The sequence below is a fragment of the Cygnus olor genome, chromosome 7 (genome assembly GCF_009769625.2).
Source record: "Cygnus olor isolate bCygOlo1 chromosome 7, bCygOlo1.pri.v2, whole genome shotgun sequence".
NCBI lineage: Eukaryota > Metazoa > Chordata > Aves > Anseriformes > Anatidae > Cygnus > Cygnus olor.
In genome coordinates this window covers 7,589,527-8,404,262 of record NC_049175.1, presented here as the reverse complement: position 1 = coordinate 8,404,262, position 814,736 = coordinate 7,589,527, and the positions used below count along the sequence as shown (strand labels likewise).

Below are 814,736 nucleotides of genomic sequence, written 5' to 3'. Positions count from 1 at the left end.
TTAAAACAACCAGTCAATTTTAACCTCTAAAATGAATTGATTTTTAAGTGTTCTCTTTTAATGATCAATTCCTACAAAATAATTTATAATTGTCAGTGGTCCACACTAAAGAAAATCAAACTCAATTGAAGACTGAGACTGTGATGAGCCTTTCTCTTAGAGCTTTCTGCTCTTTAGAGCTATGATTTTGGTAGGATCACAGAATAAATTATAACAGGGCCACTCTCTAAATTGGGTCGATGGCTGGCATGAACTAAATCGCAAGCCTGAAAACCAATCCTCTTCTTACCACTGCACGAAGACTTCTAACCATAGTGGCAAGAGCTATTCTTTCCCTGTTTATTACAATCTAGCAAATGTGGGGGGCTTTCCAACATAGTCCACAGCCTTTAGAAAAGTTTCTGTTTTTCCACTATTTCTCTGCAGCTGGCACTGAGTGTAACCCCCATGGTGGCAAGCTCCCCTGCTCCTTTCAGGTGTTTTGTTGGTGGGATCATCCATGTTGCAGGAGACTCCCTGAGCCCCAGCAAGGTCAATGGCTCCAGAGAGACCACTGTTTTCTCTTCTCTTTGCAAAGGTTAAGTTGATCCATAGGCAGCAGATAGGACAAAGGAGACACATTGGCTTTCTTTTAATTGTCTTTCTATATATTCTCTTTAACAAAACATGTTCTGTTGCGTAATCTGACAGTTCAGCTAGCTGGCAGCACATACTTTGTATATTTTCATGCTATTTCACATGCCACTTGGCTTTAACACTAACTGTAAGAGAAATTCATGTCTGTGTCGACAAAGTCACAATTAACAGCTGATGTAAAACTCTAGCATAAAACTTCCACATCACTCCTTTAGCATATGATAATAATGCCTATTACTCATATTGATTTAAGCCTTCACATTGAAAAAGCGAGTTTTTATTTAAAAAAAAAAAAAAGTGATGTCTGCAAAAGTTGTAAACTTGGGGGATAACCTGGCTGCTAATTTCAGAATGTCTTATTCTACATTTATTTTTACACAAATATGATTAGTATATTTAAAATATTACTTTACTGCAAAATAGCGTTAAACTAAATACACATTTAACAATTAAACGTCTGTGTGTGCCATGATGCCAAGAAGCCACCTCTTTCTTTCTCTACCATTATCAAACTAGGCTATACAAAGAATGTTTCATAGCTCATCAAAAAAGACAGGTTATCCTATAGACCTGCCAAAAGGAGAAGTTTGTGATCAACAGATGAATTTAGCAACTAAATAACACAAAGTAGGGGTAGAGAATTGTATGCAGTGAAACTGTTTCTCAGACAAGATTACTAAGTAGAATAAAAAGGATGATAGCCAAACTCCTAAATAAAATCAGCAATAGATATTTTAGTTTAATTAAAAAGAAAAAAAAAGATTATTTTTTTAAGAATATCTCTAAAATGATAATTCCTGTTGCTCATTCCAAACTGGAAGAAGAACTACAGCTTCAGATACTCTTGCTTTGTTCAAGGAGTGACACCTCTCAAGCAGGTGTCCTCTAAAAGTTCTTGGTTGACTTAACATGTGCACTGTGTCTTTTAATGCGTATATTATTATTGATAAATAAAATAAAGAGGTGAAATGAAAGCAAGCAAACCAATGGCAATAAAAATGAGAAAAAAAAAAAGGAAACAAAATGAAGGCAGGGAGATACACTTGGCATATTTATTTTGCTATCATTTCCACTTTTACATGCTTACCTTGTGGTTTTATTAAGGCTTGGCCCTCTGGTTCTGGGTGACCCTTTTTGATTTTCCTAGTAGCATTTGAGTTGCACCATTGACTGGCGTTTACTGGCACAGTCAGTATTCTGGATGTGTTAGATTTTAACAGTACGTGGACTTGAACTACTAATTATTTTCCCTGTAAGCATGGGAAAAGTCTTCAAACAGTGTTTTTTTTCTCTGCATTTCCAGCAATAAGTAGAACAAACAGAACCTGTGTTACAGGCATGGTCAACTGCACTTGAGAGGCTTCAAAGAGATTACGGGCAAGTACATTCCCCAGCTTTGTTCGACTGCTCATTGAGGCTGGGACGTCTTCTGGGTCTTCATTCTCATCTGGTTTCTCAGCTAGGAAAAAAGCTGGGGATTTCTGGGAAATGTTTCTCCTGTCATTCAGATTTCCATCACTTTTTCTGAACTATTTTATTATAATCATAGCGTATTTGAGATTATGTATATTGCCATCAGTAATCTGTATGTCTGCACTATTAGAAATTGGTATTGCATAGTACCTGAATTTAGCTACATCTGTTTCCATAATTCCAACATACACAGGCATAGGCTAGAACATGATTAAGTTCCTGGAAATGGTTTGTATTTTACACTGACCAGTTTAATTTAGTCTCAAGCTTGAGCGTAATATGCACAGGCCCCATGAGTAAGTGCTTAGAAAAATGTTGAAAGCACAAGTAAACCCTGGTTGTTGGTGGGGTTATTCTTACAACTTTAAAGTAATTTATCTAAAGCTCTGGTTTTGATGCTAGCAAAACCTAATCAGGGTGTGCTTACCTGGAAAGATTCCTTCAATTGCAAGTGAAACCAGGAGAACACCTACTGCATGAGAGAGCACAGCATCAACATCACTAAATACAGCAACAAAAAAATCAATAATTATAAATAAAGAAAGTAATAGCCTTTAGTGTCAGTTCCCTGTCCACTTCCATAAACTTAAGGTTGATAATTTTAGCTGCCACTTCCTTCTTTCCCATCTCCTACACTGTACATAAGGTTATATATCGTTTTTTATTAGTAGACCCCAAAAGTCCGCTAATACAATGGCCTAAATACAGAAGGGTAGTTAGAAAAGCTTTTCCTCCCCACTTAATGAAAGAGTTATTCTGAGGCTCTACTATCTAACCCAGTGATATCTATTTCTGCTTCTTACATGTAAAGTAGGAAATTCTCTGTGGAGTTGATTTGTACCAGCTCTTTGTTGCCTTGAGGTTTCATAATAATTCAGTTAATAGCTGAATTTCTCCAAGAAGTTGCTTCTTGGGAAAAATCTTTTTTTTTTTTTTTTTTTTTTTTGGAAGGAAGCAAATAAATGGCAAACAGGAAAAAAGGGTTTTACTGTTTTAGGGTTTCGTCTTTTCAAGATTTCCACTCTTTTTGTTTTAATATTTTTGTTTCAATATTAATTTCCATTTGATTAAGAATTTCTGTACAGCTCTGGAAACAGGTCAGAGCATCATTTGAAAGACCGCTGAGTAGAAATCTTTTGTCAATTTTTTTTGTCTATATATATATTTTTTTCTGTTTCCTAGTAGACCTTAGCAGAGCACTCCTCCCCCTTTTTATGAAATCTCTCCTTTTTTCCTGGTCATCAAAAATGATAATGGTGAACTATTACAAAACTTCCCTTGCTGTCTGATCTTGTGGAATCTTAAAATTCGATTGGTGTAAACTGAAATTGCTTTCAAAAGCTCTTAATTGGTTTGTCCTGGCTTAGCATATGACTTGTAGTATTTTTGGAGGCTTTGTTTGGTTGTTGCTTAATCCTTCCCTAACTGTCTTGCTAATCTAGGACACTTTAGATCAAGTGTTGCAAATATGACACCATGACACTCGCTGCTTCTGTGTTTGAGCAAAAAACCATCTGTGTGGCGTCTCCAGGGGATCACAACTCAGCCACTTCAAAGGAAGGGTCTTTTAGTGATTTAACCTCTTGATTCTACTCAGGGTCTATAGATAGATGTGCATCCTCTGTAGCTCGTGATAAATGAAGCACAGTACTTCAAGGCGAAATATCTATGATTTGCTCAGCTGCCGCCCCCCCTCCCCCCCGCCCTTTTTACTTGACTGTTACAGTATGCAAGCAGAATACAAATAAAAAAGTTATTAAAGTTATTAGATGTAATTAATGTTGCCCACAAGGCAACTACTTCTAGAACATTGTACTTATGGGAATTATTGGTCCATAATTATTTACAAATTTGTATGATTTCATTATGAACTTTTCTCACTTTTTTCTTTCATTGTTTGTTTGAGGTTTACCCCAATTTATATAATTGATTTTTTCCCCTGTGTTACAATGATGATTGAACTTCTTCAGTGCCTGCATGATGTTTTTTGTTTGTTTGTTTGTTTTTGTTGTTGTTTTGTCTTATGTCCACTGGAGTTTTGAGGACTTAACCTGTTAAAAAGAAAGTTTTGAGTTACCAAACAACAAACTCTTCATTCAGCTTCCTGTGCATGGGGATGACTATTGCTGTTGGTTTCTAAACAAAGATACATCTTGCCTCTCGTGCATAAGTTGCTTGGAAACCTCACCTTCTTAAAAACCAGTAGTTTCAGTGATACTCTTGAAGTGTTCTTTGCTAAGCTCATTATTGCAGGAAATTCATTACTCCAGCTATACAGCTGGGGAAAATGGGAATACCATGTGGAAAGAAATGATTAATCCTTGGGACACCATCCTGCAAGCTGCCAAGTCTGGGAGCAGAGGTTATGCCTGACATTGGTCTTGATTCATTTTGCATTTCTCCGAGGAACAGAGCTGATCTTATTCATACGGGCCACTGAGAACATAGGGGAGCACTGTAACTCCACGGACAATGCCCCTACTAAGAAGAATTTATCAGTTTCTGTGTTAATGCAGTTCTAGCTCAATGTGCTTAAAATTTTTCTTGTGATAGACACCTTACCAACCAATCTCAAAATATAGTAAACGAGAAAATAGATTTCAAATCTATTTCTATGTTCTTGCACAATAGCAAGCACTTCTTTTAGGAAAACAGTTTTAGAAATATTTCCCTCATTCCCTGGGGAAGTTGCAAGGTCTGCTGGGAATCTCTGAGAAGTGACATGTTGGGGGATTCCTTTTCTTCATGCTGGAGAATCTGAATTTTGTGGATAATTTTGTAAGTGCTTTAGAACTAATTTTCCAACTATGTGCAAAGGTTAAGGACATTTGCCATTATCCTTTAGGGAGAATTTGTTAGAGCTAAGGTTGTAGTTCCTTCTGTGGTTTCTCTCTATATCAGGGTTAATGTTAAGGTTGTATTCCTAACAGAAGCTGAAAAACTGAAAAGCTTAATTTCTCCATCTACTGTAGAAAATTGCTCATAATTTTTTGATAGCAATTTAGACTTGCCAAGGTCACATCGTCCAGCTAAGCTAGGTTTAAACATGTTTGGTCACCTGTATTTAAGGTTGATAGCAAACAGTATTTTAAATTTAACAAGAATTTCTCGTTCAGGATCCACATCAGAGTTGAAGCGAGGGCTGTGGTTGGTTTCTGGGAGATGGGAGCCGACCTGTGTTGATGGCTGTCTCTCGCAGGACCAGTGCCCTTGGCGAGGGATCCGAGGAGATGGGGCTGTTGGATAGGTGCCGCTTACAGAGGCAACTATTCACTATTAGTTAGATGTGGACTGCAGAGTTTGGTGAGCTATGTTTAAAATCAAGGCCGCCAGGCTGTTTAGGGATCACACATTCAATGGCACATGGCTTCTACTTACTCTTGTGGCTGGTGGGAGCTGCTTGAATAAGATTTGTCTCAGTGATGACCCGTCGTTATTTAAGTGGGGTTTTGAGATCCCAGGAAAAAACAGGATTGAAAACAGAAATACCAACTGACAAATACAAGTTCCAGTCAGTTATAGGTATTGCTGTATTATATTTGCCATCCTTGGAGAAAAAAGTACAGTATGTTACAGCATTATTTTATTGAAAGGCTTAATAGACTTTACTTTTCAAAACCTTCATAGTAGTCTACCAGGCTGCAATTCATCAAGAAATACATTTGATGTTAGTCCAAACTGCACTTTTATAACTTGTTCCTTCTCTGGGAACATAGTTGAACGTAAAGTAAAATACTCAGTTGCTAATAGGTTGATAGACTAACGGGGTTTTGTGATGGGAAGAGAACAGAAATGATCCTGAAGGAGACTTTGCCAAGTGTCTGGGGACAGTGCTGCTGCTTGGGGTGCAGTGTTAATGAGCTGTCAATAGTGGCAGGGAAATATGCAGTCTCCTTCACTTTCCCATCAACTTGCAGTCTACATCTGACCAGCAGCAAGAAATCAGATTGTACTGGAAGGAAAAGGGAGCACAAGGGCATAGCAAGGAGTTGTGATACCATGAGATGCACTGAGTCGGCAAGTTTCCCCAGCAGCCTCTACTTGACGTTAAAACTGCCACACCTTGATAGGCATCTGAGAGGGAAGTAAGTCCCAAAGAGGCTGCCTGTAAACCCAGGCAGCATTATATGAGATGAGGAATATATAAAGAGTGGAGATGCTGGAGGTCTATTTCCCTAATCAAACAGATGCAAATGAGGTAAGCAGGAATGAGACTGTCAAAAACACTGTTGTGACGATTGAGAATTAATATATTTACTATGTGTAATTAAGTTTATGGATGTGTGTCATCTTCAATGTTAATATTTTATTAAAAGTGCAGTATCCCTTTTTATGTGTTACACCGTTCAGCTGAGGAGGTTGGACTGTGCTGTGACAGCCAACGAGGGTACCTTCTGCCTTACTGAAATTTGCTGCCTCTGCAGAATGGCTGAAGGGGCCTCCTGCTTGCTCCTTACCCACCTTATGGGTGTGAAATTTCCTACCGACACGCCACCCCGTACGACAATTAGGCGGCCAATCTGCAGGACGTGTTGGGAATGGCAAACACTGCAGTGGGTGAAGGTGCCCCCGAGGCAGCGACCTCCTAAGGTGCTGCGCAGCCCTAGCATAGCAGGGTCCCTCACTGCCACCCTCATGTAGCCAGTGACATGGTACAGGGGATTGCCCACCCTGGGGTCTTCCCAGTGGTGTGTAGAAAAGTCAGCAGGACATGGCGGTAGTGGCAGGTGGGCGACCGCAGAGCATTGTGCCTGAAAAGGCTGGCGATACGAACAGACTGACATGGCACCACACAGCAGACTGCCTTGCTGCTGGCATTGTAGGGCTCTTCTTAATGTGCTTCATTAGCTTTTAGCTTCACCTGTCATTAATTACTGGCAGGAGCCTTGCAGTCCACAGTTGTTTCATGCTGCCATTTGATCTAAAAGTTAATATTTCAAATGAATGCACAAACGATTGCCTTCTTACCTGCAAGGAGCTAACATTTCAGCTCCCCATCAATGTCCAAGTCTCGTGTCAGTGACAGAAAATGCTGCATAGCCAGTCAAGTGTTTTACTACACTGTTAAGAGAATGTGTTCCTAAACATTACTTACCTATGGCCTCTGACCAAGTAGTTAGGCATGCTGAAATACTTAACATCAATCTATCAATACTTAAAATCAATCTATGTTTACATAATGCTTTTAAGCTGAAAAACTGAAAACCTATGTTGAGGCTAGGCACACTCAGACAAACTGGCAACCCTGAGCTCCTCGTCCTGTTGTTCTAGACACTTTTACACCGTTTACCATGTGAAGCCGTCAGCAGAGCAGCCAGCCTCACTCTTGGCACTGTGGCATGAGCAATGCAGGCAGCAGTGATGAGGGCTTTTATGCTCACTTCAGCAGCAGGTGCCCAAGGCCACACTGCCCTTGCCTTCACACAGATATTGTGACCTGTCATGATAGGTGTTACCTGCACTTCTCAAGCCAGCTGAGGCATTTCAGGGACAGGACAAGGGGTGGTCCTCCACAAGCAGCTGGCACAGCAACAGCTGTACTCTGCTTTTTCTTTTTTTTTTTTTTTTTTTTAACCTCTTGAACTCTGGCCAAGGCAAAGGCTACAGCACAGCACTTTGGTGCTGGTGTGCACGGCTACGGGGAGAAGTGATGGGAGCACTTGCACCATTTACCTGTGCCTCAGAGCAGCCAAGGCAAGGGATCGGGACAGGCCGATGCACCAAGGACACATCGACTTGCTCACCTCCCGCGCTTTTGGAATTAGTTTTGCAGTAAATGTACACACTGATGTCAAATAAAATGAAACCGTTATGATGTTGTGAGTTGCCCGAGTGTTCTTTTGAATTTAATTATTTAAATGACCTACTATTGTTTCTAAATTAAATATTTAAGCTTGCTAAATGGCTGCCATCCTGGCTTAGTAGTTAATGTGTCATGATTCGTGCTGACAGCTGCAGTTGGTGCTAGTGTTGGGGGATCTCACCTCCTTGCTGTTTTCTCAGCACTGTACACACCCCTGGTACTGCATGGCCAAGGCACACCGGGGAGACTTGTTCGCACCGCCATGGCTGGGCAGCTGAGGGCTGGAGCCAGCACAGGCCTCCGAGAGCCCAGGCTGCCCTCCCACACACACCCACGAGCACACGCACAAAATGGGTTAATAACCCCCCCCCCCTTTAAGGGCCACAGCTCTTCCTACCCAACATCTAAGTCCAGGATGAATGGCCTACCTGCAGGTGCCAAGGGCACACGGAGAAAAGCTCTGTGTGATTTTTTATGGAGCTACTGGCGACTCACCAGAGATATCTTCTGTGCCTGCTGCAGGCTTTCTGCAGGAGGTGAGGCATCAGGCCTGCTCGTGGGACCGTCTCCCTTCCTGGTGAACAGAGGAGTCAGACTTCAGTCAGGGAGAAAAAAATAACGTCATTTGCATCACAAAAATTAATAATTTGTCCAGGTTACCTGAAGTTTCTCAGTTGGTGAGATTGTTTAATAAGATAGTGAAGGAAAGGCACTGAGGAAGGAGAGAATTAGTATTGCATTTTTTCTTTGATTTTTTGTAGAGCCGGCTGTGGATTTTACACATCTATCCATTACTGTATTTGTAGGTTTCCTCCCATACGCCACTTCAAAGTCCTAATACAGTAAGCCTACACTGTACTCAAGAACAAGCTTAATTCAAAATGAAGGCATAATAAAATAAAATACCAATATAAAAATACCAATATATTTCCATCTGTCTGCTGAACAGAAAGGCCTGAAAATGTCAGCTTTATCTTTGTTACAGGTCCTTTTGTTTAGGTGTTAATTAGCACACGACTCATGCTTTTTTTTTTTTTTTTTTTTAAGATAGATGTTCAAATTTGAGCTATGTATTTTCATCCTTTGGTTTTGCATGGACTTTGAAACTTTTGAGGGCATGTGGAGGAAGCATAAAGATTTAAAAAAAGATATATTTTTAAATATTAAGAATAGGAGATGTCAGATTTTTCTTTAATCTAACAGCAGAGATTATAATGGTCATTTAAATAATTCATAAAGCCTAAATAATTAGTCACTCTAGTTAATTTGCAAGCAGACAGACAAGGGATACATACTACATATGTAAGGTCAGAATTCGGTTTTAGGTGTTAAATAGCATGAATGCATTTATAAAATGTATCTATCTTTTAAGAGATCCACCTTGTGCTTTCAAGAGCACAGGCATCACACATTTATTCTCAGCTCTTACGTCAGCAAGCACTGAGTCTATCCAGGCAGAAGTTAATACTCAGTTTTAGCAACCTTAATATTTGTAAGCCCTTTAATTTGCTGGGTTTGTCACGGCTAGGGATCATGAGCCTGCACTCCTGCAGTAGCACAACATACCATGTACTGTGTCTCCAGCAGACAGCTGGGCATGAACTTAGGAACAGGGCAAATGTGCACTGATATGTCCCCCTGGGGGACCACCCACCCGGCAGGAATTTATATGGTGGCTAATTTCGAAGCCACAGGGGCAGGTAATTTCTTCAGCCTTGCTGGATTTTTTTTCCCTCAGTGTCTTTATCTGGTATGCTTGTGATTTTCTGCAGCCATTTAACCTTCACAACACCTTAAAGCAAAGCTTTTTCTCAGCATACAGTCACACTGACAGAATAAACACTTCATTTGGTTTGTTTTGGAACTAGCAGCCATCTGCTAATTTCCTTTGATCATATCTAATGATTGCATTAGACGATAACTATGACTGTTCCTGACACAAGCCCTCTCCTGTTGCCCAGCTCAACCTCGCCAGAATCTTACTTTGCCATATTACACCTCGGAGTACTTAGTCCTTCCAGGAGACATTGGCTGCTATCCTCCCCCTTGGGATCACCTTCAGTTCTGCTACACCATTACCTGAGATGGAGCGAGGGAGGCAGCAGTGCACAAAGTAATCACAACGGAGGCAAAACACATTTTTAATATAGTGCCCAATGATGGCCCCTGCGCTCAGTACCTGGCCTATGAACCCTAAAGCATATTTCCTTCTTTTTCCTGTTCTTTTTTTTTTTTTTTTTTTTTTAATCTTTTTGGAATAATTTTCTTTTAGTCATTTAAGAGTCACTGAGTCTCAGAGGGTCTTTCTTCAGTTCGTATCATGTGCCCCCCCTCTCCTTTAATAAGCACATATGCTGGCATGAGCAAATGTCATCACCTCCCTGCTAAGCCAATTTTCCAGCTCATTTATGATAAAGTATGCCTGCACTGGTCCCTGAAACCTTCCCAGTGGCCCTCCATCTACCGTAAAAACTGACACACGTCATACCTAACCCTAGGTTTCAGGCGCTTACCTGGATATTGCAAGACCTCAGACTGACAAGAAGCCTGTCACTTTGTGGGTTCTGTTTCCAGTCCAGTGTTCAGTGTGCCTTGCACACAGCAGTCAGACGCACAGCCATCCTGGCCTGGGGTTCCCACCACGGGCAGGAGCAGGGCTTGGCGCAGGGGCCTCCTGGGGTCCCTTCTAACTACGCTGTCCTACAGGGCTGTGCCTGCCACCTGGTCCTGGCAATTAGAGCTCAAGTCATCTGTGTGTCCCATAACCACTTCCAGCATGAACACTTCAAGCATGGCATCTGGTGTGTTTTTTTGTTTTGTTTTGTTGTTTTTTTTTACACACCCTACACCAAAACCTCAAGCCTCAAATGAGTGGTTCCAGTGCAGGACTCTCGGTAACCTTGTGTGGTGTCACCAGAGTAATACTGTTGTTGTTGTTGTGGAAAGACACATCTGAACCAAAAATAGAAAGAAGTACTGCTTGCAAGTAGTCTAAATTGATGCCTGTACAAAAAGGCATGGCAGTATCCTGTTGCGCACTTTCATATGACTCGTGACACAGACACCTTTTTGATGTCCCCCTGTGCAATATGCTTGGTAATGGAAGAAGGGCTAGAGCACAAGTGCATTTTCCCACTTAAAGAGCATAAGGGACTTTTCTCTAGGGTGAAAACTCATTTAGGCATTTAAAAGCAGAGCAGGCTGTCAGCCATGCAGAGCCAACACTCAAAACTGGCCAGTTTTGAAAGAATGAGGAACTTGCTTATCTACATGAAACTAAACTGTGTTTAGTTCAGCTCTAAGAAATACAGGCACATACACATACATGTCATATATGTGTCTTCTTTTTAGTTTTGGATTGGTGAAATTGGTAGCATCTTCCGTTGTTTGTATCAACACCTTAAATCAGCAGGAGTTAATCAAAACAGATTTTCTCACAGAACTTTATGATTATGACAAAATAACGCTCTTTTTTTTTTTTTTTTCCAATGGACCTAATGCCTATTGACATTGTTAGCACTGGGCATTTGATTTATATCAACGTATTTTAAATGTCACATACTATTAGTATTGAAGGGATGATTCTTAGTAAGCCACTAGGATCGAGCCACTCCTCTAATTACAATAATTGTATTTAGAAAGGGTAAAGTTCCTTTCATAGGGAGGAATTTAATCTGTTCTGTTGTTAGTGATGTCTCTCTCTCTTTTTTTTTCTTTTTTTTTTTTTTTTTTTTCACCTAGTGAGTAGGTTAAAAAGTAAGAAGACAGCATTCTCCCCAGGAGACAGATTCTCCCCAGGCAGAATATATATTTTAAAATGACTGCCGTCAATGTGATGTGGTAATAGACCTTCATCCCTAATGCAAGTGCTGGCAGCAACTGAGGCATCATTTACTAGAATATATCTGAGGATGACTTTTTGTAGCTTTTTGTAGCAATCTGAGTTCAATTCAAACCATAATCAGCTAATCACTGGCAATTTTCAGATACGAGTCAAGCTAATTTCAAGACAATCAGCCTTAGATAGTTTCATTGAACAGCCCTGGAGATGATGTTTATGTTGATGTCCATTAGTATTCCAACTGACAGTAATGTGTGCTCTGCAAAAAGAAAACCAAAAAATAACAACAAAAACCCCCTCTAGCATGAACAACAACTAAAGGTCTGAAAGCCTGAAGTATAGAAAATGGAGGTTTATTTTTACCCGCTGGTGTTACCTAGCAGGTGGTCGAACTCCAGGGCTGCATTTGTGTAAGGCGGCAGTGTGCTGTTTAGGATACTCACCCTAATTTGAAAGTGTATATTAGCTGCTGTTCAACAGTGACTTTCAAAACATTTGCTCCATGCAAAAGTTGAGGAAACTAAAAAGACTGTCAGAATCTAAGCCATACTGTGTGTTTGTTACTGTTTTCAAGAATTTTGATTCAAACCACTTGCACCTTTGCTGGCACACATCACTACAGTTTGGAAATGAGCCTATAATGGCCCTGCCCCCCCCCCCCCTTTTTTTTTTCCCATTACTTGTTAGTTTGTTTTCACGAACTCTAGAGTTAAACATATGTAACACCCCATTTGCAGAGAAATCTCCCAAAGGAAAGATGCTTCTTCCAAGCACACGGCCAAAGTGAGGCTTTGTGAGATTAAAAAAGGCAACCTACCCATTTGATCTGCCTTCCTTTATGAAAGCACTCTGTCAGTCAGTCAGCTTGGAATTGGATGGGTACAGTTTGATCCTGGTACTGCTGAATGTGAAGCGGTGCTTTCTGGCATCCATTTCAGAGGTAGGAAACCCTGAGGCCTGGTTCTTGAAGCACTGTGTGATGAAGTTATTGCAGTATTAACTTCACTGAGAAGTATTTGTTTCATTTTGGTGTTCTGGTTAGCAAATATAGCTTTGGAGCTCTTGCCATTACATCCTTGACCTTTTATATGTCATTAACATGAAACTGAAGTTTTGTTGTCTCTCCTGACCTCTCCCAGGAGCTGAGGAGAGAGGAGGCACGCAGACCACTCAGTGCCTGAGGAGCACTGCCTCAGGCCCACCTGTGCCAGAGGCCTCAGCGGTCGCACTGCGTTGTCGTGGTGGTGCTGAATCATGGAAGAGCATTTTTTACACATAGACCCTGATGGTGACACACACAGGATCCTTTTACTAAAGCTACTGTTAATTAAACAAGTTAAAAAATAGCAAACCCCACAACATTTGCTAAATATGCAGATTAAAAATTATTTACTGCAAATCAGTCCCCACTTCCTGAGGACTGAGATGAATGCTAAGAGCTGTAACTTGTCCCCAGAGTACCTGGCAGTCTGACATCAAATGCATCATACCGAGCTATGCCAGTCAGCAGACACTTTAGCAGCTGTCTCCCATGTGGAGTCTGCATTAGGAGGGCAGGGGCCTGCAGTCACAGACACGCCTTTGCTCTGCTTTTGTACTCTTTGTACAAGAGTAGTGGAACGGCAGCCAGAACGTTAACACAGCTAAAATGGAATATGGTTTAATAGAAAAGGAGCAGACTGCCACTTTATTAATCAGTACACCTTTACTTGACTGTTGTGTTCTGCTTACTGCATCTCAAAAAGTCCGGATGGCAGAAACATTCTTCAGAGAATGGAGATAAATTGATTAGGATCATAGAAAAACTTCTATAAGGCAAGAAATTGAAATGGTGGTACCTGTTTACTATAGATGTGATAAATCAGACTGAACAAGTTGCTTATAGACAAAGTAATTAATGGCATACTTGTGCTCAGAGAGTTGTTCTATAAAGAAAGACCAAAAGATGATTTGTTAGGAAACAGCAACTGTAAAGCTTACGCTGATTACATATATTATATATTACGCTATTATTATATACTACATAGTATAAACTACATAATATGGCATATTATATACTACACAAAATATACTTTATTAACTGTATAGAGCATACTATACTGTACTATGTTATATAGTAAGCATGCAGTATATAATATAATAAATATGTTTATATATTATATACAATATATACTATATATCAGATACTAAAAATATGCATTACAAAGTATATTATACATAATGTATATCATCTATATCATATAGTATATAATATGTAATGTAATTAAAAATTGCATAATATATAATGTATGTGTTAAACCATAATATATACTATATTGTGCATAGTATTTAATATTATATAATTTACAATCTACAGTGTATAAGATGTATTATATATTATATATTTGCTTATATCTATATATAATATAGATTTATAATGTAAATGTATAATATATAATTATATATACTACATAGCGCATATTATATATAGTGTGTGAATATAAATATTTCATACTATATAAACAATTATATATTGTATAATATATATTAAATGCATATAGAATATAACCTTTATTATAGAATAATATATAATATAGATACATATATATTTAATATAATGTATAATATATGGTACTATCTGCTATTGTATAATATATATAACTGCACATATAGACTACGATATATATAACAACATATATATTATGTATCTGTAATATATATAATCTATATAATTTTAATATAGTACATGTAGTATTATATTTAATAGATATTATTTTCATATATATATTCTCTATATAAATATATAGTCAATATGCTAACCAAAGCATTTTTTTGGCCACATACAGTCAGAAGTAACATAAATATAGGAGGAAATAAAAGAAAGGAAGTATAGGTGAATAAGAAGGAAATCTCTAGGTACATTAGATATAATGATGTAATCACTGTGCAATTTTAAATTATATAGTTAGATGCATTTTAACAGACTACAGATGTTGACACATTAATAAAATACATGTACTCAAACATATACATATAAACACAAATAAAGCATGCTATTTATAATTCATGGGTATACATAAGCTATGTATACATATATATAAACACAACTCTTAACAAGATCTGTTGAGAAAAAGAGAGTTGTCATCATTGTCTGTCGGTATGCAGATTAATAATTATCTTGGATACAAAGCAATTTCTTGCACAAACAGGTCAGTCTATAATTGTCCCCTAGGGAGAAATATTGCCAGAATGATGGAGAATGACAAATTCCTCTGCACAGATTTAGCTCTGCGTCAGTCTGATATATAATTTAGATGGGCTTACAGTGCAAATGTAAAAAAGCAAAAAGAGTGCTACCAATAAGAGCCTTATTTCAGTACTTTCCAACACACCCTGCTCACATACAATTGCTGCACTGTTTATTCGTGCTGCGGGGGGACAAAACCGTAGCAGGGAGAGCATACAGGGAGGTGCATGCACTCCACAAGGCAGGGAAACCACAGGAGTGACAAAGTATAAGTCATCACAGTGGGGTCAGGAAAAGTGGCTGTAGACCTGGCTTAGCTGCAGCTCATCTTTGACATTTCCTCCATATTTATGAGTTCTTCTCATTAGGTGATCCGTTGGTACATGTTTTTCCTTAAGTGAGGACCCATCACTTTCAGAATCTAAAAGCTCTAAAAGCCATCAAAAAGTAATGAGTAGAAATGAGAAACATTCCCCTCACCCAGTGCTCACCTAAAAGTTCAGGTGCAGCAGCTGATCCCAAAAGGCACTCCTCTCTGATGGGGACTGAGCCAACGTGAGCGTGCCAGACAGAGGATTTAAAACACCTTTCCATGCAGATTTTGCACAGCGAAAGCCAGCAGCTTAAATATTCATGGAAAGCAAATACAAAAGGTATTTTTGTAAAATGAATACATTTTAAAAGGGTTGTAAAATATTCATAGGAAGTGTTTCTAGCAGGAACCTAGAATAGGGGCCCAAGTCTAGAAGTTACAGCACATTTCTCCAGCGTTAAGCACCCAGATGCAGTGAGAGCACAGATCCCCCAGGCCGAGGCAGGCCTCGAGGACTTCAAGGGACTGGAGTAGTGCCAATACGGGACTAATGCCAAGGACCTGGGCCATCAGGACTGAGCTGAGACATGGAAGTGGGCTTTCCACTTACAGTGAAGTAGTTATTTCAATGTCTGTGTAGCTCACTTGTTGACACAAGGACCCTCTGCTTTGCAGGGTTGCTCAGCACCAGCACTGGAGGCACTCCAGTCCCACTGCCCTCTGAAATGCCATTGCAACCACAGCTAAATGGTAGCTCAGCTCCTCTCAGCTTTATCTTTTAGCAGGATTAAGTTTTACTGGGCCTTGTTTAAGATGAGCAATGGCTTTGTCTCCAGAGCTGGTTATTGAGCAGAAGGTGCTCAATCCAAAGGTGAGGTATTGGATATCAATTTATCGCCTTTTTACCCTCAGATTTCCTTGAAAAAGATGAAATTGTGGGTGTATGTTTGTATGCATAATACAAACGAATGCTTCCAAATGTATCAATGCCATTATCAAATGATGCTTTGAAGTCATGGCAACAGCAGAGGTCACAGAGATCTTCTCCTTTCTCAGGCTGATGTGTGAGTACCTCAGCTAAATGTGCATGCAATACATGGGCAACAGACGTGGAAGGCTGTGAGGAAAAATGAAACAAACAAACAAACAAAAGGCTGAGGACTTAGCACAATCCCAAACTAAGGTGCAGGGCACAGCTGATAATTAAGAGACATAGGACTGGGAGATGAAATGGAAATGAAAGCGAAGACCCATGCCGGCAGTGCAGCCAGATGCTGGAGTTGTGCAGGGAGGGATGGAACAGGTGCCCCAGCCTCCTCCTTGCTTTCGGCTTGCTTTCCAGCGGGCAGCCCCAGACACGAGCCCAATCCCACCACTACATGTTGGCTGTGTGGCTTATGCACAGATGAGGACCTGAGTGCACAGTCAGACGTCTCTCTATTAGTTAATGGTATCACAAAGCATCCTAGTGATGCATCCTGATGAAAGACACAGGCCTAGAACAGTCTTCTTGTTCATTAAATTATTCATGTGCCAGATGGCCACCCAAACACCTGGGCTGGTACCAGGAAAAGTCTACAGCAAACTTCAGTCATCCCCAGGCAAAAGCCTCCACTCAGAGTCCTTCCGGGGTGGCTGGGAAAGGGGCACCCAGAGACACACTTGTCTCAGACGTGCTCTTGTTAGCACCCACTCATCTACTGCCATATGGCGCCTTATGTCGAAATAAGCTGTAAACAGAATTGCATGAGTCTAAATAACATTTAAGAAAAAAAAAAAATGATCAGCCCAGCTGTTTATCACTACAACTTACAGTTGTAATTATTCCTACCTTTTCTCATCATTACAATTCTAGCTTTCAAGTTTTCAAGCTTCTTTGTGTCTTATGTCTACAAACACATTGCTAAACAGCTGCAACACTTAATAGTTCAGAACAGAAGATGGAGAGATAAGATGGTGAAAGTAGTTGTGGTTACGAGCATTATTCAAATCACAGTTCAAAGAAAACCCTTTCTTTTGGAGAAGACTTGTCCTGTGCAGCAGGGCACATAGGTACCACTTCTAGACAAAAACTAATCACCTTCAACATTGGTTTAACAATTGGCTGGCAAATTATCAACTGTTTCATGCATCATCATAATTTCTACTGTTTCCTATCACATATGCACTAAGAACACCATTTTCTTTTCTGTTTTCAGTAATTCTTTCCATTTGTAGAATTAGCTGAACACAATAAGGGACAAAAATGTAATCACTGCAACCATGTATTAAACCTGCATTTGTAAAACATTAAAAAAACAATCACAACAAAAAAACTGGAGCCAAAACACTGAAGTTAGTTGGCAGTGATTTTCTCTCTCTGTCTCGCTCTCTCTTTCTCTCAACCATAAGCCACTGCTGGAAGCATGCTCTTTACTTTTTCGTGCAAGTCACATACATCTTGTCTCTTGTTTGCAATGACTGTATAGTATAGTGTCAATCAGCTAAGATGAGATTCATTTAGTTGCATGTAATGATGTTTGGCCAAGTGAAATTGTACAGTTAATTATGACCAGATGTGTTTCAATATAGCCTTTTAACCTTTGAATTGCCCAGTATGCTCTCTCTCACATTTTGACTTTATCTCATTAATTGTCTCACTAACTAATCACAGGCAACTACCTCTAATGTAACCATAATGAGGGAGATACTAACTAAGCACTGAATGCTAAACTGTGACTTTGCGTAGCAATTTCAGAAGCCTGAGAGACCAGATTTCAAAAGGGCTGGCTTGCAGTCCTGAGTTCCTCTAGTGACTGCAATGTCACCGCTGCCTTCCAGCCAGCACGGCAGTCACAGCTGCATTGAAATGAGCAGGCATTTTCTCCTACAGGCAGCAGGATGGAGACAGGCTATGAAGCTGAATGATCCTCGATTTACTGTGTTTATGAGGAAGCTGGTAACCAGAAATGAAAGCTGGGTGAAAACAAGGCAGAGGAAGAGCTTTGGTCACAGGGTGTGTGTTCGTTTTTCTTAATTTTTGTTTGTTTGTTTTTCTTACTTTATTTTCTTTTTCTTTTTTTGGTAGAGCACCTAGGACATATGGAGTGGGAAGACCCTTTGAGGAACAGAGGAGCTGGGCTACTGAGAGCTTTTGTCTGTCAATGAAATTAAGTTCTTGCCTTTTTCTTTATACGATTCCCAAATACCTGTTTTCTAAACTTACGTTTCCTCAAGTAATAAAACATTCCACTGGAGAAGAAAAAGGTAAAACTTCTGCTGTTTATCCTGGATTCCTCACTGAGTAGATTAAAGGTATGAAAAAATATCTTATCCAAGAGCTTATTGCGTTGATTTATTTAATATAGCTATATAAAAATTGATATTCCAACACCAAATTTTATGCACTAGAGATGATTTATAAACACTATGCTTTGTGTATTAAGAATAATGAAATAAATGCTATAAATCTTTGTAATTCCTTCAAAGTATACTAATGGCCAATTCCCAGTCCACCACTGGTGCAGTGTCATCCCTTCATTCTGTGTGCCAAAGAGGTTATCACTGGATGGGATTACTAAAGTAAAAATATATTGGACATATTTTTCATCTCCATATCAACAGGGATGTAAGAATGAGAAGGAGTCATGAAGATCCCCTTTCTCAGAGAAGACTTTAAGTGATGAAGTTATAACACATTTTTGAAGTGTGTTGAACCAAAAGGCCTGGGACAACGAGGTTTAAACTGAAGAGGTGGAAGAAGAGTGGGAGCAGGGGTGCAGAATGATGGTGTCAATTAAACCTTGTGTTAGGGATGAAAAATGACATCACCTGCACATTGCTGACACCCACACTCCGCTCAGGGCTGAGAAGTACAGCAAATTTGAACTTGGTGAAGTGAGAAAGTTGAGAGTAGATTTAAAGGGATGGATGGCTTTGTCAAATATTCTATTTTAGATAGGGGAAAATAAAGATAAAAATACAACATTTTGGCTGTGTTATATGTTTGATGCTCATCCAAAATGATTTTGCCTGGATCCTGAAATAGTAAGCTGCTTTCCTTAGAGGTGATCATTCTTCCCACCCTTTTCTTCGTTCTTTCTTTCTTTCCCTCCCACAATATCAAGCTCTTAAAGAAAAACAACAATAACAAAAGGCTTTGAATGAGTATCTCCTCTTCAAAAAGCTCTTATAAATGGGAGAATTAGAGGTGCTCAGAGAAATGAGGGACTTGGCAAGTCTCAGGAAGACAGATTGGCATTTGTTTTATTTTGTATATACTTTGTCATGTAACGCATCAAATGATCTCAGATTTGTGTTGTGGCCGTATCTTCAGTAAAAGACAATGATATTTCTTGAGAGGGTAAGAATAAATCTCCCTTGAAAGCACACAGTTATCTTCTACATGAAGCTAACACATGGATTTTAGAAAGCAATTAGTAGGCCAACAAGCTGGGTGTCCATGGCTTGCCTTTCTATTTTCCGGACACCAAAGCCACATTCAAAAGAGAATGGGCAATTATTATTATTTTTTTTCCTGAAAAATCTAATATCCTATCAAAATACCTATGATGTTGTAGTTCATATGAAGTTCTTGGACACTTCTGTCTAGGGAAGAGAGCTAACACTATGCCTTACAGCATGCAGACACTGCTCTCTTCACTTTTATTAGTTGTCTCTGTTACCATGTGCCCAAAAGGTGGCGGTAGATGCTGCTCTAGGTTTTATATTGTGACCATTTACAGAAAAAACTGTCGGTATACATGTACACAGACATTAGCTAGGTGTCACCACTGTGCTCTCAGCCATTGCCTGACAGGATATTTTACTTTAAGCCCTAAAGAACAAACAGCAGCATTTAGGGTCCTGGGTGAGTAAATGTGCCTAGGCCCTTAATATGGGGCTTAGCAACATTTGGGAATCACTGGCTGAGCACAGACAGGAGAGGGGCACCGATTATCAGCAGTGTGATATAACTTTACAAGTAAGGCACATCTAACCTTAGAAAGAGATGAACTGTGCAGGTGATGAGGCCCAGCATCCTGCCCCATGGACGCCAGGTCTTTTCCAGCTGTACGCTCACTGCCAGGTGGGAGCAGGGAGAGCCTGATGCAGCCATGTGAATGTTTGGAAAGTCCAGCCTCAATTTTAACGAGAGAAGAAAAGAAGATAATAATAATAGTTACAGAGAGTACCTAGTTTGTTCCAGCAGTGGAACTTCCAGTTGTGCCTTTTTATTTATTATTTATTTATTTATTTATTTCTGCAAATGTCCAATGTCATAAAATGACCAATGTCATAAATCTTTGTATGGATTAATTTTATACGGATAATTTGGACAAAAAGAACCCATTTAGTTGTCTTTTTTTTTTTTTTTTTTTTTTTTTTTTTTTTTTTTTTTAACCTCAGGGCATTTACTTTGCTGAACTGGAAGGCTGCACATTTGGTCTGGCCACAATTAACCCAGACACAATTAGCAAGCAGCATTCTCAGACCCTGCCTACCTACCACTAGCTTCAAGGATGGTTCATGGGCAATTCTCTTTGAGAGAAAGGCTATTCTTTATTTCTGGGTGTAACTGTGAAGAGATTTGACTAACTATCTCCCTGCCTCAAACTGCTAAACCCAACCCACACAAATGTATTTCGCTGTCAGTGCCCCCACTTTCCTCACTCTCTCCCACTTTTCTCTTGCTTTCCCATTATCTACCTCCCCAGCAATAATAGGCAGTAAGTTTGTTTGCTTTTTTCCTGTCATAGTGAATGTCTACTTTTAAATGACACCTTGTTTAAAGATAAGAAAAATGAAAAGAAAAATAGCCACAGAACAAACTAATCTCCCTTTCCAAATATAAAATAAAAACTATCTTATTTTTAGGCTTTGCAGCAGCTCATGTGTCATTTTCATGATTTCTTTCGATGACTGAAAGGCAGTGAGAGGAGGCGAGAAAAAAACTTTTTTTGTTCCCCTTAGAAATACATATTCAGAGCTTTCCCTAACCTGATTTCTCCTACATTAAATCGTCCATAGACCGAGCTACAATGAAGCCCCAATTATCTGATGTTTTTGTCAACTTTCAGTAAACTGCATCGTGGTGATTAGCCTAATATAATGGCACCAGCAACATGATGCATGTAGGCTGTAATTTTTTTTTTTTGCATTATAAATCTACCTCCAGCACCCAGCAGCAAACTAAGAGAAGCTGGGCTTCAAGGTATGGTGAGAGCAGGCTGCAGAGTAGGGCTTTTGGGTTAGAAACCAACTGTGCCATTACCCCGAGGGCAAAGGGGACGAACGAGACCAGGAATCCATTTTGTACAGCCGTGGTCCCATCTGGTGTCCTGGGTAGGTCATGCAGGGCCTGACACCGGCTCCTTGGGATCAACAGGAAACATACCAGTCACCTGAAGGACAGGAGAGGAGGCCATTGACTCTCAATTTCTTGGACCCTCTATGAATAAAATGATTTATTATTTTTTTTTAACTTCTTTTTTCAATACCCTCTAGCAGGCAGATACCAACACAAGATAAGCTTTCAGCCTTCAGCTCTCAAGACTTAATTCCCCAAGATGACTAATAATCCCTTTATAGCATCACAGCATTTATGGCAGCTATCACCTTAGTGAACACAGGCAGCAATTCATTCTGATTTCAGTACATTTCTTCATATGAGGTTTTGTTAGCCAATATATTACAACAGTGGAAATATCTAATTGGGTTACACGATTATGACAAAAATATTATGTGTATTAAATATTTGCCTTTCTTTTTTAACTGTCTGGAAAAAAAAAAAAAAGGTTAGTTCATACTACTACAACTGCTTTGTATCAGAAAGCTCTTTCAGTGTGTAAATATAATCATCTGCTGACTTTCTCTAAACATATCACTACCCCAGGAGAAAACCATGTGAATACATCCAATAAATGTTCTTGAAATCCTTTCTTCTTTCCTCTCAACCATTGCAAAGAGAGCATATTATTCAGAAACGCTTCTATATGGTGTATGCGATACTGCTCTTATTTGTCCCTTGGGACCTTTGGTTGCGGATGAGCAGCTCCAAGCACAAGGACTGGGAGCAGATGCAAACAGCAAGGCTGTGCCATGCCAGGGGTTGGTTACTGCACCCCTGCGCACCCGCTCGAGACCTGGCACCATGTGCCATAGCAGAGATGTTGCTTTGCCCTCATTGCTGTGTCTAAGTCTTCCCTGTTAGCCTGAGCATTAGGCCTCTGTGCTTCCCTGGGCCATTAACTTTACTATTCAGTGTCTAAACCGTAATGCCATCTTCTGCTTCTGCCTTAGCCTCCGTCCCCAAGAGTCCATCCTGATCCATCCCCAGCTTCTTGCTTGAACGGTTGTCCCAGCTTACTGTCCCTGCACAGCACCAGTCCCTCCGTGCTAGACGTACAGTACACCACCTTCCTTCACCATCCCGTCCTTAAAAATAAAACTTCCTATTTCTGCCAAAGAGTGCTAATCTGTCTAGTCGAGGAGCTGCAATAAATCCTTCCCCTTTCAGCATGCAGCTATCAATTAGTGCTGGTGCCTAATCTGAATGTTTGAAAGTCTGATAGATCTATTAATAGCAAAACATCAGGCATCTAATTTCCAGATATTCTAAAATTTAATTCCAATTCTGTTTGACTATCCTGGATTTCTTTTTTAAGTTATCATGCATATTGTTCTGCTAAACTGTGTTTCTTTATCCTGATGTTATCGTGCTCAGTGCAGATATGTTCAATAAGCAGTCTGGATAAAAGGGAGAATGTGGCCATACTTCCCATTTGGCTGCAGACAGTGCTCACGAGTAATGCAAGATCCAAACAGATTGAGGAAAATGTCACTCTACTAAAATAAATAAATAAATAAATAAATAAGTAAAAATAAATCTCCTGAGGAAAAAACTCTCCTGAGTCTTCTGTGGGACTCCTGCACGTGCACGGCACTTAGATGGCACACTCACTTCAAAGAGCCCTAACTCAAGCAGTCTGCACAAAGATGTAAGGGGTTATTATTTATCTCTTGCACAGGTATGTAGTGTGAAACTGAAGTTAGTCCCTAATGAAAGCACATGCAGGGAGCAGTGAATGCCATCCTCACATTCATCTGACTGTATTATTTCTTTTATTCAAGAAGACGTATCTGAGAATAGCTGCCCATACTATGCAAAATACGGAGCCTTTTCTCTCTTTTCCAATTACACATTCGTGATTCCCTACCAGTCTTTTCTTCACATTGTGAAGAAGGTACTTTTCTTTCTTTTGAGAAAAAGAAAATAGGCCACTGGACAAACGGTGAGAGGCAAATAGCATACCCAATAATAAAGTAACTGCCCCCTTTAGAAGACTTCAGGTGCAACATAAAAGTGTCTCTCAGTTGTTTTTTGTTTGTTTGTTTGTTTCTTTTAATATTCATTATTCACCTATAGTTTTATGAAAGTCTCATAGTTAGAATTTCCAGGATGCGCTCATTACCACTTAAAGCACTGTATAATGTTAATGGGAACAGTGCAAACACACAAACATCTTGTTTGCACAATTGTAACACATTCTGTATGTGGTCTTTTTTATCTCGTTATAGTAAATATTTCAATATTCAATATGGCCTGCATTAAAAACAAATAATAAAACAGCACTGTGCTGGTATGGTACAGATATTGTACGTTGTAACACAAAATAAAAAAGCTTACATTCACCTTATTAGTAAAAACACTGTGTTTCTAAGGCTAAAATAAAGATTAAAAAGGATATCTGAAAAAAATATTACATTAAAACTGAGAAGTGCTGAGAGTGAACATATCATTCTGTAAATTCCTACATTTATTCATCCCTGCATGATCGGATTTATTCCCTCATCACATGCTGGATGTGTTCCTCAGTGGTGCACTGTTCTGGCTATAATGCCATAGAAGCTGATAAAGATAAATAGCGATAAAGAAGAAGCAAAGATGGAAAAGCTATGAAGGATGAGGTATTATTTCCAAAGTGGAGACCTGACTTTTAAAGATAACTATACTCAATACAGATCGATAAAAAAAAAAATTAGATTTGATTCAGGTCCTGAAATGGATCTATGGGCCTCTGGTGTTACTTATCCAGCTCCCGTGTTTTGCAGAGGAAGCTGGTTCGGGTTGTTTGCCTGAGAGAGAAGCTCTGAGCCAAACAGAGGGCAGCGGCTCTCTATTGCCAAGAAGTAGCACACGGGAAACATGCTCACCAGACCCTCTGGGAAAGCAGAAACCCAGAAGTGTAGTGTGTGTGGGACCAAGCTTCTATGCAAACCGCAGTGTGGAGCCAGCTCCTCCAGGACAAGGTCTTTGTGAGCCGAGAACCAGGTCTGTGCCAAGACTAAACCCAGCTGCTCATGAAAAGACAACAAAAGAGTCCTGTGCTGTAACGCTGAAAATCCGAAGTGCTCTGTTTTATTGTATAAACTCGATTTTTCTCACAGACTATATGCAGAAATTACAAACCTATGAAATAGGTGGGTATGTTTTATTAATCCTGAAGCTTCTCCATACTTAGCTCTCAGGTAGACGTAATAGCTTGTTTCTCTGATCAAATACAGTAACACAGAATTTAAGGAACAAAATCCACACTTATTGGATAACAAATCACACCTTGATAAACCCCCTAAGCACCCCAAGAATTCATCCAGATTTATAACTGGCTAAACAAACAGACTAAATGGATTTATTCTTACTGAACTCAGTTTAACATTCTGGTATTTAGCCATTTTTCAAGTAAAGTACCTCTGTCTACAATAATTAAAGAACAATAATTTCAGACTCAGATGTATATAAGAAACAGCGCAAAGGTCAGTCTCCATAATAATTTTGCCTTAAGATATATATGGAAAATACTGTACATTTATTTTATGGAGCCCGAAAGAATAGCATCTATATTTAGGCCTCACATATATTAAAATGTGAAAAGAGAGAAGACTGGTATTATTTATTTAAAGAGTCAAAGATAGAATTCTAAAATTGTTCGAAGATAGATTTTCAGGCTTAGATGATTTTAGGGCTGTTAATGCCACACACTGTGCTGTTATTGTTTTAAAGAGAAAAGTCTGTGATATAATTATTAGCAAAGGGAGACTCTTAAATGCTTTGTCTGCATCAAAATTCTGACAAGACAGCAGAGTGGCACAAAAGGCAATATTCTCCAGAAAAGTAATCTTTATAAATTTTATCTGTTCCTCCACCCTGGACTTGCATTTCTGTCATGCAGTTGAGATTCTCTTGATATAGAAGGATGAAAAGTCAAAACAGCAGCTCTTAAAAATAGAACTCTTTTACAGTTTCAAACAAAGTCAACATTTAGTTTGGAGTAACATTAGAACTTTCAATGAGAAGCTTCACAAGCAAACTTTTGTCACAAAATAAGCCAGAGAACTGGTGTATTATTAGTACCTACAGAAGCATCTTCAGGGCAGGAGTACTTAATTCCTGCTTTCTTGGTTTCATGACACCTTGACTAGGAGAGTAATTTTTAGTCATCGGGAAGTTTTTAATAAGAAACACAAAAAGCAGCATTACTGTGAGAAAAATAAATAGTTGGAAAAACACATTGCTATTATACTACTGCTGCAGGGATACCACATTTAAAACTAAGACTTTATATAGGCTCTGTTCTTCCAATTCATTGGACATTTGTATTCACAAGTCCTAAAGAATCTTATTTACTCCTCCCATATAATTGGAGCTGAAAATTGCAAAGAAAAACTTCTAATCAAAAGGATAGAACAAAAAAAAATAGTAACAAACAGGAAAGAAAGAAAAAATTACAGAGAAAAGAAAATATTTCAGCAGAATTATCAGTGAAACTTTTTTTTTTTTTCCCTCAAAGTTTTATGTAAAGAAGCTGTACTGAATTATCTCTCCAAAGGACAGTGGTAGACATTTGATCCTGGTATTGATTATATCCAAATTTCCCAGATTCTCTAAAAAATATCAGTTGTATAATTTGACTTCAAATAACTTAATTGCACCCTTAGAAACATCCATTTTGATCGATTTCTGTTGGATTTTACCATCTCAATTTTTATTCTTCTCAACTGGCAATAGTAGATAACAGAATCCAGAAAGACTAAGGTCTCTCTTTGAAAGCTTAACAACCAATTCTTCATCTATAAGAGGAAAATACGCTCACAGTACGCGTAACTCCTTGCTTGTTTTCCAGCATGGAGAAGGTAAGATGTAAGAAAATATAGATGCCTTTGACAGCAAATAGAAACTGAAATTGGACACTACTTGCAGCGCTTTGGTTCCTTTGACCCTTATTCTTCAGTACGGGCTCCTCTAGTATACTTTGGTACACTGTAGTATAAAATATAGTACAGCGTACTTTACATGGTCTGCTGGTAGGCACTTCCAACTAGACTATGATCTGCTTGCTCCTCAGTGACTCAAGCATGCAATTAATTGATTTACATGGATTTAATTGTATAGCTGATTGTCAACACAATGTTTTGTTTGTGGCATTCTATTCATGCAATTTCCTTCACAGTTCAGGTTTTGTTTTTGTGCTTTATCTTTTGCGCCACTCTGTAGCCTGGTTGCAAATTAATTCAAGCTTGGCAGCATAATGTATGGTTGCCACGGTGTATTAGAAAGTGCCACCAGAAAGTGAATGACCATGGAGACTACAGGAATCACCTTGAAGATGCCATCAAAAATCAGGAAATTCATTTTGGGCATGCCAGGAGACCAGCAGTTTAGTCAGATAACCTCACTGGAGCTGGAGGCACGGAGGTGCCTGGAAAGATGGCTTTTTTCCACAAGTTGAAAAGCGAGCAAAGTTTTACTAGAGTTAAAGATAAGCTAGCAATTCAGGTAAGGATTATCAACAAGCAACTTTTTTTGTCTTTTATAATGATACTGCCTTTCTTCAGGCTAACAGAAGCCACATCCTGTGAGCTATTTAGACATTTGACAGAAGTTTTGAGGGCAAATTATACATCTAGTCTCATGGTTTTCCATGAGGGTGAGAAAATCCATCCTTTACACTGATGGTGTTTATTTAGCTTGACAAAAATATTTATATCTATTTTTAGAATGGCCTTATAACATGTCTAGCATATCTCGGTTGCTCTGTTTCACATATTGAAGAGCAACAGCATAATCACCCCACTGCTGCACAGTGTGTCTGATGACAGGGGAGTCAAACTGACACTTTCTGGGAGCATTAAATACACCCACATGCACATATGTAGACATACATACAGGTTATTAATATAAATAAGAACAAAGGTAACAGCTGATATGACCTGCAGTCACATTATGTGTGAGTTAACCTCGCTGCATATCCAATAGCTCATTTGTACTCTTTAGCAAAATAATTTCTTGACAGAGGAGCACTGATAAAACATTGGATGAGATGTAACAGAAAAATCTCTAGCTTTGCAAGCAATTACAATTTAGCTATTGTATAAAGATAGGATTTTTAAAAAATAGCCTAGAAGAAAAAAACAAATCATTATGATCTTGATACATGTCATTTAAAATTCACCTGATTCCCTACCTCCCCCCCGAACCCCGCTTTCCCTCATAAATCAAAAGTGAATACACAGATCACAGGGATGAGGAGCAGGTGGTAAAACAGACTAAAAATTTCTTTTCTATACTTCAGGGGAGAACTAATTTCCTGTTGAAAAGAATGGGTCATTTTTACTACTAGTTTAGCCACATGGCTCCCAGGTACCAATTTTGTAAAGTATTATACATTTTCACTGTGGGTCATTTGTTTCCTCTGCAGGTTTCCTTGAGACTTACTGAACTGATACACATAGATTTTTCCATCTGTGCTTCTGAGCATATAATGATGATTGGACAGGTTATCTTTCCTTTAATCTGTACAATAAGTGACAGAGAATGCAGAAATTTTGTCTATATGTCATATAGAGCAACTTTCTCATGACAGTGCCTGAACAAGACACTGGTGTTGATACCCTATAAATTGCCCATTTTCCATGCTCCTTTAGGCCAGCTGTAACTGCTAAAACCAATACCACCAGGCATGGATATTGTCTTAGAAAGAGATGTACATAGCTGGAGATTTTCTGCAGAGAAGCTGGTGCTTGAATTTGTTTGAGAAATAGGAGCTTTGTGCTTGAACAGAAAACACATTTTCCCTTGTTAGCCTGAATACTGGCTTCTACCCTAATTACATAAAACCACTAGTTCTAGGAGATCTGTTCCGGGTATCTAGGGCACAGGTGTCCCAGATTTCTAACCCTATGAACTTCATGTCCGAAACTTATATGCTACCAGGTACAAGAAGTCATGTATTCCTGAGCACCAAGAGGCAAGACATGGATGCCACCACGTCACGGGTGCCACTGAGACCCCAGAAAAAGCAGTGACAAGAGAGCCCTTGTGCTATAGCCACAGAGGTCCCTGGGGTCAGCCCAAACTAGAAATCTCAGATAGGTTAAAAGCTATCAATTTTTGTACCTTTTTATGTATACATATATATGAGTAGGCATGCGTATACATAGATAGAGCTGGGTGGGAGGTGGCTGCTACAAAGGATGAGACAATTGCTGAGCTTTTGCCAAGTCAGGGCTGTGCAATCCTGGTACTGAGGATGGGGCTAAAGAAGTACAAAATACTCCTTGGTCACAAGAAGGGAGACAGCAAGTGCTTAATCGTCAGACGTGGGAAGGGAAAACAAAATGAGAGACAGCAAAGGAAAGCAGTGCAAGGCTGTGTGACTATTCTGTTTCCATGATCAGAGCGTTCAATCACACAGCATGTGGAAAATTAAATAATATTCAATACACTGAGTGAACTGAATAGGAATTCATACTGAGGAATTCAAAGGTATCAGGCATGGTATGTCACCATGTAAGGAAATGTATTTGAGCTACGTGAAGGGTGATGCCTTATGTTTTTTAATAAAGGTGAGGATAGATTACAAACCCTTGATTTCAGCCCAAGGTCGCATTGGATGGAAGGTATTTCATTTAAAGTACTGAGTAATTTGCCTTTTTGGAAGTTACAATAGAATAATATGAAAAGCATTGAATACCAAACAATATGAAATGGTAAGATGTTAAACTGTCACATCTGAAAGACAAGGACATTGAATGTATAAGAAATAGGTCACTAGAGCTAAGTGGACCAAGGCAAGTAAAGCCAAAATGCCCAAGTGGTACCAGTTGCACCTGAAGAGTATACTGGATATTTGTTTATTTAATTATGGTTGCTTGGAAGGTTTAAATACTTCCACCAGGAGTCCTTGATTCCTAGGAAAGCTTTTCAGAAGGAAAAAAAAAAGAAAAAGAAAAAAAAGGTGGACTACCATCCTTTGTTTTGGTGGTGTAAAAGTATTTGTGATGCATACAGTGCTCCCTCTCAACCATAGGGACAGCAATCACGCCAGGGGTAACTGTGCCTACGTCTGTGGGTTAAAGCAAACCCTTGCAGGGTTGCCGACTCAAGACCTGACTCATTTACAGCTGCTTGCTTCTGGCAGAGCTCCTCAGCCATCAGGTGAGGCCTCAGCCACCTTCCCCATACCCCAGCCCTGGAGGCCAGCTGGCCTGGGCACACGATGGGTGATGAGGCTCCCTCCTTATCTCAGTGCAAGCTGCAAGGAGGGATGCTGCACAGGTCCAGCTGCAGGGGATGGGCAGGAAGCTGGAAGGAGCCCACCGCGGAGCACCCTCCATCTAAACAGTGGACATGTCAGACAAGCGAGGATCTGCATCAGGAATTCAGGTACCAGCCCGTGGAAGTTAACGGAAATTTCTTTTAATAGGCTCCAGGAAGCTCAGATCCTCGCGCTAGCACCGGAGTAAAGGCAAGGAGGATGTAGGTTACAGGAACAGTGTGACATGATTACTCACTGAAGTGCACTGGTCCCTCGAGGCTCAAAGTGTTTTGGGACATTCGGTATGAGCTGTCTGAGACACACAGAGCTTACAGGCCCAGCTCCCTCTTTAGACAACTGTTGTTGTGGTGTGGTTTGGTTGTTAGTGTTGTTTTGTTTTAATATTGCATATGCTTCAATTTCTACAGCCGGTGTTGATTGTATAACTTCTTAAGAGAGCTTTCGAATACTGCAAAGAAATACTTCCCAGGAGCAGCTTTCAGAAAGCAGTTTAAAAGTCTTTATCTATCTCCCTGGCCCTGGCATCCTCCCATCACGGAGCTTTCCAAACACAGATCTATGCGTTTTTATGGTGCCTCAGAAGAGGCATGTCAGCCTCAGGGGTGGGTTCCTCACGGTGCTGAGGAGGCTGTACAGCAGATGCAGGGAACTAAATCAAGCTGGTTGATCCCTGTACAGTGTCATAACTGTAAAATCCTCCACAAGGAGCAGTGTGGAAAGTGGTTGTATTTGTGCATTCATCATGCATGCTATGACAAATGACAGTTTTATGGTTAAATGCACTTGAATGGAAGGTTAAGGTTCATCTCCCTTCTCTGCCCTAGACTTCATATATCACCTCAGGTAAAACTGAGAGCCAGATAATACCTTAAACAACAGATTTACTTTCCTTCACCTTGTATTTCTAACGCAGGTGTTAACAGCACTTCTTCCCAACCCTGCCTCTTTACTTTACACACGTGTGCCTGGAGGTTTGCTTGGGGCTTGGAGCAACGGGAAGCCTGCAGTCAGGCAGGGAGCCTGAAAACGATAGCAAAAGCAAAACCAACAGCACTTAAGGCAGGTAATAAATAAGCCTGGTCCTGGCTCCAGTGAGAGATAGTGCCGCGCTGCCCCTTTCTGCTTCTGTGCACTTCTCCCGAGCCAGATCCTGCTGCCAGCTACCACAAGGGGCCAGGCCCCAGCACTTTCCCCAGCTGTACCAGGAGCATGGCACATCCATTGGGCCACTGGCAGCTCCTGTGGCACCTGTGCTAGGCAGAAAGCGGACAGATTCTGTCCTCATTTCTCTATGTGAACTTCAAAATGCATGTAAATCTGTGAGGAATAAAGTGCACATATTCTTTGTGTAAAACCAGGAATTTGTAGTAGCCAACAAGTAGATTAAGGATGAATTAACTGATGCCAAAGTGGAAATGTATTCCCCCCCAGACCAGATTTCAAAAAGATGGCACTGCCTCTGGAGAAAAAGCAGCAAGAAAACTAGAAACTGAGCGGAAGGCCACCATGCAGACTGAGTGAAATCAGCGGTCTGGAAATCAGGCCAAGAGGAAGATAAACTCCGTGGAAGAAAGACGTGGGACTGCACTGCTGGATGGGCAGGCAGACCCCCTACACAGCCAGCTGCCAGGACTCACGCAGGCAACGGACAATCTTGCAGGAGACTGCTCCGAGTCCTGCAGCCCCTGGCCAGCCTGTGAGAGCGCTCTGCAGCCGGACATGGCAGCCAGCAGGCAAGGGCGCCGGCTCCACCGCCGTGATACCGCGTCTTGAAAATGCATCAGCGGTGGGCAGAGATGAAAGGTGACCTTGTCGAGTATGTGCAGCCTACCCTGAGTGCCAGGGTTTTCCCAGCTGCACCAATGAAGCACATTTAGATTTATTTTTGACTCATATCTGCCATAAGGAAAACAAATAATTTATACCCCCCAGAAAAGGCAGACCAGTGTAGGTGAAACGCAAGAGGAATGGCGGGGAATGGTGACATTTCTAGTAGCTACTCATTTCTCTATGGATAAAATCATTTCTGAATTTAAGTGTGCGGGTGTTTTCCAGCACAGTGAAAGATAAGACAGATAGTGGATAATGATTACACTGAGCCTAGGCTCCAGTAACATGATTGTGGGCACGATGGAAGCTATATAATACAGAGATATTGCACATGATTTATAGGCTGTGAAAAGAGAAGGGTTTCAGTGTGTGTTGTTGTTGTGGTTTTGTTTCAGTTTTATTTTTTTTTTCTTTCAGAATTTTAGCTCTGTGCACTAAAAGAGAGGATGTATTTAACCGCCAGGTTGGTATACTTTAAATGGATAACATTGTGCCTTGAAAGGACTGTGCCGTCCTTGTCTACTTAAATGCACTGAAACTATGCTTTATTCCTTGTAGGTCCCACCCTAGAGTGGTGTTGTAGAGGTTGTAGAGGCGTTGTACGTCCATTCTGCATGCACAACTCCCAGATAGCTTTTTCTGCTTTACTGTTAATAGTTAACTTAGTGCCTTATTTCTCCACATTAGTAATAGTAGTTACACTTTGGCATATTTAATAGGAATCAGAAGGGGACAAAACCCACATTCATAAGGAAAACATATCAGCATCTTCAGCTAAACAGTACACAACACAAGGATAATTATAGAAGACGTGAGATGTGGATATAATACAGACGAAAGAAAAACATATTCTTGCTAGGAGAGACTATAAGAAACAATCTTGGCATTGATAACCCATGACATAAGCAGCTTTAGGGAAGGACAGAGACCTGAGTCAGTATCTCCAATATTTTTTTCTCTGTTGAAGTACCTTAGTGGAATAAAAATCACCCCAGCATGTGATGATGTTTCTCCTTTTGCCTGCTTATTCCCTTTTCTCTTTTTCTTTATTTTCTATGTCTGTTTTTATACCTCTCATGGATTTGATGATCTTATGGGTCTTTTCCAACCTAAATGATTCTATGATTCATCTATCTCCTCCTTGTATATTTATTTTCATGCTGGCAATTCTTTTTTTTCCCTTCCCAAATGCATTTATTTTGCCAGGTATTTTCCCCCCTCCTATGCTTCTTCAGTAATGCTGGAGATGTAGATAGTCCTGGTAAGACTCAGGGCTGAGCTCCTTGTTGCTAGGAACAGAATGGGGAGAAAAAAAAAAAAAAAAAAAAGCTGAAGACATCAAAAAAGCTGAAGACATCAGGAATAGCTGGCTGAAATCTCCGCCTTTCACCCTCTCCATATTGGAGAGGTTGCTTCTGCAGGAGTGCCCGGGGCAAGAAGAAGAGTGCACACAGTGAGAGGGGGGAAGGATGCAAGGAATCCACGCTAAGGTTGAGACCTCAATCTGAGAGCTTTTCACAGACATATATTGTGAACTATCTGGGAGTGGGCTCGTGGTAAAAAGAGTCTCTAGCTGGCCAGGTTGGGAATTTGGAGCATTTGGAACATTTTTCAGACATACCACTCTTCAGGCTAATTACTCCACATTTGTCATCCAGAGATGAAGGTCACTTGATGCACTGAGCTATCACCCAGGGATTTGGGGGCTTGAAGTGACAATTGCTCTGTTATGAATATTAGCTGCAATTCTTCCCAATTATCCTAAGAAATGTTAAGCCCCAAGAGAGCCTTAAAGAAATAAAACTCTCCAAATTTGTGGGGGACTCAATCATTCAGAAGTTCTGACAGGCATCACTGGGAACCAGCCATTGTCCTGTGTAGCTCCCGTGATCCAGGATTAATCAGGCAGAGCTCACCCAGAGAATGAAGCAAGCCCCTAGAAAAGCACTACAACACAGAAATTGACAACAAACAAATTCTCCTTCAGTTTTTCAGCTCATCAATGCTTCTGAGGCTTTAAGGTGTATCCCAGTTTAATAAAAATGCAAAGCTATTAATAGAAATATCCATAAGAAAATTGTTTGTACCGATTCAGTTTCCTAATCCAACAGCTTTAGTAGAGTCTTGAGCAGGACAGGTATAGTTTGATCAATTTAAGTCATGTATTTTTCAGAACAGAAATGATGCAAGGTGTAGAAATACATTTGTCCATTAAGGCAGATAAAACAGCAAAAAAAAAAAAAAAAAGAATTCATATCTCATTTATCCTTGAGGTCTTTGGAGAAGCCATTCCTATGTCCAGAGCCAAGCCAGGATGCTTCACAGTGAGACTGTGGCTCTGCATCTATGCAGATAGCTGCTGGTATTTAAAAAAAAAAAAAAAAAAAAAAAAAAAAAAAAAAAAAAAACGTTGTCCTCAAGATGGACCTCAGACCAGAACATACCTGTATCATCATCCACTGACTGTTGTCGGCTCTGCTGCTACAGCAGTGGATTAAGAAGAGAATTAAATACTTGATTTACTCTGCAGTGAAATGGTTAATTTTTTTGTGAATTTTACTGCAAATTCATCTTGAAGCAATTTGACTGGAAATTAATAGGATTATTTTTGGCTGAGGCTAATGGCTTTTTTTTTTTTTTGATTTTATAAAATCACCATAATTTAGTAATACTTATCTAAGTTACCATAAAAACATAGATATTGATAGCAAAATTACAGACAGCTGGGTACAGGATGAAACAAATTGACATAACCCATGCTCTTAGGAAAACACAAATGCCAAATTGAGTATGTTAGGCTAACCATTTAAATGATCTACTAATAGAGGTACTTTAGACCAAAGTCCTGGTTAATTTTACACTGTATGAGCATGCAAAGGAAAACATCTGCTGAAAGGTGGACAGCCTGAGCCCAGCAGAGACATCCAGGGAATAAGCAGCTTGGACACGCATATCTTCCATACTCATTTCACATATTCCTCATGGTTTTCAATGAAAACTTTACTAGAGTACATTACTTAGGCATGACTGATTTTTCTCCTGGTGAATTAGTAAGGGAAAACCACAGATAAGCATCTAGAGCAAGATGGACAAAGGCTCTGAGGCTTTGTTGGACAAAAGCCCCTCATGTGCAGCCCCCTCTGCTCTGGGCACCCTGAGCCCAGCCTCCCCAAGGCAAGCATCAGGTCTGCCTTTACACTCCTCATCGCCTGCTTGGCCATGGAGAAAACAGGGCAACTACAGAAAATCAATACAGTTTTAAAGAAAATCTTATTAATAAGAAGGCGGTGTTAGATTTTTCGTGGCTATGACTGTCTTGATCGCCACTGTCTCATGATTAGTTTTAATATTTCGAATTGGTTTCTGTAATACTCAGAGAGCGAGAAGCAGTTTTAACCTGAAGGTTTGTATCACTACCTCATGTTTGCATCTGTGTATGAAAAGAGATGATTCAGAAAATGTTCTTTGCGTCAAAGTTATTATTTAGAAGTAGATTCCACCTGAAAGTGTTTGCTTTTGTTTGCTCCTTCATTTTCTTTGAATATTGGCTACTCCATTAAACGTAATACCTACAGGTTTTAAATAGCGATTCCTCTTTGTGAATTTTATTTAATGGCTGTTCAATGCATATAAATCTTCCCTTCCCACAATCAGAATCAAAAGTAAAGGAAGAAAATCCTTTTTCAAGGTTTGAGAGCTTTGTTTCAAAAATGTACAGTATGTGGCCAGAAAACTAGTGTCAAAGAAATATGAACAAAATTGTTATATGACATGCATCAAAAGATTTCAACAGTTGTTCTGAAAAGCAAAATAACTGAACATGACTGTCACACAGAAAGAATTACGACCCTGTAACTTCCACACAAGATGCAATTTCCAAGGATCCTTGGAAATGTGTAAATTTTTTTTTCCTTCTTGCCATGTGTAAATGTTTTATACCTTTTCCCCTATTTTCATGTAGCTATTACAATCTCCATCTGTTGCTGTTTACATCTAATACGCAAAAAATGAATAGATGTTATGGGATGTTTGAGATTTTATGCATGCAAAAGATCAATTTGGATCTTGGCTAGGAGAATGCCCTCATGGGAGGGTTAACTCTGGTGGGCAAACACCAGCAGAGGCAGCATTTCATCATGCATTTGTTTCAAAGAAAGAGAAGGAAAAAAGACTAGATTTATAGCCTTGGGAAGCTTTACGTATTCCTTTACGGGAGGAAAGAAAGAAAGAATAAGAAAAGGCAAAGAAGAAAGGAAAGTTAATAGATAAAAGTGCTTCACACAGACACCTACATCAATTACCAATGTATGAAACCATTCTAATATTCTCCTCCATACATACAAATAATTCCACAGACCTCAGGAGAGTGAGTCACTCAAATTATTTTTATGAAGAAGCTCATACTACAAGCACCTTAGACTAGGAGCCTTATGAGTCTAGGTCTCCAGAGGACTTTTGACAGATTTACAACAGAGAGAAGGTTGTGCTTATTGACTTGTAGCATAAAAATATACATATTTATGTTGCTGCATAAACATTAATAAACATATGATCAACTGCAGCTCTAGATCTATGCCATGTGGAGGATTCCTAGGGTGCAGTATTACAAGAAAAACAGTAGCAATATCTAAATTTAGGGATGTTTGATATTTTCTATCATATTATTGTATATTCAGGGCTCATAGTATGACTGAACTCCTTGAGTTCAAGATGAAATTTTCCTCTTATAGACTAAATTAAAGAAAAAAATCTGATAAATTTAAGGTTAAAGAAAGAATATTATTCCTCACAATTACTTTTTGTTTGTTTGTTTGTTTAAATAACCACTGTAATCACGAAACGTGAAATGCTTCATGATTTTGTAGAGGAATAGAAGTAGAGTCTTGTGTCTAGGCTTCCACGTGGGAAGAGAGCATCTCTTTGCTGTCAAACTAACACATGTGACAAACGCTCAGTTGACACATGTCAAGAAGCTCTGGGCACTGTTAAGAATTAAATGTATTCTGTTGCAAGCGAAGCATTCACAGCGTTTGATCTATGGGGCTTTCCTGGCACTGAGTGAAGGAAGTGCCCAGGAGGAAGAGAATCTCCTCTTCCTGTGTGGAGATGGATAGAAAGGTAAGCCAGGGGAGTTTATGTCAGGAAAGGCATCAAACTAACAATGCAGAGGCTTGATCCTACTCCAGCCAGTGGAAAATAATAAAATATAGTAGAGGCACTAGACCGAAAGGAAAGACCTGGTGACCTGGCAGAAAGGCATAGAGGGGGCTGGACAGTAAGGCTGAAACTAGAGAGAACTCACTGACATTATAGCTTGAAACCGTACATATGCTTTATATCACAATAAGCATATTACCAAACATTTGCTTTGAGGTCAAAGCAAAATAACATCTATCTCCAAAAACTCTTGCCCTATAACGGGATTTGTTTAAAGTGTTCATAAAATAATGCTGAAAACACTTGAAGTTTCTCTGCTACCAAATTGAAGCTTAGGGAGTTAGAGTCACAGCCTATTAAAATTCTGTTTAGCATGCACATTTTAACAAAGATGCTTCAATAAAAGGGGGTTCCATATAATTATCTAATGACTTGCTATGTCAGTCATGATAGGTCCCAGGTCTGTGACTCTCTCACGAGAGTTAAAAAGAAGATAAATATACAAGTTCTTGCCTGCTGCCCTTCCAATTTGAGCTGAAAGCAGTAAATAGTCTTATGGATGTCTCTGATGTGATTTGCATTGCTGAGAAAACAAATCCTGTAGAGAGAAAAAAGTAGGCAAAAAGACGTGCTATTTTCTTTTAATTGAATGAAAAACGTTCTTCCACGATGTATGAGAATGTAATTTGCTATATTTTCAATTTAATTGCATTCCTCAGTTTTTCCACTCCCAAGTATTTTCATCCTTAGGGCTAAAAAGGTTTACAAGTCTACAGATGTTGGAATTTCATGCCTAAATATTATTTGATCGAGCAGCAGTAGGAAAATGGGATACTTTTCCCATACCATATCTTCTACCTATCCCAGATCCCTCCCTGCGGGGCTGCTCTCCAGCGTCTCATCGCCCAGTCTGTACGTATAGCCAGGGTTGCCCCGTCCCAGGTGCAGGACCCGGCACTTGCTCTTGTTAAACTTCATGTGATTGCCCAGCTCTCCGATCTGTCCAGATCTCTCTGTAAGGCCTTTCCTCCCTCAAGGCCTTTCTGCCCTCAAGGCCTTGCAGAGAGATCTGGACAGATCGGAAAGCTGTGCAATCACCAACCACATGAAGTTTAACAAGAGCAAGTGCCGGGTCCTGCACCTGGGAAGGGGCAGCCCTGGCTATAAATACGAGACGCTGGAGAGCAGCCCCGCAGAGAGGGATCTGGGGGCTGTGGTTGACAGCAAGCTGAACATGAGCCAGCAGTGTGCCCTGGCAGCCAGGAGGGCCAACCGTATCCTGGGGTGCATCAAGCACGGCATCGCTAGTCGGTCGAGGGAAGTGATTGTCCCCCTCTGCTCTGCGCTGGTGCAGCCTCACCACTGTGTGCAGTTCTGGGCACCACAGTACAAAAAGGACATGAAACAGTTGGAGAGTGTCTAGAGGAGGGCTACGAAGATGGTGAGGGGCCTAGAGGGGAAGGTGTATGAGTAGCGGCTGAGGTCACTGGGCCTGTTCAGCCTGGAGAAGAGGAGGCTGAAGGGGGACCTCATCGCAGTCTACAGCTTCCTCACGAGGGGCAGGCACCAATCTATTCTCTTTAGTCACCACTGATAGGACCCATGGGAATGGTGTCAAGCTGTGACAGGGGAGGTTCAGGCTGGACATCAGGAAGAGGTTCTTCACTGAGAGGGTTGTCGCACACTGGAACAGGCTCCCCGGGGAAGTAGTCATGGCACCAAGCCAGCCTGTTGGAGTTTGTTTGGACTGTGCACTTAGTCACATGGTCTGAATTTTTGGGTAGACCTGTGTGGTGCCAGGAGTTGGACTCGATGATCCTTATGGGTCCCTTCCAACTCAGGATATTTTATGATTCTATGATATCTTGTTATGAACGAATGCTCCCAGGAAGACCAAAAAGCTTACAAGCATTTGAACATCTTTTAAGGAGAACAAAAGTCAGTCACACAGCACCCAACCAGAGAAACGCAGGAAGAGGAGCTTCAGCACCAGGCAGTCCAGGAGGACAACAGTGCTTGAGACAATTAGCTCAACCAGGAAGCAAGCAAAAAGTTTTAGGAAGCTGCACGGAGATAGAGTGAGCCTGAAGAGTAGATTCTTCTGCCTTCAGCACCGAGTAATATTTGCCAGACGCTGTAGCACTGCCGTGGTTGTTACTTTCACTGGCAGTGCCAGGAGAACCCCAGCTCACAGCACGCCCTCCTGCAAAAGGGCAGAGCTCAGGCTGCCAGGCCCCAGCGGACTGCATCCCAAACCCGTGGAGCTGCACAGCTAGCTGGTTAACCCAAGGGCAGTGCAGGGTGATCTGGCATACTTGAGGGCTGCAAGGAGCAACACCCGCATGGTTTACTGCTGTATGACGGATCCATCCGTCACATCCCGTTAGTCTGTCACTGCCTAGAGGTGCCAATTGCAACCAAGGCAGTGAAAGAGGAGGCTGTGTTAGCTAGGCCTCTGCATAACTGCTGGTAGCAGCACAGAGGCTCTTTCCTCACAGTGGGAAAATAATATTTCCATATGTGATCAAGGTATTTTCCGGGAAAAAAAATAATGAAAAACCCAAGAGTTCTGCTGGCAAGAGCTACCAGATATTACGAGCACTGGTCCCAAGACCAACACTTACAGACTTCCCTATAAGCAGATTAATAGCAAGGACTGGAGAACAACTTAGTTATCCAGATTTCTTTTCACATCTTTTTTCATGCTAGACATCAAGGACCCATTTCAAAATAATTCCCTCTCTCCCCTTTTCACACATAAATGAGGTTCAGATGTTCTGCACCTCCCAGTCCTTGCTACAGCTGCTCAAGAGGCCTTGTGTGCTGATCATTTGAATGCTTACAGCAAGCTCAGGAATAAGAACCACTGAACGTAGTCACAGTGAGGCTCTCCTCCTCCGAAGGAGTACATGGAGGTAGAAGCTCAATGCAGGACATCCAAAGATGTCTCTGCTGAAATCTAAACACAGCCTTAATTACTATTACATTGCAATATCACAACAATTGAAAACAAGTAACAGATAAAGTATTATAATAAGTACAAAGAAGAATAAGTGGAAACAATAAAAATAGAAAGGTAGAACATATGGGACTCTTCAACCAAAAATTGTATGAAAACTGCGCCCATAAAGCCTTTGAAAAATTTGCAATACGGAACAGAAAAAAATAATATTTGCTTTGTTTACCAAGCACTTTGGAGTTATCCAGGTACTGGGATTTTTTTCCCCTTTCATAAAAAGCACATTAAAAGGGAAGCTCATTGTCATCGTGCTGTTGCAACATTTGCACTAATAGGGCTGTCTATCTTTTCAAAGAACTGCTTCTTTGAAGGAAGCTACAGTAAATTGTTGAGGGAATTTACCATTGAGTGGTTCCCTCAAGAGCTGCATCTCTCTTTCGCTGATTAATAATGAAGCATTAATGAAAATGTTTCCATGTCTCCATGCTCCCACCAATTAAATGTGGTACAGAAAAAAAATCCAGCCTTTGGAAATTGTTATTTGTCTTACTTGCAAGACAAGCAGTAGTGGAGAGTAATTCTTTACTGGGAATATTGGTAAAACAAGGCCTGCATTTAGGGGATTCAGACTGGTAAAGATGGATTCTTAAGCTGACATTTAAGAATCACTGACTCTCAAATACCACATTAGCAATCAAGAAATCAACAGTGTTTAGAAGAAATGTAATTAGCTCCGCTTGAAACCAGCACTGTAGTTATCAGCTGCAACAAATGCCAAAATGGAGAATTTGTTTTCCATTGAAATGCATTACATTTTACTTTATTAAAGGCATGAGAGCTTGAGACATTATTTCTGAGAAACTGCTGGAGCTAGCTTAGATCAGGGTGGATTTTTCTCCATTAGCTGAGCAAATTCTGGGAAAGCAATCTGTCTTTCTTTCGCTTGGTCTGTGCTAAATGTATTGCCATGACATCGTGCAAGACAACTGGGGAGAATATGTGGTAGGTTATTAATATGTTTTCATTTTGTTTGTGTACAGAAGTTACTGAGATCATGTTTTATATGTAATTATATTATGCACTATCTGAATTGACCTTCTTATTCTGGAATTAAGTGCAGAGGATGTCAAGTCAACAGCCCCCGAAAGCCAGTGCTTCTGGACACAGATGGTAGAGCTTATGTGTAGAGAGAGGAGTAATTCTACGCATGGCAGTAAATATTTACTCAAATCCAGTCAACATTGGTAGTGCTTTAATTTGACAGCTGCTTTGAAACTTATTTGAGTATATGGTGGTCTCAGATCACTGCAGAGTTGAAAGCCGCCACCCTTCCTGGCTTCCTCGGTAAAGAAGATACAGATTAAATCCTAAATGTGTTTGGGAAATGAACTGTACTATATACTCAGAGCTGACTGCTCCAATATATAATGGAGGATGACAATTAGCTTCTGCTGTACATCTTTCTCCAAGCAAAAAGAGGCCTTAAGTTCTCAGCTGTCTATCACTTTAGCACTTTTCACAAGTATCTTCAGGGCACTCCAATTTTTGGACCGAGCTGGAGCATGAAATCACACTTCCTTGATTTGCTCAGTGCCAGCACTACGCTTTTCTCGGTGTGGAATAGAAGGAAGCGACGCCCTTCATGCCCTCAGCGCTCCCCACTGCGAAGGCTCTGTCCCTGCGAAAGCCAGGCGCGGTGACCCAGGGGAAGCAGGGCACCAATCGGTTCTTGACAAAGCCCCCTTCAGCCAACGGGCTCTTAGCCCCCCCGACAGTGTGAGAGGTCTTTTGAGAAGAAATTCGTAAGGCCACAGACTGACAAAGAGACTTCTGGTATAGGCAAGAAAAAAGGTGAATAGGAAAAGTACTGGGTGGGAGAAGAGTGACGGAGAGGGGAAATGTGCATTTTAAGAGGAAGACTGCAGGGACAGAAGTTACAGGGTCACCATGCTCTTAGACTATGATCCAGTGCTCCTAGGTGCCATGGTCAGATAAATACTAATGCAATAGTTTTAAAACACTGCTCTGAAATGTCACCTTCATCTCCATTGATCTCCATTACCAAACAGGTCTTTCACTGTCACTTGTGACAAAAGGCATTAGTCAAGGAAAAGCTCTAAATAAACTCGAGGAAGACAAGCAAGCTCTACTCTCTTAGACACACACAATAACTTTACGAGAAAAGCCTAAGAAAGTAGGGCATAGAAAAAAAAAAAAGCATCTAGTACTGAAACTGAAAATCGAAATGTTCTATTCTAAAACTGTCAGGCTTATCAAAAATATTTAGCTTTTTTTCTTTTTTTTCTTTCTCCTCTAGGAAGGATGTTTTTGTCTGGATCAGGAAACAGCCCAGTGAAACATTTTTAAGATTTTCTTTAATCTCCACATTACACCAGGGTAACCGGTACCCAGGTACATACTGTATGGCTGAAATTTATCTAAGATGTCCCAAGGCCGGAGTTACGCTTTAACCCCTGAACCATGCTAAGAAATAATTGGTGGTTGGAAGCCAGCTGCTACACAGGTGCCTCCAACTGCCTGTTTGGAGGACACATCCCCTGTCACGACTTATGGAAACACTCAAGCACTGTGTGCCCTAGCACCTCTCCTGCTGCATGATCAGACCTTCACCTGGTGTGCAACCAGAATGACATATTCTGCGTCCTGGTGGACACACTCTGGATAACATTTTAGTCAGACCACGCCACAATTTCAGAACATATAAAGCAAAAACTTGGTTTTATCAGAATGGTTGCCTACGAAGCAATAAAACAGAGTGGTTTAGCTAACAATGTGGAAAGCTGGATGCAGAGATTCCTATGATCAGTTTGGACAGGCAGAGCCACACAGGGAAAAAACAGTTTTGGAGACGCTCTTGTCATCGCTTAATGTACGTGTGATGAGTGGAGAGCTGTGGCACTGCTTAAACCACTAACACATTCACGAACTGCTGCCGCATCCGCTTGTCAGAGCTCAGATATTTCAGAAGCTGTCACCAAAGAGGAGCCTCTAGGGGAACAATGTTTCTCTCTTCTTCTCTTAAATCGTAAACTGAAGGCAGACAAAGGTGGCAGTAAATCCCCTGGACGGCTGCCCAGTCGGAGGGATACCTCAGCAGCAGTGCATGCTAAGGCAGAGCTTGATGCAATCTTTTCCATACCACAGCCCCCAAACAACTTTTCTCTGCTGACACATCCCTTGCAGCAGAAGAAATCAAGGCAGAAAGGAGACATGATAAGGGAGGGCATGCATGTACTGGTTCCACATCACCCAGTGTGATACAAAGGGGAAGCTCCAAGATCCCTACAAGTCACCCCGTGCCTGTGCCCTGCAGGTTTTTCTAGTTATTTCCTATGCCCTTATACTCTCCAGCATAAATGTTAAACTAAAGCTCCTGGTCCTTGTTTTCCATAAATATTGCAGTGGAGAATTAGCTGAATTTAATTACAGTTATCATGAAATAGCAAGCATTAATCAGATGCCAGTAGCAGCTGTATTTTGCTCTTTTGAACGCAAGAAACTATTTAAAAACTATTTCATTAAAAGCAGAAAACTATTTTAAAAACAAAGCAAAAAGCATTCCATTTATAGAGTGGCATTATCTCAGTGCACACAAACACCCTCAAAATAATAACACAAAGCCCCTCTTACTAGCATGCCGTTGCAGTAAGAGCCTCTTATGGAGACAAAATCTAGAGAGACATTCGTCTGAACTGTACTCTGGATCTAAAAGAGAGAGAGAGGAATTGAGAGCAATATAAACAAAACGTGTCAGTTTTCTCATCTATTTCAGCTGCTGACATGCACTTTCAGTGGAGATGCCCATCTAATTACAGAATCATAAAGTTCTTTACATGAGCATAAATTGCTCTAATTCACACATCAGTTCCTCTTTTGCACTGCAAGGAACATGTCAGTGCAAAGAGGATCAAGCCCTTCATAGATAAAAAACAGTTTGCTTTTGACATTCTCTGCCCATTTGCTTCCAAATTTCCCTCCTCCCCATGCAAGGAGGGATCCACCTGGGATCAGAGGTGGGAGTGCAGGAGGTTCCCACCTGCAGGCCCTCGATGAGGGTGGGCAGGACAGGGAGGATGCCTCAGGGTGCACGGGGACAGGATGCAGGTGATTGCACCCAGGGCATTTTGCTGCCTGGTTCCTGCCAGAGCTTCGGGGTCTGCACTGGTAGGATTTGCCCCTAAGGCTCTGGTGTACACGAAACTACAAATGTATCCAACCACTGAAGGAATTCAGATTTAGGCACTAAAAATTTAGGTGCCACAAAGTACACAGCATGTGGACAATCTGTTCTTCATCATTGCTCCCATGGATTTTTGTTTAGAACTGGTTTTTACTTTCCAGAAGCTGATGGTATCATCTTTTGCAAGCACCTCCTCTAAGCTAAGATTAAACAACTGCTACTTGTGATTAGACAATTCAATACGACAGTTCAGTGGGAAGGGAAATAAAAAGGTCACCGAGTCCAAATGCCTGACCACTCTGGGGCTCACTGGAAGTTACTGAGGGCAGTGTCCAAATGCCCCTTGAGCACTGGCAGACGTGAGGCACCAACCACCTTGCTGGGCAGCCTGCTCCAGCCTTTGGCCACCCTCACGGGAAAGCAACGCCCCCTCCTGTCCAGCCTGAGCTCCCCCGGTGCAGCTCGGGGAGTTGCAGCGAGCAGCAAGTGGGGAACACACATTTACCAAGCAGTCGTGCGTCTCTCTAAGTGTGAACTGCAAGGGCTCCTCAGTGAGAGTGCAAACAGCAGCCAGCACATAAGCCAAGAAGACTTCTTGTCTTACACACATCTGAGATAGTCTCGTAGGTCAGCTGGTCCGCAAGCTGCTGGGACTGACCACAGGACTTGCAGAAGTATTTTAACAACTACTTTATTTCCCTCAAAGTTGAAAAGTGCTATAAAATGTGTCAAGGCAGGATTGAAATGCTTTACAGACGTGCAGTTTGGGGCAGGAGGCCAAGGTAAGATATGGCTTTGCATAACTCTTCAGCTGTAAAACAGTTTACACAGACTGCTTTTTTAACACTGGTGATTCTAACTCTACTCCTGCCTCTGAAACCACTTCTGCTGCTTTCTAGGGCTTCTCATGAGAAGCACCCAAGTTATAACATATTTCATAAGTGCAGAGATATTAAAACTTGAAGCATAAAGTCTCTCCCTACCCCAGATTAAGAAGTTCCCTGTGATTTTTCACTACAGTGACACAGAAAGAAGAATTCTCATCAAAGTCAGGCAAATAACTCAGATGGAGCAATATAAGCAATATATACTCAGTATATATACTTTTTTTTTTTACTTTTTTTTTTTTTTCAGATTTAAAATCGTCCATTAGGAGATCATCCAATATATTTGTTCCTCCAGGCCACATACTTGCATTAATAGTTTCCACTCTCCAGCTCCTGACACACTGCAGTGAGCACTTTTCACTAGGTATTGCCTCCCTGTTTTGACAAATGAGCCCACCTCTTAAAGATAAGCCTGAGACACAGACCTGTCCTTCCAAAAGGCACTTATTAGCTTCCACTCAGATTTTCTAAAGAGTCCTGAGCACCACTGACACTTCCCCAGGACGTATGTGGGTTTGATGAGCAGCCGAAAGGACATGCAAACACAAACACAGATTTATCATTTTCTTCCAGCCCAACAATCACGCAGAGCTTGCTGTAAAAATGTTGTCAGACATGAACTCCACTATGTAACTTTACAGCCATTAGCTCTTCTGATACTGTGCTGTTTTAGCAGCAGCACTCCCTAAGCTGCAGACGGAGGGGAGCAGCTGACCACCAGCACCTCACCGGGGGCTGGGAGCAGTTCCCAGCTTCCTGCTGGTGGATGCTGGCACTCCACGGAGCCTGGTAGTGTGCTGGCGATGGGTCACTGCTACACAAGGAGAGCGAAACATCCCGAAAGTCTCTGACTTCAAAAGGAAGAAGGAAAATGTATATTTACACATTGACTGCTGCCTCCACACTGTATCCACTTCCTCTGCGCCACCAGCAGCCCCATGGTTGCCTGCATCCCCATCACGGCACAGTCTTCAACCGGAGCCCAGGTCCAAAGTCTTCAGAGCCTGAAAAGTTGATGCAAGTGTAATGGTGAGGGGGAGAACGTTAAATGCGGACTACCCAAAAATACACCTGCCTTCTGATGCAAGTCCCACTGCCTCCTGTTCTTCTTGGATGATTCCCCATGAAAATTCTCACAAGTAAAGGCTTAGTTAGGAAAAGACAAACCACAATTGTCATTGCAGAAAAGCTAATTGCCTGATTATCTTTAAAGTAACCCCTCTATTTTTCTAAAAATAGTGCCTACATCTTAGAGAATCTCATTTTAAAATATCCCATGTTAGGTAAATAGATAGAAGAGGTTGTTGAATGGGTGAGTGCTGACAGGTTAAAACATTAAAATAAAAATCAAGCTTCGGTTTTGGAGCCTGCTGTGCATTGGAAACATTAACCTACTTTGAGTAAAGTTTGCTAACTGAGCAGAAGAGAAAACAATCAGGGCGTGCTGAAGAGAGCTGTGTGCAGCTCCTCTGTCTCATGCCTTTAGAGCTACTGGGACTAAACACAAGGAGAAAAACTCAACCAAAAATCTTGCTGCCATCCAGAAGCTTAGAGCATTTGAAAGAGCCCCATGGTGAAAATGACGCTACTTAACATTTTGATTTTTTCCCATCTGTTTGGGAAAACGGAAAAGTCTGGTTTTAATTGTAATTAGTGGTCAGAAATTGAGAAAGTTTTTTTGTTGTTGTTGTTTTCCCAAGTGAATTTTGGCATTGGTGACTGTAAAAACCTGCCTCAGGTTGTTCGCAGGGGTTCAGATATCAGCTTGTGTCTGTGACGAGATACCAAAAATTTTTCCTTTTAGAAACATGCGATTCCTGCTAAGAGCAGCACTGCCAACATTTCCATCTTTTCTGCAGATTAATGACATTTCCTGAGTAGAAGAAGGGATAAAAAAGTATGGACCCCTGAAACATGCTGAACGTTTTTGTCGTGACAAAAGACAAACAAAGCACTGTAAATTGGAAAATAGCTTTTAAGACATAATTTTCCTGGTAAAATTGCTTTCCTTTATGAATTATTTTTTTAAAACTCTGCAATAAATGCTTCAAAAAAGGACTTTCCTACTGACCATAAAGAAAACATATATCCCTCTTTAACACAAATACACTGACTTTTCACTTTTATGCTCATTATCATATGCCCTCTGTTATAGGAAAAGATCCTAGCAGAGGATGTAATTAAAGATGTAACAGATACTTAACCCCAGGTTTCCTTTTTTAATCCCAGATTTTTTTAATTTTCTGGCATTTGATTTTTAAGAAAGTTTTTAAGTGGGAACATGTGGCATTGTTTTTCAGTAGTGCAGAAGGCTCTATGATATCCCAAACAGCAGCTGATGAATTTTAAAACGTTCCTTCTGGACAAGCATCTAACACTCCGGGTGGTCACCGTCTCACCCAGCCTCCTTTTCTCCAGAAAGCAGAGGGCTATGTGTGATGGATGCAGATCGTATCACAAGCTGACCAGTAGTTGTATCTCTAGCTGCTGATATTAGACAGGTCAGAATTCATGTAAAGAAAGACACGCTTGTCAGAGAGCTCTCTTTCAGAAAATAGAGATATTCACAGAACCAAAGCAAACCTCTCAGCTTTCACCAAACAACTCCGAAGCTCCTGAAAGCCTTGCTTCTTGTTGGGAGCAGCAGTCAGCCATACACGCTGATTAGTTTTTAGTAACCCACTCAAGCTAAAGCGAGCCTAAGTATGGCACTAAAGTTCTGACTCTGCTCAGAGCCAAATAGGAGATGACATTTCTCTTTAGTGCACATACAATATAAAGAAGTGCAGCAATAAAAAGAAACAAAATGAAACTCAGAACTGCAGTGCTCTTCATCAAAGCTCTGTCCTCTGATGGAATCAGCATTTTAGACTAAGCTTAATGAAGGCATAAATTAAGAGATAAGGGGAAATGTTAGACCAGAGCATGTGCACGTGTTCAGTGCTACCACACCAAGTCCTCAGCAAGATTTTACCATCAGCGGGATGGGAGGAGGTCTTTTTCTTTTTCTTCCACTGCCAGTTTTCCCACAGACTGCCATGAGCCTCAATGCAATCCAAGGTTTCTTCTGGGTGGATACTTGACTCTATTTTCCTGTCTTATGAAGTGAATGAGATATCAGAAGTGTTTTCAGACCATTGGCTAAAAAGGTACATTTTTGGACAGGAGCTTGCATGCTGCTTTGCACAGGAATCAGTAAAAACAAATCACATGCTGAGATGACCAGATGCTACATAGTGAGAGAGGGATAGGGTTTTTTTTTGGGGGGGGAAATCCTGATGAATGTTGAATGATCAATACTGTGGTGAATTTAGCAAAAAAACTTACAACCAAAGTAAATAACAATCCAGAATAACAGGTTTTGGGAAATTACTTGTCCAATAATATGGGGAATTCATCAAAGAAGGCAGTCAGACTTCCCCCAGGAAAAAAATGTAATTCCACTTAAAGTTTCCATCATTAATTGCTACCTCAGGGGTAAATGTTGCCCAAACTCTTGGGAGAGCACTGCGGGCACCAAAAGCAGATCTGAACAGAAATTTCAAACACTGGATGGTTTACTCTTCCCTGTCTTCAAAAGGGACCTGTCTTCCAAATCTGGAGGTCTTCCTGAGGCAAAAAAAAATATCATCTTGTGGGATCTCTTTTTTAAAATAATGTTTTGTACAAAAAATTATTAAAAATGAGGGAAGGAGATGGAGACATTTTTGAAATGTTTAAGGGAAAACCATTTCAAACATCACTGAATAAAAAGAGAACAAGCAGGGAAGTGGGAAGAGATAAGGACAAAAGCTCTGCTTTTGTTCTTTTTTTTTTTTTTCTCTCTAGGATGTAATTATTCTGCTGTACGTGGGAAGAACAACAGGACAGAGAAACAACACAGATAAATCCTGCACCTTTCCTCCGTGCACAGAGAGGATGCTGCAGCAAGCCTCAGCTGGCAGCATGATAACGCCCGGCTGGGCTGCTGTGGGAAGGCCTTTATGGGATCGGTGCTGGGGCGGGCTTACGGGTGAAGGATGTGGGCACAGAGAGATGGTGTGGGCCCGTGGTGCTTGCGAGCAGAAGCGTCGCTGGAGCAGCGGTGGGACGGGATCAGCCTCTCTGGTAATTAACCTTTGTGCAGCTGATGAGGCTTTTTTCCCTACAGAGGATTTTTGTGAAACTGGCCAGGCTTACTTGAGGAGTTGGAAAGGCTCCATTCAGGGAAACGTGCACAGAGGCAGCTCTGCTGCCAAACATCTGTTAATTAGCTACCATAAAAAAATAAATACTAAAAATCAATCATTAGAAGCTAAGTTCAAAAAATGTTTCTACCAGCAAAAACAAAATAATCCTTTCCCTGCACAGCTTGATATTTTAGATATTTTTCCCCTAGTCCAGTGTGAATTACATGGCCTTAGGGTAAGTTTGAACTGTAAAGGTGCAGAACCACCCAAATTCCTCAGTTCATAAAGATAATAGGATGGGAAGAAAGGGAGGTGATCGTGCCTCTGAGCTCTTCTGTAGCACTCCCTGGGCTGGTTTCAGATCTTACACAAGTTCATCACCTGAGGGACAAACCAGAGCTGTCTCCAGCCAGAACCTCCTAAAGAAGGGGGCTCGGGGCTGAGATCAGGAGGGTGTTCGCTGCTGCCCAGACACACCCCTCCTCATTCAGGAGCCAAAGGCGGAGGTGGGCTCCAAGACACATCTTTCCCCTGGGAGCTTCTCTGTGATCTCTAACTGAGATTTTAAAAGAATATCACTTCTAGCTGAGCCAAGAAAGAACTCAAATTCAAAACATGCAGGGTCAGGTTCACCCATCAAGGGCATACAGATCAGTTATTTTTCCCTCCTTGGCCCTGAAAATTAGGCTGACTCCCCTCAGCCTCCTGAAAGCATCTTGCTTCTACCAGGCTAGGTGCTGAGGCTTCATGCAAGATCAGGATTAGAGCCAGCAGTTTTTCTCTAAGTAGCGCTCTACCAGGGTTTGCAAATCACTTCAAGATGATGTTTTCCTGGCTGGCTCCCAGGGCCCAGAGCACCAGCTACAGGGCAGAAGTTGCCGCGTTGTTTGCTGAGGACACACCAAGCAGGGTACCACAACCAGGCCTCTCGCTGCTGCTAGCTATGTGTCGTGTCCTCTCCGGGCATCCCCATCCCTCCTGCGGAGCTACAGGGGGAAGGTTGGGACACAGACCTATGGAGATGCCAGACATGGGCTTCCTCCCAAGGGCTTGGGGAAAGAGGGAGCTGGAAGTGCTGTCTTGATCCTTCTCATTGCACGCACGAGCTGGGGAAGCCAGAGGACACTGTTAATGAGGGAATCCGGGGAATTACTTCTATTCTTTATGATCTTTATTTAATGATTTAACTTCAGAGCAAAGGAAGATGAGGTAGTTTGGGAAGGTAAATCGTGACTCAGGAAGAAATAATTAGATCAATGAGGATAGTGCAAGCCAGTCTGGGCTCACTGAAACAAAAGGGGGTGGGGGAAAGCTATTTCAATATTTTCCTCATCAAAGTTTCCTTGAAGTCCCACGTTCTCACTCTTTGAAACTTGAGACCCCCAAAAAGAAAAGCTTTTTTGATGACAGAAAATAGTTTAATTAAAATAGGTTTAAAATGACCACCTCAGGCAGCACCTAACAGTTTGGAAGTGATGCAAATTCTGGCTCAGGCATTGTTTCCAAAAGCAGCTCTGAACTGGAAAAGCAATCAGCTTTCTTGCCAGGCTAACCTTTCCTGCTAGGGTTCATCTAGAAATAGATTTTGTAGTCTTTCCAGTTAAATGAAAACCTCTATGGAAGAGATTTTAGAGGTGAGAAAGAATGGGTTAGTGTGAAAATTTCTTGAGTGAAGACCATGACAGATGATGCAGTTCTCCCATGTGCTTTATCTGTTGTGTTCAGGCTCTGAACCTACACTCAAACAAACAAACCAACCAAAAGAAGTCAGTGCAGCTTTTAAAGATTTCTGAATAAATGCGCCTTCTCTCCTTTCCTAAACATCATACTGGATTACTTTGCACCATTTACCTTTCTGTCACCTCCTTTCAGTACCTAAAGGGAGCCTACAAGAAAGCAGGAGAGGGACTCTTTGTCAGGGAGTGCAGTGATAGGACAATGAATAATGCTTTTAAACTAAAAGAGAGAAGATTTAGATTAGGTATAAGGAAGAAAATATTTACTCAGATGGTGGTAAGGCACTGGCACAGGCTGCCCAGAGAAGCTGTGGATGCCCTAGCCCTGGAGGTGTTCAAGGCCAGGCTGGATGGGGCTTTGGGCAACCTGGGCTGGTGGGAGGTGTCCCTGCCCATGGCAGGGGGCTGGAACTGGATGGGCTTTAAGGTCCTTCCAACCCAAACCATTCTGTAGATCTATGAATCTATTAAAAATGGAAACAATGTCAGATATTTATATGTGCATACTAACTTTTTCGGAAGTTGTTCTGATTTCTGATAAAGTGATTAGAGTTTATTCTCCAATATTGTTGTTCTAATTCATAATATCGTTGTACTATTCCATACTCTTGTTTTGGCAAATAAACTACTTTCCGAAACTGTTCAAAACCACACTATTTTTCTAAAAGGCTCAACATTGTTTTAACAGCAGGAATAAATCGAAACAACCTTTGAAGTGGAAAGTTGTGTCAATCTTAGTCCAACCAATGGGCCAGTGCTTAAGGAAAGGAACCTAGTATAACCCAGTTCTTCTAGCAGAATTAGATCGAAGTTCAATAATTTAGCAGCTGACTAGGTGTATAGAAACTGCAGACTCACAGGCTCAACCCTTTGTATGCAGAGGGTGTGATAAGACTATCATTTTGTCTATCAAAATGAGTAACAAAAATGCTAATGAACAAACGGAACCTTATAAATTCATACCCTGAAACTGGAAGCAGATATGGTTAAAAAGCAGTGTGCTGTTTGGGCATGTGTCAGAGTTTTCCTCTGAATTGACTTATGGTTTTAGAAGAGAGATTTCATTTTTTATTTTTTCCCCTCCAAAAAATTCCCTCAACAGCAGGTAGGCAGAAAATGACCAGCTACGCTGTCAAGCCCCTGTTGGAACACATTTATTGATCATTCTGCTGAACACACATTTTGTTTTGATTTTACCCATGCTGGGCTGTACAGTGGTATTCACATCCTGTACAAGTTTCTGAAGCGGCTACAGGGCCACATGGGCCAGATCTGCAACCACCAGGCAGAGGCATCGATATTTCTCCATTTCAATATCTCCCAGCCCCTCTGAGATGAAGGGGTCTCCCCGTCCAACACTGCTCACCTCCAACGCCCCTGACAGCGCTCTCACTGCATTTCCCATCCCCGTGCAGCTCACAGCCACAGCAGCAAGAGCAGAGCTGGACTTTCCACTGTTGCACGTTGTTTATTTCCTTTTTTTTTTTTTTTTTTTAGCAGCAAATCCTATGCTGCTCCAGGCATGATAATTAATGTAAGAACAGATATGGTAGCATTTGATTTTGTCATTAACCACGCTGTTTATACGTTGACGTAGGCAAATACATAATGCACAGGCAACACCAAATCATATGTTATTGATACATAATGTTTAATTCACTCTTTTCAAAGAATGTTTGTTTCAAATGTGCACCTTTGTGCATTGATGACTGTTTATGCTTAAGGATACGAAGGACGAATTATGGCAGAACGAGTGCTAGAAATCCACGGGGATAATATCAAATGATAATTTATGTGGTTGTGAGGGATTAGTTGAACTTTTCACCTACTTGGGGGCACAGGAGATTCTATTTCTGCACCACTGAAGTATAGCTCAATTACATTCAGCTGAGTACAACTAAAAGTTTTCCTGCACAGGGTTTCCCACTCATTTCTTTCCAGGACATGCAGTCCCCTCTGACTATATCTTTCTACCTGAATAATTTTCACAGCAGTGAAAAGGTTGTGCTACGCACGAGTGTACAACCCTACTACTCGAGAAATCCAGATCATTTTTCTGAACTGAAAGGTAGTTTTACTTCATGAATTAGATGGAAGAACACATTTCTACAACGTCTCACTTGAAGCTCTGCCTGGCTGTCGTTTCTGTAGTTTCTCAAGAGTCGAACAGACAACAGACTTGGCCCTCATCTTGAAAATATTGAAATACTCAAGTCCTTCCAAAATCTGAAATGGCACTGACAATTTTTAAGCATTTTCAGCTCCATTTTTGATTGGATTTCAAGTCATCTATGAGTCAGCTACTGATGACAGAGGTACAGACAGATACTGCTGCATCAGTGCAGCAGTGGCTGCTGTGTCCTGATAGCAGGGAAATCCTGCAATTGGAATAGCAAAGAAAGCATAATCAGAAGACATTAAATACACACACTATGCTAAATAAACTTAGTGTGACTGGGTTTCTTACAGTATATAGAAAATTAATTAATAACAGATGCCCGAAGCGCAGCAAGTGTTACTTCAGCTAGGCAAGTCTTACATTAGAGGTAGCACATAATGAAAAAGCCATGTAATGGTAGAAAGAGCATAGTTATAGGTTACAGTCACGGCTGGTCTCCGATAATAATAAGATTAAATGTCAGAATCTTACAACTACGTTGTTGTTGTTTCCCCAACAAAAAGAAGCTTAGGAAAATGTGGTTTCTCAGCATTTTTCAAGGTAGGTCCAACGCACCAACAAGAAACCGAGCTTCCACGTCAGGGGGAAGGGCTGGCACTTGGTGCGTGGCAATAGCAGCGGCGGGTGGCAGCAACAGTGCTCACACAGTGCCCTGCTCCTGCAGTAATGAACGTGGTATGCCAGTTTTGGGGACCGCACAGCTGCCAGCCCTGCCTGCAGCCCTGGCTGCCCTGCACAGCACAGCACAGTGAAGGTCACAGTCAGCGACATCCCGATTCCAGGTCGCTGTGGTGCAAAAAGCCTCCCTCCAGCAGTATATGCATTTCACACCTAGCTGCTCCTTTTGTCAAGCTGTCATATTTAATTAAAAATGCTGACAGCCTTTAAGGATCTCTACAATGTGCAAAAAATACATAAGATCAACACTTCACACTTCTACCAGCTATTACTCTCTTCCTACAGTAATTTAATTCACTTCCTCTAGTTCTTCAGGAGCTGGGGGCTGAGTTTTTTAAATTGTATTTTCCACTTGCTGTTCTCCAAGAGAGGCAGAACAAATACATTCTAATCAGCACCCTGAACTCCTCCATACAGACCTGTCCTCGGGACTTTGTCCACCCAGAGAGGTTCTCCTGCTCTGCGGGCTGGCTGCTTTCTGCAAAGCATTTGTTGGGCTGGGAGGAGAGCTCATGCTATGCACTCTTACTCCCTCATCAGAGACAACATTTTTTTTTCTTTAAATCTGCAAGTGCTTGGAGTTAAATCCATACGGTGTTAAGGCATCTAACCACCTATGAGATCTTCAAGTGCCGTATCCTGCTCCTGTAGCGTTAAATCAAACACTCTGCTTCCTGCAGTTGTTCTGGATGTGCCATGGGGTGACGATCTCATCTCTGTGTGCACTCATAGACAAACACCTTCCCATCCTTTTCCTTCACGCACAGGAAAATCTCATTCTCTGGGAATTTTTCTCTCCCTCTCTCTCTTTTAAAGGCAGCATCAAGATGCTAACATCACTGCAAATAACGTACAAGAGAGAATTCCTCTCTGCTTTCAAGGAGTGCCATGAGACACTCATCTTTATCAACACAGTGCTATTACAACTGTATTTTTATGTCTCTCTCATTTTGGTACTTCATTTTTGCCATCTTGTGTGTAACTACAGCGTCTAATGACACCCTGAGATACTGGGTCCCAGCTGCAGCAGATGCTCGATCTATATAATTCCTCCTGCTGTGTACCACTGAGAGCCTAGACAGACAGACAGGACGGGCTGTGAGACAGAAAGCAATAATCCCCATTTGCAGATAAAAACTAAAGGTTCAGAAAGGTACCAGCCTGCATTTAAAGCCAACAGAGATGAGCAGACACTAGAGGGAGAAAGGGCAGCTGCGGCCCCTGCTTTTGCTCTGCCAGTCTTTTCAAACTCCACTGAAGACTCTGCAGGTCTGCAGTCTTCCCTCCTTTTCTGCTCAGATCCTTTTCCCCTCCAGCAGAGCTGGGGCCGGGACATCTCCATGGGAGATGAAGTGCCAAGCTCAGGGGTCAGCCCTGCAACAAACCCTCTCCCGAGGAGCTCCAGCACCGCTCAGCTACCGGTGGCTCCGACAAGCTGCCAGCTTCTGCTGAGTGACATGCCCAGCGTTACACAAGGAACCAGGGATAGCATCCAAAAGAGGCCTGAGCCTCATGAGCTGTGGTGAGTTTGAGACCACCCACCACTGACTCCTGTATCTTCTCACCCATGTGCAAGCTTGTTCAAGATTCACGTGCTGAGGCTGTGAGCTTGGCTATTTACCAAGGTAAATTTATGGGGGAAAATGCATCTCAAGGGCATATGACAACGGGACTCTAAATGGAAGGAAGGTCGGACAGAAAACACTGATGCAATGGGAATATTCACTCCTGGTGTTCCTCCATGAGAAAATTGGCAGGAAACCACACATTAACCTGAGTCTCTGGTTACAGAAGCACAAACATTTGCTGCAAAAATATGCTGCCCCCACCGCCACACTTCACACCGAGGGGCGGCTGGTGAGCCGCCCACAAAGCTGCACAGCCCACGGACAGGACCAGGGCGAGCCCAGGGACCCCCAGCACCTCCAGTGTGGATGCCGTGGTCTCTGCACCCACTGCCCTGCTGCTCCTTCCCAGCACTGCCTCCGATTCTTCGATTCTCATACTTCGTATGGCTTGACTAGACTGGAATAACCTAGGGGTAAATGGACACTAAATCGACACCAACCACAGGCACAGAGATAATGCTACTTGAGTCCAGATCAGTAATTTTTAAACCAAATAACTTCAGAAAAAGCTAGGTTAAAGAGGACTTTGGGACGCTCTGTACGAGTGAAGGGGCTGGGGCAGGCCAGGCTGGTTCCCTCCTCCAACTTCATCACCTTCCACTTCAGCAACTCAGACCAGTAACACCCATGGGAGCCCTATTCTGAGTCCTGGCTGCTTTGCCATGCTTCAAATCAGGTGCAAGTAATTTCTAAAGCTGCTCAAGGGAGACACTTAAAAATGACCAATATGTGCAAAAATATTGCTTTTCAGCAATTCATCTTTATAAAAAACGCTCATGAGAAGTGAATTTGTAGAAAATGGATTTTGCTTTGCAAATGTAATGATTCATATCATGATTAGCTGTGAGTTCATCTAGTCACAGCAGAAGAACAATGTCATATTACACATCCGACCAAACACAACTAATCGGTATAGATTGATTAAAAATTGAGATAGCCACAGAGGGGTTTTTTTTTTTTTCAAACCAATCTGTATAGTTGCATAAAAGAATAATGCAAGATGCTAGAGTGATAAAGAACATTGTGGTTTTATAATGAACACTCTAATGTAGAAAACCTCATAAATTCCTCATTCTGATTTAAATATTCAGTTGTAAGAACTACTTATTCTATAAACATATCTAGTGTATATATAAAATCAGAGACAGTATAATAGAACTGGATAGAAGGTCTAAAACTTAGGACACTTCAGAAATTATTTATATACATATATATTTAGGATAAAAAATATTGAGAAAATTTTAAAATGGACTGAAATTATTTAGTATAAATGAAGATTGTGTAAAGCTGCCAGACACTGGTGCTGATTTTAAAGGTCAGGTTTTTACAAAGATGAACGTTCAAAATCTTGCATGAAGATATTCGTGTTCATGAAAGAGAAGCTAACAGGAGGTCATTAATAAGGTCTTGCTTGAGACCCGAATGAACACACTTTAAAGATGTGGATAAAGGAAAAAAAAAAACATAAAGCAATAAGCTTCAGATCAGTCTGCCTGGGAATAACTTTTTATCTGAAATTTATCAGATGGTTTGTGCAAACTGATGACTGCTGCAAGGGCTTCTGAGTATCCCCAAGACCCACCTGCACTCAGAGCGGCAAATACCTTACCCAGCAGCAGAACTACCTAAAGCTGATTGAAGAACCACATCCAAAGGCAGATTAGTCCCTTGTAACCCCTGCTCAATAGAAGCAGAATTTGTTTCATTCCTAAAACACAATATATAGTCCCTTTGGCTCTATAAAGGCCCAGATCCAGCTCTTGCTAATGGCTTAAATTAATTGTGTCATAGCTGAAGTCATGCATATGTCAGAAATTAAGAAAAATGAAGCTGCCGAGGCCTCTGGTGACTTGTCAAGCTCCAGGACACTTGGTGCATGGGCACTGAAATGGGCATTTTTTTCCAAATGCCATCTGGGCACCTCTTTTGCAGATACTCAGTTCATTCATAAAGGCTTATCCAGGTTTGGGACTTTCAAATTCAGGTGCCCATAGGTCCTAACATTTATGCAGGAGGGTCAACGAAGTGCTTCATGCTTTGTAAAAAGGACATTATTTTCCAGGCTGCCTCCTTTAGACAGCTACAGACCTGGTGCCCGCTCTCTGCTGACTGAAGTCAGGAAGCTTGGCTGCTGTCACAGGCAGCTGCAGAGCCCAGGACGCAGGAGCTCGGTGTGGTTTGCTGTGCTTGTCACATCTGCTCCCTTATTTACCCAGGAGGAGCCAGGTAATGAAAAGCAGGTTGCTCTCAGTCATCCCAAATTTCTGGCTGCCATCGCAGGACTCCACTGCCTGCCAAGGTGCCAACGTTGCTGTGAGAGGCGGCTGGCAAGTGGCACCGAGCTGCGGTGGCCAACATTGTCCCAGCTCCCAGGGATGGCAGTGTCTCCCTTACTGCGCCAGCCAGGCTGCTGTGCCCTGAAGGGAAGGTCCCCAGCCCTGGCTTGTTGCAAGCAGAAACCTTGGGCACCTACAGCTCCGTAGGTAGTGTTGTATTTCCTCGGGCTGGACTGCTGACAGGAATATTGTTCCAGCAAATGTCTAAGAGCCCTGTGGGCATCACGTTGGCCAGCAGCCAGTGGTTGGGTGCCGCTGGCCAACAGGATTTATAAACAAAAACTGGGAGGGGGAAATGGAACAGGGGACCTCACTCATTTTATACACTGCCACGAGACAGACTTCTGAATGAGACACTTTTCCTGCTTTTTTGGATTACTAAAGAAAAAAGTGTCTTAAAGTACTCAGGTAGCTCACGATACACAGGACTATGTTTGGCAAGACATAAGCAAATGTTCTCAACTGTGGTCACTTAAAAAGACACATCGAAAAGATGTCCTTTCACACAAACTTTGTTCTTTTTCTTCTCCTCCTTTCTCTTCAGCAGACGGATGTGGATTGTTCCCAGAATGATTCAAGAAGTTAGGGATCATAAATGACACGACAGAAGAAATTGAAAGGTTTTCTACCTAGCCAGTGTTAGCTCACTGCCAGATGCTTTTCAGATGTGCACGCACACGTGCATTACTCCCATTGCTTTACCCAGCTTCGTTCTTTATCAGCACATCTCAGCATCATTGTCTCTTCCCTCTCCCACATCACAGTTCCTTCATAAAGCTCTCACAACACAGTGAAATGTCACTATTTATCCAGACCCAATAATGCAGGAATACATCTCACAGCCTGCAGAACGGGCTCTTAACTCTTCTTTTGTTTATTAATCTGCTTGAGATGCATAGTGAGAACACGTCGATACTGCTAAGGTTAACGACTGATTGATTCATAGCAAGACAGCGCCAGCATTTCCAGCCAAATGATCCTCAGTAATTGTTGTAATGAAGGTTGCAGCGTGCTCTCAGGGTGCACAGTTTGGTACAGCACATCTCCTCAGCACACCTCTGTAGGAGGGCCATCATTTGGGTTTCTTGCAGAGGAAGGGCAGGTGCTGGAGGGAGCAGAGATGTCTCAGCACATGGCTAATTGCCACCAGCCCAAACGGTCAGGGCCCTGAAAGCCGGCTGCTGTCCCGGACAGCCCTGGGATGCAGAGACTGGCACTCATGCCTGCCACACACGGAGGGGACGAGCACACACTTCATTTTCTCTGTGGCTTATAATAGAGATATACGCCGAGGCTAAGAAGAGCTGGCTCCACAGAAACAAAACCATTCTTCATAGCAGACTGGTGCCATTAAGAAGCATGTGGGAATTACTGGCTCTTGTTCTCACCGTTCAGATAATAGGCTTTCTACAGCAGTACCCTTTCACCAGATTGTTATTGCAGATGCTAAAACGATCACAGCAGGTCGCACAGGGGTAAGAGAAGCAAGAAAGCAGTAGCTGACCAGCAGCAGGTGGCTTCGTGCCCCTCAGAAGCCCTAGGCCCGTCCTCATCACCTGGGCAGCTGAAGGGAAGCTCCCAGCAGCTAGGGCAAACACCTGCTGACGCCCATTTTCACCCACTGCCCAGGCCCACCGGTGGACACCCTGCCACAATGTCCCATTCATGCACCACAGCCCCGAGGGACACATCCTCCCTCACTGTTTCACCTTGCCTCACACCAGGCACCCTGACCCACAGTAGGTGCTGTGGGCAACATCCCTCCAGTTCCCATATACACTGCTCTAAAATCCTTAGGGACAAATATTCTTGATCCTGCCTTTTAAGCTTTGGTTCTTCCAGCCGGCCTGTTTTAATATCCATTTCCCCATCGTCCCCTCTCAGAGGGGGCTCCAGATTTCACTGCCTGGGTGCCACCCCACCAAATGCAAAGGAACCAAGTCATCTCAAAATCCAGCTAAAAACACTGAATAAAAAAATTCCAAATAGTACATTTCTGGCTTCTCAGCACAGATTGAACCATAATAAAGAATAAAGATTTCCCAAATTGACAGAAAACTGTTTGAATCCCATACGCTTTGGGTCAGATTATTTTTCATTTCAGTTCTCTGTGCTAGAGATTTTTTTTATTTATTTTTTTTTACCTCTAAATAGGGGAAGTTACAAGATTTTAGACAGCAGCATGGTATTTTGTTTTAAAAATACTCTGTCCCTTCAGTAAATGAATATTTTAGCTATGTTGCTTGTCTCAAAAAGATGAGGTCTGCTAGAAAGATTTTTAACCTAAACCTTAAAAATGCAGCCACAGACAAGATTATCACAGTTCCCACCAGTGAATGACTGGCATCAAGCGAGTTGTGTGAGGACTTGCCAGATACAGGTGAAAGAAGCAGTAGCAGCTTCGCAGTTGATGGTTTAAAGTCAACAGGAGGCTACATTCACCACGGGGACTTGATTTCAAAAATGACAGCACCTAAAAATAGGGCTTTGGTGGTCTCTGCTTTCCTCCACATGAACACAAGCTGAAGAAAATGTCCCAAACTCTCCCTGTCTCTAAGATCATTCATGTCTTTTAGCTGAAATCACACCTCTAAGCCAGAGAGGGATGAGATTCAAAACATATTTGCAGACTGCAGGAGCCATTTAAGTGCTGGGATATTTAATGAAAGGAGAGGAGCTTGTGGCTCTTCTGCAAGAAGAAAGCATGTTTTGTTGGGCCCTGCCCTGGAAATTTCCACCTTCACTGCTGGGAGAACTCTGCCATTACACACAAGTACGTAGGTCAATGTCACAGCAATTATGCATGTGATGAAATGCAGAAATTGAGGCACTTGCTGTCCTGCTGGCTAACTTTTGTAGGTGCCTTCAGAGCTGATGCATTCCTGAGGTTGTACAAGGCAGAGCGCACACTGCCAACAAGCACGCTCTAGCCTCATTAAAGTTGGCTCACTACAAAGCCAAATTACAATAGCTTTGTGACAGGGTAGGAAAAAAAACAACAACAACAACAACAACCACAACAACCCCAAACCAAAAAAACAACACACTTTGACTTATCTTTGTCCCCTGACAGCACTGCAGTTTGCTGGTGGGTGTTTTCAGATTTCTCTGTCCACCTCCAGATGCAGCTCACCGAGGCAGAGGAGATGCACAGCTCAGCACACCCCCTGGGCTGATCAAAACTTTGTGTCTGGTTTAGGCAATGTAACCACGGAATAGATCAAATCTCATGTAGTTTGCCTTACCGGATTGACAAAAGGTATCCTGGGATCACTTTGTATAATTAATTTCTGTTACGTTCTGCAAATTACACTTTTCAATAACAGTGCACCTGTTTATACACAGACTGGATAAAACAGCATCATATTGCACAGTGTATGTGGAGTATTATCGTGACCTTCACTTACACGAAGCCAGATGCAATGTTCTTCTTCACACACAGAATCTCCCTCAATATATTTGTTTGGGAGAGATATCACTCTCACCTCATACTACTTAAAGCCCCAGAAGCAATAGTGAATCTGTGACAAAAGAGATGCCCTAATCCCATTTTAGGCTTTAAATACAGACGTCCTCTCTGCCTCTGGAAACGTGACAAGCATCCACCCCTTGCATTCCTGTACCTGCATGCAAGGAGGGAACATGATCTGCTGTTTACTTCAAGGACAGAAGAGGGAATGAAATTTGGACTTCATTTAACCTGCATCCACACACTGTGCTAAAAGAAGACTTGAGCTGTGGCTGAAAGGGGATAATTAGCAATAATTAATTTCTGCTGCAGATCATTAGCAATTTGCAACCCCTACGAGCAAATGAAAAGAAAACTATGGATCATCACACTCCTAAAATTAGCCCTAACCAAATCTCTTACACTTATGATGGCGATTCTTTCTAGAGGGCAGGAAAGCAGCAGAAAGTCTGGTTTCTATTTGGCTTTAGAGAGTTGGGAGATTTTTCTCAGACCACGTGAATGTGACCACTGATTAGTCCCATCTCTTTCCCTCCAAATCCTAATTTTTCTCATGTTAACGGAGACTTCAATAATAATTTCTTTCATATGTTACCTTGCAAAGAAAAAAGTTAAATAGCATATATGAATGAAATAGGTTGCATACTCTGAAATTAAATGTCACCAGTATGCCAGAAACCTCAACAAAGGGCTTTACTGCATTTCTCATTTTTCATATTGTCAAGATTCTCTTAAAATAGAGAATTTATTAAGCAAAACCTGGAGCAGGTTTTTATCAGCCTCATCTTCCCATCAAAATAAACAGTCCACATTAGAAATTGCTTCAAGGATAAAATGTAAACCATAAGTCTACTTGCCTCATTCCCCAGGAACACAAACTTCCACCCGAGTCATGCCTGACATATGTTACTCATGCTGTATTCAGTGAAACTATTACTGAGGATCTATTAAAATGGATGGGTAAAGTTTAATTAGCTCAACTATAAACAAAACACTAATTTGTGGTATAAGAAACTGCGATCCCAAGTTTCCATAGTATGGGATGTCCCCACTCTTCTTTACAAATATTGTTTTCATTAAATTGGAACCTAGGGGGTTTACGTTTTCCTGTGGCTACTGAGCGCAGGTACACAGAGGCAGGAAAAATACCATCTTTATCTCCAATAAGCGGGGCTTCCCAGACCTGTCCTGGGCTGCCTTCTGGAGTTGGTCATAACCGAAGCAGACCAGGGAGGCAAAGGGACTCCACACCCTACTGGGATCCCTCTCACCCTCCACACAGGGCAACGCGCTCCAGACACAGACTTCCCAGCTCCCCTTCCACAGGGCTGCAGTCATCAAGTCCCTCATCAAGCTAACAGGCTACCCCAGAGCCACAACAAAAACATGTATCATCTATAACAAATCTAATAATATAAAATGATAACAGCATCTGAAAACGGTGTTGTTTTTTTTTTTTTGTTTTGTTTTTTTAACAACACAAGCTGATATTTTTGCAAAGGCTTTCAGTTAAGTACACACACATCAAGAGTTTAAGAGACTGCTAAATTTAGAAATACAATCTATTTCTGCAAGGCTCAGATTTTAGCCTCAGGTAGCACATATTCATTAACACCGGATCTCCACCCAGGAAATGTAACTTGAACTAATAACTGCAGAACAGCAGACAGCACATTTTAGATTTGAGAATTCCCGATTCAAACATTGTAGGCTTTTTATTGCAGAATGAATTAGCTCCTGCAGTGCTTTGTTATTATTTATATATACGTTCAATATTGATATTTATGTGGACTGTTGGTGTAACTGATTATTTATGGATGTGGTCTGAAATCCAAGACCTTTTTGGCTGAATTCCCAGTCTCCTGTATGAAATTCTCCAAGACCCATGGAAAAAAAAAAAAAAAAAGTCCATTTAATCTATTTCGGGTTTTCTATTTGAAACAAGGATGAGAAAATAATGGAGATGATAAAGCTTCTTCAGACTTTCTTTGCCTTATAGATTTACATACAATAACAGTAACCTCTTTGAGAAGGAAGCATTTTTTACAGCATAAATTTGTGCAGAACTAGCAGCCTTGGGGGGCCCAAGGATAATATTGTAATATAAATGATAATTAATTTATGTTTAACTGGAAAATGTGTACTATAAATATACCCTGAGCAGTAATCAATGGGAGATCATGCTACAAATCCCCAAACCAGACACGGACTGGCTAACACAAGCAGATGTGTTGCCTGCACTTCTGTTCAGGCAGCCCAATGTGTCTGGGGAGGAAAGCTTTCTGCACAGATCCTTCTCACAGGGCAGGCAGGGAGAGGTTGCGGCAGCCTGATTCACTTGGGGCGTTCCCTAGCCACATCCCTGGTTGCCCCTCTCTGCTGGAAAAGCATCTGAAACCTCCCTCTGCCCGCATTCACACTTAGGCATAGCTGTATTTCTTAAAGACTGTTTAAGAACTTAAGCTTTGCTAAAATTCACCTTTAAAATCCAGTCTCCTAACAAGAGACGTACCAATCTACCAGTTGCTCCAGCTTTTTTTTCATTGTTTTTAAACCTTCTCCTTTTCTTCCCCATTTCCTCACCCTGAGCTAGCAGAAACAAGTACAAGAAACAAAGAAACAAGAAACAAGCAGCAAGTACAGGAAGAAGAACATAGGAACCACAACTAGAAGATATACACATCTACCAGTGATTTTTACTCTTGATGAGATTTTTATGACATGGTATCAACACACACTATGTAAGATCAAGCACAGTACTGTTCTTCTTTCAGCATTTTCTATTGAGGATTTTTTTCTTTTTCTATCTCCATTTGTATGATTAATTATTTCTATTATATTTGTTACTACACTTGGCTTCAGAGGCCAAGGCAGAGTCTGTAGAAACCTATTATATGTGACACAAATTCACAAATTAGACCACAGTGGGAAAAAAAAAAAAATATATATATATATATATATATACACACGTATGTGTGTGGTAAACTTACAGTCAAAAAATTAAAACATCATCATATCTTAGGAAGTTTTACTTATTGTTCTTTTACTTCACGTAATTTAAAATATTATTAAAGAGAATTTCTGATAAAATTCCTATATAAACCATAAGTCAATACTTCCTTTAAAGGTTTTGACTCTCTCAGAACTTTTTCAAAAAATGATGAAGTCAATACAGACTAGCAAGGCACCTTACAGTTGGCAAGTTTTGCATATTTTGCTGGAAAAAAGTTTCATGAAAGAAGTTTCACTCAGCCCTCTGCCTACAAGAATTTTCCACTTACTCTCTGTAGGAGGGTAATACGTAGAATATACATTTAACAGAATGTATCTGTTAACGGGTCACGGCTATGGCTGAGACTGACAAAATTAGAGCAGTCTGAAATTGGATATTTCATTCTTTTTGCTTACCAGCATCTCAGTCTTCTGTGAGCGCTTCTCTGCAGCGCCCAAAAATTCTTTTGAGTTCCTTTGGCTGATTTTTGTCCATTTAACTCTCTGTAAGCAGTGATGCTTTTCTCAAATATTACCTCTGCTAACGTGGCCTAAAGGTATCATTTGAACAGCGCTGAGGCCGTGCAGAAGTTGAGAATCATGAGCAGCTACTCCTAGAGGGCTCAGAGGCCTCATATTAATTGCTTTATGAAAACACACGAACCCAAATCAATTTTATAGCTTTGAAGTCAGATTATTTGTACTAATTATTTTACGAACAATATGAAGTAACATTGATTTTATAGCTTTGCAGCCTGATTTATTTGGCCACGTGCAAGTCATCATCCAGGGTCTATGTCCTACAGACAATTGGCACTTTGAAAGTCCTTCCTAAGCCTTCTTGCATCCCTTTGAATATGATTACTTGTGTCCCCTTGAATATGATTACAAGTGCTATGTATAAGTCAATTCATTTAAGTATGATTAAAGATTAAAAAAATTCACACACACAAAAAACCTCCTGAAATAACTAAATCCACATAGGAAGGAGAGAGTACAACATATAAAAGTTAAAGTAGCAGTAACAAATACACTCTGGAAAAAGATCACACATTACAGATCATTCTGCAATGAACAGGAGCGATAAAGGATTTCATTTCCAAATCTGGCAAAGCAGAAGTTTTCCTGAGTTTTCCAGTAACGCACCAGGTACATCCCTTTTCCAAAGCTTGCTTTCCAGAGGACTCAGCCTCCAATACCCACTGCAGTCACAGCTTTTCTTCCCATGGCCTAAGCAGACTTCGGCTTCAGGCTTTGGGAACCAGGCATCGAAACTTTCAGTGATTGGCAAGGCCAGTGAAAAACAGAAAGTAAGGTCTATAGGAGTTCAATATTTTGTTTAGCATGGTTTAGATAGAGAGCATCGAACAACTTCTCCGTATTCTGCACCTCAGAGCCCAGCTATACAAACTGACAGAGGACCAAACATCTCTGTTTCAGCGTGCAGTAATAACGCTTCTATCCAACCCAATTACATTTGGGAAAGGATCTCCTTGCTGCGTCCAAATGTTAAAAAAACATTAAAATGCCTCATTTCTCATCTCTTGTATCTCATTCTGGTGTAAATTAAGTGACTTTTATTGAGTTCTGTCAGACTTGCAGCACTGCAATTATTAGTAATAGAGTTGTTACCATAAAATTTTCGTATGTCCTAAATACCCTCCTTGTTTTCTGCATATACTAATTTTAAAATTCCAACTAATTTAAATATATAAATAACACCAGAAAGCAATCAAGATTTCTTCACTATATGCCTCTCACAGGATAATTTTCTCATCCATATGTATTATTACCAAAAGATGTGTTCTGCATACTGACAGTAGCTCTTGTTCTCTCAATGTTCTTGTTCGCTATGATAGGTCAACATCTTTTAATACTGAGTTTTCAACTGAGCACTTTCTTTTTAAATGATAAGAGGTTGCTTTCTTTGCTAAAGTTCACTTTCTTACCAAAATAACAAATAGCAAAATATCTCAATCCAAAAAAAAAAAAATCAATTCTTTACAGAAAATAAATGTGTCTTTTCTTCCTTTCTCCTCTTTATCTGCCATTAAATTACATTCATACATCTAGCACCACACTCCACTAAGCCCCATCGCAAGAGAAAAATCATGATGCATCACTGAAGAGAGAATCTGAGAATAGCAGAGACAAATGCAGGACACCTAAATCATTTCCCCTGAGGAAACAGAGTGGTAATCCAGAATTAAAATATTTTTTCACCTGCAGCTGGAATGTGTCACTTTCTGATTTGCAGCTGAAAACAAAAATTATTTTCAGTTGAAATTTATATAGAAGGTTTTGCATTTTCCAGTTGTCACTTTTATCAATGATTTACATGCCAGCCGAGAAGCATTTGTAACAGCTGAGAGTATGCATAAACTTGCAGTATTTTTGGAAAAGAAACTTAAATTCCATAATGAGTTGTTCACAATAAACTTTATTTCTAACACATACATGACGCATGGTGTGCAGACTAGAGCCAAACATATCCACATGTATAAAAGGGGATATTGTTCTCTGCACTGATTTAATTGGCACCATATTAATACGTGTTATATCAAACATCAAAAACCTAGTCTCTTTACACCACAGAAGTATACTTAGAAACCTTCTGAGAGAGTGACAATATAAACTAGTTATTTTCTTCTGGTATCCTAATATGTTTTAGCGCATCTTTTTCACGATGACGTGTTTTAAAATATCAAGTACTCCTTGTAGTGATTTAGGTCTTGCTATTTTCAGAAAGTACTAAACAATCCTCAGAAAATGTGACTATTTTGGAAAAACAATTCCAAAACACCTAATTTCGGCCTGAGCATTTAGTACTTGTGGACACTGAAATGTTCTACTCTGCACATCCACCACTAGAGGAGCTACCAATCAGATGCCCTGACAAAGGTACTAGCATACATATATACACTCTATGGTCACATGCACACTTTTATACACCCAACCCAAATGAGATCCACTACCGTCACACCGAATAAAACAGCTTCAATGGATAAAATTGGGAAGGCTTTGGTACAGATTTTGAATAGAACTTAGTGGTAGGAGAATTTAAGTGTGGGCAGGGCAGCAGCAGCCCAGACTGGCTCCGATAGGAGGGCTCTCTGTGGAGGCCTCTCCTATCTTGTGCAAAACACTGCACAGAAGTGCTTCATTTCATAAAGGACCTTATCTTATTAACACGGCTTGGGATTTCTGAGAACAGAATCTAAAGGTGAAATAAGTAGCCTTGTGGAGTGTGTAGACTTTGATGGTTTTTTAGGCTCTTGATGCTTTGGGGGGGGAAGTTTGTGTATGATTCAGGACACCATCAGGGGGTTCTATGAAAACTCAATTCCCTCATCTCTTATTCCCATAGAGTAAAAAAATAAAAGATTAACCCAATAAAAAGAATAATAAAGGATTAATCCAGTTTTAATTCCCTTTAATATTTACAGAAAAGAAAATATTCACACAAGTGAAGCAAAACAAAAAAAAAAAACACACATGCAACAAAATGAACAGGACAGCTACTTTGCTGGTTGTAAGCCGTACCCTCATTACTGACCTTTAGAAGAGGTATGGAAGAAAGGCAAGGAGGTGAAAATTAATAACCCTTCAAGCAGACAGCAGAGAGCCATCATAAGTTGTGTGATCTAGACATTTTTATCCACTGCCCCCATCCTCCAGAAAGACATAATTAATTTACAGTCATTTTAACCTGCAAATGACACTTGTACAGTTGGAGGACTGACAATCAGTTTCGCATGCTAGCAGCAGGTTGTAAAATCTGAGTGCTGTGGCATTCGTGCAGATACACTGAAAAATATAATTGATGGGACCTCCTACCTTGTTAAGTGCAGTGGCACTAGCTGTAACTACATGCAGGCAGGAGGAATACATGCTACTCTTCAGCAGACAGAATAAAAAAGTAAATAATAAATTAAACAGTCCCTTAAAGTCCTATCTTGAAGAATGGTTAACATTAATAGCTTTGTTTCTTTTTAACTCACAGAATACGGCAGTGTGAGTCAATAAGCAAAATGTCTGGTACACAACTTTATTTTGTGGTTTAGATTGCAATAAATTCAGAACACAATGCACAGTCTCTGCTAGAACCACTGTAAATGACAAAAGTTAATGATAGATCTGTGAAGAGGAAGGAATAGGAACAGTAAATGTGTGCGCGTATTTGTATAATAATTCAACAAATCATAGATGACAAGGTCTCCTTCACTGAAAAATTGTTCAAATAAAAAAGAGCCCAACTTAAAAGGATTGTAAATATCAGGCAGCATTTTCAATATCTAGAATATCCATAAAAAAGACTGAGCTTACAAACTACCCCAACTATCACATGTGCATTTGGGGCTCAGTGGACAACACCGTGCAATAAGTTGGAGCCACCAGCCTGAAGGCTGGGAGAGCCTTACAAAGCCCTAGGCATCCACTTTATCAAGCCATGCATTTTCGATAGCTATCCTTGGTTACTAAGACAGTGTTCAAGTATTTGAACAAATTGGCAAAAATAAAAAAAAAAACCTTAACATGTTTGTTAACTGAGGGTATATTCACAGGCCACCCGTGCCTGCCTTCAGTCAAGGACTGCAGTCCTGTTAGGCTCCGTGACCCTAAAGCTACCTTCATCATATTTACCAGAAAACTTGTGGACCAGTCTCAATTACTGCATTCTCACTGTTACACATCTTTGCCCTCCTCTTTTTATTCCCTCTACAGCCAGGTCTAAATCCCAGCACATCCAGGACAGTGAGTACCCCACTCACACTGAGGCAATGCCTTCAGGTCAGGATTTGCAGCATCACTCACAGCTCCTAATGCAAAAACTGTCCCCCTCCTTTACCCATGCTGCCAGTTTTCCTTCATTTAAGCTAGGAGGAAGACCTGCCCACCATGCAGAAGTGCCTCTGTAACCAGCTGTCTTTATGCCATTTCCACTAAAGAAAGCCCGTGCCCACCACACATTTTACCAACCTTACTTATGGACAGGTGCAGGCAGGGGAGACATCCGCCCTGCTCCTTTATGCACTGTATATGCTTTTTTAAAAATACATTAGGAAGTATTTTAGATGCACAGATCTTCATGTGCTGCAAGAAGGGGCTGTATATAGCCTGAATAATCTGACAGAAAAACAGGCTCACAGATGATAAGTTTCATGCCACTGATTTAAAGTGGTATTGAAATGAAATGAATGGTAATCAGTACGTTATCTCCAAGCTCAGGCACCCAAACTCTCTTGGTTATGAAATGTCATATTAGTCAGGAGTTCATTATATTTCTTGTGCAGCATAACAAATGTGAGCCTGCCTTCCAGAGGTGGGAGTCCTCCTCTTTTGTGGGAGCAGCGGATACCCTTGGGGCACTTAGTCATATGATACTGTACCACAGAGCTAAAAATAGGGTATCGTGTCAAACTAGATTTATAAGAGATTGCTTTCTATGTGCGTGCAGACAGCCTGATTTTAGATTTACATCTGATCTATGCTCAACTGCATGGAAGCATTCCCTCCTGAACACCTCCAGAGGTCATAAAAAGAGTCCAGAGTAGTACAACTTCAGTTATACATAACTAATTGTCCCACTGCTACTCAAGTAGATAGATTAAAAAATTAAAAAGCCAGAAGGGAGACCTACAAGAATAAGCAGCAATTATCACAAGCACCAGTTTCAGATGCACTTTTAATCTTAGACACTTTAAAATTTGGTATCAATTTTATCAGGTCAAAGCCAGAACATGTTTGTTTTGGTCTTTGTGGTTTTATCAGCTTCTCTTCACCTAATCACCTTTCCTTCATCACAGCTGAACTTATATTCTATTTTAATTCTTCACTTAAAGGATCTACAACATTCTGCTTGTATGCTTCTACTTATCTAGCCACCACAAGCATAGAAGACATGACAGTATGGTATGAGATAAAAATTTTGTATGAGATAAAAGCTTTATTGGCCTGTATTTTGGATGACCAAATTACTCGTGAGCGGTGAACTCATGAATAAGTTATGAAAGTCATTACAACAAGTGCCAATAAAGCCTTTTTATACGACACTGTCACATATTCTACGTATGCGACTTATTTTACAGAAAGGAAAAAACTATACATGAGACTCTTTTTAGAGAGTCTTAATTTTTTTTTTATTGGGACCATTTCTTCTATCCTTCCAACTGCAAACCAGACTTTAATTAAAATAAGCCATGCTCCACTGTGCTGAGAGGTACAGAAAATTTAAAATCTCTCTGAAACTTACTGCTGTAGCTTTTACTTCGTCAGAACTCACAACACACCACAACTTGAAGAGTTGCCCCACTGGAAAATTATAGACTTCCCTTTCCCAAAGGTGGGAAACATCTAGGTACTATCGTGGGTGGACACACAGCTAGGAACCCTACATTTATCAAATATTGTCTATTCTGAACATTCAATCACTATGGTTTTCTAAAGGACAGAAACTTTAATTAGTAACTAGGAAATTAAGGATATATTATTGTTAAGCTGGCTATATCAGAGAATAACAACTTTCTGAAGATACTTAGAAATGAAGTCCCAGGAAGCTAAATGAGGAGAGTGTCAATGAGGAAGGTATCAGTCCTCATTCAGCTTTAATTTACCCCACAACTATAGGATAACAAGAGAGGAAGAAGTGAAAAGAGGATGAATGTGTACACATTTGTGTGTGTGTGTATAAAGAATTACTAAACACCCTCTTTCAGTTAGCCAAATTGTAATAGTGAGGATGGTTCCTGACATATTAGTTTGTCCGGCATTCTTCTTGGAGTTGAACTCTTGCAGGTGTTTTTCCTCCCTTAAAACGTCAAGCAAAGGTTGAAATCCCTAGGAGCTGGTAATTGGCATTGTTTTCAGGGGAGCTGCGGGCACAAAGGTTGTAATTTTGTCTAAATATAGGTTCCTCCAACTGAATGGGTTGTCTGTGTACTTTTATTCCTCCCTGAGGGAGGGGAAGGTAACCTAATCAGCACCCAAAATAGAACAGTTTGAAGTGAACGATTTGAGCTCTGGAGGTGTTTCCTTTCCCACTGGCAAGACGCTTCCCTGAGGCTTTCCGCTCGCCCTGTAGGCATTGCAGGCAGGATGAACCCAACCCACAGACTGTAATGCTGCCTGCCAGCTTCTTCCCTGGTTTGCTCCATACACAGCCACTTACACAAGTAAAATTAGTCAAACACCTTTTTAACTTGGTAATGTTTTTCAGTTCATACTCTGCTAGGTCAGTAACTCTACCCAGTGCATGTCAGCAGTTAATTTGCCCATAATGTTATTTCTAGTGAGAGCAGCACTTCAATCAATGATGCGGTTTCTCCTTATGCTGGGTCTGCAATTTGGACTGCATTTTGACACACTTGCCAGATAAGTAAAGATATTACCTGGTGATTTGTTTTCATTTATCAGTTGCAATACTTAAATAGCCTTTGCTCGCCTATGTTGATTTCTGGAAAGATGTGCTGCTGTTTTCACAACACCAATGAATCAAGGAGAGAGGCTGTAGCATCGGCATTCCTTGCTGATTGTCAATTCTGCATCCCCAATGCAATTCTTCCTCGAGATGTTTACAGGCACAATTGGCTCAAGCTATCAGTACTCGTGTTTTGCCTTACTACCTTTCAAATCACCGACGTGCTTAACTGGGCTCTCATGCTCTTGCCCAGCAATTTCAAGATATAACGTATGCAGCCGGTGGGGGAAGAGAAAGAAGTGCCAAGCAGATGCCACGCTCCCACCGCTCTCCTGACTGCTGCATGGAGCAAGACCTCCATCTTCCTGCCAGGCAGCCGCGTCCTGCTGCGGGACAGGCTCCTTGTAAAGCACAAAAGGGCAGGATGTGACAGGTAATAAAAGAAGAGCACGATATATCAAACAGCTAAATAAATAAGAGACCGGGTAGAGCATTCCCTCTGCCCATGCTGACAGCTGGACAGCCTGCTCAGGCAGCCAAGGCAATTAAGCCCTAGAAAAACTGCTGCTGGCCAAAGAGCCCGCAGATAACAGCCTCCCCCTAGCCAGACCAGGAAACATTCAGGTCAAGGCGGGAGACAGCAGGTACACATGAGGACAGGAAGTTTTACAGTAGGATCTTTAGAGCATACTAGATCCTATCAGGCTGTAATCTGCTGTATGTTTGCATGGATTAAACTCGACTGGTCAATGACTTATACGCTTTGAAGCACCTTGGCGGACCATCACTTAAATCCAGTGCATGCCCTTTACTTCAGCAATAGAAGGCAATTCAGGATTAACGTTCCAGGGCAACACAGCTTCCAAACCATGAGCACATGGAATAATTTCCATTATTTTCATAATAGTTATTCCCCTGGACACTTATGAAAATGGGATCTCTAATCATGGACCTTGCCTTATCTTATCCCGTGCTTTGCCTCTTGATCTCTATCACCTGTCACTTGAGATGTCCACACTTGACTGTGAGTGTTGGGGGATTTAATTTTATTTCTATATGTTGAGGATTTCCCCCGCTCCCCCAATATTTCCAGCTGAAGTAAAATAACAATGAATTACACAACAGAGGATTAACCAGAGTACAGATTGAGCTGGACAACACCTGGGAAGAGGGTGTTCAAGCGCCTGTCACACCAAACTTCCATGTTCTACCATTTGGACAATTGCATCTAAACTCCTCCTGAAACAGCAGGAAGGAAACTTCAACATGAAACACGTCTGAATTAAAGGGTTTTAGCAGAAGTTGGAACAGGATGTACAAAGTCACCTGTGACTGTACCAGGCAGGATTCAGGTGAGATTTGTGGCTGCTCAAATGCACGCAGAAGGTCATGCTGGCCTCCATCTGCCCCTGGGGCTAGGAAATTTGCAAAGGTGGTTTAAAAAGACTGAAGCCAGACTCAACAGGGCTTGCTCTGTCTAGTTTTAATAGTGACAATACAATGCAGCTCACCCAGTAACTCAGCATCTTACTGTAAGCTGAGCAATGAAGTCCACGAGGAAGCTTGGAGCACTGACTTGAACATCGCACCTTTAGTTCCTCAAAAGGTGCAGTAATTGGCTTGGCCATACAACACATTCAAGTTCCCGAGGCTGAGCCTGTGTTATTTAAATGGCAAAGCACGGAGGTAAGAAAGTGAAAGGACAAGTAATTTTCTTCTTTTGTGTGCTGATTTTGTACCGCAGTCCAATCCATTTCCTGCTGCTATTGAAGTTCCTGTTTGGATACAGAAGGGTAGCAAAGGGAGCAGGGGTACCTGCAGTGCAGTCTGGAGATGCTCAGCCTCATTTAATAGACCTACCTCTCACCTGGGCAATTATCAAGACAAAGAAGCACGAAGCTCATCATCATCTAATTTACACTGGGCTCAAGGTTCAAAGCTAAACTGCGTTGCATTCTGCACCTAAGACATTTCCATTGCTTTTCTCAGCCGTAAAACATTCTTGTCTGTTTTTTTCCCCCTTACAGCCTTGCTCTCCCTTATCTGAAGTGTAGCCCTGAAGATGGAAAATGAGTTGGAGGACACAGAAAGGAGGTTAACATTTTAGGTATGCCATTGTTATCTATATCACAGCGACTCAAAATAACTTCTGCACATATATGTGACCATAAGCACTGACTGTCTTTATGCCATTATTCTCCACAAACCTCTTATTTCAAAACACTTCTTCGTAGCTTTAGCACTTCCCTGACCTCCAAGAAGTCCTGTCCAGCCCCTGCATTTATTTTCACTACAAGCGACTGAGCTACCAGAGCTTCGGTAAGAAAAGCAGGAGATGGGACAAGGAAGGAGAACACCTCCTTAGCACAAAGGAAACGTGCTGATAAAAGCTCAGGCAAGTTAACCTGACCCAACTTAGGGTCTAGGGGCTCTCAGGCATAGTCTGTGGTCACTTTAAGCAGTGGAAGTGTTTTAGGAAAGTCGGTACTTCCACAGACAATCCTTGTCACAGCATGCACAACTTCAGGAAGTGCAAATCATCCTTACAGAACACTGAAAAAGAGGCAAGTGCAAGGACTGAAACACACACAGTACATTCCCCATCTCCAGCAGCATTTTCATACCACAGGAAGGGTTTTGCAGCACTCAGGGCAACAGAAGCTGGCTGAGGCAGGCTCGATAGGCAGCAGTTGTGCCTGCCTTTGCTTGAGACAAGCACCTAGCCTCTGCAAGCTACTGCCCTCAGCCCGTGGCAGTTTGTTTATGCCTCCAAATCAAATACAAATCTCAAGCTAGAAATGTAGACCTAGCAACACTCCGGCCATGCTACTACAAGGCAGTTGTTTCATGACGGAGCAGATTTGCACACAAGTGGTGGAAAGAGATCACAGTTAAATCAAGAGTTTGCCTCAAGTCTCGAAGAGCCATTGAGTTAGTCCCAGTGAGACAAGTTACCTCTGATAGCTTGCAGAAACCAGATATAGGACTGCTGTATCTAAAGCTGCATCCATTGATCTTTCTCTCCTGGCCCCAAACCACCAGCCCTGTACTTAGGGCTCAGCTGTAGGCATTGCTTGTGAGCTCCGCACTACACTCAAACCACCCAACCCCTGCTACAAATCTTAACCAATATGTGCTCAGGCAGCACCCTGAGCACAGCTGTCCGTAAGGTGCTTTGAGAAACGGGTTTGAGCACCAGAAGGAAAATAAAAATTCCCAAGGACTTCTTCCTCAGGGAAGAGGCAAGTTATTGTTGGCTTTCCCAGGAACCAAAGATAGGCAAACTCTTCTGTTCGCTCACAAAAACTGTTACAAACTTCTTAAAAAGCAGACATACAGTTTTAAGGAGCAACCTGAGCAGTGAACAGAGTTTGCAGCAAAACACATTCAAAAGGCAAGAAAGAAAATATATACACTTTTTGCTGCCCTGAATATGATTTCAATTCAGAATCATTTTAAGGCCAAGCATAAGGTGTGACATAATGCTTGAAAGATGTGCCTGAAACATTATCCTGAAGAATATTTTCACTGACTTCCTTAGCAGAAATATGTTATCAAACATTGTATCAACAAAACTAGACATTTTTTAAAGCTTAAATTTAAAGCAGAACCATTGATTCTTAACAGCCTTCTGAGAAGACAAAAAGATAAAACATGACAAAAGGGTGAAAGACGCTTTGGATTGAAGTACTGTACTTTTTACAGGGTTATGTTTCCATATGTCTAAGCAAAATATAAAGTTAAATCATTGTTTAACATAGAAAGAGGTTAACCTAGGACAAGCTGGGAATCCACACTTAAAAATTTTGGTGAACATAGAGAGCATGATCCTCCTCCTCCTAAAAAAACTCCAAAGGGGGAGAACCCCTGCACAGAAAGGAACGCATCCAATGCACTAACTTTGGGAAACTGAGGCTAAGTGACAAACACCACCCAAGTGTACTTTACGTTTGTAGTGGGTATTTGAGCTGATTCTTAAAATAGCTGAAGTACAGCAACAAGCACGGCTGCAAGAGGTGCTCCTGGGTAGGAACGGGCAGCAATACTGGCTAAAAGCACTGGCTAATGGGTCAGCTACAGGTGGGGCAGGTGCTGTAATGAAGCATCTGGGGGGCCGCAGCAAGGCTGCTGAAAGAGAGGGCCAAGGCAAGAACTCACATGCAAGCCTGCAGCCAGATCCAGTTATTTCATCTGTAGGAAATTCAGCCGGGATAGCAGAGACAGAAGCTCCAGCAGCAGAGCACAAGAGCAGCATGCACAGCAGTTGGTCTATCCCCCAGCTCACGGCCTCAGGAGTAAAGCCTGGTTAGCAAGGTCCTTGCACACCCACAGCTGTGGGAAGAGTCCCAGGAGGATAGTCCTGGGCTGATGTAGCTCAGGTGGGCAAAATCTTTGCACCTAAAATGGAGGCATATTTCCTAGATTTTAGTGTATTTCCTTTCTCCGCTACTCTGGGGTTCTTTAATTCTTCTAACACTTCTGAGTAAATCAGCAAACACCAGATAGGGAAGTTCTTGGCTCTGGTACCACTGGATATCATCATTTTATATTTCTGGGTGATGCTAACTCTGGTTGCATTGAAGATCTTTAACAGAAACCCCTGAAAATGGACTCTTATTGGTCTAACAGTCAGTCAGTTCCTAGCAAGATGACAAAATATTTATTCATCTCAAATAAAATATGCAGTTAGCCAGCTAACGCATATGATTTACTAAATGCAGCAGTCAATACATCAAGTATTCATTGAGTACTCCTGACATCTGTGGAGATATTGGCTTGATAAATAGTAAAGCTATGAGTGTCCCTGCCATATGTACTTTGCTTTAATTTTAAGCAACAGACTGGGGTGCTTTGTTCGTAATCAAGGTTGGGATACCTCTCCTACAGCTCAGAGACCACAAAGAGCCAAGGAGTCAGGCTGGTTAGCTTCCAGCAAGCTCCTTGAAAGCTCTTGTAATTTTGCTTTTTGCCTTCAAGGAGAACATTAATTGGGAAGAAGATTAACTTTTCTGCCCAGCTTTAACTGTTGGCTCTGCTACTGACCCTGCTGCAAGACCTTTTGCGAGGCTTTGTCCCTCCATGTCCTTTCTCACTCTATCAGTTCTCTCATTGAGAGTTAGATTCTTCAGGAAGCTGTTTCTTAGCAAGTTTTTGGACTCTTTTTTTTTGGCAAGTTCTTTGCACAATTCATCTTTTATTTCTAGATTGATGCCATAGCAACACAACCACGACACTGCAGCACCAAGAGCAGAAAGTGCAGACCCGGGCACGGGGACCTGCTCCAGGAGCTCCCTCCAACAGCACTTCCCCTCCCAGGTCAGGGCCAGCTCTTAGCACAGCCACCTTCATGTGTGTAAGGAGCCCACTCTTTTTGGAAATGCCCCAAACACCCTCCGGGGCGGTGTTAGCATTTAACTAAACTGCAGAGGAGGGGAAAAGGCAGCTAGCCAAAGTCCTCCAAGCCTGCAAAGAACCTCACAGACACCTCCCAAGAGACAAGTCCTGCCCTACAGTTTCGTTCTGCAATTGCCCTCCTTAACTATTTACTTTATTTATAATAATTATAAAAATGATTTATTACTTTGGGAGACACACCAGTAACCTGTGCATATTCTGCAATTACATGAATGTGGTTGGTTTGTTCTCATAGCAGCTTTCCAGAAATGTGGTGCTGCTACAGATTTCCCAAAAAATGGTGTTGCTATGGTTTACATCCAGAATGGATGCAGAAAAGCACAGTGAAAAGCACAACCTAATTTGGCTTCATGGCAGATCAGATTGCCTTCGTTTTGGCAGAAATTAGCCCAACACCAGGACTGAAGCCTACCACAGTGCATGAACAACCTTGGGGAGTAGGCAAAAGAATAAAGTTGCCTTTCTGTACTTGAATGAACAAAGCAGATTCTGTGTTTTTTGAATTTAATTCAAAAGCTGCAAAAAGACATCTTCCTATTTAAAGGAGAATTAATGGCATCTTTACTTCTGCCACCAGGTGTTTTATAACAGAGCACAGACACATGCAGTATCTCTGCTTGTAGCCAGGGTCTCTCAAAGTCCATTACAAGAGAAGTCTGCAAGGTAGGCAAAGAACTGACCCCAAGTGCAAGGGGCTTTCTTCTCTCCCTTCTCGTGCTCAGACACAGTCCTTTCCCCACATTCCTGTTTGAAATAAAAGCAGCAATATTTTATGTAAATAAGGCTAACAACTTTGTTGTTGTTGTTGTTAAATGGACTCTTAGAAGAACCACTTGCTCATACAGACTATCCATGTAACTGCAGTAACTGCTGGGGACATCAGCTGATTTCTTTAGCCATCCCTACGTCCGCCAAGAATCTCGGTGCAAGACTGTTACTCTGTCAAACAGCCCTTCCTGGAGCAGAGGAAAAATTAACTTCCCTTACAACAGCACCTAATTATTAACTTAACTCCAAGAACAGCCTGAAGAGTTTGCACAATGCAGAGAAAGCAGACGCTTAGAAATACCTTTCACGTGCAAAGGGTAGCTGAGGCAGGCCACTGGGAAACTTGCTAAGAGGAAATCTAAGAGGAAGCAGTTTCTGCTGTAAAAACGGCATACTGCTCATTAGAGTCTCTGCAGATGGTTCCTTTTTCCATGTACTTGGGAATCAGGAAAGGCCAAAGGCAGTGTGGCAAGGACTAAATGCTTTCTGTAACTTAGACCTTTAGCATCATTCCAATATCCTGTCATCTTTGTTCTCTACCACAGCAAACTTTAAGACTTTGCACCTGGACATACTTTTTCTCATGCTTTACTCAGCAAGCCTCTTCAGGAGCTTCAGGAGTTGAAGTAAAGAAAGGTGTGACCACACACATTTCAAACTTTTTGAACTCACCTGTCTGTCTCACACAGAAATGCAAAGGAGAAAGAAACCACAGAAGTTTAATATTTGCTCTTGCTGCACTCCTCTTGGGCAATTCTTCCTCTGACCTCAGGTTGCATTCATACATCTATCATCAAATATTTTCTCTGCATGACCAACAAGCAATAAATGAGGTGACTTACTCTGCTTGCTTACCCTTTTGCCACTTTCCAAGAAGCTCAGAGATTTGCAAAGGTGATTGAAATGCTAAATGCCCATATTCCTTTCAACTTTCCGTAACGTAAGGGATCTAAACCAGACCTCATGGAAAAGCATATTAATGTCTTAGAAGCACATTTCCTGACAGACTGGCTTGTAAAAATCACCGTATTTGCCATCTTCTGACGGCAACTTGTCTACTTATATCTGTAACTACCCATAACACTGAAGCTGTCAGCGATTTCTAACAAGACTACAGTATAATTCGTCTAAAGTGAATACTTGTGCCCAGCGCTCTCTTAGAAGTCTTAACTATATTTAATATTCTAATTTATGACTGAAATCCTGGAGGAAAGGTATAGAATTTAGTAAAATTTAGTAATGTTCTGTTTTAGGCTGTTGTATAATCCATTATCCACCCTTGAAATTCACTGGGAACACAACACACGAGTCCTGTGGTGGCAAATATTCTCTATCACTACAGAATCACAGAATCGCCTAGGTTGGAAGAGACCTCCAAGATCACCTACTCCAACCTCTGACCTAACACTAACAAGTCCTCCACTAAACCATATCACTAAGCTCTACATCTAAACGTCTCTTAAAGACCTCCAGGGATGGTGACTCAACCACTTCCCTGGGCAGCCCATTCCAATGCCTAACAACCCTTTCAGTAAAGAAGTTCTTCCTAATATCCAACCTAAACCTCCCCTGGCGCAACTTTAGCCCATTCCCCCTCGTCCTGTCACCAGGCACGTGGGAGAACAGACCAACCCCCACCTCGCTACAGCCTCCTTTAAGGTACCTGTAGAGAGCGATAAGATCGCCCCTGAATCTCCTCTTCTCCAGACTGAACAATCCCAGCTCCCTCAGCCGCTCTTCATTAGACTTGCTAAAATGTTTTGTTCTTTGGTCAAGTTATCATTAAAAAAACAAAAACAACAAAAAAAAAAAACCACTCTGACTTCATTGGGAACTGAGTTGGTGAGCTTTTTCCCTATCATTGTGGATTTCCCCATGACTTCTTTTAAATGCTTTCCTCACTGCAACAATTATTATTTCTGTGCTTTTCACAGTAACTAGGAAATTTCTGCCCTATAAGGGAGCTGCATGAGTTGGAAATATTGATTTTTCTGTATATTGTTCTGCTTGATGCTACTGCTTGGCATGTTTCTTTTTTTCATTTCTCATTTCCAACTTACCATACGTTTCTAGCACCGCTGAGCATTTGTCATAGCTACATATAATATTGCAGTATGTTCCAAATAAACTTTTGGGGTATCTGAAAAGAATGACTGCTTTTAGTAAAGTATGTATCTACCATGGCCCTGAGTTGGCTGAAGGTTTGAAATGGATTTGATTATAAACATCTTCCCGCAAGCTTTTTAAAAAAATAAAAAATAAAAAATAAATTTCTGAAATGCCTACCCTCAAAGCAAGGTATACTGAGAAAGGGAAACTTGACTAGCTGTTCCCCCCACCTGCCTTGTGTTTTCTGGCATATACACTACTTACAGACTTAGGTTTATTCCTTCACTAACTTCCCACATCACTGGGCCTTCCTCTGCCTCCTCCCACCCCTGACCGTTCTGCCCCTCTCTGCAGGCAGCCCCTGGGGTGCCCAGGAGCAGCTCCCAACTCACCAGTCCTCCCCGCAAAGCAGAGATCAAGCGCTGCCGCAGCCTTAGTGACCAATGTGCATATCACAGGGAAGAACATAGCTTGGGGCTCCTTGTCAAGAAAGAAATACAGCCCACGATGAGTTTCAAAACCTTGTAAAAATTAAATACAATCAGAAAATGCCAGCCTGTCCGAACGAAAAATCTTCCCTTACACCTCTTCACAGGACGCACTCTCTATACCTTGACATCTGTGCAATAACAATGATTTTATTTTTTTCCCTTCTGCTGCAGGTTCCCCCCAGCTTTACAATGTCTGAGCAACGTTCATCTGTTAGCCAAGATATGTGTAACATTCTCAACAAGATGTAGCCTAAGAGGCTGAGATGCTTCATTGTCAGTACTACCTGCCAACGCAGCGCCTCACCTTCCTACTTCATCACCTTCCGGCTGTGCACAGGGGAACATCGGAGCTCCTCCAGCACAAAGCCTGGAGCCATCCACCCCGTTAACTCTGGAGCAGGGTCAGGAAGGGAGGTGTTTCCAGCCCACGAGGTAAGGATGTATTTACTTGCCTAGGTCCTGAGTGGTCAGGAACTCTGACAAGCCTCACCCAGGCTGATGCCCAAGTACGAGCTCCCAGCTGACACAGGGAGCTCCTAGCTCAATTGGTCACTTCTCACCAGCAAACCTTTACCTACCCTGGGATGAAGCTAACTGCCATTCTCCCAAAGTGTTGCTGTTTGTCTTTCACAGCATTTTTTAACCACACATCGCAGTTCTCGAACCACACCTGTAGGAAGACCCTGTCTGTGCAAATGGACACTGCTTTGCTCCAGCCCCAGCACTGCTACCAGCTCCGTGGGGGTCCACACCACATCCCAGCCCACCAGGAGCCTGGCCCCGGTACTGTGCCCAGCGCTGACACCCTTTGTCAAGCTTCACAAACACCATCTTCCTAAGCTGGCCTTGTACTTTCCCATAAATTTATTTTTTCCCCTTATTTTAGGGGTTTAAGTTGAGCTGTGGCTTCCCTAGAACCCCATTGCTTCAGTTATTACTGCAGCCAGTCCTTTAGTGTTTATTTTGTAGGGTACGTCTAGGCTTACTGAGCATCCCTTTATGAACGTTTCTTTTGAGCATACAGTGCTCATCTTGACTTATAAAGGGCTGAGCCTTTTAGACGAGGAATTCTTGTATTCTAGCTTTAGCTTTGACCCTTGAATTTCTCTTTTCTCTACATTTTTTTTAGAATAGTTGAAGGAACTTATTACTGTTTCTATACATTTATATAGATTTGGGATATTTTATACAGACTTGTTAGCTGCTATCATTTTTAATTCCATTGTTCCTCAAGCCCCGATACCCCTGCACCACCATCCCACAGACATACAGACATTTACATCCAACTTCATCTATATTTCACCAGTAGCTTTCACTTACAGTTCAAAGTGCTGCTGAAACCTTTCCCTCATCTCCTCAGCCATTTCCAAGATTTTAAGGCTGCAGAAGGATTTACAAGTTGAAACTCCCATAGGGTCCACAGCAGCATTAAAAAAATAAAATAAAATAAGAAATAAAAAGCTCTCCCTGTTGACCTGAACATGAGGTTCACATGAACAATGCCATCTGCTGCCTCTCCCCAGCCTCTGAAGTTCTTTGCTTCTGCACATCCACAACTAGGGATGGCAGAGATGTCTTCTGCTACATTTTTTTTTTTTTATCTTTAATAGTCAGGAATAACCACAAATCCATTCATTTCCTCTGTAGCCAGTGGAGGTGAGTAGACAACTCAGGGCACCACAGTTAAATGTCAGTGATATAAATTCACATTTTTTGATCTCATCACAAGCTGTCACATCAGTGTCTTTCCTCTAAAAAGCCCTCAAGAAAATGTTCTTCACTTACTGACAACACGTTGCTTCAAAGCAGACATAGAACGTGGCTCTTGTTTCTTATGCAATTGTCCCTACCATGGATAAACTCAGAAACATCAGGGAAATAAAATACTATCCTTTACTAAAGCAAACAAGTTCCCAGATATTATATCTGATGCTACCATTTATTAAACTACTTGTTTCAAAACTCTCCCATATCATTCCACACTCAGCTGATTCCTCCTTCGCGATACCATTACGAGATATAACCCTGTCAACCACAGTTCAGAGGTGGGAGGAAGGGGAAGAGGAAGAAACGATTTGCTGGCACATGGCACAGCATAGGACCTTGCAAGCTTCCTTCTGCTTGGCACTATCTCACCTGTTCGTTTTATACCCATAGCCATGGAAAAGGCCTATTTGAATTCTGTGCTGGTCATAAGCTCTGATTTGACAACTCTCAAAGCTGAAATAATTTATTTATCTAGAGAACAGACCCTGCTGCCCTATTGAAGACATTCAGTTCCTATCTGGTCTCATCCTGCAATAGGGAAGAAAGGACAAATCATCTTCCAGGCTCATTCATTATTCATAGCTGTCTGATGAGACTCCAGCCAAAAAAGCCAATCCGTATCAGGTGAGACAATGGCTATTGTTATGAGAAGACCTACGCAAGCCCAGAGGGTCATTTCACACGGGGCTCACCTGGTGATTGCAGCAGTGGCCGGGGCTGAATTCACAGCAAGGATCCTGGAAGTTAATTCAACTCTGGGGCCTCTTAAATAAGAAAGGTGAAAAAGCAGAAACCAGAAGAGCCTGAAATTAATTTTCTAAATATATCCGGGAGCTGTGCAGACAGCCTGGGAGTTGCAGCATTTCGCTCTATTTCAGTTTGGAAGCATTGGGAACAGCCATTGGTCCATTTTGTCTTCCTTGAGAGCTTTTAGATTTTTGTCTCCTTCTCAGCCCACTGATGGAGCAAAGGGACTCAGACAACTGACTGGGAAGCCGTGGAGCTGATGCCTCCAAAGAGTTGTCTCCTCATTAGCTTGGGATCTTACACAGCAAAGCAAGCCAGCAAGAGGCCGGAGAGGACTCTGTCGGCCTCTCATCAATCAAAACAATTTCCCTGGGGCGTTTATGCCCCAGTGAATCTGGGCACACTCCTATACCCCTGTTGCACTAGGGGATTTTGGATTAGGTCTATTGACACTCAGGCATCAAAAGCAGTGGCCCACTGTCCATGACCTCTATGTGAGCTGTTACCTCAGGAGAGCTTCAGGAAAATTAAATTAAAAAAAAAAAATCAAGGCAATGTTTCTGGTCCCTGCATAGACATTCAGAAACTTTCCTTCAAGTCCTGAGGCTTCTGTCTGTTTTAGGTTTCTATTCACTAAAAGCAATCCCTTTGGACAGGGAAACAAAAGCTTGAACATGGAAGGCAGATGCTGAATCCTTTATCACTAATTATCTTACAAGGTCAGAGCTGGAGCACCTCAAACTGGACTCTTGTCTCTGTGATGGAGAAAAGACTGCTTTGAAACCCTGCATTCCTGTTAGCCATCCCATTTTATTTGACAATTGCCAACCATCAGTGCCACAAGCACCTTTGAAACTGTAAGTTGTTCTTGACAAAACCTCTGACAGCACTGTCAAATCCAAAGCATAAAAGCTTTCCAGTAAACGAAGCCGTTTGTCACCGCTTTCCTTGCAACCAGCTCATCAGCCAAAACAGCAAGCATTTTGCTTTTGTTCTTCCCCTTCAAAGGGAAGTTGCAAGTACAAGTAAAAGTGAAAGGCTTAACCAGGTTAATCAGGTCAGGAAAAGCCAGAATAACAGAAGCAGACAGCTGAAATACATACATATTTACCTTGGCCAAAGACAAGTGCTAGGGCCAGTGACATACTAAGGCAGGAGAGGGGACAGGGAAGGGTGACATCGAGCTCAGACCCTGCTCTCAGGTACAGGTGAGGCACGTGTGGTGAGCTTGGTCCAAATTGCCACAAAGCCCAGGGTAAAAACACAACAGAATTGGTGATAGCTTGTGGTTGACACGTGGCTCCTGCACACCCAAAGGGAGTGAACTGGTTAGTGCCCACCTGCATTAATTCACCATGTGCTGTATTTCCAGGAACCCTTTTTAAGAAGGGTCAGGCGAAGACAGGTCAAACAGGGCTCCGAGCCCCTTCGCTGGATTTACAATGAAACCTTTCCCTCCCATGAAAGCCACTGTACAGTTGCACTTCAATATCACTTCTGATCCTTTTCCTTCAGAAATTAGCATGCAACGAGTGATAAATCCTATTAGAGAAAATTGACCCTGAAGTCATTTAGCTCAGGATTTGCCAAAGCTCAGAGGTATTTATTATTCTTACAAGCAACGAGGCATATGGTTGACTTTTCCAAAAGCCATTTTTGAAGCCAAGTGACCATTTCTTGAAACAGAAAGATATTTAAGAACCTTTAGTCCAACAGAGGGTGCTGCTCTCCACCCACTTTGCACACATGCAGAAATTGTCAGTGCCAAATGGACAAGTGTGCATCAAGGGGCTTTCATAGCCGTGCTCCAAAACTTACACAGAGATGCTCTAGCAAAACTTGGAGAGTTCTTTATTTAAGAGGAGGCTAACGTCTAACATGGAGAAGTTTCAGTCTGAGAAGTAGCCTGGAGAAGTTTCAGTCTGAGTAAAGTTTGCAACTCTGATTTGAACCTGCATCTGGTTGGGTTAGACAGCAGGTTCTGGATTTTCCCTGTTTCAGTTTACCCAGTTCAAATACTGTCTCTGAAGTGCTAAAATGGAGCTACAGCAACGGCACAAAGCTGTCATCACAAAACAAAATAATTCTCTTTGATGGAAAGTTAACTGGTTGTAACCAAACAGCAAAATAGTTGGAGAAGAAAAAGACAGACAAACGATGTCTTATCCCAGGCCTTAAGCCAGAGCACAGTCTGTGTTTGAAGACTTACAAGTCTTCGGTAACGAATTTCAAAGAGTTTCTGTGCACAAGGATAAGTTTTCTTTTTTTTTTTTTTCCCCCAACACTATTTTGATTGTTTATCTCTGCTTTGGCCCGGAAAGGCCAAGCTAACCTTAAAGAGAGTGTAACAAGCCTAAAGAGTGTAATGCAACTTCTGTCTTTGAAAATGAGTCATATTAAATATATTTAACACACAAACTCATTTAACAACTCGACGAGTATGGGCATCATTGAACTTTACTGCCTCTATTTGGGAAAGAGAAAAGGAAAGCAAATAAAAGGATATTTTTTTTTTAGTAGAAAAGTTACTTTTATATGAAGTAGTAGTTTCAAAAAGTTTAACACTAGTTTTTTTTGTTTTTTTTTTTTTAAGGGCATAAAACAAAAGATGTTCTTCATATATAATATATTCTGTTGGCTGGCTAAGTTCGGATTTGGTGCTGTCAAATAGAAGGGCTACTTTCCCAGAATTAAAATAGCCCTGATTGAAAAAAGAAAGATCAGCCAGAATATTTGGGCTACAGAGGTATACGAAAGAACTCCAAGAAATCCGATGGAAATCTGGAGAACTCACCTCACTACCTTAAGTTGTTTGGAGTACCGAAATACCTGCATCTCACAGGGATGCTGAAGGCATATTTATCATATTTCTTCCAGATACAAAAACTTTCATAAAAAGAGTTGCAAATTGCTTGTCCAGCCAGTAAGCCTTTGGTTTGGAGCCCAGCTGGTGATGCCTTTTCTAGCAAATATACTGTGCTGCTGCTCTGTTTCCAGCTCTGCATCCAACCGATGCCCCCTGCCAGGTAAGCTTTACTTTGCATATCACAGAATCACCTAGGTTGGAAGAGACCTCCAAGATCACCTACTCCAACCTCTGACCTAACACTAACAAGTCCTCCACTAAACCATATCACTAAGTTCAACATCTAAATGTCTCTTAAAGACCTCCAGGGATGGTGACTCAACCACTTCCCTGGGCAGCCCATTCCAATGCCTAACAACCCTTTCGGTAAAGAAGTTCTTCCTAATATCCAACCTAAACCTCCCCGGTGCAACTTTAGCACATTCCCTCCCCCCCCACCCCAAAAAAAAAAAAAAAAAAAGCACTCACACAACCCCTGAGAATCAGCAAGAGCTGTTTATTGCCAGGACATCTTGCAGGCAAGCCCGCGGGATGTCCGTGGTGTTTGGTGGCTCCAAGCTAATGCTTACGATGGAGCCTGAGAAATGAGTAGGGGGCTCCACAGTGTTGGGCAGAAGGCTAAGCCAGTCCTTGCCCGGGACTGCCCAAACGGGATGCCTTCCGTCCGGAATGTTCTCAGGCCAGGGTGCCGAACCAGGGGGTTGTCCAGTCCCACGCCTCGGTCCCATGCCACTGTCGCCTTGGTTTTCATGCATGGGTCCGACGCTGCCCTCTGGCTTACGGCCATTGCTGGGTCCCGTACTGTCTCCGGGACTATTGGCACACCTCTGCTCCCTGCGGCTGTCTGCCTGATGCTCCCGCCTTCGCCCCATGTCACCATTGCTCCTATGGTAAGGCCCAGGCCCCCTTTCGCTGGGTGCTTGAGGGGCCGGCCTGTTCCCTGCATCGTTGCGGTGCCAATGGTACCGCCTGTATGTGTCTGTGGGCTGGGCGCCAGAGGTCCCTTGGGCACTGGTGTCTCTTGTGCCACCGGCGCTATCCCTCCGCCCACGACACATCTCCTTCTGCTCAGGTGCATTCCTTCTTGGTGCTTCACTGGACTGCATCCCTGTCCTCGCACACCAAGGAGGCCTGCTGCTCGCCTTGCTCTTCTAGTCGTCTTCCTGCCGCACGAGCTGGCAGTCAGAGGGCCTAGATGCTCAGCGAATGCTGGGCCAGCTGCAGGGGGCCTGTTTTATAGGGCCCGCAGCAAAGGCGGGGCAGTGGTGGCCACTGTGACCTCAGCAAGCCTCTGTGATGGAGTGGCCCACGCGTGGCCAAAGGCGGCTGTGTTGGGAGTGGCCTGGAAGATGCCCTCACGTGGACAAGGAGGAGGGTTGGGGCAGCTGAGGGACCCTTTTCTGGGGCTGGCTCCCCCAGGCCACTTGGCTTGCCAGAGAGAAAGGCTGCCCCTCGGCCACAGGGACTGCCCTGCACCTCCCATCCTGTGCCCTGGGTTTATTTTTAACACTTTATTTTAGGTAATTTCATTCTATTCTTTACGGAAAAGAACAGAAGCAAGGTGCATCTTCAGCCCTAATTCCCATGTGCGCTTTGTGCTCCGAGTGAAGAATTTCTTCCTCACGTCACATCTAATCTAAATCTCCCCTCCATTTGTTCAAAGCCATTATTCCTGGTTCCATGGCTGCACTGCCTGATAGAGTCCCTCTCCAGCTTTTTTCTAGGCCACCTTTATGGGTAAGGTTAGGTGGCAAAAATGGCCTGCCTTGGAAGACAGAGACACAAAAACCACAAAACCTTCTGAATTTCAAGTTACACAGAGCTATCTTTTGGCATTCACTCAAGAAATGAGCAGTGCCAAAGCATGGTGACAAGCCTACAACAACAACAACAAAAAAAAACAAACAGAAGTTACAAGTATACACCACAGAAACTTTCACATGCCACTGGATGCTCCAGGCATGACTGGTTCTGCATACATTTTGCTTTGCTGAAGACATTACAAATGATCTGGGAAGCCAAACCACAACATATCAATTCCTATGGAGCATCATTTGTTATGAAAATTGCGTAGGAATAGCAAAGAGACATTTCTCCACCACAAAAAAAAAAATAAAATGTTAAGATAAGCTACTCATGGAAAGAGTCATTTACAAAAAGTTCTCTTTTTAAAAATACCCAAATTAAAAGAGTGGGATATTACATCATTGCTAAACACAGTTCCTTTTGATGAAGTAGAACGTCCTTTTTGTTTTGGAAGATATGCTAATTTAGAATTAAAGAAACTAGAAATGAAAAGCTTCAAATGAACCTGATCTACTTGAGTAATGGGCATTTTAGACTCAGGAAAATGTTCAAGCCAGGCCGCTTGTGCTAATCTGACACCAAGACAAAAATCTCACTTCAAAAATTCTTTTTCATTATGGGATTCTTTCCATCAATAGGACCAGTTCTGTTCAAAACCTTTTGGAACAAGGCCAGCCTACAAAACCCAAGGAGCAATTCTGACCAACACATTTCCAGTGGAAGAACTGCTTTTACATTAGTTATTTTAAGGAGTCACTTGCCCTTCTCCATGTCCACTGTGTACAAGTCAGTTGTGAATAATTTAGGATTAGCTCCCTTTGCCTCAAGAAACTTGTTAGCTGCTGGCATTACAGTTTTCTTTGAGTTGCTAATCTGGTGTTGCTAATTAAGATTAGCAAAGACTGTCGCAACATTCTAATTACAGTAAGAACACGTCCCTCAAATCCACTTACTGTAGAACATAAGTTGTTTTTACTATCCATGTTTCTTTGTACCATATTCACAGCAGTACACTGTTGCATCCCCATCTTGGGATTGTCTTTACAATGTTTGAAATTTTTAATAAAGGAGGAAGATAATGAGATAACTAGAGAGGGCAGCAGAGAGGAACAGAAGAACAGCAGCAGACAGCGGATGCTAGGGTTATTTGATCTATTCCTGCACCTGGAGAAGACATTCCTGCATCCCCCTGCCCCAACAACACCCTGAGGACGCCTCCCTGCACAGCCACATCCCTGCTGTGCTCTGGGAAATGCCTGCAAGAGCTCATTCTGGGCATCTTGCTAACTTCTGCAATATCATCATCAGAGGGCACAGCACAAAGGAGGGAGCAGGCAGCATCACACCCTTGGTTTTCCTCACACACCTTTGTAGATCTTTACACTTACATACACTTACATTATTTCCTCGTGGTGGTAAAGCAAACTTTCCTCTCACCCTCTAGCACTAGCTTCTCTTTGCAGAAATGTGACATTTCACATGGCATGTGACTTTGGCTTATTATTCCTTGCTGGAATAATGGAGAATTCCTGTCTGGTTATTTTTCCTGGCAGGAATAAAGGGGTCCAAACCTTTGCAGGTTTGGCTTTCCAGCAGTTCGGACTCACGTTTTGCATCTCCATCACGTGAGTTTGCAGTGCACAGCCAATGCTCTGCCCAGACAGTTGGGTGCAACTACATTTCCTACGACAGATGGCTTCAAAGAGCAGAGTTCTTTCACTTCTTACTGAGATTTTATTAAACATTTCATTTCGTAATTCCTAGTCAGACTTAATGCTCCCAATCTAACATATTCCAAAGCTTCTGCTTTCCTGGCACATACTGCTGAAGAGGGCATATTCTCAATTAAAGGTATGCAATTTGGTTTTGGCTCATGAACTTTTAACCATTGTCTTCATATCTTTTGCAGTCCTTTATAACCTGGTAGGATTCAGATGGCTTCATGTTAGCTTAATCTTTTTTTTTTTTTTTTTTTGCAAAATATTGTGCTTTCTTCTCAGTGTAGTGAATAACAAGAAAGCGACAGGATGCAGATGGGACAGTCAACTTTATTCCCTTATTTCTGTTGCTAGTTTCGCATAACCCGTTTCAGCTAGCAGGTGTCAGAACATTTCTACAGCTCTCCCCACTCCAAACTAGGTTAAAAAAGAAATGTCTCAAAGGAACAAACTGAAAATCTGAAGAAAAAAATATCAGTGCATTCAAAACACTTTGTTTTCATTTCAGCTTCCCAATCATAAATTTGCTTATGTTTCAAAGTGGAAAGCTCTCGAGGTCCAAATGCTCCCTTTCCATATGTGTTAGAACTAAAATAAAATCCACTAGTGTGAAAACCAAAATGAAATGCAGTGCAAAGTGTATGGTTGTGACACACTGAAGGGCTGGAAACCGGAGTCTGAAAGGATTGTGAGCTGGTGTATGCTTATTGTAACTTCTCTGAGAAGATGAAAGGTAAGAGTTTGTGGGACACCAAAACTCGTGTACTACCAAATAAAATCACTTTCTGGCACATAGCTGCAAGCAGAGGATCATCAAGGAGGTGAAGCTTCAGGAGTGTGTCTTTAACAGAGCGATGGACTCTAGCTAACTCATGGCAGGACAGAAGGTAAAAGAAATTGTTTCTAATGCTCAGATCCAGAGCTGTCAGAGGAAAAAAAAAGTCTAAACATAAAATTCACCATCAATAACGTAAACCCCTACACTCCTTAGCACAGAACAAGGTGCTCACAGAGAGCACTCTTCCTAAATATCAAAGCCATTAAAATACTACATACAACTAACTATAAAGAAAGCCAGGTTAGTCAGGCAGCCACTCTACATAACTAATGACACTTGTCTTTTAATGCTTTTCATTTCTCATTTGCAGTGTTTTCAACCACATTGTTTTGAGAAAGAAGAAAAAAGAAAGGGAAAACCCGTGAAAAACAAGAAAGCCCTCACAGCTATTTCTATCACACAACGAATATTGATTCCTTTCCGATTTTCATAGAAATTTGTCAGAGTCCTGTCAGTACAAGATTGATTTCCCTGCTTCTGGAAATAGTAGGTTATCAATATAATTGCTACCATCAGTGCATTTTCACAATCCTTCCTGACATTTCTGCTCCAGTGGCAAATTAGTGCGATGCTGACTATTTCCTCACCTGAGCCAGCTACCGATGCAGGAGGATTTCATTTTTTCCTCTGGTAGAAAAGAAACATGCCTACCCCAGCACCAAAGCACCCTCTTTTTATTGTTACTGAACAGTACAGAAGAGTTAAGTGAAAGCACTATAAAATAATAAACATATATCTTTCTGATGCTTTTATTTCAGCATTTTTCCCCAGAAGGCATTCAGTGTGCACGTACATGGTAGCTTCAGTGTACCTCCCATGAGGAAATGGGGAAGTCAGGGAGCCTTAAAGCTTCTGTTGCATTACCACCTCTGCAAATAAATAGAGCCGAGTCAGCCAAGAGGTGCTGATCGTGCAGAAAAACCAAGCATGTGTTGGAAGCAAACCCAGCAGGTGCTGAGCTGCACCAGCCCCGCAGGAGTCTTTGGATGCTCATCACCTGTCTGCATCAACCTACTGAAGCACACTTAATCCCTTACAAACCAACACTGCTCTACAACTGCTGGCTACACTGCTACCCACCCATCCAGGCAGGACAATCACCTCTGGTAAGGTTGTTTTAGCCAATGTGTTTTTTCACATTTAAGAGTTTCTTTATGAGTGTCATTGAAATTCTCCCCCGCAGCATTGCAAATAATGAAAAGATCTGCAGCTTATTGAGAGGATCACACATGGGGCTCAATTTCCACACCTGTCCACAAGAGCCCCTCCTATCTTGCCTTTACATAAAGGTGGCAACTTGATTTTGGTCATCCTATGTACATCAGGAGAGGCAGAGGCATGCTGGAAGAGCAAAAGCCCTCAACTGTGCATGAACAAAGACCAGAGCAGCTCCCTGAGGCTGAACAAAGTTTATTTCTGACCCTCTTGCCAGCTCCCCACCAGAAGAAAAGGACGACATACAGGATAATTGGGGACCCACTGAAGTCACCAGGCTTTGGAGCAAGCCTTTAATTCCAGCCATCACAGCATACCTGCAGCTTCCCTATGTACAGCGAGATGCCTTGGAAACACCATGTCCCTCAGTAGCAGAAGCCTCAGACTCTCACTTGAATTGAGCTTTGATATGGCTCTCTAGCACAAAAGGATTTAGGATCTCTGTTGCGAAGTAATAGCAGGACCTTTACTTCTGTGACATCCAAGCTATCACAGTAGCACATCCTCTAAAATACAGCAGGTCAGAAACCTTCTGAAAAAAAATAGTTGCTGTTCTTTTCTTTTTCAAAATGAGGATGTATTGAAGCAGAAGCTTCCTATGAGAAAACAGAAGTTGGAGGGGAAAAAAAGTGTTTCTCAGGACAGTATTTCTAATTGAAGACCACTGCTTACTCCCCAAGAAAAGTAGTCAGGGGTGCAGCTGAGTGGAAACAGGGCTTAAACCCGTGACCTTCTGGGTAAAAAGGCACCCACTGATACTGCAGCATCCCTATCCCAGGGATGCTGTAAATCCCGGTGCAATTTCTAGAGACCTCCTTCAGGCCTCTAAGTATCCAACTGCCTGGTTCTTATCCCCGTGATGTCAAACAAACAAGTGTGGAAAACCCTGTGTATTTCTTTTGGTTCAGCGGAATTCTGTTCCCAAGCCAAGCCCCGCTCTAAACTTCTGCCATTTATCTGCCTCCTGCAAAGGCTCTCAGATGCAGGCAGCCAGCTCTGGCAATTTGCAGCTGCAGGCGTGCGCTGCAGTTAGTAATTCATCTGACGGTAATGGGACTAGCAGCAAGCAGACCCGCATTGTGGCTGACAGGAACTTACACAGTCCCTGATAAAACCCTGCACCGTTCTGTGAAGCACGGGGTTGCTGTAAATCTCTCTAATAGGTATAAAGGTGGCCTGAGCCAAAGCAGATAATGCAGCATTTGCTGCCAACCTGGGATAAAGGCACAGCCAAAGCTGTATGTAACACCGGGCCCAAGGTGCACAGCATCGCTGAAGCTTTACTGCTAACAAACGAGCACAAATTACCCCTCCCGCATTCAGTAAGGAACAGCTTTTGCACAGAGGAAGCTTATTTAAACATCAGCAGGGCTGCACACGTGGCACTCCCAGCAGTACGTAAGGCTGCACAGACCTCTGCTCCTGAGAGCTAATTTGGCAGCCATTGCTGCATTACAAGGTTAAAGGCAAATGCACTTTTGTTGAACTCCCGGCCTATCAAACATACATTTACAACAGATAAATATGTATAGCATAAACAAACCACAGGATTACCAGGATTAGCTGCGGCCTTCCCCACTGCTGCCAATGTTACAGACAACCTCTCTCATCGGCTGAGAGCAGCGCATCACAAATTCATGATACGTACAAGTCATGCTTCCTGGATGAACAAATGCACTCACTGTGAAATGCCAATGAAGATAGATATATCTCTGTAAAAGGCTTTGATATCTGCTCCTTCCCCTGCCTCCTCACCAAAAGGAAAATATTGGTAACAGCAGAGACCTACAGATAGCACAACAAGGTCAGCCACCGCCAGGTCAGCTCAGTACTGCAGTCAACAAACTGGTTTCAGCATGCAAATTTCCTTCAAGGAAGGCCTTGAACATGTAAGTTATGCCCGTTTGTCCTCCAACATCAGAGACCTGCAGGATCCTTTAGAGCATAGTTTGTGCTATCTAGAAGTTGCTGCTGTAGGAGACCTCCGTGCCCATGCCACTGCTGTGTAATTGACTGCTTTGCATCCCAAACCATGGGAGCATCCCTCCCCAGGACAGAGGGAACACCAGAACACCACAAAAAAGATTTGGAGTTATTTTTGTTTGTTTTTGTTTTTAAAGTTGTTTGCATATTTCCCCACATTATTTCTCCCTTATCTCTTAACACATGACCAGTTAAACATTTAATACAAAATTTAAGGGGACTTTGCGTATCTCTGTAGAAAATGCTTGTAGTCAATTCAAAAGAGCCCTCCATTCTGAAGTCTGTGTGCCCAATTGCCAATGACCAGGAAAGATATGCTAGGAAAGAAAAAAATCCTCCTCTAGTGCAAGCACTCTTCCATAACGCACAGGTATGGACCCCCCACCCCCCTTCATTTAACAAATAATGCCTCATTTATTAATATTCTACAGTAGCGAGGTCTGTCTAGCGAAGCATTAATATAACATTTCTCAAATGAAGTTCTTGTTCTGCTTGATCTAACTTGTAAACGCTTGGTAATCTATCTTGATACGCTCCTGTCTGTCAGGGGCTGCTGCCTGCTTCATGCTTCTGCTACGAGAGGCAGGCAGTGGCGCCGAGGTACGCTCCCAGGATGCTCTATCCTTCCCTTCTTAATTACACGTAAGACCAGGTTCATTGTTTTGAAGCTGATGCAAGACATGAGTAATTGGAAGTAGGGTGCGGTATTTACAGTCAGTGTTTAGCAGTATGTAAAGAAATAATGATGCTTAATATTGACTCAAACGGCCTCCGACCTCCCTTTCCTGCACTAAGGACAAGTAAAAGGCATTTCACCAAAGGTTTAGCTCTACAAAAATCCAGGAAAATTTGCATGGAAAGAGAGGGCTTTGAGACTAATTTCTGCTGTATGTATATTTTTGGGTGTTGAGGCTTTTTTTTCCTCTCCCCCTAACGCTTTTGGATTTTTTATAGCCTAGTTTAATTTCTTTTAGCCACTTACTAAAAAGACAAGGTGGCACGTTGACAGCTACAGTATCACTTGCCATGGATATTTCCAGAGAAATACTTCACTGAATTCCCTCTATGAGGCTTGCTACAGATTTTCCAAGATGCTTCCCAAGATACTTTCAAGAAACAAGATATAGATTTTGTTTCATCAGATTTTTTTTTTTTGGAAAACCGTCAAATTCCTCTAAATCACCAGACCTGTAGCGTGCTTCATACTGCAGGAGTCCAGCCAAGTAACAAGGAACAACCATGTGGTCAGACAATGCTCCTGCCATGGTGCCACATTCAAAACTGGTGGTTGATATCATATACACAACACAAGCTTTTCAGAAGCTTCTGGAGGCAGCTGATACCCAGCAGAGAGCTGTGCAGTCATCCCACAGTATCCCAGTGGGGAACAGTCCCACCACCCAACACTCATTGTTAAAAGGAACTCCCTTCACATGTAAGGAAAGGAGTTTTTTTCCACAATAAAAATAACAGTGTTCACATTTTAAATATAGTGTGTGTATGTCATCACATATACATGCAAAGACAGAATAAAGACATATCCTGTTACTTTCGAGGGAGAGACTCATGGTGAGCTCCATAAATACAGTCCCAAGTTTTCTGTCAAGGCAGACACCCATTAATGTGTTTTCTGACACCAAGGAGAGTTACGAGCACGTTAAAAGAATTCAAAAGGAAAATACAGTTGAAGCAGGTGCTGGGGAGACAGAGCAAAAGAGATGAATGGTCATTAAGACACTGGGAAAGGCTGAAGGATTTGGCTCTTTTTCAGTGAAGTGAGATAAGCGTTTGAGAAGGAGTCCTGCGTGCATCAAGGTGCCCAGGCCTGATACAGGAGTGGTCACTTCTCATTTTTGTTTGACCTTGGGAACGTAATTGCTCAGGCAGCATCACTGTGTTTCAGTTGTAATTGGCAGTCGCTGAGCTGAAGATTAAGCTAGCATGAAGACTGAATTACCACTCAGGCCTTAGAATAAATTGAAAAGAAAAAAAAAGAAAACTACCTGTAGCCCGTATTACTACTTAAGAACTAAAGGTTAAAAATTGCAACTTTTACTCCTTGGGTTTGTAAGCTACCTGACACACTGAAAACGAAATCAGTACCGACTTTTGGAATGGTACAACCTATAGCGAGGACCAGCAAAGACCTTCCCCAAATCTCTGTGATAATACATTGATGTTTTAAATACATAGTGCATAACGAAAGGATGCTTGATTATTTTGCATTGACTTCCTTGCTAATTGTGCTATACTGGTTCTTGCTAATTCTAGTTTCCTAAGAAATATTACACACCAGTGGAAGCTAAGTTGTTACAGTTATATTGATATATAACCCGAGAAGCAGAAGAATCGGACTGAGGCAGAGTATTTTTGTAGGATCAGAGTACATCTCAAGCCTTGCTTTCACCTCCTCCCTTGGATGTAAGCCAGCTGCAATTGCACTAAAACCAAGGAAGCTGCTGGGATAAGGCTTAAAGGAGAACCAATGAACTTTGTCTGTTGTCTACTCAAACGCATTTGTAGTTGCAAGCTATAATCTACCACAAATAGCCACATTTAAAGAATGCAATTACACGGAACAAAGCTGATGACTTTGTCAATGCACAGAGATCATTAGAAAATGGTAACCAGTTGCAACCAATTATCAATCTTTGCACCAGAGAAATGACTATGTTAGGCTGATTTTCTGTCACACCTAAGTGGAGATATACTTGTAAAATCCACTCAAGCCTGTCGGCTCCTCTAGAGCAGACATACAAATGGGGAAATAAGGTGTTTGGGAGATGCTGGGGATGCCTTAAGAACTGCATTTGCTATTTCAGACACTAATCTCCATTATAGGTGAACACAAGTTACTCAAGCCAGAGTCTGAGAGGTTCAGCTAAGCAATATTTACTATAAAGGAAAGTAAAAAAATAATTGATTCATAGTATTCCTAGTATTCTTTTTTAATGTATATTTTATTATTAAGGAAACTCAGGTGCATGCTTCTAAGACAGAATCATGCTGATTGAAAGCATCTTCGTGGAGTCACATCTGCAACCCACCTTCTATGTGATGCCTTTGCAATGCTAATGTTGTAGTTAAGAAAAGATCACAAGATGGGTGGAAACACCAGCGAAAGGACAATGGTAAAATGCAAGAGTGCTGTAAAGTCTGCATCATCTGTGCTTTATACTCTGTAACAAAGAATGGTGAAACATTTTCTTTTCCACAACAAAAAGCAGGATGGAAGCCATTTTAAAGTGGTTATTGAAAATCTTTGAAGAAAAAACCAAAAACAAATGAGTCTAGTTCTCTCAACACATGCGGTACCTCTGTTATAATGGACAATCTAACACAAAGATGTCTTCAGTTAAGTGGAATTAACTTGAAGTATTTTCCTCCAATACAAGAACTGGCCTTTCCTAGTTGGTGCTGCTGACAGGCTTCCAAAAAGCACAGAGTCTCCTCTCTGTTCCTACCTCAAGGAGGCTGAAAATAGGTCTTCTAGAGGCCTGTCCTTTTTTCAAGTGATTTGAAAGAAAACCTTCAAGACCAGTATATCTACCATAACCAGATTTTCAAAAGGGAGAACAGAAGTCGTGCTTCCAAGGACAGAACATTCAAGTTTTTTGTTTTTTTTTTCCTGGTGCCATTACTAACATCTCTTGGAATAAGTTTCCCAGTACTTTGCATTCAAAGTAAATTCTGAACAGCCATTGGTGTGGGTGCATGCACGTGTGTAAGAAAAAGGGTCTTGGTGAAGTCTCCCAGAACTGATCAAGCTCACTCAGCTTGTCCCCAGACAAGCTTCATGCAGGCACCATTCATTTTAAAGATTCCTCACTTCACTTACAAAACATGAACTAAGAAATATTTACTGTGAATTGAAAAATATTCAAATAGTTCACATATAGTAAGAGCGCTCCCAGAATCTTGCATTAAAACAAACGACAGACAGAAATTCTACTTGCAGACGTCAAAATTATCCCTTTAAACTCAAATAAAGCCTGGGCTACTCCACGCAGTCCCAAGATCAGCTCTCAGCCAGCTGTCATGGTGATCCAAAGAACCCCCAGAAGCCCCCGACATTCCCCACACCCATGTCAGCCTTCTGGCTGCAGGAGCAGCAGCTCTCAGGGGCTGCATCAGGCACCGCTCCTGCCTGCAACACGGGCATGCTTATCTCTGGTGCAAGGCTCTGACCAGAGCAATGACCTTGGAAAGCAATTTTGTTGATCAACATCTGTTTGGACTAAGATTAAGCAAGAATGGGTACCGCAGAGCAAGTGTCGGACTGGTTTTGTTGTTTATTTTCTCTTTTTCTCTTTAATATTGACTGTTACAGCTATGCAACCAACTTTGTTTTTTTTATTTCTGATTTTCTGCTACTTTTACATCTCACAGCAGCAATGCATAGCCATGGTCTACGCATCAATCTTTAGACCTAGCTACAACAATGAAAATGTAACGGGGTTTGTTGCACCAAGCTTGGTTTTGTATCCCAGCCAATATACACTTAAGAAACCAGAGAACCAATAATGCTTCTAACTTGCACAGGGAGGGCTAAACTACAGACTTAAGAGAAATAGAAAGACAGAGCAGTTGCAAGAGTCATAACTGGGCATTCCAGTAACACCAAGGAAACCTTCTTCTTCCCCATACCCCTCCTCACACACTGAATTTTTGTTCAGACAGAAGTCTGTACCCTGGGGACCTAGGCATAATGCTCCTCAAAGATCAGTTATCTTCCATTTAACCAGCCTGCCTACTGGCAGTAAAAGGTTGAAGCAGTCTCTCCTGGAGACTTGTAAAGAGCAGACACTCTTGGAAACGCTAAGTTTTCCCTTCGGATTCACGGAATCAGATTTATTTCAACAAAACAGAAGTCATTTCAGTCCTTTTAGACAAAGGTTTTAAAACCAGAGGAAATTTTGCAGTCACTGTAGACTAGAATTAAGGCCTTAATTAAAAAAAAAAAAGTTATTTTCCTAGTGTTTTACTTGAAATCATCAAAGAATTCAAACCAAAACAAATAAAACACCAATAGAGAGTTGTACTTTCCATATATCATGGTGATGATACAGTCACAGTTTCGTTTCAGTTACAAAAAGCTTCACACTTTTTTTTTTTAAACCAGTTCTATCTACCTCTTGCTTCACATGCATACAGCAGCCTTAAACATAAAATAAAATGGCTTCTCTTCAGGAAGTGTAATTAAATAAAATGGGAATATAACTAAGGAAATGAGCCCTTTAAGATTCATTTAAGAAACAGCACGGTGGTGCTGGGAATCTACAGAGGACTGTAAATCCTGGCTGGAGAAGAGGCATAGGGACTTCCAGAGTTAGATGCAAGATTGTCAGGAGTCTGTTTTGTTTTCTTCCAGAGGAAATAAATGATTGATAAAGGTAGAGAGTTGGTAATTTTTTCTCCAGGAAAAATCATAAACCAACACCTTGTCTTTCACCCTTACATTTCTAAAATATGCCTGGGGCCTGGCTCATTACTGAGTATATCTATTCTTCTGCATTATCCTGGTACTTTAAAAAAAAAATTGCTTGTGCAGTGTTATAAGAACACCAGCATCCAGGAATATAAGCAGGTATTAATCACCTCTTACTACAGAAAAGTTCCTTGAAAAAAGACAGTTCCCTCCAGAAACACCAAGATGAATTAGAGATGGTGCTGTAGAGTCTTTGCCTACTCTTAGAGTGCCTTAAGCTTCAAATTGACCACGCTAAGCTCCTGACAAAAGTTACAGCTTCATGGAAACCCTCACGGAACACAGTTGTTTTCACAGCCTCCAGGAAGGAAGCCCGCTTTTTCTCCATCACTCTATCTCGCATCAGCACAGCGCCCATTCTCTCACATCACTGCTAGTTTTCACTTACCCACTTCACTCCAATCCGGTAGAAATGTTCCTTTTGAAACATTCCTGGCCACCTGCAGAGCAGCAGGTGACCGGTAAACAGAGAGCCAGTTGTCACCTGCAAGTGAATGAACAGCAACTCTTAAATAAATAATAATAATAAAAAAAAAGTAGAAAAACCAACTTGCAAAGGTACAGTTGGCTTGTTACCCCTTAGAAATGGATCAATGCAGCTTGGCTTTTTGGCGCAGCATAATTTGAGACCTTCAGCCAGGAGAACCAGACCTGCAGCTTGGGACTGATTCCCCCTAATGGGACTGGTTGGGTCCTCACCTAGGCAACACATGTGCCCAGAGTAGTTTCAGGCTTCCTGTACAATCATGGACTGTGTATGTATATATATTTCTACACATATGTAAAAATAAAGACAAAAGCCATACAAGGTATTTCAGCAAAGTCTAATTGAAGAGCTTTGCCATAAGAGGTCCAGCAGAGACCTCTCTCAATTACATGGGATCCAGCAACTATTCAAGAACGTGTGGGCAAAGTACTGTAGACCATGGCAGTTACGGAGCAGCACACCAAGAAGATGAGGTGGATACCACTTCACAGCAGATGTGCATCACATTGGCAGAGCACAGACCCCTAAAAATCCTGCACCATCCAGAGGAGCTTCAGTTGTCCAACACTGAGACATTTGCTTTGCTGCCAGCTGGATGGTGACACCTCCCAGCAAGCCAACAGCGTGTTTACCACTTCACAAGGATTTGAATTTTACAGTATTACAGATAGAGCAAGGCTTTGGTAGTTCTTCAGTCCTATACAAAAGCTTTCAAAGTCCAACGGCTTGGCTTGATGCATTGTTTTTTATTTGTTTTAAAACTCAGTGATAAAACCCATTGTCTCCTCAAAGAAGTTAACTAAAAAATATTTATCTCTTGGGTAAAGCCTGTAAACACATATTAACAGCAATCACTCACAAAATCAGAGCATAAGCTACAGGTAACACGGCACTACTACAGACAAAAGAGTAAGCCGAGCCATGCTATATGTGAACAAAACCCACCTCAGGTACATTTTCATTCTTTCACCTTCTGAGGTAAGAGCTGAAATCTCCATTTGTACAATCCTCCAGGATATTTCTGTTCCTTCTACAGAGAAATTGGCCTTTTAATGCTTAAGAGACACGATAACTCATGATACAATGCTGGCTATCAGTACGCAGTGGATGGCTGTTTTCCTTACAGTTTCCATCCTGTGGAAGTACCCTGACTGTGGCTATGAGTCCCATATAAGCCCAGATTTCACAGCCAACATGGAAATATGCTCAGCAAGATGACTCTGACAATAAAAAATAAAAAAATCCATCAACCATCTCTTCCATAGTGACTTAGTAGCAACCAGTAGGGTCACCTTTGCCACCTCTACAGCACTCTTCATTTTCTTGCAACATCATTCTAGCTGGCTGATTAATCTTCTCCACTTATTTTACTACATTTTTCCAACAGGAAAAAAGACAATCTATCTACCTCTGCATTGACAATGAGTTACATACACATTGGACAAAATGGAAAGAAGCAATTTTTAGACCAAATTGGAAAAATAAGCTTTGCCAAATTCTTGCAAGTACAGATCAGAGTTGACGTCTCTAATTACAGAGAGATTTTGATTAAATACTTGGCTAATTATATATAGTGAATTATTTAGAAACTGTTTTATTTATTCTTGCAAAGAGGAGGCTTTAGTTTATACTCTAAAAGAAAAAAAACCCGCGAAAGTATCCCTCCTATTGTCTGTAAGAACTTCCTACATGCTTCAGCTCCACAACATGATAAACTCCATTTCAAAAGATGATCTTTGCAGAAGACTGACATTTGGATACACTGAAACTAATTTAATCCTACCAAGGTCCTTCGTAAAAAAAAGTTCTTCCCCTCATTTTAACCATCCTATTTATAGCCTGCATTTATCTTCAGATTTCACATTTCATAAGTGTAATGCTTGTTCAGATAGGCCAGGGTGCAAGTGTATTTTAGCCCCAGAACTTGTGCATAAATCAGTTCAGAGCCATGAGGGGTTACAGCGACCTAGCAAGTAAGGGTTTGGAGAGGCTAAGGTGCCGTGACAGGGCAGAGTTGTGGCTAGGTGGTGGTTGGCACATTTCAGGCCTCCAAAAGTCATCCTACCGTGCTAAGAAATTCTGTAATTGTTTAGTAACTGATTACATGAAACAAATGGAAACTAGGCATGTCATTAAAGTGACAAAAATCACAACAGCAATGCCAAATGTAGCACCTGTCATTCAGTACCCCCCTTGCTCAATGGAAATAAGCAGTGTTAAATTACACAGATGCAACTGTTCCCACTAGCTCTGGTAGGGCCTCTGGCCTCCAACCAGTGATCTGATTCATGGCTCCAGGAAGGCTCCTGTGGCAGCGCACTACAAGCCAAATGAGAATGCAAAGTCAGTGGTAGAAAGGTTACGGGGAGAGAAAGCTGCATGCATGTAAGTAATGGTGGAAAGATGTCCCTATCTTGGTTGTTGCACACAACATTTATTGTTATCTTAACAACCACAGCCAACAAGGCCACCATATATTATCCTGAACAAGGAAAGGGCTTCTTTTTTTGAGACACGACCAGGAAGTTTGTACTCACAGCTGCTCAGTGCCTAGACAGATGGCTTTGGCTTCAAGAGGGCTGCACAGGGATAAGGAGAAGGCAGCAGCTGTGAACTGCTTCCAGCTGAATTAAAATCTGCATCAGACCAAGATGCAGATAAGGCTTTGAATCCTTACCCTGGCCAGGACAGGGAGGTACAGAAGTTAAGTTACAGAAATGGCACTTTTGTTTTTCATTTGGAGCAGGAAATTGTCCTGATCTCCATTGACCTTTACAGCAAGGTTAGACACAGCTAAAATTTTTAAACTAGAAGAATGTGCTGGCTTTAGTATGCAAGAAAGACAATACTGCTGTAGTGGGTTTATGTGGCAAGGTTTTGGTAGCAGGGGGCCATAGGGGTGGCTTCTGTGAGAAGGATCTAAAAGCTGCCCCATGTTTGTTACGGGCCCCACTGCTGACCAGAGCTGAGCCAATAAGTGATGTTGTTTTGCACTTCTGTGAGAGCATATTTAAGACAGGGGAAAAAAAAAACGCTGCGCCACACAGCAGCTGGGAGAGCGAGAGGAGTGAGGAACAGCCTTGCAGGTGCCAAGGTCAGTGAAGAAGGAGGGGGAGAGGTGCTCCAGGTGCCGGAGCAGAAGTCCCCTGCGGCCTGTGGTGAGGACCATGGTGAAGCAGGCTGTCCCCCTGCAGCCCATGGAGTACCACAGTGGAGCAGGGTTCCACCCTGCAGCCCGCGGAGGAGACCACGGTGGAGCCGGTGGACCTGCACTGACGGAGACTGGGGCCTGTGGAAGACCTCTGCCGGAGCAGATTCCGGGCCGGACCTGTAGCCCGTGGAGAGGAGACCACGCAGGAGCAGGTGACCTGGCAGGAGCTGCTGCCTGTGGGGGATCCAGGTTGGAGCAGTTCGCTCCTGAGGGATGGACCCCGTGGTACAGACCCATATCTGGAGCAGTTCTTGAAGAGCTGCTGCCTGTGGGCAGTCCACACCGGATCAGTTCAGCAAGGACTGCATCCCGTGGGAGGGACCCTACAGCACAGGGGACGAGCGTGACCGAGAAGGAGCGGCAGAGAAGAAGCGCTATAGACTGACCATAACACCCATTCCCCTGCGCCGCTCGGGGGGAGGAGGTGGAAGAGGGTGGATGGGGGGGGAAGGTGCTTTTGGTTTCTTTCCTTTGTTTCTCACTTCTCTAGCTTGTCAGTAATAGGCAATAAATCTTACTTCCTCCCTATGCTGAGTCTGTTTTGCCCGTCATGATAATTACTGCGCAATCTCGTCGTCCTTATCTCAACCTTTGAGCCCTTTTCATCATATTTTCTCCCCGTTCCTCTTTGAGGAGGGGGAGTGAGAGAGCAGCTGTGGTGGAGCTCGGCCAGCCACCCGAGTAAAACCACCACAACTGCATAGGATAATTTCTGATATTCTGGAATGAACTGGGCATTACATTTAACTAGAAATGTTTTTTCTTCAGTCAAGAACACTGCTTTTTGGGCAGAGTCAGAGAGCTTTGAAGAATAGGCATCGCTGGAGAAAAGAGACTTCATTCCTCTCATGAAAAAACTCCACAAATAAAAACATTTTCCTTATGAATTGTAATAAAGGTTTTACCTTAAAACCATTAAAAAAAAAAAGAAGATTAACGAAGAACATATTGGAAGAATCTAGACACTTCATCAATGTGAATAGCTGAAGAGTTTTCAAGATACAGAAGGCAGAAAGGGGAGATCCCACCTGGAAAATCACAGGGACATGAAAGGGTCATTGCCTCGCCTGCTCCTTAGGGGCACCACCATCAAGCACTAAAACATGTCTTTTTTTTTTCCCCAGACATAAAACAGAGTCACTGAAGCCATAAGATGCATTTTCTCCACAGCTAGACTGATCTTTACATCAAAAAAGGTGTGCAACCCAAGCTTTCAGACTTGGGCTCAGGATTTAAACACCACTCTGTGGACAGCCTACAAAACTGCTCTTCCTTTGGGCTCCAGCCCTTCCTGTGTATTCATCTGGTCTCTCTGGGACAGGAGCCATCAAAGCCTGCTGCAGGAGCTGTGTAACCAGGCTGACACATTTATACAGTTGCTTGCCAAAAACAATACCAACACCTCCCAGGCACACAACAACCCACCCACCACCATTTTGTACACAGGCAGCTCAGGACAGCCAATATTAGTGTACCAAACTGGTTGTGTACACAAAACCATCTGATTCTGCCTGGTCAAGTAACAGTTAGTAGAAAGCAACACCTGTGTGAAGCAGATTTATGTTTATGACAAGCTTACTGAAAAAATTCAGCGTGTCACTTGAGAGAAGACGTGGCAAAGTTGTCATTGCTCTCTCAAACAGAGCAGCTCTGAGTGACAGACCACAATTACATCCTTGCAGATGAGAGCACAGAGGAAAATAAAAAAAGAGACACCTCACAAAACAACTAGCTGAGGTGTGAGCTGGTGATACCTTTGGCCCAAAAGCAGATACTGTCCTTTGAACCAACCAAGGCAGGGGCTATATAGGGTGGGAGCTGCCTACGGCCCCTGCAGGACCAGGCCCCACTAGGCCCAGCCCTCCTCTTGCCCTCAGCCTGCCCCACAGGCACCAGGCAGGGCCTCATGGGCAGCGTCCCCTCGTCCCTCAACCCCCAGCCTCTGGGGCTGCAATAGCTGAGCAGAACAACAGGTCCCTGCCCCTCTCTAGTCCCCTCCTCCCAAATTATCACTTACAGCTAGGTTTATACAAGAACAAGTGTATGGGTGGGGCTGGGCAGTGGGGACACAAAAACCCTGCTCTAACCACTGTGGCTTGTTAGAAGAGAAAAAGAGACAGCTTCTCCAACCTATTTGCCTTTAGGAAGTCAGAAAGGTTGATCCAGTTGACATAACAAAGGCACACGTTCAAAAATACTTTGAAGCTGTTCCTCAAAAGCGGTTCTTAGTGCAACTCTGTTCTTAAGAGATAAGAAATCTTCAGATTAAGAATGAATTTATCTTTTAACAATTTCTCCTTATACTCTATTAAAAGACAAACTGAAGAAGTGGAAACAATTGGTCAGTTTTCAGAGGACATGCATTCCAAGAAGAAAATGTTTGTGAGAAAGCTAAGAAAAAGCTCTTGGTTCAATTTTCTACATAAAGAAGATACCCATTCTGAAGGTTCAGAGAAAAACAGTTGCTTCCTTCATACATAAAGGACTCAAAGATGCATCTCAAATGAGCAAGAGATTTTTTTTTTTTTTGACAGAGGGAAATTTATATCAAATATACCATCAAGCCATTTGGTTTTGATCATTTTGTGTGAAAAGAAGAAAGAGTTATGCTGCCATATAGGAGTAAACATTTCAATTAAACTCCACCAGGATGTGTCAGAACACTTTCAAATACATATATATTTTGATAATGGATCAGTGATATATCAATTATTATGTACCAATAATCCAATTAAAAATAATCTCTGGATAAACAATCTGGCCCAACTCCAAACCTGCATACTATTTAAACAAGCTAATGGAAACATTAGGTGCCAGGCTGCATATTTTGTTTTCTAATGAAGGTAATATTTAGCTGACACAGAACCAATTTAAATGTAAAAGCCAAACAATTAAAAAGGTCAAAACTAAAACTCAAGTGTTTCACACATGCCAATTGAGCTACCCAGTATTCAACAAATTGATTCATGCAAACAAGATGGAGTTTTACCACACATGTACTTGCTAACAGAGGCCTGTACCAGATTTGTGCCTTCATTCACATTTCGTAACTGCATACAATGAGTTCTTAAAATAAAATAATCAAAATTAGAGCAGTTAGGTTATGAATGGTAGATGAAGATTCACCTCATCCTTCTCTCCTCAAAAGAAGGCAGAGGCACCACATCCATGAATGCTTCAGTACTCAGCCTGTTGCAGAGAATGGGCAATTTCATGTACCCCAGCACAATTGTCTCCCGTATCTACAGGGACAAAGAGAGGTTCACAGTGCCTAAACCAGAGAGGTTGCTTAGCATCAGGCTGTGAAAAACATGAGCTGTAGAGATGGGAGATAGGAGTTAGACCACTAATACACCTCCAATGGGTGCAGGCCCAAGCTGAAACCAAGGAGGCCCAGGCCTCCGTTCAGGCACTCCCGAGGTTCCAGCCCCATGCTCAGTTTGCCAGTGGTGTTTTAAAATAAAGGGTACCACATGGTGGCTGAGAAGATGACTTCAAGACAGCAGCTGCTGCTTCATTTTCTTCTCCCTATCCCTATGGAGCCTGACAACTTAATTTACCACTTCATCCAGCCCCATCACCACACAGTACATGAGGGCAAGCACATACCTCACTGCTGGAGTGGGCTGTGGTGAGAGACATGAGAGGAAAATACAGAAGAGTGGCCAGTGCAGCAACTAAGACCAGCAGTCACAAGGATAAAATAAGCTGAGCTGAGAAACAGAGCCATCATCTTCTTGCTGGCAATTATTTTATTGTGAAACTTAATACATTGCATCCAAGAGAGAAAGTTCCAAATTCTTATTAAATTCCCAGACACGGTAATACGGAATTTTAAAAAGTTTTTACTTTTCGTTGTCAGATGACTTTTTTCCTCAATTTCTCTCAACTTTGGCTGGATGAGTGTATATCAGCTAGCAAGCAAATAGCCTGAGTTAGCCCATAACATACAGACGAGTCCAGTGGAGGAAATATCATTTAATGTGAGCCACATCAAATACAGAGAGACACACTCCTTTAAGAAAGGAAAAGCTTTCAAGCCCACAATCCCAAAAGGAGAAGCAAGGAGTAATTAAAAAGTAGTGTTAAAACTCATATCTGCAAGTGGGACTGTTTAAATATATGAGAAGGACAAGAGGAAAAAAATCTCAAGAGGAAAAAAATAGTTAAAAATCTCATCTTTCTGGGGCAGTAATTTGCAGCTCCAGAAAAGTCTTACACACAACAATGTCATTATCACCTGCAACCTCCGTAAGGCTTCCTAAAAGTCAGAAGCAAACACGGAACATCACCACATTAGGATGAGTGAAATGCTTCTTCACTACTGCTTTTCTTTTTCTTTTTTTTTTTTTTTTAAAAAAGTTCTGTTTCAGAAACCTGAGAAAATTACTACCTGTGACACACATCAAAGATGGGTTGAGCCTTAGGATGACATAACTAGCTACCATGTGATATCATATTTTGTAGAGGTTATCCTTATTTATGCCAGCCACAGAAATAGGACAGTTTTTAGTTCTCTGAGAAGCGCGTGAATAAATCATAGTCTGTTCCAATTCACAGATGACACTGGGAAATATAAGATTCTGCTATACAGCAAGTAACTCCTGGATATTAAGGCTAAGACCTCGGGACCACCTTTTTTGGGACATTGTTATTATTCGTCTTACCAAAAACACATCCCCACCAAGAAAATAAAAGACGACCACAAGCAAAAGAAAAAAACAAAACACATGAACATACACACCCCAAAACCCCACACACAGCACGTACCACTGCAGCCTTAAAGATAAAGATGAAAAGACAAGGGAGAAACATTACACATTTTATCTCTTTCTTTCTAAGAAAAGAGATGTTTTGAAAACATTACAGCAAAAATAAAAACCCAGCTGGAGAGAACCAAAAATTTTATTTTCAAGGTTTCCAGACAGGAAGAAGGACCATGTTTTGTGCTCGATTCCTCAAAAGTGCTTTCAGTTTCTCAGATTGATTCACCTAGCCATGATAATTGTGTTTTTAAAATCATTGCACTTCGAATATCTGATAGTTGCAATATAGCAAACAAGATGAATATTCCTTCCTACTCCCATTGCAAGAGTTAACATTGCCTTTGTGTTTACACGCTAAGAAATATAATCTCATTTAAAATGCATATTTATTCAGATAGTGAATACTGTATGAATTATTGAACCAAATTAACCAAAGAAAAAAATACTGATATCATCAGCGTTAATAGAATATAAGCAGTATTTGCTTGCAGTTTATTTAATGGTATCTGCATTGATAGCCCTTGAAATGTTCTTTCTCTATATATATACACACAACATTAACAGTGAAGTAATATCTTATTTACAGTGCTGAAAGACTACCTTTTAGTTTAGTTTTTTTTTTTTTTTTTGAACACTTGAACTTTTCACAGGACTTAGAGTTTGAGCCCTATGAGAACAGGTGTCTAATAAAAGGCCAGCATAAGTAAACATTAAGAATTTGGAGATTTTTTTTCTTATGGGATCAAGTTAAACTTCATTACACACATCAAGACCTTGACCAGGTTACCAAGTATATGATGGCCTTGCTGTAGCAACCAGTTACTTAAGATATATTTTGATGGTATGCATTAGATGCTTTAACGAACATGGAAAGCCAAACATTTCACCCTTATGTGCCTTTGTAAACAGCACTTTCATTCCTTATGTAAGACAATAACAGCCTAAGACAGAGAGAAAGTGGAAAGCCAAAACACCCGTTTGCAAACTGATCAAAGTTTAAAAAAAAAAAGTCTTCCACAAATATTAGGGTATGGACTTGAATTAATCATCCAAAAATACAGAAACAGCTTCGAAATCTCAATCCATATATCTGAAGCAACATGTGCAAAATAATGGTGAGCTGACTTGACTTTGATCAGGGACTATCAAAGGGTTTCAGTGGAGTTAAGCCTATAAGACCCATTGAAACTGAAGAGTTGGTAGAATTCAAATGTTTCAGGCCCAATCATAGCATCAGTTTTTACTTCCCTACTCTCCCACCCCTCCTTCTAGTCTGTCAGAATACTTGAACTATTTCTTTCCAGTCCTTGAAAAAACAGAGTGACATCTAAACATAATCAACATGTGCCATTGCTCACTCAATAATGACTTAATAAGCCCATCAAAAGTAAAGCCAGGTGAGTAATGGTAATTATTTCCAATTAATTACTTCAAATCAAAAGCAAAATTAAATTTTAATGTTTGTTTCTAAGTGTGAATACCTTCAATTTGCCACTCACTGAATAGTCATTTCAACTTCTTCTACTAGTATAATACTGACCACCCATGTTAAACACAATCTTATGCATTTCCTAACAGATGGAACTATGTATCCTCATTTCTAATGCAAGTTTTGATGAAAAATCAACTAAAAAAAAAAATAAATCTGATCGCTATATTCCTGTGGGGAGGGAGGGAAGGAAGAAGCCTCCAGAAACATCAGAAACATTAGAGGAAGATTTTTTTCCTCAATACATTGTTCTGTTATCTGCTCATCAAGTGCTACATATACAGAAGCTTTGTCTTTGAGAAAATGAACACTTTCTATGAGAAAAAAGCTAGTTTTTCCCCTTAGGCTTTACAGAAATCTAAAAGAGTTGTTCCTTTTGTCTCACTTCTACTCTTAACACCTGTTACAACAGCTTAAGGTCATCAGAAAGCCCAAGCTGCCCCAGTGGGTGCCAGGGCACAGCCTGCTGCTGTAACACTGCATCTTACCACAAACCTTCAGGTAAAACAAAAACCTGAGATCTTAGCTCAAAACTCAGCTGTGCAATTTTTGGCCAGGGGAACCACGCCTTTTATCTTGCTCTACACACACTGGATTTGCGAGCCAGGGTCAGTGCACAGCAGACAAGGTTTGTATCCTCCATCAGGGCCATCTCCTTCCCCTCGCTGTTCACGCACTTGTCCTGCTGATGCTCAAGTCTGCCTCTTGCAAACAGAAGCTGCCTCCACCCAGGCCTGGTGGTTTTTTGCTGCTCTCCCTGCCTTCAGGAGGAGAGCATTCTGCTTCCGCAGTCCTCCCGAAATGGGGAGGAGGGTTTCCTCTGAAGAGCCACACAAGTAGAGGGATTAAGAGATAAAGAATAATTCAATTGATAGCTTAATTTAACACTTTACATTTCACATGCTTTCACTGTCTCCTGTTTGAGTCCTTAATATAAGGTTTAATATACTTTTTGCGGCACTTAATACTGTGGAACTAAGCAGGCTTTATAACCAAGGGCCTGGGACTTGCTGAGCTGTTTAACATCCAGGTTAGTGCTGGAGGATGTGTCTTTTTACAGCCTCATAGTTATGTACCTGCACCGCTCCAGAGTACCATCTCTCCCTGTTTGAGATCTGTCCTGTCTTAGCACACCACCACCATTTTCTGGCTGTGGTATCTCAGCCATCAGAAGTACCCCTCGTCCCCAGCACCCAGCATTTGCTGCATGCTAGAGGTAGACTTCTACTTTCAAAAAACATAGGGCTTGCCTCACAACAGAGCTCTGCAGTGCCCAGAGCACAGTTTTTTTTTTCCCTGTCACTGAATGTAAGGCAAGCTGCAGTCTGGAGTGAAATCTAGTTTACCATATTTACCAAGTCACTGTGTTGATATTGTTTCCTGTTCCTCTGTGGCAGATATTACAAGCATGTGGACAAGACAACCCTTCCTGATCCAAATGGTTTGCTCCATTTGAAAGCATATTTCTCTGCTTGACATTTTGACATGGGTGACAAGACAATGCCAAGAATGCAAACGTGCAACAGGAAACTGTTCACATCCTGTAAAAGTGGTGGCTAAATGCTGCACAGCCAGTCACTGCCCAGAAGAGATGGGCAGTCCCACCTCAACACAGGACAGGAAATCAAGCAGCAGGGACTCAGCAGCCCACGGCCCAACCTGCTTAATGTGCCAGGATCAGCCTGACCCAAACATCCCCCCTAGTATCATGTGGATTTTAAGACACTTTTATGAGAATAAGGTTAACTGCATGAAGCAGCCTCCACATAAAAACAGGTCCATACCATGCCATGGTCTCAATTCAGCTCCTTCCCCACTTTATTTCCAGGCTCCCCCATCCTTGCTGAGGGGCACCTCCCAGCCAGGGCCAAGCTCACTCCTCTGGGATCCTTGTTAAGAGTGCCAGGACAACAAATGGGTCTGTAGGTGAGAACTGCCTGCAGCTGAAGAAACTCCCAAACCAAATCTTGCCCCCATTTCCCCACATGGTCACTGCTGTTCATGGGACACAACAGCAGGCAGGATGAGCTAGGGCACAGGACTGCAGCACCGGGTGTACCAGTTACATCCTTTGTATCCTCAACCTCATTAATTTTTTATGGGATTGGTCCAATATAAGTCATTAAGAGTACATTAAACAGAATTGTTTTCCTGCTGAAATACAGGAAGCATGCATAAGCCTGTGATCTCTCTTCCTCGCAGATTCACCTGCATGTTTGTATGCTCTTTTGTTCTTATAGTTGCATATGAAATTTTCCTGCGCTCTAACGAGCCACTTGGAAAATAATTCCATCAGAAAACAAATGCCTTTTTTGAGAAAAAAAAAAAAAAGACAAAGTTGAAATACAGAAACTCTCAAAGTTATTTCCTTTTATGAAGGAGCAGCACTGTAGACTTCAGAAGCAGACTGATAATCAGCTAAAACTGTTTTAAAACCTCTGGTTCCATCTCTCTCCACATACAGCTTCATCTACAGCACTATAACAAAACAAAAAGAAAAGGCATATTCTTCATCTTGAAAACAACTGGGGACCATGTTGTGCAAGGAGCTGTGGCTTCGCACCTGGAAACTATTCAGATGATTTCTACAACAGAGCCACTTATAGCGTATTATTAATCAGAAACTACCTTCTATCCCAGCCAGGCATCCAAGCAGTTGAACCTTTGGTAGAACATACAAATATTTTTTAGCCCTTTTTTGTTTGAGTTTCTTCCTTGCCCTACAACTTCCCATATCTGTGCCTATCTATGATTGTGAGAACTTATTTCCCCCAACACACAGAGTTACACAGAGACAAGAACAATTAGAAATCTTGATAAGCTCTTAGAACTATAGAGCGTTGTAACTGGAGCAACAACAAAACTGAACAGCTACCGAAATACTACAGATCTTCCAATAAGACTTACAAGAGAAACAAAAAGAGACAAGACACCTTTTTTATGGTAGCACCCCTTTGCAACATCAGATGAAGTTATTACCATTAATTGAGCCCCAAACAAGCCAAGTAATAACCTTTTAAAGAGGAGAGGAGGCATTTAACTTTGTAACTGTACATTTTAAAAAAGGAATTAAAAATCCATCCTTGAATCTTGACATTCAACTTGGAAAAGTAAAAAAAAAAAACAAAAACAGAAAGAAGAGAACGAAGCCCCACACATTACTTGCATCTGCACTAGTTACCTCATGAGCTTGGAGAGGTCACGTTGCTGCACTCACTACTCCCCTCCAATGCAAGTCTTTGCAAAGCAGCCCCCTTCTCCCAAGGAGCACATACACCTGGCACACAACCCACACCCCAAAACCGGGGAGCTGGAGCCCTGTGGGTAGCTTGGTGGGGCTGATTTCCTCCAGCTGCAGCCAAAGCCGGGGCCAGCCAGCAAACAGCCCGCACCTGGCCCAGGTGCGCATTGCTCATCAAAGCTGATCTTCCCCACCTGAGTGAGAGCCAAGCCGAAAAACCTGGCACCACCAAACAAATAATTCCAGCTCTTAAATAATATAACAACTGTTTCTGGTAGAACAAATGCTGCTTTTATTCATTTCCTAAAAGTTAAAGAAATAATAGTTAACTGAGGCAACTGCTTGTATGATGGAATCTCTGCTTCTGATACAGCAATATAGCTTTGCTAGACATTTAAGACACATGAGTTGTAACCACCCTTTCCTCCCTCCCCCTTCACCACATGGTCGTTGTTACCTTATATTTCGCTTCTCTTCATAGTTTTCTTCTACCTTTCTCCTTGCATTTCCCAGGGTTGCAAAAGGACGTAGATTCTTTGGGAAATTTCCAACAGGGTCCCCCAAACGTGTTGCATTTAGATCTATGTCATTATCTAGCTGTTCACAACATAAGTTCCAGTCAGCAAAGCAAAATAAAAAAATACAAAGGTCTGAGCACTGCGGTTGTTGTAACCATCTTGGTAACTTGATTTCCTTTGAAAGGGAGGCTCTGTTTGCCACCAAGCCAACAGTTTTTAACCTTTCTTAGAGCAGATGTATACCTAAACTTGAATAGGTTTTAAGAAGAAATTTGTTCTATAAGCTATTTTGGCTTACAGTTCAAATTCAAAACCATGTTAAGTGCTCAAAATAATAATATTAATATAGGTTCCTCTTTTGGTTTCATTTTTGAGACTCAAAACATTTTCCTTCCCAGAGCTGGCACCAAATACAAGATTATGGGAAGTAGTGCTTGCAAACCCAATATTAAGAACCAAATCCTTGTATATTGAGATCCAGCCTGGTTGGTCCTTTCACTGGAGGGTTGCTGACTTACACATGAAAGAACCCAGGTTTACATGCTTTATTCTATCAGCAGACTAAGAGAAAGTGAGTTGTTTTGCTGAGCCCTCATCTACAGCACAGCAGTGGCAGGTTACCAAAGCACAGCAGGTGTTGGGAATTTCACTTCGCAAGTATTGCACACGTGTAGTTGTAACTCAGCATTAAAATGTTCTATCAAGCTTCAACTCTGAAATTAAAAGCACAGTTACTATTTTTCCATTGCAATGGAATAAACGTGGTGTACTACTAAGAAATAAAGCAATGCATCCTTCAGATTGCAAGCAGATTGATAACCAAGCAAATAGAAGAAACTGAGTCACATTTTTGTATGAAAATAAAATCATTTCTAAACTAATGGATAAATAGAACAAGACGCACTACAAGTGCTCTGCCACAGATGTCACTTTCACAGAAGTTCATCAGCAATAAAAGGAAGGTATAGGCACTCAATTTTCATTTCATATACAGCCACCTTTGCAATGTAAACATCCTTGAGGATCTGGGATATTTGGGATTAGGCATTATTCCTCTGTTTAAGCATGCACCCTCAGAGGGGAGTTCTGCTTGAAACTAAGGGCACAGCTTGGACTTCAAAGTTTTCAGGAATTTCTGCAGTTATTCTGCTTGCCAGCTATTAACAGTGAAGGGTCAGAACTGCAGGTGGTGTAAGCACGCACAGCTCTGTGAGGGCTTTGAGCTTATGCTCATTTACATCACATGGAAATTATATTTCTCACTTCATCTGTGAATAACTGCGCATGTATATATATATGCAAGAGTGTGTGGTGAATACATATTATATAGAAAGTGAATGCTTTGATCTGTCAAAATAAAGATATAAATATAAAACAGGAGACAGAATATGGAAATCATACATTCTGCATTTACTTTGAAAACTGAAAAATTATGGGAAAGAAACACTGTTTATGTTCAAGGAGAGCCTGGTGATTTACTTAAATAATCTAAAACCAAACCACCATCACATGAAAGATTTAAAAGCTTTCTGCCATGGTTGACAGGCCCAAGCTATGACTTGCTAACTTTTATATAAACAAATAATTACTAGGCAGTGTCAGAGCCATCACGGATTGTGACTTTTACAGTATAGACCCTGGTGCAGCAAAGCACTTTAAACAGTTAACTTTAAGCAACTGAATAGTCCCAGGGAGACTGGTGAGCTCACTCACCTGCTTAAAATTAGCCATATATTTAGTATGAGACCTGCATTTAACTCCATCAGTAATCAGCAAAGCACTACAGCCCTTGCATAAAGCAGCTATGTTCTGTAGGCTGGCTTACACACATGCTTAAATACTTTTCTGAGTGAGAACCATGTGGTTTGGTGCTGCAAGATTCTGATCGTCTTAGATGTAATCCTGCAGAGCATTTAAACAGGGGATTCACAGTCTGTGCATAAAAAACAGTAGGATCCAGCATCATTTTAAAAGTTAAACCACGCTTCCAAACTTTACAGCACATGGTAAGACTGAGCTAGGAGGAGAACACTGAATATGGAGAATGTCAAAGTTAATCCCCCAAATATACTGTATTCACAATTTATTCCACAAATGCAGTTCAGTTTAAATTATTCAGCACTGTGGTTTAGACTATAACATGAAAAGGACCTAATGTATTTTGTGGAAGCGATGACTCCTCAGCAAAGCAGTTTCAGCCCCCTGCTCTGTGCTTTGCATGCTTTGTGGGGAAAGCATAAGGGATCAGCTTGGGCAGACGTGGACGAGCTTGTTTCCTACAACATGGGCACAGAGCCAGCATCAGTGGCCACACTGCTGTGCACCAGCAGCTCACCATGGATCCTCGCTGTCCAGAAGGGAAGATGTGTCTGGGTGGTCACTTTGGTGGCCGAGCAAGCTGCTCACCCCTCCGCACCCGGAGGAAGCTCGGGACGAGGGGCGATGGCCTTCTTGCGCTGGTGCTGCTGGGGAGGGAGCACCTGCTCCAGCTGAGCCCCAACTTGCACGCTTGCAGCTCCTTGCATCTCTTCTGAAATCTTAAACTGGGAATAGAAAAGAGAATTTTTTCCCAGCACAAATAGTTGCATGCTTTCTCCTTTGTGTCTTTGCAGGTACCTAGGAGTGCATAGCCTTCTTGTGCAGGTCGTTCTGCCGTAACTAGTTGGTGTACACGCGTGGAAGGCAGGACGAAGTCGGGGGGAAAAATGTCATTTTTTTCCTGTGGCCAGAGGGTTATAAGGATAATAAGAGGAAAAAGTATGACAAAAGAGGAAGGAAAAAAATCCCAAGCTTATGCAGGCCAAGTGTCTAAATAAGATAAACCTAGTCAGCTGACTAGAGCATTACTCATTTTTAATTAGTTTGAAGCAATTAGTGCAATTTGTGCCAGGCTGCAAAACCGTGCTGTCTTCATGAGGAACCGACTTGACAAATTAATCCCTGCAAGAGCCCTCTTTCTGGAAGCTCACCATCAATAGTCCTTATTTAAACAGTATGCTGAGTATGCTCTTCCATTAGGCTGCTTTTATATCCCACTTTGATTTTTCCTCCCTACCGCTTGAACTATAAATGTAAAAATTTGGGGACTTTTATCATCTCATAAATATACCTGTTGAGTAATTATGCAAATCAAATTAGGAGCAATCAATGGAATGTTTATGTATCCAAAAGTCTGACCTAGATTGCCTGCTGACTTTCCGGGGATGTAAATGCATTTTTACCTCTGTTCAAACACAATCTTTCACCTTCATGTAGGCAGTGATTTTGCTGCACCAAGATCTACAGCCTTTTCCAAATAGCAGTGATCTAATAAAGTGGAGAAATCCAGCTACAGAGGGAAATTGCAACATAGCTATAGGGATATTTTTGAGAAGATACTGAATTATCCCAATTCTGAATGAAAAGCAACTGATGGTCCATTAGCAACAGTGGGTGAGGAGGGGGCACATTAGAACTACTATTTGGGAAGGAAACAATGTGTTTTGGTTTTGATTTTTTTTTTTGTCATATGAAATTGCACTAGTAATATTTGCAGAATGAGACATTAAATTAGCTATATATGTTGCTTTATCTTTGTCCTTTGATTTGACAAAAAAAAAAAAAAAAAACAAAAAACATTTTAGAGCCATTTCTACCGAGATTATAGACATGGCCATTAGAATGTTTCTCTTTATAAAATCAACAGAAAAAAAAAAGCAGAGCTGTGCTTGTAGTCATGAGGATAGCCTTATCATTCAGGGATATGACTTCAACAGTGAGCATCACATCCATTTTGCAGCAAATTCCTTAAAAATCTCAAAGAAAGGAATGGCAGCAGAGGGCACAGTCGCTGCAGTGCCATTATCTCCTGCCTGTTCAAGCTCCCCCTTCTCTCAGTCCTGTCAGCCACTGGTTACTCCCCTTTTTCATTCGTGTATGTAAGACACACACACAAAAAAAAAAAAGATCAGCTTTTTCATAACAGCTTTACCCATAACCTGAAACCTGCTATTTATCAAAACATTTATATATATAATATACATATGCTATATGACATATATATTATATATATATAAAACACAGAAGATTAAATAAAAACAGCCCCACAGCACAGTAAACATATAAATACACAACTCAATAATCTGTGCTTAAACTTAGAAACCATGTGGAAGTTTAAATCCTTTTTAGAAGGCAAAAGTTCATTTTCATCTTTTGTTGGGTTTTAGTTATAATTCAGGTTTAAAATATTTGTTGCTGTTATGCTAGTACCAGCTGTTAAACTCTCCGAATGGATTGCCATTGAGAGGGTTTTGGGGAAAAGAGAGGTCTGAGCACGGTGAACTTTTCTGGCAGGAAATGGATATTTTTTTTTCCCTGAAAACAAAAAGAACAGGAATGGAATATATGCTGAAATCCTCAGGAAAAAAAAATAAAAAAAATTATGGCCCTCAGTCCCAGTAACTGGTCTTCTTTGGCACTTGAGAACGATCACAAGTAGTTTGCCTTTTTATTCATATAGAACAAAATTTACAAAGTCATTCATACATTTTTGTTTGTTTTTTTTTTTTCGTTTGTTTTTTACTGACTTCGAAAATTGGGAATATTCAAAATACACTTTTACCCCACTTCATTCTTTCATTATTTACATGTATATACAAGAAAAATGTAAGAGTTTCTTTTTTGTTTGTTTTAAATTTTGTATTAAAAAGCTCTGCTGGTTGTGTTACTGTTTGTTTTCATCAAATGGATGTTCCATGAGAGGGCTCCATTGCTTCTGGAATGACTCCCCCTGGCACAGACTGAAATGACATTGGGATCGGGGTTTTCACGGGACTCTGACGAAATAGTCCTCCATTTGGCGACCTGTGTTTACACTGTATGGAGGGCATGGTGGCTGAGCTGCTCAGGGGCAGCGGCAGGTTGCTGCCAGAGGCAGCTGTGAGTGTCCTGCTGGCACCATGAGTTGTCTGTTCTGGTAAAAAGGTGGTGACAGAAAGTTGTGTGTTCTGGTATTCGCGTACCGGCTCCAGGGTCTGAGCTGGCTGCATGCCACCAATCTCCAGGGCTGAGATTTCGATGGATGCCGGAGAGATCTGCTTGTGGGCTATGTCTTCATCGATTAAACTGTTCATGCGTCTATGGACCTGCTCCAGGTTCACTTCTTTATCCTAGTGAGGAAGAGACCAGAACAATCAGTTCAGACACAAGTACCTTTCACGTCCGCCCCCCTATCCACCCTGTGTGTGATGGGAGCTGCTGGTTACTCATTAGATCGCTTCGATTTCATCTGTGCCTGTGCAAAACCTCAAAGTCTGTCCAACGTCTCCAGCTGAGAAACACATGCTGAAGAAAACACCAGCTCAATCTCAACCTGCAAAACCCACTGATGTTCTTTCTCAATGCCATCCTCCTTGGAGGTAAAATGATATCTCTGGTTCAGCCAACAGGAGCTGGCAGCAGGGACCAGCACACCCCACAAGCCCTTAGCTCACTTTGCACAAGCCCAGGATAAAAGCCTCTGGGAGGCGAACAAGCGAGCCAGAGAGCAGCCTGCTGCCTTGTAACCCCAGGGCAGCTCAACACTCCTCTAGCTGCAGTGCACTTTGTAAGGATTACATCAGTGTGACACCGTGCACAGCCTAGCTGGTTCCCGGGTATTTGCTTCTTGTGCCAAAATCTACTGGCCAGGGGTTGTGGTGGTGAAGAAGTCTTCCCTTCCCAGCAGGGAGGCCTGTGTCACCTACCTGGCAAGGACAGTGGACCTCCTGGAAGGGCACTGAGATGGAGACCTACTCTGGGAGCCCTGAGGAGGGGAGCACTCAACTGTGTTTTGGACAGCTGTGTGACTGACAACAAGCTGTCATTCTGACACCTCATCTGGTACAAGTTTAGGTCTGTGGTCAGTGTTTGGGAAAGCAATGCTGGTCTTTAGAAAATGCATTGCTAGCCTGAGAGAATGAGTCACCTAACGCTCCCAGAGAGGTCTCCTCACGGGACTTTCGGCACCACTTGCCAAACATTTTAGCTTCCAGGAGGAAACATGGCCAAAGAAGCTGTCTTTAAAACTTGAAGCAGCAAAGACCTACACCTGCTGTTTATCTCTTCAGTGTGGTATGCAGGAAGCCCAAAATGGAAAGCAACAAAACTGGCAGGGTAAAGTCACCCACCCGGGATGCTGTTATGACTGAATTTTAATAGCTAGCAGTGCATTGCAAATAAAAAGGTATTATCTCATTTCTCTATATTTCATAAAGCACAGCTGTGATCTGCGGTTTTAGTTATTTGATGCAACATATGACAGAGTAGCAGCAAAGCATCCATAAAAGCCCATCAGGCCTGGAACCGGAGGCATCCCTTGCTCTGACAAACTGCAGTGGGCAGCCAGCAAAATCCCAGGCTAGGAAATGGGACTACCCGAAACTTTTCTGTTCCAGTAATCCCTAATTGCCAACAGGTCTACATAGTCCTTGCTGCTTAAACCCAACACCAGTAGCCTTAAAGACACTCCTATTCGTGCCAAAAGTTAGGCTCTGGGAACAGAGCAGTCTGCAGTGTCAGTGCCAGCCACTCCTCGTGATCTTTTACTGCTACCTTTCAGGTGGGGCACAGCAAATTACAGTATTATTCCAGTGTCATCCACTGCTTTGCAACTTTGCCTTCACCCTTAAATTGACACACGAATTAGCTCCAAAGCCCTTGATTCCAGCCAATAACAAATACAGATTTGATTCTCGCCTTGTGGTTTAAAACCACTTCTACGTTACTCAGGAACCATTGGATTTGTTGATCTCTGCATGGATTTAGAAAAGAATTAGCATTACATGATGATGAACCCAAACCTCTGTCCTCAGCTTTGGCTAAATCCCCATTGATTTCAAGTGGAGTACAATTGTTCAACAATTACAAGGCTGAGCAGCAGTTTTCACTTCCCTTCTTAATCAGTGGAATGAGGGTTCCTGTTTCATTTCCTTAAAAAAATCACTAAACTCCCTGTGTGGCTCCCCAGAATGTTGGCAATATTATCTGCCTCACCAGAGGAACACATACAGACCGTATTTTTTTAATGCTGCTTTTTCAGCAAAATCCTCTAATCAAATAATTTTGAATTAGGGAAAATCAATGGCAAATAAATAAATAAAAACTTTTGTGGCAGAAAGGGCCTAGACAATACTTGACTAGAGAGATGGTACGGCTGTGTTAAGTCCTTTTACCAACCTGGCATGTCAGGCTCCTTATTCTATAAGTTAGACTTATAGATGCACTAAGCTGGCAGTAATGCAGAAGCTCCTTCATGAACTCCATAGCTAGGTAAATTAAGGATTTGTGATATACTGGCCAGAGTATTACATGGATTTCATTATAGATTTTATGCATCTCTACTTCTTGAAGTAAAACTGTGGACTGGGGGCAAGAGTAGGAAGTGTTCTTACATTATCCCCAGCTGGGACTAAGGGCTCAACCTCCGTGGGCAGGTTCATTTTGTGCAGCATCTCACCAGGTATTTTTGTGTTTTCTTTATCTGTCTACTGACAAAAGCCTGCAGCAAAGTCCTGCTTATCTGCAAAGTTTGGCTATCGCAGTGTCTGATGACATCTATGTCTAATGAAGCTAACTCCCAGAAGCCCATCATATGGTGCTTCTTCAGGTCCTCTGTTCTACATTTCCTTTTCTCAGAAATGCTGCTCACTTTGATTTAGACTCCTAGGTTTGCACTCCAGTTATCTGGGACCCATTTTCTTGCCAATCTGCTACTACAAGAAAAGAAAAAGTAGAGAATTCAGGTTGGAACTGCACAAATAATAGAGGAACAAATTTTCCTAAATAAGACTTTGGAGAAATGTTCATGACTCATTTGCATTTTTATGAGCTTTTACCAAATACTAATGCTTTCTTCAGATCATTTCGAGTGAAAATATACATCAACATTTTATTGGTATTTGTATTTTTTGATGGCAAGGATATCCTCAGTGCATTCCATCCTGCTTTGCTATGGGAACAGAAGTAATGCGACTGGGATAACTAGCCAAGCCAGGGGGAATGGTGCAGCTCCAGTATTTGCAACACGCAGTTATCAACTGTTTGCCAAGGAAAAACACGTTAGTGAATGAAGTGCACTCCTCTTTTGGAGCATCTGTGCACAATATGTCATAAAATTCAAAGAATTAATCCTTGTTATATATTTAGCTTAGCTTTTTTGAGGTATAAACATAAAAAGCCACAGATGAGATGCTCTTTATAGACATCTCCTGCTTCAGACCAGAGGGGTTATTAATTTTCACACCATTTGGAAGTGTCCCTCTGTTAGCCTAACAGAGTTACCCTCCCTTCCTCTCTACACAGTCCAGCCCAGAAATGGAATTGCTCAGAAATGGTGCGTTTGCAGTTGCATAACATTTCACAATATAAACATAAGTTTATACAAGTGAAACACAGACATCACTTTTGATCTACTACAGAACACTTCGTAAATTAAGCAGAGAAGTAAATGCTGGGGATTATTTTTTAGGAGGTAGGTAGGGGTAGAGATTTCATTTGCCTACCTCTAACTCTATTCAGCCCTAAGGACAACTTTCTGGCCTTATTAAGATCAGGGAAAAAAAAAATAAAGGCTTCCAAGAGCCCAGAAGTTCACATTATTTCTTCTTTCTGTTACTAAAATAAAATGTTTGTAAAGGTTAAGGAAAACAACTCTGTCTCTGAGGAATAATAAAAACACGTTTTAAAGGTTCTTCCATTTTTCTTTGTCTTATTAGATGAAGAGCAGCTAAATAACAAAATGTCAAGCTTGGTATGAAACTGTCTTAATGTTGAGAGAATGATTTTTCAAAAAGTAAAGATTAGAAACACCTGAAAAGATTAGTTTCTCCTTGCATAATTGAAGACTGTCTTGAATCCTAGGATTTCCAGAATGGAAGGTGTTGTGATAGCTTAATTTGACAAGTGAAGCTTGCAGAATTTGTAAATTCTGTAAACCTCATCTTTTTCCTTTATTGGTCTCCTGGAAAATTCAATAATAAAACATATGCTACAGAAAAGTAACAAGATAAACGAAAAGGGTTAAGAGGTAATAAAGCCAAACAAACAAATCTAAAAAGTTATGACATTCTGCTCCCTTGTCAATTCAGTATTCCCCCTTACTTTTAGTTCTATAATTCTTATTAAAAATGAGCCATTTGTTATAACCTTAAAACCCTTAGTTAGCTGGCTTTTTTTTTTTCCTGAAGCTTTGTTATCTTAATTGTGAAATGGTAATGTAGCATTGCAAAAGATTCCAAACTTTCTGATGCTGCAACTGTTCTCATCAACTGTTGCATCTCTGTGGCAAAATTAAGGAATTGAAATTATTAAATCAGTATAAATGAGCACATTGAGGCTTGGAGCTAGGGAATGGCAGAGGTACCAGATCTGGCAGCTGGAAGGGAAAAGCTGGAGCCAACGAGGAGTTTTGTGTGCTGGTTTTTCAGTGCAGAGCCTTCCCTGGCCAGAGGCAGCTCCCTGCAGGAAGCATTGCTGCTTCTCTTTACAAACGTTTCTGGCTCCAGCTCCAGCTCATTCTCTTTCAGAGATGAATGACTGAGCTCCAAACCTAATACTTCAGTGTCTGGGGCAGGCACATTACTGAAGGTTTCTTTTCTCTCTCTATTTTTTTTTTTTTTTTTTACTTAATATGCAAAACTTAGTTAATATTATAAATATGTCACCTCTCTGATGTTTCATGCCAATTCAACGTCACTTTTCATATATAGTTATTGGATAAATGTATATGGTTCTGTTGCCAAAAGGAGATCAAATAGTTTTCCTTTGCTGCCTTCATAATTCTATTTTCAATATTAATGTTATGCTACAAATAGATCAGTTGAAGAAGTTAATCAGTAAAAGGAAGAAAAAAATATCACGTGTAAGGAAAATGAATTATAAACACAGGCTTATCCTTCTCCAGCTTAAGGAAAACAGCTACCCAAACATTGCTTCTGGTCAGGAAATTATCTTATTCATAAATACCAATTTAAATGTCCTTCTTCCCCAATGAGTTTGAGTTCCGTAAGGGCAAATGAAGGGCATGTTTCTGATACATCCTAAGCACTTGATCCTGAGCGACAGGTTCAATGGTCTACGACTGACAGCAGGAGCACGCTGTGGCAAGTGTCTGCATGGATTTGAAGGATGCGTACCTGAATTATATAAAAACAACTAGCTCTGCACAACAGTGACTGCAAGAAACTGTGACTCCCTATCAGAGCTAACTAAGTTTGGCTTTATCGTTCAGAGAGAAATTATGGCGAGATAAAAAAGCTGATAGGATGACTTAAAGTGTAATCACTGTATTTCTGTGACTTCTGACAGTGGGCTCTGAGAAAAGCGTGTGGGCAGTCAGATTAAAAGAACGTGAAACTACTTGGGAGATTTGGAGTCAGTTAACCTCAAATTCTAGAGACTACAAGTTGATGAAGTAGTTTCAGTAGGGCCAAATGCACAGAGTGGATATCTGGAGAAATTTAATGCTAGAACTATTCCAAAACTGTGATGAACCACATCTGCACCCCACACATGCAAATTAAACCACAACAGACTAGAGGATAAGTATAAGACTGATGATCCTGACCCTAAATATCAAGCACACACACACACACACACAAAAAAAACAAAAACGTAGCCAATAGGGGCAGGCAGGCACATACATGGAGGGACTACCATGAATGTGCTGATACCTCCCGGTCAGATGCAGATAACTGTGCCAAGTATTAAAAAAAGCCTGTTAATGCAGTTCTTAATAAGGCTCAGGAGATATGCTGAAAATAATGCTTGAGATCTTTTAGAGCAATATAGTCTTAATCACCAATTACAGAACATTTCTGTTTTGTTTGGTTGTTTCTGTCCTGGGTGACAATATGAAGGATAATCTTTCAGTGAGTGGATGAAACCAAACCAAGAGTTAAATGTTAACAATGCATTTTCATACTGTGAAAGAACTATTTTAGAAAATTAGGCAATTTTGTAAATAGGACTGGGGTTCAAAAGTTGAGTCAAGCCCCAGCCTCAGACAGACATCCCTTCTTGTGACCTTGGCCAGGTCAGAGGCCAGTCCCTTTCCCATCCATGTAGCAACACCTCTTAACCCATATGCATACGTGGAAGATACAAGCATCAGTGGTCATGAGAGACAGAATGATGGAAGGCACACATGTACCCAGCTACGCAGGAAGGAAGTTTCTGGGACACTTCCATGAACAGACAGGCAAACTGCATAACTGAAAAACAAAACAGAGAAATAAAAGCAAAACAGGGAGGTTTCCCCACTCAGGTGCCCACTGGCTATTCTCTCATCTCAGTATGGAAATTGACAGCTCCACCCAGCTCCCAGCCTCTGTCTGGTGTGGTTCAGACATCATTGACTCAAACATTTAGCTTGTTAAAGAGAAATGAAGAGGCAGCAGCTCCCCATTTGTTTAAGAAAAGACTTATTTTAAAATGCTGTATTCATTATCATCGCTTTCAGCTGCAACTACTGCATATGTAGAACTGTAATTTTATTTTTTTCCGTGAGGTTGCAACAAAGTGGCAAAACCAGACATAACTGGCTTGCTCAGGAAGAAAAAGCAGTGAAGATATAAGTAACAGATGTGCTGCAAAACAATGACAACACAGTATGGTGTTATATAATACAAATAGCCCCTTTTTAACACAAATCTCTTTGCCATAGTCATTATTTTTAGAGATCCTGCAGTCGACAATGCAGTGAAATGCAGACAGATGTGTAAACAGATGCAGCAATGATGTATGTTTGCTGTCATTAATTTAACACAGGCAACTGACCTAGTCAAACAGCACTTAATGTTACATAAAATTTGCAGAGTGGTTTCTGAGTGTACTCTGCTAGATGCTGGTTTGACCGTAACAATATCTTATGAGAAATAAGTACAGATGCACCTCAAGAGTCTACTTGAAAGCGTACTTTTATAAATAGGCCCAATTCTGTAATCAGGCTTCTGGTGGAAACAATACCATGGATTTTAAATAAGCAATTAAGTAAGTTATCATCCATAAAACAGCCGTTAGAAGAATGTATTGAGACTGACATTGGTTGAGGTCCAGTAGACTGTTATCCAATTGAAAGAATAAAATAAATCAGAGAGTTTTGCAAAATATTAATTTCAATTGATGTGTAATCATCTTCAATGAAATAAAACTTCATAAAAAATATGTAGAAGAGGCTACCTTATTCACTAAGAGGTGCTCTCCTTCAACAGAGAGCAGAAATTCTATTATGAAGGGACAGCAACATTCTTTCCCTGTGTGTAAACCTGAAAAAAATAAATTAAGGAATACTACAAAGTCGATGTAAATGTGATAGAAAAATCCTTCAGATACATTGCCAAATTTCATTCCCACCTTCCCACAGCCAGAAAATACCTATAATTAGTAAAATTAAGAAACTATTAACAAAAAGCCAAAAACCAATGAAGTGACAGTGACTTGCTACAGAACTGCTGTTGCAGCAAGGAGTTTCATGAAGTAGCCCACATCTTCCCACACTCACCTTGTCCCCCTTGCTCAGGGTGGCTTCATTTAACCTACAACCACATCTAGCCAGGGAACTAATTCTGAAGATGGTTACGACTGTCCCATACTCTGGGCCTGTAAACTTTGGCCAGGAGGGGAGTAAGTTCCCCACCAGGCCACCGGAGCACATGATGCACACCAATTTAAACTAGCTGAACATCTTATTTTTTTTTCTTCCTCTTCAACTGCAACCTCATTATACAGCACAGTGTGAATAAATATAGAGGAAAGAGTACCAATGGCACATCTGTTACAAATTAGGTAATGGCAGGTAGACCCCTAGTCTCTTTCAATGACCTACTCCCACATTCAGTGTGATCCATGAGCTAAGTGCAATTACACAGAAATAGTGGCTAGTCCTCACAACCAGCAGCAGACAAACCCAGAAGGTAAGAGGCTGCGATAGCATCCTCATTCGTTAATACAGAAGGGGACATTTAACATCATGCTGAAGTATTCAAGCTTTAAAATCCTTACCAAACTTGGTTCACAAGCATTAGAAGCTGGTAACTACAAAGAAAATGAATGACTGGTTCACATTATATGGATGTTTCCACAGTTTTCATGAGGTTAAAAATAAATGGATATAAGAGAATGCACAGAACAATTTTCCAACACAAGCAGCAAAATGCAGTAGTGAATGAATGCTGTAAGCATGCCAATGTCTCTGCAAAGGAACTCTTTTTAGGAGAAAGGACATGGGGAAACCTTTACTGTGTACACTCTGCATATATTATAGTTACAGGCATTTACAACAACACAAAGATCAGGTTCAAGGGGACTTCCAGGGAGAGGTAATGATGACGAGAAAACTAGCAAGGATTCATCTGTGCAGGCATTTTCAACAACAAACCAATTATCTGTATGTTTATTATAAATTCTCACCATACTTCTGAGGCCCAGCCTCACATCATTGGCCATCTCCAGACAGAAAGGGAAAGGAAGATGTGGGGAGAAAAAGAAGGATCAAAACAGTGAGGCTAACAGTATATTTAATATTTCACTCTTTTTAGCAAACATATACTTATTATTTGTTATACTTCTGGTTTGAAATAGCAAATTCTAGGCACTGCAACCAAACAGGATTGTCCTTGAAGATGGTGGTGGTTTCAGAATTCAACTATGACATCAGAAAATCACCCCACGAGATGACAGATTATTCTTTTACAAAGTAAAGATTAAGTTCACCAACATTCTGTTCCAAAACTCACTAAAAAATAAGGTGATTCTTTACATTCTTTTACACAACTTTTAAATGCTAAATTATTATCTAGTTCATAAAGGAAATAATTTTTCACTCCATTGAGCCGAAAACAAAGCAGTGCTACCCTTTACCAGTCTGATTTATGCTACTGGAACATCAGACATAACAGATTGGTCACCATCCTTCTTCACCATTCTAGCCTAGTCAAATCCAAATCTCAAAAATTCCCACTTTTCCTATCATGCCACAGTACCAGAGAGATGTGGCACAGGAGACACAAGGAGTTGCTTCTGCAACCCTCTTGGTGCCCAGCAACAGTTGCCTTGCAAAGCCTCTCCTCCTCCACTTCGGCTACATGAAAGCCTTAGAAAACTATTACTCCTGACTATTAGTCATGTGTATTTTACTTAAAAACTATTTTTTAAAGGTTTCTGCATCCCCATTGAGGGCATATTTTGGAAACAGCCCAAGCTCCTATTTCAATATGAGAAAAGAAATGGACAAATCATTAGATAGCTCAGCGTATTGAAAATCTGTCCAATGGTGTTCCAACAGAGAACTCTCAGATAATGAATACTTCTGAAAAAATACCACTTGTTATGTTGAGCAAAAAGATCTATTCTCCACAATAGTAGCACTTGGGTTTCTTTAATATTTTTCTAATATTGATAATAGGAAACAGGTTATTTCAGGTATTATAAGAATGATTAATTTCAATGGACAAATAGATTTATAAGTTGCCTGTTATTACTGTATGGTAAGTTACTAGTACTAATATTTTTCTTTTTCAAGAAGAAGCCAACAGCTTTTAAAAGAGTCTGACCAAGTTTAAAATATGCTACCTATCTGTCCTAAACAGATTTTGCTGCACAAAAACTGTAGACATCTCCAGAAAATCACTTCAGTATACACGTAAATTCCAGTTTATGATTTAGACATGCTGGTTCCAAAGCAACTTAAGTTTAATCTTATGTCTAAGGTGAATGGAAGTTTGAGCTGGGTGAGATCTCATTTAATTTATGTACACATTTAAAACAATTAGTTGGATCAACATCCAGGTCCCTTTACAAACAAACAAACAACCAAATCTTGAGGAAGCAGTCACATTTTATGTTTATTATTATTATAATTTTAATCTTTAACTGACTTTATTATTACTGAACATTCAAACCTCCTCAAGAAGCCAACTCTCCAATACCACCCACCGTAGGCTGAGATAAAATAGCAAACATTAGCTCTGTAAACATTGTGTGAAGAATCTAAAAGAATCTGACACATTAAGGCTCCAATTCAGTAAAACACATAAGCTCATGCCAAGCACATGAGTAGCCACAGAAGTTCTCTGGGATAGGTCATGTAATGCAACTTAAGCAAGTACTTAAATTCATTACCAAACTGGAACTCTAAGCAGGTTGTTTCTTTCTGAGTTCTCCGTACAGCAACATGCATTTTTTAAACTTATTTCTCTTCAGCTTTTCCTTCTATTTTTTTCCTTAGAGTTTATGCTAAGTAAGTCTAGATCATATCCTTAAGAATCCCATTTTTCTTATATGACTGACAGAAAAATTAAACAAAATACAAAAATTGCTTCCTTGCACCTGGGGACATATGCTGGCACCAAATGGATGCTTGAATACTGTGGGTATCAGGAGCCTGGGCCAAATGTCCTTAGTCATGGGGTAGACACGTCACTTTTAATCCACTACAACCTGGACATAGATCTATGGTGATCAATAGCAAGACTTTATCGATTGCATTGGATTCTGGATGAACAAACTGCTTGTGATCAGATATTACAGAATATCTGCATCACCATTAGGGACCTCTAAGGAGAAAATCTTGTTTCTTCATTCATGTAAAAAGACAACACTGAGTTGGTTAAGGTACACTTCAGTTCTTGTACAAAGCAATTTAAATATCCTCTTTTTTGGACTCTAACTGATACTTCGAGCTTGTACTTTGTCATGAAATAACATTAAATTTTGGGTTCTGGAATGACTGATTCCTAACACTACTTTGCTGATTTTAAAATGCCAGCTGAAGTTTTTCATTTTATTATATTCAAAGTTAGTTTGAAACTGAATTTCTAGATGGCATTAAAATGCATTATTTTGCCAGTGTTTGCATTATTTATTTTCCCCAAAAACACTTTATTTTATCTTAGAAAAGTAGAATACAATACAGTGGTACAAACAAATGATCACTTATATGCAACTGAGCAAAAAATGTACAAAGATTTCAGACGTCATAAAAATACAGAAAAAATAATTTAAAAAAAAAGAAAAGATAAAATATAGAAGACATGCAATGAATGGAAAATAAAACATCAGCTTGATGATCTCATGTTTCCTTTCACTCGCAAAAGGAACCATCCCAGGGGAAATCAAATTGTCAGATAAAAAGATAACAAAGGAGACAGTGTAAATGAAGTGACAAAGAGAAAGACAAGGATAGTGAAAACAGTGGTGAAGGCATAAGACTTTAATAATCAAAACCAACATTGCTGACACCATGCTGAAGGTATGGAAGCCTCAATTGCCATGGAGTAATAGTAGGAGAATATGGTGCAGATCACAATTCTTAGCTGTGACAAATTTTGATCCATTGGACTCATATCTGTTAGCTCATATTTCCATTTCTGAGGTACACTGGGTTTCATATTCTTCTAATGCCAGAGGAAAGTCCTAGTGAATAACATTGATGACTGCTAAAGCTGGAAGTACGGATTTTTGAGGTAGGCTGGAATTTGCATATCATCAAACATGGGGGCAGGGGAATTTAAGGCAGATCATGTAAGGCTGCCATGGAAAGAGATAAAGTCTTTCTTTCATTCATCCTGAACGCTGGCAATATACTTGTGGTAATCTTCAGAGGAATTTTGCTACACCTCCCACTATACTACAGAGCTAGAAAATATTGTAGAGTCTAAGCTTTTTGAGATTCAAAAATATTTAAAATAAATAGTCTTGGGAGTAGCCAATGTAATAATAATAAGTAATAGTAATGATAAGATGCTGTTACTAGTACACAAGTCTGTTCCCACTCCAGACAGTACTTGAATTGCTGCTCCCTTTTAATAATTTGAAAATAAAAAGTGAGAACAAAAGTGAAAAGATTATGTCAAACAAAATGATTTTGCAGAAGCAACAGCAAGTTAAGAAACTAAGCTGCAAAGATCACGATTGTTAATGAATTATAAACTGGACACAAGTTATGAGGCAGTGGCTAGTAGCAAATGAGTACATGGAAAATGATGTTATTCCTTATTCACTAAAAAAAATAATAATCTTCATGCACTACAAAATCACAAACACATTGGGTACAGCTGATGAAACACTCACATTGCTAGGAGTAGCACAGTCTGGAGAAAATACATTTCTGATTATAATATATATTATCAGAGCTAAGAAAGAATCAATGTCATCCTTTATGAAAGATGCAACAAGTATCAATTCCCAGCAAAGATATTATCTTGTATAATATCCTAAAGTGACTAATTTTCTTTGATACGAGGTTCTCTGTTAATTTGTTTTTAGTGAACACATCTTGTGAAAAGTGAAAAATTCAACTTTTATTTCCATGAATAATATGATATATAATCTTTTCTTCTAAGTTTTTATTGTTTTGGAGTACAGTATGTGGATGAACAAGGAGTGATTTCTTAATAGTTCTGAAGAGATCTCAGAGGTAATAAACTTCAAGGGGAACAGTACATTGCAATAAGACATAGCTGATAAAGCACAAAGGATGCTGCTGAGTCCATTGCAGTAAGCAGCTATACTGGATCAAAACAACAATGAACATTTGAAAACTGGCCGTCAAATGAAATAAAAGATAGGAACAAAGTAATGATGTGGTGAAGTTTTTGGCAGTTAAATGATGCAAATTATATCAGAGTTTACTGAGATCATAAAATAAATGCATGGGACTAAAAGATATAGAAATACAGAGATAATTAAAGCTTGACATTTCTATGCTACTGGGTTTCAATAACTGTGTGATTGTTCAGCTATCCAGAAGGGGCATAGAGCAGAGTGACTGAACAGATATTCCAATGTTAATTTTCAATTTTCATTTTACAATTCTCCAGATCTCTCAAGTCTATCAGAATCTAAAGATTAGGTATTGGTATTGCAGACTGTGAAAACTTGAGATTTTAACAATAAACATATGAGCTGACTAAATTTCACAGTGAGTATAGGATGGCTGAGCATTAACAGTAATTATGAAAAGCTGATTATAATTTCTATAAAATCTAATTTGAAAAAGATAACCAAATGTAAATGTTCCTGAAGTAGAAAGTAATAAGGGCACTTAAACACTACCAAATATCTTTCCAAATTTAATAGATGACAAACTTGAACCCTAAAAGATTAACTTGGCATGGTCTTGCAGCTATACAATTTTCCTGATATTGTTGGAGCTAATCTTTCTGTTGTTAATCTGATTTGATAAGGAAGCATTAGAAAGGATCACATTATGATTTTCACATAAGAAATCATTAGAAGCGTTTTTGCAAATCTACTTCAAATAGAATCAAAATATCCTGTATATACATCCTGAAAGGAAAAACAAAAACAAACAAACAAAAATACCAACCCAGTCTTCACTCTTGAAGCAAGAAATTTCACTATTGATTGCATGACAGAATAGTGAACCAAAGGCAATTGAGTGTTTTGGGAAAATAAAGTCCATCTTTTCTGGAGGTTCATCTTAATGAACAAACTTAATGGGTTGAAATTATACTTAACTTGTTTAATTTTGAGGAGAGCTAAAAAAAAAAAAGATAACACCAATACAATCTATATTTGTAAAGTCCAAGATATGCTGTCAGGATTCAAAAAAAACATCCCCCAGTTACATAGTTGACACTGCATTTTTTACACTCACTGTAATTAAGAGTTGTGATTTATACCACACAGACCTCTGAGTCCTTGAACATCTCAGTGTATTGGCTCAAGATCATCTCTACAAAAGCCATAGGAATACAAAAAGGAAGAGGAAAACCCTAGGCACTGGCACATATCATCACCTTAATCTCAGCTGAAAACATTTCTCCAATGATAATGAAAGTTTTGCACATTCTTTTGGCTACAGGCTTCACGCTGACCCTCAACGGACAAAACTATAGTCTCTAAAATGCTCTCTTTCACTCCAGCAAGCTGCATAGCTGCCCAACCCCGCCATGAATCTGTCAGAGTAGTTGAATATTAATCTTCCCAATATCTCTGTTTTTTTTTGAGTTGGCCCCAGTTGGCATGATAGAACCAACGTGTGGGTCAAGCCAAAGACAGGAACTTATAAAATAGCTCTGCAAGTTATGATGACCCCTCATTCAAACCTGAATCCAATTTTCTACAGTTGATTTACAAAGCTCCTAACAGCATAAGGGTCACAGTAGTCACTGACTGCCTCCTTTCTTTATGATGGCTATTGCAGAGAATGCTATTCTTTTTCTGCATGAGGTGACTACCAAAGCCAAAGTACAATTTTGGTCTGCAAAAGTATTGGCCCATTCTGTGACCTTCTGAGGCTCTGCACTTCACAGAAGAAAATGGTCAGGAGAAATTCTAATTTCCACAATTTTTAGGTGATACAACAATACTCATTTTTTTCCACAGCCTTACCAAAAGAAGCAGAAGAAAAATGAAGTCAGCAGCATGGCTTAAGTTGGCAGCTGTTACTGAACTAACGACTTGGATGGGGTATCAGATGCTGCAGAGAGGCAGATTTTAATGATATGTATGTGCTATGCACGTTGTAGCTCTGTTATAATGGCCACTGCTGTAGAAGTGTTGGATAATATGTAGTTACAGAAAAGAGATATCCCTAAATACATTACTCCTTGAAATAAAATCCTCTTTTTTCTTTTAGTCCCCACAGCTCAGTTACTGTTCCTGACTTGTAGCTTGAGCAGAGGGGCTCCTGGACCCATCCCTTCCAAAGTTTTGAAACTTAGTTTCCTTAAATAAATTGAAAATCTTCATCCAATCTGCATATCATCATCTCTTCTAAAACTTGGTTCCTATCTTGATTACAGTAGCTATCAGGAATCCCACTTCAGTCCCTCCTCACGAGTACCTAAACATCTCTGCTAACTAATCTACTAAGAAATGTTTGCTACATCCTTTCACTAATTTATTAAACTGTATTTTATGGTCACCGTTCTCTCCAGCTACTCTGATCTATTCCAGAAATGCTTTTAGCCTCCTGCATTTCTCTGCACCAGCCTGTCCTCTTTCAGGACCACTCATGATGTACAACCCTGTCTGCCCCTTATGCCATCCTTATGCTTTCTCCTCCATCTGCTTGCACTTGTGAACTCTCATCCCTGGTGCCCTTTTGTCTGGAACGCTCACTTTCTCTTTCAGCTTTAACACCTACTTGTCCCAGTCCAAACTGGGACAACAAACAACAAAGTCCACCGACTTTGTTCCCTCTCTCTCAGCAGCACCCACAAGACCAGCCTTTTCTGAGCCTGTTCACATGTGTTGTGCCTGACTTGAACTTGTCCTGCTTAACCCTAGACCAGCTATGCTCTATGGGCAGATTCACTCCCATACGGATGTGATCTTCCTGAGTACAGCTTTACCATATGGGTAACTGTAGTACACTTTACAAGATGGAAACTTGAAAATATTTTACCGTTCGTCATGAAAACTGCAAAAGAGGATGTGAGGAGCAGCCTCCAGCACACTGTAGGGAAGGGGAAAGTGGAGGGGAGTGGGGAGGGGAGAAAACACAGTATTTTAGGTGATAAGAGGGGTGAAGAAGGCATACAGGGATCTGTAATAATCCCTGTAACAGATAAAAAAAGAGAGAGAGAGAAAAAGAAAAAGAGAAATGAAGGAAATGGGTATAAAGAAAGCATTTAAAGTCAGGAAGACAGATTCTTCCTTAGAGATGGAAATTAAGTATTTAAAACTCCTTGCAATAAAAGTGGCTGATTTTTTTTTTTCACCCTACCTGTATGAAATCCTGCCTCTGGGGCATATCCTCATCTCACTCTACAAAGATGTGTAAAGGTGAGTCCCTGAGTGCTGAAAGGAGAACGCACTCCAGACTGTGGCAAGACAAATGCTTGTGTACATGTAACCTTAGGACACTTTAGACAAGGTCCCTGCCCCTTTCCCTGCTGGGCTTTCACAGTGGTAACTAAACAGTCTACTGCTAAGGTTTAGGCCTTAGTGATGCTAATGTGGAGTGAATTCTACAAAGCAGCAGGGCAAAACTCTACCTTATTTAACCAAAGAACAATTAAATGTGCATTTATGTTCATTTGAAAGCTTGTTTACAAGCAAGACTACCTACTTGTGCTCTCTCTGTGGCTGCTTTTGGAGTGCTGCATTGTGCAACGTGGAGACATGCTTCCTTTTAATCAAAATTTCTCTTTTGCTATTATATGCTGCGGAGCCACAGGCGAGTGACTTTGCAGCTTTGTCCCACAAACACAATATAGATGTTTATCACTGACACTTGATGGATGAATTCAAATGGGAGAAGCAGGAACTCGGAGGAATGGAATCTTACTGATAAATATTTCACAACATTACAGACTGCAACATATATCTTCAGATCCCATTTGGCAGAATTGCTTACAGGTGATAGGTACGTCAATTATTGTAATACTCCTGGCAATCTGAGAAACATAGATTGGAATTGATGGGCTATGTACTATTTTCCAGCTGTAGTGCAGCTCGCTGCTATTATTTAGTTGTAACAAACATCTGTTCCAAGATAAAAGCACCTACAAATGCCTCTGTTTCAGAAATTACAAGAGGTTAGTTTGTTAAACATTTAATCTATGTAAACAAGTACAGGCTTCATGCAAAACAGATCTGAGTATGGACTGATTATTCTATCATAGCATTACTAACTATTACTTGCTACCATGGCAAAACATTTCAAAAACAAGAAATTCTCAGATGTATATTCCTACGTAAAATGTCATATGAAAATCAGTTTACTCAGAGGCCCCTAGGTTTAGAAATAAAATTGATTTCAAAAGAAAGGAAGCATTTAAACGGTGTCATGGCAATATGGCTTATTCAGCAATAACTAGATGGTTTATTTTTAATTGCTTATGTACTTCTTCAAACTTAGCCTAGGTCAGCCATGAAGGAAAATGAATACCAACTGCTGGCAGCTGTATAGCCTGTGCAAGATGGACACAGTTCTCACAGCCAGTGGATGGGGTCTTAGATCAGAGAAAACATCACCACAGTTGGCACGACTGGGTGCCCATGACTGGCCTCCCTGTCACTCACAGCAGAGAGGCCGAGGGCATGTTTCTGAACTACTCTCTTACCCCTAAAGGTGGTCTCTCCAGGTCAGGGTTGAGGCACATTGGTGAGGCAATGTGGGGAAGTTTGCACTGCTGCTGCCCATGCTGTATCTGCTCTATAAATAAATAGAGGACTTTAGTCTCCAGGGCTGTCAGTTTGGCACCTTCCATGTGCACAAAAGACATGTCGTGGTTTCTTGTTTGTTTAGAAACAACCACCCGAAAAGTTATATGCAAAGTTTAGTATGGCGAATCAAAATAAATCAAATTTATTGTATGAGAGCACCTAAAATCCCATGCCTTCCACTTGCTCTCTCTTTTGTGTTTTCTACTTTTAATTGTGATAAGAATAAAAGTTATGGACCTCTTTCGGAGTTTCTTGATGACAACGGTTGCTGTTCCACCACAACTCCAGTGCTGCCACCAAGCAGGCAAGAAGAAGGCCTATTGCTAAAATGCAGAAAACGCCTGCAAAACTGTGCAGCTTGAGTGCCTTCCCATCTGTCTGTGCGTTGGTGTGGCTATTCAGGTCACAACGCCCCATACGTGGCCACCATTTCTGTTTAAGAACATCCAGATCTCCGCTTTCTTGCAACTCCAAGATCCTGCAGAAATTTGAAAACACAAGCATTAAATTCAATGACAATTTTTCTACATCTTTCCATTATTTTCCTCTTATATGTACTACCCCACAGTTCAAAACTTTCTTGCCATCCACCACCCCCATGTAGAATTCATCTGAAACTCTGCTATATAGGGTATCTTTCTAGTCACAGCAGCAGGTAAACTTTACTAGGTAACTAGAAAAGGGATGACTGTCAGAAATTCCATTGCAGTGCAAGAAGCATTCCCAAGGGAAATCACCATATTCCAGTTAGTCATGGCTGATCTGTCTATATTCAGCTGCAACAGATGGTCCCACTAGTGAAATACACAGCCCACTCCACTGCTGCTCTCCCACAATAATTTCAAAAGAATATGAGACTAAACATGCTACTATTTGTGCACAATTTAATACAAATCTGTTTAAGCAGCGACCAACTGATTTACTTCAGCAAATGTGGCTTATTCAAAAGGATTTTACTCCAGTGCTGTTACTTCATGCTTGAATTAGTGTTAACAGTTGCTAATTAATCATTGTTTTGCCTCTTGTGAAGTGTCCCTTCTCTCCATGAATGATTCATTTTGGATTTGGTTTGATAACTGTTTTTACTGTTTACTAACAACGATTTCTCTTGAGGCAGCTTTCTTTTTGGTTATGCATCTGGAGCTTTACTCCTCCTTCTAAAGAATGAGCAAGATGGGGAAATCTTGTGCCAGTTTCCCACCTGGAGAAGTGCTCACCTTCTGCTAAGGCCACATGTGACTGCACAACTGCATGTCTTCCTTTCAGTGTACATGCTGACATGAAAAAGACGCTCACATCTGATAGCTCAGAGATCACTGAAATGCCACAGATATCATAAGTCCTGCCAGTCCCATGCAATACTCAACAATTCTTGTTTTCCTGTACTATTGTGAGGCTGCAACCTGCCTCTCCACCCTGAAGGATAAACTGAGACATTATTACTTGCTTGCTGCATGAAAGACATTGCTTCATAGCCTGAAAGCATAGTAGGAATCCAAAATCTCTCTTTTATCTTTCCCCTAGCTCATACAGAGCTCTGGGGACACCGGTCCTTTCTCTGCCAGGGCCAGTGCTGCCTGGAGGTGTGAGGCCACACACCATCTCCAGTCCTTTCCTCTCTAAGCAGATGCACACAGAGTAGAAGTAGCAGCTTTACTGAAGCCTGAATTCATAACCTTTCTGCTGTCACAGAAGGAAGAGAATTAAGTTTATTCAATAAACGGTCAATGCCAAAATTGAAGTGAACCACCAATGGGATTGCCACGCTGGCAGTAGAAAAGAACCCTATAAAACAAGCTTTGTTTTGGTTTACCTCTGGGAGAAAAGATCTCTGTAGGGGCTTCCATGCTGGAGTGCAATTCCGTATCCTTTGCTGCTGATGCTGTTTCCAATGACTGTCACAGAGCATTCATCATCTGTCAGTGCAGCATATTCCACCACTGTCACATCCCACAGGAAAGCATAGTTTCCTTTCTTTGCCTGTAAATACATCATGAACACAACAAGATATAAACTAAACTACATTTCTAGGTACGAGAAAAAAAAAAAAGGCAAATACATAAACCCTTAGCTTTTCATTACTCCATGCTTTATTTCATTAAGATCACAGCTTATCTGTAGACCTCCAACACCTTAATATGTTTCCAACACTCTTCCCAGCCTTACCTCACCTATGCTTTTCCCAGCAGTACCTCCTCTACTTCAAAACTCCCTAATACATCTTCCATTTTTAATAGAGAGAGTGCATGGGATGACGTAGTCAACTGTAAGTTTAGGAAAGGCTTACATAACAGATAATTAATTATAAATCAAAGCCATTGCTTTAACTGATGAGATCTGATGTATGTTTTGTAGGAAACATGGATTAGCAAGAGTGGGACCAGTTCCATACATTTATATAACTAGACAGGTACAGGATGAGCATGAAGTGGTGTTTCCTAATCATCTCAGTCACCAGAACAAGAATTTTACAGCTTCTCTCAAGTAAACGTGTAAGTAAAAGAAGTGCCCTCCAAGAGCTATGTCAGCCCTGTAACAAAAAAGCATGCTCTGAGCTTAAAAATAAAGTTCCCTCTTTTCTTCACAAGAAGAATCACCAGCATCTCCTATTAGCTCACTTCTGGGACAAATCTTGTTCTATTTTAGCACACACCCATGCAGATGTCCTTAAAGTTAGCCTTAATTGGGATTCAAGCCAATGCCTGCATGTAGTGCATATAATGAATGTAAATCACCTTGCTTAACATAAGATGTAAGAAAAGTCTCTAGATAGGGGATTCAGTAAGAGAAAAAAATCATCATTTTGTTTGGTTAAAGTAATTATTGGTTTCCTAATAAATTTAACTAGTATGTTTTTAAGTCTCTAGTGAACCTACAGAGCACAATGGAGCAGATGGGCTGGAGTGTCTAATGCAAATACATGAATAATCACGAGTGCAGACTTCCAAGACATTAAAAAAAGCACTAACACACACACACACACACACAAAAAAAAAACACCTCTGGGTAATTTCATATCTTTCTTTCTTTAGGTCAAAACAAAGCAAGATGGGAACCTGAAAACCTTCCTATATTTCTTCATGGAAACTGAATCACCAAGCTTCCCTAGCCAATGGCTGCAGTGCTGACATTCTTCCATGTATTTTCCATTTTGTGTAAGCTCAGTTTTGAATCGTACCTATAAGCCCATAAGACTCCCTTAGATCTTTTATTATGCCGAATTCCTCAGTTGAGCAATTAAGCTAATTTTATTTCACCATCCTTTTATATAAACCATAGCTTTCTAAAGTCCTTGACAGTTGTTTAAACATGACAATAAATCAGATGGGTGAATTATCCTCTAATAGATAGAATCCAGGGAAATAAAACTGAAAATTATGGTTTTGCCTGGATTTTCTGTAAGCTACTTGCCACAATCCACCTTCTTTCCCCCGTTACATTTTGTCTGCATCCAGGCACTCAAAGATCCCCAAGTTCTTTGGTTCTGAGTTAAGCCAGAGTAAAAACATATTATAGCTTTCCTTTTTGGTATGATTTAAATGATCCTGTACTGACCACTTTGAAAATACATTTTTTTAAGTGTATGTCACCAGTGTGGTTTGCTTTCTCCTCTGCTACCTACCTGGTCAGTTCAGAGTAACAGTAATTAATGTATGTAGCTTGAGACAACAATTGCTACACTACCTCAAAACATCATTAAAGTGTAAAACACAGCATGGGGATTACACAATACAAAAAAAGAGCTACAGGAGCTTACTGTTAAATTCATACATTTATTTAACTGACACAACTTACTAAACAAGCATGCTCATAAAAATCTCTCTCACTTAAATGGTACTGTATGAAACCAGACCAGAGCAAGACTTCTACACCTGCAATAGTATCCCTGGCTGTCTACCTGAACTAATAATGGTGGTGGAAATGAGGAAAGAACAAATAAATCTCTGTTTACTGTATGTGACAGCCAGAAAAGGTTTCATAACCTATCAACACAAGGATGCATAAAAAATAAAGGATGGTGAGGGAGGGATTCCTCAAGGCATTTAGCCTATATTCAGCTGGTAATGTATACTCTTGAAAGCCTAAAATGTGTTTTTCAAAGGTATTTTCTGAATGATCATGTACCCATAACTAACTGGGTTGTTAGCAGCAAACCTCTGCATCTTGCCCTCTGCTCTTCCTGTGATGGGCTTTAACATTTCTCATTTCATGCTTTCACATCTGTGATGGTGCTGATAGGCCTCCTACTTGGTCAGGGACAACAGACAATGGGTGTTAATCCCAGAGGCATTCCTGGCAGGGAAGAACCATCACAAGCCCTGTTTGTGCACATCTCAGGTTGTGTTCTATGGTAACGAGTACACAGGCTATGATAGAAAACAGTGTGCAAGCTCTACTGCATTAAAAGGGACATAGTCATGGGACCAAAGACAATAGCATTTGTTACTCTGCACAGAATTTATTCAAAATCTGTGTTTTTTTAGAGAACAAAAACTTGCCTGATATATGTACAGAAAGAGGAAAAAAAAGTTTTTGTCTAAGTCACTGTGCTAAAATGTTTTGATTTTTTTTTAAATAGCTGCGTCTTTTAGTTGTTTCAGAATTGTTCCATAAATCATATTTTCAAATTAACAGTTTACAAAAAAAGAACATTGACAACATGTCCTATATTCCTCATCTTTTTCTTACTAATACTTGGGGAACACAGTCTTCCTCACATATTCGATTTCAATTATAAGGCAGTGTCTAGAGAAAAATCACATTATTGATTCTACCATTCAAGCCCCAGTTTTCTGCACTTTGTTTTATGTAGAAGAGCTTTGTACACTGACTTTCAAGGTTAGACAGATCTTTTAACAAGGTCTACTTCTCTTGCATTTGCAATATTGCTATCCTACGCCCTACGAATGTAAGTAGCAATAAACAGTCTACCAGGTCTCTCTTGTATCAATTTTATATTTTTATGACAAATAATTCTACACAGTGTCATCACAAATGTAGAGAACTATTTCTCTGACATCTTGACCATTTAAAAATAAATAGGAATCTGAGCTTTAAACTCTTAATTAGGTATACTTCTTAACTTCCAGAAATACTGAATGTGAGACTGCTTGCCCTCTGATTATCAAAAAATGACTCTCCAAAGATTCCTCTTCCCTCAGGGAAGATTTTTCTCTTCCAAAACTTCTTCCACTTGTGGCATTTTCTCCTCTGAAGAGTAGAGATCTCATACTATTAAGAGTGCTCATTGCATAGAAAGCTTCCTTATGACCAAACATTTAGTTGCTGTCTAAATTCAGCATGCTTCCCATTCCCCTAATAGCTGTTGTGACAGCTAGGAGGAGGTAGATTGACTAAGAATTATAGGCAATACCAGGCGCTGACCCATGGGATGTATGGGCAGGAAACATAGCTATGCTATTTTCATATGACACTGTACTGAGGTGTACCTATCCATGGAACCGCATCATGACCACAGTGCAGCAAAGCTCCATATCCTCGTGCTCTTGCATTCACAGCTTAGCCATCTAAAGCCTGAATTATATGTTTTAGGGCCCAAAATAGAATCAAAATGTTCTAGTGATCAGACATCATTGCAAAGAAAATATAGAGAAAGAGAGGGTAAAAGGGAATGTGGCAAATACCAGCTGAGAATAAGTAAGATAGCCTGAATAAAGAATGACTGAAATGAAACAGAATAATAAGATACAATTTATACTTTAGACTTCAAATTGGCTTTGATATTCTCCTCCTTTTCTATGGCCTTTTTGTGACTCTCAGCATGCAGGCATATTGCAGAACAAAACAGAAATAACTCAGAGTTAAACTTTCAAAAACATCTTTAACAGAAATTCAGCCAAAGAAGCACTCATTTCTTCCACCCAGTTGGAACTACTGTAGTGGTTAACACCAAAGACACCAGATTTATCTTTGATTCAAGAGGTTTAAGAAAACAGATTTCAGAGAAAAAGAAACTTGCATTAAAATTTTTCTTCACAATCATGAAAAATGAAAAGGCCAAGAAAGATTGCCTCCTAGATAGAAGGACCAGAAGGAGAACAGTAATACTTCTGAAAAGCAGTAGCCAATCTCATAATGTTATTCTTCAACATGGAGGGAGATGGAAGAATATTTTTCAAAGGACCCTGGTTTACTGACTGTAAAATTATGTTTTTTTTCAAGAAAACTTGGTAAGAAATAATAAAACTTGAAATGAGATGAACTTCAAGTTCATCACTGATATGTCTGTGATTCATCTGAAACTTTGGAGGAAGCTACCACACTGAAGAAAAAAGTGGAATAATGCTACATTCATCATTAATCTACAGCCAAAAATGAAGTGTCATGATAGCTGATCCCATTATGTGGCTGGTACCACAGAAATATCAAAAAGTGACCTTTGCATTGTTACTAGAGCAACGGTTCAAAAACAGGCTCAGATAACATTTATTTTCTGTTTAAAAATGATATAAGAGAAGCAACAGAGTTTTACAAAAGAGAAAACATGTCATTTAATTTTGTTGAAATTCTTTAAAAAATTAATATAATTAGGAGCCACTACAGGATGTAATATAGTTGGGCTGCAAGATGTAATATATTTGGGCATTTGCTTTTACTCCAAAGGCTGGTAGGTCAAGAAATGAAGAAATTTATGAGGACCCATGAAAACACACTGATGAGCCACAACAATTCACAATGCAAAATTCAGCGTGGACCATATAGGAAAAAAGACTTCAGAAAATCCTATTCATTGAACTTTTAAATTACTTGTACTTTTAAATTACTTGTACTCTAAAAATGGAGAGGTGCTTGTTCAACAAGAAAAGATCTCAATATTTATTGTTCATTAAAGAAGAGAAACTTTTTGAAGGAAGCAAAAAGGGAAGGAATAAACTCTTACTGTGTTATTGCATAAATCAATGATACATTCACATTTTGTACTGTACTTGGATTTGATCACTTCATCAAAAGCAATACACAGGAGGAAAAGAACGGATTCAGAGCAATTTTGGCACCAAATTGATTGGACAGGGGAACAAACTGTCTCCATCAAAGGAAAGCTTTTGAAAAACACAACAATAACAATTTAATTCTCTCATGTATATATATAAAAAGATGTATGTGGGAGTATATAGGGACCATATCATTTCATTCTTTCAAAGCAAAAATGGCTGCTCGCAATGAAAAAAGCTACAAGTCATTTGGAAAGTCATGATAACAAATAATTATCCTAAAGAACCGACTGCCACGGGGTATTTTGCAAACAATTTATTCAGATTTGCAATTGGATTAGGAACATATGCTGTTCCCAAACCAACACTGATAAGGCTGCAAGAGCTACCCACAGCACACTTCTGAGAGTTCCTGGCTATAGCTTGACCCAGAAAGAAACTTTCCATACAACAGCATTAGTCAATCTCCTTCTGTAGTACCAGAAAACTCAAGTGGCAAAATAGCATTTTGTGTGGACTTGTGATTTGTCTGGCAACCACCTCTTAGTCTATGCAGAGACATTTATGAAGAGGAGGACATTTTACATCTACAATGACCACTTTCAATTGCCTTGGGAGTACAACAAAGCAACTTGTACCCTCAGCTCTGAAATGTATTTCTGTCGCTTACATGACTTTGCAGCACATTAATGCCCTCTCCGTGGCTGTATTTGTGTTGAAAAAGCTGTGCCTTGACAATGGGAGATGGTCACTGTGGCTACAGGGACTGTGCTGTCTGAAAAAGCAACCTCTTCCATGGCAACTAAATGCCACAAAAGCTTTCAGGACTTTCTTCCACTATTGTCCTTTTGTTTTTAGCCAGTCAAAGGGAGTAGGAACATCTCCTGGAAATGAAGAGAAGTAAATCGAACTGAGACAAACAACTGAAATACCTGCCTGTACCATAAATAAGCAATACTCTCCCATTTTGCATCAAAGCAGCATTCTTTTTGTAACTGCAGCTGCACTGTGTTGCTGTATGAAGAAAATGGAAAGGGGGAGGAGAGGAGAAAGAGTAATATGGTTGTGGTTTTTTTTCATTGTGTCAGGCAAATCCTCATTCAGAGAAATGACTAAGGTATCTTTATATGCTAGAGGGATTTAGACTTTCCTTTTCCGATACAATACATTTTTTAAGGTACATTTACATCCCTTTCATGCAGCAGTATGTGTTTACGGATGGCAAGTCCAATTTCCCTTGCTGACATCATTTCTTCTTTAGAAAGACAGAATTTCTAACCATAATATTTTATATGGATAACTTGTCTCTATTCAAAAAGCTCAATGAGCTAGCAGGAGTGACATTTAAACTATAAACACAAGTGTTCAGCTGACAATGTTATTAAATATTAAACCCAATTTATGTGTCTAATCAAATAGCAGCTTTGGTCAGCTTTGGGGACTGAAGTAAATTTGGTTGTCGTTGACATTAATTGAATGAGCTGATCAAGTTACATAAAAATCACCCTACAATATTAAAATCAAACTTAATATAAAAAAGTTATTATCACTTACATGAGGCAGAGAAGCCAGCTCCCTAAAGACAATGCAGTTGGTAGTCTAAACAGCTTGCCAGTCTACAGCCATATTTAAGGCTTAGCCAAATCTATCTATAATAAATGGCAGCATACAACTGGCTTACAGAATAAGAGTATTTATAGTCTCACTGCTAGAGACTGTCCGCTGACATAAGAACGGTAACAAAATAAAAAAACAAAACATAAAAAGAAGTAAAATAATGTGCCTTTTCCTAAGGTAATTTGTTTTATTATTGTATTTAATGCCACGTTACATAGATAAGTACTTAACAGCACTATTTGCACTATTTCTACTTCCTTTTAAATGTTTAGAAAGTCTCGAAATGGAAGTTTCATTTTCACAAAATGATGAGCAGATTAAAAACAAACAAACAAACAAACAAAAAAAAACACCACAGACTTGGCTATAGCCAGGTTTCTGCCTTGTACAGAGGAAGAAAGGGTTTTTAAGCAAAGTGCATAGAGCTTTAGGAAGCTCAGCTAGGAACTGAGAGAAAAAGGAGGGTGAACCGAAACTGTTGACTAAATATTCCTTTACTGGGAGAGGCAAAAGTCTTTCTCCCATAAAATAAGGATTTTATCCAGAAACCACACAAACAATTGGGAATTTTATGTTAAAGGACTTTGATTTGGGAAATGAAATGGCCTTTGTCACTGTGTTCAGCCCTGTAATGGCATTGTAAAACCCAGTAAATTGTGGATGCTTTCCCTATGACTATTGAGAAAAAATTCTAAAGAATAAAAGAACCGAAGCCCCAAAACATTCTTATTTCTCACTTACAAAGCATGAGGAACTAATTATATATTTGTTCCAAATCAGTGTTTCATTGACGACAGAGTAAATCTGATCAAATAATCAAGACTTTAATAACAGCTGTTGTTTCATGAAAAAAAAAATCAATTGACAAATAAAGGAGACACTTTTCTCTAAAGGAGAAGCACATTAAACTTTCACTGACTACTTTTGTGTACCTTCTGCCATAAAGTACTCCCAGACACATGTGGTTTGATGTTATTTACTACCTGTATTTGCTGAGCTACAAGATGGAAAGCAGACAGGAAGAGTGGCAAACTAAGGGTGCCAGAAAAAGTGTGGACACTTGTATTTTCCTAATCTCACCCGGGGCTGTTCATCACAGGACTAAGCACAAGCATATAGAATCCCAAGCTACTATATATATATCAGACCTTGATTCCAACATCAATGCTCAGTTTCACCAAAAAAAATTGCCACGGTCATATATGAGAGAAATTAAAGCTAGGTGAAAGCATGCTGACAGGTAAAAGAGTATATGCATATATATATTTTTAAAATTTTAATTTTATTTTTTTAAGCCTGGAATAAACAACATTTTGCATGAAATTCCTGTTCTAAGAAAAATTAGTACATTTTCAGTGAATCTCTTAATTTTTGCTCATGTTTCTAATACCTAGTTTAATCCTCAGGTAAAAACAAAACAAAACAAAACAAAATGAACAAACACACACATAAGCGAGCAAAGGACAAGTGTCATTACCTGGATAATACAAAGAATGATATTGAAGATGAGTATTTCCAGAGCACCCAAGAAAGCTAGAAGCCTTATGGCCAGAGCCAAAGAAGGACCTTAATACGGGAGATTTAGGCAGAGCTAAAGTACTTAAATTCAAAACCATGACTCCAGAATATGCTTCTTATTTGCCATTGAGTTACTAAAAGAAACTTTAGATAAGGATATTTTTGTTTGAAGTTACAGTGTAATTGCATTAATGGGACTTAACATTATTAACTTCATGCAAACAGCATTGATGCAGCACAAAAATTAAATAAAGAACCCTGTAATCCAGTCTTACCTTTCTGATGCCTTCAGAAGGGTTCGATACACAATTATCTGCCCCATTATTCTTACTGATTGTCCTCCACAGTTCAGCAAATGTGTTATCCTGCTCCAGAGGGTTTGTCCCTTTTGCTTTAAAGTATTCATACACTGCTGAATCCCTGACTGTACCGTAAGATATATCCATTTGTTTGGACAAATCCTGAAATGTTCTGAAATTCAAGCAATATTGAGATATTAGTGTTACGTAACACATGACTGAAATTTAATTCATTAAGTGGTTTATATGTCTGTCTTTAGTCAAAACGAACTTAACCATACCAAGTAGAATTTGCACATCTCTTGCCTTCATCATAAAGGAAAACCAAAGAGTAATTTAATTGAATTGAGATCATATGACATTAATTATACCTGACCTCTTTTTTACCTCAGTAAAGATTTTTTTTTGTTAGATAATATCCACGTTAAACATTATTGTGCCAGGTTTGCACAAGAAGGGAGTGTAATACAGACCTCCTCAAGCACAGGATAAAACTAAGAATGCAAATATAAACACCTAGCATCACTAGCAATATGTCACAGAACTCAGTGGGATTGGTTTGTAGTTACACCAATACTCCATCTGACTCCAAATCAATATCACTGTTTTAAACAAACAAATAAAAGTCTGGGTTCCAATTTCCAGTAAGTCTTAGTCACCATCTCTTTCTCTGTCTTTTCACAGCCACTGGTAAAACAGACATTTTTCATTCACACACAGGTCTAGCTTTCATTTACTCATCATCATACTGCTCTGGAAGTGTAAATGGGCCTCAACCTGAGTGACTGTGAATGCATCATTTATTTTAAAATTGTACAGAATGTAATTCACTCCTGTTTTACAGCCTTTTCTGCACAGAAGGGTGTAAATCACTGCCTCTGTCACTGAAAACCAAGCCAAGCCGTTTCAAAACATTTAAAGGGGCATCACTGCCATCAAAAGAAGCATTCGATCAGTTTTCTACGAGGCACTGATTTCCATTCGTGTGCCCCCTTCCTTTGTCCCCAAGTCTCACTTTCTGCAATGGTACAGTATTTTCCATCTGTGCATACACACACAAATGCACATTCAACCATTGACCATCACATGAGGCAGCAGGGAGTAAGCTAAATCTCATAAATAAGAATTTGTTTTAGAAATATATAACTTCACATAATAACGATTACTTCTGATGCTTCTCATATGAGCTACCAACTAAGTCTGGGTGAGATTAAACTAAAACAACCCCTCTTGCCTCTCTCACCCAATTCCTTTTTCCCAAAACAACCTTTCATTTAAAAAAAAAAAATCCTCTTCAAAACATCTGAAAGGCCCACTCATGCCACCTCCCACCCGATGCCAACTCTTGGAACCGTAAAAGAAAAACATTTTGTCTGGCAGCTCCTGCAGAAGATCTCTTCAAAATGCTCCCAGGCAGTCTTCCTTTGGCCCATGATCTGAAGCTGTTTTCCACAGCTGAAGACTTGCCACAGACAGTATTTTTCTGCCACCCTCTTCCCTTTTTCACTGGGGCCATCCCACTAGTTACACCTTACACCACTGCAACGTTCCACACAACGCTATTTAAAGCACAGCAATCAAGGCACATAGACATAAAACCACATAAAACCCACGTACAAATATTTAGAGATCTCTTCCATCTTCTCTGTCATGTCACCTGCAGGCCTCCCAGGTTTGGTCCCGAAGGGCCACTTTACCTGCAGGCACTGTGAGAGTCTGCCAGTTCCGTCGCCAAAGAAAAACCCTTCCAACTCACAAGCTGTTTCTAACATTTTAAGTGGTTTAAATTCTTAAATTGTGTTAAGGACTTTTTATCATTTTAAGCTGTTAAGCAGCTTTAAGTAAGACTGTGAGCAGGTCTTCTCTCTATATGCCGCACGCTTGCAGATTTGGGCTAACTCTGGGAGTTGCATCAAAACCCAGACCTGTTGTTTCTTTCACTGTATATACCCCTTTGGTAAAATACAAATGAAAGCCCTGGAGGTTGCTGGATATTAAAAATTCTAATGAAAATGAGAGAATTCGTGCCAATCCTTTCTCTTTCTTTGTTTAACAGTACTGAAACATATTCTGATCTCCTAAATGTTTCCGGTACATTTCACTGAACAGGACCATTTTTCCTCCAGTCTTGATCTAAATGATGACATGCTACATTTAGTTCCTTTTTATTTTTTAAAATAAATTTCATCATATCACAGGGAATTGCTTATATCCTGGGAATGGACGATCTGACTGTTAAAAGACACATTTTATGTACAAATGACTAAGAAAGGTACTCGATACACACAGGAGGGTTTCTGTGGCAACCCTTTTCAGAGTTTGATGTACAGATTTCAGTACCTGTAGAAGCACATATACAGAAGCATACTAGCAGAAGCATTTTTAATTAATGTTCTTTAACACAACTTTCAGCTGCTAACAACTTTACAAATGTCTACTATTCATGCTGCCATTCTGTTTGAAAATTTGCACATGAGAGTTTGAACATTAAAAAAACAACTCTAGTTTTCATAATGTGTCATAATGTGAATATCTAGACCACTTCTATTGCCTTTATTACAGTGGAAGCTTTTTGACAGAAATGTGCCTTTTGTTTTAGCTAAATCATACTTTATTGACAACCACTACTTTTGTTTTAGCTATATTACATTTTATTGACAATCAGTGCTGTACAAAAGCACAGTACATCTTGCTTTTTGAACAGCACATTTTCTTCAATTCTCTAAACATTGCAGTGCACATTGAGCAAATTCTGGGTGTAAATCAAGTGCTTTGCTGGCCCAGTAAGCAGGTAATCAGCGCAGGTGGCAGGGAGGGAAGCACAGACTTTGCTTGGGTGCTGTGAAGAAGACAACTACCATCCCTTTAGCTGGCAGAGTTTTCCTAGAAGAGATAATTTGGAATGCTGCATGTCCTAAGGATTGCATGCACCTTCCTTGCAGTGCCCCATTTGATGTATTATAAGAACAGCTCCTGACAGAGGAAATTCTCTGTACTATGGCCAACATTGGAAATGTCTTCTGAGAGACACAAGATCACTAAAGGACACGGCTAGGGTTGCAGCAGGTAACCAAGCTTGCGAGTTGTTCCTGTAGCATAAATTCAGAAGGACGATGACTGGGTGAGAAAATAACCTTATATCTTTACCAAGCGGACCACTTGGCCAAAATTATCTCAGAAATTGTCCTGACAGGGAATGCTCTAGACAATGGATCTTATTCTGCATAAAAGATTTCTTTGTCTCTATGTAAATTTTATTTCTGCACTAAAGTGGAAACAATGCTCAGCATCTCCAAAGCTGGAGAAGTGATCAAAAGATCTGGGTATGGTGGGTAAGGTCACATAAATAAAAGACATGGAATGGATATTAGTATCTCCTATCTTTTAGGGGATTAATTAAGATAATCACAAGCATAGGTTCTAAACATTGTTATTTTAACTTCCCCAGATCTTCCATCACTAGACAAAATCATTCACTGCCAGCTTTCAGAGAGTGGTTATATCTTAGCATCGCAGGCTGCTCTCTTTGTTCTTTGACTTCTTTCATTTTTGTGACCAGCCATCAGCTGAAACCACCTTTGTTAGCAACTCCAATTCTTGGCTCACTTTCCTATGGCAAAGATTTCACGTATTTAATATATAAAATTATTTGCAACAAAAATGTGTAGCATAACAAAATGCCCCATTAACCTTGCCACCTCAATTATTGGATCTCACAACCCATTAAGGGCTCTCTGTAAGTGTGATTAAAGATAAAACTAGTAAAGCAGAAAAAGCCAATGTTCCACACTTACAGTTATAGGAGCTGACCTTCAATTTGTAGATAAATACATCCACTGTGCGATTACTATAATTGGCAAGTACATGTAAACCAATTGATTTAAGTAAATGTACCTGTGGTCTATCTAAACAAAAATGTTGTCCTTCAGAACTGTATTACCAGCTGAAATGTTTAACCAGTGCAATAATGCCTGCAAGATAAATGCTACAATAGATAAATAATTTCCAGTGGAGTTGAAATTGCTTCATGTAGAGTCAACTGAAAACCATTTGTTTTATTTTTTAGAAACATATTGACATAAACCATATGCTGTGGAACAAACATTCAGGCTATAGTTGTACTAACATTTATAATTAGACCACTAGAAATAATTGCCACGATAAAAATACTGGCTAAGTTACACTTTTTGGAGATGCTTTCTGACCATTAAAAGAGTAGTGTAGCTGTAGATATATAGCCTAAAAAGGTTTTGCCAGTATAGCTTTATTTTACTCTAGAACTGCTATAAATAAAATAATTTCTGGATGAATAATATGAACAAATCCTGTCTAAGTGACAGACTAAACCTGTCACCGGGTACTGTTAAGTAACTGCTGATCAATTAACTCAATTTATAAAACTGCAGCCTCAGTTGTAAGGCTGCAGGGCTGTTTCACCCAAAACTGTTACTCAGAATCATCAGATATGATCAAGGTATTAAAAATAAAAACACAAACAAACAAAACTGCAAAGAAACAAAACAAAACCAAAACAAAGAACAACAAAACAACACAGAAAGACAACCGGTGTCTTTCATTTCAAAACCTTTTTTTTTAAATATTTAATATATATATTTTTTCATAGTAACGATGACTGTTATTTATTTATTTACTTACTTTAAGTCAAGAAATACCTATTGAATTTTCCCCCAACCTTACCATTCTCTTCTTTTTTTAAAAAAAAAAAGTTTGGAGAATGTTGCACATCTGTAACCCTATGTGTAAAATCCATTACTTTAAACAAGTTAATTACCTGGCAGAGCTATGTCATGATTTAATCCTCTTCTATACTACAGTAATAAATGTAACATTTTATCTTGACTTCAGCCTTAAAGAAACCATAATGGGCATAGTGGCAGCTCCTTGATTCTGAGGTAGTTTCTCATTAGCATTCACCACCACCAATGTTCTGACACTGTAAAACTGGGGATTTTTCCAGTCTGCTATTACTTAAGGAAAGTTAGTATTTCAGCAGTTTCTGAACCCACAGTATTATTTTAAAATGATGCAATATTTTTCATGCTTAGCCTCTGTTTGTTCATCTACACATACACCAGTAGAAATAATATAGCTTGAGGTTAGACATAAAAGTAGTAATCAGCACTCTGTCCTTGCTTTTCCAGGTTGGGAGCACACTTTAGAATAACCTCTCCCGTCATATCACTACATACATTTTGAAAACAATGCAATATAAATAATTCCTCTCCACTAAAATAATTGATCTTCTTCATCAATATTAATGCCTAAATCATACAGAAATATTAAAACACAGTGCTTTACCATATTTGGCAGGGAAAGCTATGTTCTTATTTTACCTAGGGAAGCCACTTCTCTAAGATTATTGCTCAATGTAGCATAATATTTTAGGTGACGGCTGCCATTAAGATAAAGCAACCTGCAGAAGATGAGTTTTAAGCTGCTTTACGTAAATGAAGCCTTAGAAATAGATATGAAAAATGTACGCCACAAGTCCTAAATTTCTGCTTTTTAAATACCTTGAAATTATTTTCTTTCAAAATTTTTTCAAAACCTGGAAATTAATGACATCTACAGAATTAAATACTCCTGCAGTTCCTAACTATGAGTTTTGTCAACAGCATGTATTGGAGGGAAATTTGTATTTTACACATTGGGGAAAAACGTAAATCCACTACACTTCTAAGTATAAATGACAGTAGCTGAATTGATTTGACCACCTTATACTGACAGTGTAAACCCAAGAACTACCTATGAGCTGAAACCTAGCAAATAAAATCCTATCTGAAAATAGATTTTTTTGATAAATTATCAATAGTGGAAAGCAAAGGCTTGAAAGAGAATGCTCTGTGAACTGCAGAAGTGTTCACATTTTGAGATACAAAATTGCTCAGCACTAGACCATCCATGGATATGTTTGCCAAGAGAGTAAGAACAAATGAGAAAATGGCGTTTGTTGCTGATGACCACACAGCCTAACCACCAAGAGACAGAGAGACTTTGAAGCCAGGCAAGCTTTGCAGTATCAGCTGCTCCTTTGTACATGTCTCCAGTGAGAAAACAGCTGGCATTTGAGGCAAGCAAGAGCAAAACTGGAAAATCTTTGGAAGTGAAGCTGAATCAAGGTTGTGGGCTGTAGTGCGCTGGCATGGCTAATTTATGGTTTTAAACACATATGAACAGAAGATCCCTCAGTTCAGAACCTGAGTCCTCTTTACTTTTAATATCCATTTATGGAGCACCAAGGCAAAGGACTTGGGCCCTAGTCCATTATGCACAGATACCAAACTTTGGTCTTTGGATCTCTAGTTTTAAGGAAGATTTATGGGTGGATTGAAAATGTCTTAAGACATCTGAACCTGAGTTCAAACTTCCATGTAAAAACATTCTCTAGAGCTGGTCTACCCAAGTTGAAGTTTAGCTGGTTGAAGACAAAAAAAAAATAAAAATCTGTTATAGATAGAATTTGCCACTAGTTGATGATAGTCTCAATTAATCAGAGGCTTGTGTGAAAAATTTCATTGTCTTACTAAATCCAAGTTATAAAAGCACAAGCCCACTTAAAAAATAATAAAAAAATAACAGGTAGTCCTCCTAAACACCAGTGCAGCCAGTAATCAGTAAGCCTTCAATTATATTGTAAAAAAGCAATATATTAGCTAATAGTGAGATAACATTAGAATAGACCTACCTTAAGCAGTTGTGAGCCTAAAAAGTAAATATCCATAGCCAACCCCCCCCTCCCCCCCCCAAAAAAAGGAAACATTTCTATGAATTTCAAGCATTTGTTGCCAGTACATATAGGACTGTTACTAGCATCTGTTAAACTGGATGTAAAATACATAAATGAAAATACAGGCCACTTTAAAGATTACCTCTAAGAGTGAGGCCAATAAGACTGTTCAAAGTATTGCTGGAATGGCAGTAGCCTCAGGACAGGGAATATTTAAAGGAAAGCAGGTTTAGTTCCACGTCTAATATCTTCAGACTTCAGAAGAATTTGGTCCATGGTTATAATTTGTGCATCTCTTTGACTTTCTTCAAAATTATGAAAAATCAAACTGAGCTCTTAAATCAATCACTGAATTGCCAGCTTCTCTACAGTGACATGACCAAATTCTGCACTGTTCCATTTCACTGCAAAGCAAGTCACTTTAACCACCCTTAATTGTGCCTCAGCGTGGCAATGTGCACAGCAATGGCTTTCTTCAGAAAATGCACTAAGCAAAATCTTAACTTCACTGCGAGAGGCAGTCCAGTAGAAATCAGCAGTAGTACTTGCATGCTTAATAGACACTTTGCAGGATCAAGTCCTTCACCAGCAAATATATCATTCCAGATTTCACATAAAGCTCATTTCATCAGCTGTCCATGAAAAATACCATCCACTTTATTTTAAACAACAAAAGCTTTAGCAGAAAAAGTCTCGTGGGAGTTTCTGCGAGGGAAGCCATAAGCACTGGTAGATTAAACTACACTGAATCAATGGAGTTGCAGCCCTTCACACCAGGGCTAAACATTTCCTGATCACTAAAGGAGACAAACAATGCAGGCATTTATGGCTATATATGCGCTTGTAATCATCAGTGGAGCAGAACAGCTGCTACATATGATTTCAAAGACACAGGGACTTTCCTCCAGTGGAAAAACCAATCAATTGGCATGTGTCACAAATCACGTTGCCATGTCAACTACATACTTTTACTACAGTGAAAACAAATAGTGATTGAACCCCTCAGCAGGTAATGGCACTGCAGCAGCTGCTTATTACAGCAGCTGTTTTCATGATGATAATGGTCATAGCTGCCAATGTGGTGGCATCCATGAGCCCCTGTCTGGACTGGGACTCACTGCCCAGTACTATACACAACCAAAAGCAAAGCATAATATTCAGTTGTGGATTTAGTGGGGGACGGAAACTAAAGCCAGCTTTATTTCTGCCACAGGGGAAGGGGTTGATGCGTGTCCCTGTGCCACTTGTAATGGCAACAGTTCTGTCACCCTTCCATCACGGGGCTGAGACTGTTTCTCTCTCGCTGCCCTAAAGAAGTTTATTAGGGTACCTAGCATAACTAACAGGGACCAGTACTGCTGAGATCACAGAATCACAGAATCGTCTGGGTTGGAAGAGACCTCCAAGATCACCTACTCCAACCTCTGACCTAACACTAACAAGTCCTCCACTAAACCATATCACTAAGCTCTACATCTAAACGTCTCTTAAAGACCTCCAGGGATGGTGACTCAACCACTTCCCTGGGCAGCCCATTCCAATGCCTAACAACCCTTTCAGTAAAGAAGTTATTCCTAATATCCAACCTAAACCTCCCCTGGCACAACTTTAGCCCATTCCCCCTCGTCCTGTCACCAGGCACGTGGGAGAATAGACCAACCCCCACCTCGCTACAGCCTCCTTTAAGGTACCTGTAGAGAGCGATAAGGTCGCCCATGAGCCTCTTCTTCTCCAGGCTGAACAATCCCAGCTCCCTCAGCCGCTCCTCGTAAGACTTGTTCTCCAGACCCCTCACCAGCCTTGTCGCCCTTCTCTGGACTCTCTCGAGCACCTCCATGTCCTTCTTGTAGCAAGGGGCCCAAAACTGAACACAGTACTCGAGGTGTGGCCTCACCAGAGCCGAGTACAGGGGGACAATCACTTCCCTAGCCCTGCTGGCCACGCTGCTTCTTATACAAGCCAGGATGCTGTTGGCCTTCTTGGCCACCTGAGCACACTGCTGGCTCATACTCAGCCGACTATCAACCAGTACTCCCAGGTCCTTCTCTGCCAGGCAGCTTTCCAACCACTCATCTCCCAGCCTGTAGCGCTGCTTGGGGTTGTTATGCCCCAGGTGCAGGACCCGGCACTTGGCCTTGTTGAACTTCATTCATAGATTGGGGAAAACATTCATGCACACCAAAGCACATACTCAAGGGCTAGCAGAAAAAGAGAATAAAAATAAAAAAGAGAAAGGCAAAGCAAAATTGCCAAATAATATGTACACAATGTACTAAAGCACAGAACTTGTCCAGTCTCTCCAATTATTTAATTTCTTTGAAACAACTTCCATCAGCCTTAGTTCCTAAGTGCAAAGGGAAAGACAAGAAAACTAAACTAAGCTGTCTTCTAAAATCCCAACACAGCAAACAAAATCATTTCAATGCAGACTGAGTGTTTTCACTGGGACTGTGTTCCTGCACAGCTACTGCATGATTAATTCCTAAAAGAATGGAACAAACAGCATGTATAGCCACTGATGAAGCGCAAAGCCACAGTTAAAGCTATTAATAAATGATACACTGCCACATTTATGATTTTATTTGTAATTAATCATTACCTACAAACATTGTATCAGCAAAACATTTGTAGGCTTTGATTACTTTTTAAGAGTCTGAGATGCAACAGAAATGTTCTATACCATCATATGAAACCTCACTTTTTCTTTACTGATCTCAGAATAATTTGCATTTTTGGTGAAGTCAAAGAAATATGGGAAATGTAGGAAAAAAATCCATACAACTAGTCTGTGTCCCATTGCTCATAGAACTTGTTAATACCTTCCAGCAGTTTATTTAGGAAGAGTGCCCATTTAAAATTAAATAATAATAAGAAAAGACTTTATAATTTTTCTGGCTATGAGACTCAACCTTGGATCCAAAAATCAAACTAGATTATCATCATCATCAGTAAAAGTTTCTCCTCTAAACAAAATTAGACCTTTGTTTTTTCCTACCCATTGCTATTTCTAAATGATTTCTTTGGGACCACCTTAGCAACTCCAGTCATCTGCAACGATCTGTGTAAGTGTGACTTGACTTGTTACTGGATCGTAGAAGTTATTTTGCTCAGAGCTGACATTCCGGCTCTGCTTGAGCAACACACATAAAGAAATCTGTTAAGGAGTTCAAAATAAGCTAAACATCTCTCAATTGCAATACCAACATATCTAACTATACTTATAACTTGCCTCTTATCCAAAACTTCTCCAGGCACTAAGAGCAAAAGTCACTTAGATTGCCGATTATTCCATTAACTATGTTTTGTTTTTTAGTTATGAATTTATACGTTCCCTATAGCAGAAGTTATGTTTACTTTGCTTGAAAATGTTTTTAAAAACTATCAAACAACAGAATCACAGGTAGCTTCCTTAAACAGCAGTACCCATGAAATCTAATTTCTGAGGATTTGCATCTGAATCCACTGGCGCCCTATAGTTTGTGATCTCTGAAGGAAGTTTCTGTCACGATCCCATATAAGCTTATCTACTGTCTGATTGAGGGAGTGAATACAAGGGGAAGTCTTTCCTTTAAATTTACAGGGGACATTTACGGGATTTCTCTTCACCACCCTATTTTGCCATATTTCTAACAGATTAATACATTTGAGATATCACCCATCCAAGTCTGGCCTACATATTTGCAAGTTAACAATGGTAAGAAGTAGTCAGACAAAGAGATGTTAGGAATAATCACATTAGAATCTTTTGAAGATGCAAGCCCAGGCTTTCAAAAGCTTGGAGCTTTAGTTTGCATGCTTAGATCCACATTTAAACTACTAAATCACTGGGCAGATTTTCAAAACCGATAAAGGAAAATTTGCACAACAGCACATCTATAAGACACTCACAGATCCATTTCAAAGACTGGAAGGGGACTCAGAGAAGCTATGAGCTGCTCATTCTGCAAATCTAGAATAATCGATCCTGCTAAAAAAGATGGGTTAGCTTGTATCCTTTAACTACACCCCATAATTCATTTAACAGTGAGGAGGAAATAAAAATGCATACAACGCAGGAAAAGGAAAGGTTGAAAACATCTCGAGAGCTTGTAGCATGTTTTGGAGGAAGAAATATCTTTTAGACTACCTTTGAATATTTTCTTGTTTTCCTTTTAAACCACTTTGTCATTGTGACCTTTCTGAGTACCATAAAGGGTTAACATTAATTAAAGCAAGGTATTCTACTCCTCACAATATTAATTAAAATAAAAGCTGCAGCTGGTGTTTAACAGCAATTCAGTCCCAACAGCAGGTTTTAGTCACTTCACCTAAATCAAACATATCATAAAGTTGGCATGAAAATCATATTGTCTGAATCAAACACATCTGGCGACTGACACACGCTTTTACCTATAATGAAAACAACAAACTACCTCTATTATTTATGCAGATGCACTTTAAATTGTTCGCTATGCTGATGTCTTCTATTACTCACTTTCGGAAGCTAAAAATCCTAATGAAGATTAATGATTAAGATTGAGAGGGAAGAAATTACTTTCTTCCTCCACAACTGATGTTATAAGTACCGATACCGCTGCCAGTCTGTTTTGCACTCAGACGACAAAGAGTAGCTTTTTAATTAAATAGAGTGGGGAACAGGTAAGCTTGGCAGGTTGGTGCTGGCTTGCAAAGCCCTTACTCAGGGTGAGTAGTACTTTATACCATGACTGTTAGTATATCATTATACTGTAAGTAGTTCCATTAAAGACCATGAAATCCCAGTGTAGGGTAAGGTCCTGCTCAGCTCTTTATTAATTTTTGATTTATCAGGAGTTGTCTCATGGTTTGGGATGAGGATCGCTGTACAGAAAGCTCTGGGCTGCTGCCTGCAGTCTCACAGCTGGGATGGAGGGGCTGGATAGATTCAAGCTGCTCAGATCTCTCAGAGGTACATAGTGATGCTGGAAAACAGCTTCACACCCTTCCCTTACCACAGGGAATAAAGCAGAAGCTATCAATGTTGACAGAAAGAAGAGAAGAAAACAGAAAGGCTCTGAAGAGGCATCTTGATTGCTAGAACATGTGCTGGGTACTCTTGGGAAATCAAAACATAGGGCTCTTCATTAATACTGAAAGCACATATAGCATTCAGCAATTATTATTGATGTCTAAAGTGCATGCATTACATATGCATATTTAAAGTCTGGAGGCCCACTTGCCTGTTTCTCAGAGGACCCAAAAGGCAAGTGCTCGGTATGTGGCATACTTCCCACCTCATCCTGACGTACACTGAAGTGAAGAGAGAGACCTTGCTGTTCTGCCTGCTCCTCCTCACCCCACACACAAGTCTCACCTGAATACCAAACCTCACACTAGAAACACTGACAGCACCGCATCAAAACCAACTAGCTGTTCCTTATATTGAGATTAATTAGTTTATTGGGCAGCCTAATTTCACACCTTGAAATACTACCTTGGAAATTGCATTACTGCCGTATAAAAGAAGCACAGTAGCTAACATCCACCCCATTCTGACTGATGGTTTTCTGTTCTTCTTTAGATAGATATGACTGTTCATAAATCAATTGAATTAAATCAGTAGCTTATTCTCCTGGGCTGGTTTTAATGGTTTAGAAGGCAAACAACTTTAGTGCACGATTACATTTCTTTTAATGGAACCTTAGCAGCTGCATCAAAATAGTTTTTCCAAGGCAACACCATTCTCTTCCTCATCACCAGATGAGTTTGGAAACACGCTGTATTACATTATATGGGGGCACGTGTGCAGCAGAATAGAACATTGCTCAGTAAGGCAATAAGCCCAGGAAGTGGAAAGTACATATGCAATCATTCTCTTCGCAACAGAGTATTATTTTCAGAAAACTTTTCTTTCCTTCTAGAAAAACTTCTGCAACACAATAATTAGCAGGAAAGAACTCATGCAAATGAACAGCACCATCTCAGTTTCCAGGGAGAATAAGAACCCCCAACTCCTTTCCCCCCAAAAGACATAACTTGCATCTATTAAAAGTGTTTTGTTGTTGCAGGGTTTTTTATTTGTTTTGCTTGTTTTTAGGTATCATTGGGAATTGTTTCTAAATCTCCTTATGAGCATATTCATTTTTAAAGCCTTTTCTTTACATGGGAAGATTGGTTTTCCACCTCATGTTAAGACAGAGCATTTTTATCTAAGTTTAACTAAAAAGGAGTAGTACAACCATTTGACTCAGTTGAATGCAACAGTTGTTTAAACACAGAGAAGAAAAATCAGAAAGTCAAAACTAAATCTCCTTTACAACACTAATGAATCTAGCTTACATGATTTAAGATGTTACTACACAAAGTTGTTTGCTTCATCCCGTGTCTGAAGTTCCTGTGTCCACAACAGAACAGGCAAAAGGACACATGCCTGTACCCCTGTCATCCCAAACAAAATTTTATCTCTTAGCTTGTGGCTGACTTCCTCAGCAAAACACGCAATAAGAGATTGCATTGAGCTCACCAAAAACAAAGCTGTAATCCTGCAACCTTCAGCATAGGCAGAAAGCTTCCAGATAGGGTGACGTGTGAACAATGCTACTCAATTCTTAATGCTGAAAGGTAGCTGCGAGGAAGATATTTTGTGCAAGAGAAGGGGTGCAACAGGATCACGGTACTGCTGTGCAGGTTTCTGTAGGGTGGATCTTCTCTAGAAGGCCTTTTTGCCCCCACTGAGTTTCCAGTGACATGCTCAATTTTTAATCGCTGAAGGAAAAGCTGCAGAGCCTTGCTCCAATAGATCAGCTTTTGCAGTGACTGTACAAACTAAGCTTTTAGACTATAGGAGGTATGATTGTTACTTAACTTTTATTGCCGTCTATTCATTCAAACCTCACAACATGAAAGACAGATCATCTAATGGAGCACAGGACTTGCCATAGCACGGTGACACTGGTTGGTGCTACCAACCAACCCCTACTCTGGGAAGACAGCGGGACAAGCGGTCTGCCTGTGCTCCTGCTGGAGACTCCTCCCTCCTCCTCCTTCCATCCAAAATAATCTAAAAAAGAAATGATTCGGTGCAGGTCTTTACACTCACAGTTATCCTGCTGACACAGAATATATGGTAGCAAATAGAAGGAGGGAAAATTACTTTTGCTGTCAGGCAGGCCAGGAATTCTGGTGCTGAATGCGTGTGCTATGAAAATGGCAGCACTACTGTTCATGTGGAAATGTCGCTGAAGAACTGTGCAAGAAGAGAAGACTTTTTCTGGCATGAGCAAATGAAGCGTTTTTCGAAATACAGAGCAGATTATCAGAGCTGGAAGCTCATGTATGTCCTGTCTGAGCCGAGAGCAAGTAAGAAACTAGGTACAACTTTCCCTTCTTACAAGTTAGGTAGAACTACTTTTTAACTTTATGTGGTTGTTTCACAGGGAGCAGGGTACAGGAAGTAACTTTACTGTGATATAGAGCTTACTAGTTATTGGTCATTTTGCAAATGCAATTAACTTGTTTGTTCTGTCTGCAGAGATGCTTTCAGAGACATCACCTGACTCCAGAGGACTTTGAAGCCTATGCAAAAATATGCACTATTTATCTTACCACATAATAGAACAACCTGCGTGACTTTTATAATAGGACTCACTGTTACAATAATGACTCCGAGCAGCACAGATAAAAGGTATAAAATACAAGTCATTTTACAGGTTTCTTGTTTGTTTGCTTGCTTTCTTTCTGGGCAGCTTTTTCACCAGCAAGTGTCATGAAGGTACCTTTTTTTTTTTCCGGATCTACTTGGCTTTCCACTTTGAGGGCCTTTGTTTAAACATCCTTCTGACAAAGACATATACTGTGGGGCCGGGCCATGTAACAATGTTTTTCTGTCCAAAATAAAAGCAAATATGGCCAACAGGCAAACATCGAATTGTATATTCACATGAAAAAAAGCAGCAAAGTAATTTTACTTTTTAAGAAAATGTAAAAAAAAAGAAAATTAAATTACTTTTGCAATTTTAACAGTTGTTCCTCACCAAGACTGCATTTCCAAACCAGAATTCACTATGAAATATTTCTTATTATTCCTGTTTTTATCCTTAAAAATAATGGACTGAGGTAGTTTTACAACTAGGAGATATTTAGAGCTTTAAGGCTATCTCTGTCTGAATTGCTGTAGTAATCATTTTTTTCTTCCTTCTTAATATCCTGTTATATTAGATTTTATTATCAGTTCATAAAAGACATTATATCAACTTCTTTAGAGAAAAACAATAGAAATATAAATATCCTATTGGGCAAAATTCTTCTGTTACTGTATTTTGTATTGTTTATCCCTTAGGAGTCAAATAGGGGGAAAAAAAGCACACACAACAAAATAAGCCAAAGGTATTATCGTTGTAATAAAAAGAAGCCACACACTATAACAAAGGCTGAAGTCAGGGGCCAATTTAATGTATGCAGTCAGCATACAGTCACTCTACTCTATGGACAGCCAGTGAATAATCAATATGAACATGAGAAAATCTGACATCAAAATCAATGCAATCTGAGCTGAGAAGAAGAGATTGCATATCAAATCTTGGATTTGAACCAATCCATGTAAGTGTTGATGGGCTTTCGTGAAGGTTACTGCTCTTGCTAGATTTTCACCCTTCCAAAGCAAAAAAAAAAAAAAAAAAAAAAAAAAATAATAATAATAAAATAAAATAAAAAGCAGTTTTAAAAAATCATGTTATTACCTGCGCAGATGCTAGATTTTGGTAACGTCATATCCAAATAATTTATTTCCCTGAACTGTATGTGCATCAAAAGTTAATGCCTCAATCCACTTAAGACACAGAACTTCCCAGTAACAAGAATAAATGAAGAGATGCTCTAATACAGGTGTTGTAAAGGCAGAGATGAAGAGGGTGTGGAATCTCAAGGCTCTTGGCTTTCCATTGATCTCCAATATATGCCATCTTTTTATAATGGCAACTGGAGGGGTGGAATGCAAGCTTGATTTTCAGCTGTTTATTCTTCCCAGAAAAAAATATCCCTGGGAAATATTTACACTTCCATGCTTGCCTGCTTGCTCAGTTACAGGAATTATTAGGATCCATTTTAAACCACAGTTGAACAGCATATGCCAACATGCAGAAAGACTTTTAAGAGGCTCCAGACTTTGTGAAGCCCTGGACTTCCCAAAAGCATCCAATGGGCCACACCACCAGCAGAAGGGAAATGAAAAGATAAATGATGGAGATCCAGCACTGCCCACAACACAGTGTCTTGTTCTGAACTGTGCCTGGAGGAATGCTGCTGACTGCTGCTGCCCTGCTGCACAGGTTGCAGAGCATTTCCCATGGCATTTCTTCTACGTGCTCTAAAAAGTGAATATTCTGGAAATTAAGAAATATTTTGAATTTTTGTCCTCGCTCACTCACTTGCATCTTTTATTATATTTTACCCTTCATTTTTACGGATGAACTTACTTAATCTAGTTATTTAATGATTGAAGCTTTTGCTCACAGGCCTTAAATAATAATCACGATAATTATTTTTTATCGTGCCCATTCATACGTGCCTCCTGTCAACGTGCCCGAGGTGCTGCACAGACACTAAAAAACACAGTACAAATTCAACATAAGAAAATTAAGGATAAAAGAAAATTCAATGAAATATGTAGAAAGCCACATGTGGTATTAAGAACAGAAAGGCTGCTTTCAAACAAGGAATTTCAAGGCAAAATCACTGCAAATACAGGGAGATTTCTGTGACTTTCTTGCTACTAGTCCTATACCAAGTCCATTTAAATACAGTAGATGAAACCTTTGTTCATTTCCTTCTAGCTGGCATCTTCAAAATACTTTCCTCATTTTCTTTTAAAATATTTTGAGATTTTTTTTTTAATGCAACCCAGAACATTTATATCTTTTTTGATACCTGCAGAGCTATAATAATATGGTCATTTCTGGCCAAGATTTTTAAAGCAGCTAAACTGACAACATGCCATATAAGATATGAAAAAATGTTACTCTGTTATACAGAAAGGGATCCGAGATAGAGAGGAGGCTAAGCTTGCCAAGATCAAACAAAGCCTGTGGTAGAAAAAGAAATTGCACCCAAGTCTTCCAAGTGCCAGACTTATCACCCTTACTAGGCTGCAGTAAATTTTCCACTGTCACCAAAACACATGGAAATTTGGGAATTAAAATGCAAATAAGGAAATGCTAGATCATGAAACAACTGTGACTATAAAAACATATATAACACTTTTCTATGCAAACTATGAAAGCATATATGCAGATGCCTTTAAGAACCTTCATAGCAGCCCCAAATATTAAGTATCAATTTGATAAAATCTTAAATTTAAACTCTTCAGTTTGCAAATAGCTTACTTTTCATGTCCTATTTTTTTCCTGCATGATTCATACCTCTTATCAGACAAGCTCTCCTAAACCTGAGTTTAAGAATAGCTCTGCACTACTGAACTGTATGTAGTCTGTTTGTTAACAAGAAATGAAGCTGGAAGTTCAGTCACTGCTAATTAAATCCATAATTACAAATGGAAGGTCAGACAGCAGATCCAAGGGCTGTTGAAAATGTAATATGACAAAAGAAAGAACAAACTAATGTAGTAGTTTAGCCCTTATTTGTAAGACTGAGCCATTAGAAGGGTTCTCAGCTGCACACAGGTCTGATTGCAAATATTAGAACAAATATAAATCATTTCAGTTTAAGCAAGTTTATCAAGGATTAGCACAGACTACAAACACTACCTAGATTTCTACTTGAAAACAAAAATTAAGAATTGCTCGTTAACAGGTCAGAAAGTGGATCACAGCCCTGCAGTCCGAGCTCCAAAGTGGTTGCCACCATCAATTTCTTTCACAGAAATGCCATCTCCTTTGGAGCAGGGTAGTATCTCGCTCCTCTGCCCATACATAATCAGGAAATCTGCTTAAGCATACACTGCCCTGTCTGTGAATCTCCATGAATACGGAAACCCTACTAGCAACTTGAGAATGGAGGGCAGTCTGGGAAGGTCCATGCTGTTTTCTCCTATCCCTGGTCTCCTAAAGGGCCTAAGGTTTTAAGGTGGATCTCAAACTCTGCATTCTGACTGTCCTTACTGTCCTGTCACAGTGCGGCAAGCGAGGGGCACCCGGGACATGCAAGGAGCAGGGCAGCACCTGCCGACATGCCAGGAGGAGGGCCAGCACCTCTCCTCGTTATCACACTATGAAGTCCCTGAGGTTTTTGGAAAAACCAAGGAGGAGGTCTTTGTTCTATCCAAGATAAGTACATTTCTGACATGCGATCTGGGCACCCGGACAGCACAACACTTGGGAACCCCTTGGGGATGTAGGAAGTCTCTTTCAGGAAAAACAGAAATACAGGTAGCACATCAGAGCTGCTTTCCCCCATGCCTCCTTATCCAGGTATTTCACCTTTCTGTGAACCACAGGCAGATTCTAAAACTCATGGTAGGGTTGAAAAGCCTTGTGAGATTTTTTTTTTTTTTTTTTAATTTAAAAGCCTTCTTTATCTGCAGGCTTTCATAACATGCTAATTCAAAAAATCTGCCTTCCAACAGTTCAACACTGCTTCAGTGAATGTCTCGCCAAGCCCTTTCTAATAAATACCATTTATGATTTCTATGACACACTTGTTTTGCAGTGAAATTGTGGAAGTAAGTATCACTGGGTTGATTGACACCTAGTTATTCAATAAAATGTACTTCTATTCTGCTAGTCACAGACCGCACATGCCAAAATTGATGCTGAAACACTTATTAGCTATTTTGGAGGGGGCTTGGGAACAAAATCAGTCTTGTAATGAAAATCTTAACTATGTTGCAGCTTCTGCAGCACTGTAAAACTCTTTTCTCCCCTGCTGGCAATTTAGCGCAGCAATTCTGAACACCAGAGGACTTTCCTATGGGGGGACAGATAATAGCACACACTGAGCAGACAGGGGTTGGTTTCTTAACCATGGGAATAATCTCAGATGGATTTGGTACTTCTCAGCTGGTGAGCAAATTTTCAACTATACTTCATTGCACCTCTTTGGGTGGGAGCAAATGGATTTCAAGTAACTACCCCTTTCTGGGTCCACGAAAGATAAAATACAGGCAAGCGCAAAGGCAAATTTATAAAGGTAAAAACACTCATTCCACATCATACCACACTGAAGCTATGTGCTACTGGATCTGAAACACCGGGCCATGATGCATTCATGTAAGGCAATAATTTACTTTCTCAGGAAACATATTTGTTTTAAACCTGACACTACAAAAATGAGTAAGATGTTTCTCCTAATGACTGATGACGTGAAAATATTTTCATCATGGCTTAGAAACAGGTAGAGTTTCAATATCCAGAGAACCTACTTCTTTAACACATCTCCTGTCTCCTGGGGCACTAGCAGTTTTTGATGGGAGAGTTTAGACCAAACCTCTTAGAGTAGCAAGATCTCAGGGAGATTCTGCCAACTTTGTAAAAAAGCCATAAACACACTAAGACAAGCAAATCCTTTAACTGGCTTGGTTATGCCAACTAATCATCAACCCAGAGTATTCTGACAGCTACCATTTCAGATTACCTGGGGAAGGATTTGGGTGCCTAAACCGAAGCATCTGGGACCACTTTAAATACCCCAGACAGTATGAATAATCCACATTATGGCTGAAAAAAATAATAATAGAGACCCCTGCCTTTAGAGCCAAGCAGCTGGAGCACAGGTGGTGGGCCTTACAGTAATTTAAATAACAAAAACCATTTCTGGTTTGGCGCATGAATTTATCTGCTGGTGTTTGCAGACCACAGTAGTGTTTCCTACTTTCTGTATCCTCTCCTTGTAAAGTGGATGCGATACTGGGAACTTGGAAAGTGGCAGCCACCACTGGGTATAGAAAGGCATATAATCATAATTCTTCAGCTGTAATCTCTAATAGTAGAGGGCAGAATGGACTCTGAAGTCCTGTGACAACGTCAAGCAGCCCCATTACCCAAATAACTTCTCCTTATTAAAAATTTTAATAAGAAGAGGAATCAAAACCACCTGGAGATATTGTAATAGGTCAGCCACTAAGGTCTGATATACTCATCAAGCAGCTTAGTTCCTAAATCCAATTATTTTTTTTTTCATCACACTTTTGTCCTCTGAAATTTGCTAAGTTCTGGGAGGTGCTCAGTAAACCTAACAATTTCTTCCACCATGAAGGAACAAGAAAATCAGAAATCATTCAGAAGGTCATTATTCAAACCTTCCAGACAACTATTTCTGTCCTGGGTTTCAAGAACAATTTATTCATTGAGCTTAACCTTGGTCCTACATTGTAGGATGAGGTCTTACAGCCAGGTTTCAGAGATGCTGTGCACTAGTTTTATTCTCTTTAGTTTCTCATGTCATTTCCAGAAATTACTTGCAGTTCTTATTTCTATTACAGTTAAAATTTACTTATTCCAACCCAACTAATAGAAAATTCATTTAAAAACAGAACTTTTTATTATTTTGGGCTCTTTTTGTAATAATTTTAGCAGTATATATATACAAAGCATTGTATTACCTGCATGTATGCAATGGCAATTATTTCTGTCCTTCTGTGCAGATAACATAGAGAAGGCAAAAGCATTTTTGTTGTTGTTGTTTTCCTCTAAGAGACAGTCTCATGTAAGTGCCAACAGCCCTGTTTTAGGTGCTGCGCACAGATTCCAGTCCCAGTTTTCCAGTGAAACCCCAAATGAGATTGACGGAGTAACTGTGTCACTCAGCAGCACCTAAAATCTTTGCCTCAGCATTTTCTAGGAGAGCCTGTGTTGCACTGCCTGTCCTCTAGCCATCTCTCCACTCAATTGCTGTCAGATCAAACATGAGATACCAGACTCTAATCCTGTCAGCAGTGAATAAGGACAATAAACAGTCCTCTCAGTACTCCATGCCAGGGTGAAGCTGGAAATTTTGCCCATGTTTTGAGAGAAAAAGGGGAAATTTTGTTTAACTGTTACATTTTCTAAAGAAAAACAAACAAACATTAAACATGCCTACAAACAACCAGCAGCCCTCAGGAGCTGCTCAGAGGCCTGGCTTATTGAAAATATTCTTGTACGATATGGATTAGTAGGCAGGCAGCGGGGGAAAAAGTCAAAGGTGCAAGATAAATTGAGTTTGTTACAGAAGCTGTAATTTATCATCACAATATTGCCAACACAAATGTAGCAAATTATATATAAATTTAATCAAATGACTGCTGTATTACAACTATTATCCTGGAGTCAGATTTGGTTATCTTTTCCTCTGTGAGAAGAAGTCTTTTCTGCAAATAATGCCACGGAATCAAGCCATCTATATTTTAAAAAGTCCACTTGTATCATCTTACATGCATATAATAGCATAAACAGCAATGCATATCAAAATATTGAGAACATGAAATAACACATTAAAGGTGAGAAGTGAAACAATATATAGTTCCCTAGAGTAATAGTTCCTCTCTGATGTTCAACAAAGAAATACAGATAGCTGAAGCACTTAGATCTCTAGTTAAGCAAAATAAAAATAAACGTGAAAGACAACTCTTCTTCAAAAATACACAGTTAAAATGCCATTGTCCCTTCCATTCATTTGAGAGTTGTAGGAGTGAAGGAGAAGGGGAGGGGAGGGGAAAAGAGAAAGCAGTAACTGAAAATAAGAGTATTTTATTAGAGTTATCTCCTTCTTGCAAGAATGAGTGCTCAAATGCGTAATACATTTCTGTGAAATCCAGGTTTCCAGCTTCATGTTAAGAAAAGGCTCTTACCTTATAGGATTATCCATCCTTGATACTGTGAGAAATGCTGCTAAGTTTGCTGTGTAGGATGAGCAAACGATAAGGGTGAAGAGCCACCAACTTCCCATTACAATGCGCATAGCCACAGAATTGACAGTAGATTCACCCCCTACAAGTAAACAGGGAAAATGAGGATGTTTCAGGAACTTCTCCTCTGCGTGCTCTGATATGTTGAACTTTGTTGAAGTAACCCTCTGTATTTGTGCATCCCTTTTGCTGTGAGCTAAGCATTACTTCCATTACAACAGGTAGTCAACTTCTTGCCCTGGGTACTGCTCTAGAAAATAATCTTTCAAAATGTTTCCCTCAGGCATTATTCAGGATCAGACATACAGAACATGAATAATATTCTAAATAAGGAAAGTTTAATGGTGAAGTACCACTAATATCCTGGAATTAAATCATTACACAGTGTTCAGAACATTTTCCTATTCGTTTCAAAGAACAGAAAGATAAACTCTATCATATTAGTTCAAAAACTTTTTTTTTAAAAAAAAATCACATTTAAAGGATTAGAAAAGGCGCTAGTTTCTGAGTTGGAGAAGTATTGTAATGTTGAGCCAAGCAGCTCTCACGTTTATTTACCAAGTGATCATTTTCACAGTGGAAGTCTGTCAGGAATGGTTTCACTAGACTTTCTGAGGAACAGAAAAGCATAATGTAATCCCCCAAATCCCTCCCTTCCCACTGTTCATTACCTGGGATAAAAAAACACATTACCTCCTTGTACAAACCTTCTCTTTCATCTTTAGAAATACTCTGGCCAAGACTAACATGTCCTGAAATGCTCTAAACAAGATAGAACACTTCTGAACATCCATCAGTGGTGTCTGGAACAGACTATGTACCTTGCTGAACAAAGGCGCCGTACACAACCCAGATGGCACTGTGCAGGGTGGAGGAAGCAGAAGGGCTCGGCTGGGAAGCGTTCTGTGCCCTGACTGCCTGGATCCGGTTCAAGACAAATATTAAGACACCAACTATAGGGATGGCTGCAGCAATACAAGCCCACACCGCAAAGTCAAAAGGAGCAAAGAGAGAGAAGATGTTGATTTTCTCTTCGGGCTTCTTGATCAGGATCCCCACCGAATAGTCCATGTACCGCTTGCTGAAATCCACAACACTCTCTCTTTCAGGTGTTATAGTGATGGCTGAGATTGCTAGGTCTGCTCTCTGCGAGACAAAGGCAACAGGTCAGATCTCCTTCTTTCACCATGAATTCTGCTAGCGTGAGCCTTCAAGAGAAGCTTTTTAAAAAGCAAGTGGCTCTGTGCATATCTTTTTAAAATCTAACATATTTAGACAAAGTAAAATAAATTGTCTAAAAAGTAAAATCAGAATCAGTTTTATCAAACATTAATTAATTGCACTGGTTTAAAGCATAACAGTGAAATGTAACCTGTCAAAGTATTACTGAACAAAAAGAGTCACCCTGACTCGTCTGGAATGAAACGCAGTTTATTTAATCTTTATGCCTCACTTCTTTTCCAAATGATGCCTAAAACTCTAAACCATATTAACCCAATACATTGCAAGCAGTAAGGAAGAAGCACCATCCATGCACATCTCACAGCTCTATCAATGCTTCTTTTACTCTACTGTCATCACAAGATTACTGAGAAAAAAATCCTTACTCCTTCCCCATGCAAAATTTATTTAGCTTGTGTTTTTGGTATTTGTGTATTGTGACGAGCTAGTGTTTGCTGTTCTACCTGCCAAATTCCCATATTAATGAATGGATTTCATATGACAACTGGGGGGAAGATTTTTGTTTTTACAAAGAATAAAGTGCCTGCAAAAACTAATAACTGTAAGAACGCCCCAAAGGAAACTAAGCTCCTGGAACTGCTTTGACCTCAACATTTAAAGTGAACAGGTTTTACATATACTAGGTCCTTTAAGAGTATGCAAACTCAATGAAAGGTAAAAGTATTTAATAAATAAGATTCCCAAAGCTTTTAAGAGCTGCAATTAGTTTTTGATTATTTTCCCATCTTAATCAAAACAGGTTGCTACAAAAAATAAAATGTACTTTTTGTTTCTTATCTCTGTGTTTTGTTGGGAAAGTAGGCCAAATATTAGGTTCGGGAGATCTGCTTTGAAATTCTTTGGAGGCAGTGGAAAAGTTAGTAGCAGAAATACTATTATAAATACTTTGTTACTTCAAAGAATGCAATTTCCAAAGAAATTTCACAGGATTTCTTACCAGATTTTTAAGTCAATGAAATTCAAATAGCTTATGTCAATGCAAAATAAGTAAAAAATCCTTTATATTTCCTAGCACCAACCAAGTATATCCCATTATCATACACGTTTGCTATTGCTTTAATTGCATCTATTTCTTCCTAAACATCTACTTACCAGACACTGAGACACCTACTTACTAGATAATGAGAAAGCTTTCACTTTCAGTAATAACTCCACTGTAGAAGAGTAACCTTTTCTACAAAGGGCATAGACATGGAATATTAATTCCTTTGATTCTCTGTCTTGATTAGCATTTGTCCCATGTCAGATAGCAAGACCATGAACAAAATACATTTTAATCTCATTCTCCTGGAGATTCTAAACTACAGACTTTCCCCATTTACTTCAACAGAGTTCAATTAACTTACTCCTGATTTGCAAGACTTTAATTAACAAAGAAATTTGGTCCTCTTTGTATTAAATGAATGAGTAATCCTGAGCTCAGTTTAAAATTCTGGTCCTTCAAAACACTTCTTTATGGTGTATATTATTACTGATACTTTTCCTATTTTGGAATCATCAGTTGATCTTTATGAAACATATTGCCACACAGTGATCCAAAGAAAGTCATACCTACAAGTCATGTATCAAATATATAATGACAAAAAAAAAGTAATTAATCGGTTAAGAATACATACCTTCTGTACTCACTCACACACACACCCTCTCTTTTTATACTCTTTTTTGACATCTATATAAACTGATTTACATTGATATAATGTATGTTGATAACAGGTGGGAGTAAATAGACCAACACACTCTATAGTTCCTACCCTACATAGAAGGTCTTAAATAGCATGGTTTAGACTACATTCAAGCCACCCATAGCTCAGAAGAGTTCTGTACTGGCTCTTTGATCCTAATTCAATCTCCTGTAATTTCCAATGGAGGAAAGGGAGAATTTCAAAAACTTCCTTAACTAAGCTTAAACATCCTACTCTGAAGAATCTTTATTAGTTGTTTGTTTTTCAAACGTAGCTTCTTTTCTGTGTACCTTGTTAATAAGTTCTCCAATCATGCCATTCCAGGAGCTGTTTTGGAGCTGATGTCCATATTTACCATCAGGAGCTTGATATATCTCATATTTGAAACCCAGATTCTTGGCAAGTGCATCCAGGACATCAATGGAAAATCCTTTATAACGTTTTGGTTGCCCAAGTATGTTCTCTGCCACCATCACAAAAGGTTCTTCCTGAGAACAAAACAATATCTTAGCTGATACTTGAAACAAGGTGTTGTTGTTTTTAAGCAAAATGGATGTTTCCTGAGTTAATTCTGGACAACTCAGCACAGATTTCAAGACCCTCATAACCCCCTCAGCAAAAAGCTCAGGTCAGGTGGAACACTCCAAGGCATCCCCACCAGGCACCAGTGCTTCAGCAGCTGAGTTACATCCATGGTCCTGGGTTTTACACGGTTCATGAGGGGAAGCAGAAACTCCACAGAACAATTCAGCCCCCTCTGTCAGCTTCCTGGTATTTGCAGGATGAATACTCTCTGGAATACCTGCCTCTTCTCGCTGAATATAAAGAGGGCAATGACACCTACATTAGTGTCTTAACTAACTGTCTAGAATATAGATATTAAGTTAAGCAGATGAGCCTTAGATAGGAGCACTACTGCTTTCCAGCTCAGAGCATATCAGGTTTAGAAAGCCATCTTTTACTGACAATGATTAATCTTTCAAAACAACTGCTAAAAGTGTTGAATTTTTTGAATTTTTGAAATTTTGAAAATTCCAACAATAACTTTCATGGGTATTAGTTTCTAGAGTATTTTATAGTAAAGTATATATTGAGATAAAGGAATACAGCATTTTTTGGTATGTTTTCAGTCAGACATAGGCATCCTTCTCTGCTGGGTGTGTCAGCTGCACAGCCTCTGCGGTTGTCTGCATTTGTGCTGTGGTGCTGACATCCTTCTGGAAGGAATTTGGTCACCTCCCACGTAAACTATACCATAACCTCACCTGTTACCTGATCCTGACAGAGGAAAGAACGCTGGGGAGACTGCTTTAATCATCTGGTGCATTACTTCCTATTTGTACCATGATTCAGAAAAAGAACAATAAAAAACACAAAGACATCACATTCTTCAATCTAGGAACTGCAGTACCTTAGGCAGGAATGCATTCAAACCTTAATTTGCCCTTAATTTAGCACTTAGCTAACAGGAGCTCTGCTACCACTCAGAATAGTAACAAACTGCAGTCCTAAAAACACATAGTCTATATCTTTCTAAAAGACGTAGTTTATCTCAACAGGAAGTTACGAACTCAATGGAAGAAACACTCGATTACATTTTACAGCCTGCAGTGTACAAGAGTCAAGATTAGATTATCATAATTGGCCCATCTGATCTTAAAATCCATTAAGTACTAGAAACTGCATGTCTGAGTTAGAGTACCGTATCTGAAATGTAGTCCTGTGCACTCAGACCTTGTGCTGGTTCCATGCCCAGTATGAAAGAAAAAAAAGCAGAAAAAAAAGCAGAAAAAAAAGCACAAGCAAACAATGCTATACATCTCTGACATTGCACAGATATACATAAAATAATATAAGGCCATCATCTATCTTCCTTGCTTATGTAACTGATCATCCAAAAATACAGAATTGAAAATGATAGGGAAAAATTCTGAAGGAAGCACCCAAAATAGTCAGATCCTTTCTATTTTGAGCATTTTGTTTCCTGAACTCAAATAGCATCATACCAAGACAGTCACCACTTTGAGTGTCAATCCTTGTAAGTCACTGCCCAGACGTCGTTCTTGCAGGCTACCATTCAGTCCTTTCTCAGAGTCCCACGTGGCCAACTAGAACAGAAAGTACAGTAAGTCTGAAGGACTGGTAGGCAGAAACCCTTCAATACTTTCATGAACATTTTGCAGCAGCTTGACTGAATCTAGAGTTGATATAGAGAGGATTTTTTTTTTTTTTTTAACACACAATCAGAATCAGTGAGATTCAGAGCACAGACAAACTAGTCTTTTGTGTGAATGCATTTTCATCAATGCCTGTAATGTAACTGCTCTATTATCTGTAGTATTTGCCATCTTACTTCACCCAGATCACTATACGACTTTTCTCTCTAATAAGTTTATATTGCTTGACAGTCCTTGGGATTATCTGTAGTCTTACCATCCCATGTTTTCCTCTCTGATCAAATTCCCCCCTACTTTTCAAGTCATTCTCTACTGCTTATCAAAGACCAACCATTTTTCCTGATGCACAATGCTCTTGCTTGCTGATGGTTATAAATTCTTGCAAGATTCTATGGCGTAAAACTGCCTCCTCTTCTGTCTTGGGCTTCCTTCAGATCCTATATTAAGTCCTATTTTCTCTCTTCTTGCCCTACTTCTACCTCATCAGTAAAATAATGACGTCCTCTCAGCTTCCCAGGCTTCCATGATCAAATATCTCATAAACTCTAAGAGCACTGTAGGCATCTGCTAGATGCTAGATACATATTTTCATGATAACTCCACAGAATATTACATCTAAATATTTTATTTTTTAATTAAATTTAGCACTTCAAAATCAATTTTATTGCTTTTTCTGAAAAGAGGTTCAATACAAAAGTCAATCTTAAGTGACCTTTGGATTATTCAAACTGAATATGTTCTGCAGCAGCAGCAGTCAGACACTCCTTTTACTTTCAAACAGAACTCATGGTGTCATTTTGTTTGGAAGAGTCATAAATAGTATTGAGTAGAAACTGTTTATTTTTGTTTGTTTGTTTTTAGCTGTATTCTTAAACACCAATACTACACTCACATATATGGAGGCAGTGTTGTTAGCTGAAGGCATGCCCTGTAGCAATTAAACTCAGTCCAAGATATGTTAAATGTGGCTTCCTCCTGCCAGAAGCTAAGCTTCATGTAGCAAGTCAAAATCTTCTTGGAAATAACTTATTTTACTGAAAATGCCTATGGCTAGATGTCCTACATTATTTATTTCTATTACTTCAGTTATATCCTAAAGCCTCAAAAGTCAAACCAACAAATATATTGCGTGAGGGAGATCTGTATAGTTTTATTTTTGTTTTCTTGCAGAAGAAAAACAGGGAACTAAAAAGATCGGGACATTTAGTGACTACTCGGCCATCATATCCATCACACAGGTACAACTGATGAAAATTATTCTATAATCACTAAATCTTCAACCTGAGAGACAGGTAAGAAAAGAATTAAGCTATACCTCCTTTAACCCAACTGACCTGAAGGATGAAAAAGGAGAATGACTGAGTAGTAGTATTAAGCTTTCTGATGACACTCCTGAAAGCTGAAGTATCTCAGATTGAAAATTCTCCACCTGTAATGTCAGTTTGGAGTGACAAACTATGTTTTTTACATAAAAGCATCTTTAGCAATATGGGTAGATACCTATAGCTATGATATCTCTTAAATTCAAATTCAGATGCTTGTTCTGAAATATGTCCAGATGTTAGCTTTTGCTATTGCTAAGCAAAATTAACCAATTTGTCAGCTGACATAAATCAGTATGGTTCAACAGATTTCAAAGATGGGTATTGGTACGTGGGGTATATATATTCTCTTAAATTTGTAAAGAATGTTGCTCTGACTAAGCTTTCTTCAGCTGTCCTATGCAGTAAGTTTATGGTAAAGAAACAGGGAAGTTTTGTGCCAGAATGGCTTACACAATATACAGATGATAATCACTATTTATTTGAAAACAAGTAATGAAACACTCATTTGCTTCTCTACCACTGATGGGCTGACATTTCAATTGCTTCTCTTGCTCCTTTTCCCTTCAAAAACCCTATCTGATTTCACCTACAGAGGTCAAACTTTTTGAATACCCTCTATTTTGCATTCTGTATTAACAATAGGAATTCCTAAAATAGCTGGAAACATGCCAGTGCAAAACCAAAGCCTATTCCTTTTGTTCAAAAGGAGAGACAAAGATTTCTCTTTTATGCAGTAGGGGTAAATGCAAGGAGGAGAAGCATATTTCACATCTGCACAGAACTCCATGGCATTCTGTATGGAGAGACAAATTTTCCAGTCTCTAAAAGGCAAATGATGCAGATAAAGTTCATAAATGGAACATGAGAAAAACCTTTTCCAGAAGGGATTTTTCCTTTACATCTCTGTGCTTCAGAAAATTTCTCTTGTTCAGAAGTGTGCCAATTTTGGCTTCCACTTCTTGCAGACAGAATTTTGTTTATAGGACTGATACATTTACAAATACGTACACCAATTTGTGACAGTTGACCTGTCAAGATCAGTGCCTGAGAAACTAATTTCCAGCACTGTTAAACACAATGAGTACTGCTGTTATTTGATAAGACCGTTAGAGTTTCATTCTTTGTAGAAATATGTACCATGTTCCTACCAGAACTCTTGAGTCAAAGATTACAGAACAACCATCAGCTAATGGAGATCTGGGGCTTTTAGATCCGATTATGACAAACAACTACTTGCAGAATCAGCACTTATTGGATGTATTTCAAAAATCAGGGGTCTCTGGAAAATATATTTAATGACAATGTGTTTGTTATTGTTTGGTTTGTTTGTTTTTGATTCTTGAGTTTCTGGGTTATGGGAGTTAAGGTTTTGAAAACAGCTACTTTAATAAAGCTTTTCAGTTTAAACCTTCTACCTAGTTTCTCTTTCTTAAACAGCCATATTGCTGGCTATTATCTTATAGTTCCAGACATACATCAGAAGCTCAATGACCCACTAAAGGCAAACCAGAGGAAACAAATGCAAAATTCAGACAAAAAGGTAACTTCTTGCAAAATTCTGACTCAATAAACATTTCTGATCTTTATCAATATTTACTGCATTTTCAATCAGAACTGCAAGGAAAAGCTCGGAGAGAGAAATTCAAAATTTTAACATGGTTTTCAACCCCCACGAACAATATATAGCTCCAAACACACATACTCAATACACAATTGAAACAATTACACAACTAGACAGCCTGGGAATGTCAAATGAAATGGGAATGTATGTTATCCACAGTATGCCTCGTGAACATGCTGGGATTTTTTCCTGAAAAGTACTGATACCCATCATGACCTCCAAAGAATATCTGACAACAATGTAACTCTCAGATTCCTGAGTTTCCATCAATAAATTAGAAGCCATACTCTAACAAAGGAGTTTCATGACTTTGTCAATTATGCAGCTCATGGCTGCGCAAGGCTTACTTGAGCTTAGTTCCTCAGGGGATATCGTACTGAAATGTCATGGTAACCGGACAATATCAGAAACAGCTCCACAGAAGTGTGAAGACCCTCATCAGCATAATGAGGCAGACGACCCATTTGCTCAAATAAATCAAGGTTGCATGCACTTAACATAGATTTGCAAGATTTACAGCCTCCTTTGAACTTGATCAGTGAGATTGAGAGCCTGTGTGCCCCCTCATTTAGGAGCTGAAACTGATTATCAACTCAGTTGTTTGTTACACAGCTGTTTGTCTTCAAGTCTGTATTTTCATGCTGCTGTACTACACAATAATTACATACTCCTTGAATAAGGAACTTGAAATTAGTTTTCCTAACTCTGCTGTGAATGCTCAAACCACTGGACTATGGCAAATGTCTGTTTTGGGCCCAAACAAATGGAGATGAAAATTATCCCAAACTACTAGTAAATAACTGGCATTAGCATAAAAAGTGAGTATCTAATGTTTTTCTCACAATAGTGAATAAGACCATCTACATTATGTAAGTATTTGATGCAGTAGTTACTGTCAAAATAGTGCATGCCACTGCTATCCAACTCTATTTTAAGTATGAAAACACTCTAAATATTATCCTTAATTTTCACTGAAATGTGATTCCCTTAAGAAATATAAACCCATATTTTTTCAACATGCATAGTAGTGTTTGAAAGGGCTACAATTAAGACAGAGCATGCTATTCTACCTTACCAAAAATTGAAAACTTTTGTCTGGTAACAAATTTGGAGCCAAGGTTACACTATCCAAACCAATTAAATTTGGGAACCCCTGCCTTGAAACTTGTAGACTTCTAACAAAGAGCAAATAGGAGAGAGAGAGGAAGTCAGTTCTCATGCCCTGAGATAGTGACACCTGTATCAACCCACTTACTGAAACATTTAATGTTATAAAAGCAGGCTTTAAACAAACACAGTAATTAAAATAATATTAATAATAATTAAAAAAAAGAAACAAGAAAAATAAAGTTTACAGGAGGCAAATGTAAAATACAGTAGTGGTACATTAAGTAAATGGAGCAAATTGGACACTTATGTTGCAATTCTAAGCAATAAAAAGGAATCAATTTAAATAGTAAGCAAAGCAAATATTTACATTGAATCCCAGGATTGTTTTTAAATGCAATGTATCAGTAATCTAGAGATTTGTTGTTCAATATCATTCACAGCATGGTATTAATAGGATTCACACATTGGACTTTGAGTCCTTCTTAAGGAACCAACAGGACTCCCTGAAACATCTGTTCCTTTTCTTAAGACTGGAATTGTTTTGTGGGTACCAAAAACTTTTCATGTAAAATATGGGATCATAATTAAAAAAAAAAATCCTTTTGAACTGTGCATTCATATAATCTGTAATTACATAAAATAGGATTAAGAAAATATAAAGGTATCAATTTTCATATGTACAAGCAAATCTGATACAATTCTTTTCTGTAACAGCTACAAAATTATTAGAAAAGTTCTAACATCTCTACCCTGAAGCACAAGCATTTTTAACAATAAGAACCTGGACAAGATGATCAACTAAACTAATTTAAGGTAGTGCTCTGTGTTCCAGCATAACCCTACTTTGATTGCAGTGAAACAACTGCAAGTCATCTAGGTCTGACGTTTATTCTAATCTATTCTGATATTCTGCATTTTATTTGTATTAAAGACATAGCCTGCTTCCAAACATTGACAGGGAAACTGGAATTCTTATTAGAACGCTGGTGTATTTGGATAGGAAAATCAGTCTGTGGCAAACTCCATAAGTCTGCTGTGAAGGCTGCAAGAGGTAAATTCCTGAGTTAGCTTTTGTGATCTTTTGGCAGCAAGGTATCACTACACATTAGGAATCCTAAGGACCCCAACTCAGAAATGAGAAAGTTAAGCAACTCTTGGACATTTTATGTTTCCCTATGAGATTTAATAAAGTACTTATATTTATTAAAATGCATATATACATATCTACTTCAAAACATTAACGCACGTTAGGGCTCCTGAACAGTTACTTCAGTCACTGGCACTTTCAAAGACCCAGTAGACATATCTGTACCTTTAGAAACCTAAAAGCTAAGCCAAACGTATGAGTTTAATTCCAAGATAATAACCGTCATCAAGTCGTATCAAAGCTGTGCAACTTGGTACGATGAGAATACCTACACACCCATAGCCGTAGAGCCACAGAGAACTCCAAAACATACCAAAACTATGAAGCAGAGGATTGTGAGCCCAGTCTTAAGAGGTACATAAACTTAGTCTTTTGGATGAAAATTTTATCACATCCTGTTTAACACTCAAAACACTGTTTGTCATTATGAGGCCACACAAGGATTGCAGCTGCATGGTAAAAGTTCAGAGCAGGACAGGGAGATGATGGAAAGCTGCTTTCTCCCATTCCCAATACTTCAGAAAACAGCACCATCCATCTCATGAGACAGTAAACCCTTTGAAGGCAATGCCTAGCCAATATAAAGTATGAAAAAATGCTGGATTAGGAAAAGACCAAATCCTCTGGGGCTACCATCTCACTGCTGTTCATCCAACAGGACCCTATGTGAGACAGTGAAGCACATTGATGTAACTTGCTGCTTTAATGGGCTTTTAAGAATGTGATGTCTTTAGGGAGAAGTATGCAGCTTATTCTAGTTTCAGTGTTTTGTAAATGTTTGGTGCTATATAAATTGTAATAATACATCTATAGAGAATAATAGGAAGATAAGCATTAGGCAGCAAGATGTTACGATGAACAAGCCATTCTGGGCAAAATTGATTGTTGTTTGTTTTTGTTTTTTTTTGATAGCAAAATTAATAGGTAACAGAAATGAAGGTGATATAACTGAATTTCAATTTTGTTTCATACAGGTTATTGTGAAAACACATCTAGGACAATTTGAATTCATTTCCTGAATAAGGACAATATCACATAATTTATGAACTCCTTCTAAGCAACAACAAAGAATGATATATGAAGATGAAGAGAGAAGTTTTGAGGTAATTTATGACAAGTCATTATTACTATCTTATTTACTTAATAGCTTTATTAATGATTTGGAACAGGAAATAGCAAATTACTAAAAACAAAATATCTAAAATGCAAAGATATCTCAAAACTGGAAAGCACTGTAAATATGTCAGACTAGAACAGAGAGAAAAATAAATGGGAGTAGGGAGTAGTAAAAAAACAGACAAGAAATAGTAACATGCATCTGGCATAACTAGAAATAAACATTAATGAAAAGGAAAGAAGTGAGAAGTATATATACATCAGTTGAAGAAAAAAATGGAAATTGATGTTAAAAAATTGTGCAGGGTGAGAGTGCGCTGCAAATGGATCACAAACTTTTAATACAGTATGGCTGCAGAAGTGACAGTGTGATTTTGGACTCCACACATCTCATGGCACAGGCTGCACTGAAAGCAGTCACAACACAGCTGAGAAGAACATACAGTCTTAATAATGTGTTCAACATCTGTCTGAACGAGATTTAGGCAAGCTGGAAGAAAATCATTGGGAGAACAGGACAATACCACTGGGGTAGAGGAGTCAGCACAAGAACAGTAAAAGAAGCAACTGTGAATATCTAATCTAATGACGACTAAGAAATTGGAAAATTAGACACAACACTGGATATAAGACAACAGAACTACTGCTGCTGAGTTCAAATAATCTACAGAGACCCTTTCACATGAAATCCAAACCATTACTGGAAACATTCTTTCATACTCAATGCATACTGTGAAAAGAGAAACATAAATATATATATATATATCCAGACAAGCTCTGCCCTTTTAACAAAACATTTTTTCATGGGAAGGGTTTAGCACATCCTAGATATGAGTAAGCGCATACATGAAAGAAATCAAATAACAGCCTGACAGCTTGGTGGTTGCTGAATTCACCAGAGATATCGGAACTGAACCCATGTTTCACAGAATTCTGAGCCTCTCAGATCCAAGCCAATAGTGATTAGGATACTTAAATGTGGAACAACTTGATTTGAGTCCCATATTGCAAAGTTTAGCCTTGCATATCAGTTTACCAGATCTCAAATGACTGGATTGTTCATCATCTTAAAGGCTAATATGGACATATAATTATTGACAAAGGTATTGGTTTAGTCTATTTGTGGAGCGGCATAATTCCTAAACATTTGAAAATCTCAACTTTCATCTCCAGTAAAAATCCATTCACCATGGCTGAAATGAAGTCATTCCTACAACTCAGAGAGGGAGCAACTATCAAAAAGTGCACAGGAGCAATTTAAGGTTCCATCCGACAATCACTCAGAGATGTGCTTTAGCTTGGCTAATGTACATAATACCATTGAAGCCTGAGAGCTACACTTACATAAAGTTAATTGAGCATAGACCTAGAATAGAAAATAAAGAAACTTCAAGAACACTGAAGGAGGGATTTGAGTAGGAAAGAACAATTGACCTGAACTGACATGTGTCAGGAAAAGGACATACACCACTGCTCTTCTGAGAAGCACTGCGAGATAAATGGCAAATGTCTAGGATTAAGATGCCACATGAAGACTGCCCTTGCAGTAGCATAATGCCCTTCAAACCATGTAAGGGAACAGGTTCACATTTAAGAGGGAAGAGTAGCATTAACTGAATCACTGTCACATGGACTGTCCCCATGGCAATCTTATTCAAGATTTAAGAGAAGACAAACCTCCAATTGTGCAAACAAAAAGTACTTCAGCAAGAAGCTGCATAATGACAAGGTGAAAATTTGCAGAAGTTGAAATGAAAATTTCAAAGCAATTCAAAGGGCTTAAACCCAATGCAAATTGAGAAGATTACATTAAAAACACATTAAAATCAGAAACTTCTTTGTTTACATGCAAGAACAAATATAGTATTAAACCAATATTACCCAGATATTAGTCAGAATCTTTAATACAGAGTCCATGTCATTTACAATAATTGATGCATAACAGATATGGAAAACCTAGAGGGAAAGACCACAACACTTAACCCAGAACTGTGAGGAGGACATTAGGAGGACAGTAGACTACAAATTGAGTCTTTGGTAGAGGTATTTCAGCATTAATACTCTACATTCTCTAGAAGCCTATGTGAAAGTATTGATTCAGCTCTTACTCTACAAATTCAGCTATCCATTGCAATCAACAATTTTGACTTCACCTAGCATAACTCAGAAGTACCTTGCTCAACTATTTTTTACAGTTCTTCATTGCAGAGAACGTAAAGTGTTTTGAAGTGAGAGGAAGAGGTTCTCTTAATGTTTTTATTAGCCAAAGCTCAGTTCAATTAAATGCAATGGCCATATTATTAAAAGCCCACTATTTTACATATAACAGCTCTATGACATAAATGAAGATTAGACACATTATGCATTATACTAATAATATTAAAGAAACCAAGATATTCTTGTTCATGCATTTATGTATATTGTAGCTATTTGCAGTACTGTGACTGAGGAGTTTTATGCAGAATTGAAATAAGAGTTTTCTGTAACTCTACAGCTTTTATCGACCCAGTATAAGACTTCTCATAATCCTTGGGAATGGGTCAGATTCACATACTTTATATTTTATATTGCCTATACATCAAATTTAATGTTATGGTGAAAGACAAATTATTATCTTTTTGCAAAAATAGGATCTTGCTCCATTAATAGGGAGAGCGAGACATTTTTGTGCCAGGAAGTCAATGAAAGAGCAACGTCACCAATTCAGGATTGCTCCTCTTTCCATAGCCATGTACTCCTGTGCCAAGCCTGAACAAAAATGTATGGGATAGAAGATCTGCATGAAGTGGAGAAAAAGGAGCTGACAGAACATGACAAGATAAATGTAACCTGTTAGTATTCATTATATAAAAGTACAACTAGGCCATCTTCATCTCTGGTAGAATAAATTGCTTCAATTAATACTAGTCTTTGAAAGAACAGTGACAGCAACATGCTGATTGTAAACAGAAAAAATTAGTGAAGGGACACTGTAGCAACACAGGTACTGGAAAAGATGTAGTAACATATGAAGTGATCACAAGAGTGATAAAAACAATATGAAAAATAATATTATCCTCTGATAGCGTCTCTATAAAGTGCTGACAAGTATTACTCTGTCCCCAGATTTTTGCATTTCATTTCCTGAACACGAAATCAAAATGCAGGGAAAGTGGTACTGAAAATAAATTGAAACTGTGTTCTTCTAGGATCTTGCAGGCTTTTGTTTTGTAAAGAAGGCAGATAACTTCCACCTCTGTCCACCTGCACTCTGCCCACTCCTCGAAACTTTGAGATATAACACCACCATAACATAGCAATACTGTTGAATGAGAGAGAAGCATTGCTATAGCACAAGATATATGTGTAGCATCACAATTCTTCTAAGGGTTGAATAAGCTAATTGTGAGTGCCTGAGATACTGCTGAATCAGGCACTTCCCACGGGCGCTGTAAATTACCAGTTGATATGAACAACCATGCCTCTAAGCATAAAATTAAAACTGGTAAGTAATCATAAAAGTTAGACTAATCCAAATAAAAAGTCTGCAACAGATGTCATAAGTGACTGTCTGAAAAACTACAGCAGGAGCTTCTTGCTACTGGTTAGCTATTTGGAAGACAAACAACCGCACCTCATCTTCCTTCTCCAGTTTAAAAAAAAAAAAATGCTGCCCAGTGAGAGCTGGTGGGTGCTGGAGTCCACAGATATGCCAAATGCTGTCATTAAATGTTAAATATGGAAAGAAAAGGCAGGGTGTTGAAGAGCAGTGAGTTGCGGACAAAACTGAACCAATTCCATCTGCCATTACTAATTACACGTGGGTAAAAAGGAAACAAATTCACACAGACAGCAGATTCTTTTCAAAGCTTCCAAATGCTTTTTGGTGGGAGATTACTAGCTTCTGAGAGCAGAACTACCCTTGTTATATATGCAATAGTGAGCTCAGCAGACAAAAAGATCGTTGAAAAGTTGAATCTAACAACAAATAAAAATTCCTTTTGATTTTATACATGCTCTTCTCCTGCTCTCTGCAGCGTAATATCCAGCTGTAGCGATGTGCTGAAAATTTTACTGGGGAGTGAGAACAAGAGATGATGGAGTAGTTGGAAAACTGTCAGAGCGTGGTATCTTTTCCAGTCTTTCTACACGTATGCGATTAATTGACACACTACTATTGGCTACACCAAAACATCTGCTGGGTTTTTGTTGTTGTTGTTCGTTTTGGGGGGCAAGTTCACTCTTGGATTTCTCAAATATTACCTGAGCTGAGTGCTTTTGAATTTGACTACACATTCAAGAAGTCCTATGTATCTGCAGTTCTGCAGTTCAAACAACTGAACTTTTCACAGTGTGCCTCTTTCTTTTGTGATATGACTAAGAGACCATGATGTGATTCCACCAGCTGCAGACCTTCTGAAGTTCAGCCATCATGAATTCATTTTCTGATTCTGGTTGATGGTACTGAGACACCTAAGAATGAAAGCAAAGTTCAGCACTTTCTTTGATATCACCTGTCGAGCTAGCTTGTCAATTCTGTATTGAAAAATGCTCTTCTCTCGAACTCTATGTGCTTTTGAAAAGCTCCACAACTTCAAGAATATTTTTGTTGAAAAATATTTCAAAATAAAATTTTTACTAAAATTTCAAGAGTTCGAGATTTGTTGTCTTTTTATGTTTTCCATTAATTTTATACATATTTGTTATTTTATTTCATTTTTCTATCTTTGTTATCAACTAATTACTTAATGATATTTTGGTAACAGCTTTGAAATAATAAGGACAGCATTTGAGAGGAAAGTATTTCTTATTCACATTTTAATTAAAAGTTGTGGATTCATAAATTTAATCTATAAAATAAATTTAAAACCTTGCCACACAGAGATCAAAATCTTAGATGGATTTTCTTTTTTTTTTTTTTGTGTGTGTGTGTGTGTGTGTTTGTTTTGTAAATTAAAATTTTAAAAAGCAATATTTTATGAGACCTGTTGGCCAAGAGAAACTAGTCTTCTCTTGTGACTTAGGTAACCACCATAAATGCCAAGGTTTACCTGGCAAAGAGTTTAAGTGAATTTTGACCAGATCCTGTTATAGGTACTGGAAGAAGGACAGCTTGTACTATCTGTAATGCTAAAAGACTTGCCTTTCAGATTAGCTACCATAACTTTACAAACAAACACCCATCTCCAAGAAGCTTTATAGGGAGAGCCCTACACTGTGCTTGGAAGGACTCAGTGATTTTGTAAGTTTATGAAAGTATTCCAAAGCTCATTTAATATTACACCTGATGCTTTGAGTTATGATGTTCCCAAAGAGCCAAGAAAGCTCTTCAACAGGTGAAAAATGATCAAAACAAGAAATGATTTACGCTTTGTCCTAACTTCTCAGTGGGAGCAGACAAATTCTGCAGCCTCGTGGACCACAGGTGAGTAGTGGCAGCCCCAGCTCTGACTGCCAAGCTGGGCTCTGCCCTGACCTTGCAGGACAAGGCAGCACGGCTCTGGGAGCTCCCCACAGGTCAGATTTCATTTGCAAACTACCACCTGAATGTGTGAGAAGATTTTTTCCTACAGTGTAAATGGCTCCTTGTCACTATGAGGCAAGCATTTTTTCAGCAACAAACAGCAGAGTATTTGTACACAGCACTGGGGCTACAATGGGCAATGCCCTCTAAGAAATATGGATGCAGAAATATGGCAAAGAACTGCTGCAAACAGATTGAGGGGGGGAAAACTACATGCATTACATTCGTTAAATCCCTTCCTTACTGAGTTAACCTGATATTCTTTTCGTTGCCATGGTGATTGTTATCCATCCATTTATACATTTAAGGAAAAAATCAGTATTCTCTCTCATGAAATTCTAAGTGTGAGATATCTTTCCTTAATGCAATATAAAGACTATTACCTCAGTAGACCTATCAGGCATTCATTTTCCTAAGGTCTTCTGAGTCCATTTAAACTTCTCTCTTCCACACATTCTGTGGCAATGAATTCCAAAATATAAGCATACAGTCTGTGAAAATGTACTTTCATTTATTAGTTGTAAGCTAGCTGCCTGTTCATTTTAATACGTATCCTCTAGGTTTCTATTATGAGAAAAAATGAATAATTGTTCGCATTTCGTCTTTTCATCTCTTTGTTTCATAAACACCTAGCCACAGTCCCATTTTTTTGTCTGTTTCCTGAGTTAAAGTTACAGTCTCAATAGTCTGCTCACATAGAGGTAATCTGGCAACTCTGACCGCTTTTTCCTCCTTTACATCTCTCCTAGTTCTTCCAAATACATTTTAGTTGTGGATGTGAGTAGAAGACACACACACACACAAACCCCTAAGCAAACAATAAAGAGTGGCCAAAGTCAGCCCATAAAAAATTGGAAAACTGGTGTTAGAAATCCAACATTCTGATACAGTAAATCTTTACTTTAATAAGCTGAGAAGAGTTGACTCAAAAATCTGCTTTTTCTTCAACCACCATTTCAGCATTAAAATGCAGACACAGCTGAACAAGGCAAGTGGAAAGCAAATGTCACTTGCCAATATAAATTGAATACATTTAGATAAGATATACTTAGGAATTGGAAAATAAATGCTTACCCACTGTATGCACAGGAAAATGCAGAATTGCTTAATGCTTCTTGGAAGAAGAAACTTTAGTTCAGTAGAAAAAAAGTGATAAATTCCTCCATTATATTAGCTGGGACTCTTCCTAAAGCCCTTCCCTTGCATAAGCAAAAGGTGGTGTACATGAAGTAGAAAGCTATGAGCTAACAATCTCCTTCCTTTCACTAGGCTCAGAGTAAAATAAATTGTTTGTTGGTGTTTGGCTTCTGGCATCTCTTCATAAAACTATGGGGAATTTGCAGCAGTTGCTGAACTTTCAGCATTTCTGTAGACTGTTTTTCTGTCTGCATAAAGCTCATCCAGCATCTACAAATGTTCCAGCCAATATGGATTTTTTTTTTTGTAATTCACAGAATTGCCTTGCAGAATTTCTGAAGGCTACAGGTCTTGCTCATAAATCAAATAAAAGAAAACAAAATTAACAGCACGTTAATAATTACGGGTTGTTGTCCACATCTCCATGGTACAATATTCCCAGCTGCTTTGGAACTAGTATCTCGTGATAGTTGAGTGAAAATTTGCCTGTTACTGATCTAGAAGGGCCTGCATTAAACAGGTGAGAAACTATCTCCCCGACAGATTTCAAACTGTAGCAACTATCAGCGGGAGATGAATGAATGTTGTGTGACAAATACCAACATCACATCCACCCAAATGGTGCTAATACAAAGCTGCTAAATAGTGCTCCCATAGCCACAGTTAGTCAACAGCCTGTGCTCAGATGGACATACAAAATGGACAGTCAAGGATGGAGAAGAAACTCCAACAGCCAAGGTCCTTCCAGAACTGACAGCTCAGACCATGAGAGCTACGTCTGTTCACTGCCCAGAGGCAGAAGGAGGGCTCCCATGCTGCTGGCTGTCAGTCTGGTAGCAGCACAGGCACTCTCTCACTCTTGGAGTGCAGGAAGGGCAAAAGATTTGAGTGTTTTTCTTCCAAAACATAGTGAAAAACCTGGCTGCCCATCTGAACTGAGTATGCAGGTCACAGGCCCTGCATCTCAAAAGTGACAGGATGCAATTCTTCAGGTGGTCCTCCAAAAGGCAAATCCTGATTAGAGACAGCTCCTCCAGCAGAGGACTTTGTCTTCACCCTGCACAGTAACATGATCATCCATGATCATAACTGAATGACCTAAAATGTTCTCCTTCAAAAAATATATCCCTCCCTATGTTCACCTAGGGTTGTCATGTATAACAACTTCTGTCCATCTCTCCTTTAGGGAACAGGCAACTGGCATTATGGCATTACGTATATACACATAATACATGTAGGCATATATATGTATGTATATATGCATAACTGCCTGTGCAGTTTACACTAGCAAGAACGTGGCTAAGTTTAAATTGCTTTCCAGCACCAAATGTCACAGTCACTGTGGATGGAGAGCTACCATTAAATAAATAAAAAAGTAAATAAATAAAAAATCTGCATATTCTTAATTAGTGTTCATAGATTTTTAAACTAGTTAACTCTTTCTCCCTTGGAAAAATTCACTCTGTTTTTACTTATACCAAATTCTCCAGGGCTTGAAGTTGTATTATGTCATCTAGGGGAAATAATATTGGACCTCTCAACAAACAGGAGTTTGCTGTTAGTATGAATAAATCTGATGTAAATGACTTCCATCAGGACTTCAGTCTGCATTAGACTAGCAACATTACAGAAGCTGCATGTATACACAGAAATTCTCAAAGAGAACTTGGCTTATTTGTATAATGGACTGCATATGAATATGTCACAAACTTTTGTTTAAAGAGATTCACAAAGCTAAAAGACCAGCTATCACATCAGATAATGCCAGTTACCAGCACATCATTCCTATCCTCACAAGCAGACCACCACATCAACACAGATTTCTTCACAGACCTAAAAACTGCTGACCTTACAATTCATGCCAGATTCCACATTCAATATTCTTCAATAAAACAAACTGATACTCTTCCCATCTATGACAGGTATGGCTTAGAATCTGAAAACATATCAATGATGATGCATGCAACTTACTGCAGAAAGCTGTCTATTAACATGCTTCAGGTGAATATATCACACTGTGAAGCAAAATAAACAAATAACACAGAGTTTTTGATATTTTTTAAACACCCTTTTTCTATACTTTCCATGAAAATACCATACTTCTGCAAAGATGACCTGGAAAACAAAATGTTCTACACTGGAGGAAAACAGAGAAGACAGCTGTTTCTTGTTTGTTGTTTCAATAGTTTCACTAGTTCTACTGAACAACTATTTTCAACTGTGGTATTTTGGGACAGTGAAGAAAGGGAGAGCGAAAATGCAATGTATGTGCAGGCACCATCCCCTGCATACACTAGAATTTATGCAATGTAACTCAGGGTGTTAGTAGCCTCAGTGCTAGATATGTAGAAAGATTAACCAGACTTATATTTTGACCAGATTTTCCATGTAACAGAGTGGATGCATACACAAAAATACAAAATAAATAAGGTAAAAGAAGGAAAAAAAGAAGGCATATTAGGTTAGACCTGCTTTCCTGGTCTTCACAGATATCTATTTTTAACTTTTCCCATTGAGATGTAAAGCCAAATTGAGCCCTGCTATGAGTGCAAACCTGGTAACCTCAGCACAACTGCATTCATTTCACTAGTTCTGACCTATGATCCTAAACATCTTTATTGCTTTATAGTAAATACCCTGTGTTGCAATACAAACCAAAGGTGTGTATACGTCTCACTGCCACCATTCCTACTTCATTACTCCTGACATCCATACTTTAGATCTTGTTAGCTTTCTCCCAAGATATTTGCCCTGGCATAACATAAGCACAAATGTGCCATAAACTTCAGCTCAGGCTCACTGCACTGTGTCATTCCAGCTATGGAACAATTTCCCCAACTTACATCTCATTTTCATTATTGTATTCATTTTGCTTATATATGTCTCACACAGGTTTTGTTTCACCCAGGAAAAGGTTCTGGCCAAGCATCTTAATGTCAGCCTAAATTCAGACAGGCTCTGTTAAGGCTCTGATCCTGTTGGCTCCCTCAGTTCAGCGAGGGATGGAACTGTAAACAGGATCAGCACTTGATTTTCTAATTAATAGTATTTCCATAATTAGTCCAAATCCAACATGAAGTTGGATGTAAAACTGAAGAGAGAATCCCAAAATGGTGAAGTAGAATCCTTAGTTTTGCATGGAGAAAAATACTGCAAGGGTGGATGATACGGAAAGCTATGTGCAGATGATAGTGCAGTCCCTGCAACTGAAGTACCCGAAAGAGGGACGGTAATTTTTCCATCCTTGTCAAAACTTGGGCACTCCTGGTTTTACCACCACAAAGATAACCCAATTGATATAAACACATTAATGCTACTGGAAGTCTTAAAGGTTTTTGGCAGAAGCTATAAAATGGGGAAGGAAAAGTTTGTTTGTTCCATTATGCTGATGATATTGAAAAGCCAAGTGTGCCAGCCAGAATCCACACCACACAACCCCAAACCTTTAATTAACAAAGCCTGATATTAAGTTGTACTCAATTACAACATGCGTAATTTGCCACTGCGCTCCCAGAGCTAGTCCATATGCTTGTGAGGCACCTTTTCAAACTCTCTTTTGGACATGCTATGACTATCACACAATGTGCTTGTATTATAATTAAATTTGGCATAATTACTTTACAGAGTGATCAGTGACAGTCTATTGTTCAGGAAGAATTAATCCTCTGAGCCTTCCAACATCATTTTAGTTCTTGGTTCTAAATGAAATTTCAAAGAATCTAATTTATAATAACCAAAATCCCAAATGCACACTTTAATACTACTTTCCTTTGTTATAGTCGCTCACTAGTAAAGTGCTCCTGAACTAGAACATTCCTGGCATAACAAGTTACCTGTGCTATATAGGACCACTTGAATGGGAACAGAAACCCAGCAGGAATGCTTAACCACATCCACTTTTGATGCCTTCTCCTTCTGCACCCCTCTACAAATATGGATGCTGCAGAAACCTCCTAGAAATGATTCTACTATGTAAGTACCGTCCTTCCTTTAAGAAAATGTTTCTCTCTCAAGGAGCAGCCCAAGAATTCCTCTCACATGAAATATCACACTAATTCAGGTATGTATTTCAATTCATTATGATCAGGGTTGAACAAAACACAGAACTACTATTGCAGGAGAAACCACGCATTTTAATTTCCCCCTGAAATGGGATGTGGAGCTGAGATTTTCCACAGAGGAAAACCTAGAAATCTAAGCTGGGTGACATCAAAACACTTTGTTTAGACAGTTTCAATTCAAACAAAATGTCCTGACAGTGTAAACCTTGGAAAAACCCTTTGCAGATCTCATTCATTACAGTACTAAACCACATTTTCCTATTGTTTTCTATTCATTTCAATTCTAGTCCTCAATTTCCTTCTACAGACCAGGAGCTAAACCATAGTATATAACCCACCAAATAAATTCCTACAACGTACTGCACTCCCTCAGGATCACCATATACAGGAAACGTGTGAGAAAACCTAACCCATGATGCAAGACAAAAGATATTAGAACAGTATAATAATGTATGTTTTTTTTTTTTTTTTTGATGACGATGATGATGATTATCTTGTCAAAGTTAAGCCCTTCAGGTCAGTTAAATAATAATAAATTTAACTTTAATATTTTTTATTGAAATAAATGCTTTCCTATGCAAGTTTCTCCACCAGAAAACCATTCCAATGAAAAACTGCCAACCAGCTAGCACTACAGCTGATTTTATGTTGGTATGATTTTCCCAAACACTATGTGAAAAGCTTTAATTCAGTATACATGATTAATTTGGTTCTCTGGGCTATCAAATCTCAGTCCTTTTCAACATCAGCAAGGTTCATCTATGCAACTGAAAATGCTGGACACAGAGCTTCTGCAGGGGAGATTCCAAGGAAACTTCACTGTTAGGATGATCAGCACTTAATGTATAATATTGAATCTGAATCAAAAGTCATGGCAGAACACATTTCGGGCAGTCTGAGCTAATCTGCATAACACGTGCTTGCCATCTATTAGGTAAAGCCTGAATTTGTTCAGAAAGCATGTCTTTTTTCTTTTTTAATTGGTCGAACTAATGTAGCAATATAAAGTGGAAGACGATAGATTTGGTGCCAAGCACTGGCTGTCATTCCGCTCATGTATCATGTATAAGGTTAGCTGGTTTATGAATTAGGTTGCAAACATTAACTTCAATGTTGCCAGCAAGTCTGATTAAAAGCTTTGAAGTCTCCAGATGCTGGAGTCATATAAGACCATTACATCTCTAATTTTAAAGAGGAAATCTCTAGCCTCTATGGCTAAAGAAAAAAAAGAAAAAAGTCTGACAGTGCTAAGTACTCACACCTGCACAGACTAAAACACCCTTATAATTTTGCTTAATGCAAACATGCAGGTCAAAAATTATCTTCCTGTCTGTCTCTCTCTGGACAGAGCTTTTAAAGAGAAATATTTGCTGGAGAACATAAGTACGACATTTTTTGCTGGAAGAAAAAGAATGTTTTAAGTAACAGCATGCAAAACAAGGTTTTTGTGCAGAGTTCAGCTTACCTTTTTTTCTAAGCGGAGGTATATGATAATGAAGAGAACAAAAAGATCTTTCTACCACTGCCCTTGTTTTTGAAACCCACAAAAACTGCAAGCCCAGTGATTGCAGATGCCTCAGGTCATTTTTCAGCTACTTTTATTTTCACTTTAACCAATGATTTAAGGTTAGGAACAATATATACCCAGACATTCAGATCAATAAGGCTGGAGCTGGTCACCTATCTATTATTACAGCACAGAACTTACTGTTTCTAACATATACAGCATAAGTCTTCTACAGAATGCATTGAATGTAAAGTCTATAAAGAGGCAATTTGATATCCTTACTATTTCTCACCTCACCATTTGATGAATAGGGAACCATTTGGAAAGGGTTCTTCCTATTTTATTTTGAGAAGGAGGAAGACAGCTAGAGTTCCTTTCTGGCCTGCAGGATCACCTGTAGAGGATGCACACCATAAAGACCCTCACTTTCTTTTCAGACTTGATTCCTATCTCTATCACGTTAATGTCAAAGGACAGGTTGCAAAGAAGAGAAAACCTTCTGTAGGAGGAAGGAGTGCCTGAAAGTAGCTAACAGCCTCCTAAGAGCTAGAATTAACATCCCCTTATAAATTTGATAGAAAGAACTGGGGACAGAATGGAAAAAACAAAACAAAACAAAACAAAAAGTGTATGGAATGAACAAAGTGGTAGAGGAAGAAAGAGGAAGAATGAGGAAGAAACTGTATGTTGATAAGAACAAAAGCTTCTGAACAGAAGAACAAGTAGTTGTGAGAAGGGAGTACTGAGGTGGGATATGTCAGCTGCAAAATCTGTGGTGTCTTACCTGAATTCTCACTGAACTTAAACAATAATACTATCTGGTTGTCCAAAACCTTTTTTTTCAACTTTCCTCTCAATGAAGATCTGGTCACAACAATATATGCTTCAGAAAATGGTCTAATACACAAGACTACATGCTGAGAATGACAAGATACGAAAACTTCAGGTGGTACAAAAGCAATCTAGTCTTTAGGTTAAATCTCAATTGCACACTATATACCTTCCTCCAGCAGGGCCCTGCCAATATTCCATGATAATTTGAAAGCCAGAGTCCTCATATTCTAATCAATCACTATGCAAAATTTTAACTGTATTTTGATATATAAACCAAGACAATTGAGGCATACTTCTGAGAAGTACAGTCACAAAACTTGGGCCACTTCTCAGGTGAAGAGTAAAATTAAAAATTTGTATTTTGAAAGTAAGAAAAAACAATTTCTTTGAAAAGGACACTAGCAATCCTAATACCACTTTACTAGAGAAACAACAATGGAAAATAACAATAATGGAAAAGAAAAGTGATTAGGTCTTCAGGAACTGTGTATGATAATACATAGGTGATGGACATAACAGAGAATATGCATGTTTGCATGGACATAGTTTAAATCTCAAAAAGCAATGGGACACAGAGTTGAGAGAAGGAGAACAGAATGCTGAGACAAAACACAAAAGGGAAGGACAGAAGGTGGGAGGCAAAGAGGGAGAGAAAAGGAAGGACACTAAGGACTGAGGAGAAGGAACGCCACGGATCAGAAGAGATGGCAGAAAGCAGGGACATGCAGCTTTTCATCTTGATTGCATTCACCAGAAACATCACTTAACGCTAATGCACCTGACAGAATGATCAGTGTGTTAGCCAAATAGCATACTTTAAAGAGATGAACGTTTGTTTGTTTCTCCCAGAACACCCTCAAATGTCATGCCAAAATATTATTGGATGTGTCTCTGATGAGCTATCTAATAAAGACCCCTTCAAGTCTTCTTCCTTCCACCATTCTGCAGATATTATAATCTAACCAATTACCTTATAGAAATGCTGTATTTTAATATAATCACTTCTCTATAGCATAGTAAGCAGAATTCTAAATGCTGATACCAAACACTAACATCTGCAAGTATGCTTATAATTGATATTATGCAATCTCAGTTTATTACTGCAGAATAAATATATAAAAGAAAATGGCAGATACAGTAGAGTTGTGCTAGTTCTGCTCATTTTCTGTCTTTCATAATTTCTTAGAATTTGGAGGTTTTAGTTTCAAATACATCTGTCATATTAACTATAACATTAGTAGTGATGTTATAATTTAATCATGGTACAATAAACAAGTGCAGTAGATTCTTTCCTGTTCATACCCAAACAGCATTATCTTTTCATTTTAAGAGATGCCAATACATGATAAAGGGAGCTTGCAGGATAATTACAACGTTGTACGGTGACACAGTCATCACATTCAATCCAGATTTTTTCCATGGAATTTACGCATCACCAGCCAACCTGCCCTTGGATGCAAGTATGAAGCTCGCACTGCAGTCAGAAAGGACTGTGTATATTAGCAATGGGCAAAGTTTCAGCCTCAATTCAGAAAATAATTTAAACATGCCAACAGTCACTCTGAATTTTGGAATACACTCAGGTTAAAGGCCTTTGTATCAGGAACCCTTCCTTGAAATTTAAAGCATTATAACAAATAAATATGATTATTAGCTTCTCTCTTGAGCTGTCCAGATAATTCCTCTATGGCTTAGAGAAATCTGTCAGGAACAAACAGCACAAAACAAAACTCCAGCAGGAGCATACTCTGAATGTGGTACTCCACTGCTTTCTAATCGTGATCTGTAAAATATGAACATGAGAGGCCTAAAACAATGCCAGATCAGAATTCTCTAGTCTTCCAAGCCCCTGCAGCCTTGAATTTACCATAAGAGATGAGGCAGATCCCACCACTCCATGCTATTGTACCAGCTACATAGCTATGCAGATGCAGCTGCCCTGCAGCTGCCCTCACCTCCAGCAGCACTTCCCATCCACTCAAGATTCACTTTATTGTATGCAAATGGTGAGATAAAGCGAAACGAAACAGACACATTTCAAAAACATCCCTTTCAAGATAGTCTGTAAAATCATCCATTATTCAACAAACCATTAATCATCTTTTACACCTGGACACGTGAGAGAAAGATTCTGATCCTGAAATCCATATTAAAGAACCCCAGAGGAACTAATTCAACAGAGCCAGCCACTCATTTTAAGTAAAGGCTAGCAGACAAGTTTTCAGACTTGGTTGGGTTCTCATATGTTATAGAATTAAGTCCTTTTTGAGAAAACGAGCGGGACAGCAAACCAGTCTTTTTTACACCAAAGTAATTCCAATTTATTCTTTATTTCAGATGAGAATAACCTATCCAGAAGACACATACTGCGTCCAGGTGCTCTGTTCTAACACATCAAAAGAGAATTGTAGGATAACAGCAGTGTTCCACCTTCTGACCTTCAAACCCTTAAAGACAGTGTGGATCCAGATATGAGAAATCCCTTGTTAAGAAACTATGACAAGTTTTTCAGAGGGAGCAAAACGTAAGGTAAGGCAATGAATGCTATGCTAGTAGAACACTGATATTGCCCTGCTCTTTCCCCTTTTTATTAGCATAATACCAGAAGTAATATGTAATGTAATGAATATTAAGAGTTAATACAGCAGTCCTGTTTACAGTAAGAAAATTAGAAATTATATTCCAAGCAAGATCCTTAACTGGCAAAATCTGGTCAAGATCTCTTGCCTTTTCTGCATTTATACCACTGTATGCCAACTGAGGTTCCAGCTGACTCTACTAGTGATGTCTTTGTAAGTGCTCCTAGCAATTTGCTGTCTGCATTTCAGGAACATACACTCCAGAACACTTTGCCTTAAATTATTGTTTTCTGTACTACACTGTTGTGAACACACACATCATAAACTATCTATATCAATGAACTATCATAGAGAAATCTCTAATGAAGTGATATCTTGGAGATAAATTATCTTATTTACAGCTTTTTATTTTTTTCCAACTTTTTACTGGCTTCGTTTGGTCATTCTTAACTTATGATTGAAACAAGTGAATGGCAAATCAGTTTTTTCACATCTCCTAAAGTACAGCAGAAGCCTTAAACTGTTTTAATGTAATTAAGTGGTCCACATGCCATTCTGTTTACATGAAAACTACACTTTGAAACTGTAGTGCAAAATAAAACTGTTTAACTTTACAGAACCAGAGTTTTTCCAATGATTTATAAATAAAAGTACGTAAATGTGAGAAGAATTTTTTTTTTTACAAATATGGTTTTACGTACAATATTCACTTAGCTCTGTATATTGCTCAAGACATGCAGTAGGGTCACAAGAAAATAAGAACAGTTAGTGGTCTTCTTTCCCTTCCATTCTATACTGATAGCCTTTCTCAGTTAATTCAAACATGTTGAATTCAGAAAGAGCTTCAAAACCATCTGACAGCATTATCCGCTATACCAGCAGAAATATGACAAGGTTAATCACCTGGTTTAAAAGGAGTATAACTTCCCCTTGCAGGTGATTGCTGCTATCAGTTTCCTGTGGAAGGACAGTCAATAATGTCTTCTAATCTCTTATAGCAGACATGGGACAAATATTCTATTACAAACTAAATAAACAAGATTAACTTTAATTTTAAACCTATCAGAAAAATATTTCAGTAATTACAGCTGTGGCTGGCATCTTTTTTTCTCTAGTTTTCTTTACTTTTTTTTTTTTTTTTGCCATTGCTTCACTAAACTACCATAATGGTTACAAACAATAGCTTAATTTTGATATAAAAATACAATTATTTGCCACTTATCCATTCTTGTCTAGCTTTTAGTATTCCCAATTCTGTTTGCCCCATCTCAGTCTCCTTTGTATCCTCCTCCACACTGTTCTCATTATTCCCCAAGTTAATTTAGCAGGCTATTTACTTCATATTTAATACAACTTCTTTTGTGCCCCTGGAGTCAATTAAGTTGACTTTTTCAAGTTACATATAAACTGCATATCACCGTGCACATTATGACCCACCCTCTGTATCTATCCTCAGAAAACAAATTAGTCAGAAGAGATACAGCCCATAGAAAAATGACTGTGGCTCAAAACTGTGAAAAAAAACGTGAAATTCTGAAGGAGGATATAAAACACCGAAGTTATTCACCAGCTTTTCACTTCTTTGAGAACAGCGTATGAACACCAGCAGCTTACAACAAGTGGGATACTCAAAAACTTGTGTTTTTTTTTTATTCATCATAATGCTGCATAGAAGCTGGCACAGTTAGATGTCACCAGCAGGACACAGTTCAGCAAAAGAGCCAACAGGAGACACTGGTGATTAGGACCAAGGTGCTTTGAAGGCTTATAGTGCTTCTGCACTCTAAATCAGGCTTTTTATCAATCCTCTTTAAAAAAGTTAGTCATCTTCCCTTGTTTCAAGGAGCTGCCACAACAGCTGAGAATGTGTAAGGTACATCCAAGATTTCACTGGAATGGGAGGGAAGAGAGAACAGGATATTATTTCTCAGTATAGGTCTCTAAAACCTAGAATAGTTGCCTAGCTACCAGATAATGGATACGTAATTTTATGTAGAAATTGGATTTTCAAATTACATATACATTCTAAAATGTATAATTAGAAAGACATATCAAGACTGATGGTTAAGAATTTCTCACAAACTCGTATTTTGTTTTCATTATTTATGTACTGATATTAGGCACTATCACTGTTTTGGTCTAGATTGCTCTGCCACAATGAAAAGAAAAATTGAAATGCATATGAATTCAAAGTTCTGAATTAAAAGCAAAAACAAACAAAATTTCCACTAAGCTGTAATTGTATTTTTAAGTAGCCTTCTTCAGAAATCCATCCATTGTGGGTTTTCAGTCTCACGTTAGTACAAAGAATACCTATTTTCGAAACAAGGATATTTTTTTTTTTAGTAAAGTGAAAGATATCAGATCAATAAATGCACTCTTCTTTGCATTTGGATACTAATGGACATTTCCTTGTATGAAAAAATTTGAACCTGACTCTTAGAGGAAAAATAAGAATCCCAATCAGAGGTAATCAAAATCTAAGGCATTGATTTTTCCCCATGATGGAGACAAACTGTGAAAGCCAGTTCCATTATCAGATTTTGGAGCAATTAGACAGTCTTGATTTTAAACCCAGAAGAAACCACTACAAGCACCCCAGTTTGGATTCCTGTACTAACAGGACCAAAGATAAACACTTAGACCTGTATTCAAATGAATACGTGTATATTAGACATCTAACTTTGACATGAAAAATGAACCAGAGGATATTCCATATGTCTATAAATAAGTTATTCAACTGCTAGTTATCCTCATAATGAAAAGCATACAAGGAGACTCACTGACTTTGTTCTTCTCTGAAAGTGGAAGAAAAACAAACAACAACTTAAAAAAAAATAGACAAAAGCCAGAAGAGGTTTCAGGCTTTAGTCAGAAACAAAAACAAAACAAAACAAAACAAAACAAAGCAAAACAAAGCAAAACAAAGCAAAAGAGACTCTTCAGATACCAAACAGGATACTAACCAGATTAATCACTAACAGAACTATCACTTTTTTAATTGGTCTACAGAGTAAGTGAGATGTGAGTGTTCTGCAGGGTTTTCAAAACTTGCCGGAAAACATGACAAACACGTCGATTTCAGTATGTTTTGTCCCAGGTTTCATATCTGAAAGGGATCTCCAAAGTACAGAAATAATAAAATAAAAGAAAGACATGAAGGTCATCTATCAAAGCTAGTCAAAAGATTGATAGTGTGGATTCCACCCTCAGCTACCTCGACTCTCTGTCAGGTCACAGGGAAGACTAAAAATGCACTGACACACAAACCCATAGAAGTCACATACAGTAGTAACTAACCACATAACTCATATGATCTTATCTTTCCAGATTTGGAAGTGCCACTGTTCTGGGCTCACACATAAATTCTAGAACATAGAATAAATTGCATGACTGATGATAATATTCATCAAATTATCTTACATTAACAAAAATATATGCATTTACTGGTTATTAAACTGACCCCATGACATACTTTCACTGTCATTAAAGTAACAGGTGACGAGAACAATGATGAGAAAACATAGATCCTTTAATTTTAACCATAAAATTTCCAACAGCATGAACGAGTTATTCTTGTGCAGTGAAAGAAAAACTCTTATTAATAATTTCAATCTTTTCATCTTCAACCTACTAATTTACAATGCATTTCCTAAGAACATATTTCTCCTTTATTACAGTTCTTGTTTAAACTCAAAGTTAGTGTCTTGTTTCAAAGATGTTGGACCATTCTACTTCATACTGGCAAAAAGCTTTTAAACAATCATCAATTCACTGTAACATCTACTGTGCTATTACCACAGAAAAGCACTCCTATTTGAGAATATTTCATTTGGATCATAATTATAATAAGAATAGGTTCCTGAGGGCATAACATAACCAAGTCCTGAAGTTGAAAGATTGTTTAAAACGTTAGAAAGGTAGACGTCTGTTGTTTTATTTAAAAAAAAAAAAAAAAAAGTCTGAAGTTTTTAACATGTCTGAATGCTTTAATGGTTCTTATTTTTCGTTGTTTAGAAGAAAAAAGAACCACATGCAGTTTAGAATTTCACCAGTCAAGATAATCATTGTGGTATAGCGATTTTCATCCTAAAGGGCCCTTCATATTTTTTTTCAGATATATTCAGTCATTTCTGGGGTGAAATTTAGCAGCTGTTTCACAAAGTCAACAGTTTAAAACATGCTAGGTAAATAATTTCAAAGTACACGACAGTAAGATTCAGAGAAGGGGAGAAGTCAAGGGAGTTTTCAGGGGGGTGGATTCCAGCAGCTTATATTCATCTCAATAGAAGTCAATTTACTTCATGCTTTAACTAACACAGCTAAGAATGCATCAAATACAGAGAAACAGCACAGTTAAAAATGAACTTCAGGGAAAAACTAGCTAGGCACAAGTGGGCTAATTTGCACTGTAATACGAGCAATAAGTTAAGCAAAAGATTACAGCCAACGGTTTTATACATGTAAAGGAAACGAAGGATATATGATAGGAAAGGGACAGTGCAGAAAGAACAATGCCATGCCTCAGAGTATATGCACACAGCACAGCAGTGAGCCCTAGCCTTGGAACAAGTCCAATACCTTAACAACTCAGCAACCTGGCACAGTCTGCAGGTGCCAACCACCAGGCTGGGCACATGAGAACCTCTCCCAGTCAGATTGTGATCAGATACAAATTCACCTGGACTTCATTTGTTTGACTTTGGTCACCTCAGAGGCATCTGATTTTCACAAGAAGTCAGGCAGATGCTCTTCTTCAACGTCCTTCCTACTCCTCCTTCCCCATCTGCAGATATATCCCTTAAAACAATTATACAAAACCAATATGCACTGCTGACACTGGTTGGGAGCATTTTGATAAATAAGGCAGTTTCTGTGCACTTGTATCCTGCTCCCCCAAACTGAATTAATAATTTAGTTAAAGAAAATATATAAGACACTTTTCTGAAGGCACATATTAAGAGAAAGAAAAACTATCTACCTGGGAGCTTTTCAGGCAGACCACAATCTTCTGTAACTACAAATAACTGGATTCTTCTTAGCAAATTCATACAAAACAGTGAAAGATTTTTTTTTTTTTAGAAGAGCTAATTTGATACAGAGTGCAGTTATGCCAAACACAGATTGTCATTTTGAGATATTTGAAGTTTTTTGTGTTGAAGCACACCTGAAATCAGTGTGTCTATGCACCTTGTTCTCTAGCTTGGTCTTCAGACAGGATATTTATATTCACTCTGTATACAAGGCTAATTCAGAAAATGAATCTTTGTATTGTTAATGAATTTTGTTTGAACAATTTGACATAACTGTTTATTGCTTCTCTGCAGCCACCAGTCAATCACTGATGTCCTCCCCAGGTAAGTTAGCTAATAGTTAGTCACAGCTGTGTCACAGCCTGAGTATTTGTGTCTGTATCTTGAAGAACATCCTACCTCACTAACTTTAATGTCACTGCTTGTGCCGCATCACAGTACTGCACACAGACAATAACTCTGTAAGTAAGACTACTCTCCCACAGTTCAGGATGTCTGTGATAAGAACCTTAAACATGTATCTTTTCAAAGTTGTGAATGGCTGTAAATAATATTGTAGAGTCCTATCGCATGCTGCAACTAACAGAACCTGTTGAAAAACCTTGTACAAACCTCTTACCTTTATATATTCTTCTTGTCATTGCAAATCAACTGATTTTCTTTGATCATAAGAGAATTAAAAAATCCAATCAAACTCATTTCAAAGACAGTCTAATTTCCTCCAGAGAAAAAATAAAGAACTGCAGATATACAAAGGTCTTCACATGAACATAAAGTTAGGGAGACAGTATTCCTATAGTCAGACAGCCAAAGCTGAAGCAAGAAAAACAACAAAATACACCTAGCTAGCAATCAGTAGAGTTTGAGCATTCTGTTTCAGTTAATTTAAAGAAATCTCAAGTGAAAGTAAATAACAATAAAGTCAGTTTTATCAATTTAGACTCAGATACACATTCATGAAAAGAAAATACATGCCTTCAATAACCTCTCAACTGCGGCATATATATGCCTCATAATGACATATAGCCAAATGAAAGGTGTTTAAAATAATTACAAAAAGAGGCAGCAGGAAAAGAAAAACAAGAAGAGGACTATGATATGTTTTGCATGTTTAGCTAGATTACATGTGGCCTTTTCTATGTACAAAACTCTTGCTTGCCCTGGTTGTACTCACTGCCTGCCAGTATCAGTGGAAGCAATAATTACTTATTATATCTGATACCAGTGTAACGTTTAGTTAGGTTTTCAAGACTGAATTCCTCATCTTTTACATGAAAACAGCTAAGGTATATGTGTAAGTGCGTGCATATATATTTAAATCTCTGCATGGAATTAACTGAAAATCAAAACATTTAAACCAATTAACAAAATTTTTCCTTAGCATTCTGAAAAATGGGAAGAAAAGGTTGCATAGACTACAAATGAACTCTCAGTCTATCAAAAACTAATATTATTTTGAAAAAAATACATCGGATTTAAATAAATACTTCTTCATGCAGTAACCTAGCTTGTATTTTCCCTATATTGAAATTTTCCCTCTGTCCACTTCTTTCTGAACTCCAGAATGCCTATTACCAATTTTTTGGCATTGCCTGAAAGTATCTATCACGTGTTCCTCAGTGGCTAAGTGATTTAGTAACTTCTAATTCTAGATACTAGAGGAAACTGAAGTATCACAGGTGTCACTATCTTTATAGTACTTGGTGGCATGTTTGTGGCATGCGAGCATCTCCGAACAGATGTGAGGCTGTTTTCCCTGTGTGGTGACCAGAACAAATTCACCCAGCTCTGCTACCTCAACCTTTGGGTGTTGAAGCCCAGTTCCTCTGCTGAGACGAAGAGTGAGAGCTGAGCAATGCCTGTGCTCCAACCAGGCTATGGGGGTAGTCCAGAGCACTAGAAAGGAGGTCACAGGGCTGTCTTCAAAATATTATGTAGAGCAAATAAGGAAAGACTCTTCCTCACAATAATATTAATGCATGACCTGATGTACAGTCTGGAAAGTATACCCATATTTCCAGTTTGTAATCAGCTAAATGAAAAGCTGATATTGGCTGTCAGGTTTATTGAGGATTATTACCCATAAATTCTTTCTATTTTTCTTACATCCCTGCACTTATTCTGGGCACATTGTTTCTCGAAGTCTGTATTTTACACAGCATTAGCCAGCATAGCAAAGTAAAAGAACAAATCTTAATACTATGTTTTTTCCATCTTCATGTGTGTCCATACAGAGCTCTCAGAACAACTGTTTTTTGTTGACTTTTATTAAATATATATTTTTAAGTGGCTGACAGGAAAAGAATATTCTAATATGCCAGAAAGGAAATTAAGATACAGAGAAATCTATATATGCATGCATGCATATATATGAGTTTGCATATTTTATAATCATTCCCACAATTTAAAGATTTTGATGTAAATGGTTTACAGCAACAAACAAAAGGAGAACATCTAAATTGCAATTCAGCATACGGAGACATAAGAAGTCTGAGGTACCCAAGACAAGGCACACTTTAAATATACTTCTGGGAGACAATAGAACCGGTCCTGATTTGGATTTCAGCAGAGTGGCTGTCAGTCAAACCAGTATTTAATTAAACAGACTTTGTCAGCTTGCTTAAGTTACAGATCAGCTGGAAGTCTCTTCCTCATTAATGATTGCATTCACTGGTCTCTGGAATCACTGAAATTAGCTGCCTGGGCTCCTAGTTCACTCCCCCCAAGAGGACTTTCTGTTGCCTAGGTTTATGCCCCACTTATTTTGTCATGACTTATTTTGTCATCAGGCATCTTGAGATGCCTACAAGAACTAAAGAAACTCTGGAACTAAGACAGGTTAAACTAACAGACATCCTGATTTCTATCCCAGAATCTGTTGTTGTTGTTAAGGCTAATTTTGGTGATAGGGAGGAAGCATGGTGAACCCTGTAGGATCTGAAGCAGTGGCTATGTCCAGGATCATGTCTTTACACAGACACATAGCTTCAGGTTTAAGCTGTGTTAATTTTTGAAGGATAAAGGAAAACAATCACCTCTTTTGCTCATTGATCTGGATCAGTATTAACCTGTATAGTGCCTTTCTGGACTGGACCATGAAATACTGACTGAAGCAGGGCAGAACAAGAGAAGTGAAATGGCCTAGACATTTCAAAATCAGAATTATAACACCTTTCTTCAGCAGGAAAGTCTGCCTCTACAGAGCCTTGCTACTGTTCTGATTCTGAATACCCAAATATTGGAAATACTCGTGGTTATTATGAATTCAGAACAGACAGGATTTCTGAAATAATTAAAACCAAAGAAGCAGTAGGTGCATCACTGTAACTCATTTTATACCACCTACATCTAAGAAAGTTAATTCAAATACAGGAGAGGATATTTAATCATTGCTACAGCCTGATCAACTACCATGGAACAATTGAGCATTATTAATGTGGGCAGGATATGTTGGGACAGACGGGAGGGAAGAGGGCTGAGAAGATCCTTGCTGCTCCAATTCCTCCTGACCTTCCAGGAGTTCCAGCTGACTTTTTTACTTCCCTTCATCAAGTCCCTCCATTGGTGAGAAAATAGGTGACTTATCTTCAAAATCCACTATCAGTACTCAAAACACCTACCATAAATACTGTACAGAGACACCAGCAAAACTAGTATAGGCCATTATATTGTATTTTGCTCAGTATCTGTGAGAACAGAAAATACAGACTGGCAGGCAATAGGAGCAGCAAGACCTTCTTTCAAGTGTTGTAAATGGTCAATAAATAGGCTGTACTGTTCTCCTCAACTGAAGCCAGAGGATAATGTATAAGGGCAAATGATGTATTTTAAGTAAGGAAATTTGTTTCACGGTTTTATTAGGATAAAATAAGGGCAGCTATAGCTTAGCCTATAAATGAGGTGGACTTCCTATGATATTTAAGTGGTAATATAAAGAATATATAGAAGAAACAAAATTTGCAGACAACACATTGGCTCTTGAACAAAATAAAAAAGCAATTAAACAACAACACAACAACATTAATGCAAATAAGAATGCTGCTTTATGCTAGGCAGTGCCAGCAGACTCCAATTTAATGTGCTTTACAAATGTCAGAGAGAGAGTATAATGTCCACCCTTATTCCCTCTACCAGCAGATACCTTTTCCTACTAGAAAGATTCCCTTAAGATGATGGTTATTAATTTTCCAAAGTGGAGTCTCCCTGTGGCAGAGACAAAGGTTTTAATGGCGGCAGCTCTGACTCTTCACAGATGAATCAGCTGTCAGATAATAATTATTCTCATATCCTCATCAGACTGCCCAATTTGAACTATGTTACACTTGACAAATCTACCTCAATGATCACAACCAGTCAGCAATGGGGAAACCACGTGATTTGCTGGGACGTTGAGCATCCCTGCCATCTTGGCTGGTTCAGTAATGTACCACCTTGTATCACAAAGGACATTGCTACAGAGATATTTTGCATGCAGCATGCTTGCTAAAACACCAAATAGCACTAGGGTAAGCTCCCTCTTGTGAAACTGAAAAATCATAGTAAATTACACAGAAAAAATAATCTAATCACAGTAATTATTCTAAAGCCGATTCTATTTAATGCCTTACATTTTTAGTTAATTCTGAAAAATGCCTCTTCAGTCTAATCTGAACTCTTCTCCTTAAGAAATCTGACTCTCACCAAAAGCTCAATATATTAACAAAAGGCAATACAAGCCATACTTTCCATTTATCTTTCTTTACTGGCTATGATAAATGACTGCTTTGCACTGCGTCTTGGGAATGGAAGAAATAGAGAAAGATCATGGTATATGGATGATTAAAAAGACTCAAACAGGAGTCATCTTGGATAAAGTGTTATGAAGGTGGTAAGTCATGGCTGACATAGTAGAACTGATAATGCACAGAAGTCTTGCAATAACACCCACAGGCAAAATCTACAGAAATACATCACATAAATAATGAAAACATATATGAAAACTTCTCACTTTATTCCTCTCAGATTTACCACTAGGCATTGCTTTACATTTTTCCTCACTTTTTCTTAAATCAAACTATAGTTAAAATAACACAGTTATAGATCTTGGAACAATTTATCAGTCTTTGCCCAAACCCTCTATCAAGATTCAAAATAGAAACAGAGAAGAAACCAATATTGATTTGAATTCTGCTCTGTCGTATCGATTTGTGGAATAGATGCAGCATCTATTTGATCTCTCAGTCCACTGTATGACTATATGTTATGTTCTATTAAAAGGTTGTGGTTAGGCAGTGCAGAGAAAGGCACCGATTTTTCAGAGCCAGATTGCACATGGGGTCACAACAAATTGCTTGGTGAAATACGGGAGATTTTGGCTTCCCTGGGGACATCTGAACATCAACAGAGAGGTGCTTCTAAGGTGCAGGAGGCAATACACAATTAAGGACCTTGTAGCAGGGAATTAAACATGCATGGGTGATGCATGATAGGAAGAGAATCAAACCCAGAGAGACAAGACCCTGAGATAAGAGATTTGTCTTGGGATGCAGAGAAGATTGGACATACTCTTTTAACTAAGAAAGACAGTGAAATGTCCTGTAATGAGTAGCAGGCTCTGGGCAGTACCCAAGCTTCAGATTCATACTTTCATTTTAAGCTAACTTACACAGCAAATCTGTGTTTTCTCCTTCATTGGTTACTGTGTTCCCTGTGTTCAAATAAAAGAAGCTCTAGAATATCCTTTCAGTAACTCTATAGAAGTTCTCCTCCAAATCTAATCAGTTAATAAAAAATAGTAACAAAAGCTCAGTGCACTTCCTGCATGCTCATGAAGTAAACATTTTGTGCTCTCATTTGCCCTTACTTAGCCTAATAAAAACACGAAGTAGCAACACTTATTTCTCTCTAAAATTTCTAGTGAAATTACCTTGTGATATCACTGAACAAGTTCAGAAAACTTACCAAGAAATGCCTCTCTCCCAATTATTTTAAAACGTAGGAAAGAAGAGAGGGAAAAAAAAAAAAAGGCAAACAGAACTTCAGATTCAGCTCCAGAAGTGAGCTGGTCCCTTCTCATTCTTCAAATTATTTTAATCACAAATTTGAACAATGAACAGCAGTGCTTGTTATACTTAGCCTGGAAAAATTTGAAGCCCAAAAAACATATGTTGCACCTGACCCACAAAGCTATTCATCCCTATCTTAACAAACACCCTGTAGGAGTTCCAATACTGAATGTTCTCAAAATCTACTTTTTGATTGCATTTTTCTGCCAGTACGGCAAAACTACAATAGCATTTTTCTGAATACATAACTACATGGTTTATGTATTACATAATAATAATATAGTTAACTATCTGTGCAGTTCTTTGTATAACAAAACCAGAGCCCCCAGGTGCTGCTGAAATGTAAATAGCTCCACTGCCCTTGTAGATTGGTATTGAATGGGATCTTGAATGAGAGTACAGAGGGTGACAGAGAGTGCAGCTTAGATTCAATACAGCTCAGACACCAATCTTGCAAAGCATCTACTAACTTATGTCTTACTGTATTATTAATCTTACAGCAGAATAAATTGAACATAAAGCTTTAAGAAAATTATAGATGGTGCTAGAACTACTTGAACTGAAATGTTCTCCTAGTATTAAATATCACCCATGCTGCTAGTTGCTGGGTATTGGATTACTTTTTCTCTTCCATGTAAGCAATTGCCAATTCTTGTACTTGTTTAGGACTAGTTTCTGGTAAGGCTCCAGGGACTGAGTGCTGCAGTCCCTTCAGTCACTTATGTGCCCAAGCACTGTATTTGGAAAGTTTTAGCCTGCTTTGTAAAAGAATATCTATTTTTGTACTCTATAAACTTCCTGTATTCCTTAAATGGTTATTACATTATTACTTATTACAGCCCTTACTTAAAAAAAACACAAAACAAACAAAAAAAAAAAAAACAGGAACTGGTATCAGCCTTATACCATTCCTAGATGCTGTAATCTCAACTATCTACTTTATCAATTAACATAATCTTAAGAATTTGAGAATTTAAGAAAAACAACATGGGGAGAAATACTGGGTTGACCTGCTGACACCAAAGATTCACCTGACAGGTCAGTAAAATCACCAGACTGTTAGTTAACTACATAACGCAAAAGCTGTCATTGCCAGACACATTACCCCAGAAAAAAGTACACATGGGATACAGGATGTGCCTCACCAATTGTTTTCTCAAAGTTTTCTGACAGTGGAAGACTAGACAAAAGAGCACTGAAACCAGACAGAGCTGGAACAAGTGTAAGCACCTGTCCTGAAGCAAAGCACTATGAAGGGACTGTTTGGTGGTATTCTGACTGAGCAGATATTTACTGATATAACTAAGCAAGCTCTTTCTTCTCATTAGTTATGATATTCAGTGAAACTGAGCTTGGCAACTCAATTTTAAGCAAATAACTTAAGTCAGATGTAACTGATTCTATACAGTTTCTTTTCCTAAAAGAAAGCCTCTATCTGGCTACCTGCTTGACTCAATAATGATCAGCAGCATATTTCTCTTTGACTCCTTTGCTATAACAGAGACTCCCTGGATTTTTCTTCCCCATTACATCTGATTTCCAACAAAGCCCAACACCTGAGTTCTTCAAACCTCATCAATAAACTCCACGGGACTTCGCAACTTATTTTTTCATAGAAAAGATATTGTTGCAAGTGAAGTAGATATTGGCAGGCTAGCGCTGTCCTACTACATTAAAGAAGTACTGTTTCAAACAGATTTCCTTCATTCATTTGAAGAAGAATTATATCATGATAGACAGCATCCTTCATCCATTGATTTCAAAGCACGATACAAAAGTTCTTCAGGGAATCCTAAATTCATAGACAGAATACTCTCCCAGTATCCTCCATGCTTCATGCTCAGTACAATTCTATTTATAAAAACAAGCAAACAAATCAAAAAACAACAACAAAACACAACCCATGGGCTTAAGGCACGCAATCAGATATTTTTGCAACTTCCAACTTGACTTCAGGACAGGTGCATAATTGTTCATGAGAGAATTTTGACTGCAAAGTGATTTGGCCTTTGCAGATACCAGGCTTCAGCTCTTCTACATGACATTTCTGTCTGGTCCACGCTGTTCTAACAGGATGCTTTCTGATCATGTGCCCTGCCTTCATGAAATAACTCTTGTGTGCATGTGATCACTGTAAATGAAATACCCCCCTTCTTTGTGATACTCTAGTCACCATTTCAGATCCAGGTGTCATTTCAGGTTCTTAATGATCTTTTAAGCTCAGACTGAACTGGAATCCAGCCACCTAAGAAAATCACCTTTATCCCATTTTCCATCCAGGCTAGTGGCAATTATATTTTTCACTTAAAATAGCTAGGGCATGGCTTCCTTCCTAGGGCAAACTGCAGATTCATCTGGCAGATTCAACCTCTCATAATTGTTCCCAATAATCTCCACTAACAGTGGATTTTGGTGAGCTTTGTTATTCAAGGGGTTTGTTGTTCATTTTTGTTTGGTTTTGACCCTTGGAAGGGGTCTAATTATAAGTGGAATTCAAATGTGTTGTTCTATTTAATAGCTATTCCAGTCTGCAGCAAAATATGGAGAATTGACTTCTCAAATACTGTCAATATTTTTAATTATTATTGTCTTCTGCCTATGTACCTACTTCATCTGGAAAACACCAAAAATATACACACGCATTACATAAATATATTTTGGTGCCAACATATAACTTCAAAATGTTTCCTGTTAGCGGTTATATGGTTGGAGAGCTCTATTTATATTTTTGTCCATTGCAGTCATTAACATATTAAAAATACAGACATCCAATAATCTGATAGCATGCCACATAGATATCATGCTCAGAAAGAATCTTCCATTGTAAGAGTTATTACCTACGTCTGATACTGTCTCCATTCCAGTAAAAGGACATTGTCCCAAAATGGAAAATAAGTTTTGTTTTGTATATATTTTACCCAAATACACCATTTCCTTCACTCACACAGCAAAAGATACAGTACTGCAGCAGGTGTATTCAAGAATTCTTTCCTTGACACCGGTTTGCACTGATTATAGACTGTACTTTTTTTAAATACCCATTTAATTGTTTCCCATGTGGTCTAAAAACAAAGTCCTGAATTTAAAAGCATTTCTGCCAGGAACTGGAACACCGACGGGCAATTTCTGCCAAGTATTGTTATTTCAGTGAATTAGCGAGCTTGGACAAAGAGGTTTAATCAGAACTCTGATGCCCTTTTGCATGTATCTTTCCAAAAGAGTAAGCTGAGGAATTAAGGTTATCTTTTTTTTTTTTTTTTTTTTAATGTATAATGAAGTTAAGGAACTAAGCCAAACCAAGTCAGATAGCTTGTGGCACTGCGACCTACAAGTTCTTCATGTCCCACATTTGAGCTGACCACTAAGAAATCTTGCCATTAAATTTGTCTTTTGATAATACGAACAGCAAGTATTTATTGGTATGTAGTAATATACTCTGGCATGAAATAGCAGAAGCAAAAGCAAAACCAGAATTACTTAAAATTCTATTTCTATTTCCGTTGTTTATTTTAATAAGACTAAACAAAAGCCATGCCACTTTTTCTTAAATCTACTATTTTGTAGCATGACCAAATAGCTTAACTACCTACATTTAAATGTCCACCTTTTGACACACTGAATATATGCAGAGCAAAATACAGATGAAGGCATCATGGTTATCCTGGATTTAAAAATTATTGCTCAAATAATAAATTCCTTCTGTACACCTACATGTATACCTACATGTATTTGAAGTTCACCAAATGATATAAAGCAACAGTAATGATTAGAGGAATTAAATGCATTTCAAACACTGCTGAAAGGAAACTGCAGTTTCCATTATGTACAGCCCTTGCAACTGTCCCTGACACTTAAATCAGATTAGAACTGAAGAGATACTAGATATCCTTTGTTCATATATTTATGAAAGCCAAGATGACACCTATTTGATTTATTAGTCAAAATAATTGAGCATGTATTTTGGCATTAATATTAGTATCTTTCAATGGGATTTTGCTAAGCAGATATGATGCTGAAATGCAAGTCTGACACCTTGCAATAAATTCTTCCCATTTTGGTGTGATTTTCAAACATCACAATTGAAAGATATTCCTTAGGGTGGAAACGACAGTCAGACTGACACTTTTTCTCTGGATTAGTGGGCTTACTGCCTTTGCTCCATATTGACATTGTGCAAGAAGGAATAGCAAATTATCTCAATCTTTAGATTTCCAAAATGCTAAGAAAAATTTCAGAAGGTGTTCTTTTGTTGTTGTTGTTGTTTTTGTTTGTTTGTTTTCAAGTACCTCTCACTTGGTCTTAAGCTCAGAAAATCTCGACCTGCTTCAGTATAGAAATAACTTTTCTTCATAACATGCACATGAGCAAAGAATTCTACATTCACCACTAAATTATAGGAGCTTTGATGAAAACTCCATAAATAAAGAACCACTGGCAATATTTTCCCCAAACATTAAACAAAACAAAGAAGTTAAAGAAAAATGTATCACATACTTGCAACAACAACAAAAAAAAGCATTTCTAAACTTGCTTAGTTTTCAGTTATTGAGTAAAATAATTCAGCTATAGTTTTACAATGAAAGCAATGAAAGCATACAGAACAAAATATTTCAATTCCCAAAGCAAAGAACTAATTTGCAGAACTTGGGCAAACAGGGTCCCCACTTCATTTCAGAAAAAAACAGCACTCAGGTTTGGTTCTTCATATTTCTTCTATCGTACTCCTCTATGGTTTAAAAATTGATCATAGCCATTTTCCTATACGTTCAGCTATATTTTTCACCATTAATAATGCAACTTGTAGAATTTGCAAGAAATGCATTTATTTTTACTCCCGATATCCATCTTGGACTGAAAATTACAACTAAAAATGAAATAGATTTGTATTTTGAGGAAAATACCCTAGATTTTTCTTCAGTTTGATGCAATGTATTTATAGGATGAATCACAATACTCTTTTTCCAAATTATTCTACCATGACACTCAATCCAGTCAAGCAGTAAGAGAAAGTTAAAGCAAATGTAAATATGCAAAAATTGCATTCTACCCAGAATCAGATAACTATTACCCCTTCCCTTTGGCAGGTAACAAAGGATCTTTAGTGATCATCAGTCTTACATTTCAGCTGAAAGATATCTTGGCAACACAGATTAAACTGAGTTACCATACCCAAGTGCATGTTTATGAAGTGTTCTGACAGGAGGCAGGCATCTGTTTTATGTCTAAACCAAGACAATTTAGTTAGGTATTTTCCATACGAGTAAAACTGATTCAATTACAGTAGTACCCACCTAAGATCATTCTCTTCAGTACGTAACTTTTACTGGTATATCATGCAACTTGGCAATATTCTTACAGGTGAAAGCAGTAAACACTGCAGACCCCTAAAATGCAGTTTCTTTTTGCAATGAACAAGAAGCATATGATTTCTCATCATGATAATGATGAGATTTCATCTAAAAGTAACAATCACAATTCAAGCACTTTATCAGACTTCAAAAAAGGGGTTTCAACAACTTTGAAACATATCACAAAACTACTTACACTGACTTCTACAATCTGCCTCAGAAGTACTGGAAGAAACAAGTATGACTCTTTAGGAAGCAGATGATCATTCAAGAAAATCTAATTTAAAAAGAATGAAAACATACCAACTGACATAAATGAATAACCAATGGTAAATGTTATCATTTTGAACAGAATGTTTCTTGTGAAATACAGCATGAGTGTAAACCATTAATTCTGCCTTCATTCCAGCTAGTTTGGAAAAGAATTGCAGATTGCTCTAAAAAATATGATCCCTGTCATAACATATGCTAAATAACAATATCATTCCACATTTACATAAGATCTTCCTGCCAGGGATGAAGATGAAGATAATCTCAAAGCTCTTTATAAGTATTATCTAAACTAAGCCTAATCACAGCCCTACAAGGGCAGTTGTAGGGTTATTGTATTCACTGTATTCGTGAACAAGCAAGAACAAGCAGGTTTATATCCCAAGAGATCAATGTGAGTTAGTGAGTTGTCAGGAATACCACTCCAGAGCCCTAACTCTTATTTTTGCTCTCACAGCTGGATAATTAAACTATTATATTGTGGTGAATTCATCCAATTGCAGAAATACAAGAATTATGAACCAGCACAGATGTTCAGAAAGTTACAGAAAGGCTTTCATTAATAACAATTAATAATGTAGATGATGACTAGAGAGGAAATTAATGTAGACCTGACCTCCTTTCCCACCTCATGTCCCTTCTACTGTGATAAACATAGTTTGCCACCGACAATTACAAACTAGCTCTGAAGGGATGGTCTCTCCAACGCTTAGGAATATACAATTTTTAATACTATGATTCATTTAATTTCTTGATGTTAACAGCTAAGTACCTTTGTTACAATCCTTTTCTATCAGAGTTCAAAACATTATACAAAGCTCAATTTCATGCTACACTTGGGGACAATGAGCCATTGAAGCAAAATGACTTATCACTCCCAGCCACTGCTGGGAATGAACCAAAGGAAACTTAAGACGAAAACAAAAATGTGAACAAACTTTACTCATCCATGTCCCTTGTGGCACAAATGGTCTTCTCTAACCAAGATAATTCTATGATTCTCTGTGGGTAAAAAAATAAAAATGAATAAAGGAAAAATAAAATTTAAATGAGAAAAGGAAGAGCCATGTTGGTAAACTCTGCATTCAGAGGAAGAGCATTCAGGGGTAATCCAGCAATTAACAGCAACCAGGGATGGTGTTGGACTTGATGCACACACCTTTAGGACAGGGAGTGGGCATGAGAGGTGAAATGAGAAGAAAGGGTCTTATGTCAGCTACTAATGACAATCTAAAAGAGCTTTGAATATAATAGGCTATTAGCCTCATTCCAGCTTTTCACAGGCTTTACCTGCACGTTATACTACTTTTTGTAGATAGTTCCACAACCCTCCACCCTTCTCCATGTTATGTTTGTGTTTCATTCATTCATTCTTTCAAATTTCATTCAATTTAAAACAATAGCATGGCATCAGGTATTAAAGTTCCTTAGTTTTTGTCTTTTCAGTTGATTCTGTTGTTCTATTTTATACTTTTTACAGTTCCTTTATGTCTGTATCTACAAGGCTGTGGGTATTTTTTTCCTTTTGTATTTATTTTTTTAAATATACAGATGCTCAGGTTGCTATTTTAGAAGGTGTTTATATGCACTAGGAACATAAATCATACAGCAATCATCAAGTACTAGGTATTTAAGCTTCTTCAGTTTCTCAGACAATCTTATCCCTTCAACCTTCAAACACCCTGATTGGTCATCACACCAGTCTCTTTTTTTTAAGCATGAATACATCGTATTTTAACTTCCACATGCACACAGTGAATAGAAGGCAATCACCTCAGCCTTTTGTAAAGCAAGTTGGTAGACCTTAAGTGACTTTCTCTGTTCTTTTATGTTTAAACCAAATTAGAGCATTTTCTGAAGTTTCCCTTTCATTAAAGTCTGTCCAAACAAAGGAAAAGAAAGCACATACAAAAAAACAAACAAACAAAAAAAAAACAAACAAACATGAAAGCCACTATAAGGTTTTGCCACAAAAATATGATGTTGCAGTTGTGGAAGAAAGGAGAACGTGTACCAAGACAGGAAATACATATATTTACTTGCATGCATAACTCAGTCACACCCAGGGGAAATTAAAAACAATTGCGGCTGCAGAAAGACCAGATCTCAGGGCAACTGTGAAGAGTCAAGATGCCTCTGCAAAAAGGCCCTACAAAAGACTTTCTAATGAATGTTGAGTCTTAAGGTACATTACACCTTTTGACTGGATTCTCTTTAAGCCTCAACACTCATTGTTACATTCCTTTGCACTACCCTGTCACAGATCGTAAGTGCAAAGGCTTTTTGTAGGGTCAGGGCAGGAATGAACAGATACAGATGTTCTTCATATAGAGGAAATGAAAACCATGCAGAAAAGTACCTCTGTTTTGCACCAAAAATGTGTCCCTCCACAGCTAAATCTGAGGAAAGGCTGATATGGAAACAACTGACAATAAATCAGAATTGATCTCTCACTCAAGTAATATAAAGAAGACAAGCATGACTTTTAGAGCTTTTAAAAGTACTTCTGAGCTGTAACATATTTTTGCTGCAATAATAAAAAGTCAGGCTGTCAAAATAATTGAATACCAGTAGTTCCATGGTAGTTTTCTCTGAGAAATATTGTCTCTTCTAAATTCTTCCATAGACTGCTGGGCATATGCTCTTGCATATTGCTGACTTTTTGCTCTCCCTCTATTAGGCTAAGAGGATCATTTTCAGAACTTCATTTTAACTCAGAGTAGTATTACACAGCCAGTAGCTTTTTATCCATTTAGAATTATGCTACTTTTCATTTTTGGAACTGTGTAATGTTCTGCATTTAACATCCAAAGAAAGAGTTAAGCCTTCCTACATTAACCACCTAATCCCAAATTAGCAAATTAGGGAACAAAAGTGATCTGTACTATACCAATTTAGTCATTTTAGTCATCTTCCAATTTAGTCGTTTTTCCCATTTCTTTGCCTTGTGGTCTCTTTTGCATGATATGGTAGCTATCTCCACACATGTGGATTGCACCCCAATTTGGTCAGTGTGCTGCACATATTGAATTGAAAGCTTTTGCATATATATGAAATGTACATTATGTATATATATATATATATAAAAAAGTAGTAGTGTATACTAACACATCATAATTTCCATGTAAGGTCTCAAACATGTTCTGAGTGATAATTATGCCAATTTTACTGAAAGGAGAATCAAGGCACAAAGTGATTACATGATTTATTCAAAGTCACTTGGGAAATGTGTATCAAAATGGAACTGAACTTGAGTTGCCCGATGTCACCCAAGGTATCTGCTGGCAATAACACAGCACTGACAGGAGACTCATGCTTTTCTGTAGTGGCAGCTGGAAACACAACAGGGTACTCCTAAGCATCTAACATGGCACTGGATACTTCCGTTTTGCATACTTGTACATAAACTTAAGTATGTACTTCTATTCATAATCCCAAATTGCTTTCTAGGCCTCCCATACCAACTCTGATTTATTAAATAGGAAACACTATTTCCAATATGATCTTAATTTTTCATCACTCAGCTAGTATTCAGAACTTAGAGTTCCTCGCTTGCAGTAGAAAACTTCCAGAAATCAAGTAAAGTGGACTGAGAAACAACCTTTTCTGGTCATGTCAATATAGGAGGGTGCCTAACAAATCTGAAGTCTTCAGAGACATTTTCTGGCAACAGAGGTTTTTCAATTATATCTCCTGCAGTTCTATGCATTGCAAATGCCTCTCTTCCTTCTTTTGAATTTCTAACAGATAGCACAAGCTTTTGGCTCCATGTCCAGAGTAGTCATGCCAAATTACACTCTGAGAGAATCTCACGTTAAGCTATTCAAGATGATAATGTAAACACACGATCTTAACTCGTTTTTCCATTTAGGCTGGTATAATTCAGGTAAATCAAAATGAAACACATGAAACAGTGGCCAAAGAACAGAAAATAGCATAACAGTTAATTTTGCATGGAATTTGGCTTACTCAGCTCTGCTTAATATTGGAACCATTGACTATATAGTATTAGTATCAGTATTTCAACCAGATGACCAGTATAGGGACATATTTTAGATTGGGTTCCAATCAAAACCTCACTGTTCAAGTCAGAGTTTCACCTGTTTTTGAAACATCCCTTCTACAGGAACATGTTCTCGGTAGCCTTCTCAGCCCATGACAGTTTATGTTAGTGACCCCATGGAACCACCCTACTCCCAGTCCGTCCTTGCTCCACCAGTCACAACTGACAGGTAATACTTTACCTTGTACAATATAGCATCAGCCATTTCTCAAATTATCTTCTCTAGAGCTTTCTAATTTATTTATTTCAGATTCTTACAGCAGTTACACCTTACACCTTTTTCTGTTTGGGTAACTTATAATCTCAGTTAGCTTCCTTAGTAAGACAAATGTCAGATCATTTTAGAAATAAAATACATGAGTAGAATTGTGCAGCCTTCACTATCTTGTTCATAAGCACTGTCATGTCACTATATCATTAGTGTACATTGGAAAACATGTTGAAGGACTCCTCCCTACCAGTATAAAATTAGCTTTCAACATTTAAGCGTATGAGAAATTAGAAAATATTTCTTCTATAGTAAATATCTTCTGTAGCGTAGCTCCTACTTATTCTTAGAAAATAACATTTTCTCCTGTGAAACAGAATGTATATTATTTAGAGGAAAACAAAAGAGAGAAATAAGCAGCATATCCTTACCCTCCGGACATCTTTGCCAAATGTTTCACTGTAGCTAGTGCCCAGTATTTCAAACTGAACATAGGGGTTGGCGCCATCTTCTCTAAACTCCATAACACCAGTAAGCCCAGTTATATGGCCCTAAGGAAACAATTTGCAAAAACTTTAGAATTGAAGAAATTTGCCTTTAGAAACGCTCCTTTCTATTAAAGATACGCCAAATCTTCTTTGAAAAATTTTACAGTGAACTCTAAATGTAGCAATTACATGTTCTTCCATAGTTCTAACAGTGCCAGACAAACTCATACATATTTTTTGAGGAAATATCTCTTCACTAACATATCCACTGTACATATTGTCAAAAAGTCTTCAGGCCCTTATCTCTAATAGTGACAGACACCAAAGAAAAGGAGGACCTTGGTGGAACACGAGACAATGGCCTTTCAGTGTAACTGATGGCAGTGGGTTGAGTCTGGTGTTGAATTCAAAGGCATGAAATCCAAGTCCAGAAGAAAGAGTAATGCCTGCTGTGCTTCCAAAAGAGGCATGAGGAAAAGATCAAATTTTAAGTACTATTTTGAGTACTCTCTGTAAAACTATCACTAAGGGCTTTTTGGGGTTTGTAGCAGTGAGGTTTGAAATGACACTAAACTTTGAGTTAATTTATCAACAAAAGATGGTGCCATTAAGACTGGTCAGAGCATAACACAACACTTCAATGAAATTGCATCATTTTACTAAAGCAAAAATATTTCATCGATATATATGAGTAAACACGTTGTTTCTTTTTACAAATAATTGCTAAAGTTATCATAGGATAAAATTAGTACTTTTTTCCACTAGTATTTGTGATTAAATATCTTCCGTATAAGAGGTTACCATGCATATACAAAGTCATAGTACTGTCCGTATCTGAGTAATTCAACATGCTGCAAGACAGTGTAATTGTTAGTGACAACTTAGCTAAATCACATTGCATTTGCTCTGGGCTACAGTACATAAATAGATAGTTACCAATGCTCAGCTAACTTATGAAGCTAGTTGAGCTGCAGTAAATTGAACCTAAATCTTAAACCTTATCACTGGCTGGCCCCTCAAGCTCCTTAAGTTCTCTTGAGGAAATTATTACGACAAATGCACACATCCATCTGTATGACTGCTTCTAATCACATTACCTCCACAGAAGGTAGCTATGATAGCAACAGAAGTAGAACATATCACTGGAACAACACTGCAGTGTGTGTAATTTGTTTGTAATAAATCATTGGCTTGTTTAATAACAGCAGATCATTTCTAGTAGTTGTAAATCACTTGCTTCTAATAAATCAAAGAGAAGTTAAACAGAGGTCAAAAACCTCTTAAGCAGCTAATCTCTAGAAGAACTGGAACAATTCTTTCAATTGCTCAAACAATTGTGGTTTGTCTATTCTCACCTTCTTAATTGTCTCTAGCATGGATCGTCCTCCATTCCAAGGTTTGGTGGATTTCCTCATGCAATTCAAACTTGCCATGCTGTGCCATTTCCTGTCCTCCAGTTTTCTGTGGAAAGCATTGGCTAGCATGAGCACACTGTCATACAGGTACAGGTTGGAAACCTGCAAACAATAATAAGAAGGAGCCTCTCTGTTTATTTAAGCATTGTTTAAAAGAAACTGTAAAAGCAAGCAAACAAAAAAAAATAAAAGCAAAAAGACAAAAATTATTATCTAGGCATGTTTGAGATATTCAACAGTTAAGGCAATTCAGACAAACACCAGTGCTCACTCCCACCTTCTCTTTTCAGCTTGGCACCTGGGCTCTTCTGGCCAAGGGACTCTGGTGCACTTGCTTTACCTGTGCATTACCTACCCTACTGCAATGCAAAGATGCAAAAATGTAAAAGATTGCAGCTCAAACATAAACTCAAGCTCTAGAAGAAGTACAGCTATCTATCAACAAAAGACAAAGATTACTACTTTGTCAGTCATTTCAGCAAGAAGAAAACGATGGAACTGAATTAAGCTCTTAGTCTTTCTCTTTTTTGATCAATCTTTGTAATTTCTGGCATAGCAAAATATAACACTAATGCATCTGTTTTGCACGGAGGGAGGAGGAAGAGCAGTATTATTTTGGTATCATCATCTCTCCACCAAATCTAAAGGAGACTGGTCACTGTTCTACTTTCTCAGGAAGGATTTATTTCAGCCTCCTTATTCTCCTTATGAGAGATAACAGCAGCAATAATTGACTACAAAGGTCCTAGTAAGAACAACATACTAGTAACATTCAAGCATTCCTTTTCCAAAATTTTCCAAACCAAGACACAGCCATGGATACAAAATCAGATCTTTGACACGTGGCAGTATCCACTGTAGGTGGTAAAATTTTAGCAGCGGAAGTTGTCGAGGAGAAGGCGTTTGAAAAATATAAAAATAAATAGGTGCTCTCCACATGTTTGCAGCATTTACAGGTACTCTTCAAACCAATGCACAGATTCAGGGGTCTTGATTTACTCTTTACTAAACTCAAACTACCAGTTAGCATTAGGTGCCAGACATGGCATTTTTTATTTTTGTTTTTGTTTTGTTTATATTAAAAAGATATTCATCTAGCTTTAGCCCTGGTGATCTGTGAATTTGCCACTAAACATTTGTATTTCTCTAATTCACCACAGAAGATGGTGGCTGTTGAACTTAATGCAGCTACATACTTCCTATAAAACATCACCCAGCTGTAAAGCTTAAACATATAATACTGTTGCATCAATGTCTAAAAGTAAACTTCTGATACTGTGTTAAGATCCTAATGTTAAGAAATAAAATGTTCCATGTAATCTGGAGATCAACATAAATTGAGAACCTAGTCACTTTGGAAAGTTTTCTGGCATAAACTAATCACAGAATCGTCTAGGTTGGAAGAGACCTCCAAGATCACCTACTCCAACCTCTGACCTAACACTAACAAGTCCTCCACTAAACCATATCACTAAGTTCAACATCTAAACGTCTCTTAAAGACCTCCAGGGATGGTGACTCAACCGCTTCCCTGGGCAGCCCATTCCAATGCCTAACAACCCTTTCAGTAAAGTTCTTCCTAATATCCAACCTAAACCTCCCCTGGCACAACTTTAGCCCATTCCCCCACGTCCTGTCACCAGGCACGTAGGAGAATAGACCAACCCCCACCTCGCTACAGCCTCCTTTAAGGTACCTGTAGAGAGCGATAAGATCGCCCCTGAGCCTCCCCTTCTCCAGGATGAACAATCCCAGCTCCCTCAGCCGCTCCTCGTAAGACTTGTTCTCCAGACCCCTCACCAGCTTCGTTGCCCTTCTCTGGACTCGCTTGAGCACCTCCATGTCCTTCTTGTAGCGAGGGGCCCAAAACTGAACACAGTACTCGAGGTGTGGCCTCACCAGAGCCGAGTACAGGGGGACAATCACTTCCCTAGCCCTGCTGGCCATACTGTCTCTTATGCAAGCCAGGATGCTGTTGGCCTTCTTGGCCACCTGAGCACACTGCTGGCTCATATTCAGCCGACTATCAAACAATACTCCCAGGTCCTTCTCTGCCAGGCAGCTTTCCAACCACTCATCTCCCAGCCTGTAGCGCTGCCTGGGGTTGTTGTGCCCCAGGTTCAGGACCCGGCACTTGGCCTTGTTGAACTTCATACAGTTGGCCTCAACCCATTGGTCCAGCCTATCCATATCCTCCTGCAGAGCCTTCCTACCCTCAAGCAGATCGACACACGCACCTAACTTGGTGTCGTCTGCAAACTTACTGAGGGTGCACTCAATCCCCTCATCCAGGTCATCGATAAAGATATTAAAGAGAACTGGCCCCAGCACTGAGCCCTGGGGGACTCCACTAGTGACCAGCCTCCAACTGGATTTGACTCCATTCACCACAACTCTTTGGGCCCGGCTATCCAGCCAGTTTCTAACCCAACGAAGCGTACGCCAGTCCAAGCCAAGAGCAGCCAGTTTCTCAAGGAGAATGTTGTGGGAAACGGTGTCAAAAGCCTTACTGAAGTCAAGGTAGACCACATCCACAGCCTTTCCCTCATCCGCTAAGCGTGTCACTTTGTCATAGAAGGAGATCAGGTTCGTCAAGCAGGACCTGCCCTTCATAAACCCATGCTGACTGGGCCTGATCGCCTGGTTGCCCTGCAAGTGCCGCGTGATGACACTCAAGATAATCTGCTCCATGAGCTTCCCTGGCACTGAGGTCAAACTAACAGGCCTATAGTTCCCCGGGTCTACCCTCCAGCCCTTCCTGACCAAAATATCTTAACAAATATGTAAATAAAAACTCATTTTGGAAGAATTAAAATAGGAAGAAAATACACACAAAAATGTTGAGGATACCCACCTATTTAAGTGACTAAATACAAACAGGGATCTTAATGCAAAATCCACGAAATACTATCACTGAGAATCTCACCCACTTGGTATAGCTAGTTTTAATGTCATCATCTTTCCTTCCTTTTCTTTCTAGCCTTCCTGAAAACAAAAACAAAAACAAAAAAACGCATTCCTTATATTCACCACTTGATCTTGTTAGTCCTCCTTTTCAGAGTTTCCAAAGCAGCTAATTTCCAGATCTCCTCTTTTTAAGAAAAGTATGTACTTAAAGAGTTAATATGAGCTCCAGCAAGTAAGCTTCTAGATTTGTTAAGTCTCTTCCGCTCTACTGCATTTGTCTCCCTACTCTACAGATATTTTCCAAACAACTTTCAAATAAAGCAACCAAGCAAATCCTTATTATTAAATAGGACACTTTTCCTCTTCTAGTCTCCACCAAACAAACAAAAACAACAACAATAACAAAAAAACTTGCTTAGAAGTACATTTTACATGTAAGGAAAAATGAAATTTTTTACATGCCACGAGAGACAGGATCCTCTTTGCTCCCACTGAATTTGATTAAACCCACACTTTTAACTGACAACTTATTGTCAATTTTCCTTGGAACAGCCACAAAGCAGAAATGCTTTGTATTTTCACAGGTTGACACTGTTCTTTTCCAGGTCTTTGAAAATGCAGCCTCATTCCCAAAAACAGTTTGCTAGTAGAGAGTTCTAAGTTAAAATACAAGATGTACTTGGGTGCAGTGCTTTCCCTTTCTTATGTACTTTTTATGACATGATTATCCATGTATAATGTACTAAAAGCCTGAGAGATATTTTTGACTATCTTAGCCTGTGACCTTGCATACAACTGAAACACTTCATGCTGTACAGCAAAACAAAACAATCACTTGTTTACCAACCTAACCCGTATATTTTAGTTAGTCCCATAATGGATTTTGTTTCACAATTGTTTTCTTTTTTTCATTTGAAAGAATGATATAAAATAAATGACAGCACAGAAGGGTCTGCACAAGCAGAGTTTCACACTCTCTCTTTCCTTCTGTCATGAATCTAGAGATGCATAGCAAGGCAGAAGTAAATTTTGCAGGGGACGCAACAAGTTACTATTTTTTGTCATGGAAAGACTACTCTGCACATCATGCTGTGCACACTGATCCACTGGAATTTTGCCACTCCAGTTCCACCCCAAAAATTAGTATATGGTACTCTTTAATCAGCAATGTACTTTTTCTCATAGAATCATACTCTAAGTATTCAGCAATACTGACCTGCATGCACTTGTAAGTTTTAACTTTTATTTTACCCATTACTCACTGATGGGTCAACATCCAATGGAAAAGTAAGTTGAATTTTATTCACATAATTAACAATTCTTTTTAGAATACAAAATATGCAAACAGAATTATGGTTCCAGTTCTAATCTGATGCCTGAGTAGTTTTGTAAGAGCACAGCTGAACAGTAGCATCCTTCAAGCCTACAGGTGTTTTTTGTTGTTGTTTGTTTTGTTTTTGTTATTTTACCTGGCCATTTCCAGTCTACTAAAAATAGAGGGAAAAGAAAGGAAAAAAAAATAGTAAGGGTTCTATACAAGGAATTAACAATATTTCCAGAAAGGAGATAAGGTATACCATCATCTTACTGTGATGTATATTTCATATTCTTTTTTCCTAATTTCTTTCTGAGCTATAAAAATAAGAATACTTAAACCCTTCAAAATAATCACCTTCTGCCTGAATTCATTACTATGTATATATTTTTGTGTAGAAAAACGTTACTGAATACAAGACACATATTCTGGCCTGATCTCACATTAAATCCACTGCTACAATAATTTCCTTTATTTTCTATGATATTCCATTTAATACATCAACAATTCCATAGGCCTTCACTGCTTCTTCAAAGCAAGGTAGTCATAATAGCCTTGCTCACAACATGCTCCTACAAAGCTGAATACCTAAATCTCTTTCAATAGCACCATCAGTCACCGTGTTTTAGAACAGACTAGACTAGAATAGTTCAGTTGGAAGGGACCATCAAAGATTACCAAGTCCAACTGCCTGACCACTTTGAGGCTCACCAAAAGTTACAGCATGTTACTGAGGGCATTGTCCAAATGCCTCTTAACATTTACAGGAGCGGGGCACCATCCATCTCGCTGGGAAGCCTGTACCAGTGTTTAACGACCTTCGTGGTAAAGAAATTTTTTCCTAATGTTCAGTCTGAGCCTCCCCTGCTGCAGCTTTGCCATCAGTGACCAGGGAGCAGAGACCAGCACCTCCTTCTGTGCTTTCCTTCCTCAGGGAGTTGCAGAGAGCAATGAGGTTGCCTCTCAGCCTTCTCTTCTCCAGACTAGAAGACTATTTTAGAAGAAAAACGTCTTCCACAAAACCTCTCCATAAAATCACAAGTTTACTACAACCTCCAGAATAGTGATGTTGCAAAATGAAAAAGGGGTGATTGGACAAAGCCTGTATACACTTGTTACTGCAAGTGCACACATATTTCAATTTTTAGTTATCAAACCCCACCTGCATACAAAAATGACCCATGAAGGAATTTGTGAGACAACCAAGGGATCAGCTATACCTGGTTTCCACCAGTGTTGTCTGAGACATAACAGAACAGTATATTTGAAAATCAGTTTTCAAATAGCTATTCAGAATTGATAGCAAACCAAAGGAGAAATAAAAATAAGTCCATGGACTTGACTCCTTTGGGTTTTCCAAGCTCTGTAGCGTTTCTTATTTCCCTTACTTATATATTCTCAGGGGGAACAGAGGAGGAACAGACATGTATCTGCCTGCAGGGATGCCCCTTGATAAAACAAAAATTCCTAGAGTAGAACAAAGTGTTTCATTTCTGTCCTGTTTGGAGAAAGAAACCGTAATTTTCAGTTCCTCCTTCACTTGACTGATGAGAGTTGTAAGAGCTAGATGTAGTATTACTAAATGCTTTCTGACCTATCCGCTATAAGAATGATGTTGACTGTTTTACAAATATATTAAAGAGTTTGCACTGTACGTGAGTAACTTTTGGTATGTTCTGCTATATATTCTAAAAATTATTTCAGGAACATTTTGGATCCTCTTGGGAACCTTTATTTCACAATGAAGAAAAAGGTGCCATGAACTAGTTGAACAGAGCAGAAATTTTCAATATGAGAATGGAAATCTTTTCCTATTTACATTACTAAATGTGATTTTAAAGAGGTTTCCATGTGAATTCTGTGAGATTTTCCAGAGCGAATTTAAAGTTAAATATGAAGATTGCTTTTAGCTCCCTTAAGAAGAACTAATCATAGACAAGTACTCTTCTGGGAAGAACAGCAAGCCACAAAGAGTGACCCCAACTTCTGAGTTGCTAGCAGAGACAGAATTCCAGCCAGATGAGACCACTGAAGAAATCAGCTGGGAAGACAAGCAGGCACCCAGATGCCACTGCTTCAAAAACTTATTCCCAAACTCTGCATCTGTACCCTGCTGCTGCCAAAATCACCCTGTGAGTGGCCACAGCAGTCAGTTCCAAGGATGAAGCAGATGGAAGATGAGCTCAGACTGAGCACAGCTTGCCAGCAGCAGAAATGCTCGCTGCCTGGGGAGTGATATCATTGTGCTTGCGTATGCACACACCAGCACGCACTAAAACTGTGTTTCAGCTTTCAGAGTTCAAGTACTGACAAACACAGTTAGGCACTCGTGTCACTAATGACAGGATGCATCTTTCTAGGAGTAGTGAAGATCAACAGTTTGTTTACTTATAACAGCACGCTTACAAGGATATTATTAGGACAGAGACACTAACAACTCGACCCATTTTGTTTTCTTAAATTAGTTTGCAGAGCCCATTGTAGACTTTGTGTGAATGTCTATGTTTTAAATACATGCTTTGCTGCTCATGGGGAACAAAATCACAGCCAGCAGTCCGGCATTCATGAGAAAAACAGTGTCAAAAAGCAAACTTTCATTAAAGACTCAAATGTCAGCTTTAAACTTCCAAAGGGCTATTTATTATCACTGAGGCAAACAAAAACCTGAATAAAATTTTCATGAAACAACAGAAAAACAGACCATAGAAGTATATTTAGTCAAGCCCTACAATGTTAAGGAAATTAACTGGTATATTATTTAGTGACTTGTCCAGTTTTGTTTAGTTTTAAGTGTGTCAAACAATGGGGTTTCTGAAGATTTCTTTGGAAGCCTACACTATCAGAAATTTTCCCTTAAAAAATAAAAAAAATAAAATAAATAATAAACATTCTTTACTTCTTTTTCAATTTTCCCCTCTTTTTACTGAGTTACCTATCTCACACCACTCTTCTCCTTACATACAGTTTCTATTTTCTAAATGTTCACTGTCCTTCAGCTAGCTCTTATGAGTATTTCTCTTAATCGTGTGTTTTCATACTCAATATGTTTTCTAACAACATGTTAGCAATAAGGCCTGGATTACAGTGTAAAGCTCAAACTTGTCAGCTGAAGGACATTGGCTTTGTTCACCAGACATCTCAAGAATTTGGCACAGCCAACACTCACTGTCCAGGGAGACACTTGATAAAGCATACCGAGAATAACAGAGTCAGACAGCAGGACAGGAGGTAATACTGGAATTGGAAAAATAGAGTGTAAGATGATAATTTTACCCTCTATCATATATAAATAATTAGGGGTTCCCTTGTGTCGCTCAGGGGGAGGAGATAGAAGAGAGTGGATGACGGGAAGGCGTTCCTAGTTTGCTTTTAATTTCTTACTGTTCTAGTCTGCCAGCGATAGTCAATAAATTATACTAATCACCCTACACTGAGTTTGTTCTGCCCATGACGGTAATTGGTGAGTGATCTCCCTGTTCTTATCTCTACCCTTGAGCTTGGAAAATATAGTAATTTCTTCTTCCTTTGAGGACGGAGAGTGAGGGAGTGGCTATGTGGAGTTAGCTGCCCAGCAGGGTAAAACCACCACAGGTTCAAACCTCCAGGCTGCCACAAAATTGCACTTGGTCAGAGGGCATCAGGTTTTTTTTTATTATTATTATTTTTTTAAGCCCATACTTCTGCTAACACACCTAAAGACATGCTATAGGGTTTGAGAGAAAGATATCCCATGCAATGGGTGCTGAAGTCAGTTCAAGACTAATTTTCATTCATGTAGTGCTAAGAAAACAGCTTCCACTGTGATTGAACATCTGGCCAATAGTCCGAAATTGCTTTGCTAAAGAGGCATGCAAATATATGTTTATAATGAAAAGAAAAATGGGGCTTATTAATCCTTTATGACAGAAAGTATATTTTTTTTAATATGCCTCAATCAATATTTATTGCTCCCAGTAGCACTTAACAGTTGTGTGATAACAGCAGTATAAATAGGTCAAATGACAGTCAGGCTGTTTAGTTGGATAAAATTGCAGGATCAGGCCCTTAAGTTTATGAAGCCAAATGCTTCCGGGAAAAAAACAAAAAAAACACCTCCATGCATAGTGGTTACATTGCAGCAATTCCTGAAAGAAAGACAGTTCATAAACAAAAATGTAGCTCTAAAGAAACAGCTGCTAAGAGATGCCTACAAAGTTGTCTGATGGTCAAATCTTCAGCGGATGAAGTTTTCACATGGAAAGAAGAGTAGATGTTTCAAGGAATACCCTCTCACACTTCTTAACATCTTCTCTTTGAATATGTCAAAGCAATGCCTGGAATAGTTCTTCAATAGAGAAGTGGAACTCTGAATCCTTTGAGGAATAACTATTATTTTTGTGACACAGTTTGATGGAGTTTTCTTCTTTTTGCTTTTCTAATCTTACTATATATTCAGACCATGCTAAATAACTCCAGATATCCTGCGTCCCTGTAATATGTTTTAATATAGACAGGCTCTCACATAGATTGAATTTATCAACTGTCTAAATAGTAAATAAGGGAAGAAGGAAACTGTAAAGGAAATCACATTTCTAAAGAGAAATATTTCTTTAAAAACCTAACCAGAAAAACATTTTTATTTTATAACTGAACACATCTTGAATGATCTGAAGAAAGAAAAAATATCTTCGTCAAAAATTAAGTCTGTAGACAAGCTTCAAAGCTAATATTTAAAAAGGAAGAGTTTGAAAAGAAGAAATAGATTATGCATTAAAATTCTTAAAATTGAATGTGTAAAACTATGTCTGAAATCATCTAAACAGTTTAATAGTGGTAATCTTGCTAAACACCATTCAAATGCCACATAGGAATACATACATACAAGGCATATAGGATTAACTGGATTTGACTTTAAATCCCAACATGCCTCAGTATTCTTTCTGCAGATAAGGCGATACTGACAATGCTGATGGCCCAAACCACAGGATACACATCATCAGTGGAAGACAACAAGTGCTACGCTTAATAAAAAGTAGAAGAGATGGACACAGAAAACATATATGAAGAATAAGACAGAGATTAATATAGTCTTGTGAATTCAAATAAAATGACCAAGACAGAAAACCTTATAAATACTTTTCTCCAGTTGAAGCAGCAACTCAGCTGGGCATATTATATGTGCAAGAAATAAGGGTATGAGCAAAATTTTGACAAGTGGGTTGATGGAGTAAGATTGGATTTCCACAGAACATTCAGAACAGATGAGTTTTTGGATGAGCTTGCAGAACAGCCTGATCTTTAAAAGCCTTGTCAGAATGCCAAACTGGGATGATCACCCACTGAAAAACAACTTTCCAGGATATGGTAGTAAAGACACTGAGAACAAAACCATGCCAGAAAGATTTTCATTAATTTAGCCAGAACAAAGTTAATAATCCATGATGTAAATGTTTCTTTCTTTACTAGCTTGTTAAAAAATGCCAAATTCTCCCCTATAAAATCTTACAGCTAGAGGCTGACAGAGATTAGCTTATTCTTCTTCAAAGTCATTAAATAAATAATTAACCAACAATAGCTGGTAAGTAACCTTGACAACAAAGAATTATTAATATGAAATTGCCCAAGGGAGCATGAGCCAGGGATTTCCAAACTGTGGTGTTAATCAAACTACTTCAAAGCAATGCAAGGACTCAGTGCCAGCAGGCGGTCAATGCCTCTGGTGGATTCATGCAGCCTGACACAGAGCTAGGAGCTACTGCAGCCTCTGGTAACAGGTAATTTAGTGATGTACTTCTTTACGGCAAAAGGTCAGAACTATTTTTTAAGCGAGAAAAGGGAAACAGAAGATTGGAAGTACCTGAATTGCAGGACCATTAATAATATGCCAGTCATACTTAGAAATGAATATGAGCTCTATGCCCACAAGGTGTTACATAAGATGTTTTGGCAAAGCCTATGAAAAAATGCAGATATGCTTCAGATATAACAGCATATGACAAAAACATCCTATATTCAACTTGTAGAAACTTAAAAATAACACAAGATTACTGAGTGTGGTTAATCTGAGAGACTGGTAACAGTGAACAGTGCCCTTCATTTTTCTTAGTATTCCTTTTCAGTGTAGCTGGACATGAAAGTTATGGAATCAAGTTCCACAACACTAACTATACACCTGTGCACCTCTGTGCACCTCTTTCTTGTTTCTAAGTTCCTTGAGAAGGAACTAATGGGTAAAGAATAACATTACTGTTCCATTCTCTTAATAACTGTTTCTAAAGTAGTATAATATTTCTGAAGGACAGAAAATCTGAATGCTGAAGATGTTTTGCTTCTCAAAACCCACACTTGTGAAGCAGTAGGAAGGGTATTTAGATTCCTAAAGAGTCCTTTGTCAGTGAACTTCAGTAACAGGGTGTGAGGCTATTCATGCTAGCAAACCAATTACTGGTTTAGCAAATAACTTCTCAGAGAGGTGTCTGCCAGCCCTTCATATGAGTCTCTGAATTACATTATGCATAAACCAGCATAGACAGAAATACTCAGAATCCTGTCATAATGCAAGATTGTTCCCCAATGAGTGATTTGTTGGTGCAGGATAGATAATTTTTTCAACATGCTGGAAATTGCTTTGATCCTCTGAAACGAGTGGCCTTTGTTCTCATTACAGTATACTTCAAAGTTGCTAACAAAGATCAAAAATGTCTTTCTAATACCAAGATAAGCACAGACTTTCCCTACACAGAAAGAGCAGACCAGTGCTCAGAGAGACAGTGCAAGTTATGGGCATTTCCCAAAGTCTGCCCCCCAAACCCACTCTGATCTGAGTCAGGCAGAGGTTCTCTTTAAGGAGGAAATACCCATACCCCTTCCTTGAAGGTTTCAGTTCCTACAGCTAAAACCTTTTTTAGTAGGGCCCGAACAAATACGACACACATCTGCATCCATGTTCCTTAGAAAAACTTCTCCCTACGCATCTCTCTTCCTGGGAATCTCCCTTCTTCTCCTGGTTTCCTGTAAGCCTCACACCTCGCTCTGCAGAAGCTCTTCCAAGCCAGAGAGTGAGTTAACCCCTGGGAAGAGCCCTTTTCCTGACCATGCTGCAGAAGCCCAGACTGCAGACAGCCCCTTCCCCACAGCCTAACCAAGCCCTAAATAGACTCACCCTCACACACAGTACCCATTCTTCCCAACTCACAGATTTGACCTTTGTATACTCACACCATCTTGGGTTGAGATCAAATTTACAACAAAAAGGCTGTCACCAAGCTTGTACACTCAATCTTACTAAAGTTTTCGGTTTTATCCAGCAGCTTCAAAAGTACTACAGATGAAATTCTTAGCCATAACTAAAGTAAACTAGAAACACAGAGAGTCCTATCAAAAGCCTAAGACCTGATTCAAAATTCTTGCACTATCATTGGAAATAGCTACTAAAACTATGTTTAAGCTGAAATTAATGCGAGAAAAATTTTGATATCTGGGATAAATTACCAAGAAATCTTGACATATTGCCTGCACCAGAGTCAAATCTATTACCAAAATCTGGAACTCAAACTAGCAGTGCCTATTTCACGTGCTCAAACAACCATCAGCTGTGAGAGAATTCTGAGACTATTGAAACGGGACAGATTGAACACATCAGCTGGATTCAGTCCATTTAACTAAATATGAAATGCTCCACAGTCTAATATCGATCAAAGTTGTTATCCTCCCAGATTAACTCTTTCACATCAGATGTCTAATAGGCATAAATATGATAAATAGTGATACCACAATACTATAACGGCACAACTTTTTCTTTGTTTCTTTCTTTCTTTTCTTTTTTATATCCAAAACGACCTCTGAGTTAGTGCAACTGCTTTCTAGTACTTAATGGACATAAGATCGTATCTAAGGCACTCGTTTCTGGGAAATAAAGAATTAAGTCAGGAGAAGCTGATCAAAAGTTATATGCACAGATTTGTCCGCATTAATTTTATTCTCCCTCTAAGGTAATTCAGTCACAGAAAACTATCTCATGTCAAATTCCTAAAATGGACTTCTCTGCTGGGCACAGCTACTGACCTGCAGCATTTGAAGATAGCCTTCTTGTGGATCGCACAGCAGTGATGATATTCGGTGATTGTTCCTCATGCACCTCTGATTGTTGTCTCTTGAGAGCGGGAAAATTTGCCGGATAACTGTCATCCTCCCCAGAGCACTATGTACCAACTCTAATATTTCATTATCGGTGATTTCCTGTGAATGGAGACACAGACTTTTAAAAATATATACCTGCCTAGACATTTTATATTTATCTTTCATTATTTGATAAATGTTTTTAAATGGACAGTGGAAGAAAACAAGTTACAGATGCATGTGTTTTCTAGGACAAATGTTCATATTTTGTGTTTAATAACAGCACTTTTTAAATTAATCATCTGAAACAAAAGAAAACAGCTTAACACAGTACCATCTACTTTGGCAATACTAACATATTGTGGAGGTAGTTCCTCACAGAGAAGCACCAAGATGGTCTCAATAGGTTTCTAAGTAAAAAACAAGAAAAGCCTTCAAACAAAATGTATACAGAAAAAATGTTAGTTTAACAGAATAGAACCTCACTACATACTCAGACCAAAACAACAAATAGAAAACATTACCATCTTTAGAAATCAGGGCCCCTACATCTGAGAATGTTACAAGAAAGTACTTTTCCCATAAAAAGAGTAAATTATGCAGACTAATCCTTATAATAATGACTCAGGGAAGACTTTTGAGGTTATCTACATTATGAAATCAAAAATATGTGAAACTTTATAGTAGGGATTGACACATATATGAATGTGAATTTCTGCATACAGAATAATGTGGGATAAATAGAATCATAGAATATCCTGAGTTGGAAAGGACTCACAAGGACCATCAAGTCCAACTCCTGGTTCACACAGGACCACCCAGAATCAGACCATACATGTGAGAGCCTTGCCCAAACACTTCTTGAACTCTGACAGGCTTGGTGCAGTGATGGCTTCCCCGGGGAGCCTGTCCCAGTGCCCAATCACCCTCTCAGTGAAGAACCTTTTCCTGATATCCAGCCTGACCTTCCCCTGTCCCAGCTCCATGCCATTCCCTTAGATCCTGTCACCGTCCCCAGAGGGCAGAGCTCAGCGCCCGTCCCTCTGCTCCCCTCGTGAAGGAGCTGCAGGCCGCCATGAGGCCTCCCCTCGGCCTGCTCTGCTCTGTGCTGAACAAACCAAGGGACCTCAGCTGCTCCTCATACGTCTTGCTCTCTAGACCTTTCACCATCTTTGCAGCCCTCATTTTGTATGATCTGTAGTAATTTTTTGTCCACAGAATCACAGAAAGATATGAGGAAACCTCAAGGTCATGGACAGATCCTGCATCTACTGACTGCCCTTACGTTGCAATTGAAGCCAACTCAACCATATGCATTTATGTATTTTGTATCTAAACAAACCCTCTATTTTTACCTTAGGAACAAATAGTTTGAAAATCATGGTCTTAGCTGATCCTGAAATCATAACAGTGGTACAGCTTGTGATGGCTATTTCCTACCAGGAGCTCACCATGGGAAATGACAGGCGGTTGCACCAGACTGCATTCATTCCCTCAGGCGCACCCTTCTCAGGGAACGGCTTGACATCCGAGCTCCATACCATTGCCACCAGCAGCTTTGCAAGTCACATCAGCCCATCTCAAGCACAGGTTGTCTGCAATCTGCAGATCTGGGCCACCCCGCTGCCAAGGTCACACACGGCCTCTTTCAGAGGGCTGCCAACAATTTGTATTGCTGTACTTGTCCGTTTTGTCACCACAGCCCACACCTTGCAATGTGCTATCAGCAGAAGTGAACTTGACTCTGTACTTTTAACATTCAAGAAAAAATATTTTCTTTTCTTGCCATTTTCTCTGTCAAGCTGTGAGTGAAATGACCATGGGGTTGTTATAATTACTTGTTACGGTCGACTAGTATTGTAACTTTGGCTCAATTTAGTTTTTCTTTGCTGATTTCCCATCATTTTTCAGGAACATGAATTTTTAACTTTGTAGAGGGTGAAATTCATTGTATTAATGACAGATCAACTGGTGCTGAGTTAAAACAGAAATAAATATATTCTAAAAGAAGCCAAAGATTTTGAGTATTAATAGAAAATTCAGGGCTGCACCTGTTGCCTCGCAGGGGGTCACCACAGGAGACCCTTGAGCTCTAGTAGAGTCCTTCAGAGAGCGGCCTTCGATTCTTCTTCTCTGGGGCTGAGGGTGTTAATGCCACAAAAGATGTCTAAGTTTCTGCCACTGTGGTCTGAGGGGGAAACAGGTTTGTGGGATACCCTTAACTCATAACCCTCTAGGTTGCATCCCTTGACTGGCAAACTCAGACTGACTGGAATCAGAAGATATCTTTTGAGAAAAAGACCATGAATCATCCAAAACTTCAGTTCAACTCATGCCACATGTATGGGAGAGCCTAGTCACTGTACGGTCAAAGAAGAAAACAGGTAGGCCTTTCTAGGCCTACCACAGGCTGACTCCAGCCAGGGTGGTGGTACAGCCACGTGGCTGTAGGGGCACCTACAAAACAAAGTGGGGCACCTGGGGTGGCTCCACAAGCAGGACAGTGAGGCTGAGTGCCTGAAATGCGGAGGGGGACAGGTGACCACCGTCCTTCACCAGAGCAGCCCGGCTGTGCTTCCCTGGCCTAGTGGCGTGGCTGCAGCCCTTTGCCTTGCATGGCGTAGGTAGGCCCCAAGGGCTCATTTCTAGGAAAACCACAGTTCTGGCTTAGAAGCACGTGAAATTTTGAATGTCACATGTAGAAAGGTCACCTGTGTTCTGACTGTGATAAATACAGAGAAAAAAAAAAAAGCCTACAATCCAAGAAAGAAGAAATAAATATATGTGAAGTTGGCTTGTATATTTATATCCATCAGGGTAACAGCATATATTCAATAAATAGTTCTAAGTCACAGAGGAAAAAACGTTTCATGCTGATCTTATAATTAAACTCTACTCCTCTAGTTATTTGTTTACAAGTTACACATTTTCTTTCCTGTGCATCATAGGAAAATTCTCTTCACAACGTGAAACTGATAACTAAGCAATTCATTTAATACCATCCTAGAGCTTTTTTTCCAAACAAATGTACCCCAATTTTCCAATCGTGGTCATGGATCGTTACACATCACAAGACAGCACACTAATTACTTTCTGTACTAGGTGTGAACGCTGCATTCTAAATAGTACTTATGAATTAGTTTGGCCATGCAAGCTCTCCTCACCAAATTCCATATTAAATGCCCACTTTCAGACTTTAGTGAACCCATGATGTTACTACTTCAACAGGGGTAAATCCTTACTTAATACAGATGGTGTCATTTGCTTGGCTCTGGGATGTTTTAAGGAAGGAAAATTGCCCTGCACCTCAAATAGCAATTTGCAGTCAGGCCTGTAAATATTGTATTTCTTGAATGAGGATGGAGAGAGAGCACTTTTCCCAGGAATAAAGGATGTTCTCATATATGTGTCCTTATGCTGTATTTTCCCTTCATTAAGGGAAAGAATTTGGATAGTCCAAATAATTTAGGGAACACTTAAATTGTTTGGTAGGCATACATAAGTGTAAATCTGTAAAATTAGTAGTTCTCACCACCCAACTCAACATTGAAAAGGTATTCCTTTAAACACTATTTTCTGTTAATGTGACATATTAATGGCAAAGTTCACTCTTCAAGAATTTGTAGCATTAATTTATCTATTTGCTAACATACATTGGTCATTTGGGGGAATTCATTTATCTATTTATTTATCTGCACAAAAAGAACTTCAGTTAGTTCTTAATACCTATCCATATTGCTCAGGGGAATATTTAAATCTGCCCTAGTTGTGCCCAACTATCATAACAGAAATTGCAAAATGAGACAATTATGTTTCACATTACAATCTCTATTTTCTTAGAGGTAATGACAGAATAATATAAATTTTAATGACATTAATAATTTAAAGAACAAAAAGAGAATTCCAGAAAGAATATCCCTGAGAAAGCTGGAGGATTAAACTGAATGGCAATGAGGACAAGGATGCTCATGGAGACAAAGCTGCAGATATACACAGAATTTTTGCATTAGGATCAACGCTATTTGTTAGATTATTCTTGCTCCTCTCAATGCATTACATACATCTATAAATGGACGCTTGTTCACTAGTTGAAAATTCAGAAAACATCCTCCACAATAAGCAGTTTTTAAGACATTTGTGACAGCTCACTCTGTAGATAGATTTATTCAACCTTAATATTACTCTGGCTTCCCTGTATCCCACATGAACAGACACATACACACACACATATATATACAGGTTAATACTTTAAGTCATGGACATTTTTCATATCACAGAAAACATTCTAATACAAGTCTGCATGACCACCTGTCCAACTTCTGTCCTCATTGTCCTCCCACACATTTGACATTAGCTCACTTCTTCTCCTTTAACCCAATGCCCCTAAAAATCCCCACAGGATTATAATTTCATTGAATTAGCTTTATTTCTAGTTATAAGGAGTCTTCAGTGGGTGCCCAGAAGTCTGTCTCAGATCATTGTGAGTGCCTATACAGTAAAAGATCCTCTGATTTAAGAAAACATTATTCCATAATAAAAAGTAATTATCTCAGAAAAAAAAAAAGCATGCAAAATGACAGCTATTAAAGCTAGACAAAACATAAATTGCCATTGATTTTAATGTGTATTTCACTGACAAAAGAACTCATAACAACACACTCATCTAACCTTGCTCCTAACTGACTAAGACTGTTTCAATGTAATTCAACAGCAAGAGAATTAGGTCAATTCTGAATCCTACAAATTACTTTGAGCAGGATGCAGGTGCATATGCAGTCAAGTTTGACACACACACACATCTATATTTCAGGCATATAAGAAAATTATAAATTTTGGGGGAAAAAAATCTGTAGTACCATAGATAGCATTCAAAAGATTTCTGTGGGCAAGTAGTAAATATACATTACTGGAATAAAATTGGAATAAATTTAGACATGTAAATTATTAAGTTTTGCATTGAAATGTGTAATTTGCTAGATCTTAAAAAAAAATCCAGTTTTCTAGTATTCTAATTCTTTTTTTTTTTTAAACTGTGCATTTTTGTATCATTTTAAAAGATTATGCATATCTTAGAATGCTTGCCCTACTTTCATTTTGAAGTATTGTTAAAAATTCTGCCTTATTCAAACAAAATAAGGCACAGGGAAGCATAAAATATTTATCTTCTTATTATCAGAATAAATACCAGCATCATCACTTGCAGTGACTCTCTAAAAGAAAATTTGGAACTAACTTCCGTATAGACAGAAAGATTGAGTAGAATTCTAGACAGTCCTGGTTCTACCTAAGTAAAAATGAAGCCATAACTATTTGCAGACCCCTGTGGGTCTGACTGTTGGTCACTCAGAGGGCATGACATAGGCGTTTCTAGCCAAAATGAAAAAGATTTTCCAAATAAAAGTGAAGAACACTGCATTCATAAGGGATTTTTCTTCTGAAGTCAAAAGTTTCCCCAAGATTACTCTACAAGCCCTGCATTAGGAAGACACTGTTCATCACGCATAACCTAACATCTTCCTACATGCTACCCTTGGGGAAAAAAAGAGAGATAAAGTAGCTTGCTGAGACACACTTTATTTGATAATTGCCATGCTATTCTCTGCTCATTTTTCTCAATCTTTGAAAAATATTTTATAGAGATCTCTATATCATTATTTTCCTCTAGAAGAAGTGCCCAGATGATGACTGAGAAGCCATTTTATTCTGAAAGAAAAGGGATGAATAACTGCAGAAATACTAGGCATGTCCTATGTGGTAAAAGGAGAGAGAACTATTGGCAGAAGCAATGGAGCTGCAGGGTAGAAATGGAAAGCAAGAAATACGTCACACCAGGACAGAGACAATGGAACACTTTCTCATCTCTCATATAACAAACTGCCTCTTACAGACAGGGTGGTGAAAATAGACCTATAAAACAGCAGACATGAGAAAATTGAGCAAAAGTCCAGTGAAGCATTAGCAGAAGCACATTTTGAGCGAATGCTCTGGAAGTGGAGGGGGAAAAGCATCAATAAAACAGAAACTTTATCTGTACTTGGTTCTGTCTTATCACCTGGGTTGAGTTTGGGAAAGCTTTATTTAATTGATGGAGCTCTACAATACATGTGCTAGCAGAATAACCAGAATCATTCAGAATGCGTCAACAGCCCAGAAAGGAAGAATAAGGTCAACTGTTGTCTGAACTTTGACTCATATTCAAGTGAATATGGTTACCCAAACTTTTTGGGTAACATTATCTCAACACAGCTCAGAGTTCCCCAAGTCCTTTTAACACTCTAGGTTCCTATGATTTCTTGCCACTGATGAAACCTGTGCTCTTGTTATGTTTTCAAATCATTTTATTACTACTCCTGCAGAAATTACAAGGCATTTTCTTCCTATTTCATTTCTCCCTTCTCATCCTCAACTGCGAGGACTTCTGACAGTAGGAGTGCAGCTCTTCAGCACAGTTGTGACAAATTTTTCCAAATACTTTACAGTTGCAATTGCTATAGTAGTTTGCCAGTGCTCACTGCCTCCAACTTTTCCATTCCAATGTTTTTCATGGATTGAAAATAGAAAATATACAGAAGCATCTTTTTTTTTCTGGATGTTATTTAGACTTTAGTTTTATTTTGGAGTTGAAGCTTACATGAATTTCATTAATCTTCTAACTACTGAATACTTTGCTTTCCTATGGATTTAGAATCTGTAGACTACTTTATTCCTTTAGCCTTATGCTATATATTTCAGATTTTCATCAACAACAAACTGGTCACTGATGCTTAAATACTTGTATTTATGGTTAGCACTGTACATAAGCAGCAAAATAAAGATATAGGGCTTTTGAAAAGCCCTAGTTATTAAGCTCAGGTTAGCACAATAAGATGGGCTGGCTTAGAATATGCTAACAATAAAAAAGCATCTTTGATTTTGCAAGAGCAATTACAAATACAACTTACCTCTCTGCTATCCATCTTAAAGTGCTGTAGCATAAGTTGTTTGATTTATTTTTGTTTGTTTTTAAATATGAAAAACAACAGAACATGTTTTTCTTAGTGATAAAGAAGTAAGCCGTACTATGCCTTAGAGTCAAGCTACCCTGCACAGCATTAAACTATATCTTGAATTGTATTGAATCATCCACCTTGTAGTCCCCAGGAACACAGACAAATGTTGGGAACTGTGCTAGTGCATCTACCAGCGCAATCAAAACTGTGATTCCTTTCTCCTTTACAAAGCTTAATTCTGGCAACTTTACAGTGGTTGACAGAAAAATGCAATGGAAGAATGCACGATACAGTTTTTGCAAAGTAACAAAGCTTTGCTCTATTAGAAAGAACTCCTCCTTTCTCTAAGTGTCTTGCCATGACAACTACACACATGGGTAGTTAATTGATTATTAGGAGTATTTTTTTTTCCCCACAGTATATACCTTTTATATCGAGTTCCACGTAATTAGTTGATAATTTACACAGTAAGGAACTAATGTCATGAAATTTCCACCAGTTCTTCCCACAATCCCTACAGTTCCAGATGAGAATTTAGAAGTGAATATTGTTTGAATTTCAGCATTTGCTATTCCACGTGGTAGAGGATGTGGTAATTCTAACACTAAAAAATCAGCATAATAATAGGTTATTTTGTGTTAGTAACAAAGGCCCCTTTGCATCTGACCTGATGAGGGCTAATCTGGACCAACAACAATCAGTTCAATGGAAAAGCAACAAATGAAAACTGTAGTCAAGTACAAGCTCTAACCTTTGGCTTTCTGACTTATTTTTTATACCTTACAATTAAATTTATTTTTATAGCACTGACAGTGTCAGCAATTCATTACTATGTATATTTCTATCAAAAGTATGTGAAATCACAATATACATTTCGAATAACTGATATCTAGAAATACAATGGTAGATTCATCCCTGGCTAAGTCAAATCTCTGGAGCTACCCCAAAGGTGGATTTGGCTAACAAAAAGTAACCAAACAATCGCTCTGGCTTGCTCAATAGCAGACTTGAGATAGAGTTTCTTGCTGATTGAAAAACGAACATGAGACACAATTCCCATAAATTTCATGTCTGTCAGCAAAGTTATCAAATAAATTATTTGATCAGAAGCATATACAGTGACTATTTGTATAAACTGTCGTTGTCATACACATATTGAAAAAAGGTATGTAAAACAACCTAGAACAGAAGGTGCAGATCTGAAAAGTAATACCCAGTGGTGTTCACACACTTGTCTTTGTCTTTCCAAACTGAGATCTGAAAATATTTAGCACACTAAGATAACGTGAGTAGGATGCTGAAAACTGAAGAAGAACAACAACAAAAATAGAACAAGGTATGAAGATAGAGATGATGACACGGAAGAAGGTAATGGAGGAAGTTTCTCCTATTCATTACGACGTTTAGATTATAAATCATTTCCCAATACCCTATCTAATTTTTACTGGTGAAGATTAAATTGCATTTCCCTTATCTTTGCAGAATGAACATGTGATCACATTCTTCTTTTAATTATCTGTTCTGCTGCTATACATTTGTTTCATCTCCTGAGTTTCACAGGAAAAAAAATAATTCTTTAAGCCTTTCCTCATGGGTCATATTTTACCAAGCTCTCATCATGCTAGGTGTTCTCTCTGGATTTTCAAAATTGTTCTGCATCCTCTTGTTTTGTTTTAAAGTGTCTTGCCCAGAACTTGCAATATGGTTCCAACAAGTCCACACTGATGTCAAGCAGAGCAAAATAATTGCCTCCCTTATCTTACAAAGGATTTTTCCAGTAATATATCTACGAACTAGATTTGATTGTTTTGCAAGACCACAACAGTATTGATTCATATTCTGTTTATTAACTATGATGATTCCACGTTGCTCCTGCAGCAGACGTTTACTAGCTATTTTGTAGCCACAGCCAACGTACTCAGGACAATATTGGATTTCATCTGGTGGACTGCCTCAGATTTATCTAAATAAATTGGTACTACTAAAACATGTGTTGTTGTTTTTTGTTTGTTTGTTTGTTTTTTAGCAGACTGGTTACAAGTAATACTTTCTATAAAGCCAGAATCAAGTATGTCAATAAAAACATTAGTCTCACTTGCTTTTTTCCCTAGTAATCACATTACACTTTACCTTCTACTACATACAACCTTTTCTTGTTGCTTTTTTTGACCCCTGGTATTTTTTTTGCTCCTCAATCTGATTTTGCTGCTCAATCTGATTTTGTAATCATTTTGTTTATTATGCCTTTACATTCCTCCTCAGTTATCCACCTTTCTCCCCACTCTTTTTTGTAGAATACCTCTTTGATTTCAAGATCTGTAAAAATATCCTTACTGAACCAAAATATCTTATTATGTCTTCTCTTCACAGAACTCCACAGTTCTTCTGACATCCCATACTCATCATATTATCTTTCTAAAAGCCCTAGTACTTCCCTAAATTTGTCAAGTGGAAGAACCTCTTAGCTGAAGTCCATTATCCCTATTCTCGGTAGCCTTAATGAAATCTGAACTGACTGTTGTCCTTAACTTTTTAAATATGAAGGGATAACACTGTCAATCACAAGAAACTGTGAAGTCTTGTCTGTGCTCCAGCATTACTTTTTCAGCTACCTGGGAAATTAAAATCCACCATTATTACTATTTCTAATCCCTTGGACATTTCTGTCAGAGATGCACAGAAGTCATCTCCAGTATCTGTTTGTATTTCCACACAGGTATTCAACAAGCCTGACTCCCACTGCTCCTTTGCTTCAGAGCAAGTATGTGTGGTTAGGACACGCAACACTACACATCCTCTCTTCACATCTACCTGTCCTTCAGGAAAAGTTCTCTCCAATCTCAACTAGTAATGTTGTGCTCTGTCCTGTCATGTCTAATACGTTTCAAGGAAAATTTTGAATAGTGACGAAAAAGATGAAAGAAAGGATCTGATAATGACAAAACAACTCATTTGAGTGAACAGTTACACTCAGTAGCCACTTCATTTCCATGAAGAATGGTTGATTTTTTTGTGTATTTAACTGGTTTATACATAGAAATAATGAACTCATATATATATATGAATGAATAAACCTGGAATTAGAAATAGATGTATTGATATAAAGAAATAAAATGCTGTGTTTAATTTATATATATATATATATGTATTTGTCCAAAGTTCAGTTTTGCAGAACAATTTCCTTTATCTTCTCTCTCCCCCTTGGAACAGAGAAAAATTCTAAACCATGAAATGTATGACAGAATGGGAAACATGGTTTCTAGTGGTATTTATACCCCCAGACCTACTACCGCTGCTAACAAAAAAAACAGATGCAGACTCCTAGAGAATTGTTTCTTGTACAACCACATACAAATTCAGTTTAAAGTACTGCTGCTGTGCTTCTCCCACAGACATATGCCCTGGGCAGTGCACAGCATCTTCTCTAAACATGCAAAAAAAAAGAGAAGGGGAGAACAAAAAATGTCAGAAGTAACCAGAAGAGATGCTTGATATCAGGCACCAAAGAGAAAGAAATATAACAGAAAAAAATAAAATAGAAAATGAAAACAAGAAAAAAGACAGGGAAAAAAAAAAAGTAGTGGGGGAAGGTAGCGTTGTGGAGCACTTAGAAATGTCTGCATCATGCCACAAGAAGAAACAACACACATCTATCAAAGCCAGTAGGTCACTTCACCAACACATCAAGGTATAAACAGCACAGAGGTAAGCAGAACACTAGATATGTTCAAAAAGATTTTCCTTAGAGTCAAAATTGCTGGCTATTGGCAACTCCCAATAAGCATGGACTCTCAAGAGTTGCCTTTCTGAGAATGTTTTAAAAATCACATATATTTTGGCTTCTGAAAAGCTACTTGGCATGATTAACCCAGAATTCACATACGGCCACTACGTAATGAACGCAAGGAATCATTCAGTATTTCTAGTTAAATAAAAGTGAAGAGGAAGAAAAAAAAATCTAAAATATGGAGGGTGATTAGAAATACATTTCTTTTTTCCCCTTGTATCTTCACTACTTTCAATAGATCTGCAAGTTTGAAATATAAAATGTCTGAAATGAGAAAAGTAGACATGCTTTACAAAAGTTTATTTTTAAAACAATACGGTTGTTATGACATATTGGAAGACGAGGAGAAAGGCAAATAATGACTTCAAAGAGGACATAGGAGAGCATGATGTTCCCTGAAAAGACCTGTCTCTATGTATTCTCCTATCCAGAAAAATTTGCCAAGTAATGTTTCAGCCTTCCAATCCTTTTTCCAAAGATGACTGAGTTGTTTTGCACCACCAGTAGCATCCAAACTGAATGGATACCTCAGCAGAGACTCAGGTTATTAGATACTAACAAACGCAGGCTCCTGACAGCAGAGCACTGCAATCTGAATACAACTCTAATAGTCCACATTTGTTCATTTGCAGTGTAATAAGCTTACAAGACATACAGTTTTAAGTTAGCTTGGTAATGTTGCTTATATAAAAAAATTAAAGTGATAAAATAAGTTGAAACTCTGAAATTTAACTCCTGTTCTGGCATATGGGACAGAGATTTGGTTATCAGTGCGGAGACACTAAAGTACGATTAACTCAAGTAAGATTTAATAATACAATTCTTGTAGAAATAACACTGTACTAAAAAGCTGTTCTTACTATAGCCAAATAAGTCTGAATTTCAGGTTTTCATGGTCTTGATGAGAGGTGGGAGACAGAGCAGATAGTGAGAGGGTGTTCAAGATCAGTATTCATCACATGTATTTGGCATTATTTTACAGAATGCACTACACCTGGCAGGCTAGGTATGGAACTGCATCAAAAGAGCTGATTTGGCTGTTGGGAATTGAAGTCAATTCCATTCTGCAAATCACAGTGCCTAACCACACCCAGTCAAGGAATAGCATATTTTCCATCAAGTAACCATGCAGTCCTCATTGATACTAGCTGGAAACGTTTGTGGACAACATACTCAGTTTGACTTCTTGTTAGCGTAGGGAAATGCACGCTATTAAATAAAAAGCAAGCCCTAAGGAATCCAACCTTTTACAGATACACCCCTGTGGATCTGTAAAGTGTTTTATTTTCACAATAGCTCTAAGCATACAAAGACCTAAAACAAGCAAACAAACAAAAAACAACAGGGGGAAGGGTAATCTAAATTTCCTTCTCTTTTAGTGGAGATTTATTTTCTCTGGGTTCAGGAAGCTGAAAAAGTTTATGCACTTACTTGAACTTAATTGCATGTTGACATATTTATAAGTATGCGTATTAATATTTGTCAATACATTTCATTTATATTGCATGTTGTGCCTGTAATAGTAAGTTCCCTTTACTTTGTTGGGTTGCATGGAAATTGAGCTCTTTTTCTTGTGAAAAATTAATTTGTACTTTAGATTTGAATTTTGCCTCCCCATCCAGTCTGTAGCCATAACAGAGAAAAATTAAAGTTCTCAAAATAAGAGCAGACACCTTTTGTGTCTGTGTGCATATGTATGTATGCACATGTTTGTGCATGAGTGCTGTAGGTTTTTATTTGTGATGTTACACATTCAGGCTTCATGAAGTGAGTTTTAACATCAAAACAATAACAGCAGCAATAACAAATTCACAAACACTCCCCTCCCAATAAATGTTTAAGGAAATATGCACTATGTTATCTTTATGCGGATATAAACATTGACTATCTGGGCACCTTGCTGATATTTTGTAATGGGCCATTACTGCAGCTGACAAATCAGGAGGTACATAAATGTAACAAGGCCTAGAAAAAATTTGTAAAGCCTTTACAAACAGAGATTTCAGTCTCTCCCCACCCCACCCCCTTAATTACGGAGCTTTTCTAATGCCACACAGTACAATTTACAGTTACTATTAAAAGTAATCTATCCTAAATTATTAGCTAGGTGCAACGAAAGGAATGAGAAATTAACAAAGGAATTGGTTATTAAATTGGAGATTATCCATTTAAATTATAAAACTAAAGCAGTGAATACAGCTCTTTTAAAATTAGATATTATGCTATCCTTTAATGAATCAATATTAAAAACAAAAGTATATAAAATTGTGCCATTTATCTCGAACAATCAGTGATTTATAAATGATTATACACGGCACAACATTTCAAGCTTTCCACAGCTTTTTAAATATGTGTTTGCATTGATTCCCATTAGGGCATCATGGTACTAAGGTAAAATAAATCACCATAGTAGCAGGACAGGATACCGTTTGCTGCAAAGAGGAAATCTCACATTTTAAATCCATGCTATCCTGGATGTTAGCCAAAACACCAACACAATTCTGCACTAGAGAAAACCTGCGTATTATGTAAATGCGTATTCTTAACAAGCTAAACTTGCAACTCTTTCGTCTCATGGTATGTGAGTACAGGCTTTCATAGCAGTGAAGAGTGAGATTCTGGCAGATACTTATGTATTTATTTAAGATTTATTTTGAGATATTCTCTGCTTAGAAAATAGACATCAGGGTGAGGTCAACATGAAGTTAAAATAGTCTCCCAGATGCTACAATGTATATTGGAAGCTTTATTTTTACCTTTGGTATTCAACCTACACCAACTCAGTTGAGACAGCCAAGCTACAGCACCTAAGTTTACCTTTTGTACCATTCAAAAAGCAAAAATGGTAAAAGAGTATACTCAGTTTGGTGTATCAAAACACATGAAACAGAAGATGGTGACGAATGAATGCAACAAGCTATGTTGTCTCTTTTGACTTTCTTACCTCATTTACATAGACCCAGTGACTATCCTTTGATGCAAGGTTGGTTTCCACAGCCTACGAAAATAAAAGAAATATAATAAAATAAATAAAACATGTGAAACATATTCCAGAGAGAATTTACATTAAAGGTACTGTAACAGCTCATTTTGATTGCTTTCATTGCCATTGGCATTGTTTCAGTACAGTTTTTTCTATCTCTTTCACTGCTACTTGATCAAAAGGTACCTTATTGGTGGCAGTCACATTTCTCTGACTTCTGTATCTAAACCAAAGTACTGTGTATCACGAAGATATTCTGTAGATGTACCAGGAAGGCCTATTGCAGCAGTGTGGTACATCGATATGATAAGAGGTCCTGTGATGAACAACTGTGGTACATATGTGATACATGAGTTTTAGCTTCCTTATAACATTTATAATGGATCCTGGTAGACTGGCTTTCTTTTCAACAGGCCTCCCAAAATATATTGCCTCTGCCTTATTACAACTCTGACAGATTAACTGTTAGTTAACCTAGTTAGTTAAAAACACTACTCTGAGACACTCAAGAGAAGCTCATATGAGTCAGCCTCTCTTCAGATTTACATAAGACTCAAGAGAAAGTTATAATTTGCATGGATACTTTTTCTGGTTTCCTGGTATGGACTTGGATAATCGTTACATATAAATTAAAACAGCCCACCTCATCAGACAACATACTTACCAGTACACAGATAACCCTCATGGTTCACCAGGAAGGTAAAACTGGAAAAGACCCCTAGCACAATAAGCACTACTGGTAATGAGGACCTCAGTGGAAGGATTGGGCGATATACATGGAAGTTTCTAATTTGTTTCTAATGTCTAACAGAGAAAATCTCACTTTGAGTTATTCTGCAGTCTAATAAAGCTATACCAAGCATCAAGAGGTGTACACTACAGTGATAATGATACTGCTAATGTCCTGCTTAACACATAGTTAAACAACTATTGCGGATTCATCTCACCTAATAAAACCAGACAGTCCCAGTGTACACATGTATTTCAGGAGGCAGTTCATTACACAAAGCCAGTTTTTCACGTCACTGCCTTTCTTCTTCTGTGACAATAGGACCCCATTTATCGGGCAAATATTCTTACAGCCATGTTATAAATGGCCCTATGAATCACTGAAATGAACCTAGTTAAAAACAAACACAAATGACCAAAATCCTTCCAGTTACCGTTTTTTAACCTGGATAATTTCCCTGTTCACTGTGTGTGGCCTCAAAAACAACTTCACTGATATAGAGAGGCTCCGCAGACTGCGGCACTGGGCTGGGAAGGAACATCATCAACCACCGTCCTCTCCAGAACACATTTGCATAATAAGACTCTTGGATACTTAGCATCAGATGGGATGAATCACCTTCTCTCATGACACTGACTACAGATGACTGGCTCAGAATAAACGCCCACAACTTACAAGGCTTAAGTGCAATGACAAGATATTCATCCTTAATATGGGCAAAGGGAGTACTGTTACCTGATCCTAGCAAGAAAACAAAACAAAAACTGGCTGCGTAGCCAACAACAGTTTTAACGTCACTCTTCATTTATACTCCGTTAAGAAATACCTGTATATTACTTGCCTAAGTGATGTTTTGTTGTTGTTGTTGTTTTTAATTTTACTCACTTGTTCAGACTACACTAACCAGAGTGAAAATTGTGGGCGATACACATACCTCAATCTATTTCTCATCTCCACAAGGTGATATACTCTTTTAGAGAGACAAAAATCCCAAAAGAGAAACCAAAAAGAAGTCAAGGAGAAAAATCATCACAGACAGAATGCAGTATTTCTCATCATCATCATAAACAGCATTATGGCAAATGCAACTCTCCCTGGTGTCAAAGTAGATGTGAACCACTAAAGATGACACCTCTGACAAGATTATCCTCCTCTCAGTATGCAGTGAAAAATTGTCTCCCTTGGTTAAATGTCTACCTTGTGTTTCTTTTAAACTGTCTGGAAAATTAAACTGACCACCTAATTGAGAGACTGCAGCTACTAGGAAAGTGAATAGTAATGAAAACTTGCAGATTTTTTTCCTATTCCCTGTCTAACACACTCTTCAGACAAAGCCAAAATAGCCAGGTGCTGTAACATATAGAGGAAAAGCAAAGCACTGCCAACATTAGCAAAGCAGAACTAAATAATGCTCAGGTGCAGAGTTATTGCGTTGGCTACATTTTGTGATTTATCTGCAACAGCGAGCAATTTGTACGAATAAACGTTATGTCTGGGGTGCTGAAATAGCCCAGGAATTTCAAATGAATTATTCTAACTCATTCTTCTGGGTTCACATATCTGGGTCAAGGTCTTTAAAACAAGGTGCCTAAATTTAGGATGCTGAAAGTTTATCTCTAGTCATCAGAATGCTAGACCATTCAGCACCTCCTACAGAAGTCAATGCCTCTGCACTCAAGAAGCCTGAAATGTATTTAGAAACATAACGATAGGTAGGCAAGTTTAAATGTCTATGAATATCTTTTGTTTAGAACTGCACCACATAGCATAAAGCATTATTCTAAACCCAGGCATTCTGAGAGGAGGAAGAAACTTGTGTTTCCATTTTTTGCTTCAGGCTTCAACCATACTTACTGACTTGTTACCCTAAAGAACCCTAAAATATCCTAAAAGGAACTGCTGAAAGAGATTTCTTGGAGATTTCAACCTTTCGATAACACCAGTGCATCAGAGGTGTATTGCCAGAGGCCCAAGGAAATTAAACAGTGTGAAGAGCAAGGTCCTGGAGACCTGGGATATTGTAAACAAATTCCTTCAGAATTCTCAGAAAATAAATAAATAAATGTTTGCAATTATATAGCTTCTTGTTCATTAAAGAATAAAAAGTAATCAGCACTTGGGAGATCATGGTCACCCATTTTTTATTATTTTTTTTAATTATTCAAGCTGTTCAAGATCTTAATGTTTAAGCTTGTAACTCCAGCCATTCAAAAAAAAAAAAAAGTCTACAAAACATCCTGAAAGATCTTTTACAGCCTGTTTCATAAATGCATCCTTTATTAAAGAAAGCAGGCTAGAAATCTCTGTGATCACCGCAGCCAAGGAAAACTCTGCAATACACTGGAGCAGAATTCACACACTAAAATGAATTTTTGGTGAAAAAAATATGTACAAAATATCCTATTTTTTTTTTAATATACTCTGTATGCATAGAGAGTCTATCTGACACTTTGAGAGTAATGCCTCACAACATTTCTATCAAATAGAAAATCTGCTATTGAGATGAACAGCACACTGGAAATTAAAGAGTATCCATCTTTCCTTTCTTTTACCTTAGCATAGCAAATAGTTTCCACAAATTGCAAAAAAAGAGGTGCTGTGAGACCGCATCCCCTTCTTCCTCTCCAATTACATTTCAACAACTGGACATTAAAATACAAAACCCCAAACCAAAGAATTAAAACTCAGTCAATGGATCACTATTCATGACAACCTATAAATGATATTAGCAGAACCAGGCCAGACTGGGACAAAGAGAAGGAGAGCAGTGAATGTTGAAGACTGTGTTTATAATTTCTCAGTAGAGAGCACTTGCAATAGAAATGAAATAGGGAGACACTGAAAATCAAAATATGAGCATTAAGATTTCAGATCCTATATCAACAATGATAAAAGAAAAGAATGAAATATTTCATGAAAAACGATCAGATATTTTCATGTAGACGGTTTGTTTACTTTTAAATGTATAACAGAATAATTTACTGCCAATAATCCATGACAATATTATTTTATTGGAATCCTGTGGAGAACAAACATTTATGTTGTCTGTTCTGAGTAACTAACTCTGCTCATTATTTTACCTAATGGCAGCTGCAGATTTAAAGGGAGAAGTTAGGAAGGTAAGCAACAAACACCACTATGTTCACAAACAAAGCAATTCTGCAGAAAACAAACAAGCCAACCAGAAGCAGTCCCTTCCTGCCCTTTTCCAAAAATCTGAAACTAAAAACATTTCCAAGCATATAATGACTGGTAGTAGAGGGAAGGCTATTTTCTACAGTACCTGGATGCTTTGCAAGGGACAGCACCTCAGCATTAACAGTAAAAAACTGGCTGCATAGAAGGGCATGTAGGGATGAGCAGCCAGACACAACTTAGAGGGCGAGATGCTGATGAGCGTCCCAACAGAGACGGGCAAACGGTGTTCCAGGGACAGCAGCGTGTGCTGAGGAGTTTAGGTTCCCATGGATCTGTGATATAGTTAACCCTACTGTCTCCTTACTGCGTGCCGAGGGGGAATAGGTAGTAGGAATATCTGGAAGCCCTGTAACCAGCCCCAGGATCCAAGAAGGAAGTGTCTTACAGATGGAAAACACAGATGGTCCTGTTGTGTCTACAGTTTTGGAAACAAGGGCTGCCACCCTGAAATACGTTATACAAAAGAAGACCAGCGTGTTTTGCTAGGAGGGATATCAAAATAGTAAAGGATATTACTTGTACATTTTTTCCACTTTAATGGTGGGAAAATAAAGAGCATCACAGCTTTCCAGAAAAATAAAATAAAATAAATAAAAAAAAAAGAATTAGAAGGTGAACTGGTGAGTTCACAGTTACAAAATCACTTGGAAAGTGTCCTAGAGATACTGAAAGAAAAAAAGCGGAGTTGTTGCCAACCACTGAGTAATGGCAGCTGACAGCAGAGAGCAGATACACCTGCAACACTGCAAGTACTCCTGTGGGCACCGACAGCTACACCCGGCCACCTCGAGAAGGCAGCCCGGGACCAGACCCTGCCACACAGCTCCTCCTGTGCAGCTGTCTTCCAGCTTCCAACCCCACTGAGAACCAGCTTCATCGCTGGCAAATATCACAAATATCACAAAGTACTGGTTCATCTCAGGGCCTTGTCAACTTTTCCTTCCTCATATTTCTAATGCAGCCAGCATTAGACAGAAACTTTTTTTTTTTAATAACATATTTATTACTCACAATGAAAGGATAAGTAAAGAAGGGCTTGTGGAAGTAATCACATCTAATTCTCAGCTCTTTGCAAATGTGTTAAAAGATATTCTCAACCCTTACAATTCATTACTTGCTCATTTTACATTTGCCACTGAACAGGTTTCCAGAAAAAAAAAAAAACGGTTTTCTAGCTCCTATTGTCCAAAACAAGGTTAAACCAGTGACCTGCTTCCAAAGCAACTTTTTTTTTCCCTTCATATCCTTTGAGAAAGGATTTAACTAGTCTTTTTTTATTCTTTGTCTCATATTCCAAAAACAAAATCAATATTATCTTTATGCAATTTTCCAAGTCTGAGCCAAACGTAGCTCCAGCTGCAGACTTTCATTAGCAGGAGATGGATTTGTATTTTAAAAATGTCTCTGTTTTTGGTTTGGATGTCCAGGAAAAAAAAATAAAATACTAGGAATCAAGGAACTGGTTATATTCCAAAGACAACATGTAGACCAAGTTTGTAATGCAACACATCTGACAGTAATTAATTGCATACTATCAAAGAGCAACCTGTATGTCTAAGAAGCTGTGTATATGTCCTGGATACAAATAAGTTAAGACAGAAGATATGGGAAAGTCCATTCTGATAGAGCAGGTGGGGTCAGTCTATATCACTTAGATACTTGATTTATATTTAGCAACTCCTTCAGATAAAACAGTGTGGTTCGTGTTCATGGCTGACTTGCATAGGTAATAAAACTTCACTGAAAAACAATTTCTCTGAGAATTACTGAGATTCTCATAATTCTTTAGAACTTTTCTTTCTTTTACATTTTAAATAAATAACTCTTCACTTGGTATTTCCAGTGAATCATAACTCTTATAATGTTTAATAGATTAAAAATAAATAAATAAAATAAGCATTACTAGCTGTAATAAAGTATTTCTAAAAATTCAAAGAGAAATGTCAGTCAGGTCTAACCTCCTTATAACATTTATAATGTTGTGAAGAATACTCCAAACTGATATTGTTTCTAAAGCTGAATTGGTAATGCTACCATTAGTATAGGGACTAAAATAAAGCTTCCCAGGTCACAGTACCACATCCAAACTCTAAAGGAAATCTTGAAGAGAAAGAACTCAGTTCTAGGAAGCTGAATCAGGAGTGTATGTTTACTTTTCCCCTTTAATACAGCAAAATTAAAATTTCTAAATGTCATTTCAAACAAATACGAATTCTCCCTTCTCTAAATGTTAAAATGGTAATTTAAAATGGTTCTATGATATACTTTTTCAAATAAGAAAATCCACTGAACCTGACCCTTTCTTACGGAAATTCTTTATTAAGAACTTGTACTTTCAGTAAAACAAAGTTTTGCCAGAAATCCAATACTCTCCCCTTCCTGAACATCTTCCTAGAAATGTGCATGCCCACGCTGACAAAAAACACTTAGCAGGCTGAGTACATATCTTCCAGTGATCACCACCTCGTGTCAATGGTGCAGTTATTTTCCCGACATTTACAACAGAAGCTGTCAGCTCACAACCTCAGTACATATTAGCTTCGTAGAAGTGATTAAAGAACCTACAAGCACAATGTGCTTTCAACATCCACATTTCTTGATCATTCACAGTGCATATTACTTCACTCTTGGTCTACACTCCAACAAACTGAAGCAGTACATTCTCAGTTGCTAATAGACATTTTATGAAAATAGGAGTAAATATGACCAAACCTTCCTCACCTCTTTGCACAAGCTCCTACAGTTTTTGAATGCTAATTATTATCTTTGTACAATAGGACTTGATAATGACACAATGGAAGGTAATAATAACATAATTTAAAATTGTACTGCATTAGTTTCCTGTTACTTATGCCATAAGTGATCAGCAAAAAATAAATATACAGAAGACAGCAACCTAGAAGTTTAATCTTACTCAAGAAACCACTGAAGATGAAGAATATTATAAGAAAAAGAGGAAGAGGAACATACACTGCAACAGCAGCCTGGCTTGAACATTTCCAGAGCCTAAAATGCCCATTAGTCAAGTAGATCAGGTTCATTTGAAGCTTTTCATTTCTAGTTTCTTTAATTCTAAATTAGCATATCTTCCAAACAAAAGGACATTCTACTTCATCAAAAGGAACTGTGTTTAGCAATGACGTATATCCCACTCTTTTAATTCGAGTATTTTAAAAAGAGAACTTTTTGCCAATGACTCTTTCCATGAGTAGCTTATCTTAACATTTTATTTTTTTTTTTGTGGTGGAGAAATGTCTCTTTGCTATTCCTACACAATTTTCATAACAAATGATGCTCCATAGGAATTGATACATTGTGGTTTGGCTTCCCAGATCATTTGTAATGCTTCCTGCAAAGCAAAATGTATGCAGAACCAGTCATGCCTGGAGCATCCAGTGGCATGTGAAGGTTTCTGTGGTGTATACTCTTAACTTCTGTTTTTTTTTGTTCTTGTTGTTGTATGCATTTCACGATGCTTTGGCACTGTCATTTCATGAGGAATGCCAAAAGATAGCTCTGTGTAACTTGAAATTCAGAAGGTTTTGGGTTGTTTTTGTCTGTCTGTCTTCCAAGGCAGGCCAGCTTTGCCACCTAACCTTACCCATAAAGGTGGCCTAGAAGAAAGCTGGAGAGGGACTCTATCAGGCAGTGCAGCCATGGAACCCAGGAATAATGGCTTTGAACAAATGGAGGGGAGATTTAGATTAGATGTGATGTGAGGAAGAAATTCTTCACTCGGAGCACAAAGCGCACATGGGAATTAGGGCTGAAGATGCACCTTGCTTCTGTTCTTTTCCGTAAAGAATAGAATGAAATTACCTAAAATAAAGTGTTAAAAATAAACCCAGGGCACAGGATGGGAGGTGCAGGGCAGTCCCTGTGGCCGAGGGGCAGCCTTTCTCTCTGGCAAGCCAAGTGGCCTGGGGGAGCCAGCCCCAGAAAAGGGTCCCTCAGCTGCCCCAACCCTCCTCCTTGTCCACGTGAGGGCATCTTCCAGGCCACTCCCAACACAGCCGCCTTTGGCCACGCGTGGGCCACTCCATCACAGAGGCTTGCTGAGGTCACAGTGGCCACCACTGCCCGCCTTTGCTGCGGGCCCTATAAAACAGGGCCCCCTGCAGCTGGCCCAGCACTCGCTGAGCATCTAGGCCCTCTGACTGCCAGCTCGTGGGTGGCAGGAAGACGACTAGAAGAGCAAGGCGAGCAGCAGGCCTCCTGGTGTGCGAGGACAGCGATGCAGTCCAGTTAAGCACAAGAGGAATGCACCTGAGCAGAAGGAGATGTGTCGTGGGCGGAGGGATAGCGCCGGCGGCACGAGAGACACCAGTGCCAAGGGACCTCTGGCGCCCAGCCCACAGACACATACAGGCGGTTACCATTGGCACCGCAACGATGCAGGGAACAGGCCGGCCCCTCAAAGCACCAGCGAAAGGGGGCCTGGGCCTTACCATAGGAAGCGAAGGTGACATGGGGCGAAGGCGGGAGCATCAGGCAGACAGCCGCAGGGAGCAGAGGTGGCCAATAGTCCCGGAGACAGTACGGGACCCAGCAATGGCCGTAAGCCAGAGGGCAGCGTCGGACCCATGCATGAAAACCAAGGCGACAGTGGCATGGGACCGAGGCGTGGGACTGGACAAACCCCATGGTTCAGCACCCTGGCCTGAGAACATTCCGGACGGAAGGCATCCCGTTTGGGCAGTCCTGGGCAAGGACTGGCTTAGCCTTCTGCCCAGCACCGTGGAGCCCATGGAGCTGGATCCACCAGATGTGGAGGAACGGATGGAAGTGGATCCACCTCGGCCAGAACAGGCCTGGGACTACTGCGGCATGTCTTTGTGCTCTGCCATCCAAGGGCCACCAACAGCATCGCAGGAGTGCCCGGCAAGCCCGCTACTCGTTGCTCAGGCTCCACGCAAGCATTAGCTTGGAGCCACCAAACACCACGGACATCCCACGGGCTTGCCTGCAAGGTGTCCCAGCAATAAACAGCTCTTGCCGATTCTCAGGGGTTGTGTGAGTGCTTTTTTTTCGGGGGTGAATGGGCTAAAGTTGCGCCAGGGGAGGTTTAGGTTGGATATAGGAAGAACTTTACTGAAAGGGTTGTTAGGCATTGGGATGGCTGCCCAGGGAAGTGGTTGAGTCACCATCCCTGGAGGTATTGAAAAGACGTTAGATGTAGAGCTCAGTGATATGGTTTAGTGAGGACTTGTTAGTGTTAGGTCAGAGGTTGGACTGGGTGATCTTGGAGGTCTCTTCCACCTAGGTGATTCTGTGATCCTTACATGGCTGTAAACACCGCTGATTATAGGATTATAGTGATTATAGTGAACACAGTGATATATATGACATTGGCTTATTATTTTTACCTTAATCATTTAAATCTATTACTGGGGGTTCTGTTCAATCTTATTCTCTCTTTTATAGGTAAGCTTATATATTTGATCTCTGTTGCCATTCCATTTACAGTACATAGAAGCACAGGTACTGTACTGAACAGTACATACAAGCAAAGTACTGTATATGGAGTTCCTCCAAAAACATTCACTAAGAATTTACTTTTCAAAGCTCAAGTGTCACATACTATTTAAAACATCCTAACTGTTGACCATTTAACTACATGGTACAGTGGTGACACCAGATAATTGCACAGCTGTCAGGAAGCAACATTTCTGTAAAGATATAAACCTAATATTAACTAAAGAACACAACCTCTCAGAAATCTTGTACTTCAAATTTCACCAAAGTCACACACTGAGCTGACTTTGAAGACCCAATGGAGTCTTTGAAAAGACTGGCTAAATTTTGCTCACTTAGATACTGAATTCCTTTTTGAAGATAACAGGTTTGGTACATTAATATTCTATAAAAAAGCCTCACCTTTTTAAAGACAATTTTGAATGCTTTGTTAAGAAATGTACTCCCGAAAGAGCCAGACTAAAGAGAACAAACTAAAATTTGTTGGGACTAGGCAGCATTTGGCAGCTGTGGGGTTTTGTTTGTTTGTTTGCTTTGGTTCTCCCCTTCCCACATAAGCAGAAAAAAAAATCACCTAAAACACTTGAGCAGTTTAAGTTTTGTGCTTGTCCGGAATGCCTGCATGGGGTTGACTAGACATAGGTATGAAGGTTGAAAACAGCTTGTCAGGCCGTTTACCCTTTGTAACTCAACCTACTTTCAGCACAGATGATTGCTCACTACTCTGAAAACAAGCAGCCATTCCGTAGCCAGGGGTAACGCATTTCAGTGCATACCACCAGTCTCATACACTGCGCCTCCTCAGCTCTGTTCAGAAATAATAGCTAAGCTCCAACTTGAGCTTGCATGGGAAGTTCAGTATAGTTTTAGAAAGTTTGTGCAGACTTTTAGAGAGTATGATTATTTGTAGGTTCAAACAGCAGATGATAACCATATCATTAAAGAGAGATGCAAACTTTCTCGCACAAACACAACACAACACAGTGAAGAAAAAAAAAAAGTACATTCCTAATTTCCTCTTTTAAAAGAAGTGTACTTCATCTTGACAGCAAGGTAGCTGAAGCCCAGACTCATGTATCACAGCACAAGCTCTGAACCTGAAGGACCAACTACAGTGTCAAGAGACCTGTGATTTTCATGAATTTGCAGTTTTAATAATGATTCGCAGTCTCTTGCACAAAGTTGACGATCATAATGCAAGGCTGTTATTTTACATAGGTAACATTTATTTATTTTTTTAAACTCCAGAAAACTGGAAAGATACATCCACATCAAAGGTTACCTACCCATTATACACCTTTTTATCTGTTCATATACATGCTATCCCTTCTCTGCAAATTCCTTAAGAATGCTGCCTGGTTTTAAAGGTAGAAGATGACACTAGTTTTGCCTCAGCCTCAAACATAATCACTTTCAAACCAGTCCTTTTTTGCCTGCAGCACTCCCATTTTAAATCACAAAATAAATACATAAATAAAGTAAAACCCTCACAGATCTGAGGGCCTTCTTGTCAGTCACAGTACATTTTACATGCATAAACTGTGTCACAGGCTGTGCGAGCACTAAAAACCAGAAAGATCACCTTAACCATCTCAAACCAGAAGACTCTTCCTGAGCAGGTCTGCCGGGAAGAAAGAATATTTGCGTTTCTTTATGCTGCATGAGACTTCCATGTACTGGTCAAGTGACAGCTCTTTCAGGCTGCCCTAGGAGGAAAGAAACCCTTGGGGAGCAGCAATGGAAGGGATAACTCTCCCTTTACACAACCTTAATGACTTTTTGCAACGCTTTGCAAACAGGTAGGCAAAGACAGCAGTCTGCTAGCACTGTGTACATGTACAGCACATACCAATGAGAAGCAGGCACAGATAAGCTCATATTTTGTTCACAGATTTTCTTCCTAGTAGGTGTACAAATATTCACTATTGAGTCAACACCTTGATATTTTGCATCCACACTTTCTCAAAGCTTGCAGAGATGCATTGGAGCCCACATGATGGTTGCTACCTCATTGCCGCCAGTCTTCATCAGCTGGCAAATCTCTGGTGGCAAGAATTACCACACATATATATATATATATATATATATATATATGTATCACAGTAATGTGGCTTGAGAAGATTTGACTGGAAAACATACTTTTCTTGAATGCTTGCATGCAGTTATTCAGGAGAGTATACCAAAGTCATTAATTTAAGCATACATATCTCCACTCTTAGAAGCAATTTCCATTTCATCTAACTAACACAAGGTTGCCTACTGTTCGCCAAGTTATAGACAATTTTTTCTTTGAGAATGAACTTTTCTACATTGTCTGGAGCAACAGGTTATCTTCCAACTCCAGGGGAAACAGCATTCATAACAGATTATTCCTTGATTCTGTTACTGAAAATGAATAACTTTTAGCGTGTTAACTTTCCTCCCATTGTTTCTGAGGTAAAGTTTAGAAAAAACACAGATTTGTGTTCAAATTTCCATGTTCCTCAGCTTCTGTATAAATGCAGAGGAAGAAAAATGTGAAACTAATAGTTTTCTCATTTTAAAATCTCAGCACATTTTACTTGTGATATAGCATCTTTAGCACTGATTTCTATACCCATCCATACACATATGAAAGACTCACAAGGGAAACTTCCCTTATGGCTAATGAAAGCAGCCTACACCTCACTTACAAACCAGTAAAGTACATTATACAGTACAGTGTTCTCAAAGCCAGAGGAAAAAACATTCATAATCATTGATCATGTTGGGTAGCATGATCATGATTTAAACAAGGCTAAGCACAGCCCAAGACTGATAGCTTCATACTGGAGAACCTTAAAGTAATTCCAAATTTCCTCAGCCATCCTCAGATCTTGAGCTTTATAGTTAGCCTATATCTCAGCAGTTACTCCTTTTCAACCCAAGAGCTTTAGTTGCTTATTTAACATTATCAGTAATGATTCTGGAAAATACTGGTATAGGAAACTTTCCTAGCTTCCTAGGAAAACTGGGAAGTATGATAAATAGAGAGGTATCTAGAGAATATTTAAAACATGATGAATTCTGAAACAGATAACATAGTTACAGTGAAATTCAGTAGTATGAAAATAAAGTCATGCACTCAGAGAAAAGAAAAAAAAAAAACACTTTGCTATTATTTGAGACTTCTCAGTTTGAAAACATCAGGGGCTTATAGAGGTATACTGTCTGTGATCTACCCTTTTGTGCTCCCAAAGTTAGCCTGTAAGATTGTATCAGATGAAACGTCAATTGAGTAAGGAAGTATTAGCAACACCAGACAGACTCCTGTAGTAACTAGTGGGATTAGAGTAGAATTTAAGATTGTATAGTTTATTTAGCAGCAAACTGTAAAAAAAATATACTTCCTGTATTTCAAGTACTATTTAAGTACCTCAGGAGGATAAACACCAAAGAATCCTCATTGCTAAACTTCACATGACAATGCTGGCACAAAGACAAACGGGTACAATAGGATTATAGATACATTTTGGCTGAGAATACAAAGGTTTCTGAGTATTATGATGAGCTTCTGAATTCACTTCAAGAACAGCAGTGGCAGGACAAAATACAGTCAGCTCAATTTCAATAGTGCTATGATCATATATAAAGCACTTATGGAATATGTATTTATGTATTATGGCAGCCTCTGTCTCAAGGGCTATGAGCAAGTAAGCCAGGAGCTCACTTCTCATTTTACAGCTCTAAGGCAGTACAGAATGAACCAGTAGCATTCTGAGTTTTTATGACAAAGACAAAAAATATACACTTTATCCATTACATGCTACACACAGAGCTAGAAGAGTTAATTTTGAGCTCATGTTCCTATTAGGAACTCAGACATTTGAGATTTAATATCTCACATGTTCCAAACCTGCGTCTCCTGGCACTTGGCAAGCAGCTTGTCGGCTTCAATGCAATTTGTTTTTCCAAACCCAAATTGTTTTTAAAAGATTAAGGTGTTCTAAATTTTTAAAGCAGTAAGTACAAAAGCAGTAATCCTTTACCGTTCTGATAAGGATTGTCTGCCATAATCTTTATTATTTACTAAAGCTTGACTGTCAGAGAAAAGGAAGTATTTTTTTCAGTCTATTTAGGTAGCTGAGTTGGTATTTTCCGAATTTAGGGCTGAGAAAGACAACTGATTACTTCAGCTCTGAAGAACTTGGGGGGGCGGGGGGGGGGGGGGGGGGGGGAAGCTTTTTCATGCAAACCATATGGTCCAGGAATTAATAATGTAACATGGGATCAATACTAGCTCCAGTCAAGTCAAGGGGGACAAGATTTCATTCTCAAGAGTCTTCTGTTCCTGAAATACTTCTTCAAATCCTCCAAACTGATAGATTAGAAGCTTATATTAAGAGCTAGTTAGTGCATATGACTGAGGTAAAGTAACTCAGTTACCAGTCATCACAAAATATACATATTACAAATATACACCAAATATAAGCAAAGAAATCTTAGCCTCTACTTCCTTGATGAAAATAGTATGACAACCAGAATTCTGTGGAGGGAAAAAAAAAATACATATTCTACTGTGTGGTTTTCGAAAGAGGCTAGTACCAGTTCCAAACTGGTGAACTCCAAGATGATATACAATGAGTTGCAATAGAACAGCCAAATAAATAAATAAATAAAAAAAAAAGATGATAACAGTGTAGTACTACTATATCCTTTTTCAAGTCAGAAATGACAGCAGAAAAATCAAGTGCAAAAGTGTCTCACTCAGCACATGACAGAGCAAGGGGGCTCAAGTCACTCATCCTTGGTCATGGTCTTCTGTAGTAATCCTGGTTTTAAAAATCTTGATTCTTTCTTGCCTTCAGTAGCATCAAAGGGTTCATCACAGCAAAGGATGTGCTGAACCTGCTCTTTTCTGCTCCCGAAGAAGAAAACAGTGCACATTTGGAGATACCCTGTTAATAATCCTCAGGCCTTCACCACAAGATGATTCTTAAAATCGCCCTATTTGATATCACCATCTGAAGAGTACATTGAAGATATGTACTCTTGGCCATGTACATAAATCCATTCCTTTTATGGCTTCTCTATTACAGCATTCATACTGAAAACAAAACCTTAACTTACAAGTGTATCACTGTAAGTTTGCACTTGCAAATTATATCCTATTGTATCATGCCTGCAGCTACTAGTAAGCCTGGGGTTTGATTGTTTTCAACTGAATGCTAGAAGGCAGCAGAAGTATTTTTCCTTTGTGAATCTGAAGCTCACGGGCAAAACTGTCTGGCCAGAATCCAGAAACTACCCTGTCCCTCCCTTGTTAAGCAGACACATGCATATATGCACTCATTTTAGTGATGTCCCCTGCCTTTATGTATAGGCACACCGCTGGCTGGGGAGGGGAGGAGCACACATACAGGAAAAGGAAGCTGCAGGGTAAGAAAGAGGCGGCCATATTCTGACAGAGAAGGCAAGGAGTGACAGACTGCAAATGTCCAGCTCTGAGCATAGAGTGTATTTTAAACAGAACTGTGTTGTTACCATACTGGGCAGAGACTTTGAAAAACAGACTTCTGGATTTGTCATAAACTTATTGGAAAACTGCTGGCAAATTTTCTCAGATTTGACATGCAGTAACAACCACCTCTATATTTATGGGTGTGCTTATATATGTACATAGAGAGATACAAACAGGTATATACATGCATAAGATTATGTAGATTTGAAATAGAGAAACAGTACATACAAAGCAAATGTGAGGTGGAACATACTAATACAGGCAAAACGTTCAAGTGTTTATAGACATAATATGATGTGAGTACATGTGGAGGCAGATGTGTGGCTCCCCCTAGACCCCTCAGGGCTTTAACCCTGGCAGCTGCTGGTCATTCCCTGTAAGGAGACCTCTCCCAGGTTACAAATGACAATGGCACCACAGCTGTGGCACTGGGGTCGATGGAGGATCTGGGCCTGGCCGTGCTCCCTCAGCAGCCCTGTGGGGCTGTGGCTTGGCTACCTCAGGGCACTCTGTGCCATAAAACCAGTAATTTGGCCTCATATGTTGTTAGAAATACCTGCGAGGAGTGGTCTCATTTGGGCTGTTGGAAATACCTGTGGGGAGGGCATGGCAGGAGGGCTGGGGCAGGCCCGGGGAGTGGTGGCCTCGGCCTGTGTGCTGCGTGCAGTGGTGGCCTGCAGGGCTGGGGCCTAGCCGTGCGCTGGCAACCACTGACACCAAGGGTGACTGGGCCTGAGGACCTTCCTTTTGAAGGAATTCTTCACAGGAAACAAACCAAAACGAATTTAAAAAAAGAAAAAAGAAAGAAAAAAACTGTCCCTTGAAAAATCTGTGGACAACTCCCTGCTTAAGCCCCATTTCTCACAGGAGACAGGGTCATACAACCACCGATGCAGAGTACACACGAAATAAGGGAGTGAAGGGAAAAGGAGGACCTTCCCCAGTCAGTGTTTGTGCGCTGACCCAAGAAGCTGATGGCTGGCCTGGCCACGCTGAGTGCCATGTCACACAGACAGCCTGCTGCGCCCTGGCCCAGCAGAGGTGACGGAGCGCCACGGGCTGCAGACACAGGGTGCTGCCATGCAGCGCCCACCTGCACCACTCCTTCAGCACCTACCAAGAAGCAGCAGGTGTCTAACAAGAGCAGCTTACTTCATGCTGCTTTGTGACACTGCCAGTTTTCCCTCCAGCTCTCACCCAAACACGTGCACAGTAGTTAAAATCCTTCAGCATGTCCATCTGCTGAAGCAGTCACTAAATGGAAACAGGCACCAACAAGAGCGATGCTCAGTCAGCTACCTCTGACTTAGCTGATGGAAGCTTGCATCAGGGAAGCTTTGAAATGCCTTTGGCTCTTCTGCTGAGCAGATGACACGACAAAAGACTCTAAAAGTTTACTAAGACATTGTTCAGAAGCAAAATACCAAGCTGAAAAGCACTTTACACGATGAGTTGACACTGAGCACAAAAGCAGCAGTCAGAATTAGACGCATTCAGCTAATTGTATCTATCCTGTTTCTAAGCAAACAGCAAACTGACATTATTCTCCTGTAGGCCCACTCTTCCTTACACAGCAGAAAGAATAGTCTGTGGGAATCACAGCCCAATGTGGGATCTCAAACAAGATTTTGCCTGAGGAAAACAAGACTGGCACAGATAGGCAGGCCACTGTTGTAACTATTCAAGGACGTGTGTGATCTAGAACACCAGATCTGTGCTAAAAGCTATGCTAACAAGAAAAACGTTTGCACTTAGTTTGGATGGTGATTTTTAAGAGGGACTCTAAGTAGTTTTGTGTGTGTTTGTGTGTGTTTTTTTTTTTTTTTTTTGGGGGGGGGAGGGGTCAAAATAGGCATGTACTTGGTAAATAATAAAAATCATTGGACCACACAGTTTGATTTTCTTCTGCCTCTATATAATGTAATCACTCCCTTCTGTGGCTTTAAGAATAAGAGGGCAGTCCTTTGAAGAGGTTTGAATATGTACATTACTGTAATTCTGTCTGCTTCTGGGAAAACAATAACTTTCCCACCGAGGGCAACACTTCTGGGACAAGTGGCAAAAAGCCATTTCTCCCGCTAGATTTACTCTTGCCTTTGAAAGCACATTTCACCACTTCAGTTAACTGTGTCAAATGAGATACCACATGACTGAGCTCTGTGCAAATTGCCTCTCACAGCAGTCTACGTACCATGCTCAAACATCACCTTCCCTAACCTCTAGTTGTTCTCTGTTTCTTTTCATTAAGTCTATACAGCTCTTCTCTCTAAAATCTGTCTTGGCTGACTATCAGCTGACTTCTTCCTGCCCCTCAACAAGCGTAAGACATTACTTAGCTACCTATGCTGCACAACTGAAACAGAAAAACTATCAGTCAAACGAAAAGACCTGTGCTGTAGTTTTGCTTTCCCTTAGCTACTCCAAGCTCTGTATTTCAGAGGAATATATATTTCCCAAATTAATTACAACTACGCGACCAGTCTTTATTCTCAAGTCCTCACCAGCTTCTTCCTTCATTCTAAAACTGGAGACAGATGGAACCATTTGCCCCTAGCTGTAGATAGACTCGACAAACAGAAAACTTTTCCTCTCTCCATACACCATATAACACTTTTTCCTTCCTGACTCCCCAAACACATTGAAGAGTCTAAAGCAGCTGCACAAACCTTCACCATTGATTCTCCTTCTCTTTTTACAATGAAAGATAGAGCTGGTATTTTGAGCCACACGTGTTTCTGTTGTTTTCTGTGTTGGCTTACTAAGGTATATGGAAAAAGGCTAATTTCCAACCCAAGCTTTTTTCCTCAGTTTCAGTTACTCCAAACTCATTTTTATCTTTATAGACAAGCCTTCTTGCTCAGAGAGCTCTGCCTCTATGCTGGGGATGGAGGCACAGGACTCACCAGCTCTCACCATCTATATTGTCAAGGGTTGTGACCTTATGCCACCTGAAATTGTGTTGTGAGAAATGAACATGCAAAATAAGTCTTCACCAGCTTTCGAAAGCCAAGACAATCGGCCCTGCAAAAATGATTTTCTACCCCATCTGTCCATCTAGTTATAATATGGAGAGGACACTTTTTCTTGGCATCAGTAAACAGGAGTGAATAGCCTTTGCAATCCTCGATTTTCATTTAGCATAACTGCTGATACATAGTCTTATTTAAGTAAAAGTTATGCATATGTGCATACATACCCTCCAAATAACCTCTAACACAAGGTACAGCTACCGTATAAGCCAAGTGCTATAAAGTCATTAGAAAAATTATTCTTGCTTTAAAAAAGAAAAAAAAAAAAAAGGCAACCAAAACTATCTGGCATTCTTACACTGTTCTCATTTGAAATTCCAGTACTACAACCCATGATGGATTAAAAGCAGCTAAAAAAGCATAACCCCAGATTGGATTTTAAATAGTTTTATTCATGCAACTAAAAAACAACTAGGATGTCATACAGCTTTGTCAGGCTTCACAAAGGCCTGAATCTCTCTCCATGACTAGTAAGCATAATTTATACAACTTGAACTTTCATTTAATAACTGATGATTAATTGCTCAATATACTGACTGATTCTCAAGTCCTGCTCTGAGTTACATGCCAGTGTAGCTTGGGAAACTGCTATAAAACTCCTAGGCTTTGTTATTCCATCCTATTGCCATGAAAGTCTCAAAACCTGTCTCAAATGAATAATTGTGGTAATAACTGAAATAAACTGAGATGTCTTCTATTTATCATTGTTTGAACTATTACCACAGAAAATGAAGGGCTTGGGGGAAAAAAAAAGTTAGAAACAGCCTTCTGATACAAAAATCAAAGTTCCTTCAATGTTTTAAGTGACAAAGACAGGGTTCAAATTTTCAGTACCATACTTTTTATATAAGTAGGATTTAAAATGTTTGAGTAATCGCTCTCAAAAATCACTCTTTAGAATTTACATATGTGTTTGTATAATTACCTAGGTAAAGAATTCTGTCAGCCTAAGTTACATGACATGTATCATATATAGTAGGGATAAGTTTGAAAGAATGATAAATTACCGATTAATCTTCACAACAGAATTTTCACCTTGAGTAATCTCATGACAAGCATGGTTACAAGGAGAAATTAGGAACAACAAATCAACACGCCTTCCGTGTCAGGGTATCAAAGGCTGATACCATGTTAGTGAAAGCAAGCCCTGTCAGCTTTTCCCCTGCCTTCACCCTCTAACAGAACTGACGGTGTGTTGCCAGCACCAAAGGGCTTCCAGAAGCCCCCACTGTAGGCATACACCTTCCTTTTCTCTTCCAGCCAGGTCTGTGACTCTGAAACTCTGTGGGCCACATACACGTCCAAGCAGAGGAAGCAGAATCAATACCAATTTTGCCCTGTTTGAGGGGGGGGGGAGGGGGGGGGGTGGAAATCACCAATAATTGAAATTTACTCTCTGCGCTAAACAAAAGAGGCCCTCTGCAGTGTTTCAGAGCAAACACTGGAGAAGTATCCACCACAATTCACAAAGCTCTGGGGGCTGGCTAATTTCTTTGCAGCTGCAGCACTTTCTGTGCAGCTTCTCTCACCATGTAGTTTCCAATTTGCTCCTCAAAGGGTAGTTTTACAGCCCTCTGCAACACCTGAATTAAGGATGCTTTTGAGTGCCTTTTATGCTACTTCATTCTTTCTACTCAGTATATGGAGAGGTGGATCTCGGCTAAATGACTCCCTTCAGCTGCCTTCAGGGTTTACTGCTTTAGTCAGAAATCCACTGAAATTAGAAGAACTCTTTTCTGTTGTTTTCAATAAGCACTAGGCCAGGCCTAGAAGAAAGAATATGAAATAAACACAAGTTATCAGTTCTCATTAAAATGTTTCAATTAGGTCTTATGATTTCCTCTGGGAGAAACGTACTACAACAGCTTTAATGAATATATTGGCAGAAGAAATAATAATTTACATAGAGGACAAATTAATATTTAAATAATCAACTCTCCATTCTTTAGAGTCTTCTCTTCATAATTGCGCTCTATATGTGTAATGTACCGCTGCTGATTGGATGACTTGGAATAATCACAAGTGACCTGCAGCAACAGCAAAGTAACACAGAAAGCTGAATCTTTACTATCATGTCACAGTCTCCCATAGGGTCTAGAATCCATTGTTCCACACTGTAAAATATTGTTCGTGTTGATAATAATTTTATCTTGTCTAACTTAGAAGTTCACATTTGTAGGGTTTTTTTGATTAATGAAATGGCTCTGACAGCCAGTAGCTTCTTTCCAATATTAGAGAGCAAGTGGGTGGGTGCCAATTTACCATTATTCAAACCAGTAATCTCCTGTGTCTCTGACTGCTATTATTCCTTTGCCTGTGACCCAACCACTTAATGAAGTGAAATTAATTTACAGTAATAGGAAATTCTCGGAACTACATGAAAGCACAAGCTTTAATATGGGAAGAACAAATGGCCTTTTCACGCAAGGCTGACCACAAGCATTGTAAAGAAATTCGAAAGGACTTTATACCTTTTAAAGTAGGTATGGTATTAGCTGAAACAATATAATGCAGTAAATATATAAAATCATCAAACACCTCTTTGAAGCAGAAAACACCAACACAATTTTCTCCTTTTATCAGACAGCAGAATTTTCTCATTTGCATATAAATGTATGACACACATGTATTTTCTAAAGATAAAACCAAGATCTCATCATCCTTCAAATCCCTTCTACCACTTCTATCACAATACCCATGACAAACTGCCAACAGAAAACCAGGAACAGGGAGGTTCTGACATTTATTTTGCCTATTCATCCTTTGTAAATGAATGCATCAGCACGCATTAGAATTGAAACGAATATTGTTATCTTAAATGGCAAAATATAGCTAACATTTTTTCTCTAAATAGATTATCTAAAAATTCTGTAAAAGGTTGAAATTTTAACTCAAATAAATACACCATATTCTAATATTTGTTTTCATGTAGAAAAAATATCACTTCCCAAATCTTGCTTTAGCATCTCTTCCCCACCTCTGCCTTACAATGCAAACAGCAAGGAAGGAGAGAGGGAGAGGAAGGAAAGAGTCACAGTAGACATGGAATGATCTTTTTCAAAATAATTTGCTTTATTTGAAGCATTAAACAAGTGTAATTCTTTCTTTCTAACTAGTGCTAACATTTCCTTTATTGTCCCTCATACACTGTATTTTCACCCTCATTTTTCAAACCTTCTTAGATCTCTTGGGGGAGAGAATGGTTATCAACGTTGCACGTAATACAATGATAATTCAGTGAGTCTGGGTGCTGTACAAAGACAAAAGCTATCTCACAGGCATCCGTGTATTCACATACTCTCATTGCACATATATGGTGGTGATACTCAAGCAACAAATTGAGAATATTCTTTGACATTTCTCATCACCATCTACCCAAAACAACATTTAAGATAATCTGAAGATTTGAGGTGCATTGGCACAAGCTCTAGCTTTTCCTCTTCCTGTATTGCTTTCCCCCTCCTCCCAGACACTGGTTGGGAGAAAAGATAAATCTTTTCACCTTCAGAGAACCTCAGCTGGCAACAGGAATCTGGGGCAACTCTTCAAGTAGATCCTTTCCTGTCTCACCCAGAGTTTCAGGTTCTCTCCAGCTAAGCTCAACCCATCACTACAAAAGTCTTGCCTTTGCAAATAGTGATTAGTTAGAAACTAATTTGTTCTCTTTGTTAGCAAAAACCTGGACCTACAGCTACACTGGATAGATATTTTTTCCCCAAGAGATTGTTAACAGTTCACTGAATTATCTCATACAAACCAGGTTTGCTTCCTAGCAGCCTTACAGATCCTTATGCAAGGTCTGGGCTACCACCCAAGGCATTAACAAACTGTAACAGCTTTGAGCATTACACATGGTTTCCTCTGTACTTGCACACCTTTGCTAAGGAATGTATACAATCTGAATCAATAGAACAATCTTTAGCCTTTGTCACATAAGATGTCTATTCAATACACATGCAAATTACATAGGACAACTGGTCTGGCAGCAAGGCAATCATGTACTCCTTTGGAAACACAATGCAAACTCACCCCTCTTTCAGGTCCTTAAGCAAATGGACTGATTGACAAAGAGAAAGAGGGAGATACAGGAAGAAAAGTCTTTAGAAGATACCAAACGATGCCTAGAGAAAGATAATTCACAGAACTCTGTCACCCCCTGTATTCACTTGCTTGCTCAAATACACTGAAAATCTCTTCAGTCTACTTGATATTACAAATTCATTCTTCCAAAAACTTTTCAGGACTACTGTTTTGTTTCTTTTCTGGAAGTACATGCAAATCTTTAGTAACTCAAGTACAGTATAGACATATTACCTGAGAAAAGCTAAACAGTATGCCTTGGTTTGGCACTTTGTTCAAAGTAATTTTTCATCAGGAATCCTACTCTACTAGGTAAAAACGAGGAATCTTAATCTACCAGACAACATCAGCTCAGAAAATATATATTTTCTCTGAAAAATACTTCAGTATAATGAGTAAATAACAAAAGCCAACGGAATCCTAAAGGACTTAACTGACAGGTAGTTTAAACCAGCAAATTTAATTATTAACAAATCTCAAAAAGCCCAGGAAAATACGAAGTATTAATTATTATATAATATAACGAAAATAAAGGGGTGATGTACAGAATTACATACCTTGGATCCATATGCTCATCTCAGGTAATAAAATAAAACAATTAATCCATAACTGGTCAACCAATAATTAAGAATACAAGGAATGCTAGCTTTGATTCAGTCGCAGAATATAGGATTAGTTTTGGTTTGTATTTCTTTAACAAGGTTACTGTTAAGATTCATCAAGGGAAATTACTGATACAAATTCTTCAAGTAGATCTACTTAATGAGTAATTCCACTTAGAACTATACAATGTTTGATTTTTTTATAGAGATTTTATATGTACTTGGGAGAAAAAAAACAGTGAATAGATTCGTGAAAGGTTAACTCCCCTTGCCTTACCCTTATGCTAAATGTGATAAGAAATGTGAAATAAGTTAAATGGCACATGATAACCAAAAAGGCGAGATTATCTAGTGGTACCTTTTAGTAACATGTGTTGTGAAATTATAAAGTATTGAGGCAAGCTCAAAGATAAGTCAAGGATACTTTATCCCACACAGCCCTTAGCATTGGCCTGCCCAACATAAGGGTCTTACTGGATTCACACCAGGTGCAAAAATCTCTTAAAGCAGCAAAGCAGCATTTGTTAAGATACTTCTCATCATTTTGCACATTAAAAAAAAAAAAAAAAAGTTTTTTGCTCACCAGAGCAATGCATGTCTGTGACACCCTGTAAGGCATGTGAAGGCTACAGTTTACAAGGATGAAACATAAATCTGCACATTCAGAAATATGCTTAGAAATACCACTTCCAAACTGAAGCTCCTTGTCAAAGCATGTTACAGAAAATAAATAAATAAAAATAATAATAATTAAAAAAAAAACAACAACAACACAACAGTAGCTTGAAGTATTTTTACTGGGTACATGTGTATTTAAGCAAAATGTACGCTGAAATTAATACATACAATTTTAAACTCCTTGACCTTTCCAGATTTAATTTTTAACCTTAAGCAAGTGATTCAATATCCAAATATTTGATTGCCCAAAATAAAAGACATTATTAATGCTTCCTTAGATCATAAAGCTGCTGCGTGTGTAAAATTTATTAACGTTTCCAAGGCTCAGAAACTACCAAGGCAAAACCCAGAAAAGTACACAAGATACAGGTACATTTTTAGGGGTACAAAATTCTCATTTAAAATCTAAAGCTAGAAACCTTAAAAAAGACCTAACACACATAAACACAAAAAGAAAAAAAAAAAAATAAAAATAAAAGAATAAAAAAAGCTTTGTCTTTGGCAACTGAAACAGTCTGGAAATTTTTATGTATAAACGTTAAGAGTGTATGACTCATGTTATGATTTGCCCAATAAATTCTCCATGAAATTGTACCTTGGTATAACGTGGGAACTAACTAACACTAACAGAGACTGATCACCTGGTAGCATCTGAAGGTTGTTCAGAAGGGTCATGATACACAATGGAAAGCCATAGCAGAACAAGGTCATTTCTGAGCAGCACTCTTGCTACAAGAAAAAGCAAGACCAGACAGAGAAAGGAGGAAAACAGCTACATGAAGCTCAACTGCTTGTGGACAGAAATCATCTGCAGGGAGTTGAAACTCACTGCAGATGATTTCTAATGGGTAAAGGATAACACATTTAGAATACCTGAATACCAGTGAGTCTGGACCTTGATAAAATTCAGAGGCTATGACTTAGTTATACAGGGAAGCTGATGCTAACTTCAGATCCTGCACAGTGAAAGTGAGTGTCAGAGTATGAACAAGAGGCAGGTATAGATAAGGTCTGCCTCTGAAGGTTACAAGTGTGGGGGTGAAAATGTTGTGTTTAAATGTTGCCTAAACCAAACAAAAACCTCTAGAGACAAATTAAGAATGAAAATTTGATGTCTGGATTGGTGCAAAATAACTCCTACTGACAAACAAATATATACCTCAGGATTTGTTTCATGTTGAAAATGAGAAACCAGTCAAAACCAGTATGTTTCTTACAATATCTCACTTTTAACAAAGCAACCAACTCAACCCATCATCTTTCCAACAGCTAGTAACAACAGGTGAAAGCAACTGCTAAGGACTAGAAGTATTTTTTCTTTGTCCCCTTCTTCCTGCTTCCACACATCTCCTCAGCATTTACCCAACTGCTATACTTCATTCTGAAAGGACACATTATGGAGCAGACTTTCAGAATGAACACTTGTGAGCTTCCTCAGCTATGAAGGTTGTATTCAGAAATGGGTTTGCAGTCTTTTTTCAGTGGTATTTGTGATTCTGGATGTTCTATTAACAGCCATTCATTTAAAGCTATATGTGTGCAAAGAGATTTTCAGAAGGATGAAAGCTGAAAAATGTAATAAAGGATCTCTCGAAAATCCAGCATATTCAAAATGTACATACTCCAACACTGTGCTAAAATATTCGCATGAAAAGGTTGCTCATAAGGATTACCAAAAAAGAAAGTGTTCACAGAAAACTTAAGAACACTTGAAAAATCTTCTAGAGATGAACTGATATATATTGAACTAGAATCGGAACAAGTTGTTCTCTGACAATCGGAATGCACAAATACCCTTAGAATTTATTCATGGCAGGAAATGAAAACAGATCTTTTGTACTCCCCTGCAAACTTGGCAGCATGTACCCATAACCAGTTCACACTTGACTGACTCCAGAGCTGATCCAAAGCTCAGATTCCTTCCGGCAATTGCTAATGTGCTTTAAAGAAAAATTTAATATCCCACAATTAAGCTCGTACACAGACGTAATGTCTGAGATCTAAAAGAGTCAGGATAGACAGAAATTTTTGATATGTTATATAATGGCAGCTCATTAGGATTGCTTACATCTTAATTTTGCAAAAAAAAAAAATCTGCAAACCACCTGGTTTGCATTAAAAGCATGTAGAGAACATACAGAATCCTAGATTCAGGATGCCTCAGCATTCCAGCATCAAGCAAAAAAATAAGTAGGGCTGACAATCCCTAAAACTTATGCTTGGATGCATCATCATGAAGTGGAGAAAAATTGTGTGACTCTTCAAAAAAAGAACTCAAACTCAGCGTGGTGGTCTGTGGCTGAGCACCTTTTGAATAAGGCCTATGAGTATTTATACTTTATGAGAGTTTTAATATTTGCCACCCTTGTGATTGCTACTCTGAAACAGATGCATTATTGCAATTGCAAGACCAGGGAAAACTTAGATTGCTCAGATGTATAAATGAATATGGGTATTATCTGTTTATTTGTGCATATATATCAATGTATTTGTGCACATACATATACGCTTGTGTTGTAAAAGCTTTGGTGGGGAGCAACACAGAACTAATTACAGTGAATATTTTGCTTTCAAGAGAGAAACTATGCCCCAAATTACATTCTAGTATTAAGTTATTTATTTATTTATTTTTCATTATTCTCTGAATTCTTTAGTTCTTTATTTGAATATCTCTAATTTTGGCTTTTACTCCATTACAGCATTGTAACAAATTTGCAAGTAAATGCAAACACTCTAGGGTAATATTTGGAAGTCTCTATTAACGACAGGCATGAACAGCAACACTGATGTCTCTGTATAACAGTGTTCTATATAAAGAGCTCTGTTCAACATTTTAGAGCTCTATTACTTTCTGTTAATTGGTGTGGCAGGAGAAGACCTTCCTCTTTGTTCGCTTTAAGTAGGGAAAGATAAAAATCAAAACTCAAACTGAAAAGCTGTTCCTTCAACATGGACTTGTTCCAGACCATAGAGGAAGATAAAAAAGGTGCTAGCTACAGAGGGATCTAACCACATCTCACTCAGATTATCAGACGAAAGGGGAAAAATATTACCTTGATTTTGACGTGCAAAACTGAAAATTATCAGTATTATCCCCATAAACAATAAAAGGTGGCTTTTTTTTTTTTTTACTAGAGTAGAAAGTGTTTCTCTAGTATAACATTTATAATTTTATACAAAAATCTTCCTCTAAGTTTCAGCTCTTGCTCTTCTTCAAATCTACAACTTGTTTGTGTTTATCATTAACAAAAGGAATCATCCAGCTGGATTTTTTGGCAGAAAATCTTTCCAAGAAATTAATGCATCTCACAGAATACAAATTTTCTTTGAATTAAAAAAAAAAAAAAAAAAAAAGGAAGAACAGATAAATTACATGGATATACATTATGCCTTTAATATTTTGACAAAATGTAACTTCATTTCACTCATGAAAATAGGCTTAGGGAAATAGCGTGATAAAATTCATGTAACATATGGACCTTCTCACATCTGACACTAGATCAAATTCAATCTAGGTTCATACTGATCATTTATTACACATCCAGTATGATGGGATTTTCATTGTCTGAAATTACACAAAGTCAGATCCTGAGGATAAATGTCCACAGTTTAACATATTCGTAAGTTATATACAAGGAAAAGCTGAATAGAGTCTGGGTATGAAGGCTCACTGCAAGACGAGATAGGAACTGAGAGTTATATTTTACAGGGGAAAAAAAAAAAAGAAATCCAGTCTATAATAATCTTCATACAGCATTTTCTGTGAACCTCCAGCAGTGTATCTCAGTGCTGCGGTACTTGGGACCATTTCAGCTGACAAATACAGCTGGACCAAACTCACTGATTTCAATGGGCGCAATGTATGTTTTAATGGATTTAAGCAATACCTCTACCATTTACTCCTTTCTGTACAGTCAATGCCAAAGAAGTAAAAGGCAATGCCAAAACTGAATATGAATATCCTTCTAGTTCCACTGCCATACGGTAGCCAGAGGTCCTCGCTCATTAACATCATCCCACCAGGATAACCAAACTCTGTTGGTGGCTGTGGAGCATTTTTTAAAATCGAATTATTTGAGATGGAACAGAATTTTATGCTATTGGGTGACACAGTTTCCAAACGCTTGTGCTGTCTCATTATGAAGCAAGATTGCCAGTTTTCTGATGGACATAGAGAGTTTTGTGGGCATCCTGGAATGGCTCTGCATTTCTATGGACTTAGGAAATTCAGAAGAGTAACAATAGAGCCAGGCAAAAATGTGAAGAGGAAAGAGATGGAGTATGTTTCCAAGTTCAAACGCAGCCAGTGTGGGACACATGAAGAATAGTAATATTTTCTAATTGAGAGTGTTGGTGGTTTTGTTTGTTTGTTTGTTAAGTTTTGTTTATTTTCACCACATCCTTCCTGAGGCCTTGAAAATAGTTACTCCAAAGTGTCAATTTCTGACCCATACAACATTTGCTTTAAAAAAGAAATAACATTCAGTTGGAATGGCGGTGCAAATGCCTTTTGGTCTTAACTGCCCAGTTCTTTATTGAGCAGAAAAGAATGTCCTTTCACTTAAACAGCAAGGGGGAACTTTTCAAAAGACTATTCAGGAAAATATCACTAATGACTCATCATATTAAACCTCTTGCAAAACCGAGGAGATTTTTGTGAAGTGCAATTAGCTTTTTGATGCATTTCATGCAGTCCTAAGATACGACGATTCCAATACTTTCTTTTTTATAAGTAATTTTCATGAAATGGTCATTACTGTCAACCTGAACATCCTGTGTCATCAGGTGACTAAGGCACAGTCCCTTACAGCTATCTGTACTGCACACAACACCACTTAATGACTTTTTGTTTAGGTAATAAGGCTAAATGTGGTAATGAGCAACAATTTATTTCCAACAACATTTTTTCCACCATTAGACACATTGAAGTCTTTCTTTCTCATGCACTTCTGAGAGATTTATCTCAGCTAACTTTAGGTGTATAAAATTACTTGCCTAATCCAAGCAGCTCACTAGAATACCAAATCAATAGAAATAGATATGCAGCTCCACAGTAATACATCCTATTCAAGATAGGTTTAGTGAATCACACTTCAAAGGTGTTTTTTGATTACAGAAGAAACCTAGATGATGAGCTTAGAGAAGTCCACCCTATTATAGATTGTTCCTTGTTTGTCCAGGCCTGTAGCTCTGAGATGCTCCAACCAAGAGTGGCAGGTCGGCATGCCATGATGCTGTGACTAGCCCAAGAATGAAGGGATGCAGTTGTGCTGGGAGTTCAGAGCCTCAGCCATGTCCGTCAGCACTGGTGATGAAAACATTAGGTTAGCCACAGCAGCAAAGCAGTAGTGATGCCAAAGTCTGCTTTCTCTGTGCCAAATCCACCTTTCACAGTGTGTGTAGTCACAGAGGGGCGACAGAAGGGCATGGAGGGAATATGCTGCTCTCAGAAACAGCATCTGACATCCTCCTGTTTTGCTTTCTGATAGCAATAGAAGCAATAAGCATAGTTCTCCAAAACTCATTACATTTTGGCTCTTTTCCCTTTTTCCACTTTTAATTGCAGGACCGCCTGGCTCTGTGTCCCAGCCCCTAGGTCACAGAATCAGTAAAAAACAAGGGAGCAGTGTTAACAGAAGGCAAGAAGCCCAACACCAGGGACTTTCTAGAAGGGCTTGCAATGTAGAGACCAAATAGTCTCTTAAAATAGCAACAAAATGTGAAGACCATTTAGAAGAGATATGTGTGTACTTCCATAACACACAGTAGAAAAATCTGTGACTCATCTTCAAATACTGAGAATTAGTTATTGTTGAAGTGAAGATAAGATTAAATAATAATAAAAAAAAAACTGCCCATTTTGTGATTTCACAAAGTGGACAGATTTTCATTACACAATGTTTTCCTGGGTGTGAATCACACTATCAAGAAACAACTGCGGTATGAGTCATACAATGGAGATCTCAGTGTAACTCATTTTTTGTGACTGTCTGCACTATAAAACATACCATAAGAAATACAGTCCCGCCTGCCTGAACCATGCAGAAGTGCCAGCCATGCCCTTGACCCAGCAAAGCTCTTAAGCACATGATTAATTCTGAGTTAGTTGTCTCTCACTCCTGTTTCTGAAAACATCTCTCCTCTCTCCATTTTCAGCTAAGCACATGCTCAAGTATTTTCCTGAACAAGAATCCACATTTTGATTGAAAATCCTGATTTTACATAATTATGTGTTAATATAGCACAAAATAAATATATATAATCTGAAAAGATGAATTTTAAATCTTTTAAACCGTAAATGCTTATTAAATACTGACTTAAATTTAACAGTACCATATTGTATAATTCAAAGACTCTATACTTACTGACATAAAATACATCCACTTATGAATATAAAATTAAACAGCTATAAAAAGGAAACAGCCTAGGGGAAAATAAATAATATTGTTGTAAATAAAGCAAAACATATTAATCAAAACTAGGGAACAAGGAATCTTAGAGTTATTAAAAAAAAAAGTTCCAACATTAAAATGACACTAAATGCAACAATGCAATCAGTAGTTGAAAGGGTACTGTGAATGTTTATTACTTCTTGTCCCTCAGGATCAACATATCCTCACCTTTCACATTACAGTGTTTCCTCAGTTTCCCTTATTTCCTCAACTCTCTCTGCACATTCAGAAGGATCTCAAAATAGATGCTTCTGAAGTTTTATTTGGATGAGGTGTTATTTATTTTTTGTTTTGTTTTTTCACTATGACACAAAAAATAAAAGTGAATCATATATATAGGTAACGTTGGTATTAACATTAAAATTCTACCTGATAATACAGTGTAAGTCCCAAAAGAAAATATCATCTTGCAAAACTGGATTAAATCTGCTATATGACGCTATAATTTCTCTCCATGAACAGCTCCTTACAGTATCTTTTTCTGCCAGCAAGAACGTAGATAGTTGGGGATTTCATAACCTATATGCTACTGACTAAAAGGAAACTTCTGATATAAAAGAGAACAACTTTGACTGTGACTCATGACATGACATATCTGTAATACAATGCTTCCCCCCCCCCCCCAATATGCTCATAAAACAGAAAATATACCAGCTAATATACCATTTAAATATATTGACGCTTCTCCTGCAGGACACCTCATTTAGGAAATTTTAATAAGTAATAAATCTCTGAATTTCTTTTTCCTTTTCCCACAATTCTCTCATATTTTGAGAATATTTCTAGAAGGCAAAGGCTACCTGATTTACTCCTAATATAATAGTGGTATAACTCTTGCTTCACACAAGTTAAAAAACACCTTACTTTTCAGAAAAAAGATGCTGAAGATGACAGAGGATGGTTATGTTATGTATTATAACAAATATAAAATGTTTCCTCTACACACCACTTTAAAATGCTTAGTCATTTCTGCAATGTCATACAGTACATGCTTTTTGTGACTGAGAAAGTCTGTTCTTTATACATGAATATATAAATCTTTTACATCTACTGGCAAGGCTAATTATATACTACTGTAATTTCCTGTGTTTAAATGCTTTTGGTTAGAGTTCAGTGAATAATAGCTCTTTTTTTGGTTTGGTAGACAAGTTGAAAAAATGCATAAAACTTTTTTTCAATTGGATTTAAACAGTCTTTTTTTTTTTTCAGAAAATTATTTCTTACAAAAATGAAAAATACAGTTTGGGGTCAACTGAAAAAAAAAGTCACTCAAACCAAACTTTGTGTCCTAAAGTATACCTTCTTCTCTTCATCTAACAAGATGCTGGTTTGAAATGAGATAGAAGTCAAAATACTGCATTTAGAAAATGTCAAAACATTTCCTTTTCTCTTAAACAGTGTTTTATTCTGAAATGACCAATAATGCCTGTGTTATATGCAGGGGAGTAGATTGGGAAATGGCTGGAGCTAGTGCTTCAGTAGTTTTGTCTTTGGCTTAGCTACAGCTAACGCATAAATTAAAATCACCATAAGGGTTCGCCAAGCAGCTTACAACAGGGCTTTGAAAAGTGAGATAAATCCCTTCTGTTCCTTTCCCATCTCTGTTTGGGCTAAGCATAGTGCCAGAGCATAATATTGGAGTACAAACTGCATTAGGAAAGAGTGGAGGCATCATTATAAATGTATTTTATATTTCTTCATTATAGTACACTGGAGCAACTTCTCGTAACTCCTAAGTGATTTTTTGTTCAAATTTGATCACTAAACATAAGGGATTTCTGGCACAACCTTTTTGCCCTCAGAAGAACTACAAGTTATGCCCATAGCTGAGGACCGCCTATAGAAGTGTCATTTTTCAGGTCACTGATCAAAATACCACTAAGTAGTAACTTTTCTGAGGGTAGAGCTTATTCGCATGCAGTTTTGCCTCTGAAATTGCTTTTAATTGAAGCCAATGTTACTGGGCTCAGCATCTTTATTCAGTAGTTGTATGCGTAGTGTATTTGTTCTCCAGTGGGTTTGGTCACATCTGGAACCACTCCACCAAAGCAAAGAGAGTTTCACCATGGCAAGGTCAGGGGTCTCTCTGAGTCAGATGGGACACCACAGCAGCATGGAAAATTCAACACTTAATAACCTACGTTTCATTAGATGGTGTGAAAAAAAGCATTTGAAAAACACCTTGTATTAAGTTTCATATGCAGCATTCAGCTCTTGAAACTTCGGGGAAGAGGATAATTAATAGAAATTTTCTATCATTAAGTTTTTGGACTGCATACCTGTATAAATTCTCATTTGAGAGACTGAAAACTAAAAATGTGATAACAGGAGGCATAAGAATTAGGTGTCAAGACCCAGACAGGCCACAGTAGGATAAAGAGAGTCAAGAAATCTTGAACCGGGTCAGGATTTCACAGCTGTATCCTCCCCTTCCCGATATTCCAGTCATACATTTTGGTGCAAATTACTGTTATTTTTCTTGTTTAGCAATTTACTAAAGGCTTTAAAAGTAGCCAAAAAGTAGCTATTTTTAATGGCCAGCTTTTCATTTTTCTCCTCGTTGTTTATTTAGCATCTCTTGCCAGTTTTGAATTTCCTGTGCTGATACCTCATTAGACTAAGAAATTCAAGGAGAAAAAGCAAATTGCAAGATAAAAACATACAGCTATTTGACCCATATATTATTACAGTTTTCAGTCATAAATGTCATCAATGATCTGGAAGAGAGGAAAATAGGTTCCACTACTGCTGGCTCTGCACTAGAAGCGATTGCTTCTTTTGGAGAAAAACTTACCAGAACTTTCTCTTTATTACTGCCGTAGATCTTCCCTCCTATACAACTCTTTAATGAAGGCATAATATAATGCACACTTCTAAAACTCCTCATAAGGTCTTCTCACCTGCTGGGTTTCATTTGAGAACCCTAGACTAACTGTTAATAAGCAATAGCAAGTAAATATTTGCTCTTGTGCACGTTTGCCTTATGTTCCACTTGCACTCGTGCAAAGCGCCTTTAATAATTGCCAGGGATCAAATGTCACTATTCAATCCCCAACGTATTTAAAACTGGCGGTCTTAGATATCTTCATTATCTTCCTTCAAACAAAGCTTTAAAGTGCTGTGAATCTTTTCCCTTCCCAAGAGCTACTGTAACTCAACATTCTGCCTCAAGCATGTAAGAAAAGAAACCAAACCTTTTAAAATGTAGACCCTCTAAAGAGAGCATTTTGTCTAGGAACAAACAAAAAACCCTGTTCATCTGTGACAGAATGATTTTGTGGTATCATTGAACATATACAAATTCAAAGTTAATATTTAGCATTTTTATTGCACCTGAAATGTGAGACTCAAGAAGATTTACAAAATTTCATAACTAAAGCTGAAGCCATGACTTTTTAGTTTATATTAAAAATGTGATTTACTTTAATACCTTTTCCTTCCGGTAATATATTCCTAACATCATTTCTGTAGTAGATGAAACCCTAACATTTCTGCAGTGTCGGAAGCTTTCTTTTGCTGCCCAGCACAGGCAGAGTTACAATTCATGTCTATGTAAAAACAATGACTAGTAGTATGTAAGAGCTTCTGAATCCATTTGGATTTCTTTGCTCAAAGATATGATAGCCAAGGCAGTAGCTGTCAAAAGTAAAAGAAAGCAAGAAGAAGAATAAATGAGGGTATAATAAAAGAGCAAGGTAATGATTCTTTCCACTCAGTTGTGTCTTGGGATGCTCTCTTATAAACGTCAGGTATATTAAAAAAAAAGGAAAACTTGTTCTAAACAGGTCATGCAGGACACCCCCAGAAAGAAGAGAGATGTTCTTTAACTTAAAGCTAAGCTCTACTCTGCTGGAAGTTTAAAAATTACTGTTTTTGCTGCTGGACACTCTACCAGTTGCCAAGATCCTTGCCAAATTCTTACGAGCAAAGATTCCCACTGATATATAACTGCTAGCAAAATTTTACTACCCATATTTTCAATGAGGAGTTCAAAAAGTTATATATAGCTAAAATTATCCTTCACATAGCTGAGTGATACATCTTAATGCTTTACTACTTTACTGCAGCAAATATAATATTAAGTATTCATTGAGTAATTTTTTAAGAGGCTGTGTTAGTGGGACTTTGTCACTGTGCATCACACACAAATCAAACTACAGTCTTGAATTTGTGGGTTTTAGTTCTGCTTAAACACCAGATCAGAAAATGAAAAACAATTCTTTACTATAAAAAATAATTGTGTAGTTACATTTTATATATACACCCAGTATGTTTACAAACTACATGTTCCACACATTACTTTTAAATCACAAGGAACTAGCTATTTTCCAAATGCATATGGCCAAAGAATTGAATAATTACGTACTTTTGAGAGGCTACTAGAAGATGCAAAAAGTAAAAAAGTTCTAGACATTGGAGACAAAACTTTTGTTGGGAATACATAGTATTTCTACACTCCGATCACCTTCATTACCTCCCTTGATACTATGAGACTTGTTATGTTACTTTCCTATCTGACATGGAAATTGAATTTAAACTTATTTTTCCCATTTCTTAAGTTTTGTGTATTTATCATTTTTCTAAAAAGTTAACAACTAGTTTTAAGAGGGATTATTTAGCAAAGGTTAAAACAAGCAGTTTATTTTTCCAGCAAGACATTATTCAAAAAGAACGACCTAAGAGTTTCAGCTTTAATTTAATGACAGCTTGATGAAAAAATTCACATCAGAATGTTGTCCTCCATCTCTAGCGTTGCACTCAGTGCTGTTAATTCCCACTAGGTTGCTCTTGAAATTGTTTAATGCTTGAAATCTTTGAGATTCAAAGCTTTGAGATGTTTTGTTGAAAACCTCTGCATAAGTGCCAAGTTCATTATTTTGCACACAGTATGGGATGAATTACTTGTCTTAGCAGGTATGAGCAAATACAGGCACATGAAGGCAAATCAGCAAAGGCACACATCAAGAAATTTTTGTCCTAAGAAGAAGATTCATGCAGATTTGTAAGGCCCTATTTGTGCTAAGAACAAATAGACACTCAAATTGTCTAGTTTCCTTCAAACCCTATGAAAAGGACTTCATGCGAGTTCTGAGCAGCTGTAGTCTGCTCCTCATGAAGGACGCTGAGCAACACCCTCTTGAAAGGAAAAGTCTAAAGTTCCAGAATTTCCTTCATATTACTTTTCCAGATCACTTTTAATTCCAGATGAATATTCAGCCGGGTCACAGCCCAAATTAGACAATTCCTCAAGTTATAAAGGCAACCACCTTAAGTTGCAAGAGGGCAAGAGTTATTTTGTAGTGCTTCTGCTCTCATCCAAATGGATGTAACTCAATTTAACTATGCAGGGAGGGTGTGACTTAACGGTGGTGACAGATACGATAGCTACTGAGTCCCACGTGAACTGATCAAATAACAAAAATAAAGAACATATATTCTTTTTTACAATCTGGAGAGATTACAGCACTGCAGCATCAGTATCAATGAAGTTGCTGATAAAGAAGCATCTCCTCTCCTGTCAGAAGAGGTTCCTTTTTCTCTTCTGTTTGCTGTGAGAAACATGTCACCAAATGAAAAATATGAAAGATTATCTCCTAAGCTTACCAAAACGACAGATCCATCTCACAGTCAGGCAGTTCTGATTTATCTGATCAGGAAAAAAAAAAAAAAAAACAAAAAAAAAAGGAAAAAAGAAAAGAAAAAGGAAACTTTTTTGAAAGGGCACTATTTTATCTGCACATCACCTATATGCATCTGTGAAGTTTGGGATGTTTCTAGTTACACACACCTTTCTGAACTGCAAAGAGAATGAGGTTAAAAAAAGTCCTCTGTCTAAGAAAGATGTTTCTTTTACAGTTGACTCTAGAGAACAGCATTTGAAATGGAGATGCTGGGAAAGCCACACTGTCAGGAACAGCATGATGCAACAAACTTGTGCGAATGGAATCTCTAGAGGATAAAAACAACCACCACCTACTAATTTCCTTCTCTCTGCCTCTCCTCCCCCCTAATACACACAATAATTTGAGATTCTTTTATGATAAAACAACTCAGAGTAATTCCAAGATAGTGAAACATGAGTCCAGACTGAACATCATCATGTTAAATGCAAAAAACAAGCATAAGCATATCAAATTAGAAAATACACGGAGGAAAAAAATGCCACTGCAGGGATCTAGAGGTTGTAATACTAAACTGAAGAAGAACCTAGATTCCTGCTAGAAAGGGAATCATTCTTCAACATTATCTGCTAATATTGCAGCTACAGATGAGAGATTATTAAAAAGCTGCCTGGCTGATGGCCTGACTAACACAGCACCCGAAACACAAGCAGATGTATCAGCCACACCACAAACCATACATCTTCACATCTACCGCTCTAAAAATGCCCTAATACAGTTAAATCACATTCAGCAAAGAAAATGTTTACAAACAGGCTGCAAATATGACCCTGGTAAATGGAAATATACTGGCCTTTTATTGTGCAGAGGGTGTAGATCGCTTTTTTTTTTTTTAAGTTTATTAAAATGAAATAGGACAGTCATTCACCCAAATTTTGCAGTGTCTAGCCTGCAAAGACACTTTTTGCAGTGCTAAAGTGATCTTGCAAGCGATTCTAAGTGCTTTTGCAAAGTAAATGTTAAATAACATTTACTTTACTTTGGAGACTTATGACTGATACTCCACCTCCAACAATCTTTGGTTTCTGTTACAATTAGAAAATACTATTTGTTTTCATGGTAGTGCCTAGAGACCCTGTTCTCTGACACAAGGCACCACAGGAGTACATAGATGACCTTTTTAGTGTAAGCTCACTGAAAGTGCTCTAAAAATAGAAATAGCAATTTTTCTCTCTACCACTTCTCAGATGGAACATAAGTAGCACGATAAGAGTCTCTGAATGTATTAATAATTTTATAAATGCACTCAGTTCTCAAAATGCTGAGCACTTCAGTGCAAGAACAACGCCATAACATATGGCAGTCCCTGTGAAAATCCTGTTTATAATGACCACAAGCCTCTTTGGGCTGGGAAGAGCTGCTGGTCCAGGACTGAAAAGGCAGCCCAAAGCCATAAACTGCAGATGTGCTCTATGCAATTCATTTCATTCAAGTCATTTACTGTCTCTCTTGCCTACTTCCTCATTGGCAAGGCTGGAATCTCTGTCAGGCAGTGAAGTTAAGAACATAAAAAGTTGTCAGAAACTTAGACCCTGTGGCAATGGGCTGCACAGAATTGCTTTAATGGACTGGTACTTTCAGTAGAGAATATAGAATTCGGCAGTAATACACGAGATGTTATTTCATACTAAGCCACTTCCAGTGTGCAGAATCTCCTATTTTAAAGGTGTAAAAAGTATTTCCCCCTGGTGTCTAAGTAACCATGATTTTTGCAAAATATCACCCCAGGACTACTACTCAGCCACTCGGAGCAATGCAAAGTCAGTCCTCAGCAAGGCAGCTGGCAGCCTTCAACAAAGCAATGCAGTGGATGCTAGCACATCAGAGCAATGAGATAACCATAGCAACAGGTGATCTTAATTGGAGCACTGTAATTAATTGTAATAGCCAACCTTACTTGTTAGGTAGCCAACACATCAAAGAGTAAAATATTTGGCTTCACCATTGGTTTACATATACTGCATTACAACAGTCTGGAAATCCTTAAAAACACTTTTAGACTCTTAAAATTAAGATTCACAAAAGTAGAAATGAGGAAGGGAAAAAGAAAGTAAAATACCAGGAGTAGTAACTATAAATAACGCTAGGCAACAATGCACTGCTTCAGTAAAATGTTTGTTATACGCAGCTTTTTGGAAACCAACAGTTCAAACTGCAAACTTTTTATTTCAGTGAACAAGAGAACACATCCCTTATCAATATTTAAGTCACTTATAAAACTCTCTGCAGTATACCCAAGGACTAATCAACTGCTAAAGTTATATAAATGTAATTTTTCTCTCAAGCTCTGACAACTATGAATTTTCTAAAAAATATGTAATGGCATTCTGAGGCTCTGTATGAAAAATTCTTATCCACTGATTTCATAGCCATTATGTGGAAACTTGGTTTCAAGTTAACCAAGAGGGTATCTATCAACAAATCAAAACTGGTAGTATTACTTTAGCATAAAAATTTTACTAAAATCATTTTGTTGGAAATGTCATACTGAACAAATAAAGATAAAGGTTAATGGTGTCTTTCTGATGTGACAATAACTATTTTCTAAACATTTTGTTTCCTCATAAACGGTGTTAATAAAATAACAAAAAATCATTGTTGTGAAGACTCTTGAAAGAAACTGAAAACTTTCTAGATGTAAGGGTACAATATTTCACCCATGCAGACAATTTACAAAACTATCTGACATATTTAGGTCCATTTGGAATGGAAACTTTTTTTCATAAAATTTCATCTTCTCCTGTTACTTATCCCCTTGACAATGCTCATTTAAGCTCTCACCATAATGGGATTTAGTAGCACAAGTGGATAAATTCTTAAAAAATAAAATCTCATTTCATGGAAATTTTCCTGGTAGTCACAGCAAGAATAAGGGGGAACACAGAAAATACATTGTATGTGGCATACAAAGGGAACTGTGTCTGCCTGGAATGTTTTACAGTCTGAACAGCTCTAATGTAATTCAACGAGTGAGGAATAGAGGGAACTGAGAGAATAAACAACCCATAAATTCTCATAGCTTAATGCAAAAATAATAATGAGAAAGTAAACTTGATTCTTTGCTTTCAACTGAATTTAAGAGAATAGTGACATTTAGAAGTCACACTGTAAAGAAATAAATGTCATTCTATGAACTATTGTTAGTTTACCTTGTATCTCTCTCTTGTATCTGACAAAGAAAATTAATTACATTAGGCATGTTTATGTTCTGTTCGGTTTTCTCTAATGTGCTGGATTGCAGAGAATTCAGTGATATTGATTTGTTTTAAAACAAACTGTTTCAATTTAAATTTAAGTAAAAACAGCATAGAACATTTCTATGCACCTTTGATTTTTCAAGAAGTTGGATCTACCCAAAATATACACCATTGGCCACATTTAAATTAACACATTATTTGTTATGATGATTGTCTCCAGTTTTATTAGCCAAAAGAGTATTCTGCATTTACGGAAACACGACTGTCTGGGGAATGATGTCACATTGAATGAACTGAAGCCTACTTATGCTGTATCACTGGAATGGTAGCAGTCCATATCTTACCTCCATGTCATAAAAAATAGAATACAATCAAGCTCCTGAAATTTTGCTTAGCTGAACATTTTATCTAAATGTTGCATTATTAAAGCCTATAACATCTGGTTTGTATCACACAGACTTGAACACTAAACAACTGACTGTCACTGCAGTATCAGAAGTATTCCAGCACTCTACCATACATGGTAGTCCTAGTTAGGAATGAAAAATTCAATTTATAAATGATAAGAAATGATCTTTCTTCTCCTATCAATGAACTTTCTTCTACCAATGTTCAGGGCAAAATAAGTATAATGCCTGTCTAATCAGTCTGGACATGTCTTAGAGAGATTCAGTGTTCCAGTATGTACAAAAAAGCCTAAAAACCTCTATGATGCATTGTCATGGTGCATCTGTTGTTTTGCAGGTAAGTTCTGTTCCATAAACAGACTTACCAAAATAGTTACTTATGAAGGAATCAAAGTTAATGAATTCAAGAAACTCCCTTGTCCAAATTTTCATATAATATGACAGCAAAGCCAATTTATCAAAACAGGGAAAGAAAAAGAGAAAAGTAGGCTATATAAGCTCCTAAGTAACATTTAGTATAAGTGTCTCAAATACAGCTGGTCCTTTTGATGCAAGGGTTCTGGCATCTTTATAAGCCATTATTAACCATGTGCATTTAATATCAGTAGAATTTCAGTTTCCAAAGGAACATGACTAACAGCCAGTCTGCACAGAAAGCCTATTTTACAAGACACTTAGAAGCTTTGTGAAACCAGATCATAAAAATTATTAATCAGAAACCATGTTCACTTTAGTGTTTTTCCAATGAGCAATTTAAACTATATTATAGCTGGCCATATTCCGTACTGTAACAGAACTGCATTTAAGTGAAAAACAGTAGCAAAAGACAACTCACTCCTCCATCTTTCATCTACAGAATATGCACTTTGGACCCTGTTTCTACTGTAATTAATGTGGGTCTAAGGACCTTTTCCCATGTAGGATGCTTTCAAAATCCAGTCTCTAAAAAAACAGTTGCTAAAAAATAAACAGAATCCCTTCTGCCACAGTGGTCAGCCCAACAGGAAACTATTTGAAATGGTATTTCACCAGTCTCATGCATGCACAAGAGAAATGAATTGTCAAGGTCATAAAAACAGATATACCAAATAAAAAATGCATGTTATTGTGTTATTGTACTCAAAATCTTGCTATAAACACAAGGAACCAAGTTCTGCAGTGATCAGCTCTAGGAGAGCATGTCAGAGACTTTGAGCCAGACCCAATAAGGCTCCATCATAACAGAAAGAGAGCGTAAAACCCCTTCGACTTCTTAGCTCAAGGAAAACAGTAAAGCTGGGTTTTCTTTTCCTCACAGGAATACTAGAAACCAATGCAGGAAACCGGAGCCGTGGAGTTACCGGTTTTAAGTCACACAAAACTGCTCCCCAGTGTATACAGTAAAGGTACAGCAGAAATGAACCTATCTAAAAGGTCTTTGCCAGGAAGACTCATACAGTAAATCCCAAAGGCACCTATAAGCTCAGATATATGATGACTGTGTTGCAGCTCTCAAAGTTTGAACTAATGGTTGTGAGGATGCTGGGTATCAAAAGAAAAAAATAAATATTAAGGGTTTTTTTGTTTGTTTAAAGGCAAGAATTGAATCTAAATTAGTCCTTTGGGCACTGATGTATGTAAATGCACTTAAAAGAAGACACAGGCCACAGTAAATGTTAATTACCCAAGCAAACAAAAGAAAGCAACAACATCCCAATCAGAAAATATAGCAAATCACTGTCAAAGAATCAGTGCCATGAGAAAGCAAATCCAGCTTTGAAGTTCAGCGCTGACTTCTATGTCAGCCCTACTCTGAGCACTGGACAGGATGACTTCGATATATCCCTCCCTGAAACACTACATGATGTAAGGTAATTGATGTTTTAATGGTCCTATTCTGGTAGATGATAGAAGACATTAACTTTTCTTCAGCCATAAACAATTTTCTTTATCATGAAACTGCAATGTACTATTCTGCCTCAGCCTGCAGAAACAAATTCTTCTAAATGCTAGTATGTTTTACACGAATCTATCCAGGAAGGAATGGACATCCTCACAGTGAATTACTAGGTGTAGGACTTCCTTTTGAATTAATGTATGTAGGTCAGTCTGGGTTTGTTTGTGTTTTTCTTTTGGGGGGGGGGGGTGTGTGAGAGGGCCAACAGTGGCATTTCAGGATTTTAAAGTTTTTGTAACCTTTTTGGTAGTACAGTACAAGATTTTAAGTCTTTTCAAATAAAACACGGCTCTTTATTAATTCCATAATGACCTGAAATGGTTCAACCACAAGGGCTCTTCCATGAAGAATACTGAAACAAGTTGGCCATGTCAGTCAAATGGCCCCTCCACATGAGAAGAGATGAAATAGACTACAGCTTTTCAGCTGGAAAAAGATATGACTGAGGAGAGAGAGAATAGCAGCTCTAAATTTTTAAATAGCCTGGAGAAGTTGAATAGAAAATGATTATTCACAGATTATTCAAGATCTAGACAGAGCCAAATGATATTATCAGATTGCAGTTTAAAAAAAGCACTTCTCCACACAAAGAGCATTAAAGTAACTCACCTCCAAAGAATGAGTACAAATCAAAAGAAGACCTTCCTTCAAGAGAGGAGTAGGCACATTCACAGAGGTTAAGTCCACTTCTCATGCAGCTCCTGGCTCCAGGACTATTGAAACTAGGAGACAGGAATGCTGAGAGCATCTCTTTACATGCCCACTGCCTTTGCTGTTAAGCCTCTGTTACTGGCTGCTTTTAGCCAGAAGCCAAGATGGGCCACTGCTCTGACTCAAAATAGCAGCTGTTAAGTTTTTAAGGAATGTGTCCACCTTTGTAAGGTTACTTGGACACTGGGCCAGACAGAGAGGGGGAAACAGCCCGGTGTGCTCCAGCAGGGACAACCCGAGGGAGCACCTTCAGCTGACTCAGTTAGAGTGAAGAACGGACAGGAATTTCACTTGCAGATTTTTCTTTAGGCTATGGTAAAGTGGGACACTGAAGGTAAACCTGTTCTTCTGTTGTCTGAAATAAGCTCACAGTGAGGGTAAAGAGAGGGCATCTCATTCCAGATCTCCGAATCATGTGAGTACACTCGTGGCAAGGCAAGTAAAGAAAGCACACCTAGCGCCAGCTTCACTCAGCACCGAGCCCAGGGAGTTCGCAGCACTGATCAACAGATGGCATCCCTGATTTGCATGTTGTCAAGATTCACAGCCACGGTTTTTAATTATTAAACTATCAGAAAGATGTAACAAGCTCTTTAATTGGGAAAGAGGAAGGGGAGAAAAAGTGATCACACTTGGCCTCCTTGTTTTTGACAGCCCAAATGACATGCTTGCATGACACTTGTTTAACAGGATCATTACTTTAGGATACAGCCGCTGCTGGCTGAATGCTTGGGGCCAGATCCAAGAACACCCGATGCATACAGAGTACAGCAGGGACACGAGACAGACCCTGCAGTCTGAAGGCACAGTCCTGTCAGCCGCTGCTCTGACACTCATACCACAGTCCTCCTTTTCCTCCAGACTTCCTGTGCTGAGTCTAACTAACCCTACTGAGTCAGTCCTTCCGTAGAGGTGGTGTGCACCAGCATGCAGTGCCCAGGCAGCAGGGTACCCCCGAGCCCCGGCTGAGGTGTGACTGGTGCTAAGCAGCACTGAGGGGATGCTCACCACGTCTTGCAAGTGATGCTGTTGCCTGTAATCCCCAGCGTAACATCTGCTGCTCTTGCAACTGCATGACACTTTGACTGCTTCAGCTTGTGACACAGTATCAGCTTCAGATCCCTTCCTGCTGACTGTTATCTATCAAGCCTGTTGGTCTCAATATATATATATATATTTTTTTTTTTCCTCTTTGTAAATAACAGCATAGGCTGGTTGAGAGATCACAGGCCTACAGACCCCAGTCCTATACACCCAGCTCTCCAGTGCCCCAGCATCCTCCAGGATCAAAAAATAAAAAATAAAAATAAAAAATAAAAAAAATACACTGATGGTTGGGGCTTTCATCAGCCTGAAATGATGTGTCCAGGAGAAGTTTGAAGAGGCAGCTTTTGTAAATTTTCTGTGTTCTTCTTATTCTCGGCAGAAAGTTATGTTTTGTCAATGGTTTTACTCATGTCAGCCATCTGCTTATACTTGTTCATTTTATCAAGGACAAAAGGACTGAGATTCTTACTCAGTTAAGTTGTTTTTAGTTTCATTAACAAGTAGCTGATAGATCACAAAACAGAGAAGTGTTAGCATAAAGGACTCACCACACTTAGGGATGAAAGTCTACATCTGAAGTGTATTTCTAATTCTATTCAAATTGCAGGCTTCATTTTGAGGGCTTTCCTCCTCCTGTTTTTAAGCATGAGCTTAGAGCAAAAGCAGAAAGGTAGTAAGAAGAGCTCAAAATAAATGGAAAGACTTCAATGTATGAGTCATGGGGGCATGTGAAGATGAGATATATTAGATTTGAAGAATGGGGAGAATTTTTAACTACATGTATTTTAAAAAGTTCATTGATAAGGGATCTCTGTAATTTTCCAAAAAAACAACACAATGTCATATACATACATTTCATATACATGTGATACATTATGTATATTTAATGTATACATAATGCATATACATTGTGTATGTAATATGATATATATTATGTACTACATAATAGTTGATTCTAAACAATACTATAAACCTGTTAGTTAATTCCCACCTAACACAGAACTTACCCTTTTCAATATATAACATTTAATGCTGTCAGCATTTCCAAACCATTATGTGTTTTACACCAAATAAGCAATCCTGGAGTATTGCATCTCACCAAACTTAGCCCAGTGCATCAAGGGAGGCCTACAGGCATGCAGACTTGAATTTAAATCTTAATCTACATTTCTTCAGATGTCTATCTCTGCTCATGCTACCACTTAATTGCTTTAGTGAAGCTCCTTTGGAAACTAAGTTTAGTTACTCCAAATCTGATAAATGAGGAAGGGAAGGACTGTCTTGATAGACATGGCAATTGACTGGTACTCAAGAGATTTAACTTCAGCACCTCTAACTGAAAAATATTTTATTTTAGAAAAAAATCCTCCATTTTCATTAGTACCTTACCTTCCTCACTGTAACATGAAAATGTTACATCTAACATGCATTAACACTACATAAAAGAAAATCACATTGTTCTTTGACCTGTCTTCTTAACTCACCCGTCATGGTAGCAACCTGTAGGTAACTTGCATGATGTTGTATTCTAAAGCAGTACTTCTGCATTTTCCTAACGCACACCCGGGATTACAACACAAGTTTAGCCCAATAAGTCTCCAGCTGCTCATTAACCTGATAGGTAAGACACGTAATTGCCTTTTACTGTAATGCAAACAAAGCATACAAAAAATAATATGTGCAAAGAGACTACTTTCATGAAACATTTAAACCTACCCCATATTTACAGATGAGAAGAAAACAGCACTAACATTTTGCAAGACCAAAATTCACATAGTTCAACACCATAAACAAGAAATGCCTACTTTGATCAGAAAAGTATTTGAATCCCTGACAGCACATCATTTCTGGAGATTCAGCTCTGTGTGCATGGTCACCATTGCCATTCCTCATTTTCAGCTTCTGAAAAAAATCAGAGGCCACTAGACCAATTTTTCCCTTCCAATATTCTGATGCTGCCTTTGTCAGGAGAACTAAATGTTTATTGCAAAAGAGGATATAAACTGCCTGCCCTCTCTGACATTTATTGAACCAATACTCAACATTAAATTTCCTCTCTGGCATCCTAGAGTGAGATAAATAGGGATTTAAATGGCAGAAGAGCAGCAGAGGAACAGTGGATTTTTATTTATGCATTAATTCTCCTAGAACTAAGAATAAAGATGTACCACAAAACAACATGCACAATGAAAAGTTAACATTACCACCAACTATAGGATTTCTAAAAGAAAGGGGGTAAATCAGTCTTTTCTCTTAAAAGCTGAACTCACTTGACAATCTGTAATACAAGTTGCCTAGTACAGAATTGCTAAATAATAGGATTTTATTCAACAAATGAAATCAAACAATGGTGTTGGAAGCATCATCTGCAGAGAAATATGATGGAACAATTCTAAAGTCTTAATGTGATATAGAAATAATCCCAATTGTGTTCATCAGGGTCTTCCCCCCCCCAATAATCAAGCCCATTTTTCTCAACTCCTGACTTTTTATCAGCAACGTCAGATCTTTCATCCATAGAAACCTCTGCCAACAAAAGCATGTCTGACCAGGACTGATGACCTTCTCCTCTTGAAAACCACTGACAGAGAACAGGTTCCTCAAGATTTTCTGCTTCCTATAGAGGTATACATCCAAGGTCCATGTCTTCTTAAGTCCCTTGATCACATTCCCCTTTTTTTCTGCCATGCAATAATTAGATATTTTCACTGGAGTTGTGTTGAGTTTAGTTATTTTAAATAAATTCAAAACCTTATAAAGTACTCATGAAAATGATTTTAAATTAAAGTGTAAGGAGAATCAATCAAAATTTTTATGCAATAATCAATTGACAATAAAGCATACTGCACAATATGAAAACATATACATAACTAAAACATTTGTTGAAATATATCATAGGATCTGAGTCTATCATTTACAGCAAGAAATAACTGAGCAACTAAATAAACAGTTCTTTCTGATGAGTACCTGAGTTCAAGATACGAATATTTTAATCTACGTGCCATACATACTGAAATGAAAGATTTACGCTCTGGTTTCTCATCCCTGGAAAATAATCATTTTATACTTGTTTTCCATTTATAACTTTGCCAAAAGATACTTCTCTTTCAGTTTCTGACACAAATATGTGATGATAGGCATGGCTCTCCAATCAGCAGGTTGATTGTAAAAAAAATAAAAATGCAGCTCTGGGAAAAATAATGTTTTAGAAGTTGATGTTATCCTAAGAATATTGACTATTATAATAATTTGCCATTTTACAGAATGTTTCTAAGCCTTAAATCTTTAGAAAAGACCACCAGGGGAAGTTACGATCTCAGCTTCCTCAGTTACCTACAAACTACCCCATTAGACCTCTCCCATGGACTGGCCACGAGGCAAACCCACTTCTACCACCAGCCACACTGCAGACCGCACCGCTCTGTCACTGCATCCTGCCTGACCCCTCTTGCACTGCCTTGGAAAGCTGGGCACATCTGCCTTACTGCTTTCTTTTATAGATCATGCTTAGTTAAAATGTAATAACACAAGCGTTATCCAGGTTATTTTCTGTGAAACCTGAAAAGCAATGGTCAATGATCATCTCAGAACACTGCTTATTATATTTTCATTATATTTTTCTTGTATTATTACTCACTTAAAGATGAAAGCTAATTTTAAAATGCTGATTCTGAGAGTAGCTCTAAGTGGCCTGGGTATTAACAGGCATAAAGGGGCCACTCTGCCTGATGGAGGCTGGTGTGCAGCCATTCCCTGTCACTAACAGCTCTGCATTCCTGGATGGCCATTGGCGTGGAATTAGCATCCCTGCTGCAGAGGTACTTTATCCCAGGTAGAACATATTTTTTATTTTTATTTTTTAATGTATACATTCAGAGCAAAATAGGGTCACAGCCTAGTTCCTTATCTTGGCATAGTGGAACATTTTCAGTATTTCCTACATATTCTGTACCTAACCTAAATCTTGCTAAAGCTAACAGAAAAGTATTTTCCATTGACATTAATGATTTTTCATCAAATACTTTGAAAATATTGGCAGGTAAGGGCTATTTAAAACATCACAGCTAAAGCCAATTAATAATGTTTCTCTGAAACTGAATCTTGACAAAAATTTAAGAAATAAAAGTGCTTAGCAAAATCCAAGCAAGTCTTATTTACCTATGCACATTCAGTGTGCAGTGTGCTGGCATAATCAACACCACCTAATCAGTGTATTGGAAAAAGCAAGTTTACCTAAGGAGAAATAGTTCTTCTGTTGTGTCAAGTTCATTTGTGTCAAGAAATAAATCAGGAAAAAACAGCGTCTAGCTTTGTAAATATTAGGATGGGATTGAAAAAGCACAGATATTGTCATTCCATGCATGATGATGAATGAAGCTATTAAAGATGATTTTGTCTAAATACAAGACGCTTTCTAATGGGCATTCCAATTTGCTACTCATAATATAAGTAAACATGCTCTATTTTCCAACAGCCAAGTAATAACCAGAATGTACAAACTTTTACTTATAACAATGGCTGTTATTTGTTTAAATGCCTACTGCCTAAATGATTTGCCAGATGACTTCTGTGAAGAAAGAACACACACACACACACACAAAAAAAAAACCAAAAAAAAAAACCTGTACCTCAGCTAAAGACTAGGTCTTTGAGTCAATCTAGAAAAGTGGAAATACTTTCTCCATAATGAAAAGGCAAAGACAAGCCTAACAGTGTAGTTTGTGTGCCTGTCAATAATTTTCACCAGAAAGTGCCCTGAGTTGGAAGTAAGCTCAGACTGGAGGAAAAACAAAACAAAAAGCGACAAAACAAACAAACAAACAAACAAAAAAACAACACCCACAGATATGGGATCAAAGTCAAAATTACGACATGAAAGTAAAAAGCTTTCCATGTCACTCTTAGTCAGCAAAGTTAATAGTACCGGGTGCTTCTATTTTGAGATCAATTTCACATATTTATAATCTTCATAATGGAGTAATAAGAGGAGGCACAGGGTGAAAAAAAAAGACAACCTATTGAAAAATGTGGTGCATGCGACAGAAATATGACAGCCAGTGCTCAAAGAGAAAAGTATGAGCAGATAGGGGAATCAGTCACATTTTCTGCAGTGTGTTAAAAATAGCCAGGTGGAACAGGCCAGATTTTTAATATATACTTTCTCATCTGATGCATGTTCCCTCAGTAGCAACTGCAAACCACCCTCCGCTAGTTATTTACAGGTGTTGATTTTCTCCAGGACTTTTCTGTTATTAATATTCCCAATCTTCCGAAAAATCCTAAACAAACAAAAAATGGTTAAAAAATGGAGAGAGGCAAACCCACCACTTCATTATGCTGCTCAGGCTCTCAGTGAAAAACCCAGAAGATTTACTGACTTTCAAAACTGTTATTTCCAGGCTTCTCCTAGTCCTTTAAAAGCCTCATGTCATTATCCTGTAGTTCCTTTCAAAACTCCCTTTAAAATTTCCCTGATTTTTTTATAGTGCAACTTTTTCCCCGCGTCCCTTTGTTGGTCTATAAAATCCAACACATACACACACCATACCTATGGGCGTCTGCCATGCTTCAGGTCTTGTGCTGCACTTTAGGGTTACACCAGGAGAGTCCATCTGTATGCACAAATGTATTTTAGACAATTGGCACTGATCTGGAGAAAGAGGCACCTCCCTTACCTACGCTCCCTTACCTACCTCCCTTACCTACGATCATGCAACACCCATAAACATTATCCTATAATAAAACCAAGTTTTATGCATTTATTTCTAATCTCTTGCATTTGTCTGTGATATAAACCTTAACTTGTAAGTCAAATTTTCCCGCACATGAATGATTTTTGTAGAATTATAACAGAAACTCTGTAAATACTGATCTCTTGGAAGACATTCCTAATAAATTTCTTCTATTTTAACATAGCCTGCCATGCCCTTCTTCAGCTCTCCGTCTGTTTATTTCTTCCCTAACCTACTATGAATTCCTTTAGCAATCAAATTTATGAAAAAAAGAACCCATATTGGTCACAATATCCACATATATTTTGCCACAGGCAGGCTGTGTATGCATCATATTCCAAAACATTTGCATCTAAATGAAATTTTTGAAGATACAGTCTTATACATGGTTGTTGGAATTTAAAAGGTGTCTTGCCTCTGCTAAGTCACAGCAATCATTCCCCGCTACTGCTGTAACTGTGCCGATCATTTAACAGTTTGTTAATTTTTAAAATCTTCATCTCCGAATGTTCTTTCATTTAAGTGCAGGCAATTAAAATAGTTTATTGGATAAATCTACTGTATATCCCAGTGGGAAGTTGCTGACTTTTTACATTTGTTTACTCTGCAAAAATTAAGTACTTAGCGCTAAAATCACAGAGAAGACCTGGAGACCTAACTGTAGCTTTGGCTGCTAAGGTCTGACTCCGAGTAATGCCAGTGCCCACAAACCCCTGTCACCAGAAAACTCTGGAGTCTTTCCTGGATTACCAAAATTGGAAATTTAAGCCACTGGAGAAACTTTCAGCTAAGGACCACAATGTGTACTTTATTGGCCTTATTTGTTATTATGGAGAAATTGTTTCTGTGTGCTTCCCAGCTGCACAGCTACCACAGCAACCTAACGCTACCACAAGCAGAATGCTTTCAAAGACAAATTTGCTACCCGCGATCAGATAAGAGGTCAAATAGGCAGCAAACTCAATTGCCTTGGGCGATGCCCAAGGGAGAACACACATCCCAGTAAGGTGTGCAGGAGGGAGGGACAAAAAATAGGAGGAACATTAATTAATAGCGCAGAGCCTCAGATCATTCAAAACAGAGGAAAGACCACGTGTTAGTGTATCGATGCTGAAGGAGACGGAGGACTCAAGATGAGCCGGCCAAGGTGCAGAGGAGCTGCTGTGGGCAGCCAGCCCCTCTGCCCCAGCCAGGCTTTGGTCCAGTGCTCTCCCCATCACGACGCAGTTATTTCACCAGCCTCACAACCAACACCACAAGGCATAGGACTGGCAATGCAGCTTGTACCTGCAGCTTGTTCCCAGTCAACTTGAGTGTTACGTGAAGAAACGTCACGTAACTTGACTCACAAGATATTTTACATGTCCTGATCCAGGTTAATAGATAATAGTGAGCATGCATTGACCCTCTTTTTAAGCAGTTGGTGACTACAGATGGCACATTTTAACTGCTGCTTTAAACAGTCGTAAATGGATGCAAAATGCTGCCAGCGCGGTATTACCTCTTTTGTCCAAATTTACAAATACCCAAATTCTTATCAACGGGGTGCTTGTTCTCAAAAGGTACTTGATACCTGCCAGAAATTCACATAAGCAATTAAATAAATCTGTTTTCAGCTTCCTCCAGTTTAATATCAACTACATTATACATCATTGTGCTTTAAGACTAATAATGAAGACAATAAACTAAATAGGAATCCCAAAGATGTCTTTTTGTTTCACTGCTTCAGTAAAGCCACATAAATTTCTTAACTTCAGAGGAACCGTGCAAGCATTTTAACAGGAGAAAAAAAAATCCAGTTTCAAAATCTCCTGCAGAACCACTTCTGGAAAAACATTCTGGACGTGATTGAAACAAGGGCAACGTTTGAACCATTTATACCTGACAGTCTAAATTTCAAGGCCATCAATTCCACGTTATAACTGTAAGATTTAGAGTCTCTGATGGTGAAAAGATCAATATGAAATTACAAACTGTCACTACTTGTATGTACACACACACGCCCTTACATGTAAACCCCTGTTCTGACAGCAGGAGAGCAGTCCTTTCCAAATCACTTCCCATTAACCATGGTGCTCACAAGGCACCATTGCTTTAGCACAGCATTCGGAAAAAGAGATCCTATTTTTACGCACAGTCTTTTATACCCAAACGCAGGTAATATTACATCCTACAATTAACCACTATGTGATGAAGTAATTCACAATACCTTCTGAGAAACAGGACCTAAAATATTTGGCATTGACAAGTGTTTTCCCTATGACAAGCACTCCTAAAGTTAAAAATACAGAGAAAAAGTGCAACAAAATTGTACAGTGCAATTCAGGATGTTGCTGCTGTCATCCCTGAATCACGTAGGACAAAATTTCAGAAGCAGATAAAAAATGAAAATCACTGTAGAATATTAAGGAGACATTTGAGCACGCAGAGTGGATACAGAGGTAGCAACGGCTTATGCCAATCAGGATGAAGCACAGATATAAGAGTGTCAGGAAACTGTAAATAAACAGCTAAGTTATCAAAACACTGCTCTCCTTTTTCAGTGTTGAAGAATTATCGGTACTAAGGTTCTTTGGAAACTTGTGATTGAACTCTGCCATAGGAGGCTGAGTGTACTTGTGATTTTTGGTTCATGTGAATCAATGATTGTCTGCAGTGAAATTCAAATTCACTTTTAGTTCTGTTAGTTGATAAATAGGGAAAATTCTCCAAAACATGGATGAAAGGAGGGAAATCACCTTGATTTAACAGATGATTTTTGGTTATGTCCTCTTTTTTTTTTTGTTTACTTCAACACATGTACATCCAATGTGCTACAGTATTATGAGTATATATTTTTTCCTTATATACTTATATATCACTTTGAATAGCAAATGAAATTCATGAAGAAAATAAGAGATTGTCTTACTGAAAAATATATCCATCTGTATAATCCATGTGGATAAAGGAAGCAAGTAAAAAACAGTTCTCCCAGTGTTTAAATTTCAGAATGTATCCAGTCCTGGATAAATTCAGATAAATAAATAAATTCAGACTCACAGACACAGATTCTTCCATTGGTATTGATTCTACATGTCAAGTTAAAACTACTAAAAGGAAAACAGATTTAAATAAAATATTTTTCTTCATTTGGGAAATTTTAAACTAGATATGTTAACATGCCAAACTGAGTTTGCTTCAAAATCTCTCTTGGTTTGAGACCACATAAAGTCAAATGCAGCAAACTGAAGTTCTACTCAAGAGGAGTCTGTAGGGATCAAAAGAAAACATAAGTATAGCAAATAGTCAAATGAGCTCTTTTTAAAATTTCATAACTTAAGGCAAAATTCCATGGCTTTTGTAGTAAAATATCATCAGCACACAAATGTTCTAAATTAGATTTTTTAAATTAGATTTTCATTAAAGTGACCTTAAAGATTACAGCACAACAGTTTCTTCCAGGACTTTCATTTTAATGGCTTTTAAAAACAAATGACATTTATATTGCATGTCAAATTTGCTTTAAGTGCTTTAAGAGCATTTATATCTCAAGCTTCAGCTTAAGGAAACTTCACAACTTTTGAAACTGTTTCCTAAAACTTTCCTAAATGTAAATTAAGGAGCAAAACCATAGAATTCATGCAGATAGTGATGAATTCTGGTCACCACAGTGGTGCCTCTTAAGAGAGATGAAATTGCAAGAGTTTCTGAACAATCAAAATTCCTTCTTTTTTGGAAAAAAAAAAAAAAAAAAAAGAAGAAAGAAATAACATGAATATTAAAAATAATAATAAAAAATCACTGCAAGATTAAGCATTCCTTTTTATTATTTTTTTTTAATTATTTTTTAACCTATGGCCATGCTGTTTTGTTTTTCTACAAGTGAAATAACTTGGGAAATTCAGCTGATGAAAGGTTGTTAGGGAACAATCAAAACAATTTGATTGTTTGTTGTCAACAATCAAATGGGATAACACCAAGTTGTAAAGGAAATACAACTCCAAAGCTCTGTACTTCATCAAGGTTGGCACATTCTAGCTACCAACAATGAATAGGTTTTTATATTTGGACACAAAAATCAGACAAAAAAAAATAGGACAACAAAAACCAAACTCTTTCTTTACTGGGATTGTTTTAAGAAAGATACTTTTCACACATCTTTCTTTAATGCACCATCATCACATGAATGGTGCATTTCATGTGGTGTAAGTGGAGTAGGCTGCCATTACCCAAACAATATCTTTTAAGCTAGCTATCAAGGGAGAACAAGAAAAGCCAGTTGCATATTCATTGTCTAAATGGGCCAATTTTTAGATATGTATTCATAACACATGGAAGTCTGTGAAGTATATACCACAGCTGTGATTTAGCTCAGTATCCCAAAATCATTGAATTTCAAGATTGAAAAGCTCTATTATCCTATTTCATCTAGCTCTGCATTGCACAACTTTTCCTCTACAGACCATTTTCTAGTGTTTTGTCAATTCTAGTTATAAAATTCTCAAGTGAATGGGTTTCTAATATTTCCCTAAAATGACTATTTTACAACCTAATATATCTCTGCCATAAAGTTTTCTTGCCATGCAGTTTAATTTCTCCCTTGCTTATTTTCATCCTATGGGAATAGCTCTCTGACCTCAACATAGCTCTGCATGTGCTTACATTTAAACACTAGATTAAGATCCTGGCACAAAATACCTCTGTATATGCAACAAAATGAGGTAATGGAACAAAGCTAGCTGGGGAAAAAAAAAAAAAGATTGCACTATTAAAGATCAATTCACCAGCACAGATATAGTTCCAGTATATAAAGAGAAAAAATACTTCTCCAATTGGCCTTGAAGAGGAAATCCTTTTTTTTTCTTTTTTCTTTTTTTTTTTTTTTTACATCTAAAAAGAGTAATGAATTTACTTAATTCCAGCAATACAACAGAATCTATATAAAACGCTGGCCAAATGACTTAATTTCTGATTTGGTTCCCTCCTCAAAAGAGAGAATACTTCTTTAACCAGAGACTACTATCTGCTTAGGCACACTAACTACACATAAAGATAAAAGTTATGCAGAGAAATAATATAATCTCTGCATCTCTTTTGGAAGTCGTATAGAATATTCGTATTCACACTTATTCAGAAATACACGTAAATATGGATTGCAGTTTTGCAAATTTGTTTGTTTCTGCACTCATGCACTGATAAGTTGTGCTCACACAAAATGCTGCCCTTATTCATTTTTGTAACAAAACTGTTTTAACTTCTTTTAATTATTTTTTATTTCCTGTAGCAGGCCTTACAGAGTACCTTGATTACAGGAAAGAGAATGCTGCCATTTAATCAATATTGAAAGTTGAGCAGCAGATGGGAAGAAAAAGCAGAAGGCATTAATTAGTAAAAGCCATAAAAACGCCCTGCAACTGCCGTACAGACTTTCATATTCACATTGCACGGAGGGAGTCTGTACAACACTCAGACTGCATTTACACAGGTGCTTGGATTGAAAAGCAACAGGCTGATTAATGAACGTTCTTTAAACTGATTTAGATACAAATAATCATAACCAGGTTTTTATGCAAAAGTCTATTTTTTTTTTTTTTTTTTTTTTTTTTAAACACAAGCTTCTTTTAGGGTATTCAGAACTTTATTTTCTGTTTCTGGAAAAACTGCTCCAAGATTTGTCTGACAACAAATTAGCCACACCTAATCTTTGGCTGAGCGTTAGGGCTCGGAGCAGTGCTCTGGCTGCAGGACCAGCAGCAGCCATTCTCAGGAAAGCCTACAGTCACAATAACTTCAATTCCAAATCCAAATCCTTCCACATCAGAACGAAACTCTGCAGCTGCTTATTCTCAACACCAACTTATCTTTGTGAAATACACAGGAACATTCTCCACTGGCCCAGAAACATGCCAAATTAATTTATCAAATACAGGAATTTCCTGGATGCAGATAACCACAGTGAAATGCTTGAGAAGCTCTGGAAAATGCGTAACTGCCATCACCGTACCTAGGCACGTTGTAATTAGCATATCTAAATCAGCACGCGGATGCAATAATAAACAAACATACAGGGGTAAACGAAGTGGAAGGTTCATATTCAGTGAGCTGAGCACAGATCGTAAAAACACAAGATTGAAATCACTTACGCTGCATTATGATGATTAATTATTTTGGCCCTTTGCTACAGTATTGCAGCAGCCCTGAGAAACGGCGCAATTACTTCTTTTGAAGAATGAAGTTAAAAAGACTTGGTACTAAAGGACAGTGCACACAATTCGGTGATTAATTAAGACTCTTAGTGAACAGTTTCATTACATTTCTAAACACCACCCTTGTCAGCTGGAGGACTCATCAGTTTTCCATCATTCCTATTGTTACAAAGTAAATTACAATTAATAAATTGACTAACTCACATTAATTAAAAGTTGTCATTGAAACAATTTTAGCCACCTCAAACCAACCCCCCCAATCTTCAAACACTCAAGGAAATTATGAAAATTAGATAGGAAAAAAAAAAAAAGGCAGGTCTTTCAGTCCTCCCTGTGTCAGTGACTACAGGCATGTCCAGTTTCTCTGGCATGAATTCCATAATTTATTTTTCAGCCCAGAAGCCCTCACTGTTTATTTTGTAGTCTGTTAGCTCTCACTCTTCAAAAGGTTTCCCCATCAACTAACTACCACATCAAAATGCTGTGCTAAGTCTCAGGGAGGGGGAAATATCACTTTAAACTTTATTTGAAGTTCACAATGTAGCAAGGAAAAGGAACATCTTCTGTGTCAAAGTAAAATTACTGCACATAGAAAATATTTGCTTTTTTAATAACCATTGATGCTCTGTGCAGACAGACCTATTAACCATCAACTTGTTACATGCTGACTTAGTCTTTGGCACCATGATTTTACTTTAGTAATATGCTAGAGATTACTTAACAGCACCATTTAGACTTACAAAAAGGAAGGTTGGATCGATTGTTATTAATGAAAGGACCACTCCAGTCAACCACTGTCTCAGCGATTGTGCAGAACTGGATGACAGCACAACAGAGAAGCATGTCTTTGAAAGCACATAAACCCAGTATGGGAAAAGGCAGAGGAAGGCATTCAAAGATGAGAATATCTCGGAATCTGCTCACCCTTGTAATTTTTTTTAAACTATCTTCACCAAGATACCAGCCCTCTTACAGTTTCTGAACAGCATGAAGCGCACAAGATAAAGACATGAGTTCACATTATTAACAAGCTAAACGCTCCTTCGTTTCTTGTAAGATAAAAATATACATACAACATTTTAAAAGCAGTAATAAGCAAAAGGTTATTTTAAAGATCAAAGCATTAAGTAACCATGTGGAAAAAAAAAACACACCTAATTTTACTGAACTCCTAAAAGTTAATCACAATATTATAACAATTGTTGGAAAATCATTGTCATCAGAGAAGCCTATATCTGGAAATGTATTATGGTATTTTAGTCTCCAGATAGAATTTATGGTTCATATATTTTGCTTGGTTACTTAGGCTGCTTACATGTAAAATTTGTTTAAAAAGTTTGAAGAAAATCCATTCAGTCACTTAGAATCATCAAAAGCAGAGACAAATTTGTTTTTCCTTCAGAGGAAAGGAGAAGAGGGAATGGAAGAAGAGATTTCATTCTCTTCTGTTCTCTTCTTGTCAAAATTATTTAAGATTATTTTAACAGTAATGTGAGAGTGAAAAAGGAGAATGCACCACATACCCAAATCCAGCAATTCCTAAAGGATATAGAACAATGAAAAAACAAGCTCAGAGCCATTCATAACAAGAGAGGTTGCATCCCTCAACTGTCCAGCCCATTTGAAATCACTTTCATCGCACAACACAAGTGCAATGGAACAGCCACAAATTTTGAGCGCCTGTTGACAAACCGTAGGTTGCGTCTTTGTTCTGACACAGTGCTGATGCTGCATGTGAGGTTTGGTGAGTTCATCAAGAGCTACTCAAAGCCAGTCTCCTCCAACTATTGTGAAGAAACGTGCATACCTTTCCGCAAGTGGAAGGCATTCCATCCCTAATAAATCCCCAAATAAGTTCTTCTGGCATATAAATGATGATTGAATTGGTTTATTCTTTTGATTTATTCTTGTTCAGTCAAACCTGTCAAATATCCTTGAAACCTTCTAGAAACGTTACCTAAATAGAAGGTGTTATTCAAACTGTGTGTGTTGTCCTGCAGTTCTGATTAGTAAAATGCAATCTAAACAATACAAGTTAATTTCATTTCTTTAGCTTAAGTTCCTCTAGTGCTGGAGAAGTAATGTTGACTTTTTTTTTTTTTAATGAGCAATCATTTCAACTGACAAGCATTTTCTGATTGACAGAGTATTTTAAAAAGACAGATTAAAAATAATAAAAATTATGCAATTCATTCAAGATAAATTTGAATAAAATTTAAGACTACAAGTATAAACACATAAAGGAATGTGGCACTGACTCACACAGCAGGCTCACTTGGCAGGACAATTGTATGGCCTGGAAGAACAGACATTTTGGTAGGCTGGAAGTGTCCCAAGCCACCGAGTTCAAAGGGCTGTGATCAGTGGGTCACCACTGGTTGTTGATAGTGGCATGCAGTGGGCACAGTATCCCAGATATCGGTTCCAGGACTCTTATTGCATTATCTTCGTCAACAACCTGGATGGTGACACAGAGGCACCCTCAGCAGGTTTGCAGGAGGCACTATAAAGGGCCAGCAATCGCAAGAAAAAGGCGCTTGTGGAATTAGGGTTACCTACTTAGGAAGGGTCCAAGTTCAGATGCAAGACAACACCTCTGAAAAAGGATTAAATCTGTTGTATTTTAAGGAGTAGACCAAGGTATCTGCTTCTGCTCTGTCTCTATCACATGCTCTGTGCAGCGCTGAATGTGCTGCTCTGTCACCCAGCTCACCTGTAGCCACGCAGCTCTGCAGACCTAGCGAAGCCAGACTATCTGCTCCTGCTTAAGTCAATGCAGTTTATTAAATTTAATATCAAATTTCACTTCACTATGGAAACGTGATTTTGGAAAACTACCATACTTTAAAATTAAAAGCTACAAGACTGGAAGGCAGAGAGCAATTATCATTTGACTATCAATGCTTGTAGTTAGTATCAGTATTTCTGTATTTCAGACTTAATCCCTGCCCACTGGTTTGATAGTAGAAAATCATTTGTACTGATATTCCTCTCTCAAGACTGGCTGCAGATGAGCTACGCTATCAGCACTGCATTTAAATAAGGTAAATGTCTCTTCTTGGTTTCAGCTTTAATGCACATCTGAAGGCATTGTCAAGCCTCCCAAAATCTCCGCTGGCAGTTCTTACAGGACTTAGGTAATGTCACGGGGGTAAAATTGGGATATTATGAGAAATGCAGGCCCAGCATCTGCCTTGGAGTGATGAGGCAGAACCATGTTATAGGCACATAATCAGGAGTCAGTCAGGGGTAAGAGCAAAGGGTAAATAAAAGGCTACATCCCCTACTGATCAAATCAGACTTCCAGAGACACACACTATAGAGGCTAAAAAGGTAGCCCGGAAATACACACTAGAAGGTGGGTATATATATACTGAAAAGTATACATACCATGTCTTCAACCAAAGCCTTGGGTTTTCTCTGATAAGAAGGAAAAGTTGACTACTGGGGAATGATATATGAAAGGAAAAAACTTTACAGAAGGCAAAAGGGATGCTGCAAGTCTTGGAGAAGGCCAATTCTGAATCAATAGTGAAGAGTGTAACTTCAAGTGAAGGGTTATAACTTAGAGCAGGCCTGAACATATTTAATGTAGTTACTGTAGCTCCACAGGGCGGTTGCAGAGTGTGAAAGTGAAGAGCTGGATGACAAAATACAAGTTGGGTGTCTGCATCCATCAAAGACTGACAAATCTCCAAACAAGACACCTGTGAATTGTGTAAAGACAGATGTGTAGATAGGGCAATATGTGAAGATGATATTCAAAAGTAGCACGAATGCAGCACTTGTTCCTCTGTGTGCGCTTAGGGCATGGCAAAAGTAATTAACCAAATAAGAAGCACCTGAAGAATGGGTAATTGAGATTAATACACGGTACAAATCTATGGAGATCAAAGAGAAATTGCAGGTTGGCTTCTTTGGATTTGGGCATCTATAGGGTGGGACAGCACTGGGAACTGGCTAACCATTGTATCCAGTACGAGACCCCACTACCCTAAACAAAAACCCCTGTATGACAAAACCAGGACTGATCCTGGTTTCTGGGTGGTATTGACTGATCCGTCTTCCTAAGAAAGCGGAGTTCAGAAACAGATCTGGCAAAGCAGCCGGCAGTGGCCGAGGGGTGAGCAGGGGTCACCCTGCAGTCCTAAAACTGCTGGTAGCTCTGGTCAGTGACTGCTTCACTGCTGGCATGTGAAGGAACAATGAAAATACAGAACCCTTGGATTAGGGCAAACTGATTTTTTTTTTCAATAGATGAAAATCACTGGGAAGTTTCTGTGATGTGTTTAATACTGTGTGAGTCCCAGACTGCAGGAAGGGAACCAAGGGCAATCCTGTGCTACATGTGGACAGCAGAACAGGGAGCTCTGAGCTAACGCAGCCATGGACCCCCAGCTCAGTAACAGGAGGCTAATCCAACCTGAGAGTGCTACTGCAATCCTTCCAGCCCACAGCCATCCCAGAAAGCTACTTAGGACCACCTATAGTGCCTTTCACTATACAGTAGGCATGCACCAAGTCAAGGTAGAGAGATTGACTAGACGGTATGTCCAAAATGGCTTATATACAGAAATTTAATTACCCAGAAATGCAATCAAGGCAACATGAGAAAGTAGGCCCAGCCTGGGTTGAGAATCTAATCTGAAAATAAATCATTAAAACAATTCAATTCCAAGAAATCTAAACCCAAATTCACTCTTCCCATTCATCCCAATTTCAAGCAGGTAAAAATTCATTGCCTGCGATACCTGAATGACACACTCACCCTCTGAGATGGTGGTGTTTCCCTCAGAAACACACTCATTTTACCTGATGTAGCCCAAGAAGGTAATGTAAGACTATCCTGTCTCATGGCCTTAACTCATTTGTTCTTTCCTCTTTTTTGTACGTGCCAGAATTTTCTGTAGTCTTTTAAGAACCAGAATTCAGACAGCGGTTAACAGATCATTCAGTCACAATTACTGCTACAAAGCAATACATGGCATTTTGTTTCTTCATAGTTTGGATTCACCAGAAAAAAAATAGCACTTCAGCTCCGCACAGTCCTTGTCATTACCTAAGGATAATTCTGCAAACATAGGATGCCTCTGCAGCCACAACACCCTGAACACAACTCCGTAATTAAAAACTAAATCTCAAATATAAATAACATTCATCAAGCTCTTTTCTTTTCTTTTTTTTTTTAGCATTACATGTGGTTGATTTATCCAACCAATGCCCCTCTGTCAAAGCTCTGAGGATCTAATGAGCCATGGAGAACACCTTAGCTTAGGCTGTTTTCAAATTTCATGAAGTGAGATAATGCAAATGAAAAGTGCATATGTGCTGAGCCTTCCACAGTCCTGATAAGGTGTTAATAAACCTTAGCAAATTCCGATTATGGCTGTCTCATTATGTACATTGTTGCATTTTCTAGAGATAGCAGTGTTGGTAAATTAAACTCCAGAAGTGCAACGCTTGAATCTGCTCACCTGAGTGAACAATGATAAGTAATAAAGGGCAAAGGACAAAATCTCTCTATTTTTTCCAGAGTTCACTGGGCCAAAGCAAATCTGTAGTTGTTTAAGATCTCTACTCTGTTTCTAATGCATATGTGTCACTTTTTAGGAGGCAAAAGTGCACAAAACATAGTATTTTATTATCTAAATTCTTCAAGCACTTTACCTGAAAGCCCAGGTGCCATCCCTAATCATAAAACAGCATACACTAAGCAAATTTTTTGCCAAAATCTCTTACATTCTTTATTATTATATCATATTAGGAAACTGCTGACTCGACAGCAGCTATTTTGCTGCAGAAGGGATAAATTCCTAAATAGGCACAGACGTGACAGGCAGAAAATATGAGAGAAATACTTTCAGTGATGATAAACTTGCAAAGACAGAAGTAAATGGGTTCTTATTAAATAGAGTCTTGTTCATCCCAGTGAACTTGAGCCACGTCAAACATCAAGATACCTGCCTGTACCTGGATTTTTTCACAGGCAGGACTGCTTCTAGCATTTTATTCAGCCCTTAACTTGGCCAAAAGACCCTGGGAAGTCAGCCTGTGTCCTTAGTAATAACAGTGTGAAATGGAGATGCCAAGTGTTAAGCAACTCTAGATCTATGCATAAAAAGGATTTATATTTAGCTCTTTCTGCACAGGAGCTGAATATTGGGTGACAGCAGTGTGGCAGAGCCAAGGCAGTTGGTTCTCCACTGATGAGTGAGAAGTGGCAACCTGGTGATTGACAGAGGTATGTGGGAGATGTGAAAGCCATTGCAGAAGTTAACGCAGGATGTCATGTAAAACAAACACTGTAGCCTGTAACAACAGCAAGGAAGAAAACGATATATGAACTTATTGAAACTCAGCAAGGTTCTCATTAAAAAATAAAGTATTACCACTTAAAGTATAAGCTAGAGGTCTCTAAACCAAACGGTTCTGGGAGCTGAATATTCACGAAGCAAAGGCAGGACTGCAGATTTTGGAGCAGAATCTAAGAAGCCAGCAAAGATGGGTTGGAGATTAAATCCATGAAGAAAGATAAGATTATTTGTCCAACATCACACAACAGGTAATAGAAACAGAGCCTAGACCTTTTGGATCCTGAACAGAAGGCTATTAGAGTAGCTTCCTCCTTTCCCCAAAAGTTCATTAGCTTTGACAGAGGTGGTAAAAAAATATAAAAGCAACAGACATATACATATGTAAATCAAATTTCTCCTTTAAGAATTAAGAAGTGTTTTATAAACCATCAAAAACTAAGGTATAAGGAAAAAAAAAAAAGAGAAAAAAGTATCACATTTTAATGTAGTTTCTCTCTCAAAAAATCTCAAAAACCTCACTGATATCTTCCACAAAGATGTAAACATTTTCCAGCAAGAGGGAAAAAATCCTCAGGTATGTCAGGTCTCTGCTACTTCTGTTCTAGCACCTCCGACACTTATTGATAACGCTTAGGTTTAATTAAAGCATGAGGCTTAATGAATGTTCAGGGGAATGTAATACTTAGTGTCATTCAAGGACAACTTTGTTTTCCAAGGCAGCAATCAGTCTTACTCCAATCAAAATAAATCAATAAAGTGGAACTCAGCAAATCAGACAAAACAATAAGTGCAACACTAGTGGATCCTGTCTTAATCATGAAAAACAGTTAGCAATTGTCACCTGTTTTTATGCAGATGAATCTGGAAAAAGCCCCCTTTCATGCCAGCCCTATATAACAAATTATTACCTGCTACACTTTTGGAACACAGAGAGGACCACGGTCACTTATCCTTCCAAAGGGCACAAGAACAGAAAGGTAAATGTTGTCACAGCCCACATCCTTCTGCTTCCACCTGTTCTTGATTTGCAATGACAATTTCCAGCACAAGGGGATGGAAACCTGCCAAGAATATTTATTTGTTGAGGAGATGTTTTGGGGGATCACGAGCACTATTTTTCAATTGCTTTGGCAAACAGCTGTCATCTCCCAGGTCAGTCATGGTGTTGCTCCATTCTGGTACTGCTTGCAGTCGCTCCTGCCTCTGCAGATAATGTGATGGCTGCAGAATGTGGCAGAGGAATGTGAACTGAATCCTAAGCAGGATGGGACTGTTTCTAAAGCTTATGAACAATATGGATTATGGGCACTGAGAGGAATACAATTATCACCAATATACCCTTGTCTTCCAGCTGTCCATACACCACTCTTTCTTTTATGAGGTACTGATTTTTTAAAATTATCATTATTAATGTAGGAATACTGGAAGAATTACTCCACATGACACAAGTTTCATAGTATTAACTTTCTCTATTTGATAGCAACTTAATTCATGATCTAGTTAAATCTCTGACAACATTTCTAGAAGAAACTTTTTTTTTTTTTTTTAAGACTTATAACAATCATAAAAATGTGCTCTGAGCAGAACCTTAGCACATAAAGACGCAGTTAAGGAACACTCACATCACTTAAGGTGAATTCAGTATTTATAAAAGGCAGCATGAACTAGAGAACCATCAGTAATTTTATAGTACAGGTAACACTGATACAAAATGTTTCCTCTTGCTTTTCGCTCCCCTCATTCCCTTTTTACTTCCTTCTCAGTATCTCTCCATAATGATAAAGCACAGCCTCTTCCTAGAGATGGAAATAATGGTTCATCACCTGGGTTTTCTGCTCAACCTAGCACTGCGGAAGGAAGCTTCTCCACACTAAAGGGACTCGACCACAAGCAGCAAAGAGGTGTGCTGGCTGATTTAGTACCAGTTGTGTGAGACTCTTGGGGCCAGTCAGTCACATCACAGGAGAGGGAGCCTGGAATATTCTATTCCGAGGCTCTCTTCCACTCATTTTTTAAAAATCGATTCCATCTCCACACACTTAATCCAAAAAAAAAAAAAAACAAAACACTTATAAAACCAATTTGTTATACGCTTTCAGATTTCCTTCCTCCACAGAAAGATAAAAAGGACTTTGTTTCCAGCTTGAAGTCAACTGGTTAGAACTATGTGCAAATAGACACATTGGAAGTGACAAATAATATAAGAAGCAACATAAGTCAGAGATTCCTCATGCCGTGAATTACACATGAATCTTCTTTGAATGTTGTACCAACAATTTGGTTAAACAGATTGTCCCATTTAAAGAATATTTAGAAATTTAAAGATAGAAGAATAGCATTGAAAATATTTAGTATGTGCAAAACTGGACACAATTCCTAGGATCATGTATTTCTAACTAAACTGTGCAAATGCACTGGAAAAAATATGCTTGGATTGTAATGATTATATATCAATTCGAGTCAGTTTCCTCTTTCAGTAGTCAAAGTTGGGACATTGTAATTTGCCAAGCAAATGGTCCATAGCACCTTGGTATCAGGTTTGCATCAGACAAAAAAGACAATGCGTGACATGAATTTAGAATCAGATTAATACCCTGAGCTGAAAGGGATCATCAGAAGTCCAACTCCTGGGTCTGCAGAGGACCACCAAAAAATAAGCCCATACATCTGGGAGCGTTGTCCAAACACTTCTGGAACACCAGCAGGCTCGGTGCCGTGCCCAATTCCCCACAGAGCCTGTCACAGTACCCAACCACCCTCGCAGTGAAGAACCTTTTCCTGATATCCAGCCTGACCCTTCCCGTCCCAGCTCCATGCCGTTCCCTCGGGTCCTGTTGCTCTCCCCAGAGAGCAGAGCTCAGCACCTGCCTCTCTGCTCCCCTCGTGAGGGAGCTGCAGGCCGCCATGAGGCCTCCCCTCGGCCTACTCCTCTGCTCTGTGCTGAACAAACCAAGGGACCTCAGCTGCTCCTCATACGTCTTGCTCTCTAGACCCTCCACCATCTTTGCAGCCCTCCTTTGAACGCTAATAGCTTTGTTTCATTCTTATACTGTGGCACCTAGACCTGCACACAGGCCTCGAGGTGAGGCTGCAGCAGCGCAGAGCAGAGCGGGACAATCGCCCCCCTCAACCCGCTGGCGGTGCCGTGCCTGATGCGCCCTGGGGTACGACTGGACCTTTGGGCTGCCAGGGCACACTGGGACTCAGTTTACTAGAACCCTTTGAGTCCGACCCATCATCCAATTGTTCACCCACTGCATTATATATTTATCTAGCTGTATGCCGGACATTTTGTCCAGAAGGATGCTGTGAGAAACAGTATTGAAAGCTTTTCTGAAATCCAAAAAGATTGCATGAGCTGTCTTTGTTTGGTGCAAGTTAGACCAAAGCTAAATATTACATGTGGTATTTCATGCAGAACAGTAGGAAATCCTTCTGTGACCTTAGATGTGATCCCCTCCCCCCCATTATTATTATTTTTTAAACTCATATAAATATTACAATGGTGTGGCAGATGAAAATTATTTTGGCAGACATCTATTGCTTGTTCAGGCAGACCATAAAAACTTGTCATACATGAAAATAACATTTAAAAATCAAATTCATTAAAATAAGAAACATTTCCAGGTCTCTAGGTAGCTCTATACATAGAACAAATAGAACAAATTATACATACATAGAATATGTATATGCTCTATACATAGAACAAATTAGTATGTTTCTTTACCAGCATGCTCCTGTGAATCAACATTACTGTCCCTTGACTGATAGACTGGCAATCTGCCCCCTTAACCCCTTTGAAATAACTTCAGAAATGAACGGAAAGAAAAAAAAAAAAAAAAAACACAGAAAAGTTTGCTTAAAACCCAATTTTAAAACCATAGAATTGAAATATTTTGCTGAACATATACTGTATATCAGAAAATATAAAATACATTTTTAAATTTCAGTTTTTACAAATTCATAAAATTACAGGAAAGTTGAACTTTTTTCAATTATTCAGCCTTGTTTAATAGCATTTAATAGTAATTATAGAGACAATATATTTATCCAGTCATCTCCCAGAAGTGATGTGAGAATTAAGTGATTTAAAAAATGCTTAGAACATTAACATTATTAATTGATCACATAAGATGTATTATTAATGATTTCTTTCTGCATAGGTCAGTATGGGCAAAACCCTCTATTTTACTGGAAAATATTAAATAAGTCAGGAGTATTGCAATCATTATGATTAAATGAAAAAACAGGAGTTACGACCATTTGGGCTCAAAGAATTTATTGCATTAATTTCATTTGTTATATTTGTTGCAATGCATGAAAATTGTTGTCTTTGAAGAACTAAGTATTTGTGTTGTTTTGCATCACAACTTTGTTCTCCTCTCATAGCCCTAAAAGAAGATAACTAGGATCAGACATCAGATTACATAGAAATAAAAGTAAATAATGAATGGCTATAAATCAGATCATTAGGATATAAATCAAGGGAGCAGTTCATAGTATAAACCTCAAATAAAATCTACTTTATGCTTTCAAAGCATTCTATATATTTTCATTATATTTTACAGAATGTTTTTAAATAAACAGTTTTTTTTTTTAGATGTTTGTCAGCAAAATAACTGGAGGGACAGTAGGTCATACATCCATCATCCCTCACAGTTTTAAGTATGATGCTAAAGCACCTCATTTCTTTTTTCCTGTACTGTATCAGGCCCAGGGAGGGAACAAGTGAAATAATCAGATGTGACCACTACAGACTCTCCAGGCTTGCAAAGCTCTTCAGACAACCCAAGACTTGTGTTTGGTTGCTCAGGGACTGACACGGCACCTGCTCTTAAACTACAATTCCCATTTGCTGCCAGGGACAGGCAGGCTGATCCCTGTAAGCCCCTGGTGTGATCTGGCACAACCATTTTCATGTCCTTGTGTGAGCCAGGACCCATGTTTTACTACTGCTCTGCTCTCCAGGTGCTGCTACAGGAGCACCTGACTGCCAAACAGCCACCTCCAGATGTTTTTACAGGAGTCAACAAATTCCACAGAATTAAGCAGAACACACAAAAAAAGAGACTTCGATTCCACCCTAAAAACATGTCAGAGGAAGTAAAAGAATGAAGGAAGTGAAAATTCAAAACCAGAGGGGGCAATGAAAACCTCCATGCTCCTTCAGATAGATGTGATTCAGTTTCCTTCAGAGCATCTTTCCACCAGCCTGCAACCCGCAGCACAGCAGGTCACTATTGCACTAGCAATACTTCTAGAAACTGCCCAGTGCAACTCACAGCTTCCCCCACCAACCATGTCATCCCATACCAGACACCCTTGCAGCCTGTGACAAGAGCAGTGCTTGCTGCATGGATGGCAGTGCATGCAGGTGTTCCAACAGGCTCTGAAAATGTTAAGAGAAAGTCAACAGGAGAAGGATAAGACCACTTTGCAATCAGGAAGGGAAAAGACTCGTTATGCCACATCATCTTTAGATCTTTATATAGAAAAAAATGCCACACTGAGATGCTTGAGGCAGCTAAGGGGAATCAAGGGATTGCTTGGGAGATCCAAGTACATCCAGCTCCTGGCATATAACCTAGCAACATGTTAGCATTATGTGTCTTCGAGGCCAGAGCAGCCTGCTGGGCCCGTCCTCCAAAAGGGATGATGCTGTGTAACTGGGAAGAGCAGATGCCTATGGGAGAAGGGAGGAGTGGTGTGATAGGCAGAGAGCATCATCTGATGAACGACTGTAAGCAACTTCCTCATTTTAATCCCTGCAGAATCCAACTCATGGCAGATGCCATTAGTACAATAATGTTATACTTTTCATTTTTGAGTACATTCATTTTAACATATTTGAAGTTCTTCTGTTTCGTACAAGAAAAGCACAATACATTGTGATCAACCACTACAGACAAAATAATGAAGTGACCAAACTTGCAGTGCTGGATATTTTGGCAAGATTTTTAAATTTTTTTCTTGTCAGACCTCAACAAAGGTCTGCACAATCAATTTAATCACAGGCCTGTAATGGGACTGAACAAGGAAATACAGATGATGGGAAAAACCACTGCCAGAAGAACAACATAAATCCGTTAATGATGCAAGGAAGCCTTTTGGACTCCTAGTTATTTAGTACATATTTTTTCAAAGATACAACTTTCCACTTGCAAAACATCCGTTAAAACAACTGAAGCAGTCTCCTGGTTTCAGAGGATTCCTCCCTCTCCCCTCCTCACCAAGGATGCTTATTTTGTGAGATCTTCTGAAACACAGAAATACCTATGTGATGTTCCACAATTTACCAGAAAATACTCAAGTCTTCATTTTAATGTGTTGCTTCTGTGCAGCTAAAAACCTGTGCTTTTATCGAAGAGCTGACAGACAATACTGGGTAACTTCATAATGCATATTCCTCTAGTTACTGCAGCACAAAATTGCACTTTATCTTCCAACAGGGTAAACAAATAAAAAGAAGATTAAAAGTATTTCTATAATAATAATGGCTATACAGGGGAGCGAGCTGATGTGGAAAAAATTGACAATGCCCTAAAAGAGTCCACTCCCATTAGAAGCTGAAGGTTGGTAGCAACAGATGACCCAGAACAGCCAAGATTAGTTTTACGTACACTTCAAATGTTCTTCACTGAGACAAGTTCTAACTTTCTGACTGCCAGGTTGAGTAAAATAGATGGATTTTTAAGCACTATATTATTTGTCCCTGTAATTAGATGGAAAAAGGCTTGCAATTGGACAGAGATTTTCAATTGCCCATAAGGTTCATCAGCGCCAGGCACTGAGACAGATCCTCATCTGGGACCTGTGAGTGAACAATCCCAAGCATATATGGAGGGAAAGAAAAGTTTGCACGTAACACTCACAGTGAAGAGACTTCACATGTTTAGGCAACATGCTGTATAAAAGCAGCACTGTTCTGAAACCAAGCATTTTCTTTGGGGCTTCTGGGTTGAGCACCTATGCTGCTGAGCTTATGGACCTTACGCTGCATCAAGTCTAACACTGTAGGATGGCAAGATTTCCTGCGAGCTAAAAGCTGATGGGCACTAGTTTGCTATACTATGTTCCTAGATAATACTTCCTTATATCTTCACACAGTACATTTTAAAGTTCAGCTCTGTCTTAAATCAGGAGACAGGTTTGCTTTTCCTTTCAGTTCATGTGCAATGCTATCATGATGCAGAAGAAGAAAGGGGAATTACAGATGAGCCTGTTTTTTGCAGAAGTGCAGCGCACAAGTGAATTATTGAGAATTGAAATTTCTCCTCATCTTTGAAGTTCAAACTATAACTTTTGCTATCTCAGGCAGAGAGTATTAAGTTTATAAATACATCAGGAAAAGGCAAAAGGGAGGGTCACTATGATTCAGTGACTGAATTACAAGATCACTGAAAAGGCCAACTGTATGGTTCACTACACAAGGTGCTCAGTAATTAGATAGCAAGTGGCTGAGGCCAAATGGAAAGAAGAAAAAACACAGCTCCCTCACCCACTCGCAGCTTTGTCAGACAGACTGCTTAGTGCCATACTTCCAGGCCAGTCTCTGCTGTGCTGCCCCGTGACGGGTGCACATGATTTACAAAGAGATACAAGAACAAGTTTTCCTCTAGAGACAGCAGAGGTCAGCAACCCACCAACAGCCAAATGCACAAGGTGAACCTTGTGGGACAGAATAAATATTGGGAAATATGGAAAGAGGCATGGAGTGAGACAAAGACAGGGAAAACACAATAAAGAACAAATGAGGCCATGCTCTGTTTTGCAGAGCAGATCTGTCATGCATCACACGTCCAGTCCCACTGTCGCCTACAGCATCTGCCTGCCCCTTGTCTGGCAGGGACACCCTCCAGTGCCCCACAGAGGGAGCACCCAGACCACCCGTGTGTGATCTATTTCTCCTTTCCCTGCTCCCTGCAACTAGGCCTCTTCATTTCCCATTGCTAACAGCCAGCCTTCCTTCAAAAAGGGATTTTTTAAATGCCCCTTAAGAGGGGCCACAGCTCCTTGCCTGTAGCAAGGCCTCACTGTCTTCTTCCACTCCTCTCCATCCTCCCTTTGCCATTCCCCAACTATTTGTCTTCTTTCACTCTGGAAGTATGTGCAGAGAGAAAGCACAATTGTTATGATGAAGGAGATTACCTGATTCCTCGAGAGCCATCTTTGATCTACAGACAAATGCAAATGTGCTCAAATTCTGCTATACGACAGGGTCCAATTTTCCCTAGGCTGATGTTCTGACACTTCCCCAAAGCAAAACAATTCTGGCCAGAGATGCCAAGAAAACACTGATATTTTAGAACTGATTGGTGCAACCTTCAAAGGTAGAATTAAAGACAGATAAATAGGTGAGCAAGCTCACGCATGAAATTAGGAGAGAGAAGAACTGGAGAAGAAAAAGCAGTTGCAGTGAATGAAATTCTATGCCTATAACTCCATACCCTTAACCTTGAGGCAAATGTATCTTAACCCTCAACTTTTTGAATTGATGCTTTTCATTAAGTGAACAATAAAAGCTACAAGGCATAACCCTCACTGAAATCAAAGTTTAACAGAGAGGTTGGTAAGACATACTAGAAATATGCAAGTAATGTATTACAGTTCTTGAAGGGTGAGTGATTCAAATGTTACTGAACTGAATGCAAAGTCTATCCCTCCAGTAATGGGAAGGCTCTTGAACAAATCACACCACAAGCATTTGATCAGTACTACTTGAAAATTTTCACTGAACTCCAAAATTTAAATACTTTGGGAGAACAACATAGCAAAGACAGGACAGAAATTTCGAAGCTCATTCCCACACTGTGTAGAAAACTCTTTACAGCCCCTCGATTATTTCCTGAGAGCAGAACACAAATGCTAGCAGTGATGCTAAATACTAGCACCCTCTAGCGTGCACCTCTGCTTACAAATGTCCTGCTCGAGTTCCTTTTACTGCTCAGGTCACACAAAACGGCAGCTCTCATATTCATTCTCTGCAATACCTGCCCACCTGTAACTCACACAAAGAGAAATCCCTTTTATATCCCATAGAGTTGACGCAAGTTCACATCAGTTAAAAACAATTCTTTTTCAGGATAACTGACATTTCTGTTTTTCATTTTTTTTTTATTTTATTTTAAATTGTTTTTAATTGTTTTCCAGTTGACATGACAATATTGCCAAAGAGCAGTCCTAAGCCTTCCCCAGAGCTAAAATTAAAACGTACATAATTACTCAGCTAAAGGTTTGCAATACTATTGTTTACATCTTAAATTACTCTCACTGAAATGATATTCAATTAAAGAGCAGCTTAATTAAAATAAAAACAATAAAATAAACAATAAAATAAAATAAATAGAAAAGTTTCATTTGGCTCTCAGTTATGGAATACCTAACTTTCACCTGGAATGTTTTATATTTTTTATATTTTTTATATTTTGTTCCAGGTATGTTTTTTAATCATGAAAACTAATTTATTCATTAACAAGGCTTGAAAGAACAATATTTTGCATTTTTATGGAGCTTTTTTTTCCTTTTTTTTCCTTTTTTTTTAGAGACTAACACTCTACAAAGAAGTCTTTTAAAACCTTTTATTAAATTAATCTTTTTTCCATTTATAAATACAGCAGTCACCACTTCGAGGTCAGCATTTTCTAATGCTTATGCAAAATGATCAGATTATGAGGGGATCATCTAAGTAGAAGCTACATGTTATAGCTGTGAGGCAGTGACTAACAAAATTTGGCTTTCCAAAGAAATATACATATATATATTTATATATATGTATTTAAATGAAGAAATCAGACATACAACAGAGCCATAGTATTGTTTTGTCGAAAAGTGTGCTCCTGCATGCAAAGAAAATGTACAGAAGAGGAGCCTGGAAATGCATCTTTAAAAGGTAAGACAAAACATGGTTAGGTTTGGAAGGAAATCCTCTTCGTGATATTATCCTTCTATTACTGCACTGCTTAAAATACAGGGCCTTGGAAGGGATGAAAATTTCTATGGCAGAAGGTAAGAATGGCCTAGCAGCACTGAACAAATGTGATGATGCTGAAATATGTGATACAGAGTAAACAAATCCCAGCTTCCACACAGCTCTTATATTCGCATCATGGTCTGCCTCCAAACCACATCGTAGAGACCTCACACCATTAGACATGCATTCTTGTATGCTCAACTCTTTCTACTGTTTGCTTCCCACCTGAATCCATTGTTCTCTAGTACATCACAGTTAAACTTTTTGTGAATACCTCACAAATGAAAGTAAAATATAGGTAAATAATAATAAGGGAAGAAGCTTTGAAAGATTTGCTTTACCAAACAGGAGTTCTTAAAATAAATAATGAGTCAGGAAAAACAAAATATGTTCCGTTAGCTGAATTGTTTCTATATAGACTGCTCTAAAGCTCTCCATATGGGATAAACAGATGTTACGGTGTACCAAGCAACAACAGATATCCCTTGCATGACATCATGCACATTATTCCATTGGATTGTATTTTTATCAGGCAAAAATAGCACTTGCTAATATAATGTGGAGGAGGAGGACAGTCTATATGTATAAGGAACCAGCTTCAGACTCTTTTAGAACTACTCAGAGCATCTCACCTCGTGTTGGGCATTTCATATTCTCCGTGACCACTTGCAGTTTTAGTCGCAGCACGGTCATTCCCCCCTGCCTGTCTGGGTGAGCACAGCAGACCCCCTTCCTTTGTAGGCCCAACCACCAGCCCCTCTAACACTCAGAGCACCCAAAGTGCTAGCTCATTTACTCTTGCATTAGCTCACTTCTCACAAATACTGTAAAAGGATACCCAGCGCTAAGTGTCAGATGCCTTTGCAATAAGCTGGTGATAAAATCAGACAGGAAGTCTGACCTGACAGCTGCTCTCACCCTCCCCAACCAACACGGAGAAAACCAGAAGCTAAATCAAAATCTAATCAATATCCTCCATGAATATCAATTCCTGGGCTGTCCTGAAGTCAGAAGGACAAAGTAAATATTAGATTTCTTTATTTTTGAACGGGGCAATGACTAGATTTCGCTGCTGACCAGTAGCTTCATGCTCTCCTGGGAATACACAAACAAATGAGTCAGTTATTTTACCGCACTGCTGTTCATTTTTCTTTGTTCACTTTTGTGGTGTTCAACACACCGTCACAGTGAAGCAGGCATTGCTTTGTGTCTTTGGCCCGTGCCTTTCTCTCCCTCAGACGAGGGGAGAGCAGAGCACATCAAGATGCACTGGTCCTTTCCCCCAAATCCCCGCGTGATGCAGGACACGGCTTCACTGCAAGCTGCCAGCAGGCGCTGCAGGGCTCTGCCTCCACAAGTCACCCACCTCTCTGAAGGCAGATTTTCAGTTTACATGAAACATTACTTCAGTAAATGACCCAGCCTCTCTCAGTGGCAAAATAAAGCAGAAAATGCAGTATGCATTATTTGCTGCCCCACAGCAAATGGCAGTAAAATCTGTTTCACTGTACTGATGCTATAAAAAAAAAAGGGGGGGGGGGGGGGGGCGGGTTGTGGCAGTAATGGGGAAGAGTATTTAGAAGTCGGTGTCACATTGTGGTAGAAACAATTAGCAATGTGTTTTCATAATGCACTGGAAACTGTTTTGAGTGAACATCAAAAGAAAAGAAATTCATCTAAGTTTCAAAATATTTGGATCCCCAGGTGAGCTAAGCCCAACTTTTTTCTTTTGAAACAGCTTTACCTACTTTTTTTTTATTAAAAAAAGAAAAAATGAATTGTCCTCCTTTGCATCTTCATTCTCCTAGAGCTCCAAGTTCTACTAGATAGCAGCACCATTGTGAAAACTTTTCTTCTCTTTTCCTGATGCTGTCTTCCTTAATTCACATTTCTTTAAGGAACAATCATATCCAAGTATTTACTTTGTTATTTCTATGTATACCTTGGGAGTTCTGGTCACTACCGCCTTTCTTTTTTCTCTGTGGTGACCATCTACAGGCCATCAAAACAAATTAGTCCTGGTGACATTAATAAATTAGAATAGCTTACAATCAACATTATGCTTATTTAACAAGTGATAAGTAACCTAAAACGTAACTCCGTGCATCATTTTGCTCTAGTTGCTGTTTGTATAACACAACCATCTGATCTTAACAAGTATATTCACTGAAGTTAAAAAAGAAAAATTGGAAGCACTGTTTCAGTAATGCTACTGTATACAAAATAGCTTCCATTATACTCATTTCCCACAATTATGTTTTTCAAAATCTTTTATTCTTGGCAGTCCTTGAGAGGAGTGGTGCTGTACCCCTCCTCCGCACACCGTTCCTGCCCCACTGCAGTCACAGCTGCCACTCTCCTAAGACATCCTTCAGTGACTTCGGAGGTTTGGACAGTTTATATATATAAATAGATATAAAAGTGTATATATATATATATTTATATGCTTCTTTTTATTGCAAAATAGTTGGACCCCAGAAGAAAATACTCATCCCAGCCTCTCATATTTCAAATCCACATTTTTCTCCTCACAAACACACATACATACACACATTCATTCTATTATTGGGGAAAACAGGTCAAATGTGACTGTTGTTTACAACATAGTAGCAAGTGTCTGCAATTAAGAACTCAACATGGACAAACTTTGCTTTGAGAGAAACTGATTTTGAGATAAAACCGCATGAGATTATACACCAAGAAGCCACAGCACAATGATGTGAAAAAACTAGCAAGGTCTTACAGGCAGCAACTCTTCTACAGCAGTTGCGAAAAACAGCGTATATGCAACTGAAGTGTTCAGGCAGCTTCACCTGTTCAAGCTGGATCAACAAATATGGCTTGCACATGTGGACATCAACAACAGACTTTGCGGGTATATTACAATAAGTTATGGAAGTAGAAGTTTAAGATGTAAATAATAACTGGAAGTCACATAAAACACAAATAAGTCTGTTTCTGAGCAGCGTAACGGGAATATCGATGTTATTCCCAGAGTCTGAATTCCTGGAAACCATGAGGTTACAACAAGTGAACAATTTATATTTTTAAGGCAATATAATGTGATCCATCCTAGATGAAGATTTTGATTAATTTTATTCCATGCTCTACGTAGAGGAAGTGCATTATGTTGCTATAGCCTCATCACTGTGTTGATCTGTTAACTTATTCTAAAAGGTAAATAACTTTTTTTTTTTAAGGTACGCATCCCTTCTGGCTTTAGCATTGGAAGATAAGGGCCAGGTCTAGCAACATGGCTGTGCCCCCCCCAGCCCTTAGAACTGAGTTGTGGCTGCCTGCTGGCTCCACAATCTCAGTGGATTCTGTATCTGACTGTTTCAAGCTCCAGATCAAGAATTCCCCTCCAATTTGTTCAACTGTTTGCAAGACCACACATATGAAAGAGTTCTCAGGGGTATAACTGGCTGAACAGTGAAACCCTATACGCACTGCTACAGAGGACTTTGAAAAGCAAGATGTATCTCCTTAGCACTGTTGTCTTGACAATAAAGCACCTTTCCAAGAGTATAATTGCAGGGGCATGTGTCTTTTACCAACTACATATTTTCCTGCTTTTTCTCCTCAAAATAAAATTTAGTTTGGCATAACAGCTCTCCCATGTAACCTGAAATAAAGCTTCAAACAACTGTTTTTAGGTGAGGTGTGGCATTTTTAAAAGTCTACTAATGACTAATTTCAGAGTAAAGAAAGAATCAATAAGCTTTGGCCATGTTGTCCTCTTCAACAGTTGTCAGCAGAGTCTTTGCAATGCTATAAGGGTCTGAGTTTCCTTCAGTATTTATTTCAACAAGAGTTTTTCCAACACGTCACTTTGGATGTTCAGAGTTTTACCATCTACTTTGAGAGCAGCATATGGGAAAGCAAGGAAGAGAAAAAAAGAATAGAACAATGAAGCAGTTGTCCTCCCCAATAGGTAACAGCTTTCTGACAAATAAGGTGTCAGCCCATGCTCATACAGTTCATGTTGAGATTCATTTACCTGACAAATTACTCCCCCAAACTTCTAGCTTCATTATTTCCTTAGATAATTATGCCTGCATTTTTTTCTTCTGGTGTGATTTGTGATGGTAGCGAACATCTGGCATCATGTTATACACAAGTTTCTTTCCAATTAATATGAAGAAACAAATGTCATTTTAGGAACATTTTGTTTTGCAAAAAGGTTATGCCCTAGGTAAGCTTCAAATAAACAAGTAAATACACACATACTTTATCACACACTCAAATACAGTCCAAAAAAATCAGTTGTATACATATACATATATGTATACATATAACCTTTTTACCCCCACATTATTATAGTGAGTATGGTGTGATCTATTCAGAAAGAGCAATGGAAAAAGATTTATTGGAGATTCATATTCAATAAAAGCCAACAGTTACTAGTCTCTGTACTTCTAACTACCTGAGGACATCCCAAACCCACTATGGTAGCACTGGAAGTATCTGTTGCCTTTTCAATGCATAAATTCTGGTGCATCTAGGAGCATCTTCAAATCCTTGAGATTTTCAAACCCTTTGGGTGGAAATATGAATCTCAAGTCCACCTAACATCTGCACCTTGCACGAGGCTCAGACTAGATGGATTAAGCAGAGAGATCAGTCAAATTTCTCTAGGCAGGTGACAATTGCAATGAGCCTCTTCTTTCTTGTCTCCTGGCACAGCATTCATTTTAGTGATGGCCTCACTTTCCTCTCAGTTTTTAATTGACTTTATTATTCATCTCCCTTTCATTGCCCTTTTTTTTTTTTTTTTTTGGGGGTGGGGTGGGTGGAGGGAGGGTTGTTTGTTTCAGTTCGTTGTTCAGACTACCTAAAACTGCTTCATGCCACTAGTCACATATTTCTATTGTTATTTCCCAAGGTTAAAAAAAAAAAAAAAGTCTTCTGTGTAGATCACATGCAATCTGCTACTCTATCAAAAACACGAACATTCCCATATCTCACAAGGGAGGACAAAAACAATTTCAGACAATCTGAGAAAACAGTGTTTCCTTGGGGGTCTTAACTACTCCCTAATGTGTGTGCTGTTTGTTCTGCAACCACCCCCCACACTGCACAGAAAATCCATCCCTGTGCCCTGAGCTCACTGAGTGGTGCACCTGCAGACACTCCTGAGCAGGTATTTTTCCAGCGTCAGGATAAAAACCTACAAAAGTTGAGGACATAGGAGCAAAACACTTTGCATGAGATATGAAACACTCCATATGAGGACAGGATATATTGCCCTTTGGAGTGTCTCAGCTATGCCACATCATACAATATTCGGAGTGCCCTCCCTGGCATCTGCACTGTTCTTCAGACTTCGTTGGTGAGTGTGTGGGCCTGCCAGGAGACCTTCAAAGAACTGAGCAGTGGCTGAAGAGAGAAATCTAATAAAAACAAACCTGAATTAATGCTAGAAGGGATACTGCTACGGCTGAAGGTTTACCTCCCTGAAACTTAGCCAATATATCTGCATTTGAAGTCTAAACATTTGTAGGAAGTGCCACATGGAAAATCTCATTTAAACACCAACACGTCAATACAGCTACTTGATGGTACCTCAGTTCTCTCTGGTGAAGTTCCGTCCAAATAAAAATCAAAATTTGCAATCTGTAGGGCTGCAGACTAATTCCTTATTAAAGTACACCCTAAGCAATGGAGCCAGTCAGTTTCCGCATCACTGCCTGCAACTGATGCAGCTGTGGCATCAAAACAATTTTACTGTCACCACAACCTCAACTCAACCTTGGAGGAAGAAAAGAATCTATAAAGACAGAACATGTATTTCAAAAAAGATATGTAGTTTCAAGCCTGAGGCTAATAAATTGGCCATTAAAAATATCTTTAGCTAAACTCTCCCATAATCCAACTTTTGCAGTGATGGGCACTGCACATAAAAGCCTGCAAATAACAGTAAACTCAACTGAACCAGGTGGAAAGAATTGAAAAGAGGTTTTAAATGAACTAGACAGCTGTTCTTCCAATGTCTTGCTCCTGACAGACTCAATCAGGCACTGTCTGAGCTCCTAAAGATGTCCAGATGGTGAGGTATCAAGTTTGTTTTCGATTTTCAACATTACAAAATGCAACATGTGAATTTCGTGCGATAAGGCTGTCAACCTTTAAATAGCAAATGGAATTAATACCCCATTGTCCACTCACTGGTTTGTGCTTTTCCACTACAAACCTAAGATATAAATTAAATGCCATGAAACTGCTTATTATCTTTTTTTCCATTCAGTTCCTCTGGATGTGCTATTTGCAGCTAATTTTATTTCCCTTACTATTGTCTGAAAGGATGGGAAGCAATTACATGTAAATTTACTAAACCTACATATCATGGGGAATTAAAGGATAGCACTCATTTTTTTTCCACATTTAGCTTTGGAAGTTTGTATTCTGGTCTTTCTTATCACAAGAAGCATATCTATATATATTTACAGTGACATACTGATATAAAATTAGTATGGGAGGTGGGTCACTCACTGCCTGTGGCTACCTCATTACAAAGCTGAAATTGCATCTATTTGCAATGCTGTTTTTGGACAACATACGGCACCAATGTCAGCATTCTTCAATGTGCTTCAACACAGATTTATTACCCAGAAAACTTCAATGCTGATAAATATTTAATTTATAGCTTCATGTAAAATTATTAATCTAATAGCAGGGCAGATGGATGGAAACTAGCTTCCATTTCCTCATGTACGGTTTTGTGCCATGTCCCAAATGTTACTGTCTTCTCTTAGGAATCCTCATCTACTGAGGTCAAAGCAAAATGCAAATTTACCTCAAAGCTACAAAATCAATTCTTAAAATCTGTGAGGCCTCCAAACCTTTCAAGTTAGTTTATTAATATCAATTCATGAAGCCTCATAAGTCTTCTGCTGGGTAGCTAAATGTAAAGAGTAGACTAAACCAAGGTGAAAGAGTCAAGAGATCACAAAAGGAAGAAAGAAATGCAAATGCATTCAGCTTTCTTGTGGTGTTGTTCTTGTAAGACAAATGACCATATGCAGAAGGATAACAAAAATCAATAGAAACATAATGAACCTAAATGGGATTTTGTTCATGTTTTCACAACTGATGTGGTCTCCGGCCATGAAGAAGCATCAAGGGTCACACTAGAAAAAGCTACCACTGAACATCAAAGACAGTCTCTCGAAAGCCCATCAAACAAATAATTGATGTTAAAAGCAAGGATCCACACATTATATTTCACAGGAGTAAAGGACATTCAGCAGAATCCCCATGGCAATTTTACATTAAAAAAAAACAAACAAAAAAAAAAAAAACTATGTTACCATTTTACCTGTTTATTCATTTCAGTCTTTGATCCATCTACATGGAACTTTAAGCCTTGAGTTAAAGCCAAACACCTAATATAAACAAGTGAGTTTCCTTAATGAAAAATACCCTCCTATACATTGCTTGGCAAGACAATGCCCTGTCACAGTGAAGTACTACAAAAGTTCCCATACCTGTACACAGCCCACAGGAAAGCACAGTATTTAACTACTGGAGTTCTCCCCAATGCATAAACCTCAATTTTACATGAACTGAAATGACTGAAGTATTTAACGTTTTCTAGGTTTCCATCTCTTTTACTCCTGCCTGTATGCTTTGTTTATTTTCCAGCAGAAAAATGTAGCACTCCATTGACAAGAGTCTCCAGGGAACAGGATGGTTTTTCAGAGGATAGTAGTAACAGAGATGATTATTCAGTTATCAACATCAACAACGGGACTTAAAAGAACACACATTGGTGCCTGCAGAATTGTGTCTTACTAGCAGCTTTCATGACCTGTCAGGGAAAGAAACAAACCCACTGAAAGCCATGGTAACCACTTCGAGGAAAGAGTCAACAGATCCTTGTTGTCAAATCCTTGAAGTCTGCCAAGAGCTCTAATAAAATTAGCAAGGGTTTCTTTGACGAGGCAAGGCAATCTAGCAGTTACTGCACTAGACAGAGATGAAACATCTTAGAGCTGATTCTTTGACTCTGCCACTGATCAAGTGAACGGCCTTGGGCAACTCGCTGCATTCCCCCATAATTTCTCTGGAATAGAGGGAATGCAGCTAATGATGACAGTTTGAGAAACAGGCCTGTGGCTGCCCATTAATTCATGTGGCTTTTGAACAGCATTTATCCTCACATCCTTTCAGACAGGCTAAAAGTTCCATTCTGGAGCAGAAATGTAACCCCAAGGAGAAAAGCCTTGTCCAGAAAACTAGAACATGCTCAACCTGAGGCTGCTGACTTCAAACAGTTCATTCAAAAGAAGAGCAAATCGAGTAGGAAATGATCGTATCTGTATGGTGATGTAAACACACATACTATTTTGTAATTTTATTGCACACACCCCAAAACACGCACATGCTCAAAAGGTCACTGAGCATTCTGTAGACCCATCTGAAGCAAATGCTAACACAACTAGATGACCACCCACACCCAAGACAGCCCACTTACAGCTAACTGAACAGAACCTATACCTCACAGAAACACAGCATCCATGTGTTGCAATCCAAGTTTGAAATACCATGACAAGACTACACAAAGACTACACTGAGAAAAGAAGTTTCTAATTTTCCATGAGATTTGGGATGCAAAAATGCTCAAGTGGTCCTTTTAATAATGCTCAGTGGAGAGCCTGCAACTGAAATGTAGAAACAGCAATAAAAAGACATATGGCTTAAAATAAAATATTGCCTTTTTGTTTTATAGCTGCTGTAGATAAGCTTCCAAACAATGCCCCTTTATTGATGAAGAGACCCATCCTTATATCTTTATAAACAAAAAAAATCATCCCAGTATTTTAGTGAATTGTTAGTCCCTTTAGAATTTATTCTACAAAAAGCAAAAATGATGAATCAGTTTGTTAATCTGGAAGGAGGAAAGGCTCTAGACATTCTCTGCATTGGATGCCATCAACTTGATATATTTCCAGAAGAATTTTACAATTTTACACAGAAATAACAGGTGGAATAGAAGAAAGCACTTGATTCCAATTACTACAGCATACAATTTTATCTGTAATTCATTTTTGCTACAGGACAGTACTTGAAATATCCCAACAAAGTAAATCTTTGTCCATTACTTAAACAGAGGAAGATGGAAGTTTTTCTTTTCCATACAGCAATTTCCAATCCTATTTAAGGTATCTAAAAGGACTTTACAGAACAATCAGTTAAATATCAGCAAACAAACAGTTATAGCTGGAACAGCAGGGAGCAATAAGATCCCAATCCTGAAACGTATTTATCTGTAAAATGTATGAAGGTTGTCAACCACTGTACACTTAATTGTTCTTATTTCGAAATTGTGCTGGAGGGAACATGAATTTCTAAAGACATGGTCTTGTATTGAAAAAAAAATCCACATTTCCTAATTCTAGGCCTTGTGTATAAAAATGAATGGATATTAGAATAAATCATCTAAATGCTGTACTAGTGCAGGGAGACACACTTGCATACAATGAAAGTATTGCCTTTATTTCAGAAGATAAACTTATTCTTTATCGCTTCATATTAATTTGACCAAATACTATGCCCACTACAAAACTGAATTCAAAACATTTGATTTTTTTTGCTCCAAAATATTCAGATGAAAATATTTTCCTCCAAGATTCTTAATAGCAAAGGAAAGAGTCTCCAGCTACACTCCTGTTTTCCTTTTTCTTCATTGGGGTATTAGGTATCAGCCTAATTAGCTGGCATGCATAATCCTATTTGACAAAAACTGCATGCCTCAAAAGTGTCAACAATTAAGAAAATAACAACAAAGTATTAAACTACAGAGGAAGGACCACCGTGAAAAGGCTAGTAATCACAAATCAAGGATCAAAACAGGAATACCCTACAGTTTACTCATGACAGAAGGCTGAGCAGTACAAAAAGGATTATTTACTTGTATAACATGACAAAAGATGTGCATGCTGTGAATCTCTCCTTCCTAAAGACTGCCTTTTAAACCAACAGACAAAGCTGCTTGAAATCTCAAACTAATTCTGGGCAATCTGCTTTCTATCTATAAATCAATAACACAGTTGTTTGGAGATTGGTCATGTAATCAGTGATTTGGGGGGCACTATTTTCTCAAAGATGTATTTTGTTAATTATCTTAGATGGGAATGCATCTCTTTTAATCAAAAAATGGCAATTCAAAATCTTATTACAGAAAGCAAAATCCCAAAAGCCAACCCCTTCACATAGCTGTCAGTCCCTGTAGGTTTCATCATGTTGAGTAAGCAATACACTTTTAAAAGCTGTAGCTGAGCAGAGACAGGAGCATGGAACTTCATCTTCACAAAGCACACACTGAGTTTTATTCCAAAATACAGGCAAACTCATTTAATCTTTGCAGCCGAACATGCCATTATTCATTGTTCAGCAGTAAACTATTTTTTGGCTAAAATCCATTGTACCTTTGCATCACTATCTTATGCCAAGACTCTTCATTTTCGGAATCCTCTTACTCTGAAAACCCAAACGACTTTGTCCTTGCAAGATAACAGCCCCTTTAATATTACCATTTCATTTGTGTCTAGAAAAAATGACAGGTTATTCTGCTAGGTATTATGCCACCACGACCAGATAGCTAAGATCCCATATCCATGTATTTTTATCATACCCTTTCTTGCCCATAAAAGCTTTGCATCTTGGGTCATGAACTAGAATTTGTTGCCACAGGAGGATGTGGAGTCTAGCATTTCCACTAAATCTGAAATAATAGATAACAGGTCAAAAACAGATACTAGAGGATACCTCTCTTTAATATTCTTAATTCAACAGATGTGGCTGCTGGGGAGAGGATGGGCAGCAGAGGGTGGCCAGGCTTGCACGCACTCCGTAACTAGCACCACCCACTACCACCCTCAGAGGCTGAATGCTGGGAAGATTGGTCTGACCCAGCAGGGAGTTTAAGTTACTCTCATTGTTTTGAAAACCTGTTTTTGAGCTCGGCCGTTTATTTTACCCTGATTTTATCACTATCTGCAGCTTTTCTTCTCAGCTGTAGTAAAACTTTCCTTTCCAGTCTACAAAATACCTTTTTGCTTAATTACGAATACTTCAGATTCATTATGCTGTTCTATCTTATCTCAATGAGCCATTTCGGCTCTTCCATCTAAAGGTCATGTTCACAGTATAATAAAGCAGCACTTCTATCTGAGCTTACGGTGCTGTGACAAATTGTGTGCAGGAACGCAGATAAAAGGAAACTGAAGTATGCAAAATGTAGGAACGGGCCTACTTCATTGCACATGAAGTAAACACATACCATCATTACTCCTCAATTTCTACCCCTAGGTAAAATCTGGAAAAGAGATCCACATTAGCTCATATTTTACCTGTACATTTTATGTGTTCCAGAACATAAGTGATTAACATGTTTCTGAACACACTGCAGCAGTCACATTGCAAGGAGCAAATATTAAGTGAGGCATGATTCCATGGGTTTAAAAACAGTTGAATTATCTACATACCACAGGCAGCATTAGGTAGTCAAGGTCTGAACCGTAGCTGAAGTAAGCAAGTCAACAGTTAATGCAGCAAAAAGTAGCCTAGCTCTTAGTTGGTCAAGAGGTGAATATTCTCAAAACAGATTGATTTGTATTCAGCCTCACATGACAGACTGACCAAGACACACAAACAAGATCAATGAACCAGTTAACAATGACAGAAAATGAAGACATCATCCTATGTTCCATTTTACAATTTAGGAAGATCTTATGCATTCCTAGGAAGATGCCAGAATGAATTCCTGAATTCAAATTTGAAGATCTACTTAAGGCAAAGAGAATCTCTCTTCATCCTTAGTCAGACTGTGTCTTTGCATCATGTCTTAAGATCTCATTCTGTTAAATTATAGTCTATTTAAATATAAGGAAGAAAGATCTCAGAATAATTACCATGAATGTAATGCATAGGTATGTTTGCTAATCTTTACATATTTCTATTACAAAAATCTGAAGTCTACATGATTAGTGAGCATCTTTAAGCTTGTTTTAAAAATAATTCAATAAATATATAAACTAATACACACATTATTTAGATACATTATATCCTACATAATGGGAAATATATGTATTTAATATGAAAATACATTTAAGTGTATTATACATTAAAAAGCATTTTTCAAATACATATATCAGTCTTCATGCGTAAAAATATTATGTTCAGATATCCATAAGGAAGCATCTAAGATGATATCCAAATGTATTAAAACACATTTTTACTAAAGATATATCATTCTGAAACTGTTCTGAATTCTATTCAATGCTGCCAAAAAGCATATTTACAATAATAAGATAAGTTTAAGACATGAAACTAGATGGAAATCATTAAGTGGAAATCCACACTTTTCACTCTGAAGCTATTGGACTGGAAGTATTAATGATGGATTGGAAGCATAACTGAGGGAGGATTTTGAAATTTACTACTATAAAAGTGGCAAAAAAAAATTAAAAAAAAAAAAAGAGGGGAAAATGGTTTAAGAGAAGTTTGTTTAATCATTAAGAAATATTTATATCCAATTACTTCTTTACAAATGAAAACCTGAATGAAACCTCCCCAGATGTTGGTATACTAAGGACATTTAGGGTGTGAAGGTTAAAACACAGCATGAGTAAATTGTATAGCGCTCATCTCTTGTAAAGTATTTCTTTCCACAGATTCAAAAACACTATACAAAGGTGATGATTCCTATTTGACAGATGGGAATAGAAGAAACAGAAGCAAGACAAAGTAATTTCCTGAAGTTACACCTTCTGTCACAGACTGGAAAAGAAAGCACTGATTTCTGTATCAGTGACCAATCGGAAAACTTCTCATGTGAGGATGAATAGATTTATTCTCCTTTTAAATAGAGGTGAAAAGACCAACCATTGCTTATGTTTGTTCATAGCAATGTGTTGTTTGATCTTAAATACTTTTTTAAGAGGAGATCAGCATCATTAAGCTTATTCTCACACTGTGGAAACTAAGGCACGGCACAGTAACAGCCTGCCAAGGTCCAAGGTCAGCCAGCAACTGCATGACAGGGCCGGAAGCTGAAACCAAGTCTGCTCAGTCTAGCCATGTGCCTATCATCTAAGCCAGGAAACACTTACCAAGGACAGGTAGTACTTAAATACAACTCCAGATCAGCCATGTGTACCATTTTCAACATATTTTCGTATATATTGTTTTTATTTTTCAGGTCTTATACTCAAGGAATAGTAGTATTTATTCCCTCAAAACAATATAAGAAGGGGGGATTTCCATTTAACGAGACAGAGAATTCATAATGAAGTTTTAAACTGCAGATGAAGTACAAGTTTTAATTACTTGAAACCCATGTACTACCATTGTATTATATATTAGTGTAATACATTATTCGTTTTAATTGCAAGTATCTAATTTCCAATGTACTGCCAATCTTTTCATAAGCAAAAAATATCACTCCCTTAATAACCATTTTTAAAAAATATATTTTATTATGTTAACTGATGTCTACTCATCAATAACTCATACAAATGTGCTGAATAACCTTGCTCTCTTCTACTTCTGCTTAGGTCTAACTGACAGATAATATGAAAGGAAAGATCAATGATGGACAGAAGTAAACTGTTCCATACTACAGGCTGCCTGTATCTTTAATCATCAGTGCTGTCAACGGCAATGTAACTAAGAAAATCTTTAATCATTATTAGTAAACTTGATGAGTAGAGAAAAAAAACATGAATTGTAACAGGCAGAATTTGAATGATGGTAACTATCAGTCATTAATGTTTCAAACTGAAAGGCATTTTCAATGTATCATATATTACACAAAATTAAATAAGTGTCAGCCAGTCAAATAAAGGACATTGATTCATTGATAGATGCCCCAAAGACAAATAGTACATCTGAGTGAAGCCATCGGTCTTACAGAGTTATTTAAAACAAAGCCACATTATTTATTAAAAGTTTGAATTTGTCTTTGGTCGGTTAATAAATTCTGCTCCCAGTTTAAATCTGGCAACATCTTAAGTTGATCTGAGGTCATATCTGTACATCATCATCTTCCATCTGACTATTTGCATCCAATGATATTATTTTGTATTGTTGCTAATTTAGTTTTATCATGTAATAATTAGATAAACTGCATGCATACAATTACTTCCTTCATTCCATTTTTTGGCCTATTTAAAAAAGAAATACCTTTTCTGGAGCTCACTAATGGTGTCAGTTTGCAAGACAACACACATGGAAACCCATGGTACTTCTATATTAGGGGAAAGAACTTGAACTCAAAGGGATAATGATGCTCAAAAGTCAAGGAGAGTTAGTAGTAAGAAGAATTTAAATGATCAACTTATTTTTAGCAAGGAGATGAAGAAGAGGGGATGTAATAAGAATACACTGAGCAACAAATGTTCTGGAGAAAGTAGCCTTTGAGCTGTTACTTCTTTTGCCACATAGCACATTAAAACAAAGTACATTTTTCTCACATTAAACAAACTGAAATTTTATTACAGAAATCACCAAGATTAAGAATTCGGCAAACTTTCAAAATGACTGACTATAAAAAGGACATAAAATATATGTAGAATTACAATGATTAATGATAAATACTTTGGAACTGATTGCAAGTCTTATGGGACCTCTCTCTATCAAAGAGCATCCATCTCTCTAGCACATGGGTTTACCTGCTCCAGAGGTCTGTTTTCCTTCAGCCCACATGGTTCTGGGATCAGTTTTATATTAAAAAGGTCCAAGATCTAATCCAGGCATGCCATTGCTACATCGTAATGACTTCAGAGCCAAAAGTGTCAATCTGCCCACTCCAGGACATCTGAGGCCATCATGAAGGGATGGCTGAGATCATAATGATTCATTTCTTGGGTCTTAGCAATTGTTGTATGCTCTCCAGGGAACATGAGGGTGATTTCAGACATATGAGCACAGCCTGCCACACTGAACATCTCTCAGGAGGTAATTATTTTTGGTCAATACCAACTTATTTGTAGCAGCTTGGCAAGTATTTGCCTAAAAGCAGTACAATGCTAAGAAGTGATTACCTTTGCTCATTGTTATGGATGGGAAGCTGCTGCTGCCACAGTGCTGATGGGAATTTGCTTTCTGAGGGAACCAAGGCTGCCAAGAAGGAAGCCTGGGAGAAGTCACAAGAGGGGAAGAGTTAGAGGAAAACTTCCACTGCCTCTAATTTGACCCCCATTTCTTAGGAGGGAAGACTTGACTCTGGGAAACGAATGAAGTCTGACCCAGCAAAAAATGTGAAGGTTACCTCAGATTTGAGCTGATGTAGATATGAAGACATGGACCTGATTTGGAGGAGTAGAATTAAATTACCTATGGCCTGATAGAGGCAGAACCCACTAAGTCTTGAGATGTCCAGGGACCGAAAGCCAAAGGGAATCTAACTTTGTATTACAGCTGAAGTACTACCTTTTTTTTTCTTTTTTTTTTTTTTTTCTTTTTTTCTTTTAAGGCTCTACTGGTTGTAACAAAATCCAAGCTTTTAGAATGTGAGCCCAGGGATGGTACAATTCTCCCCTCATTCTACAGTCAGCCTGAAACAGTAATTGGGACCAGGGAATTCCTCCAGCACCCTCTCAGGACAAATTTTCAGAACTCACAATCCTGGATACATTGACATCGGCACAGGAAAATATTTTATCAAAGAAATTAGTAGCAGTACTCAAGCACATACACCACTCCAGAATAGGTGCTAGGAGTCCAGCCATACACACCCTCATAACCATTCTCTCTCTCTTCACAACAGCCTTCTTTTTGTCATGTGTAGATGTTACTCTGAGGCCAAGGGCCCAGTGCCATCCTAGGTCTGAATTTCACTCCCCTCTAAAATTTTCTTGAGTTTTATTCTAGTAGCATTTATGCTAAGAAACTGAATTGATTTCAAATTCCATGTGGTTAGCTCTCTAACCAATCTGCCAATTGATAGCCTAGGGCTGTGATAGAATTATTATTATTATTATTATTTTTTAAATTACACTTTAACATGAGAAGGTAGTGAAACTGAAATAGCTCAATTACAGTTTTCTGCTTTAATAGAAGCGGGCCCCGTTTCACCTGATGTCACATATAGGATAGCTACATGGCTTTGCATTACAAAGCAAGATTTCTAGTTGCTAGTTCCAATAGGGATGCTGGTTGTAAACCTGTCAGTCTTCTTGACTTAAGTCAACAGTACAGCTCTGTGATTTCTCACAGTGCCAAGCCTGGGACAGTCACTGGCAAACAGATAAAACATCTGAATTTCACCTTATTGTTGAAAGAGTATGAAATAATGATAGCTCTGCTACAAACCATGCAAATGACAGAAAGGCCTCAGAGACCCTCGTGTTCAAAATCACATGTATGTGAGACAGCTGCATCTGTAAACAATTTTCTACTGATCTGCTTCTCCTGAGACCCAACAAGCTACTGAGAACAGGCAGGACAACTAATGAGTCATGGAGGAAGCTGAAGTAATGAGACATAATGTTAAATCAGAAATTAATTTAGTATAATCTAGCTATCAACTTTTTCATCAAGAAGATGACAAAATAGTGCCATTACCAAGAGGACAGAAAACTGGCTGCATTTATTGAAAACTCTTAAAGATTTTTGTAAAACTACATGGTTGCATATAAAATCACAATACACTTAAGAAAAGGTAATCAGGGAGAGATGGGCTGAAGAGTCCCCATATTGGACACTGCATAGAAAATAAAATAAAAATTAAAGAAAAATGCAATGTCCCTAGATAAAAAAACAAAACAAAACAAAAAAAAACACAAGGGAATTTGGAACCACCGCAGATCTACAGACAACATTACTTTTTTCAGCCATTGGACTTAAATATGATTGCATCATCTACTCCCTTCTTCCACCTGACCTCCTGCAGTCCTAGATTTTGGCAAAAAATGATAGACTGTGTCTTTTCAACTTGACATGCAAGATGTCATTCATTGAGGACATCTGGAAATGTGGCTTATTTGCTGTTAGCTTGCTTTTACCAAGCATGTTTTAACCAAAACACAAACATACAGTCTTTCTTAGAAATTGCATTAAAAATCATATGCATGACTGTTTGTATAACTTTCTAGCAATGGTAGTAAGCTGCCTAAAAGCACAGTAAAGTATTTGGGTATAGAGATGGTAGTTACATCTCCGACACCTAATTTATGAGTCCATCTGTAATTATAAGTTCAAAACATATAATTATAGTCAATTATAGTCTACACCTTTAAATTCATACTATATACCTATACTCATACTATTTAACTAACGTGAAGTCAATATATGTTATGTTCAGTATATTAAGATACACACATATATAAAAAGATAAATTCAGTGCTATATACACATCTATATAGAACTTGCCTATGTATTTGAAGAAACTCATTTACATCCTTAGCTAATGAATTAGATTTCTATTGGTGGTATTTCTAGTAGCTTATATCATACTTCACTTGGTAATCTTAAACACAATTTACTATTTGCTAGCAGAACTAGCAGCTATCTCAAAGCTATCTCACTAAATTCCATTTAAAATTCATTATTTGTTCATAGATATTTAAATTAAATACAAACAGAATTCTTGCAAGGCAAGCCAAAAGACTCCCCCACAAAAACAAATACGAGTCCTTGTATGCTCTTCTGCAAACTTATATTTCCTATTCATCTTAAATATGCCTTCTAGTGCTTTAGATTAAGAATAAATAAAGAGCAGACAATAGTGCAAGCAGCATTCAAATAAACGGGACAAGCAGAGGCTAGGAAAACTCATTGATTATGTTGAAACCGCTCCCCCAACACACACACACTCCATGACACAGCATTAATGCATGTCACAAAACATACCTTTATTTGTGCTCCTGCTAATGTTGACTACATAAGAAAGGTATCACTCAACTGTCTGTCTCAACATTTTAGGACTTTTACTGAGTGTTAGTGTCTCAAGGCTGAAATTCGTCCTTGTTTAGGCAGTTAGCATCTCAGTTTATCCTGCTGGCCTCCTGAACAGACCTGAGATATAACATGGGTATTAGCCTCATGAATTTTCACACTGTTACTTGATCCCAAAAGGCATTTCCCCTGATTCCAACAAAATTCCATGACCCTGCAGCCTTTCTCAATGCTCCTCAGACTGCTTTCGACTTCAAGAACCATCCAACACCCTTAGCAGAATCACAGTCTGAATTCTTATCTTCATTCTATGCTTTCTATTTTGATAGCCTCCCAAGAGGTCTGATTTTCTTTGATGAACAATTTTTTTTTTAACCATTTGCTCCCAAATGTTTAGGAATTGTATCAAGAGAGTAAAAGGAGAAACAGCTCCTTTCTTGCTTTCAGAAAAAAAGCTGCACTTGTTTTAAAGGAAAATGAAAAAAAATCAGAATCAAAAGGCTCTTTATAAGTGTGTCTAAGAGTTGCCTTTGCCTAGATGTTCTTCTAAATTAAGGAGGAAAAGATGAAGACAGATCTTACATCCAAGTCTATGGAAATCGTATGTTATCAAGTAACAGCGATGTACTCAAAAAACAGTGATGGAGAGCACTTCAAAAGCCTAATACCAACCAGGTGGAAAAGCAACAAATTCTACTTTCCATAGATACTTTGAGAAATTCACTGCCATTCTAAGTCTTGCTTAGCTTACCCAGGGTACTTAACTCCAAGAGCCTGGTGACATGCTATAGCTTGGAAACCTCTCATGTTGTGTATTTAAAAGAGGCATGACAGGTGGTGTCTTTTTTTCTTTTCTAAATCGTTTTTATTATTATTATTATTGAATAGGTGCCTGTATTCATTTAGCATTTATAAAATCACACCTTTAAAAGGGTTATCTGTAAAATCAAAAACTCACTTTCGCTGGGACCAGGGAAAGGGATTGCATACACTACATTATGAAATTGGGAGACAGTATTGTGTCTTTGGGACAGGCACCTCTGGGCTCCTGTATGCATGCAAAGAATTCAAACAGGAAGATCTGTAATCTAAGTGCTAACATAGGAAGAGTTCAACAGAGCTCGGGTACCTCTAGAGACTTAAAATTTCTGTGGAGAAAATGGGTGGCAATTCAGAAAAAAAAAAAAAAAAAAGCAACTGTCCCTTGTCTGGCCACGTCCAGGTCACTATTTTCATTCAAAAGAATGAAATATTACTGATTTAAAATAATGATCTGTTTTAAAACATATATATATATATATATGTCATTACTGAGATAGAAAAGACAAAAAGCAGTAGAGCAAGGCTCTCAGAATGCTGTTACAAACAGCCCACCCTACCACCAAAATTTACTTTTCAAAGGCATTTCTGCCAGTGTCAATGTCTGACAGTTGCACCTGACCCTTGATGGTCGATAGCATGTTGCACCCAAGGATCAGGTAGGGAAGCAAGTTATTTCAAGCTTCAAGTGAAAGCAAGAATTCATACCTTTGTAAGAGCTTCTTGAATGATGGCAAAGACTATTACATCACACAGGAAAAAGTATACTCAACGGTAATCTGGCTGACCCATGCTGACATTTAAAAGCAAATTAATTTGAAAGCCATGATCACTCAGTACAAAGCAATCAAAAGGATTGTCTATATAGCAATATATGACAACATTTCATTGTATATTGAACAATTACAATATGTGGGGAAAAAATGAACATTTCTCATTCTAAAAATCAATAAAGCTATCTTACAACAAAAGAGTAAGATATCATTATTTAAATTTGTTAATTCCAATAAATGCATTCATTTGGACTTATGCCATTATGACATGACTCAGAAATCAGACAAAGAACAACTGAAGCTTTTCCAGATTTTCACAGAAAATCTGCAAATAGTTTTGCCTGTTTGACAATTACTGTGAAATAGTAATAGTCTGTGCTACTCTGTTGCATATTCACAATAAATGGTTTTGAGACTGATTAGTGAAAACAAAGTGGAACCATTTCATTTTAGTCATGAGCTATTCATTGCTTACAGTCAAGAAAGCATGAGAGATTATTCTTTAAGTAATCTATAAATTCAATGTATTTGAAAATCAAAACTTAATTCCAGACTGAAGCACCACCCTTTCTAGAACCTTTCCCTCCACCAGGGAGGAAAGGAAATCATGTATTTCTTCTCTGGAATTATAAAAGCTCAGAACAGCACAAGTGACCGAGCTCTCTCACGAACTCAACTGAACCCAAGTTTCTCACCAAAAATATTGGTAGCACTGAAACAGAAGAGTTTTACAGAGGTACTATAAGCAGGGAGCACCATGTGGAAAAGCAAGGTCAGGCTCAAATAAGGGGACTGGCACCAAATCTCTGGCTACTTGTGCTGCCAGAATTCTAGATGAATAGATTACTTTAACCTTTCCAGAAGTCATTCTGCCAATAAAAAGTAGCAGGAAATGCACAAAACCAACCATTTTGATACAGTTCTCTTGCACACAAGAGGACATCATGTACTCTTGTCAAAAGCAACAAAGAGCTGGAGGGAGTTTGCATGGGGTTTTCTTCAATAACATTTTGACATCCTTAGAAGATTCAGCTGATGAACGGAAATGTCACTCCTAGAATGAGGGCAAAACAAACGCTGTACTCCACTACTCCATTCTCTCTTTCTTGTCTCAGACACAGATGATGCTAGCTTGCCCAACTTTTTAAAAGACAAGACCTCATTCTTGTGCAAGACCAAGAGAAAGCAGGACAAGATTCAGGGAAAACAGACACAACAAGCAGGTAGCTTCATGAAAATGACACTGCTTCAGAATCATTAACTGTTCTGAAGTGAATATGATATATGGAAATTGGTCATTCTTGATAACCAAAGAATGTGTTGATGAACATAAAAGTTTATCAAAGCATTCTCAAATACTCATTATATTGATAGTTCAAATCCAAATCCGAGACACTGATGTGACAATCTTCCACCAAATATCTGTCTTGGCCCATTGTCTAAGCTATCTCTATTCATCCACTTAGCTTGTTCTGCTCTGATTACTTTGCTGTCTGATGTCTTATGAGACCCATATAAAATCTGACTGGATTTTATCCTCAAAACAGTAATAGCAAAGAGTTATCTCTGAAATATCCATATAACTGTATCTATTACAAATAGAGCCTACAACTCCTTAGCCTTGATCTAGAATATAACCATTCATTTTAAGACTGCTTAGATTAAAAAGTACATAATGAGCAAAAGCAGTGGCATACAAGCTATGGTTTCCCCATAGTACATTGTCTTTATTTTTATTTAAGCACAGCTGGAGCATTGCTGCATTCTTATTTTTTAAGCTTCATTTAGTTGCTTTAATAACTTCAGCACCAAAGTACTTTTGTAACTTTTTTATTATTATTATTTTTAAAGTTATTACAAGCACCCACTGCTAGTTTTTCTGATCTTTCCACAAGCAAGTGACAGTGATAAACAATGAAATCCAGGGCCCTTGGAAAGAGGCTGCATCTTGGCTGGAACACTTTGCTGAAGTAATGACGCGATTCCAATAAACAAACAGGCAGATTCATTTGCAAATCAATACCAATGAACTGAGTGGGAAACTGGGGGGAGTCATTATGCTCTAGAGCATCTCACTAGCCTCTTGATTTATCTGTTCGCCCACGGCCACTGACAGTGTTCATAACTCCAGTGATTTGGTAAAACAGATGGGACATAAGTGTTCACTTCTAATTACAGCAGTCAACATAGGAGCTTCAGTAGCTTGGGGAGATTTTTTTTTTTTTTTGGATAAATTTTTGGTTAAAGTGAAAAGAATTTATTTCAGCTTTATACATAAGCAAAGCACTTTGATATGACAATTCTTTAACTGGGTTATTACCTCCCTGAAAAGATTTGTAGGTATTCTTAATTCTAATTTTAGGCCAGCAATTGCAACACTGCAAATGTATCTCATTAAGTGCTTATGTCACTCATTATAACATCACCACTATTATTTGCTGTTAAGATCTCTTAAACTCAGTCTATTTACTGAGTGAAGTTAGAAGTGAGCTAATACAAATTTATCACAAAGAGAAATGTTTGAAAGGAGAGTAAAATAAAGAGAACAAGAGAAAGACACAAATCCTCTGGCTAGAAAAGCTGGATTTCATTTTTCAAAGTAGTGAAAACCAACACAGAGACAAAGATTATCTACAACTTGTTGTGGGAACATTAATGTGACCATTATGTTCTAAGGCAGCCACTATTAGCAATGCAGGCTGTCCAATAAACTTGGTCATGGCTTTTCTAGTTTAAAGAATATAGAGCTTGTTACTCACTTTCACCTACTTATCAACTAGTATATACAAGTAGCCAACTGGGGCTTTCTTGTGCTGATGCCAGGAGGGCGAACAACATCATCAGCTAACAACAGTTTCATGCTAAGATACTGTCCTGGTTTCAGTTAGGACAGAGTTAATTTTCCTCCTAGTAGCTGGCAGGGTGCTATGTTTTGGATTAGGATGAGAAGAGCGCTGATAACATGCTGATGTTTTAATTGTTGCAGAGCAGTGCTTACACCAAGCCAAGGACTTTTCAGCTTCTCGCTCTGTCCTGCCAGCAGGCAGGCTGGGGGTGCAGCAGGAGCTGGGAGGGGACAGACCCAGGACAGCTGACCCAAACTGGCCAAAGGGGTATTCCATACCATCTGACATCATGCTAAACAATATATAGGGGTGGCTAGCCAGGGTGGGGGGCCGGCTGCTCGGGGATAGGCTGGGCATCGGTCAGCAGGTGGTGAGCAATTGCATTGTGCATCACTTGTTTCGTACACATTATTATTATTAATACTATTATTATTATTATTATTATTATTATTATTATTATTATTATTGTTATTATTATTATTATTATTATTTTCCTGTTTTAATAAACTGTCTTTATCTCAACTCACAGGCTTCACTTTCCCATTTCTCTCCCCCATCCCAGAGAGGGAGGGTGAGCGAACGGCTGTGTGGTGTTTAGCTGCCGGCCGGGTTAAACCACAACAGATATTAAGAGCAGAGTTTAAGAAAACAAAGGAAACCCTGTGGTATATGCAGAGTTGCACACTGCTTTAAACAACCAAAGATTTGCTAATCAGATTCAGAGAAATGATTATAAGCATTTGATTTTTATAGTGGTTTACAATTGCTTGATACTGTACTTCTGCCAGGTGGCATTTAATTTCTGTTCTTAAAAGCTTCTGACAAAAGTTTACAAACAGATGGAAATTACAAATTGTGCTTCTTTATCATACAGCTGACCTACAGTCCTTTTGTCCCCAGCCCTGCTGTGAGCAATGAACTGCTGGCTTTCTCTCAGTGGAGTTCTTCTGTTCAAGGAAGTTTTAGCAAAGTTGATCACTTGCATAGGTTTGATCTTGAAAGTGTCAATGGATATGGGAGTCCTGTCAAGCTCATACTCTCGAATGCATCAGAAAGTGATCCTGAACATAAGATGGAGCACTGCAAGATCTGCTTTTAAAATAAGTGATGGGGAAATTACCACATGTGCAGTCTCTCCATCCTGCCTGTAGAGAGGAATGTGATGGGGAAGACCCCTGCTGCCAAGATCTCTTGCTTGAGCATCCCTGGCAGCCCAGGTCCACAGCAGCAGCCTGCTCAGCACTGGCTAACGTGTACTCTACAGGCATTAAGGAATTTCATGCCTTCAAGAGTACTGTGGACTTGAGCGAGGCCAAGCATCCCCAAAAGTGATCTGCATGACCATGCTGCCTGAGAACACACACGTAAACAATGCTTTTACTAAGGTACATGCAGGAAAATGTGATGAGAAAACGTAGAATTTTCTTTTTTACATCAGCCACTCCTTCCTAACAGGAGTTAGGAAAATAATAATAATAATTAAAAAATCTTTTTACGTATCACATACCCTGTTATTCTGAAATTCTCTAGAAGTAAAAAGTTTCTACCTTTTCCCAAGCAACACTGACCAGGAGTTAGACTTGTTCATTTTTCTGTTCAAGTTATGCTCCTCAAATGATTATTCAAAATATCATTTAGGTTCTTTCCACTCTCCAGAAGTGTGGATTTGAGCTCTGAATGTTTTGGTCCCTATTCAACAGCCTCAAAATGTCAAAACTGATTCTTCAGCCTCAGTTCATTCACAAGTGTGTTGAGGTTTTGACACTTCCACTGAGATGTTTCATTCAGGTTTGTTTTCTGTTTCTATTGGGTTTGCAGCATTCCACAAATGTTACTTAGAAATCACAAATAACGGCTTCCACACAAATTACCATTAAACTGTGGAGGGCTCCGGGTCCAGCTCCTGGCTGACTTTCTCTTTGACTTGCACTGAAGCACTCCTCACACGTTCCCCAAGAGGCCTCTGTACTTTGAGAGACTGCCAGCACCACAGTGACTTTTCCCTCCTCACTCATATTCAGGCTTTGACCTTTTTTCATTTTACTCCTTGTGTCTTTACCATTCACAGAAAATTTGGTGGCAATGAGCCTGAGTGAGGCAGGCTTTCTATACTGTCTCTGATCAGCATTGCAAGTTCCCTGTGTGAAACAATAACTAACACCTACAGTATTTTAAAGACACCGTTCTCCACCTACTTATGCCTAGAGACATCGATAGTATTTGGAAAAATCAGTAGAGCACATCAGAAATGCAAGTGGTCTCAACAAGCTGAAACAGAACAACTCTGAGGAGTTTGCACTCTCTGGGGTTCATTTGTGTTCCAGTGTCTTTATTTTCATTTCCCAGTTGCACTGAACACACACATCTACTCTTTGCTTTTCCATATTTCCACACACTTAAATACCTCCTTAAGTGACTCGTAGTATGGTTTGCTATGTAGGTTGTATACAAGCACCTACATTTTAGTCATACATGTTTGCTCTTATGATGCTTGCTATTATCATTATAATTAACAACTGATTATTTTAATGTAAATATGTATATAATTTTAAAAAATACTTGGGTAAAAAGTTGGATGATCGTCAGATAGACATTTCTTTTTAAAAAACTGTATGGGTATTACTATTTTAAAGGCTTTTAATCCCTATCCACAGAGAGTAATACTCCTATTAAAATCCAGACAGACATTTAAAAAAACAATTATAAACATGCTTAAATGCAAGGAAGACAGAAAAAGTTGAAGATGGAAACAAACTAAACGTACGAGTTTCCAAACCAGGAACCTAAACATGAGTTACTTGGTTCTCTGATGGCTTGGGCTGTCTGAACCCTTCTGAAGAATTCCATACAAATTCTTCTATTTGATTCTTTAGAGAAACACCAAAAAATATGAAGCTCCATTCTATACAAATTACATTACACACAATAATTCCCAAAGGAAAGGTCCTGATGTGCAGGACCCTATGTGCCCTTACACGTAACAGCCACCCAGGGCTGACTCATGCTCGCAGCAGTGCGAGCAGCACTTTGGGGTCTTAATGGAGGAAGCAAGCAGTGAGAATCCCATCCATACATTTCCAAAGTTTTAAGAGGGCTTGGCATCAAGCCTCTTAGGTCAACTCTATCACAATTTTCTCTCTGTTTCTTTCAGCACTCACGCATGCCACACACTTTCTGATTTGGACACTTCGGATGCATATTTGGCCTGGATACTGTAACCATGTTACTTACACAGAGACACTTCCAGCACTAGGGTGCCTCTTTATGCAAACTATCAGGTCTGACTTGAACTGCATAGGTTTATTAGGTTTATTAGCTATTCATAACTGCATCCTTGCTCAAGTGCTATACCTGCTAGATTGTTCCGACTTTAAATCAATACGCATTCAGAACTGACATTGATTTTTAAAATATCTTGAATGCTAATATAGTTTAGAAAATGAACACTATAAGGTAGGGATATTTATTTATTTATCGTCTTTAGTTATTGCTGTTGTTTTTTTAATGTGGCAATACACATCTCAGATTCTCTATAATAATTTTACTGGAAAACATGTTGGGGAACTTGTTATATTTTCAAATCAAGATACTTGCATTAATCACATGCAGTCATTGTCATACTTCAAGGTGTTGTTTTTTTTTTGTTTGTTTGTTCGTTTTTTCAATATAATTTAAAAATATTTTTAACTAGTTTTTCTCCCCTTCGGAAAGTCGGAAGCAAATATTAATTGCATATCAATACCAATCACTCAAGGTGCTTTCCTAAAGACTGTCCTTGGAATCCAATCACTCTTTGCACACACATTAATAAAAGTGCAAAGCTTTTAAATCTGATTGCTTCAAGTTGAATGGATGGGTCAGTGCCAAACAAATTCATCTCATTCACAGAGCATGGTCTATAGCAAACTATAACTCCATTACAGTGAAAGGACTTGATATAATAAATAAAATACAAATTTTAAAAGTTACCTGAGCAGCTCTTAAAATGCTCTGTAGGAGTTTATGTCCAAGCTGCATTATTTATCTGAAACTAAAGCCAACCTGCAATTTGAAGAGAGCCATAATATTTGACATGGTGTGTATGGGTTAAAGGCTGCTTGTCTGACACAAGAATCACTGGAGTGACAGGACTATCAGTTCTATCAAATGAAACAACTAGAGGTCAATGGTAGCAAAGACATACCTGGCAGTATCAAATGAAAGGATGACCTTTTGGGCAAGTTCTTGGTTTGGTATTTAGAAGTTCAATCCCCATTTCAACTGAACTTAGTAAATTGCCTTCTCCATCTGTACCCCACGCCCCAGATGGAAAAAGAAGGGGACTAACAATCTTTTACCTCCATGTTTAATGTGCTTTGGGATGATCATCAGGTAACTGCCTCAACAGAAAGAGATCAACCTTGTAAAGTGATCTATGAAAAAAATTAATATGTTTTAATAAAACCCTGAAATGCAATGAAGAAAAACAATGACAAAAAAGTCATATGCCAACAGTAAATCCATGTACACAAATATGATTTTATTTCCTTCAATGAAAATTTCAGCATGAAGATTTTTTCAGTAAAAAGTACTAAAAACTAAAACTCTTGGAAATTGCCCTTACGACACAGAGTTTACACTGCCCCACAGAAGACACTGTCAGAGACAATCTGGAAAATGCTCTCCTTTCCCAATAAGACTAAAATGAAGGAATTCTGTACACTGCTGTTCTGTTCATTGTGGGAAGAGAAGGGAGAAAAATCTCTACTACCTACTGTTATTTAGCTTTCCAGTGGTTGGAGGACAGCACACAAAGCAAACATCATTTCCAATAAGATCTGTAGGGACAAACAGGGCCAACCCCTAATTTGTGACTCTGGAGAGCACACACTGTCCATCCAAAAAGATGATGCAAGCCTCAGCCTACACCAAACTGCTGCCACCACCAGCCTGACTCTTTGCTCCACACGTGCAATGCCTTCCAGCCCCAAGTACCTCTGAGGACATCTTCCACACAGCTACTATGACAGGCATCAGAGGATACCCTTATATATACCTTGACAGTAAATTCTTCTTATTGTATTTCTCTTCCCTGAGGCCAGAATACATTTCAGACATCCTCCTTCTTCACAGCCTTCCCCCATCCTCCCTTCTCCATTTCATTTACAGCCCGTTTAACACGCAGTTCACTGCCTTGAATCCCTCTAGACTGAACTGAGACCAGACGAGAACCTCTTCCTTCTGGTTTCTGCCTTCTGCACTTAACTGAAACTGTTCCTACTGACATAATTCGTTCACTTTTCTTAGCCCAACTCTAAAATTGTTATTATTTGACTTGCCAGCTGTTTTAAATGCTGGTGATCACCTTTCTTCTTGATAAATCTCATCTTCCCAGCACTTCTCCCCTGTATCTCCTTCCACACCACTTCTTCAGCACAGCCTCTCCAGGGGAAACTTTGTGACATTCAGCAAGCTCCCGACGAAGGTCCCTTATCTGTTCACTCCGTAAACTCCTCTCTTTAAATTAACTCCATCCAGCAAGCAAAAAAGCAAAAAGATCCACTGCCATCCACACGCTGATGAATCTTGATCTACTACCATGACACATCTTCCATGTTTTGCTCAGTCTAAACTGTTAGCCTGGTTTCTGGATACCCTCATAAGCTTTTTGGGGATAATGAGATTTCTCAATCCACTCCCTTCAGGGAGAAGGAAGTCCTTTTTCTCAGTCAAAATAGACAAGCAGAGAATAAGACCTGCCAATTTAGACTACAATCCAAGTGTCATCTTTGACTCTCACTTTTTCAAAGCCTCTCATCCAGGGTAAGCCCAAAATCTCAGTTTCTTTAGACATAACCTTTCTAATAAACAATTCTTTTTACCCTTCTGTAATGCTAAAACTCCTTTCTCAGCTCTGATGACATTACATATTGATTACTACAAAGTTCAGCTTTCTGACCTTAAGAACTGCAAGTTCCTCTCATATCTTACAGACACTTCTGCTGCGAAGAGGATCTCTAACCCCTTGCTTTGATCATTTCACCCATCCCTTCACATTGCTTCAAGAGCTCCCCTATTATCTGCTACATCAAAGATATGCTATCTATCTTCTATCTTATCTTCCAAAACCATATAGATTTTATTCAATTTTTCACGTTACTTCTATTTCATCATCAAGATTTTGGCCTTGGTGTCAACCTTCTTCTCCTGCCACTATTTTTAAAAAGTTCCCACAAATATTTTAAAACTCCATGCGTCTTTTCAAAATGCTAATTGCTAGGGTGCTGGTATACAGACACTATTTTTGTCATTGAATAACTTCCATAATAATTCCTCCCCTGATGTCTCCGTCTGTCACCTCTTGTATGCCACAAATTCTTTGGGAACACATGTTCATATAGCACCTAGTGAAATAATATCCTAGTTCATAATTAGACACAAATAATATAAGCACAGCAGTTATTAATAGCACTAGTGGTACTGACAGCAGCAGTAGGAAAATAATTATTCATGGGACTATATTCCCATTAAAAAATCTTAAATCTTTGCTAATTTTTAAGTTATTTGCCATCCTCTAAGGTACAGAGATAAATGAAGGACATGGCACATCATGCTTTAAGCTGATGATATACTGTTCTATTCATTTGACACAGAACACTCTTGGCCCAAGGAAAAGACAATCTTATTGCACTGTTACCACACTGTCTCAAGTTATAAGCTTAATATAATCAGCTCTAACTGCTTTTCCATGACGCACAAGGATCCTGGATATTTCTTCTCTTAGAAGAACATTTCTCCCTTACAAGCCTCTGTTTTGGATTCTTTAGGAGATCGGACACACTGAACTGTGAACAAGCAGGCATAACAATTTGTGTTGTCTCCTACACACTGGGCAGTGCTGCATCGGTGAAGGCTAACCCTTGCACCTATGCCACATGTTGTCTGCCCAACATGGCAAGAACTTTAAGAGAAACAGACCCTCAGTCCTAGACCTTGCTTGGGATGCACATTCTCAAACCAACGTAAATCTTGCCTGAGCTTTTATCTCGCACACAAACAGTGCTATACAATTAGTGCAAGCAATTAGCGAAGGCTTAAATCATTTTCCACATTAGTTTGAACCTAAAAGTAAGTCTTGGGTAAATATCGTCTTATTTCACCTACCAAAAGTGATTAAAAACTGCCTCTGGAAAAGATGCAAAGCAGGTGCAAATTACTGTTAGCAATTATTACTCATCCTTTCTCAGGATAAATGGTCTTCCTCTATAACCTCTGAAACAAGTAATGAAATGAGTCAGTGATTTTCTTAATCAAGAACACCAGGTCTACAAGTGCATCTTAAGGGAGAGATGATTGACTGACTGAGTGAAGCTCTGTGCTCCAATTCAGTCCTTCTGATTAGAGATGTTTGTAGGTGTGTCCATGGGAATAGTCAACCTGTAACCATGGTGTGTATGCACTGGCATTGAAAGTTCAAAAATGGATTATAACTGCAGTATGTGTTTTGTAATCTTCAAAGTGAAGCTACCCTAACACAGTAAGCTGAACAATTCACCGAATGTACAGGAAAAGCTAAAACTGGAAAACAGTAAATAGCTTGTGTCCATTACATTCTTCTGATTTTAATACAGAAAACACATTTTCTCATGTAGCTGTACTGCTTTTGCTAAAGTCTTATAATAGACAAACATTGGTATAGTGACAAAATGCAAATGCAGGAACATATTTTAAAATTAATCATCCATAATTAATTAGCAATCTCTGCTTTCTGGTAAATGATACCTAAATTGCAGAAAATTATCCTTGCTATGAATGATAAAGTCACCTACAGATTTACACTATTTTAGAGAAACGTTTTGCATATATTTATGTATTATAATAACCACAGGTATGTCAGAGTATTGAATTTAACTTTCCACTGCATTAAAAATACATACACACAAACATACACTTGTGTGTATATATATAAACACACACAAAAAAAATCTATCTTTAAATTACCCTGTGTTCCAGGAATCAGCTGGACAACCTAAAGTAAAATAATTTGATAAAAACAGCCTTTGGATACAAAGGAGTTGGGGGGAGGGATAGTTTTTAGTAGCTGTGTTTTTTTAGTTCTCACTAGAGAGTCGTCCTGGGTCAGCTCTTGCAAAAAGCTAATACTGGATGCCATTAAAACAGTTCTAAAGAAGGTGAATAGTGTGTGACCCAACATGGCATTTCTGTGTTTCCAAGTCATTAACAGCTTCTTGTCTTTCAAAAGAAAACTATAAATACAGTTCCTCCTGATAGCTAGAATCCCCCAGTCATTAGGTTAAATTTGTGCAGAGAGTGGTCAACTGGTGGAACTGACCATGTTAATACAAGGAAGGAGAAATTCATTAACCCAGAATCAGTGCTATGCTACCACCAGCTCCTTCTCCGTGGACATCAACAACAATCTCCACATCCACCAGCTGTAGGGACATGTCAGCTTTTCCATGGCCCTCCCATATGAACAGGCTACCTTGCACCATGCTGGTCAGCTCTTATATTTAAGGGTGACATTCAGGACAGATAAAAATATAATGGATGAGAAATTCAACAAAGAGAACGAAATTCTCTTGAATGAAAGTGTATGCCTTACACTATTATCTTACACTACAGTAATCTAAAATGATCAGCTTTGGTAAACCTAAACTGCATTTCCATCATATGACCTTTATTTTCACATACTTACATCATGTTAATTATTGATTTTTTTAAAATGCTAATTGTTCAAAAAAAATGTTTTTAGAATGTCCACTCCCTCCCATAATCATATGATCCGTTCTTTCCCAAATTCTTGAGTTTATTGTCCTGTTCTTCCACCCTTACGACCATGATTTCTTTTCAATTGTCTTCCCTTTCACTAGCCAGCCTACCATTTACCCTGTGTTCTACATCAACAACCTTTCCACCACAGCAATACTTACTACACCATTACCTGAAGTCTCTGCCTTGTTCCCTCTGCTTTGTGACAAGACTATTCCAGTTGGACTTCTTTAACTATTTCTCCCAAGGCAAACTTGAGCTAAACTTGCTTATTCAGATCACATCTATTTTTATTTCCATATGGGCTAAATCATTATTGAATACATTTTCCTTGCATTTCTTTCCAGAATGAGGTTTCAGGTAAAACAATAGGTTTATATAAGATGCCAGAGACATCTCAGCATTAGTACTACCGAAAAGGAAGGCTCAGACCTTCATGAAGTTATGCTCCTCAGGTCCCAAACACCTTCTTGGAGTACACTGTAATGTATCAATGCTGACCCTGCCAGAAGAGCAAGAACACCCAGTTCCTGTATATACAGATTTAATGACAATAATAAAAAAAAAAAAAGCGATCCCCTAAGTATAAATGCCCAGTCATCAGAATAAAAACATGAGCTGAAATCTAGTTTCTTCAGACCAGACACATTACATTGAGGGATTTAGTAAAACTGCTGGGGAAGCAGTTTTTAGACTCGTAAGGACTTTCTGTAACTCTTGCTAATGTACTTGATTTCCATAATTTTTTCTCCTCCGATGTTCCCCAGACCTCACAAAACTGTTGTCTTCTATTGTTAGAGGTGTACAAAATGGGATGCAAGCCTCATGTTTCTCACAATCGGAACACTAAGGTTCGAGATCTGATTTAACATTACTATTTGAGTCAAACAAAAAGAATTTCTGAAAGTATAACCAATAAGCATACCTGCACTAGTAAAAGGAATGTCATTTACATGAAGCTGTGTAAGCAGTTTAAAAAGTCATTTATTCACCAAAGTATGACTTTTTTTTCCTCTACACTGTGCCCACATATCTATAATGTAAGTAAATGATTGCTCCAAACACATTCTCACAGCAATCCCATACCTTGGATTACTCATTGCAATAAAATGTGGAGGTGTATTTTTTTGTTGTTGTTTTTGTTGTTGCTATCCAGCCAAATGGAAAGAAATCTGCTTCTAAGTCAATTTATTTCAAAATGGGAGAATTTGTTTTCAGTCAGGTTTTACCAGTTTAATGATGTTTGTTTGGGTTTTAATTATAATTATTATTCTCTTTAAGCAGAAAGCGTCTTACTGTATTGCAGATGTCAACAATAGCAGACCATTTTAATTCTGAGGAAGAAATAGAAAATCAGAAGATTTAGTAAAAATCAGGCAGGCGTAATTTACCTGAAAATATTGAGAGAATTATTTCTGCAGTTCTGTTACCAGCACTCACAAATCACTACCAGCTCTTTAAGCAAAGAAATTACCTTCTAAAAACAGAAGAGGCATAATATTTTTCCCTGAAGTTATTCACCAATATTTCAAGATGTTTATATACTGTATATAAAACAGAGATACAGACTAATATGCTGAACATTTGCAACATAAATAAAAAAGAGATGTATGCCAATATGAAATACCAAGTGCCAGAAAATCAGTATTAAACTTTTTTTTTCCTGTTAAATTCTGAAAAATAAAGGTATTTGCTTCTTACAAAAAAAAGATTTCATACATTTACTTGTGGGTACAGTGTTCAAGATGCCATAAATTATTCCTACAGCTCTGGTGAAGTAAGAGCAAGTCACTGACTGCAGAAGGGAAAGAGAACTCTGGAGCATTGGTCGCAGACAAGTGCCAACTGGGAGCACTCTAGGAGCAAGGTGCTCAACAGCTTCAATGACCAGAGAAGAAGGAATGCCACAAATCATTGTGAAATGATCCCAAAAGCCTAGAGAAAAAAACTTCTCTTTTTTTTTTTCTTTTTTTCTCCCCCCCTCTTTAAACCAGTCAGACATCTGATAAGAACCAGTGTAAAAAGAGAAATACAGCAATCCTTGCTTTCCAGTGAGGACAGCAAGGTGACTACATAAACAGGGCAGAGAGAAATTTTAACTATTTAACAAAATTAGTATTGCTCTGGAAGTTGATATCTTCACCTGCTGTTGGAATTGCAGTGATTAAAATAATCCTGCCTCAACAATACATAGTTTTAGCATTACTTTTTCATAGAATCATAGAATATCCGGAGTTGGAAGGGACCCATAAGGATCATCAAGTCCAACTCCTGGCACTGCACAGGTCTACCCAAAAGTTTAGACCATGGGACTAAGTGCACAGTCCAATCGCTTCTTAAATTCAGACAGGCTTGGTGCAGTGACTACTTCACTGGGGAGCCTGTTCCAGTGTGCAACCACCCTCTCGGTGAAGAAACTCTTCCTGATGTCCAGCCTAAACTTCCCCTGCCTCAGCTTAACACCATTCCCACGGGTCCTGTCACTGGTGATAATGGAGAATAGGTCACCTGCCCCTCCACTCCCCCTCGTGAGGAAGTTGTAGACTGTGATGAGGTCCCCCCTCAGCCGCCTCTTCTCCAGGCTGAACAGGCCCAGTGACCTCAGCCGCTACTCATACGTCTTACCCTCTAGGCCCTTCACCATCTTCGTCAACCTCCTCTGGACACTCTCCAACAGTTTAATGTCCTTTTTGTACTGTGGTGCCCAGCACTGCACACAGTACTTGAGGTGAGGCCACACCAGCACAGAGTAGAGTTTTTAATGCAATTAATCTGCTCTCCATTTTTTATATTTTTTTTTTCTTGTTGACAGTACTAGGCATATGAGATATGAAGTTTTGCTTTCAGCTGGCATGCTGCAGTGATATGCATATATACTAGCCACCTTATTGCAGTAAGCTTACTAGTTTACAGGCAAGACAGACTTGCAAGTAATAATATTCTCAAAGACATATCCAAACAGAAGTATTTTGCACTTCAGTGAAGCTGCCAAAAAAACAAGTTGTGCTGAGTTAAAGGTTTTGTAAAGCCAAAAATTCCTTCTCTTTTCAAATCAATAACCATACGCATCTGTGTTACAGCTTCCATTTGATTGGTTTACAAAAGTAAAAGTGATAATACTGGAAAGCAGGATGATTGAAATCTATAAAGCAATTGATATCACCTACAGTTTTAAGGAAAAATCTCATTAAAATATACATCCCAAACAAACCACATGAGTTCAGTGAAGAAAAAAAAAAAAAAGCTTCATCAACTTACTGCAAATATGCAATAGAAAAATTAAAAAACACTAACATATAGCATCTCTTCCATATCTTTCTCCTCTTCAAGCATGCTTTATACAAAACATACAAAGTCAGAATTTATTCACACAACAACTATTTCCTGATAAGTCTTCAGAAAGACCCCTGGGTCACCTAGCACATCCTTCAAACTAGTTCAGGAATGATGGCTATGCTGAGTTACCCAAGTGTTTTATTTATGCATTCTTGAACACCCTGAAGGACAATACCTCACTGACCTCTCTTGCCAAGCAGTCACATTGTCTAATTAACCTCTCTGGGGGAAAAATTTCCTTGTTTAGCTTCAGGTCAAAACTTCCTGCTAGACCACCCATCATCACCTCAAATAACTCCTCCTCCTCTCTTCTTTATTCTCAAGTATATCAGTAATATTCCCTTAGGCAGGCTGTTTAGTGCATTCCTGAGACCTGTCTTCACAGGTCATAGAATCATAGAATATCTGGAGTTGGAAGGGACCCATAAGGATCATCAAGTCGAACTCCTGGCACTGCACAGGTCTACCCAAAAGTTTAGACCATGGGACTAAGTGCACAGTCCAATCGCTTCTTAAATTCAGACAGGCTTGGTGCAGTGACTACTTCCCTAGGGAGCCTGTTCCAGTGTGCAACCACCCTCTCGGTGAAGAAACTCTTCCTGATGTCCAGCCTAAACTTCCCCTGCCTCAGCTTAACACCATTCCCGCGGGTCCTATCGCTGGTGATAATGGAGAATAAGTCACCTGCCCCTCCACTCCCCCTCGCGAGGAAGTTGTAGACCGCGATGAGGTCCCCCCTCAGCCACCTCTTCTCCAGGCTGAACAGGCCCAGTGACCTCAGCCGCTACTCATACGTCTTACCCTCTAGGCCCTTCACCATCTTCGTCAACCTCCTCTGGACACTCTCCAACAGTTTAATGTCCTTTTTGTACTGTGGTGCCCAGAACTGCACACAGTACTCGAGGTGAGGCCGCACCAGCGCAGAGCAGAGGGGGACAATCACTTCTCTCGACCGACTAGCAATGCCGTACTTGATGCACCCCAGGATACGGTTGGCCCTCCTGGCTGCCAGGGCACACTGCTGGCTCATATTCAACTTGCTGTCAACCACAACCCCCAGATCCCTCTCTGCGGGGCTGCTCTCCAGCGTCTCGTCGCCCAGTCTGTACGTATAGCCAGGATTGCTATCTGTCCCAGGTGCAGGACCCGGCACTTGCTTTTGTTAAACTTCATGTGGTTGGTGATCGCCCAGCTCTCCAATCTGTCCAGATCTCTCTGCAAGGCCTTTCCACCCTCATCTGAGTCCACAACTCCTCCAAGTTTGGTGTCGTCGACAAATTTACTCAAAACACCTTCTAGTCCCACGTCCAAATCATTTATAAAAACAGTGAAGAGGACTGGCCATAAAATGGAGACTTGAGGGACCCCACTAGTGACCATCCGTCAGCCAGATGTGGCCCTATTTACCACAACCCTTTAAGCCCTGCCCGTCAGCCAATTGCTCACCCATCGTATGATGTTTTTGTTAAGTTGTATGCTGGACATTTTGTCCAGTAGGATCCTATGGGAAACTGTGTCAAAAGCTTTGCTGAAGTCCAAAAAGATCACATCAGCTGGTTTCCCTTGATCGACTAGATGGGTGATCTTACCATAAAAGGAAATCAAATTTGTTAGGCATGACCTACCCCTCATGAACCCACACTGGCTGGGACCAATGACTGTATTGTCCAGGTGCGCTTCAATAACTTCAAGGATCATCCTCTCCATAATTTGACCAGGCACTGACGTGAGACAGACAGGCCTGTAATTGCTAAGGTCTTCTTTCTTACCCTTCTTGAAAATTGGCACAACATTTGCCAGCTTCCAGTCCAATGGGACATCTCCAGATTCCCAAGATCATTGAAAAATAATTGAGAGAGGTCCCATGATGACGTCAGCCAGCTCTTTAAGCACCCTGGGATGAATCCCATCCGGACCCATGGACTTGTATGGATCCAGGTGGAGCAGCAAATCCCGCACACGTTCAGGGTCGGTTGGGAGTTTGTCATTCCCACCGTCATGGTCCTCCAGCTCAGGGTACCCTGGGTCCCGAAGCCCATCATCAGCGTTGAAGACAGAGGCGAAGAAGGCATTAAACGTCTCTGCTTTGCCTATGTCATTGTCTGTGAGGAGACCCTCCCCATCTAGTAGCGGACCTGTTTTCTTTGGTTCTCCTTTTTCTGTTCACATATCTAAAAAAAACTTTTTTATTGTCTCCCACAGACATGGCCAGCTTCAACTCTATTTGGGCTTTGGCCACACGAATTTTCTCCCTATACACTTTCTTTTTTCGCCTAAGCTCCAGTAGAAGATCCCTGGTCAGCCAGGCCGGCCTTCTGCCCCGCCTGCCTGACTTCTGATATTTTGGAATTGCCTGATTTTGTGCTTTCAGGAGGCAGTGCTTAAAGGTTGACCAGCACTGATGGACGCCAATGCCTTCAAAAGCAGTTTCCCAGGGGACCTTGCTGACTAGTTCCCTGAGCAGCCTGAAGTCTGCTTTCCCCATATCCAGGGCTGAAGTTTTGGTGGCAGTTTTCCTTCTGTCACCATAAATTCTAAACTCAACCACTTCATGGTCACTATGACTGAGACGGCCGCCAATTGCTACATCTCCCACAAGACCCTCTCTGTTCTCCAGCAACAGATCTAGGAGGGCACCTTTCCTAGTTGGCTCCCTTAGCACCTGCACCAAGAAGTTATCATCTAGGTGCTTTATGAACCTCCTGGACTTGCTCGTGTCAGCCATGTGGTGATCCCAGTTGACGTCTGGCAAGTTGAAATCCCCCATAAGGACAAGGGGAGTTGATCTCGAGGCATCTCTTAGTTCTGCAAAGAATAATTCATCGGTGTTGTCGTCCCAGCCAGGTGGTCTGTAATAGACTCCCACAACGACATCCCCTTTATTTGTTCGTCCCTTAATCCTTACCCAGAGGCTCTCAACTTTGCCATCGCCAACTTGAAGTTCCACACAGTCCAGCCCATGCTTCATATACATTGCCACCCCGCCACCTCGCCTACCCTGCCTGTCCCTCCTGAAGAGCCTGTAACCATCTATTGCAACACACCAGCCACAGGACTCATCCCACCAGGTTTTGCTTACGCCGATGATGTCGTAGCTGCGGGACTGGGCCAAGACTTCTAGCTCATCCATTTCATTCCTCATGCTGCGTGCGTTTGTGTAGAAGCACTTCAAATGCGCTTCCCTACACACAACATTCCTGAGACCTGTCTTCACAGGTCATGCTCTCCTATCTTATCATTCTCAGCACTAGTCCTGGAACTGTTGTCATGTCACCATGTAATACAGAGCCCTTAATGACAGAAATAATCCATACAAATTTCCTTCTACTTGCAACCCCCTAAAATTATTCATTGGCAAGTGGAAGAGGCAGGTGAAATCTGGCTGCCTCTACAGGCAGGTCATACAGAAGGGGAGCCTTCTGAGTCTCCAAACCTGGTGTCTGAGCCAAAGAGTAACTGGAAGTAATAAATCCTCCCTTCCATTTCTCAGTTACTGATTTTTCCTGTTTTCTTTCTATATGTTGACTTACAGCAAGGTCACATACTCTGGCCTTAAAAAAATAAAATAATAATAAAAAACAATCACTTTTGCTGTTACATACTTGTTACAAGTGAGACTGGGCTTGCATATAAAACAAACAATGGCACTATGCTAAGAATATCAAGGATTTTTGCAGATGTTAAAGAGAGCAATTTTCTCCAAATGATTAAGTAGGTACACACTCTCCATAGATTAGGTTTGTTTTAATCCCAAAGTGACCTTTTAATGCAAAACCAGGGATAGCTAACATTTTATAAATGTATTTACCTTCCATTTTCCTAATAAAGGCCAATTCCATGTTTATACCTATACCATTGAAATTATTATTTTTTCTCTCTTCCCCCATCTCTCTTACAGTTAAAGCAATTCTACAGCATAATAATAAATGTTGAAAATTTATGGAAAAGTCAGTAATCTCAGCTGCAGTGAGTCTGACACATCACAGAACCTAGCATTGAGAATACAAAGTAAAAATGATGCCTAAACAAACAAACAAACAAGCAAAAAACAATCAATCAAAAAACACATAAAGTTGAATTCTTTTAGGCTTTATAAAGTTTTTCACATATTAGATTTCAGAGTCCCCTAACTGTGGGCATCCCAAAGTCAAATAGGATCTCTTGCCCCTCAAGAGATGAGGACTGAAATTTGGATCCATATTTCTAGAGGGGAAAAATGTATCACTTCCACTATCAAAAAGGCAAATTAAATCTCATGCCAGCTTCAAATGGCTGATGGCTATGACTTATGGTTAGAAAAAATTGTTATAATCATTTACACCAGGGTTCATAATCCAGACACTGTCCAAGAAAGTCTCTTATTCTTGTCCTGCATTATACAGGAGTGTCTGTGTACAACACCTTTTTTTTTTTTTTTTTTTTTTTTTAATCAAGATATATTATTAGCCAACAGACTTTAATTAGAACCGGTTGAAGTTTTTCAGAGATTATCAGCACTGCATCCACAAGCTTCTGAAGATCTCTAAACAGACCAATTTCACAACGTCTCTGGTCAACCTATTCCAGTGCTCTGTGACCCATACAGTGAAGAAGAGCTTATGGAAGCAAAACTTGAAATCCAATATATTTTTCTAAATTCTTATTTTATTTTGAGCTAAAACAGGAAAAAAGTAAAATATACCCAAAATTTAAAAATGAAGACTTCGTTTTTTCTTGTTGCTATTTACCTCTTTTAGAGATTTATTTTTTTCCCCAAAATATGAAAAGTGTCAAAAAAATGAAATAAAAACAACTTCCAAGCTGCATTATTGATAGTGAACCAGCTTTAGTCATTATTTGACCTATAGTGTGAAATATTTACTAACTGTGGAAGTACGTAAATCTAAAGGAATTTTCCTTATACTGCTGCATCTTGTGAATGATGTATTTATGTAAATTATATAAAAATATGTATTTCACATATGTAATGTATTTCAAATATGTAGATCATCAGCTGCACTTACTGCCTATGATATTGAGGAATCATAGTTATCATTAACCCTTCAAGAAATGTTCACCCAGTCTCCACTAGTGAATTCTTCCCTATGTTGCACACCACATGTCTCAAGCCTTTTGAGAGATCCTTTCAAAGATTTAAATTTTCCTTTATAAAGGTTTTCTGAATCAATCAAGATCCAATATAGGGAGATTGCCAAATAAATTACTTTTCATTTCTGCCCACAGCTAAACTCCTGCAGGGATCTGGAAATATATCAAGATCATTAGCCTTAATGCCTATAATACACACTTCACTTTAAGGTGAAGTGAGTACTAAAACAGTTTAATACATTAGCCCCTACACTCTGGAGACCTGCGGGGTCTTGACCAGGCTTGCGTGTAATTCTTGCTAACATTTCTGGGAGTCTTGGACACTGAAAAGCAAAAGACTTTCTAGCCTGTGTGGGTCATAATAAAACACACCTGACAGTTTCTGATCAATACCTGGTTTGGAAACCTTGTTAGTACTCACTGGAAAACTAACTCATGCATTTTTGCTGGAGGTCCTCTATGAAGAAAATAACAATACTGACTGAGCTGCATAAGCTGATTATGCTTCTAAGGCAAGTACTCCCTCATTCCTTGTTCATGCACAACCAGGAGTTAAGATTGCCCCTAGTCCTGCCCAAACTAAAGATTTACCTCATTTATCCATGATAAAATTAACACTATTAATTTTTTTAAAATCACCATTGAACATAAATGTGGAGGATTTATTTATGCTGATATAAAAAAAATCTTAATAAGCTTAACTTTTTTTTTTTAATTTTGATATATATATATTTAATTTAGCAGGATCTGATGCAGCAGAACTGATAATTGGAAAGAGGTCTCATGCATATTTTGATTTCTTGGTTCAGTCTTATCCCTGGTTAGTTACACAAACAAGAAAACAACAATAAAAAAAACTATGTCAATGCCAAGTTATTAGCTAATGAATATATGTGAGGTTATACTAGGGATACAACACATTCTCAACTCTGACATATAAAGCACTGCAAAATAATTCATTGTTTAATATTTAAAAAGCTGGATAAAACAAATTAATGCCAAAAATTAGCCCTTAGCACAACATTAATTACAAGTTTGCCAAACAGTCACATCCCTGTCCTAATTAGCCTTGATGATTTCAAGAAACCATCATGAAAAAAAGACAAACATATCATTCCTACTTCGTACTTGATAAAAACACAGATTCAGCTGCCAAACTTCAGTAACACAACCTTTTATCATGAGTTTGGAGATTTCCACAGTAAAAACAACACTCCCAGACATATTATGTTTAATTTCTAATACAGCACAATAGATTTTCTGATCACTTGTAGACAGTGGTTGGAACCCAGGTCAAGAGTAATGGTATGGAAAGACAACCAGAAAAAAAAGACTTGCCCCACAGAACTGTTTTTATATCAAAAGCGCCCATCTGGCCCATGCTGTCCACTTGCACTTACTGTTGTTTGCATTACATAAAGTACACGTTATTTTAATTTTCTGATATTAGCACCTGACAGAATATTTGTTGTTTACCAACCAGCATTGTTAAAATCTGCCACTTCTGAAAACTTGTCAAGGTATCACATAAGTCATCATATATGTTCCTGAAACATAGACAAACACAACTGTTCACTGACCTCATTAATAAAAGTCTGGGCTCCCCGTGGGCTTAGGAGTAAGATAGCCCTTCGCAATGTGTCTCGATAGCGGTTCAGCTCTTCTGTTTTCATGGTAGTGAAAAGGTTGGCAAAGACTCTGCTGATGTTTCTGTCCACTTTTTGTAATGACACATCAAGTCCCAGTCTGGAGGCCTGATCGAGAAATCCCTGCAGACCGCGTATATCTGTAACATAGGAGGGAGGGGAAAAAAAAAAAAAAAAAGAAAAGGAAAAACCACTGCATCAACCTTCGCCAATTAGGCAAGCATCACTAATTAGGTGGAAAAATGCTTTTATTTTTTCCTGCAGTGCTGTCAGAAGAGTACTCCACAGAGCCTCACAGGTATAAGACAGTTGTTTTCCACAGCTCTCTTTCATAGTCAAATGCCAACAGGGAAACTCCATTAATTACCTTTCCCTGGAGGTCTCTGAGCAACTCTTTGGAAGAGAGGTACATGTATCTGTGTGGCTGTGGATAGCTCCCCCAGCAGCTCGAGCCCACAGTGCTGAACACCATGCAAAGAGACAGTCCCACCCCAACCAAATCACAGTTCAAATGCAGAAATCCAGCTGGAGATGGAGAAGCATGGGCGATAAATCACTCACACCTAAACTTCTCCTACCACAACCTGACTTACTTAAGATCATGCCTACTTTTCCCATGAAAAAAGTAAGATATCCATAGCCCTCCTTTTGATCCCCCTGCTTTTTTCTTCCCCTCCTACAAATCCCTGCCTAGCCAGAGGTTTGCTGTTCACTGGTAAACCTATGAAACAGTACACAAAGACTCCAACTGTTATGATATATTACCATGTAAAAATATTGGTTTTCAAGAGGGGAAACCATTTCAAAACCTGTTCATTTGAGTTCTGTCCTTCAACTTCAAGCTGATTGAGTCAAATAGGTTTTCCTAACCCAATTTTTGAGGACATTAACATGGAGCAACACAAATTTCATTATATTTTCATGCTGAAACCTGCTGGTTCAAACTGTACTCTGCCTTCATGACTATTAGCATTTTTCTGTAATAAGTGTCAGAGTCTTTAGTATTTATTTTGTAGTGAAATTTAGAGCAACGAGGAGGTCAAAGCATATATTAAACCAGGTTGCTCTCAACAATAACAGTGACGTGATCACCATATCATTAGGACCTGTACCATATCATTAGGAGCCCTTAATTTTATTTGAAATACGTATAACTTATCTTGATAAGAAGGTATTACTTAATCCTCTTTTCTCACATACACTTCTTGTACTTTTATTATCAAATTTAAAGCTCCTAGGTGAGGCAGAATGGTGTGAGTTAGAATAACCATCTAAATAAACAGCCTTTTCAAAAGAAAAAGAACAAAGCCTTTGGGACAAAATGTTTTATGGGATGTAGCACATTAAATTCCCCCAATAAGTTCCTGCATCTTCGTAAGAAAAGTTGCTTGAATCTTTCTGGATCTTTTTTCTCTACAGCATAACACTGATTCTCAAACTCTTCTGAATAGTGACAGAAACCGAACAGCAGGTCTTACTGGGGAAAAGAATGAGGATATATATCTGATAAATTGGGAATGATTTTCTCCTTCTCGGTCTGCATGGTGACCCAGCTATAGGACAACACACATTACAGAGATTACATGTAAATGTAACTGCGCTGAGATGTCTCTTCAGACATGTCATGTAAAATGGCACTATGCACTGAAGATCCAAAGTCAATCACGGCTCATCATTGCTGCTTTGTTAAACTGCAGGGGCTGCCCACAGTAACTCTAACAATTTCTTATTTCAAATACATGAGGAAACTGGAAATGTGTTGGCTGAGGAGACTCACAGGACCTCTGGTACAATCCCAACCACAGCCTGTTGTAGCCCAGTGACAGTGGTGCCTCCGTCAGTACATCCTTGCCCCAAGCCCCTTCACAATGAAGGACCCTGTCCCCCATGACCACCCCTTGACACCAGAGCCAAGGGGCTGCAAGGAGGAGCAGGAATTGCCTTTTTTCTTCACACTCAGGCCCAGCCTTCCTACAGAGTAGAAATGGGCAGATTCTGTTCTTTCCTTCACGACGAATTCAAGCAGTTTCATTAACCCATTACACCATCATCCTCAGCACATCAGAGATATATTTATCGTTCCCATAATAAAACAGGCTCTTCAGAAAACTTTACTACAGCTCTAATAATCTCTATAAACTAGCTTGTAACACTCGTTTTTTATTTTTACTTTTTAAAACCTGGAAGAAACTTCTACCTGATAGAATTTTAAGAATTGATACCACAAACATCACTGAAGTTCAGGGACTGAAAAACAACCTTATTCAAGTCAGTAGCATTCCTTACTACCCTATCTGGATAGGCTCTTAGATCACCACCAGTCTTGGTGTTACGTTGCCATAAAAGATATACATGAACATCTTTCACCTCGCCCAAGAAGTGTTGTATGAAACATGACAAGCAACATCTTGCAGGCTACACCAGCTGAAGTTCTTACTTCAAGTGCAATACAACAGGGTCAATTAAGATAACTAGTAAACATTAAAACCAAACCAAAAACACGAAGTCACCTTGAGTATATTCATACTTCTATCCAAACATGGAAATGGTTGTTAATATGATTAACTCAGGTTCAGAAAGCAGCTGTAATTACAGAGTAATATCAGAAAGGAATAGAAATGAAGCTAGTGCTGTGACAACCACAGCAGACTTTATTGCCTTCCTAACTCAGGCTTATTTGTTAAGTTAATGCCTCCAGCCGAGTCCCCCATCAGGAAAGGTGCACTCATGGGTTTTTCAGTGGTGGTAAGTGAATCTACAGCAGTTCTAACACACTATCAAATAACTGCCAGATGTGCTTTGTCTCCAAAATCCTGAGTCATCACGGAAAAGACAGGGTTTAGTGTCACGCAGGCATTTCTGGAATATGCTAGTAGAATTCAGCACTCACATAAGTGCTAAATATTGCAGGTGTGCTGAAATAATGACAGTGACAAACAGCTACTGTCTACAGGTTAAGCGTTTTATTAAAGTTGTCAAGATAAGTTTGGATTTTGCTAATTTAAATTCAGTAAACTAGTATTCATTACTGTACCTATACTGGCTTTATGGATCTGTGATACTAGAAAAAGGTTTTTCTTCTAATGCAGTTTTGTCCTTCAGAATTACTGCAGCGTTTGAGAAACAGTAAGAAAATAGCTTATATATGTAGTTTACTAACAACCTGTCTTTTGTGCAAGCATCTCAAGTTATCACTGCACAACGGAAAGCTGTTTACCGAAGATTAACCATGCTGATATTGCTCTAGGTTTTTTGCCTTATGTTTTCAGCTGACCTGCTGATATACTGGTTAGAAATATTGCTGTAGATCAGCATAAAATATCTGATGCACATGGTAAGACTATTTGGACGTAGAAGAGCATTTTGTATTCCCTCACAAATTTTTCCCCCAAGGAAAACAGCTTATTTCCTAATTAAAAAAAAAAAAAAAAGAAAAAAAAAAAAGAAAAAAAAGACTCATACTTTTTCCAGCTTGACAAGAAAGCAAAATTGGAGATGGAAGAAACTGTCCAAGCTCAAGTGTACAAGCACAATCTGTCAGTTTTTAACAGATAAAAATGAATGTGAATTTATTCAGTGTTGGCAATTAGAAAGAACTGCATGACTGTATCTTCCTGAACGCTGACATGTCTGTTCCTACATAGCACTGGGGAGGAGGAGAAGGCTTGGTGGGAACTCAGAAGTGGAAGTAGGAACTGAAGAGCAGTGTTTTCAGCGGTGACTAACCAATTTAGTTGCTTACTTAATGGGACCTTTTTTCTCAAATAATTATTTGCCATTGTTACCAAGAGGGCAATCATTTCTTAAAATGTATGAGTACATAAACACACAAACACATGCACATATGCAGGAGCATCTGCTTATAAATAATAATGAATTAGGCTAAGTTTTATTTTATCTGACGTCACATAAGAAAATAATTTGATGCCCTCATTTTCTTCTACATTTAGTAGATCACAAATCTACAAAACATAAAAGAAAACCTGCTCTTTGTTCCATGACAATTCAAAGAGATATTCCAAAAATTCAGTCATGATTTTCTATTTCTCATCATTTATGACCATTAATCCTTCATTTTCTTCACAATTGAAATAAGACATAAAATTCATACGGAATTTAATACAAATAAGGGATTCCATAAATGCATTTGTTAAAATACATGTGCTGCCTTCTGTAGTCTTAACAGTGATTTTTTTTCCTTTTTATTAATGTTCAAATTCTAACATTAGAGAGTTTTCCTGAACAATTACTAATAAAATAATTCCTCATACCCATTTATTTCATACTTCATATGAAAAGTATAACAATCCAAACTCAAATACTTCTGTCTAGAGTATCCGACAAATGAAACAGCAGTTTGCTGTAACTGCACAACCTATAGCCAACTGTCCCCTTCAGCTTTGCAAATAGTTACTTTTGCTCAGGGTGTAACCTACACTCAACCACAAAAATTATAGTAGTGTTTTAATTATCTAACTCCCTGTGTACACTCGATTTGTACATGTTTAACATGCCAAGCAGGATTTCAGCAACAGCATTGGAAATTTTCAGTTTAGAGAACAGCAAAGTTCTTGATGAGGCAGCACCTGCACTCCAGAAAGAAAATGACGCTAACACAAAATGCACTTGGGTGAATTTCTCTCATAAAATTCATTTGTAAAACTGTATAATAATTGGATTTGTATAAGATACTCTAGTCTCAACTACAATCATGTGAAATTAACTAGTTGGAATTGGAATTATGTCATTAGAGATCCATAAGAGCAGAAAACTTCTTATAAACTTTGCATCCTTCTTGTTAAATCTGGCTTGAGAGAGAATTTCTGTGGCTGAGAGCCCTCTTCCTAATTCTGACAGATATACCACACGTTCAGGTCTGACAACAGAAGAATGAGATGATTTCAGGAATAACTGTTAACAAGGAGGTAAGGAAAGCCTTGATGCACTGCTAAGATAAGAATTTTTCCACTGTGACTGCAAAATAAATGCTTGCTATAAAAGTGGCTTTATCGGACTATAAGAAATAATGAAATGTATCATTTCCTGCTTGAGGTTATGTTGGTCACTGAGCTGGCTGACTAGAAAACAACTATAATGTTATAATACTAAATGTGGCATTAGCTTCCTCTAGGTAAAGTTTGTCGTCATCTACAAAGCAATCCGTTTTTATTATATTATCTATGATCTTATTTATATTTAAAAAAACTTTGTAGAGTCTACAGCAACATTTGTTGTCATAAAATTATAGGATGTGATTCTTGGCCCTGACATGAGCAGCTTAGAAGTTAAACATTTTTGTGTGAAACAGCTGTACAGTTGGGCACAGCTAGCCTTTAAGGAGGGCTTATTGTAGAAAGGAATTTCCAGAGGTAGAGAGCAGTTTAGTGTCTTTTCAACACCAGTTCCTAACCCCGGCTGACAGAAATAGAAGCAGCACATGGCCATTCTACTTTGTATAGTAAACTGAAGTATCAAGGTGGGGCTGAAGATAAGCCTAGAGAAACTCCAAGAAATAAATTCACATCTTTCATTCTTATCCATCAACAAGTAAACTTTAGGAGGACTCAAGTATCATCAGCAGGCTATGTTTTCAAATAACCCACACCTATCTTTTCATTTGTACATTTGAAAAAGGAAAAAGTAAATAAGTGCGAAAAACAATGAGATCAGCCAGGAAAAGCTGAGCTTCTGAGTTTTTTCATTTGCTTGATTGCAGGTGCTACACTTCACACTTTTTTCACAATTAGTTTTACTAGAGTATAATTTTGGTGATATGTTTAAGCAGTGCCAAGTGTATCAAGGAGACTCAGATAGTTTCATTAATTTAGTATTTATACACTTCTAAAAATATATTCACCTTTTCCAATGTTTTAGGAACAATATCAAGGCATTTTTTCCTTATGCTTAAGCTCCAAGAGAAGACAAAAAAGTGTTTTCATTTTCTTAATGGATATTTCTTACTTTTAATACAAGAATACTCTGCTTGAATGTAGGTTTGTCTCTTTTGACTGCAAATTGGGTAGAAAACTTCCCCCACACAATTTAATTTCTTAAGATGAATAAAGTACACATTTCAGGATTCGGTGATTTGGAAGATAATCTATAAGCACTCTCAAACAAGTCTCCTAAATCACATAGTTTTCATGGGTTTCATTCACTTGATTTTACAGCACCTGTTGTCCCTCTTTTTCATAACTGCAAGATGTTTACATAAGAAATAAGGAAAAAGACCAATATAAGAAACAGATGCACATCCTGAAGATTAGACTTGTGCTGCATTTTAAGCTTTTGGAATGAATGATTTTTAACACGATCTTTGGGTCCTTGCTAGAGATAACAACCTACCTGAAGGATTTAAATATACTCCAGTATTTTAGATAACTCAAAGTGGATATTCTTCGGAACTCCTTTTCTTATGTTAATAAATAATAAAAATCTCTTCCTTTAAACAATAGACTACTACTCATGCTTCCAGAAAGGAATTATTTTGTACAAATCATCTAGAATAATTTGACTTTTAGAAAGCACTGAAATTTTCACCTAAAAGACTCACAATGTGACTCTAACTGTGTGAATAGAGTGATTAGACCAGAAAGTATAATAGCAAAGTGTGTTAGGAGAGATAAGACTATATTAATATTTGAATGTAAATGCTTATTAGAGCCCAGCAGAAATGTGAAGTGACATCGGTAAGGCATATTTCCTACTTTTATGAAGAGTTTATTCCCTTGTATTCTTACAATCTCCCTGTGCATGCAGCCTCTCTCTCCATCTACCACATTTCCACGTTTGCCTGGGTATTTCAACAGTCAGTGCTAAGATAATTGCTATCAGCCAGATAATTTTTTATCAATGGAATTCACAATTTCTAAACAGTCTGTGATTTAGCTTCCTCTTTCTTCAGTTTCTCTTCAGAATCTTTCTGCTAAAAAAAAATACACTGACCTTATTGCATGGTTTTAGATATGTCAGAACTCAAAGCCAATTTTTACCTTTTCAACTTTTACCAATTCATCTTTTTTTCTTAAAGAAATGAAGGAACTCAGTAACTAATAGTCACGCAAGTACAATAACTCTAAGAAGCCATAGCTCTATTCCAACAGTTGTTCCAAAAAAATCTTAAAATAAAACCAAGCACAACAAATTAAATAGTTTTTAATAGTAGTATTCAGCTTACATAAGAACAGATGTACCAGAGGAGACCAGTTCTGTCTAGCTCTATTACCTGTCTCTGACAAAGAGTGTAAAACAGGAGCAATCATGCAGTGATGCTTCCCTCTAACATTCTCCCAACAATTCAGTTTGCAGCACAGGGAATTGTTCAGGCAGATCTGGTTTCTGTGTATTTCTATGCACTCCACTAGTATATTTCTGCATTGTAACTGTCGATGCCTTTGTCCTCCATAGACCATCACAGTTTCCCCTTAAACCAATATAAACTATGAGAATCCAGATCAGTGCATCTTCAGCAGTTTTAGCCTGGGAATTTTCAGGAACCCACGGGACTCTCCTTTTCCTTTTTTTCACCTTACTTTCCTAGATAGTTCTACTAGCATCGATCAAATACAAAATGTGCCAGTGTCGGCTCTCCCAGACAAAAAAAAAAAAAAAAAAGGTTTCTGGAAAGAAGAAAGCAGACTATCAGAAATGATGTAATGATGTAAGTTTTGAAAATTACATGGAACACTGATTTGCCATTTAAATCTACATCACAGGCTGATATGTGACCACCTCTCAGAAGAAACTGAAAATTTACCATGTGTAAATCAGAGCTAATCAAATGCAAAGGTCTACTGAGAACCCCTTTGCGATATCAAAGGCTGAAGCCTGAGCAATGGACACAATTATTTTTACTGAGCAGTTGTACTGCACACATAGATTGTTATTACAGTTTTAAATAATGAAAGGGACTATGAATACAGACAAATCATAGATATTGGTAGTTTCCATTCCTGAATGAATGAGAAAGAGACAGAACACGATATAAAGCCAGATGTGGTGCATGTACAAGCAAATATTTCCAGATTTGACTTTAATAGGAGGAAGACATAACTATTAAAAATGTTAAAAGTTACTCTGCAGAACTGATGCTTTATACCTGAAACAGCTGATCCAGTCTGAAGGTAACTGGAGGTTCCCAGGAGGCCTGGGAGCACAAAAGCCTTTTAAAGGCAACAATGGCCCTTTCACATTTAGCATGAAAGGTCAACCACAGGTCTCGCCTGCTGGATTTTAACATTTAGCATTCAAAAGCACAAGGGAAACCACCTCAGGAAATTCAGTACCATTGGAAAAATTGTGGACATATGCTACAATTGTTGTAAAAAGGGAATTCACTGAAGAACTAGCATTTCCATTCAAATCATCCATTTAGTTCTTCCAAGTGCAATAATTGCCAACTATTTGCCCAACGGTAAACCACTTAAATGAGCTGTAACAGCCTCTCATCTCATCACTGCTGTTAATGCTTTTAATGCTTTTTTTTAATACTTTCGAAGACACTATGTAGTGTTCCTGCCATATCTTCTTATGAGCCAAAAATTAGATGTATTGACAGAAGCTATGTTTTTGCTGATATATATCCTAAGTTTAATCACAAGACTCTTTTTTCACCACTTAAATTATCTTAACGTAATAAAGATATATTACTGAGCCTAATATTTGCTATGGCCGAGTATAAGTAATTCTAAGCCTCTACCTGCCAGTACATTGGGGAAATGCATTTTTCATCTTTAGAAGGTCTGAGATGCACCTTCTTAAAGCTATATGATTCTATAAGAAAATCTGAACAAAAAGCAAGTTTAGGTTTGTGGTACTATAAGCCCATTTGCATCAATGCATTTGCCATTGATACTGTTAAATTGTTGTCATATTTTAAGTTTGGTTACGTACTTTGACACATGAAGCATGTCCTTTCTAAATAAGGCCAATTACCCTAAGCTAAGGATAAGCAAACAAGTGCATCCCAAAACAATTTGAATAGACAGAGGAAATGCCTTAAATTGAGAGACAAGAGGTGGTATCTCTTCACCTTGAGAGAAAACCTAAAGTCACCTGAGAATTTGAAGGGTTCATGCTGTCTAGCTACGCGAAGTGTGTGTAGCCAAATGTCCAGTAAAGAAAAGGAAGAATCATATCCCTTTCACTAGATTGCAGAGACAGTCTCCCTCTTGCTTAAATCAACTTTAAAAACTACACATTCCAATCTCAAGAGAGACTGCAATAAAATTACTACAGATAATTAAATTCCCCCTTGAGGAAAGCCTACTGGCAGGAAGACTTTACTCTTTTATATGTGCAACAGTAATTATTGCTTGCATTTATGTAACAGCTTTCAGCTAAGGACCTCAATGTACTTTATAAACACCTATACTGTATAGTAAAGTATACACTATAAATACACATTACAGGAGCTAGTTGCTGTTATACCTACTTAACCACATGTCAGCTAATAATAACTCAAATCTGTTGAGGAAGCTTTCTCCCACTGTAGTACTTCTAGAGGTTCTAGTAAAAGTCAGGTGCCCTGGGCACACAAGCAGCAGAAAGGCTGTCAGAGCTGCAGGCTCTCAGCTTGGTGGGACCATCTATGTGTTGAGTTGTCTCCACTGAGAAACCAGGGATTCTTTCTAAGGGTACTACTTCTCAACCAACCTCAGATTTTGGAAAACCATGTCCTTACTGATGGAGATGATATGAAACTCACAATTATTTACACTAAGAAATCTAGATACCACGTGGGTGGGTGCTACAGTTCTGCTCCATTCCTCGCTTTTCAGAGCATTCAGCACACGGTGGTACAGTGGCATTGTATCCAAACCTCAGCCTGAGCCTGACCACCACGAGCAGAGCACTCTGACCATCTCAGCACAGGCGGCAGATACCAGCGAGGCTCCGCATCACCCTGCTGCACGACCACGCAGACACTAGCTCGTGTCAGGCCTGCCCCGAACTACTTGGCCAGTATTTGGTGACTTGGTGGCAAGCTGAGTGCAACAGTGAGCATATTTTAACTCAGAATCCAGGAATAAGGACCCTCGGCCACTATTTTACTTAAATATTGTTCATCAGGCTGTAATTAGGATGGTAGCATTTGAATAAGTTTCATTCCTTTGGCTGGCTGTTTGACCCATAAAGTGCATTTTACTTCAGACACTGAATTCAGAAAAACAGAAAAATTATATATCCTTCTTTGCTTTCCTACTCTTTTAAAGCCCATTTTTACAATACAGCCTCCATAAAACCATACACAGAAACATAAAAGGATACAAAATCAGACTCTGTTCTCCAGTATTTTCTGTTAAAAACAAGATAAGAAGGATCCCTACTGAGATAACAAATGTCTTGTGCTGGTGGGAGGGAGCTGAAAACAAAAACTAAGTTCATGTCACATATAATGACCATCAATTAGTCCATCTTGTAGTAACAACCAGTAACAAATAACAAAAAAAAAAATCAATTGCTGATTATTCATTTGTGTTACAACTACTTTTATTATGATGGCAAATACACATACTCCATTCTCTAGCAACACAACTGATCCCAGAGGAAGAAAAACATGCTAGAGAATAAACACATGAATCTGTTTATAGTTTGTCATCAGCTAAAATCAGCTAAAATCTCCTCAGGCATCCCTCTGTTAGCTCCATGCTTTTAGAAAATAACGAGTAATGATTACTGAAAAGACAACTGGTAACACTGAGGTGGTACACTGTACCAAGATTAGTGCCAAAAGATTCTCCACTCATCATACTGTAAACAAAAGCAACACATTTGAACAGACTGAAAAATGAGATGTCTTAGGCCTCAGTCCTACCAACATTCAGTGCTTATTTAGCTTTGTGTGAGGCATCTCCGTGCCAAGTCTCCTCCTACATAGGAAATCTCTCAACATACGAATAAGTGTTCACATAGCTACTGCATGCTGTGATTTATTCCTGTGGTAATAATCGAGATAAACACTTCAAACGTGTTCAAACACTTCTATCTTTCAGGATATAAAGCCCTTCTTTCTTAAATCAGCAGTGAAAAAACAGCAAAAAAAAAAAATGCACACCTTTCTGACCAGCTCTCCTCTCCAAACAACAGGACAGGTATTTATCAGCTTGTGGCTGTGATAGAGAACGCAGCTTTTGTGAAGGCACAGTTAACTTGCTCTTGAAAAGCATGCTTATGATTGGTTTCATGCGTGCCCAGACAAGAGCAATTTCCCACATTTTGCTGAGGCACTCCATTTCAAAATTAACAGCCATCTTGAAAACACAGCTTTTCTTCTCTTCACTGTATAGAGCAGCAGCAAAGAAATATTTACGAGTTGGGAAAATACTGCCTCCTCATTAAAAATAAATAAATAAAATAAAATTCAGCTATAGGAAAGGATAAGAGAAAATGGGAGCATAACACTACCCAGATTTTTCTGACCCCACCAATACATCCTACCCAAGTTTAATTAGGATAACTTCATTTAGATAAAAGCAGTCAAGCACAATAAGAGAGCCCTTGGTTTACTAGTCAAAACTGTCCCAGTTTGTCAACAGCATAAATCTCCAGAAAAATTCCAGTTACAAAGTACTATAAAGTTATTTGAAAACCTGCACATAGAGATACTTCAATGCTTAGCCAGGAAAAACAGAACTGCCTAACTGCATTCAAAGGTGAGAAGTATTCAGAGTTCTCTCTCAAGTTACTTCAGTGACACTAGGTTTTATTTGTGTACTTAAACTTCAGTATTACTACAGCATATTCCATGCGTATTTATGAACAAATGAAACGAGAGCTACATACCTCACTACATTTAAGTAGAGATTCAACTGTAGGAATCATTAAGACAAAGTTTCAGTGCAACTCCTGCAAAATCTGACAAGCTTTTATCTCCTGATTGCAGACATTAATATGAAGGCCAGTTAGGAAGTTCAATATACCCTAAGGTTAACATGAAGAGATCTACTTTTTCTCTCCAGTCAGCTTAATTCCTTCATTAATATCCTGTAATTTACTGGAAAGGCATTAGCCAATTCTGAATGTCACTGGGAAAAAAAAATGACATTAGAAAAGGCTGTGAGGAACATCGCTGGCTGAGCAGCACTGCGTAGGTGCTGATATCTTTGGTGGGTGCTGGCAGACCTGCACACCTTAACGTAGTTTGTCAAAGCAGACTGTGCTAATTTCAGTTACTTCAAATAAAGCAACAGCCTGGAAGAGGACAAGATTTCATGCCAGAAAGGACAGGATAGTATGTTACTGCCAGGCATCTGAAAGTCCATAGATAAGGAAAGGACAAGATTTTAATGTAATTACTGACTTCTCATTTTCCCAGCCTTGCAGAATAGCTGGAGAGGGGAAAACAGAGCCATCTCCTTAAGAAACAATGCAGTGAAAGGAAATTATAAAAGATTACAAATATAACTAATACATTCACATTATTTTTACATACTTCAATGCCAGGGGGGAACAGACACTAAATCTGCTGAGTTCATGAGAACAATTCAGCATGTGATGTTTTACTACAAAAGCACAGGAAGCCTGTTTGAACTCTAGATGAACCAGCTACAGTTTTTCACATTAATACCCAAGTTCTTATCTTTATGTTTTATTTTGCTCTTCACTCCAGGTGAAATCAATCCCAGTTTTTCTTCCTGAGATGCAACGCATCAAGCTCTGCCTCTTTATAGTTGTAAGATAATTTCCACTTACTGTACATAATCATAGATGCAATGATCAGATAAGGGCTCTAATGTACATTCTCTGAGCTCATTCGGGCTCTGAGCATAGCAGATGCCTTTCAGTTGTCTTCAGGTTTGAGTATAAACATCATGAGAATCATAGTGCTTTGATGCTACATAATACACTCTAGCACTTCTGGTGTCTTTGAAGTGTGTTTGATTATTATGTTAAATTTCTGGGAGGTGTGGGACAAGAGACTTCTTGCCAGGAGAACATAACCCAGATGACTGAAAGACCACTTCTTATTAAAGCCAGCTGGATATCTTTGGAAGGCAAATTAACACCTAGCAATGTTCTCTTAGACATCTTTGTAATTTTATTGCCTTAATCTCTTCAAGTTTTTAGCAAAAATAAGGTTCATTCCAGTTCAGGTATTTCTTCCAAATCTCTTCATTCATACAATCATTCATTCATACAATTATTCTTCACTCTACCACGATGTTGCTCTTGGTCACTGAGTACTTTAATAGTTTTCATCTGCGGCTTCTTTCTTCTCACTCGATATTTATCTCAACATGTCTCCTGACATAAAACTACAATGACTTATGCAGCAGTACCGACAATACAGCTGTAACTTCAGGGAATGAGACACCCTTGTAAGCTGCTGGAAACACCCTTATTTCAAAACCTCCTGGCAAGAGGTTGCAGATACAGTTTCACACTTCATTTCTTTTGACATGTCCCCAAAACCACTGCTGTGCGTATCTAGTGACAGTATTTGAAACCTCACATCCCAGGCACCTCCAAGGCTCTAGTACACTATCTACTGTTTGCATGAAAAAGAATCATTTTTTCCCCTGGAAACAACTACTCAGTGTTTGTATGAACATAGTGCTTTTGCTCAAAAGAGTAGAATGAACAACCAGCAAAATGTGCTTTAACGCCAGAGAGAGGGCTGGAAGTTAAGCTTCTGAGAGTTACTGGGTCACTGATTAAATTCTTTATACAGTGGGATCTGTTTTTCATCTGGAAAGTGTCTAACGCTAGGAAGCTTAGATGCTAGGTATACTATAATAGGATTCAATCTACACTTTCTTTCAACTGCCATTACCAAGTATTTCAAGTCCAAAAAATAAATAAATAAAATCCTGCCCTTTTTGCTCATGTATTTCTAATTTGTGCATGCACATTATTCTCCAATACGGTAACTCCCACCTCCTCTTATCTCCTGTACTGGCTGCTGATACAGCTGGCACCCAAGGAACGAGGGGTGAGATGAGGCAGGCTTTTTCTCTGTGTAACTGGCCTCCAGCTGATGTGGTAGCTCAAATTGGAGCAACTATCATAAAACAAATGAGTCGGGCTCTCTTTTCTACAGAGCCTCTTCAGCACCCTACCTCATTCCATGACATACAACTTGGCAAAAACAATGTAATGGGTTAGAGGTAATTAAACTGAATTGTTCAGTGCAGAGAGAGTCATCCTTAGCTTTATTAGAAGAAGTTACCGTAGCATGCTTACATTCAGAGAAGTTTAGCCATGTGTAAATAAGTACCCTTTTCCAGCCACTTCTAGAAAAAGTCCTACTGAAAACATGAACATCTGCTTAAATCTCTGCAGTGCGAGAGGTGAGGACAGGGAATAGGACTCCAATGCTATACCAATAAATAACAAGAAATAAAGATATTTCCCTTGAGCAAACAGGGTACAATCTAAGCACAGAAGCCAAAGGAAGAATATTAGAATTCATATAGACTAGTTAATTGAGGATAAACACATCAGGGAAAAAAAAATAAAAAGACCTCTAGAACTTTGCAGTTTGCTGACAACAATTTGAAGAGACAGTGAGTAAAAAATCTACTTAGAAGAGAATGAATCATCTGAAATTTGCAGGGCATTTAGTGAGGTGCATAGTCCCATGGGCTACAGAGATGTGAAGAGAGATAGCAAGGTTGACTGTGAAAATGAAACAAGTGGACACTGCAGAATGCCATAGGAATACAGAGGCAAATTATTTTAGCAACTACTAAAGAACAGAAAGTAAGAGCGCAACACAAACTGAGGTGCATTGTCAAGCCTCTTACTTCATTTACGTTTTTGACCTCGTACTGGGAAAAAAAGAGCGAGGTTGACAATAATTCAAATGAACAGCAAAACCATCACAGAATTGTTTTCAGGCCTGGATTCCAGAAAAGTTGAAAGGATCTTTCCATTACCAAAGGCAGAACAATATTAATAATAATAATGTCATTATCTAGGGGAGATAACGTCCCTCCATAACAATGTCAATTTCTCCTCAAACAGCTGGATTCCTTTTCTCAGAGGCAAAGATATTTATTGCTTTAAACTCCTATCCAGAAACCAAGCATCAGATTCACTGTGTAAGATTTCAGACAATGTGCACTTATGCAGGACAAGGATCCATCAACATGGAAGATCTTGTTCATAAAACCTGTTAAATTCCACTTCCAGAAAAGCTTGGCCTCTGTGCTGCTATCTTGGGTTGTTCCCACATGGATGCAGCTCCTCGTCTTCCTCCTCCTCTCTCCCACCCCAACACAAGGCCAGAGGTCCCCTTCCCACTGTGCCCATCTGCTGTCTACAAAGGGAGAATTCCCCATACCCTCGCCCTGCTCCTATCCCTCTTATGCCTAACCCCTTCCTGGAAATGCATTCAGAAACACTTCTTAATGGTAACCTAAAAAACAAGGACTTAGCAAGATTGCAACACGCTGAATCAAATGATGTCAATGAGCAGAATACCTAGAGGCATATTAGAAGTAATCTGTCCAGGCTTAATCTTAATTGTAGGAAGTTTGATAGAAATCTTCATGGTAGCAAATCTTCCTATATCTCCCTGGTGAAGTTGTCTTCAAGCTTCTAAGAGCCTCCGAGTGCTGTATACGTGAATCAGTGCATTCACTCTCAAAGAGGACACACTAAATGAAACTGAGTGCAACTCTCACCCCCTGTGAATGTCACTGCTTTCTTATGCCCAAATATACTGTTTTCTTAGTCTTCCAAAAGAAAAGAAGACTTGTTTATAGAGGGTGTTTCCAGTAAATCATAATTTTGTTAAATACTTAAAAGTAAATAAATATTTCTGAATCATGCTTGAAAACTTCTACAGGCTTTAAGTGGCTAGTCATTTGGCCAATCTTTACTGGATTATACAACTTCTGAATAAGAAAAACTCCTGCACTCCTGAGGAGTTAAATCCTTTCGTGGAAGTGTAAGCAGGAAATATCAAGCAGGACCACAGATATGTGGTCACTTCAGTCAGTGGCATAAGCAAAGCAGCTACTTCAACTCTGCTGTGCCTGTCCAGAGTCCACTCTTCAAGAGAGGTGTTAAAAACCTAGAACAGATCTATTGAAGTTATCAAGTTATTGAGAAGTTATTGAGCATGGGAAGTATGCTTTATAGCAAGAGAGTGAAGAGCTTTAATCTACTTGGACTATTGAAGAGAAGTTTAAGTCTAATGAAAATTTAAACAAGGATAAAATTTCTGATAGACTATTTTCACTGGGCAGAAAAACAGCAGAGAAAAGTCTGCTAGCCAGAATCTAAAACAAACCAATCAAATAACAGATAAAACATTTTTTTTTAGACTAGCAAAAGCCACTGAGCTTATTAGAACAGCTTCCTTTGGGATGTGGTGGTTCAAATTAAGTGTTTACAAGTCCCCATTTGAGACTTTTAAAAAAGATATGCAATAGCTGGAAAAACCCATAAGCCTAATTTGAAAGTAAAATTATTATATTCTTGTGATACATAATGAGTCACATTTTTCTGGTATTAAAACTTTGAGACTATGAATTTAATGAACGTTTCTGTTTGCTTGAAAAACTATTTGTGAAAGTAGCAAAGCAACAACATAAACTTGAAAAAAAAACCAACACACAAAAACCCAAGTACATTCTCAGTAGTGCTGCATCATTGCAAGGAGGTGACTGCATGAGGATTCGGATGTATACAAAAGGATTCATGAAAATTTCCATCTAATCAGCATGAGGGCTTCATACACCATGGCCTCAGAAGTCAAAAAAGAAAGGGTATATGCTGAACAGCCAAAAGAGAGAAGAAAGCAAATGGAGCTATCAGTAGTTTCTGTATCACAACCTGGACAATTGGACAATGTCAAGATTCCGAAAAGGATCTATCCTAAGAAGAGAAAAACAAACATATAGACTATCTTAATATCTCTCACTCTAAAGTAAATAAATCTGCCTTTTCTAATGTTTAAAACAGTGTATTTTTTTAAAAAAATAACCAGTAGAGAAACTCAGATACTCTGAAAATTTCAGGTTAAAAATATGTAAAATAAATATCTACATTGGTATTCAGACAATATCCCACAAAAGATGTATTGTATCATTTGAACTACATAAATCATACAAAAATTTACATAATCATCAGAATTTGCATTTTACACATTATGACAAAAATAAGTTTGCAGAATAACAGTTCAAAAACTTTTCCTTGTTTCTGATTTTGTAATTCACTACTGCAAATGAATTTGTGATGTTTATCTGACAGTCTTTGATGTTTCATATCTTAGTTTCTTTTCCGCCTTTTTTATTTTTCATCCAACCTATCCCTTATTCCCATCGCAATAAATAGTCACTTTGATTTACAATTCCCTTCAGAAAACTGTACAGAATTTTACATATATATAATCAAAAATAAAGAAACCCTAAATGGCAAGTTCATATTTTGTAGACTTTTTGTAAGATAAGAATTTGAACTTTCCCTTTTATTTATATATATATATAAACGTGTTTACTCTTCATGTGACATTGGTAACGGAAAGATGAAAACAAGCTGCAAATATAGCCTTTAAAGATACAAGCATCTGTTAGTTGCAGCTTTCTACATAAACAATACGACTGGGGAGTTAAGAGAAGTTGTATTACAGAATGAGGTTCAGTCTTGTTTTTAAAAATCTTTGTCTTAGACAGATACTTCTTTCTCCTTCTGTAAAGACTTTCCAAAGGTGTATATACGCACACTCAGACATCTCATGCCTCAGACTCATCAGATGTACAGTGTCTGTGTTGCAGCTTCCATTCAATTAGTCTCTAATTGAGACTAATCAATCTCTAATTGATAGATTTTATATTAACTGATTTCTGTTACAAACAAAAGGGTCACAAGATCCCTTAAAGTTGCCCAGTTTCTTTTTAGCCTCTACTAACAGCAGCTGAATATCATAATAGACTGGAAATTAGAGTTTCCATAACCTGCAGGTTCATTACATTTATCTGATATCGTTTTTATGGATTACACTACATTGAGAATGATAAATGTGTAATTTTGTTTTCAATACATGCGTATAACAAATGGAAGTTCAATAAAATTAGAATTTATCACTCTTCATAGCAGTGTTATCAAATCTTCAAAGTTGTTTCTTCCTTTGGAGCAATTCTGTCTCCATCCACTCACCTATACACCAGAGCACCCTCACCTCAGTTCCTCCTCCCACATAATCAATCACATATCACCTTCTCCCCTACCCCCAAATGACTGCACACCACTTTAAATTGTCTCTAAAGCAGAGAGTGTGGTCCCCACACTCAGAAAAATAAAATGTCAGGCCAAAGCGCTCCCAGGCACTGCAAGTCAGCCAGAGTGGCCACTGCCCTGTAAGGGACATGGCCAGGTGGTGTGGTGGCACATCCCAAAAGCCCTTCCTAATTCACTTGTGCTCTTGTAGACCAGCTTACCCCAAACATTCCTTTGCTACAGATGACACTTTTCCACATCTCCCCATGATGCCTCTCGCAGTTCCCATCACCTCCCCATGAGCACTGCCTTTCCCACAGCTCCCAGAGCTGCTGCAGCAAGGGATGGCAGTTGTGGAAGAGAAGGCAAGAGGAGGGGAACTAGGGCTGGCTGAAGCATTTTGTTCTGCAGAGGAGCAGGAGACCACTGCCCTACAGGGTAGGCTACTGCCTGGCTGTGGTCGAGAAGGTGAACAATCAGCCCCTGAAGAACCATTGCTCCACTTCAACAATATCAAACTCATGAAAAGGGTTAAGAACTTGTCATGATCAGGCCAGGATGATTTCCTACAAAAAGGAAGTAATTCTAAACATTTTTATTTATTTATTTATTTACTTACTTACTTACTTGGGGGGGAGGAGGAGTTGTTAACAGTGTGTTTTCTTTTAACATACTGCTGCAGAATTATGAAGGTAACTAACAGCACACCCCCAGCTTTCCCCATCGCACACAAGAGAAATGCCAGCTCTACATACAAGAGTTTTTTGGTTTTTGTTTTTTAATGGTTTCCCGCTGCCTTGATCCTGAATAATCTGTAGCCAACTGTTCAGCAGGCTGTGCTCGTCAGGCTGACATGCCCTTCTCTGCAGGTGGTCATTCCAGCAAACATCATCCAACTATTTTGGAAAGGCAATAATATTAAGAAAACACTGGCAAGGAGTTTTTTGGTACTAGCAGATTTTGATCATGATAATGCTTATTAAATCTCATACACTGAATGAATACACACATTTTTATTATTCATCCAGGGAATTGCATTATCATTTATAATATTGAAGCTCTAATATTAACCTTTACCAAGTGTTTGAGCCATGGTGAAAAAGATAATACAGTACTAGTTAAAAATTCTGAAAGGACGCAAATGAATAGACCCATGATTACATTAGAGGAACACTGGGTTTGTTCATCACATACAGGTAAGTTATAGGCATCTAGAGATTAATATTTCGGTCAGCCAGCCACAGCGTGTCTGTTGATGCAACAATATAAACTGTATTAATATGTAACGTATATCATTGGCAGAGATTAACTTTTAATCAGTTTTAATAACCATAGCATTATACAAAGTTAAATTCCATATTACCAGTGTAAATGGGTGATTATTACATTCTTAAAAAAAAAAAAAAAAAAGCTCCTGAAGGACATGAGCAAGAAAACAAGAGTGAATACATCCAGACTATATTTAGACACTCCCCATTTACACCCTCAAAAAAGTCCTAAGTGATGAATTTCAACATAGAACTAAAAAGTAATGGTATCTATGACTCCAGAAATGCAATTCCCAACTATTATTACAAGAAAAAATAATCTTTTCAACAATATAGAATTTAGTTTTATCTAAAAAAAAATCCTAATACACAAGGCACATTTGAATAAATAGCTAGCCATTGTTCTTCATGCTCGTTTGTTATCAAGTCATCATGCACTTGTTTGTTGCAAAATAACAGCACGTGGGAGGCCCAGTCTCCATGTCAGCCACCCAGCGATAGGTGCTGCCAGCGCTTCATGAGAAGGTTCCTTCTTAGAGGAAATACAAGTCTGAACAGAGAAAAGACAGGTGAGGAAAGAAAATTAAGAGTGAAATTGTTTGCTCTTCAGAGTCGCATTGGAAGTAAGCCGCAGGAGATCTTAGATCCTTCCAATAGTTTGGTTCTGTCCTACCTCTGGCTTTTGGCAAGTCACAGCAGATCAAACACACTTGGAGGTCTGATGTCGTGTAGAGATGCCTCGTCGCAGTTTCAGAACTTCCTAGTACAAACCCCAATAAAACTCTGAAGTCCACACATAAGGGGAAAACAAGAATAGCGTTCAAAAAGTTGCTTGACTTTTCATTTAGAAGTAAGAAAGGGTCATTTATGGACATTACCTGAACAGTTGATTGAGAAGTAAGTTTCCCAGGCTACTGGACAGGAACTTGAGATGACGCTTACTAGTCAAGCCTAGAAATACAAGATCTACCCAATGCCATTAAAGACATGAAGGGGATGTTACATGAATATTCACTTCTGCATATCAAAAGGAGCATCCACGGTCTATCTGTGCAAGTAGCTCTGGCAGGAGGACAGGCAGTTACTCTCCTTTGGGATTCAGAACAGAGGAGGCACAAAAGAATAAAAATCTCAGTGGATGCTGCTGCAGTATTCCACAACACAAGAAAACCACATAAGGAGAAAAGCTTATGTAGCTTTGTCTTGCTTTGCCTTGTCCATCAACTATGTCTCCATGTAGCCCATTTCAAAGGTGGGTATGTTTCTTCTTTTGTATGATGGTACACTTTTGAAAAATGTTTCAGTTTTGCCTATGCTATTCTTGGGCTGGGGAAACATGCTGCAGATGGAGATGTTTTAAATTTGAGGAAGAGAAATATTTTCCTTTACAAAAAAGTTCCTTACTCTGGATCTAATTTGGAACACCAGCAAGTGTTGCCTAAACTTTAAAAACCAATACTAGCTAATTTTAGTTAAGTTAAACTCAAACAATATCAAAATCTTTAATATCCAGGGTCTGGATAGATTAAAACCATCTCCACTATGAGACAAAATCCATCCCCATACATTGCTTACTGGCAGCATGAAGGAATTTAGTATCTGTCTGTAGTCAGTGACTTATTAAAAATACTACCAGTGATTCATTCCAAAAATCAATTCTTGCTGATAATTAAAAAAAAAACACAAAACAAAACAAAAAACACCACTAATTAAAAGCTATACTGGCAAAATAGTGCCGGACTAATAGGATCTTTAGAGAATCAATCACTAGTCACCTGCTGCCATAAACACTACTGGAGGATTACAGATGTGTTGCTTCAAAGGAGGGAAAAATTCTTTTAAAATATAATTTGAACTTTACTTCTGAAATACCATGACTGTCATGATACATCACCCACTATCACTGCCAAGAGTTACAATAAATCAAAGCTGTGATCTAATGATTACAGTCAATCATGTGAGAGCAGACTGTGAGAACAGCATTGTCATGTTCACTACATGCATTTCAGATTACACAATACACCATTTTTGTATACGGTAAACAGAAAGCTGATAATTAATGAATAGGACTAATAAAACCTTACACAGCAACTAATTAAAGCAAACAAACCAAAAAAGATAGAAAACCACTACAGAGGTTCAGTTGAAACAAAGCTACACAGCCTAAGGTGCATGAGAGAGTGATTATTTACACATTGGAAATTAAAAGCTTACTCAGAGATGTTATATGCCACTCTATCAGAGGTGATAAATGACCTTGGAAGAAGTTTAAGCTGTGAAGGATTTATCAACTAGAAAAATGACCAGAAAATTACCAGAACATAATTGTGGGTGGTTTTGCAGGAGGCTCAAACAGAGAGGGTTGCAGGGACAGAATTTAAGGGAACTGAGACCATTTTCCAACTTGTAAGATCTATTCCAGTCTACAGTCTACTTACACTTATAAACAAGAATTCAGTTAAAAATCAGTCCGTGTCAGGTCTATAATATAGGTCTATTTGAAAAAAAAAAAAAAAAAAAAAAAAAAGAAAAAAGAAAAAAAGAAAAAGGCCTATCCAAGAAGCCTCACCATGGATGACGAAAAAATCCAGAAGTACAGGTAACATAACATTCGATATTTTGTTAAGCTATTCCACAAACAGGTTTTATTAGAATTTGTATGTCTACAACCATGTATCTTGCTATTGGAAAGCATTTTGACAGTCCTAGTTGCTGTAAGAAATCAGAGGAACCCTTTCATTTCGTATTGGATAGCTACCACAGACAAGTTGCATAGACTTAAGTCAAATACCTTATGAGAAGACTTTACCAGGCTGGATGATACTATACTTGCACTTTCAGAAAATAAATCCAGATTGAATAATTAGACTAAATTTTCTTCAGTCTGTTCATATAGTTCATGCAATATATCTGAAGTCTTATAATTTCATGCAATCCATTTAAGAAACAAATCATGCAGCGCCATTTTAGAACAAAGTGGTGTGTAGGCTAGCCTTTGTTCACCATACAGACTGAAATTTTAATACAGAAATTACTTTCATTTCCTGTGAGGAATTAGAATGGCTTTTCTCCAGTAAACTGTAGATGTCTATTAAACAAAGTTATGATGAGAAACAGAAGATGAACATTTAAATTCACTGTCAAGAGTTTTCATTTTGATTATAGCAATTTCCAGTTTAAAAGGAAATGAATATCCAGGAAAGCATTTAAAATTAATCCTTCTCTTCTGAAGTAGCAATAAAATTCAGTTAGGAGTGAAATATGATTATTTCATTTCAAATCTTGTCATCTAGAAAAAAAAAGATTCAATTGTGTATTTATTTGGCAGTAGCTCACTAAGCAGAGTAAGGTGTCAAAGTCTTTAACTGAGTTCTAAAATTCCAATTTCAGCTTTGCTGCTTTCCTTCATAAACTACTGATCAGAGATAATTATCGTGCCAGCCAAGTAGTTCTACATTTTCCTTCTTCAAATTCCAAGTATACATCTCAGTGAGGTGCACTAGTATATTTTAAGGTAGGAAGGAATTACAAATCCTCTGTCTGCATAAAGGTCATCCTACCTCTTCATTTTCTAATGCAAAAGGAGACATTTGAACACACACACAAAATAGTTGCAGAGTTAAACATAATGAGAAGGTTAAATGTCATTTCAAGTCTGTCGCCAATTACCGCACACAATAAACATTAATAATAAAACAAGTCTGGGAATCTAACAAAACAAGGGCTTGAGCCTGGGCCTCCCATCATCTTGGTTGAGAAGGGCTGACCTGGGGAAGTTGTGTTGTCATTTTGACTAGAATATGACTGTAAGAAGCCATGTTATCCAGATACAGAGTTAAAACAAACAAACAAACAAAGTTGGCATGTTCTAATAAGACATTTTACTTCAGACAAGCCCTAACATTTCTGACCTGCCCTAATGCTAATCTATCCTCCAGCATCTTTCCCTTGTCTTTCTTCCTTCATCCCATCTTCTCTGACTGACCTGCAGAGGCAAAGCTCCATTCCCAACTACTTGAATATCTATGTACTGGGTCAGTCAGAAGGTTATTGCTCCTTTCTTCGTAACGTTATTATTTTCTTCTATTTCCTTTCTGTATTATCGACACTGTGATATAGGCCTATGTTATTTTTAACACCAAGTATGTACTCTTTGGAGCTTTTCCAACAGCCCCAGCACCTTTTCCAGTTCACACAAAATGCTAGTTATCTTTCTGCTCTATTGTTCAGACTGTATCACCCTGTGAGAAAACTTCATGACTGACAGGCTGCTAGTTCAAGCCTTCCAAGAGCAGCGTTCTTCTTCTTGTTATTCCCTCCTTATTTCCACTCTACTGTTGTACAGACTACATGTTAACCTGAGCATCCTTCACCAAAAACTTCAGTTTTATCCACCAACTTCCAAGTTCCTAACATCAACCTACCTGTATCCTTTGCTGCACTTTCAAACACTTCAACTGGATTTTTATCCTGTCAGGCCACTCAAGTTGTCTGATATAAGCCTTGCTTAAGAAAATTCCAGCCTTTGCTACAAAGCCTATGACAAATGCTATCATTAATTAAACTAAGAGGCAGACGCACATAAAAGGAGAATATGTTCTTGTGTATTTCATTTATTTATATCTATACACAAGGCACATACTGTCTGTCCCCACATTTTTATGTTACTTTAAAAAGTTCAACTGAGACTACTCAAAAGCAACTGATAACAGTTGTAGTAGTTGATAACAGCTACCGGATGTCTGGGATCTTGGCAGAAATTTGAGATGAACAACAGCTATTGTCATAGTGCATAACAAGTCAGTTTTCAGCTGATATCAGAGGGTACCATTTCCCTTCCTATAAGTAGCACTATTTAGAGATCATGGTAGGACTAGATGATCTTAATGGTCTTTTCCAATTTCTATGAATCCATACCAGAACTATCCTGGACCTTAGAAATAACCTCCCCCTTTTTTTTTTTTTGTTATCATTCTTGGCAGTGTAAAGCTCCAACAGTTTGCATCTTGGTGTTTATGCCTCAGAAACTGTAAGCTCAGTAATGATGCACCAAAGACTGCATCCTATTTTAAGACTCAGTAAAGTTTATGGGGAGATGGCGAAAAGCTTATTTAACTAATCAAAGCTGCCTTAAAACCACGGTGTCAGGCAATTCTGTTAGATCCTAGCTTTGCTGAGCTTATACATACCTTATACCTATTTCAAAAATAACACAGCAATATGAAAATTCAAGTTCACATTTTGAAAACTGTAGTACACAGTATCAAAAACATTTCTCTTATAAGGAAAAAAAGTCAGGACATTTAATCTCCCCTTAGCCATCTGTCATGATTCTTGTGCTGCATTTCCTATTTCAGAAGGAACAGGAAAAAATAAAGGGTAAACTAGACCACCTGGAAGACGTAACTACTGTCTGCTTTTTACCTTACTGACTTAAGCTCAGTGTAAAATTTCAAGTGAATTGGTCCTGGAAATGGCCCTATGTTGACACACTACTGGAAGGAAATCTTCCCCCTAACAGCAGTATAATCAGCACAGACACAGCACAAGCCCACTAAGCTGCTCTGTAGGCATCCACAGTACACCATGATATCAAACTCACCAAATAATGAACTCCCTTCCTGCGGGATCAGGTACAAGTCTGCTGGCAACCCTAGTCCATGCAGGTTGTTACTGACACACTCTATTCCATATTTCATTTATATTTTTAATTGTTTAAGAACAAATGTATGGGGTAACATTCAGAGCTCACTAGTAATGTAACTTTGTTTAAAGGCAACAGCAATCATAATGATTAAAACCTAAATACTTTTTAATAAGACACGTTAATAGTTGTTTTTTACAACTATTTATCCTTAAAAGCATTAGAATATAAAAAACTTTGCACAGTATGGATACTTTGCAACTAGCTAATGATTTGAATTGAAGCATTTATGCCATCCTTGTCACCATGGTATCTAGTGCAGACTATTTGATGATTCCTTCCCACTTCACTTATTTCAAGCATGCTCGTCCAGCATTCACGGAGCAAGTTCCTCTTGCTGGCTAAAATTTGTAATCCTGAAGACTTCACACTGGCTTGCAAACTCAGCTCTACAGTTTCTGTTGATTTTAATTAGAGTTGTGCATTCAAAAATATAGAGAGAGGTTTGAAAATTTAGGGTTAGCATACACCTGACCACGTCAGCTCTTAGTGCTGGCTGCAAAACAGCCCTTAACCACGCAACACCAACTCCATAGTTCTAGAGACCCACTCTAAAGTATGTCCATGGTCATAAAGATAAATATGACCATCACAAAGGGTTCACTAAACAACAGGAACACAGATAAAAGTATGTTAACCATTCAGTACAACATGGTGCATGGGCTTCCTAAAGAAATTATTTCACAGCCTCTACCTATTCCTTGCCCTCATTCTACCAGCTCAGCCACCACATCCTCCAACCTCTGCTACCCCACAGAGGCAGACTAATGCTCCCTCAGCATACTAAATTAACCTTCTCTTTCCCTTTCTCTAAAATCAGGTCAGACCTAACAGGAAAAAATACCAGGTTTGCACTTCTGACAGCACTGAATTACTTTGCATTATCTTTGGAAGGGGTAATATAATTTCAAGAGAAGGAAAGCAGCGCTAGGAAGCCACATGTCCCAGCACACCTACACGCACAACTGCACGCTCAGGTTCCTGCCTCTGTGAGCTCTCTCCCCCTGCGCAGGACCAACGTGCTACTGCTGTGCAACAGGCAGAGCAGCAGCTCAGAGGTATTCCTTCATCTCTAGTATTTTTATGCCCTGTCACGGTAATCAGGGAAGGCAGAAACCTGGGTGGAAAAAAAAAAAAAAAAAAAGAGGCTATACACACTTCTGCCAGATTAATTTCTTCGTAGGCTGGTGGAGAGGTTAAAAAAAATTAAACAAGCATGATTCATTTCCTATTATTCACTGTGAGATCCATTCAATTACTGCTCTAGCAGTACTTTGGAGCAAGGATAGCTCTCAGACACAAAGAAAGGTCAGTCTGACCTGTGCTTCTAAACTCTGCCTAAAAGTTGCCTCTAGATTGTTCCATTCCAAGTGTGACAGCAGAGAACAGAGATGCAAGCCCACGATGCCACCTCGCACCTGAGGACCCAACCAGAGTAAGAGAGGAGCTGTGAATCTCAAGAAATGAGAGCAGAAGGAGTGCATTATATTTAATGTTGGAAATTAATTTGATCTGAGGAGCTCGGCTCCCAGAGGAAAACAAACTTTGCAATTTCCTAGCTTGCTTAAATACAATAATTTGTTCTGGTTCTGTATTGTTTACAAGCTAATTATGCCTATGGGTAAACGCTAGCCTCCATAACATGCAATGGGACTTGCAGTGTGGAGAACAGAAGATAAACTAGGAAAATACACTATAAAAGGGCACAAAAGCAACTTTATTTTCTAGTTCCCTCGATCCTAGAAGGAGCATGCCTTTGGTGGATCTTCACAGTCAAAAGACTAGAGTGTGTATGGCAGGGAGAAAGCCTCTTACAGGGAGTCTTTCACATCAAACAGCTGAGGTCAGAGGCTCAGGGGTCTTAAAGAACCACAAAGACCATCTCTCACAGGGAAGCAGAGGTCAGATGAATCAAAGCACCAAAAAACGCACTTGCAATATTCTCATAAGTGCTCATCTTCCCTTCCCATAGGGATGTGCTACAAAAAGAAAGGTGAAGTTCTTCCTCAGTGATAAGCCAGCACAGAAATCTGTGGATTGAGACAATGCAAACTTGAAACAGGAGGAGGAGGAAACAAGCACACACCATTTGACAGCTACAAATGATGCACATAGTTTTGTAAGCTTCGTCCTGATCTCTCAGGCAAGTGTGCCGATTCTCCTTCGAAGTTAACAAACACCCACTACAGAATACACTGCCAGTAATCAGAGCGAAAGCTCCCGTGTTTTGACAAGGTCACGTGTATGTGTTGTTTAAGAAGTCTTAAGCAAGTGTATTCAAAGTACCTTGTCTATAAGGTTACACAAGTCACCCACTTTCTAGAGCACAACACAGTGGCTTTTCAGCGTGTGCTTAGACTAAGAAATTGAAAATCCTTTTTGTACTGTACCAAATGGGAGTATCTGTTACAAGATGCAGCTCTCCAGCTCAGAGGATGGCAGGTGGTGATTGACTGCGTGTTTAACTAGAAGTGGCATTTGACTGTCTGGTCTGAAGGGCTTCAGCATGAAGCAGCCAAAACTGTTCCCTCAGAAGACAAAACCCATCAACTCCATTGAACAGCATTCTTCTCCAGCTCAAAGGTCCAAAGCTTGAGTTTACAAAAGCAACTCATCTGCTTGCCAGGCTGGGATGCAAACCAGCACACGTATATTAGAGGCTACTGGCAGTTCAAGTGAAACATAAATAACAATTCAACCTAAAATGATATTTAAGGGCTCTAGCATTCCCCAAGCATTTAACCACCATTCGGTTCTTAAATTATTAATATTGCAAAGGACATTTGCACAACAGTTTCACCTGATTTAAGAGGCAAGCCACAATCATCATCTGCTGCTGATTCCCTCCCCTATCGTTACGCTCTTGTATTTTGCCACAGCCAGTACTTCAGCTCTAACCAAGGATGCCGCAAAGTGAAGTCTATGATTCCAGGTGAGGAGTGTAGAAAAGCAGCCACTCATTATATCAGAACAGAACTTTGGGAAAGGGTTAGAGAAATTGCTCTATTTCATATTTTAACTCATTTTAATGCTTCAACCCACTTAGTTTTGATCTTGATTCCGAGTCTCTCATTAACCCACTGTGTCAAAGTGAAACTGTAACATTCTGCTCCTCCACAGCCCAAGATGAGAGGAAACTGGGTTTCAAGTGAGGGTTTTAGAAGTCGTGACTTCAATCAATGCTCCTCAAACCTCAGCTAGGAAACACCAAGGACTTGCAGATTAAAGATTTCCATTTACTCCCTGAATAAATACAGCATAAAAATCCTCTAACATGAGCTGCTACTGTGCTGCCCTCCATGCCTCGAGTTTGACTCACAAGAATCATTTTGTAGGTAAGTACTGAGTTCATTTATTCAACTCAGTTAAGGGTCAAACATATACTTAGTTCCAGGTTAATTTCAAGTATGACCATTCTTACTGAAAGCCAAAAGAAAATTCACATAAGTAAAATTAAGCCTATCAAGCACTTCAAGTATTAGAGAGGTAATCACTGTCACGAGAGGAAACAAAACTCACCAACACAGTAGTATGCTTAGTGCTGCAAATGAAAATGTAAAAAGCATTCATATAATCTAAGAGTCTAAATCTTATTTCTAAAAATAATACAAGTATTCAGATCAGATACCTGATCATTTGTAGACAAGGGAGTTTTCTAATTGTTTCATCAGTTCATCAGTTTTCAATTCATCAGTTGTTTGAGGAGTTAGAGCTAGCAGAGTCAGCAATCCACTTCAGCTGTACAAAACGTTACAAACAGTGGTATAAACTGTTCTAAACTTTCCTAATTCTCAGAAGATTCCTGTACACTGTTTGTATGAAGCCCAGATAAAGCAAATGCTTAACCCAAGGATTTCATAAGACAGTAAAGCAGTCGGTATCTATTAACAAGTTGAATGTAAACTGAAATCAGTGAAAATGAGAAAAGGAAAGAAAAGGAAAAAAAAAGCACAAAACACCAATGAACCACTTAGAGAGCAGCAGTAAAAATTTAAACTCAACTATGTATTTACAGACCCTCAGGTATTTTCAATATTAAAACAAGACAGTGCTAAAAGTAAATTGAAAAGGGTTTTAACTTCTTAGACACAAGCAAAATATAACAACATTTTATTGCATTACTTGCACAGTACTGGATCATGGACTAGATCTCTATATGTTACTGTCTTGTTTAGTTTAATTCCTTCAGAGAAAAAGCAATCCTAAGAATTTGGGCCCAACTGTGAGATCTGGACAAGCAGCCCAACAAATAAATAAAATCACTGTGTTTGGAACAGTGTCACAATACAAAACAACATCTTTTTGTATACATATTTCACATTAAGAGATCTCAACGTAATCCTTATATTTATTATTACATGTTTTAGAAAAAGTATATAAATATCTAGCAAGTTTGAACAGCACATAAGTCAGATTTTATGAAAATTGTGTTTGGAAAGCTTAAACAATAGTGGTCAAAATTCATTTTTCTTTATTCAAGCTATTGCTTCTCTCCATATCCTACTACATATACATCAATTTGATTATCTGGTTTTGCACACATACACATTTCCATACATGAATGCTGAATATAGCACAAACTTCCATTTAAGTGGTCTGTGATTTCACAACAACTGCTTCTAATCACAGTTATTACCAGTATTTATTGCTCAGATCATAGCTCAGGTGTGCAGGGTGTCTTACAGGCAAGCACGAGAGATGTCAGAGCTAGGGAATTGACTGTATCGGACTTGACACAGCTGAGGAAATAGCAAACACTAGGACAGCAATGACTGACAGTGCAAAGATGTCCACAGTGTTCACAGAAATATGCATGTAAAATTAAACAATTTTAACAAACTAGCCTTATCCCACAGTACACTTTCTTCCCTGTTTAGATGACAAACACCCACTGTGTGCTAGGACAATGGGTAGCAGTGGCTGGTTGAGGTAGGGCTTTTACCTTCTACACTTCTATACCTACACTTCAGAATTTCTGCTTTCCTGTCACAAAAAAGTTTCTATCACGTTAACTGCAATGGAACCATTCAAACCGCGGACAGACTCAAACAACTGAGGAGTACCACTGCTCTATTCTCCACAGGTGTCAGAATTGGACATCTGGTTTAACAGTTTCAATAAGATTTAAAAAAAAAAAAAGTATTTCACCAATGAACAGCGCATGGCAGAAAGCAGTGCACTATTTCCTCATGTGGTATCTGATTTTGGAAGCAACCATGGGTGGCCTATAAAAGTAACTTCTATCTTCTTTTTATCTGATCTGTTCAGCCTCAAAGGTAGAGAAGAGGCACAGATCTCAGCAAACATAAAGCTCCCTTTCTGGAGAAACTACCACACCATCAGAAGACACCCCAGAGCCCTGGAAAACAGTGGGTGGGTTTTGGCTCACAGCTCTTCACCAAGTCAGCCAGTCTCTACTATCTGCTTGGAAAACTCTCAAGTGTAAAACATGAAGAGAAAAGAGCTTTGAACAAAGACAGTTTCACTGTAAAAAATGTACACAAAACTCACGTGCTATCTTGCTTTAATGTGTTCTGTATAGCACTGAGTTTTCCTCTAATGCATGAGGTAAAGAAACATCTCCAAAGGCCTTCACTTTTAATGTCTCTTCACTTAAGGGAATTTACATCTTCCATCACATTGCAAGGAACAAAATATTCCCAATCTTGCCACCCAGGCAAGCATATGCCAATTTTCAGTGCAGTTATTTATACTCATGTCCATTTTACACACAACATTACTGTAAATAAAGTGAAGACAACTTAAAGCTCTAACAGCCTGCTTCCACTGTGAAAAAGGATGCATGGAATAACACTGACTATACTTAAATTTTGATTGAAAACAAAATACTCTCACTTTCACTTAACATGGGAAAACAAGTTAGGATTTTTTTAATGCCTCTATTAGCATATTTTTTCTGTCCAAATTTCTCCCTCTTGTGATTATTGGAAAATCGGTACTTGGTTGTGTCATCTCTTCCTTCTTTGTTTCATACCTTACAATGTTGTTTACAATAACGATTCCAAATAAAAATAAAATTTTATTGGGCTGTACTGTAAAAATCTTGCAATAAAACGTCCTTGCCCGGGGATAAACATTTTGCCTGGCTTTTATTTCCCTCCAGATTTTTACAAGATACCTGTTCAGCCTCATTCAAAATCGTGCCAGTGAATACAAAACAGTTGATGGTCAAGTTAAATTATTTTGTTTCTAGTAGAAGGACATCATTTTGATTTAAGCAAATTATGGTGTGCAACTGATCTATAAAATGACTCATTTTGTAGCCGTCTCTTTAAGGTGGAAAAGTTTCAAAAGCCAAGGTCCTATTTTCCATGCCTTTCTAGTTTGAAGTGTGTCATGCAGGACTTAGATCTTACAGGGGACACTGTCCTGCAATAGCCGAGAGAAAACCAAAGTATCAGAAGTTGTACACTTAAAATAACTCACTTATGACTGTGACCATTAGAACTTGATTTAATGAGAAAGATTATTGTACGCTGTCAGGATTAGCCTTCTCCCCACGCCTTTCTTCAGTATTGCGGCAGGATAGCTAGCTTCCATTTGCACAGCAGTCACCAGAAGAGACAGAAAAACCCATAGCTTATCTCTGAAGGAAACACCACCAGTTTTCTCAGGAGTAAAGCCACAAAACCTGGGTTCACCCAGAGTCTGGAATTTAAACTATGTTCTGAAGCAACTTAGACATTCATTCAAATGTTTTGGAAAAACGCAGAACACTTCCAAGAACAAAGAAATTATACCTCTCTAGTTCATTTAAGAACCAAATAGGATCATTACTCAGACCTTTTAACTTCTGCATTTAATTCAGTATTTTCTGTAGTCTTCAAAATGAATGTCCCCAAAAGAAACCCTAATTAAATATCCCCATCTGTTACCTATCTTTAACTGAAGCTTTTGCTCATCAGACAAATTAGAGCAATTCAAACATCTACAGACAGGCATCTCATGACATCTCTGATATCACTCTGGGCTGTCTCAAACCACGCGGGCTCATAAGTGACCCCTGCCTGTCCTACAGTGGCCTAATGTATGATAACATAGATGGCCTAATCTACATTACCCCAAGCATCTACAATGGCACCAACCAATTATTTTTAGGTACAGTCACTACCTACATATTTTCATAGGTTATGCAAAATCACATAATATTCCTTTCTGCCAAAGTACGAGCACTACTTGCTATGTTAAATGGGTTTATACGCGTGCAACAAGAGTAAAGAGTGATACTATAGTCTTGTTCATGGCCAGAGGCAGTGACAGAACGTTAATGCCAGACAGTCATAAGACTTTTAACATCTTCAAAATATGGTAGAAAAAATCACCTCGATGTGATTACATGAACACAGTTGCTAAGAATTGTTGAAAAACTAATTCATTCTTCAGAGGCTAAACTTTACACATATGAATAAGTCATGGGAAAACCATGGCCACCCATTCAAACTTGGAAGATGCTTTTGGTACAATCATGGTAGTGTCTCTCTTCATTTTACTTGGTACAAATATTTGAAGAGTGAAATAATCAGAGGAAACTACTTTAAATATTTCATGTATTTGTAAATTAATATTATTACTGGATATTCAAAAATACTAGCAAGCTTAATAATCAACAGAAAGTAATTTGTGACTTGGGTGAGTAAAAGTACAAGCATCTTGAAGAAAGACTAGCTGTGAGCCCTCCAGAAAGGTGTAACACATTTTTTTTAAAGTAGTATAGAAATGTTTTTTGTTGTTGTTGTTTTTTGTTTTTCCCCACATTGGATAGATGGAGAGGAAGTTGTAACCAATAAATTTGTTATTTCTTTGTCATGCTATAATGTTAGTAACAATGGGATGACAATACAAAGTACATCTCCTTACCTAATATTTCACCAACAGGTTTCAGCAGCAGGTAGAAGATAGCACCTTGCAGTGCAGACATGAAACTGTGCAATACTTGGACCTGGAGTACTAGATTCTAATTCTGGAAGAGGAAATTTTTGTGAACTCATGTTCATATCATGAATACTCTTAATGTACTCTTATGTCAAAATCACTCTTCAGGAACTACAACCATTCTTGCTAAGGCTGACAGAGATACTTGGCAGTGACTTAATGAGAACTGAATTACAAGGAATGCTTGCTGAAATGAAACCACATCCAAATTGCCACATATAGGTCATACCTTCAGTTCAAGATGTGCATTTTATGTCAAATGTTATAACAGATTAAGAATTCAAAGTTTAACAGAACCTCAGTTCCCAGAGGCACAAATTGCAAAACTCTACACATTATAGCTTGATTAAGCAGTAGTATTAATCATGCATTCAAAGTAATCACTAATTGAAGGGCAGGTAGAAATCAAGATTAAGATGGGGATGGAGAAGACAAACTGTCAATTAAGAATTACTTCCAGAACAACAGAATATTTCTAAAATACTCTCAGAAAATAAATTATTAGAAAATAAACTGCTACATGTCATGCAGTTTCCACCTACACAGACTTGCCTTTCCTCTCATTTTTGTATTACATGACGGAGACCTAAAGCCCTGTTTCTTCCCAAAAAAGATCATGATCTTGTTATTGCTCAGGGAAGGAGAGGAAAAAGAGCATATTCTACATTGGGCAATGACCAAACTAGAAGACAAACAAACAAAAAAGTGTTAAATTTTCTTGAAGCTATGCATATCTTCTGAATTCCCAGACTCTGAACAGTCAGAACTTAATCCATCGCTACCTATAAAGTCTTTAGCTAATCTTTTCTTTTTTATTGAAAACTGCCTCTTGGAATAACAACAAAAAAGTTAGTCATGTTTCCCCCCCGCCTCCTAGCAGAGTCATTTCTCATTTGTACACTTGGATGACTCCTTTCTTAATGATTCAAAGCTGACCTGAAAAACACAACTGTTGTTCTATTTACTTCCTTCTGTTACCTTTTAAAACTAATTTCTGCCAGAAAGGTAACTGCTGCAATATCTTCATCTGCATATCTGCACAATATGAGGGCACTTAAGACATGAAAATAATAATGCACAGTCCTGATCCTGGTGGTTTAATCTGGCTAGTCAGAGACCAAAGTAGTCATAGAGACAAAAAAAAAAAAAAAGTTCTTCAAGTTTTTGATACTCTGAGCAGACAGTTGTATTTTAGAGTAATTCAAACACACTAAACATTAGTCATTATTCCTTTGTGATTATTTTCAACTGGGTTATTTTCCTAATCTGATAAGCTAAACTTTGTCTTCTGAAATGGTTTTCAGAACCAGAAATACAAAATTCCCAACATTCATTCCACAAGACAAGTCACGTGTCAGCTCAGAAAGTCTATGGGTAACACAGGATGAATTGCAAATAGCCTCAGAGCTAGTGTCAGTATACTCAAAAAAAGATCCCCCTATACAGTATTGCAAGGATAGATGCAAGATGTCAGATTGACAGCAATGCCAATTTTTACAAAAGACCTCTAGGGGACACTGGCAGGGCAATTGCAGCTGAAACAGCATGAAAACCCTCATTTTTTTTCATATAAGCTTATTTCTGGGACAAAAGATTAGTTTCCACTAAAGCCACATACTGGTTTCTCTAAACTAGGATTTGGAAGGTATTAGCTGGTATGTAACTAGCCCAGCAGATTTTAACTCAACGTGTTAGTGGATATAGAAGGCACCCTGCCTTACCTACACTCAAACAGCAATGTGCTAGTAATTCACATTAACTTCTATTTTCCAAATCCTAGACAACTGAAGTCTTTCTGACTTTTCATGACTATGCCAGCAGACAGTTGTTCACAGAAAACTTTGCAGGCAGCCATTTTGCACCTATGACAGCAACAATTTAATTATTACCACTGCATTTTAGTATGAAGTGAGTACATAAAGAAAAATCCATGACATTAGCAAATCCTCCCTAATTTGCAATTTAAAATGTATACATTCTGAATATATATACATACAGATCATCATAAATCAGATGATGAAATTAGATGCAGACTAAAACATGATTAATAACGGCAGCACCTCTTCTTGTGATGCTTAAAATTCAACATCGGGCTTCATCCATTTGTCTTCAAATTCAATGTAACTGGATTTCCTCTCCATACACTTCAAGAGAGAAATTCGTTTCCTTCTAATGAAAAGAAAGCTACTCTAAAAACTGATAAAAACTTCTCAGCAAATGCACCAATAGCAATACCTGCTTCTTAAAGCATGACTTTCAATTCAGTGGTCTGCATCTACCACTGATTTTGTCCTTTAAAATGCAGCAATTTTTTTCTCCTTTTGTTCTTTTACAGTGTAAATGTCATTGTTAGATAAAATAATTGAACCCAGCAACCTAGTCAGACAGGAGAAAATCTTTCACTGATTTCACATATTTCACAGTCTAATAAGAATCTAACTACATTTCATTAGGAGACAAGTTCTTTCCCTTAGTCTGATTCACCTGGTATATGAAACACAAAGCTTCTATTGGGGAAATATTCCAGTCGTGAAACCGGTTGGTAGTTGCCATGGCAATGATAAATTATTAACTTGGTAAATGGTGCCCTCTCTTTGGCGACCAGGTAACTGCATGCAGCACTCCACTTCCATTCAGGATGCAAGCTGTAGAGGAGGGCAGCAGTGCCTTGGCACGCACCACCCACCTCCCAGCGCTCTGCAGCATCCAGGCACAGGTTGTATTTATGTCATTTTTACAGACATGATTACTGAGAGAAATTGAAGTCCATCAGCCAGAATCAAAAATCTGTGTTATTTTTTGTACATGTCTCTATATAATACCTGCCTAATGCCATTCCTATAATCCACCTCGTTATCCCTCACAGAGGAAGCCACATGCTCTTCCTCCTCCTTTGGCTGCCAAACAGCACAGGGCTGGATCGCACTGCTGGCTGTAAAGTACTATCCATTGTATTTACCTTGAAACTTCTTATTGCCCTCAACAGGTATCAGATTAGGCCCTTAAATCATGAGATTGTTGTATGTAAGTCATATTTCCTGTATGCTTCCTGCAAAGGACAGTGACCAATGCTATACGCTAGTGATAAATTTGTCTACTTCACTGTATGGTCAATGAGACACCCACACATCTCAGCAGGGGGGCAAGCAACTAATAGTCTTCTCACGCTCCTCTCAGAAGCTTAATTTTTTACTGCTTTAGGTCAACCCTCCCCATCCCCTCTGCCAAAGCAGCAAGAAGGCGGCAAATGCATTGATGCAAAGAGACAAAGCACTAATATTACTTTTAACCCATTAGGAGGCTAAATTCTCTTTTGAGGAGACACAAATAGCTACAATTACAAAAACAACAACAACAAAAACCCTCTAAGTTTCTTCCTCCCCAGGGCAGGATACTAGCCACAAGCCCACTGCATGGCCCGTTTCTTTGGGTGATGGGGAACACTGCAGTGCCTGAAGTCACAGTGATGGCTACAACAAGCAGGCCTACAAGGCTCTGCCGCTCAGAAAGCCTTGGTTCAGGATCCCAAAATGAGCACAAGTGGATAAGGACCCAAGATGCCCTGTTCTGTGGAAGACAGGAGCACTTCTGGGCATAAGGAAGTGAACACTGTGTGCCTGCAGAACTGCTGAAAACACAGGGAGCCTTTGCCTGTGCGTTTCTGATGCAACAACTATTATGCCATGTTGACTCTGTCCTCTCAAGAGGTTTCTACTCAGGCTTTAAAAATATTCAAAACCCACTGGAAGTTAAGGCTGGAACCTTATTTATCTGCTTCAGTGGCTCTGTTACGAGCTTAACTGGAGCTTTGTGAATGATGTCAGTCCTTCCTGGAGAAGACAGAGAGGTTGTACAGGGTGTTCAGTTGGAGCAGCTGCTTTTTCAATCAAGAGATACTTAATTAAGCAGAAAGGAAGAATACATAATGTACAGAAACAGGCTAGATAGAATTTTTAGCCAGGCAATAAAAAAGCGAGCTTGCAAGCAAAATATGCCCGCCTAACTCCTTTGTACCATGCTGGCTTTCTAAAGAAAACCTATGAGTGCTATGATGCATGTTAGAAGCCCAACATTTGAGAAATGAGAAAAGAGACATCTGGGGAAAGCAGTCCATAGTCCGCTATGACCAGGGATGTCTGCTCCCTGAAATTTCAGGGCAACAATTAGTGTTTGCTTCCAAAAATACATAGTTCTTTAAAGCAAATGAAGCATGAAGGAAACCCAATTACAGTAAGTACTGAGATGATCTGAACATAAAACAAAAATGTCAGTGGTCTTGCTGTGCAATAGTGTCATGCTCTGTGCCTTCTCCAAGATTATGGGGTTGTTTAATTCTATTATCACATTTTAAACACTCCTCTCTAAATTTAATTTCACTGATACATAAGAACTCTTCTTCCTCATTCTTAACAAATTCAGCAGTTTTACTACTACTTTGTGAAATATTGGCAGACTCTTAGAGTCCAGGCAACCAAGAAATGAAATAATCACGGTAGGCATAGTGGGCTCTCATCTGCCTTTGGGGATTCACAAGCCTGTTATCACCTGAAATGCCTGCTTGAGACTGCACCAGTATATAGTTACAGACTGCATGTTCATCACAAACCCACCTAATCTGGTCTTACATGTGCTACATGTTTCCTCCTTCATCTTGGTGGCTTAGGTGGGCTTTTGGGGATATTTGCTAACTGCAAACACAGATGGAGATTTTGCCTTATACCCACAAACTGCTCACGCTTGATTATTTTGATGGGGAGCTCAGCTCCACGCAGATTTTACCACCTGGCCCACTGTAACCCATGTTACAACTATTTCACAACAAGAAGAAAAGGAGCAATTTCTGTAGCTTTTTTAGTCTCCCACGTAGGAAAACAGCATCATAATCAGGCAAAGAAAACCAAACAGTAGTGCCATAATTATATCAATGCAGAAAAACATTAAAACCTGCAGCACACCACCCTTGCCATGACCTTTCCATATCTTCAACCTAACAGAACATCTTATGGTGGACTGTCATGCTTTTTACAGAGAGAAAATAAGAAGGCTGTCTGCGGCTTTCCATAATGTTTTTGTGCTTCATAGACTTGAAACACATTACATCAAATTTTTCTACACATGTTAACATCTGAGCTGTCTGTGCCTGTATAATAAATCCTCATTCACTAGCACAGCTATTAAAATTTCTTTCTACTGTAAAAAAAAAAAAAAAAAAGAGAAAAATCCCTAAGAAAATAGATACAGCATTTGTTTAGTTTTTAATATCTGCTTTAAAGACCACCAGTGAGCTAGCCAGTTTAAACTGTTTCCACAACATTTTATCCTAAGTTTACCACAATAACATTGCCTACACACAATTATTTCATATTAATTCCTCTGAGCTGACTGCTACCTGAATAATCTCACGTATTGCTAAGTCTATTCCACATCTCATGTTCAGATGACTCAGTTTCAGTGCCAATCAATGGCATCAATTGTGCAGATTATGAACAGAATTGTAAAATTAACACTAACAACTGAGCAACCGTGGAACTGATAAAATCATTTTGACATAATGGTGAGTAATCACTGCTGAACCTCTCCATAGGAACTTGGCAGGGAGGCATGGGTTAAGCACGTGAGTTTCCACTGGGTATTATGAATGAAATATGTATTGACCTTAGCAAGTAACAGTTTCCAGTGCAGCTGGCTGTCTTGGAGAAATCTACAGAGGCTCATAATGTAATATGATCATGGGTGTTTGTTGACCCCAACAGTCAGCACCTCAGCTCTAACGTGGACTGTAACGTGTCCTTGGTTAGCTAAGATGTGAAAACTCAGCAGCAAGATGCATCACTAGTATTATCTGCAGGCTGGGCTAGCAAAAGACCAGCACCAGTACCTCCAAGTTAACAAAAGCTTTTCTAAGGTTCATCAAGAAAGTAGGAACTAACAGTACTAGACCAAACCATGGTTTAAGGGCCATGTGAGCAGGACTGGCATCTGCTCCTCCTCTTGCCTACACATCTCCTGTGAGTGCATTTTCAATGTGGCCAGCAAAACTACTCATGCTTCAGAGTTTCTCAAAATGAGGAGAATGAAGAGCGGTCCAGTAGGTTTTGCAGAACCTAAGGGGGTACACTGGCTACTGACAAGGAAAAATATTGAGGTAAATATAAAAACTGAGGAATGTTATTCCAGAGCACATACCTCAAAACCATACAGACTTATGGAAACCTTACAAAGCTATCTGAGATCCACTGGTTCTCTGACATAGCCCTGCCTGCTGCTTCTAAACATGGGTACAGCAAGGTGTTTCCTGCTTGCTCCTCTCCTCCTCATTGAACAGCTGGAACTGAAATGTGCTTCCATCACCTCAGGCTATGTTGTCACACCACCCTGGGGTTACTGGCAGACATGGGAGATCCCTGAGGAGGAGGGTTCACATTTATTATGTTTCCTAGTATTAATATTATCCTTTTCAGCTTTACTGACTTCAAAGTCAGTACTGCCAGTTTCAACTATCCAGAACCAAGGGAGACTCCAAAACCAGTAATGCTTGCTTAAAAAAGTGCAGGTAGATCAGATGGAAATGCAAACATTTTTTTTTTTTTTTTTTTACCTTTACCTTGCACTACAGTTGGATTTTCCAGGGTTAAATTTCTGCCTCCCTAAAATCAGGCACAGGAGAAACTCTTGTTAAATAAACAAATAAGCAAACAGGAGTTACAGTAATTACATTGTCATAAATCCTGGAGCTAGGATGGGAATAGAAAAAAAACAAATAGCACAATACTCCTGATGAATTCACAGAACTTGACAATACACTGCTGATAAGACAGGGAACTTTGAAAAGACCAAAACAATCCCTTTGATGATAACTACCTGAGTTTTACTGAGTCCTCAATACTCCATCCCAAATAACCACTTTTTAAAACGTATTAGAAGTTTCAAGTTATTGCAACAACAACTTGCTGTCCATCCCTCTACTTAACAAGCACAGAGCAGTCATCTAAATCTCCCATGATAACTTTGTCATGACAGGAACTTATCAGCAGTCAAGAGAAGGAAAAAAATTTGTGGGTTGGGATTACACTTCTGATTATAAACTTCCTGAGAGAAAGATAAAGCAGTCTTTTGGACTAATATCTGTCAGGCTGTGTACAAGCAGTATCTGCAGCATTTCTCCTGTGTGTAAAAGAAAGACTTCCTCATTAGATATAACCCCTCAAAAGACAGACAGTAGTCAGGCTTTTTTTTTTTTTTTTAAATGAAGCCCTGTTTATTTTTATCTTTCCATTGTCATCAGCATATCAGCTGTTATATATCCCTTCAAGGAGAACTGGAGATTAAGAGCCCTGGTTTCAAAATATATTTGAGTACCTACTGCATTACTCTACCATATGTACACCCCAACACAGGAAACAATGGAAGGCCTATTTCCTGACATCCCAAAAAGATGAGCGACAAAGAAAATTTCATCAGGCTTCTCCTGTGTGCTTTCTTGAGAAATGTCAGCTCCACGCTCACCATCCTCACCCTTGTTCTGCTCTCCTGTAGAGAGCAACACCCAAGATCACAGTGGGTGCACGTGACTCAAAGCAGGACGAAGCGCAGAGGCCCTGGAAGGAAGGGAATTTCCTGTTTCGCTACCTCTCAGGACAAGGCCAGTAATGAAAAACGAATCCTTAACTCACACTATCCCCCCTGACTTCATATATCACTTGCACCACAATGGGTCACCCATTTCTTTTTAGACATTACTGCCATTTTTATATCAGCCACCACTGAAACCAACAATTTTCCACATGGCGTTGCATGGAAAAATTTCCTAAAACCCCAATGTGTAAGAACCACTATATTTATTATACCTCAGGAATTAGCTGGCTTAGCAAGGAAAGATATCACATTAGCTTTGTATATTTTGCCTTTAGAAACTTCATCTGCTTTTATCCCATTTTCTTTTTATGTATGTATCTTCACCCATTTAAAAAATAAAAATAAACTTCTCCCCCTCTCCTAAATTCCTAGTCACTACTTGAAGTAGACAAAGTCTGTTTAAATTACTATTTCTCTTCTCCTCTGTCCTTCCACTACATGCAATTCTTAAGCATAATTCCTAAATATACCATTGTGGTTGCTATTCATCAGTCCCACAGTAATTGTATTGTACCCCAAGTGGGTACAATAACTGGAAATATATTTGTGTTATCTTAAGCCAGTCCTTTACAACTCCAGCTGAGATGTTAGCAGACATCTCCTGTACAGCCATACCACACTCTTCAGATTGTATTTCAGATTTACTCATGGCACTCTGCTCCTTTAACCTTGCTGTGATTAGCCATCCTAAGTTTTCCAGAGTGGTCAATGATCAATCTTAGTGAAATCAAAACACAAATTCATTTACCGAGCTTTGCAAGTCTAACTATGTTATCTTTTTTCTTTATTGCATTTCTCTTTTTTTTTATTTTATTTTTGTTATTGCACAAGATTCTTCTCTGCTTCTTCCCAAAGTTACTGGTTTTGTTTAGCTTTTTTTTTTTTTTTTTTTTTTTTTTAAGAAATATTACACTTCCTGTGTTCAGGTTCTTGAGTTCCTTTATTCAGCAAGATTTGAGTTATCTCCTTTACTTTCTCACAATTTCACCTTTTGAAATCAGGAGCTTCAGAAAGAGATCAGATTTGGTCTTTATACAAACTCAGTTAATTTATTTTCTTGCTATTCAAGCTTCTTACTTGTCCAGCTCCTTTGTAATATATTTATTGCTTCCCAGAAGAAAATCTCAGATATTGTGGGTCCAGTACACCTGTAAATAATGTCACCTTTCTTGGAATAAAATATCCCATGTACTTGGAACTACTGCGGAGATTGGAGAAAAATGTAGAAGGAGACTGGTGATTGTAATACACTGTGTAAGCTCTGGGCTCAGGGCTAATCACCAGTTCAATTTGTGCCCTGAGCTTCAGCTGGCCTTGCCAGAAATAGGGATGCTATTCTAAGGAAGGTTCAGCTGGCTTCTCTCCTCTGACTGGCCACTAGCAGATTGCATAAAGGGGAGAACACAATTAGTGCGATAGGCCAGGCAGTGATGCTCAGCATAAGACACACCTCAATTTCTGTGCTTTACAGGGGACCTTACAGGGGACCTCGGACTCTCAATTTCCTTCCAGTAATCTTTGGACAGTGATGCTTTCAGAGTTACTTCAAACTAAAGTTTTGTGCTGAATCAAAACACAGTTAAAGCCAGTTTTGTACTTCTTCCTTGGATACTTTGAGTATATGGAATCACATATTAAAAGGCATTGAAATATTTCACTCATTGCATTTGTTCTTTGTACCTGAGAAAAAAATGGGGGGTTATTTCCTGCTATGCTGTGTCTGCAACAAAATGCTTTCGAAATACTTCTCCACTTCCTATTCGTGATATTTATTAGCCCAAGTTTTAATGCAACATTTTTAGTAGACAAATGAGTGTTTCTCCAACTCCCCCTCTTACCAAAAAGGATCAGAGGGTTTTCTGAGAGTTCACTGAATTTCAGCTGACAAATCTGGTGATGTAAACCTCAAACACACGGAAGGAAAGAAAAAACTGGCCCTTCCCTGCCCCCCCTTCCAATTCAGTGCTTCTACCATATTTGCTTCTAAACAAACATTTACTTCACTTCTGACTGCCTTGAGGCATGAATTTACTCTGAATCAATTAACTACAAAATCATAAAAAAAAAATCCTGGTACCTATATGAATGTATGGTCTGTATTTGAGATAACAAGTAAAAGATAGTAATCTAGACCCAATTCACCCCCATTTTGATAATGGAAGCATAGAAACACATTCTGAAAATCAGTATACAGTCCTGGCAGAAGAATGCTTAATATCTAACTAAACTACTTTTGACTCATGCTTTACCTTGTGCAGACATAAATGATAAGATATTTAGGAAAAAGTAATAGCCATTCATCCTTTCAAAAGCATAGTTTCTTCATTCTGTACAGTTCAGTGCACAGCAACATAACTTATGAGTGCAACGTATCTTTTTCTCAGCTAAATCAGTACATCAGCCGCCTAGGAAATCAACATTGACAGTTACCAGGGGTCTACATGACAATCACATTTCATAGAGGTGCTCCAAATTTAGCCCACACGTTTTCAACTCCACTCATATTTTGCAGCATGCAAACTGGAACAATATCTTTTCTCGACTACTACACCTCTTAGCAAGCTAGGGAGGTTTTCAAAGTTGAAACTAAGCAATTTGCAGAAGACATCAGGACATAAAATACCGTTTGCCAAATACTAGAAGCATTACTGCTGTAAAGTGGAATGCTCTCAGAGGAAAACTCTCATACAGCAGATCTCTGACGCAGTAGTCAGCTAGAATTAGAGTCTATAGCTGTGGCACTGCAATGTGCATTTTACAGGTCTGTCTAGAGCAAGACACCTTGGAACAAGAATATGCTCAGCAAACAAAGCAACTTCATTATCCCTGCTAAACTCAGAAACTCGTACCCAGATTGGTCTTTTATTCTCAAGCAGCAAAGCTGCAGTGTTTTTTCAAAAAGATCTGCTGATGAGCAGCATATCCATCACACGTTTTTTCCCCACACACACTTATAGCCACCAGATCTCTATGAGCAGCCTTCCATGTGTAGTGCGTTGGAACATCAGGAGGGGAAAACATCAGTGGAAGAATTATTGAGAGAAAGAAGCATTTTAAATAAAAAGCCAGCTGCAGAGTAGCTGGAGAAACCCGTACGGTACAGCATTTGTGCACACAACAGACGCTTCTCTTGCAATTCTTCAGCAGCTGCTATGTTTGACCTGGTGCAGGAAAATAGAAAAGTGAAATCAGGACAGGAAAAATAAAAAACAAAAAAGAGAAAGAGAGCAGACAGAAGGAGAAATAAAAGCATTAAAGGTGTGAGAAAAGACAGAAAGACAAGAGTAATATCTCACTAGAGTGATATAAAGTACTAAATTCACCTAATTATGGGGTGCTAGGTCCTACACTATCACAATATTTACATTTATATTTTATACTTGGTTTCCTCCTAGCGCACCTATATTGGAAGATTTCCTGATACATTTCATTTTTCCTCTAAATTAAGCTTCATCACTACAAATGTATGAAGTCAGCTACAGACCCTGCTAATAAATCTTTGTGCCTACGATCCTCTCTCAAAAAAATTGTGCAACACGAGAGAAGACTTTCAGGAGTTTCATAAAAAAACTTATGTCATCATAAAAGCACCATGAAAGGAACAGTGCACGACAAGACAAGAATGGCTGACCAGAGTGATTTATAATAGCACACAAATTCCAAATACCAAGATGAAGACAACTATTAAACACTGGATTTTCAGCAATAATGTCAGCCATGCACATAAGAACCAAGAAAATCCTTGTGACCTTTGCATAATTCATTTGCTTTTACATGCAGTAAAAGAAGAACCATTAGTACTTCTTGTAGAACATTTCCAAGCTCATTTTTGAAGCCTGTCACATTGTGATGGGTTTTATGATGATGTTCCTGCCAATTCCACTTCCATTTCATTTTAGCTACAAGTTTCTGCCATACACTAACCTGTTTCTACTTGTGCAGTGCTCCTAGACTCAGATCAAAACAGATGATGAGAGAAATGATTGACTGAAAATAGCGTTTTCAACAATGCCTTCCTGGAAGCCTTAAAAGACATGCAGCTGCCCTGCCTTGGTCAGCACATATGGATCCAAACTTCGAAGAACCAGAGCTGGTCATAAAGGAGAGGCCAGAGAATGAGAACATCCATCAACTCTTCCTCCTTGCTGGAACAGGGCAGCTAAAAGATGCATTGATCATCAAGGATGAAAAGATGTAAAGGGGTTAACAGAAAAAAATGGACAGATGGAAAGGTGTTTTTTTTTTTTTTTAATTAAAAGAGGACCAACTATAAACAAGTATAAACCCAAGACAGAAAAAGGAGGCATGAGAACCAGACTACTGGCACCATGAGAACTATCGAACAGCAAATTTGCCTCCATTTAAGATCCTTTGTTCAAGGTGAACAGTTCTCCAGGCCATACACTATAACTCAATCAGTCTGCTGCATAAGTGATATTCAGAATAGATCAGATAAACCCCTCTGGCCTTAAAACGCATGAATTTGTAAAAGGCTCAGATAAGGAAGGAAGTGAGCAGAGGTTACAGGATAGGAAGGGCACATGATGTAATCTTACCCTGTAGAGAGCAGAAACAACTCCAGTTTAACACAGTTTCCCAAAAGATTCTGACGTTGGGGTTCTCAAAATTAGCAGGTATCCTTATGACAGTAGATTCTTCCAGTCTATATTTGCAATTACACAGCTATTTTGCTCAGAAGTTCATTGCACGCAATGTTACAGTTTTCATGACAGAAAAACTATATATAAGATGCAAAGAGAACTCAGTGGCCAAAACCTCAAACACACAAAATAGCAATAAAATAGTTATTACAAACGTTGAGAGTTGCCCCAGAACATTTCACATTTCACAGTTTGAGTCTAAAATTATGCCTGAAAACATGTATCTTGTGAAGTTGCATTACAGCTATCATGGGCAGCATATTAATTTTTTCCTTCCTTTTTGATACTGGGATTCCTTGCATGATTTTTCCTTTAATAAAGCGAGGAGACAGGGCAGGAAGGAACCAAATGAGGTTTAATAAGAGCAAGTGCAGAGTCCTGCACCTGGGAAGGAACAACCGGACGTATCGGTACAGGCTGGGAGACAATCTGCTGGAGAGGAGCTCTGAGGAGAAGGACCTGGGGCTCCTGGTGGACGACAGGTTGACCATGAGCCAGCAGTGTGCCCTCGTGGCCAAGAGAGCCAATGGGATCCTGGTGTGCATTAAAAGGAGCGTGGCCAGCAGGTCAAGGGAGGTGATCCTCCCCCTCTACTCTGCCCTGGTCAGGCCTCACCTGGAGTACTGTGTCCAGTTCTGGGCTCCCTGGAACAAAAAAGACAGGGATCTCCTGGAAAGAGTCCAGCGGATGGCCACAAAGATGATATGGGGCCTGGAGCATCTTCCCTATGAAGAAAGGCTGGGAGAACTGGGTCCGTTCAGCCTGGAGAAAAGAAGACTGAGAGCGGATCTCATCAATGTGTATAAATACCTGAGGTGTGGGAGACAGAGGGATTTGGCCAACCTCTTTTCAGTGGTTGGGGGGGATAGGACAAGGGGTAATGGCCACAAGATAGAGCACAGGAAGTTCCGCACCAACATGCAAAAGAACTTCTTCACAGTGAGGGTGACGGAGCACTGGAACAGGCTGCCCAGGGAGGTTGTGGAGTCTCCTTCTCTGAAGATATTCAAGGCCCGTCTGGACGCCTACCTGGGCAGCCTGCTCCAAGGAACCTGCTTTGGCAGGGTGGGGCTGGACCCGATGATCTTTCAAGGTCCCTTCCAACCCCTTCAATTCTGTGATTCTGTGAGACAAAACAAAACCAGAAAAAAAAAACATACTAGCAGGAATACAGGCATTCTGATAAACACTGAATATGCAACTGAGATCCAAAGAAATGCATATTTACTTAAATGTTCACTACTCAAACATAAGACAAAGAACAGTCTTAGAACAAAAGTTAGTACACAATATTCTTACATTTTCAGCAGAAAGCTGCAAACACTGAGTTCACTTCAACAGACAGAACTCCCAAGACAGCCATGGATGATGATGATCCACATCTTTTGGTCGTCATTTGTATCTGGAGCTCCACGGCCCCACATTGCCACACTGAAAATTAGGCACTAAGCATACTAACTATCTTAGATCGAGTCTCCTTATTCCCTAAAGAAACTTTCTTCATTAAATATTATGGCCACAGTGTGATAGAAATTTCTAAATATTTTCTGTTGTTGAAAGACTTCGCAAAAGCATCTAAGGCAAATAGTGTCTGCAGTCCGGTAAAGTACATTCAATAAGGCAAAAACCCAATATAAATGCAGTTTGTCCCAAAGCCATTATGCTACTACAGCTCAAATGATGGTGAGACAGTAGCACCAAACTGAAATATGATCATTTTCTAAACAATTTACCATAATGATAAGAGTACTGTATATGAAAAAAATGTCAGCTCAATAAATAATACATTTGGAAAGTTATGCATGATAAAACAGACATTTAGAAACTGTCTTGTCAGGAAATTTAAAGTTTCTTGCAAAAGCCGTACCTGTGTACTCAAAGCACCATCCTGTAGAGGAGTCCTTTGGGCTCAGCCTCATCACCCAGGTGAGAAAAGTGCCTAGAAAGCAACTTGAAGTTTCCCAAGACTACGTAATCAGCTAGAATACAAATTTGGAAATTCAGCACTAGGAAGCTGGCTGATTGTCTCAAGGCTGGCTGTAGCCAGCTAACTCCTGTTACTATCCAGGTCCTAACAGGAGCCCAAAACCTCTGACTGCCCGCTCAGAAAGCTCCAAATAGCATCAGCTAGTGGCTGGCAAGTCAGAAGCCAGACTTTGCTATGAGGATTAGTGAGGGCAGACTGAAATGGAAGGTGGGAATGGTACAAAGAACATTTAACATTTTCTAACCATCTTTCTGGAGTTCCACACAAATTAACTAATAAATTGATTAGTGTCTAATCCCCACACAACACCTCTTTATTGGAGAGACTGATTATGCTAAAGCACTAAATAGGGTCTTCATGGTAGCAGCTAAAACAGCAGTTAACTAACATCAGAAGGTGAAGCTGAAATGTATTTGGTGAAAAACTCACCAAATCTGTTAACATCCAAGCACGTAAAAAATCAGCATACCAGACTTCACTGCAGCTACTCGCTTTGGCTTTGAGGCAAAAGATTCAAGCCTAAGGCACTTTGCGCTCTGTTTGGGATAGGTCTGCTCTGTTGCATTGACTGGGCTGAAGGAAGTTTCAAATTTCATTTGCATCAGTGCAGTAAAGATACAAACAAATCCTATGCTGGTTCAATGCCAACATATTGTCTTTAAAGTCACTCCTGTGGTCTTTGAAGTCATTTAACTAAGCCAGCACATGATTCATCTGGCTCCTCTTTTCACTAAGACACTTTTCTAAGTCTATCATTATCTATCATCCTTCTCATAATGCTAGAGAAAAGCATTCACTTGAAGAGAGAGAAAAAAGATATTAAGTAAATATATACAAAGAAATTGTAGGAAACAAAGCAGAGCAGACTCATAAAAATGAATACTGACAAAATGATTAAAGGTCCAAGTACTACTAGTAGCATGGTAACTCCACACAACGATTTTAGTATCAGACCTTGAACGAAGTGTGCTGCTTTCACACACACAAAAAAAGAGAAAAACAGACTTACTAAGATTGTTTTCAAAACACAGTTCATGAGCCTATAAACAGTAGTATATTTGAAAGCCCATCCTATATGCGCAACAGACACTGAGGAAGAGTAAAAGGTTGAGTGTGCTTAGTGAATTGTAAGATGAGGTGGAAAATATTAAGAGCTAACATGATGCACCTAATACATGCAACATCTTCAAGAGTACTACGGAATACGTGGGGAGAATTGGGGGAAGGGTCATCAATCAAAACATAGGTGGCAAATCATCTGGATTTCAAGCTGCTAGTGCCACTAAAGCTATCTAAATCACGTGTGCTCTCAACAACAAAACAAAACCACAAAAACCCACAAAGCTATTATTTCCACACTTACACAAGACACATACTGAAAAACTGATTCTTATAGATGAAGAAAAAAAAAGGAGGATCTTTGTACTGAAGCACTTGAACTTCTTTCATATAGCATATTCATTTTCTTTTCAAATAAAGGACATGGAAAAAACAGATATCAAACATGAAATGTAGATTAAGTTACACAAACATTTCTATTTCACAAATACTGACACCAAGGTCTTCCCTCAACAGATCTCAAAATACTTAACAAAAGAATGATGTCCCAGTCTGCAGGTAGAAAAGCTAAAGTATAAAAATCTGAAGCATGAGAAGACAGAGAGGTCAGCAACAGGCCAACAGAGTGTCCACTAATAAAAGCCCAATCCATTGCTTTATCAAATCACTCCTACTTCCTGATCAGCCAAATATTTTTAACCCAAGGTCTTCATCAACATAGCTTCAAAAAAATATCAGTTTCTTTCTCATATTAGAGAAATTTCTTGTCTTATCTTATAGAGGAATAATAATTCTGACTTACAGGACTTTTCTTCGGTTGCAGTTAATGATAGCAGTGGAGGACTGGAATAAAACTCTACAAATATTTTCAGCCCCTGTTCTGGGAATCCATCTATGAAAGGATGTTATCTATCTACTTACACATGCAATCCTTCAAGGTTTGGCTCAAAAACGATACTTTAATACAATCTCTACTTGAAAGCAGTGTTCTAGATGGGGCTGCTTTAGGAGCTCAAGACTGCATTCATCTCCAGAAAAATTAGTATAAATTCTAATCTAAATCAGAAGTGGAAAGGAACAGGATGGGTTTCATCTGCCCTATGTTTCTATGCAATGAAAGCACACAGCGTGGTTGTTTCCAAAGAGTACTAAGGATAAAATACAAAACAGACTGGTGCTAACACACGAGAAAGGCTGCAAGTTCAAGCACTAGTTCCTACTATGTATGAACACCAGATGTGCAGTTAACATATTTTGCAGATATTATGTGCAATATCCTCCAAATGAAATTATATTATATTCTAACGCTAGTAACCTCTGTAGGTAGAAAAATTACAAGCAAAAAAAAAAATAGATAGCTACAACTCCTTGGCACTTTCCAGTGATTTTGCATGTCTGTAATTCATCACTGTAATTGTATCACTGTTATGCCAATGACACTCAAGCCTACTTTCCTATTTGTGGCAATCTATCTTGCAAGACAGAATGCAAACTACTGCCTTTTGGCTGTAAAGCTGCAGTTGTCAGATAATTTTTAAAACCAGATACTAACAACCACAAATACCACTTTCTGCTCTGATGATCCGATTTGGTCCTTTCTGTTAGTTTTGCACCCTGACTACCATCCCATCGCTTTAGAATAATAATTAGATTACTACATGCCTTTTGAAAATAATTAAAAAAAAAAGAAATTCATAAACTGTCTTTGGATGCAGTCAGAGAATCTCTTCTCCATCAAACCCATCATGTGAATTTGTAAAAACATAAAATACAGCTAATTAAGCTATTACAAAAAGCACAAATAGCAAACTTGCATAACAGGAGTTTTATATGCTAAAACACTATGGTAAATCTTATAACAAGAAAGGTAATTATTTGCTCTTTTCCATCACCATAACTTCAGGGAAAATAGACATTTACCATTCATGTCCCTAAAAGTAGCATGCTTCAACTGTTGAAACAGCATACTACATTCAAAATTCATTTCCAAGAAAAACACCACAAATACTGAAGAAATGAATAGGTTATATTCTGGTAAGACTGAATTACTTCATCTTCTGCTAGAAGCAAAGCCCTGTTTTACCAAACTTAAATGTAAAGAATTCCATACTGCATTCCAACTGCATTCCCATGAAACCTGATCTTGGTTTGCAAACTTTTCTATCTTTTTGCTTTTGGGCTTTGTGAGCTATGCACCAAAAAGGGACCAAAGCCTTATTCACAGCACAGTCCTTTACTGACAAGACCCTTCTTTGCACAACACCTCTGTTGTGCTGCTTAATTTGTCATTCAATATTACCTCTTCAGTTTAGTCTTTATGTTTAGAACAGACGTTTCTATTTCTTGCACTATAATCATTTTAAACAATAGCAAAGTTTGTTTGTTTCATTTGTTTCCAAGTTTTACAGGACAAAGATTTTCTTTTTGGAATGCTTTATAGGATTTTGAGATGGTGGCTCTGTTCTCACTTGAAGACTAGGAGCTATAAAAATAATATTTATACATCTAGATTAAGGAAAACTTATTGTGATATGCTTTAATAATACATACCATTTATCTCTGCACTAGGCAATGCACAACACTTTCTTTGCACATGGGCTAAAATCTAGCAGAGCTAACTAGCCAGGTAAAAGTCAAAAATTAAAAATTCAATTAAAATTAAATACCTTGAGACTATAATAGACTGTGGTAAACATTACCTAACCCTTTGTGACAAAATCCCCAGAAGAAAAAAAAGAAACAGAGATGCTGATTTTATCAGTATTATATTGATTAAACACATTTATGGAAGAAAGTGAGGAGAGCGGGTTGTCATCAGCAAATAAGCTATTTACTGTCCATCTGTTGTTTTTAAAGAAAAAAATATAATAAAAGCAAGACTAAAGTCATTTTCCCTGGAAGAAAAATAGTGAAACTGTGTCCCAGGGACTTTGGAGACAAAGAAGGAAAGGAACGCTAGAAGGAGATACTACCATGAGGTATTTCCATGGTTTGGATTTCTGTGGTTTTGTTTTGTTTTTCTCCCCTCCTTAAATTTAAGTCTGTCGCAGTTTTTCTTTCTGACAGTAGCAAAGTAGAATCAGTTTGTTAGCTAGTTGTACATCCTTGCACCAGGAGAGAACTTTCCTGACTCCTTGCTGGAGCTGTGCTTAGAAGAGAAGAGCAGCAATTTGTGGGAGGAAACAAACCACGGTGCGGGCAGCTGTCATAACTGTCCAGAAAAATCTTTCCTCACTTTTTGTATGAGATTCTTTAGAAACCAAAATCAGTGGAGGTTTTCTTTGCCCACAACTCCAATACTGCTCTTTCCCATAAAGTACCCCCTGTAGTGGGAGGCCAGAGATGTAGAACCCCTTTATAGTGTCAACACTTTATTCCCTGCTAGAATCGAAAGCGACAGAATCCTGCAAAGGTCTCCACATAGCTGCTCTGATAGTACTGAGCAGCAAAACTGCACACGAGCTTGTTCTGTTCAGCAAGTTACTGCACATGAACCTTTCCATCAGTTTCCTGAATACGAAGGAAACTGCTGAAAAATCCCTATGATCTTAAGGGTATAATTTGAGCCAAATGCCTTATGCATTCTTTCCTGCTTCATAGGGTCTGCCCCCGTCTGCCCATGTAGGGCCAAAACACTGTGCTTGTCTCCTTGGGGACATAAGCATGACAATAACGTGAAGACGACGGGTATGTGAGTCTAGCTGTGCAGGACATTTTATTTTACAACAATATAATTGGGATTTGATCTCCTACCCACACTCTCTCTTGTAAGCCTTCCTCGCAGGGATGGCTTCTCAACTCCATTAGTATCTAACACATCTTTCTACAAACAGAGAAGAGAAACCAACCACAATTAAATGATGTGAACAAGCAAGGGAAGGAAGAGCTAATGTTGTAAAGTAGAGGTGAGAAAATGAACCCGCTTTCAAAAGTTTACATATCTCCATCATACAAACAAAACACAGATTTAAGAAAAAAACAGGCAACAGATGAAACAAAGTATTCAATAAGGAGCAACATCTTTAGCAACTGACTCATTACAACAATCTCTCAATTTCTACCTCATTACACAGGAGAGGTAGCAGAGAAGTTAGACACGTATTAATAGTCTGAAGTACATTTGAAATGTTTTGCATGCAATTATAAAGCATTCTGCTTGAAGCTATTACATTAGCTCTTTGTTACGTACATCTAAAAGCCCACTCACTGTATAGGAGTTCCTACGTGCTACTCCCAGATAGTTATTGATCCAACAGGAATGGAAGGTTAATGTTCACAAGGACATTTCAAGGATTACCTGTGATACCCACCAACCACTTTTCAGGCATGAAACAGAAAACACACAGTCTTTTCAGCTCCTTGTTAAACTGCTTCACAGACTCAGAGTTGCGCTGAAGGCAATAAAATATCCAGTCTGGCCAAAACAGCAAGACCTCACCATGAAAGAACAAGCTTTTGTTTCATCTGTGTCTGGTTAAAATTAACTCTCATTATTTCATCATGCAACACATGGAAGTTACTTTGAGTGTTGTCCAGTCTCTTTACAGTTTGACTTTGTTATTGTGCCTTGATTAGATCAACATTAGCTTAAAATGCCATCAATAATTGTACTGGGAATTACTGTCAGGGCATCCACCAATTTTAAAAAATGGAAGAATAGGAATAGTTTTCCATAGAGAGAATTAAAGGGATTGTCAGAAAGTATTTGTCTTAGAAACATAAGTTTTTGGGTTTGTTTGTTTGAGAGAGAAATAATTTCTCATTGGAGAGAAAGATTGAAAGATGAGTAAAAAAACAGGTTCACCATGGCTAGCAAGCCTAGAAAACTGAACTTATGATTTAAAAAATAAAAATAAAAAGCAGCGTAGGTCAGCAATAGTTGTTTCCATCCTCACAAAACTTAAGCTGCCACATTCACCTGAGAAGCATCTCTGTCTGATTGAAAATGCAAAGGTGCTCCCATTGTTAGAGCAGCAGAATAGTCAACAAAAACAGCGGACTTGGTGAATGAGATAGTTACATATTGCAGATTCACATGGCATCCAAAAGAACATGGGCAGCTAACAGAGACTATATCTAAACACACTTCAGAAACCAAAGAGGAGGAATTGCAAGGAAAGAATAATGTGATGAGGTAGATGATGTCCCAAGTTCCATTATTGCCTTGCTGTTTGCCCATGGCTCACACTTTCAGCAGTGAAAGTTGCAACCATATTAATCCATGCACATGAACATTTATAAGTCCTTTGGCTGGAAGGATTCCTCTGAAGACTATAATTTTATGGATATCAGATTGCAATCCACCCCAGTTTATGGATGTTGGACTTGCAAGGCCAAATCAGTGTCCCTATTTCTATGATGTGTACTACAAAGAAAGTAGCTCTGAAATTGTCTGTACTCTTACCAGGAACAAGGAGGTGATCATTACAAAGTAGCAAATGCCTTTCCTGTAATGAATCTTTTCATGAGAAAGCTGTTCACAATGCAAAGTCCTCAAGTGGACTATAAGAAGCCCTTCACAGAGCAACTAGAGCTGCTCATTAGCATTCTGTCCAAGTTTTCCAAACTGTAAATCTGGTACTTAATCTTTGAGGTTGAAAATACAAATCTGAGCCACTGTGGATAGACGTGCGCCATAAACATGGCCAATAATCTTTATAACGTGACAGTTAAAAGGCAAACAGAGCACAGGTGATGTAGAAAGTTTGGCTTTGAGGTCTTCATATTTGAAAATACTTCAGGCTTGTGTCATATTCAGGTTTGCTGAAGAAAGCATGGTTAAACCCATGTTTTATTCATAGTAAATTTTGCAGGACATGAGACTTAGAATTCTTCAGTAGCCAAGCATCTATTGATGCTTTCAGACTCTCTCCATTCTCCAAACTGCAATAGAGAACAGTCCAGAATCATCATCTTTTTGGAGTCAGTTTTATATTTTTCATATATTTTTAAATCCCCTTTTTCTTTTAAAGATTTTGGTAGAAAATGGCGCAATAACATCTCCTCCAGGGCAAGAAACAAAGATAGTAGATCTGACAGCCCTAGGTCCTTGCCCCAAGGCGAGGCCCATTGCCCTGCCATCCAAGAGCAGGTGGCCAGTTACAAGCACACTGACTCGTCCCTCCACAATGCACAAAGTGTGCAGCCCTCTATCAGGAGTGCCACCAGAAACGTAGGACCTCTTCAAGAAGGTAATGCTGGCAGAAAAACTAGAGAGCTTTTCAAACCTGGATGTTAGCTTTTAATTGTTAGGAATACCATGGTTGGGCACACCAGTTTAGAAAATGTGAAAACCAAACAAACCAAAAGCTTAAGTCTGAGCTACTGTATCATCTCATCAGCTCTTTTTTCCTAAATTAGGAGAACTACCTTGCAAAGATACAGTGCATAGTTGCAAGAAATGTCACAATTTCATACAAAACACCCAGATTAGAACTCCCCAGCTGCTGAGGCGATCAAAATTGGCAGAAAGCAATTCTGGCAAGTGGAAATTGGCTAGGAGAAACTTAGCAGATATACTTTCCCCTTGCAGGAATGCTATGTGATAGTTAATGACAAGCAGCTAGCTTTGTAGTGGCTGTATCTTAGGCTGCTTCCACTGCAGTCAATGGTGTGGGTGCAGCTAGCAGAAACGCATGCAAACCAGCTTCCAGGTAACAAGCTCAGTTACTGATAATGTTGTGACCAAGACTGATCAGACTGATCAGTGTGAGGAGAAGCTGCACTTAGGAGACAGGGCACTTACACCCAGTAGGCTTTTTGTTCTTGTTAGTACCTGAATTAACCACATAACAATTAGATTAATATGACACAGCTTCAAAAGCTGTGGTACAAAAAAAAAGAAAATGCTAATCCAAATTTTACTTTCAGAAACATAGGGTGCTCCCCAGCCATGACAGAAACTATATTACAACTATTACAATTACCAGTTCAAAGTAGTACTTCCAGTGACTGCTCAGAGAAAAAAAAATAAAGTGATGCAAGCATCAAACAATTTTAATTCTGACTTCTATTTCTGAGGGGGTCTTGAGCTGATTCATGTGCTTAAGTTGGAGAGAGACAGACTGACTCCCTGTGAGTAGCTCCTCATGGCATGATTTTCTGCTGCCTTTCAGGCTGACAGTTCTTTGGCTTCTAGCTTCCTGCCCTGCCATTTTGTTTGTTACTGTGCAAATATTTTCTGGTAGTTGCATAAGTGGCTGGTAACATTTTTTTTATTATTATTATTTTTTCCAATTCATACATTTCTCCATGGACCTTCAGACTGCTTCTTTACAGTATGCTCAGTCTCAGCAAGTGACTAGTAATTGTCATGTTAAAAACATACATGTTTTCCAGTGAATTTTTTGACTGCAGACTCCCGCCCCCCCCCCCAAAAAAAAAAAACAACAACTTCGTTTTTCTAAAACCCCAAATTTATTTTATTTTCTCCTGCACCTTAACAAATAAGCATGAAGAAGGGGCAAACTTCCCCCCCCACTCCTTCTACCCCTCACTTTGGACTCTTCTCTGAAAGGCCAAAATGTTTCAGTGATTCCACATTCCCTCGCTTATACAGTATGCAAAAAAAAAAAAAACTAAACACCTTTTGTAGAGGAAAGTCAGTTATCAAAAACATTCTTCAGCAAAAAATGACTGTCATTCATTTCATAACTAAGTTTTATTGCAGGTCGTCTTTCAAAATCTATTGATATGTAGGCAAGAAAATCAAAGGATGCTGTTAGTGTCATATCACCCCAAAAGAATACCACTTCAGCACGTCATCTCAGCAATGCCCAGAGTCTCATTTGAAAATGAATACATAGATACAAACAGAGCAAAAGCATGCAATTTCCTGTCTTCTCCCAGATAGCGTGGCTGATAAGGCACTTCACAACCTCAGCGCAGACATCACATAACGCTCCACAGAATCATTAAAAATATTTGCACTGCATTATTGCTAGAAAGCTCAACTCTGATTTGATTCAGCTATCACTGTACTGATGCCAATGTCAGCTAATGCCAGTACTCAAAAGCATACAGGTGAGACAGGTAATTTGTAGATGATCACATGGCAGGTTGCGCAGTCAAGAAATAGTCCATTGACATGGATTTTTATTATGTTCTACAGACCAAGTTAGTATTACCTTTTTTTCACCATGTTTCCTTCTGTTACCTAGCAATTACACATAGAATTCAGCTTCAAGCACTTTGAAGGAAATATGGACTTTAAAGAATGCAACCCTATTGATATGGCCATAATAATTCTATCTCATAGCAGAGGCAACATCCACAAGCAGCTCTTTGAACCACTCTTTTCAATAACCTCCCATGCTAACTCTAGGTTGTTTTGTGGTTGTGTGTTTTGTATTCAAAGGATAAAACATTACTGAAGTTTAATATGCCATTACTGAGTTTTTGCTGAATGTACTTGATTAGTTTTGCAGAGGCGAGTGGAGACAGTTGGCAAACATTTTCAAATCCAACAGGTAGCTCACATTAAAATAATTGTATTTTCATATCTTTGTAAATTATTGTATTGGATGCAACCAGAAAGAAGAGCATCTATTTTCCAACCATACTTACAGGGTGCACTTTGTGAGCAAAGCAGTCTATGAAACCAATAACTTATTGGCCTATTGAATCTCCCCATAAATGCTGCAGGAGGCTCTAAGTTAATGTGAATTTCAGGTATGTCAGATTGCGTTAAGTCCCATCATGCTGCATCCTGTCAGCTTGAAGCAGAGCATGGTGCACATGACATGGTGAAAAACAACCCCACAAATCTGATCTAAAATGGTGTGGCAGATGATAGACTGAAACACTTGATTTCAAAACCAAACACACTAACATACCAACACTCTAGAAGTGACCTTCTAAAGAGAAAATATTAGGTGATGTTCCATTCTCTCAGTGGCAATATGTTATGTCTTCTTACACTGTAATTTAAGAACTGGCAAGTAATCCATTGCTCAATGACCTTATTGACAGCGGGTTAACAGTGAAGACTGATGGGAAGATGACTGCTAGCCTCAATAGTGTGCTTTATTATTGGCCTAAGCACACACGTCAAAAGACTCAGTCCAAAACTTTGGATACTGTGTTGTGGATAGGGATAGATAAATCTCTCCCAGAATATTTTTGGAGCTGCTTTCATCACCATAAATATTGAAATCCACAAACCAAAATATATCCACTATGGAAGAAACAGATTCCATCCAAATTTTAAGTGACCTGTAATTTCTGACAAATATAAAAAGACCTCTAATTTCTGATAAATATGAAAAATAAGTATAGGTTTCACATGCATGTTAAATCATTTTTCTTAAATACATTCACATATATGTATATGTGAATATATACATATACATACATATAAATAATCAAGCATTCCTGAAAGCTTTCATAGTAGGTCTATGTGGCTACCTTGATTTAACAAGATTTTCAATTAACTGAAAACTGAAAAATTACAAGAAATGCTTCTATAGAGTTATGAAAACATTTTTTATTTTTATATTTTTATTTTTATATTTACATTTATATTTATATATATATATATTTAATTTATTTTTAAACATTTTTTATTTTTATTAGTTATGAGCCTTTCTGAACCAAAGTAATTTTAAAATGTTTTTTAAAAATTGGAAAATGTAACAAAAGATAAGACAAATATTCCTTCACACTCAATGCGCAATTACAGATCCAACCTATTTAAATTAGGATGTTGAAACTGGAGACAAAAACTTTAAAACCTGTTTTCCTTGTATGGTTTCATTAAGTTTGTTTGTAAAAGCAAACAAAAACAAAAAACAAATAAACCAGCAGAAATTGCGTATGTGACAGAAACGCATTGACGAATCCATAAGGGAACAATGCTTAGATTTAGAGTCATGTTTCATGAATACTTCATATATAAAAATGTGAAGAGCTATTTCCACTTAAAAATAATTAGAGGAAATCAGGAATGAGCTCTCAACCACCTAGCAGGCCAGCTCAACTAAGTCCCCTGTAAAGTTATCATTGGTGTTGTGTGTCGTATTTCTAGAGCTGAAAGTTGGTTCCAGTAATGCAGAACTTGCAAAGCATCATAAGGCTGTAAGGTCTGATGTACTGAGAAAAGCGTGATTAATAAATACAAGGGTTAAAAGGAAATAAGCATGGAAAAAGATGTTAATGGCAAAGTCTGCACTAAGTGCAAATTAAGTTGCACAAAGATCAATGTGCTGGCTCAAGCAGCAATGACATATGAAGTGTTACCTGTCAATGAACAGAAAACTAGGCAAAATAATTCCAGAGATTAAAAATAAACATCCATCTGCTTTTCAATTTCCTTAATGTTTTTAAAAATACAGAAAAATTCTAGAGGGAAAAGTGAGATTCCAGGCTACAAAACATCACTGATTGTTTACTACTATTCTGGAATGATTAACATTGAAAAAAGCATCTGCATCTGACATTAATTTGGCTCTTCTCTCCTATAGATCTTCCAGAAAGACACATATATAAGAGAAATAATATTTATATCTAAAGACAAAAACAATATATAGAAGCACTTCACTGTATATCCTGTGCCTACCCCCTCCCCCCCCCCCCAAAAAAAATAATAAAAATAATAAGCTACCTACAAGAAAATAAAAACCAAATAATATAAAAACAGAGATATATTGATATATTTTAAGCTCATGATCGTGGTATTACTTTTCTTCCCCACCCACGATCAGACAGACTCAACTGACCAAATGTTTCTTGGCAGTAGGTCTGTCTTGTCACAACAGAACAGCATTTCTGGAGTTTCAGCCCCTTGCTAATGGCTGAAGATCCTAGCATCTATGTAGCTCTGGTGGACAGATATTATCAGGGGAAAAAAACTCCAAAAACAATTTTTCACTTTAATGAAAGAAAAGAGCATTTTGTGGCCTAGAAATGGCAGGGATCTTAATTACTCAAAAATACACTGTAGATGTTTTCTTATCCACCCTCACTTGTGCAAGATCAGTAACAGGAAGCAGAGGGCTGTCCCATCCAGAGACCAGAACTCAGGCCCTCCTGGCTCCCGCTGTGAAACTGGAAACAGACTGTATTCATCGGCTTGGTCAATTGGCATCAAAGCTACATAACTCATAACATCCTGTGTCAAAGGAGGGGTGAGCTGTAGGAACAATGCCTTTTCACCATGAAGGAGGCATTTGTCGATGGTCTCTTCTCTACCGCTGGGGTTTGCTGGCACCCCTTCTGGAGCTACACAAGACCAAGTACCTCCTAAAGCCAAACCTTCTTTCTCCAAAGTCACAACTCAAGGCAGAGTGCTGTCAGTGATAGCATGGCCCTCTTGCTCTCATTGTTTGTTCCCAGGGAACAAAGTCAATGACACTTGGGATTATGGCCAGCAAGTAATGACTCACATCCCCCACTGTCAAGGCATAATGCTGTTCAAAAGATTCTGATACACAAATTATCCTTCAGAGCATTATGAAACAATTCCTAGCTTGATGCACTCATAATATCAAAACAAAAAATAAAAACCTCTGCTGTCCTGCTGCCCATTCTTCCCCCCACTTTTATTGCCATACATCTTCAGTTAAAAAAGCCATCAATCATGAGAAGAAAATAGAAACATTTTTCTATCTAAACAAGTTCCACTCTTGAAAAAAATATGATCACTTCTATACGGGAAATCTGGGTAAACATATTAAACTTTCAATAATAAGCATACAAGGACAGAGAAAAAAAAAAAGAGTATTATCTGAAGCTCAATTACCATCCAGTCATAATGTTTATCATAGACGTGTCTGAGTACAATGAAACAGAGACCAATACAGTGTGAGCACAAAATTAATACAGCATGATAGGATTGAGATTCCGTACTTACTGCCCTTTTAATGCATATTGGGTAGCAGAAACAAGTAGTCAATTATCAAAATGTCTTGGGGGCCAAGAGAAAAGTAGCTTAGCCATCTTCATTCTCCTGTATTACAGTTATTTCCCTGCTGGCCTGCATATCTTTTGTCAACTGCCTTAATAGCAATATGAAACCCTACACACACACACACTACAGAAAGAAAATTGTAGGGTTTGTTACCATTTTTAAAGCTTCCTGACAATAAACAAAATTGTTTAGAAGGGAAGACCAGCATAGCAAGGTACTGTTTCTTCATAGGTGGATTGCCTCCAAGCACGTACTCTTCTGATATCTGGACATTCAGGTGGAAGTCCTTCAAAGTGTGATTAAATACACATTAAATTATTCTACTACGTGAACTTGCAAGTATCTTAACATCACATTTAATTTTTATCTTTCAATTTAATTTAGGACATATGCTAATCTCTGAAAAGAAGCTGAATTTGACCTTGAGACAAGTCCTTTGGTTAATTTTACTTCAGCGTTGTTACTGAAGTAGGTTACAACATATTTTACCTTGACTATCATCAGGATTTACAGCCAACCATTTTCAATATTTATCAGCTTGTCTGACTTTAATTATAATAAGCATGGAGCTAACTTCAAAAACCACATCTATCAGATTATGTCCTCAGAAGTCAGCAAAGCCTGAGCATGAATGTTAACTGAGGTAACATGGTCTTCCACACACTACCCATAGTGTGTTGTGCATCGACAACAGCATACCAGCTGCACTCGCCAAAGTCCAGGAGAAAAACTTCATGCACTTCATATGGTGAAAGCAGCAACATCAGGGTTGTTTTATCTTGGGAAGGCTTGGCATATGCTATGTTATGTGATGGAAGTCAGAATTTCGATTTGATATATGAGGGGAGAGAAGAAAAATGCAAAAACAGAGAAGAAAAACCCTGGGGATGGTAAGCGCACAGTACTTGAAATGTCTTCACAGTCCTCCAGCTTGCCAGATATGTTATCTTCAGCACAACAATATTACATTACCTGTATAGCCCGACCTTTCCAAAATAACTCACTCTCCAGAACAGACCAAAGACAAGGAATTTTAATCCGGAAAGCAGAATGGGAAAGGAAACTAGCAGGGCTACATGGAAATAAAATTATAGCAAAAAGTTATAATGCTAATAAAAACTCATAGCCTCCAAGTTTTTTTTGTTTGTTTGGTGGTGGTAGGTTTTTTGTTGTTGTTTTAAATTCATTTATACCTGCAAAGATTGTACACGCAGCTAACACACATGCTGTGGGCACACCAAATAGAGAACACAGGGAGCTGTAAGCAGTTTCAAAGAAAATATGCCTATGATACCTACCCTTCAACTTCAGCAACTCAGGATTATTTGGCATCTTAGCTTGGTGTTAATTGTCAAAAAATATTTTCATTTTATCCCTTTTCTTAATGTGCCTAAATATTGCCAAGCCAAACTTTTATTTCTATAAGGTGTTTTTTTGTTTGTTTGTTTTTCTACACTACCTCTGTATTTAAAGCTGAATTTCTAATAACAAACTCTAGGTAACTGAGGTTCCTCAATATAAGCACAAACTGCCTTGGCTCTTTGTCTACACACATTGGTATGGGTATGGCTCTGCTTGTATTCACACATACATACAATGTACATATGATTTATACACATGCCCCGCATGAGGACATCAATATAACAAGTCCTTTTAAATGGTCTGTTCACATGCGCAAGGATTTTGAGTACATATGGATTTATCCCATTTTTCTCCTATCCTTTACTGATCCTCAAATATTACCAATTATTTTCAGCAACAGGCAGTTAGTTATAAGGACAGACAGACAATACAAATTCCACATTCTCAAAAAGATGGCATTGCTTTTTTAGTTGCTGTGTCAAAGATGCATGTCCCTAACTGTGAAGGCTGCAGGGAAAGGAAGACGACCAGCCCCTGATTAGCCCCTTCGTTACCCAAACGACTCTGCAGCTTTTCGCATTGGAAGGGAAACTCACAAAACTCACAAGTGGAAGGAGGACAAGGCTGTAACACAGTCCACTAGATTTACATTTGAGTGAAGTCTCTAAAGCAATGTGTGATCACAAAGGGTGAAAGGCAGAACATTTTGAAGACTCTGACGTGCAGCCTCAGCAACTAAGGTGAGATATAAGCCTCTCTGCGTAGTGTGACACCAGTCATGGCTTCTCACCAATTATTTCTAATAGGAGCGGCTCCACATTTCCTTTGCCGCATGAAGTGAGTAGAGAGACAGAGAAGACTGTACTTTAAATAGACACACTAACTGCCAAGCGCATGGCTGTCAGAGGAACCAGAAATGAACGCAGAAGCCACTTCTAACCTAATAAATACTGATCTATCTTCCTCACCCTTAAAACAAATGGAACAAAACTGCCTGTAAGTACAGCTGCACCCCCCTCCTGAAGCTTGTGCTTTGGGAAAAACAACTGGTTCAATAATCTCTTGCCTTACTCAGCCATTTGGGTCAATGTGTCAAAAAGAGGAAGAAGAGCCTTCTGAGTACAGGAATGCTAATGAATACAACCTCTATTATAAAGTGATGGCCACAGTTTCTTTTCAAAACTAGGGATGAAATAGGGTCATGCCACTCTCTAAGAGTGATTTTCTCTAAGAGTTCACAAACGGTTTGTTTGACATGCACGAACAACCAGATTTTAGGTAGGCTTCTCTTACTACAGTTTAAATAAGAAGCGTTAGGGGCTGGACTTCAGTTGAATCCTCACCATAGCCATCAACATCCTTTGTGATAAGTATCACAGAGTTTTAGATTTGTTTTGTTTTTTTTTTTCCCTTTTTTTTTTCCCTGAAATGGAATTGGTCATCTCCCTGTCACTGGACCTTCAAAAACTCATTGGGAACTAAAAGTTCCAAGAGTAGAAACAAAGCATCTTATCTTCTGTGCTCATTAAGATTCACTGTTCTAGCTTCATTTCATTTTAAACATATGACGTTTCATATCAGCAGGTCACCTTCTGTAAAAAACACCCCACAATAAGACTGGTTGGAGGGAAATTCTTGTGTCTGACAAAACAGCTACATCCTACACAAGATTTTCTAATGAAGAACTTGCTTGCGGATGTATTTACATGTTTCAAATAAATAAACTAGGCATTAACATCACACATTTCCAGTTCTATACAATTACCACAGTAATTAACAACCGTAAACATTAAATGTTCTAAAACCCTCTTTCAGATCATTATCAGCGCCTTTCCTTAAAATAAAAAAGTATCTTTTCTCCTAACAAAACACCTCTTTAGCAGATAAAGAATTAGCTAAAGAAGCAGCCATCCTCCTACCCGTGACATATGGGAAAACAAAGCTATTTACATATATCCCCACAGGTCTCCTTTTGCTTGCCAATTTCCAGTCTTTAAATCATTAAGGCAAAAAAACATGTAGTTGTTAATTTTTATTAGCTTGTTTTGCTAAAGAGAATACTCGAATCAATATCAATTTCTCCTAGCAGCATTTCAACCAAGGTATTTTTTTCAGTTAGGTGGCTAACAAATAACATTCAGGAACACAGAGCTACACTTCTCCAAAATCACTCACGTTTACGCACAGAAAGCATAGGTATTCTTATACCGCAATTTTCTAATAAATCCATGACAAATGAATGTCCCTATAGATCATACTGGAGCAATATGTTAAAAACAACAATGACCAAAAATAAGAAGAAATTCAACTAGGCTATTTGTTTTCTAAACAATCATTAAGAATCCCCAGATGTTCCTCCTGATGTTTTAACACTTAAGCATTCATAGTTATTAAGAAACAAAGATCTAATTAGCTATTGTTTTGCTAGATAACAAGAGTAATCTTTCTTCTACGTTAATAATAAAGACCCACAACAAAAATGCACTCCTCTTGTACAGAGGCAGAGCTTTTCAAACACCCTCCTGCCTCAGGGTCCTCATTACTTTTGTAAGGACTTTCCTCTCCCTCAGGTGGCACAGCCAGCCCTTCTGCAGCAGAAGGGTCTCAAATTTGTCTGTTTTCACCATGAAGCCATTATTCGCAGAAGAATACATTTCATGAAGTCCCAAGCAATGGAAAAGGCCAAAAAGTAGATGTTGCACTAACCATGACTAAAGCTTTATTATTATTTATTTGTTTAACTTATTTTGCAGATCCTAGGCAGCACAGTGACTCCTATGGAGTGTTTTAGAAACATTTTAGATATGGTTTACTCCCTCTCAATCCCTTATTTAATATAATGACAATGAGTTTTCCTGACATGGGGAAAAATGGGAACATGAAAGGGAAAATGAAACAAGGTTAATTAACACAAGAGGGATTAAACACTGCAACATTAGAAACCTATTGTTTCTTGAGCAATGGCAGTGGTGAGTCCTATGACTGTGTCTTGGGGTTGGTTACTTCACGTTCAATAATATCTGACAAAAGCTTTTAATACCCTTGAGTCTTATAAAACACCCTTTTCTTTTGGGATTCCTCAAGCTCTTGCTGCCGCTGGGTTGATTCTTTGCTGCCTGATGGTCTGCAGTTGAGCCCACACTGCAACCTTTTACACAGTAGGAATTCAGAGCCCTGCTATATTGACCAGCTAATTTGCAAAACCTATGGAAAAAGTTTGAGGCCTCTGCCATATCAAATTGGTTTGACATTGGTTAACAAGATCAAAATTAAACAGGTCACACACAGACTGACAGATAATCTCACACATGCAGAAAGTATTCACAGATGTCTTTTTTTTTTCAGGAAACAATTCAACACAAACTGAACAACTCACTACTCACATACATGTAGACAGTCCCACTTGGCAAACAGTTATATATATTTTATTCTGAAGTTATATTTAGTCTTTGCAGTCCCTCTAATCCAGTCTAAAATTAGATCAGTTAGCATGTGCATATGTTTTGTAGGATAGGAGCTGATACCATTTTCATGGGCCTCCTGCCATGATATGAGGCTCTGTTACTTAAAAATGTCTCATGCAGATGTTTCCCTATATTAAGCAGACTTTTCTGCTGCAGGATTAGAGTTCAGGAGTCAATCTGAGTATTTTAGATAGGTTATAAACTCTTCAATTCCCTTCCTGTGATTACTCATTTAAATCTGGATTTCAAGGAGACTATTCACTCATTTAAGGTTACACTGGTACATCTGTTCTTACATAATTAGAGAATCATACACGTCCTTTCACTGAAAAAGAAGGTAAAGTTTTCATGCTTTATTCTTTAAACAAACCAATTTAGATTCTTTAATTTACAATTGGATATACACAAGTAGATCTCAGTCCAGAAACAAAACTTTCTTCTCTCTTTCCCCTCAAAATGAAACAGGTTTTTTTTTGTTTGTTTTGTTTTTAAACACACACTTTTTTTTTTTAAACACACTGCAAGGAAGTTGCTGACTTGGTGAAATTAAGCCTTCTATCATCCTAAATACTTGTGCTAAGCAGACAAATCTCACTGCTAACTTTGTAGTTCTTTCTCACTTAAGACTAAAGAGAATTATTTTTTTTTTCCAACCTCATGTTATAAACCATCAAACAATTTTCTGATGCAACTGTTCTGAAGAGGCACTGAATGTCTTGTTCACTGACAACCAAAGACATTCCCTATTTCTATTATTGCTAATTAACTAGTTTTCTTTTTTCTTTTTCCTAATGTCGCACAGCAGCTATTACTAAAACAGATCCAGAGTAAACTGATTAAATTATAGTAATCCAAACTGGTAGAGTATTGCTGGATATAAGAGAAAATCCTACAAATACAGGGGCCGCTTTCATTCTACATAGAGTTGAACATAGTGCACAGAATTGCTGAAGAAAGGGTGAATGGTGCCAGAAAAGGCACTGCAGTCAGGAAGAGGGCGGTGAGATTCTACAAAAACAAACAAAAAGCAGTTCTATCCCCTGGTGACATTACTGCCATTACACCACTGTAACTTCTCTCCATGGCCAGTAGGAGGTTACTGAGATGGTGCTGCACTTCCCAAACTCACTTAGCTTTGGGGTTCCAACCCTTCCTCCTGCTACTACATTCTGTATTTTTCCCCCCATCTAACGGTGTAAGGAGGATTTGAGAAAGAAAACTTGAATACTTCCATCATCAGTACTCACTCAACCCTGTTAATTGGCCAATAATCCAACATTTAAAGTGACCCTCTTTCCTTGCCTCCCACCCTTCCCACTGCAAGGCTGCTCTTGTTATTCCTCTTAATACCATAACAGATCATTTCACTTAATTACAGCTTGTCCAAACTTATGTGGCTGCACAAGCTGGGAGAGAAAAAAAGGCAGACCACCACAGACACTAGCTTGTCCAGCAGAGGCACAGGACAGCACCAGATATTGCTTGAAGACAGAGTGCACCTTGGGTACTAGAACTGTCATTTGGAGTCAAATATCTGCAGTCCAAGCTGTTGTTATACAATTTGATAAGCTCCTACTTCCATACAAGGTAACCTAACAGTATCCTTAATGCAGAGCAGCGGGGAAGATCTTCACTCAAAATTAAAACACACCGCTGTTCCTTCAGCCAACAGGATTTCTATTAGACCACAAGTGCCTGGTAGGATATCCGGTTAAGTGTTGGTGCTCAGGCTGTGCCAACTTATGAATACGATGTCAGAATTTGGCCTTTAATTATTCTTCCACAGCAAGGGGGATTCATATCCTTACTTACAAAACTAAATGGAAAAGGGACAGTTCCTTCCTGTAAACATTCTGTTATTTGAAGGATAAAGGTGATTACAAGGAAGCATTGGTTCTAGTTAATATATTATTCTTATCTTAAAGTTCTCGATATTATAATGGCTTTTGGAAGACAAGACATAGCTTAACTTCTGTTAATGGCAAATATTAATATCAGAGGGCCAAAGCAAAATGACTTTCAAAATCAGTAAGGAATTGTATCAGGGCAAATGAGAACTTTGGGTTACAGTCCAGTACGCAAAGAAGGTGCTTTGTATTTCGGGAACTGAGTATCTCTGGGTCTTTTGGTGTAAACATAACTGTTCCTTCTAAGGCATAATTTCCCTATTTCCCTCATGCTACAAATATATTTTGCCAGGAAGACATTTTGGTGATGATACAAGCAAATAGGCGCCAGAGGCAGACCAGAAACAATTGCTGTCACATTGGAAATCAAATTCAAGCTGGTCATAATATGCACCAGAGCTGAACTACTGTTCCAAGTTCCCTTCCAACTCTGCTACATATCAACTGAAGAATTCACCCAGCCAAGAGTTCAATTCTTACTGATAGATGAGATAGGCGTCTGGGAAATGGGTACCGTCAATAGTTCCTGACCCCATAGGTCTTCCAAATTGATAAACTAAACTGCAGGCTCCAAGTAGCATTACAGTAGCTCTACTTCCATTCAGAGCTCTCCTGTAACAGGGAATTATCAATGAAATTGAGGGATATCCTTATTCAATTTTCCACTCTTTCTTAAAGCCCTCTATGATTCTCCCATCTGTTTTTGTTAGAAACAGCTTATTTGAGGGTGTTGATTACCAAAGAGAAATACAAAAACAAAACATCCAGTATTAAAAGGATCTCTGTAGGACTCAATGTTCCCCAGTAATGAGACTGATCCTATTTACTCAATTTGTACACAAAAATAATGCATTATTTCCATTTAAACAAATGCTATAATAACATGATGAATATTAAATCACTCTCCAATGGAATTTAGACGTTGAGATTACATTCCTAATGGGCTCTGACTCTGAATAATACAAATTGTGAAGCATTTTTTCCTCCACTTTTTGTTTAATTCCACAGTCTAATGATGCATTTGCTTCTAAAATGATTGAAATAACTCTTAAAATAACTCCCCAAAGCAACAGATCTAAGCATTAAATACACCGGAACAGAAACAAAGACTGTGCAAAAGGCCTGCACAGCACAATTAAAGGAACAGTAAATCTCTGCCACCTTTGCACTGCTCTGGCCAAGAAGAAAAGCTTGCAAAGCTGCGGACAGCTAGCTAAACATTAACAACGACCTTCATAACCTTACTGAAATCAAGGGGAGTAAGATGCCTACTTTATAGTCACACAAATCCAAGAGGTCCAACACTCCTCACGTCTATGCAATTTTTATACAACTGAATAAGCACAGTTCTCTTGTCTTGCAGGATGATTCATTAAACTATAAATTGCTCAGATGCTATGATAAAAAGAACCTCACTGAATGGATAGTTTAATATAAAGTCATAAATGTAGCATATAACAAATGACTCCAGTATTGACTAAGTGTACAACTTGGTATTGTGCCCTGAGCCCAGGTAACATAGTTTCATAGATCACTTCCTGAAGAGAAGGACCATCGAGATGGAAACTTGTGCAGTTTGAATCAAGAATGTTTCACTGACAAGAATATACTTCTTTATTACATTAGCATTCTCTGTATTAATAACCTCATAGAAAGAGTAGCTTTTTGTTTGCATTCACCTCCATCTGAAAAGCAATCAAGCTTTGCTTACTGTTCATCGTCCCCTCAAATCCCCCCCTTTTTTTTCTTCCTGCTAAGGAAAAGCATTCTCTCCTTCCTTGCTTCCTGACACAAAATAAATCTTCCATTTCTTTGGGGGCTAAGTGAACAGCCCTTGTGTTTATTTTAATTCACAGTATTGATAATACGTATGTCATATTCCACAAAGATCACTGCAGTGCAGACTATTTACAATCCCAACTTGTATTTTCAGAAGAGAAAATTAATTGTGGCTTTACTTTTAAATGCAGTCTTGGATTGCATGGATCAGATCTTTCCAGGTCCTGAATGTTGAACAAAAAGCTGGTGCTAATAATTTTGCTACCATATATATATACAAATGCTGTAGCCTGTTTTAAAGTATATGAATATATCACAAGCATATGAGTGCAGTGTAGGCATGGTAACAGCACATACTTGTTGATAGCCACACTATGCAGGAAAAACATTTTGACCCTCAGGACTCCATCAAAATTACATTCCCTCCCATACTTATGCTCCACAAAGATTTCAGGAGCTTTATGTTCATTGGGGCACCCAAGATTAATTCATTCTATGAAGACCATGACTAATAATATCTGTTCTCTAACATACTCAGTCACCATGTTTTACTAGCAGAGAAGAAATAAAAAGAATCCTTCAGAGTACATTCATTCACAGTTTATCATTGATCAGAAGAAAAAAAGGAATAGTCCTGGTCAAAGTGCTAGCTCCAACCTACCACAAAGAGTGCTGAAGAAACCCACAAAAAGGTGTACAACAGGAAAAACAAATAAAAATCAGTATCTAAATACAGAAAATACGAGAAGAAGGACTAGAATTTCTGTCTCAGTAAAGACAACACAGAGCAGTGATGGGAAGCCATGCCAACTCTTAATCGGGTAAAACGGAAAAGAAACCTTTCCCATCTAGGAAGAATGCCAAAAAATCCTGTCCAGTGTGACATCAGAAAGCTTAGAGGAGGAAGTGGACAAAGGCAGAAGGGGAGCAGAGGGAGCATTTCCTTCATCCCATATATGAACTCCTGCGCATACATATATCTACATATGTGTATACTTACATACACACATACTTGCCATGAAAGACAATAGAGACGGGAAATTTACTCACCGAAGTTCACTGCATATTGAGATAATGTGATTATATTTTCTCAGAATAATAGTGTTATTGCCTGAAGGCCTGCAAACATCCTCCAGGACAGACTTTATCCTTCTACCATTCAAGTTCCAGCTATGCATTTATTGAACAGTTTCTAAATGGATGTATAAACATCTGCTACCTAACAAATGTGAACTAAACAGACTCCCCTCCTGGAATTAGTTCCTCAGATTCCCTGCTCAAGTACACCAAATCATCCTTAAATTTCTCCTTGTCATTCGCACATGCCTGAACAGTTTAGCCTTATGCCATGGCTTGAAAAGTCAGGAGACTCAAACTGCCATCAGTCAGGGAAAGAAAGTCTGAGAACATAGGACCTTCTGCAAATGACATCTACAATTTTCAAAGACCTCTCTGTTCAAAATGAATTAATTTGCACCCTCCAGTTCCAGGCTGTTGAACTTTGCTCTTTCTTTAGACACTATACTGTGTTATGAAACATCTTTCTGTTTCATAGCATAAAGGGGGGAACAAAAAAAGAAAGAAATAGAATCACCAATAGCCACTGGTTTCAGCAAAGCCAAGCCTGGAGACTGTTAGCTAAAATGTTACAAGGATTTGCAAAAAGTAAAGAATGCACAGTGATGCCTTCAGGACTAGGCTAATAATTACTTTTGACCGGATGACTGAGCTGAAAAACCAGTGAAAGACTGCTTCTAATAAAACCTTTCATTTAATTTTTCCATGAGCTTCCCCCCCACATACACGCTTTTGAAGGTTTTTTTTAAGTTACAAACAGATTTTAAATATAATTACTTTAAATTGAGGGGGCCAGCCTTCTGTTCTGAAGGTGCCGAACCACACACAGCATTTTGATTTTTGAGAACTTCTATCTACTCTTTACAAAGCATTTTTGAAGCTTTTCAGAAGATGAAAATTATTTCAGTAACTTGCCTCAAATTTGAGTAGCACAATTTGCCTGAAACTGCCCGAACTGTTTCCCTAAAGATCTCTGAGTGGTGTCTGCTACTAGTGAACTTCCAGGGAGGCTACGATAGCATGCTCTCAGAATAAAGGCTGTACCATAATTTTAAGACCATTTGTATACCATAACAGGCACTGCCCTGAAAGTATTTAGTGAATAGCTTTTATGGGAAACAACCTCTGCCCACTGCTCACATACTCTGCTAGGAATTACAGGGGAGGAAGGGGGAGTCTTTCTTTTGCTATTTGCTCCTGTTAGCACACTTACTCGTATACCTTAAAAATCAACATACTAAAATTAATCTATAAGTAATAATTTCAAGTGAAATTGACTTCCTTTAATTACATTTAGTGTTATATGCTGTGATGCATTATTAAATAAAAAAATACTATTACAAATGACAAAAATCCATGCTTAATTAAAGTAGACCAATTACTTTAAGTGCCGTTACAGTCAGAAAAGTGATTCAAGGATAAATACAGGAACACACAACACCATTTCTTCAATAGCTTCCAGGTCAAATTCAATGTAAAATCCAAAAGGTCAATTTTTTTTTCCTTTTACCCCATGACATCATAAACTCCCCATGGGACTCTAAGAACTTGGCTGGATTTTTTCTTTCCTAGCATTCTCTGCAGCAGTAATTGTGATTATACGTTATGTCACAAGACATACTCTTCCCCCCCCCCCAATTCCATCCAGGTAAAAGTTGAAGATTTTGTATTTGTCTGCAGTCTAGACATCTAGTAGCGCTGTTACACATGTACAACCAGGCAGTGCAGAATTTGCACGTAAAAAATGCTCAGAGGATCCTGTTTCTTGTTGGAAGGAACAGAGCTACAATCCAGTCTATTCCTCCCTTTATATTTTTATTCAGCACCAACAATGACAGAGGTGTCCAAGGACTCCCTTCCTGCATCATTGCTGTTGGGGATTGATGAGCGTAATGAAGGCTGTGGCTGGTTGCTTCAATTCAATATTCAAAAACAAGAATCCCAACTCAAGCTTCTCTGCAACAGTTCCAGCTGGGATGCTCCAACTGACCAAAACCAGGTGCGATTAATAACACATGTAAACACAACCATACAGCACATGCAGAAAACGTCTAACACTTTCTGATAGTGTCAGATGTGCTGAACTGGCACATACCAACACACGCGCAGTTGGTCCAGAACTCAAGTGCCATATTCCCTGTATTTGTGTGAAACAAATGGTCACAGCAAAAGCCTGCAGAGGAATACAGCAGCCCTAGTGATGTAGAAATGGCTGTCCAACAACTGAGCTAATGATACAAGAAGCAGAAGATAACTAATGTTATACGGACAAGAATAAAATACATTTTTATGATAAAGTAAAGCAAGTAAGATGGAGGTAACATATGCAAATGTCTTACTTTGCTTTTGATGTGACAGCCAATGCTCCACATCTGATTCACAGCATTACATACAGGAATTGTGTAAAAATAAGCATATCTCAAATTTCATTACTAGTTTCCTTAGCAGATCAAATAATTGCATGAGTAGTGGCCTGCACAAAAGCCCTAGTACAGTAGGAGACCATCTCAGGATCAATAGCTAGTTGTAAAACTATTGATAGAATAATGTTTGTAACTTTAAATCAAGGGCCCTTGACAGTTAGGACTCTGAAATAAAACTACCATGTAACTGCTGTAGTGAAAACAAACAAACAAAACAAAACAAAACAGGAAACAGCACACTGAAAACCAAGTACTTTCTACATAGCAGGATTCATCCAGAAGCATTCAAATGGATGTGGCATCCATGAGTATAACGAAAAAAATATCTTTACTCTTAAAAAAAAATGAAATTAAAAATATTTTTTTTTTTAGTAGTAGCAGCAGCAGGGTTTTTCCCTCCTTGTAGGAACAGAGCTCCATAGAGTCTTGAAAGGTCCAAAGTTCTTCAAAAGTTTCTTTTGTAAAGCTTCTGTACAACACTTTTCTTAACTAGATAACACTGTCACTTATCAACACCAAAAATTAGAAATAAAATACTGCAGCTCCCTTTCACAGTTCTAGTATCATTTCACTGACGAAGTGGAGTCATAAAAAAACCTGTTTTGTCTTACACTGTAAAATATGCACGTGCAGGGAAGCCGAGAGACTTGATATAACCACAGAGACAAAGCGCTTCCAACAGTAAAATTAATCTGGTGAAAACATAGCTATTACTCACATTCTCTTCAAAACTATGACTTGATATTCCTCACTGCTTTTGTTTTCACATCCAGCTCTCATAATCCTTCTCAAATCCTTCCTCTAACCATAGAGCTATTTGCTTACCCCAGAAGCACATTTTCAACTGTTCATTACCCAGTCTCGTCTTACTGTGGGCAGCACCCACTGCTTTTAACCTATAGTCATTTTAGAGGTTGGTATAAATCTATATGAAACTTGCCACACTACCAATTTTTGTGTCAGAAAATTTGATTACTGATGTTTCTACATCCAGGAGGTCAGCAAAATAAAACATTACACTTCTCATAGGCCTTTGCAAACCACTGATGCAATATATGCTGCTGCACAAAACCTACTCCTGTCGATGAAAAAGCAATTCAAAACATCAGCACACCTGAAGCTTTTTAGGATGACAACATATCTGGCTGCTATTTCAGGGTCTTTGACAGGTAGTTAGACCTAGTGCCACAGAGCACTGTATGACAGCCATTGCCAACCTTGGGTCAATTCATTTTTTCCCCAGAAAATTAACATCTAATACCCTGATTTAGCATGGGATTTTCATACAGACCTTTAAAGTAAAACGACACATTTAACATGACCCTGATAACCTTTGAGTTCTTACTGGAATTGGTTGGTTCCTGAATGTACCACTTAATTCTGTTGCTTAAAGAATTCCTAAGGAAATTCTGAACACCGATTCAGTCACACAGGGAGGAAGGTTTTTCTTTCCTTTTCACACATGGGAAAGCAAAGCATTAGAGAGGCTTGAGAGCCTTCTCAAAGTGATATGGCAGAGAACAGCATGTCAAAGATAGGTTTCAGTCTCTCCCATTCCAGCCTTGAGCTCCAACAGCTTTACAGCACAACAGCAAGAAATGAGATTTGTCTCATCTTATCTTAGCTGTGGCTTACATGAATTACTGTATAGTCCCTCACCATCATTTTCCTATCAGGCAGCAGTCTCATCAGGAGAAAACTTCCATAGTGATCAATAGGAAGTAGATTTCTGTGCCTCTTCTGAAATTATGCACAAACCATAAAAGAGAGAAGTGAAAAAACAAGGGTTGAGTCATAAAGATGCATTATTTATATGAAATCTCTCTGTAATTGTATGAAAGCTCATTTTTCCTTATACAAATACAGGAGAACTGTATGGGTATGTATTAACTGACCTTTCTTCCACTCAGTAGATCTCGTGTCATTGAGAAGAGTTCGAATGCTACAGCTTTCAGGTCTGAGGTCTTTGGAAGGTCACTTTTCCAGAACCAAGCTACTATACAATTCTTCACCACAAAAGTGACAAAACCTAAAAGCTGGTTTCAGGTAAGGTGCAAAGACACAGTCTGAACCCTTCTGCATTATGCAATTTTCTTTAAAATTTCTGCATCTTTCCTGTGAACTCTCTCCACTTCTTCTTACAGGTTCAAAAACAGAATTTTAGGCATGTTACTGTGAAGGACCACATTCTTTCAATGAAGTTATGCATACAGATTTATATCTGTTGCTTCAGTGAAAAAATGTCAAATAAAGCATATTTTATCACAAGTCCAAATCTATTAAGGTCTTTTTTCTTTAGGCTGTTCAGTGATTCAGTGACTAATCTGTATTTCTGACTGCGAAGTCTGTTACTTTTCCTTAATTTAGCAAGTGCAGAAATTATAATACAAAACATATTTCTGTTAAGGGACAAGTAATTCATGAGGTAAATATTTTTCAGCTCCAGTATAGTACAGAATTACTGTAAACACGGGAGTTCTTTAAATTGGGCAATGTTGTTTTGTCTTTAGAAAACCTGACAGTTTCCACAAGGATGACACCAAGGGATTGGCTCGTTTTTAGAGATCAGCAGATGGACAAATTAAAACATTACTCCAGGGAATAGTATAACTTCCATAGAGTAGGTAGAGAAGGACTATTTGTTAAACTACAAGCACCCAATGCTGGAAACCCTCCATAATGACAAACACGTGTTCTTCAGGTGACCTCCCTCCTCAGGGCCAGCAGTCAACTCCTGAATTTTGAGCGGGGAAGTGTCACTGAACATGCATAAGCACAGCTCTGCTGAAGCAAACTAATGAGGGCAATGGGCATGCCCTGAGAACCAGGTGCTGTTCTTGAGCTTAGCATGCAATTTCCTGGGCACTAGGTTATTTATCCTGTATTAACCAATGCCTGCCCAGAGCTGGCAAGGTTCAATTGCCAAATGCTTCTTTACAGAAACTCCTCCAATCAAATTCTTATGAAAACATCCTTCTGATGGAATTAGTATAAGATAGTTGTCCCATCCACAACAAAGAGGAAATAGTGCACGGACAGCTGCAATATGCAACATGCTCTCAACTGGAAGGAACAATACCTGCAGCAATCCTCCATTCCCTTTTAGTGTTTGTTTTATGGGTGACAGGTGAAGGACAGTCTGCTGTAAATGGAAAAAGATTAATTTGATATCTAAATTTACAGACCATGTAAATTCAGGGCTTCAGGATTTGGTATAAAGACATTAACCCTTTGCAGAGAAGGGCAAAGAAACCTATATTAGTAGAAAAAGAGACAGGATAATATAGTAACCAGGTTTGCTACCAGGGAAAATGAGTGACAACAGTTTCTACATAGGTCATCTGCAGTGTTACCAAGGCCAGGAATCTCTGGGGTTTAAACTGCCCCCTTTGAAGACCTGAGTCAAGCAGCCTAATTTCTTTCAGGTTTAGAAGGTTAAAGCTACAAATTAGAAGGAAAGAAAGTAAAGTAGCTATAAGATGATGTTTGTAAGGCATCCTTAAGATTTTTTTCTTTCTTGAAAGTAACTGTTTGAATAATTTCATCTTTCTAAGTCCAACCTTAATGCTATATAGCAACATTGCCATCACTACAGGAAGGCTACACCAAAAGAGCACCTACCATGTACATTGTGGTTTTTGCTTTCAAAGCATTCAGTAGTGGAGCATTATATAGGACAGTAATAAATGACAGCTTATTTGCTAGGTTGCTACATTTTTGAGTGTACAGTTTACTTCTAATGCAAGTTATCATGGCAACTTCTCATGCTTAAAATAATTTTAAATAATTAAAAGCACGTTAGAGCCTCAATTGATTTCCCACTTAAAATCATCCTCATCTTCTGCCTGGTCATTTGCTCTTCTTCAACAGCACATCTAACAAGTCAACCTTTTGCGTAGCACTTTTTTTTTAAAAAAAAAAAAAAAAAAAAAAAAACACGAGTGGCCCAAATTCAAAACCAAAGATGTTATCTCTGATTCACCAATGAAAATCCTCCATAATATAGTAAGAATACAAATAAAAAGCTACATTGTAGTTGGTGAAGGTTGTATAAAATCTAAACTATATACAGAGATACACATGAGATTATCTTTCCAACTACAATCTAACCTCAATTTCCTTTCTTTATATTCTGTTCATACTAAGTCACCACACCAAAAACGTACACATCCCATTTAAACCCAAAGTGTTTACATGGTTTTAAAACATTCCATAGAAAATTTATTTCCTCCATTACAGATGCTATATACTAAGATGAGAGTACTGAAAATATTTAAGTTAATCATATGGAACAATGTTCCTATCAGTTGAGCAGGGTAACAAAAAATATGCACACACTTCCCTTCACTCAGAGCTTGGCACAACGCAAGGTTTATTTTTTATTGCTTCTTTACACCCATTACAGGGTAGTAAATTTCCTTGGACATAGACTTCTTTTCCCTAAGTTTCAGACCAAAGCAAAAAATTTGCTGAAGGAGATGCATCAGATGTAGTAAAAAAGCTAACTCTACCTCTTGGTTTAATGCCAAGAAGTATAACACTGAAAGTTACTCCTAATGGAGAATAGTGAGAGGAAGCATGTGCAAAAAGATATGGTAATAGTTATTTTGAAAATTAATTTTTAAAGAGAACAGTACTTAGCTTTGATAGAGAGTGTTTTCAGGGAATGGGTAGAGGCCATGTTGAACTTCCTTGCACAGCTACATGACCTCTGCCAATCAATGTCAACACTTTATTAATATTTTACTGAAAAAGTGTGAGATGATTCAAACTTCGGCTGTCCTGGTAGGTGTTGCTAAGCAACTTTGCTGCTTGTCTGAGAATTAGTTTTCACTGCAACCTTTCCTTCAAATCAGAGACCCATGTCACTTAAAACACTTCGCCCTTTTCTGAGGAAGAGCCCAGCAAGTTCTACCCCCTCCCCTTTTATATTTTCCTCTCCTTTTCCTAGTTGAAAGAAATCAATTTCATAGTGTCTGAAATTCTCCGCTTTACTCACCGTAATCACTGTCATAAAAGACTATGAATTTCTGCCATCGCAGCTCGGTGACCAGTTTCAGCATAACGTCATTGAGGCGGACTGGTGGTCGGGCAGCCAGTGTGTACTCCTCCTCCTCCAGGCTGGGGTTCAGGTGGCAGGCCGTGCGTGGGGAGCCTCCCGTGTTGCGCTGCACAAAGAGGTGTGGGATGTGCATGGCATCCGTCAGGGACTGCAGGGCGTTGGCCGAGGCACAGCCAGTGGACGTCACTAAGGCTAAGATCCCTAGGGTCATCAGGTCACAGGCTGGAGAAGAAAAGAAATAAAGTAGGGTTGAAGCAGGCTCAAAAACTCCTTTGACTGATCTGGATGCTATGAAGGGTACAAGACAGGCTTTACCCTTGCCATTAACACAGAGCTGAAGAGATTTCAGCTACAGTATCAGCTGAAGCCTTTCAGAGATAAGTCCTGTACCTTTACAGTAGGAGACAGTATCTGCAATCTGTACAGATAAGACGAAGTTGAGAACAGATACCATTACTGTCCTCGTTTCTTCAGACTGAAGCCAATGTAAATGTAGATTACAGCCCTCACTGTGAGGGCTCTAAGTGCACCACCCACCTCTAACTTGGTCATGCACATTGGATGTGGGCTTCGGACAACAAAGAGTGATTTCAGTTTCAAGAATGTGTCTTATACAAGAGAGTTTCGAAGGATTTTTAAATTGATGAAGAAACATTCACTGCTTGCCTCTCAGAGCAACAAGGAAACAACAGAAGTGCTCATTAGAATGAAGGCAAGTCATGAATGATTAAACATTTATTAATAACACTGTAGTTGTCTGTAAAAAGATCTGGGAAAGCACGTACCACTTAAAAACACAGCGTACACATTTGAGCCCACCTGCTTCCAAGAACAAAGAGTTACTGAGCTGGAAGCACAGGGAGGGCAGTGATGGCGGCAGAGGCCTGCGCGGCCTGGGCATTGGCTGCCACTCTCACCGCTCGCTCCTTCTGGTCAGTCACCCTGATGTCCAGCTGGCACTGGAAAGGGTTTCCACCCAAAGCCCCTAGCTATACCTCAGCAGCTATTTAGTCAGTAGTTGTGGTACAGTTTGTCCCCGGGAGCTCCTCAGGCAGCACAGCGAGCTCTCACCTGCCTTGCAGCTCCCCAGGGAAACCCTTGAGGAGGGCTGGGGGGTTGCTCAGGGTTTTAGCAGCATCGCTCCCCAGGTGACCACCTGCACAAGCACAGCCTGCCCAAAGGAAACCATCCCACTTCCCTGGGTGCTGCCTTGGCACAGAAGAGCAGGCTGCCCACGCATGGCACATGCTATGGGGCTGCCAGGACACGTGCCAGGTAGGGGGGCACACGCATCCCCCCAGTCACGGAGCAGCTCCACCGGTCTCCGGTGGAAACAGACTGAGCAGTGGTAAGAAAATGAACACAGCATGCTAGAAGGATTTCTTTGTCCTCCTCTGAACACTTCCTTTTGTATCTCCACATTCAGAGGCCAAAGAGCCAAAGGAGTGGGACAGGTTATGAATAATTATTAATAATTAACTGTTAATTATCAAATAATTATATAAAGCCATGGTAATTAAATACATAAAGCTGTGCCTAATGCAACCAATGAATCATTTCACCAAGTATCTTCTTAGAACAGACAGAAAATAAATACTTTTCACTTTTATATGAATAACAAAAAATGTTTAATCCTCTCTACATACAGAGCATTCAACATGTATCCTAATGCAACAGAGAAAAATGGAGTGCTTCTTGATGGTCTTTACAATAAACATATGCGTTATCTAAACAGCTGCGTTATCTAAATTTACTCTGTGTTAATTATAGTTATATGAAATTGTTCTTTGTTTTTCTTGAGAGCTGACCTGATTTAGCAGTGGGGAGGCATTACATTTGCCAAATGGGAGACCCAGGTTCAGGAACAGATTTGATTTCCCAGGCTCTTTGCCAGAGAAAACTGAACATGCCATACAGGTAATTCATTTAGTCACAGTAGGGGAGGGAACAGGAAACAGAGAAGTGGGAACAGAGGGAGAGAACAGCAAAGCTGAGCTATAGACCCCTGCAGAGAGCACCAGCCAGCAAGCTTTGCCGCCACCACCAAGGGCGAGAGAAGCAAAGCCACACAGATCCACAGAAGGAACAATTTACTTGCACAAGCAGACAGGAGAGAAAAAACAAAGCCCTTTCTGACAGGAGGCTGCATTCAGACAGTCACTTATTCGTGGAATATAGAACTGATCATCAGTTGCATGACAAGAGATAACTTCATTCAGCACTTGACACTAATCAAAAGCTGCTCACATACTAGCAGCAAAAAGACCAGAGATATGACAGACCACAAACAGCCCGCATTTCTCCCCGCACAGCCCACAGAACACAGCTGAAATACCTCAGCAATGTCTGTTTTGGTTGAGGGACTCACTGTTTTGCAGTTTGTACCAATGGGTTAAAATGAAGAATTAGTCAATCAGCTTCTACATTCTGATATTTTGTCAATTGACTGTGTTCTGCCTGAAAGTATATGCTACACAGTGTTTTCTCCTCTTGCCTTTGTTTTGCGATAGTACAGCAGGCAATATAAACTGAAATGACTAAGGAAAAAGGTTTCGTGTTTTCGGAATCACGTTTAGTCAAATCACAGAATGTGAAACAGTGCGTGTCATTTTCAATAGAAGACTTTCGCTGAATAAAATGTGACAGATTCCAAGAAGTTCAACCTCTAAAACCTTATTGTTCTGAACGCTGAGAAGCTTTTAGCACATTAAGAAAAGTTTTTTGTACGTGAATAACACAATGGGGAACACAACTACACAAGTACAACAGACTCCAATTCATTAAAAAAAATCTCATCAACTCTTAAAACATCTTGAAATTACCAAGAGAACGTTGAAAAGATTACAGAATCCCAGAAGAAAACTGGGGAGAATGTTTAGGATTTTCTCTTCCTCCTCCCCCCCTACCCCCCGTGTCCCCCATGTATGCCTATGCTTTGTTGCACACAAATTTTTGTGGCATGAGAAAGTATTTGTAATTTTGTTTTACTTTATACTAGCTATGGATTTTGAGCAACCGTCAAGCATCCCTGATCATGTGACTGAGTAAATAAGTAATTCTGTGCCTCAGCTATAATTTCACAAGCATTCAGAAGAACCTGAACTTTTTGTACATTAATTTCATAATCCCCATCCTTATTTCCTTAAAACTGAAATACAGAAATTTGAAGCACTGTGGTTCATATAAACTTACTAACAAAGAAGAGAGAAATCCGAACACACTGATCTTAAGTGATCTTTCTTATTTACTAGAGATGTACCACACTTTCATCTAGCAAAGATGCTTTCCTGTTTATTTACCCTGTAGGTAATAATCTCAAATTTCAAGAAATAGTGCTTTTAAATCTGAGTTCTACAGATAAAAGACACAACATTCTAGCAATCTTGCCTCCAGCTTTCACTGCTATATGAATAGCAATAATTATTAATTTACTGTATCAAATGTCTTCATTGTCAGGATACATTTTAAGAGGATACCAACATTCCACAAACCATACTGCAAGAAATGTGCATATTAACCTGGTGAAAACATGATCGCCGTACTTAGAGAATAAATTTGCATTCAAACTATTTTAGCAGATAAAATTATTTCATGGTAGTTATTGGTCAATATTTTCTTCTAATAGCAGACCATCTCTCAAGTTTATCCTTGACTGTTTCCTAAATTATCAATTAATCCAATTTATAATCATCTCTGTGGAGCATCTCTCCTAACCTGTTCTTCTGAAAATGACTTTCAACAACTCCCTTTTTCAAATCTGCTTGACATTTTGTCTTAAACTGTTATTTCCATGATAGAAGAGTAGACGAATTCCCCATCTATTGCATGATTTTCTAACATTTACCTCCTCTGTAGGCACTATCATTTTCTAGGTTTTTGTGTTGGATGTTATCTCTGTCATATTGGCAGAAGTAACACAGGTTGATATATTTGGGTAATCTTCTAACACCCATTTTTCTAACTTGACTCTAACATCACAGCTATACATAGTAAACTTTCACATTCTTGGACCACGCCTCTAACTCTATTAACACCACAAGTGAGCCTGAAAGACCAGTTACGATTTTTTCATACTACTGCACCTTATCTCTACTGCCTTTTTTAACGTGTAGGACTCTGTGGCATATGACACTAGAATTCTGCTTTGCTACAATCACATTTAAGATCTTGCTCTTCTACCATTGTTTCCTGTGTTGCCATCCTGTTTCTCAAGACATGTGGACAACAAAGTTTGTCACCATGTTCATAAGGATATTTGTATTAAGGGCTTTAGCTCAGATCTCCTTATAATTAAATCCCTCTCTCCAAACTACATATAATCAAAATACTCCAAAATAAACTGTTATCTTGCTCCTGGCAACATGACAATATGACTGTCTTTCAGCCTCCCTTTCAGTGGTTTCCTATTATTCAGGATAGGATACGAACTTGTTTCTTTGTTACCACAGTTATCAATAGACCAGCTGCCACTAATTTCTGATCTAGTAATACATCCACCTACTGGCATTCACACTGCCTCTTCAAACTTCAAAGCCTTGATGTCTCTCACTTCTGTGTGTCACTACAGCTGGTCCTACCCACTTTGAACCCCATCAGATAAATCCTCTGTTTCCTTGATATTTTTTCTTCTTTTCCAGTTTGACTAGCCCTTAAGAGCTCTTCACTGCACAGCAAATGGAAGATTATCCTAATAAAACAACTTGTGCTTTAAAAAATTTCTACTGTTTGAAAATTCAGAGGTTGCTGCCTTTTTGCTTAGAAAGATTTTCAAATGAAGGAAGAGAACATCAGATGCAGCAAGGGAATAGAAATCCAGTCACACTCACATACCTGGTGTTTCTGATGTAGTAGTCTGCAATGAAATGATTAACAAAGTTGGCACTTAAGTGTTTGTAATTAGGTTTCAAAGCTACCATCCTGCTGAGATGAGGGACTTTACATTTGCTTTAGTATTATTGTCCCAGTCAATTTGGCTGATAAGTTATTTTTCACATAGTTTATCTTTGAAAGCCAGAAGGAAAAAAGATATTATCAAAACATCAAATTCAAGAAAATATAGCAAATTCTGGGAAGAATATCTTTTGGGAAACTAAATCCCCGTATTTCCTGAAATTATCAAGGCCTGTAATTTATTCTGCTGAAGGTGCACAGTTGGCAAGTCTACCAAATAGCCTAGCAAACATGCAAAATATCATGTGCTATACGCAAACAAACAAGGAACTAGTTACTGTGTTATTCCTCTATACAAAATTTAACCAACAATTCAATTCATTTGTTGATTTATAAGAGAGCAGATGTACCTAAAAGTTTTGAGTAAAACATTGGAATAGTCAAGAATTAGGAGATAAAAACATATCCATTCAGAAAGCTGATAAACTGTATCTTTAATCAAGACGTAAGGTCTTCAGGAAACATATCCATGTGTTTCCATGGAGGTTTTTTTGTTTGTTTCTGTTTTTTTTTTTTGTTTTGTTTTTAACTTAAATGAAAAAAGTCCTTCTGGGAGATTTGTCTGGAGCACTAAGATGAGATAAAAAGGATGATGGAAGAAGAAAAAAGACAGCAGCCTTCCCAACAGTAGTTCAAAACAATAAGGATGATGATACAGTCCCTTCAGCAAAAAACAAACAGAGAAGCATTTTCACACACATCTAAACAAAAAACAAACGTCTCTAAAGTAGTACATGAGAAACTTCTATGAAGTCAGGAGCACAAGCCCACAACAAATATAATCATGTAGAAAAGTGGCAAGACTTTTAGCTATCTACATTTGCATTCTGTTTAGGTCTTAAAAAGATCTTTAAAATGTAAATGCTTTTGTGCAAAACCACTCCATCAGGCATACAAAATTAAAGTCATCTTAATATCACTGAAGATATTTTTATTAAAAATATTGATCTATAGAAAGATTCACTCCTACTATTGACGAACTGAGGACAATATCAAAATCAGAATCATTTAAACACTCTCTCAACCTTATGGTTCACTAAGTGGGGTTTCCAAAATAATGTTTTCTTTTTGTAAAAATCAAACCAAACAAACCTCCTAACTAGTCCAACTTGGATCGTTTTTTAGATACAGCATTTAAGAACAATAAATATTCCCTCCCTTTTATTTAAGCATCTATTATTCTGTATTTGGGACCAGAAACCAGGTGTTCTTAGATCCCACAGTCCTTAGCGTGATTATCTTGGAAGCTACAGGAAAGTCTGACATAGCTTCACCAATAGCTCCCGATTTCCTGTGTTCCCCTACTCGCTAACATTCAGAACCCCAACGTGATACCAAGTCTTTCACTTGATAATTTCAAATAATGAAAGTATTCCACACGTATAACAGTGTGTTGTGAGAAGGGCCTTGGAGAGCATCAGTGACTAGCCTATCATTCAAAAGGGCAATGCAAACCCTAACAAATACTATGGACTCTGTTCCAATTAGAACTAACAGTAAGACCCAAAGAGAACAGAGCATAGCCAGTATTTGTCAGATGGATAATCCTGCTGGACTTCCCGGAAACTTGGTATTTATTTACCAGCAGTGAAATGGCCATTTTGACCCTCCATAGGTATTTTTTGCTACTTACTTTCCTAATAACTTCCAACTAAAAACACGACACTAGATAACACATTGAAAAAAAAAGAATTATTGCTTAAACTGTTTCTAATTTTCTTTCCCTCCATACTTCATTATCTCCTTGGTCTTAGAAACCATAAGATACAGGAAATTTAGGTGTTTTTCTTAGCAACTGAATCTTAGCAACTGCAACAAAACTGCTAAGTCAGTTGAAAATACTTTTTTTTCTTGCCTTTTTTTGTTTGTTTGTTTTGAAAAATCTACCCTAAATTGTATGGGTATATGCAGTCCTATAGCCAGATACTTTAGTCTCCACTTCAAGGAAAATTCCTAGTAGTCCAGCTCAAAGCACTAACTGATCCAAAAATCAGCTACACATCATTGCTTATATTTTCTAAGATAATGCTGATTATTTCAGTAGGCCATCAGTTACAAGGAAAAGATTCAAGAAAATTAGTAAATGCATATATTGGTGTGCATGCTTAAGTGTACATGTAGTCAGCATGTCAGAATATCACTGACAAAGCAGTGTCTAAAAATAGCATCTCGAAAGCTAAGGAAAGCATGAGAATTTGAAATGTTTACAAGGAATAAGTTTCAAAAATAATATTAAAGAACTGTCCCACTCTTGAGTTGCTCTTTTTATTGCATTTCTTTTATTACATTTCGAGCATTCAGTAGCCTAACCTGAACAGGAAGGGAGAGAGTGGAAGAAAAGGGATTTTAATATATACATATATTCCTCCCCCACACCCCTCAAAAAAGATATTGCTAGCCATTACTCACAAAGCAGACACGCAATGGAAACATCACCTTCCTTGTGCTGCTTTGCCCACAGGGGAAGCAGTATTTGGAAAAAACTTGTTTTCAACTATATGCCTTACTACCCAATACCTTGTGGGCCCATTGTCAGCATACACAAACTGTCAGAGCTCTCCTGACATTACCAGAACTGTCCTTTACCTCTAAATAACAGTGACTATGCCTTGCTTCCTCCTTTACAACCATGTTTCATCATTTTCAGTAAATTGTTATTGTTGGTTTATACACACATGGAAACATCATCTAGTTTTAGCATGAAGGCTGCAAAACACTTTTGTTTTATAGCAAGTATTTACCATTAGTGAAGTCACAAAATTGCATAGCACCTTTCCCTAGAATACATATTGACTGCAGCAATTGGAGGTTAAAAGTAATTTCCCAGGAAAAGCAAACCAAAAAGAAATATAAAAAATGATGCTATGCATTTATATCACTATCAACCTGATAAAACACTAGCTCCCATCCTTGAAAAGTTATCAAGGGGGGCAGGAAGAAGAGATATCTAGACCAGCTTTCTGTTGACTTTTATGCAGATAAAGAAAAGATTCAAAATTGTGAGTAACACACCACAGAGAAGGAATACAGTTATCAAAACTAGAGTTGTAGCTTTCATTTAACGTCCTGAAGCATATTAATAGTTCTCTTCAGTCTTTAATAGGCTAAAATAAAACATGGCAGTCCTTTAACACCTAGCACAGAAGCAAAGCTGCTCTACTGGCAAAGCAGTTGTTTCCATACAACTGAGTGATGCCACCAAGTGGTCAACAAATGCACCAGTTGCTTTCCAAGTAAAAATTTTGGATTAATCTTCATTGAACACAGTACTTCCTGTACAGTAAAGCTACCAGCATGAAATCAGGGCACATGCCACTGAAAAAAAAAAAAGTGCATTAATTGAGAGCAATAGTGAAAGATAAAGAGGCGGCCTTATTTCACACAGGACAGATCAGATACTGCCCTCTAGCTCCTCCAAAGAGGGGAAGAATCTCAGAGCAAATGCAGCCTTATAGCCAACAAGCCAACACTCTATAGCTGAGTATTGCTTGGCTTTGCACTTGGGTAGATTGGGAAGACTGACCCAGTAAAGACTGCATAATGTATTTTAAAAAGTTTACTTTTTTGTTTGTTTTGAGCTTTTTGTTTTTAAGACAGTAATTTAGAAATTCAAGTAAAGATATGAAACATCACAGAATTTAAACATTTTCTAGTTTTTTTGTGTTTAATACTAAAAAAACAATTAAGTAGTACCTGACAGTAATCCGCCAGAATAACCGTACTATTGACAACAAAATGGAATTCCATTAGTAATATTTTTCCTCAAAGAATAAGAGCTTGGCATGATGTTTAAAACTGGATAAGCATTTCTGGTAATTTTGAATGGCACCTGGTTTTACAGAACTACACATTACTCACAATGGGATCAATACTATTTTAAGGCACTAGGTAGAAGTGAAACCCTCCACTCCAAGATCTGAGGTAGAATTAACCACAAATCATCTCAATTATTTGAGGGGCATAACAACTATGTTCTTTATTGAATACTGCATATTTGACTTCCACTCCTAGCAAGTTCTTCAATAACTGTTTTCTTTTGCCCTTCAGCACGGACTAAACTCCATTTTCTCACCCTCTGCTTCTTTCACCTGCCTTTCATTACAAATCATAATGATATAAAAATATTTTTTCCACACCTTCATTAGCATTCAGCAGGGATGTCCAACTTTGCCGCCTCCTTTGGGACTGTTTTGCATGTACACGCTGAGTATTATTTTAACGTCAGCATGGTTCAGCCTCAGTTCCGGCATGCACAAAAGAAAAACACTCTCCTCCATTTACAAAAAGCAGTCAAACATAGCAGCTCCAGACAAGCTGATAAAACCTCCCAGTTCTTCGGTACTGAGAAACTCGTTTGGATTCCGAACAGTATTGACAAGCAAAGAACATGCTAGCCCTGCTTGCCTGTCTAATTAACAGCAATGATACATATGCACAAAAAGCACCAAGAGAAACTTGATTTAAAAAAAAAAATTTTTTTTCACTTCCCCTTTTAAATGGTTCTCCTTTGTATCCTGCCTTATGCTGAAAGCAGGAGGGAGGAACATCCGTCTAAGCATCACAACATTGCTTCTGAACCAGCTGCAAAAGTTTTCCATTCCCTTGTTTCCCCAACACGCTGGGAACACGTGCCGTTCATGGCACACTCATACTCCCCTGGAAAATTCTGAGCAAACCAAAACACTGACGTGTGATCCCTTCTCCATAACTGATCTGCTACTGTGCTTCAGGAAAACGCCTACTTCAAAATGACGAATTCAAACTAGTGCAAGGCAGCATTTCACTTTCACTGACCTAAACTTTAAGCAGGAGACTTCGAAATGAGCGTCTGGGGCATATATAATACTATCAGAGCTGCTGCGTCAAGAGAAAAACTAAGTATTATGAGACTCAGTAAAATCAGAAAAAGCTGCAGTCACTTCCATGTGCGGTCAGCAAGTTTCATACTCCAGAGGCCAGCCCAAGACATGCACATCCTTAGAACTTACCCTTATCATTCCCGTTCATGATTCCCCCGCCAACAGGTGTTAATTCTACCAGCAAAACAGACAGCAACAGCACGTAAGCCATTCGAGACACCAGGAAGCAATTTGTGTGGCTGGGGAAGGGCGCTCATGGTGAGGCAGCCAGCTTTGCCAAACAACATGCATCCATCTATGCCAACTGCCGAAATACTTGCAGTGTTTGTAGGTCTAGCTGTGACTTGGTATGTATTTATAGCATATATTTATTGACAGGGTTTAGTGGTTGATCTATTGAAAGATCTCTGCAGCGTATCCTTACAACTGCATTCAAGAATTATGCAAATATTCCAAGCCTAGCAACGGTCTAAAGCTGCTATTCCATTTTTCTAAACTCAGCTTTAAAAGGAACACTCCCTTCTTTCCTCATACATGAAACACAATGAATGCCAAAATTATTTTTGCTCAATACTCAGGAAAAGAACAAGTCCTCACTCAGCACTAGTGTTTCAAGACAAAACAAAAATCTTTGCTTACAGTGCTACAAAATCAGTGCCATTAAAATAGTCCAAGTCTATGTTCTTCATGCTAAAAGTTTGCTTTTTAGCAGTTGCCCTAGAATAACTTCAGAAACCCATGACTTTTTAACATCTAATAAAACTATGCTAAATTATTAGAGCATCAACCTGAATTTCTCTCTCTCCTTCAGCTTTGCTGTAAGGAATCAGCACTCAAATCAGGGAAAAACATCAAAACCTAAAAATTTTCAAGAGTTCTCATCTAAATACGTGAAATGAGCCAGTTGTTCAAACAAGTTTCACACCTGATAGCTCCCAATATGAAGCTTAGGACAGATTTTCAAAACATCTCAACATTTATGCACCTTTTACCCAGAGGCTGCTTAAAGAACAGGCCACTTCTTTTGATACTTAAATGAGATCTGACCTCTCTAATGTTGCATTTGGGACTGCATTTTTTTTAATTAAAAAATAAATAAATCTCAACCTGTGGATAAACAGATTTATATTATACTGTGTACTGTGGTGCAATACAACAGGCTTACCTCATGTCAGCACAGATGCAGATATTTCTTAAATCTCATATTATTCAAAACTGTTTAAAATTGGCCTAATTATATCTTGCACTAACATTTCTCTAGATCTGAAAAATCACTCTACGGAAAAGACCACTTTGAAAACTAATAAAGTAACCTAGAGTGGTGCACAGGTTTGGCAGAGGTGAGTGTCTTTCCAAGCCACATCTACCGCAAAAGTAGAAAGTTCAAAGAAAAGTCACACTGAAAGGCAAATCAAGAATCATCCAGAAGTGGTCAAACCTCACTCTTTATGGAAGAGTAAGGACACTGATGTACACAAGAGACATTGAAAACAACAAAGCAGGGCAGAAAGGGGCACACCCCAAGTATGACCTTCACTTCAAACTTTCTTTGTAATAAAGTTGAAGTAGAAAGAACTAGAGACAATTGTATACACAGACTACGACTTATTATACAGGTTGCTATGGCTAAAATGTCATACTAACAATGTTTTAATAATAAGACAAGTGATGCCCATACCACATTATTCTAAAGCATCCTAAGAATTTTCAAAAACCCGTAATTAATTACAATGCTCACACATTTTATTGAATTATATGAGGGAAATGAAATATGATGATGTATATATCAAGCTAATCATTTAATTATTAAAAAACACTACAGGATGCACTGCAGAAAAGAGACCCAGAAAAAAAAAAAAACAACAGTATTTCACTTGTATTCAAGCCTAAACTGACTAATCCAGAAGAAACCACGTACAGAGGATCTGCTATTAAAAGACCTCAACTTCCTCTGAAAGAGCCTGTTTCACATATAGGCTCTGCCATTAGCTGGTATGCAATTCCTTCAACTTTACCTAATTTTGATAACTGTGTAATATAAAGTTACTCAATTAGATAATAGAGAAAAACTTGAGCCTCATGACATCTATCCATAAATGTTACTACACTTCTGATTAGGTGCTACTTAGAGTATATGTTACTAATAAAGCTTAACTGGCTGTTATGTTTGCGTTCATAAAATCTCATTATAAAAACCTCCAGGTAACTTTTAGTCACACACCAGATCAAAATAATTCTGTCCCTGTTCTCCTACCACATGGTTAGGGTAAATCCTACATGAGACCAAGGGAGCTACCAGTGCTCTGAGTGAGAGGAACACATCCTAAGGAGCAAACACATAGTAAATAAAACATCTCACATGGTGGGACAAGTAATGGTTGGTACGAAATTCTGATCACACCATCTTCAGTCTGTTTCTATAGGGCACTGCAACACCTTTGACCATTGTTTGCATGAAGAACTGAATTCTTCAATACAGATAAAAAGAAAATGCTTAAACTTACAAGATGGCTCTCATGACAAAAAAAAAAAAAAAAAGCCAATGCCAAATATCAACTCCTTCCCTGGCCATACAGAGATTGGTTTAACAGAAAGAAAAGGTACACTTCACATACAGAAAGAGAAAGAGCAGGTCAGAGAGGGATCCTGCTTTTAAATATCAGTTTTCTTTTTGCCAGTTACAACATAAGAAATGATTTATTAGAAAAGTGAATTTGTAAACAGAAATACCACTACAAATGAGGATTTTTATTTATTCATGTTACCAGCTTCTCACACAAGGCTTTAATTATATCTCTTAATATGCCTTATTATTGGTTCATACAGCTTTTCTGAGACTATATATTAGATTGCATATTAGATCTGCATGTTCAAGAGACAGGCCAAGGGGAAAAAAGTCAGAAACCGAATGTTAAAAAGCTATAGCACCTACAGTACCTATAGAACCTAAAGTTATAACACTTCTTACAGTTCCCACACTGTCTGAGGCATTAGGGACATCTACTGTGCAAGAGGAACCCAAATTTTAGGATCACTACAAATCAAGTTAGAGTGAAATGCCATAGACGAATAAACACCACTTCTAGAGCCTAGATTTGCTGACTATAACTATGTTATATTCCCTGTGCTGGTTCCCCTCTCCACTCCCAGTTATCACTGTATAATTGCTATGCTTGCTCTGATTTTTTTTTTTAATCATCTTTATAAAAATCAGTCTTATTCGGGAGAATTTAAAAAGCCACATGCTATGTATACCATCTAAACTGTCATTCTTTTTTTTTTTCTTCCCCTCCCCCTACTTTTCAGTAATTACTGAGTTGTTTTCATAAAAATAACTTAACTGCAAGAGAAAAAAAATAATTATCAGTACTCAGGCCTGGAGGTGTTTTCCCCTCTAGGATCTTATCTGATTTCTGGTAACCTACAGAACTGGCACTGTGGGCTTCTAAACTTTCCCTAGTCCCTCCAGAAGCGAGAAATTGTCTTTCTAAGGTTAGTTCTCCAGACACACCATCAAGGTATAGATCCTGAGAGCTCAAACATAGCAGCCTTGTTCTGCAGGCTCAGTGGTTACTACTAGCTCTCCAAGCTTCCCAATTTACTTAAAATAACCCTTTCCCCGAAATCCAATTTCATAAACTCTAGACTACTGTATAATTTTTCATTCAAGGATCTCTGACAGCTGAAGTATGTACCATAGATTTTGAAGTAGTTCCTGACAGCCCTTGAGCTAGCACAAAAAAAAAAATTATAAAAAATACTAATGTATTTCCCAGTTGTCAGTCTCCTCAACAGCTTCATCTTCATGGTTCTTCCACGTTTATATATCTTCAGACTGAAGATTCACCTTTCCCCCTTTTTCTTTCCCTCTTTCTTGTCTGCACCATAGTCTCTTCCCACATGTAATCTTTTCTCTCTCCTTCCTAAAATGAGTGGTGAGAGACCATTGTGAAGAACCCTTTGGTCATCAGCTGACTGAAGACCCCACTAAGAACAGAGTTTCCTGCCTTAATTTCAATTTGGTCTTTAAAAACTGTGTTGGTCTGTTTTTTTCCTAAACAGTAATCAATCCTTCCACATTCACAGGAGTTTTGTGTATCTTTCCATTGCTACTTCTGTATTATCAATAAAAAGCTTGTCAAAAATAAAAGACAAAAGGAAGGGAGAATACCCCTAATAGACTTTTTCAGCAGCTGCAGGCATATCTTTGTATAGAATCCACAATCTCAGAAAGAAATCATGCATTGTAAATAAGCCAATTCTGAAGAAAGTTTCAAAATAAAATGATTCACAAATCACAAAGCATTTTTCATAGGAACTTCACAGCAGAGCAGATGCATTTTTCCCCTTAAGGTAAATCATTCACCACTGCAGAGTTTCTACATCTTCAGGAGAGAGATACATTTTGTTTTGCCCCTTTCTTTTCTCTTATCAAGTACACGTTTGAGTACATCTCTCTTGTTTTTTTGGAGGAAAAAATAAAGGTTTACACTGGTCTATGCAACCAGAAGACTCTTTCTCATACCAGAAATACATACCAGTACTTTCAGACTCTTCTCATCATAAATTCAAATCACCAAGATAGGCTTTTAGATAGGCCACTAATGTGCAAGCCTATTATTATTATTGTCCCTTTCAACCTTAGTCACAGCTCACTTATCTTAAAACACATTTTAAAGCTAGGACTATGACAACAGAAATTTTACCTAGGTCTGTCCAGCGCCTTGGCTTAGAAAGTTGCTAAAGTCTTGACAGACAGGCTCTTCAGGAACACAACTGCACTCTTGCGCTGAAACACACTTTAGAATGCACATACTTAGACACACCCCACACGCTCTAAAATAAGTTTCATAGTTCTGATCTTGAGCATTTTCTATAATATTTATTACAAAACTGTACTTTGAACCACTTGTATTTTGGACCTGATTCATCTGAATAAGCAACTTCTTTGAAATCAACTGCTATTTATTCCCTCACCAGGCTGAAACTATTTTATGCAACCAGGAAAAACTACCTCCTGGATAAGCCGTGTCAGCTGATTTCTCAGAGGAGCCTTTTGTCAGAACGGCTCTCCATTTTTACATGATAAGAATATTTTTATATAGTTCAAATCTATATCTCGAGACCGCCTGTCTAGCAATGACCTTGTACATTTATTACCTTCTGATATTCCACAGGGATCAGTCTTATTTTACACATATATTTAGACTGACATATATTTCTCAGTTTTACAAGAGAAAAGTGATTTTTTCCACTGGTAACATGGTTCCTTAGCTGTACAGCCCAAGGCATAATATATTATCCTCCACCACAGTACCAATGGAGGGTGGTAATAATGCCCCAGCTTGAAGCAAGCTTAAAGTTCTGGGGAAATCTAGCCTGTTCTTGAGTGCTTTACGCCTTACATCTAGACATGCCAGACACAGCCCAAACTCTCTGGAGACCAAGGCCAACATCTACTGTAAAGGACACATTATATTATCTATGCAATGTAATGAAATGCATTTCTTTTTCCTCCTTACTTTAGATTTTCCCAACCTGTTGGACTTCTATCCATGCAGGAGACCAGGAAGGGATGTACTACTTTAACAGAGTTAAAAAATGATTCCATGCTGGATGTTAGGAGGAGAAGAAAGAATCCTTTCTTCTAAATTAAATATATGCTTGAGAAGCTGCAAGTGATCACAACTTTACAGGTAACTCTAAGGAGTAGAGCTTCTTTGAACATCAAAATGAGATGAAAAAGTTTTTGCGAGCAACAACCAAATATATCAGCTAAACAGAAAGACTGCAAAAGAAAGATTATATGAATTAGATAAATGTGTGTGGAGTAGTAATAAGAGTATCTTCATTAGATCTCGAGAACGACAATTACATAATAGGCAAAACATTTCTCAACATCTGTTGGTCATTTATTTATGCTTGGGTTGGCAGGGGAGCAGGGAGTTGACAGTAGCTGAATTAAGCTCTCAAAAAACTTTGTGTCCAACAAGTCTGAAGATTAAAAACTCACCAGCCAGGTCACCGGTAATTCAGAAAAACTTTTTTTTTTTTTTTTTTTTTTTTTTTTTTTACCTTACAGCACCGTTTATATGAGGGAGGAGATACTATCACAATCTCATTCTTGATATCTCTATCATGCAAGATTGTCAGCCAAATTTGGATCTCCTAAACAGAAAGCCTATTCAGCCATCAATTTGCCATTCCCAATTTCATTACAATTATCTAATGCAAAATACAACAAATCACATACAACCTGCATCACAAGCATCTTTTCTGTGAGAAGATGCACTCTGAATAAAGACAACTTGTTAACCTAACAGTACAACAACATTTCAGGTACACAGACAATTGATAAACTGTGTATATAGGTAACATTCAGTTTATAAACTGATTTTATAATGCACAGAAACACATAACAAAAAGAACAGTGGTGTTTTCTATCAACACTCCCAGCTAGCCTTGTCTCTGTGTTAATTAGAAGAAAACTTCCACACTGTGTGGATAACCCCTTTTTAACATTCAGGACAAGGTGCTCAGAGACCGAGCAGCTGGATTACACCAAGCCCCAGAAGCCAACCAGCCAATGCAGGCTTCTGGCAGCTGCAGGCATCGCAAGAGCACGCAGAGCCCCACAGAGATAAGCAGGCAACCCCATGAGGCACTAATGCTCTGGAAAGCAGACACAATCCCAAAAGAATAAACATTTTGAAATGGCACTTTCTTGTCTGCTGACCATTGCTGAAGGTGTTTAAATATAAAGCTCTGCAAAACAAAGATCACCCACAGGGAGTTTCATATGAAAACCATATAAAGCTTTTAAAACAAAATCTAAACAATTTATTTTGAATCTAACCTTGAAATTTCAATACATATCATCAGATCATGTTTTTTTTATTATTATTATTTTTTGAAACCTAAATACTTCCACACACAAAAAAAATAAAAATAAAATTTGTTTCTGAACTTTAAAACTACAGGGGTTTGGCTGAACTATACCATACTAGCTGGTACTTCCATTCTCAGCTGACAGTATTATGTTACAGCTGAAATCTCTTCAGCTAGTCCCCATCCCAGCAGTCCTTTCCTGGGGATCATCGCTGGGCAGCACAAACAAACAAAACACAGAAGGGTAACTGGTTTGGTGGCTTATGTTCTATTTGAAGCCCTCAAGGAAAAGAGTTCATGCAAATGTGATGTTGATTTGCAGTGATGCCTGTGTATGGATACATCCACGACACACTTCCATCTTCCCTAAGCAAATCAGTATTGCTAAATGCCTCTCTAATACTCACCTACAAGCTTCTGCTTTCTCAGACGTGTATTTGGGACAATACCTCATCTCACAAGTGCAGACTTGTTTTCTCACACATGCATATAGCATCTGTTGATGCAGTAAGAGGTAAATTCCTCACATACCAGGTTTTAACATACCCATACAGTAGACTCAACTCCACCATAAATCCCAGAAGAGGCACACATCTCACCCAACGTTTTATATTCCTTGGGGGCTGATGTTCAGGTTGACTGCATCTCTGGGGGTGCCTTGGACAGGGATGCAGATGCTCAGAGCATCAGGCAGGGGCCATCACAGGCTCCAACAATCCTCGCCAAATCGCTAGGTGAGTTGTCCAGGCCAGAAGACTTTGGTCCCTTCTCCAATCACCACTGAGCTTTTCTGTTCCTTCGTGACCCGAGCAGAACCGGCGTTGAGCCCTAGCCCTCAGGTTACCAACCACACTGGGCATCACTCCTGAGCCTCAGAGCAGCCTGGAGATCCTGTGGGTCTCTCAGATAAATAACAGTCCCCACATCCAATGCTTCATGCAGTCTGTGTGCTACTTGAACACACAGACAGTCACTTTTCTCAAGGGTCTGCAAGCTAAAGAAATGTTGGCAACTGAACGGCCTCTATAAACTCAGTTTGGGGTGAGCATCAGCTGGCAACCACTTGCTTCAGTTCTTCGCTATGAAGAGCCTGAGATCTCAAGGGCAAGTTACACAAAGCCTCCAGCATAAAGCATTGCTTGGCCTCCTTCTATGCTTTGGGTATGTGCCAGCTGAAATGGTGAGTGAATCTGTCAAACAACTCCCAGTCTCTGTAGTTCAGAAACCCTACCCAAAAATGACAGGCTTTCTACTTCACCAAGAATGCCAATGTTTGTTCAGTGTGCAGTAAATGCCACAATAAGCACAGCACTTTAAGCCACTTACACAAATCAGGACAGACAAAACTTTTGTTACCTACAGGGTCAATTGGATTTAGCTAAGAAACTATTTCTGGAAACAGGAATAAAATAAAAATAAAATAAAAAAACAGGAAAAAATAAAGGAGTCACACAATTTATGCAGGCAAACGTTAGCAATGCCTAATTTCATATGAGTAGTCATTCCTGTTTATTTCTTTTCTTTGTATTTTCCTGGAGTACTTGCATGAAACACGCAATAATGTTCTGTTCAAATGGTTAATATAGCATGAAGAGAAATCTGTACTTGTTGTGACATTTCAGGCCCTGCACAGCAGAATCACATGTAATATTATTCTGGGCTACTGAAAGCATTAACAGTGCAGATGCTATAAAAAGCAAGTGACCAGAAATCTGAATTCCTATCAACTGTTTTTCATGTAAATAAATGTCCTTTATTTCTTCTGCAGTCCATAATCAGATCTATTTTAAAATATAATGCATTTTTGCAGTCAGTCACTGTTACACTGAACAACAGCTTAAGAATACAGTTTCTTTTGGTGCAAAACTTGAGGAGCTCTTGGCAACTTCTGTTATTCTGATTGTTCTTCTGTCACCATTTGATTTGGCACCCTGTGTAAGCAACACCTTCACTGAAGGTAAATACCTTGAATATAACACTAGGTTTGAAAATAACACTGGCTAGGTTTGTGTAGGTCAGTTTCTTTTCCATATCAGTCACCAATACCACATGAGTCTCCATAAAGCTTATGAAACCTTACTCTGGCACATACAAAAACCATATTCCCATAAGAGAATGTTCTTCAATATATTGCCATGGCTTTTGTGCTGAAGCATAAGGATTTAAATTCTTTATAATTTTTTAATCCTATCAAACACAGTTGTGGATTTTCTAATTATCTGTACAGGAGTCTCATCCTTAAAAATGTAAAAAACAAAAATCCTACTAAGCTCCTGAGCATTCAACATGTTAATTTGGGGAATTAAAAAAATTATTCTTGCTGGTTTTAAGTCTTGACTCTGCATCCTGTGAAGTTGCAATGACAAGATCTCAACTGCTTTCTCAGTCACCATTATCCCTCCTTTGATTATGAATACTTTTTTACACAACAGTTCCAAGATTCTGCTCTTTTTCATGTGATTAGTCAGCATTTACTTCTGTCTGAACACAGAAATCTGTTTCATGTATATATTCACAAAATACAGTCACCAGAAAGGAAAGAGGAAAAACATGACAGTCCGAACGAGTTTGCATTGACCTTTCTCCAGTGCCACTTGGGCTCTTTTTTCATAAACCGCAATACAGTTGTGTAACTCATTATTTCTCCATGGGCACAACTTTGCAAGTCTCAGCACTGCATTTCACCTGCCATTATGCTACCCACCCACCTGCTTTTGCTGGGAGTCACTAAATTGGTGTCACCCATACATTTTTGCCCCCTAATTGCACTTCCCTAGTCCAGATTAGAGATGAGAATATTAAACACTATTTATAGTACAGAACTTCTGGGGATCTCAGCATTAGGTTTTTGCTGTGCTGATCATCCCATGCTTTGCATACTTTTGCAGACAGCTCCCTAATTACAACCGCTGCTCACCTCCATTCCCCCTTTCTCCAGCACTGCTTAGATTTTGTTCCTGGCTTCTGAGAGGGTTTAACAGAGAATGGTTTCTTCCCATTTACCTACAGTAGCACAGTCTGAAGACTGTGAAAAATATCTATACCTTAGAGCCGATGTTTCTCCATGTGAAGTTCACATTGTTTTGTAAAGCCATGTGTTTAATTGGGTATTGCATTGGAAAATTATATTGTGATTTCAGTAAAAGCCACAAGTTCTCTAGTAAGATTTAAGAGGCACTGCAGCACTCTTATTTTAATGGAATTTCATTCTCAGTATTACAGCAAAATATCTCATAGCTGTTCCTTGAAAAGGTAACCAACAAAAGAATAGTGAGGTGGTTATAAAGCTACTTCTGCATCTTTAAACATTTAATAGCACCAAATCTTGCTACCTCTAAGAAGAAGGGAAAAAGCAGAACAAATATAAACCTGTACGTGGACTTGTACGTGGACTTCGCATTTCATCCATACTGAGCAGCTTACAGCTGCATCAGCTCCTGGAATGTGAGCTAGGTCATTCTGAAGTCACTGGGGTTTTCCAGTACTACACCACACTAAGCAGCGCAGGCAAGCTCGTAAGCAGCACGTATTTCACAACTGTGAGGCAGAGCAGGAGGTCTGACATTCTGGTTAAGTCTCATGTGTTTCTGACACAGAGTTGATGCAGTAGATATGCCTGCATCAGGTCGTCCCTTTATAGACAAATCTTGAAAAATGGGATGGAATTCAAGGTTCACCAGAGCCACAGAATTCACCCTACAAGCCTGTCTCATTTCCTAGGAAAATGATATCACATACAAAAAAAAAAGGAACAATGCAGTATTGAACTGAATCAAGTTTGCCATCTCCCTGGCTGTGGAACTCATGGGTTAAAAATGCCTTAGGGATATTTCATAATTCTATACAAAATCCTGTACAGAACCTTTCAACAGGATTTTCACATCATTATTCACCTGAGAAAGGAGGGGATGTAACTTCCCCCGGCAGTATGTCTCCACCTTTATGTATGCCACATTAGGATATGTATGCCACACTTAAAACTGGAAATGAGGGTCCTTTCCCATGGCTGAAGCAAGAGTATACCATGCACTGCTTAGTGTTGGAATCAGAAGCCTCATGACTCATTTCTTATACCCTCATAAGAGGCTTTAAATGGAAACACAAGTTCAGGACATGCAGATAACCCTTTTAAATGGTGAGTGATTTATTAAACCATAATGAACTTCTACAGTGCTGCTACTGGTCTCAGAGGAAGTTTTATATTTCAGTTGGATCATGATTGTACTGATTTTTTTTATTTGAAGTATTTGTCGTGGTTCAGCAAAGCATAAGGCGATATATGTCACAGACCTCAGTATTTTATCCCAACACGTTAATGAAAAGCATTAACTACTTAAATCATACTTCTAAGAATTAACTTTGAAGAGACTGAAAACAAAGTTGTTTTTCTGAACCAAAGAGCAGAACCACAGCCCTCATTTTTCTGAGTTCTTATTTTACTGCCTAAGCATCCATATGAAATAAAATCACTGGGTTTACATACACCGCCAGATAAAACAACCAGCAAATAGTGAAAACTGAGCCTTGCCACAGCATCAGGTTCCTGCCTTAGAGAGGAGCACCTCGGAGTTTGTGCTGCTGATTTTGCTGTTTGATATACCAATTATATCTTGCACAAAAGTATTCACTTACCCCTCACAAAACACTTTTCTGTTTGCATTATCTTTGCTGGACTGTCATAATGCCCTCTGAATTTCAGAATCAGAGAACACAGAATAGGCATTCAAACAATTTAATCTTAGAGCAGCTAAAACAGGCTTACTAGTCTGATCTATAACAAGAAAGACAAGAAGAAGATCAGGACATTACCCATCTATAGCATATGCTATATTTATAAAAATGAAATATTTATATACATGCTACATACTTGAAAATACATGTGTGTATATGTATTTCCAAGTCAACTGACTTGCATAATGCTCTCCTGTGAACATTAGTAATTCACTATTTGTGGCCTGTGCGCTCAGCCATAATCCAGCTACAAAAAATCCACAAATGCAACACTGTCAATAGTTACAGACAAGGAAAGTAAATTATCCCTGAAGAACCATGCTACTACTCATTTTAGGAAAGAAGGAACATCAGGTAGTCCTTTAACACACACGCAGCAATTATCCAGAGGGACAAGAGGCTTTCCTGTCTTTGTTCAGGACAGATAACTTTTAAGACACCCTTAGAAAATAGGCATGGTATTCTTCAGTGAGCTACAGCTTGTATTATATTTAGTTTGTTGTGAGAATGCCAAAAAAACCTGTTGCTGACTACTGCTATAGCTTCTTGTGATCAGTAAGACCCCTTACTTCAAAACTTCAGAACACTAAACCTGAAATTCAAAGACTCCCAAAATCACTGAAAATTATGGTGTTTGACTTAGGAAGAAGACACCGAGTATTTCAAATATTTTATCTGCTACGTAGGTAAATGATGATCTGAATTTATTTACTCTTAAAAAAAAGACAAAAAAGACAAAACCAAGCCCTCATTCCCCATCTTTGCCTCCCTTCCTTCCTCAGCTTTACATGACTATTTCATCACAGTTCAAAATTTGTCTTCAACAAAATGGATCAAGTCCCGGGTTTAAAGACATCAGCAAAAGAAAAAAGAGCTAATGGTAAGTATGCATTCTTTATGGCTTAACATTTTGGACTAGTTAAGATGGTGTTAGATACCTGAGTGTAAAGTACTTTGTTCTCATTACATGCTCTTGAAGCTGAATGAAAATATAGGTTGTAGAAATTTATGCAGTGTTTGAGAAAAAAACTGGAGTAACATCGAGCTGCAGGATAAAATTCATCCACCATCCAACCTTCAAAAATTTACTTAAACACTAATAATTAAATTGTGTTGTTTTCAATTTTGATTAAAACCAGAAAAAACCACTATCCTGAGATGCTTTTTTGAAACAGCAGCAACACTTGTCTACCAATACCTGATTTTAGACATTATGTATAAAATATCTGGCTATAACATAGAAATGAGGAAGCTGACCTAGTATGCCAGTCACAGCAACTACGTCTCATGTACATTGCTTTGCTGGTATCATAAAGTAGAAAACTGAGACTACCTGGCAATGTTTTGTCCCTCCCCCTCGCCTCCTGTAGTGAGTTCCCATGGCAAGGTTTTGGTAGCAGGGGGCCATAGGGGTGGCTTCTGTGAGAAGAATCTAGAAGCTGCCCCATGTTTGGTAAGGGCCCCACTGCTGACCAGAGCTGAGCCAATAAGTGATGTTGTTTTGTGCCTCTGTGAGAGCATATTTAAGACAGGGGAGAAAAAAAACGCTGCGCCACACAGCAGCTGGGAGAGCGAGAGGAGTGAGGAACAGCCTTGCAGGCGCCAAGGTCAGTGAAGAAGGAGGGGGAGAGGTGCTCCAGGTGCCGGAGCAGAAGTCCCCTGCGGCCTGTGGTGAGGACCATGGTGAAGCAGGCTGTCCCCCTGCAGCCCATGGAGTACCACGGTGGAGCAGGGTTCCACCCTGCAGCCCGCGGAGGAGACCACGGTGGAGCCGGTGGACCTGCACTGGCGGAGACTGCGGCCTGTGGAAGACCTCTGCCGGAGCAGATTCCGGGCCAGACCTGTAGCCCGTGGAGAGGAGACCACGCAGGAGCAGGTGACCTGGCAGGAGCTGCTGCCCGTGGGGGATCCAGGTTGGAGCAGTTCGCTCCTGAGGGATGGACCCCGTGGTACGGACCCATATCTGGAGCAGTTCTTGAAGAGCTGCTGCCTGTGGGCAGCCCACGCCGGATCAGTTCAGCAAGGACTGCATCCCGTGGGAGGGACCCCACAGCACAGGGGACAAGAGTGACCGAGAAGGAGCGGCAGAGAAGAAGCGCTGTAGACTGACCATAACACCCATTCCCCCGTTCCCCTGCGCCGCTTGGGGGAAGGAGGTGGAAGAGGGTGGATGGGGGGGAAGGTGCTTTTGGTTTCTTTCCTTTCTTTCTCACTTCGGCTTGTTAGTAATAGGCAATAAATCTGCCTCCCTATGCTGAGTCTGTTTTGCCCGTCATGATAATTACTGTGCAATCTCCCTGTCCTTATCTCAACCTTTGAGCCCTTTTCATCGTATTTTCTTCCCGTTCCTCTTTGAGGAGGGGGAGTGAGAGAGCAGCTGTGGTGGAGCTTGGCTGCCCACCCGAGTAAAACCACCACACCTCGCCAAAGCTGAGGGTTGCTTTGGTGTTTATTATTTGGCAGGGTGGCGTCCTGCCATCGCTTTGAAAACTGTTTCTCAGCACAGGTACCAAAACAGTTAATTCATATTACAGGAAGCCTTCTGTTCTCTTAGTCTGAAACTCTAAACCAAGGATTTGCAAGAAAAAACAACACATATTGGATGGTAGCAGTTTAGAAAATAACATCTAAATGGCGCAACTTTTATAGCCTTTTTTAAACCTAGAAATTCATACTAAATAAAAATACACACACAGAAAGTTCAGATTCTACCTTATGTCAGATGGGTGAACAACTTCCCACAGCTAAGACATAGAATTACAAAAAAAATAGGAAAATAAATAATAGCTACTCTTAGATCTTATGACAACTGAAGACAAAGATGAGCACCACAGAAAAGCCCCACTTGGAACATGGAAATGACTGTGCTGAAAGGGATTAAGGAGCTAACTAGCCCAGTACTACTGTCCTCCCAACTCTTTTCTTTTTAAATAAACACTGGCCAGCAGCCGACACTTAAAGAAAGGCTCTCTGAAGAAGAGAACACATCTTGTGACCCTCCTGTCTATACTGTAATACTCTGTGAGTATTCACAGAGGTTCTGGTGGTTTTATGCAATTAATCTGAGTTACAACTGGCTTCTGAGACACTGTATTTAGTAGCCTACGAAAGTAATTTTTCATAACAAGTGGTGCATTTTAAGTCCTTAATATTTCTTACTTTAAGTCTGTAGTAATGTGGATCATCTTTTCCAATGGGGATTTTTTGGTAACAAACTGCAATTTTATAGCGCTTTCCACGGAAAACTACTTTTGCTCATTTTAAATCCTGTCCTGTTTCTGTTGCACACCTTAGTACCCATGCTACAAAAACAAGTAACTCATTCCCTATTCATATTTCTGTACCATCCATGATTTTATATACTATTATCATATCTTTTCATGCAGCAGTCCTAATCTATTGTGTTTCTGCTCCCTTAACAGGCTGCTCCACACCTTTAACCATTCTTCTTGTCCTTCAGTGAGATTTTATCAGTTTTACTGTGACCTTTGCAAGACAGGATCACCAAATCTGCATACAGAATTTGAAATGCAGACGTACACTTGAAAAATTAGGTTTTCTATTTTGTTCTCCATTCCCTTCCTTAGAATACTTAAAAATTATTTGCCATTTCTTATTGACACTAAGCATTCAACTGGTGTTTCCAGAGGAATGCCCACAATAGATCCAAGCTCTCTTTCCTGAGCAGTAATAGCAGTTCTGGAATTTATTACTGTGTATGTGAATGCATATGTATTCTGTGCAGGAACACATACACGGTATATTGCAGCAGGAAATGTTTCTTGACAGCCTTGCAATGCTATGAAAATAAAACACCCAGAAAAGAACAATCTGTCATTCCAGATCAAAATAGCAATTGAACTGCATGCATCTTCCCATCCCTATGTCCAATCCCCCTAACAATGATTATCCATAAAAGCACACATAGGGAGCTCCTTTCTGTTTTTAACAGCCTCAAATCAGAAGGACAGGCATTTGCAGATTGGCTAGCATTTAAAAAGCCATCACCAAACATAACACAGGTATGTCCTCACCAGCTAATATGCAAGTCACCATCAAATGCCCTTCCTACCGCATGGAGCTTGTTGTGGGTTCTCATTTGCAGAGCCAGGCATCTCACACTGAGCTCAGCTCAACCAGAAACTGCATCTGAGCTCAAAGAGAGAAATAACATGTGCTGTCATCTATAGGAAGGCTACAGTGTGTAGGTATTGCAAGGCTAATTTCCAGCCTGATCCAGAGTACCCTAAAACTCACTAGAAGCCTCTGTACGTAGCACAAGAATTTGAGCTTCAGGCACTTCCAGGGCATCTTAAGAAAAAGCTGGGTGAAGGTTATCACACAGACGTTCTCTTGGCCTGCACAGGGCGTGTGAATAGCACATCCAAGCTCTGACAAGACACTTTTGCATCCAGGCTGCAGGAATACTTTTCTGTTACCTTCACGTACATCTTCAATGAATACCTCGAAACCCAGGAGGACACTGGTGACACGTGACAACGGGCACAACTATGCCTGTTAACAAACACTTGATGCATACACCAGAGAAAGCAGACATGAATGTATTTGTCAGGAGCACAGGAAGACAAAATACATTCTGGAGAAATGCAGGACCATGAAATTCTTTTAAACTCTAATAACTACAAATAAACACAAGTGTGTTCCTTGAAAAAAAAAAATCTGAGCTACATTTAAATTCATCTTCTTCAGAAAACATGGTGAACATCTTTACCTGTCTCAGTGAAACCAAACAGCATATTATGAGGCACCAGAAGTTATTTCCTTGCCCGGTTTTTCTATTTGTGTTTTCTGATTGTCTAGGTGCTTTTTCATTTGCACCCAACTGAGCACTGCTACATCACCAGTTCCTTTGTACTGACCTGCTCATCTGCTGCAATAACTTTTTTGTTTTCCAGTTGGCGATTCCATCTCAGAGCATCTTTCATCCTGTTTTGCTTCTTTATTCAATTTTACTAACTTGCCACTGCAAATTATTTGCACAAATAGAAAGTGATTTCTCTTTCCATTAGCTCTCCTCTCCGTAGCTGACTTGCTCCAACAAGGCGCTCAGTAATGCTGGGGCAAACAGTGGAAAGCAACGGCACAGCAGCAAACAGGAAGGAATGAACTCGAGAGCTTAAAGAGAACTGCACGCTGACAAAAGTAATACTCATTTTACAAGCCATAGGAGGCCAAGAAAGCTTACTGTAGTCCTATCTATCTCAGAAAAATGTTTCTTTACCATATTTTATAATCTGTACTTACAGCATAAATCCCCCATTCTTCACAGATAATTTAAGGAAGAGAAAAGAATAAAGTGGGACATTTTGTGTTATTTGAAATGAATGAAAAATACCACTGCAGTAGGAAACAACTACAGAGCCTGTTCTAAACATTAGAAAGACGTACAACCCTAGCAGGATCTAAAGAATAGGCTATACATAATCTTGTTGTCTTCAACTTCTGTTTATCTGTTGAAGCATCCCTATTTAATGGCCATTATATACTCTCTAATTCAGAAAATGCCAGGAAGTTAAAGTAATCCTTAAATTGATACTATCAGAAAAACTGTCTTTGCTGTAAACAGCTAATGGAAAAATGTTTTAGGTTCAAGGACATAAGATTTCAGGTTTGCTCCATAGCGTTAATTTCTTGCACCTCCCTACATCTGTTTTGTGCATCCTGTGCACTTTTCAAACAGTAAAGAAATTCATACTCTAGCAAACAGAGCTGGAGGCCTAGCAGATACTTTCTATCATCTCCAACCAGTCTTCTAATCCTAACTGTGCGTTGCCCTTCTTTCCAGGAGCTTAAAATACTGTACTTTTTGAAATACTTCATTTGTTTACTTCAACCTGAGTTGTTCCATATTCAAAGTTCAGGAAGGCCAAATTATGTCTCTGTGCAACGTGGTATTTGTGTGTTTTTCCTTATTGAAATATCATCTGGAGAGCACTTGGTTCAACTTGTATTACCCATCAGGGTCAGCTAGATTCATATCAGAACCACCAATGTCCTCTACTTAGTTTGGCACTACTTCAAAATGAAAAGATGGCGAACAAAAGGAGCACACGCTTTGTCTTTCAGGAGCTTCATTTGTTAAAGACATCAACAACAGGCTGAAAGTTTATTAAGGTTGTATAATTACGTTGCTCATAGGGGATACATGCTGCACATACGGCTTATGGGGTTGCAGACAACTGTATAAGCAGCACTACGTGGAAGAGCTGGAGTGAGACAGACTGAACGACAACTCCACCCAGTGAAGGACGAAGGCTGTCTAGGTGATGTCCCAAGGGCATGGGGTTTATGCAGGTACCAGATGCTGTGGAATAAACTCATCCTCAGCTGTGTGATGCATCGTTAAAAGAAAACTGACACAGCTACATTTTTAACTAATAGTGTGTGTCTTTGGACACTTGCAGCCATCTGTCTCACATCAACATTATAAGGCTTATTCATAAAAATCATTTTTAAAGTCTTCTTCACAGTAACACATTCTAGTGGAGGGCTAGGACACTGGAAATTCCTCATGCTCTAGCACAGCGAACATCAGTTTTGTTCTTGTAGCCGCCTTTCCTGAAAAGCTCAGAGTCACCCAGGGTACCCAAAAAGACTGTGGACAGTCAACTGACAATCACGGCTGCAAGTTTGTCTAGTTTAGGGAAATGATAGGGAAGTGGCAGCTACAACTGTAAGATGGATGGACTGTTCAGCAGCCTCCAAGAATCAGGAGAAAAACAAGTTAGATTGGAATTACAAGAACTACTTTGAAAATCAGATTTAGTTTATTTAGCTTAAAGAATCTTTTATTTTAGCATCAAAAAGGTTGCAATATTTGGATTAAGAGCTGTATGAACAAGATTTTTAAGTATGTATTTTTAAATAGGCTTTATTATTACACATCATAAGTGGTTTAATAACAGTATTAAATATTTAAAATTACTGCTTTAAAATATTTATGCTCTAAGGCTTTCTGTATATATTTCTTTCTTTTTTTGGGGGTAGTGGTGTTTGTGTTTTGCTGTTTTTTAATTATTGTTTTTAAAAGTCATTATCATTCTGCCATGGGACACACTAACATATTTAAAATAAGAATAAAATGAAGATGTAATAAATCTTGCAGAATCACTGGTTCTTGGTTCTGTCCAAGTGACTTCAGCTGAGGCACTCCACTGTCTATAACAGAGCAGACAGCACCTAATTATCAAAGCAAAAGCAGCAAAACCCATAAAAGCATACCTATGTAAATATAAATTCAGGGCAACAATTCCGCAACTCAAACTTTCAGAAACTTGTGGCTTTAGGAGTGCAATCAGAGACACCATACAAAGCAGCTAATATTCAGGCAGGAGGTGATCTACAGTTTTAAAATGAGATTTTACTTAAATGACTGGAAACAATTGTCTTAGGGATTTCTGGTGACCAGCCCTTATCTCACCACAGCTTGCAGTGTTGCTGGAGGATTTCAGAGGGCAGCAGCAGCTACCCTGGCCCACCACACAGCACCAAGGACCAGGTGGGCTTTTATCAGTGCAAATACAGCACAGTCATGTTCTTGCTTCCTGCAGTCTCCCCGGTGACAGCACAGCTGTATTCTGCTCAACTCTTTTCCAAGCAGAAATGCAACTTTTATTCTCTTATGGCCTTTGCAATAGGCATCTGGAACTCAGTAATACTTAGATACTCCACAATAAGCTACGTAAGGTTTACCATCATTTGCACATAAGCTGTCAATGACCACTTGGTAAAAATCTAATAGAAAGCTATTTAAAAACAACAATGATAATTCCTCCTGTAAAAACCTCATGCCTTCATTTCACTTGTTGGAAAAGAGTACAATAAATATGAAGATTAATATTCTTAAGGTTAGAAGTATATAATTATAGTTACCTTGTTTATCTGCTGCATCACATTGCTATGAAATGTTACCAAATGCTCTTGCATAAAGTTTAGGCTTCTAGGATTCACCACGTGCTCAATTGCACAGATCCAATGTTTTGTCCCTTTTCCTGTTTCAGAAAGTCTCTTCTGTTTTAGTCTCATTTTCTTCCTAATTTCAGTTTCCATTTTGTGGAGGTTTTTTCCTACAAGAGCTCTTTGCTACTAGAAATATTTTCTCAACATCATTACAGAAAGACTGTGATAAACTTTTTTCTTTTCTGAATCAAGTGAATCTTTTTAGTTTCTTAGAAAAAGAGAAACAGATGTCAAGTCATCCTTGTAGATTTTGATTGAACATTAAGACTTGCCCACATCCTTTATGAAGCCCACACAACCGAGCAGCACATTGTATTTCAAGGCAATTTACAGTAACACCCTGGGACTAGTACTGATTCTCAATGCACTTCTCTCATAGCTGCTGTGAATCTCTAGGAGCTTATATTTAGAAGTCATAGAAGATAATGACCCATATTGTTTACTAAATTACAACTCCTTAAAAATACTCTCATTGTGCTAGTACAATACACAACCTACTTTCCTAGAAACATGAGCTCACATCACTTAATACAACTGCTGAACAGAAAGATTTTTTGCAACATCAGTAAGGTATAGCTAAATATTATCCCAAGCTCCCAAACTTGAGTTTGCATATTTGTAGAAATTTCCCATGTGATTTAGCTTCTCTGTAGATGAAGTTCCAAATACAGAATAGCCAGTAATAGGAAACAGATAGAAGTTAACTACTTCTCAGTAAATGTTAGTAAATTTCTGTTATCAGATCCTATTTACTCCTTTTATCTTACTGTCCATGCCAAGCTAAGCAGAACTTGTTACCAAGCACACATGTAGTCTCACTGACATCAAAGACACAGCTCCATTTAGGTGAGCACAGAACATAAGACCATAGCCAACTCACCCATTTCTAATCAATTGATTATTTTATTTCTCAATGATTCCCTCCCTTCTTTGCTGCTATATTACAGTTATTCATGTTCAGTGAGGCTGTGTGTACTCTCACAGATTAAGAATGCCAAGCAGGGTGTAATGTACAGGAAACCATCTCAATTACTGAAGTCAGTATTTTCCCACTGTTCATCAGGATTTATGCACATCTGAACTCCAAATACCAATTAGCTTTGTCTTTCAGTAACGCCAGCATCCACCAGTCAGAGAAAAACTATGTGAGAGAAATGCCAAACTCATTTTGTCCATAATTAATGTGAATAGCAAGTCTAGTCTATCAGATGACCAAAGAAATCCAAAACCTGAGAAAAAAAGTTGCACGTTCCCAGAATGGATAGTCACAGCTCCGCAGGTCTGCATACGCTAATTAGGATGCAGCACAGGAAAAGGTCAACTTCAGAAATTATAAAGAGAATTAATACACAATGACCTTGCCATTTGCTTTGATTTGATTACATGTACATTGCCAGGGGAAGATTTAACGTACTGCATTTCATTCGTATTTGTCAAACATCTCTTACAGAAGAAACATTAATCCTAGGATGCATTTATTCAGAGAGAAAACTTAAGAACTCATTTGTATGTTAAAGAAGGCAAGGATGGAGGTTTTTTCCCCTTTTTATTTTATTAATTCTTTTTCTTACTGACTATATTTATCAATGCTGTTCAACCATGATATAACAAAAAAATCCATGGAAACAGCAGTCTTCATGTTTTTGTTCCTCACAACTGTACAGCCTACTAAGTGCTGTTTGAAACTTCTCTGCACTGCTTGAGCTCCTAGTGCCACGGGGCTGGGACAGCAAAAAACCTGCTCATCTGCCCCAGCAGGCAGATCCCTGGGGTAACAAAGGGAGGTCAAGAGGGGGATAATTATTGGTAGACCGAACGACAGGACAGGTTTGCGGGATTTCTTGTCTTGGGGTTTGTTTTTGTTTGGGGGTTAGGAGGGTGTCTGATTTTGAGATTTTTTTTTTTGGGGGGGGATCTAACACAAAAGCCCCAAAGCAAGCCTTTTTCAATTTTCAATTAATCTGAGTTAATTAGAAGAGGAAAAAAAATCTATTTCCTAAATTTAACTGTAAGCATCTGAATTTTCTGTTATTTATTATTGTTCCCTCCAGCCTGGATTCAGATTATGTTTTTCAACATCCATCTTCTGATCCTATTTTTTATCCACATTTCTAATAATTTTCAATACTCCTTTGTGTTATTTAACTATTTTCCTCTGTATTGGAGCTATCATGGTTCACTACCTCCACATATTTCAGTTTATATTCTTCATTTTCTATGTTATTAAACATCAGAACACATATAGCATTATTCCCTGTTTAGGCATTTCCCAGAGCTCCAGCCATATCCATTTAGCATTATTCTTTGTTTACTGTTGCTCTGCCAACTCTTAGATCATATGGCAGCATCTCCATCACAGTCAATTTGAATCAATTTTTTGAGTAAGATTTTATGAAACAGTATCAAACACCTTACTAAAACCCAAATATATGACATTTACTCCATTCCTTTCATTCACCAAATTTGCAATTCTGTCAGAAAGATAATCAAGTTTGATATGCTTTTCATGCCATACTTTAAACTTTCACATTCTCTAGCCAAAACATTCATCACACTGTCCTTGCAAAATGCAGAATCACCGTACTACATGCAAAGCTGACGACAAATAGTTTTTGGTCCCAGAAGCAGAGCAAACTTAGCTGTGTGAGCACAGACAGGACTTGTTCAGTTCTCATCTCCCACATAAGATAGCTGACCTCTCATTGTGATCTAGCATATACACAAACAAACACAGGGTAATTAAGCTGCCTTTGATACAATTTGTACAATATTATATAGTTCCAAAATCCAAAGCACAGAGCTGTATGCAGTCAGCTTCAATACCCACTTGGCTCTGCACCCTGTTAATTCTATACAGCAACTGGGTCCTTTAATGAGCAAACACCAGCTACATTTTTTCCTCCCAAAGCCAGACACCATGGCTGCTTCTGAGGTCAGGCTGTGAAAACAGTGGAAGCAAGACAAATTATGGATGTCTGTTCTCATCTGCTGGCCTCTCTCATTCTTGGCTCTGAAACACATGTTATGATGCCTGGGGAATCTCCCTCACTCAGCTTGCACCTGGAGGCTCCTTATTTGATTCAAATTTCAAATATAATTAGAGATGCACACTTATTTTCCAGCATGTATTTGGCACTGCAAAAATGACAGGCTACAACCACTGGACAACAGGCACAGATTGGCTGCTGCCATGCAGGACTTTAATCCATACTTCCCCACTTCCCAGTTACACCAGTATAAATCATTTTACTTTAAAAGAATAAAGGGCTTCCAAGAAGCAAACAACTTTCTGCATAAGCAGAACAAATCAGACCTCAAGTCCCATTAACTGAGGCAGATCCTCAGGGGGATGGATGGGTAGATTATTAGGCATAGATTATTGGCTTTTCATACTACAGGTTTAAATAAAAATAAATAGGCAAAATAAATTCTCAAAAATTAGAACAGAGTTCCCTCTATTCTCTCTACAGCTCTCTGGCTCCTCTATCCCACTCTGCTCTGGCTGCTTTCTTTGTGATCACTATATTCAAGCGTCCTTACAGAGACAACCACCCCAGCCCACCCTAGGACATACCTCCCTTGTGAGAACTACAAGTTCATGCTAAGATGTGCAAAGTACGTCGTGGTGTGCTACCTGCACCAGAACTAGAATTATAAGTAAAGAACCAAAACAGCACGAAAGTGCTCACTGGCCTTGAATTTAATAAGGATTCCTCCCCCAAACCCTAGAAGATAAGCCTTGCTCGACCACAGTGCAACCAGGATGCAAACACACCCAGATAATAATTTTCTATGGCAATTTTCTTTTGCTTGTTGTACTGTGAATTTTTTGGTGACAATTTTCCCTGCCTCACTGCTAGGCTGTAATCACTCTGAAGAGAGAACCACACGGGTGCTACTACGCAGACACAGGAAGAGACAGTCCCCTCTTAACAGCACACCTCACTAGACCAGCTGTGGCCAGAGCACGGCATGGTGACAGTCTCGTGCAGCAGGTGCTGCTGCTCCTCCTTGCTCCTGTTGCTTCTCCCTAGACAGCACACTTCACTCGGCACCAGTGTTCATGCAGAGAATCTTCCACATGCACACAGGTGGCAGGTCCGAACCACGATGTCAGACTCCTCTGCTCCGAGGCAATGGTCTGAATTTGGCATCACTGCTAGAGATTTTCTGAGAGTGCCCACACAGCACGCACTGCCCTCTGTGCCTCTCACAAGCCATGGTGCAGCACCAGGCAGCTTGTTCCTGCCATTCCAAAGGGCTTTAACCGACTGCTCCTAAACGAACACACACATACTTCCTAAACAAGGAACATGCTCATCTGTCTGAAGGTTGTAATTGTTCCTTCTGCTTTTAAAACACTCACTGATGATACCTTTAAGTTGTTTACATACAAAAGATTAAGAAAGAAAACAAAATGGATTTCATAATGTTTGGCATTGGTATCAGGGTTGAATAGAAATAGATCTAGGAGCAGAAAATCTTTGTAAACATACTGCCAGTCACGGAAAAACACATTTACAAGCAATACTCTGGCTGTGTTCAGCAGGATTAGTAATATTACAATTAAGGGACTTATATTGAATACTGTTTAAATCAGAATGAGAATCCCTATTAAATGTAAACTGAAAACAATTATTTTTAAAAGGCTTTAGCTCTCAACTGCCAAAAAAAAGTCTTTTTTTCTACTCTCATTTTTGAGATACCTCCTTTAATCCTCAGATCAGTAGGAAATGAACTACAGAAAAAGCACTTCAGGTTTTATGTCTGTTGTTCACACAAAGAACACAAGACATAGCAAGCAAGATCAGCATGGGAATAAAGCATCCTGACAAAGTCAGACTAGACACAGTAAATACAGATTAATGACTTTTATGCAGTCCAAAAGTACATAACTACAGAGTTTGTGCATTAACCCTCTGCTTACGCATTTATCTTATGTATTCAGAAGCTGGAAGTTACCAGTGCACCAGCATCAGGTGTAATTTGTGTTGGTGCTCCATTAATACACCTGTATTATCTGCTAATGTCCCCCAGAGCCCCTAGCTGCCCAGCCCTTGTGCTCAGTAGTGTCTTACGCGGAACTGCTTCCCAGCCTTCACTTCTGCACATCTCATCCCGTTTTAGTTCTGGGTATTGGAATGCAGAAGATTTCACTCAGTCAGTTATTCACTGGGTTAGACTATTAAAACATTGTTACTCCTCACACTAACCCTAACCCGGACCTCACAGGAGTAAGTCCTAAGGAGTAAAGCCTCTTCCAAAAACTAAGGATGGCACTAAAACTACTGAACTTCTAGAGGGGTTAAAAATAATAATCCATACAACTCTTCCCCCCAGTTTCATTGGTACCAAAGTCTTGGAAGACAGACGACAGGAAAATCCTCTGCTTTGTTCTAGAAGCTCCCCAGCTTCAGCACAATAGCTCCCAATTACTCACCACTGTGCCTTGCAGTGGGCTCTGTACTTAATTCATTGCACATCTCAGCTCTGATTTCAACATCAGTGGTTATACCAAATTTCAGCCATCATGGGTTATCCCAAATACCAACACTTCTGAATTTAACACTTTCATTACCTTTCCTGTTCCGATCTGCAACACCCCTTTATAGCACAACATTTGTATTATGTGCATGGCATCTGAGGTGATGGAGCTAACAGAAAACTGTTATCCACAGAAATAACTTTAAAATGTACTGTGCGAATGCAAACAAAGTCCCCACATGTAGATGGGCCACACAACAGCATCTAATACAGTGCATGGAAACTTAAGTAATGATATGAACATGAAGAGACAGAAGGAACAAAACACATGCACTGCTGATGGTAAAAAGCAGAAGCACATCCTGACCAAAACACAGGAGAAGGAGGGCACCACCATGCCAGGACTCAGTGGATGGATTTATGTTCCTTCTGTGCCTGTTCTCCCACAAACACATGCTCATTTGCCCCTTGTGCAGTGCCACAGTTATCACTGCAAGCACAGCCAGAAACATCACAGGAAGTAACGCCTTGCAGATGACAAAAGGGAGAAGCAAGAGTAATCTATAGCATAATGTGGACCCAGACAAATGCAAGGTTTAGGAACTGTTTCAATTAGAGACTTTTTTTGTGTGTGTGTGTGTGTGTGCGCATGTGTTTTTCCTCATTTGTTTTAAACAATGCTCCACATGGGGTAACCTCACACTGATGTCCAAGATGGAAGTGACATATGGCCACAGAGTAGCGCCTTATGACGATGTGGCAGTTTCCAACCCTTGGTTCTAATGTGGAAAAAATGCAAGTTGTTTTCCTAAGCAGTAGCAGCACTTGGGATCCTAACTAATACTGAAGGGTTCTTCTGCCTTTCCTGTCTGTCTCCTTAGATATATGTAAGGTACAGCATCTCTGTCATCATTTTCCACCATGTGGGAAGCCAAATATTCTTGTTTTCATTTCTCCCACTGAACAAATCAGCAGAGGATGACCACTGATGTATAATTACTGTAGCTCTATGATCAATTCTAAATGCACTCATCTTAAGAGAAGTCTTATTTTCTACCATACTCATTACTGTCATCCTGTTAAATTAAGGATAATGGGGTCTAGCTAAAATATCTTTAATTCCATACATCACTGAAAAATACTGGAGGTTAAGCCAATTAAAAGTGGCCTATGATTAAAACCTCTTTCTTCTCCTAGTAATATGTGGGATATTCCTCCTAGAGTACAGCAAAACACTCACTGCTGTTCTTATTTCTTGCATAGACACCATCTTAAAATATTTCTACAGTAAGGACAAAATAGCAGCTAAGCCTCATTTTTACCCATATGCTTTTATTCTTTAGATAATACTGTTTTTCCTGGTACCATACTGATATGTTTACCCTAAATTCAGTAGAAGCCACATTTCTTCATAGATGTCCTGCTCATTTGCTATTGTATCCTTTCATCCTCTGCTTCTAAAAGGAATACTTTTGAGCTCACCACCTTTTCATATGGACATATTTATTGGTCCGTGCAAATTCATGTTACACACTGCAATTTTTCCTCCTTCTCCAAATGCCAGGCTGACACTTGACTGGAATTTCAGCTATAAATGCCTCTCTACTTTAAGTATTTATGATTTTCTATTCTATCCCCAGGATCAGAATGCTGCCCATCCTTCATTCTGGACTGGGCACCTGTCTCTGGTTGGCTAAGTTTTAGCATTATCAAACTTAATTGTGGGTTTTCCACAAACCCGGTACTATGTTGTTGCATATATGAACCTCAATTCATTTTCTTCTCAAAGACACATTGTTAGAGAATCTCAGAACTCGATTTTTTATTAGTTTTTGCCTTGAATTCTCACGTCTTTTCAACCTTTTGTAATAGAACAGTTCAGCGGGTAGGTACCTTCAAAGGTCATTGAGTCCAGCTGCCTGACTACTTCGGGGTCAACAAACATTACTGAGGGCAGTGTCCTTGAACACTGGCAGGCACGGGACACCAACCACCTCACCAGACAGACAGCTCCAGTTTTTAAGTCACCCTCACAGGAAAGCAATGCCCCCACCTGACCAGCCTGCGCTCCCCCAGTGCAGCTCAGTGCCATTGGTACCCATGGAGCAGAGCCTGGCACTTGTTTCTACTCTCCCACCCTCAGGGGATCACAGTGAGCAATGGGATTGCCTCTAAACATCCTTTTGTTCTTTTCTCCCAACTAGTTTTCTTTGCTCAAGTTAACCTAAAGTTACTAAAAATATTCATATTTTCAAAAGCTGCTCCTATTCACATTAAAGTCTTCTACTGTCTTGCTGTGCACCTGTTACTTCAGATGTAACAAAATTCCTTCTAACACTTTTCCAGTTGTTTTATACATTCCCAAAGGTTTCAATTCCAATGAGACAGTTCCTCACCCCCCCCCCCCCCCATCATCACAAAGACTCATGAATCAGAAAGATTCGTTTAGCCTCACATCACAGTTTCTAACTGATCAGTATAACCAGCATCAGGGCAATCCGCACTAGCTGGCTATTGCCAAGCAGTTCTGAAAGGTTCAGTACTCAACAGGGGATGAGCTGAACATAGTTTAAGCCAGAATCACCAGGAGCTAGACAGATATTGAGGAAATTTCCAAAACAAAGTTTTCTAGCTTGCTTATATACAAAAGTTGTATTTAAAAAAATAAAAAATAAACAAATAAAAAGCCTTATCCATTGAACGACCTACTTTTCCTGCAGACATATAGCACAAAAAATTAAAAGACAAGAGCAGTGGGATTTAGATCAATGCTGTAGCCCCCGAGCACTGCAATTACAAAGTACAAGCCTCCTTCAACCCTGTCTTGATGAGAGTTTAGTAAAAGTTGGACTGAACCACCTGACAACTCCACCCTTTCACTTCTGTGAATAGAGCTGTTGATCTCATTACAATTTCTAGTAAATGATAGAAACATCAGTAGTTACCAGCACTACCGTGGCACTTAGAAAGTAAGTTTTGAACTGGAAAGCTTGGCCTCCAAGCAGCCCCTTCTCCAACAGAATAGTTCACATCTCATGAAAGCTGGCAAACAGTGCTGGACATGGCAATAGTGACACAGACACTGACAGATTCAATTCTGTTTTGATGGCAATCCAAAATCTCTATCAGGAAATTAAATCATGCTAAAGAAATAGATCTACTCTTTTAAGAGGTCACTTTATAATTAATTATACTCCAGCTTTTAAACCATTCTGCAGAGTTCAGCTCTCTAATATAATTACCTCACAAACTGCATTTTATGGTGAATATACATTGAGAAGTCACATCTGGAATGCCAACAGTGAGCGTACTTGCTCACAATGTCAACAATGAGCATACATAATATGAAGCTTCAGTAGGTAGGTATAACAAGTATTAGCAAAAATAGGTAATATAATACTATACTCCTTTAAGGCTTGCTCCCTGGTTCAGTTGGCCAGATCTTTACTTTTTGCTTCCCCTCAAAAAGATGATTCTACTCCATTTTTCCCTCAGAAAATACAGTTCAAACTACTAGCTGTAGCCCAGAACTTCAATAAGAGATCGAGTTAAACCTTTGAAAAATTCTAGTCTTCCACAGGAATTCTGTGCCTCCTCCACCTTATGCCAAGAGATGCTTCCCCTATTTTGCAGTAACAAGCAAATTTGAAATGAGACTGAAAGTAGATTTTTAGTTCTACAGGAAATTCTGACATTTCAGATTGTTTTTTCTAAATCAGAACAAAAGACTAGGACTCTAAGACTACTAAATCATATTCATTTCATATCATTACGCAATGGTAGTGTAAAATAGTAAATCAAGATCTCAAAGATGAAATATTAGCTAAGTTAGTTTAGAAAAAATGCATGTTGTGGTGAAAATAAAACTGCATTACATTGATCAAAAAGTATTAGATATGATCAGGACAAAAATGAAGACTTTCTCACCACAATACAAACATTCCTCACAATGGATTTTTACCATTTTACCATAAAATTGTATTTATCTTCTGCCACTGTTTTCAGGCAGAGAGGCACCATACAGTTTTGAAAACCTCAAGGTAATACCCAGATTTCAGGGTACTCTAAATACATATAACTTAGGGTAGTCTCCACTCATTTAAGATGAACGTCATTCAGATTGGCCAAATTCAGTCTTAACATGATACACAAAGCCATTTAAACTAATAGAGCTCTGCACATACAAACACTGATTTTCGCTTCCAGCATATACATCTTATTCCTCCCCATTTAAAGCACTGAGCACAATATTTTCAAGTATTCCGTAATTATAGCAACTTGTAATCCACAATTCTCCATTTGTATCCCATATTTCCTGTCTGCTGATTTAAGCAACGAGTTACACAGGAAATTTGTAGACAACTTTCTCCACAACTGAAACCAAAATAAAATACTTCTCAGACATTTTATGTGAAAACTCTTGGATTTTACTACTTAATTGCAGAAGTCAACTTTTAATACTGCTTCCTAGCTGAATCAAACACTGCATTTCTGAGACAACCCTCAGTAAAAAACAACATTTAAGGCTCTCTTTAGAGATTTTATTCGTACATGACTATCATCCACATTTGAGCCAGAGATCCATCAGAATTAATTTCCCTACTTCAAATGACCAGCCAGCCAGCGAACATCTTCAAGTTCCCTAAACATTCTCAGGCATGAAGGTACTCTCTCCATATACTGCAATATGTACCTATACAAAGAGAAGTTTGCAGTTTGGACAACAAATGACCCTTGAGTTAGAGTCAGAAAAAGTTATCAGGCAACACAATACACTTCATGACTCACTGAAGCCTCATGGTTTCCTTCACACAGACTACAGATTTCTCACAATCTTCAAGCCTAACAAACTAAAGGTGAAAATGACCTAACTCATCTCTAAGCTCTGGTAACAACAAAACAACCACATGGATTTCCAGTTAAGGGAGAAAGCCTGGAAGATTTTAGAAACCCATCTGTTTCGTGGTACGTTAATTAGATTGTTCTGAACTTGAGGTCATGCAGGAAGTCTCTGGAACAAGATGGTATACAGTTTTGACCTTTTTGGTCCTTTTGGTCCTAACAATATCACTCAGCATCTCTTGAAGATGTGATTGAGTTGTTAGCCAGAACATTGATTTGATAAGAGAATTCAAAAAAAAAGTTGTCAAGTTATTCACAATGAAGACAAAATTTGTCATTAAAGGTTGTAGCAATCTATGCAAACATCTTGGTAGTGGCAAACCTGCAAGGCACATACATACCATTTTTTTAATACTACAATTAATACACAGTGCTGTCTGTTCAGTATTAATTCACACCAAACTACTGTCATCTAAATGGCCCAATAAAACAGCTAGCATATAGCCTGTAAACACAAACAACAGTCTTTCGGGATGGCCAACTGTCCTTGGCTGGGTCAAAGCTCCGATTCCATCAATCGGCATTAAGGCAGTAATGCTTATTCAGTGAAGATGCATAGTGCACATTCTGGCAGTTGACATCTAAAGGATCAGACCCCAGAATTATTTCTGTGAGAAGTACTGGGCACATATGTATCTAATCATAGGAATAAAAACGGCACTCAGATTTTAAATGATGAACCAGAAGTACAAGGCTACAGTAGTTAAAAAAAGCATTTTAGAATAACTGAGATTATCATGTAAATTTCACTGATTCTGAATAAAGCTGTAGTACCGCTGTAGTATGTTTTCAAAATGCAATTTCAGAAAAATACTAACTAAAATCTAATTTTATTTTCTATATTCTGTCACTATTGTCTATTAAAAAGCACATACAACAATTTTCTAAATATCTCATTTGCAAATTTTCTCTGACATTGAAAAATTCTAGTACTGCAGCTGCAAAGGCTGCTAAAATCTGCCCGGTTTTCTGATCATTTGCAGTTGCACAAAAAATATTTGAGTTGCTGAATTCTTTCAGCCATATTTCTATTAGATTATGGACACTTCCTGCTCAGTCCCCCACTCCCCTTTCTCATTGTTGGGGCTTTAGGTTATGTAATAGGCTGTGATATAACACATTAATATGTAATATAAGCAGATGCAACATAAATAAGGTCTTATCATAGGTATATAGCACTGCAAAGGATATTCCCTGGATGCTGTCTGTTCTGTCATCATACGTCCACAGATTACACTAGACATTTGATGAAGATGCATAGAATTTAAAATAAAGAATGCTTCACTAACACAGCTATAATCTCTCCTGCTCTGCTTCTTTAATCCCCCAAGATCTTTTTAATAAGCCTCTCCCACAGAAACCGATTAAAATCCGCATCTTTCATATCTTTTCATATCTTTTGATTACAAGAAATAGCACAAAGTACTCCATATAAAATTTAATTATGCATTTTAACCAAGAGTTTCCTTTGGTTTATTTATTTGTGGATGTCCGTGAAAGACGACCAGTAGGCCAATGCATTACAAAATTTCAGCATCAACAGGAAATTACAGTCCAGTATGATTTACTGCATGACAATTCTAGTATAGGAACTAACCAAGAAAACAGCTATATCAATGTTATTAATTAGAAACAAGTGAAATTACCTTGGAACAGTCTGAAATTCACTTAAGAGCACCAATATTTACTTCCTATGACAGGTAAAACCATAATTCTCCCCATTTCGGGACTTAGATTAAAAAAAAAAAAAAAAGACAATTCAAAGAATTCTACTCCTCTGTATTTAGGAGGAGAATAAACCACTCCATGATGGGACACTTCAGCCTTCTGCTAAAAAATCTACTAAGCACCATTGCAGCTTTTTTGTATAAGAAGTCATTACAAATTAATTTTTTACTACATGCTTTTGCATTCCCTGCTTCACTTTACAGGGGTAGTAAAAGCAACTCAGAAAGCAAACAGTCCTCTAGGAGAAAATTCCACCTGTGAGTCAACCCCACTGCTCTACAAAACCTCCCTACCTTTGGGCAGAGCAGCAGTAAGCCCACTTCTTTAGAGCAGCAGCTTCTTCATAGAGATGCCTGCACATGCCTTTCCATCCCAAAGGAAATTCCATTTCAGGGAGAACATGGTATAAGAGATTAGAAAAGGTGAGCACAAACTCAGTCACCATGCAGTCCCTGCTGCACCCAGCTCCCGCAGTCATGCTGGTTGCGGAACAGAAGCTGCCAGGCAGCAGCACAGCCAGAGGGAGCGGAGCAAGGGCTTCGCGCTGGTGCTTTCCTGAGTCTTGGTAAGAGACTGTGAATTAAAAGGATGAGTCCGCACTACAAAGACTGATAACAAAGAAAAACCTAGCCCTTTGCTACATCTATTATTTCTCAAGGCCTTCTGAAATCAATATCCAAATACAAGCTACACACATAGGAAAAAGTTACACACAGGAAAAAGTCCATACTTGCGTTTCTTCTGCAGTGCAAAACCACTGCCCTCTTCCAGAGGAAGATGTATACCACAGCAGAAACTTCACCCTGAATGGATGTGCTACCGAAATATCAGGGAGGCACATCAAAACTGAAAACACCCACTCATAATGGAACTATTCACTGTGCAAGTACAGTTCTTCTGTGTAAACAACTACGGAAAAAGTACAAGGAAAGCAAGTTAACATCACCAGCCTTCCCCTCCATGGCCTTCTCCTTCATTCCTTTAGCAGATCCAATCTAGCTACCCCTAGTGCTCTAGAAAAATGTTGCCTGGAGGGGATCTTCACAATGTAAAACATGCTGCAGCAAAACAAACTTCAAACAGGGACAACTTGACATTAAGCAGAGGAAAAACTGAAAATGGTAAGCTGTAAATACATACAAATTAAAGCAATATCATAAAACATACCTAGGACTGTTAACTTATCAAACTTCCTTGGTTCAACAACTCAGGAATCAATCTCATAATGGAACCTGCTGCTAACTAGCTGAATCAAATCAGAAGCTTAACGTGGTCCAGGCTGCTTAAGCTTGTGTTGCCTAGGACTGCGTGTACCCCACCATAAATTAGTCTAATCCAAACACTCTGCAGAGTGGGGACTTGTTTCCATTCTCTGGTTCCAATGTAAACCCTTCAGCATCATTAGGTAGGCAGTAGAGAGCAGTATTAACATAGTTATACATACACAGCGTTATCTGCACACACACAAAAAAAATCCCTTGCAAATCAAACCAGGTTTTAGATTATGTAGTGGCTCTACATGTATAAAAATCATCACAAGAAGAGTCCATCTCACGGATACCTCACTAACAGTTTCCCAATCTCCCCCTTTGCCAGCTTCCCCACCCTCAGGAAAAAAATTCTGTTGCCTTCTGATTCTGTGTAGGTTATCTGACAATATCAAAAAAGGACTTTTAGAAAGATGTTCAACTCATGCACATGAAACTGTCACTTCTTACCATGGTTTACAACTCAATTTTTGATGAAAGAGCAGGACTGTGAATAATTCTATCAACTCTGAATCTACACATTAATAACTCATGTACATGGCTGACTGACCAACCATGTCTGTCTCCAAAAAGCAGCTCTGCAGCACACAGAACAAGTGTGATTAGCCATTTTTTAAAACACAAGTAAAACAGCAAAGTGACCCCCCCATCTTCGTGATTTCACCTCAAAATTAAGAGGAGGGTGAACTCCATCAGATTTCTTGTAAATCCTTGGACCAAAAAAAAAAGTCATTCAAATGGTCTGACATTAAACATTTGTAAAAAATAATATGGTTTTTGATGCATAATAAAACTCGAATAAATGAAGTCAATTCGTTTGCTAATCATTGATTTCAAAGCGTTATGTTCGAGATCCAATTCACAAGTGATAGGAGGAATATTCATGTTTTGTTCCAAATTGCTGACCCAGTTTATGAAGTGTTCATGAAGAGTTATCCACATGACTGTTCCTACCTATGTAATTCTTGACTTCTCTTCTAAGACTATCAACAAAGTTGTCGGGGTGGCAAGGTTTGTTCAGCTGTCCTGTAAAAAGCTACCAAGCAGTACAAAACACCTACCACATTTCTTACAGGCCAACGATCTTATCAAGTGGTTAAAATTTGACTGATTTGATCAAATAAAAAACAATGACCTACTGTGGCAAAGGTTCTCTACCTCATTAGCTGTCCCCTGAAGCAGCTTCTAAGTAGACAAACAGTTTGTTTAGTTACCTGTTCCTCAAATATTTTGTCACCAACCAGTGTATTTCTATCAGCATTATGTGAGGCTGAAATAACTCAGCAAGAAAGAAATCCAAAAGAGAACAAGACCAAAAATCAATGGGCCCTGCAAAACAGGCTGCACACTTATGAATAAAATTGGGTTGTAATGAGTTTCCAAGTCTCTATAAAATCCTAATATTTGGCAAACAGTGTTCCATTTCACATTTTAACATCCTCTAGCGTGAACTGTCATGCTTTAATTAAACACAGAATGCAAATCACAGCCCCAGGAGATGATGCCTCTAGCTGCTTCTCCTTCAGTAAGGCAGCATGGAAATCAACCACCACAGTGATGTAGCGGAGACCAGAGCAATCATGCTCCTCGTGGGGTGGAACTTCTCAACCACCACTCCTAGGGCAACTCCTGAATAGTTTTTGGAGAAGTCATCACTTATGTCTGGGCTCCCTGTTGGCAGACAGAGAGCCATCCATCTCTGCTGAGATGTCTTCCAGATTGATAGGCTGCATTGACCAGCAAGCACGAGACAGCTTGATTAGCTAGGGTATTCATACACATATATCATTGCCGTCAGCTCCTGGGGGGAAAACATCCTTACTTGGAGGCCTTATCCACACTGCAGTTCTCCATGGGACAGCTCCACCAGCCTTGGGAATTTACAGAAGCTAACCTGCATAGTGCAAATGGCAGACAACATTTCACTCATGTGCTGCTTAAAGCTACCCTTAGTAGACAACATCATGCAGAAATGGCAATTCCATGAAAAAATGTTTTGTCCAGCAACCAACTGCCTCTCTATTGGGACAAGAATGAAACAGGCACAATAAGAAAGCCAAAATCATGCTGGTAGAGAAAGATGATGTACTTCTAAGTACTATATTAAGATATTCAATCTTCACACTCTATCCCCCCTCAAATCTACAAGTTCAGGAGAGTCAGATGTTTTCACAATAAATTATACCCAAGGATGGGAATGGAACCAAAACGTGATGTTCAGGTCAATACATTAATAGAGCGATTCTCAAGTTTTGATTGCGTCCCCTTAAATTCCAAAGGTGATGCAAGACCACGTAATTCTAAAAAAAAAAATAAAAATCTTGCTTCAACAGACAGTCTTAAACTCCAAAATGAAAACACCACTGTTATTTTCACCACATTTAGTTTATTGGACATGAAACCAACAAGAATTCTTCCAAGGCTGCTTCAAAAAGAAAAAATCTTACTAAAACCTTACTAAGATGTACAAATCTGTTTAGTAGCTGTATCTCTTCTGACAACAGTTAGTTCAAATATCAGAGTGTAAGTGCGTAATACACAACCCACAGTACTGGGAATGCAGTGCTGCAGAGTCCCTTTTGACTTCACAAGCAATTTCTAGGACCCAGGAACTCCGTACAAAAGCAGAAGTCCTCAGGAGTCTTTCATATGAAGAGTTTCTCCAAGAAGCCTGACAGAGGTGTGAAAGGTACAGCTCATCCTACAGCCCACATCCATGGGAAATGTAGAGGCAAACGGAGAACATGCAGACATTTTTAAATACCTGAAGCACTGTATTCTAGTGTGTGTTTACTCTTGATATTAAGAAATGAAGCAAGGAAAATACACGTGCATCTCTCTAGACAGACCACTACCCAGAAGCAGTATTTTATGCTGTAGAGCTACCACATACCTAACTTCCCTGGCATCAACACAGTTTTGTGGTTTTTGTTTTTGTTTTTTTTTCAAATTATTTTTCAACCAAGATCTTGTATTTAGGGCCCTGCCTGAAGTGCCTCAACACATGAAACCTCCTGTTTGTTTTCTCTATGCAACATACCTTTACACATCTCAGGGTGGTCAGTGCCACAAGATAATTCCATGTGTGACTCCCTGCAGCCATTCTTCAGACCTAGATATAGCTGCTGTACAACTTTTTCTTGCAGTGAAGCAATTTCAATGATGCTAGCAGCACCTCCTTAGTTAAGAGAGACATGCAGTACTGCAGCTGGTAAACAGAGAGCAAGGGAAAGACAAGCTCTGTAGGAAGTATCGATTTCATAGGAAAAACTAATTCCTCTAACCAAAATAAATAGCGATGAAATATTAGATGCCTTTCAACTTGGGTAGCACAAAGAAATTTTCAATTAGATATTGCACAGGGTTCAAAAGTTGAAGAAAACACATATCACATGCTTAGCCTTTAATAAAAAAAAAATCATGAACATTTATTATTAATGATCCTTAGTAATAAATATCTTCATCTAAAATTCTTAATTGATAGGGACTTTTTCACAGTGTAACAAGAGGAATATTTCACTTGGGCATCTGTGGCTGTGTGCGCCTTCTCACTGGGGAAAAGATTATACAGTTTAAGGAAAATACAGAAGATACAGAAGAAAGACTCTATGTTTAGACAGGCACCTCCTTGAATACTAAATAAGGGGGGATGTTCTGAGGCTGGTGAAGTCCTTGGAATTTCCACACTAGCCATACAGCATACATAACATCAGACTAATATTAATGAGCCAGAATAACAAGACTGGAGTGCCTACATATCAGAGCTTTCTTTAATGACTAGGCAATAGAACTATTCTTCAGGTCACGTGTTGGTTTGTTTGTTTCTTTGGTTTAGGCCAAGAAGCGGTGAAAGTTGAATCTCTAAGGATATTCACTTTGTTTCTTGACCCCATTTAAAACCTGACCAATTCATGTACTGTGATTGATTTATCTAGGCCTGTGACTGCCTCGATTCTAAGCAAAATATTACTTTTAATATCAGAGTGCAGTTAGCAATGCTGGAAAATATGCAAAGTTACTTCCCTGAATTGCAGCCCTCATCGCTGATGTGATTTAGGGCAATGCTGAGCCTAAAGCTCTTGAGGATTTTAGTAAACTGCAGATACTTTGCTCCTCAGGGGAGTGGGTTGGAGGAGGACCAAACAAGACAAAGAAATCAGTATCATCAGGAGAGAGTAAATTCCAGATCCTTTCTGTGAATCCTTTGGCTTCGTATAATAATAATTAAAAACTCTCTATGTCCCTTCTAGGCCTCTGTTCTCTTTCACCTTCATTGTTTGTGGTTTTATTTCCCTTGAAGGCAAAAGAACTCTAAGTTACCTGCAAACAAAAATATTTGCTAATGTTAATGTTCAGGCACTCCACTGGTGGAAACAAGCATGTATCTCCTCCAAGCATACCAAAAATCCCTTCTGGGTGATTATCAACACTACTCTGCTCCAGTGAGTCATCAGGAGGGACCAGTTTCATTTGCAAAACACAAATGCTGATTCCAAACAACACAGCCATACTGACATTAGCAAACATGCACTAATTAGGGCAAATAATTGCTACTTCAATATCTAACCAGAAGATTACACACTTGTTCTTACAGGTCCAGTCTTAGAGTTTTCCTAACCAAACTGAACGGTGTCCAACACATGCGCATGCAATTTTTATACTAATTTCTTCAGACTATTTTTTTAATTGATAATCATTTTACTGAAATTAACTACCACACTTTATTCCATTTAGATACTCAGCACTACACTGCAAGAAAGCTAGAAAATGCATTAATATGAAGTTAATTCCTGGGGTTTTCTTTTACGGAATCCTTAGCTAGAATCCAAAAGAAAGATGGCCTGCTGCTAATTAAAGCCACTTACAATTCAGACCATTTTCTGTATGTGATATTTGTATACATTCACATTGTGCTGTCACCTTATGGAGACCTCTTTGGAGAACTACTTGAATTTATCTTTGAACAACAACAAGCAGCTTTACTTTGGTTTTCAAAATTTTACACACTTGTCCCAAAGATACAAAAAGACATTCTGAAGATAGAAAAAATATGATAAAAATGGTTTCTTCCCCTCCAGTTTGGCTTTTTTCTACCTGCTTGCTTTTGCAAAACACTTAGTTTCTAATCAGAATAATGAAGGCAGGGCTTCTGTGCTCAGAGGTTTCCATTTCAATAACCAAGGCAATTTCCATTCAAAATATATGTTGTATCATGCTTCCACAAAACAGAAGAATGCCACTTTTCATTTAATATAAATGCCAGGTTATCCAGGTTCTTATATCCTTCCAGAAAACAGGAAAATATTCTCAGCTTGCTCACTGCTCAGCACAGTGAGCTTCCTTGTCCAGCCTGAGGTTTGACTGCAAAGTTTAAATGCAAAGTCTGACCATCTCCTGGTTTCTATTCCTAATTATGACCTGGCATACCAGTTTTATGAGGTTGCTGCATCTTAATTTCTCTCTTTACATTACTTTCCTCACACAAGGTATTTATGGTCCTTGAGTGTGTAAAAGACTGATATATTCAGATAGAAGATGTAGAACACTGTTCTTATGAAATCAAGCTATGCAACAGCCAGCTTTGTCAGTTGTGCAATGCCTTTCCCACTATGCCTTCTCCACCCACTCCTCTTGGAAGAAATAGTGCAGATACCGAAGCAAAGCTACAGATTAAAATTTCATGCTGAAATTCATAAAAAATATCTTCTTAGAATATCTCTTCTTTAAACAGCATACACAACTTGGCCAACTTGGTGATTGATAAGTCAGTTTGTTTCATGGTGTAAATCTTTAATTTCATTTGCTGCCCTTGTTACTCTGACCCTAGCAATATTCCATAAATATTTAGGTAGCTTTCCACCAGCATGCTTTCAGCTTTTGAATACTAATGCTAGCTGTAGTGAAGAAGAAAAGGAATTGCTGTAATGGACCACAGAACTAGCAGTGAATATGTAACCTGCTGTTTGTCAGGGATCCTGTTTGCTGGAATTAAAGCAGTCATTACTAGCACATGGGAACCCATCACATTCTTAATGAATTGTGAAGCTGCATTGGGAAAATAACAAATATCTTTACCTGAATAAGCATTAATGTTGTAACAACTTGAAAAAAAAATCAATAGCTGTATAAAGCCTAAGGCCTAAGAACAGGAAAACAAGACTGGCATGCATACAGATAACCTTACCAGTGAAGAAATCAAAGAGTTTCTGTTTTACTCTGCATCTCATCATGGTGCCTGACAGATTATCAACAACTTTAAAAGTATCCTTTGGTATAAGCACAGTCAAGGCCCAGGGACATGACCTTCTACTACCTGTATTCCTTCATTCTGCAACACCCCAAGCTCATCAGAGTTCAAAGAAAGGACTTTATGAGACCATTCTTGGCAAAGCAGCAGTGTGCAATTGCATGGTGAGCCTTCCCGCTGCTCCAGCCGGAAGAAACGCAAGCTGGGGAGGAGAGTCACAGAACATCCCTTGTTCCCTTGGTCAGTGGATGCAGCATCCACTTTCAGTCTCCAAGGGGACAGGGTCATTCAGTCCATGAAGAGATACTTCCCTGTCAGCCGGCCAGATCCCTCAGACACACTGGATGCAGAAGCAATTCTTTGCCATTCCCAGCAAAGAGAAGTGCTGAGCATAAGAAACAGTTACCACCAGAAGAGAAGCAGTGGAAAAAATGTCAAAATTCATCTCAACCTTGTCCCCCGGTTCGACTGGAATCTTGTCTAGGCTTCAGTCACTTCTCATCTATACTACTGAAATTGCTTTTAAAATTACCTTGTTTTACTGCTGTGCTTTCAGAACTGTAGCAAGGAGTTGCGAACTGCAGCACAACTCCCCTCACTCCAGAAAGCTCGTATGACTTCATCTGCAACGTCACAACTAACCTAGTTTTAGAGGCCATCTTTTAGTTTTTCCCACAAATCCAAGCCTCTCTCTTTATGTCTTTCCACCAAGGATCATCCAGACTGGAGAATCAAGTACCAAAGAGTTATCTTCGACATCCACCAGAATTTGGTAGAAACATCCACTCTTCCCACACAAACACACATCCTCCCTTTCTTTTCAGGTAACACTCTTGAAAATATATTATAAGGTTGAATAAGGCAGAGACTAATTTCTTGACTTTAGGAAAAAAAAAAAAAAGAACAAGAACACAAAACTAGAAGGGTACCAAAGTCCAAAATTTGCCTTAAGATTCACCAGAGTGAACTACATTGGTGCATGTCCTCCCATCTCCTCTATTTCATTTTCTCCCTGGCCTAAGCTGAAAACGGAAGCTTTTGGCTGTTAACTGTATGAGCAATGACAAAGCAACCCTACCATTGTATTAAAACCAACAAGTAAAATGAAACCACTTTCTTCACATTGCATTAAGAAGCATTTGCACATGCAGAAGTAGTCTTCTTTGCGAGAAACAATTACAGAAAGCTTGTAGTCTGGCCTCTGCTATAGAGTTGAAATCTGTCTTGGCTTGTCTAACCTACACAGACACCCTATCCATTTCTTTTCTCAAAAGCAGGACGTGTGTGTTTGCAGGAAAAAAAAAAAAAAAGCTGTTTCACCAACTTCTCTTCCACAGTTGAGTTAACAGGTTTCCTCAACCCCAGACTGGAGTTACCAGTAAGAAGATGGTTCCCCTAAATCCTAAACAGACACAACTGTTTCCTCTTTACACTGCATTGTAAGCAGCTCTCTCAAGCCCACTACAAGACCATCTGCCAAGCACACCGCAATGGCTACCATTTTATTCTTGAAGTCCTGCTGAACGAGTAAGAGCAAAGCATGCAGTAGAGCTCACAATAAAGACAAGTAGGCTATCTTTACCTTAAATTTCAGTCACAATTGAGATAGCATCCATTGAGCATTCGTAGGTTGGAAACTATTTTCTTATCCAAGTAAAGGAGTTCCTTTGTTGCTGCCACTGGATTGCAAGTTCTGCATAGATAGTTTAGCAGTAAATTTGAACAGCTGTTATTTGCTTTATAGTTGTTACTAAGAGGATTTTCATTAGAAGATTTTTTCTTGTAAAACGAAAAAGCACTTAGACACTATTTCTCAGAATACTCTGACCCAGACAAAAAGCACAGCTCCTAAATAGACCAGAGCTTCAGAATCCTAACGTATTTCCAGAATATAAGCCCCTAATACTTGAGCACAAAATCACCTTACAGTGATACACCTTACTTCCAGTATTTACACCAAAAGCCAGGGTCTAACACCTGGTGCTGTACGAAGAAAAATTCTTTTCAATCTTCACACTGACTCAGGGTTTGAGGGTCTCTTTCAACTGCAAATTATCTACTCAAGGTAATGTGCTTACATACACAACCATTAAAAACTTGATAAAATAATCAGTAATAACTGAGTCAAAAGCCATTTTCTTCAAATACTGCCTGTTTAACCAGTTCTCAGAGAGATTTAGTGACACATTGGGAAGAGTTAATAGTGAGATTTTTTTCACTTTGAAGGGTTTAAGAAAATAGTAGATGCTAATAATAATGTCAAAACATGGCAGTTTCTTAATGATGTGTCATTGAAAAGCACTGCCCATCTGTTGTTTTTTTTTCCCAGTCCTTGCTTTCACAAGTAACCCAACCGTTGTTACACTCATGCAAAGTTCCTAGCAAGGTCTCCTTTATAGACAACATACCTCCATTCAAAACAATGCAACTTGACTGATTTACATACCTCAGCCTTCTCGCCCCAAACCATAACCCTCTTAAAACCCCCAAATAAGTATACATACACATCCCATCAAACATTACATTTTCCAAAAGTACAATGTGCCCATTCAGCTGGTATTCAGCCCATTGTATTGTGAACACACATAGCATCTCCGCATTAAGCTTTCTTTGTGCGAAAACAAGACTTTAAAGAAAAATACTAAATGCTATCCTTCCTCTTCCATCAGGATTTTAGCAGTTCTGCCTGTTGCTGATGCAGACTGAAAGTCCTTTTAGTATCATTATCTGAGTTCTGAATTGGCAGAATGAACTGTAAGTGAAACCTGTCAGCACAGTTATTTAAAAAAAAAAAAAGTACTATACATAAGCTACAAAGAAGTTTGTCAGAGAAAGAACATCTTTCAAGCCAGGGTCCTCTTACTCATGCTTCTTCAAGATTAGGAATCCAGCCGCACTGGCAGTGCAGATACAGAATGCATTAAGCACTTCATCAACAACATCAGCTCAGAGGCATCAGCAGCCTGGTTGAACAAGAAGGGCAACGTATGTTGAAATCCTCACAAAAACTGTACTTCAAGTACTCCTGCTGGTGCCCTACACAGCATGTGGAAGTTGCACTGCTTCTGCTGCGCTGACAGAAGCACCGGCTTTCAGGTAAGTACTTAAAACCAGGTTTCTTTTTGCTTATCTCTAGTGACTTTTAAAGATAAATTAAGGACCCCATGATTCTTTTCAAAAATGCCTAGAGGGAATTAATCTGTATGTTGCGGCCAACACAGCCTCCCTCTCTCAATAAAATGATAGTGCTAGCCACAGCTTTAGGTATTGCTAACCACTTAATAGCTGCTGGGATTTGCTATGGCCAGTGTGCTGCTATTACTTAGTTTTTCATTTTGAGAGCACTTCAGGATTCTTTGGGGATCAAAAACTCACAACCAACCCCACCAATGTCCTGTGCAGCACATAGCAGGTTAGCACCTGTAAACTGGAAAGAGAAAATGCTGAGCCTAGCAGCTACTTCCACGTGACTGCTTGACAGACAACTGAACGTGTCTGCCCTTCATGCTGCGATCCTTGGCATAGCTCAATTTGCACTGCTTCCCAGCACACAGTAGCACCAGCACCTTCAGTGTTCCCACCTAGAAAGGAATAAACTCACTGTGTGGGGACTGACACTTTTTCAGAGACCTTCTGAGCAAGTCCTTGTAAGGGAAAGCACAACTAATACCTGTGACAGATACAATCCTGCGTCATCTGCTCTGCCGGACTGAGCTGGACCTAAGTGATTCACCAAAGAGATATCCCACTCCATGCAACTCAAAATTAATAGCACGGCACTCATCTTCTTTGCACCAGCCTGACCAGATGATCACATTTGAGAAGACAAACTTTAGGGATAATATCTATGATAGTTTGGAAAGGAAGATGTTTCAATCTTTTTCACTTGCCACTGTGAACTTTTAATGAAACTAAATCAAATTCTCTCAGGTCTCTAAGTATCTGAGCTGCCAACAATGGTCTAAAAAGATTTGATTCCTCCTCAAGTTTTCTCAAAGAGGAGCTGCTTTCACTGCTTGCCATTCCTGTTCTATACCACACTGCAAAATTGCCCTGAAAGAACCAGGTTTACTTTACATTCAGCTGCATTTCCAAGCTCTCCTTAGCTACTCTGTTAGCCTTGCTCAGCTGCAGACTGCAGTGTTTTCGTTCCTTACTAGCAGCAGCCCGCACTCCTTGTCTGCTCAGGGATTTCATCATTGGGCTGCAGCCAGCTACAACTCTTCACAAGGCCAAGAAGTTTCAGAATTTTTAAGACTATGTATCAGCAGTTGTAACCATCAGACAGATTTTATATGAAACAAGTCAGTTTAAAAGATTTTATATGATATAAATATTATATAAAATATGTACATGTATATATAAATATATCAAAATATTATATTTTGTAAATATAAATATATAAACATATGACATATATAATGACTTGCCCAGCAGTTTTGTCTCTTGCTTATTTAAGGTAAGGCAGACTACATTGATTGCATTAACCTCAAGTGTGGGATTACAGTCACAACCAATTCTGTGAAACAGTCTAAATTCAGAGACTCATTCTCTCCACAATGCAATTCTTTTCCCAGAAGATCCCCAAATCTTTGTCAAGAGGCAAAACTACTATAAAAGCACACCTGTAGTGGCAGTAAAGTGACACAGCAGTACTCAAGTCAATCAGGTACTTGCTCGGATGTTTTCAGACTTTTTTTTTAAACCAGAATCTGCTTGAATCCACACAGAAAATAGTACAACAGTCAAATCAAACACATACGCAACATTCATGAAATAAAGTCATCTTGCAGCTAATTTACGTTAATCATTAATATTCTATTCCTGAAATGGTGTTGTATTTGGTCTTCCCAGTTAACATCTACATCTGATTTTGCTCATGATTGTGTACAGTAATGGTGTTCTGGCCCCTCAAAGTTGTTCCGCCCCCCCCCACTGTTTTTCTCCTTTGTGCTTTTGTACAGGTAAATCATATTGAATAGATACTATGATCTGTATCCACTTTCTGCCAGATATGAGACAACAGGAGCCAAGATTCTATTAAAGTTATCTTTTATCTACAAGTTTCAAATTATGTGATGCTAGACAACCGCATTTAAATTCAGCACTTAAATTCCTTAAGTCAGCATTTGAATTCTTTGAGGTGTGAACGAGGTGTTAACTCTATTGCTGAATTACTGCATGTTATAGGAACATATTTTTACTCAAGTAATTGAGTTGCATAATGATCTAATTCTTGAACAGTAAGAATTCATTTAGCCTCAAATATGTTTGAATTACCAGACTACAAAGCAGCTGCACCTAAAAACCAAACAAGGTCAAGCCAGTGGTGGTAGTTCTATTGGATAAGCATAGTAAGTTTTAGACATGATACGAAGTGTAAGAAAAGCATATTATCCAAGTATTTTACTGAATAAAAGCTGTAAGTAACTACCTTGAGGCCCTACCGAAACAAATAATGCAACCAAAACTTCGAACCCAGATTTTAGAAATAAAAGATGATTTTTTAGAGCTGAAAAATAAGTTAAAACTGAAGGACAATTATTTTCTTTGTTTTAAATATTTGTATTATAGCAGACATGATTTGGGTTGACTTCAAAGCTTTTATTGTTTTTTTTTCCTCTTGGAAGATTATTCTTATTAATATTTCTCCATTGTTTTTGTTTGATTTGTTCTGTTATGGATTGAATTCAATGCTGGAAAAACAAATTTAATTATTTTGTGCTTACTTTAATCAGGTCTGAATCTGACTTTATAAATTTAATATAATATATACACACCCATCACATGCCTCAACAGACTGCACATGCAGAAAAAGTGCCCAGCTCTACATGCATCCACAGTAGGCACAACACCAGAAAACAAGCCTTAATCTGCTCTCATTTACACAGGCATAAATCAATAGCAATCTCACAGTAGCAAGAATTACACTCATTTAAGACAGATATGTTATGCATGTATATAAACACACACAAACATACTGTTACAGTAGAATTGGAGCTTTATGTCCTCATGTTTCATCACAGGCTGGGGCAACGAGTATTGCTGGCCTCCAGCCAGCAGATCAGGACTCCAGCACTCTACAGGCCTTGCTACCATGGCAATGACATCCCTCTCTACCAGATGGACACCTGCCCACACACATTACCACATAATGGGAAGGGAGAGCATGGCCAGGGAAGGAGCCAAGCATCTGCATATTTCATCTCAGTACACGTGAAGCCATCTTGAGGCTCTGATGCAGACTGCCTGTTCATCTGGTTCATGCAACAGCATAGCAAAAGCTAACAATTCAAACTGTTCTTGCTTTATATCTGCATTTTACTAATGCAGAAGTTGTAAAAGGCTTGAGATTAGCCTTGAATGAAAAGCACGTCACATGGCATGCCTTTATGTCAAGCTTGAGGTCTTCTGATGAAAATTTCAAATAGTAAAATGAAAAATGGAAACATGACTTTCCCCCTTTTGGGTGTTCATGCTCAGCTTTGTAGCCTCTTCTACACTGTCTTTAATTCTGACCTATCTGTATGAGCACAGCTTTCTTGCAACTCCTGGATAAGAATTTCAGAATTCCAAGAAGCTATCAGTGATGTTTTCAGATTGTGAAAATATTCAGATTAATATTCAGCTACATTTTTCAAAGATACCTGCAGCTGTACCAATGGAAATCACTGTACTCAGTTGGTCTATTATCATATTCATACAAGTTATTTGTTTTATAGACTTGAAATCCCTTTGTGGTGGATTTTATTATTTGTTCTTTGTTACATTAGCACTGTTGTGCCCTTGGAAATACCCATGGCACTAGTTTGTGATTTTTTTCCATGTGATCTATTTCAACAAGAGAAAACAATGCTTGCTTGTAGCTCTTAAAAATAATATGGACACAGCTCCTGGTGTACACAGAATTTATACCAAGCAGGTAAAGGGGGAGAAGAAATAACTGAACACTGAGCAAGAGGTTCAGATAAATTACTCAAATTTATGGCTTTAACAAGGGTGTAAAGGAAGTCAGTTACTTGTATTTAGAATCAGCTTCAAAGGGCAACAAAGGTAGTGCTGTGCCCTGCCATGACATTTACCTCTCCTGTAATTTAAACCAAGATACATTCTAGTATTTTTGCATTGAATAGCTGGTAGAGAACAGGCACATAGATCACCGTGATAAAGAGACAGGTATTTTCATTAGGAGATAAGAAATAATTTTTGGAGATAATAAATGCTATGATTGCCACATGAAATTTAAAATCCGCTGTAAACTCACAAACATGGGCTTTTTTCTTTAATGTGGATTGATTATATATGATAATAAAGACTTGTAATAAAGGGCTGTTAATCTGAAAACAATTAAAGGTCCCCTATAGCACTCACTGTTCAATGGCAACTCAGTTTTGAAAATGCAAAGAACATCATAATTAAGAAAAAAATATTTTTGCAGGTTTTTCTAGCTATACCACTGCAATCTTCGCTTCAAAACCCTACTGGAAATCTTCATATTGTGCCAACTTCAATTTAACCACCGCAGACCATTTTCTAGAAATCTTAAAGCCTGCAAACAGAATACTGAATTCAACTGTACAACTACATCAGTTACGTATTTTATGTGCATTTTTATTCTCTAAGTATAAGGAAAATTGGCATTAAAGAAGTGTTAGAAGTTGTGTCATTCAATTCAGGCTTTATTCAATTCAGGGTTTCCTGGTACTTCCTCACAAGGAGCAAGGACTCCTGTAATTGTAATTCAGAGCACAGGAACAACTGATGTTTTCCTCTGCTCAATTTACACCATTAAAAATGGTAAATTTGACTCCACAAAACTCCAAAGCCACTGTAAACAAAGGGCAGCTGAGTTTACCTCTCTGAACTGTAAATGGAAGACATTAGGGAAAAAAATCCTGCCAGGTTAACTCTTAAGACAAAATGCAGTTAATTTCACAGATGAACAAAGTGGCTGAGGCTGAAAGGTGGGATCACCACATCCACCCTTTAGTCAAGCAGGCTCAGCAGCAGCAGGCTGGCCAGGACCATAACTTCTCCATAGAATTCAGCAGTTGCTATGAAAATGTCCCTTCAGGATAAAGAGCCTCAATTTCTGGGAAAAAAAAATAGTAATAACCAATTGATTTAATTCTTTGAAAATTCTACGAACTCTTTAGAGAGAATTCAGTTTTACTGTTGCTTTCATCCTCACTAAATTCTTAGTCTTCCCTTGCTAGATATTATGCAATGCAAACACTATATTTTTATTATTATTAAAAAGCAGCATATTTCTCCATAACTGTTCACTTAAACTCATTGTTACAGAATTTGCTGCCAAAATCCAGATAGACTAGTTTTCTTAATCAGTGATGCTCCCCAGTACAACCTGTCATTTAGCATACATGGTATATTCAAAATAATCTAGACCTAGCTAACCCCTAGGCGTATCTCATTGTTTTACACTGCATAGTCTTAGATTCAGAGATGAAATTGAAAGAAATCTAGATTTTGCACAAGTTTTCTCTTTTGAAAGAACACGAATAGAAATGATGTTGAAAGCTGAAAGTGCATGACATGGGTAAATTTAAAATCACTCTCATTGCAGTTATCACAGGCAGACAGGATTGTATCTAATAATTTTATGCAAGCTCCTGAGTATCTAAATGATGCTACACAGAATCAAGGGACCAATTTTTTCTATACTAAACAAATGTAAAATGAAGCTGAAGAAACACTTTTGCTAAACTACTTGTAGGTGGAAAGTGACCGCTTCTAGCTGAGCTATTGTTAAGTAAGAATTAATGGTCAGAAGAAGCTCTGTATTTCTCAGTACATAACAGCAAAGTGGTTTATTTTCATGTTTGTATCCCCAAAGCAATCAGGATCAGTAATAAGCTTTAAAAGTTAAATCCATTTGTGGTTTTGACAGTCACAGATGGACATTAAAAGGAAAGAAATTAGAATACGCAAGCCAAAGTAATAGGAGGTACTGATAAAGTCAAATGCATAAATACAAGGTACAACTGAAAGGCCACACCCTTTGATATGTGGCTTCAAACAAGACACGGCTATTTAACAGTCTAGAAGTGGCTTAAAGAGCAACTAACCATTTGTCAAAGGACATGAGTCAGTAGAAGAGCAATTGTCTGTTAAGAGGAATAATAATTAAGATGCTATATCCATGACTTCCCTGATACAGATTAAATGGGATAGATACTATGAACAAGAAATTGTACTTTCTGTAGCTTAAAATTCACTTAGACACTTTGCTGTTATACTAACCAAGACGATATTGCCATGGTCTAGTCTAACCTTGCTCATAAATCTTCATCTCCAGCAGAATTTAAAACTACAGATTAGACTTAATAGATATGTCCTTGGCTAGAGCACAAGGAGTTATTTTCAAGGGCATTTCCAAAAATTAATCACCTGTAGAAGCAGAAAAGTTCTTTTTCACTTTTTTGCACCAATTGGGATGTTTGGAATTTGAACATACTACCCTGCAAAACATTATTGTTAGGTAACTCAATTGGATCAGTACTTATCAAAGCTGTGAACTACATGGGTTGGGTTAATGAGACCTGTGTGCGCACACTTTATGTTCTGGTGAACAGACTTTTAACAATTTTCCTAGCGTATACAGAGGATATACCTTGTTGTTTGCAGAGATGTTCCATGTCCATTTCAGGAACATACTTAGGTTTATAGATTTAAAAGGACTAGTAGTGCTGAAAATTGCAAGTTTGGTTCCTTGGAAAACAGTTTGAGTGAATTCAGTCCATCTCTTTGATTCTATTTAATATTTAAACTGCATATCTGTAAATTCTCCTTGTATGATATTAACAAAAACTGTTCTGAACCATACTTCCCATAGAATGGTTTGGGTTGGAAGGGACTTTAAAGCTTATCTAGTTCCAACCCACTGTGATTGGCAGGGACACCTCCCACCAGAACAGGTTGCCCAAAGCCCCATTCAGCCTGACACTGAACACTTCCAGGGATGGGGCATACACAGCTTCTCTGGGCAGCCTGTGCCAGTGCCTCACCACTGTCTGAGCAAATAATTACCTCCTCACGTCTAATCTAAATCTTTCTTCTTTTAATTTAAAGCCATTACACCCCTTGTCTTGTCACTGCCCTCCCTGACAAGAGTCCCTCCCCAGCTTTCCTGTAGGTGCCCTGTAGGTACTGCAAGGCCACTATAAAGTCTCTCTAGAGCCTTCTCTTCTCCAGGCTGAAGAACCTCCACTCCCTCACCCTGTCTTCATAGAAGAGATGGCTCCAGACCATTGATCATATTCATGATCCTCCTCTGGACTCTTTCTAATATGTCATCTCCTAACACATTCCACAGATATGTTTGAACAACTATACAAATATGATAGAGCACACTGAAAAATGTTTTAAATGCATTTTTCTGAAAAAAAAAAAAAAAAAGGCTTTTAAAATGGTGTAAGGGGTTTATAACACAGCTCCAAAGTAACTGCTATTACCTGTGGTAATTTCAAAATACCATGACATGGTCCTCTGTGCTGCTGGTCTTGCTACTGTTGCTGTTTCTAAGGTAACCCACATTCAGCTAGAGACCATATAGTGCAGCTAGCGTCTTTAGAGACCTCAGACCTGTACCTCAAACAGATGAATATTTAATGTGCTATGGGCTAGCTTCAACCCATACAGCAGCATTAAAAAAAACTTCTACAGCAACATCCTCTAATCTCAGAGCCTCTTATGAGCTGTACAAGAATTTCACAAGAAAAAGTCAAGAGCAAGAGCAAATTCTCCCTTCCCTCTTTTAAAAAAAAAAAAGTGAACGTTTTCTTTGATCAGGTATGTGGAGGCTATTCCTCACCAGGAGAAGGAGATGAGTTTTAATGGCAAATAACTGAGGCTGAACAATCAAATTCCACTAGCGTAGGTTTTACCTCTGTCTCACCTCAATTAATTGTTGTATGGGGTACACTAATGATTTACTGGCTTCAAAAGTCTGGTTCTATTTATGTTCATAGACTGGTTAACATAAGCAGCAACTACCTGACAGAAAACCCCTGGAAGTCAGAAATCACTCAACTGACAGCTCTTTGAAGCCCCAAGCTGCATGATCTGCAAGCGTAAATGAATCCATTTGGCCTTCCAAAAAGATGAAACTCAAGTCAGCAAGAAGCATGAAGACCTCACCATGTCATTATTCAACCAAAATGCAATGGTTTGCAAGACCATGTTGGAGGTATGGTCACTTAACTAAAACAGTTCAGACTGATCACATTGAGCACCTTTTAAGAATTGAGAATTTGTTATGCAGAGGAAACCCTGCAAAGTTGTTTTTTTTTTTTTATCTAATTGCTAAGAGTAAAGGCCAGCAGATTCCTCCAAAGACAACAGGATTACAAACAATATTCCCACAGAACGGTATTTCTGGAGACGGAAATAAAGTAGATGCAGACAACGTCCCCAGTAAGAGTCCATATTTTGTAAGTTATTCCAGCATTTTCCAGAACAATCCTGAAAGCAAAGTGGATGTAACTGCACGAAGAGTTCAGAGAAATGGTCACAGTAACTGAAAGTGAATGAAATGATGAAACCTACTGGTTTGCAGCTGGTTTCTCTGCCCATTGTTTCCACAGATTGTAGCCTGCAGGACTGTAAATCCTGTTTATCTTGCAAATACAGTCTGCAAACATTTATATACACAATTCCTACATTTAAAGCTATAGTCAAGCTATACATATTATACAAGATAGAAGAGAATAAAAAGAAATCTGCTGGTAATTATTTAGCAGAGACTTTGTTACTATGGTGATAGGTTTCCTATAAGTACCTTAGTCAGAGACACAGCGACACAGATTTGGCAACATATCTTTATTTTTCAATTATGTTCAGAACTGTACTCTTGTAATGAACTACAGAACTATCTTTATCCCCCTCTAATGCTTTTAAAACAGACCAGAATACCAATAGCATTCCAATAGATTTGACAGGTAGAAAGCAGAAAGATTGTGATTTTTCCTTATGCTTTAAGACACAAATATTAGGCAAATACACTATTGAAAGAAACATCAGTGCTGATCTTTTTACTTGAAGTATACATTAAATGAAATAAAACAAAGGCAAGAGATGGTAATTTTTAATATTGACTAAAACAAGCCCTGATTCTTTGCAATTGCATGCTGTTTTATTACAAATACCTACTGTGACATGGGTACAATATTGTTTTTAAGATCAAACCTCCAGTTAGAGTTCAATACATGGGCCAATAATAAAGGTGAGTTTTGGATTTATAGCAGTGCTCCAGATCTCTAGAGGTTGGGGGAAATCTCCAATTACAGTTGATACTTGCAGTTCGGAGGGCATGTATTACCCCATATGAAGAGAATTTCCACCCAACTTAAAGGTGGCAGCAACCAGTTGAACAGTCACCTCCTATCAGTTACCCAGTTTGCTGTTGGAGCCAGGACAGCGCTCTGAGGCAGGGCTTTTCCCAAGGGATTGACTGGGTTACAGACACACAGCTGCTATTTGTGCTTCTGAACAACTCCCTTCATAAAAATAAAGCAAGCTAGAATCAGAGAGGTAACACTTCTCACCTATCTACCCACTCATCTCCCATCCTCATCAGTCCCTACCCACTTCTGCTTACAGTACCAATTTCAGAAGTTCTCCACCTTCACATTCAAATCCAGACAGGGCCATAAGTTTTATTTATTTTTTAACGGCAGTACCTTCAACACTTGAAAACTCAGTTTCTAGGTAGGATAACAATGAAGAAGGTCATGCCATGATCTAGAAGTTAACTGCATTAACTGCAATAAAGAAAGATACAAGGCAGTACTTTTCAACTTCCATTAGACTACGATTCCCACTCTGTATATTTTGTTAGGGGATTAGCTGACCTTCATTCATTTCTTAGAAAAAAGAAAATCATGGAAAACGGTGAAAGCCGTTCACAGGAAGCATTAAGGCCCTGAGAGGCCCTGAGTACCCTTGGCTGCAGTTGCAATCTCTGGGCTGCCAGGGCAGACCAGCCCTCAGGATCCAACCCTACATTCTAATATTAGACAGGATTAGACTCATGGCATCTACACTCTGCTTTTACTCATCTCATTGAAAGAGACATTTGGCATCAAAAGCAACATACTAGCTGAAGCATGTGCACATCACCATAACAAACTGGCATATGGCTGTTTTCAGATAATCTACATTTGGCATGAGGTGAATAATTTTTCTGAATTCTAGAATCTGACCTTTCTGACACCAAAATGACTGAACTTTGTGCCTGAGTCCTGTAGGAACAGCTTTTCAGGGGAGTAATTATAACCACTGGGGAACAGTTAAAGGTTTTAAATACTGCAACAAATCAGGTTGATCCTCTCCCACAGTCCCCCGATATTTTGCTAAATTCAAAAGAGATGGATATAAATGCACAGTCCTGTTCTCATTGCTTGTAATAAGCTATTCATTTCATCTTCCTTAGTAAAGAAAGCAGTCCTTACACATGTATATGTTTTTTAACCCAAGATGAATAATAATCTGTTACCAATTGTTCATGAGTATGCATGCTAATATCTTGTTGATTTGAGATTATTCCATAATACCGTAAAAGTCAAAACTACACATAGATAGTAGTGAAGGTAGATTAACTGGAAGGGAGGATGGGGGTGAGTAAAAATAGCAACCTCAGGGCTTCTACATCACTCCCCAGCAGGGAGGGGTGGGACCCACTGGAAGTGCTGAGAATCACTCACAGCAATAGGCAGAACAACACACCTAGATTCACTCCAGGTACGTTCTAGCTCTGAAACTTTTATTACCAATCTTGCATTTAAATGCTGGTAACCACAACAGATACATTCGAATGACAAGGCAAACACCTTCCACAGACATAAAGGTCATACCTTAATTAGAGAAAACCATGGCCACAGCAAGCACAGTTTTGCTTTCTCTCCCCAGCTCCCAGCTACATGGTGTGGAAGGCATCAAATGCAGCTGACCTATTTAATATCATCTTCTCACAACTGTCTCTGAATCTTTATCCTTATTGACAAGATTTGTGCAAAGGTTATTACCTAGCATCATTACTGGTGTTTTACTGAAGACTCAAATCTAGGCCTGCTGAGATGGTAGTAATTAGTACCCTTTTCACACCATTTTAGAGAAGCCAAGAACTCAGCTGATACAGCTCAGCTCCTGTTAGAGCTGGCTTTTCCAAACAAGCTTGATGTCACTGGTTTTGGAACATTTGAAACTTTGACTGCTTGGTACATAGAGGATTGTATTTTCCAGGATTCATTTTACCTTTAGAGAAGATTTATTTATTTTACATATCAACATAACTCCTATTATGAAAGGAAGATTTTTAAATCAAAACTATGAAGATGCTCAATGTGACAAAGGCATTGGGAACTTCCCACTTTCTCTTTCCTCCAAACTACAGCCACACTGGATTTCATATTAACAGAGGAGCAATTTTAGTTGGAATTTCTCTTCCCAGCTTGAGAAGAGAATGTAGATCCTCTCACTGAAAGCAGACTCTCAGACAAGCAGCCAGGTCAATGAGCTGTGCTAGTGAACACTGGAAACAGGACCCTCCAGATATGAGCCTGAAGGAAGAGAGGAACATCTCATCCTTTCCTCATCTAATTAAGCAGGGGAAGCGCAGCTCACAGGACAAGGGCCAGCAATAACAGGGAGCACAGCTTGGTGGAAGCATTACTGAGCAGCCAACTCAGGAAACGGCTATGATTTGGAAGCCAGTTTCTCTCAGCTGGACCAAACTGCCTCCACAATCCAGCCCAACTCTCATTCCAGTCAAAGAAATGCATAAACCACTTTGATATCAAGATGCATTTTTTTTCTTTTATCATTTTTCATAGATAGTTTGCAACAAGGCACACTCATTTTTCCCAGAGATGTTCTGGCCAACTGATTTGACCTTTCCTATACTTTGCATCTCAAATTAATTCTCAACAGTAGACAGGTTATTGGTCACAGAAAATACTGTCATTCCTTCTGAAACTATATCCTCGGTACAGTGGCATTTTCTAAAATCCTTTTCTTGCTTATTAAATGCCTCTCTAATAACTCTACAAAAGCATTTCCTAATCACTGGCTGTCATCTGTCATTCCTGCAACACAGAAATGACACGCTCCTATAAAACAATCTTTTGCCTGTCTCAGAAATCTGAAAAAAACTTGGCCATGATTGGTTTGCCCAAGATTTATTCCTTTATTTGATCAAGTCAAAAGCATTATTTTAAGATTTTTTTTTGCCAGTTGAAAGGTTACTTTCCAGAAGTTAAACCTGATACTGTAATTGCAATCTAAATACAATGCACCGCTCCTATCAGTCTTGAAGTTCTGATTCAAATTCAAAAATACATTAAAAATAAATAAAAAATAAAAACAAGCTCTACCAGGCTGCAAAATAATTGTCCATTTTGAAAAATCAGAAAGGAAGAAAGAAATTCCACTGTAGCCAGCCAGTTCATGGCTGCTATAACAATACCAATAGACTGTGATACCAGGGCTTGATAACAGCCATTATTTGTTGGCTACAGCCAGCGTAGATCACTTTGGGAGATCTGTATCAAGACAGCTTGCAGAAGAGTACTAATTAACGGCAGTAAGTGGGAGAGAGAAAGGCAAGAAAACAGGAAGATAAGTACAGGGAAGACCTGGTGTACAGGAAGAGTGTGGGTAGTGGCAAAGGAAAAATAGGAACAAAAGGATAGAGCGAACAAGAATGAACAAATATGTCTGGTCTAACCTTGTTGAAACAGAATTCCAACTGTAACAGGCGACTATTCATCCCTGGAAGTAGGGCCCAGGAAAACTTAGGAAGTTATTCTCTTCTTCCCTACTGCTGATAAAACCTCCAGTACTTTTATTAACCTGCTTACCATACTTTTTATAATGCAAAAGTGATATGAGCACAACATCGGTCCTCAATGGAAAAGCTCTAGATCTTTGTAGAATTGTCATTTCATCCTTCAAACCATCCTTTATATTTTCCTTCATTAACGTTGCCAAGGAGTAATGTGAGTTAAGAAAAAGACAACTGAAGATGTTAAATCTGACTCATTTGAAATCACTAAGGCTATCAGGAAATATTGAAATATCTTCGTCTTTCAGTTAGTCTACAATTCATATAACAGAAAAAGACGACTATGCAGCACAACCAGCTAAATTTAAAACACCGCAGATGGCACACAGATCTTTTACAACCAGCCATGTAGTAAGACTGTGGTCCTGTTAACAAAACTGGACCTTAAAACAAGCTTTAAAAAAATTTCCCCCAATTACAACCCTAATACTGTACTAACTTGTCTTCCTGTATTACATTTTAATATCAAACTTGAAAGCTTGGAACAAAGTGTTTGCTTTTGTCAGGATTTGTCACAAAAAATAAAAACTACTTAAACAACCATAAGATTAACTAAATATAGAATAATAATCTATTTTCTCATTTTATTTCATTTAAAAGTAGTCATTAAAATAATACGAAAGACTGAATTAATAGTCTAGCAATTCAATAAAACAGATTTTCAACATGTAAGTGCGTTATTGAGAGTCCTGATGAATAGCTTTTAAATGAAACAGCTTGTAAATAATCTCTGCTGCATATAATATTGAAGTATTTTTAGCTCATTGTGCTGCATTTAAGTTTTTCTAAACTATCTGCATTGCAACCAACAATAAAACCTCACTATTGCAGCTGTTGCATCATGCACAATATAAACAGCATCTACACACTAATCAATATTGCTACATAGGTGTAAAATTGCATATACCGTTTAGTGAGCCATAGTAAGCCACTTTGTTAGTTAGCACAAGCCCCTCGTCCTCCCTCAACTTTGTTTTTCTTTTGCTTACCCCACATACTCCTCCAGACACCAAGTACCTCAAGTAAGAAGCAATAATTGTTAGTCCTGAAGAATAATGTTAACCTTCCCTTTCATCTCTTGGGTTCCATGCCCCAAGCCACCACATCAGCTACACCCACAGCCCTGCTCAGCCCAGCAGTGAACACAAGCTGGCCCACAATACAGGGCGGCTGGGAAATACAGCGTGGAGCAATGATTCCACCTTACCCAGCTGAGGGACTGCCAAAAGTAACATGCTTGCACCATGCATTCATACAGAACACATGAATTTGTGTGTGCATGCACACATGCAGGCAAGTCTGTTTTCCTGTCAAATCATTTTTTAAACTGTGTACTCGCTAAGCAAACCTGTGTAAACAATCAAATCCCTGAGTGCCAGAAGAGGAAACACCACCCATGTACCAAATGGAAGGAGCTGGGATCCTGCCTGGAATATGCTCAAACCTCCTCCTTACTTCGCTATTTTTATGAGTGCTAATGTGTACAAAAGGAATGAACAATCTGTCGCCTTGGTTCTATGCCTTTTAATGCCCAAAAAACTGCACACAACAACGCAAGCAACCCTTGCCTACCAAATGCTTCAACCCTGTCATTCCCTTGTTTTTCCTTACTGAGCAAGGTAAGAGATGACCAAGAACTAACTCTTACTTGTGCTAGGACAAATCACAGAATTAGTATCAGAACTTCCTCACATAGTGGCTTTTGTGTCAGCCAGCTGTCAGCTATGGAAAAAAGCAAGCTGGCAGGGAGCAGCTAAGCCACTTTCACTCATAACTCCATCCTGAAAACCTGAAGGAACTGCTGTAAGGTTCACTGCAGGAAGCACTCCTGGAACAGCCCTGTCTTCTGGCTTTCCAAGGTCTTGTGACTGCTCATCACAACAAGATTTAGAACATGTCTAGGAAAGCTGACTACACAATTCATTGTCACTCCACCTTTTTTAATAGCTTAAACAATACTCGCACATCAGATCAATTAGGGTCAATAATTTCATGCATATTTGCCATATCTATCAAATGATAGATACAACAAAATGGAAAATACCAAGCAAGGATCACCATGAAAAAGATGGTATTGGAATAAAATTTCACCTATCAGGCCAGTAGACTCTTGTCCTTGTGAGTAGTTTGTTTTTCTAATAGAAAGACTGTTAACTGACTCACTGGAAAATCAAGAGCAGGTAAGTCCGTTCAAGAAAGACAACAAGGATAAGTTTACTAGAATAATAACTTGATAACTTTCTTCTAACTTGATGTATGTGCACTAAATACATACACATCACCAACTGTGTATATAAATACAGTTACATATAAAGTTTATATTTATGTAAAACTAACGCTTGCAGGTATATTTCAGACAAGCTAGGAAAACAGCAAAATTATCTGTTTCTTCCCTTTGGAGGGACAAAACAGCAGGCTACGCAGACTTGACCCTCTCTGTTTTTGGTATCCCAGAAAACTTCATGGACTACCAATGTCATTTTACTGTTCTTTGTATACATTTTTTTCTAAATTCAAGATGCCACACTGTGAGAAATGAACAAAGTGAAGAAGTTTAGGGATGTTCCTTCTAGTTAAACAGGTTAATTTTGCTCCTGTTTCAGTCCAGCAAACTGAAATGTTGATTTAAACATTACTTTGAAAGTCTCTAACCTGATGATGGTTTGAGTCCACATCTAGTCATGATGAAATGAGAGAAGTTAGCTCCCTGATTTCAGTCTAGGAGCTCTTATGAGCAAACAACTGAGGTTATTCTACTTCTCGGGCAAGTTCTCACATTGCTAAGATGACTAAGATGAAGAAACATGCATATTTTTCCCTGCTGTGTCCTTCATGGGTTCAAACCACCCTCATATATGCATCCACTGAAGTGCTTTAAATTCTACTATTTAAACATTTGTTCAGCTTGAATTGTGTTTCACTGAATTTACCATTTTTCATCAAGAATCTGCCTAAAAAAATAGACAAGTCTCCTTCTTTCTACAGAATAATTAGGAGGCAGTTAGCTGAGAAAAAACTGGTTCTTGTGGACAAAGTAAAAAATAAACATTTTTTTAAACTACTTTCTTTTTTTGTTGTTAAGAAAATTATTCAGTTTATCATAACCTTGCGTCACAAGTCTGTATTTACATAGTTTGTATTCCCAGAGATAATGTTATGGTCTCCCAGGTGCCTCTGGTTCAATGCAAGATGTTGGAGAATATTATGAATTATCTCTGCAGTGATTTCACACTGAATTTGCAGTGGTGTGTAGCAAACAGTAAAAATGGAAAAGAGATGTTTCTCTGGAAACACATGATCCCTTATCTCCAATACAGAAAATAAGTAGTAATAGTACTTGTAATATGCTTACAGACAGAACCTTAGGATTAGTAGAGATAAGTCTTTTAACAAAGTAGTTAACTAAGATGGAAAATGGCATTATGTTAAATTCAAAATGAGCATTTTGCCCAGATGGGGGGGGGGGGGGGGAGATCATTAGCAACCTGAAGTTACAATGGAATCTGCAAAAGATAGTATTTAGTAATTGCATTTACTGTAGCTACAGAAACAAATTCTTTTTATGTGATGGTTCTGTGTAGGTACAAAATCCTATTCTGTTTGGTCAATATAGGAAATAGAGCGTTATTCACTGTTTTTGAAGTCTTTGCATCGTATTTACAACCACCACCTTTTCTGAAATAAAGTAAGAAAAATATGAATCAGCTTTTTTCTTCCTTTCCTGTTCTTGTCATATTACCCTTTCCTTTTATTCTTTGCACAGGATCTTTGATTCTTGAGATAGAAAAGATTGTAATGGAAAGATGCAATTACAACGCAAAGAGTTGTTGCACTGTTTCCAGTTTTTCATGTCTAAACATTAGCACTCAAGCTCAGAAGTTATTTTCAAGATAACTCATATTAGCTTTGACAACTCCCTAAGCAGAGGCACAAAACAAAAAGTTAACTAATTCATCTTCAAAGATTAAAGTTAGAGACCATTAACATAGTAATACCACAATCAAAAGCTTGTCACATAAGTCCAGGAAGAACCAGTACTGCATAGAAACCTTAACTGAGTGTGTCTTCAATTTCAAAAGGTTAGTTTTCCTTGAAGCATAGTCTTACCCATCAACTTTGTTTCCAATGTTTAAACACGAGTAATCCAAAATCAGGTTTAGGTTCCATTCCAATCTTATTTGTTTTACTACAATAAAAGTTGTTAGCCAATGCATCTTGCTGCTGCGTGCATAACTTACAGGAAAACTGCTAAGTACTTAGTAACAATTTCTCATTATTGCTAGATATTAACACAGGTTCAGATTAAGTCCTATTTAACAACACAAAATTTATCAACCCTCTTTATACATTCTTATTTACAACCTTAAGTACTCATGAGCAAGTACAGATGCCCAGGAGAGTGCATTTCAAGACAACCAATTGTTTAAGGGCTAATGTTTTCCTTCTGTTCCTCTTTCAACATTTCATGTTGCTTTCCAACTAAGAAACATTTTACAAACAGACAGGAGCAGCTCAGACACAAGTTTTTTACTTAATCCACTTTGCATTTCCTACAAGTTCACTGAAAACTAACTGATAGGAGCTTTGAATCAAAACTCTGAGGTTATGGTAAATTTATTTTTTTTAATTCACCCATGGCATAGAGATGCTCTCATGAGACTAACAGGATTGCTGAGTACATGGTGCTCTGTTAAAGCAAACAAACATTACAGATGAATGGTTTATTAAAAGTTACTGTCTTTGCTATCTGGCTAGTCCTTTGATCCATGCAGTAGTAGGCATTTAGTTCTGATTGTGTTTTCTAGCCAGTGACATCCACCAGAATTAGGCTAATTCAGGAAGATGCAGGATGAACTAGATAGTCATTTATGGAAGGAGAAGCCAGAAGATGACAATACAAGAAAGAAAAAATAAATGTTCTCCTTTAGGCTTCCCAAATCAGTGAAGCAGAAGGGGTAATCCACAACAGCAATCCACAAACACAAGCTAAGGAAAACAGAGAATGTTTGCTACAAGTGTGAACAAAAAAAAATGAAACTGCAAGAATGCTTCGGGTATTCTGAAAAGTAAGTACCTCGCAATATCACATCATTGTGATTGAAAACCATAATGAAGTGCCTCTCTGGTGCCAATAATAAGTTCTGGGCTGAGGTTTTGTGCTGGGTCTGTGCTGTGGTGGGTTTAAACCACCACAGGTTTAAGCAGAGTGGGGGTCAGTACCTTAGCCTTCCACACCCAAGTATGTGTCCTCCTCTACTGTTTCTCCTTCCAGGGAAAAATTTTCAAATGCTTGTACTTCTACAAGTAGTGGACTTCGACAGTTGAGAACCCCTTTTTAAACTTTTTAACATTTCTCTTGTATATAAGAAACTGAGGTACCTGTAGCTTAAGTTACCCAAGATCTTATAAGAAGCTCAGGAAGAGATGATCACTCAGCTTTCAGCCCATCATATTAGATGTAAGTTCAGATTTTACTATATGCATGTGATCACAGAACAAATATAAAACCTACTTGATGCTGACAAAAAGGCAATCCACAGCAAGCAGACTCCTATTATCAGCCTATACTGGAAATAAATCTATTTTAAACTGGACACTGCTTTCCATTAGGCTTATTTTAATATGGCTTTAGTCAGACTGGGATTTGTGAAGTGAAATCTAGCTTCCCATTGATGGAACGAGGCTCAGAAATTCTAGTGAGTGATAAACCAAGTTCTGTAAGGCTCAGATCCACGTTATATATATGTATGTGTGTGTGTGTGTATGTGTGTGTATATATATATATATATATATAAAAGAAAGAAAGAAAGAACACAAGAGTTTGGAGAATGGTGCTATCAGAAAACCAACACAATATTATACTGCTTTGTGTTTTGTTGGGTACTTCCTTCCTCTAATGAAATTAAATTTTGATGGCTGAAACAGAAGCAAATCAAGGCAGAAAACCAAATGTCTTCCATTCAGCTTTTAAGGGTAATGAAAGCCCTCAGGAGCCTGAATTTTCTTTGTTATTGAAGTATATGCAATTCACAGAAGCCCACAATGACAATAAAAATACATGTAACCTGGAAATGTAACTTGGAATATTGTTTGGGAAAATTACAGACAAAAGTTTAAAGAAAAAACTTCTCCTACCTGCAGCATAAAATGTCACAGGAAAAGGGGAAGTAAATATTATTTAAAAGGGTGATTATTATTAAAAATACTCTGAGGCCTTTCCTGATGGTTACATAAGTACTGTAAAAGCAAGATGTTCTTGGCAATCAGAATAGCTTCACTATGCTTGCTACACTGGTTTCATTAACTATTACATCATGCTTAATTTTCATAATTGGCTTCAACTTCACTTTATAAGCCAGTCTAATTTAGTTTTTATGCATATTTCAATTTAATACAGTGTGTTCTCCACTGCAAACCCTTCATGGGCCACATATTCATCCTGCACTAACTCATTTAGAGCTTTCCCTAAGAGCAAAACTAAAAGGACAAAGACCACGGTGTCTAGGAAATGACCTTTTCTTTCAGCTCTGACAGCAAAAACTCATCCATGCAGATCCGACTAGCAAATCCTTCTCTTCTTGTGCACCCGACACACAGGGACACACTCCCAACAAAACACAGCTTCTAAGAGCTGTTTTTTTTTTTTTTTTGACATGATTCTTTTACTTGTATAAGTCCCTCTACTAATCCCCTTTTGTTTGCACAGAAGAAAGTTTTTAGCCTTAACCTTCTTGGCTTCTCTGGCTATTTTAAAGTACATTTTTTCTTTCATCCAGATCCACAGTTCAGGATTATCAATAAAACTTCTGGGGACTTCGGATTTGGCACCTGCTACGCTGCAGTAACATCAGGCTCCATAGTTCCGGCAGCCATTTCTCCCATGACAAATCCTGCTTTGCATCCCCCAGTTCTGCTCTTTGGCTGCAGCGTACCCTCCACGTTCCCGTCTGCTCCATTCTCCTGACTCACATCTCCTCCAGATCTCATTTTATGCTGACAACTGTGAGGATGGGCTAACAAAGGTCATTCTTTCTTTTATGTACCTTTCTTTCTACATGTTCCACTTTTACCGAGTAAATTCAGAGTGTTTACTGATGTAATATATCCACTTCTCACCTTTTTTCTCATCTCTACTTGTTATATCCTGTTTCCAAATGTCTAAAATTAGAGTGATATCTCCTGAGGGAAGAGCATACTTTGTTATTTGAAGCCTGACAACTTTTGTAGCACAGCTTTTACAGATACAATATTAAATATAACACTAACATATATAATACGTGAAAACCTAACACCAACGTAATAGAGCTCAGCACACCGTTCACACTGATTGCTTTTCGGAGCAGAAGTGCACTTTAAAGGAAGGCAGTGACCTAGAAAGGGAGGCATTATTTGGATAGCTTTGTTATCCACTCAGCTTTAAACCTTACTCACTTTAAAGACACAGATGCCATCTATGCTGGGGAAATGTTTACATCGCTAACGCGATTAAGCTCAGTAGTTATTCAGCATTAAAGTCTCAGTGTAACCGGGCCTCCAGCTGCTGCTCAATAACATAATGGGTACCTGGCCACTGCTTCAGGGCCCTGCAGAACATGTGCTGGAAGGAGCTGTGGGACCTTAAGGAGCAGTTCCCACACACCCCTCCTCATCCAAGCAGTCCAGGATCTGACTAAGTTAACCAAATACAGAACAAACATCTGTCTTTAGAAATTAGATTCATCATGAGCTCTTGGACCTTTTATAATTTTTTTAAGCTGAAAAATCGTCAATAGTTTATTGGCTTCTGTGAAGTATTCAAATATATAAAAACAGGAAGCCTGTAATGATTAAAATTACATTATGTATCAACTTCCACAAAGAACGATCATAGATTCTTAGACTGAATACAATCCAGCCACAACAATTTAATGTTCTCCAGTAATCCTCTAAATCTTAGATTTGTACATCATGCAACCCACAGCACTTCCCAAATCGTTCTGAAAATAAATAGGTCAGTCATCTATCTGTTAATATGATATTATAGGGCTCAGATTAGGGCGGGGACCTTGGGATACTGGCCACAGAGTCACTCTCAGTCCTAAGCCAATAACCCACTGGCAGCAGTGCATGCACCTGCCTGAGCTGGCACCAGAAGCCTGGCCACAGAGCTGGGGCTGGCCTCAGAGCACCGAGTGACCATCCTGCTCTGTCACCAGAATCCTATACCTGACAGAAAACTTGGGGACGTTTCATCATGTCCTGTGATTTGGCCACTCATGGAAATAACAAAAGGAAGTTTAAAATTTGGTGACTGAACGCCTCTCCTGGGATTTCTACTTCACCAGTTTTTGTTTCAATACAACTATTTCACAAACAGTTGTAAGGGATGTTTTGAACAGGCAAGGGACACAGTATGGATCCAGACCTCCCCTCTCCCCCGTACTAATCAAAGTAAACATCACTCACCAGCATAAACAGCTTTAGGTTCAGGGCCTACAAATGGTCCAGAGAACTACAAACAGTTCTTGAGCTGCCACTGTGGTCTACTTTCAGCTTTGAACTATTTCCCAGGCCAAGATATTTTCTTCCCTCTTCTGAAATACCAACTAACCAAAGTTTTGAAAATGAAGATCTACCAAGCAAGAGAGACCCAGAGCAGTTTTGTCATTTTTTTTTGACCTTTTTCAGTCAAGCCTTCATAATGCCTAAAGCCCTTCAGTCAGTACGTGCTCTGTTGTGCTCATCTCAGAGGTAAGGGTGCCTAGAGGGAATGGCAGACAACATTGGAGCCAAAAAGGTTTTAAATCAACAAAACTTATGTGTTAGATTGATGCTATAGGAGTCATTTGAAACTCCCAGAGAATCCTGTTCCCAGTACCAGCCCCCACACCAAAGGGGCTTAAATTTCCCTGAGAAATTTAAGTACTTAAGTAATTTATAGGTACAAACATTTTGGTCTGGATCCAGTTCAGCAGAGCAGCAATTCCTCAATCTGAGTTAAGTGGGTTCCCACTCAGCTTTCTCATCACTAGCAGACTTACCTCATTGTGGCTTTAACACAGCAGGAGCTTCCTGTCCTAGATCTTACTAAAGCAAGCTTTATTCTGACAGTATTTATGCCACTTTTGCAGGAGTTGACATTCAGCCATTCCAGCACATCAGATACCAAAAGGATGCCTTCAACAAGGAACTTAAAGGCTTGAAAGTCTCTTTTACGCGCTGAGGTACTATAGGTTTAGTGTATTTTATATTTCTTCCACACTGTAGTTATCCTCTTGGCAATAGTGGACATTTTCTTCCTGATCAGTTTTTTGTCGTCTCCAGATACATGGATGGACTTTATGAGTCAATTATTTCTTGGGCCTATTATACAACTTGTTACACCGTGCAGTGCTATAGTTCAGTATCTATGGGAGTTTTTGCTTGTCTTAAGAAGAGTTAAGCAAGTTCTAAAACACAATCAGGTAGCAAGGTGTTCTCCGCCAAGCTCACAGACAAGCTCAGAGCTGGCTTTCCCACATCGCCCTACATGTACTGCAGGGAGCCCCGACCTGATTATCCTTCTGTTATTTCACTCTTAGCTTCTCTAAAGCTGTTGTGGTTTAGCCCGGCTGGCAGTCAAACACCACACAGCCGTTCGCTCACCCTCCCCCCTCCCTCTCTGGGATGGGGGAGAGAAACGGGAAAGTGAAGCCTGTGAGTTGAGATAAAGACAGTTTATTAAGACAGGGAAAAGAATAACAACAACAACAACAATAATAATAATAATAGTATTAATAGTAATAATGTGTACGAAATAAGTGATGCACAATGCAATTGCTCACCACCCGTTGACCGATGCCCAGCCTATCCCCGAGCAGCGGCCCCCCCCCCCTCCACCCCAGCTAGCCACCCCTATATATTGTTCAGCATGACGTCAGATGGTATGGAATACCCCTTTGGCCAGTTTGGGTCAGCTGTCCTGGGTCTGTCCCCTCCCAGCTCCTGCTGCATCCCTAGCCTGCTCGCTAGCAGGACAGAGAGAGGCTGAAAAGTCCTTGGCTTGGTGTAAGCACTGCTCTACAACAATTAAAACATCAGCATGTTATCAGCGCTCTTCTCATTCTAATCCAAAACATAGCACCCTGCCAGCTACTAGGAGGAAAATTAACTCTGTCCTAACTGAAACCAGGACAAAAGCTAATGCAACAAATGAACCAAGCAGTGGATAAAGCTGCTAAGTGGGGTTAGGAGCAATCTGAAAATTTTTTTCAAGCAGTAAAATTGAGTACAAGCATCTAAAGGCTGGTGTGCACACTTAGGTAGTGTATCAACCTTTAGACCATTTTAACAAAGGCAAAGGTAGATTCTCCAAAGGTTGGAAGGCACAAAAGAGCAGTTTACCTTACAACACCTGCTTACTTGAAAAGGATGCAGAGATGAGGCTGGGTGAAGTCTTTCAGTCCAGGTTTTCCTCTCAAATCAGAAAACCAAAAGAGCATAGAAGGAACAACAGAATTTGGAAATGTGGTGACAAAGAAAGTTTTAACAGATTTGTTTCCATAGTGTCCAATTGTCTACATGTTTTTAAAGACAAAAAGCTCTTGGTATTTTCTAACAAAGCATTTCAGTTTTTCATTAATTTTGTACCCTTTATTTGAAACTACATCACACTGATTTTAAAGCAATAAAAGCTCCATCTACAATTCATTAGATCTATCAATACACCAATATTATGAAACTACCATTTGCAAATAAAATGCTCCATTCAATGCCAAACACTTTTTCTACTGTCTCAAATGTCTAAATGCATGTTTTGAGTTTTGTCAACCCAAAGAGATATCTTTGCCCATTTTCAGTATTGTGTAAGTTAATTTTAAAAACTGTGCTACAATCATTTGATTTATATCAACATTTTTTGTAAAGGAGAGACTTCTACACAAATTTTTCATTTTTCTAAATACCCAGCATAGACCTGACACACTATTGTTTAAAAAATGTAAATACCTGCCTTAGCCTTAGTGTTGATAGAAGTAAGAATCCAGCATGACAAAACCCACAAGCTGGTAGATGGACTGATTCACTTGTGCTGGGGTACTTCTATAGTGCTATGGTTATACCATCCTCTTCTTTATCATTGATAATGTCAAAACCACAGAACTGCAGAGTTTTAAAACTAAGCAATTTTAGTTTATAAAACAAGAACTATGCAATTATATGAAGTTTAAATTTATACAAGTTATTGTGTTACAGTTTAAGGTACAGTTTAAATATATTTCAATACATTTTAGAACGTATTATATAAGTACACGATACATACATGATATATGATAAATAAAGCTATAACATGCTGCTCAAAAACCATTACCTAGAAAGTACAGAGAAACTTAATGAAATGTTCCTACTTAAAATAAGAGGACTACTTAGCTATTACTTAGAAAATAACTATTTAGAATTATTGTCTCAGTTCCTCCTTTGGGTCAAGAAGCAAGGGAAGTTCTCCATCTGATGACTGACCTTGTGTCACTGAATAAATTTCAGAAAAAAAGGGGAACAATTTCCCAGCTATTGAGAAATATTCACTTACAGACACACTGCATGGCTTAATTAATGTTTTATGAACTACCCACTGTTACTCACTTTGCAATAGAATTGCACACACCTCCATGAACACCCCTACAATAAAAAGTTACACAGCAGAGATTGCCTAAACAAAATCAGTTCAGCCTTGCTTGCATTGTTATACAATCTTTATTATATGATCTTACTCCCCCCCACCCGGAAGTCTTCTTATGCTACCCAATGCACTGAAAAAAAGGAACTCACCTAATAAGCAGTTTGAATAACAGGGAAAAATAGTGTCAGTGACTACCCCTTATTTTTCCACACGTTAAGCTTTAAACGCAAATGCTCATTTCTTACCAGAATTTTTCTATGGTATGCATTTATTAATCAGGCAAGTACTAGAAAAACATGGTTTGCTCACTGCACCCATTCTACGCATGGAATGGTGAGTAATCCACATTAGAAATGTTGGCTATCCGGTTCAAAACCGGTAAAATCCAGGAACAATTAGCAACCTATAGAAAGACTGATTTGGTGCAATTTGCTTAGCATCACACTGGAGTTTTGTAACAAAAGCAGCCAACTGGCTTTACATTCCAAAACTTCAATGCAGAAGATTCTAACATCAATTAATTGTGCTAACATCCCCACATCCAAATTCAAAGGCTTTCAAGAGACTTTTGTGGTCTTCCCTCCCCATCTCACCCACCCTCCTCCATTCTGAGACAGCAAAGAGCTATATTAAATTCAGAAATAGCAACCTCTTACCCCAGATCCAAGTCAAGAAGCTTGCAGACGTCGGGCAGGACAGTGTCTGAAGTTATTGGCCAAAACAGCCGTGCCTTGGCAGGTGACGTATATGCACTGAACCCACTGAATCCAGCCACTACCTGGTCATTATATATTTGAGTAACTCATTTTGATTGCTGGCATAACGTGGTCACCAGAAGGTGAATCCTGCTCGCATACTCTTCCACTCCGCAGGTTTGCGATCCACATACAGCATGCTATCACATTCAACTAGCTGCCAGCACACAGATGATGCTCTTTTTGATGTACAGTCCAAATCCTACAACACACTCCTCCTCACACATGCCTCAAAGGAGGAGATAAAGATACACGAGCAGAAGCAAATTACTTCAGATATGTATATATATATGTAAAGGAATATTAACAGAAGAATAAACAGCAGTTAGATGCTGAAAGTCAGTGAGAACTTGGCACCTAATTCCCATTTGGCATATGAAAAATCTCCCTGTCAGAGTTTAATCATTTGCCAAGGTTCTGAGAAAAATCTGTATTCTGATGCTAGCATTCCTGTTAACAGTGCCCACACTTACAGCTAGGAAAAGGTTATAAGACCAAACGTTCTTACAAAAGAATTTTTCACAGAAGGAAAAAATCTTTCTGCACAGGTTTACCAATTAAATACCATTGGTATTCGCCAGATATGTTGCTTATGGTATAAGATTCTGTTCAAAAGATGGAATTACTTTTCATCTGAGAAGAAAAGGCTAACCACATGAATCCATTTTCGTTGGTTTCTAGTTCATGATTGTTTCTGAAATGTACAACACTTTAGATATGCCCACGACTTTTGTAATGAATTATATTTTATAAGTCATTTATTGGCATTCATTTAAACGTGCTTAATGCTACAGACACACATTAAGTGATTACACTTTATGGTACTCTAGTTTTGGAGGACTGTTAATGGGATATAAACTTTTTCACTCTATTTGGGTAATTAAAGCCTTGTTGTCCTATGTCCAGACAGCGTCAATGTTCAGACTATCAGCTTCATGGCTAATGCTCAATGAGCAGCACAGGGGGAAGAATTGTGTAGAGTAAAAATGACTTCTTCCCCTTTTAAGGGGGGAAAGCATGCAGCAAGGTCATTTCCCATGGATAAATTGGAAATCACCAACCTTTCAGACTAAGCTATTTTTTCTTGACATGAATAAAAATTCTGGACTCAGATGTCTTCATCTTGGCATTGTATATTTTTTAAAACAAAGCTGACGTAGGACTAGAGTTTCACATTACAGTTAGTCTGTTAAACATCGGTTTTCTTTTTGCTTCAGAAAAATCTTATAAGCTACGTCATCATCTTTGTCTCATTAGAAGTCACATATATCGCTCCAGTCCCTATGGATTATTCAAAACACATGCAACCTTCCATTCTGCTTACTCATTCAGATCTCTGACCAACAAGATGCCCAGCTATAATAAAAGAGGCACTTTAATCTGTACTAGAAATGGGCCAGAGTCATGAAGCCTTGCTAAAGAACACTTTCTTAGAAACTACCATAAGAAAAAGATCATGCCTTCCTGAGTAGCTACTAGAGCAGACCGAGAAAAGGAAACACATTTCGCTATTTCAAGGAAAAAAAAGTCCCTTGGTAAGACATTTCTGTTCATTTACACCAACTCATTAGCTGCCAAAATTGACCTCTGCTTTTAAACCACATTTCTCCCTTCCAAGTGGCATTTTCATTAAGATGAAATGCTGCTCAAAGACTTCAGAGAATTTGCATTTGGTAGACGCAGCACATTGTCATCAAATTGTACACAATTAACCTGAAATTAGAATGAGCTACAGAAAGGCAATAAAAACAAACTATCAAAGAAAAAAATGGTATCTCTTCAGTGAACGTTTTTTGGAACAAGTACTGGTGGCTTGCAACAGGTCTATTACACAATACGGCATAAACCTCCTGCCATTCTAGAAGCTTTCCAGGCAAGCAGCTGTCTTACCATGCCAAATTTTGCTCAAGTTTTTCTGATATCCTTTTCAGCATTCATCATCAACATTAGAACTTGCTGAAACTGAATTCTCTCCTTATTAAAGCTTACTGGGCTGCAAAAATATGGACATAACCAGCAAACCATTATCTGTTTGTGGGTTTGGTTTATTTGGGGAATGGAGGGGACAGCGGGGTACTTCTAAAAAAAACAATGCAGAGAGTAACTGTGGAGCCAGGACAAGTCCTCAAGCACCATCTCATGAAGGACTGTCAGAAAAGCTATACACTCCTCAACTCAACAGCTAGCTTGATGCAAAGTCCTAAGAAGTCATTAGGGTCTTTGCATTTCCTTCACAGGGCTTTGTTTTAACTCCTTCTGGGCATTAAAATTCATAGTCTAGACATGCATCATTATGGATTTCATGGAAAACAGCTTCCCATTCTGTGGCCACAAAGCAGTCAATAATGTTCTCAGTGAGTCACAGCCCTAAAGCAGCTCGTGCCCAGATGCAAATTATCATTCTCTACACCAAACAACAAATGTATTTGGTCCTTTTCATGCAAACAAATATTTCCCAGAGCTGAGCTTGAAATTGCCTTTAGTTAAGGCACTGGCATGATAGTAGTTGTTAAACAGGATAACAGGGGAGAAAACAAGACGATGTTATGACTTTTGTTTGTATTATGATCACTCTACCCTGTACTGTTTGCAAAAGCCAAACAAGCCTCCACACTGCAGTCACTCACATTTCAACAAAAGTTATTAGTACTTTCTGTGCATTTGCATTTCTTTACATATTGTCATAGTCGCACTTCACCTTATTTCTTTTGCCTGAGCTCAGAGTTCTCAGGGAAAGACACATCCCTGGGGATAATGTAGAGCGAGGAAGGGAAAAAGCAAAGCTGTATCTCTAAACAATTGGCTTGCTGCTGTATTCTGCAGAGGGCAAGGAGGAAGGAAACCAGACCTTTTGCTTTCTAAGAGCAACACTCCAGCCATAAGCTCCACGTGCTTCAGGATACATAAGCCGCAGCCCAACATACTCGTTACTATGGTAACCAAGCTGCTTTTATTCCTTCTTTTACCAGAAAAAAAAAAGGTTCATTTTAAATCATAGATGCTGAAAAAGCAGTTTTGCATTCTTGTTTTGGAAACATGGAGAGAAATAAAGCTTTACTTTGCATTATTTAAAGAAAATGTTCACACTACACATCACCATGTCCCTGCCCACCCTCCAAAAACAGCCCCACCATCAAATGTCAACAGTCAGACAACCTGTGCACCTAACCTCAAGCATTTTAAGGCACTCCTAGGAGAAATATTATACTGATTTTTGACTAATTGTGCCATTTTCATAAGTAATCCTAAGGTTCAGACCTTAAAGAAACATTGGCTATTATACTCGTGCTGCTAATTAATGTGACAAATTATTTTTTTCCCTCTAACCTTTAGATAGCTTCAGAAAACACAACTGAAATCTTCAGAAAACACAACTGAAATGCCAGCAGAAATTTTAACAGTAGCAGGTAGCATTTGCAAGCTGCCATTATCATAAACAAATGTAAATGCATTCATGAGTCTAGAAATCATACCACAGTTTGAGAAAATGTCTAGTAAACTAAACTTTGTCACTACATTGCCTTCCTGCAGATCATTTCTGTGCAGCAGCTGTACCCCTTTGAAAGGGACATGGCCTTATGGAAATTGGACATTAGACTACTGCACTGGTACCTAGCCTCCTTTTCATATTTTGATTGTTTCTACAGTCTTACCATGGATTTTGTACTCCACCCTGCCAAGTTCATTACTAGTTTCCTGGACAGCTTCTTTCATTATTTGAAGTTGTAGTTTTCATTTATCTTTCATATATTATTTCAGATTTAAAACTTCAAATGCAAGAACAAGTTCAACAGACATGATCATTCTTCCCTCTATCAATTGCAAGATACTTTCTTCCAAGATGGAAATAAGGAAAGCTTTGCATTATCCCTTGGCCAGCCCAGCACCAGTGGCGCACACTGGAAGCCCAATGGTCTTTATAAGGAAGCATAGCAAAACCATTCTGGCTCAGCATAGGAAAATGGACTAGCTCAGCCACCTTGCTGTGCTAGGAGTAACACCAAGAAAGTCCCTGAATTCTTTGAAGCAGCACTTGATCAAATATATTTATCAGTAACACTGTCCTGTAGTGCTCCCCACTATGGAAAAATAGAATTTCAGTTTAGATAAACTACAGATGTCCCCCATAATCTCAGCCAAAGTTTCTATTTAAGCCTATGCATTTTTAAATTGCTTGGAGATCTTCTCATTTCTGCTACGTATCATGCTAGAAGCTAAGTCTACTTAGCTTAAGCAAGCCTAATCTTGCACAAAACAATTTTCCTTTCCAGGATCCTTTTTAAATTGGGTGCATCTCATGACCAGAGGGACTGAGGGTAGTGTGTACATCTACAACATCTGAATTTTCATATAAAATCTGACCTGAACAGCTTGAAAGATTTAGCTATTCACACCACCCGGTTAATAAATCATAACTATCTTCCCTACCACAGAGGTGCAGACTGTTTAATGACCATAAAACTACATGAGGTGCTACTGATCTAGACCCACAGGCAACCTTGGATTTCTAGCTGTTGACCCCTCAGCATCTTAAGAGAAAAATCTAATATAATTACTGCAATAAGAGATGTTAAGTAGAACAAACAATTTTCAAAAGGTTTGTCATGCTAATTATAACACTGGATGACAACCATGGTGCAGCATTTTTGTGTGATTTCTTTTCAAATACCTTTAAGTAGCAGTTTCCAGATTAAAGGATTCAACCTGTTCCAAAACTGGGGCCATTCCACATGACCTCCATAGCCAGTTGGAGTTACATTCCTCCAAGTCAGACCTGAGTGGGACTGGCTTGAGTTTTAGACCATGGAAGGAAGAGGGGTGGTTGGGTTTGCTTTTTCAAGTTACACAGACTAATTGCTTCTAGTCGGGCGGGCAAGGCAGTCGTGTTAAATCTTGTTGCTATACCTTCAGTCAAATAGCAGAAGAATATAGCAATAGTAATGGAAAAACACCAGGGGAGCTACAGAGATAGATCACAGAAGGCCACCTTGTTTGAAACAGGACACAGTCTGCCTGTGTTATGATCTGTGCATTCAGCACAGTTGTTCCAGCAGCGCCCTGCCTCCTAGAGCACAGGATAGAACCAAAAAAACTCTTCTACACTAAGCTCCACTACAATGCTTCAGTTTGAAACTAAAAGGGAAAAAAGAAATGAATGTACAAAGCATTCAAGGGGTTTGAGCCAATACATTCTCCCTCTCCCACAGCCAATGAAACCAGAAGCTGGAGGTTCAAACAATAAACAAGGCATTCAAATTCACCCCTTCTCATGCAAAACAATTTGTAAGGACTTGGCTTACTACCTCAACAGCTTCTCCCACAATACTTTTATTTAATTCTGGCTGGCTTATCCTGTCAGACAGTTGGTAAACTAATACTAACATTTATGTCGTTGGCTGGTATCACCTCACTGTTTTCTTCAATATCTAAGTCTGCAACTAGGTATTAATTTTTAAACTTTGATTATAAATCCACGATAGAAGGGGCAGAACTGACTACTCCAATTCACAGCACCAATAATAAACTAGTGAATTAACACATGTAAACACTGAGTTTCTGCCAACAGCTCTCAACCTCTCAAATTAAGTGTGAATTACAGAAAAAAACAGATGAGGCAGGAAGGAAACCATTTTAATAATTACTGAATTACGTATATTGAGATAAGACTTTGAATCTTGATTAAGAGTTTGGCGTTTCCTTAAGCACTGTATCGACAAGTAAGCAGAGCCATTAGCCAGCACAGACAAAATAAAACAGTTGAGTACCAGGAACTGTAGGCAGATTTTAAACAGAATTCTTCAAAGAACTATTAATAAACCTTATAAGTTAATTGAAGAGTTCTATATGAGTGATAGCAAAAGTTGCACGTTTATTTTTAAAAATGTTGGTACTTTGATCCAATAAAAAACAGCATTATATAGATTTGAAGTTCTCACTTTTTTTTTTTTTTTATAATTACTCTGTAGTATTTGGTTACATGCAGTATTTTGCTTAAGGTGACATATGGATCTAACAAGGAAGATTTTTAGTTAGCTATCCCAAGTTCTTCCTCAGTAGAATCATATTATTTCCTTCCCGATGTGCTTTCTATGCCATGTTCATTCTGCGTACAATGCCAGACATGCCCTTAGTGCATCACAAACAGCAGAAGCAGTCCATAAAGCACAGACACTACAGAGTACCTGCTGCATTGTTCCTGAAGTCTGGAAAAGCACCTGCATGTCTGATTTGTATGATCTATGAAGAATGAACACTGCAAGATTTACTTCTTCCTATGAAGTGCCTCAAAAGCATGAGTGCTCATCTCCAAAAGCAGCACACAAACTTGTGCCAGAGTTACACAGGGAAAACAGTCACCTGATACTAGCAGGTCAAACGTAAAAACAAAAGCCCTTTTACAGCATACTGCTATCACCACTAAGGAAAAAAGCTTCACTGCTCCTGACTCCATCTGTAGGGATATGAACTGTTGCCACACCTACCTAGCAGTGAATGAAATGGTCACAGCTGCAGCCACTCAATGCTCTTCTACTACTGCTGATCAGGTGAAGCTGAGCAAGAGGCTTCCAGCTTCTTGCACTTCCACTATAGGCATAAAGGAAAAAATAAGACAAACTTTCTGGTGGCAGATGTTACTTCGTAATCACACATCCTCCATTTCAATTAGAACTTGGAAAATACATATAATTTACATTGCTGTTAGAAGATTTCCTTTAAGTTAACATTCAGTGTGTCACAAAACCCAGAGACAGAAATATGTCAAGTAGAATAAGTCAGCTAACCGGATCAAACCTCAGGGGCCCCAAATATAAATCACACAGAACAAAGCACCAGCCAAGCTTCACTAATAGATTTGCAAGCATGTCTGAGGGTCTTCATTTCATTTTGTCCCCACTGGTGTGAGGCCAGAGTTCAGCTGCCTCCAGGGAGGAAGGAAGGCAGGAGGGAAGGAGAGCAGGGGAAGCAGGAGACGTGGAATAGGCAGAGCAAATATTTACACCTCCCTTTCTAGTCTACTTCCGTATTTGAAGCAGCAGCTACAAAACTACTTCAACTCCCTGAGCTAGGACTTGGCTAGCTCTTCCCTAAGGGAGGCCAAAACCACAGGACAAACATGGGTGTGATGAATATATAAAACCACATCTCCAGCACAGGCTGACACAGTGACTGAAAGGTTGAACTGAGGAAACATTACCCCTTTCCCCATGGTACAGTAAGACCTGACAGCAGTTCAGTGTTCCTGCACAAAACAGGATGACAACACAGAGCAGCAGCATTTGGTCCTTTTTTTTTTTTTACTTCCACATATATATCTCAACAGACTCTTTCAGAAAAAAGAAATCTTTGTGTACCTACTGCACCCTACGTACAAGAATTTGATTATACATCCCTACTAGGAAACTATGTCCATCTCAACACTAATGAGGATGTTTCATTTTGTCACCTGCTGCTCCTACAGCATGCTTTCTCTCCTTCCAGAGGCAGGAAAGATGAAAACTCTCAAGAATTTTTATTTGGTATCAGGTGAAGGTAGAACTTAACTCCAGCCTCTGGCTTACAGACTCCTACATTATAGCATACAGGTTTCAAGCAACATGTAAGTGTTAGGGTCTGTTCTAACAAATCCACTCACCTAACAGGTGATCCTACAGTACTGGGACAGGGCTGATTTTCAGAGGGCATCATATGTCTGCTAAAACTCAAAGGGGCCTGGGAATGAAAGCAGGAGTTGTTATGGTCTTACAGTGCTATTTCAGGGTCACTAGTAGTACCTTCCTACCAACAGAGGGGTTTTTGCTTCATGACAAAGACCTTGAAAAATGGCGGGTTTTTGTTTTAAATGGAAGCTATCTACCTTGTGGAAAGGAATACACAAACAGTAAGCTGTTTGTATGTACTAAAAAATAGGACAGTTAGAGCATGCTTCCTCCCATGAAAGCTTCTCTTTCAGATCACTAAGCCGACTGCTACTTGACAGAGTAACTGGTAGTCCTAAACTAGATGCACAGCTGGAGGAGCACAAATCCCCTATTTTAAATTGGACTTATCTCTTCGCTAGTCAGACAATAATTCCAATTTTGTAATTCCATTGCCCAAGCACTGCATGGGCTGGAAATCCACTTTCTCAAAAAGATGAATTCTCTTCCTCATGTACTGTTATGAAACAAACATGCTGGTCTCTAACTCTGCCCTTGCAAAACAGGGGAGCAGTTCCAGGAAAGGAAACTAAAAGCTACATTGACATGAAATAAATTATCAAATATCCAGCCAGGTAGTACCGTAGCTGCTGTAAGCAGGCAGAACAACACATTAAAGAGAGTTACAGATAGAGCAGCTGTACCAATCTTGGCTGCCTCTAGCTGAAGAAAAGAACTTCACAGTTGAGGAACTACCTCTACTTCAGCACAACAGCAAACAGCTGTACCTGGAGTTCATGGGTTTCACATATAGAATGTGGATGTTCTGTGTGTGTTTTCCTTGGGATGACAATTCTTAATGAGTCTTCTGTTTTCAGATTACGAACTGAAAAGCAATTGTTGGAGATACGTCTGCAGAAAAGAGCCACCACTATTTTCTGTGTTTTTCCATTTTCTTTTAATGGGCGACAAAAAGAAAATATGATATTCATTACAAGGTGACTTGTGTTCTCATTGTTCTTTTTCCATATAAAAATCAAAGAGTGTTATTTAGAAGATTGCTACAGCTTCACTACCAGGGTGAAGGGTAGAATATAAAGTTTATATGGGGAAATAAGCACAAGCAACATCTGGAAAGCTTAAAGGAAAAAAAGCAAAAAGAAAGGTGAGAGGGAAGGAAACCTGAATGAGTGAATAAAAATTAAAAGCATTTCAAATAGATTTCTTCCATATACAACATTGCTAATTAAGTCTGAAGATTTGTAAATATGAATACTAGTGTATGTTCTATGTCTTGGACTCTTCAAAGAAAATAATTATGATGAGCACTTGTGTTTATTTTGAGAGCTAGTTCAACTAAAATAGGCTGAGTTCCATCAGCAAGTTAGAAAGAGTAAGCATTTGAATGTGTTTGATGCATGATAAAACCAGTTTTCTTCCGAATGACTTACAGGAAGGAAGTACATGTCAGCAGATGATCCAAACATGGAGCAGTCTGCATGTTAAATAAAATCTGTTGGGCGTGATGAAAGAAACTAAGTTATTTGGCACATGGATTTCTAACACAAGTTGCTCCTAACTCACAGCGTCTTTGTGCCAGACAAGAGAGTCTTGCTAACAGGCATTTGCAGGGTACTAAGATGGAATACTGATTCAATGTGTTTTATTCTGCCTCAGAAAAATTCCATAGGGTGCTCTGCACTGGAAAAAAAAAAACAGTGACATGCCATCTGGAAGTTCACGGTAGCATAGACGTAAATAGAGTTTTGATGAGCCTCCCTTCTTTCTCTCCGGGAGTGTCCAGAGTTTTGTTTCTTGTAATTCAGTTGGACACCTGAAAAGCTTGTGAATAAATGCAAGTTAGGCCAACCCTGGCGACAAGCAGCCTGAGGCTCAAAGCGGATCTTTACTCCTAGAGCTCCCAGCCCAACCCTCGTGCTGCCCCATTAGCATGTGATCCACCACGAACACAGAACTTTGGTCTTGTATAAATGCACTGAACAGCTTCTGCTCTGTGCATCCACACAGCGAAAGGGCATATAGACCACCAGAAGGCACAAGAGTGAGCTCCCCTTCCACAGCACCCAGGTACCAAGCTGTGCTCTGCCAGGTGAGAATGTAGGCTCAGCTCTTGGAAAGTGAAGCACACAGTAGGTAGGCAGATAAGAGTGCACAGGGCTGGGGTCATGCTTTGTGGAGTAAAAGAGACATGGTAAGACGGCTTCCAAGTAGCATGGTGTTGCTTCCTCACTGCAGAGTACATTTCAACACATACAGTGCTGTTGAAGTGTTCCACAACAACATCAATACTTAAACATTTCCCTTCTGACTTCACTAAGAAGAATTTGGTAAAAACTAATGTTGCATCACAGCAATTCAATTGTGCACAGATTCCACAAGTTAAGACCTTCAGCATACAGAACTAGTGATTTGCATCATCCCAGGGGCTGTACACATACCAGAGAAGCCTGTCTGATTCACAGTTCCTTAATGATAGTGCCCATGTCTCTGCCTTGACAGTTATACAATTGTTCCCTCTGGCCTGGCCTGTGACCTGATGACAAACGAAGATGATGCGAATGAACATGGCACAGTCCATCCCCTTTTTTCTTAATTCTTCTGGGATTACTGAGTACAGGCTGGCAGGGTTTCAAAGCAGAAGAACTTGATAATTCAATCTTTGTTTTTTTCAGACTTACAAATCCTACTGTATAGTAGGGTAGAGAGAAAGGAGCGATGGGTCAAGAAAGCAAGACTACGGCCAAATTTATAGAAAGAAAAACAATTATACTGAATCTTATTTCCATAAGTAATATTTGAAATACCCAGAAAAGTCACTTCGGAATCATTACTCTGAAAAATTTGTAAATCATGTTTCCAATATGCATGACTTCACATTTAATTAAAACTGAATAAGGTAATTACTATGTGTTAAACAGCAACTTAAAAACTACTGGAGTTGAACAGCTATACAGTTACTATGTACTGACTCTTCTGCACAATTGCAATAGACTTACTATGGAAATTCATACTGATTCAATTCTCAGGAGACTTTACTAAACAATCGGTCCTCTTTTCATAAAATCTACTTACAAGATTTGGTGCAGTTCCCATTCTTCATTCGTTTGGCCAGTGAAGCTGACTGTACACATGACACTTCTGTTATTCTGTACAGAACCTTTCACCACTCACCATCAACTTCATTACATCTAATCTAAATCTTGTCCAGTAAAGACCCGCTCTGTACTTCAAGAACCAGATGTCTGCAAGATGAAAGCATAAGAAGTTTTGTTTTTCAAATCTTTCTCTCTACTGCAGAATAAGAGCAAGCAGAAAAATATCTAGAGAATTATTACTGTTTTTTTTAAGTATACTATTTCTGAAGCCATGTAAGGCAGACTATTCATCACAACTTGATAATAAGAGAAATCATTAATTCTTCGCATTGCTTATCCAAGATTCCTCTAGGTCATGGATAAACCTCAGGCCCAGGGAAGGGACCTGGCTGGAAAGCAAAAGCAATCAAAGATTACGAAACAGCTCCAGTCTTTAACAAAAAAATCCTTGTATGAGACTATACTAACAAATCTGTTTCCCTATGTTCTTCTGAAGAGGAAGAAACTGAGGAACAAAGCAAACTGGACACATCCCGGACAGCAGAAAAGGCAGGAAGAAATATGAAGAGCTCTCCTGACTCCATGTGTGGTATTGTACTTGCTAAACGACCCTCACCATTTCTCACTACTCTAATACTGCAACTCTGATAAACATTTATGAATGGAAGGCTTTAACAGATTCAGCTAACAGAGTGCAGTAAGAGAGGAGAAATGCATATCAGACCAAATATTGTAATAACTAAAGACAGTTTCTTTGTCAACTCTCAAATGCTATTCAAAACCAAGGCAAAAGGCAAAGCCTAGAGAAATTGTGTTTGGAAATATCTAGCCACTTCTACAGGTCATATCATGCATGAATATGATTTTTTTAGGCCATACATATTTCAATAAAACTTTTCCAAGTCCCTCAACTACCAGAACACTGCTTATTTGAGAGCTACAGAAAACCACCTGTGCCCAATATAGTCACACTATAACCACTTTCTTCCTCGAGGCTAAACAGAAAAGAGCCACAAAGCCTATCCTACATCCTGCCAGGTGGGTGGACATACATTATGTTTCTCAATTTGGAGTGATAGCCTTCCAACTGATTCACACAGAAGAAAATTAAACTATTTCCCAGACACTTGTGTGTTAGCAATCCAGCATTCCCTTAACTAAAATCACTCTTCCCAGTAAGAAAGTAAATAAGGTAATGCCCCAACAGACAGATTTAGGACTAGGTCTGGGCATCCAGGGAAGCTTTAATAGAATCACTTAAAGCTTTACAAAACATCTGTGCTATACAAAAACATTAAGGAACAATCTGGATAAGTACAGACCCAAATATGAGTCAGAGAACCTGGGCCTGAACTGATGCTGACTGGTAGTAACCTCCTGCCTCCATGGCACAGCATAACCTTCCAAAGTTTCCCTACTCCTTGTTACTTTTGTGTCTTACGCACAGCGTTATTTGCAAAATGAAGTCTCAGGTTGGTCCATATGATACATACATCTGCTGGATACACATCAGGCCCAGTTAGTCTGCAGAAATAACTGTACATCTCATCCTCAAAAAAGTATCCAGTTCCTTTACATTAATAAATAAATTTTCACTGCTGAGTTCAAGCCCATTCCATCCCTCCACAACCTCCTACATGGAGAACAGTGGTAATGCTGTAACAAAAGTTAACATGAAAAGGGGCATACATAGTGTCTTTATCTGGCTCTTTTAAATTGTCCTATCTAATAAACAGATGTAAGACTGAAAGAGAAGACGGGGATCCAGGATCTGCAAAGTCATACATAACATCACAAAAGACTTTAGCAGCTCAGCATCACCTTTGATGGGTCTGTTAGCCCACCAAGATCCTTAAGACAACAACCACTGTACCCATGGCCTGAAAAATAAAACCAGTAATCATTTTGCATTTCATGCATGGCTCAGTAGCACCTTCAGCTCCCAGACCTGAGTATGTATCTTAGCTGATTCTGACTTGGGACAGCACCTAAGTGTTCACAGTTGTTGTTTTTCATGCAGTCAGAGAAGAAACGCAACAAACCTGACAGGTCCCTCTAGTGACTAGGGAACCAGGACCATGGGACATACTTTTTGATTTATCTTAAAGATCCGGTTAACTAACAAACTTTACAATAGTTTAATTTGTAAGGCTCATAAATTAAAATTGAGGAAAAAGTACTTTAGTTATTTGAAAGTGTGGGCCTAATATGCTTTCTATCATTAACCAGCTAGTTGTGGAGTTCCCTTCACTGAATTTACAATAAGGGTTAAGATATATTTAGAAGTCTGGTTAGATGACCGGTTAAAGGCAATGCAGATGCAAAACTCATTTTAATATTTTGTCTTGGTTTATTTTGTTTGCTTTTAATACCACATCACTGGCAAAGTTTCCACAGCACTGAAGTATTTTTGCAGATATGCCTTTTAGGCTTTATGTCTTTTAGGGCATGGAAATTTATTTAATGAAAAATCATTAGTGACTCTGAATAATAATATTTAATCGTGAAAGAAGATATAGAATAAGAGAAAGAAAGGTGTCCTGTTTAAAAAAATAATTTAAAATATTTTTAACCTTTTTTGATGGTGAAGATCAGAGATCCCTTTGCATGAGCCTTTAAGTCCACCTCTGAAGTACTTCGCCTTCTTCTGCCAGGTACCATTTCTAATAATTAAGCTTACTGGACCTCTGATTCAACTTTCTACATGGTGACCTCACACTGACATCCTTTCAAAATAAATTTCCTGATATATTACTGATTTTCTGCCAGCCAAGAGGCAACCATCAGACTGTTAAACTGAATAGTGAGCAACTCTAACGCTACCCTGTGGGAGGAACATTGTAAGTATAGATATAAACAAAGGGGAATTTTTAAAGAAAGAATAAAAGATTCTTAAATTTGCTTTAATAAGTTGTATGCTTTTGATGTAGTAGACATGAAATAACAGTTAACTGACTGCAGAAGGCAGGGAGAATTGCTGTTAGACATTTTTGTATCCCCACAGCTTCTGAAGAAAACACTTTGAAATGTCGGAAAACACAAGAGAGGGTAATAAGGATAAACACAAAGATGTGCCTTGCTATAGATTTAAGGACACCACTAGACAACTTCACACTGATTTATCCTGTTTTTATGGAGCTATGAAAATAAATAGTGCAATAGCAGGCAGAACTCCATCACCTCTTTGACACAGCCAGGGAAGAGTCAGAGAGCACTGTGACAAATCCACTCCGATATAAGTCATTTAATAGCGGAGAAGCTGGGAAGCACAGGCACTGTACTAAGGGAGATGGCCTGTCTCCCTGGTGGTGGGTTTCTATTTGAAAGCCTTACCTCTGAATACAGCTTGCAGGGAAATGAAACAACTCTACTTTGAAGTAGAGAGTAGAAGAGACAACAGTCCTCTCCAAGTATAACCCACTGTCTTTCTGATGGAAGAGCTTTCATACCAAGTTCACTACAAGTTTTAGCTTTATATGGCCTCTCAAAAAGGCCTCGAAAGCAAAAAGCAAAATGGCTTTCTATTCTTGTTAGCATTCTTCCTCAGTACAGAACTTTCCACACTTTTATAAAGAACAGTGAGACATCACAACTGTTCGTTTGGTAGAAACAAAAGTATGCAAGATTAATTGGCCTCCTTCAGGCACAAAAAGAGATGAGCATTTGAAACAAACATAAGGGTAAGAAAGGAAAAGTAATTAACCTTTTTGACTTGTCTGTCTCCCTCTGCTTGCAACTGGGCATGCAGCTTTTTCACATTAATGCAAAAATAACTGATACAGGTACTACTGCTTTCATCAGTTTGGTATTCTTCAGTATTCTCTATGAAATCAAAATAAAGCATATTCCTGTTCTGAACCATCACCAGCATGGATGTGAGAATAGACAGCTTATTTCCAAAAGGCAAAATCCATCCAAAAGTGAGTTCTTTATTACGGGAAGAGGTTTTATGTCACAGTTCAGCAACTAATACAGATGTGTATCAATGGAAGATGTGCTGCAATAGCCATTTCTGAAACAATGTTCTGTATAGGAGGTAACCACATACCTGGAGATGGGAAGCTCAGCTTTTATCCAACCAATGCCCTGATTATTATTATTTTTTAATCTAAAACAGCCATAACGGGCTGATTCATTGCAGGAATAGATTAGATCACCAAAATCCAAAAGGCACTCAGTTCAGAAATCTGATGAAGCTTATCATTCAGCAATAGGCTTGCAATGAAAACCAAGAGATCACTGTAGTTGAAATCATAACAGAAAAAAAATTGAGCATAATATTGAGATATAATCCTATTGCATTGTAGTATGTTACTACCCTCCTTTCACTTCATTTTCCCATTAAGACAACAGAAGACTCCTTTCAATAGAAATTACTTTTCTAGTATATGCTGACTCTTGCTTCAACTGAAAAAGGAAAAAAAAGGAGAAAGGAAAAGCAATAAACTTGCCTTGTGTCACAGTGATATGCTGAAAGTATAATCCATAGCACTATCCCAGTTCTGGATGGAAAGACCAGCTCCATAAACAGCCGAAGCATTTCTCTGCTTGCTGGTTGGTCACCAGCACCATCTCCAGTGCCCAGAGTGGGGAGGCCTGCCCACAGCTGGACAAGTGATCCCTGACTAGGGAAAGTAACTAGAACTTCCTATAGGTATTCTTCCATGTGTACAAGAGAAAAGTCCTTTTTAATTCAGTAACTTTATCTTTGGTAACAATGACAGTAAGTGCATCCAGTGACAATGATAGGATCTCAGACTCCTTCTCCTCTCTTCCTCCCACCTATTCCCTTCCTGTCATCCACACCAAGTGACAATATCTTGCAGTTTGTTGTGTGACAGCCTTCCAGAAAGAAAACTTATTCTCTACCACCACATAACCTCCATTGATTAATGATCAGGAATTGCTAGCAGTTTGCACAGAGGCAGACTTGTGGAAAAAAAATCTTTTGCAAACTACAACTTGACTGGTTTTGAATTACATGTAATCTCCAGTCATCTCAAGCTTTAGTTCCCTGGTCCAAGAGAGAGAGTGATGTTGATGTTGTTTTGGAGAGCAGAGCCACTTATCCCGCATGCCTTATTCCCTTCCTGCATCACATACGAGGGGAAGACTGATGCTGTGCCTGCAGCACAAAACATAGCGACAGCAGGATTGCCAAGCTTTGAAGAGAAAACCTTGGCAGCGCAAAGTCTACAAGATTTTTTTCCTGCAGGTCATTCATTTGACCTTTGTCCAAGTCAATAGTGCACAAAGGTTGTTACCATCTAGTGCCTGATCTTGCGAAGTGCTAAGCCATCTGAGGCTCTGACAGTTAGAAGAATTTCACTGACTTCAATCTCTAAAGGCTACTCTGACACGTCTGGAAAGGCAGGGGAGATTGTATTTAACTGCTGAGCATGAACCCACAGAAAAACACCCTCATTATATCTGCCACCTTTATTTTCAGCTCTCCGGGGAGAAGCTTAAGAGCGAGTGTCTCCTGAGAACAAGTGACCTCATCTGTACAGCAGCGATTCCCCAAGGATAAGGCAGTTCACTGACAAAACATTGAGATTATACCTATATCTGCTTCACAGGTTATGATTTTCCCTTTGATTAGTCAAGGGCTTTCTACAGAAGCAAATGCTAACGCAATAAAAACTAATAATGCAAAAAATTAACAAGTAACACCTTATAAGTGAAAGGTAGTAAGGCTAACAGACCTAATAATTGCAAAGAAAACATCAAAAAATTCTACTGCTGCAAGTGAGAGGAAGAGTTTCTATTAAACCAGAGGAGAGCAAAAGACAAGCATCCTAAAACTTGTAGAGTTGAAACTTTTAATCTTCTGTCAACGTTAATATCACTTATTTCTACAAATGGATGCAATCCAATGGAGGTAGTATTTGTGGTGAATGCAAGTTTGTTACACCACTTCACACTAACACCTCTAACTTTTAAACCCTGAAAGGATCCACAGACTTTTAGGTTATTTCAATATTTCACTTTCATCCATTGCTCCAGCCCTAGATTTGAAAATAAAACTGTTCTTAGCTCCAAAAAGATTCTATTCAGTCTTTCTCCGCATCCAGGTTACAGCTTTAGCATCATAAAACCCCACACAATTACAAGTGGGAATTTCCAAATCATCCTTACACCCCTTAGATCCAGCTCTGAAAGGTGCACAGACAAGATTTATAATCTGTAATCTTTTCATAGATCATGAGACTGGTTTAGGTTGCTTTTATTAAATGCTTAAAATTTATAACTTTTCATTTTCCCTTTCCTTTGGAGTCCACATGTTAAGGAAGAGAAGCCTCATAGGTAGCAGGGACCAAAAAAATGACAAGATTAAAAACAAAAGAAATCCTGTAAATTATAGGGAGTACACCACAGCATGGTGTGACACCGGTTGCTCTTTATCATTCAAGATACCTTTGGCAATTTCTAAATACATGTGAAGTCTATGTTATAATATAAATGATATCATAGGTATCTAATTCAAATGACTTCCGAAGATTTAAATGTTTTTAATTGGTAAGCAAATATTTCTGAGGAATTAGAACTTTAAAATAATGATAAAAAGTTAACTCCCTAATATTACACAGACATTAAGCTCTTCAGATCCATAAAGTATTTTACATTATTCCTACCACACAACAGAAAATTCATATTCATTAGTTAAAAAACCACAAACCCAAATATATTTCTCTGAATATTTAGAATGGTTTAGATCTTGCTTTTCATATTTAAAATACTTGAATTAAGTGGCTAAGGTTATTTAGTGGGGAGACAGGACAATTACCAGTGAAGAACTACTTTGTTTCAAATATACATTCTGCAGTTTCATAAGAATAAAGTACCACTACTGAGTTTCACATTTGATCAAATTATCTCTAAGCTACATCAGTAGATTAGAATCTTTCACTTAACCATATTTTTCTCAGAGGGCTTTGCAATTTTTTAAAACAAATATTTTACTATTAATAACATGTAGTCTACAGATCAGTGTAAGACACTTTATCTTGAAGTATGAATCTCTGTAGTTGAAAATTATGATTTTATTAGTTTTAAAATCTTCATTGGTTTTAAAGTCTTCGCTATATTTTACTCTACACATTTATATAAAGATGCACGTACCTCATCTGTGTCCATTGTTGTAAAGAATATTTTAAAACATGAATAGATGCAAGAAGTGTCTTGTTTTTAAGTAGGGAAAATTGCACTTACTGCACATACTGCCTTAACAAAAGTGAAGTACAAACTTACCATTATATTTATCTTCCAAACAAAGAACAGAAGAACCATTTTTCAGTAAGTTGTAGACAACTCTCAGAAGCTGTATTTTCAGCTTAAATTGAATAACTTAGCCCATAGACACCTTTAATTAGGCACAGTACTTTTAAAAGATAGATTATTCCCAACAAAAGAAAATAGACTCAGCATTTGAGGAAGACTGCACAATCTGTACATGCAATTATATTCTTTATATCAAATGGAGAGACCACTAATACTCATGCAAATGGAGTCGTGTGACCAATGCAAGAGCAGAAAGCTGAATCCACTATCCTGCAAGCAAACATACCGCCAGAAGAGCAGTGCCTTACCACAACACAAGCTATCAAAGAAAATATTTCCAATCTAGAGACATTCTTAAAAAAAACATTTAAATGGTAATAATGGTAATCAAATCTCTAATAATGTAACATAACCACTGTTTAAAAACAAACAAAAACACAAAACAGAGGTCTTGGTGTAACCAGGTAACAGTTATTTTGTGAGGAATCTCTGAATAATCAGCGAAGCCAAGCCAAGCTTTCCACTCACATGGAAATTTGGTGGTAAGAAGTTGATACAGAACAGTGACAGTTATATTTAGACATTCAAGACTTTGTTCCATACACCAAGTCTTCTGTCTCAGTTTCATGAATCCATAGATAAACCAAGGTGACCCATTAGCCTAACAAAGCTACCTCAAGCCAGTTCCCACAGCTACAGGCAGAAGAAAAGGGTAGAGCTTTTTCCTCCTTGGTTCGTATGACCAGCAGAATCAAGGGAGGAAAAGGAGAGATGGTTAACTTTCAGAAAAAATTGAAGCAAAGTTCAAAATTATAGTTTTGGATGAAAAATCCCAATAGTACTTGCTCATTTCCCCATCCTTCTTTATCTTCCTCTGCTTGTGGCTCAGGCAAGATTCAGTTTGAAAAAATAGTTAGGCAAACATTAAGCTCAAAGAGGTGAGGCTCCTGCTGACTTCACAAGAAGTCTACTCATATGCCAGCTCAGCAACTGGACAAATACCACACCGACTATCCTGCAGGGCAATGTTTATCAGGTCTTCATTTTACCAAAACACAACTCCTTCAATTTAAAGAACTAAACAAGGTTTTAAGCACATAAGGCTGTAAACTCATTTCCCAAAATGCCCAGTGAAACTGCCATTACTTATATTCCTTGAACAAAGAGGGGAATCACAGATTGCAGGTTACTCACCACCTTATCGAAAGACAGCAATGTAACAGTATATAACAACAGTCAGCTATCAGTGCTCAGTCTCCAGCATGATGAGCACTTCTCGTAACCAGAGGCTTAATGATTTGCAAAGGCATGGTCTTCCATGGGGGCTGCTGAGTGACTACATAACACATACAGTTCCAGTAGCACCCAAAAAGCCTCTCAGTGCCTTCTGACCATTCTGCACAGCAAATATTAGTATTCGGTTGACTTCTTTCCACAGTTGTTGTCAGAGACCTAGCAGAGTTGAAAAACTGTTATTATCTATTTCTCAGTACTCACTTCCCACAGGAGTTGTGTAGTTGAGCAACGCATCCTTGAATGAAGCTATAAAAGCAATCGTGCTAAATGTTTCTATACTTAAAAGTTTTTTTAGGATATTCCAAGGTCACATAGTGTTGTTATCAAGTTCATACAGCTATTGTGTATTTGAACTGTATGACAGTTTGTCACAGAACTAGGTGGAGGCAATAGAAGCCTTCTGTGGTACTTGGTGTTGAATGACATCAGTGAAACTATAAACAAAACAGTTTTGTGCTTTGCAAGGGAAACATAGCTGGCGTAAGAGTCTGTATTGATAATAAAGATGATTTACTACTGTTTTGTATTGGATTTGATTGAAGAGGATGTTTTTAATGGTTTGGAAACCACTTAAAGAATGACAATTTCTAATAAACATTTCTATAGTACTGATGTATTATTCAGGCCAGAGAAAGGCTAACCTTTTCATAAAGCAGTGGGGGAGATACTGAGCTTCTTACCATGTCATGGAACAATGTACGAAGCGGATTACAAATGTTTCAGAGTGCTAGAGAGTCTTGGATGCTGAATTGCTTGACGAAGTACTCATGAGTTTAATAGAGCCTTGAATGTAAAACATCCAACTGTTATATGCTGTTAACTGGCATGTCCCAAGTACCTGCAAGCCACATTTAGAATTAGCTTTTTATTCACAACACATTAATTCTTGGATACCACATCAGAAGCTGGGTTATCATGTTCTGCATAACTCCTGTGTTTGTGGGGAATGAGTACTGAGACAGATTGACAGTATTTTCATCAGTTAGCTTCATCATAGGTTTCTTGTTGCTTTGTTAAGAAATGAAAGCTCACACAAAAAATGGTAGTAGCATGGATATATGTAATTTTTCCAGTATGCTGGATTCTTGTTTCCCCTAGGGAAAAAAAATGGTTTTCAGCACTGCAAAAGGTATAGTCCAGCCTCACAAAGGACACCAGTCATGTCAAGCCATCAAAAGGTTTGACTTTCTCAAAATAAAAACACAAAAATCAGAACTCATCCTTGTGGATAAATAGTGGGACACTATCCCTGACAGTCACAATGGCCCAACAAGCTCTGAGGAGAAAAAAAAAAAAATTATCACCCAGGAGGCAGATCGAGAAGAAAACGTATAAGATATGTAGAAAAAGAAAACTGTAGCAGAAGATGAAAGTAACATTTGCACAACCTTAATTACTTAGATTGGGCCTTTCTTCCTCTCTCTCCAGTCTGCATTTGCTTAATCTTGTGTAATTTAAACCATATTTTTCTTCAAATATTTTTACTAGCACAGTCCTGAAACTGGAACTCAATTAATCTTCATTAAAAACATGACATACACCATGCAAATTGATGAAGCTGTCCCATTTTGCACCATACGACTGGATCAGGGACTGATTCCTTCTCCCTCACCTTGTTAGTTTAGTAAACGCATACTGTATGCAAAGTGGAACTCCTTCATGCAAGATGCTGAAAGCAAATAAACCATCCTATAATCACTTACAAAGCTGGCCTCTACTATGCTACAATAAGAGTGGAGAGCAGTGTTTAACTCTCAAAGGAGACAAAAGATGATTCTTCCATATCTCAAGAAAGCATAATCACCCCGTCTTTTGTGAACAGTATGAAAGGTGAGATTTTCATTCATCCATCCCCAAACTAAAAAAAAAACAAAATCCAAGTTTAAATAGAAGTGTTTTTTTTTCTCCAAATGAGAAGGACTTCCATTCTGATGCTTTCAGTTCACCTCAACAGGTATTTCACACCTCTCCCTCCATCACTCAACTTCAGTCCCAAATGACCCACTCCATTTGAACTACAAGCATGTGCGCACACACACAAATTGAATGCTTTATGTATATTAGCAACTAACTTAAATCAATGTGAGCAAATCTCCCAAGCAGTGGATCAGCTGGTAAGGGTTAACTTGGGACTACCATTGATTCAGTGCCACAGGCTGAGTCCTTTAGCAGCTTTAGGTGTACTCCTGGAGAGTATTTTCCAGTTTAATTTCATCTGAAAAGGCCCAATTTGTGAGTCTGAAATTGGTTCATGACACAAACCAAAAGTTGGTAACTGGGGGAAGAGACTGGCTGATGATAAGCCTGCTGATTCAAGCTCACACATCCATATGCAACTGAGTCCCAGCTGCAATTTCAAGTTTACTTTATATGGACATCACCTATGAAAACATGTCCAGTATCTTCATTCACACATGAAAAAAATTCTTCTCATAGCTCTCGTTTCTGCTGGAAGTAAAGAAGAGGCTCAGTCTGAGCTGAGTGCAAAGGTAGACAAACCACAGGTGCTGTTTTTACAGTCCCCAGAGATACTACAGCTGGATCCTCACTGCACAATGCATTCCTCAACAATGAAAGCATAAAATCACTCCAAGATTAACTTGAAAAAGCCGTTATGTCAAGAGCTTAAACTTCCTATGAAATAAATTGCTATGAATCTTTGCCTCATAAACATCAGCTTCCACATGCAGGCCTCTGCTTCTAAATTCTCTGAAGAAAAGTCAGCCTATCTGAACCAGATTAAAAAAAACTAAAACTTGTGAGCTAAAACAAGCTGCAAGATGTGCACATACTGAGCCTAAAATGACCAATTATACTGAGACTTACATATGAGTTTAAAAAAAGTAAAAAATTTGGAGTTGACTGTTTGCTTTATTATTTGTCCAGAAGCAGCAGACTCTTCATTATTTTTTCCCATGTATAGTACTGTTACAAAAAAAAGTTTTGAGAAATTATAGCTTCATGGTTAAAATTAATCATATTTTATAGCTGTCAGTTCAGAATACAGATCCTTACTGAATAAATAAATCCAGACAAAAGTTCAAATAAATGTCAGAAGAAAGTGTCTGATGAACTTAAATTTAAAATATTTAACTTTGAATTTTAATTCTAAAAAAAATATAATTACTTTTTTTTAAATGATTTTGACACAGAACATAGTTCTGGAAGAAACAAAGTACTTACACAAGCAAACTAGCATGTCATGATGCAACTTCTGGACAGCACAGAGCTTCTGGAAGTTCTAACCACTTGTGTTGGAGCATATCCAATAATCCCAAATTAATACACTGCTCTGTTTGGATTGTGGTAGGTCTCAGCAACAGCTGACACTTAACCTTCAAATTTTGCATATATCTGACAGGAAAGAGATAAGACAACTCAAGAGTGAAGAGAAACAAATCTCTAACATACCTTACAACATTTGAATAAATACATCCTCCCTATGTTCTTACTTGAAAGGGTTGGAAGAAATCCCTTGTACAGAGTTATTACCAAATAAATTAATTCATTTCTTCTTATATTAAAGTAGAGGAGCTACCTCAACTTCAGATCTGGGCCTGAATCAGGAATAGGTTCCATTTATCAGGAGCTGAAGGTCTAAATATGTACGCTGCTTGGTTGGAGCTCCCAAGGGCAGGCTGCAGACACTGCTGTTTCATGAAATTAAGTTCTCCTTTTTCCCCCTCCCAGAGCTACTTGGGCCTGGGCTTCACTACCCAGTAAGCTTTCCTGGTGGGAAAAGACTTGTAGCAGGCAACTAGAGTAGCCATCCCTGACAATTGCAACCACTCTTTCCACCTCTCAGGAAAGACATGTTTTTGAGAGGTAAAGCAAACCATTCTGCCACACCACAAACAGTTAATAACAGTGTAAGCTTTATCATTATTAGCAGCACACCAGATAAGAGCTCTCAGTGATGATAATTTATGGTTGATAGAGCAATGTAAAAGCAGTGCTATGAATAGTAGAAAAAAGTAATCAATGTACTGGGTTATGCATGTACACCATGACACGAATCAGTCATTCAAAGTGTGAGCTAAAATAAAAACCTCTGTGTAGATGAGCTAGTGGAATCAAGAGTAATCCTTCACAGCTGGAAGCCTGCATGCTCCAACACTCCACAGAGCTCACTGAACACCATCTAGGAGCTCGTTTACACACTGGTAGTTCAAGAACACTGAACTCCCTCCCCACTGATAGATGCCTCACAGTTTTTGCTGCCTTTGAAATAAAGCCTTGTAATTCATGATGTGCCATTAACATTCACAAAAGGTGAAAAAGTCCATCAAAATAGAAGCAAATGTTACCACAGAGCAGTTGCTCACCAGCTTCTGCAACAAGCCAATGCAAAAAAACTTGTGTTTACTAACAGCTAGTAATTAATGTACACCATAGGGTACACCTTGTTTAATTTCATAGTCCTGTAATTTATGTGAATAAGGCATCTAGTAGAAGAATAAAAATCAACCATCTGTTAAAATGCAACAGAAACGTCCTTGATTATAAACCACAGTAGGATTCAACTGGTCCTTGAAGAAATTTGGTCTTACTTCCCTAATACGCAAGCTTAGAAATTGCATTGCCAAGTTTTTCCAGTCACCTTCCTAAGTGTACTTCCTCTAGTTTTATAAAGGGGATAGTGTTACAAAAAGAGAACCATGACTACCAACGTATTATCTTGCAACTTGTATAGTTTCCTACATCCACAACACCATTAAGAGTAAGACTTTTCTGTGTCTTTTGCATCCACTTTGCATAGGTGAAAAGGATTTCATAAAACAAGTAACAGGAGAGAATCAATCCACAGCGTACAGAGCACAATGCTTGCTACCCAGCATAAAAATAGATAAGCAAGTACAAAGTAGTTCCTGGTATACTTTTTTTCCACAATTTGTATTGCTCATTTGAACCCCATAACCTAACATATCAAAATCATCATCATCTTATTCTGGTTTTCTAACAATGAAGAGACAATGCAGAAGTCAAACTGCACTAAAACAAGCAGCATGCAAGTCTACTGAAATATACCTTATAATATTTTATATGCACATATGTATACATATTATAATTACTGAACATGCAACACAGTTGCCTCTGCAGGCACAACAGCTACCTGCCCGTGACTTTCAGGCATCCAACATATCTCAATACCAGATAAGTAGCAATCCAATAGCTCCCTACCCAAAGGAGCTGTTAGGGCTACAAAGCAGATAGATTTTTCCTCAGCCTTGTGGTTCGTTTGACTTTTTGTGCCCCAAATACTTTCCGTGCATTGATCTCACAATAAGGTAGCCCTGGAAAGGATTTATGCCTTACCTAGTTCACAAAAATAAAACACTTTTCCCAAACAAATGAAAGCCATATGGTCAAAAGGGGCAAAAGTGACCCCCCAAAAAATCTTATTTATAAATTTGTAAATATTTGTAAAAAAAAAAAAGTAAGATTTATCTTATTTGTTACCTGCACAGGCAATTAGTATCATCTCCTTCTAAAACACAGAAATACTACAACTGTGCTCAAAGGCAGACATCCAACAGACCACAACGCCTTCCCCCCAGTAGCACCACAGCCATCTTTCTGCACCCAGCAAGGTCACACTCCAGCCAGGTCTTGCAAATTCCCTTTTAAAAGTTCCCCACAGCTGCTTTTCCCTGCTGCACATCAAGCCCACATGCTGCTCTCCAATCTGTCCTTCACCTGGAGTCATCTGCTGGCCCTTAATTGAACCCCTTAACTACCCTGTGCATCTATAGCATGTATAAAACTGTTAGAAAACAGAGGTGAATTCAAGGTACCTGCTAAAAGGATTGTGTAAATCTAGGTTTGTCCCTTTTTGTGTTGAAGTCGGTTGTAACTATCCCCATTGATTTCAATGCAACAAGGTCAGCTTTCCTGCAGGTGGGCTGCTATATTCCATGGTGTTTAAGAAGGAGAGAGAGCATCAGGAGAAAAGATGCAGGTTTCTGTCCCTCAGTGATGAGAGCAATCAGTCTTTTCACTGCCAGACAGACAGTTCAGCTGGAAGAACTGCTGCAGATGCAAAATCTGTCCTCAACAGAAGAAAAAAAATCTTTCTTGAGCCCAAAAAGATGCATATCCATATCTGTGAGAGGCAAAAGTTTTGCTATTGACCTTGCTAGAAGCAGGATCAAGAATACTTCTTTCTTCAAGAAACGATGTTCTCCACTGAATCAAAGTAATGAAGGCAATAACAAGTCATTTACTCTATAGCATACCTATAAAATTTCTAATAAATATTTCTGGTGGTTTTCCTAAATATCATTTAATCCTCAATACTAGTGTTAAGATAATGGAACTTTTCAAGAAGAGATTGAAACTCAAACTATAATCATCTGCACAAGATGAAAGTCTTGATAAATTGATGATGCCAAACAAATGCGGGCAGTCATCTCCCTCTGCATCTGAAAGCTCAGTTTCTTGAGTTTGTCATATTTAATAAACACTATCCATTAGATGATGGAGAAAATGAATCCTGCTGCATGCAAGTAATATAAAAAATTCATTTGAATTGCTGGATTTCATCTAAAAAACATGGCCCTTTCCAGAGGGAAGTAGTAAAAAGTAATGTCATTTGTTTTAGCATAATTCATACTTCATCTGGGTATGTTGTTCTTTATATGTTGCTAGATTTTCCTTAACTCTTAAAATTAAAATCTATATTGTACCATCTTTGTTCCTGCACAAACTAAAATACCTGTAAGCAAAATGCACACAGCAATAATTATGTCAAGAGATTCTGAAAATAATAGCAAGTAAAACAATAAATATTTCATTTAATAAATAATTAATATATGGGTAGATTGTGGCTTCATGCAGCATGAGCTTGAGAAAGACACAATGCATTGGCTGCAGCCATCAGTCGTCCAGGGAGACATTAGAAGTTCCAGGTGTGAAGAGGGTATTAATCTGAGTTTCTTCTTCCCTGAGCAGATATATAAGCAAAGTCCCAGTTGCCTGTCTCAAGAAGTTCTGCATCTTTTAACCAGCCGATGCTACTAAACCCTTTGAAGGCTATATAAGCACTTCTATCTCCATTTCACAAAATAAAAATAAATGCATTAAAATAATAATAATAAAATGTTAAGACAAAAGGACAACCACTGCCATCAAGAATGACACATCCTTCACAGGAGCTTAATTCCGAGGCAAAGGGATATAGCAGAACAAAGCTGGATAAAATGAGGGAAGGCGAGGGAGAATGAAATCTGGTTTCTAGCCGTTGACTCCACAATAAACCTGTTAACTCCTTTAATAATCTCTATCACGAGTTCCTTATCTACAGAAAAATTAGCTGTTCTCTGAAGGTATGAGGAGATCAATTCATTTACATTTGTTAAATAAGCAGGATACTTAGATTGCAGGGCCACAAAGTGAAAAGCTTTATAATAAACTTTGATGCAGTCATGATAATGATGCCATTTTATTAGTAATAGCCAGCATTTATCCAAAGCAGGATACAAATCCCTTAGGGAATAATTTTAAAACTCTCCATAATCTTAAGGAGTCCACAATCTAAAATCTTGATCCAACACACGTTCAGAAGATGCATTGTAGAGCCTTTGTCAACAACCCCAAAAAGAGAATGAAAATAACTCATATTTCTCCTTTCACTGACCTCTCTCTTGACTTCACCTGAACTGCAGTAGAATCAGTATCTTACCAAATCATACCTTATTCTCATCACCACAAATTCATTTGCTCAGAAAGCAATACAATCTTAACATAAATCATTCTAATCGTTCACCATAATAAAAGACTTAAAAGGAATTCTTCATCCATGCTATTACTTTTTAATATCAATTTAAGGAAACCATATAGAATATAGAAAAAAAAATATGGCTCGAACTTATACTGCTTGCACATCAGGCACCTGGACTCTAGCAACTGGATTACTGCCTACTCTCTCTGACATCCATCTGTTTCTACATGCTCCACAAAGATCATAGAATCATAGAATATCCCGAGTTGGAAGGGACCCATAAGGATCATCAAGTCCAACTCCTGGCACCGCACAGGTCTACTCAAAATTTTAGACCATGTGACTAAGCGCACAGTCCAATCGCTTCTTAAATTCAGACAGGCCTGGTGCAGTGACTACTTCCCTGGGGAGCCTGTTCCAGTGTGTGACCAAGATCCAGTACAGTGAACATTTACCCTGAATCCGAGGCAGTGAGGTGGAGGGGGGAAGCAGAAAGAAGACAAAAATGGTACTTGAAATTTGTTGGGCCATACTGAGGCATGAAATGCCCTTTATCCCTCCCAGACTCTTCCCTCCACACCTGAACAACCTTTTCCCTTTCTGCCAAAGCCTGTATGCAGGAAAAGTTTCCCAGTTCCTATCACCATCATCTCTCAGAAACATGGGGAGTGAGTCCCCCATCTTTATCCATCTGCAACACACTATAAAAATACCTTATTTAATTTGACTGGTGATGAAACATCCTTAAAAGGGAAGTTTCTATTTCAAAAAATTGTCATCTAATAAGCAGGAAAAATTACCTAGGTTTTCACTATTTAGGTACTTCAAGATTAGTTTGGTACTCACCACTTTGATTGTGTATTTGACTTAAGGGTCTGAGGACAAGAATGCAACATTAAATAAAATAAAATAAAATGCAAACCATAAACCTCCATTACCATCAACAACTTCAAAACCTCTAAATTCCCAGTCTATTTGAAAACACACCCTCCTTTCTAGCTACAAATAGTGAACTCCTGATGTGGTTGCCAAGAAACCAGTACTTGCAATTCATAGAGTTCATGTCTGAGAGATATTTGCACTTAAAAACAGTTATGAAAGCAAATCTGAAGTAAACCTGAAAATGTGCTATAATTCCTCTTAAAATGTGTCAGCAGCATCCTAAAACAAAATACATATCCCATACCTCCCATTCTCACATTATTATGTTATCTAAGAAATGTTTGTGGACTGTTGTTCCAAATTTTCCTCTGAAACACTGAATTGATTACCCAGGTACTTTGTCACACCTGCACTTTCTGGGTTTCGCTGACATCTCTTCATGAATTGTAACATTGTCACTAGGGTCCTCACCAACTCCACACTCTTCTAACTCATTGTCCCACTTTGTAGATTGCTGTACTAGTTCCCTGATTAAATCCAGAGTTAATCATGATTATTGTGCTGTAAAGCACCTTGGGAGACATGACATGAAAAGTACTAAAAAAAATGCATTTGAATTTGATTACTCTGTATCTTCTCAAACCTATTTATACGTTAAAGACTTTCTTTTATTACATTCAATATTATGTTTCATACAAACTCCAGTCTCAATCCAATTTTCTTGTGCCATTTTTAATTATTAGCATTACTATTTGCAACTAGAGACTTTGACAAGGTTGGGTTCTCTTTGTGCTAGGCCCTGTACAGACATAAAATGAATGACAGTTCCTGACAAAGAGAATCCGCTAGGTGTAACAGCCAGTAAAAGACATGAAGGATGAGATGCAACAATCTGAGACAAGCCAAAAGAAAGTGGAAGGAAAACAGCAAGGGAACAATAGAAAGTTGCCATGTAACTATTTTAAACAAAATCAGTTCCTGCTCTTTAACTTCAAAATATATCTATTTTCACTAGCTCTCAGATAAGCAATTTTAAAAGAATTATTCACTTTTATGGGACTGAGAATAAACAAAACACGTAGACAAGAAAGTTACAGTTTGTCCTGAAAATCTAAATCTAAAGATTGAAATTCTATGAGATTCACCAGCACACTCCTGTATTTACCTCACAGTATCACATTACAACAGAGTACTTCATATTATGCCCTATAACAGATTTCTGTTGTTGGGATTCCATGGATACATGTTAGAAGCGGACATGATAAGATGTGCCTTGACACTTCCATTGCTCTGGAGATGGTCTATTTTGCAGTTTATGAGCTGATCCTTGCTGCACTAACTTACTCAAACAGACACTTTTATCTTTTTATTTTTTTCACTTTTTCTTCGAATTTTGTCCAGTCAGGGTGTCATGGTAGAGGTATGAAAATGAAGGGAGTGGTCCCTGAGTTAGACAGAAGAGTAAATGTGTGTGAAGTGGGAATGGTAAAACTCTGTGAAGTGTTCTGCAAAGCTTTCAGGAATAAGCTGCAATTCAGAAAGGGTAGAAGGCCTCAGAAATGGTGTGATATACCAAAGGTTTCCAAAGGAGCTTCTGAACATACTCTCTGAGATCAGATGACCTTCCACTCTTCAAAGACATAGCTTTTCCAAAAGGAACAGATATCACTGAAGATTGTGGTACATCCAATATGATTTTGGATTATTATTATAATATTACATTAGTATTATATGACGTCTGATTTCCAATGCCAATTTACAAGGAAAGCAAGACCAAATGCATGGTATAGCAGACCAAATAATCTAGCCACAGATTTAGAAACCTATCCAAGGATACATTTACATTTTCCCTTTTGGGAATGTTTATTTTGTTTAATAAAGGAGAACAAAAGAATTAAGAATAAGTCAGGATCATGGCAGTACTTTGGCTTAGTTCAGTTAATTCATTCTACCAGTTCTTGTATCCTAAACTCCAGCATAACACTCAATTTTTGTTTAAAAAAATATCTTTTTTTATATGAAAAAATTGTCTTTCCTTTATTTAAATTTGCCATCCACAACAGGTTTCCTTTACCACAATGTGTGATAAACTATAACTAAATCACTTTAATTTGATAACAGCATAGGGCTCTGCAGTATTAAATAAATAAATAAACCCACCACCTTGCAGACCTGCAGGCAAACAAGTGGAAATTGTAAATTCACAAAAAGAAATTCACAAAAAGAACATTCTTACTTATCTGATCAGTCCTGTCAATCTTCATGTATTAAGGTTATGCATTTACAGCATTATCCTATTTACAATCTTAAAATGTACAGAGCTTTAAGTCTAACCTCTCTAAATATCAGTGACAAGCAAAATTCTGTTCTGATAAGGAACAATTATTGTCTTTCTGTTTAAGAAAGCAAGTGAAGGGAAGAAATAAAATCAATTAACACCATCTGTCTCTAGCAGCCACTGCAATGCCCCTTATTTTAATTTCGTTTTTTATTAAGGCCTTCATCTAAGCAGCGATATCAGAATAGAAATCTAAAATGGTGCCAGAACAGGTTTTTACTCATGATGACTGATGGCTTGGAATCATCATTTTTTAGTCACTAGACAAAGAAAGAAGGAGGAACAGGGGGTGGGATTGCATTGCAGTAATTATTAGTCCATGTTTATTAGTAAAGGATGTTTTTAAGCAGTCTAAAATAACACAGTATACAACATAAAGAAAATATGCACACATGCAAAACAAGTGAGGAATTTCTCCTTAACTTTTTATACAAATACATAAAGTACAATAATAAAGATGAGCAAGCTGATTTTATTCCTGATTTACCTTTTCAGCATCTATGCCAAGAATGAACTCAGTTTATGAAGTGTCTTCTCATAATGGAACAGCAACCAAATTTTATTTTTATATCACAGGATCTTAAATGATCACAGGATCTCAAATGATCAAGGTCACTCTTATACAAACTTGTTCTCACTCCAGTTGTACCTGTATCAGCCTTTAAAGAAATCAAAACAAACAGTAGCTATATTCTAGGGGTTCTTTGATTACTGTCACATTCATCAGCATTGTCCAAAACCCAGACATTTGCCAAAGTGACTCAGCAGCTGGCCCTGTGCTGGCTGGAGAAAGCTGAGTCACTGCTTCTGATCTAACAAAAATGTCCTGCATGAGATTCAATATACACATCAGTATGTTGTTTAGCAGCCTAGGAGGAAAATAAATTATTGCCATGCGTCACAGAGGGAAGGGAAAAAACACAGAAATGAGAATGAATGATAGGAACACAGAACAACCGGAAACAATAAACCAAACTCTGTCATGCACAGAAAGCAGGAACTGAATGCCAGGAAAAGACAAATACTGCTATAGATTCAGATGTCTTCTTTTTTGATAACAAACACAAAGATTAGTGTTTGCTGCCAGCTAAATCACAAAGAAAAATCTTCTTCTGTCCTGTACATTAGCCTCGATTATTAGATTGTATCGAACTGTGTAATTAGGCCATCACTAAATTAAGTACAGCTAAAGTTCAAATTCACTTCAAAATTAATATTAATATGCTAAATTAAAGGTTTTGCTTGGTGAAAATCAATAGTGATATATTCGTGCATCATCTTAACATCTAAGATGACATGTTTCCGTTCCATTATAGAGCTTCAGATTCGCCGTGATTAAAGAATCAAAGCGATGAGGATGAACCTTTCAGAACCAGGCAGGAGGGATCAGCTCAGCCCTAGTTCTGGCAGAAAGAAACTCATCACCAACAAAATGAACTGAGGAAGGAGGGTGTTTTCAGTGTATCAACTGAGAAGTATAATCAAGAAGAAGATTACAAGCATGCTTGTTCTGAATGATTCATGAAGCATAATTTCTGCTCTTGCCCGGGTAATTAGAAGGCTTTCAGTTCCAGTTCAGATATCTGTTTGGGGGCATTTCTCATTCTCAAACCTATTAAGCTAATAGAGTCTTTTCTTGCTTTCAAACATTGACATCAAGGCAAGAGGTGTAGAAATGCAAAACATGCTTTCATCAGTCTGTAAGAGTCCAAGATTTAAAGTTCCCCAGTAACACTCAAGGGGGAAAGAAAAACCCACTGCAGAGTGAATTTCTGAGTACCTCCGTGGTACCCTTGGTCAGAAAGGAAACTTATGGAAAAGGCACACAGTGGGGAATTTCAAAGAATACCTGTAGGGCAAAACATATCACATCTACTCACAAGATCTTTTGACTCTGACCTTAGTAATTAAGGAAGAAAACAAAACGAAGAAGCCATAATCAAAAAACTACTGCTGACTCTGCTTAATTACACGACTACTTGGAAACTTAGGACAACTCTTGGCACAGAAGACTGATCTGAGTGCCTACACCAGCAGACTTTACAAAGATTAGGCTTACAAAACAGAGATGTGTTATTTTATGCTGTGTAATGGGCTAGTTTATTAGATTATTTTAATTTGCATCTTGCATTATGTGTTAACGAATGTCTTACATAGATAATGTACAAAACTTGTAATGAAAGATGAACTTTCAGATATAACATTCTCCTCCTCAGTCCAGCTCAGGAAAACATAAAGTTGCTAACAAAAGGAGTGTCAAAGATCTGTTGATGAAGCATGAAAAAGTTTCCTGAATAAACTAACTCAATCTCTTGGGAGAGTGAGAAATACTTACTCAAACAACATCAGAATGCCTGTCGTATTTTTAACCCTTCCCCAATGTTTTTATTTTATTAAGTCTTTGTTGTTAGAAATTTTGTAAGTAGTTTCTTTTTATAAGGTATGTCAATGGTTTTTTTTCCAGTTTCAGAATAATATTTTTTATTCCTCACTCCGGCCTTCAGAATTCCCCTCACATACTGTACTGGCATTACTGTAAAAATTTGTAATACTAAGTAGCTCTAAAATTTAATCTAAACTTTTGACACAGGTTTTAGATTTTGTAGAAAGAGCACTGGTTAATTTTGCACAGACCGCTCAACAACTGTCATAGCACTTTTTCCTGCTCTGGATTAAAAAGTGACAGAAACATGAAATATCCTATATTCTCATCAATCACCTCAGCCATCCAGTCACAGACCATTTTTTCCATCATTTCTACAGTGTCTTTTTGTTCCAGAAAGATTATCCATAACAGCATGTAAGGGGAAGAAGCTCTATCTGTTCTCTAATCCTTTAAATGATTGTTTACTTCGTTCTAAAGCAAGATGGTCTGAAAAGCCTGTTTCCTGTAGCCTTTAGCTACCCGAGATAGGGAGCCAAGGTTTACAAAATTGTTTCAATCTTAAGTTACTACAGGACAGAGAGTGACTAAATTTCATGCAATCCTAGCTCTTGGCTTCAGAGTATTCCTTGATTAAAATTCTCTGTTCACTGGACACTTGCATATCTATCTATGTGCGTGGACATATACAGCCTTCTGGCAGCCCTACGTTCAGGTGATTATATTAAGATAGAATTATACTCACTCCAAAATTTTGTGGTCACTTTTACCACAGCAGAAGAAACAAGGAATTTTAGACAACAAGGTATAATGCTATGCTAAGGAGATAAAAGGGAGAAAACTCATCAATAAATTTATTTGACAACACTACCCAACCTCTGCAAGATCACATCAGTAATTGGCACAGAGCAGGCTGCAACCTTACTCTAGAAGTCAGTAACTGAGATTACATCTACAGCAATAATACACTATTTATTTTTCTGTTTCAAAACAATAAATGAGAGAAATATCAAACATTCATCCTTCTCCACTCTCCCCTACACTTGCATTTCTAGACTTTGACAGGATGTAGAGATTTTATGATATTCATTTTCTATTTTACAGCAGTAAACAGTCTGGGTTGTTACAAAGCTGCAAAGCATCAATGGTCTAAGGGACTTAGATGTGTAATTTTATGACTTTCTTCACCCCTGGCTCCTGGCATTTTACAGACATGACTGTAGTCTTGTGGCACTGTCCAGAGGCAAGAAAACATTGATTCCAGTTCACAGTAGCAGAACTGCAGGGCGCAGTGAGTAAGTATCCCAAGCAACATTACACATCCATTATCCGTGGCAGAACCAGGATATTCTGGGTGAACAGAGATCTTCTGGAACTCCGGAAGAAAAAAAAAAGATCTGCCTGAGGGCAGGAAGGTTCTGCAGAGGGATCTGGATAGGCTGGATTGATGGGCCACATGCAGCTGTGTGGCACTCAACAAGGCTAAGTTCTGGTGTTGCACATGCAGTGGGACAGGCTCGTGGAAGTGTTGCTGGAAAGCTGCCTGGCAGAAAAGGACCCAGGGGTGCTGGCTGACAGCTGGCTGAACATGAACTGGCCCAGGGACCAGGAAGGCCGATGGCAGCAGGAATACTGTGGCCAGCCGGACTAGGGAAGTGACTGTCCCTCTGTACTTGGCACTGGTGAGCCTGAACCTCGAGTACTGTGCTGTTTGGGGCCCTTCACTACAAGGACATCGAGTTGCTGGAATGCATTCAGAGAAGAGTAGCCAAGCTCATGAAGGGACTAGAAAACGAGACATATGAGGAGTGGCTGAGGGAACTGGGGTTGTTTTGTCTGGAGAAAAGGGGGCTCACGGGAGACCTCATCGCTCTCTATAACTACCCAAAAGCAAGGAGGTTATCAGTCTGTTTTCACAGGTGACAAGTGATAGGACAGAAGGAAATGGCTTCAAGTTGTGCCAGGTGAGGTTTAGACTGGATATCAGGAAGAATTTCTTCACAGAAATGGTGGTTAGACATTGAAACAGGCTGCCCAGGGAGGTGGTGGAGTCAGCATCCCTCGAGCCGTTTAAGAGACATGTGGATGTGGTGCTTAGGGACATGGTTTAGTGGTGGACTTGGTAGTTAGGTGGATGGTTGGACTTGATCTTAAAGGTCTTTTCCAACCTACATGATTCTATGACTCTGGTTGAATTATATAGCTCCTGGGCTTGACTTAAGAAGTTAAGACTTAACCTAACAAAGCATGCTTTCCCACTCCACAGAACAGGGTACATTTATACAACAGAGTATGGTTATACAAAACCCTTCAGTGTAGTGGATAGACCCTAAAATTGCCTTTCCATTAGCTAGACTAGGAATATGAAACCAAGCTTTCATAAAGCTCAGTAGTCTTGCATATAACCTATAGAGATGAAAGGCAAAGTAATCTGGATTGCAATGAAATTCATTCCACCATAGTGATTGTTATCAATGTCTAAGCCAGCTTGTTTAAACCAAACCACCAGATTCTACTGCAATCTAAAATGCAGACACATTTGGGAGTTGGGATTTTAGCCTGGGACATGGAAAAACAAGTTACAACTTTCAGTTCTGCCTCACAAATCTTCTTTCACATTAGGAAAGCCACAGTCCACCCTGTGGTTCAGTTACCCAGTTTTAAAATAAGGATAGCAATATTCTGCTAAGAATATCACTTTTCTGCCTCAGAATTTTGTTTAGGGGCAAACTATAACAAAAAATCATAAAACATCAGGAAGCATTCTGGTCATCTCAAAGAAACACCCAGGAAACATACTGGTAAACTCTCTTTTTTCCAGGAATCTCTCTAGTCCATTATTCTCACTGAAAGACTGTTTACCACTAGCCATTAAATACTTAAATTTGCAATTATTAATTCCTTGTATCCTAAATGCAAAGAAATTCAATTAAACTTACGTTAGATCTCTCTTTACAAATAATCTCTCATTTATTTTTCACATAAGCAACCGTAAAATCCTTTCTTCCCTCAAGTTACTTATTTGTAGTTTACATTGCCATATGCTATGCTTCAGAGTTACAAAAGCTAGCAAGCTTCTGAAATTGCCAGCTCCGCTCTATGTAAAGCAAACCTCAAATAGCAAAATAAAATAACTTGTAGCATGTATTATAGAAAAAAATAGCTATAAAATAGAACTGTCCTATAATAACTATAATAATTCTAATTCATAGTTGGACCAAAGTAATATCCTTGAAAAAGAGCTGTAACCTTCCTGAAGGAGGGCCTTGTCATTTACTCATCCTCTCTGACAGGGCAGAGTAATTATGCTCTTCTAGCTTCCTGTGAACTACAAGGGAATGTGCCACCCTTCTTTTCCAAAGACGTCCTTTGATTTACTCTCTGGAGACTCATTTCTCTCCCCTAGTACTAACAGGCATGTCTACACTATTTCTTTTTGCTCCAAAATAATGATAACTTCACTTGTCTGTCTCCTCCACTGTGTCACTGCATTCATTACTCTGAACCACTCCAGCTTCTGAAACAATAGGATGCTGATCCAGACAACTCCTAGAAAACAGACTGCATCTTCCTTCCATTACAACAAAGCCATCAAGGAAGACAAAGAGAGAGAGATTGGAAAACAAATGCTGAAGGAAGTCTCTGAGAGTCACAGCCAATGAAATATGCACAGTATAAAATAAACAAATAAATATTTAAAATAAACTATTCAGATGCTCAGGACAGCAGACAAGAACCAAGGAATGTCCTTTTAAAACCTACTCCCCTTGGATTTTACCAGATTCCAATGGGACAAAATGCTTGGTATTACATTTATAAAGCTTTTATTGTCCATCTTTAGAAATTCTCTTTATTTAAGCATTTATTGACAAGCAGAGCACTGAGAGGAAGAAGTTGATTCTGGCAGTTATAAATGAATCCAAGATTAACAACTGTATAAAAATTAAGGACTGAAGTTCCTTTGATTTATTGTTTTGAGGTGAATATTTCACTTTCTGCAACAAATCCTCACCCCTGGGATTATATATTTGCACAATAAATAAAGGATTATCTTCACCTACAGGAAATGAAGAGATCCCATTTGTGTTGTATACACCATAAATGTCTCTTTTATTGTTGATAGTGATTTTTTTTATTTTTTTTTTGCCACTGAGCCAAGGACAAAATTACAGTGATTATTCTCCTTTCTGAACTATTTTTCCTACTTTATGAACATGGTTAACTTTTTCAAAGGGAAGTTGCAGTCTAACCTAGTGGAAAGATCTTTGCATCCAGAACTCTGTGACAGGTCTGCATGCTTGTACTAGACAAACTTCAAACTCTCTAGCTGTAGTTATTTTTGAAGTTGATGAGCCAAATAACCTGATCAGATTTGCTGGTTGAGCGCAATTTAGATACACTGACTACTAGTATTCACTTTATATTGAACATACATAACCTCTTTTGGGGAATTCTTAATCCTCAGAGAAGACAAATAGCTTGGTGGACCATCTGAACAATGGCCAAAGAATATTGATTCAAACAATGAACATTTGAACATCTCAGGAAACAACCTCTTTCTTCACAGAGACAGATCAATATTATTTATTAACTGGAAAATAAATAAATAAATAAATAAAAATGCACTCCTGTCGTAAGAAACTGTGGTGAAGACCCCCTTAACAAGTGGGAGAAATGTATACCTTGCCTGCTGATACTCATACGGATTGTGGAATCTACACCCTTGGAAACATTCAGAATTCAACTGGACAAGGTCTTGAGCAACCTTGTCTCCACTGGCCCTGCTCTGAGCAAGGGGACAAGAGGACCTTCAAAAATTCTCCCAACACTACATTATCTTATGATCCCTCTACACCTTTTAAAATTAACTCTACTCTAGGGAGTCTTCACTGAACCAAAACATTTCAGCTTAAGTTACCACTTTGATATATAACCATTGGTACTATTACTCAAGGTTTCTGTTCTTACATCTCTATTTCCATTTCTTCTAAAATAACAAAGTGAACAAAAGGGCTGAAGTGTTTCAAATTATCAGTAGTCACTAATACAAGGAGAAAGCAATTTCTTTGGTCTAATTTAATGCACTTCTGAATCCTGTAATTTATTTTGATTCTGTGTTCTCTCTTCCTTTCCAGGCACTCTGCCAAAGAAGTTAAAGAGGGTTTTTCTAGCTAGATTTCCAATATTCTTCCCAGTTTGGTTTGTTGAAGTCTACAGACATAGGTGGATTCACGGCACAGAGCCAAGCTGAAGTCATTAGTAAGCATTAAGCCATGTGAAGCTGGTATTACAGTAGAGAAAGAGAACACCTCTTACTGTGGTAAAGTATACCTTGAGAAAAAGGAGGTAGACATCTTTTCTTCTAAGGCACATATAGAAAGAAAGGTTTCCTAAGAAAGAAATTTTTATTTGTGCAAGAGTGATCTTACACAGAGAGCTCTTCAAAACTTTAGGAAGAGGCCTGAAGAGTTTTACATTTGTGCCTGCATCTTGTACTTGACAAGATGCACAAGGACAGAAATTTTAGGCAATTTGTACAGTGGGCAGAATAGGATCTCAGCCCATGAAGAGAGGTCTTATGCCATAAAGTAACTTACACAATAGTAATAATAATAATATGTGGAGCAATATGCACCAGATTTAATTATGGACTCTGTACTCCTTTATAGCCATTTACATGGTAAATGGACCACCCTGACACTCCACTGACTGCTTTTTAATAGCTCCTTTTCCTGGTAAAGAACAAAATGCAGTGTGAAGTGTAATCGAACAGATAAAACAGGAGGAGAGCTTCAACTTCTTCTTTTTCTCCTGACCCCTTCCCTTTCTCCAAAAGAGTAATCAGGCACATTAAAGACACTACTTCATGTTTTCTTGAACTAGCTGGCATCTTATCAAACACAGGACTCTGCCTTAACTCCCATCCACAAACAAGAAGGTGCAGCTCCAGCTTGGACCTGAGGCACTACTGAGGACACATGGGCTCTCAGGCCATGGCTGCACTTCCCCAGAGGGAGCAGGACAGAGGATCATGGGCTGTAGCATCAACAGCTGCCTGCACACTCTGGTAAGTGGAAAGCAGGCATGGACACACAAACCTCGCAAAGGCACTGTCCAAACCTTTCTTCCCTTCGTTAAAGTTTTCCTGGAGCATAAAGAGCTTCTACAGCTGAGCAATGATCCATAAAGGAACATCAAGGCCAAACACCACAGCCACCACCTGATGGTTATCACAGGTGTACCTGCAGGGAAGAAATATAAACCTCCACGCAAAAACACACTTGCTTCAATTCCAAGCATCAGGACTACTTCTAATATTAAGTGTCTATAGCAGCATGGCTTTTGCTCTGTTAGCTACAGACACTATTTAGAGATAGTCACTGTCTATTACACAAAAATACTAACCTAGGAAATTCAATTACATATCATTGCCCCACAGAAAATATACAGGTGCTCCATTTAGCCACTATATGATACGAGGCTACAGAAACAATGTGATGAGAATTTTCAAAATTGGGTTCATGTCTTCTTTCCCAATATTGGGTAAAGCATGGAACTTTTCATTTAAATAATAATTAATAATAATAATAAATGTGCCGTAAAATATTTCCGCATTAATTACCTGACCTCACTTGTCACAGTATGAGATGCTGAGCAATAAGCTCTCTGAAAACATCACTTCTCGGTAATATGCCATAAAGGGGAAAGTGAGTTGTAAAAATCCCATTTCCTTGTGTACAGGAAACAAGAGACTAAATTTATAATCAGAACATATCTAATTTGTAATTAAAACATATCTAAATTTATAATTAGAACATATCTAATAAGGGGGACTGTCACCTGCTTTCATTTTCTTGTCCAACTAAGGCTGCCCCTACTATACACCTTGCTGGAAAAAAAAAAAAAAACAGAAAAGAAGTAAATGGAAAACATGGAGCTCACATTTAGTTCACAACATATTAAAAAGGAGTGAGGTGGTATGGTGTTACTTTTTCTAGACCTGAAGATTTCTACTGATTGTAGGCCAGTGTGAGAGCAAATATTCTTCAGAAAGTAAAAACTATCTAAAGCAGAAAATATTCCTGATGATACCTGCACATCTTTTATTTTTGAGATTGTTTAATCTGTCCTATGTAACTTGTTTTAATACTACTGCATTCTCTGTATGTCATGTACTAATGACATGTACTAATAATGACATGTACTAATAATGACTAATAATAATGACATGTACTAATGTCATGTACTAATGAATACAAATGTATGAAAAACTTTGTCCAGAAAGGAAAAATATAGCATAAAGAAGAAGAGCCTTAATAACAGAATTTATTATGATCATTCTCTAAGCGAAGAGGTTAAATGAGGAAGGCTTTTTTGCACTACCTGATCCTGAAATACATTTTAACACATTTTTATTTTGAGGGGGAGTAGAAGGTAAAAGGATAGTTCAGTGCTGGCTCCTTTTCAAGGCTGTAAGTGGTGCTCTTCAAGACTTCACCATTTAAAACAACAGTTAACAGCAACTTGCTATCAAAAAAGGCTTGCTATCTAAAAAGACTGATCACTTTAAAACATGAACTGTCGGTAGCATCCTGTATTTCTCAAATGCTGTTCTCTTAGTCCTTGATATTGATTAGCATTCCACTTGGATGAGGACATAATGTAGATTATTTTTTTCTGCAGTGCACCTGACACAATCAGAAAAGCTGACAAAGAATATTTTTCTACTTCCCAATTTGTCTGCCCCACCTATTTTCTTTTCTTTGAAGGCCACAGGGGAGAATGGATGGGAATTAAATTAAGACATTCTAGAAAATAACTGAGAACAGTAATGAGGTGCATTTAAATTCCACACGAGACACGGGAGGGTTGAATTTTGTAAAGCAAATATCGTATGTTGCCTCCTTTGCTAACTATGAAAATATAGCGTTAGAGTAGTTAAATGTTTCTCTGAGGTTTTACATTCGTTATGCCTGCTACTATTGAAAGACAAATGTTTCACCAAAATAACATCTTTCTCACTTTAGAGCTGTTTTTCTTCTGGCTATATACATAGACACACACAGAGAAAATCTCACCCTGCATGTTCACGTACTGAAGGTGTCAGAGTAAGTATGGAAGTAATTGTGATTGTTAATTCAGTCACAAAACCAAAAGCAGACAATGACAATATGGATTTCTTCAACTGACAAGGCACTGGGGCTGGATGTTATGGATAACCCCAGGAGCAGATAGCCTCTAAGAGGCTCACGCTATGAATCCTTCTTTCATGTTACTATTTACGTACTGGCTGCCCAGACAAGTCTATTAGATGGCTGTGCAATCCCAGCTTCCCGAAATGCTTGTGAGTTCAGCCAACTGCAGAGTAAAACAACCTGCTCTGGCACCTGTAGCAGGAGCCCACCCTATTTAGGGCCCCATCCTCCCCTGCAGCAAGCAAATCTGTGTGAGGGCAGCACAGCGGGATCCTAGCATGGACAGAGCTCCACTCAGAGAAACAAACAAAAGATGAAGATACTGGTATTTACTGTATAAAAGAGGAATGTGGCGTACAGATGCTGCAAAGGTTTAAAAGGTACCATATTCAGCAAAAGACCCAGGGGAACGGTTCATTTAGTTGTATCGCTAAGCCTTACTAATTTCAGCTGAACTCTGGGCTTTGCTGAGTTATGGCCTGCAGCAGAGGAGAAATTTGTTTGCAAACGACTGTAGCTGCTTGACTGCCAAACAGAAACAAGTCTCATCCATGTTTCACATCATATACAATGCCTCCTCTGAGTATGATGCAGAAGCAAAGAATATGCAGTCTGACCAGGATTTTTGTCAGTTCCAGGAACTGTACATAATCCCCTTCCCCAGCCTCTCTTCACACTTTTCCTCCTGGGCTTCTTTGACCTTCATCTTTGGGGAAGTTGAAATTCATAGGATTTTTTTAAAGTTTGGGAATTCTTTAAGGCAGAAGTCCAATTGTGCTATTGTTGAGAATTGACATTATCCCTTTTACAAGAAGACTGAGCACAATTAAGAATATAAAATTAAGTTAACAAGACACTATATTCTGAAGACAGGCTCATTCTTTTTTCCCTGATCAAACTCTGATTTCAAGGTTGGTTTTTTTTTTGCTTTTTACAAGACAGTTTTCAACATTGTCTGCCAAATACCAATGACTGCATAAAAGCAACAATGATTTTCTATTTACCTGACATAAATCTCACCATACTGGAGATGCTTAGCTATAAATAATCAACAAATTCCAGAAAAACTTATTTTCTTTTTTTATGTTCAAGCAATGTGCAATTGTTTTCTACAAACTAAATAAATTTATCTTTTTTTTTTTAATTATTCTATTTTTTTCAGTTTTGCTATCATTTCCTCGGGTACATTTATCCACAACTCCAACAGCACAGTCTGCAAGCATGTGAGATGTACATTACCAAGTCTTATAGACATTGTTTGCTCCACTGAGTAACAGTTAAATGACATCCCTTTCAGGTTATTTTACTTGTTAATTATCTTTGAAAATTGCACTCGCGTTTTTATTTCTTATAAAAAGCATTCACATTGTGAAGTATTACATTAATTACACTGTGTAGTATTAGTCATGTTACCTGGCACCACATTTGTGTTGTGTTATAATGTTTCAAAAGACATCATGCTGTGATAAGCTGTACTCTAAAAGAGTATGACACTTAGAAATGCAAGATAATTTTTAATAAATGTGTTTTCTTAGAAATCAGAATGTATGTTCTAGATTAACATTTAGACACATTAGAAAGCCTATGGGAAAACCATAGAAAATAAAAGGGGATGGCTTTGAAATATTACTCTTTTTTATTAGTTCTGTAAGCCAACAGAATATTTCACAGAGTTCACATTTTACATTTTAAATGCCTACTAAAATATTATGTTATGGATATAGTGTTGCCTCTTCAAATACAGCCTTTAAATAGACTCCTAAAATTCAGCTTAAAAAAAAAAAAAAAAAAAAAAAAAAGCTTTAAATTCTTCTCAATTAACAATCAGGTCTTGGGCTTAACAAAAAGGGGCACAGATAGGTCAGGCACAAATCTTTACAATATTCCCCTTCCCATGACACTGCGTTTGGGATTGTCATTGAAAGGTCCTAATGTGAGAGATGTGAGATTGTTGTGAAGAAATATCCAGAGGCCTTCAGCCTTTCACACATAAATAAGATAGGATAAGAAACTTACACCCTATATTCCAAGTACTTTTGGAAATTTGCACTTTTAGGGGAAAAAATCCTGAACTGCAAGGTAGAGAGAGGCATGCAGAGATCAGCCAGTAGTCTGATGACCACAGCATTCAAATTCTATCTACTAACTAGCTTTATTCTGATCTATACCAACCCCATGAAGTTTAACAAAAGCAAGTGCCGGGTCCTGCACCTGGGACGGGGCAACCCTGGCTATACGTACAGACTGGGTGACGAGACGCCGGAGAGCAGCCCCGCAGAGAGGGATCTGGGGGTTGTGGTTGACAGCAAGTTGAACATGAGCCAGCAGTGTGCCCTGGTAGCCAGGAGGGCCAACCGTATCCTGGGGTGCATCAAGCACGGCATCGCTAGTCGGTCGAGGCAAGTGATTGTCCCCCTCTGCTCTGCGCTGGTGCAGCCTCACCTCGAGTACTGTGTGCAGTTCTGGGCACCACAGTACAAAAAGGACATTAAACTGTTGGAGAGTGTCCAGAGGAGGGCGACGAAGATGGTGAAGGGCCTAGAGGGAGCAGCTGAGGTCACTGGGCCTGTTCAGCCTGGAGAAGAGGCAGCTGAGGGGGGACCTCATCACGGTCTACAACTTCCTCGCGAGGGGGACTGGAGAGGCAGGTGACCTATTCTCCATTATCACCAGCGACAGGACCCACGGGAACGGTGTTAAGCTGAGGTGGGAGAAGTTTAGGCTGGACATCAGGAAGAGGTTCTTCACCGAGAGGGTGGTCACACACTGGAACAGGCTCCCCAGGGAAGAAGTCACTGCACCAAGCCTGTCTGAATTTAAGAAGCGATTGGACTGTGCGTTAGTCCCATGGTCTAAACTTTTGGGCAGACCTGTGCGGTGCCAGGAGTTGGACTTGATGATCCTTATGGGTCCCTTCCAACTCGGGATATTCCATGATTCTATGATTTTATTCATAAATTAGCTTTATTCTGACCAATTTAGAACACTGGGGTCTCATATCCCAGCAAGTGCCTTGCCCAAGGGATGCCAAGTGTTTGTGTAACTCTGTGACACCATACACTTACACATTCAGCCAGAAATAGCCTCACTTCACAGCCCTCAATGGTTAAACTTAACGAGCAGGCTATTCATTATCTGAAATTACATTCAGCCCCCTTCTCAGGAAAGTCTTATATAGACCTGAGTGACTATTGCTGATGGTACTATCTCAACCAATTGTTATTTTCTGATTAAAATCAAGTTTTAATCATGTTTTTAAGGGGCTGTAGAAACAGCTTCAGCTGCTTGTGTGTATGACATATAGGGCTCAAAGGAGGGCCTCTTTCCCTGCTTTCCAGCAAGGTGTGAAGCACTATATGAAGCTATATCTTTTGCTTCTTCAGAAAAATAAGAGAAGCAAGCATTTCTTACAGAAGAATGAAGCATCTTTGGAAACAGAAGTATATATAAGCATTTAACAGTATTTGACAGCTAAGAAAACAGAAGGTCAAACTCTCCTCTTTGTAACCTACCATCAGTGTTAATGGGCATGAATGACATGTTTTCACAGTAGTAAATATTTAAAATTTGAGCTTGATACTATTATTCTTTCCTGATTTGGTTTGGGTCACTACCACCCTTAAATAAAGGCATAAAAGCTGTCATAAAGGACATTAATGCATTGTTATTATTATTAATAAACATCTTCAGAACACTGCGAGTGTTCTGCTGACTGAACCCAGCAGCCAGTCCAAAACTCAGAGCCCAGAACCACAGTTACTTATCTCCCACATGACAACTTCTTCATCCCTTCACTTTTGGCAAAATTATTTGGGAATGGGAGCCTAGGTGGTGTCGCCTACACTAACTTTTTTCTCCAGAGAAAAGTAGAAGTTTCACAACTTCTCTGTTCCTCTTGAGGTGTTTCAGAGCTTGAAAGGAAAGCTTGCAGTAGTGGTGTTCTTCTTTGGCAGTCACCCTCACTTAAACTAAAAGTAGTAAAGTGGATTTCAATCAGAAAGACATTTATCACCCACAGTACACAGTCTTTAAATCAGATGTTATGTTGTACTAAGTGTTAAACAAGCCTTCCTAATAAAATGAAAAATCTCTCCTTGGACATAGCCATCACAGTGTCAAACTTGTCCCTTCAACAAGAGGAACCCACAGCCCTGCAATCGGCACCCAGACTCCTCAGACTGAGCAAGGGGAGCTTGTGTATTCACAACTGCAAATCACAAAGCTATGGTGCTGACAGAGACTACAGATATGAACAAAATCTGTGGAGTATCTCAGCTAGGTCAGATGGAAAAGAAGAAAGGAGGTCAGGCATGATCCCTTTTAACTCAAAGGATCGGTGATCACAACAGCCCTAGGGAGCAGGAAACCCAAGTCCAGCAGTCTGATGCAAACCAAGCAGACGAGCTAGCATATGACCTGAAGTTTCTCACCTTCCAAGACAACATCCTGTGCATCATCAGTGGTAGAACTATGGACTGGGAGGAACTCTGCATACAAAAACTTCAGCCCCCACGGGGTTAGAAACTACTTCAGCAGAGGTCAGGAGAATCTTTATGTCACCTAAATATTTAATTCATTTTCTATGTTTGGCACTCAAAATGCTCATGCTAGCAAAGCAGTTTCCTTCAATCCAAGGCTTTAGATGAAGCTTTGATGTGCATTTGAATAGTCTTCATCAGAATGTGCCTTGCACACCAGTCACAATCACCTCTCATTTGCTAATTTACATTAATTTAACTTTGCTGAAAGAAAGAGAAAACTCTAAGGGACTTGATAATATTTAATTTGCAAAAGATTAACTTGATTCATTTTGAGGAGTATCTCATACCCAGGTATTTATTGTTTTTTTTTGTTTGTTTTTGGTTTTTTATTTATTTATCTTTTGGGGTGAGAGCAGAAAGGAAAAGAGGGAAAAGAGCAAGAGAATTAAAACAATAAAAACAATTTTCAAGACCAGATTTGTATCAAGTAATCCCCATGAAATAATAATATTTAGGGAGCTCCAACTGGAAAATAATTGTGATGTTTGTTCTCTGAAGACATTCCCTGAGTCTGTCTCATTTAAGAATTAAATAAGAGTTATTTTACACTGTTTCCTTAAAAATAAAATTAGTAGTAAAAACAACTGGCAAGAAAAAGAAAATTCTTTTCATTTTTTCACAGAAACAAGCACAATATGTAAATTACTTAATTGGAGAATTCTTTTCACATGGTTTAGCTCTACAGGACATTCCTGTCTGAAATAACAAATGTTCAAGTACCTAATTACAAATGTTGCTATAAATAAGGTACTTTGTGCAACTATTTTAGTCATTATGCTAAATAACTACAGTAATCATTATATTTTAAATATGCTGAAATGTTGCAAGTGTTCAGATTTGGTATCCTTGTCTTTTTATTCTGCATGTGAAATATAATGTTAACAAATATTTAGCTTTGTAAATCACATACAGTTACTAATTTTTTTCCTCCCATTGACACATTCATCTCCAATTCCAGATTCCTTTCAAGTCACATTTATTGCACACCAAGCTCCCCACAATAATATCATTATCCTCACAGTGCCTATCAATTATTTCTTTTTAGAGCTGTTAATTTTGATATTGTAAACATCATGAATAATCATATGGAAGAAAATTAAAAAAAAAAAAAGATAACCATCATCACTCCATTCTCTCATCTTCTCTCCTTGACAATTGCTACACAGGCAATAGATTCAGAACAGTGTACAAGCAACACCTAAAGTGAAGCAGATCTGCTGTCCCTGTAATATGTTTAAATTTTTGTAGTTTTTTCACCCTTCCCCACGCTTGGCATTTCTCTTTTCTGTGCCAAATGCCACATCTACTGCTTGCTTTGCTATCTTCTAGCTAAGGATATTAAGAAAACCATAACAAACACAACAAAAGCAAATGTATCATTTGTAAAAAGAGTAATCAGTAAACCAGCTACTCATTGACAGCCATATTTCATACAGCTTGCATGACATGCCTCTGTGGAACAGCTGACTGGGAAACAGACTGCTCTGCCACAATGAGCCCATATTACACGATACTCAGACACGTATACACACGATATGCATGCATTTCATGGAATGTCTGTTTCTAAGTCAAACTGCAAAGGATGAGAGAATGGTGAAAAGACAGTGGTTTTGCTTTTTTAGTAAAGAGCAGATGGGAGAGGACCAAGTGCTGCAACAGCAAGTACAACACAAGTTGTAGAGCAAATGCAAGCCAAGTGCTGCCTGAACACCAAGACTGACATGTCACTGTGTCAAAGGAGCCCTGCACATTTCTCTTTGCAGAATGTCTTGGAATAGCTGTCTGCATGAAAGCAAGCAAATAAATAAAGAAAGGTCTGCTGGGACAAGTACAGCAAGAGGATGTTAGAATACAAGTAGTGAGACTAGCTGTTTCACAACAGTATCAAATTTGAGTACAAGATACTGTGAATATCTGAAGTGAAACATTGCTATAAAAGTGCCGTTATTTGGGGAAAATGAAGAAAAAGTTGTTTGAGGTGTTTTCTGTAACAGCTAAGACAAAAGACGAGACATGATGGTTTCAAAAATAAGATACCGAATTTTGAAGGCTATCTTTAGATTGCTTTACTACACACTCAGTGTTTCCCTTGGGCATTGCTTCATCTTGCTGCTTCACCCAAATCAAGTCAAAAAATAACGCTTTCCTTTTTAATCTTCTTGACTTTCAGTAAGAGCTGCTTCCCACTAGTGTCTTATGGGACTCTGGAGCATGGGGAGGTTCGGCCCATTTGAGACTCAGATAAAACCAATCAGTCCTTGAAAATGTGGATTCAGAATATGAAAAAAAAATCCAGATATTACCTCCTTGATATTACCTATTCGATGTGAGAATTACTATGTTGTTTGGTTCGTGTCTGTAGTTTTCTGTTAGGCTATCGAAGTCATGCTACTTTCATATGAATGCATGCAAACCAGTCATCTTAAAAAAATATATAATAATTCTAGAAGCCCCTACAAGCAGCAATTCCATATTTCTCATCCTTTCTAATTACAGGAGCATGTCTGTCAAATATTTAGCACTAAAACAAAAGGTAACAATTTCACAAAATCTTCGCAATATCTACATTAATTCTGAGAGTTACCACAAATAGTTTTAGTGTATCATTATCCCATGTTAATTGTTTGTCCATGCATTTAAAGGCACCACGACGTATGTTTTACTTAATTTGTTTAGCTTGTCTTTGAATGAAGCTAGAGAGACTTACTGAAGCAGTAATAATATTTGCTATCAAAACCAAGAATATTCTTCAAAAGAAGAATAAGAACAATCACCTCCAGAAGCTTACTTCGCTCTCCAGATGGCCTATCTGCCTTGTAGTTTTTGATGTATCTACTATCACAGTCAATTTTAGGCAGCACTTTTACATGGTGTTTGTGTATCAGAGACTATTTAGAACATGTAAAAGCAGCAATGGTTCCAGCTTGTTATTTTTGGTTTGGATATGCAGCACTCAGTCTCCACTGACTAAGGTGATAAAACTATAAAGCACTGTGACAAATTGACTGAATTTTACAAGCTTTCCCAAAGTGCTTTTTCATATTGTTTAAAGCTTTCCAGGGAAAACATGTTGGCAGTATTAGCTGGGCAAGGTACTGACATGCACAGAATTAAAAGGGAGCTAATACAGTGCTCTCTGTGCTAAAATGTGTTATGATACCAGCCTGTAAGCAATCTGCTTCTCTTTATGCATCTTGTATGGCTTGAACAGAAAGTAGCTGCAAGCATCTCTAAATAGGAGTGAGCAAAAGCATGTGTGATAAACAGCTACTCTTCAAAGCTTTCTTCCCTCTGGTATTCGAATTCTTTCACATCCTTACAGTAGACAAGCACTTTGACAGGGTCCTACTCAGGGCATGTTTATTTTGAACTACTTCTTCAGGCTCTGTGCAGCACCTTGTGGTGTTCAACTACTTTCTGCACCAGCAATTTAATTTCTTGCAGCAGAGTCCTTCCTCATTCTTTCCTGAACATGGAAAAGACCTCCAGATGTCCCTTGAGATTCCTTAGGTTACAAAAGGAAGGACAAATTTAAGAAAAAAAAAATGTAAAGAGGATAATGCATTTCTGCAAATTAAGCAATAACATAAGCAGAACTAGCTGTATTGTGTGGCAGGCTCAGTGTGGACAACATTCAGAAAGGTTTCTGAGTTCTACAATGGAATCTCAAATTTATCTACTGCAACTGGAAGAACCGAGTTTAAATTGTCTGTATTTGTGTTTTTCTTCACATTGTAATGCAGACTTTATCTCAAAGCAACAGATAAAACCAAGATATAAAACAAAAATAGACAGTACCAAATTTTTTACTACACTTCTCCTGAAGAGCTGTGTATTTCAGCTATTGAAATAGAGGCTCATAATACCAAAGGATTAGTCAAATACACACTCTAATTCATATTCTGACACCCAGTCTATTCTAGATCTCTGTTCTGAAACACTCGGACATTCATCATCTCACCAACCACTAAACCCCACTACACCAAAATCATCTTCCAGTCTGGCAATGCTTTGGCATAAATACTCCAGAACATGATTTACTTTCTGGCATTTTTCGGCTAATTCAATCTCCTATTGATTTTTCCTACAGAAACAGATATAGAAGATATAGATAGCAAAGTGTCCATTTACTGGCTGTCAAAAGCATGCTTTGTATCTTGTGTTTTTCTTGATAAATGAATTAATGCAAAGATTGGTATAGTATGCCTAAGAACTGCAGAACAGGAAAACAGATTACAGGCTACAAACGATTGTTGTGGTTCATTGTTTCTTTGTCAGTTTTGTTTTTCTTTTGACTTCACTGTTATCTCAGAAATGTTTTTGAATCTTGACTACTTAAACTTCACAAATATCTTCCAAATCATACATTATACCTAACATGGCTAACATAGTCAATAAATATTTTCATCACTAGTTTGGCCATGGACAAACTTGTCATTCTTCCAGTTAAAAATTATACATTTTCTTCTACCCATATGTTTATGCTCTCAAATATCAGTGCTTTCTATACACCATGGTTCATGAAAGGATTCCTACAGAAGAGAATATGGACAAGATAAACTTCTTCTTAACTTCAATGTAGTACGCATGGCTCAGGAATCCAACCATTTTCAGACTAGGGTTTCCTGACATGTATATAGTTTCTATGTATTTTTTCAGTACATTTATCTACCATGAACTTTACCTGTCTTCCCTGTTGTGATGTCAGATTTTACCTCCACAGCAATCTGTTGCAAGAAAAAACACATTCTTTCATTTCAAATTTGCCACCTCCTCGTTTCACCTGATAAACCCTAGTGCTTGCATTAGAATAGACTGTGCAGTTGATCCCTCTCTATGTTGATCAAGATTTTATAGACTCCTATCTTTTTCTGCTGCAGCCATCTCCTTGCTAGAGCTAAGAAACTTCTCTCAGTTCATGTATATTGATTCCCAAAGTGCTAGTGGCATGGAGAGAAGACAAGATGTCATCTTATTTCACCAATTTACAAAACAAAGTTAATTATAAATTAAACATTTCTTGGTAACATAAGCACAACTGTCCACTAGAAACACAGATAAATTGGCAGACTGGGATGGGAAAATGAATTTTGTTTACCTCCTAGGTAGCTGATTATAACCCAGCTTGTATTAGGCATGTTATCTTGATACATGCTTGCTGATCTACTTGCAATGAGTTTATAGTCCCCATAAAGTTGCTGTCATGACTGCCCACTTTTGCAAGAAAATTCCCAAACAGGAATTACAAATGCTAAAGAATGAATAAAGGTCTAATCCAGTGATCAGGTAGCGATATGCAGAGATAATGTTTGGCTAGGCTAACATGATGATATGGATCACTTGGAAATTTCTGGGGAAAAAAAAAAAAGTTAGCTCTTAATAGCTGGTGAATGCATTTTTTTATGCTTCCTAGTATAAATGAGGTGTAAATGTGTGCATATACATGCCTACACAAACTCAAATATATCTTCCAGCAGAAAGTAATTTCTTTAAGTGTCTCACTTCTGATTTGAATTTGCTATTTAAATGTTTAAACTGACTTCACCACAGGACTAGAGGTTCTTCGCTTCCTCCCACCACTGTGAAAATAGAAAAATATTTGCAAGAATGGGAATGCCTTTAGAAAATGTAAATACGCTCACTGTAGGTGGAATCACCTACTAGTATGGCAATTAATATGCCTGAGAAGAAAAAAGCACCCAATGCAAAATGTAATAAATACTTAAGTCTACAAGAAGTCTATTTGATGTCTGACACCAGTCTTTTTAAAATTATCCCCAACATACTACATCCTTGGGCATGCTAAAAGGTTCTCTGAATTTTTTTTAAGCCTCTTTTATATCTTCTCATTGCAAGTCTCTCTGGAGAGAGAGATCTGCAATGTCTCTTTGGTCACTGCAAAAGTACAAAAAAGAAAGGTATTGCTGAAAGCAGTGTTGTAAATAACACTGAACAGAAGGATTCAACCAATCTAAATCTCAAGCTCCTTCTTATGGATAAAGCTAAGCTGGCCTACACTCTTATAGACTTCCATTTTCAATTCTCTAATGATTTATTTTTTTTTCCAGCAAAATATATTGAAGTATAATAACTCCAAACAGACAAGGTTATGAGCCTATCATAATTATACTGAGTACCTGAGACATACACAAATCTTAGTGGACATTTTTATTTGAAAAGTGTTAATTCCCAGTCCCAAGTCATTCCTAATAAAACCTTTGAGAAACTATTGTGCTCTTTTTAAGCAATGAGAACATACGCACACAAAACTCAGAAGGTATGGCCACGTTAAGGAAAGAACTACTTAAGTGACCTTGTTTTAAGCCTCATCTCTATCACAAATTGTGTGCTGCAAGTTTGCATCTGCAGGAGGACACTCCATTTTTTCCCATAGATCCCACTGTAGTAATTCTAAGCTCTGAAGAGGTACACACATTAAGAGGTAAACACATTAAAATAATAAATAAGTAAATAAAAATAAAAAAATCCCTCTGTACTTTGTGGTTAGTGAAAAAAATGATGAATATTATTCCTCAAGTATGACCTAAGGGTACAAATTATCTGCTGTAAGTGCATTTAAGTGAATGGAGTGACTCCAAGAAAAAAAGTTTCCCACTGTCCAGAAAGGTGGATGTTTGAATGTCCAGAAATTCCTTTATTGAATTAGTAGTATTGAGTGCACCCATCCTGTCCACAGATCCATTGCTTAGTAGTTATGACAGGTCAAAAGCAAAATCTATTATTAGCAAATTTACTGAAATGGAGTTTTTCATTTTCAGAATCACTAGCCACTGTCTTGAGGGTACCAGATCCTAGTTAAAACACAAAGACCTAATTTTAATTTAAACTTCAAAATAGTGATACACATGAAGGTTTAAAGAGGAGGATCTTGGAATATGCTATAATTTAAGAAAATCTCACTATAAAGGTTCATTTCTTCAAAGCTGTTTCCTTATTTCAAGATAATATAAAGCAGAAGCTTCCCTGCTGGATCTATGTAAAATTCTCTGTGCCATGGTGCCAACCGGTGGCCAGGCACTAAAGCAGAATTAACCAATTAGTAAAGTTTCCCATCTGGAACAGCGTGGACTTGCTGCGTATCCCCATATTGCATTACCATGATGGAAAATTCTTAGTGACATCTTTAACAAGAAAGCATCCCACTCTCTGAAACATATTTCTTTTAATCTTTTCTACACACAAAACAAAACATGATCACTTCAGAGAGAGCCAGAGCATTCAGAGTTGGCCCATTCTCACTATGAAAGGTTTTTTTGTTTGTTTGTTTGTTTTTTTATGCAGACTTTCCTATAGGTCAGTTCACAGATTCTTCAGCTATGAGCAGAAGTAAAATACAGACATGTATCCCTTTAAGAAGTGCAGTGGGTCTGGGCAAATAGTTTTAAATTATTGAAGAAAAACAAACAAACATAAATACATCAAATGTCATATAGCCAAGATTTCTCTTATTATTTATAGAAAGAAACAAGTAGAAGATTCTAGTCTAACAACTCTGGACAATAAATATTTCCTCTCGGAAGACAGAAGAAGCCCAAGCTTCCTGCAATGCCAATTTTGCACTGCTGTGAATTTGGAAAGGTACCTATATGTTCGAAAAAATTGATTCTGTATTTACACTGTCTTTCGTGATTGATCAAATTGTTAATCAGGATGTTAACTATTACAGAGATAGCAGTAAGAGGGATAACACACTGGAAACCGGTGTGAAACTGGCAAAGCAGCAGTCTGGTAGCAAGGTTTCACAATGATTCTGATCCTTGCAGAATCTGAAGTGGTGACCTGGAGATGAAAAACTTTAATACCTAGTGTCTGAAGCCACCTATCACCCTCACAACTTGTATAATTTGAAACAGAAGTCAAATGAAGCATTCACATCTCTCTGTGGAAAAAATAACAGGCCTTTAAAGCAAAGTCTCTTCACCTTGTCTGCAAATTACAACATTTCAGTAGTCTCTTCCATCTCTAACGATGTGATATTTAAGCCTTGCATAGTTTGTTCTGTGGTGCTAGACAAGATCACTGCAATGCAGCTGATATGAAGTCATGGGAATGTGTTTACTCTAAAGGAGCCATGCATAAAAGGAAGCACATCACTCCTTGCACTGCGCATGTACTCGTGCAAACTGGAAGAGGTAATTCTCCATTCTATAGAGCCAAAAAAAAAATCAGGCTAATTTGCCAAACTGATAGGTATCTCTTTTCTTATTATTTTCACCATACAGTCTAATTTTCAGCAACAGGTAAGTAGTGACTAAGTGTACCAAAGCTTCTGCTACAACCCTCTTCTAACAGTCAATAACTATTTTTTGGTAGTTTATCATTAAGAAAACTTAAATGAAAACAAAATTCTTACAAGCAACTTGCTCAATGGTGCTAAGATACTGAATTATTTTCATTAATGCATATTAAAACAAATAGCAAAACTTGATTTACTATCATAAAACTCAAGTTTTCATGTAAGGTCCTCGGATATAAGTGAATTTCATATTTGAATCAAATAAATATACAAACAGAGATGTCCTGCAGTTTCTTTCTACACCAGAAAAGCATTTCTACCATGTTAAGTTTGGAAATCTTGCTCATAAAAATCTAGTAACAAATATAACAATGACAAAACCTTCCCTACTCAAACAGGAAACACTACCAGAAACAGTAGGAAATAACACTTATTTGCAATTTAGTGGCTATAAAGTGTTCAACAGAGTGTATTTATTTTCTGAAATTACATATTTTTGTATATATATGTCAGTGAATGACACATCAAATTTAGGAGGTTGGAAGAGTCATTTCCTGGTTTAGATTTTTTTTTGTTTGTTTTTGTTGGTTTTTTTTAGAATAACTTGTTGGGGCAAAAAGTTTTCTGTTATTCCAAAAATATTTGTGAAACTGGGAAACATTTAATACCTTCAACTTGAAAAATATTTCTGTGGCTTGGAAAGTTCATGAGACTAGAAACAGAGATGTCTTTTCACCCCAAAACATAATGTTTATAGCACTTTGCTAGATCATATGAAGCACAATATCCTCCTCCTTAGAGGATTTGTGTCCATTTTCTTAGGACATTAAAAAGGAATAAATTCTAAGCCAACTTTTGATTAGAATCTTCAGTTTCCTAGGTTTGTATCCCAACACTGAGGCCCAATGCATTTGGGGGTGGGCTTTTCTCTCAAAAAATCATTGAGGAAAAGGCAATAAATGATTAGGCAGCCATCCAGGAAACGGAACATAAAGTTTCCTGCAGAGCCTTACATTTTCTCCAGACTTATTTTATAATCTTAGTGGGTTCCAGAAAAAAGCAAGGGTGTCATTTTAGAGGATATATGCAAGAGATCAAAGCTATAAAGTTAAATTATACTTACTCTTTGTAAAAAGCTTTAATGTTTTCAGATACATTCTATGACTTTTAGTTCTTTTCTTTGTTTATTCTCTGTCAATGATTCTGCAGAAGCAATGAAAGCAAGAAATATGATAACTGCAAATAAAGCTTAGACTTTAGTGCAGCTTACCAGACTCAGTACAACACAGATTAAATCCAAAGAAAAAAAGAGATGAGACTACATCTGTAGTGACAAGCCAGATGAACTTATACTAACTATTGGTAAAAGAAAAAGAGTTATTGAGGAAAGGAAAATATTAAAATCAAAGCCAAAAAGTAGGTCAGCTAGTACTTCAGGTATGAAAGCACGTAAAATGACAACAGATCCACTGCTGTGTTCAGAGAGCAGGCTCTCTCTGTCTGAAAGTAGGACTCTCTCTGGAAACGCACTGCTGGTCACTTTGCCTCTAGGGGTGAGATCTGTGTTCGACGTCCTAGCAGAAAAGTAGCCCTACCACCATCACTCTAGTAAAAGCTCATCTCTTTTCTGGGGAAACAACATATACAACAGAGCAGATGCCTGTTCCAATCAAAAGAAATATACCATATACACCAAACCACAATAAAACCCATTTATTAAATTAAATTTGCAACATTTATTTCTTAAAAAAAAAAAAAAAAAGGAGAGAGAGATGCAATGGGATGAGAGAGAGATGAAGAATAAAGACCCAGGAACTGCTGATAGCTGACACGCACAGAAAGATCTTCATTGCCATGTAAAAAAATGTCTTCATTGGTAAGATTTCACCTTTCAGCTAGCAAATACGATTTTTTGCTTTGAACATAGGAAAACAGCACCCTTGACCAATCCTGAAGGAATGGGGAGTTCTCTCTATTGAGGAAAATCTATTGGTAGCATTGTTTTTCAAAGCAGTGTGACTCTGCATAAATTTGCATTTTTCTAGTGTGCATACAGTGCTCCATTTTATAAGATTCCAATGACATAGTTGAGGGAAGGAAAAAGAAGGCATAGGATTCTTATAAAACAATAAAATACCATTTAAAAGGCAAGGAAAAAAAATCCCAGAGAATTTTTCCCCATCAAGACGCACTAAACCCTTTCCAAGGATGCCTGGAAAAAAATGGTATCTATAGATTTTTATGTATGTTGAAACCATATCAATATACAACTACCATTCAGTAGGCAAATTATTTGTTAGATACATTTGATAGCTTTAAAGTGTTGAATACATCTCAAATAATTTTTAAAAAGATTTTGATGGCTTTTTGGTGGCTCTGAGTTGCATATTAATCTACAAACAAGTTCTTGGACAAGTTAGACTGCACTTTCTTCACACAGACATTTATCCTACACCTGAAGGCACGCAGGAAAATGTAGTTGTCGACAAAAGTTAATATGAAAGGCAGACATATGATCATCTAGAGGTAAATTGGGACTACCTGGCCATAATCCTTCCAACAAAAACATATATCCCAGTACACTGTCCAAACAATAATACTTTGTAAACATACAGACTCTGCAGCACTGCAAATTGGATTTGGCAGGGTTGCCCCAAGGTTTGTTCACCAACACTGCTATGCTTCTGAATGCGCCTTGACATAACCCTGAAGTTTCAGCCATACTAACAAGTATTAAAATGAAAAATGAATGCATAAGCCAATTGTGAAAAGCTGCTTTGAAAACACACTTGCCTAATACACTGGTGCTCAGAAAACAAACCAGGCAAATGAAGACAGGAGAGGGAACTGAACAACATTCAAAAGCTTTTTATAAAGAAAAAGCTAATTTAACTGTGTCAGAATCTTTGACAAGAAAATAGCGATTCTACTGAAACTTTCAATGGAAGTTCATTGATCAGTCTCCGTCTACCTGAACTGGCAATCTAGTGTGCTGAAACATCTAAACCACCTCTGCAAAATTTGAGAGCATGCTCTAAAAACTTGACATCTGATAAAAAGTCTCCCAAAAATCAATAAGAAAGTGTAAGGAAGGAAATACTGATGTGATGGTATGTCCTATTTTCTGCACCTTGCATGCCCATGTTTCAGTTTTGCAGCGACAAAATTCAAAAAGGAAGAGAGAGAAAAACAGGTCTAATTTTCTCCTCCCAACAACACACAACACTCCAATTTTTCTAACTGTTTGGATGAATATAGTTTCTTTTTTTTTCAGGATAGGACATCTAAATAAGGAATACATTGTTAGAAAAAGTATTATTTATGGCTGCATAGACAAACTAGGCTTTGAAAAAGACCAGAAAGATCGCTGGACACATGCTTCATTCTTCTGCAATTCTGTAATTCCCAAAACACAAAATAAGGTCTCATGAAACTGAAGTTCTCCTCAGTACCTTTGCAAATCAATGTAGAACCAACTTCTCAAGTGGTCCCAGACACCAACTCACTTGGAAAGTGTTTTCTGGCACTTTTGTCATGTAATGAATCTACAAGGCTCTCAATCTAAGACTGTCTTCTCTTTATAAAAAGCAGGCTTGGAACATTGTGACTCATTTTCAAAGAGAAGTTTTAAATGCACTTCATTTTGAGGTGCATAAACAATAAAGGGTTCTGTTTACTGGCTAAACACTAAATTTTCTGATGAAATAAAAAAATAATAAATTTGAAAATATAAATAATAATTTGAAAATAAATGAAGGTCCTGAAGGTCCTGAAGCTTGTACTGAATCCATTCAAGTGCACAGCCACAGCTCTTAGGAGAATCAACTTCAGATTTCCACTTTTCTTATTTTATTATAATATTATTTTTCCACTTTTTCTTATTTGGTTCTTACAAACAAAAATAAAAGAAACAATGTAGCACAATAAGCTTAAGAAATAACCAAAAAATCTGAATGGATAAAAATCCAGGCATCAAGTTAATTTCTATGGCTATATTTCATTAAACTTACAAGTACTAAAAATTGTTTTCATGACAAACTCTTCTGTTAGCTAGGAAGACTCAAGTGGTGAAGGGGGACAAGGGACACGACAGTTAGTTGCTTTTTTCCATTACTCTAAGCTGCTTATTATGATGTTGTTCATATATATTTTTAATTTACTGAAGTTATTTGACAAAAACAGTTTGAAACAGTCAGTTGCTTTTGGAATAGTCTGTTTGCAAGTAGTATTTGAACTATGATAGCATACATATGACAGCCTTTGACAGGTGGCCAGAACTAACCTTGCAGTGCTTTATAATCAAAGTATAGACTTAAACCCAACAACCTCCTTATGAATGAATCTCTAGTTTAAGTCACTTAAGTCTACACTCATTTAAATAGCTCAAGCTAGCAATACCAACTTTACAGATCTGAAAAGAAAATTCTCTTGTTTCTCTGTGAACCAGGATAAATATTATACATCCAAACTTTACCACAGAGCTGTGGAGCCCATGAGTTGCTAAATTTCTTTTTACAAACCTACAAGCAACCCTGAATTATCAAACCAATCTCTGCTTCACAAATCAAGTGCACAATAACAACATCTTAACAATAAAGATTTAAACATGAACAAGTATCTTTTGACAAGATGCAAGATGAAAATACACCTGGATATATAAAAATGTAGCATCCGCATTTTAAAAGATTTAGTGCATTGTCTAAAAGTTGCAGGCTCTCATAAAACTCCAATTACCAAAATCCTCACATGAAAGAAACCCTGATATGTGGAAGCCTTATTTAAAAATCTCAACTCTACTATAATGGCCACCAAGAAAAATAAGTAACAGACACCTAAGTGTCAGAGCCATGCAATTACACTTTTAAGACCTATTAAAGGTGTTGCTGTGTCAGATAGCTGCCTCCATTCGCAGAGGGGAAAAGGTCACATTCCTGTCTTCTAATTTATTAACACTACACAAATAAATATTTGAAAAGAGCATGAATAATTGATTGCCTATACAACACTGGTGCCTTGGGCTTCTTACTACTTAATATATTAGGTCTGAATTTTCAAAATCATAGGAAAGAAGGAGGTGAAAGCACAAATGGCTTGGGAATATATACAGAAGACAGGAGAGGAGAGAGAACTAGACAGCAAGGGACCTTAAAGCAAGAGAAAATCCTTCATTTTTGGCTGTCACTGTATATTATATGTATTAGGATGCAACAGCACCCAGAAATACTAGCTGAGGTTACAGTCACCTCATTTTAAGTACTGTTTATAGTAGGAGACAGTCCTAGCTCAGACAACTTAGTGCCTCAATAGGCAAAACAAATTATCTCCATTTATAGAACTTCATGTCAACCAGACTCAGGAATAGCACTGCATTAGCACAGATCTCACAAAAGCAAGGGGAGAGTCACCGCCTGTGTTAAACACATGGTACATGTTAGATGGCTTCCAGTAATTAGTGGTTAGGATTTCTTTTAAATAAATAAAATAAAAATCCACTATATAATGAAACACCTCTTCAATCAAGCAAACACACCAGAGAATCTGGCCATCTCTACAGCACTTACTACATGCTAACACTGTATCTGTATATTGAATAGAATAGGATAGGAAAGAACAGGACAGTTCAGTGGGAAGGGGCCTTCAGAGGTCACCGAGTCCAACTGCCTGCCCACTTCAGGGCTCACCAGAAGTTACTGAGGGCAGTGTCCAAATGCCCCTTGAACACTGGCAGGCATGAGGCACCAACCACCTCACTGGACAGTCTGCTCCAGCCTTTGGCCACCCTCACAGGAAAGCAATGTCCCCTCCTGCCCAGCCTGAGCTCCCGCGGTGCAGCTTGGTGCCATTGGTGCCCAGAGAGCAGAGCCCAGCACCTACCTCTGTGCAAGGCCAACAAGGCAAGCATCCTGGTGGGGGTCTGTTATAGACCACCGAACCAGGATGAGGAGACGGATGAGGAGTTCTACAGGCAGCTGGCAGAAGTTGCAAAATCGTCATCGCTTGTTCTTGTGGGGGACTTCAACTTCCCAGACATATCCTGGAAGCACAACACAGCCCAGAGAAAGCAGTCTAGGAGGTTTCTGGAGAGCATGGAAGATAGCTTCCTGACACAGCTGGTTAGAGAGCCTACCAGGGGAGGTGCCCCGCTAGACCTTCTGTTCACAAACAGCGATGGACTGGTGGGAGATGTGGTGGTCAGGAGCTGTCTTGGGCAGAGTGACCACGAAATGGTAGAATTCTCTATTCTTGGCGAAGCCAGGAAGGGGACCAATAAAACCGCTGTCTTGGACTTCCGGAGGGCTGACTTTGGGCTGTTCAGGACACTGGTTGGCAGAGTCCCTTGGGAGGTGGTTTTGAAGGGCAGAGGAGTCCAGGAAGGCTGGGGACTCTTCAAGAAGGAAATCTTAATGGCTCAGGAGCGGTCTGTACCCACGTGCCCAAAGACGAGCCAGCACGGAAGAAGACCGGCCTGGCTGAACAGAGAGTTGTGACTCGAGCTTAGGAGAAAAAAGAGGGTTTATAATCTTTGGAAAAGAGGGTGGGCCACTCACGAGGACTATACGGCTGTTGCGAGGCTGTGCAGGGACAAAATTAGAAGGGCCAAAGCTCATCTGGAGCTCAATCTGGCTACTGCCATTAAAGATAACAAAAAATGTTTTTACAAATACATCAACACCAAAAGGAGGACTAAGGACTAAAGGATGTCCTTTACTGGATGCGGGGGGAAACTTAGTTACAAGGGATGAGGAAAAAGCTGAGGTGCTTAATGCCTTCTTTGCCTCAGTCTTTAGCGGCAAAACCAGTTGTTCTCTGGATACCCAGTACCCTGAGCTGGTGGAAGGGGATGGGGAGCAGGATGTGGCCCTCACTATCCACGAGGAAATGGTTGGCGACCTGCTACAGCACTTAGATGTATGCAAGTCGATGTGGCCGGATGGGATCCACCCGAGGGTACTGAGAGAACTGGCGGAGGAGCTGGCCAAGCCGCTTTCCATCATTTATCGGCAGTCCTGGCTATCAGGGGAGGTCCCAGTCGACTGGAGGCTAGCAAATGTGACGCCCATCTACAAGAAGGGCTGGAGGGTAGACCCGGGGAACTATAGGCCTGTTAGTTTGACCTCAGTGCCAGGGAAGCTCATGGAGCAGATTATCTTGAGTGTCATCACGCGGCACTTACAGGGCAACCAGGCGATCAGGCCCAGTCAGCATGGGTTTATGAAGGGCAGGTCCTGCTTGACGAACCTGATCTCCTTCTATGACAAAGTGACGCGCTTAGCGGATGAGGGAAAGGCTGTGGATGTGGTCTACCTTGACTTCAGTAAGGCTTTTGACACCGTTTCCCACAAAATTCTCCTCAAAAAACTGGCTGCTTGTGGCTTGGACTGGCGTACGCTTCGTTGGGTTAAAAATTGGCTTGATAGCCGGGCCCAAAGAGTCGTGGTGAATGGAGTCAAATCCAGTTGGAGGCCGGTCACTAGTGGAGTCCCCCAGGGCTCAGTACTGGGGCCGGTCCTCTTCAATATCTTTATCGATGATCTGGATGAGGGGATCCAGTGCACCCTCAGTAAGTTTGCAGATGACACCAAGTTAGGTGCGTGTGTCGATCTGCTCGAGGGTAGGAAGGCTCTGCAGGAGGATCTGGATAGGCTGGACCAATGGGCTGAGGCCAACTGTATGAAGTTCAACAAGGCCAAGTGCCGGGTCCTGAACCTGGGGCGTAACAACCCCAAGCAGCGCTACAGGCTGGGAGATGAGTGGTTGGAAAGCTGCCTGGCAGAGAAGGACCTGGGAGTACTGGTTGATAGTCGGCTGAATATGAGCCAGCAGTGTGCTCAGGTGGCCAAGAAGGCCAACAGCATCCTGGTTTGTATAAGAAGCAGCATGGCCAGTAGGTCTAGGGAAGTGATTGTCCCCCTGTACTCGGCTCTGGTGAGGCCGCACCTCGAGTACTGTGTTCAGTTTTGGGCCCCTTGCTACAAGAAGGACATGGAGGTGCTCGAGAGAGTCTGGCGACGAGGCTGGTGAGGGGTCTGGAGAACAAGTCTTACGAGGAGCGGCTGAGGGAGCTGGGATTGTTCAGCCTGGAGAAGAGGAGGCTCAGGGGCAACCTTATCGCTCTCTACAGGTACCTTAAAGGAGGCTGTAGCAAGGTGGGGGTTGGTCTATTCTCCCACGTGCCTGGTGACAAGACAAGGGGGAATGGGCTAAAGTTGTGCCAGGGGAGGTTTAGGTTGGATACTAGGAAGAACTTCTTTACTGAAAGGGTTGTTAAGCATTGGAATAGGCTGCCCAGGGAAGTGAATGAGTCACCATCCCTGGAGGTCTTTAAGAGACGTTTGGATGTTGAGCTTAGTGATATGGTTTAGTGGAGGACTTGTTAGTGTTAGGTCAGAGGTTGGAGTAGGTGATCTTGGAGGTCTCTTCCAACCTAGACGATTCTGTGATTCTGTGAGGTCGCCTCCTGGCCTCCTCTCAGCCTCCTGTCCTCCAGGCTGGGCAGCCCGAGCCTCCTCGGCTTCTCCTCACAGCACGTGTCCTCCTGCCCTACGCCAGCTTTGTTGCCCTCCTCTGGGTGCCTTCAAGGACCTTACCATCCTTTTTGTAATGTGGATTTATATTGGTAAGTGGCTTTTAGTGTTAGCACATTGTTATTATTCATAATGCAACAAAAATAATAATAGCATGGACCAATATCTCCCACAGACTTTGAAAGGAATCTCTTTCTGTTTCTATGGCAGGTGTAGTCACTTCTCCGCTTCCAAGGAAAGGCTTTGTTTGATTGTTTGTCAATTGTTTGATTTTGAAGCAGAAGAAGGGGACAAGAAGAAGAGATCAGAAAAGATGATGAAGTTATTTTAGTACAGGAATTGGGCTTCTTAAGCCCTTAGTCTATTGTGTCTTATCTGTATTCCGTGCTACATTTTAAGAACTAAATTATGAAACATTAGTATTCAAACACAGCATGGCATTTATTGCAAGCTAAACTATTTCTTTAAAACAAGATAATTAAAATGAGTTGTGGTAGGCATGAAATGCCTATGAAATCTTTCTATTAATGTTCATAGTGCTTGCCCTTGGACACAAGCTCATGACTGACAATGAAAGCACCCTGCCTGTGCAAAGAACGAATACACTTTTGTAATTTTCTGACAGCAGAGGCTATTGAATTAAGTGACTCATTATTAGCGTTTACCCTTTTGAAGTTATTTCTAATTTGTTTTGATACGGTGCAAAAGAAAGAATGGTAGATTAGCCAGAACTGAGACTTACAATAAACTACATAAAACAGACCAGTAGAGTTTGGCTGTACAATTACATGGACTCCTTTAGTGTCTCACTTGGTGCAGAGAGATCCTTTTCACTTCCTGGGGAACAAATTGTCACTCTGGAATAAAGGGACAGCATTTCACAATACCATCACCTGATGCAACACCATTCACAGTTAAATGTTGAAGGCTTGGTCTCATGCAGTACAGCTGCCAGCATTGCAGACAAGCCTGAGACATATGAGCAAAATTTTGTGGGGAATCTTGCACAGTGTATCATCTGAAACTTGTCTGTACAGTGGCTGACTTGAGCCAGAGCATCTGGTCCATAAGCAACACATTCACTGATGGATTTTTGAAGAAAAGCAAGCAGTTATCAAACCACCCAACGGTAGAGGGTTGTAACCTTTCCTTTAGGGATGCATCGTCATAAAGGAGTGTTACAAGAATCACATCAGGGGAGAAATCTAACAACCCTGGAGATTTTCACAGAACAAACATTTATAGCCCCAGCATTGCAAAAATATTTTGTGTTCTCTGTCAGTAATTGTTATCACCTATACCTCAAGTGGCCCAAATTGAACCATAGGGAATTCAGATGCCATTGCATTAAAGAAAGTGAACTTTGAGATTTACTTTTTTTGGGGGGGGAAAAAAAAAAAAAAAAAAAAAAAAAAAAAAAAAAAAAAAAAAAACAGAAACCTCACTTTCCTGTAACACTGGGCTCCTTACCTAAATAGAAAAATTGTGTTCTACTGCAATTGGTAATTGATGACCATCACCAAAGCACAGCTCCTGGGAGAATGAGCTTTATTTCCAAATACTGAAGTTAGCAACACAATGTTTAGAGATAATGTTTTGATCATGAAATGTCTCACCTTAAAGTATTTTTACGCAGCTGACTTCTAAACAAATGTTAAGTAAAGTACAAAATGTGATAGTCCATTGTCCTGGAACCATCACTACAGGAAATAGTTTAAACTTTTAAAAGTACATAGAATCAATTACATTTATTTCTTTACTGTAAAACTCTGGATGATTAGCTAAAAGACTCTTTCATGCCTCATGACACAGTGAGAAAGAGGAGGAGCACACAATCTACTTCCTTATGGCATTGCAATCCAAAGTATTTTGTTGCTCCATCGAGTGATCTCAAACACAAACAGATATGATCACGAGGGGTGATGGAAAATGCATGTGCCACTTGGGACCACAAAGCTCCCAGTACATAAGAAATTTGCCTAAAACCATACTCAGAAACTCTTCCTTGTTTTTGTTTTTTTTTTTTTTTTTTAAATGTAGTGGAGCTTCTTAAGCATGAACACAAGTACCCACATGAGATTCTAAAAATATTGAAATATACCTGAATGGTCAATAATATTGCAGATTGCTAGCAGGTTTAAATAATCTATATAGACATCTGGCATTAGTCCATTAGCCAGAAGAAACCAATAACAAGATGAGAACTTGAATAGCGTTTAACATACATACGGAGGCCCAAACCATCCTGAAAAGGATAAAGTAAATCTGAGGACTACAGGTGACATCAGATGAGAGTTGCCTTAGAATAATCCAAAAAATTACGATGCTAGGAAAACATTTGTTTTAGTGTAGTATACGTTTTACTGTATCAAGAGATTTTTGAGCTTTCATTTATGACTCACATGAAGGTAACTTTCACCTTCTTCTCTTGGAATAATCTTTTGATCAACAGTAACTGATTTGCTGTCTTCCAAAATTTTGAATATCACATGAGAAATATGAGCAAAATACAACCCTGCATTCTCTAGAGCTCAGCAACTGACTTTTATTTATTACATTAGTCAAGATATTCCAAAAGAAAGTAGATATATGATTAATAACTAATTTAGAAGAGATCAATTTTTAGTACACATCACTTATGTGAGAACCAAAATCTTTGTTAGTGCATTGCCCTCTGTCTCACACGATAATATTGTAAAGCATCAAGTCTGCCTACCAGTCACCAGAGATGTATTTACTAGATTTATTAAGCGTTTATCATTTTAAGTGAGTCACATCTTTATAAAAGCCACATTAAAAATTGCAACAGATTGAAAACATGTTTCAGAATAGGCAATGTATTGCTAAGTCAACGTGAGACAGTTCTTATGACAAACTTGACAGCTATGCCCTCTCCAATTTCATAATGAGAGAAGCCATGGGGCTCTGATCACCATTGGGAGCCTACTCCACTATGCCAAACTCTCATGCTCTCTGTTTTTATTTTGAGTCTTCCTTAGCTCATTTCTTTCTTCAAATGCCTTTTATATTTTCAAATGCTAACATTAAACAAGGTCTCAGTCCATACACAGCAAACTTTTCCACAATACTTTATTTTTCCCCTAAACTTTCTTAAGTCATTCCAGATTCTCAGAGTATTTTTTTCCATACACTTAAAGAAATTCTTATTATTTATTAGGAAAACATAGGATAATGAAAAAATGGAAACCACTTGAGAAACGATTAGGAGCACTTAATCAAATCAATCCTGCTTGCTACCTCATCTTAGATTAAAAACCAACATGCCTCAGTCAATTCAAAATTTGCAGCCCAACCTCATAGCCTCCTGGACAACATTGGAAAAACTTCTAATGTAGAGGAGAAGGACTTGGACAGCATGCCCTAGCAGCATCATGAAGACTAGACTCAAACAAACTGTATCAAAACATGAAGTTGATAGCTGATATGTCCTTTAAGGTCCTGCTGTTTTCAGCATTGGTCCTATTGATTTCAACATTGCAAGGTCACTGTTGGAGGGGAGAAAAATAAAAAAATAAAAAAAGTATTGCATGTAAATCTAATCTAAAATGCAAGGAAGTGGGAAAGCAAAAATTCATGGATACTATTTTTTCTCACTATGAATACTGAATTACAGTAATCATCAGCTATGAACTCAGTCAAATATTCTGCAAGCTCATTTTTCTTTCCTTAAGTTCATGAGAGCTTAATCATTCTAAGTCATGTGAGCTTCACAGTAAATAACTACACATATAATTTTATATCCTTCCATTATCTGATATAAACATTAAAAAAAAAAAAAAAAAGGCAATTCAGCTGTATGACAGTCTAGGAATAGTCATTGACAAAGAGCTGATAAAAAGTTCTTGGAAAAGCTTAGTATTTATAAATTGAATGGATATACATGATCAGGTTTTACAGAATGAAGAAAAGATTTAATGTCTCTGTTATTATTTTAAGAAACGAAAAATTATTCTATAACTAGGAAATGCAGAAAAAATGTTGAGTAAATGTTCAGAAAATGAAATAAAGGTTATCATCACAGACAAAATAACAGACCAGTTAATAAGAAAAATTTTCAGCAGAGAGCATAACAAAAAGGAGATTGATGAATAACCTGTGGCCATAAAGACAGCATCTTGCAATACCTGATAACATGCTACAATGGAAATAATACAAAATGTTTGACAGCAATAACTTAATAAATTATCTCCCAGAGTTTTGTTTTTTATTTAAGAACTTTGTTCAGGAAGCATTTTGACTCTGAGCATAGTTACGTTTTCATGTAAATGCCTTACTAGAGAGGGGTACTTTTCTTACATGGCTTCAAAATTCATTTAAAACCTTGACGAATAACATTTTTTAAATATGTAAAAATTTTAAGTGGTTGTAATGACAAAAGCATGGGGGATAATAAAATGACTTGTTTTAGATCTTGTCACTTAACAGCTGATAGAAGACTGGATGAAGAAAAAGGTTAATGAAATTCATTGGTAAATAGGAATGTGCAAAAAACAAGAGTGAGAAAGAAAGGAAACATTAACAAACAAAACAAAAACAAACAAAAAAAAAATGGGGAGCCATAATTCAAGTGCATTAAAATGACAGCTGAGAAAAGGAAACGATCAATGCATCAGGAAAACAATTCACAACATGAATAACACTGGAAAAATTAGTTGTGGTAAGAGAATCTATGGACAAGCTTGCCAAGCACTACAAGAGCAGAAAATGCCAATGTAGTTTGGACTAGGTTGTCAGATCAGGAATAGGTTTGGACATATGACTTCACTTGGTAGCTCTTCCCTGATGGTCAGAAGGATGAGCATTGGCCGTGTAGAAGATACTTAAGGTGGGAATCCTAACATAATACTGTGGGAAGAGCTGTAATGACATTTTGCAGTCCAGAGCAAGGCAGAAATCTTTCTGTTCCAGCCATCCTCCTGCCAAGCCCACTACAGTTGCATTGGCACCCTTTTAATACTTAGGCCCTGTGCAAGAGACATTTTTGTCTCTTTGTGCCTTAATGAACAGCTCCTACTTTTTTCTGTAGATACTTCAGTAATATATTTGCCTAAGCAGATACTGAAAAAATTGAGACTTTCTTCCAGGAAGACATTGTAAAAGATAGTATACTTCAACTACACAAGTAAACATAATTCATCCTGATTGTCACTATAATACCTTTCATGGGTGGAAAAAAAAAAGGGCTTTGATTTTTGTACAGTATTTTTTTTGCTACAACATTTTTTGAAAAAGTTCTGTGTTTTCTCTTAATGCAGGAAAGGTATTTGGCAAAGTTTTCTTTCCTCTACACTCTGCTTTTTCTTCCCTGATAATGTCAAGAACTATTCCTTCATACGAAGACATGTCAACACACCGGCTGATACTTCTTACAGTGTGTAAGCTTTGAAACATAAGACAGCAAAGATCATGGTGTAATAGAGATTGGGCTGAAGAGTGTAGGCAATAAAATCCCTTGCTAAGAAAGAGAACTAGAAATTCAGCTCAGTGTAATTTGATTGGAAGGAGAAGCACTTTATCTTTCTGTGCAAATTAATGGCTTAACTGAACTGTGTTTAGTTCAAATGTTAAGAGCATTGCATTAATCCTCTGAAAAATTTTAAAGCCCTAAACCCACCAAAACAGACTTCTAAGAAAGCTATCAACAATACTGATAAACCAACACGAAGAACAGTGACTACATTTTTGCCCTAAAATTCTGTCTTATGACTTTCAGATTTTGTAACGTTAGTCGTATGCATATAGAAGTAATTTTTCTTTCATTCCAATGAGTAAAGTTTGTTTTCTTCAGGATGGGAACAAAACACAATCTACGACTCCCTGAGCCCTGCAACAAATCCAAAGGGATTCATCCAGACCATCATTTTTTAACACAGTTTGCCAGGAAACTGTTTAGACTAAGCCAGACCTGGGGAGCTATGCTGGGACAGGGAACGAATGGCAGGGAATACTTTGCCTCAAGATCAGGTTCTCAGTGACTTGTCTTGAGGAGTAACACACTATAATATTATTTTCCAAGCAGAATGTCTTTCCCCCCAAAACAGGAAAAAGATTTCCTTGAAAATTTGTATGAGTAATTATAAAGATGCTTCCAAGTAATGTTAATTCAGCTACCTATTACATCATTATTACCACATTCTAAAAATAGTTTTCTACATTTTCTCTGTAAAGCACTAGTCCTGAGAAAGAAACAGTTCTCCTTCTCTTCTTGCTTTCCAAACACTGAAACTGAAATTTTTAAAACAACTATTGCTATTTTAAACACCAACATTAAAAAAAAGGACTTTGTTTCTATAAGGGAAAAATTATTTATTATCTGAGCTCCTCAAAGATTAAAAACAAAACCAAAGCAAAATAAAACAAACTATCTTAAGTATCTTACAATGTATAAATTAAAGAAGAAAGAAACAACTCCATCAAATTGGCAGTGTGTCCAAACTCACAGCACGGCATTAAATGAAGTCAGTGACATTTAAATGAGTGCACCTGTATGCATACAAAAATAATTTCCTAATTAATTATCTCTGCAGCTCTTGATGCCCTATCAGCTCAAAAGTACATTAATTATATCTAAATGAACAAAAAATTTTTACAGGTGGCCACAAAACTAGTGAATATATGAATATATCCTAATAGTTATGGTTCCTGCACTAGTAGATAAGGTCAAATATTCACTTACCAAATACTTCAGGGATAGTAAATATCATTGGAGGAAAGATGCTATATTATTATTGAGTGCAATTACACAGGTTGAGCTCAACCTTATGTACACAGACACATAAGACAGCATTGTCCTGGTCAGAGGGAGCTGCACGCTAATGGAGACAGGTATAGCTATATGTTTTGAATAGTGGCATACTGAGACAGGAAGAGTGTGTGTCAGGAAATAGACCAGCACTAGAATAGTATGGGTAAGGGAGGGACTAGAACTGAGACATGGTGATAAAAACCCCCAATTATGGCGGGGAGGGGAGAGAGAAAAAAAGAAAAGGCACTTAGCAGAAAGGATGCTAAATGTTTATCAAGCATCTGCACAGCCATGCACTGTCATTCTGTTAGAGTCTCTGCAGAGCATGCATATCTGGTTGCCTAAAATATGTTCACTGTGTTCTGTATTTACAAAATAGATGAACAAGTTTAAAATTACTGGATGATCCAAACCTGTTTTAAAGACTCAAATTCAATTTTTGTGTGCATTTAAAGGAGGAAATTCACACTCAAGTAAATCACCAATTTAATCATACAGCTGTCTTTCAACACAAACTTCTTCAACTTTTATTGCAGTCTTCAACTGAAGAGGCAATCAGCTGGAATTAGAACTTCTCCCGTAAGTCCCTGTGAAAAGTCCTGTATCCTGTACCTTTCTTTATACATTTATTTTTATATTTATATATTAGAAAGTACAGATACCAACAAAAATTTCTAGGATCAGAGCAATCCACCTAAATTCCATGACTCTATGAAATTAAGATTTATAAATTAAAGAAACTGATATCCTGAAAACTTGTGTACTTCCAGGAGGATTAGAAACAAGTGTGGCCAGGATAGATAATTCTTAAATATGAATACAATTTAAAGAAATATCACGCTTGTGTTGCTAAATCTTTCTATAACTTAAAAAAAAAATCAATAATCTCTATGGCAAAAGATGACCTAACATGAAGCTGCAAAGGCTGCACACTTCATCTTCAGGAGGGCAGTGAAAAGGAGTGAAGAACACAAGACCTGAAGAACTGATGAGTACCTCTCAATAGCAATAACTATGCAAGAAACAGATCTAAGTGCACTTATTTTTACATTCAGATTTTGGGGTTTAGTTCATTAGGTAGTTAAAGCATGTTTAAAATCAGGTGTGTTATCAAGTCACATTCATAAAATACACTTTTTGTGACTGGCTTCTTCTAGGCCTTTCTATTAGACATTTGTTATTATATCAAACTGAGAGCATTATTTGCAGGAATGGTGAGGGATTTCAGAAGAGGAGGTGATAGTATTCCCAAAGGTAACCAAGCAATTTGATTGCCAAATAACAATAGAGGCACTAGCTAAATTATATACAGTAGTGCTACTCATTTAAACATGTACTGCTTAGTTTTGTTAGGTGAGCTAAAACTTCAAGAAAAGAAACACTATGATTTTACTAGAATTTTACTGTGCTCTACTATAATTGCTTTGCTATCCCAGACACAGAGTGAATGGTTCCGAAGGCAGAGTGAGCCAGCGTTACATATACAATGTGGCAAGTCTCAGTACCGACTTTGTGAACATCACCCACTGCTATATGGATTTCCCAAGTAGGGCAGGAAACTGGAAAGTGATCTACATATTCATTAAAAAACACCATAAAAATCACAAGTTCTTTTCAATTTAAGCTAGTTCTATTGTACAGATTTTTCCTCCATGAGGACACAAAGGTCTCTAGAACTTAACCCACAAAAAATACGTATAAATTCAAAGTGGTAGAAAATTCATGGACAGGTTCTGACAGGTGAATTGTGTCTTTGAACACTTCCAGGTGCTAACTACAGAAAGTAGAGTCTGGCTCTGTTTTCATTTCCAAAATACTTGCAATATGACAAAAAAAAAAAAAAAAAAAAAGGGACTAGGTTAATCCACCATCTGTAAGTCGGCTGTTTACTGTGTACAACTCTGTGACTGTTTAACTACTGCAAGCTGTGTTCTTCAGTATTCTTGAAATAAATAAATTTGTTCAGAATTTGACATTCTTGTGGTTCCTTCTACTCCAAAACTCATCTGCTTGTACTGCTTCATTAAGATGTTCTCTTTGGGACTTTCCAGATACCTCCATATCAAGGAGGGTCAAGAGTGATGAAAGTGATCAGATGAACGCATATAAAGATTAGTTTGGTTGGGACGAAAGTAATACGGACTTCATCTTTTATTATATTGTCTTAAGATTGACTGCGTGGTTTCTTCTTTCAGAATAAACAAATCAAAATTGGAGCAACAAGGCATTTCAAAATTCTTACCATCAAACCACATGTTAATCACACCAAATAAAAAAATGTAACTAACCGATCAACCTAAAAGAGTGATTTCGAGACAATCCATGAAACTGAAATTTCTGCAAACTATTTGCCTTTACATTTAAAAAAATACCATTAGTAAGTAAGAATATGGGGAAATAGACAGACTGCCATGTAGTTTTCTATGAAAAGATGAACTGACAGAATCAATAAAAGATTTGTATAACACATTATTGATAATCTGATTTCCAACAATCTTTTAAAGAAACTGAAAAATACCCACTAAACAGATTAGATTTTAATGAAGATTATTAGCCTTGACAGAACAATTACTTTATTATTTTCCCTTCTCCATGCATTTTTAATAAAAAGTGACACTGAAATACGACCAGCTAAATATAAACCCATGCTGCAAAATAACCAAGGAACAGGTTTGTGACCTTCAAAACTCTTGTCTCTCAGGCCAGTGGGGAAATTAAAACAGCAGAGAATTTAACAAGTTCAATTTTCTTAGCTGAATATAGGGTTTTTCTCCATAGCAGAAGAACTAGTCAGCATCTATACTTATCTGTGGACAATACAAAGGCACCAGAACCTCAAAGTGCTGTCACAATACCAACGTGTAAAGACTGGTGACCTCATCTCTAGTCTCTGATCTTCACTCATTTCTGAGGGGCAGGTCGGTACTTAGTTACAGCAATTTCAGGACAGGAAGTGAGGACTATCACAATCATTAAATCAAAACTCAGATAACTATATTCTAGCTTGTTGCTCATAATGATGATGCAGAAGGATGATAAAATAAATTTGTAGATGAGGAAAATCTACTAAAAGTGGCAAATGCTACAGCTCTCACTATGTGTTATGAGATTTTTTAAACCATAAAGTAGCTGTAGTATGTGTTTTTTCTTCATTAAGCAGGAAAGAGCCCTACAAGAGAAAAGTTGAAGAACTGGGACAATACAAGTCCGAGTAATGGTGCATTATCATCAGACTCCCCCACAACACACTGGCATGCCCTTGCAAAGGTCTTCCACACCCAAACAGAACTGGCCCAGCACAGCATTATTATGAAAAAAAAAAAAAAAAAAAAAAAAAAAAAAACTGTGCTTAAAAACTAGAACAGAGAGCATAAGAAAGAGAAACTCTAACTTACTACCTGTTACAGTTGCCTGAGCATTTACTGATTCACTGAAAACTACTCCTTTTGGAAAAACTCAGTGATTCTGCAGTTGTGGAAGATACTATACAACACAATTACACCAGAATCAACTTCTGGTAATGCTTCCTGCAGTCACAAGCTGAAGAGTTAGCAGTTCTGTCATCCTTCACAACTGTCATCCCCACACCGGTATTTTCTAAGTTATGTAAATGTACAGTACATCAAAACGCAATCAGCCAACATAAAAAACAATCATGTCATGCCCTGGAGAGCTTTCATGTTAACAGAAAAGATATGCATTATATTACGGGGCAAAATGTCTTTGTTACATTTTTCCACTGCCATAGTGCAAAGCTGAAAGCTCCTTAACATGGCAGGAAACATGAAGAGAACGAAAACTGGAAGGAGTGCATTTTGCACAGTCATTTTGGTTACAGGACTCCCATTTCTCTGCAAATACAACTTCATGGATACTGTTAAAGTAAACCCTGGAAGATAAGTCAAAAGCAAGCAGTGAGAAAGGGGGAAAAAGGTGTGCTGTCTTCAGTATTGTTTAGCTCCTCAGGTATTTTAGAGATAAATACAGCTATTCTGTTAGGAGACAATTACTGCCAAGCAAGATTTCAAGTGCAGAATGGGATGAAAGGAAGAAGTCTTGCCTCAATCCAAATGCTTCTCAAATTAGTAGTCGTAAACACGTTTATCCAAGATTCTACTTTCACTTCTGATGTTTTAGGTCCCAGATACACATACATTTCTGAGAGCTTCTAGCCATACACAACTACAAGGAAATTTAACAGAAGATGGAAGCAGTAATCCTCTCTGAAAACAGATTTCAAAGGAGACCATGAAGTATGCTGCCAACCAACCCCTGCATCTCCTATAAACATTAAGTTACTTTTCAGAGCATAAATATGTCTCCTGATTTTTCCATAAGAAACACATCAGAATGTAACTTACCCAGCTGTAACATACCAGTACTACTGAATTTTCCTTCTTATCAATAAGGCAGCAAACAAGCACTTCTGCTGTTTTCACAGTAAGCTCACCTCCCACACACTACTGCTACCCACAGGAGCTGCAACTAAGAGATCTACAACATCATTAGGCTGCTAATAATTTGGATGTATCAGCAAATGCATCCAAAATATTTTTTCTCCTCTCTTACTTTTTCCTCTATCTACAGTAAAAAAAAAAAAAAAAAAAAAAAAAAAAAGGAAGAGAAGCCCCTTTGCCTTTTGTCAAAAGGCAAGCCCCTCTGATTGCTGTGTAGTTATCAAGCTGTGAGAAGCCACTCAGCATCATGAGAAACCAGCAGATTGAGCATCACTGTAACCTTGCTGGTCTTACTAAATTCCCACATTCACTTATGAGCTTGCAGGTGTTCTGCCACTGTAAAATCACTTGAACTCTCCCTACAGAGCATAGGAAATGTAATGCATTTTGCTGGAAAATGCTTAAAATATTTGGGTTTGTGTCAAACCTCCCAACTTCTCCTTTGATTCTTTAGGCCCACAGCACAAACTATAAGATTTTTTCACTGCTACACAGCTGTTACAACAGAACTGATGAGCGTGTTGGCACTTCAGCATAAAGGTGGCATACAGCTTTGCTGCCCACACTAGATGAGCTGGATTGTAATCACTGCAATCTGTAACCACCCTGACTGAGGGGATATGAAAGAGAAAGCTTTTACAAAAACAAGTGCCCTCCTTTCTCCAAGATGTAGGAGACAGGTGGTCCCTTACATTTGACTAGCAGTTTGATGGGGTGGGAAAGCCTAAACCTGTGTAAGAGCCTTTAGCATTTTGGTACAATATAAAACTGACTTTTATATTTCCAATTGTGCTTCAGTAAAACTCTTCTCAGTAAAGCAGAGTTCATAGAATCATAGAATCATAGAATATCCCGAGTTGGAAGGGACCCACAAGGATCATCAAGTCCAACTCCTGGCACCGCACAGGTCTACCCAAAAGTTTAGACCATGGGACTAAGTGCACAGTCCAATCGCTTCTTAAATTCACACAGGCTTGGTGCAGTGACTACTTCCCTGGGGAGCCTGTTCCAGTGTGCAACCACTCTCTCGGTGAAGAACCTCTTCCTGATGTCCAGCCTAAACTTCCCCTGCCTCAGCTTAACACCATTCCCACGGGTCCTGTCACTGGTGATAATGGAGAATAGGTCACCTGCCCCTCCACTCCCCCTCGTGAGGAAGTTGTAGACTGTGATGAGGTCCCCCCTCAGCCGCCTCTTCTCCAGGCTGAACAGGCCCAGTGACCTCAGACGCTACTCATACACCTTCCCCTCTAGGCCCTTCACCATCTTCATTGCCCTCCTCTGGACACTCTCCAACAGTTTAATGTCCTTTTTGTACTGTGGTGCCCAGAACTGCACACAGTACTCGAGGTGAGGCCGCACCAGCGCAGAGCAGAGCGGGACAATCACTTCCCTCGACCGACTAGCAATGCCGTGCTTGATGCACCCCAGGATATGGCTGGTGCTCCTGGCTACCAGGGCACACTGCTGGCTCATGTTCAACTTGCTGTCAACCACAACCCCCCGATTCCTCTCTGCGGGGCTGCTCTCCAGCGTCTCGTCACCCAGTCTGTACGTATAGTCTCACTTATCCTCTCCACTCATGCTTAGAAACAAGGAGACTTGCTCTGATGGCTTAAGGACAGGGTTTGTTCTTCCTTTGACACTTGAGTGTATTTTCATAAATGGGAGCGGGAGTTTTGTGTGTGCACAAAGGGGAAAATTAGACCCATACAGCCATCATGGTGCAGTTTCTTAAGGGACTAACAACTAATCACTACATTTAAGCAACATCCACTCCTTCCTATTAATTTGTTTTCAGCTTGTAAATCTCCAAAGGAAAACATTGGTAAGCAGAGCTCTCCTTTGCGTATCAGCAGTGCTTTGACCTCTTTAGGAACATAAACCTCTGCAGCTAGTCCTTGAGTGCTTGCCCTGGAAGAGTCTTAGCCAGCTCCTTTGGAGCACCTTGTTACATTCACTTGGAATTAAGTACTGCAGAGCAAATTACAGAAAAGCATATAGAAACTGAGAACCCAACTGTCATATTTTTCTGAGAACATCTGCCTCTGAAAGTACAACCAAAGGAAAAGAAAAGAAAAGAAAAGAAAAGAAAAGAAAAGAAAAGAAAAGAAAAGAAAAGAAAAGAAAAGAAAAGAAAAGAAAAGAAAAAAGAAAAACTTCTCAATGCTGAAGATGTAATAAGGATCATCACATTTGGAAGATGTTTTAGGTACTTGAGACATGACAAAAAGCAGTACAGGTGTGGGATGAAAATGTAATCAGTATATTGTTTTAAATGCAAATTTGTGAGCTTAAGTCAGTCCTGAGACAATTAGACTGTTTCATTTAATTTAGTTTTTAGATTAATCATTAAATAAGTAAAAATGGCAAAGTCTGGAAGATTTTTTCCACATGACTAAATCAGAGCAAAATCCATGTAAAAATTAGAAAAAGTTTCATTACAGAAAAAGAACACAGATGCTTACAAAACTTCTGAATATATAAAAATAAAAAATAAAACCAACACAAAGTAAAATCAGAGAGCGTATTAAAAAAGTTTCTAATTTTCTCTATTGCAAATCTGACTTGAAAATAAAATAGCATACAAAGTTAGTGAAGCATAAAAGCCAATATGGTCTCTGCATGGCCAAACCATCAAAAGATGCTCCTGAGAAAAATGTATGCCATATGCAAACAATGATCTTGTCCCAGAAAATTATACCAGTACAAGGACACATACAAAGACTTGAACAGATTTCCAAAAAATACCCAACCAAAAATAATAACATGCAGGTATAGACAAGTCACAAAGAAAAAATAGGATCGTCAATGCAGCCAGCCTTAAAAAAGGAGAAATTGATACCACAAAACACTTTATGACAGAGTGCAACATAAGAGAATTATTTTTTTTTCCCTCAGACAGCCATAATTTATTCAAGAAAATGAAAGGGGATAAAAAAAAAAGAGTGATAGAGCAGGAACCGCAGTCCACTTTACAGGGACCTGTTACTACTTCTGTTATATACCAAGTGTCTTTGCTCTGTTTCTGTAATGAAACTTTAAAGATTTACTTTCTAATTTTGATATGCATTTTGCACTACTTTATTCATGTGGAAAAAATCAACATCCCTTAACCTCATGAAGGACACATCTTCTCTTTCTTCTGTGCTTTGGCACTATTGTTATAATCTAGCATGGCAATGCAGCCTGATGGAAGTGACAAGGAGAATGGTAGTTCACTACAAATTCTGCAGTATTTTTTCATATGAGATTGCTGAGTCAATAAAATCTGAAAGTTTCATGGCAGTACCGATTTTTAATATCTAATTTCTAAATGGGAAGGTTAATTTTAATTTTTACAACAATTTTCATAATTTTATTCCTTTTCAAAATTGATCTTAATCGATTTTATTGAACTAGAATTTCACCAAGATGGAAACTATTCTTCTATTTGTTTTTTGCTGTTTTTTTTTTTGTTTTGTTTTGTTTTTGTTTTGTTTTGCTTTTCTCCTGGCCCAACTGCATTTAATTTTATATTTCATGTTCAGAGACCACAGTAACAAAGTATAATAAAGTGGACATAAAACTGTCATAAGAGAAAAAGAGAAATAGCCTACAGAAGAAATAAAAAAAAGTGTAAGGGATTTGAAGTGACAGGAGAAAGGCCTAATAATAATCAGTATAAAAAAATGGGGAGTGCTTTGTCACATTTTAACACATAAGTAGTAGATATCATATTTACTCCCAATTTGTTTGACTAAATTATTTAATGACCTTGGGCAAAGACTGTCTTAATCCTCTGTGGCATATTTATTCCAGCATCTATAAAACAGATGTCATTCCTCCACCTCTGTCAATATTTTTCCCACCTATCTACTAAAGGAATAACATAAGATTCTGGCAAGAAGGTACGTCAGATTTGAGTCAACTTTATTCATTATGCTGTATGCCATTTCTTGTTGCAGATTTTCTTCTGTTATTGCTTTACTATAATACCTGCAATATACTATAAGAAATGATGAAGCTCTATTTTATACCCATAGAAGAAATGAAAAGTAAGTTCCACATCTTAACCACATTAATTCTGCCTGTGATGATAATCCAGCATGTACAAATTTCTCATTCTAAAAGACAATGAAAACATTCACTCCTATAAATCAAAAGATGTCCTAGGATAAGACAAACTGGCAGCCAACAATTTCAGAAATGAAAGACACAAGAGCAAAGCCAATCCTATGCTGATGTAATAGAAGTCTCTTTGTGCAGTTTATTCTTCCTGTTAGTGCCCTGTTTTAAAAGAACATAAAAACTCTGTTGTTAAATTAAATTAAAATGAAAAATGGGGCACTTGATATTCCTTTAGCTATACCATACCTTACATATAGCTACAATTTCAAAGTTTCACCCCAGAACAGTCATGTTTGTTTTTTATCAGCTTCTAAATATGTATGTTATCACTATTTCTTCAATTAGACAAAAGACATTAGAAAGACAACCTTAACTAAAAATAAAATAAAATAAAATAAAATAAAACAAAATAAAACAAAATAACCTGCCAAATGGATAATAGGAAGTCATATGCCTATTGTATCTTTTATGCTGTAGCATTGAAAATTAGAATTACTTTTTCCTCCACCCTCTAGAATAGCCATTTTTGGGAGCTTCATAAAATAGAATAAATGCACTTGTACATGGCAAAAAATAAGGGAATTACTTTAGTTTTACTGATACAGCAGTGGGCCAGAAGCTGTCTTGCCTTGACAAAGAAATGGAATGAACTTTCTCTCTTCTCTTCAGCAGAAGAACCTGCTTCTGCTCTCTTTATTCCCCTCTGTGTGGAATTTAGACACATTGATAAGATCCCCCCAAGCCTCCTCTTCTCCAAGCTAGGCAGTCCCAGCTCTCACAAGATTCAGTTCCAGGTGCCGTTTGGCTCTTTTTAACCCCAACCTTGCACATTCAGGCACTGTCTCTGTATTCCTCATGGGTGACCTGATCCTGCTTCCACATCTCGAATGCTTCCTTTTGTGTTTGAGTTTTGTCAGAAGCTCCTTGTTTATCCATGCAGAATTCCTGCCACCAAGTCCCAAATGGGGATGCAATGGCCCATAACAGCATCTGTCCCTGAGACACAGTGACAGAACAGCCAGGGACACCTGGGGTGCCTGGGAGGAAGCTCTCACCAACCGCTTCCTCACTCTCCCATTTCCTCCTTGCCAGTACCTGGAGACTTCATCTCTGCACTTGTGCTCAGCTCCCAGTTTGCCATCTGGAGCAGGCAATTTCTTCAGGACCCAGTCATCACTGTCCTCCCATCCTCCCAGTCACATCTTGCCCACCTGGGGGCTGACTACAAATGTTTTCAGAGCAAGGCAGCCAGGCAGCTCAGGGGAAGGCTCTCACTACTGCATCTGACGACGTGCGTTTTCACTTACGTGAGAACAACCTAACCCAGCCACTTCCACAGTCTTGTAAGTCGTGCAGTGCCCTGCAGGCAGCTAGGATGCAGCCCACGAGCAAAGCATATTGCCTGCTCCTCAGGGCTGCTGCAACTGTCAGCACTGCCCCAGTCACCTGCCACTGCCACTCCCAGGGGATTGGCGGGAAGCACAAAGAGCAGAGGCCCTGTGCTGACCTGGAGGCGTCAGAGGAGACACGATCAGCATGTCTCCTGTTCTACCTGTCACTTCAGCTGGGTCACAGCGCTCATAGAGCTGTGCCTCCACCTGAAAGAGACATGAGAGCCACTTCAGGCTCCAGCCTCCATTGAGCTCCTGAGTCCGCAGGGACTTTTGCTCCAGTAAAATAAATGTCACCTTTTGCTCCAGTAAAATAAAGCCAATTAGCTTCTGTCAGCAGGCCCTTACCTCTTGGAGAGTAAAAAGATTTTGAGGTCCTGTTGATCTAAGAAATACAGCCTTATTAGTTAATCTCCAATTTTCTTACTCCTTTTTATTCTCTACTGTACTTTCATCTACTAACTCTCATAAGGGATATATCCTAATTACCGGTCCTGCCCCAACCTGTGAATTCAGGAGCTCCAGTTTACTGGAAAGTCCAATGCAAAACTGTGAATGTAGGAAGCATACATTTAGTGATCAGTCAGCACATACGAGTTTGTACATGCACACAGCACCTAACAGGCATTTGCAAAATCACTTTTTGCAGCTTAAGCATGTATATGGAGTACAGGACAAGGCCACGTGAGGGAAAACAGTGCAGAGGTACTACATGAGCAAAAAGGTTAGCAATATTTAAGGCATAATTAATGAGTGCTAACCAATTACAGGGTAGGGCTGTAGTAATAAAGGAGGAGAAGGGGAGTGCAGCTTAACTAACTCATTTGGTTATCTGTTAGGATTTAGTAGTATGTTAATCACAGTATGCTGACGACATATAAATATTAGACACATTAAACAGCTATAAGATTTACTTCTCATGCAATGGCTAATACATATCTATATGTTCCCAACTGATTTATTTCCCAAGTGATGAATATACTGTTAAACTCAAATTAAATACCTAGTTCTATGCACTTATGTAGTGGATAACTTTATTGCATGTATTGTCATTACTAAAAGATAATATTGACCAGCAGTTAGTGTAATGTTTAAAATACTTGTACTTTATTTTTCTGTTTCTTAAAACAGAAATAACTAAGACCAAACACTGCTATAAACAGACCTTCTTCATATGCCACTGTGCACAGAAGGGATTATGGGTCTTATGGAAAAATAAGTACACAAACATGATTTAAAAGTTTAACAAAGTAACCTGGCACAAACATCTAAATTAATATCACCAAACCACAGATGCCAATGCTTTAGTTCTGGCTGCTGGATCTTACAGAAATTTGCATTCGAAATAAAATATAAAAAAGATAGCCGGTTCTATTCTGTACAGCTGTTTCCCCATTTTCACAAGAAAGAACTGCAATCAGGACTTCTATGACCTGAAATGCAGTCTCGCTGCATCAGCTGGCAGAAGCTGTTACAGGCTAGACTCTAGAGGATGGGCTTTAGAGGATGGACTAGTCACTAGCAGCCTCAGCTGGGTTTAAGTATATTTGAGGCTAAAATCACTTATGTTGTATTTGCTGCTTATAAAGGGGAAAGGAATGTCTTCCCCATCCCATATCCTCATTCACAGAGAGCATCCTGGATGTCTCTCTTGTCTTGGCCCAGTGCTCAGCATGTGGCAGTAAAGTTGCCGACATTGTGACAAAACTGCGTTTTTGGCCTCAAAAGGAGAAACACCTGTATTTTGGCCATAACATGCATGTGATGCTTTTACATCACAAAGCACCATGAGACCTTAGGAAATGGAGCAGAGAAGAGACTTTCTGGACAATTCTTCTGTCCTGCAATCCCTTCTCGAAGTAATTATAAGCAATTCTGAAGAAAGGGAAAGAAGAGGTACAGAGTATGTAGATCTTACCATGGTCTTGTAGGTCAAGCATCCTGTTGAGAACATTCATGACATCTTGTATCTTTTAAGCAACAAAAGCCTGACTATGAGCTAGGTTTATAATGCAATTAAAATATAATTAAATAGAAAGAAAAAAGAAAAATTTTATCCTTTATAAGCTTTTTCTCTCTTAATCTCCTAAACTGCTGATGTAGAGATGGCTGATAGAGAATTAGATGGAGTTCATTGCAGAGTTTTGTTTTTTGCTGTTTTGTTTTTTTTTTAATAGTGTTGCACAGAGTGTATATATGGGATGTCACACCCAATAGCTTGTACTATCAGCCAGCAAACATTTCCTGTCAATTACAATTGTTATATCCAGTCTGACCACGAAAAATTCACTAGTGTTCTTTGTTATCCACATACAAAGCACAGACATAACATAGATTTACACTCATTTCACTAAAATGTAACTTTTAAGTTCTTCAAGATTATTTCTCTATATTTTCATTGGAAGGTGGAGAGCAGAAAGAAAACAAAAACATTATAAACCAATCAGTCATTAGTATTTTACTCCAACAAGTTCTCATTTGCCATCAGATTTTGCAAAGGGCTCTATTTCTTGCTGCATTACTCTTGATAACTTCTTGAAGTAAAACAGTGACCTTTACTTTGGAGTCAGTAGTCCTCTTGATTCTGTCAAATCAATACTTTCTTTAGATTGTTAAAAGAAAACTAACCTCTATTTTAAGGACTCTATGTTAAAGTGTTGTTTTGTTTTTGTTTTTAAAGTTGGTGGGGTTTTTTTTGTTTGTTTGTTTGTTTTTTAACCTGTTCTACTGAGCAGAAGGTAAGAAATTCCTCAAGGCTGTTGACTTTTTTTTTCCCCCAAATTCTTTGTTATATGGCAAGCACAATGGCGTAAACAGAACAAAAGGCTTTCTGGGACCTCTTTGTAAACAGGTTTGTTTGTTGCTTTCTTGCTGTCAACTATTTCAACCATCAGATCAAAAGATAAAGACTGAGGAGTGATATAAAAGATAATGTTTCTTACAGATTTTTTTAGGGATGAGTACCATAATGAATGGTGCATGATTCCCAGTAAGATATGAAACCACTGAAGAAAAAAAAAAAACACAAGGTTATATGTTTGCTTCAGTAAGCCAGAATTAGAAACTAGACAAGAACTGCTAAACAGGACTCCTGATAAAGTGACAGAGGGGGAGAAGGGATGGCAAAATGCGAGAAAAAAACTGTAGCACCTTTCTAATCATAAAAAAAAAAAACACTTCCTGTGATGTGTTGAAGCCATAATATTTTGGTACTGTTATCACAAGACATGAAGGTTAAGTTAGTGAGAGCTATCTAAGTGCAAAATAACCTAAATATATATATAATATGAATTTAATACTGAAAGATGAAAGTTATATTTGTATGTATCTAATGTACATACCAACACTGAATAAGGTACTCTTCCAAGGATGTACCATTTCATTGTACAAAGGTATTTTTTCTTTTAATTCTAATTTGAAGTAAGTCTGTTTATTTCTAAAGGTTAGCATATTGTTTACAAATTTACCAAAAATAATTTCTTTTTAATTGTTATTTCAAAACATATATATTTGCCATTATTTCACATAATGGGTTAGTACTGACATCATTAGGTAATGCAACTATAAAAATTAAAAAACAAACCAAAACAAAACAAAAAAAAACCCTTGAAGTTACTGATGAAGTTCACATTTCTAAATATCCATGCAGTATAATAGCTCTGCTTGGGCATGCCTTGAATAGAATTTCTTTAGAAAGCCACTCTTTTACTCACTTGAACACATGGACCAGTAAACAGACACAGTGTGCTCATGACACATTATAACCTTATGAATAAAAAAACAGCAAGCAAAAAGCAATGTTATCACAAATGTATATATATATATATATATATATATATATGTATATATGTATTTGCGTTGTGGTTTCCTCCTTCAGGAAAAATTCAGATGTTGAAGGCATGACAAATTAACCAATATGTACACCCAGGATTTATTGATTAATTCTTCTTTTTAATTTTCTGATCTTTGCAATTACCCCGTAGGAGCTCTACCAAGACTATTTCTGTAGCTTGCAAGAGAATTGCAAGAAAGACTCTTGCAAAAGTGGTAATAAAACCAAGATACAGAGCACCCATTCCTTCAACCCTGCAGACAAGGTCTTCTCTTCCTAGCATAGACCAAAATCAGATTTGCTTGACCTGATTGGCAGCGACTTATCTTCTCCTCAAACTGCAGGTGGTTACAAACAGCTTGTGTGTTTCAGAAATGTATTTAGGAACTGAATTGCCCAAATTAATAAACCCTTTCTCCTTCTCCTTCTTAGCCTCTTTTAAAGGTGGGTAAACCTGTGTCTTTCAGCTTTATGCATTCTCCAGAGGCTACCAAAGGAAAGCCACTGCTGATCTGAGGTTCATTCCAGCAGCTTTTGAATATTGTATCACAAAGTGATACTGAGCTAATCTGAAAACATTTTAACAATCAAAGTGTTAAGTGCAAAGTGCAACAGTCTTTCCCAAGCTGGGAGATATCTCACCCTTTTGTTATTTGTATTAATTTTGCTACCCTCTTGCTTATACTTGACTGTTTTGATGAAGACTTTTCTCTTTCAAAAGGCATTAAGAATATTGGCCTTCTTAACACCATCTGCTGAAAAATCTCACTTCGATTGATAAGGACCACAGTTTTTCTTGGTCTTCCTTTTCTGCTAATGCAATTAAAGAAGTATTTCTTGTTATCTTTACTGTTTTTTGCTAGACACATCTAATTTTCAGCCCTGGTTTTCTAAGTACTTCTCTATAAATCAGTGCTACTCTTATGGCTGTTCTTAGTAAACTAACTCATTTCCCTTTCCACTTAAAACCAGTGGGGAGCTCATGATTTAGCCAAGTTGGTGTTTTAATAATCCTCCTCTGCTATCCTTCTTCCACACAAGAATAATCTTGAATTATGCTGTTAATGTCATCTATTTGAAACCAGGTCACCTTCCTTATTGTTTTCCTTATTGTCCCTCAAGAGATTTTAAAGTTGTATGTCTGCCTTCTTAAAACCTTTTTTCCTCTTTCTTTTCTTTTCTAACTATCATGAGCTCTGTCCCTCTAGCAGTTCTCACCTAAACAAACTTCCTCAGCATCAGATTTTTCTAGAGCAGATTGGAGGCTGTTGCAATGATTTCCCTCTTTTCATACTGTCCCTACCAACAATAACTCAATTAAAAACTGTTTATCAGTTAACAAATCTGACAAATTCCAAGACTTTGTTGAACATCCGCCACTTTTTTAACTCCCATAATGACTCCTTATTTAAATGTCATGGTATACCAAATCTTATATTCTCTATTATTACAAAATCATTCATTAAAAACCATCACACCAGACTGCTGATTTCATCATCTTTTCTAAATTACCAAAATCATTTGGTCCCTGTGCTGCAGGATAATGACTTTCAGCTTTATACACTTGTCCATGTTGCTGGTATTTAGCTCATGTGATCCTTTGATCTTTGTTTAAAGCCATCTCATTAAACCAGTCAGGCAACAAAGATCCCACATCACCCTTGCCCAGTGCTTAATCACACCTGTTTTAAAAGGCAAAGTTTTCCAACTGATATATATACCTCAAATACTTCTAATCAGATAATCATGCATTAAATACTTTTTCACACTCCCAAAAAAGGGTATATTAAACTGAAATCTCTTTATCCAAATGCATGGTATCATACATGCTATTCATTCACATCCACAGACCTAAGCAGTCTACTAGGCCAGTAATTTTACAGAAAATCAGATTTTTTATTATTTTTTTTAATGTAAACTAAGATAGGATTCCATCAACTATATTATCTAACCTTCAGGTGCTTCATAGTTGAAAAACTGTGCATGTACGTGATCAGATATTACAGTCTGAGATTATATTTGATCTATTGTTTCTTAATATATATGTTTAATATAAAAGAGACAAAAAAAAACAATATATGTCATGCTGTTAGTGGTGACACCATAGGCAGTTTTAAGTTCTGCCATATTCCTTTGTGTTTTGTGCATCACTATGCTGTACTACACAGAACAGTCTCACCAGATTACTGTCACTTGCTGGCAATAAAAGAACCAAGAAAATATTTTCCTATACTTTTTTAAACCTGTCCAAATTTTATTGTAGATTTTTCCAGAAATAATCTAGACAGTTTACTTTTAATTAGAATGACATGGGGAAGAGAGCAAATTGTTAGGATATATAATATATTAAAACAGTAATTCCACTAGAGATATTATCTCATTGACAGAAAGCATATCTTTATATGAAAATAATCATGAGGGCACAAAATGCAGAATACAAAAAGAACAAAACAACATGCATCAGGAACTTTACATGATTACTCAAATAATGAATCAGTTTGAGTATCTATCTAGATTGATACTATCTGGAAACAGAAACCAAAGTGAAATTAATCTAGCAGACAGTCCCAAAAGATGCCGTCACAAGATTTGGATGCTTTCATCCATGCATGAATTGTTCCAGAGCACTCTGACTAAGGATATGAAAGGTGTTCTCATTTTTACTGACCTATATGGCCAAATAATAAGCCTGTTTAACAGTATTATCTATTTCATCTAGGTCTGCTTGTTGATTATGTGAAAGAACTGTAGGAATCAGGCATATAGTTTGAAAAGCATCCCAAATGCCCTTAGCAGCATGTCAAACGAACAGCTTCCCGAACCCCACAACGTTTCCTTTAGAAGTAAAGTGGTAGTAGCAACCAATCTATCACCAGGGAGAGCAAAGCACAGGAATGACAGAGAGGAGTTGGGACATGCCTCTTCCTAATACGTTCAGAACTTTTGAGTTTTGTGTTTCAGCTGAATATTGGAAAGGAATTATCTGAACTTTCTTTTCAAGTGAACATTTTTACTATGCCAACATTTTTCTTTGGATCAATGAAAAATTCCCCTTGTTAACATTTAGTTTCTCTTCTTAAAACAGAAGCCAAAAGGTGACTGCAGATCTACCACCTTATTTTTTTTTTAACCCTTTGGTGAAAGTTTAAAATACCATACTGAAATGAAAATACTGAAATGCCATACTCACATTTTAATCTGACATCTAAATTGTAATTAAGGACTACACACAAGAAATCTCAAGATCAATGTTTCATCATAAAATCCCATTTAAAAAAAAAAAAAAAAAGAACAAAAAATAAATAAATTACATCTCTCTATGAAGAATAGGAGAGGATTGATAATTATGTTATGCAAGAAGAGGAGCACAGACTCATTTTCATGGTAAATCCATTGGGTTCAGTCAAAACACTGAACATAGCAAGGACTTAAGAAAAAATTCCTCCAAAACCAACCTTGAAACAATGCTGCTTTTCAAAACCATCTGATACTCATTTACACAAATCTCCTTCAAAGACAATGGCTAGTGAAGGGTGAAGTCAGAGGGAAGGTGAAAAGCATCAGTTTCGATGCTTTTAGAAAACTTGTTCTCTTAATCGAAGTCTCCAGACATTAAACTGCTTCTCTAATATATATATACATATATATGATGCAGATATTTATTCATACATATAACAGTTAACTCTATCAGGGATTTTTTTCCAGCTCTCTCTTGAAGCCAAGCAAAGAAAACCCTTTGGAAATAGTTTTGAGAAGAGAAGCCCCTCCCTAAAGCAGTAACAGAGAAGAGTAAGTAGGGAGAAGTGGAAGGAAAGAAGAGGCAACTGAATTTTTCAACAATTTTACTTCAACTTTGTGCTTTGCTCTCATGAGACACTTTTGAAGTATGTCAGGTGAAACCAGGCTGAATGTGGAACTTAGCTCTAGATCCATTTTCAGTTTGAATGGAGTCATTCTGGTTCCTTATATTCTCTAGGATAATTGAACTATGAAGAGAAGGGCTACATTCAATGTGGAACTGACAAAAGCAAGAGAAGGAAAACAAAACTGCTCCAGATGGCCTGTCAGAGCTGCAGACAAAATACATGGAGATGCTTATAAAATTAAATTAAGAAAGAACTGACCGCATCTACAATAATAGGAAAAACAACTTTGCCTATTGCAGTACAGCAGCCTTACAATACGAGGCTTCAATACGCAAATTGCGACTCAAGAGCCAGGTGTGTGTTTATGAGCTCCGGGCCCTTGAAAGATGATAAATTTGCCATGGGAAATAAAGATAACTAGCTTTGGAGAAAGTTTGCTTTTATCTTCCAGCACTCAGACACAAGTAGGACCAAACATTCACTTCTCCCTCCCTCCTCCTCTCAGCTACCCTGGTAATTCATCAGCCATTACAGACCATTTCAATGCTTTACCGGGTTGGGTCTCAACTTGTGCTTGAGTGAGTCTCCCTGCACACACAGGCGCTCTGCAGGAACACCTGCCCTAGCAGCCATTTCCAGTACTCCGCGAGCTGGCAAAGATCTTCCAGCAGATAACAAGCACCGATGAAAATATTTCTCCTGTTCCCTCAGTGAAAGAAAGATGGTCTCCCACTCCGTGTATGACATGAATAAAGGTTTGGGGAAAATGAAGTATCTGTTACTTTTTGTTACCATGGTGACCATCCTATTTGGAAGGCCAAGCGACTGCACTTTGTTGACAGAATGATTTGTAACTGAGTTTTAGAAAAGTGTGCTGTTCATCACGTTTTGACTGAAACAACTCTTTTTTAGCTTTGTCTTTTGCCTTGTCTTTGGTTTGCAGAACAATATGGCTAAAACATGAGAAAATCTATTGATGTTATTTACTGTTCTGAAGCCCCTGGCACTAACAAACGAAGAGGAATGCTGTTCAGCACCAAAAAATGTCTTCAACACTTAACATGAAATGCCTTATCTCTCAGCCCCATAGGACCAAGAAGGAGACAACTTATTCTAGGTGCAATGTGCATTACAGTCTGTCTGGAGTGAAAGATTCTGTGTCTTAGCTTCAAATCCTTAACCAAAACATGGACTTCCTGAAAGTTTGACTGTACAAGTGCAGCTAGAATAATCACTGGAAGCTGTACACCTGGGACATTGCCCCATACAAGAGAGAAAGTCAGGGCATGCTAAAAATCATTTTTATTCAGCTCAATACCATCTGAGACTCATAGCTGCTCATTTAAGAGAGTAACACCTGGCACAATGGGGCCAGCACACTGGCTGGCACAATGGGGCCAGCCCCAGCAGGGACCCCACTGAGCCTGGCACCGAGCCTGGCACCCAAGGGACTCCAGGTACAGCAGGAGTTTAAGCATCTAAAAACAGAAAAAAAAAAGGACTATTGCTGTTACCAAGAAAAGTCCTGCTTCCCTCTGGTCCCAGATGCTGCACTTTGTCCATGACACTCTCAGCCTTTGTGCCAGCATGGCTTCTTGTGTGGCTGCAGGGTCATTTGGATCAAAGGCTGAAATAAAGCCTATAATAAGAAGGCCCAACACGTGGTTAGGGAGGCATGAAAAGAGGGCAGTAAAATGGGCAGGCAGCTACAGCTTGGTTTCAGTCCCAGTGCTAAGCAGAAGACTTCTAAGAAGCTCCCACAAATCTGTTCCCAGGTTTGAAGCCATAGCTCAACATTAAACAGGTGAGTTTTATGGCTTCAAAATTAAAAAAAAAAAAAAAGTTACGAGTACTTTAGAATATTTTCCATAATATGAATTATTTTTTCACATTTTTCTATTTTTGCTACAGTTTCATAAATCTTTTTTTCTTTGACATTCATTAACAGGAACATTATATTAAAGCAAAGCAATCATCAAGCACTCTTAAGTCTGTGAAGAGAAATTGCTGATCCCTCAAGCTGGTCATCTGTTTCTCTTTCAGATACTGCAGTCAACATTCTGGAAAGAATTACTGTGCCAAGAGGATTTATTCTGGTGCAGAATTTCATAGCAAGAGATGTTACCTAAAAGGTGCTTGGCCACCACCAATCCAGCTTTACCTAAAATACCTTGTAACTGTCAAAATAAAATGTCCCAAGCAAACTCTGCTAAGAATACTCTGATTCAGGTTTCTTGAATTTATTGTTTTAGGTGTTGATTGGTTTTGGTTGGAAGCCAGACTTCTCAGGAGACTTTACAAGGTTCAGGAAGTCTCTCATTGGAAAATGACTTTTGGATCCAGAATCAAAACCAGAAAAGTTCTACACCAAAGAACATTTATTAGCCCAGTGTCTATGTAACTTCTGGGAATATAAAAAGACAACACAAACACTTCTGTTCTGTCACTCCAAAATTCAAGGTGATTGCCTTCATTTCTTGCTTACAGAGTACTTCTTTCTTGGTTTCCTTTTGAAGCAAAAAGCTCACACACTCATCTTGACATAAAACAGAAGTTTTCAAAATCAGACACATGGTGTCCAGGGAAGGGAACTAAAATCCATGATATGAAGGTCTGCTTCCACATACTCCCGCGCATGTCAGTGACCTAGCATCATTGCACTTGAAAGTAAACTCTCCAAAAGAGTTAATTAGAACAGTAGCTTGATATTTATCAGGGAGATGCCATTCACCAGCATGTGAGTTGCGTTTACTCTACACTGAGTATAAATTTCATCTTTTATTGATTTATAAATACTTCACACTATGTAAAATATTGTCGGATTATAATTCTCTCTCCATAAAATGGCAAGCAAACGTCCAGCCATCTGTTCGGCTAATGAGAACAATCACCCAGGCTACTTTTCAAGCATAACGCATCCCAGTTTGAAACTGCTTTCAGTATAAGCACCTGTTCATACATATCAATTAAAATGATAATTACTCTGTTAGTGAATATAATCAAAATAAAATAGTTACAGCTCTATTGTTTACCAATTAAGACTGCTGAATCCACTGATAGTATATTTCTGTGCTCTTTTATTGTGTTTTTTTTCCTGATCCATTCTAAGACCAGATCAATTTCACACTAATTCAAGGCAATACATGTTTCAACATTTAAGAGCATACATTTATAAAATGGCAAAACCACAGAAATCCCTCTGGAGGCAAACACTCTCATGGGTCATGTCTCTCTTCATGACAGGTCACATTGGCATAGCTTCCCATCAAAAAGAGAGGTGACTTCTATAAAAAAAAGGACCATGCTTTCCAGGATGAACAATAAGAATGAAATGAACAATGGAACTCAGCAAGAACTGGAATTCTGCTCTTTGTACAGAGTTCCTACTACAGGGTAATTATCAGACTTTTTTATTATTAACAATTACTAGCAATCAGCAATTAACTCATTATATAAATTGGATTATGATGGCTTTCATAGCAGAAGTGTTAAAATGTTAGACAACTCAAAAATGCAGTATCAAAAGATATATTAAAACATCACCTAAAAAGAAAACGGGCATTTTATAATAATTTTAGAATTAATACATTTTAAATTCTAATTCTGCTCCTTCTAAGTAACAAAATACCTTCTAAAAAGTAGATAATCAGATCTCAAATCAGCAAACTAATCCATGTGTATATCTTACAGAGAACCAAATCTCTGTATATATTTCTTTTTAATAAAAAATACAACTTATCTTCCTCATCCTAGCAAAAGAAGGGTCGTGAACATAACCAAAGAAAAGTATGTCAGAAAGCCACATTTCAAGGCAACAACAGTTCTTTCTATATTGCAGAGGAAATGCAGCAACCCAGGCAGTGAGAAGCCCAACCCCTCCAATGCTCTCACACCTGCCAGCCACAAGAAGCTGAAATGTTGTGAAGTTATAAACTCATGTTATATTTCAAACATGGAACCTGGTAAGAGCCTAGAAACATTAAGAAATTGAATCTTTGAAACTGGACAAAACTATCATGAAAACAAAATTGTTGCAGGAGATTACATAGGATTAAAAACATCTAGACGGGTCTCTCAAACATTTGTTGGGGTAAGATCGCTTTCAGTAGGCTTTTATGACATTCTTATTCTTTCCCCCAACAAGTAGAAAAAGAAAAAGAGAGGAAGAAAGGATGTAAAAGTTTCTATAAAAATAGAAGGGAATAAACCCTCCCCTGTTAGTATCCTTTTGAACAAAGGTGCAGCTTCTGCACCTAAAAAGCCTAGGACTGGACTACTGGAGATGTGCCAGGAAAAAAAGTGCAAAAGGTGCTCATGTAATACTTGAATTCATGTCCCCCACTTACACAAACACTTTACTTCAGCACAGAAAGTAGTCTCAGAAACCTTACACATCCTTTCCACAAAACACAATGCCTGAGGAACTGCTGTTCATGTGTCTGTCACAGTTTCATTCAAAACGAATCTCAATGTAGAAGAAATTCTTCGAATCTGCATTACTTGCTATCCTGAAAAATCTTTCTGACATATGATTATACCTAGATGTGGGCCTATATTTTGTGTTGCTTCCAGAGGCCTGTATTTTGGAGTACTTCATTGGTACAAAAGCCTTGCCTCTCTTCACCACATTGAAGGCTGTTCTGTTGTTTAAAATCAGTGCACTGTGTCATTCCCAGCCCTGGTAGATGCTGAGTTTCAAAGACTCCTGTCTGCTAAACACCAAACAGCTTAGCATCCAGTAGCCACAAGAAGCTGAAACATGCCTTCCACCAGTGCTGTATGGGCCCCTCTATAAAGTCAGCAGAGATGAATGAATTGAAGCCTTTTCAGAACAAAATCATGTTCTTGCTGCATTAACATCTCTTGAGTTATCTCCTATGCTGAAGTTCAAACAGCTGGCAAATGCAACATCCTACTCCTATATACATTTTCTAAAAGGGGCTTCAGGTATTGTTGGAATTATGTTTCTTCTGAAATTGAACCTGATGTGGTGTTAATGAAGGTAACTGATGTTAAGAATGTAATTGTTGTGAATCTGGATTCTAACTTCTATATGACTAATTCATTTTAATGTATACAAGAAAAGGCAGCTCTCCACAATGATATACTACATATAATAATATAAATAAGCTTCTTCCTTGCTGGCATGTGACAGATCTAGCCATTTGATGTGAGAATTACATAAAAGAAGAAAGTAAATCCAGGTATTACACATAATCATATTGATGCATGGGCTATGGGACTAGTACTTGTGTGTTTGTATGACATACTCACATTCAAACTGCTTTTTCTTGCACAATGGAAAGTGAAACTTCTTCATTTTCTTTAACAAGCTGAGAAACAGCTTCCAAATGAAAATGTTTCCATTTTCTAGACTAAACTGGTCTCTGGCAGCCAATGAAACAAAGCTCTGATTCTCATTCTGCACCTTGCAAACTTCCTTGGAGCATATGTTTTTCCCCACTTTCTCTGACTCTTATCCTCATCAGTTTCCAAGTCAGTACTGGAACTGAATTCAGGGGCCCTCATTGCACATAGGTTAAATGAAGCGACACGTGAGGTGACATCTCTGACAGCTGTGGCTACATCAGATTTATGCTAGAACATGCATGGAACAGGAAAGTTTGTGATTCATATCCAGCCTCATCTTTGTTACCGGATGGAACTTGATACATCTATCAAACAAGAAAACTATTTTCTGGTTCATGACTATATACTTATTTTTTTTTACTCCAGGAAAACTCTCTGCAAGTATTACAGTACACAAAAAAAAAGCATTTATATTTCACATACATTACTGTGACTAGCAACACTTTAAGAGATAACACACTTTACCCATAGGTACTTTTTCATAGTTCACTGAAATGTGGATGTCTGTTATAACAGATATTAAATATTTTTCTTCGTCTGTTTACTCACACAGTCCATCACAAGTTGACATCAGTAAACATGACTATGTTAACCAATCGCAACAGTTTCCAGTATAGTAGAAGTGCCTGGAAATTGACAGTGATTTTAATATTAGCTTTGACCAAGATAAATTCTGACATGAATTCCACCATATATAAAACTCTCTAAAAACCCTGATAGACAGAACCCATTTTATGTTCGCAGAGCACCAAGTGCACCCTGTCATTTTGAAAGATTTGTTAGCCTTAAGTCACCCACGCCATCATGACAAAAAAAAAAAAAAAGCAATTGTCTGGAGTACAAGAAACCCTGAATGAAAGAAAATTGATTTTTAAAATGGATCATACCTACTTAGTGATTTTTACTTTAAAAATTAAAAATGTCCCCTGGTTTGTTTCCACATAAATAATTATTCTCTGACAAAATACCCCAAGGAAACAAGCAACCCTTTTTTCAGAAAATTGCCAATAAAAATGGAACAGGTAACTGTGGTTATACAGTAGGCAAGTAAGAAGAAAATATTCCCTTGCTCTAGACCTAACATTTAAATTGTCAATTTTTGTTCAACTGGTGGAGAAATCATAAGATTATGTTCTAAAGAGGCATTCACAAATAATTTAAATTCACGGAGATACAAGAAAAATTTCTGCATGGTCTCACCAATTTTCTGTCTGTTCCTCTTATTTCAACTTGCATTTTAAAATTAATGTATTTCCATGGATTTTTTAATTGCCTTTTGATCAACCACATGAAATTTGTACTGGAAATTTGATTTTTATTAGTTCCTGGTCTTTTGCAACTAATTCATTATATTTTACTCTTGCCAGATTTAACATCAACTTTCACTCAAAGGTAACAGGTAACACCAAATTCCATTAATGACAATACTTAACTACTTCTGAAAGTCAGTCAAAGGAAACAATCCGTCAGTGCCCTAACCAGCCAGTGAGCATATTGAAAACACTACCATCAACTTCAATGTTCTTTGGATTTTCTCCTAGATGGTCCCAGCACCATGCTGAGTTTGACATGTCAAATATTTTTTGTAGCCTTCTGAGAAAAAATTATTTATTTACAGAAAGACCTTGTTTTGTTATAAATGAAAAATTGTTATATAGCAAATTCAATGTTAATAATAAGAAGCAATTAAAAAATGAACTTTACTAACAACATTTGGGAGTTTATAACAGAACTGATGATACAAGTTCAAAAACTTCTTTTTTTTTCCCCCTCTTCATTTGGAGACTATGACTGTGACACAGTGTCCCAAGACAGGCAATATGCTGAAATTCAAACACTGGCAGTGGTGCCTAACATCCAATTATCAACAGCTTAGCTATTCATATTTTTTCTACTGTCTAGCTGAGCATTACTAACCAGAACACACCTCTGGTATTTAAGAGGTCATACCTTCCTTTTCCCTCTGGAGCCGTGGCTCCACTTGTTTTACCTGCAGCCTGGCTGCTAAGATACAGTGCATTACAGGAAGAGAGAGGAAGAAAAGAAGAGAGGAGAAAACCAGCCTTGGCATTTTCCTCCTCTGCCTCTTCCTTCCTCAGATAGACAGGTCTGAAAACAAAAGAGCAGAAAACATTGTTTCTATTCCTACAGACATCACTAATCCTACCCAGTGAGTTTCTGGAGCCACAGTTCTCACTCCTACTGAGACGGGGAAGCAAAAGGTCCACACTGCGTCATCTTGGGGAACCCAGGGTTCAGTGAGAATGACAGCGTAGTGTTTTACAATTGCCCTAATACTTTTCTTTTACTGTAAAATCTCATACAGTTCTTTTTGGGTCTACTTGTTTCTCAGTGTCTCTCAACCACAGTTTGAGTTCTTCGTTCAGCCAGATTCAAAAAGGACCATATCCAGGTGCAACCTCATCCTTTTTTCTCTTCTTCCAAAGGGACTTCCCTTCTTCCCTTTGTAGTATTCACAGAAGCAGTGGTGTTTGCTTTCCCATCTGCTTTTTCCTATAGTTACCTTTAGCTTGTTTCTGCCAACAACTTCACCATGTTGGACTTACTCTTTCTCAATTAACAGCCCACCTCGATTCAAGCAACCCACATCAAAAGATAGCCTGGTGCCCACACACTCCTCACTGAATATAAACAAGGTAGCTTTATACCATCACCTGACACCTGACTAAACAAATGTCATCTGCAATGAAATGGTACAACACCTAGTTAATTCACCACAGATACTCAGGTCTGTGAAACAGCATATTGTCACAGAGTATAGAAACTAACAGCTAGCAAGAGGAGATCACAAACATCCCTGAGGAGAGAGATGTCATTCTGAAGGAGAGACTGACCAACTGAATGACAGGCGTTTATTCTGTTTCCCTTCACAGAAATGTTGATTATATTCCACCCCTGACCACCTTGCTCCAAAAGAATCTGGGCAGACACGGCTGCTCTGCATCCTTAGGCTCAGGGTAGCTGCGTGAGTCACTGCACCACAAATAACAAATTGCTGTCCTGCTACTTTGGCTTTCCTGTCATATTCCCACTGAGTATTTTGAAATAGAGGTAAAGAAACTGATTCCAAACCCCATGCTTGTACAGGAATACTCCTAAACAGAAGCCTAAGATTGTTTTATCTGAGCTCATACATACTCAGTGGCTGATCCCCACGTGTCCTGGGCACCACTCAAGTAGATCACATAGCCATTTATAGCAAACTATAATCTATTTTTTCATTTCTTGCATTAATATTTTGTTCTGCCTTATGAACTAACTTTTTGGTAGATGAAACACACACACATTTTATATATATATTTTTTTTAAAAAAACACACCTTTATAAGTGGAAAACTAAAAGCCACTGTCTAGTATCTAAGGGCTGCTCAGAAAGTGTCTTCTGAAAACACCAAGAGAGAAATGCTCTTTCAACAAGTGTGGTTTCAGAGAGAAGCTAAAGACAAAGAACCCAGATACACCAAATACCATTTTGTGTGATTTCTGTTTATGAATAATAAATAAACCAATTTATTTCTCAGAAAACAAAACTCTCAGCTGCAACCCTTATGCATACGTTCTAGCAGTGTTTTTTATTTAATTCCACAGATGTAATTAAACGTGTCATTCATTTGTTCTACATTGTGGTATTTCAGTCAAACAGAAACTGCTTTCAGACTTCATTTGGAAGAAAACTACTTTCAGACAAGAATCTGCTAACTTCATAGCAAGAGCTTGAGAGGTCTTCACAGGCATTTAGCTTTTCTCCCATCTATTTACAACGAAATTGAGACTAAACAGCTATATGCATGCACATGTGTAAGTACCAATTTATCAGTTTAACACATTTAGCATAGAATGAGTTGACAGATTCCTTCCCCCCACATACATTGTGATAGATGATTCCTTCATGGCATGTTGCTCCTATTCTTCGTAGCTTGTAATATATTTAATCATGCCTGTGGTTCAACGATGCTCTATGGTTTCATTTCATTTGTACGGTTGTAAAATGCGTACTGCCAGCAGTTACGTAAAGGAGGCTGTTACTCTGCCTGAAATGGAAAAGAGGAGAAGGGCATATAGAAACTGTGAGGGGAAGGGCATAAAGAAATTGTGAGAGGAAGTGGAGTCTAGTGTTTAAGTCTTGTGTTTTAATAAACAAGTCCAGAAATCCAGCCTATCGAGGAACGTCCTGTCGTGTTACAAGTGATGTGGTTTGACTGTGCTTGAATTCAGCTCAGCCATCATCTGCCTGAAAAAGCCCATTTATAAATGGGGTGGTGATTGTAAAATGAATCCCGGGAAGCATTTTTTCAAAGAGGAGGCTATTGACAAGACTGTACTGCCAAAAGAATGCACTGTGAACAGAATTATCTGTCACAAGATAACTCACTGCAAGGTCAAACGTTGACCTTGCACTGATGAGGCAAAAGAGGCTCTCAGGAGGCAACAGAAGAGGAGTTGTTTGAAGGTGGAATTGGGCCAGATCAGCTTCCTTTAGAAGACTGCAAGCAACTGTCATTGCTTTCTAAAAGGATTAGCTACCAACACAGGATAGTTAGAACCTTTGGGGCTTTTCACCCTGATGTGCCAAAAGTCAGGATTTTCCCATCTCTCGCCTACTGCACTTTGTTTTCAAGACCTCAGGAAAGTCTGCACTTTTCTGTTATAAAAAGGCCTGTCTCCCTCCTCACTCATACCAAGCATAAATCAGTTAGAGCAATATAAATATGAGGCACCAGAATAATTAAGTGATCATCCATTAGTATTCAGTGTGTGCCCAAGATGAACTGGAATTTCTCATCATAGAATATTAACCAGAATTTCCAGAGTTCCCTTACTTAAATTCTTTGAAGTTCTGCAACATCACCTGCAGCAGCATATGTTCCAGACTCTCCTTGGGAGCAATTCTATGGACCTACTGGTGAAAAGTTGTGTACGGTGGCCCTTCCAAATGCCTGTACTATTGCACAAATACTTCAATACCCCACATGATGCCTGGGAGTCTATAACTCTACTAAGAGATGCTCATTTCTGTTAGACATTCAGCCTTCAACACAAAGCAACTCAGTGAGTCACTTGGTTCTGTCCTCTACCTTCTTGAGATCAAAATCACACTGTCCCTGGAAACAAAGGAGTATATTCAAGCATCCCTGTCAAGGCCTACCGGCGCTACACATCTATGTATCTAGCTGCTATCCCATCTATAGCAGGACTAAAAAAAAATCAATCTTTCAGTTGGATCTCAGTTATAAAATTAATTGTTCACAACAGTAAAATCAACTTCTAAAATCGCTGTCTGTGCCTTTCATTAAAGCTTTCTTCTAATTAGATAATGAAGGCTGCAGTTTCTGTTTTTTAAGAGAAGTTTGGGTTGTTGATTAAATATTTACTACTGCTAAAGCCCTACTCCTCCTTAAAAAAAAAAAAGTAGATTTTAAGACACAAAAGATCTTCTCCTTTAATCTGTTTCTATTTCTGTACTTCTTACACAGTTTGCAGCTTTTTAATTCTCTGGTTTAACCTAATTGTAAATCATAAATGAAATGCTTAGATAAAATGTTGCACAACTACTGGTCAGTGAAAAAAATAAGTAAAAAATCCTAAAATTCATTCTCTGAATCTGAGAAAGTAAAATATTATCTTAAAAAGAAACTCAACCAAATTTTCCCAAGGGGGAAGGGGGGGGGGGGGGGGGAAGTGAACACTACTGAAATAAGAACCTGTCCAAGTAGTACACATTCAGCTGTTTTTTTTTCAATTTCAATATACTTTCATTTTTAAATGCATTTGCCATGGTCTTCTTCTATATTTTCCCCCACTAAATTTAACATGGATGTCATTATACATCATAATTCTGTAATTACAGGTTTCAGTGGGGAGATGACTTATAATTAGATGTAATTACAGTCATTATGTAAATCCAACACTATAAATTAAAATTTACAGAAAAACATCCAAAAAAAATCACAACAAAAAAATTAAACAGATCCATGAGGTAATAAACTCAACAAAAGGAAAAATACTGATAAACAAAGTTAAGAAACTGTCCTCTAATATCCTCTCTCTCTTCCCACCCCTCTTTGAAATTTCGTTATTTAGCATAGGTTTTTATTTTACTTTTAAACACATTTGCAAGAATAGGACCAGCTCACCCTACTTACCAATCCATATATTAAAAGTATTTGGAATATGAACCCTCTCTTTCCCCAAATAGAAGCATTCTTACTAACCAGGCAATAAAAGTCCCTGGGTTCATTCATAACCAATGGCTGAAGAGCAAACACATTTCTCTTCTAACCATTACCCTTTAACCTCCTTTACTGCACTACAGATTGTACAGCCAGACTCCTATCTTTGCTATAATTGTTTAAGTTCTGGATAACTCTGGAAGACAATGCAATTGTGTGGCTTCACACAATAGACACTGACAGCTTAAAGCTACTCCCCCGTACATTGGCAAGAATACTTCTGAAAAAAAAAAAAAAAGGGGGGGGGGATATTAGGAGTCACTCCATTCTATTCGGATGGAGCTAGGTCAGGCTCAGATACAAGAATCTAGTCTAGAAGTCATTGATAGGCATTGGCTTAGCACTGCATCATTTAAAACTTTGCCCCTGTGATAATAAACTTGCCAAAGAAATTTGGGGTTGTTCTGTAATGTCTCTTCAGAAATGACTGGAAAGTCTAAATAGTTTTTATCTCTTTTTTTCATTGCTGACATTGTCAGTTATAATGACAGGATGAGGTGCAGAATACAGCACTTCATTGGGCAAGCAAAGGGGAGAATAGATTTTGATCTGTTCCTTGTTTGAACTATAGGGTATATATCAATTCCTAAACGTAAGGCTCTATTCTGTTCCTAATCTACAGGTCTTAAAAACTGAAAGCTGATTTTTTAAAAGCTTAGCCACCCATGTCTTATGTACGCTTAGCTAACTGTGAAAGTACCATCTGATTTGATGACTGAGTTTTTGCAAGGTGAGATGAAGAATTTTTTTCCTGCCTGTGTCTACCAGAGATGCCAACCACTTTCCAGTTCTCGTGAACCACAGGTGGCCAGATGTTCAGTCTTCATGCAAGTACTTTCAGTAGCAGCAGGAGGTGCTCACTATATTTCTGCAAGTGACAGTCTTTTCTGTAGGGTTCAGCCTGTAATACTTGTCAATTCTCCATTGCTACTATTGGTAGGAGTTTAAGACACCTGGATATCATTGCATTTGGTATCATTTAAACAAACAAAAGCTGTATTCCTTAAAAAAAAAAAAAAATGTAGACATTTTATGACCATCCTTGGTCCTTGGGACTTGACGTAGAAGTCAAGGCCTATACAAAACATTTGCTTCCAAGACCAAAATGTGCATGTTATGATTTTGTAGCAGCATGTGGGCGGCTGTTGGTAAAGTAGCAGATGCATGTTAAAAATCCAATATGGGCTTTAGGAAAACATTTGTTATTTCCCATAGAATAATTCATCATATGCTCATAGTCAGAATATCCACAGGGCTCTGCTGACCGAGAAAATGGGAGCAATTTTTGTACCACAAGGCTGTACTACCCACATTACCCAAGGCAGAACCTGGAATGGCTGTTGTTCAAGTGTATCCTGACATCTCTGAAGACCTGTAGACTTTGATCCTTCAGGACAAACAAAAAAGTAATCACTCATGTCTTTTTTTCTTATTACACTACACATGAAAATCAGCTTTACCAGCTCTCCTTATTGTTCAAACACATTTCCTCAGGTCCCCTTTTGTACAATACATTGCTAAATCTGGGTCTCTGAAAACTGGATATACTAAAAAAAGAGACAGTGTATTTGCCCTGTAGATGAATTTATCATTCCCTTTACCCATGCACAAAGCCAGAACAAAAAAAAAAGTCTTATCCACAAAAATGTAAAAATGTTAGAAGTTCAAAACCTAACCACATATTTTAAAGGCCAGGTATTTAGGCCTGGTCTGAATTCAGGTTTAACAGAAATAAGAATAGTTGACCACATAGTAATACAGAAAATGTGTATGAAAACTCTCAATTCAAATTAAACCCTGCATGATAATTCATGCTAAAAACCACAGCTTACTCCAGTGTTGCCGGATACAGCTTTCAACATGCTACAAGTTTCATCAAACCTATACACATTCAAATTTGAAAAAGGTTTGAACAGTAAACTTGTGGCTGTCAATCAGTTAAGCAAAAATCACCAAGATCATTTTAATGCTGTTATGCTGGAGCTGAAAAGGCTGTTAGGTTGCTGAGTAAACAGTTCCCTTGTCCCTCCTACCTGCACATTTGTTTCCTGCACTTATTCTCAGTTTTATTTCTTCGTTCATACCAGCACCCACACTTCAATCAGCCCACCCACTTTTCATCTGCCAAGCAATCACTCTTTGCTCCTTAAAACATAAAGCTACTTGGCAAGGACTCCCAATGCTGTTCTCCAAGGATACTCTCATCTGTCCCTATTTTAACAGTCAACCAGCATCATGGATGTATTTACAAATGCTGTAGTAGAAAGATTAGAGAAGCAGCTCCAAATGGGATTAAACTGTGTCCATGCAAGGATGAATAATATAAATGAACATTCAGTGTTGCCTAAAGAGTGCTATCATATTTTTTTCCACCTATATTCCTTTCCTAAGAGCCAGGTTTAGCTGGAGATTTGTCATGCACATAATACAGAGCATTAAAGACGGGGGAATAAAATTATATTTGGAAGAGGATGGAGATCTGGAAGCCAGGACAGATGAGCTGTCCACCTGATGCTGCACTGCACATTGGTATCTGTCTTTTGTGGGGATCAGTTTAGCTTGACGTCAGCTTCCTAGGACACATGCACTTCATCAAAAGATTTCTGAGAAGGAAGAAGAAAATCCCCAGCCTGTGAATCCTCAAAATATTTAATCAAGTTGGGACTCAAAAGGAAAGGGGTACACTGAGAGAAGGAAAAGCAGAGAATTACTTCCAGAGAGAAAAGAGTTCTGCAGCAGCAGGTACATTTCTCTACCAATATTTCTGAGAAATGGGAGAATTTGAGGTCCTCATCTGAAGTGTGAGGGAATCAAAGACAAAACCGAAACTATTGGTCTCCAGTGGAACAGTAAACAGATGGTACACCAGGTATTCTTCACAAAAAGTAAAGGTGAGCATTTGCAATATGGCCCCACTTTCAATAATCAAAGGCTTAATAAAAATCAACTCATTACCTCTTGTATATTATTGAACTCAAAGAAAACTATTCAGTGTAACATTTTCCTCCATATTTTCTTCAAGAAAATTGGATAAAGAAACAAAAACTGCTTTCAAAATAAAAAAAACACTTTTTTCCTCTCGCTACAGATTTCATTCTGAAACTAATATATATATATAAATTTAAATCATGATATAACCTCATAGTAGGTCATTCAAGACCATCCACAAAGGGCTTTCAAGAGTCAACCTCATTTCAGTCTTTGATTTTCCATGATGGAAATCTATGTGGACCATATCAATCTGTTGGTTCACCTTCTCATGAGCAGTTTAGTGGACACTTTTAACTTTCTGCTTTAACATGGCTTAACATGGCTTTAACATGGCTTAACATGGCTTTTTAGCCATGAAAAAGTGAAATACGAAATTGGTAAGTGCTCTTTATCAGTCACTTCATCACATTGTTAATTCAATCTAAGTTAAGGAAGACTGCCCTATCAAATCATACAGACTGCTGAAATTATCAGGTGTTCTGCCCTTTTCTTCCCCAGTACTGGCCCCAATACTTATTTTTAATCCTATGTTATGTGCTTCATTACCTCACTACTATAACTTTGGGGAAGCCAAAAGTTTTCTAGAATTATAACAAAAATAGGCCAACTTAATAAAGACACAAATGTTCAGATCCTTAAGATCACATACAGTTAATCAATATTTTGGCTATGAATTCAGTTAGGATTCAAAACTGTGCTTGGACTTCATTATATTTGCTGCTTTTATACTCTATAAATAATTTATTGCATGTGCACTTTTCTAAAGTGTTTTCATTTTTGCAAAAATATCCCCAAATCAGTGGCAAGATGCAAACACTACTAAAATTATTGAATTTTCTCAGATTACCAACTAAAAGACTTGAGGAGCAATTCCATCCTCAATCACATGCATGCAGCTTCTACTGGATTCACATATACTATCAAAATATCTGAGGATATTGGGCATCATACATCTTCTCTCTCTTCCCTACTAAATCAGCCCATGTTATGATATGGCTTTAGTATAAAAATAATCTTGCTAAAAAACATGTTTTCCTAAATCACATTCACGTGGTATACAGCCATAAGAAAAAGAAGGAAAAATGAACCAATCAGTGCCAAGTCACCACATTCAGTTAACAGTGTGGCACTTCCAGTGGTTTTCCTAATTTATTTTCTGATTTTGCACCTCGGCATATTTGCAATTATAAAGTTTCAGTGGCAAGCCACACCTCTAGAGAAAAATCAGAATCACAGAATCACCTAGGTTGGAAGAGACCTCCAAGATCACCTACTCCACCCTCTGACCTAACACTAACAAGTCCTCCACTAAACCATATCACTAAGCTGTACATCTAAATGTCTTTTAAAGACCTCCAGGGATGGTGACTCAACCACTTCCCTGGGCAGCCCATTCCAATGCCTAACAACCCTTTCGGTAAAGAAGTTCTTCCTAATATCCAACCTAAGCCTCCCCGGTGCAACTTTAGCCCATTCCCCCCCCCCCCAAAAAAAAAAAAAAAGAAGCACTCACACAACCCCTGTGAATCGGCAAGAGCTGTTTATTGCTGAGACATCTTGCAGGCAAGCCTGCAGGATGTCCGTGGTGTTTGGTGGCTCCAAGCTAATGCTTGCGATGGAGCCTGAGCAACGAGTAGCGGGCTTGCCGGGCACTCCTGCGATGCTGTTGGTGCTCTTGGATGGCAGAGCAGAAAGACATGCCGCAGTAGTCCCAGGCCTGTTCTGGCTGAGGTGGATCCACTTCCATCCGTTCCTCCACATCTGGTGGATCCAGCTACATGGGCTCCACAGTGTTGGGCAGAAGGTTAAGCGAGTCCTTGCCCGGGACTCCCCAAACGGGATGCCTTCCATCCGGAATGTTTTCAGGCCAGGATGCTGAACCAGGGGGTCGTCCAGTCCCACGCCTCGGTCCCATGCCACCGTCAGGTTAATTTTCATGCATGGGTCCGACGCTGCCCTCTGGCTTACGGCCATTGCTGGGTCCCGCACTGTCTCCCAGACTATTGGCACACCTCTGCTCCCTGCGGCTGTCTGCCTGATGCTCCCATCTTCGCCCCATGTCATCTTCGCTCCTATGGTAAGGCCCAGGCCCCCTTTCACTGGGTGTTTGAGGAGCTGGCCTGTTCCCTGCATCGTTGCGGTGCCAATGGTACCGCCTGTATGTGTCTGTGGGCTGGGCGCCAGAGGTCCCTTGGGCACTGGTGTCTCTTGTGCCGCCGGCGCTATCCCTCCGCCCACGACACATCTCCTTCTGCTCAGGTGCATTCCTTCTTGGTGCTTCACTGGACTGCATCCCTGTCCTCGCACACCAAGGAGGCCTGCTGCTCGCCTTGCTCTTCTAGTCGTCTTCCTGCCACACGAGCTGGCAGTCAGAGGGCCTAGATGCTCAGCAAATGCTGGGCCAGCTGCAGGGGGCCTGTTTTATAGGGCCCGCAGCAAAGGCGGGGCAGTGGTGGCCACTGTGACTTCAGCAAGCCTCTGTGATGGAGTGGCCCACGCGTGGCCAAAGGCGGCTGTGTTGGGAGTGGCCTGGAAGATGCCCTCACGTGGACAAGGAGGAGGGTTGGGGCAGCTGAGGGACCCTTTTCTGGGGCTGGCTCCCCCAGGCCACTTGGCTTGCCAGAGAGAAAGGCTGCCCCTCGGCCACAGGGACTGCCCTGCACCTCCCATCCTGTGCCCTGGGTTTATTTTTAACACTTTATTTTAGGTAATTTCATTCAATTCTTTACGGAAAAGAACAGAAGCAAGGTGCATCTTCAGCCCTAATTCCCATGTGCGCTTTGTGCTCCGAGTGAAGAATTTCTTCCTCACATCACATCTAATCTAAATCTCCCCTCCATTTGTTCAAAGCCATTATTCCTGGTTCCATGGCTACACTCCCTGATAGAGTCCCTCTCCAGCTTTCTTCTAGGCCACTTTTATGGATAAGGTTAGCTGGCAAAAATGCAGGACCTAGCAAATTGCAGCCTTGTCTACCTTGTTCCACATGTTCCACATGATGTTTTCCAGCTCAGGCTCTAGCCTCTCATCAGTGTAACATAGAATCATTAAGGCTGGAAAAGACCTTCAAGATCATCTGGTCCAACCATCACCCTGCTACCAATGTCACCCTCTAAACCATGTCCCTATGCACCAGGTCCAACCTTTCCTTGAACACCCCCAGGGACAGTGATGCCACCACTTCCCTGGGCAACCCATTCCAATGCCTGACTGCTCTTTCTGAGAAGAAATCACACACAAAGTGTTATATAAGCAACAGTTCAACAACAAGTCTGAAGATTTTGATAGGTACCAGAGCAATAAATCTTGAGGTCTTTAATGGTTAAGGAATTCATGACCCTACTGCAAAAATACTGCAACTCAAAATGTGCTACCTCTACTCACATTCACCTTCTGCAGGCCATTGAATGAACTCACTAGCACAATCACAAATGACTCCACATACTGAAATTACTTTCTACAAGTGTTTATATTACAAAGAGTCATTCTTTAATAGGACTTGGTCTTTTGGATCTTGAGTAACTGAAAGCCAGTGCTGTAGCTGACCTTCAGCAAAAGTCACTGACAAAGAAACAAGTGCAATTATAGGCAATGATATCTCCATAAATTCCCTCGATAAAATAGAAGGTATCCTTGAACAAATCTCTATGTCCGGAGAAGTTCCTTTGTATGGCAAATCAGGAACTAGCTCATGGCATGTCCCATTCACACTGTACAAGACACTCAGGGCTATTCTCTCCCCCTTGCATTGTTCAGTTTAAGTTAATGATTTAAAAGTAATTAAATTCAATAAACCATGACAGATTAAATAAAAACTAATCAAAGTAAATGAATTACTAGCTTCATACATGTCTATTGTTTTGGGCTACAGAACAAAAGGAACTAGATGATGAGAGTAAACAAAAGCAAATAAAGTAAGAGGAAAAAGCCTTCAGCAGTTGAGACACATTACTACTGACTAAGATTAACTTTTCTGTCTGTTCCTCGGTAAAAAAAGACTCTGTATCAGCTAACAAGACAACCTAATGAGACCTATCAGGGGACTGTTATAACAAGATTAGGAGAGGAACCAGTAGCAAGGCTGTTTCTGCACAATCGAGAAAAGGATTTGTATTTAATTAACAGCATTTATCTCAACAGTACATTCCTAAGGAATAGCCTGAAAAAGGCAACCAGTCTATTGAACCAATTGGTCATTTAGCCACACAAATAGTTTTAAAAGAATAAACCTGGGATAACTGTTTGTTGATTACTGTGAGGATATATTTGAACTAGCAATTTGGTTGGCACTAAATTTTAAATAAATATGAGTTAGCCCCTTCCGTTCTCCTTCTAAATAATCCTTACCCAGGACAAAACATATGCATACAGTTAAAATTACTGTGAGCAGGTGTATAGCTCAAGTCACAAACACAGCGAACCAAAGACTTTAGGACTGTTCCCAAATCTGGGCCATAATGACAGCAGCAAGTTAATGGTAGAATACAGAAAAGTATCATCCCCATCTGTATAATGGGTCCACTGAGACATGGGAATTAACTGCTAGAGCCTGAAGATAGATGCCTGGCAGTTAGTAATAAAAATAGTTTTGTACTAATAAGATTAGGAGAAACCTAGGAGAAATAAATGCCACAGAAGGACTAGTTTTAGTACTGGGATTAAATGTTACAAGTTTCCACCTCCCAGATCTGCATTTAAATAATTCTTCTAATAATTCTTCACCATTATTTTTCTTATTGCACCCTGAAAGACCTTGGCAAGTTCTTTAGAAAATACTTCACATTTAAGTACAAAATAAGAAGTCTTGAAATATTTAGACAGTAAGTACATACACACTTCTGAAGAGTCCCTAAACTTGAACAGTTTAAAACAAGCATCATTTTGCACTGTTGACCCTAAAAGTTAGAGTCTTTTGTAGTCTAAAAGTAAGAGAGACTATTGTACAAGAACAACAGAAGTACAGTGATGATAGCTCTTTAATTCACATTTGCTCAGAACAGTGGAACCAGCATGCTCAGGTGCAGTCTTGGGCTCTTTGTGAACCAGTGCAGTCATCACTGGGGCAAAAAAAAAAGCATAGAATCATAGAATATCCTGAGTTAGAAGGGACCGACAAGGATCATCAAATCCAAATCCTGGTTTCACACAGGACCACCAAAAATTCAAATCATGGGTCTGAGACTGTTGTCCAAATGCTTCTTGAACTCCAGCAGGCTCAGTGTCATGACCACTTCCCTGGGGAGTCTGTTCCAGTGCCCGACCACCCTCTGGGTGAAGAACCATTTCCTTATATCCAACCTGAACCTCCCCTGTTGCAGCTTCATGCCATTCCCTCAGGTCAATCTCATTCCCTCTCCCACCTACCTTGGACAAAAATAGCAAACAGCCCACCAGTTACTCTGACAGAAAAATGCCAAATATAAAATCCTCCTCATCCTTAACTCTACTGGAATTTTCAGGGGTATTGTCAGTTTCTTTGCCATCTCATTTTGTTAATTTATATGAAACCATTATCAACAAGCAGCTAAGTGGTATATAAGGCTTTCTGATGATACTTAAGCCTCAAAGCCTGTTCAGTACATAGGCAATAAAAGACTACGTAACTACTGCTGTCTCAAACTATTAACATTGTTCTCTCTAACTTTAGACTTTTGTAATATGGCTGATGGGTTTGCTGCAAGGCTCATAGCCATGCCAGATCTTTTTCAGACAAGAACTTCTTACAGGATCGTTTCCTTGGTTTACTCCATACCACTTCGGAGGGTACTGATTCATTTCATAAACGGGTATATTTCTTTCACAATAGTAACTGCAAAGGCTTCAGAGCAGTAGCATCATTGCATGCAATCAGTTTAATAATCAGATTTTGTTGCACTATATGAAAATAGCAGAAAGTCTCCATCTACAGAATTCAACTGGCATACATACCTTCCTATCGCACACAGACTAACAGCCTTGATATAGTCTTAGATTAAGCACTCAAGAAAAAAATTTAAGTAAATTATCCTGAAAGCTTTTACAAATTAGATGTAAAACAACAGAAGACCGGGAATAAGTCCTGTTTCCTTGCAAGCTTTATTTGCATTTCCAGTAACAATCTGTGACAAGCCCCTTCATGTACACTCTTTCTGTCAATGAGTCAGTACCATCGTATTTTAAACACAAAGCAAAAATTAATTTACCATTAATACAAATCTTTCCTAAAGATAATGAAGCTTCTCTTTCTCAGGGTAATTTAAAAATTAACTCAGGTTTCCCAAGATTTAAATTTTCTGTGAGCACTTCAACACAAAGCTCTTGCAAGCTGTTTTTTAGCCCATGAGGAACCAATACTCACAGCTTTTGCACACAATAGTGCAACAGTTTATAAGGATGTACTATCTTCACACCTTACTTTAGAAACTAAACTTAACGCTCACTTAGGTCAATTCCTTCAAAGCAAAAGGAGGTAGAAGTAGTTCAAACCTTCTGAGTGCTAAGTCAAACAAGGTCAGGTCTAAAGAGCTGCTGCAGAGGGCTGGAAGCAAGCCCTGTTGTTGCAGAGACATCCCTCCACTCCAGCATAGCCACTACCCAAAATCTTCAATCCTAGGAGCAGTGAGTCACTCTTCAAAGCTCTGAAACTGAGAAGAAGGCATCAAGACTAAGGCTGCCCTTTCACAGGGATGACAGCAATAGCTGACCACTCAAGGCAGTTGCACCTTACATAGGACTGAAGCCATACAGACAAAATTCTCCAAGTCTCAGTTACACAAAACGTGAACGCAGAACTACTCCTTTCTTATCATCACCCTTGTGCTATTCCCTGCACACAGTTTTAGTACTAGGCAAAAGAGGCTGGCCGCATTGGCTCTGCATCAGGTGGTGCACAGAGAACAGGAGGAAGCACGGAACAGCTCTCCAGCTCCCAGTTGTTGCTTCTAGTGGCCACATGGCATTAGCATTCTGAACAGATCCTTCCCCTTTACTTCATTGCATGCTATATTGATCAGTGGATGCTTGTACTCACCAGAGGCCTGATTTCACTGCCTTTAATGAATTTAATTCTCTCAGCTCCAGCTAAGCAACTTGACACCTTTCTATTACATAAAGCCAATCTTTCGCAGGCTTAATAATCTTCTATAGTTTTGATCATTAACAACGTGCTGTTTCAAAGAACTCTGAGTTCATTTAGAGAGACTGCCTCCACCCCCATGTCAGTGAACACCAGAAACCCTACCAGATTTTTTTCTTGTTTTCCAGCTCTCCAGAGCAGAAAGAAAGTCATTAGTCTTGAACAAACTGAACATTTCATTTAATGGAATCCAGCCTTACAGAGCTCAGATTCTAAGTATTTATTTAGTCTATCAAAAAGCCATTTTCAATGCATATCTTCTACAAGACTTGGTACTGTACTGCAACAGACATGAAAACTATTATTGTAACTGAATAATCAGACACCAGTAAAACCCTGTCTGCTTTTCATTATGGCACCTAGTATTACGACAGATAGCTTTTCCTCCTTTTTATAACAGTGCTTGATAATTCTTCTGTAATCCAGATTCCCCCCATTTCCTAAGAAAATGGGAAGTGCTGATGGAAAACTACTGGAATTTAGCAGAAATTAAAAATGTATCAGTCGCTTAAACGCACCTAATAATGATTCAGTAGCTGTAAAAGCTAAAACAAGCCCTTGAATATTTTTTTAGATGATTCCCAAACAAAAATTTGAAAAGAGGAGGGGAATAAACGTTTTAATTGTTCACAGTAAGTATATCAGAAAAAAAAAAAAAAAAAGATGCTTTTCATATATGCAACACCAATTTCAGGAAGTCTTACACTGCATAATGCATCCAGTTCACAAATGAACATAGTGTACTTGGCTGTCCTGAAGTTTTAGTGCAATCAAAGCCAATATGTTGCATATATATATAAAATACAACGAAAACATAAATGTTCATATTTTAGTATTGCTAGATGCATGAATGCATTTAGAGATTTGAGATCTGATAGTAATAAGATAAACTCTTTCTTACATGATTCTGAGCACTCAAAATATGCTGCACCAGTCACATGTGTTAACTAGAAGAGTAAAAAAATATTTTACATGTTTCTTGAACATATCACACTATTTGGATTCCTCCAACATACTACATCTCTTGGAAGGTGATCAAACTAATCCTACAGTTTCATGTTTTCACTGCCTGAGTAAATTGTGTTGTAAATCCAATCTTGCAAAATACTATTTTATTCCTTTTCATTTATAAGAAATAGAAAGATTTTCTTATAATAATCTCATAGGTCTTACATAATGAAAGCATTCCCACCTAAATTTGCACATGAACAGGTTTGAGTCTCCCTAATCTTCAGTGTCAACAGACTGAAGTAAGAAGATGGCATTTTAGATTTCCAGAAGAAAAATCACACCTGATAAGATATGTATCCTTTACTTTGCAAGAAATTTTTATTTTCTTCAAGTTGCTTGGCACAATTTACCTAAGTCAGTAGCTTCTAATGTGTAGTACGATTTGTGGCTTTTTACTAATGTGGTAACACATACTGTGAATACTTCTGAAAACTTTAATCCCCTATAATTTATCAATAACAAAAAGAAAAAGAGAAACTCATTCAAAAAGGAAAATCCACCTCCTAACACAGGTTTGGATATCCATCTGAAACATTTCTCCCACTGTGGCAACAGCAGCTCAGAGAAAGAGAGAGACTGCAGGATAAGTAAATAGCAGCAGCAGAAACATTTCTTGCTTTCCTCTGAGAAATCTACAGAGCACCAGAAGTATCCCTAGGCTTATGACTCACAAGAACACTTCATCATCCTCTTTGACTCAAATTTGATTTTCTGGACATTTACCTAACTTTCTTCATAGTAGTTGAGAAAGCTGACCATCTTACTACCTAAAACAAAATAGGAGCACAAACATAATGACAATACGGGTACACAATGCACAAGAACACATCACCAGCAAAACAGGGAATCCCATCTGAAATCACTATGTCCTCACAATAACATCGACCATGCAGCAATTCACAGCATACAAGGACATCTAGTTCACCAGTTTATTTAGCTATGATGATTTTATGCACTTTTAAATGTTTATTCCAATTCAGAGGTCATGCAGCATCAGCAGATATTTTTTTAAAGAGGTAAAACTGTTCTCATAGGTAAATTCTGCACAAGCAGAATAGATTATGCTTTTCACAAGTAAAGCCTGAAAAAGTCATCAGCACATAGCATTTACAAGTCCTTCGTGTTTATGAGATGCAATCACTGTTCGGAATGGAGAAGACCAAAAAAAAAATGAATTTTGAAACATGGTCATGTTTCTCACTGTGGCAAGGATGCCTGCTGCAGCCGCTTTATTTAGTACTCTGTTGGGCAGGATATGGTTTTGTAAAATGACTGGGAAAGAGATGAAAAGGAGTTTGTGATCTAAGTCTCCATGACCTTTTTGAGGCAGCCCAGGTGCAGTTACCACCTTTTAAGCTTAGCAGTGAAGCAATTCTCAATTTGTATTATGAAAATTCAGAAAATATCAGTCTGAATAGCTAGATTCACACCAGGAGAAAGAGAATCAATTATTCCTTTTGACTAAAGTAGATGGCAGAGGCTGTAGTAATTGCTCTTTAAATAAAGTACACCATTCCCCACACAGGATTTAATCTTCTAGACTGAAAAAAGATTACAAGCCCTGGAATATCCCACGCATATTTATTGTAATACTGCTGCTGCAGAAGGAAGGGAAAATATCTCATTTTGTCTAGACAGACAAGTCAGAAAATAGTTTTAAATTTTTTTTCTAGACCCCACTGACCAGGAGAATCTGAAGAGCTCATGAGTAAATATAGTTCCAGTGTACAGCTGCACTTTGCCAGCTCATAGAATCGTTCAGGTTAGAAAAGACCTCCAAGATCATTTTGTCCAACCTTTCCCCTAGCAACTAACTTCCTCAGTGATACCTTTGATTTGTGAATGTTTGTTTATTTTCCCTTAATTTCAAAATGAAATGGAGTTCCCTCCAAACTAATACTAAAATCAACAGGGAAAAAAAAAAAAAGAGAAAAAAAACATTCAAATGCAATAAGTTTTTATAGTGATAGTCTCTTGAACTTTTATAGTGATACAGTCTCTTAAACAGTATAAAACAATTACTAAAACAGAATTTGAATTATTCTTACTATGCTCTATTCCTTACTTAATTTTTAATCCAACCATGTAGTATTATTTTGACTTTCCAATGCAAACATATGTAATCTGTGTAAGTTTCCAGCTCTTATAAATGATACAGACATCAATTTCTCAAAACATGTGGTTTAACCCAGCGGGCAGCTAAGCACCACACAGCCATTCACTCCCTCTCTGCCCGGTGGGATGGGGAGGAGAATTGGAAACAGGTAAAACTCATGGGTTGCGATAAAGACAGTTTAAAAGGACAGAAAATGAAGGTAAAATTATTGTTGTTGTTGTTGTTGTTGTTTTTACTGTTTTTATTGTTATTATATATACACAAAATAAGTGATGCACAATACAATTGCTCACCACCCACCGGCCAATGCCCAGCCAGATCCCGAGCAGTGGCAGGCCCCCCAGCCTACTCCCCCAGCTGTTATTACTGACAGGATGCCATATGGTGTGGGATAGCCGCCCCTTTGGCCACTTTGGTCAGCTGTCCTGGTTCCAGCTCCTTGTACACCCCAAGCCTTTCTGCCAGCAGGGCAGCATGAGAAGCTGGAAAGTCCTTGGCTTTGTGGGGGCACTGCTCGAAGACAACTAAAACATTGGTGTGTTAGCACTGTTTTTCTCCTAACTCCAGAACACAGCACCATACCAGCCACTAGAAGAAAATTAACTGTAACTCAGTCAAAATCAGTACAAAACATCATTGTGATTTTTGCATCGTTCTTACAGTCTACTGTTTCATTAATTAATTTCTACTACAGATCCCATTGAATAAATAGGGGTGCACAAACTTATAGCAAATGCAAATCTCAAAGAAACCAAATTTACCTATACAACTAAGCTACAGGATGAAACACAACGTGCCAGAAAAGCGAGCACAGAGAGCATTCAGGGAAGCATTTTACCATGGTAACATACTCACATGCTTTATGCTTCTATGATGTTTGAAGGAACAGTGAAACTTGTCTGTTTTCTAATTTATCCAGTTAACTTATTTTCTTTGCTTTGCTCTTCCAATTCAATAATCTTAGTTTTCTTAATACTGACTGACTTTGATTGATAAAGTATCTAGTATATTTTACAATGCACAGAGATTTAAAAAACATGTTCATTAATAGTATAACAGTCACCAAGCAGATAGTCATCATTTGAGCTAAGCAATTGATTTGCAGTTAAAAGATTATTCCTAGCAATTTCACCTTCAATACTATAAGCTACAAGGTGCCAAGCCACAAACCCTTATTCCCTATTCTCCCTTTGCCACAAGACCCCTAGGAAGAATTGCTGTCCAAGACCTAACCTCTCCTGGCCAACAGTAACAAATGAAACACGTTAGATCCAGTCAGGATCTTTATTGTGCAATGTCTGAGAAAAACATCCTGGTAGAAACTCAGCAAAGTACCCAGCCACACGCCTCTTTTAAGCACTGATGTCAACAGGACCATCTGTGCTCTGTTATCTTTCTGTAGCCCAACACCAGTATGAGGCGAGGGGTGAAGCACTCAAGAGGACTGACTCTCTATCTCAAAGTTAGACCAGTGCAGGACACAGTTTGATCCTTCAGCTAAGTGCTGTAGATATAACAAACAAACAGTGCATAAACTCTATTCCATTTATGATGTGACTAATGTTCTGTTTCATCCAACTTTACCAGCAATCTCCTGAAAAACTGTGTTTGCTGTTCTTTATGTGTCCATGCTATACGGAATAAACCAAGAAACCAGCAATAAGTATTTACATAAAAACAGAATTCAAAGCAGAAGGTAGTAACAGACTCTGAGAATGCAAAATTGCCTACTGTCTTAGCATCTAAAATTTGCAACAGCAATACAAAACTCAGAGAGTGAGTAACTAATCCTGCCAAGTTGCCCTACAGTATAACCAGTCTCCAGCAGAAGGAATCACTGAAGTGGTCTTTGCATGTGTAGGAGCACATGCTGTGTTACAGAGCCACTGCAAATGAAGCTTTGTTAAATGACATGACCATGGGGGAAAGGCGTAAGGGGTTAATTATAGTCAAGTGCACGTGAAATATTTTGCTCTCCAGGATTTTAACCTGAAACTAATAGTGCAAATGAAACTGTCACCCTCCTGTTAACAGCATACTACGATATCATTTATATTAGTTTTCCCTTAGGTATAATAAGCATTGTACTATATAGGGGTTGTTAACAAGGGAATTCAGCAGAACTCACTGGCTTATAACTCCTCTTTTATAAAGGTAATCACAGCAGAGCTAGAGTCATAAAGACTCATTCATGTGAGATCTTCCAGCAGATTTACTCCTGTGAATACTATGAAAGAACAAAGATTAAATATTTTGCAGATACTGAATTCTAAAGAGTGATTTGGACGTATATAAACAGTGTCAGCAAAACAGTTTGGCCTATGGCAAGCCTAAAAAGAGTAAACCTACAGACCTTCAAGAATCAGAATATTGACAACAACTCTCACTGTCACTCCGTATCTGGCTGCATCCTTCAGTAGTGACACAGGTTTTTCAACAACATAAATAATTCAAGGAAAATGTCACATATTTCACACAAAGATTGCAAAACGAGAAAGATCCCGGGATTTATTTTTTTTTCCATTTTGAAAAACACTACACACATATAATGATGGAGAAAAGGCAAACTTTTCTTTGGATATCACTTACCTTCAACAGGAATATGCAGTATGAATGCAGCACAAATAACAGTCCACTTGGCCTCAGTGTGGAGGAAACACTGTTTGCAAAACAATGGCTTTGGACTTGCATGTACTCACAGAACTAAATGTGAGCATTGTTTCACCAGTCTTATAACATCTGAGCAACACTAAACCTAATAGTAAACAGTGAGTTTTTAAATGAATCTCATTATCAAATCTATATTACATCTCCCAGTAATATACTAGATAGGATTTAAAAAAATCACTTCCTAGAATAAGAAAATCAGTATCAAGTCAAACAATGAAAAAAACATTACTTCAACATCAGTTTTAAGTGTTAGGTTACACACAGCTGTGAGGATCATGTTAAATGTTCATTAGGACCTCTGTAGACTTAATTGGTATGTCAGTTACACAACATACATAGGTGAGCTAGCAAGACTACAAAGACTGTTTTCCTTCCACATTAAGTATAATAAAATGATCAAATTATGACTTTCTACAGTATTTTAAAATCTGGTTAAAAGCCAGCACATACTGAATTTCATCTGTTCTCTCTGAGACTCATCTTCTAAGTGACTAAGTAACACGGTTTCATGCATCACACTGAACCATAACCCAAATAGACATACATTATTTCTGCTTTTTTTCTGCCATGAAACAATTTTGTTTTCTTACAGCACTACACCTGCAAGCTGTTCTTTCAATAAGCCATGTACCATTACTGACCAGTAAGACCATTATATGGCAAGAAGCTGTTTTTTCCTCACCAATCATGTCTTCTAGTGAATTACAGACTGGGAATTTGGGGAATTAAATAACATTCTACTCATTTTATGTGCCATTGAAACAAAAACTAGGTCTTTTTCACATTAGCATGCTACAACATGCCTCTCTGTATAATAGTTGGACAGAATTACACATACAACCAGACAAAGCGGCCACACAATTATATTTCCACAGCAGAAGAAATTTTCACTTTTACCTCTCTTTCCTTTTAATGCTGACCTACAGCAGTTAAACACAGTGGTACAGATGCAAACTGAGAGCCCCAAACTCATGTGCACAAAATTGTCCTATAAAATATCCATACAGTTGGATAACACGTCAGAGACTGGGTTCACCTCTCCCGTTTCCAAGTGTCTATACGTATTTGAAAAAAATGTAATAACAAGTTCCTCAGAAAGTAAGATGGTAAATACAACCATATAACACCCATGCCTTACCACCAAAACCATTTTAGATGCCTATCATAACGCTAAAAAATGTACCTATTTGGAATTCCAATATCCTGTCTATTCTGAGCAACAGATGTACAATGATTTTATACACAGAATTAGGATTGCAACTTAACTATAAAAACTCTTGTATAAAAATGGAGAGAAGCTCAAGGATTAATCACTAAACTACATTTTAATATCCATTTTATATTACTGAAGCCAAGAGTTAATTGACAATTTAAAAGGCTCTGAGTGATATATATATATATATATATGTGCAAGTTTGGTCATATTCACTTCTTCAGTCAAAAAGAAAATCTACTATATTATCTAATGTAGGCATAATTTTGTTCCATTAAGCAATCTGTGCTGAAAGTAATTCTGGGATTATAAATCTAATGAGAATAAAATAGGTCTTATCTTATCTGAACTAAAAGGTGCAGAATCTGACAAGTAGAGTCAATCTGGTATTAAGGCACTCCAATGTCCCTTCCTCTGAATTCCTTGTAAATGGAAAAAATGAGGGCTGAGTTTGGGGTTTGGTTACTTTTATTTAATGTAAGCATTAGACAACATGAATACATGAATTCAACAGATAGGTTCCTATCTTCTTTACGTTTTCACTTCTGATTTTTGAAAATCACAGAGACATTATTCAGAAATAAGACTGGTTTTAGATTGGCTTCACACCCACACAAACAGACTGACAGGGTGCAGTCCCAATGAAGACCATTCATGCCATATTCACTCAGAAACCTGTCTTAGGAAATCTAGCTGCAAGAGTGAACCGACCCTACATTTGTTCTATGTATAATCTCTTATGAAAAGAATGACTACACGACTCTGAGATATCATGAAAAAAACAAACAAACAAACAAAATAAACATCTGTAAGCAAGAAAGAATGAGAACAAAATTGTTACAACACAAACAAAACACCTACTTCCAGTTCTATTGGATATTGGGCTGAGATCTGATCAGTCTATTATCAAAAAAAGCCTAGAAAGAGCACGTCACACATATATTAAGGTTGTAGCCTAAGTCCTACAGTAAAAAACAAACCCTGCTGCTCACAGAAGTAATCCATTTGAAGAGAATGGGCCAATTTAGAAAAATACAGAATTGCCTGCCGTATTTCATGACAAGGAAAAGTAGGTGTTATCAGTGCTTTGCATCAGAACAAAAGATACTTTTTTTTTTTTTTACATAACTAGAAGAAATGCAATATGAAGAGACAATTCTTCTTCTACTTCTTTTTATCCCTATACAGTCATGGTAGAAAATAACTCCAATATCCTTTAAACTAAATATGAGAGCTTTACAAATACTACTGCACTCCTACCAAGGACAGAAAATCAACCTTCTGATGATGACGATCATAGCTGATAATTTTCTAGCCACTTATGTAGAAGCCTTCACATTTACTTCAGACTATTAGCAGTTACCAAAACAAAATGAATAAGCCCATTGCCTTTATGAAGTATCACTGTCACAGACAGCTGGTATCCTTTAATTCTTCGCTTGTAAGTAGGATATAGTCTGAAGGAATATAAATGCAGGTGACTTCATTAATATACTCCACATCCCTTGCCTCCCTGCTTTCACACTGAACTATTTCTAAAGATCTCAGTCAATACAGAAAATAAATAATTAATAATAATAAAAAAAAAATGGCAGTTTTCCACTGCCCAGCAGGTTGCCTCTGAAAAGATCAGTCAATACACAAAATCTGCAGAGAACCAAGCGACACAAATTTCTGAAGGCAACCAGCAAATGCTATTAATGTAATTCTGGAGTTCTTATTCCCTCTTGATTTCTGTACGTTTCATTTATTTAGTGTCTTTAATAACAGCTCAAAGATTCTTCAAGCATATGGACTTTAAGTGGGATACAAACCTGAATTACAACTCAGTGAGTTAAAAGCTTTGGAGCTCTTTGCTACAGCTGGAAGCCTGCAATTTGCTCAAAGTCCAACCAACCTGCTTCCTAATTAGAAAGTGACCTGAATGAGACAGCGTTTCCCTCTTAACTGCAGTAGTCTAAGATTAAATGGTAACTTCTTTCTTTTGTCTTTTAAACCAATATACCTGACAGTTTTAAGATCTGTATTTGTAACTCAGATGAAGTATTGCTGCACAAATTACAAGTTCTGCTCTACCTCTTCCAAATCAAAAATAATTAGAAACAACCTGTAAGAAACATAAACCATCAAACTTTACAGTATATTTTCAAGATATTGATGGTGACGTGAAAGTTATGAAACTAGTATGAGCACATTAATATTGCAAAATGAGTAAATAAAATGCTTTTCTCAAGAAACAAAATATGACCATTGTGTTTTTGACAAATTAATGCTACCATATCAGAGAAAAACAGAATTAGAATTAAGAAAACAATCAGTGTTCAATAAATGTCTGTTTAAAACACATCAGTTTATGAACAAACGGGGGGTTCATGAAAAGCCAACAGTCATGGAAATGCTCATTCAGAGAAAGGATGTGAGAGGTTCTCAGGGAGTGGAAGTAGAAGAGCCTGAACCACGTTGTTTCCAAAGGTCAACTACAATAGAAAATCAAAAAAATATATTTGGAATATACAGTAAACAAATAAATATGCACAGGCGAGTCTTCTGCTGCTGCTGAGATGTTATGATAACCTCTTCAAACCTCAAGATTGCTACTCATACCATTTATATTGGACACATCAGAAACTGCATAACAAATAAGTCTTCTGTATGAGTTTTAACAGCATTCCAAGAAATCTAGAGAACAAACATACCAGAAATGGATAAAAGAATGTCTGCCTGCAGAAATACTCTGAAATGAGAGAGAATTAACTGCTTTTCATAAATAACTTAAAAATATGGCCGAAGTTTTTAATAAGGCTAATTCCTGTATGGAATGATTGCTAGGTAGTAACTGGAAATAGATGAAGCTTCAAAAAGTACTGACATTTCCCAGCCAATGCTGCATATGAACAGTAATTGTGGCTAATCTATCTGGTATACTCCGTTGAGTTGGGTCAATAGAACTGATCCTGTGATACAAGACTTATTGAAGAACTTTAAAAAAAAAATCACAATCTTCCAGTTCTTAAAATTGATAAAACAAAGAAGATTCAATTCTCTACCAAAATAGTTGTCCTGGAACAGACGTTTGTAATGGGAGCTCCCTTGTGATGCATGAGGAGATACATTTGTTCAGAGAACAAAGGAAGAGATTCTCATGACTTGTCCTCTTACAATTTCTGTTTTGTATTCATCTGGGCATTAGTCAATACTGCATTGCTTTTCTGTCCTTATTTTGTTTGCCAAGTTTGTAACAAAGAGTACTAGATGAAAAAATAATTGGAGGAAGGAAAATCCCATAACATTACCTTCACACTATCTGTGCAGTCCTGAAAGTTGCATATTGGCATGCAGAGGAGGAGGTGAGCACTAATCTTCCCAATCACAATTTTGAACACTGCTAATAGGTGTTATTTTGGTCATGACAAGTAAAGAGTTCCAAAAAAACTAATATCATTCAAACAGTTAGAGGATGACCAAAGGCAGCCTCCCATCAATAAATGCAGTCAACTCTTAGAAGCAGTGAAATAAAGGAGCATTTTTGCTCTCCTTGGCCCTCCTACTGCAATTAATCTGGACTACCAGAGTTCCAGTGAAACTAATTAATAGTTATTAAGGAACATGGTTAATGGCACAGTGAGCATGCATCAACACAGGCAACCCATTTGTAGCTTTGCCAGAAATAATGCATTTTTACTGCAGATAATTTACTGCAGATAATTTGCAGACTTGATTTCTCACAACGTACTCTCTCCCTGAAGGGAATAATAGAACACAGGGCTGTCTGCATGTACAGAAATATGCTGAGATATTTCATTTACCCATAATTATTTACCAGTTATAGCTTTTAGAATTATAGCTGGAACAAGTGTTTTTTTAAGGGAGGAGGAGGAAGGAGGAGAAAGGAAGAAAGAAAATCTGCTACAGGACCAAAACACTGGAAAAAGAGAATGTTTCTTTTAATGTTTAATGCACATCATATTTATTTTTTCAACAATAATTCCTTTTAATTTGTGGAATTTTTAGGGCCAAAAATTGGGATAGATTGGTTAGTAATACCTAGAGACAAAAGAAAGCTGGCAAAGGGTACAGAAATTTCCCAGCCATTGCTTAATGTGAACAACTATTAGGGTTCATCCCTGGGCTATTTGATTTCCAAAAGCAAAAAGTCACAATGTTTTATTTGAAGACACTGCAAGGAAATGTTGCAATACCTTTTTAATTTAAATTTTCTGAGAAAAATTACTTGCATTTCACCCTAAAATTGTCAATTTTATTCTTCCACCTCCCAAAACTGCATGTTTGGCAAATACAAAATCTACCAGGATCTAACTAAAAGTTCATATGAATAGCACAAGCAGTTTTTGATAGCCACATACCATCACACTACACTGACTTTTATGCATTTCTGTATTTCCAATTATAGCAATGAAGGAAAATTAAATTGAAAAGACAGGTTCAGTACTTTGGATCTTCAATAAACCCTACTAAAATGCAGTGACTTAAAGCCCATATTTCCAAAAGCCATAATGTCAGTAAGTGTCACTCTATTCTGTCTCCGATTCCCAAATATTAAGTCTGTAATGGAAAACCAAGGGATGTACCTCATAGAATGGCAAGGGTTAAAGGAGATGCCTCTTTGATTATCCTTACTACTAGTGCTGTAGAAGATTTTTAATATTATTTCAGATATTTTAAATTTCAGTTAAAGTATAAAAAAGGATGGGGGTCACTTTCTACTAAAAGTATTTGAAAATAATTTTCATTATGTCCATCCTATTTCTGTCTTCATAAAAAAGTGAAAGAATAAATTCATTTTGCTAGAAAGACAGACTAAAAAGAAAACACTGAAAATTTAAAGAGAAAATGAATAAAGACGCACAAAGAAGCATACACAGGGAGAGCATGATGTAGATGATAATCCCCCTGGTCTCACACTAAACTTGCACAGTTTAGCTGCAGGAATTATTTTGTAGTAATGACAATATGGGACACATTTTTCTCTCTCAGACACAAAACTGGGGAGACTCAAACATAATTGGGGGAGGGGGAGACACAATGAGGACACACCAAAGCCTCTGCCCAGTGACTCTAATTTCCCACATTTTTTGTATCTACCAGAACACTGTAAACGAAAATATAAATTTCACTTATCAGAATGTAGCTATATGATGATGATGACTGCATGGTTCTGGACTTGTTATTTTCCAGACCTCACAAAGAACCCTATCATTTAACAAAATGAACCGTGACTCCAGATCCTCAGCCAAACTCAGAACATAAGTCTGCAGATGCACAATTCCTTTAAACAATCATTTTGACCATCAGAGACCCCAGATTAGCTGTTTTGAAGCTTCTGGAATAGGTAAAGCTGTAAACTTGTCTTACACATACAGAGAACCTAAATTCCAGCCTTTGATTTAGGTAAGATGAACCACAGCCGACTGTGCACATCCAGTTTTTATAGCAGGCTGCTGTTAATGTATCAATAAGCAACACCAAGCACACAACAATGAGAGAGCATGTATGCCTCCTCTGGTCTCCCTTCTAAGGAGATTCGTTCCTCCTAACAAACATGCACAGAAACCTACAGGGAACAAGAAGTGAAACCAAGGCCTTCCTCCTTTTCCTATCAACACACACAGAAGTCTCCTGTCACTTAACTGTTGTTGTGCCCAAAATGTTCTTTCTACAGTGTACAAAATCCCAGTGCTTGCTAAGGGAAGAGAACTCACCTGAGGAAGACCAGAATCCCATGCCTCCCTGTCACACACCAAAGCCATTTTCATGAGCAAACTGGAGACTCAGCTTTTGAACCTACAGCTCTGTCCTGGTTTCATACTCAGCACTATAAACCCCATATAAAAGCAAAAGCTCATTGTCTTCCTGGTTCAACAAATTGATTTCATGTTACCTCAACTCATGAGAATAACTGAGTATTTCATGTTTACTTATAAAATCCACAAAACCAGGTTAACATGAAGTACTTTCCTTACTTTTTTGGAAAACGGGACATTGCCTTACCTTACTTCTCCAAAGCAAAGTTAATTCAACAAATCGCTATTTTCCCACGGAAGGACAGATTCCAAAGCACCAGCCACCTCATGCTGAATAGCATGCAGAATGTCTTATTATTACATACATTTCTGAAGAGCTCGTCTCTCCATTGTGTCTGCAGATAACATATGCTGTTTAAAGATGAATAGTAGAAATGAAAGGGGAAACCATGGTGCTGGTGGGAAGCAAGAGCCAAGGCAGAGACTATAATGGAAGTCTTTTTGTGACTGCAGTGTTTGTTGCTGCAAACAATATAAGAATTCAGTGCTCATTTGAAGTGTATCCTTTAGAGTTCCAGCTGTGCTAATGCGCAGAGGGGGGGGAAAACTTAAAGGATGGGATGTTTCAGTTCTTCCACTGTAAATAGGAAATAGAGCATAGATAGAGAGGAAGAAAGTACATATTCCAGGATACATCAAATCTGAAAGCACGACTGATGTAGAAAAGGTGTGCATGCAATGTGCTTGAGACCTGGATGGTTCAGGTCAGTTTAAATGGATCGTGCTCTGACTTCCCACATAACCACATTTACCTACATCCAGTCTAAGATAAAAAACATGGACAAAACAGAAAGGTGTGGTGAAAGGGTTTCCACTCTGGGTGAGGTCCTCAGGTTTCTCCTGAGTGAGGAATACAAGGATTTTCTTCTGGCACAAGGACACTTTGCACTTTGGTCTCCCTCACCATTAGAAATGTGTACTTTTGCTTCCTTTTTCTTTTCACATAAGCTTTCTGAAAGTACTAGGGGAAAAGACACGCTACATCACAAGCATTTGACAACTCTGTGGCTTCCCTAGTAGAAGAGAGAAGAGAAGGGATGTACGCAAATAAAGGCAGACTAGGAAAACGAAAGGGACAGATGAGAAAAAAAAATAGTAAAGTCTGGTGTAGTAGGAATAAACCAAAAGCAGTGGGTGGGAGGAAGGAAACAGATGAACCTGAAGAAAATCCTTCATGGCACAGGAATGTGAAACGACAAGGGAGGAAACAAGACCGAGAGGGGCCAGAGAGCCATCAATACATCTGGAAAGGGAACTTGCTTGGGGTGCGGTTATTTACAGAATACAAAGCAAGAGTTTTGAAAAAAAATGTTGTTCACACATTCAGAAAAGGAATAAAGTAGAAGAGATGATGTTCTAAAGGAAAAAAATATGATAACATGACGAAAAATAAATACGTTTGCTTCCCAGGGCAGTAAAGTTGCAGAACATAATTAGATCTGAAGGGAGATAAACTCAACCTTCAAGGAAGCTGGAAATGCATTCTGGCAGCTATCAAAGGTATGTAGCAAATGAAGATGAGTCTAAAAGGTAAACACAAACAGTGCAGTTTTTATTTATTTTCTTTTAGAAAATCACAGGCAGGTACGAAGGGCCAAACCATGCCTTCAAGTAGCTCACTGAGGACAAATGTAAAACAAGGGGAACACAGGAAGGATTGGGAAAGATGACAGAAAATAATTTCAAGGCTTGAGGGACTTGGGCAAGGATTTTTCATCGTTACAGTATATTGCCACTCTCAAGATTACAAAATAACAGTCCTTTTTTCAATATCATAAAAATATCTTCCATGCAAGATCCTGCCTCCTCCAAAGAAAAAAAAGATCTAAAAACATTGTAGCTGATCACAGGGAACTGAAGAAACGTCAGGAAAAAGAAGGTAAGACCAAGGGTATTTAATTAGAAAGCTAAGAGTTATTTTAAGTAAAAGTGATCCTCATTCACTGAAGTCCTGCTTTTTTTGTGTGTGTGTGATTAATCAACTAATTAAGTATTACTGATTGTCTTGCTTAAAACCTCAGACAACGTTGAAAACATTCTCAAAATAGTTACTACTATACAGCCTAGTGGTTGCAGCTTCAACAGAACCTTTTGCATTTCCTATTCAATTTGGTCACTCACAAGATGTGCTGTCAAGTTCTCTTTCAGATGGAAAATCAGACACCAGTGAGGAAGAGACACATAGGAACAGAAAGCTTTTGGTGCAAACCCATCAAAAGGCAATAGGAACATCCATTTCTGATACTATTGCACGTAACTGGTACAACCACCCACCCATACCCCAACATCTGAAAACGTATCTCTCAGGTCAAAATAGTGCAAGGCTGCTTCCTGACCTTTTATTCTAATGCAAATAGAGAAAAGAAAAGCACTTCAAGTTCTTGTAGTGAAGGCAAGATATCTCTGAATAAAATACTTAAGAACACGCTGAATATTCTTATCAGAACTTGTTAATTCTCACAATGCTCCTCACAAGTAGGTAGAGCAGATAGATTATATTATTACAGAGCAGCCATATCAGTATCTATGCAGTGATAGATGGTAAAATGGTCTAGAATGCTAAAATATTTCCATGTAAGAAAATACAGATTTAGTGGAAAGTGACTCCCTTTTTTCCTACTTCGAATAAAAACTAGGATTTTTAAACTCTGCTTGACAAGTCTGAAACTTATAACCAACCTGAACAATCAATGCGTTTGCATGTATCTATCTGCCTCTTTGAAACATTCAGACTGCAAGAAACTTTGACATTGCTAAAATGACAAAGACTACATGTGAAACAAGACGGTAATAGTATCACCTTGCCTTGCTGTGTTCATCTAAATCCCCCTTGACAAAAGCCCTTTTAGAGTCTTTCACACTGAACTGACACACAGCCATTATACAAAACACAAAGGTTTACATCAAGCTAAAACTTTTGTCTAAGCCAAGTTCTCCTTCTTTGCTATGTGATAGGCTATAGGTTTGGGGATTTTTTTAACCAATTTCAGTCTTTAGGGGGTAAGTGAAGAAAAAAAAATCCTCTACGCTGCCATGCTTTTCCTTTTTGAGATCTCACAGCCCCGTGCAAGCAGCGATCTGTTCTTTTCAAGTATCTTTATGGAAACTCCTGGGAAGATTCCCCCTGGATAAGATGGCTTTGGGGGGCTGTAAATCAGACACACACTCCTCAGCCTTTCATGTCACCAGGGATCTGGGTGAAGCAGCATTATCTCTCAAGACTATTTCGAAAGGAAATCCACAGTGCCATCTCAAGAGCAGTTAACAGCTCCATCACTGAGACATACCATGAGAAATACAAAGGATGACAGCCTCTCTGTTTCCCATGCTTTAAAAAGCATTCCCTAATCAAACAGACAAAAAAAGGTACACACCAGCCTTCGATATTCCTTTCTGACACCTCCTAATTTTATTCTGAGCCTCCAGCTAATCAGCTATTTCTGAATAGGAAACGTTCAGTATCAAAAAACTTAGGCTTGGAAAGGTAAATCCCAGCACCATAGCTATTTCTATCAGGAAAACTATTTTCAACAGAAATATGCCTTCTTTCTGTTGCACCAAATCAAACAGGACTGGCTTTATAGGAAGTTACAAAACACACATTGTTATACAACACAGCGATTCTTAATGGGATCCAACTCGTGTTAAAGCTTGCGCAGAGTTGCTCCTCATGAAAGGACATATTGAATGGGGGGGCACTATTCTGTGAGAAATAATGACACTGGGATGGCCACTGAAGTACCTGACAGAAGACTTCCAGTGCAAACGCAAACACAAGGTGGTGCAGCAGCAAGTGCTGCAGGGGCCGCATTTCTTTGGAGCCGGCAGCCATCACCTGGAACACAAATCCAGGCTGGCAGAGGCCTGGCCTGTAAGGGAGACACCAGAGCGGCCACGAAGCCACTGCCCAGTGCAGTGCTGCAATCAGTCTGCCCTGACCACAAGGATTTTGTGAAGAAATTCCTCTGCAGGATGGTTTTAGCATAAAACAAGACGTATCTATTAGGAAACTTTTTTTTTTTTTTTTAATAAGGAAATATCTGCAACAGAAGAACTGCACTTGCTTCAACTTTCAAAAAAAAAAAGTGAAACAAGGATTTTTTTCAACTGATGTTTCAAATCTCATTGAATGGGGTTTTAAAACAGGAGTTTTATTTTGTTTGCATTTCCTGTTTCATATTTTCTCAGTAGGATGATAAGAGCAAAGATGCCTACATGCCTTTTCAAAGCTCTGTTCTCATTTAGCTTCTGAGAGTGCTTAAAAACTAATGATGGATCTCTAATCTATTACTGAAAACATTCTGTGCTACATGTAGCCATTTTTGTGTATAAAAAAATTATAGGCTCAGAACTCTTATCTGCTGTATGTTTGGTACTACCCAGTTACCGCAGCTACAGCTCTGCCATCTCTCTTGCCAGATCTGTTTCTAGATTCGCTGTCTAAAGCCATAGTAAATTAGTAAATGCAGTGTGCATTTTGGAATAAGCAGATCCTTTCTCTTTAAGGATATTCCTAAGAATGGATATGAAGACCCAGTCGTAAGGCTGGCATTACAGCCTGGAAGACCCTTTCAGGGAATTGTCTGTTTTCATTCTCCTAACACACATACTTGGCTAGCTTAGCTTACTTTTGTACAGTAGTCAGCTATGAGCTTAGGAAAACATCTGACACTGATCATAAATCTGCAAACAGGCTCTCCTTGAAAGACCTAGACACTCCCAAACCCTAATCAAGACTCCAGGAAATGTGAACTCCACTGATCAAGCCCCTTAAATGCCTCATTTTAGGAATTATTTGCCAATCGCTAGTAAAACAGGCAATGAATTTTAAAGCTGTGTTTTCTATAATTTTTACAGTCAGATTTAATACCTACTTTGGGTTCTATAACAAGTCTTGCAATAGGTGCTTTTGGGATTAATGAAGACAGTCAAGCAAATTTATTGCCTATTTCTTCTACAGGATATTGAATAATTTTCAATAAATAACTTCCTCCATATAGTCCTTACTTTAGTGCCTGTGTTGAATAGCCTATATCAGACTGTAGTTCCTTCTCTTAGAAATTAATCACTCTACGTCTTTACAAATCAGTCAAGTCCACGGCGACTCATCACTTAGCTGGAGGCAGTCACTCCGGTTACACTATACTGTTTGTCTTTCCCTAGCCGGCTGAGCGTGCCATCACCTGTAAGATGATCGCCTGTATCTGAGTTAAAGGGATGTAACTTTGAGAACACTCACCATTCCTTCAACTCTGTTCATCACACCAGTCCATTTTTACAATTATTTTCCTATTGGCCTTTTGGAAATGTGGACCCAGTTCCCACACAGGCAAAGCAGACAATGTATTTATCATAAGCACTGTTGAGCTAAGACAGCTCTCATCTCAGCAGTTTAGGCAAAATTGAATTTTGATGACACAAGGATAACAGGTGGTTTCTGGCCAAGTCCAGGCTGCTTTTGCCTGAATGCTTTGATGAATGGTATAAACAGAGGATGAAATAATCACTCACTAGTTTACAAGCAGTGAAGTATAGCTGTTAAAGATTTCTAGTCCGCATTATGACAGTGGCACAGCCAGCTTGGCAAGCAGACCAATATCTGAGTTTATGGTTGTTAGATGTCCCAAATTCCCATCTTCATTTTAATTCTCTGGGGTTCATATGTCCAAGAACCTAGAGTTCTCCTCCTTCACATTGTATTTCCCTACAGAAAACAACCTAGAGTAGCAAGACCAGGGAACATTTTCTAAATCCTATACCACTGGTTTCAGCCTGTGGTTCATAGACCAATCTGGGCATTAAGAAAAAGAAAAAAAATGAAGTCTGTTGTAAATTGGACTTAAATTATCACCCCCTTTCACAAACTTTTCCAGAGGTATGGAAATTGAAAATGCTTGAAAGTAACTGGCATACAGGCATCGCAAAGTCTTCAGTAAAAGACCAAAGACCAGAACTACCATGTGACTCAAGAGATGAACAAAGGAAATTCAGGCCATCATGCTGACACCAACAATACCAAGATATGTTATGTCAAATAGTTTAGACACTCCTAAGAAATGGATCACAATCCACAAAACACAGAGTACAAATGAAATAAGTAACAGGTTCGTACTTATATGGCCAGGGTCTAAAAATTCTTCACAAGTCCAAATCTAGTTTAAGCTATTTCTGATTTAACCACATGAAGTTTAGCAATAACTGCATTAGCCAATCGGTGTACCAGCCTAAGACACCAAACACATCATCACATCCTTTGGCCAGACTGGTGGTACTCAGTGTGATCAAAGAGTGTGAGTGAAGAGAAGGGAGGGAAGGAAATGAGATGAAACAGAAGACCATGTACCTTAGGTAATGTTTCAAGAGAAAGATGCCTTCTCGGGCCCTACAGACAGGTGAGAAAGAGGCATGAAGCATGTGATAACCCAGCATGAGCACTGGGAAGAGGAACTCCAATCCCAAGGATGACTACAGAGCTCAAGAACTTAAAGTTTTACATTCATTATCCTTGCTGAGCAGAACTCAGCAAGCACATTAGAAACTGCATTGAGAACACCACTTCTCTTTAGCTAGCAATTCTCATTCACCAGCAACCAGAGTTAGAGTCAAACTTGCACAGTTTAAAACCTCATGAGTATCCAGAGCCATCCATCCAGCATCCAGATCAGCTGACCTTCCTCTGTGTCAAGATAACTAATACCCTCAACTATTTTACTTAATTTTTCTGTAGAAAAAAAATAAAAAATAAAATAGCTTTCCTGTAAAAGCTATCTCATCAAAAAGAGAATATAATTATAGGGAGAATGGAATAATCCTTTTTTTAAGCCAATATATCCATCCTGAGACAACCTTCCATACACTACAGAATATTTCAAGCAATTTTATCAGCATTTAGGAATGAAAAAGAATGCCTTGAGGCCAGCCCTGTCAGCAAATATTTTCCATCTTCAGCTTAAATCTCAACATTATTCCAGATGAATGCATTGCAACTTTTTTTAAGGGCAGTGAACAGTCTGTTATGTTGATGGCCACACTTTTCCCATGTGAGCCATTATTTGCAAACACCAATACCCTGGAAAAAAGGTAACTGGCAATCTTCTGGAAAGAACATGGACACACTTCATAGTAAAAACCTCTTCATAAGAAATTCAAAGGACGTTTTTAAAGTTAGATTTACGAAACCAAGACCAAAGTACATCTGCATTTGTATCTCTCTATGTTTATATCTCTTAGAAGATTTTCTGTCCAAAAGCTGAAATAACTTGACATAATTTTTAACATCAATATAGCCTCAACAGAAATATTAAAAAATAAAAGTCGTATAGTTCTCATATAAATAGACTTTTGTTAAGAAGTTGTTTCATTTCCTCTCATGTGAATTTATCTGAGCTTTAGAACAGCTTCTTCAGCTAATCTGCATTTTATCAACTGCATCATAAGCTTTTCTATCAATTTTCAAGTACTTTACTAACATTATAATAACTCACTAACCTTGAAGATCCCAGTTAAAATTCCAAGTTTCAAAGTGCATTTTCCACAGGCCCTAGGACCCATGACTATTTCCCAGTTAATCTGATAATCTGACCAGCTATTTGCAAATTTTATATTCGAAGTAACCCTGAAGAGATGGAGATAGATTTTTAAAAGTCAGAACTCTCTAAATCCTTGTATTTGTTTGTATTTTCTAAGAACAATACAACTCACCAACAAAACAGTTGCGAACAAATTTCCAAAAACAAACATCTTTATTTAAATGGCAAATTGGCACAAGCCTTTATTTTGCCTTAAGGCACTTTCCAGGGACACCAGACCCAACAGGGCTTTTCCAGCTGTCACTATGTTGTTTTCCATTTGAAGAAACTCTTCCTATTTCTTCAACCTCAGAGAGATCCATCTTACCTTGTCAGTTCACCAAATTGTCCCAGGAAGTGAACTGAGCAATGCAGGCCTAAGCCTTTTTCCTGCTTGTCTCTTGACCATGTTGCGAGTGAGTTTAATTTGAATTTGACTAGGTAAAGTGTTGTGCATATGATACATACTTTTCTCCAAGGCCTTGTACAGTAGTTCTTTGGTCTCATGCACTGCCATTTTATAGTGTATGAATTTTACAGTTAACTTACACTCTGTGCACAGGTTTTGTGCAAAGGTAAACTACACCCTTGGGCAACTGGCAGTGCTGTTTCTGAAAAAATAAATAAATAAATAAATAAATAAATAAAAATAAAATAAACCCAACTTTATACATTATAAATCTGTCACAAGTTACAGACTATAACCTTTACTCCTTTGAAAACCCAAAAGAACAACATTTTAAAGGACATTTTCTCCTTTTACATACAAAAGAGAGATCCAAAATAATCTCTCTCTATTAATTACCCTAAGTAACAGTTAATTCTTGTTTTTCTGAGAAAATAAATTTCAAAGAGAGCCAAAAGATCACGATCAACACATCTTGTTCCAAGCCTTACTCATACAGCTTCCTATCAAACATGCACCACTACCACTGACTCTGCACAACTGCCCATAACTTCTTAGGCAAGAGACAAGACTGGTTTACAAATAATGTCCCTGCAGGCTTGTGGCAATGAAAAACTGATTAGCAAGATTAGCAAAATATAGTTTGGAGCCCCATTGCCACCATGAGTGCAGGACATGAACTCCTGTCTTTGATCACCAAACTTTATTTCTTAAATACCTGTAAGGGACTTTTCTGCTTGTTTAACTGCCTAAAGGACAACCTCTCGTTGAAGACAATTAGCACAAGAAAGAAAACAAAAAGGCACAAAACTATGACAATACACAATCTGCCTTCTAGTTCACTAGTATTTTATGAAGAATTTTTGACCAAATTGTCATTTTAACCTGAATGCAGTTAACTGCCAGCACTGTCAGAATGCCCTACAGCAAATATAATGGACCACTGTTGTAATTTCTTTTTTGCATTCTTGCTATTTTGTCATTCTTTTGAGTTACTGTGATGTTCTCGAGGAGCACCCCTGGCTTCTCTTTTATGTGTGTTCTCCACTCCCTTATGATGTTAGAGTAGCACACCTTCAAGGGTTAAAATCAAAAATGAAATTAAAAAGAGAAGAAGATTACATGTCATACCAGTGAAAGCAGGTTGAGAGACATAATTCTGTAATACAGACCCTGGGCTCTCTGCAGCAGGTAACACAGAGGAAGCTGTGTGGAACTTAAAGGTTTCCCCTGGCAGTCACTGAAAGACAGCAAGTCTCCCATAGACCCACACTTCATTTCCATAATGCAGTTCTGCTTCTTTTAACGTAAATGGGAAAGACAAACCCTTAGTTTTCTCATGTAGATATAGTAACTATTTACAAACTTTAGAATATGCCCTGAAAAACATCTGTGTACTGCTGCCAACAGGTGTTGTCATCAAGATGATTAAAATGCAATGAAAATAGAATAATCCAGCAAACCATAAAAGGCATGTTGATAAAATCTATTGCATTGAGCAGTGGCAGGGAAGAGGGAAGTATGGGGGGAGCAATGTGCTACCATACAAGAGAAGACAGGTACAGAAAAGACATCAGAATTCAGAGAAAGAGTTTACATTTACAAATCTCACTAGGAACTAGAATGATGAATCTGCTGTTGTCCATACAAAACAGGGCATGGCGCTGTTGGCTGCAAGTGAGAAGGCAGCTCTGAAAAGGACAAACACAGAGAGGAAAGTATATGCCTCACCAGCTAGGTGACTTTGAGAAACTGGAGTTTGGGTGAAGAACCCAAACTATAAAAACACTATAAAAACACCAGCAACAACTATACAGTATGTAAATTGGCAATAAGGCACAAAGAAAAAATGAAATGGATGACAAAAGGAAGAGCTCTTCCTGAGATAAGTATTAGCTTATTGTAAAAAATAAATAAATACATAAATAAAAATTCTAATGGAAGACAGAAAAAAAAAATCTAATGAAAATTTGAGAACTAGGGTTGGAGATCTGATTCAAGAAGAATCAGGCTCCACTAGTCATTGCATTGCCTAGTTGACTCTGAGGTTTAGCTGACATAATGTTTTATTTTTAATCAACGGTGTAAAAGCAAAGAGAGCACACCACGGTCACAAAAATGCAAGCTGTCCTCAGCACATGACAAGGCGTTAAGCCTTTTGAAACCCATTTGTGAACCAATCTTGCCACAACAGCGCCACTGCCACGGGCAGAGAAGGGAAGATGACTGCAGCCACCTGCTTTGAGAAGGCTGGCTCTAATCATGGTTGACAACAGCGCTTCTGCTTGCCTCCACAACTGACTTTGTGAGCACCCGTCCAGAGGCGAGGCAAGACCCCACCGGCTGCCAAAGCACCGTAACACATTCAACGGGTATTCTAACTTGTGGCTGAGGATACTGCCTTTCTAAAAGCTTCGCTGCAAGATGTTGCTTCCAAGTGCTCCCCCGGAGTTAGCATACACAGTCCCTTACTTTTTTTTTTTTTTTTTTACGAAAAAAATGTTGAGGTATAGCTGAAATGTGAAATTACTTTTCACGTGGGTTGTACGACACTTTAATCTACTTACAGGCACTGTCACTTCAAGCAGCCCTGGGCAGGTGACTTTCTAAAAGCAGAGATTCAGTTGACCTAACTTCTGCTGGACAATATCCTTCCTCATTTTGCCCTGTGAGCATGCTTTGGAAACGCCTTTTCTTCTCTCAGGAAGGGAAATGCCTGCCTCTGCAGGCTGATTACTGGCTAACGGGGTAGCACCCCTGCCCTTCTCCAGCTTCTCTAAAAATCCAGATCCATTCTTGTGCAAGCATCTTGCTAAGACCAGAGGGAAAGCAAGCTTTTTCTTTGGGTTACATTACTAAATCCAACCTATATCAAAAACATTGGTACTTCCACTGTGACTAAAGTATTTCAGACAGACAGAAGCAAGATGAAAGAAAAGAAAAATAAAGTTTCAATAAAAAGAAATAAACTTTAAGCAGGTAATTGGGTTTTTCCTTTTTTTTTTTCTTGCACACTTCAACATCCTAGTCCTCTGTGTTTTGACCCTTGCACACACCACATCCTAAAGTCCTTTCCTCTGTCTCTCAGATAACTGATCTCATTCCTCAAGTAGGAAATATCCTCAAGAGCATAGAAAATGGGGAAAACATTGGTCTTTGGATTAAAATACTGCTAATATTCCATACAAAACAATGTTTGTTTTGTAGCATAGCCTCCCTTAGAGTTCTAAAGCATTTTTTAAATAAAGAAAAAATAAGCCAAAGTTTTGCAAACACCAAAAAGACACCGGGAGTCTCTGTCTCCCAAAAACCAACTCCATCTTCCCCCAAACCAAGTTTTACTTTTATCCAGGAGCTGAGAGGTTACAAAAACAAAGAGCAATGGAAATGCTGCTCTATATCATTATTCAATTTCTACTTTGAAAGTATAACCAAGCAGCAAATAACTGGTATTTCCTATCAAGTAATGGTATAGAGGAGAGTCATTTACCTGCTGACAAAAGCAATTCTCATTAACTTTACAAACATTCACTTACATGGAAAATCCTTTTATTCACTTTCTAAATAAGAACAAGACAGATTGTCAATGTGATTTTGAGGATACTGAAAGTAATCTATCAGCACTGCTACTAGTTAAAATCTCAAAGACTCAGGTAAGTAAATTAAAAAGCAGAGAACTAAATGGTTGAACTGAGAAACAGGATACATAATGGGAGCTTGGACCAAGAGTTTTTTTGGTTTAAGTTTGTTTTATTTTTAAGTGAGCAAGTCATTGCTTAGATATTATTCTGTTGAATATAAGGAAAAAAGTGTTTTCTTACTGTCATTTTACTCCCTTTATGAAAGGTTGCTAGGGGAATGGTTCTCAGTAAGGTCAAGCAGTAGAAACCCCGCTGTGTGTTTTAATGTAGCCAAATACCACTTGAAATTAATGCCTCTTGGTTCTCCTTACCTTTAAATGTGAGCTGTTAGTGCTTTCCAATATTAATCCTTACTGCATATCTGAATATATAATAAAATAGGCAAAAGGAGAAAAAAATAATGGACAGGAACCAAGATGCCACAAGGGGATCAAAAGAAAGGAACTTAACATCAGCAGGGCTTGTACAGACAGACTTTTTCTGACAATACAAACCTTTCAGGCTATAAAAAGCACTTCAAGCCCACCACCAACCTGAACACAGTTTCAAGCACAGCTAGCAGGTCTCCAAATTACAACTAAATGCAAGCTATTAGGAAAAACATAAAAGAAACCTTTTCAACATATTTCTCATTTTAGATATTTATTGCCTTAATGTTATGTAAATGAAAGACATCTTGGCATATTAGCGTATCATTATTATCTGCTTCTGAAAGGACTACAGATCTATATATGATATAAAATGGAGATCTCAAAATGTTGTATGCTATATAACAGTCTCACTGCAAATTTGTCATGGAGTAGAACCCTAACAATTCAAGAGCTACACCAAGGATCAGTGGTAGCTGGACCCATCCTCAGCAAAGAGTGCAATAGAAAGGATTTTCAGGTTGGCACCTAGATTTTAACTTCAGAACTAACACACCTTTGTGTACAGTAGCCTGCATGTCTTGGATGTGCCCTGTACGTAAAGTGCTTCATCCCTCAGCTTCAGATCTGTTTTTTTTCAGCAGGTTTACAAATGGGAAGAACCACACAGCATTTCTTCATGTAAGAAGAATCACTGCAAACTCCAGTATATCCAAAAAAAAATATGTCAAAATGCATAACTGAACATGTGAGCCATTTTTCAAGCCAGGCCAAAGCATGAACTCAAATGTCTGTAAATTATGGAAAAATTTCTTTCCAGAAAAGCAACAGCTTTGTGGGCCATTTCCATTCTGGCAAGGCACTTCCAGATAAAGACAGATGTTAAATAAAAAAAAAAAAAAAAAAAAAGCTTAATGTCATATAATTATAAGACCTACACAGCAGTATGAACAGCAGTATGATTCCACCAATGCATTCTAAGTAATTTTTTTCTGAGGGGCAAATTCAAAAAACACCTCTAAGCAACAGATGACAGTGACAAATAAAGACACAGCAGGAATTCCCCTCTGAGGGAAGTTATTATGAATAAAAGTGGGAAAAACATTCTGATCTTTGCCTAAAAAACAAGGAAGAGTTTGACTGTGGTTTCTCTGAGATGGCGAAAAGTTCAATTGGAAGAAACTATTTCAGCCACAGTCTTACTGTGCTGAAGTCTTACATTCAGGCACTATTGCAGTTGTATAACTACGCTTTATTTTCCTTCCAGTAAATAACTATGGTAAGCCACAAACATTTTTAATAAACATGATAATACCCCCTCTGTTCAAACAATCTGTAGTTTTAACTCTTTTCATTGTATGGTTCCACCACACCATGATAAATCACATCAAAATAATACATTGATTTCATTCTGCTAGGATTAAGACACAATTCAAAATGTAATAATTAGTCAGTCCTCTAATCATCTGTATCTGGAAGACTCTGAACCTAGAAAAGATTAAGGTGTATTCCCTGCTGGACACATTACAGTTAAGTCTAGCAATTAAATTATTTGCACAGATATATATGCATGCATATATACTGCTTATATTTCACAATTTAGGATAATTTTCTTTACCCATTATTTTAACTAGATCAGGCTGAGGCAGTTTTGTATACTCATTTCACATTTCCAGATCCTCCTCCACAATAATAACTGAGAAAATCTGCTTCAGACAAACAAAAGCACTCCGAAAATTATTTTCTTCAAGAAAAAAAAAAAAAAAGAACACAGAAAAAGAAAATCCTTAACCCTGAAATACATGTGCTAATATTTTTATGAACACTGCTTATTTCTGATCTTTTGGGATAATTTCTAGCATGCAAGTTAATGATGTAGCATATTTTCTATAATGAAATCCTAGAATAAGAAACCCAACTGCAGCTCCTTGATAAATGAGCAGGATTGGCAGCAGGATCAGTGGGGAAAACCATTAGGTACTGAAAAAGAATTGTCGCCTAACCTGCAGCTGCTCTTTTGCACAAAACCCTGAAATAGATGGGTGGCCCACACGTGTTGTGGAAATAAAGGTGTTAGCTAGTCTGCATATTAGAGAGAGAGAAAAAATGAGCTTAGACAGCTATGCAGATGGAGGTAGTAAAATGATATTTCAGACAAAATTAAACCCCTTCCATTGCAAAGCACGCAGCCACCCAAGACATCCTGCCATCCCACAGCAGGAAGCGTCTGGGACCTGAGCCCTGCACCCCTCCATCACTTCTGGGGCAAGACCCTGGGCTCAGAACATGTCCCACCCACACTGCCACTGTTTCCACGACACCCATTCCTCTTTCTACCTTGAGATGCTAAGCTGGGAAACACAGCTCCTCCTTCATCCCCTGGCCCCTCGCCACCTGCTGCACTCCTATGTAGGGCACTGTCTGGAGCTTGCTTGCCAGGCAGCTCAGACCCAGCCCAAAATAATGTGAACCTCTCCAAAAGCAGAGAATATGGCTGTGATGGAATTAATCTCCTTACATCCCAGTGAAGGGAGGAAAAAAGGAAAAAAAAAAGAAAAAAAGCAATAGCAGGGATGCATTTCAGAGGCAATGCCTCCCAAAAGTACAAAATATTTTGTACCTGCAGTTAAACTCTGACCAGAACCTGAGTAACATGCGGAAAGAAACAACAAAACAAATGCATATTTGGATGTTTGCCAACAGCTTGCCTACATCCTCAGCACCAAATGGACTCCTTTATGGGCTATTGGCTTCTTTCCTTCCTACAGAAGATATCTGCAGGTTCATACTTTCAGCATAACAAAACCACAAGAATCGGAAGAGACAGACATTTTAATTTGCTGGGATTTTAACTCTCTGAAACACCCTGGCTCATAACACACTGAGCCATGCAACTACAGAGCATAAAAACACAAGCACAATGATATAACAGTGTCACAGATGTCTTCACTGTGGCAGTCCTTAACAAGTCTTGGTTTGGTCTCAAAGGGCACAAGGAGGTAAAACTGTTAAGCTCATTCACCCCTCTGAGCAACAGCTTTTAACTGCAGCAGACTAGTAGAAAAAATGTGTAGTTACACAGCAAGGCCTCCCTGACCAGGGGAGGGATCCCTTACATAAACTCTTCCTGGGTGGTTTTCGAAAAGTGTTGAAAGCTCAGATTAAAACTAGAAAAAAAATGTATGTAACAATATGTTCTTTCTGGAGAGATCAGAGTTCAACTGCCAAAAACTTCTAAACAAGACACCATGTCCTGATGAAAACAGTGTGAAATCTGTGTTCAAGCAAGCTGTGGAAGAAGAGCAGACAAAGGTAACGTTATGTGACAGTGAAGGACTTGAGAGAAACCATGGGAGGAAAAATTAATAGGCAGTATATTGATATAAACCATTCCTTTGTTATTCTGGTCAAAAGAGAACTTATTTTTATGTTTTATGTTTAAAATGTAGGTCCAACCTATGATACTTCTTCTAGCTAGGTAACAAATTCCCCAATTCAATGCAGTCAATCAATAAATCAATAAATCATGGATTAAAATAAAATAAGAGTAGTAATAATTCTATATGTAATATTTTATTAATTTTTACCAGATTTTTTTCTGTTTGTATTTGTTATGTTTTCCTTTTTCTCTGTACTCTTCCATTCTGGTATTAAAACATCCTGACTCTATAAACTACAGCCTTCACTGCTGGGTCATGTGAAACCCTAGCTCAGCCAAACAAAATGCCTTGCCCTGCATTTACACAAACACCTACTCGACACAGCTTTAAAAAGGGCTGGATCTGGGCTCACCCAAGGGCAAGGGGAGTGTTATCACCATGACTGATGGCTATCTTCTCACAGCGGCTGTGAAAAGAGGTCTTCCTCTTCTATATTTAATAGCCACTCAAGTTTAAATCCTCTCAGCAGAGAAAACAGCCCTTTAATTGAAGCCTGAACTCTATATTTCACTAAAATCAGGACACAACTTCCGACCTGCCTGTGGGTTCCAGTCTGGGTCACCTGCACTACACCTGAATTAAGTCTCGTATTTGCAAAATGAGCTATGTGCAAAAATCCCAATATATGTGCACACATGTAAGTATACAGTTACTCTGCTCCTCCGCGGTTCCCTACTACCAGGCAATACACATATGACAAGTACAGCTCTGCTTGGGATTTTAGCCAGGCAAATAAATGCAAGAACAGCAATGGAGCCAACAAGCCCCATTCTCCAGTTGTCTCGTTCACCTTACTTATCCCCACTCTGATCAGCTTATGCCTTCTCAACAAATAGAACTGTTAGAAAGCAACTGTGGTAGTAACTTGAAATATATGTGCTGAGCCAAGATAGTTCAAGAACTCTGCCAAGCACATATCATTCCTGAGTCCTATACACTATAAGAGATCAGATTCACTCAACGGTGTACAAGAGACATCCAAAAAATCTGCAACTCTGAGTTGCTCTGAAACCCCAGCAGCATACATGGGATTGACAATAAACCCATTTATGGAACACCATTCTTGCTCTCAAATCACATTCTGATTTTCCAAATTTGTTCTGGTTTCCAGAGCTGACAGCTTTTTAACATCAACAAGCATACATACAAGGCTGCTCAAATTAGAAACAATTCATTTGAAATTGCTATGCAGAGAGAACAGCAAGTTTCAGCTCCAGGAAAGCGCCATAGATGTGTAAGCATCATTCACTAAGAAACAGGGTTTTAAACAGTTTCTGAATTACTATTTCCCTTGGATCTCCTTCTCCAAAGAGCACTAAGAAAGTTAAGTACTAGCTTTCCTGTGCCCCAGTTTTGACCTACTGCTGACTATTCGCCCTTCAAAAGTGACATCTTAAAAGCTTACACACTAGACTTGTTTGGTTTTTAGTTTAAACATACCATCACGTTTTCAAGCCCAGCTGGAAACTTGTTTGCCACCCATATGTCACACGCAAAGTCACTTTTCAACACCAATGGCAGGCTCAAAAATCCCAATTTGAACCAAAAGCTCTGAAGTGTTTCTCATACCTTTGAGCTCATTTGAATGCTTGAATCACAAAAAGGTTACCACACTACTAGGTTAAATACACACCACACGCAAACAAGCACTTACTACTTCCCTTCCCATCATTGGAAACTGAGCACATAGCTCCTTTGGAAGCTAGGATATAATTTAAGATCACGTTTGTGATTTCGGCTGATTTCCTTAAAATTGTATGAAAAGAACAATGATTCCCCATGTATATTTTCTCTTGTGATAGCCAGTGAAAAAAAAACAATTTATCCCTCCAGTAATTGCCATATGCATAAAAGCAATATAAGACAAAATGCAATGACTGCTCATAAGCACAAACAGACAACAAAGTCCAATTTTATGCATACACCAGAGTCTGTTTGTTCTTTACTGTTACGTCCCTTGCCTCTGGAATTCCTTCCATACACTTGCCACACTCTGTTATAGAACATGAGTTTGATGGGGCCAAAATAATCTTTTTACCTATCAGCACAACTGGATTTTTTTTCTGCAATGTATGGTGAAATAAAAGACAAAAATGGAACACAATTACAATTTTTGCTAATTATTATTCTCTGGTACCCTACACAACCATTATTATCATGAGCGCCCACCAAGTCTTTGAAGAAAAAGGGCCTCTGATTTTATTTCCCTATTGCAGTCATCAGAAACTATCAGAATAGTGCCCTCCTCTCTCTACAGCAAAGTCCCTAGAGCCCTTATATTCAAAATCCTACAACATTTCACTGCACCTTCCATCACCGAAAACTATTCCATTTACAAAAGGCAAATTAATTTCTGTTTGGCCTTCAGTTCCACAAGTGCACGGCTCCTACTGAGAAAACCCAACAGGTACTGCTTTTCCATGCTTCCTACCCATGCAGAAATTCTCCGACTGCACAAGGAAAGTCAAGTCAAACACGTGCTAATAACCATCACCATCCATAACTAAAGCCTTATTACTGTGTAATAGACCTTGTTACATGGAAAAATGACTTTCCGTAATTTCACCAGCACAGTATCATTGAAACGAAGGTCCTTGGCTTGCAGCGCTCTTTAAAAAGGGCTTAAGGAATAATTCACACTGTCCTTTCATAAAATTGTGTAAAAGATGATTCAAATAAAAACAATATTTGTGGTTTGATTGATTGTGTGCACTATTCTGGCAGTAGTGTCACAGCAGTCTATTTTTATTTCTAGTTTGTTTTTTACTATAAGAAGTTCCATCGCTATGAAACTAATGCTTGCAACATTGATTTCCATGGCACTGCTTAGAAAGACCGCAGAAGAATAATGTGGATGTCAGGGCATTTTATGTAGCAGCAGCAACATTCTGCAAGCAGTGTGGGCAGAGGATTTGCTCCAGGATATTTCGACTGCTCTCTGCAATATTCTACCAAAATGAGCAGGGCACCGGTACAGTGAGATACAATGAGATTCTGAATAGTCAGAATGATGCCAAGTAACACTCAGCAGAGCAACTTTGCACGGTAAGAATAGCCCAGCAACTCCTATGTCCCATGTATCATTCTGTCAGCATGTTGTATAACGGTTTCAAAAGTAGGAAATCAAATCTTAAAGAGAGAGAGAAAGAGAGAAACACAGAGAGAGAGAGAGAGAGAGAGAGAGAGAGAGACCAGACCCAAACTGACAAAGCAAGCCAGGAAATTGAGCAAAGGCTGACACTTTTCTCTTAGCTCTCCCACAGCCCACAGTGACAAGGTTTTTACTCGCAGATAGCATCATTCCGTAGCCCTCCCAAAAGAAGACACCTTGATATGCCTTAATGAAGTAGTGACGGAGGACAATTTCTCTTTGGAACTGTGAGCATTCATCAATCACTTCCTTAATTCTCCAGCATGTGATCACATCATCAAAGAGCAATTCTAAATGCAACGGACACATGAGCCCTGAAAGAGCATCTTGGAAAGGGTAGGAGGAAACATCTTTATTTACATATATTCAGGTAGCACAAATACTCTGTATCAAATAGATTAAAAAGCTGACCAGAATCCTTTCTGTGGCTTCAGCACGGATTTTCAACACAGATTTTCTGCTTTGAAGGTAGTCTTCTTAAATGCAATATTCAAGAATAGCAAAACAGAGCAACAGCAACAACAACAAAATCCTACGAGATCAAGAAGAATCCTCCAGTTGATTGTTCCCTCCTGCTCAACAAAACTGAGCAAAGGGACTCTGTCCACGAGAATGTCAGCTCAGATCCCAGAGCACTCAGAATAGTTTTATAAAGTTTTGCTTCTGAGAAGAGACATTGTTGAAAGCAATCGTTCAGCCAGCCAACTGCTGTCACTTTCATGAATTTGAATAAGCTCCAATACAGGACACTGAGCTTTTGCATGTGTAGGAAGATGAAATTGTTCTGAGTTAATCTTTGCCAATAAATCAACTCCACCATTATTTAGAGATTTTTATTTTCCTCTGGTGTGTGACTGTGTGGGTGGGGTTTTGTTTTAAAGCCCCCTTCTTCCATTTTCATAAAGCTTGTTTTTCATACCTCCTTGCAAAGCTTTCAGAGCACTAGGAGGAATCCCATTGTTAATGGGATCGGGCCCATGAAAAGGTAAATATTGCTGTTTCTCCTGAATGTGCGTACTAAGTAGCACCTAACCGGGGGAAAGAATATAGCAGAAGAATTTGTTTGGAGTTCATGAAAATTAACATTTGGTGTAATTTTGTATCCATAATTTGCATGTACACAACTTACATATAAATACATATGGATTAATGCAAATTTTCATACGGGAAACATTCACTCTGTGCTCTGCAAAAGTAAGGGCAAGGCTGGCGATGAATCATTTTTTTAAATATTCTAGTCTGGGTATATAAATAGCTCTCTGTTTCTAGAATAATTACTACTGAAAAATGCAGCTTCTGAAATAACATAGGCCATAATTAACCTTGGCTTCATTAAATCACAAATAATATATTTTTCAAGTCTTATTTGTAAAGGCAAGCTGATTAATTTAAACGTTTCCCTTTGGAAGAGGAGAGAAAAAAAAATCTAATCGAAATGATTTACCTACGTTGCTACTTGTCAGATCTTGTAAACTCTGGCAGGTTTTCAGCCGGCGACTTGGCTACCCCGGCCTCCCCTCGCCCCCCGGCGGGGAGCTCCTCTCTCGGGAAGCGCCGGCCTCTGCTTCCCCAGGGAGGGAGACTCCGCCGCCGTCCCCCCGGCCCCTCGGGAGCCCCCCGCCGGGCCGAGCCGCTCCTCTGCCCGGCCCTGCCCGGCTTTTGTCCCTCGGCTACGGAGGGCAGGGGCTCTTGCGGGCTCGGAAGCGACACGGAGCCCCCGGCCCCGCCGGATCCCCCACGGCTGCCTCCCCCAGCCCGGCTGCCCCGGCACGGCACGGCACGGCACGGCACGGCGCCGCAGCACCGCGCCATCCCTCCCGTTTCCTTGTAAGACAGCGCCGACCCCCGACGGAAGAAAAGTTTCCAGGCGAGCGCCAGGAGCGGGCCGGGGCTGCCGGCGGCGCCGAGACTCGCTCCCCGCGCACGGGCGGGTGCCGCCCGGGGCTCACCTTCCTGCACCGCATGGAAGGGGTTGTTGGCCTCGATGAGCTTGATGGAGTAGGTGATCTTCTCGCTCTGGAGGATGTCGTCATTGAGGTTCAGATCCGACACCGCCTGCTTGAACACCTCGTCGTCCTTGGCAGCATTGCCTTCAAAAATGGCACCTGCGGGGAGGAAGGAGGCAGAGGCGGTGAGGGCGCTGCCCGCCGCCCCGGAGCCCCCCGTCGGGCCGGGCAGGGGGCTCGGGACCCGCACCGACGGCAGGGGGGCGGCCCTGGGATTGAGACCAACTTTCTGCCCCCCGCCTGCTGCCTGCGGGCAGCGCTGGTATTCAGAGGGTCGCGCCCACGCGAAGGCGAAGACGGGCTTTGCGTCCCGTAACCTGCAAGCTGCCATTTGGCCGTCCTGCCTATGCAGTTAGCGCGGAAGCAGCTGGCGATAGGCGTTATGTAAGATGCCCCGTCTGCCGAGCGGGTGTGTGCACGCACCGGCCCTGCCGCCCTGCCCTGCGGAGCGGTGGCAGACCTGCGGGGCTGGCAGCGGGAGCAAAACGGGCTGTCCCCGGCTGGGGCAGCGCTGCTGATTCACGCCCTGCGTGCCCGGGCCGCTGAAGTTTGCGCGGGGGGGAAGCTGCGGTGACAACGTGCCCCGCGGGAGAAGCGGGGCCGAGGTGCAGAGCCGCGGGGACCGCCTCTGCCCGGACTCGGCGCTTCCCCGGGGCTCTTCCCAACCCCGGGGGGGCGCCCCGGCGCCGGAGTCCCCCGGCTGCGGCCGGGGCTGCCCCTTGCTGCCTAATGGCTCCGCAATGCCGTCTGCTTGGGCTGCGCCCCCGGGCTCCCGAGGCGAGAGGCGCAGACCGGAGCCTCCTCCGCCGGCACCGGGACCGCTGCCCGCCGGTAACGGCCTTACGGGGTCGCTCCCAGTCGCCCCTTCCCCGCCCCGAGACTCCCCGCCCGTCCCCGCGGAGCATCCCTCGCCAGGACCGCTCCCGGCCCGGCCCCCTCCTCCTTTCTTCCTTTTTTTTTTTTTTTTTTTTTTTTTTAATTCTCCCACCCTCCCTAAAGGGCTGGTGGAATGACGGCTTTTCCTTCCCCGGCCGTTCTCCCGTCTCCTCCTCTATCATAGTCTTCCACAAGTGATGCTCTCCCCCCTCTCCGCCCCTAACCAGCCTCATCTCCTTCCTGCCGGTACCTTTCAACGCCAGCCAAAAGGTGACTGCAGAGCCTCGCCTCTGCTTGCCAGCCTTCCCGCGGACATTACCGTGCCTCGCTCCCAGAAGCCATAAAAGTTCATAGCAGCCTTCCCTTCGCCTCTTCTTCACCCCTCTCTCTTCCTCCCACCGCCGATCCAGCCTTCCTGCTGCCCGGGGGTTTTAAGGAGCTCTTCTTCAGACCCCAACAGTTGCGCGCACAGACACAGACACGCACGGAGCCGCTGCAAACCTCGCCTCTAACCCTTTCCCAGCCAAGTTCTCCCCCCGCATTCCGGCTTGGTTGACACAGCTATGACAGGTGTATGTATGTTTCGATCATCTCCCCGAAAGTTTTCCCTGCGAGCACGTTCAGACGATGCCTTCCTCCTGCCCGCTTTTGGGGCCGGCTGGCTGTTTTCGGCGGCGGGGATGCGGCGGGGGAGCAGAAAGCCTTCCCCACGTAAACAGGTCCGGGCACGGGGCTCTCCGGCCACATGGGAGACCGCAGCGGCGGCCCCGGCGGTCCCCGCCCCGCAGCCCGGCCCGGCCCGGCCCGGCACAGCCCGCATTTCGCCCCTAACTTTGCAATCGGGGGGATTCGGTTGTCTTTCCCCCCTCCCTCCTCCGGTCTCTCCGCGGAGTTGGGCTCAGCCGCTGCCCGTCGCGTTCCAGCGGTGGAACGAGGCGACGCCTCCGTTTATTTATCTGCCGCGTCCCTCTTTTCCCACCGCCTGCGCTCCCTCTCTTACCGATGTGGATGATGGAGTCCGCCCGCACCGAAACGCACTGAAATATCCAGGGGAAAAGCCAGAGCATCAACACTTCCATTTCCAGCCTCTCGCACAGCACATCAGCCCGGGTTTGGTGGCGAGGCAGACGGGGGAAAAGAAGAGAAAACGAGCAAGGGCAGGTGGAGCGAGGCGGCGGGGGGGGAAGATGCCCTGACACCCCCCTAGGAAAAAAAAAAAATCCCAAATTCCCACGGAGGATTTTCCAAGACTGAGGAAAACGGGTGATGGGGAAAGAGGAGGGAAGAAAGAAAGAAAAAAAAAAAAAACGGGGGCCAAAAAAACGCACGGCGGTAGATCCGGGGTTGGCAGGCGGCGCGCCGGAGCCTCCAGCGCTCGGTGTGTGTGTGCCGGGGCGCCGGCAGCCCGCGAACTGCGGAGCGCCCCCCCCGCCGCCGCCGCCGCCCGCCCCCCGCGCCACGTGACTGCGGAGCTCGGGGCCGCCGGGGCACGGCAAAGCGGCGGCGGCGGGCGGCGGGCAGCGGGCAGCGGGCGGCTCCGGGGGGAGCCGGGGCCGGGGAAGGGCCGCCCTGCGCCTGCCCCGGCGGCGGTGCTCCCGGCGCACGGAGGAGAGGAGGGGGCGAGGCGGTCCCGCGGGGCCGCCGCCCGGAGGATGCCCAGCGCCCTGCCCCGGTACCGGTCCCGGTCCCGGTCCCGGTGTGACACCCCGCAGGTAAGGGCACGGGGCCGCGCCCGCCGCCGCTCGCCCGACTTGGCAACCTGCAGCCAGGTGGGAGCGGGGGGCTGCCCCCTGCGCTGGGGGCTAGGGGTGTGGGGGCGCAGCAAACCCGCTTCTTGTTTTGTTTTGTTCCAGCTTTCAGTGAAATCTAATTCAGAAATTGGACATGCTCGGGCTCAGAAGACTAATTCATCCCCTAAAACAAACGCATCAGTGATTGCAGGCACCCAAACGTGACGAGCGTCTCAATACGCCGCGGAGCCAGAGAAAACAAATTCATTCAGGAGCCTGAAACGTAATTAAAACTACTGCCAAGAAAACGAGGCGAGGGCAGGATGGCACCGAGATCAGCGAGCGGCTGCGGGCGGCGGCACGGCCCGCTGTAGCGGCGCGGACACCCGGCCAGCGGCAGCGCGGGGACGCCGCCAGGCAGAGCGGGCCCCGCAGGACCCCGCCGCCTCGCAGCCCCGAGCCCGCTGCTAAGGCGCTGCCCCCGATCCCCGCTCCCAGATCCCCGACCCCCCCCGCAGCTGCAGCGCGCTCCTGCCACCGGCAGCCGGGCTCCGCGCTCCGGCCCCGGGGTGAGTTCCCTGCGGGCAGGATCGCCGCGCTCAGCCCTGCCTAACCCAGGCGCGGTGCGGCAAAAGCGCTTCGTGCTCAGGGGCAGCAGCTTCGGAGGAGCTGCACCGCCGCCGGGGGGGCGTACAGAGGGAGCGGGGTGCGAGGAGGAGGCTGCAGTGGCGGTGATGCCAACACGGATCCCTGTTGATCCTCATGCGTCAACAGGCTCCCGTTCGGGGGTAGTCGCCGGCACGGCTTTTGAACAGGGAAAAGTGGGGAGTAAATGTACAAGGAGACACACTTTTTAAAAATAAATCACTCGTTAACTACTCTTACTTACAGTCCTTGTCTTAAATATGCAGTTGCACACCGATCAATGCAGCATGATTAAATACCGTATGCCATATTTCATGTAATAAAAACACTTAATCCAGATAATTGGCTTCTGAGACAAAGATCAATAGAAATGTTCCTTATTTGACTACGTTAGCAAGTCAAAATTAATTCTAATTTACATTTGCTTCAAATCAATATGCACTTAGTGACTTACACAGGCTCTTTAAAACGTTAAACACCTGTATTGACCACCGTCATATATATGTCAGTAACAAGTACATGTGTGGGAATTACGTGGGGCAGAGTCAACGTGTTGCCACACAACCAATCTCTGATTTCCACAGAGGAACGGAGGCTAAATTTATGTGTGTTTGAAAAGTGCATTGGGATCCTGGCCAGGAACCTGCAGAAACACACAGCTATTAACCCTGCAATTTATATAGGCATCCAAATCCCAGCCAGTTATACTCCAAGCACTTGGGAGCAGGCTTGCCTCTTCAGTTTGCACAGTGAGGCCTCGACCTCAGCTGGAAGTCCTCTGACTGCTATTTTAATAATAAAGCATAATATATTAAAAGTCCAAAATGCAGTGAATTAGGCAAGTTAAAGAATTTCCTGAGAAATCCATGAGCAAATACCCTGCATACAGACAAAGACCCAGGCCCAGGAGGCCTTCCTCCTGGAGGAGGAAAAAGGTCAGGAGCCCAAACAACTATAAAATAGATCAGTAGAAAAAGGCTCCCCAAAAAGGGCAGAGGGCTAGTTGTCACAGCCAAAGGACAAGAAACAAGGAAAAAGCCCAGAGGAAACCTCAAATGCCATAAAAACTCATTTGTAACATGCAAAGCACAATGAGATTTGTCTGCACTAGAGCGAAAGCAGAACTGGAGGTCACCTTGACCCCAAATACAGAGCTGCACAGAGCTACCCCCACTCCACCTTTGCCTTTCTTTGCTCGGTTTAGTTGAACGAAGAGAAGTGCTAAAGTAGGAAAGCAAAACAAGCCACGATCCACAGTCATATCTTTCAGCATTGATAAAGTCCTTAGTGGCTGCAGCTGTCCATCAGAGGGCTGGATCAAGGCCTCCAAACCTCTGGGAGCAAAGCTAGCCATTGAAAGGAGAGCAGGAATCTGTAAGAACAGAGCCACCAGGCCCAGCAGCAGAACAGCAATTTCAGCAGCATCTCTGCAAGATGGAGAGCTGTAGCATCAACACCGATGCATCTTGCTTCAAGCCTGATTTAAGTCAGGCCTTTGAAACTATTGCCACACAGACTTATTTTATTTTATTTTTTTTAAGTTGGCTTAGATTAGATTTTTCATAACACCTACTCCTTCCCCTTTAGATTCCCTCCTTATAAAAAAGGGATCCAGGTTGAACTTCTAAGCCTGATAAAAACAGGAGTGTTAATTTCAGTTCTGCCATCCACTGCTCGCAGTGGGCAGAGCACCGACATTTTGCGGTGGGTGCACATTGTTCAGACAGTAGTCAGCACTAACAGACTAATCCATTTGCCAGCATTTTGCATATTAAGAACGTTACAAGTTGCCATGATATTCCATCGTCATTGTGTAGGGGACAACTCCATGCACATTACTACATAAAGTACCACTGGATTTACAGCACCCATGGAAGAAAGGCCTCTCGTTAGAAATATGCAAGGTAAATAGCCAACTCAAGTAACAGTCACTATTCAAAGTTCAACTCCTTGGCAACAGATGCAATTCTATGCACATCTCTAACAGCTCTATTACCTTTGCAAACCACTGTGGTGATTTTAAGCTAACCTATCATGAGATATCTCTGTGCTTATTTCTGTTGTCACAAAGAGCATGGAATGAAACCCGCACCAACTGGTTTTTGCTACCAGGAGAGAACGGCTTGAATACAACTCTGAAAACTACACTGCAATTAGAAATGTAGAATACCCCAGACAGGTGAACTGAAAGGCTTGTGCAGTGCCACGCTCCGAGCCCGGCACTTGGGGCTCTGTCCCTCTCTGCTCCCACAGCAAGCACAAGGCATATTGTGAACATCACCAGAACTATGGCTGCAGGGAACGCCTGCGTCTGGAAAGCCCCTGATGTTTACTGCACACATACAACAGCAAGCACAAAGCTGCTTCCTAAGCGAGAGCTCTGCAGGACCAGAACATTGAGACTTTTACTGTACTGTAGCCTATGATCAGAATAAATGGAGTGCCTTTAAGATTCAGCATTTCTTCTGCCTTTTTCTAACTTCCTTCCATTTGCTATAGGCATTTGCTGAGGCTTCCCCATGTAAAAATCAGAACAACGTTAAGTGCTTAAAACAGGGTGAGAAGCATTGGAGGGAAATTATGGATGTTGCCTGGGAAGGGGAAAAACAGAATAAAGACTGACAGTGTGGGTAGCCTAGACAGGGGAAATAATCTGCTCCAAAGCTACCCCCAGAGTTTTCTCGAGAATCTTTTAACTCTAGCAGGGAGAGGGAAGGGTGCCGGCTGGGAGGGGGTCATAGATTCTCCAATCCCCCTGACAGCACACATCCATAATGGCCTGTGCATTTACACCTAGCTAAGGTAAAAGCTGGATATATAGACATATTTAACGGGCTATGCAGGTGCATGTGACAATGATTATTATTCTCTCTGAAAGTGAATGGAACTCCTCTATCAGTCGTAGAGGCATGAAGATGCAGTAAGTTTCTCCAGGTGTTAGCTGCTCAGTCTAGGGGTTGTAAGCATTAAAACAAACAAAAAGATTCTATACACAACATTGTCACAGTCTCCCTCTTTTACCAATACCCAAGAGAAGGTCTATAGTAACAGAAAATATATAGTTATATTCATTGCACCTTTTCTAAAGAAATTCAATAGCTCTCCTTCTCTTTGGAAACAATAATGAAAAAAAATTATAAGTTTAGGAATTCTTGTATTTAAAGTCACATTGTCATTCTCCTGTGGTGACAGCCCAAGATTTCAGTTGTTTTATTGAAAATTCCTCTAGCTTACTGAAACCTTCTTTGCTCGTTTCATGGTTGATAGCATAGCATGATAACCTTCCAGGAGTAATGGACCTGAGCAAGAAGAGGTTACTGAACTACAGAGTTCCTTGCAGGTGTGCTGGTTTGGTTGGGATGGCATTAATGTTCTTCATAGTAGCTCACATGGTGCAAGTGTTTGGGATTTGTGATGAATATGTGCTGATAATCCCCCCATGTTTTAGTTGCTGCAGGAGAGTGCTTATAGAGTCAAGAAGTTGGCTTCTCATGCTGTGCAGGCAGCAAGGAAGCTGGGAGGTGCCAGAGCCAGGACAGCCGACCCCACTGACCAACAATGCTCCATACCATGCAACCTCACGGCCAGCAGTGAAAGGAGGGAGGCAGCTGGTGGCACTGCCAGTTGGCTGGTGGTGAGCAAGTGCCTTCTGCATCACTTGTTGTTCTCTGGGGCTGTGTTTTTATTTTGGCTATGGTTTTTGTTTCTTTGTTTTCTTCTTTCCTATTAAACTGTCTTTATCTCAACCCACAAACCTTCTAACTTCTCCCTTCTAATTCTCTTCCCTCCATCTTGCTGGGGCGAAGTGAGCGAGCCGCTGGGTGGTGCATAGCTGCCCACTGGGGTTAAACCACAACAGCAGGACTGTTGCTGTTCTTGGTTAATTTGTTGCGTGCCTACAAAACAATCTGAAACTGTGCAACAGTCAACATGTTATTTGGACTGATGTGCCTTTTAAGATACCATAAAGTAGGCAAAGCACTATTCATCTCAAATATTTACCTGATTTAGTTCAGCAGAGTACACACAGCCTATATTTGATTTAATTCATACTTATGTTTGCTTAATTCCATTATTCAATATCTGATGCATCATGATAAAATTCATATTTACTTCCCCACTCCTCTCTTCCATTTGGGCCTTTTCATGCCTCGTTTTTCTTTAGCAGGCTTTTTCTTCACAATAGACATGGGCCTATACAGGCTTTTGCAACCTCCCACATTTTCCTAGTTGTATAAATACACTCTTATTTTAGTCCAAGGCAGGCTGTATCAGTGTTGGTAAGTTTAATCTTTGTCTCAGCATTTCTGTTTAATAAACACTGATTTGGAAGAAACTCAAAAGGAACCCGTTTATTCACAACATCTTACTACCACCACAAGGTGTTTTGTAGAGAGCTCTAAAACACAGGTGGCCAAAGAATCCTCTGTCATGACCACTGGGGATGCAAGTGTAACTCAGTTACAGGAAAAATCTTTTCTCCTTCATTGCTAAGCAACCCCCATGTCATTATATCCACTGGACACTGACTGGAAAGGGCTAAACTCTGTAAGCTGCTTTTCTGAGCACAGAACCTTTTTTCAAAAAAATGGGAGTTTTGGAACAAAAAAGGTATGATTGCCACCTCTGTGTTACAGTACAAGTCCATAGAGATGCCAGCTCCTCAAGTGAAAAAAAGTATTAGCTATTCATAATTTAATAGTAGCCATATCAAAATAAATCTCTGAACTAACTTCACTGGCACCCATCTGAGAGGGAAAAACATTACAAATCTCTCCACCGAACAGATCCAACCATCTTTCCGCTCTTAGATATTAGGGCAGACAGGAGAGCAGAAATGATTCAGCATCCATTCTCCAAGTTGTTAAAAGTTATTCAAAACCATCTTGGGTGCCTCATGTTGAATTATCCACAGTGAACATAGAGTCCAGTCTCACGAGTTGTTCAAGGAGCTGCCTTTCACAGATACCAAGGCCTTGCTAAAACAGCTGTCCTTCTGCCATCACAGCAGTCCAAAGAGACAGGAAAGTCCAAAAAGGAAAACCAAACATATTCTTGCTGCTTCTCACTTAACCCACCTAGACAGTAACAAAACCAGTAAAATAGATGCTGCTGCATGGTGAGGCAGATGGCCAGAAAAGACTGAACACATCTGAAAAGTTGTGCCCTCCAGCCAAGACATGGTAACTGATCTTGTGTTTATTCCTACTTCATTGTAAACTCCACTGAGAAGTGTGTAAGCAGAAAGATTTTGCTACAAGCCAGGAACCTGAACACTACCCTTTGCTGCATCTCAGCCAAAGATGAAGGACCTGTTCAATTGCACTAACTCAATCCTTCGCCATCACTAAATACTGATGCAGTTTATATATACAGAGTCCTTTAAAAGCTCCACAATGAAAAGTACTGTAAGTGGAAAGTAATTTTACATTTAAGAAAACCTGATCTTTCTCAACAGTCCAATCTAAAACATATTATATTTAATGACTGACTCACAATGGACCACTTCTTCCAGCTAGTAAGGTCTCTCTTTTGACTTGTAGCGCTGTGTCATGGAGTGTTGGCAGGGGTTTTTTTGTTGTTTTGTTTTGTTTTCCCAGCATGGCTTTGCAACATCTACTTTGCAGCTGTTTGTGCAAACAAGGGCATATTTGCCTTTTCAGTGACTCCATTAGCATTAATGGCAGCCACACACACAGAGAGGGGAAGAATAAATTCTCCTAGGGATGTGTTTTCTTCAGGAAAAGGTTGCCAGTCATGGAGTTCATAATTCATACTCATGTTTCTAGGAATGAATGGATGAAATGAAGGTTTTATAACAGAAACATCAGCTTGATTCTCACTGTATGCCTGACTTTAAAATTAATCTTAGCAAAGCATTCAATTATTGTACATCTCTCACTTGGGGTGGTGGGGGTGGAATTCAAACCAACCAGTATGCCAAACTGTGACCATATTTCTTGAATAGCATTTCTTACATTTCCTGCTCAATTTTTTTTTTATTATTTATTTTTTTTAAGGCAGTACAATCTAGCAGTTGGAGCAGAAGGGCCATGATTCCTGGGCCCCATTCCCACCAGAGTCACCGATTCATTTCATGACTAATTGAGTGGACTGTTGCATGAACATTGTATTCAGTTCTCAATTTAGGGGGGAACAAGAACATCAAGTTCCTTTCCTCAGTTACTGCACTTGGTCAGCTGTCCTACTTCTCTAGGAGGTGTAGAGGAGACGCGGTAGGTTTATTTTTTGGCAGGTCAAATGGTTAATTTCAAGCAATTTCAAGTTTGTGAATCATCCACTAAGTACAAATATTTCTCATGTTTAAAATAATTTCAAACAGAAAATGCTTCATGTGGTCCTCAGGTCCAGACCATTCCATGTAGCTGAGTCTGGACGCAAATGTCCGATAACCAAGCTTCATTGCTGATCTGAATGACAGGACTTCAGCTCTCCAATTTTTTATTATTTTTTTAATCCGGTATGAAACAGAGAAAAACAAACAAAAAAACTTATATTGAGGGAGATAGGAAAAGCTCTGGAGACAAGCCCAACCTGCACTACAACGGCTCTCAGTGCTTTTAGTGGCTTTTTTTCATTGATTCCAATTAGAAGTGAACTTCAGATTATTACTCCACACATTTCTCACCTGACTCACCAGTTCTGAAAGACTGCATATAAAGACCCCAAAGTTTTTTTCTGGTCTTCTGACACGTCAAAGATATTGTGATAAAGAGTTTATGCAAAGGGCAGGGATGATGCAAAGTAGGCAGCACTTTGAGCATCCAGCACACTGCGAGCCACAGTCCCTGCCACGGCACCCTTGGGAAACGTCACTGACCAGTGTTTTCTAAAGCTCTTAAGTTCATTGATATTTTCATAATATCTTTAAATACACTCTATCTTACTTCTGATCTAAACAGTGCTGCGTTACACAACAATATATTATACTACGGCTGTGTACTATCCAGTTGAATGCAAGTCTGCAACTGAAATAGCTTTTTTTGCTGCAGTGCTGTATTATCATATATGTCTATACCATGCAGCATTGATTTCTAAGCAATGGCATTGATTAGGAGTCTTATTTTAAAAATGCTGGCAGGATACAGCCTTTGGACCAAATTTGAATTACGTTCCCCAGCAACATCCCTTTCTTTACAGGGACTATATAATACTAGTAACAAGTAATGCTGCAGACTTCAACAAGTATTGAGGATTTACACCAGTATGACTTCAGTAGCATGAGCTTTTAGCATTTTGCACTTACACAATATGCTTTAGAATTATTATTTTTAAATGCAAACCTTTTTTTCCTCCTCACTAGCTAAAAATAATGCTTTTATTTCCTAAGAGATAAGTTTATTAAATTGAATTTGACCTTTCAGAGCATACCTAGGTAGGGATTTCTGCTCCCTGGAAACACAGGCATGTTCTTCACATATTGTTCTGAGTCATGCAAGGCTCTACAAGCAAGCAAGCAAACCAATCTTGGAAGAGCACTTTACATTAAACAAATTATACACAGGAGAACAAGAAAAATATATATATATATATATTCTAGGACCTAAATTTTAAATATCATACTTGGGGTAGAAAATCTTTACAACAGAATTGTTATGTTCTCAAGAAGTCCTCCAGATTTATCATGACCAGTTTCCCCGGGGTGCTGCTTACTCCTTTCCAAAAATAACTTTTAAATACTTCCCCAATACTTCTGTGCTGCTTGTGCTTTTTCTCATACCCCCACTGGCTCCCAGGTTGGTAGAAATCTCCTAGTTATCTTACTGCTTTGCCAGCTGAATCCTAGTTTGCAAAGCAGGTTTGTTGCAGTAACACAGAAGGACCATACTTTCCTAGTTCTGGTTTCTTCCTGCTGGGAAGGCTGAGTGCACCAGTGCCTTCATCTGTGCTGATCTATCTGCTGATCCACAAAGCCTGTTACCCATGTAGCTAAACACACTCCTTTTTACACAGCAGGTGAAGAAAAAAATCAAGAATAGACAGTCCTTACCTTTCTTACTACAAACTCCTTCTTTCACTCCTGGTACTTAACAAGCACCAGGAATATATATCCTCAAGTACACAGCGACCTTTACATCACATGCTACAATAAAACGAGATTCTGTATCTAAGCCTCACCTCTTTACCTTTGGAGCATTACCTCTAAATTGTAATTAGTCACTTATGCTTTTGATGGTCTTACTGTTACAGATAAAGCATATTTTACCTTCCCCAGAGGTTTGTTCAGAGAGCTTGGACTCCACCACCTGACTCAGACATATTAAGTAAGGCAGGTTCCCCTGTCAAGGGGCAGATTTACAGTCAGGGTCCAAAGCAATCCAGCACAAACACTAATTGAAGATGCACCTATTATTCAATCACTCCACATAGTTCCTATATTTTACCAAGTAAAATGCATTTAGGAGAGATAGGAGACATAGCAGCATTTGCCACCCTTAAGTCCTGTTGCTTCGTCTAAGCTTATCTTTTCAACCTGCACTTGTGGATTTCTTCTTAATTAAGGGCCAACCGGGCCTAAGAAATGAGTCAAAGCCAAGGCTGTTTCTTTTGAAAGCTCAGAAGTTTTTCTATGCTACAAACTAGCTTCCGAACACCTCCGCATTATGCACATAAAATAAGTCTCTTAATAAATATGTTTTAGACACCTTTTAGTGAACCTTCACCTGCCTCTAAATTCCACATTGAATAAAATTGCTACTATAGTAAAGAGCAGTTAGAACAGAACACATCCCTGCAAAACCATGCTCGTTGGTACATTATATCAATTCAGTTACATCCTTTCATCCATTTAAGAAAACAAACCTGACAAGCATACGTAATTATTAACTGCAGTACTTGATTTAACAGACAGACTATTTTTTCCCTGCAATTGTTTTTCTTTTCAACCCAACATGCCCAAGACACCCAGTTTAACAAATTTTTGGTTATGTCATGTCTGATATATTAGTAACACAGAACTTCCCTCTTCCCTGTTCAAAATAAAAGTGAAGATGTACACATGGACCTTGCATAATCTTCTGGGACTGGTAGCTTTGCATTATAACCTGGGCTCATTACTGTTTTCAGCAGAGGCTTTTCTGGCCCTAGAAGTGGAAGCTCTCCAACAGTGACATCTTTCTGTCTCTTTCCCCACCCACACACATTCTCCACAGGATGAGAAACAAATCTATTCAGTCCTTCAGTGTCACAGATCATCATGATGATCCGGGGATGTACTCATATTTTATACATCTAGATCACTGCTAATAAAAATCACAAGATCACAAGCTTCCATTATGTGGATACATACCCTAGCTCTGCAGGCCAACTGCAGGGCCAGCTGCCACTAGCTGGAGAACGACTCTGGAAATTTGCCTAGCCATGTTAAAGAGCCTGTATGTGCCAGCCAGCACCACTCCCTGCCCTGAGGTCAAGCTGTGCGTACATGGCTCCTGCACGACCCCTGCCAACCAGGTGCACGGGGACAAATCCAAAGCTTCTCTCATGTTCAGTGGCAGTAGCTTGTCTGCTCAATTCCATCAGTAGTTGCCATCGTATTTTATTGTGCTTTGGCCAACACAGCCCAAGAGAATGTGTTTTAAAATGCAATGAATGATTTCTTATATTTAGACTTGTAAATGTTGGGGCAGAAGTTCTCTCTATCTGCAGTTAGAAGGGAATCGTGATTTTCCTTGCACAGGGTGAGAACACCTCTCTATTGATGAAGGTGGCACCACACCAGCTCAAACGATTTTCCATTAACACAAAAATCAAACTTTCTATTGCTTATGGAAGGAAAAACAATCCAGGATACTGTCTGAGACTACAGGGGACTCTTGAACACTGATGAAGGAACAAATCCAAGAGGCAAGTGAATTTCTCATGTGTTGGTTCCAGTAACCTTGAGCTCATGACTCTCGTTGCAGTGTAGTGGAATTAATCTGTTCTGAATATGTATGGATTTTATCTCAAAGCTGAACAAGAAATAAAAAAAAAAAACAGTGGTGCTAAGATACTTCACTATACAGCTTTACTAAACTAATTAAAAATGGAATAATGCAATGAACAAAATTGAGTGAACAGTTACAATTAAATCAATAGGTTCAAAGGATCAGATCACTAAATTAATACAGCTAAGGATAACCAAAACAGCTCACAAAAAGAACGAGCTTTCTTCTTCACAGGAAAAAGAATGTATTGCTTCCGATTAATGCTACACAAAGAGGATTTAAAGGAAGTACCAGCTCCCTTCCCCAATAAGGCACCAGGCAGCACTAGCTTGTATGTACATAAACTACGCTGTTATACTGTTTCAAACTTCAAGGGACAATAAAACACAGGTGAGGAAGCCAAGCCAAGCAGCCAGCAGCCAGCCTGACCTCAGACCAAGCCAAGAGAAGTATCCTAATGCCAGAAGTGGAATTCCCTGGTTTTCAACTGATAAACTCGACTTACTGAGCTCCACAGCAACATCATTTTACTTCCCATTTAAAGCTTCATTTTTATCACATACTATTGCATTGTGTTTATTTATTTTTTTTTTAAGTGACCAAAGGATGACCTTTAACAGCATCTTTTCAGCTTTGCTACCTAGTTCTCAAAATCTAATTCACTCAAGTGTTTATGTTTACTATTGCAGATTTTTTGAGGTGGCCTGTCCATCCACCCACTAATGCAACACGTAGTTATACAAGACAGAATTTGTTTACAACTGTAGCAAGACTGTTTTATAAACTTACAGTGTAGCCTTCCCTCAGCAGGATTATTCATTTCACCTCTTTTCTCTATCTGCATGTCTATTAACATGGAACTTGTTTTCTTTTATTTTTTCAAGAAGAGGTAGGAAAATTACTGAAACACACACATGCATACTACAATCAGGCAACTCCTCTCCACTCATTACAGAACTAGGCAGAAAAGTAAGACTACGAGGTCTCCCTTTAGATTCAAGAAGTAAAGGTTAAAATCTCAGCTTTCTATGCCTTATCTCTAGCTCACACAGTGGCCAGAAAGTCTTGGCTAGTTTGAAATGCATGAGGCCTTTTTCCAAGCTGACTTCTTAGGACCTCTCCAGTCCTTTTTCATTTCCCTACCAGTGAAAAGTTTATTGGGAATACTCTCATAAACAAGCACAGCAGAGTCTAGTACTGACAGTAACGCATATGTTAGAACAGAATCCAGGCTCTGACATCTTGCTTCTCTAATATAAACAACAGGAGCATAAAACTAATCCCTTGCTTATGATTTAATGATCACCATCATAGACAAGGGCAACAGACTGGTATTCCAGGGGGCACACGATGACTGCGCAGGTATGGAGTTTGTGGGTTTGTCCCAACCCTCCCAAGGATAGCTCGAAGCCCAGGCTTTAGCCTCCCTTTCCTCCCAGCAGCACGCTGGCTGGATAACAGTTGCATTAATGCAGCCCTCCTCCACAGCCACAACCAACCCTAGCCCCAAGGAGGAATCCAGAAAAGCCAACGCAGCTCTCAGGGCCAGCATGTTGCAGCAGAGGGGCTGCACCAAGAAAACTATAGTGGAAGCTCAAGTTCTACCCTAAATATCCTTTCACAGCCACAGGTCCAAATCCCAGTTCTGTAATCATTCTGTATGCATTTTGATTAATAGACAAATAGCTATTAATGAGACTATTATTAGACTAGTGGTTTCATTACTTGTTAAGACAAAGAGGCAGTTTTATCCCTTTCATGACATTATCTGCTGACAAACAGTGCAAAACAATTCACAAAAGAACAAAGCTTCTCTTTGTATGTTTGCAATATTTTTTTCCTTGTAAAAATGAGTATTTTCTCAAATAAAAGTATAGCAACATCTATAATAAAGTGTCTACTTCCCATACGTAAAACTGGGCATATAAACCCTGGAATGCCACAAGCCAAACTAGGTGCTGGGAGGCACCATCTTCTTTCTTGAAAGCTGAGGAAGTCCCAGATAACTGTTACCTTTGGAAAGATGAATCTTTGCCAGGGAATCACTGGAACTGCTGATGCAAATCCAAAACTACTACATGGATATAGCCTCAATGAGGCCTTAATCAAGCTGACAGGAGATGTGCCAAATAATAGGGGTTCTTTTCTCTTTGATAACTTCTCTGTTCCAAAGCACAATTTTGATTTGTCAACCTATTTTCTTCTAACAGGATGGTCTAGCTCATTACTTCTTACGTGACTAAAAGCAGCTCATTGCTTTCCTTTCACAAACAACAACAAAGAAACAATAAATAACCTTAAGGGAATTATGTGAGAAAAGGTAGAGTAACTTTACAACAGAAAGAGTCTCATAATGACAGCACACAGAATAATAGTCTTAAAGAAGCATAATAAAAAGTAAGGTTTATATATATATATATATATATATATATATCCTTCATATATATAAACATCCTTTTAGATTGATTTTTCTACATTCCAAATGCTCCCATAACCATCTTTTGGCATTTCTCCTGCACAGCTGGTTACACCATCCATAAGCCACCTCTGTCTACCTGGTATTATTATTATTTTAAAAGCAATTTCTTTCACCTCCTTTCAGCTCAGACTTACGTTATACCTAATTGCCAGTTACCACCCTTCCTTTTAGAAAAAGAAAATCTGATTTCCAACTGTTTGAAATCCATCCTTATTGTTAACTACAACATAATCATAATGCTCGTATATGCACATTATAGGAATACGATTAGCAGAAGACCAAAAAAAGTGGGTGCCATTTGCATTTTTGGCATCTACATTCAAATGTTAACTCACAGATGAACACAACCTTACAATAATAACACCGTGTATATTACAAAGAGTTTATCAGCAAGAGACAAAAAAGGTATTAGTTGCTTGCTTATGATTAATAAATGTAGTTAACAGAGAAGGAATATTATTCTTGCTGGGTGCTCATTATGCATTTGATAATCTCTATTTATAGGACAATGAAACATGGGGTTTATAAAATGCCATCTGTTGGTTTCTTTTTAATGCATGGAATTTCTGACAGTTCAGGAGCTGCAGTTCAGCAGTGTTGATAATGCTACAGCATGTAATACTAAAGCCTTTGGTTATGACAACTTGAGCCATTAAACATCAAGAAATAGATTGGATAGATATGCTGAAGAGTGTATCTTCTGTCTTCTGATTTTAATCTATTTAAAAAGCAATTTACACTTTCATGTAATTGATTTCAATCAGTCATTCAAATAGCATAACACACACAAAATCATATATTGCAATGATCCACAAATGTGATAGAAGTGATTTTGTTCTTTGATCTCTGCAGGAGAAGGTGTCTCATGAGAGAAGCTCACAGAGATCTAAAACTACTACAGGCAAAATGGCAACTACTCTTTTTTCCTTGAAAAAAAAATAAAGAAAAATAAAACACAGGCATCAAAAAGATATCTTAAAGCACAGAATTAGAATCAGATCTATCCGCATTCAATTTGTCAGTACCTAAAGGTTGCATTGTTCTTGCATATTAGCCATGAAATTAAAGCACTCATAATGAAGGTTAATATTGGAGTATATCAACAGTAATAAGTTTGACTATCATTGACTTCAACATCTAATTAAGTCACCAAATGGCCCAATATTCAGAGCTTAGTTTCCCTTTGAGCATAATCTGCTGCTTTTAATGCAATTAATGAAATTGTGATTGATTTTTTTGTGAAATGGGTCACTCTGTATTCATATTAGCATAAAGTTGGAAGGGGTTATATCGCTGGATAAAGGTCTGATTAGGACTATCGATTCCAACAGGAGCCACAAATACAGAGCTGTTCATAGGTCAAGCAAATACAGGAAGAAATATCTAAGCTCCATAAAGGACAATTTATGATTTGGCAGTTTCTTAGGGTTATCAACATATGATTTCTGTTTCCACATTCAGTTGCTGCCACCTTGAATAGTCTCTGCTGTTACCTCAAGTCTTCATTGTGCTCCTCTGTCACAGCCTGTCAGATAACTGGATGTGTCAGCTCCCTGGGACAGGAACTGTCTTCTTTGCTATTTGTCTACAGCACAACAAAAAGCAGCCTGTCTTAACCAACAGGATTATAATGCCTCCCATCCCAGAATATGAGATTCGTTTCTCTCTTAGAGGTTAGATAAATATAAGATATTGTTGCATTTCTACCAAAAAATGAGGTAGCTGTTTGACTGTTCACAGGTCTCAGTGTTAAGACAGGTTGACATAAGTACTTCAGGTAAATTGGAAACTCTTGACAATAACTTTGTATTTGCTTTTTTTTATACGCAAAGAGCAGCTCATGCTACTTACAGCCTGGCCTCAGTCAGTCAAAGGAAGACCATCAAGCATCAAAAAAACATAGCATTTTCACGAAAGGGCACCCAACCAACCTCCAACGTCAATCTTTTGAGTGATGTACCCATAAAGCAACCATGTGTTCTCCTCTCTCTTAAAGATAGAGCTTACGGGAAAAACTGGAATTTAGACAGAAGATTAAGACTAAGTGCAAATGGATTGGGGCTTTGGGGGTGGATATGGAGAAGTTTCTATTTGTTCCTAAATATTTGTCAAACATTGTTTTTTGTAGCAAGCCACTGTCAGTGAGCTATTCTTACAAAACTCAGAGAGTCGTACACTAAGGGAAGCTAGGTTTAGCAGATCAGGCAATTCAGTAAACCACGTCGGAACAAACCACGGCAACCTCACTTAGCTTATGAAATGTGATGCAGTAACAAGAAGTGAATAACAGCAAGAAAAGCTGAGATCAGGAACTAAAATGCTTTCAGGTGGCACAAATAATTCTAAAATGAAAATTGAAAAACATTGCCTGTAATTTACTTAAATGTCACTACTTAAATTTTGTTCAAACTCATATAAATGAATGGTGGTTGTCTCTAGATGCAGCAAATAAATAATCAATGTACCCTCATGTTGAAATCTGCCTTAAGTGCAAACACAAATAGATGTTGTTTCCACCTCTTTGGAGAATATATATTGCCATGATTCAGCTTATGCTTGCTAATAATATCTCATCCTTGTTAGACTAAAGGCTGCTCTTATATGGGTACCACAGAGTGTTTCGGTATTAACTGTGGTATGTTTGTTAGAGAAATGTTATAGGTTGTGCAACATTTATCATTCCTATATTTTGCTTTGCGCTTTTGTGGTAGCCTAGAATTTCCACATGCTTCATCTTTAAAAAGCCACAGAGTTCCCTCAACTGAGCCCTAGAGTGCGATACCATCCATGCTTAGCCTAGAGAGACAGGTCTCTAGAGGTATTTTGGATCATTTAAATTAAATTAAAGGTCACCAAGGAGCACACAGATTTCAGTGAGCCAAATACTGCATGGTTTCCATTGCCCAGAACTTCTTATCAATAGGAGCACTATAATCAAAGAGTTATAAAGATTGGATTTGTTTTATTGATCTGAAAGGAAAGGTAAATACAGGCTTATACATGTCCAGAAGTAAAAAAATTAAGAACCCCATTAGCACAATGCAGATTGTCCAACTCAACAATAGGGTGCTTGGAAATATGAAAAGTGAAGTACAAGGGAGTTTATTTACAGGGTGTGCTCAAACCTTGTCCAGTTGAACCACTGAGGTGAAGAGCACACACAGATCTCCCTTTGACTGAAACTCCTCTCAGGCAGAGACCTGCTGCCTTGATCTCTCCCTCACTTCCTTTAAGGACTCCCAAAAGCTGCAAGGTGGAGCCATCTGGTTAACACACTTCCATCCCACACATCCTTTTCCCTCAGCCCCTGCACGTTACACTTTGGAATGTGCCATCCCTCAGACCTCTCAGCTTGAAAAAAACGTGATTGGGCTGTAAACTCTCCCTTTGATTACTTGCTCTAAACAGAAAGGATGCAGGGATGTAGCAGCCCAAACAGCTCTTACGGCCACTATTGCTTTACATCTTTAATCATTCCCAAAGACAGTTTCATTATGGGTCTCTATAACTCAATGACCTTTTATACACAAGTTCTTCTTTCAGAGTAAGCAATATTAACTGTGGATCAAATGAACTAAGGTGAAAAGATAAAGTACCTCCAACCCTAAGAAATGAAAAATAGATCTTTTCAAAATAGGAGTGGTCATAGTATAATGGCTTAAAGAAAGACATTATTTGCAAGTCTGTAAAAGATTTTTTTTTAAAAAACTAGGAATCTCCTACTTAATAATTTAAAAGAATTTACTTCAAGAGCAGGAAAAAATATTAAGATTTCAAGGATGTAGCTTAAATGGATGAAGCAACACTAACACAAGCATGTTGGAGGGAAAATTTTGAATGCTTATCCATAAATCCACAACATAATCATGTTGGTGCAAATACTCCCTCTGTAAAGGAACAAGTCAGATAATGACTGAGTTACAATGGTAACCTTAAAAGGTCTACATCCAAAACTCTTATCCAAACAGAAATGTGCAACAGTTCACATCTTGAAGTCCAACCCAGGATGCTTCATAAAGGAATATTCTACTAGATATATGTCTCCACATAATGGCATATTTGTCGATTTTATAGCAATACAGAACCAGATTTAGGTTTAGATATTGAGCAACTGGAATCCAGCAGTATTTGGAGTATTTGGCTACTGAGTTCAGATTCATCTCTAGCTGTGGCAGATACACAATCAGGACATTTTGTAACTGCCTTTCAAAACCTTATTACAACTACACAGTTCAATACTCTTAAAATAAATAGTGCATCATCAGCTAAGTATTGAAATAAACATTTCACCACTTTACGCATCATCAGCCTCATTTCAGTGCCTGGTAGGTCATCAACATTTTGACTCACAGCCCAATTTCAGCAGTGCTAAGTGTATAAGTGCTACGTATCTTAGATTTGTTTCACACAGACATTCCTCATCATGAACGGCAGGCAGAAGTGCAAGAGGAACACCATAGTCAAGTACTTTGGCTTGGTGACAGCACTTAATGCAGAACACTGAGTTTTGCATGATGTTCCACAGAATGCTTTCTAATAGGTATGGTCAATTTGAATTTCTAGGCTAAGATAATGATAATTAATAATAAGTGAGGAAATTTAGCTCTCTCTTTTTTAAGCCCCTGAGGTAATGTCATATTCTAAAATTCTTAAGTGAAATAATTTTCCAACAGTACTTCCAACAGCACTTCACTAAAAGGTTCACTTTTCCCATTTCTACTTTTCAGGAAGAAGTCACCACATTACCACACAAATGTGCATAGCACAATCAGGTAAAACTTAAAGGTGAAAAATGCACTTTGCTAATGAAGAGTAGACTGTATAAAATAGCACTTGAAATAATGCTACCTTTACTATGCAAACCCCCAAAGGAAACAAAAGCTGGGATATTTTTAGTGTATTTCTATTCATGATATTTCCAGGCTACCTCACAAATGTGACTGTGATGGCCAGAAGGAAGACAAGGAGTCTTCTGAGACAGCTCCCAGCTCCTGGCTACTCCACTGGCCCTTAGCCTGTTCCTGTGTTAGTGGTTCACTAAAATTTGGGGAATGCCAGGGGGGAAAAAAGGTTCAGCATCTTTTCCACTAGATCCTTGTAATCTCTTTCTACAGGTGTCCTAAGGATAACAATCAATCTCCTGCCTAGCAACGATCATTAGCAACTCAGCAAAGATAAGTTGAATATAGTTTTGAAAGAAGCATACTCCAGAAGTCATCACCAGAGTATCATAAAATAGCCGACCAACGTTTCAACTCCTCTTTTTAACGCAGACTGTAAAACTGCTCTCAGTACATGCCTTCCATGCACTTGACCCTTGGGATCTAGGTATGGACTTAGAATAAGCCAAAGGACTTCTTAGTTAATTATCTCTTTCTAGTGATGGATGAGAATCAGATGCCTTGTAATAATGCTGCTATTATTAGCTTGATTGGCTGCCTTTGATACCGTCATAGAAGCATACAGGTTATCTCTAATCTGATTTATCTTGTCCAGAAAATAAATTGACTTCCTTAGAGTAGGAAGGCCTCAGAGTTGAGTCACCTACACACCTCAGCAGGCAGCAATAGGGCCTGTCCTTCAAGTGAGAAATCAAGCTCCGGTAGTAAAGATGTTCATTCTTTCAGTTCTTCCCACAAATGGCAGGAAGGATGGAGGTAGGGAGAGGTGAGTTCAAGTTGAGTTAAAAAAAAAAAAAAAAAAAAAAAAAAAAAAAAAGTTGTCCCAGAACTAAGCATAGTGCATATTTTATATAAACTTTTTCTTTAAGCGCCAAGTAAAGTGGCCTGAAAACTAATCTGTATTTTCTTCCTCTCCCTTTAAAAATAAAAAAAAAAAAACAAAAACATGTGACATGGAGTCACATCAAGAAACACAGATTGTTTCAGTTGACTCAGTCATACATTTTCAGGATAGGGGAAAATTTTCAAAGACAGACAGACTTGGCACTTACATTACTTCTTATTTATTTATTTATATATTTAGAGTAGTTTCACTCTTTTCATTTGAGATGTTTCTGCTGGTAGTCACAGACATGGTCCTTTCTTCCACAAGAGGTTTCACAGTACCAGTGGAAGTGGCTGGTTTGTGATGAGGCTTCAGCAGGACACATGAATGCCAATGGGTTTTGCATCCTGACTCACCTCATCAGACTTGCACAGTGCAGCTCAGGACAACTGTCCGTGCCTTGCTGAAATATAGATGCAGGTGAAAATGAGACAGCCACCATTCAAGTAAAACTAAAGAAGTCACAGTGGACTGGTGGAAAACAGCCAGAAGTAGCTGTACTCCTCCAAGAAAAGGGACTGAATCAGTGAGTTAATTTTAGCCTTCATATTACAGTGACAGCCTGGTCAGCTTTTCCTACTATCTGTATTTTGAACGCAGACCTTCTTGTCATTACCTATACTTTTATCACCTCAAGACTGAGGTGATTAACAGCACGTCTCAGACGGGACTCCATCTGAGAATCATCAAATGATTGAATCAGAGTTAGATATTGCACTGCCGTGTGCTGATGCCAGTGCTCAAGTACAGGCTCAGACTGCATTCAAGTACCAGCTCAAGTCGAAGGCACTGATCAGGATCTATTCTGTCTCACACACCAAAGCTCATCTTTAAAATGAAATCATTTTGGTCTATCTGCCACTTTCCAATGACTGTGGTCAGACAAGACAAGCAAGTCAAAGGTTGCTTCCATACATACACTTGTGCCTGCCCATGCGGACTAGGCATCCTTTAGAACTGTCCTCTTTCCCCGTGGAATTTCTGGGTAACTTGCAGAAGACAACAACATTTTAAGGCTTTGGAGAAAGGAAGTTTGCAGTTATAAGCCAAAACTAAAAAAAAAGGTAGAAGGGAGTTTCTCCAAGTGCTTGCTGGTTGAATTCTCATCCAAATGATTACAGCCATGGTGCTGAGAGTTTATTGTATTACTAATGATTTCTCAAAGCTTCAAATAGGTGCTTCATTTCAAATCCAAAATAAATAGAGTTGCCTTAAACTAAGTGTACTGTTAACATGTAATTTAGAGTGCATGCTAACACATTATCTTTGGGGCTTTTAATCAAAATATAAAATTCACGGTAACCCAGATCTGATATTTTATGCAGAACTATTTCAAGAAAATCTTGCAATAATGCATCTGGTTCATCTGCTCCCTTCCTGGTAAATACCACAACCTTTTTATAAATAGAGACATTTTGGTTGGAAGGCTGAAGAGCTGCAGTGCAACAGTGCCATCCCCTGTCTGTAAAAATCATTGTCTCTCTTTCAGAAAAGCCAAGGATTAAAATTCTCCACCAATGCCTGCTGTATCTAGGTGGAAGGTTACATGAGAACAGCAATATGAGAGCAATGTGTGCTGCATCACAGTAATACTGCTGGCGAGTTGCACTGTACAACCTAAATTCTGAAATTCCTTTCTAGTTAGCACCATCGACTTTACATCAAAGAAAATTGCATGAGATTCCACGGATTTTACATTTAAACTCAGTTGTCAGAATTTTACCCAGCATACAATCTGGGGGAGGGGAAGCAATTTGCATCCTTTTGTGAAAAGCAGAAAGGAGGAGATTCCCACACACTTCAAGATATGCCTGAAGAAAATTTGTTCCTCTATCCTACTGCTTCGCATGTTCACTCTTGTTTCTACTGCAAGCAAGCAGCACTTATCATCAAAAGTCTGTGAAAGTACTGTAGCAGCAATAACACCTCCCAAATCAACATACTTGGTTAAAAAATTGAACTGGAATTGCATATTACATGGAATTACATATTATATGGAGTAGTATAACACAAACCAGGATTCCAAAGAAATTTAATTGGAAGCAGAATTATGCCTAAGGGTGTTTCTCCCCAGGATTTCTGGATTCTTTTTGCATACTTAACCAGTACTTTTCATTTACAGGACTCTCAGAGGGAATTTCATGGGTTAAGGGCACAGGCAGAACACATTCACTCTTTTTCTTTTTTGCCTATTTTAGATGCTAACTTTCATCCTTTCCATAGTAATAGGACAAGATCAGTAAGAAAGCAAAACTAAGCACAAAGCTGGCCATGAAATTGGTCACACACAGTTAACAATTCCCTGTACTTGGTAGCAGAAATTCAAGCTGATCATTGTGAAAGTTAGGAAGTAGTTTGCTAGATTTAGCAACAACTTTAGTGACATCTACAACTGCCTCCTCCTCTGGAGGTTTAAAAAAATGGATCCTATCTTGATATCCATGTTTGCAAGGGGGTGGGGGGAAAAACACCCCACATAATTAATATATTGCACTATATAATGCTGATTTCCTAAATGTCTCAAATTAAGTGCAAGTACAGGCAGAGCTATTTACTTAACCTCCTCCAATCTTCTCTTCTTCCAGTATAACACTCAGTCCTGTAAACCTTCCTCACAGCAAGCCTTCCTTCCAAAGAGAGGGAAGCTTTCTCTCTTACATACTATCAATCCTCTACTGCAGGCTACCATATGATTATTTTAAGGGAACATTAAACTTCACATCTCAGAGGCTGTTTATCCTGATTACCCTGTTTCCATCAACAGAGCTCAAAACCATCCTTAAAGCAGTCACCAGTCTGTTCTGTCATGTTTTTCATATCATCGTAATGATGGTTGCTTCCACCAAACAAGGACAGGGAACTACAGCCTTTTAAATCACTGGAGTTTGCAGTATTGCTTCTTTCAGTTATGCATTTGGGAAACTGCTGCTGCAACATAACTACAGGTTTTGCAATTCTTATGCAGCTCCCTGCAATTCCTTTGCTTGATTAGGAATAAATGAAACATCCATGACCTGCCTCTCCTGGTCTTATCTACACTCACAGTGACCCTCCTCGAGGCAACCAGTGATGGGACTCCACTGGGGCCTGACCGTCCCTGCCAAGTCAGGTCACACATGTCCTTTTCATGTTTCTTCACGACAGCAGAAGAGAAGCATACCAGGAAGAGTAGAAAAGAAATTCCACTCTTAATTCACTACTGTCCCTATATCATTTTGATGAAACCTCAACTTTCTTCTTTGTGTCTATTGACCTTTGCAGTAAAATGATCTACATACCTAGCCAGCATGCCAGGTTCACCTTGCTTAATGCTCCAGTTGCAATCTTTGAGCTGCAGCTCAAAGCTCATAAATTGACTCGATGCAGGATATGATAAAAAAAAAATGCCTGAAAGAATTTATTTCTTATTTAAGAAAATAAGAAATGAAGTACTGAAAAAATAAAGTATTTCATGAACCCGAAATACTTCATTTGAACCTTACCTATACCAGAAGCAGCATCTGATGGCAACCTAATATTGGAGCACGCACAAAGCAAGTCAGCTTCCACTTTGTTGTGAACAGTTTGTTATAATTTAAACTAACAGCTAGAGCCTGATCCACAACTGAAGTCATGGTGAAGAAAAAACGCCTAACCTCTGGAGTTAATAAATTGCCATTTAGCTCACTTTTTAGGTAAACTAGTTAACATTACCTTAGAGATGACAAGTTATCTCTGCCTTTTGTGACGGTTGAGGTGATGTCTCCACCTTCAAACCATTTGTAATTACCTTGAGTTAACTATTTTTAGCTAAATATTGTTTTTAACTGCTGTAAAAGCTCACAGTAGCAAGTATCTTTGTCTAGCAAGAATTTAAGATCATCTTACACAAACAAGCATGAATCAATGAGCTGTCTTACACAAGAAAGAAAACTACAGACAAATTGAAATGACCAAGAATTAGCTATGCCACCTATCCCAAAGAGGCAGGTTCAGAGTATTATAATTAAATGAGGAAACATTGCTACAAGAGTCACCAGGGGGTGCTGTTAAAAATGCTCATTTTACTAGAGGAATAATGTTCTTTGAAGAGATCCTGTCTTGTCAATGGATGCAAGAAAGCTCCCTATCTGCCTTACAGATGATCTCAGCAAGACTGTGCTGGGAGGAGGAAGATTTAGTACTTCTACCAAATTTCCTGAGAGAGGTTTCCTTATGATGTGCTTCTGAGCACCCTTGCTCCTAAACTGAATTTATAGGAAGCTCTGCTTACCTTACACTAAGAAAATATACAGATTTTGTCTCTAATATACAGAAAAATGACTTAGGAAACCCAAGCTACAGGCTAAAACTGAGGAACATGTAGCAGCTACTGCAAGAAGAAGCCCAAGCTGTGTCCTGGACCCAAGAAACCTCAAACTATTTCCATCAGTTTAACTCAATTGCCTGGTTAGTTCTGAGGCTGACTTCTTCATGTAGTGTTCCTTAGTAGAATATACATACTTGGTAGCTATTACGCAGAAAAGAGGTCATTTTCTAAGATATGGGATAAGACTTTTTTTTCCCTTAAAAAGGTCTTTACTTTCACAGTTCTAACCACAAGTTACCAAACTGTATATCACTGAAGAAAACACAGAACTGGAGCCTACATAGAACTGCAACTTTTCTTAGTTGAATATTGTAAGTCATGCTGTGCCTAAAAAATTGCCCTAGAAGCTGGCGAAGGCATGAAAGACCTTTATCTCTGTCTGATTAGGATACTTTGAAATACCTTTTTCCAAAGCAACTGATTTTCCTTCTACTCCCTAGAAATAGCACCTGAACCAATAGGAGTGGTAAAAAAAAAAAAATGATATTTGGATCCATGATGATAGCAAGTCTTCTTTGGCATCTTCCATGGTTACTTTAATGTACACGACACAAATAAATCCTAAAGAATTCCATCATCTTAACAAAATGGAGAAATTCTTTAGCAGGGAAAGGTAATCCAGCAGATCTCCTGTTATATATTCATTGCTGCTATGTGCAAAATGAAGAAAAGTACTTCCTAAAGAAACATCCATATAAATTTTATATGGGCAATTCATTTCAATACTCAGATGATTCTGGGTAGATTATTGTTATTTTTGCACTGTGTGTAGTGAGGTATACTTAAAGTTAGTTCTCTAATAGTATGGTTTCCTTCAAAGCTCAAGGAATCTTGCTGGCAGAGCTTAGCCTTCAAAAGATGCTGAGATAAAGCCAGCAAGAAAGATGAGTAAAATATTCTACATGTATAGTATGTGCCTCTCTATGTTCCATCTTTAAAATACCTATATCATGCTGTCAGCCACAGATTCTGCTACAGAAAACAGAAAATAAGAGTTCCTACCTAGAATGTACTAGCACTATACAAAAAGAAAAGTACAACAAAATGGCTGTTCTCTGCTACCAGAAAGTTTGTAAAAGAATTTTTAAGAGTGCACCAGATAGAATTAGCCAAAGTGGCAGACACCACCTCCACACACAGAGCAGTCATGCTACACCTATGTACAGTGCCACAGAGTCTTTCGAAGTTTCATAAGAAAGGTCAAGGATTTCACTTTGTGTGTTGTCTAGACAAGCATGTGCTGTGTGACAAAATAAAGAAAAATGCAGCCCTTCCAAGACTGTATACAAAGCCTCTTGTTAACCCTTAACATCACAGCAATTTGAAGTCTGATATCTTTTGGTCATTGCTGGAAATACTTACTTCTCCTGAACATCAGGTTTGCAAGAACCCGATGTAGTATCATTAAAGATACTAGCACACTTTTATGCTGTCTCAGCCAGACTTCCATGAATGACCTTTTTGCCTTGGCCACTGGCACTGTCAATCTCCATACTATGCCATCAGGAGTCTGGAACTGCTTCACATTTAGGGAACTCCAGATCATCCTAAAAGCACACTGGATTGGATGGAAAGACTTTCTAAAAAAAAAAAAAAAAATCAGTTGTTTCAAAGATTTTATTTTTAAGCACACCCTACATAACTTCCTGTCTTGTTACATGTGTCTCTCCCACCTGCTCACTGCTAGCATTTAATTAACAATCTTCACAGTTTGCTGCTCACACTTCTCAGCAAGTCATGGTTTTGCTTTAAGCCTCTGCTGACTCACCTCTCTGCAGCCTCTCTTTCATGCTGACAACAGCTCTCTTCTTTCCAGTTAACCTCATTTAGGCCAGTTTCAACACAGCTCCATGCTCAGACATTAAGACAGACTGCTAAGCAGATCCAAACAACAGGTATAGTTAAAGCCATACTGAATTAAAAGCCTCCAGCATTAACTGTTTTTGAAACAGTGGGTCATCTTCATTTTTATCTTATGCCAAAGCCAACTTTCATCCCATTACTTCACTGTTTTTAAAAATAAAGACAGACCTGCAGACTACACATGAAACACTAAATCATAGGAATTAATATCTAAATGATCAGTGGGAAGTTAGAGCAACAGTTTCCATAGAGAGAAGTGCTTGGGAACAAATGTTCTTCACAAAATATTTTCTAGATGATCAATTTTAAGAGCAAAGTCTACTGAGACTCCTCATGCAGGAACAACTGTTGTGCTGCCTCCTACCTGACAATAAATAACTTTGGATGGCAGTAAATGAGCCTATGGGTCCAATATTGAAGATCCTCAAATCCTTAAAATGAGAAAGAAGGTTGCTCTCTTCTTGGCTGAAAACATCCAAACCACAAATGGAGGAAAATAACCTGGCCCCTAACTGGGGGCTGTTCCTAACTGGGGAGCTATAAGTCTTTTTCTACAGTTATATTCTGCAAGAAAACAAGAATGACCCTTTATGGCAAAGTACTGAAGCAGCACATTTCTCTCCTTTTACTCTTTATAATCCCAGTACACGGACAAACCAGTTTCTCAGGATTGCAAACAGCCTATGTTTCTGACTGCACTGGAATAATAGAGGTAAGAATAATAGGGGTAATTAAGTACCTTGGTACCATTCTATGCCTTCAGACTGCTACACGGGTCCACAGAAGAAAGTCTAAGCCTCTAAACTTTACAAGAGATGCGATGTGGAAATACGGATCAGCTGCTGATGCTTGCTAGTGCACGTCCAGCCTTTAAAGGAAGGCTACACCCCAAATGTAGGATTCCTACATTTCTGTTGTACTTCATAGATGTTTATTCAGTCCAGATACATATAATTGCATATGAAAATTCCCCCACAGATGGGAAGAAAAAAGTATCCAAGCATTAGCCAAACTGCAATCTGCAATTAGCCCACTCCATCCTAATGGAAAAAAGCATCCCATAAACTCTGTACCCTAGAACAGAAATTTTAATACTACTCTTGAAGATGATGAATAGCAAGAAAGCACTTAAATAACCTTTGAAGCCTTCACTCATAACACTTACTATAAAGCCTAGATACTGTTTTCCTTCCGTTTTAAACAAAATGAGTCCCCAAGCTACTCTTCAGAGATTCTCAATGCAATTTTCAATCATGCTCACACGCACATCAGTTTCAAAGCTGTCATTACACACACTAATTTCAAGTATTGATCTAACACTTCATATAGCCTAACATTGCATTTAGCTCAGTTTTCAGTCCTTCTGATACATCCTGGAAACTGAGTGAAAATAACTCTTTGCTATGGCTTTTGAGCACAAAACACAGGATCTAATGTTTAAACTCAGATGACAATAAGTACAAAGGCCCTCTTAAGCTTTGTGTGCTGGTAGAGTCACCTTCACATGCTGGGATTTCTGAGCATAACTGCAGCTGGCAACTGCAGCTCTTATTTTTCTCTCAAAGCACATCATGAACAAATGCTGTTAGCAAAGAGAGTTGCTCCATGTTCTCCATCCAATCTTCTCTGTACTTCTCCAAAACACATTAGGAGGAAAAAAATAAAGAAAAAAAAATAAAGAAAAAGGACAACAGTCACTGTTTTGCAATCTCTCCTTCAAACCAAACCCTTAACATGAATATTCCAAAAGAAACCAAACTCAAAAATCGTTGCACCAAGCTCCTTGCCAAGCTGTGAACATCTATTCATAATATGCTCCTCAAATAAGCTCCTGAAGGACAGGGGTGAGTGGAGAAATTAGGACCCTGTAGATAGAACTTATTCAAACAAGACAGAAATGAATTTGACCAAGAGTGTTATAAAGCAGTTCAGAATCTCTCCTCTCTACCTGATTCCCAAAAATATAAGAGCAAAGGTCAGAGTGACCAACTTTAAAAAAGGTGGGTGGGTGTCAGGCTTCTTGATTTTATGACTGCTTCCTAAACTTTCCTTAAACCAAATCCTCCTTGTTCTATAGGAGTCCTTTAAGATGAACTCAGGTGGATACTTACACACTCCTTTAAATTAATATATATGGGAGATAAAAAGCAGTTGTCAGCATCAAACATACTATTTGTGAATCTATCACAGAGTAGGCCTCCTGGCATAGGATTTTTTTATTTAGGAATGAGAATCTTAAGGAATAGGAGGGAGTGTTTGTTTCTTAAGCAGTCTGAAACAAGACTTTAGATACAATGAGTCACACTTGCTCTTTTCTTTCAGAGAAACTTAACTGTAAATAGTCTTTCTGTACCAAGAAAGTCAAATTTGTGTTCACTTCTAACACCAAAGAAACATGTCGAGACTACATTTTTACCACAAGTTAATAGGTATTGAAGTTTGTCTTCTCCAGAAGACACGAAATAGATTGTCAGGATACCCTGCAAAACTAAAACAGAAAATTAAGAAAACAAACACACCAAACAAATTTAAAAAACAACCAAATTTACCCACAGATGGACGATGGCAACCTGAACACTCATAGTTTTTTTTCTTACTCCAGGGAACAGAGGGAAGCAGAAATAGTACATCGACAGTAGTACATATACAATAGGATCATTTTCATGCAACTTATTTTTTGCCTCAATTATGATACCGACAAATGTTCACATCAGAACAGCTCCAGCCTTGATGAAAACACAGTTTATCACACAGTATATCCACAGAATTTACTCTGTCACTTCAGAAATGGCCTTTGTTAAGAAGTATTAGATCTACACAAAAGTCGTGATAATCAAGTTACAGAAATTGAGCACTCTTTTCTACCCATAAATACAAAAAGACAATGGAGTTTCCAAGCAACAATTCTGCTACTGAGACCTGCAAATGCTAGAGCAAGAGGGAAGAGAAATTGCAAAATTCAACAGATGGTAACAGAAAGCCCCTACTAAACCATCCATAAAGTGTATTTACCTCTGTAAACGTAAAGCAGAGCTGGAGCTCCATTTTATATATCTTCCAAAAATCTGTTTTACAGGTGTGCCCTAGTGCACTGCAGAGGTGCTATAGACTGACATGCCCCCAAACCAATGCCCTTTCTGTTCAGGGGACAACCTTCATCTGGACAGAAGTAACCCTAGCTCCCTGACATAGTCTGCCATACCAAAAGAACACAGCTAAAAGGGATGCAGTACTCCAGCATGCAAACCTAGCTAGGGTACTCACGGGCTGCATGATCTCTCTGAGATGCAGCTCTCCACGAGGTCTTTTAAATTATTCTCTCCCACTAGATATCGCACAGATATCGTGCAGATATCGCACGCCCTGACTCCACTGCTCAGTACAGCCGCTACGGCTGCTCCATCCTCCTGCTTCTGTGAGGCTACCGTGGAAGAAGTTATTCTCCCCAGTCACTCCCATGTTTTGGTTATAAATAAAATGCTTCTGTCCCTAAGTTAGAAAAATCACTAATTTAGGAGGTACCCCTTCTCTCCAAATTCTGGCCCATCTCTAATGATATAAAATTCATAATGAATTTGAGTACTCTTAATCTGTTAAGATAGAGGCAGAGATTAACAATAGGTTGTTGAATATGTGGGCCAAAATACCAAAAGAATACTCAATCTAGTTTAATGGCCTCTCAGCCACCTGGAGCGAACACTTCTACACAGAGTTTTGTTGTGAGAAGATGATAATGATAAACGTCTATTATCTATCAGGCAGTGATGATTACTTTCTAACCAAAAGGCAGTTTTCTCATTTTGAAACAACAGCGTAGAGTTTAGTTTATTCCTATTGATTAACATTAGAGCAACCGCTGCAGATATGGATGATCTCCCAAACACGGGGCTTTTTCACTAGGGTGAATGTAGCATATATCCTCTTTCTACAGATCCGGTACTGAATAAAAAAAATAAAAATAAATAAATTAAAAATCAGCCTCAATCCTTTGAAATAAGGGAATACAATGTGAGCTACAAGAGAGATGCCAGTCTCTCTTAAAATCTTCCCCTTTCCTAATTTACACTTTCTCTAGAATTTTTGAAGGAACCTGAACTGGAATCTGAAATAGAGAGGAAGGGGTAATGCAAAAGAGCCTAAGTCAGACCTCCCAGCAGGAACTACACAGACACAAATAGCCGGTCTTTGCCTCTGCAGATTACAGCTCTGGACTTCAGTTATATAAGGACACACGTGCAGTTTTGCCTCACACCTATATATAGGTTTTTCCTCCTCAAAAATCAACAGGAGGACACAATGCAGGGACTAAATCAAGAAGCTCACAAAATATTCACAGTAAACGGGATTGAACTGGGGTTAATTTTCCCCTAGTTTTTTCCCCCCACTGTCACCTTTTCCTATTTTAGAGAGGAAAATGACCTTGACAGGATCAAACAATTGTTAATCCCCTCCAGATTTTAGCTCTTCTCTTTTGGATTAGAAGCAGCACTGTTACTTTAAAACCAGACTAAAAGGCAGTGCAAAAGATGAGATATTGTAGCTCTGCTCACAGCACAGCAAACTGAACAGGATTTGAATTCTCCGCCTTCGAAATATGAAGTAACTATAAATCCCAGTAGGAGAAGGCCATTTGCTGACAGAGACTAGATAGCAGGTGTTAAATTACCTATTGTCCATTGCCTCATGAATACAAATGTATTGAGAATTACCTTCCAAAAAATAATAATAATCCAATAAAGGAATGGAGTTCAAACTGATTCACTGGGGAATTATGTAAACTAGCCAAGATAACATTTCACAGATCATAGCTGAGTTTCCATACAGACTGGCTAGAGGATATTTGCTAGAGAATCTTTCCCATCACATTAATACACAAGTAATACACGACTGATTTGCACAAACACCACATTTAGATGAGTGTATTAACACACATACACCGGGATCCCTACAAACAAACAAGCAATTCCTGCTTATTATTCAGCGTATATGCTCTTACAGAGGAAATTGCATCCCCATGTCTCTTCTTATTGCGTGCACACATGTACAAATCCTGAAAAGCCAACATTTGCTAAATCCACTTCTCCAGACAGGAAGAGAATGTATATTAAATATGTCCACAATGTACTTGTGACCACATGGCAACAGTTTTTTTCTAAATGGTTAACACTGTAGGAATCCATCTTGCAGGTTTTCTCTCATCCTGATAAAATAACCCTCAGTAGTGTATTAATCAAAACAATATATATGATACCTAAACCAGACAGTCATATAGATAAGCTTCCAATCCCCTCTTGTGGATAAAAGTGCTGCAGCTAGGCAGACATAATTTGTAATGTGCAGGTATAACACATTGCAACGGCAGTTACATCGGAAGAGTGACAATAAAAAGACATCCTTAAAGAGTTGGGGTTGTCTGTTTTCAAAACGGGTGCAGAGAGAAGAAAAGGAAATTGGAGAAAGCAGCTGTTTATAAAAACACTTGCAGGTTATTCCTGCAATGCCCTTTGGTAAGAGATCACAAAAAAGCAGTCCTTTTCTATGGAGAAGACTGTGCCTGATGTCTCCCTGGTTACATTGTGCAGTGCCTCACATTATTGTTTCACCATTTCTTAGCTTTTTGCCCCTGCAGAGGTCTAGGAATCTTCACTGAAACTACTTGCACATTTCTGCAATACCATTTTTTAATCATGCATCCAATACATATTTGTTTTTGTTAGTGCCACTGACCAAGTGATATTTGATGAACAATGAATACTGCAGCATAGTTTTCTCATCAATCAAGCCATATAAAAGTCCAATCCTGCAATTTAATCTCCTTGTGCTGTGAGCTGTCTAAACACAGTGCTTTTTAACAAGACAGTTTTGTTCTAAAAGTACACACTCAATCCAAGTCTTGTCATTAATTTGAAAAATTACATGCATGATTCCCAGTCCCTGGGAAACATGAAGCTCTCTTAGAACTATTCTTTAGAACAGAATTTCTTTTAAACAGAGTTGGAATGATCACTGACACAATAGCTGTCAAAGCAGAAAAATAAAATTTAAGATTCATCAAATGGTTTCTTGATTGGATTCCATTTTTTAAAAGCTTTTTTTGGTTGTTTGTTTTGTTTCTTGAGACATGTCCAGATTCTAATTTTAAATTTAAACAAAGGTCAAACAACTCAAAACTAATTACTTGGTCACACCTATTGCAGGCAAAGGTACCACCGCATTAAAAAAAAAAAAAAAAAGTGTGTGTTTTTTTTTCCCACTTTCCTAAAGTAAAAGAACTCCACATATTTGAAACCACGTGCAAATTATCTTTATGTACACAGGGTCAATTGTCAGTGACCACAGCATTTGCTACAGACTCTGGACTTCTCTGTTCAAGCACAACATAGCTAACTGCCCTGCATGCAGTCCAGGTCTGCCAGGCTCCACGTTTACATCCATGATGCTCGGGGAAAATCCCTCAGGACAAGGTGCTCCTATGTCTAGAACAGAGAAGTCAACCCAGGGCAGTCTGGAAAGGCAGAGGCCATTGCAGAAACCTGGGGCAACCTTCCAGCAGCAGCAGAGGGGGGGCAAAGACCCAGCCTAACTTGTTCTAAAATGGAGCCTCCATTTATTGCAGGGATTGTGTTACACACCTGCTGAAATTCAACAGCCTCTTCAAACCCACGATCCTGCAAGAGATTTCTCTCCACAGATTACATAACAAACTCACTAGGTCCTCAGATCAAGAAGCTTTATAACACTGACTGCTGTCACTGGCTTCTCATTCTGTCTCAAAAGCTCAGGTTGATGTTGGCTGCAGTATCATCAGCCTCTTGGTAAAGAGGGCTAGCAATCAGCAAAGACCCCTAACAGCTGGTCAGTGGTAATGAGTTCTGCTGGATTCAAGCTGATGATCTACTATGGAAGTGAAAGCCTCTGTACTATTTCACTAATCCTTCAAGCAACCCACTGTGCCTATTCCCTCATCTCCAACCCCCTCCAGCAGAGAAGTTAGGCAAGGACAGACTGAAACTTTGCCCCAGGAAGTTCCCTTTGAAGTTACACACCATTGATGCATTATGTAGAAATCCCTTTTATTTGGACTTGTAAAAGTCAAACTCTCTCCTGACCTGAAAATGTGAGCAGAAGACCTTTTGAATTTTTCATCATGGAAACTCATTGTAACAAATTAACATTTAAATTCATTTACCTTCCCAACCAAATTTTAAAATGTCAAGTATTTCACACAAAATGTACCACCACGCAGAACATTTCTATCCAACAATGTTGGAGTGCTTTTCAGAACTATTCAAAACAAACAATCCATTAATGAGAATGGCATAATTTCCTAAGGTCTTAGCTAACTAGACAGTGAGTGCAAAAACTGAATTGTCATTTAGCAAAACAGAAAAGTTTAATTCTAAACTTTCATTTTATCCTTGTTTGGGGCAAAAAGAAATCCCATGCACACACATGAAAAATTGTTCAAACACTTCTGTGCTCATACCAGCAAAAGATCAAGGGGCTACTTTAACTTAACTTTCAGTTTTTCAGGGTATGGATACAAGAGGAGTTTAGGAATGTAAGGAGGTGGGAAAAGAAAACAAAAACAAAGCAACAATACCAAGCAAACTCTTCATCCTCAACCCTCTGCAAATCCAAAAGTGGAGAATGAAGGTGAAGATGTCTAGAAGCTCACAGGAGATGCAGAATTACTTCATGCTAACTGGGACACAGTTGTTCATCTATCTGGGAATTTTCTGCATGGTGACAGGCCATGTAACTCCACTTGAAGTCTGCAGAAATACTTCAGTTCTCTCATCTGCCTTTTGGTTTTGCACTGAAACATCCCAGATGAAAGTAGAAATTGGAATTACTGTGGTAGGAGATCAGATCTTGAAATCTGGTATGCCCCCCTGCACAGTGGACAATTAATCTTAATTAAATGGAACTCGCTAGCAATTGTCAGTGCTTCAGTAATCCCTGAGAGAGTGATCATACAGTGATGAACCTGAGCTGAAGACCAGAGCAATACTGTGGGAGCACTAACGTGATCAGAAACCACCAAAAGCCTCCATCCTCCATGCAAAGGTGGAGAAACCTCCTCATAGCCATCGTATTGACTTGCTCTCCAGTCAGTTTCACAACCAGTGAAACTATGCTGCTCATAACAGGCAAGGAGCTAAACTGAACTGAGGTGCAGGATACATTAGGCTACAGAGGAAAGGAAACAAATTTCAGAGCAAAGACTTCTGAACTTGCAATGAAATCATACAGAAGGTCCAGATTTATTTAAACAATAATAAAAATTGCCAAGTTTAATTTATAGTAAATGCAAATTTCTGTTTTCATATTGAAAACTCATGTCCCAACTAAAAGAGGAATCCAGAATAGAATTTCTCCAGCTGCGGGGGGGGGGGGGGGGGGGGGAAGGCAATAACGGGTGGGGGGAGGCAATAACAGCAGAGAATATCAAGTGTGACAGCCTAGGTACCTCCAGATCCTCTAACGTAAATATGCAGAACTCTGATGGGCTTTTGTTGTGCTACCAGTTATCTCATCAGACTCCTCTTCAGAGTCAGGAGGTGAAATACTTAATCTTCACATTATAAGCAAAAATGCAGTTGATTTTTCTTTAGATCCTATCCCATACCTCAATCCCCCATAATTCAAACAGAAAAACGTTCAAATAATCTAGTGTGATTCTCATTCTCTGTTCCAGAAAAACATCAAACCCAGGTAATTCTGGGGCCTCTTTAGCTACCTGAAATGGTGTTTGGCCTGTGTATAACACTAGCTTCTGGACAGTGCACCTCTTGTTAGACTTTTTCGTCAGTGCTTTGGGTCTCAGAATTGAGAATATCTACACAAAGCACTTCATAACATCTGTCAAATCTGTTCTCTGTTTCAGCCTGTGCTCAGGAGCTGAGAAAATGACTCTCAACTGGCTATTTAGAGAATGAAAATTTAGTAATTCCTATGTAATTCCCAGAGTCTGCAGGCACAAATCCTGAATGAGTGGTTTTAGCAGCTTCTGAAATAAGGAAAACTTCTTTCCTCCCTCGAGGATAAAGGAGGGGGTTAGAAAGAAAATCTAGTTAGCTTTTCCATTATTGCACACTTTAAAGCCTGATTAGAAATTATCCCAAACTCGTTAAAAAATAAAAGAAAATTAAGGCATTTATTCAATTAACCTCCAGAGAGTAGGTCTGTACCAGCACTCAGGACAGTATTCTTCTGGCTATCCCTCGCACACTGTAAGTTTAAAGAGCTATTTTCCAGGCACTACTTTATGTCCATTGATACCCAGGATCAAATGACTATTACTAAATAACAGCTCTTTTTAAGGATGGGAACAGGAATGGGGGGTGGGAGGCAACAATTATTGAAAACTTATATTTTTCTAATATGTCCCAAATTTCTTATTTCAGAGATGCACTTTTTCAGTGAGACTTTGACAAGAAAAAAAAATCAACAGAATATTTAGATATTTGTGGCTTACTTGGGATTCATTTGAAAACTTAAGTCAGCAGGCTTTCATCATCAGTTTGGGCTTTCATCTTCATCATCACCATCCACGTTCAGGAACAGAGGCAAAAAATAATATGGACGTGTTCACATGAAGAGCAACTGCTGAGTATATCCCTATAATATACATGGAGACTGAAGAAGTTTTATACTCTTAGGAGCTATTTTATTAATTTCAGAGATTTCAGTATGTTATTATTCACCTAGGATACAAATTCAACCACCTTGTGGCAGGAAAATGAGGCTCAGAATGAGCTGCATTCTGTTGGCACCTGTTTTTCAACAGTCTGTCACGTTACCACTCTGACAAAATTGATCTGTGACAAAACTATACCAGAGTTAACTTTAATAAATTCCACTGCTTAAGTAAAAACAGCTTTGACTACTGCTTTTGAACAACTGGAGGTCAATTTCTGTTCTTGTTTCTGCAGTCTTGTATACAATTGCCTCATCTGAGAGCTCTGGGATTTTTTTTTATTTTATTTTTTAATCTTATTCTCTCAATTTTTGCAGCATCCCTCAGAGACAAATAAATGTCAAAAGCAAACACAGTGGTGTTCTGTTCCAAAAAGTGACTCACTAAAACATTGCAAGATTACACATTTACTCTGTCTCTCTGTTTTACCAACCAAGTTTGTGTTATTTATAAGAAATGCCTTTTTTATTATCATTATTATTTAGCTGTTGCTCTGCAAATTGAACCTCAAAAATTAAGCTTTATTCCTTCATTGTAATTGATTATTAGTAGATGTGGCTCTCTGCAGTTCATTACTGTCCATACCCTTCTCCAGGCACTCCATTAGCAATGGGGCCTCACTGATAACAGACCCCTTGATCATGCAAAGAGCCAGGGGGAATCTTACTTGCTCTATAGCAGACGTTTGCTCCTGATGCTCACACTGCAGAACTCTAACATCCGTATTTATCATTTCTCACAAAAGCAGATCTGCCAGATATGAAGGTGATACATTTTTGCTTTCCTCAGGGTCCTCACGCACTCTATTTCTGAAGTTCAAAACTAGACCTCTTGCTTCTGAGGTAAAGAAATACACATTGCTAAAGAATTTAGAACTGAACTTGTATTCCAGGTCTCTTCCACCTACCACACTCAGATTACTTATCAACGATGCTCATGACGTGACAACACAACTTGGAAATTATTCTAATCATATTCTAATTTACTGAAATAGCCATGCACACCAGGAAGAGGTAATTCAGGGTTTGTCTGCATAATTCCAGAGAATCTAGCATGTGGCTACCTAAAGCAGTATTTTCAAGGTGTGTGCTCCCCTCCTCCTGAGATTTAAACTAGAGGTTAGTGTCATGAGCCTCTATGAACCTTATTTCATAGCAAATACAAAAAACTAGGTTAAAGCATTATTAAGCTTGTACAGATAGGCACACAAATACACCATGAGAGAACTGAACATGATAAAAAGATTGTACTTTTCTCATTATTTGTTCTGTTGCCACACTCTGAACATGAAAGAGTAATTCTTTTAAACAAAAAATATACAATTAACGTAACATAATTAAGAACTGAAGACTGTCATAAACAACATTCAAAACGGCTGAATCTGACAACACGTTCACTCTTGCATCTTGTAATCCATTCAGTGAAAAGCTCACTTCAGACTGATATAGCGCACTGCTTTTTTATTGTAGCACACACAAAAAACAGACTGAGAAAGAAAATGAATGCTGCGAAATTCTAGATACCATTTGGCCAGCTATTACCTCAAAACATCCTTATTAAGCTAAATTAGCTTCTTAAGTATTTAACCAAATACACACAAAGTTCCTACATGTACTGGATCCCATTCCAAGATGGGGAACCATTACAGATTTTCCCAGAACAATTTAAGAAATCTTGCTTTGGATTTTCAGCCTGGGACAGCAATCCCAGCTCTCCATGTTCTGTCCATCCTCCCGCATTATGATTTACAGAAGATTGTAACTGAAAGCCACCCAAAGTTTTGCACAATGCTGGACTTTCTTTAAAGGGTAAAGCCTTCCTCAAAAGAAGAACAAGGGTATTCTATTCCAGAAGTCAGCACAGGTTAAAGATAAACACTAAATAGGCCTACAAATTTCAAGCTTAGCAGACTGTATCTTTTCTTAAAGAAACAGGTCAAAAATCCCTTTCTCCTCAAAGAGAGGTAATAAAATTAAAGTGCGTTACCTATTAACTCCTGCAGCAAGACTTGTTCACACTGCTGTCTCAACTTGGCAAACAATAGGGCTCAACCCATGTTAATTAACAGCAGCAAAAGCCACTCACAACAAAGACAACACTGAGATGTTTCAAAGATAGATGGAAGCCTTTGGGCCACTCCTACGTGGCTCAGATATAGCAGCTCTGCTGTAAGAGATTGCACATGGAGCACATCCTAGCATCAGACACCATCTCAAGCAATGGTGAAGCAAGCCTAGGATACAGTCTGTGCTACTGAGACTACTGCCCTTGTCAGAAAAGTTGATATTTTATTAAAGAGGAGGAAATAGGTTTAATGTTATATTTGCCCTTAGCTTTTTCACACAAACAAGCAGCAAATCAAGAGAGAAGCCTTGCTTCAGGGAGGGGCTGTAGAAATGCTTCAGGAAGCAAGGCAACAGGTAGATTTGGGATATTACATGGGGATGCAACTTGTTGATAAGGTGTTGATAGCTAAGATAACAACTCATGCTCCTGAACTGAACACAATTAGCACTCTTTCCCCTTGCTCATGTGGAGTATCTCTGCCTTTTTCCAGATTCACAGAGATATTTTTAAACTCTGGATATGCAGCATATATCCAATCATTTATCCATCTGATCCTTGCTTGGTCAGGAAATAAATGGTCTGCATGATAAACAGCTTCATAATGTGAAATCAAGAAGACGCTGTACAGGCCTGAACTACCATCTTTGATGGAGTTACCAATTGCAAGTCCCCAAGGGAAGGGCAGCCCTACTAGAAGACAGCTGTGATCTCTTTTCTCTGTCACCTGTCACTGAGCAGGATATTTAATCCTGTATCAGTAAGAAATTGAAACCTAATCAGCTAATTAGATTAGGAATTTCCAATGTACAGGGCAGGGGTTATTTGCTTCTCTGTGTTGGTTTGCTGTCACCCTACTCTTTTTTTTTTTTTTTCCTCATAGGTTAAAGACTAAGGGTAGTCTCAATGATAAGCAAAACAAAAACCAAAACTCTTAGGTAACCTTGCATTGACTGGAATTTACGGGTTGCCAAATGACCCTAGAGTGACCACACAGGAGGTGGGCATCAATTCACACCATCTGGAGTTTTTAGGATGTTGACCTCTAGGGAATAGTGAAAAGAAGTTAGATTTTTCACCTCTATTCAGTACCAGACCCCGAATTAAGATATTTTGTTTGTTTACCTGGAATCCAGATTTGCTGCAACCTAAAACTCTGCTCTGCCATGGGCTGACATATGCTCTCAATTTCTTATACACAAGTCAGTCCACCCCATAACAGTATTAAATAGTAGTAAATAGTATTGCCTGTTAGATCAGCCACCAGGCAAACTAGAGAAGTAGAGAATGCTTATTTTTAAATTCTAGTGCAGTTCACGTGTGGTGAAGCTCAAAGCTGCAAATGACTCTGAAACACAAGCAGGAACAGGATTGAACAGCAGCTGAGCACAGATTGCATGGTGGAGGGAGGTGTCCTGTTGGCTAAACGTGAAGCTAGAAGAAGAACTGCACAGGAGTGAATTTGCACTTGAGATAATTAGCTCTATGGAGAGCACAAACAATGTCTGTACAAGCTAAAACATGGTATAGTCATAAGTAGAAGAAACACCTAATATCATAGTTAGCTCTGCCAGTATGCCTCAGATCTGATCATCAATATTACATATTCTCTATGGCTGTGGAAACTATGAACAAAGAAATCAGGAAGCAAAGGATGGGCCAACCTCATTATAAAGCACAGTAACTTGCACTCAGACACTCAGGTTTTAGCATCTGGGACCTACTAAGCAGACGAAAAAAACATGATAAGCCCATCATGCAGTATCGTTTAGAATTCTTGACCATCCCAGTCCTGTCAAATTGACAGTATTTCTGCCCAGTAGGTAAAAATATCCATACTAATATAAGATGAAAATGAAAAGTACCTTTACTTTTTACGTTGTTTGGCAATTTGAAAATGTATTTAATTGCAACAACTTGATTGGGAGGTAACTTCCTCAAAGTTATACAAGTCAGACCTATTAAGTACTGCTTCATTATCAAGTACAGATACTTTTCTTCCCCCCTCTGTTGCAACCTCTCATCTGGAATAGGCACTACCCAACACTCATCTCCCTATCAAAATCTGCAGCAGCAGCAGCCAAGTGATAAGTCTTCATGTTTACCTTTAAGAATGTCACTTGTTTGTGCTGTCAGTGCTCAGGTTTTATCACCAGTTCAGTGGCACTGAAATTGAGTCCTGGGAGGAGGGAGCCTGCATTATGGGAGAATAGTCAGATGCAAGGACAGTGGTGTTTTTGTGATTGAGAAGTCAGCCGCAATGCTAGCATTTACTATCAATTTGAGCCAGCTGCAACCATAAAAGAAAACCTGATGGCATGATGATAGCCAATTTGATTGCAGATTTTGTGTGCACAGAGAACTATGAATATGTTCAGCAATTCTCAGATTTCCCCTATATCCCACACATGGCCTGCAGTGTAGAAATAGTGAAGTATACATAATTTTTCAAGCCACATTGCTCTCTAGAAGAAAGCAAGCACTCCAAGGCCTTTGATGGGCTCTCTAATTTTTTGTTTGTTTGTTTGTTTACATCTACTTGAAAGTAGGAATTCTTAACTGTACCTTGTTTGGCTTTCTTGAGCAGAGTCAGCTTAGTGGGTGATCTCATCACTGGAGGGGTAAAGCAGATAGATAAAGACCTAAATGTAAAGTGATTTTGAGAAATTAAAGCAACAGTGGATACAGAGAAAAAAAGGTGCAAAAAAATGAACAGGCCCAAAACTTCAAGGAAGGAAAAGTCATGGGTATATACAGGAGGGTAATACTCCAACAGAGAATTTTTTATTTTTTTTTTTAAACAGATGACTTGTATAAGCCAGAAATACACAGTAGGAACTCTTTCCTGAAATCTGAAGATACCAAATATTTTTTAAAATTCTTCCTACTTTTTCAAATGCATGAATTGAATTGGAGAACAAGAATAAGCACAAAGCAAAGAATTTCTCCATTTCAAATGCAGTAACCCAATAAGTTTGGAAAGGGCTGAGCCCACCTGAGCTCATCCTACTTCACCTTCTACTTATTCAGGAATAAAACAGTTACAGTACAGCTTTTCTTGTCCCCAAAACCCAGAACATCTTAACAGTTCTAGCAGGATTTGTATTCAGCAAGCAATATTAGAAAGAAAATCATGAAAAGATAAATTTACACACAGAAGAAATTAACAACATTCTTGTCTTAACTGCAAGAAGCTTATGAGATTACTATGAACTTCAGTTAAATAGTAAAGCCCATCCCATGTTTAACAGTGAGATCCAAAGACAAGAAATGATAGGAATGAAAACAACGGAACAGAATACCTTGAACTGGAATCATTAAATTGATAGCATGTGAATGTAGCATTCTGTAAGATATTCACCAGTGGAGTTACATGCTGCCGCATAAAAAAAGAAGTGTCCTCACAGTGTACTTAGTGGGACCATGAAATTAGGATCACTGGTCTGATACTGACCATCATGTTGTGTGTTAATACTGGATACTGCTCTGAGTTGCCAATGAGCAGGTTAAGACTAACAAAAGGAAATACTAGGAAAGGGTATTTGTAACTGGCACATGCAATTTCTCTAGAATAGTGTACGGAAAGATGAAAGATTTATCAGCAGACTCATATGAAGTAGTAAAAGGGCCAGTGGAGTGACACAGAAATGAGGTCAGTGATTCACAACATTCAGAAGTCCACTTTCCTTGCAAGCTTAACTCTCCCCAGAAGATGAAGGAAATGAAAGAAGGCTTCAGTAGATGCTGTTCCTATCTGCTGAACTATGTATTACCACTGCACTCCCCACCTTATGGGCAGATTTAGTCCACCCTCATTTTACAGAGAGAAAACTGAGACATAGAGCAGAGTACACAAATCCCTCAAGGGGACAGAGGCCCTTCATGGCTCTTAGGAACCAGGTTACACGAACATAACCTGCAAATGAAGGCTCCCAGCCGGGCCCCATCAGGGCTACGTACCCAAACTCTGGCTAAGGAACCAACTCAAGAACTCAGCTGGGGGAATACAATGTCCATGCAAGGTTCCCAAGCAGCAATTCAGTTCAGGCAATAAGAGTAGATCGATATAAGCACTAAGATGATCAGGTGGGAAAAAGTCTGCAGCACCAAGCCCTCAGGTAAAGAGCAGTTCGAGAAGAGTTCAAGCAAACCTTTCTTGTTAGCATTTCCATATATTAATCCCCAATAGGAAATTAATACTGTTCAAGAAGAAGTTACTATGTTGTGATTAGTTAGAGGACTATGGTCAAATTAATTCTTAAAAACAGTGATGCAGAATATTTGTTAACTGGACAGAGAAGAATCTGGGCTAAATGAGGCCTCACAGTACTACTTCCATTGTTCTTGAAATGGATAAGAAGGTGTCCTGGTTTCAGTTAGGACAGAGTTAATTAAGTAGCTGGTAGGGTCCTATGTTTTGGATTAGGAAGAGAAGAGCGCTGATAACACGCTGATGTTTTAATTGTTGCAGAGCAGTGCTTACACCAAGCCAAGGACTTTTCAGCTTCTCACTCTGTCCTGCCAGCGGGCAGGCTGGGGGTGCAGCAGGAGCTGGGAGGGGACAGACCCAAGACAGCTGACCCAAACTGGCCAAAGGGGTATTCCATACCATCTGACGTCATGCTGAACAACATATAGGGGTGGCTAGCCGGGGTGGGGTGGCCGGCTGCTCAGGGATAGGCTGGGCATCGGTCAGCGGGTGGTAAGCAATTGCATTGTGCATCACTTGTTTTGTACACATTATTATTAGTAGTACTATTATCATTATTATTATTATTATTGTTATTATTATTGTCCTGTCTTAATAAACTGTCTTTATCTCAACTCACAGGCTTCACTTTCCCGTTTCTCTCCCCCATCCCAGAGAGGGAGGGGGGAGGGTGAGCGAACGGCTGTGTGGTGTTTAGCTGCCGGCCAGGTTAAACCACAACAGAAGGAAAGTAGGGTGTCTTTGACAGAAAAACATGTTCTGTTCAAGCATACTTCCATGTGTGCAAAGACAGCACAAGAATTCCTCCTGATGTGTCCAACTCAACAGAGGTTCTGCAGAAAGTTTTGACAGCATCTTACGCTGTCCCCCCATATGAAAGCCATTGTCTGATTTCCCTGTAACTGAAGCTTCCACAGCTGGTATTCTGCTATCATTTGGCTTTCCTTCTTTTCTGTATGGCACCAAGGTATCCTGCTAAAAGAAAGCATTAAATTATTATTACAGCTGTGCCCACAGGTATCTAAAGCACTGTTCTCAGGCTAACAGACTTTGTTATAAATTATTGGATTACTGTGGGCATCTGTTACTATGTTGAAAAAAAAAAATCTACCTCTCTCTTATATGTAACATGTAAAAGCTAACTAAAACCCATGATACACACTACTAAACCAAATCTTTTATTGTCTAGCAGTTGGTAATCTGATTTGCAAATTAACAAAATCCAAAGGAGCACCTGACATGATAGGCAAAACTTTTCAGCTATTCTCAGTTTAGAAACAATTTTGCCTCACTACTGTGATTAGGAGGTGTGATTTTTTTGGTTTTATTATTACAGTAGCTAGTGTGAAACCTGTATAATTACTTTACATTTCTTCTGCTCCTAGTTCTTATTGTCCCCACCTGAAACCATAGTCTTATGACATAACCACCTCCACAGCAGCCATCTGTGATACCACAAGTTGATTATGACTACAGTCAGGAAAGCAACAGCAGGAGCAGATGAATTCTCAAATACTAAGTTTCTTTCTCTTGCAAAAGTATTTGGACATAAACATGAAATGAGGGAAGGACAAACAATGTAAAAATGTCAGCAGAATGGCAGCCGAACAATATGCTTTTCAAAGTTTACCACCAGGAGTTAGTAATTCTGTCAGGAAGTTCACAGTTGTGTGATGAAATAGGACTATACCCAAGAAAAAAAAAAGTTTTTGACAAGCCACCTACTGGTAATAGTAATATACTTGGGAATTTAATGGATTCTTTTACACTAAAAGATTATGTGCTCTCTTGCTAGGAATACTTTATTATATTATTATTATTTTGCTAATGCTTTTCTGGGAATATTCACACAATTTCCACACAACTACTAAAAGGCACAGACACTTCAGTGTTGTAGTAAATTCTAAAACATCTTTGAAATCGTCATTCTAGAAAATTACGATACCTAACCCTACTGGAGAAGCGTGCTGTGTAGTTAGGAGATAGGCTAAGGAAAAAAAAAAAATAAAATAAAATAAAAAAACACTTTTCCCAGTGTGGGCCTGGCGACAGAATACAGACCGGAAGAGGCTGAAGGAGAGCAACTAGGTCAGGGAGGAACAGCAGCAGAAAGTGGATGATCTAAAAATTAAGTGCTGTCACCATCATGGACCTACCCATTTGTGTCTTCAGCTAGTGATTTCACTGAGCCTACAAAGCCACTGTTTGCACAGCCTGAGACCAACCCAATAGCAGTGGTTTGCTGCTCTGTCCTTTGGACATCTCTGCCTGTCTACAGCTGAAAGCAACACCATTCTGTTACTTGTGGTTACTTTTATCTCCAAGTTTCCTGGAAATGAGGCAATAAAGAGGTTAAAGAGGAAGGTGAAACATAACAAATGATCTGTGCATCTATCAGATGCAATGTAAAAATCTCTGTTGCATACAAGAAATTGAATGAATCTGAAGCCAACATGTCTCTCCTCCCCCTTATTGCTGTACTAAGAGCAATGTAGGGAGTATGAGTCACAGCTGCTGTGAAGTATAGTGGTTTTAAATGCAATAGCTGGGAACCAGTTCCCTCCCGATGAGCAAATGCCTTCCTAAGACTTGATCTAGCCCTCTGGCTGCTAAAGGAAAAAGGCCAAAGCCCTGTAGCTGCCTTAAAAGCCTAAAGCAAAAGTCTAGATCAGTGCATTTTAAAGACAACAGGTGAGGAGTTAGGCTTGTAGGGTTTTGAAATAATGAGTGCTAACTTGCAATGCTGTGAAGCTAGGACTGCACAGTCCCCAGGCTGGTAGAATATAAACAAACCAACAGAGCTAAGGCTGTGAGTGTGCATTAGCTCATTCCACCTTGGTGATTTTAACTGCTGGAAACTCCTGGCTCAGGAGAGGTACAAAACAATAGAATGCATCAAAAGTAAATACAGTCTCTCATAATGAGGCTGTATTACTTAGCCTTTACCCAACTCTCCTCCACAATTAAAGTACATTATTAACCAATACACAACAGCTACTTGGTGATGTAAGTACCACATTACCTACTCTTAGAGATGAGTAATTCGAGGCAGAGAAGTTAAAGCACAGAAACTAGGAATAACTGAGCAGCTACCACTTGTACTGCTGAGGGCACAGGGGTATTAAATGCACCCCTCAATTATCTGAATACAAAGACTTCAGAGAGAAGACTGAGTTTGAGGTTTGTGTCCCATGGTACCAAGGTGGATGTGAAAAGAAACCTTACCAGTTCAAACAAATGCGGTTCAACATCAAAGCAGTTATCAAAAAAGAGCTCTGTTTCCTTGATTAATTTAATGCTATATTTAAAAATCCAGTTCTATCATAGTTGCCTTCCATTTCCACAGTATCCAAGCAGCTAATAAGCTTCTCGCCATCTCTCTCCAAGGTAGGAAGGGGCTCTTTCTTCAGTTAAAATGAATGGAGGAGTAACTGACAATAGGAATGTTCTCTGTGCATTCCCAGTCTGTTTTAGTGCAGAGGAAAAATAGACCAGCCCAAGCCAGCCTGTGCATGCTGCTCTACTCCAAGTCAGAAGAGACTAACTAGGACAGCTCATCACCTCAGTAGGAGGTGGAAATTTCTGGCTGCAAGGCAGTAATTTTTTAAGCTCTGAAGCTCTTGGCAGCTGCTCGTGTAACTAGAGTCCATGTGACCAGGCCAAGGTCACATGGGAAGTCTGATGAGGGTCTTAGGGTCTGCGGTAGCACTCTACCACCGGCTGGTTCCAAACAGATTGTAACATCTCTTTTCTGATCCTGAACAAAGCCAAGACTTCCTGAACCACATAGTGAATTGCCAAAGCCCCCTTCTTGTCCCAAAGCTCTGATGTTTGAAGTTGCAGCTTCCCATGGCACTGTTAAATTGCCATAACACCATGACAAGGCAGCAACTGCTCTGGGAGTCTTTCCACTTCTCCTCCACCAAGTATTTTCTTTGTCTAATAGCCTTGTCACCCAAATCAAACCAGTGACTGTGATTGCATTACACATACTGTGGAAAAAGTTTCAAATGGGCATATGGCAAGCAAATCATAATTAATGCTTGGATTTGATAAACTGGTAAATGTGTAGTTAAGGGACAAACATAGTTTTGCGACTTATACAATAATCTTCCCAAAAGGAACAGAATACTCTCCTCTCTCTTCTGCATAACAACAGCAAGAAGAACCTGTATGAACCCAAGCTTCGTTTTCTATTGTTACAGCAGCTGCAAGAGCAGTCTGTGATCTCTTCTGATAGCTGTAAAGTGCTTCCATATTGGTAAGTGCCTTATATTTTTGTAAGTACAAATAACATCCGTTTTATAACAGAAATGAAAGAATAACGAGTATCATCATAACTTCCACCAGAGTAAGTTTATCAGCTACAGTGGAGAGAGGAATTAACTGACAGCAGAGCTACAGATAAACATTTCCCAAAGTGTACGTAATGCCATTAAAGTACATGAGGAATACTGTGCTCTGAGAAAGACAGGGAAGAAAAATCTCCACCTAGGCCATTACATATCACAGCCATTGCAATAATTTACTGATATTTGGGGCATGCAGCTTTGTTATCCCTGTCACAGAGTGACACCGATTTCTCTCTCACAGAACTTAAGCAATCAAACTTGTCAAACTGACAACACTCAGAAAAGTTAAAAAAAAAAAAAAAAAAAAAAAGGTGTTTTAGCACCAAGCTCCACCTCTCCACTTGATGAAGAAACAGTAAGGTTGCTTTTGGCTGGCCATAATGACCTTCAGTCTTTGGACCTGATTTTCCACCACTGCCTTTTATACTAGTTTACCAAGTTTTGGCATATGGACCATCCTCAGTGTTAATAAAGACTCCCTTCCATTGCTCCTCCCCTGCCCTTGTTAATTACAATCCAGAACAGAAGAATAAATGGGATACAGGGACTTGTATTGACGTTTAGAATTGGATGAAGTTCAGTGGTTCCTAAAGCAAGAACAAAATCACTGAGCTACAGTGTCCTAAAGAGCAGCAAATTGCTATGGCTGAAGTCATTGATGCTCTCCTAAGCATGTGGAAGAGCAGGCAATTGCAGCTGCATCATGGAAGAAGGTATACAATCCATGCAAAGATCAGCCTGCACCTGCAATTTGAAAGAAACTCGTAGGTGGTGCTATAAGCCAGAGAATAGCAATGGAAAAATAAACAGTTTACTTTGTGCAAAGAGATGTAACTTCCAAGGGTGGGTTTTCAGAGGCAACAATGCATTTTCTCTAACGTGAATCTTCTACTGCACAAGTTCTAGAAGCCTGCAGATACCAGGACAATAAAACTTCTGATTGGAACACTAGCACAAAAAAAATAATTGTATAGACTTTGCTCAAGGCAAGGAATGATAAATGGCCCAGCAAAGCATTTCATTGTTGCAGAATACTACACACACTCCAACCAAAGAAAAAAAAATACTATGGAGATTAAAATTCTGAAAGAAACACAGATCTTGCAGAAACAAATCTTAATGAGCTACCTTGCTGCAGGCAGCCTTTGCATCTATGATTAATTCGATGTTTCCTCTCACGGAAGGGGGAAAATAACTGTAACTAACTTTCTAAAAGGTGAACATCAAAGCTTTAAACTGATATCATTTCAGATCCCAAATTTGTAACACTACATGTGTATGCACAGGTGAGCAATTAGCAGCGGGTTTTAAAGAAAAGACTGATGTTTTTAAAAAATCATTAGTGATTAAGTATTTTGATTTTTTAATGACCAACTTTTAACATCCTCACCTAGATCTGTTTTCTGAGGGTTAGCGATTCCTTCTGTGGGGGGCCCTGGCAGTGAGTCCAACTGAAATCCTGAGTGAGTTACAACTTTCAGAAACCTCAACCAAAATCCTAGGAAAAGCAATAGCCCTGATTTCAGGGCTTCTCCTCTGTATTGTGCTATTCTAAATGGAGCTTGTAAAGCACGACGTGATAAACAAAAATACTAGTCTCAACTGCATTTCATGTGCTGTTGCGAAGACATCAGCTCCTACAATGGAAAAAAGAGAAGCAGACCTGAGGATCTGGCGGGCAAGTGAAGAATGAATTAAATTTACTGTGAAGAACTGGGTCTCTTGTGATAAAACATCATCTCAGTTTAAAATGAGGCACGTATCACAAGCGCTCTCTTGTGACCCAAGTAAGACTTTTACACAGTTGTGCTATCTCCAGGTTTCAGAGTTTAGGGTCCCGATGTGCCTTGCAATTTACAAACACAGTGGCTTAAAACCATGACTTTATGTATCCTAGTGCTCCCACCATTGCACCTACAAGTACACATGAAGCAGTCACAGCAATTACAAAAGCCTGAAGTAGGTGGAAGGAAGGAAATGCTGGGCAAGATACAACCACAGACATCTGTACCATATGGCTGTTTCCAACTCTGCTGTTAGCAGCTAAGCTGTAGAGCAAGAGCCACACATCACACAGAGAAGAGAGGACAGCAAACTCAGCAAAAGCCTGTATTGAATTATTATTATATGAATAATAATATTCCACATATAATATTCCACAATATATACAGTAATACCTGGCTCTTTATATCTTTTCTCTCTATTCAGTCTGGACTTACAGAACTATTCTTTTGGCCTTTCATTTAGCTATTTGGAGAAGATTCCAATAGCATCAGAATTTGTTACTTCTTCTCACACTTGCCCCTCAGACTTGCGGTGGAGTTCAGCACTCCTTTCTGCTCTAGGTTGCAGTGTACTAGGATGGGAGCTGAAATTCAAGATCTGTTGGAAGAATTTGAGTATGTCTCAACATATCTCAATTTCCTCATCAAAAACTGACATATTTTAAAAGCACTCGATGCCTTCAGATAACCTGAGCTTACATGACTTCATTCAAATGGCCTTTCTTACTGCTTTATGTTCATGCCATTGCCCTTTTACCACTCCTTTTACCAGTTTATAGCATTGGTGCAAACCATCCACAGTGCACATCTTAAAGAGAAGAAGTATTACTCCTCCAGAGTTCCGCAGATAATGTTATTAGAGATCTGATTCCCCTAGCAAGTACATTGCAACCTTAATAAACCATGTATTTGCATCAGGGGATTATTTCTATGAGTGCAGGGGAACGGACTCAATTAATAGTCTTTCTCCATCCCTGACTGTTGTGATCACTGGAGCAATTCTGTACTGCAAAAAAAGTAGCTCCAGAGTAACATATTGATGTTTTTTTGTCTTTTAAAACAAGTCACTTATTTTATGGCTACAGCAGATGCACTTTCCTTGCTCAGATTTAAGAACAGGCTGGTTATATTTCTCTTTATTTTTGCCAGAAGCTTTGTATTTTGTGTTCAATGGCTCAGGACAGGGCTGATTTAATTCCACAAACTATGGTTGATCTGTTTTGTTTTTGTTGAGCAATAGCTCACAAAAATAATCTCTATGACTGCAGCAATTGGGCAGGATTAGAAAGTCAAAGGTCTGACGTACAAAGGCGTGTACCTTTATCATTAATTCTGTGTGCCTCCATTATCAGAGGGTAATTCAGATAATCTTCTCTTTGAATTTTACATAAACAATTCCTTGCACCTTTTTTCCTTGGTATAAGTAACGGAATTTTATCCCGTCTGCATGAATGGAAATATATTGAGAACTGCTACTGAGAAAATAAAACAGACCCTTAATTTGGCTGTAGGGTGCCTGATCTGAACAGCTACTCAGGACTCCTCCTGTACCAGCCAGCACCAGTTGGCACCATTCTGGCTGTGTCAAACAAGCTGCCAGCAGCAGAGTGAACTGAAAACTCTGCTCTCGCACCTCCTGGGAGGTTCTCGCTTTCTACAGTAATGTAAGGGCATACTGGAAGACTCAGGCAGGGTGGTTTGTACTACTAATGCCTCTAAACAGCTCATTTCAAGATACAGTGCTATCAAACTGTTGATAGCCCTTTCCTCTCACAAATTCAAAGTCATCTACCTCCTCAGTGAAAAGCTGTATTTAAAATTTGGACTACTGTGAAGCTAGGTAGCCAACATGCATAAGCAGAATTTTGGTCCTCAGCCATATTTGTTCCTGGTGCAGGTGTACTGTTAAAACGAGTCAGTTCCCTTGGTCTCTTTGCTCTTCATAAGTGTCTCAGCGTAGGAAAGTAAGACGTTACTCACCCAGAGTTCTGCAGATCCTGAAGAAACTTTTCTTGAATAGTGAAATTTCAAAGAATAAAAACTGTAGAGCATATACAAAGGTACTTCTGCAACAGTCAAACAGTTCAGACCTACAGCTTTATTTGCTGACTAGTTTTCGCTTTTCCCCATAACTGCAAATTCTCTCTCTCCTGACTTACCACAGAAATACTAATATATCATTTCTCCCAGTCACAAGGGAAGCTAATAGACCTCAAAATAGAAACTATCTTTTCCCAATTGAAAAATTCTGTTCCTGTTGTCTCTTCATTTTCCATAAGCTTATAATCAATCTCTCAAACCAGAATATCATGCCCTCCTTCTGGCTCTTCATTCACTCAGAGTGAATTTAGCCCTCTGAGCTAAAGAGACTGAAAAGTCCTTCCCCAATCCTAGACTCTTCTTCTCTCTCTCTCAAAATATTCATCTTTATGCAGTTTTCCCCCTCACATAGGTGATGTGATACATTTACATTTGTTTTATTTCTTTTTTTTTCTTGTTGCTTGTGGTTCCTACCGGCCTTCTACAAACTCTAGGCCTCAGAACATCCCAGTTCCCAGATGACAGAAATACAGCTTGCCTTAAAAAAAAAATAAAAAATAAAAAAATAAAATGCCTTGTTCCAACCTCCCCATTTCAATAGTTAATAGAGCCTTCCCCTTCTCCTTTTATCAATTTTTCTCAAAATGTTCTTTCTTCCCATTATTCCTGGGCTCTGATGACAGCTGTCCTGTTTTATTTCATATTTTACAGCCAGGTATCCTGTCTTAAAATTCAGATGAGAGGGGGTGGATAGCTGTCTTAGCAGTAAATACCTAGGAAGGTGCCAAGGTAAACCTGTTCCATCTCTGTCACCATTTTTATTCTTCAGTATAGAAGGGCTGTGCAGTGTCAGAGATTTCCATTCAGAATACTGCTAGCTTTGCTGATTTTAGAATCAATTCTATAGATTTGTTGATTTTGGAGGTAAGAAACAGGATATTTTTAATTTACAAAAATATTTTTTAATTTAAAAGAAGTGGTCTACTCCATGCGTTATATCCACTAGCTTATTGACTAGAAGGGTGGAAGAACCTGTTCGTCAGTTCAGCAGAACTGTTCTGTTTCACAGTATTTCTTTAACCTGCTTTGTAAATATTTAGTATTCAGGGACTGCTGGGGTGTAATTTAAATTGCAGGGGGTATTCATTTGTCTGTTGAGTGATCTAAGCAATTGTGAATGCATCAGGGCACTAGAAAAAATAATTCATTTTATTAGCAAAATATGCCAGAAATAATTCAAACACCAGTAAGGAAGAGGGATATCTGTGAATGAGAAGCACAAAATCTTTGTGAATAGTTGACTGTCATGATAATCACTTTTTTAAATCTCCGATGCTGCCCCATCATGTCCCACGCAAAAACAGTTCCCAGAGGATCTAGAAATTCTGACTGAGCTTGCTTCCAACAAAACAAAATAAGAGGTGGTTAGCTATCATGACAGCTACAAGGGCAATATAAAAAGGCTGAACATTTCCTTTCATCAGTCTGAGTAGGCAGAATTAGAGGTTTTTCCTGATTTCTCATGTTTTTTTACTTTTTTTTTCCTCTTACATCCTCATCCGTTAGAAATATTATTAAAAAAATAAGGTAAAACCCTTGCACTTGAGACAAATGAATATATGAAGTAATCACATCGGACAGGTTCAGAAAGCATGGAAAAAGAAGCTAAGATACATATTCAAATTTCAGGCTTTCTTCAGACCTTTCTTGGAATACAAACAATAAAAAAGGCTGCTTTGCTTTAAAAAGAACACAAGTATATTTACAATATTCTTCCAGTGGCTTACCCATTTAAACTAGGGAGGAATTACCAGCACTGCAGTAACAACTCCTAAAGGACGGATGTCTCTACCTACTCTGCCATCAGCATTTGAACTCAAAGTGATAAGCATAACACTTCTTCAACCCTGAACTCTGTAACAGAAACCTAATCTCAAAGGAAAGCACTTTTGAGAAATATACCTGGTGCACACTGCAAACTATCATTTGATTGGGCTTCTGCTGGGCTTTTGGGCTCCCTCCAATATGCTTGGATTTAATGTAGATATGTATCAAGCTAAAACAGAGCTGAGTTAGACTCCACTTGACTGACTGCAGGCAAACACCAGCCTGTGCAAAAAATCACCTTCCCAAGTAACCGATTGATATGGTTGGGCTGGATATAACACGGTATTGTATAGTCTTTAAAGGAAAGGCAGCAGCAGTGAAGCAGACAACATCCACTGCAGGATAATGGAGATTTATATACTCCAGACAACCAAATCTATTTCCTGAAAACACCAGGAGTGAAAATGGAACCTCTGAAGTCACAAGAGTTACACTTCTTTTAACCATCAGTTAGGATAGCTATTATTTATATATATTTATATATATATATATATATATATAAATGTTTAAAAAAAATACCTCTGGAGTCTTTTTTTCTTCCTTCTGTCTTCTTTGTAACTTTTCAGGTTTCTCTACCTACTGTCATGTGAAGTCTATTTATTTTCTGAACTTGTTTTCTTCCTTTTGGAGTGGATACACTGGTTTGTTGTTACAGGATTGCTTTAGGACCTCTTTTATCAAAAGTTCACTCAGAACTGTCTAGCTGCAGAAACACTGCTGTGCTATAGGAACCTTGTTCAAAACTAGGACAGGGTGAATGCACAGTTTCCCTATATTTATTCATTTACAATAAGTTTTTTTCTAAAACAACTGGAGGATTTAACCATACAAATCCCTTTGACTCTCAGTGGGATTTGTTCTCCTAAATTCTCTAGATGTTTTTGACATTCTAAAGCCCTAGTCCTACAATAACTCTGCTTTGTGTTCTACAGTGTTTTTATTTCACAATCGTTCTACTGAACTGACTTACAGGCATGCATATTTGCTGATCAGCACATTTTAAGGAACCCAGACAATATGCATTAAATTCATTGTGTCCCATAAGGTAATCATAAGTATTCACAACAGAATATTTATGCATCTTCCACTGCCCCGGAGCACAACCTAAGGACATTAGAATTCAGGAAATTGACTCTGAAGGATCAGCACAAGTCAAGACTGACTAGGAGAAATGTCTCATTGGATAGTTTCAAATTTCCACTCATAAGTCGGAGGAAACTGTGGACTATTTCGAATAGAATATTAGCCACATTCAGTTACCTTACACTCAGTGGGGCAGCGCTTCTGATCAAATTTACCCTATGGAACATGCTGAACTCCTCACCTCTGCTGAGCATTCCAGAACAGCAATACAGAAGCAGTAGGAAAGGTAAAACAAAAGATCAGAAAAAGCAAAATCATTATACTTACCTTTCAGCTTTCCTACATTACAGTGCTCGGCAAGTAAGGCTAAATGGCAACCAGTTGTAGTGGGGTTAAAACCTCAAAGATCTCAAATGGGATTATCTGTACAGGATGCCTAGTGTGGAACTTGAAGAAGCCTTTCATTTCTTTGTATTTCATGTCTAAAAATTAAACTGAGTTTGGCCCAGACTCACTGCAATCGATTAGACTGCCACACCCTGCCTCATGACTAGGTCTATAAGGATTAATGTTTATACCCCCAATGAGACATAGCTATGCTTTTCTCCAACAAAGCAGCATTCTCTAGCACAGTCTGTACAGTTTTGAATGTTTTAAAGCCTCTTAAAAGAAAAACATTGAATAAACTGTCAAAATTATCAACTTAACTCAAAGGGATTAAAACAAAAAAGATGTTAGAGAAAATATACCCACTGGTAAAACAATCACTTGAGCCTAGGAGATTGCAAACCAGCAAGCTATTCAGCTATTGCAAATAACTCCCACTGACCTCCTCCCATAATATTTTAGTCAACAGAAAAATATGCAAAACTAAAGTAAGCAAGTTTTTAAATATATCTTTGAATCAAGAGAATGTTTTAAGAAGTTTTTGTTTGTTGGTTTTTATTCAAGAATTATTATGTTCTATGCCAGTTAAACTTGTACACAGAGTAGGTGAAGAAAGCAAAGGTAACAAAAGGTTGCAGGTAAAAAATATTCCAGTACTTCAGCCTAGAAAGCCTATAATTATAAAGCAAAACACTATCAATACACACTAAATACCTATGTCATTACCTACCTTTTGGGGTAATTAACCAGATGATTGGATTATTAACTTTCTCTTAAAGTCTAAATTTACTCTAGGCTGTACAGAGCTAACTCAAAATCTCTGAGCAGCCTGGCAACACATTCATCTGGCTGTGTCAAAAATAATATAAAGCCTGAAAAGGCTTCAGCAACTTGTGTTGGTAAGCTTTTTAGAAATAAAATCATGTCTTACTTTAGGGTCACAGTCTGTATTTTGTCTTTTACAGCTCATATGAGCTCAGCTTGAGGCTTTTTTCCCCCCCCTCCTCCTAATTACTGGTATAGATTTGACATTCAACTTTTTTTTCTAATCTCCTAATTTAAAACAAATCCATTGAAATTAGCAACAATGAGTCTAAGGAAATTGTCAGCAACTTAAACCAACAGACAGGTGACTGCAGTGGAACTGTGACCTCCCCCTAGTCAGCTAACCATGATCAAAGAGAAAATAGATCAATTTTAAGGTTATTAAAAGACAAAGGAAACACAATGGATATTGATTTAAGTGAAAACAAGCTTAGAGAAGCCTAATTGTTAATACAGTCATTTTAACGGAAGAGCTATTCAAGTGAAACAAGGCCCACCATATGCCCTTGGTTACAGAGGTCTCCTATTATTAGTGTGCACGCTCGATTAACTACTTACTCAGCCACTCATCTGCAAATGACCAGAACTTTGTAACTGATCCCGGTGGGACCACCAAGATTTCCCAGTTGCATGTAATTACTGACTGTTTCATTATGGCATTCAGTTGTCACCTGCATGCCAAAGAAACACATTTCAAGCCACAAATTGCTTTGTGATACTTCCTTTAAAATGTATTCATGTGAAGAGACGTTTTGTGAAGCGGAATTCTTAAAAATAACTACAATAGATAAGCAATTGGAGTGAATTAATTTTACTTGATTCAATTGGTAGCCATTATGATTACAAAACCAGCTCAGCTTGCCCCAGAATTCTCTATTGATCCACTCTCATCTTGCAAGAGGGGTAAAGAAAGAAAAGCGTTTAAGGGTACCTTATTATCTTCCAGATTACAGATGAGGGCAGGAGCAGAGTACAGTTTTCACTATATGCTAGCTCCAGTAATTAGTGTGTCAATAAAAAGAACAAAATGTAACAGAACTTGGAGAGTCACTTATTCTATATAAATAATGGTTTAGCAGCTATAGACAATTCCACCATTAAAAGTCTGAAAAAGACAAAGTTGGGGTAGTTTCAGGAATTCAGGCTACTGGTTAACTTTTCACAGAATACTCAAAGTAATTCTCAAGAGCCTGATATCAAAGCCAAGATGTAAGATTTGAAATTCAGCAATAAAAGCTACTCGGATTTAAATGTAACTCCAATGTCACTCGCAATATAGTTTTGACATGGAAATGAGTATTTGTGTCACAGATTTACTTACTACAGTACAAGAAAAAGGTACATAATGATCCTGTCTTCCAAAACACAATTGCAAACTTAATTGCTCTTCTGAAATCACCCTGAGTTACACACTTGAACATTCTAAACTTGTATGTTCCGAAGATATTAATACAGTTAAAATAAAGTCATTATCACAGTTTCAGAAAGACTGTGATGGAAAAATAAACCCTATAATGAATATCTGGCGGGGACAGGTATAACGAAGCCTATATAGAGTGGCCTAAGGATCAAAGCTGACCAGGGAATAAATAGCAATAGACTGGTTCACATTTTCCCAGCCTGCGGTCTATGTGACAATAAATCTTTCTTGAAAGAGAAATTGCACCTACCCATTTTCCTAAAAGAAGGTTGGGTCACCAAAAGTGATAAAAGGTCAACATCAATTTTTCTATATAACTGTCTGTTGTTAGAATGACACATTCATCAGCCTGTTCTCTTAATGATGCAACGTGATAGATATGGTTATTTCAATGAGTGCTATTCCTTCTTGGCTTTATGCCAAGAAACAGCTTTTGTCAAAACACAAAAAATATTACAAAGTTGCTCAGAGAGATTTAAAACAAGCACACAAATTTCATTAGTCACCTACACGAGAAAGGAAAACATTATCTTAAGAAAACCACCAACCAAATAATCCTCATTTTGAAAATGGCCAGATACTATTCAAGTCCAAAATATAAAAGAACATGTACAAAAAACATTGGGTAGGAATTAGATCTGATTTCAATGTTGATTTTCAATTGTTTCCTAATGCTATAGCAATATCTAGCAATAAAATGTTCTGTGACAACAGACATAACATATTTCATAAAACTGTTTAGAGATTCCCATTTGTTTATTTTTTCTATTACACCTTGATTTTCTGACCTCTCTTTTCATAAGCAGCATGATTTACAACAGACCTAGGGCTTGATTACACAGGATACAAGGGCAAAATGAGCTGGGGTATGAATTCATTGTTCACTAGCTAATTCACTGTCTAAGCCTCTGTATGGGTAGAAATTTTAGCTGTTAAGCTCTAGCCAGTCTTTGCTGAACATATATAAACTCCAGTGTTTAAATAGTTTGACATTTATTCAAAGGTGCGTACAGAGTAGAAGAGTTTTCCCTGACATGAAGCATCATTGCTACTGCATACTAAGTACCTGCTCCAAAATAAGGGACTAACATTATATATCCCCCCATGATTGTATTCTGGAAAAAAAAAATATCACTAAAATGAAAAATTTCTATTTTATTTGTGCTTTGTATGCTGTGCTTTTATTTTTATAAAGCTGTGTATGCTTTATTTGTGCTATAAGCCAAATAAGCCATAAGCCATTTTTGTAACAGAAACGGGTACAAGTACTACCAGCCCTGCCTATACTCGGAAAAAGGTCCAGCCTATAACACTGAGTATAAGAATGCTGAGGCAGAGCTGAGTCATGCCCCATCAATACAACCATCCAGCAGAGGCATACTGAACCTTACACGGATGTGAACGCGTGAGAAATTGCCTGAAACCTTTTGCTCAGAGAGACAGCAAATAATGGTCAGACTCAAGATCTGCAGAAGTCAATCAGAAAAGCCTCCCACTGATTTTAAGGGACTGCCATTCAGGGCATGATATTTGTTTTCATGTAACCAAATTATTCCATAGATTTCTAGACTGAATTATCATCTAAGCATAAGTTACAATGTAAATTGGAATGCTTTCAAGTATTATTGGCTCTTCAGAAGTTGAGTTAAATTCACACTAAAAAGCACTGTCTGACAAGCAGGAATATGCTGATTTCACAAAAATTCTGTAAGTTCAAGTGGTAAGGCTATGAAAGCAAGAACTCTGTTTACAGACTTGGGGACGGGGGATGTTAGCAACCCGAGCCTGCTTCACCCTCACACAGTGCAGAATACGACTGGGATTGCAACACATTCAGTGATGACAGGAAGTAGCAAGGATCATGGTGGAATTTTGTGGTTATTTAAAGCTGTTTTGAACAATAAATTACTCATATATGCAGTTTTCCAGCTTAGCCATACAAAGGCAGCAGTGCACTGTTCAGAGATAAATAATGCTTATTAACATCTTTTCAGCTTTCTTCCTTACAGTGTGCAAATTGCTGTTATTTCATGTTTAATACAATGCATTTCCTTATTTTTAATCTGTAATTCTGAGACCTTGCCAAAAGCAATAGGAAACAAAAACACTGCCTTTTCCCAAGCCCTACCTTTCTGAGACTGTAATGGGAGTGGAGCTAATGAGAATTGACTGAAATCTAGCAGACACATGCTTCTTATCACTTCTGCTGAAGACATAAAGAATCACCATTTTTCTACTGCTGGAAGAACTGGATTAAAGTGCTACAGCATAAAATAATCCATCTCTTCTTTCTTTCTCCTTCTCAGAAATTAATCAAGTTTCGGTCACTACAGTTATTATTTATTTTAATGTCAGATATAGCAGGGCCTGAGATCCTTTTCCTTAACATGACATCATTTCTTCTCACTTCGCTGCAGATGTGAAGTTTGTCTTTAAGCTTTCTACAACCTTACCTTAAAAATGCTATTTTCCACTGACAATTGTGCTGTGAGAGTCTCACTGCTAATACTCAGTGCAATAACACTAAAGCAAAACTTCCCCTCCTAATCTGATCATTTTCTTTTCACTCTTTAGTATTTTCTTGTGTTGCAAGGCTATCTCTAATTTAGGAGTGTGTTTCAATGGTGGTTTGCTGTATTTTTACTCATGCTATTCTCATTTTTTTAATTGAAAACACTAAAGAATTGTATTATACAATAGCCATGCAAAACAGATTATGGGGAAAAAAAAAGAAAAAAAAAGAAAAAAAAAAAAAGAAATAAAAACTAACTAAAATTTCCAAGGATTCTGAGAGTTGGAGAAATCGACAATGAAAACATAAAAGTTATTAGAAGGGCTGATTCAAAGGTACATTGAGTTTTCAAATTAAGTAGCTCAGAATATGTTATTGCCCTCTTGAAAACAACCAGAAAAGTGGAATCTCCGCTTTATTCAGCCATCCATTTCCACAGAATTTACAGAAACATGGTCTTTGAGATGATTCAGCTCAATGCTTAATGGGTTCATACGGTATTAGAGAGGACTCGAGACAGACTGTATAACAGCACACACCTCATTTTCTCAAGCTAAAACCATTAGTGCCAGGGAGCTCTGTAAGAAAAGCTCTGCCCCTTCTCAGCCCATTGACTGGCACAAAGTTTTTCATTTCAACCTTTGCTTTTATGTTTCAATGTGGAGAGGAAATCAACGTGAGGCTGGTGTCCGTCCTTAAAGGTAGCATGGATATATATAACATATCTGTACCCAAGAAAAAATGTCCATGAATACAACACACCTGCTTCAGGAAGGGTCTGAGGAAGAGGAGGACAGGCCTGGACAAAATGTGTTTCGGTTATGGAAAAGAGTCTTTCCCTCTGCACAGGAACGGACACTTTGTTCTTGTGAAAATCTGAAACCCATCAGAGGACAGCGAGGACAATAACAGCTCCTTTTGATCTCTTGCAACTTTTTCATTCCTTTGATGGTCTATCAATTGAATAAGCAAAGCAAATTGAGCTGTCACAGCCCCTTCCTACCTACCTAGATTTCAGAACCAGTTGAAGGTCCTGACAGCCTTGTGCTAATTTCTATTCAAGAGCATGTGGAAAGGCAAGGCATAATGGGAGGGGTTGTCTTTACAGCTGATTCACATCAGATTAATCAAAGTGGAAAGTGGCGTGCCTCTTGTTTGTTTGTTTTTTTTTGTGGAATAGTGTCAAATGGGATTAATTTCAAGGCTGTGAATGCAGGTTACCACATTTTCTCTCAAGCAAGAAAGAAAGGGCCATGGGGCAGGACATCACAGGGCTCCCCGCCAGCTGGTTCTGCTTCACGCTCCTTTGCCAATTACTCTTGCAATGTCTGCTCCAAACGAACAGGTTACCAATGAGCTTGTTCATTAGGCATTGTTTCTGTGGCTTGTTTTGTCTGTTACAACAACCACTTGTTTTTATGCTCTGGAGCTGGCCATTCAGGGGCATGAGGTGAAAAGTAAGAGAGGGAGAGACATAGACAAATGCCTCTGCACCACCCTCATTCTTGCTCCAATAGATCTCCCTAGTAAACATGTGCCTGACTTCCCCAGGAGCAGCGCTGCATGGGGAAGGTGAAAAGCACAGCGCAGCAGTGAGGAGCTGTCCAACCCCACAAGCACAGCACACTCCCCTGCCCCTGACCCACGGGGCTGTGTTCCCTGACCTGTAGGCCACACTGTATTTATCCTAAAGGAAATGTGCATTTTCAGATATTTCTCAGTGACTTTGCTGTGAAAAAGGAAATTGTCATTCATTTTAATCACAAAAGCTGGATATGGCATTTTTGGGTTGGCATATGTTTGGAAAGACTGAAGCTTTTATTTTCAACAGAATAACTCTATTTAGAGGTGAAGTTGATGGTCATGTACTAATGCAAGTAAAAATCACTGATGTTCCTCAGCTAAGCTGTGATAAAGATCTAAACCAAGGATTTAGAAAAAAAAAAAAAAAGCACTGAAAATTTAGAGGGGCTTAGGAAATGAGAAGTAAGTCTCCTGTAGAACTTAACACTAACAGACACCAGCAATCTTGAGTCACTTAACAACATAAAGCTTTTGCAGATTTTTGAACTAAGCAAAAAGGAATCAAAACCAATGCTCCCTACTCCAGCATTCTGATGTTGCAGAACATCAGTCCAGGTCATCAAAGTGAAAAATTATTCGAGCTACATCCCTCCTAAACAACATCCATGCATAGTAACACTTCAGTTATGAAGACATAGCATTGAAAGACTTAAAAGCTTTCTACAGTGGCTAGATATTCTAGTCTTTTACTGGCTGAATTTTCCTACATGCTGTTTCTCATTTCAGAATCTGTGGCTGTCACAGAAAAACGTCTGGTTCCTCTTTCTGCTGTGCTCTACACGTCTCAAAAGAAATTGTAAAGCTTGTCGGGGCAAGAATTTACCTCTTCCCTCCCTTCCCACTCCTACAGAACCACTTTGATGACTGCTACAAGCGTGATGAAGTATTTGTCTCATGCATTGTACTGCATCAAATTTTCCGAAATGCTAAAATACAGATTTTGGAATGTCATCATTAATATAATCTGCTGTAGGGGCCTTGTTAGTTTTGGGTGGGATCTTTGTAGCTAGGTAAGAAAGCAGCAAATTAACTGTACTGCTTCCATCAAAAGGGTCCATATAGTACCGGTTCTTTCACCAGCCACAGTCTCCCCTGCCACCACACTCCTCACAGCCATACACACCTCCACCCAGGCTGAGAGGCTGTAGGGCCTCTGCCCTAACAAGGCTCTCCATGTTCTTCTGCCACAAGGAGAGCCTCTGAGACAGCTCTGGAGCTGGTGGTAGGTGGAGCCATGCCCTTTAGTTCCAAGGACAGAAGCAACTCTCACCTTATTAATCCTCTTCAGCTGAAATAATTGCAATATGCAAATTGTAATTAGAAGGAAGTGTTAGAACAGCCAAGTTCACACTAGTGTTGCAAACACACTGCAGCTTGGTTTACACATTAACATTTTGACAGCATAATTACATCAGTTAAAAACAAGGAGATGATCGTACCTCCAGTACCTTAGCTATGGTAGGCAGAGCTGGCAAAATCAGCAGTTCAACTTGTTGAAGCCACAGAGATCTGACATCTGACTGAAGCAGAACTAGGGTTGTGCAGGTACTGCTCAGTTGGCTGTCAACAGGTAACAAGACCTGATGGCAAGAAATTATACCTGGGGAGCAACTACGAGCAGCTGCAAGCAGTACTAGCACACATGGATCTGCAAGAGGATGACTTCCTCCTTTTTTTTTTTCTTTGTGTTTTCACTAGCAGAGAAAATCCTGTTGAATTCAAGAGGATGCTGAAGTTCTGTCACTAGGCAGTGTCTAACTACAGTTCACATTAACTTGGATGGGCCCATGATCATAATGATTAAATATAATCATTAGGAACTTGGCTTAGGTGCAAGTGAATTTCTCAAATGTAGCATACACACAAACCTCCCTATACTTCTAAGTACATATAAAACGTTAGTAACGAGCTACTTATTACCTAGAAACATACAGGATAAAAAGTGACTCAGCAGGGAAAAAAAAAAAAAAACTCAGCTTTTAATAACTGCTATCAAGCTAACATTTACCTCACACTCCTTAGAGAAGTCAGGTTTTGCTTGAAGATTTCGTACTGTGAAATCAATGAAGACACCAAGTTCTTTATAGAAAACGAAGACATCGAATCCCTGTTTTAGATGGGGAAAAAAAAACAACATTGAATTTTCAAGAACAGTACAATTTGTACTTCTATAATAAGATGTGACCAGCATGAATTATGACTATGATACTATTAAATAGTTCTGGTTCATCTACTATTCTTCCCTCAAGAGCAACTTCAATTTTCATCTCCATCGAGGTTAAAAAATACTGAATTATAAGCATGTTTCTTTTTCAATTCACTTTTCTTTAAAACAGAACAGGGGAGTTAAAAACAGCTTGGACAGAGGGCAAAGAACTATGTATAACCAGAGACAAGTCAGCAGTAGTGTAGTATAAAAAAATCCCATCCACTTGAGTTTTAAAATAGAAACTGCATGCCTAGATTTTAACAAGGAACCACTTTCAGTCCTTTTCATTCTCTGTAATGGACAGGGTCAGGAACAAAACACAAAACAAGCTATGTATTCCATCTTAGTATTTATCTAACCATAGAAATTAGAAAGTGCTTTTGGCAGTGAAACTCCTTAAGAAGTCAAAAACCTTCTAAGCTTCCAGAACTGAGGAAGGAGTACTACAGCAAGAGCGATCCTTTTCTATTAATCTATATTCCACTAGAGTCTTAAATCAGCAATACAGTGGCGCCTTGGGGAAAAAAAAAAAAAAAGGCAAGCAAAAGATAACACAATGTAGTTGTCCCTTTTGTTCAGTTTGTGATTCAACAATTTTGTTGAAGAAAATGGTGAATTACTTTTAGGCTTAAACAAAACATCATAATAAAGAGCTGCTCTATTTTGCTTACAGAAAGGAAGCCTTCTGCCTAAAGAAGCTTTCCTACTTACTGCAAAGGGTACAAACATAGACAACGAATACAAAAAACACAGACCAAGACCACAAAAAAATAAATATTTTTATTCCTGAAGTGAGATGGCAACACTTTGTGACAACGTGCCACAGTTGAAGGCAGTCAAGGTGCATGCATCCTTTACTCTGTTCTGGCTGCAAAGGAAGGTAAGCAGTCACACACTCTGCTACTTGCCTGGGACAAGTTAAGATGTCTGTTCTTGCAAAAAACAAACACCATCACCCCACACTGCAGAGCTTCTTTTCTAATCTTCACAGAAATATCAGTGTTTATGTTGGTCACTCAAAATCGGATCTGTTTGTCATCAGCACCAACTAGATTACATCAGTTTCCAACATACAGCAAATCATTGCTGTTCACACCTAACTTTCCACATCTACCTTTTCCAATGTCACGCTGATCCTTCCACAGGCTACCCCTCAACACGTGTCATCCTCAGCCACCATTTGGACTCCTGAATGCACATTGAGCATATGGCACTGTACAGAAGTCCAGTTCTTTTTTTTTTGTTTGTTTTTCTTTTTCAAATTTATTTTTCAAATTAGAATATGCTCTTGAAATATTTTGCTTGTGGAAATACCCATTGCATAGAATGAAAGCAGGTCATGAGCATACAGGACAGCAACGGGGGTGAAAGAACTGTGTGGTACAGGGCGGGGAGAAGTAAATGTGTGGCGCCAAACACTGATGACACGGTCTATTTTCCACAAAGTTTCCATTTTAACAAGTCACTCTGCCATGAGAGGAAAAACTTTTCCACGTGAAATTCCGTAGCTGCAGTTAGTATGCCCCAAACACTGACAGAGCGAAAATTTCGGCGTGCCGCCCCCTGGTGGCAAACAAACGCCGCGGAGCGGCTGGGCTGGCGAAGCCTTCAGGGGACCACCTCAGGGGACCGCCTCAGGGGACCGCCTCAGGGGACGCCCCGGGAGCCGGCAGGCAGGCGAAGAAGCGGGGCCGGGGAGCCCCTTCCTCCCCGTGTGCCTTCGGGGACCCGTCCCCTGTGCCCAAACCCAGAGTCTCGGCCCTAGCGTCGCAGCGGGCGTTGGCAGGCGCCAGGCAGCGCCTGAGGCAGAGGCGCCTCAGCCCCGTCAGGGCTGACTGTCAGCGGTCAGGGCCGGCCGCCGGGCGCCGCGTGGGGGCTCTGGGGGCACCTCACACCACGGGACAACATCCCCCCGAGTCCCGCCGTGGCAGCGGGGGGATGAGGGGCAGCGGCGACAAAACGAACCCAGGCGGCACGAACGCGGCCGCCGCGCTACCTCTCAGCCCTCCCTGAGGTGCTGTGCGGGGGGATTCCTGTCAGGGCTCAGCGCCCACCTCTTTCCCGCCTCAGCTGCCGCGCGTGGTCCAACTGCCGCAGCGCGCCGCCCGCTGAGGGGAGGCTGCCCCGGGCACGGAGCCGCCGAGGACGTCTTGCCCTGAGGCACCCGGGAGCCCCCCGGCCGAGCCCAAAGCACCGCCGGTCTCTCCGCCTCCGAGCAGGAGGCTCGGCAACCCTGGTTGCTGCCCATCCCGGCTCAGGGAACGCGTTTATTAGCAGCAGCACTGAAAGACTCCGAGCCTCGTTGTGCTTCCAGCAAAAACCAGTCCCTAGTCCTGAAAATAGGGAAGACAGCATCTAAAATCTCAGGCTGAAACTGGGGCTGGTTCGGCAGCCTTTTTATAAAAACAAAGCATGCTTGCCATGTAGCATTAAGTTTTAAAAGCTTGGCACTTGATACTTGTGAACGCAGCATTTCCTCTGCCAACAATTTTTACTCTTGTAGGACAGAGGTAACCCAACCTAACAAAACACGCGGAGCAGAGCCTGAGAAGCTTTACCCCATTCTTTGACAGGCAGAGGAATTGCCTCATTTCGCCTGCTATTTTTATAATGAGCTGCTCTTCTCAGTTCCCTGGGTTGAACAGGCTGATCTCACCACTAAGCTATTTTTCCATTTGAGCGCCTGCCCAGCCAACGTGGAGCAAAACCTTAGCGGCAGGCCAGGTCCTCTTCCTGCCTGGGCAGTAAAGATCCCATGTTGGTGCTGTGCACCTGTTGAGCCTTACCCTGGTACTGCTGGGACTGCAGCTGGAGCACAGCCCCGCAGCAGCAGGACGTGCCGTAACACTTGCTGCATTCTGCTGCTGTGAGGGTTGCAGGCCTGTGACCTGCAGCTCAGGCTCAGACCACCACCGTCAGTAATAGGGCACAGGCCTTGCATTGAGTTTGCAATTGCCTCACAGCTGAGGCTTTGTTTGGGCTGAGTGTGTGCTGACCTGCCAGCAGTTTGCTTTCCAACTGGTTTAGCTGCAACAGCATTTTTCTCCTCTGGCCATGTGGCCATAGATAATTTTTCTGCATTTTCTTACTCCTGTGCAGTACCACCCTAGTTCTATACAGCTAGGAGTAACAGGCTACTGTTTTGTGCAGAACAAGATACTTGCACCCTAGGTAACGATGTACCATGCAGCCAGTACAGGCCAGGGACCATGGCAGAGGTCTTGACAAGCAGAGACAGGATGTGGTGTGGAGGAATACAGGCACAAAGGTGAGGCAGAGGTTGGCCACCAGAGACCGAACAGCTATAAAGAAATCACCACTTTTTTCCATTTGACCTGAAGCTAGCCAAAGCCACTTTTTATGCATAACAAAAAAGAAAGAAAGAAAGAAAAATCCAAATATGTATGTAAATATGTAAAATATATACAGTAAAGTTGGTTACCACATGGCTTTGCAAACCAATGATGAAAGAGCGAGGTGTAAAAGCATGCTGGTAAACATAAACAGGACCCAAGTGAATTGCAGAGTGATAAAGAAGCAGCCGCCACCACCCTATTAATCCCAGCAAAAGACCCCAGATGCTGGTGAGTGGCCTGAACCCACCTAGCACCAGACTGAAGCCCCTAACCTGAGGACCCATAGAAGCAGTGAAAGGGTGAACACAGCACCAAGAAAAAGGGAAGGTGCCAGGAACTGTGAGTATAATATTTTTAACTGTATTATCATTGAGACGTTTCTATGTAGAAGTTGTTTGTTTGTTTTTTACTGTATTGAGACATTGGTAAGGTTTTTTGTTTGGTTTTCCTTTCTGTAATAATTAGATCAGGACTAATAATGATTCTTAGATTATACTGTCAAGATTTCAATTATACTAACAATAATTTCTTGGCTTTATATACGTTTCCTCTTTGCTCATAAACAAAGTTTTGAGAGTAACATGCTTTAAGCCTCTTATTACATTACGTTATCGTAGTAGTACTCAAAGTGCACTCAGAGCTGCAGAATGAAGGTCCTTGTGTTTGGAGGGGATTCCAAGCTACAGATTACTTTTCTTGAAGAAAGTACTGAAAAAAAAAAAATAGTAGTAAGAAGAGAATTTAGCAAGATATAAAAGTTGTCATGGTAATGTGGTCTTACATGCAAATTAGTCTACGGATTTAGGCAAGTGATACTAAGAGCTGCCAACTATTTAAGGATTATCTTTTTTGTATGAAAGGTTTTTTGCAGGTGTTGCAATTAAAAGTTAATTTACTTATTTTAAAAAGTATACATCCCTTATTGGACAAATAGCAGATTATTTGTTGTAATTAAGATATTTATACAGTTCTTTGGAAGAAGCTCCATATTCTTGTAAATCAACCTTTTCTCCCTCTCCCCTTCTATGGATTTATGTTTATATCCTGGTCAGACTTGGCTCTCTGTAATGTTAAAATGCATAGCTAAAACTCATACAATTGTCTAGCCTTCCCAGCAGGGAAGGAGCAGCAGAGAAATCAAACATTCCTCAAAGAGAACATCTCTATTGTTTGCAATAGGACCTTAAAAATAAAGGTTATCATTAATTAAATACTCGACATTGCAAAGATTCGCAGACATGTGGAATCTATTGCAAGTGCGAACTAAAAATACCACTCCTTAATAATTAACACAGAGCAGGACTGACGCCAGTGCAGTATACATTCCTGCTAGATGCTCTCTGAATTAGCATCACTTCCATATGCAATTAAGTCTGAGGAGTCCTGTTTAAAGGCTGACTTTCCTAGCTATGCGAAAACCCTCACACTTCCTCGGATGGACCCAGAACGAGTAGTGTGTGACAGATGTTGGCCTCAGCATTGCCACTTCACGGGTGCTTAACAGCTGCAACTCTCAGCACGCAGGCTGCCCTCACACCAGCATTTTGTAAGGCACAGAGCAGCGTGCCTGCAGCTTCGGCTGCCCCTGCAGGGATCGCTGTAGCTGGGCACCCATCTCACAGCCTCTTCCCTGTCATGCTCAGGAAGCCACAGCAAGAACAGCGTTAAAGAAAGAGCTGAGCTCCCCTGAAAGGCATGTGTGATGTACCAGGCAATGACCAGCAGAAAGCCTGGGTAAGGAGGTTTCTCGCCAGCCTGGTTTCATGTGACCTGTACAGCTTAAGGGATATGTCTGACAAATGAACTGAATCCATCTCCAGCCCTCAGAAGCTGGAAACCAATCTAGGGTTGAAATGTGAGTGAGATCTGCTGGCATAGCTGTCTCGACATGGTATTTTAGTATTTTTGGAAATGAAATTTGAGTGCAACAGATTATTCAGATTGGACTCAGTTTTTGAAAAGAATACAGATTATTTATAATAGGCTTGATAGGCATATGTGGGCTGGAAGATAGCGGGGAGGTGAAGGGAAATTAGTGGTAGAAGAGATGCAAGGAGGGAATAAATGTGAGCTCTGTAACAGTGAGCCCTGGAAAACAAATACCAAGGGCATGGGAAACAGAAATGGAAAGAGACCTCTGCCACCTTCCAAGCATGTGCGAGGAAATCCTTCCCTGGCAGTAGGGGTGGAAACCCCCTCCCTGCCCCCTGGGGAAGCGGGTTCCAGGGTCAGGCCAGTTTGTCACTCTAGGATTGTCATCCAGGGACATGACTCTTTAAGCCCAGCTAATCCTGAAACATAGCATCTGGGGCACTGCTGGGTAACCAATGAATTAGGCTCCAAATAAAGCCGCTCCTGCTGCATGCGCACACTGGAGAGCATATGTGCTACCACAGACTAGAGGCACAGTAAGGAGGGGGGGTCTGCTGCAGATTTGAAAGGAGAGTCCAACTGCTGTAGATACCAGGGAGACCTGCCGCTACTCCCCCCCCCCCCAATTCAGTGACTTTTAGCTGCCTTACGTACAAAAGCTAGTGCTAAGTAGCAACAAGTTCAGAGTGAACAGTTCCCAGTATTGTGGGGTAGGTACCAAGTTCCACAGTTTAATTCTGTGCTATGCTAAAATACACTTCCTTTTGCTTATTTTTATATTCTACTGCTTAGTGATTGCACTGAACTTGCTCTTGGGAGGAAGAGCACAGGAGAGCTCTTGGGAGAAACAGTCATTTCTGAGTTACATTTTCCACAGTGTATTTGCATTTGTTGTTCCCTGACAGATACCTCCGCTCATTGTTTCTGCTTTGAGCTGAAGAATTCTGGACTGAACCTCTTCTGCCTGTTGCAAAAGGCTAACTGTTCAGGGTATAAAGCAGAAGAACAGAAAATAAAGAGGCTGCTTTTTGTTTCTGCCTCTCCTGCTCTCTTCCAAAATTTATGCTGTATTCAAAGCGAGGCAACATCATAGATACATTCTGTGAGATGAAGATGGCTCCTTTTTTTCTTCAATTTGTTTCCTAATAATGCCTAATGTTTTACTTGTCTTTTTGCCTTATGCTGAAATTGAATAGTCTGAGACTTTTTGTACTGCTGGCAACAGCTAATTTACCATCTAACTTCCTGTAAATATGGAGCTATTTTTCCTTATGTGTATTGCTTTGCATTTATCAGCTAGTGAGTTCATTCCTGAGTAAACAGCCTCCCATTTTCTACTACTTCTCCCTGGTACTCTGCAGACTGGTCACTGCCGGTCCTTACTGCACTGTGCAAATTCAGGATTGATCAATTTCAGTATGCTCAGTATTTCTGTGAAACTGGCACTGGAAATCCGGGCCATAAACCAAGAAGCAATTGGGACTTTAGACTGATGGAAGTCAGCATCCATGTCCTGAAACAGAAGCCATTTTAGAAGAATCTTGAGGATTGGATCAAGAGAATTTTTTTCTTTCCCTGAAACAAGGAGAGAAGAGAATAAAAGTCCATTCCTCACACCGAAAGGCAAGTCTTAGACACTTCTGCAATCAAGGACTTTTTTCTTATAAAATCTTTAAGTGGTGATGTCAAAAAGAGATGGTGGAAGAGGTATAGAGGGTGATGTAAAGAGATCTCAGCTGTGTATCATGATTTCCAACAGCAGTCAATGGAAGACAGCAAAGCTGTTTCTCAAGAAAGCACTTGGCAACCTATTCCCAGTCTGGTTCTGGAACCTTCCATCATGTTTGCAGATGTACACGTACCACCAAATTAAGGCAGAATATTGACCTTTGCTGTATCTTGTTAAATTCTCAACATTGCAGCCAAGTTGTTAGTGATGCAGTAGTGCATGCAGTCTTCAACGCAAGTGTTTGTAGGTGATATGTTTTGCAACATGCTGTGAAATAGCAACCCCATTCTAGACAGCGTGAGCTACTACTGAAAACTCATTCAGGAAGCGAAGGGCACTTGCCAGCTGATTGCTAGCCCATTTGGAGCCCAATAGCTCTCAGTGCCATCTTGTTCTTACAAGAAATACTTGACACTTCAGAACAGAACTGCTGTGCAACCATATGCCAGGCCCAGATGTTGATCCACCTTCTGATAGAGTTTACATAGCCGGTCTTCTACCTCAATTCTCTAGCTCTAATTTCATCTCCATGGAAAGATTGTTAGTTAAGTCTTCTGTCCCCACTATCTGTCTCTGTTAAGGATGGCCAACAAGCTTTAGCAGTAGCATGCTAACATTATTTCCTTTCATAAATCTGAGTGTCTAGAATTCTCACTTCATCTTCAGGACATTGAAAATTTAACGTACTCCTGAAATAAGTGGGTGGTGTTGAGGAAACATCAACCACCAAGCCAGTGACTAAGGCTGTGCAGAACAGTCCTGCTCTTCCTGATATCCTAATCATACATATATTCCTAAAATCCTGTATGAAAGGAAGATCATCTCCACCTCTCTAAAAGCACAAGTCCTATTTGGAAAGTCAAGCCACATACAATGTTTAAGTGGAATCTCATGTATGAAAGTAGTTAAGTAAAATCTGGGTTTAGAGCTTCTTTGGCTCTCCTTGCTGCAACATTTCCAACATGCAATTTATTATTATTATTTTGCTAGACCTGGGATAAAGTACATTCCAGTGGTGCTGAGTGCTCCTCTCCCTGGAAGGATGCTAGCAATGGCTCCGCTTAACACAGAGGGGGTTGCATTCAGGCCTAGGAAGCACAGGGGGGTTCCAGTACCAGCAGAAGATGGTGTTCAACAGAAGCAGCCCGATCGAGAACCTTCTCCCACTCCATCTTTTCCTTTGTGAACAGCTTGAGCTCCTAGGCTAGAGTCCAACCCGGCCACTTCTACTGACCTCAGCAAAATCTGCGTAAACATGCTGATTTCTTCTGATGTATTTGGCATCATGCCCCTGCTGCTCAGTGGATTTCTTCAAGTGCATAGGCTTGGCCACATGGACCTCTCCCAGCCAGCCTCCCCTGGGTCTGACCTCATGCTCACACTACACTGATTCAGGAGGTTTTTCAGTCTTGCTGAGAACTACACATATATTGAGCATTTGATAAGTGTTTCTCACAGGAAAAGGTGTAGACTGAACTTAGCTTAAGAGAACATTCAGACATTTAATTCAGCATTTTGAAAATCATATCTAGTGAAAATCCTCACAGACAAGGGTAGAATTACATAGGTAGCTGTAGTTCAAGAACCACTTTGTTTGGTCCCAGCTAGCGCAAAATTTAAATACCGTGGCACATTAAGTGATTTTCATAAGATTTTAAAAAGCTGAAACTACATCTTGTGCAGCACGAACCCGTTCTCCTTACTGAGAATCTGAAGGCTAACCACAGGTGTTAAGCAAAACTACAGTTGCAGTATGTTTAATCTTTGTATAAGCATCTTAACATGGGATGACAACAATAGGATAGCTGTATATTTATATCCTCTTCTGAGGAACATAAATGGATTTAGTCCTCTCTAAAGAGAAGTTATTTACAGTCTTAAATTGGATATATAATAGACTAGCAAATCATTCTAGAGTACTATTTTGTCCCAGCAGTTTTAAGTGATGTTCTACAGGAATACATAACTGACATATGAAGTCTTGTATAATACTGTTTTGTCTCATTTGAAATCATTCTTCGAGAACCAGTATAACCTACACCTAAAGAGGAAAGAAGAAATTTTTATGATTGTCTGGCATAAAATAGCTATTCCCCCCATCCCCCAGGATCCTCAATAAGAATCTCATTGTAATCTGAAGGATTGAAGGAAAAAATGAAGGAAAAAGAATATTGTGAGATAAGGCTCCAGTTTAAAATCAGATGTATATGAAGTGACTATATGCAGCACACAAATTCCAATCTGATTTTTCCATTGGGAACATTAAATTTTTAATAGTAAAACTAAATATACTGCCAGGTTATAAAAATAGCTAGGACAAAGGAGACTACAAACAACAATTGCATCACTTCTATTTAGCATACAATTCTATTTAGTTATGATGCTCTGTTTCTGCCACTAGAGTCTGATTTCATTTTAGCACTTGAAACTGGAAAAGCAATATGACCTTTTTAATTGGATAAGCAAGCTTTGCCCTAAAACTCCTTAAGACAAAACTTTGATACAAGCCAGCAAAATGACACCAATGCTACACAATTTTATGTAATACATTAATCAACTACTTGTTAAGTTTGAGGCTCAGTAACCTGAAGATCAACATTTTGAATCTAAATCCATGCCTAAGAGTAAAGCTGTGACACAAGGTAATCTCATTGCAAGTTTTTCCTTATGGTTTGTACTTACATTCCATTCAGATACTAACTATAAATTAAACAGCTGACTGGAAAACAATGCAGGCTGGATATTTTAAAAACTTTGCCCCAGAAATGTTACCAAGAGCCAAACTCGTGGGACAACGGCCCAACACCACATCTGTAAAACAGAAGTTGTAGAACTTTGGGATCATTCCAAGAATATATGAGTATGTATAGCTTTTGAATGGACTCATTTGATACAAAAGCAACTTATTTCTTTTTTCTCATTCATATTTCTGCAGAAACACTCTTCACTTTGATTTTTATGCATTAGTTCTGCAGTAACAGAAAAATACATAGGGAGGGATGAGTGGATGGGTTTATCTACAAACATACATACATTCCCATATGTTTTTCAGCAGGGCTTGCTTGACTTCTGAATTTAGACTACTTTAACTACATTGTAGGCTTCCTACCAGATACAAATACTGTAATGGAGAAGGAACCCAAACAGCAGGAACTGTCACTAGGACATTTATCATAGCAAAATTAACACTTTCATGTCTATCAATGGCTGGAAAGAACTAAACTATTTCTAGTTTATGTATTTGTGTTTTGTTTCGTTTTTTTTCCTTCAAATCATAGCCCTTGTAACTTTTCTCATTTTAGTTTCTATTAGATTCATTAAACATCAGTGAAACTGAAGGAAAAGAAAATGCAAGTTAAGAACCTGATGAAGTCTGCTTCAGGTCTTTTAACAGAAATATTTCTTCAGGTGACAAATAACCATCTCCACACTTAAACATGAAGTCTTTAGTGCATCTTTGACTCAAACTTTTTCCCAGTAGAGCATCCTCTTTTCAGTGTCTTTATTTTCAATGTAAAGAACACATTTAATCCCCTTAAGGAGGTCAAGTGACAGAGCTATAAAGTTCCGGCAAAAGAGTAAAAAAACAATCACACCAACTCACTCACCTGACCAACACTGAACTGTCATACTAGGATGCAATCACATAGTCATCTTTACAGCTGGAATGAGAACCATTTAATCCGTTCCATGCTCTAGGTTAACACTCTTTCTCCCCTGCTTTTGGGAAAATAAATGCAGACAACTAAATCTTCTGTTATAAAACAGGAAACTGATTAAGAATTCCAATACTGAACAGCAAATCTAAATAAAATCCCTGCTGCTCTTCCGTTTACTCCAAAATGCATCAGTCATCTACTCTGTATCACCAAGTTTTACACTGCGGGAGTTTACCCTACTATTAATGTTTATCCAGCAATGAATCTTCTAGATATCTTTGGACTACCTAAGCAAGGTTAGAATTTTAAGGTATATACTGGATATAAAAGGAATTAGGTACTAACATCTTCACAACTCTTTTTATTACTTAGTAACCTAGCTTTCAAGAACACATTTCAAGAAATTCTTTGGCTTTTACTTGTAAGCTGATGAAACAGAGGTTCAACGCGTAGTACCAGAAGATGGGGGTTAAGAGACTTGGAAGTACAGTTTGGACAAAAAGAGGTGAAAGATACAAATGTGTCTTTCATATTTAAGGCACTCTCTCTAGTGTAGTTCTTTCCTCCCAGTGAGTCTGCCTTTTCCAAGACACCTTACAACATCCCCTGCATCTCCAGGCAGGGTCTGTTGTCACTAACAGCTACCATACCAAGCGTGGCAACCTGAGACTTCACTATAGCTGCAGATCGAGGTCAGTTTTCACAGCTGGAATGAAGATCCTTGTGGCATTAGTAAATCAATCTACCTTTTGGAAAAGTACTTCAAGCAGTTCCATTATTTATAATGGTTTCACTTTTATTTACAGTAAGACTATCTGCACCTACTGGTGCTGCTAATGTCTTAATAAACTAGAGTCCCTTAGACAGGGGACCTGAAGGGCAGGTAAAAAAAAGGACATGTATGAATGGCTTCTGTTCCACGTAGCTAAAAGAATCTAGTAGTGTCCTTTATCCAGAGGCAAATTAAAGTATTACACATCGGACGAGAAACAGCAGCAGCAAGAATTACATTGACCTGGTTTTGAAAACATTTGGCAAGGAGATTCAGGACAAATTCCAATCTGAGTCTTAAAAAAAAAATCACAAAACTAAAACCACCATATAAATAAGTGCTTGATAGAAAAGAATGGCAACAACTTAAGTTCCTTTACCTTTTGAACTCAAGTACACTTTTTTTGCTGCTTGAACAAGGAAGCGCATTAAGGAAGAAAAAGAACTCTACTGAAGAACTCTACTGAGAAGGCCACATAGGCAGGCCTGGTAACAGTCCCAGCTACCTAAATATGCTGTGACTTCCACATACCCAAAGAAGAAATTACTGATATCCAGAAAGGGAAAATGAGGGAAAACAGAATACTTGCTAGTGCATTGGACACCAGAAACATCTCTCCATTAGTTCAGTGAGGCATTTGAGCCTACCAACACGGTCAACACCAAGAATGCCTGTTAGAACGTCCTGTTACAGAAAAGTTAGAACAAAAAACCGGTAATTCCCACCAGCATCTTTGTCCACCCAGAAGTGGCCATACAGCGATAACAGTTCCCTAGAACTGCACTATTCCAGCTGCACACTTGGCACAGATGCTCCACTCCATGGTAAGAAGAAAGCTTTTATACCTTTGTGATTGCTGTCCAGTCTTCCCGCTCAGAGACTCAATCTGCTGACAGCAGAAAACCAACTCCATTAGGCCAGCTTGAGAAATCATCTCCAACGCTATCACCTGCTTTTACATAAAGCTTCTGATAAATCAGTGCTATACAGATCATGCCAGACTACTTTGTTATTATGCAGAAATCCTACTTTTCAAAACAGTCTGAAAATGAAATAATCTATGTGAAAGGCTGACTCCCAAATCATCTACAGAAGCTTCACAATTGTCCTATTAATCTGAAGATGCTGATGTCATCTCAAAGAACCCACAAATAATGCTTCCATTACATAGCTACTGACAAAATAGCCTAGGGGAAATATTTCTTTTACTGCATGTTATGAATTTCATAGAAAACACCTGCCTACATAAAACTGTATCTGCCTTTAACAGTGCCACATACTAGTAACATACTGCTCCATGTTTCAAACTCCAGAAGGACCCCTTCACAGCACAGAAATAAAATTCCATTATGCTGATGCTTGTTAGAGTGGCAATTAGATGACACGGCAGTTTCAATTGTCCTTATTATAGCTGATGACTTTCTGCATATTGTACCTGTATCATAGTTGGATCAATTAAGAAAATTACATGGAAAAAAATCATCATGAATCAATTAAAGCATCATTCCTATTAACAAAAAGAACAACACAATTTAATTTTCTCATTTTTTTCTGCTGAAGAAAGCAGCTATTAACATTCTTCATAATGTAAAAAGGATCACCATAACATGAACTGCCCCATTTCCCCTATGCTTTTACACATTTTTATTTCAACTACAGCTCTTCAGAACTGTCACCTGCCCCTTCAGCTTTAAGATCAATAGCAACTTGTGTGGAGAACTCCAAAAATGTATCAAGAGATTCAGTACACCTCCAAAAAATGTCAAGCCCTAGTTGGTTCGATCAACTTGGGGTCCAGGCACTTAATTCTCTTGTCCCAAAACACCAATGCAAAATACAGCACTACCTTTAGGCCTCTTTTTATATTATGTTTTTCTTTTGAAAATTTACCTGACACTGCCTTCTTTCTGCAGTCACTCAGGGGAGTGCTTTATTACATGTTAAAAGACAAGATATGTATTGAAAGTAGCAATTTTATTTGAGTTAAAATTATTTACAAAAACCCAAAGACATACTTCATGAAACTGGTACAAACTATTTTTCCTGCCGTTGGCTTTTGCTCCAAAGATCACAGCTGAGAAATACTGTATAAAATAAAAATAGGATTGGATTCAGAAAAGTACTCTACTTGTTCTAATTTCCAATTGAGAGTATTTACACAAATATTTACAATGGAAAAAAAGTTACTTTAAAACTTTAATTTGCAAGTTGGCCTCAAGTACCCTTTAATGCAGAGTTATTTGAGGGTCTAACACACAAAAATGCACTGCAGTTCACAGGGTGATTTCTCCCCCCACCCTCAAAAAAAAAGATCTGCATTTGTCAGTGCTTGACAATTAGTTACATTTAAAAAAACTGTTAAACACTGAGGTAAATCAATTCCCAAACAATTACCAGTGTAACAAAGAAAGGTAGTTGTCCCTGCTTTTCCCCCCAACATCACATCTGTATTGTCTCTTGCCATCACTCTACAGAAACTATATAATCATTTTGAAATCCCACTATAATTGAAAATCTCTAAAATCAGAAGACTAGATGGACAAAATACTCAATTTCCTCCTGATAGAGATGATTTACATACAGCTTTTGTTTCTCAATACTGAGCTGTTTTTGTTTAGTTTTTAAACAAAGGGGAATACAACCTCAAAAACTTTTCTAAGTTACACTGATACACTAAGTTTTAGAAGGTGATGAGAGAAAACGCAAAAAAGTATGACCAACATTGGATTTTTGCTGCTAATCAGTTACTTCCTTACAGAATTCCCAACAATCTGCATTATCAAAAATAGGAAGACATAGAAGGCAGCCACTGTATGTAAAAAATTTACAGCTGGCACTGATACAAAAGCACGAGTTTGTAACTTTATACATGGAGATAACACAAGATCTAAAAGCAGGTTAGATTTCCTGTTATTTCCCCCTCATTATACATAGAACTAATATTTTTATGGCTTCAAGTTTTACAAATTCAATGGAATAACATGATGTAACTACCCATACAGGTATTTAAAAATGTCAATGAAGCAGATCTCAGAACAGTCTGCAAATATTCAAGACCAGCTTAATAAAAATAATTACCAATTCTGTTGGTCTGAATAACGAGTGCAAGAAGGTTTTTTTATTGTTTTTTAAAAAACAAAGTCATGTAACTTCTGGGATTTTTTGTTCCATTTAAGTCTTCAAACACAATGCTTTGCTATGAACTAGACCTCAGACTGAACAAAATCTTAGCTATATCAGCAATTTAAGGCTTTGTGTTGTATGCATTTAAACTTTGTCATACTACAGAAGAATGAAATAGAAAGATTATGTCAGCTGGAAACATTAATCCCCATTGGTGTTTTAGCTTCTTTAAAATTCTTCCCCCTATAACATCCAAATTCTTTGTATTGAGCATTATAAAATACATCTTGAGCGGTTCCTTGAAACAAATTAAAACAGCATTTCAAAGGTTTTGCTCATTAGAAGTGTAAACTAACCTGGGATTTAATCATTTTCTTTTTTTTTAAACGGTACAATTTTTTGTTTTTTACAATTGCTATTTATTTTGCGGATAACACTCCCTCTCTCAAATGGCTTTATGTGTCTATGGGTTTGCATGTTTCTTGGAACTACAAAGTGTTATGGTCTATCAGTTTACAGTACATGGGCCATGACAGTTTTAGAACTGAGAAATAGTTCAACAACCTAATTTCAATCAAAACAGTATAAAAAATAAACTATCCAATCCTCGCCTCTTTGGATTCCAACAAATTTTAAATATAGACAGTAGTTAAAATCACAAAAGTATTTAAAAATTTATATTTTATGATTTTGGAATAATCTAGTAATAAAAAAGCAAGAGCAAATTAAACTCAAATAGGAGCGGTGCTGCTGTCCAGAACTTCTTTATTAGAACATTTGATACCTCAGTAGCTAAGCTGCCTTTGCACCTGGCTGGCATGAAACAGTGGCTCAACAGTAAACAGCAGTTGCACTATCAGCAGCAAGTTTTTTTCCTTGAAACTTGTCACGAACAAAGCAAGAAAAAAGATAGGGAGGGTAAACCCTGCCAAAAATATTTAAATACTGCACTGCATCATAAACAGCATGGTTTCTTTATTTACTTTCCTCAGAACCTTTTTCCCCTCATTTTTGATAGTTGCAGATTGATGTAGTAACTGTCTTTTAGAAAATGCTGAATGCATGGTTAAGAGACCAGGTAGCCTTAAAAATCCGAACACGAATGACACAGATGAATGCTCTTGGTATATCCTTCAAGGACTTCTTTCATGACTTCTTCTTTTGTCTAAGGGTAGCTCCAGCATTAGAGTGCCTGCAGCGGAAGTTAAGTATCTAGCAGTGTTCCAAGTATTCAATCACCCGAGAGATAGATTTCTGGCCTGTTGTTCCAACAGCACACTGAAAAATATAAGAGAAAGAAGTAACAAATAAGCAATTGTAATATTACCTCTAAAATACTGAGAGCTATGCTCATTTCAGAATTTTAGGGTTTAGAATTACTTATCAGTAAAAATAATTAGGATCAGGAAGAAGATTCACAGTATTTTCCTGAACAGTAGCATTCAAATGGAATCAGGGTAGCTTCCTTTTATTTACTACAAAAATATCATATAAACAGGTCTTCAATACTTAAAAACACAGATAATCACCTTAAGCTCTTCTAAAGACATACGGAAATAGTAAAAACTTCTAAAAAGGCATGGGTTATTAGCAAATAACACAATTACACAAATATATATTTAATTTGATGGGTGTATATATATATATATATATATATATATATGTATTACTTACAGTAAGATTCATAAAACTGAGAAATTTTTTAAGCATTTCAGTCATTATTGAGAAATCCCCTTCAGGTAAGTATTCCCTCACAGTAGTCACGTTGATCTAAGAAATAAAAAAAACTTATTTTAATTTGTGAAATATTTTTCCAACACCAAGAACTATGTTACTCTTTTCACGTGAGATGGAGCAAGACAAATGTATTCATAGCCTGATTAAGATGGCTTTTTGCTGTCATCTCTATGATTCAAGTCCCTCAAAACTCATACATTTAAGTTGTTTGTTTCCTGGAAACAGCAATTCCTGCTACCTTTTTTCCCTGTTAAAGACCATGACCACCATCAGACCTCCCCAGGACCTACAAGGTTATCAAGAACTCAAAAAAATGACCAGGCTATTCTCCTGACATGGAAATAATCTCCATAACTGTCAAGGGTTGAAAGTATTTGAACTTACTATCAGTACCTCTCCAAACACTAAAATTATACACAGGTAATCGAAAGTTAAGTTGTAAAGTACAGAACAGAATGCTCAAGAACATTTTTGCCATCATGGTAAATTTAAACAAGCCTGAAGGCAAGCTGAACCTCATCTTCATTTGAGCATGTATTTGACAGGAAAGTTTATGAAGTTTTCAAATGCCAGAGTTCCACATTTTTAACTTCAACTTTCCATTATGTATTTCCAACCTGAGGCAATCATCTTCAACTAATGTGGACATACACAATTTCATACAAACTTCACTGGAAATAAAAAAGCAGACTAGGATGAAAAAAACAAGTTGGATGTTAACTTGCTTATTGAAACTGCTGAAAAATGAAGCAAGCTTTTATCATTACAGAACAGGTTAGCCAACCTTCCTTCGCCTTTCCAGTGTTAGTTCATTTGTGAGCTAAGACTAACAACAAACAGTAGAAAGGCAGAAGAGGTTAATGTTCAATTCCTGTTTTTCTTTGATAAACATATTGATGTTCAAAAGATTTGTTTTGGATAGAATACTTGTGGCAATTTTTCACAGAACTATATACATTAAGTTAGCTTCATCAGTGTACCAGCTCACATTGAACCCTGATTTAATAAACCCATTTCAACACTGCAAATTATTACTTCACTAAATATTTTACTGGAGTTATTGACTTATTCCCTTACTGGACTCTCTTGGCAGAGACAGCCTAGAAGCAATGCTGTGTATGAGGCCACAATGCAGTCTTCCATGTGCTTCCCAGCATGCTGAAGAGCTGTAAAAAGAGACAACAGCGTATTGTATCCTCTAAGCAGCTGGTATCTTTTACTGCTTCAAATACAATCTTTCATTATCACTTTCCAGAATTCTATTTTCTCAAACAAAATATCTTTTTGCACTGAGACTTCAGAGGCAAGAATCGAACTCCTTACTTAACTCAGAAGCACACATTCTTGAACAGAAAAATGGTGTTCATTCTCTTTCAATTCGTTACATTTTATAGTACTTTTATTGTCATACCATTTCAATGGGCAAATTGTATGTTTAACACAACAAAATAGAAATATGTTTTCTGCGATGCTATAAGCCAATAAGATTTACACAAAAGAGAAGACTTTCATATTACAAATAACAGATATGGCACTTTTTGCTAATGGCTCAGCATTTTGGGGGGCAAACCACAAATAGCTACAGACAACAGCTGATGGAATTGAAAAAACGAGGAATCATATAGAGCAAGGCTGGAAAAAGCAAGGCAGTGCATTTGCTATCAGAAGATTAACATGAGCCACTCAACTGAGAACAACTAATGTTTTTGACCAGCTGTATTCTCCCGAAACAAACCATGTAATTCAGCTTAAAGATGTTCAAATTCCTGAAATAAATTCCTAAAGATGAGGCACGTTCAAGGCATCACATAGGTACCTGAGATACCACCGATGGAGCAAGAAGAACTCAGAAAAAGAAGATGGGGACAGAAGGCAGAAGCAGCATACATTCAAGTAAATCAGGGAAAAGAGAAAAGAACTGAATGGAGTATGAAACAAGAAGGGTCACTACGCAGTGGAATACAAAATTAAGGCAGATATTGTTCTTCTGCAAAAGGCCTTGAAAACTATAAAGGCCTAAAAGTTCCATTTCAGAATTTCTTACACAGAACATGCCTAATTTTTTTTTTTTTTTAAAAGGGACTGACAGACAGAAGGCACTATTAAGTAAAGAGTAATACTTCCCCCCCACACACACTTCACATGCTTCAACTCTGAACTGCTCATACTCGTGCTTTGTAACAGCTTCACGTGGGGAATACACTGAGGAAATCTCAGCCTAGCGGACTGCAGATAAACAGGAAGTAGAGGACAAGTTAAGAGTTTATGCGATCGCAGAGTTCTTGCCTTTTTCTGAGCTCATCAAAACCCTCCAACATACCTTTATTAAGATCAAGTTCTTCATCATCTTCTTCCTTCTTATCTTTCTCTTCAGTACTATCTGACTTTTCTGTGGAGACCCACTGTATCTCCCCACTTGTTTCTTGCCATTCCCCACTCTTATCATGCTGAGCAGTGGGAGCTTCTTTAATCAATTCATCTGTCTGGCTCTCAGCCAGCTGCGCCGCTCGCTCACGCTCAAGAAATAGCTGATGGGGAAAAATTCAGAAATATTTCTATTATAAATTAAACCCTACACACATGGAATTAATACTTGAAAGTATATTTCTCCTTCACAGCTCACCCATTAATACAGGTAGCCTTCAATACTATTCTTCACAATAGCCTTTTCTTCTTCAAAGGGTAACGTGATTTATCACAACACTAATGCTGTGCTCTACAGAAAAGGCTTGCCTCCCTCGCTCCCCAATGTTCAACCAACTGGCAGATTCCTCTTAGGTATCAAAAATGCTTAACTGCTTTCTTTGAGAGACAGCTTGAAGAGTAAAAGTTGCCAGATTTTCTTGTCAATTTTAGTTCTTTACCAATCCTCATTTTTCTTTTCATGCAAACTATCCTCTCATTGCTCTCTGAGTTTTTCCCTTGATATGTAAAAAGCAAAAATTTGAAATTTGAAAGGGTAATTTAAAATGACTTGGCAAGTCATGTTAAGGTGAATGTGACTTAACCAATCTCATACTGCGCACTTACATCTTGTGAATTACTTCCCAAATCATATAACCACCAGTTTTAAATATTGCTTTGCAGAGCTGTGTACATTGAAACACTTATTATTATTAATATCCTGATTGTTGACATTTTTGTCTGCTGCTGGACAGTCATTTCACATAATGAAATGGAACAACTGCTAAAAAATCCGTAATTTTAATGGAGATAAGTTTATAAGGTTGTAAATTATCCTGTTACTTTTATTTTAAGTTGCATGTTGGAGCTTACTCACCAACATAATTAGTGGATTTCTTTTAAGAAGTTAGTCAATACAACATTTAAGAATGGGGTTTCAAACCCATATGCATTATATTCACATTAAAAAACTGATAAAGCATGATTTTAAAAAATGACCTTAAACTCCCATAAAAATAGTACTTAAAAATCTATGGAAGCTTACAATTACAAGTAGCTTACAAGTTTTGCAACTGCTTAAAAACAGCATGAGGAATAAACTATATAGGAACAAGAAAGCTCTGCAGAGCACAAGAGCAGCTTTCAGATGTCTGTAATAATGCTGCCAAGTTGTGAGTAGCACCCCTCTTCCCTCACCATGCTGTACTACATTCTCAAAATGTGCAACAAAAAATTTTTGACAAGCATCTTCGCTGCTGAGTTCTTTCTTCTTCCTTGAAAGTCTGATAATGAAAAATGGTGACTATTACAGGAAAAACATTTTTTGGTTCATTTCTTACCTGCACTAAAGCCTGAACAGCATCAATCTGTCCACTTATCTTTAGGCTATCATCTCCTTCTCCCGTACAGAATGAGTCAAAAGAACACGATGTTTCCATATTGACAAGACAGTGCCTGTTCCGAGCACTATATTCTACTAGATTGATCAACAGACCCAATCCCTGCAAGAATTGGAGAATCAAAGAATATTACACACACTAAAAAAAAAATTATCAGAATGTCCTTAGGCTGTATATTTCCCAGGATACATACATACTAACATCTTTATAAAACAGTTTGATAAAGGACGGGGTCAGGATTTAAAGAAATATGAAGCAAAACTGAGAATTCTGCATAGAGGTTCAAGATTTTTCAATTCTGAACAAAACCATTTTAAATGTTTTTAAAGGTGAGATTTAATTTATTGATTAGGGATTCAGGGGTCCAACCTTCAGCTTCTGTTCTTAAAAGACCATTCACATGTGCAGTTTTAGTGTTACTTAGGCCACAGACGCATTTTATGTACGCTGAAGTAAATTTGACACTGCCTTTATCTCAAACAATAACATCCACTATATGTCTAAAATTGAAAAGACATTTGAAAATTATCAATTCAGACTTATTTACCTAAGTCTCTCACAATTCATCTACTTTTTCCCATCAAGCACAAAGAAAAGGAGAGCTCAAAGCCGTCAAATCCTAGAGTTTTCCCTGGACCTTACAGAAACCTCCTTTAAGTACTTCACTAAGGACATGGTCAATGAAGTTTGTAGAGGCTGCTCCTTAATTTGAAATTGGAGCAGTTAAACACACAAGCAGGCAGCAAATCATTTAATATTCATGTAACAAACATGAGAACTTACCAGCACCCGAATATCAAATCTCTGTTCTTGAGGTAGGAACTTTGGAACCTGAAGCACACAATTCATAGCTGTGCCTATCAGACCATCTTGTTCACCTGTTTTTGTACTACCCCATTCTGTAAACAAAAAGAGTTTAAAAGGCTCAATTTTTACAAGATAACATATAATATAAATCTATTATATTATATATATTATTATTATATTATATATTATATTTTATATTATTTTAAGCAGATGGATAAAACCTTTTGGCCCTCAGGATGAACTGGGCCCTCTTGGCCCAAGCATGCATCTTGTTAACACTTCATACTGGCAGTTATTCACCGAATTCCCAAAAACCAATTACTGATTACTACAAAGCAAGCATCTACCATACTTTACCACACTGCCTTACTGCACTGTACATAGAAAAAAACAATCAGTATAAGAAAAAGGTTTACATTAATATACTATCTCTGATGCTGTAACACAGAAGAGGTGTATTTTTTGTTTGTTTTTACCATTATCATTCGTTAAGTTGAGCAAGACACCAATGATGGCCCTCATGCAGTCTTCCACTGCTTTACCCACATGGTTGGTTACATTCTGGTGAGGCAGAGGCTTATTGTCTGGTAAACAGATACTATCTTCAGCACGATTATATCGCTGGATTAACTCCTCACAATGCTGCAATGCTCTGCAAAGAGAAGATGCAGAACAAAATTACCTGGACAACATACAGGGTATTTCACTTTATATATATTTCAACAGGAAAACAGAAAATATGGAATTTATGCAGCGTTTTTCTGATAAAAGTGTAAGATGCTTAATCTGTATAGATAGATGATATGCCTGTCACCTATAAAATCTTTTATGAGTTCAACTGAAATTGTGAAAATAAAACAAAAACAGAAAAGCTTCGTTGCCTAGAGCTTTAACAGCTTGAGATTTCAAGTGCAAAAGTTCGTTTTTCTTTCCAACTTCATCGCAAGGTCTTAAGACACATCTCCTCTCCCTACAAACAGCCTCTCATATCCTCTGACCATCAAGGCACAACATTATTCTGATAGTATTTTCTAACTGTTCACCTGTCTTGTCCCCAGAGCTATCCCTATTCTGTGATAAGTAAGTGACACATGATGTTCCAGCAGAAGCAGCCTTCATCTCATAACACTACCAGACCAGACATAATTCTACCGCATTACATTAGTTTGACAAAGTGACAGTGCTGATTTCAATTACTAACAAAACTAAGATGTCAGAAGTACATATTGGACCAACTAGCACAGTGAGTAGATTTTTTTCTCTAATTTAAAGAACCACTCAAAATATTTAGCCTACAACCACGACATTTTTTTTTCCAGTGAGGTCTGCACAGTCAAATTTTCAGCCTAATTTGCTTTCTTATGAACCACTTGAGCAGTGCAAGAGGGATTCAATCTCTGCCAGTCAACTGGGACCTCATCCTGATTGATAAGTGGGGCTGGGAGAACAGTTCAGAACAAATTTTCTCTATTCTTATAGTTACACTGTCAATTCACTATTATGCTCCACCATTCCAACAAACACTTAAGATAATAAAAACCACTATCAAAAAAAAGTAGCTTCCCAAAAGTAGCTTCTCTTCTGTGCTCATCTTATTTTGGTACTAAAATCTTAATCCACAGTTTGCAGCTTCAACAGAACCAACAATAACTACATGTTCTTAGTACTCAGGCAGTTACCAATACCCTCATCTAAAATAACTTGAACATTACTTAATGAAAAGCAACATAGAAATTAAGTTTTTTCCCCTAGAATTTTCTGGTATAGCAAATTTATTTCTTGCTGTATCACATGCAGAGCTGTGCAAAAATGTATTTTGTTACAACTTACTTAGCTGAGGAGACTATGAGTTGCGAGTCTTTGTATGCTATCAGATAGCTCTGATTTTCTGGATTATGCACAGTAACCTAAAAAGGGGAGCAGAAAGTAGCGTTAAAAAAAAGAGACGACCTTTTCCTTGAAAGAACTATTCACTTCCACTACCACCCCACTTTATTTAGTTCCATTTTTCTTGGTTATTATCCAGAGTCAGTTTTCACTTATTGTACCAGGATTTCCTTGGACTTTCCACCTTTTAAGTAATCCCACAAGATTGGGGCACTGCATATAAAACCATCTTCCCTGATACACTCCAAACAGGAACTCTGTGGGAAGATATTCTGCCACAGCAGAACCTGAACCTATATCCTGGGACACTGTAGTCCCAATGCATGTGTGCGCGCGTGCATATACATGTAAATATTTTGTTATTTAAGACTTGATGTCAACTCCACTTCTGACAGCTTATTATACATCCAACCATAAACTTTTTCCTCAGTTCTCTTGGACTGGAATATAAAATCGATTTACACGAACAGTAAAAGCTCTTCTTAAATTTTTATTATATGGTATGCTGATTTGTCCTCTCTCCCAAATTCCTGAGGATCTTACTATATATCACAAGCCATCCTCAAATTCAAACTTGAGTATTCTGCCACTAAACAAGTCTCTTCTGCTGTTGCTTGGCAATTCCATCCATGGAATATAATAGCAGAAACTGGATCTGAAAATTTTTCTCTCACTATTCTGAAGTAAAGGGATAGGTGCTGTAACTTTTAAGTAGCCACACCTGCATTTGTTCATTATACTCATTTTTTAGCTTACTTTTACAGTACCCTTGAGTTTATCTTGCTATTTTAGTCAAGAAGTATCACTGCAGCTACTTGCCCTCTGACTCAGGCTTAAGATATTAAGACTTACTGACCTGTACTTTGAACCTGAACACCCCTTTCTGACGTGCAGAGCAGTATTTCTAAAACATCACATTTTTCTATTTGCTTACAATATCACAAGCAAAAAGAGTAACAACAAATATGAAACTCAACAAAATGAGGCTTTGTAGGGAAGCATATGCACAAGGTTTCTCTCAATTAAGCTCTACAAAAATTACCACACATTTTAATTCTCCTCAAACTTCTCATTGAAAAACATTTACCATCTCAATATACACAATCAACTGACTACAGACCTAGTGTGACCTTCAAGGCAGTTTGCTCTTTCAACACTTAGCTAGCTGATGTCTGAATGCAGTAATTCTTAATAATATACATATCAATTTATAGTTTTAAGAAAACACATTATGCTGTGTTATTACTAGACTCACGCTAAACTCAAACTCATGACAAAAGAAAACAAACAGCAGTTTTTCAGAGGAACTTAAAAAAAAAAAGCATCAGGTTATACACAGTTATTCTTAATGACAGTGAGTGATATTCTACATTAATGAACAAAACTTCCAATATTCCAGGAACACTGATAAACCTCACAATGTTAATAGCTTTGATTAAAACATTTATTGTTACTTATATAACTATATATTTACAGAACACTTTAGAGAAATCATTTTTTAGAAACTTAATGTTCATACTTACGCTTTCTAAGACCCGTAAACACCTTTCTGCACCCCATAACGAAGCAACCAATTTCTCTTCATTTTCATCACTGCTTAGGTGATCCACACATTCTTTAACTAAACAAAAAAAAATTTCCACTGTCAATAAGATGTCTTCATAAGCCAAGCATTCAGATTTAACTAGCTATTCAGAGAGTTGCTATTGACCGTGTTTTACACCTTAAAAACCCTGTAGTACTAGGAAACAATCTCAAAGACATGATCAGCATTCCAAAATTGTTACATTTCCAGGTAAATTAAAAGAAGGCTTTACAATTTTGTGATTGTTGCCACACTAATTACCTATCTGTATATTTTATTTTCTACTAAGAGATTGTACAGTACATGATTCTGTTTTTTAACTGCAAATAAGTCCACATATCTTAAAGATGCATTGTTTTGTAGTACTTCAAAGTACTTTAATGTACTTTCAATCCCACGCAGAGATTTGTCACTAATATTTCCCAATAACTTGTCATAAAATTGTGCATTTTTAAAAATTGAGAATATATCATTTTTTCTATTCTTAAGCAAAGAAAATTAATATTAAGAAAATCAAACATCTTGGATTTACTATTTTTTGCACACTGTAAAAGCAGGATCTCCAATATACCTTTATCTACAATATGATCAAGACCACCTAGAAGTCGCAGTTCTTCTTTAAACCAGTCCCCAGCTCGTTTTGAGGTGAGAGACAGCAATGTCTCCATTGCTAAATGCCCGGTCTGAAAGAGTTAGATTCCAGAATTAGTGAAGTCATATGCAGCTGCAGCCAACACATCAGATCATACAAATACACATCATACAAAAACAAAATTACAGTTTCTGAGTAGAAAAACCACCAGAGGGAGCAAGAACAGATAGAGACATGCGTGCATCTGAAAAAAAAACAAAACCTTGGTACTGATTAAAAAGATATGTTAGCATTCTCAACTTTTTCTAGATATTTTTAATATTTTAGAAAGTCTAAACAGCCTCTTTTCATCTGCTTCTCCTCTTATCAAAAGAGACTAGTGGTGGAAGGAAAGGAAAGGAACAAAATAGCCAGGTAGGAAAAAACCTGCAGTGAACACTGCTCTTTCCCCAGATACATTAGCTTTGCTGCTTTGTAAAATACATGTTTCTAACCAAGTTTTTTGTGACTTTACTTTAAATGCACTAAAGAAAACAATTCAACTAGGATGCTGATAAAAAACCTTACTATATTTACTGGATTCTTTTTTCGTAAGAGGAATACATACTGAAATTCTACAGCACTGAAGATAAGCTTACTCCCTGCAAATTGAAGTTGAACAGATTTTAGGTGATTATCTTAGTTAATCTCCTGCAATGATTTTAAGCAGAACAAACCCCATCTATAAAAGACTTTATCTTGTTTTTATAAAAGCTTCTAAAAAAAACAAATGTTAATAATAAAACATTATATACATACATGTACACATGTCTAATATGCATAAGATTTATATCTACACAGAATATTGAATTCTGTAATCTCTGAAAAACAGATGAGTAAATGTGGACTACTATAAGCCTAATAATTTAACGTGCCACAAATACAACAACGAACAGCCAGAGAAAAAGCCATAAGATCCCATTAAAGTCAATCAAATTCAACCACTTTAAAGTTATCTTCCCTCCGTGACACATTTGATTTCTAACACTTCAAGGAGGGCTGTGCTTATTCTGAGATGTGCAGCCTATTCCAGGATACAAGCGCAAACCTCAGCACCTCCTGGGAATAACAGTACTCACCAGGCTTGAATAAACACCCTGTTGTCTTTGAAAACCAAGTTATTATTTGTATGATTCCTCCCCACCAACCTTGACAGCTTCAGCTGCTTTCCTTTTTTTTTTTTTTTTTTTCAGATTATTGATCTCCAAGGAGAAGAAAGTTCAAGATCAATGCTGATAAAGAAGAGTTACTACCCAAAAGTTCTTTTTTCATTTTTCTTTTTTTTTAAGAAGCAACCTCTGCAGTAGAGTCACTGATGAGCATACAGGTTAGTAACTGCATTTCTCCAACGTAAGTGGAAGTGTCCTTGGGTCATGAAAGCATCGTGGGGGGCAAGAGAACATGAGCAGCAGCAAATCTACAACAGGTCATTGCTCACTGAGTCAGCAGCATCTCAATTCCCCATCACAGAGGAAACAAACACAGAGCTGCAATTACTCCTGCCACTGTTTCACCACCCTGGCAACAGGTAACCACCTTTAATTGCCAGCAGCCACTCACTCAGTCTTCCCACAGGAGGGAAGTTAGGCCCACTTGGTTTCAAACTTTTCTTATCACTTGGAGATACAAGGTCCAAAACCCCACTTTTACAAATTAAGTTAAAAGCATAATAGCAGACAACATTTTAAGCAATGGATGTAGAACTGCCCTTCTGATGCCAACCAAATGAGCAAGTGTTTTGAGGGACAAAGGGAAAGAACCTGCAGACAGCAGTTTGACAGATCCCTAGTTCTCCACAGCTTTCCCATCTTCAGAAAATTTTTCATGCTTTCAGATTGAGCTTGAAAATTTTGTAACATGGGTATCTGAAGCCAGGCATAACCTAAATCAGATTGATAGAAGCTGAACAGAGACTTTCCTTAGAGATCTTAAGGGCTACAAAGGATTTAACTAATCTTCTGTATGTGTTTCCATGAAACCTCAAAGTCCACATAGTATTTCAAATACAGTACTTAGTCTTCCTACAAAGGGCAGTAAGACTTCAAAAACTCCAGGAGAATATTATTTGATATTCATACAACTGGACAAGACGACATTTAAAAACACGTATATACTAAAAATTGTTATTCAAGATTTAATTCTTGCTTTTGAGGAAAGTCTTGAAGGTCTTTTCCAACCTTAATAATTCTATGATTCTGATGAATATTATGTCAATTACTATAAAATTTTAAGACCAAAGTTTCAAAACATGGTTTCCTTAAGATTTCAGCCTTATGCTGAGACTGAAAAACAAAATAACCCTTCACCAACTGAAAAGAGAAGTCACTTCTGAACATTTTCATCATGATGCAACAGATAAGAGCTAGCTTGCAAGCATCAGCTACACTGGGCTATGCTGACTGACAGCCAAGTGCAATTTGCTATCATGAAGATTAAGTTCTTCAGGTTTGATCTTCTCCTAAACCAGGAAATACTTGGAACAAATTGAATGCACAGAGAAGTCCTTTTCAATTTCTGGCTTTACATTTTCAATGTTGTTCATAGCAGTCTAGAAAACAGAATCCTTTGAACACCTTTATGAATACTCAAGAATTAGTCCAAACTAGTTTCCAGATAGAGTCACACAAACGACATTGTCTGCGTTAAAGATATGGGCAGCTTTGGTCACCTTCATTGAAGCTCAGATTCAAAAACCGAACGTATAACTGGTTAAGCACAAAATGGAGCTATCAAAATAGCTGTTGCAATCCTTCTGTTTCTCAGTGTTTATGTCTGAGTTTGAAAAAGTACAGATCTTTTCTATAACCCCCCCCCCCAAAATTTGCATTTTTGTTAAAATTTTCTGCCTGTTTGTCATCTGGTACAAAACAGATTACATATTATACCTCATGACAGAGATCGATGTGAAAAACAACTTTATGCTCCACACATGAAGTTCATTATTGTCTCAACTTACCATTGCAACTATCATAAACTGGCAGAGAATCTATTCATATCATTTGGCTTGCAAATATTCTCAGAACACTATAATAGTCTACTTCTAGATGGCACAGCTGGGAGGGAACCAGTTTCCATCTGTGAGGTACTACAGTATTTAACACATTTGCAACAACAGCTCGATATAATTTTAAGAAATCAAGATGCCTCAGGAAAAAAAAAAGAAACCTGTGATGATAATATTCTTTTCTCATGGACGTATCTCTTGCAGGACAGAGTCCCTTTAATATATCCTCTCCCTTTTAAAACTCATGCTTAAGAAAACAAAAACGAAATTATAGTTCATGAAAAACATTAGGCCTACTGAGATCATGAATATAAGAAAAGCTGTAATAGGAGACAGTGGTCAGTGTGGCTGGATGCTTTAGCAATCAGGAACCTACACCAGCTGTTCCACGCTTAATAAACAGATCTGTCTTGCATTTTGTAGTGCAAAAGATATCTTGGCACTGAGATAGTGAGCTATGTGAGTCTTCAGAATTAAGACAGTAATTACACTAATTCCTTGCTAATCGTCACATAGAAAGCAAAATTTGTTCTGTGTTGATATCTTAAGATTGTATCACACAACAGACTAAAGTGAAGGCTGAGAACATCAACTCAAATTTATTCTGCTTTTGCAGATTCGAAAGGCCAGAAAAGTCACCGAGTTCTTTACCTACAGATTCCACATACTTACAGGAAATATGCCTAAAACTGAAACACTGAAATAATTCTCCTTTGTCACCCTAAATTGCTTATCAAGGTTAAGAATTACGCCATCAAGACTATCTTCCTACCCTAAAATTCAACTCTTCCTAATGCTATGTAATACTGACTTTTCATACCAATTCAGCTATCTGTTCCACATCTGAAATTTGGGCTGGGGTTGAGGTGTCAAAAGGACAAAAAAAAGTCACTAGAACTACAGAAGAAGATGCCGGTTCATCAAGGCATATCATCTTTTAAACTACTCTAAGACTGAACACAATCTCATCTTCAGGTTACTGATGAGTTGTAACATCTCTTGCAGAGATAAAACTCTAAAAAGCTCACTTCATAAGCAATAGATCAGATCTCCTGTCACTGTGAAGTATTGGATTAAAAATAGCAAAAACCTTATAACAATCTTTGAAACTTTAAAGAAAGTATTAAAAGATGTTAAAAAAAATAACAACGTGTTATACTGAAATATGATGAAAGCAAAAGCACTAAGTTGTGCCATCTATGACCACTCATGCAGTCAATCTGTCATCAAGTCTTTAAAAATACTCTTTTTAGAAGACTTGCAACTTACCCTTTAATTTTTCAAGCTAGCTCAATAACTAGCATCGAGCCATGGCCAAATTTATTTTTAAACAAAATGTGTTCACTCTGCTGCATCTGAAGATACATTCATAAAAAACAAGTATGCTTGAGAAACGAAGTATAAAAACCAACCCTTATCCACACATAAGATTATCGATAGATCTGCTACTACACTCCCTGCAAAGAAAAATTGGTTTCTGGAAGACAGACAATATTATTAGTATTAAATATAAGTACCTGTATGACAACTCTAGTTTAACACACAACACTCTTATTCCCACATAGCAACCACTACTCTTTGTGAATGAACATACATAGATGAAAATGTAGGCAGAGAAACAAAAGTCAAACTGAGTGTGATCCTTTAGCACACGGCTGTTACTTGTTTTAATAGCTACCTTTAACGAACTGCTCTTACCAGTAGTCAACAGTGAACCAGAGAGCTGAAGAACATAATTTCATCTGGCTTTTATAAAGGAAATTTTAAGTTCAATAAAAGAAAACACTTGCAACACTTTTACAATTGCAGACAGCGTCATGAATTCTGAGTTGTGATATAGGAAATTAAAGCTGATACTATTAATTCCATTTTATTAAACATTCCACTAGTGTCAAGTCTTTCAAACAAAAGCACAATACCCACCGTGATGTTTTCGAGATCAAGATGTTTGTTGTGAACAGTTTCACAAAGTCTCCGAATTTTTTCCTTAATTTTATTCATGTCTTTTTCATTCAGGAGCTTGGCAGAAGAAGCATCTTGTTCCAATTCCAAAAGCCGTATCATCAGATCTAAACTAGCTCTGTCTAAATCCATGTTCAAACGATCCCTACTCAAGATGTACATTAGAGCTGCTGTACAAAGGGACAAATTCTTGGGTTGGGAGAGGAAAGAAAAAAAATATATTTTTAGTAATCACATTAGGTAGAAGTTTTAAAAAGTTTTAATAAACAAGATAAAAAATTACAAAAGAAAAAACCTGACAAGTCCCAGTCTCCACTAGCACTTGCATGAGTACTTACTCCAGTACATAAATGGACTCATTCTAGCAATTTACTAACATTTTCTTCACCCATACAAATAAGACACAAATCATTTAATACATTTAAAAAACCCTGGTAGAAAAGCAGGTTTTTCTACTTTTAAGGGACTCTGTTGCAGACAGAATAAGCAGCAGTAACTCCAATAATATGGAATTACAGAAGAGACAGATGGCAGGGGAACAAAGTAAAAGGTACAGGACATGTGGCAAGGTAGGTGAAAATTCTCGTTAGATGAGTTAAGCTGGTAACAGAAAACACTGAAAAGATAGAGATCATAAAGACAGCATTCACATATGAAAGGAAAAAGAAAAAGTGCCCGGTGACATACATTCCGATTCCATCAAGCAGGTCTGTCTGTCAGTAGTTGATCCAAACCTTTCCCCCACACACACCTTCAATTTCCAGTAGAATTCTGCTTTTTCAAAGTAGCCGAAGTACAAAGCAAACCAGCCCTCCTCCCCATCAGTTCTTAACAAGCTAATCCTATTAGTTTGACCACCTCTACCTTATGAAGAGTTGACAGAAATGGTATATAGGAACCTCTTACTGGCTGAAGAATACTTAAACTTTCAAGTTCAAGAAATAATTAAAATTCATCTTTGTGAATATCCAGAAAAGCAAAGGCAGAAGAAGGCTGTCAGAAAGAGACAAATGACAGTAGGAGTGAAGAGGTCAGACCAGAGCTACCTGTCCCTAGTGCTGGCAAGTACAGCGCTTGCACCAAGAGACCTATCTATCCAGGTGAGGTCCAAGTGATAACAAAGAAGAAAAAAAATCAAGGAGAATCAAGTTATGCTGGGCACAACACTTTCAGAAACCTTTCTAGACATCCAGAGGAAAAAAAAGCTGTGCATGTGTGTTTTACTACAAATAACTGTTAATTATTGAGTTCAACCCTGAAAGAAGAGTCAACATGCATCTTTTTTTTTTTTTTTTTGCATATAGGGTAATTTCAAAGCTTTTGCAGAAAAGTTTTATTCTGTGATGTGAATTTAATTTAAGTCTGGGATGTGAATGTTGCACAGCTCAACAGGAAGGAGCAGAATTTCTGGGTCACAACAGATTAACATTTTGTTAAGGGTTCAGCTAACCATCAAAGCCATCATTAGCTGCCTCTGTTTATTTTAGAAGCAAGTGATAATCATACCTGGTCATACCAAGCAGTACCAGCATTTCCAAAGCAGGATTAGGCAGCTGACAGTCTATCAAAAGGTATGTTAAAACTCCTTTCTGTCTGAGTCAAGGAAACCCTTGAGGGCAGAGGTGAATAAAATGCATTTGGAATACTAAAGGAAGCAATTTTCCAAATCTACGTCTCCTTTCATGAGTACAACCTCAAGACATAAGTTTATTTAGAAAAAAAACAGAAAAAAATCCATCTTAGCTATGAATGTCACTATTCCAGATTTGTCACCTGGATCATTTAAGGCAGCAGTCTTTGCAGCTTGCCCATACAGTGAAAAGAAATTAAGGGAAAATGTGTGTCCTGTCTTTCTCGAATAAACCTTGCAATTTTATCATTTACATTCAAGAAACTGTTTCTGGTTTAAACTGTAAGAAAGTGACTACACTCCGTTCCTTCAGAATAGCAGTTCTTAGAACAGGATCTAGGAAAAACACATTCCACATAAAACAAAGGTAACAAAGCACTCCTCGCTGTTATTCATCAAATGGGGGACCTACTCTAGTAACATCGATGAAAAACTATCTTCTAGTGACCAGTATTATCAAGGTGACCTCCCTGGTAGAAAAATGCTCAAGCCCTCAAAAGAGTTTCTGAAATACAAACTACAGAGCAGTCAAGAGGGAAACTGTAGAATTTATAATCTGGACTACCAATTCTTAGGCATTTCAAGAAGCCAGAGACTGCTCTTCAGTCGCTACACAGAACACTAACTCACAGACACTCTGAAGTCTGATAATGGCAATCAGACTCATTTCGTAAGCCTCTGCACCAAGCCCTTGACTTCTCCCACGCTTGCTTCCTTTCCAACTGACTTCCTGTCACACAGCAAGTAATGGCTTTCCGTCACATAAGCATCTGTCATCACTTCCCTTCAGACCTTCCCACCCAGGTTTTAAAATGCTTAGATCAGAAAGGAACCAAGGTGGGGACTAAGACATTATACTGAAAGTTTCAGGCTGCAGGAGCACTGCCGAACAGCAAAAAGGAGGGGAGTAAGTACTTTTAACAGGAACGAGATTCCTGCAACAAGGAAAACCTGTAAGCAACCAGGCCAGTAAGCCTCCGAGTGCTCAAGAGCAACCGGAAAACAATGATGTTGGAAAATAAGCAAAGACTTCAAATATTAATGGTGCTTATACTGCAGGATGAGCCTGCTTCAACTACATGCCACCAATATGGTTTGCTAAAGCTCATTTTTCTTACTCCTTACAGACAGGTTGGTTTAATCTTAAAAAATAGTAACTCTTGAATATCACACATTTTGCTCCGGTCTTTTGTAAATGTTAAAGACAATTAACCACACAGCTTTCAGACAAACTCATACCCTATCATACGTAGAATTTGAAGCTGAAAAGGTAGAAATCTGTACAACTCATTTTTGATCCTCAAAAATCAAAACCTCAAAAAATCCCACCCATATAGATCGGAGTAGTTGACCTGCTCCCCCTCCTCCCTCCCGTTTTATTCCTGAAGATGCTTAAAACACATCCTGCTTCCTAACAAGTGTTGTGGTGGGGAGAAAAGAGTAAAATTAATAGTATTTGCTCTAGACAGAAACTTTAAGGCATACTTAACTATGGAGTTGCAATCCATACTTCTACAGTATTCAGGAAGACATCCTAGTTGAACATTTACTCCAGAAACTGCAGGCCAGTCACACCCACGCTCATCCTTGCCTTCCCTTGCTCATTCTATTTATACTCCAACTTGCGGGAACAGATGGTTATTTTTTAGGGTTCAGCACTACATTGACTGTGCTCTTTTTTTTTTTTTGACTTACGTGCTGAAGACATTACAAAAACACATTTATGTGCTTAACTACTGACAACTATAATGAAAATACAGATTTTCGTTTAAAGATTAATAACAATACTCCAAAGCCTTTAGTGTACAGCTAAAGAGACAAAGTCAGCTTAAAAAATGAAACTGCAGCTTAAAAGACAGATCTACAAGAAATTTACGTGCTGCAAGCACTTTTCATGTAAATATTTTGGGGGCACAGCTCAATAACATAACTGGTTATCTTGTTTTCTCTGCTGAGCAAACTACAGCTCTGCAACCACTATTTTATACATTTATGGAAATAAGCAAGTCTTCTGCTTTCCCAGTCTGCTCACTGTACAGCACGACTGAATGCAGGATACACTCGTATTTGTTTCCATTAGCACTATCATTGTGACAGTTCTCTCCCATCTCCAAAATACTTGACAGAAAATAGCAACAAAATAGTTGTACCTTTCTTTTTTTTTCCCCAGTCTTTATTCATCTTAAATGGATTTGAGACATGCAATTTGAGCCTAGTGTGATTTATTGTTCTAGAGTTACCTTGCACTAATACTCAAATTTCCATCGATCTTAAAAAAGTTTAGTGAAACAATCAGTGAAACAACCTCAAAACAACAAGACAGTGAGGTTATGCAGAAAAGATCACTGTTGAAACATATGCTGTCAGTAGTTAAAGCACATATTTTAGTATTTATTAGTAGTTTGATAAATCAGTGATTTTATAACACCGTAATATACACCAAGAAATATATATTAAAACATTAACTTCCATTTTTTCTTGACAGAAGGGAGCATTTCATCAGATACACTGAAAATAGTGAATATAATCAATGCTTTTTGCTACTGCAGACTAATAATAGCATGCAATTTGCTTCTGAACTGTATGAGCAAGTTCTTTTGAAAAATGAAGGAGTAATGGTAACTGTTAAACGACAGCCTAAAATACACTGAGAAAGCTTGTACATTTTCCAAGTGACTGTAGCTGTCCTCTGCAGATCTCTTACAACTCAGTGGTGGTATCTGTCCTGAATAGCATGACTATACTTTATTTATGCTAGTATCACTCAGCACTGTTTTGACAGCTCACAAAATAATGAACACATTGAACTTGGTTCATATGTTTCACAGTTAGCCATTGCTAATTTGTGATGAATAGGGGAAGAAAGCTTCTATTCTAAAATTAGCTAGTTAGAACTCGATAGCTTTCCCCCCCCCAATCACTGTAAGATGCCAAATGCAATCTTTTGAATGTTTATTTCTGTGGGTACAAATTTTTCTTGAGCTATTTAAAAATAATAATAAACCTGACTGGATACACATAACTATGATCTGCTTCAAGTAACATTTCCCATGTTCAGCTTTTGTAACAATACTTCAAGGGGTACCCCATAGATGCACGGTTTTCAACCGCTGAAAAAAAAAAAAAAAAAGAACTGTCACCCACAAGAAGCATTTTCTATTACAGCTGAATTAAGTTTGTAAAACTGGTAAGAAGAAAAGGACAAAATGCTTTGGGTTTTCAAGTCTCAGGTCCTATCAGCATAAAAACTGAAAATTTACCTTTCTGAAATTTATCACAGAACACTGCACACATTCAAGACATCCCACAAATGCAATTACTGCACTGCTCAAGGAAACAAGCCCCAACCATGCAAGAAACCCCACAGAAGCCAGAGAAAAAGAAACAATTCACATGCAAGCAAGTGTGAAGATAAGCACTTACAGCCATCTTTAAATAAAAAGATTTCTTTTAAATTTCAAGTACTTTTATTTGAAAGAAAAACATAGTTTTTCTTCAAATCTATTTTGAAGAAAAATAAAACGATAAAGCTGTTTTTAAAAAGCTTTCTTAAAAACGAGTCCAAACCTAGAAACATGTAAACAGTGGAAGGGGAACTTGTCATTAGGACACAAATAACTTATTTCTCATTTCTCTTCAAGTTTCTCAAATGACACTATTGATTCCAGATACACACTACACTAGATGCTTGACCTTAAAGTAGACAGGTATGGCTAAACTGTAAATGAAATACACAATCTATCCATACCTGGTGGTGTTGGGAATCATCCAGTGTTTTGAAAACCATGGCTACCATCCCATGTGCTCTCAGATGCATTCGGAAGCTGGGCATGGCGCACTTTGTCGCCAAGCTGATTACACTAGAAAAAAATAATTCTGAATTAGAACAACTAATATCACCATATTTACAAAAACTGTAGCTAAACAAGTCTAAGAAACACAACTGACCATATACCTCAGTCCCCAACAAGCTTTGTCAGGATGTTTCTTCTAAAACTTGTATAAGCCAACTTTATAATTGGTAAAGAGACCAGCATTTTATTCAGCAGTTGCTTACCAAATGTTGGCCAAGAACAGGATTTGAAAGCATTCCCTGAACTTGCTTCTTTCAAAGAAAACTTGAAATAATTTGAAATAGTTATATTGAAAATGAAATATTAATGGATCAAACATGAAACCGATTTAGAGGCACAGGAGAGCTCTGTATGGATTCAGACATGAACAGAAATTATGAACATGAGCTTCCATCACAATCTATTAGTTATCTATTTAATTGATTGATTAGTCGTGCTCATGTCTGACACTACTTTTGCTAGAAAATACTTAATATTTCTGCATTTATAGTTGATGAAAAACACTACTAATATGAGGAAAAATCTGAAGTTAATGCAGTAGTCTTATCAATGATAACAGTTCTATTTTTCAAAATGGACGTTTCTCCCCTATCTTTGTTAGAATTTTGTCTTGTCGTTCCCAGCACAGCCCAACACATGGACAATTAGCAATATATTGCTTTTAAAATGTAGAGTAACATGGGAGTTATACTGGAATCAAGTCATCCGTGACTACCAAGGAAACAATATGAGATTCATATGGTATAGTGTTTTAAAAACAATTAGGCCTTTTTGTCTCCTATCACAGCAGCACCAGTTAGAGCTCATCTATCAGCTTCTGACTCTTTTACATCTGCTGCTATCCTTACACATTGATTTTATTTACAAAAATGACTTCCTTTCCATTTGTTAACTGAAAGAAAAAAATATTGTGGTGTTTATGTAAGTTACACCACACAATAAAATTTTGGGAAGTTAGAAGTTGGTTTAAGGTCTTAGGAAGCTTGCCATATGAGGTAGTGTAATGTGGAAAATACACTCAACGTGAAAAATATTCGTGACTCGTCATGACAGTATTAATTTATTTTCAGAACATAAATGCAAACAGGATAACAGATTTCTTGAGTTTATACTAAAGCAACATAACTATTTTTTTTTGAGGAATGTGAAGAATAAGTTGTTTTTATAGTAACTCTCCTGAAATCATTAAGCTTTTTATCATCCACAGCCAAATCACTAAGCATCCTTAACACTTGCGTCTTAGGCTTCAAGTTTTTCCTTTCTCTAGCATTTTATCTGTGGTAAACAGAGAGGAAATTCGCAAGTGTCAAAACAGAAGATAATAAATTACGTGGGTACAGAACTAATTAACTTTATGTCCAGACAATGGAACCTAGTATTACAGCACAAATAAACTTTTTCTAAGCCCAACTGTAACATTTTTTATACCAATTTCATGACAGTGTGCAACTGGAACATTAAAAGTGCAATGAGTACTCCAGACAACTTAGGAAAGCTATCAGCTAATACTGATGCCACGATGGTTCCAGTGGATGATAGCTACGTTACTTCTCACCAAAGAATGAAGACAAGACAGTTGGAGAGTTTAGCATATCACCATAGATTAGTTCTATATTACAGTCAGCACACTTTATAATCTTTCAGATTTTATTTTAGAATTGATGTTTTCTTTAAACATAGTATACAACTCAAAAATCACACTGAACAGAGTTGTTTTTTTTTTTTAATTTATAGTAAGGCAAACAGGTTTTGAAGATGCATCTTACTGTGCAGTTTTCTATTTCATCTTTTCATCTCCTTCATACTACTTTTGATTAGTCACAGCCTGTCATCTTCAAGATTATTTTCAAATATTACACTTTACAGTGGAAGTGCTGGGTAACTAACTACCAAATGACATTTCTAAGTTTGGCCGGTTCTTTAATGGGTATTTAATTCAATTTTTCTTTTAAAAATAAGTTCAGTGTTTTATATTAAGATATCTTACCTAAGGCAACGTGTGTTTAGGGGCTGATTGCTCTTCAATCCACTTAGCAAGTACTCAATATCATCTGTGAACTCTTGATTTTCACCAAATTCCACTACATCATTGAAGTGCTTTACATGCTGAACAACAGTGTATAACTGGAAGAGACAAATATTTTGACCTAGGTAAGTTGCTCTTGGGATTGATTATAACCTTAACAAGTACAGTTTTAAATCTATTCAGTTTCGAGTGCAAGGAAACATTAAGAAGTCAAGGAAGGCCGTTCAACTGTTTAGATAAAAAAAATATTATCTTTAATAGAAAAGCCAAATTTCATTTTGACACTGTTCCTTCAGTACTTAGAATTACCAAAAATTCTTTATCTTAAAAATTTGTTAAGAATACTTACTTCTTTGTCTTCTTTCCTACATTTCAATGCAGTTACTATCTCTTGATAGGGCTGAGTAGGTATTGTCACAGTTTTAATCACTTTGGGAGGTGGTGCAGGAGCCTTAAAAACTCCATCATCTTTATGAATTGCCTCCTTTGAAGATAGCCTTACCTATTAATAAGAAAGTGCTAAAATGGGCAGATGTTTTGAGCATGTAAACATACACTGAATACATCAGGAAACAGTACAGGTGTGCAATTGTTAAACTCACATTTTGGGACTATTTAGTCCTTGCCTTACACTGCTAAGATTTGCCTAAGCTGTGTGATAATGTACCTACTCTTAAAAAAAATTAACAGTGTCAGAAAGTACATGCATTTTTAAGTTAAAAAAACAGTTCTAAGTAGTCAGAAATACTCCAGTGAATTCTGAAACTGAAAAAAAAAGGATCCTTTACAGTGGTTCTTTAAGGGTAAGTAAAGCAACAAATTTGACGGTTGCAAAACAAGTATTTGTTGATAGTTACAGGTATCTTACCCCCTCAAACTGGAGCTTCCAGGATTGAATTGGTGGCTATACTGAACCATCATTAAGCCCAATGGTCTGCATACGATCACAGCACTGAGGAATCATTGTCTCAACAAATCTTGAGCTGAAATCTGTGTCTACTGCTCTCATTTTTAACTACTGGAGGCTACCACACTGTTGTACTCTGGGTATAGCTATCAGAAACTAACCTCACCAACGTGACACTCCAAAGTGTATTTTGTCTGCAGGTAGAAGACTACCAACATCATTTTTGTAGTACCATAATTCTCACACAAGTAAGGAAAGCATGGTGAAAGCCTCAAATAGGTATTTTCCATACACTGGCCTTATACATATTTGTGTTACTAGTATTTTTTATTTTTTAGAAACAGCATACTACAGCAGAAACTACAGCAAAACCTATTTAGAAGATACAACAGGTAGGAAAGAACTGAAAGCAGGCACAGAATACGCATCAACTGTTACGCACTACAGGGGATATTAGAGAAGAAAGCCTTCTTGCTGTACATTGTATATTAGCAGTCAAAATTAAGATAGAAGCCAAAACAACCTGGTATATTAACACAGTATTCATTAAACACTGCCTCTATCAGTGTGCAGCACTTCAATATTTGCTCTGGTGGCAAAAAGATAATAAACCACCCTGAAAAGCTGGCTTAGAGCACTTAATGGAGGACTCTGGTCTTAGTTTATGAAAGCAGTAGATCCACCGAAGGGTAATGATCTCACCCAAGTCTTGGTTAAAGGCTTCCCCTTCAAAGAAAATTCTAAGAGACTTTGGAGAGGCCATAAGGAAGAATATTTGGCATACGCAGTTTGCATGTTATAGTTTCTCACCATAAATTGAAAACAAATTTATCTGTATCTTCAGCTAACAAGTATGTACGGAAATTGAAGAGGCAGGATGATCTGTGCAGTAATTCCTGCTGAACATTTGGAACATGGCTCATTCCTCATTACTCTTAAATCTTGATCAGACACAGAAATCAATGTTAAAAAAATGTGACTGAAGTAACTTCAGGTACACATCACCCCACCACCAGGAAAACCCACAAACAGGTTCCCTAACTAGTTTGTTCAGTCAAACCTCTACCATATTACTGAATTAATATATTGCTGGTTCCAAAGTGGAAGTTTGACAAAAGATAAAATGTCTTGTTTGAATACGGATGATCCAGACATTCTACTAATCTGAAGAGGATATATTCAAAGACTGTCTGAGAAGACTCAGACAAAATCTGCCTTAAAGTTATCTAGCAGAGTATTTCATAAAAGTCAGTACCAATACAAAGGTTCAGTGAGCAATTAAAGCTTCAGTTCAAATGCACACACTTCAAATTGAGCAGGGAGTTTAGGGTCTTTTTCTTTTTCTTTTTTTTTTTTTTTAAAAGGAAAAACCCAGTGCTGAAAATTCTGCTCTTCTCAAATACTACTGCTAATAGTTACTTTAATGAGTCATCTGTGTTTTCCAGGCAGTGCAGTTAACGTTGAAGGAAGGCCGTTCTGAATAAAGTAAGGACAGCAAAAAAAAAAACACAGAGCAAAAAACATAAAGAGCTATTATCAGAACAAAGCACACAAAGGTAGAAATAAAAAACAAAACCCAAACAGGTGACAACAAAAGCTGAAGACACATCAGTGCTAGAATAACTGCATTCTGATTTCTGTTCTCATGCAAGTAACATGGCAAATTAAGTGAAATTTGCTGACAATATACAATGTCCTCCTAGCATAATCCGTAACAGCTTTTACATGTACGTAAGTCCAAGACCCTGGATTCTCAGAGATTCTTTAAAAACAATCCAAAAATCATTACCTTGAAGCTCTGAACAAACACTGTTTTTTGAAGATTTTTTTTTAAGAATTGTTTTCATCTCTTGTTAACACCTTGTATACATGTTTATATCTGATATGTTAATATTGGTCTTTCTACGTATATAAAGAACATTTCATTTCTCCTATACTGCTAAAGGCTCTAGTCAGATATTAACAAAATTTTACTCCACTATAAAAGGTAAAATAAATGAAATCTCTCTGTAGATTTTTTCTTTTTGACCTACAGATTGCTGATTTTTATGGGTATTAGCAAGTTAATTCCTCGGGTTCTCACAGGAGATGAAATGAGGTCCACTGTTAGAAAGCTTAACTTCAGCAGGCTAGGGAACACAATTCTGAGTATTTTTTAGGTATCCACAAATTAAAATTATATGGAAAATACCATTGTAGAGTATTTCCACTACAATTTCCTTTTCTTTCAAATACCCAGTGTCTCACATCACAAAGTGGACTTGATTCTGAATCACTGTGACATTACCAACTATCAGTAACTTCCATTGGTTCCAAAGAATACCAGGCAATCTTAAAGGGAGATTCACTAAACTTGAGAAAAAATAAACAGTCTACTTACTGGGACACTGGGAGTTTTCAAAACTGGTGGTGCTGGCAGAGCCTCTGATTCCGGCTGGTTCCAGTGTCTAGCATTATATACAGCTTTTGTGGGAGACTACAAGATAAAAATCAAGATATTTATTTTTATGCAAATTTCTTTGTAGGCACTATATACTTCAAAAATGGCTATACCAAGAAAAGAGACAAAGTAAAATGTAAAATGAGCTTCATTCTTTCCTTTCTCTCATCTTAGCAACACAAGTTTTCATTCAAATTGTCAATACAGTACATATCAGAAAATCTGAAAGGCTTTGAAGCATCTTATGGGTTTACATACATGTGGACCCTTACAAATGGCAAAAAACAAATGGCTAAAATATTTCAGATTTTTTTCCTTTTAAAATTTATTCAAATACAAAAGGTCTGCAACATTCCTAAAGACAAAAACATCTACTGAGAAAAAAACTGACAGTAAACACCACATCAGTAGAAATTATGAATAGTTTGGAATCAAAATGCAAAATCAACCTAGATTTTGATGCTTGGAAGAACCAAAAATACTGAAATAAAATACCTTTATCCATATTAATAATTTAAGCTTATTTTTCCTGCCCAAAGATGCATCAAGACAAATCAAAGATGTAGCAAAACTTACTGTCCTGCAATTTGGGGGAAATACAATTAAGTCTTTGAGGAAGCTAAGATAGAATTGTACTTCTAGCACATGAGTTTACCAGTCTAATTGCATAAAATATTTCAGACTAATGCCATTATAATTTTCCACTATTTTCCAATATTGCATAAATTATTTAATTACATTAACTTCTCACATGCTCCTATACAGTATTTTAAATGTGGAAAAATATTTTTAGAAGTTGGGCACTAAAAATCATTCTGTCAAAATGTGGGCTATGTGTAGCAAACCTAGCAGAATCATCTATGGACCTCACACCACCTTATGAAGTGTAACAAAGCTTTAGCATTTCAAGAGCTGGTAAGCAGATTTTGTAACTCGGGAGTTTCTACATTACTGTTAAAACTCCGTTGTGCTACATCCTTCCATTCTTTACAAGAAGAGAAAGGCCTGACTAACAAAACCTGGAAGAATACTAGAAGAATGAAAATCTCAGCTGAGTTTCTCAGAGCCCAAAAGATCTGTCAAGCCCTAAATCATTTCAGTCTCCAAGCAAGAGAAAAGGCTCTTTTCCTCCTACGCTGTACTTTGTTGTGGTCCTAAGAAACTTACCTCAGTTGATTTTTTATTTTTTTTTAAAAGCAGAGCTCACATACCAAACATCAGCAAGTATACAATTGTTTTAGCAGTTTTATCTGTTTTCCAAAGCAGCTCTTTGAAACAAGACACTTTGAGGTGATGGATATAGGAAGTCTCAGCAGCCACTCTTAGCCACAACAGTCACAGACAGCAATAACAAAATGAAGTTTTTGCAACAGTTTCAAATTTTGAACTTTCCCAAGTAGTAGAAGCACTAATTGACACCATTTCCTGACAATCGCACCAGGCTCAAAGAGTTAAACTGAGAAACTTAAAACAGTTCATGCTGCTACAGTTCTGAGAGGAGATGTCTGCACAAAACCAGGAAAATGGTGCTGTATAGATCCCCATTTGAAAATAGTTGACTGTTGACACAGTGGTTAAGACATAGGTATTATCCCCTATACATTTCTGATTAACAAGTTCTTGCCATGAACTTGAATAAGGGTTTGTGGTGAACAAATGAGAGAACTTAGTAATAAAGATGCTTTCTTAAATCAAGAAAGATACAATGCTTCAGAAACGTCTGTAATGGCAATGAAGCACTGAATGTTTTCTATATATTCACTTTATTTAATCTGTGGAACAGTTGTGAAGAGTATCTCAGTGCATGCTTTATATTGGGGCAAAGAGGGTGCAAGTTTCTGGGCACCTTATCCTGATCAAGCTGCAACAGGGGAGGTTCAGGCTGGACATCAGGAAGAGGTTCTTCACCGAGAGGGCTGTCCTGCACTGGAATGGGCTCCCCAGGGACGCAGTCACAGCACCAAGCCTGTCAGAATTTAAGAAGCGTTTGGACTGTGCTCTCAGTCACATGGTCTGAATTCTGATTTTTGGGTAGACCTGTGTGGAGCCAGGAGTTGGACTCGACGATCCTTGTGGGTCCCTTCCAACTCGGGATATTCTATGATTCTATGATATAAGGGGTAATTCAAAAAAAATAACACACTATCAAATAACCAGCAAGGAAGTACAAAGTGTATTTAGTATCCAGTTCAGCTTAGTATGACTGCTGGTGAAAATATCATGTAGGATTCTTATTAACTTTGCAGGGAAGCTTAACTACTGCAATTCTGACAACAGTGTAATGCATTACAGCTGCCAAGGTCCTGTTAACACAGGATGCTCCTTCCTACTGGCCTCAAATTCAGATATAACCTCAAACATTATTCTAGCCCTGCTTAAGGGATACAAACACAGCAGTATTCCTCAGTTTGCTGTCCAGCAGCTACACACAGCACAGAAGCTTCTCAGGCCCCTTCCGCAGCAGTGTGGGGCTCAGCACCCAGCGGGGACGTGGCAGGGAGATGCAGCCCACTCGTGAGGCTGGGCAGAACAGTCTCCTGGACTCATGCCCACCTCATAGCCTGACATACAAATGACAGTGGCACGGACTGAGGCAGGCTCCACTGCTGCTGCACGACTCCTGGTTTTATGAAGCTCGGGGAAGAGCACGCCATATGTGCTCACCTGCTGTATCAGGCCTTTGCCTGCACCCCACCTGCCTGCGCTTCTGGTTTCCTCACACCCTGAGCCCTGTGACAAACCCAGCTCTGCCCTCAGCAGGCGCAGGGGCAGCGCAGCCACACGAGGCTCATCGCGCGAGGATCACCTCACCTCACAAGGCTCATCTCGCCTCATGTGCTCAAGCGGCAGTCGGGCCCAGCCCTTGCCCACTGCCAGTCAGAAGTGTTGGCAGCCTTGGGGTTGAAATGAGCTTTCCTACCATGATTTTCTTTAACCCCTTTCTAAAAATCAAAATTTGGAACATCCCAGTGTTTTGTGACATAGCATTTTGCAACTTGCTTTGGCACAAGCAACACAATATAGAAGAAATCTGAATTTTATGTGAGAAATCAAGTAATGCCAGCAATAAACATCTGCTTCTAGAAATGACGGTCTTCATTTAAAAGTTACCTTTTTAACAGAACCCAAACTGTAACTGAAAATGGTAATTACTTAAAAATAAAAACTCCATGGAAGATGAGTTTTAGCCCCTCTCCCTAGTACTACCTCACACTTCTAGATCCAAGTAATTTCACCTGTGATCCCATGCCTCCCCAGTCAGCTGCATCCTGTCTCACACTAACAACTCAGCCACCACAAACACCTGCAGAAAACCCACTTTCTTTCCGAAGAAATATTTTCTAGAACAGAATTTTCTAGAAATCTTTTCTAATAAATTATGCAGATATCTTGGAGCCTCTCACACTCACACAGATTTGGACATAAATATATCCCTCCTTTACACCCACTTCTTAGAGCAACTTCAACATTTTCCCTTTCAACACACAAAGATGAATTTTCAAAACAATTGCAAAGACACAGCACCAATACCAACCCATCAGTAAGCACTGTATAGGCTTGCTTTAGATTACTGTAGCCAGGAAAAGTAACACAGAAAAGATCAAATGAACCCTGGTGAACAGTTTTCAGAGACTTGATCATACGCACAAAAAAATAGCAGCTCAAATGCTTGTGATAACAAGCTTCTCTGAAGATGCAACATCAGTATGTAAGGAGGAGTAACTTAAGAAACTGTCTCTCTTAAAGACAAGACAACCTTGCAATTATTCAAATAACGCAGACTTGTCTTCCAGAATTCCTCCTCTCAAGATTAACTTCGAAGAGATGCAAGTGGATGTACATCGCTCCTTTGAATTCTGTGTTCTTAAGGCAAATAAGCTCTGCAATATTAATCAGCTCTAAGAGCTTCTGCTGATTAGCAGAGAGTTTCCCTTTTCATATGTAGAGCACTGACAGCTGTTTACACACAAATAGATATCTGAAAGAGTGCAAATATTCCTGTGATGGTGTAAAGAGTATATTATACCATGGGACTCTGCACGTGGCTCTGAGGGGTGAGCTGGGATGCAAAACCATAACTAATGCCAGGGATTTTTACAAAATGCATGGGGTTGTCAATTTTATAAAGATCATCTCCAAAGAGCATAAACTATGGGTCATGCTTAACCTCTCATCCCTGAAAGCTCCAAAGCCGAAATTTCAAGAGTTGGCACACTGCACATATTGATGCGGCACTGCCTGCCATTCACGGATGTAAGAATAGCAGAAAGTAAGAGCCAGGGACATGAGTCATTCTGAAAATACTAGCAAAACAAGAAAGACAGCAGCTATTTGCAGGCAAGAATGCTTTCCAAGGTAGAAGACAGTGGGAAAAAACACGCATTTTTAATAGATATCCTGATAAATGCATTATTTATATTTGAAGGGCATTCAAGACAACCACATACCAGATGCTTGTCAAAACTACAAAAAAAGCCAAATAAATCTAAGTATTTTCTTATTTATCACTACGGATTCATAGTCATTAAGAGCACTACTCTCCCCTGAATGTCTTGTTTTGAGGAGGAAAAAATATAACAAATATGTTATGCAAGAAAACTACTCATAAGGGACTGTTTCTTTTGAAAAAGGAAAGGAATGAACATCCATTCAGAGCAAAGAAAAATAAATTACGCTTCAAAACAGGAAGATGGGGTATCAATTCAGCACAGTCTCAGCCATGTGTATGTAAGACAGAAAAGTTAATCTAGACTTCAGATAAGACAGCAGGTTCAAACAGTAGTTAAAAACAAGAAGCAAAACAGAACCCAGCCATTTACTCAGTGTTCTTAATGTGAATCGCATCTCCATTATTTGGATCAGAGCAACAGATTAGTGCCAATAAATCACCTCTGGGTCCCACAGACCACTTAATCATGAGCTGCTATACCATTTAGAATAACAAACAAAATTAGGTTTGCTTTAACACTATCTACAGAAACATCTATACAGCTAGAATCGGTATCTTAGCTTTTGGTGTGTCATTTCAGGAAAGAAGTAAGCTCTTTTGTTCACAGGGACAGAGCAGCTGTTGTTTTTCAACACATGAATGCAAAATTCCCAAGTTACTGCTAATAGCTCTGTGGACACCTCTTAGTAAAGACCAGTGTCACGAGAGAGTCCCGTCATTTTCAATCACTCTTTCAAAGCATACATTTATCTTCAGATTGCCTCATATAAAATCTGTTTTGAGCCGGGCTGTAAAAACATTTTCAACATCTAGACACAGTGTTCCTTTACAGTATTCCAAAGCACTGATATGACAGCCTACAATATTGCTATATCCAATTCTTCTACTTGTGCTACATTATTGAAAATCCTTTTTCATGTTTACATAAAAAAACTGCACTACAATGGGAAAAAGCTCCTTTATTATTATTAAATATTGATGTTTTTTTAATAATAACAATCTCCTTTAATGTTTTCCTCAATATTTTCTCTTATGTCTCTATAAAAAAAACATCCATTAGTTACTTCGGTGTTATGTGCTAATCATATTTGGAAAGATGATCTGATGATTCTTAAGTGAAGCAAATTCTGAACATTTTTACTTACTTCAAGTGGAGTAACACTTCAAACAGATCCCACTAATTTGAATGGTTCTGGAGACTCGCTTGCCACACAGACTTCACAATCTCTGAAAACAGTTTTCTAGAGAAACAGTCTATATGATCCATACATATGCCTTTGAATTAAAACACAGAACAGTGACCACTTGGACTGTGTGCGCTTTGTGGTTCTGCAGAGGCTGAAAGAAATGGAAGAAAAAAGATCCCACGGAACAAGTGCAAGAGCCAGTCTACTACAGGCTACCCAAAGCGTTTCTTCCCTTTTCTCCATCTTATCTGTATCCCTCCTCTTTGTTAATCACTATTCTCCCTACAAACATGCCGTACACAAACGTTGTGTGCGCACATGGCTGAACAACTACAAGCTGGTCATCAGACAAGGTTTAAGAGTACCATCGGCAGAAATAAATGGCACTGAAGCTTTCTTTGCGTCAGATTTCTGAAGAAGTGCAAAATGTTTTCTCTTCCTCATAGCTCAAAAGGAAGCCTACAGGACACAACAAGATGGGTCAAACATTGAAGTGCAACATGATAATTAACTCGAAGAAACAGGATAGCTTGATCAACATGACTCATTCTTTAACAGAATGAAATAATGGTGTTCTGTACGCTGCTTACACCGAGTGTCATCAAAGCTGGTCAGCTCGGAAGCAGAAGCCATATGGTTCTTGTTACCAACGTGGCCTGAAACCTACGGTAATTCTAATTAAAAGGGACAGGGTACAACAGGTTAGACACATCACCTCAAATCAAGAGAAGAGAAAAGCTATCAGCCAGCAAGCATCCGTACTGCCACATTTACTGACAAACACATCCTTGCAAACGCTGTTACACAAAATTTCTGCCCACTTTATTGCTACGGACAGACAGACACACACGATGCTGGGCCCTCAGCACGAACTGTTTCACACTCAAGGTTTGCTCATGTTGTGTTGCACTGTTACCTAATGTAAATAAAGGCCCAAGAGAGCTGAGTGAACCAACCATGCTCATACAGTGTACGGGAGCTGTGAGAACAATTTTGCATATTCATCCACATATAAGTTAAGCTCCCACTGGCAAATGAAACTGCTATGTTTCGCTCTCTTACAGCGTTTTTGGCATTTTAGAACTCACAGGACTGAAGCCTTGTGTAGCAAAGCATTTAATTTATCCTACAGTTATCCTGTAATGCCTAATTTACTAAAACACAGTTAATTACAACTGGGGGGAGGGAGGGGACACACACACAATGTAAAAATGCAAGAGAATCTGGTTTCAAAATAAACGATCTTTGCTTCTTGGCTAAGGAGAGTTAGTAACAGTAGGAGCTGGAAGTATAAAATACAGCTTCCACTCAAGCTGATATTCCTTAAAAGTGTGAAGTACACACAAGGGGAAAGGGATTCCCACACAACTCCCACATTTGCTCCTCATCCCTGTTTGAGGACTTGGCCTGTTACCTTCACGCTGCACTTAGCACCCCCACTTTTCTCAGAGCCAAAGCCATGCCTCAGCTGGTAACCCCTTCCTTGACACTGCACGGGAGAAGTGGGGTGGCTGGGCAGGAGTCTTGGTCTACTTACAGCAATAACATAAGAAAAATGTTAATAATAAGCAGTAGGAAGTCAGTACGAAACACATGCTTAGCACAGAATCTGGTTTTTCAAAGGTTTACTGAAATAGCCATATTGATATGAAACTTTGGTTTTAATGAATTGTTTTAGAAGCACATTTTTTTTTGTTGTCTTTTACTTTACTAAATTCATTTTTGTTTCAGCAATATAGAAGTTGCTTGAAGTACACAAACTGTTTATCATTGCTTAGCACTTAGAACAGCTCATCAGTCATTCATCATTGCAACTAATAGTTTCTGGACAAAACAGAAAACCCACAAAAACAGTTCAGGCTCAGGACTGGGCAGACCATCTGCCAGAAGCACCGGCCAGTAAATGAAAGGAATTTACTGCAGAAGCAGCAACATGCTGTCACAGGTTGTCAGATCCGACTACTGCTGTTTGTCAAACTGCTGATGAAACAGACTGCTGGCTTAACGCCACGCTGATCGAAGCCAGGCGTTCTACAGAATATTTTGATTGTCAAAATTCAGCTCAACTCCTCAACAGAGTCAAAATAGCAAATGTCAACTAATAATCTTTCCTGTTAAAAAATGTTAAAAAAAAATGTTATTTTGACATTCTAAATTAGGATGCAGAAAAACAGTTCAATGTGTTTAGCATCAGCTATTTAAAAATCACCCAAAAAGTGCCCTGCTATAACTGTTCATCCTTCTGGTGAGATACTCTTTTTTCTAATGGTTATGCAAATCAAGCATAAGCAGTTGTTTTTAGAATTAGTTCTGACCAGTCTACTCTGACCCTATGGTTAAATTTATGGAAAGGGTTACGACTGATGTAGCACAACTTTAGAATTACATTTCCACTGCTGTTTATCAAAGACTATTCACTTAAATTAAGCTATGGAAAAATAATTAACCAAAACCTACTAAGGCTGTAGCATTTAATTTTCACATATATTAAATATCAAATCTAAAAGAGATCTTTAAAAAAAGATTTGGATTGGGGAAATGCAGATTCATTTGCAAGCAAGCAAAAATAAATGTTACTTGCAGGATATCTTCAATAAACATCTACCGTAAAGTATCACACAAGCTCAGTGGAAAACTACAGCTCACCACAGAGTTTCTCTGCCCTCCCACACACGTCATTGCCTTGTGAGCCGTAAGATTAATTAGTCAAACCCAGAGACACACGTGGTTTTTTACTTATTCAATTTCAAAATTCTTACAAAGATCAGATAGAAGCATTTCATGTTGGACTGCAAGTAAACCTAGACGCAGCATTTCTTTCAAGCTGGTATTTATAGCTTCTAGTCAGCATAAAGCACCAAGGGAAAAAGCTCACATCCGCCTGTAAAATATCTTGTAGGTTATACGCTGAAACTTGCATTACCACAACTCCTATCAGGAACAACAGGATCACATGTAAGTTTTATTTTCAAGGACTGACCATTTCTCACAGTGCCTAAAATTTATAATAGAAATATGGAAGAACTCGATAAAAACCTACTCAGAAAAAAAAAACTGCTCACAGCACAAGAAAGATGCGATTAAATAACAAGCTACCTGCTATTTGCAAATCACACTGAAGTCATGCAAGGAGAAAAAATATTTTTCACTGGCTCAGCACTCACTAAGATAGCCAATTTACCTGGAAATTTGTGCTCTTCAAACAGCAGTGATTTGACACACCCTTCCAATTGATCAATCCAAAAAACACGCTTTGAAAATTCACACAAGTTTCTGTATCCTGCTGTAGCAAAACACAGCACTTACTCCTAAAACTCAAATAAAACATGAAGTGTGTCTAGAGGGTTATGACTAAACCAGGTCTATCTTGGCCACAGAGTTCAGAAGCAGTCTTTGGGCTAAGCCACATCTGAATTCAGCAATAATTTCATTCATGTATTCAACATTACTGTCATGCCTAACTCTATTAATGCCACTTGATCAAAGTAATGCATGTAATCCTCCTAACGCCGGCTGTGTTTAGTGAGCATTTCTCAGTTGCAATGTTGACTTAACCAGGTTAAGATGACTTAATTCCTCTTCTTTGGTTCCCTTAACTGAGCAGATACAATTGTCCACAGTCTCCTTGTGAACCAGACTGGGATTTGTGTTAAATGCTTCCTTTTACTGGGTTATTTTCTAAACACACACGAGTTCTTTGCGTTAGTTCAATATGTACCTTACATTCACTTCAGTACCTTATGAAACTACAGGAAGAAGGGAACAGGAGTGAACAGGTATGGCAAAAGGACAGCCAAGTCAGCTTCATCAAATACTCCTGTCAAGTTTCTTCCCCCCCCCCTCCTTTTTCAGCCAAAACATTCCTAGAATTTTCTTTTATTTTTTAATGCACAACAAGATCAACTTTTCCTAGCTAATGCATTCTATGCTAGTGGAATAATTTAAGCAATACGCTATATATTAAAATCAATGGAAGTGCTTTGCAAAGGGAACCCCATGGTCCAGCACTTGAGTAAGTGGCACAAATGAAACACTATGAGAGTGTCAGCAGTGAAGAGGTTTTTCCATACCTTTTCCCACATAATCCAATGAATGTATAACAAGAAAAAAAACACACAGCTGTAACGTTCTTCATCCCATTCACCGTGTACATCAGGCAGATGTATTTTACAGTCATATAACAGATTTTCTAGGGGCAAAATCTCAGCATGTGAGTTTAAAAAACTTTCTTATTTAAATTAAGTATATCAAGAAAAGAGAAAGAAATACTTAAGGTAGTTTAAATTTGTTTATAAACATCCAGTTGCCATTGCAAGAGTGAGTAGTTAAGAGAAATGTACAAATTTTAACTGACATCACAAGTCATTAATAAGTCAGGTTAGTTTTTAATCTGAACACTTGCCCATGAATCCCTGATGCAGACCGTCCACGTAGCAAGTACTCACTTCCTTATGTTACCAATCATAACAAGTAGATGTTTTATTCTCTCAGGAAAGTGACAGGCTTTTGTACTGAACTGAATTCTGTCAATACTAGCACAGAAGTCTTATGAAATATACTCAAAAGTTTTACAATATATTTTGAAATAGTGCAAAAAAAAAAAATCCAAATCTAAGAAGTTAATTCCAAAAGACTAATTTCCAAAGTTACCTTATTCTAGAGCATAGAACCACTGAAATCCTGACACAGCACTGACCTAGTACCTTGAAATTTCACACTACTTGTCCCCCATTTGAGAAAACACAACACAAGCTGTTTAGGTGCACGTCTATTGAAGGAGAACTCGTTTTCGTTATACCTCCTTTGTCCTACTTCACATGACACAGTAAGTCTTCCCATGTCTTAGCAGCACTGAAGAGTACCAACAGGATTAGAGTCTTCCCCCTGCTCCCTTAAGCTGAAAGACTTCCACATCTTTTAATTAAGATAAGTAACTCTATTTACAATCTTACATTGGAATATTCAAAGGTAATCCATATTCACCTTGCCTAGGCTGGCCTCCCATAGCCACAGACTATGGACCAGCACAATGTTACAGGGCATTCCTGATCATACATTTAAGGTTTAAGAGCAGAGGACAATCCCAAAACCTGTTTGGGATTCAGAGGACCTAGTTTGGGATTCTAGAGGACCTAAATGGCATGCTGGACAAGAGAAACACTGAACTGAGCGTATAGCTCTGGCACAGAATACCAGACATACTCATCAACTTGTTAAGGATAATCAAAAGATTAAGTTTGAGGATAGACTACTTCTCTCTTCTCCATTTCTAAGGCTTTATTCCAGCTTTTGTTTAGTGGCATGGCGTAAGACCACTGAGAACTGTACTAAGTACTCCTCCAGAACTGATTTTTTGTTATTTGCTGACTCCAGCCCAAATTTGTGGTGAGAAGGGCAGAAGCAAGAAATCTCATGTAAAAAAAAAATGGTCCCTATTTTCAAGTCTTTAGTCTTGAGTAGATTTGGAGCACCACAACCGAAAAGTTCTTGTGCACTTCAAAATTAGTTTCATCTGTATAAGGAGAACTAAGCCCTGCAGGACCGGTAGGTAAGCATACCACAGGCACACATTGCTCCCAGACTTACTACCTGGACGGTGAGTTACTGAACAAGTTGAACTAAAATTGTAGACAGCTGCAAACAAACTCTTGCAGATGTTACTCATGCAGGCTTCACACCCATAATTTGCAAGTCAAGTAATGCTAATATTTATATGCTGTAAGTACATAATTATGTTGCTACAGTACATAATATCCCCCCTGTAACTCAGGCTCAGGATAAAGAGAATTAAGTCACTTAAAAGTAGAATTCAGGTTAAGGCTTTACATACATAACATAAAGTACACACACTACTGCAACTTTTAAGCTTATTATCTGTATGAATAGTCAGTGATTTTAGTGAGGTTTCTTATATTAAAAGCAGTTTTTGAAACACATATTTGCTATTGACATTAGAAGCAATCATTAATGTCTGTAATCGCTTATTACACATATGCTCCAAATTTCAAGAACTGGACTTGAACACTGGAGTGTGATGGTTGGATTTCAAAAAGCATGAATGTTAGCAAGAGCCCTACTGATTGCAGACTAGAAAAAAATTCTTCAGCTTTCTGGATCTACTGAAGTTTAACAATACCACCCGTTGCTTCCCGACTAATAGAGCTGTTTACTTTTCAGCTCAGTGTGACACAAAGTGTCATACCTCTAACATCACCACCTAGCAGAAAATAATTAATACTTTTAACTGCTAGTTCCTGCAAGAAAGAAAAAAAAGATAAGAAGGTGCAAGAATTTTATTTTACTGTATTTTTAATAAGATCAGGTAGGTAAGGTCAGGCTAGTACTTTTAGTTCATTTCTTTCCCTTCCCAGAAAGAAAATTCCATTAAAATAGAATTGAGATTAAGAGTTTATATCTATAATTTAGGACAATAATTATAGCACCTCTAATTACCACCAGAAGCTTTACAAGCTTTTTTTTTTATTATTATTAACTCCATGTAACAGCTGTATGATTAGAGAACATTAAAGTTTAAAATCTGAATTGCAATTACAGCAATTTCTACTTCTATGTCTATTATACCACTGCAGGGTCAAAAAGGTTGCTTAATTCTCACATCTCACACTTGAATTAAGCGTATTCCCAACTGAGAATCTTCCAGAGTTGAATCAATTTTTCCCCATATAATACAATACTGCTGTAAGGTTTTCTCCACATATACATTCAAAATTAATTAAAACAGTTCTCATACAAACCCTCAAGTATTTCAAGTACAGAAATTCAAAAACAAAATAAAAAGTTATCACAGAATAGTATGTGAGGTATATTAGTACTTAAACACACACACAAAATCCATATTCAGCAGAACACCCAGAGCTGTTATACACTTGTGAAAATACAGCAAAACAGGTTCAGTCAAATTTACATTCTCGGTAATTCTGTTTCTCAGTCTGCTCTATCATGTTCCCTGAGAAGAAGCTGATCTTTTGTAAAAATGATCATCAGCAGAAGCAGAGGAACTCCAGTCTTAAAGAAATATTTCTGTTCTTTAAAAGAAACCTTCCTCACTTATCAACAGCCTGACTTGAAACTCCAGAAGCAAGAGTCGGCAGCCAAGGGCTCCTCATTCTGCCCAAAGTCACCTGGCACCAAGAAGCAGTACTTCTGTTCAAAAGGGCATTACAACTGAAAATACTTAGTGGTCACACATACCCTGAAATTAAAATATTCCCGTGTGTGTTTTGAAAAATATTACAGATTTGCCCTCCTTCTTCTACCCATGAATCCACATTTGATATGAAAAATGATTATATATCAACACAGCTGGGGGGATAAAAAAGATGACAGTTCTCAAAACAAACAAACTTAAAATACTTCAAGTGAAGATACTTTACAATACAAGAAATTAACTAGCTTTGAGATCTTTTAGCATTACATATCAAAGGAAAATATACATTTTTTTTAAATCTCTTAGAATTGTTAGACTACTGAACAAACTCCTCTGCATATAGAAGTTTATATTCAAGCATACACCTTCTGGGTCTTGTAAAACTTAATGAAATCAAAGTCAAAGACAAAATACACGTGCTTTTCCCTCTCCAGTTCCCTCTCTCTCGTATTACCCCAGTGCTGGATTGCAATAACTGTGAGACAACTACACTCTAGTCCAGACAATGGGAATGCACGATGCAAAAAGCATGTTAAAAGGCCTTAGGTGCTAAAAATAGGTGTCCTGGACAATCGTCATAAAAATTTCATTTAATGGAAATCACATGGATCCTGGTACTGTAAACTTTCAGCTGAACAGCTGAACATAATTTTCGCTGTATGCACTTCTTCAAAAGCCTCAAAATACTGAGTGACCTACAATAACAGGTAAAATAAAACACACCTAGCATTAGCAAAATAAGCAAGCTCTGTTCACAATATGAAATGGCAAACTCATACTGAATGCTACATAGTTGGGGTATACAGTAGCATGGGATCTGGGGTTGCTTTTCTTTTTTTTTTAAAGAAAAAAATATTACTTTTCCATCTGTCGAAAGCACTTGTCCTTATAAAGATTACACCAATGCCAAATTGAAAGGTTTGAGGTTCAATCCTACAGTGTGATACATATGGCTTAGTAGAGAGAAGAAAAGTCCACCCAGCATCTAACGGTGCTTTGCCTTAAGCACCATCTAGAAGGGAACGTATCAAGGTTGTAAGTTACCGTTGCACAACCCATGAGTTCAGACTTGCATCTGATACTCCCAGTAACTGACACAAGAACTTTCTCACTGGAAGAAAGGTTTCCTTTTCCACATTTAAGGTATAATCTTACAAAACAATGATTATCCAAGCACAGATACAAAGTAGGACAAAAGGCCTGTTTAAATATAGAAGAAGAAACATTAACACTGAAGAGTTGATTAAAATAAGAACTTGGTCTAAGTATTATTACTCACCCGCTTTGGCCCACTAAAAATCTTCCTGGTGTTTTCCTTAGATTTATCACCTTGTTTATTTGTGGATTTTTTATTGCCTTCAGGCACACCGGATGCATCCTCTGAGAATTCCAGAAGCTCTGCAAAAGGAAAAAAGTATAAAACCTTACTGAAAGTTGTTGAACTGTTAAAGCATTTCTTGCATTTAAGATTCCAACATGTAACTTGTGAAGTTATACAACAATCAAACAATCTTCACCATAAAGTCAGTTTTCAACTCAAACATAGCTCTTGATGGAGCTCAGGTTTACTGACTGGAAAAGTCATAGTATGCAGGTGATGCATTACAAGGTACACTGCCAAAATCACTATAGCACCTCTAGCCCATTGTATAATCTTCAAGTTATTATTTCCCCATACATACGTGCACTCCTCTGAGTCCCAGGTCACAGCTTACATGTGCTTGTTCACAGCTTACAGCCACAGCTGAGCACCAGACAAATTAAACTGCATCTGAGGGTCTTCAGAAGTACAAGACTACGAGATTAATATTTCCTACTGCAAGTACAGGAATGAAGAATTGACCTTACTTTGTGTCTCACGAAGGCAGCCTGCTTGTATTTGCTTGTGCTGTTGCAACAGTAATAAAAAAAAATGTAGCCATCAGTTTGGGAAGGAGTCAGCCTGAAGGCCCCCAAAACGGACTTCCGCTGTATTCCTTACTTCCTTTACCAGTATTTCTATTCACCAGTTTTGGACTATAAACCTGCAATTCACTGATCTAATTAAATCCTTGTCCTATTTTTTTCTCTAAACTTGTGTTGTTTCGAAGCATTATCCCTTGGAGAGCAGCTTATGTTCTTTGACTTGGCACAACCCAGAAGTTACCATAAAATTTCAAAACAGAAATGAAGACAGGCACAGAGAAGCACTGTTTCATCTGATAAACCATGTAGAAAACCGATCTATTCCAAAGCAGCTGCTATTTGAAAGCTGCACTGCAAAAATACAAGCAGGTTGGATCAGTTACTTTAATCCTCAGTGCATCGAGTAAACAGAACCAGCCAAATTCCTAGATGACGCAATCCAACGCAAACCGAGCAAGTGAATTTCAAACTGCACTTGGAAGCACACAAAATTGAGCTAGTACCTGGGATATAAGTATTCCTAAAGTGCTTGGGGGCCTTATTTTAAATCACTGAGTTTGACAGCTCTGGCAACACTGTGAGGCAGCAAACCCGCCCCAAGAGACCCAGAGGACCAGCCTTGTGCCCCCACCAGCTGGTTTTCCCTTCAGCCCCATGTCAGCACAGGAGCATGAATGATCCCTCTGAAAGTAAGTGGGGCTTTTAAAAAGATGTTTGGATAAAGTAAGTCTGACAGAAAAAATTACAGGCCAGTTCCCCTTATCTTTAATTAAATAAAGCAAAACTACTTCCAAATCTACATAAAAGTCAACTTAGCCCTTCACTGGCACTTCCCAATTAAAGGAGTCCAATCCAATTGCTCAGATGCACATTCTTACAAATTCTGAAATACTTCAGAGAAGACAGGCCCTGACTGCAATTCCAACAGAAAGTCAAACAAACCCACAGAGACAGAGCCTCCTCTTCCAGATAAAGAGCTAAAAAGTAATTCGCTTGTCCACAGTAACTACAAACATGCAAAGCACTAGAAACACAGGAGAGGTTTTCACCCACCCCATCAGCCCAACAACTTGTGCCTCACAGCAGAGACCTGGAGCTGGTATTGTGATAGACAATGATTGGTAGAGCTCTAAACCAACTAGGCCACAATTTTTAAATCACTTAAGTTCCTTTGTTTGAATTCTCTACTCTTGTGTGATATTAACTATCCCATTTAAATTAGATAATTTTGAATTTGATTTTACAAAATTAACTTCTATTTATTATAGTCATTTTTCATCTTTTTATGAAGTTAGCGCATCAAATGCTTTTATAATTAATTTCATAAAATAATCTGGATTATTCTTATTTAAGCAATGCCCTTTGTGGCCTTCTGGATATCCTAAAATCAGTCTGCATTTATGCCCAACTTCATTTTCAAATCGCAGTTAAACAATACGGGAAGAGTCTTTTACTAATATAAATTCAGCCAGGCAAAGGCATGAGTAGATGTGCAAGCAGTGATGTTAATGAAGTTTGTTTTCTAGCAGCTCTCTTATATAGATTTTTTTAATATATATATATTTTTTAGAAAAAAAGGTAAGGATATTGGCCTTCCTCTCAATATAGAAGCATGTAAGCCCTTTGCTCCTCCATCCAACCGTCTTCAAGTCATTTATAATCTTTGAGATCATTTGTCTGGCTTACCTAAATTAGAAAGATGTTCAAATATCAACTAGAAGGCAAAACAAAAGTTGGTTGGCTTTTCCTCTGGTTTTAGAGCCTGACAGTAATTCTGCAGGAGATTTCTGAAGTCCAAACAGGACTCTGCTTTGAGGACTTCAATGTAACTGGCTAAAAATATTTACCCTGTTAAGGTGATTTAGTTTGGAATGAGATGTAAATAAAGAAAAAAATAAGCTCACTCATCATAAATGCACTGAGTGCTAGATGCTGATATGAAAAAGCTACGTGACTTTCCAGAAAGAATATAAGAAATTCATCTTGATCACTGAAAGGAAAATGAATGCATGACAGGCATTTAGTGGTATATCAGAACTGATTTACACAGCAAAAGCTAAGCTGTGATGCTTATACTACCATAACAATATACCTGCTGGTGTAATTTAAGTCAATAATACTGTAGTCCTTAATTACTGTGCTGCTTATGAGAATTATAGTGAAAAAGGACATGAAGTAAATAAAAATAAGCACATTAAAGAATATAGATCTTGATATCTTCATTTAATGCAATGTTTCAGGGCAACTGAGCTATCCTGTTTATGTCAATCTGTATTAAGATAACGAAACATATAATTTTACTCAGTTTTTAATTTAAATTCCTGTCACTTTCTGTAATAATTTCATTGTCATTGGCTAAAGGGAAATGTAATAAAGCAAGCAGTAACAAAGTCCTGGCTGTTCCAGTTGAACAGGTGGGAAATGAAGTCCTCCATGGCTGCAAGTTCAGAAGTTATGTATGTCAGGCATCTTAGAGATCACCAGAACCACACACAGCCAGGACAGGACTGGACCTTTGAGGGCAAGCAGAAAAACTGATGGCGCAGTTATTTCCAGCAGTTTAACGCTGCCCCAAAGATGCAGGTGTGCTATTCAAAATTGCAGCTTATTTTTAAATACATAAATATGCATATATATTTATAAAGTTACCTTCTCTTCTTTGCCGTTACTTCAGACTGCTCTTGGATACAACTCCCCACTAATTAATACAATCAAGTAATTAAGTCACTTTGGTACTAAAGGCTTCTCTTCCCTAGAGCCATCCTGTATTCTGGCTACGGAAACGATACCAGCACAGTTTCAGCTCTAGTCCAGCCGAATCGGTATTTTTAGCCCCTGGCAGGCTGCAGCTCCAGAGAGAAGGCGGCCTCTGCTGCAGCCAGGGTGAGAGAAGCCTGGACTGCAAGTAGCGAAGAGGAACGGCAACTTCAGCTGGAACTGAGTGCTTCACCACAAGTCTAAGGTTCAAAGTGATGAAGTACCTCCATTAAAACAGAAGAGTCTGTGAAAAGGGCCTAAGAATTTAAAAGCCAGAGCACGTCAGACGAGGTTACTGGTCAAGTGAAGAACAGAACAGACACAGTTCAGTGAGAGACCGTCTCAAACTCAAACTGAAATTACCTACTTTGCATTTTTTCCTGCACTAACAACATTACCCATCTGGTCTTTGGTGCTTCCTTGCACTCGACTTGCAGGAACAGTTGCATTTGTGTACCAAATTTACTTTCTGCCCAGCCTGGGAGGAAGAGCCCATTTCCAGCGTAGTTAGAAAATCTTTGCATAATACTTCAGGGTAAGATTCTAAAATGTGTTTCACAAAAATAGGTCTGGATTATTTTAAGTAACCAAATTAGTATTAAGGCAAAAATAGGATGAGACTGCAACAGAAAGCACCAAATCTCTTTCAAAAAGCTGACTATATCATATAACACTCCTTATTCATAGAACTTCAAAAGTCAGTCTTAGGAGTTTTGTGCAAAAATTAAAACCTTTATGCATCTTGAGACCAATTCCCCCAGAACAACTCACTCTCTTAAAAGAAAACAGGAAACAAACAAGAAAGTCTCTCACGTCCTATCACTTCACATCCCCTTTCCATTCTTTCAGCCTTGTTCCCTATAAACAACCCCCTTCAGCTACCTCTCAAAGGCTTTTCCTCATCCCCTTCCCTGCTGAAATGGTGAGTGATGAGGCCAGCACATGCAACATGAAAAGCCATCCCTAGGCTTCAGCATTTGTGCCTGCTGATATGGGGCGCTGACAGGGCAGTTCACCCTTCTATGAACCATGACAGATCTCAAAGCTCCTAGGAGTCTTATATTTACAGTAGATGGGAAACATTTCTCCCATACTGATAAATAACATAGGAGATTGGCTCACTTAAGCTGCAGAGAGGAAAAAGCCTTGTGTGCTCTGGGAAGTGTATGCCTTTGAACAACCCTTACTGGACACAGCTCAATGCTTCAGTCTGTCAGACAGCTCTTAACAGAGCACCACAGATTTTATGTTCTTTGGGTGATGTTACCTTATCAAAATTATCTCTACCAAACATCTGATTGCTTGTGCACATCTTCTTACTGAGTTCCTTCCAAGACAGAGACATTATGACTTCATTCTTTGAGCTACAAGCAGTAGCCAGCCACCAACCCTGACTTGTTCCACAGTCCCTGCAAAGACTGGTGGCTCCTCAGGAGAGACCAATGGTAATTGTGTGAAAATGCCTGAAATGTAGACTACTACATTGGGAGTAAGCCCACATGGTCAATAGTGTTTCTGTAAAATAAAATGGAGTCTACATAAAATAGGAGAAAAATGACTACTTCGTTTAATGATTTCCAGAGCCGGAATTCAGAGAGAAGAGCTGGCATCTCACTTGTCATCTTGGAATTGGCACACTGAATTTTGATCTGTAGGTCTATTCATCAGTATGAAAAAGAAGAGCACACACACAACACAGGTAGCAAGCACTACAACCTTTCAATATTGTAAATTGTGAAGAAGGTTTTTACGTGCAACATATTCTAAAAGCTTCTGAATTTGGATTCAAAACCTGCGTTTTCCATGAATGTTGAAGCAGCTTTTTTTCAGTAACTTACTGAAGTTACTTCACCTCAACGTAAGGTTTACATCCAAAAGTCCTTGAGAAATTTTCCAACTCAGTATCACTATATTTAAGGATCATCAAATGGCTGTCCAGAGTGATCACAACACAACCTTTTGAAAGGTCACAAGAAGTCTGAGAGAAGACAACAGGAAATAGCAAAAAGACTTACAAATTTCAGGGCAACATTAGACTCCCTGTCTTTATAATCTGTACTACAGGACTGAGCTAGGGAACATGCCGTAACTTAGGAAAAAGCTTCAAGTTTTGCTTTTCAAAAGTCAAATCTCACCTGGTTACCAGTAACCCAAACCAGGAATCAACTGAGTAAAGCAGACAAATACAGGGGAAGCACGCATCAGTGGACATACTGAGAGGCAGCTCTTACCTGGGCACTAGAGAAGTGCATTTAAGAAACTGAGAAACCACAAAAATTTACATCTACCTGTACCAAGGCAATCTCTTCGGAACACGTCAGAGAACTAATCAGTGATATGTCAGAGTATAACAGCCTCCTTTGTGACCACAGCGCTGAATGCAAACAGGAGATATTTTGAGGCTCCAGAGGACAGTAGCCGAAAGGATGATTTGATGGATCAGCATCTCAGCTGCCTTAACTGTATAAGGGATTTTTTCCTTGGAATCATCAGCTGACCAAAGGCTAGTCAGAGAAAGGAACCCAGCTGGAGTACCTCATAATCAGCCCTGTAAGTTAAACCCATTTTCCAAAGATGCTGGAATACAAGTCTCTCACCATAATGCATTTGAGATTTCAAGTATTTTTGTTTGAAAACACAATATTCCCCTGTAATATCAGTATTAACTCGGTCCTTTAAAAATTTACGAAGTCTTCAGTCTTCTTCTAATCTTTAATTAGAAGGTCTTAAAGACAATTCTGTTCCTAGAGAATACTAAAATTAGAAGACAGAAATGAAGATCTTTTCCTACAAAATGTTATTTCTGGATTATATTAGCAGAAATAATTTGCACAAGGGAAAAAAACAGCTTCTCCAGCATCTGCAAGGCTAGACGAGTTCTCCCATCTCCCCATTGCCATAAAACACATTTTGCCAGAAGTCTTAACCATCAATGAATGGATAAAAACTTCTTTGCAGATCCATGCTTCAAAGTGGAGGGCCAAGAAGTTCGCTAGAGTACTAGCAGTGTTTTGAAACACTTAATCCAACATGCATGAGGCTTTGGTATTAGACGTTTTCAGTAAGAAAAAGCTGAAAGAAACCTTTCCCCACAGTTATTCCTCCTCTTCTTCACCAACGCACCTTCAGCCTTGATCAAAGTCACTACAACGACCACCAAGCAATAGTCCAATTATTCAAAGGTACCAGAACATGCTTAGCAAATTCTGAATGAACACTTTTATTCATGTGTGTAAACATACACCAACGTACCGCCTATGTAAAAGAGATAGCAGCTTTGCTGCTGAAAACTTGGAAGCAAAAATTCTTCAGTATGCAAGGGCACAACCAAAGTCAGGTAGCTGACTGGCACTCCACCAGCCCCCAGAGCCTCTTTCACTTGAGAAAGGTGCAAACTGTTTACAAATGCATTCGAAAAGCACAAGTTTCTGTCTCAGCTCAGTAATCTGGGGTTGACATAGGGCTTCTGTAGGAAGGTATCGGCCTGCCAGGCATAGGCACTGTATGCAAAACACACTAAAACAGGTAAGAAACTCCTTTTAAAAAAAGAAAACCCTCTACCTCTGGCATATTTCAAGGTTGCTACAAAACACTAAACAAGACCATAACAGAAATAAGCAAATGTAACTTTCAGATATCCAACCCAAGAGTACTGTTCGATGAACCCTTCAGTATACTGAAAAAAAAAGAACAAAATAAAGGCTAACTAAATTAAAATATTTACCATGTATTCTAGAAGAGTTCTGTTTACCTGCATTAGTATTGAGCTGGCTATCCTGGGAGCAGTTTTCATTGCTCTCGGAGGTTGACTGAAGTGAGGAAGATGGTGCAGTTCTACTTCGTTTTTTGTTAGCTTTCCTTTCCGCTACCTGCCATTCTTCTTCTTCATCCTCGCTTTCACTCAGGTCATCAAACCCAAAGTACTTAATTTTGTAATTGGAACTCCCAGAACTTCTAGAGGCACCTTCATCTCCCCCTCCCTCATCTTGATCATCAAACCCAAAAAATTCTAATTTGACATCCTTTTTGGATTTGGTATTGCTTGGTCGAAACCTGGTTGTAGTTTTTGTAGTAGCAATGTCTGCTTTTTTTCTTAAACGCCCAGCTTCTCCTAAGTCAGTAGGGGTTGCTGTGGTAAATTCATCAATTCTTTCCATGGTATCCTGTATAGTAACATTACAAACTGACAAGCAAGATGGATGTAGAACAGTGTAGTCTCTAGTCCGTCCAACAGTCCCTCTAAAACTGGTCCCACTACTTAAAGAAGCTTTTCTTGCTGGGTTCAGACCATCGTTATTTGACTCATTGTTTGCTTTGGATAAAGACTGGCTAGTGCCATCCATTAGCTTGTCAAAATTTGTTGCCCCCTGTGGTTTTGCTTTGTTAGATCTACAATATGTCCTACAGTTGCTTGGCCTAGGAATAGTTTGCACAAGTTCTTCACTAATGGCTTCCTTTGGATTTTCAGTATCTTCTTTATCACCCTCCTCATCCTTGCTCTTCACCTCTGAGAGTTGTTCACTGTCAAAATCTAACATATACTCTCCAGTTCTGGTATCTTCAGTTTCATCCTCCCATTCATACAAATGAGTTCTTAATGGCCCCTTCGTCTGAGATGCTTCTGATGGAGAGTCTGACGTTTTTCCGATGTGGGAGTCCCAAGAATCAGGCAAGTCCTTGGCTTCAGCATTGAATCTAGAAGCATCTGTAGTTTCAGCATTGGTTTTGTTACTGTCTTCAGCATTCTCACAGGTGAAATGACTGTTCTTCTCATTATCTTCATTCAAATTCTGCATTTTATCTAAAAGAAAGAAAATAAATTTATTAGCAAAAAGCTCTACTAAGAAAATAATCACCCTTGCAGACAAATTTGAAAAAAATCACTATAACAGTAAATATTCAGTACTTAATTTAAAAGATCATTAAAGGGGGCTCAATCCTCCTAATTAACACTGATATACTTTAAGTCTTCCAGCTTACAATCTTTGTTATAAAGTCTCTTCATCATCCCTAGCAAAATACACACCAGCTTGAATTAAGTGTCACTTTGAAAACAAATGCATCGTGAAAAAAATATCCCCCAAATAGAAGCACTTACTGATGTACACAACCTCAACAAAAAAGAGAAGTCTGCAACAAAATATTCTATGAAGTCAAAACACCATTCAATCTGTTTCAGTGTCTTACAATGAATAATTAGGGATAAAGGATGATTATAATTCATTTTCTAATGACATTAGGAAAAAAAGTATTATTTTCCTTCCTTCACTTAGGAAGAGTGCTGTCCCTCGCAAATCCTTGTTTTTAATCAACTTTTGTGATACACAATTTAGTGCCTGATCTGCTTCAGTTGCCCTAGTTTAAGAGCTTTCTTGCTTTTGCATAGTACTTGAAAAGAACAGGCAACATAACTGGTAACATGAAAACACGTGAATCAATGGCATGGCTATGTTGGCACATGCTCATTTCTGATACTACAAGATGCATTATGGTAGCCAACTATAGTAGGAAAGGGGATGCAGGAGCAGGTTACAGCCACTCATTTGTATGTTCCTGGTCTAACTAAGGACTAGATAGCAGCAAGGCAATGTAACAGTAGACATGGAAACCAGCATGAGTTACAGAACCTATCAATTAAGTAAATTTCCTGAAAATTACCCTATAGTCCACTGCCTATGATAGTAACTGAAACAAGTAAAAGTCACTCAGTAAAATCTGTACTAAATATGCTACAGACCCTTACAAACTGTATCTTAGAGGTCTCAATCATGTGCCCTGATCAGAACGGCACACACATCAACAACTATCTCGTTTTGCTGCATCAAATGAAAATATTTAGACTTCCAGAAGAAATATAGAAAAATTAATCCTCATCACAATTTTAAATTGAATTACTTCTCAAGAGCCGTTTTTACAACATACTTCCACAGATCTGAGGAAAAGCTACTGCCAAAGTTAGTCTTGTACTTCTCCAGCCCACAGCCACACTTGCATCTTATGCTGTCAAGGAGCGCAGATGTGGCTGTAAGCACTTTTTGTCAGGTCTGTTCTCAGCTGACCAGAATAGCAATGCCAGCTGAGACAGCAGAGAATGTGGATGGAAACCATTGCCTTTGTTTTCCCTGAATACCAACCAAAGGTCGGTGGATTTGGTACACGAGTTTCATGAAGATTTTATCTGCATTTGCCATACTCTGTTGCTGCACCACACATACCCAAAAAAATGCACGAGCGTGTTAGCCCTGCCCATCCTTTTTCCAAGAAATCTTGTTAGAACTTGTGTCAGCCAGTGCCAGCACACACAGACCCAGGTGCCTACTGCAGTATCAGCACTCACTGTAGGGGTAGCATGGGCCAGGAAAAGCAAGATAAGGAGTCCGACTGGGATGCAGAAGCCCCTGATGCGCGGAAGAGTAGCACATGATGAGATAAACCGCAGAAACAGAAGCAACTGTGACAGCGACAAGCAGACGAAAGGCAAGAAGAGAACGTGCTGTCAAGAGACAGGCACAGAAGGCCACAGTAATGGAAGATGCTCCACAGGCAGAATGCAACTGCTAAGCTTTGGCTTTGTCATGTAGCAAATGCTTCCTAAACTAAAACAAAGGCTTTGGCATCCTTTAGCACTGGTCCCGACTGCATTCATCAGGTACTATTTATCCAAGCGGCACAGAAGTTTCATTGCACTGACGAAAAGGTTTCAACCTTCTTGGTGAAGGAAGTGAGCACAAATACTGTTCCAGTGATTTTTGTTCGTTTGCTTTCAGATTCAAACTGCATCATCTAAGTGTCTCTCCCTGCTCATAGCAATTGTAAAAAAAAAACTTCTAGGCTCTAAAGAAAAAATATACCAAAAGCAATGACTACCAAGTCAAGTTTTACAGGAAAATTGTCTAATCCTAGCTGAAATTCCTCAGGGAGACAAGTAATATTTCACACTGCATCCAAGTTTTCTGGGAGTCCACCTGAGGCCTGTCACAGAAGTTTAAATACTCAGCTACAAATAATAATTAAAAAAAGAAAAAAACACTTCACAGAATATATAACATGCAATACTAAATTCTGTCAAGAACAGGAGTCCTAGCCATCTCGGCAATGGAATCTTGTTCAGTCTTTGTCTTGCACGATCAATACATAATACAAGGAATCATTTCAATCTGATGCACAGTATTAATCCAGGATGCCCAAACAATATCAGTTTTTCTAGAATTAAAGAGCGAGCCTGATAGCATACACTATGTTTCTTTCTCTTGCCATGTGTTTATTACTGTGTAACTGAAAGCCACTGTAGCACGTAGGCATGAAAACCAGAAAATTATACCTACAAAATTTGATTTCCAGACTTTCTCACTGAACTGCAGCCTTCCCACTACTATTCCATATCTGAGCGCATATTTACTTGGATTAATAAAACCTACGCAACATTTAAAGTACACACATTTAACATATGCATGCCTTTGCTTACCAAACAACACTTTGAATTGTTACAAAAAGCTTTCAGCATGTCTCTCTTTAAAGGGAAAGGTTTTCCTATTCTAAGGATGCCTGCGATTTTGAAGACCTGCATGGCATATCAGGAATAAATCTAATCTGCTCTTCCCAGGGAAGGAATGCAATACAAGTGTGCATATGCACATTACAACCAAACAGTCAAATAATTCAATATTTTTTTTTGAGATGAGTACTGCAGAAATGTAGTGTTATATCGTCATCGTTTGAAGCATTATTGTTACAGCTATAGTTGGTATTCTAAAGCACAAAAGATGATGTACATACCGAGCCTGCAAAACAGACTGAAGATGTCAAACAAATATATGTATCTGTATCTATAGATATACACAAGCTACCACTGTCAAAAAATTATTGGAAAAAATACCAATGAATCTTCAACCAACTACTCTGTAACACATACTTTCATCTGTGTTCTCAAAATTCCAGATTTTAAAAAATACTGGACTATTTAAAAGTAAAAAATATTTTTTAAAGAGCATTAAATATTTAAAAGGAAAGATATTCAGGGACTACTTACTTAGGTCTCTCACTCAAAATCACTATCTAAGACACACCCCCGAACTCTTCTGGTCATTCCTTAGTTCTGAAGCAGTGGTTAGCTGCTGAAGCCACTTTAATGTTTCAGTTCTTTACCAGGAAGTTTAAGTAAGAGCTAAAGGTCTCTTCTGCTACGTCCCTGTAAGAAAGATGATCCTTGACTTTCTATCAATCCCGGCACTGCTTTTATTAAAAATAAGTTTTTCTAACATGCATCAGATATTACATTGGGTAATAATAAATCCACATGACAAATAACTAAAATTCCTTCTTAATGAGAACATTGATTTTGATTATGTAGTTACATACACTGAAAAACTATTCTACACATTGTTCTAGAATATTTCAGAATGGGCTAAAATTAGCCCAGTATTTGTACAACTCCGAGCAGGCAACACAGTCCCATCCAGTCATCTGTAACCTATTACGTGAGGAAAAAGTTTTGTTCCCTCACTGCAGCAGCCACATTTGGGCAAACTGAGCCATCAGCTGAGAGGTGCATCATGACCAGAACTATCCATCGCATCTATTTTCCCCTTTTCCGTTTTCCTGGGCTTGCCACGATGGTGTTGTTTAATTCCTTCATGCCTATGTGGCTCCTGTTCTCATTGCCAGTTCCACACATCGCCAAGCCACCCGCTGCTCTCCTTGTGCTGCTACTCCCAACGGACCCAATAACCCAACTCGTGTCCTGGGTTCCCTTATTAGCCCCTCAGCGCCAGTCTCTGCTGCCTCTAAGACAACTACCACACACACACAAAGCGTTTGTGTGCCTGCGTCACTGAACAATTCTATCCGACGGAGTTCAGGCAGCAGCAGCAGCGTACACCAGTCCTCCCAGCCCTGAATTCCTTGCTTCTCTTCATCTGTCATAGTCAATAAACTCACTTTCTCCAGTCAGCTCAGCTGACTAATAAATAACAAACCCATTCCATTCCCATCAGACAGTTTTACCAGTGCTTCTTTTTGAAGAGACACTTCCAAAAAATGATCTTTAAAGGCAAGCACGCTCCATTAACAGCTCTTTCTGTACCACAGCAGGACTTCCACTGCCTTTGCACTGCATCTCTTTGAATACGTGCATAAGTAACTCAGAATTTTGAGTCCTCTCTGAAAAGACTTAACTAGCAGCAGAGCATTGCATCCTATTTTTTGCACTCATTGAGCCAGTAATTCAATACAGCATGAAATGTTACTGGCAAACAGCAACCAAGTGGCAGTGAGCCAGCCTGCTCCCCACTCATTTTGTGCCTATCAGACACCAGCAGTTGAGAACCACCTCATACTTGGGACCCTCTGCTAACTGCTATGAGATTTTTTTTTTCCTCTTAATAAGCAAGGTTGATGAAAAATTTAACTAGTAAGCTATTTTCTGCACACAGGATAAAAAGTTTGACTTGAAGTCTGGGTCATCATAATGCACTGGTGGAAAACTACGCAGTGATATTTAGGTAAGTACTTCCTCAAAGGATACTTCTTCATGCCATCATCTTCTTTTCATCAGTGGGTCAACAGCAGTCAGGCTGAAGCTTCTAGAACAGAAATTACTGAAAATCCTTCATTGCCAAAGGTGTACGATACCAGTGATCCCAGTAACTTAACCTTGATTTTAAAAATTACTATATCTGTCTGCAGTAACTGTTATAGCTGAAGCTAGCAGGACTGTAATAAACGTGTAACATGGCAACTTATTTACAGATGCAGAAAGCACAGAGAAATTATTTTAGAAGTACTAACTGTGAATGACTAGATATTCTGTAGTTCAAAAGAGTCATGTAATTTCTCCTCCTAATTTTAACTGCAATTAGGCTCTTTTGGGGCTCAAATACCAGAAGAAATCTCCCAAGAAATCTCAGATCAGCAATATCACACAGCTATATAATCCACAGGAGAGTCTTTTTTCCAGGTGTTAGCACAATATTCCAAAGAACCATAACAATCTCCTGTACTAATCATGATTTGTTTGCTCTGTTTGAATCTCTAGAATCTAATTACCAGAGTATTAGAGAACCAATCTAAATGACTGGCAGGCAAATTAAATGTTAATGAATATAAAACCGCCCACACATACATACATACATATCCCTTGCTTATTTTATGCTCTAGTTTCTAGTGGAAAGATAGGGATGTCTTAAGAATTGCTGATGAATACAGAAGATATGAAACTTCTACTCTTTCTCGCTAAACACATAGGATGTTTTCACAGACTGATAAACATGACCGAACTTCACAAAGCTGTGAGCGACAATGATTATTCTCATCAGCTTTGTAAGATGACCACTAGAGATAAAAACTTCATACACTGCAAGACACTCAATTTTTCTTCCTCTAGACAGAAGAAAATGCTTAAACTGTGTGAACGTAACTGAGTTCCCCAAATCCTACCACTTTTCCAATAATAAACATTTTTCTAATAATAACCTTTAAACATTACACAAAAGCCCACCTAGACCTGCATAATATTCACTCTATATCCATCTAGTCTACATTCTGTTTGTATTTTTTTCAAATACATGCTTAACATAAGCAGTCACTTAGTGGGCAGATGGAAGAAATGCTCTTCCATACATTTGACAGAACACAAAGTGCCTTGTGACTATCACGAGTAGCTACAGGAGAACTACTACTCGGCTTTTCATTTCAAAGGTCACATACAAAGGGAGAATGCTATTCTAGACTTCATTTATTTGGATTTTTTTTTTTTTAAGAAAAGGAAAAGTATTTCCTTTAGAGATATCACACCTACATTCTTCAGCTGGATATCTCTCATAATTTTGACTTTAAGATGTCTCAGATTTCAACTTCATTTTTTCATTAAGCACCCATAATACATCTCACCCTTATCTTAAAAGGCTTTTCCTCTGAAAAAACTACCTCAAAGTGTGTTCCCAAATAACCCTTAGAAGCATCACTAATTCTTTCTTTTTCACATAGTACAATGAAGAAAATCTCCTCATCCACAAAACATTTGGTTCAATCATGCTAATTGCAAAAAACACCATACAGACTTGTTGAGATGGTGAAAGGTCTTAAAAAAAAAATTTGCAAGGCTTCCAGAAACTGCTTTCAGAGTAAAAAGAATCACTTCCTTTTTAATTCTATATCACCCACAAGAATGATTGTAGTTGAACTAAGACAGACAACTTCCATTATGCTTCTTACCTTCAATCTTTAATTATATATTGTTTTAAAGAACAACAAAAAAATTAAATCCAGTAGCTTTTCCAGAGCAGAAGCCACGCTGGAACAGTTGAGCAGGACACAGTAACACAAACTTTTCTCTATAGCAGAGGCAGAAGAGGACTCTTAAGGATTGCTCTATTCACATGGCTCAAAAGCTTCACTTCTGGATTGACGATGGAATAAGAAAAACAGATTCCTGAAAACCAATACAAAGGACATCTAGCAAATTACCTTCGCTGTTGACTAAGTGACTCCAGTCACTTTGTATTGTACACTATTCAAAACAGCAAAGAAACAGAGACCAAAGTATATGCTTTTTAAAAACGCAGAAGCCCGAGTATTTCTAAACCTGACTTCTGTCTGTCCCCCCACTGTTTTGCACACAATGGAGCACATTCATTACTTCTCTCCTCTGATAACACAAAGTAAATGTAAGGGGAAGTTAATTGCATAAGCAACAGAACCGCAACAGCCACTGACCAACACCTGTAAGCATAAGGCAGTGTTCAAAGACATGTGAGCATGGCCTCAGCACCTACAACGAGCAGCAAATACCACAAGGAACAGACCAGGCAAAACCCAGCTGCAATGCTGAGAGCTGCAGCAGGCCAGCACAGCCCAGAGTAGCCAGGCAAAGATGCCTTGTAGCAGTGAGTAATTAATGCAGAGTTTTCTGCCTGGTGCTTGTCAAAGACTATATAGCTAGAGAATAGCAGAAAGCATCCAAAAAGTACATGGGGAGAAGGGGGAGAGGACGGGAGCACCAGCGGGTACACAAGTGTGCCAGGAGCTGGGAGCGTCTCCAGGATTCATCCATCTTGCCACACTCGTTCTGTTTTGTCAAACTAGAGCCACTTATCTTGTTGCCTGGACACCTTCTGAGATTTTTATCAGAATTGTTTAGACGGCTCAAACTGGTATTTTCTCATATCATCACTGATGACACACTCGAGTATTTACAGCAATGAAACTCCATTGAAACAACTAAATACCTAGTGCTGCACATTTAGCATTTGGGTACGCATTACAAGCAGCCATCCTCATTCCTGCTCATGGCTCACCATAACGGTGTTTACAGTTGCATTAATACAAACTTGGCCCAAATTTGCTCCAGGCAGGGCCTAAAAGCAGTAAGCATGCCAATGCAGAAAAGGGAAGTCATAAAAGTGGCTCCTTCCACTTCCCACAGCAGATTCAGAGTTTGACTGAGCATTCTTACTTGGAGAGGAAAACACTGAAATTTATCTTTTCTGATAAACCCTCTTGCCATCACGCAAGAATCTGCAGTTAACCATTTCATACCCTCATCCTTAGGGTACAGCATAAACCAAGAAGGAATCCTAAACAAAGTCGATGGAAAGAAATCCTTTAGGAAACCAAGTACTTTTGTTGGCAAAAATACCACAATCCAAACCAACCACCAGCAAATGTACACCCCACCTCAGGCCCTATTTCAGTTTAATCTAATTTCCATTTAACTTACAAGACTAAGTTGCTTGGCTCTGAGTCTGAAAACATCGATTTCACCTTCACAAAATCGAATCAACATTTCCAGCCTGACACTAACTGCCTGGAGTCAAACACCATATTATTCTGTTAACATTCCAGCAGCAGAGCCTTAGTGCCTTACTTGCCATTGAGAAGTTACGGTGAGCACAGACCAGTCCCTCCGCCTGCGAGAGCGCCATTTCTGGAGGTTCGCTTCTGCTCAGCAGGGCCCAAGGGCACACCAAGCAGACCAAGCACCATGACCCACCGCACGGCTGTCCCTGCAGCCCCCCAGCACTGGCCCACTTGATGGGGCAGGAGGCAGCGCAGGCTGCAGGTCCCACCTTTTAGATGGGTTAGGCACCCGCTTACAACTGCATTTTCCTTACAAGCATCCATGGAATAGAGAAGGGAAAGCAACAGATAAATCAGTTCAACTCCATTTTCCACAACACTTGAAATACCACTCTCTCTGAAATCTCTCTTTCGCACTCAAGATTTGACCTGTACTGGCTAACTGGAACCAAAGTTACTAGGGAAGCGAAGAGAACAAAACAACAGTCAATAGTAGTCTTGCAATGCTAAGAAAACAGGCTCAGATATCAAAATATTACCACGTATGCAAAATGAATGCTTATTTCTCTTACTCTAGAAAGAGTTGCCAGTATTAAACATGAACCCTACTAACTTCTCTCCAGGTTAGTTTTCTCTCACTTGTAGCAATTCTTGATGGCTGCTAACCGAAGCATCCTGAAGCTACATACGATACATGTACTGCCCTCCACAGCTCATGTGCAATGAGATGTTACGCACCTTCACTGCCATGTAACGAGCTGGGGAAGCCTTCGTTTTAAAACTGAAAAGAACATGATTGACTTACTACACAGAGGAAACAGATCTACAGACTTGAACTAAGTTTCCTTTACTCTAAACCACAGAAATTCACAGAATTTATTGCCAATGTACAGACATTAAAGTTAGTCAGAGGCAATGACATCTTTAGAAGGGCAGGCAGGCAGCACAATGCCAACCTCACATTCCTCTATTTCTCTTCAAATGAGACCTCACTACCCAGACAGATGCATCACCAAGAAAAAAGAAACATCAAGAAGGCAGCAGCGGTAAGATTAAGAATAAAAACTGGTATCCGAGACCTTCTGATAGCGCCAGCTATTGAGGGCACATACATTAACAGGACACAGCATGTGAACAGACCACTGACACAGGAGACGAGAAACAGTTTGTAAGCTCATTATGAGCTATAGCTCTGCCTGATGTTCCCAAACACTCATTTATTGTAGCTTTATTTTACTATCACCAATTTTTCAGGGCATAAAGCTACATCACTTTACAACTCAAAGCTGGCCAAGCTAAAGGAAAAGACAGTTCTTTACCAAGTGCTTGTATCATAATCTTCATTTCTGGGAAGAGAGCCCAAACAAGACATACAGTGTCTTCTTTGGTTTGGACAGAAAACTAGCAGACTTACTAACCACAGAAAAGCCATGTTTTCCTCCAAATATGAAAATGAGTTTCATTAGTTTCTCTCCTCTACTCTATATTGGAAATCAAATGTTTTGGTTGGTAAGGAGAAAAGGTCACATAGTAGACTCCTTTGCTATGTTTTCTGCCTATGACTGAACAGCTGGGGAACAGAAAAAAAGCTTATGGATATAAAATATACAGTTCTAAGAAACGGGCAAAAATTTACCACTTAGATAACATCATTATCCACTGATGCCCGCAAGATCTGGCAAAGCATTGCCTGTTAGCAAGCACAAACATAAGATAAGAAGCGTAAGAGCCTCAAAAGATTAGACTCTCAAGACTAGTTTCATGGTTGACAATCACCGAAATAGCTAAAATTATAGAACCACCACTTCCAAAGCTACGATTACCGATTCTTACGTAACTCTCGTTCTTCACTCTCTTTGAAACAAAATGAGTTCCCATTAAGTTCACGTGCAGGTTGGACAGACACTGTTTTGCTTCTTTGCAGATGCTTTAAGTTGTATCCCTATTTTGCAGAATTTCACTGAAAACCCTGAAGTGATGAGATTTAATTTACCGCTATCACAGAACTATTTTCCTTAAGAATAGTTTGCTTTTCTTGTTACACCCTGAAAGTGAAAATTCTTAAGTACTTTATATGAAAAGTCCAAATTTACTATTTAATAAGCTTACGTAGATGAATCGAGTTCTGAATTACACTACACCTGTTCATGTCAGTTAGTTACTCTAAGCATATAGCTTGTGAGACAGAAAACATCTTTTATTTTTCCTTATCACCTAATAGCAGCCTTTAAGTTTGGTAACATGGTATCTCTAAACAGTCACTCTGTTCACTCCACACACCTAGCAGATTTGTTTGTAAACCTGGACACAGCCTGTGCTGGTGTCTGTGGGTCCGTTAGTCACGATACAGCCCCCAGTTCTTCCCCCCATCTAATGAAGCATAACCACACACCAGCATTATGCAACATGCCAGACAATTAAAAGAACTACACATTTTCAATAAACAAGGAAATTCTCAAGTAAACAACAAACATTATTACAGGGCTGTAAGAAAAACTTGGGCCAAGCTCTCCAGTGGCTTCCCGAAGGCGATGTGCCTGTTAGCCCAACACCCTCCCCGCGTGGCTGGCTGCACAGGACCAAACCACCCAAAGCACCATGCGACTGTTTCTCACCTTGGACCTCTGTTGAGCCATACAAAGCAACTCCTCACAGACTTTTTCCCCACTGGGAGGACATGCTACCGACAGCCATTCTGAGAGGCTGTCTTATGCTGATGCAAAAATGATAGCTGCTGCCAGCCAGAGTAACACTTGTTTCTAAAACCCTTATATTTCAGTGGAAACGTAGGCCTGCCTGCAGGCTGCAGAGGCAGCCTGACACAAGCACTGCCCCTCTTGCATAGAAAAATACTCATACTTCTAATCACCTGCCTTTATCCCAGGCCTAATTTTCAAAGACATAGGAAGCTTGTTTTTAAGTAACAATCTAACTGCTTTTCCTCTCACCTACCACCTCTTCAGCCAGCAATCAGCAGATTTTCTGCCCGGTCACCGGTCTTTCACTGCATCTTCAGTCACTGCATAGCTCATCACCATCTTCATACCAATCTACACGTACTTACCTGGCCAAGCTGCACACAGCATTGTGCTTAGCATGACTGTCTTCCCAGCAAACATTTCTGGGGGAAGTGAGAAACAAAGCTACAATGACTAATTTACTCCTTCGCTACTGAAGGCACTTCCTCCTCCATTTAAAATGTAAGTAAAAATTAGCCTAGGTTGCTTGTCATCAGCTATACCCTGTCTCTCAATTTCTATCAAATTTAAGCCCTACTAGTTTCCTTAAATGACCCCTTGCACTTCAGTCCTTTCGATTTTCCCAGATAGGTATTCTCATCCAAGTTATATATATTAGTCTTTCAGCTTGTCTTTTACAGGTGGAAAAACTGACATTTCTCCTCCACTCTTCTTCCTAATCTTGCTTTAAAATCTTCTACAACATTCCTTAAACCTCACTTAAAGTCTGTTTTTCTTCCACAAGTATATACCCACAAGAGAAACAGGACTGTTTCTTAACCTTATTGCCTTGCATTTCTATCTATCCACACTGATAACAATCTAAGTTATAATGTGACTCCATATACACTGATTTATTACGTAAAAAAACAAAAATACCATGGAGCATGTTATCAATGCTCACACCGAATTTGTTATCAAAGTCCACAGCTCTCTGAAGTGTAGGAGATATCACAGTTTTAAGAAGTAATGCTGAAATTCCTTCCTTTTTCATCTAACAATGAAGAATTACGCAATGAAGAACTCTACAACAGTGCAAGCAAGACCATTTGGTCAGAAATCTAAAACTAAAACAGTCTTGAAGCGATGAGACTTTGTCCAACATTGAATCCAACTGTCAGAAGAGCTGCTATACTCTGTACAGCAGGAGTTTTCAGAGCTGTATCATGCCTTCACCTCTGACAGAAAGTCCAGTGAACAGCCACATTCGTCCTCCTTGGTAGTTTGGAGGGCATCACTTGCTGAGAGCAGCAGGAGAAAAGCTGATCCAGGAAGCGAACCACTTCCCCCTCGCAGGGAACGCCAGACAGTGCCATGGGCAACACAAACAGCTGGCACCAACTTTTTTCAGAAGGGCTTACCACACAGAAGTAACATAGCAGCACTAATAACCATTAGAACAAATGCATCCTGAGACTCCTAAGTCAGTCTGGGTTCAGACACCACTCATAAATATGTTGAAACCTTTACTGAATACAGTAGCAGTTTCCTGTATGAACGTATGAACTAACAGTTGGAATTTGAAGAACATTTTCCATAGTTAATTTTAAGGTAGTAATACTAATGCAGATCTCAGCAGTTTGAACCTGAAATGGCTGCCTTACCAACTGTTTTCTGCTTTCCTGCGTACTTTGGTCAGCTTAAGCAGCATGCCTGTTAACAGGCTTTCTTCTAGAAGCACCGAACAACTGTTCTGAATGCTAACTTATTTCAACTTGTTAAACATGAGAGAAGCTCTTGGCAAGAGACCTTCTGACTCGATCTTTTAAAAAATGAAGTGTATGAATGAAGTCTATAAATAAAGAACGATTTTTAAAGTATAGATTCTAAAAGTGGAGTTAAGAAGCTCACTATAATTTGGGAAAGGGTAGCTACAGATTTGGGAAAAAAAATCATGTGCTCTGTATGTAGACATCCAGAGTACCTTTTCCTCTCATTAGGAAAAATGGGTTGCAGAAACCAGAAGATTGCTTCCCAAACACTGTTTCCTCCAGTATTGCTATTTTAGCAAGTCAGTATAAATACTGGAATTTATGAAGAATTTCAGTCCTTTTAGACTTTTGAAAAACGTCTATGGAGAAGGGGGCAAGGAGGGAATCTTCAAAGTATCTGAGTTATAGCAAAAAAAAAAAAAAAAAGAGCACCCACATCACAGTAGTTTGAACTTTGGCTACCACCACAGCAAGGAAACTGCGTGCATGGGGAGACGGGACAACTTCCCCCTTCAAAAAAGGGGAAACATAAAAACTACAGAAAGAAGAAAAGACTTGAGCAGATAAACTCCAGCTACCTGTATGTCCAACTTAACTGCAGCCATCTAGACAAGCTTCACAACACTGAAATTCTACGGGTACATATTTTCTTTCAAACCTTTCCCCTTCCTTGCTATCAGTTTCCTAATGCTTTGAGCCAGTCCGAGGACAGCTGCTGTTCTTTTTAATCATGGTTGCTACCAGCTGTCTCCTAAGACAGCCAAATGCACAGACCTCATTCAGTTTCCCCCAACTTTTTGCTCCATTTTTGGACAGAACATGACTTAACTGAAATTCTTCCCTAAGAGGTAAATAAATTGTACTGAACAGCCCTGCAAAGGAAGATAAGGTAAGATTACTCAAGTCTAAGTATTATCTTAAATGTCCAAGCCACTGTTAAAACACAAAATAGAAGCTTAAAAAGGAATTTGAAGATACGACCCTGGCAAATCTTGCTACCAAATGTAATTACAAAGTGGTACCAAACTCAGAGCTCAGACGCTGAAACTTTGCTCTGAAGATAGGGCTCCACCACCCACGTCATCAGGTGGCAGAGGCTTTGCAGACACATCCGTCATGGTTCTAGCAAGACCGCCTGCAGGGAACAGACACGGTGACTTGAACCATCTTCTTTTCAGAGCAACCATTTTCTGCAAGTTACACTACTCCCTCAGTACTCCTTTTGAGCAGCTAAATACAGCCAGACTCTGCATAGTGGGTCCTGAAGTGGTTAAGCACAGTTGAATCATTCACTTCTGCACTGCATAAGCCCAAGTTATTAAGCAGGATCGCATTTGTCATTTTGATTTGCTACTGATATATACATGAGCCCTGAGCAAGAAGCAAGGGCATTAAAAACCTACCTAGAAATACATAAGAACTACACAGCACACACTACACAGCCAATTTTTTCCTTACAGTCCCATAAGTGAAAGAACTTAGGGAACAAAGATTTGTTTGAGTACTACTACATAACAAATGACAATATGCAGTAGAGCATTTTTCATAAATATTCTAAATGTTTGGCAAGAAACAAAAGTTTCACAAATACTTGATTGGCTATCATTTGTCCTTTTATTCTTAAAAAAAAAAAAGCACAAACTCAAATTGCACTGCCTAGACAGTAACCCCAAAAACTATACTTAACACCACAACACAGCAGAAAGGGATACCACTCCTACACTGCTCTGTATTCTGAGAAGACATTTTAAACCATCCTGTTTTCTGTTTCTCTACACCAAATAAAACATATTTTCAAGAACTCACAGGGTTTAAAACACGAAAGACTTAAAGCAATCCATGCCCATTTAAAACACCTAGATTTTAACTTAGAATTAATCTAAGCAGTATTATTACACAGTCCAGGAACAGGAACGAGGCACGCACAGATGAGACACATCCAACCACTTGAAACATCACTCGACACGAGTGCCCTTTCCGCAGAAGTACATCGACACCTTGGAGTAGAGCCTCCAGAAGCCCGAGTTAAAGAAGGATGCCACAAAGGCTGACAGCAAACTCACCACATAAGAATGGCAGAAGTGCATAAGCAGCATTTCCCTAAACCGAAGTGGCTGGAGCAGGGAAACAAGAGTTATCCATTTTGTAATATATTCATACACTAACGTAGTTACAAAATGTCATACCATTTCTTAAATTGCATCACACTTTGACTTGACATTTCACCTGAAAAAATGCACAACATTGATTTCAACAGACAAGCTAACATATTCTAACAAAAGTTATTAGAGAATTTTTTGAAACTAGCACCTCACAATTTGCTCTGCAGTGCTTTAAGTGTTTTTATATTAAAACTTGGGTGAACATGAATCCAGCGTCTAATACTGTTTTAGTTTATGCTTCACAAAATAAGTCTAACATTTAAAAAAAATCTCCAGGGTATTTCAGAAATCCAACTAAGTATGGATCTGTAGGTTTTCATCTTACTCCACTGCCAGTATCTCATAAAAGGTTTACCTAATTAATAAACTGTTGCATTTTTGCTTGATATGAATTACCAGCTTGATAATTTTCAAGTGACTCAACTTACTTGCTAGCTACCAAGTTCTACCTTAACAAAGGTGACCTAGCAGTGACTACTAATACAGAACACTCTTTTGCTATTTCTAAGTTACCTAAACTCCTACTCTCTGTAAATTACCTGTTACATACAGGATTACTCATGAACATTCTTCAGACAGTGTTAAGTCTCGATCTAGCAACATAAGGGTAAGATTATGAGAAGCTTTCCACATTAACAGCTTCTCAAAGCCTTTAAAATGAGATGGTTACAAGTACTAGCTGAAGGCTATTTAAAAAAACAGTAAGGCACACCATTTTAAATAAACGACACAGATCCCCAACTGCATTACAACAAGGTTGCACAACTATTAAAACAATCAAAAAAGGGGACTGCTTTTTAATACCAAACAGTAGTTAAAATTAACTGACGTTGCATCACCACCATTTTAACAACCAAAGAAACAAGCACTGAGGTAGGGAGCCTCATCTGGAGCAAAGTTAGCAGATCAAACCATAGTTCTCAGCTAGCTGTGTTCAGTCTCAGTTTTCACCTTATTCTGGGATAAGGATTAAGATCCAGCGATGGCACGTGCTATCAGGGAGCCCTGAGACGTTGACTCACACACTGTCCATTCGATATCATGACAAGGACTCGTAAATTGCACTTAAGTTAACAAGCACAACACAAACATCAGTACAGACTTAGCCTAGTTTCCTCTACCAGACATACACTGCTGTGTGTGGGTTAAGGTTTTAAGGTTGAGCTCACATTGCAGTCTCTCTCACACTGGGAATATTAATACTGTTCTACCTGCCTGCCTTTTTTTTCCCCCCTCCTTCCCTCTCTTCAACTACGGTAGAACTTGCTCCCTCAAGAATCTGTAAGCCCTTTGAACAAGTCTGGTTGAACCTGGCAGAGTTCAAGAGTCACCAGAAAGGGGAGAACGATTAGGGAAGGGAAGGATGTGGAAGCAGTGTGAGTACATGAGCTATATGTTAGGAGACCACATACCAAGAAACCACCTCTTTATTGTTACTCTGTTTTTCTCCCCCAAGTTCCCTCTTCCCCCATCACATATCGAGCAAACTAAATCTCTGCAGGTCTGAAAGACAGCCCAGTATCTTCACACTTTACTCACTAGTCAATGCAACAAGGAAGCCTTTGAAGTAGCTACATTCATAGTGGCTGACTACACCACTCTCTCTAATTGCTCAATGCTCTCAGTGACATTTTCAGGGACTGTTTTTATTTATTTTGGTTAAGTCCACGCACAAGCATAATATCTGCTTAAACTATCAAAGTTTCATTTACACTTCCTGTCCAAAATAAACACTATTGCCAGTCTTGGTTTCCTTACACTTATTTAATAAGATGTTACGCAAAGATTCGCTATCAGTTGTATTTGATTTCTGAAGCTGGGAGTTATGAAATGGGTTTATATCTTCATATGACTGGGTGTAAACCGTCCATAAGAATACACTCTGGAACAACAGCGTTGTCAGGCCAAGAACCACCTTGTCCTTCACTTGCTGGCTGATTTGCAGCCAGTGCCAGATACTTCAGTAAAGCATGAGAGGCGAGCTTTCGTTCCTTCAGTGAGCTGTCGAGGTAACCTCCCTCTTGGCATCCAGACCACCACCACTGATGGCCTCATCAGCTTCCTTTCAGAGCCATATATACTTATGGCATACGTGGCACTGTCTAACAGGGAGTTCTGGAATTTACACAGGCAAATTACAAAAAGCTTTTCTGTTTTAAGTATTCTACATTGTTATTTTCCACACTAACAGAACAACGAAGCACCAATAAAACTGCTGAGGTCTGTTCCTTCCAGCCTTTTATGCAACACAAATTTTCTCCCCACAGCTCATATATTTTATTTCCTACCTGAAAAATACTGCTCTAACAAGGCTCTTCTATGTCGAAGCCATTTCATTCTAAAATCTGCTCTGCTACATTCTCACATCAACAATCAGGAAAACTCATTACTATTTCATTCCTTGTAAATATTGGGGGATGAATCTCTCCAATCTCTTAAGAAAACCAAATTCAAACTTAGCAAAGCATAAATTGTATTTCCAGACTGAAGGTGTTCCATACTTACAGATAAAAAAATGCAAAAAAAACCAACATGAAAAACAGGAAAATTTCAGCAGCAAAAATAAGAGTAAAATTGAAAGAACACTACATATCCCACCAATCCTTCTGTCAAACTAAAGTCCCATCAACATTCCACGCTTTTTCTTGAGTAAGATTATTTCACAAATTACTGAGCTATGCGTATCTTGCACTATTCAGCATCTTTCCTGTCTATTGCAAAAAAGTCCACTCAAATTTCTGATCCCAGGAATAAGTTAACTGTATCTGAGAATTCAAAGTTACATAACTTCTTCTCATTAAAGTTGATTATGATAATCCAGAGCAAGTCAGTAGGTGTCAGCTTCATCAAGGTTCATCTAATGTGATCTTCTGCCCAATTTTAGAAGCTACGGTTTAATCAGCCCATTATATGAAAACTTCTAATGAGATATGACATGTGATCTTGTCTAAGAATGACTTGAACAAAATTACAGAAGCATTCAGCACCATGGGGTCTGTGAATTCTCTTTCTAAAGTATAAAGATCTCTTACGAACTGTTTGGGTCTGAAAAGAGCTCCTAAAAGTTTAACAGAATTCTGTTTGATAGATCTGAAGCTTTTTACATACACATTGATAAAAAATGTGCTAATTAAAAAAAAAAAAAATACAGACCTCTAGGCAGCTAAAGTTCAGAAGACTACTTTTTCTATACAAATCACTGAACAGGCAGATCATAAGCTGTACCTGCACAGAAGTACCTATGTACCTGCATTAAATTAGAGCCAATTACTCAAAAACCAGGCATTCTACCACTACCAACCCATCACTATGTAACACCACATCTTAAAAAAGACATGAGCACTGAGGTCAGAATGAATTTTAAAAAGGAAGGTTATTATTCCATTCTACATAAGGTAGACTAAAATACCACGTGGAACCTAAAGCACTGTATCTGAATTTGCAGCTATAAGGATTTGTGTACCGAGGATCTCAGGCCAAAATGCCAAATACAGAATGTTTTTTGGCACTTTTAGTTAAAAGTACTTAGTAAAAATATCCTCTACATGAAGAATGAGTTGTGCTACAGTTTGATTAGAACATTTAACCAACCCCAGAAAGCACCAAGTCTAAATGTAGAATAGCAAAAAAAACAAATAAAACTAAGTGGAGAGTTGAGTAAACGCACCTGCAGGTACAAGTTTAGCACTGCTGCCTTTGCTTTCTCCATCTTCCGCATTTTTGCTTGTGCTCTTTTCTTTTAAGAGAGGAACAGTATTGTCAAAAGATATCTGCTTGCTGGATGCAATGTTTTCCTCCGCTGTCTGGCTGATTTATTCTGTTGTTAGCTTCAAGGAGAGAAGCAAAGTCCTCAGACTGAACAGCTTCACTGGGGTCCAGCTGAGAGGAGCTTTTAGCCTGTGACAAATTCTTTGAAGAGACAGGAAGAGATTCTTCATCACTGTCAAATCCAAATGGATCCTCTGTTACCTCATCTTCAACTTTGGGTTTTTTAGGAACTTCGGAAATATCTGGTTTGACACTGGGCCTCTTCTGTCCTAATTTGGCCATGAAGGTGGTTTCTCCCCATTTTGTGCTAAGGGTGGTCCGTTTGTTGGAAAACACTTCGTCAAACTTTGAACTGCCGTTTCCCCCTTTCCGGCTATAGGTCTTTCCAAATCGGGATGTCATTTTGGCTCCTGTTTCATATTCTCTGTTGGAAAAGAAAGAGAGAAACAAATTCACAAACTTTTTAGTACAAACGATTGCACCTCTGCCATTTATTGGGCCTACAAGCACAGGCGAAAGTTACGTTTTGCATAAGCACTAGACAGACACATCACCTGCTCCTTTCTAAGGACTAACTCATCTACCTGTGAACATCACTACATCTGAGGTTTCTGCAATGAGCAGCTCATCTACCAACGTAATGCAAAGTTTAGTTCCTTGCACACTTATAAAACAAGACGTAGCACAACAAGGCCTTATGAAAAATATGCTACAGATATATTACTTTTGGTATTGCTTTGTTCTACGTTTGGATTTTGAAGTATAGAAGGTACTCCTCTCACAAAGCATCAGCAGGAAACTAAACAGTATTTTCACCACATCTGAAGGTGCAGCCCTCTGCTAGAGTCCAATACTACTGTATGGTTTTAGATTCTCTGTAGAAAAATATAAGGATTTTCAAAGTATTTCAGTTGCTACAGACACTTTAAATACTAATTCATCACAAATAATGATGACAACTCCACGTTCTTCTCTGCACACACTCGGACCTACTTAGCAAGCACGTTTATCTGCACAGTCACGGTAAAGACTGGTACACAGCAAGCCTCCACGAGCACGTGATTCGATCAAGGGACAGGAACAAGGAGACAGTCCCTTGCTAGGAACATGGAGGACACGTTACGCAGACAAGCACAAACCCTGACTGTCCACTGGCTGTTACAACTGCAGCCTGATTCACAGCTTGCTCTGCCAGGAGAATCAAGTTTATATTTAAACAAATTAAACTGGAACACTGCTTAAAATTAAAATTAAACTGCTCCTTGCATGCGTTCTATTCCTACTTTTGTTTGATTTAAGAAGGATGACAGACCAGTTTGCTGGTTTCCCCCCCAAAAAAAACAAGTAGTCCAACTATAGAACAAATGACAACATAAAAACAAGTGTAACTCTTTCATACACCAGCATTTGTCTCCTTTTTTATTTTGGCCCAAACATCAATAGGAAACTGTAATTCTTTATAGTCGGTCTGAATCTAATCAAGTCCATCTTTCTGTCTTAAGCTGCTCTCCATAGGGGAGAAAAGCCTGCTAAGGGATGGAAGGGGAGCATTTCAGAGAAATCCAACTTTTTAAGTGTCAACTGCCCTCATTTACAGGAAAGTATATCAAAAATAGGGCTTACAGCCATCACTATTAAAGTTACCATAGGAACTATTTGTTAGACAATACTCTTTATTATTATTCCACTTAATAAATGATATATCGTCTTTCTGCACATTTTTATCTCGACACACACAGTTTATCAACCTGAAGCACTAGCATAGCTTCTGCCAAAAGAGCCAGAGGTTTCCAGAAACGTTGTTCCACCACTTTGTTCTAGCAAGACAGTCCCACCCACAGTAGCCTCCCTTTATCAGACGAGGCTAACTTTCACTTACTATATGCACTAAGCAATTCCTAGGCCCAGCTTTAAGCCCTGGTGAATTCAGAGTATCAAATTCGAGCTTTGGAAGTTTACCAGCCAGGCGTTGTTGTGATGCCAAAGATAAGGGAACAACCACTTGGGGAAACACTCCTCTCCCCAGCAGTTTAGCAGATGGGCGTTAAAGGCACGTGCTTACCTACCGACCAGAATTCTGCTGCTCCCTAGACTGTTTCCGATCACTGCTGAAAATTAAACAGACCACCGGTGCTGCTGGTGGCTGTTACTCTTCAACCCCATCTCTGATCCCTTTTCTCACAGAGCCGTGAGCCTCCTGCATGCTGCTCCAAGCACGACACTGCCAAACCAGTACTTTTTGCTCCCCTGCAGGTAGCCCATCTCCTATCTTCCATCCAAGAGCAAAACCAAGATCTCCCCCCAAACCAGAGTGACTAGCTCTACTTTAGGCCATTTGAAAATGCTTACAACTGCAACACCAGAACACTTTATACAGGAAAGGCCAGTTTTTACAATGACTGAAACTAAATTGAAATATTTATTAACATCTGAATTTCTATGTAACTCTCGTGAGAAAAAGACTCGCAACAAGCGAATGTTCCTCTCCTAAAGCCTGACTCAAATATTTCCAACACCTTACGTTTTTAGCACCTGCAAAAACAATGACATATTTAAAGAGACTTGGTTAGCAGCTTTAAAGAGAAGGTTTTTGTAGTCAAGAGGACTTCATTTTCAGAAAGCAGAGTTCCAAAATATAGACCAACCTATTTATAGGATTAAAAGTCAAGATTGTTTCGTAAGAAGTTCTGAATGTATATTATATAGTATGTAAACAGGATGAAAGCTAAGTATTGAGGGAAGATAAGTACTACACGGTATGAACGCACAGCTTAGCCTAAGATTAAAGAGAAGGAAGTACAGATGCGCTTCCTGACCTCGGAACACGCACGGGGCTGGATTTTTACTCTTTACTTACAGTTCTGCCCCACTTTTTGCTTAGAGTGAAGCAAAAACCCCAGCCAGCCTCCCCCTGCCCCCGCTGCCTGCCCCCTCTCCCCTCACAACGCGCTGCGCTCCCCGGAGCGGCGCAGGAAGCCCAGAGCGAGGCCGGGAAATAAACCTCCCGCCTAGCGGGGGGGCTCGGCGGGCCCGGGCCGGCGGGGCAGGCAGCGCCTGGGGCGGCCCCGCTCGTGGCTGCCGCCCCCCACTGCCTTACATAAGCGAGGGACGGAGCGCGGCCGGCAGCGGGGCGCTGCCGCGGGCCCGCGGTGACAGTTCCTCCTCTGCCTCCCTCCCTCCCCCCCCGCGGGGCCGCGGGCGGAACCGGGTCAGGCCGTGCCCGCCCGCCGCCGCCTGATGTCATTTCCCTTCCGGCCGCCCCCTCCCCCCGGACGGGGCGCGGGGCAGCCCCGCACCGCACCGCACGGCCCCGGCCCGGCCCCCCCCGGGGCCTGCAGCGGCCGGGCCCCGCCGCGCCCCCCCCCGGCTCCAGCTCCGCCGCCGGCGCCCGGTCCCGGACCCACCTGGGCGAGGGCGGTGGCGGCGGGGCCGGGCCCGCTCCCGGCGCGCTGCGGGCTGGGGCCGGGACTGCGGGCGCCGCTCGCTGCCGCCGCCTGGCCGAGGCGCTGCCCGCCGGGGCTCCCCCGCCGGTGGCGCGGCCGCGCGGGCCCTTAGAGCCGTTAGGGCCGTTAGGGCCGTCAGGGCCCCCGGCGCCGCCTCCTCCGGCGCCGCTTCCTCCGCGCCGGGCTTAGCGCCGCGCGGGGGCCGGGGCCCGGGACCATCGCGCCGCCATTTGCCCCGCTCCTTCCGTCACTGCGCGGCCCACGCCCGGCCGCCGCCCGCAGCCAATCGCACCCCGCCTTGCTCAACGCAGCGCGACGCCGCCGCGCCTGCGCTCCGCACCGCCTCGCCGGCACCGCCCCCGCCGCGCCGCGCGGTGCCTGCTGGGTGTTGTAGTTCGCGGGGCCCGAGGCCTCGGGGCGGCCTAGGCCCGGTCCGCCCGGAGCCCCCCACGGGAGGCGGCCTGGCCGGGAGGGAGCGGTCCCGCTCGGCTCCGTGCCCGCGGGGTTGTGGCCCGGCCTGCCCCGTGCTGCCGCTGCCACCCAAGTCAACACCTCCACCCACGTACAGGGTGTTCGTGCGCACCTTGGAGATTCAGAGTGGCTCGCGTAGAGTGAAAAAACAACGCAAAAGCGGAAAATAATTTAAAAAATCCCAGCCTTGGAACCTAAAGTGGTTTCACAACCCTTCTGGTCACACTAGCCCGCTGCAAAACGGTTTTAAAATACATGTGCCAAACACTATTTATTTATGTTAAGCAGTAATAAAAATAAGAGGCCTATTTCATTGCACACACGAGGTTAGGGTTGTCTCAATGCTTCTAGTTAAGAAACATGGCTTTTTTCTTAATCTTTACTTCATCCAATGCAAGTTAATGGCTTTCAATAAAGAGATGTAAGATTAATGTTTTGTTTAATGATCCCTCAAGTAAACCAATTGCTTGCCTTTACCTGCCACCTATTGATACGTCACAACCTTGTAGGTACAACTTCTGAAGAACAAACACACACTGAACGTGCTCTGTAAAAAACACCGTACAGTTGGTGCTCAAGAAAGTGAAGATAAAATAAACTGGGCCTTGTGAGAAATACAAGGCGATTGGAAATATCATAGAAGTGCCTATTATGTTTCAAAGAAGGTTTACAGGTTTATTTATACCTTAAACAGCTGACTTAGTTATGGAAGAGCTATGGAAAACCGGTTACAAATTTTAAAGTATATAATTTGAATATAAAAGGGGATAAGTGTTTTTTTTCCTGTGAGTATTCTTGTATCAGAGTTACTAATTAGCTTGTTTAAACTTCAAGAGTAAAACAGCATGCAAAACTCAAACTGGTTTAGCTATCCATTGAATGAGTTTAAAAGTCTTATTTGGTGACTGATCTGTTAGACAAAGAGGGAAGAACAGCACTGTGAGAGCTCAAAATACCTCGAGGCTCTCTGGAGATCTTTACAACATTAAAAAAATTATCCTGAGAATCAGAAGTGAAGAATATGGAATTGAAACCAAGAAACTATTTGGAAATAGTTTCTAAATCTATTTCGATATAAAGTTATGTTAAGAATTGAAATGAAATAAGTTTCTGACTTAAAGCCTGAGCTACTTATATCATTTAAACAGTAATTTAGAGAATTTTGTGGTATAGTGATTATAACTGGGTATAATTTGAAAGCTCTCATATAACCCTAGAACCCATGGGTTATCTTTGTATTTTCAACAGTATTTTTAGTCTTCATAAAATCTCCATACAGAGTAATCTAACACATTGCAGATTTGTGGTCATGGTGGCATTCCACATGACCAGCAGATGATGCTAACCTAATTTATGTGCTGACTGTCCTATCTTAAGTATCAGCAGAAGCCTGTAAGTCCAGTAAAACCTTTTACTTAAATGATCATGGGAACCAAACATTGTTATGATAAAAAGCAGCTGAAATGAGGGACAATTTTTCCACACCTACTTTACTTTAGATATGTTTGAAAATTTTACTCCCAGTAACTCAGTACTTTTGGCAATTAACATGTTAAACCTTGCTATTTCCATTTTATCTGGCTTACCTCAAATATGCAGGCAACAAGACAGAACAAATAAAAGCCAAACCCCATCTACTTTTGGCAGTAGGTAAGTTTAGTTCTCATAAAGGGTGGAATTCAATGGGCATCTTATTCCTCATGTGGAATTCTATTATTGATAGTTGCCATCTCCCTTCATCCAAAAAAAAAAAAAAAAAAAAAACAACCTACCACAAACTTCACAAGAAACAAACCACACAAAACACTTCAGTTTGGCATTTGCCTCCATGAAGAAAGCAGTGGGTGGTAAGCAGCCATCTTACATCTCCAGCTTTTCCATCTTAAAAACTTACTCTGGGAAGCCAGTGTATGTCATACTGCTTTACTATTGCATTCCGTAACTCCCCCCTCAAAAGAAACTAACATTTTTACTATGTATAATAAAGTTAGAAAGCATTGAAAGATGCAGCACAAAGGCATCAAAGCTGGAGATGAGAGAGAGAAGTGAAACAGGAGGAGGAGGAATGTATAAGAAGGACAGACAGTTATTTGGATACATCTCATCTTAATACACCCTACGGCCCTCCCAGTTCTCTTTTTGAGGTTCTGTGCTGAGATTTCAGGGCAGGGAATGGGAAATTACAAGCCAGATTTTTCAAAATAAGCTGTAGCCTAGTACAGAGCCTTTCACAGAATTCAATCTTCCAGCAGACATTAAAACATTTTAAACTGTTTCAGATTAGATTTTCTTCCAAAAGAAAAGAGAGGCAACACTGCAGGTAAATGGAAGGTTTCCCATGCAGTAGATATGCAGAAGATGAAGACTGCGGTGTCCTTCCAGAAACTGTCAGGAAGGCTTCGCGGCGTTGCCTTATAGTCAAAGTGAGCATCTGACAGCTTAACACGAGGCTACAAGCAGATTTTAGGAGGAGCATAGCAGTAGGTATCCTTTATATCAAGTATACAAATTAACAGCGTAATGCATCCTTGCTTCGCTCCTTTTCCCACCAAGGGAGAATAAATTCAGCAACCCACTACCCCACTTCCCTCCTAAGCATTACCCAACAAGTAACTCACAGGCAGGCTCTCCCCATTTTCCTAATGCCCAGAACTTTTCCCCCAGAACTACGAAACCAAGTAGCACCTGAGTCCGCTCAGCATCTTCTCCTTCTCCTCTTCCCCCTTCTTCTGTGTCTCACCTAGTCACTGTTTGCCTCCCACGTTCTCACCAGCTTCCTACAGTACTTCCTTCCTCACCTCTTCTGCAGGTGGGAAGGGATGGGGAAGAAGAGGATGTCCTGCTGTTCCTGATGCACTCACAGCTGCTGCAGTGCTTTCATGTCTCAATTAGTACCACTTAAAATGTTAAACATTTCAATGTGTTTTGCTTTTTCTTTGTGAAATGTCTGTCTCCTCCTGTTCCTGTCCTTCAAGTGTCACCCTGCACACCTGGGTGAGAGCACTCAGGGCTTTGCCATTTCACTTCATTGGGGCTAGAATTTCCCCCTTCCTATTTGCATAGCAAAGAAGGGAGGGTAAAGAGACATATTAAGTAACTAATTACCATGCTTTAGTCAACCTCTCTGAAGCAGCTCTGAAAATAGTTATTTATACATTAGTATCACTGCTAATGTGTGCTGGAGGAAGTTCAGCAAAACCACCAGTGGCAGCATGGGAGTGGGTGAAAACAGCTGTGCCAAGAGCTGCAGCGCTCAGATCAGACAGAGCGCGCAGGGGTGGGAGGGAAGGAGGGGAGACCTGCAGCCCCCTGTGCATCCGAGTGTGATTTCTGTCAAGAACAGCTTTTCTTAGTACAGCATTCCCGATGGGCAGCATGTTACTTCTCTGACACTGATCCCTGAGAAGGCTGAAAGGCATTCAAGTAGGGGATCTTGATACAGTCTGGGATCATGTTTTTCTGTATTTATCTTGCAGCTTTCTCATCATACAAGATGGCCAAGACAAGGCATTAAGTTTCATAACTGAAAGGTTAAAAGAAGTACCACTGAGCAGAACAAAGGAATGCTTTATGGGAGTGCAGCAAGGAGCTAGTTTTGGGGGGATAAAAGGAGGTCTCTGGATCCTGGCACTAATGAATCAGACCCAGGCAGCTAGCAGAAAAAAAAAAAAAAAAAAAGTTGTGCTACTCCACCTTCTCTCCAGCCTGCACACCCATCTGTTGCAATCATATGAGAGGCGGCATCATCTCTACAACATAAAAGCCTCTGGAAATACTAGTTTTACTCGATGAACCAACAGTAGTCATTCACCTACGGCTAAATTCTCAGTGTTTGTTCTGAGCAATTTTTTTCCCTAGGTGATCAGCCTGCAAGTCTACTGGAAAAACCCGTGGTGAAATACTAATGGGAAAAGCACAAAGTAGCTTTCACCTTGTTATAATAGCCAAGGTCAACTTTATTCTGCTATGCAGTTTATCTCAGCAAGCTCTGCTGAGAGAGTAACTGCCTGTGCCTTTTTCCATGAAGACTTCGCAACATGCCAGCATGTTCCAGGTTAAAAAAAAAAAAAAAAAAGGCACACTCATTTAAAGTTAGGCTGCATTGCCACTGCAAAAGAAGCAAGGGAAGCTTAGGTTCTTTGGTCAGATAAAGTTTGCATTGCTCTGTTACAAAACTAAGTGGGGCTGACTCTCAAATGCCTGAGATCTTTTGCAACCTTACAAGAGGAGCAGATAAAATTCCTCCCTGAAGTTTTCTAAGAATTCTTCTTTTAAGAACTTGTTTCTCATTGTTGTTGAATTTATCTGTCTTCATGCTGGCAGTCCTTAATGAAAGCTATCAAAATGTACCGACATAGCACTTAATGGGGAGAGAAAGACACGGCAATGCAAAAAGCAATTGGTGTTTTAAATCTTCTTTCTTATAAAGAGCTTGATGGAACTGACTGCCCTGTTCTATTCCTAGGGTAGCAGCCATTACTGTTGCTTATTTCACTAATGTGCTTCCTTCACCTGCTTGTACATGACCACCACTTATACATTACATTCCTTTCTCCTCTGTTTTATTAGGTTTCTGTGTGGCTCTTTATACACAGATGCTATAATCACTCTGTTCCCTTTTGAGTTGATTCATAAGATTTTAGTTTTCACCTTTGTATTTCTTACATACTTGTTTCTGTTCTTCAAAAAGAGTAGAACTCAGCCAGAAACCAAGCACTTCTATAGCAGTCACAAAACATTAAGCCATAGCAATGTCAGGTCAAACAACTAAGTTGCTGCACTGAGACCCCTATGTGTGGCCTTTGGAAGCTGTAGACAATGATACAAACAAACAACAACTGGAAAAACAAATCCACGAACAATTGAAAGCTTGCAGGACTAAAGAAAACTGGATGAATGCACCCCTGAACCTCATGGCAGAGGTAATTATCTAGCAAATAAAACTGATAAAAATTAAAAAATAACTACGTGAAGATTTCCTCCTGAAGAAGGAGGAGGCAACAAAAATATCAGTTAGTGGCTAGTGTTGTTTCCTGCCACAGTACAGCTCTGAACCAACTACTTAACCCTTTATTCCAATTAGAGTGCAGTACTGCAAAGAGCTGTAATGTCTTCTGCCTGTTGCACAAGAACTTTGTACACCCAGCACCACACATGGTGCCAGTTCTGCAATCCTTTCTGCATTTGACAAGGTTCATTACATACAACATTACCATGCTCTGTGAAATGGTCAAAGACCACGTGCAGGAGTGCCTGCTAATGAGTGATAAAGTATTTCAGAATTGTATTTAAATTTAGCAAAAGGCTAAAAAAGAACCTTTGTTTCAATTGGTTCTTTAGACATATCAAAACTCTTTACTGGATCTTGCCACATTTCAAGACAGCAGAACAGGCCCTGTGTGTTTACTGTCCAAAAGCACATTATTACCCTAATAATACTGGTCTGTAACAGCCTCCTTATACTATAGTTTTCCAGTGGATGTGTGATCTTGAGTTTGAGATGAATGTTTACAGTGTATCACGTCGTTCCTTGGTAAATATTTGAAAGACTGGAGAAACGCATTTATGCAAGAGCTTAGGCTTAAGCTATGACTGCTGCAAATAACTCATAATGGCTCCCTGCTGGTTTTCATGAAGAACGCTTTTACCGTATCTGTTTAATAACTGAGGGAAAACAAAACCTAACTCCCCTTTCTTTTCATCTTCTGATATGTTATCTCAAACAGCTAGAACATTTGGTAACCACAGGTGTCTACTTGGTGCTTTTTTGTGCTTTACGGATAGCAAATACATGAGTACCTGAAAGCACATTTTAACCCAAATACCATTGCTGATCACCTACCTAGCAGAGGCATGGCAAAAAAGGACTAGAGCTCATTAAAACAAGAAATATCATTTCACGGTCTACTTCAGCTCACTCCTAAGCAGCCTTGATCAGTGCTGTGCTCCATGTCTCCTAATGCAAGTTATAGGATGCAACATCCAAATCTTCAAAGAAATATCCCACTAATGAAGTACTAGTGCACAAAGCTATTGAGAGGTGATTATACAGATAACCTCTGAGGTTTCCTTTTATTTGTATTCTTTGGAAGTAATTTACCTTTAAGACTGGAGAAAAATAGATACCAGTAAGAGCATACTGCTTATTTCCAGAGGTAGGTACCTACAGACACCAGAAGTGGAGCTTCCACTAGATTTCCTCCCTAAATGCTTTATCTCAGACTTGCAGAAAGCTGCTCCATGGCTGACAGTGCAGATCTTTCCTGTCCCATTGAGTTCCCAGGCTTTGTAATTTTCAGTGTAGGTGCCAAAGAAATTGAAGATCCAAGTCTTCTGGCTTGATTTTCCATCATCTTCTTCCCCCCTGCCAATGGAATATTGAGTAAAGGCTGAGTAATCATACAGACATTGCTTACTGGTTTCACCTTTGCACTGAATAATCACTTCAGTCATTTTCAGTTTGGACCAAATTCAGGCATGCTGCAGAGGAAAAAAATCAAAATTCTTTCCCAAGTCATTGAATTATCCATCAACACTTACCAGTAGCTGAAAGAGTGGAAAAAAACATATCTGAAAGGGCACTGATTGTATTTCTTCATTGTTATTGGATGTAAGTCAACATGTACAAATACCAAACGTTTATGAAACGAAGGTTCGATCAAGTAGAAAAGATGTGTTTAAGTAATAATAGCTCTCTGCTGGACTCCAGCGACACCTACTGGTAAATAAAGAAGTTACCAAACATTTATTGAATGCTGAAGCATTACTTTATGCACCTGCCCTCAGGATCACTAAATATATTCATTTTGGCAGCTCAGGCTGAGAATCATGTTACAATTCAGAGTTAGAGTTGAAGGAAAAACTTGTGCTTATTTTTGAAAACAGGATTTTGACGCCATCTGATTGCAAACTTCTTGGAACTGCATTTTTATCACTAAGGATATTGTCAAATCATATCTTACTATTGACAGTAGTACAGTAGAATAGTCCAGTGGATTTTTGGCTTGGAGTACACTGACATGTCTCCAACTATTTCTTTAACCATTTCATTAACTACAGTCAGAAACTAAACTTAATACATCTTCACTTGCTCTCAATTGCATGTGTTTTTGCATGGATTCCAGTAATTAAAATTGCATCACCATTAGCACAGCCAGCTGAGATTGTGTTTTTGCTTCTAAGAAATCCCTCCTATTTGTAGTGCTGAACTGGTTTGTCACAGCTGTATTAGTCTTGTAGGTCATACAGATATTTCTGAACATGATTTGTGCCACTGCTTGTAAAAGAATAAATACCAATAAATTCACTAAGAGATAGCTGGGAGTCATTTTTCTGGCTTTCATTAAGTAGTTTGTGCATTCTTTTTCTGTTAGGTGACAGAAAACTGACCTTTCTCACCCTGTTAATGAGATTTCATGATGAGTCCTAGAAAGCTCCTGGAACACTATTTCAATAGCAAGACAACAGAAAGATTAGCCTACCTTTCCCATCTCCAGAATCACAATTCAAAGAAGCTATTTCCAGTAGCCTTTCAGCAAAGACTGGAATGAGTAGCTCTTTTTATAGTAGAAATACAGCTGTCACATTTCTACATACCCTTCTGATCAGGTAATGCAACCGAGCTAACTAATTTCCATTTCAGATATTTGAGATATTTTGTTTAGGAAAAGAGAATCCTCCGTGCGTCTTTCAGGTTATTCCCTACAACTCCAAAGCCTGATGCAAGGCTTTATACGTTTCTTACAGGTCTGCTTCAGAGAATGGATGCATTATGCATGATGTACATCCAGAGACACAGCAGCTACCAGCAGGAGCACACAGGACCAGCACAATAAGCAGAAGCAGTACTTTTAGTCTCTCCAGCTACAATGTAGGCCCCACTATGAGAGCTAACTCAGTGTATTGGCATGTATATTTAAGAAACTTTGTGACTGAGGGTTTTGTTCTGAGGTTGAAGAGGAAATAGCATATGCAAGGTTTTTAACCAGTCTTGTCAACCAATTGGCAATAGACATCACATTGATAAGGGTCAATTCCATCCATAAGTCAATTGAAAACTTTGTCCTTACTGCATGTGGCAGGCTTAGAGTTGCCTCAGTTTCACCTTTTCTAACATTAAGGCACTCTTATCACTGAACTAAACTAAATATCCCAAATAAACATGCTACAAGTCATTCAAGGGACTGAAGCTTCCACTCCAAAAGCCTAATTTGGTAAAGTCTCCCAGTGCCTGGTACTCAAAAGATCTGTGCACTCTCCCAAGAGACCAAAAATAATGTGTGGAGGGGTGAAGATGCATGGCAATGAGCAGCCACCACCCAGCAGCACAAATCATCATGGCTCTCAAAGACACCAGCATGGGCATCCCAGATCAAGGAATGCACAGATCTTTTGAGTACCATAATTTAAGTTCAAAAATTACTCCTGACTTAAAGAAAACAGATCAGGCAAGTTTGCAGAGGCAGGAATATTTTTCTAAGTTACAGGAGAGGGCAGAGGCAGGTGTGAAGCAGTTCAGTTCTAAGGTAGAATACTGGCACATTAAATGCTGATCCCAGTACTCAAAAAAAATTCTAAGCTAGACTATAAAAAAAATGACTTCTAAAGGAAATGTGGATACCTTTATATGTCAGGCTATTAATATTTTTAGTGATAATTTAATACTGATTTTACAAACATGTCAGTAGTGTGTATATATAATTAGAATGAAAAGGTACTGGAGAAATAGCAATATGTTGCAGCTTGAATCTAGTGAAGGAAATGTTAATTCTTTGTTCTAAAACTTGCATACATGGATGCATCAGACTCCAGAGCAGAACTATGCATGAGGTCATGGAAATTGGACGCTCAAATGTTATTCCCTGGCACTCTGTTCAGGCCCAGGGTTAACTGTAACTTTGCTGAAGTGCACAGTGTCAGACAAACTCATGGGAAGTTGTCATGGTGACAAACAAATGCACACAGAAAGAGAGGAATATAGGAAGAACAAGCCCATAAAAATTAAGGAGACTTTGTATTCACACCTTGACTAAACAGATTCACATAACAGAATATAATTATTATACCAGGATTTAAGCTTCTTGTAAATTAGATGTTAATCTCCCCACATGTGGAGCAAAAATATTTAATTTAAGTTGAGGATAATCCATTCATTCCTTTGTGAACAATAAGTGGGAAGCTTTTCCTGGCAAGTGAGGAAAGCCTAAGTCACCTGTTTCTAAGTTTCCATTTAAACCAAATAGTTTAAATTTCTCATTATTAAAAAAAAAAAAAAAAAGACAAGCCAAAAGCTATCTTTTATGTGAACAGATGCTGTGCTGTCTTCTTGAAGCTGCAGGCTTAGAGGCAGATTTGTCATGCAGCTGCAGAATGAAGTCAACAAGCCTACTCTGTTCCAGGGCTGCTATTCAGCCCCTTTTGGGCAGCAGTGAAAGAAAATCACATCAATTTCATGCTGGTTTTGCAGCTCTACAAAGATATGAGCAGCATCAGATACAGAAGAATCTTGCCTAGATTGCAGGGGAGGAAGATAAAGCTTGTTGGGAAAACAAGGTATGGAAGACCACTTCAGTGTTTACACATCATTTAGTTTTACACACCTTTGACTTTTGGGTACTTAGGGTGTCATGGCATTGTTTCTGTAACAACCTCTACCCTGGCTGAGTTACAGACAGAGCTCCAAGTGCAATTAATTGCAGCATGAGTAGGGCTCCTATATCCCTCCTGGAGCATACATTTTACAGAGATCAGCCTCTGTCCCCATCACCAGCACTTCACCTATGGCCCACGCAGGTCTCAGCACTGTGTTATGCATCTGACGTCACTCCTAATTAAAACAGCTGAACTGCAATATAGTTGTTTTACAATAGCATCTACCTATGGACTTAACTGTAATATCACAAGAAATTCCAACTGCAGATACAGGGGAGGAAAAAAAAAAACTCTTCGGGAAGGCCAAGGAACAAGTTACTCAGAGAGGCTGTGCAGTTTCCATTCCTGAAGGTTTTCAAGACCCAACTGGATAAAACCCTGAGCAACCTGACCTGACACCTGACCCTAGTTTGAGCAGGAGGTTTGATGAGGGACCTCCTGAGGTCCCTTCTCACCAGGATTACTGTGATAAACTACATATACAGGTAAGTGCCAAGGGACCCATACACTTTTTGAAGATGGCATATATATACACTAATAGCTACCCTAGAATATATTAACTTCATCTGTCTATATTATTAGCACCTAAATTAGAGCCCACAGGATATCACATTTTCTGTAAAACCAACACTGTAGGTTAGGGCAGCTGCAGTACATGAATAGAAATAACAGGTCTCAGCACACAGCTGGTTATTCAGATCAACTGAAAAAGTGTGTTATGGGATATGTTTTTGCAGCATTCCCAGGGAGAGGAAATAAAGAACTGGTAACAATTTGGAGGTACATGGATTGCCTTTGTGCTGTTAATAGCAAACCCTGCTCTTTGTTTTTAATGGTCTTGGAAACTAAGCTTGGTAAAAAGCAGCTCATTTAACAGATATCAGGATGATCATAATTGGGGCTAACCATCCTGAGATACGAATATACGGAATTTGATAAAAGCAGAAGTACAACACGGCTAGAAAAGCAGGCTGGTGCGATGGAGCTTGTCACAATCCATTGACTGTGCTCTGCCATATTCTTGTTTTAAAGGATACTCAGCCAAGTACAATCATGCTATATTAAACTTATGTCTTGTTTATTTGTACTGATTGCTCATCTTCCATGCTCAATTCCAAAATCTACTTTTTTTTTTAAACAACGCAAGTTAGCATTGAGCTTTCCTGCTAGTAGTTTTGATTGAGCTGTAGTACCTTCAATTTGATAATTTGGACATAAAAGCACAAGACTTGGAAATTCAACTGAATGAACTGCCTATCGGTGAGCCAGTTCAAGAATTAGCCTCTTATCTCCTTCAGGCCATACTTGCTGTGTTTCCTTGATTCCAAATGAACTTTACAAACACAGCAAAGCTTTTTTCCCCTCTCCAAAGTACCAACTCTACTGATTAAGCTGAGGGCTGCACCTGTACTTCAGGTAGGATGTCTCTGGTCTGAGTCAGCATACTGAAGCTAGCTCTTCGGGGACAGAGGACTGCAAGAGCCAGACCTGCCATGGTGTCCCTCCTGTTGGGACCAAGTGTGGGCAGAAGAGAGCGAACTGGTACAACTCCAATTAGAGTGCTCTCATATTCTTCCTGCAGGAGACAATTGAGAAGGATCTGTCCCAAGCACAGATCTCCCTCCTCTCTGCTCATGTTGCATTGTCTTCAGACACGTTACAATCCAAATACAACCTTCTGCTTGTTGCTAAGGTATGAGTCAGGAGACCCCAGCGTGTGCCTTCCTAGAGAACAGGAAGCAAACTATCAGACAACGGACAAGGTAAACAGCCAGTCTCTCAGGAAACAATTCTACTCCACAAGATGTTAAAGAATGCAGCTTTGTACCTCAGATCACAGCTACCTCCTTGTTTGAATACAGCATTATATGTTTATGCTGACAGCTAATAAGGAAACACTATTTTACAAAAGTATGTTACACTTTAAATCTGCTCAATCTGAGGCAGTTCATTCAGATGAATTTTGGAGTCCTGTTCTTGCATGGTCAGATTAAGATTTTAAGGCCACAAAGTTTTATTAACACACTACCTTAACAATGGCCGTATCACGTAAGACTGTAGATCCATCTAACCCAAATTCCTACCTCCTGTGTGGGAAACAGCTCAGGAAGAGAGTAGTTTACAACTGCTATGTGAGTGCTCCAACAGGTTCCGCCACCCCACTCTGGCTGCCTGTGCTCACAGCCAGCTCACACATGATGCAGACAAACATTTGGTTTGTGTGCAAGAGCTGTGAGAAGCCTCACCAGGGTTTTCTCTGCCTTGCTTCATGCTGCATTTAAGTTTAGGCCCTCATACTTGGTCTGGCTCAACAGGTTTGAAGTGCAACCTCTAATCCATAGCTATGCTGTAGGTAAACCTACGCCTGGCTATGGCGATGTGCCCTGCTGATCCCCAGCCGGACTTGGCTCTCTCATTAGGCCTTGGGCATGCCTCATCACTACAGACTTGCCTGGTGATGACTGTGGTACTACCACCGCCCCTCCTCTGTTCTTGCCACACAGGTCTCATGGAATTGCGACCCTTGTTGGCAAGGCCACTGTCCTGCCTACCTTCCCGTCAGCCTCAGCTCCTGGCAGCCTTACATTGTGGAGCAGCCCATTCTTGAGGTTACCTGATGACAATTTCTTCAGAGACAATTCTTTGGAGACAAACAAGAGGCTCGATTCTACATTAGGTTAGAATCTTACACCACTTTGGTAACAATTAAGGTGCACTGGAAGAGTTCTTGATGAATGTAAGTCCTCCTTCGCCCTCTAAGTTCTTCTCAAAGCTCCACTAATAAAGCTTAGAAGTGCAAGCTCCCACATATTCTAGGTACAAAAAAAAAAATTGGAGAACTGACTCAAAAAAAAGTCAAAAATTTAAGAATAAAAGCTTCTTTGCTTTCTTTACATGTCTAATTGTTAGAAAGCCCAATGCATGTTTCTAGCACCTTATAGTATAAGACAAATTCGGTAATCAGTAGGAATAAGAATTAGCAGTGAAGGCAATGATATTCATGCAGTGCAATTTACCACAAGGCATCTGTCTGTACATGAATTAGTAGTTTCCTTAATTATCTGTAATAGGAAATCCCAAGATTCTCGGCTGGCCTTGTCAGTTAATATTAACTACAGACTTAGAAAATCATATAAAAATAGAAAGGAAATTGAATCCTGCAGAGGCAGCAGTAGCACTTTATGAGGAATGCAAATTTAGCTTGACTGGGAACTGCTGTATTGGCACCATTGATCCCACTCCACTATAGAGTTTGCCAACACACCACATCACACAACAGAATTCAATACAATATGTTGTTCAGTTAACTCACAGCTCTCACACAGAACAAAAGGACTTCCATAGACAGAAGAGTTGATAACTCACATCCACAAATACAGATTCTGCTACCGAACAGCCAGTATCCTCTCTAGTAATATCCATCAGGCAGAATTAATTTGTTTTCTTTCTGGGAGAATGTCCTCTTCTGTGCAAGCAAGGACACAGATAGGTCTTCTAGATGAGGCTGGGACTCAGGCAGCCTGTGTTTCTGAATAGCCTTGCACAACTCCCTTACTTCACGTCCAATTTCTGAAGTACAAAATGAAAATACTACTCTTGCCTTGCTAACATTTTTTGTCTTCCATCTGTATGGCTTTGGACAGGGGAAATTCCTCTTTTTGACACTCAGAATGCAAAGCTGCCATCTTTTGCAGCCTTTTACAGCTGCTCATTAAAAAGAAGTCATTCAGTGGCAAAAACACTGCTCTGGAGAGAAGGGAATGTTCCTCAGCAGGCTACCTTTCTGAGAACAGTATCTGGCCTGGCAGGCCTCCCCCCTTGTAAAGTACAGTAGGACCTGACTGATACTACAGGAGTGGTCACATCTGAGTTGCAGTTTGGCCCATTGTAATTCATAACAAACATTTTAACAACATTTTTAAGATAAGACAAGAAAAGACTAAAACAACTACATGTAGTAATCCATGGATTGTCCTGTCACTATTTTACCACTGAGATTTGACAGCAGGGGCTGTCTTAAGCACTAAGTAAAGTTTTCACTCAAATAATTGTCATGTAATCACTTTCAGAAGCAGTAAAAGAACAACCAAAGCCATCCTGTGACTCTTGCATAACTAGAAGCAAAGCTACAAGAAGTTTGATATCTCTACTCTCCTTTGTTTAGGTAAGCCTGTCTCACCCCTTATGCTCAGCTTCCATCAGCTTGGCTTTCAGTTCTCTATACTACCTTATTGCACAACTGCATGCTTGCTCATATTGGCACCTAGAACAGGCACCTCAGGATAGGAAAGGAAGAACCATGCCTTTAGGATGCAATTTAAACATGGGTTACACAAGTGACAAACTCCGAGAATGACCTGAAGGGCAGTTGAAGAAGACAAGCACAGGGATTTCCATGAGCTGTGAAGCACTGGTAACAAGAACGTTGAGATTTTCTATTGAATACAAATACAGTCATTCCAGATGCCTGAAAGTCATACAAACTAGTTCTATTGCTACTAAGCTTCGTTTTGTCAGGATACAGCAAGAACTAGCTTTTCTTTAATAGACAACGAGCTAAGTACAGTAACAAGGCTAGTAGCACTTAGTCCCCATTAGCTGAGCAAGGTTGACTCAAGGATAGTAGCCAAATTTGATCAAGCATCTAGATTATACAGCAAGTTCTGGTGATGATGCAGGTCCAAGGTCAAGCCAGGCAGTCAAACTTCAGGCCAGAACTCATCTAGCAGAAATAACGAGAGTCAGACAAAACTTGGTGGGCACTCAGTAGATGTGTGACAAGGGTAAGCCCAAAATCAAGATACAAAGCCAGGCTGTAAATTAGGACTGGGGCCAACAACCAAGAAGGCCATAGCTGAGTTACAGAATAGCATTTCTACAACAAAATTCAAACAGATATTGAAGGCCCACACCTGAGCTTAAGTAGAGCTCCTAGCCCATGGTCAGAGAGTAAGTATGTGTGTGGGTGTGG

The 814,736-nt window shown here is 38.8% G+C and overlaps 2 protein-coding genes and 2 long non-coding RNA genes across 12 annotated transcripts; 1 reads left to right on the top strand and 3 right to left on the bottom strand.

Moving 5' to 3' along the window:
- Positions 1-117,122: 117,122 nt before the first annotated feature.
- GRID1 (glutamate ionotropic receptor delta type subunit 1) lies at positions 117,123-714,812 on the bottom strand. 9 transcript variants are annotated; one of them, XM_040563453.1, is made up of 18 exons: positions 714,573-714,812; positions 650,979-651,134; positions 431,957-432,241; positions 354,540-354,745; positions 242,483-242,536; positions 229,119-229,172; positions 228,709-228,882; positions 216,384-216,545; positions 214,972-215,091; positions 171,464-171,565; positions 169,748-169,945; positions 167,355-167,679; positions 166,477-166,615; positions 144,968-145,163; positions 136,418-136,584; positions 134,842-135,082; positions 134,502-134,588; positions 117,123-117,596 (listed from the first exon to the last, which is right to left on the bottom strand). In XM_040563453.1, the coding sequence occupies exons 3-18, from the start codon at positions 432,228-432,230 to the stop codon at positions 117,168-117,170; spliced, it is 2,928 nt and encodes a 975-aa protein (XP_040419387.1). In that variant the 5' UTR covers positions 432,231-432,241; positions 650,979-651,134; positions 714,573-714,812; the 3' UTR covers positions 117,123-117,167. The 9 variants fall into 9 exon arrangements, with proteins under 9 accessions (XP_040419387.1, XP_040419382.1, XP_040419388.1 ...); XM_040563448.1 differs by lacking the exon at positions 714,573-714,812 and adding an exon at positions 652,912-653,320; XM_040563454.1 differs by lacking the exon at positions 714,573-714,812 and adding an exon at positions 651,262-651,366.
- LOC121073008 lies at positions 488,519-507,948 on the bottom strand. The gene is made up of 3 exons (XR_005821465.1): positions 507,934-507,948; positions 507,278-507,349; positions 488,519-489,148 (listed from the first exon to the last, which is right to left on the bottom strand). It is a non-coding gene; the product is annotated as an uncharacterized LOC121073008 (long non-coding RNA).
- LOC121073007 lies at positions 653,397-654,522 on the top strand. The gene is made up of 2 exons (XR_005821464.1): positions 653,397-653,623; positions 653,765-654,522. It is a non-coding gene; the product is annotated as an uncharacterized LOC121073007 (long non-coding RNA).
- A 13,306-nt stretch (positions 714,813-728,118) lies between the features above and the next one.
- On the bottom strand, positions 728,119-799,681 carry WAPL (WAPL cohesin release factor). The gene is given in 20 exon segments (XM_040563330.1): positions 728,119-730,562; positions 730,959-731,054; positions 732,099-732,187; positions 733,342-733,549; positions 734,765-734,926; positions 735,608-735,723; positions 736,108-736,283; positions 737,462-737,538; positions 739,042-739,139; positions 739,675-739,786; positions 744,662-744,889; positions 750,079-750,190; positions 752,172-752,308; positions 752,560-752,712; positions 755,498-755,593; positions 769,642-769,760; positions 776,776-777,825; positions 796,099-796,225; positions 796,227-796,623; positions 799,604-799,681. Coding segments are annotated over 19 exon segments (3,597 nt in total). The 5' UTR covers positions 796,602-796,623; positions 799,604-799,681; the 3' UTR covers positions 728,119-730,496.
- Between the last annotated feature and the right edge of the window lie 15,055 nt (positions 799,682-814,736).

What these genes read in the sequence shown, in the direction of transcription:
- GRID1 (XM_040563448.1), bottom strand. Translation starts at nt 652,990, where the DNA reads ATGGAAGTGTTGATGCTCTGGCTTTTCCCCTGGATATTTCAGTGCGTT. An exon ending in TTGGAGAACTTATTAACAAG is followed by an intron (nt 167,680 to 169,747) that starts GTACACAGAAAA and finishes TTTGTCTCGCAG; the next exon opens with AGAGCAGACCTAGCAATCTC. An exon ending in CTTCTGAAGGCATCAGAAAG is followed by an intron (nt 136,585 to 144,967) that starts GTAAGACTGGAT and finishes ATGTATTTACAG; the next exon opens with GCAAAGAAAGGAAACTATGC.